Source organism: Motacilla alba, chromosome 7 (genome assembly GCF_015832195.1).
Source record: "Motacilla alba alba isolate MOTALB_02 chromosome 7, Motacilla_alba_V1.0_pri, whole genome shotgun sequence".
Lineage (NCBI taxonomy): Eukaryota > Metazoa > Chordata > Aves > Passeriformes > Motacillidae > Motacilla > Motacilla alba.
The window spans coordinates 9,303,210-10,267,691 of record NC_052022.1 but is presented as its reverse complement, the minus strand read 5'-3'; the positions used below and the strand labels follow the sequence as shown (position 1 = coordinate 10,267,691).

At 43.3% G+C, this 964,482-nt stretch overlaps 11 protein-coding genes and 1 long non-coding RNA gene across 46 annotated transcripts; 3 read left to right on the top strand and 9 right to left on the bottom strand.

The window, feature by feature from the left end:
* Nucleotides 1–17,609: 17,609 nt before the first annotated feature.
* Nucleotides 17,610–30,082, bottom strand: CCDC14 (coiled-coil domain containing 14). Of its 2 annotated transcripts, XM_038143395.1 has the most exons (13): nucleotides 30,030–30,082; nucleotides 28,964–29,019; nucleotides 28,440–28,503; nucleotides 27,672–27,744; nucleotides 27,438–27,578; nucleotides 26,202–26,435; nucleotides 26,018–26,112; nucleotides 24,515–25,070; nucleotides 23,855–23,996; nucleotides 23,182–23,261; nucleotides 22,516–22,734; nucleotides 22,298–22,430; nucleotides 17,610–21,234 (listed from the first exon to the last, which is right to left on the bottom strand). In XM_038143395.1, the coding sequence occupies exons 1-13, from the start codon at nucleotides 30,060–30,062 to the stop codon at nucleotides 20,259–20,261; spliced, it is 2,802 nt and encodes a 933-aa protein (XP_037999323.1). In that variant the 5' UTR covers nucleotides 30,063–30,082; the 3' UTR covers nucleotides 17,610–20,258. The 2 variants fall into 2 exon arrangements, with proteins under 2 accessions (XP_037999323.1, XP_037999324.1); XM_038143396.1 differs by lacking the exon at nucleotides 26,202–26,435.
* Nucleotides 30,083–65,939: 35,857 nt separating this feature from the next.
* On the top strand, nucleotides 65,940–536,727 carry KALRN (kalirin RhoGEF kinase). 13 transcript variants are annotated; one of them, XM_038143643.1, is made up of 62 exons: nucleotides 65,955–66,175; nucleotides 66,454–66,558; nucleotides 221,708–221,782; nucleotides 232,001–232,115; nucleotides 257,043–257,235; nucleotides 260,757–261,269; nucleotides 281,338–281,460; nucleotides 288,229–288,420; nucleotides 295,161–295,292; nucleotides 299,453–299,683; nucleotides 320,051–320,173; nucleotides 339,849–340,040; nucleotides 352,080–352,249; nucleotides 357,201–357,375; nucleotides 367,995–368,190; nucleotides 373,807–373,973; nucleotides 379,826–379,945; nucleotides 382,573–382,791; nucleotides 385,655–385,804; nucleotides 386,719–386,833; nucleotides 387,195–387,310; nucleotides 387,889–388,011; nucleotides 390,362–390,544; nucleotides 391,613–391,731; nucleotides 392,901–392,967; nucleotides 393,591–393,700; nucleotides 395,339–395,408; nucleotides 397,095–397,184; nucleotides 401,158–401,250; nucleotides 401,578–401,689; nucleotides 402,785–402,975; nucleotides 403,385–403,486; nucleotides 404,181–404,323; nucleotides 405,471–405,573; nucleotides 439,237–439,266; nucleotides 440,824–441,070; nucleotides 479,522–479,805; nucleotides 480,609–480,710; nucleotides 484,088–484,183; nucleotides 485,782–485,912; nucleotides 489,526–489,592; nucleotides 490,863–490,966; nucleotides 493,387–493,456; nucleotides 494,014–494,100; nucleotides 494,883–494,975; nucleotides 496,038–496,088; nucleotides 496,403–496,480; nucleotides 497,346–497,531; nucleotides 500,538–500,709; nucleotides 504,679–504,917; nucleotides 505,781–506,028; nucleotides 509,271–509,394; nucleotides 510,728–510,787; nucleotides 519,643–519,670; nucleotides 520,123–520,294; nucleotides 522,441–522,562; nucleotides 523,660–523,791; nucleotides 525,530–525,694; nucleotides 526,559–526,637; nucleotides 527,756–527,956; nucleotides 528,841–528,979; nucleotides 531,144–536,727. In XM_038143643.1, exons 2-62 carry the CDS (start codon nucleotides 66,486–66,488, stop codon nucleotides 531,687–531,689), a joined length of 8,949 nt encoding a protein of 2,982 aa, XP_037999571.1. In that variant the 5' UTR covers nucleotides 65,955–66,175; nucleotides 66,454–66,485; the 3' UTR covers nucleotides 531,690–536,727. The 13 variants fall into 13 exon arrangements, 12 of the variants coding, with proteins under 12 accessions (XP_037999580.1, XP_037999571.1, XP_037999569.1 ...); XM_038143641.1 differs by having other exon boundaries at nucleotides 65,957–66,175; nucleotides 480,606–480,710; XM_038143644.1 differs by having other exon boundaries at nucleotides 65,957–66,175; nucleotides 382,600–382,791; nucleotides 480,606–480,710; nucleotides 531,144–531,689.
* A 225-nt stretch (nucleotides 536,728–536,952) lies between these two features.
* On the top strand, nucleotides 536,953–542,703 carry UMPS (uridine monophosphate synthetase). The gene is made up of 6 exons (XM_038143655.1): nucleotides 536,953–537,363; nucleotides 537,575–537,728; nucleotides 539,039–539,707; nucleotides 540,385–540,560; nucleotides 541,052–541,166; nucleotides 541,948–542,703. Exons 1-6 carry the CDS (start codon nucleotides 536,968–536,970, stop codon nucleotides 542,127–542,129), a joined length of 1,692 nt encoding a protein of 563 aa, XP_037999583.1. The 5' UTR covers nucleotides 536,953–536,967; the 3' UTR covers nucleotides 542,130–542,703.
* Nucleotides 542,704–558,675: 15,972 nt separating this feature from the next.
* Nucleotides 558,676–616,114, bottom strand: ITGB5 (integrin subunit beta 5). The gene is made up of 15 exons (XM_038142246.1): nucleotides 615,475–616,114; nucleotides 611,409–611,494; nucleotides 604,319–604,523; nucleotides 599,517–599,766; nucleotides 596,004–596,172; nucleotides 589,914–590,075; nucleotides 588,368–588,463; nucleotides 587,243–587,332; nucleotides 583,741–583,875; nucleotides 581,032–581,461; nucleotides 565,451–565,673; nucleotides 564,637–564,740; nucleotides 561,052–561,168; nucleotides 559,774–559,940; nucleotides 558,676–559,258 (listed from the first exon to the last, which is right to left on the bottom strand). Exons 1-15 carry the CDS (start codon nucleotides 616,097–616,099, stop codon nucleotides 559,163–559,165), a joined length of 2,955 nt encoding a protein of 984 aa, XP_037998174.1. The 5' UTR covers nucleotides 616,100–616,114; the 3' UTR covers nucleotides 558,676–559,162.
* An 11,363-nt stretch (nucleotides 616,115–627,477) lies between these two features.
* On the bottom strand, nucleotides 627,478–658,840 carry MUC13 (mucin 13, cell surface associated). Of its 13 annotated transcripts, XM_038143328.1 has the most exons (27): nucleotides 658,678–658,836; nucleotides 656,072–656,128; nucleotides 655,373–655,435; nucleotides 654,222–654,284; nucleotides 653,079–653,141; nucleotides 651,937–651,999; nucleotides 650,795–650,857; nucleotides 649,652–649,714; nucleotides 648,509–648,571; nucleotides 647,367–647,429; nucleotides 646,224–646,286; nucleotides 645,082–645,144; nucleotides 643,939–644,001; nucleotides 642,796–642,858; nucleotides 641,653–641,715; nucleotides 640,510–640,572; nucleotides 639,926–639,976; nucleotides 638,327–638,446; nucleotides 637,311–637,417; nucleotides 635,685–635,743; nucleotides 634,182–634,333; nucleotides 632,736–632,882; nucleotides 631,513–631,624; nucleotides 630,263–630,300; nucleotides 629,633–629,720; nucleotides 629,202–629,406; nucleotides 627,478–628,354 (listed from the first exon to the last, which is right to left on the bottom strand). In XM_038143328.1, the coding sequence occupies exons 1-27, from the start codon at nucleotides 658,733–658,735 to the stop codon at nucleotides 628,304–628,306; spliced, it is 2,127 nt and encodes a 708-aa protein (XP_037999256.1). In that variant the 5' UTR covers nucleotides 658,736–658,836; the 3' UTR covers nucleotides 627,478–628,303. The 13 variants fall into 13 exon arrangements, with proteins under 13 accessions (XP_037999256.1, XP_037999262.1, XP_037999260.1 ...); XM_038143334.1 differs by lacking the exon at nucleotides 648,509–648,571 and having other exon boundaries at nucleotides 658,678–658,838; XM_038143332.1 differs by lacking the exon at nucleotides 649,652–649,714 and having other exon boundaries at nucleotides 658,678–658,838.
* A 4,453-nt stretch (nucleotides 658,841–663,293) lies between these two features.
* On the bottom strand, nucleotides 663,294–714,753 carry HEG1 (heart development protein with EGF like domains 1). Of its 4 annotated transcripts, none has more exons than XM_038142269.1 (20): nucleotides 714,510–714,753; nucleotides 695,280–695,546; nucleotides 694,054–694,284; nucleotides 693,420–693,692; nucleotides 691,942–692,250; nucleotides 691,224–691,541; nucleotides 690,416–690,733; nucleotides 689,464–690,018; nucleotides 688,775–689,116; nucleotides 686,474–687,832; nucleotides 684,087–684,206; nucleotides 682,375–682,469; nucleotides 681,508–681,566; nucleotides 680,904–681,064; nucleotides 679,037–679,171; nucleotides 674,285–674,327; nucleotides 674,145–674,182; nucleotides 673,565–673,652; nucleotides 671,960–672,134; nucleotides 663,294–670,418 (listed from the first exon to the last, which is right to left on the bottom strand). In XM_038142269.1, the coding sequence occupies exons 1-20, from the start codon at nucleotides 714,736–714,738 to the stop codon at nucleotides 670,269–670,271; spliced, it is 5,265 nt and encodes a 1,754-aa protein (XP_037998197.1). In that variant the 5' UTR covers nucleotides 714,739–714,753; the 3' UTR covers nucleotides 663,294–670,268. The 4 variants fall into 4 exon arrangements, with proteins under 4 accessions (XP_037998197.1, XP_037998198.1, XP_037998199.1 ...); XM_038142270.1 differs by having other exon boundaries at nucleotides 689,464–690,015; XM_038142271.1 differs by lacking the exon at nucleotides 714,510–714,753 and adding an exon at nucleotides 713,216–713,705.
* A 6,851-nt stretch (nucleotides 714,754–721,604) lies between these two features.
* SLC12A8 (solute carrier family 12 member 8) lies at nucleotides 721,605–775,498 on the bottom strand. Of its 2 annotated transcripts, none has more exons than XM_038142242.1 (14): nucleotides 772,013–775,498; nucleotides 768,355–768,571; nucleotides 767,428–767,574; nucleotides 764,441–764,632; nucleotides 761,899–762,130; nucleotides 745,791–745,904; nucleotides 738,781–738,868; nucleotides 737,229–737,316; nucleotides 733,931–734,077; nucleotides 730,466–731,138; nucleotides 729,519–729,616; nucleotides 727,860–727,977; nucleotides 725,591–725,651; nucleotides 721,605–722,712 (listed from the first exon to the last, which is right to left on the bottom strand). In XM_038142242.1, the coding sequence occupies exons 2-14, from the start codon at nucleotides 768,421–768,423 to the stop codon at nucleotides 722,547–722,549; spliced, it is 2,193 nt and encodes a 730-aa protein (XP_037998170.1). In that variant the 5' UTR covers nucleotides 768,424–768,571; nucleotides 772,013–775,498; the 3' UTR covers nucleotides 721,605–722,546. The 2 variants fall into 2 exon arrangements, with proteins under 2 accessions (XP_037998170.1, XP_037998171.1); XM_038142243.1 differs by lacking the exon at nucleotides 772,013–775,498 and adding an exon at nucleotides 768,968–769,174.
* Nucleotides 775,499–778,019: 2,521 nt separating this feature from the next.
* Nucleotides 778,020–821,649, bottom strand: ZNF148 (zinc finger protein 148). Of its 4 annotated transcripts, XM_038142239.1 has the most exons (8): nucleotides 819,723–819,822; nucleotides 819,032–819,233; nucleotides 798,906–799,251; nucleotides 797,581–797,706; nucleotides 794,411–794,534; nucleotides 793,665–793,748; nucleotides 787,635–787,753; nucleotides 778,020–787,264 (listed from the first exon to the last, which is right to left on the bottom strand). In XM_038142239.1, the coding sequence occupies exons 3-8, from the start codon at nucleotides 799,233–799,235 to the stop codon at nucleotides 785,675–785,677; spliced, it is 2,373 nt and encodes a 790-aa protein (XP_037998167.1). In that variant the 5' UTR covers nucleotides 799,236–799,251; nucleotides 819,032–819,233; nucleotides 819,723–819,822; the 3' UTR covers nucleotides 778,020–785,674. The 4 variants fall into 4 exon arrangements, with proteins under 4 accessions (XP_037998167.1, XP_037998166.1, XP_037998169.1 ...); XM_038142238.1 differs by lacking the exon at nucleotides 819,032–819,233 and having other exon boundaries at nucleotides 819,723–821,649; XM_038142241.1 differs by lacking the exons at nucleotides 797,581–797,706; nucleotides 819,723–819,822 and having other exon boundaries at nucleotides 819,032–819,639.
* Nucleotides 821,650–843,532: 21,883 nt separating this feature from the next.
* Nucleotides 843,533–875,695, bottom strand: SNX4 (sorting nexin 4). The gene is made up of 14 exons (XM_038142900.1): nucleotides 875,300–875,695; nucleotides 874,206–874,321; nucleotides 866,552–866,690; nucleotides 866,325–866,474; nucleotides 865,246–865,293; nucleotides 861,159–861,214; nucleotides 856,568–856,640; nucleotides 854,984–855,045; nucleotides 853,443–853,508; nucleotides 849,481–849,570; nucleotides 848,152–848,251; nucleotides 847,254–847,399; nucleotides 845,751–845,865; nucleotides 843,533–845,412 (listed from the first exon to the last, which is right to left on the bottom strand). Exons 1-14 carry the CDS (start codon nucleotides 875,426–875,428, stop codon nucleotides 845,365–845,367), a joined length of 1,338 nt encoding a protein of 445 aa, XP_037998828.1. The 5' UTR covers nucleotides 875,429–875,695; the 3' UTR covers nucleotides 843,533–845,364.
* Nucleotides 875,696–877,529: 1,834 nt separating this feature from the next.
* On the bottom strand, nucleotides 877,530–902,635 carry LOC119703094. Of its 2 annotated transcripts, XR_005257548.1 has the most exons (6): nucleotides 899,053–902,635; nucleotides 897,442–897,582; nucleotides 894,779–897,115; nucleotides 892,558–892,623; nucleotides 891,334–891,495; nucleotides 877,530–879,211 (listed from the first exon to the last, which is right to left on the bottom strand). It is a non-coding gene; the product is annotated as an uncharacterized LOC119703094 (long non-coding RNA). The 2 variants fall into 2 exon arrangements; XR_005257547.1 differs by having other exon boundaries at nucleotides 894,779–897,582.
* On the top strand, nucleotides 883,845–917,801 carry LOC119703092 (TGF-beta receptor type-2-like). Its single transcript, XM_038142356.1, has 7 exons — nucleotides 883,845–884,133; nucleotides 902,649–902,799; nucleotides 904,596–904,798; nucleotides 907,824–908,632; nucleotides 908,745–908,886; nucleotides 910,070–910,197; nucleotides 913,954–917,801. Exons 1-7 carry the CDS (start codon nucleotides 884,082–884,084, stop codon nucleotides 914,164–914,166), a joined length of 1,698 nt encoding a protein of 565 aa, XP_037998284.1. The 5' UTR covers nucleotides 883,845–884,081; the 3' UTR covers nucleotides 914,167–917,801.
* Nucleotides 917,711–956,212, bottom strand: OSBPL11 (oxysterol binding protein like 11). Of its 2 annotated transcripts, XM_038142354.1 has the most exons (13): nucleotides 955,893–956,212; nucleotides 941,375–941,443; nucleotides 940,134–940,309; nucleotides 939,267–939,346; nucleotides 938,329–938,511; nucleotides 934,472–934,673; nucleotides 930,538–930,683; nucleotides 928,420–928,560; nucleotides 925,903–926,401; nucleotides 924,288–924,474; nucleotides 921,511–921,693; nucleotides 920,757–920,910; nucleotides 917,711–919,382 (listed from the first exon to the last, which is right to left on the bottom strand). In XM_038142354.1, exons 1-13 carry the CDS (start codon nucleotides 956,030–956,032, stop codon nucleotides 919,305–919,307), a joined length of 2,238 nt encoding a protein of 745 aa, XP_037998282.1. In that variant the 5' UTR covers nucleotides 956,033–956,212; the 3' UTR covers nucleotides 917,711–919,304. The 2 variants fall into 2 exon arrangements, with proteins under 2 accessions (XP_037998282.1, XP_037998283.1); XM_038142355.1 differs by lacking the exons at nucleotides 941,375–941,443; nucleotides 955,893–956,212 and having other exon boundaries at nucleotides 938,329–938,485; nucleotides 940,134–940,272.
* Nucleotides 956,213–964,482: the final 8,270 nt, after the last annotated feature.

Sequence of the window (964,482 nt, the reverse complement as noted above, 5' to 3'; positions counted from 1 at the left end):
ACATCTGCCTTCAGCTGAGAGGGAGGAGTAGGAGACACTTGAATCGTGATGAAAGCCACTGAGCTCCATAAGGAGAGCAGACGGTGCCCCTGCTGGGTTTCAAGGGATTGACTCATTTTCAGCAGAGCTCATCTTTTTTCCTGTTTTGTTTTGCTGGGTTTTTTGTTGGGTTTGCTTTGTTGGTTTCTTAAATTGCACAAGTCAGATTAAGAAGGAAAAAAAAAAAGTGAGGGATCCCCATCCTAGTAGAAACCAGAATGACATAACAAAGTCCAATCACAGTTCATCCCCAGAGTCCTTTTGGGACCACTTATCTTCTAGTTGGGCCTTTGTCCTCAGAGCCCTCTAGGATGCTGGAAATCAATAGTTTCACTTCTTTAGATGCTGATCTTAAATCTGATCAAGCTCAAGATAATGAAAGTTCAGATATGACATTTAATGAATGCTGCTGGCTACAGTAATCCTGTGCATTCTGAACTGGCTGCTTGAGGGTTGTTTTCTAATTGTAAACATCCTCCATGCAGCTGCTCCAGGGACATGTTTAGGAAACGGAGGCTGGCTGTGTTTAAAAGATTTCAACTCATCTTGACCTACGTTTAGATTTTTGTAGCTTACAAGCCACGGACTGTAACCAACAAAACCCTCAGAGAGCTCATATAGCTTCTGTAGGGCAGGGCACAGGAAATGAGTGAAGGATGAAGTTACCCAGCTGAAGTGTTAGGAAAAGTGAGTTACTGAAGCTGAACTACGGGGTTCAGATGATTATCGGGTGATTAGGAGAACAAGGAGCAGCACTGCATAGAGGGAGTAAAGATAACCTCTCCTTTTGCCTGGTGCTTTCTTCCCCATTCATTCTTTCAATGGAAATCTTTCTGTAAAATCCTTTAGGCTCCTTTCAGGATAAAGTTCAGGAGGTATCTAAACACCATTGTATTTTGATATGTGCTGCCTTCTCACTTACACTTCTGCTCCAGAAATTGCTTAAGTTTAGGGCTTGTTCCTGATACGACCCCTAATTAAGCAGGGAAACTGCTAGAATAAGATATTTGGGAATTAAGTTTATCGGAAAGGAGCACATTTATACATTTCCCAGAGCCCATTCTTTCTTCTCTTTCTGACACAAGAGCCTTGTTTTGGTTTTTTTTTCAGAATGTAAGCACACATTTAAAGAGCACTGCAGTTTCTAGCCTCTTGAGATTAGAAAATAATCTTCTAAAAAGTGAGCCTCTATAATATCTTCCCAAATCTGCAGGCAGACTAAATTATCATCCTCATCCTGCTTATGTCTTTGCTGATTGTGAACATAGAAAGCATTAAAAGCCTGTGAGTTTCATGCTGCAAATAGAGATTGAGTATGTAAGGAGGGAGGAAGCCAAGAGAGACACGATAGTAGTAGTACTAACAGTGACATACAACATTTAGGCCAGCATCAGTTTATTCGGTTCAGGAGAAAGAAAACTGGATTAGATGTGCCAGCAAAAGACCACACAGGTAGTTCATGCCTATCTGGTGACTTGTGCAGGTATCTGAGCCTTTATACTTCTGTGTGTGATGGAAAGAAGCAACAGGGCTGTAAGCATTTGGCTGCTGGGGAAATTTCAGATTTGGAAAATCAGCAGCTGTGTTATCATCTTGCATTTAGAGGCTGGAACAAAATAAGCTAGTGAATAAACAAGGAAGATCTAGCAATTTGATTGATTTTAATAGCACAACTAAATTGCACAACTTGTGTTTCAAACTAACAGACTGTTCAGACTAGCAGACCAAATATTTGGTTGAACTACAAATATTCTGCATCTTCATTTTTCTAAAGCCACAGGTGGTGGCAGAGAACTTCAACTTTCATAAATTACAGCATCAAAAACAGTAACTACTTCTGACTGTTGCTGAATGAAATCCACCAGCAGGGTGCTATTGGTTTTCATGTGGTAGATAAAGGGAGTGGTTCCTCAGTGTTGTGCAAATGGACATAGAGAAACAGATTGACCCTGCAAATCAATCAGAATCACAGAACATCCTGAGCTGAAAGAGACCTATAGGTCTTCAAAGTGCAGCTCCTGGCCCTGCCCAAGACACCTCAATAGTCACGCTGTGAGTCTGAGAGCATTGTCCAAACACTTGTTTGGCTGGTGCTGTGACCACTACCCTGGGGAGCCTGTTCCAGTGTCTGGCTACCCTCTGGGTGAAGAACCTTTTCCTAATATCCAACAGAAACCTTCTTATGGTTTACTGTAAAGACAATCAACAAAAGGAAGATCTTCCCACTCTGTACTGTGCCGTTAGCTGTGTCTTTTTCATGAAATGGGAACAGTGCCTGTGAATGGGGAAGACAGTTTTTTCTCCTAAAGCTTTCATTTCAGCAGAGCTGAGTTCAAACTGACAGGGGGAATTTGAGATGCATCAGAAGCTGGGAAAATGTAGCAAATATGCCTATTACTGTTTCTACCAAAGCATAGTTATATTCTTCTCAATAATCTGCAGTGGAGAGCTTCCATTACATCTGGAGTTAGTACCCATTGCTGTGCATACAGAGACCAGCCAAGCCAGCTACAGAGTATAATTTACTTTTATTACAACCTTCAGTCTCTAATCTCAATTTCTAGCCTAAAGAAAGAAGCACTGGTCATGGCTACATGGCTACAGCATAATTACAGAGATGCACAATATTTTTATTTTATTGTTCTCTCTCCTTTTCCCCCCCCCCCCCTCTTTTTAATGCAAAGCTACAGAATGAAAGTACCTCAACCCTTGGGAATGAAAGTGAAGAGCAGTGCGATAGAAACAATGTCTGGCAAGTGTTATATAACGCAGATTTGTTGCCTGCAAGAAGTAAACATGATAAATTGAGAGATATATTTGAAGTTTGCCTAATTCATGGCAATAAAATTGTTGTTAGTTGACAAAGCTCAGGTTAGGTAACTGATTACTCCCAACAGTTATGGGAGAGTAATGTGGCATTTGTAATTAAAAGCTTTTGCCAGGAAATTCTGTTCAGCTATCAACCAATACACAAACAGTAAAAATGCAAGAAGATATAGTTACCTGTGAATGCAGCACATACCTGACCATGCTCCAGTGCACATTTGGAATTTCCAACCTCCCACAGCAGGAGTTTTATACAAGTAGTTCACTATCTATATTTTGGAAGCCAACCCCAGTTACGCTGCAGATATACCAGGCTTCTGGATTTATGGCCAGATGTCTATTGCAGGGCAGGTGAAAATATGCCACTTATTGAGGGGAATGCTCCCCTCCAGGAGGGGAATGCAGGATTTCCCAGGCACTACCAAAACAGCTGTATTTGCCCATCATTCATCTATGGCACATGTACCTGAAGGTACCACGTAGATGTAGCTAGTCCAGTTTACAGATCTAGGGAGAGAGAAAATGAATACTTGTCCCCTTCTTTTTTTTTTTTTTCCCTGAAAGAGGAAAACATTCATTTTTACCAAATTTAATGAGAGAAACCAATCTGTCTTTATTTGTGCCCTAGCTGAAAGTATTGTCAGCAAATTCCATCTAGACTAAAAGCTTTAAGTCCCTGTGGTGGTGTCAGATTTCTCAGACTTTAAGTTAAAAATGACTTTGAGCAGATTAACTAGCTGGGACTTGAAGATAAAGCTGGCTTCTCTTAAAGAAATGTGTTATACACACTGCTAAGTGTGCTTGGTTCCTCTTTTATTCAAAGGAAGTAAAGGAGTTTTGTGAAAAGAGCCTTCAATAGGGTATTTTCCTTTTAAAGCTGTGGAAGACTTCCAGCCAGTCTGTAGCACTGGCTTGAACTTTGTTTTTCTCCAAAGCAAGAACTCTTTAGTTTTCAGTGGCTTCCACATTTTTTCCTCCTCCTTTTGTAAAATGTGCCAGTGAAGTCAAGTGGGTTGTATTAACATTGTTTCAAACATTCACACTTAGGACCAAAAAAGGAAATACTTAATAAATATAACCAGGAATATGTTGGAATGTTGATCTTCTGATGATCATAAGAATTTTCAGTCATAAGGTCTAATTAAGTATCCCAAGTTGGAAATGCTTCCAGTGACTGTTACGTCTCCTTGTTATCTGGTCAAACATTTTTAAGTCAGCCCAAGTGGCTTCTGTGCCAAAGTGATGTTTTTAATGTGAATAAAACATGTGCACAAGAAACTGCATTAAAATTCACCTAGGGTATTAATATTTTGGCCTCTCAAATCTGCTCTGAAAGCTTCAATTTAACTTTATGCACAGGGGGATAACTGGCAATGAAGCAGCTCTGCAGTGGTAGTTATATGTGTTTGTTTAGAACAAAATTTTTTGGTTTAAGAAAAATTTGTCTGTGTGGCTTAGTATGGCAGTTTGGACTACCATTGCTGACATTCTTAAATTGTGATGGAGTGGGAAAAAAAGGAAATAAAGACATCACGTGAGACAGTTTTCCAAAACCAAATGCAACACTGTTATTCAAGAAAAAAACATTTTTGCCAATATTAGATAAGGAAAACAAAAATTAAACACAAAGATAGAAAATGACTAATTAACCACTTCTGATTAGGAGCAGGAAAATTCCAGTGGTACTCAGATAGCCAGAGCTGCTTTGTATTAACTCTAAAACATAAAAACATTTAAAGAGACAATCAGTGCCCCAAGGAGCATCTCCTCTACGTAGACAAGTCAGACAAAGGAAGCTCATTGTTTTAGAATTAGGGAACTGAGGCACAGAATAATTGTCTTGTCTGCAGCCAGTCTGTGGTAGGAGGGTAATTGAATGCAGATCTCCTCACCACATGCACATTCTCTATCCATATTCCAACTGGTCAGCTGAAACAGCCTTTCATTAACTGCTCTGTCAACATACCAAGAATTACAGAAGACCAAGAACATTTCATATGCTTCAAATCCACTTCTGCCACCATGGCATTTAAAAGCATGTAGAGCAAACACTTACCACCGACACAGTGAGTTCTCCAACCCAGAGAGCAGGTTGGAAAGTTACAGACTCCTCCCCCTGTGATATTCCCATTGATATTCTATTTTTAACTCCAACTTCTTGTTGCAGGATCAATTTTTTCTTTAGAAAATCTTGAAAAAAATGTCCAACTTTCCTTTAGCTGGAAGGTGAAGCTTTATTTACTTTAAGCTAGGATCTGCCTTCTTACCATACCCTTCCTCACACACTGAATGGCATTTACCTGTTCAAACATGGTAAAACATGGTGCATCATCCACATGAAGAATGAGGCTACCATAGCGCTCCTAAAGGCAGTAAATGCACTTCTCAGCTCTACCAACAACCAGCAGAAGCCAGGAATTAATCTTGTTTGTATCAGTGTAGTTCTTGGAGAAATCAAGTAAGAAAATAACTATAGGAAGGGTTTGGGACACCAAAGAAAGTTAGATAGGGGCACTTAGCTGAGCTCATTGACTCAAGATAAAAGGGGCAATTCACAGTCCAACTCCACTTCTAGGCTGTGACACAAGTGGGGCAGAAGGTGTTCCCCAAAGCAAAGTATTTTCTTTTATAGACCTGTGAAAATACCTCACCCAGTGGGGCTCCACAGGCCTCCTGCAGTACAAATAACCAACTGCCAAGTCAGGCCATTTGTTTTGCTAAACACAACCTTCTCCAAAGCATTTTTATGTTACACATTTGTGTATTTTATTCATACACATCTTAACCTACTGGGAACCAGGGAGGAGAAAGCACTTGGAGAGCAAAGTGTGAAGGCTTCCATTTGCTCACAGGACAACTGAGCAACTATTTAAGAACTTTGGCACATGGGCCATGCTAGAAACAGCATTTCAAGTGCTTACAATGTGGAATACTAATAATAAGATGTAAAAGCAATAGAGGACATTTTGGTCCTTCTCTTTGGTGGATTTTCTTTCTTTGAAATACAGAAATTGTTTGATCTTTGCAATACAAGGAGTTTTGTCAGCACAAGGGAAATTTTACCAAGTAGGAAACAAATCCTTAGAAGCCTGGGAACACCAAATCAGTATTTGTTAGCCTCACAGCCATCACCTCAGCAGTGCCAAGTTACTCTGCCAGTCAGGCTGCCCAGCTCTTTCTTCATATTGCAACATGGCTTAACCCTATTTCCTAAAATATTCCCCTGTTAAAGCTTGTGCCTGGAGCACTACTTTAAAGCCTGCTCCCTTTTGAAGACTCAGCATTTGCTGGTGTCCAGGAACACATTCAGATTCTTTCAGGTCGTGCTAGGACTCTGACTTCTACGTGTCCTGTAGCAGAGAGTTCCATAATCTAGCCCTGTGCTGAGAAAATATATTTTAAATCAGTATTGGCTACTGCCTGTCTGGTACCACTTATAAAGAAAAAAAGCAAAACAAAACAAAACCAAAACAACCCCCCAAAAACAAACAAACGAACAAAATCCCAAAAAACAGAGGAATACTTTGTGCAAGGTTAAATTTTGTTTCTTAGAAAAATACCCTCTACCCCCCCTTCATCTTCTCACCAAGGAAAGCTGGAGGATGCCTAGAATCTGGATGCAGGGTGAGAACTAGATGAGGCAAGTTCTTGTTCCTTTTTTGTGTTTGCAAAGTTATGGGTAAATTACAGTGGTTGTGTCCTTTATTAGCTTCACTTACACAATGAATACATCCCCGTGCTGCTGGCATCTTACAGCACCAGAGGAGACAGATCTAAAGTACAACTTTAAAAAGTTTAATTGCTTGCCATAGCTCCCAGGCATGGAGATATGATAAACTCCCTCATATTCTTTCAGGCAACCTCTCATGTAGAAGAGACCCCATTTAACAGTGCCCTCTTGTGCCTGATGGAATAAACCAGGTCTGTAATCAGGTGCTTGGCTCCATGTGGGGTGTTGCATCCACAGGGTGCTTGGGAGAAAGGATGTCGGGCAACATGCAAGTGAGCAGTTCCCATTATGGAGAGAAAATGAATGAACTACGCTCTAAATGAAATCATTCCCTCTCTAGACCACTTCTAAAGCAGCAACCACTGTTGGTGAGACTCAACACCATCAGCATATACACAGCCAGATTTCCATTCCTAGAGTTAGACCTTCTCCTCCATCTCCAAAGCAAGGGCTGCCTTCTCTTCTAGGGAGGAACAGGACTCCCCAAGGAGAAGGAAAATAGATGGAAAGCAGCTGACTCTGTCTCATGTTCACCCTTAAGCTAAGCACAGGATAACTTCAGAGTGTCCCTGAACTTTCAGGCTTAAAATGACAGAGCACAAAAATGAGTACCAGTCCAGAGACACACATAGAGAGACTGGAAAGAAAGACACACATAGAGATACTGGAAAGAAATGCAACTCCTTTTTTTCCCCCTCTGATCTTTCTCTGTTCTTCCTCTTGGTCTCATCCCACAGGCTCAGTGTAAAATACACTGTATCTGCTTGTACTCACAACACAGCTCTTCTAGCATAGTCTCACTACAAATTACAGTTCCAGGGGCAGTTTCTTAATACCAGTTATGCTCTTCCTTTCACCTGTGCTAGGAAAAGAGTAATTTAAAAATAGATTGTCTTCCTTGCAGCAGAGAATCTGCAGACATCACAGCTGGCATCTCTTTTCTCTGCAGCCCTGCAGTGAAACATTGGGTATTCGAGTCATTTCTGATCAAAAGAACCGCTTTTGTCATGGACTGCTTTATGCTCTTGCAGTCCCTAAATATTTTGGCAGCCAAATCCAAACAAGTACTCTTATAGAAAACTCTGGTTTTGCACAGCTTTGATGCAGCTTACTGTCTGTTCCAAGCAGTGCCAGCTCCAAGGCTGCCAGCCCCAGCCCCTGTGGCTGATCCCCAGCCCAGCACCAGGAAAATCTGATCCCTTTCTCACTCTAGTGACAGTTCCTCCTGTGCATCACAGGGTGTGGTGCTGCTTTTTGACAGATAAGCAGACTAATTCCTTGGGCACCAGCCAAACTCAGGCATCAGTGACTGTTGATTTGTGTTTCTTGATCAACTACAATTTCAGATTCTAGGTGTTTGGGTTTTCATTTTTTTTCCTGCAGAGGGAAAATTTGTAAGAAATCTTTCCTGTATGAATAATCTCAGCCTACATGAGCATTCTTGCAGGAGGCTTTCAGGGCATTTACAGCTTGCTCTCTTCTATATAACTTCTAATTTTCTTGAAACTTGTACCAGGTCAATTATCTTATTCCCCCCCTTCTGTGACATTTGCTCGAAATCAGGCAATGAGTTTAAAAGCTTAAAGGGACACAGACAGATACCAGGATCATATAAGTCTTATTTCCTTAATAAAGTAAATTAACATTTCAGATGGTGTCTGGTTCTCATTGCTCACAGTCTAGACAAAACAGGCATACACAGGACAGACGGGGCATTAGAGCTGAAGTTTATTTTTATCTTTATTACATTTTCACAAAAAAGAAATTGCAAGTTGACAATAAGAATAATTTTACATGGTTTCGGGGACAGCTCAAAAGAATGGCTACAGAAGTAGCAGCTGTTAATTTCTACGTTTCTAGATTTATTCCAGAAGAGGAAAGTCAGGAGTGTCTAAATGGAGCTCTCATTAGATGGGTACCCTCTGCAGCCAGAACTGGTTGTCAAAGCCATTTTGATTTTTAGAAGCAATCTCTAAACTGTTTTTTATGGCTATCCAGTCTTCCCACTGGTTCCAGATGATGAGGAAGAAATTTGTACAAAGACATTAAAAAGTAAATTATATATAAAAGTTGGAAATAGACATTAGGTGTACGTGTGGTGACAGGACATGAGCAGTAACCTACAAATTAATGCTGAGTTTGAAATGGAAAAAAAAAAAAAGGAGAAAAGCAGGCAAAGGGGTAGCTTTGAAGTACACTCCAATGTCACAGCTGAAGGACTCCATCATCAGAAATCAAAAGAGAATGTGGATGGATATTGCTTTATAAGTGCCCATAAAAACTGGATGTGCAGTAAGACAGCTGTAATAAGCTGAATGCTGTGAGTTAATCCATACTTTTCTCACAAGAGCACTGAAGCTAATCCATACTGGCATTAGGCTCAGTAATTACTCAGTGCAGGTGCATACATTTGCTATGCCTGCAGCCAGCTTTGATGCTGCTCCAGCACAAGCTGTTAGCTGGGAAGGAGGGCAGCTGTGGGTCTGAATTTTGTACCTGGCATTCATTAAGACATCCAGTGGAGAGATCCCTGCCAGGACTCCACTCTGCTGAAAGCGTGCACTTGGTGGATTTTGTTTCTGGAAGTGCTTTAGATACAGAAAACTGTGACTAATGCTCTGTTAGTCCACCATAAGGATTAACAAAATATTAGAATCTTAAAAAAAATTATGTTGTGGCTGTAGGACTTTTTTGCCTCTCTATGTGTACATGTATAACTATATATCTGTATATGTGTGTATATATGTATATGTGTGCCACTGTCTTTAGCATGAAGGCACTATTTAATCATTAAGCAGAGCACTAAGATCTTTCCAAGCCTTATTCTGGGAAAAGGTGCCTAGTTTGCCTCTCTGATCTCCAAAACAGACTAAGATGTCATTGCAATGCAGATGTCAACTCTGATTATTTTCAAAAACAGTTCCTTTGAATGGGCTTGAAATATTTTAAGATTGACAGCTGTGACAGCTCAAAAGGCTAAATATGTTTCTGGTGAACTGCAGAATAAAGGAGTGGAACAAAGCAGAGCAGAAGTATAGCCAGCAGATTCTTCCAGCAAACTTTTCAAGATTTTCCCCCATTTTCAAACATGTACAAACCACAGCTTGCTTACATCCCCAGATCTTTGGAGTCATTTCATCAGAATGGATGTTCCTGTTGGAGTATTGCAAATGGTCTACATTAAAGAAGAAGAAAACCAAGCCCTGAAAAGTGAGATCCAGATGAATTATGGAAATATCTGACTGGTTTTCAGTATGCTTGCTGCAAGAGAGAGTCAGTGCTCCTCCCACACTCATTGACTCTTCTACGCAAAACGTTTCTCTCAAAAGATCCCTTGATAATTTTACGAGTGGAGTGTATGTTTTTTAAGGTCTAGAATTATTGCTGGTACATTTTAGCTATTCTTAGGTCAGATTATTTCTCAGACTTACTTCCCTGGTGGTGCTGATTTAGCACCTTTATGGGCCACCCCAGAAGTGATGAGGGTTTCAGCAGAGAGAACAACCTTGCTGATCAGCTGCACTTTCCAGATAGGGGTGAGAAGTATAGAAGAGGAGCAGATATTTCCACATGTGAATAGAAAGTGTTGTTCTCTAGACATTCCAATTCCCAATGCTTTCATATACATTAAAAACAGTCAGTTGCAATTTTACCCCTTAAAGGAGAGGCTTCCTACCAGCTGTCTTTCTCTGCATGCATGTAAGGTGGGAACCAGGCTCACTTCAGTTGGAACACTGCATCCATTACTTCCTTAGCAGCCAAGAGGCTGGGGTTACAAACAACCAAAAAATTCCTCCAAAATCCACGCCCAGAATAAACTGCAGAAAACCCCTCAGCCTATATGTCTTCCTGCCAGAGTTTAATTTTTGACTGGAGCTGTCTGACGTGTTTGCATGTTGCACATCCTGCTTTTATCCCAGAGTGTGGGTTCCTTAGGAACAGAAACGTGTCTCTCATGTGAGCTAGAGATGGGAAATTAGAGGCAGCCTTGTCACATCAAAGGGAAATGTTTTCACCACAGCTAAGGTGCTCAAGAAACATTTTAATTTCTTTACCACAGTCTTACAATGTAATCTGATTTGGGCAGCTTTCTGTACCTCAACCTCCCTGCTTTTAAATGGAGGTTCTAATAATAATTAATTACACATATTCTTTGCCTGTTTGTACTAGACTTTCAGGACTTTTTCTCTATACATATCCCTCATCTTCTAAAACAGAATCTAGTTTGCAGTCTTTTAGCCTCATAACAATAGAAATAATTATGTTGATTGCACAGAAAATCGGCCATAATTAATTAACAGAATGAGCTGGAGTCTGAGACTCAGATCAGACTCCTCTTCATCAGCAGACGCATTCAAGTGCTAAATGATTTGCAATAAAACTTGTAATTAAAGCTCTAACAGCTTTTCTAGTGCAAAAGACTTTTTTCTCTGAGAAAATTTCAAATAATTTGCTATTTCCAAAGAACAGAGCACATGAATGAACTAGTTATTCATGGAACTATGGCTATAAAGTAATCTCATTAAGGCAAATGTAACGATAGGTTGAAAACAATTAATCAAAGAGATCTAAAACCAAATCCTTAGCAAAAAAATATATGCTTTTATTATAGTTTGAAAACAGCCTAAATAGGAACAGATTGACTGCTGCTGACACACCTCTACCTGAGGCTTTTGGCTGGACAATGGCTGTAGGAAAACCCCTTTCCTCTGTACACATAATCTTTGTCCAAGGTATCAGCTTTGTCCAGAATTAATTTGGCTTCAGTACAGCTGAATGTTAGGAAATGCTATCATTTTAATGCATGTGACATCATCTGCTTTTAATGTGACTATGCACGTGTGCAGTCTAGAGAGAGGGTAATGAGGAAGGGACGTAGGACTGGGAAATTGTGCATTGTATCAAAGGATGGCAAGGGCTTGACTGCCAGTACTGAACTATGGAATATCAACTGAAACTTCGAGGACATTTATTTACAGCTGAGCAAACTGGAGGTGATGCCACGAGTCCCCAGAATGACCTTTACACTTTGATGAGAAATCATCCCATCTCCCATTATCCCAAATATGCCTTGGATTGGAGACACCCAAGGGCATGGTATCTGCACTGCCGTTTTAATTAGAGTTGATGTTTCCAAAGAAACAACATACCTTGTGCCTGCTAGAGCTAACTGGAATCCTTTGTAGGTCCAGGCATGCTTAAACTGAAAACAAAGGCATTCTAGCAACTGATTTTTGGAAATAAAAGCAGAGAGGAGAAGCCTGAAAGTTATAGAATATAAATTGTGAAGACACCTAACTGTGAAGGTGGCCTTCAGGTGTTCCAGTGACTCAGCCATCCTGGAAGTGGAAAGATGGACAATGCCACCAGCCTGGTGTCTGCTGCTGTCCATTGTGCAGAAGGTTTTTTCTTCTTTTATCTACAACAGAGATTTTCTTTCTATTTCCTTTGATTCTCTCCATCTCTCTCCTTCCTTTTCTCTCTTTCTTTCTCTCTCACATCTGTTTTAGTCCCAGTCTGACTTTCACTGCCATTCATAGTCACTGTAATAAGCTGGGCCCAAGCCCTTTCCTTGAGAAATGAGGGAATTCCCAGGAGCATTCCTAGATGTGTCTGTCTAATAAAAGGGGCAGCACTATTTTACCTTGCACCTTTAGAGCACTCATTTATGCTTGACTGACTCCAGATGACCAGAGTTAACCAGGAGAGCTACAAAGCTCCAAAAGTCATATAACAAAGCAAGTTCTTGCTGTATGTATGTCTCACAAAGCTTACAGACTTCACTGTGCTCTGAGCTCTTCAGGAGAACTGCGCATCCAGCGCAGTGATCCAGCAGCAGGTCCAGCATTACAGCTCAGGGGTGATAGAGAAAGGCCTCAGTGGTGAGGGGGAAAGGCCAGGAAAGCTTGAGCTGAATTTCCATGGAAATATTTCCTAAGAGATCAGGGCTGTCACAGTCACTGCTTCCACCTTCTACAGATATCTAGGGTTTCTTTTAAGCTTTCACTGAAACGTAGAAATTATTTGCAAGCAAAATAAATAGGAAAAAAACATGATTTCCTGCAAATGTTTTTGGTGCATTCAAGGCTGAGGTAGGAGATTGCTGACAGAATTCCACTGCCACGCAAACAATATAATCACATATGGGAAAAGTGTGTATGAAAAATCCTGCTGAAAACTGCAGTTTAGCAACAAGGTCAACAGCAATTCCTTGCCCAGCCTAATTAGAAAATGGGAAAATGGGAGCACAGTGGGGGCAAAGGATACTGCAATTTATATAAGAATATAGCAACTTATTATCAATTATGGATGGAGTAGGAAGACCAGAATTAGCAAGCTTAGCTAACACATCCTGTCAGCTATTAGCTTCTCTGTTAAATAGTGATAGGACTGACTAATCTAACACATACAGGTCCTGATCCTAAAACTGAGATGCAGAGTTCCTTCACAGGCTCAGAGCTGAGTTACTTAGACTGATTACAAGTACACAGATTTTACAAGCATTCTTTAGGGAACTTGGCTTGGAGGGTCCCTGGAAGTTAGAGCTATGATTTATAATGAACTACCCACAGACATTCAGACTCCATTATGGTAAGAGTTTGTTTTCTCCAGTGGATAACTGAGGAAGAGTCTTATCCTGGTAAGGTTTGCACTGGAAGGAAGATGGGAGCAGACTCATATACAACGTGGTATTTGCAAAGAGAGAAGTATGGCAGGAAGGAAAGGGAAAGGCTTTAATATATAAGCATAAAACCACAAAGATTAGACCAAGAAATGCAAAACTGCTCCAGAGGAAAAGAGCACAGTCTGTCAGTGTTATTCAATGTAATAACACACAGGAGGAACACATTAATTGTAACCTTGAGTCAATTGTCAATACTCACAAGAGGTGGATGGGAACAACAAGACTAGTTAATGTCCCCTAAAACTGCCAGAATAACTTCTTTAAAACCCTGCAAAGCCACAAACATTAAATCCCTGGTGACTTGGCATACTACACCGCCAGGCTGTCTGAGCACAGGCTGAGAATGATCAATTACAAGCCTTGTGACTCAAGTAATGAATCTTGTCGCAAGCCTGTAAAGTAAACTTCAAAAGGAGAAGGGTTCTTTTGCTAATTTTTGGAGCCCTGAATGATTTTTCAACAAAACCCAGGTATTTTAGAATGATTTTCATTTGCAGTCCTCCCAGGTCTTGGTAAAAGGGAAACCAGACTTTGGGTGCGTTTTGTGCATTCCTGTTTAAAAGGTGAAAAAGCTGCTGCTCGGTTACTTCAGCAGAGGGGATCCAGCTGAAGGAGCCAACTGAGGGGAAATTTCTAGGCTTTTAGAAGTTGTTTCTGGAATTTAGGAGCAAAATGTTTCTAATTGTGGCTTCTGTGGGATGAAATGACTGATGAAACAGTGTGTTTGGAAGATGTGGCCAAATCCAAAGCAACCACTTTCTGCAGCACGGCTGAATGACAACAGCTTTTGTTGTAGCCGAGTAAAGCAGTGGTTTAGAAATGCCCAGAGCTGTTTACAAAGGAGGAAAATCAGCTTCAGATAACTTTTAGAAATGGTCCCTTTTATAGTGTCACGGGCATGAAATGTAGATATCACCCAAGATCATGGCTGAAGACCCTTAAGCAAGAAGGGGCCAAGTACTGCAGGCACTACACCCTGTCACTTTTGGAACCTTTGGTGGAAGTTTCCAAGAAGGCCATCAGAATAGATTTAGCAAACATCTCAGTAATTTAAGATATTAATGGTGAACATGTGTTGTAACTGCAGTTAATTAAGCGTTGATAAAAGAATCTGAGCATAAACAATTACACACTCCCTGGAATATTTCCTCAGCAGCACCAACAATAGCAGCTCTGCTGTGCACAGACTGAGGCAGCCTGCAGGAACGAGCGGTGCCTGAGTCTTCTCCGTGGGTTTGGGGTGATGATTCCTGCTCTTGTTTCCAGAGCCAGCTCTGGGAGAGAGCTCTGATGCAGTGACTGTGCTCTGAGCCCGGCTCTTGGAGCAGGGGATGCTCTTAACCCTTTTTTATGGCTTATGATAGCAAAAGTGGAGTAAAGAGAGTGATGGCATGTGAGGGAGTGTTTGATGTGTGCTCACCCAGCACAGGGTGTGAATGGGCAGGGTTGTGACTACACACACTGCTCACTGTTATTTCAGATGACATTGTGATTGCAGGTGTGATTACCACTTGCAGAGGGAAGGTTGTTAGTGACTCTCAGAGGCTTCCCAACAGCACAGCAGGGATTGCAGGACCCTGGTTCAGGAATGCTCCTGGGAAGAAGTAGGAAGCTTGAACAAGCAGATGCCTATATTTGCTCAGTATATGTTACCCTCAGCAAATTGGATTGATGATGGATAGTGTTTTTAAAATAAAAATAGTGAGTGCTTTTGAAAAAACTCACTTCAAAGTCTGATCTGAGCCTGTTGTTCCTCAGTCAATGACTGCTATTAAAGGAGTCACTTAAACTCTTGCTTCAGTGCTCTCAGGGTGGCTCCACTGCTCTCTCACACAGAGGGTCATGGTTTAAGAGATGGGCAAGGTGCCAACATTCCCAAGTGTTTGGGTGTCACCGAGGGAAGGTGAAAATCAGTAGTCCTTGAATGTCATGTTCTTGCCCAGGGGCCTGTGTGGGACATAAAAATGCCACGCTGACAATTCTTTGAGAGGAAATGAAACTTTGGTTGGAGACAAGACTTGTGCTGAAGAGACCTCAGTGTCATGGTGAACTGCTGCATCCCTGCAGATTGGCAGGGAAGGGGGATGAATGTTCAGGGAATATACAGGAACATCTTCCCAGTGTTGTCTGTCTGAAGCCACGGAGAGTGGAGGAAAGTACTTGGCCCTGGTTTGCTTGTGTTTCTTGGAAAGGGGGTGCTGGAGCAAGGGTGATTTGGGATGATCTTACTACCGAGACTAACTATGGAAGAGAACTGGCATTCCCCAGGGAATAAAGAGAACCAGAAACTGATGATAAAGCTATTTATATTCTAGATTATGCCAAGAAAAATATTTTACACTTAGTTTAATATCATAATTGCAAGTCCAAAAACACTGCTAGCTTCTAAATACAGAATAGAATCTGGGAGGAGGCAGTAAGAAAATATATGTTTTGGCTTTATGACTGCAGTGGAGAAATAGCCAGAATTCATCATGGGCTTGGACAAAACCAGGAGTCTTTAAAGAAATAATACTTCTAAGTGGTCTTTAGACATTCAAATGCCTAAAGAGCCTATAAACCACATAATGTTAGCTGTAACACAGATGGCCACTACACGTTGAGCTGTTTAAGCTGCTCTTTTTGCAGTCAGTGAAGCACCAATTTCACACAGTCTTTGGAATAGAGTGTAAAAACTTCAGTAATGGATATTCCCATGAATGCAAAAAGGAGATTTTCAGCATATCCCCTGCCTCTGAACTTGCAACACTACTGATGTCACCTCATGCCTGGCGATTGTTCCATGCCTGTGCACTGTGACTCCAATCTTGTGTGGGGCCAGGAGTACAACTGGAACCTTTGGATAACATTGTCTCCATTCTGTGCCCTGATAAACAGAAGATGACTGAAAGCATTGGGCTTTCAGTTCACCTTGTTGTTTGGTCTTCAAATAGTGAAACCATTCGCTGATGATGCATTTAGGTATGACCACAGGATCTGTGGAAATCTGAATTTCATGGTTGAGGCATCTTGCTCACAAACAATTTCACCCCCTTGTAACTGTGGCATTTCCACCAAGCCTTCAGAGGGAAAGTAGTGTGGACTGCTCCCTCCACCTCACTGCAGTAAAAGGCAAAAAGCCATAGTGAATAGACTTTCCAAGACTGTTAAAGAACACAGAAACAACCCATTTTCACAGATTAAGAGTAATCTGGACACTAAAGAAACTATTTTCTTCTCTACCTAAAAGATTTCTCAGAAAAAACAAACTCAGCCTATGCTGAAGAGAGGCCTGATCAACTGCAATACCAATCAAAGGCTGGGGGACAGTTGTTCTCCTCAGGCTCCCATCTGGTTGCAGCTCAAATTGCAAGAACAGTCATGAAAGTGACAGTGACTCTTGATTTCGCCTTAAAGCAGAGGTTAAAGTGAGCTCAGCAATAAGACCCCATCTCTTGCTTGACTCCTCTGTACCTAAAGCTCTACAGGCACAATTCCTGACTCATGTACTCCAGAATATCCCTACAGCTGGCTGAAGGAGAACATCTTGAAGAACCCCTTGAGATGGCCTGCCTGAGTTTAACTGGAAACAGGTAATTAGCGTGGGTAGTCTGATCTACCTAGGATGCTTCAGAGCTAAACCTGCATTTGGACTGAATTATATGTTATACCCACTTAAATATCTGAAATCAGACTTGACATTTTCATCCCTTCAGGTAAATTCTAGTATTCTAGTGTTCTAGTGCTGTGGCAGGTGTGCAGACCTGTCCTGGCTGACCAAACCTGAATAATCATCTACACTATTCTCATCTACACTATTCAGGGACCACTAACATGACTAAACCTATGACATTCTTTTTTTTATTTTTATTTTTATTTTTTGCCTTAGCCTGTTTCTCTGATCTAACAAAGGAAATGTTTCTTTGCCTTCTAAGGAAAAAAATCACCCTTAGGAATGCCTGCATTAAGTCAGAGACTTAAGAAAGGTACTTGAGGTAACAGCAGCAGTTCCTGATTTGTTTGGGGTTTTTTTTGTAACACATTTTGTGAAATATTGAAGTCTAAAACCTCCCTTCTATAGGTAAGTGAATGATGTTGCTACTTGACCTCATCTGGTGTCCCAGGACATTTATTAGCACGCAGAGATGCAATACTGGCTTTACTTCAGCAAAAAAGGCAGATTTTGTTCCTTACAAAGTTTTTGATGGAATTGGGCACAGTAGTAAGACAGCAATCCTTTGTGTTTGCAGGGAGCCATTACCATTCCCCTGTTCTTGGAATGGGACACTGGATTACAGGCACTCATTGCTCAAGAAAGCAGAGCAGGGAATTAATTATATGTGGGTTAAACTCAGTTACTCTGGAGTATCGCCTCATCTTTTCTATGCTCCACAAGAGAAAGGGTTCATAAAGGGGAAAGAGCTTGAGGACATGTTTTAAGAGTTCCTTTTCTTTCCACATCACTGGAAGGCACAGATGTCAACTTCACAGAATATGGTCTGTTAAAATGAAACTCTTGTAACTTCTGTGTTTACAGGAAAAACCTAGATGATGCTACATAACATCACAGAATGGATGGGGCTGGAAGGGATGGAAAACACCCTCTAGCTCCAACCCCCTGCCCTAGGCAGGGATGTGGTCCCTTACAGCAGGTTGTTCAAAGCCTAGAACAACCTGTTCAGCCCGGCCTCCAACACATCCAGGGATGGGGCAGTCACAACTTTTGGGGGAAACCTCCTCCAGTGCCTCACCAGCCTCACGGTGAAGATTTTTTAATAATATTAAATCATGAACACTGATGTCGCAGTTTGAGCTGTTGAAGGTAATCCATACAACAGAAGAGGTGTTTCACAGCAGCTATTCCTGAGCATATAACAGTGCATATTCATAATGCCCATATAGGGGAAATTCTATATTTCATTAAGGTGCCGTAGCTCTGATTGACATAGTGGAGTACAAAACAAAGGACCATTAAAAAATCTCTCTCCTTCCTGTCTCTTCTTCTAAGTTTCTCCTCCTTGGAAGTGGGAGACACATTTCCAACCTGCTCCTATGTCATTATGCCCAGGAGTGTTTTCCAGTAGTCATCTCCTGCTTTCATAGAACTGACTTCATAAACAGGAAACAAGTAAGATGGTGAAACCTCTTCCCCCACCAGTAAAAGTGAATGCAACTGCTGTCAACACAAGAGCAACATGCTTGGGCATCCTGACACCACAGCTGCCTTTAACATGCTGCAATTAGCTTTGGCCAGAAGGAATAACCTCTTTCAAGTCTTGGGTGCAAGGAGAAAATTGAATGAGTTGTCTACTAGTGAATATTCTTCCCATCGTTTTTCAGGTTTCTTGTGAGTTCTAAAGATTAGAATTTATTGTAGCTTGTATGGAGTGGTCTTTAACCCACTCCCTAATAACTGTTTAAATATTGCTTAGCTTCTACACTGAAACTACTTGTAAATACTTAATTAAAACCTGTTTGCTTTCATACCAGCAACCTTATTTTGAATCTGAGCACAATGACTGTGGAGAATACTGAGAAACCCAGGCCAAGCCTTAAAAGCATTCTAAATGACTGAAGTCACTATTTAGTCTAACTTTCCTTTTTCAAAGCAGGAGTGCCAGTTGGCATCTTCTGCAGTGTGTGTTCTCTTCATACCTTTGTGTGACTCAGTTACCAGTAACTAAAATAATCAGAGCTGCTCCCCAGCACAATGCATGGACAGCATCCTAACTAAATATGTCCACACAAGCAGATGACCATGAGGGACTTTTCTCCTACATGGAACATACAAGAAAAGAGTGCCAGGAAGGACAACAATGTTTTCTAGGAAAAAAAATAATAGGCAATTCTGCAGAAAAAGCAGTCTTAAACTCAGGTCTTTATGCTGCTGTTCCTTTTCCAAAGGTATTTTCCCTGAAAAACAGCTCTGAAGCATTGCTGGGGGTATAAGAGGCACAGAATAGTAGCAATGGTACCTTCCTCTACCTGTAACTTAAACATTATGCATATTCTTGAGACTGAGATGTGGTAAAGCCTGTCAGGGATAAGCACAGGCTGGAATAATTCCCTGTTCCACTCCCATGCCTGGGAAAGCCAATTCAGGTGATTCAGTCAGACTCTCTGTATTAATGTCCAAGAGATGTCTGACCCCTCAACAACTGTAGAATTTTCATGTCTTACTCAGGCTCTGTATTCTGGTGCTTTCCTAACTGTACTGGTTTGCCAACTTTCAGCTAAAGCCTCATTTGTCTCCTTTGTGTCAGCTCCGCTGCTTCTGTTCCTTAGCATCTTTCTGTTCTGTGTGTATCCACTGGTACTACATTCCCTCTTACTTTAGACAAAAGCAAATATTTGTAAAAGCATGCCCTATAACAGGACTGTAGAAAGCAAAGGAAATTTGATGATCCTTTTCTTGCCCTTGTCTGGACTCTCCACTTCATCAACTTCTTTCTTCAAGTACAATGCCCTAAAGAGAAAATAGTTTTAGCAGTGGTGAGTGAAAAGGGATTGCTTCGTGTATTTCAGAGGATGTATCATACACTAAAAATCCCATATTGATGGCTGTCTTTAGTTTTGGAATAGCATGATCCTGACTTAGCAACTGTAACTCTCAGCATTCCTGCAGAACTCCTCTGTAACTTGCTCCTCCCTGGTCTCTACCTGTGGAATCTCTTGCTCGTGTGCAGCACCTTACAACAGTTCTTTGGGGAAGGAATAAAAACCACAAGTAAACGAGTACATTTAATTTTGCAAGTAAAGAATATAAAATAAGTAATAATTTAAAAAGCCATTTCTATTTTATATAAAAAGACAGTTATTTCAAGTTGTACACATCAAGGGGAACAGCACCACTGCCTAATGAGGAACAAATTCTATCCATAATTGAGACAGCTAGGAACAAGCTGTTACACACAAATATACATATCAGTACCATACTTGATATACTTCAGAAAAACTTAATTTGTCCAAATAGCTGCAGCCCATTTTGCTTTCTCATACTCATTGTTTCCTAATGTTACTTTGCAGAGTCCTTTGTAACCTGGCTATGTTGGCATCCAAGGCTGCTAAGCTATTTTTAAAGTCCTCTTCATCGCGAGAAGTAAATGTTGAGAAAGAAGATGCACTCCAGTCAGACCTCCCTGAGAAATCATCAAATGAAATGCAACTAAAATCAGCCGCTTTACTGCCTGTTTTGTGAGAAACCCCTGCTGGAAATGGCATCGATGCACAAGGGTATGGACCAGGCTGAGGCTGGTCTGGTTTATCCATGAAATCTTTTGCAGCCCCACTTGGAACGCCTCTTGCTCTCACTTGGACTTTGTCACCTTCTGGTTTCGCTTTACCCCCTGTAACTTCAAGCGTGTTTTCCACAGTCTTTTTCACATTGTACCCAGCATTTAATTTATCCAGTAGAGTTGGATCCTCACATCCATACTGCTGCACAGAGCTTGGGAGCTCACAGTGGTAATCCAGCCTCTGACAAGCCCCTCTGCTCTGGGGTAGCACACCACTTCTTCCAGAGGCTGGCTGCTGTTTTTTAGAGGCACTGCTAGTCAGTGGAATATAAATTGTCTCATCCACCTTGGTCTGGTCATCTAATAAAGTTCCAGAATCACTCCCTGTTTCTGCATCTTGCTTCAATGGAGCTGGTGGTCCTCTGGGAGCTGATGTTTGCTCCTCTGTGAATGTACTGTTAATTTTACTTCCTTCAGCAGCAAACTTTTCATAGGACAGACTTTGCATTTCTACTTCTCCAATTTTATTTGGGAACTGAAGATTCGTATCTATTAAAATATGATCCATTTCTAATGTTTTAAGGTAAGTCATTACTGAAGTACTCCCAGGAAACAGCTCAGGTTGCATCTGCTTTTCATGGTCTTCCAAACGAGACTTTGAGAGAGATTTTTCAGGTTTGGGTCTGACACTGTCCCCTGTGAGGTCAGACAGAAGCTTGGCCATGCTGCCCTGCAAGGTTCTGTTAGGGTAAAATCAACCAAACAGATGGAAAATCAGCCACCAAAAATAAATAGTTAAAAACTTTTCTATAGAAACAAAATATTAGATTTATCAAGCTGTGGCAAAGTTGCAATGCACTGTCTAGATATTGTTATATGTGAACCAATTCCAAGTTTTTGGAATTCTTCTTCAGCTCACTGTGCCTAAAAAGTAACAAAAATAGCACAACCCAATGAAGTTCTCCAGATTATTCCTGGTGTACCTGCTTTGAGCAGCACATGATGAAATAAATTGATGCCAAGAAACTGCTACAAAGCTGATAGAAGCAGTTACCAAAATCACTAAGAAAGGTTCTCTGAATTATTCTTCCTATTGCATCTAAATAAAAAAAAAAAAAGAAATGATTCTTCTAACTTACTGCTCTGTCCATCAAAAGAGATGAACTTTTAGATGTTTATGTCTCTAGCACATACACAGACACACGTGTAAAGTGACATCATTCTACCACCACCTGGTGGTCAGCACAGCAGTCACAGAAGTGTCTAAACTTCCACTGAAGAATTTGAAATGTCTATTCAAAATATTCTGCTCTTCCAATCAGTCCCAACTAAAAACATGATAATATTTCCTTGGCCCAACATATCCAAAGCAATTGTAGATACACACCACTATAGAGCTGTAAAAAGCTATTTATGTCTCCCAGCTTGCCACTATTTTCAGCATAGAAGAGCAAGATAAAATAAATTCAGAGCAATAGTGCCTAGTGGCTAATAGATCCTTACAGATCTAATAGATCTGCTACTAGGAGTTAAGACTTCACATAAGTTATGGCAGATAGCATTTTGCTTTACCACAGAATTCAAGTCACAGAATATGACAACTCTGTTTTAAAACAAAATTATAGCAGCACTGTAACAAAATGAACTGCAAAGAGAAGGTTTAGCTTATGTGATCTCCCATCACCAAGATATTTTTTATTCCACAGGATGGAAAAAAAACCCCAAAAACCCCAAGGAATAAGAAAGATTTTTTAAAAAGAAAAATAATGTCAGGAGGCAAAAAAAAAACTTAGCCAATAGTACCTGGTTAATTCCCTCAGTCTCTTAACTTCTGCATCACGCTGACGTAATGTTATGGCCAAAATCTTATTTTCCTTCTCTGAAGCTTCCAGCTTAAACTGAAGGCTCTTCACAGTTCCTAATGCCTCTTCCACTTCTGAAATGCCAACAAGAACATACATAATTACTTCTTTTGACTTTTAAAACGCTAAACAAAGAATAACCAAATTGAAAACACGCACCAATCTTGAGCTTGGTGGAATGAATGTCATAATGCTGTTTGTTTTCTAGCAATTCTTCTTCCTTATCTTGAATACCTTTTGCAAGGTGTTTATTTTCTTCTTTCTGACTTTCTATTATTTTCAGTAGTTCTTCATTTTTAGCCTGCAGTGAGTCAAGGCCTTTCTGTGATTCTTTCAATTGACTCTGGAGCATCATATTCAAGGACTGCAAAGAAACCACTACCAAAAGTAAAACATAAAATGTTTAAGTGCTTTGTGTGGTAGCTTGAATTTCTAAACCAAACTAAGTTTTTAAATTATCTTGGTAATATGAATTTTGGTTACAGATAGAAGGGTTGATTTTTTTTATTTTTTGCAACAAGAAAAAGCTCAAGCTTTCTTCTTAATTATTTAATTAGTCATCTTCATTTTCAGAGGCACATAAGCAAAAATAACCTGCTTGGCAGCTGAAGAGCCAAATCCTCGTACATGGAGTCTAAAAAGGCCCAACAAACAGTCCATGCAAATGCAGTTCCAGCATTAGACCCACTTAGTCCAGCTACTACTAAAGGCCACAATACATACAGATAGATGAAACTACAGATATAGAAATAAAAAAAAAAATAGCTACTGTAATAAAGCTTTAACAAATACACCCCTAATCAAGCAACATTATTGGTACTTTACATTCATAATTGCAGCTCTGTCCTGATGTCTTCTCACTGCTTTCTTGTTCCCTAAGTTGCTGGTTTAATATTCTTAGTCTCCTAAATGTGAATTGTGAAAAAGCACAAATTCAGAAATATTAGAATACACTCCAAAGGACTGCACTTCAAATTAGTTTGGTGAGAAGTTGCTTTTGAGAATTAAATGTCAGGGAATATTTCAGAAACACACAGAAGTCTTAATAACACATTTTTCTTACATTCTGGTACTTCAACACAAAAGACCCTTTCCAAGTATCTGATAAATCCTGGTATATAACCCTCTTCTGAAGTAAATGCTACCCAGTTATGTGAGAACCCCCTGACATGAGAGACACTTCTGCATTTGAGAATAAACTACAAGAAGAACATGAGCAGGCTAACCATCTTGTTAGTGCAGTTTTCAGAGTGATGCGTTCACCCCACCCAGTTAAAGGCCCCATCATGAGGTAACTGATACTAGCAAAATACCAAAGCCATGCCGTGTGTTAATTATTGCTTTTTAGAGTGTATGGCCTTACCAGCACACTTTCTAATTCACAAATATTGCACAGACAGAAAGGGAAGAGCCTTAACAAAGGGGATTTAAACCAGAGCAGTTAGAGATGCTTTAGGTGCACGTGCAGGAAGCCCAGGCTCGCTGAGGAGCTCCCCACCTGCGCAGCTGGGCATTCTCACTGCGCAGAGGCTGCAAAGCCAGAGCTATTTCAGCCTGGATATTCGTACTTCCCACCACAGCTGGGAGCAAGGATACAGAGTCTTCCACTTCACTCATCAACCTCAGCATTTCTGAGTCACCTGCAAGAAGTGAGGGAAGAAAGAGACTCCATAAACCCATAAATCTGTAATATAACTAATGTTTTACATATGATTAAGCAACCTACAAAGTGATTTAATAGTAGCTGGTGTTTTTTTCCCCCCAAGAAAATTTGATCTTTAAGTATATTTATTTAAAATTGTTGAGCTTGAGTATGAAAACTATGCTTTACATCCTCAATAAAACACAACCCAACACCTTTCCAACCAGCCTAGGTGGGACTGCTGTTGCAATCTGTCCCCACCAGGACCCTTCTCAGGGGAAAGCTCTGTATATGGAATAGCAACAATCTTTATCTTGCTGTCATGATAAAATTAAAATATTATAAAAATAATTTTACTTATACAGAGTGAATCCTGAAGGTTTTACAGTTGTGAAAAACCACAATAAGACGTCACATATCATCTGACACATACAACTTGCAGAAACTGAAGTGCTCACTCCTTTAATTGAGTTATTTGTGTGTAATAACCCTACTGCACAATGAATATATCCTCACCTTGATCTGTTACCAGTGCTCTGAGCTCACCCATAAGATACTTTACAGTCCTAACTTTATGGGCTGTTTCTTCCGGACTTTCTTTTCTAGATTTTAGAACTTTCTTCACACAACTTGTCTTACAGCTTGTATCTCTCACTGGAGACACATCAAGTACATCCAATTCATCTTCTTCACTGACCATGTCCTCACTGTGCTCCTCAGGAGTATCCTCCTCTGTGTCACATGAGCCACCATGTTTCGCTGGACAGTGATGGTGGCCCCTCTGTTCAGCCCTGCCATTCAGCATTTCATGGGATTGTAGCAGGGCTTGGATGCACCGCATCAAATCTGCTTCTCTAATCTGCTGCTCCTGGCTTGGGGCCATCTCTCTGGCACAAGATGTTGGGAGCAATGCCGGCACTGAAGGGGTTGATGCTCCTGGTGCTGTACAGGGCATCACACCAGGAACAGCAGCTCCAGACTGTGTTTGTGCAGGAGCAGCAGAAACCACTGGGCAAACCACAGGTCCTCCCATCTCTGGCACATTTTCATTGGCACTGTCTACAGGAACACCCTGCATAGAAGATATTCCAATTAAACAAAAAATTAACATGGCTTTTAAATCTTTAGGAGAAAAATCCTAAACAGCACTACTCTTGTCTGATTCAATGTAAACTTGTTCATTCTTTGCTAATTCTAAGAACAACTACAAATTAATAATGGAATAATTTTCCTGTATAATAAGGAGAACTTAAAACGTAAATCTGATTTAGATTACCTTTAATGTTATTGGCAACATTAAATCACAGTTCTTTTACAGCAGTTCTGTAATGAAAACCCTCAGCAGTTTCTTGAATCCAAGCAGAACAGGGAAGAAAAGAAATATAAAGGACAACACTATTACCTTCCAGTATTTTAAGTAGGTGTATTTTTTAAAAGTCAAGCTCATCACTAGCTATACATAGACTGCCTGCAGATGGAAGGTAAATCTACAGCCTTTCAGATTCAAGGTAGATTCAAGCCCTTTGCCACATTTCCTGAGGTGGCAGCTGGTATTCTCTATCACCTCTATTCTATACCTTGAAGTACATAGGCATTTTAACACGTGGCTCTAAGATAATACAGCGTGTCTGAAGAAATAATTGCCTTGATCACTTGCAGGGAAAGCTCCATAAGATACATGAGTTCTTCTGTCAGGAGTTGCTTAATGATCCTAGTGAGCATTACTGAGAATGCAATTAACAGTAATCAATAAATTCCTGCACTTTTCATGTTTGCTGTCCTTTACAGAATTCCCCAGGCAGAAGCAAGCAGCCAGCTGAAATGCCTCTAATTTCATTTTTTGGTGTCTACATAAAATGTGTTTTGAATAGCAGTGTTTTGTCTGTGCATCACTACAGTTTGAAATACACAATTTTTTTAAAGGAAAATTATTAGGAAAACTGACACAAGGAAATGTATAAATAAGCAGGCAGTGCTAATTCAATTTTTATTGATAGTGAGAATCAAACTTTTACTTACTGACTGAGTAGATAAGGCATTAGCTGAATGCTGCAGGGACAGTGTTGATGTGGAGGTAGGTAACTGACAATTCAAAGCTGTAACATTTTGACATCCTAAAAGAAAACAACAATTATAGATCAGGGCAATGTGGGCAAAACTCATGCAGTTAAATAGTAAACTCTATATTATCAGTTCCACTAACCCTGCTTTGTGGTAGGAAAAGGAGTTACAGTAGGAATTTCATTGCTCTTCTGTGGGGGTTGGCCAGTTATCAGAGACATCTGAGTTTGCACATGCTGATACAGTTTCTGATATGCCCCAGGAGAGTGGTCACTGCAAGGCCCATGAATTGATTGAACCATCTGACTCTGTGCTGCACTGGAAAGTTCCTTCTCAGCAGAAGGTGTGGTAGATGAGGCAACTTTTCTATTAGGCACTATAGAAAAAGAAAGAACAAAAAACTCCATCTGATGTTGCCTGTCTTCTTGATCTACACAAACCCATTGTATTGTCTGGCAGATTCTGGAAGGCTCCCTTGAAAACAGAAACAAAGATCCTATGGCCCAGGATACCAGTCAGATTTTAATTCACTAGCAAATGAATCCATCCATTTTTTCTTCCAGACAGAGCAACCTAAACCAGTTGGACAGGCAGCTGTCCTTGGAGGAAGCACAGAGACTTAATCCTACAGAAGGCCAGTTCTAAAACAATTCTTGAAATCTCTGTTTAGGTATAATTAAAACTCAGTAATTTTACCATGCTGGGAAGATATCAGCTACATGCTCACTTGCACAGTTCCCAGTGGGCATTCTGCTACACACCTGTCTATAGGCCAAACCCACCTACTGGATTAGAAATTGCACAGAAGAAACAGGGTGCAGAGAGGCAGAAATGACAATAAATGAAATATTTCCCCTGGAAGCAAGTCAGCTGACAGTACTTCATCTACCTTTCTATTCAGGGCTTTGGCCACTAAACCATTTGAGGTCTTGTCATTTCTAGCCACACTTCCCTGTTTTCACAAATCCTTCTTTGAGAAAAGCCCGGCTGGACATTGAACTTCAGACCAGTTTCTACCTGTGGATCCTAAACTGAGTCCAAGGACTGCAATGCCTTCCTGCCCAAGAGAAATAGGGAGAGGGTATTACCATTCTCCTCCACACTTCCTACCAGATAAACCTGATGATGTTGATAATTGTAAATATACTCAACCTTCTTCCATGTATCTGAAGTTCAAACACTTGTGAATTTCAGTAATTGTTTAGTAAACATTTAAGGTTTCTAAAAGGAAATAATACATCCTTTTGTGGAACCAGCCCAGGATCAACCTGTAACAAATGGCAACAATTATGTGAAGCCTTACTGAATCTCTCTAAGTTGAGGAGTCTTTCCAAGTTGCTTGAAAAAAAATAAATCAAGCCTAAGAAAGCCCACTTACCAACTTCTTTTTGGACAGGGGCAGGAGTAATGATTCTTTTTAACCCTTTCTTCTTGGAAGTATTTCCTTTGGTTGGCAAAGGCTTGGAAGTAAATTTAAAGGTACTTGTTTTCCCAGGTTGTTTATGGACAGTCTCCCTTCCTAGTATTGATTGAAAGAAAAAGTGGTAAACAAAACAAATCAAGAGAGTATTACAAAACCTAAACATGTAACTTGTGTTTTTATAGGTACAACCTGTAGCTTCCTTTTGTAAGATATTCTTCAGTAAAGCTGCACAATGCTCAAGTCTGTTGTGAACAGTATCAACCTGCACAAAGAGCACTGCAGTCAGTAAATGAGTAGCACTGTTTTCTTTCAGTAAACCAAGATGCTGTTTTAGAGGTGAGTGTGCTCCAATTTGCCACCTGACAAACAACAACTCATAACCAAAAAAATATGTCATTTCCCATGTACTACTCTGCAATTACATGGAAGTTTGCAAATACACAGATTCTGAAAAATAACTGAATTGTGCTGTTGCACCCATGTCCATTTGCTCAATTTGAGGTTCATTACATGTATGTTTTTTATTCTCACTTCTATGTGCATTTAAACAATACAACCTACTTGTATTTTGGATTCAACTAGCTCAGGACTACACAAAACCAGAACTGCAGCACTGGCTGTGCTACTCTTTCTTTCCAGCACAAAAACCTAACAAGGGCAGCTGCTCTTCTGTGGGGGCCAGCCCTTGTCCATAAGCAGCTTATTTGTGTTTGCAAAACGTATCCTGAGCCTTGAGGAGATCTGTCAGAGCCAAACTCCCTGCACACAAAGCCCATTTGCTGCTATCTGCAAGACACAGTACAGACATTCCTGCTTGCCTTGCAGGAGCAATTCCAGGTTCAGATGCAAATTAATTAGGATCTAAATTAATCTGGCTTTCTTCTGTTACTCAAGGTATTCCTATTTCCCTTCTCTTTAGACAACAGGGTTATCTGTGTTAAAGAGCCATTTAATTACCTGATTGGCAGATTCAGTGGAATAGAATTCTGCAGCAGAATGACATCCTTTCTTTAAGCCAAATCTGAAAAAGTGAAATTCACTGTTTATACCACCGCCTTAATGGGAAACAAAGTAAAAAATCACTTACTTTCAATCAATAATAGCAAGCATAAAAAAATTAATGCCATCATGGGACAAAATAACTTTCTATTTCTGAAAACTCTGCATGGCTGCAAAAAACATATTAAGCAGATAACAATTTATATCAAAGAAGAATTCAGTCTCCTCTCTACAGCTAGTAATTATATAAATTCAGTCTTTTTATAAATAAAACATGAAGAATGAAATCTGTGTTTTTATATGCAAAATTTCTATTCAGTTTGTGCCTGTCTATTCAAGGGCTGCTTAAAACTTTTCAGTTCAATGTGTTTTAGATATACACACAAGGATTTTTTTGTTCAATTGAGGTATGATAAATATAAGGCTCCCAAATGCTCACATATACACTCAATTTAAAACAGTATTAGTGAATAAGGTCTTACTGATTTCTTCCATTTGTTAGTTTAGTTGCTCCTGACAGCCTTCCAGAAGACAGAGCCTGTTGATTACAGAAATACACCTTGATTTTCTTAAAGTATTTTCATAACACTTGAAGACTACTATTGCCCACCAACTCCAAGAACTTTTGCCAAGGTGGATCAGTGCAAGGGACGTTACAGCTCTCAAGGCAGGGGTGCAACTGCTGCCAGTAGAGCCTGAGACTTGCGGGTTTCATTTCACAAAATATGCCTTGACAGCAGGATGCTTTGGTAATTTCCACAGCATTCTACAGACACAGCCACTCACTTAAGGACTCTCCCAAGAGCTGATGTACAAATGTGTTTCAAACGGAAACCATGCTTGAGAAATACAGACCTGAACTGTAGGGACTTTATGAGCCATCTATGGCCAGAGCACACAGCACAGGAACACAACCACAGTCACAGAACCACAGCATGGGTGAGGCTGGAAGGGACACAGTGGCTCAGGCAGGGCCATCCCAGCGCACATGGCACAGCTCTGCATCCTGACCTGTTCCTGAGCACCTCCGGTGAGGGACACTCCACATCCTCTCTCTTCTTGCTCGTATTCAGGTGGAACTCCCTGTGCATCGGTTTCTGCCCACTGCCTCGTGTCTTACTGCTCGGCCCCACCGAGCAGAGCCGGGCTCCATCCTCCCACACCCCCCTTTAGCCATCCATACACATTGGTAAGGCCCGCTCCAGCCATCTCCTCTCGGGGCTGAACACACAGCCCCTTCAGCCTTTCCTCTTCAGGGAGATGCTGCAGACCCCACTGATCCTCGCTGCCTTCCGCCGGAGCCACTCTGGGAGCTCTCGGGCAGACAGGCAGGCCCGGAACCGCCCGCGGCGCCTCAGGACCACCGTCAGGCGGCTGCGGTGCAAGCCGGGCTCGGCCTCGGAAGGCCGGACCTCGCGCAGGAATCGTTACGCGGACGGCGGGGGGGATCCCCGGCGCCCCCCCATCCCCTCCGAGCACACCCGGGCTCTGGCGAGGAGGCCCCGAACGAGAACCGCGCCGCGCCCGCTCCCCCCGGCCCTCACGCACCTTGCGGGAGCGCGCAGCCCCCGGCGCGCCCATGGCCCGGCCCCGGCCCCGCCCCCGCCAGGTCAGGCCCCGCCTCCGCCCGGTCTGGCCAATCACCACCCGGTCCGTTCGCGAGGGGGCGTGACTAATATAGGGGGCGTGGCTAACAACCCCGCCTCGCGGCGCGCCGGCGGCCGCGGGCGCGGGAAGAGTAGGAGATGAGCCGGGCAGCGCGGCCGGGGATTGGCGGAGAGCGGGCAAGGAGCGGACCAATGGCGGGCGAGAGGGGAAGGGCGGGGCTAGGCGGGCCGTGAGGGGCGGGCCCGGCTCTCCTCAGGGCGGTGCTCCGCGGCCGCAGGGGCTCCCTACGCTCGGGGAATCCGGGAAAACCGAGCCCTGAGGTGAGTGGTCACAGAGTCACAGAATCCATCGGCTTGGAAGAGACGTCCCTGCTCATCGAGTCCAGTCTGTGACAGAACACCACCGTGTCAGACAGACCCTGGCACTCTGTGCCACCTCCAGGGTCCGCTGCTCTACCACATCCCTGGGTAGCCCGTTCCAGTGTCTAATCACCCTTTCAGTGAAGAAATACCTCCTCTTGTCCAACCTGAATCACCACTGGTGCAGCTCTGGTCTATGCCCTGTGAAAAACACGTTCACTCTCCTGTGAAAATTCAAAAAATTTAATAAAGGACAATAGGAGACAAAGCAAATATTATTATGGCCGGGTGCATCTTAGCACTCAGCCAAGCACACACTGTTATCTTCGGGGATACCCCTTATGTACCTTTTCTCTTATATCAGCCTGTTGCATATTCATAGACCCTTATGCATAGTAAACTTTCCCCCAAACTAGTTTACGTGTTCCAAGAATTGTTTAGCATGTCTCCTCCTTGGATCCACCTTTTAAGAGCGTGCATATATTCCTTGGTTGTGGTTTTAGTCCTTTTTTATCATCACCTTCAGTTTTGGCCCCAGGCATCACCATCTTCAGGCGGTGAGTGCTGATAGTTGGCATATCTATAGCAGGTGTCCTCTTCACAGGTTCATTAGATGTTATCCATCCAAGCAGGCATTTTAACACAAGCATCCTCACATCAGCTATTTCACTACTATGTCTAAGCTTAACTAACAACAGAAATGAAAACTGTATCTTTAAAACAAAGTTACTTTAACACCACACATATAGAATCCGTTTTAATATTTGCGAAAAGCCAATATTATAATATGTATCTATAACAGTCCTCTTGTCCTGCCTGAGCCCCCTGGGCCTGCCTGTGCTGCAGGGGCACAAAGGCAAAGCAGGCTGACTGGGAAAGGAGTTGCTGGGTCGTGGTGTGCAGGCTGTATCCGTCTGTTCTTGGTCCTGCACTCTGGCTCCCAGCTTGTTAAACCTTCTGCAGCATTCCCAGAGCACACCTGTGTGTGTGGATCATCAGGGGTGGTGCCTCAAGCTCCACACTCACAAACACACACAATGTTTATCACTGGCATATCAGTATTCTGCATTTCCTCGCTTATGTTAGCTGAAGAAATAGACCTTGTGAACATACAGAATCGGAAGCAATTACATTTACTCAGGCTGAAAATGTGGTTGCATTACTATGCTATTAAGGCTACTATAGCAGAAGTGTGTATAAATATTCAACATCTCTGCTCTCCCAATGTGTAAACGGTATTGTTATTACCGTGTTAACATTTACACTGAAATTATGACAAAATTGAATTAAAAATATATTGTCAATGTATTTATCATCCTGTCAAGAAAAAACCCAAACTAAACACTAAAAGATTAGGGTTTTCTGGCAGGAATTTGGAGACTTCTTCAATTCTTCTCACTGAAAATTAAAAATTATAAGATCACTGTAATAGAACAGCTGGAGAAAGGAATATAAACTAGAAAGATAAAAGAGAAAGATGAAAAAAGCTCAAAAAGACGTGTGGCAACTACCAAATTAGAGCCAGAACCATTGGCATACTTTCTTTTTAAGGTAGTTTCTGGAGGTTTATGGATTAATTCTTACTCAACTGATAGATATGGGTGCAGTATTTAAATGAAGAAGAATTATTGCAAGGAGTTTAGCAACAAGTAACATAAAAATCCCAATCCCCCCTCAATCCCATCCTTTGGTTTGAAGACACACAGATCAGGCAGCGCTTTGTTTTTATCATGCAAAGGAAAATGAATACAGAAAGCTACCAGGGCCCATTCTTGCCAACTGATCCCTTGTGAAACTACAGGCAAGACTGCCTAATAAATAATTTTTAAAAATGAAACCGCAAGGATTAAAAATGGCATAAATAATTAAAATTCTCATGTGTGGGGTTTCACCCCCGGATTGCGATGACCCCGAAAGATGGAAAAGTCCTTCCTCCAACCCGTGCCTTCGAAGAAAGACTCAGTAGTCTTCTGTTGTCTGTTCTCAAGGTTGTTTATTGTTGGTTATCTACAAGATTCTTCTCCTGAGCTGCTGTGGCCCGTTCAGCAGCTCAGACAAAGGCACACTGCCCTTCCAGGGGGCTGGTGCTATCTTTTATATCATATATTACGTACTACATGTTTATGCTTTCTCTCCAATACCTACTATCTATATTGAATGGTGACTTTCTACTCTAAACCAATCTGTGAGTGCCAACATCACCAAAGACATGGAGGCTAGGAAGGAGAAAGAAAGAGGACAGGGCACACCCAAGTCCCTCCATCTTAGAGCCCCTGACCCCCATGTACAAAACTTGGACCCCCGCGTACAAGGCTTAAAACCCCCCTGTACAGCACTCAAAAATCCTACCCTTTACTTCGTGACTACTTCTACTACAATATCTAAACTTTTGTGACTTCTTGTTCTTCCTGCAAAGTTGGTAAACTGTTCCATGGGTCAGATTCAAAGCCACAGGGGTCTCTTGCTGCATGCCAGGGTCTCAGATGCTTTTGACCTGGGTCTGGAACGTCCGAGAATGTCTGTGGGACATTCTGAGTTCCGACACTCATGGTCACAGAGCTCCAAGTTGTCACTCTCTAAAGACAAGGACAAGCTGTTATGCGACTCATGGTAGAACTGCAAGGGTTTGCAGCAGTGTGTGCTGAGCACAGACTCACCCAGCACAAGATGGATACTTCTTCTGACTGACACTGGCTTTCTTTATTGAAACAGTGTGGGAAATCACTGAATATCTCTGGATCTGTCTGGTTGTTATGGTAAAACTGGATTAATAAAAGGAGATTCTTCTTTGTCTAACCAACTGAAATGCTTCAAAGTCATGAGCTGCATTCATACATATTATTACATTGTTACTCATATTTATAATCAAAATATCTTTCAGAGAGAAAAGGTAATTCCATTAAGTGAAGCCATTTTTATCTTTTCCTCCTGTTTGACAGATAACTAACATTCCTCAAACAGTTCCAGGACATGGTTTTGGATATGGCTGAGGCCTTTGTGAAAGAAAACTGACAATCTTCCAGGTTTCACCCCTATTTTGTGTAGAAATAATGCTAATGTCCTTTAGAAAAGCAGAAAAAAAAGCCGGCAAATGTGAGATAAATAAAAGCATAGTATATGTGGAAGAAAAGACTCAAATCATTAGCCAAGGAAGAGCTGCCTGAATGATAAATAATTAAAACATACATGTGGTTGTATTTGCAATCTTAATACTTGAGGTGCTGTCCATATTGTATGAAGCGTCACTGAAAATAACAAAAAGCTTGTTCTTACCCTAAATTATTTACAGAGTGAGTTGAAACACCAGGGTCTTACAGAAAACTCTGTACAAGACTGATGTGCTTAATAATGATGAACAAATACACACAGAACACAAGCTCTTGAGGAGCAGAGATCTTTGAGGGAACAATACTCGAATAAAGTAACAATGCTCCTTTGTTGCAGGAAGGAGAGAAAGTGAAGAAAATGAAGCTAATAAATGTGAGAGAAGACACTCATCAATCAATCAATCAATCAATCAATCAATTTTCATCAGAAAATGGGTCTTTTCCAGAACCTACCTAGGAAAACCAAGGCAAGTTCACAGTCAGTGTAAGTATGAAAGTCTCTTGCTACCACTACTAACAAGTTCTAGTGATGTAATTAAATACTAACCTAAGCATGATTGAGCACCAGCACAAACTAATGGTAAACTTTCCTCTGAGCTTTCAAAAAAGTTGTGTGGTCTTAACAAGGGAGCATTTCACAAAATAAGGAACTTTTTATCAGGCAAGCAGGCCAAGAATACTAGTCATTATTGTTTGAGATTATTTTGGTAGTTCTCCAAGTCTCTGTAAGTGTACAATTAGGGAATGAAGCTACAACTTGGCTAATAGAAAGCAAATTAACAGACTTTTGTCTATCCACGTTTCCTTCAATCTACATAGAGCCAACAGAAAAGAGCAGGTGAATAGCAATGAATATGTAGCTAAGAAAGCAAACTATAGAAAACAGATACTTTCTTTGTCAAAGTCAGGCTTAAGGGATGTCTTGACCACAGTGGAATATGATTGGAGGAAGCAGAAGTTTAATAGAGAATGTTTCAGTTGGATAGGTAGAGATATAATGAGGAGGTTAAGATTGATATATTATGGACTCTAGAACTGAGGTGCAATTGTAAAAGAGGCTTCAAAATTATCTACACTAGATTTTCAATGTCTCACTCCAATTTCTATCATGCACAGCGAAAGCTACAGCAGCACTTGCTGCATGGGAGACCTGTGGTCTCAGTGGTTCACAAAGCCTGCCTCCACATTTTTATTTTCTGATGTCTTTGGAATTAATGTGTCTATAAACAATGGATTTCTTCTTCGTATTATGTAAATACAGAGGGGGAAAAAACCCAACCTTTGCTTTGCTCTGTCTGCCCACATTTAAGTGGAGGATCTTTTGTAAAGCTCATTAAATGCTCTTCATCCTGAGAAGTTCCCACCAGGATGAAATCAGAAGGGGGTTGAGTTATGACTTGTAGGAGACATCAGTAAGAGTCGAGCTGTCATGGCCTTTCTGAGCTGATGACGGTGTCACACCCAGAGTGCTCAGACGGCCGGTGACACGGTGCTGGCAGCAGGCGACACTGTGCTGACTCAGGACTGGTGCGGGAGGCTTGACTTCCACGAGGTGGCGGCACGGGCACGTGAAAATTCGCTCTGCGCTGAACCTGAAAGGGACTTGGTATTTCCATGGGATAAATCCAGGCACATCTTGAGTTAGGGAATACTAGCAGAATTCCCTGGTATTTCACAGAATCTTTGTCACAACTTGTCTTTTTAGGCAATCTTACTGACAAGAGCAATGTTTTATTAGTGGAAGTGTGTGAAAATAGTAATTTGTACCTAAAACACTATTTATCTATTGCTGTGCTAAATGTAAAATCTACTGTGACATCAAACTGATCTTTAAAACCACAGAGACAACTTTCACAGTAGGCAAGTTTAATAGGAGATCTAGAATCTGATAGGTTTAGGGGAAAAACAAACTAACAACAGATTAATACCTCAGATATTCATTTTCATTCTAAGTTATGAAAAGAAATTAAGCAACAGAGGAACAGTAAATAAAATATCTGAACAGAATTATCTCTAATTAGAGCATTTGTTCAAATTTCCTATGAGGCAGGTTTTGGAACTAGCAGTGAGAGTATTGAGGTCAGAGGTCAACGAAGTTTCTCCCACCAAGGTTAAATCCTGTAACTTTTATTGTTTTAGGAGAAAATTCATAGATAAGAAAGTTATAATATCTAAGAGACTTAAAAATAATATACTTGTGTTGCAAACAGCCAGCAGAGCTTTAAGCACAAATATCTGCTTGAAACTTTAACTTTCTGTTTGAGCTGTACCAGACCATTTGGGTGATCTCAGGGGCTCCCTTCCAAGCTGAATGGTTCTGTGATTCTGATTCAAAACGTTTTTCTTCTACTTTTTTTTTTTTTCTTTTTCCCTTCACATCCACTTTTGATTATCTCAGTGTAATCTATTGCCTTGCTCACATCCATGGCCTAACCTCATCTGAATTAATGTTTTCAGCTGGGAAATAAAGCTGGCTATGCTGATATAAAAGCAGTGCTATAACCAGTGCTCTGTTAATCCTCCTCATGATCCTACATAGAAATTATGGGACTATGTATGTAATTGTGTACTCAACTGTGCTAAATTGCATGAGTGAGAGGTCCTTTCTGAAGATAGCAGTGAATCAATCACACCAATACCTCTAACTAGTCACATCAGCACTGTAACCTGCTTGTTTTCCACTGATAATAGAAATTCACAAATCCATTTTCCTCTCTCTATTGAATAGCTAAAAGAATTGAAGAAGTCACACATTTAAGTGCTGTGAGAAGGATGTAGGTACTTTTCTGAACCCATAGTGAAACCCATGACTGTATTTCCTGTGTTGTCAGCATTAAGTGATAAGCTTTTAAATTCTGGTTTCTTGAGGAAATGTGAGAAGACTGCAGTTTGCTTTCCATATGTATTGACTATCAATTGCCATTAGATCCAAACGCATTATCTGCCCTTTGGTTTTCTCAGTAACTGAAAACACATGTTGTGGTACCGACTTCCCCTCATGTTCTTGGGTTTCTTTGACAGAGACTGCCTGAATATGAGGTAGTGTGGAAAGATGCTGATGTTTCCTTTGACACAAGAAGTTTGTTCCACTCTTCTTCATTAGCCATACAAAATCAGAGTGAGTGAGGAATAGCAAGACAGAACCAGGATATTGGTTCAGCAATCAGTCCTTGCTGCTGAGTGATGCTGGAAACAAGGGAAATATTTTGTGATCACACTCACAGCAAAGGCACAGCCCTGCAGAAACAGCTGTGACAAGCTGTTACATAAAGCCTACAGCTTTGTCCCTGTCTCTCCAGCTGTCTTCCTCAATGCTTAATTTGTTGTCAATTGTCTGGAAAGGAAAAAGCTATTACAAATATTCTTGCCTCATTGATCCTTGAAAGAAGATAGTCAAAGTAATTCCCTCATTCCATAAAAAAAGATTTCCTCCTGACTTTTAGTGGTTACCTGGTTAAAACCTTGATCTCCTTTTTCAATATAAACATCAACATAAAACCACAATATACAGCATATTCATTCAGGACACCATGGAAGTATGAATAAACTTTCAACTCCGAGCAGGTTATATGCCAGGCTTAAAAACTTCAGCCGCTCAGTTCTTTCAGTAAAGTGTCCAATACTCCTTGCACTCTCAGATAAGTCTTCTGGGAGATGGAGTGCCTCCTTTTTGTGAGCCAATCCAGCTACAGGCAATATATCTCTCCCTTCCATCTGGGGATAAGTTCAAATTAAAAATGCATCACAGGAAAAATGCATCCTATTTGCTTCCATTTAGAGGAGGAAAAAAATTTCTGTAATCCAATATCATCCCCCAAAATAATTGAATTTGGCTTGACCTAGGCTTTTCTTTTTGAGGTGTGCCGTGATATGTGGGGAGCATCAGTGACATCAGAGACTAATTTGATGCCCAAAGTACATATTTGTTGGGTACATTTAAAAAAGATTATAGCAAAAATACTCTATAAATAAGGTGGGAGGATAAAGTGGAAGCACATAAATGATTATAAGTCATAAAAATACAGGTAAAATTAACAGTGTGAGTGCAGAAAATAGCTAGTTCTTTAACATCTGGAAGGATGTTAATTTTACAGAAGTGTGGCCTGGCTATAATTTTATATTTGTTACTGGACATTTAGTCATGCATATTCTTTCTTTGGCAATGGGGATATGACTTGGAGGAGCAAGTGATCCGAGTATGAAAACCAGAAATCTTCAGGGCCAAAGGAAGCACAGCTGAAGAAATAATCTACCTTCCAATGTATAGAAACAGCTACTAGATCAGTATTCACCATCTCTTGTATTTATATTATCTATATAGAATATTTACAGACATACGAGTGGAAGCAAATCATCCAAACTAAAAATGTAGTCAGTGTTAACATTATTACTGTTGAATAAGTAGCCTATGGATGTAAATTATCCATGTTAAACATGATTGCCCCAGAAGTGGGGAAGACATCTCTTGCTTTTTGATTCGAGACCTTTAGAGCTCTGGTGTGATGTCTTTTCATTCTGTCCAAGGCATCCTTCCTGATGTCTGGGGAATATCGCTGTGGGCCACAGCAGCTGCACAATAGAGAGATTCAGATCTCTGGCATCAAACTTGAGATGTCAAAACAAAGACGGCAAGCCTGGAGGTCACCAGGTCTCTTCTTCTGCCTCAAGGCTGGAACAGAGATGTCTCTGCCCATCCTGCCAGGAGACTGCTCTTGAAGACCTCTAGCCTTTCCATGTGGCATTCCATGTCCTGCAGCCCTGAGGGCATCAGTGGCCCTAATGGTTCTGCCCAGCCATCCTTGGAACAGCCCTCATTCCTGCCCAGGGACTTTGATTTCAGCCTGGCCCAGGGCTGTCAGTCCCTGCCCCAGCAATGCCATAGGGTGCCAAGCTCAAGCCACAGCCACACCTTGCTTGGCCATGTGCCTTCCTGATCCCAGTTTGCTGGCTGGCTCTTGGCTTGGCCTTGGATCTGCTGCATCACCAGAATAATGCTGTCTTGAGCTGTTTTGAGCTGCCTGCCCTGGCCTGCCCTGATTCCTTGCTCGGGGCAGTGAGATGGGCCCTGGGTGGGGGTCTCTGCCCTGCCAGTTGTGGAACTGGATGTGGCTCCTGGCATCCCACCACTGAAGGAGCAGCTGGCCCTTGTGCACTCGGAGTGACCATCCTCCTGAGCAAGCTGTTGCAATGCTTCACTGTTAAAAAGTTTGTCCTGCTCCTGTCTTAAATCTTCCCTGATGGATTCAAACCCGCTGTTTTATTTTATGTTCTTCCTGAATTTGGAGAGCAAAATTTCCCTTTCTTCTTTGCAGCAGTGTTTTAAAGATTTGAAAGTAATTACTGTGTCACTGTTTGTACTCCATTTTCTGTGCTAAACATCCTGAAATTGCTCAATCCTGCCTATGTGCTGTGTTTCATAAAACTTTATAGTTAATCTTGTCTGAAAACTTCAGCTGATACGCATCCTTCTTGAAATATAATGCCCAAAATGGGACAAAACACTTCAGCTGAGACCTTACCAATGCTAAGAATAACAGGATTACGTCATCTGTCTATAAATATTACCCATGTTTATATTTCTTAGTACAATGTTTTTCTCTTTTGCAACAGCAGAGTGTTGTCAACTAATGCTGAACTTGAATTTCATGATAGCCCTCAAAACTTCCTGCAACAGCATAAGAAATCCAGTTATTCTTTATGCTGTGTATATTGCTGCTGAATTCTGACTCATTGTGGAATGTTGCACATTCCTGTACTGAACAGCTACCTTTTTTTCCATAAGGCTTTTCTAATTTGTTAAATTACATTAAGGGACGTTTTAATCTAGGTTTCATCCTCTAGGTCCTCAGGATTTGAAACTGCTTCCTTTAATCTACCTACACGTAGCAACCAAAACACGATTCATATAGCAAATAGTTTCCCTTCCTATCAGGAGAGTATTAATAATATAAACATTTCAATTACCATTTTGGTTGAATGTTAACATCACAGTACAACAAATCAGTTTTGTCAGAAGATGTCATGAAAAAAATTCAGTGTATTACACCTTCTACACTGCTTGCATGTTCCAGTTAGGCTTGCTGCTGCAGTGGATTGGCTTTAGAACATGGCAGTGGGGTGATGAGGAAATTCAGATTCACTGCAAATTCACTGCAAACCTGGTCATTAAATGTACATGCTTTGATGATATAATTTACATATTAAATGTACATATTAAATACTATTCAATAGTATTTTTGTAGGTTTCATAAATTCCCTGATGTATTGGGAAAAAAGAAAGGTACCAGACTTCTCTGCCTGTGAAAATTATGAGATTTGATTAATTCTAGGAAATTAAATAAGACCTAGGCCAGATAGCACCATCCATTTAAAATGGAGTCTCAGCTGGGCCCTATACAATTGATGTAAATCCATACAAATCCCTCTTAATCAATACATTTACCTGAGCTAGGAAGCTGACCTGTGTTCTTGGTTTAGCCACTGGGATCTTTCTGAATCTGAGCTTATCAGAGCTCCAAATATTTTTTACTCCTTTTGGACCTTAACCTCAAATATTTGAAATTGTTGTGGAACTGGCTATTTATTTAATAGCAGACATGTGATTATTTCCTTTATAAAGCACATAATAGTGCTGAAAATATATCATTATCTGCTCCTTGAAACAATAAGGAAATGACTGAAAATAAGCATGTGTTAGATGTGTCTAGTTAGCACTGGGACTCCATCAAAGGATGCAAGTAATGGCTTGAAGGCAAAGTGTTGTCTTCACCTTAAATTATTCAGTAGAATTAAAGAGCATTAAATCATTGATATCATCATCATCTTCACCTTAATTATCTTCTCTGAGAAAAGCAATTATTAAAGTAAAATAGACTTTAGTCACAGGAAAGCATTTATCCTGTAAGCACAGGTTCTCCTAAGCTGTTTTATGGGATGGGAATTATCCTTCAATTTTTCTCATCCAGCTCCATCACAGTCTTTACCTGGAAAGTCTGGTTTTGACCTTCAATATCTCGGTATATCTCAGCTAAATCTCTCAAGCAATCATTTTTACTTCCACTTGTGAAAAAGCCATGCAAGTCCTTCAGTGCTATACTACTCATCATATTTCCTGAAATATTTGGGCAAATAATTAAATAATCTTTCTCAGGATCTGTGTCATATCTCTTTTATGTAAAAAAAACCCCAAAATTAAAAAGTAAAAAACCACTGCCTACTATTTTGCCCAGCCTGGTAATGAAAGTGACTGGAGATCTTTTCATATCTTACGACTCTTTGTTGTCTTATGAGAAATTAATTCAGTGGTCTCACTCTGCTTGCTAGTGAATATGGTAGCATAATTTGTGACTCCCACAGCAGGGAAGGTGGCTGAAAATATAAAGACTTGAGAACAGTTTTTCCTTTTCTAATAGAAGTCACTGTGGATTACCCCTGAGGGATTACCCCTGGCTTAAGCCAGGGAAGCTTGAACTGTTGTGTCTGTGCTTCTCCATATGGTGAGACATAAAGGACCCATATATGAGAACTTCTCTAAGGCTACATTCTCTGTCCTTGCCCAACAGCCTAAAGTGCCAATATTGACTTTAAACTCCCATGTTTTTGCAATGGTGGTTATAGTTGTATCGTGGGACTGGCTGCCTTGTGAGCTCTGTATGCCTTGCCTCAGGTGAACCAGGGCTCCTCAGGGCTGAATGAGGCTAAGGTGACCCAATATGTTGGGGGATATATACAGAGGATAATCTGACATCCAAAGACTGACCTGAATTTTGAGAAAAAATTGGATATTTCCCCCCCCATTTGACTTCTATCAGGATGTTGGATTTTCTCCCTTTCCTTCTCTTTGATTTGTTCTCCAGGGCTTATAACTTATTTGTGGGGGGATAGAATAGAGATGGCATAGAAAGTAATCTTACCCCTAAGGAGTTGCAGCTGGGCCAATAATCAAAAATGAGGAGAAGGCCTAACTTCAACAGGCCACAGCTGTAACTAATAAGAAAAACAGGAGCTATGAAAGAGTGGGTTGGCTTGTTGAGAGAACATGCCCCAAAGTAGGAGGAGAACTGGTGTCAGTTGGTTACCTGCTGTGAGAGGAAGGGTGTACTCAGAGGAGCTGCTCACCAGAAAACACTGAATAGGTATGAGACTTTTGTAAGAAAGAGATGATAGTATAAAATTCCTGTTAAATATATGCATATATGGCAACACTTATTCACAGCTTCATTTTCAGTTTCACTGTCAGAGATGAAACTGATGGCCTTGGTCTAATGGTGTTTGTGTCAGAATATATAAAGAAGCTTTCTGGCTTGCAGTAAGTTGTTTCTGTGCTCAGTGTCTCCCATTGGATTCCTCACTTTCACTCCTGACTCTAATCCACTGTCTGAGTCCATTAGTTATCATCTACTAGTCTGTTTCCTATTTTTCTGGCCTTTTTCTTGCACCAAAAATATCAGCTTTTGAGTTATGGTGGACCTGCTTTTACAAGGTTTAGTGCTGGTGTCTTGCTTCCTGTTCCATGTGGTCTCTTGCAGAGAGGAGTGTGACCTGTGCTCTCATGTTGTGAGCTTAGTGGGCACTTCAGGAGGTAGGCATAGATTTGATTTATTGTTTGGATTGTGTTTCTGCACGAGAATAAGAGGATGAAACAAAAAAAACCACAACAACTATTTACAGTCTTGAAATTTATTAATCAGCTTTCACTTTTATATGTGATTATGAGTGAAATGAATGGGGAAAAAAGATGTTATCATAATCGCCTATGTGATTACTAATAGGCAAAATAGGACTTGGAAAGTGTTAGTTTAAAAACAGTAAAACCAAAGAAACACTTCTGGAGGCGAATATTAAATAACTACCAGCAGAAGTTGGCTGTACTTGTTTATGTGACTTTAGTTTACAAATGAAATAGAAATGGTTATTTTATTTCTGCATAAAAAGTCGTTCTCTGTTCCTGATGCTTTTGTCTCAAATTGCATTTAGAGATATCTTTGAAGGTCAGAAAATGCTGGGGAATTAGCCTGCTGTTTATGGAAGTGAAACTCTCTTCCTTCAAGCAGTTCTTTTTCTTCCTTGCATGCAAAAAGCTAAATAGTGTTGCTAAATTGTCGCTCACCAAAGCGTGAACTGGGTATTGGGGTTAGCCAGCTGAAGTCGGTGCTGAGCTGGTTCAGGCTTGCTGAGGATTCTTGATGAAGTTCTCATGCTCAGTAATGTGTTCCCCTATGTAACTGTTTCGAGTTGTGAATAGGCCTCATATGTCCCAGAGAGATTTGTTACAAACCAATTAGCACTAATAATATTACTTTCTCTCTCTTGTTGATGTCAGAGCTGGCTTTTGTACTTAAAAATTGTGGGAAGAGGATGGGCATCTTAATTACTGAGGGCTGGATCGTGCTGCCTTGTAAGAAACTCTGTGGGAGGAATACAAAAGAAAGCAAGATTCCACCATCAAAAAAAAGTAGTAGAAGGCTGGCTTCTTCTTCCCCTTGCCCAGCAGACACAGGGAACACTGCCTCTAACACTTGTAAACAATCTGCCAGAGACACTGGCATCATCAGCACTTGGACTTCATGCTCTTCAGATTGGCAAAACACTGCTTAAAGAAAAGGGCATGGGTGCTTTGTATAAATTAAAACCAGAACACTGCTTTTATCTCTTTTATTGACTCCCTGCAGCACCTGGGAAATGAACAGCTATCTCTGGGCTTCCTCACCTTCAGGATTCATAGAAACCATCTGGGAATCTTCTGAAAATACTCACCCTGTCTGCACACACATAATTGTTTTAATTTAGATGTACATGTTTGTTTTTAAACTTACTGCTATCTAAATTGGCTTCAACAGGCAGGTAGTTTTAAGTCATATTTTGTGTGTTGTATTAGGTCAGAATATAATGACAAAAATATCATGTTTAATTCTGTTTCTCCTCTGAAGACGTTTTGTGCAAATGCAATAGAACATGGGCACATTAATTTTCTCTTGTGGATTGCTAAGAGCAGAAGTAAACCTTGTGGAGAATGAATGAAATCAATTGGACAAACTGCAAATATAGATATTTAGTCCTTGAGAGAATTAAACTAAGCAATTTTTATTGGGGTATGATTAAATAATTGGTGATTTTTTTGTTGTGATTCATATTTACATGCTATTACTCTTTGCTGTAAATTCTTACTGTGTACAATAGTTCATAAACCTTGTTTAGTAGGACTGTCTTTAATATCAGAAGAGAGAAGAATTCTTGATTTAGCATAGCCTGGGCAACTTCATGATAAAAACAAAAGATAATGATCTTGTTGCTAAATTTACTGAGTGGATCCAGAGAGAGCTGGATGATGTGGCGACCCCATCACCACTGAAGGAAGCAAGTCACAGGAGGTTACTATGCATGTGTATGCTGTGACTGTTCAGAAGACTCTACCAGCACTCCTTCCTCCCCCAGTTTGCTCCTAGTGGTTCATCCTTCTTTAATCCATGTTTTGATAAGGTGAGCAGAGAAGAGAGGCTGATCCTTCATGGGTTGGAGCACTGGGATGATTTGACAATCACAAAAACAAAAAAGCAGGCTGTGTTTGCATCCAGGCTTTCAGAAAGAATGCAGTCTGTGAGAGATGTGTAAGAATGACAATGAAGAGGAGCTTGCTGGTTTTGTATCATCATATCCTTAAGTAGGGAGGGGAGACAGAAATGTTTATAATTTCCCTATTTGTAGCCTTAGCCAAGGGAAACAATACCCTTGCATATTGTCTGCTCTTGGACCTTAGCAGAGTGCAGTATGTATGCAGGTGGAGGGGATTGAAATGTTGAATATCCTGAATTCTGAAATTCACATATTCGTGTTCTCATGTCAAGGATGCATCTTTCATCACGCCTGGGAGGTCAAAATCAATTATTTACTGGAAGTTCCTTGTTTGATCTTGGTTTTTCAATATCCAGTCTGACAATCCAAGGACAGCAAAATGAAGTAGGGTATGTCTTTCAGGCAGCAAATTTTTCATTCCCTCATTCTCTGGTGCAGGTGGGATGACACAGGAATGGCATGTGGCCATGGCTGAAGCAAAGTGTGCTGTCACTCATCCTAGATGACCCCTGAGCCTTTCCAGCCACCTGCTGCTCTGACACTTGGCAGGAAAAGAAAAGGGACAGTTATGACCTGGTGGCTGGATTTTCTTACTTCATGGCCCCTAGGCTTTAATGAGTGGCAGGAGGAAGCCTGTTCATCACCGTATATCTGGATCCCATCAGTCATTCCTCCACTCTGGTTCTCCTGTAAACTTCATGCTTCAAAGAGAAACAGAAAATAAAGCATCCAGCAGAGAAGCTGCTCTATAGCTGCAGCAGCAGGGAAGGAATACTGGCTTGCCCAGCCTTGGATGTACCATGCAGCTACTTTCACGCTTGCTGGAGAAGAGGAAGAACAGGATTGTGGTATGAGTTGCCAGCTACAGCAATAGCCCCTGATCCCATCGAAAGCCTCCATGTTTTCAACTTTTTGTCAAATACACATTTTTTTAAGTCAAATTGGCACCACAGGAATTTCAGGCCATCAGCAGGTGAAGGAACAGCACCTCTGACGTGCTGGTGTGTAAACATATTTGCTTTCTGGCCTTGGCTTTGAAAGTCTGGAATCAAAGAATGAAGGGTCACTGGGACATGGAAGAAGGGGATTCATTGAACAAGCTGTGAGTAAAAGATGACATTCACACCATTCTGTGAATCCACCTAACACTTGCAACCTCTCCCTGCCCTTCAGTCTCTTCTGCCATCTTTGGAATTCTCACTCCCCACATCTGCATCCTTCTGCATCAGGAAGGAGACTGCAGCATACTACTGCATCTGTCCAGATGTTTCCAGGCACAGAAAAGACCCATGTTCAGGCTGTGTGACAAAGGCCACTGGCAAATGACATTCCTGACTCCTTTTCTCTTATTGCACATCATGATCAATCCCCTGCCCACCACCAAAAACCTGCCAGTTTGGATAAACATCTCCTGTTTTGGTCTATTTTAACCAGTCTGTTTTGGCATTGCTAATGTAATAACAGAGGGTTGCAAAGAGCAGTACATAATGAAAGATGGAGGTGCTGTGTACATCTCTACACAATTTTGCCTAATATCTAAATTAGCAAAATATTTAAAGCATCTGAATTTTGCTTTGACTTTTAATTCCTTTGGTCCTTTACCACATAACTGGAACTCTCCTAATACTGCATCAGTATACTGTAAATTGAAAAGCCCAAATCTATTTTATAAAATCCATACTGAAAATAAGAAAATAAGATTAAAGATGAAGTTTTTGACTTCTCGGCTTTATCAGCCTGTAGCAAAAAAAAAAAAAAAAGGTACATTTTCAGCTGCAGAGGAACTGGGCAGCCAGAGCACATAGATGAAGAAAGATGAAAGCAATTGAGAAGGAAGAGGAGAGGGTGAGTGAGGCAAAAAAGCGTGGAGGAGGTATAAAAGGGTCAGGTGGCTTACTTGGAAAGTAAAAAAAAAAGGATCAAAGGGTAGAAAGCCAAGTAGCAGAAGAAAGAATTATAATTTTCAACAAACTAGAATAGAGGAGTCTTCATGGTGCACGGTTGGAAAAGGAAACTGAAAGGCACTAAACCAAAAAATTATAGTAAGATAGAACTTGTGGGGGAAACAGCAGAGAAGAGCAAATAAGTGTCTGCTAAATGGAAAAACATTCTGTCATTTGTATCAAGGGATGGTGGCATAAGAACAGTAATAGCTTCAGCTGTTCAGGGAGAGGTGTTGGAAATCCTTTTGCAGTGGTGCAAAGAGAAATGTATTTCCTATATTATGTTCAGCTGAGGCACTTCAGCAAGCTGGTGAAAGCAATTAGCACAGCTGATTGGTGCAGCATTCTTTGGATACTGGTCTGCTAGGCCCCGTTTTTGCTAACACATGATACTTGCAAACATTTCTTTTAAAGCATTAAGTTACAAATCAAGAAACTAATAGAGACTTATAAATATGATCCTGCTTTTAAGGACAAGTTGGGTGGCAGAGGCTGAATAATGATCTTCATGTGGGAATGGACTGACCTTCAGGAAGGTTATCAGGTGGGAATCGGAGAAAATAAGAGTGACTTTTCTCATTTTCTGGCTCTAGTTTTTTTTTCTGTGTCAGCTTTTGTTGCAGTCTGTGTAGGTGGTGGAGAGATTTGAGCTCTTTATCATTGGAGCCTGCAGAGGAATCCATTAGATTCTCTGTGGATTTATGCTGAAAATGATGCAGCAAAATCACCTGCTATGCTTATGTTTTCTTTTGCTTATACTTTTCTTTTCCTACTGTATTTTTTAGAGTTATTTTTTAGAGTTAATTCCTACTACGTGGCAATCTTTTGTGAGGGTTTTATCCTTGCATTGTGTTAAGAAATGATCAAGATTTTTAGCACCTCTTCTAGATTGGGCTTGAGCCAAAAACACAGTAAAGCAACATAGGGTTGTTGTACTTCAAATTTCTGTGATGGAAAAAAGATAGACAGAAAAGTCAGGCATAGACAGTGTTTTCCCCGGAGATGGAGAAAAGAAAGATGGTGTCAAGAGAGAAAATGAATTGTTTTAAAAACCTCTTTTCACTAAATCATAATTACTGGTGGGATTCCAGCCTGCTTTCAATAAACTGAATAACAATATTAACATTTGCAGTTTTAGTGACATTAATGTAAATGGCAGAACACCTCCAGCTCACCCTTTCTCCTTACAGTTTTTTCCACTAACAAGGGAAATATGTATGGGTTGATAAATCAGCAGAAAATATACTGAAATCAAACAGCAATAAAATGGAAGGAATTGATGTGCATATGCAGGAGGTGTTATTCCCTTCCAGTGATAATTCTCATGATTTTTACCTGATGGGCATCTCAACAAATTGTCTTCTAATCTGTCGAAGACTTGTACCTGCATGTGTGTGTAGCACAAAGGAAGTCAAAGAGAACAATATCACAAACCTCAAAAATTGAATTGAAAAAAAAAACTGAATCAGTTTCACAAAAATAATAAGCAGACAAAATAGTTAATGGATATACCTTAGCAGACTTAAAAAAAAAAAAGTCCATTGCCTTGCAAAGAACCTGCAAACTTTCTCCTTTTGACCCCTTTTTGTGCTCACCTCCAGTTATCATGGACCTTTCTCAAATCATGAGGTCACCTATGCAGCTGCATTAATGAACAAGAGTTCTGAAATGGCTCCTGCTTAAACAGCATTAGGGGTAAAAAAAGGTGCATGGAAACTTGTCTCATTTTGTAGTGAGCTGCTGCTGCTGTAGCAACTTCCTCTAGCATGTTGATGTAGGTGTGTGGCAAGTGAGGCTGAGCATGAAAAAGCCAAGGCTTCTTGTCACCTTCTGTGTGGGAGGGAGCAGTAGCTGGTGAGTTTTAGCCCAACTGGAAGTGCTCTGCAGGAGTAACCTGGGGCTCAATCCTGCTGCATCAATGACACCTTTGGTGCTGGCATCTTGCAATCAGGGCTTAAGCCTGCGACCTTTCCCCACAGGTTTTGTGTACTGTGCATGACAGTTTGCAAATAGGATATGGTGCTTTCAACTCCCTGCTTTACAGTGTGTTTTTCTGAAGCTCAGATGTCTCTCTGCCCCACATTTTGCTCAGTATGGTTATTTCTTGCTCAGTTTCAAAACTACAGTTCTGCAGCCAAGACAGAATTTTCTTCCCCTTCCATGCTGAGGGAGAAAAGATGTTCTGGGACAGCGGAGAGGACAAGTGGAGTTAAAGTGCCACTTTGCCTATTTCCCAAACTAGCCACAGGGCCCAGTTTAGTAAATGTCATTGTAAATGAACAAATTAGACTGACATCGTTCAGACTGATTCAGACAAATCAGACTGACATCATGCTATTTTAATGTAAGTAAGGTTCAGAAAGACTCTGGAGCTTTTCTTTGGTAAATAAGAAGAAATGCAATATGACTGCAAACTTTTCAGTGAAAATAAAATAAAACCTTGCCTTTTGTGATCTTGAAGAGTAGTGCAATAAAAGTGCTGATTTGGGTACCTATCATAAATCCTTTAAGTTCAGAAAACTATCTCCTTCCTTTGCCTAAACAAGATGAAATCAAATAAGGTTATTTTTAAAATTTTGTATCATACCTAAATTACAATTCCCTGGAACAAAGATCAGGGCTTGGAATGAGGCACTAGGGAAGAGGTAGACCAAGGTGATGCCTGGGGTGCCACAGGTTGCTGTAGGGCCAGTGAGAGATAGAGACAGTGCTGGGAGAGGAGCCTTCTTGGGGTGCCCTGGAACAGAGCTGGAGAAAAAAACACCTCAGTGGCCTTCAGTGCTAGCAAGGGAAGAGGCTGGAGTCTAATGCTGACTTAATTATCAGACAGCTCTTGCTGTCTAGCAGTGGGCTAATCAGGAAGGCTTCTAAATCACAGCTTTACTGTAGAGAAAGAGCTGATGTATTTGAACGCACAGTGAAACAAGAGAATCGTGTAATTATGTTGTTACAAAGCAGTACTTCTTTCGTCTGCACGGTGTTATTTGTCACTTTTCTGTTTTGGATCATTGGAAAATGAGAGCCTGATTTCTCTTCTGGCCCTGGAAACATTCCTGCCCAAAGACCCTTTGTGTGAGTCCATCCCCAAGGGTCTGAGATGGGCTCCTCCCATCACCTACTGACCTTGGCAAAAGAAGCAGTGTCTTCTACTTCTCCTGTGAAGCAGCTTTTGCTGTACAAATAACAACATAATGACCATGGGAGGAAATGAGTTGGCAGTGAAAGTTGGAAGGAAACTACTGTTGATTAGTTTAGCAGCTAGAGCCTGTTTTTTTCACCTTTTGCTTTGATAAAAGTGTTTGGATTCCTTACACCAAATAGAAGCACTATAAAGACAAGTTGTCAGTAGCATAACTCTGCCCACACCATGCAAGCACCATTTATTATGTATATGGGGGAAAGCTGTGAAAACATAGGTAATCTGCATATCCACAAGTTATCTACTGTGAGTTGAGTCTTCATCAAGCCTTTAAAGGAGCATCTCGTAAGGGAAAAGCAAGTAGATGATGCCAATGAGGGATATGTTCTTTATTGATAGAATTGGGTTAGTTAATTTAGTTTTACCCAGAGTCCATGAAAAGCTAGTAAAAAGGTAAGCTTTGCATCAGGTTAACTGAAGGGTAATAAAACCATGAAAAGACACAGCCTTGATACACCATAGCGCTTATTAATTAAACCTCTCATAATGACCAAATCAGAGTCCTGAGCTTTACTCATACATCTAACCTGGAGATTTCTTTTCTTGTCACCAGAAGCTTCTTTGTGCCTGGAAGTGCATTAAAGTTACTGTTGGAGAGGTATTTCTGGGTGATGAAAGGCTGTTGGTACCTCCCCAGCAGGCTGCAAAACAAACAACAAATGTAGGATTCAATCTTGCCACAGCATTGCAGTGTTGCAGCTGGGGTGATCAAACCTTAAAGTATAAGTAAAGCAAATAATGGAGGAAAACATTCTACATTTTAGATGAGATGGCATTACTGGTAAAAAACAGATATATTTTGGGGAGTGTGTACCTCTTTTTAGGGAAAAGTATTTCAAAGGCCTAAAGGAAGAATTCTGGATCCAAAATCATATCTGGTGTTTCCCAGTTATACCTGGTAAACTAATAACAGCTATTCATTGCCTTTGCACACCATATCTCTTTCTGTGATAGCAGTGTGATTTAAGATGCAGGATCTTTGTAATTTATCCTTTTTAGTTCCGCTCATCTTCGGTGATGTGGAGCAGCTGGAGTAGCCTGTTGCTGCTCACCTCTAATCTACCATGGAAGAAATGTCAGGTGAGCTAATAAATTGCAGTTGGAGAGAAGTTTTAGTAAAAGCTCACTGTTTTCTATGTGTTCTGTCCCTTGTGCCCCAACACAGAGCAAGGAACAGCTGCAAGGTTTTGGTAAAAGCTTGAAGTGGGAGGTGCATTAAGGTAGTGAAAAGCCACTTTGGCATTCTATCTCGCTTTTATTTTTTCTTGTCTTTAGATAAGGAATAATCAAAGTGGAAAAGAGGTACATGAAAAGAAGGAATTTCTTTCTTGTATTTTAATGTGTGTTTTCTCTTTACTTAAAATAAATGGCTTTTGTTACTTCAGTCAGTGGTTAAACACCTAGAACTTTCCAGTTTAATTTAAGACAATAATCCTTGTGTCTGAAAACAAACACACCTGAATATCAAATCTTTCTAGCCAGGTCATGAAAATAGTTGAGATGTAAAAGTTTTGAAAGTAGTTCCAGACTTGGCCAAGTCTTTCTTTCATACCAAAACCCCCTCTCTTCTCTATGGATGCTTTTACTTTAGCATATTTTGAAATGCACAACTTTTATTTTGTGACTTATTTCTTTCCTTCTCTAAAATGAAAAACCTTCGTGGGGGGAAAAAAAACTATCACAATTGTATGTGCTCATTAATCCTTGTGATTCCAATTATACCCAGGCCAGTATAATTGCAGTTTGATCTCAAGGCTGGCTATACAGGTCTCATTGAATTTTAAAATATGTTTCTGACAAATGGTTTTAATTAGATTCAAGTGATGGTGCTGCTATTTTGGGTATTTGTCCATGAAGATTCAAAAGAAAAAAAAATGTCCTTTTGAACTTGAAAAGAAGTTTTTCTCACTAGAAAAAGCTGTTCTAAGAGTGGTCTGTGATGCAATAATGTCAAATTCAGAAATTCTTAGAAGTGATGTTGACTTTGTGTTCTCTTTTATTAGCTCTGAAATCATAGGCTAATGACTCACATTCATATATTTGAAACAAATGCAGATTTATAGGGCTCCAAGCACAAAGAGCCATATGCTTCCCCAAGCAGGGAGCCCAGAGTGAACAAGACACTTGGAAGACACTCCCCGAAGTGCCTGACACTGCCTTCTGGCACAAAAGAAAAAATCTCTTATGTTTAAATACAGTCACGATTTCAGATCCTTGCGGGCTGCAGAGTACAGGGAGCTGATCCATCACTCAGTGAAATCAGTGAGGATTCTACTATTGATTTTAATCAGTGATAAGTCAAGAAGAGGTGCTTTGTCCAAGCTGAAGAGTGGAGATTGTGTTAAAACTAATCAGTTGAGGAACCTTATCCTACAGAATTCAGAACAGCAGAAAATGGAAGTTATCTCATTCTTTCCTGTAAAGTATTTTAGAGAAAGGATAGAAGGGAAATATTTAGATGGGAAGTTTGGAGGTGTATGAGTCTTTTCTGTCCTGTGTTCTAAGACGTCTTTATCAAAGATTCTGCTGCCTATGCAAATGCCAACCAAGTCCAGGGATTATGTTCTGGTATTTGCCTGCCATCAGCCCCTCCTTGGCTGGACTCCCTTTGCTGCTGATTGCTTTGAGCCATAGCAGAGACTGAGAAAGAGAGAAGGCAATTTCATATTGCCTCCCAGCAGGAATCTTGCTCTAAAAATCTAGCAGCTATGCTCTCATTCTCCATTACTATAATATTGCAGAAAAGGTAGAAGAAGCTTTTTTTAAAATTTTGAATCTCTGGTTGCAAAGGAATAAAGCCTCTGAAAGAGCAATTTGGTGCTAAGATAACTCCTCTCTGTCCTCTGCTCAGTAGCAATCTAATTTTAGATGGTTTGGATAAAATTATGTTTGGCCTCTTTGGCCTTTGACAGAGAATCAGAGTTTGTTTGAAGACTCTTTGGGTGAGCCCAGCGCCTCGGCAGTGATCCCGTCCCGATGCTGAGCTGAGAAATGAGGCAGTTCTGGTAACGGAAGGCTCTGTGTGATTCAATAATCTGCTTTCCCATACATGTGTAATTCAGCCCCGTAAATCTCCTCATGAATCACCTTCTTGTTTATTTTCCACTCTCCCTGATTAATTTGCTGATTTCCTCAGTGCTGATGTTTATAATAGGAGGCTGTTCAGAAGGTCAAAATGCCTCTCACTGGGCACTTATTTCTTTTTTTTATTTGCAACTAGGAAGCAAGAGTGTGATCAGCAGCAGAAGGGTTTCCTCATGTGTTTATTTTTTAAGTTAAAATCTACAGATGCCTTGCTGGTTTCTTATATAGTGAAAAAACAAACAAAAAGAATCATATTTCTTTGGATATGATTTCTACTGCATTGCTCAGAAACATAATAACTTGGTTAAGTCATTCTGAAAATGGTTTTTGGTTTTTTTTTATTAGCTGAAGTATTTTTAATGTCTTGGACTGTATTGTATCACCTGTAATAAGAAATCATGAATATTTACAGTAGAGGGAGCAATAGCCCCATTACTGCACTATTTCTCTTTGGCTGTAGGTTGTGTTATAGCTTTATATAGCAGATGTATAGCAAAACAACAATTAATGAGATGTAATGATGTGTTCTTTTCTGTAGTAAAGTTTCCCTCATGATTCATATTAACTATTGAACTAATACTTTCCTTTTAAAAAGCAGAAAATTATGCTTTTGGAATTGTCTCACCATAAGCTGGATGAGTGTAACAGCAATACTATTTCAACCTAAAGGATATTTCCTTTTTCAATTGCTACCATAAAATTATGCTTTTATAGGAAGATTTTAAATTCTAATCAGCATATTTAGCACTTGCTGTTTGGTTTGGGGGTTTTTTTTGGTGGGTTATTTTGGGTTTTTGGTTTGGTTTTTTTTTTTGCCTTTTTTTTTTTTTTTTTTTTTGAGACTTGCTGAATGGTTTAAAACCTCTGAGTGTTTTGTGCTACCTGTGGTTAACAAGACCCTTCTGGTGTTGCTATGGAAATTGTGAGGTTACAGTATGCACATGCTGGATCCTCTCCACACTCAAATGGGAGTAGAAGAGGTGATGGTGGTTCAGTTTCTTTGTTCAACTGCGCTTCCCTGAAGCAGGAGACCGTCAAAAAAATTTGAAAATTATTTGGGTAAAATCATCTTAATGCAGGATGTGTCTTTAAAACCTCTGTTCAATGCAATGAACTGTACAGGCTATTTCCAGTATCAGCCCTACCAGATTGGACTTTTAACTGCAGGTCAAATAAAAATCAATGCCATTACTCGGCAGCCCATTTTCACTAATCCTTTGGGTGGTCACTTGAAAAAGATTTCTCCATTGTACAATGTATTTCCTTCAACTGAAGAGGCTCTTGAAAAGGAGGAGGATGATGAGCTTGGCACTGATGTGTCAGCTGTAGCTTTTGTGTGAGGCTGCAGTGGCTGCGCATCAGTGTAGCGTTTGTGTTAGTGCCTCTCCAGCTGCACAGGTCTGGGTGATGTAGCCAAGAACTGAAATGTGCCTAAATGCTGGTCTGGATTCCAGCTTCTGCCCCATCTTTACTTCTGCACAATTACAGGAAGGATATTTCTTCTATATAGTTGGGATTTTTTTAAGAGATTGGCTCCTGCAACATGTGGTGTCTTATGAAGGGCAGAGATGTGACTCATCATGAGAAGTGGTTCAGGCTGGGGGACTAATCTTATGTGAGAATGGAAGGGTAAGGAATTTGATATGAAAGGAAAATTTCATTTTTCTATCATAAAATGGAAGAAAAAGAGAGTCAGCAAATCAGGAATTTTCCTATTGGGAAATTCTGAAATTTGGAAGACTGTTTTTCTTAAAATGTAATACTTCGGTTGAAAATTCCTTGTGAGTTCTGGTGTTCAGGCTACAAACTCTTCCAAACAAGGCACTGTCTGCAAATACAGTCTAGATAGTATGAGGAAATATAAGATCTGGTCTTAGCATGTTCTACAGACATTATAGCAAAAATGAGACTTTTTAAGGAAAAAAAAGTAGGAATAGAGCTTTCTTCTTGTGGCCACTGACAGTGAGTAAACATAGGTATCAAGAGTGTTGTCTTTATGAAACCTTTCCTCTTACCAGAAATGTTCTTATAGTCTCTTTGGATGATGATTAGAGGAAGGGGGGAAAAAGAAGGCTTGTGGCTCAGATGATGCTCTTGCCATTCAAGATGAACTGTCAAAACATTGTCATTTATTGTCACTGACTCATTTAAAAAGCTGAATCACTAATGCCTAAATGGCTCTCGTTCGTAACGTGATTTAAATGGAATGCCTCTGATTTAGTTCAGTTTAATTTGGACATCGTGCCATCTTTGCAAAATTGTGTTAGTGTCACTTCCATTTTCTTCTTGAAGGTTGCTCATCAGCAATTCACAGCATCACCCTTTAATTTCTCTTTGGCAGCCCTGTGTTTCCTCCATGTGTGCAAACTGAGAGTTTCATTCTGATGTAGACTCACAGAATGGCTTGGGTATCGTGACAGAACCATGGAAACATTGTTTTGTCTCCATAACGGTGTTATAATTACATCACAATGTCTTGAAGCAATTAGTATTATAATAATATGTTACCAAGTGTATGTGAGTGTACATAGCAGTCTGTGCTGTAGCTTTTGTTTGGTTTGTAGTCAAGTTTGTTTTAGAGGCCTCCAAAGAGTGGTAGTTTGTTAAAAATGTTTACACAATAATTAGCATTTGGGTACATTTCAGCAAAAAGCCCCGATCTTCTTACCTTGTCATAAGTAATTGCCTCTTTCTGTGCTAACTCAGAAAGAATTGACGTATTAAAGCTATTTTTAACCACAAGGTTGACAATTTATGAACCAATTAACTCTCCACTTTTCAATAGCACTCCTTGAGCATGTCAGAACACTGTAAACTAGAACAAGGTTTCCTTGCCGCTCTTGTGAAGAAAATAGTATCACTATACCCATTTCACAGAAGTCTAAAAGAGAGGCACAGAAATGTGAATTGCTTGAGGTTGCTTTGCAGAATTGTTAGAAGATCCAGAGATTCCTGTGTGTATTGAGAATGTGTGTGCATGCACACACTCGTGTGTGCAAACCACCCAGAGCCATCAATTCCATCTACTTACTGCTGACAACTGTCACACAATTCTTGAGTTTTACTGATCAATTCCAACTCCATTTTTTATTCAGATACTTCGTCTTTTATTAAGACTATACAGCAATATATGGGAATATGAGATTTCTAAAACCATGGGCAGAAAATTGCTGATTGCAAGGAAATAGAAAGCACTGCCCTAAAGAATCAGAAATTATAAATAAGAGTCAAACTCGGCTGTTGTTCCCTGTTTGAAATCTTGAAATAAGGCTAATGACAATTCTTCCTCATCTGAGAGTATTCCCAAAATGAATAAGGAAGTGACAGCCCTGGAACCTGAACTGTCTTTCGTCTGACTTCTATGACAATTATACTGGACTCCAAAGAAGTGAGTGCCTTTGCTTGTGGGGAGAACTAAAGCAACATTTGTTGGGTAGGCTCAGAGGGAGGTTTCTGTGACCTTTTCATAGATTGGTTTCTTCAAGACTGACAAAGTTTTGCAAGGGAGATTGCTGTTAGGTTGAAAGTTCAGGGCAGATTCTGAGTCAGTAGCTCCTCTGCCTGATGTTAGTGTCTAAAAATGTCCACCTACACTGTTATGGACAAAACCATAGCACAGCAGGGAGTCAGCTCTGTGCATTGACAAAGTGTGGCAGATGTAGTCATTTCTTTAGGGATTTTTGAAATTATTTTCATAGTCTTTGGCACTAAACATCTACAGAACTGTAGTGGGAATGGAGTGCCTAAGTCTACCAGGCTCTTGGCATAATCTCAGCATGGTGATGCTTTCCTTCTCTCCTCTTTTCCATTTCACTAATCTCCCTCTCCCCGCCTGGGTTTGCAGGAGATGGAAGAGCTCCTAAAAAGAAGGTGAATGTGTCAGCAAGCAGTTTGTGGTGCTCTTCCTGGGAACAAGGAGGATTAAAGCAAACACAGCCATTGCTGGTGTAGTGAGGATGTTCAGATCCCTTGCACTGGAGGGGTTGAAAGCTTTAGACTCTGTTTTAAGTGCCTGCTGTTTTGTTAGCATACCATAAACCACAAAGTGTTATTGGGCCTGGAACAACAAAGTATTGTGTCCCTGGTGGACATGGGAAGCCCATCAAGCTTTTGTTTTCTTTGAGGACATATGTTGGAGTATTTTTCTTTGTCTGATGCTTTCATGGTTGTGTTTCTTGCACCACTGAATGCATCACAGCAAAATCCAATTCAATCTTAAGAATAATCACTTTGTAGTTTGGAGAGGATACCTTTCAATACACACCATAAAGATCTAGAAGATTAATTGAATAATGAGGTGGTGAAACCAAGCACGAAAGTATGGAGGGCTGGGAGAATGTCTCAAAGGATTTAATAAATTGGATGATTGGGCAATATGATGGCAAATGAAATTCACAGAAGATAAACACACAACAATGCATTGGGAAAAATAATTGAAGCTGCTCCTGTGCACTGATGTATTCAGAATTAACTGCAAACTTCTCAAGTGTAAGAACTTGGTGTTGTTGAGGGTAGTGCAAGGTCCAAGAACTGATGCAGAAGGAATACTAAGGGACATCCTGGGCCACATTAATACAAGGTGGAAGAATAATTTTCTGAACAACTCACTTTACTGAAAGCATGCAGAATGCAAACATGTTGTGTTGATTTTTAATTCAAGTAAGAAATTGCTCCCAATTAAACTTCCTAGGATTCATTCTGGTTACGTAATCTAAATGTACGATGAGTTGTGCTGAGAGTAGTACTTGAACCTGAGATTTTCAGCAATAAAAATATCTTATACTGATTAAACTGAAGGCATATGGATAAAACATGGTCTTTTTGATGCTTGACTTTTAATTTCACCAGACCAGGGACACTACTCCAGTCCCACAATTAGTTAATTGTAGGCATAGGACACTCATGTACACTACTGATGAAAACTAAATGCTGTTTTTGGGCCAGTGCTGCAGATATAAGGCATAGAAAAAGTATTCAGTCCAATAAGTTAGACAAGTTGATAGTCATTGGTAAATAAAGAAAAGTATTTAGTAGAGAATATTAATCTTCATTGCCAAAATTAGGTTTTTTCCCTGTATTTTAGAAAAATACACATATTAAAAAAAAGAAGTTTGTGTGAAACTTTCCATTGACTGTGGGAGAATCAGTGCAAATATGTGTGTGTGCCCACGCATATATGAAAGGAACAGGAAGGATGGCCTTGGCAAGAGATTAAAATAAAAGGATTGAAATGCCATTGCAGATAAACAAATATGAATTCATGGATTCCAAATTATATTTGATTGTGTGAATGATAATAATGACTACAGTGTTTATTTCTGTTGCCTAGGAAAGCTGCATATGTTTGCAATATTGACATTTGAATCTTAAAATCATGTTGTGTTGCTCGATTTTTATAACTGATGAAGAGATGCATCTTTGAAATAAAAGCTTCTCCTGGTAGAGCTTACAATCAGTTATTCTTTTGCCCTTGCAGAACATCAGACATTGAGCGCGGGTGGCTGAGTTTTGGGTGTCACTCTTGTGAGCAAAGGGGACCAATGTGGCTGTTACTCAGAGTGTGCTGGCATGGAGGAGAAGACAGAAGCTGCAAGGGGGATGTGTGTTCTTGGGCACCGAAGTGTCCTGCTGAAGCTCTCTACCATCTGCCATAAATGGGAGTAGGGAAATCACCTCTATGCGTAAGATTCACTAGGGCTTCTTGTAGGAGTAAAATTCACCCCAAAGTTGTGTGTTGTTCAGCTGTAGATTTAAGAGTATTTCACTGAACCGTAATGAATTTAGCCTTTACCTGATGGCAGGAATATACTACAGTCATGTTGCAGACAGGTTAATTATTATTTAGAGGGGTAATTATTCTCTGGAACGTCACAGTTCACAGCATAAAGAAACCTCCTATTTGAATCTAAGAATCCTTACTCCTAATCTTTGTTTCTCATATATATTTTTTGCTGGATCTTGGTAGCCAGATGGCCTGTGGCCTACAGCTCAGACTTCTGGCAGCTCTGGAGCATGAGCTGTCTCATGCTGGCTATGCAATAAGGCATGCTAGCGTAGCATAGCATGGAATTGGTCTCTTCCAGATGTTCACCAGAGCACAGGGAAGAGCTGACATGACACAATCAAGGAAAGGAAGATGGTTGGTTCTTGTGTACAATTTCTAGATTCATTATATCAGTCAGTGATACAGAGCGCTTCTTTTTAGCAGATATCAGTGTTTCTAAACAGATCCAGATGACCACAGAGGGTTTACTCTTTGAAGGAAGGCAGTACTTCAGCTCCAGCAGCTGTGAGGCATTATGTTTTCAAAGATACTCAGAATCATGTGTGGTCCTAAAGAATTTATAGCACAGCTTTCCTGGAGGTCAATTTTGATACCAGCCTCTATCAGATTGACAGATGGAGCTGTAGAAACACCTACCTTGAAGGCAGCTCTCCTGCAGAAAGTATGTCAGTCTTACCTGCTGTTATATAAATGACCTCCCTCTCAGAGCAAGTGTCACAGTGGTTTGGAACATATTGTTTTGAAAATAGTATCTGCAGACACTGTCTTGCCCCTTCTGCAGAACAGTATCGTCTGTGACTTCCCATCTGGTTCCTAATTTTGTCTCCTTCTAAGCTGTCAGCACACCAGATCCTCACACTTCTGTATGAATCTTGGCCCCATCAGCACTGGAACTAAAAATACAGATATCAAAGTGGCAATATGTATTGAAAACTCAAATTATACAGAGGTTCTTTCTTGAATGTTCTGCCACTAAGGCATCTCTTCTAGGGTGAAAAACATTAATTCTTGCAATTGTTGGAATGGGCAGAAACCTCACCAGGAATCTTCAGTATACCATATGGACATTATCATCCCTGACTCTCGAGGTCTCCTTGGGAGCCATAGGAATCCATCCCTGACCTTTCAATGCATGAGAAATATAAGATACTCTGAGCTAGATCTGGTGGCAGTAGAGACCTACTTTTCAAGTTCAGAGCTAAGCTGGGGTTTGAACTGAGATCTGAAGTACCGCTGCAAGCAGGTAAAGGTAGAAGGCTAGTCCTCAGCCCCTCACCCACCAGGGGTTCTGGGAAGCACAAGGATGGGGCTGTGTGGACACAGCTTCCTCCTTGTCTACTTACAAGATTCTGCTTGCAGTCACATATGGTTTTCTTGTATGCCCAGTATCCCAACACCTCCCCTCCATCGCACTTGCCTGCAGCAAGCAATACTGGGAGGAAGCTGGAGCTACTCTCCATCCTGTTTATAGGCAGCAGGGAAAGGAGACCTGCTATTAGTGGAAAAGAAAAAGACAAAAATATAATAAATGACAGAACATCTAGAACCTTTCCAGCTGTAGCTGCAAACAAGGCTGAAAATAAACCTGGGGAAAGTGACAGAAGTGGAAGTGTGCTCAGCAAGGCTCTTAAAGCCCTCTGCAGAGAAGTGGTGGCTTGAAAGCAGGGAGACACTGAGTAACTGAGTCCTGCTCCTGGTGTCAGGAGGAGTGATGGCTGCCTCTGAGATGTAGCGGCAAGAACTGCTGTGTGTCTGGAGGAGTGTGAGGGAAAACTCAAAGTCACTGAATGACTCCAGTGCATCACATTTGGTCTCAGAAATTTACTTACTGCTGCCTTTAAAAACATAATTTATTTTTTTAAACACCCCCCCCAAAAAAAAAAAAAAAAACCAAACAAAAACCCACCAAAGCAACAAACCAAATCTAAACTGCCTCAAAAAAATACCATTGAGGGGTATCTTCTGACACTAACTCGGGTAAGGATTTGTAGATAAGACTTGTTACATGAGCAATACTGGGATGTTTGCTTAATAGCAAAATAAAATTTATTTGATTAACTTTATTAATTTGGATAATTAATGGAAAAACATTTCCCTTAGTGGGTCAAGTCTGGTATGAACATCACAATGTACATTTTCAGTGTTACAGCTATTGCAAAGCACTAAGCTGGATAAACAACTGCCAGTTACAGGGGCTGCTGGCAGGATTTTCAAGGACTGTACTTTGTAGTATGGAGTTCCAGGGGATTTTGAAAGGTTGTCACCTGATTCAATAGGAATGCATGACTCATTTGATGTGTTAGCTGATTAATTTTAAGTTTACTAGGGCTTTTGAGGAGAATCCAAAGATTAAACATTATGGAACACTTACAGAGCCAAACTTTAGTTTTCTAACTTTGTGTAAAAAATACCAAAACAACCAAACCAGGCTCACATTGTTTTTGTTTTTGCATACACCACTACTAGTTTTATCACAGCAAGAAACTTCTTTCTCACACTAATTTATACTGGTGAAATGGAAAACAGGTTAGTATTTATGTCCAATCATGTGTGAAATTAGTGTCCTACAAGTGCATTGAAATGAATGCTTCTGGTAATAAAGTAGTAGTCACTGTTTAATTTTAATGCATGCTTCACTTTAAAATTGTTTTTCTGAATAGCTACTATGTACATTTACATTCTTCCCAAAAACACTTTAATATTTAATACCTCCTTTTTCTGGTCTGGTTCTGTAACTCTTTCTGCACTGGTCAAAACTTGCCTGGTAGATTACCTGGAATTTAGGAGAGCTACTGGTGAATAAGTACTACTGAGTGTCACTAATAATCTGGCAGAACTTCAGAATCAGGATTAAAAGTTTTCTGGAAACTCAGAATAAAATGTTCCAGCTTAACAGTGCTTAAGACTGATGTTCTTTATGTACATAAAAGTACAATGTAGACTTGGCCAGCACAAGCTTCACTTTTCAAGCTTATGTAGCAAATGGAGCCTGGCTGAGGAATACCACTTTTGTGTTTAGATTTATTTATTTCATTAGTTAACAGAATCTGTGATCCACTAGCACTTACTAGCAACTTATTTAACAAATTAAGCCAAATAAGTTACCAAGGAGAAAAGAATTTTCAGTCACTGTTGGCTCTTCCAGATTCTTATCTGTAAGCTTAGCTAAGACTTGTGTTCTCTTCTTGGATGAATCAGCTGTTCTGCTTGTTGCTAATTCAGTCTAAGCTTCTGTGGCCAGAGTGGTAAATGCAGTTCTGGAACTTATGGGGGAGACACATTTGTCTGACTGATGATACTAGTAAACCTTTGCACTGCCATCATGATAAAAATATTCTATATTTTGTAAATTGTTTTGCTAATTGCTATTGCTTTCCTATGAGTGATGTTTCTGTAGAGAAGTGATTATTGCTCAGCTTTCAGTCCAAATTTGGGGAAATTGGAATTTGTGTCAGCTCTGAAAGCAGGAGACTAGATGGTAACTGAGCAGCCATTCCCAGTTCAGCTGTGATCCAGAGAGGGAATATAAAAAGAGTAGGGATGATACTGGGACGGGGACTTTGGCATGGTATTAGAGCTCGCTCTATGCCTGCCCATACAGCTGTTCCACATCTGAGCAAACAGTAGAGCTAAGCCACACGTGTGAGTATGAATGTGGGTGCTGCAAAGCCAGCCTTCATGTGTGCATGCCGGCTGTTGAGCCAGAAATAATCTTTGGCATATATATGGGCATTTGAGTTTAAGCATATGAAGCATGTCTTCTGCCTCCTCCATCCTGCCCTGGAGGCTCCTCTGAATACCCTGTTTCCAGGGACTTGCAGATTTTCCCTTGCAGGATCCCTCATAGTCTGGAATACAGATGGAAATTTCCAGCCCACTGTGCCTGGTCCCATATAAGAGCATAGTAATTTCAAGTCTAATACCTAGACATAGGCCTAAACAGGTGTGAGAAATTCTTCTCACATACCCAGAATGTGGCTATAAATAACTTATTAACAAGGCAGCCCTAGGTGCTTTTAAGACTTAGATTTTCCTGCTCTATTATTCAGGTTTTCTCTTGATCCCACCTCCTAAAAGCACTCTCTATTTAGACATTGCTGTGTCACTGAATGGGAGGGACTTCTGCACAAGCGACTGTCTCTGCAGCACCTTACAGACTGCAGCTCATCTTCTGAGTCTGGGAGATTGGCTTTTCTCCCTGTCCCTTCTGAATGACAACTCTTGACCCATGTATTGTCTTTTGCAGCACTGGACTCTTGAGCCTTTGTGTAGGACTCACTTTTGCGTGTGCCATCTCAGAGTTCTGCTCTCATTCCAGCAGTGCAGCTGTCCTGGAGCCATCAAATATATTTCTCCTGTCTTGGAAAGATGAATTTTACTTATTTCTTGTTCACATTCTTCCCCCTCCTCCCATCCTGTAGCATGCAAGCTCATGAGATTTAGCTAAAAAATGTTTCATCTCAGATACCACCTATTGCCATCCCATTGGAAAACTTGACTGTAGCAAAGGCCTTAAATCAAAAGCCTGTGTGACACTTTCTGATCTTCGAGCAGCTTTAGGGGCTGTCAAGAAGAAAAACAGTTATACCTAGTTAAACGAAGTTGTTTGGTAAGGATTGAGGTATTTGTCAAGTAGAGCCATGCAAAAGATTAAAGCAATGTCTGTCAGTGAAACTACTGTATTTTGGCTTACGTAATTCTACAGGGTTTTTTTTCCATGTTTTGCTTTTCAAGGAAACTGTAGGTGCCTTCAGCATTATATCTAAAAAGGGAATTATACATTGCAGATAGTATTTCATTCTATATTTAAGAGCTCTTCTTTGAACAACAAAAACTGTAAACTCATTGCTGGGACTTGAACTGAAGTCATGATGGTTCCTAGTTGTTAATGATATTTTACAGTGACAGCCCTGTTCTGCTTGCAATGTTAAGAAAAATAGTAGCTCACTCAGTGTCTGGGTTTCCACTAAAGTTTACTGATATTGGACTGCAGTACTGCCCATCCTGCATTGCCATGGTGTGTACCTATGAGAGGTGTGGGCAAAATGTGACCGCACAACTGCTGCTTCAATGATAAAGCCATGAAAACAGTGAATAAATTGAGGAGGACTTCCCTGCCAGTGGAGCTGCAAGCAGAGAAGAACAAACTTGCTGTGTCTTACACAGCAGAGATGAACAAGAAAAAGGCATGGCTAAGTCTTGATAGATTTTAATATAAAATGTCTGCAAACATTTCTGTTCTTTAAAAAGTGGGAATTCCCATTTTTTTTATTATTATGGGAGATTTGGGACAATTCATATTGCAATGAAGGTTTCCTATGAAGAAAAATATCTTTTTTTTAGAAGATCCTGGTATTTTATATGGATAAATATGAGTATTTTCACTGGTTTAATCATTAACCAGGAATCTGCAGGTATTGGGATGGCAAGTAAGCTAAATGAACTGCTTTCCCTCCCCTCTGCATTTTCTAACACTTTTGATTAGAGGTTATGCAGGAAAATGTGCTTTCTGTAGTCTATATAATTCCTACAACTGATGCTGTAGAACACATCTGCAGGGTTGCAGATACATTGAAAGGAGAGTATAAATTTCTCTGTCATTGACAAAAATAATTCCCTTTGGAGAATGCTAAACCTTTCTTGCTTATGTGTAACTCCCATCTAGCTTCTAAGGATGCTCCAGAATGCTTTAACTCTAAAATCAACCAGGTTGTACCAAATCCTGGTGGAGTGGATTCCAAGCTTCATGAGGAAACCACAGTTTTTCAAGCTGCCAAGCTCACAGTCCTGTATGTACCCTTATGTAAGGTTCCTGGAGAGCAAATTTGCTTTGGCTAGTGAATATTCAGAAATGAGATCTTGAGATGGGATCCAAAATGGTGCAGCTTGTTTAAGCCTGGAAGAGGAAGGCTTTTCTGCACTGTGCAGAATGTGGAAGGGGTAAATGGTCACTGAAGAAAGTCTGGTGCTTGAAAGACTGATTTTCCTCAGGTCCTTGTACTGTGGTAGTGCCCTACTGCTGGCACACCTGATATGGAGGTGCTTTTGGCATCCTGGTAGTCTTAGGGAGAGGAGTCAGAGGCTGCACTACAGTCAGGGGTCTGTAATAAGCTTGGACATAGACTTTGTTTTGCTACTTCTTGCAGATAGTTGTGAAATGACCTTTTTTAATCCATAAACATAAAAAGTTAAATGGCTTCAGTTAAAACTATCTGGAGGTAGCCATGGGAAATGGCACTACATGAGATATCAGGAGGGAGGGAATGAAGAAATGAAATGCTAGGTGGATCTCTGTAGAATGTTTGCTCTTATTTCTGAGTCCCTGGGCATGACATATTCTGTTTCAATTGGAGTAGTAAACAGTAAGGTCAGAGGAGATGCGACTGGGATCTCTGTGCTCATCCTGCCTGGTCAATACCATTTTGACAGTTAAATTTCTGCAGGGAAATTTTCAGTGTTTTTATCAAGTGCAATATACATCCAAATCCAGCCTTCCCCTATGTTCTATTGAGAAGAGATCATGGGGAGGAAATCCATGCTCCTCTGGCATCTAAAATAATCTGGGCTGAAACAGAAAATGTTCTGCTAACCTCAATTGCTAAACTACCTGTGGATTGAGAACTGATCCAAACAGTGTCACCTTACAACCAGTTGCCTCTGACACTTCTGCTAGACAAAGTATATTCTTCCTTAACATGCATTAGACTGATACCTCTTTTGAAGTGCTCCACTGCATCTCTCCATGCTGGAGGTTTGGAGAGGTTTGTCCTCAAGTCCCTTAAACATCAGAGATTTTCAGTGGCAAATGAGTGATGATTAGGCATTACCCCTAAAGGATAAAGACAGTGAGTGAGGCCACAGGGATGTTCTGGCTAAAAGAATGCTGTTCTTTAAGTGATGGATGGGATTTTGCAGCAAGGATGGGTTATCCAAGGGTAATACAGCCAGAGGGGTCATCACATCAACAGTTGCTTTTTCTTTCTAATGGTAGAGGAAGCAAAGATGAACAACTGTGAGATGTGAGAGTAACATTCCTGTTTTACAGTAGTGGTTAGGCGAAAAAGCAACATTTTTCCTTAAGCTCATTTAGACCTGTTATGCGATCATAGAAGAATGAGAAGCTGGGGAAACTTCAAATAGGTGAACAGGAAAAGAAAGTGCTCAAATGGCAAACATCTGTCTTCATCTATATCTGCCTGTCTATGCTTGAAATCTTGATAGCTGGGCTCACAGAAGAACATTTAACTCAGCAGCTAACAAAGTACAAACAAGTATTCCTCACAGCCCTCCTTTTGAGACAATTTTTGTCCCAAATCACAAATATTGGAGCTACAGTAGAGAATTCAAAATCATTTAGCAAGCAGAATCAATGTCTGAGCTGGGACCAGGGTCTTGGCTTTCCAAACTCCTTTTTGGCTCTCTAGTCACCGAGGACTGTAAAGAATAAAATATGAAGGCATACCTGCAACAACGTGCAGTTTCGCTGATCGTTTCCAAAGCAATCGTGCCTAACAGCTCCTGAAGATAAAAAAACCCCTAACCCCTCCACCCAACCCCAAAAAAAACCCTAACCCCTCCACCCAACCCCAAAACAAAGAACAATTTTTTGTGTCCGTATAACCACCTCAGCGTTCACTTTGGCCCCCCGAGTCCCTGCCCGTCTAACAGCCGAGCGCCGCGCCGTGCCCCCGCGGCTGTTCATCAGAGGGGAGGCACGGCAGCGGTGCAGCCCGGGGATGCACAGCGATACGCCTGCGGAGCTTACAGGGGCAGGGAATAAAATAAAAATTCCCTCCGGAGCCCCGCGGGGCGTCCGTGCCCGCACCTGTGCCCGGCGCGCCCCGCCCGGAGCGGCCGCGCCCCGCAGAGGGGCTGCCCCGGCGGCGGGGGGCGCCGCAGCCTCCCCGGCCGGCGCCCGGCCTGGCTCAGGAAGTGCCGGCAGGGAAGCGGCGGGGGCGGCCGCCGGGGGCCGGGCCGGGCTGTCAGCGCGGCGAGGGGCAGCGGCGGCGGCGGGGGGAGCGGAGCGGAGCGCAGCAGGTCGGAACAATAGCGGGTGGAGGGGAGGGGGCCGGCGGCGGCGGGGCTCGGCACCGGCACCCCGCCCCGGCCGCACCGCCCAGCGCAGCCCGGGGGCAGCGCAGCCCAGCCCCGGGGCAGCCGCCCCGCAGGCACCGCGGAAGGGATGATCCGAACGGCGCTCGGTTGGGCTCGCAGCTGAACGCGCCTCCATCCCTCCCTCCCTCCTCTTCTCCCTCCCTCTTTTTTTCTCTCTCTCTCTCGGCTCTCCTCCTCCCTAACTCACTGGATATTACCAGCCGCCGGGCTCGCCGCCGCCTCTCCCCCAGCCATGAATCCCGCCGAAGGGGCGGCGGAGGAAGGCGCTGTCCCTGACTCCGAGGTGGATGCTTTCTTCCGAACAGGTAGGGGAGCCGCGGGGAAGGGGCCAGGGCAGCGCCGGGCCCTGCCTCCGCCGCGGGATGCGGGGCTGGCGGCTGCGGCGCGGGCACCGCCGGTAGCGGAGCCGCGGGGAGGGGAGAAGAGGGGATGGAGGGGGTCCCTGCCCGCCTCCTCGCTTTGTCCGCCGCAGCCCCTCGGTGCGCCCGTGGCCCCTCCCGTCCCTGGGAGGATGCTCCCGCAGGGCTGCGCTCCCACCGCCTCGGGTCGGGAGAGGACCGGCCAGGCCCCCGCCCCAAGCAGGCACAAAAGCCCCGCGGGGATGCTCGGGGAGAGCTGTCGCGTTGTCACCCCCCGCGGGAAGCAGCGGCGGCTGGGCGCCGGCTGGGCCCCGCCGGGCCCCCGCCCCGGGCGGCGGCGGCCACCCGGGTACCGGCTGGTATTTGGAAGCGGAGCTGGCTGCCTGCCCCGCTCCAGCCGGGCGAAGCGCCGGGCGCTACCCCTGCCGCCCTCGGGTGGGCAGTGAGTGAGCGCAGAGGCGCCCTGGGCAGCGCTCGCCCGCAGCCCCGCTGCCGGCCGGGGATGCTGACCGCGCGGAGACGGGCTGCCTAAGTAGCTCAGGGCTGGGTGAGAGCCCTGTGTTTCACTCTCCCGATTCAGAGGATGCTGAAGTGCAGCCAAAGTGTAGCTGGACTACAACAGAACGTAGGGAGCCTTTGCTAATGAAGCAGTGGTTAATTAAATTTTGTGGGCAATAGGTACGTGCTGGGGTCCCCGCTGCAGCACTCGTTTGTGAGGTGGTGTTTGTGTGGGTGCCCCCAGCTCTGAAACATGGCTTTGCACAGGATGAGCATCTCAATTGAAGCAACTTGTGGTCTGCATGACACACCCCCCTCTTCTCCCTTGCTCCCTCCCCCATCAAAATCTTAAGAAAGTTTTATAGTCTTGGTAGAATTTTAATTAAAAATTGTAAAGGATTAAGTACTCGTTTCATAAGGGGATTGACCCTTTTGGGCTAGGACTGACACTGCCACAGCTGTTTGTCAAGACTGCTTTTCAGCTGTTTTCCTTCTTCTACCTGCTCATTAGCTACACACAATGCTTTCGGCTCCGGTTACAAAAAAGTGATTATGTAATCACCAAAACTTTAAAGAAGTAAAATCCTGAATGCCTGCAGCAGCTCCCTGCTATGGTAGACTGCACCCCATTAATGTGAAAACCCTTTGATCTAGAGGATAAGTATAATAAGGTCTGGCTGTGTCTGTCTTATGATCCACAAGTCATTAAGCCATAGGATATTTGCCTGTTGATAGCCTACCTGGTTACAAGATAATTTCCTAAGTCTCAAAAATGACAGATTTGTTAGAAAAAAGAAAACAATCCACCAATTTTCCTTTTAAAAGGAATGTGTTAATTGAGGTTCCTCCCTACCTTTTCACTCTCCTCTCCTTCACCCAAAGCTGAATCATTTCTCTGTGACACTGCCTTCTCAACGTAAGCATGTTAGCAGAATTGAATTTGAAGAGAGTCAAATCTGTCTAGCTTATATGAAAAAGCATTCCTAAATAAGGGGAAAGCACAGGGAACCATGTGGCTAGACATTTCTCCCAAGCTGCCTCCTTCGCCTTAAATTTCACCTGTAGATCTGTGAACACACTTGTAACCTGCATTATACATTTAGCCCAGAGATTTCAGAGAGTCTCCTAACCCTTCGGCTTCTTGAGGAAACAAAAAGACAGGAACCTGGGCTTGGGAGAGGGGCCCAGGTCCTATCCTTGCACTGGTGCATGTATGCATGGGCCATCCTTGATGGTTGCTTCACCTTAAGCTTCAACAAGGAAGATCTTGTTTCTGCATCATTACGTAGCATCTTGTGTCCAAACTGATGATGTAGGAAAAAACCCCCAGACTATGAGTAGTTAATTTTGGCTCTCTGCTGGCAACATCCCTGAGAAATGGGAAAAGCACGAGCACAGGCATGACTTGTGTGAAATTACAATGTTGGTTCTCCGAGTTGTTTGGGTCCCCTTTACTTGTGGGTTTGTGCACTGCTGTTGTGCTGTGTGAAGTTGGGTTGATTGGATGGTGGAGAGAACAACTGATGTAGGGCTTGGGAGAACAATCATAGCCAGGATACAACTGACTCCCACACCTCTCAGGCTGACAATATCAATCCTGTCTGAGTAAGGACTGTGAGAAGGGGTCTGATGTGTAATAGCTACAGAGACCTGCATTGACTTAGCATTTGTTATCCCTTGATACTAGATTTTTTTTGTTTCTATGTCTTGTCCTGATTTGTGTTCTGGATTTGTAAAGCATATCCATTGTCTTACATGCTCACATCAAATAAAAAATGAGTGTATATGGTTTAGAGATTAGCTGCTTTGATAACCCAAGCTTATACTGAGCAGCCTAAACTCTTCCCAAATTCACAGTTACCACATGGAAAAGCATGAACTCACCATTTGTTAAAAAAACAGAGTCGAAACAACTAAACCTCTCTCCGAGGCTTTTAGCAAGCAGCTGGGCTTTGCACTGAGCCGGGAGGATCGATAGGCTGCTCCCTGGTACCGGCAGAGGAGGCTGATGCTGGGAGTTGCTGCTCACATAGCAGCTCCCCCAGCAGCACCCAAACACTCGAGGTACCCATCCCTTATCAGCGAGGACACCTGAGACAGCAGGTTTCTGAGCTGTACCTGGAAAGGCAAACTGAAGAAATTACCATGAAGTAATAAAGGAACGTCTCTTCTGGTGCTTACACTGATGAGAACTTGGAGTAATTTTTAAGAAAAGGGTGGATTTAACAACTGTGTAGTTGATGCTGGCAGTCAGTTAAAACCTCCCTGGAGTCACGCAGGAAAGGGACTGTTCTTAATTTTCACCATCTGATATATACAGTAAGAAATTCAGGAATACTCTTTTAGAGAATCAATCCCATGTAACTGGGATAAAAATTAGCAGGCAGAGGGACATGAAGGGCAGAAATTACTGTTGCCATCTCCAGCTCTGATTTCTAGGATAACACCATCTGCTGAATTGTAGCAGCAATTTCTGCATGTCTATCACTTCTGTTTGAGTAAAAACCCGAATTTATGCCTAGGTATGCCTTACCAAGTTTCTTAAGTCTGTTTTTTTTGACAGGTAAAATATGACCAGTTTCTCTGGAATTCTTTATAGTCTGTATTAAATGTGTACTGAAACTTTTTTATTGTGTGGAATGGAATACCGTTTCAAACATAAATGAAATCGCTTTTAAAGTCTACAAATAAGAGGTATCCCTTGAATACAGACACACTGAGAAAGCTTTAGCTTCCTGCTTAAGCTGCAGTAATTTCTGCAGTGTGTTTTGGATACAGGGGTGACCAAATTTTAAATATTTATAGAGTCAGTGACAGAACAATTTAGCAAACTACCAATTACTAGCAGAAGTAGTCATCAATATTTCTCATGCGCTAGCAGGTACTGTTTTATTTTCTAATTTTTTTTCTGGCACTTAAGTTTAACATTGATTATGTCTGATATGAAGGTGCCAACTTTGTCATTGATACTTGCTGTGAGTGAGTTGAAAATTGACATTATTCCATCTCCTTTGGATGCGATGAATTATTCTGTTTGCTCTCTGCTTTTCAGCCAGCTATACTTCTAATGTTGTTCATTTGTGCACAAGTGACTGGCAGTTCTGCTGTTAAATAACTTTAAAATGATTGGCATTGGCCAGGCTGTTTGATCAAAAGATGTGCTTGAAATGATGTCAGCAGAGAAGTGCTCCTTGAGGCTGATGGACTCAAGTGTCTCCTTGTATAGCACGTAAATTGGTTCAATGGAGTTGTCACTGGGGTGAGGTGTTTGTGTGATGCCTGGCTTCCTTACCTTGAGACTTTATAATTCATAAGGCCTGGTCTAGTAATGTGTGCTGTTAAAGGAGGCTCTGTTGCAGAAAAGACTGTCAGGTCTGTCCTACCATTTGGAAAGCTCTTGTGTTCTTTGAGGCATTGTTTTTAATCAAAATCTGTACCATGCTCTGGAGGCTTTGACCTCTGACCCTGTCAGGAATATGAGTTTTGTTGTTTTCTTTCTTTATTATCTAATGTAGGTGGGTTTTATTTTTTCATGTGATTGACATGGGGGAGGAGTTGCTGTTTCTCTACAGGTGGGAACTCAGGTCCCTCCAAACCTCCCCAGTGCATGGGGGAGCACACAGGCTGTGTGGCTCTGCCCTGTGGTTGTCCCATCTCCTCCACCTCAGACTCAGGCAGATCTGCTAGTTCAGGAATTTTCATGTAGACATGGGAAAGGACACATAGGTGACTCAAGAGGTCTTGGTGGGAATGACTGTCCTCTTCCCTCTCTTGCCATGCAGATGCTGCCAATGAATGGGGCAGAAACTGCTGGATTGTGGGGTCCTGTGTCAAAAAAGAAAGACCTTTTTTTGTCTGATGCTCGAAGGGAGCAATTTAAATGAATGATTTATGTTCACGGGGGCATTTCTTTCCCATACTGCTTCCTTCCTTCTCATGCAGAAGTATGTACAGGGCAACAGGGATGATATCTGATTAGTTATTTACAATGTGTTTATTCTGGATGAGATTGCATTGTGTTATAGGCCAATAGGAAGATACTTACCATGTTTGATATTATTCAAATAATGTTGAACGTCATTACTTCCAGAGGAAGGGGCCTTTCACTCCCAGCTTCTATTCAGAGCTCATCTGTACTGAAGTTCACAAACCTTGATTTCCAGGTCAGGGTGCAATAGGGAACATAAGCTTAAAACACAGACATCAGTAAAGTTCACAGGCACTGTAATAAGGCTTGATATGGCACCTACAGAAGTTATGGGGGAGAACCTGTTGCCTACTCTGTGTTTTCAGGTTGGAACTCTGAAAGAACAAAAGTATAATCCTGTAGTCATCACAAAAGAGGAAGCCTCCTGGTGCTTGTGTAGACCCTTTTACATGTGGGCTTAGATGGCCATGTGAGTCATGGAATGATGAGTGGCTTGGATACAAGTGAGCATCCAGCCTTGCCAGGCAAACGTAACTATCACTCTTTCCTACCACCTGCCTCCCATACTGTATTTTATCAAGTCTCATAATAATAATCTGCTGAGGAAACATGAGGTTTGAAAAATGGGAGCAGCTTTGATGGGTTTGGTGGGTTTTCTTTGCTGGAATTTCCAGGCACAGCCCCACGTTAAGAGCCTTTTAGGGAGTCCTCTGGCTGCACAGGTGCTCTGGGCCTCTTGAAGGTTGGGAATGAAGTATTCTGTTGTTTCAGCTGCTGTGACCTTATGGTCTCTGGAAAGGCTGATTATGGATGTAGAGCAGCTTTATTGCTCCATGGTGACATGTACCATACAGTACCCAGTGGTATTTTAAGTACTTCATAGTTACATCAAAGAAAATACTTACAGAGTATTAGGCCTTATAAACCCATAGTGCTGTGCCTTTTACAGCTGGAACTTAAAGTCATGAAACGACTTAGAGGTATTTGTGCTTTTGTTTGATTTGGACTGGTGTCCTGCTTTTAATATTTCTTTGGATAAACAACTCCTGTTTTACAGCCTTGCATGGCTCACACACCCTGTGTTTAACTGAAGGGACTCTGCCACTTGGGGAATTTTGCCTAGAGAATCTGGCAAGAATAACAGGGAATATTCCAATACATGTTTTACAAAAGAGAGCTGGATATGAAAAGAGAAGTCAGATATGATTGTCTGAATGGAGAGCCTTAAAGTATAAAGGACTGTAAAAAAAAGAAGTCATAATATTTTGAATTATTTCTTTCCCACTTGCTTCTAGGATGGATTGTGTTACTGCTGTACAGATCCAGAGAACTTGAGAGGAATTGCTTGGGAGTTTTCACTGATGTAACTGAAAACAGAACTTGGCCCAGGCACTGCAATGGCAATTGTAAATCTAGGTTTTAGTCAGTCACCTGTGTGATATGTGGCCTGCAGTGTGTTGAAATAGGATTTAGAGCATTTCGTGCTAGGAATGGAGTAACATTTCATCAAAATACCTAAGTTTTCATGTTATATTTCATATTTGATTCAGAATGATCCTTGCGTTTGAATCCAGGGCAAAGACTGTTTATAAGTCATTGTGAAAGTCATTAACCTATGTGATTACTGTGGATTCACATTAGTTTCAGCTGTTTTTCATTTATTTTATTTTGAACTATTCAGTGAACATTCAAAGTGATATATTGAACCTATGTATGTTCACTGCTGAAGTGTTAAATATAATTTAAAACATTTGTTGAAGTTTAAGTAATTTCTGTTACTTAATCAAGGGCTTAGAAGATAATTCTGTTTCTGCTTTTAAATATAAATATTCAGTTTGTTTGCTCATTTTCATTAACAAATGCCTGGAATAAATTGTGGTTTATCTCAATTATGGCGGTTTATTTCTTTGTCTCTTATCAACGTGTGGCTTTCTTACTAAAATCTAGGAGTGTTTTTTGTTTCTTTCAACTGGCACAAAATGAAAACATTCAGGTACATAGGTCTAATTTGTTACATTTCAACTTCAAGGCAACAAATTACCTTTAAAACTCAAAATGAAATTCCTTTTTTAATAACCCTAATTATATGAACCAGCATTTCAGTTTCACTGATGGAACAAAACTACCATAATTAGGCAGACTGTAGTTTTTAGTGTAAGGTCACATCATGCTTTGCTGAGAATAATAAGAGGAAATGATCTTCAATTTAACATTTTGGTGACTGGCAGACCAGCTGCTCTGGTCATTTCTTTTAGTGAAGTGGCCTTGAGAAAAAAAAGTGAATGTATGTTGTTTTGTGAGAGAAATTAAATTAACCTTGTTACATAATTAGCACCCATGTAGACACGGTGGAGTTTTAAGGTTTTTAAAATACTTTTTTTTGGGTGGGGGGAGGGTAGTTTTGGTGTGTGGAATTAGCTGTGCTGAAGTGGTAGAAGACATGCCTTATCTTTAAAATGATTATAATAATAAAAACATAACAAGGAAAGATTTGACTCTAAGATGTTGCTTTTTTCTGGGGATTGTGACCCTTTCTTTGCCAGGTGACCGCTTGGTGAAGCAGTAAAGGCAGCAGGTCAGGCATGCTTTAGTGCAACAAAAGGGCAGTAATTGGCCCGGGTTGGTTTGTTACCTGAAATCAGAAAATATCTATACCTCTCTATGGGTATATATCTCAAAAAGTGCTGTGTATAGGTTTCCCGGTAATACCGGTGCTGCTGGCATGGTTCCTGGCTCCTGGAGCGGACCCTGGTGCTCCCGCTGTTTTAGTGGCAACTGGCAGCCTACTTTGGGAGCAGCATCGTCAGCTGGAAACAATAGTGTCTGATTCTTGTTTGTCAGCAGGGACAATGGCCCCGCTGATGGGCTGCGGCGCAGGAGAGGGGGCTTCCTTTGTGTGGCAGTGCGGGCATGGCAGATGGCTAATTGGACATGATAAACCACGGGGGCAATGGGGGAGAAAAAGGAGATCTGCAGAGATTAGCGGCTTGTATCCCCCACGCTACGGAAAAAATGTATTTTAAAGATGTCATCAACTTTAGTGCTTTGCCATGAATATATCATTCAGTAATGAAGAAGGAGGACATCCTAACTAAAATATTTCCTCGGTTGATATGAAGCCTGCTTTATTAGCTGGGAGCAAATCCTGTTACTGTATGGGAAGGTTGGTGAATGCATGGCCCCCAAAGGTGCTGGCATGGCACTTAGGAAAATTAGCAGTGCATATTTTTCATGGGTCTTGTAAGTCAATGTCAGACTGTTGTGCCAAACAGCATCCAAGCTGAACACAAAGAGCTTTACCAGCTGTGTGTGTTGGGAGTGGAAAGTTATGATCTACCATGGCTTAACTTAAAAAGAAGAGATGTTCCTCAGTGTTGGAGCACTGAAAAGCTAAGCTGATTGTCAAAGCTTGAATTTATTTATTTAAATATATTTTCTTGGTCTTATTAGAGAATGCACTATAAAGGCAAAGTCTGAGACCCTTGCATAAACAAACTTGCTTATTTAAAACAGTTTAGTGAAAATCATAATTAAAGCCCTTGGGTCTGATTTGATTCCAAGGAGCTGGACACCTGTCCTGAGGAAAGGCTGAGAGAGCTGGAGAAAGCTCAGAAAAAGATCAGTTGCAATAAGACAGAAAGCATAATTTTTAAAGCAAAACAGACTAAGTTCAGAGTACAGATATGGAAGAATTTTTTTATGATGAGGATGATAAAACTCTCAAATTGTTTGCCCAGAGAAGTAGTGGATGCTCCATCCCTTGAAGCCTCGATGGGACTCTTTGTAACTTGAGGCAGGGGAAGATTTCCCTTCTTGTGGCAGGGGTGTTGGACTAGATGACCTTTAAAGGGCCCTTTCAATCCAAACTGCTCTCTGATTCTAAAGTATCCCGGGTAGTTTTTGGTATGAGATGTGTAGGCTTAGCTGATGGCTTCAGGCTGTGGGCTGTGAGCCCAAAGCTGTGTCCACAGCCTGGCAGCAGTAATCAGAAGTTCATCCTAATAATTAGATTAATTTTAGTTCTTTTTTACTCTTGCTGCCCCCTCCCTCTCCCCAACCAGTTAAACAACTTTGGGAGTAACTCCACAGAGGAGCTATAGGAAGTGACACAAGCAGTGAGCAGCAGTCAAGTCATTGCTGGCTGTTATTCCCTGTTCTGTAAAACGGTATCAAGTGCCTAGAATACTTTGCTTTTTTAGTGTCTCCCATAATAATAATGTTATGGCATATAACAGATACATTTAAATTGTAGTAAAAATAAATCTGGGAGAGGTTAAAAATAATAGCTAGCAAGAAATATGCAGTTCTCTGTGGAAGCAGATTTACTTTCTGTGGAAATATCTGGACTGTGTTTCTTTTCAACTGTTTACTACTGTCTTTTCCCACGGGACAAGTTTAGTGGAGACTCCAGATGAAAACTTTCAGCAAGTTGCCTTTGGTTTTCAGCAGGCCATTCAAGTGCTGTACCTGTCAGTCTGCGCAGCTTTTGAAGCTGTAGGTGCTAGAGAATATTCAGAAGATTGTGAGTGAACATAATACAACTTCCAGTTGGGTTGTCCTCCTGTAGGACCTATGATATTGCCGTAATGCTATGATGGTTCTGTACCAGGGTTTATTATTTGTATTGCTGTCTCAGCCACTGATTAGTTCCTTCTGAAGCAGATCCTGCATGAACATTGAACAAAAAGATGATCCTTGCCATTTAGTGCCTATGACAAAAGCTGTCAAGTAGACTGTGATTTCATTTAACCAAAGATTAATGTTTTGCTTTTGTTTTTAAACATGTCTGAAGGACAAGTCTGAGGAGTTACAGAGTCTAGCACTGGGTGCAAGGCAGAAGAAATGGATGAGAATAAGGTACTAGTAGAAAGATAGGAAAGAAATGAGAAAACTGTAGGGCAAGCATGGAAGAATGCCGTAAGGTTACCTAACAGAGCACTTCAGAACTGGAGGGCACTTGGCTGAGAAAGGGATCACAGCCTGCATCCTCCGTGGAAGGGAAGCAGATGTTGTTAATGTGGGGAAGGTCAGAAGCCACAGGAAATCACAGGAATGAGACAATAAGAGGTTTGATCGGAGTTGTAGCTTTTGAGATGTAGAAAGCCAAAGGTAGGTTTTCTGACACACTTAAGAAAAAACAGCAAGAGTGCCTGGGTACCTAGTGAAAGGAAGGAACAGGCAAAGCCTGTGCATGTTCCATGCTCAGACTGGGTAAGGCAGCCAGAAGAACTATGACAAAGCACAGGAAAAGTAGCAAGGTTTTCTCTTCTAGGTGTCCCTCACCATTGAAGACTGTTATTATCACACTGCAGTCTTTTAATAGTGGTGCACCAGATGCCTGCCGTGTTCTGATGCTGTGAAGAGAAGGCATTTCCATATGAAGTGAAGACAAAGAGCCAAAATCCTTGTGTGTTCCGCTTCATGTTTAATGCCTCTTGTTCACAGAAACATGTCATGGAGAGCCGACCTCCTTGGATCTGACTGCCACTCTGTTCACAGCAATTTAACTTTCCTGCTCTGCTTTTCTGTGCCGAGGCAGAGAGTTCAGGAGTGATGCTAATTGAGTCAGTCTGAAGCATTCTGATAAATTTAGTCCGAAAGAGAGTCAGGCCTACCGGGTAAATAGTAATGATCTTGTGAGCTTGAAGGACTTAGATCTAAGGTGTGTGAATCTCCTGTTAACAGCTTTCTCCAATTCAACTCAGTCCTGCTCCAAAGTGTTCTGGACTGTTAAATAGGCCAGTATCTCTTACATATTTCTGCTAGTCTGTAATCTGTCTGCTGCTTCAGGTTATTTGTCAAATCCCTAATGCGACTGTCTTGAACTATTTGAGCTAGGAGAAAGTTTTTAAGAGTGTCTTGGTTTAGAACAACTCTGATGCTAAAACTGAAGGGGAAGCCCTGTTGATTGGATGAGCTTAAATCAATTGAAACTGATCCATGTGGTAATGCGAGTTTGTAAAAATAACACTTCCCATCATATAAGTCCTTATAATAGGAAAAGATTTTTTTTTAAAGCTTATTGTCTTCATAACTGAGCTGTGCAGTAAGGTGTAACTGGAAGCTTAGACCTGGTTGCTGTAATTTGGATTGATTTCAGTGTTTGTTCCAGCTTCAGCTCCATCATGATGTTTCAGCCCGGGGGCCTTATGATGCTCATTTGCAATAGTTCAAACCCAATAACTGGTAGGTTCTTTCTCAGGTAGACAAAGAGCAGGTTTCTATAGCACCTCAAAATTAAGAAGTGCTTGACATACAGCAGCGTGAACAGTAATTTCTTTGCTTGACTCAACCATCCTCAGCTCCTCTTGGTGTGCAGTGGTAATGGAGATAAAAGTAATTAGAATACACAGAACTAGTACAGCATTTCAGAACACTCTTCTGAGTTTTGCAGTCTTTGTGTAAAATGCTGTCAGAAGAAGGCGCTTGGGCTCTGGGTCCATTCTGCTCGCTGTTTGGTGAGGTCCCTGTGCCTTTTTGGTAATGTGTGTGCTGCTGTGAAAGTTACATATGTTAAATACTAAATGTAAGAGAAATGTAATGACATATTAAAAAGTTCCACCTACCTAGGAATGCTTTGCTTTCTAGCCCAGGTTTGCTAACACATTCCATATTTCCCAGAGATCTCTCCATGAAGAGAGTGCTGTCAGGAGCCATTTACAGCTCTCATCCTGCTTTGTGGTTGTTTAGAAGTACCAGGTTCCTTTTTGCTGCAGAGTTACCCACTCTACCATAGAGTTTGGTGCTGGGAATGTGTCCCGTGAGCATGTTAGTTAGTTGGGGCACAGGAAGGTACCTCCTGACTGGTTCCACACAGCCAAGTTTAATGGAGCTATAACCACAGTATATGATTTCCTTTTCTTGGTCTCATTTTTCCTTGTACATTTTCCTCTTGGACTATATCTAGCAAATGTAGAACATGTGTGTTACCATTCCAAATGTTTGCTTAATGTGGCATTGTCCGGGGCAAAAGAAATACCTGTGGCCTTCTGAAGAGCACATCCCACCTATGTTTGCCCAATGGTGTTCTCTGTGTAACAAGTGAATGAGACAACTGCAGAGACTTCTAATTAGGTGCTACTTTAAAGAGCAGTTTTCACACTGACCAACAGAAAGTCACATTGCATCTTCCTTTGGGGTATATAGACAAAGGAAAGTTTCCTCTTTGGAAGTTATGGGCCTCCCATTAGTTGTACAGAATGAGAGAGTGCTGTGGGGGGAGTCTGTCACTCCTTTTCCTGCTGCTCTGCTCTGAGGATGTGCAGTAACCTCTGTTTGCACATGAAGTGGGTGAAGGTCAAATGGTCAAGACAGAGACTTTATACAGTTTAAACTGAAAATCTTGAAACTAATTGGATAGCATGGAGGGCAGATGAAAAGTGCAAGCAGGACTAAAGTTGTGGGTTTGTGGTTTTTTTGGTTCTTTTTTAAAAACTCACATGCAGCTATGTTAGCAGCTGCAGCAAATGACTTCTGTAGAGATCTCCTCTCTTGGCTCCCTTTTGGCTCTTCCAATCTCTGTCCGTGTTTTCCCTGAGAAGTGTTCCAGGAACTGCATTTAAACCTCCCTAGACATTGCTTTTCCTTTTGGTGTGAGGACACCTTGCAAACAGCGGCTCAGGCAGGAGCCTGAAGCAGTTAGATTCCAGAGGAAACCAACTGTAGCAATCTATTTTTAAAAGGTTATTTTGATGAATTGGATTTTATGACCTGATCTGAACTGGTGTTGAGCACCACGTGTTATGTTGTTGCAGCCCGGACCCACAGGAGTGTCCATGTGTGCTATCCTGCCACTGCAGTCCTATTTGCTTGCTGTGTCAGACAGTACCAAATTATTCTCTCCATTCTCAGTCCTACTTGTCCTGTGTGCCAGTAGTGGAAAGTTGCAGATCTGTTGCTGAGGAAAATAAAACTTGTTACATTGCAGTTTCTTGGCTGTCCTGTTTCCCTTCAAGCACTGGCAGCTGGGGGGTGGGTTTACCATCTTTTATGAAACATTATTATGCCTATTTTGACTATCTTAAAAAAATTATTTTAAAATCCTCTATGACCAAAGATTTTATGCAAGAGTTTACATAAGATTCATCCTTAATTTTGTTATAGAGTTACAGATACAGGTACTATATTAAGACCTTAAACTACCAAGCATCCAGACCTCTCAACTACAGTGAAAAAAATTTGAACAACCTTGATCCAGAAAGCCAGGGGCTCTTGCAGCATCAGTCCCTGATGCCTCATCTGGACAGGTCCTTGCAAAGCTCCTCTTAACATCAGCGACACAGGAGCTTTACAGTGGGATTTTGGCGGGCACCAGCCTGTGCTTGTACTTCCTTGTAGGAGGCATTCAGCATGTAGGAGTGAATATAAACCTTGTATTCAGTCTCTTGAAACTGTCTCAGTATTTCTGTTGTATAATTCTACACAATATTTCAATTGTGCTGAAGTAACTTGAGTTGATTCTCAATCCAGGAAAAATGGAAAGCTGTAATGGATGGCCTTGGATTAGGTATTGATGCTCAAGAAAGCTGTCTAAGTGACACACTTTTACACATGGATAAGTAAATGAATATGTTAATTTGTAAGTTTAGAACTTGTCATGGAGGTTTTTATCATACTGAAGTCCTGCTGAGACTGCTGACAAATGGGATTTTTAGATAGAAAGCCTCCATGGATGAGTAGGTGCTAATGCCTCTGTTGTTGGCACCCATCCATTTGAGCCCCTAAGTGGCACTTAGATATTAGAATTGCACTTTTTCTGAAGTTGAGGCTTGAGGTTCACCGTTTTTAAGCTATTGGTGCAAACAAGGCATTCCCTGCGCAATTTCTGGAAAGGAAGGTTGGATTTCTGTGTCTTGCCCAGATTCCTCTTGGTGGTTGCTATATTCTTCTCTTTCTTTCCCACATTTCTACTCTGGTTATGCTTTGCAGTACTGATGTGCATGAGTAGTTGCTGAATTTGACTGCATCAATTGCTGCATTTTCATTTTGAGAGGTGATTTGTACGTGTGACTCTTCCATAGGGCTTCAGTGTGAAGATCATATTTTTAGCACCTCTGCTTGTCTTGACACAATGTCCCTTGCTCGAGTCAAGGTAAAATAAACACAGTCTCTGGCAGCTGTGTCAGGAACAGCACATGCAGACACCATGTCCAGGCACCCCATCCTTCCCGGCTGCTACCAGAGCTGTCCGGGAACACACGGGCTTCCCCTGCGTCACGCCCCAGCCTCTGTGCCTAGAGGAAACCTCCTTGGATCTTCAGCTCTTCCTGTCCAGCTGCACGTGGGTCCAGCACGTCACAGCTCATTGTTTCAGATCTCCAAGTGTGCTGTGCTCTGCAGCACAAGAGGAGCTGGAAAATGTTATTTTACTATGAGGTTTAGTGAAGAACTCAATAAATGGTTAAGCACCATGTGTTGGTCAGACAGAGCTTCCCTACTTATGCTGATTTATAAGAGGCTTGTGAGAGAAAACCTGCTAAGAAAAGAAGGGGAAAGGCAGGCACTGATTGTCTCCAGCATCCCAAATCAACGGGTGCTTTTTCTGGTGCTGACTGGAATTGAGTTTCCAATATCTCAGCTCTCTCCTGCTGTTTTGTGTGTCATGTTCTTATAGGGTTAAACTAGGATGCAGCAGCCAAGTTGCAAGCTCTTCTGACAAGAGCTCTTGAGCTTCTGCATCTGTAACTTTGCTGAGGCTCCCCAAGGAAAAGTATGGCATGCTTTGTCTGACAGACAGCTCAATTGATACTTCTAAAGGTTTACTTTCCTGGTGTCAGTGCATCTAGGTGCAGCCAGAAACATTCACCCTAAAGTTGTGAGTATCCTCAAGTTCCATTTACAAGAATTCTATTACATTTCCAATAGAAATGCCTCAGCAGTAAGGCAGTAAGTGGGCATAAAGCGCTAAGGAGTGCAGCGTCCCTGTAAGGTGAAACAGTTGTACCTTTTTGGATGGGAGCCATAATTTGGAGAGGGGAATCCAGGCTTCTAATTTTATGCTTCTCACTTCTTCTGATCTATGCCGGACCAGAAGGCTCCTCAGTTATTCTTGTTCATCTTAAATATCAGTTATCCCCTTGCTGTGAAAACAGATCCATTGCAGAATAAGGAATTTTTTTTTTTTTTTGCCTTAGAGTAATCCTAAGAGAAGAGATTGCTGCTGTGAAAAGTAAAGCTCTTGGTGTTCTTGCTCTGTGTTCCTCTTGTCATCATTAAAGCTGCTTGTGTTAGACCATGAGCAGCCCACATCATCACTGTCTTTCCCTGCTGCTGGAGCCTGCAGTGAGACAGTAATCCTGCATTTACCATCACAGTGTCTTCACATACAGTGTGATTTTACAAATCTAATATTATGTTTCTCTGCAGGAACAAGAGCAACAACAAGCCAACTAAACAGCAGTGTTAGCAGAAGTAAGCAAGTATTGTGCCATCTGACAGTGCTGGACAAACAGCAAGCTGATTTTTGCTGTCTAATACCAAGGTTATAGATGAGTTTAGAGGATAATGTAAAATTCTATAGATGAAGACCCTACTTCTGCTCTGGCCTGCTGGATGACACTAGGCAATTAGTGTTGCTTTGTGCCTCAGTTTCCCTATGAGAGTTGGGTAATTGGCTGTGAACAAAAAGCTCTGTAAAATAATAACAGTTAAAGCAGTGCATATAACAGCTACAAACACAGAACACTGTCTTCATCTCCACTTCATAAATGTGAGGAACTGAGGCAGAAAATGGTTTGCCAAAAGCTATTGATGAGCTGGGGCAAGAGTCCTCATTAGACCTCTGGAGCTGGGGGCTGCCTGCCCAGCCTGCAGGCTTTGTGCTGCTCGTGGCCCTCCTGCCCCTGCCACCGAGCCCTGCAGCCTTGGGGGGATGCCCAGGACTTCAGTGTGGGCAACAGATTTAGGCCCATTCCTTTCACTCTTTCTGCTGAGTGAATTGGAAAAGTAATGAAATGTTTTTTATCTAGGAAAAAAAGGTTTGAGAGCCCTCTGTTTTTAACAGTCATCTGCTAAATAGTACAAAGTATATGGGACAGCATTGTCCTAATTAGTTTTCTGTCAAAAATTAACAGCCCTTGAGTTCAGTAGGAAGAGATTTAGGCCAATATAGTGTCTTTGAAAAATTCACAGGACTTTTTGAATATGAGTTTGAAGCTTCAACATCATGGAACCTCCTCTGAGCAGAGCTTTACTCTTCATATAAAACTTTCTCCCGCTTTAAAAGCCTGCGTCTTAGTGTAATTTGAATCCATCTTACTTTAGGGTATATATTTAGCATCCAGCTGATTTTTTCCCTCTAAAGTTCTTGGATAGCAAGTCCACTAGGAAATCTCAGCATTGCCAAACCATTTTAAGACATTTGGAACTTCAATTACCTGCTGAACTCTTAAAAAGTAATTTGGTAATGAAAGCAGTGAATGCATTCTGCAGTGTTTAAGGATTGCTTACAGAGATAAAATGGTTTTGGCTGTAGGTCAGATAAATACTTTTATGATGAAGCATATGTGCAACCAGTTTTTCTCCTTTTTTTTTTTTAATGATTCTGAAGAGTTTAATCCTTCAGAATATCCTCAATTTTTTTATTTTATTACTAGACCCTGTGTTCTTAAATGAAGAGAAACATTTAGTATTTTGCACCTAAGGAACATATTTCATCTTCTTGTATTTTTCAAAGCCAAATATTTTCAGTTTAACGAAACTTGTGTGAAACAAGAAAATGTAATTTCCCATTTTAGAGCTATGGTAGCCAGCAGCAGGACATGATCTGACTCTCAAGTCAGGCTGGTAGCAGAGATTGCTGGAAGATGATATGGGATTGCATGCCTAGGTGAGAAACTTAGGTAACAGATTCTTTGAGTCTTGCTGTGTTTGATGTTGGCTCAAATGTGATGGTGGTCACAAATCTGGTGCCTCTTGTGTGTGAACAAAAGAAGGGTGCAAAACTGTTTGTCTCCCACTCTGGATTGCAGATTATGTTTGTGTATGAATCCTTTATGAGTTCTGCCCATGCCTGGGAAGCCAGACAAGAGCTCTGGTGTGTGTAAGCACAGCCAGCATAGAGGAAGAGAAAGATCTGAACTGCCTTGCTACCATACAGGTAACACACAGAGTTTTTCTTGTGGGAGAGAAACTTCTCAGCTCTTCTAGTGTGCTCCCATTTTAAAATTCACATTTCTGGAGTTGGGTGGCTGAAATAAATACCCACATAGCTCTAGTCTGAGAGGTGATTGAATTACTGTGGGATGCCTGTCTTGGTGTGTGGCTGTGTAGTATTAACAAGTTTATCCAGAAATGAAGAATTTAGTTGAAAGATGAAGACCATTAGTACCAGAATTTAGTTGGGGGGGGGGGGGGGGGGGGGGGAAGGAGGGGGACGTTAAATTGTAATAATGGAATCTGAAGCTGAGCTTCTGAGTTTCTTGTGAATCATATCCTAACTTTTTACATTCCATAGTTTATCTGGGACACTGAATGTAGCCTCATTTGCCATTTTTTTCCCCTGAACTACAGCATCTACAGCTGTGGCCAGATGTGCTGCTTGGCTTGCAGCTGAGCTGGGTTCAAAGGCTTTGAACCCAAGCCAGGCTTAAAGTGCCTGGGCACTGTCCCCACTTCTCAGGGTTGGTGTCTGCAAGCATAGCTGCAAATGTAGTCCTTCTCTAACCTAAATCAGTCAAAATGATCTGGGTTAAAGACAACCCTCCATGCTTTTAAATAGAAAGCCAACCTGGATCATTTTGACACAACCGGGTTAGGGAGCGACTGCGTGCAGATATAGTGACAGATTGGAGGGGCAGAGCCCAGCTCTGCTGCAGCTGAACCCTGACTGGGACCACAGGCCAAGTAACACTGCTCTGTGAGAGTTCAGGAAGCTGCCCTGACTTTTGTCCTGTGCAATAGTCTTGTTTGTAGGAAATCATGGAATAGGTTAAGGGAGAGAAATACAGCTGGTGTTTCCCAGTTTTAGCCTCTGGTGGCCAGTTTGCTGTCTGATGCCATCTATTGTAGATGTATGTTCCTGCCCAAGGGCCTGGTAGTGGCTGGGTTTTCCCTATAGGCAGTTTAGAGCAACTTTAAAGTTCTGCTAAACTTGCTTTCCCAGGTGCTTGCTTTTCTGGGCTGTAAGGAAGCTGTATTCCCAGCTGTATACCCAGACAGTATTTTCTGTATAACATCAGTAATTTTCTGATATTTATGTACAGGAGTGACACACATATAATCTTGACATGAGAGATGCTCTGTGTGTTTTCACAGCATTCTAAGCATGCTGATAAAAGGCAGATACAGCAAGACTTTCTGTAGAAACTGAATGAAAACACTCAAGATTTTAGTTTACAGAGGATTGTATGAAAATCTCTTGGGCAAGTTGGTAAGTGTGTGTGTGTTTGACATTGGACTTGACAGTGATCTCATTGATTTCTGCTGGGCTCAGACTCAATTACTTTGGTTTAACATCAGTGCATTTGAGAGTAGAGTTAGGCCTGCTGAAAGTATGGATGCTCTTTCTTTCCTCTTGGGGAATCTTTTGGCAGTGGTTATGCAGGTCATGTCCACACGCTGTGACCTGTCTGCACAACAAGCCACCACTCTATTACTTGGCTTTAGATACTTCATATACCTTCAGCTATGAAAAATCATTTTCTCACCCTGTCTTTCCTCCCCAGGAGATACAATCCCCTTGTTCCTATAGCACATACACTGGATGCTGTGGTCCAGCTCCTCACCTGGGCATTGTGGTTTTGCCATCATGTGACTTGTTCTCTTTCAGTTTCTGGTGGAGGCAACAATAGGAAACTCCTGGTTTTGTGTGTAGACTCGTTCAGGAGAGTCGAGCACCCATATAAACAAATGTCGGGGAGCTTGGTGCAGTGAGGTGTGCGGTGCATGGCGGTGAAGAGAGATGGCTGGGCCATTGGATGGGTGCTCCCCAAACACCAAGGCCCCTGGGAGTGACTTCAGTAGTCCCATCTGGTGCATGTTGCAGGTGTGTTGGTGATGACTTGTGACAGCTTCATGTCCTGTAGCCCTCAGGCTCAGGACAACCAGAAAGGAAAGACCTTCCCTTGCCAGTGGTTATTTCCTAATGCATTCACAGCACAATACAGTGCTTCCTCCACCTGTCTGAGGCGAAGACTTGACCTCTCCTCGTTTCACCTCCTGTGACATTTACTTATAACAAACAGGCCTAGATGTTGCAGAATGTTTTTCTGGGTCATTGAAAGCATTGTGTGCTTGTCCTTCAAAGAACAAACACAGCACCTTTCATCTCAGCCCATTAGCTTGTTTTAGTCTTTTAAACCCCATCATTCTGGGGCCTCGAGGGCAAGCTGTATGAGGTGTTTGGACAACACTCTCAGGCACATGGTGTGACTCTTGGGGATGGTGCTGTGCAGGCCTGGGGATGGCCTCGATGATCCTTTTGGGTCCATCCCATCTCAGCTTATTCTGTGGTTCTGTCAATAGGCATTATTCATGTGGGAGAAATGAATTTATTCATACTAGAAGCACAGTTCTTCATGCACACACTCCCCCAGGGCTCTAGCATGAGGCAACAGCCATGAGTCCAAGCCAGAGGGTCAGCTCTTGTGCTGTGCAATCTCTTAAGGGGGGTGGGGTACAAAATCCCACGGCAGTCCTTGCATACCAGTAGGGCTGAGGTGTCCCAAAACAGTCTGACCTCAGGTGGTTGCATCTGGAAAATCTACAATTTCTCCTGTGTTATGAGTGTGTGCTCCCAGCTCTCCAGTCTCCTGTTTGTAGTGTTATGTGCAGAAACAAGTCTACATGCAACCTACAGGCTGTCTCCAGCATTTTGGAAACCTCTTTGCATGAATGGTTTATCTGCACATCTGGAAATGAGCTTGATTGACACAAAAACACAGGGAAAGCTGCATCCCAGATGCTTTTGTTATGATTTGGTAGTGTTTTCTGTGAATACTTGGCATTTATAGCACTGTCTGGTCTCCTTCAAATCATATACCTGCCTGGAGGCTAGGACCCTGTGAGCTCATGGCTTGAGCTGGAATTGGCTACCTTCAGCCTTAAACACCACTCTTCTGCAACAACTGTCTTTTATTTGTAGAATTTCAGTCCAATTTCATGGTATGCAGGCTGTTCCACTTACCATTTCCCATGCTTTTTGCATGCCATCTCTGCCTCTCAGTGCAATGGTCTTCACCTAATCTCATCCTGAAAATTTGGTGGTAACAATAAAAATGTCCGTGTATGTTGATGATTTTAGGAGAAATCTCTTCAGCTGTTTTTGAAAAAAATCTGATAACTGGATGTGTTTGGACAAAAACACTAATAACTGAAAAATTTTGTTTGAAAACTACGTAGAATATTAGAATAGAAGTTATTAGCTAGTAAGTACTGTACATTTTCCAACAAAAAACATTACATTATCTTTGAGAGCATGGGGCACTTTGGTTATTTTTCTGACTCAAAGACACGTTTCACAGTGAAAAAAATAATTTGCTGAGAACTTGTTTAGCCGTTCTCCTCCAGCTATTTTCTTAAGCACCTCCTAAAAAACCATTGTTTGCATCCCCAGTAAACTACCATGTTTTAATTCTTTTGTTCAAAATTAGGTACAATAACATATTAACAAACAAACAAGCAGGCAAGCCTGTGACCTGCATGTGCCAGAGTTAATGGAGCTGTCAGCTGTGTTCGTGCCATGGTGATTGATGGGTGCTCTGATGGAGTGGCCTCTTCCCTCTCTTTCTGTCTTGTCTGCATGTTAATGTCTCCACTCACTGAATAATGATTCACTTCAATACAGATTTGTCTTATTTTTGTTTCTGAGCACTGTCAGGGCCAGAGTTATGTTTATGTTCCTCTGAAGCACCTGTCATCCTTCTGGCCAGGACGAATTTTACCTGGAGATGAGAATGTCCTTGTTTTATGGGAGCACCAAACCAGTAAAACAGTGCCATGTGATATTTCAGTGAATCCACAGATTTGGTACTGGGGGTAGATGATCCTTATCTTGGATTGCATGGGTGTGTCTGGCATTTTGGGGTGGTTTCACTGTGACAGAGGTGTGTGTGTGAGGGCAGGAGTGGCACACAATGGGATGTTGGTGAGCTTCTTGCAGGACTTTTGTCAGGCAGCTTGTGGGAACACTCTTGAAAGTAGAGTGCAGAGAGGTTGGTGCCCATCTTGTTCTTTTGTCTCCTGAGCCAGCTTGTGATGACCTGTGTGGACACAAGCAGTGCAGTTGCATGTGGTTCCCCTGGGGATGCACTGGTTGAGTCATTCCTTACATGATGGATTCACTTCACTTTACACTTTATGTACGGGTACCTGAAGCTCATGTTAACCATCAGAAGCAATGTTTTACTGTGTGGACATGATTCCTTGTGGAAAGTTATCCATAAGGGTGATTTATTTTTACCTATGAACCACATATCTCAAATATATAGATTGCCAGTATTTTGTAGAAAGCTTTAAATCCAATAGGTCTCAATGAATTTTAAATCTTTGAGTGTTTCTGTTGATAGTTTGGAAAACAGTTAACAAAGCTTAAACAATCAATCCCCCCCACCCCTCCCCATCTTTCCCCCAGAACAACCCTAATTCTCTACAACTTCCTAAAAGAAGGTTCAAGCAATGTGGGGATCAGTCTCTCCTCCTAAGTAACAAAAGATAGTACAAGAAGGAATGGTCTCAAGTTGTACCAGGGGACGTTTAGACTGGATATTAGGAAACAAAATAGTTGCTGAAAGCGTTGTCAAGCATTGGGACAGGCCACCCAGGGAAGTTGTGGAGTTATCCTTAGAAGTGTTTAAGATGTGTGGATGTGGCACTTAGGGACATGGTTTTGTGGAGGTCTTGGCAGTGCTGGGTTAATGGTTGGACTCCATCTTCAGGCTTTTTTTCAACTTAAATAATTCTATGATTTTAGAATTTCAACAGATTCAATCTCTTTCTTGTCACAAAGATGGTCCAGATCACTCTCTGTTCATTTCTCTGTGGGATGAGGGAGACAGGCTCCCTGCTGCAATGCACCTCCTGTTTGTCCTACCTACTTGATATTCCTGTCTCTAATATAGGCATTTACAGTAGGGCCAGCTCAGCATGTTATTAAATTTACAAGCCCTTGGTTACATTGTTAGTAAGAATAAATATTTTAAAAGACAAGGGCAATTTAGAGATCCTGGGTGAGCTGCAGCAATTTAAACAGGAAAAGTCAATTGATACTCTGAATAGCATGGGCCAAGACTAGAGATCTAAGAGTATGGAAGGAAGGGGGCTTCAGGGACATCTGCCACCAATGTATATGGAATTGATTCAAACACTGCAAAAGACTTTAAGAGATTTGGATCAACTACTGCTGTGTGATTCCAGTGTGTGAGGAGGGTATATGAGAAGTAGGAAAGGCAAGATTCTCACTACCAAAACATAGCTCCCCCCATACTTTTATACTTCTAAAAAAAATTTATTTTGGGAGTCTGGTGGGTCAAAATGGTCTCAGGGCTGCTGTCCTGTGTAGGATGCTTGGAAATCAATAGATCTTTAGGGTAAGTAATTCTTTCAAGGTTGAATATACCCTTTCCCTCCCATTTGCTTCAAAGATAAGTCTTGGAATAAAAGAAAGTTCCCTGTTTCTGTTGACAAATATTGCAGAATATGGTGTGAATATATAGTGTATATGTGGGAAAGCAGCAATTTGCATTGTAGCTGCAGTCAATTTTCATGTTATTTGGAAGTCAAAAAGTATCACAGTTTCAGAAGGACAACAGTTTGCAAGCTCTGCTTCTGCCTGCTCTCGTGCAGTATTTATCCACCAAACTATGCAGAGGGCTGTTAGCCACCAAGGCCCTTGGGGATTTATCTCCCAGGCTGGCTTTGTTTCGCTAAGGGGTATGGAGCTTTCATCCCTTCATCAAGCTACTCTGGAGAGGTTTAGTGTTGTGAATATGCCAGTGCATGGTACAGCTGTCATAGTCCTGCTGCTCGAGCAGAAATTTATGGCAAGAAAAGACAGATACATGTGGTGTTGGGTTATGAGACTGACAGATTTGCTGTCATGTCTCATAGCAGTTTAGGTGAGATAAAGCTGGTTTTTATTTATTTTATTTTGTCATAGTGCGGCAAAACTTGAGCAGAAATAAGGGGTATTTAACAGTAAAGGGAGCCTAATTTTCCTGTTGGTATAAATGTGGAATTTCTCTATTGATTAGACGATTTAAGAAATCATCTCAGCTAAGTGATTCAGAGGAAGAGAATGAGGTACAAGGCAGGGACAAGCGCAAGCTCCAGCATTTTGGGGATAGAGTCTCAACCCTCACTTGTGGCAATGTGAGCGGTGCTCACCTGCAATGGGTTATCACAACTTTATTGAAATTGTTTTCATGTGTGAATTGTTGTCTTCCCTCCAGCAGCTGTCAAAACCCTCCCTTGGGTAACTTGTCAGAGCAGTCTGATCCTGGTGCAGGAGGCCACTCGAGCCTGGGCCCCCTGAGAGGTTGTTGCACGCAGCTGCTCACATGGGAAGATGTGCTACACCACATGAAAATGAAGCAATTAGGGAAAAACCTGGAAACTAGGTTTTAAGCCAAGATTTTGAATAGTTATTACCAACTTCTTAAATTTTCTGGCCCCTGCTGGTAGTTCTCGAAAAAGTGTTTAGGAACTGGGGGCTAGTCCATGTGCCTTTTGTAGTGTTTGGGTTTTTTGGGGGGTTTTTTTGGGGTTTTTTTTTGGTTAGTATTTATGTTTTGAGACTATTATGTGACTGAGACATATATGTGACTATTTGTGTCAGAAGCTGTTGCCTTAAGCAAGCCAAATAGTGAAATAAAGGTCAGGGGGTTTCCTTCTCCTTCTCTGTGCCTTCACAGTAGGTCTGCATGCCCATAACCTGTCCACTGAATGTGATTTAGGATGTCTAAGAGGAAAGGGATATTTTCCTGCATATATAAGTCTATTTCTGTCTCTGAAGTAAAATGTGAAGAATTAAAAGGAAAAAATTCATTTATTATGTAATTTCCTCCCCCACTTACTGTATTTCCTTTGAAAAATGTAATCCCTGTGACACTTGGATGTTCCAGTGGATTTGTTTTAAAAATTTTACAGGTGATTCCAAATACTTACTACTTCCTTAGTGGAAAATCAGTTTCTAGAGACTTATTGGCAAACATCTTTTTTTTCCTTCTTTTCTTCCTACATCATGGTCATACTCTTGTCTAATTTCTTGTCCAGCTCTTTAGAAAAATAAATGGATCTAGGAAAACTGGATTTATTTGCTCTGTGCCTGGTTTGGTCTTGTCACATGGCCTTGACCAGAACCACAGAGAGAACACTGACCTGTGACTTAAAGCACCAGAAAATGTGTGTCCTTCAGGCTGGGGTGATTCCTTTGGGATTGCTTAGAAGAGCTGGCAATAGATACAGCCAGGTCTGCTCTGGGCATGACTTACACGGGCACATTGGAACACCTTGGCTTTAGTGCAGGTCCTGCTTTTACCAGCTTGGCACCATGTATTGCTGTAAGCTCTCTTTTGAAACAATTAATTTCATTCTGGAGAACTGCTGCCAGATGTTTGGGGATTTTTTCCCCTTACGTATCTCCCGGTATCCCAACAACTAAGCTGCTCTGTGTACAGATATAAAATAATAATGCTGTTCTGATAGTCATCTGAAAAATAAATCCATTGTCTTGGTCCAAGATAGATGTCCTAAAAAGGAAAAAATATAACCTTCATGATTGCTTAGAAAATCTTGAAATTCATTCAATTTTTTAGTGAAAGGATTTCTTAATTGCTTTGCCCATAGAGAAACCAGAAATTGAATGACTGCAATACTTGCTTCTTTTCATTATTTGTGTAGTTTTGGTACTTCACAGAGAAATATTGGTATTGGGAAAATAAGCTTGAGATTTTTTTTTCCTTTTCTCCTCTGTATTTATCAATCTATTTTGTTTAAAACCTAATATTAAAATGTGTTGAATATCTTCTGGTGCCTTTGGTTCAGTCCAACATCAGCTTATATTGTGCCTGGGGTATTTTGTTCTTAGTTTTCTGAAAGTTAACATGTGCTTTATCTGGAGTATGTAATTTATGGTTATCTATCTTTTATCCTTTAGACCAGCTCGAGTTGTTAACATCCTTTAAGTAAAATATGAAACCTTGTTGCCTCATTCACTAAGCTGCTGAAATGTACAGATGCTGAAAAAAAAATCCTCTGTATTGCTGAGCCTTTAGTAACTAATATTCCAAGTATCACTAGTTCATTAAACAAAACCACAAACAAGAAAGCAAAAATCCCCACCAGCCCTAATGGCTACCCGAAGCAGCCCAGTTGTTACATGTATCAAATGTGCAATTTGTGAGCAACACAAAAAGGTCTTGTCTTCTCCATCATTGTGAAAATGAGTTTTGATAGGAGAGCTTTATGTGATGCTTATGCTAAAAGTTCTGACTGTAGTTCCTAATATTAGACATATAAGTACATTTTGGACTTGGATATGAATTGGGACGGCATTTTGGAAAAGAGCAGTAACACAGCTCTCTTGAGCATCTGCAAATTAAGTCACTTGCTCAAGACTGTGTCCAAGAGGTTGGCTGTAGCTTTCAGGGTCTCTGAGTTGCAGCACAGCTCACACTGGTGTTTCCCTGGAGCATCCTTACACCCATGGTGGGGGCTGGACCTATGAAGAGCAATCTGTGGCGCTGCTCATGCAGCACAAACAACGAGGTAGTTTTGTCTGTTCTGAACAAGCCAAGAGATAGAAATACTTCTGTTCTGATTCATTAAAAATGGCTTGTTGGAGCTTCCACACCAAATAAGGCTGTGGCAGCAACAAAAGGTCAATTTTTCTGTGACTTGCTGTCCATGGTTGGTTTTATTGTTTATTTTGGTGATCAGGTGCTGTGATAGAACAGTTCACTTAATGTCTCAGACATGCAGCCTAGAGCAGAGAAAATATGAGAAGGATAAATATGTTTTCTCTAAACAGTATAACTAGGAACTTAGAATGCTAAATGCAGCTCTGGCAGTGATGTGTCTCAGACCCTTTTTTTCCCCCCCACTTTGCTCTTCTTGGGGTGAATTCACAAACAGTAAATTGTCAATGGTGTAAGAAGTTTTCACACTTTAAAGAAGCAAGAAGCAATACCTTTGTAGGTTTTTTAAATGTTAGTTAGAATTCAGGCTCCTAACTTCTAGTTAGCTATTTTCATTAATCCTCCTTTCAGTAAAGTCAATGAGCGCTTTGCCACTGCCTTTGGTAAGCTTACGTGATTCTGCAGCAGAGAGAAACAGAGATTCAGTGATTTACTGAAAAAGCAGGTCTGTTCCAACCACCAAAATTTCCCCTTTTCTCTAGTCCCAGATCCTTTCTTTCATTGCTTTTCTAGCAGACATTAAAAGCAGTAGCGTAGCAGCAATATTGAGGCTTGCTTAAATTCACATCTGTCTGCTGACGTAGCAAAGCTCTGTGCCCTGCTATCTGCAAGTTTTCCCCAAATTATAAAGTGTGCACACACAGAGAGGCTTCCCTCTGCCTCTCCCCAGTGCCATCTGGGCTTTGTGCATCTGTGTCTGAAGTGGGGGGTTTTATGTGGCCTCCCTGTTGCTGCCTGGTCCTGGTGCATGTGGCCTGAGCTCAGTCACACATGGTGTGAGTCGGGTGCTGTGAGCCACAGCCCCTCAGCTCTGCAGCTTTCACCAGGAAGCGGAAAGCTCAGTGTGGCTCTGCTCCATCCAGGATCAACACCAGTCTCAGCTGGTGCTGGACTGCCCCCCAGACCTGGAGCCTCCCAAGCAGGGTGGCTGCTGTTGGGAAGGCAGCTGAAATGTTTGAGCTCTTCGTGTTTTGTGCTCCTGCATCTACTCTGTTGTGCTCCTACATCTACTCTGCCCTTCATCCCGTTCCATCCACTGCACTTTATTCACAGTTGTGCCCCTACAAAACAGCCTATGACAGTTTACTTGGGCTGACTAATTGCTCCTGTCTCTAATTTTGTCTCCAAACCAAGCCACACAGTGCTTTTTAAACCAATTGAGGACCAAAAAATAAAGCAGAATGTTACAAGAGGCCCTTCTCCAGGCATGAAACAAGGGGCTGCTGGTCTGTCCCTCTCATCAGATCTGCTGTGTTGTTCATCCTCCAGAGTGCCAGGGCTGAAAAAGTCTGTTCTTGCTCTGCAATGCTTTCTCTCTCTGCTGCTCTGTGCTGGACTGGGAGGCTGCAGAAGGAAAGCTAGAATTTAAATTTTAAATCACATTCCTACAAAGTGATGATATGGAAATATGGAAATGATATTTATTTGGTGGTTGTTCTTTGTTGACTATGGCCTTTTAATGTTTTTTTTTTTTTTTGTGGATTATTTCTGTTGGGTTTGGTTGGGGGTTTTTTGGTTGTTGTTTTTGTTTTTTCTTCTTACCAATAAAACCCAGCTCTATTTTTTTTCAAATTCTTTAATCTTCAGTCATGCTTTCTTTTAAGCAGAATATGACCCAAACTGGACTGCAAAGGCTATTCTTGCACAAGCTGCAAGGAGACTATATGTGGTCCCAAACCTCATCTTGAGATCGTGAGATCTCACTTTACCCCACACCATCCTGAACTGCAAGATTTACATTAAAGCTGATAAGAGAAATTTATTTCACTGGATTTCCTGCTTTGAAAGGGACATATTCTGCTTATTTTGCTTGCATGGTTTGCCATTGCTGAAATTGTGAGAGAAGCTGGACCTTTCCCAGGATCCCAGTTGTGCAGCCTGCTGGCTCTGCTAGCCACCGTGAGGTTGGCAGTGCCCTCTTGGGAGGGATGTGGTGCCAGGGCGTGCAAACCACTGTGGGGCCGAGGATCCTGGCATCACAGGATCTGTGGCTCAGGAGCAGGCTGCCAAGCCACTAGGGCCCCATTTTTCTTTTGGAAGAAAACCAGGTTTTTAAATACTAAAATGCTGCATTAGGCAACAGCTTTTTTCTTCCCAGCTCTAGTTGTTCCTGACCCAGAAGGAAGAGAACCATCACAAATCCCCCTCTCTCAACGGTTAACTATTCCTTGGATGTTTCTTATTTAAGTGTTCTTTAATGTGGCCCTCAGATCCTGACAGAAGGAGATACAGCCCAGACAGCATGAGAGAAGTTCGTTTAGTCTGAAATAAACTCAATGAAAACTTCCTTGGTTATTCCCTGAAATATTTCTGCAAAAATTACCAAGACTGCTTTTTCAATTTTTAGGATCTGCTATGGTTATTAAACTGTTGCTGTCTCCCATTTAGGAAACTGAGTGGAATATGTAATATAAACATGCACTTTATGTGTGCAGGCTCATCAGGTACAGCTGAAAGAGGAAGACTTTGGGCTGGTATCGCCTCCCATTGTAGAAGTGTTTAATGCCAGCACAGCAGGAGCCAGGACTGCAATCAGCAGTAGGTCGTGATACAGGAACACTCATTAAAACAGGGTAAAAATTATATATTGATTAAAAGTTTTGTCATACCCAGGAATGGGACAGATGGTTGATTTGTAGTCAGGGAAAGGTTATTGGCTCTCAATTATTTATTTATTTCAGTAATTCAAAGATCCTCAGTTGCAAGACCTGGAGAATACATGCAGTAATTAATAAGTTGACAAAGAAAAGAGGTGATGCTGTGCGTGTCCTGTGAGTGCTCATCAGCAGGACAGAAACACCACGGAGCCCTGGCAAGTTAATTTACAGAACAGCTGTGAGATGTGGGGGATTATTAGCATCTCTGTTTTACAGATGGCACCAAAGTATGGAGAGCTGGATGCAGTGGTAGGATTTGACAGTGGTTGAGAGAACAGAAATGAATCCGATTTTCTCCTGCATTTGGAGAGTATGACTGAGGTTCTGAAATTCCATTTAAAGCCATTGTTTTCATCCTTCCCTCAGTTATCTGGGTTAATTGATTATTGTGATCCCTCAATCTCCACTGGATTCCCCTACCTTTTATATTTTTTTGTTGTCATGTAGTGAGTTTCTCTGAATCCTGGGCATCCTTTCTAACACTGACAGTTTCAGAGGGTGATTTTTTTAACAGCTGAAGATTACCTACATGTCTAAACAGCTCGTGGATTAAGAGCTCTTCAAAATTTTTTGAAAGGGCTGAAATTCTCCAAGTTGCAGTTCCAGATTTCTCTTTTAGGCAGTGATGGATTTCTCATTCACCATTGCACTGGTGCAGAATTCAAAAAGCACAAGGCAAGAGGGATACAGAGTTTGTTGTTTTTTTATGTGTGTGGTAAACTCAATACCCCTGTTTGTCAGCTCCCGGCTTCAATTTTATGGTTTGGAATTATTCAAAGCATGGTTTGTTCAGCATCCTCATTAGATTTTTATGTTTATAACTGCTGATTTAAACAGATTCAGCTTACAAAGGGCCTCAGGAATCTTCAAAGAGAATTTACCAAAGGTCCGAGACAACACAGGTCTTCTAATTGTATCATAAATTCAGTAGGGACATTGCACTGCTGGTTTCATGCTAAAAATGTTATTTGTATGCAACAAAAGAGACATTTCTATTTGCACATCTGTCAGTTCTTGTAGAGCACAGTTTTTTTCTCAGGATATTTCCTACCTGCAAACTAATAATTAAACAAACAAACAACTTGTAAAATAGGCTGAGAAATTGAATTTCCTGAAAATGCAGGGAATGCCAGGCCAGCTTGTGTGCGTACTAGATGGTGATACCAGGTGATGTAGAGGTCAAAATGGTAATGTATAAGATCATAAAAATGTCATAAAACAAAGCCACTCTTCTGATCATGATTTTGGAGAGATTGTGTTGCCCAGAGAGTAAGTTTCTCAGCACTTTCTTGGTGCTTGGAAGATGTAGCTAAAACCAAGAGATGAAAACTGGAAGTGAAATTCCAGTATTTTGGTCTAATTTTAGGTGTGGAGACACATATTGGTGAATTTAGAAAATGGAGATTTCTTGCTGACTAAACCCAGGCTCTTCAGCAGCACATTTTATTCTGTTTCAGCATTGCTCATCTACAGTGAACCCAGTTTTATCAGTAAAGTAAGTGAGTGATATATTAGAGCCACATTTACTGCTCCGGGGATTAAATTCCCACAACAGCACAAAGCTGAAAGGAGTGTGCTTTCAATGGATATGTGCATCTAAGTAGGGAAAAGGAGCTTTCTGTCATCCTAGAATTGATACAAACCAGCTTAGTCACATTGAGGCATCACTGCACTACAAGTACAAACCCCATTTTGAATGCACATCTTTGCTATGTTGGGAGGTGCAAAGGTCAAGTTAACTGAAGGAGGTCACAAGGTGATACAGAAAAGATACATCAGGAGAAAATAATTGAAACAGGTAACATTTTCCCATACACTTGATAAGTGGTGAGTGAAGGATGCAGTGGTGTCATTAGTACACAGTCGAAGTTGCTGTGCCTGAGGTCTGTGCATACAATCTTGTGTTGAAGCACATGGGTTAAAAACCAAACTAAAACAACACAACCCCCTCTCTCACCAACTTTTTAACCAGTTCAATCAGATTAATTTGTATTGTGTTTGGAAATTACAGGCTTTAGCAACAGAAAGTCCTTCCTATGCTGACTTTTCCTTATTTTGGTGTTATAATTGAAAACAGAGATGTAGCCCAAGAAGGATGTGACAGAGTTCTCTGGCTGATTTGTGAATGTGGAGCTGTTTATCAGGTCTTGCATCTTCTGAGTAGGAAAGTCTTTGTCATGTGCCAGTGAACATCACAAAGATGTGGTGTTCACCCAGGCATGATTTAAACCAGACAGTGGATCCTACGAGGAATTCTCTAAACCTGAGAATTTCCCTGTTTTACTGGGAAAGCTCAACAAGCTCTTTTTGAGTCTTAGTGACATTTGAAGGCAACCCTCGGAGTGCTACCTGCACTGGAAGAAAGCAAGGTTCTGGCATACCAGGGAAGGCAGAGCAGCATCTGAAGTGCTTTGCTTGATGATGACTTTGGCACACTGCATAACTGACAGGTCCCAATAGGCATATTTTGAAAATTGGTCCTTTCAGTAGTTATTTTGTATAAAGGTATAAACAGGGTTTGCTTGTCAGGATTTTACATGTGTTTCTCATAAACTCCATGTGCAGGTATCTAAGGAACAGTTTACAACTTAGCAATATGTGAGAATGGAAAATATTATTTTTGTTGTAAGCATTATTGGCTGGATGAGTGAAGTTTCTCATAAAAGATCCAGTGCTTCTGAGGTGCCTCTGTCTCTGAGGAGCTCCATGCTTGGAAGTGGATATATCTTGTGGTTCAGGACTGACTGCATCCCACACTCTGTAGGAATTTCAAATTTCCATAGAAACTTAAATACAGTATGTCATTCAAGCTAGACAACTTTTGGCCTTCTGAAAGTTTTTAGCATACGCAGCCTGGGTCTCCTCCTGCTCTTACTAAGGCTAATGGAAACTTTGCCATCAACTTCATAGGAGTAGGAAAGAATCTGTCACAAGCTGTGCCTATCTGAGCTGATGAATTTGCACAAATCAAGGTCTTAGGTTTTTTTGGTTTTGTTGTGGTTTTAGTTTTTTTTCCTCATTGCTATGGTTTTCATTATTATTTATATAGTATATTTTTATTATTATTTGACTGAGCTTAAGTATGCTGTGCACTGTACAAGCAGGAGCTTGTAATGTAAATAGGAAGATAAGGGAAAGCTGGCAGGCAAAGAAAGAGAACTGTGCAGAGGGGACACAGCTTGCTTGGAGTGGCAGGCAAGGGTGAGGAGTGCAGCCAAGCCTCTTTGGTCCAGGTTCACTGCTCCCAAGCACACTATTCTGTTCTGTGCTGGACTAATTTTGGATCTATTCTGATGGGATTGAAGGAATTTTCAAATTGATTTCAGCTGGAGCACTATCTGCCCCTTGCTGTTGAAGGATAGAAGGAGAAGGGACAGACATTTGTGTATTGGAGAGTTACAGTGCATGTCATCATGGGGAATAGCAGCCACACACAGCATTTCTCTTTGGCTTATCTGCTCCCATGAATAACCATTTAGCTTGTCAGGAAAGTTGTCCTGATGCTGAGTGATTAAGTGTGCTGTGTGATGGAGTGCTAATAAGGGAAACACAATTAATTGACGTTTTTCCTATTGGTATTTCAGAAATGCCCGAGATCCTTGTTAAAACAGGAGTGAAGCAGATCTTGTGGAACGGAAATGCACCCTTATAGTCAGTCTTAGGTGTTTTCATTTGCATTTCTTTATTAATGAGCTTCTGTTGGAGAGAAGGAAATGTGTATTTTTATTTGGTTCATTATTAGTGAGGGTTCCTTCATTTTATCAACTGCTGTGACATTATTAATTTCATGCCTGTAGTTGTACTTATTCTCTCTACAGTTCTATGGTTTCCATGTCATAGGATCATAGGATGGTTTGGGTTGGGAAGGGCCTTAAAGACCCTCTCATTCCAGCCCCCTGCCGTGGGCAGGGACATCTTCCACTATCCCAGGTTGCTCAGAGCCCCCTCCAGCCCTGCCTTGAACACTTTCAGGGATGAGGCATCCACAACTTCTCTGGGCAACCTGTGTCCATGCCTCACCACCCTTACAGTGAAGAATTTCTTCCTAATAACTAATCTAAACCTACTCTCCCTTTAAAGCTATTAATCTTCAGAAAATGAGATTTCTGTTGTTTCACAGGGGCTGGTTTATACCTTGGAACAGTCCTTCACAAGTTCTGGATTTATCCCAGCTAATTCATCTAGTCTCTTCTGGGCAATATGCCATTCTTTTTTTTGACTACAGGGCAAACATGGTATCTGTTTAGCACAGAAGAACATTAATTTACCTATGAAAAAATACTACTTTGCCCACACAGGTATATTTATTTAAAATATGTTTGTATCAAACTTTATGCCAGGATGAAAATCGTCGTCTGTGTTCCAAGGTACATTTTTGTGCTAAATTTTGAGTGAAATTAATTCGCTGTTGCAATAAGAAATACTACAACCAAATCTGCTCCCTCCATGTAGGAAAAGCCACCAACATGTACAACATGACAAACTGGCATTTGCTGTTACAAGCTTTTTTCTGTATGTGATACTATTTGAGAAATGGAATGCTATGGTGCATTGAAGGGCTGTGTTGTAAAAATGCATATGCACGGGGGGTAAAATTAAGGTTGCCTGGGTAACCTTAATTTAGGAATTTCCTGATTTTTGAATGCTATTTTGTGCAACCTTCTCATTGCCTCGCAGTGGTGTTTGCACTGTGTTCTATTTATATGCACATGGTATAAACAAAAAATAAATGTTTTGTTTGTAATGTTAGTCATGGATTTCATCTGGTTGTTTGTTCTTGATTTCATGCAGGAGTTATTTTGTCTTTTGAATTTGTTTTTGAATATTTTTCAAAGTTAATATTCAAAGTAAAAGGTTATGGAATTTGTCTTTTTGGTACTGAAGTCAGCTCTTTCCAGCTGAATCTGGCCATGTAGGGGTGAATCAGAAAAGAATTTTGCTCAAGTGATTTCTATTTCCTTTGGTACTGTTCTCCCTGTTTTGCAGTAGTTCTGGATGAAGCTTTTCAGTGAGCAATATGTTTCTCCTACAGTTTCATTTTACTAGAGAGATCAGGATGGAAAACATAACATCCAATCAAAGTAATGTAATCTCCAAGGGAAAAGTTTCTTCAGCTTGCTATAAGTAGAAATTACGTTTCTTTTTAGCAGGTCTCCTGGATCAAGCTGTTTAGGGCTTCTAGAAGGGAGTGACTGCATCCAAATGGATTCTCTCCAAAGTAATTTTTTTTTTTTTTGGCTGTGCTTTTAATAGCAGAAGTTGTTTTAGCTCTCATCAATTTCTAAAAAGATAGAAGAGTGAAGTTCACTGAATCATCTGAAAATATAGCTGATAAGTAATCATAAAAATCAAACCAAGGAAACAAAGACTGGAATGTAACCTATGATGTATGGGGACCTCGAGGAAACAAAGATGAATGAAGTGTTTTATTGAAGCTACGAGCAGGAAGGAAGCAGGTGGGTAGAGCTAGCTCTAAATCAGATAGCAGTAAATATGGTCCTGGTTATTTTTAATATTATGTCTCTGATTCTTCTAATGTTAGGGAAAGTATTTTGGTTTCCTGAGGTTTGGTAATTGAGCAGTGAGACAAATGTTCATATTTGTAGTCAAGACTGATGCTGAGATCAGAGTTGCAAGATAAATTATTAATTAATTAATAATTAATTAATGGTCAGTAATTAATTCCTCTTGACCATTAAACTCAGTAAATCTCATTGCCCTTTGGAACATGAGGAATGAGAGCAGGTAAACACCTTACAAAGGGGTGCTGGGGTGCAGTGCTGGGGTAACACCTCCATCACTGAGTTAATGGCTTTCAGTAGCCCTGTGTCCAACCCACTAAAACTGATCTCTTTCTAAAAATGTTTATTTGTACTGTGATTTAAAATTCACATTCCTTCCTAGCACATCATATGATTTTCTAGCAGGGTTAGAGTGAGTAAAAGTGCTCAGGACACTCCCAATATCAGCTGTTTTAATCTAAGTACAAGTAAGGAGTGGTTCAATGTCCTTCAGACCTGCTTTCCAGGCTGGAACATGCTGTTCCTTTTTCCCATCCTGAGCTTTACTATATACTTTGGGCCAAATTGCTGAAGTAAACACCCAGAGTACCATTTAAGTTTATAGAATCCCAGACAGGTCTTCCTCCCAGTGGGAGCTGGGGGAGAGCAGGGAGTATTTTATCATAACTTCCCCAAATCTGAGCACTGTAATCACAGTGAGTTTGACGTTTAAGAGACACTTAAAATAAATCACTATGATATGAAATGCACAATTAATCAGTCTTCATACTAATGTCCTGCAATAATATTAAATGTGTGGTTAAGGAATTTTAGTGGTTGTGATCCTAGAATGCATGCAAATGATTGTGATGCACATCTGAGTTATTTCTTCTTCTTCTTCTTCTGGTATCTTGTAATTCAAGGACAATTCCTGCAAGACAGAGTAATTGAATCCTTGATTCAATTTGCAAAATAGAATTCAACCTAAATATTGATTTGTTCAGAGTACTGTCACAGTGAGATCATGCAATGACTTGCAGCATTTTGTGCCAGCTTCTGTTTCCATCAAGATCACTGAGAACTTCATCACTGACTTCCTTGGGAGCAGCTCTGAGCTGTACACGTGTACTTGTCGTGCCAGCACTCCCACTTAGCAGGGCCTGAGGATAAACTGGTCTTGGAGGTGATGCTTCATCACTCAGAAAGCCAGAGGGAAGAGATGTGAATTTTTTGATGTGAGGTTTTCAGTCACTTCCTAGACTATTTGGAGCCTCAATGCCACGTGGTTGTCACTGCTGAGCTCCTGTATCCATCACAGCTCTTCAGACCGAAGGCCCTTGCACAGATGCACCTCTACCAGAGCAGCTGTGCTCACCCTGCCCTGAAAAAGACTAGCATAAATTTGTCAAGCAGTTTTACCTTTTTTACTTAAAAATTCTGCATCCACAGCCTCATCAGCACAGTTGTCCTGGTTTAATTGCATTGATGTGAAACCCCTGCAACTGGCACAGCTCTGAGAGCTGGATTAAAGACATTAGCACATCCCTGGCAGACACAGTGGCAAAATTATGTGGTTATTTCGACACTTCCTTTGTGCTGCTCTAAGGCTTCCTTGTTTCCTTTCCTTCAGGCCATGACATTCCCAGTGATCACGACATAGTTCTTTGTAAAGAAATGACATTGACTGGTCTTGCCCTGGAGATTGCTCATTGCACATAGTGAAAGTCAGGTTTTAGGAGTTTGTTACTCTGCTCTAGAAGTCCAGCCAAAAATCCCGAAAGTTTCCCTTGTTTCTGCACTATTGGAACTACTGGTACCTGCATTTATCTTGCACAGCCACCTGTATAAACTTATTGTCTTCAAATTATGTTCCCAGTGACACATATACAACCCCAGAAAGGAAATGGTGTTGGCCAGATGACACGAGAGACGTGAGTAATGGATTTACACAGCGCTGGACCTGAAAGGATTTGTATCATTACTGATGACACATGAGCCAGAAAACAAAAAATAATTTGACTTTCAACTTGAGGTGAAATTTGCAGAGGTGTTGTTTTGCTTTTAAGCTGAGTGTCATTTCGTAGTGGTTGTTAGCAGCTGTGCAAGCTGTGCAGTCCTGTTGTACAGAGTCACAGTGCGAGGCTGACAGACACTGCACAGGGGAGATGGCAATCCTGAACAACAGGAAAGCTCTCTCTAAAAACACAACAGTCTTCTGATGAGGAGAACAAAACTTTTTTCTTTTTCACCCCACCATGAAAATATGTGATGGAATCTGAAAGCCAGGAATTCTTTCCGTCTCCTAATTCACAACTTTTAGATCAACATCATAGTATGTTATGTTGGAAAGTTAATAGCTTCAAGCTGAGTTTTGTCACAACTTACACAGGTTGGCCTTTACAGCCCAGCAAAAGCACAGACAGTGCTGGTTAAGTTGTTCGTCTAGGCAAGTCTTCTGGTTTATTTACTTCAGCAGTGTTTAGTTACTAAATATAATTTTAGGGCCTAAATTTTCGCTGTTAATACTTGGATTTACTCTGTTGTAGTTCATTTGAAGCCAGCAATGCCACATTGTCATAAGAATGAAGTAAAAGGGAAATCTCTCACTTCAATCTAAAGAGTTATCGGGTGCTAACAGTTACAAGGAGAAAGGGCCAATATTTTCAGCACAGCATTCTAAAAAACTTAGACATTTAAATCCATATATGGACATGTCTTTAACACATGCCTACTTTCAGACATGCTGAATCTCTGCAGTCCTTGTTGGCATAAATGGAAATTGAGATGTTTGTTACTAATGCTCATGGAAGGTTTTGGGTCTGCTTTGCACATGTGCATGCCCAGTACTGGAGCATCCAGGACTTAGAGCCAGATGTTGAGCTCCCAGTTCTCTGGGATGGGTGTCCTTGCCATTCTCTCTCTTTTTGATGGACTTCCTGTACCAGCTTTCAAAATTTGTGAGCAAATAAACCAGCTTTAAAGCACAGAAGACTATGACAAGGCTTTCTTCAAGTCTCAGCAGTGCTTTCCCTTTACATCTAGGTTCTATCTTCCAGACCCCAAGATCAGAGCCAACGTGAGCTATTGCTGAACAGGGTGAGATGTACCTTTTTCTGAAATAAGTAGCTTCACTTGCCTCTTGAGTGTCCTCAGCCTCAGGAACAGCAGACAAGAGCCATTATTCAAACATGGCTTGGCACAGAGATGCAGTCGCTAAGCTTCCAGGCTGGCTACAAGTTGGTTCAGTTGAGCAATTTTATAGAAGGCTGATGCAATTATTTCTTTTTTTTTTTTTCCCTTGTAAGAGAAGAAAAAATTCATATTCTTTGGATTTAGTTGGAAGTTAAATGATCCTCACTACAGTATTTCCCAAACTACCATGTAATCCAAATAAGTCTGGATTTGACTGAACTCCTGTAAGAGGCTTAGTGATATCTGAGCTATTGTTTTAACTTAATGCTGTCTGGTGGGTTGATTACACCTAGTGTTGTAATGCTCAGAGGTTTGTTTTGCGTGTTAAATTGTGGATAAAGAAGATGAGATTCCTTTCATCTCTTTCAGAAATTAACAAGTCCAGCAATTGCTCATTTAACGATTAACAGTTTGTGGCGTGTCTTGCTGCACAGGCTTTCCAGGTTGTATTCCAAATTTGCACTTCTGATCAAGGATCTGTATGATTTTGCCGGAGCTGTGTGAACAAGCCATGATGATATTTTGAATGTTTCACTTCTTTTTTTTAAGAGCCTCTCACAAAGGGGGTCAAATTCTTCACTTTCACTGCTGCAAATTTACTGCAAAAACTATGCAGTATAACACATCCATGCTTTCTCTTGTAGTGGATGAGATTTACTGGCATTATATTCCTTGTTTGTTCTTGGCCAGCAGTGTAATTTTCTGAATGATTACCTGTAGCTGCCAGACCTGTATTACATGACTGCTTGCACCTTGTGAAGATAAAAACATGACAAAGGATCGGTCAAAATGTCGACTCTGAAGCTATTGTTAGTAAACCATAACTGTCAAAGGGTGTAATATTAATGGCAGAAGAATAATTCTGTTATGTAGTAAAAAAACTTTTTTCCCAAGACTTTACCATCAACTATCAACATCAGGAGAATGTTACAAATTGGCATCATTATAACTGCGGTGCCCAAGTCGTGCTCCCACTCAGATGTAAACTACCAAATTCATAGCATAATGATGGAGTTATTAAACACTGAGCCAGATTGTGTCCTAGTTGTTACCTTTGTGAATGTGTTCTGATGAAGAAGCGATTTTGGGGGGAGCCAAGCACCCCTCTGGTCACATGGCAGCAAAAGCACATGCCTAGTGCCTGTGCAGGGCTCCCAGCATCAGCTGTGTGTCCTGCTCTATGCCAGTTCTGTCACTGAGATGCTGGGTGGAAAGGAGAGACAGTTTGGCATCGTGAGGGCTTGAGAATCACAGGGTGTTTAATTATAACATCATCTGGCCAGGAGAGGGTTGATACCAGTTTGACAGTTTAAACTGAAAACCAAAGACGCTCTGGGGAAAGAGGTGAAATTGATTCCCTCTCATCATACAGGTATCTTGTCTGATATTTCAGTGACATTTACAGAGATTAAATAGAGAGTATCTGTAAATCTATGATTTAAGGTTTTTAAAAATTTTATTTTAAAAAAAGTCATTAGGGATTGGGAAGAAAGCTTTTATCATCTCTTTAATCAGTTTGGGAAGACTTGGTACTATACCAGCTCATGAGAGTCTGGCCTCATGGCATCTCTTTTCCTGAAGTAATAACTGTTACCTATATCATCTATAATTTGAACTAACAGAAAAAGTATTGCACGCTGGGGAATTGCTCTCTCCAGCCTCACTTCTTTCTGTCATTTGAATGAATAATGCTGTGTCACGTGTTAGCATAATATACTTCCCAGGTCCTTGCCTTATTTTGAAGCACCAACTTCAGTTTTCTTTTTCACTTCCTTTATAACTTCAGTGCTGTTGCATTCCTGGTGTTTCAGATCAATCCCAGATGAGATAATGACAAGAGGCAAAGTAATAATTCTGGTAATTTTATTTATTCATAATTTGGTGACACCAAAAGCCTTAAAGAGGGTCTGAGATCTTTCCCAGGTGCTGTAAAGGTTCTTGCTGCCTGGCATCCAGATTTGAGAATGTATTTAAGTGCCAAACTTTTTTTTTTTTTTTTAATGCTCTTAGCTCCCTACAGAAATGAGTAAGAATTAAGGGTCTAGATGCATCAGAAAATTAGAATTTTATTTAGAATTTTATTTTCTACTAATTTCAGTAGCCAGAAACTGATAAATAATAAGCCAGGCAGTGAACATGAAGTAGATTGTCTGGATGCAGGTTATGGAGTGAGTGCTGTAGCTTTGTATTTTGATAACTGTCCATGAGTAAACCCTTAAATTAACGAGTCACATGTCAAAATGCCATCTGAAATCTGTGCTTTACTGCATTAACTGCTGCAGCTGAGGAGTACAGTGGCCTGGCATCAGGAGCACAGCACACCAAGTTGTGCATATGTTTATTAGGTATTTCCAGAAGTTTTAGGGCTTTTCTTGCCAAAATCACAACCCCTACACCTGGACACTAGTGCTGTTATAGCTCCAATAAACACATATGGAGCTACTTTTCCAATTGGCAACTGCAGCCTATTTATATTTGATAGTACTTGAGTCCTAAGTGGGGAACATGCTATTAATAATAATTTACTAAAAATATTTTGTAGTGAATTTATCATTAATGCAAAATGTATTTTTCTATTTTTGGAGTAACCTCTCTGCTCATTGCATGCTGGTGGATACGGGAGCAATGGCCTACATAGAAACTTGGAACCCATGATAACAATTTTTTCTGTGATGACTTTGAAGCTGTTGCTTTAGAAACTTAATGCTGGTTTACCTTCCCCTAGCTTTCATGGCAATTTTAGCCTGACTCCATCCTGAGCAGGGATTGGATATGTGGCCTGCACACAAAACTGATGTTTAGTATTGACGAGCAGGCCTCAGCTGCAAATGGAATTAAGAAACCTTACCAAATCTCTATTGATGTTTTTCAGTCCTAATAAACACTTGAATACAGTTTTTCAGATGCTGATGGGAGGCACTGAGATGGAGCTAGCATACAGCCTGACGCCTTTGAAGGGAAATAATAACTAAGTGTGCTCAGTGAAGTAGGCTGATACCCAAATGCAGTCAGTTCAGTGGTTAAAGAGGGCAGTTCAGTTACATACTGAATCTCTTCTGTGTCTGAAGTGTAAATTAACCCACACTAGCTCTCAGACAGGTTCCTGTGCCATCAGGTGCCTCTCAAAGCCTGGTAGTTTTGGTGCCATCACAGCAGGGCAGTGGTAGCCACACCAGTCGAGGACACCCGGGGCAGCCTCTTCAAGCACAGCCTCAAAGTGCAGCCCGATTGTGCTGGCAGGAGAAACAGACTTGAAAGGTCCTGCATCGCTCCTGTGGGCACTAAATTTAGAGGGTCCCTGTGTCCCTATTATTAATAGATTTGTTATTTGGAGGCAAAGGAGATCATTCTGGAGACTTCTCCTTTCTACAGATGCTGGTTTTTTCATTAATATCTGAAAGATTATTTGTGCTTCTCAACCTGAACATGGGGCTAAAGTGATAACTGCTCTTATGCTGCTTGCAAACTACTTCAACCAGAAAGAGGAAATGTCTGAATTTGTATAGTCCAGTTTTGAAAAAACATTGTCTTTCCCTTTATAAGAAGAAAGATTTTGTGTTGAAGGAGAAATGAAAAACATTCCCAGACATGGGTAAGTCTCTTACATAAGCCGTCCTTTCTTTTCAGATGCCCAGAAGTAAATGATGCAAATGAAAAAGATACAGTGTGGGGAGTACTATTTCAGTGTAATCTTCTACCTCACGACTGATGCCTGAATGATTTTATTATAAGAACAACATGGTTTGGGGCACAGTGTCAGAAAGTCAGCTCTTGCCTGGAGCACACATCAGAACGTCAGTAACCCCTCCATTGCCATTGTCCAGAGAAATCCCTCTCCCTTATATTGTAAAACTTTTTCTGTGCTTACCACCACTGAATTTCAAACACAAGCCCACTGAAAAGGCAAAGGCTCTCATGTGGACTGGCTTTTCAGTGGCATTACTAAACAAGCTGTAACATGGGGATTTCTTCCTGGTAGTGTAAATCAGTGTTAGGATGCAGTGTTTGCAGTGTGACTAGATCTTACCAGCTTGTCACCAAAAGGCTTTGCCGCTGTCACTTGCTTCAGGAAAAGCCTCCAGATGCTCTTTGGGAGGGTGCTGTGATAAGGAAGAGCATGCAGGGTGGGCTACAGCAGTGGATTATAGCATTGCTGGTGTGAGGAGGTGGAAAGGTACTGCCCAAGTGACTTGGGTTTCAGCTTTCCCCCAGGAAGAGATTTTACTTCATAGAAGAGTGTGCTGTGTTGGTACTGTAGATGCATCAGGGAGAAAATACAATCCCAGAGAGCACGTGGAGAGATAAATGAGCATCAGTGAGATTTGCCTTATGTAGACACACCCCAGGCAAACTGTCATTGCTTTGTAGTATGTGCTCTCCTGCAGAGTCTGCACCAAGACTATTTTGTGAGAAGGACTTCTCATCTTGACCCATGAGTGCCAGACATTTTTAGAGATATAATTAATGCTTACTGTGTGGTCAGTCCATAACATATCTTACTTCCAGGCCAGTGCAGAAGGTCTGTGCTGAATTACAGCCTCCTCTAGTGAGTGCCAAGTGGGTGTAACTTGTGGAATTAACAACCTCCCTAGGACAACGCTCACCTTCAGGAGCTTGGGCAGCCTGCACTGCTGCCTACCTGGGACATGGAGATGTTTTCCTGAATTCTCTCAGCCCCTGCTCATCATTTCATTTCAGTTGTTGAGCTGTCTGGAGTAGATATTGTATTTACTGTGTTTGGTGGCCCCCTCGAGTTTGGTTGAAAGCTCCAGCTGCTGCAAACAATGTTACAAACAATAGTAAAAAGGTAAAGAGCTGCTGCTGGGAGAAGCGCAGCCTGGAGCAGCAGGGATGGGGAACCTGCTCTTCCATCTGTAGGGATTGTGTGGACCCTCAAGAGCAGAGCAGCCTTCCTCACCCAACACCATAGCACTGGTCCTTGTTTTCTGAGAGTCAAATAAGCCCCAGGGTGCCTGGGATGAGAGGTGCAGCAGGAGCATGACCAGGAGCAGAAAGGGTTTGGTTGGAATACGAGGAAGGGACACAGGGTTTACCTTGCCATCAACAGCTTGTTAGTTCAGCTACAGTGGAGCAGCTGCTGCAAAGCCAAGGGCTTTGGGTGCTGAGGAGCTGGGGAGTTCAATGATGATTCAGTGACTGTTTTCTGATTTGTATCCCTGCTCACCTGGCTGTGCTAGCTAACAAAAAACTTGGCGTTTACTTGGGTGTAAGCATCTTCCAGGTTTCCTCCAAAATAATGTTTTCTTTCTCTTTCCACCCTCCACCTCTCTCTAGTGCACAGCCCCAGGCAGCAATTGATTCCCTGAGCTTGGCAGATGAACCTCCCAGCACTTTTCAGCATCTGCACTTTTGGACCTCACATTAAAACCTTTGCTCTTGGCTGACTATGTGGGGTGCAGCACGTTTCCCAAGTCTGAGGGCATGTTGCATGACAAGGAAGCATTGAAGTGAGGGAAATAGTTTTACTGCCCAACACATAATTAAACAGAGAATTCATTGTCACAGGAGGTTGTAGGGCTCAAAATTGTAAATGGATTCACAGGGGAATTAAAAGAACTCCAGCAAAAAAAAAAAAATTAAAACAATTTAATTAGAATTTTCTTCAGAGAAGACTGAAAACTGTTTGCTGGAAGAGCATCCTGGAGAGTCATCACTTGTCAGGTGCCTGGGTCTCATACCCCTTTCTGTGAGGTTCCTCTGGTTATATCAGTCTTTCCTACAGTCAGGCCTAGGGCTGAACAAGCATAGTGCTCCAGCACGGATGTTCACAGGATGATGCTTCCTTCATGACTTAGTTATTTCATTTCTTGTGGTAAGTATGAGGATAAAGATCAAAGAGTCAGTAGGATAAAAAAGGGTAAGACATGCATGTGTATTCTCACTGGTCTCTAGAGATCAGCACAGCAAGTTCTTTCTCGAAAAACAAGTAACTTCCTGGGACCCATCAGCACAAATGCTGGGGATGTGGATGCTGTGTTCCTACTCATGGCTCTTGGTGTGTCTGGTGCAAACTGAGCTTTAAAGATGTTATAGAAGCAATTTTTTTCTGCCTTGACTCACTGTATGAGTATTTCTTCGCAAATTATTCTAAGCAGCAACACATTTGAGAAAATCTGTTTGAGTTGTCTGTGAAGAAAATTAGACACTTAATTTGGCAGGTGAATTTGTTACTCTGAAACTTTTGCTGATTTTGGGCTAGGTAGGCTTATTTTTGTAGTTGGTATTGTTTATGTACCTATTTAAGTGTCATCATGCCTTATTGAACTCTAAATGTGTCACCTATATAATGTGTACAGAGTCAATGTGTTTTATTTTTTTAGCAAACATGGGAAAATACTAATGTATAAACATATTGCAATCTTTATTTCTTTTACAGCTTTTTTAAGTGCTTAACAACTGCAAAATCCCAACTTCAAACACTTCCTGCAACTACTTAGGGGTTCATTTGAATGAAGATAATTCAAATGTTGGCATGTAACTATGAGTTGGGCTTTAAAAAAAAATCTGTGCAAAATGAAAGGATTTAATTTTTTTTCCTAATAAAAACAAACAGCTGGGTCTCCCATATGGTATTCTCTTGTAAAATATTTACATTTGAAAGGCGCCTAGACTCCTTGCAGTAGAATATAATTTAAACAATGAGCCCAAGTGAAAAAACTTCTATTGTTGTTGGTTCTGATGGCAAAGATTTTTAGCGTGCACCTTCCTCCTTCTGAACCTTCTGTGCTCAGCATTAGACTGTTGTCTTAGTGTTGGAAGATTTGCCTTGTTGAGTAACTCAGTGTTTCCTTTTCTGAAGAAATAATAAAATTTTCATCAAAACTCAACTTGATACATGTCAAAGGGTGTGGGAGAAGCAGGATATTATGAAGCAATTGAGGGGGAAAGTGATTGAATGAATGAACTATTAGTACATGAAGTTCTTAACAGTTCACTACTCTGAACTGCAGAAAAATTGGCGGCAGGAAAGTGTCCCTGGAAGCACCATCTCTCCCTGGTTAGTGGAAGCAGTTTCCTTGGCTGTATGGCTGCCAGAGTCTGTCTTTTTTACCCTACTGCAAGTATGACTGTTAACTTTCCAGCTGGAATTGCTCTGTTTGCTTTCACAATGAAAACAGAACTAACTATTCTGGTAATGTTATTAAAAAATATTTGTCATGTCAAAAAGTCTTGCTGCCTGTAATTATGTTTAAACATCCCAAACTGAATAGCAACATTCAAACTCAGCTGAAGTATTTGATTAGACTCAGTTAATAGTTACTAATGGCTATGCATCTTGTATGTAGGACTCCAGGGAGAGAATGGGGGAATTAATGGCAAGCTTATTTGGAAAGCAGTGAATGACTGGAGAGCTGTGAAGTCTTGAACCTTGTCCTGTCTATGGAACAGGGCAGGGAGGCTTGTGCCAGGCCTGTTCCATGAAGCAAGAGACCTGATTTTACCAGATTAAAGCTAGATCTTGATAGAAAACCAAACAGTTTTTATGTCTGATGAATGTGAGGTTGATGGGAGTTGCTTTTTTTCTTGCCCTTTTCTTAATTTTAAAGAAGTTTCTGTTTTGTCTCAAGCCCACAGCAATCATTGCTGGCTGGGTTTGTTGCTGATGTTATGCTCTGCAGAGCAGCAGTAACCTCAGTCTGGGTGTTTCAGCAGCAATCTCTGATTATGGCTCCTTCCTGGTGCAGGACACATCATCTGAGTTCATCAGACACCCAAGGTAGTTTTCTAAGGCCTTCTCTCTTGGGGAGCTGTATCACTTGTAACACCACCAGTGCTACTAAAGCAATCCATCACTCCTTAATGTAGCTGCAGATTGGATAGTTAAAGGTGCTTTTCCCTGAAAAGGTTGATGCTCAGGGGAAATTTTGTCTGCACGGACAGCCGTGAGCACTGTAATCATCCTGTGATGCCGTAGCACGGCTTACTCTGGGAGGCTGCATTTATAGTTGTATTGGTATAAAATCCTACCCCTGGCCAGCAGTTGCTCATGGAGGAAAACTGGGTACAGACCTGGCTTTGGTAATTAGAGAAATCTATGCAGTTTTACTTTTCGTTTTACATCACTCCAGTTTACCAAGGCTCCTTGGTGTAAGCTGCCCTGCAGTCCATGAGGATGTAAAATTGTATTATGAAGAAAGGCGTTTTATCCTATCAATGCCATCATGACATCCTGAAGAATTAGTTTCCAGCACAACTTTGTCCTTTCTCCTTTTTTTTCCCCCCTGTACTTCCCATTCTGAGTGCATGCTCTCCTAGTTGTAGGAAAAGAGTATTTCCCTATTGAATTATTTATCAGCTCTGTCCAGTGCATGTTGTTTCTCAGGAATAAATATGAACTCCTGACAGGAAGATAGTTTTATGCTTTTTGGCAGTAGCCACAAGATGGTCCAAAAAAGGCTGCATTTTTTAATTATATGCAATGCTTGGACTTCAGGAATATATTCTATTCAGAAATAATGTGTTACCAGCACCTTGAGAAAAGCCATGAAACTAAAGAATGCTTGTTCTTGTTACTTAAAAAAAAAGGTTGTAAAGAAAATGTCTATGACACATCTGATGTTTGAGATAAACTTGCTGTTGGGGTGTGAAGCAGCATGCTGGTCGGTTGTTTGCTGTTTTGAATGGAGGAATTCAAAGTTTTGGATTTATAAATGCATTTTTTTTCTTATTGTGAATAAGAGACTCTCAGTAAGTCAGAATACAAGAGCAGATAATCTCAGTTCTAAACTGATGGTTTCCTTGAAAAAGTCTGGATGATTCATTTCTGACACAAGTGCTAGAAGCTAGTGACCATTTTAAAAGCAACACAGGAAAGGAAAATCTATTTTATACTGGAAAGGAAAGCACCTGGCATGGTCACGTTGAATTCAGAGACCTACATCATCCGCCCATGTTTTTGGACTGGTCTGGAGGAGCTGGCAGGAAGATAACAGCAAGTTCAAGGGGTGCTGCTTACAGCAAAAAACCCCAAAGCAAGGTTTTAACCCCTTGCTGGCTGCTGCTGTCTCTTTGGCCATGTGTTGCCCTGGAACAGCTGTCGGCAGCTCTGAGCGCAGCAGGCTCAGCGCACACAAAGCCTCAGCGACACGGAGGTTATGACCTAATGTTAATGGTGCTGCCATTTATTGTGTGCCTGCCATGGGACTTCCCCTGCTTTGTCTAGGGTCCTGCCTCATATTCTCTTTAAAAGGCTTCATTGCAAAAGGAAGAATTATGAAATCAAACTTTCTCTTTTATTGTAGCAGCCTGTGTTTACTCTTGACGTGCTTGCTCAGAAAAGCTATTTTTGTCACCACTGGGGAGAAGAGAGTAGGTTCTTGCGTGTCCCGTTTAATCAGAGTTTCAAATGGTTGTTTTCTAGGGGACGAAAAAAAGAATCAGGTCAACAGTCAAGGGATCTTTTTATGTTGATGGTGACAGTTTTTATTCTGCAGGAGTTATAATCTAGATGAGAGAGGCAAAAATACTCGAGGACAGATATGTGGCTCTGTAGAGTAAAAATGTTAAGTGTTGCTGCAAGGCTGAATGTAAGTCTTTTTCACTCGAGTGCTTTACTGTGGCAGTGCAATTTTGCACCATAGATTTTTCCCTTGTAAAGTCTGTGCACATCTGCTTTAAAACTCGGTGTAGTTTGTTGTTCCCTACCAATTGGATGGTGGGAGGCATTCATTTATTACATGCTTGGGGGGAATGTCTGTGGTATTCCCCCAACAATAACGGAATAAATACAGCAGATCAGCTATGACCAATGATGATAATAGTAATAATTAAAAAAATCAGTCCTTAGATATCTATCGTTCTATCTTTCTACCTTTCTATTTGTCTAAATAGAAGATCTCTTATCTGCAATAAGAGTTAAGACAAATTCCAAAAGGGCAGCAAGGATGGAGCATTGATCTCCAGTTCCAAGAGCAGAAGCCCTCTCTTGCAGCATCTGTTCACATTTGTCTGGGGTTATTAGGTTATAGCTGACCCGTAGTACATATTTGGGCAGCCCTTTTTGGGACAGTGAAGGGCAGCAGTGCTCACACATGCTGGCCAATTCATTATAATTAATTTTGCAGCCTGGGAAATCTAGAAGAGCAAAGGTTGATAAAGCACAGGATAATCAGTGCTGCAAAATTCAGTAAAATACTATTTAGTTCTAACTGTGCCCAGGGGATACCTGGGGGAAAAGCAGATTATAGATACATCATGGCAGAGACAGTGCTATACAGTCCTGTCCAGAATTATTCCCAATGTTTTCATTCAAGTATGCAGTTAAACTTGCCCTTTGGTTAGTCAGATTTAATTTGAGATTCAAGTGCCAGAATGAGTAATGTATATTTCAGGTTCTTGTAGCTTTTGTTTCTAACTGATGCCTAAAACTGAGATACCTGAAATAACTATGTGCTTGTTAAAATCTTTGATAGGTTTTTGTTGAGAAAATGATAAATGGATGGGCAAGAGCAGGAAACATTTAAATTCTTTGAACATAAATGCCTCATGTGGCAGTAGAAACAGAATAGAGGCATTTTGCCAAATGCCTGGGACAGACGCAGGGCCCTGAGCACCCCCACGTACTTGTGATGCCAGTGCTCAGCCACATGGTGAAATTCTAGCTCGCCAACTTTGTTTCATTACTTAGAGAATCTGTTTCAAATTCACTTACATAAAAATCCCACAACCTATTAAACATGGCTCATTATCAAGTTTAAAGGATATCTGTAATAGATATTTCTCAAACTTGCAGGCAATGGAGGGTACACTTTGGAGAGTTACCTAAAATGACCCTTTACATGTTTAAACCATTTGCTCCCACCACTGCAAAATGAATTATAAGGATATTTTAAAGGAAATTGAAAGGAAACACATATTGATGAAGGGACTCCTGGGATCCTTTAGTTGTGGTTCAGAATTGTCACAAGGATGATGCTCTCAAGTGTCTGATGTTTCACAGCTGGATGTTGCACAGGGAGACAGACCCCCATGTTTTGCCTCACCAGTGGCACACGAGAGCCCAGTGCTTCAGACAGGCGACACTGGTGTGGCCTACTGTTCATCATCAACAGATCACCTTTTGAAATGCTGACTGCCAAAGTTGGGAGCATGTTGTGTGCAAAACAAATGATGGAAAACATGGACCGCAAGAGGTTGCCCTAGCTCAGTTTATCCCCTACTTCATGGTGGAGACAGTGACTCTTGTATTTTACCTGGCAGCTTGGCACCCTTGCTGTGGCATCTGTTCCAGCACTTCATTAATGCACTGTTTGTAATGTTTTTTTCCTAAAATTTTATCTCATATGCAGAAATTTAAACAGGAATCTGCAAGTTTGAAGCTACCCTTTTATGAATTTTTTTGAAAACCCTTTGTGTGTCTTTCCATAGTCCTCACTGATGAAATAACCCCAGCTCTTTCAATCTGCCCCAGGAGTTTGTGTGCTCTGGACCTCTGCACATTTGTATCTTTGGGGAGAGTGGTGGTTTGTTTTGTTTTTGTTTTTTTTGGTTTTTTTTTAGTTGGTTTTTTTTTTTTTTTTTTTAGTTTTTTTTCTTTTTGTTTGGTTTGGTTGGTTTGTTTGTTTTTGGTTTTTTTTTTGTTTGTTTTTTTGGCTAGTGTCAAAGTTAGAGTGTGTTTTCAAACAGTTAATGGAGTAAAATAGAAGGCAAAACTAAAGAATTAACATTTCATTGTTCAACTAATTCAGCTTGTTCCAGGTGGCCCAATGCCAATTTAATGAATTTCTTGTAACTCTGATGTAAACGATTGGGATGGTTTAATTTCCCGAATGTTGTAATTCACATAATATTTTCTCTTTATTCTCTTCTGCTTCATTCTATAGTATTTATTTGCTGCTAGTTTTTAGGTGGAATTTTTGGATAACTGAGAATGAAACCAAGAGATCCAGCACAAGACAGTGGAAATTTACTGACTGCTCTGTTTCATCCCAGCCACACACTGATTTATCTCTTTCTTCATCTGCAAGCCAGCTACCCTCTCTATTTTCTAACTCTGATTCAGGCCTCTTTGCTGTTGTTGCAGTAGTTTGGGACATAAGAAAACTTCTATTGAGCTTCCTTGCTATCCTAAGACTGTCGAAATTGTATCTTAGCTTTTTCTTTGAGTTAAAAATAAAAAAAAAAATCAGCCACAGAAATAACCTGAACTTACTTTTTTTTTAGTTTTGTGAATGTAAATCTTGACTGGCTGTTTGCTGACTCCAGCCCTCCTCATGGCTGTAAATGAGAACAAAATATGGTCCTGCTTCTTTGTAGAAAAAAAAAAAAGAAAACCCACGTGGTTTGGACTTTCAGTGATATTATCTTTTGGTTGCTGATCTGTCCAATGCTTTTCAAATTATGATTTCTAAAAAGTTACTCATAAGGCATCTGCTGAAGGATTTTTGGCCTAAGCAGTTTGGCAAAGTGCTGGTTTTATGGGATCTGTATCAGGGTTCTTGACTGTTAGTGCTTCTACTGACTTATCGTTCCTATGCTGATTTGCAGCTCTGAGTTGTGGTTACCTGCAGTAATAACTTTGGCCCTTTCCACTGAACAAATGGCCCAGATTCAGCACTGGAGTTGCAGAGAGGTTGCAAATCAGGGCCACATGTATAGACTTAATATTTGCAGGAATATGGATTGAAGGCGCTCTTCTGTCAGGGGAAACAGCCAAACAGGATGGAGTCCCATGGAAGCCAAAAGTTGGGGTTGTGCAGTGAAAATGCTTGAGTTGCAGTCATGCTGAGATGGCTTGGAGGAACAGCTCTTACCTAAGCTGGCAACAAGATCATGAAAAAAACCATCTCACAAAGCACAGCCCTTTAGGAGGGAGGCAGCAACCATAGCAGTTGTTCAAGCCTCTGAGTGAAACAACCTCCTGTGATGGCTGCATGTCTTTTTCAAGTATTCTTGGTTTTGTAGCAAAATGTGAGAGAAATTTTCGTTAATCTAATACTGTAAAATAAATTTCTTTCATATTTGTGTGCAGAAAAAAAAAAAAAAAGAAAGAATAAAAATCACTGACCTTTCCCAAACTCAGAGCAGTGTGTCTTGGGATGATGAAATGGATGATGGAGACCTGTGCATGACTGTCCCCTCTTTTGCAAGTTTAGTAGCCACATGGTGCAGTGTGGTGACAACAGGCATTTCCTGGCTGGGCCTATAATTCTTAGAGCAGAATATTTTTGCATGCCTCAAATACATTAAGATCTGAATGTCCTCTTTTTATAGCTGAAGGAAACCATCTCTCTGACCAATCTTTTTGTTCAGTTACGAGCTGTGCTCAGCACTTTCCAATCCATGTAAGTGACAGAGAGTAGTTAGCTTGGACCTTCAGTCTTGAAAAATACATTTTGTGGAGGGGGCTGAATGCTGTTCCTGCATTTGGAGCTCAGGACATTCAGGAATGCTGCGGAATCCCCAGCTGGTACATGCTGCTACATATACAGTAGTAAAGAATATGTTAGAGGGAATAAATCTGCACCTGAGAGATGGTTGATGTGAAGGACCTGATGTTTGCACATTGTGTATTTCAACTGTTGCACTTTGGACGGGCCCCATGGATTCCCAGAGCATTTGTGGGGGGTGTGTGTCAGTCATTTGAGCATCCAAAGAGATGCTCTTTGGCTGTCCATAAGCCCCCTTGGCAGCACAAATCAAAGCAGCGGGGAGATTGCTGCAGAAGTGTGTTCTGGACCTGTGCTGAGGTAGCTGTACCTGCTCTCACCCTTGTGACGTGAGGGGCCAGCTTTTCACTCCTTTTCCTCTAATCAGTGATAATTACTACTGTGCCTCTGAAGGATGAATGCACATCCAAAAATCTCCTTCTTTACATTCTCCTTCCTCCACGTGACACATTTGTCTCTGGCAGCATCTGTAAAGCTCCTGTAAAGCAGGGGCAGCAAAGCCCCTCCTGCTGTCCCTGGGGGCTGTGCTGTACCTCTCAGCCAGGCAAAGAGCAGGCACCCAGCTTCCCTGCCTGGCCTCCTCCACCTCCCTCTCTCCCAGGGAGTTGTGTGCACACATCAGCAGTGCTCCCACTCAAGTGGTTGCTATTTTGGAAAAGAGCAGAGAGGATATCAGCCTCTGTATGGAGCACTTACTGGAAGTGCCTCACTGACTCACAGCAATTACTGGGGTATCTGAGGTTAAGGGAGTGATGAGTAATTGAGGTCTTTTTCACTTCAGGGATGCCAGATCCTGTCTCCTTGTGCACCCAATGGAGAGAAGTATTTTGCAAGCCTTCAGTAAAAATGTATAATAGATGGAGTATTTTTTTTTTACCTCAACAATACTAGCAGTGTCTCTAAAACGTCCCTTTTCATTGATTGGAGGTGTCAGCAAGGGCAGAGAGTGTTGCACACTGCATCCTCTATGAGAAGAGTGCAGGGCTTTGCTCTCTACCAGACCTGTAGAAATTGTTCAGAGACCTGACCTTTTCCTGCATAGCCCCTCTGAAATTTGTTGTATCACATAGAACACAGGATTGTGCCTAAATAAGATTCTCGCTGATAATTCTCCAAGAGTGCTCTGTGCCTCTTCTTTATCAACTGGTGAGCCACATCCCTGGCAGACTAATGATTGATGCCTGATAGCAGACATTCCTGGGAATACAAATCCCCACACTGCTGTGTTATGCATTCATAAGGCAATTATCAAAATGGCGGTGATCTGGCTGAGCATATAATTTGGATGCTGAATAATCTGTACTCAAAGCGTATCAGTGCTGAATGAGGGAAGTGTTTTCTGTACCTGAACATGTAGATCTTTGGGCAGAGAATACAGCCCAGCAACTCTGGTAGCTAAAGCTTGTCAGGACTGTGCACCCACCGTCCAAGTCCATCTAGTGCAGTTGCAGAAATGCTTAGCAATCATCTGACGCTATATATTCCTATGGATTATTGCAGTTCCATCAGATGTACCAGGCAGTTGCTCCTCCTTTTCTTTTTAGACTCAGCATAGTTTTCCATGGGCTTTTTCATGTGTCTGTAAAATTCAGAAGTTTGGCTGTTGTTAGTCTCTTGCCTGCCTTCCATCACCAACTTGCTCTCCTTTGTCATGATGCCTGCTGTGCCATCTCCTCCTGGAGGATGCCTGCCACAAGGGACTGGAGCTGCAGCCCATACACATTTGATTCTTGAACTAAAAATACAGAGATGTCATTCCAGTCATTTCTACCCCGAGGCCAGACAGGCTTGTGGGGTTTTTTATCATGTAATGAAATGCTTCCAGTGACACCGTATAAATGAGGAATAATAACTTATGCATCTTGTGGAAATGAATTAAAAACTGAAATATAATTAAAATTGCCTTTAAAGAAGAAAAAAATCATACTGCATTAAAAATAAGGAAAATTCCTTTTTAAACACTCACTTTTCTGAACAATGTTGGGTTCTAGTCTGATTCACTGAAGTAATGAGAGCTTCCAAAGATCAGTGTTTGTCTAAAAAATATTGGCTTTCAGTTACATAGACTACATGCAAACAGAATGGATGAGCCGTTTCAGGGGAGAACAAGTTTTGGTATCATTATTTAAAAAGTAGACAAGAAAAGAAAGCTTTGTTTGAATAAAACCCTTCATCCTAAGCTCTGGACAAAGGAGGCGTGGGACTGAAGAATGGTTTGTAGGGTCACAGCTTCATTCTCTCTCTTCCTCGGGATCAAGACAAAGTGACCCATGGCAGCTCCTGGTTTTTGTTGCTTTATAGGGCTGTGTAAAGTGGCGTTCACAAGGTCAACTTCCTTGGCATCACACTTCCCAAAGCTTCCACAACCTGGAGAGTGTCTTCTATCACACTCATAGGGCTTCAGATCTTAACCAGAAATGAGCCAAATCAAAGTATCTTTTCCTTGTTGGTTCCTAGCTACGCAGGGTGGATTTCTGACCCTGTGTTTTTGGGATTAAACCAGGAACTCGTCATGGCCCTTGGGTTTTCGTCATCCCAAGCAGGGCACCAGGGCACTGACCCTGGGCAGACCCAGTTTTCTGCACCAGTGCCCATTCAGTCAAAGCCTGGTAATTGTGCAGCCAATTAGTCTTTGTTGCGAGCATCTGTGACAAAATACACTTTGTTTTAATAACAATCATTATTTGAAAAGCCACTAAAAATTAAAACAGATGCAGCCATTATGTAGCTGCTTACATTTGTGTGGCTCTACCGGCTTTCTTCAGTCATGAGTGAAATTGTAGCTTGTTCAGGGAATATGACAGACCCCTAAATATGGAGATCAGGCAAAATATTTTCACCCGGCTGCCTTCACACAGAGGAGCTCACACATGCCTGTGCTCCCAATGGCTCAGGGTGAGACAGCAAGCTGACAGATTTCTGAATTCCAAATAAATTCAAGTCAGCCTCAAAGGCAGGGATGGGAGGGAAGCCTGTCTCACTCTCTCTGCCCCTCTTCACTCGTGTAAGTGTTAGATCTTGGTAAAGCTACAAATTAAAACATAATTTGCAGTTTGTAGTTTTGCGACCATTTTTGTGCTTTTGAAAAATATTATTCCAGGAACTCAATTAATAAAATATCTTGCCTCCACCTTAAGTAATGGGAATGCATTTTCTGGTAATTATAGTACCAGCAGTTACTGTTCTTACACTGTTCAGGGACCCTGAAATATTTGTAAGGGTAAAATCCATAAGAAAAAAAATGCATCAGCTGAATAGTACAGGAAATACTGTTTGAAAGTGCCTAAGTCATGGCAAAGAAGACAGCACTGTCTTGTCACAAAGCCTGGGATGATATTCTTCCATTTTCTTAACATGTTTATTACCAGGTAACAGCACAGTGGTCAGGTATCATTATATCTGCCGTGAGAATAAATGGAGACTTACTGAAAGTTTTGAGTGTATCTTTGCCTGAAGAATATGAGACCAGAAAAGTAGTTGTGAGAGACAGTACATACACTCGCTTTTTCCCCACTGGCCCCTATTTTCCCAAAGTCCTCTTCCTTTTGCTGCACAATCCATGCCACGAGCTAATATGAACGGCAATGTCTCTGTTCTTCATTTGCTAAAGGGAAAACTAACAGGGTTCTCTTGTTTTTCTAAACTTCATCCCTCACATCAGAGCCTCCTTCAGAAACTGCTCTTCCTCCTCTGTTCCCACTGCCTTCCCTTTTCTGACAGTTCCATGAAGTTGCAGCTCTCAGTAACAGCTGCTGGTTATGGACATTTTGCATCACGGGGAGGACCAGGATAGGTGAAACCAGAGAAACCCCATTGTGATCTTTAGCTTCCCTCACTTTCCTTTCTTGGTAGTTCCTGCTGTGCCATGAATCCAGTAGTGGCCAGTTAAGTCATTACCTGAGAATTTCCATTAAAATCAGAGGGATGAGCAGTGTCCTCAAGAAGTACTCACTTGAGGAAGAACTAAAGCATGACACTGGAATTGCAAGTCAGATCTCCTCAGACGCCTATTGGCTTTACTTCCCCTTTCTTATTTTTGTAAGGCTTAATGGAAGTTGGTGATATCAGGGAGATTAAGTGAGGAGGTGACACTCCCAGGCAAATGTGAGTGCTAAACTTGGGGTGTCTAGCAGCAGAACAAGGAACTGATGTGATGGGGTTGGTATCAGGGTGTGCCAAGGTCTGCCTGAAAGGGCTCCTGGCTGGACTGCCCAGTTCAGGGACTCATGAGCCTTTTGTGCTGGATTTTTGCAGTGGGAAAACAGCTTCTCAGTTGCGGTTCCTCTGGATGTCGGTGCTTAAATCACAACATTTATTAATTAAAAACCCCAAAATCCAATAGATTAAGAGATACCGAGGGTGCGTAACTTTGGAAAGTTGATTAGACACAGGAGAAAACCTGTTATGTTAGAAGACCTTAAAAGTGAATCACACAGACCTTTAAATAAATAATTGATCCTAACCATAATTTTGTAGAGGAAGTTGCTGAGTAGAAACTTTTTCCCCAATTTTTCAAGTCTGGGATACAGTCATGTTAGTGCACTCGTCCAAAACGCAGACGGTTTCAGAAGGAGATTAAGAGAGCAGGAATTCCTGGCTCTTGGCCCTGTGTTCAGACCATTTGCCCTAACAGAGAAGAGGAAACCACAACACACCAGGCACTTGGTTGGAGTACACTCCATTAAAGAGAATACGAGACTTTTAAATTCGGCTCTGTTTCAACAAGGTGCTTTCAGCTTGCACTTAATGTTGTGTGATTTATGCAATGACTTCACATGTTTTCCATGGGGTTACTCACGCTTAATGTTATTTATTTGCTGAATCAGGGCCTAAATCAGATCTTCTTTTAAAACTTCCTAGTTAATTAGTGATCTCATATTATCTTGTGCCCAGAGCAGTTTCCAAACTGGCATTTTAGAACCTGTGGGTACAGTTAGCTTAAAGTAATCAAGATAAATGTTAGATTTGGAATGCTAGTCCTATCCAAATTGCATGTTAACTAAAAATACTGTTTGCATAAGCAGTATTGAATGCAGATAATATTAAAGAACTGAACAAGCCCATGTGTGCAACTTAGGAGATATTGGAGATCTGGAAGAAGAGGGAACAAATGAGAAAGCTAGTGGCATATTAAAGAACAAGTCACTGATTTCTGTGAGATTTGTGACACAAGGCTTTGTAGTAACTAGGGATCAGTGTATTTCTCCAGCTGTTGTAACTTGGCTTGAACTTAAAGTCAATTTTTCAGCTGAAGTGGAGGCAAAAGATGATGGAAGAAGAGTGGTAATGTGTTTATAGTACGTGACAGAAAGTCTGTGTTCAGTTCTTGTCCTTGCTATAAATGTCCTGTTGGACCGTGGGCAGATCTCTATAAAGTTTTGTGGGCCTCAGGTCTCTGTTTTCTGCTTCATGTTTCATTTACCCATTAGTTGCATATCCAGAGTTTGGGCCTTCCAGAACAGAGTCCAATGTCAAAAAGCTGAAAAAGTTTCAATACCGCTTCTGGTATTTCCATATCCCAAGATCTTAACACATATTTTCCATCTAAACAAGCTTATTTTAGATATAAAGAACCATGGCAATGGATAACCATGAGACCTACAAACAAATCTTCCCTAAGGGCAGAACTTTTAGAAACATATTGATGTTGTCCAATGCATACACAAGAGAAAAATGATCTGTTTTACAACTCCACACTTGATACTAATTTCTTTTACCATGTAATATTCACTTCAAATAATAACGACATTTCGTGCTTAAAAGTATTTTGAACAAGACCAAAGGGCATATTGATCACACTTAAATCCTGTGAAGGAGCATACACAGTTTGAGTGGTGATCTCGATGAGGCCCTTGGTGAGGTAAAGCCACGGAGCACTGCGTCCAACCCTGCAGCCCTGAGCAGTGCAGGTCAGCAGAGTGGTATCCGCAGGAGCTGGGAGGACTTCAGCATCTCTTAGGGAAGCAGCATCACTTCTTATGGGACAACATTAGCACAAAAGGGACAAAGCCAGCAGAGTAATTTTTTTTCCCAAATGAATAAAAATGACAGAACGTTGCAGTTCATATAATTTTATTATTTGATTATTGTAAATTGCAGGATGATTTTTGTGTTTTAGAAGCACCTACATATATTAACCAGATGTTGGACCCAGTGTGCCAAAACTGTGTAGTTCTGTAGGACATCTGACTTGCATATCTTCTTCCCTGGTCCCTCTGTGGCTGGATTGAACCAATGTACTGTTGTTTGGTCTAACCTTGAAATGTGAACAAAAATGGGCTCTTGTCATTTGTGAGATTGCCCATCTCCATTTTCTTTAATTTTGTTTGAAGAAGACCTAGCCTATGAAAGTAAATAATCCCAAACAAACATTAGAAACACCACAGAGTAAGTTCAAAGGAGGTGGTTAAAGAATGAAAGTCATCTTGTCATAATTTAAATATTTTTATATAATTACAAAATTATATTTGTTTGCTTGCTGTTTGTGCTGTCATAATACTGTTGTGCATGAACACAGAAAGCATGAGGTTGTGTTTAAAGTTCATCTTTATCACTCAGCATTTCAGCTTCAGTGCGATGTAGCTTCCAAATCAATCAGGAAGTATGGAAAAATTTACTTACTGGGTAGAATTAATAAATTATTTGAACTGCAGTAGAAGTCTGTGTTTTAATCTCTATACTATCAGTAGTTCTTTGTGGTGGAGTAAGATGACATTTTATGATCTGTCAAAGTTGTTTGCATTTTTGACACAGATACATGGCATTACTAAGGTTAAGTGAAAAGAAACAGAATGAATTAAATATTACAGATTATTTAAGGTTGAGAAAAAATGTTCTTAATAGATGTAAAATGACAGCCACCCATCACTCATAGTCAGAAGCTGCAAGAGACTGACTTTTTTGTTTGAGTCCTTGCAAATTATCCTGGAACTGTCCCAGAAGTCTCTTTATCAAAAGTGACAAAATGTGTTGTAAATCTTGCACCACTTTTCAGCCTTAAACATTGCGAAGGTGTAGAGAAGGAATTTCCAAATATCCTTATTGTCAGCCTACCTCAGCCTTTTTGGTTGTTGAAGCTTTACAAGTGATATCTGAAGGAAAGCCTGACCAACAAAGAGCTCTGAATGGTTCCTTTTCTTCTTATCCAGCCAACCTGTAGATGATCCCAGTGCTGCCAGGACATGAATATACATTCAGCCCTGTGAATAAACACCAAAAAAACATTGCATAATGCATAAGGCACCACTAAAACTCTTGAATGCCAGTGAATCACAAGATTTTTTTACTAATACATGAATAGCCATTTCCAAGGGTTGCAATACTGAAGCTGTAGTTTTTTGGCCAGCGCTTCTCACTGATGCAGAACCTAAAGTGTGATTTGCAGCTCGAACTGGAAAAATTAGTCTCTGGCTTTTATACCTGTATATTAATCTGGACATGCAGATACCTCATTTGTAAATTCATTCAAATATAAAACCAGCTAAATGATATCTCCAGAAGAAGCTGAAGATATAAAAAGGTGCATAATAATATTCCCAAAAAATATAGGAATAAACCAGATGCCTGGCAAATACAGCTTGAAATGTAGGTCTTCAGGTTTTGCCTGAAAGCCTCTTGAAGTTGGTGGACTGATTCTCCTTGCATTACCTAGGGCTTTCTTTTCACTGCAAGTGTATGCCAATATTTCAGAAGCATAAAATATGAATAATTGTCAAAGCAGCACATGAAAATACAGCATACAGTCTGAAAAGGTGATGAACAGGTTAATTAAGGGGATCCTCCACAGATTCTCTATGTTGTGTTACAGTGCTGGGAGTTTGGAGATAATAGTAGGTGAGGTGTAATTAAAGGACTTTTCAATTTAATGCACCAGAATTTGAGGTCTGCGTGGTACATTATCAATCACTTAGCCTGGATTTTATTACATGCCCTGTGCAGCTCAACAGCTTCTGAAGAATACTAATTTAAATGCTCTGCAAATGGGCTCTGCAAATGAAGAATACAGTATTGATTTGATGTATATCCTGTTCAATTTGAAAACAGAGAGCAACATTAGCCTTTGGTCTTTCTCCTGGATTCCTGCAGCCAATACATGGCCCCAGCTATGAAGCAGTCATTGAAATCAACAGTGTCATGGGCAGAACAAGTATGGGGTCCATGGGGCTGCATCCCAAGGGTCTTTCTGACTTTCAGGAGATCAGTACTCCATTCTGCTGGCATTAACATGAGGGAAAAAAATCCCATTCCCAGTTAAACACATGTAAACCAATTGACATCAGTCAGGCTAGAGAGGATTTAACTACATGGGGGGATTTAACTGTGGGGCAGAGCTTGGCAAAAAAGTGAAAATTATTTAAGAAATAAGAAGTTTTGATCTTGGGAATAACTGATCAAGCCTTGTCAGCATTTGATGGATAATTTGCTGAGAAATATCAGTACTCTTTTTCTCCTTTATAAAGACTGGTTATGGTAACTTGAGAATTTTTGTTTGTTTGTTTGTTTGTTTTGTTTTGGGTTTTTTTTGGTCACGAAAGAATTCTTCCCTCAACTGGATTGGACAATACTTTGCTGTACTGTTTGTACCAGGGATGCTCCCTCACTCCCTCACATGGGTAATGTTCAGATGCCAGTGCATTTGAACAGTGAAAAATGCATCTGTGTTATAGGAGTGGCTCCAACCAGATAATTATTACAACTCACATACAGATCCTTCACTTGCATTTTAATGCTCTCAGGTATCACTAAGGAAATGCAGTTGCCTGTAGTTACAAAAGGTCTTCTTCTCTTCCATCATGAGCTTTTCTGACCAAAAGAGTGAGATTTTCAGCATTTCCATTAATGAATAAGGGGTTTGGAAACCTGTAGGTCTTTGCAGGCAATGTTTGCTGCTGCCTTGCAGTGTGCATAGGAGCACTTGAAGTGGACTATAGCAAGTCAGAAAAGGCTTAGTGTGGAATTCTGTGTGATTTACATGCAATAAGATACAGGAGGTCTTGAGCAAGGAGTCATTGTTGAATAACTTAATAGTATGTGGGAAAGGCAGCCAAACAGCTTTAAGGTGCTTTAGGGGAACTAGGGAGGTTGTCAGCAACTGAAAGGGTTGGGAGGTTTTAATCACTGAGAGATGTGGGTGGGACTGTCTTCACCAGTCACTGCTGACCATAAAAGCTCCTTCCTGCAGCCCTTAGGCAAGGCTTTGCTTGCCTGAAGTAGCTGTATAATCACACCTAAAACATCCCATCGGTGTTAATGTCTGGCAGGACAGCTGTTGGTTATAACTGTGTAAGCATATTTGCCCTCCCAAAAACTCAGCGTTGTTATTGGCTGGTGGTTAGGAGCTTATATCATGTGTTGCTCAGAGGAGACAAAATGTATTTACATTTCAGCACAGAGAAAAATTATATGGGGATGGTTTGGTAAGCATTTATAGACAGGCTAACAGCTCCCATCAAGAACCACATAAAAAGCCTGTTTCTTGGCATGGCCCACACAGTTATGTTTGATGAACCTGAAAATGTTTTGTACAGAGAGACCTTGTAATGTTTTGTCTAATTGTCACAAAATACTAATGACATATCCAAGTTGCTGTTGTTTTCCAGGATACAGTGGTAATAATGAACAAGAAATAAAATCTTCCCAGCAGAATGATGTAATATGTTTAAATATGTAAACTTTGTAAGTGGCTCTCCAAATGACTTGAAGGAAGCCTATAAAAAGCAACCGAACATTACCTTTGCTTTCTACGTAGCAAAGTGTGCTCGGGGTGGTCACCAGTGCCTGTGGGACAGCCCTGGCTGGTGCACAGGTGCACAGCTGGTGCATAATCTCCATTTCTCTGAGGCAGAGACCATGGCAGCTGATGGCTCTGGAGTGTCTGTCCAGTCACAGCCTGGCTGAGCGGGTGATGGATGTTCCTGAGCAGCACTTTAGTGCTGGAGAGAGCCCTGAGGATGAAGTAATTTCTTCATGCACGCAGTGTCCTGCACACAGCCGCGCAGCCTGGCCTGGTGTGGGGAAGTACCCAAGGCTGCCTGCATGGAACCAGCTGTCCTGGGCATCCCAGCAACTTCTGACATGGATGTGTGCCTGGAGAAATTGTCCAAAGCCCTCTAAGGCTCCTTCCACCCACCAATGGTGGCTGGGTCAAACTGGGAGGACTCTTGCTGGTGGTCCCTCCGGTGGGTGACTGAGCCACAGCCATGCTTCCAGCTGCCCAAGCACCTGAAAGGGTGGCTTCCAAAATGCAGGAGATTTCCTTATCAGTAATGGCTGGAGTGGGCATGTAAATTAATGGCATGGGAGGTGTCTTCCAAATGAGAGCAAAAAGTAAGGCTTGGGAAAGTCTGGGAAACAGGGATGCTATAGTACAACCTTATGGCAGCACAGGGATTTTCCTTCCAGGAGACATTGGACAGACTTGAACTGGTGACATGGAAGTCACTGAGCATGAATTCCTATGCCCGGATTTGTCCACTCCACCTCAGGAATTGCTGTAATATATATTACGTTTGTCATAGCTGTTCCAGTTTCCTCAGCAAAGAATTTCCTAAGGCAGGGACAGACTGACAGAACAGTTAATTTATGGATTGCTTTTTTTCTTTGTCCAGTCCATATTCTGGTTCTCTGGAAAGAAAGATGTTTACAGTCAGGCTGGATTACCAAACTGGCACTGATGCTATCAGGAGTGATGATTTAGGATTTACTTATACTCACCCAATAGGAAGTGATGGACAATGCTGTTTCTGGCAATCCTCACCCACCAGCTTTTAAAGGAGCCAGTCACAATTTCACGTGATCAGGTTTTCTTGTTGTTGTCTCAGAAAGCAATTAAAACTTTAATTAAAATCAGCACTGTCTTTATTGGCTACAACTGCATATATCCTAAAATGATCAGACATGAGTCTGCAGCCCTTGGAATTGTGAATAGTGAACAGTTGCCAAAGGTTGAGATGAAGGAAAGTGTTGGCATGCATTTAAAACCCATATAAATGCTAAATTAAATCTTTTAGATTGGATAATAATCTCCATATTTATTTAAAACTATTTTAAGTATATCTGTCTCAAAATAAAGCAGCGAGGCAAAGGGAAGAACATATACTTTGGACAGAACAACATTACTCATCAGGCATTTAACTTCAATGATTGCAAGACTTTTAAAAGACTCTCTGTGCAATACTGTAATGTAGAACATATTTTCAGCTGAATATTTAGGACAAATAGAGTTAGTTGCTACAAGTCAGGATTAAGCCTCCAAAAATGAACTTTTCGGAGGCACTGGGATGACACCATGGAGAAAAACTGACTTCTTGTATAATTCTCTTCTCCTCCCCATTGCTGGAATCCTGACTTAAAGCTCAGTAGATGACAAAGTTTGTTCAATTTTTAAGAATTTTTAATGATTTTTTAAAATTCATATTTCTTCTATTTTAATTTGTGTCCTTAATTTAAGAATGTTTTGGCATATATTATGGGCAAAGAGTCTTGTTCAGGAGAAACACTGATGTGAGGAGGGAGGGAATTATACCAGTATGGCGTGGATCTAGGTGAGTGAAGTTGTACAGATTTAAATGAATGTATATTTGTCAGAAAGCTTCCCCTATTTTGCTCATTAAAGGTTAAAGCACAGGCTCAGTAGCTAACTTCTTAAAAGTGTAGAGTCAAGGGATGTCTGCATTCATGAAGTGTCAGGCTGTCAGCAAAATGGGGGAAAGAATCATAGATTATATAAAAAAGGGAATTTTATTTTAATGTCCCTTCTGTTTTACATCCTTGAGTCTGACAGTCTCACCATGCCTGCAGGAGAGGAATGTCCTTCACTTTCTAACAGAATCTCAGTGTGACACAATGGATCTCACTCAGGATGTTGGAAAAGTCCTTACAGTCCTGGTATTTCAAGCTGCAGGATCCTAAGTGTTTACCTTGTTTGTTATGGGTTGGTTTTTTCATGCAGAAAGGAAACCTCAGAAATTTGCATAATTAGTAACACTAAACAGCCAGTGTGCAGTAAAAATAACATTAGAGCTTGGTGTAGTTGTAGCTGCAGAGCTGCTCTTGCTGGTAAGAGCTTCATGTGTGGCTGCTCCACCAGGTTATGTCTGCCAAGGCTCCAACTGACTGTTCTGCAGTCTATATGTACATAGAGACTGTTGCTGTGGACAGAGGTGTTATTAAAGAGGCACAGAAATTATATTTTCTGGTTTTTCCGTCCCACCTGGAAAATGCCCTCCCTGTGCCCATTGCAGAAGTTGGGTGAGAAGTCAGAGGTGCAGTGAGGAAAGAGTTTCCATTTTATTTTCTATACATGAGTGCCCTGCTTGGGGCTAGTGGTTGATTACAGCACAAGAGTTCTGTTTTCTCCATGTTAGAAGGTAATTTTTTGCCTTAAAGATGTGCCTTGATAACATGGGACTAAGACCAGATATCCTGTCACTGACAGAAGCATTCTTCAAGTGTAGCCATCCTTCTGGCCTGCTTTTTTAAATCATTGTTATAAATAGTCCTAAAAAGGCCAAAAGCCCAATCTCTCAGAAATGGCAAAATAGCAATAGTTCCTTTGGTCAGTGATACATTAGGAAAAAACAACACATTGGGAAGTTTATTCCCGGAGAAGTGTTGCACATGGGCTTCAGGCAGAAAGTTTGGTTAAGCATAAACTTGATAAGCATCAATAGTGTCCTGGTAAAAACAGGAGTAGTAACAAAATAAGATGCCCAATAATGGAAAACTTCAAAATCATTAGAAGTGCTCTGTACTTATAGTTGTGAATGTACCTGAACTGAACCTCTGTTTCTCATCTTCCTGTCAACAAAAAGGTATCAAGGCACAAGGTTGTTCAGTGGTGCAAGGTTTCTCCTTCCTTTCTGGCATATGATAGGGATCATTTGATCAACTTAGTCAGCTGGGAGCCATAGGCAATGTTGTGAACCTCAGGCTTTCAAAAATTGTGGATTGAGTTCACCAATGCCTTCAAAATGAGATTTGCAAGAAGTATGTCTTTGCTAACTTTTTGTATATGTATCCTGGACTTTAGACTTGGAGGATCTTTTCTTTTTAAAGTTTACATTGATAACCAAGTTTCAAGGGAAGCTTCAGGAGGTTTGTGGTCAAATCAGGAGCAATCCAATCTCTGTTTTACAATATGTTAAGTCTGGTAGGAATAGTTGTGGAGAACTGAAGTTTTAGATCATATTCTCTTATGTGTTATATATGTACTTCCAGATGTGACACAAATGGGACTTGTTGATATTCATCCAACACAATGCACTGATCATATGCAGTAACATTTCACAGATTTGACAGAGATAAAATTTTGGAGTTTGGAAACAAATTAGTCTGGCTTATTTGAACACATTTAAATAGACACTCTGGGAATCTGCAGATCTGTGGGTGTTTTCCATTTCTTGTAAGATCTCCAAAGCTAAATTAGAGCAAAAGGCATCATTGAAAGGCCACACAACTGCCACAATTGTATCTCATCAACCTGTAATTACAAATAGTTCCCACCGATTTGCCTCACTGACCTCCAATGGAGGCAAATGAGCGTTTATTTGGCACTGTGTTGCAAACTGACCTGTGTGTTTCTTGATGTACATTGACTTTTTTATTCTTTCCGCTTTGTGTCTTTGTTTTTGGGGAATCACCAGTTGGTAGTATTTTCCTAAAAGTTATAAAAATAGGAGAGACAAAACTTTGAAAGTGAAGAGGGAATGTGTTGGCAGAAGAAATCCATTTGAAGCCACTGGAGAATTCCTACTGTCACTTGAAATGGCTGTTGTGGGGGGAGATAATATAAAGGCCTGGATTTTTAAATGTGATTAAGATAAACAAGCAGTGTTTCTTATCCTTGAGCTGGTTACAATCTAATCCAAGCAGCTCAGTGTAAAAGTGCATTTTTGGCCTTAATTGATATTTTTAATAATGTCAGTGCACAGTCTGGAACGATCACATTTTGCTTTGACAGCATAAAGCATTGTGTGAGTTTTCATCCGTACCACTGAACTATAAACATTGCCTGAGCCAGCCCAGCAGAGCTTGAACCTTTGAACTGGAGCCGGCTTGCCTCGAGCACGGGAAGGAGCCACTTTTCTTGCCGAGAGCACAGTTGTTAATGGTGGTTTGGGGGGACACCAGCAGGGACCACTTGCAAGAATTTTAGATTTTATGGGTCTGATTCCAAAAGGTGCCTGGCCCTGAACTCTCATGGAGCAGATGAAGTCGTGTGTGTATATGTGTGTGTGTGATAGAGCCAGGTAGAACTTGACCCCGAGATCGTTTTAGGTTAACTGCCTGTTTATGGTGCAATTTCAGTATTAATGGTGAAGAGAGAAATTCCTTAAACACCCTTGGATGCTAAAGCACCTGCATAATGGCCATCAGGATATATCTTTCCTGGTTGTTTGCCTTAAGGGTGTTAAGTCCATCTTAGTTCTTTGTAAGCCTGAGACTGAAGTTATTGTTGGAATTCCTATCTGTGAGCAATGTCTCCACTAGTGTTGGGTTATCCCTTCTGGGCATGGAGAGTGCTCACCTCCAGCCAAACAGGACTTTTGCCAGAGGACGCTTCTCTCTTACTCAGCACCACATTGCCCTGTGCTTGGAGGGGCAGCAACAAAAGAAGGGATCTTAAAGAAAACACGAATCCTTATTTATTATATCCATGGTGCAAAGCAAGGCTTCGTCTGCCTGTTGCTGGCCTCAGGATGTGGGGAGCAGGTGTAGTTGGGGAAGCTGTTTTGGGTGCTGGGAACCACCCAGACTTCTCTGGGTTTAGATGGTCTTGAAAAGCTTTGGGTAGCAGAGCGTTGCCTACAAATAATGAGCCTCTGTTCTCTGGACCTGGCTAAAATGATGCTGCCACAGGTTATAAAATAGCATATTCCAGAGAGATTTTTAGGCTTTCTGCAACAATTTCCAGCACTTGAATTCAACTCTTCCATTAGTAATCTCAGCTTCTGCCCTGTCCTCAAACCCAGGAGCAGAGAGGGTGAAAACTACAGCTTTTCCAAGAAGCAGTTATGGTTTGATTTAGGGATGAGTGGAAAAAACCTCACTGTAAAGCAATAACAAAAGCAACAAACAAAACAGGAAGGGAAGATAAAGTAATTTTCTGTTTGCTTTTGAATTTAGAAAAAAACCCCAATTCATAATGCTATAAACCCATATCAGTTTTATCTTACTCAACTAATTTTGTTTATTTGGAGTAGGAAAAGTTTGTCTTTGCATTCACCCAAACTAATTTATTTTTTATTTTGATGTACGTATTGTTGAAGGGGTACAGGATAACGTTGGTGAGAGCCAAACACTGCATGGAAACACTGCAGTGTCCCCACACCAGCATTCAGTGAGGGCCAGGCTCTGAGCCACGGAGGACATTCATAGCTTCCACTAAAGTAATTTAAAGTTCTGCCGTCCAGTACCTTCCATCTCTCTTGCTTTTCCTTTTGAATCTGTTTGCAGCCTATCTGTCTTCATCCTTTTAAAATAAATGTCTCAAAACTCCTCTTTGTTTTCAGAAGCATGAGATCATTGTTTTTGATGGTTAAGGGTTTCAAAAGAGAAAGAACACACTCATTTGCTTCATGTAGTTTGTTTACAGAAATAAGCAATGACATTCTTTTTGTTATTTCTACTTCATCCGAAAGCTGTATCTCTTCTTTACTGTCTTTAGTGGACTAAAATTATAAATAGAATTTTAAAGTTTGTTTGGCGGTAGGAAGATAAAACTTGGGAGAAGTTGGCTGTGCAATCTTCAGACCAAACCTACAGCACTGAATGACAGAGCTGAGAGCAGGTGCTGGTGAGCAGATGGAATGCAAATAAAGCACTCTAGAGGATAGAAAACCAAAACGGGTTAAGTGTCAAAGCTGCTGCTCATGAGAGTAAATGGGAAATAAGATGTGGAAATGCTGAACCTCTGTTTTCATCTTGACCCAAAGAGGTGACACTGACACAACAGAACACATCCATTTGTGTCCAAGGCTGGTCTGTGCAGGAGAGAGCATTTGGCTGTTACCAGCTTGTCCCCTTGCAACCTTTTCTGACTCTGGGAGAGGAGAAGAGCTGGATGGCCTCATCATGAGAAAACTCAAAGCTCTGAGTGCTGAGTGAGCTGGGATTTTAAGAAAATGAAGACTTTATATGTGTTTGCATCCAGAGACTGCTACTCTTCTTTTTTACCTCTTTCCAATGCTGTAAAGCAAAGGGATGCTCTGAGTTTTGTCTTGGTTCATCACTCCCAGTATTCAAGTGCTTCACTGAATTCAAAATGTAAAGTCAGGAATCTCTCTGGACCAATTCCTCCTTGCTCAGCTGTGTACGGACTAAGACAAAGAAAAATTGGTACTATCATGTGAAACATGGTGTCTGTGCTGACTGTGCATCACCAGCCAGCTGGCTCCTCAGAAAGGATTTTAGTCCCCTCTGAAACCTCTGAAACACTTCACAAGTTCACACAACCTCTGTAGCCAGATCTTGCCAAGGTTGGCTGGGATCCACACCACCCTGCATGTGGGTAGTTCAACATGCCAGACTACTGAACAGTGTATTTGGAGCTGGTTGATGATTTTGTATTTATCAAATAAACCTCGTCCGATGGTATTAATTCACATCCTCTTCATGTTTTACTGTCAAATAACAGATTTACCTCTCCTTAGTGTCCATGACACACATCTGCTCTGGGATGAGAAGCACGAACACCTGTACACAAACACACAGTGTGGTGTCCAGCTAAAAGCTGTCTCTTCATGTGATACTCCTATGTCCATCTTGTTATCTTCCATGCTAATGAAAAACTCATTAGGGTCAAGTTGGTGCTGATGCAGAGATGAGTGGCAACGTGACTAAGATGTTAACTACACAAGACTTAATCCATTGCACCAGATGCTGGTTATTTCTTGCATTTTCCCTCCATCTACTTTTTGCAATTTCTCTCCATCCTTTTATGCACCCTCCATCTCACCAAATATATTTAGAGTGGCTGTTTTGGAAGAAGGAGCTCACATAAATATTCAAGGCAGCATTCTTACCAGCAGCAGAACGGGCTCGGTTATGAGCACTTACCTGGCAAGGTAGGAAAGGATTTCAGTTTGGCACACTGACATCTTCTTTATCCAAAGCACAAAGCCAAGGTGTTTTGAGCCTGCCAGTGGAGAAATCAGGCCTCCCAACAAGATCACCAGAAGTTCTGTTTTAGAAATTTGGTTTTGCTTCCTGCAAAGATAAGAGTTTAAAATATTCAATAAAGAAGTGTGCGTCTTCCAGTGCTCATAACTCAGTTTTGATGGGACTTCTGAGACAAATTTCACAACTGTCGTCATTCTTTCCATTCCTCTCAGAGGTGAATGGAAGAGCTACAAAGCTTAAACAGCAGGGCTCCTTTCCAGTCTTTTGTATGCATATATCACACAGAGACCTCACAGATCTCTGTCAAAAGTGATCTCAGACTTCCATCCAAATAGGCCAATATATCCATCAATATTCTTTTGAGAACTTAATGGAAAAGCTGAATTTACAGGACATTTGAGTACAGTGGATTTTATACAGACATGCATTTATATCCACTCCTTGGCTTTTTCCACCTGCTGCAACAATAATAATTAAAAAGCATATCTATGTCAGCATAAGGTAATCTTAGCCCAGCTCAAGTTGCTTTTCGGAGACATCCTTTTCACCAGACAGCTTGTGGCACATGTAGAGCTCTGCATAGGCTGTTCAGAGGAGCAGCAGCTCAGGATGAGTGCCTGGTACTCCCAGGGTGCTCCTGACTGCAAAGTCCATGGTCTGTCTGGAGTGGGTTTTTCATTCCTCAGTGTCCTCTTTTGGTGACAGCGCAAAGAAATGATGACAAGAACTGTTAAAAGTTAAAACATGTCTTTGCAATGTATCCAATTAACATTTAGTTATGAATTTTGGGGGTTGGGGTGTTCTGTTTTTTCTTTTTTTTTTCCTCAAGAGATCTATCAGAGGAGTATGCTTGTTTAATACCTCTCAACTATAATATGTGATAAAAACGAAGATTGTGTTCTTGGCTCAGAACCAGCTATGGTAAACTTCAACAATGTGTATGTGCATGAGAAAAAAAAAAGGAATTTTAAGAGAATGTCTTACAGTAGATAACTAGAAGCTGTTTTGGCTGCAGCACAGTAACCCTTTTGCTTCAGACAGAACTGTTGGAGGCGGGTAAAGGATAGTTGATTGTAGACAGTGACACCAAAGATACTGAAAACATCCAGCCAGTGGATAACTTTTGTTCATGGCGATGCACTTCCCTACATCAGTTTGCTTAGAGCAAGTTGTCTGATAAGAGCTCTGCTCACTGTTTGAATGAGAAGTGGGTGTATTTAATTTATGTCATCAGAGGTTAGATAATGCTAAGTCAAGGCAACTGTGCTGACAGATGGGAATGCTTAGTCACAACCAGCTCCTGGAGCCTGTAAAATCTAAGATTTATAAGGACCAGTACATTTGTTTTCTTACAAGTGATAAGGGAACAAGAGACCCTCTAGAGAAACATCGACTAAATCTTATTTTCTCTCTCTTAATGCCCTAAAGTTATCTGATCCTTCATGAGAACTTGTGCCTACTTATCCTATTTAATTTATTGAAATACTTTAAGCCTTTCAAGTTATCCACAGGTAGTACAGAAAAACTGATAGAAGTGTATGCTTCAGCAGCAAAACTTTCTTATTTTACTGAGGTTTACAGGAGAAATAGATGCTGACACCAATAGAAAACCCCACTGGTATGGCAGATGCATTCATGGCAATTAGTCAAGGAGCTATCAGTAGGAATCCTTACATTTTTGTTGTCTGTGACATCTTGAGATAATCCTTTCCCAGAGTACAATAAACTTCAGGAGGCAAAGAATGCTACAAAGAAATTCCAGCTATGAAACAGTGTTTCTTCAGTGTTATTAGTGAGGAGAACATAGGAACTTGTAAGAGCATGGAGACTAATAAAGATCACACCAATAATCTCTAGATGTGCAAATTTCTGTACTAAAAAAAAGTTTTAAAATATTCTTTTGCTTTTTTAGATGTCTTTTTATTTATTTCCTCTCCACTTATTGAGATGGAAGTGCATATGAAACATGTTACAAAAGCAGTGGTGCTGTTTTATTTCAGGATGTTACATTTGTCCCCTTGTTTTCAGTCTGTTGGGTGGAACAGTTTCATAGCACACTTTGTTTGCAGCAGATATTGAGAAATGGATGTTTCTATTAGCTTTTGTATCTATTTCTTTTCCTTAATGATTACAATGCTCTCCATTAAAATTCAATGTAAATTGAACTTGATCTTAGTGGAAATAGAATTTCACCTAAATGTGTTGCAGAAAAGTCTAATCATGTAGCCTGGTAAGACACACAATGAATACATTGACACAAGGATAGGATTCATAAGGATAGCCTCATAGAGCCATTGTCAATTTGGGTCAGAATTTGAACAATTTGAACTTTTTTGAACTTACAACTTCCCTCCCAAAAGCCACAGGAAAGTTTCAAGGCCAAATGCTTTGTCATGAAAAACTGCGTCTGGCTCAGGGACTGGAGTCTGGGCTTCACTGAGTCCAGGTTGCTTAGGGGTCATGAGAGCAAAGTGAAAATATCATCCATTGGTGGACATTTTCAGGGGAGCAGGAATGGAAGGGAATTTGTCTATGGAGAGGGGGAATCTGCAGGAGATGAAAGCAGGGAAACAAGTGACAGAATTGCAGGAGGAAAAAAGGGTTTATCTATGGGCCTTGTGGTCTGCTTTGATGGTGCATTTAGGAGTTAGCACTGTAAAAGCTGTAAAGGGTTGGTGGGTACCTGCGTGTCACTTGGCATATGCACAAGCTGGGGTGGAGCACTGTATCCAGACGGTCTGAGAGCAAAGAACTTGTCCTTTGTTGCTGTTCTCTGAACACTCTTCTGCCAACCAGAACGGTATTTGTGTTCATTCCTCAGCTTACTCTTTTGCAACCTCAATTAAGGAAAAGTTCAAGCAAGAGCTGTGTACTCAACTCCATGCAAAAGCCACTGTGGCCTTGGATCTTTCCTCCCTCTTCAGATGTTGCTGGGGATGCATTCTTTCAAATGCTGATATTGTGTTGCTTCCAGACGGAGCCATTTTAGGATTGTGGTTGAATATCATATTGTTGAAATTACTGCTGTTGATATTGAATTGGCTGGATGGTGACTCTTGCTTGGAGTTACCACAAGAATAAATTCTTTCTCTAATGACTGCTTTCAGGTTCAGCGCCACTAACATTGTGCAGCAAATCTATTCTGAATGTGCTTAACTAAACGTCTTGGCAATAACAGATGTGTGGCTTCCACTGGTGTACACAAAACAGATCTTGCAGAATTTCTTTGTTTCGGGAAATCTAGATTCTTGAAATCAAAGGGGTGAACTGAATGTTTAGAATAAATTTATATATGTTTTAATTCTTTTAATTGTACTGTCTCTTAGATGAGATACCTTTAGATTTATATCCAGTACTGTTGACAAGATGTCTCTTGGAATACGACATCTGAGTACAGTACCACATACTATTTCAATATGGAGTATTTTTCCTTCATTTTATATTCATTTAAAACCTGCTAGTACCAGCAAAGAACCCCTGAAAAGTAGTAATTCTTTGCCTAAGTAAGCTTGGAGACACACAGTGGATAGAGCATGAGAAATGCAATGCTCTCCTGTACTATATCTCATTTCCTTGCTAGAAGCAACATTTCTATCTTGGTTCTTCTGTTTGTGTTCCATCATGTATGTGGATGTGCTCTATATTTATTAAACACTCATAATATTCTCAAGACTGTATGAGATGCAAATATTACAGTAGTCCCTTCCTCAGATATTTCACAACTTAGAAAATACAAAAATAAAATGTGGACCTGAGTCAGGACACTGAGAAGTCACCCAGCCCAACCTAAGGGGACAGAGCAGCCCTATAAAAAATGCTTAAGTGAAATGTGTGTTCTGATTTTGAAAAAAAAAAAAAAAAAAAGGTTTTTGGAGAGGCGAATGTAAATGGGAAACACGTCTGTGCCAGTGGCTGGGTGACGAGGGAAGTGTTGGATTTTCTTTGATAGCAGCTGCAGAGCATGAGGCAGGGAGGCAGACTGGGACAGGAGAGGTGGCACCTGTAAAGGCAGTTTCTCATGCACATGAACTGAAAGCCAAGGTGGTAGGTGGGCAGCTCACAGTGGGCTGGTGGGAAACCCTCTGGAGATGCCCAGGCTTTGGTGTCCTTCAGATGATGGTGGGGAGGCCATGGCTGAGTCCCGGGACAGGGTGGCCATGGCCAGCACTGGGTGTCTGCCTTGGGCAGTTCTTTGTGTGTAGCTCAGGGTCCTCTGAGGGGATTTGCAGCCTTGCACCTTCCAGTGAGAGGCCCTCTCTTATAAACAGAGAAAGGCTGGGATGGAGAGATTACGAAGCTGAAAGTGGTTTCTTTTTATGATAACTTTGTGACTGTTGTTTACATGGCTGATACATAAACTCTCTCCTATCTCTCTCCTGGCTTTCGTGCCATCTCCTGCATCTGCAGTGTCTACGTAGCACTAGTTCTGTTTAGTTAAAGAAACTTTATGTTCTGTGCCTCATACAGCTTACTTCAAATTTCTCCCTTCCTACTTGAACCATTACTCCTGGTGCCTACAGGTACAATGTGGGAGTCACTGTCTTAATAAATCCTTCTGCAGACTAACAAAGAGCAGTTGCCTAACCAGGAGGGACTCAACGTACTCTGTGCATGTAAAGCAATTTCAGGGTGTTCTCTTAGTAGGGGAGATTTCTTCATGACAAAGGCACTTCCAGAAGGGTTCACTGTGCATTTAAAGGTGTCAAATTTTTATTTATAATGTGAAACTGAGTAATTTTCTGCCTTCGTTAACCTGTAAAAGTGCAATTGCCAGAGGTCTAAGAAAATCAACAAAGCTGAGGCCTCTCTGATAATGACCATCAGTTTTTAGCTTTAACTTATGGAAAAGAAACATAATATTATGAGCAAAGCCATTATTAACTGTGTAAGTCTTTGTAATTAATTTTCTGCCTTCTAAAAACAGTCTTTTTGCCTTGGTCATTTGCACCATAAATCTCTCCTGCAATGCCATGGGTTTAAATTTTTAAATTTGAATGTAACTAATGTATAAATAAATTCATTTGTGTTGTAAACAATGCTTGGAATTCTGACTAGATAACTAAGCAGAGCTTTTAATTCTTTTGTTGTTACTAGGCTACCAAACACTGTCAAGAACCATCATCCCTAGTGATGGATCTGGTATCAATTGCTAGACAGAGATATTCTGAAAGATTAAGCTTTCAGTTGTTTATATAGTCTTAGTTAGCTAATCACAAAGCATAATCATCTCAGCTAAACCTCTGGCATGTTTAGAAATACCTGGGATGGGTTGTGCAAACTGTGATAGCTACACAGAACAGAAGATGTAGAAAAGGCTTTGCAAAACATTTTGATAAGCAGCTGAACAAATTCAGTTTGTTCCTTAGCCCAGTTTCTGAAGGACCACCACATTGTGGTGATTGAGATACACTGACAATTCTCTGGGTAATTTTTGAGCCCAGTGGGAAAAGACTGAGTATGAATTGAGTTAAATCATTATTAGACTGTAGAGAAGTCCTATTGTAAAGGGTGGTTCTGAAAGCTGTGCTGTAGAGAAGGCTTTGGATCAAAATGCATCTTACACTCCAGGGAACTCCTCCACAAGACAGAAACCCAGAAGAAATGGGCATTGTTAATGCCAGTGTTGATTGTGTTTCATTAGAGCATGAGGCTGGGAAGCAGTAAATCTGTCGGTTGGCTGGGGCTTTGTTTTCTTGACTCTGACCTTGACTTGCTTTAACTGTTTGGGTAATTTTTTCTTTACCATGTTGGATATTCTTTAAAAGGATGAAAATGTTTTGCTCTCTGTTCTACTCCGAGTGGTTAACACTCAGCTTTACCTAGAGAAATGGCATTTAGCCCCTGTGTCATCCAGAGCCACTTTTCACTGACATATTCTCATTAATGGGGATATTTCTGGAAACTCTTATTTAGCCACAGGAGCAGGGCACTGTTACTGAACTTGGATACCTACACATAATTTCACCCTTCATGAAGTTTGATCTAGCATCAGCATAAGGCTGTTTCAGAGATTGGGGGGGCAAAAAAAAGCTCTTTTGTGACACAATATTATTTCTAGGGAAGCACAAACAGTGTTAGGGTTGGGATAAAATCATTCCAAGTCAAATCAGTGAAAGTTTTCCCAATTGCTTTGGAAAACCCAAGCCTTTAACAAAATGAATAATTAATAAGAAAAAATCCTCACCAGGAAACTCCAGAAGAACGCTTTCTACCTTGAAAGCTCAAACTCAGTTTACACTTTGATGAAAACAAGAGAATGTTGAAGAGTTCGGAGTCAACTGGAAATCAACAAAGCATAAGCCTCTCCCTGCTATGCTTCTCATCTGCACTTCAGGCTGTTAACCTGATAGGAACTCATTGATAAGAGCATTAAAAACTTATTGATAAATTGTTGAGAGAAGCTGTGCAAACAGATGAGTCCGGGAAGACTTCTTTCCCAGCTGCATATCAGTTTGCAGATACTTTCCAGCTTTCTGAGCAGCCAATCTGAAAAGCTATTTACTTTCAGACGTATCAGGTTGGAGTTCTAGCAGCTGGAGCTGAGTGAATAATTACTTCAATTAAAATACATTCAGCAAGAGGTCAGTGAATATTTTGTGTAACAACATACCTAGTACTTAGCAGCTTAAATGTGTGCAAATTTTTCAGCTGTGCATATATACACAGTGTCACTTTGGGCCAGTTGTAAGAAGCTCAGGAGAGCAGCCCAGAGGTCTGGTTTTTACTGCCCTGCTGTCTGGTGGTTGTGCTGGGCTGTGGGGCTGGAGGTGCAAGGAGGGGGCAGCAGCCACCAGGGACGTGCTGCCCTGCCTGGGTCAGGACTCAGAGAAAACCTCTGCTGGTCTTGGGCTTGGAGTGCAGCCTGGCTGACACCCAAAACATTGTATATGAGCACTGAACATGCAGATGGGCTGTCCTCAGTTATTATTATGCAATAGCTGCACAAAAATGCTATTAAGCTAAACATGAAATTAATTGAACATAATATGGAACAGACCCATGAACTGACTCCATTATCTGTCTGAGATGCCCTGGTCTGGTATCCACTAATACGGATTTATTTCTAGGTCTTGTAACCCATTTTAGTTGTGACAGGTAGTTAAGGCACCTGATAGGGTGTTCAGAAAATTGCATGTCCTAACTCCTTGATGACCTGCTTGTCCTATTTGAGAAGTGGAGATGTTAGTTTTACCCATCAAAAGACCGTGGAAAATATTCTCAATTTAGAAGCATTTTCCTTTCCTCTTTTTTTAGCCTTTCCATATGTATATGTGTATCTGAAACATCTTCACTCCTTTTTGTCCTTCATTTGAATAGTTTAAATTCATTGAGCCTTCACCAGTGAAGGGCAGGTGGTTGCTGCCCAGGTAAGGGATCCAGACCTGAACTGCAGAAGTGCACCGAGTTCCCAACAGGACATCAGGGCATCTGCTGTGTGACCAAGAGTGGATCACACCTCCGAGCTTTGCTGCTGTGTCCTGGGTTAAGAAGGGAACTGTGGGTCAGGGTTGACTGTCATGCTGAGTGCACAACTTTTTAAAGGAAAATATTTCACTCAGCCATCTGAGGCTTAGCAATTGAGTTAATTTGGCCCTTTTTCCCCCTGTTTCTTTCTTTTTTCTTTTTTTTTTTCTTTTTTTTTAAATTCTGGAACGAAATCCTCTTTGATACAAAGATAGCGACAAATGGAGAACTGACATAGGTCTTCCTAGAATCAAACATATGGTTGGTCATGCTCTTTATATAGGCTTTCTCATCTGATTTTTTTTTCTAAAATTGGCAGTAGTTATACCCTGTGATGCAGTCAGATGCCTTATTGCTGGTAAACTATGTAAATTAAGTTTTTTAAAATCTCATTTTAGATTTTGTTTTCTATACTTGGATTTTTTCATGGCAGTTTCTGCATCACTTTCACAATTTCAATTTCACTGTAGCAATAGTGATTATAATTTACAGTACTTTTCCAGTTCTTCTCCTTTAGCAGTCTTCTGTTTGCAGATCCCTTTTGTAACATCACTGAATGAAGAACTTGGGGTCAGGTGCTGTAGCTCATTAACCTAAATTCCTTCAGACTTGCTGCCTTCCAGAGACAAGTCCCACTTTCCTGTGACCTTTGTTTCTTGTATCATTTTTCACCTTGCTTTACAAAAATACACAGATTTGGAATGGATTCCCAAGCAACCCAGATTGCTGCTGTCCTGCCTTCATCACCCTTTGCTGCTTTACTAGGCCTTGTCTCAATCAGGCATCACAATAGTAGCAAAGTTATTTTTACTCCCTGAACACTGGTGAAAATGTTCAGTGGCTTCAATAATAATAATAATAATAATAATAATAATAACAATAATAATAATAATAATAATAATAATAATTCCTGAAACAACCTCTGCAAACACCCAACCTTCATGTGCCATTTGAGATCTCAGCCAGGTCTGAGTTAATTTAATGCATACTTCATTGGTAAACTATCATGCTAATTTTTAATATGAGTGTTGCACCGTACTAATTTTAAAATTTCATAAATAGATGAGTGCACTGTGTCAATAAAACCAGACTTAAGCAGCCATATTTTGCTGGTTCATTAAAGTATCAAGTCAGGTGTGTTTGACAAGATTTTTCCGTGATTGAAGTATGCATTGAGGTATTGACCATATTCATCTTTATCAATTGCATTTTGTATTAACTTTTATATTCATCTCCCTGCAGTTGATGTCAGACTCTATAGTTTATAGTTGTCCTAACTTTTTCAATGTTGGCACAGCATTGTTTGTCTGCTAAAGATTTTTCCCTGGCTTAATTTGCAGACCAAACTTCTTAGCTGGATTTAAGACCTTTGGGGTTTGCTGCTTTTGGTTCTGCTTTTCTTTTCCATGAATTCTGCCTGAAAATGTGTTCAGGTTTTGATTACCTGGAGAGGAGTTAATCATCTTTGCATGATGAGAATTCATTGCCCCATTTCTCTCAGGGCACAGTGCTTTTTTCCCTGGTAACAATTCAACTTCTGGCATCTAGCAAAAAGGGTTCACATAATTGCTAGGATTATAATTGCTATGATTTCTTTTTCTATAGAAGTTTATATAAAAGTCTAAAGTGTACAGAAATATAGCTGAGGAAGAATAATTTACTGTAGGAAGTAGATGAGCACTCTGCTCTTACAGAATGCTCAGATCTAAAATGAAAGTTCAACTTGGCTTCTGGAGCAGCATGCTATGTAGTTTTCCCTTTAAAGACTTTTCCTCCTTTTGCTGTGAAACCTTTTCATATAGGGCTTTTCTTCCTTGAGAAGATCTCCTGCTGGTTAATGTCAGCAGATACACCCACGGCTGCTCAGGAGGGAGATGTCAGAAAGGCATCGTGCTGGCTTTGGATTCCCGAGGCAAGCTGGGCGCCCTGCTCGGGGAAGGGAAAGAAGCTGAATGCTGCCTCATGCAGCAGTCAGTAATTTTCCCTGGTTAAAATGAAGCTTTAAATACAAAGCCCTCTACTCCCTCCCCCACAAGCCTAATCAAAATACTTATTTCTTTTGTTTAAAAAGCATAAATCACTATCATTTAATGTACTTGGGCATGGCATAAACTGAAGCCACCTACTTTTTCATTATAAAGACCTCTGTTATTGTGACCTGTATTATATTTTCTTTTTGCTCTTTGAACTTTTAGTCTTTGACGTTACTGTGGTGTGTAGCAGTATGGCTGGTAACTTGTGTTTCCTACTGTCCTGTTGTATCCTGTCCTATCTGACATATGAGTACTGTGCTCACCATATCCAGATCTGACTGTCCTCCAGTGGTGCACTGGGCAAACTGAAGAGCTGAAACACGACAGCATGACCACAGCTGAAATAATCACTGTGCTTTAATGGCTAACTGACAACTACCAACACACAGTAATTCTAAGCTCAGTGTAAGATGATATTAACGAAATATGTACAGAAGCCTGGATGTCTCTATTAAACAAAGGTGCCCATAAGGGCTACTGGGATGATCAGAAAAATAGAAAAGCTATATACAAGTACATGTTGAAAAAAAAAAACTCAATATGTTGTTGTTTATTTCTCTGGAATAATGAAGATTGAGGAGAGATAAGGGTTTTTTTCCTGTAGATAAAGGATGAGACAATCCATTATACCACCACTAAAAAAGATTGAACTCCATGTTGTTTTCTAATACAGAATATCTCAGAATTTCACGTCAAGTTAGTAGCTGGAAATTTTCTCTGAGTTTTCTAGGAAACAGAAGTTTAAACTTGGTCATCATTTGTGAGATTATTGTGAGCTTCTTCTAAGGTCCAGATGGATCCTTTCAAATCATGACCATTGTCTGGTGGACTGGATCAGATGTCTTGGGGTAACTTAATTTCCTGTGACTTGCGAGCATCATGTGAATACGTTCACAGATAGCCAAAAGGAGAAGATGCAGGGTCCCGTGAGGTCACATATGCACCAGGTGTGACACTGTGTGGCTGGAATGGTGTTCACAGCATTGCTGCTATTGACCTGTACAGAAAAGTGGGAGACTCTGGAAACCATGGCTAGCTATTACCTCAGGGAAAAGCAAATTCTGGATTTTGGCCACTCCTCATGGACTGGTCCTCCTGTTCCTATGCTGCTGGACCCTGCATCCAGAAACTCAAACTTCAGTGAGTGTGACCGATGTGGGTCTGCAAAGGCTGTGGTTGGGACAAGTTCTCTTGTAATCCCTATAGCTCCTCCACCAAATAAATACAGACCCACTTTACAACTTTATGAGTTGCAGAGTCTTTCTGCATATCACTGTTGCCACTGGGAAGACAGAAAAAATGGGCACAAAATTTCCAGTGAGAGCAGCTTTACAGTGCATTTAATTGTCATAGAGTTGATCGTCTCCATTCCCCCCGGTGTTTTCTGACTGATCAGTAATTTGATAGATTCAGGATGATTCTGAAAATATGTGTGGAAGACATTTTGTCTTTCATTTTGTTTTGTTCAAAGAGAAATAATTAATTCCCTGCCTGCTGAACTCAGTTCTGTTGCAACTTAGTTTTTATGCCTCATCTTACCACTTGACAGGCAAAATATGTTTGTGTAAGAACTGGCTTATTAAAGCAGGATAGCCCAATAAACCAGAAGTAAACCCATTGAATCCCAGTAATACCCTTGCTTAACAAAAAACCAAATCCCATGCAAGTGTCCTTGTTTATTGTTCCAGAATACACAAAAGTTGTGCCAGCCAGTGATGGGAAACAAACTCTTATTTTTATATTTAACTTTTCAGTTTGTGGGTAAAAGAAAAGAGGGAAAATTCAGCTCTTTGGAAAGAAATGCCATCTAGCCTCAGCCCATGAGGAGGTACAGGCCAGATGTCTGAATGCTGTCTGTGTACCTATCCTGGAGGTCTGTGGGAGGGTAATTTCAGGCCAGAGACAATCCAAATTGTTGGGTGCCTAATAGCTGGATACTGACCACAAATATTCAGTCACATTTGGATGGTTGATGTTTGTGTTATTCTGAGTGTAGGTGTTTCTTTTTGCTTTCTTTTTTTTTCTTTTTCTACTGCCAGGACTTTGCCTTTTTATGAACATCTCAGGTGAGGGGGAGGAAGGGTTGTTGAGTGCAGCAGGCCAGCAGCAACTCCATTGCTTGGAGTAGTCTCAAGCTGTTCAGAGAGAATAACGTTCCTTTCTCCTTATTAAATGCTAATAGCACGTTGGCTTTTGAAAACCTTTCTTTGCTCAGGTACTTGGCTGCTATCTGTGAATCGTGGTATTTTATGGAGGTGGGCTGAATATTTCAGTAGCTGCAGAGTACTGTGTTCCCATAGCAATGGAGAAACCTTAGTGCCTTGCACAGGCACTTGCATGATTCACAGCTAGGAAAGGCAATCAAGGGAGAATGGTAAAGCCCACACAGGCCTAGTTCTTTGGGGCAGTCTGTTGTGTCTGCTCCTTGCTGAGGAGGAAATGCTGACGTGGCAGTACTGGATGAGTTGATCAAATCATGCTGAAAAGGAAGACATCTGATATGACTTCACATATTGGGGTGACAGTGTTCACCTGGATATGCGTTCAGTGTTGTGGCTGTGCTGTCCACAGCTGACAAGAGACAAAGTTGTTATGGGGTTGTCCTATTTGTCTGCTTACCACACCTTCCTTGAGGAGAAGGAATTTGATACCAGCATTCTCCTGGTAGTGCCATTCTTCACTCAACCTTCCTTTCATTCAATGCAGAGTAAAGAATCTGTGCATTGTGAATACTGAGGCACTGAGCTTTGAGCAAACAGCTGCATGATGGTTTTGCCAGCTTTCAGGAGCAGCCAAATTTGAGAGAGGGCCTGACAGACTTAATTGCGAGAGAGAAGTATCTGAATATATTTTCTGTAAAATAATCTTCTATTATTTTTATAGTTTCTTTGCTTGATCAAAGACAGAAAAACTAGAGAAGTAAGGAAAATGAGAATCTGGATTGTATAGCCATGTTGTCTTCTTCTGAAACACGGATCTTAACAGACACTCCTGTGCAGGCTGGAGAGCCACTCAAACTTCTCCCATAACAGGCTCTGTCTCTTTGGGATCAGAGGTTGCAGCGTATCAGCTGGGTTTGGTGGAAGGGTTTGCTTGGACAAGGACATTGGGGACTGGATAACATCCAGTGCTTGGATGCAGGTTAGGGTGATTGTGCCCTGTCAGTAATGCAATGGGGCTATGCCACGATACTTTTCTTGGGCCAGCCAGGCAAAAGCAACCATGGGTTTGCCTTTACGAATGTGCAAGGAGGAGCTTCAACTGCTTCTACACAGCACATCCTTGAGAGTGCTGTTTTAGTGACCTTCCAGACCTGATGTGAAAACAAGGCTCAGAAATGCCCCTTGGATATTCAAACAAAGGAAGGCACAGTATATTAAACAGTTATTTAATTAGTAGGAAGAGGCATTCTGAGATCCTCTCTCTGGAAGCTGCAGTCAGCTAAATTGAAAGAGGAAGGATGGGTGAAACTTCACCCATGAGGGTTATGGCATCTGCAGCAGCTTACCAGCAGAGGTTGGAAGTTCTTAATTACCTGCAATATTTCAATAAAGATTTAATAGCTTTCTGAAGTAAATGATCTAATGTGACCACAGCATGTAGCTTTGTTTCCAAGAACTGTTAAGGAACTATCTGCAGCTTGTCTGAAGTGGTGGATCTGTGCTTCTGATAGTCTTTTCTTGCTTCAGAACACAGGTATTCATGCTTTGACTATTTCTGCATTTACCTAAGCAGGAAATTAAAGGGGTTGACAAGGCAATGGATTAACACCAATTTTTTACTTTGTATTTTTAGGCTTAAAGAATCCTCAGGATGAGTTTCAAAACACTTTTTGTCTCAGGCTTATTTATTACATGTGTCTTAACTAATGAATATAAAAAGCATTCTGAAGTAAAGTTCCTTGATTAAAGTCATACAGGAGGCTGGTGACATTACTGAGACTGGAAACATACCATGACTTTTTAATATAATTTTTTTCTAGGACTGAGGTGACCCCATAGCATCTGTACTGGTATATTCTCTTCAGTTAAATTAGCTCAGTTATACTGATACTTGGTCTGGTGACTTGGAGAATTAGAGTTCTCTGTCCATTGCTAAAAAAAAAAATGGTGGTGGGGGGGGGGGGGGGAAAGCAAGACAAGCCTCATTCATTTTGCATCCCATTCCTAGGCTGAAATAAGGGTTTAGGTCATGAATTTAAATAAGTGTTAGCAGATACTCTTACGAGGCTGGCTGAAAGAACCTTGAAAGAAGTTATAGTAAAAGCAGATGAGAGACATTGAATATTTTTCACTACATATAACTTTTGACCATCTATGCAGGTCTGATGATAGATTCTGGCAAAGACAGTCCAACAGAATAATAATCTGCTTGCCATTTTTGTACTTAATGATGTGATATTCCCTCTATCAAATTAGCAGAGGTGAAGTTTGAAGCTCTTTCACAGGCTGTCCATTATGTTTCTAAACAAAGAAAAATGCACAATTGTGCCTTTTTTACTACATTAATTAATAAACTGCAACGCAATAGTAATATAGTGCCTTTTACGTCTCAGCTTTACAACACATAACAGGTAAATAACCTTTTCAGTTCTTTCAGAAGAAGAAAATTAAAGGTGACGACATGTAACTCAGTGAATCAAACAGTGCTAGAGCTGACAACAAAGTTCCTCAAGTTCAGCTCCATGTACAAGCAGCTGTCATCTCCCAATGATCAACACTTTCAATCATGACTTATGGCTTCTGTTTGATGATATGAGTAATGACAGTGACATACATAACTGGAGCTCATTTTTAGAGTCTGAGCCATAAACAATTAAGAGGAAGTCTTATTAAATGTCTCTCAATATCACCTGCTAATTTTAAACATTCAGATCTGTTTTCATGTAAATGTTGCTGATCTCTTTGTCTTCTCAAGAAAATAACATGTACTTTTAGGCTGATTGCTGAGAAGAGCCAAGCTGTCATAATCATTCCCTCTAGCAGAAAGAATATGTTGTTATCTGAAATATCAGAGGGAAGAAGTTTAGCTTTGTGAAGAATTTGATCTAAATCTTGAAATGTGATTTAGCAGAGCTTACCTGAACTTTATGAGAGTTCTCCTTTAATGTTCCCTCTACCAAAGTTCTGCTTCTGAAGGTATCTGAGATGTCTGAGAACTTGAATTATCTTTTAACAGAAACCTCTCTTGATTTAGCCCATGAGCAACAGCTGTGAAGATCAACAGCCCACTGGTGAAAGGAATAAATTATATTGGTGGGACTTTTTATCAAGAAAGGGAAAAAATGGTTTTAGAATAAAACTAGGATGTTAATAATGCATTTCTGGTGTATTTGTAAAATTTCCTATGAGCTTATGCTTAGCTTTGTATAGACAGATTGGTGTAATTCTTAACCCTAGTGAATTTTAGAATAAATATTTAATCAAACCACTTAAAATGTGAATCGTAGAGTGAAACATAAATCTCATGTACAAACTTTCTATTTCTTACTCTGAATTTTGATGCAATATTTATTGACTAGGTCAAGTTGAATAATTTAGACTAGCATGGTTGGATTTCCCTCAGTTGAATGTACTTTGCCTACCCAGCATTCCTCTCACAGACAGCTTGTTTGCCATCTTTCCTCTACAACTGAAATTATAAATCTCCCAGTGTATCTGATTTCTGCATCATGAACTTACAGGGAGTAAAACTAAAAGCAGAGGCAGTGTCATAGGCTGCTCGGTAACAAAAGGGGAGGAAAGCAAACCCAGCTGTAATCCATTGACATATTTTTTGTCTCAAGTATCTCTTCAGCAGGTTGGTTCTGTTTTTTAGGCTGGCTGTGCAATGAGCAGCATCAGAGGTATAAACCAATGAACACTTGCATTGTTAATAGACCAGACGAACTTTCAAAATAAGCATTTCAGGAGACTGAGCTGTCCCCAAGCCACCCGTAAGAGAAAGTAAAACAGTTTGAGCATCTGATGTGTGCTGGAGCAGAGGTTCCTCTGCAGCCCATGAAGCAGACTGTGGTGAGGCAGTTGTGCCCCTGGGACACACTGCAGCAGGGGGATGCCCAAAGGAGACTGAGACCCCATGGGAAACTGGCACTGGAGCAGAATCCTGGCAGGACTTTAGACCTGCAGGTGACCCACGCTGGAGTAGTCAGTTCCTGAAGGACTGCACCCCACGGAAGAGAGTCACACTGGGGCAGTTCACAGGAGACTGCCATGGGAGAGAACCCATGCTGAAGCAGGGGAGGAGTGTGAGGATTCTTCCTACTGAGGAGAAAGGAGCAGCAGAGACACATGATGATGTGACCACAGCCCCCATTCCCCATCCCCCTGCACTGCTGAGTGGAGGAAGGAAAGAAATTAGGAGTGAAGTTCAACCCAGGAAGAAGGGAGGGGTGAGGGAAAAGTGTTTTAAGATTTAGGGTTATTTCTCATTATCCTGTTCTAATCTGATTGATAATAAAGATTGTACTCATTTCCCCAAGTCAAATAGTCAAATATTTTTTGCCTGTGGTTGTAATTTGTGAGTGACCTCTCCCTGTCCTTATGTTGACCCATGAGTTGTTAATGACATTTTCTGTTCCCTGTGTTTTTGAGGAGGGGAGCTTTGCTGGGCACGGGGTGTCCAGTCAGGGTCAGTCCACCACAGGATCTCAGACACCAGATTTTGATCGGCAAAGTAAATCTGTGCTTTATGTAGCACAAACATACAGAGCAGCAGTGACCACAGAACAATGAAATCTGTCTCTTGTCATTGAATTAAAAATAATACCTAACATATGCATGTAATTATGACCGGGATTACATACTCACAGAGAGCCAAGTGAGAGCTGTAACATGCTTAAAGAACCAGCAAGATCTTTCCAGTCCTGTAGGAATTATGTGACAGCATGTTCATTTTACAAATATGCTCCTAATGCACCAGTTTCTGCTCCTGGTAAGTTACTGTTGTCTTACCTCTCATCTTGGCAGCTGTTTAACCTGGAGATCTTTAGTTACATTGCCTTGGGAAGACTTAGGATAGAGGGCTAAGCTTCAAGGCCAGGCTGTCATCAGATGCCATGCTCTACATATCCCACTGAACTAAATACTGACTCTGGCAAGGGTTGGGCAAGTGAAAAATGGGAGAGAAAAAATCTTGATAGTGTAACAAAAATGGTAGCAGATCCATGGTTTTACAAGTGGTTTCCTCACTTATGACCAATTACTGTGTAGTTTACTGCTCCTAAATTTGCAACACCTGTACCAATCTCACATCTCTGCTGCTGAAGTAAGTGTCAGATGCACTGGAGAAAATCTAAAGGCCCAACAGAGAGACAAGGAATGTGTCTCATTTGATATCAGTTGAGCTGCTTATTACAGCTATTATTGCTTACACGACGGATTATTATTATTATCCCTTATTATCCCTTACACCACAGATATCTCACTTGGTTAAGCAAAAGTACATTAGTTTTCTCTTCTGCCTTTTGGAATAGAATTCAGTTAGTATTTAGTTGTTTTGAGAGAGAACAACTTGAAATTCTTCTGTTTAGAAAGGTCCCTCCCTACTTCATGAGTGCAGACACATCCTGCTGAGAAGTATCTTGCTCTCTCTGAAATCCTGCATGTCTTGCCTATGCCCCTGGTGTGAGCTGCTGGTCAAGGAACCACAGCTGCACAAGGAACATGAGAAAGAATGGAGTCTCCTACACCTGTTGATTTGGAAAGCTGATCAGGTCCTTGCATGCTTTCATTCTGAGTACTTCTGCACCAAACCCACCAATGTTTGCAGTCGTAATTCTAGAAAATCAGTTATTTGTTTGCATTTTTGGTCATGATCATGCAAAACAGAAAAAAAGAATGATTACCTTAGATTTCCTACCAGGATAAGGCAGACAATTTTCCTCTGCAGCTTAGTTGTAGCTCTTTAGGAATTAATAAAAATTATAATACTCTATCTTGTTTAAATCATTAAGTAACTTTATCCAGTTTTGTAGAAGAAAATATTGTCAGATTATCTGCCTGCTTTGATGTAGAAACTTTTCCTTGGGTAAAGCTTTTTCCATTGAAGTCTTATTCATGTTGTTTTTATTATTTTATTGTTTTCACACGTGGACCCTATTATCAGCTTAGGAATGAAATGGTTCCTCTATATTCCTTTAAATAGAGAGTTCAATGAAAATATTCTTAATCTTTCTGGAGTATTTATTCAGCATTATGAGTAGCATATCTGTGGCGTCAGTGTTAATGATTTTGTGCAGGAAGGAATGACATCTCTCTGTTGACCCTAAAGCACTGTGGGTTTGCCAAGTATTATTTTGTAGCACAGACTACTGGTTACTGTGGTTCCATGGAAGAGTATATTAGCTGCAGCATTGATTTTTCTTGTGCACTTACATACACAGGAAAAAGATGTGTTTGCTACAATTCCTTTGAGGGGGAATCAGACAAGGTTTTTGCATTCCTCTAGCCCCTGCTCATGGGGAAGTTTGGGTCCTGCCTTTGTAGGTGATACTAAGGTATCACAAAAATGGGTAGATTTTTTAAAAACCATGAGGTAGTGAGCCACAAGTGAAACTTACTAAGCCTGTGCTTAGTATGTGCCTTATTCTACTGGAAACTGGGGTGGAAAAGATATAAAAAAAAGTTGACCTTTCCTAGAAAAAGTAGAAGTTGTACTCTAAAGTGGAGGGTGGTAGCTGCTGCAGTACCCTGGCCAGGACCTGACCCCTGCCCATAGTGGAGGATGCCAGAGAAAGATTTGTATTCGTGTCCTCTGAGTGGATCAATTCTGTAGCTGTATGAGGCATGACAGGCCCCCAGTGCTGCACTTTAACTCTTGTCACACCATTAGGCCTGGATCTGTCTCCCTAGTTTATTTTTAGAAGTGATTTGGCAGAGAGACTTGCCCTTTCCCTTTGGAGGGAAGCTCTTGATTATTCCTTTAGCTGCCACATTCTTGTTTGTCTGTCTCTAATCTATTCTACCTCTGGAGGCATTTCTACTGCTCTCATTACTGTGGTATGTGAGCTCTTTGTGCAGTGAGCTGAAGAGCAGAGTCAAATACAAAACCCCCCAGCAGGGTCCTGCACCATATTCTGCTTTTCTCTTTCCAGGGGGTGCTGTGGGTGGGTAAACAACTGTTGAGTTTGCCATCCCCTTTCTGTGCCTTCTGTATCTGGCCCAGGGTGGTTATTGCTTGCTGTGGTTCCTGTCCCACCACCATGTGCTGGAGGACTTCCTGTCTGGGGGTTTCCACTGGGACCTCTGGGTCCAACACACTGAAATGACATAGGCTGTGGTGGGGCTACTGCAGCTCTGCCCACATAGTACCCCTGAGTTACAAACAGGATATCCCCCACCAGCAACAGCCACGTGTCCTGCTTTGGACCATTTCAGAATGACGTGATTTTTAAAGTCTTGTTTCTTCTAGAATAATTTGTGCTCTGGACTACTCCCTTTCCAGCTTGGATAGCAACCTGTGAGCTGTAACAGTTCTACAAGCAGAAGTGTATCTTTTCCCTCTCATGAGCTGATATGATCCTTTAGTTGCAGTGCCATCTGCCCATGCCAGGGTTTAGTCAGGAGGCCTGAGTGTGTGTTTTGTGTCATAGGTGTAGTACCTGGAGGAGTGGGTTTTGTCCTGCTCCTTGGTGCAAAGGTGAATTGCTGCAAGATACACAGAGGGGCAAAGAGCCGTGCACAGAAAAGTCGAAGCACAATCAGCCCACACACTTGGTGGCAACTTGGCACGTCAGGGACACTGTTTTCTGTAACATATCCATAGTGTTAGGGGAAAAAAGGCAGGCTGAAAAGTGCCTGGATCTCTAGAAGATGCAATTCCCTGTGCTGACAACCCACTTTTGTGGTGCTGCTGAGGTGCCTGTCTTATTCCCGGCTATATTCGCTGCGCAGCATTGCAAAGAAACATACCTGTCTGTGCTGGTTCAAACACTCTGGTAACTGCTGAGGTGTTTCTGGTTTGCCTCCTTCTGGCAAGGAGTCCCTGCGAAGTGGAAAACTTCTGTTTTCAGCAGTGATGGAGAGAATAAGAGGTACTCGTTCTCCATCTGCTGAGCACTTAAACTGTTATTCCTTCATGCTTTCCCCACCTTTCAAACAGAAAATTGGCAGAAACAAATGAAGCTGTAAAATAACAGCTCTGAATTAAAGCTTAATTGTGCCAAGTGCTGTTAAAAAGAGCATTGCCCTCAGTACGCTCTTAACACTTCAGCTGTTATGGCTGCTGGGAGGAAAGTTGTTCATTTTTACCTGCCTGGGTACTGTGGGGTTAATAGACCCCACGCTAGGACAGCCAGTGTTAAAATCATTGTCTGGAACATGTGGAAATCCGACTACAAATGCAGCTGAGCAGCACCAGTTAATAGCCTGGCTGTTAATAGCTGGATGTAGGGGATTGCCAGTGAAAATACCCAGAAATGGGCAGGGCACTGCTTAGAAAGAAAACCTAGTAGGAGCAAGCACAGTACTGCTGGGAAGGGGGTGGGATTTTTATGAGAGTCATCACAGACTGATGTGGGTGTCACGTCTCCTGGACGAGACTAAGTGAGCAGTGTAATCTCGATCTATCATAAACATTTGTTTAAAGTCTTCCAGGAGACTCACCCAGCCCAGGCAGGGGGCCCGGTGCATTAGCTGACTGTCAAGCAAAGCTACTTGGTATTCATAGGCAGGTAGCAGCCTGTCTGAAAATCTGCCAGATTTTCTGTTTAATTATCTATGAGGGACGTGTCCCCATTAGGATTGTTTCCTATTTTGCATTCTTTGAGGAAACACAAGAACAGGCTCCCTCTGCCAATGACAGGGAAATTCAAGGATGCTTGGGGAGAGTGGCTTTGCTGGGGCTGCAGCTCTGTTAGGGCTGGTCAGAAAAATCTGGCAGAGACCACACTTTGTGCATTGAAGCTGAAATGTTTTGTGGTAACTGGTCTCAGGGATGTTTTCTAAAGGAATGATTTGGGAACCAATGTAGACTGTAATTACTTCTGAAAGGAAGGAGAAATGTCTCCATCAGACCTCTCACCTTTTCTACCTTGAAACAGATATTTTGAGTATACTGGTTTTCCTGTAAAATTTGAAAAGATTTTCAGTTGAATGATGAACTCTGACAAAAGAAAAGAAATTGTCCTTTGTTCAGCCCTAGGTTATGTCAGGGCAAGGAGATTCATAGGCCAGCACATCTGAGAACCTAAATAGCCATCTTACATTTTTAGTCAGTAAGAGGATGCACAGCCTGTGTACTGCAGGCTGAAAAATCTCTTTTAAGATCCACGCAATTTTCTCGAAGGTTGAGGTTGTATTTTACTTTCCCTTTCATTATTTATTCTTGGTTTTCTCTGTGCTGAGGAAAACTGGTTGCTCAGAGCAATAATCTCAAGCCTGTGCATGTCAGATGTGTGAATAACTGTCTGGAGTGAGAAGGGTGTCTCATTTAGATGATTAGTTTGGGGATGGTGGTGTGGTGAGCCAGCTGACCAGCTAAATGCAGCCACCTGATGATCCCAGAGCAAGACTGGGTTGTAGTAACAGCAGGTTATAGGTTTAATTGGAACTTGATGGAAATATTAGGCAAGAGAATAATATGAACAGATCTAGTTATCAACATTCTGAATTATTTAGAAATTCAAATTAAAGGACTTAAATTGTGGTGCTGCCAAGAAGCAGTCACATCCAAGAGATTCAATCAAGAAGAGCACAGCTCATATTGCAGCTCCCTGCTTACACAGTGGACAATGCTAGGAAAACAGTTTTCCTTACCTTTTTCAAAGCTGTTTTCTTTGCGTGCAGAAGCTAATGTGCTGTGTGTTTGGTTTTCAATGCCAGTGCCAGGGACTGGTTGGTGCAAATGCTTAGGGCTCACCGCTGCTGAGAATTTGTCATGGTCATCCTCATATTTGGCCAGAGGACATTAAAGAACTCAGAGTCATGGATGTCTTTTGGAGACTGTGGCAATGGGCATATGTAGAACTGGAATGGCAGCCAAAGCTTCAGCATCTTTGACTATCTCATACAAGTACTGAGGAAAATGGCAAATTCAATGAAGAAAATGGCCTCAAGGATTTTGGTGCATTAAAGCAAGTAGAAACATGAAATCTTCAGAATTTACAGTGGTCCAGCCTCAAATGCCTCTGGAAATGAATGGGAAATACAATATTTAGTTAGTTATTAAGGCAATCAAGGTTCCTGGTGTACCCTTTCCTTCAGAAAGAAGAGTTAGGAAGCAATTCTTGGCTCAAGAAATGTATCTTTAGAATGAATTTTTTTGAGTCAGAAAGAAAAAAAAAACAGAGAAGCTTTATGGACATTCAGGGAAACTTAGGCTAAGAGCAGGTCAAGATACAAAGCAACCACTACTCTACCCTTTCTCTGCAACTTCATATTGATATTATTGGAAAAATACATTAGCAGATGTGTACTTTTCTGAGGAGAGTGCAAGTTTCCATAATTAAGAGGGGGATGATGTATTATTTAAGAGTAATTTGCAATTAGTGTTCCTAAGTGCTCTGCTATATCATTGGTTTCTTCTCTGTCTTGATCAAATGCAGCTGGATAATCTGTAAATTAAAAATGATGGAAAAATCACTGTGAGTACAGCTCTGGCTCTCTGGACTGAAAAGAGCTGGAAGAGAACTTGGCAGTTGCTACTCAGGGAGCACAGGGCGGGTGGCAGAGTGGTGGTGGAGGGACCCTGGGGCACTCTGGGCATGGGAGATGTGGGAGTAAGCTGAGGTCTGGGACTTTTCAGCCAGTCCAAGGCAGGGCTGGGAGGGAGGAGATTTGCATCTTCCCATGGGACCACATTTATGCAAATAGTTCTTTCCTCGGGATGGGATCTCTGCACAGTAGGAAAAGCCGAACTTAGCTGTCAGACCTCCTGGAGGTTTGCTAGAGGAGAAACCCAAGTCTCAGTCCTGCCTTTGGAGAATGTACCTGCTCCAGACTTTATGCATTCACTGGAAAAGGTGGTAATTATGCTTTACATGCCCAGTGATGATTGGGCAAATGTTGATAGTTTAATTATTTCTCAGAAAGTGTTGAAAAATGAATGTCTCATCCAGTGTCCGTGCTGCTCCACGGACACTGGATGAGAAGTTTAAATGCTTTGAGGCCAAGGAAAAGTTCTTTACTCTGTTAGAAATTCTTTCTCTACATAGGCACGAGGGAGCACATTGCCACTGTCACATAATGCCAAATGAACAAGTTTGTCAAGTTCTTTGTCACCTTCTTGTGTTGTCACATTTACCTTTCCCTTGGCAGATTTATCCGTGCAGTGGCTATGGCAGAGAATGATCAAATATAATTTATTATTTCAGACACTTCCTCACTGTTCATGGCTTTAGTAATGGGGTAGGAATATGAAAGTGTTCAACCTGTAATGTCAGTGCAAATTAAATATTTATCATATGCCAGGGAGTGACTTGGGACTGATTAACATGTAGATTTGCATACAGGAGCATTAGGAAACCCCACAAAGTGGATCATTCCTTTCTAAAAATTCATGCAGAAACATGTTTTGTTTTCAAATTTTCAGATATATGTGTTTAAAAGAAACCTAAAGGACTGTGATTGACATGATCCATGTAATTCTGCTGGCTTCAATGTCTGATTATGCTACGTATCCCATAGGGCAGCTGTCTCAAAGGCTTTTTGTCTATCTGTGACTGTCAATCTCTATGGTTTCTGAATCAGCAGCAGTTTCAATTTGAGCTGGTGTCACTGGGAGCACCCAGTCTTTCAGCTAAAAGAGTAATGGTTAATTTGCATGGTTGGAAGCAGTCACATAGCAGTGGCTTCTAAACTAAACAAATTCTAGTTTATCAGCCAAAACATGCTAATCTGCTGTTTGTGTGCTCTGAGATTGGTGGTTAATACCTCTGTGAAACAGCTGCAGATATCCCCCACGCAGGTTTTCAGCAAATGTATTTTATTTCAGTACAGATGGGGGCTTCAGGTGCTCACATACTTACTGCAGCTCAGAGGACGGGCAGTCAGCTGCTGACCTGTAATAGCTCAATCATTTTTGGTTATGGGAATATGTCTGGGCTTTCTGGTTTTATTAAGAGTTTGATTTTTTGTTACAGGTCAAACTTGACTTGGCAGTGGCAAGCTGGAAATGCTTTTGAGTCTTTTTCAAAACCAAGCAGATCAATTTCAGTATTTTAAAGTGGTTTATATTTGTTGTCACCAGTGCTACCTGGCCATTTAAGCTGAGCTTTCTAGGAGCTCATTTCTTCCATCTGGGCAAATGAAACTGCTTACCCAACCTAGAAAACCAGGAGGATTTTAAACTTCTTTTCACGAAGACAGCATTTCAATCTCTCCTGTGTTTAGGCTGGCATTTTGTGAGGTACCCACACAGGAGTTGGAGGTCTGTTTGTTGTGGTTTTTTTTTCTAAGCTGAGTCTACTAAGGTGTTTGACTCTGGACTGGTTTGTAGAGCTTGTGCTGAATCCAGCTGGGAACCTGGCAATTCTCTTGTAGAGATCACATCCCACCATCCTGTTGGAGGTAATAGCCCATGGAAGATGTGTTTGTTCTGCAGCTGTCAAATACCTTTCCCTCTCCAAAAAGATAGGAAAAGCTGTCTTTGATTCCACAAAAAGCTCTACTGATATTAGAGGGAAACACAGAATGGAACTGAGCTAACTTATGGATATTGCAATATCTACCTTGCCATCAAGTTTAACAGAAAACTTTGGCTTTCAAAAAGCCTCTTGCATTTAATGGAAGAATTTCAATTGGAGTCCCTCCATCATAGCTGAGCTCCTGATAATAACAGTTTCCAATATATTTGCAGCTGTCAGCATGGCTCCAGGTATTTAAGAATCCTAACTAGTCAGAATTGCCCAAATCTTTTTTATTTAATATTCGTTTCCAGTTTCTTGTCTCCTGGGAGAGGAATGGGTACCAGAGTGGGTACCCAGAAGAGTGGGTGATCCTAGGCCCATTGAAGCACCTTATATGATCTTATTTTCTGTCTTACCAACAATATTTGTTCTAGGTAGTGACCTTTTTCTTTTTAAAAACTCATTTCAACTAGAGTTGTGACGTTTATTTGTGTAAGTGTAAATGTCTGATACATAAGTATTTCTGGTTTCTTTGGTGCTCAGAGCACCAGTGTGATAGGATGCTGGGAATTTGGTTATTAACAATAGATATAATGATGATATTCTGAGGATTAGATTAGATTCAAGGTACAGCCCACAATGCTTTTTCGGTTTCTGTCATTCTTAGAGAATTCAGACTAATGAGAGACAAACCTAAAAGAGAATTATCATTTGTATGAGCTATCATGATGCATGATAGGGTAGCACATTGTTGAATCAGCTAGTTTTAGACACCAGGTACCAATCCTGTGGTGTTGATGAAATTCCATAAAAAGGAAAAATGAAAGAAATGGAAAAGAATAAAACATGAACCAAGAGTTGAAGTATTTTATGAAACACATGCTAAATCTCCCTGCTTTAGGACTGGTGGCCTACAATGGAACAGAGCACTGGGCCAAAAAGAATAAATCTTATTTTAAATCAGTGAGACAATTTTATGCACAGCATGAATTTAGAAAGGGGAGGAAAGGAGGAGGCCATGAGACAAAGCTTAGCAGGAACAGAAAGAGGTAGAATATGTCTGCAAAAGAATGCAATTTTAAAAGGAAAGGAAAATTGACACAATATGAACAAAATATGATGAACTCACTTTTTTGTTCTATGGCACTTTGTCTTCTCTGTCAAAGCCTATTCTACCATTACCTCACTCATTTGCTGAGAACTAACCTATGCTTCCCTGAGTCATTTGTTGCTCCCAAGAACTTTACTACCCATTCAGATCACCTGGAGGCTTGATTTTGCATTATGTCGGTGACAGTGGGTTTAGTCCTGATTTATATTGTTCTAATCATATAAAAATCACACACTTCATTGATAACACTCAGCATTTCTTTAGGGTTTATCCTTCATTGAGCACTCTGTGACAGTAAATAATGATCACTCCCAGCACATGGCAGATGATTAAAAAAAAACAAGGAAAGCAGAGAGCACTTGCATGTTTTGCCAGTGATCACATGGTATGGCGGGGAACACAACCCAGATCTCCTGATGCCTTGCCTATGAGATCATGCTGCCTCCCTAAATGAAATTAAAATGGAGTTCTGCCGTAAAAAAAGGAATGACTTTGCTCTGATACCAGTCTTAGTGAGATCAGCAGTGGGCCTCCACTTAATAACACTGTGTTACTGCTGGGTTCACTGGGAACACTATTAGCCTCCCTTAATAGCTGGAGAAGAAAATGCCCAAGCTTTGGTTTCAATCTGTACACAAAATACTGGAGAACACGCAGCAGGAGTGCTCCACCAGGTGAAAAGAACAATCATTCACACCACAGTTTGCAGAGCAAATCAAGTATTTGCTATATCCATTCAATCTGTAAATGAAAAAAACCCATTTTTTTTTTCCCTAAGGTGGCAATGTCTCCAGTTTATCTGTGATTTTCTGAGACTCATGTGTCTTCCATGGGATGCATGTGTATCCCACTACCCTTCTCCCTCTTTTTCTACTCCATTCTGGTTGGGAAATGTGTTTTTAATATTGTGAATCAGAGATTGTGTTTCCACACTACCAGCACCACAGGAAATTCAGCTCTTGCTAATAATAAAAAAAGACTTAGTGATTTCAATTGTGAGGGAGTTCAGGACAAGTGCAGTGTGCAGTGTTCCACCACAGGGATGTGAAGATGTGGGAGCTGGGCAGCGGTGGCCATTGGGAAGAGCTGTGGCTGTGTGGAAAACACAGTGCAGCAGGGAAAATACAAAACAGTCCCAGGGTATGAAGCAGCTGGGATGGCTGCTCAGGCCACTTGGCTTTATGGCAATGCTTCATGGAGACATGAAGATACCAGTGCCACATTGCTGAAGGACACTGAGTTTTTAAATTCCCCAGTCAAAATTATAAATTTGGGGCTCTGTACTCCAAGGTGAATGATATATCCTGTGCCCAAAACCATTTATTCCTTTGTTTCCCCATATGAAAAAAGGTAGAGAAAAAAAGATATTACTGTTTCACTATTTGCAGGTGTACCATTTATCTGGTTTTCCCTGAAAGTAAACACTTTTTCCTCTTGGATATTTTCTCCCCTTCTTAGGAAGTGTTTTGTATCAAAAGGTCTGGATAAATGGTCGTAGCAGATGTTTAGGCCACCTTGGTGCACATTTGTTTATTTGTGTTGGATCCGTTGAGCTCTATGCAGCCCACAGATCCTGAACACCTGAGGCACAAAAGTTCTCCTTACAGAGAGTAGGAAGTCTCTGCTCCGTGGTGCAGACAGGACCCCAGTTCTGCTCCTGTTCTGCTCACCTTTTCCTTGTGTGTAGCCTTGGCTAATTGTAGAGGCATGAGGGGGATTGAGGGTTTGTCAGGCAACCTGACCCCCAGTTATCTTACTGACTTCTGCAGTAAAGCTCTCTGATATCAATGCAAATGCGTGGGTGCCCTGAATTAAGATGTGATTTGCTGGGAAATAATAAAGTTAGGGGCAGTGGAGCTTAAGTACATGAAGATAAAGTAGTCTGTGATAAATGACAGGGCAAAGGTGTAATGCTACTTCACTTCAGTGAAATGGAGCCTGGGTTTATACCTTTCAAAAATATCGCTGTGATTCATCTTCCTGGGTCAAGGTTTGTTTGTGATGCAGTAGAGGAATGTGTAGGAATCTGACCATAATGTATCTTAATATTGCACAATTGACTTGTAATATTGAATTCCTGTGGTGGCATGAAGTGACTATTGTACTTTCACATGCTTCTCCACAGCTGTGCGTGGTCAGGGCATCCCTTGAAATACTTCTGTCACAGTAACGTGTTGAATGTGTGGCAAGGCATATCTGTAGTGGTGCTCTGCAGTGACTGACCATTTTCTTGTAAAAGGTTTTAAAGGACAAATTTAATTTGTATGCTTTATGGCATTAAAATATTTTGATTGCTTTAAAACAACACAGTAGAAACAAAAAGCAATTTGAAGTTGGTATGGAGTTCTGCCCTTCCTTTGCTTCGGTACTTCAATTTTATACACAAAAGAAATACTGGGTTGTCATGGTAACTATTTTTTCACAGGTTCACCCCGTGTAACATGCTGTAAATCTTTCTTATGTGCTGATGGCCGGAGATAAGGAGGTAAAATCTAGGCTCAGAGTTTGATGTATGGAAAGGAAAGTATAAAGTGTGCTCATGTGGAAGTAATTCAAGCGGTGCAAAGCACACAAATGTGCCAGTCTATCAGTGCATCTCTCTCTATTTTAATTAGTATTCCTCTCTTGGGAATACCTGCTTCATCAAGTTCTCTGTATTTACAGGCCATCCAGTAGAACTGAAATTGTAATGTTATAGCTCTGTCATGTGGCTCATGGTTTTCTTAATAAACATTGCAGCCACCTATTTCTTTATGGGATTTGCTCAAAGCAGACTGACAAACAGAATTTGTGATGACCTCTGTGGAAAATCATTATTGCCTTGCAAGGCAGTTAGTGTCCCATAAATCAGTAAGATTATAACTCTTGCACTCTTCACAAAACACAGCTCCTGCCTCCTCCATTGCCCTGCCAGGCTCATGCATTTGTGCTGAGGATAACGCCTGCACTGGGCTAATCTCCCATTGCATCAGCAGATTTTCTAAGTGTTTCAGTCCTGTTCAGCATGTAGTTTGTAGTCAGTATCTAAATCTTAATAAGGAAGAGCTTTAAATTGCATAGAAATAGGTGCAAACGTCTTGGTCATTTTTGGTAGTGAGAGTGCAGCACAATTCTGGCAGAAGCAGTCTTCTGCCTTGAAAAACTTTCAGACCAAACAGAGGCAGCAAACAGAAGTTTTAAGACAGAAATACAGGGTGTCAGAACTTCCCAAAGAGCACGGAGAGGTGCAGCAATGTAGTGGGCAGCAGAGGGGAGCTGAGCACTGGGTCTGTCTGGCTGCGAGGCATCGCCAGGTTTGTCCTCAGTGCAGGATTTTGTACACGTTCATGGTTCTGAATGAGACAAAAAACTGAACTTCCCAATGTCTCCTGTTGATTGTTACCTTGTTGTGTGTTGCAGGGTAAAGCAGGGTGAAAACTCTGGAGTGAGAATCTTTTGAGTGCAAAGTATGAAATGATTTGTTGATGTTTGTACCAGATTTCAATGATATCCCAAGTGCATACAGAGAAATATGCAAAAAATCCCAGTGGTCACACAGTGTTGTGGTGCTACTCTTACAGGTATTTGAGGACTTGATATTCTTGAGTTTCTCAAGCTCACCTCATCTTTTCACCCTTTTTCCTTTGTGGAGAATGTGTTTCTGGCGAAACACAGCATGGGAGACAGTGCATTAAAACATGAATAAATGGCAACATACTCTGCTTCTCTGCAACAGGTAGATCAAAAAAACCCAGAATTTCCAACAAAAACCTGGCTTAAAGCCCCATTTGTTTTTTGTTGTTGTTGTTGTTGTTTTTGTTTTTTCTTTTTTTTCTGGTGGAATGAGAGCCTAAGGAGAGCCCTGATAGCAAGCAAGTGCATGTAGATGTTTATCTTAATCTGTTTCTTAACAGATTCTAAAAGACAGTTTTGCTAGAACTCTGAATTCTTGATCTGTGCTTCCCTAGGCTGGCATAAAGTGAGATCTGATGCCTGAAATACTGGTTTCAAGGGCTGTCCCATGCTTCTCTGATGATCTGCAGCACTACAGCACCACACTGGTTTTCACCAGTGACATTCTTTTTGCTAGGCAATAAACTTAGTTAAGGAAATTACCCCCATGTCATAATTATGTTAGAAGTGTTGTGGCTAATTGCAATTACCGTATTGTGTTTAGTTATCCTGGAACTCAGGAGCAGCTCAGACAAAAGCCCAAGATTCAGATTCTACTTACTGAAGGAAACATGTTGGACAGCGTCTGATTTTGTTTGCATTGATTGCTTTATCCATTAAGCTTACATCCAGGGAAGCTTTTGGGAATGGTATTAGCCTGTAGCATAAAGAGCTGCTGGCGGATGCTGTGCTTATTACCAGCCAGCTATGGATGGGGGCATCAATTGCCAGGAAAGTATTGAATGGTGAGACAAAAGGCTGACCTTGTAATGGGCAGCGTTAGGGGCTTGTTATGGACCACTTCCTGGATGAACCTGGCACTTTGGCTCCGGCCTCATCCTCTGCCCACACCAGAAACTAAAGTGCCTAAGAACCTGAGCCTGCCGTAGCTGTCGGGCTCTTGCTGGCTCTTGCTTGCTGAGATCTCCTGTGAGCTTCCGTGAGTAAAAGGAACCTCACCAGACACCAGAAGTTTGATCCTTAAATAAGGGTCACAGGTAACAACAACAACAACAACAACAACAATAATAATAATGATGTCTTTTAAGGGATAAGGTTGCAAAATGGCAGAGCAAAGGCAGTTTGGCTATTAAAGACCTTTATAAGTTTTCTGGGTGCTGAGTGTTTTAAAATTTCCATGAATCAGGAGTCCCAAATGATTTAATTGGCTCCAAAGCACAGAAGGCTGTACTAAGTCCCAGTCATTCAGTGTGTTAAAGCATAACGTGGGTTTCCTGAATTACCTCGGTTTTCTTCCATTGAACACAGGGCCTGGAGAGGAGACAGTGGGACTTAGCACTTTCCCTGATGTTAAGTTGGGACTTGGCCAGAGTATACATCCAGAGGAGTGGGAAAAATTTCCCAGACATGATGGTTTAGATGTGCCCATGTAAACACTGTCTGCTTTTCCTGATTTATTTGACGATGTCACCTGGATAAACGTCTACAATGCTAAGCAGTACCTTTGAAACTCCATCTCCTGCAGGGAATACTCACATCCCACTTTTATGCATTTGATCCGAGCACTTCAATCACCAGCTTAGGTGATCTGTATGAACTCACTGGAGTCTCCAGTGGCAATTCAGAGCCTCTAAGTATCAAATTAGAAGCCACTTCTAAAGGGAGGATTTTTTACATGTCTTTTTCTAAAACTGAAACAATCCAATAATGCTCCTTAAGTGCATTGTAGGAGTCTTATAAGAACTCATTCAGTGACTGTTTTGAGAGACCTTGAACAAAAAGATAAAAAACATCTTCAGTCTTACTGTGGCTGACTCTATTGCATCCAGATGGAGGATAATTCTGGTTTACTATCTCTCGGCAAGAAGAGTGGTGGTTAGACGTTAAAGGCAGCAAAGCACAATGTGAAATTAGTATCAGAGATGATGAGGATATTGACTTCAAACATGTGCAACAGAGTAGAGATGATACTAATTTTGAAATGTTTGCATGAAGGTATGTTAGGAAGAGGAAGCAAGGCTTTGTGTTTGCTTGAGGTCACTCAGTTTCTGTACTGAAAGTTGAAATCTTACACAACTTCAGACCAGCTTGAAAAGTTTATTGAAGCATTGAATATCTTTTCAGCCTGGTTTTCATACAGGGAAACTCTTCTGTGGAAAGGAATCTTGTGTTGTCACTGGGCATGCAATACATGTGCTTCTTGGTTAAAATGTTTCCTCTTGATTGAACTTCTTGAAGAAGTTTCAGATATATCCATGTTTTTATTAGCAAGATAACTAAATCTGGTTGCAAACAGAAGGCAGCCTCTCCTGTTCTTTTAATGCATCAATAAAAAAATATAATATTTTTTTCTAGAGAAAATGTTTTTCTTGCATTGAAGTTCTCTCATACTGTAATTTCTTCAAAATGGAAAAAACAAGTTTGGTGGTTTTCCATGGTACTATCATCAAATTATTAATATAAAAAAGGATAAAACAGAAATGAAGTGGAAATAATGTAATGAATCATATATAAAGATTTATTATATATCTGCCTTATTACTGTTTGTGTGCCTTTTTCTTTTCTGACTGAAATCTATGGCAGATTACAAAAACTGGAAAGTTTTTCTTCTTTCTCCACATTCTAGAAAACTGTATGTTAAGCAAAACATATAGGCACATGGACAAAACTGTTAATGAATTAGCATCTTAAATGATTTTAAAGACCCCATCAGGAGACAAACACGAAATAGTAAATTATGAAATTGTTTCTTAATATGTAAATTACCTACCAGATTCCCTCAAAAGAAGGTTTTGTCCTGATGAAAATTATATGCCCATATCCTTGTATAACCAAAGCACGTAACATAACCTTTCCTTTCAACTCTTGTGATTAAGTGTAAGCTCATTGTATTTTTTGATGTATCCATAATTGATTGAGATTACAAAAGTGTGACAGTAATTCGTCTTTAGGAAAGTTGCTTTGCATTAATCACACTTGGTTGTGGGGAGAAGTGTGGGTGTGACTTTTCAAATTAAACAGCCACAGAGAAAAACACTTAGTGATTTTCTTCAAGTAAGTTAATGTTTTGAAAATTATTTTCATTTGAAAGCAAACAATCTTTTGCTGAGACCTGGGTTCGAGAAGGAGGAGCGATCTTTTATTTTTATTCTCATTTAATGTTCCACCCTCTTCCTTGGCATTTTTCTTGCACTAAAAAAAGTTTATTAACTTAATTGATGTCATTTGGAAATAGTAACAGAAGGATGACAGATGCGTTTGTTGACCCTTTCCCTAATGAGGGAGCATTGTGTCATTCAGTAGCTGCCCAATGCCGTGCGCGCATGGAAGGAGTACGGCGGTGGTCCCACTCCCTCTGCCACTTAATGAGCAGAAACCATCCTCCCACTTCACTACCAGTCTGCAATAAAAGCTGCAAAGATACTCCTGCTGGCTCCCCGTGGGAGGTAGCAAGGCCACCTCTCTGGTGCCCGTTCAGGACCTCCCTTGTCTGTGTCCAGACTGAAGAACTTCTAGTAGGACAAAACTTCTTGGAAGAAACAACCAAGATGAAAAATGAAGACGTTTCCTTTCCATCTGGAGGCAGGAGGAGCATGCCTCGTCCCTTTGTGCCCCTGCCAGCTCTGAGCAGCCAGCGTTGGCTTTGCTGCTGTGGCCCCTCCAGTCCTGTCCTTTTCTGACTGCGGGCATTTACAGCTGCCAGCTCTTCCTCAGGCTTTTCTGTGTGTTTGCATGCCAGTGTCTGTGCTGGCTCCTGATTTTTTTCTGAGCTTCCATGTGCAACTGCTCTGTGAAAAGTAGTTCTGTGCACCTGAGTAACAAACATCATCTGGGACAGGAGGTTCACTTGGAAGGATCAGCCAGTGTGAAGTTTTTACTTTATGCTGGGATCATGCAGGGAAGCTGCATACAGAAGCCTTAAATAATCTCCCAGGAATTTACTGTTTTTACTTACATGGATCATCCTTTTAAAAAAACAATTAATTTTTCACTTATTTTTAAAGCTGAAACTGAGATCACTGTTGTGGTTTTCTTTTTGGTTTTGGTTCTCTTTTGGCGTTTTTTTTGGGTTTTTTTGGGGGGTTGGTCTTTTTTGTGTTTTTGTTTTTTTTTTCCTTCTCCTATCTAATCACTAATCAGTCATCTAAGGAGACAGCCCAGAAGTCAAGAATGGGTGCAGGGGAGCTGGGGGCTTATCTTTGTGGCATCCCCCACTTCCTCCTCGGGTTCAGGCTTCCTCTCCCCCAGCTGCAGATGAGGGTTGGGGCAGCAGTACAGGCTCACGTGAAGACAGATCTACTCCCACATCAAGCCTCCCACGAAGCTCCAGAGGTCCAAATTTGTCTCATCATTTACGGTTTCAGCCTGGATGTTGAAAACATCTGCTAACCTGTCCACAGACATGAAAAAAAAGGGGATTTATGTGTCGTAGTCAACTTGATTTAGAGGGGTAAGAGTTATTGCAAGACAAGGAGGTATCAGTTGTTCCTCTGAACCTCCACATGGCCGCAGTGACTGGTTTTGGCAGGCGCGGCTGAAGCTCACTAATGTGCTTGTTTCCTATGGAACACGAGGGATGAGCCATGAAAAATGCCAAGCAGCTCTCCAGGAGCAAGGCACGCTTTGCTTTCCTCACTGCTGAGCCCCGTTCCCCTGGGGTTCTTTGGCTCCTGAGGCTCTGGTTTACCACATCTCCCCTGTGCAGCAAAACACAGACACACATGCTCGAAGTTAAACCTACTCCTAAGACTTATATAACTCATTAAATACAAGCATATGCGTTTAAATGCTCTCCTGGGTGACACCTTCAGAGCACATGCCAGCAAACACGTATTTAATTTCATGCCTTTGGTGAAATGTTGATTTTGTTTTATTTGTTTTTATGCCTGGCGAGAAGGAAAAGTTCTTTTTATTTTTCTGCAACTTTCTTTATAGAGAGTGTTGAAAACCTGGACTCCACACCATCAGTGAGAAGCTTTGCTACCTACTAAATCTAATTACTTTCCGCTGTGGTTTTAGAAAATCAATGGTCATTTCTGAATGAGTGGGCTATAGAATAAATTAAATTATTTTAATGACAGCTTGTATCTTTAATATCTGGCTGCAAGATAAGATGTGTTAACGATTGGGCATGATGTCTAGAAGAAAAGGCAACATTCCCAGTGTCCAGTATAACTTTGGCAACAAGCAGTAACATTTATTCTTTAAGAGAAGAACTGTGTATTCCTGTAAATGAGATGCCACATGCAGCCCCAGCTCAGCAGAAAACATCCTGGCTTTGCTCAGCTGTTGCATGAGCATGGCTTTGCTGGAGCGAGGCAGGATTCTGGGGACATGTCTTGTACCTAGTGCACACCACTGTCCCCCTTGCTGAGGTGTGCAGTTTCCCTGTTTAGATTGGGCTGATCATTACAGACTTAGCTCAGTAAAGCTTTTGAGCATGTTCTTACCTTCAGCAGGAAGTTAATGAGCATGCTTTGATGCTTGTGGGTTCATTGCTGCCCCTGTGATTTGGAGCAAGGTCAAACTAACACTGAAGCAGGACTAGAGCTGCCACACTTCAGATGTGTGCAGGTTTGACTATTACTAGGGTAAAGTGCTTAAATTTATACAGGTGGCAAGTTTGTACCAGTAGAGCTTTTAGTTTGGGATCTCCTCAGGGAAAGATGAAATGCTTCTACTTTTCCAAAAGTTCTACTGCCCTAGTGAGATTTTTACCTTTATCTTTTTAAAGAATGCCTTCCAGGTGTGGAAGGGAAAACCCCTTTCATTGTTTGGCCTGAATGTGCAGTGGGGTTGGTGAACCATAAATGGACCTGTTTGAAAGTATTGTCCCCAGAAGGATTTCTAAGAAAAGTGAAGGACCAGACAACACACTTTTATTATTTTTAAATGGTTAAGAGTGAACCATAAAACTGTAAGCTAGTTTACTTTAGAACAGGAAACTTCTTGAAAGCTTTCTCCAGTGGTGTGATAAGAAAACTCTTGGAAAAGTGTTGTTTCACTGTGGACAAGCAGGGTGAGGGCTGACTGGGGGAGTGACAGGATATTAGAGGAAGATCATTTTTAGAACTGCACATAGGCCTAATAGAGGGAGACAGCTTTTGGAAAACGTGTGCTGCTGGAAACTGGCCTCATGCCAACAGCTGATCACTGCAGATGCAAAATGCAAAACTGAAAGGGTTTGACGGTGTGGAACCCTGTGGCACAGCTCTGCTCAGCCTGACCAGCTGGCAAGGCAGCAGGGTGGGCAGCAGGGCAGATGTGCTGGGAGGCTGGAGGCTCCCAGGCCTCCAGCAGCTGTGCCCCTGCAGCTGGGGGCCCATCTGCACATGGGACAGCTCCCCCAGGGCTGTCTGCTTGGGACTGACTGCTGCAGCCTGTGGTAGAGGAGGAACATCTCTCAAGGTCTCATTGCCTTTATTAAAACTGTGTAAATCATGAAGATTCTGGGGGGTTTGTTTTGCAGGTGGTAGGAGGGGTTGTTCAGGAGCAAAGGTTCAAACTGAAGCAGCGTTGCAACTTTCCTATTTGTTTTTTGCCATGCCAAAATGAGAGCTATATGGTGGCCACAATGTCTTAAAATCTATACTGAGACAAATAAATGCAGTTGCATATATTAATCTCTTTTGGAAACAGGAGGGAATTCTTCTTGCTCATCTTTAAAGGTCATTGTCCCTAATCTGTCTAATAACAAAATATTAATTAGAGTAACTGGTATAATCCTTGTTTATCCCTGACAGTCTGCTAAAGCCTACATAACCCTGCAGGCTTGCTGCCAAATTTTAGTGAGTGCAAAAGATGCCTTGGATTTGTGGTCATGGTCGTTTCTTGTGCTGTAAGTAAATGAAATGATCAAAATGCACAAGCAGCATCTGACATTAATTGCATGAAATACAGTTCTGCTGAGAGTTAAACAAAAGAGAAACTCACTGCTGGAGACTCCTTGTCTTTAAGATTGATGCTATGTGGGACAACAGCCTTAAAATTCATTATTTAAAGTTCATTGGAGGCTGCTGACAGGGGAGGCCTTCTTGATGAAAAGAACTCTTCATGTGGGATTTCCTAGTTTCCTAAATAGGGCTGGGCTTTAGAGAAGACTGTGTTAATAATGGTTAGACCTTTTGGGTTTTCCTTATGTTCTCTGTAATGCCCAGGAAATCTGTGCTGCTGCCCCATATTCTCAGATTCAGAAATAAGGTGGTGCAGGTATACACAGCTGCTTAGTGCACTCTGTTTAAAAAATGACATTTTCATTCCTGTTTGGAAGCAAAAGCACTGTGAGGGTTATTAGAGCTCAATTAACATAATATATTGCAGTTACTTCTCTCAGAATGATACCAGACATCCCCCTCGGAGGGGGTAAATTGAATCCTGATAACTGGCATTTAAACAAAACTGGAAACCAGCACTTAATAATAGGCAGAAAAATGCAGAATGTAATTGTTCCTCTTCTGACTTCAGCTGAGTCTGCTTGCAGGTGAAGAATTAACCATAGACTTCCATCCTTTCTTAAGAAAAAGTAAAAAAAAAAAAAGAAAGCCTTAGCCTGAAATAATCATTACACTTGATGTCATGGTTTGCTGTCAGTACAGAGAGAAGGGGAAGGTTTTATGGTCCTCAGCTTAGCACTTGATAGGCATTTATGGACTTCATCAGGCATTTCTTCCCAGGCCCTGCTCTCATTTTCTTAAAGGACAAAGATAATAATTTTTTCAGTCTGCTGCAATCTCCCAGACCTCTTAATATGGTCCTTTACTCCTAATACAGGGGGGAAAAAAAAAGTGTGTTCCAGCTAAAGCCTTACACAGAATTGTCTGTGTCCTCTGTAACATGATGGGAGAAAAATCAGTGTTGAGTTAGTGCCTCAGAAACAAAAATCCAATGGCTATTATGTTGTCCACAGATCAATGTGATTTTCAGGCTTCTGAACAAACCTTTGAGTTATTTTGGTGTTGTAACAAACAGTTTATGTGAAAATCTTTTCCTCTAAATATCTGTTTTTATCATGATCCCCAAACCATGATCTTTTAAAGAAAATCATTATTATAGATACAGGAAGTTTGAGGACATTAAAGTGAATTGCATTTAGTTAGTTCCTCCTCATGCCTAAAAGAGAGGCTGCCATGGCAAGCTGCCAAAGCTGTGTCCATACACTGGTGTGCTTTGTGGGTTTAGCTCAGTGGAGCAAAAACTTAAATTGGGAAAGATCTATCAGAGAGTGGTTGGGTGGGACATTCTCCCCTTGCTTCACCCATCTGTGTCTATCCATGACACACAGTGCTGCCAAATAAGAACATCCAGTGCAGCCAGTTTTGGAGAACAATCCTTGATTTAAAATGTAGTCCTTGCTAGAAAGTGTCAGCAGGAAAATTTGTCAGTTGGAAAAGAAAGCTGAGTTGCAAGACCTGTTAAAGATGTGGGGATCTATGAAAAAATGGTGATGGGTCTGAAGGTATTTAGTAATTTTCATTACATGTACAACACAGCTAAAATAATTTACTGGGATTATTCACGTGTAACCTGAAGTAATTATGACAAAGAGCTGGCAGGCAGGAGCTGCCTTCACGAGCCACTGGTGTTCACACTCCGTACCACACATTTTTCCGCACTTTTTCTCCCCACACTCACATTCAGCAAGGTGCTTGAGGCCATGCTTACATCCATTAGAGCCCTCTTAAACATATGATTAAGTACTTTATTCAATAGAAATCCTTGCTGGATTGGGGCAGTCAGTGCCATGTTCAGCCTTCCTTGTGAGCTGCTGCCTTTGCCCCATGCCCAGGGCAGAGCCCATCCCCTTGGCTGTGCAGCAGCACAGGGCGTGAAGGCTGGATTGCTGTTTGTTAAGTGAAATCCGTGGAAGGAAGTTGTCACGGGAAGGCAACATATTGCAAAATACGTCTGTTCTGATGTACTTGTTAGTCAGTTCTGGGATCCCTTGGAGATGGGATATGTTGCATAAATGTGAAATTTTTCTTATTTCATGTAGCATTACTCATGCAAAGTACTCCTTCTATCTGATTAACATCTGTGCTGGTTAATTTCAGGTATGTTTAAATATTTTTATTGGACAAATTGAAACTACAAATAAACCCTAATTTGTAGTTTTATATTGATGGTAAGACTCCATTATTATTTTATGTAACTTAATGCAGATTATGTGCATGTATTAATTATGAATAAAACTGTACAATGGAATAGGTCATGAGTGGCCAGTATTTCAGTGATTAAAATAACAAAGCACAGTGGAAAGAAACATAAATAAATCGAGACCCATTTTTAATTAATATCAGCCTCTTTTGAAACATGTCATGCAGGTCTGAGAGTGGTGCTGCCGATGTCCATTGCAGTTTAATAGCCTCCTTTGTGTGGTTCCAATTTGCATGAGATTTACTTGAGAATTGATTCTTCTCCAGCCCTGCTAGCTGCTATTTTGGGAAGACAAAAGGGACCAAGTATGGTGCTGTAGCTCAAGCACAGGGCAGGATTTCAAGAGCTGCACCCCAACAGGCTTTGTGTGGCTGTCAGGCTGCTTTGTTTTCCCGAGCTGCTCCAGTTCAACTGCTGAGTTTGTGAGCTTTCTGTCTTACAGAATAGAAGTAATAATAGTTCAATTATTATTTCTAAAATTAGAAATAATAGAAATTCTAATTTTCGTTGGACCCCAGGCATCTAATAATCTCTTAATGATTTATGCAAGTTCTGAAGATGGGGAATTGCAGCTTCTTTGTAGCAGGTGAAGCCCAAGTGTCTGTCTGAGCTGCTCAGTCCCGGCCTGGCAGCCCTGTTCTGGGTGCAAGGAGCAGGGCAGTGCCTCAGCCCAGCTGGGGCAGATCTTTCCCTTCCTGGGAACCCAGCTGCTTCCCCAGGGTCTTGCAGGAAGGGTTTGAAATGTGCCATGCAGGAGGCAAGGGCATATGAGGGACCTGGATTTACTAAGGAGGATGTGACTGTATTTCGCATACCGCAGTGTAACCACAGCTCCTCATCGGGCAGGCTCGAGGAAAGGCTGTCACCCAGAGAAATCAACACTGAGTGACGCCCCTGGCTTTTCCAGCACCAAGGTGTTGGGATTTGGAGTGAGCAAAGAGGGCTTTGAGCCACCCAAGACTGCTCTGCCCCATTGGCTGTTTGCTTCAGCATGGGCATAGCATGGCTTTGCACCAGGTGACCCTATTCAAGCGGCTCCTCATAGGCAGCTTATTGCTTTTATTTCCACAGGGACTGCAGTCTTGTAGGCTGTACCTGTATAGCACTGGGTGAAGCTCATTCCTTGTGTAGGTGTGACCATGGCTGAGTGTGCACTTAACACTAACCTGACAAACCTGTGAAGTTGAACAGGTACAGTAATGTCAAGGGCAGCCTCCAACAGAAGATCAAATGTGGGAAATACAGGTTTCACCATAGCTCTTGGCATCTCTGGTGAGTTTGCAGACAAGGGTGCCAAGCAGTGTTGTCACTAAAGTGATTTTTGGGATATAAAGGCCTATTCAGTAGCATCAGCACAAAAAAGATTACAAATTTGAAGCAACTGAAAAGGTATAATCTAAATAAACAGAAAGAAAAACTGAGGGTGTTGTGACAGGGTTTTTATACAGTCTTCAAAGTAGAAACATATAACTGAGGCACCAGCTGAGTCTCTAAGAGAGGCCAATCCTGCATGGTCCAGATTCTTGTAGGAAGCAGAGCGTCGGTGGGAGCTGACATGACAGAGCTCCTGGCAGGATGAGACCAGGAGCTGGCATGCTTCACAAGTGGCTCTTTTTGCTGTTAGCAACCAGCTCTTCTTTGACGAGTAGCAAAATAAAATGAGTGATGTGCTTTTTTAGTTCAAGGAGTTTTAAAATGTGATGGAGAACTGCCAGGATAGGAGCAGCACTCCTCCCTTATCTTCGCTTTTGATGTGCAGCAAAGATGAAGGCATTTCCTTGAAATAGTCTCCTGCACTGGGCAAACAGAAGAAGAAAGGGGAGAAAAATCCTGGCAAAAAGACCATGGCAAAAAACTGTGTGCAGAATAGCCTCTGTAAAATGTGTCACGATAGGAAATCAATTTTGAATTATGCTATGTGACGCATACTGTATTTTCCATCCTTCATTGTAATGAGCAAGCACAGCCTTACGTAATTATGACTTTTTAAGAGATTGCCTTTGGCTGAATTTATTGCCAGACAGATCTAGCCCATGGCATTTAAACTTCGCAATGCTACGAAATGTGCAAGCTGGCTGAAACAGCAGGAGGATGCTTGTAAAACTTCATGCCAGTGAGGGCCATCTTTCTTTTGCTCTTGTGCCTCATTGATTTCTTGCAGTGGGGGAAAACCAACACAAATTAATGCCACACGTCTCTTGCAGGAGCTGAGTTTCACTCCCTTCTTGTTGTACCACAGCAGCAGCCACACTGCTGCAACAGGAAGAAGGGGTTTTCCTTAGCACTGAGACCCTCTGTCCATGTATCACGTCTTGCAAGGAAGGCTGAAGAGCTGACATGGCTGAACATGCAAAGGTGGTGACAATCTTTGAAATAACTCTGCACAGATTGGGAAGTGAGGCTTATGCTATCTCTGGAAATCCCCAGACAGTTTAGATGTGACTGGCTGCAAGCTGTTGGCATGCAATATTTGCAGTTTCACATTCTTCCTCAAGACATTTGGGCACATTTTCCAGTGTTACCTCTGGGTTGAGACACAGCAGAGGCCCTGAGTGAGCCTATTGGGATCAAAGGGGAAGGGAGACACTCATCTTCCATGCACATTCGCTTCCTCAGCCTTGCTGCTGAGGATGCAGGTGCAAATGCAGGTTATGATGGTGGCTTTTGGCATGTGGGCAGCCTTCCATTCCAAAAGCTGCTGGATGGATGAATGGATGGATGGATGGATATATATAAGTTCATGGAAGCCAGATGTTGCATGCAGATAATTTTCCAAGGCTGGATTTGAACTAGGCCTCTGTGGAAGAAGCACTGTTCTGGCTGATTGCTGCTTCCCAGCAGGCAAACAAATGCACTTCCAGTGGCAGGTACACTGAACTGTCCTCTTCATCTTAGAGTGTATTCATAATTGACAAGACAAGATGAGATTTTCACATTTTCTTTATTTTTCTTGCTAAGTTTCTTTCTACAAATGGTGTGGTAAAATCCTCCTCTCCTTTTCACAAACTAGATTACTATTTAATGAATATGGAACCCCTCTCAGCTTGGAAGACATTTTCAGCAGTGCTCAAACTGAAACTCAGTGATTTATTTACTTCTAGAAATTGCTAGCTATCTAAATTTCACCCAGGAATGTCAGAATGCTTCTTGCAGAGTTATGTTATAGCCCTGCTCAGCTGCATGACATGCCAATTCCCTAAAAACCAGAAGAACTGAGGACCCAGTTCCTGTTGTTTTACAGTGAATTAAAAAGATAATTTAAATTAGAAAAGAACTGGTTTCGATTTTCCACTTTGAAATCTAAACTGAACTTGGTTGGATTGTTCACTGTGTTTGCAAATGCTGTGAAAAATGTTGATATTTGTTCTACCTTGTCCATTTTAATGAGGAGGTATCTCCTGGATCTGAGATGGATGAGAGGGCGCCAGCACGGAGCCTTGTCCTGACAGGCCTACAGAAGCCTTTCAACATAAATATTCTCTGCAGCTCTGCTTCACTGGCTCTTTAAGGGTTACTTCCTTCACGTTGAGAAGGTCAAAACACCATAAGGAAATTGAACATAACTTCTTGACATTTGAGATCGTGAATTTTCCTTTCGAATTAGAGCAGTAAATTTGCAAGTTAGTAAGAATAAAACTGAATCCTTCCGATGGTTTGGGGAGGGGGAGGCAACTCTAATTAAATCCTCCAGGTCGAGCAGTCCTCGCTCATCTGGTTTGATTTTGATGAGCTGTCTGAGCTGGTGTGTACAGAAGTGTGCTGCTGTTTGTTTTGTTTCCCAAAGCACAACTGCTCGAATCCCCCAGTGACAGCAGTAGACCTGGATGTGCTCAGCTGTGGCAGATTGATTGTCTTGCTGCTACCCTCGGAGTCACTGGCAGTTTGCACAGCATGGAGGGATGGATATATGTCACTCTAGAAATGCACTGAGCTGAAGCTCCCCAGCAGTGGAGCCTGGGGCTTAAGCGCAGATCTGGTTTGCACCTGAGCTCTTCCTGTTCTCATCATCCTCCCTGTCCCTTCCTCTCCTTCGCCTTGTCTCAGCTGTTCCAGAGGGCTGTAGGGTTTGTGTTTGCAGGGTGATGGGGGCAGGACTTTGTTTCATTTGGACATGGAGAGTGTGCAGGGCTGCTCTCTCCATCCTACATGCTGTGATCTCTGGATGGGGAAGGAGAGCCATGACCAGAAGCCAGCATCTCTCTGTGTGTGTTCACAAGATATAGCAAGAAGTAATTCCCATCCTGCAGCATAAGGCTAATTAATCACCATCTTACAGAGAAAGCCACTGAACTTGGACTTGGGAGTGCATCTGGACCAGCGAGCTGAATGTGGTTCAGACTGTTTTCTAGCAGTGAGGGCATCTGGCATGGGGCAGCCAGGTCTATGCTGATACCATGGTTTAGCCTCCAGAGCAGGGTGGCTACATGCAAATTGCTCATTGATAATAGTACATGGCCTGTGCTACCCTGCTAGGAAATCTTTCAGGAACAGACCAAGCCAAAATCCTGCCAGGCACCATTTATACAACAGCAGAGAGCAGGACTTCCCACCTGCATTTAGTTTACTCATCAAATGCAACCTGTGATGTCACAGTTCAAAGAAATGACCATCTACTACAGCTTCTGGAGGAGGGAGGAGCTGCTCCTCAGCTCATGCAGACTCCAGGAGGCCCTGCACGATGGACAGGGAGAGCACGGTTGTCTAAAGAGTATCTGGGAGTTGTGGTTAGACCAGTCTGACCGGGATCGAAAGAGCTGCACCAATGCAGAATAGCACAGTTATTTTATTAGAATTTTCCCAGGGAAGCATGCAATGGTCAGTGAGAGTGTCTGGAAGCAGAAATTGGCTGTTTGATCTGCTAGTGTAAACAAGCAGTAAATCTAAAGCCAAATTCAGATCTGGTTTGCAACATATAATCTGCCTTGGCTTAACAAGGGTTAATGAGGTCTAACCCTGGGCTGGTAATGGGCCCTGAGAGGTTCCTTCTCATCTGTGTAACAGACCATGGATTCTGCCTCGCTCACTTATAATTATTTCGACAACAGCTCTGGGTCCAGAGCCAGGAGATCTATTTGTTCTACATAACAGAACAACTGTCCAATTTATGTGTGCTTTACAGTGCTATTTTTGTTAACACTGGATTTATCCAATCAGTCTCTTCCAGTTTCTACAGGTATTTTCAGTACAATTTCATTACATATACAAATATGGTAGCATTTCTCACATCACTATGTTTCCTTTATGGGATTCCCCCAGATTTTGGGTGGGTTGTATTATCCATTCCTGCATGGGTGTATTCCAGCTCAGAGTCACCACTTTATCCATTAGCCCTTACCACGTCTTTGGTCAGTGTTTGAGCAAAGCAGAGTGTCTTCCTGGCTCCTGGTCTAATGTGGGAACCTATGGAACAAATATTGAATTATATCTTTTCCAAGAACTACTTCTATCTACTTTCTATGGTGTCACATCTCCCAAGATTTTAATGACTTTTTGTTTTCCTTTTAAAGACAAATATTTCCTTTCCTTTTACATGCTTCATGCAGCTTTTCAGAAACACGCAGGGGAGTTGGAAACACCAGCTGTTTCCTTTCAAGATCTCTTTGAAGATCCCTGGGCCATGTACTCCTTATTCAGCTCCTGGGTAGCTGCAGGGTCCGTGCTCCATGCAGACAGCAAGGGAACAGTTTCCAGCCTCTCAGTCTCACCCAAGAGTACCTGGGGCTGACTTGTCTCTCACTTGTGGTGACTTGGTCATCCCAGTCCTACCATGGTGAATGCAAGTGACATCTGTGTGACTGTCAGTGATAAAAAGTCCTGTTTCTCAATCCCTGTGAGGTGTGCCTCCATGTTAAAGAGCAGCAAGGCAAAGTGAGAAAATGCATTCAAATGCAATTTGCAGTCAGAATTTGGACAAAAATTACACAGGAGAGGTGGAAATTATCACAGCTGATCTTTTTAAGAATAAAGGGCTACAGCAGATAAAATGTGCTCAGCCTCCAAGGAGTTTAAAAACACCTGCTGAGAGCAGCCACTGAAGAAATGTAGGAGTGGTAATGCTGGAATTGGTCCTGGAAACATTCCACTGTAGTCAGGGGAAAACTCTAAGTGGTTGCTAGGATAAAGTCCTGACTGGCCCCTGGTGCATTTCTGGGCATGGTAATAACCCCTGCATTTGGGGTTATTATCAGGCTGCTGAAGCTTTCCCCCTCCATGGCAGAAACATGTCTGTGGCCCCACTACATTGATGCTGCCCTTGCCTGGACTCAGCCCACCATCCCAGGGTGATTGATCCCACAGAGGTGGCCATCCTTCCTTAGCAGCTCAGTGCCAAAATCTTCATACAGCCAAGAGTGTGATGTGTTTGAAGCTGAGAAGTGGCAACTTAGTTGTTCTGTGAAGAGACCTGGTTTTGTCCATCCCTCCCTGGGTCTCAGAGAAGGAATTTAAGGTGCTCTGCCTACCTCTGTATGGTGCCAGCTCTGCAACTCAGCCACCAATGCCATCCTGGCATCAGAACTCTCTGTGAACTTCTGGTCTTCACAGAGGCTGGTGCTGGCTGTGTCCATGCTCATTATCCATCCCCACACAGTGCAGGAACTTTCCCCCCGAATGCTACTCCATCATGAAGAATATTAGCACCAGGTGTAAAAGTAAATCTGAGTTAAGAAATATTTGTTCTAATGATGCATTCATAGCATTGCTTTTGTTGCTCTCAACAATGGTAATCACATGGGTTTCTGGAAGACCCTGCAGCTAAGAGATAACCATGGCCTTTCTATTGCAATTATGCCTATGGGTAACTTTTTATGCATATGCAGCCTCATTAAGCCATCTGTAGAGAATTAGACTGCTCACTGCATAATTGTTTGCAGGAACAGGAACTGGGTTCATCGCCTTTCTAACAAAAATTGTATATCTGTCTACAGAATGATGACTTCATCTTAATTTGCATCAAGGCAGTGGTAATGAAGGAGGCTTGATGAGAATGAAAAGCAGCCTATGAGAACCTGGCATCAGAAGTGAACTACTGATAGCACAGTCTTATTTTAAGTTAATCTTGAGACTGTGCTGTGGTAGCACTGGGAAAGTATCAGCTCCTTACTTATATCCTGAGAATATCAATATTTTAAATATCTATATACCAATATTGATGCTGTGTTCTCACTGCTTATAATTTTATATACAGGCACTGTCTTTTTAAAAACACCCAAATATTTATTAGAATTTTCATATTTTTCTTTTATTTTGAAAAAGGACAGTCCTTTACTTGTACTTTTGACTATACTGGATTGAGATGGTTTCATTCCCAGCTTTTCCTCTCTCTGATGCTGCAGTTTGTTCATGGCATAAATAGGATTCTGCACCTTCCCTTCTACACTGTGTGTATTGTCTTTAGAGATTGTCTTGTCCTTGGAGGTGTTACCTCCTCAGGTTCCAAGCTAATGCAAGCAGAGGTTGCCAAAGGAGGGGCTGGTATGTCCCTCATCTCAAGTGCAGCCTGTTTTTTTGCTCTGCTACAGACGAATCTCTATATGTGAGCCTGCTGGAGAGCAGAGCTTCTTGCTGTGCTGGTGCCCAGATGGCCAGGCAATGCACAGTGCACTTTGGTGTCTGCTGAGTGTCAGGCACCCAAAGTTTGGCATCTTGTGTTAGTCAGCACAGAGGTTTGAAATACGTTCATGGTGGTTACACCATCAGCTTTTGCCTAAACTGTTGAAAATCTTCCTTCATGCTTTTTTCCCAAAGAGTTCCCCCTCTAAAGCAGAGTGTATGGTGCTATTTGGCCTAAATATGTTGATTTGCTACTAATGGCAAAACTCTGCACTGAGGAAACTCAAAGGCAGCCAGGGAGCTCAGCTCTCTGAAGGTGTTGTGGGTGGGATTGATAGATCCTGCTTCAGAAGTTTACAATATTTACACCTTCATTTGGGCTAATCACAAACCTCTTTGTTGTTAATTTTGAGATGTAGACACTTTCAGAGAGTGATGCATTCTATTTATTTTTAGATGTCTTTCAAATGAGATTAATTCTTCCCTATATCTCGCCATTTCTTTCTTCTCTTCTTTGATTCTTTTTTGAGCCATTTGCAGCCCATGGAGCAAAACCACCAAATGTTGGCCTCTCCAGTTTTCTTCCAGCTCTGTGCTGTAAAGGAAGAGTTTGCACCTGCCCCAACCCTATGCAAAGTGAAGGATCAGCAGGAGCCAGGGCGTTAGAAATGCTCCAAAGTGTTCTTCCCTGAAAAAACAGAGATTGAAACCCACAACTGAAGGTATTCCTGAGCCCACACAGTGCTCTAGGGCTTTATTGCTTTCTGTGCAGGGCGTCTTTGCAACCTGTTCTATTTCTCTCCCTTACTTTTCTTCTGCTTTACTTGACTGGGAAGCATCATTGACTTGGAAGGGAGCAGTGAGAGATGGCAGCAATCCACCCTCTACCACTCTCCGTGCTGTTGGCAGCTGAAAGGGGAAGCTACTTGAGGTAGAAACTTCCTCACTTGCATTTTGCCCCCCTCCACAGCCATATCTTACAGCCAGGGAAGCAGATATTGCATAGGGGCCGCTGGTTTATTTATTTCATACCATGCTCTTGTGCAGCAGCCATGGACTGAAGTGGAAGCACACAAATCGGCCAGCACCATTAGGGGTCCTTAATAAATATTAATTTAAGCATGTGTTTTCTGCTAAGAAGGTGTCTGGTGAGCAGAATGCACACTGGCAGCTGTGCACAAATTAAGCTTTTCCATTTGCTGATCTCATGCGTGGCCACAAAATTACATGGGGAGAGGAGATGTACCTAAGTGTGCAGATGCACCCTAAAGTCATCACATCATGGAGTCCATCCAGTTTCTGTAATTAACATCAGAAGTGTCTTTGTTTTTTATTTTTACTTTTTTGATCTTTTTACAAGTGAGACTTGGTCTGGTTTAGTAAACTTTAGGATATGATGATTTGCCAAAGTATATAGTTTACACCACATCTGGCAGTTTTGCCAGGAAGAGAATACATTATACTCAAACATAAGCAATTATATAGCTTCCAATTTCTTTCTCCTATTTGCAACTCTTAGGTTTTAATCACTTAGAAAATAGTGAACAATTTCATTCTTATTTACCAAGTCACTTTTCATTCATAGTTTATACCAAACTTGCTAAGAATGGAAATTGGATTTCAGTTCAAATGCAGAGAACCTGCACTGTGAAATTGCCTTAGTATTAGTTAAGTAAATCTACTTGAAGAGGTTTGGGTTTTTTAGTAATCCAAATATACTTGTATTTTAAAAGGTTTAAAATACTATTTTTATGTTATAAAGTGGACTGATTATTTTTGGGCAACCTTCCAAATTATTAGATCCCAGTTTTCCACTCTCATTTCTTTTTGATGTAACAGCAAGGGAAAACAAATGTTTCTGTTGTGAGTTTTGGTTTTTTTCTCTGATACTCAGTCCTTCTCTTGTTGCTGGGTGAACTGATTGCACTGCTTTCACTGAACTGAAATTAAATATAAACCTAAGCTAAATGGATCATTTAATTCAGACAGTAAATGTTTGCAAGGGTTCCCCAACCTGGCCCCAGTGATAGATAAAGCAGTATCAAAAGGAAATAGAAATAATAGATTTTATTTTCCTGACCTTGAAATGTTGATGTTTTCTGTAAAACTGTATTTAACCAAATGCATAGCTCAGTCAATCCTAGATTGAACAATTGATTGTTATCAATTCCCAGTCCTATTCTTGATCTAAAATGGATAATCATTAATTTTAGAATGCTACATAACACAATTAAACAAGGTGAAATCTTTTTTGTCCAGAAATATGCCCTGAGATTTAGATAAATAAATAATCATGTGATTTTGGAGTTGGATATAAGTAGAAACTGAAAGAGATTTCATTGCTACCAAACATAGCTTATGATTTTTAATACAGAATTCTTATTATTTATCTTTATAGTTTGTAAAGCTAAGCGTTGTTTATACATTGGAAATCAAACACAAAATAAGTATTTTATAAGCAGAAGAAAAAAGACATGTAAATATATTGGGTTGGATTTAGTTGAGCGAGGTTATTAAATTATTCAGTTCTTCATGTGATATTTAGATAAATAAAGTCTCATTTTCCACTATGCAGCTGATCTCATTAAAGGGAAAAAACCCTTTAATGTTTAAACCATCCTCTAATTCTGAGCAAATCCCTAAGAATGTTCTAAGGAGAGAGAATTCTTAAATCGCTGGATTTTGTATCCTAATTAAATCTCTTGACAGCTCTTCACATTATGTGCAGCAGTGGCTCAGTGCAATACAGGAGGTGGAGCTCAGCTTTTTATCATTCTCCTTTTTTGCAAAATAAGGCTGATATTTCCTTTTTTGTTCTGTGTACTGAGGAGCCCCGTTTCCGGGTGATCCAAGTTCAGTTACTCCTTGGAGGTGTCTGTTTTCTGGGTTTTCTCCTTGGCTGGGAAAGGGGGACTGTCCAGAGGAGGGGTAGATGTTTCTTGTAGTGCAACAAATTAGGAGGAGGAGTGGCTCTCTTTCCGAACTTGTCTTAAGAATGAAGTATGGGATTTGACTGATAGATTTTAAACCATAAATTGATTAATTAGAGTGTGACTGAGATCATGTATAAAAAAGGAGCAAGCCAATTAAGTCTGAGCAGTACTCCAAATGCCTTTTGTACTGATGACTGGAGATCAAAGGCTAGAGCAAATTTTTTAAGATTGTATTTCTTTAGGTGAATAAATGAGCCTTACTAAGGGTGGACATCCTTTCAGTCAATCCAGGCATATTTTCTACCTGGTTGATGTGCTTAGAAGTGTCTGATTTTTAATTGATGTTTGGGTATTCAGATATATTATGGTCCCATGCGTTACGGCAGAATAGATTTGTACTTTTGCATTTTGATGCCTTATGTAAGAGGGAAATTTTTTCACTTATGCTTTGGGCTCAATTGTCAGAGATTCTGGAAATTTTATTATGGATGGGCTGTAACTTACACCAATCCAGGAATTGCACATGCCCTGGTGAGTGCAGCCAGATATTCTCTTATACTCTGTCCTGTGTTGCTGCTGCCTGCTCCTCTTGCTTTCTGTGGCTACAGATACACAGCCAGATTTGAGGTTTGTGAATATTTTTGGAGCCTAGTTATAGTCATCTTGTTATGCATTCAAGGCAACAGTAATAAACAACAAAAAGCATCTCCTGTGATGTGCTGAATGCCAACTCTGAGCCTGGAGATCGGGAAAATAAGGGAAATCAGCTCAATACAAAGGAGCCCGGAATGTCAGTGAGGATTAGGGGTCTAAGTGGCAGCTTAGTTTTTCTTTAACATTCCATTGCTGTAGTTTAAATAGAAATGACAATTTCCCTGAGGAGAACAAGCCAAACCCAGATACATCCTAGTCAAGAGATAGTAGGCAGAAGGACAGGTGTACACCTCACTGAAAACTTTGGCATTTCCACATCCATGTGATTTTGATGTAAATTTTCTGTGTTGAAGTTGAGGGATTTTTTTTCTTCTAGACAAGAAAATGGCAAGGAGGGGGCTACTAATTTTCGACTGCTCCCTTCTAAACTGAGAGCTATGTCCATGTGAATTTTTAAATGAAAAGAGTAGGGTTTTGCCACTTGTGGGGGTGGCATGCACCAGATGAGGTCTTGAGGTCCCTGGTTCTGTTTTTTCCAAAGTTGTCTTAGGAGTGACCCAACCATTGAGAGTTACACAATTTAATTCATGAGGTTTATCCCTTTTTCTGTCCTGTGGTTCAGCTCCAAAATGTAAAGGTTTTTTTAGGACAGTGAGAGTCACTGGTCGATGCCCAGGTGAATGTGCAAAGTCTCCTGCTGAGGGTGTTGAGAAGCTGGGCAGCAGATGAAGTTTATAAGATATTACTCCTGGCAATCTTATCAGTCAGATTCAACCTGATGTGCCAAGACTTGTGAATGGGATTGAAGGAGGATTTATTGTCCTCCTGCCCTGGATGGCCTGAGGTGGAGGGCTGCTCTCCAGTCTGTGGATTGTTTGCAACATCCGTGATGCTTCCCATGCATCACAGCACAAACTGCTTCAGTCCGTAACGCTCTTAGAGAAATAGCACCTTTTCATGACAGTAAACATCACTTGACGGATACTCCAAAACAGGTTTTATTGACCTTTGTGTCTTTTTGTGTTTCTGATTTGTTTCTTTTTTTGGCGTAATCCATTGTAGAATGATACAATTTCAGAAATGAGAGTAGCTGCTAGCTGGAGGCTTGGAAGCATCTCCTGTTGCCAGGTTTGACCAAAACCACAGGAAAACAGGAAATAGCTGGTTCCTCTGCATTTTCCTTCTGTGTGAAGAATGAGTTGAAGTTTGTTACCTTTCAGTCCTCTGCATTGGTTTAAGCCAAGAAGGATCTCCACCTCCATCTGTGCAGATGGGTGCTCTGCAAGCACCTCTTTCTTTCTCCAATTTAAATTGGAGCACCCAGCAACTGCTTGCAGATCATGGCAGTGGTATGTGGACACTGGAGACCCCATGGCATAGTGGCTTTTAAACCTACTCAGTAGAAGAGGGGACCTTTGAGTCTCCAAATCAATAGCATAACTCTCAGACTTGAGGAAAAACCCCCTAAATACATCAAGGACAGATCTCTGTACAAAGAAGTGTAAACATTACCTTGTGTGTCTTGCCAAATCCACTTAAACAGCCTTCCTAGATCTGCAAGCAGTTACTATTTGGAAGACAGATGACTATCAGCCAGTGTTCAAGCCGTATCTGCTGTTTGCAGGGCCTAACTAAATAATATTATGCCTCTCAAACACTTTCATTTGCAAATAAAAACTGTTCAAAAGCATATTATGGACAAAGGAAGAATTCTGTGGACAGGGAGATGGGATATATTATGTCTTTTCATAGAAATTTAAACTGGGTTATTTGGCAGGGCACAGCATGCATACAACTGTCTGTATTATGGAGCCTTATTACTGTATGTAATAGAAACAAATCAAGTGCTATTAGATAAAAATGTTATCATCTCCATTATTGTCACAGCAGCAGCCACTCAGCCCAGTTCAGATGCTGTGAAACAGCTTGGAGTCACTCTCCAAGCACACAAAGGCAGGTAGGTGGCAAAAAGCTGCTTGCTCCTCAACTGCTTGTCACATACTGAGGAACAATACAGGAAAGCCTTGTATTCAGGTACAAAGTATGAGCAAATCCATTGTAAAACTGGGATGGTACTTCCACTGCAGAGACATTAAGTGAAAGTGCACTGGGGACTTCGAAGTTTTCGGGAGTTACAGTGGAAAACACATTTCATCTGCTGTATAAGAGCACAGCATTACTTATCCCCTGGAATCAGCCGTGTCACTCACAACATCTTAACCAGGTGGCAGCCAAACAGAGCCGTGCCATGCATGCACTGTGACCTGGACAAACAACATATGGCAGCCAGGAAGCCAGAGCAACACACAGCGAGGCCACATCTTGTAGAAAGTTGTGTATCTCATAGATATAAATGGCAAAGCAAAAAGTATTTCCAAGAACTGTCTATCTCAACTGCTAGTGATAATGCACTTCTTTTATATAAGCTGCTAATCTGACAGGTTTATACCATCCACATCTATATATGTGTGTCACTGTCTGTCTAGGTATGGATGGTATAAATATTTACATACACATACATGCTCAGTTTTCTCTCTCTGGCTTTCACAACTCTTTGACTTTGGCAAGTGGCCTGAGCAATGCATATTTAACACAAGTAATGTTCTTTTGTATTTTTTTTCTTGTTATCTGGATGAGTTTCTAAGCAGTGCTCTCACTGCTGTCTTGGAGTAGTGCTGGTGACCGAGAGGCTGCTTTAACAAGGTAGGAGTAAAAATCTGAGTCTGATCTGTGTACCAAGTAGTCACAGTCATTTGAGATTATTAAAAGGAAGAGGTGATGCTTAATGCAGAGGACTCAGGTATGGCTTTTGAAGCCCTGAGCTTTTATTGAGGTTTTCAGCTTTCTAACTGAATTTAGGGTGCAGAATATTTCTAGGTTTTTGATATGCAGCCACACAGAGGCAGAAGGAAACACAAAGATTTAGCCTGTCTCTCTTCTCAAGGCTGCCACACAAATTAGGCTGCCCTAATTATGCAAAAATTACACCTGCAAAAGACATTCCTCATTTGAAATCTAGCCCTGTCTGAAGTGCAAGAAAGAAAGGAAATCTGTTTTTTTCAGTGAATTGGGAAAATGTGGCACTTAAGTTAGAGAAACTGCTCATATATGTGCTGCTGCTGTTCGTCTGTCATGGGAATAAAATTTAATATGGATATGTTTATTATTACCTCATAAAGACAAGCAGCATTTTAGAGCAGAAAAATATCTTTGATTGATTGTTTCCCCCCATTGGAATGAAATCCCAGTGAAAACAGTAAGATGTTTAAGGAGTCCTTTGGGAAGCAGAGGATGGCGAGGCTGGAAAGCCTTGTGCAGTTTCACACTGGTCTGTAAATAAGCTCGCACCTCTCTTCTGTCTCTTCCTGTCTCTATCCACCTGGGATGTTTATTTTTAGGACACTACCTGTATTTATATTACTGTCTCTGGAACTAGAAGCAGTTCTTGTACTATCAGGATTTACTTTTGAAACTTTTTGAAGCTGTGGACATTAAAAATTTATAATTGTCCTGTACATTTCTAGAGTTAATTGGATGTTAAACCCCCAATGTATTTCACACCTTCAACTGCTTATAGAACAGGGTAATATGAGTGATGTGTGTGTGCTGGGGAAGTTTTGCAGCTGAGAGGGAAGCACAGGAAAGTGGATCCTGCTCCTGAGGCACGTAGGCTGCAGGGCCTGTGCCCACTTCTCCATGTGTATGCATTGCTCACAGTCAGGTTCTTGTGGGATATTTGTGATGTCAAACCCCACAGTGGCTGTACTTCTCTGTCCCTCTGCTTGTAAGACTTGAACACAAATCACTTGGAAGATTAAAGGGAAACTTAATTGATTCTAATGGACACTGTCTCTTCCCCATCCTTCATCTCTTCAAAACACTTTGAGTTCTCCAAATGAAAAGTGCTAAAAAGGTGAACAGTATTTTCTCTCCTGCATATAAATAATGTCCTTATTTTTCTTAGTGATTTGAAGGATTTTTGTACAGTGGTTTCTGTACCACTTGGCAGAACAGCATCATAATCTCTCCCTGTCTATAAAGAAATATAGGCAATTTGATTAAAAACCCCTCAACAAACACAAATAACCTTCACCATTAGTCGTCAGAGGTGTTAATAAATAGAGCACATAAATATTACATTGATTATCTGCCTCAAATAATACAGCTTCAGCAAGATAAGCTTCATTATAAGGATTGACCTGTCTCTCTGTTGAAATTTTTATGGAATTACAGCATGCCAATCATTACATGGGGGAAGCAGCTTAAATTACCTGGAGGTGTAAGATTTGGGGGGAAAAAAAAGCAACCTCATTGCTGCAAGATTCAATCCTCAAAAGAAAAAAATCCCCCTCTCTTCTCCCGAACACAAAACCACTTATAAAAGGAGAAAATTTAATTAAAAGATTGAACTTGGAGGCAGCAGCTGAATCAGATTTATAGTCTTAAGATCTAGGACACTCCTGCATCTCTTCCATCTGGATCACTTATTTTTTAGGAAAGGATTTTTTCTGCTGTAGATGGTTTATTAATACGCAACTAACATTTATGAAGTGACTGAAATGGAAATGGTAGAGAAATCCACTTAAAAACCCCAAATGAGGAAATACCCCAGAAGGAGTTTAGAGCAGCAAAGTGTCTTGTCCCAGCCAGTGCTGAAGGTCAGCTTTGGTTGTGATGTTTTCCCTTGTGTCTTGATGCACTCTCATGTGAGGTCACTTTTCTGTTCAACCCCTCAGAGATGTCCATCTCCTATCAGCAAATCCCTGTGGTGTAGAAGCTGGAGATGGAAATCTAGAATCTCCTGTCCTCCACTTGTCCTTTGCAGAATATTGTTCTTTGGTATAGTTACCATTTTCTACTTGATTTATGTTTAAACTTTATGTTTATGTGTAAGTGGCCTTAGTGCTGAAGATGAAAGTAATTTGAAGGTGCTGTCTTTCAAGGTGTTAAGCATCCTTGTGTCTATTATAAAGCCAGTGGGAGTTGATCGCACTAATCACCTCACAGGAAGCATTTACCATCCCTGAGGGTTGGAGCTGTAGATTACCAAGTCCCTTGGGGAAGGAATCTGTCATGATTTATTTGTCTTTGAATCTCCGGAGTCTCCTATGGTGCTGTATAAATAACAACACCCTTCTGGAAACGCCATTTGTGCAGCCTTGCTAACTGACCCACTTATCTTAAATCAAACATCTTAAATTTCTTTCCTACTGTTGTGCTTGAGGGTGCAATGTTTGTACTCTCAGGAAGCTGGTGGTGATTTGGGGCCCCCAGCCCAGCAGCCTCCCCTCCAGCACCACACTGTGAAGTGGCACAAGCCCAGGGGCTCCCCCTGCCCTGGGAGCACTGACAATACCTTAATGACAAGTGCCTCACTAGTCATTAAAAGTTTAGCTGGAAACTAGTTTATCAAAGATGTGACCTGCAAACATTGAGAAGAGCAAAGAATTTTAGGACAGTCTTTCAAATGTCTCAGACTGAGATGGTGAGGGAGATTTGTGTGGCTTGTTTTCTCCCTGTCCTCATTAATGGGATTGCAGTGGCTGGTTGGGGTGCCTGGTGCAGGATACACTCCCCTGCCTGTGTTGTGGCATTGAGGTGATCACTTGCCCTCCAGCACTGAACATTGCTGTATGTTGCCTCTGGATTTGTAGCTTGGTTTGAAAGGCAGAGCAGATCAGCTCACCCTCACCTGGGCACCCTGCCTGCAGCCTGTGCTGGGGTGTCACTGTCACTACTTGATGTTGTAGGCGTCAGATTTCTCAGAGAAGATTCTCTGAATGATCCACGTGAGGTGCATCACTGCTCATTTCCAGGAGCCTGACCAAACAGATGTGTCCCCAAGTGGGAGCACGTGAGACCCACTGTCTAGACTAGGCAGAGAAGAGAAAAAAAAAGGATAAAATATGACATCTGTTTGGTATCAGATGCCCCCCTTATCCTGCTGCTCTGCATGCTGACTGAATTACAGATTTACTGCCAAGATTGAAGGCTCTCCCTTTTAACACAGCCCAATTGATGCAGGTTCAGAGGGCTAATTTGCTAGTTCCTCTGGAGAGAAAGGTCATATACTCCTTTGCTTGTAGGAAGTTCTTCCAGTGAGTACAAAAGCCTTCAGAGCAGCATTGTTGGTGCATTCAGCACTGGGAGTGTGCACGGTGGTGAACCAGGACATCAGCTCTTGTAGCAGCTCAGGTGTGCATCTGAAATCACATGTGATGATGTGTCTTTGGAGTTTGTATTTCTGTACTGACTGTAGTGGGGCAGGGCAGGAATTCAGGCTCAGCTCTCTGCAGCTGGAGGTGGCCATGTGCTCCCAGTTAAGCAGGGAATGTCACCATGCATCCCAGGCACTCGGAGCACTGTCATCAGAGCAAACCTGCGTGCTGCTCACCACCCTCAGCTCAGGACAGGGCTGGCTTGTGGCACTGAGTGCAGCCACTCAGGAAGCAGATCTTCATTTCAGACATTCTGAATTCCCCAGTTAGAGGTTTCCTGGACTTGGCTAATTCAAATTTTTCATTTTACACTCTGCTGTCGTTTCCTGCATGGGAATGGGGAGGCTGAGCATAAGTTCTGTTTCCTTCTAGCCATACCAGCCCCACCATTTCAGCAATGGTGAGAGCTCTACAAAAGCTTTAATACATGGATTGCAAGGGGATTACTCCACACTAAAGTGCTTTCTGATCAATGATTATCAAGGTCAGCTATTACTCTGCAGAAGTTTCAAACCTACTTGTAAATTAGGAATTTTTTAGGGATACAGTCCTGGAAGTATTGCAAATCAGGTGTGTACAATCCTCTGGCAGAAAAAGCTTCTTGTCTAATTCAGAAATACTTACATCTGCTTTTCTGTTGTTTTGCAGTTCTTTTTTTCACCTCCTTATTACATGCTCATCACCAATGAAGAGAAGGAGAATCTAAAATCCAAAGTTCACTTCTGTGGTCAAATAATTTGTTGTCTCACGTGAAAGAGTTTTGCTGCTGAATGTATTATCTGCTGTGGGAGACAGAGCTGACAGGCCCTGGGCTGGGAGTTTGACTGTTAAATTCCACCGACAAGGCTGTTGATGACTTTGACAGATAGCACAGCTTTTGTGTTGTGGCTCTGCTTCACATTCAGATTTTCTTAACCTCATAATATTGAGATCTTCTCATGAGGAGATGCTCTGACAAGTTAAAATATTATTTCAGTGGTTGCCCGCCAAATACACCTCTTATCCAAATTAAATTCTTTTGGCCTTCTCTGTAATTGCACGATGAGCCAAGGAGGCCTGTGAACTGCACAGTGAGGGTTGGGGCTGGCTTGGGGATATGTCTGTTGATGAACCACCTCTTGCTGGGGTTATTCAGTGCCTTTTCTCTGATGTTACTCAGCAAGAATGTCAGGACCACACAGAAGCTGTGGGACACCCCAAGGTCAGGGTGCATCACAAGGTGATGTGATATCTGAGGTGGAAATGCAGAAAAGAGGCCCAGGGATAAACTGTGGTGGGTAGTACACATTCTTTCACTTGCTGAAGAGCCCTGAGTAGCAGGGCTCCATCCAAGGGTGGGTTCATCCCTGGATTTTGGAGACACTTCTTCCCCAGGAGCCTGGCAGCCAGACCCTGCACAATGCTTCCTCTCCCCACATGGCCATTTCATTGAGGTTCATCTCTCCCCGTGACATTAGTGTGACATTACTTGTGTTGGATTTTGGAGGAAAGCAAAAAAGGCTGGCTTTTTTTTCCATTATATATATATATATGTGTGTGTGTGTGTGTGTAATTCAAAGTCATATTTAGGAGTCACTTGTGCTAGTGAATGAATTAGAGTCCTGGTGATGCAGCTGATTTATATGCAGAAAAATGCATAGCAATATCCAGGGCAAAGATTGGTGCTTCCAGGTAGGAAAGGATCCCATGCAGGGATTTATATCCCCACCCAACTTTGGTGCAGGGCTGCACATCGAGACAGGGGCTCAGTGGAGTCTTTCCTTCCTCTCCTTCTGGTAAAGTGTCAGCCCCTCGTGCTGCAAAGCCAGATGGCAGACTCGATGGCTCCTCGGCCAAGCTGCTTCCCTTATGATGTGATCTCTCTCCTTCTGTGGGCCAGATCCTCAGCTGGGACAAATCACAACAGCTCCCCTGGGTTTCACTGCAGCAATGTGAAATTACAGCTGCTGACTCCAGCTGCTGAGGATCCAGCCGGTACCAAACAAAGAGCCCAATGAAAACCTTAGCTCACGGAGAGGGCTGCCAAAAATTCAGATGAGCAGCTGTAGACCCAAAAGTAAATCTGGGCTGTGATGTCATTGCTCATCATTGTGCCACTGAACCAGTGCTTTAAACCTGATGCTACAATAAATACAGTGAAAGTGCTGGCTACACCTGCACAAATCCACTTCCAAACCCAGGGACTCAAAAGGCTGCACAGACATACCTGAGGTCAAAATCTGGCACTTTCCTTTCCACCTTGTGCTTTTTCTGCCTACTGTTGGCTTCCTTTGACAGGTGCCAGCTGGCTCTTTGCCTTTTGTCTGGCTTGGGTTTGGTGAGCATCACTTTACCCCCACACTGCTGGTGGACAGCCATTTACAACGTGTTTATTCTTGTTGAACTGGTGAAACACTCAGCTGGGAGAAAAGCCTGCCAGTCAGTTTGGTAGGAATGGGGTTGTTTCTCATGTTGTGCCATTTGTGATGTAAAACCCATGAGTTTCCTCACACCTGCAGGAGAGGCCCTGGGGTACAGCTTAGTGCAGGGTTTTAGAAGATGCCCACCAAGCTGTGAATGAAGGGCTCCAGTGGATTTCAGCACGGCTTCAGTCCCAAAGCATGCAGGGTTTCTGGCAGCAGGTTTCTTCCAGCATCACACTTTATATATATACATAAATGTATATACATTGGATCTCACTAATTCATGAGTGTTTTTCTTTTACAGGAAGGAGGAGATGCATAGAAAGGAAATGTAATGGCTGCACATAGGAAAAATGTTACTTTCTTTGGCTTTAAAAGTTGAGTTCATACAAACCACAGGAATATTCCTCCTCCCAGTGGGAGAGTCAGGTTTTGTCTGGGTATCATGTCATCTGTCCACATTCGTTTTGGATCCAGGAGAAATTATTAAAAGTGATTGAAAAATCAGGCTTTGAAACAGTTGGTATGGAAGTGTGAGACCTGTCTATCACCTTCCATCAAAGAAGTCTTGGCACCTTTCTCACCATCTGACAATTCTCCTCACTCTGCTTCTGTAAAACAAAAATGCTGGCTGCTTGTGGTAGGGGAATGCAGCCTGGTGGATACTAGCAGATATTCTGTGCTCACCATGTGACCTGTTGGTAAGCAGCCTTGAGAGAAAATTAATCCTTTTAAAAGATAATTAAGGAGACTGGAAGCACTGTGCCTGGCAAAACATGTTGGTTTTCTGGGATATGGACCTCAAGAAGACTTTTTCTGCTTTTTGTAAAGCAGGTGCTTTCTGTTCTCCATCATTGACCTGTTTGATTTTTTTTCTGCTGTCACTGGTGATTCTTTCTTGATCAATATCCTGCACCATCATCTAGTCAGATTTCCTTTCAACTATTAGTCTTGCAGCATTATCCCCTTTCTCTTCTGTTCTCAGAAGTGAGTGATTGACCTATTTTCTAATTTCTTCGTGTTTCTGCATCAGTCTTTTTATCAGCAGGCTGAGGAGTCACTCACTAATCTAGGAGAACAGCCCTGTCCCAAAGTAGCATAGCCATATTCCTATTCCTAAGTGCCTTCTTGAATTTAAAACTAAATCCATAGCCTTCTCCTGCTGTCTGCCAGCAAGAGAGAGCTGTTTGCAAGCTGGGACTGCAGTCACAAATGCAGGACCACTGCAGGATCAGTGCACAGAGCCAGTTTGACAACAGGAATGGTTTAGAAGCTGGGGCTCAGAGCTGTTTACTGCTCAGCTCACAGGCAGCTGAGTGACTGCAAGATGGGAGCAGCAAATTTGGGCTTGGTGCTGACACAGCCTTTCAATAACTGGATCATGGGAGCAGAACACCTCCATATGCAATAATATGTGCACAGCTTTATGTACAATAAGGAAAATTAGCCCACATATTACTTTTCCTCCTACCTGCTAAGTTACTGCATATCTACACTGTCTTCTGCACTTGCTTATTGACTATAGAGAAGGTACCTGAGTGCTGAAAACTAATCCAGTGGGATTGGCTTATTCATTCTGGATCTGTCCTCATTGTCACCTCTCTACAGGAGAAAAAAATAAGTCTGTTCACCTCGACACCCCTCCTGTGAATGTGTGTCACTTTTTATTCAAGTTACTGCCAGTAACTTTTCCCAGTGCTCAGGCCGGGCTCAGGGAGCCTGATGTTCCTCACTCTCTGTCCTGAACCTGAGCTTGTCTGGTCTCTCATCTGCTCCTCATGGGGAGTTAAAGGGTTTCCTCTTTAAAGGATCTCTGGGCTATTGCTCCTGACTTTCTGATCTTCCTGACCTCTCCAGAGCATTGTTTGATTTTAATTGTTCTTATTCCTTTTTTTTCAGTCATTTGACATACTTGCATGTTGCCTAGCATTTCATTAATTTTTCATTTTCTGCCCCCGGGAAATTTCTCTCCAATTTTGGCATGTTTCCCTCATTCTCCCTGCAGAACACTGAGTCAAAGAAATAATTTCGTTTCCTAGTAATATCCGCCGCTGTCATCAAGAGATAAAATTACTAAAACAATGAACAAAAGGTTAAAAAAAAGCTGGACGTGTCTAACTGCCAGATTATAGGTCCTTGCAGTGAAATACTGGTTGTGTGTGTATTTTCCCTGTATGCCTTCACGTTTACCTCCTGCCTACTCCCTCCCCTGTGCTGAAAGGACTTGGTTTGATCTGATCCATCTTTCTTGCTTAAAAAACAGAGTGGAAACCTCTCCTGAAAGCATCATTTTTGCTGATGGGACAGCTGAAAGGTTTTTGGAGATGTGTCTTTGTTGACTGTCATTAAAGGAAGTGTAGAGGGGTTTGTAGCACCAGAAGTTTTATTGGGATGCTTGTGAGTGGAATGGTCAGCTTTTGCCTTCTCAGAGCATGCAGGAAATGCTCAAAACATTGGGTACACAGAGCCTAAAGTGAGCAGAAGTGGGTTCTGCTTAGCAGAGAAGAGGAAATTCTTGGCTTATTATTATTCATATTGTAAATGAAAGTGGTTTTCCTGGCTAGCAGATTGTACACAGCACAATTATTATTATTACTGCTGAGGACAAGGATCTGCAAGTGCATTTTATACCCAAGTACAGAAACTCCTTTGGACAGCAGTGGCTCACACAGGTGTGACAGATGTAGTGAATGACTGATGGCTTCCTCCAGTTTGCCTTCTGAATCCCAAGGCAGCAGATGTTAACAGGATTGGATCCCTCGTGGAGCTGGGCATGAGAGGAGAGTGCCAGGGCCAGGCTCTGTCCTCTGCCGGGTGGTGCAAACCCAGAGCTCTCGGGGCAGTTAAACCAGACTGACACTCACATTGCTCAGATGTGCTCCCTCCTAACTGCAGGTTAGTTGAAGGTCTTTTAATCTCCACAGATCTTCAGGCCTCTGCAAATTACTTTGCAGGTTTTTCACAAGCAAGTGTTAAATCCCAAGTTAGTAAAATTGAATAAAACGTTGTCTGAGTCATCTGAAATTTGTACTGGGGAGCTCTTGTTCAACAGGATGAGACTATCTGTATGTTTCAAACAGCTGTCAGGCTGAAGCTTGCTTTTATCCCAGATGTGAATTTCCAGCAATGTTATTAACTGGATTGTTCATCCTCAATGCTGTATGGAATTCCTTCCTGCTATTGCCATTGAAGGGAACAAAGGAAGAAAGAAAAGGCTGTGTGGCATGGGGTGGGTGTTGCAAGGTGTCTTCTGCTTTCCTAGAGTGATTATAGAATAAAGCTTCTGACAAAGCCACACTCTGCAAATCAGTGGATGCATTTCATGTGATAAAGGGAAAAAAGGCAAAAGGCCTCAAATTATGTGTCAGTTTGGAGAATTATGCTTTGGGCTTCTGGCAATTTTGGTGGTTATTTTAAGGGTGGAATCCTAAAAGTATAGAAATGTGTGATGGCTTTGTGACGTGTTAGTACCAGCTAAAGCCACCAAGTCACCACTAGCCAATAGGGAAAATGCCTTTTTCAGGCCTTGACAGAAAATATCTTTGTGTTTTGCATTTGGGCTGCAGTTCACTTTGAACTCTTTGAAGACCTTCTCATCTGTTCTCCTCTGGGTTTGGATTTTTGCTTTTAAAATGTGACAAAGAACATTTCCTGCTTAAAAGATGTCCATGGCCCTGCCCTTATGTTGCATTGATTTTCATATTGTTTAAGCATATGTGGAGCAGAGAAATATCACCAAATCATGACCTTTATTTACAGAGTACGTAAATAATTGGTAACCATTAGGTTTATATCATGAAGTCAGAAGGAAGACTTTTGTTCAGTCATTGATTGTCCAGAAAGAGTGTGTGTGGTCTGTCCTTATGGCCCATGGCCATACTCTTATGAATTTGCCAGAAGAATCAGTCTTTTTAAAATGCGTGGTTTTTCCAAACTTCTATGGGAGCACTCCTAGAGCACTTGCTATTCCATAATTCAGGTTAGTAAAACACTGTAAGTTTGCTTTTCTCATTTTAACTTGATGACCTGTGATGAACGAAGATTGAGTGAGCTACTCCAGTTTATTTCCCATGTGCATTTTAATTCTGCATCCAATGCAGGTTGCTCCATCAATTTATATTTTTCTTAGATCAAGAGTTGCTATTTAATTTTTCCAGATATTTCAGCTGTTTCAAATTTGCTCTGCTAAATGTCCACTAAAGCATCAGGATGGCAGTTAGTGAGCACTTGAAAGTCTGTTTTATGAAAAATTTTGACATTACAAAATTTGTTTTCTTTCAAAACTTGAATAGAACCAACCTTGTTTGAATTTCCCATTAGAACAGAGTTTGCAAAGTTAGAGGTGAAATACATCTTTCCATCATCATTAAAAAGTGTGAGAGAGCTCAAAAAGGCTACAGTAATCAAACCCCATCATTGGCAGCACAGAGGGAACTCTACTACTTTCTAAAAGACAGACAAGTAGAGGGATTGAACGGAATTTTAAATCCATCTCCATGGCCTGGTATTGCTGTTGATTCTTTGCATTTAGCTTCAGACCCCATCAAGACTCACTCATTGTCCCTACAAATGTGGCAGATAAGGACGGGGACCTCTGTCTCTCTCTTTTTCTTGTGTTTAAATGTACAACTCCAGTGATCTTTAGTATACATCACCAGCAGAAAACATATGGCTCCTTTTACATTTTTATTCAGAGGAGTGGGGATTCTAAGGTGACATTTCTGGTAGTCTCTAATGAGCAGCTTTATAACATGTGCTTGCATATGTATCCTCTAGTATAAAATCTTGACATCATGCTGGGGTGCCACATGACTTCACACTGTAAATGTCGTTAGTGTCTTGTATGTTAACAGCCCCAATTGTTTTCAGTGACTGTCCTGGATTGTTAGCTGAGGACCCCAGCTTCTAACAGGAGATGTTGCACTAATTGCCCGGTTTTCACAGATTGGCTAAACCTTTGGCCTTTTGAAGTTTGTGTGTGTTTGTGTGTGTGTATAATCTTTGTTAAGGGCATGCAGATGATGAATGGAGCATTCAGCTGTGCTGGCATCCTCCAACAGCGACTATGGACCTCAGTGGTTCCTACCAGTGAGTTCCTGGGCAGAGACAGCCAGCTGTTAATGACTCTGGCTGCACTCTCTTTTATGTTCAGAAGCTCCCTGAATAAAAAGACACTACAGAACTTCACAGTTTATAATTCGTGTGAGACCTTGTTTAGCTTTGAATTATTTGGAATCTTACTTCTTGGAATCTGGGATTACATTATACAAACACACTTCAGCCATAAATTTTTTAGACTTGCAAAAGTGGTTGCAAAAACCAATGCTCTGAAGTAGTGAAAGCCCTTCTTTGGTGCTTTAAATGGTGTCTCACTTATTTGTAACTAGTGAAGTTCAACCATAAAGATTCTTTTCTTAATGAAAGGAACTTCTGTAGTAAATAATCCTGACATCTGTAAAGCGATCCAGAATAACAGCCATCTTCAAAGTAACATGACTTACAAATTTAATGGCAAAAGGAGATTTTGTCCAGAAGACCAGGAAAAACAATTTAGGAGACAGTAAGCATTTCTCTTGCTGAGCAGCTACCAGAGCAAATCTCTCTGCTGCCTGGTTCAGCAGTTCCCTGTCCTATGGTAATTTTGTCTTGCCATATGAACCTGATTTGAGGTCCCCTGAGCCAGGCTTATAGTGGTGATTTCCTCATGCACAGTGTCACTCCATGCTGCTCTGTGTGACAGATAGCAAAGCTGACAGGAGATGCTGGGACCCAGGGAGAACCCTCCTCAAATTGCTGTCCTGGGGTCAAGGGATGCCAGAGTGAGGTGGGACCATGGAGGGAGGGAGCCCAACATGTAAGCACATTGTACTGGGCAGCTTCTGCAAACACAAGCCTGATGAGCCAATGTTCAGGGAACTCTTCTGTTTTTAAAGTAATAGGGAAGAAATGTTTGGTTTTGGCATAAATTTGGATTAAATTCCATTTCCATCAGCCTGTGTTAAAAGAGAAATTGTGACTCCCTCATACTTGTCACATAGATTTTTATTTTCCAAAGAAACAAAACCTTAATAGAGTCTGACCTTGTAGTGCTTGTGTTCTGATTTATGGCTTCTAATAGTGAAGGAAGCAATACTGTGCGAACAAATAATTCAGAAATCAGAAAGGGCTAGGAGGCAGGGGAGAGGAGGGAAACGAGGCCACTAAAGAAATTTGCTTGAAGAGGCACCTAAAGTGGTTCCCGTTTCCCAGAGGAGAGCTGGAGTAAAGTCTGCAGCACTGAAATGTGACTGATCCCATCCCAGATGTGTATTCAGCAATGCAGAAGGGGGAGGCAGAAATGGAGAGCAGAAAGCTTGTTACATGTGGGGGGAGGCAGAATGTTTGGGTTTTTTGTGGGGAGAGGATTTTTTTGTGGGCTGTGCTGCTATTGCAGCAGTGGGAATGAGGAGGCTGCCTGGTACCACAGCAGCTCTATTGAGGACTCCCTTCTGAAGCAGTGTTTTAGCATTCATGATACATAGACTGAACTGCAGACAGTCCATTCAGCAGGGCAAGTGAAAAGGACAAAACTGCCCTGTGTTCTGCTCATCTGTACTGCTTTCTGCTTTAGACCAATAGAAAAACTCTGCTCCAACAGCAAAGGAAGCTCTCATCTCTTACTAGCAGTAGATTAGGCAAGCCTTGGCTGTATCTGATATTCTGGCTGCTGAAGCATGGGGTGAGATGCCAGAACATTCTGCCTTCAGAATTGCAGGTTGAAAGAGTTTGTCATTTGATAATCCAATCTATACAATTCTCTTTAATCTCTTTTCCTAGTGGAGTCATTAAGTACACAGGAGTGTTGGCAGAGGAGTGATGGAATGCAATATATCTTATTTTGGGAATTGACTTTCTTTTTTAATAACAATAAACATTTTTTCCACCCATCACTTTTGTGACTGACACGGGAGATGTAGTAAAACTCCTATTCAGAAGTGTTAGGTCAACCTGCAGCATTTCCTACATACACGAACAGCTAACAACATTGTCTGGGTAAATCTCTCAGATTTACAGCCAAGTGCTTGTTTGAACTTCCTAAGCATGTTGAAAGACTGATCTTAATGTAAACAGGACCTGCTTACAGCACTGACAATAGCACCCTACTTTAGAAGCAGCAGAAGGAGGATGCACAGGGGATCCAGCAGGCTGTGTCTGATACAACACTGAGATGAAATTCTGCCAGTGGATGCAGATGTTTTGACGGTTTATATTTTCAAATTTCCCTTCTGAAACCTCCTAAAAAGAAGCAAGGTTTTGAGCATGCTCATCGCTTCTCTTCTTGAAATCTCTACTCCTTAAGAGGTCTCTTGCAGTTGCTAAGAAACTTGGTTCCTCAAATGGACATCCCTTTGAAAATCCTGGCTAATTATCAGAAGTGTTTGTGGTATTTCAAAGAAGGCAAAAAATGCTGAATAGTTTTGTCTTTTGTGTTGATGGTTTTTTGGGTTTTGGTTGGTTTTTTTGATAAGTGTAGGGGTTTTGTTTTGTTTTTTTTGGGGGGGGGAGTTGGTGTGTGTATAGGGTTTTTTGTTGTTTGTTTGGAGGGTTTTGTTATTTTTATCATTTTTGGCTTGCTGTTGTGGGCAAGAACAAAAAGAACCATCTTTTCTCATAGAGACACCTGGTATGAGAAATTTGGCAGAGAAAAAAAATGTTCATCATCCTTGTGCTTAGGAGGATGCTGCTTTTATAATATGAGAAAATTGATCCATGTACACAGGGCCAACATAACACAATCCCACCTCACTTAGGTCTCTTTTCCAAGCCTGCATGGCTAATACAGGTGAAGGAGGACCATGGGGACACAATAAGGAGCATCTTTATCCTGAAGCCATGTCCAGCTTTTGCTGTTCAGGCTCTGCTTTTTCACTGTCCTGTGTATCTTCATTCCAGACCCAAACTCTTGCAGAGAATAGGCTCCAGGGAGAATTTCCAGATGGTGAAGTTGTTGTGGTTTACTGTGGCAAGGTGACCAAGAGGCTGACTCAAATGGGGCCAGCTTGAGCATCATGAGTGCTTGAGCAGGCTGGGGCACACATTTCTCTTGCCTAGAAGATGGGTAATGGCTCTGCCAAGCTTTTTAATGTGGTAGCTTATCAACTGCATTTGTTACTGCTTGATTATCTGTACATTCCACTGCTCTTTGACATGAAGACATCCTCTTGTGAGCTGTCCTCAAAATCCTTCTCTGCCTCTCCAGTAAAGTGAAAAGCCATCATCACCCTTTACACTAACATGGTTTTGTGTTCTTCCCTGGGAAAACAGCCATCATTTGAGCCTATCACCAGTCTCTAGCTTGCTCCAATTTTTTATCTTCAAAAATAGAAATCAAGGTCCAACTTTTCTGATTTATACACTCCACACTACCACCTAGTCCTGAATCCCCAGTGATTCTGTGTAAAGATTTCCCAGCTCTTTCAGTGGGTGTTTCATGCATGGATAGTATGAACTGGCTTGGCCTTGTAATGATATGTTTGCTGGCACTGTGTTATTTAGCTGCTAGTTATCTTTGTGTACTGTGGAGAAATGCAGGCAAGATTTGCTACTTGGTAAACAGGAAAGCAGGGTGGGAACCAAAGTCTTTTTATGCATGTCAACTCCTTTAGGTTTTTTCTACAACAAATATCTTCTGTTTAAGAAAACAGTGTCTGACAGGAGAAAAATGGGAACAAAATGATCATGGATTTTCAGCTTGGAAAGAAATTGCATACTGCTTTTATTTCAGATTCTGGATTTGAATATTATCTTGTCTGGAAACGTTTGATGAGGTTTTACTGCCAAATATCAGGATGTTCTTATCAACCCCACACCTTGTCTTCTGATCACCATGGAAAAATGGATCATTCAGGCCTGTTTTATGTTCAAACTTGAGCAAGTTAGCCTGAAATAAAGAAATATAGCTTGGATGTCTGTCTTCCTCATCTGCATGAATTTACAACATCTATTTGAACTGGCACTGATTAATGATCTTTAAAATAGCACAGGGCATTTAATTGAAGAGGACTGACAATATGCAAGGAATAACAGGCTGTGAAAGAAATGAGGTTACATAGCTAGATGTTTTTTTTTTCTTTGTAATTTGCCTTTGAGCCTAAGTTCAATTTCCTTTTCTGTGTATATGAGATAAGCAGTAGTTATTGATCTTGTTTGAAATGATTTCTTTATTTCATTAAGGGTCCCAATCATTCTGGAAAAAGAGAGGCTCAGGCCCAGTGCAGAAGTCACACTGTGCCTGGACTGTTGGTCTGTAACGGTGTGTCAGCTTCAGACTCATGGACCCCTTCCGTCTGCCTCAAACTCAGGGGTTCCTCCTTGGTTTCCAGATCTCAAGGCTATTCTGGTTTCTTCATTTTATTTTTCCTTTCTGTTTATAAAAGTGCTTTCCACTGTTATATCATCCGAGGATATCCGCTGGCTGTTGGGTGTCTCTCACACCAGTATGGGCACAGGTCCCACCCGTGCATCCAGAGAAATTGTGCTGTGAATTTTCTGTTTCCTGTGAGTTGGGTATTGAGGCACAGCTGTAAATGACAGCCCAGGAAACCAAGAGGTAAGTTACTAGGCTGTTTCTAAGCAGAGAGAAAGGGGAAGGAAAAGAAAGGACCCTCTTGTTTAACAAATTATTCTGAAGCTTTTCCTCATCATCTTAATTATTAGTTCCTCACTATGTCCTTCCATAAGTAATTATGAAGTAGAACAGTCATAAATTATAACTTAATTTGCCCCAATTAATGTTGAATGATCAGTGCAGTTTGCAGAATTGAGTGATTCAACTGCACTAATGAATCGTGGTGAAAATGGGTTTCTGTCACGTTATATAATGCTCTGTTATTGTCTTTAGCTCAGCCCATGAGATGCTAGAAAATCTCGTTTGCGCTTGCTTGGAAGCTGGAGTCTCTCTCAGATTGCCAAGCAAATTACATGGGTTTTCTCCTCAGTGCTGTTACCAGGAACCCTGACAAAGTCCAAACCAGGAAATGGCTGGATTTCTTTTTCAAGGGTTATCTTTATGGCAAAAAACCAGTATGAACTCATTACAGATAATGTATTTGCTATATCCATCTCTAAGATCATGGTCTTGCATACTAATTTTCAAGACTACCACTTTCCCAATGGTTTGACTGAGATCTGCAAAGGCCAATGATAAGAGTTTATTTCCTGTCATGGGACTAGACTCTGCTTCCAATTACCATCCTACAGCTTTATGTGCTGGAGGATCATTGGCTATTTAGAAGACAAGATTAAAAAAAGTCTGTATAAAATGTACTTCTTTTAACTTGTGCCACATTCAAATTTTCTTCTTTGGACTTTTAATCATGCAATTTAGCAGGATAATATTTTCATTTAAAAGTGAGTCTTCCTGTCTCCCTTCCTCTTTTTTAAAAAATTCATTGTCTTCATTTTCACTTATTATCTGTCTGTTCTTATCCCATTTCACTTTCCTCTGGAAAGGCCTGGTAGTTCTGAGCTATCGCACAATCTTTTTCTTTTAGAAAAGTCCTAGGTATTGCTTTAAGTTCTTAGAAATTCCAGTTGGGTTAAAGGAAGATCGTAGGATAGATTGTGTAGTTAGATTGTCCTGTTTGTATAAATAATATGTATCTGTGACTTGAATTAATATGTATTCAGCCTGAAGAAATGGTAAGCATCTTCTCCCAGATGACACCAGTTCTCTAACAGGAAGTTTCTATAAAGACATTTGGCTCCAGCCTGGAGAGATTGGAGATGAGCACATCTCTTTATGACTTCTTGACTGCCTTTCAGCACAAGTTCCCTCATAACAAGATCCAGGTCTTGGCCTAGAAAAGGCCTTGGAAAGGCCTTAGAGTTAGGCCTTCTATGCCAGAAGAACACATGGCTGGGACCCACTGTAATGGAGATGCATGTGAGACCTTGGATGCATCTCCTGTCTGGAGGAGCAGATTAGAGTCGCAGCTACAAGTCCTGTGTGAGACCTGGCTTCCCTCACAGGACAGTGGGATGAAGGACAAAGATTGTGGGTGAAGGTCCACAGTGATCCAGAGTCCCCAGGCAGTGCAAAGCACAGCTGCTTTATTGCAAAAGCAGGGCCTTTTTAGGCAGTTAGCCCCTGATCAGTTACCTAGTTTTAAAACAGAACAAACATAATTCAACCAACCACCATACACCACGATGTGAACACACAATTATTGCATAACTTGTTTTTCTACCTCTAATTTAGCAAAGTCACTTTCCCATAGTCCTCTTCTACTTCGCTGAAGTAACAGGCCTGAGCCATGATTTTACAAGGCCTTCCTTTGGTAAGGTTTTACCTATATGCAGCAAAAGACAACCTAGTCATTCACAGCATCATACAACATTTCTGCCCATTGCTATTTTTTCCTCATTATCGTATGCTTTTTTTTTTTTTTTTCATTTCTTTAGCCACATTATTGGTTAGTTTACCCAATGTACAGTCACAGACTCCATAAACCTAGTATTCCAGAGTAGGAAGCTGTGGTACCTCTGATGAATCTTTTCTTCAGCTTTTGGTCCAGATGTGATTCTCTGGCTCGAAGACTGGGAGCTGGGGAAGTCTTTCTGAAGCTCTGTTCTTTAGCCACAAGTGAAACATTTCTCATTGCCAGCTCCCTCTCTGTGTCCTACTTAGCACCTCACATGCAACCATATGGGACAAGCATTTTAAGTGAGAGGTAATTTGGCATCAGTTCTGGTTCACCTGACAAACAACTGATTACTCCAGATTTCAGTGTGTAGGTTTTTCCAATTGAGGACCAAATTTCCATCCTCATCTCACTGAATATGCCACACTGAGTTGGGGCATATACCTTAAAAGTTGAAGGTGATGGGTTTGGTGACCAAGTGTTCCTGATTTGCAAAAACTGTTTTACAAAAGACTTGTGCTTGTTGCCCCACACTGCAGTTCCTCTCTGCAACTCTGTTGGCAGCCTTCAGGCTCGTAGATGGAGGAGTTTTATGCTCCAGTATCCAGGCAATTGGGTATGTGGCTTCATGCTTTATTTTCAAATCTGCCGACTTTGGTACTCAGAAATTTTGTGCAGTCTTTATCAGATATAAGGAAGACATGAGGAGGAATAGATCTGGGCTAACACCCACTCTGTGCTTAAATGCCTCTTTTACCAATGAGACTCTGTGCCTTCTGAGGATCACCACTTGCTGTGGTGGGAATTTCAGATCTAATGACATGTTTGAAAGCTCAGAAGATTGAGAATGTGTAAACACGCTTCTGAGACAGGCACCTTTTTGAAGTGTTTAGTAAAAACACCCATAAACATCTGCAGTGTGGAGGATAAGCAAGTGCCTGGTTGGGTCCTGGTCTGTGTCAGGGGAGGCCAGGCAGGCCAGGCAAGGGACAAGGGTTTATCCCTGCCTGTGATAACCCCCTGCACATCTCCAGAGAGGGACTTGGCTTTCCCATGCCTCTCTCCCTTCACCCACACAGTAGATTTGCTTTACTGTTCTCCATGGTGGTTGCTCCAGAATAGGAGCAGCCCTGCTCAGATGTATGTGTTGAAAGCTCAGAGATGACTCAGACAAGCTGGTTTTCTTTCTGAATTTCTGAATGCAGTATTTGCCACTCTGATATCTCACTTCCTTCACTAAATATTTGCACTGAGTCCTGGGTTGCAACTGAAGGTCTTCACTGGGTCGGAACAGGGCAGTGGGGCAGCTGGGAGCAGCTCTCTCTGACCACCATGTGCTGGAAACATACTGAGGCTTGCACTGATGGTAAATTAGATTACACCCAGTGCAGTTCAAGCCATCAGCAGACTAATTGCTCAAGACTTCACTTGGCAGCAGTGCTAATGTGTGGCACTTGACTACTTTCTCACTTTTTTAGAGATGGACATTTTCTTTCAAGAACAGCTTTATATCTTTGCTTTCTGCCTTTTAACTTCCCTCTGAGCAAACCATACAGAAAAAAAACACCCACTTAGCACTGATGGTAAGAAATTTTCTTGGCCGGTGGAAGGACAAGATGCTGCTTCCAGGCTCTGTGGCTGCTCTTGGGAGGCAAGGAAACACGCTGTCCCCAGCATATGGGTGAACCAAGATGCTGGAAGACTGAATGATTTGCTTGTGATCACAAGTTATGTCAGTGGCCAGGATTAAAAACCAAATGTTTCTGGCTAACCCATTATTCTTCCTCATCTTGGGGCCACCAAGGAAAATGTCAGAGCTTCCTGGAGATGAGAGCTGGCACAGCAAGACCCCAGGCAGAGCTGCATGGCCCCGGGGGAAGATTTCACATATTGGGCAACCTGCAGCTTTTTTCTGCCTCACTGTGACATGAGTTATGTTCTTCACAGGCTTTTGGAGACGATACACCAAGGAAGGGAAGGCCATTCCCTTCCAAGTAGTAAAATGCAAGTGTAGATTCAGTGTTAATTTCTCAAGAGTTTTCTGAAACGAGACACAAAAATGGCTTGGGACCTGCACTGATGTCTGAGTATCTCCATCATCTGCTACTTTTTTCCAGGATAACAGTTAAATGAATGGTTAGAACATCCCATATTTATAAGGCAGTAACTGTTTTTTTGGCTAAATTAATTTATAAGCAACTTTGAGTAAGATGTACATCCTGAGGCTTTTAGCCAATGGATTGTCCATGATGGCTTTATTGCCAGATTAATGTAGCATACCTCTGTGTTACTCTTAGCAGTCGGATATGTGGTCTTTTCTTTCCTCATCCTAAAATAATTTAATAAGGGAAAGATAAAAAATGAAATGGGCTTTCAGTATCAATTTAATCTGGAAAGGGCTTTCAATATCAATTTAATCTGCAGCTATCAGTAGTACTGTGCACTAGCCATAGCTATGTAGTCCTTCCTTGATATCTCTGGAGTCTCTGCATTGTTGCTAGTGTGCCTAAGCACTGCTTTCATACTTCAGCCATAGCGGTTTGTTTTTTGCATTTAACTCAGTTCTGAATTTTCTGGATTTTTTTTTTTTTTTTTTGTTGTCTGGAATAATTGCAACTTCCCACAAAATGCTGCTTTTGCTTTCAGATATCCGAATTTACTCAACTTAGATTCCAATTAAATGTTAGTTTTTCATGAAAATTCAAGTAACTATGCAACATTCTGTGCTGTAAATGACAAGGCAAATCCATTTGTTCCTATACAGAATTAAAATAATTTGCAGACAGACCATGATGAAAGTCACACAGAAGTGTTGAAGGATGGTTTCAGTGGGGTAAATCTACAATTCTCTGAATACTGTCAAGTGCTGCTTCTGTCTGCATCAACATAACAAAGGACAGGGTTTAATCCAAAGTCTAAAGCCTCTGGTATTGTGAGGGCTCAATTTTCCCTCCAGCCCCAAGCATTTCATTGTCTGACATCCCTCCATGCCATCTGTACAAGGTCCTTCCCCTGACATGGAGCAGCCTGTGGCTCTCCAGGACTGGGCTCAGCTTGGAGCACTGGGGGAGAAGCTGAGCTCTCAGCCTGCAAGCAGAAACACGGTGTTACCGGTTGGGAACTATTTGTGTTCTCAGATAAGGATGACTCAAATAGCACGAGCTGTGACTGCTGCTGGGAAAATATCATCTGGAGGACGGAGTGAGCCACAAGTACACCCATTCCTTCTCACAGTGCTTGTTTCAGAGTCCCCTTGGCAGTTTATGAAGGCAAGTCAGCAGTGGCTTGTTGCAGGAGCAGCAGCCTTGCCTTGTGTGACTGTGGGCTTCTAAAATCTGCAGGCAGATTTCATCATCATGGGCAAGACCTTGGCTGGGGCTGGCTGGGAAGGGATTGGCAATTGCCTGGCACTAAAAGGTTGCGTGATTGATGTGACTCCTTGGGAGTGAGTATGTCCTAGGCAGCACAATTAGCATTTGAGGCTGCACTTGCTTAGCTTACACCTGAATACATAAAGAGATCCAGAGAACAGAAATACATCTCTCAGCACCATAACAGCCATAATTGGCCTGATGTTACATTGATCACAGCGCTCCTTAATGATGAAAGCCAGGCGCACTGCTTTCCAAATCAACAATTTTACACTTAGCTAAAAATGAAAGCATTTGGATTTAATTAAACACCCTTGCTCGTCCTTTTTGGAGGGAGATAGCAAAGGGAGGAAAGCTGCAGGGATGACCAGGCAGGACTGCCCTTGCAAGCAGGCACCTCTGGCTTATGAAACCAGCATGGATAGGCCGGGTGTGTAACACTGGCTCATGTTTTGGAACGTTCCTCAGAACTCACTAACTCAGTACATCTGCAAATGCTGGCCATGTTCCCAGCCTTTATTTTCAGCCCACTTCTCCTGTAAGCTCTTATGCATTTTCTCTCTGGTTGCCATCAGACATTGTTGCTAAGTCCCTAAGGCACAAGGATGGAGGAGGCAAAGCGCAGGTCCGGATGGGGTGGTCAGCGTTAGTGCACCTGTACACGAAGGAAAGAAAGCTTTGTGACAACTGGGTAACAGAGCAAATGTTCCCTCAGTTTGCCCTCCATGAATCTGCGTTTCACAAATGCCTCAAAGCTAATTCTTCTGCAAACGCTTTGCAAGGCTCGAGGTGACGCTGGGATCCACAGAGCAGCCCTACGGGTATAATATATGTTTGACTGGTGGCATCCAAAACCATTTGGCACAGGAGCCCAGAGGAAAGAGCTGAATATATTGGGGAATGAAATGAGGAGAAGCCAAGGCATGGCTGAAAATTTTTGCTGTTGGGAACTCATAGAAGACGTGACAAAGAGTTAGAGGATCTGTATGTCAGCATGGTAGAAAGCTAATCTGTTCCTCGGCCCCTAGAACATCTTGTTTCTTTCATGTGCAGGATAATGGGGCTCAGAAACCTGATTGCAACCTGTCAGAGTTGCCATGAGGGAAACCTGCTAACCCCTACAACACTGGGATTTACAGACAGACAGCTGAGGAATGGTTAAATTACATGTGAGCACATGGGTCTCTAAGCAAATTGGCCATGCCTGTAATGCAGTAATTTGCAGCTGTCAAATAGTTAATGTCAACTCAGCCTGCGGACTCATAAATCTTAGTTTAACATGCAATTCTTCTCCGACAAGTGTCTATATAAAAATAACACCTTCCTACAGAAATGATCTTCTATCTATGTGTAATCACATGCAAATCTGATTAATTTGCTGACTAAATTAAGGGGAACAGTTTTGAAAAATGGGTGTCTAAAGTTAGGTACATACTATTTATGTACCTAAATATGCAGTAAAATTTTAAGTGGTACTTAAGTCTTGTCACTTTGAATTGCCCTTGGAGTAGCTTTTAAAATCAGGTTACCTTTCTAGAGCCCTGGAGTGCAGAATTAGATAAGTGGGTTTGAAAATATTGTCTTCATTTTTATTCCTTATTATCTCTGTTGAAGCTGGAAGTACACAGCTGCTCCAGGAGCAGGCAAGCAGATTTCCTTTTCATTCCTCTTGCAATTGTACAAGCCAAAAAGATGACAACTTAACTTCTAGATCCCAGCATGAGTTTGTAGACCTGGTAGTTGGAAAAACAAACCAAACATCTTTTTTACTTGTAAACTGACTGGATTTGATCTGGAAATCATTGAGATGCAATAAATATGAACTCCATGATTCTGTTTTTATGGAGTCAGTTTTCCGAGTAGAACCACACGTAACAAAACAATCATTATAGTTGAATGGCAATGCTTATGAAAAGGACTGGATTGAAAACAGTGATGACAGAAGCCTTCTGTTTATCCCTGGAACAGCAGTGACAGTGGTAGTGTAAGCTACATCACACTGTTCCCCAAACAGTTGACACCCAAGGGACTAACTTGTGTTATGGCTTCAAGTGCACTATTTTGCTGGATTTCTGTCTCTGGTGGATGCTCCCAAGCTAGTGGTGCTGTTAAGTGGTTGCAGAGCCACTGAACAGGTACTGGTAACTTAAGGCGCTTCACTTCACTGGCATTTCTGTGGCTATGCTATTGCAAAACACTTTTTGGAAGCAAAGGGGCGAGGAGATAGCTCAGCTGCTATTGCTTGCTTGGTCTCCTCAGACAAGCTCACTGCTGTTCTCTTGATTATTGCTGGTCGTGCAGAGCTTGGACTTTATTCCCTCCCTATCTTTTTATGCTGACATCTGTCTGTTGGACATCAAAGGGCAATCTTTCAAAGCCACAGAGTTGTATGACTTATGGAACACTTAAGTGATGATCTGCAGAAATGCGGGTGAGCTCGCTCTTGGAAGAGGCATTCTGCTGTCATGATGCATTAAAACAGCTCTTTGTATTTGGGCAATAACAAAGATTCATTTCAATGTACTAGCTATCATCAGGGCTTGACCTCTTTAGAAAGTATTCTTTAGTCAGGGTTTTAAAGTGGATTTGGAAAGATAATTGTTCTTGTCCCCGGGTAGAACCTGGGCAATTTATGTGCTCAGCTGACTTGCCACTTTGGCTTCAATGGATATTTATTCCATGAAGTGCATGGTTGTGCTATGTGGCAGAGGACGATGGTAATGGACAGATCCGATATGTGCAGACAGAGATACTGCTCAGGATGATACACCCTTAATTGTCAGTATTCTTATAGCAGGCAGCGTGCTCAGTACTGTAGCACTTCAGTGCAGGGGAAGATGACACTGTTTATTTATCTCTTTGGCTTTTTTCTCTATTGTGAGTTCACAAAACATTTGCAAAAAAGCTTCATTCAATGGCCATGAAAAGATTGTTTGTATCATTTAAGCCGGTATAGCACTCAGAAAATTGAATTTTGTACATCTCCTGCCTGATAACGTTCTTTCTATAATATTTCAGTATGCATTTTTTGTTCCCAAGATGTCATTATTGCTTTATCCTCCAGCTTTCATTAGTAGCCAGTGTCATGTATCTCAGCTTTCTGGAGCTGCTATAAATGGATATCACAACATTTGATAGGGGTTCCTAGGAAAAGTGAGAGAGGGGGAAGACGTATTTCCATCAGATCACAAGATGCAAGTAGACATTATCAAAAGGATATTTTTCTGGACCTCTCAGTCCCAAGTAATATCTGAGAACTCTGATGTTGGGCCAAATCCTGCAGTGAGATTCACTGGGTGAGATATAAACCAGAGATATGTGGAATCATGAACATTTTCATGCTATGTTCCTCAGGAGCAAAAGCTCTGGGTGGAATGTCACAGCTACTTTTCCAGTGCAGTTTTATAAATATCAGGTTGATAAAAGGCTAATATAAATGTCCTGTATCAAATACCTGGCCATGACACCTGCACTCTGCCATCAGTCAGCTCCCATGAAATATGGGAAACAAAATTGTGCGTCTGGTTGTGTCCCACCATAGCTGGCTCTGCTCACTTGAAGCACTTTGGGGTAAAATTGCTCTCTGTGATGTGTTTGTGCATCCCTACCATGCTGCTGACTGGACCCATGACAAAGATGCAGGATGCAGACGTAAGAGATGGTGAGGGTATCAGCACAACCACTCTTTCCCATGACTGACACACGCATGTTGCACCAGCTGGTGGTGGCAGAGGGGTGGAAACAAATCTTCTTAATCTGCACCTGCTAATATAAATTAATTATTATAGTAATGAAGCCAAAGTATGATGAATCTGTTCTCTCCAGTCCATGTTTCACTCTGCTTTTCTTTGTGAGGCAGAAAAACATCACTGCATTTCTTTCTTTTCCTTTGTGCAGTTAGTTTGCTATTTCTGATTCGTCATCGCCCCTAATGTTTCATTGACTTCTGATTGTGACTTGTTTATTCAAAGCAGTATTACGTGCCTAAGAGTTATTGAACAACTAACATAATGAACAAGTCATTCCAGCAGCAGAGCTGGAGCTTGCAGGAAAAGGTCATGGAAACCCTGGGCTGAGTTGTAGGTTGAAAATGCATACATGGTTTGTTCTTCTATCAGCAAAGCTAGAAGCCAAATATTGGAAGGTGTGTGTGGTTGCACGTTTGTGTGGGAGAGCAGGGATGCCTGGCATGAGATGTTTATGTAGGATGAACTGCTGGCTGGGGAAAAATATAAAAATTGGTTATTAAAACTGCTGCAGCCAAAGAAGTGCAGTCTCACCTGCCGTAGGAGATGTGGGAGAAACTGTTTTTTCTCCTCATATCTTATCTACTGAAGGTATTAAATGTCCTTTGGTTGACTCAGCTTGGTTTAGGTTGGGGTCTGCTCCCCAGTGTTATACTCGAGGGAGGCTCGACAGCTGCCTTGTAGCAAGTTTCTACAGGCTGCAATAGGTCATCTCAGATCAAAATATAATTTCCCTATCTTTAGAAACCTGTCTAATAAACTTGGTGGACTGTTACTGATGCGCTGAATGTGACAATTTCCTCCTACCTGGAATTGCTGTTTTTTGCAGGGCATGCTGCTCAGTGAAACCACCAACCAGTAAAATCCCTTCAGAAGAAGGGAAAATGTGTGTGGGGAAAAGGATTTTGTAATTCAATCTGTGAAATTAAATTATTATTGCCAATATATTGCAGTTCTGTCCCCTCCATTGAAAGAAAAAATGCGACCTGGCAGTGGGCTGGAAAGGGGCCCCAGACTGTTTCCCTCCCTGTGTTTCAGGGAGGAGTTGGATGGTCATCTGACTCCAGCTGTCCAGGATCTATAGAGCAGCAGCTTGTATTCTCTGGAGATCAGTCAGAGCTCATTAACCTGTAGCCAGTTATTTGTGCAGCTCTGAGCTCCCCCTTAGTGAAAAGAAGGCAATTTGCTGAATTTAGGTGCTAATCTTTTAGCCTGTTCCATAAAGAAAGGTATTTTTGGGATGGAGAACATATTCCTGGTAACTCTGGTATCCAGAATCACAGTCCAGTGGGTTTAATGGTGGATTTGGGAGTGCTGGGTTAACCATTGGAGTCGATGATTTTAAAGGTCTTTTCCAACTTCAGTGGTTCTATGATTCTATGATAGATGAGATGAGATTGAATGCATACCCTCTGTGTTTGAGACCTGCCCAGTGGATTTCTGTAACTCTGCCTTCTGGTGAGTTACATCATTTCGGCAAATTTAAGGGCTGCTTGTCCAGAAAAAGATCCTGACAGCTCATGAGACTTTAATCCCAGTTATCTCTTTATATGTGTCCTTAGCTGGAAAAAACTAAAGGAAAGCTGCATTTTCAACCTACTGGTGATCCTTTTAAATTCAACATTACAATAACATCACAGGTTTTTAGCACAAAAATGTCAAGGTTCTCACAGCACTAAGTCTTTGGGCTATAAACATTTATACTAGCATGCTAAAGAGATTTGGGCATGAGGGGCCATACTGGCATCAGGGAGCAGCTGAAAATATGAGTAGGCTAACATTAGATTAAACAGAGGCAGGCAGTAATTTAATTGGCATTTATACGTCGCGAGAAGGAAAAAATAGTAAGTTAAAAAAAGAAATGCAGCTAGGAAGCTTTTGGAAATCAGGGAGGTAATTTGCTTTCCAAAATGATTCACGGCATCTCGTGTTAGCTAATTAACAAAACAGCAGGTTTGTGAATTTAACTGCAGTGGGGTTAGGGCTCCGTGGGCTCAGTTCTCATCCAGGCGTTCACTGGGGTCTGTTCAGCCCCCTCAGTGCTTTTGCTCTGCTCTTTGGCATCTGGGGGAGCCTGGCCTCTTTCAGAGGGCAGGGTTACAAGTGGCTGCATTCTGAGATAGGAGCCAGATGAGGGTGAAAGGGGCAGGTGGAGAGGCAGGAGATTATCCATTGACTGGCATGACTCAGCCATCCATAAAATGATTTTCATTAATGTTTAATGTGTGTCAAAAATGTCAGCATCCATAAGAGAGGCAGATAAATTATTTAGTCCTGCGAGTGTCTTGCCTTCCCCCTGCCGCTGATGTATGTAAAATGTTTGCCCTGGTTTTGTTTGGATGTGGGATGCTGGTGGGGGAGTTAAAGGGGTTGCTGTTACACCCAGAGTGTTTCCTGGCCACAGCCTCGGAGGAGCTGCTGCCGCTGCCGCTTCGCAGTTCAGCGCTTGGTCAGAGACGTGTGGGCAATCTGAAACGAGCTGCCTGTGCACAGGCCCTGTTGGTGGGCTGGCACTGGTTGTGGATTGGTATGCAGAGGAGCAGACCCTGGGAAACTGTAATAAAGACAGAAGAGTGGGGTGTGACAGGAGGTCCTGCTTCCCAGGTGGAGGCAGCTCTTGGGGTAGCCCAGCATCACAGTGCAGCCCTTGAGCCTGTCCCTGGCTCCTGATGGGCCTGCCTGATGTGCCCCCGAGCTCTGCCTGATGGCAGCTGGAGTGCTTGCTGCTGCTCTTCTTGCTGCCTTGGTTTTGCTGGGTTTGTCCAGAGATGCATTACCCAGAGCCCTGCGACTGCCCTGTTTGGTTGAACTGTGTCCTGCTCAGGGGTGGGAGCAGCCTCTGGGATCCCACCAGGGCTTTGGTTACTCTCCCTGTACCCCTCTGCAGGGATGGTTTCTACTTTTGCCTGCCCTGTGTCAAGAGCTTAGGGCATGGGTCTTGCTTTATCCCTAACCAGGGAATTCATGCACAGGAAGGGAAAATTCCCCTTTGAATTGCAGATTTAGGTTTTCTTTTATTCCCTTTTATTTTCTTTCTTTATTTTTTTTTTTTTTTAAATCAGCTTCCCAGGATGACACAATAGCTGCAAGCTGAAATCATAAGCCCTGGCAGAAAGAAAGAGGGTCCAAAGGAGATGAGCAAAGGCAGAAATGTATCCAGTCAGAAGGGATTTAAGGCGACGTGAGACAGGGGAAATGTAAGCCTAATTAATTGTGAGGTGCTGGTTTGTGAATGTTGAGTGAACCACAGTCAAAAATGACTAATTAAAAACCCACTCTGACATTCATATTTGACACAACCATCCTTCCTGGACAGGGATTTTTCTGAAGGCAGTGGGGACTTTGTCAATCTGTTTGGATGGGGTATGTTGAACTCTGTCAGAAAAATTAAAAAGAGAAAATGTGGAGTGTTTTTAAACATGGGGGGGAAGTGCAATTGCCTTGTATTTTTAGGATGTTTTTGTCTTTTTTAGGGCAGTCACAGGCTTTGGGACAAGGATTTCAATTGGCCTCTAATTAAAGTTGCTTTCTTAGTGTCTGGCATGAAATCCCCCTGAGAGGCAGATGTTTGCAAAGCACACTTGGGGCACTAGCATATGGTTCCTTTGTATGGCTGGCGTTTCAGCAAAGTGCCTCCTCAATGTTGTACATAATTAGATATTTTATTTTATTTTTTTGTCCTGGAGAAGTTACTGATGGCTGGGGACCTCCAGGATGTGAGTAGGAGGCTTTCTGGGATACGAGTAGAAAACCCTAAGCATGTCAGTACTATGTGACAGGTGCTGGCAGATGCCCTTTTGCAGCTTTTTGGGAAAAGCCTGCTGGCTAAACCAGTGCCAGTTAAAGGATATTATTCTAACCTACAGAATTTAATAGAGGATGGGACCTGGTACCCAGGCTCTACAGTTGGGTACCCAGGCTCTACAGCTTCAAAGAGGGCTTGCATCCTTCATGCAGGAATCCATCAGCAGTTCTAAACTTTTTATGGGATTATAAAACTCTAAGGAATGTTTCCATAAGAAACCCAATTGTAATTGAGAGGGGAGTGAAATGAAAAGAAAATATTCATGCACACTTGGCCTGAACAGAGACCATGGCCATGTTTAAAATGTGACTTCAGATTACAAATGGCCCATAGCTGTTTATTAACACCATAAAAGTCTGTTGCATCTGGGTGGTCACTGATGTGCAGAGCAATCTGTAGATCAGAGCAATCTGTAGATGGCAAGAAACTTAACCACTAAAATCTCAAGGCGGTGAATATACTTATTTCCCTCTAGGGCAGCACATTTATCCCTTGTACACTTAAGAAATAAAACACAGGATTTTGTGTCAATTGATGTAATTTTTCCAGTTCTAACATCTTCCATTCCTTCCCAGAAAGTCCTTTCTGTGATCACCAGAGCAAGTCTTTCCTACTGTCGATGCCTCATTTTTGCCTGCCTATAAAAGTGCACTGCAACAGTTCCTTGCCTCAGAGAACTTGGAGAGGTTTTTTCAGACAAAATTAATTCATATTTGAAAGGTGCTTTTGAGGTCTGTGAACCTGACTGTGCTTTACTAATGTGGGCAGTCATTATTTCCGTTCTGTAGAGAGGGAAACCAAGATCTGGCACAGTTAAAACATCTTGTTCAGGATCATAAAGCAATTTAGGAGCAGAACCACAAATAGAGCCAAGTCTTTTAACTAGCAGTCAGATGTGCTGTCCACAGGGCTACCTATAATGTCTAATTATTTTTCTAAGTGTAAGAACTGAAAGATCTCAGCCTGATTCCAAAGTCCTGATGAAAATGAAAAGAAAATGTGCAAAAAATTGACTCATGGCCACTGCATTCTCTTTGCATCTCTATTAGTGGATGTTTAAAATGAAATAAGTAAAATTGCCCATGGATGAAGTTGAAGCAGAGCCTCCACGGCAGATTGTGCATAAATTCAGAGTCCTTGTGATGTTTTGAATGGTTTTGTGCCACATGAAAAAGCAAAGCCTGGCTGATGGCTTAGGTGGGACGTACAGGGTGGGATGTTTTGGGCTTCAGATGCTGAACACGGCTTATTAGAGGCCACACGTGCACACAGGCTAATGAATTTGCATGCTTGCTGCAAGCCGCTCCATCTTCCTTGAAGCCTTGCCTATTCTTTGGCTTGGTTTCAAGCTGAGGCTACTGTTTAAATGTGTGGACATTCAAAGGCTGTGCTGGGAGGCTCAGTGCTGCCAACTAACCCGTGGAAGGAATAACAATCTCAGCAATTAGCAAGGTCCCCCAAACCCCAGCCCTGCCTCCCTTGGTGTTACAGGCAGGGGAGGGAAAGGGCTGTGCTGGCAGGGGCTGTTCCTGTGCAGGGATTCGAGCAGTGAGAAATCAGAGGGACCCTCCTGTTGGTGTAGAGGGGGAGAAAACCAACCAGACTTCTGACATACACAGGCAAAACTTGGAAGGGAAAGTAGCCTTTAGTACTGCCACCCCACAGATGTGATTAGTAGGATATTTCAGCAAGCAGGAGTGGTGTATAATTAATAAAAAGAAGGACAGTATGAAGAAACACAGAGAAAATAATATTAGTCTTGGACTGAGCCTAACTATTACATATAAACCCAACATTCATCTTTTAATTTTAGAATAAATGCAGCAATGTAATGCATGTGACTTTTGTCTCAGCTGGGATAAAGAGTGTGGCATGTGGTGCAGTGGGATTAATCTTTTGTGCAGACTATCTGTTTGGTGCCCAAGGTGTTTGCAACTTTTGAAGCTATGGCGTGGATTTGTGTGTCAGTCTGCACACTGGATCTGCTGGCTGGACAAAGTGAACATAGGAGCATGGGGAGGCATAGCCACTATCCTTGCCCCAGGGCTGTGGTGTTAATCCAACCTGCCTTTCACCCTGTCCCTGCCACACTCCCATCTGCAGTCCTAAATGCTTCCTGTGAGACCAGGTATTACCTTTTATTTGTTATTAGGGAGAAGTATATTGTTCTTGGTTAGTCTTCAATAATAGTTGGTAATAATATTTACAGCTTAATTTTGTGGGTTTTTTTTCTCTCTGGTGCTGTCTTTAGATTCAATTGAATTTAATCCTTCCTTCCTTCCTCTGTGAAATCAAAGCCTGTTCTTCTGCTGCTTGCAGCGGGGAAGGATGGCAGGAGAGCCTTGCAGGCTCCTGGGGAGCTCAGGGCACCAAAATGCTCTTTTTTTACATCAGGAGTCAGGCTGTTGTCCGCAGAGGAGCGATTGGCAGATGCAGAGTGTCCAGCCTCATTTATCTCTGCCAGATGGTGCTAAAATACTGGTCCAGAGCACATGTTGCTTCTATTCAACCAAATGCTGGTGCCATGCTGTGGCCTCTCTGCCTTTGAACCAATGAGCCTCAGCCAGCAAAATCCCAGAGGCAAAGGCCCCAGCAGTCCTTGGCTAAGCCCCTCTGTGTGGCTTGTGAAAAAGCAGAGAAATCAAACTGGGAACGCTCACAGCCCTGCAGGGACAGACAATAGCCTGCAGGAAGGGGAGGAAGGGGTTAAAGGGGGTTTAGCACACACAAAATGTAAATATTTGAGGCATAAATGCAGAAGGAAAGAATAATGGAGAGAGAAGGGCAGGAGGAGGAAACCAGAAGTGTAAAGAGAAGAAAAAGGAGGATTATATTCTGCTGGAAAACAAAGGGATGTTTGTATGAGAAAGGCATTGGGGAAATGAGGGTTCAGCTCTGCACAAACTTTCTGTCTGACACTGGACAAGTCAATCTCTCTGTGTCTCAGTTTGCAAAGGCTACAATGGGAATACTAAAGTCTCCTTTGTTCTGCCTCTGTCTGCTCACATCAGATGTCCCTTCTGTTTGTGTGCTGTAGAAAGCCAAGATACTCCAGTACTGCAAAGACAAATAAATTCCACTGAGACTTGGAGGGGGGCAGGGAAGTAAAAAGGTAGGAAGGCAACAGGCTATGATAAACCTGGGAGATAAATGCCCCAAAAACTGAGATGTGGGGGTGGGGGTATAGAACTACAAGAGAGGCCTTTGCTGGGGGAAGAAGAAATATGGACCAGATTAATCCTACTGTTGCATCCTGGACTCCAGTGGAGTTCCTCGAGGGATGGGTTTAGCCCAAGGAGTTCAGTTTTGTTTGGTTAAAGAAACTTTATGCCAAAGTTTTTAAATAGTCAAATCTGTTCTGAGAACTATGAGAATGTGGGCTGCCTTTCCTGAAACATTGCATGGGACTTGGGATGAACAACTCTTGCTGAAGGCATCAGGAGCCAAGTGATTAAGCCCCATGCAGGGCTTTGACAGGAGGCCTTCTTCTTGCCTACGCATACTTTTTTTAAGTATAGAAAGTATTTCCATATTTCCAGCAGCTGATCTTTATTTGAAGCCAAGAGCTGCATTTTTCAGATTAGAACTGAAGCTTTTCTAGGAAAAGCCACTCTGGAGCAGACTATTGATCCATCTAGCCCAAGACGGTGTCTCCAGCAGAGACCCTGCACTCTGCTTTGAGAAAGAAATGCTAAAGCTCACAGGGCTCTCTCTGGGGATAATTTATTTTTCACTCCAAGAGTTAGAGCTTGGCTTTCACTTCAAAGTCTGTAGGCTTACATTCTTTCCAAAACTCTTGCTTATTTTATTAATCTTTACTGTTCTCTGGAGATGTTTGTTGTTTGCTGATCTCCAACCTGTTCAGGAAGCCCCTTGAGCTGCTGACCTCCCTGTCCTTCAGCAGTGAGCTCTCCAGGCCAATTGGGGCATTTGTGCAAGGAAAAACAAATTTTCTCAATTTCAAGATTGCTGCATTTACCGTGGAAGCATGCCTCAAGCTTCTCAGCTCACCCATCTGGCTTCTCATTACAGCATCTCATCTAAAACTGTGAGCTGCTTCTGCCACCCAGGGAATCCCTGCTAGGAGATGTTCTGTGCACGTGCAATGCTGCTCTGCCTAAAATGTGAATCAGCCATGCTGAGGATCCACTCTTAATTCTTCAGTGCTTCCAAGAACATGTAAGGCTGCCAGCTGCTCAGGCTGGCATGGTGTGCTTTCTTCTTGGGTCACTGGAGTAATAAAAGTTATAGTGTCCAGTGATAGTGTCCCTGCTCCTTGGATAGCACACTAAGTCAGGATGTGATGGAGGTGTGAGGGGCTGCAGGGTGACTGGGTCACAGCGCCCTGCTTTCTGTGCCTCTCTTTTGGTAAAGAGGTGATTGCAGTGCTTGAGTGTCTTGGCAGACCACGCAGGTAGAAAGCAAGAGGGGCTCTGTTGTGTAGTGCCACGTTTATGAGGATGGTGAACCAGTAAAACAATGCATAGACAATGGCAGGACAGCTCAGCCTGCCCTTCCTTCATCCCTCTGTCAGTCTGTGTCCATCTGCAGAAGGGCTGTCTGAGAGGAGCAGCAGAGAGGTGGAGGGCGGGCCACAAAGCCTTTGTGTGCACGGGGCTCTGCCGCAAAATGAGATGGTGCTCTGCAGACATGGCCTTGGATCCAGCACGCAAACAAACAAAACAAATGTATTAGAAACAGCTGGCGAAGAGGATGAAAATGAGCATCATTAGGGATATGCTTATAATAACTTATGAACTGGGGAATGCATCATTGCTATGCTGGCCCCTCCTGGAGACAGATTGGCTGTTGCTTTTGGAGTCTTTATTAGAACCATTGGTTTTCCCATTTATGCATACCTTTCCCCAGCTCTTGCTGGAAACCTGACAGCATGCTCTGAGATGTAGCCTCCAATGCAAGGATTTTGTCAGGTCCTGGAGCAACCTCTGGAAGCACTAGCCATAGCTGCATCTGTGGGTCATGAGGTGCCACTTGGTTAAGTACTGTGCATTGCTTTAGGCACCTAAAGCTCTGCCTTTCAGAACTTCCTTCTTCATCCTGAGGGAAGTTTTGCAGCACTTGGGACTCATTGTTTATTCCCTGGTTGTATGACAGGCTCATGGTTTTTCAATTCATTCATCATTTACTTTGGAGTGTGTCTGACCTGTCCTGGGTGATACTGACAAAGGGGAAGGTACCTACCTGCTGCAACACTGTCCCCACTCAAATCTTTCCTTGCCTCTCCTGTGCACAGCCAGGACTTTGGGGCTGTTACCAGAGAGCCCCTTGCCTGCAACCTGCCCTGCTACAGCTCAGGAGATGACCATCTTTCAAGTCATACATTTTTCTCCTGGTCTCCATTTATTTCCTCTGTGAAATGCATTCCTTCCTTGCAGGAGAGTGTCTGAAACTGGCCTTACACCCTCAGTATAGTGGCTTCTTGCTAAGAAGTCCTTATGGTGTGCTTTACATACGCCCACTGGCTTTTTTTAGCAATGTTCACAAAGATTTCAGTTGTACACTGTCTGCTACACAGTTGGGTGCCTAAGAATTGACTTTGCCATTTTCCTGACAAATTTAACAAATACTGGGGAAAACTCAACTTGCACTGACACTGTAGATCTTGCAGCTGGATAAATTTGGCCCCATACTCCACTTGAGTGTCTTCAAACCCTTGTGATGTGTCTCGCACATTGGCTGTTCCCATTTGCTTCATGGTTGGATGAGATGCTTATATTCAAAGCTTCTTAAATTCCAAATGATGCCTGTGGCTGAGCACTTCCTACCTTTGATGTGAGAACTAGCCACAGCCTGGGATCTGAGGGGTTATTCTTGTTAAGAGGATAAGTTAATAGCAAAGTCTCATATATTTAACACAGAGTGCACAAAGTCCTGCTTACTTGAACACAGAAAGAATTCAGCAATCGGGACTCATTTCCCTGGTCCCAAAACACTTTGTTGACACAATGCACACTTTAGGCGTCCTCTGGGATTATGCTGCAGTGCCTGTTCAAATTTCAGTTATGTTGGTCTTGGCCTTGCATTGAATTACCTCACTCCTTTGAGTGCTAGTTTTCACTAGCTTAAGGCTTAGCTGGTGAGCTTACACATCTCCTGGGGCTGAGTGTCACAGAGGTGACACCTGAGAGCAAGTGGGGACACAGAGAGGTGGCTGTAGCCTTTGGTCACCAAGAAGGGACATATTTACATGTACAAGACAGCCTTGTTGCACAATCTGACTGTGACTGGCAAAAACCAGTAACTCAACCATTATAATACTTAACACTTGTAGATCGGCTGCAGGTGAAAATGGATGTTTCAGTCTTCTTCCTGTCTGTTTCAAATGTCTCCATGGATTGAACCACTTTGTCTTTGCAGGCTGCATGTTGGCAGCAAGAGATGACAATGTAAAGGGCGAGCTTTTATCCCCAGTCCTACTTTCACACCCAAAGGGTCAGGTACCATCTGCTGTGTTCAGCAAGGAGGGTGTGATGGCTCCAGCAATGTTGCCCCATTTCTAGAAAACTGATTAGTGAGAAGACTTTCTTAACCCTGAAACCATCTCAGAAGAATGGTGGTTACTGCCTGCCTGTGAAAGGCAGAAAGTCAAAATACAGGGTTTCAAATGTGTTATATTCTTTGGTGAGCTGGAACAAATCTAAGGCCATATAGAAGATCCCTTGTCATGATGGCTATTATTCCCTACTCAGTGATGGATGAGTTATTTTTCAGGGGAACTGCAGAGGTGTCCTTCAAACCCACCTTTTCTGGGAATGGCAGTGTCTGGCTTGCTCTGGGATGATCCCTTACTGCTGGTCTTTCACAGAGCAGAGAGATGCTGCTAGAGCCTGAAACTGCGGGCAGTTCTGTTCCCAAGAGAGTAAAAGACTGTGATTTCTTGGGCGAATATTTAGGATACATGAAGTAATTTGGCACTTCAGGGAAGGCAAATGGCCTGTGCAGATATGCTTTGTGTGTAATCAAACAGCATGAATTCCCTGAGAATGTGCTGGGGCTTCAAACCACTCGTAAGGAGTGTGTCCTCCCTCTGAGTGTGGTCCCACCTCAAGCCATTGCATCCTGGCTGTGCTGTGCACAGCAGAAAGGGGCAAAGGGGAAAAGCCCTTTTTAGGCCTGCCCCTCTGCAAATCTATCTCAAAGGTTGATGCTAAATGGATGTGTATATGCTATAATGTTCCCTGCAATTTTTGCTGGCTATGTTCAGAACAGTGAAGGAAGAAGGCTCCTGGCTTGCTCTGCAAGATGGGGATCTCCTGGGTGATAGTATTGCGAAAAAGGCAGCAGGGATTAATCTGGTTACTTGGTGGGAAATTGTAGATGCACAGTTTGTGGTAATTGGGAGTGGGGCTGCAGCCCAGCCTCATCCCCGATGGGTACAGCTGTGAAAAGCAGATGAAGAGTATTGAAAGCAATGAGCCATGGAGTGCCCAGGTGCACCGACCAACCACCAAAGGGAACAGAGGGCACACAGGTGCAATGCATGGACAGGAGGGGTATAAAAGGCTGGGCTAAAGAACAGGAAGAGTAGGTGCTTGAAGCCTTCTGAAGTGGTTTGGTGTTGTTCTGTATGTGTTGAAGCTTTCTGAAATAGTGTGGTGATATTCTGTGTGTTATAGCCATCTCAAGTGTGATGTGTACTGTGACAGGAAATTTGTTAACCTTTCAGAGCTTCTGAATGATAGAGCAATGAGCTGATTCTCTGTATTTAATTTTTTAAACAAACATATCTCCATTGATGTTGTTTGTTCAGCAGCCATTTGGGCCTCTTTGTTGGTGCTTTTATGTAATTTATAGCCTTTCTCCAGTCTGGTTTTGAGAAGTATGGCGTGTCCATGAAGCTGGGAACAAGAACATGCTCTCCTTTAATGTGACTTTCCTGTTTTTCTGTTTTGCAGGTTCTTTTCGAAATGATGGTTTGAAAGCTGCTGATGTCCTTCCCATACTGAAGGAGAAAGTGGCCTTTGTGTCAGGTGAGCACATCTTTCTTTGATCCCTCCAGTCCATCATGAGCACTGTCTGCCACATCCTGGTCCTTATGACGCTGTAGAGTCTCAATGGACTGGTTTTATGTTTGACTTGGTAGTACCTAAATGTGCCCTTCTGCTAAGAAAAGGGCTGTGTGGAGACCAGGACTATCTAGTAATGCACAGAGCATTGGAAACTGGTCCATATTCATTTTCTTCATATGCTGAGGCAAGGATGAATGAACAGCACAGGTAGGATGCAAGGCAGCTGCTTAGCTCCAGCTCAGATGTGGGTTGTCTCAGCATGAAGGACAATTCAGGGATCCTGCTTTTGGTTCAAGGTCAGTGAATAGCGTTCAATTCCTCTATGTAGGAAGCACTCAGGCCTATAAATCACTGGTGTTCCATTTGCAGTTCCAATCAGCTTGCAGTTAAAAGTACCATTGATGGTGCATTTACATAATAACTCAGATGCTCCAACTTCTCCTACCGTTCTGTACAAAGATTTACAGCCTTCATTCAGAAGACAAATCTCAGGGATCTGGGGGTGGATGAGGACTAGACAATATGGAAGAGTCTTTGAGAATAGCTTGGATGATATTGCTTCTGGTGTGAATTACAACTTGTCAGTGAGAGGGGGAAGAGAAAGTCTGAAGCAATCAGAATCTTGCATGAAGTCACTGAAATTGGCAGCATAAACCCAGGGTATTTCCAGTGGCAGTGTTTCTGATGATTACAAACCATTCAGGCTGCTAGCAGTGAGAACCTCCATCAAGAATAGCCAGCTCCTCTTGTTTGTAGTCTTTGCTTTTTCGTTTCCTTTGTCCCCACAGTAATGCTGGCTGCAGAAGGGAAGAGGTTGCAGCAAGGCTGTTTGGTGCCTGAACTCTACCTCCCTGGCTCTCTCCACAGGAGTTGAGCCCCCAGTCCCATAAGGTTGGGGTTCATCACTGTGCTAAGCCATGGAGGTGTCATTCAGGCGAGAAAAGCTTTTCCCTCTACTGATAGCAGGTGTGAGATGTCTTCCCATATTTTAACAGTTAAATGGCCCACAGATCACAAGTCCAGCTGTGACTTGGGGGAAGAAATGTGAGGATCTATAAATGCAGACTAAACTTTCATTTATTACATGAAAATCCAGGTGTTTGAGGGAAGCTTCTGAAACACCAAAAGTCTTTTGTGAAAACCCAAGACCATCCCAACCGTACTCATGTGCAGGAGCACTTTATCTTGCACTGCAGTCTCAATCTGAGTGTTCTGAAATGTTTTACATGGTTGGCTTTCACTGCTCCAGAGAGGGGAGCATAGTCATAAAAACACAGTGTACCTGCACGTTTGTTTGAGACACAAAAGCTGAACCGGGTGCTCTGGGGAAGTGGAGGGGAGGAATTTATGTAGGGACTGTACTGCAATTTAGTTCTTGGCTCCTGCTGTTGCTTTGCATGAAAATGATTGCAGGATCATTTGGTAATTCATGGAATATTTATTAATGACAACCTGTCTGGATTGTTTATGTAGCCCCTTCCACTGATGGTGCCTGTGTTCAGCTCTGAGCCAGAGGGTCTCACATCAAATCATCAGCTCGTTAGACTCTGTCCTGTGCCAAGCCTGCCTTGCGGAGGGGGGTGTTAAATAAGCAGTGCCAGCACAATCCCCCGGGCTTTCACACCGTGATCCGCTGCAGGAATGGTACAGCTTGCTCCACATAGACTCACCAGCCTCCAGACTTAGATCTGCTCAAAATGTGCTGTTCCTGACACAGCTAGAGGTCCTGGGATTTACACCTCCTCTTCATGGTCTCCAAATGCAATGACTACGGGCAGCAGTTCCCTTTGCAGGCAGAACACTTTGAGTTGCTGGTGTTCACTGCAGTAGCCCCAGCATGCCCTTCCAGCCCACAATGTAAGTACTGCCCAATGTTCCCCTGGACTGTTGTAATAAAGCAGATTTGAAAATGATCTTAACATTACAGCTGATGACTAGGTTATTTTTAATTAAAATGGAATAACTTCCTAGAGTATTCTTTGAGCACAGAAGAAAATTTTTGACAAAAAAAATCGAAGACCTGGATTTTCCAAGATTAACAAAAAAAAGTTCTGTAGTTAGTGCAGACTGAGAGCATGTTGTGTTTAAATCGTGCTTCCTTGAGGAACAGGAGAGTTTTATTGAATCTTCTTCAGAGTTAATACTACAGTTAATTTTAACGATAGCAGTACAGTAAAGTTGTCAAGGGGATTCTCCTTACACCAGCAGAATTTATCAGCAAACACAAAAACTCTCAGCTGAACATGTCAGTTACAGACTTTATTGCCTTTCTCATCAGCTGTGGCTCACCAGCTTGTTTGTCTGTGATTCAACAGGAAAATTGCAGAGAACACACAAGACCCTTCAGGCAGGGGCTACACTTTGCTTTGTGTTCCAGTGTGGTGGATGCTCCACACCTGGACCCTGCAAAGCAAAAGGGCAGTACAGGCAGGCAAGGCAGAGCAGCTGCCGCCTGCTCCGGAGCAGGCACAACAGGACCTGCCTGCACAGCCGTGTCATCTCAGAGGAGCACTCAGGCTCTCACAAGTGCACTTAATTTCAGAGTTGACATACAGATCTGTCTGGGCATGGATTCATCCAGCCTAAGTGCTGTCTGGGGCTCTGTGCCTGGCACTTCCCCTCAGCTGAGCCAGCAGTGAGCAGCAGGCGTGGGGCTCTGCATCTGCATCCCTGTGCTGCAGGGAAGTTGAGGGGTGGTGGATAATATCAAGACTTCTTCCTGGAACTGGTTCTTGGTTTCTTCCAGTGATCTCATCTATGAGCCATACTGCACCTGAGCAAAGTTCACATGTGTGTCTAAAGAATACCTGAAAATCCCATTCCATAGCTTCTGTGCAGAGTGATGGACTGAGCAGTTGTGGGTGAGGCGCATCCCAGCCATGGCTGATTGCTTCCATTGCTGATCTCCTGGAAGCACATTAAGCAGGGGCCTGGCAGGGGGGGAGGCTTTGGCCACCTGCTTGTTGTCTAAACTCTCATAAAATCTTGGCTTTGCCTGGGTGGTTTGGTGTGTTGCTTCCAATAATGGAATGGCTTTGGGAGCCATTAGGGAATGAGTTACAAGGCAGAGACTGATTTTTGTATTCTGCGAGGGAGACAAATGCTGAGGAAAAGAAATGAAACAGGTTGTAGATTATTTTAGGTGCTTTTCTTCAGTGAGAGGTGGAGAAATATTTTGGAAACTGGGCTTAGTCTTTCTTGGGAAACAGATGCTGTTTTAGAAGAGTGGTGTAAATTTGGGATGCTTGATTATATTTATGGTTGATTTTCTGTTGATCAGGGCAGTACAGAATGAAGTGTATGAACTTTCAGGAAAGAGAAGGGAATTTGTTACCATGTTACCTTCCCATGCATGGAAATTTTCATGCACTTAGGCTATAAAAAGCTTGGTAGTTGACTGATGTCATGGGTCTTGCTGAAAGCATTTCCCCACATCCCACCCAGAAGAGTTTCTCAGGATTCTTCCCGGTTTTGCCGCTCCCTGGAGAGCTCGGAAGAGCAGTGGCGCGTGGGCTCCTGCTGTCACCCAGGTACTGTCTGCTCATCTGCCGAGGCAGGAGTACAAAGGAGGAGGCTGGCCAGGTTTCTGAGAGCGTGGTTGAGCACAGAGGAATCAGCAGCAGAAGGGTGTAATAAGCTGGTGAGCTGCTGCAGCTGTGACAAGCAGAGCTCCCAGCTTGTGTCTGCAAAGCAGGAGGGTTTCCTCTGTGTTTTGGGCACCAAAAGGGCACAGAGCATGGAGAAGTGGATGCACTAACAGCTCAGCCATCTCTGTCCTTTGGTAGCCCACTGTCACCAACCCCACATCTCGGGAGAAGACTCATGATCAGGGTCACAGCAACCCCTGAACCTGACTGAGAGCCTTAAGGAAAAGCAGAGATTTCCTGAAAGGTCTTTCAGAGAAGGAATTTCAATGTAAGTAGATCTAAAGAAAGGACAGCTTTCCAATTAGGTTCCACCAAATTGAGGCCAGCAGGGTGAATGAAAGAGCAAAGCTCAGAGAAGAAAACACTGACCTTCCCAAGGACACCACAGGGCACTTAGTGCCAGAGATATCACATGTGGAGGTGTATGGTTTTTTCTTTTTCTGCAGTACATGCACTTCACTCTTCAGAGAAAGGGTTGAAATGAGACCCCCCAGTGCCTCTGGGAACTGAAAGAGTTCTCATCCTGGTTTCAGGAGGTCACAAATGCTGATTTTTGGACTTTGGAATTTGTATTGGGTTGGGAATAAAATTAAACAAAATATCTAATTTTTGGATGATGTAAACATTTTGTATTTACACAAAATGTTTTGATTTAAAATAAAAGTTTCCATTGTCTTTTTCCACTAGAATGGAGATTTCAAATGAAACATCAATTCTTATATATTTTGTTACTTAAAAATGTCTTTCTTTTTATACCATTCCCTGGTGTAGTTTAAAATCAACAGAAACTTCAAAAAAGGGAAATCTGCTATTAGAAAAACATGGCATTCCTTGACTGTTTCTCCACGCTTGTCTCAAATGAGGAAGAGTGTGTTATCAGGGTGAATCTGTCCTCTGTTTCTCTTTATTCTGCACAGCCTCCAGCCCTGGGGTGTGGGTTTGGGGTGTCTGTCTGTACCACTATCAGCAGTGACTGGCATCGCCACCTGCTGTGGCCTATTGGCCAGTATACATTTAAAATCAAAGAAGTACCCCAAAATACTTGCATAAAGAAGTAAAAATTAATTACAAGACACAACAGGTTCTCTCTTCGAATCCATGCAGTGGCTTTGGGTGATTGCAGAACAAATCTCCTTGATAGGAAAAGGGATCACTCAGTGGCTGCTCTGAGCATCCCATCTATAGCATCTGACTTGCTCTGCCAGGAGCTCTTCTGGTGAGAACGATTAGCCTTGTTATTGGAGCCATAAACCCTAAATGTAATGTCATGAGAGTTTGCCATTAGAATTTGATTTGGGGAATTGACTCTGAGACATGGATGCTGCAAAGAGCAGCACTGTGGATGATCAGGCCCTGGTGCTTGCACTACAGCTGTGTTAATTGGCTTGTTGTGGGAGCGTAAATTTCCATCACTTGCACTGGAATCACCTGGTTGGAACCAACTGAACTGGAGGGTGGTCACACAGCTAATCCTGCATGTGACCCTTGCAACAAATTAGTCTGTCTTGAAGTTGCAGGAGTTTTAGTAGAGAATTCTGTTTACAGTAAGTCCAGTAGCAGGCAGACTCTCACAGAGCTCAGCTATGACAGAGAAAGGAATGTTATTTTAAGACTGGATACCAATTCCTTGATACTTTCCTTTCCTAGGAAGTCTGTCAATTAGATTTAGAATTCCTGAGTGTGTTGTTTATCACTGTATTGAAGTGCCTGACATCAGCTGAGCTCCGTCTGTCTCCTGGCTCTCTTCATTATAATTCATTTTTTCACCATATTTTGGACTGAAATACCCGATGAGGACTACTTCAGCTCCTCTGGAAACTCACTTATGGTCTCAGCAGAGTCTCAGCATCAAGATTGATCAGCTTATGATCTGCAGGGTCAGATGAAGTGGTGCATTCACTTGAACTGCAGTAGACATCTGAACAGGGGCCAGAGACACCGTGTGCTGCTCCTGTTTCCGTTGCTGCTGTGCTGCAGGATGTTAGACAAGGTTCTTGGGAACCTTTACGTGTGTGGACATTTGCCTGTGTCTCTGGCTAATCCTTGTTAATTCATGCCTATGAAGAGAGTGCAAAAGGAAGCAGAGGGTTTGAAACCCTTAACTGTGGATCTCCAGGTGAGGATCGTGGTGGAAGGGCTGATAGAACTGGAGAGATGCAGCTTGAAAACAGAGCTTGATAAAATCATTATCTGCTGTATACAAGAAGTCTGCATTAACGGAAACTAATAATTTCCTGTCCTCAACAGGACTACACATAGCTGGAATTTCAGTTTATTGTGTATTAACAGGGATGGCTGTGCTTCAGGACACAGAGATTTTGAGATTGGTAAAGCCTGTACACAGAGTTCATATTGCTAACATTCTGGGATGGCCAATTTCTTGGCTTACCTGTGGGGAGTTGGGGCCACCACTAAAAGGTGCCAGAACAGGGATCTTGTCACTCTTTCCTCTTGGTTGCAGGCTTGACTGGGAAAGTGGTCATCAGAAGGCCACTAACTGTGCTGCCTGCCTGCATGCAGGTTTTCTTAGCTTTCTTTAAGGTTTTCTTTTAATGTGGTATGCATGACAATGCCTTGTGCCGTCATTGCAATGTCCCCTGCATGATTTGTGGAGCAAGAATAATGTGATCTTACTTCTGGGAATAAGCCCTGAATTTAGCCATGGGTTCTTATTGGATAGAAAAAAGGGAGATGGGAAGAACTGGCAAGGAAGACACTGACAGGAAAGGCCATCAACAAAGGATTTTGTAAGAGAAATGCAAGGCATACATGGCTAAATATTTGTTCTCAGTGTACTCTGTGCCCTGAAGAGCATGTGTTTTTCTAACTCTTTTTTCCAGAGCACTAATAACCAGACCATCTGTTTGCCTCTCTAAATCAGAGCAAAGCTCATGAAAACCCAACTTGAAAAACAGTTAGAAATTATCAGCTGTTTGTTTTAGCATTTAATAACTGTAATTAGCAAACCTAATGACATGTTTGAGTATTTCATCACAGTTCTTTGAGTCCAGGGGGAGGCAGGAGATGGGACTTATTGATTAGAGCAATTGAGAATCCTGGCTTCCTTCTAGTTTTTTATTGTCTTTTAAAACAATGTGCTGAGTAGCTCTCTGAAGCCTGTGAATGTACAATTGCTGTGGAGATCATGGCTGACTTGGGGCAGGATTTGTCTCCCTGATTAGTAACAAGCAGAGTCTCAAGCACTGTGAAGCTCCAACACAGTGGATCAAGTCAGAAAACCTCATTTCTCCTCCTGGTTCTTCAAGTGACTCACTGTAGCATCTGGGCTGAACTTCTTCCCCTCTTAGTACTTTAATATTCCCTTCAGTAAAAAGATAATAATAAACAAAAGGAATGGTATAGACAGACTCCCTGCACAGCAATGCCAGAAGGTTTTCTTCTCTTTACTGTATGTTGCTACTTCTCAGCAATCTCCGTTAGAGGAGATTGGCATCCTTATGTAGGCATGTTTGATGGTGGCAATATCCCCTTCAGTCTTCCTAGAAAATCAGAGATTTTGAGTTACAAAATGTCACAAAAACTCTGCATACTATCAGTATTTAAGAGACTAAACCAGAGTTACTGAACCCTGCAAGTCTGATGGTGAATTAAACATGCAATGTTTAAAAAGTTTGTTCTAGGAGAAATCCGATGTTTCTTTATACAGGCTCTTGGTAAAATTGTAAATTATGTAGGTATTCATTAAAATTAGGGATTTCTCAGTAACTAGGATTGCATGGACTTGAAGAAAGCAATTGAAGGATTCTAATATGTATGATGTATTTGTAATAACTTCACTCTATTGCTCAAAGCCTAGAGCTGCACTTTATCACAAATGAGAAACATTTGTTTCTAAACTTAGCATGTCTTGATATTTTACTCAAGTCTCCTTGTTTCTGTGTGCTGTAAGACTAGAAGGAATCCGTCTGGGTGCTTATTTATCCTTCCATCATCCAGAAGCCTCCAACTGGGTCATCATGTAACCTTCCTCCTCCAATGAGAATTAACCCATTTTCTCTGGTCTGTCCTGGTAACTTCTAACCCTGTGCTGAGCCTTATTTATCCTGCTTCCCTGAGGACAGTTTAGATGAACTGTTGAGGGATAGTTTTTATCCTGAAGCAAAGACAGGACAGGAATGTTCTGGATCCTGTTTTATTTTCTGTAACTGGAATCTTTGGGTTGCTGTTACTGAAAGGATCAAGAATTTTCTGACTTAGTGTTTTCAGCCTACCAGAATTTGCACAGGTTTCTATTTATTTATTTTGTAGATCTCACTTTGGTGCAATGGTAGGTGTTAAAGGAGTCCCTGACCAGAAACACAAATTTTGGTTTATGAAGCCAAGGTGAATGGGCAGCATCAGAGTGATTAGTGCTGCTGGGCTGTGGGAAGCTCATGGCCCTTTCCAGGTGTTTCATATCCTCAGAGAGGATTATAAGTGTGGGCTTGGATGTCTTCTGATCTCAAATCTTAGTGCTTTTCCACATTGTACAAATATTTAAATTATTGTGAATGGAGGAGAGGGAGCCTGAATGAGTAGCGGGTAGCGTGTTCTTCTGGGATGCAGTTCAAGTTGAGGTCTCTGCTTCAGCAAATATCTGGAAGCTTTTGAAAACCTTGGTTACATCTAGATATGATGGGAAATGTTTCAAAACCTTGAAAAGCCTCTTGTGTTGAAAAAATATTTCCCTCCAGCTTTAGTTGCTTGTATTGGTTTGCCATTCTATAGGCTGGCTTGCTTTTCTGTTGGACACATATCATGCATGATATAATGGTTTGGCATTGATGTGGTGTGTGAAATAATCTCAACAAAGGGAAAATGTACTTAAAATGAGGAAGCTTTTTTTCATAAAAGGTTTGAACATTTAGATGAGTTTATTTCCTTGCAAATGGAATTCTTTTTACATCATGCCCCCATTTTCATGCTATGTGACAGAGGCATGTATCTGCCAAGGTGACACTGAATTCCAGTGGACCTTCCTCCTCACCTTCATGGTGTAAAGCCAAAGGCAACTAGAAAGCACAGAGATTTGGGTGGAGATTAGGCAGGACAGTTTTTGTACTCCATATGTACCCCTGTCTGCATGAGGGCTCAAAATAAAGATGACATCTGTTGTTTGCCTCTACATTTGTATCCCTGGACAAATCGGACACAACCTGGCTCCAATGGAGACTTGCACAATGTAACCCTTCAGGTGCATTGCATCCACTGAAAGCCACGGCTACCTGTGGCATCTCTATTTGTAGAGATGAAGTTTGTGTGAGAGACTCTGTCTTGTACAGGCAGCAGTGCTGTAGAAAACTCTTTAGACAGATCTTAGCAATTAAAAATTATCTGTATTTTGAGAAAACTTTATATATAGTAACAAGAAAGTGCCAGTAGCACAGACTGCAGGTGTCCCAAGCTCTTAATGAGAGAGCATAGTTTGGATCAGTGCCAGAGATGTTCGTGTCCTTGTGTAGCTTTTTCTTCTTGTTGGCCAAGTAAATTAGCTCAGAAAGCACATGGGTTTCCTTTCTCAGAAGTGGTATTTCTGTTAAAGGGATTATACTTTCCATTGAGAAGTGCAAACTCATGTGCATTTTTGCAGCTTGTTTGCGAGGTCCTTGCAGTTCTGTACTGACTTTTTGAGCTGTAGTTTAACTGTAGCTTTTCCCTAGATAACAGTGCAAACATGTATCTAGCAACAAATTTCCTGGAAGAAATCCTGCGATAATATGTAAAGGAAGAACTAAACATTGAATGAGGTACTAGATTCCAGTTTCACTCTTCTTAAACTTTATTTACAGGAGAGAATAAAATAAGGTGCTGCAGAATAGATTATTTGCCCCTGTATTTGTGGTTGTATAGTTCAGGGTAGAGTTATTCCTTTAATGCTAATCCTTTAGACAATTGTTGTAAAAGATAAAGGGCCAGACACTGATAGTTTAAAATAAGTGATTTTTAAGATAGGAAAGCTATAGGAAATGCCTCCCCACCCCCTGCAAATATTCTGATTGCCAGCAACACTTTATAAATTAAAAGCTTAGAAGACATGAACTTCTAATCAAAATTAATTCAAAATAAGTACTTGATAGATTAGAACATTGTATGGCATAACATTGTACTGGGATACATCACTTCAAACTGGCAGGACTTGGTAAACTACCTTGGAATGAACAGTGCAACACATTCAGCAACAGTGAAAAATGCTTTCACTTTCTTGGTGTTGACCAGTTTAAAACTATCCCCACAGTAGGATTTCATTAGCATCTCCTGCTTGGAGTGGCAGATATATTAGATTTGATGGGATTAGTTGAAAGAAGAAGTGCTAGTAGCAATTTTCCTTGTGTGGGCTTTTTTTTTTTTTTTTCTTATATCCCCCATTTGGAGCTCCAGCCATTGCAAGCTTGTCTTCCTCAATTAGGCAAGTCTGAAAGCTACAACGGGTGTGCTGAAATGTGCTGAAATTTATATTTATCAATTCAGTGCACGTAGTTTTTTTGATGTGTGCTTCCTGTCTGATTTTCTAACAATCCTTTATTTTCCACAGGTGGCCGTGATAAACGAGGTGGTCCCGTCTTGACCTTCCCAGCCCGCAGCAATCATGACAGAATAAGGCAGGAAGACCTTCGTAAACTTGTGACTTATTTGGCCAGCGTGCCAAGGTAAAGCTAGAAAGAAAACACTTCAAAGCTTAGGGTGGATGGGTGGGGTGGGGAACTTGTTCTTGGCAGTTGCTGATTTCCAAGTATTAACATTTAGTGCCTTGAGTTCTTGGGGTGGAGGAACAAAAGTGTTCCCTTCCTCCTCCTGTGTGCGCTCTTGTGGATTTTATGGCGCACGTGGCAATGCAGGAGCCCCAGTGAGGAGGCAGTGGGAGCAAAGCTGGGCTTTGGGCTCCTCACAGCCTCGAGGAGCAGCTCTCATTCTCCGTGTTTCTGTGCAACCCTTTTAAAGGAGTGCAAAGGGAAGAATGCTTAGAGGTCTGCAGTTAAATATAGCAAGCTGGAGAGAGCCTGCTGTCTGTTGTTGCTTTTTAATACCTTGTGGGAGGTTTGGGAGAGCTGGGGTAGGGGGCTGTACTTGCTGGGGAGGAGAGAGTGCCTGTACAAGAAGACAGATCTTCCTGCTCCAGTACTTTCCAGAGATTTCTCCAGGCTGAGGAACGAACATGGGTGGACTCAGGAGGGAGCTTTCAAAAAAAGGCATTTCAAATTGTTCTGAATGTAAACCACCACCTTTCCCCGCATTAGTCTCTGTGGCTCTCTTCCAACAAGCAAGTCCCCATCCTTTTCCCAGGGATGCTGGAGGAAAGGTGTGTTGCCAGAGCATATTTATTTTTTCAAGCCTTGAGAGATCATTTATAGGGCTCAGTGCCCAGCGAGGTATTTCTGATCCAGCCTCAGAGAGTGAGACTACATATGCCCTCATCTAGCTTCCTTTTCCTATTTTTAAGCTTGTCAAATGTACTTGCCCAAAATCCTTAGCTGTTGAGGTGAGTGTTGCCCCAGGGCAGGTGAGGGACTGAGAAGGGCTGCTCAGGGTTGCAGGAACACACATCCTGTGCCACTCAGGAGCTCCTTCTCTTTTAAACCCCTGGTATATGAGCTGTTAAATAATGTTCATGTTTTGGCAAAGACTGTGAAGTTAAGACATGAAGGGCAGAGGGGTTGGCTGCGTCTGGCGGTCAGGAGGTCAGGGTCTTGGAAATGCACTCTCTTCCTTAAACATGCAATGTGCAGAGGACAAAGGCTGTGTTTGGTATGGAAGAGGGCTAAGGGCTGTTTGGAGACTTAATCACTTGGCTGCAGAGTGAGTAGCTAATGCAGCCATGTGCACCACATCTGCCAGTGCTTGTTTCCCGGACAGAAGTCCTCATACATAAGGTGATGTACTTTTTGCTCTGTTGAACTTCTGGTCATCAAGGTTTTACTGATGAGTGAGTCTGCTTTTCTCCCCATCCTCTCTCATTTCACCCTCTAGCCAGCTCCATTTTCAACCACGTTGTGAGAGGGGTTACCGACATGCTGCGGGGCTGGGGGAGCAGTAGGTCACTCCCTAGGAGCGTGTGTCCCAGAGCTGGGCAATTCCCCCCCAGCTGCTGCAGTAATGAAACTGGTCCCCAACATCTTATCATTTTTTGCATGGTTGCAAGTATGAAGATGTGACATTGCTCTGAGTTCCAAGCAATTGTGGAGCAAAAATGACCTTCTAATGTGTCAACCTTTTCTATTAATTGCTCTTCCCTCATGGCGGTGGCAGGAACAGATAAATGCATCCTTTCTGTTCCCCACTGTCACACAACTGAATCAATTCGTTGATGCTGCTTTTGGTTGCCTCACTCTGGATCAGTGCAGCAGTGATTTTTCTGTGATGATGCAGAACCTGGGGTCAGAGCTATGTGAAGGAGTCAATACAAGACCTGGCTGCCTGTCTCCCTAGAAACACTAAAAACCATTCTCCTCCTGGTGGTCACTACAAAGCCTTGTTCTGTCCTGGTGTGTGAAGCATTTGGAGGGTGTCTCTCTAGTTATACCAGAGAGCATCCCTTCCTCTGTGGCGCAGTCATGAAAATGTGCCCAGCAGTGAGGGGCTGGCTGTGCCTGGAGCACTTTCACTGGCTTCCCAAGGGTCCTTGCAGATTGGACCTCTGAAGGTATGAACTGGAGTACTGTCTCCTTCTTGGGATGATTGCACATTGAGAGGTGTGGAGCAGAATGCAAGAGTGATCAGGGGTCTTGAAAATGTGGTTTGCCAAGGAAGGATTAAAAGGGTAGAGGTTGTTCAGTCTAGAGAGTGAAAAGCACGTGCAAGCATGTTGTGATGCTGCAAAAGGGTTTGTGGAGGGAAGACAAACAAATGTGTTACACCAAAGCAAGTAAAGATTAGGCTTGATATGAGGAAAAGATTTCTAATGGATTCCCATTAGCACTATAAGACAAGCAATTTTTTTTCTTAAATCCTTCTGTTGCTGTATAGACAAGACTCTGGCATTGATATAAATGTTATGGAAAGGGTATGGTAGATCAGGAGGTTATTTCTCCCAGTTCCTCCTAGTCCTGTTTTGTCTGGTGCAACAGCTGTGAACTTGCTGCTCTAGAAGGGAAATGTGACCACAAACTTCATGGGTTTGGCACGTGGGGTTGTATAACCTGCATGGTGTAAGGAAACACTGAAAACTCATTTTCCCTAAACATTTTGTTCACTTTAACAAGGGCAAGCAGCAGAGCTTTCAAACTTATTTATGTTTTGGAAACAAATATATGGAAGGAACAGTTGGAATTCCTATCACTGGCTCTCAGTTCATGTTTATTCCAAGATGAGTGCTGTAGCTACTAACTATATCAGCCATCCACCAAAATAAACAATTTCATTAGCAGAAACTCTGAACAGGATGTCAGAAGAAACTGCTTGAATGTTGAGTGCTAAAAGAAGAGTCTTCTGTGCTAGCTGAAAAAGTAGAAATTCTTTAGTAAAGAGAGACTGTAATTTATCATATTGACACCAGGATAATAATTCTTTCTTTATTCTTGGTGCATTGGTTTCTGAGTGAGACAGATTGCTCTCCACGTTGATACTATCTGTCACTTAACCTTTGTTTTATATCTTAATGGAGGGGGCAGAGGTGGCGCAGTGCTGGGAGCTTGGAGCAGGTATGAGATTGGTGATGAAATGTGATGATAGATTAGGGTAAGTGAAACCAGGGTCTTGCTAGCAGTTTTCAAAATTTCTGATTCAGCTTTCTGCAGTTCCTTCTTCAAAACCAGAATAATAATGTGAGCTTTCTGAAAGCAGCTATGTGTGCTTGAGTTAGAGCAGAATAGTGAGGGCTTTCATGCAGCTGGGAGCCACAGTCAGGCAGGTGCCTGCAGGCAGTGGGGTTTCCTGTGTGGTTGAGGATTACTGCCTGGGGGTGAAGATCTAGGAACACAGCTTGTTCCTATCCCGAAATGGTAGCCTTTCAGTCCACAGTGCCTGGGGTAATTTAAGGCTCCTGGAAGGTTCAAAAGCCTGATCCTGCAGTTTTGGGTAGGAGGAGGAGGTTATGAGTGGGTATCTGACACTGAACTAATGCGGCCCTGGTTCAGTGTCCTTCATTGGCTCTTTCAGGCACATCACAAGGTCCTTTTCTCTAGGCAGTTCCACTGTAATTAGTTACTAAGGAACGAAGACGCTATTCATTAGATGTAAAGATAATTCCACGGATGCCAAGTTGCAACCACTCTGCCATTTTCTGCTTGGTTTACATTTGCACTAATGCTTTCTGGGTAGGCGAAGCTATATTTCTTGTGACTCAGGATAGCTTCTATTTATGTGCAAATTTAAATGGATGCAATGTTTAGAAATTTGGAGGGCGTGACTGAATCTAGGATAAAATGGTGTTTATGATCGGGGGAGCTGAGGGAGAATTTTCTGGCCTTGCTGAAGATTTTGTATTTTAACACCAGTGCAGTGCCATCTATTCCAGTAAACTGAGCTTTGATTTATGTGTGTGTAAATGAAACTAGCACCAGGCCAATCTCCTCTGCGAGCCCTTTGGAATTACGAATTAAGTTATGCGTAGGCTATAGGAGGATAAAAAGGAGACAGAATATTATTAGCCTGAGTTATCTCCTCGCATGGTGAAGCAATATGATGAAGGAAATGTTCTCTGTCAGCTATAGTGAACCTTCCGGCTGAACACATCAATCTGTTCTGGAGCCAAGATAAGCAATCTTCTGTGCTCTCTGCAGAGGGGAAACCCGAGATGCCTCAGGGGCCTGTGTTTTTAAAGACATCTACTTTTTATTTGTGCTCTGTTCAAAAAGCTGCTCAAATGTTTCCCTGGTCTGGGAGACATCCAGGGCTCATAACAGCAGCAAAGTGTTTCCAAGGGCCAGCCCTGTGTGTTTGATCAGCTCCTCAGAGCTGCCCAAGCTGGATGAGAGGTGCTAGGAGCAGTAAAACAACTGAAGTGCCCCTAATAATTAGTTTAATGACTGGGGCTTTTTAAAATTAGGAGGACAATACGGGGGATGGCAAAATGTAGCAATACTCACCCACTCTTGGATTTATTTTAAGCTCTTCTCTGGTGACCTGTGATACTGTGTATATTAGCTCCTCTAGCCAGGACTAGTGTGAAGCTCATTTTGTTGATTGATAGGAATTAAACCCTAGAGCTCTGCTTTCTGTTATGTGATCTTAGCACAGAAGGAGCTTTTGAGGGCTTTTTTTTTCCCCCTGGAGGCTATTGTAGATCTACAAAAATAGTCGTCTATTTAAAAAATAACACCAGGGATGACCTACTAATTTTAGTAACTAAATATCTGGTGCCATCGATAAGATAATTATTCCACCATACACTTGTTTCAAAATACAGCAGTAAAAAATGCAATGAAGCTAATTGAGCCTATTAGAGATGTAATATTTTCTTCAGATATAATTTAACAAATAATGGTAAGGTATTTTGGAGAAAGGGGTTCATTAGAAGTAAATAACTGACATGAGTGCTGGTGAATTTAAGAGTGTTTTGCCACTCTGTAGCCAGTTCAAATCCAGCCTCTACCATCTGTAGTATTTGTGTGTTGTGTTTTTATCACTCTGTTTGGAATTGGGGGACTTCTGTTGAAATATTGGTGATCTTTGTCCTACTGAAAGGCTTCAGAGCTCACTGCTCTGTGTTGCTTCCTGTCTCCCCTTGCTGACCATCTCAGGGCCAAGTTACTCGTTCACTGCTTGTTGGAAATCAGCACTTCAGAAGAGGATCTCTGATCTCCTTCCAGCTGTGTTAATAACCTGTTCAAGCATTTTATTCTTGGGTGAGTGGACAGTGGCTATAATTGATGTTGAAACTCGGCACCAAGTGTCTACAGCTGCAACCTCGGAAATTCCCATTTACCAGAAGCTGCTAGAAAATGTGGACTTCCTAGAAGTGCAGAGAGAGTGACAAGAGCTGTCAGAGCCTGGAGAGCAGGAGTTATGAGAAAAGACTGAAGGTGTTGGGGATGCCTATGTTAGAGAAGGAAAGTAAAGTGATCTGTTAAAATACACTCTGCAAGCCCGAGCTAAAGTAAACAGTTTAGTCTCAGTGTACATGGAAAATGGGACAAAAAAGAAAGTGATTAAAATCACAGATTGAAGAACTGGAACAGGTTTCTGTATCCTCCCCATCTTGGAGACCCTGTTAGGAGGTGTGTCAGGAGAGACCCAGGTCTTGTCACTTCTGTCTTGCCACAGAGGCATGAAAACAACAGTCACTCCAGCTTTTGTGATACTGTTTTGTATAAAGATGTGGGGTTTTTAAACATATCCACAATTTCCTAGTTTGTTTTTAAATCAGCCCAAACCTAAGGTAAATGGGGGGGCTGTGGTAACTGTTTCCAAATTATTTCCTGCTTTGATTACCTGTTGCTGTTTTTCTGGCTAGCATAAGGTGCCATCTTGCACTGCTCTGGACCTGAAGCAGATGTCCTCTTTTTCTCTGCCCTTTATGGGAGCTGAGAGTGCTCTCTGAGTGGTTCCAGCCTGGTTACCTGCTGAACCCTGTTCTGCTGTCCAGCTCCATAACAGCGCAAGTGTTTTCAGACTGGTTTTGTGATGAGCAACACAAAGAGCATGATACAAAGCTTTGCAGTTGAAGAGCTGTGAATTGCACAGCCTCTGTAGCCTTTTCCCTCTAAAGACTAATAAAGGCAGGGTAAGCTGGGCTCTGCAGCTCACTTTTACCAGTAATCATCAATATGGCTCTAACAGAAGTCTCTGTTTATTGTGAAATAGAAGAAATGATATTAACTTATTATTGAAATAAGCTTATGAAGATTTCATTATCTTGTTTCATAATTGAAATAAATAAAATAAAGGTTGATGTTCTTACAAGAGTGAATTCCTTATTTAAAGTAAATTCCTTAAAGTACTTACAAAGAGATTTGCAAAGTATTTTCTAAGTTGTTTATCTTGTATCCAAACATTTTGTACTGTTTTGGAAGACCTGAAAATCTCTTACTGTTTTTTTCCCCACTAAGTCCTACAATATTTCTTTATTCTTAAGTATAGCTTGCTCCATTCAATTATATTTTAATTGTATTCCAATAAATAATTGACGTTACTGATTGCCACATGCAGAGAAGCTGGGATTTCAACTTGTCATTGTGTTCTTAAGCATTGTATTCAACACTCAACATCTGCTTAATTTTAGGCTATAAATCTGCAATTGAAAACAGTTAATATGAACGAATCCCTCATTTATTATGTCTGAATTATTTCCAAGGCAATTGTTCTATTTTACAGTGTAGGGGAGGGAGTTCAGTTTTCTCTTACTGCCAGTCTCATGCTGAGATTTCAAAGTCATGTTGGGTTCTTTCTGGTTCATCTAATATCTCCAACACAAATTCAATGAGTTAATAATTTGAATACTTAGGATTGCAGAGGGTAGCCCTACAGGCCAAGCTTAGCATAGCAGGGAAATGCACAGGTCTGGAAGAGAAGTTGCCTTTGCTGGCACTGGCTGTTTCCTTGGCTGTTTTCCAGCCAAGTGGGAGCTCAGTTGTACCTCCTTCAGTGGAGTCAGTGGTTAGGGCTTGTGGAGGGCACACGTCCAATGGAATAAAAGGTCGCTGTTTTACTTTGTGCTCCTCCCAGGCAGTAAAGTAAGCATCTCTACCCAGTTCAGGTCCAATGCCTTTTGGTTTTGTTGGTTCAGCCCTGCCCTCTCAGCTGCATAGAGTTTCTCCTCCCCACAGGCAGTGCATTCAGGCTGTAAGCTCAGAGCAGCCAGAAGGATGGCAGTGAGTGGATTCCTCCTCACAGCCTCCATCTGCCCATGTCCTCTGTATTGAAAATAGCCAAAATGTGCTGCTGCCCAGCCAGAGCTCTGCAGTGCCACCCCACCTAGCTTCTCTCTTTCTTATTGGGAGAAGAGCCACTGGAGGGCTGTTAAAATCCTCTGAGAAAAGTCAGAGCTGCCTCTGGCAGTGCTTCCTGCAAGGGCCAGGAGGGCTGACCTGGAGGCAGCTGCCTCCTATATGGGTGGTGACTCCGTGCAGTGGCATCACCTGAGTCCTCTCAAGGTTTGGTGGCCTTTGCCAAGGCCCTGAGAAAACCTCAACTATCTTCTCAGGGGAACCTCAGGTGCTACTCAGCTCGCCTGCAGGTGCTGTGGGGTGCTGATTCTGGCTTTCTGGCTCTCTCCCACAAAAGGGGTGCCCATTCTGTGCAGCCACTCCGTGTTGCTGTTAGCAACATTTCTGTTAGCAATGTTGTGTGTAGTACCTCGCTGCATTTCCAACAGAGGATTCTGGCTGGAAAGGATTCTGCTTGGATTTCTCCAAATTTGGATCAAACAGCAAAACAACTCCTGTCACCATGCATGATGCCACCACTGCTGGTTGTCCACCATGGCCTAGTGCCACCCAGTGGTGCTGGCAGGGTCTGGGGCCTGATCTCATCCCCTGAGTTATCTCACGTAGAGCTGTGCTGCACACTCTGCTATTGTGCTCTGTCCAGGCCCTCAGCCTGGGGATTAGATCAGCATTGTTCCTCCTCCTAAATGGCTTTTGCATGTTGGTTGTACCGGCATCTGCTGCCTGGAAGAAGGAGCTGAGGTGATGGAGAAAAGGCAGTAACTTGTAAACTGGGATGTATCCTACACCCGTTCACTGGTGAGGGAGCTGGCGGGCACCACAGCCTGCTGTAAATTTTATGCAGAGCATAATTTTCTCCATCCTCTTCCTCAGTGGCTCTCTGAGAAGTGTTTTGTGAGTCTCTGCAGCACACCTCCCCATGCTGCCGTCCTGGCCTTGGCCGCGCTAGTCCTGGTGTAAAGCTCTTGCATGTTCCTCATGGGCCTTTTAACAATCAGACCTGTGGCTCCACAATGCTCCAAGAGGTCCAGGCAGCAGTGACTAGGAGAATTCCTTGGAGAAGGCAGGCATGTGCTAATGTGAGCAGTAATTCAGAGAAGCTAAAATTAGCAGACAGAGAGGTTTTGTGGGAGCGTCTCGCTGGCAGCAGAGCTGGCACAGGCCGTGTGCACTTCCCTCCTGGAGCTGTCAGCAGCCGTCCGTGGAATATGCAGCAGTTCAGCCAATCCTGAATTTTCTTGTAGGTGATCTCTTTCCTACAGTTTTTGCAGAGACTGTAAAATAGTTTTTGTCTCATTCCACTATGGATGCTTGTGTTCCTCATCAGTAACTCCAGTACGTGCTATATCCTTTTCACTATTAGAAATTATTACGATTTGGAAGTGGCTTATGCCATCTCTTCATGGATGTCATTAAAAGCAGGAAAACAACTTCTGTGCTTTGCAGTCTGCTTTGTAATGGGCATATTTTCCAAGGTATCTCAATGTCAGTGTAAAGCTCTTCTAGACTCCCATGGAGGATGGATGAGATCTTTACTGTGTGCCAATATGAAGCAAGTAATGGGAGACACAGGAGTGGAGTTGTCTCAGCCTAGACAGGCTGATCCGTATTCTCACTGGATGCGTGGAGGTGTTTGGGATGCTGCTCCAAAGTCTGGGTTCCCCAGTGCACAGCTGGGGTAGGACTGAGGATATGTTTTCAGGAATATAATTTTAGCTGTATCTCCAAATGAATAATAAAAAGCTGATGCTGTCATGCTGTCTGTCAGTCACTGTTAAACCAAATCTGTCAGAGAAAATGCTCAAGAATATTAAGTTTCTAAAAATTTATGAGAATAGACAGCTGCATCAAGGAAAGAGACCTAATTAGTGTCCACAGAGAGGAGAAGGTGGTCTGAACTCAGCCCTTCTCAGAGACTGGAGGTGTGCAGGTATCCCTAGATCATGTAAGAGGCACATTTGTTATTAACCATTAGAGAGTCAATGTGCCAACCACTACCAAGGGTTTGGCAGTTCCCATGCTCATAAAAGCACATGCTAGTTTATGGTATGAGAAAATTTGATCATATTGAAATAGAACAATGACCAATTCATGGTAACATGTGGGATTGAGCAGGCTGATGTTCTTATAGCATGGAAAGTATGGCTTGGGACTGGCAAGATTTGTCTCAGAGGTTGGGATGCTCAGTTCCCTGCTGTTTGCAAAGGGAATTGGTATCCAAGTTGGGTAGACAGTTGTAAATCTCATCAATGGTTTCTTCTCATTTTCCACAAGGTGTTCCTAACCAAGTCTGTGGTGTTTTATGCCTTCCTTGTGGATCCTGGCACTGCTTCAGAGTTCCCTGTGGATCCTGCAGCACTGCGTGCAGCAAAACATAATTGTAACTCTGTGCTGTGGGACTCTTGGGCTACTTAGATTAAGAGGAAAAAAAAGAGAAAAAGAAATTCTTTAATGCAAAGTAAAATCATAAATAAGAGAAATAATTCTAGACTCTCTCCTTTTCCCCCAGGAAAAGGCAGCAAAGTGTATTTCAGACATGCTTTTGGCTTGGCAAGCATTGTCTGGTCAGCAACATGTGCCATGGTGTATTTTTCTGCTATTAACAGGAGAGGACTGGTTTCCCTGACTATGTACACAGGGCTTTATTTTATGTCTAACTTTAAAGAGAAACCTTAGTCTCTAGAGAATTTTCCAGGGATGTAATATTTTAGAAAGATTCTTTGTGGTACTTCACCAACAAGGCAAAGCACCAAAACAGCTTTCCCTTGTCCTGCAACTGTTTTCAGGGAAATCTTCCACCTCTTAAACATGCCCACACTACTCTGCAAACAAGATAAAGTAGGAACCTGCTGTAAGCTTGATGCTGTATTTACAAGGGACATCTTTGCTGAATGGTCATTTTGGTTAAAGTTAGTGAATAGAAATTGTAATAGAGCATGGGCTTTGTAGAATAATGAATAATTGCATCTCTCTCCAAAAATCAAAGCAGCAGATCAGAGCTCCAGCCAGATCAGTCTGCTTTCATATGCCTTTCCTGTCCCTTTCCCCTGTTTCACATGGGAATACAAGAATCGACAGTCTCTAATATTAATGCTGTATTATTAGAAAACTTTCACTTGAAGGATGAGTTAAGTTTTATAGTCTGTTTATTTATTTGAGGGTCTGCCAAGGCAGATGCTTGTGCTATGGATGCTGTCGTTGAGGATTGAATAAATGCTACTTTTTGAAGTTTAGTTTGAAAGAATTACTAATTAAAAGTTATTTTTGCTTGGTAAACCATATCAAACTGATATTATACCATATTAACTGATATTTTACATCTTGAAGACAGAAAACCTTAAGTGGTTTTGTTATAGATATGCCACATGAGGCAGAAGTACACATCCCTTTAACAGTGTGCACTGATTAGACCCCTAATTTCTGGGAAGCAGGGTCTTAATGCTGCCTTTCCCAATCCTGAATTAGGAGCACTCTGTAGAAAATTGGCCATGTACTGTGCTGCTGCCTGACCTTAGAAAATGCACTTGGAAAACCTCTCTCATTATGACATGTACCATTTCACCATGCAGCAGTTCTAAGGAGTGAAGGAAGAATTTAAGGGAGAACAGTAATTGCAAAGGTGTCTGATTAACTAATGGGTGATCTCACACATAGGAAACATGGCTGGAAAAGCTTCCTTGTTAATAAACTGTTAGTCGAAGAATTGTTCAAGTAGGCAATATGTTCTTTTTCTTTAAGACCTCTTTTTTTCTTTTGTTCTAAAGACAGAACTAAACTCTTACAGCACTGATTAATCACATCCAATTTTGCGGTTATGTCCCCTTATTTATCCATTCATCTCTTTCTACAACATTTGTAATTTAGTTCAGAAAATGCATCTGGAGAAGCAAACATTTCTGGGATCACAGATTAGTTAAGATTTTGCTCTCCACTGGAGATTTGTGGGTAGGAGCTGCAATTCCATCCCAAAATCTAATTAAAAATCAGGTACATAGGAAAGTAGTGAAAAATCTTACCCATAAGAAGAATGTCTGGGAGCTCTGCTTTTTAATGAACTGTTAGACTAGGAATCAAATACACAAGCAGTATGTGCAGGTTTTTTAGGGTTTTATTCTTCTCTCTTCACAAGGCAAACCTCAGCTGTTACATCATTCCTCACTTACCAGGCTTACTGGAAATCTCAGTTTCTCTTCACTTTTCAGAACAGTCACCCTAATGATTTTGCAGTGTCAGATCATAAACTGTAGGTGACATGGAAATAGGGTCAGCTAAAAGGATTTCCTGGGATTTTCATTTGGGAATGAATTTTGTAGGACCCTTCACCACAGTAGTTTTAGGGACTGTTAAATTCTATCTGTGTGTATTAGCATCAGCAGCACTTACCTGATGACTTGTTGGGCACTACTAATTATATAAAGAAGGCATAAATTTTTGTTAGGTAAAATCCACTCAATACCTTTGAGAAACAGGCCATTTGAGAATCCACCCGCTCTAACTTGGACACTAGATTTAGAAATGTTCATTGTAGCAAATAAGATGCTAGTTGTCCTCATTACATATTTTTTACATTCCCAGGGGCACTTGAAAAATTAAACCAAAAATGTTTAATAACGTACAGAACTTTGAGCAATATAAATCAAACGAATGTATTGGATACAATACCAATGCAAGTCTGTCTTTATCTCCCTTTCTGGGCTTTTGAAATTGGTGACAAGTCAGTATTTCCAGAAGCTGAAGTCCATTTTGTCAATACTGTGCTCACATTTCTGTATTAGAGGCAACTGACTTTTTAATTGCTTTTACAACGAAAGCATATTTTTCCTTTTTTTTTTTTTTGGTGGGAGGATATAAATGCACAAAGAGCTTTAACTGTGTTCATGCTGCCTTGAAAAGGTGGCAGAAGTCAAATGTGTAATTAGGGATTCTGTTAAAAGTCTAATTCCTATACCTGTGAACATTTTTTTGGCAGATAGCTTTTTATGTCATTGCTTTCTTTTTTGTATTTCTTGTTCTCTTGGCCAAGAAGTAAGTTCCTTTTCAGAGGAAATTGCCATAGACCTTCTGGGGTCTTATTTGTTCTTTGTCAAAGTCCAGTTTTGTTTTTGGGTGAAATACTCTAAAGCATAATATTCGACCCTGTTTTATTTAGCACCTGGTTACTCATGGAAAATCTCTTTTAAATCCTTCATAAGATGTTGCATTTTAAGATGATACACCAGGTTATGTTAGCATTCTTATAATATAGGTTTGTTCTTGCAGTGTTAAAATTGAATGTTTCCAATGCTGGGACACTTTCTGTTCTATTTCACATAGGTTCAAATATTGGTCAAGTTCTAAAGCTAATGATAAACTATTTTAGGTAGATAGGGCAGAGAGAAGATCAAAGAAATCATTATCACCAGATGATGTAACAGGATTTTTGGGGTGGATTTTAAGGTAGTTGGAAGCAAATTAATATATGAGGTAATTTCATGAGTTAGTCTCAATTGATTTATCAAACCATTAGTTCTTCCTACCTTTGATGTGTGCCTCCTGTGAAAATTACAGGATTCCCCTGTTGGTTCTTCCAGGCTACAGCTGACTTCAACAGAATCTGAATGAACTTGAAATATAGATCTGCTCTGCAAACAGAATCAGACAACAAATGAATCTCAAGACAAGACTAGAGAGGATTTTTCTAGGCAGCCATTACCAAGCTCTCAGACTTTTCCACAAGTCTCGTACATCTTAAGACGGAATAAAGATTTTTATTCGTTGTGTAAGTTGCCAGGGGCATAAGAAGGAAATCATCAAGGTAGAAACATGCATTCACCATGTCTGCTCTTAGTCCCAAATGAAAGGAGGATATCAATACTTTTTCAGGCTAACACATTAATTTACTACAATAGACTGGAAACTGATGCAAGAGGTCAACCGAAGCAGTAAAAGGCCTGCCTGGCCTGCAGGCTTCTACTTACCGTGTCCTTTTACTAATTCTTGTTTAAGTCCTGTGATCCTCCTCCAGAAAAGCAGTCAAGTGTGATCATGTGTCCATCCATATCCAGCAAGTGCAAACATGTGCTTCATGCACCATCTTAATTGCTTAATCAAGCTCCTTCTATTGTGAGGCACAACCATACAAACAGGAACCAGATGGAAGATATTTTTATCAGGCGGGCCATAGGACTAAAGAAACATGGTCATTGAACATTGCTGTCCTTAAAAACCCCAGGGTTGGGATACAACAGCATCCATGCACATCCCCACAATGTGATAACTAAGGCAGCAGCCACTGTCATAAACCCAGACTCAATCTTACCTCTCAGATACCAACAACCTGAGCTTGATTAAGGGACATAAACACACATTGACAATTATTTTGGAGGAGTTTATATCATAGAAGGTTGAGACAGTTATTTACTGTTATTTGGAATCAGGGTTTGGTTTTTTTTTTTGGAGTCAGTAGTTTTGTGGATGATTTTAGCAGTTTGCATAGCATAACCCTCGTAAGAGACCAGTGCAGTATTTTTTTTGTTTCCAAGTGGAAGGAAAGAGAGCTGTCTTCTCTGCTGTTTGTCAAGCCTCTTATAGCAACACAGGTTTTAGCTTGTTCTAACTTGTTCTCCTTATTTTTACGTTATAAAGCACTTAAAATTATGCATTAAGCTAATGCTCTGGTGGGTTCTACATCAAATCTCCAGTAATTGTGCTTTTGCAGTCTTTTCCACTAGAGGCTTCAAGTACTAGTTTGATTATGCTGTGATCACTGCTTTTACTCCACACAATACAAGAGGAGCAAAATCCTTGATTATAATTGTAGGCATGTTTATTTAGCCAGGCACTTGCCCGGTCCTAATTGACAGCCTGAATTGCGCAGCACGGCCATCAAAATGGGCAAGAGCTTTTGTGAATGACTCATGGCTTTGACAAACCTTGTATCTGCAGGTTTGGTGGCAAAATTAGCAGTAGTGAAATAGTTAAGAATTCTGGTATTTAGGCTGCCAGAACTGGGTTTTCAGTTAGCACACTAATAAGATGGAGAATGCAAGTTCATGTTCTAGTCTCATTGTTTCTTCCACTGGCTGCAGACTCAACAAGACAAATGTGCATTAGTTTATATTGTCAAGGCTATCTTTGCAAGCAGATGGGCTAGAAATCTAATTAAAAAACCCAAAAGCTTTGATTCTGGCAAAAAAATAGAAAAGTCTGTAGGACAACTCTAAATCCTCTGAATTAAATGGATGCTCTATGTCAATACCATTCTATTGTCACACTTATAAATAAAATATGGAGGGGATCTACTTTCACATAGACCCATAAATGGGCTCATTTATGAGTTAATAAAGCATGTGTATTCAGTACAATTAGATGAGCATATGTATAGAGCAATAAATGATTCCTATATAAAATCAGCACACGTGTAACAGAGAATATATCCTAGCCTGGATAAATAAGCACATGGTTAGATTATTAACTGATCTCTCTTAAGCTTTTTTAAATTAACTCTGAGGTGGCCACAACTATTTGCAATTTTTCTGCAATTATGGATCTTTGCTGTGTCTGAAGATGTGGTAGATACAATATATTCAATGGAAGAATGCAGTGGCTTCAACAAAGAGAAATGTGGTATGCACAAGAAGGGGATGAATAACCCAACGAGGTTCACCTGACTCAGTCTCATCCCTTGGACTACAGTGCTCCATCCATGTGTAAAAAAATTGCATAACTTGTGAAGCTGTAATTGCCAGGCAAATAGCTACATATATTTGTGTCATCTCAGTATCAGGGACTCACATGCCATAGGCATTTCTTAAACTGGGGGATGTGCCCAGTGTGAGGCTAGGGGTTTGCAGAGCAGCTGTGAAATGGACTCTGTTGATTCTCGTCAGTTGTTTCTGACAGAGTGGGGAAGGAGTAGCTATGGTTGTTCAACTTGCTACAGAAACCCACCACATTGGGCCCATTTCTGCACAGGATGGCATTAGTTGAACTCATGGGTAGGAAACCCATTAGTCTGGTGCAACAGATGTGGCCTGATGTGTGTTTGATGTGCCTGTTCCAGGCCAAATGAGTGGCTCAGTATTAGGCCAATATCATTAGGTGGACTATTTCAAGAATCTGCTCTCTCTGATTTTCATTACTGTGGGCTTGCTGACATCTACAATAAATTGTAAGTTCTCTGACTAGCAGATTCCTATCATTACTAACCTGGGATATGTTAATTTGTCAATATAATTTTCAGGTCTGTCAGCAGGAAAAGCACCACCTGGGGTATGTAGTTCCTGAGATGAATAGGTTGATGATCGTTTACATGTGGCACTTGTAGATGGATTTGCCAGTGAAGTTTTATTGTGCTTTTGATAGAGAAGCAATATAGCTAATAAGAAAAAGGGAGCAGGCAGTTAAAACTGGGCAATTACTTTTCAGAGCATTTATCTGAACCTGCTTTAGCTGATAAAAGAGTTCCTCTGGTTTTTCCAGTTATTGGTGACTGGTAGGCAGAGGTACTGATGGAGAACTGAAATTATTTGCAATTGTGCTGAAAGTTCAGGATTGTAAGGGAAGCAAGATTAAAACTGCATTGCTATGACAGCAACGTGTGAGTTCCCATCAGTGTGGGACAGTGCCTGGCATGATGGATGGTAAATCTGAGGAGACCACACACTGGCACTTGAGGAGCTCAGTCTCCTGCAAAGATGAGACAGTATCTGAGGCTGGAGAAATACCTCAAGTGATCTTGGGAAGACACTCAGAGAATGTTAGTTCAGAGAGTGACTCACCTGGGGTTTGCACATTTATTGCCAAGTTTTGGCTGTTGGATTCATTTTTGCTTTTCAAAAGCTTTTTAGATTCATCTTTCTCACTCTGAGTGTCAACAGTGTATTTTGGATCTTCTACTACCTTTGAAATACTGAGTTATCAACCTCTTTGTGCTCAGTCAGCTGCAGTGATTTTGATCTCTCCCACATTTATGTCTCAAATGTAAAAAGGGGTGATACCTCACATCCAGTGGCTTCACTGGCATGGCTTTGCCCCTCTTGCTAGACACAGTAAGAGAGCCTGGCCTTTCTAGGAGGCAGATTCAGAATAAATTGGACACGAGCTAGAAGTTTTGGAGCTGGGTTGGGAAAAGCTCATCAGTTTCCCCTGTCTCCTGAGGACTCTGTAAAAAGGACTTTTTCCGCTCTCAATGCGATCATGGTGATTTTTTGAAAGAATGAGTAAAGTCTGCTGTATGAATGAATACACAAAAATTGATTTTGCAAGTGCATCTTACAACATAGATTGATTTTGTAGCTTCAGAGCAAGTCCTTCTGGATGTAATACAACAGGCAGTCTTCACCCAGCTTGGCATGGCAGGAAGCATCTATCTGATAAGTGAACTATTTTAGGTAAATCATTGTGCCTACAAAGACCTGCTTTGTTTGTGTATGGGTGGAGCTCAAAAAAAAAAAAAAAAAGAGTACCACTCATTTATTAGTCATGGTCAGTCCTCATTGTCCAAGCCACGGAAAAAAGAGGCATCAGCTTTTTAATTGTGCAATTCTAAAGAGAACTGAAATTCTCATATAGTGTCAAAACAGACCCATGGAGTGTTTCTGGAATGTAGCACTCAACCATGCCTCCTAACAGATGCACTGGAATCCAGTGTTTGCCCTTATGTCTGTGGGTTCTGCCCAAAATCCTGTCTTAAGGAATAGTTATGCCATTTTTGCTTAGAGGACATAAAGTGCAAAGCAAATCTCATGCTGAAGTCTGCACTGCAAATGGGCTGAAGCTAAGATTGTTGTGGAAGAATCTGCTGGTTTGAAGTGCAAGTTTTTAAGTGAGGAAAAATCCAAAAGATTTAGAAATTTCCTACAAACATATCACTGAAATGTTACATCTTTCAAAATATTTTGATAAAATTCAAAGTTTTTATCCTCTTTTTTTTTTTTTTGAGTAGACTGATCAAAAAAAAAGGAAAAAAAATCATCTGAAAAGGTAAAGCAGAATATTTTGCTCTTATAAAAGAATTTTTTAGTTTTAAATTCAGTAATACATCCATGAGAACCTGCACTCATCATGAAATATCTTACTTTGAATTGATGTGTAGCATCTCATCTTCTCTCCCTATTTCCTTATAATTTAATTACAGTTCTTCTCTAAATGGGTGTGCATTGCTCTCCTTCACTTCCAGGAGCAGGGTATGGGAACTGATGAGTGCTTACTGCAAGAGGTGTCAGTACTATGTAGAAAAAGTGATTTTACCATCTTTGAAGAGGTTTTTTATCCTCTCGTCATCTCTGAGCTCAGTCGAGCTCTGGATCAAATGTGCAAGTCCCAGAGTGGTCATACCTGCCTGCATCAGGAAGGAATTTGGCATGGTGTCTGCCTGTGGACATTATTGGATTTTACCAGGTGCTGCTGTTGACTGTCTAGACCTACATTAATCATTCTTTGCATGAGCTGAACATGTTTGCAGGCTTCTTTCTTCTGTAAAGGTCTTTCCCCTATGGGCTTCTCTGCCTCCCACAACGTGTTTCAAGGAAATGTATGTATTTGCAATCTGGAGGCTTTCCACTCTAGGGTGACTGTTTTATGGCACTGGCTGGAATTCCTGGAGCTGTTCACCCTGCACCATTCACTCACTTGTTAAGTCACTGATGCTGAGAACTGATAAATAAGGATGCCGTGTCTGAGAGCCCAAGCACTCGTTGCCCAGATGAAGTATCCCTTTCCTCATGTGAAAACCTGGCAGTGCTGACCACAGACTAAACTTCAGTGACTGCTTGTGAAACAATCTTCATGGTCTCCTTGCTTGAACTGTGAAAAAATCTCACAGTACAGGCACAAAGATCCATTTATTTTCTGAATCTTAGTAGTTTGGCTCTGCTAAGCACAGCCTTATATATCTATTTCTCCTTTGGAATCCAATGGATTTTAGTCTTCAAACTTGCTTCCAATAGCCTCTGCTCATCCAAACCTTTTCAAGAATGGTGTGTTTCTGTTTCAACACAACCCTAATATTTTTTTTCCTAGCAAATTTCAATAACATATAATTTTCATTTGGTAAAGCATTTTTGTTTTGTTTCTGCTAAATCATCTCAAATGCAAGACTTTAAATGCTCAAGAGAGAGTTGAATGGTACTTACTGTTCAAATATTTCTTTGTTGTAGTAACAAATCTTTAAATGTAGCCCTGCTTCAACAAAAACAAAGCCCTGATTAATTTCATATTTATCTCAGCAGCTGTTTCAAGGAAGACCTGCCAGATATTGATCCAAATATAGTAAGACGTGCAGCAACAAAAGGGGAAGAGGGTAAATGGGTTTAGATGAAAGCATCATTTACCAGCAGAAACTTTACAGGAATGTGAAAAATTATAGCATTTGTCCTCCAGATCTGGCTTTAGCAGCTGCGATCATGCATTTTTTGGACACAGCTGTGTTTTATATCTTTGCTATTAGAATGAAGACAGGAAGCTTCTCAAATAGTGTTTATTTGCTCAATTAAATAGGAGGCCAAATGCCTGCAGAGCTTTGGGTCCCAATTCTGGTCTGGGTTGTAACAATGCAGATCAGGATTTTTACCTGGGTAGAAGAGAGCTCAGCACAGCCCTGCTGAACCCTGACAGGGATGCCAGCGGGACCTGCACCTCTCAGAACAACCCCCAGGCCCTCATGGAATCATGGTTACATATTGGAAAAATCTTTTCTTACACCGAGGTGGTGTAAGGTAGGTTCTTCCTACCTTACATCATTTTACTACAGAGTTGCTTGGAGTTCAGAGTCATTTTTCTTAGATGTAAAAATTAAACACCAAAATGAGTTACTTGCTTGAGAATATCAGGAGACCCCATCTGGCACTAGTTAGTTCCTGCCGCAGTATATGGGATTTTTCTGCCTTTCTGTTCCCTTCCTGTTGTCTTGGGGCCAGAGGCAGGGGTTGAATGTGGATGTTGTGCAGCCCACACATCTGCATTCTTGTGCCATTCACAGACACACCTCATGTCCCCTAAGAGCAGTGGCTGGAAACCAGAGACAGGAGGTTTGTCTTTGCCTGGACCTCACTGGCTCCAAGACTTTTTACAACATGTCACTGAAATTTCGCTAGATCACTGCTTTATGTCCAGCTCCAGCCACTGTGAAACTGGCTTTGATTTCTTTCTTTCTCTTTTTAAAAAAGGAAAAGTGACAATGAGTGATTCCTTTCCAGTGCTGAAAGAGAATAAACAAATTTAGGTCACAGTAAGGAAGAAAGGAAAATTGGAAGTGGAGTCTGGGTGGCTGTTTCTTCTCTAATTGCAAAAAAGCATTGTGAAACCAAGTTAAAAATGTAAGAAGAAAATCTAGCATGACAATTGTCCACCTTTTAGGTAGCTGAAGTTCTCTGGTGGGAGCTTGCTGTGAACTGTTACTCCAGAGTAATGGTGCTCTTGTGTTGAGCATCACTAAATTCCTCCCCTGGTGTCTGATGTAGCAGCACAGAAGGGAGATGTGAGGATTAGGAGTCACGAGTGTCCCAGGATCTTTGAAAAGACAGTCTGTCTCATCCTGCTGAGCAGCCACTGTCACTGGGGATGTGGGTGACAGCTCAGACTGACAGCACAGGAACACATTTCTTACCTGGGATAATAAGCAAGGTACCATTTGCTGAGAAGTATTAAATAGAACAAAGTATTTTAATAAATAATGCTGGTTCAGGAGTGCTTGGCAAACAGATCTACTAAAAATTGCTTTATCTTGTCCTTTAAATGTACTGGAAAGTAAATTATGAATACAGGTACTGACTGTTTCTATTGACAAGGTGAACTTCAGGCTCAACGTGGTGATGTGAAACCAAAGTATGAAAGTCTGTAAGTGATGCTGATTATAAACCTCTCCGTCTAGTTTTATTTCCAAGCTGAGTAAATAAACCACACACAAAATGAATAAAAATTTGCAATTAATCAAAAATATTAACACATAAATCACTGAAGTGATCCTTGGTGCATTTTGATATGGAAGCTAGGTAGCAGAGTTAGTAAGTTCTCCTATGAAATGAGGCCTTTGGGATAACAGTTTGTGCTTGGAAGCTTTTACATACCTGCTTTTCTCCTCTCCCTCCCCCTTTTCCACCCTCAGCTTGTGAACCAATTGGCTGACTACAGCCACATTTATCAAAGGAAGGGTGATCTCAAAAACAATTAATTTCCTGCAGATTTTGCTCCGATGTATTGATGCCTGAAGAGCTACTTGTTATTCTGACAGTGTCTCCTGACAAGGTTATGCTGACCTGCCTTAAAAGAGACCTTGCTCTCCCTGCTAACAAATCATATTTGGAATGAGATGCTGGACATGTCAGATCTGGGCTTTTAGTGGTCCAACAGGAATGCTAAATGTGCTGCTTCATCATTAACTCATGACTGCAAAATGGGGATAGAGATATTATGTTATTTCAGCTAATCAAGTGCTGAAGCTTCCAAGTGCCAGAAGCTTTGGCCAAACCATAAGGGTGAAAAATACACATAATCAATAGGTATCTGAAAGATTAATCAAAAAGCATGAAGTCCTTAAATTCATTTGGTACCCAGCAAGCCAGCTCTTGCCAAAGAAAATACAATTTAGAGCGTGCCTGAATTAAAGAGGAAATTTGAGACAATAACCTTATGAAAGTACCCTAGAAACCAAAATACAGGCATTTATTTTTACAAAATTATCACATCTGCTTCTGAGTTTCGATTGTATGCCTTTTTTTGAAAAATCCAGATCATAAGTATTATTTTCACAAATATTCTAGGGTATTTTTATTAGACTTAGAAGCTGGTCTTTGTCTTTGCTTAAAAGCACTGGAGCAACTGAAATGACTTATCAACTATCAAATAATTTCTGCTCACTACTGCAAATCTAGTCCACATGAGCGCAGCCAAAAGGCTGATGGATTGTCCAAATACCTTGATTTGAGTGTTTTTTCCAGTTTCTGGTCAAATATCAATACCGGAAAAAATTAAGCAGCACAATCAACATTAATTGCCATACTAAAGTGGTTACTTGAGCATAATAGATATGTGTATTGATGTATCATCTTGGGAGCCAGGAATAAGGCATGTCTTGCTTGGAAAATGTGGAGGAAGCTTGATTGCTACTGATGCTTTTCCCGATCAATTGCTAAATTGGGAAGGGTTTGAGTTGTTGCTTTTAAGCAATAAAGTTAATAAGCATGGCTGGTCTATTCAAAAGGAACCTCACATCATTTCCTCAATCTGTGCTGAGGTAACTGAAGAGAAATGACTGACTGTCAGAGATGACAGATTGTCCCAGATTGCCTCACCAGAGTTTATCAGAGCTTCAGTATGTCTAGGCCAACTTTTTTAGGATGCTGTCAATAGCTGGAAATATTTGGTTATTGCAGCTTTTTTTTTTTTTTTTTTTTTTTTTTTTTTTTTTTTTTTTAATAGATTGCCTGTCAGGTGTCCCCGCAATTATGTTAGCCTCTCGTGCTTTCACAACCGTGTTCAGTTTCGGTTTTGCAGACCATTCTTAGTCGTTATTTTTAGCTCCCAGGATTTGCATTTATGGTTTCCTAAAAAGTAATTTACTGGAATTTATTCCATGCAGCTGAAGACTGTAGTATGAATATAGGTAGCTGAAGACCTCCAGCAAGGCAGGCTCCTTAAACAAACACAGCATGACAGATGGTCCCTGTCCTGAAGAGGTTACACTCTATAAATAGTTTTCTTATCTCACAAGTCTTTCTTTGAGATATTAGTACCTAATTAGTATCTGGCTACCTGTTTGTGCAGGGTAAGTGCTCTTGAAGGGGCCCTTTTTGCAGCAAGCTCTGCAACTGAAAGTAGAAATGATGAGCAGGCAGCTTTCTGTCTTGCAACAGTTTAAACACCTTTGAATAATAGCTTTTGACAAGCAGGTTTAGAAATCAGGTGCTAATTTTCTGCAAAAAGTCAGAACAAGGTGGAGCTATAACTGTGCTGCGGGAATCAAATTGTGTAGATGACACTAAAGACCCACAGATCTTGTTACATGTTAGTAACATTCATCACATTAAAGAAAAAAATTGCAATCAGAATTACTACTGCAAGAATGTCACCAACACTCTTTAAATAAAGCTGGATTTTCTCAAAATTATAAATACTGTCCATTTGTATGTTTCCTGCACTACAATTGAAAAGGGGCATCCACCTTTGCACTTTTATATTTCATACAGGAGTTTACATGCCTATGTGATGAATGAAGTAGGGAAATTGTCTTTAGAATAAAGAGCATTGTTTGGAGTTCTGTGTTATTGGTGTAAGAGTGGTTACATGTTGATGTGTTTTGAACATAAGAATTCTGTGATTATTCTTCTTTCCTCTCTTTCTATCCCTCTGTCCCATCAGTTTCATACTTGAAAATGTACTAAGCATGTTGGAAATTTGGTCTCCTTACAAGGATTGTGGATAGTGCTGGTAGCGAATAACTGCTTCTTCCAGGGAAAGAATCAGAAAGCATTCCTAGCCTGGGAATGGGCCTCAGGATCACTGGTCCTCAGGATCAGTGATCATTCTCCTGTGTCCACCAGAAAAATCTGGGGAATCATTGCCATTTTTTCTTCTACTGAAAACCTGCTGTGAAGTCTCCAGAGCCAGGACAGTCGGAGTTTGGGGTGTTTTGGAGCATTTTTTTGCACGCACACACTTAGGCATCATGTGCTGATGGGAGTGGGTGGCAGTACTGCCTGCTCCCTGCACTGCTTTTCTGCACCTCACAGGTCTGGAGAGGCTGCAATCTTCAGCAGACAGACTCCAGCCTGTACTGACATTTCTTGGTTCCCTGCCTAGAATATCTGTTTTAATGCAGGCTGAACTTCTAGTCATGGTGGTATGTAATCAGGGGTGCCAAGGTATCACACTGCCTTTGCCCTACAGCTAGAGTTTGATTTTGCATCTGTTTGTGTCTGAGACTTCAGGTTCATAAACAAAAGACTTCAGTGTTCTAGGACATTCTTGTTCTGCTTACTGAAACAGGTTTTATCAATAAGTATTAACTTTCTGTTTTACATCCAGTTGTGTAAGTTGGCTGGTTGGCAGTGGTGAGGGGAGTTGGAATGAAGCTAGCACTGTCTATGCCTTGCTGTGCTTGCAATGGATGGTGGTGGTATTTATTTATATCAGAAAAGAGAGATTGCACTTACCTGTTACTTGTCTTCTCTTGGGGCTCTCCATGTGTCTGTCTGGCTCCTGCATCTCTTGGTCAAGTGTTTGAAGAAATCCTTGGGAAAGTGTGTTCAGGATAACAGGGATCAGGGATTTGACAGAAGTTCCTGAATGATCCTCTCAAGCTTTGCAAGAAAAAAAGAAAAAAATAACACAGAACACAAACCCCTTTCTATTCATTGCTTTCTGATTTGCTTCCTTGTCTCAACTCTTGTTCCAAAAGGCAAGAGGTGGTAGCACCCCCAACAAAGCTTCTTTTACAGCTTTTTTTTTTTTTGGAATTAGTTACAAAAGGATCAGATGGCTGACCTTTCAGCAGTAGGTAAAAGGAGAATAAAAATATCTGTATTCCTGACTGGAAGTGCCTGGTCTCCCCAGTTTTTGTTTGCACTGACTGTTGTATGCAGTGTGCTCTGGATGTGCCAGCAATATTAAGGCAGAGGACCAAGCTTGTTGTCTCTGAGTGCTCCTGTCTGGCACTATGTTGAGACTGTTCAAGTTAGCAAACTCTCAAAATACATCCATCCAGTGTCCCTCCTCTGAAGTATATTCCTGTCCTTGTTGCAGCCCAGAAACCTAGTTATAAACTTTACAGAAATGTTTTCCATTGACTATGTAGGGGATGGATCTTACTATCAGAAAGAGTGCTTTAAGATATTAAAGAGGTAGAGTGCAATGAAAATCCTCCTGTGTGTTTGTGCACTGGGAGTATATCTTTAAGTCTTAACAGTTTTACAATTTCTACATTATACCCAAACCTCTTTCTCTGAGAATTAATACTACTGTGTCCCTTGAAAAGTTATGCTGAAAGCTGCACAGACTTGACTTGACATGTCCTTTTATTCTTTCTCCTCTCTCCTTGTGAGGAAAAAGAAGAGATGTGTTTGCAAGGGAATGCTGTGGTGTTTTTGGGCCCCATGCATTGCCAGTGACCAGGCCAGATAGCTGCCTTGGACTTCTGAGAAAGGAGGAGCATGGGCTGGGGGAGAAGCCTGACTGCAGATTGAAAAAGGTCCTGCAGCATTTCGAAGATCAATCGTGAGGGAAAAGGGCCCCAGTGATAACAGTGCACATGCTGAGTCACAAGGGCCTTCCTGACAGGGAGTAATTGCAAGGCATTTTTCTGGACATGACACTTTTCTGGAAGTTAAACTTTTTAAAGGGGCCTCTAGAAATGAAGGCACCCAAATTTAAAAGTGGCCGGTAATGCTAAGGCACAGGACTCTGCTTGTTGACTTTGGCTGGGTTCAATATGGTGAAAGCAGAATCCATTGTATGTACACATAAAGAGCTTCTGTACAGATGTATTTGATTCTGTTTCCAATTGTGTGAAAGTATGTGTGCTTTTTAGTGAATATTTGAATTACATGTGTTTGGAAAATTCGAGATTAAACTGTAATCTAGACACTTGCATTTCATGTAAATTACATTATAGTCCACTTATTATGACCTTTCTTATAGCCTTTACACTGTACTATCTCTTGTCTTTTATGTTAATCATTCCTTGCTTTGCTCTGAAGCACCAAACACCAGCAACAAAAGGCAAGTCTCACTGTGGCTGCCCACAATATTAATTATCATGATGTGCTTTTATTCCTGCAGTGAAGATGTTTGCAAACGAGGATTCACTGTTATTATCGATATGAGGGGATCCAAATGGGATTTGATCAAGCCTCTCCTAAAAACCCTTCAAGAAGCCTTTCCTGCTGAGATTCACGTTGCCCTGATTATAAAACCTGATAATTTTTGGCAGAAGCAGAAAACAAACTTCGGCAGTTCCAAGTTCATCTTTGAGGTGAGATCCATGTAGAAATGAATTGTGAAGCATTATCCCTGATAAGAACTTTTCTTCAGGTGAAAACCCCCTGTGATTGAAAGCAAAAAAATACATCTGAGTGCAGGAGTGGGCTGGTGCCCTGGCATCAGGTTGTTTTCTGAGCCCATTCTTGAAATGAGCTGCATATTTCATCCCAGAGGTTCTCACAGTTAATTTTGCTGAAGGGGTTTTTTTTTTGTGGTATTTATTTTTGGTGATGTTGCATTAAGTCTTTCCTTTGTTTCTCATAGGAAAAAAAAAAAAAAAACAAAAAAGCAAAACACCATATTGGTCAAAATGCTAAAGATGCCATATTCTAGCTGCAAGTGTATGAGTTTGTTAGTTTACCTTTACCCAACTTCCACTAGTGGCTGTTTTTTTGTTTTTTTGTTTTTTTTTTTTAGACATTTTGCTAAATTTTCACCTTTTTCATTTCATTGAGATTTACAGTTCAGGGATAGCATTAACAACTTCTGTGAATGATAAGGTGCCTCAGGTACATAACTGCGTAATTAGGGGGAATTTTACTAACTTTGCTGTTGATGAAGACAAGCCAGCTGTCCACTCTGTAGCACTTCAGTTTTCTGTAAATTTCAGCTTCTTGCCCAAAAAGAAGCTGAAATTCAGGTGCATGAAGTGCTCATGCATCAATCATGCCACACCATGACTTAGTCATTGTGGTTTTTTGAATAATTCACTGAGAAACACTTATATTGTTGGCTGTTTTACCAATCCATTAATTCAGAGAGACACAGAGATTTTGCATCTCTGGAACGCAGAAGAGAATTTGGCTATAACTCTTAATGTTTACTGCAACGGAAGACTTTATTTAAGTATATATTTAAGTTTTGTTGAAGTCAGTGTGATATAAATGTGTCCTTATTTTCAACCTGTTCTTACAAGGACCCTTGAATTGCTGTGGGGAATTGGATTGGTGTTACTCATTAACACAATTTTACATTATTATCACATTTTAAGTGCTTGTAAATTTTCACAAAACCCAGTCAACTCATAAATTTTGCTTTGATTAAATAAGTCTTTACATTCCTTGGTACCTTTGAGGACAGATAAAGTAACAGAGTTCAAGTATGTAGTTTTAGAAAATTTGTTTGTTTTTAAAATTAATAAATACCTTCTGGAGGCTTGTCATATATTTTCATTATATAGAGTTGTTGGGATGATAGTAAAGAGTAAACTGTGACCAAGTTATGCTTCATGTTTACAGCTCTGAGTCTGTATTGTTTAAAAAGCTCTGGATTCATTTGTTGTACATGCTGGAACACATTGAGGGTATTTTCATTGTGTGTGTGTTATCAGTGCCTTTGAGCCTTAGTCTGTCTGCAGAGCTGTTCACATGGGTGTCCAATGGTTCACAAATTTTTGGGCTGGAGGAGGAGAGTCAGTGCTTTCACTGTGTATGGGACCACCTGCAGACACTCAAAATCACAGAATGGTTTGAGTCCTTCAATTCCATGATTCCAACACAGATTTCCTAAGATTTGGTCCACTCTGCAATATAACACACCACAGTCAAGGAACTTCAATTGAAAGGATTCTTTGAAGGTCAGATTTCTCTTTTGAGCTAAAGGAAGCATTATGTGTGTGCCAGGCCACTGTGGGACCCTTAGTGGACTCTGATGAGCTGGATTTTGGGGAGTGAGATTCTGGCACAGTGTTTCTATGTCACAGTCCAGAGTGAAGCATATACATAGATCTTCACCCAAAAAGAGAAAGAAAAGTGCTTGTTTGATGTATGTGGATTCCAAAGTTTTCTGTCACTTTGAGGAATGGACCAGGCAGCTTATTTAGCATTAATTCAGAGGTGCCTTCAAGACTGTTTTCTTTCTCCTGCTGAAAGAGGCTAAACAGTGGGCAGCACTTTTAAAATTGATTTCAAAAAGAAGGATGAGCAATGCCTAGGAAACAGTGAGCATCTACCTGCCTCACTAAAACTGTTTTCATTAGAGTTTGAAGAACTACATAAAAAATCAAACCTGAATAAAGAAAATTTCTGCTGAATTTGAGAAATGAAAAGCCTTTCTACTGTCTCATAATGTCAAATTCTCTGCATGATTAGAGGAATGTTTCCATTAGCCTGACAGACTGCAGGGGGATGCCCAAGTGTTAGCCATGAAGAGAAGTATTTCCCTGACAGGCAGTTAAACTCTAAACTGAATTTATCTTCAAGGTTTCAATGTCCATATTAGGAGGTTTAAAAATTTGAAAATGCTCTGAAGCCACATACTTACCTTCCCAATATTTGTTTGCTCCACCCACTGTCCTCCCTTTTCCTCAAAGCAAGGAATATTGCAAGAACATTTTAAAATAATCTTTCTCCAGAGTTAAGTTCAATACAATCTCAATTTTAATACATTGCAGAATGCCTTATATTTTTTGATGGATACAAATTGGAAGAAAAAGCCTATCGTTAACCTTTAACCAGTGGCTAGCCTACTATTTTGGAAATAATTTAGGATTATGGTCAGGATTTTAGGTGTTTTTCTTTGTAGATGAGTTCTACGAGAGTGCTGTGATTATTGGGTGCCTCCATTTCTGAAGAGCACAAGCTCTGACATTCTTTAGAGGCCTGATCTTTAGGGGATAGATGTGCAGTCACTGATGAAGAGACAATCCTTTAAGGGCTGCCAGCTTGGGTGTTAACATGAGCGCACTGAAAATCTCTAGTTACATATGAAACCCTATGCTCCTAATTCCAGAAAGAAGTATTTTGTCTAAAACAAGTGGGATCAGCTGCTGGATCCTTGAACTGTAATCTGCTTTCCAGACACCCAGTGCTTTTCTCTATCATCAGTTACTGAATCTGAATGAATTAAAACCATTTTTCATTGATTGTGTATGACTCGTGAGCAGTACTTTCTATTGGCAATAAATTCTAGTTAATACTTCAATGACATTTCACTTTCACATTGATTTTAGCTTAATTACATTAGAAATTGCTAATATGAAAGAGTGGCAAAAAGCCAACTGGAATAATTTGGAATAAGAAACCCAGCTGTTAAGGCAGTTTGCAATACCTGCTTCAGTTCCTATACCTGAAACCTTTGCTTCTGTGTAGCTGCTAGCTAGGGTGTAACACAAGTAGCGGAGTGCCTGCAATCCCATGTACCTGTTTAGTGAACAACCAAGTCCAAACATCTAAAAGCTGCAGTAAGAAGTCTTCAGTATCCAGCTGGGCTGATGAAATCTGTGGCAGAAACATTTTCGCTATGTGTTTTTGATAGCAAGGCCAGCTGAAAAAGATAGACATTATTCCAGCAAATATCACATCTTTTAATAAGTAAATAAATAAATGCCATTAGAAGCAAAGTTTTCTGTCCAATTAATGCATCAAAATTAAACACAGTCCTTGACATCCTTTACAATGTTCCTTCAATCATGTATTGATGAGGAAAATACTTGCTCCATGCTGTTTATGGGTTGTGCTGTTAATTCTGATTGGATGGTCCCCGATTTAAATGCTGTCCTTTTCCCTTCCTTAGACAAGTATGGTGTCTGTGGAAGGCCTGGCAAAGCTTGTGGATCCTTCTCAGCTGACAGATGAGTTTGAAGGGTCCTTGGATTACAACCACGATGAATGGATAGAGCTGCGTGTCTCCTTGGAAGAGTTTTTCAACAGTGCCATCCATTTGTTATCGCGGCTGGAGGATCTCCAGGAAATGTTGGCTAGGAAGGAGTTTCCAGTTGACGTTGAGGGCTCCAGAAGGCTGATTGATGAGCACACACAGCTTAAGAAAAAAGTAATTAAAGCTCCTGTGGAAGAACTGGATCGTGAGGGCCAGAGGTTATTACAATGCATAAGATCCAGTGATGGTTTTTCTGGTAGGAACTGCATTCCTGGAAGTGCAGATTTTCAAAGTCTTGTGCCAAAGATCACCAGCCTTTTAGACAAGCTGCATTCTACCCGGCAGCACTTGCATCAGATGTGGCACGTCCGCAAGTTGAAACTGGACCAGTGCTTTCAACTCCGGCTTTTTGAGCAAGATGCAGAGAAGGTAGGGAGTGATCTGTTCCTTTCTTCATGCTTTAAATAAGACTCTGTTGCAAGGGTGACCATTTTTTCTGTAAGTGCTAACATGAGGTGTTCATCACCAGTGTAAATTTCGTGTTACCAGCAGATACACTTCATGTGACTCATAAACCAAGTTCACCAAGCTAACTGTTGGATGTGTCTGGCATCGTAATATCCAAGAGTAATTTTTCTGTGTTGCTTTTGGTGAAAGCTAATCTGCTTTTCTGTCATATAATGAGTATATTTGGTAGACATTAGCACAAGAATCTGGCTTTTTTTTCAAGCTTCTTTTACTAAGCTTTTGAATATATTTATCTACTTGTCACAGCACTGAGATAAGAATTGGTTTTGCGGTTTGATTCACTATGGTTATTGTTTGCACTTCTTGGAGTCTGTGGGAAATTTCAAGTATTGGTTTCTGGGAATTTACTTTAGAAAACTGTGTAGCACTAAAGCCTTGGCTTTCTTAATGCAGAAGTGCTTGGTACCTTGTTAGGTGATTTTGTGAGAAGTCTTTGTTGGCACATTTAAAATTCCAGGCCATATAGGTGGGATATTCTCGCTGGAAGGTACAGAGCTCTCAGATTCATGTTTATCTGGTCTGTATATCCATCAAAAGCACCAATCTCTGAATCTTCTCTACTTAATATGTTATGCAGTTGTTTCACTAATGTGTCTGCCTGCACGGACCCAGGAGGAGTTGCAGAAGAAAAGCAGACTCATGAGCAGGGGGATCTCATGAGGATGTTTTTTTTTAATCAGCTACTAGTTAGTGTTTTTTTAAAACATCACTGGGAAGCACATTGTTGAAACAAACGTAATATTCAGTAGTGCAGAACAAGATACTTGACATTGGTTTTCAATGCATTTACTAAATATTTCTAAGACTTGCTAGGACTGAAAAAAGCTCCATCATTGTATAATCAGTCCTCCTGTTGGGAAAACCTTGAAATCTGATGAGTCCCTCTAAAATAAGAGTCACTGCAGAACCACTCAAGGATGCATAAGAGCAGAGTTTTAGTTCTAAATTCTACAATAGTAGCATTCTCCCTGTTCCTGCTGTGTCATTTGCTGTAAGGAGGACTCACTTCTGTCCTTCCCAGCACTGGCTGTACTTTGGTCAGTGCATCACTTTGGATTTTCAATTTCTTTGGGATTATTTAGATGACCACTGCTTATTAATATAATTGTGTAATTTATTATAATTATTCAATAGTATTATTCGTGATATATTAGTATGTAGGAAGTTATTATAATTAATAATGTTAAATCTGAAAGGCTCTCAGATCAAGTCACTGGTTGAGAAGTCCTTGTTGCCAAGCACTACTCTGTGGCATTGAAGGAGGTCTCCAGGGGGTTTCCTTTCTACCTCCTGCACAGGCAAGAAAGGATGGTGCGATATAAGTCTAGGCAATGTGACAGCAAAGGTCTTTGCATGTGTTATTCTGGGATTGATATGTGTAAGGTTCTGCAAGTCAGAAAATACATGAAACTTTTGAGATGAAGGAAGAAGCAGTGAGAATGTGATTTCTGCCTTTGTAACACTGGCTGTCTTGAGCAATTCCAGTTTGACAAAACCAGGATTCTTCTCTTCTCTTCTCTTCTCTTCTCTTCTCTTCTCTTCTCTTCTCTTCTCTTCTCTTCTCTTCTCTTCTCTTCTCTTCTCTTCTCTTCTCTTCTCTTCTCTTCTCTTCTCTTCTCTTCTCTTCTCTTCTCTTCTCTGCCTAACATTAGCTGAACACACAGTCAGCTTCTCCCTGCTTAGGTTCTGCTTGCCTTTTCATGACTTCTATATTTTCTTAAAGAAAATAAAATATTTTCTTGTTTTATATTCCCAAATCTGTGCTTTTAATCTTCTCAGTTTGTGAGTCTCTCTGATTCTTTCTGGAAGGGTTTCAGACCCTTTAACATCACATTTCCCACATGTAGACTGATGTAAAACATTGATGTGCTTTTCCTCTGTAGCTGCCTTTCCCAGGTCTCTTTGAAGTAGTCTCACCACCTCAGGCTGGAAAGTACTTGTTTCATAAGATGTCCAGAGCTAAATCCAGCCTGAGCGCTGTGTCCACTGCAGAAATAGCCACCAATGTGTCTGTGTATTGAATTTTAGAGTTTCCTGGTACCTCCATTTTCTCAGTTGTATTCTGCTCAGGTATGGTAGCAGAGCCCAGTTACTCTTCATCTCCTGGAGGGAGACACAGCTCTTTTTGTATAACCTGGATATGTAATTTAGTTCCAATCAAATGATAACTCTAATAGCCTGTGAAAGCTCAAACTCCAAGATAAAATTCTGAGCATAAACAAGGTTTTAGGGTCTTTTAAAATATCTCTTTATAATAATTGGATGATATTTCAGGCAACCCGTTCTAATAAGAAGAAAATGGACTTTCATTTTCTGGACATCTCTGATTTTAAAAATTTCATGTGTCCTCATTGCCTGAAAAGTTCTTAAAAATGGGATAGGGAAAAAAAAAAAAGGGAAACAAAGAATAAAACCCACAGTATTTTAAGCAAGGTTAATTCTTGAACCCTTTGGCATTACGGTACGCCAGATTTTAAAAGCAAATAAATTCACTTTTCTTCCTCCTAGAGATCCCCTGTATTGGAACATTTAGAAATGGCAGACACTGCCTGGACATACAAATTATTTAAATTACAGGCGTTACAACTTACAGAAGTCTGTATAGTTGTGTCCTGAACAATTTCTATTATTGCCAAAATAAACAAAGGGGGTGGCAGTCAGAGCCTGGGCTTCTCCCACTCAAATCAGTGAGAGAGAGCAGGGCTTTCTGTAGAGAAACTTTGTCCCCATTCAGTCCTTTAGGGTTTTACTTTCCTGTGCTGGGGCCAAGGGAAAGGAAAAGTGGGGCTATCACATAGGCACAAGCAGTGCAGTGAGATTGAATCTCCAGATGGAGACTGGAAGCTCCTTGAAGCTCAAGTCAGCAGGCAGGTCAGCCATGTGGGGAGCTTTGGCAGAGGGGTGTGAGGAAGTTCACATGCTGTGCAGTGCTGACTGTAATGATCTGCTGATAAATAACACATTTCAGCTGCTGGCAAAGCCCTGACCCTCACTGTTCAACAAATTTATTCCTCGCCAGCTAATGGAGAAATACGTATGTACAGATATATAGAATTTTGAAACTAGAACTGAGGCTTCACTGTGTTTTACTGGGTAACAGGGAAAATATTTTTAGTCACCAGTAACATTAAAAAATGTGTCCCAGTCTAAATTGGACATTGTTTGAAAAAAAAACCCCACAATCAACATAGATCCAAGTATTAGAACTATCTGAGAAATGATAATTGGTTGGTGGAAATCTGGACAGGGAGAAGAATTCAGGCAAGATTCCACATGTTTTACACTTGAATAAATACCAAAAAAAGACAAAAAATCATACTTACACTCTGTACTTTCCAGCTTTTCTGGAAATCATTTGTAACTGGCACCCAATTTGACTTTTGTAGGAATTTCCACATCATTCTGTGTTGGTTCCACACCAATTTTACTACCCCAACATGGATGTGAATGAAAACCATCTATCATGATGTAATCAGCGTTGTCCACGTTAAGTATAAACAATGCAGTCACCAGCTGGACTGAGCAGAGGGTCTGCACTGCAAGCTGCTCACAGCAGAGCAAGGAGCTGCTCTAACACTGTGGGGGTCAGCCCCAACGGGAGGCAGAGGGGGCTTGGTGTGTTCTCTCTGTCCTCACCTCCCCTTCTGCTTCCTGACTTCCCACGCAGTCCACTACACAAAGGAGAACTCCAAAACAAGGAGTTAGAAAATGCCACAAGTGAATTTCATTGGAAGCTTGCGGTGGGAGAAACATTTTATTTGGATCAGGCCGGCTTTGTAGAAAGTCTAGTGGCAAACCACAGGCCACATCTAGTCTTCAAGGAGCAGTGAAGTAGCAGGCTTACAGCTAAAACCATCAGCCCCGTGTAAACTAAGGCTTCCCTTTGAAAAATACAGCTCTGCCAGTGATTTCCCCTGAGGAGCAGGCAATGGGAAGCTGTGCAGGCTGCTGGGGCTGCCCTGCTGCTGCTGCTCTGCAGGGAGAGGGAGCAGAAAGCGTGGAGAACTTGCAGCTCCTACTCCACAGCAGCTGTAGCTCCCATTTCCCAGGTGATGGGACAGCCTGGAACAACAGAGTTCAGGGAGTGCGAGAGTGATGGGAATGTGATTAACAATGCAAAGTTCACAGATAGGAGCCAGGTTTAGAGGAGGGTATAAGCAGATGGTTAAGAGGAATGGGGTGCAGTAACAATTGCAGCAGTTCTCCTGCATCCCGCTCCCTGTGCAAGTGTGGGCAGTGAGACCACAGCACTGAGCAGACACTGCCTTCCTCCCTTCTCACACCCACCTCTGGTCCCTTCTTCAGGCATGTCTACTTAAGTAAGGGAACTGATGTGTTATTCTACTGAGTAGGGGCTATTAAACTCCGACCCCACAGAGTGAAATAAGTAATGTGACATTTGGTTTCTCAGAGAAGAAAGTCACAGATATGTCAGCTGTACTTGACTCCTGTCCAGTGTACAGTTCCGATTCCTAATGAAAGTATTGGGAAAACCCCTATTAATTGTTAACAGAAGCACATTATACATTAACTAAAGCTATGCCCATTCTGAAGTGCCAGATGAAATTTAGGAGTTACTAATGTAGAACGTCACTTAACACCAGGAAGAGTTAGTCTAGAAAAATACAGAGAAGCTCTAGCTCAACAGCAAAGTCAGTGGGAGAGAGGAATATCCAAGAATATATAATCCATGCTCATACTGGTTTTGGAGTGTTACACCTGCCAAGGGTTCGTGTTCCTCAGAAGGAAGGAATGTTCTGCAAGCTACTCTTTGTCTAAAAAGGTGCAAGATGGCTTTGGCAGATAATAGAATGCAAAATGTGGAAATTCATGCTGTGGTTTAGGTGGGAAAAGATGGCTTTAAGGAGGAAACATTGATATCTTGATGTTTGAGAGAAAGGAAACTATCAGTACATTTGTGATTATATGACATCCACTTTAACTGTTTTGTACATTACTTCCCCACACTGCATTTGAAAATTCTGATGCTGTATGTTCTGTAATAAAATGCATTACAAAACTGATGATATGATCCTTCTTGCTAATAGGAGGCAGTTTATTTTATTACAGTCCATTAAGTAGAGCAATTGTAGCTGCCCTTTTAGTCAAGGGAAGCATTTCCTAGAAATGGGTCCTAGCTGACTTTCTGGAAAAGCAGTGTAAGAAAGATTAAAAACCAACTTTGCTTCCTTTTACATTCCACATCACCTCTAAGTTTTCTTCTTTCAGCAGTGTCAAAAGACCCTTGAAGTGATGCATAAAGCAAATTTATAGAGTTTTCCTTTTTGCAACATGTCATATTAACCCTTAAGGACTTGCATAATTCCACCAGACACAGCACCTGGGACAGGCTTCTCTGATGGAGATAAAATCCACTTAGGGAAGGACCATTTCCTCTCTCTTATTTCACTGCTGGAAGCACTTGGTTTCTTTGATCTGTGCTATGGTGCCATATATACAATCACCTCAAAGATTTCATGTGAATTATTGGCTTACAATTACTGTGAGAGGGATGTGTCCCAGGGAGTGAGAATGGGAAGCCAATGAGGAGAGTTCTGAGAAGGTGACAGAGGGACCTTTCATATGTGAAATGAATAAAAAATGAAGGAGTTCTGGGGAGGTGGTTAATTAGGACTGGGGAGGAGGCAGGAAGCACATTAAGAGGGGACAGAACCACAGTCAAGATTAATAATGAGAGCACATCTGAAGTACAAATGCCCCATGTGCTGTTGGACTATGAAGGGATTTGTTACTGAATGAATAGCATTTAGCAGTTAACAGTAATAATCATACAGGCATAATAATAATGGATTAGACATGGATTTTTGTATAGGATTTAGATTTCATTTAAGTTACGTGAACACTGAATTGGTGTGCGGAACTCAGCATGCTCTGGATTTTCCATCTAAGTACTTACACCCTGAATATCAGAACAGCACAGTGAGTGAGCATTGCAATAAGGAGCTTTCCTGGAGATTCTGAGCACGGGGGATGTTGTTAGACCTGAGGTAAGCTCCATAAGACTTCTGCCATAAAAGGATTCAATAAGCTTAGTGTCTTCTGCAGAGGTATTTGACTGAGGGTCTAAATGAGGCTCATTTAAGCATGTTTCTGTCATCCTTAGCCCAATTCAAATGTCTTTGCAGAAAAATGATAGGGCCTTGGGGTACAGATACTGGGAATACTGGCTGTCATGTTTTTGAACATCCACGTGTTTGCAGAGAGCTTTATAAGAAGAGTGACCAAGAACTTACTGCTAAGTAAAAATGAAATCTCTTACCCATAATTCCAGAAAGAGTTCTCAGAGGACCAAGTTGTTGGTGGTACCTACCCCTCTCAGCCCAAAGCAACTGCTTCTCCCTTCGGGTGAAACAACTCAGTTTCAGATTAGTTTTAGCTGTAGCCTGATCTAGTTGCATTTTCATGCTCGAGGTCTCCATGAGTTGTCTGCTAGAAAGAGAGAGGCCTGGCCTTGTATAGCAGAAGGAGTTTCGGCTGCTATTGAAATCTCTGGTGGACTCGTGGTCTCTATCAGAGCTCCCAGTGACAGCACTGTGTGAGCTGGAGCAGTGTGGCATTCCCTGGTACCAGCTACTGGCTCTGGCTCCAGCCCTGCTGCTGGCAGGGTCAGCCATGGCCACCCACTTATGGTAAGGAGAACATGTCTCCATCTGTCCATGCTGGTGTCCCCATCCCAGGATTCCTGTTACTTTAGTTCACATTTGCAACACTTGCCAGGGCTTGCAGTAGTCCTCATATATAAATAAAAAGCTTTGAAACCAATTCCTGACGCAAATGGTTCTTATTTTTATTGTATAGAATAAATATACAGATCTTTGCATTTATGGATCTGGAATAGACATTGCTCAAGAGTCTTTGAATTTAGTCAAAGTACTTGTAGTTGCCTTAACATCTTTGTATTTTTTCATGCAATGGACTTTTGAACAGATCACGTCGTGTCTGTTCTCTCCTGAAACCTTGTTTCCAAATCTGGCATCTTCTCTCCCATGCTGCCAATGACAAATGCTTTTACTTTATAATCTGAAGTTTCCCTTAGCATATGGTGCCTTTTTTTGCTATAGAGATTCTCAGTAGACAACTGTTCATAAAATCAGGCATTGGGATGGTAGTCTTGGGAAGGAAAGTCAGCTATCAGCTGAAATAAGCTGCCATGTGAATAGAAGGTCATCATGTCATCCCATGCTTTGTACTTAAGCCCACTTTGAAACTAAAACAGCAGAGGGCAGGCCCCATGCTCAACATGAAGTGTTTGCTCTGACACATCATTTCTAATACAGGCAGAACACAGAAAATAAGTGCAGATAGGTCCTTAAATTGTTGGAATGGCAGACACCATCTTACAGAATCAGATCATAAAATGCTGGAAAGATGATTACATCGGTGATATGGAAAGGAGGCTTGAATTGAGACTGAGCTGGTGCTTTAACAATAAATACCTGAGTGCATGTTTGTATGACATCTAGCACAGTGAAGTCCTGAATCTGACTGGGATATTGGTTGTTTCCAACAGAGAAATGCAGATTTTTAGTTGAGAATGGCCCTTGGAGATATAAGGGTATAAAAACGTTGCTATGGAACACATATGTATACCCACAGAGGATTTGGGTTGCTTTGGCATATACTGGGAATATTCTGCTTCACTTAAGCTGTTTTGAGCAATAAATCTCCTGATAGCATCAATCAAGGACAGACAAAAGACCAACACAGGAAGTTCGTATCAAAGGGGGAAGCTGTACATCTATTCTTAAAAATCTGTGTATTTCCCCAGATGAACCTATGCCAGCTCTAATCACTTGCATTTAATTACTTCACACTTCCTAGAACAAAGGAGCCTCTAATAAACAGGTGAGACTTGAAAGCATGTAGCAATAACTCTATTGTAGCAGATTTTAATTAACTTTCAGAGTTTATTCAAATGTGTTCTTTATAATTTTTTTTCTGTATCATTTTTAAATAATTGAATATTTGCTACTGAGTACTGCTTCTGCTTTTTTTGAAGCACCTCAGTACTCGCTGTCATAGGTAAGCCACTAAGAGGTGTTCTAATGCAGCTGGATAAACAGTACAATGTTCTGAATGTATCTTTAGTGATATTTGTTGCAACCTCAGTGGTGGCATAACAGGTTCATGGATTTCTGGTATTACTTGGGCTTACCTGGTCTTAGAAGTTTTTTTTCTTTAAACAAACCCAAATAAAAGAACAAAGTTTGCCTAGAAGCAGAAAAAGCATTGTAACAGGGGGTGGTTGGGCACAGAGCGTGTGTTGACAGCTTGTTGTGATGCTGTGAGTGTAGATGTCATGTGCTAAAGAGATTTCATAGTGGAATCTGCACCTTCGCTTTTGGAAGGCTCTGAGAGTGGCAGCTAAACTGTGTCAAATCTGCCATTTCCATCACCTAGTCATGGGCACCAAAGAATCCTTGGGGAACTATGGGGGCAAATCTTCAGCATTTATAACAATAAATTACTTGCAAACCACTTCATCTTTAATAGACGGATGAATCCTGCCTAGCCTGCATCTCTCAGTTCAGAACCTGCATGCTGGCACTTGCTGTCTTTGCAGGCTGCAGTTCTGAATAAAGGATGCAGCGAGCTGACATCTGCTCGCTTTGATTGGAGGTCGCCTCTGACAGGTTGCTAATGCCATCCGCAATTTGTTGCTCCCAATCTAAAGTGAAGAGTTGTCGGAGCGGGAAGTAATCGTGGTGGGCTCTGTGGGAAGTGTTCATTACTTTGACCACTGCTGGTCACACTTAATAAGATCCTGTTCTTGGTACCTATAAAGAAAAAAAAATTACTAATTTTTTGAAAGATCAGGAGATCATTATAGATGTTTTTAACTTTCCCCAAAGCACAAAGAGAGCTTATTTTTGCTAATTGGACTGCAAAAGAAAAAAGTCTTCATTATTAGTGATGCTCCAAAGGAGCGTGCATCTTCTCCACTTGTATCCTGCTACTTTCCTATTTTTCAGTCAAGACCAAGGGGGTCTTCCCCTGTGTGCCAATAGCATTGTGAATGTTTGCTTTTCTGCCTCTCCATCCATCAGTAGAAAGCTTGGGGACAAAGCTAATAACTACAGGACAAATTCACAAGTACACAGCAAATGCTACAACTGAAAGCAGCTACAAGCCCCATTTTGCCATCTGGTTTGAGGAAGTGTGGGATTGCCTTGCCTGAGCAGAGCAATACAGGGATCAGGGTAAATATATGTATATATGTATCAGAAATTCTCTTCCTTGTGGCTGTGATTCTAGTGGTGAATGTCACCTTCCATTGCTGTAACCATCACTTCTTTCTCTGTGGCAGGATGTTTTCGTAGCCTCCTATTGACATTTCTGTTTCTCCTGCAACAAATCTGCTGCTGGTTCAACAGCTCTGAGGGTACAAGCTTCCTCCCTTAACACTTCCATGACCCAAGTAGAGACTCCAGAAGCAAAGAACACAAGAATTTCCTGAAGGCATTTGTACTAATTTTTCAGATGTGGACAGCTATCCATCAGGAAGGGCAATCATCTGCCGGACACTGATTTCTGTTGAGCTGGATTAGCACTGGAGCAGCAAAATTAAGTGCAAAGGATGCATAGTTCAAAGCTAAAAATTGGGAATTAAAAACCACAGGGGTTAACTGCCTTGCCTCCTGTCGCACAGGAAGGCTGTCCTGCAGTGGGGGTCCCGATCTGATGTGTAAAATAAACATCTCAGTGCTTTCCTTCTTCTCTAATAATTCATTCTGCCCTGTGCTGCCAGATCCAGTGGGGATTTTTCTTTTATTGGCAGATAAACACGTCGCCTCCACAGCACTTGGAATTGAACCTGATCTTTTCGATGGGAATGTACAATCACTAACAATGCCTCACTCCGCTGCTGCAACTCGGGATGAGGAAGAGTTGCGCGTTTCCTCCACGCTGAGCGCGCCCTGTAGCCCAGTTACAGCATCTGGGGCCGCTCTGTCCCACTGACGCTGGAGCATCCAGCACAACTCGTGAGCTCTCAGTGCAAGGGGCACAGCTAGCACTGCCCGAGCCATGGCGTAGTTCCTGCTCTGTTCCAGGCTCCGGCCGCAGCCCCCTCGCTGCCCGTCCACCCCTGTCCGTGAGGAAGCGGCTCCGCAGCCGCTGCGGCTGGAACTGGAACATGGTGTGCTCTGCTATTTGTAGTTTCCTGCTGCCGACACTGGATACGCAGTTACGATTCCTCCTGCTTCCTCCTTGAACATTAGAATGGGGCCAAAAATAATTGAAGGCAGTATGTTCTGATGGAATATTTTTGCATTTGCAGAAATTTCCTCCTTCTTTCGCTTGCCAATTTTGATAGGGAGCATTTTGAGACTGTTTCAGCATCTCCGACTTGGCACTGCTGGGAAGCACAGGAATGCTCCCTTGATCAGTATGGCTCAAAAATGAGTTTGGGCACCTGAATACAGACTTAAAACTCATTTTAAAGGATGATTATAGCATGTTTTAGCCACAAAGTTCTTTAGCTTTAGCTAATGAAGATGAGAAGACCCAAATGCTCTAGAGGGTAACTAAGTCTACACATCTAGAAAAAGATGAGAAAGCTGGGTTGTTTTACATTTATTGCTTTGATCCTCAAAAAGGTTAGGTGGCAAGAGACTAGCTGTCAGGAAATAATGTAATTAAGCTGTGCATGAGGTTCACAGACTTATTGTGCAGCATCTTTCAGATGTAGCGATGTGATTTTTTCTAAATTAATGTCTTCCTGGCCTGACTGAAATGCTTTCAATGACCCACACTTGGCAGAGCTTGGGGTCTTAAAAGTGTGTCTTAAATTATCCTTCATATCTATTTTTAGAGAGCAGATAAAGGTGGGTGTACAGCTGAGAGGTTGTCTTCTCTGGAGCTGGTGAGGGTTGAAGAGGAAAAGTCAGAAGCATGGTCTATGGATAGCTTCCAGAAGTATCAGTGTAATTTTAAACCAGGTGGCTCTGACTTTTCTTCTTACAAATCATGCACATTACAGAGAAATTAATTCAGAAATATTTTCTTGAACCCTCATGTTTTGCAAGACCTCTCTGTATTATTTGGCACCAGAGTCCTGGATGCCTCATGTCCTGCACAGGTGCTGAAGAGGTGTCACAGACAAAACAGTCTTGAATTGAGGAATTTTGCTCAGTTTAAAGCTTATGAACACAAACTTCTGATCTTGATTTGGGTGTTGAAAGGAAAAAGCAGGACACACTGCCATAAACACCTACTTTTCACTGGCTTAAATTTCCCTCGTTTGTATCTTGGTTTATACCCAGTCCATCAAAAGTCTTTTTTTTGGTGGGCTGGTGGGCAGCAGGGCATGTCAGGGATAATATTCATATGAGTTTCTTTTTGCTGCTGTTACAGCTATCCTCTGATTCTTAATTTTTTTCCTGCTGTTGTTCCTTAGAGTTCCTGCTCTGACATGGGCCAGTCAACCCTGAGGTGTGACCCCACAGTGTGTCTCCAGCACAGTGTCCCTCAGCACCTCACTGTGTCCCTTAGCAGCCCTCATTTTCTTTCCCTGACACTTTGTGTCAGGTGTTCTCTGTCTGATGGATGTTCTGGCAGTATGGTCAGGCCCTGGCATGTGGTGGTTCTCCCTGATGGGGCCTCCCCTGGTGCCAAAGTTGGTAGCAAGTGGGTGGTGGCAGCTCAGGACCCCCTGAAAGTCGCCTTGTGAGATCCAGGGGTACTGCTGAGGGGGCAGTCAGGTGTTTAAAGCTGTGGTTACACCCAGCTGCATCTCTGGGCCTCAGACACACCTGGGTTTGGTAGGGGAAATGCCACAATTCTGGTACAAACCAGCAAACATCTGTCTGGCTGTTTTGTTCTTAGTTGCAGCTATTTGGAGTCACTGGAATGTTGGACATTCAGCCAGGAATAGAACCAGGGTTTATAACAAAGTCACCAAACTCCTACAGCATTTTCAACTGAATGAAAATTTCTTCTGAAAACAGAGAGGAAGATCTGCATCTAGGAGGGAAATTTTCAAAATTTACACTGTGTTTTCTATTCATGTAGCTGTTTGCTGTTTATATCTTTTAGTATTACATTTCTTATCCAACCAATGAATTAATTTCCACTTAGACAGCAAGCAGTTCTCTATAGATGATCTGTGCCCAGAAAAGGCCATTTCCATTTTAAGGAATAGAAAATCCTTTCCAGGAATGCCTGAGTGTTTGACGTTAGTAATTGGGGTGGAAAGGTGCAGTATCTCAAAAAGCAAGCAAAGAATTAGGCATATAGAACACACCCAGATGTCATTGGTTGTATTTATGTGTTCAGGATCTGCTATTTTCTCCCACCTTCAACAATAAAACTCCTACTTCTCTATTCAGCACTGTAGGAATCAGATGCCTTACTTTGTACATGGCTGTGGCTTGATATGTGTCAGGAAAAAAATACACAGGTCTCTTACTCTGGCATTTAGTGGGAACATTCAGTGTAAGTATGTTGGAAGTGGTGCTCTGCTATAAATACAAAGCTATTTGTCACGTCACACATCTCGCTAATTTTCTAGTGGGTTGACAGTTGGGCCCATTGTCTGGAATAATTTAATGTGCTGTAGCCTTACTTACTGTACTCTATGAATCATATACACAGATATTCATAATGGAAAAACTGTGTTCATGCAGCATTGAGGTTTACACAAATACAGCTGTGGGTCTGAATCTTCAGCTGGTGTAAATTGGCCTCGTTGGAACGACACCAATTTATCCTGGCCATGGACTGCACCGAACACATGTGAAAGGGAAAGATCTGGCAGAAGTATTGGCTTGTCCGTCGCCATCTGTAAACACGAGACAAACACAAAAACAAACACAACGTTGCATTTAGGCCCTGGCTTACCAAAGCATTTAGATGTATGCAGAGTTCTATTTTAAAGCTACAAGTGCTTTGATTTAATTAAGGTTGTATTTATAAAGTGGCAACAGGAATTACAGCAGATTGCAGGTTTCTTTTTAAATTGAAATGGTTTTAATAAAATTTGTGGATTCATGAAAAAAAAAATATTAGATGTGCTAGCAAAGTTTTCTTTAAGTCCAAAATTTATTCTGGAGCCAGTACCCTCCTACCTGAGAGCAGCCATTTTCCTGGTGACTGTGGAGGTACCCAGCCTGCTGTAAGGGCCCTGTGGGCACTGCTGGAAATTAATGACCAACCTCACTGCCAGCTTTGCCACAGCCCTGCTCTGCCTGGCCACAGGCCCTGCTGGGCCTGACACTGATCCATCAACTCATTTTGTGGCATAACCTGGGACCTCCCTCATTGCTGTGGACCTGGGGCTGCATCTGAGCCCGGTTACCCTCACTGGGCCTGATCCTGCCTGCTGTTTGACTTCACAGCTTAAGCTCGGACTTGTCTTGTCACCAGAACTTGTGCAATGTCCTCTTGCTGAAATGTGGTTGCTGTCAGTTGTAAACCTCAGGGGCTGTGGGATAGGCTCTGGTTAATGAGCCCCCTGTTCTGCCTGCTGAGTCTTTATTTCTGTCTCCTGATCCCTTTGGGACCAGCTTGCCTGCACAGCCAGCATCAGTCCTCTGTTCTGCTGAATTTAGCTCAGAGGCTTCACTGGAGGGATTTTTCTGTATTCCAGGTAGAAGTCCTGAGTCTTCAGACTGTTGGCATTTCCCATGTGCTCCTTCACAGAGGTGTTGCACTTCTGTTGGCCTTTCCCAGACGTTTAGGTGACCTAGACATATGGCTGGTTCCAATTAAACTGCAGTTTTGATTCTAGTCTGCAGACATCGGGAGAGTTTCTTGACTGTCTCTTATAGAGTTAGCTCACATGCAAATTTTTCCTGGATCATGCCCTTGCATGTCTGTAGGCTATGTGTGTACCACAACTCTGTTGCTCAGCATCCTTTTTGTTCAAATACTGGCTAAATTCAATTGTGAATGATGTGAGAAATATGCCTTGATTTTTGTTTAATTGAGTTGTTGAGAATACTTGAACTCCCTTAATGAGATAGGAATAGACCTTGTAGCTGGAAACTTTGTAAACCTCAAGAGAGGGGCTCTGGCAGTTACTGTTGTGTGTGTGTTATTGTTTATGTTGTGGAAACATATAAAAATGAACTTGTTTAGCTATAGATGCTCTCAGAGTGGAACTTTCCACCTTCTGTTGTAAATTATTCAGTTTAACACTGGCTGGACAGTTTTGAAAATGCAAAAGGCACATGGACTCTTAAATGGACCTCTCTTTAATGAGCAATGTATGCTTACCTCTAGCATTTCTCAACCTTAATATCATGGATATGAAGTTCCTTAGTGGTTGGTGAAGGTATTTGATAAAACAGATTTATTCTTTGAAGATCCTAAGTGGCTACAGTGCTTGCCTTGAAAAAAATCATGGGGTCCACAGATTGGAAAAGATTGGAAAGGCCTAATCTAATAGGGATTTCATCTGGCATATAATTAGTGATCTACCCTCTCTACAACTACAGGCAAGACATTCTTTTAGATAAACGCTTTTTGTCTCTTTGTTAGCAGCATATGGAGGCATAGTGAGAGAATGCATCTATGGATACCTGGATTTCAAAACCCTGCCTAGAATTTTCTCTAAGTGCTCTTGAACTTGCTTTTATTCAGAACATCACCCGAGTTGTGCTTGTCAGAGCAAATCACATAAACACTACTGGTCTTTGTCAGTATTTGTGCAGGGAACTACCAAGAGAAAAGATAGTGAGGCAAAGCAGAAGGTACTGACGTTGATCCAGCAGCTGTTGCTCTCCCATTTTTCTATCTCCTTTTCTAGAACTGATGCCAGAAGCACTGCACAAGTTATCCTAAATGATGTCAGCTGGAGTATTTCCAAAGAAGAAATAAAATCAACATTTCACAAAGTCCTTAGGGTTAGTCCTTAGAATCTCAGTTGGGATTGAAAGATATCCATGAACTAAAACAAGTGCAGAGAAAGACTGTGTATCTTAAGAAGCTTCAAAAGAGCTGGGCTGTAGTAAAACAAACAGCACAAGAGACAATGACCCCACCTGGTCCACACTGGAAAAGGTCTAACATCTGGGAGAACTTTTTTAACTTGTAGGGAAACGCTGACCTAAGAGAAAATGTGTATAAACTGGACATGAGCCTTGTCTAGATCAGAGAGTATGTGAAGAGCTCAGTAACAGGAGCAGGAAGTTTTTGGAATTGCTTGTCATAGGAGGAGCTGGGCTGTAGCACTTCACTAGTTTTCAGGTGAAGCTTCATCCCTTTATGAAAGGAAATTTTATCCTGTGGGTAGCTGCCAAAAGCAGTGATTGGACTTGACCTGAATGTCCCTTTGGAACCATTTTCTTTATATGTACCCTATATTGTTCCCCCAGATTACATGGCTATAATGGTTATCATTCTGCCCTTAATTAACCATATGAGTTTGATATTTATGGCTCAGAACTTAGAGAGAAGATGATTTGCTACAAGCCAGTTCATAATTAATTCCAGCCCTAGTATAGCGTTCAGTAGATTTGGGATTTATTATTTCCAGCATGTATAAACAATTTCATTAATAAATATGTTCAGTTCACTGGCTGCCAAGGCCATGAGGGCTGTAATCCTCCCATTAATACCACTGGCATGGGGTGTGCTGCCAGCCATGTGCTGGGCACATCAACCTGTGGTGCTCTGCACCACTGTGATCAGAATCCAGTGCTAATGCTCCTCAGCAAGCACTGACAAAAGCCAGAGAGCAGAGGTTTTTATCTGAAATTATGTTATAAAAGCTCATTTTAGCTGATGTAGAGCTGGACTGTGCACAGCCTGCATACATGCTGTTCCATATCCGTGTATGTCTGTTCTCAAACAGCTGTTCTCACCCTGTACTCACTGGCCTGCCAGATGTTACAAATCCAGGGAAAATATGGAGTCACATTCTCCCTCTGTAGGACTTATTCATGACCAGCTTGAGACCTGCTGTTTGGTCTAACACTTAACCTGGATTTTCTAGTAACTCATCAACTATGATGACAAAACATGAGGTTAAGAACTTGTTGTTGCCAGTAGGACTGATGCTGGAGATGTGATCTGATACCCTGATCTCGAGTGAAGTTGCCTCAAGACTCCATCTGTAATAATTACTGGTGCTTGTATGATCACTAGTGACAGTGAGGCTAGATTCTTAAAAATGTGTAGGGAAGAGACCCTTTGGATCATTCTTAGTTCTTCTGACTCTCGTAAAAGACTAATTTCCTTAATTAAATGTAGCACTTCACATTCTTCTGCACATGCATTCAATTTTCTTTATGTATTTTTAGAAACGGGTCTACAAGAGATAATCACACTGAAAGTTTATCTTTTTTTTAAAGTGTGCTTAACCCCTCCCCCTGCTTCTCATTCACTGGAAAACTCCTAATTACTTAACTGGTCTCCAGATTATCTGCAGCAACGTGGAGAAGTGCCAGTTTGGGAGACACTGAGGACAGTTGGTTCACGTGTTTTTAGTGAGGTAATGTCCAATCTTAGTTATTCTGTGCTTCTGTTTAGTGTGAATTCATGACTGCAGGAGTGATTAGAAGGCTTGAGAGCAGAATTATTTCACTGGCAGTCAGCATGACTCCAACTAAGAAGTAAGTCACAGGAATAATTAGAGATCCATTCATTTTGTGATAATCCCTAGACTAGGTTTGTTAAGAGAGTCTTTTTCATGGATGGCATGAGATCAATTGATACAGTGCTGTATAGCAATGTTAGAGTGACACAGAAAATCTGTTTGCTGAGACACTCTATCTGGCTTAAACTGATCTCACGGGGCACATTCTCCCCTCTTATTGTATTAAAAGCTCATTCCTTTGACAGGGAAACTGACTTGTCATAGGATCTTGAAGAAATTTCCAGGAGCCCACATTAGCCCCTTGAAACTGGGGCAGTCCTTGCAGGGTTGAGAGAAACAGCAATTGTTGGGTCGTTGCCATGTTCCAGTCCGTAATGGTGCGTTTTAATTAAACAAACGAGGCAGCACACTCGCTTCAGGAACACAGGAAGCATCAGAGTTTCTCATGTGGAAAACAGGTTTCACTTGAAAGCTTTCAGGAAATATTGCTGGTAATATGGGCCAGGCCAGACAATGCTGACAAACCTTCATTTCAAAACCTCCTGGCCATGCATTGCAAGCTCTCGTGTTATCATCACAACTCACATTTCATCTGGTATTTTCAGAGTCTCAACGTGGAGTCACATTATTATGAGAAAATTGTTCAAGATAAATTTAGAGTTTTTGGTCAAAGAAAAAAGTTTGAAAACACAATCCATTGTATCTCAAAAGTAAATAAGACCCCAGTTTTAGGTATTTATTTAAATCCCATCATTGTTAAGGAAATCTTGTGACCTGTGGTACTGTGTAATACTTACACATCTCATCATTGAGGTCTATTGCTCAGCATCGCTCAAAATTCTTGAAGGACATCCTTTAAACTGTTGTTGTTACATTTCAGCTGATTTAACAAGACAAAAAAAAAGGCAAATAATCTCTTAAACTTCCTTTCTTCTTCTTAATAGTTTATTATTTTACATTAAAAGGGAGAAGCATGGTTTAACTTAAGCTAGGTTCTCATCCTGCAATGTGTATAGATTAGATAAAGGAAATGCTCCCTATCCACAGAACAATAGATTACTTGTTTAAATTACTTGTCTTAAAAAGATCCTGATTTGGCTTTGCTGAGCATAAAATATTAAATTTACTGTTTATTTTTAGTGGATTGCTGCCAATTTTCTTCTCCCTGACTGTCTTTAGATTGTTTAAAACATAAAAAAAAAATGTTCTCATCAAACATATATCTACTTACAAGAAATCTCTGTTGGTCTTTCCGCAGAAACATAAAATCTTGTTCTTAGGACTTGAACTTGGCTGTTATGGAATTTTCCTTTCTTTTTTACCTTCATATTTTTCCTGTCCTTTTTTTTTTTTTCCTTTAAGCCCACAAGTGTGGCAAATTATGTTGTGCTAATGTTGCTTATTAAATCTTCATAAAGTGAGAAAAAGGAATCAGATGAGAAAGCTTTAATGTCTCTTCAGGTGTAGTAGGTAATTTCTTTTTGTTTAATTGGCAATAAAGTTTGAAAACTCTGATCTCATCCCTGCAAAAATTTTGTTACTTGTATTTCCTGAAAAAATGGTGATAGGCCTGATCAGGTCCATTGGTAGAAAGTGTCTGTGTCCTTGATATTACTTTAGACTTGTATCTTTGTAACTTGAACCAAATTTGGCTTTTAGGACTTTATCAACAGAAAATACAAGGCTGATGTAGACTTTCTAGCTGCGAGTGTATTTTCATAAATAAAAGATTAAGAACTCAGGCATATGTGACAGTTTCTTGGGGACCAGGTCAGTGTAGTGTGTCTGGTGACACTTGGAATGTTTATTTGCCTTTTGTTGAAAGGGATATTCAGTGTTATTTTTGCAAATCCCCTCCGTACAGCAGAGCACTCCCATGATGGATGGAGTGCTCAGCATGAAATGCTGTTTTTCCTGCAGGAATCTTAGATGACCCAGGCAGGGCCTTTTCTCTCCTCTCAGGAGCCCCATCTCCACAGGGAATGGGGAACTGACCCTGAGCAGCTACAGCAACAGAGCAGTGGGCTCTGCGTGTTCTTCAGCTGTCACAGGTCAAAAGTTGTTATGCAGTGCTAAAGAACAAACCAGCTTTTTATTGGAGGACATGCAAATGTTACAACAAAGATCTGGACTGATCTTTTGACCCTAAGGTGGTTATGTAGAAGCTGCATCACTGCCTTTTTACCTTAAAACACTTAAACTTTTTACACTTAAAACAATTTCTCTAAGACTAAGATCAGGGACTGCACTGACCTGATCTGTGCAGCCTCCATAATTAGGTGTTTTTTTTTTAATAATGAATTAATGAGTAAAGGGGGATTATTATTATTATTATTACTACTACTATTATTATTATTATTATTACTATTATTATTGTGATGATGATGAAAGAATCCTTTTTAATGGACAGTTCCCCGGCTTACTGGGATGGAGATAAGGGAACATGATTTTAAAGCCTGCAAAAAAAATGTTTTCAGAAAAGATTTGAGATTGCAATTGCCTGCAGAGCTGCAGTCAGGAGTAAAGAATGAAAGGTTCTCACTTGAATGTATTTAGTCTCTAGCACAACACAGAACAAGCTAAAGCATAAATGCACTATCTCTTAGCTGACTTCTGACAGCTTATAATGAATGAATGGGCTGCAGATTGAAATGTCTCACTGACGTGCTTCTGAATAAGAAATGAGTTTCATCAGCTTTATTAAATGTATTTCTATCTGTGTCTGAAGTACTGAACAATCCATTTTGCTTGGGAATACATTTGGAAGTGGAAGAAGTTGAAATGTGTGCTCTCTATAGATATTAATAAAATACTTTTTTTCTTTTTTTCTCTTCATTCCCAAGGGATTGAAGGCAGATATGCTCGGTTCTGACTTTGAACTTGGAAAGGTCTAGGAAATAAAAGTGTAGGAAGTCAGCTGGCTATTTGAATGTAATATTTGGAAACTTTATATGTAGATAAAACAGAAAGGATTTTGAGAAAATCACATCGATAATATTTGTGGAATTTTTGGTCCATTTGTGATTTAACAATACTTTATCAGCTGCTAGATCTTTGGTCAATGAAGCAATCCCTTATTATAGTTCTCTCTGCTGACATTTTTCTATATATTAAGTTCCCATTACTTACAGGAAAAGACTGTGGGATCAAGCTTACTGAAGAATATGTTTAATAAATTATTTTTTTTGACCTATCATTCTGCTAATAGTGAAATTTGGTGATAACTTCAATGCTTCTATTGCTCCACAGCAGTTTATTTTATTGGGGATCATAGGTGAGATGATTTTGGCTGTGTTGCATACGCACCTATCTCAGAAGATGATTTTTATCTTTTGCACTGTCTCTCACTCTTTTCCTCCTTGTCTAACTCTGTCTTTTTTCCCCTCTCTCTTGTGTGAACCCTCCCAGATGTTCGACTGGATCAGCCACAACAAAGAGTTGTTCCTGCAGAGTCACACGGAGATCGGTGTGAGCTACCAGCACGCCCTGGACCTGCAGACACAGCACAACCACTTTGCCATGAATTCCATGGTGAGCTGAGGGCACTGTGAGCAGCACGGGAGGGAGGGGAGGGCCAGCACAGGAGGCCACCTCCAGGGCTCAGGGAACAAGGGACCTGCCAGAGGCGATGTAAGGAAGGTCAGGCTGGCTGTGGCAGCAGCAGAGTGTTGCTCTGTGAGGCCAGAGCTGATGTATGGTAACTTCCTTAAGAGCAGCACAGTCCTGTGGAGCTTGTTTACATTTTGGAGAACAAATGTAATATTTTTTAAGTCTTCAACATTTCTTCGACTGGGAATTATTGAGAGTTGTAGGATGCACTCTAATAATTTATACTTCTTCCTCCACAGAGGGTGGGGGTATACACCTTATATATAAGGTACTTCTCAAAACTTTGAAAAGGAGACACTAATCAAGCTGGCAGTTGTAGCACAGTGGGATTTTGTCTTTTTCGGTTGTTAATTGGTTAGAACTTCTGAATGCAACTCAATTTACCTTTCTTTTTCAAAAAAGAAAACCATCATTACACCTTTAGAAGTGCTTTGGTCATTTTCTTATTCTTTCCAGACAGAAGGTTATTTATCCTGGAAAACTGAACCGCTTTCAGCACAGAAATGAGGACAGGAATGTATTGATGTTTTGATCATTGCAGTGGGATAGGAAAATGCATGTATACCCCCTGCTGCAACTGTGCAGTGCAGAGCACTGTCAACTACAGCAAAGCTTGCCCTGCGCCAAGCACTCCAGCAGGTGAAACCTCCTCCTGCTGTGCAGGGTCAGGCTGCAGCTGCAAGGGGCTGACACCTCAGAGGTGGCTGAAGTTGGTGGTGTAAGGCACTGGAGAGCCCCACCTGCTCTGCTGCCCAGGGCAAGGCACTGGAGAGCAGCTGTCTGGAATGGGGAAAAGAGATCCCAACTACCCGAGGAGGTGAAAGACCCCACACTGCTTTCATCAGGTTACAGGCATTAACCCTGGGATTCTGGCCAAATTCCAGGTCAGGTAATTAACTTCTCTGACCTGAATTCCACAGGCCACTTCCACCTAGCTAGCTATTCCCCACTTCAAGCACTGCGCCTCTCTAGGGCATTGCAGAACAGTGGGAGATGAGAAATGTTTCTAATGCCTATTAATGTGTTTATTGTGATTGTATCAGAGCAGAGCACTGAAAACCAGGCTCTAGGCACCTGATAGTTAAACTTGCCCTCACAGTGCCATCTAGCAAAATCCAGGATAACACTGCTTCCATATAACACTGCTGCTCTCACAGTCCCAATAAGTAAATGTGTCCTGGAGGTGAATGCATTAAAATTCATTTGACTTATAAAATATGCAAATTTAGTCATAATTCTTCAGAAATACCATTAGAAGAGTCAGACTTGAGGATCTCCCTTTATCCTTTTTTGTGCTAATAATACAACAAAATATGGTAATGTAAAACAATGTTGTCTAGGATTATTTTCTTAAAATAACTGGGAGTTAGGCTTGGAAAGAGATCATTGCTTTTAAAAGAAAATGAATGATTTTGCTAGAAATTTGATTTATAATTTAGCCGGATTTTTACATGCAATACATTAGCAACTGCTGGATTGAAAATAGCTCAGCTGTTTATTACTCAGAAGTATGAGTAATAAAATAATGAAATCTTGAGGCACTTTTTTTGGTTGTGGGGCTTGGGTTTTTTTATGGTATTGAATTTTGTTTTGTTTTGTTAATACATTAAAATCAGTATTTATTTGAGATCTGGAGGAGGACAAAGTAGCTAAAGATGACTGTGTGTTTAGCAGGGGAAAGGCCTAAAAAGCTTCAGTGAAGGCTGGATCAGATCTTGGATCTCTAAGGTGTTTTGTTTTGGTTGTGTTTGTTGTTAGGGTTTTTTTTCTTTACACTGTGCATACTGTCCTTTAAGCCTGGCATAACTAATAATAATTAAAATACAGTCTTCAGTTTCTTTAGAAAATTCACATCCCTAATGTTTACTGGGTCATGCCTTTTGTTGCATCATCTTCCTGTACATCTCCATGGGCATGCTGTGACCAAAGCTCCCTTTTAGAAAAACAATTTGCTACTCTGTTTGTTACAATAATAATTCTTTCTTCTAAATGATCAATGTTGGATGTGGGAAATCATATATTTGAGGTAATAAACTGTAGTGTGGTATTTTTCTTTCAAATAAGGAGCATAGATTATTTTTTTTCCCTGTGATTCGAGGCGGTGCATGTTTTCACTTCAGTTTCAAAATAAATTGTTACTCTTTAGCACAGCTGTATAATGTTTATACTGAAGCAATAATACTTTTCACAAAGATGAATATTTAACTCAGACCTTTTTCAAGCAATATCAATAATCTAATAAATTCACTAGAAAATAAATCCTCAGCGCTCCAGTATGGCACAAAGCATAGTGGGTGTAGCTCTGCACTTGGATGCCTGGTGTACATGCCATTTGTTCTGACCAAAGTTATTTGTATTTCCCTTGCCTGGACTTTTTTATGCCTGGATCTGATAACTTCCTTAAATTATGAGTTCCTGCTTTCTGCACACAAAAATGGGAGTATTTAGTGCTGATACTGCTGCCTGTCCTGCTGTCAGGGAATTACCTGACACCACACAGAGATCTATGTTGTCCTAAATAACAATATATTTCTAACACATTACAATTATCATGTAAAGGCTAATAATGTCTGTTGAAAATTCCCAATATCTGTATTCAATGAATGGTATTTTTCTGTATGTAGGCTGAGCTAAAATGCCATCCAATATTACACAGGCTACATGTAATTGGTCTTGTTATAGAAACTTAAAGGTCTTAAAGTTGTCTCATGAGGGTTTTTTTGTCACTGAAATATTCTGCTTGGGATTTATATGTTAGGCTCATTTCACATATAGCTTCTAAAGTCATGGTAGCACAGTATAAACTGGTTTTTATTTTATTTTTTTTAAAGGAAAACCTTCAGCAATCAAATTTCACTTTCAATTAATCTGCAGAACCCTTCTCTTGTAGCCCACATTTGCCATCACAGTATCTCACCTAGTCCTCTAGGAAATGAGATGCACACTCCAAATTCCTTGCAGATTTAATGCTTTCCACTGCTCATTTTTCTTTTGTGAGTGCCAGGCATTCTTTTTACAAGTGTGCCACAAGAAAGGGTTGTCCCAGCCAGGCTTGGAGGGTTTAATTAAGAGGGGAGGTCCCCCAGCATGCCCACGAGGTGATGGGGGATGAAAGAGTGTATTTCCCTGAGGGAGATCGTTCCACAGTTGCAGCTCCATCTCTGTCAGTGCTCTTTGCTGACACTGAGGCTTATGACTGGGGAGGCACCTGGACGTTCACAGTGCTCGCTGTGCTGGTGGGACAGCTGTGTCACACACTGGGGACCAGAATCGGGGTCTTGGCTGGGCCACAGAAATGGGCTGAGAGTTGGTGGACAAAGAGGGGAATGGGAGCTTACAAGGAATTGCTCAAGGCTTTCGTCAACTGTAAAAAAAACTCTAACCTATCATGAAATCCATGTACATGCGGGGAAATGCTTGTTTTGTTTTCCAGCCCAATAATTTTTAGAAGGCAAAAATGCCCCTTTTTGGACAAAAGTTTCAAAGTTGAAATAATGAGTTGTGTCAAAGTCATGAAACATTGCTATGTTTGAAGACAAAGTTCCCGAAGTTCGATTTCTTGTAGAAAATGTTTTTTTTTATCCTGATTTTGATTAAATATTGCAAATAAAAAATTAGGTCTAACATGAGAAGTGCCTTTGAAAAGCATGCAAATACATGTGAAATAAATTTCGTTCAATGCTGAAAGGTATTTATTGGCCAAAATTTCAGTACATCCTCGTGTCATGACTACAGAATGTCAACGGAGGTGCTTTTACTTCTAGACGTTAATAGATTTTTTCCTCATTTTTTGATCTATTGTGCTCTTATATAGCTATAAATGAGTGATCCCTGAGTGGTCCTCTTCGGGGACCCCTCTCAGGTTTGAAAGAAAGATGAGGTTAGGTTTAATATAAAGTAAGACTTTCCATGCACCTACTATTGTGGATTTTCCAAGCCTAAAGGAAAAACAAAGTCACAGACATTAGTTACTGTATTGAATTTATTTCCTATTAAGCTTGAAAGATCTATATAATAGTGACACAGAAGAAATCTCAATTCACTCAGTTTATAGAAGTGAACACACCAGAGGGAAAGGAAAATTTAACTTTGTGAAATGTCAACAGATGAATTTTGTCAGCATAGATTTTCCATTTTACTTCAGAACATTACACATTGGCAGATAAAGATGAAAGAAAAAAAAACTGGCTTACAGTGTTTGTTCTTCAAGGTGGAAAAGAAATGTCTTGCATTGTGTGGATTGTGGCCAGTTAAATGTTGGGTTTTTTTCCTGAAAGTAAATTACGGATTGCCTTGAGGCCATACTGGATTTTACTTCAATCTGCTACCACAATACAGAAGAGCCCAACACACGTGGTCCTGCACTTGGGTGCATTTATTGCTCAAATATGAGCAGGAGAAGCTCAGGAGACTGTTTTCTGAGCCTTTTCCACTTGGTGCACAAAGAATGGAGATGTGAGCTGGTGATTCCCAAACAGCTTCCTGCTGAAAAATCTATGGAGTTAGTGGGTTGGTACCCTTCCATGAAAAATTCTCATATTGGAAAGAGACATTTTCATCCTTATCCCTGTATAAAAATACAACAGATATAGCAATATATAAATCTATCTGACTTAAGAAGTAGACTTTTAGAACATCTGCTGCAGGTCAGCTAAACTTTCCCTCACCCTCCTGCTGGTTAACACAGCTGTGCACTGGAGCCATTGGGAAGCACAGAATTCACAGTTGTTTCCTCCATGCCCATTGCATTGCAGTGGCCGACATAATTAGCATGGGAAAATAAACAAACAAAATCAGGATGAAAACAACCATTTTCTACAGGAAATTGAAACATCTTCGGGAACTTTTTCTTCAAACACGTCAATGGTCCATGACTTTGGCACAACTCATCTATGTTTTAGCACCTGTAGTGATGCTGCACTACTTTCCACCAAAAGGATTGACCTGAAATGTTGCAAAATTATCTTGGCTGAGGTTTTACTCATGAAGGATTTCTGGGAAAAAGGCTTAAACATTTAGTATGATTTCCAGTTTCTAACCTAGAGGGACACAAAGAAATGTTGGACTGTGGCTGGTGGTCAAAATTTCAAATCTGAGTGTCTTTTTTTGTATACTTTTAGGTCCGGAGCAGTTTTGATTGGTTTCTCTAGTTCTAGTGAAAAAAAGATGGCTATTTCTTAAAAATTAATCTAACAATTTGGAACCAAATCCAATTTTTAAGAAAAGACTTTGTGATAAGAGGAAAAAACAAGACTGAAGGCTGGGTATTGCTTTAGATCTATGTTATTTATGTGACAGTTGTCACAGTCATGGTTCTACCAGAGAGAATTGAGTGGCTCAAAGGGCTGGGGCCCAATCTTTTTCCCCTTTAGCACCTCGAGTTATGATGAATGTACTTCATAGTTATCCCACACACTTTGCAGATATACTTTGCCCTGCTTTACAACTTAGTTTGGACCTGTGCCTACCTTGGCAGTGCTCTGTTGCATTTCATGTTTGGATTGGCAGATACCTTTCCACGTTTTGCTCCCACTCACTCTGATGAGATCCTGCTCCAACAAACACTTCCATCTCTGATTTATTATTTGCCATGAGTAATGCTGCTAAAATCATCAGGGCTGTGTCTGTCCTTGTGCCTGAGGGTCTTACAGATTCTACTCCCAGAAATTTCTAAAACCCTTTGGAAATAGTTTAGAGAGACAAGAAAGCAGCAGTAAGTCATCATTAGCAAAACATCTCAAATTTGGAGATGTCCCTTTTCTCTGGTGAGGAGGAAGGAGAAAGGAAAAGTGCTTACATCAAGTGACTTTCCAGGAATCTGCAGGACAGCTGTCATTTGTCTTGTGATGGTGCATCATTGTGGGACACTGTCATGATGGCTATTTATTTTTAGCTTACATTCCTATGCAGAATGAGGGTATTGTAAGGCAATTACATTGCTGTCTGAGGTTCAGTTTGAGAAATAACTATTCTTCCACTTCTTCAAGGCTGAATAAAAACAATAATGGAAAATTCTTATGAAAGAACAGAAAATATTACCCTTTTAGAGGCTTTTGAATCCTTTTAAATGCAGAATAGAGTTGAATAATATCTCTGCTGGAGAACAGCTTAAAATAGCCTGCAGAAAAGATAACATTTTAACTGAACACCGTAATGTAATAGACATTTCTATGGAAACACTTATATTTCTATAGGATAGCCTTATGAGCTCTTTTAAATTCTGTGAGACTTCTCCATTTGTTGACACTACATGTCTATAAAGGATTATCAGACAGTTCTCAAAGGGCATAAAGCAAACCTTTTACTTACGAACATGTGGATATAGCATCCAGAAATGTGAATTAATGCAACAAAAATGTCAGAAATAATATAGAAGCAATGAGTACACCCTAACAGGTGAGTGAATAGCTGAAGTATGGCAAATTAGTTTTACAGAAATAATTCGAGGAGAGAGGGGGGAAATAACAGTGTTAGATAATGGTGTAGATGTACAGAAAGAATCCAGAGGGATGTGTTTTTAGAGTGGAAGGTAGTCTGCCTGCTATTCACGCATATTGAAGCAGGTGGTTGATTGCTCTCTCTGAACTGCTTGGCTTTACTCCAACTGATGGTGCTCGGAATGTGTAATGAATGCAGAGGGTGGTCACAGTTCTTCCTTCTCTTTCTTTACGTGTGCTTTTTAATTTTCAGAATGCCTATGTCAACATCAATCGAATCATGTCTGTGGCGTCAAGGCTCTCCGAGGCAGGCCACTATGCTTCCCAGCAAATCAAACAAATATCCAGCCAGCTGGATCAGGAGTGGAAGAGTTTTGCTGCAGCTCTGGATGAGCGCAGCACCATCTTAGCCATGTCTGCTGTCTTCCACCAGAAAGCTGAACAGGTGAGTTGCTTTGAGGAGAGGCAAAATGGTCCCCTGCCACCTCGATAAAGATGATGCTGCAGTTATTGCTTGATGGTTTTTGGCTTATGTGCAGTGAGGGTGAGAGCTTTGATCTTGGGGGCCAAGTGTCCCAAAAACAATCAGTAATATTTTCACCCTAAAAATGGCCCATGTCCCCTGGTGGGTAAGAAATTATGTTTTCACTTTATTAACGAGAAAGAATCTGATCATAACTGAAGTACACTGGTGCATTAACCAGCTGTTTTATTTCTGATATTTCATTAGTGATATGAATAAATTCAGGATTATTATGGTCAAGAAAACAGTATCTGCACTCGTGTATATGTGCTAGGTGCAGAGGAACATTACCCACATGACAAAGGTGTAGACCAGCAGGCAATTTCTAGGAGCCAAAGAATATTATTGTTAATGAATATTATGGAATTCATTCCAACACTTACAGTGCTCTCCGTAGCCCCAGACTTTGGTAGAGCTCACTGAGCAGAGATTTCAGAGAAAGCTGTGAACATCAAAGAAAATTTTCCATACCCCTGAACTCTATTTTTGTCTTTAACAACTACTAGAACAGTTCCATAGTTCATAGCTAGAACAAAGATTTAAAATGTCACTGAATAAACCTTGTGCTTTTTTTTGCATCTAAACCAGGTTCACCTAATGATGATGCTTCAACATCAATGATATGTTGATTACACTCATTTTTCCAGTGACAAACACTTTGGGGCTCTCTTCAGTGTTTTTGTCTACTTGTTTTTCCAAGTAGTTAATACCAAAGCTACTAAGTGGGTGTGCTTGATATTTATAAAATAACCCATCCTTGAAGCATCTGAAGAAGAAATTGTAAGAGCTAAGAAGGAAACTGTGTCTGTTAAGCCAGAGTATATGTGTAGAAAAAGTTATCTTAAAGAGTAAAGATTTTACCCATTGTTTGTTTCTGACTGTAAAATTACAATGGATTTTTCTTTATTCCGTGGTTCTTATTGACAACAGGCAATAGCATAGAGCAATTACTCACCCTACTGGGCACTTACTCATGTCAGCACACTCAGTGCCTTTGATGGGACTGATAATCTAAGATGCCCAGTACAAAAAACTTTCATCTCCTCACAATGGGCACTGTAGTGACTAGGTGTAATCTTCATGTTAATAATTGGTCAATCATCCTATATTCGTAAAGGAAAATCAAAGAAAGAATATATATGCAGTCTGTAGTCACAGTGAAAATGTTAGGGTTTATTAATGAATTAGATAGTTCTTGTTTGCTTGGTTATGTTTGGGGTAGTTTTTACCGCATTTTTCTTTTTTTCCTTTTTTTTTTTTAATAAATGAGTGACTCCCAATTTTTCTGAAGTGTCAGTCTTGTTTGCTATCTGTGAGGTGCTGCTGAGGTATTGTGCAGCATGAAAGGTAATAAACCAGAAAACTATACTGACCTGCCTGGCACCTCCTCCCAACAAACTAAAGTTTGTGCCATCTGACAGGAGCCAATTTCTCATTATCAACAGACAGAAAAATTTGCTAATTGTGCCAGCAGTTGCTTCTCACTTGCAGTAAGAGAAAATTCAGTGGAAGAGAAATGCTGAAGTGAAACCTGTGAACTCAGCTACAAAAAAGAAATGTGAGTGTCACCATGTCCATGAGCCAGGACTGAAATTTCATCCCTGCCTTAGTAACTCTGGCATATGCCTTGAGCTAATAACTTGGTCATTTAACCTCTGTATAGTATAAATAGTGAGGTGTTTGAGATTTGGTCTGTAACTAAGTCTGTTATCTATCAAATATTCATTCCAAATGTGACTCTTTATTAGTTGGCATCAGCCAGGGGTTTTTTTTTTTAAACTCAAATCAGGGCTTCATTATTTTACAATAAATAGAGCTTACTGTCAAATAGGGCTTTATTGTGAAGCAAAGATACAGATAAACCCACTATTTCCTGTGTTGCAGATCAAATCTATTTTTGCTCCCTTTGTTCTCTCGGTAAGGGTAATCTCGTTGCAGATGCAGCCATTTCTCCCAGAGTGTATCCCTGCTTCCCTCTCATGGCTCTCTGGTGCAGATTGACATTCCTTCTCTGGTGCAATAAGCTGCTGCAGTCTCTTTGTTCATTCCTTGCTGTTGATTGAAGGTCTCTGTGATGCCAACAGGAAGCCAGTCTTCCAGGACCATAATCTTTCAGCCTCTGGCACGCCCCAGCCTGCAAGGGAGTTGTTGGCTGGGGACAGAGATTTATGAAATATCTATAATATGCAACCTGAGCAGGAAGAAACTTGTTTTTTCAAGGTCTCTTCCTAAAGACCCCACACAGAAAACTGCACAGAATGCAATTTGTCTGGTTTGGAAGGATGAAAGGCTAAGTCAACCCTGCTGGGAATCGAACCTCACATCTGTCTTCATGTGCCTCAGAATCACAGTGCTTTCCTGGCTTTTATTGAAGATACATGTGGCATGTATGAATGGGACTCAGCTGAATTCATTACTGGATCCTTTATTTCTTTATTTTCCTTTTTTTTTTCTTTTTTGTGTGTGTACACATACTTGTCCTTCTTAAATTTTTAAGCACAACTAGTATGTACTAAACCATCATGAAGATAACAGCGAAGAAAAGGAAAAAATAGAAGAAAAGAAAGAAAACAAGACAAACCTTGCCAACTGCTTAGCCTCCAGCTAGGCAGTCTTCAGCACAAGTGTCTGATCAAAAGCCAGTAGACTCCAATCAAAACAACCACTTTGTCCAGGTCAAGGTATCACTCAACAGATTCAGTGGAGGTGTTTCCCAAATGTCCTATCATTCTACCTGCCTCAAATCTCTCAATTCTGTGTTTTTTTCCTTCTTTCATCTTTCTTTTTTTTTTTTTTTTTGAATTTCCCCTCCTTTTCTCATGCTAACATGGAGATATTCTAGAGCGAACGAGAATCTACTTCTGTAGGTTTATGTATGTCTGAAGCGTTTCAGAGTGTCAGGAGGATGTAAGACACCATGTCTTATCTCACTGAGATTTCAAGAGAACTTGCTGATTTACTCCAGATGAGCTTCCAGTTCACCAACCACCAGATGGGGGAAGCACCCACACAGGTGTCCTCCCCATTTTGGATGTACTCTCTGAATGGGCTAAAGTGTTCATAAGATGTTCAGTCTACAGGTCCTGTCAGAATGAACAAATTAATGTTTTGAATTAGCCAGGAGATCTCAACCAATTAATTCTGGATCAGAGTCTACCCTCAGAAGTGCATGAGCAGAATTACTGTTTAAGGTAGTAGGTGTTAAGTGCACACACTAGATACTTATGCTGATTCTCAGAAAAGTGACCCCTGACCATTTGTTTCATATTACTTTACTCTCCAACCTGGAAGATGACTGTTCTCATCTCTCAGCTCTACCTGGATCTCTCTAAGCACATCTTCAACTCCCCTGTATGAGGCAGGGAAATGAGAAAAGAGAAGAAAAGAAAAAAGAAAAAAGAAAAAAGAAAAGAAAAGAAAAGAAAAGAAAAGAAAAGAAAAGAAAAGAAAAGAAAAGAAAAGAAAAGAAAAGAAAAGAAAAGAAAAGAAAAGAAAAGAAAAGAGAAAAAAGAAAAAAGAAAAAAAGAAAAGAAAAGAGAAAGAAGAGAAAAGAGAAGAAAATAAGAAAAGAAAGCCAGTTAATATTGATAAGAGGCAGGGCTAAGACCATGATATACAGGCAAATTCCAGAAACAGCATCAGGAAAAATACAAGTAGCTTCATACAAAAAATTGAAAAATTCAGGGTAGCAAGAGGTATTAAGAGTCACTGAGGAAAGTTGCTTCATGGCTGTTGCTTCATGGCTGTTTTCCCATCTTTCCCTACAGCCATTCTGGCATGAAAGCACACTAGAATTTTGTTTTATATTTTCTGGGTCCTGGTGAACCACCTTGGTTATCCTGCAACTTCCACACAGAGGCAAACAGTGAGCAAGGACTGGGCAAAAAATACAGAGAAATGCAGAGTAAAAAATGTCTGAGCTGTATTTTGGAGCAACCACCTGGTACAGCAGAGCAGTCCCGGAGGAAGATTACTAAGAAGTCTGAGAATCCTTTATTACCTGTTAGAATTTGCATACAGAATTTGCAACTCAGGTTGAGAATTAGGAGTAAGTGTAGGTCATCATTTTAAAGATGCTTTTGGATTGGATCAGAGACACAAAGGTACTGTAGGGAGTTCTTTAATTTTTGAGAGACATTCTTCCTAATCTTTCCTAAATCCTTGTAAAGCATGGGCAATTATTTTAGCCTGTCATTTCAAATCATATTTAAGGGGTTTTTATGTTCCCAATAGGGGATATTCTAGTCAATAAACTAATTACAAATGTAAGCATTTCATTTAAATGGTATTGAGTTCTAGTAGACAGTAATGACTCCTGTTCCAAACTAACAGTTAGTAATTTGCAATTTTAAATGCACGTTTTTGCAACTCAGTCAAATGGTGATTTTGTGTTGTGATAAGAATTTGCTTCTAGCATGAAGGGTTACATTTAAATAATTTTTTTTGTCTGCCACAGTGTGTGACAAATAATAAAAATTACCAAAGCTACTCTTTTGAAAATATCCAAATCAATAGCACTATGGCCTGAACTAACACTTTGCAACAATCCCTAAAAAATCCCTATTTGCTCCCCCTGCATGACTGTGCACACACAGCACAGACCACTCTGCACTGTTTCAGAATATCAGACCCTGACAGGCTGCATCTCTTTAAACTTTTTAAAACAGATGATGTCAACTGCTCTTGCTAGTGGCAGAAGCAAAATTAACTAATTAATTGTGACATTGTCTCTATACAAAAGATAGATGCAAACCAGCAAGGTGGACGTGTGCAGTGGATCTTCTTAAGATTTCTCCCACATACTGTGCAAATCACAGTCTGGAGATGGGACAATAGATGAGTAACATGACTACTATAGGTAGAATTCAGCAGTTTTGATAAGAACCATAACACTTTGATTCCAGCTGCAGGAGCACTCATCTGTGAGGTGTAAAGGTCTTTTGTTCACTGTTTCGACCAAGAGGTTCATGGAACAGTCCCAAAAGGGATTGATCCCAGCTCTGTGCTCTTAAACTGCATCAGAAATCATGTGAATTCCATTACTTTGGCACAAAATGTGATGACTTCAGCTCTGTGCAGGGATGCTTGGGGATTTCATCTGAACAGATTCAACAGATCATAAGTCAAACCAGTGCAGGAGAGCCTGCCATCCTTGCCTCTAGCTTTCTAGAAAGCACAGTCGTCACTGGTAGATTTGTACTTTGTACACATGAACTCTTAGGAATTCATCTTTTGTGACAAATCTTTGTGTACAGAAGTGTTTACAATGCAAACACTTTAGAGCCTTGATTACACAGCAGCCTGGTGAATAGCTTTACACTACCAATAAAAAAGGATGCTGATGCCAGGGACAGAGTTGAATTGGAATTCTTTGCTTTGAATCTCCCAGCCCTTCACGCTGTGTGTGAGTGCTTAACTAACAAGCCACAGGTGAACACTTCAGGAGGTGACAAAGCTGTGATCCTGGGGTGCTTTTGTGGCATTATACCTTCATCCTACAGGGCACTACATCTGTTATATAATTAGCTGTTCTTTTTTGTAAATAGCCCAAGGTGTGGCAAGCTGGTTTAACAGAAAGATGGAGGAAGAGAAAGCATTAATGAGAAATAATGAGGTGGCATTAGGCAGCTCATATGGACAAAATATGAACTGAGCTGTGTCACTGAACCAAGCTCTGCTTAAAAGAAAAACAGGGTGGGAGTCTTAGAGACTAAATTCCTCTTCTTTTACAGAGCAGGCAGCACCCAGGAGAGCTTCCTCAGTTTGTTCTGCCAAAGTGCATCAGCACTGCTCTGGAGGCCTTTAGATTGGAAAATTCTTTTTTCCACCCCTTTGCACCCCAAAGTGTTCAGTTTCTGGCTGGCTGTTAAGGCTTCCAACCAAGGTGCTAAACCATATCAATTGCAATGGCAATGCTTTTTTTTTCCCTCCTTCTTCATGGACATCTGCCCACCAGGAACTGGACTGAGACCAGCAGCTCATTTTGTGCTGGCTGCTTAGCAGCCAGCAGATGGTCATGGTGTCTGATCACTGCTGACCTGGGCCAGAAGCACAGGGGACACAGGGGCTTAAACCTTGGCATCCTAATAGTAACCCCACTGAGCTGGACCTGGGATGGAGTCCTTGCAGACTGTTTGCCTGTCACTGAAATGAATGTCAGCAGTGATTTTAAATGGGAGTTTTCTGTTGCTCATGTGAGTAGTTTTAAGGACAGGTAAATGAGGGAAGACAGACAGATGAGACAATGCCAAATGCAGCTGGAGCTGTCACTGTGCCCTTTTGTACTTCACACTGGTTTGTTTTTTGTTTGTTTTTTTTTGTCTAAACGTGTTGCAGCCTCCCTTTTGCAGTGTTGTAGCCTCCCTGATGGTGTGCAAAGGCTTTTAGAAAGGGTTTTAGAATGGGTGTTTGCTGAACCTGCTTAAATGAGCAGTTATTTTTAATCCAGAAGAAGCAGAAAACATTCCTTTGGATCTAGGCATCCTTCGAGTACTGAGGAGGTGACAGCAATGTGCCTTTCCAAGGTGCCCAAAAGGACTCCTTTGTAACTTCTGTGTTCTCCTCAGTCGTTGCTGCAGTCATGTGTGTCACTCTGCAAAGTTTTCTGATGTTGATGAGGTGTTTTGTGCCACTGTTGCTCATTGTTCCTGGAACTGTTTCAGTTCCTTTCAGGTGTGGATGCCTGGTGCAAAATGTGCAGTGATGGAGGCCTCCCCTCAGAAATGCAAGACCTGGAACTGGCCATCCACCATCACCAGACCCTCTACGAGCAAGTGACCCAGGCCTACACAGAGGTATGTGCTTCCCAGAGCAAATGGGAGTATCTGCTAAGTGATGACACACACACATGGCTGCATTCAGGAGCTTAGCTTTTCTAAATGAGGTAGGATTTCCTTTCCATTCCTGCAACTCTTTCAAAGATAGAGTCAGATCCAATCCCAGGCTGTGGTACATGACTTCCCAGCATTTTTCTTGTAAGGGAAGAACCAAAGGACAAATCTGAAATCATACAGAAGTGAAATCTAGAACCAGTGTTGGCACCACAAAGAAGAGGCATTTCTCTGTCTCTTCTGAACTGGGAATCCCTTTTTGCCATCATCCCTTTTGCTTTCCTTCTTTGGATGAGTCCTGGCTCTAGCACAGGTATGCTAATGGCTCAAAGGATGCCAAAGGCTTGTTCCTTCAATGTACAAAGCAAAGAGGTGTAAAGTCCTAATTGCAACAAATGCTCAAAAGACTTTGCTTTAGATAGAATCTAGAATCATTGAGGCTGGAAAAGACCCTGAAAATCCTGAGTCCAACTGCTGAACTAATACTATCATCTACCACTAAATCCTCTCCCTGAGCACCATCTCAGATGTATTTGTATTTACTGTTGTAAAATATCTCCGACCTAAATAGGGTATGTGCTTCTTTCCTTTAAAAGAGGGTGCCAAGAATGCTGAGAAAAATTCTCTGGAATTTTGTCAAAAAAAACCCCACATGAAGTTCTTGCTTTTTTCCCCATTCGGGCTACAGCATAAAGTAAAAGCTACTGAGAAAAAGACAGTTTCCCTGTGCTGTACTGGAGTGTGCTGTACTGGAGTGTCTCTCTGGCTGTGAAGGGATTTTGCTCCTTGCAGGGTTTTCCAAGCTGGACTGGAGGACTGTGGTGGTGTTTGCTATACTTAGTAAATTACCAAGTGAAGACTTCAGGACAGAAAATATATATATATACACACACATGTATATATCTATATATTTATATATGTATTTCGCACTTGCTCATGCCTTGCTCTGGTCATCATAAAGGAATGATATATTTTCTCTAAACCCCATTTTTTTTTCCATAGTGCAAGCTGTACACGTTTCACAGATGCCACCATTAGTCTTGTCACTTCCAAGGCTCTGGAGGTCTTCCTGGCCCACTCTAAAGGATATCTGCAGATTTTCACTTATTCCTTATCTTTGTATGGAGCAGCCATGGGATGATTCCACTAGCACAACAAAATCTATCCTTTGGTTCACCCAAGGTTACGTAACTTCTTTCAGAAGCATTTGCATTCTGCCCATCCTTTCCCTACCACAAAGCCAGGAATATCAACAGGTGATAGGAGTGTGTGTGTGTTTTGTGGCAGGTGCTGAGCTAAACTTTCCCAGAGTCCAGCAGCAGTTTGCTTTGACAAATGCAGCACTGGCACTTACACCTTACTGGGATTGCAAGTCATGGGGTGTGGGTCTATTCAGCTTAAGACTTTTGTAATACTTAAAAATATGTTGTGAATAAGATGTAAGTGAATTGATGTGACTAACCTGGTTTGTTTTGCTTGTCTCCTTGCACAATCCTTGAAAAATTTAAGAAAGATTCACATGAAAAGAGTTTTGTTGATTTATTTTTGCAGTTGGGAGGAGAACATGGAAATGAATGAAAGAGCACAGTAGGTGGCTTCTCCAGTTGTGAGGCTGTTCCTTTCTGAAATCTGCTCATTGGGGAACTCTGAGAGCACAGACCTTCTGAGCTATTGATTGGGAATGCAATAATAGTCACAGTTTTGGGAAACAAACTTTTTAAGCTGAAGAATTTCAGAGCAGCACATGATATGAAACCCTGGAATATCTGTGTTATCCTTGAGAATACTGAGGACCACTGGTTACCTGATGGTTGTCATGCTCCTTTTCAATTATTTAGTCCAGTGTGGTGGGACAGAGGTGTAAATTGGAGAGCAGAAGAACACTTCTAATAGCCTCTGATTTGTATTAATGATTATTAACAGGACAACACAATGACTTCAAATCTGGTCTTTTATCTCTGTCTGCCCAGAGAATAACCAGGAGGTTATCCCCATCAGGGAAAAATCATAACTTGTAATCTCTGAGGCTTTTTAGACAGACAGCAGAAGCAAATTGCCATGCAAGAGATAAAAACCTACATCCCATAGAAGAGAAAGGAGTAAGAGCCAATGCAGAAGTGTAGCTATTAATAGGTCTGTATTACAGACACAAACTTTGTAAGAAAGTTTCTCTGAGTAAAACATGTGTGTTATATTTTCTGTGCAATCACATCTCTTACTGCTAAACTTTTGAACCTTTATTTTTAATCCCAGTTCTGCTGTGATTGTAGCCGTGTAAATCAGCAGGGACTCTATTAAAACCATTGGAGCACCACCCAGGGAGTGATTCAAACCACCTCTAAGCCCAAATCCCAGTAACAGAAACAGAGTGAATTACACAGTGGATTTAGCCAGTGCAAAGTGTGAGTTTCTGGTCTAATAATCTGCACCCACATGAGTCCATGGCCTTGGTTTCCTGTTCCCAGCAATTAAGTAGCTGCTGCTTGTCTTCCCACAGATAAAATAGGATGTAGTATGCCTTATCTTCTTCCTCTGGAAGCTGCTTCTTCCTGACTAGCAGCTCATGCCATCTCCATAATCTTGCCAAGGTAACACCTGTGCCTCAGTGTTTCCTCCCAAAATCCTCCATCATATCACTACTATCCACTGCTGTTGTTCCCTCTGTGACCCTAAAAGGCTCCAGCAAGTGCAAGTTATTCCAGCTGATCTTCAGCAGCAACTGAAATTGAGTATTGGAAGCCACTCCCTTTGTACTCTCCAATTATTTCCTGATCTAGTTTCAAGTTGCCTTGACTACTTCAAAGAAATCCCGAGAATTTTCCTAAGGCCACCAAATAGTCATAAATGTGATGAGATTTGACTCCAATTTTTGCCAGTATGCATCTCAAAAGGTCTCTTGGTTTCTCTGAAAATGTACCAGATGCCCAGTGCTACCACAGACCAGGATGTGACATGGCTTGCCAGAAGACACAGGTTTGGGCATTAAAAGGGTATTTGCTACATTTGAATAAGCAACTTATAATACAAGAATGAATGAGACATGGAAATCCTGGACATGTGTTTTAGCTTTGACTGATAATATTTAAAATTTGAACTGGATGAAAAACATTCATTACCCTATTTTCTGTTAGGATGGGTGGTTGTGATTGCATATGAATACACTTTTCAGGAAAGCTTGTCATTTTCACTGCAGATTGTTTCAGAGGGAAAGGCAAAAATGTAGCCTGGCAAAAGAGAGGGATTCCAATAGTGTCCTCAATTACCATTTCTGTTGAACCAAAAATATTTTAGTTTTGTAATCTGGAACTGAAAAGTTATTTCAAAAAGCTATTTTTTGAGAATCAGTGCATGCACACATTTTATAGCAGAAATCTGGTTTTTTTGGTTATTTTCATTTTGCCCCTGCAATAAAAAAAAAAATCTGACATTAAAAAAACCAGGCATTCTGATTTTTTTAATGCCCAAATGCCTTTACATCTGTAAATATCTTTTAATATGGTTGAAAAAGGTTTCATGTGTGCAGAGGGCTTTGCATTTCCCAGCAAACTTCGTCGTCTATTGAAAATTGAGACCATAGGTCCCTCTGAGCTGTTCCTGGGAAAGAAAAGAATCAGTCATATACTAATTTATTTTTCACTGGCACTGAATGAAATACGGAATGGAATGTCACACTTCTCAATGTATAGACGTACTTAGTAATCCTACAAAGAAGGACTCTCCCTTATTATACAGAATATGAATGACTCTGCCATCTGTGGTTTCCTTAAAATGCCACCTCCTCACCAAGATAGGCCCGCTCTTGCAAATGCCACCTGTCACCAAGCAGTGTGTGTCAGGAATTTTCAGTGCCCAAGTGTCACGATGGAATGAAGCCCTGGGATCTCTGTGTGCAGCCCCAGCAGTGCTGTACCTGTGCTCCTGCTGAGTGCCACAGCAGGGCCGCTAGGAAGCAAAGGCAAGTGCTGCATGTGTAAGTACAAGTCAAAAAGAGATGTTATAAGCTTTTTCTTCCTTTTTGACTGAAATAAGGAAAATGCAGAGCAGAAAAAGAATGAGCTAGGCTGCTCTCTGTCAGCTGTCAGATATTTACCAGTGCAGTGAAACAGACCTATTTCTTCATTCAGGTGAGCCAGGATGGAAAAGCCTTGCTGGATGTCCTACAGCGTCCCTTGAGTCCTGGGAATTCTGAATCCCTTACTGCTACTGCAAACTACTCCAAGGCTGTTCACCAGGTGTTGGATGTGGTACACGAGGTCCTGCACCACCAGCGGCGCCTAGAAAGCATCTGGCAGCACAGAAAGGTCCGGCTACACCAAAGGCTGCAGCTCTGTGTTTTCCAGCAGGATGTTCAACAGGTAATATCCCCACTAAAGAGCTAAAAATGACCCTTTATTTGCAGCCATAAAGGTTAATGACTCATCCAGAGGCTGGTGCTATAACAAAGATTTCACACGCAGCTCTAGAAATCTGCTAAAATCCTAATGCATCTTTCATTATCTTTTGGTTTCATGTTGGAAATCATCAATCAGTCCATTGAATATTGATCAGTCCATTCCCTGTAAGAATGTGACACTGTTTTCAGTGGTTAATTTGTCACAAGTGAGCAATTAGCTATAGGTACTCTACTGTTCCAGAGAAAGTGATGTTTAATAGAAAAAAGAATTTCAAGTGTAAAAAGTGTGTTTCACCTTTCAGTGTGGAAACAACATAAACTGACAGTTTAGTGGTGCTGTTTACATGGTCTTTGCACTATTGTAACTTATGGAGTCCACATACCCATGCTATGAGTTTTCTGGCTCCAGTGAAGTGCACATCCCAATGCTCAGAGCCCTCCTCACAGAAATACAGTTTATACAGCACAGGTTTGTCTTGGAGAACCTCAGCTCCAGGTGGATAACTTTTCTCTCCCAGAGGAATCCATGTGAGTGCCAGCCCAAGGGTGTGAGTGACAGTAAGTAAGAGATGCCATGTTTGTAGCTGCCAACTGTGCAGACCATCAACAGATGTTCCAGGGCTCTGCTCGTTCAGGGTGGTGTGGTTTGCTTAAGGGCCCCATTATAGCCCAAAGCAGATGTTGGGAGCAATATGGTACTTGCTTTAAATGAAGAGGCTGAATGCTCTAATCCTGTTTATGGAGCATTCTAATGTCCCTGGGGTTCTTTATGCCACTGCCTTCCTCCAAGTGAAAAAGGAGGCAGAGATAGAGCTACAAAGCTGTCACATGCAAAACAGACATGAACCAACAAGGACAGGAGACAGGCAACTGTTATTCAATGTGCAAATCTGTGATGCTATTGGTGTCATAACTGGAGTGCACTTGCACAGACAGAACTGTAGCTGTAGATGTCCTTTGCAAATATTTGTGACCATTTCTTTGGCAGTCTTCAAAAATTTGCCAGTATTTCTACCTACTCAGGTTTTCCTCTAAAACCACAAAAATATTCATGAGATATATATAATTAAAACTAGGACTGAATGTAACAGATGCTTAATTTAAGCAACTTTTCTTTCATTATGTGTCAGCAAACATACTGCATGGTAATGAAATTCATAAGCTATATATTAAACAGAGCATGTATTTGGTATTCAGTTAGAATACTTTCAGCAAATGATATGAAGTTAATACACTTTTAGGGCTAAAATCTGAAAAATCAAGTGTTTTTTAAATTCTGATGGTTTCATACTTTTTCTAATTGTGGTATTTAACATCAATAAGAACCTTCAGCATTCTTCTTTCCCTGGGGTGATTTACACTTTGGTTCAGTCTTTCCAAACTGAAACTTTCTTTCTTACATCTTCTGAATTCAGTAGAGGTGTTTATGAGCTTCATTCATGAAACCCATTCAGACTTTTACTTCCCACACATGCAAGGCAATGAAGCTGTGTCACTGGTTTTCAAAAGGAGCGTGTCTTTGTATGTACTGTGACTTTTGGTGAGAGAAAAAGAAACAGGCAGTAAGAGTCTCTGGAGCACAATCACTGGAGAGAGCTTTACTCTGTGTGAGTTCTGTTGGCAGCAGTCTTTCCAAATTTTTCTCTTAATGGGTAGTTATTATCTGGGAAGCAACAACTTAATGACAGACATACTTCCATCCTAGCACACACTGGAGGCATCTCTTTGTCCTACTTAGAAAGTAGAGAGGAAGAGATGAATCATTCTGTTCACCAAACATCTGTACTATTCAAGATAAATGCTTTGTAACTCATAAATGAAATTATCAGCTAAACAGAAATATGAATTGTAGATTCCATGAGGAGGAGGAAGATATCTGAGTATGTTGATGGGGGCTTTTTTTTTGAAACTAATCACCTCGTGTATATCTGTCATGCAATTCCTATTATGCTTATTTTGTTAAAAGCCCATCAGTTGGCAGATGAAGCTGTCTACCTGTATATTGTCACTGATCATAAGCAACATTTATCTATAATAATTTCTTGCCTTGTCATAATTTAATAACCTTCAACTGAGTTCCCCCTAGTTCAAGTCTAAAATGAAAAGATGTGGGAGAAGAAATCCTGACAAGAGAGCCCTGAGTTTTTTAGACTTCTCTGTCTTCTAAACACGTAGTCATACGTGTTTAGCATATCTTAGAAGCATATCTTCTCCAAGGAAGATATTCCTCTCACACAGCTCAGAATTAAACAGTTTCTCACAGGTGCAGTTTTCCTGTCAGGATATCCTGTAGCTCACCCTCTCCAGCTGTTGCCCAGTGCAGTAAAAGGTCTGGTGAAAGATGACCTCTGTGGCGGAGCTTGCACTCTTTCCCTTGTTCATCCATACCTTTCTTGTCATGTCACCTGTTGTGCATCAATCTTGTCTCACACGTGGATGTTAATAGGGACAGGTTTTGTTGTGTTGCATGAATAGAGACTGCAAGATTATTTTGCATCCTCTCAGTCTGCTACTAACAACGTTTAATAGATTTTGGTAAAGACATCTCCAAGAAATACTCTTGTGGACCCTGAGAGACCAGTAATTGCTTATCTAACTACTCTGGCCAGTCTTGTGAAAGGAATTGAGTATTTGGGCATGGAATATCTAGAGATATTAGAGAAGCCTTGCAGAACTGATTAGCTGGATGAAGGCTTTGTGTAGGCCAAGTGTGTGCCATTTGAACTGGATTTGAGAGTTAAACTGTGCTCAACAGGGCTCATTAATTTAATTTCTAGTTATCTAGAAATTCATTTGGAAGGCAAGACTGCCTGCTGTATGTACTAATGGCATGGCAGGGCTGTGTTCTCAGAGCTTTACACTGTCAAGGAAATACTTCTGATTCTAGCTGGGTTTCAGCATGAACTGTACAAAATCCCTACAGTTACAGCATAACTGAAATACATTGTGCTGTATAAAAAAACAGTGTAAACACTGTGGATTGCCAAGTTACAATATTAATGTAAGAAATGTTATGCTGTAAAATATCAGTAGAAATAATCACTACCTCACACCATCAGACATTTTACAAGGCTATTTGCTACTACATCTCTGTATTAATAAAATTACATCCATTTGCACATGTGAACCAAGATAAATAATGGTGTGCTGAGGATGCTGAGTTATGAATATATAGTGTTTTAAAGAAGGAAAGAAAATAAATGGTGTGAAACTGCATTTGCAGCCTTCCCAGGAAATAGAGCACCATTCACACAAAAGCAACAGCAGTTGAGAAAATTTGTGAACTGCCATGAGGTTCAACACAGGCAGGAACTGACAAGAAACTCTTTTAACACTAAAAGTATTTAGGATCATTATAAAAATGTTGGGTTGCTGAGTGTGTAAAATACTTCATTGCTTCAGTTGTTTTTTAGACGATCTCTGGTTTCAGATGGGGAAGAACTGCACTGTTTGATCCTTTTAGAACACAGCTGTGGGAGGAGGTGCTGACATTCTGTCCTGCAAGGGAGAAGAAAAATCCCTTTGACTTTCATGCCGTTATTTTGTAGTGGCTGCAGATGCATCGGCCCATTTTTGGTACCTTTTCCCTTTTGCTCTTCTCTGCTCTGGGTCGTTCCCTTCTGCAGACTATTTACCATCCAATGAACATCATTTCTATTTCTGTTGAGATTTGAAACTGTTCTCATATTTTCTCACATTCCCACTGCTTTGCAATGTTAGGTCCTAATTTATCCTGCCAGCCTCTTCGTGCATCTCTGCACTCTAACATGTTCCCTTTGCCCCATGAACAGCAACACCATGAAACAGCAAGGGCAGCAAAAAGCTTGTAGCATGAAATATTATCAAACAGCCTTAGAAATAGCTGAAGTAAGTTTATAAGGCTGTTCTTCACCCCATTGCCTCCCCGTCCCCTTTGTTTCACATGGGCAAGACTTTCACCTGAATTCTCCACTCTATAAACTCATTCAAGTGAAGCACACCTGTTAAAGTAGAAGGAGAAAGGAGACCCATTTGATGCATTATTGAAATGATCTGGACAAACCTTGAACTTGGTACTTTAGCACACTTTCATGTCAGAAATACTCACACTGATACTCTCATTCTGCAGCCTTCATTGCTTCTCACAGAAATTCTCGGTCATTTCCATACCTACATGCCAACATAGCCTGGCACAGGCAGCCTGTTTCTCCACAGATTCATGATTCTCTGAAGATCACTGCTGGTGCTACTTTATTCTTGCTTCTCTTTGGTTGGGATGTCTGCCTATAAATGAAGAGTGGAAGAATAGGTGGATGTTGAGGCACTGTGTGCTGGTGGTTTCTTGGCTATGAACAGTGTTGAGTTAGCTGTGGTAGCTCTGCATGGCAAAATGGAGCAGATGAAGACCAGTGGTGAACAGCAAGATGACACTGACAAACATTTACTGGCGGAGGGTAGGCAGTGCTGAGAAAGCTGGAACTGTTTCCCTTTCCAGCTGCAGTGATGTCTCAAATCCTCTTGGTTACTGAGAAGGTCAAGCCAGACTAGTGTCAGGTTCATCTGATTTCTCTAAATTTGGGATTTGCCTTCTGTTGGCTTCATGCCCAGATACATTAAGGGACATAGTTTTGGTTTCCTTACGTGGTTATCTGCCTTCTGGTGATGGATAAAAAGGCCATGTGGCCATTCTGATATCATTACATTTACCAGCTGCCATTGCTGGGAGACTGCAGAGTATTGAGGAGAAAAGGCTGTCTCTCTTCATAACCAAGCACTTTAACTTGTAATGTGTCTGGCTTTTACTGGCAGAGAAAACAGATCAGAGCATGGTCCTGACATCATTTGTATGGAAAAATGTCCTGCCAACATCTGTCTGTCTCCATCCACTATCTGAGAATGCTGAGCACTCTATGTGATACATGTGATCTATGTAGTCCATTTGCAGAAGAATGCTTGGATGTTTGAGGCACTTTGTTTCATTTAGCTCTCGCACAAGATTTTAGAGGATTAGGTCTGTGTATTACTCCCCCATTTGCCTGTGTACACTTGGTTATTTTGGTCCCTTCAAGGCAGTGAAGAGTTCTCCAGCATTCCGTAGTTTTCCAACTTGTCATAGTTTGTTTCAAAGACAAAGGAAATGAAAGGAAATAAAAGAATATATCTGCTTTTATGCTTTGTTTACAATAATGCCTTCATTGGATCCCGTAAAACTAGAGATTTATTCATAAACAATTGCTAAGGAAGAGAAAAGAACACTATAATTAAGTCAAGATTATATTTACTACCAGATGACTTCAGCCACATCATCCTGCAAGAACACATCACATGCTCTGTGTGCCATCTGAACAGATTTAGCCTGTAAATAGCTCTCACTGTCAGTCATTAATTAAAACATTACAATTCAAAGCATCCTAGAGAATTTTCACAACTGCTTTGGTAAATTTATGTGGTCATGAGATGCATTTAACATTTTTCACTTACATGTTTACATTTTCAGATATTACTGCTGTACTTTCTCTGAGCTTAGAAGGTGTGTGTCCTTACTTATGGCCTTACTGGCCATAAGTGATGGTAGAATTTCTAATTATGGTTATATTGCCCCCCAAAAATAATGAAAAATATATTAATATTGGTAAAACTTCTTGGCAATCTTCTCTCAATGGGATACAACAGGAGAGAAAACAACCTTTTGTTATCTATGACTAACAAAAGGTTGTTCTCACTAACCCTGTCCTTCCAGCAGTTGGTGATGCCCTTGGTTTATTATCTGATATGAATATCTCACCAGACAATTCTGATAGAACACTATACAACTTTTACCTACACAGGTAAAAGGGAGGACCAGCTTATGTGCACGTGTTTCCAAACTCACATACATCTCTAACACCTCTGATGTAGCACTTCTCTGCTTTGTTGTTTATGCAGTAAAGGATGTACAATTGTAGTGAAAGGGTTTTCTGTTTGCTTCCATTCACATCACAGACCGTGCAATTAAACATTTTGTCAACCGCTTTTTCATGGCAATTTTCATTCCATTCCTGTTGTTCCTGCCAAAGGAATGGGAACATTTTCAGGCAATGTGAGTGTGAGCCCAGGCATTGAAGCCTGTAGCCCCATTCATCTTCTGAAGAGGACTTATAAGTAACCGGTGCTGGAAGTAAAGTGGTGGTTCAATTGTGCTGATTAGTATCCTGCAAATATAGTGAAAATGGCCACTTAAATCTGAGTGATTTAGTTGCTTGTTTTGATCTGTTAAAAAAGGACTGTTTTTCCCTAATTTGAACCCACAGTGTCATGGGATTATGCAGGAGTTTCAGATGATTTCTACTGACTATGGATGTTTCTCTAAACTCTGGTGGTGACAGAGTGTAGAGTAAGAGCACCCTGCACAGCTACACAACCCCTGGTACTCCTTGACCAGATTGTGTTGGATTTGCTGCACAAGGAACCACACTAGGAAGGAGAATATTGCAGACATATTTGTTCAGTTTCTGGTGATTTCATAGGGATATTTCTCTAGCACCTTTAGCTTGAAACGAGATGGAGCATTTATTGGCAGTGTGCTCAGGGTTGTGCCACACAAACAGGACAGGGTTCTTGGAAAAAGAGCACAACTTAAAGCAGTAATGTGCATTTTTCCTCTTTATCAATAACTCTGTCTTAGAAGTCCTCCTTTTGAAGGGCCACAGCAGAGCTTCCTGAGGGAGGGTGCAATCATGTGGCATGTTGCTATTTGGGCACCTTCAGACAGTGACTGATGGAACAGGGGCAGGCTCTGTGTTTCTGTCCAGGCAGAACCCGGGACATTTGCACCCTCTAACCTCTCATCACTGGGAGGTATAAGAACATTTCAGATGTCTGCAGCTATCAGCCTAAAAATTAAATTGCTTCACATACTTCAAACTCACATAAGAGAAAGGGAGCTCTGTTCTTAATGTCTGACAATGCTCTTAAGTTTAGACCAGTATTATCTTGTATAATTTTTGTGCCAAAATTCTTCACAAAGAACTATAGGTTTAAATTTTTATTTAAGGATATTTATTCTGGATATCCTTTAGAGGTTGCTTATTAACAATACACTATCCTCTTCATAATTTGATTTAAAGTGTAACTTGAAATTATCTGGAAACAACCATTCTTCCTTTACACAGTTATTAAGACAAGCAGACCATTGTTCTTTGTGCTCCTAAAGAGTCACTGATGAAAAAATGATGATCACTTTTAATTTATACACAGAGCAGTAGTGCAAGGGATATCCAACTCCAGGGGCCAGATTCAGTTACCAACTGAAGTTTACTTAGCACTGATGTATGAGCAGAGCAAGAACACTTTGATGAGCTTCACAGCTGTCTTGGGAGATAAGATCTGAAGAAATCTGAATGAGTCAGCTTGATCTCTGAACCTACTGAAGTGAGAAGAGGAACAGAAAAAAATTCCTTTGTCTGTCAAAAAGTGTTTTCCTTGTTTAGAGCACTGTCTGTCCTTCAAGACCTAGTTCCTCTCAGGTGGTCTGTTTTGCTTCTTCTTGAATGGCAAATGTTTGGGTTCTTAGGCTAAGAAGCTCTCATGGAAACCCTCTGAAATCTTGCTGACTCATTGAAGATTTGGATCTGTATTTCAGGGGATGAAGAGGAAACGAGTCATAGCATGGGGAAATGGAGAAGGTGATATAAAGATGCAGTTCCTTCTCTGTAGGCAGGTGTAATGATCCATGGTCTGTATTTATCTTGCCTGTCTTTATAAACATAACTGAATCATCCGAGTCAGGAGCCTAATGCAGTTTCCTTTTATAGGCAATGGAGACACATTGGCATCACCTGAGGATGACTCTCATTGTACCGTGGATACTTCCCTCTCTTATTCCAGACTGTCAGGGAAATAATGATAATGTAGGCTCTTCAGACAACACCTTCACTTCACTACCTAATGTTGGGTGGGATTTATTGGGATGCAGGAGCCCAAATCCTGTGTGATGCCATTCTGCTGGGCATTCAGTGTCCTCCTGATCCCAGATTTGCTTTGCAGCATTTTGCAGGGAAGTCAGTCCTCAGCAAACTGCTAAAATTTGATGTTACACTTAAACAGAATTTGTAGTCACTATGTATCCTGTCTTCATTATCTATTTCTGTCCCAGGATTGTTTGCATGTCAGGACTCCTGAAAACACCATGAGTAGTTTATTGTTTCCGAAAGGCATTGTTGGCTCTTAGTGTCATGGCAGAGGAGAGAGAATCAGGCTTGTCTGTTACTGATTAGCCCTACAAAAATAGAAGGCTTGCAGTGGTGAAGAAAGAGAAACAAAATAGAGTTTTCTCCAGCTATATGTATATTTTTTGAAAGCAATTGCTAGAATGAGTAATAGCTTTAAGGACATGGAGAAAAATAAGGTCTTTGAGTAGATGTAGACTGGAATGCCAGAAAACTTTCTGTCCTGTAACTTTAAGAAGTAACAATAATAGTAGTGTTTTTTGCTTATTAAGGTTTCTTTCATTTCAGGATTATGGGTTTTCTAAAAGGTTGATGTTGAGCAACCTGCCAAAGGTCACTTCAAGCTTCATGACTAGAACTTTTCATGTCAGGATGTCTGATCCCTGCTCTAAACCAACAAAGTCATTGCTACTCCAGTTTTACCCCTTATGGAAAGGTCTTATAGGATTTATTTGGACTATCTAAAAATTAAATAAAGGTATGTTATGCTAAGAAATAAATATGCTATTTTAGGCACTGGTTTAGGAGTCCAAAATAGTCATTCTTTTCTACTCCATTTGTTTCCCTTGATCTTTCCTTTCAATTATCTCCTCATATGGCCTCCCAGCTTTTTTCATGGTCCTGCCTGTCACTCAGAGTGATCAATCCTTTTTCATATTGCTTTTGACTGATGGCCAACAAAAGGTATTTTCATTGATGTGAGAAAAAAACCTTGCCAGACAACAAAGAGCATAATGAAAGCTAGTTGCTAATGTATAACTCTAACACTTTTCCCTGCGTTTTCCTCTATGGAGCAGCTGCTCAGCCAGCTGGTTACTTTCCCCCTCTGTAATGAATTACACTCATGGTTTGAGATTATTATGTCTTGCTGGGTGGCAAGAGCCAACTTAGGCTGAGCTGCTCTGGCACCATGACCTGCCTGTGCCTGCTGCTCCTCTCCATTCCAGTCATTCCTGTTCTGCTCATCCTCACAGCTCTGCCTTGCTCCATGCCACAAACTACCTTCCCTGGCTGTGCTGGGCAGCAGCTCTTTGCTCTGGTAGCATCTCCTGTGGGCTGGGCCTGGTTCTGCTAGCTGCCTTACCAGACCAGCTTGACTGAAGAGTTCTGGTGTTTCTTTCCATGGAAAGAGAGGTTGTGCACTATTGTGAACTAAACACAGAGTTTTAAATCACAGGAGACTTTTAGGCAGCTTCTTTTGTTTCATATTCCTCACAGGGAACTCTTAGACAGAGCTTCTTGCTTGTTTGTAGAAGCTGTAACCTGGATTGTAGTTCTGGAAGCTGTTGCCTAGGCTGGGGTAACCCTTCAGGCACATTCAGACAGAGCTGCTTGGCTCCAGCTCCTGTATACTTTTACAGCTATAAACTTCTTTTATGTTACACTGTGGTTCCCTTTAACAAAAATGTCTTTCAAATGTGAAAATATGCAAACCAAACACATTTCAGGTCTATCCACTGGTCTTTCACCTTTCCACTCCGTTTGTTTTGAAAGCTCTTGAGTTGTTTTTTTCCCCTGCCTTTTGTATTTTTTAGATGGAAAGTGTATTGAGGGATGGAGAAAATTACCTTTTTTTTGGCTTCAGCAACATATAAAACATTCTGACCTTCAGATGGTTCCCCTCCCAAATAAGGAGGAAAAGTTGTGGGGGGAAGGGAAACCACAAAATGAAACTTCTTTATTATTATTATTTTCCCTGTTCCTCCAACAAAAAGTAACTTTAAACAATCAAAATGCATTTTGGACATGGTTCCTGCTCTCAGATTTTCGAAGTCCACAAGGTGTTAGGAAACAACAAGAGAAGGAAGTTCAGGATGAGGGGATGCTGGAGCCATCAAACTAGAAGAAAAAATAAGAAAGGAAGTTTTTCACAGAAAAATTTGGTTTGGGGAAAATTGAGGTTTTCTTTAAAAAGGTGCTCAAGGAAAGTCCCCAAACACTTCTGCCATTCATTCTTCTCATGAGTGTCACTCCTGGAATCCTTTAAATGTCTCCTCTTTTCTCTGAACAGCTCAAGGTTGTTTCTTGCTGAAAAGGGTTTTCATAAGCCTGAATAATAATAATAATTATTTGAGGAATTAATAAAACTTCAAGTGCACGTGGTCACAGCAGAGTCTGAGCATTGTTAAAGATGTTTCTAATAATTAGGATGTTTTATCTGTTGGTTCTAAAGAGCTGTAGAAATCCCCTGTGTAAGTGCACATGAGGAAGAAACTGGGCCAGACATGGAGCATGCTCAGGTGTTTCTCTTCCTGGGAACTTCGAAGCTTAAGCTAAAGTGGTGGAAACAGAGCAGAGTGAAATGGAGATTTGCTTGAGCAAAAAATCAAGAGCTTTTCAGGTTACCTTTGCTTCAATGCTTACTCTGCCTGGACAATGTTCTTCCCATCCTCTTGAGCTGTGAGAGACCTGTGACATTCTTGCAGGAAACTCTGATTATGTCCCAGCAAACTGCCCAAATGGGGGGAGCCAGACCTAGACTAGAGCTGGCCACAGCCATGTCTGACCCAGCAGCTGCTTCTGGAAAAATGAAGTGAAAGGACAAATATGGGACAAGAAAGGGAGACCTGGGAAAAAATGTTTTTGTCTCAGAAGGAGCAAAATCACTGTTCTGACTAGTGCTATGGACAGCAACAACTAGAAGTGTCTATATGCTCTAAGTTAGAAAATATTCCTGAATTTCTGAACATTACCATTGGTCATAGTCTGACAGACTTGATTAATTATATTGCTAATTCATTACCCTGCAGCCAAGTGCCAGGTATGATTCCTGAGAGCTGCAGAAAAGACTCACAAATAGCAACCCAGCAGCGTAACTGCAAAAGAAATAATCTACCTGTCAGCCTGGAGAAGCTTCATGCAGAGCACAGCAGCATCTTTCCATGCTGATGCAGAGCACATTTTCTGTGTCTTGTACAGAAGGAACATGCACATAAATGTGGTTATTTATAGCTTCTCCACCTACATTCAGCTTTGAAATTTTGTCCAAAAGAAGTTCAGAATTTAAAGAATGCAACAAGGTTTTTAACTTGAAGATAGGTTTTTCCTTTTCCTGGGTTCCTTAAAAAACAATAATCTGGGAACATTAGTAACAATCCAGGCATTAAGGAAGAAACATTAGTTCTTCATTTGTCTGTCTATTGTTCTCTTACTTGGAATGTTTTTAGAGAGGCAGTTGCCAAATTTTATGAAGTAAAATATTTAATGGAAAAAATTAAAGATAAGTGGGTACATTTGATGAATGTGAACTTTACCCAAGGAAAGCAATGTTAAGTTGAAAGAAGTTCCTTTTCAAGGTAAAAAAGGCATGTGGTGTATATTCCCACTCCCTTTTGGGGAGCTCACATCCCAGATGATGGCACTTAGTGAAGGAGAAGGCTGGGGCTGCGTGCCCTCAGGCAACGCCCAGAGGAAAGGGACAAGTCTTGCTCTCAAAATGCCCAGCCTACACCCAGCCAGCTCTGCCAGAGCCCACAACTGAACGTGCTGTTTCCAAGAGACACATCACTAAATCCTACATTTTGCTAATTACTAGAGCTGGGACCAATTCTTTTCTTTACAAGAGGGTGGCTGGGACCAGAACACGTTGTATTCTCAGTCTTCTCCAAACTCCTATCAGTTTCAAAGTATCATGATGCTTTTAGAGATGTGAAGAACTATACAAGTACGTAGGAGCCATCTGCAGAAAGCAGACACAGGGTTATTTTTGCCATATAAGCCTGTGGAAAGGTAAGGAGGTCAGGTGGAGCAGCTCTGTGGGAGTAGTGGGTCCCTCACCATTGCACGAGGGGAGCAGCTGTGCTGCCCATGGAGGGTGGCATATCTGGGATAATCAGGAATACTCAGAGGAATAATTGTGACTATTGCCCAGGTCTGTAGGTCTACAATAATGTGAAAGTTCTTGGAGATGGGTGGGGAATGGCAGAGAATTGCTGCAGCAAGTCCCCATGAACTTCTGAGCCTCTGCTAGAGAAGTTGTGAGCAGTCTTGTTGATGTGCAGTCCATTGCTATGGGAGATGTTTAGGATGTCTTCACTTAGTCATCCTGTTAAGTCTGCAGCCCTTTCATAACCAGTTTGCATATTTTTGCAACAGAAACTTCTAAGAAGGGGGTTGCTGGGGGAGTTGTTATTCTGTAGTGTTTTCCACTGCAGAAGCTGTTGATGAGCAAGGATCCTGCTGCAGAGACTGTCTTCCCTGGATAAACTCCTACAGAGCTGTTTCCAGATGGGCTTGTAGGATATCTGTGGGTGCTAGAAGCAGTGAGAAGTGTGAATAAGACTATATGCATGTATTTTTGCATATCTAGGACTTCCTGACACTCCTCTGGACTCACATGTCTCAGTAGCTGTGTAGTTTGCTCAGATGTGTCCAGGACTGTCAGCTGTGCTTTGTGAGGCTGCCCCCACAGCAAAGAACATGGATGTTCTGTTTTTACAAACTAGTGGGGTTTTAAACTACAAAGGTTAGAGTTTTGTTGTTCAAATGAAAAATTGTGCAGAGGTGAAACTTTCACATAATGTCCAGGAAGCTCATAAAAACACCTACAATCTGACTTCATAGGGACTTCTTTTTTTGGTTGAATTTAGACAAGGGAATAAAGGAAATTTTTTTTAAAAAATGTTTTAATTGGCTCTGCATCCAATTCCCCTCGTTAATTTAGTTGCAATATGCAGCAAAATACTGATAGGTCTGTAAGGTTGTTTTTCCCTCCAAGGGTAAATGGGACTGTATGTTTTTTCTTTTCAAAAGACCTCTTTAATTATGCCGTGGTATTTGGAATAGCTACAATTAGAGAGCAAAAGCAGGGAATGATTAAAAACTCCTACTTAATAGCAGCTGTATTAGTTCTCTGGCTTTTCAAAGAGACCCAGGCACAGTTGCATCCACACATACAACATGGAGAAGTTGTGCTGAAAAGGGAAGGCAAAATGGTGGTCAAAAATTTTTAACTGACTTTAGGGAACATTGTCTGCTGTAGTGTTTTAAGAGAGCTCTTTCTTGAGAAAGGATTGAAGAAGTATCAAAGTTCACCAGTCTTCAGACTATGGTAATGAGTGTAGCTCTGTTCACTCAATTCCACCTTAAATTTAAAAAAAAAAAAAAATCAAAAAAAACCCTGTGAAACCTCAGATTGCTTGTCTGGTGATAGTGGACTACATACACCATGTCTTAAGAAAGTCTGAAATTAGTGACTCCTATTACTTAGAGTCTGAGCTGAGTTAAATACAGAAGAACTTGGTAGGCTGGCTATATTATTTTCTGAAGATGAATTAGTCATTGCTGCATGGGCAGATCAAGCTATGGTATTTCAGGATTTAAAGGTATACATTCAGCAATTAGGTATTTGTATCTGAGTGGTTTTGGAGCAGCTTGCACCTGATTTTAAAGCCCTGCCTTTCAATGGGTTGCCTGTTCCCTTTTGTACAGCTGCCACCACATTGCTTATTATTTATAATATTTCAGTATGTTCCTTTAAAGGAAAAGGTTCCGAGAATTCCCAACCAAATTTGGAACCACATAGAGGCTGCAGAAACTTAAAGTGGAAGGCAGCTTTCCACTTTCTCTGTCAGTCTTGCTTTTTCAACTGCAAATGTGATTAATGTCATTTTAGAAAAGTGAATGGAGGCAGGGACGTTGAGTCATTTGCTCAACTACCATGCTGGGCATTGAACCAAATCACTCCAATTCCAGTCTACTTTTGATATGAAATCCTTGTTGCTTTCTACTCTTTTCTTGAAACTCTTTCATGATTTGACATATTTGACCAAAGGCAGAGAGCAGAGGAAGGCCCTGTTCCCTCCCAGAGCTGCATCAGCAGGGCTGTTCCTGGCCATGGGGACTGCTTCAACCTGAGCACTGCAACCTATGAACTACACATGTTCACACATTGCTACATGGAAAATGGAACATGGTGTTGAGTTGTGTGTCCAGAGGCTCAGATCCTGCTGGATGCACAATTAGTTCCTGCCTCTTAACTTGACACATGTGGGGTCTTTGATCCATGTTTGCTGAAGGCAGTTGAAATTTCACTGTGGCTTTTGGTGGGAACAAGATCTGAGTTTAAGAGTCAGATATAGATGCCTCTGGAAATAAAAATTTTTTTTGTGGAAGCCAAAGTTGATGTTTCTGGTTTAAACATGAAGTGTGATCCCCATCTTTAAAAGGTTTTGTAACAATATTTTATTGTGCCACCAACATAAATTTATAATGAAGAAGTGAAAAAGAGAGTTTTTATTAGGAAACAGAAACCACAGATGAGAATGGCTGAGTTTTGTTTTGGGTTCCATTATAAACCATTAATAATAGCAGGAAAAGCCAGAGGATAAGTTCCTTTGTATTTCAGTGTATTTTCTCAGCTAGACCTTTACTTGACATTACCCTGCTGTGACAGGGCCAGGGATAATAGGGAAAAGGAATCTATTTTCAGCAATGATTTGGAACACAAAAAGAAACTGATTTAAATCAGACTGTGTGTGCATTTTATTCATTACAGAGGATTAGTATTTCCTAAGTCTCCTTGAGTTGTTGTGAGTTAGAGGGGATTTTTCATTTTGTTTTTCTTCTGATTCTCTGTGTTTGTTCTGCCTTCCCTGGTGCTGCTGCTGACACCAAGTTCTCCTGGAGGGCCTGGTAGCAGGCCAGGGGTTGGGCTGGCCGTGCCATCCTGCACAGAACAGCATTATCCACGAGATGGAATTCCAGTGGATAGAAGCTGGCAATCCCACGCTGTCTGTGCTTCTACTCACAGCCAGTGGTCTCCCTGGCAAATGTGCCGAGTATCTCCTAAGGCACTTTTGCATCCCAATAAGGGAGTGGTTTGTGGGTGACCTGAGAAAGCATCTTTTTGGAACTGTGTTGCTCATGAATGCATATATGATGTGTAGCTTCTAGTTCTGCTAGAAGAAAATGAAGTATCAAGAGATTCTGTCTTGTATTGGCAAAATCCGGTACATCCAGTAAATATTACTAACTGGGCTTGTACAGTTTTGAAGGGCTTTGATAGAAAAGATTGGATTTTGTTGCTGTGCAGTGGAACAAAACATTTGTAATAAGCTTTGGATGTAAAGTATGATCTGAAACATGAGCCTTTGAAATGCAGTTCTTGGTTACAAAAAGCAGGCTTGGCAGAGGCAGAGCTTCTGGAATAGGAGTTTCAGACATGCGGGGCCTTGGATCTACTGAGTATTCATAACAGCAGCTACAGGAAGGTAAAGATGAGGTTTGATTCTTGTGAATTTTGAAGTGCTTTATGAATTCCTGGTATCTCACTAGAATTTAGTAAGCTCACAGTGCCTCAAGAGCAAGCACTCATAGTGGCAGCTTGATACTGCCTGGCTTCCTTTCACCACACAGTTTTAGAGGCTTTGTCCATGTGTTTAAAGTTAGGCAATGCTTATGCACCTATTTGAAATGGGGCCTCATTTAAAGCTGAATAAATTAGGTGGAATTGCTCTGGAATTTATTACAACTCTGTTACCAAAGAGTTAAACTAACCCCTTTGAGTTATACCAGGTTTGTACTGTTTTGAGATCAAGATCTGACTCTTAACTGCTTGAAGTGTAAAATGGTATAAATTTTTTTCAGTTTTCAGAATAACCTCCTTTTAAGAGTCACTGTAGCAACAACAGTGGCTCTCAGGGTAACAAAGATTAATGATTCCCTTGGCCAAGGCACTTCAGTGGTTCTCTCACTCAGGAGCAGCAGAACTGTTGGACATGGCCTGGGTCAAATGCAGAAGTTGGGGTGCTCTGTCACCGCTGGTGCCACACGCTGTCTGAGTCACCAGCTCACACTTCTCATCTCTTCCTGCTGCACGAGGGCAGGGGTCAGTGACTGCTGTGTTTGAGCATCCCTCAGTGTTCAGGCTGCCTGGGAAAGTGTGGAGTCACCATCCCTGGAGGTATTCAAAAGACATGCAGAATCTTAGGGACCTGGTTTAGTGGTGAGCTCGGCACTGCTGGGTTGGAGTCAAGGATCTTCAAGTTCTTTTCCAACTTTAATGATACTTTGATTTTTACCAAAGTCATCCTTATTTAATCTTCATTCATTTCTGCTAAAAGAAATGCAGTTTAAAAGATGTGGAAATACAGAAGTTTTTCAACTAACTTCAAGGGCAGATATAGTTCCTTAAAGTAATGGATTTACTACTCCTTTGACATTTTGTGTTCATGTAAAATGGGTGCAGATCAAGAGGATTTGCTGGGAAAGAATTGGTTCCCAAGGAGATTTTGATTTAAATTGGATAAAGTTATGAGATGTTTCTTAACTTTCACATTTTCTGATTAGGAAAGATACCTACAGAAAGAGACTTAATTTTCAAAGTGCTGCCTTGAAATGTCTGTTTTCCCTTTTAAAATAGAGTCCTGTTGCTTTTATTTTAATTTTTAAAAATTAAATTAACTTTTCAAAAGTTTTTAAAAGGCTTGACCTTAACTGCACTAATGTAATCATCTTGCCATATTCCCATCATACAAATTAGCCTAGAGGAAGAGCAATTATCATCCCAGAATTTTGCTAAATTATTGCCTGATTGCTTCTTCAACCTTTTCCCTCTCAAGCAATTCTTCCATCTCTTTCTTCTCATGTTTTCCTACAGTATTCCATATAAGCTATCAGCATTCCCTGCCAGTGGACTCTCAAGTGTGTTTTTCCCTGATCTCACCTGGGTAGGATTTGTTTTGCCAGTTTAATTGTGCTGTAGGTAGGAGTTTGAGCCTCAGCAAAAAGGAGTGTGGAAAGGCCTCTGGAAGTGGCTCTCTTCAAATACCTCCTTCCCAAAGCTCTGCTCAGATGAAACCTGTCTGAATTGCCACTGTGATTATTTTAACAGTTACAGGGACAGTTAGGGCTATTCTTCCTCCAGGTAGCATTTTGAATCTTGTGGTTATCCAGCCATATAATGACTGTAATAGCTGGCACAGTCAGCCTGCTGGAGCTGTACTGAGTTTTATTTCATTTTCTCTATGACCTGGGTTTGCTGCTTATTTTGTTGGGTGTGTAATTGTGCCCTTGAGGAGATAAGGAGACAGGACATTCACATCATAATAGGAAATAATGTTTCCATCAATGTTGATCTTAAGCTAGTGAAATAAAAATAATTTAAAAAAAGGAGATATTAACATATTATAGCTACCCCAGTGAACAGAAACAGCTTTTAACAGAACAGAACAGTTATTTTCATTCCAAAGGACTCAGGAGTTTCAGTCCTTTCCTAGCTAGAATAAAATACAGCTTGGCAATAAAGCACAATTGGGAAATCTGAAGATTTAATTTGGAAAACACTCTTAACTGCACTTTTAATGGCATCTTCAAGCTTCTTAAGTTTTTAAGAGATAATTAAATTATTTCAACTAAGTCACTGTACTTTAATGTCTACCTGTATCTCAGGATGTTAATTTTTGATAGTAGAGTAAATGACACAGTCCGTGCTCTCAGTTAAAATGTTAAATGTTTATATTGAATTGTTACACAGTTATTCTAGTTCTAAAGACATCTCCCTTCTTCAGGGTAAGGGAGACTTACTCCAAATGTGCTGGCACATAAATGTTTACAAGGGCTGGTGATTTCAGGTTTGACTGGGACCTTTCAGAGTTCCTCCTGCATTTGCCACAGACTGAGTGCTTAATGTTTCTCATTGGTAGCACAGCAGATTAAGTGCTTTGTGTCCACACAGATTTATGTTTTTGCTGTTACTTTATTCACTGTTATTCCATATCTCAGCTTTTTAAAGTGCCAACTTTCTTGTCTTTTATGATGGAAACAAAAATGTGATATTTCTCTATGCATGCAGATTATTGTGAGCTTATTAGATCCAAGTGCATTATATACAGAAAAATATATTATCTTTATTAGCATCTTAGTAAATGCTGAGGATTCTTTTGTTAATTAGGCCTATCAGGTTATCAGAGCCTCATAACAACATCTGGTCTTTTGCCAATTTCCTGGGACAACTCAGGAATTCACTGAGATTTTTTATACCGTATATATAATATATATATTATATATACATTATATATATTATTATATATATATTATATATTATATTATAATATATATAATATATATTATATATACATAATATATATATTATATATATTTATTTTCCTGTCTTCTATGCAAAATGAAATTATGCCATTTATGTATTTCACATGGTTGTGAAAACAAGTTCATTGATGACTGGAGTGGTCAGAAATGTTAACATGGGTCTCCAAGAACAGAAAATGCTGTTCAGCAAGTTATTCTCTGATGACTACTTCAATGCTATAATCATGAAAAAGTTATTGGAATAGTTTTCTGTAGAGTTACAGTAAGTGGCTAACAATTATTAATAAATAAAAAGCACATACTGCATACTAATTTAATATGAAACATTGTTTAAAGCAGTTTGCCATTTTAAAAAAGAATATAGGATGAGATTTGTTCCAAGCTTGAATTTGGCTCTGCTTCCACTTATAATAGACATGTTGAAAACTCCTGACAAGAGAAAAGAGATTGTTAATGGGATTATTTGCAGACTGTTAACAACACAAATGCTGGGAGACTGGCCCCCAGTAATTGTCATTACAAGTCATATAGTCATTCCAAGTCAAAAATTTGTTGCTGAAAAGCTCTTAGCAGACCAATTGGCACATGGCTGTCAAGCAATTTGAAGAAATGTATTTGGGATTTTCTAAACAGAGCAAATGGGAGACAAGCTGGTCAAAGAAAGGGAAGCAGGAAGTGATGGCTGAACTGCCAACACATCTGGTCCTGCTTCCTGCTCCCCACAGTGTCACTTGTGTCAAATGCATGTTGTCCCTGCAGGACATAAGGTGCTTTGCTACCCAATTTTGTGAAATTATTTGTACTCTGTGGATGAAAAATGTGTTGTAAACACACCATTTTAATTTAAAAAAATGCTTTTCTTTGGAAAGAAATAGGGTTGGAACATAAGTATATGTGTATAAAGCTTTGTTTGTATTTAGGACTTCCTAAAAAAGTACACCTGGGATCTACATTACAAAGAAAGCTTGCAGCTCAGGTGGTTTAGATTCTGTACAACCAAGCCAAGAAATGCCTGAAATAGTAGATAAATAAATAAATAATCCCATCTTCCATTTCTCCAATGGTAGGTCTCTGGGCTTAATCAATATGTATGGTACTGTCGCTATCCTGGGGCTGCCAGCAGTGTCTTGTCCCTCTGGAGTGACAGAAGTTCCAGCTGCTGTATTCCAGTCCATTGGCATCAGTTGCAGTGAGGGTCCAGACCCTGCTGGGAGCACAGGGCTCCTTGCTGAAGGAAGTCCCACCTGTTACAGAAATACCAGGGCTGCTCTTTGTATTCCTTTAGCTTCTGTGTGTTGGAAAGAGATGGAGAAAAAGTATCAATCTCATTCTGAAATTTCCCAACCTTATATTGTCAAGTTTGGGGTTTTCTTCCAGCTCGTAGTAGACCCCAAAGAGATTTGGTATAAATTTCAGTGTCAGTGTTATTGTGAGAAGAAACTCCCCGTGGGTGCTGCACATACAGATAACATACTTTTAAAAGAGAATCCTCTGTAACTCTCAGAGTATCAGATTTGTCATCCTACTTTTCCATAAGGATCAGTTATATTTGGAACTCAATAGAGGGACCTGGAAGAATTGGAAGGTTCACACTGTCAATATTTTCTGGTCTGCTGCAAAGGTTTCTTAACCTTTTCATTCCAGTAACTCTGATAATGCTTTCTCCCCACATAAAACAGATTTTAATTGATCCATCCACCATCTCTCGCACTGAGATGTGAAATCAGCTGTTGCTGCCTTGCAGTTTACACAAGCTCATCAGAGGAGGGTACTTCTGGTAAAAGATTCCAGATTTCTGATTCCCTTTCCCCAAAAGTCATCTATGTGAAAGTAAATATTTAATATCTGCCAGGCTCCAATAACTAAGCTACACTTCAAAATAAATTGGATTACAAAAATTCAATAAACCTAATTTAGCAGTAGCATCCACGAGCATTTATCTTCTCTCCAGTTAGAATGGATTTTGACAGAGCTGCTTGTGTTCACCCATAGCAAGCACAAGGCATTCCTCTGCAGCTGCTCCATCCTCACCCTCACAGGGTTTCTCTGTGCTGCTGAGACAGGAGAGGTAATTGGATGTTCTTCTTTTCTGGCAGGTCCTGGACTGGATTGAAAATCACGGGGAAGCCTTTCTGAGCAAACACACGGGAGTGGGGAAGTCTCTACACAGAGCACGAGCGCTGCAGAAAAGACATGATGATTTCGAAGAGGTAGCACAGGTAAGAGTCTGAACCAGACACTTCTGCTGGCTTGATTTTTGTTGCTCCTTTTGCATATTCAGAAAAAGCTATCACTGTTTTGGTGATACACACTTTTGCTGCTCGCTCCAATGATTTGCAGCTGCCCAGGATCTTGTCTCCAAGGTCTGGAAGTCAGCATGAACACTGCAGGACTTACAATCAGAAAATCACCACACTGGGTCGATGAAAGGTCTCAAAAGCCATGAGAAATCACAAGCAGCTTGCAGAAAAGTAGCACTTTCTGTTGGGACTTAGAGGAGAATGGTTATGAGTGAGAGTGATGGAAAAATCAATCCTAACTCCTATGGTGCAGGCTGAGGGCCTTGAGCATAAGGTGGGGAGCAGCTGTCAATTAGCAGGGGAAACACCAGAGTTTGCAGCAAGGACAAGTACCCTTCCCATCCTTCAGTGGATTATGTGGAAGTTTTTTTTTTGTTTTGGACTGAGAGGCAATCATTGCAGGTAGAAATTGTTATTTTTATTAATTTTCCTCACAGAACACTGTAAGTAAGATTTTTCCAGGAACAAAGCTAAAATCTTACAACTGTTCCTCAAAGTGGAATCATAGTAGATGATACATCCTGTCCTTATTTATAGACTTTAAAAGAAAGAGGATCTTTTGCAAGTTCTTTCATGGATTGAATAGATTTTTATTTTTTTCCCCCTAAGTATCTATGGTCAGAAATTACCCAGCCTCAGCTCTGACTGTCAGATGGTGTTACAACATTTTGGGGTAGATTTGAAACATTTACTGTCTGTAACTGATAATCTGTAAAGGTACTTCTCCTTTGGGTATTTTGGATAAATTCCTGATTGATCCATGTCAACAGAATGTATCAGATCCTTTGTCCCCCTGATACACACAGGGCAGGTTATGGCTCAAATATTCCAATGTGGCACAAGATAAAAATTTACTAGACTTTAGTTTTGCTTTTCTGCAAAACATTTCCCATGTGCTGGCCTAGTTTAGTTTAAGATATTTCCAGTAACAGGGACATACCTTATTCACTGTTTCCACAGGGAGAATATTTCACTGCCTAATGGCAGCTACTGATGAGATTTTTTTCTCCTGTCCCTCATACTGCATTTATATGTCTCTCGATCTCTTTTTTTATTATTATTCCCTTGTTTATATCCCTGTAGTCTTATTTAACTCCCTTAAGGGGATAAATCCCAGGAAATGGGATGAATTAACAATCCTGAAATATCTGTAGAATGTTGTCATGTCTTCTCCTATGTGCCTCTTAACCATGTTCAACATATTTAATTCTGCTAATATTATTCCTATTCATCAATCCCTTAAAAATCTTTTCCTATCTATGTTGTTGGAAATTTAAATTACCTACATCCTTCTTTTCATTAGATGTTCAGCTCTTGATGGAGCATCCATTGCTTGGCTTGCTAATGAATTTCAGTGTCACCATTCAGCTGTGATGGGAAATCCTTACATAACTTTGACAAATCTTACAGCCTGAAAGCAGCAATTCTGCATTGGTGGGTTTCTAAAATTTCATGGAACCACCTGTGGAATTAAGCTTTCTGGTAGTAGGCTTGAATTTCTAAAAACTTTAATTTCTGCAAATTTATTAAAATGGATTTTAGGCTGGAGGTTGCAAAGCATGGTTCTGCAAGGCCTCATCCAAAAGCACAAATTAGTGTTAGTTTTAATCTTCAAATCAATATTAGGGTCCTTTCCAGAATGAGTGCTTGAGTCAGCTGTTACTGGGCTAGCAAATGAAAATTAGGATCATGTAATATACAGGAAACTAGGTGATTTCATGTTCTTTGTGTCATTAATATTTTCTAAGTCCCCCTCCTCTGATACATTACCTTCATAATTCCCATTATATCTCCCATTTTCTGGATCATAGTTAGCATTTTTTTCTATATCCTCTCTGAGTACTTCTTAACTAGAGATGTAGGAAACAAATTAGGAAGAGGTGAGAAGAGACAGATAAATAACAGTGTCCTCCTGACAACAGAGGTGAGAGCAAGCCATGGAACTGTCTGTGCATGGAAACAGCAGCTCATTGAGGCTTGCTCCATGGGATGATGGAATTGGGAGATCCATCCCCTCATCAGGGCTGAGGAACCTTACAGTGTGCAGTTGGCCCCTGCAGGTACTAGGTTAAGTCAGCATATAGTTACTTTGCTGAAGACTTTTCTAACCCCACTGTTAGGCCTCCTTCTCTACCACTTCAGCACATCTCTCTGAGCATAACTTCAGACACATTTCCTTTCACTTCCCAAGGCCAAATTCAGAGCAAATGAATCTTGTTCACTGGGTGAGCACATGTGTTCAAGTGAAGGTGGGTGTTTTAAAGGGGGATGCAGAGGAAGAAAAAAGTGTCATTTCTGAGGTTATAGAACCTCTTGTGTTCCTCTGAATCTGATTCCTTTACAGCTGATGGGTAGAATCACTGTGCAACTCATTGCTCTGCCTGGACTGTTGTGAACATGAAGTTTATGGTGCATCCTAATTACAAATGATTGACACAAGTTGAACCTGGTCCCTTCCCAACAGCTTTGACAGGAACACTTTGCTCTGGTGCATTCACAGGAGAATATCATTGTGAATTTATGAGGTTTGTCTGCAGTGTGACACAGGAATGTGGTGCTGGCAAATGGACATGGGGACGCTCAATGAGGGGAAGGGAAAGGAATCTCAGGCTTTATCCGAGCTCAAGGACTTGAGAATACAACACTCTTTGCTTTGGACAGAGTAATAGTGAGGGTAAGAGGAGAGTCCATAAATTTATCACACCTTGAATTCTCTTGCAGAACCTTCTAGTGGGGTTGATTTTATGGTTGGGGAATAAATCTCCTCTCTACTTCGATTACGGACAATTTTTATTCTTCTTTATTCCCTTCTTGATGCTTAACATTTTACAGTTGGTTGGAAATTAACTAAGTTTAAATATTTGGTATTTCTTTCAAGCTAACAAACATCTTTTCCATAGCTAGGGTGGATAACTGGCAGGACTTTTTCCCAATCACCATGTAATAAAGCAGATATGCCACCATCCTAAAAAAGCTGTTGAGTTTGCCCATTCCCCTCATCAGGATGTTAATTACTAGCTTTAATAGTAATACAAATGGTTATGATTGTTTTCCTTAAAAAAAAATTTAAAAAAATCTATATATATATAAAGTGTTCTCCTGACACAACTGGTGAAACTGACAATATAAGCAATAGTATTTCCTATTGGCAGTTCTCTGATAAAAGAGCTTAGCCTTCCATACAGTATAAATTTATTCTCAAAAATCCACTTTCTTTGGCTCTGACATATTTGTTCTTATCTCTTGCCGTTTCAGGAGGGCATTTGCAAAAGTCAGACTAGAAGCAATTTTCAGGAGTCTTCTTGACATTTTTAACAGGGGGTAAAACATTGCTAGTTTTGCCTTACTGTGTGTAAACCACATTCTTGTGTCTGGCATTGCTGTGCTGAGAACTGCTCTGACTGACTGACCTGCCAGGGCGCTAGATTGAGAGATGGAACATGCTCCCTCTATGTCTGATTAGAAACTGCAGATTGATAAATCTGGATGTAATAATTCAATCAGGCAAGGCCCAAATGGATCACATTCCTGCATACAGCTGTGCTCAGAAAATGTCAGTGATTTTACAGCACTGTGTTGCGGGCAATAGGAAATGTAATTTGGGGTCTCTTTCTCTCATAACTGCTGTTTAGACAAAGCTCTGGCAATTTTTCTGACTGTATTTATACTACATGGAACGCACAGATGGCAAATGTTTGAATTTGGATTAAAAAGCCTGAGCTCCTGGGAGGGAGGTTGTTATCTTGTGCGTACCTGCAACTGTTTCTCTGTCAGTGCTGGTACCGTTCGCAGGCTGCCTCTGTGAAAGTGCCAGCCTCGGCACAGCACTATCAAGACATCACCAAAGGAATATCACTCTGGATGTAGCTACAGTGTTCCAGTGATGGCCTCTCTGCTTGGCTGGAATGAGTTTTTGCAAATCAGATAACTGTAGTCCAACCAGTTACGGTTGCAAATCAAAAGATGATTTCCTTTTAGGCTCTGTAACTTTCCTTATTCAGTGCTTTTATCCTGAGAATAGCATGCCTTCCAGCTGGAAAAGTCTTCCAACACTTCAGCACTACCTAGCTGAACTGCACGTGTTGGAAGCGTTTCTCCTGTTCTCAGTATCCTTTCCCTCTCTTCTGGCAGTCCCGGCAATCAGAGGTTGAGGTGGCCTTCTCAGCATCCTCCTCTGCTCACAGAGAGCATTGCTGCCTTTGTGCTGCTGCAGAATTGCATGCAGAAATGTCATGGGAAGCTGCTCTGATAATCCCTGGCATTCTGCTGCCACAGGTCTGAGTGGTTTCGTGAATAGTCTGAAAGGAGCATTTCTGTAGCCTTTCTGCCTTTACGAGCTTTTTCCCTCAGACGTGCAGTTAAGGTTTCAGCTTTCTCCTTGTTCCAGCTGGGAACCAGCGCAGGTTTCCTCCTGCAGATGGCACTCGCAATGCGCTGGAGAGCCGGGAGCCCGAACGGCAAACAGAGCCGGTGTTTCTCATCCGAGCCAACCAAACATTGTCTCGCAGTGAAATGAAACAGAAGTGGAAGCTGGCTCACTGTCTGTCCCATGGTGTTCTCCCACCCCTGCCAAAACCCATGTTGTTCAAGGTCACCCAGAAAAACAACCCCCCTAATATTTTATTTTTTTAAACGCGAAGCTGGGCGGTCCATGGTTTAAGGCGAGGTGATGCTTGTCATCTGTGTTTATGGGATAAGCTGTTCTCAGATCTTTGGAGCTGTTCTCAAGGCTCTTGGGCCACATTAAGCTCACAGCTACAACTGGGTTTGCATTTAGTGCCTCTGTGTGTGTGTGTTTGCATGCAATAGTCGGTGTGTATTTCATGGTAATCCAAAGGCACTGATGTTTACAAGGTGAAATATCACAACAAAGCACATGTGCTGAACAGCCTTGGCTCAAAATGTGTGGGGTTGTCCCTTCTTATCAAACACAGTAAAAAAGTTGACTGGAGGCTGAGTATGGCCATAGTTCATGGGGTTTGTCCAGTGCAGCAGCTCGTGGTTCAGGCCTTGTGTCTAGAACAGATTTGATGTAGGTACAAGGCTGGATCCTCTATTCCCGACGTTGAAAATTTATGGGATCCATTTTGCCAAGGCATAAATGCAATGCAGTGGACTCTTCTTGAATTATTGCAAAGAAAAAGAGCCAGACAAAATGTGAGAAAAATGCTGGACTTTGCACTCTGGCATTTGGGAAGCCATTCAAATGTTCTTGGGTATCTGTGCTTGCCTTCCTCCAAGACAGCTTCAGGAGATGATGATTAAACACCTGAACACTTTGCACCATCAAAGTTAACCTCTGTGTACATGCACAGTTCCTTTAAGATTCAGTTCTTCCTTTTATTCATCTCAGGGAGGTAAATGTATTTCCTGCAAGTGAAGGCTTTCGGCAGAGACCTTGAAAGCCAAAGGCCTGAATCAGATATAAGAAATCAAAGCCCAGATGATGTTCTTCGTCTAACAAGCAATTTGTTCTCCAATATTCCTTTCTGGAGTAATCCCTTCCTCCACTGTGCTGTTCCTAAAATACTGGAACTTCGGAGTTTTTGAAAAGCCCTTGCAGATAAAAAGAATTTTAGGTGCAAATATGTTGAAAAAATACAGTTATGTTGTTTGTCACATGAAATATCCAGAGGATCCAGTAAGAAATTCTGCAGGTAACAATAGTATTCTGTGACCTCTCAATCCCACGTAGTTTTACTTAAACTGCTTTAAAACTATGTGTGGTAGGCCAAAGCTGAATTGCAAACAGCTACTTGTTTGGCCTTCAGCATAAAAACCTAGTGCTTTCCCATACAAATTCCAGCTCTGTTGGATGTCGTCGTTCTAAAGTTTAGCATGAAATTCAGTACTGATGTAAAACAGCTAGGAATAAATTAAGAGTCCATGTTGATAATGAGGACTTAGGAAGCATTGTCCTAGGGTGATTTTTTAATTCTTATTTTGTTTCACTTTTTACAATTTTATGATCTATGTAGCTGTTGAAAGGAGTGGAGTAGCCTGCTGGGCATACTGGGTTTGAGTGACTAAAATCCTATGTAGGATGAAATACTAAGCCAAAACAGGGAGAAACAGACAATTAAACTTGATGAGAAATATGCTCAAAGTTGGCAATAATAACTGTACTTTCATTAATACCAAATCTTTTTTAAAATAACGAAAGCATGAGAAAGGAAACAAAAAATCAGTCCTACTCTTATTTTCACCATCCTTTACATGGCCATTAGCAAGTTCTGAAGCTATAATCTGCATTTTCCTGTTCTCTTCATTTATGTAAATGTATTCACTTCTACATAAAGAGGAAAAATGCCCACTGGCAACAGATTACACAGGCCTTTGTACCGTGGCGCAGGAGCTCCAGAACTCCTGGTTCCTCCTCCTGCCTGGCACCAGGCTGTATCTGGCAGTCACAGACAGCAGAGATCAGTGGAACTGCCAATACATGGGCTGTCTGTGGAGCTTACCTAGGGCCTGCTGGGTCCAAAAGCTTCTAACAGCATACCCAGGGGCTGGATCATGGGAGTTTATCGTGGGAGCCATGGTACAACTGTGCATGAAGCCTCTGGGTGATGCGGGACCGATCTGCAGTGCAAGAGCAGAGACACTGAAATGGGTCTGCACAGCCTGGGGCAGCAGCCAGAAAGGCCAGGAGGGGCTGGGCAGATTGCCTGGCTGGGATGTGAGGCTCTGGGGACCTGACTGCCAGACCTAAGCCAGCAGCAGGGCATGTGAGACGTGTTTTCCCTGAGGAGGTGTGAAGGAAGGACATTGTGGATCTCAGTCCCATGGAGGCTCTGGTAGCAGCAGCCTGGCAAATCTTGTGGAAGCAATGGAATTGAATTGGTGGCCAGGGGTACTCCATGATCTATTGGTAGTGGGGAATCTCTTTTTAGACAGGCTCTGTAATGGCACAGAGATCTTCCTGGCAGTTGTGTGATGGGCTGTATCTGTTATGCCATGTCTTTGAGTTTGCATTTCAGTGTATTTCTCCTCCAGCTCAAGGTGATTTTCTTTCCTCTTTCTTCTCTTCCAAAATCACTTGACAGCTGGATCTTTTCATTAAACCTCCTGCAGCATGATTCACAATCTAAATGCTCCCTGTAAAATCTTAAGTCTTGGCAACACAGTGCATTTTTTTACAATTGCCAGGAGCTAGCTTCCTATCACTGGTTTATTTGGGTAGGTTTATTTTTGTGTCTTTAAAATATCTTCCCTTAATTCCCTGTAAATGCATAATGCTGTTCCCATGGCAGAAAGGGAGACAATGAAGCTACTTAAGAAATATATATTTTTAATTCTGGAGGTTCTAGAAAACAGAATTTCTATTGTGTGGTGAATTCTGAGATTTTGAACTAATTTCTTTTTGAATCAGAAGACAGCCAATGCTTCCTAAAGAAGATAAATCCTGGAATTTGTTTTTTTAAGGCTCAAAATTTCTTAAAGAGAACACTGGAAAATTATAGCACTGATGTTATATAAACCAAGTACTATAAATATATTCAATATAGTACTGATATATGAACTGAATAAACCTAGAGCTGAAACAAAAGATATTTACCTCTGACAATTTCTGTGAAATGTACCCACTTAAAAAAAACACTGCTGTTCTGACTGACCTGTCTGTGTTGATGAAAACCATCATCATCTAAAGGCTTTTAAAACTTTCTGGTCATTTTTCTTTGTGCTTTTCTTATTGGCAGGTCAGTGGGTTATCAAACTGTACCTTATTGATTCCAGAAGATTAATTGCAGCAATGTCCAAGTCTCATTTGTAATGATGGTGGACTGGTACTCTTCAATTTCTTGTAGCTATTGATAATGGGAAGGCCCAAGGGGACAGGAGTGACACTGTGAATTGTATCAGCATTTTTACTTTGTGATTCTGTTCTAGTGCAGTAGAAGGAGCTGCCCCAGGCTGTGCTGCTGCCTGCGGGCCAGCCAGTGATGGCTTCAGGAGAATGGCACAACTGGTTATGACATTGCTGCCAATTACAAATATGCTGCTTTGCAGGCACTGCTGAAAAGGATGTTTAATGTAGATAAAGGCAACATTGGGGATTTGTATGCAGTAACAGAGCAAAACAATTTTCAAGGACAGATTTTAAGTATTTGTTATCATTGTGCAAATTTTCAGGAAATAGACTGAGTTCCTTTGATCACTCTGCTACACCAGCTTTAGAGCACAATCACACTTCCAATTTCAGATACATTGCTTATAATGAACTTGTTCTGAAGAGTGGAGAATCCACTCTGATGGCTCTACACTGCAGAGAAGCTGCTTGGCAGTGTGATTGTGCCTCTCTTATTTCCCTGTCATGGATCCCTGATTGTCCAGATGAAGGATGTTCTCTTAGTCCCTCATCAGGTGTTTGAATTGTCTAAAAACTATACTTGCATTATGAGACTATTGCAGAGGTTTTATACTGGTTATATATAAATTGAAAGCGTTCAACCATCTTTTCATTGCATATAAACCTATTTTTCAAATTTACTTTCCTGTGATAGTTTTCAGGTCTCAATTTACCCTGTATAAAGATAGGGCAACCTCAGCGGATTTACAGAATACTTTTGGAATTACATGTGTGAATAGGGACAAAAATCCTAATGTGCATATAAATAATTCACTTGTTGATTCAGTGCTTGTAACCCAGCCATTAATACTGCCCTCCATAGCTGTGGTCTGTGAGGTCTGGTTTTGCATAACCAAGTCCCAAGGAAGCACTGCTTTGTGTCACTGTGGAAATGGTTTCTGGTTTGAGGCATTCAGGCACCTTCGTTTAGTGTCTGGTTCAGAGCAGCACCACATGCAGAAACACAGAGCTCTCTCCTCCTTTGCTGAGCTGGGGAGAGAAATTCTAAGATTGACATGAAAAAAGCAGGCAGAATCAGCCTTCTCCTGCCTCTACATTTGAAATGAAGCTTGTTTGGAGAGAAAGAAATTGCAGAATTTGCAAGAAGTCAGGAACTGAGACAGGAGGTGTCTCTGAACTGTCAGTGAGCATGTGCACACGTGTTGGTTTAGCTTGACTGCCTGTTTTAGTATGCAGCTGATAGAATGGAAACCTCTGCGTGCTCCAGAGCAATAGCACAGGCTCCTATTAACACACAACTCTCATTTTTATCAGCTTGTTTTGTCCAATGCATGAGATTTTGTCAGTGCTGGTTTTTTTTTTTGGTTTTTTTGGTTTTGTTTTTTTTTTTTCTGAGCAGCATAGGTGAGTCTTTGTGACATTGTTGAGATCCCCAGCTTTGCAGCAAGCAGAATTCTGAGCCTGCTGTTGCCTCCTCTGGAATAAAGTCAAGGCTCAGTTCAGAAGTGCACAGTGTAAAAGGGTGGCTGTGACTCCTTAGTGTCAGGGAACGGGGTGTGCTGTGTCAGATGAAGGGAGTGCACTGTGGGGTGGAATGAAGAGTGTTCCTGCTTGGGGAGGAGAGATGGCTGAGAGCATTGGGGTTTGGCTTCTGGCTCCTGGTTATTTTGCCAGTGGCCAAGATATATATTGACAACCAGAGCTTGGATTTGTCAATGCCCACATATCAAAGTTGAGTGCAGGAAGGACTCGAAACCTGCAGTGCTCCACGGTGGGGAAGGGTCTGGTACCATCTGAGTCTTATTTTCTGTTGTCTTCTTGGGCTTGTTTTAGGCTTAAAATAGACCTAATTGAAACCTCTTAAAAAACAAAGGTAGGTGTTTGTTCCCACCAAAAAAAAAGTGGCTTGTCAGGAATGCATTCACACCATTTCTCCTTTTGAAAAAAAACCCTTTTCTGACTCGGGGTGGAGAGCTGCTCCTCTCAGTTCCAGGCCCCTTCCCAAAGGATTCACAGTTTCATCTGTGCACAGCACAGCTCCTCAGTGCACGCTGAGTGCTGGGCACTGCTCAGTCTTCACTGCTCTGTTATGCACTGAAAACCAAACAGGAGAGAAGCAACCCTGCAGCACGGCCAGGGCTGTGCAGCCACGTTGAAATGCCAGTCATCTCTCAGGAGTGTGCTCCCCCTTGGGGTGGGGAATTGGGTCACTAGGTCATTTAACCATTCAAATTTAGGTTTCTTATAGGCACATGTAAATGTGGGACAGAAAAACAAAAGGAGGCATTTCAGAGCACAGAGCAGAATCCGATTTGTGTGCTAACATCAGGATGTGAAAAAAGGAGATTATTTTGGGATGAGAATGCTGGGAGGAATGGCACTCGCTGTTTGGACCTGCTGGACATGCCTCCAGGGTGGGGTTTGGCAAAGGTACAGCAGGCAGAGAGAGATCAAAAGACAACTCAAAGAGAATTTCTCTGATCTTTGCTTTTGTCTCATGTCATGGCCAGTCTTATCCTTTGGGGGATGATTTGGGATTTTTGAAGGGGATTGGATAGGGAGAAGGAAGGACTCAGCAACACTAAATAAAGAATGCACTAGAAAGCTGTCAGGATTTTTTTAATAGTAAAAAATATGGCAGATGTTGACTATAGAGGCAGTATCTCATATGCCTGCAATATTCATGGAGATCTACTACTTGCCAGAAATCAGTATGTTTTATAGCATGAAAATTTCTGGTGGGAATGCCTCTGTACCAGATCTCTCACTGTAAGTCATTATTAAGATATATTAATCTCAGATCATGTGTGGCCCCCTAATAAGAGCCAGAAATAAAACCATGATATCTTTCTAAATCTTTGTTTTGCTTATGGATAAGCTGAATTGAATTTCATTCACACAGTAGAACACATTTTTATAGTGCACCCCATATGAGTGCTTTCTGGCCAACATGAAAAATGTCAGTTCCTGTCTGGAACTTTTCTAAAGTATAGGAATAAGTCTGGTATAAAATAAATAAAATGGTCTGTTACTTCTAGGGTAGTGAAACCTTCTTCCATTTTTCCTCAACATAAGTAGGCAACACTTCCTAGGTGTTACAGGAGATTTTAATCTTTTGAAGTTTCAGGGAAAACAAAGCCTTTAGTCCATTCTGCTTTGGTGACACCTCTGAAGAACTAATTTCTGGGTAAGCCATACAGACAGTTCACATGTCAGGGAAGTAGCAGTGGTGAAAAATTGGTTTATAAATCTAATAGGATTCAGAGAATGGTTTCTACTCATTTGAAACAAATTCCAATGTGTAAACCATGACAGAGAGATGAATTAATGTTGACAGTGAAGAGATTCTGAATCCAAAGGGACTGTCTTGCTGACCTGCTCCTAAAGATACTCAGCTAGAACAAGGAGATGAAGTAAAAAGTTACTTCAATTTTAATTGAAGCTGGGGGAGACTGTTTTATTATTGTAGATAGCAGAAGGGCATTCTCCAGGCAATTATCTGAGGTCCAGGGAGCAGGGAGATGGGGATGGATGTTATCTGAGTGGTGGGCAGGTGATGTGTTTCTTGTTGACAGAGTATGTTGAGAAACCTTCTTTTGCCAAATGGAAATACCCAAATTGTGAACAGAAGTGTTGGTGTTTTATTCTAATTGTGTGGTTTTTTCTGGCAGGCAATGTACTGAAGTGTGAGGTTTATTCTGGAAAGAAATTGATTTTTTTTTGAAGTGATGAATTTTTAAGTGATTCTTTGCTATAAGATTCTATAAGATTGCTATAAGATTAAATTTAACAGGGCAAATTTAAGGGGCCCAGGAGAACACCAAGGGGTTCCCTGCTTCCCTCTGAATCTTGAGGGAATAGACACAGTGCTAGGAGATAGCACCTCAAGATGTGATGCCCTCACTGAGAGCATTTCCTGCACCACTCCCACCTGGGCTGGTGCACAGGAGCTGATACAATGCAGTGTGTCAGGGAGGAAGCCTGTATTTCAAAGGAGCAGCAGCAAAAATTCAATTAAATCTCTGCATCCTTCCTCGGGTAGCAGCAGTGCACTGACCGTGCTAAAATGATGTGGTGTACCTTCCTCTGTATTTTTTTTCTGCCAACAATCAATTTGCTTGTCAGAGGTGGCCTTTCACTTAGGGCAAAAAAAGGAGTTTGCTGCAAATCTGTAGGTCCTGTGATGCATTAGTGGTACACTTACCTTTTTGCAGCAGCCTGTGTTGCATTTTTGTCACATATTGCCAGAGAAAAACAATGATTGTTACGTGATTTATATGCAGCACTGCATTGTGCTCAATGTTCAGCTGTGGATGAATTCTTAAGCTGAAAGATCAGGAGAATGTGGGTCAAAGTTTTGCCAAATTTTCTTCTGTTAAACATTATCTCATTCTGTGAACAGTCCCGTGGCACTCCAAATGGGCTTCAGGAAAGGTGTTATAACCTATCTTCACATTAATGGAAATAAGAGCATAGCTGAGTCAGGGTAGTGGTTGTGGAAGAAATGGAGAGGAAAAGCTTTGCTGTCTTATTTAAAGTAGGTTTTATTAAAATATAGGCACGGAATTCACATTCTCACAAGTTTATTTCTGCTTTTGTTTTCAAGGCAACCATGATGCCAGTTGTATTTGGTGCTGGCTTTTCCCAGTGCTGCTGACAGTCCAAAGCCTTTTATTACTATTGTTGCTGTGCCTTTGAAATCTCCAAACCAGGCATGATATTAAACCCAGAATGCCTGGAGTTATTTCAATTCCAGAGACCAACAAGACTTGATAAAGCTGTCATGATTGCACTCACGTCTGTAGGGCTCAGGAAAGATGTGATCTGAGCTTTTGGGACAGAAAACAATACCATGCCCTCCTGGATTGCTGCTCACCTTGGAGCTGCTCCATGCTTCCTTCTCCACCTGTCTTCTCTTTTGCCCCTATCATAAAGAAGTTGTGGAGCTTTGCTGTGAACCACCTGGGTTTTCTGATGATATTAATAATTTAGGAAGCTTTCAAAAGGAGCTGCATTTCACTCTTGACAGTCTGCCTTCTTGTGCTCCCTTGTCATTTCCACAAAAGAAAATGCTTTCCTCATTTTTGCTGAATTTCAAAGGCTCGGTTACCATACAGTCACTTGAGCAGCTCTCAGCTGTACACTCTGCAAGTTACTCAGTTATGAAATTGGGGAGTGATAATTCTGTTTTAGTGCTACACTCACCTTGCTGGATAACACCAAGCAGTATGAGTTTGGTTTCATGTTTGGCACCACAACTACTGGTTTTTTGCCTTCTCTGTCCTTCTTCCCTTTCTTCTGCTTTCACATTCCTCTTCCTGTACAAGGGTGTTCCCAAGTTAAAGGACCAAGCTATTTTCATGTTTATTACCAAGCATAGAATACTAGAATAAAACCTAGCCAATAATCATCAATTTCAAATATCTTCCCCAATTCTTATAGATCCATGTAAAGGCCATAAAATATTGGAACAGCAGTATTTCATCATCTCATTTTAATATTCTGTTTGGAAATGCTTTTACCAGAAGACCAGTAAGGTGGCAGAAAATAAAAACTGAAATATCCTTATAAGCACAAAATCAGCCTACATGGAATTTGCTTTCCCAGCTGTGCACCTCTCTTGGTCTCAGGATGACACTGAAGATGGTTGAGAAGGGGAGATCTTTGCCAAGCAAGGTTTTGTTCTTTGTGAACTTGTACTGTGTAAACACAGACGTGCATCTATGTGTCTTTATATACTTATTAGTATTGGATGAGCTGTGTGATTTTAAATGTAATTTAAAACATTGTTTCACTGTATATTTCACTGGCATTTCATTGAATAATGGTTGTGATCACACTGGAGTTAATTAGCATGATTGTGGTAATGGGAGTGTTTTCTACGTGATGTATGAGTGCACTACTGATTGAGATGAACAATTGGTGGGATGAATTACACTATAGCCAACAATTTTTTTTAATCTAAAGTAAGCACTCAATATGAAATAGCACAAAAAGAATTTTTTTTAGCTAATGTATTCCTAGCTATTAATTCTAATCTTGCTTATTTATTAGTTTGAAGGTATGAGGTAGCTTTTAATCAATTTGTCTGGCATTTCAGCAGTTGATGTAATGTGTAAGTGTCACCCTTTTAAATTCAAATAATAAATTCATCTTGGTTTGTATGTGAACCCTGAGGGAAAATCATAAATAAAAGTAACAATACACAGAAAAATATCAGTTCCTTCACAATAGTCAGTGAGGATTCTGGGTTGTATCCACCTTGTCATTCCTGGGAATATTTAATATCTAATAAATACTGAAAAATGCCATATGTTTGTATTTAAAACACATGTATACACGATATATTATACATAATATTTCATACAGTTCACTGAAATAATGGAATTACTGGAGGTGTAAAGTAGTCATTAGTATCAGCATGATATCAGTGCAAGGAGAACTGCACTGGGGTGAAATTATGACAAGGAAAACTGAAGATGAATTGCCATGTTTAAGGGAAGAACAGTCTGAAGAAGAAGGTGCTGATGGAAATTTCATTAGCCTGGATATTTTTTTTCAAAGGTCTGAAGAAGTTTCCATTCTAGTTTATAGTGGGGAACAATCTTGTACTGACAGAGTGAGTGGCTGCATTACCTCAGAGAGAGATTCTGCCTTTAACTTCTGTAACTGTAATTCCTGGTAAGTCTGTTTTGAATTACAACCACAGAGTACAAGTAAGAATATAAGTCTTGATTTGATTATGTGCAATTCAAATGGAATAAAATCACAACTTATATTAGATCATCATATGCACTTAGCCTTTGCCCTTCTTAAGGGAGGAGGAATTTTGACAAAGATGGATGCTTTGTTAAACCCCAGATTTATTTATCAAAGAAATGTTTCATTGTGGTCACTTATTTTAGCTTTAGAATATCAAGTTACTAAAGATATAATTCTTCACAAAGGCCTGACTGTGAGATCACTTAACCTCAACAAATACTGGAGCTAATTTTAATGAAGTAGCTTGAGCAAAGAATCTGATAGCAGTCACTGAGCTTTATAATTAAGGATAGCAGTAGTTTATAAGGCTTGACAAGAACTGCAGAATCAGCTCTGTAATTACAGTTTTGCCAAAGTGAATCGTGCTGTAGTTTCATTGGGCAGGAATTCTACTTGCTGTCTATACACTGAACAGGTACCAGTCCTCCAGAGTTCTATTTTTAGCTCTTTGCTATTTTTTCTCTCCTGTGATCTTGGGGAGATGGTTAGAAGGCTGACCCAATTCTCCCTGAAGTCAGTAAAATCCTTTTTACTGTTTTCAGTAAGGGATGGATCAGGCTTTGAACTTTGTCTCGACATCCCAAGCTCCCAGCAGGAGTGCTGATACAGACATTTCATCTTTGGAACTGGAGAGTTGAGTCACGACTCTAAAGAACATAAAGGAGATGTCACATCAGAGAAAGCCTAATAAGTCTCCTAAACTTCAGCCTGCAGGCATAATGAGGGATTCACATCACTTGTCTTTAGTCAAGAATATCAGGTCTAAGCTAGTCCTCTTTCTCTCTCTAGTTGGTACTTCCTGGCCTCCAGAGATGCCTTCTCTTCCATGTCTTTTTCATGATAAAAGCCATGAGACAAAGCTCTCTGAATCAATACAAGGAACCTTTGCCTGAAGCTGCCTTGCACAGCCCCAGAACTTGGTCAATACAGACTAGTGCTACCTCATTCCCCTTATCTCAACATCTTCTTGGGAAGTGAGGTCTGGGGCAGGTAGTTTGTGTTTAATGTGATCATGAACCTGATCACCTGCCCAGTTCCCCCCTTCATATTTCTCCTGATGTTTAAAACAAGCATCTTTCTCTGGCTGATGGGAATGCCTCACTACACCTTGGAGAACTTGGAGACACTTACCATGAAAATCCCTCAAATAAAATAAACTGCTGTAAAAAAGCATGCAGGGGCAGATTGTTCTGGAAAAAAAAAATTGTCCAGATTAAGGGCATGAACTCTACCCTGGACTATCACTAGACACAGCTATTTTCAATGTAATCAGCCTAAAAACATGCAGCAATAAACTACTTATATGTGCAGTTCCTAGATAAAAGATAAAAACTACATGGAATAATTTTCTGTAAATGCACATGGGCCAAAACCAAAATGCTGTGCTAAATTGATTGATACCTTAAAAATGTGAGGAAGTTCACAAAGAGATAGATAGATAGATAGATAGATAGATAGATGATAGATAGATAGATAGATAGATAGATAGATAGATAGATAGATAGATAGATAGATAGATATTTCCTTGTGTTTGCAGGTTTCATGATTGAAATAGGTCTACAAAGATAGATACAAAGAGACATAAGGTGGAAGTTGGTTTTGTGCATGAAATGGTGCAGAAGTGTGGAATGCCAGTCAGCAGTTCACCGAGCATTTCAAGGGTTTGCATGTGACAATTCTCTCGTGGGTTAAGACAATATTAAGAAAAAATGCCACACAGCCCTAAAACTTCAGAAAGCGTATAGTTTTATAACTGATGGATTTTTTTTTTTTCTGCCAGATCTCAGAAGGGCTGGGAATCTTAGCTAACCTCTTCTGGATGGGGATGGTGGGACAAGGAGGCATTTCATGCTTTTCTTCATTGCAGAGCTTAATTCTCTCTTGGATTCTCACCCTGCCTGACCCAGGGTTATGTCACACCAAAAAAGTAGAAAGTGCTTCAAACAAATAAATAAAATAAGGGTCTGTACCCCAAAGAGCTTACTAACAAGAGAGCAAGCTCAGGACAAAAATGTAGGGAGCAGGGAAGCAGGGCAGCATTATAGCACCAACTAGAATGAAGCTCTCAGCTTCAACAGCACTTTGGTTCAATGCCTGCAGAGCAATGGATGTACATGAAAATATTTGATATGTGTAACAACATCTGGTATGATTTATGTGCACTTTAAGCAAACAAACAGAAGAGAAGTAGAGCAAGCCCTCAGAAATGAGTAACCTCTGGCTTATTTGGCCTGTGCTGTGTGTATATCTCGACAGCTGACGAGGGAGGACAGTCCTTTCATGAGCACATCAAGCTCAGGAGTTCAAGGCAAGGGTGGGTAACTCCCAAATGTGGCTGCTTATCTGAAATGTATCTAAATCTCTTAAATCTGCAACAGTGAGCTGGAAATCTCTCAGCACCAGGCCTTCCTTCTAGAATGGCAGGGATATAACCATTAGTTGTTTTTCCTATCATAAACTGCACCTGTTTTTAAAATCCAGACACTTACCTGTGACCTCAGTGGACAAACATTGAAAAAGAGGTGAAGAAAAATGTCTCCATACTCAAAATGCACTGTGTTCAAGCCTTTCGTGCATGACACATTTATGCAAACTCATCCAAAATGAGGTATGCATTCTTCAGGGAGGCATCCCTGCATGCTGACAGTGCCTGTTACAGCCCAGGGAAAACACTGAGTGGCTCCTTCCACACCCAGTCAGCTTCCCTGCAGAAAATCCCCTTTGCCTTTGGAGAACCTTGTGCAATGCAAAGGGGCTGCTACACCTTTTTTGTCTGTGCAGTGGGGCCAGAGCCTCTTTTGGGGCCAGTCTGCATTCTTTCTCCCCCAAAGTCTAGGGCCCAGCCTACATGCTTTTCACCAGTGTATTTACATCTGGTCATCATATCTGTGAACTCATCCACAGGTAATTCAACATAGCACATGTTGGAGTCAGTAAACTGTAGCTTTCAGCAGAGATGGACCTAAATGTCTCAGGGACAAATGCAGCAAATCTGTGTCTATACTGTATTTCAGCAAAACTGTTTTGTGTCTCAAGTCTGTGCCACAGGGAGAGAGAGAAGGCATTTACAAGTACACTAAATAATACATATAAAAGCAGGAACAGTCTTGTGCTCAGGGAGCTGGACTGGTGTGTGAGTTGTTGTGGTGGTAATGTGTGAAAAACACTGAAGTGGACTAGACATTGAAAAAATTGTGCTAGCTTTGGCATCTGCTCCTAATACTACTGGAAGGGTATCATTCAGAAAGGATACTGTTAAGTGAAACTGGACCCTAATTCAGATGACATGAAATGGAACATTTTTTTTACAAACTCTCAGCTAAAGAGGTTTCCAAAAAATGATTATTAAAACATAAAATTTTGCTGCTGTTAACAGCCTAACCATTATAGCAGTAGCCTGAAAGTGAGGGAATAAAAATTTACTATTGGTAAGAAAACTGTCTCAAGTATTTTCTTCACAGTCCAAAAGGAGAAATGCAAATACCAGATATTTATAGCCAGCCCTCAGAAACTGGGAAAATGAACAGTGAATGAGATGTTTTCTTTTTGCTTTTTTATAACTGGAAATATTTTCCTCCATTAAACACTTGGAGGTCAGTGCTCCATCTCTGTACTGAACATTTTCTCAAACAACAACTGTTGACTGCAGCAGATATTATGTAAGTAGGAACAACGTGCCTTGATCAATGGCTTTTATTTTTGACAGTGTTCATGTAATGCTCAGAAATACGTGTGTGTCCACAGTGTTAGAGGTACTTTGTGTACATGCATCAAGTTATGCATTTTTAAACTGAGGACGATTTTGACAAGAAAGGTGCTACAATTCTGCTATTGAAGCAGAGGTTAAAATTCCCAGTGAGAGCAGTCTTAAGCCAATGCCAAGCAGTTCCAAAGATCTAGCCCAGTAATGGAAACACCCTGAAGCTGGTATCTTTGTCTTTCCTTATTTTTGTTAAGTGTTGAATACTAAAGAGCTATTGGCCTCATCTTGAGTGAAGAAAGCTTTTATATGACAGCAAGGGCTGGCTCTGTTCAGTTTGCCTAAGCTGACTAAGGCATAGCTCCATGGTTCTGGAGAAGATGGCTGCACTCACTTTCCATTTTTCCTGTTATTCATGAGACTCTCTGCTGTATTAGTTGAGTGGTGTTTTCCAGAGATGTGAAAAAAAAAAGAGAGAAAGGATGGGCAGGTAGCTTGAAACCTGAGGCAAGTTGGATGGATTTCCCCTCTCTTACTTGACAGTCTGGCATGTCTTGGGTACATTAATTTGCTCCTGGGTTCTTCTGTTCCCTCTCTGTGAAGTAGGAGTCCTACACCTCATATCATAAAGGCTGTGGCTGTGGGGTAAATGTATTCAGGATAGTGCAGTGTTCAAATTCTTGTGTAATGCAGGGCGGGTACGTGCCCTGGGCAAACTGGAACTGAGCATTACATACTGGCAGCTGCAAGCAAATCACATGGACTCACTCCATCTGGAAATATGATGCAGACCAGTAGACAAGAGGAAAAAACCATAGAAGGAGCCCGAAGACATGGTCTATCTCACAAAAGCCAGTGAAAGGCAAATATTTCTTGGGGGTGAGACATCTCTGGCTACCATGATTGCACGCTGTAATGTGAGAGCAGTTGGGAGGCCATCGCAGCAAGCTGGTGGCTGAGTGTCACATGAGGCACTGCAGCCTTCTGAGCTGGTGAGTCCCACTTGCTTCATGCCATTATCTTTGAGAAATTGCAGAGAACTTGGAAATAAACAAATGGAAAGTCCTATTGCTGTGCCTGGCAGGATTGAGTTGAGGTAGTGTGCTTCAAATAAGAAACAATTTCATGTGTACTCAGGCATTAGTCTATGTGGCTTTATACATTCTCCTTTCACAGATGGCAATGCCACTAGGAAATATTGTTATTGTTTTAAAACTCTGGTAATCACTTGCTTTCATGCCTTAAGGATAAACAGCCTCTTTGGGGTTTACTTGCCACAGTTGTATTACTCATTCTGTGTTTCTTGCTTTGTTTGCTGGTAGAATACGTACACCAATGCAGACAAGCTCTTGGAGGCTGCAGAGCAGTTGGCTCAGACTGGGGAATGTGACCCTGAAGAGATCTATAAAGCAGCCCGGCATCTGGAAGTTCGGATTCAGGACTTTGTCCGGAGGGTGGAACAGAGGAAACTTCTCTTGGACATGTCAGTCTCCTTCCATACCCACACCAAAGAGGTAAGAGGTGCACGAGGGAATTTTGCTGTGTATTGTAGAGTGCTGCAAGAGGCTGTCTCTGAAAACTCAGATAACAGAGAAAAGGCATTTTCACCACACAGGGCTGATATTATCCAGTTCATTTCATGCACATGAGTAACTGTTGTAAAGAGGAAATAAAACGTGAATGAAACATATGAATGTTACAGTACACTAAAATATAGCAACACCATCTCCAGTGGTGCTTAATCACAACTAGAATGTATTGTTAGAAAGCAAGAATTGTCTTGTAAGAACGTGAGTTGATATTAACACTTTAGGTACAAACATGCCAGCAGTGTGATCCTCTGAGGATTCTATTTAAATGTACTGTTAATTAATGTATCCAATATTATTGTGTGTTGCTAGAAATCGTACACTGTTTAATGAGGCAGACTTGACTTTTCAAGACAACTGTTAAAGAAAAAACAGCCACATACTGATACAGTAAATCAGTAAGGACCTGAATAAATGCTGTTTAGTGTAATTGAAAAATATCCAGAGATAAGACTGACTTGCCAGAGGAGATACAGTGGACAGGACATCAAATGGGAGGCCACTGGGGATGTAATTAAAGCATACTTCACATTTTCTGCAGTCCAAAGTCCATTCAGTGGTGAGTGACTTTTAAAGATAGGGTTTCTGCTGAGAGAGATGGAATTAGTCAGGATGGTGGTTTTAATGCTCTGCAGCATCTGTTTCTGAGAGCACACTTGATCAGGAAGATACTCTGAGAAGCTGAAAGCTTTGCCTCTGCTTGTTGATTTACATGCTACAAACAAGTTGCATATTTCAGGCTTCACTGTGTTGGGGAGCCCCTGAAGTAGAAGGTACATTTACTCATATGTGTGTGGAAGATGGAGTTTACAGCATGTGCATCATAGCTGTTTGTACATGAAAGTTTTTTCTTTTACATCCTGCTTCTGCAATATACTAAAATATAGTTAACTTTCAGCTTGTGGATAATGCTGTTGTTCCCAGAGTTGCTCAAACACTTGCAGCTATGCTGGTTTGCCACTGGGGAAACTTAATTGGTTATTTCCTCTGTAAAAATTATTTCATAACAGTTTCCTGCTGTGATTAACCTTGATTCACCTACACAGGTGATGACTAGTAAAAAAAAATATAGTTAGTGGTATTGTGTAGCCTAATTTGGCTTTGGGAAATAAAGCCTCCCTGTATGAAGGAGTTGGGATTGCAGTGCATTATACTCCTGTTCTTCTTCTACAAGAAGGGAGTTTGCTTGCTCTACACACCTGGTTTTAATGAGCTCTATTTTTGTGAATGAAAATGCAGATGTGTAAAAAATTAACATTTTAAAAACCTGTCTTCTGTGCTGGCATCAATGTTGTTCTCTACATGTTAAGAGTAAATGCTAAGTATTTGCCTCATTAATGTTTTCCTGTGAGACAGATTGGTTCTGTGATGTGTTTTTGGAAAGTTCAGTAATCAATTCATGTCGTTTTTAAGTATATCCAGAGTGGACAGACTCTGGGTGCCTCTCTCCTATAAAAGTCCCTTCCAACCCAAACTATTCTATGATTCATGTTGTATTAATCTATTGAGACACAACTGGTGAAAGGGTAAATTAAGTAGAAAGAATTGGTCTTGCTGACACTTTTTCTTTTTTTGGAAATATTCTAAAGATCTTCCTGCAATGAACATGTTTCTTCTGACAGTCTTCCTAGCACAGGTGAATTGTGAATTTCTGATCTGGTAATTCCCAGGTGTGGATGAGTTCATTGACTGTGAACTTCTCACTCCTTCACCTGTACTCTGCCCACCTCTTCATCTCCGCATGCAAGTGCTCAGAATCTCACCTCCTGACAAACTTTTAACTGCTCCTATTTTTTTTTTTCTCTCGTCAAACAAATGTTTCCTTTTGTACTCAGTCTTCCTGTATTTTCTTCAGGAAAATAGGTAGTGTTGAATTAGGGAGTCATTTAAATGTAGCTATCCCCATGGGTAATGTAAGTTCAGAGTGGCTTTTTTATCTTGCAGTAGACTTGAATCACTGCTTATTTAATGTGAAAGCATTAAAGAGGGTCCTTTCTGCTAATCACTGACCCATACAGTTGAAGGAATATCAAAACCACAGTCAGTTAAGCATAACAATAATTTTGATGGGGTTTTAAGTGACCTTATTGAACAATACATACAATAGACTGAAACGAGGACTTTTTTGGTGGGGTAATAACATTTTAGAGGCATAAATTGGAAGCAGTCCTATAAGTGATTGTTTGTAGCATAACTCTTGAGTAATGTTGGTGTCCTGTTGCCATGCCTGTAAACAAGATTTTGTGTGTCCCACTATCCTAGAGCATGCCTTATGCTTTTCTAGTTTGTAGTCAATATTTTTGTACCCTTTTGGACCAAGGCATTTGTGATGGTGTGAGCAGAAACCTGGTACCGTGGGAATCAAATCCAATTATCTGTATGGCAGGGTAAAGTTATAAATTATTATCACTGGCATAAATGCATTCAACAGACTCATACCTGAATAATTTCTCTCAGGATTAAGTGTAATTGAATTTAGGTTCTTTCTTCAAATCTGAATCAATTATTGTCAGGATTGTCAGATCTTGCACTTTTATCACAAATCTCATGATAGTTGATGTTTTTCTGTGAACTTTTGGCTTTAGGATCAAATGATGATAGAGGATTCTTGGCTGGCATTTGATTTTGTTTAAAAGAGAATATTTTTTGAGCTTCCTGGAGAAGAGGTTGCAGATGTCATAAAATCAGACCCTGAAGACTCAAAACCCTCAAGGACAAAAGAAAAACATCTTGCAATTCATTGTCTGAATCTTAATATTTTAGTGTCTCGCAGTTTTGTACTTAAGGTTCTGCAGTGTACTTTACATTTCCAAGTATTAAAATGTAGACAGGAAAGAGCACTGTGACCACTTCTATGTCATTAAAAATTTTAAATCCTCTTGCATAGTTAAGGTTGTGTTACTACACAAGTTATGTTGTGTTACTTGTACTGGCTGGTGATGCAGTTGCTGACTTAAAAATGAGAAGGAATTTCACTGTATTTAGATCCATTTATAGTATATGGGCCTTAACTAAACTATAAAACGGTTCTGCAATTGTTTCCTAGTTCTTTGGGGCATCAAAAGCATGTCTTACCACCTCTAGGTTTCTCATTTCTCAATGGGCTTCAGATTACCAGTTCTGTGTTGAGTCCAGCATGAAAAAAACAGAGAGGCAGAGAATTGTTTTCAGATCATTGCCCTGTGCTTTGTTGTTCTTTAGTGGGTCAGAAGAGCAGGAGGATGAGGTGCTCAGGGCAGGCACTTGCATGTGGAACCTGCCATGCCTACCTGGCCCACAGAATGGGGGATGAGTATGCTCCTAAAATATTTAATGTTGAGAAAAAGGACCTGCCAGATTCCTAACAGGTTCCTATGAACATGTGCAAACTGGAACTTGGCAGAGGTCTTCTGAGAGACCAAATTTGGGAAAATGTTCACATGAGTGACATAATGTGTATTCTTGACATCAAGGCTAAGCCCTGCAAAATTTCAAATCCTTGCTTAAAAGCGTGGAGGGTCTGGAGCATCTCACTTGAACAGAAATAAAACTAACACAGGCAAAGTACCTTTTCTATCCCTTTCTCTCATTCTGGCCCTTTCATCTTAAAATTCATCTAGTTCAGCCTTAGGCAGACACCTGGTATGGAAAGTTTCACTCTGAAAATCTTGTCTGATAAGGCCATGAGAAAGTGAGAGCTAAGTCCTGGACCATTAAGTGTCAGACAGCTTCCTGTATTATAACCTATATTATTTGTGGTCAGTAGGTCACCTTGGTCACCCCACAGACATCAGTGGGGTTACTCAGCTGGGTAATGGAGTGGGGCTGCCCTAGCAGTCAGGAATGGTAACAGTGTTTTATTGCAGGCACTGCTAACTTAATTTCGCTTGATAACCAAGACCTGTGAAATTAAATTTTCTCTGCTTGAGTTGAATATTGTGATTAGGAGATTATTTCAGTGTAGATCACTAATTCTGACAGGGCTTGTTCTTCACTTTGAGGCAGGGCTGCTGGGACACAGGGAGCAGAAAGCTCACGGGACTGAGGTCAGCTGCTATTGACTCCCATCACAAGAGCTGACAGAATGTATTGAACTTAATCATGGAGCAAACATGACAGTGCTTCTGGGATATATCCTGTGATCCTGTCACTCACTGTGAATTGACACAGGAATCAAAGTTAATGTTACTGAACTTAAAAATTTGTTGTTTGACTTTTACTGCTAATATTGACTTTCCAGAGCAATCGCCCACTAGATAATAAAGATTTGTGATGCAGGGGATATTCAGTTTAGCAACTCCACTTGCTGGCAACTTCTGGAAATACTGAAAAGGTCTTGTTCTCTGAACATGTGTTTGTCTTACACATTGCTCCTGTCCTGGACAGCACTTTTCTTTCTTTTTTCATATTATGTTCAGATTTAAAACAAAAACAAAAACAAAACCAAAACATTAAAATGACCCAAACTGCTCACTGCACATAAAATATTCACTGAGTGGGCAATTCACACCCCAGAATTTTGAGTGTTAGAATCAAGGCCTATGAGTCTTGTGCAAAAGCTAGAAATTTTGTTCTTCACTGGGATAATATTAACTGCTGAAATAGATGCACAGCAGCATGTAAAATCAAACTTTCCCTCTTCTCACAGCAGGGCTGTGAAACATCAAACCTTAGACTTATGCCTCCTATTAGTATGACCATGATTTTTGCTGGGAGCTGAATCTGTGTGCTGGTGGTGCTAAATGGATGGTTGGACTTCAGTGATCTTAAAGGTCTTTTCCCACTTCAATGATTCTGTGATTCTATGATTCTAAGTAAAAGCTCTTTTGTTGTGTTTGCTTGGTATTTTTAAGTACTCAGTTCCTAAATATTCTCCTACTCCCATCACAGGTGAATTTGCGGGCAGAAATTAGACAATGTGGTAGAAGTGACCTGCCAGGTGCCCATACAGTAACACGTGTGCCATCCCTTGCCTGGGTGGCAGATTCCTTGGAGAAGGCAGATCACCTGTCAGCTTATCATTCTGATAATTGCAGCTGTGGAGAGGGCTCTTCTGGTATAAAATGGGTTATTTTTGTGTGAGCTATATCAAAGTACACTCTGGGTTATCAGCAATCAATTACCATGAAGCAGCAAAATGCCAACATTCACCACTCGTTAACTTTGGTGGTGGTTTTTGCAGAGCTGAATCTTGTCTGTAAAGCTACCAAAGACCTGGGACTGAGGAACCAGGACAGCTGGGGTGGTACAGGGTGCCCTTCTTTCCTGTCCATTTGTTGCCCAGAAGCAAGTTGTTTTTTTTTTTTTTCATGAAGGATTAAGGAGCTAGGAAAGAAAAGAGCTGTGGTATTCTGGCAGCACATCCCGTTCTTGAGGAGGGGAGTTTGAAGCACAGCCAGGCCACTACTGAATAAAATTCTGCCATCTGTGATGGCAAAAGATTGGTAAAAGAGACAGAATCAAAGTAATGAGAATTAAATGCTTGTAAATGCAGCCACATAAACCAAATGTCAGGAAATCATACCTGTGCATGGAAGAAAAGTTCTTTCCATCCTCCCACTATGTGCTGGCCAAAGGATTCCTGTAGACTTCATTTAAGTTCATACTTGTTATTAACATTTTTCAGGCCATTCATCAGCATTGTTACAGACCAATGGCTCCACTCAAATATTTTCCTTGGCTTTTGAGGCCCTTGCATGTGTTTTGTGTGTTGTGCAAATGTGAGCCTGTATGCCTCACTCTCCAGATAACAGTGGTTCATGCTGCAGCTCAAAGGAAGTTTTATGAGCATCTTTAAATAGGATGTGCCAACTTTCATAAAGCATTCTTTTATTAGACACATTTCTGCCCATTCTGATTTCCTGAAGCTGAGGAAGATGAGCTTCTCCCAGTTCCAGTGTGTGGGCTTCAGTACTGTGTACGAGGGCAACAGAGTGGGCAGCCTGCAATAATCTGTGTACTGAGTGAATCTTCATCAAAGCCATACAGGTACACTTGTGTAATTCAAAAGACACATTCTGTCTTTCACCTGGAATACATCTATACACTATTTAACAATTTTAGTTGCAAATTGTGTCAGTGGAGTGGCTCAAGTCAATGGATCCAACCAGGCTGACTGATTAAAGAAAAGTCATGCAGTTTTTTCAGTCCTTAGCAAGTTTCAGAATGATTCAGAATTGTCACAAATTAATTATTTCTGTGATTCCCAGGGCATGGTGCAGAAAGTTACACAAAAGGCTCAGAGCAGCAGATCAGGGTAAGACTGCAAGTGACAGATACAGCCAGTCACTGGAAGAAGCACAGAGGGAAGAGGTGCTGCAGCTTCTATTTGAGAAGTGATGTGTAGAACTAATGCACAGTAAGGAGAATGTGAGGGTACCTGTGTTTATTTTAGTAGATTGCTGCATTTGTAGTGTGGGAAGCTTTCCCTGTGCCAAATTGTCTTGTATCACACTGCTGTAAAACTGAGTCAGTTTTCCAATGTAGGGAGAACTTTTCTAAGCCAGTGTGATCAAGTGCAGAATTTGATTATTATCGTTACTGAAGATAATTACAACAAGATTCCTAACCACAAATAACATATTAAAATTATACTAGAAGAGGATCATGTTTTTTCAATTCATGGTAGTGGCAGAACAAGCATAGGACATGTACATTTTATTCTTCATTTATGAATTAATTTTCTCTTCTAGATCAAATAGTCCCTGAATTACATTTACATGACCTTGGACTGGGGATCTACACGCTCCCTGATGTAAGCCTAGCTACCCAGATCATGTTTGCCTTGAGAGGAGATTATTTTGTGCTATATCAATCTGGTCCATGCAGGACTTGGAAAAAGCATCAGATGTTTAGGCAGTGCGAATCCTTTTGCCATAGGCAAGGCTACTAATTAAAAAGCCTGAGCATACAGAAGCACCAGATGCAGCCCAACCAAGGATAAATGTCAAGAAATTGGCGAGGAAAAGGGAAAAAGCAAGAAAGAGGTTAAGTAGAGATCAGTTTTTTCACAGAGTGTTCTCTTTCCACTTGTCATTTCTTCCCAACCAGTTTGGTGGTATCTGACAACATTAGGTCTTGCAGCAGGGAGTCTCATGAGTTGTGTCTTACTGTGGAAGTCGTGGCATTTCAAGTAGTGTCTGGTCATATCCAATCCTGTCACCTTTTATTAGGTGTGCTGCCATTATGTGATACTTTGCTGGTGGCATGAGATCACTTTGCAGCTCATCATTACAGACCTTGTTTTCGGTGTTTCTGTTGACATTTTCTTGAGAGCTTGAATGTGACTTCTGACAATATTGCTGAAATATGCTTCTAGTTTACAGCAACCCTCAGTTCTTTTAACTGAAACAGGACTGGATGCATTCTAAGTGTGAATAAATACCAGTTGATGAAGGTTAATTGTGCTGGAAAGTTTTATTTTCACCACCATGTTGGTGTGGGGACAATTTCCTAAAGGCTGTGCAGTCAAGCTGGATGCACAACAGCATTTGAACAGATGCTTTAACACAAGTGCAAACTGAAGTTCTGCTGTAAATTAACCTAACTTGAGATTTGTGTGACTTCCTAGTGCACATCATGACAAAGCTAAATATTATTGCCATAGAATTGGCTTGTAAAAGCCTGGCATAGTAGCAGAGGGAAATAGGGTTGATGGACATCTCTCTCTGGAGCAGTTCTCCTTGTGAGGGTTTTGGGGGGTCTTTTTCAGCCTGCCTTTGGTTTTCTGAACACTCACATTGCAATTCATGGAGTGGCAGCAGGGTCCCTGCATGTCACTGAATTCTTCTGCATTCTGCCCTAGTCTTCATTGCTGTGATGAATGTTCTCTTCCTGAGTTGTCATGAGCATCCTTTTGGGGCCTGCCCCCAATGCATGATGCTTCTCTGACATAGTAAAGGGGTAGAACATACACCCTGGGAAGTTGCTTGTTTCCATTAACGTCCTTGTTTTCAAGACTAGCAAAAATGCTGTACAACAGTAAATCTCCTGGATTGAACTGGTTCTTTGCACTCCTCCCACAACTCAGTGCTTCTAAACTGCTTTTGAGGGGATTATAACTCATCTCTGTCATTTACAAATAGCAGCATCTAAGCATGGGATGTTTAATAGTTTTTCCAATCATGCAGGCAAGATTTTCTTAGCCATCTCTTTAGGTTTTTGATTTTGTTTAAAGTGGTTCCTTTTTCTAAGTGAAAAGCATTAATTTTAGGTAACAGGCACAGGTGTCCCTTGAAACCTCGAGTTAAGTGGTCTCACTAATTGAGCAAAAGGAAGGGTATTTAATCAGATTAAGTAGCTGGGAATAAAGAGCTGTATTGTCTCTTGGATGGAGGGAAATTGCCTGTTTTTCATATCCAAGAAAGATGCAAAAGTTGATGTCAACAAGCAAGAGGGGCACCAGAAGCTATCTCAAAAGAAAGGAGGGGTGTCATTCTTCTTTCCCACTGTTCTAGTAATCAGAGGAGAATTCGCTGTCTTGTGTAAAGCCTTGATAAAATACAGCTTCAGTTTTGGAGCCACTGTGGACCTTCAGCATTAATGTTTTAGGGATAAGTTTTTACCTGAGCCTTCTTGTAGCTACCTATGACATTTTTACATGTAGTTTGCATGAGTCAGATTTGAGTCAGATCACTCACAGACTGAATTCAGGTGCTCCCACTAATGCATCAGGTTCTCCATATCCAATTAGTCATACCAAAGCATAGATTAGATGAAGGAAGAACAAAACTTACTTCTGTGATACTTCTGTATTGTTTTCTAGGATTCTGTATTTTTTGTTTAGTACCTGTTAAGTAACATAATGCATAGGTTATCTCCTTTTCTGGACACACGCATGACTGGCAAATTTAGTGAAAGTCACCACAGGTGGATGTGGAAATTCTGCCTCTATATTTGGAATATCTGCATGTATCTAGATACACCCCGTGTATGGGATCAAGTGGTGCCTTAGTAGTAGTTTGAAGTATGTACGGGAATGGGACAAGTACTCACAAATTTTGTTCACGATAAGAATAAAAGAAGCCAATTTCTGCAAATATGAATCAAAGTTGTGCTGTGCAATATGTCAGATTTTAATGGGAACAATTTCTTTGGTCTAAGCTAGATAGCTTAGAGTAGGTCACAACATGGACTGCAAATGCACAAGGTATCCAGTGATTTGGGGCTTTAAGAGTCAGGATTTTTTTAATCGGTCAAATACTTGCATTGGAATGAAACATCAGGCCCCAAGAGGGACTGATTTTCCTGAGCAGTGACAATCAGGATGTGATTTCTGCTTTATGATTAACAGCTGTTCTGACTGGTGTTGCAGTGACATGGAATTGGTCTTTTCATTGTTGTGGCATTCACAAGTGGGGCATGGTATCAATTTATTTCAGGTGCTATTAATTGTAGCACAGAACCTAGGAGGTTTTGGAATCAGATTCCTATTGTGAATTTTGCCTGAAAGATCTTCCTAATCTTATTAATATTGACTGATTCTTTGTATTATGGTTTTCCAGGGATTGGTAGAGTCTAAAGGATTAAAGGTCTCTGAGTCAAGGATGACCTAGATTCTGATAGATTTTATATGCAAATCCTTATAGACAGAGGTCATTAATGAAAACATCTGATGCTAATATGAGTTAATGTAGTTGGGTGCTCTCTGAAATTAGTGAGTGTTTTGGTTCTAGGTGAATACAATACAGTTTATGTTTTAAGTATTTTGAAACTGATTTAGTAGCCTACTCAAAAAGCGGAGTAAGATCTTAAAGGTTCAATGCTCCTTCTGAAAAGTTGGGTTCTGGAGACACTTCAGAGCACAGGATTTTCCTCTGAAGGTTGGAAACTTTCTCCTCTGCCCTAACAAGATAATTTCATGAAAACAGCAGATTCCTAACAATGACCAAAATTCCTGGTTTCACTTTCATTTTTATGAAGAAAATTTCCTGAGCTTTTTTAAGTTGAAATAGGAACTAAGAATTACAAGAAGTTAAAAAACTACTGGCTTGCCCACCTCAAAACAGAAGGATGATTTATATACATAGCTATTTTTCTGTATATACAAAGTGCTGTATTACTTGAAGATCTGATAAGCAGAAGTAATATTCCTGAACAGCCTGGTCCTTGTCTGTTTTGGTCCAGCTGCCCCTACTCTTTGGTGTAGGGATTGGATCAAAACCAGGAAGATTCTCAATATAATTAACATATAAAGGCACTAATGCATTTTCCTTTATGGCAGCTTCCCAAAGTTCAGCACATGGATCTCAAACCACAACTGAAAAAGCTCTCTATTTGGCTCATTAAATATGTTTTCATTTTTTCACTTATTTCTCATGCCTATTGACTTCCATTTGTTTATTTGATTAATAGTTCCCCTTTTATACTACGCCTTTTCCTAAGAATGTGAAAATATGTAAATATCCCAAGGAAAGACAGTCTGTTTCAGGCCAGTAGCTGGGCAGGACATGATCATTGTAATATTTATGAATAAACAGAGGCATTTACCCAAAATATTCAAAGCTGACTCTGAAAAGCCTACAAGTAAAGCATATGTTCTAATACTTGTTTTTGTAAGTCTCTCAAGCAAGGACTCAGTAGCAGAGGTGGGGACAGAGCAAAAGGCACTGGGCTCTCCCTTTTCTGGTATCATGAGTGTGCTGGGACAGCCGCTAATTTTGATGATTTTGATTTGGGCCAGGGTAATACCCTTGAAGTCTGTAGCTTGTGTATAGTGTAGCACTTAGTGACTGGCTTTAGGTGTGGGCCCTGGCTGTGAGAAGCTTTGGCAGCTGGAGCTTTAGACATCCCCATCCTCCTCTTGTTTAATGTGGACGTGCAGAATTCACAGTCTCAGAGGAAATGCTGCAGGATGGGGATCCAGCACAACTCGTTTTGAACACGAAAACATTTTCACCAGCTCTTTGCCACCCACACACAATGTCCTCCTCTGCTTCATGCTCACCCCCGGTCCCTGTGGGACAAAGCTCTCCAGTCCCTGGGCCAGCAGGAGAAGCCGCGGCCAGCGCTGCATCCTCTGGCATTTCCCAGCGCCCTGGTGTTTCCCACTCTGGGACTTCGCTGTACCTCCAGCTCATACCAGCAAAATGTGGGTTAATGGAGCCGGCGTGGCACAGGAAAGAGTCTCTGGTGGAGGGATTAGGGTGTGCTGGCAGGCTGCCAGCTCGGTTGGTGCTATTTTACACTCACTTTTCAGCACAAGCTTAAAGGGGAATCCTCTGTTCACTTTAAGCCTTTACAGCCAGCGAGAGGCTGCTGGGGCATTCCTGCCCCTGTCCAGACCTCTGATGAACAGCTGGCTGGAAATTCTCATCTAAGCACTTGCAATGATTTGTTGCCGTGATTGTGGCTTTAAAACTGGTAGTCAGAACTATTCAAAATTAATGGATCTTCATGGGGTCGATTAGTGATATTGCTGTGTCCTGTGTTTGGATTTTCCCAGAGTTAAAATGCAGAGTCTGGGTGCATTTTGAGGAGGAGGTTTAAGTACTAGAAACAAAAAAGAAACCCCACAACTTCAACCCCTGAGAAGGCATAACTGAGCAGGCACAGCTAGACTTCAGTCAGTACCATACACACATACCAAAGATTGTAGGTCTGTCCTACAACAGGCTTCAGCTGCATGTGAAATTAATAGCAGCTGATAGTGCTCAGCTCCTGAAAGGGTTAGGTTATCACAGCTGTAGATTTTAATTTATTACTAGTATAAAGAGTTAATCAGAATAAAATAGTTATTGCTGTATAATAAACAAAAATTGAATTGGTTTGTTGTGTTTTTTGAAAACTACCTGATAGTATATTTATCTTATTTTTTTGCTTTAAATGGAATCAATAACAAATGTATCTTTTTGGGATTACAAATTTTAGGTCAGTTTTCCTGTGGAACATGCAGCCTGAGTTAATGCCTATTGATCTGGAATTAGAGAGCAAAAGGGTTAAATCTCAATCCCTCTCTGATTTATATTTCCCTCCCCTTCTTCCCAGCTGTGGACATGGATGGAAGATCTGCAGAAGGAGCTCTTAGAGGATGTCTGTGCTGACTCTGTGGATGCGGTTCAGGAGCTTATCAAGCAGTTTCAGCAGCAGCAAACGGCCACCCTGGATGCTACCCTCAATGTTATTAAAGAAGGGGAAGATCTAATCCAGCAGCTCAGGTAAGCATCCACCTGGGGCACAGGTGTTGAGAAATCTGATGCATGCTGTGCTTTAGGGGTGCCTAAATAGGGAACTGTAAGCTAGGATCAGTTGGGAGAGTTTGTTAATTCTTTGCTTATTTATAAATCTTCAGATCCTTTGAGTGTTTTATTGAAATTACAGGGAGTGATTTGTGTGGACTGATTAGAGTAGTCTGTGGATCAGCATTGGTTTCCTGTTTGACTGAGAGATTATTTATAGGCACTGGGAAGTGAATGAAACCAAATGTGTTTGAAGTGAATATTTTTAGTTGGTATTTATAGAGGATTGTTAAATGGTTGGGAACTGAGGCCTCGTGATTTATATGGTTATTCCCAATGTAGGGCAAGTGTATTCCTCTTAATAAAATACACACGTGTCTAACAGTCCTCACTGTTTCATTTTGCATGCAGCACCCTTCTATTTATCTTTGTGTATGTGGGGTTTATTCATAGTGTCAAAGAGGCTCTTTTACTGCTGGTTCTTCTACTAGCACTATGAATTAAACTGGCTCATTTTTGCCTAATTTAAAATACATGAGGAGACTAGTCCCAAGAATTTGGGGGGGGGGGGGATGTTGGGGTTTTTGTTGGGTGTTTGATGTTTTTGTTTCTTTTCTTTCTTAATCTGCAAGTATTGTCAAATGAATATTTGCAGAGTAAGCTTATACAGAATTAGTAATTGTGAAATTTCTCTCATTTGTTGTTAAAGTGGTTTTCTGTGCCTTTAGCTCTGTTGACAGCAGTGAAGTTTTCCTGCCTTTTAGGGATGTTGCTGGGCACTGAACCACGTCCAATACATCACTTATTATTTAGATTTTTATATTGTTACAGGTTGTCCTTACCCACATGTACATAGTGTGCATGTTCTGTATACATTATAATATGCAAATATCCCAGGTTGTATGCATTTCACCAGACAGTCCAAGAGAGTGACTTCATCTCCCTCACCCCGAGCTTTCCTAATCTGATGCCTTTATTTTTCATCTGAGATATGCAGAAAACTATGAGCCATGATGGGAACTTGAGAGGAAAATCCCAAGATGCTCTGGAGTGCAATGGACAATGAGGGCGGGCTCTGGTGGAGCTCTGCCCTTAAGAGCCCTCCTGGAGTCCTTAAGTATTTTCCTGCTGCCATATGCTGAGCTTTCCTCTAAGCTTTTCTCTGTCATCCTGGATGCAGAGTTTTCTCTGCTGGGTCAGGAAAAAGAAAAAAAAAAGAGAGAGATTTGAAAGGACTGCTCTAGGCTTTGATTGTCATTCAGCCCTGGGCAGCCACACCACAGAGCTCAAGGAGATTCCTGCCCTTGCTGTGTGTGACTTGCCAGCACCACAGGGGAGGGAGAGAGACTGGAGTTGTGGTATTGCTTGCCAGTATTAGGGTTGGAGAGGAAGGATCAGGAGTAGACATTCCATCCTTCTACTCATCTTTGCTGATCAGTAGGATAAAATCATGCTGAGTTTGGTAAGTGAGCTGCAGAGGGGAAGGGGTTTTAGCTGAGAATATGTGTATGGCCAGCTGCAGCAGGTCACTCAAAGGTCTGCATGGTAACTTACTTTTATGCAAAGAAATGCTTTGCAAAGTTTAGGGCACTTCTGTGAGATCAAAAAAATGGCAGTGAAATTGTGGGCTAAAAATTTTTGTTAGTCTTCCCAACTATTGGAATGGCATCACTTCAGTGTGAACACCCATGGAGTTGAGCCTGAAAGGGACCCCATACAAGCCCATCAGGTGCAGTGTGGAGTGGTTTTTGGGTTTGCAGAAAGTGTCAACATTCAAAGAGTCCCGGTTCCAGTTGTGGACTTGGCCTAAAGGATTTTTGCCTCTACCTGAGTCAGAAGGGAAGTCTGAAGAGTGGCCAGGGTAATACCTGGAGCTGAAAAGTCAGTGGAGCATGAGAAAGAGGTGAACTGCAAGGTGGTGTGTGGGACTTCAGCTTTTTCTTAATGTGAACGTAGTCAGTTCTTAGCTTCAGCCTTGGAAAAATGACTGTGGCCTCAGCTTTGAGACTTTTTTTAATCAATGTTATGCTTCAATGTTTGCCAAATACCAAGGCAGTTTTTGTGGTGGCTGTGTTTAACAAAGAAAAGTTGGGTTTGGGGTCTGGTTTGTTCTTTGAGCAGTGAGCAAGATGGAACAAGGTGAACATGTTTGTGCCAATTGATCCCCTGGTTCTGATGGAGTTAATACCAAACATTTGAATGCACACAAAAGTTTGCAGTGCTGAGCTGTCAAGATGAGCTGGTTCAAGTGTTGGATTTGAGTGCTCTGACTAACTGCAAAGCTTGTAATGTGATCCTGGACTCTTTCAAAGCAGAGCAGTGTGGAAAAAAAACCCCTATGAAGCTGCCTCTGTGTGTGCCCACTCTCACCAGCTTTCATCACTGCTGGCAATGGTAAAGAACACACAGATAAAGGAAAAACTAGCATTGCTGCAGTCTTTCCTTAACACAGGATTGCATTTCAGTGTGGATCACCTTGTACCTGCCGTGAAGAATAGATGAAGATTGCAAATGCCACAACAATGAAAAGAATGAAATACACTGCTCTTATCAAGCATGTCATAACACAGGCTAAAAGCAAGAAAATTACTGGAGCTTTGGAAAGTTTTACATTTCTTGTTCTTATCTTTGAGAGAACAGATTTTGGTTTAGAGAAGATCATTTGTGTAATAGCACTCTGTTTCCTCCAGATAGGCGATGAAAAGCTCAGGTGCCTGAACTAAATACCATGCCTGGGACTTCAGGACCTCAGTGACTCCATCAGGAGGCCATACCTATCAGGAATAAAACAGGCCTGCCTAGAAACTTTGTGCATGTCATGGTTCACATAGGAAACACTTTCCACTCTTCCTTATCAATGCTTTACTGAGGTGGTTGTTGTTCTCAGCAGTCAACACAAAGCAAACCTTTTGAGCTGCAGTTCCAGGGGTGCTGCTGGGGGTGACATTTTTGGTCGTCTGTGAAAGGCAAAACAATGACTTGCTCCAGTGAGATGTGAAAAGCAGGAATGTTCATGGCTGGAAAAAAAAAAAAATTGAAGATTTAGGTATCTTGCTTTTTTTTTGCAGTAGTTCAGCATATAAGCTTTAGATAATAGATATTTCTTATTGAGCTTTCTCCCAGTGAAAGCACTAAAAGTGGTTTTAGGAGAACAGGGTTCATTTTAAACAAAGTCAGCAGCAATGTACTGAGTCCAATTTTATGTTCCCTGGAGTTTATTTTGTTTTGTTTTTTTTTTTTCCAATAATTTATTTGAATTTTAAAACTCTAATCCATAGCCTTTCAAAGATTAGTAAGGGTCTTATATTTATTCTTTCCAGAGTTTATCATCACCAGACAGAACAAGAAATATTGTGACAGAAGCATGCAATCTCAGAAATGTTTTTTTTCCTGTAGGGAGATCTTTCTCAGACCAGACTAGCTAGGGGTTGTCAATGCCTTATCCAAGGAGACTTAAAAAACCCACCAGAGTACTACTCTTAAACTTTTGTATTGCATCAGTCACTGAAATGCAAGTGTGGCTTGATTTGAGGAGTGCAATGTTTAATGAAAAAGAATTTCTAAAACTAAATGTGTCTCTAGATCCCGTGAGAGATTATTCAACACCGGTCTTGAATAATTCATTGAGTAATTTAGATAATATATGAATAGTAATAATCCTGCATCTGAGTGAAGATTTATTTCATGTCCTTTTATAGAAGACAGGTGCTGACTGAGGGAAGCAGAACTTGATTGGATGCAGCCTCAGATTAAGCTGTAGTTTGAAAATCTCTAGTTATTTTCATTCCTCCTTCCTCTGTGCAGCTCTAATGTGGAGGCAGAGACCCTGTGATCACCATGAATGTGAAAACAGACTGACAGAGTGGGGCAGAAACCATAACACCTAGAGAGAGAAATATCAGTGTAATATTACCATATAAGCCAGGGAAATCAGCAGAAATTACATCTAAATCTTGTTTTAGCCAATGTGTCAAAGCCAAGATTAAAATTTGGCTTCAGAGTTTCCTTTCTGGCCCTTCTGAACATTGAGGGACCTTGTGTCGAGCATTTGAGGATAAATTTCAATTCTTTATATCTGCAAATGGTATTTATCCATAAACAGTCACTGAAAAAAAAAATTGCTGAAGACATAGCAGTAGGTGAGCCTATTAATATACAGGAAAGCACAAATAGAAAAGGAACTGTCAGGGCTTTCCTGTGCCCATGCTAAGCTTTCAAGTACAGCAAATTCCCCCTTGGTCCTGGCCCACCAGTGCAGGGTTTGCTCCCTTCTGCTGCCTGTAAATGGAAAATGTAACTGGAGCGGTATCTGACCTGTCACAGTCACATCTCCTTTCACTTCCCCAGTGAAAAGACAAGTCAGGATCTCTCTTGCAGTTTCTGAAAGGTGTGTTGGGGTTTTTTTTGCACTGTATTCTGTATCCATTGCTGTACTACGTTATCCAGAGGATACCAGGGCATCACTAGCCATTGGTCTAAAATACTCATAATCCTCATTCAATTAGTCTGTAAGTAGTTGGGCAAATGCAGGAAATTACCTTGTAAAGGTCCAGGAGGCTGAGTGGCATCTCAGCTGATGTAAGTATAGGCAGGAGCAGGTGACCCTGGAGCATTAAAGGTGATTGCCAGCCGGTCTCCTCAAGAGAGCCCCTGAGATTGATGTGCATCTCCTCCCCTGCCCCTCCCAAGTGTGTAAGGTCACAGTGTCCACAGCACAAGAAAGAAGATGATCCCCCTGCTCAAACTTTGTGCCCAGCTCAGGAGCTGCAGGATTTCAGGGAGTAGAGGAGATGAGTGTTGCACACACCTTCCCTCAGCCCTCTGTGCTGGGGTTTGCTCCTCAGCAGCACGCAGAATCACAGATGTGTAGTTCTTGCTCTTTTGCCTGCCTCAAAGCTCAGCTCTAACCCTGCCCTCTGCCTTGCCACAGGGACTCTGCTGTTTCCAACAACAAGACCCCCCACAACAGCTCCATCAGCCACATCGAATCCGTCCTTCAGCAGCTCGACGAGGCCCAGGTACAGATGGAAGAGCTCTTCCATGAGAGGAAGATTAAGCTAGACATTTTCCTTCAGCTCCGGATTTTTGAGCAGTACACCATTGAGGTAAGAGCTGGCTGCATGACCTGGGTGAGGGGAGCTGTGGGAGAGAGAGGACATGTGAACATACCTTGTGAGGGTACATCTTGGGCTGTTTGATTCTGCTCAGCTGTCCAGTGAGGGGGAGAGAGAGTTACAACTGTGCTTTAATTCACACTGTTGGACCCAAACCCAAAGCATGCTTTAGGATAGACTGCCAGGATGCACTGAAAGAGGTGCATGGGTGCTTCCCTGACTGTGCTGGGAATCTGCCTGCTTTGCAGAGAAGCTTGATGAGATGCCTGTTATAACTCTCTGTTGACATGAGTCACTCAGGGATTTGAAAGTTCTGTGTCACTTATTAGTGAGGTTTGTCTCTTCAGGTACAAACAGACACACGCGTGTCTCTAAGCCACAGAGTGAAAAAACATGTTATGCATCAAAGGAAAGGGTATTTAAAAGATGGGCTTTTTAGACACGGCAGTGGATTTATTTAAAAAGGAAAAAAGTGCTGTGGGGAAAATTAAAGGGATGTTTATATGTCCTCATGCAAAAAAAAATGTCTTTCAATTCTGTTTTGTACTTTTGTTTTGGAATCAAAAGCACTGGATGGAAAAAATCATCAAAATATTGGGGTGTTCTTGGAGTGAGAAATTTTGAAGATATTCCAGCCAATCTCAGTAATTACTTTCTGTAGTTCTGGTAGGAGATGAAAAAGGAACAAAACGTGTATTAACTTGTACACGGAGTCTGTGAGACTGATGTCAGTGCTTGTGTCCTTTGTGGGGTGTGTTCCTCCTGCTGTATGCCCCTGGTGCTTGTTCAGTTCAGGGAGCACCTGTAAGTGTTTGAGGATGATACATTCCTGGAGGTATTGTTTGTAAATCTGTAGGTTTATCTATTATTTATTTCTTGTTTGTAAATCTGTAGGTAGTCTCAAGGTGGGAGCTGGTATCTGCTGGGAGGTTTAGAATGCTGTGTTACATTTTGTGTTTAAGACATGACATGATGAATTACAGTGGAACAAAAGGCAGGAAGCAGGTGTCCAGTTTCCTAAAAGGTGTCCTGTTCTATTGCTGAATGCCTGACATAGGAATCAGTGAGGAGTATCTGAGCTTCTCTGCTGTGACTGCACAGTGAGGTATTTCACTGCAGTCTGTCCTACAGTGCTTGTTAATTATGTAAATTAGAATAGTTTCATTTACTTACCAGTTATGTGCAGCCTCCTTGCTGTTGAGAGGCAGAATTCTTTGTATTTGTATATAAATATATAAATGTATCTATTTCATGTCAGATACTGCTCTTTCAGCAGAGTATGTTATCTCCTAGATTTAAATAGAAGATACTTTTTATACATGTTGGTGTGGCAGATGCTGAATAATTGAGACTTTTACTTTAAAGATGTAAATGGGTGTGAATGCTGTACTTGAACATACCCATAAATGGCATCTGTGTTTTCAAAAAAGAAGAAAGAGACGACCAATTTGTGCCTCTGGAACACCCAAATGTGTTTGTAGACAGTATGTGGTGAACCCATGTGAGTTACTCATTAAAGTCTCAGCCTGTTTCACTGCAGGTTCAAGTCTGAACCTCTAGTTGTTCTGATTTAAGTAAAAGTATTTTTTAAAAATTAAAGCAAACCACTGTTCTCAAATTCTTTTTCTTTGTAAATAGTCTGTCAATCAAAGAGTGTCACTACCAGGCATTACTTTACTGATGGGGTAAGCGAGGCATCAGGAGAGAATGTAACTTACATTGTTCCCCTCACATGGGATACCAAATGGAAATACTTTGTGGATGCCTTTGCTTTGTTTCTGCATGGATCTTACTTCTGTATATTCACAGAATGGAGTGGCTGTGATACATTAAGATACTTAAAATTGGAAATGTGCTTCAGAGTCTTCTAAAATCAGATTAGCAAGAAAGGATTTTAAAGAAAATCACCATTAGTTGTCACTGTAGATTTGCTATTTTTTTATCATAGGAACATCTGAATTCCCTCTGCAAGATTAATATTACAGGGAAATCTGAGAGCATGTTTCATAGAGAGTCTACGGGCAGATGATTTTATTTAGAAAGCTCCCTCTCTTGGAGAAATATTTTTTATTTTAGAATAAGTATGGCAATTTCTACTGAAAACACAGTGAAAAACATACCCAGGTCAGTATCTTAAATTCACTAGGTACAGTTGGTGCTTAAACAAGAAAGGCAGTTTGATGGATAATAAAACAAAGGCAGTTTGAAATAAAATGTTAAATAACGCATGTATGCTATGCATTTCAAACAGCTGAATTGGCTCAAATTGACACAGTAATGGTGCTTAGAAAGTAGATTGCAGTCAGTTGCCTCAGCTGTATAATGAAGATTCCAGTTCAGTGGGAAACTGTTACAGGAATTAACAGAATTATCTCGTGCCATTGTTGAGAAACAAAAAGATTTTTTCCTCATCATAATTTAAAAGCATGTAGTATTTCTGATGGTTGACTATTCCAAGCTATTGAGGAAAAAAGATGATGATGTTTAAAACAGGAAATTAAGTATTTTTTTCTACTAAGGACAAGTAGCTTGAGCTATGACTGGAAATGTATTTAGGTTTTAATTTTCCATAATAGCCTAGATCCTGCATAGATTAGGAATTGTGAAATAATGTGTACCAGTATGATGGATTGTCAAATTAATTTCTCCTTTTCTAGTCTAGATAAGCCCCCTTCCATCTGTCCAAAGAGCAGTGCCATATTGAACACATCCTTAGTGAAAGACCTGTACCTGCTGCAGCTGTGTTAATCCTTCCTGCACTCACACAAACTGCCTGCAAAACCTGGGTCCTCCTCCCAAACTTGAACATCTTTCTCCTCATTGCCATTTCTGCCTTGTCAAGCACCCAGTTTCCCATTTCCCCCCCTCAGGTGTGTGTTCCTGGGTCTGTTGGTTCTTGTGCTCCAGGGGATCCCTTGACATGAGGACCCTTCCCTGGCAACTCTGGGGAGAGGAAGATTTGCATCTCTCTGCTGGAAGCTGGAGGGATGCAGCTGTGGGAGCCCATCTGCTTCCAGCAGCTTTAGGGAAAGCTGCACATTAGAGCCCAGCCTCAGAAAACATCTCATTGTTGTCTCTTTCCATCCAGTTTTGGTACTGAACATTTCCAATTCTGATATTTTTCCCTGCTTCTCTCTCTCTCTCTCCCCCTCTCCCCTTTCTAATTAATAGGGCAAACAAAGTGGTAGGATTTTTAAAAATTCACAAATAGCAAATGAGTGATTTGCCTTTTTGTTTTGCTTAGGAAGTGTCTGTCTTTTGATCTTTGGAACCTACCCTGCTTTGACTGTTCTCCACAAATATTGAAATATATGCCATTGATCACATAACCCATTCCTCTGGCACTCCTTCCTAAACTTACACTGTGCCCATCTGTTTTGTAGCCCCCCCTGGTTTTTTGAGCTTTTCTATAATCTTTGCATCTTGACAGAGGTTTGGAGTCCAGACAAACTTTAGGATTAATGATTACTGTGCAATCAACATATATTTCCATCTATTATTGGTCTTGTATTATCCATTATTGATCTTGTACTTCAGTGAAATCTGTCAACTATTGTTGCATTTTGTCTTCAGGAAAAATACTTTCCTTTAAGAGATGCCACCTGCCTATTTCTCTGGCAGGGCCGACCAGCTGTGCTCATTTAGGACTTTTAAGGACTTCTAAGCCTCACAGGAAGCTTTTGTTTTGCACTGGACTCATGGCAGGTTTGGCGGGTATGAATTTGGGTACGGATGCACAGGCCCATAGCATGTACTGCTTGTTCTTCCTTGCCTTAATCTCATTATATTGACTGATGTTTACACTCTGGGTTCTCGGGGTAAGTTATGAAATCCAAGCTATGGAAACACCTGAAAATAGACATAACAGAAACATGAGAGACCCTGGCTGTCCCTATGGGAGCTGTTCTGCCCTAAGTTTTAACACACAAAATGACAGCCCATCCTTTATTTAGGAAACCTGTCTAACTGTGTTGCCTGATATGTTTGATTCCTTTACCAAACCCCTGGCCATTTCAAAACAACATGGGATCCTTGGGATTATATGGTTGGTCCTTCTATATGGTACAGATTGAATTGAGTTTGTGCAGCCTGCCAGGTGACTCAGGAGATTTCATGGAATGTGACTGTGGGAGCTGATCTGCTGCCAGGGAATTGGGAGCAGGGCTGGAGGGGTGAGGGCTGGCAGACGTCAGCAGCTGTGCTGGCACCACGCTGAGTGTATTTTACATAGAAAGCACAGGCTTGCTCCAGAGTTATATCCTCAGGAAGATCTGTCACTTATACGTTGTCCCTTGCTTCAGAAATAGTAATATAAAGGCTTATTAACCATTATTTGAGTGAATGCAAACGTACTCGGCAAAATGCTGAGTAAATGTATAAAAACCAAATGGTAAAATGCACTGAGTGGCAACCCCTAAAAAATTACTGCCATGCAGAGTCTTTCTGCATGTTTTTCCCTTTAAGCTTTTGTAGAGAGATTATCAAATTCACCTCTAGGCCTCTCTAGAATGCTATAGAATGCCTAGGATGCCTAGAAAACAGGAATTATCTCAGTCAATACATGTCCAGCAACATTTGTTGGTTACCTCAAAAAAAAAAACCTTCCTTACCTATAGGCACGCAGTTTGTGGTAATTGGGAGTGGGGCTGTGGTGAGCCTCATCCCCAATGGGTACAGCTGTGAAAAGCAGGGGAGCAGCACTGAAGGCAATGAGCCATGGAGAGCCCAGGTGCACTGACCAACCACCAAAGGGAGCAGAGGGCACACAGGTGCAGTGCATGGACAGGAGGGGTATGAAAGGTTGGGCTAAAGAACAAGAAGGGCAGATGCTTGTAGCCTTCTGGAGTGGTCTGGTGTTTCTCTGTATGAGTAAATGCGTAAAGCCTTCTGAAGTTGTGTGGTGGTACTCTGTGTATCGTGGCTGTCTCAACTGTGACATGTGCTGTGACACTTCTCCCTTTCCTGGAAGTGCTCTGCTCCTTCCCATGCATGTATTGTTTCTTTTCCTACAATATGAAATGCTAGACAGAACCTTTTTTCTGTAGTCTTAGAGTGACGTGATTCCTACACCAGGACAGTCCCAAGAGGGATTAAGGGAGCTCCCACTGCACAGTATAAATTAGATCTTGTAAGCTGTTTGTTATATTTCAAAAAAACCCATGATCGCTAAAACCTTCACCTGCTGGATATCTAATTTTCCCCCATTCAATTTCTTTGGCTCCATTTCACCTGGTAATTAAATTTTTCAGCAGTGATTTCTCTTGCTGCCTCTTCTGGCTGTTCACAACAATCCCTGAGCATGAGTTTAGGAGGAAACAGGAGCCAGCTTTCACAGCAGCTCATTTCACTGTTATTTACAACTCATTTGAGTGTCCCATTCCAGGTTTATAACACTAGCTGTACCTTTTAAGAGTATTAGCTGCCTGCATGAAGGTACAAGATGTTTTGTAGCCCCCTCACTGACTAAGAACTGACACTCAGATGTGAACTTCTTTATTAGAAATAAGTGTTACAGAGCTTTTGAGATAGATTTGAAAGAAATTTTCACCATTTCTGTTCGTAAGATGAGATCCTGTAATTTTTCATGCTTAGTGAGTTTCTGTTTCTCTTTTCCATCTATACTGAGTTTTCCAACTGCATGTCACTTCATTTTAAGGAAAGGAATGCTCTAAGCTGTTCTGGGCACCCTGTGTTTTGGAGCTGAATCCCATTGTTGCTCCAGATATTTTTGGGATTCAAAGGAGTCAGAAGCACTGGAGCAGAATCATCACTGTGACAATCCTTTCACACTTCAGTGGCTCAGGTCCCCACTAAGCCAGTGCAGCATCTCTGTCTGTTGTCAGAAAAATGAGGTGACGGTGTTGTCATTTTGCACAGCATCACCCAAAACCAAGGCCTGAGAAAAAGGAACAGTAAACTTTGTGCTTATATGATGTGTAGAAGTGACAGTTCCATTTCCTATCTCAGTCTGCTCCTAGACCCACTTACACTGTCACATCCAGTCCTCTGCTCCTTCAGCCTGCTCTGAATGTTCCTACCCTTGGCATTCCTGTTGCCCAATCTCTGGTGAGTGCCTTAGAGATCTGGTCTTACCAACTCTATTATAATTCCTCACTCTCTGCACTCACAGACATTCCCTCTGCATTCAGAACATGGAATTTTTTTTTTATTCCTTCCTGGATCAAATCTTACCTCTCAGCCCATCCATCCCCACTGTTAATCCCAGCTGTATGGCTGTCACCTTTTTTCTCTTGAAATGAGGTAGATCTTGCCTTTTCAGTACAGATCTGCTCTGTGCCTGTGTGACTGTTCTTCCTGTCCTGGCTCATTCCCATGCTCTACCCACTCTTCTCACCTTTGCTTCTCTACCTACTTGCACCATCATTTTTGTTCCAACCTGACTCCTACATTTGCTTATTCTTCCCAGGCATCTTTACTCTTTTTCAGATCCCTCTCAAGCCCACTCGCTTTGTGTTGATAGCTTGTGCTCCCAGGATAGAACTTTCTTCCCTCCTCCTCATATGCCCTTCCTCAGCCTATACTTCAGAATATCAGCCTCTCTGTGATTCATTCTCCATATAACATTTATCTTCTTTCACTTGATTCCTCACTTCCCCTCTCCACCTCCTTCAACTGGCAAACACAATTTTCTGGCTGCCATTAAACATGACTTTAGATGTTGAGCACTGAATTAAGGCCAAACAAGCAGTATTCAAGCATCCTTTTGTAGAAAATCTCATCATCAGCACTGTAAAAAAATATATATACTTAAGTATTTAGACAAGAAATTACTGGAGATGTACGATTGCCTGCACAGCAGCTGCTGCAGCTCTGGCAGGCTCTTTGGCCTAATTCACAAGCTGCAATGTAGGCATGAGATGCCTGGGCTGCTCCTGTTGTCATTATTACTGCTCCTGCTTTTCACCTCTGTACTCTTCCTTACAGCTGCCATTATTCTCCAGGACTGAAGAACATGTCCCTCCCCATTTGGTCATGTTTCCTGCTGATGTTGCAACATGACAAATCCAGGAGGCAGCAAATGCAGCAGTATTGCAGGAGTGGGAATTTGGATACATTAAGTTGCTGCTTTAGGAGGATTCCTGCCTAAAAGCTTTGCGGTCTAGACTGTGGTCACTGTGTCTGCACAAAAACAGACCTGGCTGCCATAGTCTGTATATCCATAATCGCTCTGGGATAGTCTCATGGAGCTCACACAAACCCAGCATTTACTCACGTGCTTCCTCCCTTTCTCTGATAAGGGTATGTCAGATATCTCACTTCATACTAGAGTGGGTTCACTGCCAGCGTTGCTTCTCCTCCCATTCTCATGGCAGCAGGAGCATCTGTTTCAGGTGAAGAATGACAAAATGTGCTTCCTAGGCTCATTGGAATCAATACTTCATCGTGGCTTTCTCCTATCAGTACTCCTGGGTCGTTTGACCTTCCTTTAGTAATAGGGAGCTGTTTCTTGGCCACTGACCTCGTATGACCCGCAGAAAAGGAGGGTGGCCCCTTCCAAGGAGTTGGCTGAAGTGTGGCTGACAATGAGTCACATGCAGCTTTCCTTGGAACAGTGTTCCAAGTGTTCCCAACCAGGGGATAAGGCTGCTGCTTGGGCTAGTGCAGACCTTGCACTGCTGCTCTTGCTGCTCTCAGGACCCTTGTGTTTTGGTAAAATTGCTTTCTCAAGCCACAGCAGAACAGAGCAGAGCTCCAGTCTTCTATTACAGCAGGGCTTCCCTTCTCTCACTGCATGTGAGGGGTGCTGAGGTCTATTAGAATCACTAACACTGGTAAATAAAGTAAATAAAATAAGAAGTGCTGTCATTTCTTCCCACCAAAAAACTAGCATGTGAACAGGGGAAATGAATCAGCCATTCTTCTTTGTCAAAAGGGAATGAAACAAATTAATTGCCAAGTGGACCCTCGTTTATGAGAGAATTCCTGACAGAGGCCCAGTGCAATTGGGTCTTACCACAGCTTAGGGGATAGGACACTTAATGCAGTCCCCTTTATCAGAGGTATCAAGGCCTGACTCTTGTGAAAGCATCCAATTTTAGGCTTTAAAAGTATATGGCTGTAGTTAACAGAGCTGCCTAATTACATCTTATTCCTCAAGAAAAAGAAATCATTTTCCCTATACTCAAATCAAACCAGTACATTCAGACTCTGGCACTATTTCCAAATGGTCCTGTTTGAAGAACAGAAAATGCTGGGATTCTGCATTGTCTGTACAGACAGAAAAGGAAATGTCCTAATGAGATATGCAAAGCAGCATGGTCTCTGGAATAGGGCACCAGATTGGGATTCAGGAAACCTGGGTTGTTATCACAGCCCAGCTATTGCTTCTTGCCTTAGTGTGCTTTAGATTCCCTGCTAGCCATCTGTTTGTAACTCAGAGCAACGTACCCAGCCTTCCTGTACCCACTTAGCCTGAGAAATTTGGTGTTGTTCCATCCCTTGCTGTGCCTGATTCCTTCCTCTCTTGCCCTGACCCAGCACAGGGGATGGCTGTCCCTCCTTCACCAGCCCTCACTCAAAGGCTTCTTCCCTCCACTGGTGTCTGTGCTCTTAGCCTGGCAGAGCTGGCACTCACTCTGACAGCTTTGTTACTGCTGGACGTGTCAAGCTGTCCAGAGCTGCTCAGGCACAGGCTTAGCCTCTATTCCTGGCCCTGACAATGTGACATGGAGCACAGTGGGCTGCTGGCCTTGCATTCTGCATTGTTTACCAGCTTGCATCCTCGCTGCCTGTACCATCCTTTCGTCCTTAGCTGGAACACTGACTGGATCTGGGGAGTGTGGGTAACAGAGCAAAACCCCTTTTAGCTCCATTGTCCACAAGCAATAAAAGCAATAGTGGTCAGTGTCCCTTCTGCAGCCAAGTGGAGAAGTTACCAAGAGAAAGTTCTGATTCACTTATGTCATGTGCTTTTCCATAGAAAGAGCAGAAGGGACTTTACATTGAACTTTGTGTTACTGTCATGGCTATAGGAACCTGTGCTCACTCTGAATTAATTCTGTTGTTTGTAGTTTGAAATGAGGTCTAGATCACCTCAGTTCTGGTAACTATTAGCTGAGCATCTGTCCCTAAATGTAAATATATTTGGTAAAACTCTTTTCCACCATCAACTTTGGAGATTTTTCCCTAACTGTTAAATCTGCCAATAAGTCTCCACAGTCCACGGACTCCTGCTGGGATATGCTGAATGAATCAGAGGCTGCTGGAATCAGGAATGGGGGCAAAGACAGTGTAGAGATAGCTATTATTTAAAGGTAATTGAGTGGAATGGGCAAAGGAACAAGCTGAAGAAAAATAGAAACCCCTCAGGATATCCACGCTCTGCCTTCTCTTCCGCAGATGAGTCCCAGGTCCTTCATTGAGTAAGTCTGCTTTTCTGCTTCTCTCAAAAAAGAGCCTAAAACATGCACTTTTTCCTTCTAGTGCAAAACTCTATGCTTTTGTCCATTCTAATGTGAGAAGGGCTGAGAACTGATCCATTTGGGTCCTCTTCCTAAGCCTGTGCTGCATATAATGTACATTTTCTGGAAAGGAAAGCTGAATGGAAAATTTTGAATCTTGGTTCCTTAGGAAGTTAAACATCTCACTTCACACAGGCTCTGAAGAGCACTTTTAGTGAGAAGCAGAGAACTTTTCACTGCATCATAATGTGCACAAGTGGGAATGTAGATACCTACTTTTAGCTCTCCTGAATTTAGCTATGAGAAATTGACCCATTAATCAGAATTAAGTCATTTATTTAATAATTTTCAATCCTTCTGAGACTTGTATTCTGCACTGTACAACTTAATTCCCATTTCCCTTGTCCCCCCTCCCTCATTCATTGTCACTACCACATTCCCTCTTTTTTTTGCCTGCGGCAGCAGAAGCTAGGTTGAGGTGAGATTGGCTGCTTAGGTGGACACTAGATCTTGCTTTAATTGCACAGGCAAAACTGAAGGACTTTGATACAAGCTGGCTTCTGTGGAGAAAGATGTAAAATGCAGAAGATAGAATAAATGGACTGCTAAAATCATCAGCCTGCGAGTCACAATTAGGAAGCAGAGAAAGCAAAGAAGATTTTGCATGTTCCCAGGAGTTACTGGCAGGTCTTTGGTTACAGCCAGGTTGCATTTGTGAATCTGTAGATAATTCACCTAAACCTTGAGTGTGATGTTTCTGTGTTGTGCATTACATCTGTGATATGTAACATATAATGTGTTGTAAAAAAAATGTTTTAGAAACATTCAGGCCATTTTGGGATTGTGTGGTAGCAGGGTGTTTTGTAATTCTGGAAGCATTATTTTTTCATTTAATTCAAATATATTCAGAAACATTTGTTCTACCATCAATGAGAATATAGTGGGTATTCTCTTCCAGTGTCATTTGGGATATGTAAGGGAAAAGGAAAGGGACAGTTTTTGTTGGACTGATAATCTTTTCATGGATCCTCACCTAAGAAAAATATGAAGTGTCACCATTAAGTGGGCAGGATCTGGAGTTTGAAGGTTTCTGGATCAGAGTCAAAATGTGAAGTATTTTCTGATCCAAACATTGTTGGAGAGTAAGATATTTCATTGATCCTGAGTGTCTGTCTTCTGCCCATGAAGGTTACAGCAGAGTTGGATGCTTGGAATGAAGATCTGCTGAGGCAAATGAACGATTTCAATACTGAGGATCTCACTCTGGCTGAGCAGCGATTGCAGCGTCACACTGAGCGGAAACTGGCCATGAACAACATGACCTTTGAAGTCATCCAGCAAGGGCAGGACTTGCACCAATACATCATGGAGGTCCAGGCTTCAGGTGAGAACAATTTGATCTCTATTTTACATGGGAAGAAAAAAAAAAAAAAAGAAACAACCAAAAAAACCCCAAGAAAAAGCCCAAACCCCCAAAATGCATAGCAAGCCGAAATACCACATTACGTATGAAATAAGATTTTAATACATGCAATACTGGTCTCTTCACTCTCAGAACTGTTCCCCAGGTTATGAGAATTTGGATTCAGGATTTTATTTAGAAACCTGCTGTTTCTTTGAGACTGAATCTCATTGAGGAAGTGAAGCTGAATTTCAAGTTTGATTCAGACAGTTTCACAGCTGCAGGATGGAGTGTGTGATTGACTCCAAATTGGATGGAGAGGGGAGGGCAAGACAAGCTCCTTGTCCTTGCTCCAGCTCAGAAACAAGCACTGCAGTCAAGAGCTACAGATCCTTGAGCTGGGCAGTCAGACCTCAGGTCTGGATGCAGTCTAGTCATTCTAGACTTCTAGGCTTGTTAATCTTACTGCAAATTGACTTAAGTGAGAGTCAAACTGACCAGATGGGCTGGCTTCATTCTCTGCAGGCTCGAGTACCTTTTCCTTGTTCCTCATTTCAGGGTGCAGACATGCCCAAGGGAAAGAGAGAGAGAGTAAGGGAGAAAGAATCTAATTATCCCAGAGTCCTCTGGGAAAGAATTCAAATATGAGAGCCTTGAAACCAGTAATGAAATGGAACTCTTGTTTCCAGACAGTTCTGCTTGGAATTGCTTTGTGTAAAAAAGGAATATGATAAACCATACTGAATTCTCCTTTTCAGAGTGCACTTAAAGGTAGCAGCTTGAGTGTAAAAAAAGCCCTTGGAGATGTGCTCTTGAATGAAAGTTTTGGTTCACTTTGATGAGGAGTCTGTCTGATTTTACTCTACTTCTCAGCATAAGAGAATTTCTAGTACATCCTGAGAGTAAAAATTTTTGTTTCCTTGGATTTTGCATCTGGAAAAGGAATATCATAATCCAGATTAATCACTGCATAAAGCCCAGAAGTGAATGTTAATTATGTAGTGCTTTACCCTTCTAAAATGTTTGGAAAGATTGCAAAGCAAGAACAGTTCCTGTTCTTTCCCTCGTTTGAAATAAAAAGGATTTTATGGTATTATTCTTTGGCAAACAGTTTACCTCTAGGCACCTACCTTCAGAACAATCTGGCAGTATCCAGCCTGATTTGGCAGGCTGCACTCAACAGAGGCTTGAGGACTGCTTCAAGAGGATGTTGTGAACTAGATAATCTGGTGCATTCTGTGAGCCTCTCTGAGATCTACCCACATGATACCTGGCCCTGTGCTTCAGCCTCCCTGCTTTCTGAGTTAGAAAATTCACCCTGAGACATTGGTTGAGATATTTGTGCTCTTTTGTCTGTTTGTTTTTTCATCCTGAAGGAATCCATGGGAGATAAAGAATATGATCAAGAACAGAGCACAGTCAGGAGCCTCAGTGACTGAGTTTTAGAAAATAAAAAATAATTTCTGTGTTTATCAAGAAGTTAGAAACAACTTCTTTTGGATTGCTGACAAAAGGTTAGCAACTCAATGAATTGACTTGTAAAATGTTTTTGTAAGATTCTCTGAGGCCACTTTCTATGAAGCCTACCTAATAAAAATCCACTGCTCTCAAAAGCAGGGAAGCAGAAGTCCCGTGGGGATGTAGAGTGACTATAGTAAATCAAAGGTAATGGCCATGTCTAGTATGCATGGAATGCTAAATGCTGGGAGAATGGAAAAATAAGGGAGAAAGGTAGTACTGGGAGCCTACTGCTTCTTCAGTAAAAAAAAAAGTTATACTTCATAAAAAAAGTGATTGAATTTTACTCCCTCTTCCTGAATCCTTTATCACAGCCATTCAGGGTATAGGGTAGGGGATGATTGTTCTTAACTTCCAGAGCTGAAAACTTGCAGAGGTTCTGGGAAATCAGCTGCTGTTGCTGCTCCCTATTGTACACTGTCACCGCTGCTACAATGAAAACTGCAGCCACAGAAGATAGAGCCAGAAAAAATGTGATTTTCCAGAGCCATTCTACCTAACCAGCCACCCTTAATTGACCAAGTTTCTTCCCTTCCCTCTAACTCTCTTTGAGCTTTATTCTTTTCAACATGCCACACAGGAGACTGACTTGATTTTGATCACTCTCTCGTTTGTCTTGGAGGTCTTTAAGCCAGCAAGTCTGTCAGATAAAATTACATCCACATGCTGCCATTTATGATGTCTTTTTTGCTTGGAAGTCTTGAGGTAGAAAAAGAAGGCTGTAGATATTCAGCCATGATTTTTGCATGTCTGATGCAGACTTGGAGCACTGACCCTTACTAGGCTGTGGAGTGTCTGGCAATCCCTGTGAACATTCTTATGTTGGTACAATAATTCCAGTGGTTCTGTGATGCACCAGGTCAGACTCTGTGGTTATTCAGGGCATCCCTACAATCAGGCTTCTCTGCAAGCCCAGTATTTCCAAAGTTCCATCCAGCTCAAGGTTATGTTCCTGTGATTCCTTCCAATACTCCAGCATGTGCGAGTGAGCCTGGATTAGACTGTTTTCTCCATCAGAATAATTATTTTTTAAAGAAATGTTTGGTTTTTTTAGGGAATAGGTAAGATCTGGAAGTCAGGTTGCATTTCCTGAAATTTTGCAGTACTTGCAAATCGTCACTAAAATCTGTGTCAATCAGGAAACATATTTGTATGTAGAGAATATTATAGTAATATTCTCAACAAGACTGGAGTTTCTAATGAGCCAGCCCTTTTTTTTTTCAAGAAACCTATCTGCTATTTTCCTGTTTGATTTTACCTGTACTGCTGATAGCAAAGCTAAATATGTGGGTCAATACTGTCAAAAATGGTGGGGTTTTTGTTGGTTTTTTTTTGGATGCCTAACTCAATACGTTGAAGGAGGCTGGTGTTTCCAAAAGTGGCAACTTGGGCAATTCTGAAAAACCCATTTCCCACAGAAAGTTTAGGATAATTATTCAGGAGTAATTCGGCACTTGGGCCCAAGCTGTGGTGATGACGTGCTCAGGTAATTTATTAGCATATGCACCTCAGTTAGTCTGATTCTAGGCATTAAAAGCAGTAACACTCTAATAGCTGGTTAATTGATTGTGCAAATTTATTTGATTAATAAAGTCCATTTGCATTGTCAATATCATTGCCATAATGAGCCCCCAGTTGGGGGCCTTTAATGGTTTACAGAGCTCCCTTTTATATCTTAGAAAAATTGCTTCTAAGTCAAATCTGAAATACACTTCTAGAGCTGAAGTTGGGGATATTTATTCAGTACCTGCCTGATACGTGTAAGATTCCAAGTCCTTTTGCTTCCTGGTCATCAAGCTAACATTGTTCACCTCTTTTCCAAGTGTTGCATTGCTTAAAAGGGAAGCAGAAATCTTTTTCATTTGCTTTGTGATGTCCTTTATAGTTAATTATAACTGTAGTTTACATTGCAAAGAAGAGAATATAAACTCTCCTATCACAGGCTCTTCATATTTCAGCATAAAGGTTTAAAGCAGTTTCAGAACAGTTTTGTTCAGGTTAAAAAGCAATACTACCCTAGACTGAATTGTATCTCACACTGCAAGCAGTTCAGGTGTCACTAATGCATGTTTTGTAGGATGCCAGTTAGTGTGGCTCAGCACTCTTTCCTGTAGGATTTTTTAAAAACATTTTCAATTCAATATCACTCACTTGACATCTGCTGCACTGTTTGAGGCAGTAAAAGAAAATGGCAACCAAGTCCATTTTATCAGAAAGTCAGCTATGCTTTCCTAGCTGTCAAAACACAATGTAAAGATAATATGTATGAAATTATTCGGGAAACAAGGCTTTTTATTTTGCCAGCCAATACTTGAGAAGAAAAAGCGCTCTCACCGCATGTGCTGGCACTGCAGAATAAATCCATGTGACATACGACAAGCAGGAAAGGGCAGATCATTCATCATGGGGAGCACACAGTGCCCTTGGATAGCATCCCAGGCAGTTCCCTGGTTGCTGCTGATGAGTTAGCATGATCAGAGCTGCACCAGCTGAGTGTGTGCGGGAGGGAAAGCTGTGCATTCAATCTCCAATAGGTGTGGTGAAGTCGAGCATACAAAAAGGCATCATGTCCCCAGGATACAGAGCCATATGCAGGCTAATTGCAGCAACAATGCCTGGTGTCTGGCAATTGAAAAGAACTTCACTCCCAAGAATAGAAACATATATTAAATTTCCAGTTTTAAATGGGAAGCCAGGGGCCATTCCACTTTATTTGGTAATGAAGGAACTGTTTTGTTTTGGCTGGGAAAGGGAATAAGCCAATCATTTGCATTCCCATGTGCTTTCTCTGATAAAACCAGAAACCAGGAAAAGGGATAGGGTTAGTAATAAGGTCGTATTTATTTTGTGTGCTGTACTGTGTAGATACTGCTGAATGAAAAGTCATGAGTCTCTGAGGAGGATAAAGAGGGAGGTAAAGACAACTTTCTAAATGGTTTTCAAAAAGAGTGTCCAAGACTTTTTTTCAGCAGCTACTAATTAACACATTTCTTTTTTAAGGCTGTATTATTCTGTTAAATCAAATGGCTTTGGAGGAAAGTGCAGTGTTTTCTCAGCATAACTGCAATCATATTATTTTTATGTTAGGTTTCTTTTCCTTCCTGCTTCGAGGCCAATGGCAAAATTCCAGTCGACCTTCATAAGGAAAGAGTCAAGTCTTTATTAGTTTGCAATCCCAGGGACTGCAGTAACATCATATTTCCTCCAGGCAAATATTCCTCCACCAGTTCCTTCCAGTTGCACTGGTGGCAAACCCAGCGTTGCAGTCGCATCAGTGGCACCCGAAGGCACGAAGCTCTGCACTGTGTTTCATGTAAACACTACACACAAGGCTCACAGTGTCAGAAAAACATTCAGGAGGTAGAATGGGCCTCAGGAAGTCTCTATTTCAATCTCCTGATCAAGTCAGGGCCATGAAACCAGACCGGGCCTTTGAGGGGTTAGCAAGTTCATGTAGGATGCAAGGGAGGGGGATGTGGTACTAAGACACCCTTTCTGTCTGCTGTGTGAGGATTGGACAAAAGTCAGTCTATGGAATAATTCTGAATTAACTAAAGTCTAATTTAAACAAATTAATTGTTGACGTTCCTCTACAAGCATCCAGATAGAAAGAGGTTTTTTCTATGGAGTTCCCTGTACTTGTAGCACTACTGTACATCTATTTGACTTTTCTATTTTCTTCCTTATCTCTTTTCTCTTCTAGTTTTTTTTTTCAACATGCATTTCTAAAGTATAAGTTTATTAATTACCCTAAAAAAACTGAGGATTTTTCTGTATTTTTTAAAATTTGATGTTCGTGCAAGTTTTTGAGCAAGACTGTGCTTAAGTCAGTCCAACTGGTCAGATACTGATGAGTCAGATGAGCAATGACCACCAGAGAAACACCACCTTGTAGAAAAATGTAGCATTGAAGACTAGGGAGCTGTGAAAGCCAAATATTACATGTGAGAAAGTTAAGTGAGAAAGAATTACTCAGACAGTTGCAAATCAATGTGTTAAGTGGTAAAAAATTTTGAAGTTTGCAGTTATGCAAAATTGAAATTTCAAGTGCAATAATCTTTTTCTCTCTCCATGTTACAGGCATTGAGCTGATCTGTGAAAAAGACATTGATCTTGCAACCCAGGTTCAAGAACTGCTGGAATTTCTTCACGAGAAACAGCACGAGCTGGAGCTCAATGCTGACCAAACTCACAAGAGGTTGGAGCAGTGCCTACAGCTGCGGCACCTCCAGGCTGAGGTCAAGCAGGTGAGAGTTTTTAACCATACATGTGGGGCTTGAGGAGGTTTTTAGCCATTACCTGCATTCACACTGCCAAGCCAGTGTCTGCCAAGGGACAAACCTTTAGGTGAGCAGTCTAAATTCCTCTTTTTTTAAGAGTAGTTGATTTGCTGACAGGTTGCAGAATGGCCCTTTGCAAATAAGAAGAGGCTCTGCCCTCCCAAGCGTGCCTGGATTTGGCTTCATGAGTAGTTATGGGAATTCTGTGAAAAACTGACCATGTAGATTCTCAACTGGAGAAACGGCCTCAGACTCCAAGTGTTCTGGGAATGTAATTATTTGATTTGTGACCCAGACTTAAGCTGAGGTGGAAAACAGGCCCAAAGCAAAGGAAACTGAGCTGTGAGGCCTAACTATGACATTATGGTAGTTTCACCTTTTCATTTATTGCTATACATCTGTTGTCTTGCAGGAATCTTTAACCTCTTCTGGTGATTAAAAAAATTCTCTCAGTGGTCTCTAGATCCCAGGACTTGTTTAGACATCTCAGTATTATTAAATTGCCTTTCTTTCAGATTTCATCCCAGCCTAGGCAGTCATGTTCTGCCTCCCTTGGTTTTTGCTAACATTTAGTTTGGATGCCTCATGTTTCTTTGTTTTCCTTTGCTGCACAGGATAACATTACACTTCCTGCTTCCTAGCCCATAGGTGGCTTCACAGTCTAGTGTATGTCTGTCTTTTTATTGAATGTTCCTGATTTCATCAGGAAAACCAAGAATGTTTTTCCAGACATCTGGTATTTTCAGTTTTCCATTTTACTGTACAAATAGGTGGGTTGGGGGGTGGTGTTGGGACAAGTGTTCAAATACTACAAGGTATTCGTATAAGATATCAGCTCATTTGTTTACCTAAACACATAGAGACCCTCTCTGAATGCTCAGTACATATGATCATAAATACTCACTTTTGAAGACAGAATAACTTAGTGATGCTTTATCTGAATTGCTTTATCATGGCCAGCAAAAAAAATCCTTCACGCTCAGTAAACTGGCAGCACTAACAGCAGTGTGTACATTTTTTTTCAAAGTCCACTTTGATGTGAATATTTTTCAACTCTACCTAAAAGTAGCATAGAACTCTCCTAATTTTTATTTTTCAAATATGGTCATGTTGCATTTGTGATTATTGAAGATCAGCTCCTCATGAAGTTCTGGAGCTCTCTAGACTGCTTAGCAAAAGAAAAACAAACCAAACAAAACCCAGAAACACTCTGTGATATTTATAACCACCATCCTAACAAGATTATGAAGTATATACTTTCTTTTACCTACAGGTTCCTGAAGTTTCTTAGCTTAGCTAAGCCTGGAGGTATATGTGATAGATTTATGGTAAAGCAGAGCCTTTTTAACTTATGACAGAAAGCAGAGAGGAGTTTCATGTGTAGCAGAAAGGCTAAAGATGCAGGTTGCCCACTTTTCTGGGATGAAGTGCAGTCAGCCCTGTGGCTGCTCCTGCAGCCATTCAGTGGCAGTGCAGCACTTTCTGCAGATACCTGATGTTATTTGCCTTATTATCAAATATCTGCTGGTCCTTAACTATTTTACAGCTGAAATCTACCCAAAGGAAGTGGTTATAGGACTGAGCTAATACTTACTGTGAGAGAACAGCTGCCTTGAATTAGTATTTCCTTACCAGGGCTTGGGACCATCAGAGCCTTTGTTACTATGTGACCTCCCAACAAACCGGTAGTGAAAAAACATTTTATTTGTTCAGCTGAATACTAAGTGCCCCTTTGCTTGTTAACCTATAAATTACCACAGCTACAATCTCCCTTAGAAAGAGGCAAGTTAAAATATTTCTGTGTCTTATCTATTTGGTTTCCTACAGATGAGTCATATTTTAGTGAAATTGGGAAATGTATTGATTTTGGCTTGTAGTTCATCTCCAGACTGGTCCAGGTTTCCTTCACTTTCAGTTTAGTGCATCTCAGATGATGGATGATCTCATTACCAAATTGCTCTTTCTCCTGTGAATGAGTTGAGATGTGGTTGTTGCAAGACACCTCCTGTAGCTGTGTTAAGTTCTGCTGACAGAGTAAAATTGGTCAAAGCTGCTACATGTACATGTGTTTGCATTTTGATATAATGGCTCATGGAAATAAAAAGTCTTTTAACTGTCTCTATCTATTTAAGTTTCATTTACCAGAGATTTCTGCTTTATATCATATGCACCAAGGGTTTGAATGCCAAGACAATGAATTGAAGTTTGGGGCCATTAAAGTGGAACAATTCCAAATGAGATGTTCTGTGAACTGCTTTAGAGAGGAAATAGTAAAGATCAGTAATTCACAAGGTCTTTGTTATTAAGGAAAATTCTGCCCAAGCCTGATTTTCCCTCATTTGGATCCTACTCCTTTCTGACAGAAACGACAGAGCTTGGACTGCTTACATAAAAGTAATAGCAGAGTAGATTTGTGGAGATCAGTTTAAAAAAACAAACTCTAATGCTGTGCCTGCAGCTGTTTGGCTTCCCTATCCCCTTAATTTATCTTTGTATGGTTTGGACTTTTTTTTTTAATAAGTTTTGAACTTGACCTAATTTGCTCCAGGATATCCTCAAGGTGTCCCACTATACTTGCTTTCCAGGTTGTTTTGAAGTATATTTAATCCTTTTGATGTGCTTGTTATCCATCTATTTTTTGCTGTTTGGCATTAGATTTGCTTCAAAATATATATGCCCAAAGGATGATGGGAAGTAGTCATTTGAGAGATACTGAATATATTTGTTTTTTCCTAATCTAATGTCAAATAGTTCCTGGGAAATGGATGAAGTTTTAAACATGGTTAAAATTACCAGAAGCTGTCCTTGATGGTTGGTTCTGTGTTAGTAAAAGCTTCTGAAGGAAGCTGAAAAGGGTCTGGAGGCATAAAAGAGGTGTTGTCTTGCCTTCTAAACTTAAAAATATTTTCTTATCTGACTGGACAGATACCCATAGCAAGGTCTTAAGTCTTTTTTAAAAACATTAAGGAAGGCATTCTGACTAAACTGAGCAGTAGACAAGAGCATTGCAGGGTACAGAGCTCTCATTTCTTAAGGATGGCTGCACAAGGGGTGCCTCAATCTTTATTTTTCCTGTAGAGTCTGACTCCATGCTGAGTGAAGATGGCAGAGTTCCAGGGAAGGAATTAGGAGTTTTAGAAGAATTTGGTACTATTATTTAATTACAGAGGATCCCTGTACAGGAGCATAGCCTCTCTAAAGCAAATTGGAGTCAAAGGTGGGAGTTGTTTCAGAGTTGTGGTGGTTGCTCTGTTAAGCAACCCATGCCTTGAAGTAAAACTGTTCTCCAGTGACAAGTGGCTTTTATATAAGAGCCCATAAAATTGTTTCTGCTTCTCTGTTATAAAAAAATTGTTAGGATGTATAAGAAAGTCTTTGAAGATTTATTTAACTCCAGAATTATTTTATCATTGCTTCTACAAAGCTGACAAAATCTGTAATTTGTAGAAAATATCTTTTTAAAGCTGTCTTTTAGGGTTGGCATGTCTGCACATTACAAAATAATGGTGAAACTATTAATACAAGAAATAATCATAGAAGTGCTTTGGTCCTGTATTAAGAGCTTTTCCATATATTTTAATGAAAAGCTATTAAGCACTATATTTGTGAGCAGATCTTGTAAACCAGATACAAATATGTAAATGCCCCCTTTCAGCCAGTTCTAAACCAGGGACACAAGGAATGTCTCTGCAAGGGTTTTGAACTTAAACTTAAGAAGCTTTGGTTGTGCAACTGAATTATTTTTCCTTACTGTGTGTAAACAAGACAAGTAAGAGAGAAACAGTATTATGAAAACAGCCAATGCAAATCTCAGATGAGGCTCCAACACTGAAGTGCCAGACTTGTCAAAGTAGACAGGGGTCACTGTGTAAATGCTTCCAAGCAAAATTAGCTAGTGCTTGGGTGCTCCCTGGGCCTGAAAAGGGGGATGTAGGAACCCCAGAATGAGTGTCCAACCCCACACTCTGCGGGAAGGAGAGGGAGCAGCTACTCAGGGGTGGCAGCAGCCTTGGTCAGGAGTGGTGCTGGCAGCATTGCTGGCACATGGAATCCACCAGTCCACCTGAACTGCTTTCCCCTGGATAATTTGAGTCTGCAAGACTCTTGAACAGAGGGATGAATATGTGTTGTTAACACAAGAGGAAACCTGGCAGACTGGTTGTGGTCCCTCTTCCTAATCAAGTTGCTTTGTTGTAAGGCCAAGTTTCCATTTTTTTTTTCTGATGTTTCACTATTTAGAGGCTCAGATATTTGTGTGAAATCTGTGTCAAACTGTCTGTGGCAGTCTTTGAAAAACTCAGCTGAAATGAAGGATGTTCCACACAGGAAAAAAGATGCTGCATTTTCAGCATACACACTCAGTATTTTCTACATTCCAAATAGTCCAAGGCTGGGAGTATTGCAGTATGTAAAACATGACAACGTGTCTTGCCTCATGATGTCCTCAGTTCAGGCCTTTCCCAGATCCTTTGGTTAACTTCAGAGTTTGGTACCATGTAGTTGGTAATAATGCAGGGTTCAAGGCTGATGGATTATAGAAAATGCCAGACAATACAATTTCCACATGATAATTCAACTGCTTATTCTTTAAATGTGTGATGGATTTACAACAGGAACAATTACACCTGCTGATGAAAGAGAAAGGAATGAAATTAAATCTTCCACACTGTTGTACTGAGCAGAATGTAATTTTCTACAAATTAGGGTCAGCTACATGCATAGATGTCTTCCTTTTTTCTCCTAGGGAAAACTCATTTTTTTACCCTACAGGGAACTGAATGACACTAACTAGGGTGAAGCATGATGTAGGGATGAAAAACAAAGCAATAAAAAATCCCTGTTTCCTCCAGTCAATTAATGGATCACTTGTAGAAAATGATAGTACAAAAGGGAAATTGCTATGTAGACTATTGCAGCAAAGTCAATTTTGGAAATCATGAGCTAGGTTTAGGGCAGTGATTGAGCAGTCAGGATTTCCTGTGGATCTGTGAATTGGACTCAGCAACTTTCTGGCTTTACTGGACTAATATGACACCTTCACAGGTAGAAAAAAGGCTTTGAGACAGCACGGGAAAGAACTTGCATGTGTGTTCTGGGTGCTAATTTCCTAAACACGTGTCTTAAAATAGCAGAAAATGTTGCTGCTTAAATGAGTGAGTACAAGCTTGATGGATTAATTATGTACATTTAGGATGTGATTCTGCAGTCATTAAAGCACAGATTACATGTCTACAAATAATTTTAACATGTCTGAAGTAAGGCCTCTTGATTAAACACAAAATGCAAGATTTGACATTTTTTCCTAGCTGTGTGCAGGTGGAAACTCCAACTGCATCTCAACGCTGTGCCAAATGAATCCAACTGTGTCCTCTCCCTCCTCCCCCCTAAGCTCAGACTTTTGTGTGAGAGACACACAGGCAAGTGAAGCAGAAAGGTGTTGCAACATCTATGATTCCTGTCGGAAATGTGAAAATATGTTTAAATTCAAATCTCCCTCATTATGCTTTGTGGTTTTGCCCTGGGGTATTTGCATAGGGGCCCGTTCATTTTTGTGATCAAACCTTGAAAATGAGTGTTCTTTGCTATCCAAATACCCACGTAAAGGGAGGATAATTCTTCAAGCAATAACTTTTTCAATAAGATCTTTGCCTCTTAAAACTGTGTGCCATTAAGACCTTATGCTAGGATTCCTTTCTGTTCACAGAAAAGATTTCTTTCTGCTCACACTGCTTCAGGCAGGCTGAAGCATTTTCTGACAGGTGACTGCATAAACCCTGGTACTGAAGCAACCTCTCAGTGAGCACATGCTTTGTTTGCAGGTGCTTGGCTGGATCAGGAACGGGGAGTCGATGCTCAATGCCAGCCTGGTCAATGCCAGCTCCCTCTCGGAGGCGGAGCAGCTCCAGCGGGAGCACGAGCAGTTTCAGCTGGCAATAGAGGTAACACCAACAACTTCACTTTGCTTCTCCTTCGCAGGTGAACGTCACACAAAAGGTTATCTCATGGGCATCAATCATTGCTTTCTTGAAGGAAGGGGAGGAATAGAGGCTTTAGAGAATCAACTTATCATTAAACTCATAATGTAGCCGGCAGCTAATTGTTAAACAACTTTTTTATCACCTGCAGCTAATTCTTCTGCTGCCAAATATCAGCTTTGCCATTCATGAAAATGACACTCAGGCATCTCCTGATAATTTCCTTGATAAAAAATTAAGAAGATTAAAATTCAAAAAGTAATCTGAAATGGGAAAAGTTTTGTCAAGTCAGTTTCTTTCCACATCCACAGTCAGGAGGTCATTCCATGGCGTTCATTTGTGAATATTTTTTTACTGGGTAATGTTGTCACACTAAATAACCTTTCATTCAGCTTTCCTTTCACGAGTCCCAGGAAAGATACTTATTCCAACCCTCCTCCTCAAACAACTTTGACAAAGAAGCAAGAGGGGCAATTTTTAAGAATTGACTCCTAAACTGCTTCTCCCCCTTCTTGCTCTGGAATAACAACACATCTTTGACCTGGCCTTTGGAAACTGATTATGAGCCAACCCATTTGCCTCACTCACAGGGCCAGGAGGAAGAGCCCCTGCTCTGAGCAGTTTTCCTTCGAATGAGAAGGTAGTGAAGGGTTAATGCCTGCCCTGAGCAGGGCACTAGAAGATTGCTATTTAAGCTCAGTGCTTCATGTATCTCTGTTATTGTGAGCAAACCCTCACAGGGTGTGCTCGTGTCACTTGCTAGAAAGAGGTTGCTTTCTAGCTTTGCTTTTTCCTGTTCCAGCTTAAAAGGTGTGTGTGCTTCCCAGATGATATTGATTGTTAGCTTTTCACAGAGAAAAGAGCTGAAAAATACCCATTTACTTGAAAACTAAACCAAACTTTAAACTCTGCAAGTATGGAGATTTGAAGAGATGCCTGACTGGGGGTGGGAGCTGGGGGGAAAGGGAAGGGATGTCTCCTGGTAAACTTGAAGTTGGTCAATATACATTACAGTGATGCTAATAATTCTAGAGTTTAAATCTCAGCTAATGACTTATTTTGATCCAGCTCTGCTCAAAGTAATGAAGGAGCAGCTGTTGCAGGAAAAGGAAGAAGTTTTTTATAAATTCTGTATGAGCTGACTGGTACCAAGCTGTGCTGACCACATCTTGGCAGCCACCATCAGACAGCAGTGGGGAACAAGACACCCACTGGCTGAGTTATCACAGCTTCTGACATTGGGGAAGTGCTTGCATTTGGTGGTGAATGCAAATTGCAGAGGGAGAAGAGGGTTACACCATAGTAAGGGGAAAATAGGTTTTCAAAAAGAAAAAAAACACTAGATTAAATATTTAAAGTATGTAAAGCTCAATATGGGGAAGAGATCAGCAAAGCACTCAAGGCAGACTGTTGTCTAAAAGCATTCTAGATGTGGAATTGATTTTCACTTGAAATCCTTCAAAGTCTATTTTAAACAAGTATTACAATTCTAACACCAGTAAAGCAGCTGGATATTAAATTTAACCAGTTGTTCTTGAACATCTTCCTAGGTTTCTGCCAAGTATTAATCCTTTTTGTTTCCTAATGGCTTTCTCTACATTGCATAATTCATCAGTGTATTGCCAGATGATTTCAAGCTTTTTTCCAGGTTCATGGCTTAGATCATAAAACTATCACATGAGAATTTGTCAGCAGCAGTTACAAATGGGACATAGCACAGAGGAGTCTGAGAGATTTTAGGGCTTCTGTTCAGAAGATTAAAATCAAATACTGGACTTTATCATGTCTGAACACAGTTACTCAGGAGGCTGGAAAGGGATGGGGATTTTAGCAGCCCACAGAGGAAGACATAGCCACCACTTGGTAACTCTGAGAGGGGCTGGTGTTGGCTGAGGAATGGGGCAGATAACTCAGTCCTGCCTGTAAAGTGGCTACTGAGTAAACTGGGGAATGGTGGAGAGAATGGTTTGAGTCTCCCCAGCTCTAACCTTAAAGGTAGGAGCATCTTTTATCACCAGTATGAGTGAACTGACTTCCAGAAATGCATCTTGTAGGGGCTGCTACTTGTGATAAAGTTCATGCCCTTCAGCAAGACATCTTCTTATTTTCTGGGATTGATGTTTTGAACAACTGCACAGTAAAGCTGCTGATGCCAGGTAAACTGCCTGGCAAGAGCCAAATTGGGGTGATTAGGCCCATAGTTTGCCAGCTGTTTAGAGTTTGCTTTTGGGCTGCAGATTGTGTGGGATGCAGTCAGCACTGAGGCTGGGTGAGAGCTCAGTGAGAGCTGCCTGCACCAGGCAGTCAGAACGGACCCCTGGGAATCCCACCCCATGTTACTGCCCAAGGGCCAGTAGCTGACCAGTGGAGTCAACTCATCTTATCAGTGCTTACATGTTCAAGCTTTATTAACATGTTGCAAGTGTGTGTGAATAACTGAAACTAAAATGCTCTGCAGAAAGTGACTGTTAACTGAAGATAACTCTGAAAATATTTCACTCTCTCGCATCCCCATGCTCACGCCTCGCTTCACCTTTCTACCATACATCTGGCACATCTGTACAACCTCTCTTTCCTCCCCTCATACACAGTCCCTCTTTCATGCCACTTCCTTACAGAAGACACACCAGAGTGCCCTGCAGGTCCAGCAGAAGGCCGAAGTGTTGCTGCAGGCTGGACATTATGATGCTGATGCCATCAGAGAGTGTGCTGAGAAGGTGGCCCTGCACTGGCAGCAGCTGATGCTGAAGATGGAGGACAGGCTCAAACTCGTCAATGCCTCTGTGGCCTTTTATAAGACCTCTGAGCAGGTGAGCTGGCCAGGGCCATTTCTGGGCCATAGTAAACCAAGTCTGAAACAGTAAAAATTCTTTCTTTGAAAAGTAGTGCAACACAAAAAAAAAAAACAAAAAAACAAACACAAACATAACCCACTTACCCCTCAAAAAAGACAAAAAAGAGCAGCCAGCAGTTTGCAAAAACTTTGAGAATAAAGTTTTCAGTGTAGCAATGTAATTCTTGAAGAAGCAATTTTGTTGGGTTTTTTCAATTTTCCCCTTTCAAAAAGGAATAATTTTTGAAATCCCACCAATTTTGTTTCAAGTACTCGTGATACTTAGTTTTGAGGAATATAAATCCGCTTTTCCTTGAGAACTGCTTGCAATTAATTAATTGTTACTTTGTGAGCCAATGTTTTCACTAGTACTCAAATACCACCATGCCAAAAAAGATGCCAAGATTTGAAGGGATTTCTCTTAAATCCACCTGCAACACACATAATTACAGCAGGAACCCACTATATGCTATCCCAACTCTACTTCATTCTAGGTGTTCATGAATTGCAAAACACATTCCAGTTGGCTGCTGGCATGGTGGGATTATTCATCCCTTGCACAAGCAGGTGCCCTTTATACTGTAGTCAGTGGGAATTAGTGTCACAGTGTGGCTACTCGAGCAGCCTTGCCTGATGTCATTTACTGCAACCAGGCAGTTGGTGACACTGCAGGGACACTGCAGGAACCTGTGGTTTTACACAAAAGACAGCAGTGATTGCCAGGACATTTTCTATTGTTATTGCCACAAAGTTAGGTCCTCAATTAGAGAACCAGACATGGGAAGATTTTTAACACAACTAGATATGTCAGTAGGGAAAGAGTGTACTTTTCCTTAACTTGGAGGCTGGAGATGATCCTTGGGCCACTTTTTGGTGTCATTTGTTTAATGTATTTTTAAGACTATTTAAGAGGAATGCTTTCCTTATAATTAATGTATTTCACTGTGAAAAGTTTCAAACAGATTTACAGTCCCTGATGCATTCAAGATCAAAATGAATTAGTGCTGATGGAGGAGTGTGAGAAATGAAATCTGTTAGGGGATTCATTAGAGCTTTAGGCAGTTAAATGTACTGGCCAAAATATGCATTGGCAGTAATTTATCAGTTCAGTCTCTCTTCCTCTTTCCAAGTCTCAGACAAGCACACTGCAGTGCCCACCAATTCGTTCATTGGTGTGTCTATTCAGCAAATGTGCAGGGCAAAGATCGTTCAGTCTTTGAATGCTCATGAACTCATGCTGTAAGCCTGTCATCTTCTCTTGGGCTGCACAGCTGATCTACAGTCCTTAAGGGTCTGCTCCATGACTGCCTGACAGTGGAGTGAATCATTTACTGGATCCTGAATTCTCTGAGTATTCAGAAAAAGGAGCTAAAAGAACAGAGAGAGTGTCACATGCAGCCAAACTTCTTCATGCCTGTCTTCCCCAAGTATATTATGTTCTTGATATTAGTGGTGAAGCCCTGGATTTCAAATAGCCCAGTTTTTCTCTGACTTCATTGACAGCCCATTTTATACTCACTTCTCTCATCACCTTAACAGAAAGATGATCTTTGCATGTGCAGGGACAATTTTTGCTGGAAATATGCGAATCCCAGGCAGTCCATTTATTTTCATTCTTTAAATCACCAAAGTCCAACAGAATGTCAAAGCTTTCCAGAGGTGAAATGGAAATGCTTTTCTGTGCCTACATGCCATGTGAAGCACTTGCTCTCCACTAAATGTTTGAGGGTGAATGCTGGTTTGCATCCAAGCAAGAAGATGATTTTAGATTGCCAAGTGCATAAGGTCCTTGCATAATGCACAGTGCACAAGCCTGGCAGCAGGATCAGTTATCAGCTCACCTTAACTCACCAGTTTTAAAGGGGACTTCAATGTGCTCTTGATCAGATTTAAAGGAAAATGGCCTGTGATAGTGGGGTAATTCTGGAGACTCCTCCAGACTCTGCTCTCAATAATGTGGGTTCTCCGAATTATAACTGTGTTCATATTAAAGCTGCAAGAGTGAGCAAGAAAAGGATGGACATTGCTGCCTGGATCCCAGGAGTACCTGACTGGGTCATCTCAGCAGTGGAGTCTGTAGGAAGAGTCCTTTGGGAAAGAAGAAGAAAGTTCCAGATGTCCTGGAAAACTTTTGCTGTGTCTGTACAGGCCATTGAGAATATTCTCAGGATATTTATGCAGCATAAAAGACTCAGCCTTGTCTGAGGCAACTGCCTAATTTCAAGGCTGTGTTCGTTTATTTACCTAATTTCCACTTTTCCACTAGTCTACCAAGATAGAACATATGTGTGTGAGTCCTGTGCAGTGGAGCATCTGCATCCACCAGGATTGCGACCCTGATTTAAAGTCTATTGGTTTCCATCAGCCTTTAAAAAAGCTGTATAGGGAGCAACTAAAATACAGCTGAAGAGAATTAATTCCAGCTTCAGACTTTGTTTCAGGAAAGTATTTAAGCATGTGATTTTCTTTAAGTATGTGTTAAGTCCCTTGACTTCAGCAGGATTTAAACACGTTCTGGAATAGGAATTGTTTCCTGAATGATCAACTGGGGCTGGACTCACTCCTGCCTTGATTCACCTTTTGTGCTTCCTCCCATTATCTATTAGAAGAGAAGAATGATTTATCAGCCTTAAACCAGATAAATTGTATCCCAAACAGTAAAGATCCCTAGGGGTAAGAAAACCACCTTGATCATTCTGTCCAGGGCCTGTTTTATACCCAGTTACCCCCATGCTGTGGCCCACAGTACAAAAAAGAAATGTCATTGGTCACAGGCTTTTACTGAATGTTCTCGTGGTTATGATTGTGGCTAACTGAGCTGTGCTGTGGGCATGTTCCAGGTGTGCAGCGTGTTAGAGAGTCTGGAGCAGGAATACAGACGGGATGAAGACTGGTGTGGAGGCCGAGATAAACTTGGGCCAGCAGCTGAGATAGACCATGTCATCCCTCTGATCAGCAAACATCTGGAACAGAAGGAGGCTTTCCTCAAGGTCTAATTTTTGTTCTCTAATAAATTAGCAAAACTTTCCACTAAGTAGACAATTTAGAGTAGTTGGTAAGTTTGAGAAGATGCTCTGATGTGTAATTCCAGTTCAGCTGCTGGCAGGCTGTATAAACCCTAGGCCAGTTTAACTTTGTTGTAGCAGGGGTAATGAGCATTATTATCAATACATATCTCAGGGAGATGTCATCAAGACCAATTAGGTGATGTTTGCACTTGGAGGATGTTGGTTGTTGTGCTGGTTCAAAGTTCAGTTCTTAAAATTGCACTATAAATGACAGGTGTTTCACATCATTTTGGTGTTGGCTTGTACAAACCATCCAGCATTTCAGATTTTGTCCTCCAAGCCGATAACTGAAGAGCTAATAATAACTGAAGCAATTTTTTCTCTGCAAGGCAGCACCAAGATAGAGACAGAAATTTCTTCCTGTCTTCCAGATGCTGCTTTGGGAGAAACAGGGATCTCCCAGGCTGACAAGTGAACTCTCAGCCAGCCTCCCACCTGGCACTAAAACTGATACACAACTACACTTGCAGTCAAGGCTTAAGAAATTACGCCTCTAGATTTGTACGTTTTTTGAAACAATGAATATTTTCTTGAGAGATGGCTTAGATTTGGTTCGACAGAACCAGTGTGAGGTACCAGTTCTTAACAAGCAGTTGTTTAATTACTGTCATTAATTTGCCTTCATGTATAAAATGAGCCACTGTATTAAATATTACTCATGTTCTAATAGGTCTGTGAGACTGTCAGTTTATTAGCTGAGTTTATTGACTCTTAGCTGAAGTTCTCATCTTCCCAGAAAGAGAACTGCTTGCAATATAAGCAAGAGCTCTCTTGGTCCCCTTTGCTTCCTTTGCTCATCCTTACTGATTCTTTTTGGTGGGGGCTGTTCTTCCTAGGCCTGTACCCTGGCGCGGAGGAACGCCGAGGTGTTCCTCAAGTACATCCACAGGAACAACGTCAGCATGCCCGGGGTGGCCAGCCACACCAGAGGGCCCGAGCAGCAGGTCAAAGGTTGGTGCAGTGACAGCACTGAAGGTCTGGTTTGCCTCCCCCTCTGCAGGGGGGTTCTTCTAAAGTCTGTGAATCTGCTCAGAAGGCAAACTCTGTTCTAGTGTCATTTCCTTCACCAGCTCACTCTGCAGCTACGCTCGCTTTGTGATGGTTTCTTGTGTATGAGGTTTGGGGGTTTGGTTTTGGGGGTTTTTTTAGCAGCCACTTTGAATCAATGCCTGTTTTTAGAAAGTGTGATTTTAGGCTCTCTGATTTTGGGAACAAGGTCCAAGCAAAGTGATTAAATCCATCATTTCATAGCTTATTTCTGTATGCACTCAAGGAATCCCTAGTCATGCAGATGTTTTCCCTTGCCCTGCAGCCATTCTGAGCGAGCTGTTGCAGAGGGAGAATCGAGTCCTTCACTTCTGGACCCTGAAGAAGAGGAGATTAGATCAGTGCCAGCAATATGTTGTCTTTGAGCGCAGTGCCAAGCAGGTAGTGTGGAAACCCCACCTTGTCCCTCTGTCCTGGCAGTGTGTAAAATCTCCTGTATCCATGTAGTGCCTCTGTGTGGGGCTCCTGTTGCCATCTCAAGCTGTGTTTAAACACTGTAACTTCTGAAAACATGGCAAATACAGATTTTAAAACAACTTAAGGCAATTCCAAAACCCAACAACAAGATTCACTATTTTTGTCACCTCAGAATAATTTCTGTATTTCTTCATTTGTTTGAAAATAAATATAAGAGCAAACTTGTTTTATTGAGCTGTTTCTGAATGAGAAAACTGCCAATCCCTGCCAATTTATCTGCATATAGGTGGAATTCCCTACATTCCTTTTTGCTCTAGGAAATAAAGAGTACCATTTTGTATCCTTTCCCACCTGCTTTCATTCTTTTATTCTTTTTATGTGTTCCTAGAAAGTGTTTTAGTATACAGAGTATTAATCGCAATGTATTTGACATTCTTTGTTTGGCAGGGTTGTTTTTTGTTTGTTTGTTTGTCACAGGATTAATTCTTGAAATACAAAAGCTGTTTGTTTTGTTTTCCCTTTGGTATTTTTGTCATCCACAGGCCTTAGACTGGATCCAAGAAACAGGCGAATATTACCTCTCTACTCACAACTCCACAGGAGAATCAGCAGAAGAAACTCAGGAACTCCTGAAGGAATATGGGGAATTCAGAGTACCTGCCAAAGTAAATAGTGACTTTAATCTAATTATGCCATCTGCTTTAGTCTGTATTTATTGTCTTGTTTCAGTGCCTCAAATCTCTGTAATAATATTCCCTTGATTTTATAGTTGACTTCTAAAAATCCTAGCCCTAAAGATAAATGATTTTTGAGAACTTCTAGCAAGACATAGGCACAAAAAGGAGGTTTTCTCCACCTTGGTTAGTACTGGTCATAGAAAATTTCTGTTCTGATCAGAAGGAAGAGAAAGTCCATTTGCATACAGAGTTCTCAGCAATCTAATAAGACATTCCATCCTCAAGCAATCATTCCAGAATGGCACAGAGTGACTAATTGATCTGAACACATCCAAGGTCACCATGGACTCCTGGTCTCTTTCTTCTGTCTTTAAAACCACAGTTTGTCTCACTAATTCCAGCTGGGTTGATTACAGATGACCATTGATCTCGTTAGAAACAATCTGCTGATCCCAACAAAGTATTTTAAATAGATGAGTCTTTAAACTCTGGGGTGAACGTTTTTGAATACAAAACTGCATTACCAAGAATATATTAATTTATACAGAGCAGTTCTGGGAAATCTGGTGGGGTTTACACAGGAGTGGTGATTGGATCTGCTTCAGACAAATTAATTCAAACCATAGGTAATTCATAGACAGTGAATCCACAGGGGTATTAATAGTCTCTGATAAGGATGTAAATTGCAGAGTTGGACTGCAGGAAGACCATGGCTTTGGTATTATGTAGCTGCATTTCACTGTGTCCTGAAATTGATCTTCTGTAATCCTTAAATTCCTCCTTAGGCTGTCCATGCTTGTATGGGTTTGATTCACAGGCTTTGTGGTGTTCTTGTCCCCTTCTTTTAGCTTAACTTGCATGTTTCTGAAAATGTGAGATAGCTAGCAGTGGATGGAAGGTAATTTCTTCAGGCAGGACACATATGAAATTCTTTTAACTACTTCTGAATTCTAATCACCCATAATTAGTCCACCTGAAATTACATTCTTGTTCATAATTTAATTTTTATCAGAATAATCCAAATTCATAACAAAGTTTCCAAACCATTTTGACTCTTGACTTAGCCTAGGATTGAATTTTAAACCTTGTTCATTATCAACCATTACTGGCTGTTTCTTACACTGACACATCTAAGTCTTGCTCCCTCGGGCTGTCCTACTGCTCCTGCTGCTGATGTAGAATATTTTCACTGCCATGTGCAATCTGGTAGATGCATGTCATTCCCAGACTGATGTTATTCTCAAATGAGGCTGTAGCTGAAAGCCTTCCTGATCCCAGTAACTTTCTGGGCAAGCCAAATTGTTTGAAATGCAAAATCACCAGTAGCTTTTGCAAATGAATCACCCTTTAAATATGACAGGAAGTTAGATTTTTACATCTTCATACCTGGCCTTGCTTAGGTACTCATTTAATTTGTTAGAATGATATTTAATTCAGCTGTTAATCTGTTATAGTGGTGGGATTTCTTGAATTTAGTGCTGTGTTTGAAATCTGCTGGATGTTTTCCAGTCTGGCCTGCGTTTGTCCATTTGTGGTGAGATCACTGATAATGCCAAGTGCCTGACAGTGTGTCTTGCTTCTGGCATGGGAGAACATCCTCTCTGTCTTGGACCACAGGCTTGCCAGTGCCTCATTTCCTGGGATAGATTTGGAATCAGAGCTAGAGTTTATAACTAGGTCCTTTGTGCCAGTTTTGACTAAGGGGCAGGTAAAGACTAAGTGGAATAGAAAAGACCTCTGGAAGGTTTTGGGGGCTCAGTGTGTGCTTTGGAGTTCAGGCATCTTTCAGCTGGTAATGTTCTAACTGGACCTAAAATACCGATGGAGGATTTTATACTGGGCCATGAATTTGGATTTAAATTCTGTTTGTTTTCAAACAGACTAGTAAGGAGTCAAAATCACTTCCTAGGCTGATATGTGGTGTATTAATGACCTTCCTACACAGGTCTGCAGATCCACCAGATACAGAGTCAGAGTAACTTGATGTACTTTATGAGGTGTGATTTTATAGTCTTGTCTTCTACTCCAGGGCTCATCAAAAATAAGCTCTTGCTTATGGGAAGGAGACATGTATAACTTCCAGCATGTTTTATGTGTTTGTGTCTGCAGGGTTTCAAAAACTTGACTTTCTGTCTTCTTCAGCTTCATAAGTGTCCTTATAAAAATGTTATTCCTTTCATGTTTTACTGAAAAAGTTTGAGGTGTCTGATTCTGTATAAGATGAAATACAGACACTCTTTTTAGATGTGTAAAAATTGTGAACTTCTTTTGACTGCTGTGTGAGTTAAAAGCAAAGGCAATAATAATAAAACATAACCAAGGACCATATTTTGGGCAGCAAACAAAGGAGAAAGTGAAGCTCCTCATCCAGCTGGCTGACAGCTTTGTAGAAAAAGGACACATACACGCCACTGAAATTAGGAAGTGGGTCACCACCGTAGACAAGCGCTACCGGGACTTCTCTCTCAGGATGGGGAAATACCGTTACTCCCTGGAAAAAGCCCTTGGAATCAACCCAGAGGTACTGTAAGACCCAGTCGTGTTGGGGGTTTATACCAGAGTCACAGAGGAAGGTGAAGCCTGTGGAATGAATGCTGTTGGTTTTTGTGTGCCCATTAGAAACGCTGAAAGCTCAGCCAGCCCACCTGGCCATGCTCAGAACTACTTCTGGAGAAAAAGGGTTAAAGGGTTTTGCTGTGGTTGGTCAGTGATGTGAGGAGAGGCAGATAAGGGTCAGAAAGATTTTCTAAACAAGTGTTTGCACCATTTTTCAGGAGACCATACAGCTTTCAGGAGGAAAGGGGGGAAAACACTGTTAATTGAATTGAGTCTGTGTTAATTTTGGTATAAACCGTAAATCCTGCTCCCGCATCACTATTTTGCATCCAATTCAAACTTTGACTCAAAGTTTTTATTCTCTCATCCTTTAAATAACATAAACAATGTTATGACCCCCAAGCTCATCTCTGAATTCTTTTAGGTGAAGTAAAGCATCATAAGAAGCAAAAATTAGGATTTCCTGCTCTTCCCTGGCCATAATATTAAGGGGAGAGTGCCAGAAGCAGAAACATTTAAAAAACTTTCAGTCAATGACTCCTTGTAATGAAGTATCAAGAATAAGGAATAAATTCCTTCACACCCTCATGATACTTTAAGTGCATTTTTCCTTGTAGGGCCTCTGGTTTACACAGAGTTCTAACCACAGGCTGGAAAGGTATCCCGTGGTAAACGGCCACTGAAAGTTGGCTCTGCATGGTGCTCTACTTCATCAGACTGGTTTTTATGAAGTCCTATACTAGACAACTAATTTAGATATGAAAGTGTAAGGTAATTTAGATATCAGTATTGGTTCCTAGTTAGGAAAAACAGTGACAATTACAATGAATCTAATTTCTGGGTTTTTTTAAGGTTTCTCTCTCAGGTTTTTATCTCTTCTCACAGTACTTCTACTTCTCTCTAAATTTCCTCCTTTTTGATATTATCTTATTTTCTCCCTTCTTACCTCTTTGATCTCATGAACATGCTGCACTTTGCACAACAGTAGGATTACAATGAAGTTAAACTCTGTACTTTTTTTTTTTCCCCCTAGGATAACAAAGACCTAGAACTAGATATCATTCCAGCGAGTCTTTCAGACCGGGAGGTAAAGCTGCGAGATGCAAATCACGAAGTCAATGAAGAAAAAAGGAAGTCAGCCAGAAAGAAAGAGTATGTTCCCAAACACTCTGTCTGCACAGCACATTATCTGCCAAAGAAGAATTCTGTGATATTTGCATGACCAGAACTGACTGACAGTTCTGTAACTCATTCCAGCTGCAGAACTATTGAGATAAGTCTGCAGGTGTAGGGCAGAAGTTGTTACTTGTAGGTTAGAGAATTTCAGAACATAAAGGTTGAATTTCTTTTGATTTTTATCAGAAGTTAGAAAGGAAAAGTAGTGAGACAAGCACTTGGATTAACCCTGATGTTGTGGAGTTGCTAATTTCTTTCTGGTTGTATGTAAAAAGTAACATGAGCGGCAAAAAAATAAAGAGCATCTGTAGGTGTCTAAATATTATCTACACATCAGTGACCCAAGAGTTCACTTGAAGTTTAGGTTCAAATTTCAGCAAGTGCAGGACTGAGAGAAGTGGAAATAGTTCATACTAGAGGAAATGGTTGAGAAGTGCTTCTTGCCCTTAAATCCATGAACAGTCTGTTTTCACAATATTCTGTCTTATTTTTTGTGTAAGAATATTGGGAAAGTATTTCCCAGCCCTCTGAAATTGTCACAGGTGATGATTGGTAAGAAACCACTTACACTTTAAAAAATATTACACTCGGTGTGCCTGTGGCAAATTTCAGGAATTTCAATTTTGAGGGGCCCAGCCTCAGGCTCTAGAGATGCCATTATTGCATTTCACAGCATCTGGATTTTTCTCTGGTCAGATACCAAGCTGTTGAAGTCTCTTCAAAGTAGTGGTGTTTCCCAAATCCACCTGTGTTGCCTCTGAAGGGAAAGTTTGAGGGTGACTTCTCACTGACTGTCAGCAAAGGTGCAAATGTTCATGAATCACAATTCCTTAATCCTGGGGGGAAAAAATTCTGAGAACCAGCTGATAGTTAAGGATGGGCATGTATATGGTAAATCCCATGGACTCAGGAATACAACTTAATAGGGTTTTGTGCAGAAAAGATATTTAGAAAATAACTCTACAAGAGACTGCAGCATGAAGTGCTATTTTGATCGTGGACCTGAAAGGTGCAAAGTAAGGCAGCTGAATATCTAGGGTGAAAATACCCTTATTCTTTAAGACAACAGGGGGATGTTTTGTTTTCTGTTCATTGTAGAAATGCTTACAATGTCCAAACCACCTAAAATACTCCTTTTATTCCAGATTCATTATGGCTGAGCTTCTGCAGACAGAAAAAGCTTACGTCAGGGATTTACATGAATGTTTAGAGGTAAGTTATGACCCAGGAGCTCTCCAGTATTTCCTGGAAGCACATGTTGTCCTCTGCATTGGGGATGTTCTCTTTAATGCACAAGCTGTGCACGTTGATTCATGGAGCCTTTCCTTAAAGATTCAAATCTGTTCCTTTGAATCATCTCATGCTAGAGAAACTTCTGGATTTGCACAGTCAAATAACTTGCCTTGCTGTACAGCAGGGTGTTCCTAAAGTGGATGGTGATACTCAGGGCAAAAACCAGTGTAATTCAGTGAAATCTGTCAGCTTTCTCATTCCTGCAGTCTGACCGAGATTTTTATGTATCTAATGCTACTGAAGTGGCAAATCTGGCTATCTTTCAGCTGTTTCTGCCTGCAGTTTTTTGGACAACATCAGGTGGACAGCAAAGACAGGTGTTGTTGGCATGCTTCTTCTTTTTCCTCAGACAACTTCCAAGCATCAGCATTTTGAATTTCTCTGGAGAGCTTTCTGTAACATTGGACCTTTTCTTTAGCTTGTTTATTTAATCTCAAAGTACATAGTTCCTGTTCAGCCTGTGCCTTTGGCAATAAAACAGGGAGATCTATTCTTTTCCACTGCATTTATCCACAAAATAAGGAGTTTCTTGTATCTTCCAGACTTACCTTTGGGAAATGACAAGTGGAGTGGAAGAAATACCAGCTGGGATCCTTAATAAAGAACACATCATCTTTGGCAATATTCAGGAGATATATGACTTCCATAACAAGTAGGTTTTCTTACCAGTTCTGTTAATGTTTAGGCACTTGTGCATCTCTGTGGTGTCTGCAGAGAGCCCCTACAGTACAGTGCACACCTGAGTGTAACATAATTGATTTTGCAAAATAGTTTTTGATTTCTGTTTTGTTTCTTTTCCAAAAATGAATTGTAACTTAGTTCAAAACTTCCCCTTCAGCTGAGTAACAATGTCAAAGTCATATTATACCAGTGTCAATTATACCATATTAAGAATGTCTGATACATTCTTTCCATCTCATAGCACAAGATCTAGTCTGAACACTTGCCTGTCAAAAATATGATCTTGGAAAACACAAAGGGGAGAAAGTGGAATTGTTGGTATGAGCTGCGTTAATAAGTAGCTTTCTGCCACTTCTTGGAGACTTTTTGTATTTAATCTGTAACTAACAGTACTCCATGATAAGACTGTGTACCAGATCAGCTTGGAGGGCATTGTTTCCATGGTATAATGTGAATGAACAGCAGTTATAAACTTAACATTTAGGGGTACTGGCTCCAACAAGTTCAATCTGAATTTCAAATCTGTCTTCAGGTTACACTTCAAAACAAATCAGAGAATCCTTCCTTGTTTGAGTGCTGGGACATTTCAAGTGCTTCAGTCAGATAAATGTGCCATCACATAAATACAGCCCAGCAGACCATGCTTTTTTGCAAGCAGCTTCAACGCATATCAGGATATTTTTATATCATATCATATTTTATCATATCATATTTTTGTTTTGGTGACCCTGACTGATGCCATCTGATTACCCTTCTCTTTCAGTTTCCACTGTTCCCAGCTCCCATTCCTCCAGGCCTCAGTCATGTCCCACAGCTTCTCACTGCTGTTTCTCTTTTCTCTGACCCCTCCTGCTGCAGCCTGCTGTTTCTATGTCATCTTTTTTGCTATAAAACTTCTTCCTAGCAATGCTAAAATAAATTTCCCTTGTCCCCTCCACCAGTATCCTCCACAGTCCCCTCCTTTGGCTGGTGATGTTAAAGCATCCCCCAGCCTGATTCAGAATCCATGTCCAAGGAAGGGCAGCAAAGCTGGTCAATAGGTGAGTGGTCCAGAAAACATGTTCTAGGAGGAGCAGCTGAAGAAACTGTTTCATATTCTTCTTTCCACCCAGGCATTGTACAGGGCTCTCTCTGCAAACAAGTGTCACTTGTGGCATAAGCTGTTCAGGGAGAGATGATTTTAAAAATCCGTATTTTGAAAGTTTACTACTTACCTATGAAATGCTGAGCTTGTTTAAGTTGTTGTCCTTTGTCCAGTGTGCTGAGCTGGGTGTTGGGAACCTGGCAGCTTTGGGCTCCCCTTGTTGCTCTCTGTCTGAACCACTACACAAGAACTCTTTGAAGATCTGTGTTCAGATAAAACAGTCCTGAGCACACTGACTCCCTGCTAGGGATTGCTTCTTTTTCCTTTCTGGTGGAGTTAGACATGACTGAACTCAGAAAACAAAGCACATCTTGCCAAGTGACACTCTTCCTGCTGGCTGGACACTTGGGTAATCTCATAATCAAGATATAAGTATTGATCCTTAGCTCTCATTGCCTCATTGGTTATCCTGCATCTCCTGGGTATTTGACTGGAACTAATGACATTGGTGTCTTCTTTTTTCAGCATTTTTCTAAAGGAGCTGGAGAAATATGAACAACTGCCTGAGGATGTGGGCCACTGCTTTGTCACCTGGGTAATGAGGCTGCTGCTTCTCATTATTTATTCAAATTAATTCCTCCAGCACAGATGGGAACAAGCTGGGAATAGGTGCAAGGATTATGTCCCCAGTGATAAATGAGATTAGGAGCTAGTCTGGAACTGTAACTGCTTCATCCTTCACCTGCCCAGGGTGAAAGTTTCCACCCTTCTCCTCAGCAATAGTTCCACAGCCTCTCTCCTTGTCCTTGTCCTGTACTGTCCTACCACACAGCTTTTATTTACCTCTGCTGGTTTCTTTTTAGCAGAACTTCATCAAACCAAATCTGTTTTTATGGGTTACATTCATTTCCCTGTGAAAGGCCCCTGGATATTATAATCTTAATATATTAAGATTATATAAAATCTTAATATACCTTCCTTAAAGAATTTTATTCATGCCATGAGAACTCCACAAAGGCATGAAGAATGTATTTCATCGACTTTTTTCCTCCAAAAATTAGTGTCAAATTTCTGAGCCACTGTGCTCAGTCATTCCATTATGCAATGCCAGGATAATTTCCAACAGGACTTTGAAATCTTGGTGCAGAGTTTTTGTGAGTGTAGGAGGCTCTGGGAATTGGCTACAGTAATTTATCTGTATGAAATATGTTGTCTTTTCAAAATATTTACCAGTCAAGTCAGCCATCTTTGTGTTTTTTTCTGATTGTTTTATTCATATATCAAAGCTAGGAGTTAGTATTTTAAGAGTAAAGATTTAATATTTTCACTTATCCAAAAAATGAGCATATTTAGATGATTTCAGATGGGTTTTTAATTTAAAAACATGTCACAAGTCTTGATGAAGTGGACTCAGAAATACTGTTTACAAAGAACAGGTTACCTGTTTAGGAAAGATGAATGCATTTATGTATCATTCTCTGCAAAATCTTCATGGTACTTTAAGGTACTACTGCATCATCTCAACAAAGGTACATGTCCAGAGCTCTGTGTGTGGTTACAGATGTACATACAAAACTGCCTGCACAATTGCAAGACCCTGTTGTTTAGATACCTGGAATAAAAAAAAATGCAATAGCAATAAAAGGAAAACATCCTCCTCTTTTATTTGCCTCCCTTCTCTTGAGACCAGAGAACATTAATAAGAGGTGGGAGTGCACAGATGCTTTTAATTTCTGCTTCAAAGTAAACAAATTAGAAAACAAAATGTAAAACAACATAAAATTCGAGCCATTAAAGTTTGAACCAAAGTAGGAAAGGCAAGTCTGGGCCAAGTGTCACAAATTTCAAGTACAAAATGTTGGCTTGTGCCAGTTTAGACTAGGTGAGTCACTTGCCCAGTTTCTAGACTGGCTTTATCTTCTAGTAGGTGATAGAGTCAACACTTCATGACTGAGTTTTGAGACCCTCAAACTCTTGTGTAACATTCATAGAGCTGTTAGAAATTATTTTACAGCTGGATTGAAATTTTAGGCCTTCCCTCTGTGATATTTGTTAAAGAAAGTCTCCCACAGCCCTCAGAACTGCTCAAGTAAGGTATGAACCTTAAAGTCTTCTGCTCTTAATTTGCAGTTCTTGAGCTGCTTGGTGGCAGGGTGGGGGTGCTGGTGGTGGGTGTGTAAGAGAGAGTTGTCACCTGTATTTATCCTGGTGTGCCTTAATAAAAACCTGTGGGAGCAGAGAAATAGCTTATCTTGCTTTCCCCTTGTGTTTGTTTCCACAGGCAGATAAATTTCAGATGTATGTCACCTACTGCAAAAACAAGCCTGACTCCAGCCAGCTCATCCTGGAACATGCAGGGACTTTCTTTGATGTAAGCAGCATTGCTGTTTTCCTTCCACACACTTGGTGCAGCTCTGTGCTTTTTTACACTGGAGCTACAGGTTCCTTTCTGTGCCTTGGCATTTGGGTTTTCATTCCACTGCAAATATCACACGGTGTGAGAACTGATGGGCTGTGGTGTGGTGTGTGGTGAGGTGTGGAGACACATTCTTCTGGGAGCCTTTGGGCTTTTTTCAGACCTAATCCTTTCTAAAGATCTGGTTTAGATGTAATCTCTGTTTCGGGGTTAGTGATAAAATGAAAATCTCATTTTTCATTATAGATTATGACCTGAAATCCCTAAATCTAAAAGGAGGTCCTAGCCTCCTGTTCTGCAAATTCTACCCAGCTTATTCCACATTTACTTCATTGTGCTAGTAAGGAACTCCATTAACTCCAATTAGACTATTTCCCATACAAGTGCTACAGCCAGTGATAAATGTTTTTAGGTGCCAATTCCACTTTTGTAGGCTGAGAAATAATCAAGTTTTTCAGTACCTTTAAACCAAGCTCTTCCTCTTATTTAACCTCATCCATTTTGCCATGCTTATCTGCTACCTTATCGCTTTAATTAGTCATCTTTCTTTAGAAAAAAAAATAAAGAAGTGCTAAGACCTCTCTTCCAAAGCATTGAAAGTTTGCAAATGTAACAGATCAGCAGGATCCAAGCTGTGCTGGAGTTGGCAGCTGACAGAAATCAGCTCCTCTGGAGTTTGTATGTGCCAGTGGTTACAGCATTTCAGTTTCACTCGACAATGAAAGGTCTCACATGAGCCTCAGGAGAAGTGATGAACCCTTTTTCTTTTGCCTTGTTACCAAATGATCTAAAAGTCGAGTGGAACTGGACGGGTTTTCCAGGAGGTGGCGCTTGAGCCTGTGGAATGGTTTATGGCAATGGTTTATACTGGTCGGCTGTTAGCACAGGTTGAAAGCTTTTCCACTGCAGCTCTCTGCATGGGCTGGAAAGCTGCCTGACATTGCTCAGTTGTCGATATTCGTGTGTCAGCAGCTGCTGTTTTGCCAGAGGGAGGTGTTTGCCTTCCCTGGGTGCTGGGCCATCACCCAGTGATACCTGTGCAAAAAGAGAAAGCTGACTCTCCCCCCAAAAAATCTTCAAGGAGGCACTCAATGTGAGTGACTAAGGTAAAGTGCCTGTAGAACCTTCTTACCTTGATCTTGGAGTGGCAGTAGTACAGGGGCAGGACAGCCTGGCCCAAGGAATACAGAGAAAATAGTTGGTTCTTTTTTTCCAGGCAGAACCTGGAATTTCCCGAAACCCTGATGATGAGAGTAAATTATCTAGAATAACACCCCTTAGTAAGAAGCCTGCTTGAAAATCACAAGTGTTCCTCAAATTTCATAAGCTCTCATAGAAAGCCACCTTTGAGATGAAAACACGCAGTCCCAGTAATTTGTTTGAACCCTTCAAGCTCATGGAAAACTGGCAGCTACAGGGCTCACTGTAAGGATTAACTGATTAGGAGAAGGAGCAAAGACAGGTGACATATCTCATTTGAGACCATGAAGAGAATTCCGAGCAATGCTGAGAGCTGGGCTGTTCTCAGGATGTGAGTGAAGCCATGTATGTAGAGAAAAGCAATGTATTTTGTTGAACCAGTTGAGACAGGTGGAAGACAATGCAAAAACTCTCAACTGTGAAACGTGCCTAGTTTATCCTACAGCGCTGGTCTAATAAAGCATAAAGATTACCATCTTCCCTCCCTACAGATGGTGCTTTGTCTGTAAAATTCAGAAGTTGTTGGTATGGTTATATTAGCTGGAAATTGCACAGGGAATAATGAAAATAGTGTGTTTATTCTGACTTAACTGCAGTAGACATATTTATTTCACTATTTCAGTTTTTGTGTCTGTCTTGTTCATCATTATTTAAAACTGTGTTCTTTATTCAGTAGTTTGAAAGATAAATTATGCTTGCCACGTTTAGCAAATTTTAATATTTGTAATACCATATACTTCAGGCTAGCAAGGTATATTTTTGATTACCAACATATGTTAGCTGTCAACTTGAATTGATAGAATCAGCATGTTATTGAAGTAATCAAGTTGATTTTAGTGTGTTTAGTTAAGCAAGTTTTGATCTTTGGGATAGAGTTTGGTTGAGACATATACATGCTTCTGCTGTTTGGAATACTTTTTTTTTTGCTTTGAATCTTGGAAAAGATATGGTTTTATATTCAAGAAGCCACAGGGCACTTTTGGCTTGCATGACCAGCATGGAACAAGGTAAAGCTCAGTGACTTTGGGAGCATTGCAGAGCATGGTGTTCCTGCATGGATGAGGGTTCTTGGATAGTTTCTCTGCTGAGCCAGAATGTCCCTTAGGAAAGGAGCAGAGGCACAAACAGGATCTTACTCCGACACTTCAGGGACCAGAGGGAGGAGCTGCAGGGAGAATGTCCCTTCCCAGCACTTGGCAAATGTCACTCCCCAAAGCAGCTGTGTCTCTGCACAGTCTGACCAGGGAGCATCCTGGCAGAGCACAGAGTGCCCAGAGGGGAGGCATCGTGCTGAGAGCATGCCCTGCTGTTCAGAGAGCCGGGGGAAGGAGCAGGGCTAATTTTGTTACTTGGATCCTACAAAAACAAGTGTGCTTCGCCAGCTCCAGGAAGTTCACAGACATGGCCGAGGTCTTGCTGGCTCCTGCAGTTGTGACTTGAGTCTCAGCCATGTGCTCTGCAGGCACAGTTCCTCTGTGAAGTCAGCTATGACTCAGCTTCATGCAAACTCCATTAACCCCCACACAGAGCCCCTTCGCCCCTTCCCTTTTGGGTCTTCTTGGCACCAGGGCTATTTAAAAAAAAAAAAAAGTTTTCTAGTAAAATAAACCAAACCAACAAACCAAAAATCTGTTGGCACATTGCATGAAAAGCGGATGCTTTTGCATCCCAGCATTAAGACAAACACTGGAGCTAAAAAGAAGCAGTAACCTCCCTAGTACTCAGCAGAAAATCAGATTGTATACAAAAGGAAAATCTCTGTTCTTGGCAGCTCTTCTCCCTTCAGCTTCCATAACTTCTTCACTTTACAGCCTCAAATTTACACTCCAGTAGCTGGAGAAAAGTCCCATTCCCCTTTTCCATTTGCTTCTTTAGGAATCAAGGATGTCCTGGTGGCCAGGAACAAGGCAAGGCATGCCCAGGGCCTGGCAGAGACAGAAGGGTTTCCAATCTGTTCTACATCAGCAGAGAATCTTCCTCTGTAGGGCATGAGTTTGGAGTCTTTTAGATGGCTAAATATGTTCATTAGGGTCCTAAATGATTTTCAGGAGCTGCTAACTCCCCCTGGAACAGTTGGGGGGAGGCAGCTGGGCCCTTTGCAGCCCTCAGCTGTTCTGTGATGTCTCCAGAAATTTGTGAGCACATCACAGTGATCAGCCATGACATTTTGGCTGAGATTCAGGTGATGAAACAGTGCTATAAGAGGTATCATGAGGGGATATCTCTCCTGGCCCCCAGGTGCCAGGAGTGGAGCAGGTCTGTCAGCACTGTGTCAGACCTGTTATTCCCATGTGGATATTTCAGCTACCCCAGGGCTCTCAAATGGGACTCGATGCCTATGTTTAGACAGCTAAATTACACCCCACTCATGCAATTTAATTTAATGTCACTTCATTTTAATTGAATGTTAAGACTCTGCTTTCAGCCTTTATAGCTAGGGGAAACCAGATGCCATGACAGGTAAGTCATACTTAAGTCGAGGCCTGTTTACTCAGCAGAGCTTGAGCGTGACTTGCAGAGGGACCCTGCAGTTTAAGTGGCCTCAGGGGGACTCTGCTGTTTATTGCCAGCCTCACTGAAACCACATTTATGTGCATGCGAGCTTAAAGAGGGTTAAAAGCCTAAACATAGAATGCAGGGATGCAGCGCTAAATTTAGTTATGGGTGGTTCTGTCTGGCAGGGGGTTAACAGTTTTCCATGGCTGACTGCTGTTTTTATCCCTTCTAGGAAATCCAGCAAAGACATGGGCTGGCCAACTCCATCTCTTCTTATTTGATCAAGCCTGTCCAGAGGATCACAAAATACCAACTCCTGCTGAAGGTACCTCAATGAGCTGCACAGATCAGCTCACACAGAGCAAGTTCACAGGTTCATGAGTTACCTTCTGCTTAAGGGAGCTGCTTCATGACCTGGAAGCAGAAGTCCTCAGAAATCTTCCAAGGGCACAGTCTCCCTTGAGAGCACCTTGTTTTATCTTTATAGCTGTTCCTATTTGACCCCCAGTATTTGTGAGTATCCACAGTGGGGTTTGCTGCAGTTCAGCTTTCTCCTGTCTCTGAAGCAGCTTGCAGGGACCAAGGGGCACAGTTGGGTTTGAAGGCAGCACATGGACCAGAGTTTGTTTATGGTGTCTGCATTGCTTCTTAGGAACTGTTGACCTGCTGTGAGGAGGGCAAAGGGGAGCTGAAGGATGGTCTGGAAGTGATGCTCAGTGTCCCAAAGAAGGCCAACGATGCAATGCACGTCAGCATGCTGGAAGGTGGGCAGGGACCTGCTGGAAAATGAAGTTTGTTAGTAACTTGGGATGGAAGTTAGTAGAGGTTGACTGTAGCAATACTGGTTTTTCATGATAATTTTTAGGTACCTCCTGGCTCCTTTCTGATATTTCTCCAAAAGTCTTGAAAGAATAAAGCTGGCTAGGAAGTCTGGGGGGGAGGGGAGGTATTGATCTGTATCTTTTGTGTGTGTGTATATATATATATATACATATATATGTACATATGTGTATGTATGCATATTCATATGCAATGTATGTGTACATATATATATATATTTAGCTAAAACATTCCTTCTCCATTAAAAAAAAAAAAAATCCCCTCCTGAAACAGTATCAGATTAGCTGCTGACAGCTGTAAAAATTATTGGATGAAAACATTTCATAATACTGTTTCAACATTTCAAAAGTTCTGGTTTTCTGAGGCAAAACAGCTTGTGTTTCAAAATGTTAGCATAGTTATGCCAATGATTTTTTAAAAAAGCACTAAAAAATATTTTAAAACTACAGGAAAAAAAAAAGTTTGATTGGCACAAAGTAAAGTCTTTTATTGGCTTATTATTGTGCGGAGTATTTCTGAAATGTAAAAATTTTATTCTGGACTGAGATGCTTTATTGTGTCTCACACATTTTCTTGGCCTGGGAAAATAATTTCCAGCTTGGCTTGAGGAAAACCAAAAACAAGCAGGATACTAAAACAAGTGAAAAAAAGGAACTAGTACCAGTAGCTGGGCAGCACAATAAGCTCAGGTGATTAAAATTGCAGGAGGGCAAACTGAATTTGTAGTGAAGTGCATAGGATTTCATGCAATGCAGTTCTGTGTACAGTAACCACCACTGAAACCTTCATAATATTATTTTTGAGTAATTATTACAAGATTTCAGCAGCAGCCTCGTTTAGCACATATGATGTATTTGACCTCCAATGCAGTAATTGCATTGCTGCAGCAGAAAAAAAAAAAAAAAAGAAAAATATTATAACTGGGGCAAAGACCCTTTTATTTCAAGTCTTGACTTTGGTGTTTCTGTGAATTGCTTTTCTCAATAATAAATACAAGTGATTGTATTGTGTGGTTTTAGGGTTTGATGAGAACCTTGATGTCCAGGGAGAGCTGATTCTTCAGGATTCCTTCCAAGTGTGGGATCCCAAGTCTCTCATTCGGAAAGGCCGTGAGAGGCATTTGTTTCTCTTTGAAATCTCTTTGGTGTTTAGCAAAGAGATCAAAGATTCTTCAGGACACACAAAATATGTTTACAAGAACAAGTTACTGGTAGGTGTGGCTGCAAAGAAAATATTCTGGGTGTTGTGTTTTTTGTAGGTAGGAGTGGTGTTTTGGAGGCTCACATGTCCCCTGCTGGGTTGGGAATACTTTTGCCCCTGGAAGGGCTGGCCCTGAGTCCTGCAGGACTCACCTGGAAGTCAGTCTGCAGTGAGTCTGGAGAGGTTTAAGGTAGTGAGATGTGAAGGGTGGGGGAAATGTGAGCAGGATCGCTCCAGCCATTCACTTCTCTGCCACCCCAGAGCTTTTCTGTTGCTTTCATCTGTGTGTAGCAAACTGAGATAAGATACCATTCCCCTACCCATCCCAGCCTCCTCACTTCTTCCTACAAGTCCCAAGTTTTCTGGACTCATGAAGCTTCATATACATGAAACCTTTCATCATCTCTCCTCCACACTAGACCTCAGAACTAGGAGTGACTGAACACGTTGAAGGAGATCCCTGCAAATTTGCTTTGTGGTCTGGACGAACACCATCCTCAGACAATAAAACAGTGCTGAAAGTAAGTCTTTTCTGTTTGTTTTCTTTGCCTTTAGCATTTCTAGTTCAGGCCCTGGGAGCCCTGAATGAAAGGTCAGTTTCTTCCCTCCTCATACTCACGTGGCTTCCCTATCTGCCTGTGGGGTCATGCCTGCATCAGGAGCAGCTCTAAGGCCTCAGTAGCACCTGGGAGAGTTGTGCAGCCTTCCTGGAATTGCATCTCCTCTTGCAGCCTGGGTTGAGCAGCTGCTCAGGGACACAGGGCAGGTCTCAGGGTGTTTGGCTGGGAGGTGTAATTCTCCAAATTCTGTAGTCCTTTGCCACTGGGCTTATCAACAACCAACCTTTTCCACAGACCTCCAGAGCTGACAGCCTGTTCTGTCAAGTGAGTCTCTGCTGAAGAATCCATGTTATAGTTGTTTTGTCTAAGGAATTCCCAGCTGTGCACTGATAACCTGTTTCCCCTCTGCAGAGCATGCTGTATTGCTAGCATTAAATGTATTTATCCAGAGCTTAGCTGCTTTGCTGTTGCTTGCCAAGTAGGTCTGGTCAGAATGCTCTCAGTTCCCTGGGGTTACCAGGGACTCCAGCAGCTGCTGCAGTGCAGCAGAGAGGACGAACAGTTAATCATGACATTCATCAGCTGGCCATGTCTCCTCTACACAGGAGGTGAGAACATGATAAAGTCTCTGTCTTTCTGCCCTGTGAAACTTTAGGCATCCAGTATTGAAACGAAACAAGAATGGATCAAAAATATCCGGGAAGTTATTCAAGAAAGGATCATTCATCTGAAAGGAGCTCTGAAAGAGCCCATTCAGCTCCCCAAGACACCAGCAAAGCAGAGAAACAACAGCAGAAGGTAACTTCAGTCATTCCCCACAACATGAAATCACTAGTGTGTTCTCAGCCCGCAGCAATGTGGTGTCTGTGGACTTTTTACTGGTTTTTACTGTACTCAAAGCAGTTTTCATTGTCTCTGCTTTTTTTCTGTTGTCATGGCAAAAGTAGCTAGAAATCTTTTTTTATGGTATACATACAAAGAGCTTTCATTTTATGCTCCAAAGTATAGAGAGAAACAGTAAAAATTCTTCAGAGTCCAAGGTTATAGTTCTTTCCTAGAGTAGATTTTACTTCTTCACATTTGAGTGAAAACAGATTCTTTTCCTTGTTTTGCACATTTAATTGTTTGGCAATCAAAATCATAGTTGATCCTAACAATATATTGAAGAATATATAGTGAATAATCTGTATTTCATCATCTAATACAAACTTGTTTCAGCCTGTCAAGTAACATTCAATATTTTTGTCAACTTGTTCGATCCTGGATTAAATAGAAGTCATAGATAATGAATTGTTCTTTTTCTGTTGTATCGTTCCCAAAAGCCACCTGTTATTTGAGCATCTTCATTTCCTCATCAAATCTTATCCCTCTTTTACTTCAGGCTGTGTCACAGAGACATCAAAGCATAAATAACCAAGTCACCCAGGGGACCTGTAGCAAAGCAGAGATCCAGACATTTCCTTTAGGAACATGCTCCAATGCAAAAGTTTTCTTGTAGAGTATAGAGATATATTTTTTTCTTTGTTCCTAAGTATATAATTTGTATTATTTAAGTATCTACTTTGAAAGACCAATAAACATTTATCATAATTTTATCTGTACAGCCAAAGGGAAGAAAATGTGTTAGCAGCCTCAGTGAGGTAAATAGGTAGAGCTCTATACTGTCTTTATCTATATTTGGATAGCATCTTTATGGCTTAGTATTAAATTCCTCAACAAATTTAAACAAATGTTGTGATTATGTGCAAATCCAAACCCCATGGCTGAAGATGACATAATTCCAAATTGCAAGAGCTCTATAGCATCATGGGCTGCCTCAGAGGGGCAATTTTAGCACAATCCAGCTCTGTCCTGCTGACTCAGCACTTCTCAATTCCACCTCTCACTTGTGCTCACTGGTGGTGTGTTAAGGAATGTCATTGTTTCCCAATTACCTCTCTTGCAGAGATGGAATAGATGATGCAGACAGCCAAGGGGATGGCAGCAGTCAACCTGACACCATTTCCATTGCCTCCAGGACATCACAGAACACAGTGGACAGTGATAAGGTAGGACTGAAATGTGAAAATACCTGGCAGGTAATTGCCCCCCGAAGAATGTTGGTGAAAAGGAGAATAGAAGGCAAAAGAAGGCAACCTGTCTACCGAGTGAGCTGAAACTTGAATTTCCCCCTCAATAGGTTATTAAAACCCAGTCTGTTTCTCTGTGCTTGTCAGTACTGCTCTTCTACACAGCAACATCTCTGTTACTGCTGCTTGTTTGTGGTTAATACACAGAGGTTCAATTGGCTCTGAAGGAAGAGCCCAGAGCAACCTTTCCTTGCCTAGTAAATCTTGTCCTGTGAGATCCAGCTTCTGAATGAGCAAACAGCTGCTTATGTTACATATTTCCCTCTGAGCTGAAAGCAGTTGTTTGTTGGAGGGAATGCAGGTACTTACACACCAATTTGTGCAGCAACACTGGGATCCTGGCTGGTATCCTGAGAGCCTGGGAGACCTCCCATTTCCAGAGACTGTGATTGTGGATCCCTCTCCTCACAGACATATGCTGGAGCATATGGATGGCCCTGAGACATGCTAGGTTCTGTTGGAATGCTGCACACTGTCAGCACATGTGTACTTGTCATTTTACTTGTCAGACAATCTGTGTCCAGATTCCCAGCTCCACTAGGATGCCTCACTTGAATTTGTCACCCTGATACCTCCAGCTGTGCTCTTCCACTGAATTAGCAGTTGATTGTAGGAGAAAATGGGCAGTTAAAAATTACCTTAGCTAAACTGATGAGGTTTGTCATATCTGCTGAGAGAATGCCCATATTCTCTTCATGGATTGTTTTAAAATCACATGTAACTTGAAAAAATCTGAATTCTTCCATGCCTTTATGGATTTACATATTTGTCAGGGCTTTAATTATGCTGCCACTCACACAAGGTAGAAGGCTGTCTTCACAAAATGAAAGTCCAAGCTTTGGTTGTAAAGTTCACAGGTAAGGTGCAGATGCTGTTTTGAAAGCTGGACTCAGACATATAGGTTAATTGCAAATGAATTACCTTTGTAAAACCATCTGTTGTATTTCTCTTAAATGCATGTCCCCATGATTTAACTTTCTTGTCCAATAATGTGCATTAGAAAAGTATTAAGCCTCACAATCCAAAGGCCACTGTAATGTATGCAAATACTTTGCCCGATGTCTGAGAAGTCTTCAATCCACATGGACTTGTCTTACTTTCTGTGTTTTTCACATTTATCATTCCTGCTAAAAGGCCCTGACTAAGTGCAGTACTTGAGCTCATGCTTAATTTTAAGCACTCGCCTAAGCTTTGCTCGTTCCCCCCAGCCCGTTGTGTCGGTTGCATGAATTCTGGTCCAGGTGAGATGCTCCATGTTGCATGCTGCAGCTGCGTACAAGGGCTATGGTGCCAACACAGGCTGTGTACCCTGAAAGACAGCCCAGCGTGGCAGGAGTTGGTTTAATGATGCAAGACTGGAAACATTTATAGGAATTTCTATCCAGAACCTTGTTTGATCTGAACAGCAAATGTGTATGAGATAAACTGAGTAAAGATCGTACAGGGAAAAAGTTGTTACCCCTGGGGAAAGAGTTGTGTCATGCTTTTAACTTTTTTCATGTGGGTAGGTTCACTTGCTGACTTAAGGCTGTGTGGTTTTGTGTCCTGTTATACATTTAATGAACAGAAACAAATTTGAGTGTACAGCTAAGGCTAAAGGTTGCTTGTATGTGCTTTGTTGAACCTGAGGTAGCAGTGTATCATCCTTAACTAGAGAGGCAGCTCCTGCTGAACAGTTTGCTTATTGTCTCTGACGCTAATGCCAGAATACTGTGGAGAATTCAGCTCCGAGTGTGCTGCATTATCATGTCTTTGCTCCAAGGAGAACGAACTCCCTGCATCTCTTGATAGTTCTCATTTTTTCTGCACAGTGTTACCCAGATTAGTGACAGGTGAAGCTGAGCAGCCTTGCCTCCTGCTGAATTGGCTGAGTCACACCCGTGTTCAGTGTCCGCTCAGACATCAGGCTCACCTGCTGGCACCTGCTGTGCAGGGACTGTCTCGTCAGCAGATCCAAAGCTCTGAAAAGACTCCTAATGGTGACATTTTACCACATGGGATTTTTTCCTTCAGTGTGTAGTTGGGTTTTTCTTCTAGGAGGGTTGGAATGAAATGCGATTGGACTGGGAGGTTTTATATTCTCACATGGGTGGGTGCTAGGTATCAGCACTGGAAGGCAGGACTATATCATGCTCTCCAGGCAGGTTTACGTGGCAGAGCTGACAGTTCTTGGCACGCACGGTAGCATACATGCTGTAGTTAACTCCTGTGGGGCTGATGGCAGCTCCAGTGGGTACAGGGTTCAGCAGTCAGGGGTTCCCCTGTTTATTTGACTCCAGCACAGTCAGCAGATTTATTCCCATGAGTTCAGATTCAAGAATAGAAGCTTTTTGCAGCTATAGCCTCCATGGGTGACTTCTCTATGTGCCCCATTGAGATCTCCATCCAGAGGAGCCAATGGAAAGAGCTTCTACCTTTAGAAACTCTGCCTGTTCACAGCAGCCTCCTCTGCAAACCCATGCCAAGAGCTTTGCACTGCCAGCAGCGTGCCAGGATGGCAGCAGATTCATCCTGCCTTGGGACCATCTATGTATTAACTCCATGCCAGAAGCAATTCTCAAGTAACATGTAAGAGCTGATATTACTCTTTTACTCTATTACTAAAAAAATTCAAAGATTTAGCTGACACACTTTGTCCTTTCCCTAAACCTTGCTATTATGCCTGAGGATTGCCTAACACATTAGTTGGATGCTCAGACAAGAATGTCAACCAACATTTTAGACAAAGAAAATCACAACTTCTCAAAGATTCTCAATTTCAAGTAGCACTTCTGCATAACAACTCCTCATGCCTCAAGTCATATGTATTTCTTTCAACTTATTGTGAGTCAACTCCTCCTGAGTTGTAAGTAGCAATTTCTGTTTTCTCTCACCATGGCACAGCCTTGGAGCTAATCTTTACTTTTGCATTTCAAACTCCTAAAAAGACAAAAAGGTTTTTTGTTGTTAAGTGGGAATAAAATAACCTTACTGTAAATTCAGCAAGGATTTGTTTTCTCTCAAGACATGTGAATGTGACCACAATATTTATCAGGGGGATCCTTTGGTGGAAAGTATGGAGCTCTTCAACTGGGGGTTGAGTCCTGGTTCTGCTCTGTCACTCACATGCTGGAGGCCATCACAAAGTACATTTGATGGCACATTACCATTTCTTTTTTTCCCTTGTTTGTATGAGGTATTTGCAGGGGGAAGACACAAATTCTTGCACACATTATATTTGTACATTAATTACAGCATTGTCCTCCACTGTCCCAGCACATGATGCAGGGAGGAATTCAGACCTGTTTTTGTAACCTTTATGGTAGCAAACTCTGCTTTGAAAATACTCAGTTATGTGCCTGACCCCAGAAGTGTTATTAAGCCTTTAAGTATGCAGACTTTCCTGACTGCAGGCAGTGGTCAGGTGATTATGTATAAAGACTCTCCTGATTATAAAAAAAAAAAAAAGAGCTCTGGTCTGTTTAAATATCTGATTAAGTAGCTTCTTAAATCTGGATATGAGTATTTAATATCTTTACTTTGCTTTGGCTTTTCTCTGTCAAAAATATGTAAATCGTTTATCCACAGGCTCAAACGTTTAATTTTCATTAAATACTATATAGTAGAAACACAGACTTCACGTAAGGTCTGTAGATCTGCACCTTTGTAAAATCAAAGGAGAGAACATATAAAATGTTTCTTTTTCCTTTTGCAGTCTATGACTACTTCTGCATGTGTTCTATAACCTAAAATATTTTATATACAGGAAAAGAATTATTTGGATTGTCATTTGGATTATGTAAGTTTTATATAGAGGTGGAGAAATGGGTTGCTGACCCAGACTCGGTGCTAAAGAATCAATAGATAATGAATACTATTACAGTAATTGCAATTCCCATTGAGCATCCAGGTCAGGTCCTAGGTAACCCACTACACAAAACTTCTTCATCCTTTTCCAAAAGGCAAAGGCGACAGCTTTTGTTCTATACAGTAAGCCCTCTTCAGCTTACTATCTAAAATCCTCTCCTTAGAGAGAAATCCTTGCCCTATTCACAGCAGACAGGATTTCAGTCTTTATATTTGGATTCAAAGCAGTGGGGAATTGCATAAAAGAAATGTTACATGCAGGGCATTCTCATTTGTTAAGCCCATTGAGCTGCTGGCTTGTGAAACAGCTGTTTCTGGTGATACTGGTCCAGCTTCCAATGGCCTCCTTTTTGTTGGCTTTTGCAGAATACTGAGGAGAGCAGTTCTCATTTCCTTCTGTTGTTTTTGGATGTGGAAAAAGGCTCTGAAATGTGAACTGAAAACGTTTTACTCTCTAAAAATAAATCTACATTATACACTTTTATCTTTTCCATTAGATACTATACTCAGCTCATCTTTCAGCAGCCAGGAGACTGAGATCTTGACCTCTTCCACATTGGTGGCATTATATAAAATCTGGGAATAATCATTCTTCTAATTGAAGGTAATTTGTACAAGAGGGGAGGTTTTAGAATTAAGGCTTATTGGAACAAGTCACTTAGGGGCGAATTCTCTTTTCTTGAGAAGCTTCTAATCAAGGTAAAACAGCTTTGATATTGTTGCTGAAGCAGGAAGCACTCACTGCCAAGGGGCTCCGTGCTGAGTCACGTGCGGGAGACACATTTCTACTGCAGTACTGGGGGAACACCAAGGGACAGGGGGTGTTGACCCCCAGCAGTGCTTGTGTACGGCCAAAACATGTGTCACCATGGCCTGGAGCCTGTGCAGCACCTGAGCAGTGGGACTGACCTGAAGAGCACACACCTGTGAGTGGAAAAATCTCCGTGCCAGTGGTTAGTGGGTGCTGTGTGTTGCAGCTGATGGGAAAGAAGCTGGAAGGTGCAATGTAAACTCTGTGGCAGAGCCAAGGGAGAGCAGGATCAGGGGATATGGAGTGGGTGGTGAAGCAGGGAGTCACTTAAATACAGAATCGTGAGTATTTAGAAGTCTTCCTGTTTTCTGGAGCACTGTGGTAGATGCCATTAATTTATCTGCCAGGCGTTGACCTGAAGAGGTTTCTTCCTCCAACCAAGATATTTTACTCTCAGTAAATTGGATTAGATTAAACAACTGTGAGTTTCTAGAGAGCAAAGGAAGGGATTAATTTGGTGTCATTTATGTAAGTACTATTGTGGCTATTCTGCCACTGTCCCAGCAGAATATGCCAGAATTCACTGTACTGTCTGCAGTGCTGCCTCCTTGCAGGGACTGGTGATTTATGGGACCACGAGTGAAACTAAATTTATGTAACAGAAAATGACTGCTGACTGTTAAGCGAATTTCTCCTGTGAAGGTATGATAAAGAGGAGTGAATTATGGCCCCAGAGGATGGATTTCTATTGCTTGGATGCTGCCTAGCATTAGAGCAGTTCTCACACTGAGTTCCTACTGCCCTCACCTGTGGAAAAAAGAAAACATGATAGTGACCAAAGGAAAATCTGACATAAAACATTTCTGGCACTTTAATTAGCCTTCCTGAGGGCTCACTAGCTATAGGTGGTTAACTCTTTTGAAGATATTGTCATGTAAGTAGCAATATGTTTATCTTACGAAGGAAATAAATTGTTCAGCCGGGAGCTGACATCTCTCTGTCTCTTTAATGATAGTTTCTTAAAATTTCCTTAGGCTTTGGGAGGCTGCCTCTCAGTTCTGGCTCTGAATCTTGGTTAGGACCCCTGTAAATTCAGCTGTTCTCTGAGAAAAATACACAAATGTATGTATCTTTTTTTTCACTGTGAATGGTTCCCTGAAACTGAAGTCATTGAAGTGACATTTGGAGCTGATAAAATGTGACTGGTTTATCTCTGCTGGCAATGCCTGATTTGGCATGAACTCGCCTTTCTAATCGTTGATGTTCAGTAACATTACTGTGGCACTTTTTTCTCTCTCTTTCCTAAGTATAAGTAAGGACTTTGCCTTTGCTTCCTGTATTTCTTATCAGGAATGCAGCAGTGCCAACATCATGAAATGTTCCAGCTTTTGATTTGCAGAGCTCTACTTGTCTCTCTAAATTTGATGCTTTTCAGTCTTTTGGAAAATTAACTTGAGGCTCTTGGAGTGAAATATAACACACTCAAACAGGCAAGGTATAAACTACGTTTTTAGATTTCCAAATGAAGGAAGTCTGGACTGAAGTGCTGCATGTACTTTGACTTGTGCAGACTTTCATGGGCACTCACAGAAAACTCTGAAGCTCAGAGGGAGCCAAATAATTACAACCATTCTTTGCTCAGTGTTTGGCCCATGCTCTACCATGGTGTAACCTAATCTCTGCTTTGGGGACTGACAAGTCTCACAGTGCCTTTATTTCTCTGTGCACTAGGCACTGTGGCTTGGAGCTGTACAGGAATTTACCCACCTGCCATCTGCAGGCAGAGCAGCTCTTTTCTTAGTGATTTATAATGCATGTAGCAAAGAATCTCCAGCTCAGGTATTAATACTGGTTCTGCCTACAGCACAGATCTCCCAGGACAATTCTGGGGCCTTTGGCATTTTATTTTGAACTTTGAAAAATGGACTTTGGTCTTCCCTGAATTAGAATCAGATTTCAAAACAATCAAAAAAGTAACTCTTACCAACCTTGATTTTCCACCAGGTTTCATCCTAGCTTGAATTACATGTTATCTGTCTTTTCTGGCATCCATTTCTAAATGTAACAGATCAGGACATTTACCTCTAAGAAGAGATCTGTCAGGGGTGCAGGTGCTGCTGACAGTAAGGACATTTGCTTTCTGTTGTCAGACAGTTCTTGCTGCAGCTGGGTGGAGGCAGCACCAGGCACAGGCTGTCTTGTTTCACAGAACCTTCTTGGAAAAGGTTCTTTTGGAAAACAAAATAAAATCTGATCAGCTGCTTTTAAAATATAACACTTGTTGGAAGCACTTGCAAACTTCATAGTAATAATTCAGGGGACTTTCTCTAAAGTCCTAATCACAGTGGCTCCTATGGAGCCTTATTCATTTTTTCTTGTACTGCGTGGCTGGACAATTTCCCACACACCTACCAAGGAGGTGATGACAATGCAATGGATGAGTTTCCCCAAAGGACCCTTTTTTTTTTTTAATCTACTAGTTGAATTTTACCAAGAAATTTCCCAGAGATCTGAGTGTTTCACACTGTGAAAATAACAGCAAAGCCAAAGCATCTGTATTGCCCACGGAAATAGCAAGCATGTTGTTCATTGGGTAATATTTCCAAGAAAAAACTTCATAAAAGGCAGGCATGAAATTTGCCATGCATTTTAAATATTTCAGCTGGGATTTCTCAAAGTGCTGTTGAACTTTAGTGGGATCTCTGCTCTCAAAATTCTTGGACACAATTACTTCCCCAACGGAAAGCCATTCCTGTGGTGGTCAGTGCAGGATCACTGCTCAGCACCCACAGTTTTATTTACAGACCTGTGCAAGAAACAGCAGATATTTTCTTAACACCTCTCCAAAGTTTGGTTGGTTTTTTGTGGCTATAAACAACTGCAAATATGAATCCAGATTCAGTTGGGTGATCAGATGCTGAAAACAGATTCAACTGCAAGTCACAGAAAGTGATGCCCTACAGAAAGGGGTTCTTCAGAGATGTCTTTTCAGCATTTTCCTCCATACAGAACTTGCAGTTACATCCAGGGCAGGTAGAATATATTCCACTTCTTTTACAGAGTGCATAGTTTTGTAAATTTTCATTTCTATTGCTATCCATTTCATAAAGAACATTTGCTATTGACTTAAATAAATTATGCTTTTGCATTTAGGACATAACAATAAGCATTCAGTATGCTTTCAGTCTTATTCTTAGGTCTTCTAAATCTAATGCACCCTTTAGTGGAAAATAAGTAAATCAGTAACACTTGAAAATATAAGTCAAGTCCCATTATGATAAAACAAGTGAATGGAACTCCTTCAGACTTAGATATAAATATCAACACGTTCCTGTTGAGGGTATTTAAATGTAATTTCTGTGGTAACCCACTTATCTCTCCTTTCTATTCCTGCCAGCAATGTGAAAATCAGATTCTGTACTGATGTGCTGATGGACACATTCCCCAGAGAGGTGCAAGGCACACAGTCAGAGTGTGTATAATAATATCATCTTAGTTCATATGTTGAGATTCCTAAATCCACTGCAAATATCGTATCTCTCAATCACAAGACACTTCTGAAGCACATGTGAATCTGCTTAGGCAGGATGGCTGTAATTTTAAAATGTACAGAATATGGTGGAGAGTACTGCCCTTTAAAAGATGGCTGGAAACTCAGCTGTGGACAACACTATGGTCTTATATGACAGGAAATAAGCTCCATATCAATATATTACTAAGCAAACAACAAAAAAAGATATTTTGATGCCTGCTGTGAAGAAAGAGGATGTTTAAGTTAGGGGGATGTTTAAGTGAATGAGTTTGATGCAATCAAAACAGACTATGAAGGAAGGAAGTACAGTAAAATCCCTGTCTTTATTTCAAAGGCATGACCAACCCCAGTGATTTTAAAACAGAAGGATTAAGATAAATTATTGATTTGCACAGAAGAATTAAAGGATATTCCGTTTTTCAGCTCTGCAGAGGGACCAGCTGTTGTTTGATTTTTATAAATGTGCTGTGATTTTCAAAGAATCAGATGTCAAAGATTTGTTGCCAATTACCTTGCATCAGAAATTGAGTTAGACTTCAGGTGGGAGAGGAGTTTCTATCTCTGAATTGGTTGGGAAACAGTTCATATTGGTTCATTTTAGTCAAAATTAGTATTTTTTTTCAGCAAAAATGGCTAGACAAAAGCAAATGTATCTGAAGAGATCAAGTGATTGAGTGCCTTCCTCTTCTATATCCAGTAAAGTAAGTCATTAAAGGCCATTTCCTCATTACTGCTTATTAAAACTAACACTGAGTTCCTTCCCTTTCTCCTCATGAGCAATTCTCCTCATGAGCAATTCCTTTTCACCTTTGTCCTTGCACCTTCTGCACAGCAGAGGATGCCAGTCCTGGAGTGACACTGCTGAGGTGATTCCTCACCTCGGGCTGCCACAGACTGACCTGCACCATCCCCTCTAAGGGGGGTACACAGCACCTGCCCAGACCCACCTTCCCAAAAATCTGACACCACTTTGGAAACCGGCCTGCTCAGGACAAAAAATAGACACTCCTGCCTCACCTTGTGCTGGTGCTCCAAATTAGTCTGTTGATTAAAGGGGCAAAATAGTTAATTAAAAGTGGATAGATTATGGGGTCCTGTCCAAATGAGGACATGAATAGAATAGGAATCATCCATCAGTATTCTGGGATTGTCTCTGTACCCATTCTTGGGCCACTAGATCATCTACAGTACTTGGCATGGAAAGAAAGGAGCAAACAGTATTCAAAGGGTATTTTTATTCTTTTTTTTAAAAATTTCATCTCAAGTTTGACTTTCTATGTTGTCATTAAGCAAGAAGTTGTTCCTCATCTAAATCTGATTGTTCTCCTCCTGTTCTTCAAAGAGCTTGAGTTCATGTTTATTTTTCCTGTGCTGTTGTTTTGAGTTGTTTCTGGGGTTTCATTCTGGTGATTACAGTGTGTTTGTTTAATTTGGATGTACAATATAAAATATATCCCTCTGGAGGAACAATATGTTTTCTTTTTGGCATAGGTTTTTTTTCTTTTTTTTTCATTTCATCATTCGTGTGTGGTTAATGCTTACTAGAGATGCCAGGTTTCTCCAAGAAACTTAGAAAACCTTGGAACAAGATGGTTCCAGCTACAAAGGGCACATAGGGACAACACAGAGTAACTGTCTAGAAATGAAGAAAAGTTTAAGTGAGATCAGAACTTAGTGTTAGGAACTGACCTTTGAACAACACTAAACTTCATTGATCAAGGACATTAGAGGACACTGGAGATCATTCAAGTTCAAAGTTAGTATTAGCAAGAGGTTTGATATTGGGAAAAAACTGTGTGTGAAGGTGGGGGACTAAAGGAAACAGTTACAAATTCCTTTTTTCTCACATCAAGGCGATCAAGTCAAGAAAATACAGTTCACAATATTTAGAAGAACACCTTTAATTCTGTTGTGTAGCAGTTTTTAGGTGGGTGTTCAGAAATTCTGCTGAAGGGTCTCTGCTTTCATTAAGTGTATATCTGCAGCAGCAGCCATTGCCACCTTGCCTCTGGGGGATGTTAGTGTGTGCTGGTGGCCTTATCCAGATTTGGCTGACTCTTGGGGTCGTCAATTTAACCCTTCTTGGGGAGTCATCAAGACTGTGTGTCTCCAGAGCTCATCAGTTCTTGAGAAAATCTCATAGCCTACCATCTCAGCTTATACTTCTGTTCACCTTGCTGGCTACTGGTAAATGTTTCTTCATCCAAACATGTAGATAAAATTTGATAGAACTCATTGATGCATTCTGCTATGGCATGGCCCTCGTACAAGGTGGAATGCCTGATTTTGGGCAAAAGGGAGCAGCCAGATAGTGAGATAATTGATTTTAACTCTTTAACATTAGTCTTTGTGTGTTGCCTGGTTGAGCACAGCTATGACCATGAAGTATCAGAAGAACACAGGTACTGGACTGGGAGGCAATAGAAGGAGGCACGGGACATGGAGGGCGAGCCACAGGGAAGCACAGAGCTGGCAAAGTAGCTGAGGGAGGTGAAAGCTTTCCTGAGAACTGGAGACGTTCCATGTGAGGGGACTGGAGGAAGTGATCATACCATTCAATAAATCATTTTTTTCTCTTCTCTTTCCCCTTAAATCCCAGTAAGGGAGTCTTTTTTCTCCTCACCCCTAGGTCAAGTAGGTAGGAAAAGGCTTTGAGTTACGGGAAGGGCTATTCTGGTTTCTTCTGCTTGTCCACAAACTCGTGGCCTTTTCAGTGATCTGAGGCAATATTTATTCTCCAGCCAAGTATTTTTGCTGCAGGCTGCCCCAGGAGGCACCTCCCTGCCTTGGATTCAGCATTCTCCCCACCTTGTAAACCACATGCATGCCTTGCTACTGGCAGCTAACAGAAGGGAGAGAGGCATCCAAAGCTTCCCCCAAGCCTCTGTGTCCAGGATCCAAGTGCTGCGGTTGTCCAGATCAGCTTTATTTTTCTGTTTGTGTCTTGAATTAATTTAAAACCCACTTACAATCCAAATCAAACTCTCCTTCCTCAAGTGTGTGCAGGCAAGAAACAGAGGAGTGTGAAACATGGCACAGCTCCACGAGCCCTTTTCTGCCTGGGTTAACTTTTCCTGACACTACAGCATCACTTCCTGACCATAGCTGCAAATAAACAATTATTGAAAGCACAAGGCTGGACCACACATGCGTGTTTTCCACTGGCATGGAGAAAAGCTGTGTGTTGATTGTTGATTATTTATTTTCATGAGAGTCAGTTGGGTTTGTTATGTCTTTAGGACACCATCTCTCGAGGTGCTGATCCTTCTCAGCTTGCAGGAAGAATTGAGGGTGGGAGCCAGCTGTGCCCCACAGGTCCTGGGCCTCAGTTGGCATTATTACTAGAAGTTCTCCAGTGTTGATATTTCCTGCATGATCCTAAGCAGTCAATAGGAAAGGACAGCAGGGGTCTACCCAGCAGAAGGAGCACTTAGCCAAGCCATGTGATTTTCCTTTAAAACTCAAGTCCTGAAACAATCAGTTAGAAGTGTGACATTTATATAGAGAAAAGAAAGGAAAGTGAAATGCACACAGAGAAGCTTCAGCTTTCTGGCTTGCTGCAGTTAATGCAGAAAGAGCTGATTTTTGTATGAACTTAACTGATTGTACTTAGGAATGTCAGGGCCATGTTCTCTATCCATCACTACCTATAAAATGGGCAAAATGGCATTCAGCTGACTGCTCTTTGCCTTCACATCCTGGACACATCCTGGACAGTCCCCTACTGTGCAGGCTTCCAGTGTCAGCTGGGGCAGTTGAAAGGCTGATGGCCCCCTGAACCTCCCCAGCTGCAAATCCAGCCTTGCCTGGCTGTACTTTCTACTGGCTTAAACAGCTGTGACTGCAGGGACAGGCTGGGGACTGAGGTTCTTGCACGACCTGGCCTTTGTTGCAATGGCTGAGCAGACTATGGCAGCGTCCCCATCCCACTGCCTCTCAGATATAACAGAGGTGTAAACCAGGCCTCCAGGGGTTGTTTTTGTGCGTTGCCTTTTGAAATCTCTGAGGTTTCACGTTCTTTCTTAGGTCTTGGCCTCAGTGCAGTTATTTTGTAGAAACTCCTTCCAACTCTGAAGTTCTGCTGCCCTCCCTGGGAACTGAACCTTTGGTACCTTGTACCTTTATGAAACCCCTGTCCTTCAGACTTCTGGGAGAGAAATTTGAGGACTGAGAAAGGACTTTAAAAATCAACCCTTTCTCAGGCTCATCGAGTTCCTGCCTTATGACCTTCTCTTTGTGTGATGCCCATGTGTTATTTATGAGCGTTTGGCTGCTCATTTCCACAAAAAAAAAATTGTTGAGGCTGAAGTGCAATTAGTTATGTGGCACTGCAAAGGGCAAGAAAGGAGATGGTGAGTGCTGTTGTACTGGGTTAGGCAGCTGCTAAGGTCAGAGATGCAAGGCACAAAAGGTAAGTCTTTTGAAGAAATGCAAAGGAAACAGGGTGATACACAAATCAGTTTTATTTCAAGTCAAGGAAAGCACCTCACTGTTCACCAGATGAATATCTGGCTCTGGGCCTCTCAAAGATCCACATCACATCCAGCCTTTCAGGATCAGCTGCTCAGCGTTTTGTTTCAGTAGGAGCAGGATTTGCCTCCTGCCTTGGAACAAATCACTTTCCCTGTGAGGGGGGAGATAAAAGAATAAGATAATTAAGTAAGAGCTGGGCTGAAGCAGATGTCTTTTAAACAAATATACAACTTATTTTCCATCTGCTGGTTCCCAAGTCCTTGCTTGCTGTGAGAGACAAAGAGCAGCACTGCTGCATTTCAGGAGAACCAGGATGTGCTCCCCAGGTACAGATCTGAAAGGTGGCCACTTGCATCCACAAACCTGGTTGATTGCCCTTATTGCTGATAAGGGCAATACAGTAACTGCTAAAATTGATCCTAATGAATGAGAGCATTCCTTTGCTTTTCTTAATGTTATAACTGATTAATTCCCCAAAGAATTCTTCTGGGCATCCCATCCCTATGTAAAGACTATGGCTAAGTGGCTTAATAGGATAAGTGCTTTATAAAACAGCTCTGTAATATTTTAGTTGTCTCTTTTCATTTCAGTAACAAGCATAAGGGAAGCTAATGTCCCGGTATACAGGGATTTGCAATCACCCTTAATGGGGATAATTCCCCTCATGGGAAACAATAAAAAATACCATTGCAAGAGCTAGAACACTTTTCTAGCTTTGCGTTTTTGTCACAACAGATTGTGTCTCTCCAGCTAAATTTCTTTGTGCTCTAGAGGAGAAAATAAATCTGGCAAAGACAAACAACTTTAATTGTAAAGATAAACTCATGATGGGGCACAGTAAAGGTTTCTGAGTTTCCCAAGACAGCATCTGTATGATTGAGGAAAATTAAATAAAATCATGGTAGCTATTAGCAGTTCAGTGAGTTTTAAATGAGCCCTGAATGATGGTAGAATTAAGAAGAGTTTTTGCCTTTTTCTCATTATCCTCACTGACAGAAGGGGTCTCGCTTGCTGTTTGTTCTATTTTGATGGTACATCCTGTCCTAACAAATATGCTGACGAGCTGTAAGAGAGCAGCTGACTTAAATTGCATGGGACGTCTGTCTCATATTCTGTATCCATCTTAGATCTGGTTTGCATGTCTTCAAAATATGCAGCAATGGAGATTAATACATTGGTTTGCTTTTTAATGAGTGAACCTTGGATTTGAAGGTCTGCTGCAAACTCTTTTATTTAAATGTTTTCATATTTATGGCGCCATGCTTAGAATGGTATGCATAGCATTATCTGGCTATTAACTCTTGTGACAAGATGGATTTTAGGATTAAATAAATTGTGAGCATTCCTTTTAAATTGCTGGAGCTAAAGGGGTTAGGAGTGTAGGAGTGTTAGATTACCCAGCTGCAGTCATTCCCCCTGCACAGCCTTGTGATATGTTACAGGGGTTCTGGTGGCTGAGTTGGAGGAAAGAAGTCACTGGAAGCAGCTTGGATTGCACAGCCTTGACTCACCACACAGGGTAGGTGACCAAGCTCTTTCATGAGCAGCAGGCAGAGAGAGGGAATGGCAGCCTCGATTTAGCACAATATAAGCTCCATGCTGGGCATATAGTTCCTGTCCTTTGAAATCAGTCAGATTGGAACCTTTTGTGCTTAGTTGTGATTGCTATGCTGCATTTTTTTCTTTGCCTACCATTATGAGCTGGTGCAATGTGCTAAAGCAAGTGATTATTCCAGGAGCTGTTTGAGGGTCAGCATGTTTCCATTGTGTGACTGGTCCCAGTGATTTTTTGGTGCAGAAAAACAGACAGTTTCTCTTTTCTTCAACTGCAATATAGCAAATATAGAATTCTCTCCTGTTAGAAGTGTTGTGTTAGAATGCACATACGAGCTGTCTGCACTCAGCTGCCTATCCCACCTGTGCATTCCCACCTCCACTTTTGGAAACCAATTCCAGGCCAAACCCCGTCTCTTTTAAGCACGTGAGAACTGATTTTAGTGGGGCCTGAATCTATGTCCTCTCTCAAGCAGGTTACTGCTTTGAAACAAAAGAATGTTATGAGCTTCCTATTGGCTTTGAGCCAACACTAGTCTTTTAGTCAAGCAAGGAAGAGTCATGTTTTTAGACCAAGGTTTAACATTTCCATCCTGCTGTCACACCTCTTTCCATTGAGAAGTGCTGGCTGCATGAAGAGCTGCTACCATTTACAGTCAGCTGTTCCTTGGAACAAGCCATCCTCTGTACACACCTTTCCAGCTTCCGCTGAAGTGTGTTCTTGGGTGATTCATTATTTGCAAACAAACTCTTGACTAGGTGATCATTTCCTTACCTCTTTCTCGTATTCATTTCTTATTCCCCTGCCTGCTGCATAGTGTGCAGTGGTTTATTCCATCTTCAGTTTTTTAAAGAAAAAATGAAGTTTCCTGTCTTTCATTTTTCCATACATCTAGATCCAACCTAGTGTTGCCAGGAACTTTGTTCACTGATGCTGGTTAGTTGAGGAATTGTTTTTGTCCCACCATCTAGATTTAATTTCAGCCAGTGCTTTGTCTGGATAACTGGCCCAGTTATTCAGGTTAGTGTGTCTCAGTTGTATCAGGCAAAGATATTGGTCTTATCTTATTACATTGACTTCAAATACAGCAGAAATTAATGTCAACTTGAATGTCACTGTTGGGTGAGGCTTTCATGTTAATGGAATGGGAAAGGAACAGGAAAGGGGAAGACAGTAAAGAATGAGTTGCTCAGTTCCAAAGAAATGAAATCAGGAGGTATGACCTTAAGTAGGAAAGAACTAGCAGGAGAAGGAATCACATGAACCTGTCTCTTATGTCAGTGGATAAATTGGGCGTGTTTCAGCACAAGGGGTAATAGGAACAAATGATACTGAGATTGTCTTGTGTGCTCTGTAGGCTTGAACAGTAGTGTCATTGGTCTGATCTTACCTGTGAAATGGAGAGCACAGCGTGCTTGTGGAAGCCCTTTGGTCTGATTGCTGAGGTTGTTATTTTGCAAAAATCAGAAATGCTGTCAGGCAGTGTGCCTGATAGCAGGAGGTGGGAATGAGGCATGCTGCCTCAAGTGCAAATGGTGGGACTGGGAGATGGGGCCTAGGGGCAATAAAGCCTAGGGGCTGGGATGGGTTAAAAACAGGAAGTGAGGCATGTGGAACAGCCCAGGCAGTGGATGAGTGTTCCAGATTTTGGACCTGATGAGATCAGGTCCATGCCCCATTGGGACTGGCTGTCCAGGTGGCCTATTGGGTCTTGCTTTTCTGAGAGGAGACTGGTGAGGGCAGCCCATGCCAAGGGGCCTGATGGGACCCAATTTTTGGCTGCAGCTGAAGAGGAATCTGACACTGTCCAAAGATACCAAGGAACCTGTTGGCTGAGATTCCTTCTCTAGGAATGAGACAGTATCTGTTAAAGGTGTTCTTGGTGCTGGTGTGCTAATGTCTTTCACAGATGAGTAGGAGAAATGGCTGGAAATATTGCTTTTTGGAGTGGGCTGGAAATACTGCTTTTTGGAGTAGGCTCCTTGCAAGCAAATTACAGACCGTGAGTAATGAATGCATTTGACAGCAGAGTTTTTGATTTTACAACATATTCATAACACCTTGGAGCACTTAGTACCTTGTTAACCCAATTAGTATACTCTGAAACTGCCAAGGCAATCTGAACAGCTGTTAATCACATGCCAAACTATCCAAGATCACACTTTGTTGCTACTGCAGAGGCAGCCAGGAGTGGATTGGGAAAGAAGCGGCTTTAAACATCGAAATACCCAGACAACTGGTTACAGTAAAACTAAATAATACTGAATCAGAAATTAATGCAATAAAACAAGCCATCATACCATAGACTGGCCTGCCTCATTGGCACTTCAGGAACTATAGTAGTGTGTGAGTGGAAGTTGCTTATCCTGGAGCTATGAAAAGAGCTCTACATGGTTTGTGCTGAGCAATGCTGATGCTCCCACTCCAGCCTGGAGGCTCTGTGGGTGTTTTCTAGCATGGCCCAGAAAAAGGAGCACAACTGCAGCCTGCAAGCAATCAGACATGCACATACACCTGATTTAATGTCCTGACATTGAGCAACTTCAGCTAATACCCACCCTGAGTCATTTCCAGGCTCCTGCATTCAGGGCTAACATTAAAGTGCAGTTCAGCTTTCAGGAACAGGTGATCCTTGATCTCTGTTGCAAGACAGCTTTTAAAGCTGTAAATATAATGGGACAGTTTGGTCCTATCCAGGAGGAACAGGACAGGGGATCATGTTAATTAACAAATCCATTAGGGAGCTGCTTTCCAAATCTGTTCAAGTTTCCATAGCAGGGTCTCTTATGCTACAAGAATGGCTAAGCTACAGCAGCAAAGCTGGTATGGCTTCTACTGACATAGTAATGGGTATCTGTGTTCCTGCATGAGATATAAATAATACAAAAGATCCTGAGAAATTTTCAGAAATTGTATTTAACCTAAAATAAAAACAGTAAGAGATTCATGTCAGATATTCCATCTCACCTGTCAGCTGATAAAACTGCAGTTTTCAAAATCTGCTGTCTCATTTGTAGTTAATACCTCTGAATTGCAAACCTGGTATACTTTCTCTAGGAATAACAGTGAAATGACAAATACAGAGCATGAGTTAATGATGTAGTAAACCCTGTTCATGTAAGTGATGCAAGTTAGCACCTGTTTATAGAAAATAAAATTAAGCTAGCTTGGTATATTTTTATGAGTTTATAATTCAGCTAATAGAGGAAATAGTGATAGACTTTTGTAGGCATTTGATTTGGGCCATGTGATATTTTTATTAACCAAGGAGAACAATAGAAAATAAACATGTGATGTATTAAACTATGGAAACCTGGCTATTTGACAGATACAGATAAAATAGAATTATTATAGAGTAGGCAATTTTGTAGAGAAATCCTGGAGACACTTATCCTTACCTTTATGATAGGAAAACTTTTTTAACCTAGTTTTATAAGGAAGCAACATTTTCTTTCATGTTTTCCACATCTGTTTGTGCTCTGCCCTCTGACGACTTTTGCACCCATTTGACAAATTTTAAGCAACTTGGCAGAAGCTTCTGATCTCAAAAATCATTTCTGTGGAAATTCACATAAGGCTAGGGACAGCAACCAACAATTTGCTCTAATTGGAAGAAATGCAGTAGTATGAGCACATGTATTTATGGACACACTCATTACTGGACACTACACATGGCTGAGAGACCTCATAGATGCTTGACCCTCAGGAGAAGCTTCCACTGTAGCTGGAGACAATCCACACAGCCCAGCTCTGTGGGAAGCTGGTCTGTGCTGGGTCTGCTCCTTAGGGACTGCTAGTTATGCATGAGAAGCCAAAAAAATTAAAAGTATGTCGCTAATGCCTGCAGCTGGACGAGCAGTCGGGTGCAAAAAGAACAGGCTGCTGATACAAATAGCTTGGCTGGCTTTCCATAGGTAAACAGGACCAATCCTAAAAACTGCAGATCTCACTGTCATGGCAGGAAGGACATCAACCCTCTTTTAGGCTCAGGGGCCAGTAGTGGTGTTGAGGAGTTGATGACTTCCCCAGCACTGAGGTGGCTTTTGTCTTGCTAGGAATGTGCTAATCCAAGAAGCATGTTTCTTGCAAAAAATAACCATTAGTTAAATGCAAGCTTGTACTCAGTCTCATGAAAATATGACTGGCACTATCCCTGTTTCTGTGACTCAGAAGATATAGGAGAGTGGAGTCATCCAAGTTAAACATTGGACAAGAAAGAGAGATGGAGTTAGAACAAAGATCATCTATGCTCCAGGCCTTCTGCTTGGTTTTTTTAACCTTCCATATCTGTATGTTCCCATTTATAAGTGGCAAACCAATCCACGTGAACGTAAAAGCAGCGCTTTTTTTAGATAAAGGTTTGTAGGTTTGTAACAGCTTGGGGCACTCAGCACTCCTGAGACACAATTATGGTCTGCTCCGTTGCTAAGGCTTTTGGATTTTAATTATTTTGAAAACACATTTGTAGCAGCATATACAAGAGCAACAGGGTAATAATAACAATAAAGCTATGTTGTGGTTTTGGTATAAACTCTTTGATTTGGAGTTTACGATTTATGTGTTCTGGAACTGGATTCTTGCCTTATAAAACAATGCAGCAGCCTTTTCTCATTTAGTTACCCATCCATTTTTATTAGGGTGCTCTATACAATGCCTGCAATAATATTATAAAGGTGCACAAGGTTCATTATTTCACAACAAGTGACTAGCCAAAACCATTATTATTTTTATAACAGCCAGGCTTTCTATTGAAATACAGTTTGGATTATAACCTTTTTTTCCTCTTCCCTCTTTCTCTTTTCTCTACCCAAAGCTGAGATGTGTAATTGTTCCTTTTCAGATTGCTTTTCCACTCCCCTACAAAACATGTCGTTTTCTGTGAAATGGATGGATTATAATGGGAACAGATCAGTGATAATGCATTGCTGGAATACAGCTATCCCCAAGAGAGCTTATAATAATATCCAGTCTTCCTGAGCTTCAAAATCTGCAGTTTGGACAGCCTATAGTTCTAATATAGAATCCAGCTCTGAATTTTCCCTGCACTTAAAATTCTTTGATGCTCAAATATTGTTTGGGTTCTGCCCTTTCTGTCACATTGCCATGGCAACTGCCTTGCATAAAATCCTCTGCTCAGGCAATACAGCCCCTGCTTTATAGAGAGGCTTCAGGCTCAGAAAAGTTGAAATTGTTCAGAGAGATTACTGAAGATTAATGACTGTGCTTTGAGCACCGCAGAGCATATTTCTGAAAATCATGGTAATTAAATTAAAAATACATGCAGGTGGTGTGTTCTCCAAGTCAGGAGTGTTGACACCTGCTGGGAGTGGTGGAGTTACAGTAAATCTGCAGTAAAAACACCTGAGGGTCTTATTCCAGCATGTAGGTTTTTTTCATGCTAAATAGCTATGGTGTGTAATTGGCTGTGGTGGTTTTCCTTCACCTGCTCTCTGGCTGTAAACGGAACATCCTGACCAGGGTCCCCACTGGGGGTAGCACAGCTTGGTGTGTCCCAGGCTGGTGCTGTGTGCTGGGCTCCCTCAGCCCAATGGGCCCTTGAGGAGGCCAAAGCTCTGGTTCCTGCCACTGGCCTGTCGTAATTCCCTGGGCATGTTAGTGGTTGTAAGGAAGAGAAAAACAGAGCTGCAAATTGCTTGTGCTGAATCATAAACCAGGACATGTTTCGTGAGCCCATTAAGCACGTGCTCTTGATGTTAAGCATCTGCTGAGCTCTGCTCCACAGGAGCAGAGTTGGGTTAAGTATGTGTTTTTAAGTCCTGCACTGGTTTGAAGTCTTTTAGAGTTGTGAACCACAGTGGGACAATGAATTAAATATGTTGATTAGATTTGCAAAATGTTAGCTATTTTCATATTCAGTAATACCATCTTTAATATTACATGCCACATTAGTTGTAAGCAGCCGTCATGCAGCAGGATTTAAAATAATCTTAATGGGAATCAAGGCATTTTGTCTTCCCCAAAGACAACAGAATACCCTTGGTTTAGACTTTGCCTCCCTCTGAAGGTGAGCTGTTCTCCTTGGGATAACCTCCAGAAGCACATCTGTTTGAGAGCAGTATATTACAGCCTTGTACTAAAACACGTGTACTAGGAAAAGCCTAGCTTAGGAAAAAATCTTGTGTATTCTAAGGGGATGCAAATATTAACTCAAACCAGATGCACAAAGGCTAGGCACATCTTTGTTCACTACAGCAGGTCTTTCAAAACCTGTTTCAGATCTTATGTCTGCCATACCAGATCTCTGCAAACATGGAGAAACCTGCAAGTATGGGAATTAATGAAGAATCTTTAAGTGTCAAGCAAAGAAGAAATGCATGCAGTCTGAAAGGGAACAATAATTCATTTTGACATCTAAACTTGTTTTTAAATTAGCTGTTTGTATGTTAACTTCCTCAATTCAGAAGCTTAGCCATCTGTGTCAGTGAATTAGTTAGTCTTTGGCTGAAGTCTAATCATTGTAGGAACAAGAGGCAGGTGAATCAGTAGCCCTAGAGGATCCATAGGGACTATTTCCACGAGGTTGAATTTAGCATCAATCCCAATACTTAAATAAAGGGTGCCTTTGCATGGCTGCACAGGGTAGGAACCCTGCTGGGGCCAGCATGGCAGAAAGGCTGGTAGGGTTGCACAGCTGTTGGGAAGTGTATTTTATTGCTCCTTGGAGATTTTTGGGTTTGTTTCCATATTCAGGACATGATCCTCTTTGAGGACTGCTGGGTTCTCCCTTGGTGCTGTGAGAATAGTAGTGATGATAATAAATAAATGTGTATCACCAAATTTGCTAACTTGAGGTTCATGGCCAAAATAGTCCATCGTTCTCCTGTTTGTGGTGAGCTTCAGGTTTTGTAGCAAAAACCTAAGCAGCATTCAAGCAGCTGGGCCAGCCTTTTCCACTGGGGTTATTTCATGTTAACCGCTGCAAATTAGACACATATAAAATTTATAATGTGTGGGTGTCTGTGCACAGAAATTTAGCTTCCTCAGTATTTACAGAACATAAAACAGTCCTCCTTGTTTAAGGCTAGGATGAGCATTTCTGTCACATTAAGGAAGGCAACCTTATTTCATTCTGCAGCTGCTATTTAAATTCTACAAGATCTCTTTTAATCCTAGGCAAAGTTCAAAACGAGATGTTTCAAACATCTGCTAACTATTACAGGTCATGCCTGCTAGTGGAGGTAATAAATTATAGCCAAGAAGAGAATCAAATATCTTAATAATGTTTTTAGTTCATTACTTTAAAGTTTGTCCTCTTTCTGTGTTATCTGTTCTCTTTTTGGCATGGTAGTCAACATGCCTACAAAGAAGATTGTGCTGGGGGTGAGGTGGCTGGGATTGCAGTGGGATGAGGGTGACACCCTCTAGTTTAAGTTAGGGGAAAAACAACAAACAAGTTGGTTGTTCTATTTCAGAGCAGAGGGAAATCCAAATCAATCACAGAAGCTGACTCTCTGTGCTGTGTGCCAAAAACAAGATGGGTGGGTCCAGCAGAATATGGGAGAGAGGGCATTTCAATTTCCTCCAAAGAGGAGATAACAGATCAGCTTTCTAGTTTGTCATGGAAACCTTTTGTCAACCCAGTAACAGTGACGTCAAGGTGGCAGTGGCACAGAGGCTGGGTTAGTTAATGTAGCACACACCTGTTGAACTGCCAGAGGGGAAGGTATGTTGGCTTTTACATTTTCTGACCCTGATTCTAAACAAATTTGGTGAAGGTTTAAAAAGTTTTATTCAAGTCCCAAAGCAATTTTTGTGGGCTGTAGCAGGTTCTGACCGTGAGCAGGTGGTGCTGGAGCTTTCACTCACTGAGAAATCCTACTAAAAGGCATTTGCTCAAGCAGTGCCATTCATTCCCTCCTGTTTTGGGTATCCTTTTAGAGGGTGAGGAGAGCAGACTTGCACTTCAAAAGAACAGCACCAAATTCCTTCAGTGTGTTTGCTTTGCTTGGGAGTAAAGGCTCTGCTGGTGTTTACCAAAGGAGTTTTTTAGAAACATTTGTATAAAAAGAGAAACCCAAATTTACTATGCCAGATCTATAGCTGTTGATGTATAGCATTACACTGTAGCCCATTTTTGGAATGACCATTCTCCTGCCTGTTTCTCTGGTGGGTGCTGTGCTTTTGTGTTTAGTGTTGTTGACTGTCTACTTTTTCTTTTGTAAAAAGAGATTATATCACTTTTTTCTTTCTTCAGTGTTGCTTGTGTGACTACCTTCCCAGTTTAAGTAATCAAAAATGCTTTCACAATTCCTTAGAAAAAAGCTTACTTCTTTTCACGAGAAAAGTATGGAAACAGGGAGAGCAGTCCATCTTTTCTGCACTATTCATGTTTACCAGCAAAATCACAGAAGTTGTGTTTGCAGGAGACTTTGAATCACTTAAAGTGTTGCGCTGTATCAACAGTCGATGGGAGCTTTGTTACTATGGCTAGAACATGAATTTACATTAGTTGCATTTCTTGTCTATGGTAACACATGATTATTCTCTTAAAGTATCCCCTTGTTATTGCTAACCACTATGCATGATACAGAATATTTCCTATTATATAGCTTGAAAGAGGAGAAGTAGACCTATTATAGGGATGATGAGTCAAATTATATCAGGTTGCAAAGTAGAATTAATGCTGAGAAGAAGAGTGGCATAAAATGACATAAAGTGATCAGAAAAGAAAATCTAGTCAACCAGTATAAATGACATTTATTGTACAATTAGAACCCAACTGTATGTAGTGGTGCCAGTGAGTTGTAGAAATTGTTGCAAAGGAACGGTCTGGGATTATAATTGTCCAAATAGGCACTATTGATGACCCATGGTATCTTAATGGAGATGGATGATGTCAAATGGCTGCCAAGTTTCAAGGAGGTAGAAAAACAAAAATTGGGCAATAAACAGTGTTTTCTGTAGAAGATGAAATTGTCCTTCATATGAAAGAAATAAGCTTTAGCTACATTAGTATTGTTGCCATTGTGGTATGTGTAAATTCTCTGGAGATATCTGCGAAGAACTATAATTTTCTTTGGCTTCAGTTTGGAAAATGTTGTACATTCATCTATATTTTTTCTTTACACTCATTACTGGTGATTTCAGCCTGACAGAAAGGTATTTCATGTGATCTAAAGTCTCTGTGGTATCATTCAATTTTATTTGTGACTTTCTTACTGGAAGGCTAGAAAAAGGTATTGTAGACATTTTGAAATAAGACTCTTCCTAAGTTCTCACTCCTACTGATGGGTTGCCTGACCCCCAGGGAAAGGGCCAGTCTCAGACACTGGCACGTCTTCAGCTGCCACCTCTCAGCCAACTGCAGGTGTCCCCTCTGCCCCTGCCCTCGGTGGGGAGCAGCAGGAGCAGGGCAGTGGGAAAGGCTGTCCTTGGGGAGCCCAGGACCCTCTCAGCTCAGGAGGGGAGGAAGGACAGGGCCTGTTGCTGCTGCAGCTCGGCAGTGATGTGCCAGTGACCAAAACCCTCTGTGTGCCGGCCAAGAGTGCATCTGCCTCTGAATACTGCGTCCCCTGAGTTTTCTCTCAGTTTTCTGCAGGGCCTTTTCAGACTCTTTTCAAACTCTCTTTGTTCTGTTTTGTTTTGGTTTTTTTTTTCCATGCCTCAATGGTGCATATTACTGACAAAAATACATTTGATACAGGAGAGAGGCAAATTCATTTATCTGCACCTTGGATCAATGCAGACATTAGTTACGGTACAGTACAGAGCAGTGTGATAAAGGGTCCCTTTTTTGCTGGAGGGACAGAAAGGGGATCCAGAAAGAAGAGAAGGAAACAGTGCAGGCTGTGATAAGTACATGCCCTTAATAGGGTCACTACGTACTAAGGCCTTGTGAATTCTGAAAAGGAAAGATGATTTACATTGTGTTTTCATTGTTTCTTGCAGAAATTTGTCATTGAAAGAGCCACCACCTCATAACCATATTGTTAGGTGTGGTGATGCAACAATAAATTCCTATGTCATGCAGTAAACACTAATTAATTCTCTTCTACTTCAAGCATGTTTTCCCTCCACTTAGGACTCATTCTGGCAAACAGAGCATTTCAGCAGTTTCTTCTTTAGAATGGGTGGGGATTCATGAGGTTTGCACACACAGCTCTGCTACTGTATTGCCTATGATAGAGGAAATTGCTTACTTACTATTTATCATTCTTATTTTATGAAAGGAAACAGATGTTTATGCCAAAAGTCTTCCAGCATAGATGAAGTAATACTGAATTCATAAAACAGAATTTGTTAAGGGAGTGTAATCCTGCAACTGAAAAAGGAAATAATCAGCCGAGGAAATGCCCTGTTGGATATTCAGGTTAAGTAGGTGGGATAATACCATGTTAATTGCTACAGGCACAAGCGTGGCAGGCAGGCTGTCAATGTAAGAGTAATAAGAAGTGGAGCTGAAGCAAGAGCAACAAAGGTTAATGGTTTTTCCTTAAGATTCTCCAGTATGCAGCTTGAGAACCTGATCTCAAAGTGAATTAAAGTTGTGTGAGGGAGTTGCTCAGTTTCATTACAAGGTTGTTTATCAGCCTGGCTGATTATCACTGCTGCTATTCCCCACTTTCCTTTGCCTAGCCCCAGGTCCCTGTGTTGCTGTCTGCCCTCCATCACTGCAGTCCAGTGCTCCCAGAGCCCTGTGCCTTGCTGGTGCCTCTGTCCCTCAATGCATGGGCTCCCATTGGCCATCCCTCCTGAACCTAGGATGCCACAAAATCCTTTACTGTTCAAGCTGAAATAAACTAACTCAGAGGCACTGTCAAATGCAATGGATTCACTGCCTTTCTGAGAGAGAATTTCTAATAGTTTATCTTTTTTTCCCAGTTACTAGCAAAAAATTAAATGTGGTTCCCCCGAGCACATATCTTTATATCTGCCAATTAAGGATAAGATAGAGATTTAGTTGAGGATTTGCAAAAGAAACCCAAAGGAAGCAGTGTCCAATTCACACTGAATTTCACTGACTTCAGGCTCTGTCCCTTCCCAGCAGCAACTCTGTAACTGAGCTGCCCTGGATGTGTCCTCCCCATGGTTTGAGACACACTGGATATATTATTGACAAACATTAAGTGTACTTGGATCTCAGGCTGAAAATGTTACACTTGGCTACCAAAATCTTTTGTTTCTGCTGGACACTCTTGCATTAGGCACTGTCAAATACCCTGAGGATGTTTTAAGCTCAGGCCATTTCACCTTCCTCTGCATGCATTGAGCACAAAAAGAAAAATGTGGTTTTAGGGAAGAAAAGAGCACATGTATAAGTGTTGTGGATAAACACAGACATCTGTCTGTGAAAACTGAGGTTTCCATATTGGCTGAATTGAGTGTAGGAAGCACAGAAATGAATGTATTCATCCGGGAACAATTTACATGTAACAGTGATTGCACAAGCCAGAACATTTTATTGGAAGTGTCTTCAGGGAAAGAAATTAAGCAGGGGCTGGGAATGTGCTTATCAATAGACCTTATTATTCTGCTCAACCTTTGATAAATGAACCTAGCAAGTTCTTTCAGGCTCCTCTCAATATTCTACTTGTTTGTGCTGAATTTCATTGATTCATATTTAGCCCTCCCTGATAATATGACATGACAGAAAAAGTAAATGACAGAGTCAATGAGCATTTCTATTCAGTTGAAACAAAGCAAGTGAGATCAACTATCAAACTTTGGATTTACGTTCTTTGAAATAGAATTTATTACCTTGTTAGGAACTAAAACAAAGCACACCAAAAAAAAAAAAAAGCATGCAACCATGTATTGTTATTGGAGTTAAAGAAGAAAATTTTATGAGAGGAGTGTCCTTTGAGCATGCTTCAGTCAACTCTGTCAAACAGAGTGGCCAAAAATGATAAAATTCAAAACCTGCAGCTGCTGGTTCCTTTGGGAGTCACATTACAGTAGTACAAGCAACAATCTTTCATTCTAGGAGGGAAGCATATGACTGCAGCCAAAGGCCTTTCAGTGCTATTTTAGGTAAGCTGATCTTCATAAAGGCCATTGTAATCTCTGATGCTGCTCAGGTTTTAGGCAATATTTTCATTTCATAATACTGTTTCTGTGTCCACTGAAACATCTGCTTCGACGTGCCAGGCTCGATCGTGCACACTGTTACATCACTTGGCAAATGAGGTCATCTCAAGTAAATGGCAGTATTATGGAAAAGGGAATGAAAACCCCAGGGTTTAACTGCTGGGAATCAAGCTGCAACCCATCATGGGCTGAAGATCCTGCAGCAGTGCTGGAAAGGCTCAGAGGGTGCAGTGGACAAGGCAAGCAGTAGGGAGGACTCAAACACAAGTGATCATCTCTCTCAAGTTCTCTTTTCCTCAATGCCAAACACCATCTGAGGGTATTGGTATGCAACAGTTTTGCAAACTCGCCCACTCACAGTTGGCTTTGCTTCAAGCAGAGTTCACCCCTGCAGCCTATCTGCAGCAGCAGTGGCCTGGTTTTATGTGATGATTGATGGGAAGATTGAGCTGAAGCAGATCGTTAGGATGCCCTCAGCCATCACACATTCTTTCAGCCTGGAGCCTGCCTGGCACCCAGCACCTTCTATCAGTCATGTGGTAACATCTGTGGTTTTTCTAGTGTGTACCACATCCCTCTGAAAATTTACTGTCTTCAGTGTGACACTTGCAAGGGAAAAAGGGGCAGGAAAATGTGCCAGCCAGAACCAGGTCTTCCTTTAGTGGCTTGGAGATGAACACCACTCACTGTCACCATTCCTCCCGGTGTGTTTTCTGTATTTACATCTGCATTCCCCTTTATGTTCTAGTAAACCAACCTAGTACTGAAAATCACGCAAAGCAGCTTGTCCAAATCCACCTTTGAATCAATTTTGGGCCTAAGGCCTGATTTATAGTAATGGGACCTAGGGACCAATAATTAGCAAAAAAAAAAAAAAAAAATAGCAGCTATTAAATCTGTATAAAGGAAATGACTTGGAAATGGAGAGGGATGCCAAGCTGGTCTCTCCAGCAATGGCAGAGGGGAGTCAGGCTTACAGGACCATATGGCTTTGACATAGTTTAAATTATCTCCTCCAATTAAAAACAAAACCAGTTTAATGTCAAACATCTGTTCTGTGAATGCATCAATTTAGGCAAAAAAACCCATCAGAGAATATTATAAGTACTTCATCATGGTTATGGTTTCTCTGTGCAGATCCCCATCCATTTTGAGGGGGTTAATGTCCCTGAAGGAGGAGTGCTGTGGTATCCTATGATGCTACCAGGCAGGAGGGCAGGCTTTTGTGCTTCTGTGTGCTGGGCTCCTCATCCCTGCTGCCTTCAGATATCCAGCATTCGTTGCAGGGGAGGAGGATGTTTTAGGAGAGTCCAGAGCACCTGGGGCAGGTCAGTGAAGGTCAGCAGAGGAATGCAATCAGTCTGATTTGTGTCTGAACCACAGATACTTGGCTAGTAAATTCTGATTCCTGCATGCTGGCAGAGGTGAGGAAGACTATAAGATTATCCCTTTTCTGCCTTCAAGCCCTCACTTCTTATAGCAGGACCAGAAAAACATAGCTTTGAAGCAATCCACAACTTTTTGTCTTGGAAATGTCTATTTTTTACTTGACAACGGGAGGGAGATCTCTTGGGTATTGATTGAAATTATATCACTTTTCATAAGTCCATTAAAAGTATAACTGTGCAGACAGCAATGTATCCATTAAAAATAATTATCCAGATTATAAAGGAAATATAATCTGGGGATATGTGTATCAAGCAAATCTGATCTAGTGTACAAACTGAGATTTACTTTGTTCTAAAGCATTCTTAGGTGGACTTATTGTGCTTTTTTTTTTTTTTTTATTTACTGTTGTATCATTTGTTTCCTTCCCAAGAGAGCCATCTGAGATTTCTCCTCTGGTTACTGTGAACCCTTGTTCACAGCTCTTCAGGTAACTGTTTCCTTTTGGTGTAAATTTAAAAGCTGAAGTGGTTAATTAATGACCTAATTATTTCCTGATGTTGATATCAGGGAATCTGTAGGTTCCTTGCAGAGAAACAAATGGTGGGGGTCATACTTAGCTGGGAGCACTGTGGAAGGAGAAAGGTTTCTGGAAGGTTTTTTTGGTCTTCTCAAAATTCTGCTCAGGGCAGAATGCTCCACTTAGATAAAGACAGATGTTCATCTAACCCACCTTTTGCAAGGGCTCATTTTCTTATCCCTTCTGTTTCTAAAGCTTCCATCAGACTCAAATCCACCTTTCCCACCAGTACCGGGTATGTGATGCCAGCAGCTGGCTTTCTATTTTAAACTCATCAGCTGTGAAAAAAGACTTTTCACTGTGCACACTTGCCTCTGCTGCTTAAACCTGGAGATGTTTCACAAAGTTCCTGACCAGAATACATGATCAGGTTTTGTGTACTTGCTAGGAGTGTCTTAGGAGTTGGTGTCTGATGAATCATCTGTGACTGGACCTCTTCACCCCTGGTTCAAAATTGTGCCAAACATGAAAGAAAACAACTAGTCAGCTCCCTGATTTCAGTCTATTCTTGCATTTTTATTAACCCTGTGTTGGTTTAGAACATCTTGTGGCTGCAAAGGTAGGAGGTAGGCTCACCTTGGAGGGTTTGAGCCATCTGCCTTGCTCAACCTCCGAAACCAAAGGGCTTTGGAGCCAGATGTGCTGGCTGTGTTTCACTAAGGAGTACAGATGATATCTGCTCCATTTTGTGCTTCTCAACGGAAGGGAAAAGGATGGAATTTGGGTACCAGCTCTCTGAGCCAAATGCCATGAGGAAACCCTCAGATCAAACACAGGCATGCTCTGGTTCAATTTGTTGCGTGAAAAAAGTGGATCTGGTTGTCTTTATCTTCAAAAGCATTTTTTATAGCTAGAAGTGCTGTTTCATTTGGATCAACTTTAGTCTTACTTTCTGGAAAAAAGGCTCCAGAAATAATTCAGACAGCTCCATTCAAGCTGTTCTGCAGATGTCAGCATGTGCCAGAGTCCAAAATCCAGCAGAGTCAGGATATGGTTGTCTAGTAGGAACTCCAGCGAGAGATGCTGGAAAGGTATGTGCTATTTGAGACCATAACACCAGATTTCCTTTCCTTTAGCATATTTATATGTCCCACATGCCACTTGTCTCTTCTTCCTGCTGTGGAACAACTTGCTGTGCTTGTATTTATAATGCTGCACACCCAGATGCCTCTGTTATCTCCTTGTTGAGAGGAGCAAAGATGGTACATTTGGCCCATGGGACGTCACCATTATCCCAGCCATGTGTTTGATTAATTGCCTAAGTATAAGCAGACCTTCCCCTGAAGCTCTGATCCTCTTTGTTCAGGCAGACGAAACAGAAAGAGTGGGAAGCACCAACTCCATCTTCATGGAAGATGGGTAGTGGGGCCTGAGGACTGAGAAGGACTCAGATTAGTCAGGCATTTTCCACTGAATTTTCAATTCAGAGCTGTTCAGTCCAGAGCAATGCTACTGACTGTAGCAGGTTATTCCTGGTTAGCCCACAGCTCCTGAAATACAGCCTGTCTCCACAGAAACAGCCCTGAACTACCTAGCATCAGGCTAGATGCAACAAAGCATCCACCAGCATTGCCAGAGCTCAGCATCCTTTAGAACTGAGAGGCTTTAGACTGAGAAACATGGGTGACTCAGAGTTCACACTCCAAACAGAGCCTGTTATAGAGTAAAAAAGCTACAGCAATTCTCTAGCACTGAAATTCCTCAAAGGCTTTTTCTGAATTTGATCTCTCACTCTCTAACCTCCCAGTAAAAAGAAAATCTCTATGAAATTGCAGAAATTTTCACAAAGAACTCTGCGAGGGATAAGATTTCTCATGTCCATCCCCCAGCTAAACTGACAGCTCCTGGATTTATTTCAGTGCAGACAGAACCAACATCTAAGTGGTTTTATTCACTTTTTTTAATCTCTTGATAAGAATGCAAATCCCATTCTTGCTCCTACTGCCTCTCTCACCCTCTTGAAATAGGCTGTTTATGGCAACTAAATGCTTCTATTCAAAACTGGCTTTCATCCAGAACCAGACAGGCAGAAAGCCTAAAAGCAACAGAAAACTGGCAATTTACATTAGGCCATAGTGCTGCAGCACACAAAATGCTTTGTTTAAACTAGCCGAGCTCTGTGTCCTCTTGAATAGATGTAAATAATGCTGTGGATTTCCACAGCAGTGTTGGCGTATTTCAAAACACTTACAAAGACCTCAGACACCCACCTCCAAATACCTGTTCCCCCTGTTGGAAAGCTAACCACACTTCACTTTCACCTGGAGTGGATTTAGTACTACTTAAGATCTATTTTAGGGATTTATTTGAGGGAGGGAAGGACAGCCTGTGACCTGGTAGGTGTTTTCCATCTGCACTATGATGATGAATATGCCTCTGGTGTTCAGCCTTGCTTCCTCTGCTGCTGCTTTGTGGCTGAAAATGAAACAGGTGCACAGTGACCATGAGCACACACTGGGATTCAGGAAAGACAATCCCATGGCCACCCTGCACTGCCCAGGGCCTGCTGATCGCTGGAGCTGAGCTGGCTCCTGCTCTTGGAGCAGCCTGGACACCCCCCAGCAGGATGTGACCATGCTTGGAACCATTTGGGTTGTTCGTATTTCACTCTCCTGCAGCTGACAGCACTGGGGCTCCCAGGAGCAGAAAGGCTCATGTGGGTGACAGAGCTCATTCCCCAGAGTCAGTGTCTGCCATCAACTGCTCACATCAATGCTCTGAGGTTTGTGGGCAGCGTCCTGCAGCAGAGGAGGGAGTTCCTGAGGCTCTGCCTGGGTCCCTCCCCGCACTGGTGGATGGGGAGGGCTTCCCTCTAGCTCAGATTTGATCACGAGATTAAAATATCCTGATGAAAACATTTACACACTGAATGCACAGTGATTTTTTCTAGCCCAGGAACTCGTGGAGGCAGAGGATGGGAGATGGTTTGCTGATGGCAGGCACTGTGGAGACAGGCTGGGGCTCCTGCCAGCTTCTCTCAGGACATACAGCCACTCCAGACAGCTTGGGGCCCTCTTGCTTCCTCATTACATTTTGCTGTTTGCTTCTACCATTTCCTTTTCTTCCTGATTTTAAGGCTGTTGCTTGCTGTGTAATTTGTTAGATCTGTCCCTGTGTCAGATCTTTCAGTTGTGCCTCGTGCTCTGCAAAGGCATGTTGCATTGTAATTTTTATTTTCATGTGTCTCATTGTGCCATATACAGAATAGAGTGCTGCCTGGGTTCTAAATGTATCCAGTCAGTGGCTTTAATGGTGGTTTTAGTCACAGGAATAATAAAAGTGAACATTATATGTTAAAATGTGAAGCCATTTACCTGTGAATTTCAACCCCAAGGGCAATCTTTATTTTCTTTCCAAAACAAATGCAATATGTGTAAGAAACCAGCAGTCCATCTGTATTCCTATTTCCATGCTCCAGCGTGGAGGGAAGCATGATATACTTCTCTGAAGTTGGAAAATTGTTCTCTAAAAACAAATTAAGTAACTACCTAACAGCTTGAGTGATCACTTTGCAGGTGAAATAATTTCTGTCATCGGGAATCAGATGTATTTGCATTATTCCTCAGTGGCTTACAAGTTGTATGTATATTAGTATACCATAAGTTTTCCAGAGAGATTACTTTGCTGTGGGTTAATTTAGTAAGAAAATGTTTTTGTGGTGTGGTGGTATGTAAGACCTGGAACAGGCCTGGGAAATACTTGGAAGGCCTTGGGCAACAGGAAGGGTGCTGTTCTTTGGAGCTGGCACCTAAAAATGATCTGTTCCTTTTCTGTTCTTTGGAACTGGCACCTAAAAATGATCTATGGGCTCTCCCTGAGCTAACTGCTTGTACCTACCACCTGCACCTACCTGTAAAAGGGAAACTGCTTAATTCCACCTGCCAAAGGGGACTCTTTCCCTGGAAATGTGTTATTTTAGCACTGGCTCCAGCCAGTCAGTTGGAGCATGTGGAAGCCCTGGTCCACATTTCCACGCAGTGGATCTGGAGCAGCAGATGATATAAATTCATATGCCTTCAGGGATATTCAGGCCTCCAGGGAGCTGAGGGAAGCAAGCTCCCTCCCTCACACATCAAAGGTATGATCTGAAGGTGGAGGGGCAAGAATCTTGTCTGCTGAGGCAGAACTTGATCACACAGGAGCCCAGGAGCTCCTCGGGAGATGGTCACTTCCTGTTCTCATTATATTAAATTGCTGTTGTAGTGAATCAAAGAAAACAGGCACACAGAGCTGGCAGGTAGCCCAGGGTCACGGAGCTCACCTGCCTCCTCTGGGACAACATTCACAGGTGTTGCCCAAATTGAAGCATCTGTTTGTGTCCCAGATGTTTAGTTCTTTTGGAAGGGATGACAAGGACTGCCATAAACTGATGTGAGATCAGCTGCCCCTCGGCCCCCAGAGAGAAGGGCAGGGAGCTGCTTAGGGCAGCACTTGCCAGGCTGATGCTCCCTGGGAAGTGCCTTGTTTGTCCCAGACTTTCCCAGGTGTCATCTTGACCAGCCCTTTTTCCCTGGAATATTCCCAGACTGTTTCACCTTTCCTGCTTAAGCAATAAAAATGACTTCTTTTTCAAAATTCAATCTGAACCATGTGAAGACAATTTTGTTAATATTCTGGAACATCCTCTGCCCATATCATTGAAAGCAATGAGTCTGAGGATGCTGTCTGAACCAGCTCCTCCATGCCCAGACACTGCACCTCGTTCTTAGATAAGCACCTCGGAGACAAGCAAGAGTTAATTCTTTATAGCAAAATCAATTGCTGTGTGATGGTGAACACGGACACCTAGTGGTGCTCCGGGACAGGGCGTGAATGCTCTAAACAGCTCTGTGGGAGAGAAGCTGATTTGTTCACATTTTCCCCTAAAAGAAGGAGATATTTTATTATTTTCACAGAAGATAGCATAATTTCTGGGACAGAAATTTTACTTAGCATGCAATAGTGGAAGAATTAGGAGAAATCCATCACTTTTGGTAAGGTATGTCTGTGTATTTAGCAAGAAGTAATCAGGTTTTTTTCTTCCTGTCTTAAATATCCCACACCATTCCAAATCATGTACTATATTGAGTCAAGAAGATTTTCTGCTCTTCAAGTTAGTCCATAGCAAAGAAACCTCAGCAAATATTACAGCAGTATCTCATTCTTACCATCCCTGTGAATGTCTGTTCTCCAGTTATGGGGAGATTGTCAGCATGATGAGTAGTGGGTTTGCTGATAAGCTGCCCACCTACGTGCTACACTGACCTCCAGTGCACCTCCATCAGTGCACTGAGCTCTTTCTGCCAGGATTAATGCCAGCACTTTGTCTGAACAGCCTCAAACAGCTGCCATGGTTTGTTTTGTTTGTTTGTTTCTATTTACTTACAAATAATCTTTCAGAGAAATATTTCCTTCTTCTTCCCCAAATCTAGCATTTCGTCTACGGCAGAGACACAGGACAGGTGAGAACCAGTCCTTGTCCACTGACCCCTTTCTGTAACTGTGAATATCACCCCTGTGAGTGGGATTTCTTTCACGTCTGCATTGGAGACAAAAACCCCTGTGCCACTGAGTGGGGAGACAGGCTGTTCCCATGGGAGTGTGTACTGGGGGCTGCTTGGGCTGACAGAAGGGATTTTGGGATTTTACCAGCTCAAGAGTGAAGTCTATAGAGATGCCTGTGCTCTCCTCAAGGGCTCCCCCATTCAAGCTGAGAAGCAGACCCCAGTTTTTACTGATTCCACAGTTACTCCACATCTGACAAGGTTTCTTCCAATTCAGTTGAGTTTACAAGTCATTCATTTAATATTATTGTATAATATCCTTGGTTTTAGCTTCATATCCTAAGAAAATAAAGTTTATGGTATTATGCTTGCTTACTATCCTCATCTTAAGAACTTTTGAATCAGTGAACTAATTTCTATCAAAATTTCTATCAAATTTGACACTGGAAAAAAGAACCCCAAAGATTCCTGCATACCTTGGGGAAGCATTCAGCACACAGGACAAATAAAGTGGGTCCCTAACAGGCAAGCAGCAAAAAATCTACATTACAGAGGAGCATTAAGAAAGATTCCTCAGGCCAGAATAACTTAGATTCATTCTCACACATTTTTAGACCTGCAAGGATCCAACCCTGAGATCCTATTCTGTTAAAGAAACCCCAAGCTTTGTTAAAGACAAATCTGTACAATCACTTATGGAATATAAGCTCAAGCCAGTCCCTGGCTATACAGAGACTGTGGTTACACAGACCACTGTTATTCTTCGAGAGCCACAGGGTGTGAGGCTGAAGGAAAACAGCAGTTCCAGCACTCAGTACGGAAGTAAAATGTTACATTTATTCCTAGGTACAAATCCTGAAAGTCAGCATATAATCAATCACTCTGTGTTTATATATTTACACCTCTGGGTTCCATCAGAGAGCATGGGAGGAGCTTTTCTGACCTGCCCCATCAGGATCTGTACTCTCCCAAGAGGTCCCTAGAGCAGTTTTGGGAAGATGAGGGTATGTTTCTTGTCTTCCAATAAAAGGGAAGCTGTTTCCTCAGTGCACTGGTGGCCAGTGGGAATGTGCCTCGCTTATTCTGTAGAGGGATGAGCTGGAATTTGTCGCACCATGAAGCACAGCACTGAGACATCCTGGGCTATTGCCAAGATAGAAAGTGACCCTAGAAATTAAAGCAACAAAAAACCCCCCCCAGGGTTTCTGATGGACACTCACAGCTAGAAGATTCATGGCTCAAAAACTCCCCCACAGCTAGCATTCAAAAGGTTACTGGGTGGGTAGCTTTGGTGTCTCACTTCAGCCCAGCAAAATCAATAAGAAGTAAAGGAAACCAGGGGCACAACGTGTTGAACTTTGACAAAACAAATTATTAACTTGGCTTCTAAGGAACACAAATCCTGTCTTTGCCAGTGTAAATATGATGCAGAGATGATTGCTTTCATCCTACCCTCGCTAACATCTATTCCTTTTCTTTTTTTTTTCTTTTTTGTTTCCTGTTGAACCTGGGCAGTTGTCTGGAGGGTGTGAACTAACTGTGGTGCTCCAGGACTTTACAGCGGGCCACAGCAGCGAGCTGAGCATTCAGGTGGGGCAGACAGTGGAGCTGCTGGAGAGGCCCAGTGAGAGGCCAGGCTGGTGTTTGGTCCGGACCACGGAGAGGAGCCCACCGCAGGAGGGTCTGGTCCCCAGCAGTGCCCTCTGCATTTCCCATTCCCGCAGCAGCGTGGAGATGGATTGCTTCTTCCCTTCAGGAAAAGGTAGGCAACAGTCCAGCTGGTTTAAGATTGTTTTGGGTTTTCCCTCTTGTATCATGTAAGTGCAAAGCTGCTTGGGCTGCTTCTGCAGTCAGTGGGTAAAAGGCTGTTCAGTCCTTGGTGAGTTTTGTTCCCAGGTCCCTGTGAATGGGCACAGCACTAGCCTGACTCCATGTCCATGAATCAGTGTTTGTACATGTGTGTCTTCTGCTATGTGGTAATCATTGTCTTGAGATTCTGGATAAAAAGAAGACTTTTTAACAACAGAGGGACCGTTTTCAGTGCCTAAAGGACTAGAATGAGGGAAAGCCATGCTGTCTATCCACCCAGGATGCCCCAAATTGTGGATATGTTATTTTATGATTGCCATAGTGCACACTAGTTCATGTTCTTTTAGTGTATCCTTGTCTCTAAATGCAAAGAGGCCACCAGTGAGTGCTGGTACACTCTACTACCTTGTGAACTGGAGACATTGTGTGTAATGGCACAGTACAATGGGGAAAGAATCCTTTACAATCAGTGTGAAACAAAACACATCTCTGGTATTATCCTGAGAGCTTGGGCTTCACTCACAACGAACGGTGAATACTGTTTGTCTCTGTGGTGTCTGTGGCCTCTTTAGTTGATGTTCTGTTCTGAGCAATGTGTGTCCCACATACAGCATCCACGCAACCAGGCTTAGGAGATGGTCCAGGCTGATAGACCAGGATTGGTTCGGGTCAGTGTGGCCAAAGCAGGTCTCCTTTTGGCTATGGCCCCACTTCTGGCCATGCACAACACAAGTAATGTCCAGGGAGGAAAGGTTCATATCATCCCACTCCCAACTGGAAGCCAGCAACCTAAACTGTCTTTTTAAATTCTTTTTCCACTCAGCATTAAGAGAAATAGAATTTGATCCATTGTTGCTTGAGTAAGTTAGGCTTGGTGGTTTTGTTTGTTTGGAGAAAAAGCACTGAAACTGAGCTGTAGTTTGTCCTCGCTCCCTGCCTGCACTCCCGCTGCGGAGGCTGGGAGCGGGACACACGCCCAGGACAGAGCACTGCTCTAGGGCCAGAGTCTGCTGTCAGACTTTCCCTGCAAGAGGATTTGATCCAAACCTGGGGGACAAGAGCTCAGCTTTTCTCAGATTTGATCCCTCAGCTGTCAGCTCTGTCTGCAGTGTGAGCTCCAAGCTCCTCATGCACTTCTCAGACCTGGCACCTCTTCTCCCTGCTGCATTCCCAGGGCCCTGCCCTGCTGCTGCCACAGGAGCCTGTCCTGGCCCTCAGCTGAGAAGTGCTGCAGCTGCTTCCATGCAAATTATCTGTGAGTTAACAGAAAGGTAAAGCTGAAAACCAGCCTGGTCTGCGTCAGAGCAGTCACTGGCTGGCATGACTCACAGGAAGCTGGGGACGTGTCTGCTGTGTGCATGGTCCAGCAGCTGGGCTGGTGTCTCTGCTCAAGGGCACTGTGAAACACCACCCAAACCTCATGTGAGAGTGACAGGTTGGAGAGCTTTTCCTTAAATGAAATAAAACTTCAACATTGCAAGAGTAGGCTGTGAAAAGGGAGGCAGGAAGTTCTGGGGCTGAAGACAAGGTGGGGCAGGGGCTGAAGGCTGGCAGGGGACATGGAGACTCTGCTTTTGGCATGATTGTGTGAGCTTCAGGGCACAACTGCACCACAGGCAGGGCAGGATGAGCACAGTGTTGGGCTGTGGCTGGTGGACCAGTGCCCACTGATAGCTGGAAGCCACCAGGCTGTGTCAGCAGAGCACCAAGGCTTTGCTGGCACACTCTGCCTGCCTGTGGGCAAAGTTTTCTCACCTAACACGCTGCCACTGCTCCCGGGCTGGAGCTGCCTCTTGGCCCAGCATTTCTGAGCAAGTTAGTCTGGGGCAGGCTGGCTCCAGCCATGTGTTCATGGCCTTTATTTCCTTTATATCTCTTTCTCCCTTGGCCTCAGTTTTCTTCCTGCACATACCAAAGCTGTATCAGGGAGCCTCAGAATTAATGGGATCTCCAGAAGTGCAGCTAGAAATAATAAAAATAACCACCCCTTCCACAATTTTGGCCAGTGTACAGCAAATAGCCTCTGTGTCTAATCAGTTCTCCCTCTATTAGGAAAACAGGAAATTGTTTAAACTGAAAGAACAGATGCTGGGAATAAAGAAAGAGGAGTAAGCTTAAAGGGGAAAATGCAGTAGCTGCTGAAAGAGCCTGCTGGTCTCATGAGGTGCTGGAAAGATTAGCATGACAAATGGTTTCTAACTATTCAGAGTTGTGCCCTTCTCTACTTCCAGTAGCTTTAGGCACTGGTTGCATGCAGAATCCCTTGGTCCAGGCTTCCACAATTTCTTGCCTTTCTCTACAACCCAGAACACAACCTAGCACATCTTACATCAACATTAATGATGCTCCTGGTCTGCTTCAAGTATGTAAACATACACAGTTGCAGGTTAAGCAGGTTAATAGCTGAATTTTGCTTGCAATTACCAAGGCACATAATTCTTTGCTTTTACAAGCACAAGTAATTTTAGGAACAGAAAGTACCTGTACTCAAAAGTTAACATTTCTAATAATAGTATTTACCATCTATTTTAGAAATATACAGAGTTTCGCCAAGTATCAGAACATAGTTACATCTTCATAGACAGAAACTGCAAATTACTCTGTTCAGTCCTATTGTAAGTAATGGTGGAGGATAAATGTAAGTCATGGCTCATAGAAGCTACCTATTGTCCTTAAAATGAAAGATTAAAGAAAGTAATATGTTAGCCACAATCTGAATCAATGAAGCCTTGAATGATTTGGTGGGATCACCAGAACATTTTGTAGAACATCTGTGCAAGTCCTCATCAAGCCTTTCTGAACAGTCTAACCTAAAGCCACTAGAAAGGCAAAACTAAACTTTGCAATGGAACTTGTGCTCTGTCTGGCTCTCACTCTTTTACACTATTCCTTTGAAAATCGGTGGTGAATTAACATAAAAAAATTGCAAAAGGAAAGACATGGTGTGAATATAACAGAACACACCCAGAAGAGAACACTTCCTACCTTTTGTAATGAAATATCTGTACAGCTCTCTCTTGTTGATCACTAAGAGTGCAGAGACTTTAAGGACTGGTCTCCCAGCCTTCCGTCTGACTCCTGGCTGTGTTCCTTTGGAGGATACATGTTTGATTTTTTTTCATGACCTGACTACAGCTCAGAGCACAAGTATCCTCCTGCCTGTCCTTCCTTTCTGATGAAGTGAGTGTTTGCAATTACCTTCTGCAAAAAGGCAAACAGGTTTCTGGGATTAACCTTTTGCAAGTGATACACAGATGATTGAGTAAAAGGAATTTGTCTGCAGTCTCTGTTACTGGGCTCCAGAATTTGCAGGATGTGTTGGTTTTTTTGGGTTTTTTTTCTGACTGTTATTCCTAGGAAGGAAGAAGAAAGATCTCTGGTACTAGAAATGAGGCTCTGTTTGAACTATGCCACATGATTATATACAGGAAAGTTGTGACTTTTATTTCTGTCTCTTTTATCCTATAATTGAGCTCTAAGGTATTAAGCTATAAATTTCAAATTGAGAAAGACATCCACTTGGATAGAAAGCAATTTAATGACCTTCATTAAGCCCACTGAGCCAAGCATATTCCTGGTGGCAACCTGTTCACTTTGACTGAGTGATTTCAAATTTGAATTTGGCCCATGAAAGAACTGGATGAAATCTTGGTCTTAAAAGTCATTGTCTGATGACTTCTTGTAACATCAAGCACATTAGGTAACTCAAAGAGTAACAGAGGTCAGTTCTTGCAGTAATTTTAAGCAACCTCCATGACAAAAAGAAAAAGAAGACATTAAAAAAGAGCTAGGGTTTCATGGCATTTGTTTTGGGTTGATGATACATGAGAGGAAGGTACTGATCAGGGCCCCAAAGCAGATCCTGCCCACAGGATTCTTGTGTCTGGTGCATATCTCTGGAGGAGATGAGGAATATATTTTTTTAAGACACTGTGCAAACATCTTGCTGTGCAGGCTGAAGTCCACTTAACAGCAGGGCTTTGGTGGCAGTGGTTGGTCCTTGTACCAGACCAAACTGAGAAATAGTTGGATTTTTTCCAGAGGAAGAGGAAGCACAGATCTTACAAGGGGTATGTTAGCAGAGTGACCATCTTGCCTGTCCTTCCCAGATGGGTCACTTTGTCCAGGAGTCACTGGCAGAGCACCAGGCTTTGGGCAGGAGGGATGAGAGTTTTGGTGCTGCACCAGCTCACGTGTTTGGGGGTCCCCTGCAGCCTGAGAGAGCCTGGGGCTGGTTGGGTGCCATGGCAGGCTGGGCTGGGAGAGCAGGAAATAGAATAAGGATTTTAAAAGACTGGTGAGAAGAGTGGTATCAATCAAAAAGAGGTCATGTTGAGACCTGCATTTTGGTAATTTCTCCATGTGGGAAAGAGCAGGTCATTTAATGCATTAGTGTGCAAAGCTGGTGATGCTAATCCAGCTCTTGCTGTGTTTGAAAGAATCTTTCCTCCAGTTCCTGATCTCAGAAGAATCATCTGTGTAGGGAAAAGCATAATTGTTTCTTCCCACATCTCTGTTTTTTAAGAACATCCTGGGTTTTAGTGCAGGAAAAGAGTCTAGGCTGCTTTTGTTATATCCCTGTTCCTGTTGAGCTTTAAATTGTGATCTGCATTGGCTCAAGCACTTTCTCGGTTGTGTTTTAAACAATCTCTGTTGCAAACATATTCCATGGTAATGACTCCTGATGTCCCAGGGGAGCTGTGTGAGGACGATTCAGAAGTTTTAGTGTGTTGCATTAAACCTTCATTTGTCCTTGTGGAGGCTGAGAAATTGTTTTTGGTTTTGAGAGTCTTAATGAAGAGCAGTCGATTAAAATGTTTGTAAGGCTCTGAACTAAAGGAAACATTTCATTAGGTAACACAGTTGATTTAACTGGTACATAAGCTGGTCATGGGGTTCCTATTAAACAAACAATGTTCAGGCTCCCATTGTCAATATAAATATGCAATATTTAAATTAAAAAAAAACAAACCCTCAGTTCTGTTCCTGATACTGATCCAACAACGGTGTTCAGAGTCAAAGTTTTATAGTATAGGCTGTCTTTCAAGAGAGGTCACATGGACCCCTTCTGATGGCATTATGTGCCTCATGGAGTCCTTGCTACAAGTTCAAGACATGGCTTACATAGAAAAATCACATCAAGAAATGTTCATTTTCAGTCCTTTTCAGTTACAATAAAGTCACTGTAAGTTGGTCATGAGTGTGGTGGGACATGGCAGCTCTCAGGGCTGGCACCAAGGTCTGCCACAGCCCAGCTCGGGGCTGCTGCTCTGCCTCAGTATCCAAGTGTGGCTCCATGAAGCTGTGAAAGGAGCAGGAAAATAAAGATGAAAGAATTCAAAACCACGTTGCTATTTCAGTCACATCACCCTTTCCCTTGTTTTTTCTCTGCTGGCTTTCCCCCCTCTCATCAAACAAAATCTGTCTGCCTTCACTTTGATGGCCCTTCACATCATCTTGCTCCTTTCTACCTCAGTGGGCAGTGTCTGCCACACTGCTGGAGAGCTGCTGATGCCTGACTCCCCTCCCCACGGCTGGACTTTGATCCCACACTTCTGTGTTTTCTCCTGCTTCACAATCACCATGCAGAAGAACTCAGGCACTTGTGAAGTGTCCATCCTTGGAGTTATCCATGCTTATACCTTCTCCTGGACACAGTTATCTTGAAAATAATAAAAAATGAACAAGTATGTAGCAATTAGGGTGATGAGATCTGATTTTCATTGTGTCTAAGGGATAAGGCAAGCCAAGGCTGAGAGGATGAGCCATATCTGTGTATGGGTATTCATATCACTCTGCCTGTAGCTCTACCAGGGGTTTTACCTGTCGGGTACATCGAGAAAACAAAACTAAACTGACAAATCCTTGGGAAATATGTGTCCTCCCCTACAAGGCACAGACACAGCTCATATGCAGGCTGTGGGAGCCATGCTGTCAAGGTGCAGATAGTGTGCAGGGTGTTCCATGGTTTGTGAATAGCCCTATTTCACTGAGGTGGTACTTCTGTTTCATTATTTTTTATTTTCAGTATGGCATGACTAGATAGTAACACCTACATTCAGCCATGGGGACATACCAGGTACCAGTAAACTCACTTATATTTATTGCTTCAACTTCTTTCAGCTTCAGTTATCTAGTCAAAACAAAAGGCCTCCAGTACTGTACCTGGAACTTTATTTTTATGGAAAAGGACAATTTTGATGAATGCTTTGATAAAACAGGAAAGGCTATTTTGGGGGAAGTTGCTTTGCTTTTGTACAGTGGATCTTTATTATTTTAAACACAGGATTCTTTGTTTAAAAGAGAGAAGGCCTGCAAATTTTCTTGTTTACTTTCCCTATGCTTCCCCTTCTGACAGGGGGTGGATAAAATTTATCCACATAGTCGCAGTCAGCTTAACCCCAAATTTCACAGTACAGTGTCTATGCTGTTTTTACCACTAAAGAAAAAAGAGAAATTGAGGGAATTTAAAATGCTGTGGACCACTGAGACTCACCAAGAGTGCCAAAGAGTTCAGCACTTGGTCTGGTAAGGAAACTGGAGAGAAACTCAGTAGTGGTATCCCCCTTTGTGTCCGGCTCAGGACTGCAGTTCCTTGCACAGCCCCTGAGGAAGACCAGGATCATAAATTCTCCATGCCCTCCTGGTTCTCCTGCCTGCCTTCCCAGTCTGCTTTCCTGGGGCCAGCCCATGCTTTTCAGGGCCAGGTTAAGCCAACCAAGATTTATCCCTTTTGCTATCCTGCAGAGAAGTGAGAATTTCTCTCCTGAGCTGCAGCTCATGAAGGGGAGGTCCCAGCTGGCCCCTGGCTGCTCAGGTGATGGGTGAGCGGGTGGCCACAACCCTCTCCTGGCCCCACAAGCCATCTGAGAGGGAATGGTCTGAGAGGACTTCAGCTGAGCATACATGCCGACAAACAAGACTGCATCAATCCTTATTTTTCCAGATTGTCTTCAAACACATGCTGGAAAAGGAAACTTTAATTTTTATTGCTCACATATTGATGTCCCAGCTGTTGGTAAACCACAAAGACCAAAGACTGTTCTACTGAGTAAATATTAGACTTGTAATTAATTGAGATCATTTTCTAGAGTAATGTGAGCTATGCAGCATGCCATTTGGCCTGGGGAAGACCAGAGGCATCTTCCTGACTCTAAACCAGTCCCCAGCTCTTCAGTCATCCCAGCATGTGCCTGTTCATAGAACGGCAGAGCTCAGCCTTCCCTTGTGTTAGCAGGATCAGAGCAGAGAGAGGGGCCTTTGAAGCACCACAAATGGTGCTCACAGAGGCTGAGCAGTGGCTGTTGTACTGAGAAAGGACTCAGCCCTCCTGCTGTGGTACTCAGGGTCAAGAGATCAGGTCAGGGATTATCCAAAGTGCTCTGCACAGTTAGCCAGGGGAGGCACCTGCTGAAAATGGTCTGAATATTCCTTTTATTAACTGCAAAGGAACCGTATGGTTGCCTTCTGTTTTTTCTCCTGGTGGGAGCTGCGGTGCCTCAGTGCAGTGCAGACACCAGAGCGAGCAGGCAGTTCACTTTGTACCACGAGATTCTACACCAGCTCTGACCCGAAGGCAGCAGCCAGAGCGTCCCCACACCTCTGCCCCACCAGTGAAAAACAAGCACCCAGAGGAAGGGGATAAGAACAGCTCCTTGGGTAAAGTCTATTTCCTCTGTATTTAGGGTAAAGTCTATTTCCTCTGTATGTAGTCGAGTGCCTTAAAATACAGTAGTGGTGAGGAGGGGGGTGGCTCTGCAGCACTTGGCCCATGGAGCTGACAGGAAGGTCATCCTCAAAGATCAGCGCGAGCATGTGCATGACTTGCGTCTTGTGTTTCCTCTGAGCACAGACTAAATTTAGCATTTTCACAGATGGACATTGAACCATCATCCATCTAGGACTGCGGGGTGAAGAGTGGGATGGGAGTTGTTTGCCTGGGCTTTTTGCTGTGTAACCAGCTTCAGTGCACCACCACTCATTGTGTTCCTCAGGGCTTTCTGCTTTGCTCAGTATTGTGTAACCTACTGCCTGATCCTTTCCACTGAAATTTTAAAAGTTTAAGCACAAAGGAAACTGCTGGTTCTGGGTTCAGGCCTGACATCCCTACTAAAAAACTGCGACATCCATGTCAAACTGTGGATGTACTTTTCAACAGCACCATCACAAAGACTGAACCTAGAACTACTGGTCCTTGCAAGAATTGCAGTAAGACAAATACTAATGACTGATGATTTTGGTTTCCCCAAAATGTTGCCTCCCCACTCACTCTTTCAGCTTCCAGACTTCCAGTTAAAGGGACTAATCCTAAATGTGGTAATTGTACCCTGCAAGGCCTGTATACTGCTGGGCTGATCCTTCTGTTGCTAATCTTAAACAACTATTTTATGAGCATGTTTTGAAGTGAACTAGTTCTGCTGAAAATCCCATTTCCCTGACTGGTCTGAGCTGGAAATAGGCAAACCGTGATGCAAAGCACATGTGCATTAAATAATGTATTTCCAGTAACAGAAATGATGTTTCTGTGTATCTGCTTCAGCACACTGCACAGATTTGATATATTGATCCTGACACAAGAAGCCTGATTTTCCTGTCATATATGCAAGCATTTTGCCAGAGCACTTATTCCCAGGTTACACATTTTGCAAAAGAGCCTGAAACAATGTCAAATTTGCTTAGTTCAGATTAATCCCAAATTTTAGAAAGTAGAGTTAATGTTATTGCAACTATGATGGTCTAAAAGTCTAGAACAGGAGGTCATTTACATAAATGCCAGTGCATCTTTTCCCATTCATATTAGCTAGTCTCATAAAGAATATTATTTCTTTATAAAAATGCTGTCTTTAACTCCAGAACTGTACTTTTCTTTTCTTGAAGGCAGAGTCCATATTTGACTGCATTTTCCTTAAATCTGTTTAAATAAGTCTCTCACAATCTAGAACAGGAAAACAGATGTTAAACCATTCTTGTCCTTGGATGTCCTAAGCATTTATTAGAAGGTGCTACTTTACATTTGTATCATATATTCTTTATATGCATCAAACATTCATTGATTTTGAAGAATGGTAATGCAGGTGAGTAAGGTGGGGTTTTTTACTTCACAGTTTGAAAAATAAAAATTAAATTTTACACAGCATAGAGATAATTGCTTGCATATTGCAGGAATGATTGGGACGGCCTCCAGCCTCACTAAGTATGTGCCTTCCAAGAAAAATAGTAGTCATACACGATCCAGCACTTCACAGATAAAGCAGCCCTGACTTCTCCTTAGCGAGACAATTTGCAGCTCATGAGTATTGGTGACTCCCATTTTCATGAAGTGAACCTAAAGTTCCATTTTTCTCACTGATAACATTTGCCTGGTGCCAAATGACAGGCAAATTTTTATTGCACTTCACTTTTTCAAGCCAAAAAGATTACAAGTTCAACAGTAGCACCCAGTGATCATATTTCAAGGGCATTTTTCTCTTTCCTAGACTAGGGAGGAACACCAAAATATTTGAACTCAAGATACACTTCTAAAAGGTATTTTTAGGTCTTTGTACAGTTCAGTTTTACTTTTTCAAGACTGTACCCAGCTCTTTATGTTCTCTAGAAAGTAAAGAGCTGGGTACAGTCTCAAAGAAGACTATTTTCTTTAGATTTCATGTATCTTCAGGATTTTGAGTTAATAGCTGCATTTTGCCAAGAAACACACATCCAGTTTCTTTGGAAATCTGTGGGAATTGCATTTAGCTACCAGAGAGCAGATTCTGGCTTTAAGAACCAAATAGCATTCTTCAGAAAAGCACTGAAGAACCTATTAACTCTGCAGGACTCCTACTCAATGAAATAAGAACATTCTTCCTTTCACCGACTAGAACAGTCAAATTAGGTTTCATGCAGGGTGGAGGAATTGGGGTGCTCTTGGTGCCAATCTGACCTGTGAAAAACCTTATTGAAAAAAGCTTTGTGCGTGGATGGCTGGTGAAGGTAGTTCAGGCTTTACACCCCATAACCCTCATGGCCATTGCACACCTGTCCAGACAGATCTGCTGTGGTTGTGCTGAGCACACACAGTGCTGCTCCCCAGGACAACTGCTGGGACGCAGCCCCTCACCTGGCATCTCGACAAGTTCTGCAGTGTTTAATCTGCTGCAGCCTTTCATTATTCCAAAGATGTGCCTTTCTGCACATAAAAATGCAAAAATGCTCATTCCTCTCCCATCAGCTTCTGATTGCCATCATAAAACGGGACTTGCAGGCACAGCAGAGACAGGGCTCAGCCCAGCAGCACCAGGGGCTGGTGCTTCTCTCAGCTGAGCAGAAGACTGTCAGCCAGCTGGAAGTACCCATTTTGTCTCACAGCAGGAGGCTGAACCTCCCTCCCTGAGCATGAGGAATGTGTCCTGTGCCTACCTGAGCAGCCAGGATCTAGCACAGCAGTGGGATCACCCAGAGTGGAGACAGCACAGCAGTACAGGTGATGCAGCAGCCACACAGCTTGAGGCTTTTGCAGTGAAATCTGAGCATTTCAGCTGACAGGAGGACGAAGGCAGACCAAGGAGCCAATCTGGGCTAAAACAAACCTTTTTTTCCCCACTAGGTTAATTTTAACCTGGATCCACTTGTGGATCAGATTCACTGTAAGGCTGCACAAACATTTCTGTTGGCACAGGGGAAGCAGCAGGAAGGAGCAGGCACCTGGGAGAGACAGAAAAGGCACCAAAGGGATTTGGCAGGACTGTTGGCTCTTGACAACTCAAAGTGCTCATGGAACTATCATGTAATGTGGAACTGTTACATACCAATAGTGTGTCTGAACACAGGAATTAAAAAGTACTCCATGGCATCATGTACTTTTCCCTCTTGCAGAAAGACCTAGAGGGTTTTCTGTCTTGTGGTGACTGGAAATTCCAGTGTGTAGAAATCCAGCTTTTGGCAATGTCTGATGGTACCAAGCCGTAAGGGGGATTTCCAGAGTTTTCAGTGCTAGACTGGCATTCCCAGGAGCAGCATTTCAGAACAGAACATCAGTAGAAATCCTGTCTGTCAGAGAGCTAACATCCTCAAAATATCCTAACTGCTGGTATATGGATACCAAAGAATGAAAGCGGGCAGAGGTGCTCCACACTGAAAAAAGAAGGGTTGTTTTCTAGCCAGTCATTCCACCAGCTGATAAAAATAGCTTTAAAACTACTTTTTTTTTCAATTCTCTGCACAGCAGGCTGCTTGTTATGTGTGCCCTTGTTATTTATACCCGCCATAAGTTTCAATAGCAGCTTTACAAATTCTTTTATGCTTGTCTTAGATCTGGTGTCGTAAATCAGAAAGCTTTGCCATCCTAAACATTGCCTGGTAAGAACTCCTTTGCATTCTTTTTACCTTAGAATAAAAGGGAAGTGGAAAATACAGTTAATGCAGTAATTTGGCCCAAATAAATATAAGCTTTTACAATACTGACATTGAATTTTATTTTAATTTGAGGGCACTTCCTCCAGATGGGCCAAACAGAGAACATTTTCCCCCCTAAGACGCAAATAGTGTGTGCCAGTTTTTAAATTTTTCTTTTAGCTTGCCTTAAACCTGTTTGTGTTGGGTACTGGGTGGGGGAAAGGAGATGAACAGAACTTGCAATTTGCTGCAGAACATCCCAGGAAAATTGTCTGAATAGTCTTCCATTAAATAAACAAACAAACAAACCAAAACAGGTAACAACTTACTCTAAACAAAGAGAAATAGCATTTAAAGGAAAATCAGCTGTGGCTTCTACCATCCAAACAGAACACCCTCAGGCAAGCTGGGACAAGCAGGCTAGGAATATTTTTGTTACACTGTTAGTTTGTAGTTGCTAGAACAACTCACCTTTGTCATGCCCCAGTGGGCGAGGCTCCTGTTTGTCTTGGGAAGCAGACTATGATGGGCTGAGATAGGCTCCTGATTTCCCCACCGGGGCCCAGCACAGGAAGACAGGAGCCAAAGCATGCAAAAGGCAGTGCTGTAATGCCTCTTGTCTTCTGTCACTGGGTATTGCTGCAACACCCAAAGATGTCTCTGTTCTAATGGAGAGAAGTGCTTCAGGAAACAAACACAAACCTGCTTTAAATTTTTATTTCACTCTTTTCTGCTGAAAGGTTGGGGTTTTATTCTGACCAGTAGCTCGTTCAGGATGTGCCCACCATCCAGCACAGCTCCCCAGCAGCCAGTGGGTACTGTACCAACACAGTGTGGTGTGTGGTTTCACTTACAGGGCCTCCCAGGTCAGACTGGTTTGTGAGGCGAGGCTCTTTGCTGCAGCCTCATCTGAGCATAACTCATCTGGTGGTACTGCTGGCAGGTCAGAGAAGTCCTCTCTGCTCACACGAGACCTTGCTGAAGCAGTAGAGCCAGTCCAGGGCCAGTACAGTGATGTCTGGGAGGATGGTAACGGGGCTGTACTTTACACCAGCTTGTAACTGTTTTCTCACTGTCAGCAGATGGTTACTGCTTGGGAAGGAGCTGTATATAGGAGAATTGGTCCTGTGCCCAGGAAACCAGAGGAACTGGACAGTACAGGAATCTGTTCTGAGATCTCTGAGAGGCAAAGTTAGGCTGGAGGTTGAAGGGGCATATGTGTTCTGCAGGTGTGTTCTGCTCCAAAAGCAGGTGAAATTATCCTGGGCTGTACCTACCTGAGTATTTGGAGGGCAAATCTAAATTCCCTTGAAACAGACCGAATCACATGAAAGCAAATATGTGTATCTTATCTGTGGTCTACTCTACAGTCATCCACCTTTACTTGATGATCTTTATAAGATACTTTTGGGGATAAGTCTCCAAGCAACTTCTCTCCTTCTGTAGATCTTCCTTCTTCGTAGAATGCAGAGAAAGAGAAAAGATGAGTTGTTAATAAGGAAAGAAAGGCTGGTGTCAGTGGGGAGCTTGTGATGTTTGGGAGAGGTGGGTGAGCAGTGTTGAAAGGTGAGATCCATCACAGCAGAACAGATGGGTCTGGCTGTGGCCTTTGGCTTTACAGTAGAGCTGGTGTGCCAGGATGCTGTTAGGTCATGGCAACTCTTCTAAGCTGCCATAAATCCACCCCATGCTGACATCCACAGCAGAGAGATAAGGACGACATATCCTAACATTTGCTGAACATATGCCTACATTGCAGTTCAGCATGGAGGTTGTGCTGGACTGTCTATATTTCTTAATTTGTTTGGTTTAGCTAGTTGAGAATGTTCCTTTTTTTGCCTACCACTGTGCTGAACTGAGGAGCCAACAACCTCTCCTTGGAGTTGTACTCTCTTGCACCAGGAGGGACTATGACTCCATTTATTTATTTCTTTTTAATTTATTTTATCTGTTTTAGTACCCAATAAACTTGTTGTTTTTTCCAACTGGCACGACAAGGCTCTGGCTATTTTTAAAGAATGTGGTTCATTTGATTTAATCTAGTGAATGTTTAGTGCTGTTGAAAATAGCTGGAGTCAGAGCCAAGAATAATGCACTGAAATGTGCTGGTTGAGCAAGGACTGCTTCACTCTGCCAATCTATTTCCCTCCAATTGTTCAGATTTACCTGGTTTTGTGAGTAGCATTTGCAGGCAAGATGTATTGATCAAGGTGCTTTTTAATACTGATTCCAAAGGCCAATAGCACCAGAGACAATTTTTGTCACACTCATTTCAAGACACAGCTAACAGTAACAGCTCTACTTGTTGTTCAGTGTAGGATGTCTAATCTCTGTTTCAGGCCACTTTAAAGAGAATGGGAAATGCTGATATCCTTTTATTTCACATAGGAAAATTGAGGCATGAAATGGTAATTTTTTTCCCCTAAAGTCACCCAGAAAGCAAGTGACAGAATGAGTAATGAAATCAGCATCTACTGGGCTCCTGAAGCTGCAGTGTAAGTCCTGATTTCTTCATGGACTGAAGCAAAACCATAATCCAAAAACAAGTTCTTCTAAGTCCTGGTGGTTTGCACTGGTTTTCAGAACATTCATGTTTACTGTCCTGCCTGCACCCTCTGAATTGCCCTGTAGAGGTACCTAAATGTCCTTATTAACAAAACTTAAATTTCAAGCATGTCTTTGCACTATCTGAATTTGACACTGCAAGGCACACCAAATATTTAAATTATGTTTTTAAAATTGTACAAATCCATCTTCCTTTTGCCATCCATCAGTTATTTCTGTTAGATAGCTGGTTTGCATTTCCTCCCTAAGAAAGGGGTAGCTAATACTTAAGCTTCATTGGATTAAAAAAATAAATCAACCATAGTACATCTTATTCTGCGATAGGATGTCCATAGGGGTGGATTTTCTGCAGAGATCACTTTACACCCTAAAGCACAATGTAGGATTGACTTGCATAAGTAATGAACAGATGCTCCTGACAGCTATTACATTATTCATCTCCCTGTGCATGTGATGGGGAGAAGGAAACAGCACCTGTTACTATGGGAGAAATATTGTCACTGCTGCTCTGCTTTACAGACCTCCAGGGCAATCTGGGCCAGGCGTGTTTCACTGCATTTGCGTTGACCCAAAATGAAGCCATGCCAGTTTACATCCCCTCGTTATTTCGTCCTTTGTTTCCCTCAGATAGGTCCCTCAGTTCATAACTTAAGAAAATAAAATTTCTGCTGAAGGTGTGAGGGAGCACTGAAAGCAGAAGAAAAAATTTGGTTTTCATCTTTCACCCCAATTTTTTCTCAGGAAGGCTGAGTAAAACTATTAGAACTTATTTCCCCTCTACAACAACAGTACCTTTTACAGACCATCTCAGATTTCATAGGAAAGTAACTCATATGCCTGGGGAATTTCTAAAGGAGTATTTAAGAGTAGACAGAAGTATTTTCCTTGTCATCCTGACATTGGATTGAGATGACTTCCCGTTCATCATGGGTATTGGGCAGGGCAGCACACATGGTGCAGGCACACTGCTAATAGACAGCTTCAGATGCTGCCAGCCAGGGCCATAAAATTTTCTTGTTCACTCCACTGCAGGTAATGATTGGAGCATTTGGAGTGTGGTTCCAGGAGATGTTTCCTTAAAGAACTCCTGTGACTCAGTCTTCCAGTAAAGGGGGTTTATAGCAAAGAGGGAGGGTGCCTTTTTACACAGGCAGAGAGTGATAAGACAAGGGCGAATGGTTTAAAGTAAAAAAGGAGAAATTTAAGTTGGGAAGAAATTTTTTGCTCTGATGGTGGTGAGGCATGGGAACAGATTGCCTGGAGACATTGTGGCTGCCAAGTGTTCAAGGCCAGGTTGGATGGGACTTTGAGCCACCTGATCAAGTGTAAGGTGCCCCTCCCTATGGCAGCAGGGTTGGAGTAAGATGACCTTTAAGGTCCCTTCCAACCCAAACCATTCTATGACTCTACTCTTTGACTCAGGCCTAGATTAGAGCAGAGGCAGGGATCTTTTCCTTCTCAGGGGACATGCTGATAATTCATGGACCACAGTAACACATAAATTCATCCTGACCAATAATCTTCTAGTCCCAGACAAGCAGCTCCTTACCCTTCACCATGGGCAAGTGGGCTGTACAGTTTCCACCACCCACACAATCTCTGCAACATTTCTACATCCCAAAGGCTGAATTCCCTACTTGAAGCTAAAGAATCAGTGCAGTTGGCAGCACAGTGCCAATTTGCTGCTGCTGACAGATGTTTTTCCCAGCTAGGGCTGGAGCTGAACTAGACTGCCCACAGCACGTCTCCTCCTCTTCTTTATAGGAGCTAATTGATATGGTGTGGTTATTAAGAATGTGGCTTTCAGCCTTATTTTGTGAAATATTTATTCCATGTATCATTCATCAGTGAGTCTGTGTGGATGTTCATGTTTCTAAAGAGCAACCTTATAGAGATAATCTTCACAACACTGCTGGAGCTGTAGACTGGGGAGGGGCAGAGCCTGCTTCTTCCCACAATAATTACTTCAATTCTGTTTTAATTAGGGAAGGAGGTTTTTTAAAGACCTGAAATTGCACCTTAATTATGTTTTAAAGTTTGGCTGCAATTACAAGAGCAACAACCTTGCTTCCCAACCCTCCTCACAATCTCAGGGTCCATGTCCATGAGCTGGTTTAGCAAAGCCTCCTTTCCTGGTAGGGTTATTGTGGTGCCTCTGCTGGCACACTCTCCATGATTTTCCACCACCCTGGCTCTCAGCTGATGGCTCTGATCAGCCCCAGCTCCCCCTGCCTCCCCAAGCTCCCCCCAGCATGCCAGGCTCCCACAGAATCACAGAACTTGGTGAGCTGGAAGAGACCCACAAGGCTGCTCAGGGTGGACAACTCTTCCAGGAGTCATGGGAATTTAGAGGTGGAACGCTAGAGGTGAACAGCTTAGACTGTTTCTTAGTTTCTTAAATGAGGAGTGGTAAAGATTTTCTGAAGATGATTTTTAAAACCAACCAAGAGCTGGGATCTGGCAAACCAGGCTGCCTCAGGTCCTGTATTGCAGGTCTGGGCAGATGCCACATGAGCAGTGAAATGCCAGTGAAGACCTTACTCCTTTTCTGTTTGCACAGAGCAGACTGAGATCAGGTGGGGGCAGCCAGCCCAGGGGGCAAGAGGTGGGCATGCTGCGCAAGGGGGGGTTAGAAAAGAGAGACTCAATTCAAAGTAGAAAGCAGAGAAGTGAGGAGCTGCCTCCTCAGGAGAGCCCTGCTGCAAGCTTCCTGAATCACTCACAAGATAGGAGTTGAGCTGCTGCCTGGAGAGCCATGGCAGGGACAAAGAAGAGGTGCAGAAGGTGAGGGTGTCCCAGCTGGTTCCCAGCCCACTTTTTCCTTCTCTGGTTGCAGCTGTGGTTCCTGCTTCATGTGTGACGTATTATCTCCCTACAACAGGCACAAGAGCCCTGAGTGCACCTTGGAGACATTCCCTTGCAGCTCCCAGATAGGCAAAGACCCAAGTCAAAGAAAGACACAACACACAGCAAATGGGAAACAGTTACAGAGCCCTTTGTTCTCATGTACTGAAAACACCTTGGCGCTCAAGGGCATTGGCAAGAAAACGTGCGTGCTTCAGGCGTGTGACAAGGTTGTCAGTCCTTCCAGGGAGGCTGTAGTCAAAGAACAGTTCCTGCAGAGCAGCCAGAAGTGAAGCAGGAAGGTTTCATATTTGCCAGTGTGGTGGAGGGAGTTTCTCAGTTTCTCCTCTGTCGCTCTCCTGGCACCAGGTACTGGGGCCTTTCTGCCAGGAGTCCTTCAGGGTCTGCACAATCCCACCCAAAGGTCCCATGGAATCACTCAGTCCAGGCCTGCCCCTGGACAAGAGCACCCTGAGGTGGGTTTGTGAGCACACTGTCGTGGCCCCAACCCTCCCCTCCTGTCCAGAAATGGCCTTTACCCTCCTGGGAGTGGCACTTACCCCAAAGCCATTGCCAAAAGCCTTAGTCCCGATCAGCAGCACAGCTGAGCTGTGCCTGCTCGGGCTGAAGCCCTGGCACACAGTGGCACAAAGTGTGGCACATCTTCCCTCTGCTCTTTCCTCTCACACCCGTGTGTGCTTGGGAGAAGTAGCTTGTTGTGTTTGTTCAGCTTTTGATGCAAGAGTGCAAAACTATGATGCTGTTGTTCTGGAATCCTGCCCGACCTCTCCTACCAGCTGCCTCCAGCAAGGTTCGAGATGTTTTTGGCACCTCCAGTTTTCTATGCTTTAGGTGGGAAATCCTAACACAACAGGCTGGCACCTTCCAAAGCAAGCTGTGCCTCTGGATCTCGAGTGTCTCGGTCCGTGTGTCAGAAGGGCAGGCATTCCCTCTGCAGTGCTCCAGGCAGGTCTGCTGCTGCAGGAAGCAGGCAGAGCCCTTGGGATCCCAGCCGGCTGGGCAGTGTTTTCAGCCACTTGTAAAGAGTTTTAGCTGTCAGATGCTTAAGTTAAGGAATGGCACTGGGGGCGGGGAGGGAAGCCAAGAACATTGCGAAGTTTAAAAAAAACCCCACGGCAATATAAGTTTTGCCTTTTAAAGTCTTTGGTGGAACTCCCCATCCGCAACGTATCAGAGCTTTACAAACTTCCTCCCGGGCACTTATTATTTCTCGCTCCCCATCTCGGATACCGCCTGCCCGGGCGCAGATACCGCAGTTCTGCATTTCTTCCTCCCGAAAACTCTTTTTTTTTTTTTCCCCTTCCAAGCAGCGGCGGAGCCCGGTGTGGCCGCAGCCCCCCCTGGCCGGGCCGGGCCGGGCCGGGCGCGCTCCGCCCCCGCCGCCCCCGCTGCAGGCGCCGCCCCCGAGGAGCGCGCCCGGCCCGGGGGGACAGCGGCTGCCGGCGCCGCGGCCGCCAGCGGCACTGCCGCGCTGCTCGCCTGCCCGCCAGTAGTTTTGGGGTTTTTTTTTTTTCTTTTCTTCAGGGCTTTTTATTATTGTTATTATTAGTAGTATTATTTATTTCGTTGTTTTTCGCAAGCGGGCCGGTGGCTCCTTGCCATGAGCAGCCCGAAGGCAGCATGAAAGCGGGCAGGCGCGGCTATCCCGCCCGCTCCGGTGTAGGATGGCTCCTGGCGAAGTGCTGCTGCTGCTCCTGCACAGGTCGGTGGCGCCCGCGCGGGGGGAGCCTGGCCCGGGGGGCTGCTGGGGGTCGGGGGCTCAGCGGTGCCCTCGGCAGGGCAGCGTCCTTCCGCCGGCTGCCTCGGGGACAGCGAGGGACAGCCGTGTCCCCAGCCTCGGGGACAGCGAGGGACAGCGGTGCCCTCGGGCCCGGGGACAGCGAGGGACAGCGGCGGGTGAGCCGGTAACGGGCACCGAGAGCGAGAGGGCAGGAGCTGATACGGTTTTACAGTGTAGTTTTACATTTTAGCATTGCTCGTGGAAAACTCCCTGGGATTGTAGGGTCAGTAGGGCGGGGAGAAATATTTGCTTAAATGATTTCCCCCCCCCCCCCCCCCCCTTTCCTTTCTAGTCTTTCTTGGGCTCGAGTAAGAGCAAAATGCTTTGAGAACATCTGTTTCTCACAGTTCACAAATCTCTGAATGGTGATGGGGGAAGGTCTGGGGAAGCTGGCTGAGCTGAAATGCTGAGAGGGATGTGGGAAAGCCAGGGCAGCTGGAGTGCCTTGTAAAAATAAAATCAAAATCTGGCTTTTATGTGGAACAGCGCAGCTCAGATGCATTGACTGAAGGTTTCTCAGCCTGCAGTAGTCTTCATACTGCAATACAGCTCTTGGACTTGTTCTGGATAATGTGAGGTTTTTCAAAGATCTGCTTGTGGTATCTCAATGCTTCCTGTTCTCTGAATGGCCAAGGAAAATGTCTTGAACAAAACTTGGCTTTTGTTTTGTGCTTTTTTTTTTGCTTTTTTTTTAATAACTAAAGCTTTTACATGCAGTCTTTTGGTAACTCTGGAACCCAAATAAAGACATTGAGGACGGGTGGGCCTGCTAGTTTCTTGAGGCACACATTTGCAGTGCAGGAGCCCTCTTTCCCCAGTTACTGAATTAGTCACACTTATGTGGTGACAGCAGCAAACTAGTTGGTGATGGAGTTCGCCACTACTTTGTAAGATGTGATCTGTTTTAGCCTGGGGAGAACTCACGACTCATGACCTCATGCCAAAGAAGTGATTCTTGAGGTCAGTGCACAGCACCCCGCTGTTTTGCAGCCTTTAAGAAGGAACAAGCAATCTGCTTGTAGGGGTAGGGCTGCCTGCAGAAAGCTTGTGGTACTAAACCACTGGGAAAGCCAAGTCTCTTGGACGGCCCGTGCTTTAATGTGTTGGCCCATGCAGCAGGCTGGAGTAGTATTCAAGCTCTCTGACAGAGCTCAAAATGTTGATTCTAAGGGATTAAAATCTCCCTGCTGCCTGTCCTGCCTGCAGGGGTCTCTAGAAGGGGGAAGGGAAAACAGCTGGCTCTTCTCTCTCTATTTGAAATGTTAACTGTGTTTGCAGTTCTAGTTTACTGGGTTGGTAACAAAAGGTGTGTTGTGATACAGATTGATTTACTTCTTTCTTATCCTTGGTTGTGAACTTCAGGCAGAAAGTTCTAAAAGGCTGTCTGTCATGCTGTGTTTATTATAGACAACCAGAGATGGTGGAAATACTCCCTGAATTTCAGCAGGTACCAAACCTGACCATTGAGAAGGGATTCAGGTGCCCCAGATTGCAGCATCAGTGTGCCCTTGTTGGCAACTTCTCCCATTAAGCTTGGAGGTGTTTTAATGTGTCAACCAGAGCTTTGAAGCTCCAACTTTATGTATTCTGTGTTGTCAGCAATCACCTGGGGGGCACACTGTTCATCCAAGGACTCCTCACTGATCTCAGTCTTGCAGTGCAAATAGGTGAATGTAGTCTGTGTTTAAGATGGGTGTGAAGCATCTCAGAGCTATTCTCAGTGCTGCCCCATAGGTGACCTTACCTTTTCCTTTGGAAATTCGACTCTGCTTTTTCCTGGTGCCAATGCCTGATGTATCTTGATCTTTTGCAACAGCTCAGTAGGTTTTGGTGTGTGAATAAGAACTGTCCAGTGAGAGAAATAGGGAAAATGAGCTTGCGTTCTGTGTCAAACACAGGTTTTGTGCTCAAATAGTTGGTATGAGCTGCATCATTGCTTTCCATGGAGCTTGGAAGTGATGTGGATGCTTGATCTCCTAAATAGCAGCAATAATGCAGAGCTGAAAAAAACCCAAACCCAAGGTCCCCTGTGTATCATGAAATACGTAAGTTTTGTGTAACTGGGCATTTCTCTGAAGGATTTTGACAGATGACTCAAACTCTTTTGCATTAGTATTCCACTGTCTATTGCAGCACTAGCAATCTTGATGCTGCTTTTTTGCTTGTTTCTCTTGGTGAGTTTCTGATCTTGTCAGCTTTGCCCATGTACAGAGCTGTTGGGATCCATCCAGAGAAAGCAACTGACAACACCATTTGCAATTTTGCTCTTACCCCGATAGTTGCCTGCAGGAACTAAATAAGGACTACTTCTCTGTTCTGCAGTATAGAGAGATATGAATCCTAATATAGGAGTGCCTCAGAGCAAGAGTCTGTCACTTGCTTTCAGCCATAAAAAGGGGTAAGTGAGGAGCAGCACACTTGCAGAGCCTTTAGGACAGTGGCCTTACGAAGCCAAGAGTGTGCAAGCAAGGCTTTTTGCTGTATCTCCTAAATGCAGAAGTGCAAAGTGACCTAGTGTAACAGAATGCTTCTAAATGCTGCAGAACTGTCCCTGGTAAGAGGGTTCAAATTCTGATGGTCTTCTCATAGCTAGAAAGTCATTGAACTCTCCTTAGAAATCAGTCTAGGATTTGCAATTGAATATACCTCTTTTTTTAACATGAAGTCTATTTCCTCAGTTATCTGTGTGGTTCAGATCAGAAATTATTTTAAAAGGGAAAAGAGGGAAAATAAAGAGATGGGAAGGATTTCTGCTTTGTGAAATGTCCTTTCTAAAGCAGATGGGCAGCTGCATGCCTTGGGTCTGAGAAGATCAAAACTTTGCTGCCTTTAAGCACAGAGCCAAGTCCAGTGTGTGAGTGCCATACCTTCTGCACAGGGCTCTGAAGCTGATCAGTGAGTGGGAGCATGGTCATTGGGAGACTAAATTCCAGGCTCTGATGCACAGGGAGCTGTAAAGATTACCAGTGTCTCAGATTTAACCTGGAAATTAAATTCTGTGTGCTGCCTTAAACCCAGGGCCTTATTTAGAGGACATTTTTTGCAGTAGTTCAACTCATTCAATTCTAGCCCAAACTGGAGCACGCTGGGATTTCACTGCCCTAAGGGACAGCAGGAGGGTGGAAAGCACAAACAAGGTGTAGGAAATGCTGTTCTTTGAGCACAAGGAGACAGATGTTCCCATCTGCTGGACTTGAGCTGGCTGTGAGTGTACCAAGTACAGACAAAGAAAAGGGTCTGTGGTTAAAAGTAATCAATTGTCAGACTAACTTCAGAGTTCAGATGGGTAATATTATGCTGCAATGTGGCTTCAGGTGAGAAAATAGTATGCTTTCTACTTGAGGGTAGCCAGAAACCAGGAGGAAGGATTTAAATGGATGCGCTGTGTTGGCTTTGATAAAGAGCACATCCTCTGCCTCCTCAAGCTGTTGCTCCTCTGAGTAGATTGCTGGTTGTATGCAAACTTCTGATTTCAGAACAAAAGAAACTTAATCTTAATGTCAAACCTTAAATCTCAGTGTGTTAAGGTTTAAAGGTTGAGTGGGTTTCTGTTTGTGCTAAGCTCCCGGTAAAGCTTTTATTTTAAGTTTTCTGTCGCTCCAGCTGGTTATATCTCCTACATTTTCAGTCTTCTTTCTGCAATTTTCTGGTTTGCTGTCTTCTTTTTCTTTCTCTCCTTCCTTCCTTTTCCTCTTCTTGCCTGAATCTTTGATTTGTTACTGGATCTTTGCTGTAAGATGAACAAAGAAAGCTTGTCTTGACAGAGTGGTGATGACTTCTGTGCAGTGAAGGGGGCTTAGCCAGCCACCCTGTACATCTTTCCTAGCTGGGCAGAAACAGAGCCTTAACTGGAAGTTAAGAAAACCAGCATCATCACAAGGTCTGTCAACAGCACATTAATAAAAGTTATTTCTTCATTAGGTAAAAAGTGAGATCTGATGGTGCTTTTTATAGAAGGTGCTGACACTGTTACAGGGAGCTGCAGAGCTTTGCTAAGGGAACTGGTACCTTTGTGCTGAGTGGTAGCAAGAGAGTGATCTGCAGTAATATATTCAAGCCCATAACATTTCCTAATTTGAACATATTTTATTTAGTGCTTCAGGCTGAGCCCTGGTTGCACTGTGTAAAGCATAATGGAATGCATGGCCAAAGCAGCTCTGTCAAAATTGAGGCAGAGGAGAAAACAATAGTAAAATAAAGGGTGTCAACCAAAGCTTGCTTAGCTTCCTGGTCCTTCTTGAATGAGAAATATGAGGAAACTCTTAGGTTTCCCAAATAAACTCCTTGGGTGATGTCCATCTGTTGCTCATTAGTTGTATCTCAGCAAAGTTAGGAGGATCAAGTGTACTGGTCCTCTGTAGGCAGTCTCCCTCCCTCTCATGCCAGAGTTGAGCTCTGCTCTTTGTCCTGGCAAATTCATGAGCAAATGGCTGTGAAGAGGTTTGCAAGAGTTGTTGTTATTTCCTTCCAGTTCTATTAAGAGAAAACTGGTTAGCCCATGACAGGAACGTCTCTTCCAAGTCCTGTGTTTTCCCACCTCTGCAGGCTGAGTCAGGAGTCAGAATAGGTCATAGCAGAGAGTTATTGGAAGGGACAAAAGAGTTGATGAAAATGCTGCTCAGTTGAGCAAGCAGGATTAAAGTGACAAGGTGAATACTGTTAGCAAAAAAAAAAAAAAAAAAAATCACTCTTTTTGTTAGTGTGAAACTGCTTTCTCACACCTGCTCTACACCTTCCTGACACACAGTCCTCAGTTAAGCATGTCCCAAAAGCATGACTGACAGTCCCCATGCCAGTCTTTTGTGGTAAATATTCTGAACCTCGCTGTTCTGAACATCTTAGCATTTGTGTGGCAATGACCCATAGGAGGAGTTCAGGAGAAGTCCTGGGGCTGATGAGTAACCTCTGGGTATGGACGGTCAAAGGAGAAGCATGGCCACTGCTCTGCTGGCAGGCTGGGGGAGCAGTGAGTTCCTTGTAGGATTACTTAGTGTTGTTAAATCTTACCTGTTTGCAGGAGGGCTTCTTGAGGGTAGGAACCTTGTGTTCACAGATACAGCAGGTCACGTTTTCAGTGGGTCTGTATCACTGTCAAAAATAACCTGTCCAAGAGCGCAGAATGTTTGAGCTTTTCAGAAGTGCTGGTTGCTGCACAGGACACTGTGCTCACTGCTCTCATCCGCCACCAGCCACTTTCTGTAAATCGAATGTTTATCATATCGGTGCCAGTGTTGGGATGCTTTAGCAACTTTCTCTGTTTCCACGATCCAAGCAATAACAGTGTTATTATTTTCTCTCTTGAAAGTTACATGCACTGCTAGGGAGCTCTAGCTCTCCTGATACAAGCTGGCTCCTCCACCTCTGGCTTCGTGCCTCCCTGTTGAGACTAATCTTGCAGCCTCTTGACATGTGGTTATATACAAGATGCAACAGAAGTGGTAGAGAAAATAAACTTTCAGATATTAATTCATACGTGAAAAAGAGGTAGCAAGAGCTTCTGTAAAAATCAGCTTTCAGTTACTGGTCTGAATGTGAATACGTGGTGGGGATCCTTATTATTCAGATTGCTATGTTGTTTTCAACTTTTATAAATTCGTCCAGCTTTAAAGAAACATGAGATTGGCTTTTATGCAGGCAAAGGTCCAAACCTTCCCCTTTACTCCAAGGAGCATATAAGAACCCACAAGGCTTTATTCATCTTGTCAAAAACCCGAAGAAAGGAGACTTTATTCTTAGGAAAAGAGAACAGATAATTGTGAAAAATATAGGTTGGGTAACTCTCCCTGCTCAGTGTGAAGACGTGGGGTAATTAAACATGCTGTTTTCCTATAAAATAAGTGCCAGATAGATGCATTGTTCAGGAATTCAATGCACGGATGCTGAAATAAAATCTCTCCATTTTGAAGTGAAACAAAAAGGGCAGTTATTTCACATGACCCCAGAAGGATTTTGTTTGGGTTTTTTCCCAAACTGTTATGTTTCAGCACACACCTTGTTAAAACTTGTGTGTGTATTAGGAAAACTAATCTATCATTTCAAATTTAAAACCTCCCAAACTTCCAAAGTTTTCATTCTAAAAATAGCGTCAAGATACTTCTCAAGCACACCAGAACACTCTTACATTTCAGTCTCATTCTTGTCTGTTAACAGGCTTTATGAAAGCATTTTCATATTTGGCAAAAGTTGCAATTTCTTTTCAAAAGAGAGGAATTGGTTGGGCAGTTAGTGATTACAGCAGGGATCTACAGATCCTGTGGTTTTCAGTTCAGTAAGGAAATCCAATTTTCTGCCAGTTTAGCCACTGCATCAGTTGCTATTGCAGAAGAGTTCAATTGCTAATATTGCATCACACAATTCTGTGTCGTGTGAAGTTACTTTTTAATATACCTATAGAAGCACATCTGGATGTTTTCTTAGAAAAGGTGCATAGATCACAAGTAGGACTTCAAGAATTATTAGAAAATAATGAGATTATCTCTAATGAGATAAGCTTGAAATCATCTCCCTTGACCACTCTTTGCCATTGGAAAACCACAAAACAAAAATTAATGTGTTTGCTCTTAGCTCCTGTTGTTTGATGTGGCTGTTTATGCTGAAACACAAACCAGTCCTTGAGTTAAAGGTAGTTAATGCATCCATCCCATTGGGTCTCCTGTTGAGTTTGACCTGCCTTGCGTTCCTTCAGTCCTGGACCAGTCCCCCAGTGCTCTCCCCAGCAGGCTGAGAACTTGGGAATCACACACATCACCTGGGCTCCCTTCATATAACGAGGGCAAAATATGAAAATGTCTTCAGTGCAGTTCTAATGAATGAAAAATAGAACCTGCAAGCTGAATTACAGCAGTTAATAATAGAACAGCCAGAGGGTTTCTTCTCTTTGATGGGGAGAAACCCATTATATACACTTCCGTTTATGTATTTCTCATTTATTTTTTTATAATGAAGCACACATAAGATTATGTTGCAGAAAGTCCTGACTGGATTTTACTCCCTGATCTCCCAGTACTTCCCAATGGTTGTGGGTGCTCCTTTACTATACAGAAACCGTGGCTACTTTTGGGAAATGGAAAAGGTGTGTCTCCTGTTTTGTGTGTTGCCACACGATGAATCAGTAATTGCTATTCTGTTGCCCTTATTGCACCCCAGTGCACTTGGTTGTCCCATGAGGTGCAGCCATTGCTAGTCCTGGGACAGCTCAACAGCTTGGAAATCTTGGATCCCCTGCAAAATGATATTCCCGGCTGTGAAGTTCCGTAAGGGAGTGAAGCCTGGGAGCCAGACCTGCTGGGAACCCATTAGCAAACACCATCCTGGGGAACCAGTAGGTGGTTTCTTCTGCAGATTATTGTCTTTGGTATTGGTAGTAAGTTAAACATGGAAATTTAAAGTTGCTGTGTACAGGAAAGCACAAGTACAGTCTGTGTGTGAGTTTTGAGCAAAGGTGTCATGTTCACTTGTACAAGAAAACATTGAAGTAAACCTTTGAGAAAGTGATGGACTGTGGCCTGGGGTAAGGGACAGGATTTAGTGACTGTGGAGGTGTCTCCACTGTTATGTTTTCTGAGAATTTTTCCATGTTCATTTTTCACATGGAGCAGGCAGCTCAGAGCACAGAAAAAAGCTGGGAGTGGCACATCCCCAGCTACAGCTGAATCTTCTGAGGACACTTTTTCATGCAGTTGAGGCTTGCTGACAATTACAGCTATAGACTGCAGCAGCCAAGGACCTCTTAGACTCTGTTGGGTTTTTTCCTCATCCCTTCATAAGGCACGTGGAGCTTTGGTGAGCAGAGGTTTCTCACATCCTCAAGACATGTGGTACGGCCGTAGCCTCTCTGAAAACACTTTACAGCTCACTCAGCACTTAGAACCTTCCTTGAGGTCATGTAGGAAAGCAGTGACCAACTGAGCATCAGACCATCAGCAGTTACAGCTTCCACATTCATATTGACCAGTTGATTTCAGCCTCTCTGTAGGCCTGCATGTCCTGGGGAGCACATCATGCGCGTACCCTAGATCACCTCGTTCCCGGGTGCTGGTTGATCGTGGCCAGAGCAGCAGTTCCCGCTCCTGCAGCAGTGTGTTTCCCTGCTCAGGAAATGCTGTCCTGCATCCAGTCTGTCCATGCTGAGCTCCCCTGATGAACAAGGCTCCAGCTCTCTGCTGCCACGGGAGCGTGAGCCAAGGCAGGCCATGGGAAGCGTTGCACAAGCGGTATAATTTCACCGCATGCTGAATAAATACACTTTTGAGGACTCTTTTGAAGAGATGTTGCCTAATTAATCCTGCAGGGGGTATAATATGTATATTTTTGAAATCCAGTTTTAGCATCGTGCAATTAGCTTTTATGGCCTAGGGATTCTGATTTAAGACATTCTTTAGTTACTAATGGTAATCTGTTTTAATTAGAAATGCAAATGTATTTTAGATCCAAATGTGTCTGAGTGGTACAATGTAAAATGATGATTCACAGTGAATACCATTGAAGTGCCTCAAGTCTGGTATTCTTTGTACCTTCTACAGTTTGAACTCTGAGGATCAACACAATGTTCAAACATCGCTCTCAGCTGAAGCATGTGGAGGCTGAATAGATTTCTTTAGGAAATGAAATAAATATTAATCAACAGGGATTCTTTCTGGGACAGCAGAAGGAAAATCATAGCTTTAGGCAAGAAGGAGTCAAATGCTTTGAAGGTTAGCAGTAACTGCAGCTCCTCATTAGCAGAGCACAGCTCCTGCCAGGCTGCAGGTGCTGAGCAGAGGGCAGCATCTTAGTTGACTTTGTCTTAGTATCAGAGAAATTACCCAGGCTTGAGCATTCCAGGCTGCTCATGGCAGGGCAGTAGCTGCTCAGAGCTGTGTTGCTGTAAAATTTGATCTGGCAGTGTGTCTAAGACAAGCCTACAGCAAGGCAAGCTCCAGACAAACATTGAAAGGCTGGTGCTTGCTGACTATTCACTGCAGTCACTTGTCCTGGAGATACTAAACTGTCAGGCAGGTGATGTCTGTGATCAGACATCTTAAAATGCAGTAACAGGTCACCTGTATTCGACAGAGCCTTTGTAGAATCAAAGAGCCTCTGCTACTAATCCTTGCTGTTGTGTTCAAGTGTTTCTTTTTCCTGCTTCCTTTGAAAGATGGATCCAAAAGAAAGTAACCGCCCAGCAATAGAGAAGATGGCTTTTGTAATTGGAGTTTATAGGACATGTTGCTTGGTAGAGCATTTTTACAGCTGTTTGCAATGAGACTCAGTGATGCAGAAGGGAATGAAGCACTTTATGCAGGGCACCTCTCCACATCTCTGCAAAGCTGGATGTAGATTTTTTTTCCATAAGGAAGCTGCTGATAAGGAGCAATGATGTAGGCACCATAAAAGCTATGGGTGGCTCTGTGTGGCCCTTCAGCAGTCACAATCAATCAGTTCCTTAGGACTAGCCTCACTGGGAAGGCTGGTGTCTGGGTCAAGGCACTGGCACAGCTTCAGAGGGCTGAGACCTCGGCAGGGTGCGGCAGAGAGCGAGCTCTCCTGTTCCCCTGTAGCAGATGCTCTCTGAGACTTCAAGTTCCTGTCCATCTTCCTTGCTGACGCAGATGGAGTGTAGTAGTGACTTTGTCACCTGAAATTTGATAAACTTGTTGACTGGCATCAAAGGGAAGCTTCCTCACAGAGCTGCTCCCTGCCGAGCTGTCAAACGATAAACAAAGACGCAGATTGTGTGAGCCTGTTATATGGGACAGCAAGTGGTGTTCTGGTTTTGCTACTTAAGCTGAATGAATTAAAGCTTCCCACAAGCCTAACTGAGTGTGCAGTTTAAAGTCTTCGAGCTGCTTAGCCATCTCCCTGTGCTGTGTTCAAAGAGCAAAGTGTCACAAGCACCAGCAGTTCTTATCTGTGTGTTTTATTTCCAAACCACTGTTTGCATTGACTTCATTCATTCCTTCTTTTAATTCATCCCAATCAGTACCTTTGCTGTGAGCTTGTATTTCCTGCTGGCATTTCTGGAGGACGAGGGCATGGAGGAAGCTGCTTTGGGCACCAGCCCTGGAGGCTGCAGCTGCAGTGTGTCTGTTGTCAAACACCCCAACCCCGTTGTTCTTGGTGGTTACGTGGTGTCCGCTCCTGCCCTGCGCCACTTGCAACTTATCCTTATTCCATTCTTTTCTTTTCAGGGGCTGTCAGAGCCTGAATAATTTAAGAGTGAACAAATGAGAGACGTTCATGGAGGACTCTGTTCTTACCTAGGCACAAATTGACAAGCATGTAGATTGCCTTGGGTTTCCACTGCACCTACCACAACTTTACTAAGAGAAAAGTCCCCTTTCCTAGACATCTGTGTCACTCTTGCTTAGTAAAGTTATTCAAGATCAGCGCCTTTGGAATTGGTTGGTAAATGGACAAAGACTTTCTCTTTGCCCGGAGCTCCTCACAGCCTCCAAGTACCAAAGAGAACTCCACAGCACTAGAAAGCAAGAGGCAGCTGCTGAATGTTGGAAGCGACTGCATTTGGCAAAAGAAGCTGATGCAAAGATGCACACAGTTGTGTTTGTTTGTTCTGCTTGTTTTCTGTGCTTTCCGAGCCCTCTGTGTGCCTGGAAAGTTTAATAACCAATCCCTTCTTTCTCAACATGCAGTTTTTCTTCCTATCCCAAAAAGCTTTGGGTTCTGTTCTTCCTTTTGTTTTTATTTTTCCAATTCCAAGTTTGTCACTGATACTCTTCTGTTGTTTCCATGGAGAATTGTTTGGGTACATAGCCACAGCTTCCTTTGAGATAGGGAGACCTAAATATGTACTCAAACATCATTGTCTTCCCTCCTCTCCCCCCCTTTAGCAGATTGGTCCACCTTGTCACAGAGGTTGCTGACTTCAAGTATAAGGCAGAGTTGACCTTAGCAATGATGCCATTTAACTGAGAAATTACTTCAAAATTCTTACAGTAGCTCAATTTGGAAGCTGCTGAATGAAGCTGACCCTTGACACTTGACAAAAGAATAAGTCTTGTGTTTTACTAACAGCTGCTTGGAAACCATGTGTAATAAAGTTTGTTTTTGTGCCCAGCATCCAGGATAAAAGATGGCATTTGCTGACTCTGGTACCCTTACGCTCCCAGAAGAGCAGAACTGCTTTGATCCAAGTTAAAAAGTCTGCTTCTATGTGGGTGTCTAAGCATTTCACAGTTCCTTATGCTAAAAGTAACAGTGTACTTGCAAAGGCCAGCAAATGCTGCTCTCGTTCAGCTTCAAACACATTACATTTTCCTCCTTGTCATCCCATATAGCTTTTCATAAAGTTTCAGGGTTAAAACTTTTTTTATGGAATATGCAAAAATCTCCCATCAAAATATATCAAGGGGGATTTTTGCTTTGTGTTTGGGGCTTTGTTATTTTTGCTGCTAGTGACACTTATTCTGGAAACTTCAGGGTTGGAGATTATTTTATTTTTGTCACAGAATGAGGACAGTGTAAATACAAAATGTAAAGTAGAACTGAGAGAAGTGCTTCAACAAGTTGTTTCACTACATTGAAATAAATGTTGATTTGTTCAAAAAAAAAAAAAAAAAGCATGCCCTTTCTGGATCTTGTTAGTCTTGACTTTTTATTTCCTTTCTTTGCTAAAGAACTGCGTGCCTCTTGACTTCAGCAATGTGCTCACCCAGCTGTGAGGCATTACGGGAAGGCTGCTCCAATGTCCACTCCCAGCAGATGTGTTGGACTTGCTGTCACTGTGCTCGGGGCTGCCCTGGGACCTGTGCTGGGCACAAACCACAAACTCAAGGCAAGGGAATGGGTGAATGAAATCAAGAGCACACAGATACTGCATCTGGCCTCCAACTCTGCTGTGTGGAGCAACTGCTCTGTTTCTGAGCTTTTCCACACCTTTTTATTCAGTAGAAGCATGTTCTAAAAAGATATTGCTTCAAGGTTCCCCTGAAGGCCTCCTTACTGCCCTGCCTTGCCTCCTGTCTCACAGCATTTTAGGATAGGAGCTGGCTAGGAGTATCTCACCAACAGGCTGGTGGATTCTCTCTGAATATTTGTCATATTATTTTTGTTGTGAATTCACAGCAGCTTATGTGAGGGCTCAGATGGAGCACTGAAGCAGGATGAATTAGGCTGGTACATGGAGACAAAAAGGCTCAAACCTCCAATGAGAGGAGTTGTAGATACCCATAGCAGTTGTAAGCTGTTCTGTGGAAACCCAATGCTGAGCAGGACACTCAGAGGGGTGGACCTCGGGTGTTCCAGCTGCTCTTCAAGCACTTGGTGCCACGGGGCTGAGTTGAACACTTTCCTGAGGGTCTCTCTTTGGAGGCACTAACATGTGTTCTGCCTTCATGTTTAGCCTTCTGCTTCAGCAGCAGCTCCTGAGTTAAACTGAGTTTCCTTTCTGGAGGAAATGAGACCCTGCCCTATATTCACCTGAGGACTCACCTTGCTCTTTTCCCCTTGCCCTCCCTATGGTCACCTCTGATAAAAGCCTAGATCCACATGAAGCAGCAGATACAATAGAGAACTTGGGCATTTGTTCCTCTCACTAGGCACTCTTGGAAAGTTCTGAAGTCATATTTTATTTCAGCAGGCTCTCTCTCTCTCTGCCTTCCCCTTGTGCTGTTTCTGTCCCTGGAGACCCAGCTCGCTCATTCAGCACGCTCTCAGGATTTCAGTAACTTTTCTTGCAAGGTCTCTGGGGACCATGCGCCTCTGTGCTGTTTCTCCAGGCTTTTGGTTTTATCTCACTCTTTGAAACTTTCCCAGAACTGCAGTGACTTTTCTCTGACCTCCAGGAACTGCAGCTCTTGAGCCCTGACACTCCGACTGGCACAAAGAAGACCTGGAGACTACTTTGGGATGTCAGCTTTCCCAGCACATGTTGGATGGAAGCTGCATCTGAGCAACACCAGCTAAAAATAAAAGCTATTCAACCGAAGCTAATGGCAGGTTGCCACGAGTTATTGCTCATTAAAGTGAATTGACAGATGCTTAACTTCAGCTAATCATTCCCTGCTGCGAGATCCGCCTGGTATAAAACGTACTCGAATGTGGGAAGGGGATTCGCAATAACTAAATTTAGCTGAGGGTATAATTTCCTCGGACTCCCTCTGTAGTTAATGGAAAGAGAGAAGCTCCTGTGGGGTGTGTCCCACTCTGCAGCGCCCTGTGGCAGAGCATGCACAGCTCCTTGACTGCCGAGAGCAGGAGATGAAGCTGCTGCCTGCCACAGAAGTGAGTGGCTCCGAGTGACAGTGTTTACTCACCCCAGCTGGGTGAGTGCTTGTTTTCCTCACATTAGGTTTCAACCTGAAGTAATGATCAGAAAGCTGTATATTGAAGCCAACAGGTTGGTGACTGTTTCCCAAAGACAAAACCCATATGTAAAATCCCTCTGGAGCATTCCCTGCTTTGTAGTGTGGTTAAAGGGAATTCTTCAGATCATTCTCTATCTCAAAGCAGCTCTTCTTACATATTTCCAAGAAATGCCAGCTATTCAATAGCAAAACAGTGTGTTCTAAATGTTGTGTGATTAATTTAGATTCTAGTCCTTTTTTTCCCCTGTTCTTTGGAAGTTAGTCATGTTTGCATGCTTGGCAATGAAACGGAAAGTCGTATTTTGAGGTTTTACATTACAGTGATCAGAAAGTTTGTCCAATATGTCTGCTGCTTCCTCTATTGGGCTATAAACTTTTCTAATAAAATATTTAACTCCAAACTGTTATTCTTGAGTTTGGACAGAAGTAATTTCATCCATGTAAGTGGAGTTGTGAGAGTCCTGCCAGATTGATTTGTACCTTTTGATGCTACTTCCAGCTTGAAGCTTCAAATGATAAACAGAAAATTCAATTGAACCTTTTCAATTTGCTCATTTCCAGGAGATATGAAGTTAGGGAGAGTATTTGAATCTCTGGACAAAATCTGCATTTAGATTTCAGTGGCCTAGTTTGAACATGTCTGTAGCCTCTGGTGTGAAGTTCTCTCCTCCACCGTCCCATCTCATTTTTAGCTCAAGCTGGAGCACAGGGCAGGTCTGTGGTTGGACACGTGTAGAGCTGCTGAGCAGAGCTGGGAGAGGATGGAAGTCTCCAGGGCATGTTTTGCAATTCCATTGCAAAAGTTTCATATACTTCTAATCTAAAGGGCTTTTCAAGCCAGTTGTCCTCTGTCTTTGTCTGACATGGGCACTGAAATTTTGCTTGTGTTCACTTATATTCTTCACCAGAGCCTTTTTCAGAGGATGTATCTGAGGAGACAACTTATCTGTTGACATTAGAAGTTGTAAGATACATTATTTACGCTGTCAACACCTAGTGTTTTTAGTAAAGGAATAGCTGTAAAGTGACTTTGTATTATCCGAATGCTGTTGCCTCCCAAACTTTTGCAAATCCATGCCAGGTTTTACAGGCAGAATGGGCTCTAACACTACAACCAGGACCAATACTGTCATCTGCCTAAGCCACAAAGTTTTGTAACCCTGGCTCGTGCCAATAAAAATGTTTCACTGAGCATGTTTTGGACATTTAATACAAAAGCACAGAAGAGACCAAAGGAGCAGTGTTCATACCTCATTCTGCCATCTTTGCATCCGTAGAGCTTTAGTCCCAAATCCCTTGTGCAGATCCAAAGGGAACTCTCAAAGCAGCATTTCCCAAGGGAGAGTATAAAGCTTCAAGGGGCTGAGAACTGTGAACTGGAACCTGCAGCCTGGATGATCATGGAGCTGCTCTTGGAAAGGGCAGGAGAAGGTGCATTTTGATGGTTTAGATGGTTCTTTTTGTGTAGTGTGAAATAATAACACAGAGGCTTGGTTTGTGCACAGGATGAGTGCAGATGATTCCTGCCGTCCAAGATTTTTTGGGATGGAGATTCCCATTCTTTAGGAAATTTACTCAAGTATAGCCTGAGTTAGTCTTTCACCCACATCTGATTAAATTCTGTCTTTGTCACAAGTGGTGACAGGAACCACTGAATATGGAAAATGGGCTCTGTTTAGCACAGCAGAGCTGATTTAGGTGTTCATAAATTTTGTTCATCAATCAGGTTGTCATTATTGGCTTTCATTCACAAGTGGCATTATCTCTGTAAAATAAAAATTGTTGATTTAAATGCACATGCTAGTAGGACTTCAGAGTTCTCATACCGGCTCATTTTTTTTGACTTTTGTGGAAAAATCCTTTTCTCTCAGGCTGTTTTTCTGGGATGTAAATGGAGCCATAGATAAATCAGAAAAGGATTCACTTTATTTAAAGAAAGACTGTGCCCTGCTCTGTCTCCTGTTTTTATAGCTATATTCTGTATTATCTTCTGGTTATGGACACATATTTCTTTCCTATCCTTTATGATCTGTCATTATGATGTATCAAATAGAGTAGACTGATGTTTTCTTCTGAGTTGCTCTGAGAAGTCTTTTCCTTTCCCTGTTGGAGATCTGAGGTCCTACAAAGGAGTCTGGTGCTGCCTGAGCCTGATCAGACAAACCTCCCTTCCCATGTGTGCTCTGGGGAACAGGGAGGTAAAAATAAAATGCCTTGTATTTATGTTCCAACAGGAATTCCTACTGACTCAAATGAGAATATTACTGTGCCTCTAAAACCAGGTCTATGAGATTTGCATTTTTCTTTTCACCCAAGGTTGCACAGAATTGGAACCTTCTATTTTTCAAGTACAAGAGCTGTGCTTTTACAGATGTCTGTGCATTTGACCAACAATAACAAACATTTCATGGCTGCAGTGGTGCAGAAGCTCTGAATGTTAAAGCCCTTTGGTCTGGCTGAGTATCTCTCACAGTCCTCTTGCCAGAAGTTTCTTGGAGGTTTGCTTAGGAGTGTTTTGGAAACCATCATTTCTTCTGTCTGAATGAATGGTTTGGCCAGGAAATCAATCTAGCCACACGAGTCTGCTGACCTCCCTACACCCTTTTTGCTTCACCAGATACCTTTTTTTAGATGTGTGTCCTGGGACACTGGTGGGAGGACAGCTCCTCATGGCAGACCTGCTGCAGTGCGGGGACAGCCGCTGCTCCGCTGTGCTTGCGGGCGGCAGCAGCTGCCTCGGTTATCATGCAGTGAGCTGCTGCATCTTTCCCAGAAGCTCTCTGGCTTTTCTTAAACAAACTGTTTCCAAAGAGCTCTGCTAATGCAGTTTGTGAAGCACATATGTGCTAGTGCTTTGCAAGAAGAGCACGGTAACGTGTCCTCCTCTTCCGCTCGATCCACCTGGTGTCTGGGTCTCGGGCCAGTATCAAGTGTCATGATTAATGTGTTTGTGGCCATGCGTGGTGCAGAAGTGGAGCTCACGTGGCTGAGGAGGTTGTCTGCAAGGTCTTTCCTGGCAGATTTTTTTTTGTGTTTCTTGTTTCTTTCTTTCATTTTGTGAGCTCTGCTCTTCTCTGAGCTCCAGTCCTGCCTCTGCAACCATGTTGATGTGACCTGCTTTATGTGCAAAGAAGATCATTCTCAGCAGGGCTGGCAGACTGCAAATGTGACTTGCACAAATGTATCCAAATTTGCAGTTCCTTTGAAAAAGGAAAAAAAAAGGTTATGAATATTGTATGTGGATTCTTGGTGTGGCTTTTGGATAAGGCATGTCTGGTAGCAGTGGGAGTTCAGATGGTGAGATGGAAGCGCTTTGTACCAGTGTAGGGTGTGGGCAGAGATAAGTCGCCCAGCATTGAAGGGCTCTCTCATGGTGGCTGGGGAGAAGGGAAATTCATGCCAGCCTTTCTCTTCCACCTCCCTGCCTGTTCCCCAGCCAGCAGAGACTGCCTTACCAGGCAAAACAAGGCCATGTTTCCAGTCTGGGGTTACATGGGCCAGGCAAAGTGTGGGCTCTGTCCCGGATGCCTTACCGTGCTCAGCCAGGGCAGTTCAGCAAACAAGGAGAAAGAAGGGGACTTCATATCTGACAGGGTTGCATGGCATGACCAGCATGCAGTAACTCTTTGGTAAACAGCCTTTTTCATCACCAAAGGCATGACCTTGAGCAGGAAAATCCAGAGCCTTTTTCAGGTGGGATCACTGGACAGCGTTAACAGCCTCCCTCTGGAAACCTGTGGGTTAGCTTTTGTTATGGCTGGTGGCTCTGAAGCTCTGATGTTCAGTCTGCAGAGGACTCCTGGCTCTCGGTGTCAACATTAGGACAAGCAGGCAGGGTAGGCTGTGGGCCAGCTTGGGACTATGACTGTTTCTGCCCATGTGGTGCCTTCCTGGGAGTGACAGGGTTACTGACCATCACTTCCCCAGGACAGCTGAGCAGAGTGCCATGGCAGGAGAGGTGCTGTGTGTCTGTCTGTGCCCCAGCTGTGGCTGTGCTGCTGGGCAAAGGAAAGGGAGGCAGCAAGGCTGGGGCCCTGCTGGTAAAACTTGGGGTGTTTCCCACTAGGAAGAGAGGTTCCTGCCCCTTCACAGGCATCAGGGTTCCTGGACTTGGCCCTGCCTTGAGCCCACTGGGCTGAGATAGGATTGGCATTTCAGTAACAAACTCTTGGGGTTGTCTCAGGCTTCATTAGCCTCCCTTCCCTTACCAGAAGTTAAATTGGCAAAGTGCTGTGGACTGGAGGTGGGGGTTGGACTGTGTTACTTGCAAGGTGTAGTAAAAACCTCTCTGTACATCAGCTGAGATGTGGTGAGATCAGCTCATCCTTGGTTCTCCTCTGCCTCCCACTGAGCCCAGTCCCCAGCAAAAGCAGCGAGTCTGTGATACAGCTGCTCCCCCCAAATCATCCCTGGAGTGGCAGCCCCACAGATCAATCACTTACAGCATTTCTCCTTCTGACTGCAGCCCATCTCCCTTTGCTGCAGGAATTCCCAAAATTAATCCTCCTGCAGCAGCAGCAGTAGGAGCACGGGGGGCACCTGAGGGCACCAAGTCCCTTGGCCAAGAACCCTCCAGTTTTCCCCACCGCCTGTGGGGCTTTCAGTGCTGCCAGGGGCACGAGGGCACTTGGAAAATCAACCCCACCATGGTGAAACCCTGCATTTTGCTGACGCAAAGCACACTGATAAACTCACAGAGCATCACGTGGAGCCTGCCAGGGAGAGCTATCCAAAGCCTATTGAGTGGAAGATAAGCTGGCCCCTGACAAACATTATCTGTCACTCGTTGATTTAGCGATACTTCGTGTACATGAAATAACATCAGCAGGAGCTGGCTAAACCCCAGGCCTTTTGGAGATAAGACTGCTACTTTGCCCTTACAGAGGAATGCCAGAAAATCCCCAGCAGCTCCACCTGGGATCAGCTCCACCTGGAACCTGTCCTCCTCCCAGTTCCTCTTGCACTCAGTCCTTTTGTCAAAAAACAGATGATTTGAGATTTTCTTCTTGGCTGGGAAGTGAACTTTGACTTTCTCTAGCTTGTTAAAATTATTTCTGTATGCTCTAAAATTTAACCTTTGACCTCAGGTATGTAATAACTTACCGTTTTAACTTCTGACTGATGCTGTACATGGCTATAAAAGATTCTGACTCTCATGGTCTGCATTGTGCAAGCTGGCAGACAAGGCAGGATGCAATCTCTGCTCCGTGCACAGACAGCTGCAAGCAGCAGCTCTGCCCCGAGGGGATATGATCTCTTCATGCAGGTAGCAGGAGCTGGCTTCTAAAACAATAGAGGTAATGATTCTCTGCAAGAGTAGCTCTCCCTCAGCATGTGTACAACCCAGCATCTCTAGTGGTATTTATTGCTGAACTGAGAATATCTGGGTGCAGCAGTCTATTTTCCTGTGTTGTAACTTAGGTTTTTGGTTTCTGATGGGACAGATAAAAGATTTTGAGATAACAATGTAAAAATGTTCAATCACATCAGCTGGCTGTTTCCTGATGTACAGCCTGAGATGTTTCTTATAGGAGTGTGACAATGTCTGAAGTTTGTAAAAAAGCCTTCATCTCAAACTGTGTGGGATTAAACATCTCAGACCCTGATAGGGAGGGGAGGGAGTTGCCTTAACATGGTTTCAGAAAGTTGAAAGCAGGGCACTTATTCCTGAAGGGCAATTGGGAAATCTTTGAGCAACTTGTTTGTTTTGGTTTTAAAGCCTCACTGACATTGGCACATCTTTGGTCTGTTGCATTTGGGGGGAGTGAGGAAGGTTGCAGCCCTTTCTAAGGTACCAGTCTGAACATGTGTATCAGTAACTGAGGTTGGATGCAGTTCAGCAGTTCACCTCCTGCTTCCATATAATGAAACTATTTTTTAATTTTAAACCTAATTGAGAGTTTCCTTTGGTTTGAACAGTTTGTCATCTTTTGTAATTGTTCATTCCAGTTTCTTAGTTCTAGCGAATTTCTTAGCGAATTTGTGAACTCTTCTGACAGATTGCTTTCAGAGGTAAAGGAGATAATTTTAAGGTGCTTCAAAGTTAATAAGTAGTCTAACTAAATCATGTCATTGGGGTCGGGAAACAGCTGAGAAACAATTATGGAACCTGACAATGTGTTGGTGGCTGTCAGGTCTCCTGTAGTAAGTCTCCTTTTTGTGCTTATTTTCTTCCTGGCAATTCACAAAGAAATTGTGGGAAGAAGCTGAGAAGTTCAGCACTTAGCATGAAAATCAGGCTTCCATAAAAAAACCTGAGTAAAAACCTGCCTACAAAAAACTCCGCTGTCTGCGATCTTTCAAAAGGACAGACAGTATGGTAGGAAATGAGAGAGGTGTGTGAGTTTGTGGGAAATGCCCATTGCAGGGCATATTCCTCTCTCTGGTGTGCAATAAAGTTTGCATAAAGTCCATAGGTCACAAAGCCTTTCCCCAAGGCAGGCTGCACTCTAGCGCTCGGTGCCGCGGGAGCAGAGCGCTGCTGGGATGAGGTCTCACCTGCGCCGTTTCCTTGCAGACGCGTATTCGGTCTCTGCCAACGACAACGGGGGCAAGTCTGACTCAGTGGCCAACTTACAACCTCAGCCATCCCTCAACTCCATCCAGAGCTCTCCGGGCCCCAAGCGCTCAACCAACACCTTGAAGAAATGGTTGACCAGCCCCGTGCGCCGCCTGAACAGCGGGAAGACCGAGAGCCACATCAAGAAACAGAAGAAGGTACGAGATGGCAGGAAGAGCTTTGACCTCGGCTCACCAAAGACTGGAGATGACACCACTCCTCAGGGAGACAGCGCAGATGAGGTGTGTGCTGGTGTTTGTTGGTGTTTGTTACGGGAAATACCATGAATCTGGGATAGTCTCCTCCGTGGGGTGTGAGTCATGCTGGAGTAAATGCAGTTCCCTTAGGGGCTGGAGGGAACAGCGAATCATACATAAAATTGCGTTGTAGCAAACAGCTTTATCATCCAAAGAGCAATGGAATATATAAGGAATAGTGCTTCACCGTTTGCATATATTATTGTCCTTTGATTAGGTTTTTTTAATAGCCTATTAGAAAGCTGCCATGGACAGAAATTAATTTATTCTTGAGCAGCTGTTGCCACTTTTTGCTGAGGTTCATATCACCTTTATGCTACCATGGCAGTGTAATTCCTTAATGAAAGAAAATACTCCAAGAAATAGCCATGTCCCTGTTAAATCTGCTATGTAGCTGTACCTGCAGTTCTTCTGCAGGCATGTTCTCTGCCAGAATGGCACTTTCCTGATAAAGTGAATGAGGAATTAAAAGCCAAAAATGCAGAAGGTATTAACTGAATACAAATAAGAGGAACACATTTTAAAAACTGTACATCAGACAGTTTTTATTTAAATGAAAAAAACTACTATTCTGTCAGCACACAGATGTAGTTGCCTTAGCTGTATGAATGACCTATAAACTGTATTTCTGTAAGCCTTAAAATGCACCAGGATTAACCAGCAAAACCTTATGTCTTTACTGCTTCTCTTCCATTACCTGCAATTCCCTCCATCCAACACAATATTGAACTGAAAAGATAAAAGAATCCTGTCCCTGTTTCTAATTATATTTAACTTTTCTTCAGAAGAGCAAGAAGGGCTGGGGAGAAGATGAAGCAGATGAAGAGTCTCACACACCTCTTCCTCCTCCCATGAAGATTTTTGACAATGATCCAACCCAAGATGATATGGTAAGGCCTCCCTTACTATACAGTTTTTCTGTTTGAGTGCATTTCTCACATAGCTATATCACAGTGGTTTTGTAGTGGTCTTCTGCTATCAAGGGCCTAGACTTGTGTTTATAAGAGTCTCCTGTGTACAAATCATAATCTAATACCTTTTTCCAAGTGAATTTACAAACAGTGCTAGATAAGCAATTTAGCCCTGATTTCATGGCAGGTGGATGGTGTGCCTGTGCTGTGTGTGGGCAGAAACTCCCTTCAGATCAATAATGTGTGTTTGCTACGTCTGCTTGAGAAGTGCTGCTGGTGTCTGGCTGTAGCAGTGGAAATGGTGTTTGGTGGCACCATGCTGTTGGTGGGAGTTCTCTGACATTAAGTCAGGATTTGCTGTGGTAACTGGCCCTGTGGCTTGCAGAGTCCTGTGTTGGACTCGGGGTGAGAACCTGTGAATATGCCTGCGACAGTGGTTTGCATCCACAGCCAGTTCTGTCTGTACATGTCCCCCCACCCTTTCCTGGTGCTGTCATCTCCCTTGTAGAAAACCGTCCTCCTGTTTTTCAGTTTCCTGCTTTCCTGCTGGCATCTGTTTTTAGCACTGCCACTTCTATTGCTGTCCTCTGATTGTAATTGCTGCAGGCAGAGAGGCAAGGATAGGGGAGATTAATAAATTGTCAGGAAAGAAAAACCAAAACAACCCAGAATGTTCTTGGGGAAGGTTCAAGCAGAAGTTTGGAAATACAGAGAGAGGAGGATGTAAATATTTCTGGGACTCAAGGAGCAGAGTGATGGAGTAAAGAATTTGGGGGCTTGCTGCTAATCTGTCAGGAAATGTTATGACATTGTGGTGGCAGCAGGAGCAGAAGGAAGCAGCTGGAGCTGTGGACTCCTGCCCTTGGAGTGCTCTGTGTGCTCATGGCTGTCTGGTGAGGGGCAGAGGCGAAAGGTCGGCAGAGCAGAGCCCTGGTGGATCCATGCCCAGCACAATTGCTCCTGGCTTGTTCCCCATGGTGTGTAGCTAAATGTTTGGGGCTTCGTTTGCTTTTTGGTTTTGGGGAGAAACAGTTTTATTTTGTTTGGTTTTTTTTATTTTAAAGAAAAACAGAAGTGCTGCAGCTCGGGTCACTGTTTTTGGTGTCCAACATGCCATGTGATTTCAGTATTTCTTAAATAAGTTTCTGACAGCATAAATGTCATGGAACTAAGCTGTTTTCTGCTTCAGATGTCTGAGCTTTACAGAGTGTTTTGGCATCCTTTTTCTTCACCCACTCCTAAACCAGAAGATTAAATAGAGCAAGATGTATCTGAACCCCCTTTTTTCCTCTTGTTTTTCTTGCCCTAGTCAACCTTTTCTCAGAGGGGTGAAAACCTTAAGCCCATAGCGTCCTGAATTTCCTGGCACAGGAGCACCATATTAGCAATGTTTGAGCCATGCTGGAGCTGAAAGCTCCTTAATGGTGTTAATTTGAGCACAGTGTCCTGTTCATGTCCTCCTACAGGAGGATGTCCCTACAGGCACGGGCTTAGCCTGGACCAGCAGCAGCAGTGTGGGGCAGTAGCTGTGGTTGGAAGGAGATGTCTGCATGTATGGGAGGTGACACTTTTCCCTGAGTCCACCTGCCAGGCAGCAGTAATTGTGCCTCACTGCTCCTGGAGGCTCCCATAAAGACAAATTGCAAGATCTTCTCATATTAGAAATTCATCATTTGCTTCCTGAGGAATAGAAATACCGTATTTCTCTTTTCCTCACTCAAAGCTGACTCTTGTCGATCAGAGAAGTTTCTTTTAACTCTGGAATTCTTGTAGACAGCAAATGTTTTCATGCTTCCTTCAGAATCCTGCAGTTATTTACTTTTCAGAGATATTGAGCAATTTCAGTTAAAATAAGTGACAGCAACAGCTGTTTAGTGCCTCCAAAAATTGGACTCCTCCTGCTAGAATGGCTGTGTTTGGCAGTTATCATCGATGTATTTGTCCAGTATCTCTTCAAAGTCATTATTTTCAGTCTTTTTTTTTTCCTAGACACATCTGTCTGCATTGCAGGTGAAACAGGCAGGCTGACTTTTTTCATTAGTATGAGATTCCTTCATTACCAGCCTAATTCCTCAATTACCAGCCTGATTACCTGTAGTTTTTGTTGTTGTTGCAATTAGAACTGTTGATTAGATGTTGTATTTGTGAAAGACAAGTTGATGAGTAGTGGTGTTTTCATGTTTCTGTTCTGTCACAAGGCTTCTGGTTGGGGATAATCTCCTTTGCTTTTTTTTTTTCCCTTGTACTGGGCATGTGTCACTCAACAGGAGCAGCCTCCCCAAAGGGCTGCTGAAAAAGGGTGGCCAGCTGCCTAATTCCTGCCATCCCATTTCCCCATCTCCCTCCCCAGCACTGCTTAATCTCAGATGCGTGTTGGCTGGCACCTGCATAGTGACTTCACTGAAATAGCTGCCCTCCACAATACTTTCATTAAGCAGCTGAGGGATGAATAAGCTTTTTCATAATTTATAAAAATTTAGCCATGCTTTAGTCTGTGTCAGCCTGACAACAAAAGGAGGCTGTCCAAGGGCTTGTAGTTTTAGTCAGTGCTTGTGTTGCCTTCGGAAGAAATGTATATGCAGGTGAGCTAATAAATCCCGATTCCCATAGCTGTCAAGTGGATTTGGGTGTGCAGAGTGAGGTTTCTTAGGACAGCAGTCAAGGGGGGATATGCCCTTGTAGAACAAAAACCTTAAACTAAAACAGAGTTTTTCTGCCCTCCTGTGCCAGGTGCCCAGGAGAGGTGAGATGTGTAAGGGGTGTTTTGTCTCCAGTGATTGCAGAGAGGGGACAGAAGAGTTTTAGATGACAGAAGCTGCATGAATGGGAGATGTCATCCTAAGTGCATTTGGAGTTGCAGTTGATCTGTGAGGAAAGGATGGGGGATGATTTGTTCCCCCCTGCCTCCCTCCCCTACTGCCTGAAATGCCACATGTATCTTGTGCTTAACTGCTTTTATCAAACATGCATGTATGGGGGAGGGGGTAATTTCTTACATTTGCAGTAAGAAAATCAATTTTCTGGAGCCTGTAGGACCGTAGATGGCCTTAGAAGGAGGAACCAACTTTAGGAGAATTGTAACCTGTTTGTAAATGAACTTCAGTTCTTTGATGCTGTTCGCTGGTTCCAGTGTTGGAGCTGCTGCAGGGAGATGTGCAGCCAGAAGTGGATGGCAATTCCATGCTTGTCTGACTCAGCAACACTCGCTCACCTGACCTGCATGTGTCCCTCTCGCCCTCCAGCTCCCCTTCCGCGTTCCTTCTCCTGTCTCAGAGGCTCCTTCACTGACCGCTTGGTTTCCTTCTCCCTTCTCATCCTGCTAACTTGCTTTTCCTTTGCCACCTGGTGTCTTGCAGTCCTCTTCTTTGCTAGCTGCTCGACAGAGCTCCTCCGATGTCCCAACTGCTGCGGATCTTGTCAGTGCAATAGAAAAGTTGGTCAAAACTAAGCTGGTAAGTTTAGTGTTGTGAAAACTATGTACACAACAGGCCCAATGTGACTCTAAGGAAGAGCTTTAAAGGCTACCTCTTGTTCTGGTTTCCTTGCTTTCTACCTTCATCTGCTCTGCTTTTATTAACCCTGTGTGCTCTGCTTCTCAGTAGTGTCCAATATTTTGCTCCCCTGTGAGATGAAGCCTACATCTCACATAGGCTCTGCGCTGCATTGTCAAAAGTCACTTCTGGAGTGGGCTTTGCAGAGCATGAGCTGTACAATTTCTGGGGTCTTGTTAGTATTCAAATATTTTACACAGTGGGACGTTTTGTTTGTTTTAAAGCGTGTTCTGAGGCACGGGGGTTTTACTACCCAACGTGAATTTGTTTGGTGTTCTGGTTTCGATGAAAGGACTCTCTAAAGAGTAGAACTGCTTGAAGTATCACAGCTGTGCTTTAATTTTACAAAGATTCATGTGTCACTTTTAATTTGCCTTGTCAACTCTTTCTTGCAGGGAGTGGAATAAGCAATAAAAATGCTCTGGGATTAATTTGTTCAAAAATTTCATATTGTGTGTTCTCACTGTCTGATCCCCATGTCTGGTGGACAAGGAGTAAATCCTGTTTCATATCTTGGCTCCTTTTATGTTTTCCCAGTGCAGTTCAAAAATGTTAATATCAAAGCTACACCTTTTTCTACATGTCCCAGGACCTCTAAAATTAGCTAAATGCTCTCTCTGAACAAGTTTAACATAATTAACAAGCAGGGATTTGATGAGCCTACAAAGGTTCATTTCCTTATATCTACTGGAATAATGAAGAGAGTAAAAAAAGTCTAAAAATCCCCACAGTGATCGTTAAATTACTGCAACTCTGAGCAAGCATCTTTACCTAGTGAATCATTTCAGAAGGCTTTGGTATTTTCTCCGTTTGAGATGTTGGTACATGAAGAGAGTCAGCATTCACAGCGTGCTTGATATAAGGCGTGAGCGGTAAAGGAGGTCTTTGTGGCATGGGAAACCAAGAAGGCTATTCCCAGAAAATTCACTTTAAATAGTTTTATTCCATTGAGGGACTAGCAAACTGAAAAGTATTTCATTAATCCAGTCAGACATATTTTTTTGATGATTTTTTATTTTCTCTCTCCCACATGCAGTCTATTAGACTATTGCAACTACCTTCATGGGATTCAGGCAAACATTAATTATTGTGGAACCTTACTATGTGGCCATCTATTTCCATTTGGTGTTTTATTTTACTACAAGAATTCCCCATTCAGCTTTTGGCAGAGGAGCTTTCAACCACTTGTAGCCTAACAATGGTCCTGATTGAGACATCAGGATATTTCCAGGTTGATTTGAAATAACTTGGAAGAAGTTTTTTTCTCAGATCTTCTGGTGCATCTTTTTCCACCTTCTAACAAGAGGATGACAAGTCCACTTAAAGGCTTTTTTTGTGGGATCCTACATCAACCTAAAACTTAGTTTGGCTGTGTTTTATGAAATTCTGCAGGAGAGTATTTCTGAATACTTTGTAGTGTTGGTTGCAGAACTGACTTGCATACTGATGCTGAAGTTCAAGGAGAATGTTTATTCTATTGTTCTTTGGGGTTTTTTTAGACCCTTGAAGGAGGATCTTACCGAGGAGGCTTAAAAGATGCCACTGGCTGCTTAAATGAAGGAATGACGCCTTCAACGCCCCCACGAAACCTTGAAGAGGAGCAAAAAGCCAAAGCAATGAGAGGCAGGATGTAAGTCGTGTTACTGGTTCTTTCCAAAATATATACCCCAGGAGGACACACAGCAGCACTCCAGGAGTACTTTGTCGTCAGGGAGTGAGCATGGAAATGAGAGTAAAAAACTGTGTTCTGCTTGATTCCTGTTTTTCTTAACATGAAAAATACTTCATAAAAGCACTTCCACACACAGGAAATTCATCATCATTCTAAAATGTACAGCTTTTACACCAGATAGCAAATATCTATTGCTGTAAAAGCCTCTGAAGAGCTCAACAGGTGTTGCTGAGATGTTTGTGTTGGTAATTACTGCATTGCCAGAGGTGAAATCAGCTCTCAGAGGGGGGATATGTGGTTGACCTTATTAGCTACCTTTGAGAAAAAGAAAAATCCCTCTAGGATTTTTTGCAAGAGATATTTTTTGCGCTCATTATTAGCAAAGGAAGGGACAAGATTCAGATGCATCTGTGGTGGAAACACGCCACTGCAAAGAAAGTTCCATTTGGGAAACCCTCATGTTCATGGTACTGGGAGAAAAAAGAAGTGGTGACAGCTCATGAAAGTTGTTTCTTAAAATTAGCTGTGCACCCCCTTAAATTTAAGAAAAGTAATGCTTTTTCCTTCAAAGCCTGTAATGATTAAAGCATTGCTTAAATGTGTGTTCAGCTGAAGAACACAGGGAATTGGAGCAACAGGATCAACAACTATATGAAAGAAAGCTGAGGTGGCTGTTTTCTTTGTATCACCTCTTACACTAACATTAACTGCAATGATCTAATCAAATGGTAGACTGGGGGGAAAAGTAATGTTCCATGCAGCTCTCATGGGAGTGTGGTAAGGTGAGAGGTGGAAGAAGAGCACCCCATTTGGGAAAGATGCCAAGTCAGGGAGAACAAGGAGGTGGTTAAGAGTAGAAGATGAAGTAGGAGCAAAGTGTCACAGGTCTGTGAAAGTCATCATTTGCTCCTGCAGTTTGTTGCAGGAAGCCGGAGAAGGGATACAGTCAGGGACTGGAGCAACTCCCAGCAGCAGACAAGGACATGACAGTCCTGGATGTGTTTCTGAATAGCAGAAGTTTTCTACAAGGCAGAAAACTGTCAGCCTTCCCACAGGGAACATCTCTGCCCATGACTGTCTCCTAGAAGCTCCTCAGTATTGCAGGATCTGGAGTTCCTCTGGTAGCAATTCATTAATTAGGTGGCTGGCAGCTAACTGCAGGTTGCAGTTTTAGTGCAGAGACCTCTGGCACTGTAAGCTCAGCTACAGGAACGCTTCTGGCAGGGGACTGGCAGCCTATTACGTGCAATTAGTAGCTGCCAGAATTCCTAAACACCAGGATGTTTAGGAGCACCTGCTAGTGGCTTTCAGCACAAGACATCTGTCTCCCCTCCAGCTCCTTTCTGTCTGTGCTCTGTGTCCCGTGTCCCTGCAGCTTGCTGAGTTTAATTCCATAGTCATGTGAGGCAGCTGATCTCCCAGCTCGAGCTGTGACCCTCCAATCCTCACAAAACAGCAGCTGAACCCTTGCACAGGCACGGGCAGCAATGTCCTCTGTTCCTGGCAGCACGTCCATGCCAGCAGTTAGCCCTGGTTTGTGGAAACTCCTTATTCCATCAGGCCTGATTGCTGCATCTCTGTGAGCAGTAAGACAATAGTCTTGTTGAGTGTCATTGTTCAGTATAGGTCTAATACAGAGTTTCCAAGATGTCCAGCTATTCAGACTCAGTCAGAAATCCTGTTCATGCCAGTTTAAATACAGCTGTGTAGTCAATACCTGCTGGTGACCAGGGCCCTTTGCAAGTAGCTCCGTTGCTCCCTGCTATCAGAGCAGGAGATGAGTGAACTTGAGTTTTTGCCTACGTGCATCCTAGAAACCTTAAATTTGGGAGTACCTCTAAGATGCTGCATCAGGTAGGCTTCACAGAATGAGTAGAGATGGTCAAGGCTGATTTTCCTGCTTGGTAAGAAGAGAGGAGCAGAGGGAACCCTGGTGCTGAATTTAAAGTAAGCACTGGAGGTGCAGACCCTGAATTGTAGTAGAGGTGTGAATTGGCAGGTCTGTTCACTAGAAACCTGATTGCTGCACTGATTTTTAATAAACAGACACCTGCCTGCATGTCCTGCAGTGTTATGTACAAGTACCTGCTGAGCAGAACTTGGCAGGGTGGATCATTGCAGTAACCTTCTAAGTGGGAGAGGTTCTCCCATTCCCTCCGCAGCTCTCTGTGCCTGTTGGGAGCAATGCAAACAGAAGTGGTGCCAGCTGGAAGGTCCCCTCCTGGCCTTCCTCCCTGGGCAGAAGGGACTGTGGAGCCCGTCCCAAAGGCAGAGGGGACTATGGAGCCTGTCCCAAGGGCACGGTGGGTCAGGCAGCCCAAGGGGCTGTGCAGCGCACGCCTGCTCAGGCCATGTGCTCGGGGAAAGAGCAGCCTCTTGCCTTTTGCCTCACACGTGTTTGCTGCCCAGGCACAACTTGGCACAGTGCTCCGGAGAGCACAGGATTCTGGTGTGGCTGCTGCCAGCCCTGCCTGCTGCCAAGGGGGCTGGATTTCACTCTCAAACCAACAAGAAGCTGTTTGACTTTTTTCTGCCACATGGCCAAAGTATCGCCTCTGCTTTGTCTGAGCAAGGGACACATTGCAAGCGCAGCAGGAGCAGGATTTATTTTCTCAGTAGCCTCTCATAACTAAATTTCTCCTTGCAATGCCAGTCTGGTTGTTTTTTTCCTCTCCAGGCTTTATCTTAGCACTGTTAGCTCTCAGCCCTATCACCTCAAGTGGGTCAGTCTGGTGATTGATGTGGACAGAGCACTATCAGGCATGAAAGCACTCCTCTGTCTTGTTAGCCTTGTTACTGCCATAGCAAACTTGAGGACAGATGGAGTTTATTTGTCATATGCCAAATCTATGTATTGGCATAATTGAGAGACAAACTGTCTGCAGCAAGCTGTAACTTTTTAAAATTATCCTCAAAAGAACATCATGTGATTAGTCAATTTGAGTTACAAAGAAGGGGCTTTTTTTAGCTTGCTGTTGTTTGCATGCATCAGGCCTTCATCGGATGACTCCCCTACCTGGGCTTATTTGCTCTGAAATCAGAGTTCAAACCTCCCACCCACAAATTACCTGCTCCATAAGATTAAGCTCTTAGCTACGACAGGAGAGGGGATTTCTTTTCCAAGTGTTTGAAACTTCCAAACTGATACTTAACTGATGAATCTTGGGCAAAGCCACGGGGACTGGGACAAGGAATCCACTCCTGCTTGCTGGAAAATGGGTCAGGACATGTCTCCATCATTCTCAGGGGAGCTGCATAGGGGATGGGGAGAGGAGATCAGAAGGGGTAGTTTAAGGTACAGGCAGCTGTTTGTGCTGCTGCTCTTGCACCATCCTGGGATGTGGGGGGAAAGAGGGATAGCAGGAAAGAATGGTTAGGAGATTTGAAACTACTCTGACCTGACATGTGATGTTTTTGTCTGTTACACTCCACTGAGCTCTGAGTGAAGGGTAAATTGTGTTGTGTGATCTGGATGATGATGGGGTTTTATGGTGAGGTTGTATGTGGTAAAGGAGCAAATGGTAACATCAAGGAATATGGTCAAATACTTGTGTGTTCTGTTTTAATTTAGGTTTGTCTTAAACGAGCTGGTGCAGACTGAAAAAGACTACGTCAAAGACTTGGGAATTGTTGTGGAGGTGAGCTGAAGCAAACCCTGCTATGCAAAATGTTTTCCCACTAAAAAGCACCATGCTGACAAGTGACAACAAAAAATACAGCAGGAGAAACAAACTGCTTTATTTTGCAGTCTGCTTCCATGGTCCCCTTCTCATGTTGACAGAAACAAGAAGAAATGCCTTTGGAAACTATTTTTGTTTCCATCTAGCAAATGTTGTATTTTAGGTTCAATTCCAGTGTGCAAAGGTTTTTCTTGGCTACCCTACTAGTGACAAACTCTTTTTGCTGTTATGCAGCTTTGGAAGCATTGGTGGAGAATTAAGTTATGATCCTACCACTTATTTCATGTTTTTCTTCCCATCATACCGGGTAATGGTAACACATACTTGAATTTGCACATGGTCTTATATCCTATGTCTGAGTATCTTTCCAGAAGCTGGGCCTGGAACCGTGTTGTCCTGTATGTGTGCCCTGTAGATTATTGTTTTGCAAAAAAGCCTGAGATAAAAGAGAGTTTGAGGGGTTTTTGCATTAAAAACAGTCTTCTTTTTTCAAGCTTCTACTCGTAAAGATTTGGCTGATCCCTAGGGATCACCTGTCACATCTAACTCAGTGCAGGATTCAGGTTTTTTCCCAGCAAGGACTCAGAACTGGAGACATGTGATTCACTAGTGGCATTCACTAGTCCAGAGAGAATTATCATTCTATCTAACAGTGATTTTCAACAGCTTCCAAACTTGAAAACATTTGTGTAATGTATGCACCACTAGGCAAACCTGACAGGGCTGTCATGCTCCAAAGACTTACAAAGAAACTCTCAGGAGGTGTGAGAAATCCTGTTCTTGTGACTCTAAACTTACTGCTTGGCTTTGTGCTCCCACAAGAGGCTCATGGTGATGAATGGATGAACTCTGCACAGTCTGTAGACTGTATAGACTCTATAGAGTCTGATTTCCTCCTCTTACCAGAGAAGCCAAGAGCTTGACAAACTACTTTGTTTAACTTTTATCTTACAATTGCACTTGTCCCTTCAATTAAATCTAATAATGTTTTGTGTAAGAATTGCAGATATTCTAAACAGATCCTTTAAAGTTTTCTTTTAAGCAAACTGTGTAATTTAAAGTATCTACTTAGGTTTCTGGTTTGAAATTGTGTGAAAGATATGTTAAGCATTTTCAATGTAAAAAATCCTGGCATTAAACTTTTGCTTCTTTAAAAAAGAAAAAGAGTGTAATTGTGCTCCCACTTCAAGTAAGTCCTTTGCTGAATCAGTGATCCTTAATCCTAAAGGGCTTCATGAAGAGGATGGAAGAAAAAGGAGTTTCTGAAGATATGAAAGGGAAAGACAAGATTGTATTTGGCAATATTCACCAGATCTATGACTGGCACAAAGAGTAAGTTTTTTGTTTGGTTCCTCTTTAAACACCTTTCTGACCTCTTGTCCATAGAGGATTGCACTATATGGTATCTGTATGTCTGAGCTGCTTTTAATTGAATATCATCAGGTCATTCAGGGCTGAACTTCCAAAGGACGTTGCCTCTCTTTAAATTGTCTCTGTTGGTTTGTAAGTGCTGCTTAATAACATCACAAATCCTAGCTACCTTGAATCCTGAGAAGATGTTCTGATTCATGTGCTGTTAGCCACAGTTTCTCAATACCCTAAATCCTGATACAGGGCTTCATTTACCCAGGCACAGCCAGCACAAGTGCATGATGGAAGGCATCGTGCTTACCTGAAATCATTTTTCCCAGTAAAGAAAGAACTTTGGTGTGATAGCTTTGCACTGCCTGGCTCCATGAGAGGGTGTTAGTCATGGTGTCTGTGATCACAGGTACAGCTTTATGCTGGCTCAAACGCTGTGCCAGCAGAGCTGGTCAGTGTGACAGGGTGCTGCACACAGGAGGCTGCTCTGTGTCAGTTCTGTGCTGCTCATGGCTCTGTCACTCTTGCTGCAGAGCCCCAGCAAGAGGCTTCCCTGGGAGGCACCACTGATGGTCCAGCCACAGCTCCTGAGCTACTGCTCACAAGCATTCCCAACATCACTCTCAGGGAGTTGCTGCTTGTGGGGTGCTCACTGGATCTTCAGAAAAGCTACTGGGGCTGCCATAATTGAGTTTCTTGGGTCACAGCTGTAGCCTCAATGCATCCTACTGGTGGGCAGAGCAGTCTGGAAAGTCATGGTTTCCTTCCTTTGTCTCAGCAACATCTTCTCATGCAGCTGATTGGATCACAAAGGCTGGCCATACCAGTGGTATGTGGCTAGAAGGGTGATGAAATGCAAATCACTTCAAGGTCCTTCTTGCCTGAAAGCCCTGGCGTGCTTTGGCCAAGTTGATGCTTTTGGCTCTGAGGTGGGGACTCCATTCCTTAAAAATCTTACTCACAAAAGCAGATTTTGAAAAGGAGCTGGAAACACAAACCCTGGGCCATTTCCCAGGTAACTTTGTGAACAGTGTCTTGCTTATGGACAATATGGACATCATTTTAATTCCACCACTCAGAAATTCTCTGCAGCTCCAGTTAACTAAAATTTGAGCATGCATATACAGACTTGAACAGTGGGAATTGGGCTGGATCTTCCTTCAGCTCTGGACATTTCCCTCACTCAGGAAGCACAGTATCCTAGCTGGCACGTGTCCCATAGGTGCTTATCCCATGGCCTGGGCCTGTCCTTATGTTCTGACAGATGACCTTGGGAGCACAAACTAAAAAATGTCAGAGAAAGCTTCACTTTATGTTGATACCAGAAAATGGAATGTGTTTACCAGTGCCATTCCTTGATTAAGTGTGAGGATAGGAGTTTTCTGTAACACAACTGGAAAGATTCCCTATTTTTAGCTCTGTATATCTGGGTCAAGAAGTCTATTTAAATGCAGATGAATGTAGCATTTATAGAGGATTGGGTTATGGAAGCAGCTGTATCTAATGGTAGCAATAGAGATTTTTAATTGGGACATCTGTCCAATTTGCATCGTTTTTTGAAGTTCTGGGATTTCTTGGGATCAGAAAGCATGTCCTCTCACAAAATCTAGCTACTGTTGCAAATCTGTGGAGGCATTTGAGACTGAAATCCTGAAATGAAAAAGAGGAAGATCGTGGACAGGATGATTGTCTGGATTTGCCTACCAGATAGAAAAATCTAGCAGTGTTTCTCAAGTTTTCAGCTCACTTTGAGACGTCCCAGAATATTCTTGATAAGGGCATTTGAGCTAGAATGAATGACCTCCCTGAAGCTGCGAGTCAAGGTGGAGATGGTGTTTATGAATTACTGTGACTATTATGAATTAAATATTGTGATTTATTATGAAATTAGAACCAGTGGGAAATAGAACATACCATAACTGCACCAGCAAACCATGTTGATTCATTTATTTAGACGGAAACATACAGCAATCTCTTTCATGTTGACCAGTACTTCAAATCTGCTCATGGAACTGAGAACTCCTGGTAAAACTGGAGTTTTCATAAGTTGAGTTTTCACAGGCATTTTGGTATACGGGAGGGTTTTACTTTGGGAGTTCTCAGTGTAGGAAAACAACTCTTGCAATTAGATAGTGATCAGCATTTTCTGAAAATGGAAGTCACTGTCATAGTAAAGAAGAGCAGACTGTTTGCAAGACAAGACCTCCACATTTCACAGCTCTCATCTAATGATTTAGAAATCCCACCATTAAGGGCTGAATCCAAGCTTAGCTTTTAATTTATTACTGAATATTGGAGTTAAAATGCCACTGTTACATCTGAAGGATGACTAGTTTTCTGCTGAGATGACCTAAAGATGTGTTCTGAAGTGTTCATATCCTTTCTTTTAGCTTTTTCCTGGGTGAACTGGAAAAATGTCTTCAAGAACCTGAGCGTCTAGCACAGCTTTTTATTAAGCATGTAAGTTTTATTTTGTTTTCTCTATCTAGTACAATTGCCTTTTAGGGTGTGATGGCTCCTTTTCTAAAACACCTGTTTCTATGTGTCTAAACTGAATTTAAACATAAAGTTTCCCTATAGTTACACATTTTCAGTGGGCAGCTGGATTGCACTAAGGCATTAATCATTGTCTTCTTGCAGACAGCTTACTTGGGGGGCAAAATTGATGTGGTCAAGGACATCTGTCCAAATACAATTATGGCAGGTACTTGCCAACTGCTACAATTTACATGTTCATGTGATGTTAGCCAAAGCTCAACTCCAGAGGAAATTTCAGACCTGTCAGTGTGGGTGTAACATCTCTCACTGGCCACAACCCAGAAAGCTCCCCTTACCGAAGTGCAGATGTGGAGAACAGAACCAGTTACCGTTTTTCTTCATTGCTTTAGCAAACTAAATCTTTGATTAAACCAAAAAGAAGGAAGACCAAGGAAAATATCATAGCAACTTTCTGCCACCTTTTCATACCAGAAGGTAGCCATTATCTCACGTGGCTGCTGTGCCTCTTGCCTTCACAGGAGCGGCGATTGCACATGTACGTGGTGTATTGCCAAAACAAGCCCCGGTCTGAGTATATCGTAGCTGAGTATGAAACCTACTTTGAGGTAAGCACAGCTCATTGTACATTATTACTGCTTGCAGCTCTGAGTCCAGGTCAAGGAGACTGTTCTGTAACTTGTGGGGTTTGCCTAAAACAAACTCCAGAAGATTTTGATACCGTGCGTGGTGCTGTCTCTGCCATACGGAGAAAGTGTTATTATTTAACTGCTTTCAAATTCTCATATTGTGAATTTCTAATAAATATTTAATTCAGTACTAACTGTGTGTGGTCCTCAGAGTACCACAAATGCACTAATTTCTGTTCCAAGTAAAGCAAGACTTTTAAATCAGTAGTGTACAAACAACAGGGGAGGTCAAAGCTGTTGGAGTTGGGTGGTGCCTCTCATAAATCCCCAGTAACTCTGTCTATTTCAAGAAGCCTTCAGGACTAGACACATTTTGATAGTAATTTGAAAGCAGCTTGTTTAACAAGGGAAAGATGTTTCCTTGCACCCCAGAGCAGGAGGCTGTTCTGCAGGACTCACTGGTGAGCTAATCCCCACTGCAGTGGGGAGGGTGACCCTCAGCCCTTGCTGGGCTGCTGGCTCAGCTCAGAGCAGGAGGGATCCTGAGCTTCCCAACGCCTCCCAGCTCGGTCACAGCTTCTACCCAGGCCTTGCCTACTTAGGGTATGCCAGATTTTTAAATCCTCAGAATTTCCCTCTTGCAAACAAAAGATTAAGAACAGACCAACTTTCAGTGGAAATAAGTCTCTGCTGAGACGTTTTATCATGTTGTCTGTCTTACTCTGTGATTGTTTGCAATTGTTTTTAATCCTCTTTTTTAGGAGGTTCAGCAGGAAATAAGCCAACGGCTGACCATCAGTGACTTTTTGATTAAACCCATTCAAAGAATAACTAAATACCAGCTTCTTCTCAAGGTGAGTGAAAAAGTAGAGTTTGGATTTAACTCTAGTCTGCATGTTGCATTAGCTGCTGTAACTTTAAATCAGCCTTAGACTGAACTGAGGAATAAATTCATCAAATTAAGAGAAAAGAGGTCTGCTCTCTGGGCATGCAGTGACAGAGGCCTGTGGAAAGTGTCCAGAGAGCAGGAGGCCACATCTGTGTGACTGGTTTGTAATTTAGAATAGTAAACAGATTTTTTTTTTTTACTTTCTTTTGATTTTTTTTAATAGAAGACTGCACTTCAAATAGGACTTTTCTTCCTCTGAAGTTTCAGAGCAAACTTTCAGTTTGTTTTTAATTGGAACAACGATACACAAGTGTACTGCTAAAGTCTGTCTTAGGTGCTGAATGGCATGCTTCTAGTAAATACTATAGCCTTCATTTCTGAGTATCTGTCTTCAAATTAGCTGAAGAAACTTATTTTCAGAATATTCTGTTGTCTTAAAATTTGGGGAGCTCACCAAGATTTTTTTCCCGAAGAGCCTGACCTCTCTAGTTTATGTTGACTTATCCATAATTACAATTACTCAGCAATTCATCCCGAGGGATGAAGCCAATATCTAAAATCAGGCATGTGTGAACCCACCCTGTAATCTCCAGCAGCACTGGGGCTCTGAGCTGTTTCTCCTCTTTTTTGAACTAGATCCCAGCAGGCTGCCATCAGCCCAGGTTTGGAATTGCACACTAGCAAAGGCACAGCAGTGTGTTCCCCAAAATGCCAAAAGGAAAAGAAGAATCTTCATATGTGTGTGTGTGTGGTCTTGTGGCTTAAGACAGGGACCAAATAAGCATTCCCAAGGTCCAACCCCAGCTTTGCCTTTTTTTCTGTGATCTTCTCAACAGCCATCCACACCCCTTTTCCATATTTCTAAAGTGGTTATGACATTCAGCAATCTCTGAAGATTAATTTATTAATATTAGCAAGTTTCTTCTCAGAAAATCATATGCTGAATATGCTTTTTCCTTTTCAAACTGGTGCCTTTTGTTCTCTCTTTTCTGAAGTGCCTTAATGCAAACCTTTCTGCTTTCTCCAGGACTTCCTGAGGTACAGTGAAAAAGCTGGTCTGGAGTGCTCCGAGATAGAGGTACATTTTCATGCCCTGGACAATAGGGCTAATGGGACTCTGTGTGGAGAAATGAAAACCCCAGTATTCCTTTGACAATAGCTGAAGATCCTGCTGGTATTCTAAATGTGGTAGTTCTCTTAGCTTAAATCAGAACTAAAAAATGATGGCGCAGTCGTGCATTTTAGTCCTGCACCATCCTCTTTTAGACATCTATTCATGAGGGCCTTGCCATGAGCACAGCAATCGTGCTGTTGAACTTCATTATTTGACACTGTGCTTTCAGGAGCCCTCTGGTTCTCTTGTAATAATGCAACATCCCTTTTCCTCAACAGAAAGCAGTTGAATTAATGTGCCTTGTACCAAAACGTTGCAATGACATGATGAACCTGGGTCGCCTCCAAGGCTTTGAGGTATGCATTTGCATTCTTCTTATAATAATAAGTAGGCAAGGAAAATTACTTTCTCTTTATATGATTGTTTCTACAATCTACCCAAGCTACTTTCTAGGGCTTGTTCTTCTCCAGTGCTGAGCTTTGGTGAGGTTTCAGAGGTGGGGGAGTGACACTCCTCTCACTCTAAACTTGGGACAATTCGTATTGTTTCTTCAAAATGTGAGGTCTGTAACAGCTTCTGTGAGATTCAATGAGAGTTCTTATATCTATTACTAGAGCAAAATAAGTGGTGAACCGATCTGCCCTGCCTATTAGTAAGGTCACCTAGCATTAACATGTTAACAGCTCCTGCCTAATTCAACATACAAGAGGGGACTTGGGAGTTACAACCCCACAAGGTACAGCTTGTGGCTTGTAACTAAGCCAGTGTAGGCTCTGGGGAGAGGTCTTATCTCCAGAATGAATTAAGATTTGTCTTAGTGTCTTATGCAGTGCAAACAGGCAGGTCCTGGCCTTTGCCTATTCAGAGGTGTTGTGTCAGTGACTGCTGGCTTAGGGCATAATGGAGAGCTCTTGGCTGGAGCACTACAGTAACATAATGGGAACAGGATTTGGAATGAAGTGTACAAAACCGTCTGCTCGACACCTCTTGCTTTTGGTTTTATGTACACAGTGGCAATGAGAGCAAGGAAAACCTATGTTGTTTGTCTTCAGCTGAGCTGATTTACAGGATTGCTGCTTTGGTAACTCAGAGGGGATATGATGTGTCTCATATGAATGCAGGGCTGCCTGGAAAACTTGGGCTGCATGAAATAGAGCATATCACCTTGTGGGATCACAGTGGGTCAGGGTTTGTAATGTTGGTGCCTTGTCTGCTTGCCAGGGCAAACTGACAGCTCAAGGCAAGCTGCTGCAGCAGGACACCTTCTACGTGACGGAGCAGGATTCCGGGGTTCATTCTCGGCCCAAGGAGCGCCGGGTGTTTCTCTTTGAGCAAATCGTTATCTTCAGTGAACTCCTTAGAAAAGGATCTCTAACGCCAGGCTACATGTTCAAGAAGAGCATAAAGGTGAGAAATGCAGAGGGAGAAGCATACACTTTGATGGCCACGTAAGGTTCATCCTGTCGTAGGGGACAGCCATGTGCAGAAAACATTTGTAATCACCTTTCAGGGGATCAGAAGCTGCTTAAGACCATCTCTAAGTAAATGACTGGGTGTCTAAATTTGTTGGGTAATTTTTACAAGGAACACAGCCAGGGCAGATCCTCTATCATTCACAGCTCTGAATTAGCAAATATTGCTACAAAACCTGCAGTAGTCAAAGGATGTTTACAATGGATCATAAAAGGTAAGTGAAGGTACAGTATCCAAAACAGTCATTTTAGGCCAAACTATGAGTCAATACTAAGCCTTTAAGATGATATTTCTGGAAATACTCTCCCTAATTTGGATGAGGGCTCTTAGTGCAAATTTGGATGTTGCAAGAATGTTTCAAACACAAATAAAACCACACATAATTCTGAAAATACAGCTGTGAGGAATTACAAAACCAGATAAACTATAAAGAGAGTTTTGAGAAATTAATTTTGGTTTTAAATAATCTGCTCAGATTACGGGGCTGGGGCTAAACGTAAAAACTGAAAGTAACCAGTGGAAATACTTCTTTGTTTAACAAATGCAAAGTTAACCTGTGAAATGGTCAGTGAAAGTGAATGAGTGCTGCACATCTCTTGGTAGAACAGCCTTTACTGTGCCTGCAGAAAGAGCAAAATCACTGATTCATTTGAATTTCTGGGTCGTTCAAAGCTGAAAAATCAGTCTGGTATTGATTTCCTTTTCAAAGACACAGGTTAAGAGACACGGGGGAATGCATTGTGTTTGCTCTAAGTTTTAAATGGTGCATTAATATGAAATAGAAGAGAACACTATCAGCTGAAATAATGCATATTAACATATATAACTAAAGAAATTTATGGTAAACAACATATTTACTGAAATGAGGTCGTCTTCTTGGCTGATGGAAACAGCAGCATTTACTGAAAAGCCTATATCTATTTGCAAGTCAGTGTATTTTATAGTTTCCAACCAAATAATAGGCTATAAAGGGGAAACCCAAAGTGTACAAATAAACAGTCATCTTCATTTAGATGATCAGCTTTGATTTTATCTTTTTTGTTGATTCAAATCATTATTAAAATTGGAGATGGAAATAGTATGAATCATTTTTACTTCAGTTTATTGTATATATAACAATGAGGCTTTTATCTGCAGGAAACAATTCCTGAATTGTATATTGTAGATAAAGAGAGAAAAATAAATCTCTCCTAATGTCAATAAAATTAGCTTGCCTCAAGGGTATGAGTTGCTTTTCTAGTTACACAGCCTACGAAAGGAATGCTGTTCCCACTGCCTAAGTTTAAAATTTTTGTATGATAATTTTGCAGCCCCTTTTCTTCCGCTTGGCAAACAGTTCATTCTCCTGTTGAGTGTCTAGTGCAAGTGTGGGATCCCCTGTGGCTCCATGTGTGTCTCCCTCCCCTCAGCATGGAGTTAGTGTGCCAGCAGCTCTCACACCCTCCCTCCCAGCCCACACTTGAGCTTCTCAGTGCTTTTGCATTTGTTTGTTTCCCAGAGGGAAGAGCTGTGGCTCTCCACCCCCTGCCTCCCTGAGCATCCCCACCTCGCAGTGGGGCCTCCACCTGAGCCAGCACCACAGATCCCATTTCTTTCCTCTGTCACAGCCACAGAGTAAAGAGTGCATGTGATTTCAAATGCAGCTGTTCTGGTCTGTCAGCAAGATGGGACTCCCAGATATTGCTCTCCAAGGTCTGTCACACTCAAACTGTGACAGAAGCTTCAGCATCTTGTCCTGCAGTAGCAAAGAGTTCTTTTTTTACACAGTCAGGTCCTTAGCGTTGAGAAATGGCACATCCCTTCTCAGATACTGCTCAGTTGGATACCTTTCAGGCTCTCAAAATACCTAAGTGGAAGCCTTGATGAATGCATCTCCCTGAGACACAGATAGGAGGTTAGGGGACTCTGCAGGTGTTTTACCTGGAGTCATACCAGGATTAGGTTTGGCTATCAACCAGAGGAAAATGAGCTCAGATCAGGAGCAAGAGCACTGTCCAGGCTCACCTGTGTGTCCTTGTCCTTGTCCTTTCCATGTCCTCATGTCAGGGGAGTTCCTGCTTGTCACTGAACTTCACAGGGACTCTCAGAAGCAAAGGAAGATGCTGACTCCATCTTGCAATTTGAATGCTGGACAATATTTCAATGTGGTGTGGATCTCCATACCTTGACAGATACTCAGAGCAATTAGAGATGGATTTCTTCTAGGGGACATTATTGCCTTAGTCTTCAGAGCTGTCTGCTTTTGAAGACACTCCCTCTCTTGGTTTTCTGGGAGGCTATGCCAACTTATTCTTGTTTACTACCCTAAGTATCTCAGGAAAAGCTAAAGTTATGAGTACACTTAAAACAGAAGCCTCCCAAGGGCAGGACAGCAGCCAAAATTCCCATCCATATGATTTCCAGAAAGAGTATCTGTGACTACAGTCAAGTGAAGTGATTACACACAGATGACTCTAATCTGCTAGAAATAAGATCTGTTGGAGCATCACGGGAGAATTGCTCTTTTTTTTCATTATATCCCTGTGCACAGTCCATTCCATTTTTAAAATGCACTAATGAATGGGACTTTCTTATCAGAGGACAAGAAATATAAACACTTATTTAAATTGGAGGAATGATAGACTTTTTTAACATATTAATAGGAACATTTATGTTCTATTTATGGGTTTCAGTAAATTTAAAGCACATCAGTCAGATCCTGTGGTACTTAAAATAGAAGTTGTAATTCAACACAAGGCGGGTGGATGTCTGGTACATCTGTCAGAGCTTTATTAAGCATCATATTCAAGAGGTATATCTAGATGAGACAAATTCTTCTTATTGTGATCTAACAGTTCGTTATTGCTCTTAATTATTTGCAGGAACATTTCACAACAGTTTTGATTCTTGTGTAATGTTAGCTCGTGCTCCCTGTAAAATGCTTACCTTGGCTTGTTTCAGATGAACTACCTTATCATTGAAGAAAATGTGGACAATGATCCCTGCAAGTTTGCTCTAATGAGCCGGGAAACATCAGAGAGAGTCATTTTGCAGGCAGCTAATCCAGAAATTCAACAAGCTTGGGTACAAGACATCAACCAGGTCCTGGACACACAAAGAGATTTCCTAAATGGTATGTACATGCTCTTTGTTCTGTTTCCCAAACTGCAATGCTAAATGGGATTGAGAATCTTCATGTCCTTGTTTCCTCTGTGAGAAAATGACTGAGCTACTTCTGCATGTGTCAGCGGGGCTCATATTCCTCAGGTCCCTACATGAGTGGTGCTTTTGTTGGTGGTACTTTTGCACTGGGGTTTGCAGGGCTCTGTCACCTGTTGCTTTCTATTGTACAGTGAGATTTTACATCTGAAGCCATCTCAGGATCATGATGAAGCCAGGTTGCCACTGTGTCTAACACAGCATCTCTCATTGACTCAGAGCAAAGAGTTAAACAGGGGCCTCCTGTTAGACATGGCTGTGTGCTACCAGCTGAGGATGTGAGGTGGGATGAAGGCTGCCCCACCATGCACCCCCCTACAGGTCCCAGCTCCACAGGGCTGCAGCAGCTTTCAATTAAAAAAAAAAAAAAAAAACCAAAAAAAACCAAAAACAAAAGGAAAGAGCAAGGAAACAAGGGCAAAGTCTTGTTTCTCTTAGGAACCTTGAGAGCTGTGCATGAAAAGGGGCCTTTCCAAAGTATCAGCTCTGTGGTAGAAATAGATCTGAGGTGGTCTGAAATAATATTTCAAATTAAAGCTATGTTTCAAAAAGAGAAACTCTCAAAAAACAGACACACACACAACCAACAAAAGTGTGTAATTTGAAAATACAGAGGAATCAGATTCAGTTAACAATTTTAGCTTGTTCCTGCTCCTGAGTGGATGAGGGTAAGAGAAGGGAACAGGACTAAACAAAGAATCTAAAAATAGTATCTCTTTTCTTTGTTTGGAAGCAACAAAGTAGCTCTGGATGCCTCCAAGATTGCTTTGCACTATTCATTTCATAACAGCTTATTTTATAGAGCTTATATTAGAGTTATATATTTAATAGCTTAATACATGCTCAATAATAAAACATATTTGCTAGAGTCAAGATGTTTGGGCTTAGCACAATATGTTAGGTTTTGTGGGGTTTTTTGGGAGGCAGGGTTTGTGATTTGGTTTTGTGGATTTTTTTTTGCTGCAAAGGGGAAAGAGGCTCTTTCAGTTCACATCAAAGCAAAGGTCCCCTTCTCTTCAGTGTGGAGGTTTTAAAATTTTTAATTCAGCTTAATTTTACTTTTCAGAAGTTAACTGGGAAGGGGTTACATGCAAAAGTTGTTTGTGACAGTTTAGAATCTATGGCTGATCTGAGAAGAGAAATATATTTCACCCATGACTCCACAACTTGACACTGGGTTTTTGTGACTTGGAATAGAAACAGCCTCATACAACCATGGCAAAATGATTCCTTAAATCCACTGGTGAGATGAAGAGTCTAAGTTGACTCCACTTTGACCAGTTGGTACCAAAACTTGATGGGTTTATGACAGTGCAGTTTGCTTTGGAATTATTGGAATAAAAATAAGTTCCACTAACAGTTAGCTGCAGACATTTTTTAAAAGCCTTGTGAGAGCTCTGCAGGCACTAATGCAGGGTTTTTCTGTGCCTTCCATATCTTTCGTGCTTGTTTTTTTTATTTTTTAAGTATTCCATCTTATCTTCACAGGGCTTACTGCCCTGTGAGCCTCTTTTTCTACTGAGACATCTTCATAGCCCCTATTCATCCTATCTTCTGTGAGGCCAGCAAGCAATTTGATGGGTTAGGAACATAATCATCACTATCTCTAAAGGAAAAGTAAAAATAGATTTCTATTAAAACTCAAGCTTAAGGATTTACCTTAAAACTATAAATAAGATCCAAGAAAATGATACTGTATCCAGTAGAGCCTGTCCAGTCCAGAATATTTTAAGTGGCTTTTAGAATGTAATCTTATTGAGGCTGACTAATCTTTAAATATGTTCTTTAGCTTTGCATTTCATTAAAGCAGATGTTTTTTGTCCTTACAGTCATATTAAATCCACACTGAGCCAATGTTGTGTAAACTTAATAACAAAATATTCCCCTTGAGTTCTTGCCCAAGCTGTCTGATTTTTCTCTCTCCACCAGGGAAGTTCTAAAGAGTAGGGGCTATATACAAAGCAAGGGATTTGCATCCAAGCTTCATTAATGTAAAAGTGTTAAATTCAAGTTTTTCTTTTTTTTCCGTGGAAAAGTAAAAGCTGCTAAACTTGGGAAACAGGCTGTGCATCAAATGACGATGTGACTGTTCTTTAGGAAGCAAGTGTAATGAAAGTCTGTCACTGCTGGACATGTTTCATAAGGAAAATGCCATCCATCTGTACCTTCTTTTAATCATGTTTTGTGGGGGGAGTTTCAGAGAGAAAGAGAGAACATGCAACTAGATGGACACTGACTTTTGCCAGAAGCTTCTAAGAATGCTGACAGATGTTTAACAGGAGGCTGGAAGCCAGGCATCACTGTGAGAGTTCATAGTGGAATTAGCAGTCAGAAATGGACACTCAGCTCAGCTAAATACCCTTTAAAAGTACGGAGCACAATAGGTTGTTTCAAGATAGGTTGGGAAGTATCCATTCCGATCTTACTGCTAACTACCTTGCAGCCTTATTTACTGTATACAGGAGAAAAATGTCACTGTCAAAATCATTGTCAAAGTCCTCCCCAGCCTTCCTTGCCCTCTGTGGCTGGTCTGCAGCAGGACCAAACCATTTCCAGCTGCAGCTGAGGTAAGCAAGTGAAACTGGCAATCACTGTGGCACAAATACAATCTGCTTTTGTGACAAGGGTCAGGTTTTAGAGACTAGTAATCTTCCAGATTGCTACAGATTTGTGTCTGTGTCCTTTTGAAGAAGATGGTGGTCTGGCATCCTCCTTGATGGGCTTTTTTCCAGTCATTTGTTCTTTAGTGATTTCTTGAGTTGGTCCTGCCTTTCTCTGGAAGGGGAATGCTAGAGAGTGTGCTGTATGGTGCTGAGCTTTTCTGTTTTTCTTTCCTTTTCATTTTGTTGGGAAAGACATTCCTTCTGTTGTGGTTCCCTGGTGGGGCTGATGCTGTGTGACATTATGTCCTCTGTCTGCCTCTTGCTAGACTAGTCTCTCTGCATTCCAGTAGGTTTAGTCTGGTGCATGTACACAGTATTAACTGACTATAAATCATCTGCTAAAGCCACATGACATGCAAAAAACCAAGCCCATAGGTCTGGGGCTGGTAGCCTGAGCCCAGCAAATCTGCTCACTGTGAGTCCCAGCCCTGATCCCTTCTCCTCCAAACATAACAAATTATTTATTTCTTTATGGTCTGGAATTTTTGTCCTACCATTTCCCAGTGCAAGCTCTCTCCATGACTATAAAATCTACTCTCACAAGCGGACTTTATTTTTTATGGCTAGTGAAGCTGTTTAGTGTTGCCTGTTGGGTGTTTTCTGGAGAGGTTTGGACTGCTGGGATTAATGTCTTGGTGCCATCTATACTTCCTGACTTGCTGGCCAGTTCCAGCAGTTTCCTTGAACCAAAGCAGTTTGTGCAGAAAGCACATTGGGAGCCAAGTTGCAGTGCATCACATCCAAAGAGTATTTAATAGTCACACTTTCTTGGGAATATGCAAATAAGACTTAGAGGTCTTGACCTGCGTTTTTTGATGTTAGCAAAATTCACTGCGAATGTGCTGTGCACCTCTTAGTCAGGTTTTCATTGCTTTTGACTACAGGATGTGATTAGTTTGTGCGATTTCAAAGGAAATTAATGCAATTATGAATGCTATGAATGGCAAACATTTTAGCCTACTCACTGTGTAGGTTAGAGAAGCTGTTCTTCACATCAGCATGGAGTGCTGTGTTCAGTTCACGCACAGCACAGTGTGAAGTGCTTGTGTCCTGTCCAGCCATGAACGCGCCATGTGCTTCCATGGGCGACATCTCCTGTTCCTGTTTGGTTTGCAGTGTATGAGTCTGTTCTGTTTGAGCCATCCCACCTGTTGGAACAGCTCTGCAGCCCCTGGCAAGGCTGTTGGCGGCAGGTGGCTGACTCCTGTCCTGTCTTGCAGCGCTGCAGTCGCCCATCGAGTACCAACGCAAGGAGAACAGCTCGGCGGTGCTGCGGCCCCAGGCCGGCAGGGTCCCTCAGCCCAACACCAGGCCCCATTCTTCTATCCCAGTAGGGTCTGAGAAGCCTTTGAAGGCTACAAGCCGTAACCCATCACTCCCACCCCTGAAGATACCTACCTCCAATGGCAGCACAGGGTATGAGCACTCACAGCCCGGAGACAAGTATGAACAAAGCAAGGTACTGAGCTCATCTAATAAAACATGATCTCACAGCCCATTTCTTGTACCACAGGTCATCCATGATGTTATCTTTAATTAGCAGCTAACCAGGTGAATGGGAATCAACATACTGAAGCAATGGGGTAACATGTGATTTGGGATTAAACAGCTCATGCAAAAGCCCTGGCATCCACATGGATGACACTTCATCTGGGAAACAGAGACAGAGCCTGACCCTTAAGCACTGATCTCGATGTTTTTCAGGGCACTGTGCTTGCAGATCTGGTGAACTAGATATCCATTTCCAGTACTGGCAGAAGTAATATTCAGGCTTCTGTGATAACCATTAACCACCTATTCCTGAAAAAGTCTGTGGTAGGGAAGAGCTTAGACCTTTTCCCACATAACAGCTCACAAGGTGCCAGCTAAAGGTATAATTCGGGTACCTGTGCGCTGCACACAAACCACCAAAGAGTCAGTGGCCACCAACCGTGTTTGGACCCTGCTGCTGTCTGAGGCTGACCAAAGCCACTTTCCATCTGACCTATGTTTAACTGTGAGTATTCACTCAGCTTCATTTGTCTTTCTCCCCATTTGGCTCGGCACAGACCATTCATCTGTGACAGCCCCGCAGATGAGAACACCCAGGGACACAGTCCTTAGCAGCTTTGACGTCTGATGTGAAATAGGAGACTGGTTTGTATTAGGTTACTGCCACCTTTCAGATCTTTAAAATCCTTTTCTGCCCATGTGAACTTCCAAGTGTTTTGTGTCCTTTTCCCTGGTCTGGTTAGGCTGGACATGAAGTAGTGGGATTGCTGCCAGAAAGGGCAGGTTCCTCCGCACCGGCCGCTCACCGGTTTGTGTTGTGTCCGTTTGCAGACTGATTTGGGAGGGTGCAATGGGACCTCTTCCATGGTGGTGATTAAAGATTACTATGCACTGAAGGAGGATGAGATCTGTGTGAATCAAGGAGAGGTGGTTCAGATCCTTGCTATCAACCAGCAGAACATGTTCCTGGTGTACCAGCCTGCAAACGACCACTCTCCAGCTGCTGAAGGATGGATCCCTGGCAGTATCTTGGCTCCCCTCCCTAAATCCACCACAGATAATAGCGATGGAAGCATCAAGTAAGTGCCCTATTGGCTTCGCTGGGAGCACTATGTGGATTTTTTGAGGAAAATAAAATAAATGAATAAAAATAAACAAACCCAAATGGTAGGGAAATCCTGCTGATATTTATCTACAGTGCCATTGGAACAAGCTGAGTGGTCAATCCGCAGCGTCGGGCAGCCATGGTGGATAGCTCGGGTTTTGCTTATTTTCATTTTGTGGGATTTTGTTTATGCTTTGGAGAGAAATAAAACCATAGACGGTTAAAGATATGTTTTACGTGACACCATTTTACACCAACATGGACCTGCTTGGACTGGACTTATATTTATGTTGTATTGAGTTACTAATCTATATATTGGTTATAACAGCATCTAGATTAAAAAAACCAACCAAACACAAAAATCCAGGCTCTGTGTTGGACTGAGGTTTGCTTCTCAAGGAGGAGAGATTTTGTTGTCTATGGCAATTTCCTTGTACAGCTTGTATCTTTTTTTTTTTTTCATTTGTTTTGGGTTTTTTTTCTGTTTGCAGTAACTTTTGTAATATATTTTTTGGTTTGCAAGACCCCCATCCAAGTACATTCCTGTAAAAAGTATTTTGCACTATTTAAGAAAAAAAAGAAACAAACTCACATTGATGAAGTCAGGTTGTGCAATATAATGAATAGTCGCAATGTTCATCATTGTACCTGTAATGTAACTAATTTTAAATGTACTATTTTAAATATGTAAAATAAATTTTCACTATGAGCATGTTTTAATGAGGTAAAAGAATTAGTTTGACCCTTTTTTTTGTTTGATTTTGTTTTGTTTTGATTTTAATTTTGTTTATAATATTTTGTTGCTTATTTAACAAATGTGTGGATATATATTTTTCTTTTCTGATTTTTAGAAAATTGTCAGTCTGAAATGACTAATGCAAGGAAGTGGTTTTTTGGTATTAAATACAGAAGGTACAACCCTCTTTTCAGTAATACCTGTTGATTTCTTTTAATATCTAAAATGTAACGTAGATGGTAATGCATGATGTATGCTACAAATTGTGTTACCTTACACAAATACCTCGAGGCGCAGAATTGAACACGAGGAAAGATTTTGTGACAGATTCACTAAAAATAATAACTTGATCTCTGCTGCCATTTCAGTTAAGAGAAATGATGACTTTACCTGTCAGTCAGTAATGAATGCTACCTGGAATTGCATGTTAAGCCAAAGGAATTGCTTGGCACATCTCTTGCACAGCCACCACGGCCATTCCTGGGTTCCTCTCTAGCCACAACTTGCAACCACGTGCCCTTAGAATCATCCACGGTACCAGACTCCTGGTGAAGACTGATTTCATGGCAGCTGTACAGTAAAATTCTGCATCAAATTCTGTAGGCAGATGAATTGTGGCCAGGAAGGTGTAACAAAATTGAAAGACACAAGAATTGTACTTCTTCTTTCTCACTGCAGTGAGATTTAAAGTCCTAAATTATGTTTTTGAGAATTAAACAGCTAAAACAACCCTGAAAACAAAAAGATGCTTGAATAATAGGAGTCCTATGAGTAAAAAACAACTTGGAGCTGTGCTGTCTTCAACCCTATCTGGTCTGCCAGATCACAGTGACTACTTAGCTTAAGTAATAAAGCTGTTTCTTCTGTGACAAATAATGTACACAAAATGTATGGTCAATCCAGCAGTGTTGGCACCATGAATTATTCACCGATGTTCATTTTATAGATCAGGGAGCCCCATCTGCCACATTCTTGCTTCTTATATATCCTAAAGGAAAACATAACAGTCCTGAAGTGTTGGATAACTTCCCCTGCTGTGCAGTTCACATTTGGACCTTGTCCAGAAAGGCCTAAATACCAGTCAGCACTTAGTGCCTGTCTGAGCCGTGGAGGGTGCTCTGGTGCTCCCTGTGTTCAGACACGACTGCCCGTACAGGCTGAGTTAGTGCAGACTCTTATCTCTTATCCTGGTTGCAAAAACAGTTGTCATGACCCAGTTCAGTCTTGTGGCTGTGGCAGGGCTTGCTTGTTCTTTAACTGAGCTATTGTACAGCTCCCATCAGGTGCTGAGGCAAAAGCAGGAAGCACGTAGGAGGCAGCCGCAGTGTTCATGGGGGAGCGTCAGCTGTGTGGGGCATCCTTTGGGTCCTACCTTGCTAACATACTGCGTTTTATTGGCATCACAGGTGATCCCTGGATTTCATACAACTTCCTTTGTAAAATGTATCAAGGTACTGTAGACGTGACATGTGCCAAACATTGGGCTTAAACATGCAAATCAAATTTGCATGACTTAAAGGTGGGCAGATGCTTTGACCCTGGATCCCAGCTCATCACACTGCTGTTTTGAGAGCTTTATGCTTTGGACAACATACCCCTCCCCAAATTCCCCCCCAACCTGTCCACTGTTTTAACCAAATGAAAACCCATATCAAGAACTGTTTTGATTTTTTCTTATGTCTGCTTTGATACGCAATTCTCTTGTCAACACAGCATTGCTCTTACTAAGGTTGATATTGGTCTTTTTTTATTTTTTTCCAAGAATAAGGTCATAGGAGCAGTAATAAAGGGTGAAAAATTTACTGGAAATGGTGCCTGCTGTAATGCTAGCCAAAACCCATGGCTGATTGATGTCTTCTTCAACTGGATTGGCAAAGTCAAATAGGAAATTCCTGGTCTTGAGAGACACAGCAGAGCTTGTCATTCTAGGAAATTACTTATCTCTTGGAAAATTAATAACACGGTTCCTATCTATTGAGCTGTTTGTGTTCTGAGCAACATGTAGTGAGCAACAACTTGAATTTCCTAATTTTTTTAAGTTTATTATACTGAGTAATCTATGAGGGCCATTCTTACATATTTATATTTGTTACACTACTTTCAACCAATGAGACTAAGGACCAGGTTGGTCTTTTAAATGTAGCAAAATTAAAATAAATTTCTATTTGGGCAATGCAAGACAAAGTCCCTGAAACCAGATGACCAACTTTGAGTTGCCTGTGCTTCCATCATGGACATTTTTTTCCTGCTCCATGCATTTAAACAGCAAGTGTGGCACAACATCTGCTTTGCAGAACTCTTTGGTTTGGTTTTTAACTTCAGCTCTCATTGCTGAGATTGAGACAGGCATATTGCCTGCCAGTGGCTTTCACCTTCTAGGGAATTGCAGTAATTGCAGATGTGGATGCTGGTTCCCCTTTCCAAAACCTTTCTTCCTGCTATGATTTGCCATTTGATTGCTGCGTTTTTTGGTACAACAGGAAGTCATGTTCATGGCATACCCTGCGCATGAGAAAGCGGGCGGAAAAGGAGAGCAGTGGCAAAAATGAAGCCAATGGGCCACGTAAATCCAAGGATATTCTGGGGAACAAAGTCTCTGTTAAAGTGAGTAAGGCCATCTGAAAGCTCTGTGCTGCTCTCCTGCTTCCCATCCTTTCCACCCCCTGTAGCATCCTCTCCTGAGAGAGGGAGGGGGCAGCAATTTTGAGTTTGGGTTTTGGTTTTTTTTGTTGTTTTGTTTTTGGTTTTTTTTTCAACTTCAGTTATCTTTTTTTTTTTTTTGATCCTTTTTTGTAGTATCCATTTTAGTAGGATTTTTGCATGCAAGATAAAATGCAGCCTTTGTTTTTTGTTTTCTTTTTCCTGGCATCTCACATGCAAGTAAGTAATCCTCATGAAGAAACCCAACTATATACATGGTTAAATAACTTAAAATTGGGACACTAGTGATTTACTGACCTCTGATCTGCTTCATCAGAGCACCTGCAGCAGTGAGAAAGCCACTGGGTGAACCAGTTGCCTTGCTGATGAGTTTTCTTTAGGTCAATATTTCACCAGATGTTAAGATAAGGGGTTCCCAGCCTGGGGATTCTTAAGGTTTTTGGTCTAGGGAGATGGTCTCAATGACCTTTTTCTTTCCATGTTATCAGACAGGGCAGAGATGCTGACTCTGTCTTGCCAGGAGAAGGTCTCGTGTGTGCGTGTGTGTCTGTGTGTGTCTGTGTGTCTGCGTCTCTCTCTCTTTCTCTGAGATCTCCCGGTATGGAAAAGTTTGAGAACTGTGGGGTTAAGCTCCATCTTCTGCTCTGGGTGCCTGACTACTGTGCTCCAACTCAGAGGATCCACCCCTATAAACCGACCATGAGGCCTGCTCTGGACTAATCTGGGGCTTTCCCTCCCAACAGAGGCAAGCAAACACTTGTTGTGATTTTGACACAACCAAAGCCCAGCCTTGATGCAGGAAAGCACTTAAGCATGTCCTTTGGATCCACCCCTCTCCAGGAGAGTCCATGATGAAGTGTTTTCCTTTGCAGAGGCTTTCTGTCTTACAAGCCTGGTGCCATAGCCCTGGCATGTGCAAAGGGAGGAGCCCTGACTCTGCATCCCGGGCACCCTCGCACCCTCCGGATGAGGAAGGACTGGGTCCGAGGGAAGCAGCTGCTCCAGCATGGTGGCACAGTTCTTCCTCCTCTTGCTTCCTCCTTGTTTTCACTACCTGAATGAATTGCAGAATCACTGCTGCTTCTCTGGCAAAAGCATGTCTTTGCCTTTGCTTCCCTTGTTTTGTTGTCAGTTTGTTTTTCATTTGTGTTTCAGGAGCATTTTCCCTTCCGTTACCCATTTCCATGCTGCTCACAACTGTGCTGCTCTGCCCTGACTAACCAATCTCTTTTCTAATTTCTTTTTCTCTTTCTTCCTCTTCATGCTGCCAAACAAGGAGACAAACAGCTCAGAGGAATCAGAGTGTGATGACCTTGACCCCAATACTAGTATGGAGGTAGAGACAATCATCCTTGTGATTATTTTTTTTTTTAACATGTGTTAGTTTTGAAATGCCTTTGCTGCAAGGGGAGTTGATGGGTCTGTATTGCTTGCAGGATGTGTGTGCCAATTTAGTGTGAGTCACAGAAAGTGTCAATTCTGGTTTTGCCAAGCCTTGAACTGGAGTTTGGCCTTCTTTTGTAGTGGGAGCAGTGGAGGGAGCTCAGTAACAAGCTCCTACCGAGTTGGAGGCCTTGGTGTCTGCTTCCCACCTGAGCTCTCATTCCAACAATAATGCAATTGTGTCAGCTGCTGATAAATGTAGCATCTTTCTACATTAAAAACACCCTTTGCCCTGGCAATACGCACTTGTGCTGCCAGTCAGCAGTATTGTTGTACCAAAACCAGCACTTTGTCTAGAAAATCAGAAAATACCACATTTCCCTTTTAGCAGAGTGGGAATTGCATTTCTGTCGAGGTACTGAAGGAGAGTGGTAAAACCAGTTGTGTGAATGTACCTGTGTCTCAGGGAAGGCTGATGCAGATTGGTGGACCCAAATTATGCTACATTATGCCACTGTTTTTCCATTGTGAAACCACCAGGTCTAGTGGAGTGGCTTGCTGACAGAGCCTGAGAGAGCTTAAAATCATGAAGAGCTATGTGTCTGATTCTCCTCAATTAAGATCTAGCAGTATCTTCTGTTTTGTTTTGTTTTGTTTTTTCTCCTGTTGTGAACACACAAAGTGAACACACAAAGCATTTCTTTACATTTTTCCAACACTGAAAGAGGTTCCTGCTGAAACAGGCAAGGATATGGTTCAGAGAGATGGTGATTTTGTGGTGATGACAGGACAGGTCACTGGAGAACAGAGATATCTGTGTCCTAGCAGATCTCCCGGATACTGTCAGCCAGGCTGCACTATAAACATCCTGCCAAAGAAAGCTGATCTTCCTCCTGAAGGGAAAATAAAAAAAGAGAGAAATGTATTGAGGTGCACCACCTAGGCAGTTAACCTGCTTTTGTTTAAGAAAGCTTGCTTTTATTTTAATTGTGTTGGGATGTGTACAAAAGGAAAGCTTTTGACCCAGCTGACATCCTGGAGATTGAATGCTCCTCACCCCTAAAGCTGCATTATTCTCAGGAGTGTGTTTACATTTTCAAAGAGTGTTTTGCCAGTCACAGGTAATATCTGGAAGTGTATGTGTTTGTTATAAGGCAGTGCCCATTATTACACAGAAGTCTGTGTAATTTTCATTGACTGAAAATTGTCCTGTGGACCAACAGGTGGCTGAGACAAGGGTGATTGTGCAGAGCTGGGTGAAAATCACTGTTCTTTTGCAGAGGATTTCTGTGTTTTGACTTTGTTCAACAGGAGGAAAACCAGATGGTTTAGAATTTCCAGTCGGAGGTGTCTGAATCCTTGCCTTGTCAGCATCTCTAGTCTTCCTGATGGCTTGATTTGGGTTTTTACCATGGTGCAGTCTACTGTTCTGAAGTTCAGGAGAAAAAAAGCCTTTCTATTTAAACCAGAAGACACCAGTGTGAAGTCTCAGCTATGGTATCAATCTGCTATTGGGGGAGTAACTGTGTGCCCTCTGTGTGACTATTTACACTCAGAAAGCCCCGTTCTGCATCTCCCAGGTCACTTACTGGAGGTGACAGTGCCACTGCACTGCAGTCCCCAGAAGCCACAGTATTCCTCATGGCTTGGAAAGCTCAAGTTTGCTTCTGGCAGAACTCTCTAGGGCCAAGCAAATATTTAAAACGGCAGAGGAAGAGAAAATAAGAGAACAATTGTGGGGTGACATACTACGGTCACACTGCCCTGCAAGGAGCAGCACAGCCCTTGCTTTGTGCTGGTTTTAGTTCATCTGCAGCCAGGATTGAGTGTGGTCATCTTATTGGTCTGGCTAAGAAATACTGGGGGGAAGGGGTTGCCGATACCCAGTATAAACTAAATAAAGTCATCTATCTGGAGGTAGCAGAGCAAGGGCAGGCTCATGAAGTGCTGGTGAAGCCCTAAAAAAGGCCATGGGGAAGTCTGGTCTGTAAAGGTCTGAGGTATTCACATACTGGAAGCCACGACTGCTCTCCCTTTCCCTTCATTATGAGTGTTTTGATTCTCCTTTCCAAACGTGTTACAATAAATGGGCTGCATTACAGCCTGGGAGGCCAAAGCCTTTTCTCATTAAATGAGAGGCAAAACAAGATCATTCCAACACCAGAGCCTGATTCAGGGCTTCATCGACCTTCTCGGCCTCGTGTGCTGGGCTTAGGTAACTTAGACAACTGTGCTACCCCTCCAGCCCAAGCTGTGTGTGCAGTGAACATCTGCATCTCACCTGGGTTTGCTTTCCCTGCTCTGTGTGGAATGTCCACTGGTGAGTTCCTAGGGCAGCTGGAGACAACGTGACAGCCCAAGAACAGGGAACACCTTGTCACCTTGTTCTCACAGCTGGCCAGGCTCAGTGAGGGGTTTTATAGATGCTGGGAGTGGTGACAGAAGAGCTGTGTCCTGGCCAGCAACACCCAGAGGTGCCTTTCCTGTGTCATTAAGGTGGAGTCATCACTACAGGCAGGTAATAACAGGGCCAGTCACCTGGCTTCTCGTATGGGACTGTCACCCCTGACATCCCTCTTGTTCCCATCGTGCATGAGAACGTGCACCCAGTGCTAGAACAGAGAGAGCAGTCTCTAAATGCAAAGCAGCATATTAACTACCTGGAAATGTGGGTGCCATTTATCTCCACCCTTCTTCCTGCACAAGAAGTCAGTGAGCTGGTCATCGTGCCCATGAAGTCCCACAGCTACTGTGGCCTTTCAGATCTGGCTTCGTTTGCTATTTATGGAATACCACAGTGGAGTCCATTCAGTAGATTCCAGGTTTCTGGAAGCACTTTGCCTTTGTTTCAAGGGAACACAAAGACAGAAAGAAATGTGGAAAACATATATTGTGAGAGCAGGAAACAAATTCTGGGTGACTGTTGAAAAGAGCTAAAATTCCACTAGTGGGTTTTTGTTCACACAGGCCTTGGAGAATTTCCTATTCATTGTAGTTTTGACTGGAAATAGCATCTCTTGGTGACTGTTTTTCTTCCCCTCTTTCTTTATTAATATGTAATGAAAGTGCATAAAGATGGAAATGAAGTTTGATTTTTTTTTCCCCTAGTTTTCTGCTTTGTGCTGTAGTTTCACAAAGCAGAAGGCACAAAGTCACCCATTAAGTGTGTGAGTGTAGGAGCAGGCACTTAAGGGCCACGTGTAGCCACGTGAGTGACTGGAGTAACCTGCACTTAGGGATCATCAGAGACTCTCTTTCCACATGTCTGTAGTAACTGCACAGGGACAGGCAACTCCACTTCTGGGAAGATGTGTGCCCTTGTGAATCAGTATCCACACCCAAGTCTGGGGTCCTGGGCAATGACACAACTAATTGTCCTACAAATCTGTGTTGTAACATCTCCTGGGGTTGCAGTATTGCTGAAGGGGTCACAAGGCAGCTGTGCACATGCCATCAGGATACCTCTCTTATCTAAGGGAATGTTCTTCCAGCAGTCAGAAGAGCTAAACCTCACTAAATCCAGCAGCAGCTCCTCCCAGCTTTGGGATGGACCTCAGGTGAAGGGTTCTGACATGGCTCCAGACATTTTGCACGACTCCAGCTGCAGTGTTACAAGTGCTGTTGGTGACACACGTCTGTCACTGAGCTCTGGTGTCTGTTCCAGTGTCTCTGCTGTGCAAAGCAGAGATGAAGCCCAGGCCAAGTCACTGGAAGTTCCATCATTAGATTAGTGAGCTGAGCTGTTGCCAAGGTACGTATGTTTGGCTTCTTAATCTGTTTTTCTCAGTTGTGACATTTTAGCATGTCAAGAACTACTCAGAGACACTTACACCAAGATAAGCACTAGGAAACATGCACTGTGGAAGAAATATTGTGTTAGCACCCCCATAGTTCATGTGGTTGAGTAAGTAATGTTTTGGTGGATACAGCACTGGCTCCTCTCAGCTCAGGCCAAGAATTCCCGAGTGCTTTATGCCTTCACCCCCTGCCTGAGGTTGTCCACCTCCAGAGCAGATCTAACACTCTCTTGGCAAAATTTTCTTACAGTACTGTAAGAAAGTCTGTCCTGGCCTGTTACCACAGTGTGAATGAGTACAATCCTGGGAATTTCCCTGGGTTTCCCTGCAGTAAGTCTCCATGGGCAGCACACTGTCCTGGTGCCCTGAGTGGCCAGGGGTTGCTGAGACAGAGCAGGAAGGTGGCTCATCAGGCGTGGCATAGCCTGAGCCAGCAGCACAGACATGGTGGATTAGCTTTTGGGAAAGCAAAAAGCGACCTGCTTAGTCTGCAGGAAGGTGTAGGGTGCTACAACAGAGTGCCAGAGACATCCCACAGGTTCAGCCATGGAAGCTACCAGCCATTAGGGTCAGGCAGCAAGAACATGAGACAGGAGAGCTTCTGCTCTGCACAGATGCAGTACAGCATCCCTTGTGCCTTCCCCATTAGTCCCAAAGGCAGCTGAGCCCATCCACAAAGGTGCCAGAAGGTATCCCCCATCCCTGACAAAAGGCTGATGTCATGGGATGCTTCATCAGATGCCATTTTAAATTTTCCCTTTGGTAGCCTCTATCCATCTGTAGTGTAATCCTTTTCTGCTCATTTTATCAAGAAATTTCTCCAGTTAATTTGGTTATTTTTGGTGGAGGGGAGGCTGGTGACACTGTGAGCCTGTCACTCTGAAGGTCTTAAAGTAAAGTTGACCTAGCCAGAGACGGGTGGTAGATATTTTCCTAAAAATTAGAGTTCACCTAGTTTCTCTCCAATTAATTTCATTTTTTTTCAGAGAATCCTAAGTTTTGGTTTTGAGTGAGGTAGCAAGGAACATGCTGCTGACTCTGCTACCAGTATGAGCAAATGTGTCAGTATTGTATTTTAACTCAGTGACCAAGAGGTGCCATGAAGTGGTTAACAAAATGCTCAGCTGCTTGTCTTGGAGTAAACATGCCCTCTGCTGTTTAAGTTAAGCACCGACCTTGTTACAGAGGGCTTGGTTTGCAGACTATTCTTGTGCTTTGGGGAAAAAGTAATATAAAAGTAAAAATCTGGGCATCTGCTGGGTCCTTCTGTGCACTGGTGTGTCTGGGCTGGGTGTAATTCCTCCAAGGAAGTGGGGTAGGCATGGCAAGGACACCCCTGCTCTGGAGAAACAAACCCTGGCCAAGGTGAGAACCCTGTCAGGCAGCTGAGCTGTGTTTGCAGAGCGTTTTGGGACTGGCCAGTGGCGTGGCAGGATGGCTTCTCCCTCCCCAGCAGATAAAGCATGTGTGCACAAGTGAAAGATAAGATTGTGCAAAGAATTAGGGCAGTTAGAGTCACTTTGCAAACGGGCTTTGCAGCTACTGATGCAGATGCCTTTCTATCTTTATAACATAAGCTTAACAGACCAGGAAAAATACTGCAAAATACTGAGTTTCTGGAGAGGCACCCATGCTACTTTTCTAAAGCTTGACTGTTAAGTTACACTTAATTGGCCTAGATGTAAGTCACTTAGATCCCTGCAGGTCCCCAGAGGCATTCAAGTGTGTGCCTTATGTGCCTTTCTTGGTCTGAGCCCTGAAACAGTGCAGGCTGGAAGAGGGAGAAGCAGGATCTATTTCTGGCTTTTTATTGAATAGCTCTGACCTGTCCTGCCATTCCTTTATCTCATCCCTCTCCTCTCTCTCCAGCTGTCTGGCTTTGCCTGCTCAGTGTTAGACCCCACATTACTTGAGCAGAGGCCACTTCATGTTCTGCCTTTTGTTACCTTGCATAGGATTTCCATTTTCAGCTGTCACCGTATGGGAAACAAACTCTCCTGGCCACAGAGGGGAGAAATTTTAACCTGCTCTGGGCCATGCAACAGGTATTTCATCCAATAAAAAAAATCTACCTCATCTCAATTAAAATCATGTTTCAGGGAAAAAGAGCACATCTGTGTTTCTTACATGCACTGTGAGCTGAATTTGATCCCGTTAGGGTTTGTGTTTGCATGGTGTGGACTGACACTGAAGATGGAGTGAGGAGTTCTTGTGTTGGGTGGTTCCATCCCCGTGAGTTTGTCCTCTCACAGCCACACTGGCAGCCACACTGGTTTGTGCTGGGATTTCTTCGGGTAACCCTTGTCAGCATGAGACCCTGGGCCACCTTCCCCTGCTCCTGGCCACCGTGGCCACAGGCACTCAGCTGAGGGCTGGGCTGTGAGATCCTCATTCAAACTGCTGCAGAATGAGGGGGCAGGTGTATCCATGAGGGGATCCAGCCCTGGCATCAGCAGGAGGCTGTGTGGAGAAGCAGCACATGAGCTCCCATCCTCTGAGGCAGCAAGAACACACTCGAGCTCCCCTCCTCCACCCCCAGGGATTACAACCTATTTGGAAAATGAAGAAATTGCCTCCTAAGGTCTTGCATTTAATCTAGAAGGACTCTATGGAGGCTGCCATCTCCTGCCACCTCCTGCCATCCAGCCACAGCCCAGGAACCTGGCCAGCCTGCAGGGAGAGGCAGCAGAACCCCAGGGCCTGGGAGCAGATGTGTGAACCACTGAGCCAGCCCCTGGGTGCAGATCTGACTGTGAACCTTTGCTTTCCCACTTCTGCCCTTCTCACCCCATCATTTGACACCCTCCTTCAAAGCAGAAGAAATCCCATTCCCTAATAAGGTGCTGTATTAAATCACTTAAATGTTCTCATGCAGACAGACTTTTATTTTTGTCTAAGCTTACAGCAGGCTAAAGCTGTGCTGTGGCTGTGGGGGTGTTGTTAGGTACCATTTGATTAATTAACAGATGAAGTTTTGGGAAAGAAAATGTAAATTTTACCCACAGACTCTTCCAATAGTATGTTGCAGAGATAATTTTCTTTCTGCTATTCCCATGGTGAGGCAATGAAAAAAATTTGGTAAGGCAATTATTCTAAATGATTGTACCTTGGAAGTCACTAGAAATGTAGAATTATTTTTTATAGGGATATCTATTGCATTCATCATTGGGGTTGCATCTTCTAATGGATCCTTTAGAGTAATAAAATTAATATAAAAGTGTTAACTAGTGTTTCTTTCTCTTGATCTCTAATCCTACAGGGATGGAGATCAGTGAATAATAAGGGAATTTAGTGCATGCTGCAGGGAAGGAAGGGGAGAGCTTTGGAGAATGGATATTTCAGTTAAGCCAAACACCACAAAAATGAAGATGTATGTGCAAATGAGCCAGTGCCTAGGGTCACTCAGCTGAAAAGTAGATGGTGTCTGTGAGTGAAAGTGGCAAGCAATGGTTATCCACAAAACAGCTTTTTCTTCCTTTGCTGTCTTGTGTGAGAGATACAGCTTAATCACAAAGATCCATCTCTCTTTTTTTAACCTGCACAGACAGGACAGAGGGTGTTTTCCATCCACTACTCCATTGTGCCACAATTCCTTCCTGTCTGCAGGGTCCAGGGGCTGCGTGTGAGTCCTGGAGCTGCTCCCCACGCCCCTGGGCTGGCAGGTCCATGTGCTGGTGGCAGTGCCCAGCTGCACCCTTCAGAGGGACTTCGTGCTTTCCAAGTTATGCCTGGTTCACTTGGGCTTTCTGGTGGTGGTAGGGGAAAGCAGACCCTGAGGTCTCAGTGCTGGTACCAGAGCTTTGCCTGGGGCTGCAAAGAAAGGCTGTGAAACCAAAATGAACCTGAATGTGCCCAAATACCTCCTTAAGCAGCACCCTGAGCCATCGACCTTGGAAAACTATTTATAGAGCTAAAATGTAAATAGAAATCTTGAAGATGTATCTACTTTATTTTGAAGGGTTATTGCTTCTGTTTTGTGGCCTGGTTTCTGAGCCTCTGCAAAAACCTCCTATCAGCTTTGGCAGGCCATGAATTAGGTCACTGCTTCATTGGCATCTTCCAAAATAGCTCTGAAATAAATAGCAACAGAAATATTTAAGGCAAGATAAACCACATTGGTGTTTATGGTTGAACATGAAATGGCTTGAACATGAAATTATTAGATTGAATTTGAATAGCAAGGCCTTATGAGATTATTAAAACAGTTAATGAGGTTAAAAACCTCTATACTTTTGGACACCTCAATGTAGTTAGGATCGATTCTGTAAGAACTCAGTGGCACTATCTTTGCTTTTTCCACCTTTGCTTCCAGTTACACTGGCACATAGAGACCACAGAGTAACAGTAGCTTTTCAAGTCTTTGCTAACTTGGTCAATTAACTAATTTGATAAAATAACTCCTGGTTGTCCAAACCTAGTTTCAAGCTGGAAAGTTTCCAGCAGTCCAATGAAATGAGTGTATTTTCACTCATGTTAATAGACAAGAATTGTTGCAGGACTGATGCTTGACAGTGGGCAAAATGAAGTATTTATGGTCTAGTGCTTTACCTTTGTTCTCCTGAAGCTCAGCACAAGTTAAAAGACATTTTCTCAGACCTGGTTAGTGGCCAGAGTGCTGGTGACATGCCCCAGGTGTGTGGTGACTGTGGGTGCTGTGTGACACAGGTCTGGGGCCAGGCACAGGGGGTGCACAAACCACCTCTGGGAAGAGTTAATGGCTTCATCATTATCACACAGGCAGAGAGGAAGCATGTCCACCCTCCTCAGCCTTGGTGCTGGGCTGGTTACCTTTGATGCTTTTTCAGGGTTCAAGAAGCCATGGCTTTCATTTACTTTCCCATGTGTGTTACCACTAGAGCTTGCTGCACCTGCTGGTTGTTAGAAGGTGCCACTTGTTAGCACTGCAGCACTTCTGCAGTTCTGGTCAGAGTCACCATGGTCCCTTGTGAAAACAGATGCCTCTTTGTCACTGTCTAGGAAATAAATGCTTGTATCTCTTTGTATTTTTCAGATAATCAACCCCAATTTCATCCAAGAAGGTGAGTTAAGGACAGCTGTGCTGCAGTTGTGATTTACTCTGGTGCCACAGCATGCTCTGCACCTACCAGTATTTGCAGCAAAGGCAGCTCTCTGCTGCTCAATCCCCAGGCAAAGCAGGCTTCCTGCTGGCTGCTGGGCTCAGACAGCCCGGGGCCACAGGCCAGCCTGAACCCCAAAAACCTGCCCTCTCAAAATCTCATCCACCTGCCAGAGCACAGGGCTGGGGGATGGACGCTCCCCTCTACCTCCTTTCCTGAGCTGTAGACAGCTGGCTTTGACTGGAGGGCAGTTTCAAGGACCCAATCCCAGGACTCCCAGCTGCTTGGGACCCAGATCCCATAGTTCATCCTGTAATGTATTCTCTAGCCTTGTATGACTCTAGACATCCTCACCTGAAGATAAAAAGAGGTGTTATGTGTGTGTCCCTATGTTTGTTTGGTTTTGTTTACAGTGGCTCCAGAGTTTCTTGTGCCATTAGTGGACATCACCTGCCTGCTTGGGGACACAGTGATGCTGCAGTGCAAAGTCTGTGGGCGACCCAAACCAACTATAACCTGGAAAGGACCAGACCAAAACATTCTTGACAATGACAACAGCACGGCCACTTACACCGTGTCATCCTGGTAAGCTCCTGCCCGTGGATCCCAGCACAGCTGGTCCTGATGGTTGTGTTACCCTCAAATATGGCACCAGCCTGCCTACAAGACTCATTCCGATGCAGTTAATTAAGTGTGGCATGGCATGGCATGTCAGCACATCAGCGTGGCAAAGACTGGCTGGTAAGGGTCAGGCTTTAGGGCTGGGGTAGCTGTGTTTGTTTCCCAAGCTGATGTAGGGTGTATCCACAAAGTGCTGCTGGCAGACATGGGCTTGCTCCCATTGACTTCCTGAGCCAGCTGCAAGCCAGAAGCCAGAATGTTTACAACCCATTAATTTGGCTAGCATGGCCTCTGCTGGGGCTTCTCTGCTTGAGTTTGATGCCTTGATTGCCTGTGGGAGTCAAGCAGAGCAAGCCCTCACCAGCTTGCAATACCCCTATCACTGGGCATTTTCTCATCTTATTGGCAGTGCTGGGGTTGCAGTTTTCCTGAGCCTTTCTTCAGCTGTTCCTAAAAAAGCCCAGATGTGCTCTGGGAAGGCTACATCTGGCTTGGACAGAAAGATGCTTGTCATAATGTTCCTGGCTTGGCTAGCAGAGAGGAAAACTATCTTTACAACAAGCACCGGGAAGATTCAGACAGATCTGGAGTTGAATTCAGGTCAGGTAACAGCCTGCTGCTGGATGCTCATCTGCCGCTTATATAAGAAATTTGGGCCAAACTGCAGTGGAAATCTCCAGGAGGCAATCTTTCATTTCAACTTTTCAGAACTTCTGGCGCACGCTGAAATGAATCCAGGGAGTATAAAGTCACTGAAAGTGAAAAAAGAACAGTAAGAGAGAAGGGATTTTACATGTTCAAAAAAAAAAAAAAAAAAAAAAAAACCCTTACATGTGATCAAGAGCTTTCTTCAGAGACCATTGGCTTGTGCAGCTGCCCCAGAGCATCCAAAATTGTCTTCAGCTATTGCTCAGTAGGTCTCCTAGTGCCTTATCTTAAGCCTCTGTCGGGGCTTGGGATGGGGGGATATTTCCATACAGGGTTCTGGTTTTCATCACAGTCCTCTTCCTGTTGGCTCCCTGTGCATGATCAGCACTTGTATTGTCCTGTTATCAGATAATCTTTCCAGTGAAGACACTGCCTGCCAAGCAGAGGCCCAGTGGATCAGTGGCTCTTACAAATCTTGCTGGCACAAGTGTGTGGACTTCAGGGAGAGGGGATATTTCTGTGCTGTTTTAAACCAGCACAGTCAGACCAGCAGAAACTGCAGAGTCCAGACAGTTATCCCAGCAACCATATCCTTCTGCAGTACCCAACAGATTAAGCATTCAAGAACTAGCCTAGTTTTGCCATCAAGGGAACTTATTGTTGGCTCTAAGCTGGGTCTCCGGTACAGCTAAAACAGTTACACAAGCAAAATCCTTTAATTCAGGCCAGCTCCCTCAAATTGCATATTGGAGACTCAAGTGTGCAAACAGCAGTGACTGTGAACAGACCTGCTATAAATTCATGAGACTGCACAGAGCTGTTTATTTTCTCAGATTGGCTGAAAGACTGAGTGTGTCTCATGAACTCAGTGCTGTGCTCTTTATCCCTGGCTGCTATGAGATGTCCTGTCTTCCAACTGGGGCCCTGGCATCAGATCAATGGCACATGCTCCAGGGGTCTGAAGTTCCCTGGAAATGTCACCCTGTGCTCTGTGACTGCTTCCTGCATCCGTGGGAAGTTCAGTTTGTCTGGTGTGTGTTGGACTTCACTGCAGAGGCACAGAAGCTTACCATCTCCCATGACAGGAAAGACCTTCATGGGTACATCTTTCCAGACATACCAAGTCTAAGCATCCAGCTCTGGACAGGCACAGGCAGTGTTTATCTCCTGCACTACTTGCTGCTTGAGTGGTCCTTCACATCTCTTCCTAGACCACAACAGACATGAGGATTTGCCTGGCAGACAATTTGGACCAAAGGTTTGCTCAAAGGTTTCATTAACAGCCAGACACTGACATATGAAGGGGTTGTACTTGGGCATCAAATTGCTGGAGGGATGTTCCTTCAAATGAGTTAACAGGACCTGTGTGCACATCTGTTTGCAATGAGGCAGGACAGGAACTATATAAAAACCATTAGCAAGTGAAGCAATGTTTTGTAACTTTGGCTTCCTGCATCCACAGTGACTCAGGAGAGCTCACCTTGAAGATCTGCAACCTGATGCCTCAGGACAGTGGCATCTACACCTGTGTGGCAACCAATGAACACGGAACCGCATCGACCTCTGCAACTATCAAAGTCCAAGGTAGCACATCTGACCTTAACACATGGGATTTTTGCTGTGTGTGGTCCCTTGGGGGCTGGCAGCACACAGGAACAGCCCATGCAGAGGCAGCCAGATGTGGAGCTGTGCCAGGTGAACTGAGATGTTAAAGTTGTACCGCCATTCCTCAGCCACAACTCCCACTGATGGCTGAAGGCTTTGCATACTCCTTGTGCTTGATTAAGTCATCTGACCATAAACACCACATTTGGGAAATGAAAATGCACTGGCACAGGTTCAGCTCCTGCATCCTGCTCCTAGTGCTGCTTCCCAGGAGCTCAGTAAGGTCAGCCAGGGGAAGCTCAGCTCCCTCAGGCAGCTGAGTCCCTGGGGGAATGATGCCCCAACTGACTGCAGGAAGCTCTGGGCTTCAGAATCTGCCTGGAGGGGGAGGAACTGGGATCCAGAGACAGTGATGTTCTGCCTCCCCTTCTCTTTAGGGGACAAAGGAGGTGAGAGTAGGATTTAGCCAGGGTAAAACTGTTCTTCAGGGATTCAACTTGGAGACGTGTCTTCAAGCCTGAATTCTCAGCACTGTAATTAGTGACCCATCTAATTGGAATGAATATGAAATGATGAGTTGATGCTCATTGCCTCCAGCTCTGAGAAGGGATTTGTTAGCACTAGAGATGAGGTGCCAGCTGTGTTGAAGGGGATGGTCCAGAGATGAATGTCTAACTGGAGAGTTACAGATGCAGCAATGTCACGAGCATTTAAAAGTTAATTTATTTGGTCCCACAAACGACCCTGGAGATACAATTTCCCCAATTTATCCAAGCAAGCCAGTGGCTGCACTAACTACTGTTGTGCTGAAGGGAGCCCTAAGCAAAGCACAGAAGGATTACTGGTCGTTTGTCAATCTGCTACCAAGCACACAAAGCACCCCACACACAGAAGAATTCTGAATGCCTTGTTTGTGTCATCTGTGGGCATTCAATGGCAGCTGACTTAGTCAAGCCCCTCTACAAGGTGCAGCTGTCCTGTAGTGACCTGGTGTACCTGATACACGTGATCTTCACAATAATGCATTAGCACGTACTGATGTGATGCTGGATTTGGTATTGTTTCCTCTTCCCAAGGTGTGCCAGCTGCCCCAAATCGCCCCATTGCTCAGGAGAGAAGCTGCACCTCTGTGATCCTGCGCTGGCTACCCCCAACCAGTACAGGCAATTGCACCATTTCAGGCTACACAGTGGAGTACAGAGAAGAAGGTGAGTGGTGTGAGCTGGGCTTGTTGGCTGTGAGTGTGAGAACAAGGTAAGTTTCCTTTATGACACAACAGGTCCCAAAAGCATTCTTGTCACCACTGGTGTGCCACTTATTGTAGCTTACAGATCTCAAAACTCTAAGGCAGAAAGAAGCCCTTCTATCATCCAGTCCAGCCTCTCATATATTACAGACCTTTCTTTTTCTTTTGGTCACTCACAACAAGTAAAGTGTGCTAAGCTAAAACTTATCCATCACTAAGGCATCTTTTTATCATTTGCATTTTGCTACGGTCCTTTCTGGTGGGTGCTTCCCAGAAATGCAAAACCAAATCAACCTCATTATTTTTTTGATCTGGATAAAGTTGCAGATCCCTGCATAATTTTCAAGCTCAGCTCTGAAATCCGTTTTTTCTTCAATCCAAACCATCCATTTCCCCTGAAGAATTACCTAGATATTAAATGCACTGTTTTCCCAATATGCACAGGCATATGCTCTTGAAAAGGGCATTTGAAATGATTCACATCCCTTTTTGCATTCTTTCTGCCAAGGTGTGAGGGTCCCTGGGCAGTAAACATTGCCTTAGGCATAATGGCCTCTGTTTTTCCCCCTTCATCCTTCAAAAAATCCTACCCCATTTTAGTAGGCATGCAAACCTAATCACTCCATCATATTAATGACTTCTCCTAGTGAATATTTTATCTTGACCCTCACTGTGCCATCAGTGATTGGCATTTTTGTAAAAGAATAAAAGCTCCTTTATTAAGAACAACCACAAAAAAAAAAAAAAAAAAAAAAAAAAAAAAAAAAAAAAAAAAAAAAAACCAACCCAGCAGTGTTTTCAGTATTCCTCCCACTTCAAAGGTAAAACTGACTCTTGTAAAACTAACCTTGACCTTGTGAAACCTGGAAATCAGAATCTGTCCACAGGACACACAAAATAATTGGCTCATGTTAAATAACATGGGGTAAAATGCCCTGAACTTACTAAAATAAGATAAAATTTTATCTATTCTTGAAGAAATCTCTATCTATGACAGGGCTCTGTGTTCCAGGGATCCTTTTCTGTTCACTGATCCTGTACAGATCAGTAAGTACTGGTCCTTTGGTTGCCACAGGTTAGGCAGTGGCTGGGTTTGACAGGAGCAGAAACACATGACAGTCACACATTTCTTTGCTGCAGTTCTGCTCACCTGCAGGCTGCCCGTGTTATGCATCAGAAAGCTGGTTCTCCTCCTGCAGCTGCAGCTTTCACTGTAGCCACCACATCTTCATCTGCAAAAGCATTTGGATTGGTCTCAGCTTCATCTCCCTTGCCTGTGGTTTTGGGGTTTTTTTCAGTATTTCTGCTACTGTTTCTTTCATAACAGAGCTGTCATCAAACCAGCCTTCCCCTTCTGTCTTATCACACTGCCCTGAGACATCACTGGTAGCTCACAGCCACAGCTACACTGCCGGAGAGATCAGCTTGTCCCTGGGCTGAGCTTTTTCCATCATTATCCTGAGTCAACCGAGGGGAATTTCCTTCTTTTCTCATTTAGCCACCTGGGAAGGTGGCTGCAACACAAAATAGCTTCTTGTGATCCATTTCTGGTTTAACAGTCCGCTGTAACACTGCCTCTTAAAAACCCTGTAGATTTTACCCTCCCAGGGTACTGCCTAAGTTGGGCAGAGAAAGCCTCAGCCCTGAGCTCACACAGTGAGTGCTTCCCTCAGCTCCCCTTCTCTCCCTCTGTCCAACAGGCTCGCAGGTCTGGCAGCAGTCAGTAGCCTCAACTTTGGACACGTACCTCGTCATTGAGGACCTGTCCCCAGGCTGCCAGTACCAGTTCCGAGTGAGTGCCAGCAACCCCTGGGGGATCAGCTTGCCCAGCGACCCGTCCGAGTTCGTGAGGCTCCCGGAGTACGGTGAGTGCGCTGCAGGGAGGGGCTGATGCACACAGGAATCCACCCGTGCTCTGTGTCGTCTGTTTTGATGGGTCCTGATAAAAGCAGGGATCCTGGACCAACTAGGGATGTAAGAAAAAGCCTGGGAGATGCTTGGAGCTAGCTGCTGGCCCCAGAAAGGATTTTCGTGTCTTCACTTCCATCCAGGCTCAGAGCCTGCCTCTGCCACAGAGGCTATTGCAGATTCTGAGCAGGTCCCTGCTTTCCATCCCAAAACTATTTCTTGTCTTTATCTGTGCCCAGTGGTCTCCATGTCCTGGCTGGTGTCTGTCCTGCCTTTCCAGCAATGTTAGCAACAGCTGCAGCTTCTGCTGAGCAGCCCAGCTGGGGGCTGCAATTCCACTCGCTAAATATCCTCCCTTGAGCCATGCAGCTGGAATGGGAATGCTGTGATGGAGGCAATTCCCAAGCACTGAGTGCTGCAGGAATTTGGGGCACAGCTCACTCTCAAGTGCTGTGAGCTGAGCCCACTTTTCCCCATGTTTCAGCCCTGGTGTGCAGCTAGGTCTGTGACTGGCTTGGACAGCTGGTGCTGGATGGAGCAAGAGCTCACACAGCATAGCTCTACCCCCTGTCTCTGTGGCCCTTTTCAGCCCAAAACTGCGAGGACAGTTTTGTGTCCCCCTTATCTGTACCTTCTCCTGGGGAGCTCTGGCATTTAGTGGTCCAACTCACTGGAGCCGTGCCTGAGCAGTATGAAGCTGGACTCCTAGTGGTAATGTTTCCTGTCATAATATAAAGTCTCACACAATTTTCAAATATGCTGTTTATAGTCCACAGCAAACTGTCTTTATACCTTCTTGAATGTTCTTTGTTCTCTCAAAGACTCTGCTGCTGATGGTGCCACTATTTCATGGAAGGAAAACTTTGACCTTGCCTATGCAGAGCTGCATGAGATTGGGAGGTAATATTAACCCTGCTTATCACTGCAATAAAACACTCAAACAATGGCTTGAAGCTTTTTCTTTCGTGAGGAGCTTAGGTTACTTTTGTAGTTAGCTTGAAAACTGCTGCTCCTTTCAAAGAGCATTGCATATCAGATACTGATGAAAATACTGACTAAATTCTGTTTTTCAAGATAAGTTCTGATTTGAGAATTGCAGCTTGGCAAACTGGTGAGCAATTAGGCAGCCAAATCTCTGGCAGTGGGTATCTTCTCTGTCATCTCTGATTTGAGGTCCTGTTTTGAAGTCATGATGATTTACTGGTTCTGGATAAAGACTGAGTTTGCCATGTGACTGACTTATCTTTGCTGATTGGGAGGGTGACTTCAACAGAGCCTAAACAGGAGCTGCACATGTTGTTAGCCCTTCATGCCCTCCACAGATAACAGATAAGGGGCATGCAAATAATTCAGGTTAATGCAATTATTTCTTCAGCTTGTATGTCAGAGACAATTCTGGGGCTGAAAGGACAGGAGTCCCTCTGGTTCTGTAGAAAACTGGGATGTATTACTAAGAGTTCAAGTTCAGCACATGGTTTCATTGGGGAGTTTTACTTTCAGGAATGGTACTGTGGTCTGTTGGAGTTTCCTACATGCTTTCCTGATAGCTTTTTTCTTAATTTCTTACTGTGTGTCTGAAAAAATGAGGCAAAATGGTAGGTCAGTGATTATTTAACATGGGTTTTCTTTTAGTTGTTTGAGAAGGTTTGGTGTATTTAATAAAGCAGCTGGAGAAGGGAGACCCACAGCTAAAATAAAAGGAGATAGAACCTGTAAAAGTGGCAGCAAATTGAACCCAGGGGAAGTTGTTAGAGGATATCAGTATGGCTGCACAAAGCAAAGTGACAGCGTTTGCTCTGTGTTTGCTAATCCCCAAAGAATCTCTACACCCAGGGTAAGAGATGGAGGGCCTTTGCTGGAAAAGGTTAAGAACAACTTGTTAAATCTGATGCCTTCTGAAATATTAATGTGATGAATCAAAAAAAACCACTTCGAAAATCACTCTGTTATTGTGCTAAAAACTAGGCATGATTTATTCATGAAGCCACCTCATTATTTTGTTTTCTTTATAATTTCAGGGGTCGATTCTCCATAGTAAAGAAATGTGTCCACAAAGCCACCCGGAAAGATGTTGCTGTGAAATTCATTAATAAAAAAATGAAAAAGAAAGAGCAGGCAGCACATGAAGCAGCTTTGTTACAACACTTACAGCATCCTCAGTACATCACTATCCACGATACCTACGAGTCTCCTACTTCTTACATCTTAGTTTTGGAACTGTAAGTAGATGGAGCTTGGATTTAAGTGTCTGGGTAGGAATCACAGCCCTGCTAAAGCCAAGCATAAAGATGACATTGAGTTCAGGAGGACAAAGATTTTATGCATGGAGATGTCAAATGAAATAGCCATTTTCTGCAGAGTTTCCACTGCCTTTTCTCTACAGACAGTAAGATTAAGAGGGACAAATAAAACTGCTGTCTACTGGGGTAAAGCTTGGGTAATTTGTGTCACTGAAAAGCATCAGACCTCGTTTTGTCCACTTTTTACATTTGAGTAAAAGTGTTTTAGCTAGATCAAAGCCTTCATCATTCTAATGCTTTTTAGTGAAAAGACCTGTGTAGCAACCATGCTTACCCCATAAGAAGAAACAGCAACCAAACTGCAAAATGCTTTATTATGGTATATCCAACAAAGTGTATTTGGGCTATTTCATTGTTTGTTTGTACAGATAAATAAAGTAGGTGGAAAACTTTTATTTGGTTCATTTTCCCACAGAAAATATTACCAGCTGAAAATGTCAATGATTTTTTGTCTGCATTATTTAACCAGCTGTTTAAATAAATAAATGAATCCAAATAATTAGGAAGTTCTGTTGCCAAAGGGATTGTCTCTGTCTATTGAATCTATCCTTAAGCAAATGAGTTTACTTTAAGACTGTTGCTAAATTTGTCAAGGACCAGAGATACCAACTGAGGATTAATCATTCTACCACTTCCATGGCCTGCAGTATCTTGAAATATCATTAAATACTCATCAGATCTTGCATTTTATTTTCCTCCCTTTTTTAGGTCAAAAAATTTCTGTTGCAATTTTCTTTTCAGATATTAAGTGTTCCTAGAGATGCCATGTGATGTTTCATGCACAGGGTTTGGTTTGTTTGTAGGATGGATGACGGTCGTCTCTTAGATTATCTGATGAACCACGATGAACTTATGGAGGAAAAGGTGGCATTCTACATAAGAGACACAATGGAAGCCTTGCAGTACCTCCACAACTGCAGAGTGGCTCACTTGGACATAAAGGTAGGAACAAATGAGAATGATGCTGTTACTCTGTGCCCTGGAACAGAGAGTTCCCAGCTGTACAGACAGGGAGGAGGTGCAGCCCGTACCCCACGGAGATGATCACTAAATGGACAAGCTGTTGATCAGAGAAAGGAGTTACTGACCTGCAGCACCAGGTCTCTGCCTTGGGACAAGAAATGCACCTTTTCCCTTGATTCTCTGGTTTGTTCCCAAGGGCTTTCTGGATTTAATGATGGGGAAGGAGGATGTCAGAGAGACAAGAGTGAGATGCCACTAGCACCTGTCTGAAGGGAAACTATGAATAATTCTATGGAGTTTGGTTTGGGCTCACACTGTACCAACTCAGCCACCAACCTTCCAGAGCAGAGCTGGCTTGTGCCAGACTGGCAGGGACAAAGGAGAAGGAAAGCAGGACACTACATTGTGCTGGACAGCCTGAGAGGGGAACTAGGTGGGAAATACACCCCGGGAAGGGTTCAGAGGAAGAACAAAGGACAAGTTGCACTGTGGAGAAGAAATTGGGGTATTCTCCTACGTCACACTCAGACTAGTACAGCTTGTACCTGCTTTTGTAGCACACATGGCAGGAGGCACTGTACTTTCCTGGATTTGGCATTGTACTCCTGTCCTCCCCAGCATCCCCATTATCTTGGATGACAGAGAATTAGCCACTGAAGTTGTGATCAAATGTTTCAAGTTTTGTGATCTGCAACATTGATTCTGGTTGCCAGGGATAGCACATAATCTATAACACTTTGTAGACTTAAATGACAATTAAAAATGGGGAATGAGGGATGAATTTTACTTTCTTATATAGTGGACAATCCAGCTTCAAGGAGATTTATTCTCATCTCTCCAAGCCCCAGACATGTCAGATGAAGTGACACTTTCATTCTTCTGCTGTCTCTACCCCTACAAAAAAATTCCATTTGTATAGGACCTTATATGAGAATTAGACACAAAAGGCTAAATCATCTTGGTTTCTGTCTATGCAATTGTTTGTATTTTTTCACTCTATTTATATTACCTGTCAAAAAGTAGGTATTACTGAGGTAAGAAACTGCAACGAATTCTCTGTTTGATCATAAACAAAGAAACAAGGTGGAAAGCTAATTTTCTGTGACCTCTCTGCAGTTCCCCTGAATGAGGGATGCTAAATAAAGCACCTTCTGTTGCTAAGTGGGAAGCAGGAGATGCACTGGCAGTGACAGCAGACCTGTCCGTGGACTGTGTTGTCCCAGGATCCTGCTCAAGGATGTGTTGATTTTGTCAATAGAGACTGCACAAAAGAAGAGCAAGTGGAGAGACTGGAACAGTCATGTAGTTAACTTTGCTTTATATATATATATATATATATATATGCCATGAAGCAGCAGTAAAATATGCATGAGGATAAGGGAGAGAAAAAAAGTATCTAGAAGGGTACAAGAAGTAAATTCAGAAATCGTCTCAGAGCCAACAAAGGAAGGATAATCCATGTTAAGTCCCCACAACAGTGTGTCTAGGCAATGCTCAGTATCTCTCACTGAGAGAGAGACCTTAAATACTGAGAGCTGCTAAAACAGAGAGAAAACCAATTAGGATTAAACATGATTTTACTCTGTCTTGGAAAGCATGACTGTGTCCTGATGTGTCTAGGGGAACACTGGCAGCTCCATGGCAACAGTAATGGCACACACCAGTCCCTCCTAGGGTAGTGGGTGCAAAATTGAACATTTATGTTCAATAAGTTCCTTCATGGGGAGCATTTCTGCTGCAAATCATGCATGCACACTAACTTAGCCAGCTGTCATCTGAACAAATGGAATCTAAATAAACTGATCAGATATATATGTCTTATTAAAATTTAAAAATCCGTCAGTGCTCTTAATCTGTAGAGATTAGTTTGGGAAAATAAACTGTAAGTATCTGGGACAAAGTGCAAAATCCCAGCATGTAGCCCCAGTGCAAAGGAGGATCTTGTCATAGCCACTGAAGCGCTGATCTGAATTTAGAGCAAACAGCAGCTGAGCTGGTTCCTTATCATTCACTCTCCTGATCTCTCCCTTGCACATGTGACTAAATGCAAGTTTTGATTAGCTGTTAAGCCTACATGAATCCTACACATTTTATTTGCCAAAATATAGTTACGATTAAGTTTATTTCATTGTCTTTTCAACAGCCAGAGAATCTGCTCATTGATTTGAGAATTCCAGTGCCTCGTGTCAAGATCATTGATTTGGAAGATGCAGTCCAGATCACAGGTCATTACCATGTCCACCACCTCCTTGGAAACCCGGAGTTCGCAGCCCCTGAAGTTATCCAAGGTCTTCCAGTCTCCCTGAGCACGGATATCTGGAGCATTGGGGTCCTCACCTACGTCATGTTAAGTGGTGTCTCTCCGTTCCTGGATGAAAGCAAAGAGGAGACTTGCATCAATGTGTGTAGAGTGGATTTCAGCTTCCCACACGAGTACTTCTCCGATGTGAGCCACGCCGCCAGGGATTTCATCAACGTTATCCTCCAGGAAGACTTCAGGAGAAGGCCAACAGCAGCCACTTGTTTACAGCATCCATGGCTGCAACCGCACAATGGCAGCTATTCCAAGATCCCACTGGATACCTCCCGCCTGGCGTCCTTCATCGAGCGCCGCAGGCACCAGTACGACGTGCACCCGGTCCCCAGCGTCAAGAGCTTCCTGTTGAGCAGGATGAACCCGGGCACGTAGTGCCTCCATCCATGGGATCCTCCGCTGCTGATCCTGAGCCGTGTGCCAGGAGCACCGCCGGGAGCACGCGGATCCGTCTGTACATATCCCGCATTCGGTGTTTGCGTTTCACAACTGCAGGGTGGGAATCACTGCAGACGTGGCACTGGGACCAAGGCAAAGGGAGTGACGGCAGCGGGGACACGCTCCCTCTCTCGGGGCACGTGAGGGACACATCCACTGCCAAAAAAGGACTGCAGGAAGCAAACACCAACTGGGAATGAGAGCCAAAATTGCTGTTGCCTTAATCTTTGTGAGGCAGCCTATAAGAAATCCTCTTGATCTTGCTGAACTGAATTCCAAATGTACAAAAGACTAGAAGTAGGATAGTGGGGGGGAGTGAGACCAGGCTGACCTTAGCACGTACTGCAGAACTGGACCGGTCAGTTTTTGCTGAAATCATTGCAAGCCTGCTCCAGGTTATCAGTCATACTTCTCATGCCCCATCTGCCCAGGTCTGCCGTGATTTCAGTGGGGACTTTGCCTGCATAGGACATGCAAGATCAGGCTCCAGTCACTGCTGGATCAGCTCCCATGGTGGCGTGGCTTAGGTACACTCGTGTTGCGTGGCAGTGCTCAGACCACAATCCTCCATTAAGCCCCTCCTTGGGCTTTCTGCTGTGTTAAGTCAACGTGCAGCACCTTTCAGAGCTACAACTAAGGCAATGAATTCACTGGAGCATGCAGCTGGTTCTGATTAAGCACAATGGGACTATGGTGGGTTTTTTAAAAGCATTTTATACACATTGTACATAAATCTTTTGCAAAACCTGTGCATTGAGAAAAGGCAGAGTCCAATTTTTGCAGTATCTGTAAACTAGATGACGATGGTGATGAAGACAATTTTTTCTATCACAGGTTTTCAGTATACATATATTGTATCATAGATATAAATATATATAAATATAAAGGATCCTGTTCCATTTCTAGCTTCAGAATTGCTTGGCCCAAAGTCCATCTAAGCCTTTCAGAGTGCAGTAGGAGTGGTGAGTTCATTCTTGTGCTTACAGCTTGAAAGTTGTTTTCAGTGTTTAAAGCATGTCATTTGTTTCATTTCAAAACTTGTAAATATCTCTCAGCCACCATTAGCACCTCATAACCAAAGCATTCATGAGGATATTTGTATGTCTAAAGCCTAATTTGTAATAAAAAATAATATTCACAATTAAAACATTTCTCTCTTGCAAGCCAAGTTGCAACATCATCATATTGATGTTACAGTGACGGAGCCAGCCTTAAGTATAACCAACATAGGGAGTCTGCACTGACAAGTCAGCAGTTTGTAGGTTGGCCAAATCTTCCTTTCCAGAAATGGGACTGGAAGGGGAAACCATCTGGGGCTTCCCCATCCTACTGCCACACCACAAAGCTCTACAGCCTTGTGGGATTACAATCAAAGAGATTTTTTTTCCCCTGGCATGGGGGGATTTTGTCTCGGTGCTGAGTACCATTTGTGTGTCTGTAATGGGAAATGGCCGTTGTTACCAAAGGTTTTCCTAAGGAAAAGGGCTTGATCTGACCACGTGTGCTCATACAGACTCTCCGGTAAGGGAGAGAGTCAAATCTCATTTACCATCTGAGTAACTGCACTGTGAGCCTGCAGGAGCAAGCACTGTCTCTGCCAGTGGGTGGTGGAGATACCCTGCAAGTACTGTTAAATTCTCAGGGCTCTGATAGCCCTTTTTTTAATCCACCTCCAAGCTCCCTTTCACAGCAGGGAGGAGACCTGGCCCTTCTCTTTGTGCTTGCTCTATCATTACACCAGAGTGGTTAGTATTTTGTTAGTGGGGAAGAGGCACAGCAAAAACCCTCAGTGCTCAACACTGAGTGTGTGCAACAAAGAACAGCCCTTGAGATGGGGAAGCCACGGGCAGAAGGGTGAGCCCAGGTGCCTCAGCAGAGTCAGAAGCAGTTCTGTGAGAGATCTAATACAGGGAGGGAGTGTGGGAAGGTTTGAAAGAGACAAGTGTTCACAGAAGGTTAAGCTTTTTGAAAATCACCTAGAACCTATCTCAGTTCCTCTCTAGAGCAGCAGCTGATTTTCTAAGCAATCCAGCAGCACCTCTTAGATAAATACCAGAACTGTCATCCTGAGCAAGAGTGCAAAGTATGCAATTTCTTAGCAATTGAATACAGACAGCAGTCAAGGGGGGGGTCTCTAATTACCACCAGCCTCAGATACTTTCTCACTGCAGGACTGTCTGTAATTCTTCCTATTTGTCAAAGCTGGCTCTTTGTGCTGTGATTGTACTGCCCTTAAAAAAAATGTTTGTGGAAGTGTGGTCTGTAAAACCCACAGTTTTTATGAGGCCCATGGGTACAGTTTGAACCACAGGCTTTCTGCTTGGCATTAATACAAACAAATTCTCATGTATCACATGAAATTTGGAGTTATTTAGCATTTCGTTTTCCTACATCCTGCATTCATACGTCAAACTGCAACAGCAGACCCTTTGAATGCACAGGGGGGAAAAGCTGGACTGTTTAAGGTAATATTTAAGCCTCTCATTGCTATCAAATAACAGAAAAGAAAATGCAAAAGGCTGAAAGAGAGACGATATATGATTAGGTATTGGTGCTCAAATTCAAAAAAGACTCCTTGTTGAGAGCTGGAGGTGCTGAATTCTGAAGATATTGACTGTTCTGGGGTTACTTTCTTTTGCTTTTTCCATATTCATGTTAGAACGCCTCTTCCTGGACACCATTTTTTTCACAGCCCATTCAGGAATACTTGAACCAGTTAAAACTTCCATAAAACATTTGTGATTACCAACTGTTCTTGCTTTTGCCTGAATATTACCAACTTGACATGCAATATTGCCATTTGATAAATGCACACCAAGTATCCTGACTTTGCTCTTTCAAAGTCTTTTTCAGCCATCCTGTGGTGCCTCTGCAGATACAACAGGTCCTGTAACTCTTTTGAAAATTATAACTCCATTGCAAAGAGATTACAGAAGCTGAGTAAGTAGGCCTGGAGTGCACCTGCTGAGTGAGAAGCATTCTCCAATGACTGGCTTTTTTGGTGCATGAACTATTGTCTGTAACAAACACAGTTTCTCAGTGAAGCTCCCCAGAGAATATCTGACCCCAAGGGGAAGATTTCCACCTGCAGCTGTGTACCACTCAGGGTGTTCCCAAGATGGCTTGAAAGTGTGGTGGTAGCTGCACCCTTTAGCTTCTCCAGCAGCTTCCAACCATCCAGGATGACCAACAGGAATACTGACAACAGTGCACCACAAGCTCTTTGTGGAGCAGCACTGTGCACACAGTCACTGCCTTCAGACATCTCCACAGTGCTCTTACCCTGCTCTGACATCAAAATGTGGCTCACAGTGTCCCCAGGTGCTGGGTGACAGGAGGGCAGCAGCAAAGGTGCTGGTGACACAGAGCCCAGAGGACACGGTGACATGGGGGGGCTCCTTATTTAAGATGGGTTCATTTAATGAATGTGCAATGAGAAGTTAACTCACCTCTCTCTCTGCTCCACTTGGAGCAGCCAGGCCAGGGCAGGAATTCTGCTGGCCAGTGTAAACTGTTAGTCCCTAAAAGGTGTTGCTGCCCTGGGGGAGGCCCCTCCTCCCCCCAGGCTGCCAAGCCCCCTGTGCAGGGTACTACTGGGGTGACACACAGCCAGCTCAGGGCCATAGACTTCAGTGTTTTAAAGCAATCCAGGCTTTAAAATTTATAATATGTCTCTCTCTTCTCAGTGATGCCAACAAGTTTCATTTAGTCTTACTGCCTTTTCTTTTTAAAAGACTACGGATAGGGTTTTTTCAGCAACATGTATCTTTTTACTTCTAAGTTAATGCTGAGACAAAGTCTGTGCCCTCAACTGCCCCTGGGGCTGTGGCTTCAGTGGAGTTCATTAGCATTTCTGACAATGCTATCAGGCCTGTGCTACAAATACTGTGCACAAAGGCTGAATGCAGAACCACACATTATAACCTGACTATATATAACCCTGTTTTAATGCCCTTGCCATGAGGGGACTGTGTCAAGTAACCTAGGATAATATAAACTTCAGAGATGGATGTAAGGTTTCTCTGTGGACATAAAGGTCTAGCAGAAAATTTACATGCACAGGGGCTCACCACCCCTGTTTGTTCTTGTTTCTTTCACAGCAGAGGTGGATTCTCCTCTAACACAGGGCTTGGGTGTATTTTTGAGCTCATTCACTCATGTCCCATCAGAAAATGGTGCTTTCCCAAGGAAACAAAATCAAATCCCATTTTACTAGGCTGACTGCACACTGCCATCAAGTGATGTATTCTCGTTCTGGGATCTGTATAGTGCTGAGTGTTTCCATAGCGTCAGGATACTGAATGTTTGCTGTAACTGTAGTCTTTATTATGGAGCTAGTGAAAAACCAACATTTCTCTACTCAAGCCATATTTCACCTTCATGTCCAACTTCTGATGCTGGTGCTTTTACTTCTCTTTCTACCAAACTGTTCAAACTGCTCTGCCACTGAGGTCAATTTGCTGGTAACTTTTGGAAAACAAACGCAATAGCAAGTGCAAAAAAAAAAAAATCAATCTCAGACTTAACTCATCGAGATAAGAGCAAACAGTTGGAACGTATTGATGCTTCTCAATCCTAGCAACAATCCACTGAAGGAGGAAAAAAGAAACAGTATTGCTAACAGCTCAGCATTTTCAAGGTGCAAAGTAATTCCACAGCCTTAATTATTTCAGTGTATTGCTGGTCTGCCTTAAATGTATCTTCAGTTTTATTGCAGATTTCATTTTGTATGCACACAATGTTGGTTTGTAAAGGCCGGTTTGTAAATATTTCCTTTGTATGTCTAATCACTCATGTGTACTGTTGTGAGGTGACTACTTGCTGTCCCACGTTGTTGTTACTATACTGCAGTATATACGATCATCTACAGATGTAGCTTCAACCTGTACATCTCCCGTCCTTGCATTCCCATAAATAGAGTATACTAACGACTCCGTTTCTGGGCTTTTTTGATTAAATAAAATTATTCAGAGAAGACCGGGTCAATCTTATTTCACACGTCATCTTTCCGAGGCCTTGGAGACTCGGGGCTGGCTGAGGGCTTTATTCAGCTCATGTTTTCCGGGGGGATGTTTCAGGGACCCAGCCCGCGGGACTGTCACCCTGGCTGCATCCACCCAGCGGCCTTTTGGGAATCACCCGGAGAGGCGGCACGGCGAGAAGCCCTCAGGTCACACCAAACCCTCTGCACCGGCCGCTTCTGCTTCCCGGGGGAATGGGGAGACGAGAGAACGGGGAATCGTGGAGGGGAGAGCGGGCCTCAGGGAGCCGGGCCGGGACGGCGCAGGGGCTGCCGCCTCTGGGAGGGGATGCGGGAGGGCACACGGATCCCGGGATGGCGGATTGGGGCTGCCGCCGCAGGGAGGGGACGCGGGACGGGCACACGCCTCCCGAGTGTCACACGCTGTCCCCGCCCCGCGCCCCTCCCGCTGTGCATCATCTCCGTGCGCCGGGCCCGGCCATGGCGGCGGGGTCTGCGGGGGCCGTGGCGGCGGCGCTGAGCGGGGCGGGCGCGCTGCGCTTCGGGCACTTCGTGCTGAAGAGCGGCCGCTCCTCCCCCGTGTACATCGACCTGCGCGGCCTCGTGTCCCACCCGCGCCTCCTCCGGCAGGTGCGGCCCGGGGAGCCCCGGGACCCGCGCGTGTTCGCGGTGGCGAGGCCCTCACGGCCCGGGGCAGCGGGACGGCAGCGCCGCCGCGGCTCCCCAGCGCCGGGACCCCGCAGGGTGGGCTCCCGGGTCGTGCCAGGCAGAGGGGTTTTCGTTGATTTAGTCACGTTCGCTCCAGCCGGGCTCTTCAAAAGCGTTTGGTTTTCCTTTCCAGGTTGCAGGACTTCTTTTCCAGGCAGCCCAGGATGCGGGTGTGCGGTACGACTGTGTGTGCGGCGTTCCGTACACGGCGCTGCCGCTGGCCACCATCATCTGCTCGGAAAATCAGGTTCCCATGCTCATTCGGAGGAAGGAGGGAAAAGACTACGGTAAAGCCTTCAAATCAAGAGTTTGCAATTTACCTTGTTTGGGAAATGACTTCATATAATTTGTCGTTCTTTTGTAAGGCACAGCGTCTCCCTTCCAGTTTAAGGTTACCATTGCAATTTAAGAAGCAAGACCTTTCCCCCCTAAAGCAAATCTTCCACAGCATTCCAGCCTGATCAGCCTCTCCCAGCTAGTTGCTGTTTAGCCTGCAGCTTTAGTCCTGATGTAGGAGATTTGGAGACTCTTGAAGGGTGTTTTCTGATTCTTTGGTTTTGTTTATGAGAGTTTGTTTCTTTTCCTTTTTTTCCTTAGCAATGTCTTTTTTTTTTTTCTTTGTTACCCTTGCTATGATTCTTGGTTAGTGGCCTCATCCAGAAATGAAGATTTATGACTCAGATTTTCCAGCATGCTGAGACCAGAGCCACATTTCACTCTCAAACAGAGCTTTTTGCATATTGACGCCAAAAAGAACCTTTCTAGTCTCTTCTTCATTAATCTCTCAACCCCCTTTTTCTTTCATTATCCTGTAGTCCTGTAATCAGTGAGCCAGGTGAGCGGCAGTCCCTTCTCTACTCAATGAACCATTTATTTGATTGTGATAAAGGATGTGGGAGAGCAGACTGAAGCATTAACCTGCCATATAACTGGATTTCTACGCGTCCTCTTGCAACAGTGTGTAATTAGAAAGTGCACTTGTCAAAACTAAAAGCTGCTCCTGTGTCAGGCAGTGGGACAGCCATGGAAACATTTGCTGTTCCTTCTTGTGAAGCACAAGCCAGTTGTGACAGCGATTAACTGCTCCTGGGAAAGCCAGGCATCCCTTTGTCGTTGCCCTCCAGGAGGCCTTTCATGGATGTGTGCCTGTTGTTAGTTAGGACAAAGGCACTTGAGGCTTTGCTCCTTCTAAGTGTTCTAACAGGCATATCAAGCACACAGTGCTGCCTGAGGAAAACGTGTCAATAACTTGGCTGCCTTAAAGATGTTTTAAATAACAAGAGAGTAATTTTGTCAGTCTGAGCCAAGCCTTCAAGTCATGACAATACTAAACTTGTGATCTTATTGGAACGTTTGAATTTGTGCTGTTAACAGTGTGTCAGTTTTGTTATGGAATATAACTTCTGGAAACATAAAGTAGTATTTTATCAGCTTGGAGAAGTAACAGTCTTTATGAACTGAATTACAGATCAGTGAGTGAGCTGTGGTAAGAATTGTGATAAATGGTACCATCTAATAAAGTTTTGATTCTATTAAGGTTTTCTTGGGTTGTCCAGCCTTTCGTAATTTGGTGGAGTGTTTGCTTTTTATTTTTCAGGTACTAAGCGGATGGTAGAAGGCACCATTAATCCAGGAGAGACATGCCTGATCATTGAGGATGTGGTAACAAGTGGATCCAGTGTTCTGGAAACTGCAGAAGCTCTTCAGAAAGAAGGATTAAAAGTCACAGATGCCATAGTGCTGTTGGACAGGGAGCAGGGTGGGAAGGCCAGGCTAGAGGAACACGGAATTCGCCTGCACTCTGTGTGCACCTTGTCTGGGGTGCTGGAGATTCTCCAGCAGCAGGGAGAAGTGGCTGCTGAGATGGTTGAAAAGGTGAAGAAATTCATAGAGGGAAACGTGTTTGAGGCAGTGTCTCAGAATGGTGCTGCTCCTGTGAAGAGACTCTGCAAGGAGCTGAGCTTCAGCGCTCGTGCCCAGCTGCCAGGGGTGCATCCTATTGCAGCCAGGCTTCTCATGCTCATGGAAAAGAAGCAAACAAACTTGTGCCTTTCTGCTGATGTCACCAGCTCCAAGGAGCTGCTGCAGCTGGCTGCCACCCTGGGCCCCAGCGTCTGCATCCTGAAGACTCATATAGACATCCTGAACGATTTCACCCAGGAGGTAGTAAAGGAGTTGAGAACGCTCGCAGATCAACACGAATTCTTGATCTTTGAAGACAGGAAATTTGCAGATATTGGAAACACAGTGAAACACCAGTATGAAGGTGATTATCATCAAGGTGGATTTACTGTAACTTTGCCTCTGGTGTGTGTAACTGCAGTACAGGAGCAGATTGCCAGGAGAGAACATGGAATCTCCAGCCTTGGGAAATACTCAAGGGGATAAGACCCTGAGCAATCTGACCTAGCATTGAAGGTAACCCTGCTGAGAGTGCATGATCTCCTGAGGTCCCTTCCAACCTCAACTTCTTTATGAATCTGTGGTTATGCTCAGTAAGTACCTCTGAGTTCTGTGCCATGAGAAACTGCTGCCTGCTGTTATTGTACTGCTTGTGTGCCCAGCACGGCTTTCTTTTGATACTCCATCTGCAGCTGTAGAACTGCTGTTCTCTTTTCCTGATCCTTGTGTCCCACATGATCTGCGTGCTATCAGGGAAGATAGCACCTGTGACAGATTTCTGGGCTGCCGTAAATGTCTCAGTAAATATTAAAGGTGAGACACAAAAGGTGTTCGTGAAAAGTAAACTGAGAGATTACGCTTTGTGGTTAGGCAGCTGTCAGAACTGTCTGATGAGACTGAGCTTGTAACACTCAAGCTTCAGCAGTAAAACTGTCTTTTAAATATGTGAGTGCTAAGGTGTGCAGCTGTTCTTGTCTGACTTGTGCTTCCTGTTTAACACATTTCTGATGACTCTGCCTGTCTCCCTGCCCGTGTTCTCAGGTGGCGTGTTCAGAATCGCGTCCTGGGCGGACATTGTCAATGCCCACGTGGTTCCAGGCTCTGGAGTTGTGAGAGGTCTGAAGGAAGTGGGTCTTCCTCTGCAGCGTGGCTGTCTCCTGGTTGCAGAGATGAGTTCCCAAGGGTCCCTTGCAACGGGTGAATACACAAAAGCTGCAGTAAGTGGGCAGTCTTGTGTCCGGTCAAAAGCTTGTCAAGTGTGACATGTTTCTAATATTTTTACTTCCAAAAGTCCCTCCAGCTCTAACTATTACAGGTGTTTGTTTTTCCCTTGGAGACTCAGGAATATGACTGTGTGGTGTTTAAGGGTTGCAGCTGTAGGCCAGTGATGTGAGGTGGTCAGAGTTCACACTTGGAATTCTAGTACACATTGCATTTTCTATTAGCACCCCCTCCTTATTTTTTTTGTTTCTTTCTTTAAGCAGTGCATTTCTAATTAGTTTAAATCCATTTGCAGTATTATTTATAACACAGAAAGAAACATTCATTTTTCTGCCAGAGGGAAGGAGTTACTTTACATTGGGAAAGCAAGAGGTGTTTCATACCCCTGCCTCACAGCTTGAAGTGTCAGAGGGTGGATGAGAAACAGATTGCTAGGCCAGCTGAGTTTTAAGTCTGTCATTTGTAATTGTTCACGGATCTTTTATAGGTGCAGATGGCTGAAGACAACTCAGATTTCATTTTTGGATTCATATGTGGATCTAGAGTTAGTAATAAACCAGAATTTCTTCACTTAACCCCAGGAGTGCAGCTGCAAACTGGAGGTAACTTTTTCTGAAATATTTTTAGTCTGTGTGTAAGTACAGAAGTGATCTGGTCTCCAGTGAAAAAGTAGCTTCTGAAGAGGGTTTGGATGCTGATTCTTAGCTGGGAGGAGTCTGTTTCCCACTAAGGGCTGTCTCCCATATTTCTGGATATGCTGATCCCTTTCTTGGGAACTCTGGAAGGCAGTGAGCAAGCCATGACACCTTTTTTCTTGTTTTGAGGTCTGTGCATACCATAAAGCACATTCCTGAACGCATGTAAAATGTCTTCAGATAGGTGTTAGATTAGATGTAAAACTATTCAGTAGTAGTAAAAAAATATATAACAAATAAAGAAGTCCAGCTGAAACACTTGGTGTTGATATAGATGGAGTATCAGTGAATGGAAAGTCTTGTGCTGACTGAAGAGGTTATCATTGAAGCAGATAGGGGAGATATGTTTCTCTGCAATACTTAATTTTTATGAGACCTAAACTGAAATCACAAGCTTTTACATTAATGTTTGGGGGTTTTGCTTGCTTTAAGAAGGCTGAGGCTTATTTTATGGTGCTTCTTTGAGTAACTGTTCATCTATAATGATTGGTAAACCATGAGAAAGGAGGATGCTGGCTGTCAAATTTGATCTGTGTTTTTTGGTTGGCCATGCAATTTCTAGTTCTGTTTGTGGATTGTTAGGATGAGAGCTGGGATGGGGGACCTGTTTCATGTTCCAGCACCTCCCTGAAGGTTTTTAGTACATACAGTTTTGTACCAACAAAAAGAAATGGTGTCTGTATTTCAGGTGATAACCTTGGACAGAAGTACCTAAGCCCCAAGGAAGTTATTGGTGAAAAAGGTTCAGATATCATTATTGTGGGACGGGGCATCTTGGCAGCTCCAGACCGTCTCCAAGAAGCAGAGAAGTACAGGAAGGCAGCGTGGGAGAGCTACATGAGCAGGCTTGGTGCTCCTGCAGAAGATTGAAAAGCACACGCTGTCCCAGCCAGTAAGCAAAGCTGATGGAGCTGCAGCCCTCATGAGGAGTCCAGTTAAATACGTGGACACTTCAGCCTGTAGAAAACTGCCCTTTCGGAGAAAAATCCATTACAAAGTTGTTTTAATTGTACACACAGAGGTCAAATTGTACTTGCCATTGTTTTTTGATATTTGAATGTAAGAACCCAGAATTTCATGCCCATTTTTTAGCCTTAGTGGGCTTTCTTGTTTGAAAAATGTTGCACAAAACACTCCAAGGGTATTTTTTTGGCTGTTGTTGCCTTTGTCTCTTTCCCCCCCCCTCAAATTCTTTCTGGCTGTGGAAATGGTATTTTGTTATGTTCTTAATAAACTGCATCTGCACACTTGATGTGCTGCTCCACCTTCACAGGTTTATTCAGCTCTCCTGTTTCCAAGGAGCAAGTTTTTAATGCCACACTGAAATTGAATTATGTGGTGTTTAATAAATACTTTTTTGCTACCATTTTCCTTTTCACTGGCTCTGGATGTCTTTTTTCTGTGGCAGAAGTATAATAAAAAGTCATTCCCGTGTGTCTGTGACTGCAGGAGTTGCTCATGATTCTGTTTACAGAATTTGTCAGAGCAGTTAGTTGTTGTGTGCTGAATTACAGTGGAGCTGTTGATTCCTCTAATAGGAAATAAAAATATTCTTTATTAGACTTCTTGTGACAATAGCTGGAATACTTGCAGGCTTTACTTTCCACTGTACATGGTAAATCAGGAGAAATAGAAATTCCTTGCATGATTGGTTTTGATTATAAAGTATGGAATAACTTTAAGTGTATCTAGCATGGATGTGGTGCAAATAGCAGTGAAAATTTTATTGAGCAAGAAGTCAAAACCCAGTGGTGATGCAGTTCTGGACTGTTGCTGTTCCAGAACACACAGTCCTTTTGTCCTGGGTGCTTTTGTTAATACACTTGCATCTAGACCAGGAACAACTGTGTTTAGTGAGGTTTTTGCCATTAATGCTGGATCTTCACCAAGTCTTTGAAAACAGGAGATTGGAGGAGGCTTTTTTTGATTGGTTTAACTTATGCAGGATGTCTCAGACCAAGGGACACAGGTTGGCATCTGAGGCCTTTGCTTTATGCCTCCTGTTTTAGTGACTAACTGCTCTATCATGATTCAACTGCTTGAGATGTGGAGAGAATGTTAGAACACTGTGTGTGTTATTTTGCTTGGGGCTACCAGTTGCTTCAGTAGGATTAAGTGTCATATTTCATACCTGGAGAATTCCACCCTGTGGAAGATGGAACTTGTTGATTATGAGGTATCCTGTCTAGACACCCTGCAACAGTTAGTGGGATGGGATATTTCACATCAACTTCTAAGAAGTTCCAGTCCTTCAAAGTGAACAGAGGACTTTGTTTGCTGTCTCTGTATCTCATGGCCTTGAGGCCCGTAGCACAAACAAGACTTTCTCACTTAGACCTTTTCCACCAGAGGGAGCTGAGACTCTATTTTTGGGGAGCGTGGAGGCTCTGCCGTTTTTACAGCGTCCAACAATTTCCACCTCTAGATAATCCTCAGAATGAAAATCTGTCTGGTTTTTAACAAGTTACACCCTCGCTGTTGGGTGCATTTAAAACATTTAAATGTCATTCGAACATTTAAAGTAGTATTCTACAGCTCATTTAAAACAATGGTTTATCAGAAAGCTGCCTCAGGCTGAAGCTCAGCACAGTGTGTTGTTGTGTGCTCGCTGTTACATCACAAGCTGAATTTCATGAGTTTAGTATTTTCCACTAACTCTGCTGAATCGTGTTTAAGCATGTGGCTGACAGCCGTGGAGCTAAATCCCTGAGCAGGCTCTTTGGAGAGTGAGTTTATCAGGCCTCTCACTTAAAAAAAAGCAACTGGATTTGGAAAGATGAATGTGATCTAATATCCAGTCGCTTTTAGAGGGTACGTGCAACTCACTTTCTTTACAATGCAAGTTCTGAGGAACGGATCAATTGGGAAACTTCATTTCACAGTCCTTCTTTGTGCCCTCCAGAAAGAGCTGTGTTCTGGCACTTCATGTGACACCACTGCTGCAAACATTTCAATTAGTAAAACAAAAACGTGTTACCTCCTATATGCATTCTTCTGTCAGAATGATTATAGTAAACAAGTGTGTGCACTTCCTTTGAGGCACCTGAAAGTGATTAAAAATCCATTTCAAATTAAGAACAAATGTTAATTTCCTTGCTTGCTCCTGCTGCTTGCATTCATCACACAGTCCCTGCTGTTGGTCCCAACTGTTCCTAACATGGGAACTAGGTCACAATTTACAAAACTCATTTGCATCATAATATATGAATCTGAAACTCTTGCAGTTCATTCTGTGATCTGATTGAGCCTGTGGTAGAGGCATAAGGCTATATTTAAATTTCTCAATTTAATGTAAACTGGCAGTAGGCATTTATATGAAATTGTGATTCTTACCCATTCTGGAGTATGGTTTATAACAGAATGAAAGGAAATCACTCTTTTCATAGTGAAATAAGATTGTGACCAAGTGTTGTCAGGTTGTCAGTACTTGCAGCAGAAAGCTGCATGACTTGCTGCTATTTCTGAGCAGCAGTTCCTGAGAACTGTGTGACCAGCACAAGCTGGAGCCACTAAGGAATTGTTACGTAGCTGTTGATAGTTGTGTGTAAAGTCCACTATGTGTCTCAGAGATTGTGGGTATCTGTGTCAAGAGAGCCAGCCAGAGCACTTAAATCAGTATAACTGCATAAGTACAGTGCTTTACTCAGACTTAAATTTCTTGCAAAATCTTGATAAACCCAGTGGTGAATTAAAACCACCCAAGTTAAACCAGCATCATCCTTAGAAGTATTATTTGTATGCCACAGCATCAACATTGCTTTATTACTGGTTAACTGGCAGGTCATATTATAGTTTCCATAGCCTAGTCTAAGAAAATTTATTTGAAACTTAATCCCAGAAAAATAACTGAATCACTTCCCTTTAAGTTTATGTGGAAAGCCTGTTGCTGTGGATTTTTTTAGTAAGAGACACAAACATTGCGTTTAGAGAATAGCACCAAAGGAATGTGAAACACCCAGAGGAAGTTTGTTTTCAGATCTGACTTTTGGAGGTCACTGTCTCAGGGAATGGTCTGTTTTGGAAGGCTTGTGATTGGGCTGTGGGCTAGACATGCTGGATGGTTTGTTTGTTTGTTTGTTTGTTTGTTTGTTTGTAACCATGCTGGTGGTTCTTGGTCAGTCTGTACCACAGTGACAAATACAGCTTTGAATGCTGCAAGAAATTAAAACTGGGTTGGCTTTGTCCTCAGTCTTGGTTCTCTGTTCCTACATGACCTATCTGGCCTCTGAGCATTTTCTCATATGCTGATGGGAGCCACAGCCCAGCTGGGAACGTGCAGGGCTGTAGGTGGAGGCTGGCCAGGACAAGGGACGGGGGGAAGCCTGAGCAAGGCTGTAACTGTGCATGAGGTGGTGGTATGTCATAGGCTGTGTAATACTGAAATGCAGACTTGATGCTAGTATTGATTGCAGCTGCTGTGGAAATCCCTGTTTGCTTTCTGGTGGTAATTTGCAGTAACTTGTAGAGTAGACCTACTTGTTTTGTCAACTGTAAATGTACTTGCCTTGATAGTACTAAACTGTAATGAATAAGAGAAAATAGCTAATAAATCCTCTGTGTCTTTGTGCATGACAGAGTCAGACATACTACAAACAGTTGCAATCTTTGCATTCTCACAAGCCAAGTAAGTAATCCTTCTGGGTTGTGGCATTAATTGGTGTCAGAAGTGTGGATCTGTGATAAACAAATCATGGATGCTTGGGAGAAGGCAGTAGAAAAGCAGTGAAAATTGCAAGATACTTGTAGAAAACCCCTCTGTGTGACAGGGACAAGGTGTCTAAGAATTGGTTGAATTTGGAAAGGCTGCGTAGTGAGTTTCAGAGGTGACAAGACACTAAAATGCAAAGCAAGGGGCTCTTCATTGGGCTTCTCACAGAGGTGTCAGCTGTAGGTGCTTTGTTTAGCACTGCTAGGCAGGAACTGGAAGCTTTGCAGCAAGCTAAGGATGCAGAAGTGTGAGCAGTCGCCTTTGAATCCCATGGCTTTGTTGCAAACCAATTAGTTAAAAATTACCCTCAGCCATCTGGACCTGTGGCGCCTACAGCAAAAGCCTATGTGCCTGGTCTCAGAGCAGATCACTGAAAAGATATATACTGAAAATAGAAAATGAGGAGGAGGCTTTGATTCTGGCAGTGAGTCTTCCTCCCCGCTTTTCATTGCCCAGGCTTTGTCCAGATAATGCAGCCTCCTTGACATTAAACCCTGACATTAAAACGTCCCGGGGGCTCCTGCTGGCTCCTGCTGGAGAGGAAGGGCCCCCCCTGCCACCCAGGGTCACAATGACTTCTAGGAATTGTCACGCTGAGCAGCTAAGGCAGTTGTCCATGCAGGACAGCCAAAAGCCTCCTGAGGACTGGGTGGGATGGGTGGTACCAGCTGGGGACTGGAGCAGTGATCCTTCATCAGGCTGAGGCTGAGGAATATTACAAATATTCCTGACAGGAAGAATATTTCTCCTAAACACTGATGCAGAGGCCAGAGTGAAAATCTTCTCCCTGTTATCATCCATAATAAATGTTTCTAGAAAAATGCTGGGACTGTGGAGCTGTCTCCTTCTCCCTCCCTCTAGTAGTCTTGATGGATGCTCTGGCTGGACAATGAGGCTGACTGCTCAGGATTTCCTTAAGGAACAGAGGCAACACCCTAAGACACGATGGTTGTGCCAGCAACAGCAGCAGGGAAACTAAAATTCTTGCAAAATACAGCATCCAGAGAGGCCAGAAAAGCCTGGCCTTAATATTATGGCATGAAATGTGGCACTGAAACACCACAGTGGCCTGGAAGGGCTGGAAAATTGACAGTCCTTAGAGAGGGCAACAAGGACAGGGAAGCACTCCCAGAGGGAAGGCCGGGTCAGGGTCATCCAGAGGCTTAAGGGAACTCAGAGTAGTAAAAATAAGGGACAAAATGCTTGAAATGCTGAAATTAATAGATCTGACACAAAGTGGCCCCCTGCAAACAGGAACATGATCTGGAATGGAGACACTTAGGGGATCTCCTGCAAGGAAAAGTAGGCTGGCTAAAAGAGATGCCCATGGTCATCTTGCAAAGACTGTGGGGTAGGCATGATGGGGATGGCACCAGCACACTGCAGGCAGGGAAGGAGCCACCTCCCCTCCTCAGGAAGCTGCAGAGCACAATGAGGTCTTGCCTCAGCCTCATTTTCTCTAAACTAGATAAACCCAGAATCTTCTGGATTCATTCAAGGACCTTAACATCATTCTTAAATTGTGGGGCCCAGCACTTCACACAGTATATGATTCAATTGTATTTGGTTCTCATTACTGAAATCCCTTCTTACCAATGCTTACAACTCAAACTACACAGTTAAACCACCTTCCTAAGCAACACATTAATTAATGTGTTAATTTCTCATTAACTACTGTCCCCTGTCCTTTAACAGACAGTTATTACTCCCAGAGTCCATGGGCTTCCTCTGCTCCTCCAGATGTCATACTGGTTTGGCAAGTTGGCATGAAGTGAAACAACATCATGAGCATTTGTCTTTTGTATAACTTACATTATGCACACCATGCCTTGTCACTACGTTATTGCTTGTTCCTTATTTCCAGGATGGAATAGTGATCACATTGTACAATTTATGAATATAATTTTTCAAGCAGGCAACAAATTGGATTGTTGGCATTCCTTACACCACCCTTGATCACTAGATGCCAAATTTTGAGGCTCAGCAGAACTTGTCTCTGAAGCATCTTGGTGTCAACCTAATTTGGCATACTTACTCCCCAATACACCAAATTATCAATAACAACAACCTTTAAAGCACATTCATATGTTGAGGCCCCATAGTCCATTATAATGCCCCAGGATACAGATTCAATTTGGGTGAGGAAGACAAGCAACTATAATTACACTTTGTGTTACAATCACACCCAAGCGTGGCTTTGGTGTAAATGGGACAGAGCACAAGCTTGTATTGATTCTGGAAACCTCATGGACCTGAAATAATGAATCAGCAAATACAAACAAAAAAATGTTTTAATGGACTCTGGCATCTTACATGGAATGTTAAAACATGAATTGTCAAAGATACTGTAATGTCACCGGTCTTAATTCTACATGGTGCTGTCTACAGAGTTGGCTTAGAACTAATGATAATTGGGACATCTATGACCCAAGCAACACAATTGGCTGTATAGATCATAACCTCTACTGGGCACTCTGATTATACCAAAATTGAATTTTTTTTACTAATCCATGTTTTTCTAATTCATTCTAAAAACATGACAATGACCCTGGGTGAAGCTGGTGGCCAACTTTTTAACCCCTGGATGGTTCTGTTTTTGTGGCACTAGGGGATTACCACCACAGAGGATAGACACTTGTACCACAGCACATCTTGCTCCTTAGGCATTCCCATCTGAAGCTCTGACATTTCACTTACAACACAACCATTACCCTGCAGGTAATCAAGGCAGAGTGTTTAACACTGTACTAATAGGTCCATGAAGTTTCCAGAATCAATACAAGCCTGTGTTCTGTCCCATTTACATCGTCATTTTTTGACTGTGCCAGGTGAAAATACAAGTCAGCAGCACCTATTGGCTGCCCCAAGTGCTAGTGTCCTATGCCTGGTTATGTCTCTGAGGTAAAAAAGGACTTACTTTGTACCCCAAATGGAGCCTCATTCTCTGATGTGCACAAATCCTTGTCCCCATGGTATTTCCTTGGCAGAGCAGACCCTCACTGGGGATGCCAGGCTGACTCCAGGTTCTGTGATGCAGTGAGGGTTGACCTTGGTCAGGCACCAGGTGCCCACTGAGCCTCTCTATTGCTCCTCTTCATAGCAGGACACGGGAGAGAATAAGATGGAAAACAACTCATAGGTTGAGACAAGGCAGTTTACTAAAGCATAAAAATAGACAAGCGGAAGTTTGCATGTGCATGAGCAAAGGGAAAAAGTCAAATCTCTACTTCCCATCAGTGAGCGATGTTCAGGCACTTCCCGGGAAGCACGGCTTCAGCACGCACAGTGGTGGCTCCAGAAGGCAAACACTGCAGAGTAACAAATGCCTCCCTGATCCTCCTCCCTCCCTCAGCTTTTATATCTGAGCTGACATCATACGGTATGGAATATCCCTTTGGTTGATTTGGGTCAGCTGGCCTGGTTGTGTGCCCTCCCAGGATCTTGCCCACTCCCAGCCCCTTGATGGGGGGGAATGTTAGAGGGACAGGTCTGCTCAGCAGGAGCCAAAGCACTGGTGTGTTACCAACACCTTTCCAGCTCCCACTGCAAAGCACAGCACTGTGAGAGCTGCTAAGGGAAAATTAACTCCATCTCAGTCCAGTCTCAGACCCCTTATTCCATTCACTCTCCACCCCTCATTCCATACCATTTGCGTCATACTCAGATCCCACATAATTTATATATTTTCCAACTGTTCCACTGTATTTATTTCTCATTACTGGAATGCCTTCTTGCCCACACATACAACTTAAACTACATCCTTAAACCATCTCTGTATCAAACATACATTTTCATTAACCACTCTCCCCTGTCCTTTCAATGAAGAGATTATTTTTCCATTTCATGGGCTTCTTTCATCCCTCCAGATCCATGACGGGCTCCATTCCATCAGGATGAGTGATCAGGACAGAAGCAGCACACTTGATTGTTGGACACTGACACCAGCCTGGCTCTGGTTGTTGTTGCATTCATCTTGCTCCTCACAAAATTCATTCTTCATCAGTTCATGTCATTTCTGCTACTTCCTGCAACATACAACTCACACCACAGATTATTTTCTCCCCAAGGTTAAGGCTCCTTGAGGTGCACACCGGGTCTCCCCATCCTTCTTCATCACCCACCAAATACACCCAGGTCCCTGGGCAAAGACAATCCCACGAATGGGCTTGCCTTTTCCCATGGGAGGAGAAATCCACACTGACTTTCCCACTTCCCTATGTGTGCAGGGACCTTATTTCCTCCCACAGTGTGCAGAGGTTTCATTTGGGCAGGACTAGGGTGGTTACCAGATCCCCTAGGGTTGACTAGCCAAGTGGCTTCTGCTAAATTTGCATCCCAGTGCTTCCATGGCCCATTACCTTACACTCTTTACATAGTTTTCAGCAGTCTGTTATACCTTTCAATCTTCCCAGAGGCCTGTGGGTAATAAAGGATGTGATACATCCACTCAATTCCATGCTTCTTTGCCCCAGAGTTTATGAGTTTATTTTTAAAGTGAACCCCATTGTCTGATTCAATCCTCTCCATAGTACCATGTTGCCACAAAATCTGTCCCTCAAGGCCTGGGATCTCAAGGTCTCTCAAGCAGTGGCAATGTTTTACAGGGGATGTTTCCAGCCAGCCAGTTGTTGCCTCTACCATGGTGAGGATGTGACTCTTGCCTTGGCATGTTCATGGGAGCAGCCCAATACATCAATTTGCCAGGCCTCACCATACTGGAACTCCAGCCACTGCCCTCTCTTCCAAGGAGACTCCACTTGTGTGGCTCACTTGATTGCAGCACATTTCACATTTGTGTATAACCTGTGTGGCACCTCTTGGCTGCCTTTGACTGCAGCTCATATTGAATTTCCAACATGCCAGGTACAGCAGCACTCACAGGTGCGTCATTCAGGCCCCAACAGTCCACTGCCAGCCTCCATTCCCCATCAGACTCACACCGGCCATATGGGGCTGTTAAAGGGTGGCAGGTCCTGCTGAACACTCCTTGGCTCTCCAAGGACTAATGGATGGGGGGTTCATGGATGGGGGTTACAGAGTCTTGGTTGGTGAGATACTGCTGCTGCTGCACAGTCCTGGTAGCAACTGGTACTTGCTGGTCTTCATTCAACCTGCAGCAATCCTACAATGAAGGAATCTTCTGAGAAGCCAGACAGGCTAGTTAACTCTTTGATCTTCTCTGTATTCACTGTAGCTACACTAAAAGCCCATGGATATCCTTTTGGATCCTTAAAGTATCTAGTTGATGCCAAGGATACAAGGGGCCTCTGAGCCAATCACAGCCACAGCCAGTATCCTTCCCACTTGTTCCCTGTTAAGCTCACCTTGGCCTCTAACACAAAAAAATCCTGGCATCCCCCTGTCACTCCAAAGATCCAGATGGATTCTGCACTTCTGTGCATTGATGGCATCAATGTACAATGTATCTACTAAAGCTTTGCACTTCTGTGGGTTTGATGTGCCAGGCCATCGAACCCACAGTCCAGTATGCCTGGTCATCCCTTTCCTCCTCCTGGCCAGAGGCAGGGACCCTCTATTCCTGTTCCTGGTCAGAGTATTCACTATCTGACCTTTGCGATGCCAGATCAGAAGTCCCCTCATCAGGGTGAAAGGAAGTGATTTTAGCCCTTTTATGTCTGGGAAATCGCTGATTGCCTTCTTGTCTCTCTGTGGCAACTACACTGGCAATCTTCTTGGGTGACCCTTTAACAGCTTTCTTCCCTCTCAGTTCACGGACACGGGCTTCCAGCTTAAAGGTGGGTTCACCTACCCACTTCCTCATGTCCTCCCCCTGGTCACGCAGGAAGAACCAGAGCTCCCCACGGGGTCTGCGCTTGGGGCTTCCCTTCCCTCTCACCGGGGAAGGAGAGGACTGATCTCTGGGGCTGCCCCTAAAAGCTGGGCTGCTGGCTTGTAGGGACGAGGAAGTGCCCAGAGTTTCTTCTACATTCCGGAGCCAGGAGGACGCCATCTCTACGGTTGGCGTATCCATTTGTGGGTGGTACAATGATACCAAGCTGCTGGAATATGATGCAGGGGCGCTTTGAACCACCTTCCTCCACATGGCCATTGTGCAAGGGGCATCCTCTGGATCCTCAGGGACCCTGTCAATTTTTAGATCACTATAGACAATTTCCAGCACTGCTAATTCTCTCAAGTACTGGATACCTTCATCTGCAGTGGTCCACTTCCCTGGGGAGTTCACCAGATCTTCCTTAAATGGGTATCTTGCTCTCACACTTGAGAGGAGCCGCCTCCAGAGGCTGCATATTGCTCCTTCTTTTCCAATTCCTCTTTCAATTTCCCGATCTTTAGCTAGGGATCCCAGCTGCTGGGCTTCATGACCTTCTAACTGCTGTCTGCCAGCCCCATTATCCCAGCACCGAAGCAGCCAGGCAGCAATCGGCTCCCCTGGCTGCCGGCTGTAATCTTTGCGCAAGTCTCGAAGTTCTGATGAGGTCAGGGACCGAGTAACTTCGGTTTCCTGTCTGATTTGCCTCACTCCTTTTGCTTTCTTTGTTGAAGGACCTGCCTCTTGATCTAACCCCTCCTTTCCTACTGTTACTTCCCCTTCTTCTTCCTCTTCTTCTTCCTCCCTTACTAATCGATGGAAAGGGTGTGCAACTTGCATTGTCCATTTTCTTGCTTTCACTTCTGGGGCAGTTACTGTAGCTGCTGTGGTTGGAGTCCCTGACTCAGGCATGGTGTCCTCAAATGCAGTTTGGGTTCCTGCCTCAACTACAGTCCTCTGAGAGTACTGAACAGCGACTCGGTAGGCACAGGCTAGGCCCCAGTACAGGGCAAGAAGCTGCTGGTGTTCAGTGGGGTGGGCGAGGCACCCTTCTGTCAGCTGATGGGCCAGTTTGTCAGGGTTGATTACCTGTTCAGGTGTAAAGTCCCAGGCAATGGGAGGTGAAAACCGCCCTAGGAACCTGCCCAAATCCTTCCATGCACCTTGCCACCCAGGAACTGGATGCCTCAGGGCATCTTTCAATATCTCCTCACCTAAAGTTTGTTTTCTCCTAACCCAGGATGATGCCAGATTCCATGAACTCCATAGAATGCCAACAGTATTAGCTAATATTATTAAGAGTATTAAATGGCTTACATAAGGATGAGCAAAGACCATGGGAGCCTGCATTATGAAAGCGTTCACATCAATTACCGTCCCCAGAACATAGCTCCCCACACACAACAAGGCCATCAGTGTAAGAGCAAAGCACAGAGCCATTGTTTTTGTTAACATGTTCCCAAACTCAGCAAAATAAAGAGATAAGCAGTGCAGCTGACAAACTCCTTATCCTGCACAAGAGCCTGCTACTCTATAACTACGATTCACTTTTTACTGCAGCATGCAATACAGATATAGATAGATATCTATATATAACTGCCTTTATCTCACCCCACTATTGGGCACCAAAAAGGACTGTAGTGAGGGTTGGCCTTGGTCAGGCACCAGGTGCCCACTGAGCCTCTCTATTGCTCCTCTTCATAGCAGGACACGGGAGAGAATAAGATGGAAAACAACTCGTAGGTTGAGATAAGGCAGTTCATTAAAGCATGAAAAAGACAATTGAAAGTTTGCATGTGCATGAGCAAAGGGAAAAAGTCAAATCTCTACTTCCCATCAGTGAGCGATGTTCAGGCTTCCCGGGAAGCACGGCTTCAGCACACGCAGTGGTGGCTCCAGAAGGCAAACATTGCAGAGTAACAAATGCCTCCCTGATCCTCCTCCCTCCCTCAGCTTTTATATCTGAGCTGACATCATACGGTATGGAATATCCCTTTGGTTGATTTGGGTCAGCTGGCCTGGTTGTGTGCCCTCCCAGGATCTTGCCCACTCCCAGCCCCTTGATGGGGGGGAATGTTAGAGGGACAGGTCTGCTCAGCAGGAGCCAAAGCACTGGTGTGTTACCAACACCTTTCCAGCTCCCACTGCAAAGCACAGCACTGTGAGGGCTGCTAAGGGAAAATGAACTCCATCTCAGTCAGACCCCCCTCTCACATTGTCCAAGTGAGACTTCGCCCATTGTGAGCTGGCCCCGCTGCTGGGATGGGTTTGACAAGCACTTGGTACCAGCAACAATTTATATAACATTTTATATATGTATGTATGTATTTATAACATTTTACATATGTATGTGCACATACACACACACACACACATATATAAGCACACACACATATATACAGGCATGAATATAATCTCAGAATCATTTAGGTTGGAAAAGACCTTCAGAATCATTGAGCATATATTTTTAGCCTGCGCTGCCATCCAGTAATCCTAGGAGCTGAACACACAAAAGGAGGGTTGCTGCCTTTCTGAGCACAGTCTGTTGTTCAAATACCTCCAAAGTGAACCATGACCTCTTCACTCCAAGCAAGCAAGGGTTAGATTAGAATCATAAAACCATAGAATCATTTAGGTTGGAGAAAACTGTTATGCTCATTGAATCCCCGTGTTACCCCAGCACTGACAAGTCCACCACTGAACCACATCCCAAAGTCCTACATCTACTTGCCTTTTAAAAACCCCCAGGTTTGTTGACTCCACCACTTCCCTGGGCATCCTGTTACAATGCTTGACAACCCTTTTAGTGAAGATATTTTTCCTAATATCCAATCTAAGCCTCCCCTGGTACAACTTGAAGCCATTTTCTCTTGTCCTAAATAATAGTTACTGGTAAGTATCTTTGCTGCTTTACTAGTGGTAATTTTATGGTGACTTGTAAAATTGGAATATACACTTGCTACTAATATTCATTACTGCTAATATTGATTTCTGCTGCTGTTGAGATACATATTTGCTTGAGCTGGTTATGGCTAGGATAGAGTTAATTTTTTTTCAGAGCAGCTAGCACAATTCAGATTTTTGCTGGAAACAGTGTTGATAATACAGAGATGTTTTAGTTACAGCTGAGCAGAGCTTACACAGATTCAAGGCCTTTTCTGCTCCTCCCCCCACCCTACCAGCAAGGATGCTGAGGGTGCACAAGGAGTTGGAGGGGACACAGCCAGGACAGCTGACCCCCACTGACCACAGGGATATCCCACAGCATCATGCTCAGCAGAACTGAGGGAAGAAGAAGGAAGGGAGGTACCTTCACAGTCATGGTGTTTGTCTTCTCAAGTCACTGCCAGGTATGAAAGAGCTCAGTTTTCCTGGGACTGGCTGAACACCTGCCAGCAAGACCCTGAAGGAATGAATTCCTAGTTTTGCTTTGCTTACATGCAGCTGAGGCTTTACTTATGGGACTGTCTTTATCTTGACTCATGTTTTCTCACTTTTTTACTCTTCTGATTCTCTCCCCTATCCCATGTGGCAGAGTGAGAGTGGCTGTGTGGGGCTGAGTTGTCAGCTGGGTTAAACCACGACAGCCTTACAGTAGTTACTCATAGCATAGATACACTTGTTTTGCTAATCACCAGGATGCTTGCCTTTATAGTGGTGACTCGTACTAAAATGCAATAAAGTAATTTAGGAAATAAAGCCTCCATGTCATTGTGCACGACAGGGTCCTGCAAACCCATGGTTGCAACCTTTGCCCCCACACAGACTGGGTGATCCTGGGTCATGGCAGCTGAATGGACAAGTTTCTGACCTGGCTGCATCCAGTAGACACCAGCATAAACTTGTAGGCATGCAGAGAGGAACAGGATGAAATAAACTCCTGTGTCTCTGCTGTATAGTTTTGACCTTTGCAGGCTGGCAGTGGAGAGGAGAACAACAGCCAATTCCAGTTCCTGTGTTCAGGTATGGAGATGGTGCTGGGATATGCTGCTGGGCTGCAGATGCAGGGAGTTACCTCACTGTGACATTTCCTGCAGGCAGCTTAGTGATCCTTTTCTCAACACTGCAGCTCCTTGGCTTTCCACTTGGCTGGAGAAACGCAAGGTTAAATAAGTTCAAGAGTGTGGAGCATTCATCTTCCAGAGCCTGGGCTCTGCCATCAGCTGCTGAACACCTTCTTAGTCCACTGTAAAGGGCAGTGCAGGCAGGCATGCCTCACTCAGGCTTGTGTAACAGAGAACAGTTTCACTGCACCTCCTCAATTAACAAAACAAATCATGCTGCCATTGGCCTTGACTTTTCCCAAGGAATGGTGCTGTCTCCTCCCCCAGACCAGCAGCACAGGGAAAAGGCACTGGGGAGCCCCAGCTCCAGCAACCCTGCAGCAGCAGCAGCCCTCAGCTGTGGCTGGGGAAACAGGAGGAGATGATGTTGCAAGGGCATCCGGATTCCAACTTGGCTAGACAAGCACTGACATTTTTCCATCACATCTGACCCGTTGATGCCTTCTGCTGGAGCTTTCATTCAGGAATGCTAGCTGTGGTCAGGCTGCATGTATTTACAGACACAAATAAACTGCTGCTGACTGAAATACACCACTCCCATGACTGTGCTTGGCACTACTCTTGCAAGGGTAAAGGCAGATCTCCTTACCCAGTAACACAAAACCTTAGCAGTGCTTCCTTACTTTTTTTTTAAGATGCAACTTTGTGGAAAAGCTGAATTTGGGGGGCTGCTCTGCACTGCCTGTGCAGCACCACAGGCAGCACTGACAGCATCAATGCTATTCACTTCTTTTTGTACACTGGCTTAGTAGCCTGGCCTATGGCACCCTTCTCTTGCTTATTTGGTCCCACATTGCTCCCTGCCTCCTCTGCAGACCAGTCTGCTTCACAGCTGAGTTGTCTCCCTGTGCAGGGGAAGGAGGGCACTTGAAGTCCCGTCCCCAAGCTTTTTCTCTGCTTTTTCCACTCTCCCTGCCCAAACCACCCCTTAGCAATGAGTCAAATCTTGGCTCCCTACAACTGCCTGGGTTGCCCAGTCTCTCAGCCCTAACCCAGTGTTGTGGGAAATGCCACAGCACAAAGGTAATCTGCAAGAGTGCAAGGGAAAGGGTGGCAGGGGGGCACTGCCTGTGCCTCTCCTTTCAGAGTGCAAAGGGGTGGAATTGTTTTTAAACTGCTCGGTCCCTCACAAATTAACTGAAGCAGAAGTGTATTCACAGCGTTTGCTGCTTTGGGTGGCAAAGCTGGTTTAAAGCATTCCAGCCCTTCCGTTTCCTGGGCTTTCCTTCCTGCTCCCCCTTTCTGAGCCTGGGGCAGTATGACTTGCGTGAGGCAGCCACGTGAACCAAGCTAAAACTTGCTCTGTCTCCTTGTGATGATTATTTTCTGACTGCTTTCTATTTTTTGTGTCAGTGATGAAATCTGTCTTGCCATCTTGGCACATGGCAGTGGAATGATCACAAACCCTAAATTTACCCCAAGGATGCTCCTTCCCAGGTGGCAGGGTTAGTCCCAGATATTCAAAATGCTATTTCTCGGCCTGTAAACTTTAGCCTGGACTTCATTATGTGTAGGAGACGTGGAGCTCTGAAGAGCTGCCCCTGTGCAGTACTCAGGCCTGTCCTGCTGCTCGTGGTGCTGCAGGGAGGAGGCAGCACAGCCTCCAGCCCACCCGCAGTGGGTTACACTAAGGCAGCCTTTCACCAGAGCCTGCCCCTGCACTTGTTTTCAGGATGGATCTATGCACCCTCCTCCCCTGCTAGGGCAGATACAGTGGAATCAAGTGAGAAGATGGTATAGATTTCATTTGCTTGAGGTTTTGAGTTTTTTACCCCACCTGATCAGCACCGATGCCGCCAAGGCACCACTTGCTGCCCTCCTAAAAATCCCAGTTCTGAGATATTTTTAGAATGGTCTGCTTCATTTCTTCAGTGCTGCTTGTAGGCGTGGTGGGGGGGGCATAAAGTTCTTGAAGGAGAGCTGTTTTTACTGAACAAATAAGAGCTTCTGTTTATAGAGGCAAAAACACATTAAAAAAATAAATCCGGAAGGATGGACCCATGGCCCTTTTCCAATGAGAAGAGCAAGTCAAAACAATGAATACCATTTGTTTTTGCTTTTCCCTGGCAAGCTTCCTTCAGCTGACTATTGCATGATCTGTTCAGGGTGAAGAGACAAGAAAAAAAGAAATTTAAAAAAAGAAGGAAAAAAAAAAATCCAGGCAGTAGCAATTGCTCCAGCTTCTCTCTCCTGCGGCGGCTGCAGCCCCATCTGTGTGGGTTTAAAGCTGCAGCTGTCAGCAGGGTAACCCAAACCCCAGCTCCAGAGGAAAACAAGACAGGGCTGGGGGAATAGTTTTGGGGGGGGGAATAAAAAAAGCAAAAAACCAAAGCAAAATATATGTTGTGAAGCAACAACTCTGGTCTTTATCCAGCTCCCTTTCCAAAAGCTCAGGGCTCCCCTGCTTTTCCAGCTGGGCTCCACTGGACCCCACAGCAGCAGTCCTGTGGTAAAAAGTCAGAAGTCTGGATGAGCTGCTGTGTGCTCTCAGCTGCCCTCCTGTAGCCACCCAGACTGGACACCTATTTGCACACCATAAGAAATGGGTGTTTATGTTAGTTTCTTCAGACTGGACTCCCTTTTCCTTGGGCTCCCACCGGTTTCCAATCTGTTTAACACCATTGGCTCAGATCAGGAGCTCCCTGCCCCAGGTCAACACCACTGTATTAAATCAAAACAACTTCTGTGGCAGTCCCTACAGCTCCAGGTCCATGTTTTATAGCCATGCTTTGACTGATAAGGCTCTATTAATAAATCCATCAGGCAGCACCACCGCTGCTGGCAGAAGGAGCAAGCCCCAGTTTTGGTGGGGGGGTCTCAGCAAAGAAACAATCCACTCTATTCACAGCATCATATATGCACAACTGTTTTATTTCGGGTTTATATAAAAAAAATTCCTAAAAACTGCAGAGCTTTTTTATCCTAATTTCTTACACATATGGTTCCAAGACCCTGTTTTCAAGCTAATTCCCCCTTAACAACTTGTGATGGAGTGGGTTCCCCTGATTTTTGACCTAGTCACCTTGTCTAACGGGATATGTCTAAAGCTGCAATATGGCACTTGGTTCACTTAGTTGGCAGGTTTAATACATCTGGAAAGCTGGGGTATGGAGATGCACACGGCTCAGAGTCCATCAACACAGGCAGGGACCCTGCCCTCACATCTGTGCCTCCAGAATGAACCAGACCTCTCTCCTTACTGTGCAAATAACAGGCTTCGGTCATCGACCAGTCCCGTCGTAAGGGATTCTCACCCCTGAAGAGAATCCCATCTTCAAGTGGGGAAGCAGCCCGGCCATTCAAGCAATTGTCCACGGCAGTGCCAGGCACTGAGACCCCTTCAGTCAACTGTACCGTTGTAAGACTTGTTGAGCTTGTTGAACGTGAACTCTATGTTATGCGTGGAAATAGGCTTTCGGTAGAGAGGATTGGATGCCTTTGGAGAGAGGAGCAGACAAAAAGAACAAAGATGAGGAACAAAGTCTGCACCATGGTAAGAATGTAACAATTAGTTTGGTGACAGCACTGTGTTTGGCTTTGAGTGAACTGAACATTCAGATCCAAAGGCAGTGTTGTTTATCCAGAGTTGGTCCATCAGACCCACCTTCCATCCTGCCTGCCGGCAGAGGCACTGCCCTCCAATGCTCAAAGCCTCCCAGAAGGGTTCCCTCACAGACCTGACAAACGTGGCTGCCACCACAGTCTCCCTTACCTCCTTCAGCCTCCAGCTCTGCTTGGAAATAGATGATGAGACCAAAGGCTGGATATAGTTTTGCAAAGCATTTATAACTTGCCTAGGAGAAGGCAATGCAAGATGCTGAACCCTGAAGGCACCACAGGGCATGGATACCTGCATCCCTCGTTCCTGCCACCCTCTTCCATCACTGCAGAGCTGTTTGCTGCCAGTGCATCCCAACAGCCCCCCCAGCAGCACCCCCAGCCCAGGCTCACCATTTCATATCTGGCGCGGGAACGTTCGCTCTGGAATCGGTCGAACTCCCGCCTGTCGTGAATGGTGACGAGCAGCTTCCAGAGCGCCAGCAGGATGATGCCAATCAGCACCACGCTGCCAATCACTGCCAGCACGATGGTCACAGCACTGGGGGCTGAGCTGCAGGCTGGCAGTGAGACAGAAAAGCTAATTAGCTCTGGTGTGAGTGTATCCCGGGTCAGGTAATAACTTGGACTGCAGCCACAGAGCAAGTGACCTCAGGCAGCGCTAGCAGCAGTGGCTAAATTTGAAAAAGCAACAGTACCCTCTGAAATTGAACTGATTTCTTTTTTTTTAAATTAAATAAATTCCTGGCTAGAGGCAGGTCAAAGGGACACCTCTCATGGATGTCACCAGAGCTGGGATGTCAGGTAGTAGGGCTGCAGTGCCACTGTCCAACAGGGATGCAGGGTTTTAATGCCAGCTGACCCATGTGGGACACAGAGCGTTAAGGTGCCGCTGGCAAAAGCCAGCTCAGCTTCTCCCACACAAAGACAGGTGATCACTAAGGACTTTATATAAGGACATTAACTGTCAGCTAATCAGCTGGTCTTTCAATTAAGTGCAAGCTGCAGCACAGTTGAAATAGAACATGAGGAATCTCAGTCTTTCCCAATACTGGCCCGTGTCTTGGAGGACCAGAGCAAATCACAAGAAGCTACTGCTGGATGCTTGCCAGCTTGTCCTGCAGCACCACAAGGGGTTTTCTTTGAGCAACTGCATTGCATGTGATTAAAATAATGCTGGGAAGCACAGCTGTCTGCACAGCCTGTGGAGGGGAGTAGGGACACTCAGCCCTTATACCGCCTGGGTCAGAACTCCTTGGCAATGTGGAAATCCATAGGTGGCAGGGCTTTCCCAACATCCTAACTTAACCAGCATCTGCACCAGGTGTCCTCTTCTGATGTTTTTGCTCACAGGGGCTTTATCTCCAAATCAAGCATACTTTTTGCTACTTAAATAGGCTTCAATTAATTCAGCCTCCTAAAGCTCTTCAGCCACTTGCTGGCAATGCTGATGGCTCAGGTGCAAGGTTTACTCTCACGGTTCTTTTTTACTAAGTTGGGAGCATTTGGAGCTGGGTTTCATCACTGTAAAACACTTCAGTTTAAATCACCCTGGTTTATCTGCTCACACATGCAGCCAGCCTTTCTGCAGCCCACCAGGTTCCCCAGCAGCCCATCACCTCTCCTGAGGCTGCCAGTGCTGCCAAAAAAGAAACCCAAGGGAGGGCCAACCTGGCTCCTTGAGGACGGTGAGGTTGGATTTCCCACTGGGAAGCTCCAAGTAGGTGAACTTCATGACGCAGTTGTTCACTGGGTAGGCACAGAGGATGGCGTTGGGGTCATCTGTTTCTGGAACCAGATGAAGAATCACAGGATGTTGTAGAAGTTTTTATACAGTAAAAAAAAAAATCCTAAACACTGCAGAACTTTTGTACTGTAATTTTTCAAAGAAATGCTTCCAACACCCTCTATTTTTAACACAATTCCTCCCTAAAAATCTGCAATGGTGTGGGTTCCCTGATTCTGCACTAGTCACCCTGTCCAACAGGCTATGTTTAAAGCTGCAATACAGCACTTTGTTGACTTAGCTCGCAGGGTCAATCATAGGAATTAGCACAGCTCTCCCCTGCAGGATAAGCAGAGCTTACCAGGGATGCCTGGGAGCAGAGGAATGGGGAGTAAGCCTGGAAAGCAGCACAGTTTGATCAAAACTCAGACAAATTTTAACTGAGCAGTGTCCAGATTTACTGCTTGAGAAAATGTGGCACTTGGCAAACATTGCATACCAAACAGACTCAACCTCACACGCACACACATTCTTCCTTCATGCAAGTCTGCTTCTGCAATAAATGCCATTTGCTTCTTAATTTGCTGAAATTCTTGAAGAGTGGAAGGTGAAGGGAAAACAAGGGGCACTGACTCAGACAGGGCCAGCAGCAGCAGCCCATGGCCAGCTTGTGCTCCAACTGTACCGAATGGCTCCAGCTCCGGAAACGGCTGAGAAGTTTGTTTTCAAAGAGTGAGATAGAAAAGGAAAATGGGAAGGGGAGGAGGGAGGGAGGGAGGGAATGGGAGGAGGGAGGGAGGGGGAAGGGAGGAGCTGGTTGCAAGGATGATGTGTAGATATGGGAGTTGCAAGAAATGAGAGGACTTTATTCCCAGAGCCACGCGAGCGCTGTGTGTTTGTGTCTGACACATCATAGCACCAGACAGAGCCTGGTCACTGTCAGGGCTGCCTGAGGAAGGCTGCTTCACAGAAGCAATTTAAGATTGAGCAAAGCCCATCACCTAAGGTTTGCAGATCTAGCTGAAGGGGTGATTTCAGCAGAGCCACTGCCCTGCACAGCCACAGCTCATTTGATGCCCCCATACAGTGACTGGAGGGAGTTGGGGAAGCATCTCTGGCTGTTACAGGAGCACAGCTCTGAAAGCCTGCAAGGGCTGAGAGTTTCATGGGAGAGGAATTTGGGGACCCAGTGCTCTTGGCTGGCAAAGACATATATGACCTTGACTTAGACACCTGGAAATAGCTTTCCACAGTTCTTGTACCCATGCCTGTCATGCTGAAAAATGATCACATTAATGGCCACTGCTATGCCAGCCCCTTAGCTCTCTCCTGTCTGTTTGTTTTTCCTTTCAGTGCCTTTGACCTGCATCCAGTTAAAAGATTAATACCCTCCATTTCAACAGCTGAGCTCAGATGCAGCTGCCCTTCTGACATGTTCCTGGTGTGGACAAACCTCAGCTGTTCCTACCCTTGGACAGGAAAGCCTCCTCTATCTACACAGTGGTAGCAAAGCATGGGCTGGAAAAGTGCTGATTGTTAGAAAGCAAAGTACTAATTACATTAATAGAGATAATATTTCCACGTTTCTTGACTAATGCCTTTTTGAGTTGAGCAGCAAATCTTAGTTCCTGTAGGTCTAGCTGCTTTCACTCCCATCCTTGCACCATCATTTCAGTAAAAGATACAGTGATTAAAGTCTCAATAGTAATGATTTCTGTTGATCTTCACTAGGTTTCAGAGATCACATGTCAACAGAGAGAGGTGTGAGGGCTCCACTGAGTTTCAGGTTCACTGATGTGTGTTGCTGCCAGGTTCAGCTCGGAGCAGGACCTGTCATGCTCCTCTCACGCTGAAAGCTCCTCTCTGGAACCACCAGGAATGTAAAGGAATGCAGAACCAAAGGAGATCCTGCAGAATCCAAAGCAAGTCATACAAGCCTCCCATGAGGCAGCTTTCTGGCTTGTGAGCCCAATGACAGAGACGTCTGCTCTACAAAGCTTTGAAGCCCTGACTCCATCCTATCCAGAGTCAAAAGGCAGCTGGGATGCTCAAGGCTGTGTTCATTGCAATTTGATATTTAAGAAGGTCCTATCTTCTTCTGCCAGGACAATACAGACCTATGTATTCTGTGACAAATATCAGCATTCTGCCTTTCAGAAGGGACTTGCAATACATGCTAAATTATACAAAGACACTTGAAAACCAGGATTTGGCCAAGTCTGCCTGTAAAGAAGTCCATAGTCCACAAGAACTTTCTTTAGGAATATTTTCCTTTACCTCTTTCTCAGCAGCCCAGATCTCCAAGCCATGAAGTGCCTTGAGCTCCCAAGATTGCAGCACTGTGTGCAATCTGACTGCAATAGTTCAACAGAAGGATAAGCATAATTCCCAAAAATGTCTTAAAGCAGCGATCTGGCTGTTTTTTCTCTGAAAGCCATGCAGGGGGCTGGCAAACTACAGCCCAGCCTCACCTTCCAGGGAGCAGGCAGAACAAAAGCTGACCTTGGCGTAGTACACTAACCAGGCAGGAGGGATGTGCTTTGATTCCCAGTATTTGCTGGCCAGACAGGCATTAGAAAGGAGCTTTGTGTGTTTTGAACTTCCAAACCTCTCACAGGGTGCTGGTGCAGGTGCACTCCCTGCTAAACTGCATAGTGAATGGAGAGAACGAGAGCAAGTGTCCCAAAGGGAAGGGTAGGAAACTCCACTGGTCATAATTTAAAAGTGGGGCACTGGATGTGAGAGGAGTCAATGGGAAAAACATCACCTGCAGACAGCTTAGGAGGAAGTGAGTGAAAGGCTGAGCAATGTGTGGGACTCCCACCTCTATAAACTAAGAAAGAGGAGGAAATGCCAGATGCAGACAGTAACTTATCCCTGCTTGATCTCCATCCCTCCCTCCAAGAGATATTGCTAAGGCCAAGGTCAGGATTGTGATCAAATCTGTTACCAGTCTGTATCCCCTCTATTCCCCTAAATAGCAACCAGGGACTCCCAGAACATATCTTGAAAAGAGTGGGGAGAAAGTCATCTGCTGAGGATGCACATGTGGGGTGACCTCTAGAAGAGGACACAAAGGGCAGGAGATTGCCAGGGGGACTTGTAGCAGTCAGTTCCACCAAAGCAGAACTCATTTTCAAAACAGCTTTGCTTTCTCTCACAAGCTCACTTCTTCCAAGAGAAAATTAGAAAGTGCCTTTCTTGGGTGATACTTTATCCTTTTGCACTCTCTCACGACTCCTCTCATTTGTCTCATGTGACCTCACCCCACTCTTTGCTCCCTGCACTGGCAGTAATGGTTAGATGTTATTTAAAATCAAAGAGTTTTTCACTTCAGTATGGATTATAGCCTGGAGACAGCATCACACATACCACACATACACATATTCATACTACCTACACACACACATTTCTAAATACCAGGTGCTTCCTGAAGCTTTCTTTACAGATATGTCTTAGTCTGGTTAAGAAGAGTTCAATGCCACAGTCACCACTTCCCACCACCTGCAGTCCTGCTGCTGCCAGCTTACCAAGAACATCCACAGTGGTGATGATCTCATCCTTGCAGTGCTTTTGGCAGGTTTGGTTATCAGCCAGTCTTCCTGAGTTAAACAGCTTGCATTCAATACAATCCCTGCAGGAACACACACAGAGGGGAAGATTAAGCACACGTCAGAAACTGCATGAACACAGGGATTCAGCCCTTGGGAAGGGACTCCCTGGGTGCTGGTCTGGAGGCTGCACATCTGCACCACAAGGGAGGAGCAGCTTCAGGGCCAGGCATCTCCATCACAAGGATGGATTTATTCTAGGATTCCATGAAGGTGCAAAGCAGCTGGTAGGTTTGGGTTCTGTTTGCCCTTTGGATGCCAGGAGCTGCACGTCAGCTACTGCAAAATCCATCCAGCCTGAGATCAAGGCAGGCAGTGCTGCTGCTCTGTGCTAGTCTGAGGCTGATGCCTGGGGCACCTTCATCGCTGTGAGGCAGGGGCAGTGGTTCTGATTCCAGTCCTCTCCTCTGCAGCTCACAGCTCTCTGCACCCAGACACCTGCAGCTCAAAGTGCAGCAGAAGTGGGGCTGCCAGCCTTTCCTGCAGAGTGAGACAGCACTGGAAATGAGCAGGGACGTGAATCTCCATGAGCACTAGAGCAACAAGACTTGTTGCTGCCCTACCTGGGATACTGTCAGGCTGTTAAGCGTGGGCTCCTAGCAGCAGTAGGCTTGCTTGGGGCTGATCACACATTTAACAAAGCAGAAGTAATTTGCTAGCTGAAAAGTCTCCCAGGAACCAAAGAGCTGCCCTTCCCACCAGTGAGAAATCCTCCTGAATTGCCTGTGAGTACCTTTTAGTGCTACAGACACCTGGGCAGGTGGGACACTTCTCACAGGTCTCTCCGAAAGCCCCTGGCTCGGTGCACTGACACTTCCCACAGACGCAGGCACCCCGGCCACTGCACATCTGCCCGTCACTGGAAACACAGCTGTCCATCTCCGTGGAGCAGTTGCAGTTGTCCCCGATGTAGCCGGCGTGGCACTTGCACTCCCCACAGTGACACTCCCCGTGACCTGGGGGTGAGAGCAGAGGAGAGGTGTCAGCAGAATTCCAATGGCCACCAGTGGGTGCTGTGGTTGGGGGGGACCAGCAGCCCAGCAGGAAGAGCTGCCAGAGAGACCTTACTTTGCAGGGAAACAAACAAATGCTGATGGGAAACACTTAAATATCAAATTAATATCAACACTAAGCAGAAAAAAATACCTACTCATTGCTCTTCCAGCTTCCCTCTATAGTTGCTCAAGACAAATGGGCACTTCCCCCTTCCTACTTTTGTATGAAATCATCTCTTCTTTCTCTTTCAACATCGAGAGATATTAAGATGGGAATGGAATACTGCTTCCTTGCTGGTTTTGAGACCAGAGTTTAGCAGCAAAAAGCCTAGGAGGTTGCCCACCCCATAAAGTATTTCATTCCCTTTCTTCTTAACAGTTTAACTTAAGAAGTTCTCTTAAAACCTTGAAAAAAATTTTATCAACAAGTACTATTTCCTGTGTCCAAACAAGACCTCTGTGTCCCAGCCAGAGCCACGAAGGTTGCTGGGACCAGCTGACTTCCCCCCAGGGAGTAGCTCAGGGCAGCTCACAGCAGAAATGGATGGAGAAACCAACCCAGTAAGGGCTCTCCTCCACTGAAACATCCCCTTGGAGCTACAGGGTTTAGTGAAGGGCTGGGAAAGTCAACAGGCTCCAAGGCTGTCAGTGACAGTAAGTGGAGTGGCTGTCCACTGAGCAGCTGGCTTCAGAGAGACATCCATCTGCTGGGGACTGCTCAAATTCTTTCCTGGCCAGTCCCTAGGAGAAGGAATGCCTTTGCAGGCATAGTTTATAGAGCTGAAGGGTTTGTACACAAGGCTCATCAGCAACCTAATTACAGCTCAGCTTTTCCACTGGAAAGAGCCTCGAGCACCCCAGACATGATAAATTATATACACGCTCCCTTCATCGACACAAACCCGCGGATCTCCCTGCTTCTCCCACTGTGCCAAGATTACCAGAGGCTGTGGATTTCCAAGCTATATCCCTTGCCAAAAGTCACAGGAGCGCCTTCTGTTTTACTAGGCATCTCAAATATCCAAGCACATCACAAGTTGTCCTTCTACAACCTCTTCTCCACTCCCACCGTTTGCTTTGGATCCAGCCTGCATATTCAAACATTACTGGACAAAGGAGATTATGTTTATAACATCTCTAGAGGTGACCTCCCTCTGTGCCTACATCTGATAGAGATTAAAATCCCTTGCTCTGCTTGCCTTCACAATGACAGCCTTGCCCTTTCCTCATACAGAAAGCTCTGAGTTTGAGCCCATGGGCTCAGCTACATCCACAGCTGCTGCTGTTTGGGGGGCAGCTGCAGAGTGGGGGACTCCCAGGACCATCACAAGCAAACTAAATGGGGTGTCTGGCTTTTATTCACAATTAATTCAGGTGTTTGGGCTCTCACACACAGCAGATTTCATGCCTCCATGGCAATGCAAGTGTCCAAATTAGCTATAAACTATGGTTTTGATAAAGGGCACTATTTCAAGGAACCCAAAGCAGCTGGCGATTAGTAAATGTGCTCAGGCTTGAATTTGAACTGTGAGGCCAAGAGAAGCAAGCTGATGGTATTCATCACCCCTCAGCTCTCCTAGGACACCACAGAATACAGCACAAGATGTGAGTCCAGAGGAAATCTGTCTCTGCACCACAAAACGGTTCGGTTTTTAAAGGCATCAGTGCTAGGTCATAGGAGGCTAGAAAGACTGCACATCCCTTCCAGCCCCTGGCAGGCTGAAGGTTGAGCCTAAAATTACTGTCCTGGGGAAGGGGAATGGCCATTTGCAAATAATGCATCCTATTAAACCACTGTGATTGGAAAACTTAAGAAACAGCATCTTAAAGGATGTGGTTTTGTTTATTGATGGGGATGAAGAAAAAGCCATTCTGTATGAGGGTGAGTAAGTGTGGGGTGTGAGCTTAAAATGTCAAAACATGTTGACATGTGTTTCCTGCCTTGGCCACACTGGCTTAGTGTACAAGAAGTCACTGGCTGAAGCTCATCATGGTCAATGTGCCAAGAGCAGGAATTTCCATCTTGACCTTCAATGGCAAAGATGTCACAGCCTTCACTGCTTCCATCAGCCTGAAAGGGTGGCCACTCCTGCAAGCACCATGAGCTACACTTCTGGCACCATCCATTTCCCACACAGCCTGAAGACTGGAGAAACTCAGTGAATGAGAAATATTTGGTTTTCATATGGGCACAATAAGAGTTGTCCCACTTCTCAGCATCCAGCTGGAGCACCAGAGGTGGGAATGCACTCCATCCTCTTGCTAGGGACACAAACTGAGAGGAGTTCCGAGGCAATGTGGCAGCAAGGCTTTTGGTGACAGTGACTCACAGCTGTGGTTTGCAGAGTGTTACCCAGTACTCACATGTTGCAGCACAGGGTGCTGCTCATTCCCAGTCCCAGCTCTCTCTCCCACGGTCACACACAGTGCTGATGTGGCTAAGCAGTCTCTGTGCCATCGTGCCTGCAGGAAACCTTCCACCACTGTGCCCATGATGAACCCAGTTTCACTTCCCAGTTCCATTTCCACAGCAGTGTGTCCTCAAGGAGGGTGTGTTTCAAGACACCTCTGCACCAGCAGCAGTCTTGTGGTGCAGGACATCACCCTGGACTTTAACCCCCTTGAACCCTTTGAGTTTGTACATTGTCTTTTAAAGCTGGTTTGTGAAGCCAAAATACATTAATTAAGTTCTCCAAACATAATAAGAGATGTTTTCTTCTGTTCCCATATTTGAAATGAGACAAGCTTAGAAGTTTAAAAGATCCAGATCTAACTAGGAAATGAAATGCTCCCCCTGAATTTGATAACATTCCTTCCAGTCAGCTCCTGACCTTCGGGGTGGGGCTAACACAAAACACATGTCAGGAGGCTGCAGAAACCTTCTGGGAGGGTGTGCAGAGGAAAGCAATGCTTCTGTGGGGGGAGAGCAGTCCCCAGACTGAGCTTTGCTAGTCTGGGATCCGTCTGGGCAGGAGCCAGGGGTGCACTGCTCCCAAGGACGCCACCAGAATGGGCTGAGACTCGCAGCCCAGCTGCTGTTTCCATCTCTCCCCATCCCAAAACATATCCCCATCCCACTGCTGTGCCCCACCTGGGCTGCATATCTCACTGTCACTCAGGAAGCTTTTCCCAGGACATCCATCCATCCTCATTTCACCCCAGCTGCCCCCCAGGATGGCAGTCACAGCCCAAATCCTCCCTGCCCCCAGCATGGCACCACACAAACCCAGCCTGGCACCCCTACGGCAGCGTTGTTCTCATTATTCCCAAGCAGGGTCATTCCCAAATTGAGATAGCAGCTTCTGGCAGAAGCTTCCAGCCTCTGACCCTGATTTCATCCCAGCCTCCCTGACAGCAGGCTGTGACCCTGCTGGGCAGGACAGCCCGTCTGTCCTCTGCGATAACTGCGCCTTTTAGAAGCTGCAACTCTGAGGTCTGAAACTCAGTGCACTAAAAGCTCTGTCACTGGGGCTTTTCACAGAAGGCGGTTTTCCTAAAGCCTCCTACTTCTGGGGATGACAAAGTCATGCAAAAGCCACCAGCTTTCTTCTGAAAGAAAAAACATGATCCTAGTTTTTATGGAGAGGTGGAAAAGGTTTGAAAACAAGCCTCCTCCAACGCTCCTTTTTTCCCCATCTTCTAGAACATTAAACTGATGTGCTTAACATACAAGAAAAACAAGTCATGATTTTTAAGCCAGTTTAGTGGTTTCTGAGCACTCAGGAGGAGAAAGATTATCCTGTATTTTGCTCCCATTAAATCAAGCCATTTATTTTTGTGCCTCTGTGCTCACATCCAGACTTTGGGTCACAATCTGCAAAAGGCTGTGCTTTTGTCATTTTTGGTAATTTGAACAACTAGTCTGAAATAGGAAAAAACCCACAGGAAAAACAACTAAGAGAAATAAGTTATGGCAAGCAATTTCCAAATTCTCCAATGTCATCCCTTTAACAAGCCCTGGCTACTTGCTACTTCTTCACGCAGAGAGCCCCAGTAAAGAAGGGGTCCACAACCATGGATCAAAAACATCTGCTTATGAGAGAAGTCAAACCCTACAGACACAGGGCACTGCTTGAGCACCAGTTTTGTACCAGGCTGGCCAATCTCTCAGCAAAAATGCTCAATGTCTGGGGGAGAGGCTCTGTGAACAGCACATTTTGAGTAGGAGGAAGAAGGGCAGCAGAAAAGGCTTGGAACACATAGAAAACAGGGCTTTTCATTTGGGAGAGGGCTAGGGTAAGACACAGTGCCTGCTTAGGCAAATAAATCATCAACTTCCCCAATAATTTCTATCCATAGCTCAAAGCAGGTGGTGCTGCACATCAAGAGGCCAGGCAGCCTGCCCACAGCATAGCTCAGGCCCAGGGCACTGCCAGATGGTCAGCACCCACAGGGACTCGGAGAGAGCTCCCGAGATTTTAAACAGCGGGGATGGGTTTAGGATCCACCCCCTGGGTCATGTCAGTCCAGCAGGGAAAACAAGGGTGGCAGGTTGGCAGGAGCATCCCCAACCCCTGGAGCCCACTGAGCATAACAGCCTCCTTGTGCTAAGGAGGCTACTACATAAACACAGACAGACAAATGTCACGGGTCCAAGGTTTCTATGTAACCTGAAATTCGTCTGACTGCCTCCACTCACACCAGGAGAGAGCTTGCCCACACTCACACTCATTTTTCCACAATGCAATACTGAAGCAGCAAAACACTAAGAGGTGAGTAAGAAGTAAATAGTGCTTTTCTGAATGTTATTTACCAGACACCATGGAACTGTGCATCTTCCCATTGCAATGGATGTTTATATCCTGAAGCATATGGGTTTAACCAAGATTTCAGTCCCAGCACTGGGCTCACCAATCATCAAAAACAGCACTGGAGATGCAGACTAATGAAACCAAAGGTGAAGGAATAAATGCAGGCTTGACCTGCTAATTCAGCCACGGGTACCACAAGTCCCATCACCAGCTGGACATTACTGCCAGCATTCCCCACAGTGCAGCACTGCCATTACAAAAACCCCCTCAGCACTCTAGTTTCTCCTCACTTGGGAATTTCTGTGTTCAGTGAGAACTGGACAAGGAAGATATGGTTTTGGAAACTGCTGTTTCATGAAGGCAGCTGAAAGCTATCTGGGGCAGGTGGATTTCCTGTGGCAGCCCTGGCCAGCCTTTCCTCATTTTCCTTCTCTCTGCTAAAGAAGTGACGCTGAAATGCAACCACGAGATACAGCTGATGATCCATCAGAAAGCCAAAATGGGCAGTGAGAAGTCATTTCCTGAAAGAGATCTGAAAGCTGCATTTCTTAAAATAAAGCCTTCCTCTTTTTTCTTTTTTTTTTTTTTTCCAAGTAAGCTCAGCACACCACAAATCCTTGACTTCTACTTCCATTAGTTCCTCAGCCAAGCCTGCCACATGTGGCCTTTTGGATGGAGACCCAGAGCTGGGAACTGGAGCTTTCAGGTCCTGCTGCCAACTCTGTTACTGATGCAGGGAGAGCTATGGGGCAAGGGCTGGGGCCAGATCCTCCCAGAGGCAGAGAGCTTCATCCTGAGTGGGGGCAGTTGGGATGGATGGGCTGTTCTCCTTTGAGCCATGGACCCAAATACCATCCCACCACCCTGGGCACATGCTTATCCTTGGCTTTGTTACCCTCTAAGTACCTGACATGGAAGGCACTGCAGGAACTGCCAACAATTCATATTATTCCTTAAGCCAGATCAGAAGGAGGTGGTGTGTGTGAATCCTCTGGGGTTTTTGCCCCTAGTGTGTCTCCCTCCAAACCTCTAACTCAAAAAGGGCCACTTTCCCTTCCTATCAACCTCCATCTGTCCACGTGCAGGTGTTCATTGGGTCTCCCATGGTGCAACCTCACCAAAGGTCCATGGTTTTGTAACAGATTTCTCCCTTAACAAAGTACCTGGAAAAAGACAGAATATCACCCAAAGTAAGACAAGGGAAAAAAAAAAAAAAAGAAGAAAGAATGAATACACAGGCTGTGCTGTACTTCCCTTTCAGGTCAATTACGTAAGCTCAATTTTTTAAATGAAACTGAGCAAAATTCACAGGTTGTCAGTGCATGTCAACAAGAAATGCAGAGACCCAGAATTCCACTCACTTGCTGGTCTGAGGCTTTCTGCCTTTAAGGCCCAAATACTCAAATGTTCATTTCTGTTAATGACCATCACCAGAGAGACCAAATTCAGACACCAAACTCACCGAGATGCTGGCCAGTAGAACATTTAAAGCAAGTTTGTTCTAAGGCCATCTAAGCTTTATTTTTTGAGCTCATCTTGGTTTTTTTTTTTTGGAGCTTTCTATGGGGTTTTTGGCCCTGGGAGAGGGCAGCTGCACAGGACGGGGGTTTGGGTGAATCTTTAGATGACACCTCCGATTGCAGCCCCCATGTTGTGCCACTTTAAGAGCAGAGCCCCAAAGACAGAGCTTTGGCTCCCATAAAGATGTCAAAGACGTCACTCCTGTATTCTTTAATTCTGCCCGGGCATTTAGTGGCTCATTAGCATGCATTCACACTTGCTAAAGGTCCGCTCAGGGACCAGGAGAAACTGCACTGAAAAGAGGCAGGAACAGCAGCGCTCTGTGCGGGTTGGCCCTCAAGGAGCTGCTGCCAGATTTGGGGAGAGCTGCAAGGCTTGGACAGCAGTAAGAGCCTGGGCAGGGAGAAAGGAGGGGTAACAAAGGGCAGCTTTGCCCTTTCGTGCCAGGAATAGAGACTCCGGGAGAGCAGTACTCCATACACTGGGGAGACAATGTCCAACCTAGTGGCTGTTTCAGTGAAATGCCAACACAAAGGCCTGGTGTGAGCAAGGTGGGGCAGGCAAGGTATGCCGGCTGCCAGGAGCACCAAGGAACAAAAGGACTAAACACAGCGCTGAGCACTAACACAAATGGAGTCATCGTTTGTGTTCCTGTGAGAAATCCATGCAAAGATCATCAGATAGCTCAAGTTGGAAGGGACTCATTAGGACCACTGAGTCCAACTCCACAATAATCAGTAATATTTACCAGGTTGCAATGTAATGCTAATGCCTGGTGGTGTAATAACAAATACTGCATTTAGCTGCCGTGAAAGAAATCTAGAGGAGCATATCCATGGGACACAGAGCATTCTAGCTGAGAACCATCCACCTGCATTGACCTGCAGCCATCTCTAACCTGAAGCACAGCACAGGGGTCGTTAGCAGTGCAATTACAGAGGGGACCAGGCATTTTTACATTGCAGCTACAAGCACTGGCCATGCTTTCACAGGTCACAGCCAGCAGACAAGGGTCTCCCCATGCTGTTTGTCCCAGCCCAGAAGCCATTTGAACTTTGGGATCTTCAGCCTTTTGAACAGCCACGGAGCAGGATGGGGAGCAGGATGGGGAGCAGGATGGGGAGCAGGATGGGAAGGCACTCGCTCTCAGAGGACAGGGGCAGCACGTGACTCAATATTAAACTGAAAAGAGAAGAGAAACCAGGTTAAAGGGGAAAAAATAAATTCTGAGAGGAAGAAGAAGAAGAGAGAGATTGGAGAAGGATGGAAATGATGCCCTGGGAGGAAGCGGTTTCAGGAGCCGCCCAAGGACTGGAGATGTGAGTAAACACATGCACTGAGTCAGCCCCATGCTCCTCCAAAAGGCCACTGAGGATCTGTGTGCCAGACTTCATGAAGATGAAATTTGGAATGCAAACACCTCCCATGTGGCTCTCAGCCCCTCTCTGCATTGGGACCATGAGCCACAGCTCTTGGAGATGAGCACACCCAGACCACCACGGGACACCCTGCTGAATTTGGTCCTGGCTAACCCTCAGGAACCCTTTGCCTACAAGTTAAAATCAAACACTTCTACAGAGGAATGCTACTGCCAGCCAGCCACTCACACAACCCTAGTGTGGAATCTCTCTACAGCCTTTCAAATCATCTGGAAGCTCAGGGCTGGGTGTCTCTGTCTCAAATAAGCAAATAAGCCTTCCCTGCACAGAAGGTGCCATCCTGGCACAGCAAACACATGACACAAGCACAGAGCACCACAGGCTGCCCACAGCCTTAGGTGAGCATGTCCCAGACATGTCCCTGTAGTTTCTGCTCCTCTTCACACTGTGTGAAGAGCAGACTTTCTCAATGACACTCCACACTAAAGGCTGAGAGGTTTCAAGTGTTGCTCTCAGAGCTCACTGCTGTCTGCCAGAGCATGACCAGACCCAAGGCACCACCCCAGGGCTCAGACACCAGCTCTTGTTGCCAGAATAAGGCCTAACAGCCAACATCTCACATGTGTCAGCAGCAGCAGGCACCTCCACAGTTCCTTCCTCACCTGTGGAAATGTTTTCTAAATCACTGCTTGAGCAATCACATTCTGCTGCTCCAAAATGTTGCAACAGCACTGCAGCCCCACACTCTAAAGGAGGACAAGCAGGAATGCAGGAATACCAACAGTTCAACAGCTGGCCTAAGAAAAGATCTGGTTTATAGAAACACACATGAAAAAAAAAAAAGGCATTTTTCTTGGTTTGGGACAGACATTGTGCAGCCAAATGACACTGGACACACTGCCAAACAGTATCTGCAGGGAGCTTGTAAGCAGGGCAAGAATGGCATCAGTCTGAGCAAGATGAAGGTGGAGTCAGATCACTGCTCTTCCCCACCAAAGTCCTCAGCCCTGCCTGCTCCAGCTGACCTGGTCCTTGCTTTTTTTTTTTTTTTTTTTTTTTAAGCTGACCCACTGGATTGGAATAAATGGAACTGACCTGAACCTTTCACTTCTTTACAGCAATCCATGTGATGAGAGTCAGCAGCACAGCTTTGCAGTTTAACCCCAGAAAAGGAAGAGGACAACAGAGGTGCCCCATTTTATTTGTTCCTTATTAAATGTTTGTAGTCTATTCTTACTGGAGCCAAACTGTTTCACAGGAGGAGGAGGGATGTAAGTTGGAGTTCACAGGAGGAGGAGGGATGTAAGTTGGAGTTCACAGGAGGAGGAGGGATGTAAGTTGGAGAGGGGATGTCCACCCAAGTGTGACACCAGGCACAGGTGCTCTGGCCTCAGTTCCTCACAGCTATGGGACACAGCAAGTCAGAGGTTTATTTTTCCTTCTTATTCAGGGGACTATTTTGTTTTATCCATTTATTCTCTGGCTCTCTGACATCTCAGGACAGGACCCTTGTCTGAGCAGCTCCTGCAGGTGATAAAAGCAAAGGCCAAATGGGAATGCACTAAGGAGAAAGGTCTTTAGGAAGCTCGAAGATAAACATGCAGTCTGAGTTTTGACCACATTGTAAAAGAGAGATGCTGCAGCAGTGCCATCTCCTTGTTGTCTGTTCTGAGCAAAAGGTCCCCTGGGCTCTGCAAGGGCCACTGTAGGCAAGAGACCTCAGGGTGCCTGAAACCAGGTTTGTAGGTTGCCAAGGAGCCAAGGGCACCCTGTGCCCCACACAATGTGACAATATACACAGGCTGCTGTGTCTTCCAGCCCAGACTCCTCCTCCTACTCAGCTCTTTGGGGGGAAAGGGGGCATTTGCAGTGCTGCAACACCCTAATGATACAGGGTTTTGTTTCAGAGGACTTTACTTGGTTCTGCTCACCCCAAAGCACTTTCCCATGCCCTGCACCCCGACAGCGCCTGCAGCCACTGACCCCTGAGCCCCCAACCTGCTGCGAATGACTGGGACTACTCACAAAGCAACTGGTACTGTGAGGTTACAGCACAGTGACCCGAGCAGACACTGCATCCTCTGTCACCAAAATAAGCCTCAAATATGCTGGTAGATGTGTGCTCCCCATCCTCCTCCCACATGGGAAGCACAGAAGGATTGACCTGCGGGGCAGCCGCCCCAGAGACCGAGCTGCATCTCCCTGCAGCTGCCTGGCTCACAGCTGCACTAGCACTTAGCAACAGCCAAAGCATTATTTTTAACTTCCATATCTATATGGTCCTTTTGTCTCTCCCCTTCAGGTTCTCTTTTACTAAGCAGTGCTCAGAAAAACCTACAGATAACAAGACTTGATGTGACTTAAAAAGAAACATTGCAGATGTGGTTTAGGCTCTGTTCCCCCACTTCTTTCTGCCACAGGCCACCCTCTTCCCTTCTGGCAGGGGTACGTTCATCAAAAGCCACCCCACCTGCAGCACAACCACAGGCAGTTTGCACAAAGGATGCTCTCCTTCCTCCCCAAACCACACTCAAACATCACCCGCACCTCAGAGGTTAACAAATCAAATACGTCCCATTTATTTCTTAACAGCGGCTTCTGGCAAAAATTTAGGCATTAGGAATGAAAATAATTAACATCAAAAATAAAATGCTGTTGTGTGTCTTAAAGATGTGGATCATCTTTATTCTCACATCTGAGCTTCCAGATGCACACCAGCATCCTCCATCCGAGAGGCAGTTGTTATTGCCACCCAGGATGGTAGCTTTATTCACCACTGGCTAGGTGAATAGTAACTACAAAAGTACATGTGGAAGCAAGTCTATTTCCAGATGATGTGTCCATGGGCACAGTGATTTGTACAGTAACAGATCCCATCCAAATCCCCAGGGTGGAGATACCAGCAGGGGAATCAAACCCAAGTGCTACTCTCAAAGCATGGAGCCCTAATGCAGGACCAGAAACCAGGGCACTGGCACTGAGCCATCATCCCACTGGCTGTTAAATGTGTTATGGACAGGGTACAGTGAAAACAAATTGCAAAAGCATGAGTGAGGTTTCTAATTTGAGGCGTGTTAAAACAAAACAAAACAAAACATCCTTATCTCCCTGGGCCTTAGTACAGGCTAAAACCCCCTGAGCTTCCCTATTTACTAAAACCAAGAGAGGAAGCACTCAGAAGTAAATACTGAAGACTTGAACAAGCTCAGCAGTTTTTGTAGTGGTTTCAGCAGGGCAGCTGGAGTCGCATCGTGCGTCAGCTTGGCTATTCTCTGCAAAATAAACCCCAAGTTTTCAATGAGCTCTCCCTTCCCACATCCCATCTCAGAAGTGATTCTGACACTTGCACGTACTTGCAGATGTGACACCCGATGCTCTATTGCTGATCTGAGTTTTCTGTGTCACTGGAAGCCCTGTGCTGGTAAGGGAGGCCAGACCAGCTCCTGTGCTCCAAGGCATCCCCGCTGTGCTGCGCTTCAGCCGGCCACAACCTTTAGTCACCTTAACCAGTTCAGATCTCACAGCTGCTCACAAGCTAGAGAGACTAGCTTCATTTACAGATGCAAAACTGTTTCTAAATCTGATTTATTGCCCAATTCTAAAAAAAATGAAGAGAAAGTTGATTCCCCCAAAGCTGGACCACCATCAGTAGCTGCCGTGTTGCTCAGGCAGTATGGATTTTTGGGATGAGATCTTTTGTGGTTTAGGGGGAGGAAGGGCTGCAGCATGACAAGTGCTCTTCTGTAATTAGTGATGTGCCTGTGCACAACCAGAGTCCTGAGCTGAAGAGCACAGAAATGACACTCACACAGGGAGCTGGGGAACAGTGGTGGTGGGTAAAGGGAAGTTTCTTTAGAGACTCGTATGATGCTATATTATTCTGTGTCCCCCCATCCAAGAAAAAATAGGTCTGGAGCAACTGAAACTAATGAAGCTTGGCCTCCAACAAGCCAGTCTTTCTTCATTAGAGGCAAATGTGTGATGCCCTTACTGGGGCCTCTCCTCCCTCCTGCCACCTTGTTTTATGGGACCTTCAGGAATGCAATTAGGGCAGAGATGTTTCCTCCTTTGTCAAAGTGCCTGGCAGGCAGCCAAGGAGTTCGAAAGCCTGTGGGCTGTGCAGCCAGCTGCCCCTTCCCCAGCCCAGCTGCAGGCAGGAGGGCTTTCTGCCCCGCTCCCACAGCCACCCACACATCAGAGTAGAGGGGACAGAGTGATGTGTTGAAGATCTCAATGCAAAAAGGCAACCTCTCCACCCAAAGAAGAACTGTGAGTAAAGCATTTGAGGGTTTGGGAAGCCTCTGCCTACTTTGTCAGAGCACAGTGCTGCAGATAACCCAGCTGCATTTCTTTTGTAAGAACAGAACACTTGTGTAACCCATCCCCTATGGCCCCTCCAGAAGCTGGATTAATGGTTTGAAACAGCTGCTCTGGAGCTGTTACCTGGACTTGGGGAGAAGCAGAACAAATGCCACTTATTAGTGACTAAGTGACATTGATTCTGAGTTGGATGCAACTTGAACTAACATTTACTCCACATTATAAATTACTCCCTTTTCCCACTTCCCTCACAGATGCAGGAAGCATGTTAAACCTCCCACTGACAGGAATTAAATCTTGCTGGTTTTTTAGATTCTTTCTCACCCAAAATCTGCTTCTTCACTTCATGAGGGGGACTACAAAAGGACTGAAGCCAGAGGCAGCACTGTCTGCAGGCATCTCTCCTCTCAAATGCTGACAAAAATGAGGCTCCAGTATTTATATATGGACCCAGGATCTTTTTTTTCCCTAGCCAAAGGACCAAATGCCAAGAGACAAGAAACAAGTTCATTTCAGAGTATTTCCACTCCACTTGGCTTCTGCTGGGAAAACAGGATGCCTGAGTATAGAATGCCACACATCCCTGTGCCATGGCAGTGACTCAATGGGGACAGCTTTACTACAAATCATAAAAGGAAGAAATGCCTGCACAGATTGCTGATGGGCTCGTGCCACAGGCATGTAGGTGCAAAGCAGTTTGCCAGATTGGATTTTTACTTCTCAGCTCAGAAATCTGTGCTCTCCTCCTGGTGCTCCCCAAAAGCTCAGCTCAGGTTGGACTGGCTGTTTTCTCATGGGCTCTGTCTGGGATGGGCACTCCAGGTCCATGGTATCACCTTACTCAACAGCTGGGGCAGGTGTAAATGCATTTGATGGGGGATACCACAGCCTGTGTGCTAAACCTGAGGCTGGGTTCCACTGTTCAAAGCACAGTCAGTCATCAGAAATGCACTGAGAGGCAGCCACTGCCTTCTATGCAACCAGAGGATTCAAAGAGTATAAATAAAACCCTTGACAGCAGTGATGAGTTTCCCTCATGGGTCCAAGCCAAGACAAGGACAAGCAAGGACAGAGACAAGAATCTGCAGCAAAATCACAGCTCCCTACACTCTGCCTTTTTGGTTTGTGCTTTAGCTAAAACCTGTTGGTCTCTGCTGCACTCCCCCCAGAGAGTGATGGGCACAGGGATGACAGAGCCTTTCAGGGACAGACACTGTGCCCAGGAAAAGACAGAGTCAGGGCAGGGTGTCATTTCACCCCCAACAGGAACAAAAACAGCATCCAGCCATCACAGCAACTGCCCTGGGAATCAACCTGCTCCCAAGGCATCACCCAAACTCTTCTGGCTTCCAAGTCTACTTGTGCTGGTGGACAGATGTTCAGTGCTGAGCTAAACACCTGGTCTTTTCTTAGAAGGCCCCATTTGTAGGTGAGAGAGAGCGTGGTCTGCTGGAAGCCCCCAGCAATGTTTGTGTAGCAGAGGGCTGTTTGTTAGGGGCAGCCTTGGGCATAGCCCTGCCATGCAAGCTTGCGGTGGGCTGGGAAATCCCAAGCCTCTTGACCTGAAAAAGCCACCTCAAATGTTATGTCACTGGCACAGTGCTTGCTACAATTCAGATTTAGCGTCACAACTCATGCACCCATGCCAGACTCCATCCTATCCCTCAAGCAAACAGCTTGCTTGGCCTCAGCCTACCCTTTGTTTTCTTTCATAGCTATAAAAAGAACTTTTAAATTACTTTTAAAAACTTCAGCAAATCCCAAACTAGCTATGCTGTGCTTCCCAGCACCAGATATCCTCCACAGGGACAAAGGCAAGCAGGTGCAACAGAAGATACATAACTTGCTTTCCTGTGGAGCAGCAGAGCTCTAGACCTCCTGCTGGAGAGGAAATTTGAGCAGAGGTGTGTCCCTCTCTAGCAGCAATTGCTACACCAGTAACTTACAACCTCTTTTTATAGCATCGATGCCCTGCTTGCTTTTAAATACGCTCCTTTTGGGTGGGATAATGCTATCAAAGTAATGTGGTCTTCTGGAGAACTCCCAGGCAGTAGCGCTCCTAATTACTTCACAGTTGAGTTTAATTTTTATCCCTGTCTACCTTCAAACACTTGTTTTGTGCTTGCTCACCCATCTTTCCTCTCATGCATCAGCAGGGAGAGCCCCACAGACCCCCCCAGTCTGGGCATTCACTGTCAGGGTGGAACTGGCCTTTCCCACTGGATTCCAGCAGGGATCTCCAGGGCAATTCCAAACCCAGAGTATTGCTTGCCTCATCTTCAGCAGCGACAAAATCACTAGCCAGGCTACAGGAAAATTAACACAAACATCCTCTATCCACCTAACAACACAATCGCTTTGAACAGCCAGAAACTTGCAACCAAAGCTTACTGACCCACTCTGAAATATGAAGGGCAAGATAAACAGCAGTGGAAAGCACACCACTTCCCTGGAGAAAACATAAAAAGTAACTATTTTTTCCAAGCTTACACTTGTTTGGAATTTTTGTCCAAGGTTTTCAGCTACGGAAATATTTTACTGGCTTGAAAGCAGGCAAATCTTAAAGAACAACTCTTTGCTCTGATCCAACTGAGGGAATTATGTCTGAGGGCTAATCCAGGCAATTATGTTCAAGGTAAATTATTTGACCTTGGACTGATGAGGTTTTAAAACCATTTTAGCAAACACAGCTAAATAACTCGTCTACCTTTGTTCAAGCAAAGCTGACTGGCTACAGCTTTCCCAGTGAATGACTTGTTTTCCCAGTGGGAGAAAAATCCATACATAAAACAGCTTTAGGAATCTTTAATACAGCTTTTCTCTAATAAGTAACAGCCTGAAACACAATCTTTCCTTTCACCTGTGACGCACCAGGGGATTACACCAAATACTTCGTCTTTAAAAGAAGATTGTTTCTGCCTAGGCAGGGAAGGATGGCACACAAAGGAAAAATCCAACCTATGACAACACCAAAAAAGCCTCAGGGGATTCAAGCCAGCACTGGTTTACTCTTTCCTGGGGAAATAATCAGTGTGCAAGAGATGTGCATAGTTACATCAAAATAACAACACCTCTGCTCGTCTCTCTGGGACATAGGCAGCAGACAAGCCTGCAGGGAGACAGCCTTTGACTCCAATGCTGGAAACCCAGTTCTGATGAGGAAATGCAATTTTTGCTCTTAACTGTGGATGCCTCTAAACCTCTCCCTCCTCATTCCCATAAGGAAAAGAAAGGGAGCACAGAAACTCCTCCAGAAACAGGACAGATTCCTTGCACGCTCCAGCCCCATTTTGGGGCAGCTTTCCCACCGCCACGACACGGAGGGCACAGGGGAGGGAAGGCTCCTACCTGAGCAGAGGACTCCCTTGTATCTGGCGCAGGAGAAGTCGTCGCACTCGCAGAAGGGCCCGTAGATGTTGCCGAACTCGCTCTCGTAGCACTGGCACTGGTTGCAGCTGCACTCGCCCCTGCCGCTGCACAGGGGCTTGCCCTCGGCCTCGCGGCACAGCGCGTGGTGCAGCTCGCCGCTGGCCCCCTCCTCGCACTCGCAGCGGGCCCCCAGGTAGCCGGGCTGGCAGTCGCACAGGCCGCAGGCGTAGGTGCCGTTGCCGCTGCATTTGCCGCTGGCCGGCGCGGCGCGGCCTGTGCAGCCGCACTGGCAGCTGTAGGTCACGGCCACCTCCAGCGTGTCCCGGAAGCCGGCCGGCTTGATGGTGAAGCTGTGGGACGTGTCCTCGGCAGGGCAGCTCCGCGCCTCCACAGCCACCTCGAAGGAAACCTGGCGGGAGATGGAAGGTGACGGGCACGGCACCAAGGCAGCTGCCAGCGGTGCTGCCCGGCAGGGAAGAGCAAATGTGCCTGGGAAAATCCATGGAGCAATTCCACAGAACGGGGCCCAGCTCAGCGCATCAGAGATTCACTGCCAGGCGAGCCAAAAAAACCCCAAACAATTGCACCTCCAGCAAGGGCACCTGCAGCTCAATGCACCAACATCTGCCAGTCCCATGAGGGGCTGCGCATCCAAAGCCTTTTAAAACTCTCTGTTGTCAGCCGTTCACAGCAATTTTCCCCATCAAGCACCACTGGTTTCTCTGAAGTGGGAGGGAACCTGCCTCTTCCCATGAAACAAACAGGGCAAAACTCTAGCAAATAACCCAGTTTTCATGCTATTAAAAATAGCATGATAGCAATGATCTCAAAACAAGATCTAACCAGCACAGCAAAGAACCCAAGGTGCCTATAAGATCATGGATTTAGAAGGTTTTATCGGACTCCTGATTGGCATGTGGAAATGTGTGTGAGCCCCAGAGTCCCAAGCTTTTGGCATGCTATTCACAGGCCATTTTGAATGGATGCTTCCATCAAGCCTGGCTTCAGACGGGTTCTGCACATCATTAAATGGTTATACATCACATCCCTACTCGTTTTATGTTGCTACAATCCAGTGTCAAGGATTTTCTCCTTGAGAAAACCAAGACCATACTTTGGTTGCTTGCTTAGCCCCTGATTTAATCCTGCTCTTTGTTAGGGCTGGTCAGTGCTGCCCAGAGCTGCCAGTTAGCAAGGAGGATTAACCTTATTCCAAGGAAATGAGACCCTTTCCTAGGCCTCAGGAAGGAATGCTTTCTCTCTGGGGACATTTGGGGGTCACCTCAAGCTCTCACTGATTTCACTGTCCCACAGGTCAAGGGGTGATGTGCAGATGAAGACACAGCAGCCTCCCCTGGCAGGAGAGCTGCACCCCCAGGAAACCTCCCTTGACCCCCTCCCATTCCCAAGGCCTGAAGCAATTAGGATAGAAGCTCAAATTACAGAGGAGGAGATCAGAAAGCAAGCTAAGGGGATCAGGGTAATCCTGCTCCCTTTCACCTGCTGACACCCACAGCCCCAGGGCTAAGCCCTGGCAGATTAGGGTCCAGTGCCAGCATGATCCTCTTTGGGGAAACTTCCTTAGCAGGAGTCAAATCTCCTGGAAGCCATTGGGGCAGAAAGCAGCTGAAAAGAGGGGGCGGAGGTACATGACCCCACAATCCTGTGGCACGTCTGCCTGTGCAGGCACCTTGACACTCAGAGTGCCCCTAAAATGGAGCAGTGCCAGTGCCAGCTCCCTACTGCACTCACAGCCAGACCCTTTATGGCTCCAGCAGCTGGAGCCAGCCCCCTGCTCCTGCTGAAGCTGGGAGCCCAGGATCAACCACCAGATTGACTCTGCTTCCTTGGGGATTCACGTTTTGCTGTAGGAACAAGGAGCTACAGGGATTGCTTTACCTACCTATCCAAGACCCAGTAAATTCAGTTTAAAAAGCAAGGCCACCTCCCTGTTTAACACCTCACATGATCCTTATTTGGTGGGGTGAAACTCCAGCTACTGTTGACTCTTTCAGACTATTTTTGTATGCCACAGCACTGAGAGCTCTGGTATGTTTGCAGAGTCACTCTTCTCAAATAAGGCAATCAGGCTGCTAATGAATCCACACCCATGGCCTCAGACAGCAAAAGTCTGAAGAAAGGCAGGAGATTCCCCACCAACCTGAGCCCTCCTGCCCCAGCTCTGCAGCCCAGCAACTTATTTATCTGCATCAACACTCAATTTAAACAAGCAAACTTTAGCTTCACTGCCTTTTAAAAAGCACAGGATGGATTATGCCATGTTAATATTTATTTCAAGCTGTGCTGCCATCCAATAACCTAGGAACTGAACACAGGAGAGGAGGGTTGCTGCCCATGGAATTTCACAGGTGAGAGCGTGATGTGAATATCTATGATTAAGGGAAAAAGGCCCATGTTTGACTATTGCATCCTGCTGCCTGATCAGGACCTTTAGCTCAGTACTGTAGACAGGATGCCTGTATTCCCTCTTTCCTCACACTCACCTTGGACTGACCTCCACCACCTAGAACTACTTCTAGCAGGGCCACTCTCTGTGGGCTTCTATATCATCATGAGGAAAGCAGAGGAAAATGAGCAAAACTGTGTTTTATTGCCCAGGACCACTCATGAAAGGAGGGAAGCAGGTGAAAGAGCCTCTCCAGGGAACAGATTAAAAGGCAGACTCACCGTATCTCCAATTTTGAGGTCCCCACACTTCCTGAGCCCAGGATAGGACAACCCATCCTGGCACGTGGCCGTGAAGGTCAAGCCAATGTCCTCAGGGCTGTCCCAGACTGTGAGCTCCACCTTGGATCGAATACTCTGGAAACACAAAGGGAAAGCAAACCATCAAGCTCCCAAAGACAGAAGGGCTTCTTCTGCTTTAGTCTCTTCTCCTGGTGTTTCCAGAGGGTGGGTAGGACATCTCTGCACCTATATGAAAAAAAATCACCCCTGCACACACATTGACAGTTGAGTTGGCTCAACCAGTCCAGAAGACTTCTGATGATCGCAATTAAATTCACAGGGAGCTGCCTACCACCCCTGCAGGGTGTAATGGACACTGCAGCCAGCACAGGAAACATACGAGTGCACAAGACAAAGAAGAAAACCTTGTCGGCGACAAATAGAATATCTCTGAATTGAAGGTCAGAGCTTTCTGTGCACATCTGCACCTTCTCCTCCCCATAAACCAGCTCCTGAGCAAAGTGCAAAGCCTGATTCTCCACTGGCAGCTGTCCTACAATGTCTGTTGTGCAGCACAGAGAAGACATGAAACTGCACTAACTCTGTCCTGCTTTCTTCATTTCACCCAACTGGTCAGAAAAATGTATTCTCCCTCTTAGAAGAAAAAGCTGAACAAAAAGCCCCTAAGTGTCAGCTGGAAACAGCACCATGGGAAAAAAGTAATGAAAAATCTCTTTCTTTGAAAAAACTTTTCAAAATGAAGAGCATTTTCCATCTGTGAGGTTTTGGTGTGCTTCTACCCCTTTCTTCTGCTTCTCAACTCTCTGCCCTGCTGCATACACAGACTTTTTAACTCACAACAAAATGAAGTTTATAAATATTAATTCGGAATGACATTGTTTTGTTTAATTCTTCCAATGGCTGGAACTGATTTTCATACCAGTGGTGTCCAAAAACGACAAAGTTTTTCAAAATGGGGCTTTTTGTACAAATATGCTTATTATCCAAAGCCAGCTTCCAGCTCCATCCCTCTTCCCCTTGTCCCCAGCCCTTACCAGAGAGACCAGATTAAGGAAAAGTGCTAATTCAGACCTCTTGCCAGTACATGTGATGACAAAAGCAGGGTTCACACACCAGCAAAGAGCCAATGCTTCTAGAAATGGACGGGAAATAAATGAGTTTTGGCCCGGTGAATCTAAACAGTCCTTGAGGAAAGAAAGGAATCATTCCCATCTCTCTCCTGTAACAGAGAAGCTGTTCATGGGGTAGCAAATGGGACCACAGGGAGCATCCATTGCCTGTGGGCTCAACACTCCATGTACCAATTGCCAATTAATCTATGGATGCTGCTCTGCCCAAATCACCCTGTAGAAATTAGCTGCTACACTGATATGGTCCCGTCTTCTTCCCCAGAGCATCCCATCACTCACATGGCAGAAAACAGGACACCAGGCCAGGCCTCAGTATGGCCTTGCATAGGCTCATCCTCTGTTCCTACACAGATGCCAAATCCTCTTATTAGCCCTGTATAGTCCTGCTGCTACCCTAAATGCAGTGCCATTATTATCAGCCCCTTGGCACTGTTACACACCAGTGTCTTCTGACAACATCACAGCCACCAGGGAGGGCAATTGGTGGTTGCAACAAGAAACACTCCCAGGACCTGCCTGGATTTGGTTTAGGAAAGTGCTTCTTAAACCAGCATCCCACTTGCTCTCATCAGTCCAAACCCAGCCCTGTGTCTGGGCACAGCTTCCCATGAGCTTTTCCATCTCCCGGGTAACTTGAGACTTGGGGGAAGGGCAGGGAGAAAGCAGTCCCTGTTCTCTTTTGCTTCACACCTGGTGGGATGAGGGAGAGGGGACAGCATGCTGGGCAGATGAAAAGGGAGATGGAAGATGAAGAGATGAGGAAAAGCTGTCTTGAGGGTAACATAAGCCCTGAGCAAGTCTGATGTGTGCATCAGTGAGAGGAAGCAAATGAGAGAGGACCAAAGATGGAGAAAACACTGAAGAGGAGGGACTGAGCCCAGGCCCAGAACATCAGCCACTGCCACCCCGCAGAAGACAGTCCCTGTTTGAAGATGAAGGATTTCTCCAGGCTCACACTTTCCTTTGCACAGAGAATAAAAAAAAGGTTCACTCCATGGGGCACCTTGGTCAAGCACCCAAGGTTTCCAGGCAGCTGTGCTGGAAAGCTCACAAGCAAAGAGAAACAGAGAGCAGTGGCGCAGCCACAGGATTCCCAATGGTTTTCATCAGCTCCAGCAGTATTGATCTGGAATGCCTTGAGGGGTGGTGAAATGGGGGCATGGATGCATCTTACAGCTGCAAAAACAAGGCAAAGGGATGTTTCCACCTGATGGCACTGAGGCCACATGCAAAGTCAACATGGAATAAATATTAATTTCTTTCTCCCCAGCCAAGCATCTCAGCCACAAGACCCTCATACCTCAAGGGGACAAACTGGAACAACTGGGCTTTTGATTAGCAGTATCTCCTGGGCCTCATTAGCAGCATTAACTGTTCATTGCCTTCCTCAGAGGGTGAAGCTTTGGAAAGCACTCTTCCCAAGGGCATAACCAAAAGCTGCTTTAACTACAGAGAGATGAGGGACAAGAAGGAAGAACTTTACAGATCATGCAAAGCACACCACAACCCTTCATGGATTCTGGATGTGTAAACTCCTCCAAAGAAGTTCTTATTGACTCCCTGCACTAATGAACATAGTACCAAGAAGAGCTTGCAGCCATTGAAAGCTGTGCCCACAGGTTCCATGCATGAACAACTCCACCTGTTATGGGGTCACATCTCCGTGCCCAACACCCAGCAATATCCTTGCAGGATCATGAAGACCTGACCCATAAGAATTCAGGGAGAAGTCAACACAAATGTTTGCATCCACTATGCTATGTACATGCAATTTAGCTGCTTCTAATTGATCTGCTCCCCTGATCTCCATGGAGATGGACAACATCAGGTCAGCAGTACAACTCCAGGTCCCTTGCTGTCCTCCTCAATGTGCCAGGGCAGGCTGCACTGGCAGTGCCACACAGGCAGGGCTCCTTTGGGAGCATGGTGATACTCACAGGGTGTTGAAAACCAGTGTGGGCTGCATGGAGAGCAAGGCAAGGATGAAACCTTACCTGGACCTAGTCCCATCCTTGAGAAGCCTCTGAACATCAGATAATAAAGATAATAAATTCTATTTTACCTACTGGTAGGGTGCTCTGAGAGAGATCAGTTTTAGAGGGGGGCTGTGTTTTGTGGGTAATTCTGCACACAAGAGACGTGAGGTAAAATTTCTGTTGTCCCGCAGGCTCTCTTGGGAATCCATGCTTCTTGTCCTCCTCACACACCTTGTTTCCCTCCCCAGTTCCAGCAGTGTGGAGAGGACAAGGGAGGGAGGCAGCCAAGCTGGGTGGAGCTCACTGGGGGGAACCGAGCTGGCCAAGCTCCTAGCCCGTCTCACTTCAGCAGCTGTGGTGTTAAAATGCACTTACGTTGTAGGCTTTGACGATCAGCTCAATGATATTCTTGGAATCTTTGTGCAAAATCTCCACTGTTGTTCCAGGGATCAAAGTGGTAAAGTTCTTAAAAAAAAAAAAAAAAAAAAAAAGAAAAATTAAAATATTGAGGTTCAAAGAGGAAAGCAGAGGATGAGGAGGGATTGACCTCATGCCAAGGACACAGACCACACACTGCCCCATCACCCAGTGGTGCACATGGTATATTTTGGCTCCAGTTAATGTGGAACTTTCAAAAGTAAAGCATTGCTAATGAAGCATGTCAAATATTAAACAAAGCTCATGGCCATGGGTCAGGAACAAACATACCTGGCTCTGCTGCTGCGGGGGCCAAGACCCAGGCACCGTGCACTTGGGAAAGCTGGCACTTCAGGGAGGGAGGGGCAGCTCAGGTCCTAACCCTGAGCATCCCCAGGAGAGGGGGTGGAGAAGCAGCTTAGTCCTCCCACTCCCCATGGGCGAACAGCAGCATCCCCACCATAGCAACACGGCTGCTTGTTGTTCCTGCCTGAGCCTCGAGGGCCTTGGCAGAGGTTTCCAAAAGCAACCTCGCCTGAAACACCACCCCTGCATCCACAGAGCAGCAACACCCCGCAGGGCAGCTCTAGACACAGGTTGGTCTTTGTGCCTTGGGTCAACTTTCCTTTTGAAGGGGAGAGCAGGAATGCCAGGAGAGCTTAAATTGTGTGTGGCACGTCAGGGCCCTGGACTCCGTGATGGAAAAACACAGCTGGGCAGAACCGCTGTGCAGGATTAGGTAATGGGATTAAGTCACTGCAGAATGGGCCGAGCAGGTTTCTGCTCTCTGGCACGCTGCACGCTGGCAGCCGTCCGAACATCCAGATTAACATGGAGTCTATTTTAGCTCTTCACATGCTCACTAACACACATATATCTGTTTGCTCTAAGAAGCTTTAGGGCTTTCTGCTGAAAGGACTAGCAGGGCTGAGCCTTGCCTGCCTGCACCGGGCAGCCTGTGCATGCACAGTTATCACTGCACTACGTTTGCCACTGCACACACACGTTTGCAGCTGCCTCCACTCCCCAGGGCCTCAAGAGGCCTTTCACTCTCCCCAGCCCAGGCAACTCAGCAGCACTTACCTTGTAGAGGATGTAATGACTTTTTGTAACAGCAAAAATCAGGTGGATGTTGTTTTCAGCAAGTTTCTCCCCAAGAAGTGCCAGGGAAGGATAATCCTAGGGGGAAAAAACCAGGCAGAAGGACTGGTGGGTAACACAGAAACAAAGACTAATTTCATTGCTCTTCTCTTCCCAATAGCAAAATTCATTCCAGACACATGGCGTGTTTTGTTGTGGGATGAAGTCCCTGATGTACCAGCACAAACCCAACTGAAATAGTAGAAATCTGTTAAATATTTCTACAGCACTGCTCACTGAAATGCATGACTGACAACACCACTAGCCACAGCAATACCAAAACACTGTGTTATTTCTTTCCCCTTCCTATTTTGCCATCAGCAGATGCACATGTGCTAAACGGCTGCTACCTCAAGGGGTGTGAGGCAGGGAGATCTAGAACTGCAGAAAGTGGAAATATCAATATTTTTCTCCAAAAGCAGAAACATCCATTGCCTGTTCCTTCTGCATATTGGGACCATAAAGAGATTACAGTAAGCTCTTTAATTCTGCAGATTTCCCAGGCAGGGAGGATGGCAGGGAGACACTGCTCTAGCAAGAAAATAACAAAGCAGGGCTCAGTTTCTAGAGACCAGCTTGAGTTCAAAACTCCTGCCTGTTTCTGAAGTGCTGTCCTTAGAAAAAAACATTTCATTTACTTGAAGACTGGAGGGCTGATTGAGAGCCTCTGAGATTCAAACATGGAAATGCCAAGGCAGCATCCCCATTCTGTCTCCTTGGCATTTACTCCACACAAGGGAGCCAATTTGGGGACTGTGCTCCCTTACACATACATCCACTTGGTAGGACTGCACAGGGGGTTCCACTGTAGAGCCCAGCTTCTGACCTTAACACAGCCACCCAGATTCCCCTCCCCTCACAGGGTGACATTCAGGAACAAAAATCATAATTAGTGCATATGATCTGCTGAATAAAGCACCATTCTGCAGAAGGATGGGATAATGAAGTGGCAGGCAAGTGCTCATTCATCCCAGAAGTTTCCTCCACTGAGTCCAATTTTTAAAAAGGGCTAGTTGGCCTGTTTATTACTGACTTATGTTAGTGTGGTGCTCAAAGGCTATGAATAAAAGGAGCATTCTGTTGTACTTGCTAGTGTAGTCACATCAAGGTAAATACACCCTGCTCAGGAGGAGTCCTCTGGACAGTCCTCAGACTCCACTCTCCTCAGACATGTTTTAGAAAAGGGATGACATATTCTGTTTACTCTACACTTTGCAAGAAAAATGTAATGCTCTTCAGGACACCAAGTTATTTTTCCATCCCTTGCAATGAGCTTTGAAGGAACTCACTAAGTCACCAACTCATTTTTGACCATCATGGAAGCATTCACTGTGGGGGAATGCCCAAAGGAAGGGCAAAATTTATTTGCAAATTGCAGAAGATCAGGCACTGCATTTGCCAAAAGCTGCTGGAGTAGGGCTTGGCTGGTCTCCAGAGAGGTCCACCGGCCCTCGAGGCCTCTAGGGGCTGGGCCACGTGCCCCACTCACCAGCTGGCTGGACGCGCTGTACTCGTTGGCTTCATTCAGGTGGCACTGGCCATCGTGGGGCTGCACCAGCCCCCCCAGCTTCCCATCCAGGGCTATGTGGGGCACGTCATCCGTGGTGAAGACCAGCAGGTGAGATGCCTCCTTACGCCAGCCAATCTTCTCCTGGGGGAAAGCAAACCCTGTGAGACAGCAGCCTGCCCCTGCCAAGCCCACGCTTCACCCCTCACCCTGCACATGGTCCCAGCCACGTGCCTGGCCAGCAGCAGACCCATTAGCATTAATTAGGAGAGTACCATGTTCCTGATCACCCATTCATGGTAGGAAAACAAAATGTCAAGAGCCCATCCAGCATTTCCCAGCATCTCCTTCCAACACACTTAATTTAAAAGGCATGAGGAGGTATGTGGACTGTCCACCAGACCTTCTCTGCCCAGATCCAAGAGTAAGAATTTCAGCTGCTTTTATAGCCAAAGGAGACCTGCCAATTTTCTCCACACACATTTAATCTGACCTTGTTTCCTCAGCTCTCTGGAGCGGCCAATGCAACAGCAAGAGCTGCAATATCCCTGCTCAGCATTTTCATTGCTGCCCGCTCATAAAGGCTGTTTCTGAGCTGTGATGGACAAAGTGAGGTCCCTGCCTGAGGGGACTGGATTTGGTGCAACCACACTCATGCCCCGGCACTCTGTCCCGATCCCCTTCTGCACACATCTCCTGGAAGCCACGGTGCCTCTGCTATTTCATTGTACAACTCTACACATGCCCCAGGCAGCTCCATCCCCCTGCACCACAGCCCAGGAGAGCAGGGGTACACACACAGCCAGAGCAGAGCAAGGGCCTTTGGCATCGGTGCTGGCACTAATCCCACACAACCACTCTGCACAGTGCTGCTCTGAGAAGCTCATGCCTATTTAAAAGCATGGTAATGTCAAGACATGCTGTAGTGGTCCCTACGAAAGCACTGAGGTGTCAAGCAAAGCATATAAAGCATCCTCTGACCCCTCCTTGGTCCCTCTGTGCAAGCACCAGACACTATCACTGTCTTTGCCTGAAGAGAGATGCAAGGACAATTTTTTTTCAAGTAAAGGGATAAGATCTAGATGACAACCATTTCCCTCCCATGGAGCTTCCCCAAGTTTCCAAGTTTTCATCAGCCCAGGAAGCAGATCTGTGCCTATCATAGCACACTGAAGCACTTTGTTGCAATGGAAGTGGAAGGAAACAGAGGTGCCCAAAGGAAATTTTTGCAAACCACCATGCTGCAGCAAACCCCCTCAGTGGCTGCTCCTGCTGCCAGGTCACTGCCAAGCTGGGTGAGCAGGGGTCTTGCTGCTGACCACAGCAGGGAGATCCTGCCACGGCACAGGGTCTTGCTGACCACAGCAGGGAGATCCTGCCACGGCACAGACTGGAGGCAGAAAGTCTCATTGTCCAGAGCTTCCCCTTGGGCTGCCACACTGACTATCTGCCAGCAAAGACACGGCCCCACACCTTTCCTGCCCACACACTTCCAGCATCCCCCTCCCTCCAGACCCTGGCTCAGAGTACCACCACACAATTCCTTTGGGAAAGCACAAGGGAAAAGCTGGGTCACTGATGGGAACACGGTGCAGATGGAGATACCCAACTCCTCCAGAGTTACTGCTCAGCTTATTTAGCAAAACCCAGACTCTGCCCTGTTTACAGGAAGGTGCTGGCCCTTCTTTTGGAAAGCAGTGGCGTGGGCAGGGCAGGAGGGCAGAGCAGGCAGAAGGGCGTAGAATCACATGTGCCAGTGCAATTTTCGCCTCCAAATGTGAGTCATAGTCCAAAGCCTGCTGATCTTTCCAATAAATATAACTTTTGCTTCAGGGACATTATTCCAGAGTAGATTCCTTTTTCCTCCCAATTACAGAAGGTTTATTTTCTTTATTGACATTTTAAAGACCCCCACGATGCATATAAGGCCATAGGAAGAAATTTTTGGCAACACACACCCTTCACCATGCACCAGCACGTTACAGTCCAGCTCAGGAAGCAATGAATACTTTTTGCTCTGGGAAGCAGGATTCATTCCTATGAAGTTACCCCACCGGACAAAAGGCTGAAACCTCATGCCAAAATGTAACGTCTTAAGAACTCAACCCAAAAGTGATTACAGCTCTAATAATGCAAGAGGCAGTTTTCAGCCTATTCAGCCACCAGACAGAAGCCCATCCAATTCACTTTCCTTGAGTATCCAAAGCTGATTTCTTTTTAAATTATTAAGGCCAAGAAACTCCCAAAGAGAATAGAAGGATTAATCTGAGTTTCATTTCCTTAGAAATGTGCTGCACACGAAGAAAAGGAGCTGTGTTCAAGCAGCAGTTACAAAGTCACTTCAGGAGAGCTGGTGCTGGTCACCTGCCTGCTAAGCCCACCTTTAAATCATGGGTTAAGAATTCCTTTGCAGACAAACTCTCCATGACTCCGACACAATTTCCCATATAAACAATATCAAAGCTGCTGTGGCTGCTCAGTTCAGGAACTCACTCCCAAAAAGCAATGAGCACCCACAGTCTCAGTGCCAGTATCCAGGCACTGAAAGTATGTGATGCCTCAGAGCATCAGACCAAGGTGCCTTGGATGGGCTGGCTGAGCCAGTGCTGGTCCCACACCAAAAAAAGCTGTAGACCTATGAAAAAAGCCCCCCAAGGAGGCTGGCATGCCAAGGAGCATCTCACACTGCCTCTGCCAGCGGCCTCAAGGCACTGGAAAATACAGCTCTTCAGCATGCAGTTTCCACTGAGAAACCCAGAGCAGAACTCCAATCCGCTTAAAGCAAACAACCAAGGAAAATTTCATTTATTTTTATTGGACTGGGATTGCTGAACAAAAAGCCCTGCACTGATGCCTACCCTCTCATCTGGTTTTTGATCCTTATGGGATAAGAAGGACTTTTAAAGCAGGGATGGGACTGGACCCAAAGCAGAGTAACACGCTTCCACAGGGCTTGGGGTGCTATGGGTCCTGCTCCTACTCCTACAACCAGCTGCAGTTGCCTTCTGTACCCCAAAAAAACAGCTTCTCACTCCATACAGCCAATAGTGACTGGCAAAACTGCCGCAGCTGCCTCAGCACAGCTCTCCAAATACTACTGAAAAAGCAGCAAAGCCTGTATTTCCATGCCTGAAAAAATACCTACATTTATACTTTGGGCACTGAATAAAAGCCATTCAATTACCAAGACTCAGTTGCCAGGAGACCCCTCTGGATTCATCAGTTTCTCTAAAACCTCACTAGTTTTTCAGGTGCAGACCTTCTTGGAAGCAAGAAACAGATACAGGTGCAAGGCAAGTATGCCTTAGGGATCAAAAGCCAAAACCTTCTTCACTTGGTATTGCTCTGAAAGGCAATTCAGTGCCTCCCAGATGCCTTGGCTATCTCCAACTACCAGTGTCTAGCAAGCATCAATCAAAACCATTCCAAAAGATGCTTTATTTTCCAATCTAGCATTATCTCCTCACTGCATCTTAGCATACAAGATCTGAAACTTACACATACCACCAAGCCATATGAGGCTTGCACTTAGAGAATGGCAAAAAACCAAAATACTGTAAATGGAAAATGTAATTATGGAAGGCTGATTAATATTCCTGGCATACTATTTTAGCATCAGAATAAAGGCTTATTGTCTCTGGCTCTTTCATTGCCTTGAGAATAACATTTACCATATCTTCATCTCTCAGAAAGGAGCCAAACCCCGGGCCTGCTCCTTAGTCTCTATTAGCTGTACAAACTTTCCCCATTCCTTGGGTTGAAGACCAGGCCAAAACATTACTTGAGTGCTACAGATCCCTTAGGCAGCTCATGCAGAAGAAATGCTTGCTATGCATTCCAGTGTAAAAACATCTAGTCAACACTGGAGGTATTGTTTCTGACACCTCAGAAGGGGAGGAGAAGGCCTTGTTAGACACCATGGCTTGGAGACCGTGAGGCTCTGCTGTGCCGTGACCCTTGATGCTGAGCACAAAGTGCTTCATGGGCAACACGCTGCCTGTCCCCAAGGCAGGGGACTTTCTAAGGTGGTAACTACCCTGGCAAAAGCTGGAGCATGCCAGTGAGATGCAATGGGGTGCACAGCAGTGAGGAGGAAACCCACCTCAGAAGTCACCAAGGTACCCATATGCTGCCCTCCTTGCAGGGGAGGGGGAATAGGTCCTGAGTTAACAGAAATTACTGTCTGCTTCTGGGATTTTCATCCCCATGATACTCCATTAGTCACTGCAGGATGAAAAACTCCACACCAAGAACATCCTTGTCAGCCAGCTGCACTTCACTGCCACGCCAGATGTCTTCAACCCTCACCCATCTCAGTGTGTTGAGCCCCACCACAACCCACAGCCACTAACCAGTCTGGGTCTTCGCTTGGGGACCACAAGGGAAATTAAGCAATAAGTTCCCATTTTGACTATGGGACCAAACATCCTAATGTCAATCAGCTGCCTTGAAATTTTGCCTTTTTTAACTCTGGACAGACAGAATCTTTGCTGCTCATGGCTGTGATGAGAGGCAGCTGCTCTGCCCAGAGCAAGGCACTGCCAATGCAGCATGAGTCATGGCACAGCCAGTTCTCCTGCCTTGCACACCAGGCCCATGGACTTCCTTTCCCACACCCAAGCTCCAGTAATTAATTAACTGCTGTGGCTGCAGAAATTCGCTGTCATGACCTGCCACATCATACCAACAGTCATGCATGTGCACATGCTCACCTCTGCTCACCCTTCCTTGAGGGTGCTCATTCCTGAATTTAGATGGTACCAGCATCTAAATTAATCTTCTAAATTTAGAAGGGACCAGGCTGTGCATTCAAGAAGGACAGTTAAAGATTTTGATCCTTAACAACAATCTAAGACTGCCTCAAATTCAGAGGAAATATCCTGCAGGTCTCCTGCCTTCCACCAACACTTCAGAAATGAGCCCTTGTGATACACACTGAAGTGCTGCTGCACCATAGGGAAACATTTGCCTGTTTTTGCAGTAACATCGTGGAAGGGAGAGCAAAAACCCGCATGGTGAATGGCACAACTGAGTCACCATCCTCAGCCATCCCTGCTCTAACCATGGGAGCCACCTCTCCAAAACTGAGAAGCACTTTATATCCAGACAGTTATTGGGAGCAGCCTGTAGCTGTGCCAACAACAATATCTGTGGGAAGATGCCCCAGTGGGGCAGGTTCAGTCCTGCCAAGACCATGAAGCACAGCAAAGCCAACCCAGGCAAGGAAAGATCTGGCTTCCCACATGCCTGCAATCCATAGCTCCCACAGACCATGCCTATCTCCCAGCTCCCATAATTCAAACCCTTCTGTTTCAGAAGAAAACATGCCCAACCAAAAGGACTAAGCAAGGCTGAAGCAAACACAAAGAAAATTGCACCAATAGGGAAAAAAAAAAATAGAACCATTCTTGATGAGCAGGAAGCTCGGCCTCATGTGAGAGTGGAGCAAACACTTTCATTCATGACAAAGGGATATGGAGCAACCTAACTACTTGTTCCAGAAAGATCTCCAAGCAAGCATCTCCAAAAACCCTAAAGACACGGGTAACATGGCACTAAGCTAATGAACTCTGCTCCAGTTCTGCTGACAAAGAGGGAGAGAAAGCTATCAGCACCCAGAGGTGAGATCATCCCCCCACACACAAAGAGGGAAAGTATGAGCAGTAGCAACCACCTCCAACCCTCAACATGGGTCTACTGCTGCAGGACGTGTTTGACACACCCTTGAAAATCACACTGAGCTGATGTGCAGTACTGCACCACAGTGTATGTGACTCTGGAAGGATTCTGTCCCAGGTGCTCAGCACCAAAGGTCTAACTGTGTAATGAGATTTCAGCCCTAAATTTGCATTTGCAAAAGATCCATTTTTATCCCTTTAAACTAGAAAAAGAATTAACCTTTTTTCCTTTTTATCTACGGAAGCACATAAAACCAAAAGCCTCTACTTTTAAAAGCATTTTTCAGTTTCTCCAAGAAAAATTGAGTGGTTACTTCCAAGAAATGGCAAACAGAAGCTTTGCCTTGGCTCAAGAGCAGAGCAGAAGAAACCTCCAGAAATCAGAGCAGCTCACCTTGCACACAGCAGCCTGCAAAATGGCATCGAAGCCACCCTCTGGAGCATCTCGGTTGCGGGAAACTTTCTGTTTCCGGACTTCTTCGTTGAAACGGTCGACTTTATCTGTCAGGGACAGGAGGTGGCGGAAGCCAAAGGATGGGACACAGCTGGAGAACAGCTTATAACTGTGGGAAGAACAGAGGACTGGTCAGCTGGGAGGAACCACACCCGCAGCCAAGGACTGCAGAAGCTCCCAGCTCTACCAGGTTGGTCTCTTAAGATTTTGTTCAGAGGGTTGGAATACTTTCGCGGTGCTTCGTATTCTGGACACTTCAATTTCTGGCTATTTCTCTACAAAGCCCTGCAGTAGAGCCCCCTCAGGGGCTTTCAGAAATTTTTTTCCCCCTCAGGGGCTTTCAGAAGCTGAAGTTTCCAGAGATCCCACCAGGACTGAACATCTCTCTCCACATACCATGTGAGCGGAGACACTGAGCACCACCCCACGCTGGACCATGCAGCTCTGCAGTTTCAGCACTCAAAGTGGTTTTCACTGGGAATCTGCAGCCAAAGATGCAACCCAGTGATAGGGAGGCTGCATTTAGGCAGATCCACCCTCCCCAGCAGCCCAGGAGGGCCATGGGGCCATGTCCCAGACCTGCAGAGCCTGTGGGTTACCTTTCTCCTCATCTGCATAGATTTTCACTGTGTCATCCAGTTTTCCTGCCAGTATGAGCCACCCTACACCTACTGCACATCACCAGGCACCTGGCAATGGCCCAGTATGAGATGGAGTAATAACCAACACCAGCTCAAGCTTCTTCCCACTCTCCCTACAAGCTGGTGAACAAATACCATCTCTGCTTCCCAGGGCGCCACCGGAGCAGAAAGGTAGGAGGGGCACCCTAAGGCAGAGAAATGTCTTGGCAGGCGACCAGGAAACCTTTTTTTTTCCATACAAAACCATGAGAAGGCAGTTTTGGTGCTCGCCTGGAGAGCTCAGCAGAGCAGCTCCTGTGGCATGAGAAATCAGTGAGTGTGTGCAGGAGAGAGGGATGGGAAGGGTTAAGAAGAAATATGTTTAAAAAGGAGTTGGCCTGGCACTAATTCACTCTTATCTTTAAACATATAACCCAGAGTACAATTAAAAGCTTCTGCTGACACATGACCCACTATGGGTAAGTTGCAAGAGGCTTTTTACACAAAGGAGTATTTAAAATTTACCATCACTGAGGACTCAAATTCCTCACAAGGGACCCCAATTGCAGGGATTTCCATACACACTCAGACCCCTAACTGTGGGGCAGTTCTCATTGCCCTGGGCTTGGCTGGCAATTAGAGCCATCCCTTTTGATCCATGATCCACGTCCAGACTTGCATCGCGCTCACACCCAGGGCAAGGCAAGGAGTCTGTCATGCCTGAAACTTCTGCACTGCAGGGCCTCAGCAAGCTGCCCTTAGCCCATCAGGATGCTGAGTCAGGAGCAGAGGTGAAGGAGACAAGGGAAACAGGGCTGCACCCCACCCAGACCTGCAAGTCAGTCACCACCACAAGGAACGGGAGGGGAGAGCCTGGACCAGGGGCAAAAAGCACTCACTGCAGCTTGTGTTTACTTGCAGCTTTTCTTAGATGCTGTATGGTTTGTTTTGACACCAGGAATAGCTGCAAACAAAACCACGCTTGACAACCCACCTCGCTGCACCAGGGATACATGGCAGCAGCCAGAGCCCCCACACAGAGCAGGCTGGGGAAGGAGATTCCATCAGAGAGCAGGGAGCCAGCATCCCTGGTTTGGATGAAGAGGAGACACATGGCAACTGGAAGGGAGCACCTACCAATGAGCTGCCATGGGCAATCCTTCCTAAATGTTTTCCCAAGACCAGGCTGGCTTAAAGTAACCCACAGAAAGAAAAGTAACCGCCTGGGTAAAGCCAAAGGAACACACAGATAGCCTGATCATGGTGGAAAAAGATGAGGTGACAGCTCTGGATGTTCTTGCTAAAAGGTCATTGGAAGTTTCAGGTACACCTCTGTTGCTGAGTTGTCCAGTTCCATCCTCTCCTCCTGCACCTATCTCCTCCTGCATGTTTCACTCTGTTTCACTTGGCAAAAGCCATGTCACTCCAATTAAATCACACACCAGCCAAACAAGGTTTCCAAGATTTCTCCAGCTGGAGCCTGTCCCCAGCCTGAGGGCAGGTGTCAGAGACTAAGGAGGACAGAGATGACAGAGGATCCCTCAGAGGCTATGCCAAATTTCTGGGAGAAGCACTATGAAGATTGTGGTGTACAATGCCATCGTGGCAGAGACACCTTCCTGGCTCAGTGTGGTCACTTTTGTCTCATGATTAAAGGAAGAGTTTTCAGTGTTAAAATCTATTTGACTTTCCACTCTGGACAGAACTGGTAAAAAGTGAATACAGATAATTTTGGTCTGGTCAACAAGCAATGTGCAGTGAGATGCCAATGCTTGGTCAGAGCCAAAAGCTGGCCTAGAAACTCCCAGCTGATGCAAGCTGTCTTTATCTGCTTCTCAGAGCATGCAGAGAGCTTGGCATCCATGCATGAGGTGATCTTACAATGTAAGTATCCACAAATGGCTCAAATGAAAGGGTTATCCTCACTGCCCTTATGTGACTAGGAAGCACCCACTGATGGATGAGGTGGAGACTACAAAGGTGTCAGCAGTGACACTCTCTCAGGAGGGCACTTGCTGCTGTATCCATCTTTCAATGCCAGCACCCAAACCCATCTGAGCCTGGACACCCTTCCCTACATCCAATTTTGCTCTGGCATAACCCTCAATTCAATGGACTTGATCCCAGCTCTGGTGGTTAAAAGGCAAACAAAAAGACACTTGCAAAGACACAAGCAAAAAATAAATAAATAAATAAATAAATAAAGGGATGAAGGCTCTGATATCACCACAAAGTAAACCACATCATCATTTGTGTCTTTTGTAACTACCAGTTTGCTTTCCTTCCACAGCAATAAAGATGAAAAAAATCTGTCTGCCGCCTTAAAAACACTCTACAAAAACTCATTAATCAGCACTATAGGCCATGCAAATCTCAGTTCCTCCAAACACTTTTGTTGAGAAGAAGTTACATTGCCTTGGTCTCCTTATCTGTAAAATGCAGACAAAAAGCTTAATTGATTTACTCAACGCCAAACTATGACTCAGAGCTAGGATCAGAAATCAGGAATTTCTGGCTCTGGCTCCTTTTCCTTAAAGGCTGTAAAAACCCTGCTTTGTCTGCATCCTTTTCAGGTACTTAAAAATAGCTTCAACCTCCCTGGTACAACAGTTTCCCATGTCGAGATGCAGAGATCTCCCAACAGCCACAGCAGAATTAGAAGCTGTCCTATTTTGAATTGCTCAAGTATCACAGTGACAGCCAGGCTCATCATCATTCCCAAAAGCCAGGGCTGAAGTGTGGTCCATTATTCACAGCAAAAAGGCACATGTAGAGTGCATCCAGGCCCCATGCAAACACAGACCTTGCCCCTCCAGGTGCACCCACCACTCACCCAATGCAGGGATTGTTTTGGTATCTTGGTGCCGTGTAGGAGAAAGGAGAAATGTTTTTGTCCACGAAAGAGCCAAAGCCCAGACGGAAATTGCTGGTGAGCTTTCGCATCTCTTCAGCCAGCTTGGTCCCCAGATTGCGGATGTTGTCCAGGTCGTCGTTCATGGACAGGGACAGATCCATCAGGTAGTAGAGGTCCACGGGATAGTCCTCCACCTGCCGCACCTGAACTCGGAACGAGGTCCGGTCACCTGCACGCACACAAGGGTTGGGCACGGTGAGCAGCAAACTCCCAGCACACATAAAAATCCGGATCACACTTTTTTCCCCCCCTGCAGAGCAGACAGATCACTTTTCAAAAGAAGAGGGTAGGGCAATAAGCTTTTCCAAATACATCCCTCAGGAGACTAACAGGAAAACAGGTATTGCCTTTGGGTCCTCTTAAGCTATGTAGTATATTGGCTGGCAAGAAAAAGACATGGAGAGCATGTCTCTATTTTAACTCTTTGGAGGTATCAGAGAGAGTCTTTCCATCTCATCTGAGAGAACATCTAAGGGAGGGACACATGAAAAACACTGTTGCCCAGTGTGCAGTCCAGGGATGTTTCCTTAGAAAACAGGAAAGAAAAGCAGAGTGAACCTTAAATGGATGTTTCATGGACTACTGCAACAGGGACCCTGCCCATGCTTACTTGAGTATATTCTCAAAGAAAACCAGGAGCAGTCCAAGAAGTCCTGTACAAAAGGGAGAAGGAGGTGGAGCAGGAGAAGAAAGAGGATCAGGAGAAAACAGCCAGCATGAAGTGAATGCAAGATGTCCTCTGAGCTGTGCAGGGAAGTCAAGGTGAAGCAGACACAGAAGAAACACCTTTGAAAAGGAGCTCCCCCAAAAATGGAGCTGGAGAAATCAGGGCAAAAGGGAAGTGAAAAAGAAAGTTGTTAGGGTCACCCAGGGAAGCACTGAGGCAGAGGTGAAACTTCCCGAAGTGACGAGCACAAGGGAAGGAGCTGACAGGGCTGAGTCACAGGTTGTGCAGATGTGAAGAGAAGCAGAGGAAAGCCTGCCCCTGACCTTCTCCTTTGTCACACTGGTTTCAGTAGAGATACCCTCTGGAAGGGGTGCCAGGGAAGGCCACCACAGGCAACACCTACGCCTCAGAAAAGCTGAGGTGGCTTCAAAGTGAATTCAACTTCACAAATGGACCTTGGTGGAGCCAGACAGTAGGTGGCAAAAGTTTGCCTTTCACTTTGCTAAGCGAGGGGTCTAAATAAAACCACAAACCTCTACCTCTCAAGCCAAGCTTTGGAGATCCTGTGTTCCCAGCTTCCAAATTAGCCCTTTTTCCAGTTCACTGGGATCTCAGCCCAGTTAAAGGATCCAGGGAATTGGATCATTTCAAAACCAAGCTCCCAGTTCTGCCCTCTCCCAGCCCTTCGAGGGCAGGGCTGAACTTAGGGCAGTGGCAGGTTCTGCAAAACACTTGTGGCTTCCCCTCTTCTTCCCCAGAAATGGAACTCACATTTTTTTGTATTGTGAAAACATTTCCCTAATGTTTATGCTTTATTGTTCTCCTCCTTGTGCACAGCAGCACAGTTGCTCCCACTTACTTCCAGCCCAACAGCAGCAACAGCATCCCAAAACTGCCATGCTGGCAATGCACAGCACAAGGGGCTCTGCAGCCTGACTGGCAGAGCCCTGCCTGGCACCTGGGGTCAGGCTGCACCAAGCCAGAGCTCCTCAAACAACACCCTCCTTCTCCTTCAGCATTTCCCTGCAATCTGCAGCAACCCCACCTGGAAAAGGCAGGGCTGCAGGAGGCACCATGTGCAAACATGCACATGGAGATAGTGCCCAGCCGTAGGAAGCAAGAAGCTCATGCCTTAAATATTCCTCCTTACTCTTCCCAGCTTTCTTGTCCAGCAGGAGCAGGACAGGGCACAGCGCTGGGATGTGAAGTGCAGCAGGTGCTCCAGGTGGGCCTCACAGTTTACTTGGCATGCATTTTGTGGGGGAACAAAGAAGAACATAACTCATGTAGCAAAAAAACTGTTAGCACTGATTGCAGGGTAAAAGACTGATTGCAAGATTGACTTTAATTCAGTGCTGCAAAAAATGTGTTTAAATCTGGGAAAATTCTTTCCCATGCCCATATTTTTCATTCCTACCTATTTTTCCCACTCGAAAAGGGGATGTGTCCTCTGTATTTTGCAATGTTTTCATTTCCAAAACACTGGTCTTCCTGCCAGAAAGGGTATTTGGGATGCTGTGATCAAACGTGCTTCTCTTAATAGCTACGAATTTATTAGTCCCTGAGAAGCACCAAAACCAACAGGATCCTGTGGCTGGTTCCTCTTTCATTCCTAACTGCACAAACCAATTATGTCAGAGAAAATATCACTAATGTATGTAGATGTAAGTGCAAAAGAATTTATTATTCTCTATGGACAGTATTACTCTCACACTTCTAGGGATAATCCAGCCCCCTCCTTCCTCACATATTGTTTCCACCATCCTCTCCTTTTCCTTTTACTGAAATGTTTTAAACTCAGAGCTTAATCCAGAATTTTTTCTTGGACACCATCATGCAGAAGCAGTGCAGAAATTGGAAAAATTTATTTTGATCAATTAAAGAACATAAACTCAACAATCATGCTTATCCAGCTTATTCCTGCTTGGTGAGGCTTATGGCTTGATGAGCAACACAGCTGCCTCTATACATTTTTAAAGTCTGTTTACACTATTGCTATTTCTTTTAGCTAGGACATGCTGCTTTATAGCTGGGCTGAAGATTAAAAAGCAATATTATAAAAACTAAATGCTCAATCCAAAAGCTACGCTGTAAGGACATCAATTTAAGGCCTTTGGAGTTTAGCTGAGGACGCAGATTTGGGGATGTGACTTCTGCCACGGCATGATGAGATCAAACTGCCTGGGTGGGAACAGCAAACAATTGACAATCCACTCCCTTCTGCTTCTGCTTAGTGGTCTAAGAATAAAAGATCACCATTGCCACAGACCGCCACCGCGTGAATTCGCCTTTGAAATAGGACACCCCTCCTGCCCAAAATTAAATCAACGTTGTCTCCTTCTTGTCTTAGGTTCACAGGGTGAAACCTGTTCTCCCAAATTCAAGGATTAATGGACAATTTAAACTGGGCCTGCTAATGCAAGGGTTTAGGAAGTCATCAGCTTGAAGGTGAAGTGTTGACCAACATCACAAAGAGAAGAAAAATGGGAGGTACTATCACAGACATCCAGGTTTGCCCCTCCTCCTGCAATGACTCTGATGCTCTGCAAGAGGAGCATAGGAAGAGGAGTTACTGGCTCAGAGTGGGAATTGCTGCAGGGGTCCCCAGGGTGATTCCTGCAGCTCAGCCCAGACTGGAGGGCTCCTCCATCACAAAGAACTGAGGATGGCCATGAGTGTGGTCCCCACAAGGGTGGGCAGAAGCAGCACACCAGCCCTGCGCAGCCCAAGGCTTCCAAAAGCCAGACCCCAGGGGGACACAGGGAGATGGATCCCCACACCCTGCCACTGACTGGAGCAGTGGACACTGAATTGGCAAAACTGTCAGGGACTGGCAAAGCAGAATTCGCTGAGCACCAGGCACTGCGTGTGGAGGATGCACAGGAGATGAGATGTGGAAGCTGAGCCAGCCCTTTCTGTCAGGAATTGCCTCAAGAAACAGCAGTAATAACAACTCCCTTTTGTTCCCTTTTCTAACACAACATTCAGTGGCAGAAGCCATGCATCCAGATGTATGAACAGCAGTGACTGCTCTCAGGTAGCTGATTTTAAAGCTTTGAAGCAAATTTTTTTTAGATTTGAGGGTCTGACCAATGACAGCTGAGGAAGTTAACTGAGAAACATGACAACTTCTAACTTACACAGCTAAAACTAAAACTCTTGCAGCAACTGGTAGGCTCTGGGAGAGCACTGATAGCATAAGCACCAGCTCAAATCCCTGTTTTTCTTCAGCAAAGCATCAATATTTCTCTTTTCTGTACGCTCGTGAGAGCTGTCACAAAACACTAAGCCTTAGAAACCCACACCAATCGCTTATAATGAATCAAGCTTTTATATTTGCTTCTTATCTTTGCAATAAAGAGCTTTTTTCCCTCTTCAGAAATGTCAGCTGCCAAATTTTTTCAAGAATTCTAAACCCACATTAAAGCCTCCCCCCACCATGCAAAAACTTTTGATAACAAGCATGCTCGCATAGCACAGATGAGCTGTTCCCTTCTAATTTTTAATTAAAAGGAAGAGATTGAAGAAAAGTGATGGCTCAGGAGAATGAAAGAGGGACCTGGCTACAGTCCAAGGCCTGAGTCACAAGTTCAAATCTCCATCTTCTGCCTTGATCCCATAGCTCTTTTGCATACCGACAGAAAACAGATATGTGGGTTTGTTTCCAATTTATAGAAGGATCTGTCTCAGTTTAGAGTCATGCCCTGTCAGCTTAGTGGAGAAACCAAAGTTATTTTAACTCCTTCCACACAGTGGTTCCATTTTGAAGCTGAGTAGGTTCCCCCTAAACACATGCAGGTGTTAAGACCATTACTGGTAGCAGTTGTGGGTGGGCTTTGACTGACTTTGCCCAACAGCAGTGTCCTCTCACGGAGGACACGTGCCCCAGCCCCAGACCTGTTTGTGACTCACCACCAAAGTTCAAAGGTATGGAAGGGGCCAGCAGTCACCTGCTTTAGTGGGCTACAAGGCCACAAGCAGCAACGTGCTCTTGGCATGCCCTGGCCACCCTTTCTCCCTCCCCTCACACCCCACGGAGCCGCTGGGGACTCACCAGGACGAAGATTCAAGGCGACCTTCTGAGGTGTGATCTGCGTGACGTCCAGGTGGCTCTGGCCAGAGCCCTTGCTGCTCAGAGGGACGTTCTTCACCACGCTGATGCTGCTGCTGGGGTTCTCGATGGCTCCGGCACAGCCGTTTGCAACCAGGTTCTGCAGGAAGTCGCACCGGGATGTGATGGACTTTGTGCTGCTGAAATCCTGGGGGGTGAAGAAGGGACAAAAAGGAAGTGGAGGGGAATGCATCAATCCCACAGCAGGGGCTTTGTTTTGACATGCTGGTATCTAACAACTAGGCGATGACAAGGAGAAGCTGGTGTCCTTTGTGGTGACTGTACTTGGAAGGAGCCTGCACTGAGCCTTGAGCCTTTCAAAAGGATCAACCAAAAAAGGAAGTTCTATGAGGATTTGAACACTGAATTTGTTCACAGAGCACTGAAACAGAAACCTAACCCTGTGTTTTTAGCCCAGCTACAGCAGCAGCACCTGTTCCCAGCTCTGGCGACAAGACAGCAAGGCAAAGCACTTGGTTTGCTGCAGGGACAGCCCATTGCCATCCCTATTATTTTATGCACATGCACCGTCTCAAAGGAGCTTTGCAAAAGAAAGGCCAAGGAGGTGGCACTGAGGGAAGCAGGACAAACCCACCAACCCAGAGAGGGACAGGTAAAGATGTGAAGCTGAAAACAGGCTGGGTGGCTCCCTCTTCCCTGGGCGAGACACCACACATCCCCACACAAGCACTGCGTGGAGAGGAAGGGAGGTGGGAGAAACTTCACAGGAGCTGGTGAAAATGCAGACTGTGCCCACCACAGACAGTCAGGCACAGGCAGCAAGGTGCAGGCAGAGGGTCACTCCCAAAGGATGGCCAGGAGTCTCCCAACACCCATCCCAGAGCTCCAGCCCTTGCTGCGAGCCCCGTGCGTGGTGCACAAAGCAGCCTTGTGCAGGGCAGCGCTCAGGAACAGCCAGTGCAGCACACAATGCACCCTTTTGCAAAGAGCCTGTTTGTTAGAATGCCTTTTTTTTTTCTCCCCAAAAGTGCCAAAGGGAACAAGTCACATGCCCAAAACTTACTGTATTTTCAACAGTCAATTCCTACTTATTTCTGCACTACAACAATAGAGACAACCCTCTTCAGCTCCAGGGCTGAGGGACTAACATGACATGAAATAATTCAGAGAAGATGCTTGCAGCCATGCCAGCCCCTCCTTCAGCTGTTCAGCCAAAACCACTGTGGGGCTGAATAAACCTCACTTATGGCTGAAACTCCAGCATGGCAAAGGACAGGAGAGGAGCCTCTCCCTATCAAGGAGGGAGAGGCTCCTGACAGATCCTCATGAGGTGATCTCCAGGGGTCCCTCAAGGACAAGCTTGGATACAGGGCTCTGGGACACAGACAGAGCTTCCAGCTGCATTTTTCTCACTACAAGGTCCCAATGCTATTTGAAAAATGAGAGATTTGCATTCCAGCATCCAGCAGCGGGGTCCGGCCAAGAAACCGACGACGGCACATCAGATGGATACGAACACAAATTTCTTGGAACACATCGTGTAAACAGATGAACTTCCAAAAAAGGAGGACTGGGACTATCTAAATCATCTCCGGCATGACAAAATAAAAATCAGAATCCTTCACAAAACTGAAAACAACACCCAGCCTTTCAGAGCCGCACATTTCAGGCAGCCTTGGAGAAAAGTTTCTCTCAGATGTGGTTTTACCTGAAATCAGCAAGAACCTGGTGGGGTCCTGGTGTTCCCCTGGGCCTATCCACCCAGCAGCAGGGGCAGATGCTTTCCTACTCTCCCAGTACCCAGACCACAGCTCCAGGTGAACACCCCTGCCAGCTCATTTCTGCTGCCACCTATTAGAAAGGACACTCAAAAAAAGTGTTGCAAAAAGCAATACAAACAGCCCAGGAGCACAGCTGGAACTTCTAGTTACTCTCAAGTAACTAACATTGGAGAGAAGCATCCAAATAGGACAATATTTAGGGCTGCTCGCATAACTGCAGCTTCTATCAGGCATTCCCAAGCCTTCCCAGGGTCTGCTCCAAAGATTCCAAAGGAAGTCCAGGGCGTCAGGGGGAAGCCCCTACACAACTCTTAGGTCAGCAGTACCTTTGCACTCCTCCAGGTTCCCCTTGCTTGATCCAGCTATTTTCTCTAAACTTTGCCCTAAAATGAGTCCAGAGGACTTACCAAAGGGCAGCAATTGCTAACCTGCAGCTCCAATCAAACCCAGCTATTTTCTTGTTCTGTGAAAAGCCATATTACCTGAGGTGGAAGAAAATATCCACCCTCAGTGGTGAAAATGCCTGAGGGGAAAGTGGTGCAGCTCAGCACCCAGGGGTGCAGGACTGACCCCTACTTCATCTTGATTTCTTACCCAAGCAAAGTAACACTGAGCAGAGTGGTGAAAGTCCCAGCAATCACCACTGCACCCTGCAAACAAACACCCAAGCTGCACCCCCAGGTCAAAACCCAAAGCCAAAACTGGGGCTACCAGGTACCATCCAACTCTAGTGCCAAGTTTTCTGTGACAGAGAAAATCAAGGTTCATTGGGGTTCAGTAAAGGGAAAAAGTATGAGCAGACCTGGGGAATAAAGGGCATTGCACAGGTCCAGACAGCTCATGAGAAACCACACCAAAAGGCTGCCCCACAGCAGCTCAGACACAGCACAATGGTTCAAACTCCAGTCTTCCCCAAGCAGAGAACACCCTGGGGTCAGTGAAGCAATTCAATGTGCCCACACATCTGTCAATCATCCACCTGCAGGTCTGCTTGGGCAAGAAATGCAGCAGATGCCCCTCACAAGGGGGAACCACCCCAGACTTTGCTTTGTGCCACAGGGGAGCACTCTGGAAGATCCCCAGCCCCTGTCAGTCACTCCGGCTGCTCCAGCCCCCATCGGTGCTAACAAGCTCACAAAGGCGAATGCACACAGGCAGACAGGATGAATGGAGACAACAGTGTGACAATTACATGCTCATCAGATTGACAGCTTTAAGACAAATTGCTTGGTTCATGCTATAAAAACGGAGAATAGCACTCACTGTATCTAATATCTAATTCCTGACTAGGCATGTCCCTACCATTCAGCCCATCCTGTTCTCTTTTGCTGAAGGTCTCAATCATTTTTTGCTTTAATCAATCCAGTTCTGCAATAATTCCATCTGAAACATGCCTGCTTTCTCCATTAAAAAAAAAAAAAAAAAAACCAAAAAAAAAAAAACCACCCACCAACACCAAAAAACAACTTGACATGCTCCCTTTAGGAAGATCCTTGATTTTCTTTCCTCATTCTCTAGGCACACATTTCTGAGATGGAAGAGGATGAGGTAAAAGCACCTGCTGGAAAACAGAGGGTGCCACTGGGGAAATTTCAGTTCACTTACTCAAAAAGGACATTTCAGTTTAATTAATGTGTGTCTCTGGTTTCCATGTACACACACAAATGCACCCACATAGGTAAAGGACAGATGAACACAGTTCATCCACCTAACAAACACATCCAACAAACAAGAGGAGCCTCTGCACACTGGTACACTGCTCCCCAAAGCAGCAAAAAAGAAAACATAATGGTGAAATTTCACCCCCATACTGGTACTCCCAAAGGCTCTTTTGAAGAGCTTCACTCCCTGCAATCAGCCCAGGAAGGTTTATCACAACCACAACACCCACCTGTCTATCACATCTACCCTGGCAGCTCAGAGGACAGCACTGAAGCCACTTCCTGAGCTCCCTGTTCTCCCCAGCAAATCCAAAAAGTCCTGCTCGGCCTGGGCAGCCACGTGCCACTGCAAAAAATTCCACAAGCATCCTCTGGTCCCACACATGGAAACTAGGCTGCCACAGAGATACAGCAACCCCACAGGCCAGTGTGCAGCTTTCAGTGAGAATATTTCACCAGCACCATGGCAGCAATTTCTCATCATTCCCAGCTTCTCCTAGACCTTGCAGATTCCTCAGTTCCAGCGTGGATGGAAAGGCTGCAGCAGTCTCCATCACACCAAGAGTCATTCTCCCTCAGAGAGCCCTGTTTCAAGGCATGCTCAGTGATGGTTAAGGCCACATATTCACGCCTCCTCTTCCAAGCACCATGAAAATCACCACCTTTGAGGCCTGCCTTTCAAGGTATTCTTCCACAAGCCAACAGAATCGATGTCTGCTCCCAAATTTCCAAGAGCCCAAAGACCTGTGGTTAGCTCAGCAGCCCCTGGAGGCTCTAGGGCTGCTGCACACCAGAAGCTGCTCTCATCAGCTCATCCATCATCACCCCTTTGGATGGGAACAGAGATGCTGAGCACAAGCAGAAGCAAAAAGAAGTCCAACCAAGCCAGGGGACGTGATGCACGCAGTACCAACAGGTTGGGAGGTGGCAGTCATAAAGTGAGAGCACCTTGACTGCTCTGCTGTAAGATCTATCTGTACACATCCCCTTACCCTCACAATTCAGGGCAATGTAAATTCAGGAAACCTTATCCCTCCTGGGAAACTACTGGGATAGGGCTCCCGAAGAAACTGGTATGATGGTACCACCAAGTGATATTATTCCCCCAATGTTTCCCCAAAGGAAATACAAGAAGGTATACATGTACAGGAAGATCAATTATACATGTAGTTATGCAATGCAATTATATACACAGCTATACAATGTGTATATATATATATAAACCATATAACAGACATCTCTAAACATACTGTATACATTATATATAGAATTATACTACATGTACTGATAAACTTCTACCATATATATTTCCTGACAAAATTATTAATTTTTGCTTGCAAAGTCGATAAAAGCTGGCCCAATTTGCCCACAAACCTGTAAAGTAAATGCAAAGGGAGCACAAAATACACACAAATCAGCTGACTGAGGTTCTACCAGAGCACAGCTGCCATCTGGGGAACACACTCCCAAATCTTACCTCTGATATTTAAAGAGCAGCAGAGCTATAAAATCTGACTGGCATACATGCAACCAGGAAACACAGATAGCAAACTTCAGCCAATGGAAAACACTAAGGAAAACACATTAACAGCTATTTAACAAATTTAATAAACCTGACTAGGCTGCAGCAGAGGGAAGGGGAATAAGGTGGTGAAATGACTATGAAACGAAGGCGGATATTATAGAGTTTATAATATTACTTTAAAACTTTCTGAAGTTGAAAAACTCCAGGCATCTTGGAAATCCCATTACCTCACCTGATGATCTCAGCTAAAGAGAAATAATTAGTTTCAAACAGTATATTCTAAAAAAATTACAAAAAATACAGAATTAGGATAAGAACTTGCTAAGTTTAAGCATGCAGCATGTCATGGGAACAGCAGCTTTTGAACACATAGCTCTTGGCATAAAACACCTTGAACTGTATATTTTTAAATAGCTTCTGCAGGCTAAAGGTCAGGAAGTATTACAGGACTTCCCTGTAAACACCCATCTTCCTCCTTGGCCCCTCCATTCCAGTCAGGAATTTTCTTTTTTTTTTTTTTTTTTTTCAGTAACTACCCTGTTTGCATGATAAGAGTCAGGCTGCCAGTCCCATTAGTACAATTAGTGGTCACAGGGACCACCACATAAACATTTCCACTAGCAGCATTCTGCAGAAAGTTGTCTTTTCATGCCAAGTAAGGAAAAAAAAAACAAAAACAAAAAAAGCACAAGCTATTGGGTACCCATAGCTTAATAGCAGCGTTCCTGGATCCAATCTCTCCTCCACAGATTAGCTGGCTGGAAGAGGAGCTCTTACAGCTGTTTACAAGATGTCTCAGAAGCAAGATCTATTGCTTTACCCTTTCCCTTCTGCGCACCAATTGCCTGGCTGGAAAAAACAACCCAGGAAAGCTGTGACGCTGTCAGGCAGTGTGGTGCTTGCAGCATTACAGGGTTTTCCCTGGAGAGCTGCAGCTGAGCCTAGCAGTGAAACATCCACTGAAACAGACCTGGAGAGCCAGAGGCTGGGGCACGCCCCCAGGACCCAGCCAAACCAGAGGGACTGCAAGCCACCTTCACCCCACATCCATCTCCATCCCTAACCCCATCCTCTGCCCTGGAGCTGGCGGCTGCCCCAGGCAGGCCTGGCAGGAGGAGGGAGGGGAACAGCAGAGGGGACAAGGATAGCCACACTAGAGGAATAAGGGTCAGCAGGGAACAGAACAGCATCACCACCGGCCATGCCCATCGAGAGGTTCAAGATATCTACTGCTCTGGGGTGCTCCCATCCCAAAACTGGCTCCTGACACAGCAGCTGTGCCAGCCTGTTTTTCAGATTTTTCCATACACCTGAAAGCATCCATCCTTCTCTCCTGAACACCTAGGGCAGGCACTAAGCAGACAATTGCTTTCTATGCATCAAACACTATTAGGGCTTTCACACACCTTGTTCTCTAGAAATTCTAAGTCTGCTTGATAAGACATGTATTGGATTATATATATATAGACCTAAACTCATGAGCAGCCCCTAGGGAGCAGGGGGAGGTATCTGCAATTGCTCACAAACAAGGAGGTGCAGTTGAATTATGGGTGAGCAGCTTCAGCATCAGCTCAAGGATGTATTTTCCCTCTGAAGTGCTCAGTTACTCTGTGAAACTCATGGCACTGATGCCAGAAGCACGGGTCACCCCCAAAAAATACCACAATAGATTCAGAAAGGAGAATTATCTTTGTTACAGACAAAGAGCCCATGTCAGGCCACACGACAAGGGACACGTAGCAGGACACTAGCCAGGAGCTTGGGGCTTTTTAGGGAGAGAGCTTTGGAGCAAGGCTCCCTGTAACACAGAGCCCATGCAGGGACCCAGCATCCACCGAAAACAAGAAGGTAATTGAAGGGACAGAAGGACTGAAGGAACAGTGCTGCTCTGTTGAGGGTGAGTGGGGGTCAAAGTGGGGTCAGACACTTATTTCCTATGATGTCAAAGAGCTGAGGAGTCACATACACCCAAAACACACTAGGGCATGGAGCATCCTCTGCCCTCACTCACCCCTTGCGGCACAAGTCAGGAACAGGCAAGGTGAGAAAAGAGCTCCCTTCCAGTGCTACAAAAAGCATGAAACAAACGAGGTGTGTCCACCTACCTCCTTGGAGCACCAGGCACACTTGGGATGGATGAGGAGACACTCTTCACAGGACGTGGCGCTTCCACTGGTGCACAAATTGAGACCTTCAGCAAGAGAGAACAGTGTGGGCTGAACGGTTATTCCACTCCAAAGCAGTGCTTAGGGTGCTTCTGAGACATTCTTAATGCTAAACACACTGTAAATTCAAACAAGAGCAAATAATCTCCTAGGAGCCTAAAAGGCAGGAGAAGCTGTAAATCTCTCTTCACCTGTAAGGGGGTCTTGTTTTCTTTTCCTTCCCTAAGGTAAATGAAAAGGACAGAAACTTGCTTTGGGGTGCTGAGAACCTATAAAAAATGACTGAATCTGGTGGTTTTTCTTCACTCTTTTTCAATGGTGTCGGGTTAGTAAGAGTCCAGCTGCTCATATGCCTAATCAAAGACTCCCATTGCTGTAGGCAGAGCTCAATAACTGTTTGACCACTCTGAAACATGGAGCTGGCTGTCCAAAAGCCCTGAGATGCTGACTCTTAAAGACACATCTTTAAGCATATCTTCTCATTTTTTCTAGCTGAATATATGGGGGGGGCCTCTCCCCATAATTCTCATATTAAAGCACTCTTGAAGCATACTCATCTCCTCTTCCCACACAGGTGATTCTCACACTGGACTCATGTTGCAGTACATTACTTTTATTTTACTACAAGAGACATTTCCACAGGATATCCAGGCTAAGCCTTGCAGTGTGTTTGCTCTGGGACATGTCCAAAGCAGCAGGGGTGGAAGACACCGAGGGCTCTCCCTGCCTGTGATCCCAGCAGGGGCATCAGCCAGGCTGATGCTCTTTGCTCCTGGATTGCTGGTGTCCAGCAGCACGAGGGGTCCTGAGCAGGTTTCACTTACAAAATCCACAATTTGCACTTTGGGCTTTAAAAATGAAGTGGAACCACACAAGTAAAGCCAAAGTAGACATGGATGGTATGGGCTCTGAATGCAGCAGCTTGTTCAAGCGTGCCTGTGGCTATGAATGTGCCCTTCCATACCACTGATGGCCCAGCTCCCCCGGGTGCAGCTATTAACTTCCACTGTCAATAAATGATTAAAGAAATCTTCAACCGAGGTTTCAGCACAGAGGCTGCACACTCCAAATGAAACGCCTCAGGCCTGAACTCCCAATCTGCTATTTTTTCCAACCCAAATGTCAATAAAAGCATTGTCAGGCCTCTATTTTCAGCCAGTTGCATCTGCAGATACCAGTGCACCACACTGCTGCTGGATGTAATCTGCAGATTCTGCAGAGCTGCCAATAGCTGCTGAAGAGTCCCATGAAGTTTTCTCCTGACCCAAGAACTTTCTGCCACGAGAGCTTTGGAAGAAGGATTTTTGCTGTATCCCATGTGAATATTGCACCAAGAAATGGAAAGCAGTGGCCGCCTGGGTCGCTCCCGCAAGGGGCTGAGCTGTGAGCACAGGAAGCAGTGAATCAAGCTGGACAGCTGGAGGAAAACCTGGCATGCCCTGGACTAAAAACAAAAAGAGGATAAGTAGGTCCTGTCAGTCACTGCAGAGGCCTGGCCGTGCCAGAGCCCTGCACTGACGGGTCTGTGCTGCCCGCAAGGTGGTTAACTCTAACCCCAGAGAGCCAAGCCCTGCACTCTCTCTATGGCTCTCATTCAAACAAGCTCCTTGGGCTCATTCATACCAAACAAGAGCCTTCTTAAGAGTGTGGGGCTTTTTTTCCTTCTGGCTGTTACCACATCCCCAGGCATTTCATTCCTTTTTCACATTCAGAAGTTATATTCCAGCTCCTGGACACTACAAGAGCTCAAAACATAAATAAGTAGTATAAAGCAAAATGTAACTTGTTCAACTGAGTTAAAATTCAGACAGCAATTAACACTTGCATTTGCAAACCCTACAACATGGCCCAAAGCCTCTCCTTGGGAGCTGCAGCTCTGGCAGCTGTGCACAGGGTAACCCAACAAAAATGATGGGCTTTATATAGCAAATACTTGCATCCATACCCTGGCTACCCAGGCCTGGCTCTCCCACAGCTTCACTCGCCCATCCGCATGGAAATATTTACCTCCATTCCTGACTGCTGGGTTTTTGAGAGTTTACTTAGTCACAGTAATAGCTGAATGAAAACCAAGGTCTCCTCCTTCCACTGCGTGCCATGACCAAAGCAGCCCACGCTCCTGTGGCCAGCCATGGGGTGACATTCCTCCCGGTGGCAGCTTTTGAAGTTTCCAAGTATGCTTTTCTTTCCACTGGGCAGCAACACTAAACCATTTCCAGCATTGTTGTGAAAACGGAGCTTTGTGAAGCCCTCCAATTTTAGACTGAAACCTGAGCTTTTTGAGCTGGAGTAGAAACACGCAGGATTTTCCAGATGCAAGTCTTTGCTGTGCTTGGTTCAGTGCAGTCTCTCCCAAATCCAGTATAGGAAGGACCTGATGATGCTCATGCCAGTCCAGATCCTTGCAGATGCTGGGGCAAGTCACCCACTGAGACTGGAAGGAGCTCAGTCTGCTCCTTGGCCTGTGATACATTTAATGAAATCACTCCTGAAAAACCAACTGAAGTTCTCATAATGGGGAAAATTCCATCCAGGGTTTAGCTGGGATTACTCTGGAGGTAAATAATCCACTCCCTGGATGGCTGAGCTGCACTGCCCACATACAGTCCTTCATACTGATGCCACTCAGTCCTAAGCCCTGCTCCCTATTTATTTTGCACAATAGTGTCCAGCAAGCACAAAGAACATCTCCAAATGACATCCTTCCCTTGGGCTGAGCTGCAGGAGAGCCCACAAAAGCAGAAGATTACAGTGTATTCCACTAGACAGCGGAGATTTTAATACATCAAACTACAGATGCAGAGCAAGATAGGAAACTCTGATGAAAGGTACTCATCAAATTTACTCATAAAGATGCTCCAGGCAATCAGACCTCATTTTAAACCTGTTCTGCAAGAAATCCTAGTTTGGGCAGCTCCTTAAACAGGGGTGAATGTACTGGCTTGCTTAGGGAAGACAGAGAAAAAAAAAAAGTGATGCACTTTATACAGCTAAGCATGCAAAAGGAGCATTTTATCTGTGCTTGCAACAAGCATTCTAAGAGACCCGAGATGGTCAGCTGCAATACTGAACCATCAATTTCATGCATCAGGCATACAAAAAAAAAAAAAAAAATTAAGAAAACTTCTCCTGAGCTTTTGCAATTACGTGCCACAGCACTCTGCAAGATGAGCCTCTTCCCAAGATTACTCATTAAAATATCAAGCACTGAGAGTAGGTACTGGAATGGTGGACTTAGGCATTTTGTGGGCTCCCTTCTTATAAAAAAAGTTTCCCCAAGTGCTCAGAGAGGAGGGAAACCCTATTTCCAGTACTGCTAGAGCAGAGTTACAAACTGCACTGCAGTTCACGTGTGCGTGTGGAAACCGAGAGCATCCCCATGAGGGACAAGGACCTCGCTCTAGGTACCACGGTTCAAGGTGCAAGCGAGGAACGACACAAGGTGAGAGCGTGGAGACCGGTGACCGGCAGGGCGACAGCCTGCGTGCGGCTGTCCGCTGCAGCTCCTCATGCCATCGATTACACGCACCGCGCTCAGGCAAACATCCCGGGGAAGTGCTCACCCTGAACAGAAGCGGCTGCAGCCGCTCCCATTAGGAATATATATAGAGCGAGGTGCATAAATAGCAGTTCCGTGCTTTTTAAGGCCAAGGTGCAACACCCCGCGGACGCGGTCCGTGCCCCGCAGCGCTGCCGGAGCGCGGCTCCCCGCCGCCCGCAACCGGGGGCACGGCGGGAGGGGGCCGGGGCCGGCGCCGTGCCGGGGATGCGCGGAGAGCCCCGGCAGTGGCCACCCCCGGCTCGGGGACAGCGGGGACAGAGGGGACAGCGTCCCGCCGGCTGCGGGCGCACGGCAAAGCGGGCGCCGGGGGGAGGCACCGGGAGGGGGGGGCGGGAGGGAGACCACAGACGGTAACGGAGAGCCCCGAGGCGGGTCTGGGGGACAAGCCGCCTTCCGGAGCGGCGCTCGCAGGGCCCGGGGCGGCGGGAGCGGAGCGGCCCTTACCTCTGCCGGGCTGCAGCGGGGCGGCCAGGAGGAGGAGGCGGAGGAGGAGGAGCGGGGGGGGCCGGCGGGCGGCGGCGGGGGCCGGCAGCCCCCCTCGGCGGGGCATGGTGCGGCGGCCGGGGCGGCCGGGCTGCCCTTCCCGGCCGGGCCCTCCCCGCCGCCTTTTGTGCGGCCGCGGCGGCGGCGGCGGGAGGAGGAGGCGGGGGCGGCGCCGCGGAGCTGCCCGGGGGCGGCGGGACGGGACGGGGCGGTATGCGGTGCCCCGGTCCGTGTGCCTCTCCGCGTGTCCGTGGGTCTGTGCGTGTGTCTGTCCCGCTCCCGAGGGTGCGCTGCCGCCTCCCCGCCCCGCGCAGGGAGGCGTAGCCCGGTCCGGAGCGGGACCCGCGGGCACGGCCGGGCCCACGGACACGGACGCGGACACGGACGCGGACACGGACACGGACGCGGACACGGACACGGGCACGGGCACGCTGCCTCTGCGGATGTAGATGTGGCCGCAGGACAGGCACAGCCGGACACGCGCGGCGTGCGCGGACACACGGACACGGGCACGCACACAGATGTCCCCGCAGGCACACGAGGAATGCGCGCCCTCCTCTCCGCTCGCAGCAGGGCTTGCTCTCATTCCCCACGGGTCAGTGCCTGCTCTTACGTGGCGCTTTTCCCGCTTCAGGGATTTTCTCTGTGCAAACAGACTGGGTCCATTTGCTGAAGGCTCTTGGAGCCAGGGCACCCGGGCAGCGCTGCGCTCACGGGCTGACGGCTTTTTGGCACGGTCCACGCCCCCGCCGCCTGGGACATCAACACTTCAGATCGAAAGGAAGCATCGGATTTATGGTCGTGTTTGGGTTGCTGCAGAGCTTTCTGTATTCTTCTGCTTTTAAAATAAATAATAAAACATCCCTAGAGCTCGTTGTTGCTTTTAAAAGCAGTTTATAGTAACGGGTAACTTACTCATGACCTGCAGACCTTCATGACACCCTCAAGTCTACTGGATCTCACCATCAGATTTTGCTTAAAACACAAAAGTGTTTTGTGTTTTAAGTGTTGTGGTGCTGTTCTCAGACAGAAGTGATTAACTGTAATGCCACCTGCCAAAATTCTCCCTTACTTGCATTGATTCCCAAAGCTGCTTTCACAACCCTTGCTGATTTCTTCAACCTCTTCATACCCCCGGGAAAAACCAGGTTTGGGTTTAAAGTGACTATTTGTTGTTTTAGGAAATACACACCTACAAAAGTTGTAACATTTTAACTGTCCCAGGGCTGCTAAATCAAAGAAGTCCTGGTGTGGCTGTGGGAGCATCACAACCCTACTGCTCGCAACCAGTGCAAAAATATCACTAAATGCCTCATCAAAACCTCTGCCGTGGTAGGAGTGTGGTGAGTGGGACAGGCAGTAACCTACAAACTGCCCTCGAGCTGTGCTTGGGGAAAGGGACAGCATCAGCTGTCCCAAAAACATAAGGTGCCTGCTGTCACCTGTCACCCTTTATTAATAATAAAATTAATATTGGTCCTGTTGGGACTGACCTGGACGTGCAAGATGTGGTGCGTGGGAACTTTGAAGCAGGTTGGTCCTCTGTGGAATATTTTTAAAATTCCTGTGGGGGGAAAAAAAAAAAAAAAAAAAAAAAAAAAAGAAAAAAAAAAGAAAAAAAGAAAAGAAAGTCAAATGCAGATCCTGCACTTGCAAGAGATAAAGTACCCAATATGAGCAGCACTGCCCAGAGAGGCCTTGTATAGACCTAGAAGTCCCTTCTTGGGTCTTCTGGCCATGCCCAAGTACCCCAAGACACAACTGCAACTACAAATATCCACTGATGGACTCGTGTTTGAGAGCTTTAAACTATTCCTGGCTGTAGGGGCAGGGAGACACTCGTCTCTCATCCCTGTGTCCTGCCATGCTGCCCTGGGAGCACTGGGTGAAGGAGCAGATGCCCAGGGGCAAGTGGCAAACGAGTAAGGGAGGAAAAGGAAAAGCAGGGCCATGGGGTAAAGAAACTACGTGGAGGGAAGGAAACCACCTTCTGAGACTCAACTGTGGCATCTCAAGGAGCAGAGAAGAGGGCTTGAGGAGGCAAGCAGTACTTTCAGAAGGAATGTATTGCAGCAGGACCAGAGCCAGGCGAGGCGTAGGAGCTCCCCAGTCACTGGTTATATTTAGCTGGGCTCAGCTGAGGCCGAGCTCTCTCTTCCTCCAGGCGACTGTGGCGCTGGCACAAGCACCTGGTGCTCGCTGTGCCCAGGCTGTCCTCATCCCACAGCCCCCATGAGAAACCCCCTCAAGACGGGGGAAGGTCAGGAGCTGCTGCTATGCACTTTTTGAGCAGTAAGATGTTGTTGATGCTCAACATCTGCTATCAGTCGTTATGTTTTTCAAGCCAAATCCTTTGAAGGTCCTGCAGAGGCACAGGTGGTTTATCCTATCCCAGGGGAGCACCAGTGACCAACAGAGCAGTGTGTGGTGTGTACAGGGAGAGACCCCAGGAGCCACAGTGAGGAAGTGCTGTGGCTTCCCTAATGAGAACAATGTTAACACCCTTCTCTGAAGCTGGTGCTGTGCTCCTGCCCCACATGCAGCAGCAAAAGAGGATGTCATTGCACAAATGGCCAGAGAAGCAACTGTAACACCAAGAGGGGGAACTCATGGTGAACATGAGGTGGGCAGCTCTGTTCCAGGGAAAGCAGGCAGCCTTGTGTCCCTGAGCTCGGCCACCGACCACAAAATGTGGCATGAGCAGGGGTAATGTGTGGCCTGAAATGAGATCCACAGAGAAGGTGTTGCTACAAAACCTTCCTGCTTGCAGGTGACAATGTGTCCTGGTTGTTTTTCTGGAGTCAAGGATGGGGTGGCAGTAGATGCCCCAAAAAAAGATTTCCTTCATGTATGAAACCAGATAACCCCTTGATCTTCATCCTGGGATTCCCTTGTTCTGAATAAGGGATTGAGAAAAAAGCTTTTAGTGCCCATGTCTCAACAAGATTATTATGAACTCAGTAGAAGATGAGTTTGAGGCAGCACCAAGGTTTTGGGAAGAGAATTGAAAAAGGGCTCTGTCTCCTGGGGTTTGTGAAAGGATGACCTACAACAAAGTCTCCCTTGATGTCCAGGAACAGCCATCACTACAGCCTGGGTCTTTTCTCTCTTGACCATCCTGTCTCCTATTTACAAAATACCATTCTTGAGGATCACATAGTCCATGAGATCCCTCAGGCTCCTTCAAGTATTTACGTGCCACAGCCCATAAATACTTGCCAAGGCCCTTGGACTTGGGGTTTCGGTGTCACTGCACAGTTTACTGTAACAGAGAGAGGAAAATTCCTATCTGGAAAGGCCTGATCTTTATGTTCACTTTTTTATCTCTTACACTTTAACCTGTGGTTAAAGCAGAACATAAACCCAGGGTATCTGACTTGGGCATGGATTTGAAAGTGACGTAATTATAAGTTGATTCTTTGTCTCTTTTATCATCAGTTAAAACAAATAAAATCCTTTATCTGAGATACTCCATGTGTTCTACAGATATGTTTTCATTGTCATTTCTTCCTTGGGGCAGAAAGGGTGGATAAAAGCATCTGAGTCACATCTAGATGTCTGCCATGGCACTAAAGAGATCCTGGATTTTCCATGGTGATTCCTTCTCTCTGCACCAGTCTGAGCCACTCCCAGGCCCTTGCACAAAGCCACAGGCTGGCTCAGGGTGAAGCTCCACTTCTGCCTTAGTGTTTCACAAAACACAGCCAGTCTCCAGCAGCAAAATCCTGGGACATCCCTGACTTTCTCCCATTTCTAGACTCTGTGGCCTCAGTTTAGGTTTGCTACTTCCTAGCAGCTGCAGCTGGAAGAAACATCATCTGTCTGGATGTAACTCATTACAGCCACATTATTGGGTATTCCTCATTCAACCACCATCTTTGCAGTAAGCTCAGGATCCCAGGCACAGCTCTCTAGTGTGCAAGAAAGACCAGCTGAGACATCTAAGATTGCCTATTTCCAGAAGTCAAATGGCTGGATGGGGAATCCAGGTGCAGCCTGGTTTCAGGCACCGCTGGTGCACAGCAGGTCCTGAACTTCTCTCAGTCCTTTGGTCCAAGCAACTCTCCATGCAACAAAGGATGGCCAAACTGGAATTCAGATAGTGAAAAAAGTGGACTGATTTATGGTTTTAGTGAAAAGGAGTTTTAGGAGAGCTAGGGTCAAACTGGGGTGTAGGATCAGGGATGTGAAATAAAAGGCAAACTCACTTGAATCTTTGAAACCTCCACCATGTTACAAACAGGTCTTGTATTAGGAAAACACTTCATTTCCCTTTCCAGGTCCTCACCATGCTGTTTGCTGGTTCCTCCTGGCTGTGCCATGATGGGAAATAGGGGAGCAGACACACAAGCTGTGGGCACCATGCAGCTTTGCCATCCCCATGCCGCCTCCTCCCACAACTGAGCCCACAGACCAGGCTGCTGGGGCTTTCACTTCCATGGAAAAAGTTTGTATCCTTCTTTTTCCAAGGAAGCTGTAAAAAAAATACAATTCACACAAAATGCTTGCTAGTAATAGGCAACTACCACATGCCAAAAATTACAATAATAAATTTAATCCTATTTCTATTCTCTGGCTAAAGATGCAGCACATGTTGCTGCTGCCTGCTATAAAAATAGATATTTTTACCATCTAAGGACCAGCCTCTGTTCTCAGATACTCAAGAGCAACACTATTCCCAAACAACTCCTGACCTGCTGAAGAGCAGCGTTGCAACACTTCTGGGAAGCAGAGAACAGCACCTAAAGTGGTTTTGCCAAGTTTTGATCCTCTAATAGATGAAAAAAGGCAGAGCTCAGAATAAATCTCTGAGCTAGTCCATGCCTAAAGCTGCTGGGCTGGAAAGTGAGGGAGGTACAAGGGGGAGACTTTCCTCATGCCGCTGTGGTACATAAAGTTGAGGCAGGGATGATGAAGCCAGACGAAACCTGGCCAAGTTTTGGCATGCCTACAGCCCCTGGAGCAGGCTGGGAGGCACTTGGCTGCCTGAGAGGCTGTCTACAGGAGGGGCTCACTGATGTGATGAACTGAAAAGGGTGATGGATATCTCCAGCCATGAACCATCCCAAAAAATATGCCCCAATCCCCAGAGTTTAAGTAATGCGCCATCAGAGGGACAGGTGTGGGAATGTACTAGGCTGGGACACAGGAAAGGGTTAAAAATTAGCAGCTCCATGGAAACCTGTCTGTTTATCTATTAATGGTTAGCCGCAAGGAAAGCGAGCTCATGAAAAGGTTTTGCCTCTGGTGTGCCTCATCCTGCAACTGCAAAGAGCCAGCCCCATCTTGTGGCCAGGCGCTCTGCTCGGTGCCGGAGAGGAGCGAGAGGGAGGAGGGCTTGGCAGCCCCAAGGTCCGTCCTCACCACCCTGCAGGGCGAGTTGAAAAACATTCTGTCTTCCTGCACATCTTGCCTCACATAAACTGGCCCCACTTTGGTTAGCACCCCGGGAGAGCCGCAAAAGCCAGGAGAAAATGCTGGATGCATCTGGCAGGGGGTTTCCTATAAATGGAGAGCCCAAAGAGATTTCTTTGCATGCCTGCATGTAGGGAAAGCATCGTTAAATACGATGCAAAATGTCAGCAGGTAGAGCCAACTAGGCTTGGCTCCACTCAAATCTCTGGCAAAATTCCCACAGAATGGACTAAAAGTTCCAGTCTTAACCACCTTGATGAGCGCAGTACTCTGGAGGTACAAAAGGGTGTCCAAGGAATTCACCTGGATCTGTGCAGTTTGGACCTCACAAGGCTCCATGCAGCTTTTTCAAATCACAGCTGACACCTGGCTCTTTATTCACTATCTGAAATAAATCACTGGACTCTGGCTTTTTGCTTATTTTTCTGGCAAGTGGGTTTTGCCCAGCATGAGCTTGCTGCAGAATCTGTTCACACCAATCTTGGAAGGACAAAACAGTTGAGCCTACAAGGAAAGACCTTGCTTTGAAAAGAATAATAATGTGCACATGTTGTAACACAAGTGCAGCACAAGCCCTGTTTCAGTTATAGGAATGATATACAGGCCCAGGTCCACAATTCCTCCCCAGAGACCCCTATTCCCATTAATGTCAGTACAAGTTAGGCACTGAAATACCTGCCTGGACTTGACCCCTGTTTCTCACCAATTTAAACATTCCTCTGCTTGAGAGGGGATTAAGAACCTTAGCACTATAATGACCTCTTGAATTCATTGACTGTTTCAGATATGAAACATTTCTTCTTTTAACTTTTGGCTGATTTACCCTATAAAAGACCTCTGTGGATAAAAAAAAAAAAAAAAAAAAAAAAAAAAAAAAAAAAAAAGAGAGAGAAAGCCTTTTTTTCCCCTCCAAAGTCTCATTTATGCAGCAGACTTTCTTTCCCCAGCTACATCCAGATATCTATGACTAAAGGAGAGGCAGAGATTCCCTAATGCTTAACCAGGCTCATGTCTTTCAGCATGGAACAGGCAGCAGTGCCACCAGTGAGGGTCAAGGGGAGCTCTCTCAGGAGGGCTGGGGGCCTTCCTTGCCCTCCCACCCACCAAGATGTGATGGATGTTACTGTGGGAAGATATTAATATCACCTTTGAAAATTGGCTGCCAAACAATGATCAAAAAGGGAAACCAGCTGGGTTTCCTCAGAGTGGCACCAATGGTGTTCAAGTTTCAGAACAGGCAGAAAGAAAAAAAAAAAAAAAAAAGAAAATGCTTGGCTGCCATAGATGTCCACCAAAAGCAATGTTGGGTCCCTCCACAGCAACATTTTTTCATTTTTTGTTTTTTCTCAGTACCCTATTTTCCTTTTCCTTTATCTGACCCTGCAAGTCTCCCAGTTCCCCTGGGGAAATCTCTGCCATGTTTGGGCCACCAGTTGGGCAGATCTTTTCTCTCTGCTCCCTTTGGTGTCACCCACTGTAGTGGGTGCTCTGGGGGACGCTGCCTGGGGCTTGGAGACACTGTCCAGGGGCTTGGGAACCGTGAGAAGCAGGCGAGGCATAGCTCCTTTGTAAGATGTTTTATTTCCACCAGGAGAGGGAGAATGGGAGCTGTTGGTCTCAGTTTGCTTCTCCTGGAGAGGAATAGACTTTGCTCTCCAGAGGTTGCTCCTTGGAGCCTGTGTGTGAAAGGCAGCGCCTTCCAGACTCATAAGCAAGAAGAAGTTTGCATTTTTTCAGTTTTCTGTTTGTAAAACTTTCCCTTTGTTTCTTTTATGAGGCTGTTTTTACACAAACAGCAGAGCCCCATGTACAGCACCTTACCCTGCCTCTGTTTTATGAACAGCCTGGGCATAATTAGGGCATATAGAATCCACTATGTACATATGCCACAGGCATCACCTTTCAGTCCATGCTGCTGTTGAATAAAGCAGCTCAATACAGAAAGAAGCTGAGAAATGTCCCTCTGGTCCAGGATGTCCACCCGGCCCCAGACTGGTCCTGCAAGTGCAACAGGACAGTCTGTCTGGGGCCCCAGCTTCTTTCACAGCCCCTTCCCCCAGCACCTCCACTTTCTCATCCTTTTGTTAGGGGGTATATCTCTCAAGGATGCATTTGCAGCCTCGAATTGCCTAATCTCCTTTTGAACCTGCAGCTACAGCATCCACAGCATCCCGTGACAGCACGTTCACCAACTGTGCCTGTAGGTTTTTTTTCTGTCTGCTTTACACTGACCTCCTCTAGCATTGTGTACCCCTAGATTCTGGTGGGTGTTTGGCTGCCACTCTGAGTCAGAGGCTTTGGAAAGCCATTAATGATGGCTCTGCACCTCACTGAGTCTGCAGAGAGTGCCTGGGAATGCAGCTGGGTACCAGAGCCCCCACACCTGCAGCCCTGGGATGTGCTGCTCCTTTGGGTCCCCAGGATCAGTGTCTGGTCCCAGTCACTTTAACAAACACTTTTTGTGTTTGACCTCATCCCTCCTCTTACCTCAATGAAAGTGACTTCACTTCCTCTTCCTTTACTCCTGTTATCTCTTTACTGTGTTGCCCTTCTCCTTCCAGTTGCTCCAGCTCTTCCAGCAGAACCACTGCAGACTGGCAGACATGGGGAACTCCCCAACAGCTTCTGCTGTGAAAGCAGACACAAAGTTATCACTGACTTTCTCTGCTGCATCGTCATCTCCATCTGCCCCTTCTGTACCCTTGTAGTCAGCATTCTCACTGATTTCCTAGCTGCCTTTGTGGCTTTGGTGTATTTAAAGAGCCTTTTATCAGCAGCTAGAGCATCCTTGGCAAGGCAATTTACAGATCTTATTTTTAGCCCTGTTTCTTTCCTGTTTAATTGTGATCTGACATCTTTTATGGGTTTCTTTGTTCTTGGACCACTTTGGGCTTTTAGAGGTGGGTTTGGGGATTTTTTTTTTTTTTTGACAGGTTGCTATAAAAATCAGTGTTTTCAGCCCACACCCCAAAACCTGGGAGAGGTCAAATTAATGCTGCTGGGAACCCTTAGTAAGCAAAGCTGCTCCATATCCCTCCACCAACACAAGACACATGGAATTGAAACAAAGAGCATTACTGGGCTAAAACCAAAAGGGAAGGATGGGAAATTTGGATAAAATAGCAATTGATGACTTCACAGCTCCAGACTTGACAAATGACAGTCCTCCTCTCACAGGAGTGACAGAGGGGGCAGGGCTAGGCTGGCCTTGCTGTAGATTGTGGGTTATTGAACCACAAATTACCTTAGGATCCTCTGTCTCTGGGTTGTACCAAGGCCCAGTCACCTTCCTGAGCCTGGGATGAAGTTAAGGTAGTCTCCCCTAAACCAGCTAGGAGCAGTCATGTTCACCAGGACACCTGCCTGAATCCCTTCAACCCCCACCTGAGTTTCCCCACTCTCCACACTAGGAGTTTCTGTTGGGAAACCGATGAAAACATCTCGCCAGAGGAGAGGCTCCTTTTCCCTCACCCCTGTCCCCCCTGTTGGAAGGAGTGCTGTCATTCACCTTGGAACCAGCCAGCCATCAAACTCAAGGTACACAAGAAGTGGAAAGTCAAGCCTCTTGGTCTGCAGTGGCATCTTACCTTCCATGTTCACTTTTGCTTGTTCATGCCTCCAGCCTGGCACATTGCATGCAGGGCCTGTAAAAACAGTCTCCCAGAGGAAACAAGGAGTGGCTTCCTCCAGCAGGCAACCAGAAAAAATGCAAAGTGCTTCCTGCTTTCAGGCCTGAAAGGTGCTGCTTTCACCTGCAAGTCTGGATGCTGGGCTTTGCTGGGGAATGTGTTGATGCAGAGGTTCAGCTCTCAGTTTTGAGGCTGGTTTCAGGTGTGAGCAGTGCTAACAGCAGCAGGCCTGATCGACCCACCCGTTCCTAGCCTGCCATCCTGTTGCATTCCTGAGCTGCAGCTCCCCTAAGGCAGCTGCCCAGACCCAGGTTCTTACCCCATCGCCATCCACAGCAACCACCATACCCCTCCCCTCCCACCCCACATTGCTTGAATATGCTTGGGTACATCTAAATAAATGTAGAATGGCATTTGGCTGAAGCTATCCCAATATTCCCAAGCAAGTATGTGTTATAACCAGGCAAACCTCTGTCCCAGCTCCTTCAGCACACCCTGTGCAGACATGCCAAGCAATTGCACTCTCCAGAGTGACTTTTGGTCTAGGATAAAAGTTGGTGGCAGATTTGAGTGGCAGCCTCTTCCCAGCTCCTCTGCAAGTCATGCGCCAGCAGGACACTCTGCTTCCCAAGGACATGCTGCACCTCAAGGGTGAAGATGGATGGGAGAACCCAGGATGCAAAATGAGTTGTGGCAGACCCCTGGAGCCTCTCAGCCTGCCTACAGGCATGTCCACACTCACACTGACAGTGAGGACCCAACTCAGCTCCTTTCCTATGCCTACTTGGATTCTGAAGGATGTGCAGCTGAAACAAAGCATGAGTCTAGAGGCAGCAGTCATAAAATTCAACAAAGAGCTATTTTCCATGATGACATTTCCCAGAATAGTCACACATTGCTAATAGACAAACAGGAGTGAAATATCTGGGAGTTTGCCCTTTCGGTACAGAATTCCAGTCCAGATAAAAGAACTGTAACAGCCTTTGAAATGCTAAAAAGGAGCAGGCTCACAGTGGTATCTGATTGCCCCTCCCCAGCACAGGCTAAATGAGAACTAGTAGCAGTTGCAGAAATTAGCTTTGAATTAGAGCAATGAAAATTCCTCTGCAGTTAAATGATGCAAACACCTGACTGTTTTTGCTGGTTTTATTACCAGTGATAGCACATGTCGGGATATCACACCCTCAATAAAGTTTTACTGCATTAAAGTTTCTCGTTCAGCATTCAGCTGCATTTCCAACCTCTGTTGCTTTGCAAAAGAATAGGAGATAACACTTAAAAGCCTTTCCACATGCCTCTCTAGCAGGTTACTGTTACATGTATTTTATGCATGGAGCCAATTTACCTCAGGGAAAGACCACGATGACCATTCCAGTGGGCTGTTACTGTTGATAAAGAAAATCCTTTTCATTCAGCTCCATGTAAGCCCAGGTTCCAGTCTGCCATACAAAGATTGGGAGGAGGACGTATCCAAGCAAAAGCAGCCAGCTGAAGCAAACTGAGCTTCATGACTTTTGGCCAGTTTCTGCCTTTATCCCATCCATTTCCCAGTGTCTAACCACATGCAAACTTCCCCAGAGTGGAGTCTGCATGGGGTTTACAGAGTGCTGCCGAGCAGAACATTTTCCTGCTGCTGAAAAGTCAGAGAAAAGGGGGAAAGAAAAGGACTGAGCTGAAGGATTAGAGGCTGGGAGCATCTCCTTCACCCAGGTTATTGTGGAGACACACAGGGCTCAAAGAAAAAGAAGGGGGCAGCAGCAAGGTGGGGGGGAGGGAGCTGGTCCAGCTTGTAGGGCTTTTCTAGCTGGAGGAAAAATGGGTCTCTCTGCCTCTTGTGATAAGTGTAGCCACCGTGCCTTGCTTTGCCCCTCAGAGGACAGTACTCTCAGAGGAAGTCAAGAAAATAAGACCAAATGCCTCCCCATCCTCTGAGCAAGGTCTCATGAGTAGTTAAATCCAGCTAGCCCTGCTCCCATGGAGCCATGCTGAGCGTGCAGAGATGCACACAGATGGTGGGGTTGGCTGAGGCCATCAGAACCTGGTCTCTTCCAGACCCTGCCAATGGCAGACACTCTGCAGCCAGGTGACAGCAGCAAAGGGGACAGGAGTGAACTGGAAGAAACAATGAAGCCTCAGGAAAACAACAGAGAGAAAATGGCACCTTTTCTCACCAGGCTACTTCTGAGAAAGCAGGGTCTGCCTCCTTTTGCGAGAGAAGCCACATGAGAAAGATCAGGACTATTTAGGTCTCAGCTTTCAATCATTCAGCTGCCAAGTGGGAGCTGGTTTTGATCATGGAGAGGCTGGAAACAAGCATCTGCATGGACATCCTGGTAACCTCTGCAGCCACATACAGTGTTCTGTACACTGACCCCCAAACTTGTCATTTAAACTGAAAGACACTTTTCATCTGGGCCAGTAACAGCTGCCATCAGACAGAGCAGAGCTGGTCCAGCATTCTCAAAGGAGGCCCAGCTGTAGTAACTACACAGTTCCCACCAAAAGCAATCACTGAATATTGGTGCAAGTCTCACAATAATAAACATTTTAACTTCATTAATGCTTAATAACACTTCTGAACTTGTGAGTGAAACCTGGGTGCTGAAACTCATCTGTGCACACTTGTGTCTAAATTCTGCATAAATTTTAACATAAAATAGTCTCTGGAGTTTTTTTAAAAAAACCCACTTAAATCCCTGGGAGGAACATAAGAAAATGGTACTGAGAAAAATAATATTTAATAGGAAAAGTTAATCTGCATATATAAAAACCAAAACACAAAATACAACAGAATTAAATGATTATTTAAATGATTATAATCTATAAATATATGTACATGTGTGCATATAAGTATTTTATATAAATATATTGTTAATGCCAGTCAACAGATAATGCACACTCAGTAAAACACAGTAAAATATAAATTCTTTTGCAGACAGATTTATTGACTGCATGTAAGAAATTTAAAAATACCCCAAACACCAAGCTTATTATCATTCAAACATAAAGACTGCAGAAGAAAGAAAAATGCTAACACTTTCCACAGGAGCTAAAAATCTAAAATCAATGCAGTTTTGCAAGATGAAGAAGAATAGTGTTTGTTTGTAGATATTGTATCTTGCCATTGTATTGGGAAAGAAGGCTGTGGAAAAGGTCAGATAAGTTCCATTGTCTCACACAACCCATGTCAGCAGAGATCTGAACAGAATGCATTCAGATATTGAGAGGTTGAGGAGGGTGAAAAAACCTGTATCTAATATAGTAAAGTGAAACAGTTCAGATTCTCATGAAAAATAGTTTTCATCTACCCAAAGCCGTAGTTCAAATTAAGTGAGCACAAATCCAAGTGAAGCTCTGGGTACTGATGTTTTTCAGCATCACTCATACTGCCTGGACCATCTTCCAGAAGAACTGAAAACCAGCAGGGTTAAAATCCAGGTATCTTGTGTACACTCACTCTCTTGCCTCATTGAAGAAGTGTAATGTTTATTGGAGCACATTAGTTCTTTTAAAAGAAGTCCTCTTCTTCTACCTACTCCCTAACATTTTTCCCTTATTTCAAAGTTGTCCATGATCTCTTTCAAGCAGGAATCTTCCTCTAGAAAATCTTGAGAGAATCTGGGGTTAAGGACCTTGTTGTCTCTTCTGCTGAAGTAACTGCATTGGTGAGAGGCTGTGAAGCCCTTTGCTCTGATCCAGTGTTGTGGTGGTCATCCATCCTTCCATCCTTCTGCTGCTCTGGTCACTCAGTATCTGCTCTGTGTCCTAAAGCCCATGGGCTCCCGTGATATTTCGTACTACAGAGAATTTTCAGACAAGAAAAGAAGAGAAATAAGGACTCACAAAGATCATCAAGTCTAACATTTGCATGAATGTCCCATACAGGATTTGATCCCACAACCTTGGTGTTATCAACCCAAACTGAGCTAATCTCAAGCCTCTGCTTCTTCTGTGGCTCCCTTGCAGAATTCAAAGATAAATCAGCCTTTTAATTTGGAACACGCCTTCCACATAATGACACACCTCTGCTGACCAGGCTCCCCTGGGCCACAGCAGTGCAAAAACTGTTCTATATTATTCATGGCACGGCACACCTTTCCCCTCTGCAAATGCTCTTGCTGAACACGGCAGCAGCAGCCAGGTGGGAGGACACAACCCCCTGGGCATCAGCTTGATCTGACTGTGAGTCTTGCATGAGGCTGGGAGGTGCCACTGCAGCACCTGTTGACTCTACAGCAGCCTAAAAGAAGCTCAGGTGGCAGCAGCCTGTGATGCTTGATGCATCCTTGTACTGAGGGATGACTTTGGCTGGTGCAGACAAATATCCTATGACGCAGCAGGCCACTGGGCAGCCAAGCTCTTGCTTTGACTCTTGCTTTTCACATATCCATCCTGTGGCTCAAGGATGACTAGTGGGGCTTTAGAAAGGTCTTCATGAGTGCTGATCTCTGCATTGAGGAAAATTTCTGCATTAAGACAACTTTTTCTAGCTACAGCTACAGTTGTTTGGGTGCCTTTATACCCCTTTGGCCTTCTAGACCAAGGGAGGATGTACAGAGGGGAGCTTAGGTTCCAACAATGTCTGTAGCCCACAGTGCTACTGTTCAGGAATTCCATTCCCACAGGACTATGTGAAACACTTACCAAATCATCATAATCCCTCTCTGGAAAACGATCTCTGTTTGCAGAACGCATTTCATAGGGGTTGTTGGGCTGATATCCTGGGTTTGCGTGGCCAGAAGTGGTCTGGACCCTGGGGAACATGCTTGGTCTGTCCTCAGAGGTGTTCATGTCAGAATACCCTGACTTGATCAGGCTCCTCTTCTCTGGATTTTGTTTGTGCTTTGCTCTTCAGAGATGAAAGAACAAAGGAGATTTTAAAAGACTATTTAGTGTGCCTTACTTATTAAGTCCAACTTAGTGATTTGTCCACTCCCACATTATTTTGAACACTCAGCCCCATTCTGAAGCATGCAACAGATTTTTATAGCATGTTTTCTTTTCAGCTAGTGCAAAACCCTTATTTTGAACACACAGCAAAGCAGTTTCTATTCAACTGCAAGAAATACTCTTACCTGACTGAAACAACAGAGACTGCTATCACTAAGCACAGGATAATGGCTCCAAACACTGTGCCCACTATTATAAGGATGAGTTCACTATCTGGGGGGAAAAACAGCAAAAAAGAAATGTGTCAATTGATAACTCGCAGTGAATATTGGAAAATAAGGGAAGGGGAGGGGAGGGGAAGGGGAAGGGGAAGGGGAAAGGGAAGGGATTTATTTTCAGGCTCCTTGCGCTTACAACATTTTGTGGTCACAGAAAGATGTAAATTAAGGATATGCATTAAAGACCATCTCTGATGGATGGCTGTTTTGACTCCAGCTCTAGGTCCTAATACTATGCACTGAATGGTTTTACACATAGTTATAGGTAAGGGACAGGAACAACTGGGAGGATGTAGGGGTTGTTTAAGCTAGTATTGATACTAAACTATAGTTAGGTATCAAATAGGCTCTTCCCATGCCCTATGCACACAAGACAACAGAGAAATTTCACTTTTTTTTCCCCCAACATAGTTTTTCTATAAATACAGAATGGTGGCACCCCTAAAGGCTACCACTTTTTTTGTTATCTCAGACAGATTAAGCATTACCAGGTATTTTTCAAGACCATAATTAAAAATCAGAAATTATTATACTTACTGTCAGTGCAGTCCTCCCCAGAGTAGCCCACTGAACAACTACAGGAGAGAAAAAATAAAAAGGGGAAAGAAATAAAGAGAGAAAGAGAAAAAGAGAGAAAGAGAGAAAGAGAGAAAGAGAGAAAGAGAGAAAGAGAGAAAGAGAGAAAGAGAGAAAGAGAGAAAGAGAGAAAGAGAGAAAGAGAGAAAGAGAGAAAGAGAGAAAGAGAGAAAGAAAAGATGATCTTTAGGATCCCTTTTAATCCAAACCATTCAATGATCACAAAACAATACTATATTTCCCCCTTTTGTCAGCAATTTCTCCACAAAGTGTGTTCACTACAGGTTTCCTCTTTAACCCTGTCATACTGTTAAATTATTTACTTTCATTAAAGTGAAACAATCAGATTTTCAGAGTGACTGGTGATCTCAGCACTTAAAGTTTCAGGTTCTCGGTCTGAAAAATGTTAAAAGGACCTAATTTTTCTAAAGAACTAAACTCTACACCCTGAGCCACTTAGAATTGCTACACAATGTCTTTAACAAAAGCCTCAGTATAAGGCCTATAAGGACTGGTAACTCTATCTTCCTCTCGTTTAGTAGTTTCTTATATTTAAAAGGTATCTCCTTTATGGTAAGAAATGTTCAATTTGCAGCAGTAATAACTACAAAAAGAGCTGAATTAATGGATATGGGGAGGGAGTCTCTCTGTTTATCCACCAGAGGAGAGCACAACCAGTCACTCACTTGGCCTCACCAGCAAACACCCTTGTTCTGTTCTGATCCTGAGCTGACAGAAATCATTTCAGAGAGAAATCCAAGCAGGAATTAAGATCTGAAAGTTATTGGGAAACAATCCCCTCTGATAGCAGTGCAAACATTGCAGGGACTGGAGGCACGCTTTGCTCTAATGCCTGTTGCTTACTAAACACTTGAGCAGAGCAGCTCCCGTGGCTCAGCCCCGCTGCCAGAGCAGTTTGTGTTTATGGGGTGAAGTACTTGATCCTCTTCACTGACTCAGGGGTGACCTTGGGGCTCCTTGCCTTTGCTCCCAGGTGTTATGAGTGCACACAAAAGACTAATGCCAAGGAGTGAGAACGCCACAACTTGTGACACCCCAACTTGTGACAGCCCCTGCTCTCCCCCTGGGGCATCTCTCTGGTTCACGTGGCTGCAGCCTGTTCTTCTGGGCTGCAGCTGGCCCTGTGGTAGAGTTCTTCTCCCCTGCCTTCACCTACAACACAGGAATGTCACAAAAAGCTGAGTACTCACGCCACACATTCTCCAGCCTCCTTTTTAAAGTTAATCATACATTTGCAAGTAGGACCCCCTTCTTCTTGTACGCAGTACTTGTGTTTTGCTGCAGAGCAGTTTTGACTGCAAACTGTATTTTCAGGGAGAAAAACATGAGAGAATTGCAGACAGAAGATTATTTTATTTCTCTGGAAACACACCCCCACTCCTCTCCTGTGCTTTAAAGCATCCAAATGGTTTTTTTTTAGGGAATGTACCCATGTAAAGCAAAAAATGAAATATAAAATCACAAAATTAGAAGTAAACAGGCTGTGTTCAAAACCATCCAACTTCATCAAAAAGGAAATCTGGCTAGGCTGCATCTTCCATAGGCAAGCAATGGCCTGAAGTTTGATCTCACAGCAGATGATTTGTATGGCAAACTGCATGAGTTTTAGTCAGGCGTGAGACCACAAAGGCCTACACTGGATCCCATCTCACTGGGATTTATTGTAGCCAGCTTTCATAACTTTATCATGGATTTTTGAATTATTTTTTGTTTTTCTTAAAATCTTACACATTAGACTATTTTTTTAGTTCTGTAGTGTGAAAGTTTTAGTTTCCATAAGGAGAAAAGAAGGTATTTCTAAGAAAATTAGGTACACCACAGGGCTTTGGAGGATAGCTAAAATATAAACAGCACTCACTAAAAGACTCAAAACAAGAAAGTAAATAAAACCCTAACAACTAACAGTTTCCAAAAAATGACAGAAATCATTCTTCTCACAAAAGCCTGTCTAAATCCAGGTAATGCAAACTTGGAATTACAAACAAAGGACAGAGCCTTAACAGGCTATTGTAGTGCATCATGAGAGTTCCAGTTCTGTCAGCTTCCTTCAAGTAACTTGTAGAATTTATTCCCAAAATATGTCCCAGCAGAGAAGGCTGTGAGTATAGGATTCAACTGGTTCCATCCTTTACCTGTTTAGGTTTCAGTTGTTACCAGGACTCCAAGAGTGCATTTAAGGATTTGCCTACTCACTGGTTTCAGTGACTATTTTATCAAGTTTTAATAATTTATTCTACTGGAATAAAATTATAGACTTGTTCAAAGTGAAACGTGAGGATGTATTTCTACAGCTTTCTTAACAGGATGCACATTCCCTGATTTTCAGAGGCCAGCACATTTGCCCAGCACCTTTCTCAACAAGGGAATAAGCAGATCAGCCTTTCAGGGATAGATAGAGCAGCAAGGTTCTTACCTGAACAAGAACGATCATCCCATTCTGTCTTTTCTAAATCAGGTTTGCATTTGCATTCTGGAAACTCTTCCCCTTCCTCTTCCCCTTTCTCTTCCACACACGTTGTGGTTCTAAGATCACATTTATAAATATCACAATGTCTTCCCTCTTTAAAAGAGAAACAGGGAGCAAAGTTGAATACCATTTCATAGAAAGCAGTGCACTTGCCCAGTAAATCAAAGACCAATTATTGAATAATTCTAAATAGAAAAAAATTATAATTCCTTTTCTTGGGACATCAATATTGCAGACTTTCGGACCAGCCCTTGTTTTCTTCCTTGCTCTTTAACAGTTGAGGTCCTGCTTCCATCACATCTTCTGACCTTCTGTCTCTCAGCCTCCTTCAACTATATCCAAATCTCCCTGGCACCAGTCCATGAAAAGGGACATTCTTCCCATAAGTTCATATTCTGAAAACTAACTTTCTGACTCACCTTAAAAAAAAAAAAAAAAAAAAAAAAAGAACAAACCAAAAAACCTACAGAGAAAAACGATAACTATTCTCCTATTTTTTTTTCCACAACTGAACTGTGAGACCCAGATCCCATACAGTTCTAGAGATATACAAACATTTAAGGGCATGCAGCTCATTTCATGAGCTGCATTAGTATCCTGTTTGCCCAGTGTGGAGCTCTTTAGATCCATGCCCTTGTGCTGGGAATGGTTTAAAGACCTCAGTGCAAGGCATGCTGTAGAGGGATGTGACTGCACTGGTGTCTTGGGAGCTCTCAGGGATTTTCTATTTCCTTCTCACAGCTGAGGATACAGTCACCTTCAGACAACAATTTAAGCCATGAAACGGACTCTTCATTATTAGCTATGCCTTTTAAAAAAGCTGATTTCAAAATAGGAACTTGTATTAAAAAGAAAATAGAAAAAGCATCCTTATTTTAATTAGGAACTCCTTCTCCCAGTATTACACCTTTAATAATGCCAGACTTTACTGGTTTAAATCAACAAATCCCTTAGCTCAGTAGCTAATCAGTAAGGCCTCATTACAATTGTCATGGCTTATTATGGGAGAAGTCTAAAGAGAGTTTCATCCTATTTTGCCAGTAAAATACTGGCTTATTCTCAGAAGCATAATATATATCTCTATATATCTATTTTATCCTGATTTTTCCCACTTCTTAACACTCAGCAGGTTAAAACCACCATACCATTCCTTACCAGGGAAAAATATTTTCCTTTTCTTCTTTACACAGGATTAGGAAGCCTTAATAAGATGAAAGAGGCTAGCACTGAATTGTTGGCTCTTCAAAATTACCCAAGATTGACCATTCAGCTCCTTAAAATCAACAAGGCTTGTGATTTGATGGGCTCCTGTGCCCACCGAAATCTTCCAACCAGGTTTTAAAAATCTCTGTTTCTGCTGATTAGTTGCTTCCCTAGCAAGGAGTGACATACCCTCCCAAGAACCGACAAAGGACGGGTCATTCTCGATTGCCTTTTTTATTGCAGCGCTCACTGTAGCCTTAGTTACACTGGAGTTCTTCGTGAACAGGTTTGTCACTGTGACGTTCAGTCCTGGAGCAGCATTTCTGCTTTCCTTTAGAGGTCTGAAAAGGACAGATTGGACCATTTTAAAGTTTCACATAATCCATATGGATAGCAAGCCAGATGCAAAGATGAGAGAAAATTTCTGCCAAGTCTCCCTCTCTCCCCCAGTTTCTTTCTTCCCATAAAGTAGGTACTTGCCAAGAGACCTGAAAATGAGTGTAAGTCTTGCTCAGGAATACATTAACAGCCATCTTTCCAGTAGGTCCAGGTGTAAATAGGTAGCTGCTGGATTTAATGATAACAGCACTGCTCCTTTGTGTGCTTTTGATACACATCTGGCATTTTCTAGCTGGGTTAACCTCAAACCAGCTGCAGTGTGGAGAACCTCATCTCTCAGACCCTAACTTTCACATGCTTCCATCAGCCTGTGGCGTTATCCAGGCATGATGTGGAGAACCCACCTGAAGGGTGGTGAGGATAATTCAGGGCGTGACCACCATGAATGCAGAAGGGTCCGTTTGCCATGTAGAGCTATCTGGGCAGGCTACACACTATCTGGGCTGGGTTCAGCTCACAGCAACCTCCCTGGTGTGAGGTGGAGAGCAGCAGGGACTTCCCTGTTCTTCAGCTAAACCTCCTGCTGCCAGGATATGCATACAAATATCCTTAAGTGGCAGACTGCTGCAGTTCCTTGAGGTGTTACTGTGCCCCACGTCACACCTGCTCTGCTGGAACTCTGTGAGAACAACGTTCTGCTTAGCTGCTTAATCCCTGGTGTGCCCTGAAAGGGTTGACACTGTGTGCTAGCATGCCAGGTTTTGCTGGATAGGGGTTAGGAAACACAGAGAAGCTGGCACAGTAGGCACAGTCACCTGTAACAAATGGGGATGGGAAAAAAAGAGACATCTCACAGGGTCTACTTAGACCAGCAAGGGACCTATGTCCACAGCTACACCACAACCCATTCAGTAGCATCTTTGCTCAACCTGCCATCAGGAGACACCAACAAATGCACAATAAAATGCATTTGCTATGCCTTCTGTAACGAGGGTATTTTAATTAAACTGGGACTCCAAGCTAGGTAGCACTCCCCATGGTCACAGGAACTCGGAGTTAACTGTTTCTGTTAACTGAGTTTCAGACATGTCAGACATCACAGGGACTGCTAGCTACACAGTGCTGCATCCTACATGGAGCTAGAAGCAGGACACACAGTGTGGAGCTGCCTCAGCCTGCCCATTTCATGGAAATACTGGGGTAAAAACGGGGCCAGCATCCCTCCTTTATGGGGAAGCATTCTGAGCTGAACTCATCCCATATCTTTTATTGAACTGAGAACTTCACGGGAAACAGATTAAAATGAGGTATGTGGAAGTATGTACTATGCAAAAAACAAACCAGCAAACTTACTGAATTTTCCTGATGACAGTTTCTGTATAGCCTGATAGATGTTTGAAGGCCTCCCTAAACTATAAAAGAGAAAGAAATTTGAGTTCAAGGCAAGCAGAAACATAGACCAAAATCACATGAACCACTGAGGCTTCAGCAGTAAAGATTTTATACAGAATATGCTACTACAAGCACAAATAAAGCAAGGTGATGTGTTAAATCCACCAGGCAAGGTATTGCAGAAGAGGAACAGTGGAGTGGGGCTGTAGAATATTGATGGGAGGGCAGTGGGTTAACTGGCTGACAGCTACAGATACCCCTTTGCAAACTCATGGCTTAGGAGGGTGTCTCCACAGCACCATCTGTGTACAAGTAGGGGGAAGAGGGAGAAGTGGACCTCCTCACAGATGGCACATGTCCCTGAGAGGCAGTGAAGTGGGATCATCAGGGTCGATTTTGTGGGAAGAAGCACTCATGAAAGTGTTGGAAGCTGAACAGGATTAGAAGAAAAATCACTGCTCTCCCTCATGCTGTGTGAAGCAGGGAACAACCAATGGAGGCAGCTGCCTTCAACTGCCACAAAAGCAGGAGGCACCATGAGAAGAGGATGTCTAATTCAACTGAAATGAAAGATTAACTCTCTCTCTTTCTTTGTAATAAAATTCAAATTATTTTCTATGCTATTTTCACTTTTGCATTCTATTATGTATCTATTTTAGTCCTGCATGTGATGCTCTTCTGTAGCCATTTCATGAAAAAATGCTGGACAAAAAAATTGAGAAAATATTTTTTAACATTCTGGAGGAACAACTTTTGGTCACTTTCTGAGACAACATTCATAGTAAGCAGTATAATAATATGCAGAAATTGATAACCATTTTTGATCATTCCTGATTAATATCGTGAATATTTTTTAATCAGCTATCTGGTAAAGTTGCATATATATTCTTCCTTACTGCCAGAAAGAGAAATAAGCAAATCCACTTGTTTCAACATGGCAGTATAAATTAAACTGATCATCTTATTTCTCCAGGAAATCTATTACCAGATTTTATGTATAATCATAGAATTATAAAAAAATGTGCAGTATCCATTTCACTAATAACATTAAAATACTAATACTGGCAGACTTATGCAAGAGGGTTATTATTTGGTATTTAGACACAGCTGGACAGACATTTGGAAAAGTTTGTGCTGTGTAGAACAAACAATTTTCTTTCAAAAAAATTTAATCTGTTCATTTTTACTCATATCACTGAGTATTATTGAGCCTTCAGCAAACAGTGGAGATCAGAAACTCAACAGGCTGGAAAGCTTCACTCAGCCCCATTGTTTCTGGAGAGGGAATGGTGAAAGATGCAGAGAAATGTATGTGAGAACTCCCCAGAACAGAAGTGTTACTAAAAATGCAGATATTCCTTCAGGGATTCCCTTCACTTCAGCAAGAGCTGTGCATGTGCTCATCTGAGGGCAAAGTTCAAGTATTTCATTAATAGGTCTAAACTAATGTGAAGCATTCTTTGAAAGGAGTAGATCTCTCATAGAGAGGAACTTTTCTAGGCCCCACATAAAAGAGAGTGTCCTCTCTGTCTGCATGACATCCACTATAGCTTTAAATATATGGGGGGAAAAACCATTGTCACTCACAAATTCTGTTACGTTGTTCAACAGTTCTTGAAACTCTGTGGAATTTGCAATTTGAAGATTTTCACTGTAAGATGCGTTCACTGCAATGCTGACTGGGTATATTTTCCCTGGAATGAGAACAGAGAGTGTAAATTAGAAAGCATTCAAGAAAGCCCAGTTTCACCTTAGAGTTCTCCAGCTTTTAGGGATGGGGAAATACAATGCAGAAAATAAATCAGTGCTATTTTTCATATACAACAGGGATGAGTAGAGGACAAATCAATTCAGTCACAATGGGGGATGTATTTTGGCTGCCAGGGAAGAAGGCAGGATCCCGGGCCCAACCAATCTGTCCTGTTTATGAAACTGAGTAACATTAAACTGCCAGCATGGCCTGAAGCTACAAGACTTTTTGCTAGGTGTTACAGAATTTAGTGAGAAAAGAATGTATATTAAGTACTCCAAATTTGCAGCTATTAAGCAGCTAATGTGGTTCACTGTGGTTTACAGAGAAAGTAATTCAGAATCAACCTGCTTCTTAAGCCTCACAAGTAAATTTGAGAATCCTGCTTGCTGATCCTTAAACAAGAAGCCCTATTTTCTCACTCTCTTGGCCTTCAGAAGCATTTCAGAGATGCATTTCCGCAGGACTCGGATGAGTGTTTAGCAATGGGGAAAATCAATCTGGTTGTTCACAGGTCTTCATAAGTTTGGTCCTTTTAAAATCATTGTCATTAATATCAATGTCAGGTTTACACTTGCATTTTTTTCCTGCTTTTCACTCATTTTAATCTCCTGCACCCCTGACAGAGAATTCACTTTCTTTTCCTGGAATATTAACCTCCTTGGCTGTCACTGTTTTGCAAGATTGCAATCTAAGTCATTGTAGGAGTGGCTGCCTGCAAAGCAAGAAATCACTCAGCAGTCCCTTTCCCAGACTGATTGTGTTTTCAATTATAACATGACTACAAGCTACATGGGAAGCAAAATTCACCTGAGTAGGTAAATAAAAGCATCGACGCCCTTCTGCAACTCACCTTTGTAACAATTCTCATTGGTGTAGTAGTATCCATATTGGCACACACACATATAACTGCTTTGTAAGGAAACACATGTAGCTGAACTTGTTCTGCAAGGATCTCCATGGCAGAAGTCCACTAACACCAAGATGAAAGATATTGACATTAGGGTTTCTGTGAATTTCTGCAATAGCCAGTTCATATATAAAGTCATTCATATATTGAATAGGTCATATATACTTCTAGTAAGGGAATCTACCAGGTATGTTTTAGAGACTATAGATGCAATTGCAGAGCATACATCTATATATCTTGCTTGTTTAATGTATAGTAACTGTTTTCCCTACACAATCCAGCAGGATACCACAGTGAGGACACAAAGTATGGCTGAAATTCATTATCTGTCATACTGAGCATTCACAGTTCAACTCCACTTAATACAGCTAAAAGCAAATCAGAGAAAGAAGGTATACAAAGGCTTGGCAAAAGCAGTGACTGTTAAAAAAAGATAAACTGCAACAGCCTGTGTGTCTTTAATGCTGCACTGGTCCAAACCTGCCTTATTATGACAGTGTCATAGCACAGTCCTTTACTGCAGACACATCAATAAAATGAGGACTCCAGAGCAAATCATAATAGTATATTTTCTCAAAGCAATTATATATATTCTGTAAGGTTTTAGAGTATGTATTTTATATCTATACATAATTTAAGTGGTTAATAAGTAATTAAAATTTATATTTCTATACATCTTATATATAGGAAGGCAATTACAGTCCTCTTTCAAGATATCAAATTCTGGTTTTCACTCTGCCTTGTTTTTCACACTTCACAAGTGCAGTCTCATGGATGAGACATTTTCTGTGATATGGGGGGGAAAATAAAACACCTCATACCTCATTCATACCCAAAAAAACAAAAAGCAAAAACACTCAATGAATTTTCATTTCCTATGAGGTTCATATCCAAATATTTTTTCCAGAGAACCTAATGAAGCCAATTTTTTTTTTCCTGATGAAAAAGATCCCAAGCACAGTGCTACAACAATTGTGAACTCCTCCAAACACATTCCACTTGCAGCAAAGGCCCTCAGGGAAGAGTGGTGGGAAGATACAGCATTAAATGGGGACACTTTGCCTACACTGGAAGGCCCTACTGGGATGGAAAACGGTGGGGTATGGAGAGCTCCGAGACAGACACATGCACTGTCCCCCCAACACAACTCCTGGCCCCAGCCCCACGCCAGGGCGAGCCCCAGCTCCAACAGCCTCAGGCACGGCTCCCTGCAGAGCCAGCTCAGGCTGGCCTGGGCACCTCTTTGCAGGGATCCTGTTGTATCCCTGTTGCTGAAGGAGGCAAAGGCACCTAGAACGAAAAATGAAGCCTCCTTAAATCCTTCCCAACACATTCTCCCTGCAGCAAAGGCCAACAGGAGAAGAGGGAAGAGTGCAGGATATTCACAGCCAACATCTGGTCAGCTTAGTCTCTTCTGGAAGAGGAACTTGGAAACCCAGGCAGGGGAACACCCGCATGTCTGAGGGGGCTACACAGCTCCGTGGGACTGGGTTACTCCAAACTGTCGCTAGAAGATGCTGCATGAGCATTTTTGCTTTTTACCTGTAGGTGTTGAGGTGGCATCGGGATCTGTGCCATTTACAGTACTGTTACCTGAAGAACAGAAGAGAAGACACATGGCAGCACTGCCTGGCACCGTCCATTCAAAACGCATCAAGCTGGGACTGGAGAACGACAGGCATGGTCTGCCCCGTGATCCCCAGCCATGGCCCCTGGACTCTCCCTGCCGGGCTGTGCCCCAGATCCCTCCCTGCCCATGCTCCAACAGCCTTAGGAACAACTCCCTGAAGGGCCTGGGAACAGATCCCTGCCCCGGGCTTCGCTTTGCATGGATCACCTTGTACCCAGGCCTGCAGTGAGAGACAAAGCCAGCAAGCATGGAAAGAGCACCCTGCTCTAATGTTCCCCAACACATTTGCTTTACAACAACGATCAGTAGGGAAAAGATGGAAGAGTGGAAGAGTTTTCAAGATCATGGTCTGGGTTACTTTGTCTCCAGGGGGAGAAGAACTCTGAGAAACCCAGGCAGGGCAACTCCTCCCTGCTTGGGTATCTGCAGTGCTCCCTGAAGCTTGGGTACTGCAAGCATTCCCCAGAAGGGGAAGGCTGAAAGCTTTTCTCCTTACCTGAAGGTTCTGTGGGTTCCACCACTGGTGGGTCAGGTTTTGTTCCATTACCAGTACCGTTTCCTGAATAAGGGAAGAGAAGAGACATGGCAGCACTGCCTAGCATTCTTCAGAAAGCCTTGGGCAATTCTGTGTGTGTAGGACAAGTGCTGAGCAGGAAAGTGTCATAGATCTTTGTTTGCCTGAGCAAAGCCCTGAGTGCCCTTGCCCAGCCTCTTAGCTCTCCATGGCTCAGATGCCTGTGTCATCTGATGTCCCCAATGGCAGGACTCGAGCACATCTCAGAGAGGCAGTGCATGGCCTGCAACCCAGCTGTGCTCCCCAGTTGCAGCGTTCTCAGCCACAGGCACCCACGTGTCTCTATGCAGCAAAGACCCCTTTGCCTGCCCAAGGAAGCCCACAGCAGCCACAGGGACTCGGGGGATGCCATCAGACTGGGCACAGCCAGCACATCAGCAATCCCCATGGTGGCCTTCGGCACAGGCGCACGTGGGTGGAAGCCAGAGGCACAAAGTCTTTCCCAGTACTGGGCCATCATGATGGGGAGGTGGTCTGCTGGCAGGAGAGATGTGCTCATGCAAGCCCACCATGGAGGAGGAGCTGAGGGACAGAGTAGGCTGCCCCTCCTCAGAGTGATCCCGGCAGGAGCTTTGACCATTCTGGTTTGGGCTCCCCAGCATCAAGCTGGGAGTGGAGGACGACAGGCACAGTCTGCCCCATGGTCAATAGCCATGGCCCCTGGACTCTCCCTGCCGGGCTGTGCCCCAAATCCCTCCCTGCCCCTGCCCCAACAGCCTCAGGAGCAAATCCCTGCAGGGCCTGGGCTTCTCTTTGCATGGATCAACTTGTACCCTGCAACCCACTCCCAATGGCACAGGAGGCACAGGCAGCGAGCATACAATGAGCAGCCTGCTCTAATGTTCTCCAACACATTTGCTTTGGAACAAAGCCCAGTAGAGAAAGATGGAAGAGTGGAAGAGTTTTCAAGATCATGGTCTGGGTTACTTTGTCTCCAGGGGGAGAAGAACTCTGAGAAACCCAGGCAGGGCAACTCCTCCCTGCTTGGGTATCTGCAGTGCTCCCTGAAGCTTGGGTACTGCAAGCATTCCCCAGAAGGGGAAGGCTGAAAGCTTTTCTCCTTACCTGAAGGTTCTGTGGGTTCCACCACTGGTGGGTCAGGTTTTGTTCCATTACCAGTACCGTTTCCTGAATAAGGGAAGAGAAGAGACATGGCAGCACTGCCTAGCATTCTTCAGAAAGCCTTGGGCAATTCTGTGTGTATAGGAAAAGTGCTGAGCAGGAAAGTGCCATAGATCTTTGTTTGCCTGAGCAAAGCCCTGAGTGCCCTTGCCCAGCCTCTTAGCTCTCCATGGCTCAGATGCCTGTGTCATCTGATGTCCCCAATGGCAGGACTCGAGCACATCCCAGAGAGGCAGTGCATGGCCTGCAACCCAGCTGTGCTCCCCAGTTGCAGCGTTCTCAGCCACAGGCACCCACGTGTCTCTATGCAGCAAAGACCCCTTTGCCTGCCCAAGGAAGCCCACAGCAGCCACAGGAACTCGGGGGATGCCATCAGACTGGGCACAGCCGGCACATCAGCAATCCCCATGGTGGCCTTCGGCACAGGCACACGTGGGTGGAAGCCAGAGGCACAAAGTCTTTCCCAGTACTGGGCCATCATGATGGGGAGGTGGCCTGCTGGCAGGAGAGATGTGCTCATGCAAGCCCACCATGGAGGAGGAGCTGAGGGACAGAGTAGGCTGCCCCTCCTCAGAGTGATCCCGGCAGGAGCTTTGACCCTTCTGGTTTGGGCTCCCCAGCATCAAGCTGGGAGTGGAGGACGACAGGCACGGTCTGCCCCATGCTCAATAGCCATGGCCCCTGGACTCTCCCTGCCGGGCTGTGCCCCAAATCCCTCCCTGCCCCTGCTCCAACAGCCTCAGGAGCAAATCCCTGCAGGGCCTGGGCTTCTCTTTGCATGGATCAACTTGTACCCTGCAACCCACTCCCAATGGCACAGGAGGCACAGGCAGCGAGCATACAATGAGCAGCCTGCTCTAATGTTCTCCAACACATTTGCTTTGGAACAAAGCCCAGTAGAGAAAGATGGAAGAGTGGAAGAGTTTTCAAGATCATGGTCTGGGTTACTTTGTCTCCAGGGGGAGAAGAACTCTGAGAAACCCAGGCAGGGCAACTCCTCCCTGCTTGGGTATCTGCAGTGCTCCCTGAAGCTTGGGTACTGCAAGCATTCCCCAGAAGGGGAAGGCTGAAAGCTTTTCTCCTTACCTGAAGGTTCTGTGGGTTCCACCACTGGTGGGTCAGGTTTTGTTCCATTACCAGTACCGTTTCCTGAATAAGGGAAGAGAAGAGACATGGCAGCACTGCCTAGCATTGTTCAGAAAGCCTTGGGCAATTCTGTGTGTGTAGGACAAGTGCTGAGCAGGAAAGTGCCATAGATCTTTGTTTGCCTGAGCAAAGCCCTGAGTGCCCTTGCCCAGCCTCTTAGCTCTCCATGGCTCAGATGCCTGTGTCATCTGATGTCCCCAATGGCAGGACTCGAGCACATCCCAGAGAGGCAGTGCATGGCCTGCAACCCAGCTGTGCTCCCCAGTTGCAGCGTTCTCAGCCACAGGCACCCACGTGTCTCTATGCAGCAAAGACCCCTTTGCCTGCCCAAGGAAGCCCACAGCAGCCACAGGAACTCGGGGGATGCCATCAGACTGGGCACAGCCGGCACATCAGCAATCCCCATGGTGGCCTTCGGCACAGGCGCACGTGGGTGGAAGCCAGAGGCACAAAGTCTTTCCCAGTACTGGGCCATCATGATGGGGAGGTGGCCTGCTGGCAGGAGAGATGTGCTCATGCAAGCCCACCATGGAGGAGGAGCTGAGGGACAGAGTAGGCTGCCCCTCCTCAGAGTGATCCCGGCAGGAGCTTTGACCCTTCTGGTTTGGGCTCCCCAGCATCAAGCTGGGAGTGGAGGACGACAGGCACGGTCTGCCCCATGGTCAATAGCCATGGCCCCTGGACTCTCCCTGCCGGGCTGTGCCCCAAATCCCTCCCTGCCCCTGCTCCAACAGCCTCAGGAGCAAATCCCTGCAGGGCCTGGGCTTCTCTTTGCATGGATCAACTTGTACCCTGCAACCCACTCCCAATGGCACAGGAGGCACAGGCAGCGAGCATACAATGAGCAGCCTGCTCTAATGTTCTCCAACACATTTGCTTTGGAACAAAGCCCAGTAGAGAAAGATGGAAGAGTGGAAGAGTTTTCAAGATCATGGTCTGGGTTACTTTGTCTCCAGGGGGAGAAGAACTCTGAGAAACCCAGGCAGGGCAACTCCTCCCCGCTTGGGTATCTGCAGTGCTCCCTGAAGCTTGGGTACTGCAAGCATTCCCCAGAAGGGGAAGACTGAAAGCTTTTCTCCTTACCTGAAGGTTCTGTGGGTTCCACCACTGGTGGGTCAGGTTTTGTTCCATTACCAGTACCGTTTCCTGAATAAGGGAAGAGAAGAGACATGGCAGCACTGCCTAGCATTCTTCAGAAAGCCTTGGGCAATTCTGTGTGTATAGGAAAAGTGCTGAGCAGGAAAGTGCCATAGATCTTTGTTTGCCTGAGCAAAGCCCTGAGTGCCCTTGCCCAGCCTCTTAGCTCTCCATGGCTCAGATGCCTGTGTCATCTGATGTCCCCAATGGCAGGACTCGAGCACATCCCAGAGAGGCAGTGCATGGCCTGCAACCCAGCTGTGCTCCCCAGTTGCAGCGTTCTCAGCCACAGGCACCCACGTGTCTCTATGCAGCAAAGACCCCTTTGCCTGCCCAAGGAAGCCCACAGCAGCCACAGGAACTCGGGGGATGCCATCAGACTGGGCACAGCCGGCACATCAGCAATCCCCATGGTGGCCTTCGGCACAGGCACACGTGGGTGGAAGCCAGAGGCACAAAGTCTTTCCCAGTACTGGGCCATCATGATGGGGAGGTGGCCTGCTGGCAGGAGAGATGTGCTCATGCAAGCCCACCATGGAGGAGGAGCTGAGGGACAGAGTAGGCTGCCCCTCCTCAGAGTGATCCCGGCAGGAGCTTTGACCCTTCTGGTTTGGGCTCCCCAGCATCAAGCTGGGAGTGGAGGACGACAGGCACGGTCTGCCCCATGCTCAATAGCCATGGCCCCTGGACTCTCCCTGCCGGGCTGTGCCCCAAATCCCTCCCTGCCCCTGCTCCAACAGCCTCAGGAGCAAATCCCTGCAGGGCCTGGGCTTCTCTTTGCATGGATCAACTTGTACCCTGCAACCCACTCCCAATGGCACAGGAGGCACAGGCAGCGAGCATACAATGAGCAGCCTGCTCTAATGTTCTCCAACACATTTGCTTTGGAACAAAGCCCAGTAGAGAAAGATGGAAGAGTGGAAGAGTTTTCAAGATCATGGTCTGGGTTACTTTGTCTCCAGAGGGAGAAGAACTCTGAGAAACCCAGGCAGGGCAACTCCTCCCTGCTTGGGTATCTGCAGTGCTCCCTGAAGCTTGGGTACTGCAAGCATTCCCCAGAAGGGGAAGGCTGAAAGCTTTTCTCCTTACCTGAAGGTTCTGTGGGTTCCACCACTGGTGGGTCAGGTTTTGTTCCATTACCAGTACCGTTTCCTGAATAAGGGAAGAGAAGAGACATGGCAGCACTGCCTAGCATTGTTCAGAAAGCCTTGGGCAATTCTGTGTGTGTAGGACAAGTGCTGAGCAGGAAAGTGCCATAGATCTTTGTTTGCCTGAGCAAAGCCCTGAGTGCCCTTCCCTGCCTTTTAGCTCTCCCTGGCTCAGATGCCTGCGTCATCTGATGTCCCCAATGGCAGGACTTGAGCACATCCCAGAGTGGCAGTGCATGGCCTGCAACCCAGCTGTGCTCCCCAGTTGCAGCGTTCTCAGCCACAGGCACCCACGTGTCTCTATGCAGCAAAGACCCCTTTGCCTGCCCAAGGAAGCCCACAGCAGCCACAGGGACTCGGGGGATGCCATCAGACTGGGCACAGCCAGCACATCAGCAATCCCCATGGTGGCCTTCGGCACAGGCGCACGTGGGTGGAAGCCAGAGGCACAAAGTCTTTCCCAGTACTGGGCCATCATGATGGGGAGGTGGCCTGCTGGCAGGAGAGATGTGCTCATGCAAGCCCACCATGGAGGAGGAGCTGAGGGACAGAGTAGGCTGCCCCTCCTCAGAGTGATCCCGGCAGGAGCTTTGACCATTCTGGTTTGGGCTCCCCAGCATCAAGCTGGGAGTGGAGGACGACAGGCACGGTCTGCCCCATGGTCAATAGCCATGGCCCCTGGACTCTCCCTGCCGGGCTGTGCCCCAAATCCCTCCCTGCCCCTGCTCCAACAGCCTCAGGAGCAAATCCCTGCAGGGCCTGGGCTTCTCTTTGCATGGATCAACTTGTACCCTGCAACCCACTCCCAATGGCACAGGAGGCACAGGCAGCGATCTTACAATGAGCAGCCTGCTCTAATGTTCTCCAACACATTTGCTTTGGAACAAAGCCCAGTAGAGAAAGATGGAAGAGTGGAAGAGTTTTCAAGATCATGGTCTGGGTTACTTTGTCTCCAGGGGGAGAAGAACTCTGAGAAACCCAGGCAGGGCAACTCCTCCCTGCTTGGGTATCTGCAGTGCTCCCTGAAGCTTGGGTACTGCAAGCATTCCCCAGAAGGGGAAGGCTGAAAGCTTTTCTCCTTACCTGAAGGTTCTGTGGGTTCCACCACTGGTGGGTCAGGTTTTGTTCCATTACCAGTACCGTTTCCTGAATAAGGGAAGAGAAGAGACATGGCAGCACTGCCTAGCATTCTTCAGAAAGCCTTGGGCAATTCTGTGTGTATAGGAAAAGTGCTGAGCAGGAAAGTGCCATAGATCTTTGTTTGCCTGAGCAAAGCCCTGAGTGCCCTTGCCCAGCCTCTTAGCTCTCCATGGCTCAGATGCCTGTGTCATCTGATGTCCCCAATGGCAGGACTCGAGCACATCCCAGAGAGGCAGTGCATGGCCTGCAACCCAGCTGTGCTCCCCAGTTGCAGCGTTCTCAGCCACAGGCACCCACGTGTCTCTATGCAGCAAAGACCCCTTTGCCTGCCCAAGGAAGCCCACAGCAGCCACAGGAACTCGGGGGATGCCATCAGACTGGGCACAGCCGGCACATCAGCAATCCCCATGGTGGCCTTCGGCACAGGCGCACGTGGGTGGAAGCCAGAGGCACAAAGTCTTTCCCAGTACTGAGCCGTCATGATGGGGAGGTGGCCTGCTGGCAGGAGAGATGTGCTCATGCAAGCCCACCATGGAGGAGGAGCTGAGGGACAGAGTAGGCTGCCCCTCCTCAGAGTGATCCCGGCAGGAGCTTTGACCCTTCTGGTTTGGGCTCCCCAGCATCAAGCTGGGAGTGGAGGACGACAGGCACGGTCTGCCCCATGCTCAATAGCCATGGCCCCTGGACTCTCCCTGCCGGGCTGTGCCCCAAATCCCTCCCTGCCCCTGCTCCAACAGCCTCAGGAGCAAATCCCTGCAGGGCCTGGGCTTCTCTTTGCATGGATCAACTTGTACCCTGCAACCCACTCCCAATGGCACAGGAGGCACAGGCAGCGAGCATACAATGAGCAGCCTGCTCTAATGTTCTCCAACACATTTGCTTTGGAACAAAGCCCAGTAGAGAAAGATGGAAGAGTGGAAGAGTTTTCAAGATCATGGTCTGGGTTACTTTGTCTCCAGGGGGAGAAGAACTCTGAGAAACCCAGGCAGGGCAACTCCTCCCCGCTTGGGTATCTGCAGTGCTCCCTGAAGCTTGGGTACTGCAAGCATTCCCCAGAAGGGGAAGGCTGAAAGCTTTTCTCCTTACCTGAAGGTTCTGTGGGTTCCACCACTGGTGGGTCAGGTTTTGTTCCATTACCAGTACCGTTTCCTGAATAAGGGAAGAGAAGAGACATGGCAGCACTGCCTAGCATTGTTCAGAAAGCCTTGGGCAATTCTGTGTGTGTAGGACAAGTGCTGAGCAGGAAAGTGCCATAGATCTTTGTTTGCCTGAGCAAAGCCCTGAGTGCCCTTCCCTGCCTTTTAGCTCTCCCTGGCTCAGATGCCTGCGTCATCTGATGTCCCCAATGGCAGGACTTGAGCACATCCCAGAGTGGCAGTGCATGGCCTGCAACCCAGCTGTGCTCCCCAGTTGCAGCGTTCTCAGCCACAGGCATCCACGTGTCTCTATGCAGCAAAGACCCCTTTGCCTGCCCAAGGAAGCCCACAGCAGCCACAGGGACTCGGGGGATGCCATCAGACTGGGCACAGCCGGCACATCAGCAATCCCCATGGTGGCCTTCGGCACAGGCGCACGTGGGTGGAAGCCAGAGGCACAAAGTCTTTCCCAGTACTGGGCCATCATGATGGGGAGGTGGCCTGCTGGCAGGAGAGATGTGCTCATGCAAGCCCACCATGGAGGAGGAGCTGAGGGACAGAGTAGGCTGCCCCTCCTCAGAGTGATCCCGGCAGGAGCTTTGACCATTCTGGTTTGGGCTCCCCAGCATCAAGCTGGGAGTGGAGGACGACAGGCACGGTCTGCCCCATGCTCAATAGCCATGGCCCCTGGACTCTCCCTGCCGGGCTGTGCCCCAAATCCCTCCCTGCCCCTGCTCCAACAGCCTCAGGAGCAAATCCCTGCAGGGCCTGGGCTTCTCTTTGCATGGATCAACTTGTACCCTGCAACCCACTCCCAATGGCACAGGAGGCACAGGCAGCGAGCATACAATGAGCAGCCTGCTCTAATGTTCTCCAACACATTTGCTTTGGAACAAAGCCCAGTAGAGAAAGATGGAAGAGTGGAAGAGTTTTCAAGATCATGGTCTGGGTTACTTTGTCTCCAGCGGGAGAAGAACTCTGAGAAACCCAGGCAGGGCAACTCCTCCCCGCTTGGGTATCTGCAGTGCTCCCTGAAGCTTGGGTACTGCAAGCATTCCCCAGAAGGGGAAGGCTGAAAGCTTTTCTCCTTACCTGAAGGTTCTGTGGGTTTCACCTCTGGTGGGTCAGGTTCTGTTCCACTGTCAGTACCGTTTCCTGAATAAGGGAAGAGAAGAGACATGGCAGCACTGCCTAGCATTGTTCAGAAAGCCTTGGGCAATTCTGTGTGTGTAGGACAAGTGCTGAGCAGGAAAGTGCCATAGATCTTTGTTTGCCTGAGCAAAGCCCTGAGTGCCCTTGCCCAGCCTCTTAGCTCTCCCTGGCTCAGATGCCTGTGTCATCTGATGTCCCCAATGGCAGGACTCGAGCACATCCCAGAGAGGCAGTGCATGGCCTGCAACCCAGCTGTGCTCCCCAGTTGCAGCGTTCTCAGCCACAGGCACCCACGTGTCTCTATGCAGCAAAGACCCCTTTGCCTGCCCAAGGAAGCCCACAGCAGCCACAGGAACTCGGGGGATGCCATCAGACTGGGCACAGCCAGCACATCAGCAATCCCCATGGTGGCCTTCGGCACAGGCGCACGTGGGTGGAAGCCAGAGGCACAAAGTCTTTCCCAGTACTGGGCCATCATGATGGGGAGGTGGCCTGCTGGCAGGAGTGATGTGCTCATGCAAGCCCACCATGGAGGAGGAGCTGAGGGACAGAGTAGGCTGCCCCTCCTCAGAGTGATCCCGGCAGGAGCTTTGACCATTCTGGTTTGGGCTCCCCAGCATCAAGCTGGGAGTGGAGGACGACAGGCACGGTCTGCCCCATGCTCAATAGCCATGGCCCCTGGACTCTCCCTGCCGGGCTGTGCCCCAAATCCCTCCCTGCCCCTGCTCCAACAGCCTCAGGAGCAAATCCCTGCAGGGCCTGGGCTTCTCTTTGCATGGATCAACTTGTACCCTGCAACCCACTCCCAATGGCACAGGAGGCACAGGCAGCGAGCATACAATGAGCAGCCTGCTCTAATGTTCTCCAACACATTTGCTTTGGAACAAAGCCCAGTAGAGAAAGATGGAAGAGTGGAAGAGTTTTCAAGATCATGGTCTGGGTTACTTTGTCTCCAGCGGGAGAAGAACTCTGAGAAACCCAGGCAGGGCAACTCCTCCCTGCTTGGGTATCTGCAGTGCTCCCTGAAGCTTGGGTACTGCAAGCATTCCCCAGAAGGGGAAGGCTGAAAGCTTTTCTCCTTACCTGAAGGTTCTGTGGGTTCCACCACTGGTGGGTCAGGTTTTGTTCCATTACCAGTACCGTTTCCTGAATAAGGGAAGAGAAGAGACATGGCAGCACTGCCTAGCATTGTTCAGAAAGCCTTGGGCAATTCTGTGTGTATAGGAAAAGTGCTGAGCAGGAAAGTGCCATAGATCTTTGTTTGCCTGAGCAAAGCCCTGAGTGCCCTTGCCCAGCCTCTTAGCTCTCCATGGCTCAGATGCCTGTGTCATCTGATGTCCCCAATGGCAGGACTCGAGCACATCCCAGAGAGGCAGTGCATGGCCTGCAACCCAGCTGTGCTCCCCAGTTGCAGCGTTCTCAGCCACAGGCACCCACGTGTCTCTATGCAGCAAAGACCCCTTTGCCTGCCCAAGGAAGCCCACAGCAGCCACAGGAACTCGGGGGATGCCATCAGACTGGGCACAGCCAGCACATCAGCAATCCCCATGGTGGCCTTCGGCACAGGCACACGTGGGTGGAAGCCAGAGGCACAAAGTCTTTCCCAGTACTGGGCCATCGTGATGGGGAGGTGGTCTGCTGGCAGGAGAGATGTGCTCATGCAAGCCCACCATGGAGGAAGAGCTGAGGGACAGAGTAGGCTGCCCCTCCTCAGAGTGATCCCGGCAGGAGCTTTGACCCTTCTGGTTTGGGCTCCCCAGCATCAAGCTGGGAGTGGAGGACGACAGGCACGGTCTGCCCCATGGTCAATAGCCATGGCCCCTGGACTCTCCCTGCCGGGCTGTGCCCCAAATCCCTCCCTGCCCCTGCTCCAACAGCCTCAGGAGCAAATCCCTGCAGGGCCTGGGCTTCTCTTTGCATGGATCAACTTGTACCCTGCAACCCACTCCCAATGGCACAGGAGGCACAGGCAGCGAGCATACAATGAGCAGCCTGCTCTAATGTTCTCCAACACATTTGCTTTGGAACAAAGCCCAGTAGAGAAAGATGGAAGAGTGGAAGAGTTTTCAAGATCATGGTCTGGGTTACTTTGTCTCCAGAGGGAGAAGAACTCTGAGAAACCCAGGCAGGGCAACTCCTCCCTGCTTGGGTATCTGCAGTGCTCCCTGAAGCTTGGGTACTGCAAGCATTCCCCAGAAGGGGAAGGCTGAAAGCTTTTCTCCTTACCTGAAGGTTCTGTGGGTTTCACCTCTGGTGGGTCAGGTTCTGTTCCACTGTCAGTACCGTTTCCTGAATAAGGGAAGAGAAGAGACATGGCAGCACTGCCTAGCATTGTTCAGAAAGCCTTGGGCAATTCTGTGTGTGTAGGACAAGTGCTGAGCAGGAAAGTGCCATAGATCTTTGTTTGCCTGAGCAAAGCCCTGAGTGCCCTTGCCCAGCCTCTTAGCTCTCCCTGGCTCAGATGCCTGTGTCATCTGATGTCCCCAATGGCAGGACTCGAGCACATCCCAGAGAGGCAGTGCATGGCCTGCAACCCAGCTGTGCTCCCCAGTTGCAGCGTTCTCAGCCACAGGCACCCACGTGTCTCTATGCAGCAAAGACCCCTTTGCCTGCCCAAGGAAGCCCACAGCAGCCACAGGAACTCGGGGGATGCCATCAGACTGGGCACAGCCGGCACATCAGCAATCCCCATGGTGGCCTTCGGCACAGGCGCACGTGGGTGGAAGCCAGAGGCACAAAGTCTTTCCCAGTACTGGGCCATCATGATGGGGAGGTGGCCTGCTGGCAGGAGAGATGTGCTCATGCAAGCCCACCATGGAGGAGGAGCTGAGGGACAGAGTAGGCTGCCCCTCCTCAGAGTGATCCCGGCAGGAGCTTTGACCATTCTGGTTTGGGCTCCCCAGCATCAAGCTGGGAGTGGAGGACGACAGGCACGGTCTGCCCCGTGATCCCCAGCCATGGCCCCTGGACTCTCCCTGCCGGGCTGTGCCCCAAATCCCTCCCTGCCCCTGCTCCAACAGCCTCAGGAGCAAATCCCTGCAGGGCCTGGGCTTCTCTTTGCATGGATCAACTTGTACCCTGCAACCCACTCCCAATGGCACAGGAGGCACAGGCAGCAAGCATACAATGAGCAGCCTGCTCTAAAGTTCTCCAACACATTGCTTTGGAACAAAGCCCAGTAGAGAAAGATGGAAGAGTGGAAGAGTTTTCAAGATCATGGTCTGGGTTACTTTGTCTCCAGGGGGAGAAGAACTCTGAGAAACCCAGGCAGGGCAACTCCTCCCCGCTTGGGTATCTGCAGTGCTCCCTGAAGCTTGGGTACTGCAAGCATTCCCCAGAAGGGGAAGGCTGAAAGCTTTTCTCCTTACCTGAAGGTTCTGTGGGTTTCACCTCTGGTGGGTCAGGTTCTGTTCCATTACCAGTACCGTTTCCTGAATAAGGGAAGAGAAGAGACATGGCAGCACTGCCTAGCATTGTTCAGAAAGCCTTGGGCAATTCTGTGTGTGTAGGACAAGTGCTGAGCAGGAAAGTGCCATAGATCTTTGTTTGCCTGAGCAAAGCCCTGAGTGCCCTTCCCCGCCTTTTAGCTCTCCATGGCTCAGATGCCTGTGTCATCTGATGTCCCCAATGGCAGGACTCGAGCACATCCCAGAGAGGCAGTGCATGGCCTGCAACCCAGCTGTGCTCCCCAGTTGCAGCGTTCTCAGCCACAGGCACCCACGTGTCTCTATGCAGCAAAGACCCCTTTGCCTGCCCAAGGAAGCCCACAGCAGCCACAGGAACTCGGGGGATGCCATCAGACTGGGCACAGCCAGCACATCAGCAATCCCCATGGTGGCCTTCGGCACAGGCGCACGTGGGTGGAAGCCAGAGGCACAAAGTCTTTCCCAGTACTGGGCCATCATGATGGGGAGGTGGTCTGCTGGCAGGAGAGATGTGCTCATGCAAGCCCACCATGGAGGAGGAGCTGAGGGACAGAGTAGGCTGCCCCTCCTCAGAGTGATCCCGGCAGGAGCTTTGACCATTCTGGTTTGGGCTCCCCAGCATCAAGCTGGGAGTGGAGGACGACAGGCACGGTCTGCCCCATGCTCAATAGCCATGGCCCCTGGACTCTCCCTGCCGGGCTGTGCCCCAAATCCCTCCCTGCCCCTGCTCCAACAGCCTCAGGAGCAAATCCCTGCAGGGCCTGGGCTTCTCTTTGCATGGATCAACTTGTACCCTGCAACCCACTCCCAATGGCACAGGAGGCACAGGCAGCGAGCATACAATGAGCAGCCTGCTCTAATGTTCTCCAACACATTTGCTTTGGAACAAAGCCCAGTAGAGAAAGATGGAAGAGTGGAAGAGTTTTCAAGATCATGGTCTGGGTTACTTTGTCTCCAGCGGGAGAAGAACTCTGAGAAACCCAGGCAGGGCAACTCCTCCCCGCTTGGGTATCTGCAGTGCTCCCTGAAGCTTGGGTACTGCAAGCATTCCCCAGAAGGGGAAGGCTGAAAGCTTTTCTCCTTACCTGAAGGTTCTGTGGGTTTCACCTCTGGTGGGTCAGGTTCTGTTCCACTGTCAGTACCGTTTCCTGAATAAGGGAAGAGAAGAGACATGGCAGCACTGCCTAGCATTGTTCAGAAAGCCTTGGGCAATTCTGTGTGTATAGGAAAAGTGCTGAGCAGGAAAGTGCCATAGATCTTTGTTTGCCTGAGCAAAGCCCTGAGTGCCCTTGCCCAGCCTCTTAGCTCTCCATGGCTCAGATGCCTGTGTCATCTGATGTCCCCAATGGCAGGACTCGAGCACATCCCAGAGAGGCAGTGCATGGCCTGCAACCCAGCTGTGCTCCCCAGTTGCAGCGTTCTCAGCCACAGGCACCCACGTGTCTCTATGCAGCAAAGACCCCTTTGCCTGCCCAAGGAAGCCCACAGCAGCCACAGGAACTCGGGGGATGCCATCAGACTGGGCACAGCCGGCACATCAGCAATCCCCATGGTGGCCTTCGGCACAGGCGCACGTGGGTGGAAGCCAGAGGCACAAAGTCTTTCCCAGTACTGGGCCATCATGATGGGGAGGTGGCCTGCTGGCAGGAGAGATGTGCTCATGCAAGCCCACCATGGAGGAGGAGCTGAGGGACAGAGTAGGCTGCCCCTCCTCAGAGTGATCCCGGCAGGAGCTTTGACCCTTCTGGTTTGGGCTCCCCAGCATCAAGCTGGGAGTGGAGGACGACAGGCACGGTCTGCCCCATGCTCAATAGCCATGGCCCCTGGACTCTCCCTGCCGGGCTGTGCCCCAAATCCCTCCCTGCCCCTGCTCCAACAGCCTCAGGAGCAAATCCCTGCAGGGCCTGGGCTTCTCTTTGCATGGATCAACTTGTACCCTGCAACCCACTCCCAATGGCACAGGAGGCACAGGCAGCGAGCATACAATGAGCAGCCTGCTCTAATGTTCTCCAACACATTTGCTTTGGAACAAAGCCCAGTAGAGAAAGATGGAAGAGTGGAAGAGTTTTCAAGATCATGGTCTGGGTTACTTTGTCTCCAGGGGGAGAAGAACTCTGAGAAACCCAGGCAGGGCAACTCCTCCCTGCTTGGGTATCTGCAGTGTTCCCTGAAGCTTGGGTACTGCAAGCATTCCCCAGAAGGGGAAGGCTGAAAGCTTTTCTCCTTACCTGAAGGTTCTGTGGGTTTCACCTCTGGTGGGTCAGGTTCTGTTCCACTGTCAGTACCGTTTCCTGAATAAGGGAAGAGAAGAGACATGGCAGCACTGCCTAGCATTGTTCAGAAAGCCTTGGGCAATTCTGTGTGTGTAGGACAAGTGCTGAGCAGGAAAGTGCCATAGATCTTTGTTTGCCTGAGCAAAGCCCTGAGTGCCCTTGCCCAGCCTCTTAGCTCTCCATGGCTCAGATGCCTGTGTCATCTGATGTCCCCAATGGCAGGACTCGAGCACATCCCAGAGAGGCAGTGCATGGCCTGCAACCCAGCTGTGCTCCCCAGTTGCAGCGTTCTCAGCCACAGGCACCCACGTGTCTCTATGCAGCAAAGACCCCTTTGCCTGCCCAAGGAAGCCCACAGCAGCCACAGGAACTCGGGGGATGCCATCAGACTGGGCACAGCCGGCACATCAGCAATCCCCATGGTGGCCTTCGGCACAGGCTCACGTGGGTGGAAGCCAGAGGCACAAAGTCTTTCCCAGTACTGGGCCATCATGATGGGGAGGTGGCCTGCTGGCAGGAGTGATGTGCTCATGCAAGCCCACCATGGAGGAGGAGCTGAGGGACTGAGTAAGCTGACGCTCCCCAAGGTGCTCCCAGCAGAAGCTTTGACCATTCTGGTTTGGGCTCCGCAGCATCAAGCTGGGAGTGGAGGACGACAGGCATGGTCTGCCCCATGGTCAATAGCCATGGCCCCTGGACTCTCCCTGCTGGGCTGTGCCCCAAATCCCTCCCTGCCCATGCTCCAACGGCCTCAGGAACAACTCCCTGCAGGGCCTGGGAACAGATCCCTGCCCTGGGCTACTCTGTGTATGGATCACCTTGGAGCCAGGTATGGTGTAACAGGCAAAGGCAGCAAGCATGGAAAGAGCAGCCTGCTCTAATGTTCTCCAACACATTTGCTTTACAACAAAGATCAGTAGGGAAAAGGTGGAAGAGTGGAACTTTTTCACATCATGGACTTGGGTAACTTTGTCCCCAATGGGAGAAGAACCCAGAGAAACCCAGGCAGGGCAACCCCCCCCTGCTTGGGTATCTGCAGTGCTCCCTGGAACCTGGGTGCTGCAAGCTGTCCCCAGAAGGGGATGTATGAAATCTTTTCACCTTACCTGCACGTTCTGAGGGTGTCACAGCTGGTGACTCACTAGCTGTTTCTGTATCAGTACTGTTTCCTGAAAAGGGAAAGAGAAGAGACATGGCAGCACTGCCTAGCATTGTCTTTTCAAAATCCCTGGGCAATTCTCTGTGTGTAGGACAAATGCTGAGCAGGAAAGTGCAGTGGAGGCTTGTGGGGTTGAGCAGTCAGAGCCCTGAGCACCCTTGCCCAGCCTCTTGGCTCTCCCTGGCTCAGATGCCTCTGTCACCTGCTGTGTCCATGACCCCGTCCCCTAAGGGCAGCACTTGAATACAAGAACCTTACACACACTGTAGTGTTCCCTGCTTTATGGCCACTGCTGTGTCAGCCAAAGCTGTCACTTCCAGTGGTAACCAGCCCCAGTCACAGGTCCCTGCAGGATCTGGTCAGAGGATTCCCCTGGGCATCTCTACAGGGATCCCCTTCTATCCAGGCCTGATGCAGGAGGTAAAGTTTCCAAGCACAAAAACCGTCGCCTCCTCAACTCTTCCCCATTGCTTCTTCCTTGCAGCAAAGAGCAGCAGGGAAAGTAGGATTTGTGGAGGGTATTCACAGCCTTGATCTGGGCACATTTTTCTCCCCTGGGAGAGGAATTCAGGGAAATCTCTGTGGGGGCTGCAGAGCTCCCTGGGACTGTTCCCAGAAGGGGCTGTCTGAGGGTTTGGCTCCTTACCTGTAGGTATTGAGCTTGGTGTCACTGTTGTGCCAGCAGATGTTTCAGCAGGGGCTTCTGATGGAGGGAAAAGAAAAGAGATGGCAGCACTAGGGAACTCTTTGCACACAGGACAATTGATGAGCAAACATGTCTGGGAGGACCAGTGTGTGGGGCTGAGCAGCCACACCTCAGGGCAGTATTACCCTGCCTTTTGTCAGCCCCAGGCTTGGTGCTGTGCTGTAACAGGTTCCTGCGGATATTGACGGCAGGCTATTTCTATTCCAGGAATGCTTCTTCTGCTACAGCATCATCTGGAGTATCAAGTCCTTCTTTTGCTGGACTACAGCTCTATGCATTTCTGACAGTTTACACTGTTTTTTTGTCTTTCTATTCCTTCCCTGTCATCATTATTTCTGAATAAAGGAACCCTGCTTGATACCAGCCAATTGGTGAAACTACTTCCTCAATCTTTGGTTTCAGCCTTTGTTATTGCTTTTATTCTACCAAAATATTCTAGTTATTTATTTTTAAGTTGTTGGGTTTTGCTTTATTTAACCTATGTCATTCTCAATTCTTCATAAAAAGAATGAGTTCTGGTTTGAGGGGTTTGTTTGTTTTGTTTTTCATAGATGTAAGAAGAACAAATAAGAAACCAACCTTGCTGATAAATGTGTGATACTGACAAATGGCAAGGTTGCATCACATAATCTAACTTTAATCTGAATCAGCTAATTATTATCATTAACTATTATTAATTAATCATTAATTTACAAGTTAAGAATAAACTTATTTACTCTGCATGAATGCTATTGCAAGCATAATTTTATCTAAAGCATTAAAAGCATGCAGCTGAAGGACTAATGTATTTGTGGCTAAAATCCATGTCACTATCACAGTCTACCCATCCCAGCAGACATTTGAAAAATAGACCCCATTTTTCTGGAGCTTTACAGGGCTTTGAAAATCCAAAGTGAGGAAAATTTTTTACACTTTCTGATTGACAATGTATCTCACATAGAAAAGGCACATGCAAAAGACAAGTAATCCATTAGCCTCCTCTAGGCGATGGGGAACACGAGCAGTTGTGGCCAGGTCTCTTGCCTCCACTGCTCATTGAGTTCTATAAACAGCATTATTTGTTCCCAAGTTAGTATAAATGGGTATTTTTCCGATAACAGTGATAATATGAATCTCTGCTGGCCACAGGCAATGGATGTTGGAACAGCAACGTGTTACAGAGCTAGCTTTTTTTACAGCTGCTAGAGCTGGGAGGCTCTGGCTAACCATCGTCCAGGAGTACCCTTTGGACTCAGGAAGAACAGCATCCACGGTGCCAGCAGAGTGCATGAGCTGCAATTGAACCTTGTGGATGGACTTGACAAAGGTAAGCTGAGCAAAGGTAGCTAATTTATGGCTCTGTGTGCCTAGATCTAACCTTCTATGTATGGAAACAGGATGTGTTAATGGGCTTGGGCATTACCACTGTGATAAAGAAATGGATGTTACCACCAAGGATATACAACAGCAGAGACATCTGGCTGCTGAGCAGGGAAGGGCCTTTGCCAGTATTATTCAAATGGACACATCCTGCAAAGCTTTTACAATGTTTGCTTAGAATGAAAAACGCTTCAGGGCAGATCTATCCTGATGCAAAGTCAGATCAAGTGAAAAACAGGTATTGCTTTCAGTAAGACTTGGCACAAGAATTTTCACATCTTGCTATTACCTACAAGCCTCCAACCAGGAAACTAACCAACAGACAATCTTGAAGACTTCTATGTTTATCATTTACAGCTGAAAACTGGTCTGTAGCACACTGTAGATGTTGCTGGAAATACATCTGTTCATTCACAGTAGTCAGCAGAGACACTGTCTGCCACCAGTTGCAATCTTAGCAGGTCTTAATTTGGCTGATAACTTTGCAATTTTATCTTTGTATTAGCTAGGAGTTCCAGTACTCTCACAGGAGTTCAAGCTGCTACAAAACTCTTCATAGAGATGGTTTACTTCTGCTAATGTCTTCATCCCCTCATACCTCTCACTGAGTATCAGGAAAAGGCAAGTTTAGCTGTAGGCTCTGGCCCACAACTGCCAACTTTGGCACAACGCCAGAAAAGGTACTAAGTGGCTTAAGGAATGACACCTTTAGTTTGAACAGACTATGGTGCAACCCTCTTGAAAGCTGGTGGTGATGTTTCCATTCATTTATTTCAAAAGGAAAGAACAAAAGCTCAGTGAGCCGGCTCAGAGGGAGCTGCTTTCCAGACTGGTTGGTTAAGGAGCCTCTGGCCAAAAAGGTACTGAGGTGGAACAGTTGCACCTTTTGTTATGACTGTAACAGAGCTTGAATTACCTGGGTTTAGTATAAAAGTTCTGAAAACTGCTCTTGGAATAGACTGAATTAGGTTAATCATAAGCACCAGTGATTTTCCATTGTTCTTCGAACAAGGAAAGCCCTTGGCTCACAGCGACATCTTTCATCATTAATTAATCAAAATCTAGACACGCTGAATTGTGTATCACAGCTGGCTTCTCAACAGCTGCTGAAAAGTACTAGAAAATCCATTCACTGCCACATAATAGCTGCCTTGATAAATCCCAAAACAGAAGATAGTGGTTCTTACCTTTCAAAAGGCTCAGCACCAGGCCGAGGCACACAGCAAAGAACACAGAGCGTCTCATTGCCACTTCTGTTGCTGCTGCCACTTGCTGCTAAGCCTAAGGGAAAGTGCCTTTCTCTTCTGGCGTCAGCTCATTTAAGGGCCCAGCCACAGGTAAAGAGCTCAGCCCTGAGCTGACGTCATGGTGGCAAGTGGCAAATGATAAATTCAAGCGGTGTTTTTCTTCCTCCTCAGGCTGGGAGGAGATTTCTGGACCTGCAGCGTTCTTCTTTTAAGTCATAAATACTTGAGATCAGTTGATACAAGGAAGTTACTGCTAAATAAGCTGACATGGGAACTGACAGTGCACCAGCTATCCCCTGCCAGCTTTCCATACCAACACCTTTCATGCAAATTAAATAAAGAGTGCAGTATAATCTGTTCTTAAAGTGGAAGAGGTGACCCCATCCCAAGGCATGCTTATTATGCACTTGGAAAAGAGTACCTGGGATCCACATGTTCACTTTCTGTGCAATAAATTACCAGTACAGATTAGCTTCATTCCTCAAACTCCAATTTTTTTTTTTTTCTTATAAGCAAAACCTTATGCTAAGGCACTTCTTACTGCTTAACAGATTAAAAAGAGAGAGAAAACACCTGCACCTTTGACATCAAAGAAACAGGACTGACACTGGCCCTTCTGGCAGTGATCATGGCTGTTTTGTTTGCTGCCCTCTTATGTGTGTTGCAGGCTCACTAAAGTGGTGAGCAAAAAGGAGGAGCAGGCAGGACAGCCAGCAGGTGTTTTTGTCTTTATCTGAGTCTCAGCCTCCCTTTCTTGAGGGAAAGCATACTCCTGCCAGAGAGACATCTGTAACCAGGGAATGTCAGGCTGGAGCAGAAAGCCTGCAGCAGATCTAGAAATGACAAAAAGCCCAGAAAGGTGTTCAGCGGGTAACCCTGCTGTGATGCCTGGAAAACATGTTGGAGACTGAGACTTTTTAATATTGTATTCCAGGAAGCTTCTGAAATGGCCAGTGAGAGACCAAGATGGGAAAAAAGGTCTTTGTGGGCAGAAGTTGGTTATCCTGAAGTCTCTTACTTTCAGCTGCCTCCCCTGCCCAAGTTTTCCAGCGTTTGTTCTGCTTTGTGCTCCAGTAAAATGCACTGCTTGAGGTCAGCTGGGCCAGATCAGTGATTTCCAGTTCCTCCTTTTCAGGCAAAGGTGTAATTTCTCTCATTTTGATGGTCTGAGTGACTCTGTATCCTGCCACAATTGCCAGTAAAGTCTTTCTCTGAAGTAAACACAGGTTAGTAAACACAGGTTATGCCATCATTACCAGACAAAAGAAGGAAGAACAACCCGTCAGTGTATCCCCTGCAATGCCACTTCTAATGGCCATGGTCCTGGTCTCCTCTGGCAGACCCCACTGCCAGCAACACAAGCAGGTTTTGAACACACTGCTGATTGCCACATAACAGCTCTCTGTAGTAAACGCCTCTCCCTTCATCTGCTTTTGTTTGAGCTTCTGTTTTAAGAACCAGAAATGCAGTCTTGGGTAATCTCCTATATGGAGAGGGTGTATCTCCTTGAATGAAGGAGGGTGAGAGAGACCAGAAGTATTACTCAAAGTCATACCTGAGCTTAGGGTTGTCTTAAACTTTTAACTTGCACTGAACCAGGAAACACTGCTGGCTTACAGACAGCAAAAATGGTTGTGTGCCTCTCTGCTGGCACAAGGAATGAACAGCCTTTTCCCTCTGTGAACCTCCTCAGGACGCTGAGCCTGAAATGTGGGGGTTTTGCCTGTGCCTTCCTTTGTGTCTCTATCCCTGAAGTCCCTCCAGTGTGACCTGCTCCCCACACCTACCCCTAGTCCCCCCAGCGACCCCCTGGCAGTCTCCCTCTCCCTCTGTCTGCTCCTTCAGGCCATGCTGGATTCAGCTCCTGCCCTGCTGCTGCTCCCTCCCATGCCCATTGTCCATCACAGATCACTCAGCTCCTCCAGGCCCCTCCTTAAAATGCTTTGCCAGGAAGCTGGCAGAATAAGAGAAGGAAATGCCTGGGAAATGTTTGGCCCCAGTGCCCTGTGCCTACCTGCTTGGCCAGTGTCCAGCCTCCATCTCAGGCCACCATCACCCTCCCAGCTTCAGGGTACATCCAAAAACTAATCCCAAAGTCTTGTCAGAATAACAAATTTCAGTGTTGTGAGCCCCAGACCCCAGCAGGTGCTTCAGGTGGGAGTGGGTGTGCAGAGGGGGACAAACCTGGCTGTTGGAGAGTGGCACAGCTTTATGTCACCCATCCTCTGGCAATGTCCATCTCCCAGACCTACACTCTTCAGTCCTCACGATACACTCTGATTTTCCAGAGCTGCCTCAAGGTGCAGCTAGGTTAATCCAGGTCTCAAAATCTCCCTGTTGGCTGTGAAGAAAGTGCATGGGACCACAAGAACTTCTCAAGGCACTATAGAAAAGGAGGGCCAGGTCTTCAGCAGGTGTAAATGGTGCAGCTTTTCTGCCTACACTAGAGACTACTGGTTGAGTGTGCAGTCCTGCACATTAGAACTGCTCTAATGCACAGTGAATGCACATCAGGAGCTGGTGTGTTGCCTATTTTTTTAAACCTTATTTCCATTCCTACCTGGTTGTTTACGTTTATTACGATCACAGTTTTGGCAGTGTGAGTCAGTTGCAATGCAAAAGGCCCTGGTTCCTCCAGGAAATAATGCCCTGAACAGACATACATCTTCATGGGCAAGCAGTTTTCATCTCTGCTTGCCCTTCCCTGTCCGTTTTGTGACACACCAGTGGTCACAACAGGCTCTCCCCAGGAAGGAGGGTGACAGGCTCTATGTGCCCCATTGCTTGGTGATTTGTGGGGGAATTAATTATAGAGATATTGTGGTTTAGGAGAAGAGACACAGAGAATTAACCAGAGGAGAACTGATACCAGTGAAACTGCACTTACTAATTAAGTCATTAAGCACACATTAAGCACAATAAAAAGCTGACTGTTAGTCCAGACAGACTCACACAGCCACAGCAATTGTGTCCTGCAAGGAACTACAGACAAAACTTCCTTTGCAGAAATAACTCAGTAACTTTCTAGAGGCTGTAAAATCAAACTGTTGTGTGTCAAAACTCAGATATGACAATCAAGAACACTGAACAATTATTATGGAATAAAAAATATGCTATGTTTAGTAAAAGTAGCTGCTCTATTGTCAATACTTTTTTATGGCAGGAAAAAGAAATACCAAAAGTAAAGGGCCTTATCTATCTATTAGAAAGTGCATGTAATCAAGAGGCAATCATGCTGTCAGAAGAGAAAGTAGGAAAAATTGTCTTTTACAGCTCTTTACGTGCATCAGCTCAATACTTTTTCCCTACACATTTTTCAATCCTTTTTCTTACTAGATTCCTCTACATTTTGTTATTTCATGTAAATTTGTTCCTCCACTATGTATGACATATATAAGTAGAAATATATGTTTTAATTAGCTAAAAGTTAAAAAAAAAGCTACAGAAGTTTAAATCAAAGCTTTAGCTATAGATACCAATTCACATATCATCAGGGGAAGCAGATGCTCTTTAACTTATTTTCAGGTGGTTCTTAAGAGTTTGAGGGCACCCACTTGGTGATTCAGTGATCTCAGAGGCACTGACATGCAAATCTGAAGTGGACAGGGCTGTTAAATCATGTGCTTGTCCATAACCCCAAAGACTTTTTACTTAGTCCCGTGGAAATGTTGTGACCCGTGGTTTTACACTGCCAATTTCCTAAAAGATACCAACCTCACACGGAAAGTAGAATAACATGAGACAATCAGGGTAAGTGGTCTCTTACCATGGGGTGAGGTGCTCTCTGTGGGTGTGTGTCTCTTTTCATGGCTACTGGGAGAGCCAGATCATGTGTTCAAAGTGGCCAACTTTTCATACAACAGATGAATCCCCCCTTAGTCCCATGTGATTTCTGTCATAGTTGTACTGCTTTGGAGCAACACCAAAAAAATTGCCCCTAATGAACCTACCTGCCATTGCTCCAGATGCTCTTCCAAATCATGCCTCTTCTCAGCAGCCTGAGTCAGACATGGTGTTCCTCTGGATCCAAGGTGCCCTCCTTCTTCCTTTGAGGGACACTCAGCTAGGCATTCTTCACTGTCCCTGGTGATTTTTACTGGGACAGGACCAGTAAATCTCATGGTGGTCAGGTCCAGTCCTTTTCCCTTGCAAACAGCCCTGCTGCAACCACCTCTCCTGAGGTTTTCCTCCCTTCCAACACGCACTCACACACGCACAAACACACAACTATACCAATTCCAGCAAAAATTAAACTGAGAAAAATTAAAATTAGACTGAGTTGCTTGGTGCCACTAAGATAAATGTATCAGAACACAACTCGTACTTCAGCTGAGCAGGATTTTGTTTGGCACAACTAACAGAACATACCCATTTTCTCTTTGCTTTTCAATTTAGTTATTGGATCAGGAAGCACCATCAGAAGAACAAGCAAATTCTTTTCTATGCAATTTCTTATTTTCTGGATTAGATGTATAATAATAATTAAAACCACCTAAAAATTGCATATGTTTACCTTTACAGGCAAAGCTAAAGACAATAAAAAAGCAGGGACAGAGTAATATTCATTGTTTTATTGTATCCTTTTATGATACTGACTAGAACGCCAGATTTAATAATATTGGATGCAGGTATAAAAATAATCCAATCCTTAAAAATTATATTTTGCTACTACAGTACTGTATAATTAGTGGAGGCTGAAAATATGATACAACTTTAAATAATACTGGTTTGGAAAACATCCTCAGAACCCCAGAGACTTGGAAGCAAACATTCAGAGATAGAGAGAAGGGAGTGGAGCAATGTCAAGAACATAAAGCAGGTTTACATTCAGGTTGTAAAGAAGCACAAACAAATGCTGAAAATTTATCTTTTGGAAGAGAGTTCACAAAAGGTGAGCTTTACTACTGCAATTCTAAAAGCTGCTTAAATAAATCATTATGATTTTACACACCAAGTTTCACCTTTGACTACGAGAAAGTCCTGTAGAATTTAATGGGTTTAAAGCAAATGACTGAGTTTAATAGAATTTCCTTTAAAAAATGAAGGCATTAAATATTTATCCTGTTGAGCTTCTAAAGTAAACCCATCCTAGCAGATTTTATTGACGACTTTTTATGTCCAGCAAATTCTATAGCCGTATTCAAAAGAAGTGATCAGTATTTACTGTATTCCACAGGACTTTTCCATACAGGATTTTGCTGATCTGGGGGCAGCCTGCTGCAGTCATTAACCCAAGTAGGACTCCCATCTCTTCTAGCATTTGATTGAAATAGAGACTGAGCAATTCAGCATTTCAATACCACTTTGGAGGAACATCAGGTACCCTTGCTAGGTGTTCCCTCAACAAGGATATTATGCAACACAGACTAGACACAGAAGAGGTGTCATCCCACACTTGATCTCACAGGACTGAAGTCACACTTCTGCAAAATAAGTAAGCATATTCTTTTTTCTTTTTTTCTTTTTTAATTTTGGTACTTCTTACTCCTTGGTGAATTTCTCTCCTGCTTTTCAATTTCAGCAGCTCAAGGGAATGAAGAATTAAATGTACATTGAAAAGGTCCCAAACTTTTACAAGCACATAAGACATACCCCTTCTGAAACTAGGAGATCTTGCTTAATTTCTAAAGGGACGGGCAAGAGTGATCTGCAGAGCAGTTGATATGTGTGACAGCAGGAAGCATCTCTACATCCCTAGATATTACATGATAGGGAAGAGGCTGGCTGACCAGTAAAACAACTACCCAAAATTCACATTCACTCTCTTCCCAGGAAACTGTTTCCAATCTTGAAGCTGTTTTGTTCATTCTCACATAACACAAGTCCTGCTACAGTAATAAGTATGCTTTAAAAAAAAATAGATACAACATGGAGAGGGAGGAACAGCATCACAGAAATAGGCAGACAGAGCCATGGGAAAGCATGTACTACATGCAGGTGACCCTGGTGGTGGAGTAATTCAGGCCTAAAAAAGCTTCTTTGCAGTCCATGGGAGTTACCCCAGTCACTGTAGTGATGCTGGATTACATCCTTTGTGTGTAAAGAGGAAAAAACATTAGTCAGCATAGGAAGAGCATTTAAGTAAAATGCATCTGTCCTTGTTAATTTAAGGAAGAAAGCTAAAGATTATTATTAGGGAATGAAAATTCCAGCTGGATTTGGAATGGATATGGCCATTGACCAGCATCAGAGACAAGTCCTGGGAAAGCAACTCAGCATATCTGCAGCAGTGTCCAAACCCACTCTGTGCTCACTCAGGTCCCAGCAAAAAACCTGTACAGTACTGGCTCAAACAATTTCACAATGATAAATACCTCTCTCTAACTGCAATTTATTGCTATTTTAAAAGCCTTTTACTACCCTGCAGCATGAAGGCAGATAACTTTCATAAAGCTGTTCATGAGCAGTAATTCAGTACATGACTGTGCCAGTGGGTCTTATGGGAAATGCCCCAAGAGCAATGAGATTCATTGCTGCTATAAAACCTAACACTTCCAGTGTGGGGGAAAACCTGGCTTGCTTTTTCCACTTATAGCCCAGTTCAGTGCTGTGAGGTTTCAACAGTGTGAAAAAACAAGCCTGATTTTCCCAGTGCAGCTGGAAGGACTGGCCAGGGCAAGAAGCAGGACACAGGAAGACTGTATGTTCAAGATTCCTTTTGAAAGATTCCTCAAATCTGTGTTTTGATGATCAGTTCACTGGGACTGCCTCTCCTATGCTGACTGTCAGGGGTATTTTTGTGGGTAAGGCATTTTTTCAATATAACTGGCAGAGCACCATAGCAGCAAACACATGCCTCTCACAATTTTTCCTGTCAAGCAACAGAATTAGCATTTTTTCCCAAATTTAATTAAAAATACACCCACACAACTGCCCATGGGTCATTGCTGACTGCTCCCCTCACTTTCCACAGCAGCCAGGAGCAGCAGCAGATTTATGAGCAGTGTTGGTGTAGTTTTTCTTCCTTTCCCCACATCTGGCTGAACCACTTGCATTCTCCATACCAAAAACATGCCACTTCCCTTCTATCCTCTCGCATAGTGGAGAGTGATTTCCCTTGGCAAAAACATCCAGTGTGCTCAAAATTTTCAATTTGGGGTAGCTAGACATAATCGAAAAGAGAGATGGGAAATAAGCTGCATGTATTTCGACATCCTGCAGAGAGTTAGGTTGTGAACAGAGAAGCATCTGATTTTGAAAGTGGGCACACAGAGACCCTTCTTATACCCAAGAGGAGTAACAAGCCCCACTCCACTGCCAAAGGGTGCTTTGTTCATGGCAGACACAGAGAGGATCCAGGTGGCAGCTTTACACAGAGACAACCTGCACTGAAACCTTGCCCACATCCCTGCTGTGGCTGGGCGAGTCCACACAGCTGGGGCGAGGCAGTGAACACTGCAGTAAAACAACCATCATAAACTGTGACACAACACAGCACACTGCACCCACCCCTTCTGTCCCAGGGGAGCTGGGAGTGGGTGGTGCCTGGCTGAAGACAGGAGCACTGCAGCACAGATTGCAGCTGGGCTGGTGGAGACCCAGGGGCTGAATCACCCCAGGCTGCCTCTGTCACCTTCCCAAAAGCTTCCTGGAACACTCGGGGGAAAGCACCTGCACTCACCTGGGTGCTGACTCCTCCTGCCTAAACCCCTCTCTGGGTGCCCGCTGGGCAGGGCCTCCTCAGAGAACCAGAGATGGTGTGGCAGGCCAGGAGAGACCCTTTTCCTCCTCCTCCTCCTATGGACTATATATTGGCTCTGAGACTCCTTTCTTACCCAAATAGAAGGTCAGGCTGCGATGGATAAACCCTCATAAGAAATGCCCCAATGCTTACCTGCATTGGCAGAGAGAAAATTTCAATGCAATACAACTCTTTCAGAAAATACCAAGTTTTGCAGTCCTCACTCAGCAAATCCTGCTGGATTTACTGAGACTCTTTCTCTTCAGATACAATTCAAGAAGAATTTGAAGACCATTAGGTATTAAAATTATTACTTGCAAACTTTTGTGTGCTCTCCTTAGAAATAGTCCTACCTCACTTCCACTCAAATCCCTTGGAATTTGCAATGTGCTGGGAGATACAGACCAGAAGTTGTGTTCATATACTCTTTGTGCAGAAGGACTGATCTGCCATTGTGAGTTGGTGTGCCATACTTTGTCCTTTGTACTTGACACGCAGAAGTTCATCTCCTAGTCTTTGAACCAACCAAGCAGTTAAACATCTTTGCCTATAACCACAGGCCTAAATGCTTCCCCATCTGAGGAAATGCTGACACATGAGTAAATCATGGGGTTCTCATCATTTCTGGGACACCTCCTCATCACAAACTGCTTTACTGAAACTGGACTTTGTCCCAGTGCTTGTCTATAGGTTTTGGATTTAGATTTAGCATTAATTGCATCTTCTTCTTTTCTTTTGTAACAAAAACATAGCTCTGCTCCGTACAAGGGGAAAGGAAGTCCCTTCTGTCCTGGATGAAAACTCTGATCAGTGTGGCAGGAAACAGCTAGTTCTTGTGCTTTACCTGTTGTAATATTTTGGACACTGTAAGTAGAGCTTTCCTTAAATACAGTTCCTTAGGCAGCTGTACTTCCCATGAGCATCCGTTCCTTTCCCCCTAAAGCTGAGATCAGCTGTGCACTACCAGCTGCAAGGCTGCTTATGGATCAGACAGGTGTGAAGTTGCATGCATTGTCACCGAAAATTCACGTAAGTGCAAAGGGTACTGCCCTAGGTGTCCATAAAGCTCTGTTTCTCTGCAAGCTCACACTGCTGCTTCTACATAGAAGACAAGAACTGAGGTGTAAAAAAGACACCGTGTTGGTGTTCTATGGCTGGTGCACTGAACTGTGCCTTCTCGGGCACATCTGTGGCACCTTTCCTGTCTTGAAGTTTTGAGAAAACAGAAGCAGCTGTGAGCAGGGACCAAAAACCTCTAAGCCAACACAGCTTATAATTGCCTGTTGCTGACTCCCTTCCCTCTGGATACCTGTTACTGACCTTTGGTAGGGAACTCAACAGCCTTTAAAGTGCCGGGAAAGGATCTGGGAACTCACACCATCGGTAGGATGCAAGTTCCTGCTTCCTGATGGAGAGCTCATCAGCCCAGGTTTGCCTCCAGTGAGCAGCCACACAAGACATGAGCATCTGAACTGGGGTTAGGCACTTTGGGGGATGCACCCCATTATCCTCAGTGCTTCAGTCAGCTGAGCTACCTAATGAACTTTGTTGTAGGCACTGTGTTTTTTAAAGCATGGTGGGGAAGAAGGGAATATCAGCTTATGTACACACTACAGATACGGTGAGTTAGTGACGAAGGAACTGTGCTATTTGTTATCCTTATACAAGCAGTCACTTTGAATTAAAAGCACATTCACATTCAAGGGGAGAAACTGCATCTGGACCTTGTATCTAAACAGGCTTTGGATGACTCAGATTAACAGTGCAGTAAAGATAAGTGGTAAATATACTTCATGATATTTAATTATATTTCCCGCATGTAAGCCGGGGCAATCCCAGCACAAATGCAGGCTGTTGGAGAATAGAAACCAGCCCTGAGGACTTGGGGTGTTGGTTGGAAAGAAGGTCAACATGACCCAGCAATGTGCTCTCACAGCCCAGAAAGCCAATTGTGTCCTGGGTGGCACCAGAACCAGGGTGGGGAGGGGATTCTCTGGATTCTTTCCCTCTGCTCTGCTCTCCTGAGACCCCACCTGCAGTGCTGTGTTCAGTGGTCCCATCTGAAGAAAAGAGGCCAGAGGAGGCCACAAAGATGGTCAGAGGCTGGAGCACCTCTCCTGTGAAGACAGTCTGAGAAAGTTGGGGCTGTTCAGCCTGGAGAAGAGTAGGCTCCAATGAGATCTTAGAGCACCTTCCAGTAACTAAAGAAGGCCTACAAGAAAGCTGGAAAGGGACTTTTCACAAGGGCATGTAGGGATAGGACAAGGGAAATCATTTTAAAGCAAAGAAGGTAGATTTATATTAGTTACAAGAAAGAAATTCTTCATTATGAGAATGGTGAGGCACTGAAACAGGTTGCCCAGAGAAGTTACCCAGTCCCTGCAAGTGTTCAAAGCCAGGTTGGATGGGGCTTTCAGAAACCTGATCTAGTGGAAGGTGTCCCTGCTTATGCCAGAGGAGTTGGAAAAAAATGATCTGTAAGATCCCTTCCAACCCAATCCATTCCAGGGTTCTGTGATTAGTAAGATCTCTTTCCACACTCACTTTAGGTCAGAATACAGTCCATGAGCTTCAACCTGATCTTTGGTGAGAAATGCAATAACTCACATTCTTCAGCTTCTGCTAATATGAACGAACACACCTGGGTGAGGAAACTTGCCTTGTCTGAATCACTCGAAACTAGGATGGAAGAAAGAAAAACACTTCAACATAAGTGATCTTTGCTATGCTAGGATTGCAAGCATCATGTTTTTCTCTTCCTTAAATGCAACTGACTGCAGTAAGCCCTCTTTTCCAACGCACTGCAAGTCTCCACAGTGCCTACAAATTCATGGTGGACTCTGGAGGTTTGAAAACATATCCCACCTTCAGTGCCCAGAATTCAGGTTCCTCTGCCCAGCCAAGGCTACAGCATTATTACTCCTTCACAGATTCCTCATAAAAAGCATTCTGAATTCACTGCTCATCTTCTTCTTCCCTGTGAGAATTATTTAATATTGTATTGCTGTGTCTACAGACATTTAAATCCTTGCAGGGAAACAGAGCCCCAAAGGATCCCATATGGAAGCACCATGATGGCGTGCAGTGGCATCACTTCTGAACAACACTGGTTGACAAAACAACAACATTCCCTATATACAGAAGGTTCTCAAAGCAGCACAGAGGAACAACTGTGCCTTTTTTCTGTTAAAATTGCAGTGTGACTAACCTTCCTGCGCTCCTTGGAGACAATCAACCCATGAATTCAGCCAGTATTGCCAGACACCTGGCTTTGGCAAGGACCCAGAAATCTGGAGAACTTTTACCAGTATGAAGGTGAGGGCCAGAACACAAGCCAGCTTCCCTGTCATGCACGAAGCCAGCAGCAAGGCAGTGGTCTGAAAGGGAGTGGACGAACTTGCCTGACCAAAAGCAATTGCACAGTGAATCTTTGCATGAAGGCTGGCTAGGAAGACAAGCACAGTCAACAGTGAACGAGATCTGTAAACAAGACACTCCCTAGTGGTATTCAATGCAGAGTGCTGGGCACAGTTCATCTGCCTGTACTGATCCATGCTTGCACATGTAGCGCGAAGAGTGAAGAATGAGTAAGGAGTACGCGTGTTAGCTTCCCACTGGGTCTTTTGGTGATGTGCTTCTTGAGCCATTCCCTCCTCTTTCTCCTCCTCTCTGATGCTCAGCAACTGTGACTGTCCCTCAGGGCAGCAATGCTCAGCATGAAGTTCAAAGTCCTTCCTATTAAATGGGAAGAGTAAGATTGATGTGGTCTCAACTACCCAGGAGACAGATTGTACCTGGGAATTAAGGGCCACACAACTGTGTCAATCTTCCACTCCCTCTCCACTCTTTGCTAAAAATAGTCTCTTCTTCTGGTTTCATCACTAATGAAGGATGGATTGTATTGTCCAGGGTAGATGCACGAATGTCGAGATCCAGGCAAACCAGTGTAGGGAGGATAAAGTCCATTTCTTTCCAGTTCAGGATTTCTCAGTCCAGTTGGCTGTATTAGCAAAAAAAAATAAAAATAAAAGGTCTTATTCTCACACTCAAATCCTTCTCCACATGTCTTTGCTGTTGGTTGGTTCAGTAGCTAGAGGGAACAATGGGATCTCTTATGATCTCTATAATCTAGAACAATTTTTGTTGTATTGCCTGAAGGTATTATTATGATGAAATCCAATTTCAACATCTGGCCAATGAACAGACTTGAAGCTTACCTGACTCTGCCAAGTGTGGTCTAAGTACACAGTTAATTTTTAATTAAAAAAAATCTACTGCTGAGCTCAAGTATTGAAACAACTCTCATTAAAAGGATATCATCCCAGAGCCATCCTTAAAGGACACAATTATAGAAAATCAAAGGTAGTCTCCTGCTTTGAGTATTACCTGGGCACTTCTCTCCCCATTTACCATTAGGTACCTCCCCTCCCAACACAGGCCCTTGAATTATATGTCAAATACAAAACCATCTGACCTTCCTTTCTCTCCCCTTCTTGTAACTAAGTAAGACTCCTGGGGACACTTGGTGGAGGAACACTGATGTCTAAGATCAAGTCTGTACAATCTTTTCACCCAGTGAAAGCCTCTTGGTTTAATCTGTTACAGAGCAGATCCATGCAAAACCCTCATCACCTACTGCTTGCTAAAAAGTTTCCACTTCTAGTTCCCAGCATAATGAGAGTCTTTATTTAGTCTAAAAAATTAGGAAATGCATTTTCATTTCAAATATCTCATCCTTAGTGCAAGCATGAAGGAGAATTGTTTGACTCCATGCTGTGCAATCCAGTAAATTTGCTCATGGAAAAACTTAAAATATAAGCCAGGAAAATAGTAATGCTCTCTGCTCTGGAAAGCAAGGAGACCAGAATGTGTGATTTGGGTGAAATCCTGCGACTTTCACTCTCATGAATAACCCACACACACCTTAAGTACATGTTGCTGAAAATGAGTGACAGATGATACAGCAGCACCAGAGCTCTGGATACAGCCATTAGCAGATGGTACCAACCATGACATAACAACTTGAGCTTGTGTCTTTCTGTGCCCTACACAGCCTATTACTCCTTAATTCCTCAGAGCTGAAGGGATGCTCCTTGTGTACCCTGGAGAGGGAAGGAATGGCAGAAAAGAGGGGTCCTCAGTGACCAGGATCTTCCTATTCTGGGGCAAAGTTCCCCAGACAGAGGTTTCAACCTTCCACTTCATCAGTGAGGGTGGACAGGAGAAAACTGCTAACAGGGAACCCTAGCAGTTTATCCAAAACCTTTAACTGTACTTCTCTACTCCAGGATTGGGATTTTTGGGCATTTTAACCACACTATTCCTAGACATTTCCTCTAAACTCTTCCTAATGACATCTCTTTGTGATGTTCACCACAGGTGACAGCCAGAGCCCATAAGACTCCTAAAATGCCTTGCTGTGAAAGACATTTGCTTTGCCCTTTGATCTTGCAGGAAAGGGATCTGCACTTCCAAAAGTAAAAGAATATCTCTTTCCTGTATGAGGCACAAAGGGTTAAAAGATAATCTATGGATAGATACCGAATAATACACATCTGTCATCTGCAACAGGTTCTTGGTGCTTCCATTCTCCTGCATCTCGATGGTCTCTCTGCCCCACTCCTGTGCCCGGGGATTCTTCGGATATTCAGCATAAGGTGACATCTGGAAATCCCCACTCTTGAAAATCAGTTTACTTATGTCATTTTTATTCTTCCTGTTTATAAAAGAATGAGGGAAAGTGAAAACTTACAACTTATCCTGCTGTCTTGTATACACTTCTGACATGATCTCAGGAGAGATCATTACTTGATGTCACAAATCTTGAACAAAGATCACCTCAGGACTATAGTCCAGCCATCTGCTCTGAAGCCAAGTCAGATATGAAATCAGATCATGCAACTCAGGGCATTATCTGGTGGGATTTGAAATCTCCAAAGTTACACGGCAACCTCCCTGAGCAACCTGTTCCACTGCCTTACTGCCCTCTTGGTGAAAGAATTTTTCCCTATATTCAGTTTGAACCCCTGCTGTTCCAGCTATGTCCCTTGTCTCCTAAAAACATGTGTGTTCATCTAAGTCAATGAAAAAATCATGGAAATTGAGGAAGAAAAACATGTAGGAGCCCCCATGCTATTACCTATAGCACTTGTTAATTCCTAATTAACTTAGGAATGTTAATTCCTAAGAAGGAAGACCTGCAAGGAGCTGGCCTGAGTGATACCAAATGTCCCTCCAGGACTACAATCGTTAATGAGTGGACTTTGGTGACACTTCCAGTTCAAAGCAGAGTATCATCCAGGAAGTCACATAAGCTGCATAAGGCCAGGACTCATGAGAAGATCAGTCCACCCCCGTGGAGATCTGCACTCTGGGCCACCTCATCTCCTGGTGGGGGTTTGCTGGCATCCCCCTGGCTGAAAATATGGGGTAACAGGGGCACAACCAAACCACTGCCACATCTGTATCACTTACAAATCCAGTTGCCAACTTTATCAGAGAGCTTTGAAATCCTAGATTTGGGGACTGGAATAGCAGGGAGTGGGTGTTACTGCAAGGCATCCGTTTTCAGATTATGTAAAGCAAGAAACAGAGCTTCCTAGGCAAGCACATCGTGTCCAAAGCCACCTGCTGGTATGGGAATGAGGTGTGTATGTGTGTGAGAAGGAGAGACACACAGAGTGAGAGCACATGCAGGACTTGTCCATAAAGGTGAATGAAAATACCCTTAAATACACTCAAACACCACTGGAGCAACAGCAAGTAACCTCTCCTGTTGCCTAAACTGCTCCTTTCTACTTAGCTTGCACTTTTGGAGTCTGCTGCCTGGCTTCAGAGCCTTACAACCCTGCATGGGAAGGACTCTCCTACCTCTCCATCCTTAAGAGGACATGATTTCCAGGTGTACCTTTAAGAGACACCCAGTCCATTGTTTAGCCTGGCTGCTGGGGAAAAAAAATAATTAAAAATTCTCCAAATGAAAGCACAGTGTGATACTTCAGTATCTCATATTAACCCATTTGCTTAGCCGATGTTTTCGCTTATGTTTTGGTCCTTAGCTATGCTGTGTTTTAGTCCTTAAACACAGGGAGCTCTGGGTGTGGTGCAATCCACGGGGAGGATGCCCAGGCTGGCAGCGGTACCTACCGGCAGCAGGTGACAATCAGTGCTATGCCCATGATCAGCAGCAGTCCCCCTCCTGCAGCTGCAATCACCACCGTGATGAGCTGATACGCTGCAGACAGGGGAGACAGAGAAACAGCAGTGTGATTTTAAACCCCAGTGTAAAATATCCACAGTGCCCATGCAAAGGCATTAGCTGCTTATTTCTCACCTTCCCCCTTCCCCGTAAGCAATACAGCCTTAAGTTTTCAAGTGAAATAGAAACAAGTTCTTGTTTCCCTAAGGAATAGATTGCTTTCACTGATAGATCAGAGTAACTCAAATGGATTCACCTTCAAGGATCTTGCTCCAAGAATGCCCACTATATGTGCTATCCTGACAGACTATATAGGGAAAGGAGATCTCCTTTCCTTAGATGACATTAAGTCAGCTTTGTAAAAGAAGGTCCAGAAAATGACTTTTAACAGAAAATGAAGGAACAAAAAGCACTGAAAAAAGTAGCATGTACCTACTGCATTTTAGGCACAGTCACTTGCAATTATTTGTTTCAAATCTCCTATTTCTGACAGTGTAGAAAATGAAAGAAATGAAATTTGGTACTCACGGTTTCCACAGTTGAATCCACCCAAGCCAAAGGGGCAGCTGGGAACAGAGAACAACAGGGAGTTTCAGCAGCTCAGTTGTGCCAACAGGTCACCAGAGCAAGGATGGTGGGGTGGGAGGAGGGCAGAACAGTCACCATACCTCACACACGTCTCGTTTTCCAGCTTATATCCATCTTCACAGGCTAAAACCAGAGAGAAGGGCCGTGAGCACCGCGCAGTGGAGCCGGCAGGGATTTCCCAGCGCCGCTGCCACGGCAGCCTCACCTGCACCCTCCCCCCCGGGCCCCCGCTGCCCGGCAGGAATGCCGTGCGCTCGGATGGGCGGCTGGATGTCCTCCGGTATGGGGAAAACATCGTGCACTTAAGGTGAATAAGGTAAATAATGCCTCCTGCTGGACTTTAATGGAACCGTTTTAGGGCTTCCAAGTGGAGCCAGTTTGGAGCCTGGCACAGGGAGGGCTGCTGGCAGCGTCATTCCCAGCAGAGCTTCTTGCCCAAATGGAAACTCACTGCACACTGGTAGTGCTTCACACAAAATAGCAACGTAAAAAATCTGCAAGTGCCTCCAGTTTTCATTTTGAAATCCCACTTAAACTATGCTGCTTTAGCATAGGTGCATGTTATTAATTACTTTTAAATGTTGATACTGCAACAAGATGTTATGCAAACACAGTCAGGGTAACCTGGGATGCTAATGGTTTTTTTTTTCTCATGTCACCTTTTCTGATCTTTCAAATTTGCAGCTAAATCAAATTTTGAGGTATTGTATTTTACAATAGAAATTCAATAGAAATTACAATAGAAATTGAATTTATTAGGTCTAAATAAAACTGCTATATGCAAAATGTTGGTGAAAACCTGGAACCATCACTTCAAAATGAAATCATTTCCATGCTAATGCACAGCAATCCTAAATTATCGGAGGAAATGATACTACCCTCTGAAGAACAACAAAGGGGATGATACATTGGACACAAAACTATAAGGTTTAAATTACTGATAAGATCACTGCTTTTCTCAGCAATAGTCCCACCAGAGCTCTGGCAGATCTGCTGCCTTTCACAGGGGCAGTGAAGGTGGTCACTCAAAGGTCTGGGCAGGAGTGACACAGACAGAGAGACAGAGTCACTTTGGGCAGAGGGACGAGCGAGAGCTAGCACAGGCAGCAGCCCTTGGGGGTCTGCAAGACATCACCTGAGGGTCTGGAAAACCCCTGTAGCACATTCCTAGGGAATTGTTCAATGAAAACAAAAATGCTCATGGATTCCCCCCCCACCCCCCCCTCCCCCAACGCTATTTGCTTAAAACTGTCACAGAATTTTCCTACATTTAATTCTAGTTTCAAATTAAATAGTTGGACTGGAACTAGATTTTAGAGAAATTATTTTAATATTTTCAGTGACAGACAATCAACCACAGCACTGGGTCAGAAGCTCAAAGTTAATTTTCCTCAGCCATTAAAAACATTCACCTTCTTTCTGGTCTGAATTACCCCAGTGTCAAATTCCAGACTTTGGATGTTTACTTATTAGATTGGAAAAGGTTATATGATCAGATTTCTCCTTCTCACAACCAAATCACTCCTTTATCTTTAATAAGGCCAAAGCCACTGAGATCTTTGAGTCTCCCTAATTATTGCAGCTTTTCTCTGAACACTCACAGGTTCTCTTTGACCCTTTTGATTTCTAGTTCCCAGAAATAGATGTTGCAAGCGCAGGGATAACAAAATTTCCCATCTTCTGCCTACCCCACATCCTCAGGATGTGTGGACACAGAAAACTGCTGCACTCACATCACTGCTGTGTCTGTAGACACAGACTTGCTGTAGCAAGTGGTACCAATGGTGGTGGGGGGGCTGATGCCCATGATACCTGGTCTTGCACACCTTTCTTTGCCCTATGTAGCCCCACTTCTCCTTCACCGCCTCCCTCTTTCCATTTATTTTTCCAGAGCTGGGGATGGGGAAGGTGAAGCTCATTACACAGCCCCCCTGCTGCATCACACGGGGATGCTTTTTGTACTAGATATATTTTTCTCCCTCTAAGATGATTTCTTTGAAGTAAAGGAAGAGAGCAGAGGTAACTGTGGAAGAGTTAAGAGCCCCAGTCAGCAAACAGCCAGGGCAAGAATAGTAAATCCCAAAGAATCCTTGCCTGGCTCATTCATCTCACTGGGGCATTAGCTAAAGGAGACTGGAGGGGTTGCTCCTTTCCCTTGCTAACAAAAGCAAACTGAAAACATTATGGAGTGAACGTTCCACCACAGGATTAGGCAGTAACAAAATGGGCAGTAGAAGGGAGGGAGGCATCACCTCACAGCTCACTGGAGTTGCCTTCTCTAAGGAGCACAGCAGCCCCATGTATCCCAGCTCCAGCCCTCCACCTGCATGTTGGGAAGGCTGCAGGAGCAGGCAGACAGGTGCTGGAGCCCACCCTAAGCTCAGCAATGTGTGAGGCACATCCACCTTGAGCAGTTTCAAAGCTGGAGCTGTGCCATGAGCAGGAGCAGCCCTGGGACCTCGCTGGCACGCAGCTCTCGGGTCAGGAGGATATAGGAGCAGAAAAGAGGAAAAGCAAGATCCTGAATATGCATTTCTCTGTCTTACTTAAAAAACTCAGTGCTTATGTATTTTTGTCTCCTCCCTGTGTCTTTTCCTGCCACTTTGCTTTCTCCTTTGGCATCTTTGCTGCTCCTTTGAACACGTTCCCAGGAGAGCTCTCACTGTCACACTCACTTGGCAAGATTCCAAACACAGGCAGGGAACAGAGGAAAGGCCTAAGTGTCAGGGGCCAAGCAAAGCTGTTGAGTTGTGCTATTCAACCTAGGATTCCTTTGCCTTCCCAAAAGACACTCAGGGGTCTCTTTGGAAACCTGCTTTGCTGCTCCTTGCTTCACTCCAGAAACACTCTGTACCGGTAAAAATAGCATGCCCTTGAAAGGCTGGCACATTGGGTTTGCTGCTCTGGTACTGAAATAGCCCTGAAGATACTGAGAAGGCTGAAAATCAGCAGCATCTCAGAGACACTCAACAGCACAGCAAGAGGTACCCTGGCCAACATGTTGGACCTCCTGTGGCTCAGAGACCCAACCCTTCCCTGGCCTGTGGCATGCTTTCCCAAGCACGTCCCTGAGGACAGATGCTACAAGGAGGACAGAACAAATCCTGTAGGTCAGGGCAGCCAATTCTCCCAGCCTTCCCACGGGGGAGACCGGACAGGGCAGCACAATAGCCATTTCCCTCTTTGCAAATACTATAATTGGAGCTACTAGACCACATTTTCACAACCCACAATGAGGGTCGGATGCTCATGAGACCTCGGTTCCTGTTTAGGCACTAAAAGGGCAGAGGTTTTCAAAGAGGCTGGTATATTGTATGCTATATTTATCAGCAGAATAGCCCTAAATATCTAAACAGGGCCCATAGCTTGGCTTTTGGAAAAGCCTTTAAAAATCCCAACCACCTGGCTTGCCCAGATGGGCACAAGTGATAATGAAAATTTGGCGTCTTGTTAGAGAGTGGCACCATGCACTCAGTGCTGCCCTCATGCCACTGCACTACAGCCTAAACCCAACATCAGCCCTGTCCCTGAGACACTCTCAAGGTGATCAATAAGATGTTTCCTACTGACAGCAGTGAGGTGAAGGTGGAATTGAGGCCTCACTGTTTACAGATAAGGTTTTCATATTTTCCACAGCAAACAAGTTTCATAAGGATGGAGTAATCACATGTACAAGGTCTTAGATCTCTTAGCCCTCTGCAACCATCACACCCAAGTGCCTCACAGCCTTTCAGGTATTTATCTTCACTGCTTGGCAAGAGACATGAACAAGACAAATGGAGTAACTTTCCCTGGGTCCCCACTGTCCACGATGGAACAAGAATTGGGTAAAAACCTCTCAAGTTTCAGCTCAGCTCCTCACTCACTAATAAGCCCCTCTCTGACTGGTAGGTGGAGAAGCTCAGTATTTCCCAAAAGAAATCCTTCCTCCAACATACAAGATGAGGGGAAGGGAGGAAAACACAAAGGGAGAGGTTTTGTCGCAAAGGAGCCACAGAGTGAAGGAGAGGCAGGGCCATGACCTGGCAAGCAGAGATGCCCATCTCTGAGCTGTGCCTCCCACAGTCTGTAGCACATGAGTTATTTCCAGGCACATTTTTCTCAATCTCAGATTTGGAACTGACAAAACATCTCCACCTATTTCAAGAGTAACCCAGCAGGCAGTGCCAGAAGCAATATATTACCACTAGTGCAATTGTTATTGATATGTCATCAGAAAAGCCTTACAGCAACCACAAACTAGGGAATGGACACCCTGATCCTCCAGAAATAATTTTGAACATTGGCATGTAAAGACTTTGTTTAAAATGCAGCAAAACCAGATTTGTTGATCTGAGGAGTAGCTAAAAAATAACACAATCTTTAAGCTTTAAATTTCTATTTGGAACCCACCTGAAAAATGAATTCATAATCATTTTCAGATGCAAATTTTTAAAATACTGATGATATATTCATATAAGCTTTTGAGTTTAAAGCACTTCCCCTAAGTTCACTGAGAGTTCAGACAAAATCAAAACAGGCAGAGACACACGTCATCTCTGCTCTGTGCCACTGAACTGGAGCCCAAAGCAGCCAGGCCCCTTTCTCCCTCTCCTCAATCACTGTGACTCACAGCATGCTCCAGAAAGAGATAATATTATTCCTAGAGAGAGACTGTGTCTTCAGTGTCTGCTGAAAAGCCCCCGAACTAAATAAAAGAAACTTGAGCTGCTAATATTTATTCGTAATATTGAGGGTTTTGCATGCCCAGCACTACATGCACACACTCGTTTCCACTGGAACAAAAACTTTGAGGAAGATTCAGGCAAAGTACACCACATAAAGAGCAGTACCTCTGCAGGAGTGGTCCATCTTGTTGTATTTGAAGTACCCACTTTTGCACTGGCAGAGAGCAACCCCATCAAAGTCGGTGCATTCTGAAGTTTCCTTGTCACATTCAGGATCCTTCTGTCTGCACAAGCTGCCAGCTGTTGGGAAGAGGTGGCCAACATCAGCATGGCTCTCTCTGAACCCACCATTATGCACATTTGCTTTCCCAGGGTATCCCATTTGGCTGATGTGGTGCTTTATTCTTTTTTTTTTTTTTTTTTTTTAGTAATATTTGTTCCATTAGGAGGGAGTCAACATTATTCTATGTTACCATTTCTTGTGTATCTACCATCATTTGTACAGGCAAATAGAGGGAGTGAATAATAAAATGTTTCAATGTTTCAGTTCGGAAGCAGAAGGGGAAAGGAAAAAGAGAAATCTGGTTTGGCTCAAGCTCAAACACATTCATCCCCTGACACAGTTCAACAAATCAATTTTTAAGTTTACATCAAGCAAAACATTCTGCTTACACCAAACCAATTCTTTTCCATTTCAGTATTAAGCACTGGATTTTTTCATTTTTCAAACAAAAAATTTGTACTTTCATTTATATTAGTTTGAAGCAGTATTTTAATTTAGAAAGTCAGATTTGTTACAATGAGCATTCAGCAAAACTGTGGATAAATGATGGAAATTATGACATCAAATTTACGTTTTTACTGGGATGTCAGACTAAATGGAATTAATAAAAATTAGTGAGAAATAGGACTTTATGGAAAATATGTCACTCATTTGGCACACTCCTTTTATAAACCTTTCGTTGCTAGATGAATCTTTTTTTAATCTGACATGTTTTCTTTTAGGTACTTACACAAGAATATAATTTGTTTCTTACTCTGCTTATTTCAAGTTAGAAGTTGACTTTACAGAAGCACTGTATCAGAGGTAATGGGTAGGTATAATCCAAGCAGGTTTACCCAGATAATTTAAAGCAATCCATGGGCAGAGTATGGCTTTAAAATACAGCACATTGCAATAAAAGCACACACTGAAATTCTTATCTGCATGCTTACTTTGCCAAAATATTACCGGGGGTTTCCCACTAAAGCCAAGCTAAGTGTTGCCACCCTTCATCCTCCTCGAGGCCAAACCTTAAAGACTTAAATCCAAAAGTCACAAAACACCATATGCAGCAGCTTCCTTGCAAGAAACTCTTTCAGGGATCCTGAGGTACCTCTCACAGATAAATCTCCTCCATCAATCCCTCAGGAAGTGAGAGTTGGGAGAGCCAGGACACAGCACTGGGGTCCACTGGAGAAGGTCACACACAACACCAGTGTCCTTCACATCTTTCTGAGCTGCCTCCACATTGCCCTTGGCAGATGGAGGATTCAGTACAGAAATCACAATTCTCACTAACTGTGAACCATTTTAAAACCTGCAACACTGAAACTGAGCAGGCATGAGAGCAGAGCTCGCTGTGCAGTCTCCAGCAGCTCCAATCGAGCTCACCAGCAGGGTTTTGTCTCTTGGTTTTTACAGCATTTCCCTGGCTCCCGGCTGCACGTGTGAAATTAAGAGTTACAGTTTTTTGATCTGGCTGGGCCCAGTGTCACATCCCAGAGATGAAAGGCTGCCCTACAATGTCTCTAATCCTGTGCTGCACAATATTTTCACAGAGAGGCAGATTTCTCACACATGTGGCAAAGATAAGGCTTGGTAACTGCATCCCTTTTGTACTGGGAGGTTCTTAAGATGACTCCCATTTAAGCAAGATAAAAAGATACAGAGGGATTTTTCCAAATGACAAAATGTTGTCCCCCTTTATAAAAGGAGCCAAATAAAACATCCCTTTCCCCTCCTGCCACAGTCCTTCCAGATGCTATTTACCTCTGTGGAGTGATTTCAGGCTTGATATAAACTGGCAGGCTTCAGTGGGGGATTTGCAAGCTCGAATGTAGCTTTTCACACTGCTGATAACATCGAAGAAAGTCACGTTGGATGCTAAAGAGAACGTGGATTGCACTGAAACATGCACAAAATTTGCCTCCCTAACAAAAAAAAAAAAGAAGCAAAAAACAGCCCTGAGTATCACAGGTCAGTCTGATGTCATCATTAGCACCTTATACAGAGGACTGCTGTTAACACAAGAGATGCTTATCACAGACACAGCACTACGTGCACTGTAACAGACCTTAAAACCAGGACTAACCACTACACAGAGAGGAGAATATGAAGCTGGAAGGGATGCTGGTAGCTCACTTTGGAACCAGCTATAAATTCCTCCTGGGCAGGAGGAATCCCAAGCTGCTCAGGACAGGAGGAGAATACCAGGTGAGCCTGGCAGGCTGGCCATGCATTCCTCATGCCCTGTACTACAGCCAGGCTGGATTGCATCAGGCCCAGCACTGACTCAAAATGGAGAGTGTGGCTCTCAAGCTGAAGATCCCAAATGCTCAAGCTTCCCATTCTTGCCCTGGTAGCTTAGCCTTACCTGCTTGCCTTAACTGTGGAGTGATGGTATCCTGGCAAGCCTGACAGCGATGCATTGAGCTGCAAGGAGGGAGAGAGCAGCTGTTAGTACCCCAGGGCATGATGGAAGGAGGCAGACCCATGGGATGCAGCATGGGACAGTCCTCCTGGGTCACTGACACCATCCCCTGTGTTTCCCGGACATGCCAGCTGAGACCAAGGGGGCTCTGAGCATCCCAGAGGTTCATCTGCTCTATAAGAGAGATGCACTGCCCTATTGTCAGTAAGGGGTGGACAAAGTCACCATTGCACAGCCTTGGACAAGAGCAAAGCCCCGGGGATTTTGAAATGAGCATCTGTCTGTGGCCCTGCTGTGTAATGACCACAAAGGTCAGGGATGAGCCAGATGTCAGCAGGGAGAGAGCCCCGTGCAAGGCCGACCTCAAAGCAGCACCCTTGGAGACTGCAGATCTTCCCTGGCCCTGGATCTGTGCAGTTGTTTGTATTTACTCCCCAGCACAAGCTGTGCAGGCAGCATCACAGTGACTCCACCCAGCACCTCCTTCCTTTGGCAGCATCTCCAAATCCATCTCCAAAGAGCTGGAATTAAGTGCACCCATCCCAGCAATCACTAACAGGATGAACTTGTGCATGCAGAGATCTGGATAAGAACGGCACAGGGGTGTGCAGATGATCCCCAGCCCATGGGTCTTTTTGGAGCTATTGATGGCACAGCCTTTGGGGAAGCCAACAGCCTGTCCAGCACTGGCTCTCAACTGACCAGAAGCCACATGGCTAAAACTGAATGGCTGGGAAATGTGACAATCGTAAGAGGACTGAAGGAAACTTGTCCCACCAGCATTGCCAAAGTCCCAGCAAGGACACTCACCACCTCCAGGATCTCCCTCTCGATGTGGAAGAGCTCTGTGTACTTCCCATGGGTGATATTAAGTTTCAGGGGAACCTGGCCAATAAATATTCTCACTAAAAAGTAGAATAAGACAAGTTAGTTGGAACACATCTCTGTGCCACGTGTATATGTGGTTTTATCTGCCTTACATGAGAGGCTGTTTGCATGGAAAATCCCTTTACAAGGCATACCGAAAACTCAGATCTGAGAGTCACTGCCCCAATAAAGCAAAGTCACAGCCTTGGGTTTTTTTCCCAAGGGTTGCTGCAATGTTCCCACAGCCCCAGTCAAATTCCAGAGCTCAGTGCTGCTGAACAGACAGCATTTCACTTCAGTGTTCATACATTTCATGCAGAAGTACAGATTAACTTAAATAGATCCCTGAACACAGAGAGAGATGGGTAAATTTAGTAAGAAGACAATGTCAGGTACCAAAGCTATTTATGATAGTTGGGGGTCAAATTATGTTAAATCTCTTACTCTTCCCTGCAATGAAAGGAAATCAAATCAGCAAGTCAAAATAAAGCACTGTAGAAAGGATATTTTCATTTTTCAAACTGCTGGAGAGAACGAGCAATGACATTTGAAGAGAGTTCCAAAAGATGCATTTTTCTGTGCTTAGATTCATATTTGATTCACAGCAGCAGAATGCAATAATCTGAGTTGTCCAGACTTGCAGAGATAATACTCCTAAATCTTGTATTAAGTGTCATGAGATACTCAGTGGAACTGAGAACTCAGAATTCCAGCTTTATGTTCCACCAGAAAAACAAATGAAGTTGCAGATAACATTATAAAGTCTCCAATTCTTTCCCATTTTTTTCCCATCCACTGAACCTATCTTCGCCACAAATTGTATATCAGACATCTCTAATGTAACAACTCCAGACAAAAATTATAATGAGAATCACCTTCACAGTGTTTATATAATCTGTCCATACTCCAGTTCAAGGCATAATCAAAACAAGTCTCTAAATTAGAAGCTGACATATTCCAACGTGAAGAAATGTTCCAAAATACTCTTCAGGGACACCTCACCCATGTTTGCTTAGCAGAATTTCCATGCCTCTAATCCTTGTTGATTAAGGGTCAAAAGAAAATCTATGAAAACAATTTCCCCTTTACAATGGAATATTGTAAGTCCTTGAGACTGAGAGTCCTCTAATAGAAAGGAAAGGGTCAGAACCTGAGTTCCAGCTAATAACTGTGCTGCTCAAAAAATGCTAAAGGTATGAAACAAGACCTTGATCTTACAAAGACTTTCACCATGGCTGCTTAACTTTCCACACATGGCTGATCCCACTGGAGCCAGGTTACACAACAGCCCCACTCACTTCTCCCAAGCCAAGTGCCTTCACCAGAGTTTGCAGGGCTGATAAGCTGCTGAATGCTTTTTGGGAGTTTTAAAACACATCAGGAATGGAAGGGGCACATCTGTCCTTACTAACAAGCCTGAGCCCACCGCTCCATTGCTGCATTTTTAAGAAGAACTCAGATATCTCTGCCTGCTCCCCAGGCAGCCCAACACGACAGGCATTATACCACACTTGTACAAACACTAAAAGGCTCTGATAAAAGAGGTGGTTGGAAGGAACATTAAGCTCCTGAACTAGTTTGAGCCTAAGTCAATTTATTTTAGAAGATTAAAGATAATTATTTCCATCCCTGGTTTTTCACTTTTGTTTTCTTACCTAAATTGCACTTTCCTTTTTCCAGCTCATATCCAAGAGGACACTGACAGATGTAGGAGCCATGGGTGTTGTTGCAGGTGGCCAGAGCAGGACAAGGGTTGGAAAGACATTTATCCACCTCTATAAAAGTAAAAAAAAAAAAAAAACAACAACAAAACAGGTTATACTTACAGAATCATAAAAATCATCAACTGTTGGGCTAAAAGAGATTAACTTGGCTCCCCATCTGTGACTCCTTGAGCATTATCAGATGCTTCATTGCATCATTTGCACTTACTATTTATGCTGTTCCTAATTATTCTGTTGGAGCTGAAAGAATAAATATAAACCACTTGAATATTCATTCAAAAGCCCTTGAGGTCTAGCATGGATCCATGTTAATATGAATATCCAACTGATCTACAGCACTGCTCATCAGAAGACCTCAGGGTTCTTTCCAAAGACAAACAACCCAACAGTTTATGCATGAGAAGACCAAAAAAAGAAACCTCAACAGCCCAAGTTAGACATGTGGGCATGGGCTGCTTCACCAAAGTCCTGCTCTTTTCTTCCAAGCTCTGTTTCTCTGCTCCAAAGGTAGTGCTTGAGCACTGATCCAGTCTGTAGGTTACCCAGTAATGGTGGAGGAAGCCCTGGCTACAATCACCTCTTCACCAGAGCTCCTCCATGCCAGCCTGGGGATGGTCACAGCAGTGATTCCTGCCTGTGCCACCACCCCCAGTACCCTTCCTGCTGGGTGAGCAAGAGCCTGGGGAGCAGACACCACTGTGATAATATGGTGTCTCAGGGGATTAAGGACTGTAATCTCAGATACTTCACAGATTACACAACTCAAACTGCAAATTCTGAAGAATATATACAATATTTCCTCTTGGGAAAAAAAAAAAAAAAGAAAAAATATGTCCTCTTCATCAAAAAAGGTCAAAAGGTCAAAAAAGCTCCTCTTTCTGCATCTATGACTCACATGAGCACAAATACACATCACAATCACCCTCAAGGGCAGACCGTAGGCAGGGCTGGGGAATTGTCAGTGACAAGGCTCTACAAGACCAGCAAGACATCTTACATCCCACTTGTACCTATCTTGTGGCTGCTGCTGAGTGCTGCAGCAGAGGCAGGAAGCACAGGCTCTGTGGTTAAAGCATGAAGCACAAGAGCCAAACCCATGTGTGCATTTTTGGTGGCACTACAATAACCCACAGCACCACGCAGACCTGACAGCTCCCAGCCAAACTCTGCCCTGGCACACACCACTCAATGCAATTTCACGCCTGGACCAGCCTGGCACAGCTACCTCAGCATCAGTGAGAAGCAGATTTGGTGACTCTATCTATGCAGAAATGAGTGGGTGTGATTTAAAACCACGGCTTTCACTTTGCCATCCTTCAGTTTGTGCTTTGTACAGCAGAGACCAGGGCAGCCACTCTCAGGGCAGTGAGTGACCATGTACAAAGCACCATGCCCAAGACAGCAGAAGGATCTTTTGCATTTTGGTGAATGGCAAATCTCAGTTTTCAAAGGAAAGAATAATTTGGCAAAAGCGTGAATCAGTTTCTAAAAAGGATACATTATCCCAATCTTTCAATTAAAAAAAAATCATTCCAGTAAAGTAATCTTTTCTGCATGAAGCTATAACTATAATTAAAACCAATCAGCCTGAGAAGCAACCTTTAAAATACTTAATTATTGGATGGAATATATATTATTGCCAGTATTTCACTGAGATTAATGCCTTTAGCACACACAATATCCTACAGTAGCATGATGGCCAGGCTCTGAACTTCAAACACAAAGTCAATTTCCTTTTATATAAGACTTCAGCAAATCTATTTACTTGAGAAGATAAGGAGACTGGCAGTGGTAATAAATTACTATTACAACATACTCAGCAAGACTACCAGGAGAAGCATCAGGCCCCTAAGAAGATTAATATTTAGTGAGGTGGGGTGAAAACAACCATAGGTTGTAATATGAGAAGCAGTTTCAACACAAATACCAAGTGCTGGCCAACTGTACTTTCTCAATAAGAAGACAGATATCAATCATTATCTATTGTTATTGTTAACCCATCAAGAAATATAAAGTGCATCCTGTGCTTACCTTTAAGGCCAATCAGATTTATTTTCTCAAAACAGTCAAACTTCTGCCTAATCTTTCTATCAGAAATGTTCACCAAAGTGCTCACCCTTATTTCACCCATTCAACTTGACTGCTAAACCCTTAGCTTAAAAAAAAACAACACAGAGATGAGTTATTGCCCTCCAGCCCCGCTGACAACAGACTTGTCATACATACATGCACACACAGCTCTTTGAAAACTCTTGAAGCGGGACCCAAGAATTCCTTGTTCCTGCCCCACCATTGGTGAGAGCCATTGCACACATTACCTGTAGCTGGAGGTGATGTCCTCAGCCCCACCGTGCTGCTTGGTGGAGGAGTAGGGGTTGGTTTGGTAGCAGCCAAAGTAGTCGCAACGCTCCCAGTGGTTTTGGTGGCTGGAGGTGCTTCAGAAGGACTTGTAACAGGGATGTTTTCCTCAGTGACTTTACCAGGCTTCGCAGTGGTGGGACCCATGGCTTCTGTGCTTTTACCAGTGGTATAACTGTGCTTAGTGGCAGTGGGTGTCTGGGCCCTGTCGTCTTGCATGGTGCTGGCCTCACCTGGGGTGGGCCGGTGACCGGACGGTGTTGTCAGCACAGGGGGTTTCACCGTGGTCACTGCCACTGTGGGGACAATGCTGCTGTGATTTGCTGCACTTGGTGAGGGACTAAGAGGTGCATCTGTTGGACCAGCCTGTGGAGCAGCACTGGCTGTGCTGAGCAGCGGTGTTGCTTTCCCAAAGTTGTCCCCTTGGGTGGTGGCATCTCCAGGCGAGGCAGTCTCTGTTACTGTCACGGGAGCAGACACAGACACGACACGTCCACCAAGCAGCTCCATGGGTTCCGTGGGGAGAGGTGACCTGGTGGGAACAAAGGTGGTGCTCTTTTGGGGCTGGTGTGTGACATTGGGCTTGTTGGTCTCTCTGGGTGAGCTCCTGGCTGTGGCAGCTGTGGAGGGCACCTGCCTGGCTGTAGCCACAGTGCTGCTTGCTTGATCACTCTCACTGGACTGCGAGATGGATGAGGGCGATGAAAACACAGACAATAAAGATGCTAATGAGTAAGATGGGGAGGGCAAGGAGGATGTGGGCAAGGAGGACGACAAAGCCTGCAGAGGGGGTGAAGATGCCATCACAGAGGGTGAGCGTGGCTCAGGTGATTCTGACAGTGTAAACAGATGAGTTGGTGGTGGTGTTGATGACAGCAAGTGCTGCAGTGATGACAGTGAGGAAGAGGCTGGAAATGCTGATGAAGACAGAGTTAATCTGTCAGTGGTCAACAACTCAGAGGCAGTGTTGAACAGAGTTGTATTTTCTATGCTGCCTGTGGAAGCAGACGTCGATGGTTTGGAAGGGTGCACCAGCAACGGCTCCGTAGATGGTTCAACAAAACTGCTACTGTTTGATGCATTGGTCTGCCTGTCATGAGCCACAGATGATTGCGAGGCATCAAAAGGGCTGGAAATATCAGAAAAAAAGGTGGAACTTTCTGAGGAGTCAGCAGAGGTGCTGCTGTTGGAGATAGACAGGAGGGTCCTTTCTCCTCCTCTGGTATATGTGGTTGAAATGTATGTGCCATCTGTGTGAGAAACCGAGGTCCTTTTCTCAACATCACTGCTACTGACTGGCTGGTGGCTACCTGAAAAGTCTGCAGTAAAAAGCAAAAAATATTAGAAAGAGTAATACAAAAGCATTTTGATGTTATATTAAAGCTGCTTGCTAAATAAGATGTTCTTGTCTGTGAACCTGTCCATAATTTTCTAAGAATTTCAAGCACCATTCAAGCATGGTTATGGGATTAGGAGCCTTATGCACTCCTGAATTGATTGTAAAATTATGAACCCTGACAGACAGACACAAGACTCCCATGAAATGTGTAGGTTTCCAAATCACTTTTATTCACATATTGCTTCCCTAAAGTGACTGAGATCTTAACATTCCATGGTATCTGCGGCAAGCTAAGCAGGAAAACCCAACTGTTCTTTTTATCACTCATCATTTACAAAACTCATATCCTCTCCCTCTTACCCTCCATACCCATCTACAGAATATCCATCTTGTTCAGACAATTTGTTTTTAGATACAGTGAACTTCATGCCTCTGCAGGATGAAATTATTACATTATGTTAATTTGCAGCTTATCATGAAGTCAGTGATTCAAAACTTTGCAGCCAGGAAAGCCTAAATGCACATCAGCATGAGAAAAGTTCAGATTATTTAGCACAAAAGGTGCAATCAATCTTACAGCAGCAATTTCAGGATGTACAGCTAGGTTCAGCCAACTTTAAAAAAAATTGTACTGAAAATTTGTTTTAATTCTACAACTGACTTAGGTCATAATGAAACACTTCTGAAAGCATCACCCAAAAGAAATCAGTTAGGGTGCAAAAAAAAAAATGCAGCCATCAAAACAGTGGGGATAGTTTCCCATCTGTGTGGGGTCTGGTTTCGAGTCCTTTGATAGAAACATCCCCCTGAGTGAACCCACAGGTGTTATTGAATGCATAATGAACGAAAACCTTATGTACAACACACTAAAAAACAGACAATGTGAATTCCCCCCAATGTTCACCAAAAAACATCAACTTACTTCTGAGATCATTTTGGAAAGAAGAGTAAGTGGGTATCTTGGCAGAACGTACGAACACCGTCTCCGTCGCCAAGCCCGTGAAACCCCCGCTGCTGGTGGAGGAGTTGGCTCTCCTGCCCTGCTCCACCAATGCTGGCTCAGATGGCCCTGGAGAGCTGAAAGGTCCAGCATGGAAAGAAGAGCTCTCCATGCCGCTGGCCAGAGTGCCATCTGTCACTGAGAGCAGCATCCTCTCCTCAGCATCCGCAGACGTGGATGAACTGTACACGGGATCGGTGATGGGGCTGGACATCCTCTTCTCAGCACTTGAGCTGCTTAGGGAGGGATGGCTGCTGCCAGTAGCTGGAAAAGGATTGAAAAGCAGGTGTCTGATTTAACATCTCAGAGCAGACAGGACTGTCCAAATACTGAGGAATTGGTACCATTAGTCATAACGGTATGTTTATGTTATTTGTAATTATCACCCAACCCAGAAAGGCAATCGATGTGCCCTACAGCAACAAGCAACGTGTCTCAAGAATGAGACCCTTCTTGTCAAGCATCAGTAGCCGCAGATATAAAACACCACAGGGCAGAACCACGACCACTTATAAATGCTGCCCATGACACCTGCAACAGCTGTGTCATACCAATCCTACAAAGAAGGGGAGAGGCAGTCAAACGCTACCCCAGAGTTCAGAAAAACTCACTGGAAGGTTCAGCAGCAGCTGAGAAGTAGGTGAAGACCTTGGATGAAAGGGTGACCTTGGGCTCTGGGGACCCTGCTTGGCCAGATGACACCTGTCTCACTTGAGGCCATGCCGTGGAGGATGGGACAGGGCCGGTGCGGGCGTCCCCAGCTGTGTCCAGCTGAGATGTGAGGCTTTCTGCTTTTGTGCTCCACATGCTGCGGCTACCTGGGCCTTGAGATGTCCCTTCCTTGTGGATGAAGAGTGTGGCTGAAGGTGAAGGCACTGAAACGCTGGGAGAAAACGCAGGCAGCAGCTTTGTTGGAAGCTCACTGAGTCCTGCCCCACTCTGTGAAACATGACTCTGTGTCCCAGGCTCTGCTGCTGGTGAGGACACCAGGACCGTGTTCAGGGTGCTGGTGTCGGGGGGAGAGGGAGCAGAGCTGCCTGTGACACTGGAAGCTCCATGGGTGTCCAACACAGGCACTGTGCTGCTCTCCTCACTGGTGGCAGTTCTCACCACACTGGGAGTGCTGGTGAGAGGCAGGTGTCCTCCCGTTGCTGAGGTCTTGTCTGCTGAGAGAGAGCAAAGCAAAATGATTTATGCACCCTAACTGTAAATAAGCAGGTGATCTCTCTTCCATCACCAGCCTCAGGCTGAGGACACAGAGAGAACACTCTCATCTGTAACATGGAGATAGCAACTGGAGACAGTAAAAAAAGGACTGTGATTTCAAAGTTAATTATTTTTCTTGGCATAATGAAACTTTCCACCCATGTGCCCTTTCTGTAAAAAATTTAAAGCACCTTCTCTGGTCAAGAAAGAGCTGAATAATTTCAGACACAAAATCACACTGCATCCTTCTAAACAGTTTATTCTACATAGCAGGAAAGAGTCAGGCAAGTGCAAGCTGCAGGAAGTCCTACTTTGGCTTGCAAGAAAAATGATTTTTCAATTCTAATGTGAGCTCACCTGGGGAAGGACCCTCCAAAGGAGAGCGAGAGTGTGTTAGGGGAGAGTCTGCCACCTCGGTGAAATCTGTCATTCCTGTGGACCCCTGAGCTCTGGAGATCTCTCTCCCAGAAGATGTGGACAAGGACTGGGTTGTGCCCAAGGTCCTGTACATGGCACTGCTGGACGTGGAGCCCTTGGCTGTTGCCCAGGGGCTGCTGCCCAAGGCAGACCTGGGTGACTTCCCACCACTGCTGGACGTGGCTGAAATGGGAGTGCTGGAGGCAGAGGAAGTGAGGGAGGTTTTCTCTGCCACTGGTTGGTGGCTGCTTCTGACACCTAGAGTACAATAAAACCAGGTTTGATTCGTGCATATAGAGCTATACATACAACTGTTAGCTCAGCACCCATTTCTACACTGCCCCTTGAGAAACTGAAGGTGTTTCTCTGGGAAGAGATGAATCTCTTCAATACAGGCACATGTGCCTTACAAAACCCATGAAAAATCTCAAACCTACCAGGTGACAGCTGCAAAACCCCAGCAAGTGTCTCTGGCAGGGAAAGTGTGTGCATGTACCTCTTACCAGTGTTCTTCCCAGGACAGGAGTTTCATTACTAATGAGGCCACCGATGTTTTCCACTTTTTCACCCCAAAGCTGAGCTCCACTCTCCCCCTTCCCACCCACCTCACTGCCAGCTCAGTGCAGCCAGTAATAAAAACATTCATGTATCCAATAATGACTGAGGACCGTATCTGAAGAAAAACAGCACAGGGATGAGAAATCTCATCCAGCCCCAAGGCAGACAGCTTTCAGACTAACAAATTTACCTCGGAAAGGACCTTCAGAGGCAGAGAGGGAGCTTGTGAGCAAAGAACCGCCAGGAAGGCCTGGGAGATTGGTGGCTTCCCATGAGCTGTTGGGATGATGTGTCCCAGTCCTCAAGGAAGAGGAGGTCCTGCCCAAAGAGCTTGTGGGGTTGCTGCTGATGGTAGAGTCCCCTGTCACCCCAGCTGTGTGGCCATTTTCTGGGGACATCAGTGTCCCCACTGCCATGCTGGACATGTCAGCAGCCTGGATGTCCAAGTGCAGCGTCACCTCTTCTGCACCTGGGATGCTCTTGGGGGGTTCATAATTGCTGCTAGAAGCTGAAAAAGGAGAAGAGAAAGACAAAACTGCATAAACATAAATAAAAACTGCTGGGTAGGTTTCATCCCACTGTCAGTAGATGTAGATAACGTATGTGTGAATATTCAGTACGGAAATATTTAATATTGGGAAATCATTAAGACAGGGGAAAAGTGGTCTCTAAATAGGAACTGCTGAAGTTATTGCTTGCAAAATTCAACTGGAAGTTTTCAAGGAAAAGCTATCCTCCCCTTCCAACAAGAATAATATTTATCCATACTTTCATTTCTGTGAAATGTTTTTAAATGTACAGAATGTGCCAAATACAATATTATTCCTCCTTTCTTTAAAATAAAAAGGATATATTTTGTTAATAAAGAGTCTTTAAATAAGAGTTTTGAGCTATCTATCAAAACTCACTTGTGGAAGCACTTCCTGAAACGGATGGCAAGCCTGAGAGCAATGGGTCTGTGACACCTCTGCCTCCATCACCCTGGGCACCCACAGACAACCCAGAGGTCTGGCTCTGGGCTGAAGAGCTGGTGATTTCAGTACCAGAGATGGAAATCTCTGCCATGGTGACCAGACTGGTGCTGGCTGGCAGAGACCTTAACATCCTCCCTCCACTCTTGGCAGCTGTTGTGGAAATGGAGGTGCTGGTGGTGGGGAAATCCGAACCGAACCCCTCCGTAGCTGAGCTGTTGGATGGCTGGTGGCTGCTTCCAACGCCTACAGTACAATAAAAAAAATGGATTTATACACATGAAATTATAAACAGATGGATCCATTTTCTTCCCAGATGCTTACGGTGCACATATAGATACTAAGCATAGGAAGTGTTCAATCTGGACAAAGTGCTCCTTTGGAAAGGCAGGACTCCCCTCACCTCAGGAAGACCTTGCACAAAACCCAGGGCTTGCTGCCACGCTTTGTGAGAGCAGCATGGCCCAGACAGCAGGAAACCCCACAGGACAAGGACTGTGGGGATTTGCCTTTAAATCCCACCTTTGCTCTAATATTGCTGAAAATAAGCTCAGGTTTTTTCTTCTCTCTCTCTCTTTTTTTTTTTTTTTTTTTTTTTTTGTGGCTTGAGCACAGCCTCAAACAGCAAAGGGAGGAAACCTAAAGCAAAGGCAGGAAACCTAAGCACAGCCACCTTCCCATATGAGCCTACAGCTCACTACACATCCCAGGGCTCAGCGGGGCACTGTCCTTCAGACACTGGATCTCAGGTTTCCTGCAGCCCCAGTGGTGCTCCCAACAGCTGTGTCAGTGTGAGAACCTGGGAGATGTGTTTGCTCCTGAAAAGCCCTGCACACAGGATAAGGATTCGGCAACACCGAGGTTTTCAGTATTCATGTGGAGCTGGGCACAGTCTCTGGTTTTGGGAGCTCCAGAAATTGGCTGCTGCAGAGCAAGCAAGGGGAAGCCATGGAGCCCAGGGATCTCAGGTTTGCTGCCCTGAGCAAGTTGTTAAGCACAGGTATCTCACCCTGTCTAGCTGAGGGCAAACCCATCCCGTGTGGCCACAAGTGTGGCCTCCCACCCCACTCAGTCACCACTTGGGCACAGGTCAGACAGGGCTCAGAGCTGCCCTTGCTCTGCAGATGGCACTAGCCCAGTGAAGATCTTTCACAGCTGCAAACATCCACCCTGCAGAAAACACTGTGATAACATCCAAAGAACTTCATTTTTATTTTTAAGTGGAAAATGCTGGGGGGGTTGGATCAAACTATTTTTTCCATTGCTTTTTCCTGCTTTCAGCAGGGAGTTTCAGCTAACCATCCAAATAATAAAAAACAGAGTGTATGCAAAACAGAGCATCTCCTCTGCTTCAAGAAAGCAAATACTATAAAATGGCTTCTCAAAACTATGAAACAAAGGCCAGCAAAGCTCACCTCTGACGGCGTTGTCCACGGGAGGTGATGCAGTCAGCGAAGGGCTGATTAAGTTCCCCGTGACACCCCTGGGGTGTAGCATGCTGTGCTCTGCACCAGTCTGGGTACTTGAAGCCTGGGAGGAGGCCTGGGGTTGTCCCAGGGAGCCAGGGAGGGCAGTGCTGGGGCTGCTCCCCAAGGGGCTGGGTGAAGCAGCTGTAGTGCCCATGGCGGGGCTGCTGTCCAGCTCTGTGCCCACCCAGCTGCTCACGGGTTGAGAGAGACTGTCAGTGCCTGCAAGGCAACAGGGGAAAACAGATGAGAACCCAGAGATGGGCTCAGCTGCCTGCTGAGCCATTCCACACTGCCACCCTTCCCCTGCCCCTCAGCCCCCTGTCTGCACTATGCCTACAGAAACTTTGTGTCTGGAAGCTGCACCAAGTAGTTCGTAATTTTGAATGCTAGGAGAAGCCACACGGATTCTTCTCTCCATCCTTGTGCTGCCAGTAAACTGCCCTGAGTGCACGGTGAGGATGGAGAGCTGGATCCACAAGGCTCTACAAAACAGGAGAACTAGGCTTAAGCAATGCTGGCTGCTCTGGGGAACAGCATTCACCTTACTCCCAGGTTCCTAGGCTGAACGAGGATGGCTCACCTGGGTGATGAGGTTCTGAAGATGAAGGTAGCAGCACTGTCCTCACGGTGTTGTTAAACTCTGACATGTTCCAGACCCCATGGTGCCCTCCCTGCGTCCCCTCAGCCGAATCAATCCTGACAGCTTCCGAGCCTGGTGGTGTCCCCTCAGCAGCTGCAGGGGTGCTGGAAGAAGCCAGAGCCCTCTTGCCTCTCCCTGGCCTGCCTGCAGCATGTTGACGGCTTCCAGGGTCTGGAAAGCAACAGGGAGAGAGTCATGGTCACCTGGAAAAGTTCTTTTGTCTCAGCTGGGTGGCAGCAGCATCACTTGCAGTGGTACCCAGCCCTACCACATGCAACAGGAAGGGTCACAGCTGCATCCCTCATGTTTCCTCTGTTTAACAGAGCACAGTTTAACTGCAAGGGGGATTGATGGGAACAGAGTGTTTCTGTCGCCAAAAAACAATGGCATTTTAAATATTGTCCTCATTTAAGCATGGCAAAAGAAACAGAGTTTTTCTAGAAACATTAAAAATGCAGAAGGCAATAAGGAGCTGGTGCCAGAACAGCCCACAGCTGGCAGCCTGGGCATGCCAGCTCCACGTTCTAGTCCCTAAGCAGAAAAAAACCAAACAATCAAAAAAAAAAAATAAAGAAAACCTCTAAGCTTATATCTTATTTCAGCTGGGGATATTAAGAAAAAACTGAAGTGGGGACAGGGCAATCAACACAGCTTTGTCTTGCTGCTCTGAGAAATAGGCCTCGATTTAAGTTCACATTTAAAAGAGTATATTGGTTTACTTGTGACTGAAGATTATGAACAAGCCCAAAAGTAAGTGTTCACTTGCAGGATTTCCATGTAAGGACCTCAGCCACAAGTCATCATCACAGCTGCTCAGGTATCCTTAAACTAAGTTCTTACAACCTAGGCTGGGCTTGAAGTGGGGCTCAGTTCCTGATGGGAGAAGTTCTGGGGACACCCAGGGGTCTCAGCTCTTTGCACAGCCCCTGAGCTCAGTGGATGGGCAGGATTCCCTGGGTACTGCTGAGTGGTGAAAAATAGCAGCAGATCCTGAGAACCATGTGCACTGTAATGTTAAAATATAAAGCCCAGCTTTCCTGAAATTGGATTTCTCTCAAAAATTGACATTTCTAGCTGTGGGGCACCAGTGCTTCCTAACCCACTGGGTGTGCTCAGTCCATAGGCTGGGAACAGCTAACAGGAACTCCCACGTCCATAAAACTCACCAGGAGGATGGCTGTGGGTGAGCAGGTGGGTCACTGTCCCAGCAGATGGGTTCTCTGGGGATCCTGCTCCTGGAGGGGTGACATCCCCATCACTGGCAGTGGGGCCGGTGTGCCCTGTGACCCTGCTTGCTGCTGGCACTGCCCTGTGCCTGGCAGGCAGTGATGCCCACTCCCTGCTCCCAGCCACCATCGTCACCAACTCCACAGGAGCACCAGGTGTCCTTATCTCTGTGCTTGAACTTCTCTCCTGATGGCTGCTTTCAGTGACTAAAAGGAAAGACAAGAAAAAAACTTAGATCCCATCAGCACTGATCTGCAGGCTCAGCTCACTGCAGTAACACCAAGGCCAGGCTCTGAGCTCATTTACTTACACTAGAGAAAAATTGTGCATAATCAAAACACAGACATGAAATTTATTTTTGGATTTGCACCAGTGGAAACTAGATTGGTCTGTGGGACCAAATACCAAAATCTACCTCTGTGCAAAATACTAATTCAATTCAGCACCCTCAGGATTTTTTTTTTTTGTGTTAGGAGAAATAAATTTTGAAAGGAGCAAAAAGAAGGTCTTAAATAACTGGAAATACTCGCAGTGTAGGGTCCATGGCAGGAGTGTGAAGGTCTCTGGAGCTGACAGCCCAGCACAGCCCATGTGCCCCATTCTGGATGTAAGATGGGAGGGGAGAGGGCCCCACAGTTCTTCCCTCTCTCCACTTGGCCAGTGCTTGCTGAACACCTGACCTCAAATCCCATTACGTGCAGAGAGCTGGCATGGAGCTGGCTGAGAACTGCAGGGCACGCAGTATAACCCACCCAGCCACAGTGCAGCACTGGGGACAGAGGAGAGCAATGTATGGTGTGGACTGCATGGCCCACCCAGGTGCCAAAGCACCCCAAGGTGATGAGATATTTTAGCAATTCTAACATTAATGTCTACCAGAATATGAGAAGCAAGATGAAGAAGAAGATTGTGCATGAATGGTGGTCTGGGAAATCAGGGGTTTCAGCTTATGGTACCACCCAGGGCTGTGAGGATTTCACTGCATATCAGTTCACACAAAAAACATCAGCCACCATCTATGTTACAATCCCAAGGCTTGGCTGGCACTGCAGCCTCAGATGACCTTCAAAGCCCACAAAAAGCTTTGAAGTCAAAAGCAAGTCCAAATCTGAAAGGTCAAGGTCCCTATTTTGTCCATCTTCCTTACAACAAAGTGCAGTCTCTGTTATGTGCATGGCATGCACAGGCAGCAGATAAAGGCAGTCAGCCTTTGCCCAAAAACTCTGATTTTGAAGGTTAAACCTGTTCTGGGCCTCCAAAAACTTTCTGTAAGAAAACTGTGTGTTCAAGAGAAACACCTATGGGACACCTCCTCCTTGTCTTGTATGTCTTCCTTGGAGCTGCTGTACCACAACAGCGGCAGTTTGAGAAGTGGTGTCCTCCATACATCTGCAATACCTTCAGTGGGAACTCACCAAAAAACAGAGGGGTAGGTAGGACAGTCTGTATTTCATCCTGGGAGTCTGAGCCCCATGTGAGGAGACAAGAGCTGTGGTGGAGCAGAGCCCCCAGGGTACCATTGCTGGCAGCCTCACGGTGGCTGCAATGCCGAGCAGCCACTGCCACCCAGAGCCCACTGTGAGCCACCGCCTGTCTCATGGGACAAGCTGCTGGTCCTCACCAGCTGGACAAGGGGATGGGAAGTGGCAGGGGATGCTTGCTATGTTCATTTCCAAGCCAATACCCAGCCTGTAATTGTAGTCCACAAGTCCATTTATAGCAGCCCCGAAAAATGTGGCTGTGCTGGAGGGCAGTGCACTGAATTCCTCTCCATCCCCCTTTCACTAAAAGCTTTTGGCTGTGCAGCCCATGCTGACTGAAAAGCCTGTGGCCAGCTTTGCTGCACAGAGAGAAGGCAAAGCAGCAGATGCTTAAAGAAACCCTTAGGGTATGAGGATAGACAGAGGGAAATCGACTTTCCCAGGTTGCCTACTCATTTGTCAACAAGGGCTCTGGACAGGCAGGCTAAAATATACAGCATCACACTTCAGCAGGCATTTCATTGCCACTTCTTAAAAAGTAACCCTGGAAATGCCAGCAAGCAATGCCTTCAGCTATGTTCCTTGATTGAATGAGACCAGTTCAAAAGTAAAACACTGCTATTTGCTTATCTGGTGGTTGTTTGCCCTGCAAATCCACCTCCAAGTGTTATCTATCTTATTTTACCTCTGCGGAGCTGCTGGGAATAAACTGAAGCAAAACTCTTCCCCTTATTGTGGGTGCCAGCAAACCTGGCTTTGAGTGCAGCCAGGCAGTGGAGGGGCTGAATAAGGCATTATTTACACAGTTTTTTAGAGTCATCTGGCCCTGCAAGGTATACCAGGTCCTGGTGCAGGGAGGAAAACCTTGTGCTAGCACAGGCTCAGCTCCCCACATCAGTGGGTGCAGAGCATAAGCTACGCTGGAAAATTCAACCCACAGCATGTAGTAAGGAAACCCCAAAAAAACTGTGTTGTTCAACAAAATAGACATGAAATCTCACATCCATCAAGCCTACCAGAAGTGCAAGATAAAACCACAATATCCTCTTTGATTTGCCTGCAGAAATTAAGACTTCAAAGACGACCCTCCTCTGGAGCGGACAGACCAGATCAAACTTCTTCCAAAAAATTCCCCACGGGACCATCTGGCCTCCCCAGATGCATTAAAGGCTTAAAGCAGAATGGCCCTTTAGCTGAGGTACCAATCTGTCACTAACAATTTTGTCACATCCTAAGCTACCAACAGCTTTGCTCGGTTTAACTCCACATAACCACAGCCACTGAGAAATATTTGACTTGCAGCACAAAACCCTGCCACCCACTGGATTGGTGTTTTCCTTCCCAGTGAAAACTAGCAGTGATGCTCACCAGACAGGTCGAGGCTCGGAGCTACTTTTTCTTTGCAAGCATAACAAGTCCCTGGCTTCCTGTGAGCCGAGCTACACAGCTCAGCCAGGACAAACAGATCAAGTTCCAGCTGATTTCTCAAGGCTTTGGGCTTGCCCCTGGCAGCCCAGTTGGATATCTACCTTGTGAGACTCCTGGAAAATCTCTTTTGGGCCAACAATTTTCTGTCTCCATCTGTGACACAGCACAGAGACAGCTGGCTGCTACCAAGGCAGCGTTTAGGTGATGTTCACAACTCACCCATGGGTCAGCACAACACTAAAAAGCACAATAATGCAAGTTTTCTGCAGCGACTGTGATCACACACAGACACCTTAGGGCAGGGAGGGAGGAGGGATGTATCCTGCTGATGCCAGGAGAGTAGCATCCCCACAGGCAGCATTTGTCAGGAGATTGCAGCCAGCCAAGGCACGCCACAAGCTATCCCAGCCCCACTGCTCCCCTGAAGATGGGATTTTTTTCCCCTCAAGGGCAAGAAAAATACTTTCTTGACGGGGGAACATAAATGTAATCTGAGTTCGCACAGAAGGCAAGCCAAGAGCAGCTGAGTGGCTGTCCAGAGCAGCCCTTCACCCGGAGCAGCCCCTCGTCGGGAGGGTGGGCATGCCCTGGGGAGCATTCCGGTAGGATGGGAATGGAGCCGCCCATGCAGCGCTTGTTTTGCCAGGGCTGCGGGCCACCCCGGCAGCATCCCGTGCCGAGCCCGTGGAGCCGCAGCAGGCTCCTCCCGGGGACAGGCAGCTATAATTATAAACCCCACATCTGTTAACGTTGCATAATCTTAACATCATCCGAGGCTCGCGGAGGGGAGAAGAAACTCATCTCGACTTCGAAAACTGCTCGCTGGCTGTAGGAAGAGGTTAGGGAGAAAGGCAGGAGGAGAAGCGGGGAGCAGAGCCGGGGCCGGGGGCGGCTCCGGTGCCTGCCGGGGCCGGGGCCGGGCTCTGCGCTCCGGGCTGTGTTTTGAACGGCTGCTGCGGATGTCGGGATCATGGGTGGAGGCCGGTTAGGAGCCAAGCGAGTTTGTGCGAACAAAAGCTAAAGCCCTAAATCTGGACCGTCCAGGGCTCTCAGGGATTTTCAATTTCCTTCCTTGTTCTTGCTCTGAAAGAAGAAGTTCAAGGCGGGGGGGGTGAGCAGGGGGGGCTGAAATGGAGCTTTAAAAAAATTCCTACTTGAGATGGGTCAGTTGAGAGTAAACACGCTGATAATACTGCTTGGGGAAGGTCCCTCGTGTGCACTAAGTGCGGGAAAAATGCAAGAGGTTTTTAACCACAGGCAGTCAACCCTGTTCTGCTATTTTTTTTTTTTATATCAATACAAGGATTTAGTCTGTCTGGATTAAGAAAGGTGGCAAGAGAGGGTGTATGGGGAAGCGAAGAAGAGGTGCAGAAGCCTTGCCAGAGCCTCTCACCCTTTTTTGGGGGGTTGGTTTGGATGCAGTACCCTATAGACACATTCCCTTGCTCTGGTGCTTCTGCTCCTCATCCTCTCCCCACTGGCCCCCAGGCAGAGCAGGACAGCAATTCACAGGACCTTCAGCCATTTTAACAATAATAGGAAGGATTTACGCAGGCAACGAAGGTTTCTAGAGCTTTAATATGTCAGCTCAAGAAAAGTGATGGGGGTTTAATGCCAGCAGCAGCCCCTGCAAGCTCTGAATGCCAAGGTCCACATGGCTAATGCCCACCTGGCCACTTCCAGCCAAGGGTGCCCACCAGTCTGGGGACATCAGCATCATCCTCAGACACTCCAGGGCCACGCCACAGCACCTTGCTTGCAGTTCTGCTTTATAACACAAAACCACTCTGCACTTCCACACCCCCTCCCCTCCAGGACCTGTAAAACCTCGGAGGATGCTAAAGGCCATTTTTGCTTCCTACACCTTTTTTCACCATCCCAGAGTTTGATGCTCAGAGATGCCATTAGGAAAAAAAAAAAAAAATAGATCCAATTACTGCTCTTAAAAGCAGTATCCTAAAGCAAGGAAACAGGTTCTCCAAAATAAAGAGTACACAGAAATCTATGATCCTTTCCAAAAGCACTGGATATGTGCATATGGAGTGCCCACAACTGGGATAAAGCCTGCACAGTGCAGAGACAGGATATTGTTCTGCTTATTAAGAGGTTTACAGCCTCTTAGTTTTGGTGTCCTAAACATTTCCCTGGGGAGGTGCAGGCTCCCAGATCACCTGCTCAAGCCCATGAAATCCTAAGCTTCTTACTTATTTTTCTTGGGCGGTTTGGTTCAATCCACAGATCCCCGAGACCACACGGATCCATGGGACCACCTGTGCTGCCTGAAAACCACCAGCCTGTGGCTTAGGGTAGCTCTTCAAACCTCTTTTATAAACTTCTGTTTTTAAACAGCTTTTAGCAACTGAATTTTAAAAAAGTCCTGGTTTATAATCAAGTCTTTGAAAAACACATTTATATAAAATTCTACTTCCAACAGGGATAAGGTGTGACTAACCATACTGCTAAAAAACCATAACCATGCTGAGGCTCCAGTAAAATCTCAATCCATCCATCCATCCAGCAGAGATTGAACCTCCAGTGTCCCAGGCCCTGTGTCCTGATGGCCTTTCTTGAGCAGAAAGTCAAACCCATCCATATTTTCTTGTTTGACAGCTCGTTTCTATTCTGCCCTGGAAGCGTCCCTCCAGCGTTAATGTGGGAAAAGCCCCCACAGGCCCAGGGCAGAGCAAAGGCAGCCCCAATTGACAGGCCCAGAAGCTCTTACCAAAGGGATTTCTTTTCTACTGTTTTTAGTAAACATCAGTAAAACCAAGCCAAAATAAATCTCCCTAACTGCACAGCTCTCTGAGCACTCACACCTCCTCTCCATCCCCCTTCCTGCTACCTTGCAATGCTGAAATGTCCCCAGCTACCCTGCCTGCACCACAGATCCCAAATGCTAAATCCCAGCATCAGCAAATTCACTTCTAAAACCCCCAGTCTTTTCTATAATGTTCTGCAGAAATATTACAGAAAATATCACCACACATCACTTCTTCTTTTTTCTGAGGTTTTTAAAGCCCCCTGTAAGCTTTTCTAGTTGGGAAGGCAATGTTGCCCTCACCAGCACTCATGAGGCCAGAGCAAAAGTCGCACAGGGACCCAGGCTGGTGTCATTTTAACTTCTGCTCCCATCCGAGGGCAGTGCTGCTGGAGACTATCAGACGGCTTGGGGAGGAAGTCTCCTGGCAGGACTCCACCAAAGTGGAGTTGCTAGGTCACTGGAACAATAAAAAGGCAAGAAAAAACATCCTGGCTGCGAAAGAGATGGGAGGGGGGGAAAAAGAGAAAAATCCATGGTGGTGTGTGCAGTGCTGGTGAAGTGGAAAGAAACAGGCTGGTGAGGATGGAGGGAGCAGGACCATGCTGCTGTCAGCTTCTGCAAGCACACAACTTCATTTCTAACATGGCTCTTTCTCCAGACCTCTCACACAAATACTTCCAGAAACCTGGAATTTGTCTGCAAGGTTTGCAGCTTGGGAAAATCTCACAGGGGTCAATATTTCCGGGGCAGCAGGCTCTCTGTGCTGTGGAGAGATTCACTGCACTTTGCCTGTCAGCTGGGCATCGCAGCCCACAGGATGGCTTTCACCCCCCAGCAGCTGCCCACGCTCATTTAAGCTGGCAATATAGGAAACCTGCCTGCAAGGAAGGGCTGGGTTTTGGTGATAAGGGGTGAGCATCTCGACGAGGGGGTGAGCACTGCACAGACCTGGGGCTTGGGCTCCTCTGTAAGAAAAGGTGCTAGAGGCTTAGAACCTGCAGGATGAAATTTTGCTGTCTGAAAAGTCTAATTTCCGGGCCAGAAGGGAGCATTAGCTCATTCTGTGTGACCTCATGATAACCAAAGCCATTCCATGAAGCTTATTTACTCCCAATATAAGTTCAGTGACTTGTATTTGACTTAAACAAATCTTGCAGGGGAAAGAAACACCCAGACTATTGGTATTTGTAATTACCTGGGTTTTTACTCAAAACCACAAGGACTATGGGCTGAAGCACAGATTTTTCTGCACAAAACCTCAATGTCTATCAAAAAGTGATGCCAGGCAGTACAAAGCAGATGTGTGGTAAAAGACATCTACCCTGGGGGTTGAGGACTCAGCCTTTTGCAGACCCAGGTGAAAACAAGATTGTGTTTTCACATCCCACTCTGGAAACAAAACCCCAAGGCCCTGCTCCAAAGTGGTCTGAGTCCAGGACCTGCTTCCCACACACAGGAAAGGACAATAAATATGGGTAAGATGGATAAAGGAGTAGGGAAAGGGTGCTGCAATGCTGAGAGGTGAGGCTGGGAGCAGCCAGGGGCTGCCACAAGTCCCTGGGGGCCAAGCCATGCTGCTCACTGACGCAGGTGGGCTTTGGTCCAGGTGTCTTGACCAGAGCCTCACTCCAGCCATGTACTTAAGAAGAGCTCCCCAGGGAACTATTCCCCGTGCTTAACATTAGGCACATGCCAAAGAGCTTTGCTGGCTGGCAGTCACACCAGGGATGATGACCAGCCTGGGAATTGAGCAACTTCTCAAGGGCATTGTGGGGATGAGAAGGAAAAGGAGCCCTCTTGGATGCAGGAAAATCATCAGACTGCCAAGCGGTAGGTGCCATTTGGTGACAGGCAGATACAAGGCTCAGTGGATTCTTCCCTCCATGTAGACCAGCAAAATGCAGCTCCATCCCAAGGGAAAACTGAAGGTAGCCCAAGCCTGACACCCAGCTGAAGGCAGGATGCAGGGCATGATGTCATGGCAGCAGGAACCATGGATGCTCTCATGGCTCCTACCCTTCAGAAAGGGGCAGTGAGACTTGTGAAGGGGTGGAGAAAAAGGCAAACAGGCAAAAAATATAAATAAAGCAGCTTAAAGAGAAATGAATCCCCAGAAGAGATAAGGCCCCCACCTCCCTTCCCCCATCTGCTGCGAAAGGATGATGATCTAAATCGCATTTCCTAGATGACACCGCGCCGAGCTGCCGCCGGAAGCAGCGGTGGCAGCGCTCAGGATGGCGCCAGCCCTCCTTCTTCCAGGGGATGAGCCAGGTCTTTCCCCTGGCACTGGCAGACCAGTCACCCCTGACAAGCAAGGGAGCAGCACTGCCCAGGGGCAGCTGGAACAGATGTCCTGCCCGACAGCCACCACTGTGCCACTGCCTCTGGAGCCACATGTTTCCTTTCCAAGAACGGGGGAAGGGATTTACCACTTCCAGCGCCTCTCTGCGTATGTTTCAGGGAGGTTGAAAAATAGACACCTTCTTTCAGATGTGGCAGCAGTGGGAATGGGTGCTGGAGAAGGGCGGGGCTGGGCTGTCACTGAGGGCTCAGAGGGAGTTGTGGTCAGGTCACATCAACCTGACATAGGTCAGATCCTCCCTCGATGCATACGAGCACGGGGTGGTGAGCCAGGCAGCGCAGAAGACTGAGAGGACAGAAATCTGTGCCTCAAGCCCACCTGCCCCCACAAAGACACGTATTACCCAGCACAGAGCCACCATGCATCAACTGCCTTGGCACATCCATGTGACCACCAACTTCAGTCTTAACCCAGCGTGTGACACAGCTTATCCTACACCCTACAATCTCCAGGTGTACCAGCACTTTGCTGGACAGGATGATGAGGATCTCTGACTGTATGCTGGGGTCTGTCCTCAGAGGCCATAACATTGCTGTTATTCCCATTCCCCAGTTTAAAAGCCTCCTGGTTCATTTAGCTTTCTTCATGCATCACATTTGCTACTTGTTCCTAAGAAGAGACCATCTTCATGATTTTCTGCATTCTCTGATTATGTTTCCCTCCTAAGAAACATCCTTTCAAAGGGCCTTTATCTGCAGGGTTGGCTGACGGTCTAATACTGCATCCCCATTCTGCCTTTGCTGAAAGAGCTGATAATGTCCTAAAAAGAATTAACATTTCGATGTTAGTCCTGTAACCAAATCTGAATCAAACAATGATGACTGTTCAAATGTCTAAAGCTACTCAGGGGTATTTTCATTTAAGCCCTACCAAGCTTGTACCAGGGATGAGGAGGTTTCTAAAGATGCCTTTGTGAGTACCAGCCACTGAAACCCTTCTCCTTGTCCCTCCAGACACAGATACAATTATACCCAGCTCCAGCACAAAGATAAAGGCTGAATTACAAGAGCAGCATTATGCTCCACAATCAGGGTCCTTGATTCCAATTGACAAGGAGCTCAAATCATGCGCAGTTGGTCTGCGGATGCTTCCACTCCTGGAAATCATTCCCATCTCAGGAGAGAAATGAGTTCAATAGACAGGGTTACCTTTTGCATTTCCTCCCCAAATTGCTAAATTACCTTGTCAGTTTGGGAGATCTTACGAGTAATGCAGGGTCAAACCTGGCCAACACTTGTCTGGGATATTTCTTTGCAGAAGGTTTAACTACTAACTGCTACAGTTTCCCTGATAAGAGAGTGTTTTCTTACCTATAGTGGCTTGGATGTAGCAGGACAGTTATTCAGAGAAGCAGTGAAACCCTTCTCATTTAAAAAAAAAAAAAAGTGGTATATTTATCTACCATTCTGGGTGATCCCAGAAGACAGGGAGGAGATATATCGAGATCCCTTGGGAAATGTCTTGAGATCTCTTACAGACCTGCCTTTTGCTTTTATAGAGCACTCAAAACCAAAGACAAATGAAAAACTCCTCAAATATCCAAACTCCCACATCAACCCCCCAATTTATGCTCCAGAAAGTGCTGTCCTCCCTCCAAGAGAGATCCTGACACCCTGGGTGGGTGGGCAGCAGAACCCTCCTCCTAGGCTATCAGAGAAGGTATCTTTTGGACAATATATTGAAGCCAAATTTAGTGTGATTCATCCCTGCTTCAGCAAAGTTCACCAGAGCGTGACGTTTCACATCAGTCCTCAGGGCTTAAGAGATTTTCCACAAGAGGAAGGGTGTTAACACCAGCATCCTAACAAGCAGTGACGTGAATAATTGTGCTCCATAGATCTAAATTCCTCTTGCCATTCCAGATGCAGAAGTGCCTTTCAGCATGCTCTTCAAGGAAAAAGAGAGCCCACCTTTGCTACCAGTAACCAAAGAAGTCTGTCCATCAGTCCAAAATGCCTGCATTTGAGTTTCTTCTATGCTCTGGAGATTTCACAGGAATCTAAGGGTGGTTCTGGTAGCAGAAATTACCACAGTATCTGCCTGGTTAGAGAGGCGAGAGGTCAGACTGATCCTGTAACAGCCTCCAAAACCTCTGCCATCACAGCGTGCTGAAAAATGCTGAGAAAAACGCCCTAAATGTGTGTGTGCAACTCGATGTCTTCTGGGAAATGCAGCCTGGGCTGTACTCCTGGGACAACAGCTAACCCTGCTGACTTAACCCTTTGTGCACAGTCTGCATGCCTTTCTAGCAAACCACTTAAAATTCCTCCTCACTCCTTTCCCACTGACTTCATCTCAGAGTTAAAAAGAAAAGGTTATTTTCTCCCAAAATTCAGCAGCAAGAGCCTTGTTGCCATCAAACCACCGTGTAAAAGGTCCCTCAAACATCTCCATGTTTGCCTTGGCAAAAGAACTGCAAAGGTCATGGCACTTCCAGAGGACTTTTTCCAAGCACCAGATTGGAAGACCAAGATGGGGTGCCCACACTGCAAGGCAAAGGGAAGGACCTGCAGCATTTGGTCACAGTGCAAGTGACACGATCAGCCTCAGCCAGAGCACAGTCAGAATGCTGCACAGCTCCCAGCTCCATGGCCATGCAGAGTGACAAGGCAGATGGAGCTTGTTTTTCCCAGTGGAGAAACTGGGAAAATCCACCAAGGTCAAGGTGCTTGCACAAGGTATTCAAACAGCTGGACCGAGAACAAGGGGATTTGCCCTCAGCATTCCTGCTGTGTTCCCTCTCTTCCCCTAGCAAAGCAGGACAGTGCAGAGGGCTGCACTTCTGCAGATGCAGTGGCACAGCCCTGCCATGCAGGGGTGTCTGAAACAACCCCTCTGTCTGGACACAAAAGCTTCTGGAGACCAGCTCTGAGCTAGTGGTATTTTTAAATAAACCCAACCTGGGATTCCTCTGTGACTCCTAGCTTTGCAGCTAATAGTTTCCAGGCTTTTTTATCTACCACCTCAACAGCCAGATGCTCTTTTTCTACCCCTCTAAGTGATTCTCCTGTAATGACAACTCCAGAAGTTGGGGTTTTAAGAAAAGACAGCCAAATCTGAGGAGGCTCTTGACACAGATCCTGACTTTTGGCAGCAGTGCTCCCTCGCCCACAGCTGAGATGCTGACTGCAGCTTGGGAGATGCTTAAGTAACCAACTGCAAACCTATTTATCAAATGACTCCAAGTCAAGGGCACAGCAGATGCAAAAGCAGATATAACCCTCCTCAACAGCCCTGCCTGCACAGAGGACAGGCAACTGGAACTAATTCCATCCAAAGCCACAGAGGGATGGGGGAAGCAGCACAGGAGCAGCAACAGTTTGTAGGTTATTACACCCTGTTTATGCATTTCGGGCACTTTTCAAATGATATTTTTATGTCTCACACATTTCATACTGGTTTCTGAAGGGATGAAGCTCCTGAGACAGCTTTGTTTGCTCTCATACATTAAAACAAACTAGCCTGGAAGGCAGAGACCTCCAAGACAGCAGGTTCCTACAGGTTTTGTGAAGACCAGCACTTTAGTAGAGAAGGCTCCAGTGAGTGCCCAGCTTGGGGAGCTGCTGCATCCAGACCAAGGGGCTCCCCATGGCTCGGTCCATGCCCTGGCCCTGGGACCTGCATACACTCAGCACCCACAGAGCCCAAGATAAGCCACAGCACACACCAAAGCCACACATCCTGTGGCAAGCAGAAGAGAACAAACCACAGGCTTTTGAGCCTAGTGAGTGGAAACCTTGCATCATTTTACCTTCCTCCAGCTGATCCCTGTGCTCAGCCTGGCTCTGCCTGTCCCTATTCCAAGTCCTCATGACCATGAGTGGCCATCACCCTCTCCAGCAGCCAGATGAGACAAAAAACAAATTAATGGCAAACAAGGAATACAACCCAAAGTCTGTATTATATACCTCACAGTACTCAGATCCTACAAGAGGTTCTCATTTTATTTAGGAGCTGGTTCCTATCCCCTTTTTCCCCTGTTCTCTCCAGAGCACTTCAGTAAACCAGGTCTGACAGCAGCATTACTACAGCACAGGCAACAGCTACACTAACAGCTTGGAGGAGCTGAAGTTTACAGAGCTTCCTTTACTCAAGGGAACTGCATTTTTCTAAGATTATATTATTACTTGGGCTGGTTGCTCAGTAATGCAACATCATTTCCCTTTTGGGTGGGAAAATTCTCTCCTTGTCCTCAGATGTGAATGATTTCAGCCTGAAAGGATGAACGCAGACTCTGCATGAACTGTGCCCCTTGCTGAAGCAGCAGGATGTTATATATATAACAGCTGGGCATTAAAAAATATATGGTGATGGGTGCACACACATCAGCTGCATGTATGCAGAAAATGGTGAGAACAAAGAGGTGCCAGATGTGACAAAACCATTTCCTCCTGAGAGGCACCCACAGACTTTATCCTTTCACCATGCCTGTGCTTGCAGCCCTCTTGCATCTCCTCTGGATGAATATCCCAGCAAATGAACCTCTCATATTTACAGAAACAGCAAATTACAATGCAAATGCTGCAAAAACTGCTCAAAGAAATAAAAATTTGAATTTGTAATCAGGTCTGCTGCCACTGAAAATTGGATTCTGCCTTCTGTGTTCAGCCATTCAGGAAAGAGAAAAAGCCTATTGTATGACCTACATCTTCAATTGAATGTAAATAACAGGGCCTGTGGTTGGGGTATTCAGGCCTCATGACAAGCTACAGACTATGGATTTTGCATTGAGCATTTTCAAGGGAGTATTCCCAACTACCAACCTTTGATTAGCTCAGAGCACCTTCTGACACTCCAGCTGGTCATACTGCCCCAGTGCTGCTTTGCACCATTTCAACAGCAGAAAGACAGCAGAGCAGGTGCCAGGATCTGGCCCTGCCTCTTTCCAGAGGAGCTCTGTGCACATCTGAGAGGATCAGCCCTGGTTTCAGCAGTGCTGTTTGTCTGCCTAGAAATATCCTGACAGCCCCAGACTCCTCACCCCTCCATACCAGAGAAACCCTTTTGATACTATGTGAGGAAGGAAAGCCAGAATCCAGAGGGTTTACACTGACTATCTACAATCTATCCAGCTCCAGACTGTTTCTCTGGGGGCATTTCAGGGGTTGCAGCCCTGCCTGGAGCACCCCAGGTGTCTGGAATGGCACAGACAGAGGCAGAAATACAGTATTTCTGTGCTGCAAAAAGTCAGCAGGCTCAGCCAGAGCTGAACCTTGCCACTCTGCAGCTATCCTTATTTTGGAAATGGCACACAGCTCCCATGGATGGGGAGCCCACAGTGCCAGCCAGGAGGTTCCTCTGGCAGCAGCTCCAGAAGTGCTGTGGACATTGGTAGTGCCTTAATCTCTACATCACAGCACTGAAACACTATCGCTGTACTGACAGGTTTTATTGGCTTGATTAGCTTGTTACTTGAAACAGTTCTGTATTCTGTTGGGGTTATTTTGTTAGCATCGATGAATGTTTCATTTAAACCAACACAACCAGACTGATGCTACAAAGTTTCATGTTTTACATTTTGTGTGAACAGCTACGGTCAGCAGCATCCATTCATTTTCACTGTGAGCACCAAAACTAACAGCATTTTTAACCTGGCATCATAAGCCCTCTGTTAAATGAGCAAAATCCTCTGCCACCTCTGAGAGATGTGATGGTGACGGAGTCAGCCTCAGCAGCTCTGACATGCTCCCTGCAGATGAGCAGGGTGGGGAGAATGGAGGCAGGATGGAGCACACACAACAGCTTGAGAGCTCAGTCATGGAGAGTTTCTGACTGGCAGCCCAAAAATTGGTATCTGTAAGAGCAGGGGAAGGAAACAAGTTGTCCCAGAAACTCCACACTCCTCTAAACACATCAGTATCTGCAACTTCTGATACTGAAAATATTTGCTAAGGAATGCACCCACACACCAGCAAGGCTGGCACCAGCCCCTGCAAACGTGGCAGTAACAGCCCATCTCCCTCATCCCCCTAGCCACGAGAAAAACATACAGCAAGTTAAATTATCCCTCTGAAGTGGTGGTGGCTGCTGGAGCAGAACATGCTGCCACCACCTGCTGAACGGGCACAGGCTGGCACTGCTGGCTTGGGACTAGGAAATGAGACTTTGTGGGGAGCCCAGTAATGGGCAGTTCTCCTCTCACCCCCTGCCTGCTCACATCTCCGCACGCGCGGTCACTGCGCACGGCGGGGTCAATCAATACTCATCACTGTGTGCTCCCTGCCAGCCAGGTCACACAGTTACCTCTCAGACTACTCATTTAGCACTTAAATATCACATCAAGTGCTTCCACAAATTGATGCAAACCCAGCTGCTCAGTGGACGACCCCTGCTACCTTCCAGGCCTTGAGATGGGGAACAGGCAGGAAAGCCGATCTCCAATCTTCCTTCGTTTCTGAAATGCCTTTTCTCCCTTCTCTTTTCCTTTTTGCTTTAAATTATGTACCCCAAAGGAGCAGAGCTAAATCCATACAACCCCAAGGGAGTTCATGTTCACAGCCCACCAACCAAATCCACTTAGAGCTCACAGAGGAGCAGCAAAGATGCCCGAGACAGGAAAACTCTGCAGCCTTTTGATAGCAACACAGAGGCACAGGAGGCAATCCTTCCTTGTCCCTGCACCACAGGGGCAGGAAGCATCCTTCCTGCACCACCCACAGTCACCTGAAACTGCATCAAAGCTAGAGAGCAGCATCTTTCACCTCTCTGCATCAGTGTGGCTGCAGAGAGAGCTGGGCTGTGCCCCCAGGAGCCACAAAATACATCCTGCAAAATGTGAGGCAGGTTTGGAGGCAACACCGTACCTTTGTGCAAACAAACATCCTCAGCATCCTCTTCCCTCGCTCCTAACTTTGCTTCTTCCTCACACAGAAAGTTTCAGACAGAAAGTTAAAAATATACATAAATAAATACAGACTGTTTACCCCTTCTAAGAGTTTTGGAAAGTTTCTCCCAGCAGTCAGCCTAAATCTCTGCTGCAACTAAAGCTGGTTCCTTCTCAGGCAATTTCACACCTCATTGCCAGGGCTCCTACCAGGGAAGCAGCATAGAATGGTGGCACCTGCCATGGGAGAGAGGGAGCAGGGACAGAAGGACAGACACAGATGGCAGAAAAGCAGATCAGCTTTTTAGGGAAAGCCCATTGCCAGCGGCTCTGTGCTGTGCTGGGCAGCGTGGCAGGGCACCTGTGAGGGTAGAAGTAGCAGGAAAGTGGCAGGAACAGGGAGACCCCAGCCATAGTGACTTTGTCAGGGGCTCAGTGTTACCTCTGCTGTCCCTGTGGTGTCACTGGAATTATTCCCATTTCACAGATGGGAAACCTGAAATACCGAGACCTGCAGGACAGAGCTTGTAACCAAACCCTGACTGACCCAGGCCGGTGGCAGACAGTGCCCTTCCCCTCACTCAGTGCCCATGTGAAGTAGCTGCCAGAAGAGATTTCATGGAGGGATTTGCTAAAGCTTTAACTTTACTGTCACCGGCTTTCTTGCTTCCTACTTCACCTATTTTTTCCCTCTGTTACTCTCCTTGGGTTCAGACCATATTATAAACACAGGCTAAAGCCATCTGTCCTCTTCTCTCAGCAGACAAGCCCACAGAGGCTCTGGCAGGGAGGGTGGCAGATGCAGGCTGAGGCACAAGCCAGCCAGGAAGGCAGCGAGGCTGCGAGGGCAGCCCTGCTCCCGCCCCACTCCCTTACCCCACGCTTTGTGAGAGACTCAAAAGCCCCATTTCTACACCCACTGCCTCACCATCTGCTCACTAAGCCCTGCCTGAGAAAGGGCTTTTGCCACCGAGCCTCAGACTGTTGCAAAGGGAGATGCAATCTTCATTTCCTGGTAGTGCCAGGGTGATGGGTTCACAAGAAATGGTCCCCCTGCTTCAAGCAAGTGTTTTCAAAGGTGGGAAATGCCTCCGAAGGGCAGGAACAGTGGTGACACAAACAGGGACTGCTCGGGAGTCTGCAGCTCAACCTGAGGGTGTTTCAGGAGATCCCCCAGCCTGCTCCTGTAACACCAGACAATTCCCTTGACTGACAGGCATAGGGCTGGAGCTAACAGCGAGTGAATCACAGCTGTCAGGACCCAGTGTAATTCATGATGCTGTTTGCTAGGGAACGAGCTACTGCTGGGCTATTTATCACTCCTTCACTGCATGCCCTGTTCCTTCTGGCTGTGACTGACATAATTCACAAGCACCTGTGGCTGCTGAGCACTGGCTGCACGGGGCAAAACCTTCACCACTGAGCTGGCCAGCCAGGCACTGGTGGCCTGACAAATGGCTTTTCCAGCATGTGGACAGATAGTTTGAGCTTTTCAGACTCTTAACAAAGGAAATGCATTCCTCTACTGACTCTCAGGAGTCATCAAGGTCACAGGAAAAGATGCCAGGCCGAAAGCTGAGATGAAATTAAATATTTTTTTCTGTCCACTGAGGAATCTGCACAGCTTTCATCAAATAATAGGTGAGCAGTTTGCTGGCAAGTTGCAGATTTTATCTTCACAAGGTTGGTAGCAGGTAAGACAGCATTATTCTCTCCCAGTTTGGAGGGCAAACCGATACTTGGAGTGGCACAAAGAAGTAGCTGAGCTGGGAACAGACCCAAATCTCCTTCATTTCCATGCAGTATCCTAGTCACAAAGCTGCTCTCACAAGCACTGCTAGTTAGGAGCTTTCTAATCCACTGCAGGCTACATTCCAGCTGATATCCCTAGCTATACATTGGTCTAGTGTGGATACATCCTACAAAGGCATGCCTTGGGTTTGTGAAGAAAACGAAAAGGTTATAAATGTAGTTTTGTCACATTTCCTGAAATTTTACAGCTCCACGCAACTAAACTTGACCTCAAGTTCCAAAGCACAATATTCTCTCCACATCAGAAATTAAAAGATAAAATTTGACAGTCCAGCTCAAGCAGGCAATGACTCCTAAAACCCACTTAAAACCTATGCAGGATTAATTTGACATATTGGATTCTTTATACCACCTGCAGACACTCAGTGCTTTCCAAACTCATTGAGAATTAGTCATCCTTAGAGCTATGTGCCTTCTTTGGTGAGTAAGTGAGCCAGTTTACTGAATGACACTTGAAACATCCCTGCTTCTTCTGGGAAAAATAAGACTTATCCTGTGCTGAAACCAAATTCAGCACAATCCATAAAGCACGAAACTAGGCACTGCTTGTGATAATAGCACTGTAGATGTGGCATGCAAGGAAAAATTTGACTCTATATGTGACTAATCTGACAGTCTGTAGGCGACGTAGAATAAGAGGGTATTTATAGAGAGCTGATAGCATCTGTCCCCACACCTGATAGGGGTCAGTGCCTAAGGTGAGATGAGAGCATTGCTGGAGACAAGCAGGAGGCAACCCAGATCCTGAAGACCACCTACAGGAGCCCCCCGTTTCCCACCTGGATGGGTAAACACATGTGGACAGTACTCCTGCTGCCCCCCAAAACCCTTCTCAGTTCCTCGGTGAAGTTTCCACCACTCGCCTTCCAGTCAGTCCTCACAGCTACAACGTGTTTACACTTTCGCACCCACCATTCCCATCCCAAACCTTACCCACCGAAACATTTGCCTGTAGCACGATGAGCTGGGCAAGGTTAAAAAGGAAAAGGAATTGGGGGGGGAGGGAGTGTCACACTTCTCAGCTGAAGTGGGCTCTGGGTGATGTCGGGATGCTCAGCAGCCCACAGTCGCGATGCCGTGGGGAGAGCGCGGGGTCCCAGGCACGAGAGACCCGCACGATGCGGACCCCGCGCACTGTCCGACCGCTGCCGGGACGAAATCCCGTCCCTGCCCTTCTCCCATCCCCATCCCCATCGCGGGGCACTCACCCGGGCTGCCGGCGTGTCCCGCGGCGGGAAGCGAGGAAGGGCGGCCGAGACGGTTTCGGGACGGAGGAGGAGGAGGGGGAGGTGGAGGAAGACGCCGTGGGGAAGCGAGGGGCAGCGACCCGGCCGGTGGGACCGGGACCAGCCCCAAGCCCAGCAGCAGCAGCAGGGTGCAGGCTGCCGGCATGGCGCTGGGGGTGGATGGAAGGGGAGCCGGGGGGGGCAGGGGGGTGGTTGTTCACATACCCGGAGCGGGGCAATGAATAACCACGTAAATAGCGATTTTTAATGAATTCCCCGTGCCCCCCCCCCTCGGGGCGGCGCCTTAAAATTGCGGGGTGCCCATAGCGGAGGGAGTGAGGGGGGGGCCCGGCCAGCAGCGGCAGCAGCCTGCGGCCAAGTGCCGGCGCCCGAAAGTAAAAGGGCAGGCGGAGGAGGCTCCTCCTCGAGCCTGACATCACCCAGCCGCGGCTCGGCTCGGCTCGGCATGGCCCGACTCCCCACGGCCCCCCCCCACCCCGGCCCGGCCCGGCCCCCAGCGGCCGCCCCCTCCCGCCCCGCGCAGCCGTCGGGCCGCCCGCTCCCTCACCGGGCTGGCTGCGGCATCACTAGGAGTATTAGTAGTAGTAATAATGATAATAATAACGCTTTTTTTTACTTCTACTTTATTTTTCCTGCTGCATCTCCCAGCCGCGCCGGGCGAGCATGACCCCCTCCCGTGGCGGGGGTGGCCCGGTTCGGGTCGCGGGGAAACGCGGGCAGGGCAGGGCAGGGCCCGCCCCGCGCAGCAAACCCGCCGGGCACGGTCACCCCCCCTGCTCCCGCACGGCACAGCCCCGAACTTAAATCCCATCGAAATCCAGTCCTGGACAGATAACTTCAGCTTTTTTCTTGGTCATAAAGCTGACTCCCCTTTAAACGCCAGCAGCAGCGTTTGAGGGTACAGTTTCTGGCAGTGGTGAATTTCCCAGGCCGGGCTGTACGGGAGGCAAAGGATTTCCCTTCATTGTTCTGAAATTCCCCTTCATCATTTCATGCTCCTAGTTCTGGGAGAGAGCACGCCGCAGAGCAGCGGGTTGGGCTTTGCCGGGGCTGCCGGCATCCCGGTGTGGCAGGTTTAGGGTCCCCCCGAGCTCTCCCTCTCCGGGGAACACAAGCCCGTCGTGGCCAGCCTCTCCCCTCGAGGCGCTCCTGGGCCCTGTACTTTTCCCTCGAGCTGCTTCAGGATCAGACTTGATTTCCACAAGCCGAGCAGAACCCGACCTTCCGAAAGGGAGGGTGGCTGGCGACAACTCACCGCGTCCGGACGGCTGCGGCCTCGCACAGAGCCGGGGTCGGGGGCACAGCCCCCCGCTGCCTGCTTTGCTCTTCACCAAAAGCAGAAGTCGCTGGCTGACGTACACAAACTCTCCTGGAAGCCGCTTTCCACCCAAGAGGTGGCACTGATGAGCCCACACCAGCACGCTGAGGGCCTTGGTCACCCCGGCAGGCCTCGCTCTCCTCTGCTCCTGGGCTTTTCTCTCCATGCGCGAATGTTTTTTTCCCACACCTTCCCACACCGCTTCATCATGAAGCACACTCAGGAATCCTCATTCTGGTACTTGAATAATGATGGATGAAAGCCCTGGGAAAGGCCGTCTCTGAGGCATCCCTCTATCAATCCATGCTCTAGTCTACTCCCTACAGCTTTTGCCATCTTCTTGCTTCAAATTTTCCTAAACCCAAGGAACAAGTCAAGCCTGGTCAGTTTTGGACATGAAGCACAAAACAATCATAATTATGCTTTATTCATGCAAGTGAGCATCCCAGTCCTGGCAAATGGAGTGACCCAGAAGCCACAGGCAACATCAAGATGCCTCATCTAAAGAGGACATTTTTAGGCCTCTTCATTCTGTGTCCAGGTATTTACACATTCTGCATGGAAAAGTTGTGCAAAACAAAGCTTCTGTCTTAAAAAGACAGAGAGAGCAATCCACAGCTAAAGCTCAGGGGAAGAGCTGTGAAGTATTTTGATACTTTGATGGCACAGGTAGTGCAATGCAGCAGCTCAAACACTTGGGGATATCTTTATACATGAAATGCAGGACTCCACGCTACCAATTCCTAAGATAGGAAGTAATAAATACGATTCTTTAGAAATTTTTGTTAGTCCCTGGAAAGAAACATTTGCCAAGCAGCAAATCTGACACTTTTAACTGTGCAATACAGGTAAGGCAGCAGGGCCACAGAAACCTCTCTGAGGCCAAGGAGGCATCCTCAGGGCTGCAGGGGCCAAGTGACAGGCAAACTTTGCCCTAACATGAAATGGATGCTCTCCTGTCCACTCACTCTCAAGCCTGAGGGCCCTAATACAAAGTCTAGAACTCATTCCCTTTCCCCCACCTTTTCCAAGAGACTTCCCTAACATCTAAGCCACACAGCAGCTCCCCACTCTTACTGCATCCTTCCAAGCTGTAAATCCAACAAGCAGGAAGCACAGTATCAAATGCTTTTCCAAAAGGGTCTCAATAAATTCTTCCTACTGTTTCACTCAACAGGCCCATGGAGAGCCATAGCAGACACAGGCAAATGCAAAACAAACACGTCTGCAGGAACAGCCCGTGTCAGTATCCAATGGCTCCGTCTCACCCTTCCCCCGTGGTGCCCCCATAGCACAGCCCACCCTGCAGTGCCACTAGCTAGGAAAGCAGGGAAGGCTGAATTAACCCCCTCTGGGTGTGGGGGAAGGGGGTAGCTGATGTCCTCCCAAAATCTGCCATTAAACCTGCTGGACCTGCTGCATTTCTGAACCAGACAGGGCACTTGTGGCCACAACGGGGTGACCATGAGGACCGTGTGCCCGAGTGCAGAGGCAGCAGCAGGAAACGCTGGCCAGAGGGCCCCATGCTGCCCTTGGATGAGCCACATCCTGGCAGGGCTTAGTATAGCTGGGACAGGAATGCCATTGCAGCCTCTGAAGCCCATGGCAGTGGTGACCTGCCTTCACCAGCCCCAGCAAAGGCCCCGCAGGTGTGAACCCGTGGGCCTAAACCAGTACTCACCATCAGAAAATAATCTCTCTGCTCTCTCCATCATGGTTCCATGAGCAGCATATTATTTACAAGCACCTGGAAAGGAAACACCGACATTCAGGCAGTTTCAGACTTCCTAAATGCAGTCCCTTCCCCCACAGGTGTCTAATTTGTCAAGGTTTAGTGGCTGTAAATTTAAAACTACTGTGTTTTCCTGCCATCTTATTTTTTATTCCTACCTTCAGGGTTTCGTGAAGAATATAAGGAGTCAATTTATGACTGATATTTTTGAGCTCCAGTTTCAACAGTCATGTGAAAACAGAGAGAAAAACCTCACTTTGTTGGTTTTTATTCAAAAATATACTCTTTTACCCATTGGAGCTGCAGAGGGCAGTGTGGAGGGGATGTCAACCCTGCCACCCATCTGACGATTTTGCCACACTCCTTGGGGGCTGGGAAAGAAGCTTCAGTGGTGGGAGAAGGAAGAACTGCAGCAGGATGAAGGTGGCTGTGTGGAGCACAAGCACTCAGTGAAGGCCACCAGCACCTGGCTTTTCCCCATGTGGTGCTGGAGTTGTTTATCCCCATGGCACAGCCGCACGCTCCGCTGCCGCATCCTGCTGATGCTGCTTCCAGGGCAGCTCCAGGCCGAGGGCTGCTCCCCACCCTCCTTGTAATAGGAGATTTAAATGCATGAAATCATGTCTGAGGAGCCAGATGGGCCAGGCAAAGCCTGATGTCGAGTAATGCCCCAGCATCCTCCTGAAAGGGGCTGTGACCTCAAACGCCTCCCCAAATTACGTACAGAACACATTTAACACTTCCATCTGAAAGCAAGAGGCACATTCCACACACAGCAAAGGAGTTAAAAACAAACAAACGACCAACCTCATCAACACAGGAAGCCTCTAACAAAGCTATATATAAAACATGATTGAAATTGATTAATTGAAACCTGCCCATCACCTTGTTTTGGGGGAGGAAAAACAGAGTGTGTTTTTATTTCACCTTGATTTCCATTTTCCAGACTGAGAGGCTACAGACATGTGACAAAATTTGGTGGTTTCTACATTGTTTTGGTCTGAAATCCCAAAAAAACACCAGAGTCTCTGCAGAAGAGGCATCTCCGTAGCACTTTGTGAGGATTACAGTGACCAGTCCCTTCCCTCTGGTTCCATAGAAGCCTTTCACAGCACAGCCAATGTCATGAAACTCCTGCAGCTCCCTTGAAACTCATCCCAGATCTGTCCAAAACTTGGATCAGGCTCATAAACCTCAGACAAGTTTTAAGCTGATGATGAATTAAGGTACAAAGTGAATATTTTCTCCTCCTGGAATTTGTTATTAAAAGCCCTGAGTTTCCAAAGTGGACAAATAGTTCCTGAGTAATTAATTACCTTCGCATCTCCTCTTGATGCCGCAAGCCGTCCATTAACGGATACCAATCATCCAAAAGGCACTTAATACGTGACCATTATTCTTGAAATTTTGGGGTTGGTGGTATTTTATGGATTTATTTTAACAAGAACTGCTTGCCTCATACCTCCATTGGAAGCAGCTTGTTCCAGGTATTTGACATTTGGAGGTCAGGATGGATACGGGTCTTGTGATCCCTCTTCGTCCCTCACAGAAAAATGCACAACTTGAAATGATGTCACATTTTGAATCCTGTCACTGGAAAAAAAAAATCCCATATTTTCTGGGGGAAAAAAAAACTAAATCAGCCATCCAAATCTATCTGGGTAGAAGCAATTCTAAATTTCTTATTTATTTATTTCAGGACCTTTTTCAGCCAGCTCTGGTTTGGAGCACACCCAGATATCCTGGAGCTGAGCTAAACACTTCAGAGCAATACCCTTAAATCTGGAAAGAAGCCCCCAGTGAAATTTAGAAGGAACACTTGGATCCAATAAAGTTACAGGTGTGCTCCTCTATCACTAAGTTTCTGGGAGCACCCGTGTTCTGTTTGCTCTTGCATAAGGAGGGCAAATCCCAGGTTTTGGGGGATTGAGCATAAAAATCATGTGAAAAAAGCCACAAAGAGAAGAAGGCAGAGAGGAGCCTCTCCTGTGTCGTATGGGCTTTAAAGTGATTTATTTTTAGCCTGCAGTTTGCTGCTAGAGCCTCTCATCCGTAGCTTTTAAGGCTGTTACCGCTGAGGTCTCACCTTGTCTTAGGTTTAAAGGATGCTATGCCAAATCTGGGTTGCAGCAAGACACCACTGCAGAACATAACAAGTGCGTTATATTCCGCTTTCATACAGAGCTAACAAATTTATAGCTTGTCTAAAAAATCTCCTCTCTTTTATCCCTGTAATTACCTTCTCTAAAATTCACCAGGCAAGGGCAATAATTCAAATAACTTCCATTTCCCACTAACCTAAATGTTAATCCTAGACTGGCTCTCGTGCTTCAGCAAATCTCTTCTGACCTTGCAGGTGTAAGTATGATGCTGTTTAAGAAACTCTGCCTGTCTGAATCTAAATCTGAGCCACGTGGGTGAGAGCAAACCATCCCCTAAAGGCACAGAAAACCCCCTGTGCCTTAATTCAGCCATGCACACAAGCATCATTGCATATTGTCACCCTTCTTTGCTGCTTCAATGCTATGGTCACAACTGTCTGCTGTGAAGAAGTGACCATGGCAGGTGTGTGATATTTTGGCCACCATACACAGCAATAACCATCGAAGGAAACTCAAAGCTCATCAAGAGAATCCAAGAGGGGAGTGGAAAAACAGACCAGTTTGAGCTAAGATATGGATTTAATGAGCTTGATTCTCCCTGTGCAGACTCCTAATGGGACACAGACCCAGGTGTATGACAATTTATACCAACTGAAAAACTGTCTGTTAATGCCAATATCACAACAAAACCTCACTTTTCTTCTGCTCATTGTTAGTCCTGACTATTTGTGCTGGAAATTTTTTGAGGCATAAAATTCCAATTTCTGGACGCGCTTAGTGCTAAGGGATCATAAATGCAGCATGAGCTCCCAGGCAGTACTGCAAGGCAAGTAATAAAACATTTATCCCCACATGCCTTCTGTGCTTGTATGCTCTGCAAAGGAAACCATCAAAAGTAGAGCCACCAATTTACATCTGGAGCCTTCAAAAGGAACCAAACCATGTGCCATATCCACATTTCTCTCAAGAACAAGTGTTTTCACACCTCGACCCATTGCAGAACATTTTCATTTCTTGCATAATAATAATAATAATAATAATAACAACTAATCAAATTTCAAACCAAAAGGAAAATAATAATGGATGATAAAAAAGCTCACATGGCTTAAAAAAACAGTGAGGCCTTTCCATAATTACAATAGCCAAGCTGCAACCTTGATATACACCAAGGCATCTGGTGCTCAGAGCTGGGCCCCAAACTCACCTTCAGGGAACCGGAAACTTCATGAAATCCCCAGCATGTGGAGGCTCAGCTGGGCTCTCAGGGGATGAAAGCAGCACATTTCCACTCACAGGAGCAATCCTCACCCACATTTCTTCCCTTCAGCCACTAAATGCGAAGATGGTAAATTCCTGCCCACCTAATTTCACCCATTGTTTTTTTTAGAGTGCTACCAAAGCTACAACCATTTTGGAAGTGACACCATGATCTTTAGCTGTACAACTGCTTGCTTGCCTTCTCTCCTGCTGAAAAAGTTTCCTTGGTGTGCAAAGCCCTGTGTTCCTGTAGTGTCTCACGAAGTCTGCAGTGCTACCCAGACTGCAGGATTACTGGTGCTAAAACAAGGCTTCCTGCCACTCATACCTTTAACAACACCAGAGCGAATGCTCCAGGGAAGATCAGCATGTCCCTTTCCAAGCATTACCCAGGAAGGTTGTTGTACTCTTAACCTGTAATGCAGCAAGGATTGTGCGATGCATTTCTCCCTGCAGCTACAAGGGAAGGAGCAGGTGCCTGTGCTTACCAGGTGATGGAAGGAGCTGTTTCCTGTTGTGGGGGTGGAGGTGTCAGTGAAGAAAGTGGAAGAGTTTCTCCAGCAGCAGTATGTGGAGGAGCCTAGAGACCAGAAACCCCTGGAACAGTGTGCTCTGCAGAGCATTCCCTCCACTGCCAGCTGTCAAGAGCAGCAATAGCCATCCAGCGCTGATGCCAGGACCACCACTGCCTTTCTCCCTCCAGACATGCCAAGGCGCACCCCATCCCTGCACCCCAGAGCCCTCCAGGTGTCCACTCCCCAGGCCCCTGCATGGCACAGCACGGTGCCTTTCCCTGGCAGCCAGCAAAGGCTGGACCAGCACACAAACACAAGCAGAATGTTTCCAGAGGACGCTTAGGTGCAAAGGGCTGCTGGATGGTGGTGGCAGGAGAAAGGGACAGCTGCTGCACACTTAGCTGAAAGCAAAGCTGTGGGACCTCCTCCAAATACTGCTAGACCAAGGGCCCATCACATCCCAGTTTTGGGGACAAGCAGGGGCCACAGTGTTGATGAGGCAAACACTCTCCCCCAGATCATCTGATTTCAACCAGTGCAACTCCTCAGCAAGCAAGATACACAGCCAAGGACCTTCCCCACCCTCCCTCTCTGGATCTCCTAACTCATGTCTTATTTTAAGAAGGGAATTAAATTGTTTAGTAGCCAACAAAGGAGCTACCTAGGAATTTCTGCCTATTAATCTCTTCATGCCATGCTCTGGGGTTTTCTTTTGTTCAAGTTACAGAGAAATGTGGGGCTGAGCAATCCTTGACTCAGGAGGAAAGGGACCACACACACATGTGACTGGACTCTGAAATACAAGATTTTACAGTAATGGCATTATGGTCAGGTATGAAACTGTAACACAGAACCAAGCAGCTTGCCAGCAGTGGGGCAGCACCAAGGAGTGTTGAAGTTGGCACAACATGGGTATCTGCCAGAGTTAAGGATGCTACAAGCACAGGGAGGGCTCTCTGGAGCCACTGGCCTCAGGAGAAGCTTCAACATGGACCCAAAATCCACACAGCAAATTCAGACTCTTTGGAAACCAACAGCAAGAAGCAGGCAGGAAGGAATCCTGGAAAGGTGTTTCCAACACTGAGTGACTGATTTGAGGTGGGTCAGAGCAGGTCACACAAACACAACTTTCCTCTTACCTCTATTGAGATAATTAAAGTTAAAAGTACTTAGTCAAAGACCTGCAACCTTGAAAAATGAATACACTTTCTGCAGTGCGCCAAGGTGGCTCTTTTCTCCATGTCAGCAGAAAGCCTCCTGTGCCTCCCTCTGTAAGAAAATGGAAAGAGCCAAAGCTGCAGCTGGCCAGGCCATGGGATGAGACCCCCCCCCACCCACCCAGCAACATCAGGGCACTTAGCTCTGGCAAGTGGGATGGTGCTCAAAGGCATTGAGAGTGCCGACAGAAAGGATGGAGAGGAGTTCCTGGTGTCTCAGGATTTTATTGCACAGAAGGAGAAATAAATAATCTAAAGGCTGAAATTATCAGAGGTGAAACAAAGTGAAAGGCAGTGATTTCCCCCTCCTCATAATATCAGAACTGATGTGTGGTGCTGGGGGTAAACTTATTTTGCTAAAGCAATTCTGAACCATCTGTCCCTTCAGCCAGGAGATGCTTTAAGTGGGCCCAGCTATTTCATCAGGTCTCAGCTCTCACATCAGAAAGGATGTGGGAAATAACTACGAACAGCTTCTAAGACATAATTTCACAGTTTTACAGAAGAGGTCATTATCCTGCATTTAAATGTGCGATTTCAGTTGTGAATATACTTCATAATCTTCTTGTACTTGCCACTGATTCTGGCCTATTGTCTAATGTCTTAAAATACTTTCTAAGACCTTGGTAATTGAAATGCTGAGGTAGAAAATTACTGTATTACAAGCAGGGAAATTCATGCCTAGAGGAGAAGTGAATTGACCTGGAAGGTCGCATCCATCCGTGGCACAGCTGGGAGTGGGGCACCAGCTCCTGCTGTCAACGTCACTGCTCCCAGGCAGAGTGTCCCCAGTCACCCAGAGGACATCTGAAATGGGGTGTTGTAAGCTTTTAGAGCAGCAACCATTTTTAGAGCTCAGTAGGGCTTATAATTGAATTCCTTAAAAGGGTTATACTGTCTTCAGTAACTCATCACTTCCCTGGACTGGCTCTTTCATTTCCATTTTCTCCCCTCAGTTTGGGTAAGGTTTGAAGCCCAGCAATGCTGTAGTTTGCATAAACAAACAAGCCTCAAATACATAAATAGCTATTCACATCCTTTGTGCGTACATTCAAGTATTTCAAAAGGCACCCGTGGCAGCCATTAGCACTTCTAAATGCTTTTTGAAGTAATGGATTGATTTTTTTTTTTTTTTTGTGTTTGTGTGTCCTTCACTGGAACTGGCTCCCAAATTCCTCTCTGCTGATGAGCGAGGACTGGTGGTAGCGGTCCCGTGAGGCGAAGTCTGCGTTCTCCTCCGTGAGCTGCCTGGTCTCCATGCCAACTGTGGCAAAGGATGGTGTCACCACAATCTGCTCCTTGGGAGTTGGCCTTCTCCTGCAAACAGAGAAGCAGAGGTGCCTGCATCACCCCTTGTTTGTTATCCATTACCAGCCGTGCTCTCAGCTGTGCCAGCAAGGCAGGGTGATTCCAGAAGAGGCTAAATCCTTCTTGGTGCCCCTTGGAGGCACAGAGTTAACCTGAGAGCTCTTTTTTTAGAAGGCACAAAAAAAAAATGTTCTCCCTTTCCCCAAATATACACTGCAAAATAAACATTTTTGTAACAAGTAGGTTTCCTCTTTGGATATTGGCTATGTCAACACCTTCCACACCAAGCAAGAGAAGAAGGAGCACAAACCATTTCTAATGAAAAATATCCTTTTTATGGTTTCCTAAGCAATAAAAAAATTGTAATAATTTTTTCAACTTTTAAATAAAACAGGAGATTTTCCTGCAATCCCTTCATCCCAGAAGCTGATTTTAAGAAAACCTTATTGGCATTTTTAAATCAAATCTGTAAGACAAATATAGCACTGACTAAGACCTCATCAAGCACCTAAGAGCCTTAGAGGTGTCAAGAACCCTTGGCTGCCTCCAACTCCCTTGCAGTTTAATGGGATTTATTCTTTTTCTCCAATTCATTAAAATATCTTCACTGGATTTCAGGAAAACAGGGCTCAGAAAAAACCTCTAAATTACTTCAATGCAATTTTTTCCAGCACAACATAGATGGGCTTCAAAATGACCTGACTCCCAAGCAGAGCCCAAGGTGTCTTTGTGCCAGTAAGAGCAGGAGCCTTGGCACTAGGATAAGGTGATCAAGCTGGCTGGCTGATCCAGACATTCTCCTCTTTGAGAGGAGAAAACCGGGATCATTTTCTACCTTGGGCACTCACCAGATCTCCTCTCAGCCTTTCTTGGCAGGGTCTTTGCTCATCGATTGCACTGACCAAAGAACCAAGGACTTTGTTGGTCTGGTAACCCAAAGATAAAATCCCCCTTTGACAACAGCACCTCTCCACACGAGAGGCAGGGATAGTTTCTCCTTTCCCCATGTGGTCATTCTCCATGAAGCCCCACACCTCAAGCAGACTCCCACAGGGATTTCTGCCAACGGGCAGGAGACACGACTGAGATGCACCAGAGGACAACTGGGAGGCAAATGCTGTTCTGTCAACACAGAGGCACCGAGCTGACATGACCAGCCACAAATTTGCCCGGGGTATGAAGCAGCAGGGTCTGGCTCACTGTGCCATGAATAATTCTGGCAGCGTTTCAGCATGGCCCCACTTACTCTCTTCCCAGTCTTAACTCCTCACCCTTGGCTTGGGCTCATGTCACCAGTCCAGCAGATACTGTGCAAGGGGGTAGGGGACAATCCCTCACTCAGAATGAATATGCAGAAAACATCTGTGGTGGTGCATCCCCCTGCCCCTCGGGCTGCACTATGATCTCAGAAATGCTTGTTAGGCCTCAGCCTTGACCAGCAGCTGGGCTCAGCTCCTCCTGAGCTTATCAGAAACACTGTCTGCTCCAGGGAACTATGCTGACAGCTCCTGGTTTTTAATGAATATCTTTGGAAAGTTATTTTTCTTGCATGAGTAACAACCCAAGTGGAACAACCTTTTTGTTGTAGAGCATTCAAAGAAACTTACTGACAAAAATTGTGGCCAGGATGGAAAATTACTATGACCAAAGCCAACTCTCTTGCTGCAGTGTAAGCAGCAGTCCAAAGTGAGACCCTTCGAGCTCTCCTGGCCCACAGTGGGCTGAGAACAGCATCTCCCTCTGAGTGGGGCCTCTCAGAGCGGTGAACTCTCAAGTTTGCTATACTTGGATTACCATCACCAAATGCCAATTACAGAGCCTGAATCCCCCACTCTTCAAATTTCAACCCTTTACCTGTTGAGAAGATGCAAAGGCATCACAATTCCATAAGAATTAAGTGCTGTTATGTCTAAGGCCTACCAAGGGACCTCAGAGAGATCCCTCACCCCTGGCTTCTCTCCCCAACCACCTCTGCTCACCAAAAGCTTGTGGTCATGTTATAGGAACTGTGGGCAGAGACAGGACCTGGCAAGACAGACCAATGTGCTTAAATACCTGAACTTTCATTTATTTTGAAGGAAAATTGGCACATAGAATGCATGGCAGCTCGTGTTGCACAGTCCTCACTATGGCGTTCACTCACCCCAACAAAAAAGAAACCCAACAGACTGGGAAACACAAAGCCCACTGCTCAGAGGCAGAGGTGCTCATCAGCTGCTACAGGAAACCCAACGTGATGGAATTAATAATTAATAGCATCAAATAAGTTTAACAAAACTAGTTAATAACCAACCAAAAAAAACCCCTCAAGGTCTTCTGGTAACCAAAATCCAAAGACAATGCTACTGCAGTCCCATGCAAACTCAATACGGAATGGTTCCTTCACCAAAGACCCTGATTATCATATTTGTCCCAAAGTTATTGCAGCTCCCTCGCCCCAGATTTCCTCTCTGAAACTTGACCACAGCTGCTCCACCACTACCAGAGGAATTTGCTTTCAGTGAATGATGGGTGGAAGAGAAGGAGTCTCCAATTTCTCATTTCTTTGCAGATTTTCCAGTTCAACCCGAGCCATAGATTTTGAGCACAGACCTTTGGGGTAAGATAAAGCTGCAGGCACCAAGATACAGTTATCAGCCAACACTCCCACACACAAAGCAGGGGAGACTCCTGCTTCCCCACATACACAGCCAACATATGCCAGGCTAATGGGAGCAAGCAGCCCTTTTTTACAATTAAGCAAGAATAACCCTGAGTATGCAAGAAGAGGCAGAAAGACTGCTTAGGGTAAAAAGCAAGTCAATTCTTCCAGCCCTCTCTGTGCTCATTAGTGGGTCACGGGAACAACGAGCGGTGGGTTGGTCACTGCCAAGTGACTGGTACCAACCTGCATGAAGAGATCAAAACCGACTTAATCCATCCAAAGAAACTGAAATTTGCTGCTGCTCCTATGGAGAAAAGGCACAAGAAGTCAGTATGCTGCTAATTTTCTCATAATAGCATTACACCACTGAATTTTTGCATAAAATCTCAAACCAGCACACTTGTTATTAGCTTGCAGTACCCAAAGATTTTGTGATAGTGAGAACATTCCTGCAGTCTTCCTACATGCTGTGGCTTTTAAACAACTGTCCAGGTATGAGCCCAAATTTCCTATGGAGAACAGCTATGTGTTCCCAGCCCGAGAGCTTGTTAAACCCCAGTAAAGCTTGAGCAAAGCACAGACACCCACCACAGTGCCTTTCACTCCCTGGACTGCAAAAATCCCCACTGCAGGGATGGGGAGACAGGAGGAGCCATTCAGCCAACCTCAGCCAGGGTGGCTGTGGTCTCACCATTCATTTCCTCTTGCCTGACCCCAAAGAGAGCTGGCTTAGCTTATCACACCAACACTGATTTCTTTTCTGATTTCTCAGTAGAGTTAGTTTCCTGCACTGGGTTCCTGCAGGGGCAGGGAAGTGCCAGAGCTGGAAGCAAAAGCAGCAGCAGAAGTTTATGGCAAGGGACAGGGAGAGCCAAGCCCTGTCAGTGCCTGCTGGATTTAGCTTAGGCAGCTGGGGAGGAAGAGAGAGAAGGGATGTGTCAACCACAGGGCATTTCTCCTCCCAAGGTCTTCATCTAGCCCCTTATCCAGGGCTTTCCTCAGGCCAGTGTCTCCCAGCCTTTCCAGACAGAAGGGCTGCTTGATCCTTTGAAGAACAAACTCACAGATCATCAGAGCCTTGTGACCACAAAATAACATTCCCTCACAGCAAAGTAGAAATTAGGCTGAATTTTGAGCATTCACTTCTAACATTTTCAATACCATGCATTGTTTTACTGTATGCATGAGAATGCACGTGCAAAAGAAACCAAGAAAAAAAAAAGTCTAATCGTGCTACTATTTCTCAGATCAGCTTCCAAAACCCTCTACACACTGACAGAAGTATTTCAAAAGCAGATTACAGAGATATAATACAGTGAGTATACAAAGGCAAAAAATACTCCAACACCTGAAAACATTATTTCTGTTTTGTTTGATATCTGGGGGCCATAAAGAACTTGATTAAAACTTATATATATTTCAAAAGATACAAATTAGCAACTAGTATCCACAATCTCAGCTCTTTTCTACTATCCCCTACAGATACATAGAAAGGAAGTCACTCAAGAGTAGAAAAAGAGCAGTTGAGCAATGTTTGGAAGGTGATGATTAGTTTTTGGTTTCTCATCATGTGCGTTTCTGAAATCTAGTACATATTTACCTACTGTCTAATAATCTTTCACCTAAATAAACCCAGGTAGCTATTTCTGCACATATTGCATAGGAACTCAGGCTCTTGACTTTTATCATCCTGGACAAAAAACTGCATACCCAGGCATGCACTCAGCTATGCACCTCACACACCTGTCTATGGATGGACACCTGTGGGTGGATGGATGGATGGATGGATGGATGGATGGATGGATGGATGGATGGATGGATGGATGGATACACTCGTGAGCAGGAGAGGATGCCCACACCATGTCCCTTCAGAGACACAGAGCACTGCAAACCCCCTCCACTGGCCTTGCCAAGGAGCTGTGGGCTCTCATGAGCTGCTTGCTGAATGTGCTTCCCTGTTTAGTTTTGAACTTGTTTAAGCCGATCATGTGCACAGATCTTTCTAATGCTCTCTGCCTTAAAGTGTTTTCCCAGATTATGTTCCCAACCTATTTAGCGTGTTTAGCTCTGGAATCAAAAGGCTCTCTTGTTCCACAGTTATGAATGCTGAGATTTGATGAGACACTCATCAAAATTCCTATTTTCCTTAAACTTCTCTCAGGTGGGTTTAGATTGATTTGGTTTAATAAAACTTATTTACAGCAGATTTTTGTCATTGCTGGGATACATTTGCAAAATGCCACCCCTATCAAATCTTAGTATCTGGTTTTGCCATTGGAAGCACGATATAATAAAGCAACAAGCACCATGTTCAAACCATCACATCAATGCTAGTTACAGTTAGAATCTAACAGAAAATTAAAGACTCAGAGAGAAAATGTAATGAAACAAATTGTCATCGTTCACTGTGTCACCCACGTATTAAACACAAGAGTCTCAATTCCTAATTAAGTTAAATTAAAGTTTAATGAATTTTTAAGCAGTTTTAATAATACAGAGGAAAAAATCTTACCAAGAGGGAGTCCTGGGCTGACTTGGCCAATGTAGAAATACAGGATAACTGCTGCTCCCAGGCTGACCAGGGTGTAGATCCACTGAATGACAAACATTATGATGAGGGACATGATTGCCTGTTGGAAAGACATGGTTTGGGGTTACCCCAGAGTCTGGGAGGTAAGACCATGTGGACAGTCAAAGCTCAGGTTTCCATGTTACAGGGAGCTTTTTTTGGTCTCTTAAAAGGACGGAGAGCACAGGCTAACAGTGTCACCTTCAGCAGCATGGAGGTAGCTCCAGTGAGCTACCCTGACTCCCAGAGGCAGTGTGGGTCTCTGCCTGGGCTTCTCCAAGGGAAGTATCCATAGGCTTGTCAGCTCAGGAGGAGGTTTGGCTCAAGCTGCATACAAACAGGGGCAGAGGTACCATCTCCATGGGAGATGTTTGGAACAGCATGGGGCAGCACACAAAGAAGGATCTAAAATGGTCCCAACTGACACAAGTGAAGCTCAAAGAGCGAGGGCAGAGGGGAGAGGAGTCAGGATAAGTAAATACATCCAATTTTTGCTCTTGTGATTTTATTTTGCATTGTCAATCCCATCCCAGCTCTGTTGCAACCTCCACCCAAGCCTGCTTATTGACAGGAAACCAAGCTTGCTTTAATGAGCACATCCATCATCTCCATAAGCAAATTCCCCTGCAAAGGGAGAGAGCTGATGGCTCTGCCCTGACATGCACTTGGGAGCCACAATAGATACAAGCCCAGAGATGGCATCAGCACACAACCTCCTAAAGATGCCATCCTAAAGAGGGGCCACCACTCCCAGCCCACCCCTGGTGCTGCAGCCCAGTGGGACCCCTGACCAGGAGCTTGCTGCTGGCAGCAGCAGTGGCGAATTTGAAAAGCAGGTGTCCAGCTCCATCTGAGGATTAAACTAACAGGGTTTGTTGTGTTGTTTGAGTGGGTTTGTTACATTTTATGCACAGCTATGAAATCCTCATCCATGCAGCAAAGCCATATGGCTCATTCATTATGCATATCTGACCCTTTCCTTGTCATCTGCCCAATAATCTGTCTTCCCAAGATAAATTTAAGTGTCTTAAACTTCTCAGCAACTTGAGGCAGAAGCTATTTTAAAACTATTTAAAGTAACTTGCTATAGGAATGCTCTCCTTTCCCCCCTCAAAGGATGGAATTTCATAGCTGGGCTGCTGGTTTCAGGAAGTCATCACTAATGAAACCCCACCCCAAGCTTGCAGAAACTGGCCCATTAATAAAAGCAACACAGCTTTGAAGATGGTGTCTCAGTTCATTACACAGCAAGAAAAAGCAGATTGGCACACACAAGAGGGACACTGATTTTTTTTTCCCCCATGCATCCATGCATCTTTAAAGTCCTAAGACTCCAGACTTTTAATTTGTACTTTTGAGTTGGGTTGGAGCTTGTTTGTTTGTTTGGTTTTTTTCTGTTTTTATTTAATTTGATATGCCATTGGGCTTTCCCTGAACTGCTGGATGCATGGTAGCTTGAGTATTTAGTTCAGCTGACCTGGAATACGAGAATCAAAAGCCATTATTTAAGGTACTGGAGTACTTACACTGCAGTATGTGATGAATGTCCTTCTGTTTTCTACTATCACAAAACACCACTCATAATAAAAGAAAATTACTTACACCAGCAAAGGAAATCCAGGGACTGAAAAATCTGGAGTAGAAGGTTTCTGGCATTTGCTGAATTCCCAGTTCTGGATTTTGTTGCCTTATAGATGATTCTAAAGAAAATGAAAAAAAATTAGAAAGATGCTATAATGTGAGGGTCTTTTTCTCTACTTTACATTACCAGATTCCAGGAACCAAAGCAAAAATTCTAGCTGACAGCTGGGTATGACAGAGTTAAACCAAAACCTCCAAAATGAAAACTGAAAAGTGCAAGGAAAAAACCAAAAAGTTGCCAGCTCTGCTACTAAGTCCATTTGAAGGCTGCATCTGTCTATCTCTGCCTCAGTTTCACAATCTGTGAAATAAGAAAAATAATACTTTCCTCCCTCAGAGGGGTTTAGGAAGCTTAACTGACTAATGCTGATGAAACACTACAGCACTGGGAATGACAAACTCCTTGCACATGTGCTGTATCAAATACCCACATCACCAACAAATTTTAGATCTTCACCTATGGATGCTGAGTTGCAGATTGTACCTGTATTGTGGGGACCACTACATTAAGATAGCCTTAGTTTTAGAGAGTCACACAGCTCTAACCATCCTACCCCACACCAGGATGAAGTAAATCCCAAGATGCACCTAAACCCTTTTTAATGTACAGCATTCAGCATGCCTGTGAAGAATTATGAGTACATCGTAAACAACCCAACACTAAATTTAGTCCTGCCTGCTTTCCTGTGATTAATCTTCTGTAGGAAATTGCATTGGAACTTCTCCTGTGATGCATTGCAATGAACTCTACCCTCACCTGGAATAAATGATATTATTGCCATGAATCACTGAATGACAGCCCCATATAAAGCTCGTTTCATGCCTGCCTTCAGGAAAGCACTGGGAGGACCAAGGTTATAAACAATTTCCTCTGAACAGGGAGGTGTCCATCTTCCTACAGCCCTTACCTTCTCCCCTTGGGCTAGGGAGCATGATCACTTCACTGCAGGGCTGTTCCCTCTGCTCCAGCCTCCTGGGTATGTGCTGGGCATCCATAGAGGATGATGAGCCCAGACCTGCATCCCACTGATTGCCCTGCTCATCCATGTCCTGCTGCCTCACGTGGGGCTCCGTGGTCTCATCCCAACTGTTCTGAGCCAGGGGAGCATCATGATGGAGATCCAGGAGAAAGCTGTCTTGTAATGTCTGCTTGGCTGGCCTCTTCGCCTTCTTTCGCTTGCCCTTTTGGGTTAATTTCTCAGCTCCTTCTCTTTTGCAAGTACTTGGCTCACTAAAAAATGGTTTAAAAAGCTGGTCCATGTCTTTTTTGAATTCCAGCAAGGTGCCATTTGATCTGCTTTGTATTACTCCATCTGCTGCACGGCTAGGGGGCTTGTTGAAAATTAAAGGCTGGGAAGAGTGAGCAGGTCTAGCAGTTCCCATCTGGGTCTCTTCAGGTTTCTGCTGAATGTTGTAGCTCAAGGATAGTGAGAAATAGGAATAGTCCACAGCAATATATGTCAGCATGAAGTTGATGGTGACTATGGGAGCAAGAACATTCACTTGCCCAATGAATACAAAAGCCATGGTGATGAGACTTGTTAAGCAAATTGCAGCCACTGGAGTCTTGTTGGGGCCTTTCTAGTTCATAAATAAAACAAAATTATGTTTAAATTAATAACCGTGAACCTCGCCATGAGGATTCCCCACTTGCTCAGCAGCTCTATGTGGTTACCTGGGCTGTCTGCAGTACCCCCCTGGTCATGAAATACATGCATGTGCAAACAGAGGCTCACAGGCCTAATAAATTAAAGAACAGACTGGAAGCCAAAAGCTGTGGAGTTCCCACTTCATCCCTAAACTTTATTCAAGCTTTGTCTTTGGTAAATTCATCCACTCTCACTCATATCTCCATGGTAAAACAATGTCATTAAAGCACCAATAAACCTTCCGAGAGATTTGTGGGGCTTATGGGAAGTCTGGCAATAAAATGTGTTAATTAGAGTTAACTGTTCATCTCATTATTCTACAGGACTCTCCATCACTGCCTCCCCAAAAGGCTCCCTCACGCTGCCCTTGGAAAAGCTCTGCATGAAGCAGTTCCACCTGCACATCAGCAGCTTCTGGCCTGCCCTGACAGCCAGCCAAGCTGAACCTGTGGTCTGCTGAGCCTCTGCAGGTGGGGCTTCCCTCCTTCCATCCACCCCAGCAGCAGGTGGAAAGCAGCACTGAGGCTGGGCAGGTGGGCAGGCTGGGGGTGGCAGCCAGCCCCAGTAACCCCAGGCATGTGTAAGGAGGGCAGGAGAAACATTGCCTGCTCCTGTCCTTTGGGACTGGGCGAAGGCAGGGAAAGGAGAAGGAAAAGAGGCACAAAACAAAGGGCATTGGGAGTGGGAATACCTGAGCCTTCAGCTCATGAACTTTAATCCCAGGTCTAACATACCCTTCCTTGGACCAGGCACCATCTTGCCATTTTGCCACCTGACAAGCCTGTGCAAGCTGTGTAAAGACTTTGCTTTAAAATATCTTACAAGATATCTTAAGTTTTCACTTAACTGCATTTACTTCTTTAATAAACATGCTGCTCAAATGGAAACTATTTCTGTTTCCTCCACTCTTATTTATTAAATAGAAAAGGGGACAAGTTCTGGACCATTACATATTTTCAGAATGAACAAAAAAACATCTCAGGGACAAAGGAACACCAATCTCAGAAAGCATCTTCAGTATCAGAAAGAGGTACTGAGATGGGGAACAGATGGGAGGATCTCAGGATGCATCTGGCTTGGATTTAACTCCACAGAAAACATTTGTGTCCTTCCCGTCAGCTGGGGTTATGGTGACCACACCACCTTCTTCAACCATGAAAAAGAAGAACTGATGTGGAGTAGATTGGTAAGGACAAATTAAATGTATTTTCTCTCCATAAACCAAATCCAAACAATTCCTAAGGTGGTGGAGAGAAGGCAGGGGGAAGACTGATCTGCCTTTGATTTTTCACCTCTTTTTGAGCTCTTCCATCATGGCACTCGGAGTTCAGAGCAGAAAATCTGACAGAAAGACAGAAACCTGCCAGAGAAGAGAAGGAATCAACTTTGCTAAACCACCGAGAATTTCACAAGGGTTGCCAAGTAGAGAACAGCTTATCACCTGAAAACTTTCTTCAGGAGCTGGCAGTTCTTGCAGTCGTTACTGTTCCTGATTTCCCTGCAATTATTACTATTATTTTTGCTATTATCATAATTTTTAGTTTAGAAAACTGCTTTGAGAAACATAAAACAGCAGAGAGAAAATGATTATATTTATAAAATATTTAAATATTTTTAAACAGTCATAAATATCAACACTGAAAAATATTTGTATTTTTAAGCCACTCTGAATGAGTAAAGCATCATAAGGCTTTTTCCAGACACTCTGTACAGACAATTAGGTAATGCAGATTATTGAGAGTGATGGAATTCTTTTCTCACTATTCAGAAAAAAGGCAAAATCATTTATGGATATGTAGTCCAAGACTACAGAGTCCTTGGTGACTGATATCAGTAGAATGACTCATGCATAAAGACTACTCGTGAAGCAAGGAAAAAGCTTCTTGTCATATTCCAAGCAAGACTTTGTTTCGATGCATATCTAAAGCTTAGAAGACCCCTAATTTAACCTTTCAAATCCATTCTTTGTTTTTATATAATAGTGTCCTGAAGGCACCTTATCTTCCAAAGAAGTGTCCTCTTCTCACTGAATCCATAGCTTCACAGCTGGTCACGCACTCAGCTCTGAGCTTACCACAGAGGATGGGGACAGACCAAAGAAAATGCACAGGAAAGAAAAATAAGAAAGAGAACAGATAAAAGCTAGAGACAGTTACCATCTATTTCACCAAGAGCTGGGACAAAAGCTTCAGGCTTCTGCCCTGGACAGGAGGGCAGAGGAGAGGGAGGCCCTTCCTTCGGTCATGGCCGGGATCAGCACCGACTCAGATAAAGTGCTTGCAAAGAAAGCCCCACAGGCAAAGTTATATCATAAATGCCTGTCCTGCTGGGCACATCTTGAAGAAGTGGGTCAGGGGGAGGGGACAGGCCCCAGGCAGGGCTGTGTGTGCAGGGGGGCAGGACGCAGAGCTCCAGGCTAGGGCACACGGGCGGGTGAGCGAGGTGCCAGCACTGCACAGTGCCAAACTCCATGGGAGGGCTCGGAGCAGAGGCAGTGCACACAGGGACAGGCAGGGAAAGGACCACAGACAATTGGATGCTTGGTTTATTTCATAAAACCACCCTTTTCCTGGCTTCTCTGCCTATGCATGGGATACCAGATCCTGAGCTTTCCCCTCCTCACATTTCAAGCATCCCCCATCTCACTTCACAGACACGTAGAAATCTTGGCTTCTGAAGTTCAGGTGAAGGTTTGACAGCAATCCTGATGAAAGGATGACTCACCCCACGTCCAAGGAAGGCGAGCATGGGGATCACATTTTCCTGGGCGATGCACTGCAGGATCCGGGGTGCTCCATACAGCCCTCCCATGCAGGAGGCCAGGGATGAGATGTACAGCCCTAGCAAAAACAAAAACCCCACCAAGGATACCTGGAGGAAACAGAGGGAATGCAAAGTTCATCCTGTTATGCCTTAAAGACACCCAAGCAGTCTTAAATACATGTGTTTTAACAGATCACATATATTTTCTAATGTTGTTAAATGAACAGAGCAAGCCCTGGGAAAGCAGCAATTTAATTGGTCTGTGGTATAAGGTACAAGCAATTAATACAGGAAAATTATCCCATAAAAGTAATTTAATACTGAACATCCTGTACCGACAGAACCATTTTACAAGCTCATATCCAAGGAATTCTTTGCCACTTGGAGCAACTGCAGCAAAGCAGCAGCTATTAGATTCCCCTTAAGTAACTGGAAGTGAGTTTATTTCAGGCAAGATCACTTATATACAGAGCACATCATACAGGAAAAGCTGCCCAGGCTTCCCACCATCCAAAACAGGAAGACAAACCCCTGTGTCTCAGAGGGGAAAACCAATACTGAAGGAAAACCCACAGTAAAGCCAAATCAAAATTGCCACTTAAGTAAATGGCATCTCAAAAAACACGCTCCAAAGGATGTAATACAATGACCTTATTTTCCTGTCTTCAATGAGAAAAGAATTTCCTTTGGCCGGCATGAAACATTAAAAAGAAAAAATTTAAAGCCATAGTGCTAACAAAAGTGGTTTTAGAACTGGGTTTAGAACTGATTTTTGAAGCACCCTTTCAAGCTGGGAGCATCTCCTGCAGGTGTGGAGGGAAAGGAAGGACAGCTCCTGGTCTGTCAGACAGAAGTGAGAACTGGGGTCCCCCTAAGCAGGTCCTCACTGTCAAGAGCTGCAAGCACAGAGTATATCTAAAAAACCCCACCCAAATACACAAAACCCCACAATATAAACATTGTGCAAGAAAGCTTTGAAATAGGAGTGTTCCTGGCACTGCAGTGTAAGGACCTGGACAGAAAAAATAAAGGAAACAAGGTCTAGGGTCACCTGAGGCACCCCCAAGTCCTGCAAGACCACAGAGGTCTTACAGCCAGCAGCCAGGCAAGGAGAATGGCAAGGCATAGGGGTAACTCCAGCAGAAAGGCCAGGCAGAGAGAAAAACCTCACATTTTGGTCCAAATCCAACATGCCCATACTCCTCTGAAGTGAGTGCTGGAGGTGCAGACAAATATCTGTGGCAGAGGATGTCACCAAATGCAGGTCCCCTGCATCCCACATTTGCTCCCACCCCTCCTTCCATGGAAAAGAGGGTCTAAATGAACACAGGTCCTCCCAGCTTCTGCCCCCATTGAGGTCAGGTGACATGTGCTTTATTAGGAGGAATTACAAATATTTACATGGCTAAAGATGATTCAAGCTACATCTGACTTTGGTTTTTTGTCAAAGAAATCTGCAGGCAGCAAAAAGGAGATTGGGTAAAAAGCCATAAAAAGCTTTCTCTTGGGGAAGGCAAGTGAAATTAATGTCATGATCCAGAACTGTTCAAACTTCCTACCACAACATTTCCCCATGAAAATCCACTTGGCCTTGTGAATTGTATCTTGTGGGACAGAAGGAACCTGAGGCAAAGATGAGCAGATACCAGCTCTCATTAGACCAGCAGACAGACACTCAGTGGGGAATCCTCCCTTCCCTCTCCTCTAATCCTACCCTGCTCCGAGAAATACTCGGAAGAAACAAACACTTGTGCCAGACATCATATATTATTTTAGCTGCCAAAAATGCTTGCATTTAAATGTGCTACTTGACATTCAAATCAGGGTTAGAGGGGAAGAGTCCCTTTCACCGAGGCTGATGAAAGGTTTTGCTAGGAGTTTTGAACACGGAGAGTGTGAATACATTGCGAGGAATTGGCAGTTGGAGCTCATTAGAAGTGAAATTACTGAATCTCATTTTTGTGTTTAAAAAGCCAAACAAATATTGTAAGAGAGAAAAGCAGCCAAGCACTCATTCACCTGTGATAGGAAGGGAGAGTTTGGAGGAGTAATGATCTCTCCCCCCTTCCTCTCTCCAAAGTCATTAAAACCTAAAGCATCTTGTAATAACTCAAAGAAGAAACATGAATATTGCACCATTTGTTTGTTCCGTGTTAGGGGAAAGAAAATTGAATTTACTTTTTTGGAGGGGGGTGTTTGCTTGTTTATGTTTTGTATTTGACAGTATTAAATATCTTCTCATTCATTACTACGAGATTTTTCATTTTCCCCCTGAGGGTTCAGAAGTTAAAACACAGCTTTAACAATCTCTTTCTCTTCAGCAGATTCATTTAAAGCTGATTCTTTTCGATACTGCACTTTTTGCCCATTAAGTCATTGACAAACAAAGTGGTTGTTTAGAGAAGGCAGGTTCATTCCTTCTTTTCCCTGAAACAGAGGTGGATTTTTTTACCTCAGCAGGTAGTGGCAGAGCCCTACCGATAATTGGGAGTTTATTTGATGAGGTGGAAAGTTTAGAACTGGAAGAAGTTTAGAGTTAAGAAATAAAACCAGAGTTTCAAATTGATATTTTAGACTAAAACCATGTTACAGATCAAACTATGTAAACTTCTCTACTTCAAATGAATCACAAAAAATAGTGTCAAATACAGTGAACCCATGACTTTGATAATACCTAATAACAGAAAATTAGCCTTTCCACATCCCATCCAAAGAAAGACAGTGGCACACACCAAAATCTCTTGCTCTCTTCTTAGAGGCCTGTAGTGGTAAGGTCCGTTGTGTGTTAAACTACAACCCCCCCTCATGCAAATACTCTGTGTGGAATTGTGGAATGTCTGGAGTTTAATAATCCAGTTGCTCGCCCTGCAATTACAGCCCGCTAGATATGGAAATGTGAGCTTCGCTTGACTTAGTCAAGATAAGCAGGGGGGTTCTTCAGAGCTTTCAATTTGGTCTAAGCTTTCACCAATGAGAAAGGATACATGGAATGAAACACAGCATTTATCATTAGACCACATTACCATACTTTAGCTCTTAAAGCTATTGCTGGGTGATAATGCCAAGATTTGGCATTATGGGATATGCTGGTGAATGCAAGGCTATTCAAATCAATTGTACACTGGGATTTGCAACAGGGAAATCCCCCTGAATTTTAATGAGGGATGCATACCCAAATTCCTCAGGCTTTTGAAAAACTCAGGCATTCAGTAAGGCAGATGGCAACCTGCAAGCCCCATTATACAAAACCACAAGTTACCTTCTCTGCTATCATGAAGTCATAGCGGAGTGACTGACGGGTACAAATGGCTCCCAGCAAGAAAACGAAGACCATGTACAGAAACCACCTGCAAACAATAAAAGTAAACCAATTTCCTCCCAGCAAGACAAGACCATGGAGAATTCTGCCACTAGGAGAGCCAGGAGACAGTCAAATGCCTACAAGTTGGGTCTTCTGTCACTCTGCATGGTTCCTGAATGATTTAGCTTCAGGGATAAATGTGACACCAACCCATTTTACTGCATGGCTGCAGGGCTACCTCCACCCCTTAGGTGTGCAGGGGGGAAATATCCCAGTTGAGGGACAGACTTTTTAGCAGGGCCTGTAACAAAATGCCAGGGGGTAATGGTATGAACTCAAAGAGGGTCAGTTCAGACTAGTTGTAAAAAACAAATTTTCTACAATAAAGGTGGTAAAACATGGGAATAGGCTGCCCCAAGAGGTGGTGGATGCCCCATCTCTGGAAACATTCAAGGTCAGGATGGACCTTTAATGTTTCCTCAGAGCAATCTGATCTGGTTGAAGAAGTCCCTGTTCATTGCAGGGGTGGGGTCTGGATGGCTTTAAAGGTCCCTTCCAGCCCAAACTGTTCTGTGATTCTGTGGCTCTGCAGGTACACAGGTCCCTCCATCTGGCAGCAGCATTAACAGCACAGCCAGCCTGCTCTGCAGCCTCAGCCAGATCCTCTTCTGGAGTTCTGGCCTTTCCATACTCAGGCTAGGGGATAATTTTGTCTGTAAAGCCCAGAGAAGAGAATGACCACAGCCTTGGATAGATGGATTCATGTGATACTTCTGTGTCCTGTGGAATCCCCCCTCTTAAGCACCAATTCCAGCAGGAATGCCTCCAAATTGTGAAGAATCTTCCTTCCTGACTGAACGTTGGTACACAATTAAAAGAAATAATTTCAAAGGCAATTTAGATGGCAATAAAATCAGGCAGGAAAACCTACTGAGGGCTTCTTTTTTAAATAAGCAGCAGTGGAAAGTTCTCCTGGAAAGCAGCATTGCCTTGGGAAGATCACAACTTGGTGATGCAGGACCTCTGTTTCCCCTGTCTTGCAGGTGGGTAGGCCATCTCACCTCTCTTGGTCTCATTTGCCCAGCAATAAAAAATACAAAATTTTGATACTTCTTTTCTATTTATATAGAAAAAGAACACAAGGGGGAGAAGAAAAAGCAACAACCCCCCCCCTCCCCACCCCTCTGAAATCAACAGCAGTGAATGACAAAATCATCCTCCCCCAAGCCCTGGAGAACTCTGCATTCACTCTGGGACAGCCAGGCTGCAGCAACACAAGCACCCAGCACCAGCACAAATCCCACCCAGCAGTGGAAGGACTGAGTACATCCTCACTAGCAAACATCTCCAGCCCACCCAGGGTACGTGGTGCTAATGGATGACAATTTGAATGAGAGCCACTCTTTGATTTTCCAGATGGCTGACTAATAAAAGGCTGATGGGAATATGAAATGGATTGGTCACACTCAGGGCAGTCTCCAGAGCAAATTTTCCCCAAGCAATGACTTACGAGGTGCCAATAGCAGCCAGAGACCCCAGAGGGATGTTGGAAGAAGGCTTCTGGAGATCTCCACTCATATTGAACCCAGCCATCACACCTGGATTTTGCAGACACAAGTGCAATTTAGAATCAATCTAAGTTATGGTATATACAATACACATTGCAATATGTAATATAATTTAATCAATCAGTTCAGTGATTGTTTCAGAACAGTAACTCTATCACTTCATTGCACTGCCACACAGACAAATACTGGCTCCCATCAATTGCTTGGTAAAAAACTGTTCATGTCTTTAACAGAAGCAAGTCACCACTAACACATCAAAGAAGCCTCTGTCTGGTTTGAACAATGCTGGGGGGGAAGCAGTTTGTGAACAAAACCCATCTTATCTTCATACAAACCTAACAGGAGACAATGCTGCCCAGCTGTTGAAAAGAGAAATGCCACTGTTCATCAGGGCAGCACATGCAGCAGGTGGTACAACCCCCAGTCCAGATCCATTACAGGTCCCTGCATTCACAGGGGACAGCCACTGCTACAAAACAGAATGTCCTGTCCATATTAAATGATGATCACATTAGCAGAGGGAATAACAGGGCTCTCGGCACGTAGGTGGCACCTTCCAGCCAAGGGATCTGCTTTGGAAGTAGGCATTATCTCTGCCTTGCAGATAGGAAAACAGAAACACTGAGAAGGCAAGTGATTGTCCCAGTGTCACGTAGAAAACACATGCTAGGACTAAGAATAAAATACTGAACTGTTATTTTAGGCCAGAGTACAGGGTATTATACAATCAGGGACAGTCCTGAGCCTAAAAAAATTACCATCTAAAGGTGCAAGAGAGGGAAACAGGATGAATCAGAGGATTAGAGTCTCTACACTAAGACTAGAAAGCCAAGGTACAGATTGGTTAAGGGGCTTTGTCCATAGCAGAAGGAGGAGTCATACCAGACTTGTCAAGAAAACAGAGATTCCCTTGCCACATTATTCCAAAAGTTTTCTTAGAATACTTCAGGTATGTGCTATAAATATAAATAAATAAATAAATAAATAAATAAATAAATAAATATCTATGATTTAGACTCCTGATGAGAATATGGATAATTTGAAGGCAGGACCAAATACTTTAGGACTCTAACTTGTGCCCATCACTGTTGCCCCCTGGGATGTCAGACTAATGTCTCCATAAGAACATGTGGGCCAGGAGCCAACCAGCAGTGCTGATGGCACAGTCCCTGGGGCCAGGGTGAGATCACCACAGAACAATGGGAAGGAGGATGCCAGCACCATGGCACCATGGCACTCATAGCATCTGGCAGCCCCTGCAGCAGGGGACCAACCACACGCCAGTCCACTGTGGCTGCCAAGGCCAGCAGCCATCCCTCGTGTTCAGAGGGCACAAGAATGACAAAGTCAGTCTCTGCAGCTGCAAATCTGAGTGACTACAGCTCTAAATCAGCAACGGCCCACTGCATTTTAAACTCAAACACAGATTTCTGCTTGGAAGGGTTTTTCCCCAAGATGGAGGATTGACAAGAGCCGTGGGACCAATCTCAGGGTGAAAGGGACAAACCCAAATCAGCCAGATGGATGGCCTCCCTGTTCCCTATTCCCTACAGATCCTGGCCTTTGATGGGCTGTCAGCAACGGCTGGGTTGCTAATCATGGAACACAAACTCTGCTCTGCTCTGTCCCAGGCATTGCTGTGCATCTTCATAGTACCATCTCCACATCTGCTCAAAGGGAACTGTAACACCTCCTCTCCTCGCTGCTCTGCTGTGAGGACAGCATACAAATGAGCACAAGGCACTCTCCTGCTGCCAAACACATCCAGGGTTTTATTTATTTGTTTATTATTAATGCTTTTTTCTTGATGACCTCTTTTTTTTCCCCCCTTGATCAGTCCACTCACCAGCCATCTTCTCCTGTCATCTCCACCATGGAGCCAGAGCCCTGGCGAGCATTCCCTGGTCCCCACAGAATCGTGGCATTCCTCAGCTCCTGGAAGAGCTTTTCTTCCAAACTCAGACCAGATTTGAATCCTTGACACCATACTGAAAGCATTACAAATCAAGTTCTTAATTTTCTCCTGGAAGACTATTTTGTGGCTATACTTCTGAGCAGCACAGCTAAAAGCCTGTCAGCTGCTCTGGTTTTCTCTAGATAAAGATTCCGTGCAATGTTCAAGCCCTGCTCCTTTCAAACAGTTACACAACGGGCTTAGCTAGAGGTAAGAAATGTTAGGAAGGCAGAAGTCCATAGAAATGGTCACAAATATGCTAAATAAATTCTCTATGAAGCACTCTTTGATGACATGCTACTTTGCAATTCAGAGACAAAGCAGGAAACTCAGAATTCTCTGAATTTTTATTCCAAAGGGAGCAAACTATTGTCAGAAGGACAGCTGTTAATCTCATGTGCTTCTTGGCCAAGTCTCTCAAACATCTGGCACCACCTTTAAATCTCCCTGCTTGAGTCACCTCTTCCTCATCCAAACTCCTGCCTCAGCAAAGCACTGAGGAAACACCAAAATGGCATTTTCTGGACTGAACATAAAAAAGTTGAAGACGTGAGTCATCGGCACAGCGATGACTGCACAGCCTGGGCTGCCTCACTGCCTCCCTCCCACAGACCCACACACGCTCGGGAGCAGCCAGGAGATGACTTCCCAGAGCCCACATAAAGAGGATCTTGAGGCTGGTGATTGACCTCCTGCCCAGCAGTGACCAGGGGTCACACCCAGGCCACTCAACACCACTAGCTTCTGTCAGGGCTCCCAGGAGGTCACCAGAGTTCCATGGGTTCCACAACCAGAGGTCAAGGCCACCACAGAGGGAAGCAACTCAGATATTCTCAGCCACTCAGGCCAAAGCCGTCTCCTCTGTGCTGCAATTACGACTCTGACATGACCAGGGCAAAGGTATGGACAATCTGGTAGTACCGATGTATGGACAATGCCAGAGCCACCACTCCACCACCAGCAGCCTTTTAAACCCTTTGAGTTAACAAGTTTCCTGAACAAATCAGTCTTTCCTCTGAAAATGCTCTTTTTTTCCTTCAAGTTAAGAACACGTATGGCAGACAGTGCGGATACAGAACTATCACAACACTCACTGCAGATTCCTTCTGCATGTCCTTCCTAGCAGTCAAAATAGGAAGAAATTGGGATGTTCTTTCCTTCAGACACAGGCCTGTCCCTAGGGAAATGGCCAATCCCTTCTGAACTCAAGCAATCATATCTGCAGATTCTCCATGGAGAAAATTATCCGCCTCTCTGTTTCAATGAGATAGCAGGCTGGATTTTCCACACTGCCTATTATCTTAGAGAGCAGCAGATAGTGACAAAGCTTCTGGACAAAGAAGCATGAAAACACAGTCAACCCAGCCAGGAAATTATGGCCGAGACAGTCTGTACGTTGCTGCTATTCCCAGTGTAATCTGGTCCTGGGCATCATCCAGGGGGTGGATACGTGCATGAGGGGACCACCTACATTGTGTGTCAGGCACAGCCACCAGCCCCACCAGCCACGCTTTATAGCTGCAGATATGATCGCTCCTGCAAACGCCCAGTGCATTTTTCACTGAGCTTACTATAAAATATAAAAGGTGATGTTTTTCCTTCACCCAGGAGGTGAAGAATGGAAAATCTTAGATAAGGCTTGTAGCTAATTTTTTTTAAGGGCCAACTTCTCCACTGATGTAAGCTGGCACCTTGCCACAGACTTCAATGGAGTTGTGCCAGTTTACATCATCTGATAACTTAGCCCAAAACTTCTAAATCTATTTGCTGTCATTTTGCAAGTGCCAGATATGGTTTATTTCAGAACTGCTTTCTGTGCAGTGATATTTTCCACTAACGCTGCTTCAAATGACATCTTACTTTCTTGTATCACAAGACAACACACTTCTTTCATTAGACAGAAAACCTTGGGGATTTAGTAGAAAAACATTTTTTGCACAACAGAAACAGCATTTATTTTAATTTTAAAAATGCACTGACGGCTGCATGGCTGCTGCTGGGAGCTGGCTGTGGGCAGGCGGCCCCTGAGACTCCCTCCTGTTGAAAAGCCCTGGCTGGGTGGGTCTCCAAGTGTCCACAGCACAGCAGCAAAATGCGTGCATTGAGAAGGTATTTAAGAACATGCAGAAGAACAGCTGCTTAATGCACAGCACCTCTATAGGGGCATATTCACATTTTCCACAGCTATATTTCAGTCTTTTGACTGAAGCCAGCAAATCCCAGTCTTCCGTGCCCATGCTCTCACATTTAGGCCAGCTCTAGATGTCTGTTTTGGATGTCTCGGCTACTTCCCTGTGATTAAATGACAAACTTGGGGAAATAAGGCCAGCTGCACTGAACATCAGCTGAAATGGTTTAAACAGCTATTGCACAGGTAGCAAACAGACCAGCCTCTGCTTACCAGTGCTCAGCCGTAAAACTGGGGTAACTTCACTCACACTGCTGGAGTCATACCAATACAACACAGAGGAACAGAGAAGACAACCTGACCTGGAGCAAAACACCCGAAGGAGGATGCTCCCAGGAGGCAGCATGATGCTACTGGTCTGCAAAAGGCTGGGATGACCATCCTATGCCCATCTGTTGAAGCATGTCCCCAGCTGCTCCTCCTGCCTGTTTGGTCTGGCAAGGGTCTCCCCACAGGTCCTGCTCTCCCTTCCACCTGTGGGTCTCCCCACAGGTCCTCCTCCCTTCAAAGAGGGGTAGTGGCTGCCCCTCTTTGCTGTTACAGCTACTGGCCTGCATTTCAGACATTTCTGTTTCACTGCTGTGTCTGATGGAAATGGGCAACTTACAGCCACTTTTCAGTATATCTCAGAGACCAAACTCAGACTGGTTGAATTCAGATAGCCATCTCAGAGACAGAGGAAGAAGCCTATCCTGAAGAGATCAAAATAGTTTCACTTCAAAGAGGAATATTTCATCTTAAAAGGCCCAAACAATTTGTTTCACAATTTCCAAAATATTCTTCTTTGAAAACTTTGTTATGAAAATAGCATCTTAAATTGTAAGCTAGCATATGCTACAAATTAAAAATAGTAAACACAACATTTTATAATTAAAGATAAACAGAACATTGCTGTGGGTCAAAGAACTGTTTCAAACTGGCTCAATGTAACCCCTCAAAACTAAACAGCATATTGTTTTGCTGAAACTCTCCCCAATTTTCTGTTGTATCTTAAGGCAAAGGATTTTGCTTCCAGTGCTTCAACCAGGTCCCTGTGGGAGTTCCAGCAGAGGTGGGTGCCACTGAGGTGGGTTGTGGGGAGGACCACAGGCCGGAGGGGACAGCCTGGGAGCAGTGCTAGCCTGTCCCTGTCATTCCTCAGTGCCACTCACCCTCTGCATCACGCTGCCTGCCCTGAAGCTGCAGCACTGGCAGCACAGAAGTTTTGACTCCCATCCTAGAAATTTCTTAATCAGACTACAAGCTCTTCCTGCAGAGCACCAAACACAGCCCTGCATTTTATGAGGCTCCTGAACTCCACAGTTCAGCAGTGACAGGAGTGATAGTAATGTTATATGGTACCACTGGCACTGCTACTCTGAAGGAATAATTTAAATCCCGTAAATTACCAAGCAATTAAAAAGAACATATGAAAAAGCTGTGTTAACAACCAAAGTCATTTATACATCATCCCAAACTGTATTTTCAGAGAATGTTTGACATTACTACTGGTATTACCACTGCTAACTAAACAGAGCAACAGGCTGCCAGGGCTTTAAACAAATTCTATCTATTAGCTTTGGCAGTCCTCCTAGCAGCCAAGCATTAGCAGTGACAAAAAATCATTTAATATAGCTAATCACGGTCATTTTCTGCACAGTTTTGTCATAACTATTTCTTCTTCTATAACCAAGGAACCAGAAAACAACCTGCTTTCCAACACCAGTGACAGAGCTCATGAGGAAGGTCTTTTTCTCTTGGGGACTCATTTGGGCCAATCAAAAATGACAAGAAAAAAGAGGGCAGAAGACATCTCCATGGTGCCAAGAGTTCAGAAAGGTGAGTTTTCCAAGAGGAAGTCTACAGAGGTAAAACCCAGCCTGATAAGGTGGGAGAGAGGCACTCAAAGACAAATTTGAAGTCCTGCACTAGGTGCACCTGACAAAGTGACTTCTGCTACCTGACCATTCCTCCAGTCCCATCTGTTTCATAAAACACTTTCTTTTGTCTCCCTGTACCACAGCAATTCTGCAACTTCCAGTGAGTAGCTTAGAGCTGATCCTCTGAAAATTCATTCTGTAATCCGAGGATTCATCACTATGGAAACTGCTTATAATCAGTACTTTTTATAGCTTAAAACACCCAGCATCAACAAAAGGTATTGTAACTTCAGCTGATAGTTACTGCATTCCCACTGGAGATTGTCAGCTCTGGAAAGGGGACATGCATCTTCCTGGTAACTTAAGGGAATGAATGATATGAAGGTATCTGATTAAGCTCATAAATATGAGCTCTGCTGACATACAAGAATGAACCTGTGGCACCACACAGAGAGTGGTGGGTCCATTATGGGCAATGGCATCAGCCCACCTCAGCCACCTGATAAGGTAAGGATGGAGAGGAAGTCCTCCTGTGCTCTTCCCACTCTCCCAGTGCAATAAAGTCATAAGGTTCATCTGATTTGATAAATCATGATCAGTTCCTTTAAATAGGCTTGAGACCTTCTGCCCTGACAGCATTGGCCAAGATCAGTGCCTGAGCCTTGTCCTTGGCAAGGAAGGATTTGCAGGACCACATCAACCCACAGAGTTCACCAACAGTTTCTAACCACAGAGACAGAAGAGTACGTTCAAGTGAACGAGACAGGATTGCAAAAAAATTTGAGATACTGGAAGGAAGCCTGAACATTTGAATTGACCACTTGGGTCTACTATGGCCAAGTGCAGTCCTGGTCACTTCACCTTGCAGCCCAGAGGAGCTCCCCTCGCTTCTGCTCATCTCTGAGATGTTCCTGTGGGGGAAAAAAGGGTGAGGATAAAACTGAACTGTACCTGTGGCAGCTGGGAAAAACACTCCAAAAACAGTGAAGAAGGACTCCCCCTGGCTGTAGTCTGGCAGTGTGTTGTTGAACATCAGCTCTTCAGAGTAGCCGACGAAGCCGTGCTCTGTGGAGACATGGAGGGCGAGAGGAGAACCCCAGGAAGCGCCAGGGCTGCAGGAGCCCCTCCAGCTGCTCTCAGCGACCACCCCCCTCTAAACACATGCACCTGCAGGGGCTGCTTCCAAGGACCACCTGAAAGGATGAACATCAGCTTATATGGTGGGGGAGAAGGCAGAAACCAGGCTTGCCACTCCTGCCCCACCTTTCTAAGGTCACACACACAAGTTTTACTTTTCAAACAAGTTTTGCAGAAGACAGGGGAGGGGCAAAGTGATGGGTGGGATACCAATGTCATGCGCCTGGTTTACTGGGTATAATGGAGGATCCTACTCCCTCACTGCGCACTTGAAGGATGGCTCAAATTCTTCCACAAACCTCAATTTGTTAGGAAGGGTTAAGCCTGACAGCTGGCATGCAAGGCATTAATGAGGAAAGGTTTTAGATGCTTATAGACAGAAAAGATAACTCACAAAAGCAGGTTAAGGAATTAATGCATGTGACTATCTAACAATAATTTCATTTCTAACAGGGAACACTGCTTTTTGATGGAGTATCTTAATCTGTGGAAATTTCTCCTCCCTGTCAGTAATCCAAATGCTTATGCCAGCTGGGGGTGGAAGGTGAGCAAAGTCGGTTCCTTTTTTCTTCCTGCCACTACGATCTATTTCCATAAGACATGTGACTCCAATAACTTGAATTTTCTCATTAGCAGGCAGGATGTTGTTTATGGCTGCACAGGGTGATGGCCAGAAATTAAAAAAAGACTCCATCAAAGCTGTCCCATGCCTCAAAGACAACATTAATGATGTTTGGACAATAGATTAAACCAGAACATTAAATCAGAGTTCTGAGCACAAGACATATCCATTTAAACTCTCAGAATATAACTAACCACAGAGCTTTGAAGTTTCACAGAAAACCCTACAGATAATCAAAAGTTTCCTACTACATCTGCATTCATTGTGTTGCCCAAACATGGATGGAAACACACTGATAGAAGAGGTCTCCTGCTGCTAGGCTTTGCAAAAGCACTAGCTCTCTTTGCTAGGACAAGTCCCAGATGAGATTTACAGGGAACAAGCTCAGTGCAACACACTGACCTCTGGACCTCACAGATGTCTGCAGAAAGTGCAGCTTCTGGAGAAATAGAGGGGGAATTTGTGTAGGCTGTATGTTCCTGTAAGTCCAGACCTGTGTGGCTTCAACCAGGATTGATGCTCATGACAGCACAGCCCATGTCCTGTTTGCAGAGCTCCTACCAAACTGCTCAAGGGAAATGTTGGTCTTTGGCCAAGAGATTTTTCACCAAGTATGTGTCCTCAGAGAAATGTTAATTTTTCATTTAAAAAGTGAACAAAATACTCATCTCACCCCACAAAGATCTGCAGACCTTCTCCAACTACTTTGAAGCAGCAGCATCAAATAAATCCATGCCACTTGATAAAAGTTTGCCTCACTGTGAAGTGAACTCCAGCCTCTCTTGACAGTTTACTTTCACATATTCCTATCATTCAGGTTTTCCCTAATCACAATTTGTCCTTTTCATACCACTTGCCCAGTTTGTGGAGGTCATCTGAAATCCTGACCCTCTCTGCCAGGATGCTGCGAGCTCTTCCCAGCTGGGGTTCATCTTCAGATTGAATCTGCACTTTCCCTTTTCCATCCTCCAGGAAGTTAAGAAAAATGCCAAATAACATCAAATCAAAACCAGACTGTTGTAGAACCTCACCAGGCACAGTGTCCTGCTTTGTAAGTAAACCATCTCCAACTAGGGTCTTCCAATGGTGTTTTGAGGCTATATAATTCAAATGAGGCACTTTGGGTACCTTCTGTTTCCTTCCTCATACAAAAGGCCAAGTGTACAGACCAGTGAACAACCAGGCTACATTCTCTGTGGTACCATTTTGGCCGTATTATGGCCCCACACCGACCACGAGACCCATGAGTCCAATGTGTGACCTGCACCTGTGTGCATCTGAGCCCCATCAACCTTGAGAAATTAAATGATCCCCTAGAACTCCATTCATTTGTATGTTGTTCCCTTTCCCACTTTATTCCCCTAGGTGGAAATCCTCAGTGGAAGAGACAAAAGCCCAAAGCCATGGCAGATGTCACTGGAACCACAGAAAACAACAGCCATGGATTTGTTGAAAGAACCACAGGATGTGCCTACAACGCTATCCCACTTCTGCTTCCTCTCCTCACAGCTCTGGCAGGTGAGAGGCCATTCCACATTTCCCCTGTATACAGAAACCAGGAACCTTCTTGACTAATTAAAGAGAAGTTCATCCAAATGTTACTTGTCACTGCACCCTCATTTCTCACTCAATCACCCTCCTGTGAAGCAAACCTCACATCCCTTTTGATCAGACTGGGATCTGCAGTCACCATCAATTTAGGGGCACATGAGCATGGGGCTGAGGACAACGTGCTGGGAGCATCTCCTGCCTGCCCACGTGCCTGCGACCAGTGCAAGACATCTGTGACCTTTCAGCTTATTAATATTAATGCCACTAATTGTAGCTGACAGGGCAATTGGGCTGAAAATCATCCAAAACAAAACAGGAATCAGCAACTGAGACGGATCGGTTAAACCAACAGAGCACTCGGTCAGTTGTTGGCAGAGTCAATTATCCACATCCCATGGAAAGTGCACTTCAAAAGGACGAGCTTCGGAAGGAGGAGGGAAGGAAATGCAATAGGGTCTATATTTGGCACTCTGATCTTCAAACAAGGCAAGATCATTTTATACATTTTTTCTGTAAGGAGATCTTTTCCTCCAGCTTACTGCTGGGTATAAGATCCAAACCAGATTGCTGCCTCCTTGCTCATTACAAAATATTTGTCTGAAAAATTTTGCTCTCAATCAATATATGCAACCCCACAGCCTCTAAATCCTGCCTTTAATGATCCTGCTCTCAGCTGGCTTGCAGAGGGCTGGAGCTGAAGTGCTATAAACAATCTTCCCTGTGTCATGCTAGAAGAAAGGAATCCGGTTCCTTCTCTGTGCCATGTCAGCCTTATGGGAAATGCACAATAAAAAGCAGTAACAATTTATTTTCATCATCAGATACTCAATAAGTAGAAAGCAAATAATGCATTTCTCAAGTGGTTGAGCTGATCTAAATAAACAATAGGGAAAAAATTACTTAGAGCAACGTCTGAACTATTCCTGTGATTCTTCACAAATCAAGTCCTTCCAGTTGCTCTTACTAAAATGATGTAATAAACTGTAAAAATCACCTAACGAGTTTGAAATGGAACAGCTTTCAGGATGAGCATCCTCCATTTATATGTGCCAGGGGACCACAGGAGGCTGTACACCAGCCTAATGTAGCCAGAAGAGGAGGAGGAAGATGGTCACAACTCTGATGTTTTTCTATCCATCACAGATGCCTGGGAGGAGGCACCAGCTTTCATCTGGTTGCCACTACTGCATCACCTCTCTTCCCCAGCAGGTTTGGGCTTTTCTCGTACTTTCTCCCACCTCTCACCCTGTGGAAGAGCATGAAAGCATGAGGTTTTTGGCACTCAGGACTCCCCTTATGAGGGCAGCCCCTCCATGAAGCCCAGGGTTCCAGAATGGGAGCTCAAAGAGGTTGGAGAAGGGGCTCTAGGCGAAGCTGTGGTTACACAGGGTCAGGCCCTTATGCAACAGCACAGAGCACGGCAGCACTGCCAAGTTCCAGGCAACCTGGAGCTCATTACAGATTAGTTAAGTCTTGGCCAAATTCAATAAGCCTGTTCACAAGCTTAAGGTTAAGTAAAGCCTGGCACCAAGGCAGGGCTAAATAGTGCAAAAATGGAAAACCACCTTAAGAAACAGCTCCCTGAAGACAGTCCCATATTGCACTCTGCTTGTGATTAGAGATTTTAATTACAAAGGTGAATGCTGAAGGCTTGAAATGGTGAGATTTTTTTCTTTTCCAAAATAAGTGAGCCCACACATTCCCTCCTGGAAGGTACTTGCTGAGATTTGCTTTCAGGGGAACAGCTGGAAGTGTTTGTCTTGCAGCACATTTCCCAGGTCTGACCTCAGCATTTTCAGGATCCTGTGTGATGTGTAAGACATGGAGTGCCAAAGAATAATTATATATCCTTGGCATAATTATCTCTGCTCTCTATCTTTTTCCTATTTCTTCTTCCACCACTAAACCCTTCTGGCATCAGTTCTGAATTCCAGCTGTTTGCCTTGGATGCCAGTCCAAGCACACACCCAGAACGAGATCCTGGTGTGGGTGCTGCACATAGCCGAGCACACCACTGTGGAGAAAACAGGAATGGTCCTCACAGCCTGGCCCCACCGTGCCATCCTCACCTGAGCACACCCCTCTGCAGTAAGATAAAGTTCCACTCCTCACCAGCCACATGCTTACATTTTCCTTCTCCAAACTCTTAGCTGAGGGCAAGCTACAAGCCCAGAACTTCTGAGCTGTTGTCTCCCCCAGAGGCAAGTCAAGCCCTGTCAGGCTGGTAACTCTCAGAGGCTGTGGTCTGTCAGGTGACTGTTGGGTGTCCTAAACCAAATTGATTCCTACATAGGCTGGAGTGCTCTACAGCAGGGAAGGAGTGAAATTCTCCCCCCAAAAGCCCCTGAAATACGAATTCTTCTCCTGCCTGCAGAATAAGCTCAACCATAGTCTGGTGGTGACCAAACTCCCTCAAACACACATACAACTCACAGCTTATCACATGAGAGCAGCATATTCACTAGTCAAAGGACAGTTAGGCATGCCTGCCTTAAATGAAGTAAAATTTGGATGCCAAAGCACCACCAGCAATAGGTTTTTCAGCATCTCAGTGAGCAATTGCAGATGCACAGGGTTAACCATCCACACAGTAACTGTGGATGTGCAGAGATGGGTGCAAAGCCGTGAATGTTGCCAAAACCCCAAGAACTTTATCTTTCTGTTCCCCCCACTCCCCCATGCAAACACTGAAATTTAACTTCAGGCAACGAACAGCACAAGATCATTTGATGCAACAGCTCTGAAAGATGCTGTGCACCAACACAGCCACGTTCTGGGTGGCTCTGGATCTCCTCAGTGAAGTGCTGGATGTGCCAGAAAATGACACGGGTCCAGCTGACCACAGCCACAGCCCTGCAGTGCCACAGAGCACACCCAGCAATGGGCCCTGAAAATGGTGCACCTCTCCAGTGGATTGGCATAATCAAAGAGGCGTGAAGAGGGCATTATGGTCACAAATAACACTTGAATCACCTTTCCCAACAGAATGAAAAATAAATCAATCAAAGCAGGGCAGCCAGAAGCCTCCGCATCCCTCCATGCACACACCTGTCTTCCTGTGTTGGGCTCGTGTAACATCAACATTAACAATCACATTCCCAAGCTCTTCCAAGGCTGGCCTGTTTCTGTAGCCATGCCTTCACAACTACCCAGCTCTTCTCCTGAGGTCCTCACAATATTTTTTCCCAGGCAAGTCCCACACTACTACTGCTGATCCCAGGCACTGCCCTACTGCTGCCAGCCTGGTACAGGTCAGGTGCAGGCAGAAATGTAGGAGAAAAATGTGGAAAGTTTGGGAAGGAAAACAGGCAGAAGGCAGCAATGCTGGAGGTGGAGAGAGGACGGTGTGGTGGTTTTCTCATGCTGCCAGTTCACTGCTCAGTCCACTTGCTGTGGGCTGACACTCTACCTGCAGGATGCATTAACAGGTTTTCACCAGAAAGTCCCAGTTCTCCAAGAGAATGAAGAAGGAACTGATGAGTCACGGAAGCAGAGGGCGTTGAGCGGCAGAGCCATGCTGACAAGTGCAGAGAATAAACATGACCTTTCCTGAACTTGTACAGGAATACAAATATGTTTTAATGTCTTCCAGGACATCTCCTGCTTCACCTTTGGATAGACAGGTTTTGGCTGGAAGACTGGGAAGAAGCAGAAGGAAGAGAGAAGAGCTTCAGGGCAGCAGAGCTTGAGGAGATGGGGCAAACTATGAGATCAATGCCCCTGTCTTCTGCCAGCTACCACTGGACTCACGTACCCAGGGGACCACATGCACCAAACCCAGGCTGCCTTTTTCTGCAGAGCAACACCAGTGCCATGTGAGTCAGCATGGAGCAGTGCACATGCCCTTCAAGCCAGGAGCACATCAGCTCCACGCTGGGCTTGTGGGCAGCAGCACAGCTCCATAGCTGGAGATAGGGCATGTGCAGCCCAGCCCAGATGGAGAAGAGCAAACACAGGATCATTCCCTCTCCCTATGTCACAGATGAAGTCATGACTTTGCTTCATCTCAGTCCTCAGGACCACATCCTGCCTGCAGGCAGCTCCCACAGTCTCAGTATTTTGCTTAAGAATCTTAAACTGGGCAAAGGAAAAAACAGAGAGGAATTTTTGTATTGAACACGTGCAGGTCAATGATTATGCAGTGATAAAAATGAAGTTATTATGCAATTAACATATCAGCATGTGGCCACATTGACAATGCAGAAAGGTTGCAGAGCATCTGCCTGAGCTGCCAGGGCACTGAGAGATGCAGGATGTGGGAGCTCCTCAGCTCCTGCTTTACCCCACCCCAACCCACATTGCTGTTGGCAGCCCTTGGCAGAAAGTATTGGGAGAGGAGGTAAGAATGAAAAGAGACTCAATTCCCTCTGTAATTTCATCCCTAAATGCCAGTTAAACACATTAATGATCAAAAGGGCTCAGAGTGACCACAGACCCCAAGCCACAGGGAGCAGAAATGAAAGCAGCACCTCTGCCCCTGCTGTGACCCCACGTGCCAGAACGATGCCAGCTGAAAATTGCCACAGCCAGCATTGCCCCACGCCTCACAGCAAGTCAAAAGGGCCAGAACAAAGCTGAGCAGCAAGAGGCAGCCCAGGGTGGGGAGAGAAGCTCATTGCTATTTTTCCACTTGTGAACAAATAAGCTCCTATTTTATCATCAGCACTAGGGAGATTGTTTCATGAATGAGGACAAACACCACGCTTACATTTCAAATTCGTCAGAGCTGCAAGTAGCAAAAAATAGACTGGTTTTAGTGGGGAAAAAGTTTGGCAAGAGGGTGGTGGGGAGGAAGGATCAGAGCAAATTTAAAGAAAGCAGGGAAGCAGTTCCCTTGCCCAATACTTTCTCTGCACCCACAATAAAGCCAGCAAACCTAAAAAGAGAGAGTGTGTACAGTCTGTAATTGAAGGAGCGAAAGCCACAGTTAAAACAATCTAAAAAGGCCAAGCCCTGAGAAAGGCAACTGGAATCCCTTATCTTTTGATGGAAAAGAATGTGCTCCCTGAGATTAATGACGTGTTTACCCGAGAGGAAATCACCGCCCTTCTGAAGCAGCGAGTGTTTGTTCCTCCCCAGTCCCTGTTTTCTGCTCCGGAGCTGATCTCCCAAACCTCCTGTTTAAAGTCAACACACAATGCGGCTTCCTGCTGCTGGGGGCTCCGGGGGACCCCACCATTAACCCTCTCCCAAAAACCACCCTCCACCGCACCTGCATCCCCACCAGCAGCGGCAGAGACAAACCCGGGCTGTTTCGATGTCACTTCGGGCAGCGGCAGAGACAAACCCGGGCTGTTTCGATGTCACTTAGGGCAGCGGCAGAGACAAACCCGGGGTGTTACGATGTCCCTTAGTGCAGGAGCAGCACCGGGCGTCCCGCTGGCGGCTGCCAGCGATCTTGCCGCAGGGCGATGAATCACCCCGGGCATAAACACCGCTCAGCCCAGCAGACAAATGAGCAAGAGGGGATGCTGACAGCGCTGTCGAGGGAAAGCACTCTGGGCGACCTTTTCTTGAATGGCTCAGGGGTTCGGCAGCGCGTCCTGCAGGTCAGCCTGCTGCAGGATGCTTCTTGGAAAGAGGCTTGACAGCAGCCAGTGCGATGGTGTGCTGTGTTAGAGGAGGCTTTGGGGGGGAACGTGGGATCTCTGCACTGAATACCCTCAGGCAAGCAGGAGAGACTGGAGCAGAAGCGCCAGGGCCGATCCGTTTGAGGAAACCCGGAAAAAACAGCATCATCCCATTACATATTTATCCTCTTTGGTAACTGCGCGCCCGTCTCCTCGGAGCGCCCCAGCCGTGAGAGCCATCCGACCAGGAGCGCCTCCTCTCCCTAAAGGCAATGGACCTGCAGCACTGGGGGCTAGCCAGCAGCTAAAAATAGCATAAAAGGCAGAATAAACAAAGAGAGCTGCTTCAATCTGTCTCCGATGTTTGTCTTTAGCTAATGGAGCAATTTTCATGTGCAGGATGCTGTCACCTCTCCCAGATCAGGAGGTGGCCCACGCTCCCCCCAGGCTCCCCCCAGCCATACCACATCTCCTGCAGGAGTGGACGGGGTGGGAGGAAATGCTAATTTCTGCCCAACTCCCTGTGTGCCTGCTTTATCTCTGCCTCAGCTTCTCGGGAAAGTGGAAAACCACTAACGTACACAAGAGCACACTCAGAGCCGGCACAGGCAGCTCCTCATCACAAAAGCACTGCTTAAATATAAAGGAAAACTTAGGAATGTGCCCATGGAAGTAGCTAGTAGAGCTCTTTGGCACTTACTCTTTCTCTACTGTTTGGTGAGGTGTAATAATTAAAAAAAAAAAAAAAAAAGCCAAAAATGAACATTTTCTGCAGTTAGAAACTCTGAAATTCTGGTTAGGAGAAAAAAAGTAAGAGGTTTTAACACAGGTGTTTCAACTCTTTTAATTCTTCTTACGTTTTGTATTATTTAATGCTAAGCACTAGACCTGCTGTAATATATAAATCTTTCCATTACTATTTAATTTCTTTGATGCAGTACTTTCAGCCAGGCTTGTTCAGTGGTATTCAAACCAGCTAGCGAAAATTATTTTATTCATTGCAAAGAGGACAAGAAGTACAGCGTCCCTTGCTCCATCCTTCTTCCAGGAAAATAGTTTTCATCAATGGGGTATCATGATCAGTTACAGAATGGTTTTTCTTGGAAGTCATGCCCAGAGTGCCCAGCTGTGGGAGGCTCTGAAGAACTTCTCCAGTGCAAAGCCCTAGGCTCGGGAGAGCAGAATTTAGGCTGAGTCAAGGCACAACAATTGGAGGAAAATGAGTGGCAGGTCAGTGGTGATGACACACATCCTTTGGACTGGTGGAGTGACCTCCCCTCCATCTCAGAGCTACTCCATGTATTGTCTGGGACAAAGCCCAATCCATGCTGATCAGATCCCCATCTTTCAGAGGAAAGATGATACAACTTGATCCACCAGATCCCGCCACGAGCCTTCTGCCATCCTCATGACTACAGCATCCCATGCTCCCAGCTTCCCATAATAAATTATGGATATATTATCCATATGACAGTGGTACTTCAAAAGAAAATTATTCCTTTTGTTGACTTTTTGATTTTGTGCCTAAAATGATAGCTTGTTTTCATTTTTGGAAGATTTTCATTATCCTCTAAATGCAACACACACAGAGCTACAGACTTAAGTCTGGCTTCAGAATGCAAATCAAACCAAACAGCATTTGATTTTGGAAAGATTGAGCAAGATGTTGTCACCTAAAAGGATTTTTTGTTTGCTTGTTTGAAACTATTAATTTAATTCTGTGTAAGTCATAAAATACATTTTCCCTAAAAAAATCAATTTTTCAATGGATGCTTTTCCCCCTTCAAGTGAGAAAGAAAACCAGAAAGAACCACTGAGCCACCATCCAGGTTAGTGAAGGTACAACCAGGATAAAATCCCTTACTTACAGACAAAAAAGGCAAAAAATTGTTAAGTCAAGCCAGGAGAGTGGATGAACAGTAGATAAGGACCTATTTCCCACACAAAGTTTTATCTTTAGCCTAGGAGAGGAATGCAAACTAGAAGTGAAGTGGCTGGAGGAAGAATCTAATATCTAGACGTTATTTTAATAAATTAAAACCCTAAATAAGGAAAGCTGATTCAGGGCACAACTGAACTGTGATTGGAATTAAACCCTGGGGGAATGAAAAAAAGAAGAGGTAAAATATCTCCATCATTTGAAAACTATTGTATGGTGGCACCAAAAAAAAAAAAGGGGGGGGAAAATATCAATGTAATTAAATAAAGCTGTCCCATGCAAACACAGCAATGAGGAGAGAAGGAGAAATTGTGAGATGATATATATCTTCCTCAAACCAGTCAGTTTTATTAGTTCTCTAGCATTAAACAAGTTGCTGCTGAAGGAGAGCCTGCCCAGGAGGTTTGATTGGAGGAATGGATGGGGAAAGCCCACATGAAGGCAAAGTCTAGCAGGGAACAAAGCCAGCCAAGGTATTTCAGGATTTATTCACAAGTTCTAGGAAGATGAGCTTAGCATTGCTTCACAGGGAAACAACGAAGCAATTAAAGGTTAAATCAATGTGTACAAAACCTCCTGTGTACATCAGGAACTCTATTACCTACTGAGCAAAATTAAACCTGTAACAACCTCAGCAAACCCTCTGCTGGCTCCAGGAATGGACCTGGGCCAGCCAGTACACGACAGCACCATTCAGTGGCACATTTTAGGGTCTCAGGGGAGGCAGGGACTCTGCTCATCCCCAGCAGCACGTGGCACAGGACTGCTCGCTCCCATGGCTGGAGCAGCCCAGAGGAGACTGAAGAGCACCAGAGATCTGCCAAGCAAGGTGGTTCAGTGCAAAAAGGAAGGACACCAGATTGTGCCAAGCCCTCAAGAGACCCAAAGCAGTGGGTTTAGGCTGCAGGAAGAGGGGATAAGCCTGGCATAGCTGTGACTAGAGCAGGGACCCCAAGGATGCAGCAAAGGATCCACCGCTGGAAATTTTTAGGAGCAGATGGGATGCACATGGCATCCACCCCCAGTGCAGCCCAGTAGGTGCAGGAGGGCAGGACCCGCAGACCCTGAGCCCTCCTCCCCTCTTTACCCACCTCCTGGGAGATGCCTCGGGGCAGTGGGCTCGGGAATGCTGCCTGGGCTCGGCAGAGCAGGGACACAGGGAGGGCAGCCCCAGCCCCGGGGTGCAGCAGCTGTGCTGACACCTGAGCATCTGCAGCAATCGAGACTGCTGCTCCTCAGCGCAGTCCTACTGCTGGATGTCCTCCAGCAGGGAAACACCGTGAAAACCTACCTACAAACAGGGCAGCAGGGCTGCATCTCAAGCTAACTGCTTTGTTTTTTTCTTCTAAATAAACTGCTTTAAATACCTACTTCAGAGAACCTGGACAGAGTGGTGTAGCTTTCCTCTCACTATCTAAATAAGGCCTCTAACAATGTTATCACTTTCCAAAACACATCTGTCCCGCAGCTCCTAGCCCAGACAATTGGCAGGTAACCAGTTAATAAATGTCTTCGCCAGACTGTTGAATAGGCTGGCCCCGACTCAAGAGTGATGTCAGGGCCATTCAATGCACTATAATTGGAAAAACCTGGGAAAAGCAATCCCATGTTTTTTAATAAATAAAGAGTGTATTAGCGGCCTCCTGCCTTTATCCACCACGGTGTGTACCTTGTTCAGTAGCAAAGTGAGATTTTATATTTTTTTTCTGCTGCCGCTCGCACGGTGATTTCTACTTGGGATTTGGTGCCAGTTTCCAGATGTGTCTCAGGCCAGGAAGTCAGCAATCAGCCTGGATAAAGCCTCTGGGATTTGCTGCAGATCATCTTCTGACACACACATCCTTCCTGCACCCTCTCTTATGATATTGGGGCACACCCCTTGTGCCCAAAAATAAAATAAAACAACACAGAGCCCAGCAGAAACCCCTGATTAGGATGCTTTGATCACTTTCATATTCAATCTGTGGGAATATTTTTAATTAATTCAGTCCATCGAAGCCCCAGAGGCAGCATTTGAGGCATCTTTACACCACCAGAGTGTCTATATCCATAAATCACTTCAACAATTGCAGGTTCCCTGTCTGCTGGAGCAGCTCCAGGCAAAACTCATCTCCCACAAATCCTCACCAGTGGTACCCACGGGACAGCATCAGCTCCCCAGCTCGGCCATAGAACATTGGAGGGGGATGAATCCTCCAAAGCACTCGTCCTCAGAGGAATACATGAAGATGATAAATGACTTTTCTGGGCTCTGTGTGAGCAGCTTAGGGAAGCTGAAACCCAAACGGGTGACATGAAGGATGTGGTTTGCATGGAAAATAATTCCAAGCAGAAGCACCCTGACAGCAATATGCCTTTCAAACCTCCCTGCATCACTGAGAAAGGAACTACCCAGATTTCTCAGCCTGAGGAGAGGGGTTTAGCCCCACTCAGCCAAGCTCCACGCTCACCCCAGCCACGTGGTACCATCTACTGCAGGACCGGGGAATCCCAGCCCAAGGGGACACAATTACTGAATTACTAACAAGATAATTTATTTCTCACCCCACCAGGCATTTAAGAGGCTGTTGTTGGGCCTCTTTCGCTCACGAAAGAGTGATTCCTTTCATCTCCCCATCAAAGCACAACCAAATTAACACCAGCCCTCCTCCCAGGGCTGGCCCCCCCGAGCTCCCACAGCTTTCACAGGGCACCTGGGAGCCACTGCCAAAACAGGAAAGCAGGCGCCTAATTGAAAGGGAGTATTTGGGAGTCACCCTACACAAAAATTAGCAGAGATATGCTAGGAAAATAAAATAGTGGGCATAAACGGACTGCTTATCTTCTTTTTTCCGTGACTCTAAAGTTCAGGATGTGAAAAGGCCAAAAAGTTTCACAAACTGTTCTGAGAAACTGGTCAGGGAGAGGAGCATCCTCTTCACCACTTTCACTGCTCCTCCCAAAATAACTCAGGTTGATTTTGAGGTATGGATCTCCATCATTAAAATACAGACATACACAAGCCAAAACAACCCTGCAGTGCTACCGTGAAAATTTGTAGCTCGGTCTTGGTGATGGGTTGAGAAGTCGAGCTCTGACTGATTTCAACTCACCTGTGTCAGGCTTGCTAAAAACACTAACCTGTGCCTAGGGAGAAAGGGAACGGGGATGTCTCCTGTCTGAAGGAAGGAGCACAGGGGGTCTCTGTTTCTGGAGGAGGGACTGAACTGTAAGCTGAGTGGCCAGAGGCAGCTCAATGAGCCTGGTTCTCAGACAGAACAGGGAGTCCCTCTCCTCGCTACCCACCCTTGGCGGAGATCCCAGCCTGGGACTGTGACCAAGCCCCAGGGGAAGTGCCAGCTGAAGCCAAGGGAGGATTCAGGATTAACTCCAAAAAATCAGCCGGTCCCACCCCACCCTGCAGGCAGCCTGTGGAAAGGAGCAAAAGCCCTGGGGGCCAGGCAGAGGGACAGGATAGCCTGGAGCAGGCAGGCTGGCAGGCCCAGAGGGGTCAGCAGCATCTGGACAAGTGACCCAGAGCACTCCCTGACTGCTGGAGGCACTCAGCTCCTCTCAGTCCCAGCTCCTGGCTGCAGGAGCCCAGCTGGCTCTTGGAGCAGGAGCGAGCCACAGCAAGAGAGAGGAAAAAAAGGAGAAAGAGCAGCAGGAAGCCCTGCTGAGAAGCCCCCTTTTGTGTAAACATGCTCCGTCCTCAGACTAAAAATAAAGGCAAGCCACAGGAAGGGAGTGAGTGCTTGGACAATATCCGATTTGGTGTGTGCCTGGGTGTGAGCTGCGGCAATGGGGAGAAGAGCAGGGGACTCCACCCAGCCCAACCACACAAAGGCAGCCAGTTAAGACCTTCAAGATGGACAGGCATTCCTGGAGATTATTTAAATTCAAGCAACTGCTGCTTGGCAGATGTGCAGTCCTTTCGTGTGTGCGCAGCACTTGGAAATGTTAAGTGAGGGAAAAGGCTGCCATGGCAGAAAAGGCAGGATGGCTGCACAAGGCGCATTTTACAGGGTCACAGACTGAGACCTAAAGCTGTGAACTGAAACCCTATAAACCTGCCATAAAACAAGGACATGACCCAGACAAGCTGTCAGCTACAATGCAGCTCACAGCTCCAGCCTCAAAAACCACCTCTCCCTGCATGCTGCCTTTGCATCTCAGCTCCTGCTGCAGCCACAGAGCCAAACTGAAAACAACTGCACGCTCCTGAGGGCTGTGGAGGGCTGATCCGTGGAATGCCCACCCCAAAGGGGTCTCAAATGCTGGGTTTGGTGCTCTGCACCCTGCCATTGTCATCAGCTGGCTCTGGAGGTTGGAGCTGCAGCACCACCTGCGTGTCCCACCTGCAGGCTCCTCGCAGCAGGGATGCTTTGCTGGTGGGCGCAATGCCAAGAGACAGGCATGCATCCATCCATCCATCCATCCATCCATCCATCCACTCGTGCGGCGCAGAAAGCGGACAGCCCCAGCCCAGCGTGAGGAGGCTCCTCGGAGCCCAGCGCTCCCCTGGTGCTGACACACCACTCAGAGGCCTTCTGGGGAAATGCAGCGCTCGGGAGGCTCCCCCCGCCCAGGCTGGAGGAAGCTGCACTCTGCCAGGCTCTGGGGAAGCACCGACACCCGCAGCTGTCCCTGCCAGCTGTGCGGCCGCACTCCCACCCTAGGGCAGCGCTGCTCGGGATACTGGCGGGGCTTGGATCCGGCCACCATCAGCCCCATTCATTCCACGCACTGGAAGCCCTCCTCTCTTTAGTCAGCCTTGGCTAAACTGCAGCATCTGCCATGCTCAGCAGCCTGATTTCCCTTCCTGTCTCTATTTTCTGTCAGAAGAAAATGACAGCGCTCAGCAGTGGAGGAAATCAAAGACAACTGTGGTGGCCTCCACTTGGGCATGTTTCCTGCTGACCTCTGTATTCCTTTAATTCTTGCCTCCTGGTTCTGTGTTCACTTTCCTACTATCTGGTCTCACTTCGAGTATTCATTTTTCTCTACTATTAGAAAGGTCTACTAGGAGCACAACAAAAATACAAACACAGCCCCATTTCCTCTAGGAAACAACTTCCTATGGAACGCAGCTGTTTGGAGCAGGTCACTTGCTTCCTCTGCAAAACACACCCCAGCAACACAACTGTCCCTGCTTCATTCTCATTTACAAGTATTGCTGAAACTTTCACAGGCTCTCATTTGGGGCATTTCCTACATGCCAAATATAAAGTGTAAATGCCTTTGCATAAGGCTCTGTCTGGCAGGGGAGCAGCTGCTTCTGTCCCCACACCACTGTCCTCGCACACCGCAGCAGCAGCACAAAATAAAACAGCAGCATGAATGACACTTGTGCCATCGGTGCTACGAGCACCCACATGACGCCTCCTGCCACCCAGCCCAGCTGCTGAATCACAGCTGTCATTGAAAACCGAAGATCTTTCCCTAAACTCACTGTAGTCGCTCACTTGCAGCCCCCCAAGGTGCTGCTGGACACAGAGGAAGCCAAGAAAAAGGTGACACCTTCTGTTTACTCAGCTAATTGCACTTCATTATCGCCCTGAAACGTGTTTCCCAGCAAACAGACAGAAAAAAGGGAACAGGATTTGGTGTGAGCAGGGCTGCAGGTGGGAGCCCTGAGCCTCCCCCTTGCCTGAGCCGGAGCTGTCACTGCTGAGCTGTTCAGCTGTCACTGAACGCAATCTGGGAAAAGTTAGCGGGAATATTCCCACTCATGGGTCCTTGAAACCCCAGCAGTCATCTGCCCTCACCCAGCTCCCTCCTCACATCCCCAGCACAGCCCTGGCCAGCAGACCCAGCACAGTGGACAGCACAGCACAGCCAGGCTCTAAGGGACCTCAGAGGTGTCCAGACAAGATCCCCATCGCTCAAATTCACAATCCTCCATTTTCACGGGCACAATGCCGAGATGGGCAGCAGAAGGCTACAAAGAACACTGCAAACACGGATGCTCTCTGCTGTTAGAAAACCTCCAAGTGAAACATAACAGGAGCACAAATTGAGAGTTCAGTCCCTGGGGTTAAACACCTAAATTAATAAGGCACCTTCAGTCATGCTCTGGAAACACTCCTTGCAAAATTATGGGTTGTCTCTGAAAGGCCAGTACCAAAGGACAGGGGACACATCTGGAAGCTCTGAACTGTACCACTGTCCAAGTGAGTGTCACTCCACAAACACAGCTAAGGAGAAAACCCCAGGGAACGAATGCCTGCTGACCCCAATGCAACGAACCCCCAGTTTTACCTGGATCAAGATGTGTAAAGGACCCAATGACAAAGTCCAGTGTTGAGACGGCCAGCAGGAAGAGCAGCAGGAGCTGGAGCCTGATGATCCACTTCACCCCAGCCAAATTGATTCCCAGGAGGCCAAGCAGGACAGCCAGGGAGATGCCACGCACTGCCCAGATGTTGCTGAGGCTCAGGACACCTGCAATGGACTCTGCAAAGCCAGTGATGTACATGGCACCTGCAACACACTGAGGGACACAGCTCTGTGAGTGCCCCGCAGAGAAAAAGGGATCCCCATCCACAGCCCCGTGCCAGCCTGTGGGGGCCTCTGTTCAGACAGACAGACAGACATTGGCTGTCACAGCACAACCTTTAATGTTCCTGTGGCCTGCAGGGACTGAAGCTTATTGCTGTAAGACAGCACACTGCCAAGGCAGCAGAGCCACTGCCCGGGCACACAGGGAAGGCTGGGTTCCACTGAAACATCTGCCCTCTGTTAACACTCCAGGAGAAACTACCCTGGCTCCTCTGAGAGAGAAAAGGATGAGCCAACTTCTGTTTCCTCCCTTCTTCTGTTTCTCTGGAGGAAAGGGTCCCAGTTCAGCACCTGCCTGAAGAGCAGCAGTTTGTCTCCCCCTTCACTGCCTCCCGGGGGTTATTTTTAACTCAGTGTTTAGTTTGCATGCAAACTCTGATGTTTCACCAGCTCCCCACCTCGCTGCTGGAATGGAGTCTGCCCTTTGGAGGAGAGCACATTGTGTGAGCTGGGCTCCCAGGACAGCAGCAGCAGGACAGGACACACACTCTGCCCCGGGTGGCTGAGAGCCCGTGGGACAGGACATCTGCAGCACAGCTCAAACACCACTGCAGCACAGCAACCCAAAACACCAGGATGTTTCACTCCCTTGATTCCTGCTAGCTGACATTCCAGCAACAGCCCTTCCAGTGCATGGCATCCCTGGAAAACCAGGGCAGACAGCTGCATTTGATATGGCTGGTGTGACCTTGGGTCCTGCAACCCCACCAGCCCTGTCCACAGCTGAGGGACGTGCAGTTCCCACACGACTGGAAGGGACAAAAAACAGCAAGAGCAGAGCCCTCACTCACTGCAGATCCCCCACCTGGGACTGAGCCAGCACTGCTCCACTGAGGCTGCTCAGGACAGCCTGGCCCATTCCCAGGAGCTGCAGGGTTGGTGGGGTTTTCAGCAAGGCTGGTGGCATGCGGATGTTCAGACTGGGGCACCCACAACTTGGAGATCCTAGAGGACTCACTTCCATCACAGGCAGACACCTGGATCAGGGGAGCTACACCCTGAGAGTCTTCCTCAGCAGCACGTGGCCAGTCCCTCCCTACTTGCCCCAGTCAGAGCAGGGCAGCAGTTGCCTCATGACAGAGGTTACAGCATCCCGTAGCAGAGGATCAGCCTGCAGCTGGTGCAGGGCACGTTGGGCAGAAAGCACAGCTGAGAAAGGAAAGGCATCAGCAACTTTTGGGAGCAGGCAAAGCGATTTGAAGTGAGCTGCCAGCTCCCAGCCCCTGTGCAGCCCCCGTGCACACGGGATGCCAAGCCAGGGGCCAGGGCTGCTGCAGCCCAGCTTTTACGACCCTCAGGACAGGCTGCAACATGATTGCTTTCCCAGACAGGGTCCTCTCGGAGAGCAAGAGTGGAAAATATGACAGGAAGGATTCTCATGTGTGGCCCATTTCCATATCTTGGCTTGTAACTGGGTTCAGTTCATATTTTATGGACACTTGCTTTTAATCTGGAGTGAAAGGAGAAGAGGGGATTATTTTTGGTTTGGGGGCTGTTCAGGGGTTTTGGAGATTGCTGTAAGCCAGTCAGTTAAAAACAAACCTCCATAAAAATGCTTCTCTGCTCACCACATTTTATACTGTTCATAACATCTTTATGGGGGGAGAGGGTTAAGTTACTGCAGGTTTAAGTGATTATTTTCCATTTTTTTTGTAGACTACTTGTGTATTTTTGTGCCTCACCACCCCATCAGCTCCTTGGGATCATTCAGAAAATCCAGAACTGTGACTTTTGGCTCACAAGAAGTCAATTAGCTGTAGCCTTTACCCCTGCCCAGCTCTCCTCCCACCCCAGCTCCGCTTCTGCTGGCTCCCACAGAGAAGCAGCCAAGGCTTGCCTGATCCCTAAGGGTACGTGGAGCATGCCAAGGCCAACCTGCCAGTCCACAGCCACTCACTGAGCTTTGCTTGGCCACCCTGACCTCTCCTGCTTCGTTTAATTTCAGTCTCCCGCCAGCAAGGGCATGTCCTGGCAGTGGGGGTAATTTGGGATGGGAGGACATGTCCTGCATGGCGTGTCCAGACACTCAGCTCCTCCACCAGGGTGACCCATGCCAGGCAGCACATTGCCATGCACAGGCTTGCTCCTGGGGAGCAGCGTGGGCTGAGTGCTCCCTGTGGTGCTCTCCCATGTTGCATTACCCAGACTTTACTTGAAACATTACTTTCTGCAGCAGGACAGCACAAGATTAATATCTACATTGCAAAGTTTCCAAATTTTCTTTGAATAACTTTTTAATTACCTGGCCAAAAATGTAAAGGAGGCCAATGGTGCCCCCTACTTGACCTCCAAGGACAGTAGAAATCATGGAGTAGACTCCTCCACTTCCAATGCTGCACTTCTCACACACCCCAATTCCAGACAAAACTGTCACCAGGGCAACCAGAATGACAAAGGACACCAGAAACATGCCCATTACAATGCCAGTGTTTCCCTGGAATGAAAAAAAATAAAAATAAATAAAGATTAATTCACACCAATCTGTTGGGACAGAATGAGAACCTACCCACTTCTAGTCACTAGTGATCTATGGATCTGGAGTCATTACAGATTAAAAGAAACACACACAGACACCCCTACTTGTCTAATTAGCGTAATTGATTGCCAAATTTAGAGCCTTTATTAGCACCCCTTTGATGACAACCTGTCTTGTTCTTAAGCCTGGGGCTGGGCAGACCTTTGCATGAGCAGGTTCTGCTCTGTCAATGGGCTCCTCCATGAATCACTGATTTTGTCCACTGGTTTAAAAGGAATGAGGTCAAACAATGATTCAGCCACCACGGTCAGGGGATCACTGCCTGTCTGCATGGTTTAGAATGACATGCTTAAAAAAAAAAAGCCACTTTCATAACAAGAGGTACTTCCAAAATAGAACCCCTGGTATTTGCAACGACTGATTTATTAACAGCATCAAGCTTGCATTTTAATTTTTCAGAACATTTACCTTTGAAAGCACTGATCCCTCCAAACAATGAGATGCCAAAGAACAAAACCCCAAAGGCAACGCAGCGTGGAAGATAAATAAGGCTCCACTCACAAAGCAGCGTGCGCCGGGAGCGCTCAGAGGGGCAGGTGGCTCTCACCCTGCCTGGGCTCGGGAGACTTTTCTGCACAGGATTCAGCCCCACTGAAAAAAAACCAACCCTTCCTGCTTGGGGCAGAGGGAGGGCTCCAGGAGGAGCTGCTGCACTCGCCACTGTGTGGCAAAGAGAGGTCTCTGAACAAACACAGCTGCAGGTCCCCATTGGCAAACTTAAACAGCAGCACAAGCCCTTTCTTTGGGGGTGTTCAGTCTGACATTTAGGGTCAGATTTTCAGAAACAAAATGTGCTTAGTACCTCCAAAGGAATTTAAGAACTCTTCTGAGCTCAGGACCTTCCCACTCTCTTGCACGTGGCTGTAATTTATTTTCCAGGGTCAGGAGTTTTCCCTTGTGCTCCAGCCCACCTTCCCCTGCTGACAAATCACTCAGGCCAGTGCACAGCAATCAGAAGGCTCCTCCAGTGCCCAGTGCTTTGCTAACATCTGGCTTCCCTTCCTTTCACTCATATTCCAGGCCATGTCTGTATCCCCTCTTTCCAACCTTGCTCCACAATGCTCATCTCTGTGGTCACGCTAGCCGTGATGGGGTTTTTATCACCGTTGCTTCCCTGCTCTGGGGTTGGTTGGAATCCTAGATTCTCTTTTTTTTTGTGAAAAAAAACCAGAAACATATGCAGGATGTTGGTATCATCATAAAATCCTATTTTGGTTCAGCCTCCTGCTGCCTTTGACAGGGGTGTTATCTGGTCAGTGGGGAACAGAGCCAAGGATTGCTATAAACACAGCTGTGGTTGGGTCAGCACCACAGCCCACCCAAACGCCATGCTTCTCTTTAAAAGGACAATTGTTCTTTTTCTTCAGCTGCTAACCCCAGGTTAAATGGTTAATAAACATTACATGCTTCAGTTAAAAAAAATTTAAAAAAAAAAAGCCAAACATATGCAAATATTCGCTTAGCCTTGGGCTTTTCCAGAAAGGTGCTACCAGGCTATGGCAGCAGGTAATGGGCAATCCAATGGTTCCTACAGAGTAAAGGGTTAACACTAAGACCGAGGGGGAATGCTGAACTCACAGCAGCAATAGCAAGCAGAGAAAGCGGGAAGAAAAAGCCCCCATTAAGCGTTGATGCTTATTTATGCATGCATGCTGGAAGGGGTTAGTGCAGCAGCAATCCCTGCTGAACATTTCAGCAAGATTAGGTCCCCTGGAACTGCAAAGCTTCACCAGCCCCAGCTCCAGCTCTGGAAATTTATAACGAAAGCCTGACTCTGGGAATAGCTTGACATATGACTGTCCTCTGCCAGGGGAGCTCTCTGCCAACCCTGGCTTCTCCTCCCTTCCCTTTCATGCTAGCTTCCAGCTGGTTCTGTTTTTCTTTCATTTATGGGCTTTGTTTATATTTGTGTTTGCTCCAGAAGTAACTTGCTTTCAAAGGAGATGTGGAGGAAATAAAATCAGAAGGCAAAGAAAGCTAAAAAATCATCCCAACTTCTCTGCCACAACAACTGCAGCTCCCCTCAACCCCTCCAGCAAAGCAGTCTTCAGTGCAGAGTGCAAGTGTCTTCCTGCTCCTTTTGGAAGGTGCCCACCATGCCTGTGACAAAAAGTCTGCCTGAAGCTCAAATCCCATCCATTTCTAGGGAAGATTTCCTTCTTCTAAGGGGAAATTTTGAGGCATAATACAGTATTTTGCATCGGGAGGGGACAGTATTCCAGGCTCTGACCCTCAGAGATGTTGTTAAGGACCCAGCAGTGGAAGATCCTTTGATAGCAATGACAGTTTCACCTGACTGAGGATTTCCCATTCAAAAAGTCAGGAACTCCAACACTGGCATGTTTGGAAGAGACCTCCTTCAGTAGTGTTGGGAGGATGGATGAGTGGCTGTAAAAGTGTTAATTTCTCCTCAACAATACGACGCAAGGGTGTCCCTGTTCACTGTCAAGGTTGGTTGTTGTGTTTTCCTTTCTCTTTCTGAAAGCTAAGATAGGAAACCACTCACAAAGACCACCTCAGCTGCACATTTTAGTGGAATTTTTTGAAAAGCTATAAAATACCAGAGGGCATGAGCAACACCTATAACAAAGAGCACAGAATCCAAAACACTTGGGTGCTGATGGAGATACAAGGCAAGGGAGGGCGGAGGAAAATGTCTATTCAAACATTCAACCAAGACAGCACTTGCTCACCACAAGCCATCCCGTCCTCAGGAAAAGAACCACTCCAAAAATGTTGATCATGCAGGAGGTGAAGACCCCATCCCACGTTCCAAAAAGCACTGGCTCCCATACAAACAGCTGGATCTTCCACCAGGGCTTGGTCTGTGTTTGAGATACCTAGGGAAAAGCAAAGCCTGGGGTTTACCTCTCATGTTTTATGGGCAGGCTGCGCAAGTGGTGCCACAGCCAGCCACCAACAGGGGGATGGCCACCAACAGCTGCTGAGACACTCCTTTGCTGCAAGTTGTCCCTAAGATGAAGGGCTGTCAGGCTGTTGGCACACCTGGGCCCTGAAAGAGGCAGCTCCCTACAATACCCTGTTTATATTCTTGTAGGATAAGCAGCATCAGAGCCCCACTGAGCCCCAGTGAATTAACCCCCATGCATCAACCAAAAACCATTCAAGGGTCCTTCACAGGGCCTGCAGCTACGCACTGTGCTTCTCCTCCTGTCCCTTCCAAACACTCCACCAAGGCAAGCAAGATTCTCAGTGCCTGGGAGAACTCCCTTAGAGGATATGGCAAACCAGGCTGGACCAGCTGGGACCAACAGAATAGGTTAAGATGGTTTTCCCATCACAGTCATATCTGAGCAGGACCCTTTGCTTCCAACAGGAGACATGGGGCTCTGGGCCTTGGGGCATGGTGATTTTCCAGAGCTGCTGGAACCAAGATCAGAAACTCCAGGGAAACTGTAGTTTTCCTATGGCAACTCCTTCCTCTTGCCTTCTGGAAGTTGAGTCTCTTCTTCCCCTTTCTAAGTCATACACCTCAGATATACGCAGCAAAATGAAGGGCAGATCTGTTACTTCACTCCTGTTCCCTTGCACAGAGGTGACCAGGAGGGCAGAGGCCATGGAGATAGAAATTTAGGAAAGGAGATGGCTCTGTGACATACCTGCTGTGCTTCCTCATGGAAGAGCTCTTGGACATATCCCTCACTCCGGGCACCATTGCGGCTGAACATCGTCTCCTCGGCGCCGCCTCCGCCTGCCCAAAGCACAGCTCTAGCACAACCACGGCCCAAGCTCCTCTGAGTGGAAGCTCAGCTCGGTCCAATTCCTGCAGGGCTGGCTCCTCCGTTGCAGAAGATTCATGGTTTTATTCCAGCCTTACTGTGAAAGCAGGAAAGATGAAAGACAAGACTGCTGCTTTCTTAGTTTGTGCCAAAGCACAACGCCTTGTCCACACAGTCAACAGCGGCTTGTAGAAATGCTGAACCAGAGGGACACCACAGCAAGCAAAGAGCAAGGCTCCCCCAGCACAGGCTCCACCATCAGCCACACATTTAACAGCCCTTGGTAGCCTTTTCCAAACCTAAGCCCAGCATCCTGTAGCACTGGCTCCACAGTGTTGTCTGCAAAATGCATTTCCTCTCCTTGGTTTTAAATCTGGTGCCTGGTAATATCATTGCATGCTCCTGTGCTCCAGTGACATAGGACACATGGATTATTCACTTCCCAGCACCACTCATCACTTCACAGCCTTGACCACGTCTGCTTCAGCTGTACCTTTTGCAGACCAAGGTCCTGCCAGTGCATTCAGTTACCCACAGTCTCCCACACCAGGTGTCAAGAGAGCCCTTCTGGCTATTTCTCAGTGTAGTGCACCATGCCTAGGTAAGACAAAGAGGGCTGCAGTCAGAGAGGAGCAAGACTTGTTCCACAAATGTGGACAGGGCAGCTTGTCTGGATCATTGGCTCTCCTGGGGCAGGTAATTTGCTGGCCAGCTGAACCCACATGCTTAAACAACCAACCATGATCACACAGGGCTTGTACCAATGGCTGGGCACCTTACCTGAGACCAGAGACCAAATTAATCCAAAAAGACCAAATTAATTAAGGGCAGAAATCCAACAGAAATGTGCTTTGCTTATTCCACAGGGACATACAGAAACTACTTTGTGTCACTCAGGATTTCTGCACCAGGGTCTGAATGTCTTTCACCATCCTGCCCTTATTACTCTACTTTGAAATACCCAGTATTAAATAACCAAAGCAGATGCTGCTCCGCCGCAGTGTTTCAGTTGCAGAAGGTCTCCTGCAGCTGGGGTACAATGGGCAGCACGGCAGGTTTTTCTTTGCCCTGCCCACATGGCCAGTTAAGCAGCACCAAAGCCGTGAGAGTTCACGGATGCCCTGCTGCTGCCCCCACATTTCTTGAAGCAAATAACCCTTCACAATATCACAAATGGTTGCTGTTACAGGGAGAGTGGAGCTTCAAGCAGGGCAAAAGCAGCAGGAGCAGATGAACTCGAAAGAAACAAAGCTCATGTTTTTTTTTTTCAAATAGCCACAGTAATAAAAAATGGAAGAAAATACACAACGTGAAACAAGATTACAATTGAATAGCCATATTCTCCTAAGAATCCCCAGTGCAGTCCTTCCTTTACTTTCACTCAGTAAAGCATTCACTGGGGTCATCCAAACTCCAGTCTGCCCCAGCAGTCCCATCTAGATGTGGAGAAAGGGGAGGCTGCAGCTCTGCAGCCCCGGGCTCTCCTAAACCACTCCACCAAGGGAGGCAGAAGGAGACAGCTCCAAGCCCTTACAGCAGCTCAGGGTGGAAGTGACTCTCTCAGTGTGTCTGGTGTGTGACATTACATGGATATTACCCACCTGAAACTTGCAAAACACTAAAAGAAGGGCTGCACACATGGATTTTCGACCTGAAGCACACCTAGCAAGAAATGCTACCTGCCTAGACATTTAAATCCCCTTATCTCACCATTTCCTTCCTTTTTCTTTGCTTTAAAACCCCTCTCCTGCCCTGTGCTCTAGGGTCCTTTCTGCCAGCTACTGCTCACCTTGGTGTTGAGATCTTCCTCCTCCACAAACCCAGGAAATTGCCTCTGCACCACTGCTCCTCTGTGGCATTTCCAACTGCCCAAAAATCTTATTACCCAGTTCAGTAATCATTTACATCCCACCACGACTCCTGGATCCATTGGTCGCTACGAGGTAGCCAAAGCAAACACAGGAGGGGGTGTAAAGCACAGGAGGGGGAGCTGGACAAATGCACTCACAGCCACATCCCAATCCATGAACATGCAAGTATTTCTGCAATTTAGGGTCTGTGAGTGGAAAGTCCTTGGGGCAGGTGCCCTCCTCCTGCCCCACGCAGCACTCTATCAGCACTGGGATATTTTTGGGTGCTATTTTGTATCTAGGTCACCAACTCTTTTTCTGCTAAACACACCAGCGGGATAAATAAACTAAACAGAAACTATTTTCCCTAATATAAGTGAGCCTCTAACTTGAAAGTAAATTGCTGTTATTTTTCCTAAGGTTTCTGCCAAATACACTAGCCAGTCTATAAATTAAAGACGAACGTCTGTTTTAATCTTTCCATACCATTTAGCACTCAAGAGAGCAGAAGAGCATTAGCAAACCTCGCAGAAACATTACAAAGGCTCATCTCCTTTTCCTGCAACACTTCTATATTTAATTGCAAAACCAGATTCCTATAGATTAAATTTCTGTGCCCTCCATATCCTTTCAAAGCACTATTTTATTAATCATCACATTAAAGCTGCTTCTGAGCTAAGCGTCGCTGCTCTGAGCTACTCAACAGCTGGCTGATTCCGAAGAGGAAAGGTTAACGCCTTCCCAAGCACAACTGCGTGTGGTCCCACGACCTCCGAAGCCTCCGTCCTCGCCAGAGGAGGTGCTCCTAAAGCCTCTCCTCCCAAGGGACACAGCAGCCAACAGCATTGTAGTTTTAATCAATCCCTTCAACTCCTCTCCGGGTCAAGTTCTTAAAAACACCTAATTTAGGAGTTTTTTAGGAAAGCGGAATTGAAGGGAAATGAAGCGGCCATCAGCGCAGCAAAGGTAACGCCACGCGGAGCAGCGCTTGGCTGCTCCCAGTTACTCATTTACTGCACCGGCCAGCACAATTACCGAGCTCGTTCTGTTTTCACGTATCTCCGTAGAGCAACGAAGGCTGCGGAAAACCAGACGTGGGAAACAAGCCCGGACTCTCCCCAGCAACTTCAGCTTTCCGGTGTGGCCGGAGAGCTTGGGTTTGGCAGAGGCCACGGCGTTGCCAGCACCTGGGGGCTGCGGCCACCGCCACACCCTGCCCGGGCAGCGCTCCGACCTACCCGCTCCCTCTTACCTCTGTTTGTTTTATCCTTTTTAAATTCTCTTTTTTCCTCAAATTTTCCATTTTTTTCCCTTTTTTTCTTTTTGTTTCGCTGTTTTTGCCTCTTTTTTTCCCTCTTCTATTTCCTTTTTTTCTGGTTTTCTTTCACCTTTCTTTTTTTAACTTCCTCCCCACGCCCTTATTAGTCTTTTTTCTTTTACCTTTTGGGGGGGAGCTCTTTTCCACCTTTTTTTTCGCCCCCACCATGGTTTTTATTTTTTAGCTTTCCTCTCCCCCGATTACCTCCCTCCTCCCTCCGCCCCGTCCGAGCCGCCGCAGCACCGGAGGGAGCAGCGGGCAAAGCCAAGCCGAGCCCGGCGCCACCTGCGCGGTCCCGGGCGGGCCCCGCGGCTCAGGCCGGTCCCCCATCCCGGCTCGGGGGTGTCCCCGCGGTGCCGACCCCACTCACCTGGCGGCTCCCGGGCCCTCCCTCCTTCCCTCCTTCCCGCCGGCTCCCGCGGCGCCGCCTCCCGCCGGGGCGGCCCCGGGCGCTGCCACGTCTGCCCGGGCACCGCGCCCGCCCCGCAGCACCGGCAGCGGCAGCGTCTGCCCGGCTCGGGCCGGAACCAGCCGTGCCCGGGACACGCCGGCTCCCGGAGCGCCGAGACCCCGCAGCGCCGAGCGTGGGGAACAGAAATCATCAGGGGCTGGGAGCAGATTGGCGCTCGATCTGCAGTTCTCAGGAGTCTGACAAAATAAGTGAATAAATAAGCAAATTCACAGCTGCTTGGGGAAACGCTGGCCACGGGGAAAGGGGGCTCTGATTCCACACAGTGACATTTCAATAGCAGCTGGATCCAGTCGAACTTCCCAGCCCTGGGCTGCCAAGAAATTCTGTGACCTTGCACAGGCAAAGCTCCACCTGAATTAAAGGCAGGAATTTTGGATAGTCTCAATATAAAGAGGATCATATCTAGAGCCAGCCACTCTTCCTTAAGAGTTCGTGTAGCAGCTTCGATTTAATTTACTTCCAAAACGGGTTAGGGCCATTTTAATTTTCAAAAAGGATCCATACAAGACATTCATGTAATCCAGTGAACCTGTTTTGATTTTCCTGCAGAGCCAAAGTGTGAACAAGCCTCTGCTCTTGAATAAAACCACAAATTTCTGTGAGTGGCAGAAAAGGAAAGCAAGAGTTCAGAAAAGACAGATGACTTCTCAAAGGAGGATGAAGCCTGAGGAAACCACAGAATGTCTGGGGTTCAAAGGGACCTTAAAGATCACCTGATTCCAACTGCCCTGCTTTGGGCAGACACTTTTCACCAGGTTGCTCAAAGCCCTGTCCAACCTGACCTTGAACTTCCAGGGATGGGGCATCCACACAGCTTCTCTGGACAACCTGTCCCAGTGCCTCACCACCCTCACAGTAAATAATTTCTTCCCATTATCTAACCTAAACCTTCCTCTTCTCGTTTGAAGCCATTCCCCTTTGTCCTGTCAATACATGCTCTTGAAGTGTTCCCTTTAAGCTTCCTTCAGGGGCTGGAAGGCTGCAATTAAGTCACCCCTAAGCACCTTTAGCAAGAGGAACAATCCCAGTTCTATAGATAGCTCCCCGGATATCCCATTCCTGGAATATTTGGAAGCTCTCCTCCACTCCCTTCTTTTTACACTCCACAACTAACAGGGAACAGGTTCAGCCAGCTTCTCCCATCATGAGGGCCAGTGAAAAATCCGAAATAAGTATCTTGAATTTGTTGCAGCACCTCCTTCCCTGAGGACCAGCCCTGTAGCCTGCCCACAGGCACTTCTGTGCCCTCCCCACACACATGGGCACACCTGGCAAGTGCTAAAGAAGTTTCTTGGGCCAGCTGCTACTGCCACTTGCCACTGCTGAACACTCCTTTGGGAAATGCTGCCTCTGCACTGGAAAGAACCACAGGAGAAAACCAGTGAAAGGTGTTTGTTTTTTTTTAAGGACTGACACATTAAAATCACCAAGCTCTCCTAAGAAGCACTTTCAGGAATGTTCAGCATTAATCTCTGTCTGGTCCTATTTTAGTCATGGCAATTTTCAACATTCTCCTGCTTGTCAAGAGAATTCTTCCAAGAGCAGGAGACCTCCTTCAGCAGGGCTGTGTGCATTTCAAACCAGTGTCTTCATGTAAGTCTTACTCCACACCACTTTAGGGCCTTCCAAGAAAACTATCACAAATTGAGAAAGTTTTCTAAAAGCCCTAATTAAAATTCTCTCTCACTAAGCTGAGTACCTTAGCTCTACAGGGAATAAATGGGGAGAAAACTGAAACTAAGAGTTAAAATTGTTTTCTCAAAGTCCAAATCTCGAGTGCTTTCAGGGCTAGCAAAGGACACTGAATTCCACAGACCTGCTAGAATCCTCTCCCTCAAGTTACACAGGTCCTGGGGCAGATGGAGCCATCCAAAGCCTGGCAGACCTACACACTGCACATCCTGAACCATGATTTGAGAAGACTTTTGATGGTCCATGTGGTGTCACTGAATGGAAATTGCTCCAGGGAATGGAGTCTGGAAATGGGTTTAAGAGAGTGTGAAGAGGGTGACAAAAGGTTATGTGGGACAGAACAGGTACGGGAACAATAGAGGTGTCAAAGATACAAACATGGCCTCCAGAAAGAGGGAAAGAAAGCAGCAGCACAGAGGTCAGTCAGCAAGAGAAGAGAATTTGAAACATCCGCAAGTCTGAGCCATCCTGTGAAATGTGGAAAGGATTGATCCTTAATAGGATGAATATTAATTGTCACCTACCTCATCATCATCTTCTTCAGCTGCCAAACATACACATCTTAAAACACAATGTGCAATTTCCATGTACACACAGAGCACAAACTGTGAATAACTACTCAGTTTAGCTAACCCCATCACTTAATGACCTATCAACCCTAGACTGACCATAAAACAGGTCACATAGAGAATGTTCTCAGAATAAATGAAGAGACAATCTTTTTCAAGTTCACTCACAGCTGCAAATTGTAAAATACTTTGCCTTTAAAATGGATTTTTACCTGGTGGTATTCAGTGTGTGTAATAGCGGTTATCAACATAATACCTGAGCATCACTATAAACAACATTGTTTCAATTCCTTCAAATGGATTTTCAGGCAACAACTCTGTGAGAGTACTGCCAAAGTACATTTCCACACCTGCTGTGGGGACTCACACTGTCCTTATGGCTCATTTTCAAGTAGCTGCAACATCCATCACTCTAGCTAGTGTTTGACTAGGAGTTTTATCAATCATCCTGTTCACTTCCTCTAAGGGAACAGAGCTAGTCCTAAAGAAAAGCCCCCTTTCAGAGTCCTGGTTTGCAGGAAAAGATCACTTTGTCCCACTGGTGCCCTTGCACTTGCTTATGTCTTTCTGAGCTGTATCTTTCTTAGGCTGTTCTGTCTACATTAGCTCTTTAACAAAGATGATTTCAGGAACTGGCAAAGACTAATGGAAGAAAACACAGGACTTGAGAAAAGACAAACAAGTCATCCTTTCAGCTTCTGATGTCATCCTCTATTTTGCTGTTGCATGTCACTGCATGGTTGAGATTACCTCGCAATTACGCTGAACATTCCCAGCACTCACAGTCGTTGCTTTATCCTCTCTCATGGCTCAGTTTATCCTGTGACAAGAATGATAAAGGATGTGCTGCTCCTGAAGAGCTTTCAGAGTATAATACTTACACATTTTGAACAGTCATTATTCATTATACAGCAGAAAAGTATTTTTTTTATAATTTACACACCTAAAGTAATGGAACCTTTTGGTTTCAATTGGGCCAGGCTAGTGCTTTTGATCTAACAAAAGCTGTTACTTCTGCCTTTGTGAAACGGCACTAACGATCACATCTGACAATGAAAACAAAGATTTTATGCGAATAAACTGAAAATTAACGTATTCAGTGGTACTACTTGTATTTCCATAGCTGCTGAGAAGGTATCACCTCCTCTAAATGAAGGCAGCTACATACAAGCTACTGCCAAGGCACTGATCTATCTAAAAAGATGTCAGCACCAAGCCTGGTCTGGGACCAGGCACCACATTTCTAGACAAGAGGCCTGGAAGACACAGCCACGGGCCCAATGAAATCACACGAACAGCAATCACACACCAACGTGTCTTGGCTGTCCTGTGGAAGACCGGCAGGGCTGCCCAGGGAGATGGACTCCGAGTGGGAAGAACAACAGGGACTTGTACACCCAGCAAACGTCCAGAAGCGAGTTTAAATAACAGAGGTAGGAACTGGAACCATGATTCTGCATGACGTGCACGGCTGCTGACACGGACAGAAGTGACGTAGACTGGCTGGACTGTAACAGACCTGCACACACATTTTAAAATGGAACCTCACCAAATCATCCCGTTTCATCTCTGCCAGTGCCTTGTACATGTATGCATTCAAAGCAGATGGTGCAGCAGGGATGTCAGGAACCTCAAGACCAGCCCTGGTGTGAAAGGGAAGAGCACTGCAGAGGAGGCAACTTACCTGAGCAACCAGGGCAGGGCTGTTGGCTTTGAAAGGGCAGCACAAATGGGCTCCTTTTTAAACCCTGTTCCAGTGAACAGCTCTCTTCATTAAACTGCATGTCTTGACAACTAAAGCAGACAGAAAAGCAAACAATATTCTATGGAAGACTATCTTCTGTGGATTTGGCAAGTGTAATGGAGGAGATAATCAACACACAGGATACTTTCTGAGATGACCTCCCTAAGACAACACACCTCCAAATCTCCAAATTTTATAAACTGCTGTCTATCCTGAAGCCACAAAATAGTTTACCCTGTGCACTGCAAGAAAAATATTAATTGCAAAGAGATATTTTAATGCCTCTAAATAAACAAATAACCAATTATTTTAATAGAAAAATGCTTCCTTCTCCTAGCAAAAACTAAAAGCAAGCTAATTTAAATGGACTATTTTTCTCACTCAACACAAAATATAGGTTCGATAATTCTTTTCAATATCAAAATGTTGAAAAGTATCTTTTCAGTATCACTTTACTCTTTGTCAGTATTAATCATAAAAGTCAATAGGCAGATGTGATCAGTTTTGATTTCCTATTTCCACCACATAATTAAAACAAATGAAAATCAGTATAACTAATGTAAGCGAAAATAAAGACAACCAGAGTGGCTGAGTACAAGGACCCTACACCATCAGCAACACTGCAGAGTCAGACTGCACCCACAACACAAAATCATCAAACATGAGACCATTAAAAGCAGTTATTATGCTGGCTGGATGCTAACATATCACATGAAGTTTATAAGGTATTTTAAAAAGGCAATACTGTAACTTGCACACTGGAGTAAGACTGAAACCAAGTCCTAGGCAGTGCTGGAGCTGCGTTCACACCCTGCTCCAGGGGTACACAAAGGCACTCAGGGACAGCAGTGCCTCCCATGGCTCAGAGGGACCGAGCAGGGGCATTTCCTACAGCCACTTTCCGTCTGTGCTGCTGCAGTCAGCGACAGCCTGGGCTGTGCGCGGCCACCGCTGCCAGGGCTGCTGGCCCTGGGTAAGGCACGAGAGCAAACCTGAGTGCCCTTCTCTGCCACGGCCAAATCCAGCCAGCTGAGCCAGCCTCCAAGCAGGGCGCAGCTGAGGCCAGACGAGAAGCTCCTCTCACGCAGCCACTGCTGCCAGAGGAGGTTCCCGAGGTGGCCAGTGGATGCCCCGGCAGTGGCCCTGCCAGGTGAGGGGCTGGTGACATCCCAGAGCCACCAGCTCTTCCTGCCGCGCTCATCTGATCACAGCTCCATCTTCACACACTGCTTCGCTGCAGTTCTTTTCCCTTTAAAAGCTACTGTGCCACTTTTAATACCTTCTTACATAAAACTTGTTTTTTAACATGAAGTAAAATCAACACAGCCAAGCATTCCACAAAAATCAAGTATTTACCAAAAAGGACCCTACCAAAAGATTCAGGGAAACATTCATGCCTGATACACACAAACAAATAAAGAGGAGAAAGCGGAATTACCAGTAATTAATGCTACAGGGCATCTTTATGGTTTTGCATAAATGCTGCAATCCTCAATATTTTTAGAAAATATTTGCTTTAACAATGGAAAAATCTATGCAACAAATACACTACACGTGCTACAAAATGCTGTAGTGCACACATGGCACACTGTTATCCACCAGACTTGAAATCTTGAGTAATTGAGTTCACCCTTCTTACAACTGACATTAAAACAAAGTCCTGATTCTCATGTACGTGAGCAGCTGCTGGCACTGAGCAAACTCACTCCAGCGCAAACAAAAACCACAAAAGGAAAGCTGGTCTAGCACTAGGTATTTCTATTAAAGTGGTTTCAGTGCAAGCTTCTCAGACAACCAGGATTGAAGTTAAGGTCAGATATTCTGTTTTCTATCATCAAAGGAGGCAATGAGATCCAAAGGAGAAGAAAACCCAAATAAGTTCTGTGTGTTTCAAATCAAATACTTAAATATTTCATTTAATTGTTGAAAAGTATCCACTTCAGTTCTTGCACAACAATATGTATCTTTACATGCCTTCATCTGTCTCATTAAGAAAGCAGATTTTGTTTGAAATTATCTAACATGAAAAATACTGCTAAGTCTATTCATAAAACAGTATTCTATATTTTTATTTTTCAAACAGCAAGTGACCACATTTAAAATGCATCATTTGCAAATATAAATTATCAAACTATTAGTTTAATTAAAAATAAAGCAAAAACATAACTTCCCTTAGTATCACAATACATAGAAGGGTATTATAAACCCAAAAAGACTAAGTTAACCATAAGAAAACAATAACGTCAAAAGTGATGAAACTCATTAAGTCACTTAATGAATAAATCAGTCTAAGAATACAATACCATTCACCATGATTATGTAAAAAAAAGCAAACTTTCATTGTATTATACAGATAAAACAATCCAATCCTTCATGCCACATTTTGTAAACCATGATATAAATTACACTCACAGTCAAATGAACAGGAAGAGTAACTCCCAAAATATTTTAAGTTGCTTTGAGGGCAGAAATAAAGGCAGAAATAGAATCATTTAAAATATATCAAGTTTAACCAAAAAAAAAATTCATTTGGTCAAGCCTGCTATCCAAATAGTTTTGTTCCCTGCAAAACTATTTTTGTCTTTTTGCGAGTTATGAAATTTAAATGTTTCTTTTTACATATTAAATGTAAGTCATGTGTTGAGCTACATTAAATCCTTTTATACTTTAATCATTTTGGCCTTAAGACCCAAACATCTTCCATGGACCTACACACACACACACACACACACACACACACACACGCTCAGTCTCTTCTTGGTATCAGGAAACTCCTCATTTCACAGGAATAATGAAAGACTCACATACTGATATCTGTCAGAAACATAAGGAATATGCAAATTCATACTTTCCAGGTTCCTATAAAACCATCTCTCACCTATATATACATACTCCAACTGATGGAATTCAGGCCTTTTGTCTGATACTAATGGGACGGAATAGATGTAGGATAAAGAAATACTGTATAATGATTGAAATAAACCTATTATCCTAAATTTATCTATACAAATTATCATTTTTTATTAACTGAAATACAAAGAAGGCATATGGACTCCAGGAAAATAGCACTATATCAGAAATTCACTGTAACAGTGTTTCACTATATATATCATCAGGTTTTTCATAAGACAATTTTTTCTGTACACTAGATTTTGTACTAATTTCTCTGTCTTCCAATCCATTACATTTTCAGATCCAATTCAGCACTATATAGTATGCCTTCAAAATAAAAGGAAGTCACTTGCTTTATTGAATACCAAGTTCCCTTCCAGACAGTATTTAAAGAAAGACAAGACTACACAGACAAAGTCCAGTATAATTCATTTCTGACAATGAAAATTTCAACCCCTCGTACTGTTGCAAAATTCCTCCTACTGAAATGTCTACAATAATAATAATTATAATAATTATAATAATAAAAAGCATACATTACATATAAAAGATACCAGTGTACTAAAAGTGACAGAAGTGGACTAGCAAATCCTTCAAAGCACATATTATATAAATGACTAGCATTTAAAAACATTTCTTTTTCTATAAAATGTAGGTCATATACATTTATAAATTGGGGGGGGAGGTTCTAAAGCAGTGATGACTGTTCAAATTGATATGCTGCTCTGTACAGTCTAATACCTATTCAATTCAAACTATAAGTTTGACATCTAGTTTATCAGAATAAACCCATCTCATCATCTCATAGCTCATAATTTGAAAAATATGCAACTCAAAGGAAGAGGTGACTCAAAAGTTCACTGTTTATCTGCATATGAAATAAGAAGAGAACTATTCCTTTCTATGGGTGGCCCAAGTCTCATCAGTTCAACATCAGGACTTAAAGACTCCAATTTTAAGCAGAGGAACTGGCAGGAATCAACACAGAAGCAGAATAGTATCTCTGATCCTTTAGAGACACAGCTATTCAACCTCAGCAGTCTTCCTCGTCTCGCAGAAGTGCAGCCAAGCCATTCATTTCTCACTCAAAGTGGATGAAGCCATAGGTCTAAAGACTGTCCTCTCTGTGACTGAAATTGTGCTCTGTAAACAATGGTTTATATTCCAGCAGGAGGACATCTGAATTTATTTATAAAAAAATGATTAAGAATATTCATTAACTCAAACAAGGCTATTAACTCCCAAAGGTATTTTTGGAACTTATCCTTATGCTACTTGTCAAGTTAGCACTGTCATGTATTATTGCTTACAAACAGTACATCATCATATGCCTTCTAACAGAGCAGTACTGCGATAAGTTCATATTTACAGGCTTTTCTGTTTGTTTTTAAACAAGCTATAAAAACATTACATACTTTACAGACAATACAAATACTCAAGTCAAACAAATGGAATGCATAACAATAAGAAACGTCATAAAGGAAGACTGACATAAGTCCTTGATTGTCAAGACACATTTATATTTATATATAAACTCTAGCTGTGCAGAATCAAAGATTCAATCATAGGTACATCCTTATTTGATAAATCATATTTACAGCATGATATTGCATAAAAAAATAAAATAATGTTGTTTACACAATATTACCTTTCCATCCATTGGATTAAGGAAAGCAAGAAACAACTCTTAGAAATGTTTGCTTGCCTCAGTTTGTGTTTCCTACCAAAAGATGTCATTTTAAAAAGGAAACAGAAGGTTTTGTATGTTGAGTAGAGCAAAAGCAACTATAAATTTATTCCCCTGACACAAAGCAAATTGAACTTGAACAGAAGTTAAAATTTCAAATTAAAGACATGTCTTTTCATTAGCAGTAATACTTTCTTAGTGCTTGTCCTTTGCAAAGTGAGTTTCAGCTAAATGCATTACATGCCTAACATAAACATGCATTACCCTAAGTCCAATGAACTTTCAAAGTTACAAGGCTTCATTTTAGTAAGACATTTAATTCTAGGAAACTGTAAAATTATTCATTACTTCAGTACCAATCATGTAATTTGAAGTGTTCACACGTGTACTGGTACCGACTGCACAAAACTATTTCTGCCTGTTAACATTTCCAAATGGATTCCCAGGAGCATTAGGATTTTCCCTGCAATTTGTAATGGTATTAAAACAAGCAAACAAAGAATAAAAACCAAAGCTCTCAAAGCCAAGAAAATTTAGTTAGCAAATATACATACATAATGTAATCCAATGCTGCAAAATTCAGAGTTAATTCATCCAAATATTCTGGTTCATTTCAAATAGTTACTAGATATGATACAAATTCTATAAAAATATCCTGATCAAGCATGGAATACAATGTATCTGTTCAGGTGGAGAGTTTCCATAGGAGAACACGAATACTTCAGAATAAACTCCAAAAGTTACAGCAGAACCCCAATAATTTGCAGCAATGCCTTAGAAACCCTTTACAAATTACAATTTTGAAAACAGTGAAGAAGCAGGCAACAAAAGCAAGGATATCACATCACAAAAAGTACTTTGTTAATTTATTTTGACCACTGCAATTTAGTTTTCGATACTCCTTCTACCTCCTAGTATACTAATAGAGATGCTGTAGTATACTTGGGTGAAGTAGTACAGTATTACTGTGTGAGACTTTGCTACAGTACTTTTTAGACCATTGCAGAGAGGTGGGAAAGGACCATGAGGGATGTAGAAACCTGTCAGATGCTCTGTTTAGAGGTCAGCGAATTAGCAAGATTTTACTGTACTTCTCAATTAACAATGAAAAGCTCCCATCATCCAAAAAAACCAACAAGTACAATATAAAAATAATACAAGTGTTATTTCACATGAATAATTTCTTGTCCTATTTTTTCTCTTGAAATACAATTTTCCTAAAGACAACACTAGGAGACACAAGATCATAAACATAGTTCTTTTATCATCCAATTTCAATTGTTTATGTTGTTATTCGTAAACCAACATACAGTAATACACATGGTTAATCCTTCTCCCCAAAACTCATCATTTATGATTAATTCATTCTCAAATCAAATGAAGAAAATGTAAATGCCTATTAGTATACCATTACAAGCTGATTCCTTCATTGTCTGTTATATTAATGGCAAAACATATCAAAAGATTCATGCTAAAAGGGACACTGTCAAGTAATTTAGGACCAAAATATGGCCTATTAATAAGTGCATGTGTATATATATATGCATTTTGTATATATATATATGTAGAGAGAGAGCTCGGTAATAAATGTCATCAATTTCTTCTTTTTCAAAATTATCATTGCGCTATCACTAGTAGATATCCCCAAAAATTCCACCTTACACACACACACATATCTGGTGTTCACATGACCTTTTGGTAGGAATGGCTGCTGTTAGCTCAGGGGAATCTCCACGCTCACCCCAGCCTTATCCTGACAGCACAAGAACAGAACAGACAACCAAAGCTGCTTTTTTTCCACACATACACAGAAAACGAACAAAAATGACCAGATCAACATGAAGAGTGTGCACCTGCAGCAGATTAAAAGCAGCAAAACGTGAGCAGTGAAAAACGTTATTAAATAATGCCATTAAATAAGCAAGAGCTTTTTACAGGGCTAAACCTCCCAGAACTACGTAAACACTTATTCCAGGATAAAAGGGGATGTACTCAGGAAATCACAGCAGAACATTTGGCTAACTCCTCCAGTGCAGAAAGCTTCAAGCATCAGCAGATCAACTACTCACACCACTGCTTTAGTTATACTCGTGGAAGAACCCTACAAGAAAGTCCCTGTGGCTTAGGGGACTTCACAGCCTGTCCTAAGGCACAGGCTGCAGCTGGAATGGCTCAGCAGCAGGCTGGGGAATGAGCTGGGATGGAAGGAACAGCAGCTCCTCTGGTGATCCCCGTTTGGCTGCATGGAAGAGCAGGTTCCTTCAGTCTGTGCAGCAGCCTGCTCCCTGACACACCCTGGAGTGATTCCCAAGTGTGACAATGGCATGGCAGAGCCACTCCCTCCGAGTCCTCAATCACATTCTCACACCAGAGTGTCAATGCAGCAACTTTTTTTAAATAAAGCTGAGTCAGTCCCCTTAGGGAGAAAGAGGCTTCATTCCTCTTACCTCCCTATGGGCCCACAGCAGTGCAGTAACACAGTAATAACCCAGCCTTTTTTTTTCATTTGTTCCTTGCTATATTTAACAAATAGTACAATTGCCCTCTCCTTGCAACATCAGGCCACAGGAACAAAAGTGCCAACACAGTATTATTCAGGCACCACAAGCTAGGATGTCATGGAAATGGACACTGAAAACAAAGTATGCCTCACAAGAGATGGTTTCCTGGGATATAGGGACCCTTTATGTTATTTCTGTGCAACACACAATGGAAAGTCAAAAAACCAAACTGACCATAAAGGAAAAAAAAAACAGAGAGACCACGAATCAGTTTAAAAATATTCTTTCAAAGAAATTTCTTTACATGTATCATTAATAATCCATAAGGAATTTACTCTTCTCCCTCGATGCCCACCCTTTTCAAGTCGTGGCCAAATATTCAGACAGAATTACTGGTAAGTCATAGCATGCTGAAATGCCTTACTGTATTACACACAGGGTCAACAAATCAAGAGCCTGCTTTCTTATACAAAAGTATTAAGAAATTAGTTTATATAAACTGCATTCTTGCCAATAGAAGAAGCAGGCTATGGATAATAAATGCCCTTTCTCCCTCAACTGTACCAATTGAAGTTAGTGCTGTAGTAGTGCTCCCATGAGGGAAAAGACAAAGTGGGATCAGTTTCCTGGTAATGAAAAATTCAGAAAAATATTGCTACTGCTTTGGTAAGAGGTGGGAACTGTTCTAGGTCCTGCTCAAGTCCTTTCTTTAAAGACAGGATATATTTTAGCCCCTTGAGATGCAGCCTTTTCTCCTACCTGATGGCTTTATCTGAGAGACAATAGCTAGCAACAGTGCTGTAAAAACCTGGATGAAATCCTATTTTAAAAACCACTATATACACACCTACCTATATGTGTATGTGTGTGTGTATGTGTGTGTGTGTGTGTGTTTTTTTCCCTGGTTAATCAGCCTACATGAGGCTTAAACTGCCTTGAACTACCAGACAGTGTCCCTTTAGGGAAGGTGCAATAGAATGAACATACAGTTCAAAAATCTGAAACTTGTTAACTTAAACTACACAATAGTTAGGCTACTCAAATCTTACCACCTTAAAAATGCACACAGAACTACTTATCGTACCATACTGTATACTTCAAGACAAAGTACTATTCAAAAAAACATATTCATGGTACAGGGATAAACTTTGCAGTTTATTTATACTGTGAAATGCAATGAAAACTTCTGATCACTCTCCTAGGCTGGAAAAAGAAATCCCATTCACTAACATCATTCACCAGTTTGGGTTGGTAAAATTGTAGTGACTTTTACTAAGCAAACACTAAAAAATAGGGAATTTGAATGCCCACTTCTTCAGCTTTCAAGGATACTTCAATAAATTTAATAATTGGAATTGTCAAAATTCTAGACAGAGAATTAAAACAGTTTGTACAGAGGCTAAAAATACCCAATCTCAAGTATATGGAAAAGAATCACTGGAGCTGCTGTATGAGATGAAAATGATGCAACCGTATCAAACCTAAACGTCTAAAAATGGTTTTATTTTTTGAGAAATCAAAAACTATAAAGTTGGCTAAGTGCTCTATGTTAATCATTATAAGTATGTAGGGTAAGGTACAATTAAGCTTTTAAAATCTTGGAATACACTTTTGTGTAAGCATTTTGCAATTGGGAATGTCATCTACAGAATATTTTAACTAAAACTTCAAAATCTTGGTTTCTGCATATGAAAAAGTCATTAAAAAGTTACACCTAGATTCAGCTGTACAAAGAAATACACATTACTTCTGGAATGAAGTAAAGGCTTTAGCAGTTAGGCATTTTGCTTAAAAAAGTGTTTAAAGTATTTTAAATTAATTAGACTTTTAAATAGTAGAGTTAGTCTATCAGAATTCACTTTCTTTCCCTCCAAACACAACTCAAGGTAATGCAAAGCAGAAATAAAGGGCACATGGTCTAAAATTATTTTTGAGAGACTGAAGATTTTTCTAGAATATGCTTTCTTTTAAAGCATATTTGTTTGACTTCCAAAACTTATTTGTTTATTCTGTGTGTTTAGTACACGTTGATTCCCTGCTGAAGAGCAACAACTATGCTGACAAGCTTAGAAATGACAATGTGAATAGCATCAGACAAAAAACTGTCCTCCCAAAGCATACAAGGAAACCAGCAAGGAAACAATCATGGGGGAAAGTCTTACCTGGGGATTTTGTTTATTTTAAAATTTCATAGAAGGTAAAATATTTTCTGGATTCAAACAAGTGAATAATAAACTGCCTTTGATAGGGGCACCAACATCAGGCAGTTCAATGACTGATGGCTAACGAACAATTTTTTTTAAAAAAGAAAAAAAGAAAAAAAAGAAAAAAGAAGCAGTTATTGGTCTTGCTAATATCAGCTTACTTCTGTTTTAACATAGCGCTCTTAAAAGCTGTACAGAACTCCATCTTATACAGAGCAACCCCCTTTTGACAAATGTGTTCTAAAGTGCCAGTATTATTTACAAAGATTTCTTAGCCAAAAGTCTGGCCCGTTGTGGCATCAGGTGAAGAAGTCATCCCAGCTCTGCTATCATTTACATTCACCAAGGGAAATTCTGGGAAATCAGCACTTGTCCCTGGTCCCCGAAGGTTCACCTGTCCATTGGCAGTGCTAAACTGAGAGGATATTCCAGCTCTTGCCCCATGGTACTGAGCTCTAAAGGGCTGCTCAAAGGAGCTAATTTGATATGCTTGATGAACAGACTGTGCCTCTGCTTTCTTCTGAGAAGTCACTTGATCCAAGAAGTCCTGTGTAGAGGAGGAAGAAGAATGATTTGCCTCATCACCTGAAAAGGGAAAAGGGTGCTGAGAATCACCAACCATTAGTCCAAAGTGAGACTTGTCTGGAGTTGTTCTTAACGGAGAGTTCATTCCCGACCGAAAGCTGTTGACGGGTATTGATGTGTAGACCTTCTCCATGGAAGGAAATGCTGGCTGGGTTGTAAGTGTCTGGTTATCAGTCACAAAATTAAGGCTCGGGTTGTTCAAATAGGCATCATTTTGGCTAGTTCTGTCCAAAGCTTGCTGTAAAAACTTTGAATATTCTTGTAACATACTAGCTTTATCTGATGAGGAAGCTTGAGAGCTTGTTCCAACCGTCTCAGATGGGGTCACCTCAGATACTTCAGCGGAATTGATGGATATACTAGAGGTCACTTCTGTGTCAGCCACGCTGAAAGAGATCTCATGCTGTCCATTAGCCTTGTGTGAATAATGATCTAACAGAGTTTGCAGTACCTCATCTGGAATGACATTTTTGTCATGGTTACCTTTAATTTCAACATTCAGTGCCTGTGTGTCTAGTATTGAGGCTGTAGCAGTTTCATCAATGACACTGGCCACAGCTGCCTGCGTTACTGAAGGTTGAGATGCTATGGTACTTACATTCAAGGCATATTCTCGACTGTTGTTACTAGCTGCTTGTAGATACCTCTTTTTCTTCAAAAACTGCATTGCATCATCATAATTAGTGCTGCTGTGTACAGGTTTACTGGGCCCTTCCTGTAATGTGTCGACTTGATCGATGTCAGCATTACCTTCAGAGTCCAGTAAACTTTGCTTATCCACAAGATCGAAGGCATACTTCGAAACCTTGCTGTCTTCATATGTAGATAAAGGTGAAATGGTTTGACTTTGCTCAAGTGGCTGCTTTAGACTCCTCTTGTTGACCTTTTTGAGAACGAGCTTCGGTGGGTGTATTTCTCCAGAATTTGCTTCCTCTAAGTGCGATCCACCGACTGAAGAATGTGGCATCTCAACAGCATATTCTGCTACCATATATTCATCTTTTACTTTAGTACTAGAAGAGTACAAAGGCAAATAGTCATTTTTGTCCTTCTTGTGGTCTGATTTATCTGAACTTTCCTTATCCCCAGATTTTGTTTTCTCTGTTTTCTGCCTTTTCTTCTTTGGCAAGGAGCTGTCTTTCAGAGGCGTAGAGAAACCAGAATCTTCCTCCGATGGCAAAAAGCCAACTTTGGTGGCACTTCTGTTGGGTTTCTTCTCACGGTTCTCATGGCACATACGTTTGTGTTTCAGCACACGATCGGTCCTGGAGAAATACTGGAAAAGATTATGGTGGTGATTATTATTATTATTATTATTATTATTATTATTATTATTATTATTATTATTATATTATTGCAAAAAGAAATATGTTAGCAGAAAGAAAAGAAGCCTTTCATTCTAACAGATTTACTTGATGATTCACCCACTTAACCAATTTCTAATGAAGTGTCAAACAAGAACATACAGTCAATAAAATCAACCACAGCCAGCTGTGACTCTGCGCCACCAAGACAGCCCATCTTGACTGAAAAAACATTCATTATATATTTATTTGTATAAAATGGAGAAAGCCCTATCTGAAATACTGGGGAATTGACTGGTGTTTTGGCTTTCAAGCACAGAAGAGTTCACTAAGTCATCTTACCTGCAAACAATATTCACACTGGTAAGGCTTCTCTCCACTGTGAGTTCTTTTGTGCCTTTCCATGTGATACTTCTGAATAAACCTCATACCACATTCATCACAACGAAATGGCTTTTCACCTGATAAAAAACACATAGCAGTATTAATCTAAAAGAATAAATCAACATTTTGCCATAAAATTACCAGGTCAAATACTACATTCTCTATTAGAAACAGTAAGAGGATTTAGTCTATTGCTATTGAAAAACAACATAGGGCTTTGCTTACATTACTATTTTTTCAACACTCACTTGCTGATGCCTCAAATTACTTTAAGCTTAATGCTAAAAAAAACCCCAGCTTTAAAACTAAATCTTTACTCCTCTTTCTAATGCAGGTGCAGGTAGGTCTTAGACCTAACAAATTAAGAACTGCAAAGATGGCCTCCCTGAATTGTTGCTACAGTATGCATTTTTTAGGGCAGACAACTGTATAAAAATACCTCAATCCTCTCACCAAGTCATTAACTCAAACCCATCCCTACTAGGAGAGAATTAATGCATTTCCAAACTTCGAATATAACATTTTGGAGGGTGCTTCCTATTTTACTCTATTTGTTCCCTTATTTGCATGTGGAAAAGAGAGAACTGCTTTGAAAAAGTCCTACTATTTTGGTTGAAAACCAATTTATTCTTTTAAGAACTAATTTAATTTTTTTCTTTAATTAAGTCAAAACCCAAGAAACTTCTGTAGCAGAACCAGAATTTGCAAAATTACAGGTTTCTCATTTTGATTGTTTTGTTAGCTAGTTTTGGTTTCTGGGTTTTTTCCTTTACTTTTGGAAATACTCGTTCAGACAATCTGCACTGGCCTGAATTCATCTTCAGTTCTCCCCCTTATTTTTCCTCACAAAGAAGCCCTGTAACAATACTTTCTGAGCAGGGAGTAACTATTTTGATTTCTTTTAACTTTTGCCTTACATCTCCCCTCTGTTATTTTTTCCTAGGTTTCTCTGACAAAACCTAAAAATTTCAAATGCATTGAAAAGTTACTTCTGCTTTTATAGAACTTCACTATTATTTACTAGAACTCACCCTGAACAACAGAGATCTCTTAGTATTTACTATGAAATCTTTTGGACTGACACAGAGGTCAGGGATTGTCTTGGCAGTATCTGTCAAGACCCTCTTTGTTCTGGGTACTGCACTGCACTGCACTGATTTTTGGGATATGAACCATTTATATCTTGTTTCCAGAAGTATGCAGACTATTGCTATTTTCTGAAGTAGTTTTATTCTTACTAATTATATTATGAACTGTTGAATTACCAACAATTAGTTGTTTAAGTTTAAAACTTTAAATTAATAGATTTTATTATTTAAAATGTTGACAGAGTTTGTATTTTCCATTTAAAGTAGAGAAATCTATCCACATCCTTCTACAAATGGGAATACAGTACCTGAAAATAAGGTTCCAGTATTTATAGAGAGCAGAATGGAAAATATCTGTATCACCCAAACATGTGCTCCTAGTCAGATCACTAGTGCTCAGAGTTTCAACTTCCTTATTCCAAAAGCAATTTCTAAATCTCTCTGTAAGCCTATGTCCTATTTCGAATTATTAATTCTTGCCTCTCCGTGTGGCTTCTCAGCCAATCCCTTTCTTGGATGGAATTATTCCAATTTATTCTCTCCTAAATCAAATTATCTCCTCTCCTCAGATCTTTCAGCTTCCATCAGTTCTTTTTTCACAGGCTCACAACCCCAGCATTCTACATCTCTTCTTTCACTTGACTTAGAGAACTTTACCATTTCTTGCTCATTAATAAGCACCATAAAATTTTGCACTTTTTTCAACATCCCTTGTAAGCTGTAAACACCTATCATATCATTCCCTCTCATCCTGACTATAAGCAAATCCTCCTCTCTGGCCTATTTCTTCACTTCCAAACTCCAGGTTCATTCTTCATGTTCTTTTTATTTCTGAGGCCCTCAAAACTACGGTGCCTTAGTCCCAACAAGCCTGTTCAGTCTTTCTGAATCAAATTCCAATCCTTGCCTCCCACTTTCAGAATGCTGAGGCAGGACATTTAGACCTCATTGCTCTTGTTTCATATATGGGAACTCTTCCATTCCTGAAGACTACTACTTAGTCCTTTCTACTTACTGTTTTCTTTCCCTTTGCTCCACTATTCTACTTTGTGGTTATTTTAAAATGCGCCTTCAAACAACTCTCCTTACATTGTTTCAAAGCTTGCTTTCATACTACCTTAGATTTATTTTAGAGACTGGAGTGGCTGTTTAGGTTGAAAATTATCCTGAGCCTTAAAGCAAGAGAGCTGAGTCCTGTTCTGGCCTTGAACAGCCCTCTAAGGAGCCATCCTGCAATCCCAGGAAATGCAGAATGCTTCATTAACACACTTACCTGCAGCCTTACACTCATTTCTGTAAGTGAATGCACACTGAGTTCCTTAACATTTTCCTACTCAAGCTGACTATTTGCTGGCAGAAGACTCCACAGCTACCTCTTCCCATTTCAAGGCTTGAACAGGGCCAAACAGAGGCCTGTGGTTTTCAGGTGGATTACAGTCACCAGCTATTTTGGAGTCTTTCAGGGCACACACAAATGCACTGCTGGCCATGCCTTAACAGGGAGAAGAATTTGGGGACACTGCCCTGGAGTTAACTCAACACAGAACAGAAGATAATATTTTTCAGTAGAATTCCAGAACACTCTGAAAGTAAGATTAAGAAAACCTTTGTGAAACTGACACCGTATTTAATTTTGGCTTTAATCTTCATATGGAAGATAATTTTAGGAAAAGATTAAAAATTAATATGAAGATAGGCTTCCAATAATAATTTCATCCTAGCAGAAGCCTAAAACTTCAGATGCCTTCCACAATTTTGTTGTACTTTTCAGACAGGATCTATTGCAAATGGAGGAGACCATTAATAACAGCTTTTTGATAATGCAGGGAGAATCCAGGACACATTTTTCTGAAATGCCTTGGTCATTGGGAAAGAATCAGATGTATAAAAAACCCTCAAAATTTAAAAATACAATACAACAATTAATGCATTATTTATGAAAACAGCTCATGTGTTGTGTCTATGTTTGCAATCTATTAAAATCAAGCAATAGAACTACTCATCCAGTGTAGTACAAATATTATGTGTATGAAGGCTGTAAGAATTATAAAGCCAGGCATTTTAAAGTCTAAACGGAGAAAAAACAAATTATAAAATACTGAAGAAGGCTATTAAAAAGCAGCATGACTGAATAAGAAGGCACTTGAATTGTTAGCCCCAATGGTGCTTTATTTTTTTAATGTAATCTTAGTTTTTGTGTTTAAAATGGAAAGTCGGGTGGCTTACACAATTAGGACACATGAATGCATGAGTGGGTAAGGTATATAGAAACATCTCTAAGCAAAAAGTAAGCAGACATATTTGAAAGAAAAAAAAAAAAAAGAACATTCAGCATCTTCTCCAACCTCGTAAACTGAAAATATTTGCATACCAGTGACTATTCCCTCTCTTACAACTAAAATAGCAATTTTCTGTATCATTAGGGACAAGTTTAGCAGCAGGGTTCCAACACTGCTGCCCTCCTCTGCACACAATTATAAGCAAATTTTGTATTAATGCAATGTCTGCTTTTAGATGCAACTGTTTAATTATTTACACAGAATAAGGCTGTTCATTGATTGCTTCCTAACTCCCTCACAACACTTCCTTTGAAGGAGTGGTTCAGAGAACTAAAGTCAAATCAGACTGGAAATAGCTGGGGCACCTGTAAATAGGGGGTTTGTAACCGGCATAAAATGGGGCTTCTACCTGTTACTACTCTCTTTGATTGGTTTAAAATAAACTAGAAAATTTGATAAAAATCTTTAAAAGAGTAAGAGCTTTCCTGTTCCACATCAGCATTTTGAACACTGTCCAAAAGCTGGTGCTAAAAGTGGTCATTCATGCAGATAAAAATGCAAAATAAAAAAGTATTGAATAAAGTTAAGAAACATTTTTTAAAGGGTACGAATAATACAAACAGATCTTGACTTTCATCAAAGCATAACACAGACCCACTGCTCACCTTCTCATTAGAGAATCAAGTTGAAAATTGAGGTTTTCTGGATGGGTTTAGTTATGCAGCCCTGAACAACAGAGCAACTAGACAAACAGCTAAGGGCCAGTAGTGAGCACTGTCATATAGAGGTGAAAGCACAGACAGGTATGCAGAGTGCCAATTAGCTATACTGTAACTGGGTGAAGCCAAAAATTAAACACTAGTTACATTCTATTTAACTAAATGGCCTTCAGAAAAAATTCTGCCACTCCTGGAAGCTGGGTTTTACGTGTTTTCTCCTAATCATTACTAGCTGTCACCTAGGAAAACATCCGTGATTCAACAATTTAAACACAATTTAAACCATCTTCTATTTTCAGAGAAACAACCAAACTATAGCTCAGGATGCTGAGGAAAGGAGAAAACACAGTTATCTAAAAAAAGTCAGATAACAATATGGTTAATTAGTTAAATGGTACTTTTTTTTCTGCTAAACAATGACTTACATATGTAAGAGCTGGCATAAAAACCTACAATCCCACCAAATCCCCTCCCTCCAAAGCTTGCAATCGACACAGATTTCTCATTAGAGCTAGAAGCTAGATTTTAAAAGATAATTAAATCAATTTATAAAATATTTGCAGTCAAGTGTTAATTAACTATATTGCCCAGACTCTCATTTTCAAAGCCACGTACAGGGAATAATCCTCATTTGAAAAAAAAAAAAAGAAAAAAAAAGAAAAAAAAAGAAAAATCTTCTAAAACATGTGAAGACTGCACTTAAATTTTTGCCTTTTGGGAGGGGGGGCTGGAGGGCAGATAGATGGAAGAGACTGAATGAGCATTCTTTTCAAGAATAAGTATCTACACAAAGTGGAGGCAGCATGGTTCACCAATTCAGAGCCAGAGGAAAGACTAGGAGCAGAACAAAGACACTGGACAGAAGAATGGAAGACTCTTCTGTGGCTGACTGGCTGAAGGAAACCTACTTAGTCTGGACTCATGGCAACCTAGGATACAAAAATCCCATAAACAACAGGGCATTTGTGCATGTAACTCCCTGTACACTGCTCTGAAAATTCATTTTGCAGAGTTTTTTCTCAACCCCTACACATGCACACACTGCACTGCGTGTTAGTAGCTTTCATATCCATTTAAATGCTACAGCCAAGAAACACTGTGCACATTCACCAGCTCTGCTTTTCTGAAAAAGAGGCTGAGAAATTGGCATCTAGTCCAAAAGGGACCATATTACAAAATATTTAAAGAGGGATTGAAAGGCCATGCACCAAAATGCCAAAAACCCAATGAAACCAAACCTGTTAAAGAATGTGGTTCTGTGTGGTGCAACAAGGTAAAAAAAAAATAAACATATATAAACTTTAACTTGCTTTGGTTTAAAGCTTTGGGCCTTATTTGACCTACACTGCATATTTTTAAACTAAGACTCTTCTTTTTAGAACAGTTCTGAATTAAACCTAAAAGAAGAAAAAAAAAAGTGAAAAGAAAAGCTGATACTAATACCTTTGGGGTTAGGCATTTTGGCCATTTTAGTCCTGGCACTTTTCCATCAAATTCAAATACAAACAAACAGACAAACAAACAAATAAATCTATGGAAATGTAATTTGGAAGTCCCTCTTGTCTGAATTAACTTGATACAACAAAAGACAGAACTGCTTAACGAACTTTGACTTTCATGAATGCACAAACTTCAGGATTTGCTGCTCTGGGGTTATTTATAGAAAACTACTTTCAGATCCGCTTACTGGACTTCATACTCATTTTACAGCCAAAGGAAAGTGGAACAAGTTGAAAGCACAAAACTAATTTCTTTTTAAAAGCTTTATAACTTTGTAACATGTGTTAATCAAACCAAACTATGACAGGGTTTTTGGCTGCATATTTATTACCAGAAACCTTGCCTGAGTGGGGAAACAGTTTTTAAGCACGCCAGTAAAGATACTCAAGGCACTATACTCACCAGTATGAATCTTCTCATGCCTCTGTAGCAGGTACTTCTGTATGAAACGCATGTCGCACTGACTGCACTGAAATGGTTTTTCACCTTGAACAATATAATTCCACATCCATAAGTTAATAACTACGCACTGTTGTTTCTGATAACTATTTTCGAGGAATATTAAAACGTCTATTAAAAACACCAGCATCTGAGCGAATTCCAAAAATACCCTGATACCAAAAAACATTTGCCTTGCTAGGTACATGAACTGCAGAGTTCTCTCCATGATCCTAAGAGTCACATTAAGACTAGCACGGAAGAGTGATCTGGAATGGCTGTAATTTCCTCAAGTGCAAGATCAATCAGGATGCTGGCAGAGACTGCATTCAGGATACTGGCAAGCTATTATAACAGTAAGTACCTTTTTCACTTCTCCAAACACAGAGATACCTCATCAGGCAAATAAGCAGCCACAGCACATTTTACAAAGGGGTCAATTTTTGGCACTTAGGCTACAAGTCAACCCATTACTTTCTGATAAAGAAAGAAAAGAAACCTTGTAAACAGTTAGCTCTTCAGTTTATTAAATATATGTTGGGGTTTTTTTCTGATATTCTTTTGACACTTTGGTGCATGGAATCTCTAAGCTTAGATGCCAAGGTAGCTACACTCCTAAAACTGAAATTCGCATAGAGCTGAAAACATTTTTAACATAAGTAAACAACTCTTTATATAGCAGAAAAGACAAATTTGAAGTCAAGCAGTACCTGTATGAATGAAGACATGTCTCTGTAAATGGTAGTTGGTTCTAAAGGCAGCATTGCAATGCTCACAAACATGAGATTTGTGGGTTTTCAGACCAAGTGATCCATCCTCATTTATTGTAAGGATCTATTTTAAAAAGAGTAAAATTTGTTCTCACACTACCCTCTAAAGATGTCTTATTAACTACAAAAAAAAAAAAACATTAATTTTTTTCGATGCAGAAAATGCAAATATTTCAGGTAAAACAATGCTAATTTCTACAAAACTATGCGTTAAGCTTCTAATACACATCTCCAATTGCAGTCCAATCCAACTTGTGTCTCGTTGCGCATTAAGATATATTTCAACAGGACGGAGACAAAGGCAGCTCATGGAAAATTAGCTTAGAGCTTCCCTAGGGCACAGCTGAGTCACTTTATACACTACTGTTTATTTCATCCATCTGTTGGAAAGGATGCAAAGTAGTCAAACCACTCCTGGGCACTAAACCATGGACAACTGTATTTTAAAGAAAAAGTGAATAGTTAAATTCTTTTTTTTCAAATCACAACTCTAAATGTTTGTTAAAAGTCATTAAGGCTTAACCAGAATAGTCATATATATTATCTACGTCTGTATAAAACCAGTAGTCTCAAAGGTAATATTTTAAAAACCAAAATCCCAAAGCCAAACAACCAAGAGAAAAGTATTATTCTTCTCCCCTTTCAGGTTTTTCACTCAATAAAGTGTTGCTCATTTAATATACATATTAAAGCATTTCCTTGATGACTTCAACTTGCCACACTCAATTGCTTTGCTGTCAAACAAAGCCGCTATTTTCATATAAAGTTAAAAAAAACTTAAAATTTAAAAATGCACCACATCTACTTTATTCAATAAAGCTAATCCCAGGTTTTCTCTAATTTGTCAAAAAGAATAAAAATAGAAAACTAAACCAAACCCCAAAATCTCTACTATCTCTGGCAAGAGAATAAGAAAATCAGTAAACAAATTACATTTATAAAATCTTGCTTAACTGCAAACACAACTATAAAGAAGAGCTTAAGGAACCTTAAATAATACAGTTTAGTCCCTTGTTATTAAAAAAATAAAAGTATGCTGGGAAAACACATCTGCAGTTTGATTAGCTACAGCGTTTTAGGCTTTATGATAATGATAGTGATGAGAAAGAGAGAGTCAATAACTGAAACAGTATCTCTGAAATAGTAGCAAATACTGTAAGATCTACTTAATTTTTAATTCTCCTGCGTCAAAACAAGAGTGAAAGTCTCAGACTAACACATTCTTGTGCATTCACTCTGAAGGACAAGCACATTCATACGTTTGTAAGATTGGTGTGTTACAGCTCCAGTCACAGAGAGAGACAATTGTAAAGACTCTGTTCTGTAACATTATCCAGCTGATGAAGCCAACTGCATCTTTAAAACAAATTTAAATACATGTTATGAAATGCTTTTCATATATTAAATTGGAATTTTAAAGTAATTGTGCAGAAAATATACTTAATTTCAGGGTTATCCTAAAGCTGGGCTCTTCCACTTAATCTACCACCTCTTAAATGATGAGAGTTAACTTTGTCAGAGCAGCTTCCCTAACCAAAGCAACAAAAAAAGCTTGTGCGTGTGTGTGTGTGCGCGTGCGTGTGTGTCCGTGTGTGCGCGTGTGTGTGTCTGCGTGGGAGAGGGAACAGGAGACAGGAGCCACCACCCCTGACGGCTTCTTCCTTACCTGACTACTGCATTGTTAGGAAACAGAATTTAGAACCTTTCTAAATCCTGAGTGCCTGACTTCCATTTGTCAGAGTTCCAGCTGCTTGTTTGGATGCACAATCAACCCCACTACTCTGGAAATACTGAAAGTGCAGGGGGTTCTCACCTAGGTCAGTCCTTCAGCTTTTTCTACTCTGCCTTTCTACTCTGACAGGTCTGAAAAAGGGGAAGAGAGACTGAAAAAGAACCTGTTTAACAATTCTCCTGATCATTTTTCAATCTTCTGTCATGTCAAAAGACTAATCCTGGCAGACTAGAAGATATAAAGGAAGCATGCAAGTACACGTCTGTAGAAAGAGGGGCTCACGCCTCTTCTACCTTGCCATGTTTCCATGGAAGTGATCTCTGGATGTACTCAACCTAGATCTCCTTTTTCTCTCAAAGGGAGAAGTGAGAAAAAAATGCACAGCATTTGGAACTTGCTTCCACACCCAATCTGAAGCAATTTCTCAGCTTTCCAAGAATACTACAGGTGCAACCTCATTTGACAGTGCTTTGAGGAGGACTGGAAGGTCCTGCTCCCAGGGCAACAAAAAGGAGGTTTGGGAGATTTTCTTTGTGTTACAGTGAGTTTTCCTTTAATGTACAAACAGTCTGGGTTGACTTCTGAGTAGGCTTATTTTAATGCTGCTGTGTAATAACATATAACTGATTTACTTCTATCAGAGCAGCCTGCATATGTTCTATTTTAAATCTGAAGATTAATACTGATTTGGGGAATTACTAGAAGATATAACACTGCTACCTCATGAGGTGAAATGATTCTGGTTTTATCTGAAGTGCTTCTCAACAGAAGAAAATTGTTTTCAGACATACAGTGATACATAGTCCTCATGAATGGATCTACAAAACAAATTTTTAAGTAACAAACCAGCAGCTAGGGTAAGAACCTTTTGATATAAATAAATACATATATGAAGATGATTATGACCACAGGAATTTTCCCTACCAGTAAATTATTTTATATATATTAGTAAGCTTTTTAGAATTTTCAAAACTACCATTTTAGTTTTCTTTTTAAAAACTTTTCACTACTATGCATGAAGCATATAAAATTATCAGGCTCACAGAAAAGCACAACTATTATTAGATAGATACAGAGTAATGATTTATAAATGGTCTACAAAGCTACTGACTCATAATTTAAAAAAATATTTGGAGAGAGAACTGCCTGGAGAGACAGATGTTAAAATATGTCAAGAGTTCATGTTGCTAAAAGGAGTTCAAAGAAAAACACTGTTATATCAGTTTTGTTTTGGGTCTCTGGTGAACTTCAGAACTGCATCTTTACTGAGCAAACAAACAATTTCCAGCCTAACTAGTTCAAATGCTAATGAAATTAGTCATAGTCAACCAAATCTTCAGGTCCTTTTAATCTTGGTTTTGCCAAATCAATGTCTTACTTTTGCTGGTGAACGCTGTTTTCTTTTCTTCTTTTTCTGCAAATCTACTGGCTCTCGTATTTGTTTTTTGTCTCGTTTCTGTTGTTCAGATGCATCAGTAAAGGTAATTTCTTGCTTTACACTGATCTGTTAAGATACCAAGTGCCAGTTTCAGGTAAGGTTCTCACTACAGAAAAGCAATTTTTCAATTTTAGAAGATGACAAACTGCTGAAACAGAAAACCTTTTCCTAAGGGAATTATCTTCTGGCTTCACTCTTTCAGAAATTTAAGTGAAAGAATTAATATGTATCTTAAATAAAAAGGGCACAGTTAATTTCCTCAGTAACATTTTGGTGTATCCTTTCATTCATCTCCCAAGGTCTTTTTTCCTGACCTGTGGTGATTTTGAGATCAGTTCATATATTAAAATCACTTCCATCTGTAAAACCATTCAGTTTTTCATACCTATTTTACTTTAGTCCGTGCTGTTGTCAATATAAGATTTAACGAAATAGTTTATTATATATTTAATACAGAAGTATTTTTAAGGAAAAAAAAGAAAGACCAGTTCCAATGAAGTTTTTGGAAAAAAAAATTTCAAAAATCTTGATCTAATGTGAACTTTAATGAAGACCATGATACTCTTACATTTTTCTAACACCTGAGCCAACTGATCTACAGCTAACAGAGTAGTGTTCTAACAGTGCTGTGTTTCTGAAGATTATTCTTCGTGTGTAAGGCTATCTACTTTTATAGTCCTGGTGATTGTCCTTTATGTTTGAAGGGTAACAGTGATGGTGTGCTGCATTACAGACAGATGCTCTGTTTTCAAAAGGAAGTCATCTCTATGCTCTCTGGGAAAGCCAAGGTATGCCTTCTATGAGATTCCGTGGAGGGGCATATTTATGGTCATGTATGAAGTGTCACAGTCCAACCTGCAGTGTGAATGCAATTGCTAAGCGTCCACATACCTTAAAAACATACAAGATGCTTCCTATAGCAAAAGCAACTAAACAGTACTATGAACAGCATAAACAGTATGCACCTTCTAATAACGCTATTTATTCCGGTTTGTAGTTACCCCTGAACATTAAATATCCTTAAAGGAGCACATTTTAACACTTTAGTTCTATGGTAACAGCCTGCTTATAAAATATTTATAAAACAGATACTTAAAGATTATACTTAATTGGCAAAATTTATCCACAGCCAGAGGCAAATGACATAAATATTTTGATAATCAAAATCCAAACAAGCAATTAATAGATTCTTGCCAGAGTAGGATTAGACTACCAGACCAAGCTTCCTAGTAATCTCTCCAATATTTCACAAAGAAATTGCTTACAGGGACATTAACAGCATACTGCAGCCCTTGAGGAAGTCTATCTTGTGCATCCATTTCATCATCATTTTTTACCGTCTCCTCATGGACCATGAGTTCATCATGTGAAATCATCTCTTGCTGTCGAAGTTCACTTTCCTGTAACACTTCATCTGTTGCAAGAATCTCTTGGTGCGGCATAGTCCGATCTTGAAGCACTGCCTCTTGCCGTTCTCTCGATACTCCAGACTGGTCAGATACTGCACCCATCCCTACCATAGCCCTGGATGACTGCATCTGGTCTATGCCACCACATTTAAGAAATAATCCTCCCAGCTTGTCTTCAATGTTCATTCTTAAGTGCAATTACCTACAAAGAAAGTTTTAATAGTAAACATCTACAATTGGTGCGCTTGCTTACAATTTTTTACTTAAAAACATTTTATAAGAGCTCAAGTCAGTACTCAACAAACACACATGCAGTCCTAAAATTGATACTGAGTAAGAACCAAAAGTTGGATATCTTTGAGGAATGTCAAAAGACTCTCCTTTTGCACATCTGTGTGCACACAACTGAACACTTTCAAATAAAAGGTTTCAAATCAGTGCTCCTGACTTCTGGCAAAAGTATGGTAATTAAATTATGGCTAATTCCTCCTTCTCATTCCTCAGAAAACTTTTAATTTTTTTCCTGCACGCCTTCTTTGCTCTGCTCTCTTTTTCCACTTTGACTGTCTTTTACAAACACCTCTTTCATACTGCTCCTGTTCTCCCTACCTCCTTGTCCTTCCAGCGCCCTTCCACTGCTGTTACCCCAGGGCATTGTAGCTCCTGGAACATCTTAATATCCACAAGGGAGAGAAAACTGGGCTGCATCCAAAGCAGCAGTTGAGGGAGGTGGTTCTGCCCCTCCACTCCACTCTCCTGTGACCCCACCTGCAGTGTTACATCCAGCTCTCGGGCCACAACATAAGAAGGATGTGGATATGCTGGAGCAAGTCCAGGGCAGGAAAGGAAAATTATCAAAGGGCTAGATCATCTCTGCTATGCCAATAGGATGAGAGAGAAAGAAGGCTCTGGGGAGACTTTATTGCAGCCTTTCATTACTTAAAAGGGAGCTTTTAAGGTGGAGAAAGAACTTTTTAGCAGAGCCTGTTGGAACAGGACAACAGGTAATGGTTTTGAACAGCGAGATGGTCAATTTAGACTAGATACAAGGAAGAATGTTGTTACAATGAGGATGCTCCAACACTGGCACAAGATGCCCAGAGAGGTGGGCATCCCCATCCAGGAAAACATTCAAGGCCAGGTTGGATGGGGCTGAGCAAACTGATTTAAGTGAAGATGTCTCTGCTCGTTGCTGGGGGTTGGACTGGATGGCCTTTAAAGATCCCTTCCAACCCAAACTATTCTGTGATTCTGTGAAAATGCAACTTTGTAGCTAAAGCTACACACCAAATAAAGGCTATGGAGAGGTCAAGGATGTTCATAAAAGACATTCACAGTGAGCAGGACCATTAGTGGGGAAATATAAATTCCAATCATGAAAAGCAATACAATCCACAATATCCCAACAAGTATCATGACATTATTAATTAGTTTTTAGCACAGAGCAGGAGGCTTTTGTGAAGCTGGAAGTGGCAGCATCTTCTCATTCTACTAATCAATATATATGTAAGATAGTTCTAGGACTCTTCTTCTCCTTGGCACACTGGATGTCCAGTCAGAGCAGTCAGTCTCCTTCACCCTATTCCCCAGGCCTGTAATCCCTACTACCCCCTCCTCAGTGCTCCTTGAGACAGACACACCAACAGACAGACAGACAGACAGACATCCTTCCTCCATCCCTCTATGTTCCCCCAGGCAGAGAGCGGAGGCAATACACACACAGGCCACAGCAGACACGGGGGTGGGAGCAGAGGCACAGGCAAGTTGGACAGCACACAGCAGGCCCAGCCAAAGCACCAGACGGGACCTTGGGCAGCATCACAACAGCAGCAGCACCTTTGATTTTGATGCATTCAGAGTTAGACACAGCTGTGATGTCGGTACATTGCTAGAAATCAGCTTCAAATTCCATCCCCCTGAGACTGCAGCATGGAGAGAAGATCCATCTCCATTCATGTCTCAAGTCAGAGGCTATGCTGCCTCCCCTGCAGCTCACAATGACTATTCATAACCAAAGAAATCAGGTCTCTCTACAGGTTATGTCCACAGAAATCAGGTCTCTGCTTAAAACCAGCAGGGCCATCACTGCAGAATAGCACAACAGCCCCCTGCCAGTCTAACAGGCTGCCAACATGCAAAAACACTCCATCAAACAAATGTACATCAAGTGTCTAAATTTCCATATTCAGTTTGATCCATTTGATCACTTTCTAAATAATTTTCTTCTCTGGGAATATATTTCGAAAACTCTCGGTGTATTTAAACATTCGTGAAGTTTTCTTTATAAAAAAACTACATCAAGTTTACAGAATAAACAGTGGTTTCTTTTTAGGTGAGCTCCTAGATTACTTGGTAGGAATATAAGCAACCAGCTGAAAAGAGCTGAAAAATCTCATGAGTTTCTCCTACATTGTCCTTTGTTTCAAATATTACTATTGGTTCTTAAGATTCTGAAAGTAAAACTAACTCAATTTCTTAAAAAAAAAAAAGAAAAAACCTCACCACACACCACAACAAATAAGGTAAAAAGCCAATTCACACATCCTGATGGCAAGTCATGTCTTATAACTCAAAAGTGAAAGAACATTTGTCCCTATTCTGTACCATGAGAGGTTCTAAACTTCCAAATACATCATAGAAAGGCTGACAACCAGGATGGTCTGACCTCTCTCAGTTTCAAATACTTAAGAAGCACACCAAAGGAAGAAGCTTTTCAGGCAAATACTTTTTTTATTATTTTTAGTAAGCCTTGCTCTGCTGGAAATCAGGAGGACAGAGTCACCACGCTAGATGTCTTTATATATGACAGTGTCATCAATCTTTTTAGCCTTCTTCCTTCCTACATAACAAGTCCATTTTAGGGACCAAAACCACCCATGACAGGAGAAGAACGTGGAAAAATTCTGTTCAGCACATTTATGCTTGTGATTTGTCCTTTTTTGTTCTCCTGCAGTTCTAAAATAAGTTTGAAATCACGTTTTTGATTTTCACAGTATCTGTCTTCAAATTCAGACAACAATTTCTTAATGCCTTGAGTGAGTTCAGGTAGTGCTATGTGACAAACTGACTCTCAAATAAATCCATTCAGAGTAGGAGAATGAGATGTCTTCAAGGGAAAATGCAGGTCTCGTATGTCACACAGCCACTTGCAGACATTATATAATCCATCAAGTATTTTTCAGATGTAACTGGGAAACCAAACTGATAGTTTCTCAGCAGTAACACAAAAAAACAAACAAACAAAACCTGGCACAGCACTAAGGCTGTATTCTTCCCACCAATGCAGATCTCCCAGAGGTCTTGCAACAACATCATAAAAGAAGAAAGTGAGGATTAATTTATCATCTTTTTGGTTTGGACTATCCTGTGCCAAGTGAAAAGGTGAGATAGAAGTGAAATTCTTAAGATTTGGTAAAAGATAGTGCAAAAGACCTCAGGCTGAGACTGCCTCTTTTGGTAGAGCATTCTAAATACATAGCTTGAAAGACAGACTTCAAGGAAAACAAAAGAGATATATCTACTCATTTCAGCCTTTATCTGAAGTCAATCCATACTCAGGGTACATCTCACACAGACTGTCATTCACTGTGCTTTTGTCCCACACTACAGAAATACGACAGCATCAGGTCACTGCACATTCTCCAAAGGAATGACGTGGACAGGTACGAGAACGCAGCAACTCGAGATGCTGAAACACACTCAAGGGAGAACAAAACAGCATCAAGTATGAAAGGATGGTGGCCCTAATCTGTCTGCTCTGGCAAGAACAGCACACAAGGTTGTTCCACATGGAGGATGATACCGCCACGTCACTGAAATTAGGTAGGAATTGCGGAAATCCTGGATTTAAAGCTACTTCCGGGCAGGAAGTTAGGCAGGCTAAGGAGCTGAGTTAACCACACAGAAGAGCCTGTTACTCTCACCAACAGAGGCAGGAAGACTCCTGACATGCCAAACCCTGGGACAGCTGGTGAGATACAGCAGCTTCCCAGACGGCAGGCCAGCTGTGGGCTGCTATTCATGGGTCTCGCTGGCTCCCGCAGTTGCAACGGATATGGAAACAGCTTCTTTCTCACCCTGACTAGCAGGTTTAGCAGAGTCATGCAACTGAAAGCCCTCAAGTTGTCTTCCAGCCATGATCTTGAGTCATATCAGAAGTGGTGTAGTAAGTGCACTGCTTATTAATCAGGCTTTCAAACACCTGGCTTTGCAAAGAAAAACAGTAAGAACTCATAATGTTAGGCTGCATATGAGAAGTGATGAAAAACAATGTAAGTTACATGACTTGCAGGTGAGGTTTTAAAACAAAGAGGTAATGTTTTAAAACAAAGAACCACAAACAAAAACAGGCTATTAATCCAAGCCAGAAGCATCCCAAATGCAATTAATTCAGTAAAACACTTGTAATTTGTCAAGTGACACCTTTCGGCTCGCATAAAAGGAATCCTATCATTTAAATTGAAGATGAGAAGTGTTCTTGGAAGAATGACAGTGTAATAAAGAAATGTAAGTTAAAAGCATTCAAACAAGAACACTTTACCAATCTGCAAAGATTAAGTAATTTTTAAGCGCAAGATGCATTTGTGAAATAAAGATCAACTTACTTAGAGATTATCTCTAGGGAAGCTACAAAAATGCAAACTACATACACACACACAAGCAAATTTCTTGGCATAAGACATTGTTATCCCTATTGCAGAGATGTTTTTCATGGAATTTCAGAAGTTCTATTAAGCTTCACCAAGGAATATCTTGATTCTTCTTAGAGTGTATAGTCCCTCTATAAACTCACAGAAAAAGAGCTGCCAACAAAACCTTTAAAGAATATATTTTGCTAGACAGAGGTTCTCCATGCCTTCACTGTAGGCAAAGCATCTCACAAGAGACATCTACAGGCAGAGCTCCCTGGGGAGGAGAGAGAGGAAGGAGAAGGGCTGCCCAGAAGAGGTCTCACAGCAGCCTGCCAGCACCTTCTCTTTTCACAGGGTGCTCCACAGCTGCCTGCAGCACATCCCCAGCCAGTGAAGCACATCACATCACTCAGAGACCGCTGCTTCGCCAGAGCCTCCGGCTGCACTTCAGAACTATTCATTGCAGGAGCCCTGACATCAGCTTTTCCAAACACTTCTGCACTGAGCTGGAGAGCTGAGCAGTAAAGACAATATTCCTAATTCAAGAAACAACCACTTAAATGAAAACATGCTGCATGAAAAGCATGAAAACATTTCAACCTAGAATCAAAAATAAAAATACCATCAAGAGAAAACATTCATTGATTCAAAAAGTCTTCTGGGATGGTGGCTGCTATGAAAGAGATCTATACAGAGACCCTAAAGGAAAGCAGCAAAATTTGTAAGCCATCAGAGTTCAACACCTGGTCCAGCTCTTGTTCTCCACTTTGATGGTAAGGGTTATTCTGTCTTCCCCCTTCTTTTCTTAAGCATGAAGTAAGGTATTATTTAATTTAATGAGCAAGTACTCAGAGATACTAATTGGGGTCACTTCAAAAATAAAATCCGTATGTGCAGAAACATGAATTCTGTAGGATTTAAAAGACTATTTATGACAGAGAAGAAAAGAAAACATGTTTAAGGATTAACAGCAGAGACAAAAAATTAAAATCATCTGCACTTTAGTATCTATTTGTAGAACAGAATTAATGTTTTTGCTTTTTCTTTTAAAGTAAGATGGACTTTTTGTATTTGTAAACATAGTCCTGTGAAAAGTCTTTGTTGTTCCAGAACTTCTTTTAAGTGTTAAAAAGCAGAATTAGCTGCTTTCTATATCCATAACCCACTCCACCCTGTCTCATATACTATCTTCTCCCTACTTTTGCAAGACAAAAAGGAAGGAAAGAAGGCTGAGGGAAACATGAAAGGAAAGTTGTTAAAATACAACTATTCCTCTGGCTTACACCTGACCTCCTTCTGAAGGACTGTAGCAAAGACTTGAGACAGAAATACGACTTTCACTCTAGCAATAAGCTCTCTTTGACCATGTTTTCTAAGATACAACAACCCAAACACAAGAGCCAGGATGCACAACAGCAATTCTAACTTGCCTTTGCAATCTGATACTGTTCTGATGAAAACTACCTCCAAGATTCCTCTCACCAAAGCTGACACTGTGCTCAGCCCAAGGTATTAAATGGTTTCAGGGTAACCTTACACTGGGAGTAGCCTGATGACATTATTTTAGCTCCGCATTTTGGGAAGTGTGTTTTCATTAAAGACAAGGCAGAACCCCTGATGAGCACACATCTGAAGCTACAGAACATGTACCTGAGCACTCCTCCCACATCCTGCTTCAAGAGCGTTTGGAAGAAGGAGTGCATGCAGAGCTCAAACTACAAAACATATAAAGGTTACTTGTGCAAAATGCACACAGAATAAACTGTTCAAAAGGCAATCTGGGGAAGCACCTCAGCTTCTTAGGGCTCATCTCTATGGTCATGCTATAATTATTTGTGCTAAACTGTAAGCTTAAATTAATATAGTGTACATAACTCTATAAAACTCCCTAAATGAACATTCTCATTCTAGTACAGAATTTTTTCCTTCCTTGTTTAGTGGAATAGTGTAATTCACTTTGGAAAGGTTTATTCTGAATCAAAAAGACAACCCCTTTATAATCAGAGCAGTTTACTGGCATGATTAGTAAAACCTTTCTAAATAGCCAAACTTCTACAAAATCAACTACAGCTGATAGGCCACTCCAGTGGGACATTTGGTGTGTTTGTTATTTACCCAACTCTCAATGATACTGCAAGACACAATCCAATACAGGGGGTAGCTGCCCAAAGGGGAGTGTCCTGCCCCTCTCCCACCTCAGATCTCCTTGCTTCTACTCTGGGTTGAGCACAGCATTCTGCAGCTGAGAAGGGAGCTGGACAAAAACATTCCCACAGAAAAGCCATGAGGTTTGGATCAGAGGGACAGAGCAGGTGGAGGATACGGGAGATGGGCAGTGAGGAAGCAGGAGCAGGGAACAGGACAGCTTCTCCCAGGAGTGGTCAGTGGTTGGATCAGATCAAAGTGCATTGTGAAACTGCTCCACAAAGGCCATGTGCACACACAGATGAACACCTCAGAGCTGCCACCCACACATACCCGGCGGCTATGCCAAATTCAGACCACGGGGAAAATGGCTATCTACATTCTCAAATGCTTTCCTCCTAAAATGAAGTATTAAAGTCACCAATAATTCTACAATTCCTGATGCTAATGAAAAAAAGAGATAGCAACAGGGCTGAATAGCATGTTTAAAACGACTAATGTTTAAGCATTTCCATGAATGAAACCATCACCAATGCAAGGCCCTCTAAAAGGAAGAGAAAAATTAGAACTGAACAGGTTCCTAACATCCACTTTAAATCCCTATCAAACCGTGAAAAATACTGACTATTCTCATCACATCAGAAAATATATTTAGTTGCACTATTAAAATATGGATGTAGTCCAATACGAAAGGAAACATAGCTAGCTTTCACAATATCAAAGGTTCAATTTTTACCATACCGCAGAAGCCTAGAGAGTAAAGAATAATACCCTACTTAATGGTTCTAAATAAAGAACAATAAATAAAATTCTCTCTTATCCCTACTCGGAAAAATAACACTCAGCTAAAAGAACGATTTTTGAATTAACACACAAGTATTTTTAAGAATCAATTAGAATGTGTTGACTTGCAAAAAGAAAGCAATCAAACATAAATCACCATGAAAAGGTTAACAGATCATAAAATCAACACATTCTAAAAGGTAACATATGATACACTCTTATGACTTGTTGCACAGTTATTTCTGAGTGCTCCATGTTGCTGAACACATGCCAGTGCAGGGCCTGACTCCACCAAGGTTTACACTCATACTGAGCTGTGAATAGTCCTATTACAATCAACAGGATTACTCACAGGAAATCTCCTTATCGTGCATAAAATTATCCATGTGTGAAAATCTTTGTCACCTTTCTTATGCTGAAATCTGTATTCCATCATCACCAGCATAACCATAATTTAATATCAAATGTGCATATGGAAAAGCTTGTGATGCTGTATTTAAAAAGCCACAGTTCCATGTCAAAATCCACAGGGGTGTTACCAGTGTCACAAACATACTTTAAATAGCCCAAAAATCACAGGCAATGCAGCTTTTTATCCAGGGAAAAAAAAAACAAAACAAAAAAAACAACACTGTTTTTGTGGCACTAAATCATAAACTACTAGAAAATAGTTCTTTTTCAGAATTTATCTGGGAATTTTTCCCACTGGATAGTTAACCTCAGAAGAACAATGCAGGATTTCTGTCTTTGCACCATGAAACTTGGAGACTGAAAAGTGCTCACTCTGGGGACTTCTGGTGACATTTATATTGAGGAAAACAAACACTACACATAACTAAGGCCACCTAGCATCTTCTAAGTAGCATTTTATAATTTCAGTCCAACTGGTGAAAATTTTGTGAAATTTCATCTATCTCATGCATGCCCCAAGCTGAAACTTTATAAAAATATTTCAGATAGTGTGTCAAATGGTTTTTCGTTTGATTTTTAGTTATATCACAAAGCTGAGCCAATCTAACAGCTAAGGTCATTGAAAGGGGCAATCCCTCCTCCTTACTCTGAGAGTCCACCCTATCACCGGTGCCTACTCTAATGCTCAGATTTTTTAAAATGTGATTTTTTTTACAAGCCCTCAACCCCTTGGGCCTCACAACTTCTTTACCATCTGCAAGTATCCATGAAGCATCTCTACTCATCACAAAGCTAGTGCTGCTTTACAGAAGATAACAACGCGCTGTTGCTCTCAAGCTGGCCCAAACACCAAAGGTCTGTACATGTGTGTGCATTTGTTCCTTCCTCTTGGGGGATAAAGAATTGGCTGGATGGTTGCACTCAGAGCTGTGGTCAATGACTCAGTGTCCAAGTGGAGACCAGCAACAAGTGGGATTCCTCAGGGCTTGGTACTGGGAGTGGTGCTGTTTGACATCTGTGTCAGGCTCATGGACAGTGGGACTGAGGGCACCCTCAGCAAGATCCCAAAGACACCAAGTGGGGGATGCCCTGGAGGGAAGGGATGCCATCCAGAGACACCCTGACAGGATGGAGAGATGGGCCTCTGTGAACTTCATGAAGTTCAACAAGGCCGAGTGTAAGATCCTGCAAGTGAGACAGCACAATCCCAAGCACAAATACTGGTACTGTACTTTTTCAAAATACAAATGTCAGAAATATAAGTGCATGTGTGTATATATATATGCACACACATACATACGAGGTTATCTACAGCACACTGGATGGAATGCTCCACAAAAATATGTGAAACTAGTCAGACAGATTCTTGCTCTGTTTGTTACAAGTGCCAAAACATGTGTAAGTCACAGAGCACATGAAAGGAAAGCCGTGACCATTTAGGCAGTTGAACCCTACCTTGCAAAATAGGATCAAACCCTTTTTACAAAAATGTTTTAAAAATAGGTGATCAATAATTATATTTGGCACATTTTCTGGCTGCTTTTTCTGACACATTTGGGTCAGATTTACCCAAAATGCTGAGTACTCAGAGCTGCAATTACGTCACTTACAGCACTACTTTAAAAATACAAAGATGAATGCAATGCTGCTATTTTAATTTTTTAAAAAGCTCTTAAAGAGCTCAATGGACATCCACACCAAACACAAATTTTCATCTAGCTCACAGGCACCAATGCTCCAGCCATAAAACAAGAATTATCCATTTCCTCTCCCTGAGGCATAGTAAAATACTTGTAACAACAAGCAATATTCAATATAGGTCACAAGGGTGAACTAATCAGTTTGTGGTGCTCTTGCTCCTGAGGCCTGAGGGGAGAAGGCAGCACACCTCAGATGGAATGGTAAACCTGCACCAGTGACTGAGAAAACTGCTGAGAGAAGGTGGGCAAGAGGGGTCTGGCTCCTCCAGGACCTAACCACTGACCAGAAAGCCCAACCAGCAGAAGGTTTCCAACTGACATGGAGCAGCCACTTTGGTGCAGAATCATCAGAGGATGGGGCACACCAATGTGGGACTGCCATCAAGAAAAGGCAAGCATGACAGTAAGACTTTGAAAAGAGAAACATTGTTTACCACCATGATGTAACAGAACTAGGAGAGATTTGGCTTCTTTTTGCAGCTCTGCCACTGCTTTTGGGGCAAATCTGTTATCTTGGCAAATCACTCTCCCTCCCATCTTTCCACTCCTGTCTCTAAATCAGGTGCAATGATCCACCTAGGATTTAGGGGTGAAGCGAGCAGCAGACATTATCTCTGAGGGCCTAACAAGCCTACTGATAACTATTATAGAAATTCCACAAAGAAATATATTCATTCTGCCTTCAGAACAGGATTAAGCAGAGCACACATTACTCAAAAAGAAGAAAGCAAAGCACAGAGCAGCTGCTTATCCAATTCATGGGCATTCAAAAAGGTAGGGGCTTTGTGGTTCATGTATCATGAAATAATATGGCATAATATTAAGATGCAATATATTAATAATTTAAGGAGGATGGTAAAATTAAGTGGCACAGGTAAAGCTCAATGCTGCCATTTTAAGGCTTGCATACTTGACTTACACCTAAAATTGCTCTTTTAAAACCATGCTTTTCTTGTAATATCTTTACTTCAGCTTCAATGTTTTCTAAAAGGCCATCTACATGTACTAAAGAAAAACAGTCATTACAGAAGAATTCAAGACAATTACTTAATACATCCACATAGATTAAATAACATTGGACAACAAGCTAACGGAAGTATAACCAAGAAGGTTTTGCTCAAAAAACCTGGAAGTTAGCTGCAAAAGCCATTTTAGAGATTCTGGAAGACATCCCTCATTTACATACATGACAGCACAAGGAAAACTTACAGGAAAAAAAAAACAACACTATTTTAAACCACAGGTGAGAAGGCCATGAATAACAACAATACAGATCTTACAGAGTACAGGTGATATTTCTAGATCTTACTTCAGCACTCGACGTTATTTCAACATGGGCTCTCAGGTTGTGAAAGCAATGCAAGTATTTTAGAATACAGGAAGCATTCTCCTAAGTTCCAATTTCAACTTTAGCACATCACCATGCACAGAGCAGGCATTTTTCCCCTAACTTCATTTCAGCAAACCTATTCAGGGTAAGATTACATTCTGTGTAACATCTCAAAACAAATTCTACAAAATGTGCTTGGCTCTCTCTAGAACAACTTTCCACCAGGCAAGGAACATTTTCTCATTTCATTCTTCTGCAGAGGAAGCATTGTCATACCTCAGTGTAATTTCATTTCTAATGAATATTTATCTCATTTCAGCTGTGTTTCAAATGCACCCTTCATCTATCTACACATGGAACAGAAACTCAAATAATCCAGTTAATCCAAAACATGATAGAATGAACATCTCTTTAGCAAAAGATTCACTCCAGACAGACCAAGCAAATCTGATGCTTTCTGTACTGCTTTTCAAATACCACAGTGTTACCTTAGGGGGCCAAAAATGTGGGCCAGGAGACCTGAAAGAGCCCAAAGCTCAAAGACATAGATCTCTACTCACTGCTCCATTCTTCAAACCCTATAGCTTTATCCTACCTATATTAAAAAAAAAAAAGGCTGAATTTTAGCAGCCTAACTATTCCATAAGACTAATACACCTGGCAACTAAAAATTAAATACCTACCTCACATTTGCTAACATAAACACAAGGCGACACACATGTAATATAGTCAATGGAAAAAATAAGCCCATATAATAACCTCATCAGGTAAGAAAAAGAATCACAGAATGCTCAGGACATTTCCAAAAAGCATTTGGACCCTTCAGAGATGGCGGCTCTGGAATATAAAACCAGTGCAGTGACAATGATTTAGGTATCACTAGAAGCAGAATCTCAACCTGTATACCCTGGTGGTAGCCCTTTCTTTCCTTTAAAGCATGATAAAAATCAAGGAGCAGAAGATGTTGTGATGCTACATTAGGGAGAGCACTGAACAACACTGAGCCAGAAAAAGAAAATCTATCACTGCTCTTCAAATATTCAAGCAGTTACAAACTGGGCATCAAGGAGCAATTTTCATCAGTGGAATCAGGGATTGCTGTGCCCTAAACCACACTCTGTTACAGCATCAGAACAGTATCAAGCACCTTCATCAGGAATAAACAGAAGATTCAGCACATAAACTGACATGTGTTAGTATTTAAAGATAGTATGAAATCAGCCAGAGGAGGAAGGAGTAGAAATGAACTCTAAAATCATGGAAATGAGCAACCAGGTCACTCTCAAAACCCCTCTTGGAACACAAGCATGTTACAGCCCATGTACATTTGCCAAGACAACAAAGAAAGTTTTTTTAAGAATATACTCATCTCCAGTTAGGATTTTTTTTTCCACACTGTTGCAACAAATCCACCACCTCCCTACTGCTAACCAACACTTGTGGTCAGATTAAATCAACTAAGAACTATTCCTATCCCACTTACATAAAATTCCAGAATTATAAATCAGCTTCTTTTAATTCATTTTTAATCTCAATGACCCTCACTTCAAAAGAAAAAAAAAGGCAAATCAAGTACTAAATCCAGTGTGCTTCTGCAGTGTATCCGCTTCAAAAGACTATCCACAACCTCAGCAAGAACTTCCAGGTAATTCTTTCCCTTGATACTTCAAAAATGGTATGAACAAGGAATCCCACTGACTTCTACCATATACCCCAAGGTGATTTTTCCTCATTACAGTTTTAAATTTCTCAAAGAACTTTCAGGCACTTAAGCTCATTTTCAGATTGAGGCAAGACAAAACATGAGATGTCTAGAAACTATTTTATAAGAGCAATAATAACACAGATATCCTGGCCCATTAGCTAACACTGAAAATAATCCAAAAAACAAAACACAGGCTTCTCAGGATTGTGCCCTCTTGAATAAAAAGGTTGTGGAAATTGGATTCTACCTCAATGACTTTGGTGCCCTGCAGCTAATTCTCACTAATTAAGTCCTAGAATACACTAAAACAGAAATTCATAATGATTAAAAGATATGATACATGTTTATAACAACTCCTGTAATTACTAGGAATAAAAATCTTGAAGGTTCTTGATGCCATTAACTCACAGACCAATAATTAAGGGCTACCATTCTGAACAGGTCTGAAATTTTTGACAACCCATAGTCAAATAACTTCATGATGAAGCCAAGTCATAGCAAAACACATTCAATATAATCCATATGATTAAGCAAGCAGGAAACCAATTTGTAAAGCCAGAAAATATTCTGACAGGATTCAGATGAAAGAAAAATTCAGCATACTCTGCCTTTATGGACTGCTTTCCAGATACTGGTTCCTCATCCATCCATGCTGAGAGGCTCACACTGACGCAGCTGCACTCACCCAGGTTCCCTCAATGCAAAGATGTGTTCCACAGGTAACAGGGCAACAATCTGTAACAGAATCCTAGAATGGTTTGGCTCAGTGGGGACCTTAAAGATCACCTAGATCCAAACCAGGGCAGGGACACCTTCCACTCAGGGCCCCATCCAGCCTGGCCTTGAACGCTGACAGGGATGGGGCATCCACAGCTTCTCTGGGCAACCTCTTCCAGTGTCTCACCACTCTCACAGTCAAAATTTCTTCCTAATAGCTACTCTAAATCTACCCTGTTTCAGTTCATTACCCCTTGTCCTAACATTACTTGTCCAAGTACCCAAGATAGAAGCACCAGAGCCAAGACTTCTCTGCTGAACTTGTGTCCAACCCGATGTGGGAAATGAAGAGCTACCCAAATTTTAGGCACATAAGATGTAACTGCAACAGATTCCATTTTTTCTGCACATGCAGCCACACTCTCATCACCAGCACAACTGCAGAAAGCCCCCTGCCTGTCCTGTGACTACAAGGAATGTAATCCAGGGGTGACACAAAGGCACACTGGACAGTAAAATGCAAGATCATACAAAGAATTGACAGATTAAGTTTTCTGTCAGTTTGTCCTTTCACATCACTGTTCCTTGGAAAGTGACAGTAAACTCACACTTAAGGCTGCACTACATTTGATCCAATATAGTGTTTGTAACACTGATTCCTAACAGGCACCAGCTGAACATGCCTGGTTTGCATGATCTACTTTTAACTGTCAGATTCAGACAACAAGCCCACTGGTTTTGTCTACAAATTGCCACCTACTTCCCATCTTCCAGCAAAATACTGTGACAACTGGATGATCATCCTCTGTGTGCCTCTCTTCTATAAACTCTATTTTAATTTCCCTCTCAGTAACTTAATTTTATCATTGGTGATCATAAAAAAAACACATTTCAAATACATAAAAATTCTTTTCTACAAGTCATTTAAAAAGACAACGCCATAATCTCTACCAGGAAAAAACAACACTAAAGTCAAGTAGCTTTTCCTTACTTCATTATACCCCATAACAATACAAGCTTTCCTGCTCCTCAGAACACAATCACACAACTTTGACATCTTTTTGCTGACTCAGACAAAAATTCATCACAAAATATAACTGTCAGATTCACCAGTGACAGAGGAAGCTCCTGAGAACCACAGCCTAATAAAGCTTGAAGGATGACAGCAGTCTTTCCCATATGTAAGATTCATTTTTATTTGATATTGTTAAAGCAATATTCACTCAGGGCACCTTCACACTAGACTTTATTTTCAAAAAAAGAAAACAGTTATAAGGTCAAAACAGAAGTTGAAAACGAATATTTCATGGGCATGTGTGGAAAATCTGCAAGTGATTTTGGTAAAATAATTGTATCACATGTTGGTATCCTGAGGATTGACCACCTCCTCCTGCAGTTGATCTACAGTAGTCAATATAAAAATTTTCTTCAAAGTAAGCAGTGCAAGATTACTCTAGCAAAAAGGAGTTGGTTGAGCTTACCCATCTATTGTGAAGAACTTCTTTGTTAAAAGAAACTTTACAGACACAAAAGAGAACGTGCCTTAAATTTATGTATATGGTTACTGTTGCATCAAGAACTGCTCAGTGCTGTAAATGACCCAACTTAAAAGCCTGGCAGCTGTCATCCATCTCCCATGTGTTTGGTTTGATAGAGACTGACAGGTAACAGAGACCTATGTTAGAAACCACTGTGTGCATGTGGTCAAAACCAGAGGAGAATCATGCCTCAGGAGATGATAATTTCCTTCACAGTACTCCTATTTGAAACACTCTGAAATCATCCACTGAATCTGGAAATTCTGACTGTTATAATGCCTACAGACTAAAAAAATCATCCATGGATCCTGTGAAATGTATTTATTTCTTGGCATACATACTCACTTTGCTCCCTCTTCCCTGCCTTTACAAAACTGAAGAATGTCTGCAGTGCAATTCTAAAGATCACTTGTTGAAAGCAAGCCTGGAGAGTTTTCAGTACCCACAGAAACCTGCAGAAACCCTGTGTATTTAGGAAATGCTTCCTTGCTTTGCCCCTTCCCAGAGACATCCCAGGCTAAAACACGCTGCTTATTGTTTGGCAAAATAAATTCCACTTTCTGATGAACATTTCTCATCCTCCAGGACTAGAGCTTTAGGCCAGACAGCATCATAAATACATGCTACTAGAGTCTTGCATATCCATCTGCATGCACACACACTTTTTAGGAGCATTATCACCATTTCATTGATTCAAATACAATACTAACAACAGAAAAAGAAAAATCTGACAAATTTCCAGAGCAATCACATAGCAGTTACCATTCAGAGAATGTAAAAAGTTGGGGTTTCCCTTTTCTTAAACACTGCTAGTGATCATATGACTATGACACATCTGCACAGCATCAGTGTTTCTCACTTCACCTCTTGCACTAAGGTAACACGACCTGGTCATGATGTTACTGGCATTGTAACCTCTCTAATGAAGTCTTTTATATCCATGGTGGGGTGCATAAGTAACAAAAGTTAATGGAGCCTTTATGGGAAATTATTACAAGAACATTTAAGACAGTTGTACAAGTTTTTATGAATGGGCATCTTTTACCCTTGCAGATGCAGCTGCCATTTGAAACTATTTTAGAGCAGAAGGCTCTATCAGTCACATAGCTGAGCTCACACAGATATCACAACAGCCTTACACATGAGTAATATCACATGTTATATCAAGAAATTGGTTTATGGACATTTTACAGGCACCTTGAATTTTGGTTTTGGTTTTTATGTTGGATTTTTTTGGGGTTTTTTCCAGTGCAAGAGATCTAGACAGTTTATATTTGATAGGCTGTTCATAAATTATAGTCTACTGCTGTTTGCAGGTTGGAACTTCTTCCCACACAGATTTCATTTTATCATCAGACTGTTTAATTCTGCGCTTATAAAAATGTCATCCTAGTCATAAGGGAAGAATTAGACAGCAGAGTCTTAAGATTTTCTGCACATACCGTGACAAGATGCAGATACTGTGATACTAATATGCCAGCAGAGTATCAGTTCCAGGATCAGGCCAATACACATGCTGTTATTGAGCTATGGCTTGCTGTTTTCAAAAGTGCAATGAAATAATAAAATAATATAACTTAGTAATACATTAACTACACTACATGTATTCACAGTGCTACCCCTTGATATCATAGTCTGGAATACACTAACACACTGATAAAATCCTAAGAGTACATCAAAATTATTTTGGAGCAAAAGCAGTACCAGCTTCTACATTATCTCCCAAAATAACACTCTGACAGTGTGAAAGAAGTTATCAGGAGATTCTAACCCTTCTGCATGTTGTGGATTGCACAGTCTTTCTAAAAGACAGCGAATTTCCCCTTGGGACACACTTACAATCAAGTTTTGTGGAAACACATTATAGGTTTTTTCCAAGTATTTTATCCAACATGATGAATGATAATTTAATCACATATAATATTTGAATACTCACATATGTTATTGTATTTTAATTTGTACAATAAATTGTAAGTTAAATAGTTTAAAAATTTTATTACTTTTGTAGTTTATGGAATTACTGCTGATGGATAAAACATTCTGTTCTATGTAGATTAAAAAATGTATACTTAAAATGTATATAGAGAACCAGCTAATGAGCCAAACAGATGGGGTTGTGTATTTAACTTCACTGGAAAGTACTGAAATAAAGTAACTAACAGCATTTGTGTAAATGAAAATAAATCTCATGAAAATCTGAATGGATTTTCCTTTGTTAGACAGAAATTTGTGCTTGGCACATAACTACACATTATAGCCAATGGCTGTGGTTTGCTGACATGTCTTGTCAATAGCTATGTCTCAGCTGTTCAAAAACAATAAGTTTGTACATTTAACTCAATACTAGTACAAGGGTTTCTGCACAGATACCAATTTACAGAACTGAAAAAAGAAAAAAAATCATGAATCTCAGTACTTCAAGAAATATAATTTTCCCTAAAGTATTTCTTTCAAAAAAACCTAAAGAATTAAAGTGGAACTTAATCACAGTACTGATCCTTTACATAAGCCCTGCAACCTGATAGAAGCAGACACCCATGTGTGGTTACATCCATGGAGGCTTTGTGGGACCACTTTTGTCTTTAAACACTCAGTTATGCAGATCAGACTGCAAGCTGAAGGCTTGAATCCATTTCATCATAAATGATGCTGGTTTGAAAGGCAGCTATCAATTAAACTGCCAGGCAAAGGCAGAGGAAGTACTTATTTTAAATAAAACCTTTCTATTTCTCTGTTAGATCCATTTAAGAGCCTTCAAAGTAAAAAGTATTTCCACTGGTGCTTACTTTTCAGTGCTTGTGCCATTCATTTAACACATAAGACATGTTAGGTTTGGACAAGAAAACTGGATGCTTCATTCCATATTTAGGGTAACAGCAGTATCCTCATTTACAGAAGACATTACCAGTGTTACTATCTCTTATTTAACTTCCACTATTTCACAGAGAAAAATGTATTTTATATTAGAGCCAAAATTAAATCAAACTTAATCCCAAATTATGCTAAACACTTAAAGGGGTTTTGATGGATTAAGGCCCATTCCATCAAGCTGCTCCCTACAGACAGGTCTCCATTTGTAAGAGCCCACACAGCAATCCTCGCTGGAGGAAGACACTACAGAGATTCCAGTCACAAAAAAATCACAAATGTCTAGCAGCAGACACAAAAAACAAACCTACCACGTTTCTCCCCAAATTACTACAATACAAACACTTCCTCCCCATTAGCACATTTTAAAATGTTTAACCTAAATCCATCTACTAACAACTGATACCCTGAGCTCCACTATTTGCAAATCTATTTTACTGAATCTGTGGTGCAGAGAACATATCTGGAAGTGAGATAAACTCTTTAAGATGAACCATCACCATATTTCACTAGAATAATATATTATTAGCATTCTGATAGTTCAACTCCAACATTACTGGTACACAGAAATTCTCAGAGGGAAGTACGAACTTCCAACCTCAATGGTTTTACACCAACTGTCTTTAGAACATCCCCATGCCCCACAGTGCTTTAAATCCTCATACAAATAAACTTGTACACACTGAACTCAGAGGGAAAACCACCTTTTGAAAAACTACATAACAATATTCCCAAAGTATATATTCCTTCAGGTGAACAGTCTGCAACAGAACTTTTCATATTCTGAATAATTCTTCTCCCTTTTTTTAAAAATCACTGTGGTTGTTCAAGCAGCTACTTACCCACTTAATAGTTTGATTTCATGACCCATTATATTAGGGATTTTTCCATAAACAGAGTATGTTTGCAATACAGGAGGCATGAAGCGCACATGGACAAGACAGAGTAACAGGAGCATAGATTACATACACATCTGTTCTCTCAGGTCTCAGCCTGAGGAGCAAAGACAGAAGGACACATGCACACAGCAGTCTAAATGCAAGAGCTCATCCTCATCTTTTTCAGCTTTCATCATTTATATCAGCTCACTGACTTAAGTACAGGTATACTTGAGGAAGAGGGGCATGCAGACACCCAGAAAAAATACAAAGAAAACACTTTTGGAAACTGAGCACACACATACATTCAGTTGAGTATTCATGAGGAAAGGCCATGACAACAGTTTTCAGGAAACTGCAACTGAAACTGAATTTTTTTTTCCTAAATTACTGCAACAAGAGCAGGCTTTGCTGGTCTCTCTTATGAATGTGTCTGTACCCCGAGCCTGCAGATCCCACGAGATCCACAGGAAAGCAGGCCTCACATGCTCCAGAGCTTCCGGGGCAGCCAAAACTCCTGCAGATGACAGCTGTCACTGGACAATGCACAAACCCAAACACTGCAAGTGAACACTGAAAAACTAACATGGCCTGAAGGTACGCAAACTTTTCACACAGCAGGATAGACGTTAAGTCTCAATCAGACCACTGGTTTATCTGGACTGATTTTGAGAACAGGATAAGAACACCTGCAAAAATTGATGCAGGGTAGTACTGTTTTTCTACTTCTTCCCTTCACAAGGCATATTCACCAAAATCATGGAGAATGGTTACAAAATTTATAGCACTTACAATATCAAAATTGGACATGGGCACTCCAAACTGTTGAAGCATGATGGGTGGGCCCATGTATATATTCCTAGCAAGCTGGTAAAGTACTACTGACATTTGCAAATAAGTACAGAAATAAACAAAGCAACTGAGATCCTATTCAAAAGAAAAAAACACAGTCCTCTGTCATTTGTCCTGTCCAGTGGCAAAGATGCTGTTCATCAGGACTGAGACATCTCTCCCATCTACAACTTCTTGGACCAGAATGTCACGTGTATGCAGACAGAGATAGGTCATGCTCCAAGCAGACTTTCAAAGCAAGACTAAAGTTGTGATCACTGGATTGCACACATCCACTTTTTTTTTTTCAATCATTCTGCAAAATCTCTCACAGCTGCCCTAAACAGTTTACAAAAACAAAGTGGTCAGAGAGATGGTTTATGTTTGCAACATAAATGTCTTCCCTTTCCATGAGCCAGCTTAATGCAGACGTTGCTGCACTCACCCCAGCTGAGGTTTGGCAGGAATCGGGGGAGGAATGATGTTGATGAGTGAAAGTGTTTGAAGCCCAACTAATTTCTCTTCAACTCCTACTGGTCCCCCCTGCTCTCCCAAGCCACTTCCAGCCTGGCACTTGTTAGCAGCTCCCGACGCTGGGGAAAAGAGGTGCCGTGCAAAAGCTTCCTCCGAGCAGCTGAGAGGAGACTCTGAGAAGGTTATGCAGAAATAAAACCAAACGAAATGACTGTTCGCAGGTCGGCACGCTTCACCTATCTTACACCGGGAACAATGGAGAGGCGGGCAGCGGGAGGATACGGCCCGGGAGGACGGGGCCGGCGGGACGCGCTGTCCGTCCGTCCGTCCGTCAGCTCTTTGTCCGTCTGTCAGGCAGCCCCGCCGGCCCCATCCCCGCCGCCCCGGTGCGGCCTGCGCGGCGCCGCGGCTCCCGGCCGGGGGAGCGGACGGAGCGGGAGCAGCGGGAGCGGCGGGCGGAGGGCGCCCGCCGCCTCTTCATCCCCCGCTCCCCGCCGGCCTCTCCGCGCCGGGGCCAAGCGCGGCCCATGCGGGACGCACCGCGCCGCGGCCCCCCCTCCCTTCCTTCCCTCCTTCCCCTCCCTGTCCTCCTCCTCCTCCCGCCCTCCCTCCGCGCACCGAACGGCCCCGACCGGCCCCGGCTCGCTCCCGCCGGCACTTACCGGCCGCAGAGCTGCGAGGAGAAGGCGGCCGGGCCGGGCCGGGCCGGGGCGCGGCGGCGGCGGCGGCGGCTCAGAGCGGCCGTGCCGCGGCCCCGGGCATGGCGGGGGCGGCGGGGCGCGGGCAGGGGGGGCCGGCGGGGCGGCGGCGGCGGCGGGGGGAGCCCGGGGGGAGCGGCGGCGGCGGCGGCGGCGGCTCCTTCCTGCTGCTCCGCCGAGCGTCCGCGGGCGGTGACAGCGACACCCGGCCAGAGCGCCGCGCGCGCGCTGCACCACGGGAAACGCGCCCGGAGGACCGGCGGGACGGGAGGAGGAGGAGGAGGATGGCGATGACGGCGATGGGGAAGCGAGACGGGAGCCGGCGGCCGAGCCGGGGCTGCGGCTGCTGCCGGGGCGGGCGGTGCCGGGTTACGCGCGGGTCAGGAGGCCGCCGCGGCCGTGGGAGCGCTGCCCGCGCCGGCCCCGAGCGGAGGCGGGGCGGGAGAGACCCTTCGGGCATCGGCCTCGGCGGGGGGCGGCCCCCGTGCCCCGCGGTGTCGGGCCGGCGGCTTCATGCGCAGCAGGGCCTGCCGGAGGAGAGAAGGCCGGAGCGGCCGCGGTCGGCGTCGGGGAGAAGGCTCAGCTACTACAGAATTGTTGTGGCTGGAAGGGACCTCTGGAGATCGTCCCGTCCAACCCCCCGCCCAGGCAGGGTCACAGCTGGAGCAGGTGGCACAGGAACGCGTCCAGGTGGGTTTGGAATGTCTCCAAAGAGGGAGATTCCACGCGCTCCCTGGGCAGCCTGTTCCAAGTGTCAGTGTATAGAAGTAAAGCCTGATCTGGTTCTCCACTCGTGATGCATCTCTGGGTGAGGCCCCGCTGCAGACTGCCAGTGCCATTACACACGTGGTGTCCCTCGGACTCTCAGGGCCTCCAAATCCATCTGAAAGTCCCAGCGTGAGTTTTCTGCACTGTAATCTCCATTGCCATGATGTTCGCCATGACCCTGCGCACTAAACCATTTGGAAAATCGCTAGAGGCCCAATCTTAAAACCCAACACCTTCCCTGGACTAGCTCTCCACCCGAACTGGCTGCACCTCCGCAGCCTGGGCTGTGGCACGGTGTCACTTGCACCTCGCAACTTCACCTTTTTCAGGGGTTACCAACTTTTCCACCTTTCTCTAAATAAAGTCTTTCACCCAGCAACGCACTTAAACACGTGCGTACCTCAATTGCTCTATGTCATTTGCGTATAATTAAGCATGTGCTTAAGTGCTCTGCTGGATTGAAGCCAAGATCTGCATAAGCTCTGTTGGGTAAAATTTACCAGCTTCGCTGGGCTTAGCTCTGTGACTCATTCAATCAGCAGAAGCCCAAAGCTTTTTGCTACAAGCTTAGTTATTCCCAGGCTGTCCTACAGGATCACCCTGTCTCTGTGATGAGGCTTATGCCCTTCACTCAGGTTCTGTTCGAAGTGAGAAGCATCTGCCCGGTGAGTCAGCTGAACATAGGGTTTCGAGTTCCTTCAACAAGGTGCATTAATAAGGTTCTGCACCCTCACGCAGGTCAGAGGTTGTGCCATCAAGTTACAGTGCAAGAAATTGCATTAAGAAGAGAGTATTAATGACACCAGGACCCTGAAGAAGGTCTGCCCTTTGACTTTGTGCAATATGTACATTTCAAAACGATGGTGTTGAGTACTCAATGTCTATGAACCGAGGAAGGGGTTAATAAAATGAAGCTACATTCCATGCTGTCGTCTACAATTTTACACAAATACAAGAAGTGTCATTAACCTGCTTATTGAATAAAAGGGGAAACTTTTTCATTTCCAAAGAGTTTTAGAAACTGAGGGAAGACGTACATTTATTCAGCTTTGATTTTTTTTTTCCTTCAAAGACAGTTAACTTGGTGACTTTACTCATTTTTCCCTGTCAAAAAAAATATCTTTTGAATTGCATTAAGTCTGAGTCAGAAAGCTCAGCACTAAAACCTTATTTAAAAACACACTGAGGAATTAAAGCTTTCTGCAGGGTGAGCACAAGTCTTTCTCCAAGGACACATCAATTGGAACCTGCTTTTCAAAATATCTGTTTGGCAATTAACAGTGTAGTACGAAGAAGAAAGACTGCCTTGTATTTAATGCAAAATAGTAAGACTCAGCATATTTGAGTGCTGTTCATTACTCTTCATTACTCTCTTATCATTCTTCTATGACCTTAATCAAGAAATGTTCCAATTTTCAAATCACAGTTCGGGTTAGGGTGCAGGTTTTTGTGTTGTTTTAAGAGGAATTAAGCACCTATAAATTGTCAAGTTCAGTAAGAATCTTACAGTGCTTTGTTCACCTGGAAGTCCCCCGCACCAGGGCAGAGGTGGTGAAGGGACACATCAGCCCCTGGACCTCTCCCTCACATATTCTCAAATGATGGCACTTCCTCACCAAGTCACCCAGCTGTGGTACTGATGTTCATATTGGTGTTTGACACATAATTAATACTCTGTTGTTTATTAATAGTAGTATTTTGACATAGCAAAATAGAAAATAAATATATAAACACAGTAGCTTGAGAAGCTTAAAGGAGCATTTGCATTTTGACCTATATTTTTTTCCTTACACTGCTCTGTAAATAGCAGAAAAACTCTACTTTTCCCTAGGTAAAATAATTAATAATCTTTAATATAGTCTTTCCCTTCTGAATTCCAAAAGTTGCCCATCCATGAGAAACCCTCTAAAAGGCAATGTGTATGCAGCATGGAGCACAGTACCTTTCAGTTTTAAGAGGACTAAATTCTGAAAAATAAAAACCACTTCACCCTCCTTCCTTTTATTTTATTTTTCTTCTCTTTTCTGTGTAAATCTCGAAACAAAAAAAAAAATAGGAAGAACAAGTCGTTTATGTATTAAAAAGTGGCTTTGGGGAATCACTGGGGAATACACATGTTTTAAAAGGTCTTTAGCAGGAAGTAGCTTCAGAAGTAACTGCACACATCAAGCAGAACCAGCACATTTGACCTCCTGCATGAAAAACTAAAAGATTTAATACAGAAATTTATGCATCAAGCCAGTAACTTCTACTGAAGTATATGTTGACCTGGAGAGTTCCAGTCTGGGAATTTGAGAGAGAAGTCCACCAGTTATATAGGCTTTTAAGATGGCCTCGTAGCCTAGCTCTCAAATTTATGCCTTTGTATTTGTCTGCATTCGTCAAGCCTGAGCTTCTAATTATTCATTTTAGCTATCAGGTTTAAGGACTGTGTATCAAGATTTTTAACTCTATTCTCCAGGTCTTGCTTTATCCTTGTAATTCTTTATAATTCCCCTTCCCGTTTTTCAAAAATTTTTGTTTGTTTGAAAATACTGTTAGGGTGGGCCTACAGCTCAGTCATTTAGACCACAGACAGGTAAATCAACAAACATCAAGATCAGCTTCTTTTCCACCCACATCACTTTTTTTCTGTGCCTTTGGAGTGTGGTACAGAGTCCAGTGATGTGACCTGTCCTACTGACTCTGTCCAGGCTGAAGTTCCCTGCTGCTTCTCTGTCCTTTGTCATGTAAAACAAGGATTCAGCATGTCCATCTTCTCCCCTTCCCCCTGCAGATGTCACAACTCACCGTTAACAGTCTCATTCCTTCCAACACGCACGGTTGGCTTCTCTTGAGCAAAAAACTAAAGATCTGTTGGACTATTTATGTCTGTTTGTGGTTACAGGATCAGGCCTAAGGAAATGTGAAAAACAATCTGCACTTCAGTAATCAATGTTTTTACTGAGTATTTTATAATGATGCTAAGTCTTGAAAAAACAGACTGAAGATGGGCAGTGAAGAGTTCATGTCAGTAATTTACATACAGAGAGCATTGCTTGAAAAACCTTTTATGTTCTCAAAAGAAGGTATTTGCAAACAGAACGTTCAAATCCAAGATAAATCTAAGAGAAAGTGTGAGGGGTTAGGGTGTGGACAGACACAATTCATCTTCCCAAACAATGCTAAACCCACCTTTTTTGTACTTGTGGAATCATCAAACACTTGAAGTTCACAACATTGGTGGGAGATGAGAGCAATTTGACTTTCAGAGATTACAGGTGTGTTCTCTGCACCCCATTCCCATTATTCTTCTTCAGTTTCTCTCCTCCCCTTGTTCCTTGTCCACAAAGGTCACTGGTTGGTAGCCAGTATGTGTCAGTGATAGAATTCATGGTGCTTTAGAAATGCCTTGGTGAATGCCTGACATTTCTGCAGTGGATTCAATCAGGGAACAGTTGCTACTGAAAGCTAGAAAATCACTTTCCATCCATTTTTTCAATTGGAATATTTCACCAGGGCTTTAACTAGCATGCATATTCAATGCAGAAATGTAATGAGTCCATTGTCTGAGCATCCACTCACATTGACTGTAAATTGCTTCTCTTCATTGCAGCATCCCTGGTGAATTTGTGTTTTAATTATTTAATGTTTTTTATAGCAAGCTTTCAATTCATGATCCCACGTAAGCCTGACTCAATAGTCTGCCTTGCCCTATATTGCTGCCATATCAGGAATCAATGACAATGCCACAGAGGGGCACAGCGTGCTCGTCCTGACATTACTGATACACAGAAATGTGGTGGCATGCAATGGCTCAAAACACCAGGGCATCTGATGTTTACAGACAAAAATAATTACAGTCAATATTGGTTAGAGGGTGCATGCAAGTCACCCAGATCTTTTCCTTATTCCCAGAATCTTTTCTGTTCCCAAAACTTTTTGCAGGAGAGCACTGTTCCACTTCCACCTGAGCCATGAAGAATTCTTCATATCAGATGAGTTTCTAATGTCACAAATGTGTCTGACCTGACTCAGTCATTTATTTTGTGATAACACAGCAGCCTGAAGTGCTTTGAAACTTGAGGTCAAGACAGCACAAAAATCCCAGAAAAAAAAATGAGAAGTTTGATGAGAGACATACCTGTCTGAAAAAAAGAAAGATAGCAAGGCAGCATCAGTCAGAGTGGGATTGTGTAGACACGAGACAGTCAGATATCTGTAATATGTCTGGCTTGGTCCCACCTGGCATTCCCATAAAATTAGCATTATAAATCCCTAGACTAAAAGAAGAGAGGATGTTTAATGTCCCATGCTGTGATGTCTAATAGACAGAAAAAGCAACAAAAATGATGATAATGCAGCACTTGCCTAACACAAATTGTCAGATGACACGAGACAGAACTTAAAGAACCTATTTCTCTGCCTTGAAACACAAGTTATAAGTAGAGCAGAAAGCCATCTACTCTTAACTTAGATTGGCAGCCTAGCTAAGGCATTTGAGTTGAATTAACTGCAGGTAGGAAAGCAAGAGGGCCTTAAACCCTAGTGTGAACAGTTTAGGATTAAGCTTTTCAGAAATAAATGTAAAGGAACTGAGGCATATTTTATCTGTAAAAGAAAGAACATCCACACAGGGATTTGGTGGGCTTTAACTGTTGCAATTTAATGTCACACCTTTACTTAATGCATCTTAATCTTTCCCATGTGTCTGTCCCACTGCAGATGAGTTCTTTAATTTGAAATATTATAGTGGATCTAATTTGAAAGCATTAGCTGAACCATTAGCTAAAGGCTTGTCGGGGTGGGGAGGTTACACAGTGACGAGTACCCAGCTACTTCGTACCTACTTTGTGTCAGTGCTCTTGGTTTACTTTATCCTGTTGTAGGCTGCATCACACCCCCTTGCATGTGCTGAGGGTTTGTGCAAGCCGAGCACAGCATTTTAAATTCAGATTCACACCTCTTTACAAGTCTAACATTGACCTGATTAAAAGCAAGACGAAAGATGTGCAGAGCAGGTAGGACACCAGGCTCTGATGCAGTAGCAAGGCTGGGAGATTTATACTTACCAACCAGAAGTTCCAACACAAAAACATATAGTTAAACATATATATATATATATATTATATATATGTGTGTGTGTGTGTGTGTGTGTGTGTGTGTAAGTATATGTATGTATATATAGGCAGGGGTCTCGGAGCTAGATGACATTTAAGGTCCCTTCCTACCCAAACCACTCTATGGTTCTGTATATTTAAGCCCAAGAGGCTGGACATTCCCAGAGTTACAAAGATCAAGCCATTATGCCAATTGGGATGTTTCCATACATTGTTCGAGCCAACAAACAATATTTGGAAATGTTGACAGAGTATAGAAATCTGAATCTGTGAAAGCCAGTAAAATCTCTAATTTAGTTGGCAGTGAAGGAAGGGGGAATGAGAAGAGCACAAATGGAACTTGAAGACCAGGGAGATATTCTAAAAGGCTGGAATTGGAAATCTGCAAGCTAATTGCTCAACACAGAGAAAAAAATAATTTAATAAAAAAAAGGAAGGGTTTTGGGTTTTATGTAAAAACATCATAAAAGTCATAATGTTACCCTCGCATAACTGGTTTTCTCTGGTACTACACTCAAAAACTGCCTCAGAATAAGGAAATATTAGAGCAAGACAGGCTATTAACCATTCTCCAAATTACATAGAGCCTATTCGTGACTGTCAGGAGTTGAGCTGACTGAGCTGCCATAAATTTATTAAGTTAATCAGGCCCCAGTGGGGACTAAGCAAAACCTCAGAGGCCTCCAGAAATGCCAGATGAATGGACAACACAATGGCCAACAAAGTTCATTGTATCTGCATGAAGTTCTGAATTTAGAAGAAAAGGCAAGCTGCTAAGATCCATTACAAATGACAAATGGCCACAGTATGGCTAAAGAAGGGGGGGGTTGGCAGGAAAAGGCAAGAAGATAAAGTTGTTGGTAAGTTATTTTCTGATGTGCCTTTCTCATAAAATGAGAAGTGAACTGGATGAAACCTGTCATAAGGCCAAAGCAAGCAAATTAAATGCTGTTTGAATGTAGTGATGACTGATTTTTCTTTCAAAACACAAGAATGCATTGAATAGAGTTGATTAGGACTTGTACCAGACTATTCAACAGGAGGATGAGGACAGGTAAATTTTCAAATTGCCCCAAGCAGGTCCAGGTCCGGGTCCAGCCTCCTCTGAATGAGGATGGAGAAGATGATGGAGTTCAGCTCAGTAAGGATGGAGAAAAGACCTGAACCTATGGCTGTGCTGAAGGACAGCAATATTGCAGAAGGTGGTTTAGTATGGCTGTGCAGTGTTCACAAGCTGGGCATCAGCTGATGTGCACGTCATGCTGCTAGTGTGACCTGGCTTAAACCTCAAGGGAATCACTTGCATTCAGTCTGCCCAGGACAGCTGAGAGTTCAGCTGGGCAGGAGAGATATGGCCTAGTTGGAAAGGTGAGTAGGAATGTCAAGAGGTCTGAAAAACTGACCCAAAAGGCACGTGTTCCCAAGGAGAATGCTAAAGGGGAAACATGATGTGGGTCTTCAGCCATGTAAGAAGACATCACACAGACAAGTAGAGAAGGCTGGTTTCTCTGCCCTTGGGAGGTATGTAAGACATAATTTCTTACCTTTAGGTTAGATATATTTCTGTTTTTCTAATAGCAAAGGTCACAAACCACTGGAATGGCCTATGGGGTTGTGGAGTCAAGAGAGGTCTTTAGAAGCAGTTTGCACAAATAAACCATGAATGCTTGAAGAGGTAACCTAGATCACAGCCTTTGCCACCAGGTGCCACCCAGCTTTGGGTTTTGTGTGCAGATAAAGTAAGCAAACAGATAAAATAGGCTGAAGAACAGTAAAAAGATACAGTATCTTGACATGGATCTGTGGTACAGCTTCAAGCAGGCTGCTGTGGTCCAGCCATCTCAGAGACTGGGAACTTCAGAGGATTCAAAGAGCAACAAGTAGGATCAAGGGTATGGCAATTCCCAAAAGATTGAAATGATTTGGATTATTATCTTCAGAGAAAAGCAAGGGAGACAGAATAAAAGTACATGAAGTAATGTCTGGTACAGAAAAAAAAAATCAACAAAGAAAGAAATACAAGAGATTGAAATGGGGAACTTCTCTACTATGGCACATCCAAAGCATTCATGCTAAACCCAAAAGGATTCTGAAGGAAAATGTCTTGCCAACATGAGTACCTGAGGCATCTGCAAAGCTATAAAGTCTGATTCCTATTGCTTGGCAGCAGCCCTTTGCACCATACCCTGTGGTTGTACCATGCTGTCACAGAATGGGCATAAAATGGGCAAAAGCAGACAAAAATCTGAAGTTTCATATATTGCTCTTTTTAAAAACAGCAAAGGGGAAAAAAAAAAAGACTGTTTGTTTCCAAGAGGATGCTGTCTATCCTGGTAGGCTGGGGCTGGCTGCTGGCTGGCCATGCCTGCTCATCACCGAAAGAACAGAGGAAAAGTCTGTTCCAAGCACTCTCTGTGTTAAATTTATCACATGTCCTGAGCTGAAAACACTGCTTAGCCCCAAAGCAGTAACTTGAACAGGCTTTGTAAAGTCATGGCCTTGTTGTCATCTTAAGAGAACTCAGTGTGTGTAGGAAGGAGGTGCCTCTGTGTGTCTGGTTTATCCAATAACGAGCAAACAGTGACAAAGGGTCTCCAATCCCCGTGACAGCACTGACTACCTAAAAACAGAAGGGCAAAGGTCTTCAGTGCTGAGTCTTCCCCAAAGTTAACTGAACAAACCTGGTTATTACTGAATAACTCCAACCATGAAATTTGCAATTATCTATACATATCAGCTGGCGCCTATGAAGAACTAAACTTGGAGGGGATCTGTTTAAGGAGACATAGAGACATCAGAAATCTCAGAGAGATACCAGAAATTTTGCCAGAAATTTGTTTAAAACACAAAGCAAATTTTAAGAGACCAATTTCTTTGAAGGAATGTGGTGCTGTGTGTAAGCATTAAGAAAAATGTGACCTTTGTAATGCTGCAACATCACACTGTTTCACACAAGTGGAGACAGGTCCCTCCTCAGCTTCTCTCTGTGGCTCCACTTTGATAAGGAAGGGATGCTGCACATGATATGGCCTCTCCATTGATCAGGAGTGGCTGCAGTTGTTTTTCAACATTAGAGCCAGTGATGGAGCAGCACCAGCCTATTTCCAGCTAACAGCACTGATGCAGATTTCAAATTGTACGTGGCTTCCAACAAGCTTGATGGAAAAGCACCATTTCTTTTGGTGTCCTAGAACATCACACCTGGTGTGGCATTTGAAGGCATTTGAAGCCTCTTCCACACTGACATAACCCTTTAGAAGGTTTTGGTGAGGACTGTCCCTGCAGGAGAGCACACTGCCACACTTCGTGCCCAGGCAGATTCAGAGAGCCTGGGGTTGGTCAGGAGGTTGGTCCATGTAATGCCAGCTCAGAAAGCTCCAGAACAGCAATTACCACCTGCCTGGGAAATCCAGGGAGCTTGGCTAAGCCTTGGGGACAATGTAAAATGAAAGTGGTCAGAAGAACGTCAGAATGGTTTGAGTGTGGGCTGGGGATACCCGAGACAACAAAGCCTGTTTGGTAAGAGCTGCTTTCCATCTGCAAAGCAGATGAGAGCTCAATGCTGAGGATAATTTAAAAGTCAAATAAATGGCTTAAAATGGCTTGTAGTAAGTAAAACCATATTTCTTTGTGAAGTAAACTGCCCTTGTTTGCTGGGTGGATGTATGCACACCAAGCCAGACAAGTAGGTGAAGAAAAACTGGTACCTGGGTTTAAGGAGCGAGCCTTGGCCAGTCTGAGAGGAGGTGCAGTAAAAGGTGGAAGAAAATATCCCATCAGTGCTTCACAGGGAGCTGGGCAAGGAGCTGATGGTGGATCAAAACACATAACTGGAGAGGACAGATGGTGACAGTGGATTGCAAGGTAATGCACAGGACATTCTTCTGGGTCAAAGCATTGTCTCAAGAAAGAGGCAGCTTCCCTTCCCCACAGCCCCTCTGGTGAGCTGACAAGGTCTGCAGAGCTGCCAGTGGTTGTGCGGTAGGTCCTAACTGCCAGACAAAGTTAAATCTCAATTTTCAGAAGCAAGAGGCACAGAGAAAATAGACCCTGATAAAATATCCAGCTGATAACCTTGACAAAAATCACAAAACTAAATAAATAAGCAGGAGCAGGAGATTCTGGGTAGCTCATTGAATACAAAAGGGCAAACCCAACAAGGTGACCCCAAATCCATATACCTCTGGGGGAAAAATAGCTTCATTTTAAAAAAAATATCATCATATTATCAAAGACTCCTTATCAACTCCAGTAGATTCAAGCTGACAGGCTGAAATCAATGCCAGCTATTGGAATATGAAGGCATGATAAAAGACTACGACTTCCTTTGAAAAATGTATATTTAGATGTAGATCAAGGATACTTCATTTCATCAGCTTGGCCATTTTTTTATCAACTCACTTAGCATATTTAATTAAAGATATGATAGTCAATCTCATTTCTAATTGCATGCAAATTTGCAATATTTTGTGGATTGGTTCCTGCTTCGGAAATATGTCTGTTTGTAGTACAGCCCACTTATGTACTAAAATGGCAGCTTTCGTTCCACAGTTTACAGAGACGTTAACGAAGCTGGAGCTGTCAAAAAATAAAACATCCTCTGCTGTAGCTGTGCATACTAACAAGTAGTCTTAATGTTGGTGAAATTTTCATGTAGAAATCAGTAGTCAGTGTCCTTAAAAAGAAAGAAAACCAGGCCTTATTTAGTGCCAAAGTAGGCAAACAAAATAATTTGTTAGAGGGAGTGAAAAAAAACCCACAACTGAAGTTCAAAATAACAAAGAAGGTGTTACTGAAGTAAGTTATGTTGGTAATACAAAAGCTAACTGAATCACAAACACAGAAAATTAGTAGAAGACTAAGGTTTAGCATAAGGTGAGGCAGCATCAAAATATCACATGCAAAAATAGCAAACAGGCTGGGTTAGAACAGAAAGAGGATGTTGCTGTGTCTTCACCACAGAAATGCTGATCATAGGCATATAAAATGGTTAATGTTGCAGCTTCAAAGTTTAGTCTAGCAAAAGATGATTTTTTCATAATAATATAGGGACATGTCCTTTGAAGCTAAAACAAAAAAGGCAAAGGTACAAAAATTTCAGTTGCCCTTGCAGGAGCAGTATCCTGAAGCCAATGACAAAGACCAGCTGCTCACAGTTAATTCAGATCAAAATTCTTACAAGGTAGCAGCTCAGGGTGCACAACCCTCTGAAACACAGGGCAAAAAACCACAGATGACAGCTGCTGTTGGAAATTGTGAATAGTCTGAACCTGTGAAAATTTTTAACACTTCAAATCATTCCTAGATAATTGGTATTGGGGTACTACCCAAGAGGTCCTGCTGGAGCTGAAGACCTACTTGTGCCATCAAAAGATCAAGATGTCTGTCCATCCTCAAGTCTGTTAAAATATGTGGAGACACAACCACCAACAGGAATATAACATTCTCTCTCTCTCATTGCTGAATTTGCACATCATCTCACCATTCCCTGCAAGATGTCTATTTTTTATAGCTGCAAACAAATGAAGGAATGTTAACCTTAAATCACCGCAGCTCGGGAATGTGGGGAGGAGAGAGGGAGCACAGGGAGCTGCTGTGATCCTTCCCTGTGATCTGCCTGACCCCGAGCAGCAGCTGCTGGTAAAAGCACCACCTTGCACGGTCAGGCTGTCCCTGTGTGTTTGCATAGTTTCTAGTGAGGGTCATGGATTCAGTGTCCAGAAAAAAAAAAAAAAAAAAACAACTTCTTTGCATGCTGCAAGCCTTTTCAGACCTAAAGTCTGTAGCAGCAAAGCACCATCAACACAGACCACTACACCTAAATTATTTATCAAGTTTTTGCAATTCATCTAAGATAAATTGTTCTCTTCTCCCCTCAGTAGACCTTAAATTTAAAGAAACTGGCATCAGAGTGTGAAAAAGAAATCTCAATCACCCTCTAGAAAATGAGATAGTGGTCATCAAACACTGCACTTCCTGTAGTTGCCAGCACATTGCAAGAGCAGTCACGCTGACACGACTTGCAGTTTAACTGTCCACAAAATACTTGAACTACCCAAGATGACCCATTTGACCCCCGTGTTGGCGCAGCAGCCAAGCCTTGGAATGTGCTCACAAGCCCTGTTTGAGGAGCAGCACCCCTGAGCTGGCTTCTAAACGCCCCAGCAGCTGTCACCCCCTGTGCCCTGCTGGGTGTGCCCAGGTCCTGCATCCCTCCCCTGCCATGGCATCTCCCACCCCCAGCTCAGCCCCGTTCCCACCAGATGGGAAGTGGTCCCCTGCAATGCATCCCCTGCCTGTAGCCTCCATGCAGATGGGCACTCCCTTGTGCAGATGGTCCTGCCCTTCCCCAGCCTCCCTGCCAACACCTTCAAGCCCTTGAATCACTCTTTAAACTGTTCCCTCCCACAGGGACATTTCAAACCACATCATAGCCCACCAAAAGCTACCAGCAACCCAGATTTCTTCTCTTGCAACCTTTTCCATCCTGGAAAAGGTGGGACAAGATACTGCCTGCTGTCACACTGCTAAGCACACTAACCTGTCCCTGGGTTTTATTCTAAACCCCTTCCAAGATTCCCTGGCTTTGCAGTCACCAAAGAACACAAATAGCAAGGATAGAGCAAGGAAGGCACCAGAGACATGGGGCCACACCTGCAGCCCCTGCTTGGTGGTGTGAAATACAGGATTGCTGACAGTGAGCATGAGGCAGCCTAGAGGAGCAAAGCTCATGGAATTTTGCAAGGAACAAGGCAGTAAGAAAAGCAGAAGAACCAAGAGAAAACAAAATGATCACCAGCTACCAATGGCCTCTTTGGAGATGTCCAGCTCCATCAAGGAGCTGCACTGGAGCTCTCATTCTGCTGTGAGTTTTCTTCCATAAATACACCCTGCCAGTGCAAACATTCTGAACTCCTGTGAGAAGCCTCCAGGGTTGTGGGTTGCACTTGACCACACACACAGGAAAGGAGGCTCCCATGGCAGCTGGTGCATTTTCCAGTCACACACCTACCTTGGGAATTACCATATCTGCTGCTGGAGAGCCCTGGAGGAAGAGGTTATGAGTAGCTGCCATCTGCAGCAGGGCAGTCACAGAGCAGAGCAGTCCACACACAGAACAAAATATGGGTGATCTCAGCCCAAAAACCCCGTATCATTCCATTTAATTAATTTCATTAATTGAAATTTATGCCATTTCATTAATTGCCAGCTAGTCACATGCTTCATTGCACAACCTGAAGTAGCATCCCACGACAGGTTTTTCCCTACAAATTGACATCAGCAGGCACCAGGCACTAAACTGGTATGAGATGCAAGTTTAGTGGACCATGGTACATGGAGGGAACTTTTCATCAGTTTATTTCCTAAAGCAGACAGGCCACAGTGGCCACAGCACCAGGTGGTTTGTCTCTCCATTTCCCCTTCCCCCTTGCTTAACTTCTGCAAGAACAGGGAGGTCTGCATCTCCCCAGCCCTGAGGAATACTCCAGTGCATTCTCCGTGGATAGCAACCCAAGCAGCAGCAGCCCCTGTGGTAAAGGACCCTTCCTGGAAACTTAGCAAAAGCTGATTTTGTTCACAGTGCAGAGGAACACAAGTTTGAGCCCCTCTTAAAACAGTGTTTAAGGATGCCAGCAAGTCCCAGTGAATCTCATATTGGCACCAACTTGTGGCCATAAATCACTCAGGCATGACTGAAAGAGGGCAGAGACTGCCAGTGTCCTGTCCAGGGGATGAACAGAGGAGACAAAGCCCTGGGAATGTGCAGCTCCAGGGGCAGTACAGCCACCACTGGTACCACTTGTGCCCATCTACCTGAGCACAGGGACCCCCAGCAACCAGGGACAGCCTTTGCCACAGCCCTACCAGCCCTTCATTGTGTGAATTGCTTGCAGCTGAATGCATCTCTCTTCTTTTCCTGCTTTGTGCCACGGACACTGAAAGCAGAGGATGGAGGTGGCTCACTACCGTGTCCTCGTCTTTCTGCAGCGATTTCCAGTTCATCTGCCCCTAACCTACATCCTGGCAGCCCAGCCCAGTGATACATCACAAATCATTTGCATCAAGCAGACCCACGGATGCGTTGCTGTCAGTAGATGGGCTCCTTCCAAGTCTCAGGATTTATGGCTGCATCCAAAGCACCGGTGCCACGGCCAGGATGGCACAGACTCACCCACAGTTTGACTCCTTCAGCTGCTCTGAGAAAAGACAGAAATATTAAGGATGAGCAAAAGATCATGTCACAAGGAAAAAGGACATAAATTATCAAATAAGGAGAGGAAAACCAAACAACCCCAAATCAAAGAAAATAAGGACTTGATAGTAGCTGAGGTTACACATGAAGAGGAAGGGAAGAAGCATCTCCCTCTCAGCTGGAGAAAGTCAGCACAGAAGAGGCTGCAGGACAGCAGAGCACCTTGACTGCACACTCTCTGCCCTGGAGTGTTTTGTTTGTTTTTTTTTTCTAAACAGGAGGTACAAGTCCAGGCTCTGCTCCTGAAGATCTTGTCAGAGATGGTGCCCAGCCAAATGGGAGATCCAAAAAGAGTCTTGGAGGAGCCAAAGCAAAACGTTGTATCTGGAGCCATGAATGATAAAAAAAAAATCTCAGATCAGTCTGCTCCAAACATTGAGGAAGTCTGGATGGGGGTGGAAGCATGATGGCCAGGATCTGCCTCTTCTCTGACAGGTAAGCTGATTTTAACTCTCCAGGTCCAGAAATGGAAATAGCTTCTCTCACAGACATTGTCCAGTAGGAAAAAATCTGAGCTGAAAGATTTTGTTTCCATCATCAGAGAAAAGACAATATATCAACTTGCAAGAAAAGACCAACGGCAAGTGGCTTTTCTTAGGTTTTAGATAGCTCTTTTGGGTTTCTTTTCTGCTGTTGTTTTACATTTATGTCACAAACCAGTCTGTCTAGCAAGCATTTCTTCCCTGAGAGTGCTGGCAAATAGCAGAAGTGGCTTCTCCTCGCCTGCGCCCCCCACCACGCTGAGTGCAGCGCACCAGCTGTCATTTGCAAACTGATCCCATAACAGGGACTGCCACTCTGGGGCCTGGGGCTTCCAGATTTCTTTCCATTCCCAAAATTCCTGACAAGCGGCCTGATTTGCAAACAAAAGCCAAAGAAGCGGGAACCCAAAAACAATCGGTCAGCTTGTGAAAAGCGCGCCTTAAATCTGTCTCTCTTTTTCTAGCTTTTTTTTTTAGTCCAGATTTGGAGCTCTCTGCCGAGCCCCGGGGATGAAGCGTCCCTCGGCAGAGCGGGCGCAGCGCGGGTTCTCCTTGCGCGCTCCCCGAACCTGCGCGGGGCTCCCCCGCTGTGGCCGTGACCCCAACAAGCATCTGCGCCGAAAAGCCGAGCTCGGCGGAACGCACAAAAGCGCTGCGAGCCACAAGGGACAGACAGACAGCGGGGCGGGCGCGGACGGCGCGGGGCTGGGGGGCAGCGGAGGCGGCATCGCGGAGCCGAGCAGGGGCTGGAGCCGCAGCCCGGAGCTCCGCACGGACCCCGCCGGCTGCGGGGCTTGCACAGGAGCCTCCGAGCCGGGCAGGGACGCTGCCTGGGCGCTGCCGGCGCCCGGAGCCTCCGAGCCAGCGCCGCGATTTGGCTCCGGCAGGAGCGAGCGAGCGGGCGCAGGTACGGACAGGATTTATTTTTCCTGTTGAAACACATCCGGCTGCAGATTAGCGGCGGCTCTGCCCACAGGGAGCCCAGATACCACCAGCTGACTCGTCTCCGGCAGCCCACAGCCATCCGCAGGAGCAAAAAACACCCAGCTCTCCAGCTCTGGTTCCTCTGGGATTAATGTCCTGCGGTCCAAGCAGATAAACCCAGGTGCTGCAGGGACACTGACCCACAAACTACTTTTTTTATTTTTTTTTCCCCAAGCAGAGAGAAAAAACAACACCTATAAGACATGGGTTCCTTTTCCTAGAGAACAGCAAATCCAGTGTTTCTGGACCAAATCCAAGAAGGCTCTGTAAAATTCCCACTTTCTAATTTTTACCAATAAAAAGAGGCCAAAGCGAAAAGCAAACCCACAGAAACCCACTGCTGCTTCTGTTCCTTATTTAGGGTAGACTACATCTGAAATCTAATTATCTCTCTGCAACTCCCTGTGCAGTCAAGGCAGACAGAGAGGGATCTCCAAGGAGCAATTCTTTCAACCTGCCTGAAACACCTGCCTGGGGATGTGACCGACTCTCTCTCACACCCAGCACCCAGGGATGCTACACCGAAATTACTCCAGAATTACTGTCTTCTGGGACATGCAAGTCAGACTGAACTCTTACACTCAGCAGAACTTGTCCTTCCCAATATTAGCCTCTTCAAACACCTGGAGGTAAAGGAACACCTTGGGCGTGTGTTGACCCAAGGGACTACAACAATGGCACAATCAGTCTGCTAGAGGAGGCTATTTCACAGTTTGTGCTTTATTTTCCCTTCTTTCCACTGATTATGGCAATCTAATAACTGGATTTAGAGTTCCCATACAGCCACACAACAGTTTGCTTTTCCATTCATTGGATCCAGAAATGTCCCTGCTCAGGGACAGCTGTGAGACAAGAAAAGGATATTCCAGTGGGGGAAGTGCACCTCTTGCCTGCTGCTGTGTTCCACATCACTGTCCTGCAGCAGGAGAGGTTCATTCAGAGTGACTGCTGCTCACCTTGCTGCAGGAAAATCAGTGCTTTGGAAGACAAGCATTGATGCAGCAGTTGAAGGATTCCTGGACAAGCCAGCCAGAGAGGACTTGCCACTCGCTCTGCAAGGAAGATGGGGGGAAAAAGGAAAAGTGTCTGGTGGGGACATGGTTCATATCAAAGCTAAGCGAGAGTCTCTGCAGTTTTTAGAGACAAAAGGACAAAGCACTGTTGGCTGGAGACAGAAGAGGAAAGGGCAGGAATACAAATGGTGGGATGAGAAGCATTGCTGATGGTGGGTGCTCAACCCAATCCGAAAGGCAATCCATGCTGCCTGAGAGCTCTTCAGTCACTGCAAAAACACCCCAATTTCTGGATAACAGAAGAACATCCTTCAAGGAACACAGTTCCTGCCTCTCTAGAGCCAATATATAAAATGTAATTAAGCTTACATTTCCAGGGACAGCTAATTATGGAGCCACCGGTAAAGAAGCAGTGCCATCCCTGCCAATGTACATCCCAGGAGGCTGGGAGGGTTGGTGAGGACTTAGAGGACACTGCACAACACAAAGAAGCAGACATCTGAGCAACATTTACTGAGACCCTTTCCATCCTTAACCAATGGATAGGACGAACAGAAAGAAATCATGGGCGCAATTTCATTTTAAGTGAGAGATAAAGGTTTTGTGGCACCTTCTTCCAGTGGGAAGGCTGTGTACTGTGGATGGCCACAGTAGGAGCCACCCAAATTTTCTGAGCATCAGGCTCAGACAGACTAAACAAGTTTGGAGGGATTGAACCAGCACGAAAGGAGGCTGAAGGGGAACAGTTGTGGAGCTGGAGTGTTCCGAACAAAAGCAATGAAGGAAATAGACCAGCAGCCTGCAACATGCCACAGAGTGGGTAACACATAAAATCAACAGTTATGACACATTTGCAGGTAAAATCTTAGCACAAGGGTGTTACCAATACCTGGTGAAAAGATTCACATGCCAAAGCATCAACACCAATGGAAAGGTAGGTGACAAGAGAGGAAAGGTTCATCCCCTGGCAAAGATGTCAGGGTCCACTTTTGAACCCACAACTCTGTCTACCTGCTCAGGCAGCTCAGACTGCCCAGGACACCAAAAGCTGCCACCTCACCCCACACAGGCCACTCTAACCTGAGGCACCAACTCTCAGCTCTGTTGCTCAAGACCAGAGCTCTTATATCCCACATGTTGTTCCTCAGATGGAAAAAGTAACCCAAACTCAGCTGCTGACCGTGGCAGATTCCTGTGAAAGTCAGTCCTGGAGGCCAAATTTATAAACCATTCCACCAGCTGAGAGTGTGTTTGCCAAATGCAACCTTACCCAAACCTGGGCTTGCAGAGCTCTGGTTTCTTCCCCCTGCTTATCTCCAGCTCTGCTCCTACTAACAGCTAATTTCCCCTCTACATCCTGATCTGCCTACTCAAAGAGGGACATTGCAACACTGAGGTTATTAGTTCCCAAAGCTGCCCACCACCCTCTGCTCCCCTGAAACCAGACAAATCCTGTCAGCACCCCCAAACCAGGAACCTGTTGCCCTGTGACCCTCCAGGAGCATCTCCATCAGACCCAGCTCCCTGATCCCTGTGTGCTTGCTGGGAATCTCCAGCACCGCAGTGCCAAAGCTATCCTGCTCCAGTAACTGGACATAGGGGAAAAGGAGAAACATTACCTGGATCGAGTCAATAATTCCCCAGGACCATCTGCCAAGGACCAGCATGGAGGCATCTGTCCTACCACTCACATATGTGCTGGCAAACATCACTTTATTTTACTTATAATCATCACCTTCATTTAACTCCAGCCCAGGAAGCTCCACGGTAGATGTCAACACAAGAGAGAAAAAGGAAATATTTTCAAATTGAAAATTAATCTGAAACCCAGCAAACACTAAATTGCCTTGTAATCTAATTCATTATATTTGTTGGTTGGAAACAGAAAAAGCCCAGCTAAGCACTACGTATTTAGCATTTAAAGCTAAAAATAGTAGTAACTACATCAGCAGGGAGAAGGAGTTTGAACAGAACGTGAATGATCACCAGCAATTATTTCTGGATATTTTAAGTAAGTGCCCTGAAATTGAAAAAGGCAGCACATGTTCAAATCCCTGTCCAGGCTTACAGGACAAATATAACCAGGTAAAGTGTTAGGCAGAGGGGAGGAATGATAAAGCTAAACATAAAGAGAAATCAGAGGTTAGGAAAAATCAATTACCTATAAGGAAGCAAGATATTCTTTGGGAAGATTTAACACTGAGAATGATTTCAAATTTTGAAAGGAGGATTCCTGATCTCCTCTAATAGTTTGGCTACTCCTAGTTCATAAATGAGTCCACTCCATCTGTGAATATTCCTAACACATTACGTGGTTCTAAGGCTAATTCCTCACTTTCATTCTGAGATGTCAAACTTCAGCAACAGCATAGAGCTGTAATGTAATAATGTGTTAAAACTACACAAGAATATGCTTTTCACTTCATTTAGGAGGATGCTAAAACCAAATCATGCTCTGTGCACGCTCTTCATCAACCACAGCTGTGCCTTAGCTCCATCACAAGGGGATATTTTCTCTCGAGACACACCCAGGGTGCAGCACTAGACATCAGCTGCTTAAATTAATGCCTGTATCTCCAGGTCCTTGTAGCTTTTTCTCAAGCTTACAGAAGTCTCAACACAAGAGATCTCTGAACCATGGATGTTGATTTTCATCAGTTCTTGGATTTCAGGAGAAATTCCACAACTCTAAAGAAGCTGATAACTTGCCTGTTTATAAAAACATACTACTACAGAGACTGAATTACTATAGGCCTGTCAGTCTGAAGCTAATCCCTGGGAAAAGAATAGTTGATACAGAGCTAAAAGAGATTAATGCCAATCAACACATTCATGAAAAACAAATCTTGTCAAATTAATTCTCTTTTTAAGAGATTATAGCTTCCTTGATGGAGCAATAGTATTAATGCAGCAATCCACTGCATCGCAGCTCTCCTCCCTCCGGTCGGGCCAGTCCTGCTCTGATTCAGAAAGCCAGCCCAGCATTCCTTAAAATAAACTAAAATCTGGCCCAAACCTTCAGGATGCAACTGGAAATGGGAAGTCTCTAGGGGAGCAGGGTCCTGCTGTGCTCTCCCATTGGCTCTGTGCTGGTCAGAGTCCTTACAGACAGCCTGGGCAGTAAGAGCATTACTGAGACCAGGGTGAGATGGAGGTGGAAAGGATTAGGGAGCCACTGGAAGAAGAGGAGGCTGTGCTGCTGGGAAGCAATGATGAATCACCTGAAGGAAGCAAGGAGCAGGTCGGTGGCAGGCCCTGCACGGCTCCAGGCAGTCCCAGTGTGCTCAGGCTGGGGGAAGAGGCAATCTGAACAACAGCAGGAGCACCAGAGGTAGCTTAGAGGTAGCAGGATGACAATCCATGGCAGAGTGCAGGGAATGTCACACAGGAGTGGGAACGCTGCTGTGGCTGTTGCAACACCCACTTCGGGTTGGCAAATGGCAGATGGGATGCACAGCTCTGTCGTGTGGCCTAGGAGGGATCTTGCTGCAGCCCAAGGAGCCCACAGCTCTTCCCTGCTGCCCTCTGAGCATCCAGTATCTGCAGGGCCATCAGAGGTGAGCAGGCAGAAGCCAGCAGCACTGTGCTTGGAAGCTGATCAAAACAAAGGAGATTGGAAACAAAGTCTATCCTTTTTGCCCTAGGAACAACCATCATGAGACTTGGCCTCTCCGACACCAGAGAGCACAAATTTCAGAAAAACCTCATTCAAAGCAGACTGGGGCAGGGTGACTTTGCCATCTCTTACACAGGACTGCAGCTTGCACAAGTGGCCACAGATCATTCCTACTGACCATGCAGCTGGCACCACATCCAAGAAGTTATTAAAAATAAATAAGTAAGTAAAAAATACTGCTAGCTCAGAAACCTCTGAGTCCAACTCACGGCAGTGTTTGTGCCAACAGGCACCCAAGCTGCAAATCACAGTGCAATGCACTGTATTATTAACAGCAACCTACAGCAGGACACAAACTCAGCACTAAATCCTGCATGGAAAACTGCTCCAGATTACCCATCCCTTTGTATTTAGGCTTCAGTTACACCCCGGCTGTTGCATGGCTCTCGTAGCTCTGCAGGGCAGGAGGGGAGAAGGTGGCCTTGACCTCCCTCCCGCAGCGGGATCCTGCATCCCGGGCCCTGCGAGCTCCTGATGGAGACCCACCAGAGGGCGGTCGGGGTTGCCTTTTCCCTCCGACTGCATCGTTTTCCACCTCTGCGTCCCGGGGAGCCTCACCAGTTTTATCTTCTGTGGCCACTTACAGCTGCATTCTGAAGAGAATATAATTGGTGCTATCACATGCCACAGATCCCTACAGATAACAGAACATGTTTGCTACCGATGAAGAAGTTATTTATTAATTGTAGTCCCTGGCTTGTTGGGGCAGCCTCTTTTAGAGCTGCATCAGACAGCAGGCCTCCAGATCCCAAGGTTGATTATGCTGGTGTTTATAGGATTGGGGTGCCCACAAAGTTTATGCTGGGTTTTTGAAGACTGAATCTTCTTCTCCTGCTTTATTTATTCAGGAAGGTAAAAACTACCATATTAAATACAGACAAAATTTAATCTCTCCTGAGCTATGTCACGCCATTATCAGTGTTGAACTCAGCTTCAAGACCACAGTCATCACTACAAGTTTCAGTCAGAGATTATCTGATAGTATTATATAGCTGTCTTTGATAGCTTTTAAAACCTCCTTACCTCCTACTTTCATCTTCCTCACTTTCTTGTCTTCTCCAAAACAAGGACCACACAGAGCTGCTTTTCCTTTTTTCCTGCACAGTCCAGGCTGCAAGAACAGAAGCTTTCCATCTGTTCTGCTCTCCAGTCCCACCACCCATCCCATCTCTGCTGTCCTTCTCTGCCTCATCTCCTCACCCTCTTGTGTATATCTTCTCAAAACCTGTCTGCCTTCATGTGCAGCTTCACCCTGTCCTTACCTGTCTGGGCATGGCACCATCTTTTCTTACCTCCAAATACTCTGTACTTCTGTACTTCCACTGTCTGAAGCTGTTTTCCTCCAAAACAACCCAAATTCCCTCCCAATTTGTCTTTGTTTCATGTTTTAGATTTGTTCTACAAATCAGAGCAAAAGATTCTTGTTGAAGAAAATACACCATTAGGAAAGCCAGCTCAAAAGCAACAAAAAGGCAGCCAGCAAAACAAGCAAACAACCCCCCCAACAACAAGAAAAAGCAAGCAAACAAACACATTTCTCCTCTGCACTTGACCCTTCAGAAAGTCAGAATCATAAAATCCTTTGATAACACTGTATCACCAGGATGCACCAGAACACAGCAGCCAGAGAGTCACAATCCTTTGCTTAGGCAGGAACTTGTGGCTCTCCAGGCTTCCCATGGCACGTACCCATGGCAGTGCTACTGTGGAGGGGACACAGCTGACCACCCTCTTTCAGCTGGGGGGACAACCAAGCCTCTGTCATTTGAGAGAGACACCCTTCTGCTCACAGCTGCAGCGAGCACCCTGCCTGCCCCAGGGGCTGCCCATGGAACAAAGCAGCTCACAGCACTTTCTGTCTTGCACTGCCAAGGGTTTCTCAGGAGACAGACTGAGTGACATCCTCAGGGACATGTCCATGTCCTAGGAAACACAGCTCTGCTGGGAAAGCAGGTGGGAGCCTGCCAGGCAGGAGCAGACGTGGACTCAGGGCAGCAGCAAAGACTGCTTACAAAGGCAACTGCTTTTACTGGTGACATCCAGGTTGTACTTGGATTTCACACCAAGGCCTTTGCTCCACCTTTCCCAGCTCCCATTCCACTTGCTTCCTCTCTGCATTATTTCTAGAGCAGCCCTGAGTGGGGATTTTCATTGCACGTTGTGCTTCCCCCACAGAGTTCTGCAGGTAAACACAAGTCAGAGGCACCAGGGATGGGCAGAACAGGAGGCACAAGGACACGTGGATTAGAGCCCTGCCCTGCCATTGTGTGACAAGCACAGGGAATTAAAACAACTTCCTTCTGTGTCATCTTTAGGCAACATTAGAAAGTGTTTCTCAGTTCTTGAACCAAGATGAACAAAGGGATTTCAGTGGTAGGGAGAGTGATACAGGAAGATATCCTGAGCTGCAGTGCTCTGGGGCTGCAGCCTTGCTCTGCTGGCTCTGCTGTGTGTTTGGCCACAGCTAACACTTTCCTCTGGCTCACCTGCACCAGGCAAGCTCCTCAGCATGGCTCGAGCTCCAAGATTTGCTCTGCGCCTGCCAAGGCAGTCCCTGCGCACAGCTGCCAGGCTAACACTGCTTGGGCTGATGTGCCAGATACTGAAATAACACATTTAAAAAAGAGAGTTCATAAAACTCTATCTTCCATTGCAGTTGGCTCTGTCACGCCTGCTACATTTCAGGAACAGACAACAGTAGCCACTAAAATGCACTGACAAGACAGGGTCCTGCTATTAATGGGGAAGGTCAGAGATAGCATGAGCAGTGATAATCCACCCAGCAAAGCTTCCTGGGACAGAAGCACCAGGATCAGCAGACAGATGATCCAGGCAGGTAAACATTTTCACATACAAGCATTTTGTTGAGATTAAGTTAAAATGTTCTTCCTACCTCATTCTCAAGGCACCAATTTTTGATGTTTACTGGATAACTGGCAAAATGGAACGAGTTACAGGAGTTAAATCCACACTGTAACTGGAAAAATGTACACTTTGCAAGTGCACATCTGTCATGTGGGCTCTGTTACCCACATGGAAACAGCCATTAACTGGCTGGTTTTACCTTAAAACGTTGAAAAGCTAAAAGAGGAGGAGAAACCTTCACAGTTTGCTATGATCCCCAACTACACAGACCACATGCAATGCTTTCCTGGAAAGACAGAAGTAAAAGAAACAAAGTTATTGCAAATTACCCTTAATTTGCCAGTCACTTAATTCCACAAATAATGCAAAATGTCTTCAGAAGCATCTTCTCTTAACTAGATGGAGACACACATGAAATTCAGACAGCTGACTTGTAGCAAGCATCTAATTTTGGCCTTAGCACTATGTTCCTACCTAAAGGGAAAGCTGTGCACAATTCACCAAACTTTAAAGCCAAATTTGGAGGCCACTTGAGAGCTAAGATGGACAAGAGCCACTTTCAAGAAATCAAAGAGCAGTTTTCAGGATAGGAAAGACAGAGTTTTTTACAAAAAAAACAACATAACAAAAATATCAAAGAGCAATTTTATTTATCTTATTTGGCACAAAACTTACAAGAACTGTTTTGTTCCCTTCTTAAATTTTAGTACAACTAGCAAGGAAAAAAAAAAGGCATACTAATACATTTAATGAGCTGTACAGCAAGTGACATGTGGAAGGAGGCACCAGAAAGATCTACCAAAAATCAAAGTGCATGAAAAATACCTACTCTGAGCGCCTCATGGTATTGTATTAAGGCACCACTCTTTTAGAAGGTTTACTGAATACATCAAGTGTGCAACTTCTTGGTTTGGAATGTGAGAGTCCTTCAGCCTGCATCAGAACTGGACACTGCAACCTCTGAATGGAACAATGTTTCTCCAATGTTTAAAGGAAGAGAGAGACCTCTTTGTGCCCAACATCATCCCTCAGCCAGGCATGTCACTGTCACATGCTTTGGAAAAGCCAACACAGGTTTTCAGAGTACCAGCACTTTACTTCAGAGTTTTAAGCTGTAGTGTGCACCAGACCTATGCATTCTTTACACTGGTTTTATAGAAAAGAAAGGTTGAAGAGACAAAAGTAACATGGGACATACCAGTAAATACATTTAGATAGTTTTATCAAAAGAACATTTAAGGACTTTTGGGAGTATCTCTTACAAAAAAAAAAATCTGAATAATCCAAAATAATAAATACACTTTTAAACAGATTATTACAAAGCTTCCTTCAGGACTACCAATCAATTCTGACAAATTCCACAAGACTTCAGGAACTTTCAGTAAGGATGTAGAAAAAGCCCAGTATTAGACAGTGGTAAGAGATTTTCATAATTGGAAACATTTAATGCAAATCCCTAACTGCAAATCATGTTATACAGGTGTGTATATTACACACACTCACACACACATTGAAACATCATTACAAGGGCCAGACAGACACCTTGGTTCATTGTGGGTTCTGCACATCACTGCTCTGAAGTATGACAGAAGCTGCACCAGGTTTATTATTTCAGCACCTTCATTAAGAACTATTTGTTTAAGAACCAAACCCCTTCAGTTACAGGTGCCACAGGCCAGATTCACACCAAGTGCAAACAGGTTCCAAACTACCCAAGAGAAATTGCATCTGCTTCTTACCAGCTTTGACTTTGGTTTTTCTGCTCAGCTGGATCACCAGTCGCCTTTACTTGCAGGAAGAAGTTTAGTAAGAAATCAATGCCAGTATCAAAACTGAAGTGGGAACCAGTAAATGCAGGATATTGTTATCAAACCACTGTACAACACCTCTACTGTAGAGAGTTTCAAACATCTCAGGAGCTTGAGACTGCTTAACCTGAACTCTGGAAAAACATATTTCTCTATGGACATGCAAAGGCATTTAAATATGAACTCTAGGCATTACAATATTTCAATTTTTGTCCTCTTATGGCATAGACCTCGAGAACACAACTGTGTGCCCCATTATAAAACCAAAGCACCCTTGAGCATTAAAAATTCTAAACAGCAAGGGTTGGAAAGAAGGGCATCTGGAAGTGATCTACACATTACAGAGCATGGTGTTTCACAAGTCTCTGAACAGTTTAGTCCATACTTTCTGGGATAACTTTCCCAATACCTTTGTCCCAATACAGAGCTGTAGTTCTCAGTAACTCTTTTACCCCTGCATTCTTTGCTACCACATATAAAACGTGCCACAGAAGTGGCAGTCAGGGCTAAACATTTAACAACATGTCCTTTTCATCCTTTATTAACAATTACATTTATTTCATGATTTGTATGTAAGTCGTGTAGCAATATAACATTGGTGTTATACACTGTGCTTCCGTTCTCTGGCACTTGGAGGAGGAATTCATTTCCAGATAGTCACATCTTGCTGAAGCATTCCTTTGCATTTGTCCAAACCTGAATTCCCTTTTAAAAGAACAGTTAAAAATCAATAGGTGGGAATGTACTCTATTTGCAAACCTCATCCACAACTTTCTTCAACAGAAGACTCTACAAAGAAGTCCCACAGAACTTCACAGAAGAAGGCAGAGACCACATTGAAACTGGACCACACTGTTTTATATCTATATCTATCTCAACATTAACTTGTCACTGAGTTCAAGAGGACAGACTATGTGGGAGGTTTCATGGTGGTGATTTCCAATCTTCTGTGACTGCCATGTTCCCAGTTAGTGGCAGTGTCTATCTGCCCCCCTGCTGATAGGACAAACACACTGGGCCAGCCTTTCCCAAGCCACACGTACCTTTTTGCACATGCTAATCTGCATAACAGCATAGCTTATGAGTGCCTCCTTCAAATCATGATTCTTCTGCTCTTTAAACCGTTCAATGTCAGCCCAGGCACTTTTCACAAAGTCTCTGAAATTTAAAGCAATGATTTCTGTTAGAAAGTGTTTTACATGTTCCACCCTCAGCTCTGGACACTCAGCAGAGAAGCTGTGTATGACAGAGTGCTCCATCCTTCAGTCAGTAAATCAAGTCCTGCAAATATTATGCATCCCTCAGCATCCTCATTTTACAACTGGCACCACTACCTAACTCTCCACCTTCTTTTTAAGGTTTTAAACCTAGAGTTTCACAGGATACATTAAGATGTTTGTTTGGTTTGGTGTTTTTTCCCCAGGAAGTATCACTGCCATAGAACCAGTATAAATCAGAATATACTTTTTTCCTTTAGATTCTGTTGGGGTAATTAATTATCTTTATGCCAACATTCAGCACACAACACTGCATGTTTCTTTTTCAATTGTCAAGTCAGAATCTTCATCTCTTCAGCATGAAAACTCACTTGTTTGTCAGGATGTGAGACAGTCAAATACAATAAACATTTACAATGCAAATTTAACTTGGACAATTCACTTCAGAAATTAATTTTGTTGGTTTGGTGATGTGTAGTCAGATCACCTTAACTAAAATGGAGGCATATATCTGAATTTCCTACTTTCATTTGTGCTGGACTAGCATTCACTCGAAAATTGCTTCCAGAGCCACAAAAGCACATCTCGAATACATCTGCCAAAATTATTAAGATATTGCATTTACTGAGTGTCTTGTTGCTTTGAACTATTCATGAACTAGTCTTACCTTTCCAGCTCTAAAGCTAACATATCAGGAGATACCACGTTTACTCCTTACTAACACGTGTTATAGTTTACCCCTTGTGTTATATGACAGACCTGCTTTGACAAAATCCCATTGCTTTAAGAATGTTAGTTCCTATTTTTAACTTTTGCATACCTGAAGACAATTTCATTAGAGCACCAAGAAGCAGTTACCCAAACACAACTCCCCAGACCTTCTAATCTCTTTCAAACAGGAGTAACTTCTCCCCCATAGAAGTTGCAGAATATGGGCTCAGCACCCTTACACACAAACCAAACTAAATACTGCATTTGAAGCAAATCAGCCTTTGAATTTCAGCCTATTCAGCTGCAGACCTTCAAGCCCACCTGCTAAATATATTACTAGTGGAACATAAAAGCATGCATGTCAGCCATTAGAGTGGGCTCAGTAACTGGGAAAGTCATCAGTTTTTACATAAGCCATACTCTCAGACCAGAAGCTAACTGCATGTACTGCACTTTATTTCACAACTTGCAGCTGACAGGAGCTTTTATAGACAGCTCATAAACACCAAGAATATATTAAAAACACTTATAAAATGCAAACACCTTCAAGAGCATCCAGTCAAGGACTTTTGCTAAGACAAGCCCTCTGTTTTCTTTGAAATAGTTAAGTCCATTTACCTGCCCTCCAGATTTTTAGACTTCAGTTGTTCTTCTCCCTCCTGTATCTGCTCTTCTAGAACCTTTATCTTGGCTTCCCTCTGCTCAGGGCTTTCTTGCCCAAAGAGCTTGCTGGTCATCCCCTTCAGGGAGAAGGTTCTCACAGTCTACAAAAAACAAGGATACTCTAGGTTTGGCATGTCCTGAGCGCAGCCAGAGGACATCAGGTGACTTTATTGGCATTTGTGCTTACTATTTGGCTGCTTTTTTTGCTTTAATTTTCATTTCATTATTTGATAAGTAGCTCTGGTGACTCAGGTTAGACTACGTAAAGTGGGGAGGAGGTAATTTGATGTTCAAACACTTTAGGGCTGACAAGGATGAACTTTCAGAGCAGCTTTCCTAGTGAAGTAGGAAAGAAACTAAGAGAAACAAAAGCCATAAAGGCATTCCATAAAGAACATCAATAGATCCAAGAGCAACATAAAAAATTCTAAAACTGTCAGTTACCATTTTCAGACAATATTTTAGGTAATGTTATCTCCTACATAAAATGGACTAACACAACATCTCAATAACACCCACTGTTCAAAAGGCAAAGGAAGTCTTTCAGAATTCCCAACATTTTCATCTTTAGGATAGAGTTGTCTATACATAGAGTGTTATTCTGCTCCAGTCATATTTACTGCAACCTTCTACTTGCTCAGTATTCAATAAAAGACATTTGGCACAAACAGTTTAAGTCTCCAAGAACCAAGTTACTTTAAACCTCACATGTCTCCAGCTCATATGATACTACTTCTCAAAAGCAGCAGCCAGCATGCTGGTGCCATTTAAATATCATTCTAAGTAACTTGGCTCAAGTCAAAAATAAATTCAGAAAGAGGTATCTTGGAGAAGAAAGTGGAAAAAGACTCACTCCTGTTGCCAGCTCCTCACACTGCTGTTTCTTAGATGTTAAGTCCTGTGCAGCCATTTCCAAATCATATTGCATTAGTTCATGCTTCCTGCAAACTGCCCTGAAAAGTAATGAAAGATCTGTCATGAAATACTTTGTTTTGCTACGTTTCCCTCCATTTACACTTTACAAATAGCATCATGTTTTGTTTGCTATTTGACAGGAAGCACCTCTAATTATTCATCTAGCCCAAATTCAACAGCCTTATCACAGACTGCAAAACTCTGCAAATGCTGCAGTTAAGCAAGCTTGCATCAAAGTATAAATAAAGTCCTTAGTACAACTGCATTCTGCTTCTCTTTATAGACTCATTCCAAGATACACTCAGCAATACAAGGCCTACCACCTCCTTAAGGACACCACTGTAAAACAGTTTAATTCAAAATACATTACAGAAATATCACAGCTTTGACAAAAGATACCTGGAGATAGTGCCTGTCACAGCAGCAATCTATCAATCAATCATAAAATTCATCACATTTTCTTTCTTAAACAATGAAACAAGAAACTGCTCCTAGACTCATACAGTGCCTTTCATCTGGAAAAGAGGAGTTTCCTCTGGCCACCTGCAGTAACTCCCAGTCCTGTGTGGGCTGATGATGCTACATCCATCCTGCACAGCCGGATGCACGTGGGTCTCCCAGGAGAGGCTACCAGTGCTCCAGGCTCCCACACAGCAGCCCCTGCACTCGCCAACCCAATTCATACTGGACCTCTACAAGAGGTTCAGAGCCAACCCTTGTAAAGCACAACAGCTTTATACACAGCCTTGCAGCATAAAGTAATTTGCTTTTGTGTCCATGGTCACTAGGGGTGACTGACAAAGACTAACATAAATACCAACTTTTTGTTTTAAGTGCCCAAGACTGTGCAGCAGATGAACGTTATGCTGGGCATGTTGAAAGTTCCTGGAATTTGTAATGGCTGTAACAGCTCTGCTCGGCCTATCTCATTTGAAAGCTGGAGCTTTCAACACATTGGGGCACTATTACACCAAAAGCCAAGGTAACAGTGGAACCAGAGGAATAAACAGCATTTTCTTCTACAGTATACAGATTCTAACTTTTCTGTCTTCTCACTACTGATCAGATCAGTTCTAATTTGTATTGCCACTCACAGGGCAATCGAGTGCAAGTAAGCAGAATACGAAACAAGAACATGGAGACTCCACAACACTGGAATTTCTTCTTCTCAGAGAACACAAGAGGATTCCAGACTAAATTAAACATCAACATCACATGAGAGAAAAGGACTACAGCTTCCTTTTGAACTCAAGACTTCTGTACATACCGCAGTGCTTCAGCATAGAAGAGATACTCCTTCAGCTGATCTGCATAGTGCTCCTCTTCTTCCAGTATGTCATCAATAGAAGCTGCATATCTAGTGAAAAATAGTTAAATGTAAAACTGATTAATTTATCCTTTAAGAATACACATCCAGTAACAAGAGAGAACACCTGTTTGACAGAAACACCCGTGACAAACAGCAAAAAGCACTTCCAAAAAGGGTTTCTTTGTTTTTAATTAAACTCTGAATCAGCTAATGTCAACATTCCCGTGGGCCTGCTTCTTTGGTTGTTACATTGATTCATTGTACAATGAATCTTTTGACAAGTACAAAACCTATCATAAGTCTCCTGCTGAAGATGAGACAGCTTTTCTTGCAGGAAAAAAAACCCCAATTTATTCCTTTTCTTCAGTGGACTGTCAATAGGCAGCACCAAGACCAAAACAATAAAAAAAAAAAAAGACACAAAATGCAAAAGAAATCCTTCAAGGCTTAAAGCATTAAGGGCCAGGAATGTGAACATCACACCTTCTGAAAAGCAGAGTCTGCTTTCATGGCTTGTTATTCAGCCTGAGTACAAGATAACTCACAGGGGTGCCCTGAACACCACAACATTAGGTGCCTTCAGTTCCTTCCATGTCTATAGCTTTATCTGCTGTGTTAAGTCAGGCATATTAATTTTACAGCAACAGGAAGTTTAACCCCCTCTTTAGGAAGAAATCTGAAATGCAAGGGCTTGGACCAAATCTGCAGCTCTTGCATTCAGTAAGAGTTCTGTTATTTAGGCTCCAAGTGGCAAAAAACCACTTCATTTTTCTAGTTGATACTGCTTATTTGACAGTATTCAGTGTGTTCTTGCTAACCAAGGTGACTGTCTTGGACAGATTTGCAGGGACAGGCCTACAGCTATCTGCACATCTCACTTGGCAGAGCCACAGAAATCAGATTCCTCTGTAGCCTGGCACTCAGGGCATGTGCCACTGGAGATAACCAGGATGAATGAGATCCCACACAAATACCTTCATCTATTCTGCTAACTCAGTCTGGATTCTCAGCTATGTGGCAATCTCACACACCTGCAGGCTCTCTGAAGTGAGCATATGTCCATTCTTCTCTAGCAACCAGCACAACGTGACCCAAATGCTAATTATAGCACCTCTTGGCTTTCAAGTTTTTGCAGAATCTTTCTGTTTTCTCTTTCCTCCCTATGCCTCTCCAGTAGCTGGCTCTGTGGAAAAAGTGGCAGAGTCTCAAGCTGAAAGGGAACCGGTAACATGAATTTGGGAAGTTTGCAAGTATGATGAGCTGTTTTAATGCTCTGTGAAATCAAAGACATGGTACACCCAGGAAAAGCCCTACCAAGGCTCTTGGTGATGAATAAATATGACATATGAAGTGGTCAGCAACAGCAGACCAATTTAAGTAGAAAGGATTAAAAAACAGGGAGAGCAAGAATTTGTATTATGAATCAATGTAAGGAATAAGTCAAAACTGTTGAAAAATACACTTGTTCTGAAAAAATCCTGCAGCCACAAAGGTCATAAATGGCTTACCCTATTTTAAGTTCTGCAGTGCAATAATTTTAGTATAGTGGTTAGATTTCTCAGGGCAGCAGATGGACCACATTTCATTTTCAAGTAAGATCTAAGTTTAGAGCAGTGCTAGAGCTCATCTGTGGCAGATCAACTCTCAGAAAAGGACTTCAAAAACAAACAACCAAAAAATCTCACCAAACAAAATCCTACCTTACCTAGGCAGGTTTTTATAATGAGTTTTATTTGGGAGGAAAAAAATGTAATAAGAAAAGCTACATTTCTGACTGCCTAAACTTGGGCAAACCAGAGAAAGTGTTAAGGAGAAACATTGCAGTAAGTTCTAAAGGTGCCTGATATGGTCTCAGTCTTTGTGTAAGCTGTCAAAAGAACCCTTGCTTTAGTTTAGACTGGTTCAATATATAAGGACAGTCCAGTTGATACAGACATAAAGGTTCACTCATTAATGGAATAAGGGACAGAAATCAAAGGTTTGGCACTTTCTTATTTCATCTGTTAAATGCTAGCTAAAGCCACTCATTCCAACTTTCTCAGCATTCTCTGTCACTTTAGCAAGCCTCATCTTGTAATAAAGCACACACCCAGAGAAGCTTTGGGATGTCCTCTCCAAACTTTTAGCAGTTATAGATCATACTAACCAATAACAACTCAAAAGCTTAAATAAACATCTAGTTAAGACTACAGCATATGGGGTAGATAGAGAATAATTAAATTAGTTTTGAAGTTTAACATCTATATTAGGCAACCTTCTAGAAGTAGCTTTTTGTTGCAATAAATTCCCACCTGATGTTATGGGAACGGTAACTGAACTGGTAAGTTACACTTTAAAGAGATCATAGATATGAACCTTACTGCTGGGAGACCACACGGGTCACTGAATGAGTTCCTGAAGCTCACAACTGCTGCTTCTTGCTTGATTGTCATCACTAAGGGATTACTGCTGTACAAGGGCACCAGAGCACAGGAGATGACACACAATGAAAGCTACCTCAGACTTCATGTAGTGAGTAAAATTACCCACAATAGCAGTTACCCACTGCCATTACTCTGGATCTTTAGCCCTGTGTTACAGACAGAAATATTAAATATTATGGATATGTGAGAAGATTCAGCCTCCTAACTGAGAAGTGAGACAAACTTCTTTTAATTGGTTATGCATCTCCAGGTGTTTGACATTTTGGTGTGGTGTATCTGAACCACTGAAAACCTTTGTGTGATTCCTTAACTCCACTATATCATACAAGGTTTTCACAATCTCCTCAACTCCTGCCTACCGCAGTATGTGCTTACCATTGTATTCCACCCCTGCTTCAGTTACTTTTCTTCTGAAAGCAGAATGCATTCTCCATTCTTTGTTCTCACCTGAGCCATCTGCTATGAAAATATTACACATTTTTTTTGTATGGAAGCAACCCCATTAGACAAAAGACAGAACTGTCAATAAATTATTTTGAAGGAGTCCAATTCTTGAAGATTTGCTAAAAGCAGAATTACTCTGAAGAAGCTGAGGGCATGGCTCTTCAAACCCTTCCACTTGGCAAGGCCAGTAACAATTAACCTGTTAACTTGAAACCACCAATAACAATCAGGCAGTAGTATGTAAATCTGCCCTATAAAGGAAAACTGAGGATTTATTTCCACAGGAAACATGCTTTATTGGTAAAAATATTGCATGAAGTGTCAAACACCTTCCATCTCTTGCTGGAGTTATTATTTATCTGTTGTGTGGGATTACAGAAGAGGAATCAGAGTGGTGAGAAATGCTGTTTCACTTGCTATATGTGACTACCTGAAAAGCAGAAGCCATGAGCTTAGAATACCCCTTCTGTGAGCACTCCCAAGTGCCAGACTCTTATTTTGAAGGCTGTGCTTCACATACTCTGCCAAATAACTCTAAAGATGCAAAGAGAGAGTATTCTTTACTTTAATATATCCAGTCAGTGTTTGTTTCAAGAATCCACTGTAGTTTTGGTGCCGATTAATTAAATTTCTTAACTCCCTGTAATTAAGTCCAAATCTGTGTACCATCTACTGCATGGTACAAAATGCTGCTATCAAAACCAAATGGATCTCATCAGGTCTGTAGTACATTAAAGTTGTATTCCACCAGTTTCTGGCAGAGAGGCTTAAAAGAAAAACTGGAAGGATTCCAAACACTTCTACGATTTCAAAATAATAATAAAAAAGAAACCCCTCTGGTTCTCCTGAGGCTTTTTGAGCTACTTAATACAGTATATGGATGCTAAAACTGTGCCTGCATCCAAGGCACAGAAACACTGTATGCCTAAAAACAATGCACCCCCAGCTTTCTTGGTACTCATATGTACTTTGGGGTTGAGGGAAAAGAGAGGAAAGAGGGAGAGTTCCACATCTGGCTTACATCAAACTATCAGATATTCAGTCAGTACTTACACATCCATGTGGTGGCCAGCACTCTGCAACCCATCCCCCATCTCCTTCTCTATTGCACTCCACTCACTGTAGGAAAAACAAACGAGAAACAACATCACACATGAAGGGTAAGGGAAGTTAATAAGCTGCATCCTGTATATAATTTCTTTCCAGGTGACACCTGAATGGAAACTGCCTCAAAATTAGACTTGGTCAAACTGTTTTTTTCTTTAAGGAACACCACTGACAATGTGACAAGGCCATTTATGGCACTCTGTAAAACAATTGTCCCTAAACTCATAGTCACAAATATAGTTAGTTTGGGATGGGTTTTGAACATAACTTTGTTTAAATAGCTGAAACTCAGTTAACAACAAAATCAAACAAACAAAACCAATCCACCAAGCACGTAACATAAATGGGACAAGGGACAACGACAATATTGAACTTTCTGAAATACATTTTGGGCTCACAAGAATATACTAAGCTTTCCAGACTTACAGGATAGAAGATAGAAGTTTCTCATTCCAAAAACCAAAGGGTGAATTTGACTTTTGTAAGCATTTTACTTCTCCTGAAACTATTAGATGTATGTAGCTTTATGTTTACATAGCAGACTCTTGTTTAGCTCTATTCATAAAAAAAAATTACAACTTGCAATTGTCTCAACCATCTATTTACATCAGAAGTATTACTTAGATAAAGAAAGAAACAGAGCTACAAGAAAAGATAGCAAGAGACTTGTTCTGGACATCCTGGTATGTACTCTGCCATTTTAATTGCCTTCTCAGCTTTGAGAAACCTTATGAGAGTTCTTAGTTACAAGAATTACACCCACAACTCTTTTTACAAGGAATAAAGAGGTTCTCCTTATATTTCGCATAATTTATGTGTAATGCATCTATTCTGTCCTTCACTTTTTCATAAACATTCCACTCTGCTGATGTTGATATTTGTCTTTGTGTTATTACAGAACTACACCTAATTTCATTTAAAAACCCCCAATGAGAAAGACATCTGCAATCCATTAACCCAGAGAATTAAATTTAGCACTTGAACAGTGTGCAGAAGCAGGAGGTTTCCCTTAACCAGAAGTTTAGATTCTTGAATTCTCCAGTGAGATGGAAAACTTGAGCATGCAATTCCCTCATATAAATCAAAAAAACAATTGGCAAATTCACTTCTAAAAGCTACTAAAATTGGATAGATATAATTGTTGATTTTTATGCATTAAAAGAACCTAGAAGCTTTTTCAGAGACAACTGCATGAAGAATAGTGAGTTGCTTTCTGAAGAAACAAAATGCCAACGCAGCAGCAGAAGGCCCAAAGGTCTGGTACACAAAGCAAAAAGCTGTAGTCTTGCACTAGAAACTAAGCTCAGCAGATCAGGCAATCTCTGCATGCAGCACAGAAATCTCATTAGCACTGCAACACAGAGTTTTTCAAGACAGACAATGAAATGTTTCAATTATACTTCTCAAAAGTATAACAACACAACCAAGAAATTCCCTTCTCTCTCCCCATAACTATGCGTGTATTTAAACACTGGATGAACTCTTACCTGAATACTCTTCCGTAGTTGCCATGGACTTTGTAGACACCATAAAGCCGGTCTGCTACTCTCTAAAACATTTCAGAGACAGGTTTTGGTCATCAACATTAAGTGCAATTGCTTTGTGAAAACCCACATACATACTCCAAGCTAAAGCCTTAATGTTCTTACACGGGTAAACAAGATTAGGCCTAAATCTAACATAAGGCACTACTGAAAGAAAAAAAATCAACAGCATTGATTAGCATAAGTCCTGGAAGACTGAAGTCACAATCAAGGCTATGTTGAAAAGCAGCATTTCAAATCTATCTCTGGAAGTGCTCATTGATAGGATATGTCTGTGGAGACCATAATCAAGCTCCCTTCAGTTTTTGCTAACCAAATATAAGACATTCTTTATCTGAATAATGCCAACTTTATGCACATGCTCGTCTATTTAATTTATAGATGGCAAGTCAGAAGTCCATCTTGATATCAATACTGTGAGAAAACCTTCAGTAAAATTCTAACAAGTGACTCGATTTTTCCACCCAGCTGAGTGAACTGAGGGAAAGGAAATGAACTATCCATTGCATAACTCATTGCTTCAGCTAGAGGTCATTTCAGCTGTTTGGAGTGCCAGTACCTGCTGCAGACAGCACTACAACGCTGGCAAAACCTCAGAAGAAAAGACACGTGTACACTCTGAAGCGTGAGCTGTAATCCAGATAATGCCCTTGGAATTGTGATGTACCAATGAATGAGATTAAAGTTCTGCAAGAGCTACCATTGTTATTATGATGTCTGTCACAGCAGTAGTAAAAAGGAAACATTAACAAATTGCCCAATAGATCTCTCACACACAACCCTGAGAAAAAACGACTGTCTGTAGAACACCACTCTTGAGAGTGATTAATTCTCTCAAGAACCTGAGTTTAGCAGAGCAATCCATTACTGTCCTCTCTGCCACACAGGTCCACTGAAAATGAAATCCCTGTTGAACACACTAAAAAGAAGTATCATGCTCTCATTATTGGAATTGTAATTTCTTATTTCCTTTTTGTGTCTTGAAAAAATAACTACCTTCCACTCTCAACCCATAGAGTATCTTAATGCATTACATAATTGTTGCCATCATTAGAAAGACTATTATTCATTGCAGATCAATGAACGAGCCAAAAAAAGAAAATACATACTGGGAAGCATAAAGGATTCATACTACAAGCTCATTATATGTCTGACCAGAAAACTGTGTTTTGAGGCCCTTCCCAAATCAAACATCCAGCAAAAGCAACTCATCTGCTGAGTAGAGAGAAGCAGACACCTCGACTCTCTTCAGAGCACCTCCCTGCGATGCGTGACTATCACAGGACAGGGCAGATTAGCACTGTCAAACCCAGCCATGGGATCTGGAACTCCTTCCCCCTCCCAAATCTGTACAAAGTCAGTGCCCTCACCTCTTGCTGTCTCCTGCTCCACGCTCCGGAGACAGACTCCCTGAGGCTAAACTGCCCTTATTCTAGAACACATACACCACTTCTCTTGACTAAACAAGAAATACTGCCTTAGAAATAAATCATACTATTTGTCACGACACACATGGGAAATACTTACAGCTCTGACTCGCAGAAGGTGTGATATGACAGACTGCAGTTCATCGCTGTAGTGTTTTAGCTCAGTAAATCTCCTGGGAGCAGGAAACAGATAGTACATCATTAGCCATCATGAAAGCAAGCTTTCACAGCATGCACAATAGAGCCACAACCCCGCAGCCAGCAAGCAGAGCCCGGATTGTGTTGGAGTGGAATTAGCTGAAGACTCCTAAAGAAGTGAGTGCTGAGTTTCATTTCTCTCAAGTGAACAAACATCCCAACACTTGCATGATTGCTGTTTTTTAATTGCAAATGCTGAAGGCTCAGATCAAATTAGGAGATAAAATTTTATGAAATAAGAGTAGTTAGCTGAAGTTATTACATCACTGTTTTGTTGTTAGGGTTTTTTAATGGGATTTATAAAAGCAAGGGTTAGTGAATAGGAAAGCTTCAAACAAACACAAAGTCAAAATCTGCTGAAGCATATTTCTCAATAAAAGCATGTTTACATTTCTGACCTGACAAAGATACTTTACTTTCAAGCTGCCTCTATCCAGTTTTGGGCACAGCTTTTCAGGCGTTCAAGGAAACATTCACAATTACATTTCCCCTGAGGCTAATCTGTATAGTAACTGTAACATATGAAATCCAGTTGAGACTTGTACCTGCACAGGAGCCACGTATGGCTGAAGGCCATCAAATCACTACATCTCAACAAGGTACCAGACAGGCAGGCCATTGCAAGTGACTTGTGTACACTGCTGGCTTGTCACTTCTGGAGAAGAGGCATTTTATCAGTCAGCCTAGTTAGGCTTCAGAGGCAATATAAGCTGATACCTTCAGCTTTTCCTAATAACAAAGGTGAATTGCTTGCCACAGTTTTGCTAGCGACAGGTAACCAGTTAAACCACAGCAACAGCCTCTTGTGTACACATAAACCCTCCCTACTACACACAAGTCTAGCTCATGACCTACTTTGGTACACAAGAATGTATTTATTTCATCCAGATGGGAAGCCAGAAACAGCTTTACCTAAATTACTAAACAATGATCTGAAAATACACACAGAAGACAGCAACTAAAATTAAGGAATAGGAGACTGAGATTAGTGTTCCAGGTTGATGTTCAAGAATTAAAAAAAAAAATTTCATCCCTCCTCCCACCACAGGCACACAGTCAGGCTTTGTATTTCAGAATAGCTTGTACCCAAGAGGTCTTACTGAAATGAGTTGGGTCACTTGTTTTGGGTGACCAAGTATGAAATTCCAGGGTTTTTCATTTAACACCTCTTCCTCCCCTGCCAAGATGTCTTCCCCTAAAATAATCCCATCCTTACATTCAGGAAGTAAAAGCTTTATTATGGTTTCTAATAATTTTGATTTCCAAGAAGCATTTTTTATAACATTATGACATACACAGGGTTAAAGTACATAAAAAGATTTAAAAGTTAGCAGAGAAGCTGTATGGGGAAAAAGAAATGTAGTCACTGATCTGCACAGTGGGATTTAGAGAGCAATCTTTTCAGTTTACACTTTATAAAATATGCACCAGAGCTGCATGTCAGACAGCTGGAGACACGTACAGTGAAGATATTTGAAATAATTGAACTAAAAACAAAAGATTAAAAAGCATGCCTGCAGCTCAGGAAGACTCCCCTTTCCACTACAGAAATTTATAACATAAAGCTTTATTTATCCTGTTTTGCCACAAGAAATCTTTTAGGAATGCTGTACTCCCTGAAGGCCAGAGTCAGGAACCTAGGATGACTTTCAGTATCCTGGCCTTCATAAGCAATACATCTTCTCTCAGACCAATTCTTCCTCAATTAAAAAAAAAATTAAAAATTACTACTTCAAAATCAAACTGTCTTCTATTTTGTCTCATAAAAGCATAAACCAAAGTGCTGCTATTTTTTCCCAATCTTCTGTGAAGGTTGAAAATTTTACAAATATAATTTTCAGGAAAAATTGGTTTGAAGAGACTGGTGAGGTTACAGATTATTTCTCAACTATTTGCTTAAGTCCTACTCATTGCTCATGTAAAAAAAAAAAAAGTTACATAATTATAAAGTAATTTCCAAACAGAACTCAGTGAGGCACACAAAAGGATGTTTACTTTCCAGTGTATCCTAACAGTAGAAGTGTAAAACAAGAGATAGTTTTGGCACGCAGTAACTGAGGCTTTTTAAACTAGCACTTTTCACTTGGTTTTACTGGTTCTGCAACATTACCAACAGTCTAGATACTTAACTGAGCTATTAAATAGAACTTGAGGCACAAATGAAGAACTGATTGGGTCACATTGGTGTAGGAACACCAGCAAGTCTCTCAAAAATATATTTCATGATACTGGCAAAGAAAAAAAAATCCTTTACAGTAGACAGCATTTCAGTGTAAGTTATTTACTTTGTGCATTTTACTCAGCAGTAATCCTCCTTGGATCAGGGCAGGCAGTGCCATTGTCCTGTTTTGTGGAGAGATACTACAAGAATAGAAATGTTCACTGAAAAACAAGCCACTTATCTGAATACCCAGACAAAAAAAAAACAACCCAGAGAGCTACTTAAAAAAAATTTAAAAGCCTGCCTTAGGAAAGAGCTTTTTCTATTTTCTAAAGAAATCTTCCACCAAAACCCAAAAGCTATGGTTTTTGATTAAAGCCCAGAAAGAGAAAGAAAGGATGCGTGCCATGAGGCTAAATTGGAGAGTTCTGCAATAGATACAAATTTACCTCTGAGTACCAGAATACCATATTTTTATCACCATTTAAATCCACCATTGAAACTAAAAATCACTTCCCACAGGAGAAGGTTTAGTTTCCAGTCCACATTTGACCTTGAAGAGCAGCCTGGTTTCAGCTGCATGAAGCTCCTCATGTTGCCAAGCTGACAGTGCAGCTCCATGGCAATCCCGACTGGGAGCTGCAGCTGCTCCTCACCTGAACCTCTCCTGGCCCACCAGCCTGAAAACCTACGCTCCACACAGCAGTCAAGTCTCACCTTTCATTTCAGCAAGGTGAGCTTGCTGAACTACTTCACCTTAAAGCACCAAAGGTAAAGCACCAAAGGTAAAGCAGAGGGGCCAGGCATCACATTCCAAGCAGCTCAAGCACCAGTGTGCTGGGCAGAGCGAGGCACAGTGCCTCCTGTTAGAGCAACACATGCTACAGCAAAAGGCAAACAAACAACTTCTGCTCATGAGTTATTTATTAAACAGTTTGTATCCCCAAGTGCAATTTGGAACTTAGGTTGCTGGCAGAATACAACAGAAAACATGTCCCATCTCCCAAGTGTTGTGAAAGCTCTACCGAGGCACACACACTCTAGGACTGTTTTTGTTACAAGCCCTTTCCTCATGTTTTCCTTGTATTAACCCTTTTTCTGCTTTTTAACAAGCTGATTCTCATAACAGCTTTGCTTTCTGAAACATTGTTACCATTGTTACAAGCTAACAAGGATGCTCCTTAAACAGTCTCGCCCACCTGTGCCTACAGTCAGACTTCTGGCAGGTTACCTGCTGTGAGAGCAGGAAAAGATAACTCCTACTGGCCAGAGGAAGATGACTGAGGGTGAAGCATTCAAACAGGGGACCATTTTCACCCGCAGATACAGAGAATTGCTGTCTTCCGATCGCATTCATTCATGTTATCATTTATATTAAACCCTGGCTAAAAGCTTCCTGGCTGCCACAGAAGGCCCTAAAAACAAGCACAGTGAAAAAGGAGGGACTGGACCAATTCACAGGCTAAGTCTATGAAGAGGTTCAGAAAGGTATGTACCCTCTAACATCCTTAACCCGATATGCACAGATTCTATGGCACAGACAGCAGTCAGGCACAGGGGCTCTCCCCAAGGAGCATCTCCTGGTGCCACTGCTGGACAGCAAGGGCACCCAGCAGGGCACTTTGCACAGGTCTCCACGGCCTGTGGATGGCAAGCAGCAACATCTCTTGGCCCCATCACTGCACACTGATGCTTCTAAATCACTGCAGAAGTAGAAACTCCCATTTTACCCTTCCCACATCACCAAGGGTGTGATGAACCTCTCACTATATACACTGACAATTCTGAGCAGTTTTTCCATCCAGCAGATTGCTCTAGTGCCTGTCCCAGAGCTCTGTAAACTGCAACAGAGCTGAACTGACCTCTGGACTTCCAAAATCATCTGTGAAAATTGGCAGCTCGGAAAGAACTGCGAACTGTAACACCAGGGTGTGTGCATCCAGAGCTGTACACCAGCAGACTTTTGGAAAGACCTACTATCAATCTGTATTCTGTTCATGCTTGGAAAGATTTCTTGAAAACAAATATTAAGAGGTTCTTTTTCAGAGTCTGGTTTTGGGGATTTTTTGTCCCTTCGTTTCAGTCAAGCTAAAATGAAATACTTGTTTTACATAAAGTGATGGAATTTTTCTGAATGCTTCCTGCTTCTGGAGGCAGGATTTACTAAGTAATTTCACACTACCTCTTTACTGGGCTCCTGTTAAGATTTGAAGTGCAGAAAGATAATTTTTCTTTTCTGAATTTGTACTAAAGAGATAGAATATTCTGTCATCTGAAGTTATAGTTGTAACTGGAAAAGGGAAAGGGAGGGAAGAAGGATGTGGAATCTTACTTGTCTGGGTTTTTCACTCTGAATGTTGCATTAAGAGCTTTTAATCTGGAATCTGCCTGAAAAAGGGGAAAAAAAGCTTTGTTAATTTAATGCAATTAAATTTCAGTGACAAAAAAATCTCAGCCTTCTGGCAGCACTATTAGAAAAACGTCCTGCCTTCATGGCATATTTAAATCTTCAAACATTGAACAAGTTGATACCAGCTGCCCTGAATGTCAGATATTTTTATTAGAAAGTCAAAAAACTACACTATTTTTGTGAATATGATGTAAACAGTAACCACTAAAATAAAGCTGGTATAATCCAAGTCCCACAAAAATAGTCCCTTCTTAAAACGCTGCACAAATCATGGATTTAAGATACACAACCCCACATTCTTTTTAGATGAAGCAATTAGGTAACTTAAGACCATATGGACAAGCTATTTTATATTTCTCAAACCAAATAAAACCAGTGGTAGAGTGACCTGTATATGCTCTTTATTACCAGGAACAGTTCCCCAGTGAAATCAAAATCTTATATATGTTGTTCTCTTACTTTTTATGACTTGCTTTACAGAAAATATGTAATTTGTATATCAGAATAGAGCCCTTTTAATGCAATGTTCTTCTCTATAGTAGAGCATATATAAATCTCTATAGAACAAAATTCAATACCTAATTAAAAAGGAAATTGACTGCTTTGACTGTTTTTGAGATGTTGGTTTACCAATTACCGCAACAGTAGTATTGAATATTTCTAAGGGGAGGTTTTTTTTCCAATTTATTGAATATTGAACTGTGCAATGAGTATTTACTCCTAATAAGACACCAACGCAGATGAGAGATCCCAGCCTCATCCCTGAGGCCCACATCACACCAGCTCTTCATTCCTACAATGTATTTTACACACAGCTCACTCAGGGCTCATCTATAGCAAACAAAAATGCCAATTGTGGGTAAATGGCTGGAGTTTACTCTTGATCAAAACATCCTTCTCTTCAGTAAAAGGAAAATAAATCAGCACACCTTGCAAGGCGTATGGATTTCCTGTAGTGTACTCCTTTAGCTAACAGGCTGTGCCACAGCTGCAAGCAGTAAGTTGCTTCAGCAATACTTGTTAGTGCTGGTATGTGACAAAAGAATATTTTGTGCCCTGTTACAGAAAACTGAGAGCTTGAAGAGCTATTTTGAATTTGTCAGTGAAGGGAACACAGTGTCTTCCCAAAACAAAAACAGAGCCCATCCTTTAAGGGCCTTGTAATAGCATCCACAGATAAGACAGGCACAGTCTGAGACTGTTGCACCTCCTACTGCATTTGGGCTGAGCAGAAGATACCCCATACACAGCCTAGAGAAAAGGAGGCTCAGGGGAACCTTACTGCTCTCCACAATTTCCTGAAAGGAGGTTGTAGTGAGGTGGAGGTTGGTCTCTTCTCCCACATAACAAGCAGTAGGACAATAGGAACCTGCCTCAAGTTGCTTCAGGGAAAGTTCAGATTGGATGCTAGGAAACATTTCTTTACCAAAAGGATTGTCAGACAGAGGATCAGGCTGCCCACACCAGTGATGGAGTCACCATCCTTGATGTCTTTAAAAGATGTGTTGATGTGGCACTCAGGGACATGGGTTAGTGGTGCACAGGTGGCAGAGTCAGGTCAACTGTAGCTGTTCTTCCAATGACCAAACACCAAAACAAAATATAACTCACAAGCCAAAAGGTAAGGGAACAAAACCCTCCAGACTAAGACTGACTGACACTGGGAGAAAGCAGATCCATTGTCACCACTGCGTGTGACACTTCTCTAAGAATATCTTGCAAAGGGAAGACAAGGCAGCATGGGGAAGCATGTCCCAGATAGCACAAGGAACACAAAACACTGCAGGAGCTCCAAGTCCCAGCTTTTATGCTTATTCAGAGCACTTCTGAGGCTTGCATACTCTTGGATCTCCAACGCTACCCGAACAGATCAACACACAAGCCAGTTATGTTTTGGGCTGTTCACACACACCTGCAGGTACTCCTCACACATCCTCTCATAGTACAAAGATCACCTAAATACCCTGACATTATCAGAGTCCTTCCCTCTGAGCAGCTATTTCCCAGAACCCTGTATTTATGTTAAAACAGCAGGCACCAAAGCCATTTGAGTCTATTGGGGCAGCAGGCACAGAGAACAGCTTTACACTTAGAAACAACAACTTCCTACCTTACAGTTCCAGGGCAAGTTTTTGTCTTTTGTCACAGACACACGTAGTGCTCTGAAGGAAGAGTTCAGTAGGTCCATATAAGCACAGTCAGGCAGGAAGCACAGTCCTGCCAATGCTCAACCATCTCAGTAGGGCTATTTCCTTTTTGCCATTTGCAGCACAGTAACTCTCACACACCACTTTTGAGCATTTACACCAGAGTTAGGCTTCTAGAGAAATATCTGTCCAGTCTTAGAATTGATTTAAGAGTGACATGCACAAGCATTATAGAGATGAGCCACCCATCAAATGAGGTACAGCTGAGGAGTTTTCAGAGAGTTAACGCCTACTATGATCCCATAATCATTTATGTAAACTAAAGAGAGATGGGAATTTTCTCTTTCCTACAGGAAGGGTTAAAATCCCAAGTGACAAATCCCTTAAATTAAAAATCCCTTAAAAAATAAATGCTGGGGTTGGGAGGGAGGAAAGGCATGATTTAATGATACAGCTGGCAGAATAAACAGTCTCCAACATCAACATTCAGCTATAGCATGCTACTGCATTAATACCTAATTTAAGGTTTAGTTAGAGTTCAAACCCTCTCAGACAAAGAACACATCCTGCTTAAATGCAGCAGAGGCAGCAGAAACATAAAAAAATGGTCTAATTTGAGTCTAAAACATGGACTGAATAAAGATTTTCCTTCCAGTGTAGTGCTAAATATTGAGAGTTTATACTTCAGATGCAGAATAAAGGGAAGATTCTTTTTACCAGGCTTCTGAAAAAGTTATTTTTCTTTCCTAAGGAAAACTGGAACTGTGAAAGGGAAAACATACACAATCAAATCTAGAGGGAAAACAAGACTTGCTAGTCTCTCATTTAATCTACAATGTGGTTTCAGGGAGGCAAATATTCTCAGCATTCTGCTATGAGTTTTCTTCCATAAACACACCACAGTGTGTTCTCCTGAACACACCCTGCCAGTACAAACTTTCTAAACTCCTATGAGAGTATGCAGCTTCAGAGCTTTACATTGCTTGCATTATGAACACCAGTAGTATGCAAACCCAACTGTGATGGAAGAGAATTATTGTCAACTTAAGTTATCAACAGTAAGTGTCAGTATCAAAGCCCCTTGGACACTGAGGATAAGAGCACCAGGGATTTTCTTTAGCACTCACTATTTAGAATAATTCTTCATAATCCACCCAGTTTTCAGTTGTGATTTCATGAGAGCAGATCACATTACAATGAAACAAAAAGCTCAGTATTTGTCCCCATATAGTAATTCTTCCAAACACAGCCCAGCAATCTATCAGCTTCTCAGATTCTTGACCTGTACAGACACGCGACCTCAGACCATTTATTCCTGCAAGTCTTCCACCAGTTTACCCAGCCATGAACTCGCTGATGTCAATGAGGATAGTATTACTTCAAGACACGTTCTGTTAAACAGTCAAGGGGCACCAAATCCATCTGTCTTAGTCCCTTTTCAGCAACTGCTCCTTGCAAAGAAGTCCTACAATTCAGACCTCTTTGCTTACCTTTTTTGACACCTTGCACTTCTTACCAGACTAAATTTGACACTCACCTTTAAAAATGCTAAACTAAACAGAAAACACAATGCTGTGGCCTCCAGTTCATTACTTTTAAAGCTTATAAGGATTCTACGTTACCAGCAGAATGACACAGGCACATAACAAGCCTGCTAGAGAACTTAACTGCAGTCCTACCTATCACATGCCAAGAACATCACTGTTTTTTGTAATAACGAGTATTCATGAAGCAATTTTAACTCATTCGTGAAGCCTTTAACTCATTCTTACAGCAAACATCCTTTCATAAATAGCCTAAAAATGTTTGCTGGAATATGCCTGTGTCACAGCAATCACAAGACAAACAATTACAGTAATTACCTTCAACTGAAATCCAGTCTCATTCACCATTTCTTTCCATCCACCTTCCTAAATACACAGGAGAAGAATGTTCAGTTAGAGTGATTTAAGAATGCTGCAGCTTTTGCAAGTCCCTGTGAGAGCCTACATCAAAGGAGCTTCTCCAGTATGCCTGGCTTCTGCCTCGGCTACCCTCCCCATGTCTTTTCAAGAATCTGGGCTAAGAATAACCTATCATTACATTGTACTTACATACTAATCTCCCCCCAAAAACCCTCTTCTCAATTTCCTCAATCTATCAGCTGGGAGCAGGAGCCACATTGCTTTGTCTAAAGAGTAGCTAACATATTTTGCCTCCGAGATTACCAGCATCTCCAAGGACCTTTGCATCTCAAGGCAGAGAGCATACAGGTGACAACAGTTTGCAGTGCACATGCCATCACCTGGCTCAGGTGTACTGCTGATTTTCCACTGTTTTGAGCTCCTATACATTGGTTCACCCACATACTGTATCGTGGCAAACATAGCTGCTCAGTGCAGTACTTGGGAATCTCTCATCAAAGCACAGAAAAAAAGAACTATCCAACATCTCCTAAAGTTGAAAGCTGCAGAATGCAATGCTTAAGCTGACAATTGGACCACAACTTCTGTGGCAATGTATTGTAGTAGTTTTGGACCACGACACAGGAATGGATGATCCAAACCACAAGGCTAAAGAAACCATGGATATCCAAAGAGTGAACTGGAAGTCAGCAGTATAGCACGGTAACTAGTTCAGCTTTAGTCCTATGGAAGTGCTCCCAACCAACATGGATTCAGTTCCCAATAGGCCATTCCAAAGAGGTGGAAATTCTCTCTTAGAAGCCTTACAACTTGACCAGAAAAAAAGTCATAAGGTAGATTAGAAGGGCAACTCTACAACTGCAGGCTGCTCTCAAAAAGCTTTTAGCTGGACAAGCCTTTTCCACCTCAAGTTTATTCACATTGCCTATCTATCCTCCTGACACAGAACAAATTATGGGTCAATAGAAAAGATCAAAAGGACATTATCTTAATTAAATAATCACTAAATAATGTATTTAGAAATAACTTTACTATACCTGCATTAAAAATGCATAAAAGATTTTGTCTTGGCAAAGAACAGGATGCGAAGCCACACGTAACAAGAAGTTTTCCAGACCAATCCTTCTTCTTTCCACAAAATCTGGATCCATATTATCTGCTGATAGCTTATGCCAAACAAAGTCAGCCTAGTTAAACAGAAGAGTGTCAACAGTAAATTAAAAAACAAACAAAACAAAGCAAGCCACAGTTTCGGTTTCCTTACCCTTTTTTCTGGCAAAGGAGGAACAACAATATGCGGGTAGGTAACTGACAAATAATTCCTCAACAATTCAAATTCACTGTAACGTCGCCACAGGGACTCCACTGGGGCACAATGTCCCTCACTCTGGGACTCAACAGCTCTGAAAGATAAAGCAGCAAATCTGAACATTAGTGAGCCATCACCTACCCCCTCAAAAACCATCAGTGCAATTACACCAAAGGCCCCGAGTACAGTAGTGACTACTGCATGACTTGCCCATAACCTAAAGCAACCTTCATTAATTTCATGTCTACATACTTAATTTTAAAATATTTATAATTTCTGCCTGATAGCAATTGAATTTACTAGGAGCACAGGAAAAGTCAAAGCACTCACACATCAAAAACAAACAGGTAGGTCACAATCAAGTAATGAGACACGTATGGCTTAGTCCACACCCTTACAGAAACAGCCTTATTTCTCTTGCAACAGTGTTAGGTTCAAAGTTACTAAAATTTCATGAGTACCTGAAGGATACAGAATATTGTAAGAAGAAATTTACTATTCAGTGGGAAAGTCTTCACTTCAGAGGACAAAAATGGTCTTGCATACAACAGTTGATACAGTTACAACTTTAAAAATATTGAGCTATTTTAAAGGATATTTTTAGAAAAAGAGCAAATTCCAAAGTACTTCCAATTTTCTTTTTTTTGTTCAAAGTGACATGTTTTTATATTTAAGGACCAAAAATGTAACAAACTACCTAGAGCAAGCAGGTACAAAATTGATGTGTCTGAAGACTGAAAACCAACATGACCTAGCAAGGTAATAAAGGGTTTTACGTTACTATAAAAGGAGAAATCATTGAATATAGGATTGGAAAGTAATACAAATACTTGATGAGAGAAATCATTTTTTATACAAGACATTCAAAGCAATAGAAATACTTTGCAATATCATAAAATAAGCATTGGGTTGCAATACTTCCAGCAGTTAGCATATGCCAGAATAAATACTGAGAGAGAATTCACACAAGGCACTTAACAGATAACAGTGGTGATGTCTACATCTACTTTATTCTTCATTGAAGTGACTAACTAGCACACAAAGCACAGAAGAATGCAGAAGATACTTTTTAAACTTAGTAATCTGCAAAAAGTTTTATGTATCTCCCCATGCCTTGGGGAAAGGACATTCATTCTGGGTGACTGAATTTGTAGGGGAAAAGAAACTTCTCAAGTAAGAAGAAAAAAGGATCAATTCGTAGCATTTAACACAAACTGCTGCAGATGAAAACTATTTGAGAGTGGCTCAAGAGGAAAAGGTGAGTACACTACTGACAGCCACTATCCACACTGCCAGCATCCCACAGAATTCTTCCCCATTAGAGTATTTAAATTCAATGAAGCTGCAGAGGGTAAGCTCAGAGGCTTGCAGAGGGTAAGCAGAGGGTAAGCTCAACCTAGCCTGGACTGACAGGCTGTGCAGCATTCCTCCCCACACTAACTGCTGCACCATTCAAATATTACAAGAACACTTCAGCTCAAAGCAGGTATCTAGTGATTGAACTATTGATGAGTAAGAGGTAAATTTGAATAGACAAGGAATTGAGCTACTGCGCCTCAAAAGATTGTTTAGTCAAAAACTGAAGGCACAAACATTGCATTCCTGGAGGAAAAACTCCCAGCAGGGTTTGGTAAACAATCTGGCCGTTCAAGACACTCACATAAAAGTACTTCAGAATTACAGATCCTTTTTATCTTCAGCTTCAGTAGCCTACCAACCAGCTGCACTGACTTACACCATGGGATTCAAGACTTCCACATGGGTTATTGTCAGCCCTTAAGAAAGACTGCTACCTGATAGTATTATGGGGATCCTGCCTGAGAACAGACTGCACAAGCAAGCACAAATAGGGAGATAAGAAAAACACAGGTCAGGATTGCCCTGAGAACCCAGCCACATCCCAGGAGGACACATCTGTGCTGCAGATCCAGATGCTGCTGTGCCAGCCTTCTGACAGGAGAATGGTCCATCTCTATAAGCATCTAAATCATGCTTATAATGCTCCATAATTGTTTTGCAGAGTTAATTAGAAAGTAGGAGCAGCAAAGGCCATGCTGAGCCTTAACTGTGGAGGAAAAAAAAAAAGAAAATCCCTTTCTGAACATGCTTGCTTATCAACTTTGTATTTGCTACACTTAATAAGAACCCATCAGTTATTTGAAAAAAAAAAACCTTAGTAGTAACATCTCAGTCCACACACATTAAGCAGAAAATTAAATATTAATCAAAAAATTTAAAAGGTCATTTGGGAGCATAACACTTCAGCAGGAAAGGACCACAGCTTTATAGAGAAGCCTAGTCCTACATCAGCACAAATAACTACCTTGTTACTTGAAGTTTTATGCCCACACAGGGCCTCAAGAACTCCAGGAGGAAGGAAGCAGACTGCCAGACCAGTTCATACCACTCATTGCACCTACCCTGCCCCACAGAAGACACTAAGGAAGTTTACTACATGTAAAGCCTACTGTCAATTTATTCTGACAAAGCAGATCTGTGGACAACAGCTAGGCTTCCCCCAGTCTCAGTTAATCAAGCTTTACAACCCTTGTGAGGAACACAAAAACCTCACACTATACCCTGAAGATTAAATTACTACCAGAGAATCTTGAAGGTCAAACCTGCCTGTGTAGTTAATTCTTTCTTAACTAGACAGCATCTGATACAACCACCTCACCACAGAGTGTGTTAAACAGCCTGACATTATTCTCATCTCAGATCATACTGGTTTCCTTTATTCTAACATGCATTTATTCTCAGAGTCTCAGGAGTGCAAACACTGCCTTTTACAGCTGCTTTTATCTTCATCAGAAGAGCACCTATATAGCACCTAACAAAGAAGCCATGCTTCTTGAATTAATTGATTTGAATACATTTAAGACATTTTGAAATCATTACTATCAGTTGCACCCCCAGGCTTACAGCAAACCCCCAGGCTGTGCCCTCTAGAGCACACAATGCTGCAGAGTTGGGTAAAGGAGGGGAGCAGCAAAATTCTTTGCAAAGCTGTGGTGGGAAAGCACTGCACAGCTCTCAGTTAGGAGCATTTGTCAGCACCATGGCCTTTTAAATGAGACAACAAGAGTTTGAAACTGCATGGGTGGATTTAGGACAGGCAACCAAGATGAGAGATTTTTTTTTTTTAAATCACACCAAAAATGTCTCTGCCTGGTTACTTATGAGGCCATAAAATATCACCAATTACAAGAGCATTTCCTTCCCAGGAACACCATTTCAGAAAGGAAGTAGAAATCCACAAAGGTACTCATTAGACTTAATACCTTCACTACCATCTAATTTTTTAGACCACGTTATGAACTTCCCCATTAAATGCAAGTATTGCAGACCAGTTTCAATTAAGATTATAATCACTTGTTGACATTCAGTCAAACTTTTCAATTTGTTTTGGTTCTAAAAACACAATATAATTCTTGTACAGTCTTCAGGCAGGAAAACCATATGTTTCCCCTTTAAGGACAGTTTTAACAATGCAAGTTATTCATCGAACAAACCAACCTGCCTGAAAAAATTAAAAATACAAAATTGAAACCTTCAGCTTTTACATTTATAACTGATGTTATCATAACCAATTCAAAGATTACATTACTCCATGTCTCATTCATTTGCCTTAATTCAAAGTGTCAATGTGAAAACTTCAGTCCATCTAATTAACCTCTTCTCACTTCCCATTTAAAACTAATTATCTTAAATGAGCTATTAAATAATTCTGAATGCAATAAAGATGAATGGCTGTGAAGCACTAAATCAGACAAGAAGGAAATACACAGGTTTATTTCCTTGTAAAAGCAATCATCTCTTCAACGGCAGAAGCAGTAACTCTGCTTTCAACCTTTGACCTTCCAGTGTATGACAAGTGACACTTCCACTCCCTGTAGTGGGCAAGGTTCACTCCCTGTGCAGAGGAACACCATTTTAGAGGGATGGGCAACTTTTTCCAACAGCTATTTAGAAATAGTCTCTGTATTTAGGCCTCTCAGACAGCTGATGTTTAATAATTGCTCTTCTACCTGGCAAGCTGTATGATAAGGAGGCATTTCTCTTGCCAGAAGATTTTTCACAGCCAGGTGATTCTTTGCATTTTTTATACTGTCACCCAGTTTATTGTATTTAACCAAAACATATATTTGTCAGGAAGATAAATGATTCATAGTTTCTATCAAGTAAAAACCAACAGAAAACTAAGTTCTCAAATCCTCTGTCTTCTTTCAGCTCCCAACTCTCCCCTGTTTAAAGCTCATGTTGAATTTAGACTTTTTCCCTCACACCTCCTTTGGAGTACTTTGTACAAAATCTGCCCTTTCCTGTTCTATCAGAAAACAACACTTGCCCTTTGTGGGCATTCATCCTGTGCCGCTTCTCAGGAAACCCATGCCTGGGTTTTTCACCTAGCCCAGTGTGGAAAAGGAAACTTTGAGAAGGGTACTAAACAAAATATAACAAAGGAAAAACTCCTGAAATCCCACAATGCAGCACTGCTATCACTGAACTGTGGCCTGGCCAGCTACTGATTTCCAAGTCCATTTCTCTCACAGAAACTTTCTTTATGAGTTCTCACACTTTGGATGGGCAAGCCAAGGTTTTAACAGAGAAGCAGGTAACACTCAGATCACAATTTAACTAGTGGAAAACTTTCCAAATACTGAATCCAGAAATAAGACTAGTAACTTCCCAGCCATACTGCAGGAGTAAAAAGGAAATAAAATGAGCCCTCTTGTCAAGTTACTGCAAGAGAAAGTGAAGACTAGTAGGGCTGGAAACCAGGGATCCTGCTATGAAGTGGCCAGATAGCAGGCTGCACAAACTTGAGCTACTTTTTTCCTAAAGCCATATTAAAAACAGAACAAAATAAAAATACATGCTAGTCATCATATTGTTTGATTGGGAAGGTCAGGATAGAAATCTTTTAGTCAGCAGGGATGAAAGTGAACTAAATGGAAGTGTCCTACTACTACAGAAGAAATAGTTTACTTTAAAGGAGACCAGGAAAAAAAGACATTCCCTGAATGTCCTATAATTAAAAGTGCAATACCACAGAGCACTTTAGAGGTGCTCTGCATTCTGATTAACTTTCAGCTCTGTCATGAAAATAATAGGTACAAAGCCAGGAGTCAGACTCAGGGGTTTATTCTACCTGAGTTCTTGTCGTTTCATGCAGACTCTGATGTAAGACAGCTGCCTAAGATTCTAACAAGCAAGTCTGGATTTAAGTGAGATCCTGGATATTTGCTACTTCCCTTATAGAAAGCAAGTGATATGCTGAGCACATCTCAAGAAGGAATATTTAGCTACACATCTTAAGAATATGTACTTGCCTTAATGCCATTTCCCACAAATAGGTAGAAGTGACCTCTGTTCTCACAGGGAGAAGATAAAAATTGATTTATTTTTAAATAACTGTATAGTTTAACAGAAGCTGTGAAACAAACTGACATTATGACTAATTGAATGGAAATAGCTCATCATAAAAAACTCGAATTAGGTAATGCAGAAAGGTCTAAAGCAAGAAGATGTTTTCAGGAACCACAATCCTTGGAATTTGTTGACACTCTGCAGTCTACAGTAACAGAGCTTGTTTTGTCTCAAAGAAATATATCTACATCAAAGTATAATATCACATAAATAAAAAAATCAACAAAAGTCACACAAAAATGTGAGCATAGTAAGGAATATTGTTCATTTAAAAAGAAAAACTAAGTAACACCATCACTTATATTTTGAAAACATTTTCAGCAGCACCAGTGAAACTTTTAAGTTAAAGGTTTAAGCACTCAGCTCCTGTTCTATAACAAATTGTTGTAATTGTATCCATCTTGCATCTCTAATTCACCCAGATAGAATTCCTCAATTCAAACTGAAATTAAATCCTAGATAGCAGTAATGGTGGAACCCCAGTTCACATAAACATAATGCAACCATTATTAAGTGGTCTTCCCTTTATATTACTATAAACAGTTTTATTCTTCAGCTACAAAATATCTTATTACCCAGACAAATTACTGTGAAGCCCACCTACAGCTACAGGCTCAGCAGGAAGCACATTTAATAGCCACCAATTATATTTATGCAAGAAATTTTGCCTTCTCAGCAAAAGGAATAGAGAACCTACTTTATTAGAGATGTGACAAACACACATTTTCAAACGCTCTGTGACAAACATGTAATTGGTCTCGGTATTTGCTGACCACAGAGTAAAATAAATCCTAATGAAAGAACAAAATCTGGCCAGCAAAGTACAGCTTTGCCACTATGAAAGAACAACTGGGAAAGACCAGTGGGAGCAACTCTAAAGTAATGTAAGGATGGCTGGAAGAGGAGATGCAGTCAGCATGTTCTGGGCTGCAAAAATTTGCCCCCAGAGTACACTTCATATCGCTGTCAGGCCCCAATGATTCCAATTTTCTTCTCTTTTCCTTCAGAAATATCATTACAACAAAAATAACACTACAAACACGAGAAGGTGTGATCTTTAATATCAATAAAAGTATTTTTAAGCATCTGAGCAACTGTCAAAGAGCTACAATATTTGAAAAATGTATGTCTATTTTGGACTTTGTTCTTTAAGTTTAGCAAAAACACAGCAAACTTATCCCAGCAGGCCTGCAATCAGTGTGGCTGGTGTGTCCATCAGCTAAACAAGCTAAGAAGCCTTTTACTAGAAGATAGAAGGCTTATGTGACAGTATTACTATCTGAACTCTTCAGAGCCTTTGCAAAATGCAACTGCTTTGTTTCAGATGGTTTTCTTTGTACAGCAGAGAATTCCAAAGGCAAGGCCCAAAGGTTAAAACTAGTAATATAAAGAAGAGCTAAACAAAACTCGTAACAAAGTCTAATTTTGAAATTCTTGCTTCAGATGAGTAACATGATCCTACATAATAGGAGTCATCTGTTACTGTTTGGGAAGTAAGGACAAGTTAGAAGAGATTTTAAAGTTTTGCTCACTACTCAATACTTGAAATTTTGTGCTTGTGGTACTGAGAATGTTCATCATACCAGTAGTATTCATCTTGTTAAGAAGATTAAGAGCAGTAAGTTCCCCAGTGAAAGTTCAAGCCAGTATGAAGAAAGGAAATAGTCAACTAACTCTAACCCTTAAACCATCTACAAGGAGTATGTGGTAATCAGATCAAGCAAAACACTTCAAATATAAGCTGAGCAATAAATTTTGACCACATGACATAAGTCATGAGACTTCTCTCTTTCTTGTCATCTCAAGCAAGCCTAACAGTTACTTTAGACCTCTCTCACACACAATCTCACAAATATGTGTAAAAATTTGTCCAACTTATGTCGAAATAACCAAGCAGTTGCTGGCACCATTTTAATGCAACAACTTTCAAACACATTTTTCCACCTAGCTCCAAATGAAGAATTACAGTACACAGTTACACAAAACCAGGACTGGAGATCAGCTGCCAAATTTTTACAGGAAAAGATCCTCCAGAGTGGGTTGATAACCTCACAACAAAGCACAAAGCAGCTAAATCCTCTCATCAACTGTAGCTGATTATTTTTAGGGGTGGCAGGAGAGAAAATCTGTTTAGAATGGGACATCCATGTACACTTGAGACTGAGCTCTCATCACCCACCTAGTCTCAATGAGGTAAGCAGTGTATGTTTCTTGTATGTTCATGGCATTCCTCCCAGTCCGTTTTTCAGCTTCTGAAACCGTGATTTCCATTTTCTTTGCCAAACAGTCTTCCATCTTTTTAGAAGAGGAAAATAAAGATTCATGTAACATTAACCACACAAGGCAAAGGCTACTAACCTTGCCTCCCCTTCTCCTACACCACATTTGTTCCAATAAGACAAGTCTCTGTGGGATAAAGGCTTTGACAAGGCTTTGCTTTATACCTATGTTCTGTATCACATTTGAAAGCGAAAACTGGAAAGGTCCCTTAGGGGGAAAACAGAAAGTCAACAAACTAACAACTTCAGGTACCAAAAACCATCCTGAGCCAGGAGGATACAGAAACGAGAAATATTTTTCTTTACACGTAACAAAGTAACCTTTTTTAAAAAACAAACACGCTAACCCCAGTATTTTCTATCCAAACACTTCCCAACTACCAGTGAATTCCTCTTCAGGACACCCGGGACACATGTAGCCACCTCTCCCCTTTCACAGGAAACAGAATATATCCGGACCAAGATGTTTTTCTTTTAATCTCTCAGAGGAGGATCGTTATCTTTTACACACTGGCCGCCAGAAATCAGTAAGGACCACACGCCCACCATGGAAAGGCAGAGCTGCACTGAGCAGGGAGGGGGAGTCACTTGTGAAAGCAAGGGGGGAGGGGGAGACAAAAACATAATTGATAATAATAATCAATAATCTGACATTAGGGACGAGGACAGAGGGTGCACAAAGCTCCCTCACAGCGGCCAGGACGGGGCTGAGAAGAGAACCCCGCAGCTCAGAGGGTCATGCTGCACAGCTCTGCCCCGTGCTCCACCGAGCAGGGCTCGGCCCCGGGCAGCGAAGGAAGGGCTGGACCCACCTGTAGCCCCTTCCCGCCGCCGCGGGCAGCGCTGAGCGAGCGCCCGGCCCCCCGAGCCCCGCCACCCTCCCCGCCCGGCCCGGGCAGCGCGCTCAGGAAAGCCCGGTGCTCGCCCGGCGGAGCAGGCCGGGAGCCCGGGGAGGGGGACGCTGCCCCTCCGCCACCGCCCTCCGCACCCTCACCGCGGCCAAGGGCTGCTCCGGGGGCGGCAGGGCGCCCTCGTCTTCTTCCTCTTCTTCTTCCTCCTCTTCCTCCTCCTCTTCCTCCTCCTCCGGGCGGCTGTCGCTCGGCTCGGGCTCGGTGCTCTCCATGGGGCTCGGGGGCTCGGCCGCGGCGCTCCGCGCAGGCGCTGAGCCGGGCTCCGGGCGAGCCCCGGCCGGTCCTAGAGCCGGGCCGGGCCGGGCCGGGGTGTGTCCGCCGGGCTGAGGGCGTGGGCCGGCCCCGGCCCTGGCCCTCGCCGCTCTCCGCTGCCGCCCGTGCCCGTGGGCAGGCTCCACCCGGGGGTGCTGAGGGCGTCCTGCCTACCCTGGTGCCCAGAAAGGGCTCGTTCGTGCCTCCTGGACGGCCACCCCTCGCTGTGTCCGTGCTCCGCTGGCTCACAGGCAGCCTTGAGCCTCCTGTCCGGGACAAAGCTTCCCCCGGCCCCTCACCCGCTCTCTTGCAGCTGTAAATGTTTATTTCTAAAATTTGTTTGTGTCGTTGTTCCCCTCTTAGTTCTCATGTCACCAAAGAGTTTCTCGTGCCATGCTTCGCACACCTTTCTGACTTGTTTGTTGGTTGGTCGGTTGGGGGTTTTGACACTCTAAGTTGTTACAGCAAATAACACACCTTAAACAAAAATTAAATTCCGTACGAATGGGAAATATTTCAGATACTTTCTCATCTCTCATCTATAGCAAGATTTGTCACTTTCCTTTATTGAGTCTCTTTCAGCAGCCATCAACTTTCCCACAGGATGTTTGTTAGCATTAAGCAGCTCGGGTTGTTTTTTCAAAGCCCACCAGCCTGTTATTTCCCCAGTCACCCCTTTCATAGGAGTAATGGACTCGGTTGTACTGTGTTCCTTTCACCTCACCATCCTGGCTGCCAGCCTTTTCCATCAGCTCCTTCCAACAGTGGCTGGACAAGCAGAGATGCGTTCTCCTGCCCACCATCTCTGCTGGGCAGCACCTGTGGATGTCCCATCCTGCCACACTTCCTCAGGAGAGATTAAAGTAGGTAAAATCTGCCAAGTTCAGCTCTGGGGAAGACTCTGATATTATTTAATGAAAGCCCCAGCTGCCCCATCTCTTCTCATTGAACAGGAACAAACCTCCCTGTGCATTTCTGTCATTCCCTGTCTGTGTTTTTGGAGAGACATTCAGGAAGTCCACCCTTCAGCCCCTACAGAACATCACATACTGTAGATTTTTATACACACACACACATATATACATACATATATATATATATATATATATCTTCACTCTTGGGTTTATTCTCTCATGATCCCATGGTGTCTACACCATGGCAAACTGGGACTGAGAAATGGGATGAAGAGGTTGTTCCTATTTATTCCTCATTCTCCAAATACCATTTTGGACACTCAGGAATGGTGTCATTGTTCCCTGGTTTACATATCACATCAACCCTTGAGATTTCCCATTCTTGCACCAGATTAATGTCCTTTGATTCAGGCAGTACATTCTTTATTATTCTTATGTAGCTTTTTTTTTCTTTTCCTACTCTTCTCAAACCCAGGTTAAAGGCCACTTTGGGGGATTACAGAGTTGATATTATGGGTTTCTTTGCTTTGCTTTTTTCTGCTTTGTGTAGGAAATGGGTTTTTTGTAGTGTTGACCAGAGATGAATTTGCATACATTTTTCATCCAAAAATTAATCTTCTTCTTTCAACAACAATTAAAATAAATCTCAAAATCCCCTTTGAAGACCCCATGAATTAATATTTGGCGTCTGGTTTCTATTCTGTTGTCTTCAATGTTTATGCAACTTTTTCCTCAGATTATTTGAACTGATACCTCAATCTATCCTTTCCCACCCCTCCACCACTGTAGCTGTATGGAGTTTCCCAAGCTTTTCCACAAAAGGCTTTCCTAAAACAAAAGTTTTTTACAAGTATGTGAACTGTGATTTGTCCTCTGAATAGGACTGATTTAAGATTTGTTTTCTAAACCCAAGGTCCAGTTCAGATGTAAAAGCACGATTGCGTGTTGTAAGACACAGTCTGTTTTTCATTAAGCTATGGTTTTCTTATGTTTACTCAAGATGTACATCAAGATACATACCTTGTATCAATTACACTTGCATTTGCAGCATGTGCATACTGAAATTTTTCTGATCCCTATCAGTTATATAATGGAAATATTTATATGAAACTCATGCAGGATATCATACTTTGTGCTAAATATTTTTATTATGGAGAAAACATCATCAATAAAGTACAGTAATATATTGTAGGTCTTACATTCTACAATTTCAAAAACTATTTGCTCCTTTGAATTTTCTTCATACACTAAAAGATGTGGAGAAGAGTTAAAACATTGCATATACAGGATGAGGGTAGTGGTAGAAGTGCCTAAATCAGGATGACTGGGAGCCTGGGTAGCCCTCACGTACATTCCAGCTTGGAGAGTTCAGAGGAGACTGAGATGTCTTGAAAAAAACAATGTGCAATGGAGAGATCTTCCATAAACATCAAAGTCCTCTTCCTGAGCCGTGTTTCCCTACCTCAGCCTGCAAAGTGGGATACCAGTATTTTCTCACAGCACAATGCTGCTCCCAGGAGAACTTCCAGGACTTGTGCTACTTTGGTCAAAATAAGCTGTAGTGCTTCCCCCCTAACTAGGCACAACTACTCATGCACCCAGGGTCTCCCTGGATCCCCTCTTTCCAGGATGTGAGTCCAACCTCCTGCAGGTCAGTCTAACCAGGACACTCTCCTGCTCTTCAGCATCTTCACTTGGCAGCAGGTCCCTTGTTCTTCAACTTAAGGCAAACTCTACTCAACTTCCTACCTACAAGTCCCTTCTGTCTCTGAAGTTGCACTGACTCCCATTACAGCCTCTGGAAAGCAGGGAACTCCATCTTTTCTATTCTGTAAATCCATTTGTTTTAATCCTACTGTTATACTGAATAAACTGCTTTTTGATGGAAGAAAGCTATATTACCTCATAAACTTTTCTTTTATATGCTCTGATTGGATTTTTCGACAGTCTGTGTTGCTCTAGCAAATAACACACCTCCAAAAAAAGCCATATTACTGAGAAATATTTCAGATATTTTCCCCTTTGTCAAAACATTATTTATCACTATCTTCATTTTGAGTTCCTCATCTTTCAATTTCTTAGAAATAATTAGATTTAAAAGATAATAAAACTACTAACGACAACCATCATGCTACTGAGAACCAGAATGAAAACACCTAAAGCAGTGGCTCTGCTTTGCATCTATCCTGCAACACCTTCAGCCTTTCAGTAACCTCAGGAAGAGAGAGTAAACCAGCCAATATTCCTGCTGACTGTGTATCCTGTGCAGGATCTGGCTGTGCCGGTGCTCCAAAGCAGGGAGCTTCAGGACAGAATGGATTAATGGAGCAACACCCTGGAGCTGAGAACCCACCATCCACACCACACATATTTTAGCTGATAACTTTTAGGGTGCCTCTAGCCCACCCCCAGGGACTGGCCACCCTTCACAACTTCCAGTTTGGCTGCTTATTGAAAAAACCCCCATGTGTGCCTGCCTTAAGACTGCCTTGTAACACAAGCCAAAGCAGGAAGCCCCGGAGTTTCTCTTCAAAAGCACATTCCTGATCCATGGTTCAGGCTCCTGGATCCTATCATAGTTTCACTACCAGTAATAATAATACAAAGATCATGAGTCAGGCTGTCAAACTGCTCCTATTTCCCTCTACAGAGTAATTCCTCCAGAGCTGAAGGTATTCGTGCTCCAGAGGCATCCGGCAGCTGAAGTGATGCCAGGTTGTACTGTTGGTCTTCAAAGGCTGATCCCCACTGAAGAGCCTGGCATCTGTCTGCATGTGATGTCCTTGGTGTGTGATGGATGCAGCAGAAAATGCTGCTTGCTTAGGATCCCTAAGAAAATACAGAAGAGGAATTAATGTCAAGGAACTGTCTGTAAAATGCATGAGTAGCTGCTTCAGCATGGCAGAGTGCAAGAGGAAAAGTAGGTGAGTTCAGGCTCCTCATAGACACATTTCTGTCATCTAAATATCTGAGTGAAATGAGTACTAAGGTGTAGGAAAATCAGCATTTTGTTAATTTTCCAGAGAAATAGTGGAAAACAGATATGGGTGACTCTTGGGGTGGGGAAAATTATCCAATTTCACTCAGTCTGAAACTGGTAGCAGTGGTTTCCATCCCTTTCAGCAACAGCATATCTCAGTCCACAAATAAAAACAAGAAAACCAAAACTAATCCACATTTTTGAAAGAATCTGTACAAACACATCAGCAGTATGTATGAAAATGTATTAAAAGTGGCTTCAAAAGCAGCTCAAAGTAAACCATGAGAAAACTTCAAAGGAAGAAAGCCAGATGATGTGTGACAGAATTGAAGAGAAAAAAAAAAAAAACAAACCAACTCAATAACATTGTAAATGGTAAAGACTGGTAGACCTCTACTTAATATTGGTGCAACTTTGGTCAAGGAAGCTGTTACACAGTCTGTGAGAAGTCAGAACTTAGGCCAGTGCATCTGGACTATGCAAACACTCCAATGAAAGTCAGGCATCACTTAGAAAGTGCAATTATCCTGTGTGTCTACCGAAACAAGCATTAGCTGAGGGGCTGTAGCACAGGGACATTGGCAGGGCTAAGGAGAAGGGGTTGTGGCACAGCAGACAAGGCTGCCTGTGCCCAAAGGATGAATGGCTGCGTCCCTCAGGGTGCAGTGCTGGCTTTGACTCCTCGTGCCATCGGATCTTCAAAGGTTACCACACCACTGCTGGGACCAGCTGCAGCAAGGGAATGGAAAATGTCAAAGGCCATGATGGTATTTTTCCTTAGGTGGTAGCAGGGGCCACAAGCCATAGCACCACATCCAAGATCTCAAACATCAAAAGCTTGTGAAACTGAGACAGTGCAAGGTAATGAAAACTTTACCCAGAGACTGAGGGGTACCCTCAGTGCCACCAGGCATTTGAATTTAGTCAAACCCTCCCAGGACTGGAGCCAGTGTCCTTGTGAATGCAGGGTGGAGACAGCAGCTGGATTGGATCCACACTGCAAGGTGCACATCTTACTCAGCCAATTGCTGCTGATGGCACAATGAAAGCAAGGTCATGTTTATAAGATGCAGAAGTGATGACATTTCTGGGGTTAAATTAACTGCCAGGACAAGTTGCCGTAGTACAATATGAGCACACAACACAAAAACAAATCCATACTGTGGATTTGTGCTCATTAGTAGAAGCTAAGTCCTGACCCTATCAGCTAGATGTTTTCTTTAGACCTGTCTTTTAATACTTCAAAGTATAAAACAAATTCTCCTAACAACAAAGACACTCACAGACCTCATCTGAAGCCAAACATCACTATATGAACAGATTTTAAAAAGAGCAATGCAGATGCAACAGATGTTAGTCCAGTTGTGTAATGTGCAAGCAATCAAGAGGGCCAGAAGGATATATCCTGATTGCACAAGTAAACCTAACACCTTTTGTTGTAGTCAGTCATTTTAAACCCAGTACCCTGATAGGATCTCTGGGGCCTGGAAAGCATGGAGGAGGTCCATGGAGAAGAGAGAAGCTCAGGAGCACTGGCCCTTACATTAGCACTGTCTGGGGCATGGTTACATGGCTCTCTTCTCTCTCTCCCTTCACATTCCCTGTCACAAGAAGATGATTTTCACCCCTGGGAATAATAACAGGTTTGAATCACCTGGGCCTGGCACACGTCCACCATGAGGTTACCCTGTGCAGGGGTATTTAGTGCCCTTGTTGGGAGCTTCAAATCTATTGCTTCATTGCTGAGCGTTGCCTCCCACAGGCTGCTGGAAACCCTCCTTTAAACATATGCTATATTGTTTCAGGTGTCCAAAGTTTTATTTTACTTCTCTAGTAAATATCTTCCAGCTCCTAAATGAGAACGTTGGGAAAACTGCTCCCACAATGCAACTTAAAAATCACCCTGCAGAGACCTTACGTTCCTCAGCTTAAATCCAGCCTTCAGTGTGTCTTGAGTTATGAGGCTGTCCAGACCACTAATAGAGAAGCAGGGGAATTTACACCAAAAGGAATAAACAAGCCAACAATAAAAATAACCATTTATCTCTTTTTCCTCCCCAGTGTCTTACTCAAAAGGTCACTGTGTTCTTTCATGGAAGCAAAACTCTATAATGTGAGTTGAGGCACTTTAGGCCAAACCCCAGAGCACTCACTTTTCCCCAAGTAACTTTGGTGGATTTTTAGTTTGATTTCTTTTTCCTTGGATAAGGTCTAAGAAATAACCAGGTTCTCCAGAACAGAGCTGGTAGTCAGGTCAGTGGAGCTCCTGTTGACCTGGGGTGACTCATGGCATAGTGCCAGCCTCTCTTCCCTCCTCTTCTTCAGATGAGGTTTGCTTGCAATAGCCGCAGCTCAGTGGGCTAAAGATGCAGACTGCAGCTCCCTGCAATCTCACACAAGGGCTGAACAGACAGGCAGGTTTCCCCTGCACAGAAAGCAGCTGGCAGTGCCCAGTGGCCAGTTTAGGAAAGCAAACCTCTGCCCATGTCATCACAGCAGCTTGTTTTGCTAAGCAGAAGGTCTAACACCATCTAAAACTATGTACAACTGTTTAGCAAGAGCGGGACATGCATTGCTCCCCAAAACTTTCCTCTTGCAGAGCTTCCTGTAGATATCCAACTGCCTTGTAAAGGTGCAATTGCATGGGACAGCTACTGCCTTTGTTCTCATTTCAGTGAGATCTGGCCCCAAGTCTCTCCCCAAGATTATTCTGCAGACAGGACAAAGCATTTTACAGGGTTCAGTTTGGCTTAGAAGTTGTTTGGGATTGCCTGGAATTTTGGAAAATGCAGATCCTGCAGCTCAGGGTCCCTGACTGCAGTGACATTGTGCAGGCATCCTGCTGCCTTCCCAGGTTCTGCTGCTAGAAAAAATAATACCCCATGCTTCTCCTGCACTTCCAAATCCTACAGCATGTTTTGTCAATGTCCACCATTGTTTAAAGCCCCTCTGGACTCCTGCTGGGGACACTATTTCTCTCCAAGTTTCATAGGCAGCAGGGGTTTCTTCCTGGTTTTAAAGGGGGCTCCCATGGATCATGAATAACCTGTGATGTTGCTAACACTAGCCCTACCCAGTTGTGCTGTAACACACACAAGAGTTCACATCTGAAAATCCAACTGGCAGTCTGAGAAATCCATGGGCGTTCTGAAATGCTCTGAATCCGAGAGAGGAGGTCACCCCAAGAAACCACCGTGCACAAAGCAGTTCCAGTGTGAGCAATTCCAATATGTTTGTTGGAAAATAACATCTTTCTGAAAGCTTACTGAACATTTGCTCATTCTTAGTCCTCAGAGGCCGTATTTGATCTGTGGTAGCTTGCACCAGGGACATGCAGGAATTTCCCCATGGTCAGGCTGAGCTGACTTGCACCTGGGCAAGTCAGAGCAGACCAAGCAACCCTCTGCAGAGGCATGTGTGTGTCACCATGGCACAGGGGACACACGTTGTGTTTATCAGCTGTGCGTGCACCACATCTGACATCTCCTCTTTTTCCTTTTTAAACCCAGAAGGAAGGAAAAGAGATACTGTTATTTAACACCCTAACAGAATTATTTCTATAAATAGTTTACAAAACAAGTGGGTACAAATTATCAGCAAGATGGATACAAAGAAAGGGCCTTCAAGTCCAATGGAGGAAAATATTCACCAAAATGAATACACAAACAATAGGTACACCACATAGCCCCCTCAAACTGATTAATGAACCAAAAAAATTACCCCTTGTAAAAAGGGTAAATAAAAAGTTTTCAGTAACTATAAAATATTATCTTTTTTTTGGCTGCAAAAAGCCGTAGTAACAGCATCTCTTTCTCTGGCACACTCAAATACGGACTGGGGTAGATCAGAGAGCAAGAGTTTGAGGATTTTACTCCTCCTTTTGCCACTGATCGATTGTGTTAACAACCAAGGCAAGTCAGAATTCTGCTACATTTCACAGTTTCCCTTTTGTAAGTGGGATAATATTTCTTACTGGTTTTTGCAGAGCAGTTGGAGGTCTTGGGGAGAAAGCAGATATTTAAATGCCCTATGTTATTATTTTAGGCCCTGATTCAGGAAAACGTATATGTTTAAATCCTGCTGCTTTAATGGGTTGCAAGCACCTATTTTAGGCTAAGCTCACATTGATGTGGTCTTTCTGAAAAAGCTGCCCTAAAACTTTTAATTATCCCTATTATAAATATAGCCCGTTGAAGCTTATTTAAAAGATAATTTCTAAAATACAGGGGAAAAGTAATGAATTAATGGCAGCTCAGCATATTGAGGCATTACCTTTCGTGCTTTACTCTGATGAAAGACTCATGCAGGAGTACCATGCCTTTTTGATTAGATGCATGCAGCAGCCTTTAGGTCCCCTTCAAAGATCCTTGGGCCGTATGGAGCCAGGAGCAGCTCTGCATTGACATCGAGGGGGAAAAAAAAAATCGAACTCTTTTTCTCAGAGCCTGACTTCTTCCCCCAGCCCCCCCTCTCATATTTGTATATATTTCGAGAGGAGAGTCAGGCTTAGCTTGTTCATAAACTGCAGTTCCTGGGCGGACCCCACGCACAGCTGGGCTTTAGCGGCTGGATCCGCCTTCCCGGCAAGCCTGAGCCGGGAGCCTCGCAAAGAGGGGCTCCGGGCTTGACAGCAGAGACGCAGGAGACTGGCTCCACCGAGGGAGGATGAGCTGGTCCACGCCGTGAAGCTGGGCTTCTGCTTGCCAGTGGGATCCAGAAATGGGCTACTGGAGGAGACCGGGTCTGCTTTCCTTACTGCTGCTCTCCTTGTGTGAGTAGAAAAATGTTTCTGGTCAGGCAATGTTTTAAGCAACATACTCAGAGAGGTCGTTTATTTTTCCTTCCTCCAGCAAAACAGCTAATCTTTGATTTCTCCCCTGACAGCAATTAGCCAGAGGATTGGAAATAGCAGAGAGTTTAGTTGAATACTCTGCTACGACTGCGTGAGCTGCGTATTTCTCCTATGGCGAGGGGCAAGCGGCTGCTTGGTGGAAAGCGCTGTGTGCTCGCTTGGAGCAGCTCGCAGATGTCAGTGTTTACAGTGCAAAAATATATATAGGTCAGCATTACTTGTTGGGAGTTTTTATTTTATTGAGGGAGATTAAAAGCAACTGAAGTGCACCGCTGAACGATCTGGCTTCGACAGTGTCCAGATGTGGTGAAGTTTGCAGCTTAGAACTTTTATCAGCCCTGGTTTATGCACAGAATTAATCGAACTATTAAAGAAGGAAAGAAGTGGGGAGAGGGGGAGGAGAAGTGTCTTTGCAACAACATCTGGTTATTCGGCAAACCTTTCCAGCCCTTACGTAAAGATCTCTTTGTAATAAGTGCCCTGTTTCAGTTCTGATAGCACTTCTTCAATACTGTAGATAAAACCCCCCAGCAGCACTTGAAAATGTGCCCATCCGTGGTTTAACTTTTTTGTGTTTATATCTTGATGATTGTTTCATAACAGGGAATGGATTTGTGTATAAGTGAGTGTTATATACACATCTCCTAAGTATGTGTGTGTGTCTTTCTGTATATACAGAGTCTGTGTATGTGTATACAGGCATATATCCCTACAAAGCAGATATTTTTATATTTGCATGGACACTACTTTTAAAAGTGAACTCTTATAAACACAGACCTGTTGCCCTTGCTATAGAAATTTCAATGCAACCAAAATCACTTTTTGCTAAAAGTGATGAAGGAGGAGGATTATAATCCCAGGATTTTTGCATCCAAATGAAAGCACTGGGGGCCAGGATCTGTATCTGCATTCACTTTACATGGGTCCCCCTATCTACAAGACTAGGGAATAAAAGAATGATTGGTCAGTAATTTGTGTGTAGGCAAACAAAACCATGGGTGCAACTGTTGAAGCAGAGAGAACCAGAAGGGGAGATTAAGGATATAGTATCTGGTTGATTTTTCAAAGTTACAGAGATTTATAGTATTCATTTTTGTAGATAATACGCTAAAGTGTGGTTTGAAATGTAGGATGCTATACTGATAACATCCTGCTAACTTAATCACATTTGGAACAGGAATTACTACAAGTTATTATTTAAAGCACAGTCTTGGGTTGTTTTTGGTAAGAAAGAAGACCACTAACTATCCTTTAGAAATACCTAATTTTGGAGTTACTTAACTTATGGTTTCCTTTTTCTGAAAGGCAAGGTTTTAATCTGAAAGAAGCCAAACCAAAACATATCACCATTACTAAGTTCATCTGAAAGGTTATGTGAGTGATATGATGACAAAATTTGCCTCTGCACAGGGTAAAAAAAATAAGCCAGGGCTTGCTCTCTGTGATTCAGCTCACCAGTGATAGATGTTTTCTGGGACTACATCCACTTCTTTTGCATTTAGTGTTAAGATTGAATCATTCTGAGAAAGTAAAAGTGGCCAAGGAGGCCACTTCACATTGACATTAAAAGAGAAGGGAAGAGCTAGGTCCCCAGATTCCCCAAATTGACAGAACATTCACATTCAGCTGTCCTTCAAGCAACAAATCATACCACTCATCAAGCCTCTCTTTAAAGAGAGACAACTCTGGCTTGGTGGCAGCAGCAAAGTTGCTCCTCTTAGCACAGAAATTTAAGACTTGCCATAGAGAACATGGCCCAGAACACTGAAATTCAGCTACAGCACTTCCCTAATTCTCCATGGCCAGCCCTACCAAGACTTCAAAATATCCATCCTTAAACTTCTCCTTGGTGACAGTGCCTGCTGGAGGGCAACAATTTTACATGACTTTCTCACCAGAAGGTGAAACAGGAGCTGTAGTTTCACCACTGCTAACACAAACCCTCACACGGGTGAGCAGACAGTCCTTCCAGGACAGAAAGCTGGTGCAGTCCTGAACTTACCTGGGCCAGACAAAAAAATACGAGCATCATTCAGAATTGGAAAACTGTCATACAGGGGGGTAGAGCTGGAGGCTTGCAGTGTCTTTAGGTTGGCCAGGAGAGAGCTGAGAGGTGAGCTGGCCATCTACACTCAGGTCCTGGAAAAACCTTTTCTGGCAGAGGGCTTCCTCTTCTGTGGAGCAGAGATAAAACAAGATGTGCGCACTGGAAGTTAAAATGGGACAGAACACAGTGAAGTTGTTCCAGCAGGTAGTTACTCAGGCTTGGGATCTGGTGGGTATTTGTTGCTCAAAGCCTTCAAGACTGCAAGACTACCTGCTTGGAAGTCCATAACCTATACAGAAACTACAGATTTGATATCAGGATTACTGTGTTGTGCTCATGGAAACACTCTGGCCTTAAAAGTAGGAATTAGGAGTTTTCCTTCCCTGTTTTCTATGAATATTGGGAAATTATCCCTTGTGCTCCATCTGTCAGGAGCAGGGCTCACATCCACACAGGAATGGGGCTGAGCTCAGTCTCATCTCACGGAGGGGACAGCAAAGCATCACAACCCTCTAACCTGTGGAGACTGCCTCAAGAACATGAGCTAAGTGTTGCTGGTGTGACAACAGCTCTCAGGGCTGTGAAGAGCCCCAGGAGCCTGGCAGAGCCTTTGTGCCTCCAATCTCCAGAAGAGGATATGAAACTCCAAACCTGCCAAGGCATGTAGCACTTACCAAGGGAGAGCAAGCTATACCCCTTGGGCTCTGGTGAGGTTCCAAAGAAAGAGAAAGAAGATTTTTGAAATTAGGTGAGGTTGCAGGTCTGCTACCCCAAGTCCAGAGCTCCCAGTTCCCGGGGTTTGAGTCTGCTTTCCCATAACTAGGTCTCCTGTTAAAAATGCTGGTCCGGTGAAATATCCTGACATTTTTTGCCAAGTCTCCTGGGCTCCCTTTGCCATGGTTGATGGCTCTACAGAGAGTGCATTTGAGGGGTTATCTCCTGATAGATGGTGGCTTTCTGAAGTCACATCCTCTTTCCTGCTTGCAGAAACTGTTCCCCCAGTGAGCCTCTTCAGCTAAATATATAGAGCGTATAGAATTCATAAATCAGGACAGGGAGCTCCAGGGCTGTCAGAAAAGCATCTCTGGCTTTTGATCTGCCCAAGAAATCTCTGACCTATCCCAGGCTCCTCAGGCAGCTTGTTCCAGAAGTTGGCCTCTTATTTCTGAGGTCACCAGAGCTAAAACCAGAAGTTGTAGTGCCACCAAAATGCCAGCCTGCTCCTCAGGCTATTGGGATAGCAGCCCAACACCAATGCATGCAAAATTTAGGAACACTGGGGCAAACAGTGAGAGGAAAAGGGAAGGAAAAAGACAAAAGAAGAGTCACCTTCCACTTCACATGCATTTGCAGAAACGAGCTTGGCAGATCCAAGGACAAGCCAGAGCAGCAGAGCAAACCTCTCCTCCCAAGCTAAGCAACATGTGGAGCTGGGCACTGCCCACCCCAGGACACAGGGCTGCAGGGCTGGTTATGACAATCCATGTCACATTGATTTATTACAGCCAAAACAAAGGAAGAAATTACCACCCTCAGAAAGCTCTGAGGGGCTACCAGAGCCCCATGTTGGCTCAGCTTAGGTAGCTGGGTTAGGAGCAGGCATAGGATCCCACTGCTTGAAGTAGAAACTTGTGCATCCTACCATGAGGCTAAATAAGAACAAAGCTGCAGCAAATTCTCCAGTTAGGAAATAAAAATGGAAGACACAAGAAAAACCCTGACAATGCAGAACTGGAGTGCTCTGCAATGTTGCAAGTGCCATGAGACTCAGCAAGGCAAGTGATGGCTTATTTTCTATTCTCCTTTACACACCTCCAAATCTGATGCTACGGTTTCAGTCCTTGGTGTGAATTAGATTAACTGAAGGTCAAGAAGAGTGGCAGTGTACAGCTATGTGAGATGAATGAAAACTGGTATTTCCTCTCCCTTTGCACCTCCAGCTTTGAGGCAGGCTAGTCATTGGTATAGCTGACCATCAGTAAAGCTTCACTCTGTATTTTAATAGGGGGCTTTGAGGAATGAAATACTTTCTGAAATATTTGGTACAACTTGAAACTAGAACACACAATTTTCTAACCAAAAAATCCCAACAACCAACACAAAACTGATGTTTCCTGGTATTTTACTGGTGTTATCACTGTTTAATGATGGCCCCAAAGACATTTTTGTGTCCTAGTAGTAAATAAGTACAGCCAGCTGCAATCGTGATATTGTTACTCCCATTAGAGACAGAGTTCTGTACAGATGTATCCCACGTATTCATTGAATTTGCAGAAAGCAAACACTGGCATTAAAAACAGGTGACTGGGGCCTTTTATTCTGAGAAAGAATTCCGCTCTACTGCCTGTACTCCACAGCTTTATATTGCTCTGTGATTTGCTCTGTCGAGTTTATTTCCTCAGGACATTGTTTTCCTCTCCCCTTAGTGATAACTCTTTGCAATAACATTTGCTTTCAGCCAGGCTCCACAGTGTTGCAACTTGCCATAAACTAATGAACTCTCCCATAGACTGTCATGTTTTCAAGGAAGCGCAACATCTGATACTTTTATTAAAAAAAACAGTCCCACCAAGGAGACAAAATCAGCAGCTCCCACACACTCTGGTCGTTTCACATCCCGAGTTCAGCACTGTGTGCCAAGTGAAAGCCTCGTGCTGGAAGGGGCCTCCATGCAGAAGGGAGATAACACCACTGATGGCTGCCTGCCCTATCAAACCCACATTATGTCCATGCTGGACCCCAACTGTGGGATAACATTTCCTTAGGGATCTTCAGGGGGAAATGAAGGAGTGGCTGAAAGCTGTCTTGGCCCTGCTTGCATGCACATCCCTGAATTCAGAGTCAACTCTTGTGATCCTGCCTCTGGAAATGATCTGTGGCATCCATCAGAGTCATATTTCTTCTTCTTCAGTTGGTTCATCTTTTTGTTACATCCCATGTAGGGTTGAAACTCTGCTACCAGCTTCTGGTAACTGTCAAAATTTTAGGAGAAGTGGGAGAGCCTTCTTATCGTGCAATCCCCTCTGCAGCCCATGCTCCTACCAATTATGAGGCTCCAAGACTTAAACTTTCATGGAGCTGTTGCACTGCAATGTTTTCCTTCTCATTGATAAGCCAGGAACAAATGACAGCTGATTCATACTACAGCAAATTCATCATGGCATGTGGGTCATTACTGTGTCCAGCTGTGACCACAGCCTGCCGGGCTGTGCTGGACATAGGGCTATGGACCATGTGGACTCCAGCAGCCCAAGGACATGCCTAAACCCAATTGCTACCCTGGATTCAAGATTTTTATTTTTTTTTAAGGACCTTATCACTATTTGATGTGAGTGATTTGAAGCAATCAGCCTGGGCATGCTGTAGCTGGGGGTTCAGTGTGAAGTTCCAGCTATAGTGGGGGGCCGAGGTGGGGTTCCAGCAGAGGCAGCTGCAGAGTGTCACTTTGCAGGGTCCTGTGCTCCAGTTCCACCTGTGCCTCTCCCAAAGTGGCCACAACTCTCAAAGTAGTTGAAGCAGCATCATATTGGACACATTCCAGCTGCGGGGAGACCTCTCCCCTTCCCACGCTGTGGATGGAGAGGTTTCCTTTAGCTCCATGACAGTTACTCTCTACTGGACCCAAAACTCCAGTCTTTCTGGATAAGTAGATGTCTAAAGAAAGCTTCCCCAGCAGCTTCCACCTTGGCTCCAGACTCAGTGCTGGCGAGGCGTGAAGGTTTCTGGAGGAAATTCCAGACTGCCTTCACCCAGCCTGCAGAGAGCTGCTGTCCTGCCCATGCAGCACTCGATGGCAAGTCCTCTAGCAATGCCTTGGAGCTGGAGAGTCCAGACCTCCAGGACCATCACACACCCCCTAATGCACACCCTGCATGCAAAGCAGCACAGATGCGCTCGTGCCAGCCAAGGGAACCAGCACAGCCATGGCAGCCAGCAAACAGGGCTGGTTTATTGCCCTGCCTTGGGATCCAAGCAGGGCACAGCCCTGAAGCAATCACCTGAGCTGACACCCACCGATGTCTGATATTGTCCCACTTCCAAATCTCTCCTAATCTCTTCAGTTCCTGCAACAGCCCTGTGAAGATGTTCCCTCTGGGAACACCTTTGCATCTGGAAGGTCCAGAGACATCTGCTGGAGTTCCCGGCCACTAAGAGGGGCCTTTTCTTTGGATCAACAATGGAAAACCCTGGGATTTTGATACTGATCCATTCTCCCTTCAGCCATCCCAAACCAGAATGCTTAGCTGTATCCTGCATTGCCATAGTTCACTGTGCACCCCATCAAAAGATGATGTTGCCAGTGTGGATTCATACGGTGACCAGCAGCGGTGTGAAAATCCAGAGAAAAATTTCTTCACTTTTCCTGCAAAATCAGGAGGAGTTATCCTCCTGAGTTATCAGGAGGATAACTTAGGCCCCTTCCTGGAAACGGTTCCTGTGACTGCTGTGAGTACAAGAGCTTCTGGTGCATTTACAATGAACACTGGTACAGATATTTCTTTTAAAAGATCCTTTGCTGCTTCCAGGTGGATTGTTAAATAAACTGCTGTCCTTGCAGAATGAACGCCTGTGTCCCCCTTGAGGGTTTGACTGAGCAGGTTGCCAGTCAATGCAGCTGGAACACGATGAGGAACATCTGTTTGATGTTGCTTGACAAAACTTCCTGCCTTGGAGACTCTAAACACCAGCATCCAGCATGGAAGAAACTGAATCAGCTGCTGTCTTGCTGCGTAAAGCATTTTTTCCATGCTAGATCTATCCCAAAATTAGCCCCAAACAGTCCATGATAGCAAAGAAGACCCTTCTTCTTACAGTGGGAAGTGACACACAGACCCATAAGCTCAAGCAGTTGAATGAATCATCGTTCTTCAAATAGACCCAGGGTACAAGCATCCACAGAAATAAGACCAATGGATCCCCTGGGATCTCAGTTCCTGCCATGCCTTTAATATGTCAAAAGGCACTCAGTGGAAGAAAATGCAGACATTCCCACCAGAGGTAGAAACTATTGGCTTGGGGGTGAAGTCTCAGCAAACATTTACCGTGGTTTTGTATATGTACCCTGTGCTCACCTGTTTGTAGAACAGCATCATCACATCTGAGCCTTCCTTTCACCCTTGCCTGGGCTGTCAGCTCTGCAACAGGCTGTGGCTTGGGAGGTAGCTCTTGGGCAGAAGCACTGTTCAGCATATTCAGATTGTGGCATGTCTCAGGAGGTGTCCAGAGGCAGGATACTGAGGTGAAAAGACAAGGCATTACTGCAAAGTGATGACATTGTGGAGCAAGAGATGGGGAATAGAGAACATTCCCTGCCTTGTCATTTCTTCCATGCTGGAAGAGCAGCATTTTCCCCTGAATCTCATCTCCCCCAGCTGCTGACTCTCCCTGGAGCTGTGTGGCAGCTCTGCCCAGGGGCTGGGACTTGTGGAAACCTTCACCTTCTGCTGCAAGGGGGATGTCCTGAGAGGCATTGCAAAGACACACTAGCTCGTGTCACTTCTATGTGCAAAGAAAAAGCACTTCAAGCTTTGTCAACAGGACCCTTGGTTCCATTCCTTTCCAAAAAAATTCCTTTCAAACCCTGGTCCCCCTGCCCTCCTGCCCTAGCTCTCTTCTGCTTTAAAAAATGGAAAATATTCAATTTGAATTCAGCCCTACTGGGCAGTGTGTTTTGGTAAGTTACAACACAAGCTCCTTAAAAGATATTTTTTAATAGATGAAGAAGGACATGCAAGACAAGAAGACACCATCTATTTATGTGCTAAACATGGGACACTTCAGGAGAAGGCGGAAAGTTTTTAGCATTTGTAACCCAAGCTAGCCTCAAGTTCCCTCTGACAGAACAAATTACTTAATTACTGTTAGAGCTGGCCTAAATGAGGGCAAAATTTGACTCTACATAATGATTTCAGCAGACATAAAGAGCTGGCAGTGTTGGAACAAGCTGATGACAGCACATGGATGGATGAGTTCACAGAACATCTCTGCCCCAGCAGCTTGTGACACAGTCCCTTGCAAGCCCTTTTTGTCCTTGGGAATCAAAGTAATACAAATGCAAAAAATACAAACTGGTCAATCATAAGAAGTCCAACCAGAGATGAAGAGCAGCAGCTCCAGTCCAAGTCTCTTTGTGGGCTCATCAAAGACCTTCTAACAGATGGGATACCAAACGTGTGCCAGGAATTTCAAACACTCCTCAGGAAATTCATCTAAATCGTCAGTAGCCCATTTGCACTTAAAACAGAGCAAACCCTGGTGCCCAAATGTGACCCAGATAATGTTTCTGACGTGTTTACCTATTTGGATGGTATCCTTCAATTTCAATTCCATCTATTCTCGGAAATCCAGGATTCATGCAGAGCCTGAAAAATACACAGAAAATTGAATTCCAGAGCACAATATGATGATAATAGTAAAAAAACACTGCTGCACAGTAGTTTTAGTAGTTTTTCAAGGGTCTTGAATGGCATTAGTTTAGGCAGAGCAATGTCTGCTACCCACTAGCATGTCACATGTTTTTCCTACTTGGTTGATTGCTGCTGCTTTTTCTGTGTAAAAGGGGGAACTCATGACTGCTGCATCTGAGAATGAGTTGCAGAAGCTGCAGTTAACTGGGGTATGAGATATACTGTTGATGCCTCTGCAGAAACAGGAGCAACAAAAATGATGGCAACAGCAGAGTGGATTTGGTTTTCTGTTGCATTCTGCCATGCAACAGTCCTAAAAGTGCTCTAAAATCCTCAGCAATTTCTGCAGCAACCTGCAACAGGATGAGTTCAAACCACCTGAGCATGGCCAGGCAGTGACTCCTGCTCCCAGCAGTGAGGGAGGTGGAAGAATGGACTTATTTTTTGAAGACAAGAATGTAGTCAGAACCAAATCACTGCAAAGTGCTCTTCAAAGGGCTGAAATCTCAGAGCCCTCTGAAAACATGGCATGCAAATCCCCAATCATTAGAAGGCAACTTCCACTGGGGATGTGCCAGCTCAGCCCTCTGCAAACCCCACTGGCAGCCCACACGCCCCAGGCTGTGATGTGCTGATAATGCATTGCCTCACCCTGCAAGGCCCCAGATAAGCAGAGGTGCTGGCAGATCTGCTAAAATTACTCATGAACTGCTGAAACTCAGCGTTTCCCCACCTCCTCAGACCCTGAATAAGTTGCTTTGCTTTCCATCTGACAAGGAGGAATGGCACATTCCCCCTGCGTGCTGCCAGGGCTGGTGGGAGTTGCTGTGGCAGTGGGGCCATGCTGTGATGCTGGTGAAGGTCACCACACTGTATCCATGGTTTTCTCTTGGGCTGACCCCTGGCTGTGGGGATTTTTTCCCTCCCAGGCACTTCAGGCTGTGCTGCTGGCTTGGCTTGCTCTCTCTAGGGTTTTCCAACACAACAGGGTCTAAAGGACAGCAGAATATAGGAACAAGAAAGAAATGGGGACATAGGTGCAATGGAAGGGACTTGCTGTCAAAAAAGGTTGCACCTTCAGACACAGGATGGCTGCAAAACTTGGTTTGTGTCATAGCTCCCCTCATCTGACACTCATAGCCCAGTGGCTGACAAATGACTAAAGGGATGAGTACAGGTGTTACCAGGCAAACTCACACCTGCTTTTGTCTGCCAGGGAAGCTTTTGCCTGGCCTGGTCACGGCTCTGGAGGTACTGACCATAATTACACAATGTCCCACGATACCCAGCAGGTAGGGAGTAAAAAAACTCCACTCTCAAGCTGCTGTCCTGGGCAATGTGAGGGATTCCTGTGCTAACCTTCTGTTCTAACCTTCTGTCTTTTCAAGGCAGGATGTAGAGCATCCCTGCTCATCACACAAAAGAATAAACTAGCCTCCAGCAGAGGGGACAACCCCTAACTTCTGAGTTTTCTCCTTGTTTCAGGACAGCTTTCCTCATCTAGTAAGCCAGCACAAGGATAGGTGCAGTGGTGACACCCACATGGAGCTGTGAGCTTGCCCACCAGCATTGCCCTCAGGGCTGTCCCATCATGCCCCTTCACCACCCTCATCTGTCCCTGGATCACAGCTGGAGTCACCTTTATGTTCAAATTCCAGCCCAACAACTGGCAAATGATGTCCCATGGTCCATGAGCCCAGCCAGGTCTAATACAGCATTTCAACCCAATTTGGCTTAGCTTCTTGCCCAGGTGAAGCAGGTGCTTGGCTGCCTCAGGGACTGACTGAAAAATAATGCAAATAACGTGCAACCAGGTAACCCCCAGCACCAACTTTACTGATATTTCAGTGAAGTGTGTCATGAAGTAGAACCAGAAATACACACATCATTTTTAGACATTGCTGGAAGCTTCAAAAACACTGAGAAAAACAAATGAAATCGTGCAAAGTCACTACAGTTTTATCCATCCCATGTTTCCCCCATCCTCAGCTCAAGGTCTCTGGGTGCAAACTGGTGTTAATGGGAAAGATGTTGTCCATGACACCAGAAAGCAAATGCTCCTGAAAGAGCTTGAGTTCAGAGTCTAATGGGGGTGTAGATTTTGCCTCACCTGACATTTACAGTCCTTCCAAAGCTCAGCAAGGGCAGAACATCTTCCTTGTCATGTTGGGCTGGGTCCTGCTGGGCTTCGGGACCTCAGGACTGCAGGGTTGGCTTGCCTGGCTTTTCAGACTTTAATGCCAAACTTTCTTTGGGGAGCAACTTTCACATTTTGAGTTCCTCAGCTGAAAGACAAAAAATAGGCAAGTGTCACACATTTCAAGGCACAGGAGAAATCAACAAACTTACTTAAAAATATTTAAGTAAAATAAACTTCATCATTATAATTTTTCCTCGTAACACACTGTCATGTTCTATGTGCAATTTTTCCATAACTCTTTTCAAATGGGTTGCATGAGAGCTTGGATGCAAATTAACCACGAGGAGATGGGAAGGATCCTTCAGGAATTGCTCTGCATGTGGAAATGAATTTCAGCTTAGCCACTTCAGAGCAATTTTTTTGTTTACTTTCCACTGACATGAAATCAGCCACGATTGCATCGCATGCGGGATTGGTTAGCCAGTTACATAATGCTTAATAAATCCAAGAGAAATAATATAAAACACATCACCCAGTCTGGGAAGAGGAACAGTAACTCAGTCAGTGTCACCAACCCGCCCGGGCCAGGCATCAGTGAAGCATCTGACCCGGTGCTGGGGGGATGCAGGGTTGTGCTGTTGCACGATAAATGTGATTAGGAAAAATGTTTGTGGCACGTGTGGAGGCCTTGAAGACAGACAGATTGTACGTGATGGTGAGGGTCTATGAGGAAGGAGAGCTCACAGCCTCGTGGGGAGGGCAGCTCAGCCCGTCCTGCGGGACAGGGGCATGCTCGCACACCCAGCTCCAGCTGGCTCTGCTGCTGTGTCAGGTGTTACCTCACCCCAGTAACACTCCTCCTTACGAGTGCTTGGTGAAATCACAACAGCCCTGTAAACAAAAAGAGCAAGATTAGGTGATTAATTATTTACCATAGGTTATTTCTGCAGTGGCGTGTGGAGAGAGAACGTTTCACTGGTGATCCCTGGGGAGTGGGGAGGAAGGGAAGTGACCCAGGATGGGGCTGCCAGGCTAAACACAAAATGGTAGGGCTGATTTAAACCCAAAAAAAAGTGGGGGGTGTAGGAAGACTGAAGCTACCTCTGGCCCTGCAGTGCCAGCACTCTGGCTCTCCCAGGAAAGCTGTCCAGCCCACGAGTGTATAGCTCCAGGCACACACCACTGCTCTGCCTGGAGCGGCTCTTGGCCTCCTTTCCCACATTTCCCTCCCTGCTCTGCTCCCCCGCTTTGCTTCTAGTCCCAGAGGAGACCTGCTGATGCCTTCACCCACGCCGTGGCTAACTTCCAACAGAGGAAAAGCCAGGGATGAAGGGGTTAATTACTACAGGCGCAGCACAAGCCAAGTCTGTGACTCCCTATTGCTATTTCGAAAAGAGGCTGCCTGGAAAGGGAAAGGAAAAAAAAAAAAAAAAAAAAAAGAGAGGTTTACTTTACAACCATCATTATTTCATCTGCAGAGTTTATACAATGGAAAATAAAAGCCAGGGTACGCGAAGTCAAATCATTTCTGTTTCGCTAATGGTATGGAAATCGTTTTGTTTTTATAGGGGAAAAACAAATGTGAACTTGATGTGTGTGTGTGTGTGCGTGTGTGTGTGTGTGTGTGTGAGCATGCAACTCCCTTCATTGCAAAGGGCAGAGCAGTGAAATCCAGAAATAAAAAATGACTCAGAGGCCGTAGGACCTATGAGTCAGTTGAGCTGTTGTTGTTTTTAAACACAAGCGAGAGCACAATGTGGCAAACAATTGCCCCTGCAGCCCCCCCCGCCACCGGCATCCCCGCTGGCCCAGCGGCACAGGCTGCCCCTGCCAGCCCCCAGCGCTGGACACCGAGCGGAGCCGGCATCCCACCCCCAGGGACACAAAGGGCTGGAGCAGCTCTGGGAGACAGAAAGTGAAATCTGCGAAAGAAACTCAAGATCTGGTCAGAGTGGATGGAGGAGACAAGTGGCTCCGAGGGCAGGCACAGCCCCATGTCCTCACCCAGACATCAGCTGACCAAAATCAAAGAGAAGCTGCTCTGGCCAAATTCTCCCTGCCGAGCGCCAGGCATCTCCTCGCTGGCCCCTGGCACTGCCTGGGTGCTGCTGGATGCTGGGGTACCTCAGTACAAAACACCCCCACGCCCCAAAGGCAGAGTCATTGTGCTGATACACAGAAAACTTGTGAAAGGCACCCGAGAAATACCGGAGATTACCAAAGCAGAAGGACGGACAGCAATCTGTAGAGCTTGTCCCTCCCCTGGGTGAAGTTAGATCATGATGTAATTTAAGCATCTGAAAGAGACTGGAGAAGCCTGCTGTTATGATCCATACCCAATTTACTTTGTAATGGGACTAAGCAGTATTTGCTAAACACTGAATTTAAAGGGATATTTTCACAAAGGAAAAATAAGTGGTAGAATAAGTCAGTTACCAGCCTGTTTGAAGAAGGTCCAAGCAAACCAGAAATGCATACTGCATGTCTTCCTGGCACTGGAAGAACTGGTGTCTAACACAATCAAAATCAGTCCTTTTTTATGCACCAGGAAACATTTCTGGCTCATTCCTTGCTCCATACTGTACTCTGCCAGATGCAGTATTTATAATGCAGGACCATGTGGGACCACATACCTGAGGGTGGAGCCTGGGTTGGTCCCCTGATCGGGATGCAGCACTGATGGATTTCCTGGGAGAGCCAGTGGCTTGTGCCTTGCAGAGGGAAAAACTGGGATATTAAGATTTTCTGGCTCAATTTGGTCTGCTCCACCTCTCCTACAAAGATAAAGATACAGTGTAAAACACATGGACGGAGAAGAGCAGCCCGACACTAAAAACCTCTTTGGTTCAGCAGCTGAAAGCAGTGCCAGACCCCAGCACTGCAGAACAGGAGTCTGCTGGAGGAAACCGAGCTGCATCCAAAATAGAAGTACAACGCTTTGAGGTCTGGTTCTGGGGAGATTCTGCAGCACAGCAGGATGCTGCAACAAGATCAGGCAAGACTGCAAGAAATCTGCAAGAAATCTGGGATCACTGTTACACAGGTCATGCTGAACAACTTCCATGGGAACTTCTGACCCTGCGCAGAATCTCCTGGAAATCAGGGCACAGGAATTACCCTGATGCCCACCTGTGGCACTGGTTGTTGCATCATGGAGGAGGCAGCTCAGGAGTAACCTGTTGATGGGGAGCACCTGGTGCTCTCACATGGGTCAGCAAGAGAGCAGAGCCCATCAGCTCTGCTGTTGGATTAATCTTGAAAACAAAATATTGCATATAAAAGGGGAAGGAATTTGTTTGTTCTCATAATAATTTTATGAGGCTCCGTTATTGCATACTTGTGTCATTAACTATGGATAAAAGCCCAAAGCAAGACCTAATCCTAAACTTGGCAGCAGACACAGGACTCACCGCGGAGCCCCGGCTCACCCAGGTGGGAAAGCAGGTCCCAGTGCAGGTTGTGTTTCCATCAGGGCACCTACCTGGGAAGAACAGGGCTGCAGGGCTGAGTCAGAGCTGCTCCCCAGTGCTGCGTTTGAGTGCACTGCTCATTAGAGAAAGCAAAGAGCATCTCAACTAATCTCCCTAGCCTTGGTCTCTCCCAGCGCAGAGCCTGGGGATTGCAGGTTGACTGACTTGCATGGAAAAGAGAATGCAGGGCCCCCAGAGCCACCGCAGCAACAGCAAGCTGGGCAGCCCTCTGTGGCTGCTGAAATAGTGTCAGCCCCATCCTGGGGTGCTTGGAGATATGCAGAAAAGAGGGGATAGACCTCACTGTAGAACATTTACAACCTAAAAATTGACAAATTTTCTTTGTCCTTGAGAAATAGAAGCAATGTAAGGACAGTTATCACTGCAAGACAGAGCACGATCTGAAGGTCCTGTAATGGAGGCCCTGTGTAACTAAAGCCTTGGTCTCCTTCCACCTTGGGAAGAGCTGGGAACAGGGATAAGTGCCCTAATGTCTCACTCCTAACACATTCCCTGAAGCCCATCTTGATGTTTAGCTGTCCAAAAGCACCATGTCCGGGAGAATTCTTGAGAACTAAAAGTGTTCCTTCTGCCCCTCCATGAAAGTGCATTTCCTGCCCTTGCTTGGGCTATGAGGAGCTTTCTCCTTGCCTGTAACAAATGTGCTGTGCCTGCACCCCCAAGAACCCCCTGCTTGCTGCTTAGTGGTTCCTCCTCTTTGGGGACCACAGTGTGAGGAAAACTGGAGCCAGAGTGAGGTGCTGGGTGACCCACCTGCTCTCTGGGGCTGCAGGGGTGGATGGTGGCTCACAAAATCCCCCTCTCTGTTCTTACAGGTGCAGTCCTGCTGGCAGAAAGCTCATCTGCTGTGGGTGGCTGCTTCTGTGACAGCAGTGATGGGGCTGGGGTGGAATTCTCTCAGAGAGCTGTTTTCAATGGCTCCTGTATGGGGAAGAGGGTGGGTTTGTGACTACAGCAGTGGTGTTTCCACGGGCTTTGCAGGTGGCCAAGCAGAGGTTGTGGACGCCCTGTGGGCAATGAGAGCCTGGAAGGCTGCCCCAACATGCAGGGAAAAATATCCCGGTGTCCTTGGGTGGTGGTATCACCCCTGCTGCTATTGCAAGAGAGACACAGGCACTCCTGGCATCATTTTTCCATTATTCCCTGACTAGAAAATCATCTCATATTCTCTCAGTAACCTCTCTGGGGTCCCAGTTATAGATACCAGGAGATTTGATCCTGCTCTCGTGCACAGGAGAACAAGCCTTCCTATTGATGGGAAGCCAAGCTTGCTGAGCCCACCTATCAATGACTTCAAACCCTCTTTCCAACTGTCATTCCACAGTAACTTTGACTAACTGTACTATTTATTGGCTCACATCACATCCTTATGGCTTCAATTTATTTTTGGAAAACTCAACCCACATTTAATTAGTTTATAGTTTGTTCCAAGTTTTGCTTATCCAGCTTTTTTTTTTTTTCTAACTTTTTTTTTTTTTGAAGTTTGTATTTTGATGTTTAGCATTTGCCTTGGCAACATCTGGAACCCGTTTATGGAAGTGTATTGTTACTTTTACTGCTTGTGCAGCTTTATTAAATCATCTGACTATTAATATTGAAAGTGTTCATCTGGGTCTAATCAGGGCCAAGATGAGTGATGTGGCAGTTAAATTGTACCTACGAGCTAATGGTTCAAGGACACACAGTCCTGAAGAACCTTGCAGTGGGCTTTGGGCTCTTCTTTTTAGCTTCCTAGGACAAGAAGGAGGAGGGGGGGAAAAAAAAGAGATAACCCTGCTCTTTCTTGCAGAGCAGATAACAGTATCATAGCCTGAGTTAGTTTAGAACAATTTGTCTCCAAAGGATTTTGTCCAGTTACTGCTGTATTTCTGGCTCTTGTTTCCATATTTAACTCCTTCATCTGTCCTGGCTTCCCCTCTGCACAGCCCAGCCAAGCCAAGATCCCCAGCACACACACCCGTGCACCACAGGCAAGTCTGACGTTCTGCCCTGAGATCTCAAGCAAACCCTAGAGATAAATAAGTAAATGCCATACCTGGTGGGTATAAATATATAAATACCCAACCTCATCCTGCACCAGCAACATCCACGACCTGGATTTGTCATTTTGTCACTCCTCTGCAGAGCCTGCAGGTGTCCCTGGGGCGATGGAGCTGAGCCCAGCCCACAGCAGCCTGCTGCGAGCGAGGCACCAGCCGTGGTGGGGATGGGTTCAGCTGGAGGGGTGGAAGAGGAACTGTGGCAGTGACACCACCAGAGCACAGGCCTGGGTGTGGTAGGGCTTGGGTTTGGGGTGAGTTTGCCTTCAATTCTCTGTTCCCATGAAATTACCCAAGTGGAGTCTGTAGGGTGCGGTGGATATTGCTGTAGGTTGAAGGCTGCACACAAATGCTGGGCTTGATTTCCGTTCCACATCCAAAATTCTCATCCTCCAGTGGAGTTTTGCCTCAGATTCTACAAGCCCCGCTCTGGCAGAGCAAGGCAGGGAGGTGAGGGTGGCTCAGGCTGGCTGCAGGTGCTTCAATCCCAGCTGAAGCCATGGTTTTGGCAGCTCACCCTCGAATGGATGAGAGTAACTGAATCTCTTGAGGTCACCCACAAAATCCCAGGGTGCCCCGGCAGGGCCAGAGCAGCCTCAGGGATGGGGGGGATGCTGAGCAAGAGGTTGTGGGCAACATCTTCACCTATCCTGCTGCCCCAAAACCTGGCACAGCACAGTCCCTGCTGAGCTGCATTTTAAGCCTGGCATGGGTCATTTAAGCCAAAATTTCCTCCTTCCAACCTTCGGATCCAACAGTCTTTTCCTCTGCACCCAGATTTTCCCCTCACCATTAACCTTGGCCCTAAATACAAGGCCATGGGAGCTTGTAAATGGTTTATTTCTGTGTGGGAGCCTTCCAGCAGTTCTTTATGACTGTTGCAGGGAGGGGGGTCTGGGCTGGTGAGGGAAGCAGAGCAGGCTGTCAGAGATGGGATGCTGTCAGAGCAGGCTGCATGCCCTGGATTTGGGGAGCAGGGAAGTTAAAAACCCTTTTAGATGTTAGGGCAGTATGTGCATTAAAAAGGGTCCATGGGCTCAGCTGTGAACGCAGGCAGGTCACAGAGGTGACCACAAGGAACACAGGAGTTCCTGCATGTCACTGCCAGACCTGGGGGTGCTCACAACTGTGCTGGGTCACGAGGACCCTGCTTGCAGGGGCTGAGGCTCCCCAGGCTGTAGCCAGGAATTTTGCAATTTTTTTTCTTCAGACTTACAGCTGGTGACAGAAAACTCTGTGAGGGCTGGGGCAGCACAGTGAGCTATGACTGCCCTTTCCATAGGGGCTGGGAGTACCCAGCACTGCTGGGTGGTTCAGGGACATGGCAGCCAAAGGATCATGGATGGCCCAAAGCTTCAAAAATTAGCTGATGTAGTTCAGGTTCATACCTGAACACTTTTGAGTGTGTATATTTAAGTTAAAGGAAAAAAAAGTATAAATAAATATTTCTACATAAGCCACTCGGTGGCATTTTTTAAAGACATTTAGCAGCCTTAAGACAGGAAGTTTAAATTTAGCTGGGATTTATCCCTTAACCAAGCCTAGTTCATGCACCCTTTCTATAAAAATAGAGATAATGTTATGCCTGTGAGATAGAGGCAGAGCAGCTCCCCACAGGCAGCAGTCATTCCTGCTGCTGGGGCAGACCTGAGGCTCAAGGGACGGGAGAACATCTCCTGCTGGGATGGGGCACAGTGGGCAGTGGAGGCCTGGAGGGAGCAGCCCCTGTTTGCCCCAGAGCTTGGGAAGTCTCAGCACAGACACTTGGGGAGTGGGTGGCAAACACGTTTCCCAGCTTGGCCTCATTGAATAGGAAGGGGGAGGACGAGGAGGGAGCAGGAGAGGCAGGAGCTGTCCCAGCCTGGCCGTACATCCCTCCCCTGCACCTCTCCTCCTGCTGAGAGGGGAATAAAGGAAGTCCTGAGGCAAACAGCGACCGGAGATGTCCCTTTTCGAGCACCGAATGTACTCGGGATGAGGGGAAGCGCCAGTTTGAGCCCGGGTCGTAGAGGAAGAAGTAAATTTCCCTTTTAATGATAAATGGTACGGGAGGAGCAGAGGGGAAGCGTGATTCTCTGCGGTTTCCCAGGCTGCATCCGGCGGGACCGGCCCGCAGCATTCTCCCAGCTCCTCGAGGCTTTGGGATAACGCAAAGCACGATTGACTGGGCAACGGAGAGCCAGGCAAAGGCTTTAAAAAAAATGCACGGAGGAATGGGGTCGGTGCAGGCTCCTTCTCCCCTGGCTGTGGGAATCGCTGGGCACGGCGGTTGTTCTTCCCGCTGACCCGCAGCCCCTCTGTGCTCCGCAGCCTGCGGCGCCGGCGCCCGCCGCAGCCTCAAGACCAACCTGTGCAAGTGGTGCGAGTCCACGGCTCCAGCCTGCGAGGAGAAGGTGTGCTACAGCAACTGCAACCTCAACTCCTACTGCGAGGACCCCTTCGAGATCTGCGTGGCAATATGGTAAGGGAAATCCCCTCTCCGACGGGAGACAGGGGGAGGAAGGGGTTCATGTGTGTACCCCCTGTGTTTGTGTTTTTGCCTATTGCAGTAATTCAGGACTTTCTCTTCCTCTTTCCTTGACTCTGTTATAATTAAAATTACAATGCACAGTAAAAAAAATCATTTGGTCTGGCCTGTAATTAGAACCAGTTTATTTTCTAAATAAGTTCAGCTTTTGAGTGCCTGACACAAAGTGGGGCAAGTTTGCTGTAGGACCTATAAACTCCCATAAACCTCTGAATTTAGCTTTACAAGCTGAACCCAAGTGCAAACCAGCAACCCTGACCTCCAAACCTATGATGTCCTCTTGCATCAGGGCGAAACCTCAGTTGACATGCAGGGTTGCAGCCAAGGTCAGTCTCCATCCAGCACATGGACATCTGAGCTGGCACCACACTGGGGTTAACCCACTGGGTTTAACCCACCTCTTTCCCATTCCCTGCAAAAAGTCCTTTTCTGCTCCTGCGAGAGGTGCCTGGACAGGAAACACACTCTTGAATTTCAGGCCAAGCACACACTGCATGGTTTGGCCCTGAAGAGTGCCTCCCCCAGCTTTTTGGTCCCCATGAGCAAAACTAAAAAAGCATCCATTTTGGGTCTGCCCAGAGTGATTTTCCTCCGCTTTCCCTTTTAATTTGGCTGCCAAAGTGAAAGCCAGCCAAGAACTTATCTCTAGGCTTTATCTCAACCTGCTAATTAGTGTGAATGCTGCATGCCAGCTTTCAGTAGGAGTTTGCCTCAACCTAATTGTTGCATTATGGACTTTTAAAAAGAAAAACACAACAAGAAACCCAAACAAACAAATAACAAAATCCACCCCCTGCCCCAAATTCCCCTATGCACACATGGAGAAGCCACCTTAAATCCTGGCTAGGCAATCCAGTGTGTCACTGGGTTTTTCCCATTTACAGCTTGGATATACAGGAAAAAGCAAGGCCCCTGCAGCAGAAATCCCCATGTCAGGGAAGAAATACCACTGTATGGGACGGAGCTGCATCCTGCAATGTGTATCGGATGGGGTGAGGCAGCTACACAGTCACAAATACCCTGCCAACCCCTCCCAGCACCTCCATCCCATTCTAAGATTCAGCCAGAGAAGATCCCTGCAGGCAGGGCTCACCTCCAGACCAGCCTTGCTGCTTGCTGCTCACTTGCAGAGGCATATGTGGGTCATCCAAACTTGTCCTGAGTGGGTATCTCAATCACAGCAGCAGCTTTGGCCTCATACTCATGTCCTTCAGGGGCCCAGCCTTAGGAGAAGGGATCTCACCCTCCTAGGACTCTTGATCTGGGAGCTTCTCTGTCAAATTACCCGGTAGCCACAAAAAAATGTGGAAAGTGCTGAAACTGGGGGACTTCACCAGAGAGAGGATGAAAAATTTTGGTTCTTTCCTTGGTTATTATGTCTGACTTCCCAGCTGACCTCAAAGACATTGTGAAATCTCTCCATACCTTCATCCCCCTTTGCACCACCAGGCCAAGAGGCAGAGGCTGTCCCTGGAGAAGTAATGAATGGTTGTCATTGCTTTGAATGTCCCCAGGAGTAGCTGCAATACTGCGGCCTGTGCAGGGCCAGTCATGCCCATCACTGGTCCTATAAGTACATGTAAGTAGAATTATACCACAGCCACTGCAAGCAGTCATTCCCTACACAGCTTGAAAGAAATTATCTTAGAACTGGGTTTAAGGTGACACACAGGTGACACAAGAGCCAAGCTGCCAGGCTAACACTGCGTCGGTTCATTTGTCCCATGCAGGAGACAGGACAACGAGAGCATCAGGATCAGCACGCTCTGCCACAACCCCCAGCGCCCCATCGAAAACCTCATGGTCCCCAACTACAACACCTCGCGCTGCATCATGAGCCACCAGCCCAGCGAGGAAGGGGTCATCTACATCTGTGGCTGTGTGGATGAGCAGGAGTGCAACGATAAACTCATCTTTGAAAACCACACCAATGGTGAGTGCTTTTGTTAATGTTATTTATGGGGGAGCAGCACCCAGCACCAAGGACAAATCCCAAATCTCCCTGGGAGCAGGAGATGCAACAGCAGAAGAGGCTCTTTTGCCATCTCCTTTGACCTCCCTATGTGAAAGCCAGTTAAAATCTCTACCCCCTTACGGAGCCCAACATTTTGTCTGTGGCCAAAGCATTCCTCGCAGCAGTACCTCCAGCCTTTGTCTGGAAACATCAGGTGATGGAAAATCCACCACATCTCTCAGTGGGCTGTGCCTTCAGCACAGGTTGAATCAACTGGAGAACCCAGGGGCTGGTGTAACGTAGTGAGAGCCAAAAGCTCTGAAAGCTTTAAATAAATCAATCACCTTGGAGCAAATCCTGCCCCAGAACACACCCACAGGAACCGCTGGCATCCCCCATGGCTGTACCCCAAAGAGATGGACGTGCTGGGGTGCAGGGCTGGGCACACAGGAATGCCTCCCCTGCTGCTCTCCTGGGAATTCCTGTGCAGTGTTTCTCCTGGGAAGGGACAGCTGGAGCCACCCAGGTGCTGAGCACACACATAAGTGTGGCTTGGCACGCTGCTGCACATGGCTGGAGATCCAACGGGAGCTGTAAATCCACAGGAGGGAAAACTAAGAGGCAGCTCATTTCTGTACCTCAGGAGGGTCGTATACTTTGGAAATATTTCCAACCAGAGCCTTTGGAGGCTTGTCTAAACCTCCCCAGCTCCAAGTGGACCAGGTTTATCCAAGTGTCCATCAAGAATCTGACCTGTAACAAAAGCAAAATGAAATGCCTCCAATTTTCCATAATCGCACGATAAGGAGATACTGAAAATGAGCCTAAGCAGAACCTGCAAGCCAGTGGTATTGCTTCCCCTACAACATAAGGAAAAAAGAAAAACATCACACGAAATGCAAATTCTCTGAACAAACGAGCCACTTTAATGGAGGCAAATGATGCTAAATTTGGTGGTTCTTTGCTGCTTCCCCAGCCAAACATAACAGGTACACACACTTCTAGGGAGAGATAGTCAAATCCCAAAGCTGATGCCGGGATATGCAATTTCACACAAAAATGACAACTGGCTCATTGGAAATGCCACCCCCAGCAAAGGCTCCATAACCAGCCTCCTCCTGGCAGCCGGCGCGGAAAGCGCTGCAAGTTGGAGCAAGACCAGTGCAGGTCTTCAACAACTCTCTCCTCTTAGATATGGGCTAGGGGCCAGCCTAGGCAGACCCCAGACTCGCAGACCTCATTCTTTACATCCTTTCCTTTTGCTTTAAGGGATCATTTGCATTCTAGATGTTAAATTATTGTCATGTTCAATGGTCTGAACAACTCTTGAGCAGAGAAACGAGCACTTCTTCGGCAGCTGAGACAGACAGATATTTTTCCTCTTTCTTGATTCTTTAAGCTTTGCTTTCAGGTCTGGGCTGCTGGGTGGCATTAACCTTGCACTAGAGGTGCAGGGGACTCCATCAGAGCTCAGACACCATGCTAATGAGCACACAGAGCCATCGTTTCCTAAAGCTGTGCACGCAGAAGCCCAGGTGAGACCCCGGGCACATGCTGGGTAGGATGGAGCATGGCAAGTGCTTTCCACCTGTGCTCCAGCTGAGCCTGGCCCTGGAGGTCCATATCCCCTCAGCAGGGATGGACAGACCCACATAGCAATGTTCAACAAGGTGTGGGTTTACAGACCTGTGGTTACTGCCAGATCAACTACATTTGCTCTCCATAGAAGGGGTCTAAGCCCTGCTGCAGCCCCTGTGTATCAAAAGACTTCCATCAGGAAGGGGCATCCTCATGTAGGAATTTCCTGAAGTTGTGTTAACTTCCCCTTTTCGGGACTTGTGCATGCGACTCCCTTAAAAATATCTTCTCTTTCTTCAGAGTTTCAAAGATGGGATCCAAAGCATCGGGTAAATCCATTAAAGCAGTAGGTGATATCCAAGCCCAATACTTTCCAAAATAAACATATTCCTGAGTTAGTTATTGATTTATATCAGTTTGGGTTGATCTTGTGGTTTAAACCTGATGCCTATTTTAGAAACGCTTTCACAGCCTTGCAGAAATTAGCTGCAGCACATTTTTTTGAAATTTGCCAAGGAAAATAGCTAAATGCTCTGTTTTTCCAGAACCTGAATTATGATCTGCACACACTGAGGTCAAGCAGCAAGAGTTTTGCTTATGGAATGATTCTTATCCCTCTTCCCCTGGGTTATTATACTTGGCAGAAAAACCTCTGAGTAAGATTTTACTTGAATATCTCTACTGAAGTCAGCATGTTTATTCCAGGAATCACAAACATCAAAGGATCAGACAATTATATGTTGTGTGAGGGTTATGGCTTTGTGTGCATGTCCTCCCCCTCTCAATCTGAAGGCCAACAGGGGGTTTAAAAGAAATAAAACAAATGCAGCCATGCCCCGGCGATTGTTGGGGTTGCTGCTGTAACAGACTGAGGAAGGAGATGCCAGCACTGGCAGACAAAAGTGCTGAAATGATGCTCCCGCCTGCTAATTATCCTGCAAAGCATCCCAGGGATGCTTTGGTGGTCCTGCACACTGCCCACCCCCAGCACCCCTCCTGACTCCCTGTGTACCACAGGGGTTCAGCAAACCTCCAGCCCCGAGCCCCCTCAGAGATCTGCTGTGTTCGAGCCTTGCCTTGGCTTTATCATTGCTATTTCCAGCCAAGCTCCCCTTGCCACGAGCGCAAGCAGCACTTGGGACTCCCAAAATGCCCTTTGCAGTCTTTTGTGCCACACTGTCCCATCCAAGTGATGCCGGCCTGTGTATTGTGTTGATAAATGGAGCTAAATTTGAGACCAAAACCGATCAGCCCCCTTGCTAAGTGCCTACATCTGGGTTCTGTGTCGGGATGAGCCCTGGTGCGGCCCCGCGAAGGGCTGCGCTCCATTAACAGCTTTGCATATTTTCCTCCTCCGCGTGATGAAAACGAGCTGTGGCAGACCCGCAGCAGCAGCAGCACCTCGCCTTTACTTTCCTCCCCTCAGGCTACTCCATGCTGCAGAGCAAAGAGGTGATCCCAGTGGCTGCCATCAGCCTCCTGCCCCCGCTGCTGGTGGCGGTGATGATCACGGTGATATTTTACCTCTGCCGCACGCAGAAACGACGCAAGAGAGCCAAGGCGTGGGGTGGGAAACAGGGACAGCCCCCGGTGCTGCAGGAGCAGGGGAAGGCAACCGAGCGGGAGGAGAAGCTGTCAGTGCTGATGGACGAGAGCCCAGCCAGCACCAGCCCCGGCTGCACCAGCAGCCGCCCCGCTGAGCTGCTCCCCATCGAGCTGGACGAGATGGTGGGCAAGGGGCAGTTCGCGGAGGTGTGGAGGGCCAAGCTGAGCCACAGCCGCTCGGGGCAGTATGAGACTGTGGCCGTGAAGATCTTCCCCTGCGAGGAATACTCCTCCTGGAAGAACGAGAGCCAGATCTTCACCGACACCAGCCTCAGGCACGACAGCGTCCTGCAGTTCCTCACTGCCGAGGACCGGGGCACGGGGCCCCGCCGGGAGTACTGGCTCATCACCGCCTACCACAGCCGGGGCAACCTCAAGGACTACCTCTCCCACCATGTGCTGAGCTGGATGGACCTGCAGAAGATGGCCGGGTCCCTGGTGAGCGGGGTGGCTCACCTTCACAGCGACTACACCACCTGCGGCCGCCCGAAAATCCCCATCGCCCACCGCGACATCAAGAGCACAAACGTGCTGGTGAAGAGCGAGCAGGAGTGCGTGCTCTGCGACTTCGGCATCGCCATACGCCTCGACCCCTCCCTCACAGTGGATGACTTTGCCAACAGCGGGCAGGTGAGTATGACCCACCAGCCCTCTCTGGAGGAGCCTTTGCCAACCACCCCCACGTCCTGTGGCCAAAGTCCTCGCCCACCCCTGCTAATGCCTCTCTCCTCTCTGTGGCCAGGTGGGCACCGCCAGGTACATGGCCCCAGAGGTCCTGGAGTCCAGAGTGAACCTGGAAGACCTGGAGTCTTTCAAGCAAATGGATGTCTACTCCATGGCCCTTGTTTTGTGGGAAATGGCCTCCAGATGTGAAGTGGTAGGAGGTAGGAGCATCACACCCAGGTTTCTCTGGGCCTTTTTGCTCCCTTACTCCCACATCCCAACTGATGGCACAAGACGTGACTTGGGGTGGTCCAGGTCTCTGCAGGGCTGCCAAGAGTTGGTGACAGATTCCCCTGCTCTCTGTGCCATGGCTTAAGCGGGGTGGCTTAGTGGTCAAGGAGCAGGACAGGACCCCATGGGGACATCTGGTGAGCTGACAGGTCCCACGGAGCCTCTGCTGGCGATGCAAAGCAAACCAAGCAGGAAGAGCCAAAGGTGCCTTCCCCTCCTCAACCATTTTTTCCTTCAGACAACACCAGAGAGCTTATGTTGCAATGGGGACCCACAAACCCCAGCCTCTGACAGTATAACATACCCTGTCACTTCCCAGAGCCACATCCTGGCATCTCCAGCTGTGTGTAGAAAAACAGTTCGTTAACTGCCCTGGAGTTAGTCCCTGCCTGCCTTCTGCCTGCTCCCATTTACCTTCCTTCCCTATTCCACCTACTGACAATACAAGCCCATAGAACTGCAGGAGCCCTCAACCCTTGGCCAGAAAGCTGCTCCAAGTGCCCTGCAAGCCCCATGGTCAGCAGTGGGAGGCCCTTGACTGGTTTGGATGCCCCATGCATCCTTTTTTCCCAGGCCAGCATTCCCAGGCCATCTCTCCCTGCTTGTATCTCACCTGTATTCACATCCGAATGGGAGCTGGCAGAAACCAGGGTGGCCTCTCACCTCTGCCAACAGCCAGTTTTTCCTTGGTCTTCCACAACACCTGATGGCTGAAGGGCTGCTCTTCTGGAAGGGCCATTTCTCCTCCAACCCCTTCCCTGCCTGTAGCAGAAATCTGGAAATTCTTGTGTCAGTCACCTCTCCCGTCCTTCACCAGCACAGTACTTTCTGCCTGCTCAAATTGTCTCACCCAAAGACAAACCAGGTCCTTTGTACTGCATGTTTTGGGTTCAGGGATGAGGTCAGATGGTTCCTCGGTGCTGTCTCTGTAAAGAACCTCTATGTGAAAACCCAGCACTACATTTCTGTGTTCAAATTCTCAATTGTTTCCAGATCTGCTTATTTTTTTGCAGACTGTTAAAAACAAATCCATTCTCATCTGGTGGGCCATACCAAAACAAAGCAGGGAATGCATTAGAAACATCCTGTAATGCTGCTGTTGCTTCCTTGCAGAGGTGAAGAATTATGAGCTGCCCTTTGGGTCGAAAGTCCAGGAGCAGCCTTGTGTGGACACCATGAGGGACATCGTGCTGCATGGCAGAGGCCGGCCCGAGATCCCAAGCAGCTGGCTGGTGCACCAGGTAAGCTGGGAGCAACTGGTTCAGAAAAGAGCAACATACATTGTCCTTCCTCACTAAACCAGTCTGAAAAATTAAATTTATAGTCAAAGGAAAAGTGGGCAGAACTCCTGGGATCTACTTCCAGCTCCATTGTGGATGGCTGGGCCCACTGAGTCCTACTGGACTCATTTCCTTGTTGCACAAAAGCCACCAGCCACAGCAGAATGTGTTGATCATGATCAGGAAGTTGTGCATGGCAGGTGATGGGTTTCAGTTACCCTGAGGATAACAGCAAAATGGAGCACTTCAGTGCAGCTCTTCCCATGAATCATTGGAGTTCATCCCACTTCTCCCCCTAGCACCCTGTCTGGAAGGCTCAGGAAACACATGATCCCTCACACACAGCCATTCACAGCAGGGACAGAGGGGAAGGGAGGCACATCCAGCCTTCTGCCTGGATTTTTCAAGCTCAAAATTACCTTTGACATGAGAGAAATTTCCATTACTACAAGGAAGAGCAAACCAGGAAGCATCTCCTTCATGTGACACACTCAGGAAAAGTGAGTGAAGCTGAGAGCAGGGGCTCCGCAAGGCTCAGGGCTTGCCAAGGGAAGTCTTTCACCAGCCTTCAGAAGGTCTGAAAGCAAATGTGTCAGCACAGAGGGCACAACCCAGTGTTCTAGAACAGGAACAAGTCAGCAGTGACAAAATGTGCTCTGTTAAAACCACCCACAAGCACACCCAGAGCAACCAGCTACAGAAACAGAGCTCCCTCCTGGCCCTGACAGGGTCCTCTGCCCCAGGCCAGCGCTTTCTGCCACACACTAAGGACACGAGGGGTGACAGGCATGACTTCCACATCGTGCCTGACTTTGGTATTTCTTGAATTTCACATGTCTTGTGGAAAAACACCATCTGCTGATCAACACTCCCATTCACCTGAAAACCAAGCTGGAATATCGAGCCTGCTGGCTTTCAGAGCCTTGCAGTGCTCAGTGCATCATTTTGCAATATCCACCTGTAAAACACACTGCCTCTGCTCCCACTCTGCCCTGCTGGCACACAGAGGTAGGCTTAGCAAAAGGAAAGAGAATTTCTCAACCTTAGGAGGCCACATGTTCCCTACAAAGTCTCCTGTCAAAACCATGTTTGTCCAAAGACTCACAGCTGACCTGACTGACCAAAACTGCAAACAGGATCGAATGAATCCATGGCTTCTGTGGGACCCCTGGGGAGTTCTTCAGCTGGTGAGTCCATTTCTGGAGCTCACCCAGCCTTTTTCATTGACAAAGGCAAATACAGGAACTTCAGTCAGCAGTGCCACATGTTTGAAACCTTTGAGTATTCAGCTCAGACATTCACCTCCCAGGGTCTCTGATAAACTTTGAAACCACAGAAAAAATATACAGAGGCTTGGGTTGTCAAAAATCACACTTTGATAGAGTGTGAGCATAACAGTGCTGTTCCCAGGGCTGAAGGGAGGCTGACTGCAGTCACCTCCCAGAAATAATGTTGCTGTAGCTGGGTCAGTGTAGCAGGCAAACAGAGCAAGGCTTATAAGGTGGGAACTTTTATTGGACCATCTGATGGTCACTGGGGAAGAGGAACAGAAAAGCCACATCATGTTGCTGAAATTTTTTCTCTGATTAATTTCTGCTGGTCCAATAAACATCTCCTTACAAGCCTGGCTTTACAGCATTTTCTGGGCATTTTGCAACAGTTCTCCCTAGGATGAGGAATTGGGCAGCACCATCTGCTGGGAAGCAGCAGAAAGCCACCGGCTCGTGCCACTCTGGGGGTCCGGAGTGGCTTCCCATGGGAGGAAGTGTTGGGTGACAGTCACTCATCTGAATGGGAGGCACTGATAGATGCTCCCCCCAATGACAATAAGTCATAAAAACTTCCCCGTTTCAACCATCAGGATTGCTCTCAGTCAAGTGAAGACCATGGTTTGATTTTCACCAAGTGTCAGCACTAATTTCCCTGACAGGGCTGGCTCACCCGACAGCAGCTTAAGGGCAACTGCTTGCAAGGCCCCACCACAAAGTCCGCTGAAGAAATGAATCCCCACTTTCCCAGATAACTTACAGACCCCTTAGGTCCATGTTTCTACCTTGTTTCACACCCCAGCATGTTAAAAAAAAGAAGGAAAAAAAAAGGTTTTTTAGGCCAGGTAAATTCCTGAATCTGGTTCACAAAGCAGCTGAACAGACTGATGTACTGGCACAACCAGAGGCTGGTGCAGGACAGGAAAGAGAAGTGGAAGCTTAAGTCAATATTGCCACTAAAAATACACTTGTACAACTCAGCATCCTTTGGAATCTTAGAAAAACAGATATCAAACAAAAAAGCCAAACTAAGTTCATTTTGTAAGCCAAACAAGATGTTTCAGTTATACTATTCAAAAGAACATCATCACTACAAGGCAAACTGCAAATAAATGTTATTATTTCAGGGAAAAATAAGTACAGAAAATCTTGGATGTCCTGTTTGAGAACAGGATGACTTTAAAAGCTTCACCTAAGCTGGCTCATTTTTGCATGTAATCAATTACCTTCAAATCCTTTCAACTAAGCTAATAAATAAGTGACGTCAGAGGTGCTGAAACACACCATCTGTCAGTTTTGCTGTACAGTCCTGTTCACTCCAATCTGTATCTATTATGGGAGACTTAGCACAATGAACCTTAGCAGAGAGTTCTGAGTAAGATGCGGAAGGGCAGATGGAACTGACCCTGTATCTCTGTGGGACTTGGATTTTCCTCTTATGTGGGTCCATATGAAACTTTAGGGTTCTCTTAATTGCAAATTAAGAAATACATAAAACCCACTCAAAAATACAAAGCTTTATTTAGAATAATGATTTTTCCACTGGGTTCCAACTTTAGTTGACAATGATGCCAAGAGCAATAGCACATGATGGAATTACATGGGCGAGGGAAAGTTCAACACAGCTTCTGGTGCTAGCTGTGTTACTAGCTAAAGAGTGGGGAAAGCACCAGCTGAATACTACCATTTCTTTTCTTCCCAAAATATTTTGACTCTTTTCAGAGCCCTACACAATTGGACAAAAAACCCCAGCTTTCTGGGAGATGTAAGCACTGTAGCTGAGAGGAACTCCATGTGCTCTGAAGTAAGCTGGGAAGCACCTCAGCCCATCTCAACCAAAACACTGTTTTGTGATAAGAGAACAAGGTTCAGCTGCACACTGAAATGAGCATTTGGCACAGCACACTCTTTCAGAATGCCACTAAAACAAGAAGTCAGATTTAAGAAATTATTCTCACACCTACCTTTGAAAACCATCTCCCCCCCCCCCCTTCCCAACCCCTCCCTCCAGGTGTAACAGGCAGGGTGCAGCTCAAACCCAGAGGTCTGGGCTCAGCCAGCAGCCTACAGGTCACTGTCCACACCTCTCCTGTCCCTCCTGATTCTAGGGTGCTCAGATCCAAACGGGCAAGGCTGAGACAGGAAATAAATACAGGCTGGAAGGAAACAGACTCTAAGTCTCACAGCCAACACAAGCCAGTTTCCAGGAAGCATGGGGAATGTTTGGGAGCAGATGCTGTGAGAGCTGAGGCTGCTGCTCTAACACAAGCAGTGCCAGTGGAAGCATTAGCACTTCCACAACTTACCCAGGCTGATTCCTCTAGTGCTTAAGCTTGGCCAAAACCAGCCTTTATGCAGGAGGCTGTCAGAAGTCTGGTAAACCACTAAAACTGTGTTAGATCCTCTTCTTCCTGCCTTCTGATCCTAATTTCAGCCCTTCTGCCTGCAGGGAATGCGCTTCCTGTGCGACACCATCACGGAGTGCTGGGACCACGACCCCGAGGCTCGGCTCACCGCCCACTGCGTGGCTGAGCGCTTCAACCTGATGGCACAGATGGATTGTGACGACATCCTCAACAACAACATGGACAACGAGGCCAGCAAAACAGCTTCTCCAGGTGGGGAGCTCCAGGACAGTGATGGGAATAGAAACGTTCAGTGATGCAGCAGGCAGAAGTCCTCATCACGAGGAACAAGAGGATAAGGGAGAAGCATTTAGCTCATGGGGGAAAAAAACCTGCTTTTCAAAATGGAACTAAGATCTAGTACATAAATTATTTATAAGATCTGTTTCCTCCCACAGATACAATGAACTGAGGAATCAATATTTTGGTTAAAGTGAAACATTATTCTATGAACTGACTTTGTACGTACTTAAAAGTGTATAATGATGCAAAGCATTCCTTTTATTATTTTTTAAAATAATAATGTTTAATCTTTTATTAATAAGCAGCTGAATTCCACATCTCTCTTTTTTAAGTCTTTCTATATTGTCATCATGAGTTTCTCTTCTAGCTTATTCTGCAGTGATTAAAACAATTTTCCTCTTTTTAATGGCCTACACATACACACACCAAATCCGTTGTAGCAGGAAAAAAAGACATCATGAGATGTACACACCCTCTATGGAAGAAATGCTGACATCCAAGAAAATCACTCATGCAACACTGTCCAAAGATCCAGTTTGTAAAAGCCTGATATGATGCAACTCCAACATACCTTTCCTCTCTGGGGAATTCCTGGGTTGATAGCTCAGGTGCGTGTGTGAAGCTTCTTTGAGAGAGAAAAAGGAAGTCACCAGTGTAGACATGGCTGCTTCACCCTAAAAATTTTCCATGCAGGATATCTAGACAAGCCTTTGCCCCATCAGACCAGTTTCCAGCCACCTCTAGCCAGATCTGTGCCACAGTAACAGCATCAACACAAGGGTGTGGCCAATTCCTCTGGAAACTCTCACACCCCCTGCTGAGTTACCCCACCTGGGGAAACACGATCAGGCTGAACTGAGACCTTTATCCCCACGATCACCAGATCAACCCAGGCTGCCTCTATTCTGGACAGCAATTAAGGAAAGGTAAGTCACACTCACTCTGAACCCTGGTACTGTGCAAATCTCTCCACCCTTAGGGGCACCTGAGGTCTTTGCTCCCAAGTCCTGCAAGCCCATACCTGACACCTACACCGAGGTGTATTTTTTGGAATAGCATCTGAGAGGAATACATTTCTTGCCATCACACAGCTGCATGGATCAGCCCAGAAAAGAGGGGAAGGGAGCAAACCATGCAACAGCCACAAGTTTTCTGCATCTGAGGCTCCTCAATGTGGAGCAGGGACACAGATCTGCAGGGCTGGTTTGGTTCTATTAAATGCTCAGCTATGACAGCACTAACCCATATAAAAACCTTTACTCCTCTAGCTATTGTTTCCATCTCCCTGGTCTGTTTTTACAGCTGCTAAATTAAAAACCTAGAAATAAATTGTCTCTAAACACTTCAAATAAGGACAGAAGGGGAATTAATTAGGTTGCACCAAATCTAAATAAAAATTTGCTTAGCTACCACTTCTGCCATTTGCAACTGTGACCACACCTGTCATTGTCACTAATCTTCACCTGGCTGCTACCTCCTGACACCTCACAATTTTTCAAATTAACCCTTCTCTCTTGAAGCACACCCTCCCCAATTCCCCACAAATACATCTTTTCCAACTCACCTGACTCCAGCCTCATTTCTTTAATACATTAACCACTGCTCTAGCACAAGAGAAACAGAGCAGAGGACAGCTTTTCTGTCACGGAGATAAAAAACTACAGGGACACACCAAACCCCCCCCCGGACTGTCCAATCTTGCCTTCCCACAGTATTTTGAGCAGAATTTCCATACCAAGTTCTGCACCAAGTTGTTTGAACACACTGATGAACGTGTTTACTTGTTCTTCCATGCTCATAAGGATTTTAAAGACACTCTAACCTGTTCTTCCCAGAGGTGACAGGGACAGAGGGGGATCAGCCTGTGCAAACTAGACATTGAAGGCTGCATCTCTTATTCTGGTGGCTGAAATCCAAATTCTCCTGGGAAGACAGCCTTCATCCTAGGCTTGACAGTTCATACTATAAATATGCTGAAAAACTTTATCTTTTCCCCTACCCATGCCTAAAATCTTGAACAACCCAATCTGCATGGTGCATTTTTTTCATAAAACACAAATCCATCAGGATTACACACCTGAAAGCCTGTGTTAAACAGGGCTGACTTGTTGCACTCTGTTTTCTATGAGCAGCAGCAGGCTGCACAGCACCTCTAAAGACAGCCACTTATTTAAGATCCAAGATCTGTTTATGATTCAGGGGGCCTAAAACCACGGAGATCAATGAAAATTCTGCTCTTAACTTCAGTGGGGCCCAGTCAAGCCAAGAAGACAGACGGTAACACAAGCCAATGTCCTACTTTGCCATGTTCCCTGTTGGAACACACTGTGGTTCTAGCAAGTATCTAACAGGAAGCAGCACTGAGCCCTTCCCTTTGCTCCAGAAGGTACAGGATGGAAACAACATCAGTTATGCAAGAGAATCAAATCTGGTCAGAGTTAAAAATACATCCATTACTCTGCAGGGTGTTTGCCATTCTCAGAAGAATCACAATTACAATTTAAGCTGGATATTCAGTGGCTAGATTTTTTCTTTTTAAATGGTTTTCAACTATGTCCTTTGTTTCTAGAAGCAGAAATTTGCATCATAACTAAATCCATATCAGGAACGATTCCAGTTCTCATGATCACTTGAATAAAGGACAGCTTTACCTTCTTTTTGCCTAGAAACATCCCCTTGTTAAAAGAAATCACTTCATGTATTTTATCAAAGTATTTCTTCAGCATTAGGTCTATTTTTACACAATAAAATTAGTAACAGCTCTCTTAGTGTGAAACCACAGGCATACCAGATGAGGATGGAAGAGAAATAACTCGACTTATAGTATTACATAAGGATCACAAATGGGTTTATGGTCAACATGGGAGCTTTTCAGTCTCATTTACAGCCATCGCCTTGACAAATCCCAAATCAAAATTTTAAGCTGAGTTTAGTGACTGAGTTGTAAGTCTATATTTTAGTTAGCTTAAGTTTGATCCCTGGAGTGTGCTCAGCTGGAAAAGGTTTGGTTTTGCTCTGATCACTGCAATATTAAAAGGCAGGCCTTGCACCACAGCCCTTGCTGTTCATTTAAAGCAAATGTGCCACGTGACATGGATAAAACAACTAGGAAACGTACACAGTGCTAATCTGTTCCTCTACCAGCTCCATTTTGGTGCAGTTACTGATGAACCATGGAAGAATTTCACACATTGCCACCACAATTCCCACCCCAAACCCTGGAACTGGCCAAGGAGCCAAATGCGCCGCAGACCCAGAAGCAAGGAGGAACTAATCCCACTATTTTAATTTTTATTTTTATTCCCGGTTAAGCATGAAAATGCCCAATGGATATCCAAAACTATCACAACAAGATGGTTGTATAGAATATCACAAACAAGACAAGTAGGGCCCAAAACATTCTTCTGCTGGAGAATAGTTACCACTCAAGCACACAGTGCCAAAATATCCCACTTTTGGGACCAAGGAAAGCCCAGACAGATCTCCAGCATGAAAGAAAAGAACCACCTACTCTTTCCTGGTCACCTGATCTCTAGGAAAGCAGACAGAACAAATGAATCATTTTGTAGCTTTATTATCCCCCCCCACTTCTCACAAACGGACTATGACTTGCATTGAGATCTCAGTGCATTTCACAGCAAAAAAAAAATGTACAAGAGGATCAAAACAGTTGTGCATAAACCCAACTCATTTTTTTTTGCATGATTTTCAGTTTGTGTTGAAAGTTAACGTGGTTATTTAAACCTTCTGATGCATTCTTACAATTGCATCTTCTCTATGGAAAACATCATACCAGATAACACAGTTGAGAGTTTTTATGATGCTGGATCAGGTGCAGCCATTGGCATGGCTGGGAAGTGGCAGATAATGTTATATACACTGATTGGAAGACTACATCAGAAGAAAAAACAGATTAAGGCACCACTGTTGGAAAAATTAAGGTAGCTTGTAGTTACAACAATAACGAAAGCCATAGTAAGTACTATTCTTAATTGCCAGCAATTCTTAGACTTCAATAAAATAGTTATAAAAAGGAGAAAAAAAAAAGGATGTTTGTACCTGAATACAGTTTCCTGATATCTGATTGCGTTTCAAATCAATACTCAGTCCTCAGCATAATCAGATGTTTGTTTGGGTTTTTTTATGGAAAGATGAAAAACCAGGACCTACAGTCCATGTATTCAAGGTCACATTTCACTGCTTTGTTCTGAACAACACCACAGGAGAAAAAACAAAACAACCCAAAAGACAGTTTGTAACACTGATACTTCATCTCTGAAACTATTAGATGGGCAGAGAAATTTAAATACAAAACTGCACGTTTTCTGTTCATTTTGAAAGCTTTAGTCCTCAGGAAGAGAAGTTGGAGGAGAAAAAACAGGCCAGATCTCATTATTTTATAACTTGAGAAAAACCAGTCACTCAAAGAGATTTAATAAAATTAGAGTTGAAAAGTGTTCAAATTACTTTTCCAATTCAAGTCAACTATTTCAAGTATATTAAAATGTTTCAGAGGAAAAATTTCTCCATGGTTACACTTCTAATTGCTTTTATAAATCCATAAAAAAGAAAAGTAGTCTCTACGTACATCCCATACTCCTCCGATGCATGCACGCGTTCTCTCCCAAGAAAAGGTCGTCATGATCCAGTTGTTTCTTAATACTGATTTCAGGCACATCTTCCAAACACCCTTCCAGTTTTTGCCAAAAAGGTTAATTACTGGGCATAAAAGCAGCAATTTTCTGTTGCTGTTGTCTACATGTGTACTGAGGAGGTTTCAGTGACTAAAGAGCTTGACACAGATTCCAAAAGAGTTCCTATGTCACTCTAAAATCCAACAGGCTCCTTCTTCTCTCAGGCAGCTTTTGCAATCAGATCTACTTGGAAGAATCTTACACAATGCAGATAAAATCTCTTGGATCATACAAAAAAACAAGTTGGTTGAATGTACCTGGCAGGTTTGTCTCTACAACTTGGATTTTTACCTTCTTTTTTTAAATAGCTTTAAAGTGCCCTAGTATAGTTATTTCTTTATGCTCATTTAAACTTGCACAATTACATAAAAAGGGGACACTCAGTGTGATTACTGTGTTCTGAGAGACAGAGGAAAAGGAGAGGAAAACCAGAAAACTCATCTTAAAGCAGCTTTTTTCTAGTTACTGTCTGTTGGTTGAGTTTGTGCAGCAGAGACTGTTTTCCAGAGGGGTTTATGGTAAACCCAGCCATCTCCCTGCAATTTAAAGAGAAAGTACGGTTATCATAAAGACACTGCCTTGGCAGAACTGCCTTCACACAACTATGAGACTGATGGCTGTGAACAGCAGAGGGACAGAGCTGGTATCTTCAACTCCTGCAGACTGAGGCACTGAGAACAGCACTGCAGGCTGCTCACACACGTGCAGGCTCCTCCCAGCCCCCGGCTCCCTGGGAGCAGGCTGCACTTGTAATTAACCCTGCCAAAAAGCCACTCTTCTCAACTGTGTGATTCAAATTGCTTTCAGAAGCCAAATAAGCAGCCAGCAGAGAGGCAGCTAGCCAGGATTATCAGCTCTACATCAGCCCAACTGCTTACCTGGAAATGCAGCGCTCAGGATCACATTTAAACGTTTTTTGAGTTCATCTGTATCCTGGACTAGCAACAGAATTCCATCTTTTGCAAATCTAACAATACTAACAATACAACTATCTAACTCAGAGCTAATCATACTAACACAGCTTTAGAGAATAAAAACCTTTGTGGGAGCTAGTCCTGAATTTGATAAAACAAACCTGGAATATATCCAAGAGAAAGAAACCTTTTAGCCTATGTTCTACACCCTCACTAGATCACAGCTATGGGAAGAGGAGGAATCACATTACTGCAGTGTAACAGATAAAGCTTTCACTGTAAGGAGAATCTAAACTACTACAGTATTAATTTTACTCAAGAACTCTCCTGCTGCAAAGGGCTCAGCAAAGGTCTCTACACAAGCAAGGTCTCATCACATGGATCTCAAGAAAAGCCTATTCCAGAGTTATCATACCAGCATTCCCCAACCCTCCTGGGCAGGCTGCACTTACCCTTGTTACAAACCTTACTATATTATTACTACTACTATTACTGAAGTGCAGCTTAAGATACTGCACAAATAAGCTTTATCCAAAATGTAACATAGAAGAACAAAAAAAGTGGTCAGTTGAGAATGAACTCACATTCCTTCTTGCTAACAATAATATGCTGGGTACATAAACACACAACCTCAGCAAAATTAGTACTACTGATTATTTTCTTTGGGTATTTACTGTTACAGCCTGCTCACATGTGTATACACAAAACTATTTTCCATGTGCCATTGAGGAAGTGCTTGGTTAAAGAAACGGGACCAGGAAATGGAAAACATTTTGATGCAAAATCCAAGCATTTACAAAGGGGAGAATGAAGTCACACCTTTACAGGCCTAGGAATTCTTATGTCACCTTACTGCTATGGATCCCACAAAGCTAAACTTTAAGATCTAAGGCCAAATACTCTATTCTGATAGGACACAGACCCATATGTGCCCCTGCTTGCATAACAGCTCTGCTTCCACCCTCATCAGTAGCAGGTGACTGCTTGGAAACTTACATCTTTAAGGAAGTATTTAGTACACCAAGGTGTTTCTGTTTCAGCACGAAGTCTCTCTTCGTTCCTCTGCCGTTCTTCCAGGGCTCTCTTGTGCTCTGTAGCCTTATCGATGTCTCCATCCCGCAGAGACTCTGTCACATGCTGCCACAGCCTCCTACAAAATAAACTGGTAACTGGACTGTTCCAAAGGCTTCCCAGCCAGCCACCTCAAACTGCAGGATCCCTGTGGAACAGGAGCACTCTCTCCACTCACACATGACAAACCAGCCCAGGTCAGAGCATTGCAGTGCAGGTGAGGGCTCATGGCCAAGTCTCAGACCTACATCAGCAATTGGGAGCAGGCAGGAAGGGCTCTGAGGTTCTGGCAGTGCCAATCTAACCTCTGTTTGCAAACCCTTCACAGCTGCTATTGGAAGTGTTATTCAACAAGCAGCTTCTTGTGAGGATGTCAGGAGCTGCCCTGCTGTGTAGCTGATGGGTAAAAACAAAACTAATAGGGAGATTCTATTCTCTGGTAAGCACTTTGTGAACTCAAAAAAAACCCCTCTGTTCATAAATAGGAGGCAAAATAAACAACCATGCACCTGCACTAGAGCTTTGCACTTTCTCTTGATTTTTATTTTAAGAAAACATAAAAAGTAAGGATGACTGCTGCTAAGCACTAGCCACGAATTTATATTTGCAGCTTTTCCTAAGGCACTCACCAGACTGCTCAGGACAGAAAGGGTCAGACAAAAGCAAACACATACTCTACCTAGATTCAAAGGGGCCTTGCTTCTCCAGGGGCCGGACTCGTTTTCTTGTCACAGAGAGCTTTGTCAAGTCCACATATTTGGTCTCCCCGTTGCTGTAGGTGAACTCAAGCACACTGTTCCACTCCCCCTGCACTCTGCATACCACCGTGTTCGTCATGTTCTGCTTCACTTCCCCTGTGACTCTAGGAAAGAAATTTATTTTTAAAAAGCCATGGCTGAAGAAACCTGAGGACTATTCCTTGCATTATTACTCAAATCCTAAATGAGTTTGCAAACTTGTCATGCTGCCTTGAAAAATGTTAGTTATTTGAATTGCATTTGTGTGGAGAAGCTCAAAGAGCAAAGTGACTTTCACTCACTGCTCTAGTTCTCTTCATGTTACCCAGGAAACTCCATTTTTGGCTTCAGCTTGTTTCAAGCCTCTTCAGGAAATTGAAAATGAAAAAGAAACTAACACAAGCTGATTCACATAGAACAAGCAATTGATAATTTCCACTTGAAGTATCACATCAGATACATAGTTCAGGCTTAAAAAATTAAAACTAAACTTCTAGCAATAATATATCTCACTACCTGCTGGAACTTCATCTCACATCTTTACATTTCAACCTTCTCCTTATGTAGGTGGTCTCATTTTCATGTTGATCACATAAGCAGCAGACACACAAAGGCAGAAGCAAGGTAGGAAAGTAGGAATCAGAACTGCTTTTGTTCCCTGTCTCTTCCACAGAAACCTTTGCCAATAACAAGATAAGGGAAGTGCCTTTCTAACATGCAGCGTTTCATTCAAAGTGTTGCATAATGCTCAAGTATCACCGTAATTACACACACTGATGCATATTTTTCTTCTCATCTTCAAGACCTGTACAAAGACCTCCTGACATCCACTTCATCCTGACCCAGGTTTTGAGCATTGCTTGGCAAGCCAATTGCCAGTCTCAAACAGAACTTTTCTCCTACAAACAAATAAAAGGGTCTGTGCACTATGCAAACGAGACTTGAGACATTCTCACCTGTAAGGTGCTGCAGGATTCACAAAGGATACTCTCTAGCCCCAATTAAACTGCAGTTACCTGTACACAACCTCCCTAAAACTCACCACTTTCCAGCCCTCCTGCATTTCATCAGTGCTCACACAAAGCACAGGCTACATCTCCTTCCACACTTCCATTTCATGCAGCTGAGGACAGCTAACTTGCACACCACCAGCTTGCTCTGATGTCCTTTGAACAACTGCATCCCCGAGAGTGGAAAGCAGCACTTCTGTGCTCCCACCTTGCATGGAGCCACACTCAGAGCAAATGGGAGCTCAGGACACAAGTGCCACTTCCCTTCTTCCACACACACTGGTCACTTCCCACTGTGCCTGCACCCACCCGTCCTCCCCAGTTGTAACATCAAAATAGAGAAATTTATCTCTCAAGCAATGAAATGAGCACCACAGGTCAGACCTCCCAGCACAGGGATACAGGATGCCAGCCAAAGCAGACCTGCAGGGAATCTCCAGGGCAAGGGGGGAAGGCTCACAGCCAGCTCACAGCAGGAGGCAGCTGGTAAGACTTCTGTCATACCATGGTCCAGCAGCTCAAAGCTAAATTAACCTCATGAGAAATATCTTAAAAACCCAGACTGATAAGTATATGCTGCTCACACAGTTTTCCATTACAAAAATTTAGGACTTGTTGAAAAAAAAGTGAGCAATAAAAGCACATTTACATTTTTTTTCTCTGTGGAAGTTAAGAAGCACTAACAATTACTGAAAACAGCAGAAGGAGCAGCTGACAAGCAAGCAGCCTTAATTTTGTGCTGCTTCTCGTCCTGTGACTTTCACACCTCACCAAAGCTCTTACACATGGTGGGCTGCCTGTCCTCCTCCCAAAAGATCTCTGAAAGCCTGAATCCACAGGATGCCAGAGATCAGCCTGGTCAGACTCTGCAGTTACTTCTTCACAACTTTAGCTTGATCTTTTTCAAGCATTGTGTGCTAACAAGACAATACTGACATCCAGTATTTTAATACCATTCTCAAAATTACTGCCTCTTCTCAGCTGAAAGTAAACAAAGTTGTATCACTCACTACTGAGGCGCAATATTGAACTGCTCCATTACACTCCCTTTCTCTGTATTTCTCCAGGTTGCATTGCTCTGACACACAACCACTGCCAGCACTGCAGACCACAGGATCTGCCTGAACCTGCACTAGTGATAACAAACTGCTGGCACTTATGTGCAATCTTGGCATGACTGATACATGTCTAGCTATCCATTATCACTATCCTCTATTTCATCCAGCTAAAGAGGTACAGGACCAAGGAGCCAACATCCAGCTGAGGCCTAACAACAAGGGTCACTCTACAAAAAAATCCATACCATTGCCATGGCAACTCCTGCGCGCTGAGTAACCATGACAACACGGCTTCTTTCCATCAAGAGATTTTTTTGGCAATGTCCAATCATTACCATGTCAAATTTTCAATGGTTACAGTACCTTGAACAGATCTCTCTTTAAAAAGCCTCTGTATCTGTGACTAACTTCAGAGAGACAAATAACAAAACAGCTTCCAAATTAAATCACTGAAGCAAAACTACATCCTCTAACTTATCTCTTATGACACAAGAGTAGCTATTGCAAAGTGAAAGACACATTGTGAGCCACGGAAAAAGCCCCACATGATGTGTCACTTTCAAATTGCACCAAGTGAAACAGAACTACATGTAAGCTTCAGTTCTTCAAAAGTGAGATCAGTCTCATTTCAAACAAACAAAATGTTCTCACCGATGCAACTTTCCACCGTAGAAGGGCTTGGTGTGAAAGTTAATACTTGCAGAATACCCAGTTTTTGCACAGTTAATGTTGACTTTTCCTCCCAGCTCTACCCAAGGAACAGTTAAAATTGAGCGGGCATATGCACAGGGCAAAGAGAAGGTGTATTCTTCCCCGTGTTCCAGGAGATGTAGGACACCTGTGTGAAGAAATACAAGAATCTGTAAAGCAGTGCCATTTCAGAAAAGGCCAAACAAGTTGTTGAAACAAATAGTCAGTAATACATCTGGCTACCTTTCCTCATAGCCCCTCATACAAAAAAAAGAAAATTTAAAAACTCACACAAGACTGACATTTATTAGATTCTAGATACAAACATTCTTACTAACATATTACTTAATGGAGTAATGTGCATTGAAGCTTCTTTTGGGAAAAGACATTTATCTCAATAATACTGTTCCATAAAGTACAATCCCGTGGTATGCACATACTTTTCAGTAGTGCATATAAGGGCTGGCCACTCTCTTTTGATGGCTCTGGAGCACAGCAAGATTTACACTGACAAAAGGAAATAACAAAAGGATTCCCTGAACTGCAGATCCTGAGGAATGCTAATACTCCTGCTTGCCCTTTCTATAATACACCTTACCCAACCTGAAGACAGGAAGCAGAGACAATTCTCCTTACTGCACCTCTCTGCCAAGATAAACCCAACTCCTTCCTGACAGCAACCTTGGCAATAAATGCCAAGAATCTCATCAAATACTAGAATTTTTCTTTGGGTTTTAAGATCAGTGGGTTTGATTCCTATAAAGAAACCAAAAGCACAAGATCTCCCTCTTACCCTTACAAGAAAACAGGCAACATCTAACTGCTGCCTGCCCCAGCCCACACCTCTGAAGCACAGTACCTCTGGGTGTCTGGCATCATCACAAACAACAAGCAAAATTCTGAAAAAAGTTCTCATTTGAGAAAGGTCCTACAAGAGATATCAACTTCAGAAATTACCTGTACAGCCAAAGATGTGCCTTTCACATACCCTGGCATTCCCTTGGTCATTCCCTTGTCCAGAGTGTAGTTTATATGCAAGTGCCTGGAATCCCCAGGTGTTGGACAAAATACACAGGGGACACAGAGTGGGAAAGGCTGTCTCGTCTTGTTCAGTAAATACTAATAACTAAAGGAAAATTACAATTTGAGGGCAGTTACCCTTCTCTGTCCCTAAAGGATCCAATTTTTCTAGTTAAAGAAAATCAAAATGTGCATAGGAATATTAAGTGCAATACAGAGAAATGCAACAATGCTTCTATCTAATAAATATCTGATGCAAATTAATTCATAAATATTAGTTTACATCGCACTGACCTTTGGCTCAAAAGAAATATTTTATTTCCAATATAATCCTGATTTTTGGCAAAGCAAAAACCTTTCTATTTTTTCCTCCCATATGAAAATTTGCTGTCTACAATGACAACTTGTATATTTTGAAAATAACATCAAATTGCTACCAAATTCAATATTTTAATAAACAAAATTGTAAAAATTTTATTTAATAATACTAATGTTGCTAACAAATTTATATTTTAACAACCTTCTAAAATGAACAAAGGACAGAATTTACACTTACCTTCGCCAACCATTGTCACTCCTATTGACATTCCTAGGAATTTACTTTTTGTCCAGACGTGGGCATTGACACACATGTTCCTCTCTACACACTCAGCATAAAACCCTGAGACAGGGGGATGATGGGACACTTGCTCAGCCACGAATTTCACTGTGTAACAGTCCGGCTCTGCTTGCCCTTCCGGATCTTTAGGCAGAGTTACTTGCTCCGAGGGGCAATGAGCAGAGGAGTTGGTGCCAGCATCGCTGGCCACGCTGCTCTTGGGCATCCTCCAGGAGCAGTGGAAGGTCTCCCCGATGATGGGGTTGTAGGGCTTCTTGGCGATGGCTCCCTTGCGGCCCTCGTGGAAGGAGGTGAGGTAATACTCCACGAAGCGGATCATCCTCTCCTCGGGGCTGCTGCCGTTCGTGATGGCGATGAAGAGATCGGGGTGGGACATGAAGTCCGCGTACATCTCCAGCAACGACCGCTTCTCTAGGATGAATGTGGGAAGAACCACCTGAAAATGAAAGAAAAGCCATAAGCCAAAAGCCTCTAGGAAGGAAAACAGAGACAGGTGTTTTATAAGAGAAGCCCTTGACAGGAGGATTCTGTCCTACTTGGGACACCACACTTTCAGAGTGCACTTTCTTGTTCCTCTTGTAAGATGCAAGGAAAATACAGTGATCTAAAGTTCCAGAAAAGCAATTTACAAGGAGAAAAAAAGCCTAGCAAGTACAAGTAGGACTAAAGAGATTGAAAGGAACTGAGCATCACGTAAAAATACCCAAAAACATGAAAGAGCTGCAAAGAGATAATGTGTCCCATATACCTGTGAAAGAGAAAACAGGCATGAAGGAACTCAAACTACAGCAAAGAAGGTTCAGAGCAGAAGTTAGGAAAGGTATGGTCTAATGGAGAGGAAAGCTGGGAAGCCATACCAGCTCTGGAGAGCTTGCAGAATCTCCCTCCTCACAGCAACTAGGACAAGCATCCAGGAGCAGCATAGGATGGGTTGATCCTGTGCCCCTGAGCAGAGGTACTTCACACTTTCACAGTTACATTCAAGACAAACCAGCAACCCCTGTCCTTCCTGAGCAAGGGCAATCCCCTAGGGTGAAAGGCTGTGGATATCATCAGTGTTTTCCTTCTCTGCAGTAGGAACAAGCCTCACACAGCTAAACTTATACAGCTGACATAACTAACTGTTGTAAACAGCAGCACAGAGTATCTCAACCATGGGATCAAGACAATCCATTAAAATCAGATTTAAATCCACTTCAATCTCTTTTTCAAAGAAAAAAAGCACAGATATAAGACTAATAGACATTCAAGTTAAACTGAATACACTTGCCATGCTGTTGCAACACTAACCTTGAGTATTAAGTGGCTTTTCACTTCAGTACCCTGATATTGAGTTGAGTACAACTCTAACAACTTCATTACCAGTTTCAAATACAGCTTTGTCCACTTCAGTGTTTGCCTCCTCTGAAACACACACATTTCTCCCCACACAGCCAAAAGTCACAACTGGGAGACTGGCTCAACAACTTGTTTCAACTAAGAGCAAAAGATACCCTAAATCCAATCCTCAATGTAAGTGATAGAGTGACTTCATCAGATCCTCGTTAAGCAGCAGGGGTTTATGTCTGACCCACAGACAGCAGGATCTGTTCAAACCATCTTTTTATTTTCCCTCCCAAGTTGTGAAACACAAGCTGCACAATACAAGTGTTTCTAGGGGCTATGTAGCTAGTGCTCAAAAAACATAGGTTAAAAAAAAAAACAATAATCCATAACTCTGAAATAGAGTGCTTTCCTCATTCCATGCTACTGTAAAATTCATTTTTTTATTTCAAAGTGTCTAGTGCTTATGGCAAGAAGTCTTTACAAGAATGAATTGAACATAAGCTGGTAGCAGCCTGATTTTCCCAGATTTGCTGCCCAAGTTGTCTAACAGCACCTGAGTGTTAATTTTTCCAAGCTGCTTGCTTTTGAGATCTGCACTCAAGTGTTAAATCCAATTCCCTCCAGCGTAACTTTGTTCTTGCCTGCTTGTGAGCAAACACAGAAATGAGAAAAGGAAAGAGGCTTAAACAGGCATCTAAAGATAGATAAGGGGGAACCAAAAGAAAACTTCTTTTCAGAAGCATCATGGACACAGGTGTAGGGTTATACAAACTGTGTGAAAAAGCATTATCAAGATAGAAAAGAGATCATGGAAAGAAAGCAGAAAGAAAAATATGAGAAGGCTGAAGGAAACAGCATGAAAAGACTAAGGTTCAAACACTGGAAAGAAGACAGGCCATTACAGGAAAGGCAACAGAAGCACAGTAGAAAACACAAGGAAGAGGTAATAAAAAAGATAGTCAGCACATTTCACCTAAACCTGTCCCAGTCTGGGACATCAGATCTTGGGACCTGATGTTGCTACTGGCCACAGTTTCATACTAAACTCAATACTGTTCAATACAGGGGTTGAGTTTTAAATGATACTTCACTTTTACTGCAGCCAATTTACACACTTGAGTTACTTACTCTTGTTAAGTCCATGCCAAGTTTCAGCTGAGACAAAAGATGCAAGATAACGCTGCGCTGCTCTTCCACTGCTCCTAGGTCATCTTCCTTATCATCACAGATATCCTCCAGCTCCTCATCTGGATTTATTTCTTCAGGTTCCTGGAATAAGAGCCATAAACTTTGCTCAAAGATGTAACTGGCCAGACAGTATTCAAAATGGACTTCATATTGTATTTAATTGCCCATGTATGAAAAAAGACTAAATAAACCCCTGCAGAGAGCCACACAACTGAATCCACTCCCAAGATAAACAACTGAAGAATTTGAATGAATATGAAGATAACTCAATGCAGATTCTATCTGGAGGATTCAGGCTCAGATTTCTCACCCTCTCTCATATGGGTCTTGAAAAAAAAAAAAGTTAAAAGAAATTCCTGTAAGTTTTGTGAGTTCACAGAATGTCAAGCATGTAACACATACACAGAAACAGCAAACCAAAAGCTAGCAGCAATTCCAACCACCTCAATAACCCCCTCCACCTCCACACTACTTCAGTCTTCCCAGTATTGCCCTCACTACTCCAAAGGCTGTATCAGACTGCAGTTCTGACTTCCCTGACTACCATCACACCTGGTACCTACAAGCTGTGCTGCACAAGCATTACCATGTTGCAGTGAGCACAAATATGTAACAGTGAAAGAAAAAAGTAACTTGGAGTAGTGTCAATAAAATAACAAAACCCCATGCATACGCAGCGAGTGCCTGCGTCTGTGTAACTAAAGCAGACAGACTACAAATTACATCTGCACTGTTTTAACAACCACCACAGCGCAAACAAAGTCAAACACCTCAGGCAGGAGGGATGCTGGCACTGCTGGGGCACTGAGCTGCATCCTCCTGGGACAAATAGCTAGAGGGAGGCAAATGCAGAGGGGACAGGCACTGGATGCCACGGGAAGGCAGCAATATGCCTTTGCCTAAGCAAAGCCTTTGTCCTGGAGCAGCTGCCCTGGCTCGAGGCAGGTTTATCAACACTCAACCACCAAAACCAGGGGACCAAGCCCTCACACAGGGCTCAAATCCTGATGACAAGTGCAGTATCACACAGGTGACTCCCTTCCAAGAATGCTATACTGTTCTGCTCTCAGAAATAAGGGAGTTGAAAATAACTGTGGGGAGTGATAACACCTGTCATACCTCAGATACATTAAGTACTCAAACTGTGACTACCTTAATTACTGAAATGAAGGAATTAAGTATTTTAGTTGAAAGCTCCTAGTTTTGTTTCATCTTTTCTTTTTTTAACTTAATAGAAACTACTCTGACCTATTTAAAAATCTATAAACTATAGCAATTGAAAAAAAATCCTTTCCATTTCAATTTTGCTCTAAGACAGCCCAGTGCTATTGCAGAGACATAAAACAGCACATTATCTTTTCACAGTTACACAGTCTCAGCCAAACAACTGTGTGAAACCAACTAGCATAAAGAGGATGTAATTATGATTTTCTAGCTTAGTTAGGGAAACATGTTCTTCTTCATAATCCCTGCTGCTTTTTACTTCAGTGTTTTGCAATTCAAATCCTTTTTGTCAGTTATAATGATACAGACTATAGCTGAAAATGATACAGACTGTAACTGTATTTCAAATGCATTAAGCCACCCTGCAATCAAATGATGAGAGTTGCTCAGATTAAGAAAAACAGATGTAACAAACCTAGAAAAGAAAGAGAAATGTAATAGCTGCAGACCACCAATTTTGTCTTTTGTCTGCTTAACCAGTTCTTCCTGGGCCTATTTTGAGAGTGTCACAAATTTTATTTAGGCAGTATTCCCTTGCAGTTTATCTAAAACAAGTAAATAATGAAGTGCAAAAACCCTATTTCATTGCCTTGCATTACCACCCCGATTGGCTCCCTTCACTTGACAACAAGTTACATAAAGCAGCAAAAATTTGTTGAATAAACAAGGTAGAGAGTTTCACTTACAGCAAATGTCCTCACTCCTCCCCCTACACAACTAACCACAAGTATGAGAACGACTGTTGTTAAATCACTTCCACATAATATGACTGAAACATTTACAGGTATTCCTCCAAATAATTCCCCACAGAAATGGGATGTCACATTACCTTACCCTTGTTAGCTCGCAGGGCTCTGCAATGGACTGCTCTTCTCTGACAGATGCTGGCTTGTTTATCTCTGCTGGGAAATTCTGAGCTGCTCCATTTTTGAAGTGGTTTGCCAGGGAGATCTTCGGTTCCAACCAACTGATTGTCGCTCCTGAAGCAAAGGAAAGTTTGCGCTGAAGCTTGCTCATCCTCTGCAAGGTCAGTAAATAGCAGCTTCCAACAAAAGAACTATTTCTTATGGCATAAGCTGAGAGCAGCCAATTCCTCCTGCAGCCAATGCCTCCAGCAGCCACTAAACAAAGGTGGTGCAATGAGACACCACCTTCAGCGATCATTAGCACAAACACTGGGATTGGCGAGCTGTAATACATGCAACTTGGACTGGAGAAACTAGTTGGTGTCATGAAAGGTGTAATCAGACACTACAGGAGGAGCCCAGTATCATGGGAATGTTAAGCAGCCCTTACACTTCTCTTTAGCTGGTACCAAAATTAAAAACAGCTTTCCACTTATCAGCTTCTAAACTCCAGCTCTGTTCTAGACTAAAAAGACCTAAAGCAGAGGTTTTGCTGCCACTGTTTTCTCTGGAGAGGGTGCTTGTCTTTTCTCAGCTGCAGAGAAGGCAGGCACACACTGTTGAATAAATAATAGCTGTCAAAAAAAAAAAAAGAAAAAAAACAAACCTGCAGGGTTTGGAAAGCTATTACCCACCTGATGATTCCAGCATCTCTAGTTACTCCCAGTTAATTTATCAGAACGGGTCAGGTTCCTCATTAATAATACAAATGTTCCATTCTTTTTCAAAGGGCAATAAACGTACAGGTGATTCCAATCAGTTTTTACTGAAGAATACACAAACTGAAAAACCATCTTGGCTGGGTTGCAAACACAGAAATTTTCAGGAATCCTGAATTTCTACCACCAGATAGTAGTTCCCTGTGCTATACTAAGACACTTATACTAAGGTGTCTGTTGTCTCTTCCCATATGATACACAATCCTTTCATTCCAGACCCCTGTTACCTGCAACTAGGTCACATTCTCAACTAAAACAGGCAGAGCAAGCTTAATTCAGATAAACAGCAGCATCTCCACCAGGAAAACACAGGAAAAAAAGCCCAGCTTTTTGTTTGCTACTTGAAACAAGACAACTTTTCCACAGCCAGGCAGCTTATTTTCATCATCCATGACTCATTAATCCACTACATCACAAGAAACAAGAATTCCTGACCACACTAAATTAAAGCTATTTAAAGAGAAGTTTCAAAGAAGTCAAAAAATAAGATGCTCAGAATGCTGCTATCACACCTTTTTGAAAAGGTTTTACTTGTCTTGAAAACCTCTCCATGACATCTGCTTTCTAAGCTGTAACTTTCAACACACCAATCTTTAACTGCATGTTCTAGGCTGCACTTAATCAACATTCTCTGCCTCTGTATTAGCTTGAATTTACCCAACAGCCTCCCTTTAATATTTTCTATCAGCTACAGATAAAATAACCTTATTTATTACATTTTCTGTTAAATTTTTGCTGTTAAGAGGGTATTTTTGAAAGATTTGAACTTCTACCTCTGCCTTAATCCTTGTGAATGGACAAGATACCACCTTAAGACTTCTCTTCCACTGGAAAAGCATATACAAATCTGCTCTCTATTTTGCACAGGCACAAGCCATTCTCCTTACTTGTGACATCCTCCTCCCCCCTACAGTCTTCACCAATTTCTTTTCAAACAGTTGCCAGCACTTCCTTTCTGGCACAGTGCAGACCTCTTGAGTTTTCACTTCCTACATTTTTATTCAAGAGTTGCAAATTGCTGTTGCACAAAAGCTAATAGGTGGAACTTGTTCATCTTTAAGTTTGTGATTCAGAACACACTTAGACGTGTTGGGACAGTATTTTCAGTCTTCTGATTGCTTTCTTTTTTGGTTTGTTGGGGTTTTTTGGGGTTTTTTTTGTCATCTAATAATCTATAGCAAACTGGCATTCTTACAGTATTTCTAATCCTTGGTTTTTAAGCCTGGCTCCACCAGTTGAACCAGAAGTATCCCTCCTTAGTCAGGAGGAGAAATCTAAGCTAAATGGATTTAAAAATATATAATTTTAAAAAGTTCTTGGCAATCCTTGAAAGGAACAAATGTATTACAGTGTCTTGAGAAAGGCCACAGCAGGGGGGAGATGGAAGGCTGTAGAAAGACACATGTATTCTCTAAATGGTCTCTTTTTAACTCTGGCCCCAGTAATGCATCATCCAATCTGCTGATCCTCTCTTCTCCATCCATCTCCCCAGGATATCACTGGAAATCTTCAAGATTTGGACGTGTTCAAGCAGTATTTTTAGATTCAGCTATAACAGGCAGATACCAGCTGAATAGCAGCCAGTGAATTAAAGCTTTTCCCTGCATGGTTTAAAAAATTAAAAACCTACATCACTTGTCAGAAAGACCCCAAACCAAAATTATCTTAAGTCATTACAGTGGTGCTCATTGGACCCTATTTGTGTCCCCAGATACAAGTCAAAAAAATCACCTTAGTAGTGCATATGTGAAAATGCCAAAACAAAAATACTTCTGATGTGCATCTCCCACAGTTACACAGCAACAGTCAAAAAATTCACAGAGAACAGGAAGAGTTCTTTCAGCATAACTTCAGAGTTCAGACAAATATCTCAAGAGTTGCCATCCTGTTTTTTGTGTTTAAAATGAAATTTTGAACTGAAATACAGCAAAAAATTTCATTCAATCCATTCACATGTTCTCTTTTAATGTCTCTGGTGATTTCAGAATCACAAACACTTTTTATATAGTTTTAATACTTTTGTGTAACATTTTTTTCATCTTGGAAATTAAATTAATCACAGCTCAGAAATAATACGCCCAGGCAAAGCAGGCACCACAAATATGAGAGGAATATGGGACTGATAAGGGGAAAGACAATTTATGTGTGTCCTTTGTTAAATACTTACTATATCTACTGATCTGTTGTGTAAGAGAAGCATTTGAAAATCCTATAAACCTCACAAAAAGCCACAAAGCAAACACATGAAAAAGGGCACAATAAGATGCAGAAGAATTTACAAACAACCACAACCACATTCAATTCCATAGACTGCACATGAATCAGGTAGAACAATTCCACTAAGCTCTTACTTGCATGGAAGTGATCAATTGTGCAGACATGGCAACATGTTTGTCTGCTGCCTGTGAATGCACATATTTCACACCCATGAGCAGTAGGGTTTGGGGGTTTTGGTTTGTTTGTTGGGGTAGTCAGTTGTTTATTAGAAGAGATTTTGTATTTTTCCCAAGCTTTAAGCAATTTTCATTTACTTACAAGTCCGTTCTGGCCTCAGAATAGAATACAACACTTGTCCTTAGACCATGGTTTAGACTAAGGTAGTAACTCAAAACAAGAACACTGATATTTAAACAGTATTAGTAACAATCAGTGCCAATTTAGAGTTTTGCATTTTAATGCTTAACTGGAAATGGAAGCTACACACATGTAAATACTAATAATAGGTATTCAGTGTGCAAAAAAAGAATTAAAAAAGTATGACATTTGGCAGAGAGGTAGTGGACACTATATGTCCCAGAATCTGCAATGTCATCAAATTCCCTCTCCACTATTACAATTGTATCCCAAAGGCAGTTTTCATGTTGGGGTGCCTTACATAGTTTATTTTGTTGTGAGATGTACAACAACTAGGTGTTACATCTATGCAGCTGCTGCCACAGACTTCCTGATAGAATAAATGATTAAAAAATATATATTCAACATGCACCGAGCTCCACCCAACGCAAGCTGGCGTCTAGAAAAATTCACAAGAAACCAGACAGTCAGCAGTTTCCTTTGCCCCTGTGTTAGTGGAACAAACATTTCTGCAAGGAAGGGATTTGTATTTGTTCCAGAGTTCTGCTCTCTGTGAGCACCTATACCCACCTGCTGGTAAGGATCCCTTTTGTTGAGAAGCATGCTGTAACTGGAGAATATGGAAACAGTCATTTAAGCAGTTCATGGTTGCCATGGAAGTTGCTTTGAGCATCAATAGGTCTTGATCCAAGGATGTAAGGTGACCGGAGGCAGGAAGGCATTCTATGCTCCTGATCAAGTCTCTCTGCTGGCCCTCAGCCTGAGACATCATCTGTCAAACAAAACAGTCACTTATCAGGTGGTAGAAATGTTGTGTGATACCTGCTCAGCTGTGCACATAGAGAATCTCAAATGGTTTTAGGACAATAATAAAACTACAAGGTAACAGATATATGTAAAATTAACTTTTTCCTTGACTATGAGAACTACTACTACTACTGAGTCATTAAACGCATGGCGAATCTACTCACAAAAATACATGGCACTTTATTAACAAGCAAAAGAATATCACAGTGGCTTTAAAAACAAAGGCAAAGATGAATTTGAACAAGACACTTGTTGCAGTAAATATCAAACACTTTCATGCCTAGTTGATAGGGATGGGGGTGAGAGGGGAATAGCAGGATTACAAATATATGAAAAATATAAAAGCCAAAAGTAAGAAGTAATTAGGCTCTGTGCTCTGCACAGCCTGGAATAGGATCTACTGTCTGTGGGTTTCAAGACTTTTTTTACTCCCTGCAATCAGAGATGCAGTACTTCAACAGAGAAGACCTGTATTCCTCATTCCTCAAACCATAAAGGATCTTCATCTATTGTCTGCACTGACAGCACACTGATTATCACCATTTCAGCATTTACTTTGCAAGGGAAGAAAAGCCAGAAGGATTTTCACCTTCATTCTGTGTTCAAATTGCACCTGCCCTGTCCTGTTGTCATTGTTCCTCTTGCTCTCCCCCAAGCTCCTTTTCTCCCTCACACAGCACTCCATGCACCCAAATCACAGACTCTGCCCACATGAGGTACAGGGGCACAGCACACCGGCCACCAAGCAGCACTTTCCTCTTTATAGTCACAGAAACAAAATATTATCTGATCATCTGAGGGATGAAAGCAAACTCCTACACATGCTAGTCCCCTTTCTGGGGAGGAACAACAAGCACTGCCCTGCAATCATTAGGTGTTCTGGTAGTGAAGGTAAATGTAAGGACAGACTGATTTAGCAGAGCAGCAGCAGAATTTCTTTAAAAAGCCTTTAAAAAATATGCATTTAACTGCTATGGCACTAGGCAGCTTTTTCACTCCAATTATTTAATTCCTAATCTTAGAAGTATCTGACTGACTTGTTTTTTCAGTACAACCACCTGCAATCCCTTCCAGGAACTGCTTTTAAGATTTTATGCAATACTTAAGGAACATATTCATCCAAGTTCATAGTACGTGATCTTTGGAACTTTTAAGGGCTTGGCTCCATAGCATTCGAAGGCATGAAGTTACAAAGCAGTGGCTCTTTAAATGTGGTGTTAACTGTCCAGAGTCAGCCTTAGCATATACCAAGAGCAACAGGGCAGAAAGCTACTAAAACATTTAGTTATAGATAGCTTTGCCTATGCAAACACACCAGCTGCTATCACAACATGTGTCTCATTTTTCTCCACTCACAAGTGTGATAAAAGCCTTTGTATGCAGTTTTTTTCCAACTTTGAAAAAGAGTGTTGGCTTGAAAAGAAACTCCCACAAAAAACCCACAGATAATCAGTTGACAAATCATTACAATCCTTCTGGTGACCTTTACTGTTAGTAATTCACCATGTGGCAGGTCCCAAGCACTTCATTCCAGGATCAGGTCAGACAATAGGACAAGCCATTCTATGCTTAGCTATGAAGTTCAAATAGGCAAATCTTCCCTTTCAAAGGACACACTTTGAACAGTCTTAAGCTTTTTCTTAATTATACACTTCGCTTTGGCAGGAGAAGAAAAGCACAGTGACTAATAATTCAAAATTTTGCAAAAATACACATGCTATTGTTTTCACTTTGCAAATACACAGACACCTGCATTTAGTGCAAGTTTGCAAAAATATCTTCTTAAACCTCCCGCTTTGCACAGTAACCACATCAGCATCATGACATATTCAGCCAAGAACAAGGGGCAGTTAAAGGGAAAGGGACTGCCAAGGGAGACTCAGGCATAGTGCAATTCATGGGAAAATGAAAGAAGGTCACAATGTAGCAGATTCTTTGAAAGAAGCTGCTCTTCTCACAGCTTTTCAAAATTAATTTCTAAGTATTCAAGCTGTACCATGCTCAGGGGTAACAGCACATACCTGCCCATCAGTATTTTAATTCTATCTGCAAAAAAGTAGGCACTGTATCCAACAAGCATTTTAGCTTAAAAAAGGCAAGCAAACAAACATTAACATTCAGAAGAGTCAGCACTACTGAGGATTCTTCATGTGTACAAGTCTAAAGTTTTCAAGTTGATAAATAATCATGCTGTGCCACCAAATTCAGTAGCAATCAAGAGAGCATGAATAGCTTCCTATGCTCTTTGAAATGCCAATAAAAGTCATTCCACTTTATTCCAGTTGCAGGATACAAGTCACTGCTTCAGTGCTCCGGCTCACACATACTCCTTTTTCCTCCCTGAAATTTTGTATGTCATAATGGTGGTTGAAAATTCAAAAAGTTAAAAAGCCATTTTGGAAACATTTTTATTTTCCTGAGTACCTAGCAGCACTTCACGTGTCTCTGCATTAGCACTATAGGAGACTTGAGTGCTCCAAGAGGATGAAAACAGGATGGTAGCAATTACCCTTTTGCCAGACATCTGCAAGAACAGTCTGCTGTGGAGAGAGCACACAGAATCCAAGGTTTAAAGAGGCAGCCACCTTGTGTAAACTCCTGAATAATTACACCTCAATAGCTGATATAAATCAAGGCACAATGACAGCATGCCACACCAGTGAAAGTATCTGCAACACCCAGTTACTGGAGAACTTACCACAGTGCTCAGCCACATACCTTAAGGTTAATGAAGCTCACATTTTACAACACTCTTCTATTCCAATTTGTCTAAGTACAATTTCTAGCTATTCACACTTCCTGTATCTTTATTTGCTAAATTAAAAAGCTCTCCATTAGAAATTTATTTTTGCCTAGAAATTTATCACACCACATTAATTATAGTTAACAATAAAATGCTTATTAACATCAATACCACCACTGAGTAACACAGGTTTGCAATGCATTATCTTTAGATAATGCATTGCAAGGCAAGATCCACCCTGGATCTATTCACAAGTTAAAATCAACCAGCAGTCAGTCTGTTCTGTCAGTCAAGATGGAAAAGTAATTATTTCTGGATTTTTTCTCCCAAAATACATTACACCTGAACATATGGTAAAAAAAAAAAAAAACAGGCATCTGAATTGCTCTCTGTTCAGCCACACCTATCCCTAGACAATTTGTCTAAATTAATCAGCATACCAGAAAATGGTATTAGCATTCTGAAATACCAATCATGACCAAATTCTCCTTAGTCATAAGAGATACAAGCACAGTTTAGTCAGTTCTTCTATAGCTTGACAAGGGAAGAAAAGTGTACAAGAGTATCATAGTATGTGATGTTATATCCCTTAAGGATATTCCCTTGCCACTAACAGTGCTAGGGCGTGCAAAGCTGAGAACATGGTTCTACCTTCAACATCAGGATACCGCTGCAGAGTACAAAAATCACCAAATATACACCATGTACCTCTACAAGTAGCCAGGGCAAGTCACTTATCCTCATACAGCTCTGCAATAATAGCTTAGGACACGCTACTGACAATATATCCAACTAAGAACAGCAGGTTTTTCCACAACCTTACAAATAACACCAAAGCTCTCTCAAAAAACTGCAAGGGAATTTAAAGCATACAAACCTCTCTGACATCTACAAGGTGATCTGGCTGCATAATGGGAACTCTTTTTCCCATTGGCAATCTGTGATGTCCAACATTGAAGAAGGAAACTGCATTTTGACTGGGTCTTCTCTGCACACCAGGAGAGTTGGCACTTCCTTGGGATGCAAGAGAGAAGCTGCGAGATTTCAGAGGAGGGTTGTTCTAGTGAATAAACAAGCATATCAAGAAACATTTACAATTAATCCTAATAACCAGCAAATGTTCTAATGTGAAAGATACAGCAGAACAGTTTAATTTTTAATCTTTTATAGAGCAAGGAAAAATGGCAAAGCCCTAATAATGCATTAGTAGCAACTGCTAAATATTTTCCACTGTCTGCTTCTAGCTGCCCTCTTTTATAGTCTGATTAAGAACAATCTGTGAAATGAGATTGATCTGTAAGTATCACGTCTCTGACTTGAAGATCAGTCCTTGGTCTCTAACAGCACCATAAAATGACTCCTAATAGATCCTGCAGGGATAGAGCTGACATTTAAAAGAATGGAATTTCATTCAGAGCTATTAGTTCTACTTATCTCTTACAACAAAACCAGCTACAAGGTGCTGATTGTAACTTAAAAGCAGGATTTTATTCAGGTATCAGAACAGGTGTTATGGCAAGCAGGAGGTTCTATAAAATACACTATACACACACTCACCACATGGTTAGCAAATGGAAACAACAGTACTCAGATATGTGTTGAGGACTTTTTTCTCAAACGTGGGAATTCACCCTAAATTTATCTGTGGACTGCTGAGTGGTTTTTAGAAAAAAAAACCAAAAAAACTAAGGGGTTAAATTTTTTTTTTTTTAAAAATAGTAACTTTCCCAAAATGGAAGGGCTTCAATAACACTGAAGTCATATTTGCAATACTTCTACCACCAGGCAGATTTTTGCCCATGAGAGCAGTCATACCTTTCCAATAGCTTCTGTGTGATGCTGTGTGCATATCTGTAGCCTGCTAACCCAGTGCTGCCGCTCTTTAGCATCTGTAGCTAATAAAAGCAAACCAAAAGGATTCTGTTAAATGAATACATTTCAAAGTATGGGCAAAAACGACTGTTTAATTCTTAAAAATCACAAGACTAACAGTGCAAAGTAATTTATTTTTAATCTAAAACTCATTTGCCTGTAATAACTATAATGTTAATTCCAGTTCAACATAAATAGCACCCACTTTCTTTTTTCTTAATGCTATTTTTAGTGTTACAAAATTAATTTAAAAACATCAACAAACCGTAACTGCCCTCACAAATATTGTAATCTAACAACATGAAACATTTTCCTGCAATAAGAGTAAGGTATTCCAAATTAGAAAATTACAGCAACTCCACAAGGGAAGAAATACCCAAAGTTATTAGCCTAGATTTCTGCAGCCTACAAAATCAGAGAATGGGCTTTTATAACCACCATAAGGTGGCTAACAAACTGAATAATTAAATTCTCTGTGAGCATCACTACAGTATTGCTACCTACAAGGATTTAGAAAACTTTGAATCAGTACAATTTAAGGACAGTATACATGAAGATTAAACCCCATTCTACACATATGAAGTCTTCTGAAGGTCATCAAACCCAAACATTATGGAACTAACCAATAAATACAAACCATTTCTAGCTGAACAGTGGGATGGAAGTCTTGCACATAATTTTCATGGCAGCACTTTGTCAACCAAGCTCTCTTTCTTTGGCCCTGCAGCCAAGCCCAGCCAAGCAGCCCCAGGTGAGAGCCAGGACTGTCCCCTAGTGGAAGGATCCCCTGCCCAAGCATCCAGGTCCTACCTCTTAGTTTATACTGCTCCCCGCTGGCTGCGTTCACTGTGAAGGTGTGAGAGTCTTCATCACTGGGTGAAATGACAGCTCCAGCCAGCTGCAGGGTACCTCTGGGCTTCAGATGTCTAGACTGCTCATTCACAAAGTACTCCAGCAGACCAGCATCATTGTTTAACACAAAATACCTGCAAGGATAACAAAGCAAATACACTAAATAAAACCAGTTTTTTTGGGGGGGGTTTTTGTTTGTTTTTTGTTTGGTTTTTTTTTTTTTTTTTTTTTGCAGGTGGTGGTACTGGGAGAAGTCAATACTCTCATTACAAGTTTGCACAGGTGGGATTGGGACTAAAAGACTTGTGTCAGGAAAACCCTAAACATGTGAATTATGTCCCCAAGATGGCATAAAAATTGATTTCTTAGCATTTTTTTTCTTAGAGCGCAGGGATTGCCCAACATAACAACGTGCCCACAGAAGAACATTATCACAAGATTCTGGGAATCAAAAATGATATCCTGAATCATTAGGGCTTAATAAATCCTTAAACTACATACATTAAAACAGCACCAGATATAAATGAGCTGAGCTGCAAAACCGTGAAACTGGAGCAATTCAAAAGCAGATTTTTTTAAATGGAACTGGACATTATGCTTCAACTTTCATTTGAGTTTAATGCTGAATATATTGACATGAGTCCCTCCGTGACAGGGGCAGCACAGGTAGCAACTAAGGCCTTGTCTCTCCAACACTAATTTGGTTGCACTGTGCTGCTCTAGGAATAGCATTAAACCTGACCAGAGAATTTCACCTGACACAAAAAATCAAGTTATTTCAGGGGAGATGACATCCTGGGGAAAGAGAAAAACCTGACAGAGTTTGAATTTACAGTAATGAAGTCAGATTTTTTTTAAGTGATGGCATAATTTGGCACAAAGGTGAAGACTCAGCAGAAAACACAAAGACAATATTTTTTTCATGTAAAAGGAGAAAAAACCTAATGCTTTTTACACATACAAACATAGTTATAAGCCACAAAACGAGTTAACTGCTTCATATTGCCTATGCCTTTTTTATATTTATGCCTTAATAGAAATATTATTCATCTACACATTAGCTTCATCTATATTGAGAAAAGTACAAGATTCTGGCATAAAGTTTGCCTGGAAATCTAAGTATCATTAAAAAATCTGTAACATGTTCATTTGGATGCTGCAGACACCAACATTACTAAAAAGCACCACAAAAGACTTACCGATATTGCCAGCCAGTGACAAGATTGGTGTATTTCATTAAGTAGCCACAAATATTTTCCATGTGATCACTATAAAAAGAGAGAAAAAAACAATGAGACAATACCAAATATATTTTAGATCCTTCTGACCATCTTTAGTCTCAGGAGATGAATTTTTATGTTCATGCTGCTTCTGGTTCATGCTCTCTCTTCAAAACTAATTTTGTACTTCTGGACTCCTGAACAAAATTAACTTTCACTAGTTTATTAACAGACCCCTGGATTGCAGCCACCAACCTAAAGTCTGTAGCTACTCCTACGTCAGTGTGGTGTTATTAATCCCTTGTGTCCAGCACCCTTCCCCTACACAGTCCTGCGCCTGAGCAGATGTTCTACAGAACACAACATGCAAGTGCAGGTCACATCAACATATTCTGAGACCTAAACCAGACCAAAACACCTCCTCCTCTGGCCTGACAGGAAAATCCAGCAGTTTCTCCTTCAAAGATTCAACATGCAACACACACCAAAAATGAGAATTCACCAAAGGCAATTGGCATGGAGACTTAATATCACTATAGGCAAAATGCATTGCCATTTCTGAAAATCAATTGCCCTAAATAAGGCTTACAAGTACCATGGCTACAAAGTACCCCCTTTAAGACCACAGTTTTAAGACCTACTTTATGCTGTATGTTTCCATAAACCTAGAAATGCCACCTCAATGCCCTCACCTCACAGTAGGGCATAACCCCACACTGAAGAACACACTCTTGATAGACAATTCAGGTTCAGCATGAGAAAAAAGTTCCTATTATTACAAAGAAGAATTGAAACTGATCCAAATAACAGACACTATTTGCTTCCCCAAAAGAAATTTGTTTCTAATCTTATGTAAATTTTAAATTAAAATTTCTGTAGATTGTAGTAGGTTGAAGATTAAATGAAATTATTCAGAGTCCATTGGAGCAGCAGCAACCTCTCTTGGTTGTTAAATAGACAAAGTAGCCCCCTGTCAGCAAAAGGGGAAGAGTGGGGAAAACAGGACTATGAGAGCCAAGGGATCATCTCCCTTAGTGGGTTTTGGCTGCAAACATAATTGAGCTAAGTACTGGGGTAAATTCTACGTAACAGCTGAAGCTGCTGTCTACACCTCATTCATAGACAGCAGATTAATTAGAAATCTGACAGCTTGATAAATATAACATGTTACACTGTTTCATCTTAAAGGAAGCCATTTAGGGTGACACTAATGGAAACAGCCACAGAGTAAATCACTGCCATTCAGTGATACAACACAAGCCAAGAGACACACGAATGTACATTTTTTGAAGAAAAAAAAACCAAGCTGCTGATTTTAAATGCTACTTTTAAAAGGAAAAATATGTGCCCTAGCTATTACAGCAGCAATCAGTATTGCAGTAATATCCTGCAATGGAGAGCAGCCAGCAGGACTATCTAGGAATTTAATTTCTAATAGCTCATTAAGTGGTACTACAGATAAAAATAAAACCAAGGAGAGCAGAGGGTGTCATATATTTTAAATGTACAGAGAAGCTAAAGGGAGACATAATCAAACTCATCCTCTGCAGACGCCTCTCATTTGTTATTATTGGCATACAAGGGAAGTACAGTTTAGACTTGCTCACCGTCTTAATTTAGCTGAAAATTATGAGATTGCATAGTCATAAAAATGCATGAGCTTGGGTTTTACTCATCTGAAAATTGTCCCTAGTCACAGCTAATTGTTTTTTGGCTCCAGCGAATGCAGGCTTGCTTTTCAGTGAGACACTGCACATAGCCCTGCATATCGGGGCTACAGCCACTGCACCCCCATTAACTAATGTGCCGAAATCACAGGTACCTTTAACAGAGCCCAAGAAAAATCAGAAAGGTAAGTTCAGACTGCAGAGAATGCAGCAGGACTATGTGTATGGCCTATGGAAGTCCAATCATCTGACAAGGATCATTTAAATAGCCTTTGATAAATAATTTTACCTCTGGAGGTTTTTTGGGTGTGACGGATAAAATAGCTGACTTTGTCATGCAGAAAAACACACTATAGAAGGGAGTGCAGCTCTTCTGGTGATGTAGTTCCACATCAAATTACCATCACATTTTGCCATCATCTGCATGTTCCTGTCCACTTGGATTTTCACTTTGTCTGGACCCAAACATCTCCAAATACCTCCTCTTCAATAATTTATATCTCTAATCTCACCAGCCCTGGAGGGTTCAGCTGAAAGGCTTTGAAAACACTGCCCCATGGAAGTCTGAGAAAGTGACTGAGAACTAATATTTCAACATCTGAATGAAGGCTTATTTTTAAATAAGTGAAAATTATATTTACCAAAGAAATCTAAAGCCACTCTGCAAATTGCAATTCACAAAAAGGTAAACTCTATATAAACTCATGACAAAACTACAGTTAACCTCCTAATCTTCTTCTGCATGTGTGAATACAGAAAAATATTCTCAGTATTATTTATGAAAAAGGCCAGGGATTGTAACTAAAACATTTCTTCAAGAATTTTAAGGTTAGTGCCTCCACAGCAAGAGTTAAACCAAGATATTTGTTGGTTCTAAAGCAGTTATGTGAGGCAGTTAAAATTAAAAAAAAATACAAAACCACACCCAACCCAAAGAACACCCAGTAACATTTCACTAGTATGGAACTGACAGCCAAGCTCTACAGAGCACTACACAAAGCTTGTAAAATGGTAGATTTTGAGATCAAGAGGTTGAGGTTCAAGCACTGACTCTCCTCATGGATAACCACAGTTCATAAAATATGAGTAAGCCCCTACTGTTGCTTCACTGGAAACAGTGCTGGCAAACTGTCTCAAAGTCACCAGTCTACTTCAAAAGCCTCCAAAATTTCCATCATAGGGGTTTTTGACTTCTAGAAAACAGATTTCAAAAGCGAACTTGACACAAAACACTGAGCAACTTAAGACTGACAGTGAGGGCTGGCTCCCTTGGGATCTTCCCTGATTTTCAGAATCCCTTTGCAGTCACACTGCTGCCTACATGTGCACACCTGTACCTATGGGTATGTGTGTTTTTCCATAGGCAAGACGCTGTTGTTGCTATTTAAAATGCTCACCCCACAGTCTCAGATTGTCAGAGGAATAGCAACAGCTCAGCACCATGAGTCAACAATCCCTAAAGGGCCTATTTCTGTTGAAATTCACATGTCCTGTCAAAGAAAGGAAATGTTGCAACAGACGGATCAGTCTTAAGGACATGGAAAAAAAAATAACTTTTGCTGGACTACTTTAAGTGAGGTTATTATACAAAACACAATCCAGAAAAAAATTATGCAGAACACATCACACAACATCTGAACTCTAGCCCAGCAACATCTACCACCTCCCAAAATCTGTTTTTTTTCCCCAAAGGCTGAACATCATTGAACGTGACTGTCCATTTATGAATATATTTTAGTTTATAAACACTGTGAGATAGACTGAGACTGTCCATATAAGCAAATGACAGACATCTGTGAACAATTACACATCACTTCATACTCTTCCCACAAAATTATCCCTCCCTTACATCGGAGATGTTTACCACAAACCAGATTTCTACATATCCACATGCTACTAAAAAATAATAGGAATAAAAGAATCACAAAGGATCACTGTTAGCTTATTTATCCTTCTTTGGTTTTACTTGTCCATTCCTAAGTTGCAGCAGCTGTCAGTGCCTTGCAGGGTGGTCTCCTGTCCCAGGGAAGAAAGAAGACAGTGACAATCAGGCCAAATTCCCCTGTATCCTGTTTACGTGCAGCACCCGAGCTTTGGACGCAGATACAGAGGAACAGTAGTCCCATAATGACGTCGTTCAGGAGCTTCTGCCAAGACACCCAGGCTCACACCTGGGCCAACATTTTCTCTGAGAAGCAGCAGCAACACAAAAGGCTTTGCCAACCTTTTTCCATACCCCTCCCGGGTAGGTTTCCATGAAAGCCCCACAGAAAAAATACCTAGCAGTGGCATAAAAATTACACCCATCAGGAAAGCAGTTACAGAACAGTTCCAAGACTGCCCTTCAGATGATTTTAATTTTGCTGGGGCCCAGACAGCACCACGTGGGATGCTTTGAGCAGCCAAGTCTCTGAAGACCCAACAGCTGTCTGAAGAGCAAACACAGCGGCCAAAGGCTTCCCCACTGACTTGCGTAAGGCCTGACTTCAAGCAGCAGCTGAGTATGTGTGGATTTGCTGCCAGCAGGAAGGATGGCCAGGAGTCTGGAGCCCATGAAGATGTCAGGGAGGGCTCCTGAAGGGGATCCAGCCTCCAGAGCTGCCACGACCACTTATGACAGTGCCTTTGGATCCTGGCCAAGGGAAGATGCTCCTTTCTACTGAGCTCACAGCAAGATGCAAACCCCTGGTGAAAGAGGCCGTCTTCATATTACAAGTTGGCAAAGCATAAAAAAAAGGAAATAAAGAAATGAGGCTTCTAACAGTGCAAACCAATGAGTGATTTCAACTATACAGTTTGGAAAAAGAGCGATCATTGTCACTGAACTTGCTCATCTCTGTTTGCTCACAGGTTCACTGTTGGCAATGGCTTGCTTTTTCCTCACTGGGCACTGCAAAGTGCTTATCAACAGTGCACTGATCTCCCTTTTCCTTACACAGAGGGGGAGGCAGTGGAGAAGAGAAAGGGGAAAAAGTCCCAACAGCTATGTCAGCATTGAACATTTCGGGCATATCTTCTGCAACTGCAAGAAACCACCATCAAGTTCAGCACACTCCAATTCCACAGCTCTGTGGTGCAGGAGCAGGTTCCCCAGTAAACCCAACAAGGTAAGGCAGAAGTATCAATCAATTACCTCTGCTTTTCCAAACAGCTTTTGGAAGAAAGGAAAAAAAACTATCCTTGCTGTGCAACTCACCAGCAGTGCTCTATAGTCAGCTGTGAAGTGGCAGCAAAGCTCCTGCTCTTCAGCTCATGTGTATGACTACTCAATCATAAATTTGGAAACCAGAAACAAGTGCAAGGAAAAGAGGTCCAACACCATGACAAGAACATCAACAGCAGACCTTGAGCATACTTCAGAACATCACTTGGCTCCAAGTATGCAGCAACACACACCCCCTCATTAGATATAAAAACTTCTCTTCACATGCACTCCTGTAAATCCTTGGGAGTACAGACAAGCATTAGAAGAGCAGCATAGGGTTTCCACAAAGAAAAGGTGTGGCAGAGCCAAAATGAGCCATCAGCTGTCTTGACTCCAGCATAATGCAGCCTGGCCTCCCTACCCTTGGGGTAAGGGGCTCTTCCACGGCCCACCCTCCCCAACCCTTGCTCTCAACACAACAATTGTTCTGGCATCTCAAGTTCTATCAATACTATTTCTCAAGGAGAATGATAAATCAAGCTAACAGGATTTTTTTTTTTAACCATCTTAACTAAATTTGTATTCCGTTCTCCTCTTTTCAGCATTAATGGCACAGGTTAATTACATACAAATGAAACTACTATAACACTTTTGCAGTGTAGCAAGTAGAAGAGAGACAATATTTAATTAATAAGTACCAAAACTGTTCTCAAATAACGACTATAAAACTGATTGTTTAACTACTTTATAATTTACAGAGCTCTCTATCTCTCCCAACACATCTGCCTAGAAAAAATTGCAGAGACATTCAGCTCACCAATTTGTCTCACACACAGGTGAACACCTCAAGTCAGCAAGAACTCCACTTACGGACACTTTATTTGTGGATTTGCATCAGCAGAACAGAACTGAAGCTGCACCTAGGAGTCAGAAGCCAACCCAGCAGATTTTGCTGCAATGATATCAGTGGAAAACCAACTGTAGATTTAGCCAATATCATTTTAGAGCTGGAGTATACAAAAAACAAGGGCCTCAAAAGATCTGAACTCTCCCCTTAATGCCTCTGGAGAGGCTGCCTGCAGCTTTGCTAACATTTATGTTGCCAGTTTACATCAGCACACCATAATGCACAGTTTCGTACATTACTGCTAACAAAACCCAAAACTCTCTCAAAATCTAGCTTCTGAAAGCTCAAGCAATCCAATTAAAGCTGTTCTTCCCAATGAACAATACTGATATAATATATACAAAGAAAACACTGATGGATGAGCATCTCTGCAGTTTTGGACAATCTGCTGCCTGCAATACCTGGGAAAGCAGTGGATCCTGGTAAACACTACCCACAGACTGATGGAGCAAACCTCTGTATTGTTCAGTTATTCTTTGGCACAGTCCAACATGGCTCAGCTTACTACACCTTCCATCCCAAGGCATTCTGCTCTCTTCTAGTCTAGCAGCTCTTATCCTACCAGAAATACGCAGATACGCCCTTGCAGTTTTGAGATTTGAGTATTTGTGATTATGTATTTTTAAAAGATTATATTAAGAATTACACATTGGCATTCTGGACTCTGCTGCAATAAAACCCTGAAATGGAAGGTAAATAGGATAAGCTACCTCAGATGAGCCTCTTGCTTAGTAATTATTTTTGAAATATTATCTGCAACATTTCATGTTAAATACTGAGGATAATAATTATTATCACCTATCAACTAAATAAGAAAACACTTAAATAGCCTATTGTCAATTGATGTTATCTAAATATTCATAAATACAAGCAAAAGCCTGTGTGGACCACCAGACTCAAGAAGCAATGGCCAGTAGTTTAAAGCCTAGCTGGCAAACAATTAAAAGTGGTGCAATTCAGCAGCACTGAATGACATCTTCTAACTCTGAAGCTCTGAGCAGGAGGATTAGACATCCTCAGAGGCCAATCTCAACCCAAATTATTCTATAAATCTTGAATGCAGAGAAATTAAGCAAAAATACTCTTACATTAAAATTGAGGTGTAAGACACCAGGAAGATTTAAATTCTAAATAAGAAAGCATACACATTAACCACCTATGACTATCACAATATATAAAGAGAGCAGGGCTGCTTTCTTGTTTGGTGCTTGAAGGGAACGGTGATTCCCAGAGAAGGAATTACTCAAAGGTGCTCCTTCTCATCATGCAATCAGTATGAGGAACTATTCATTTGGCACTCAAGCTCTAATAATGAGTTCCCTCATGGTTTTCTTGTGCTTGCTATGGACGTTTATGAAGGAGTTGTGCACTGAACAGTAAGAGGACAAAAACATCATTCCATTTGGATAAAAGGAAAAATGAATTTTCTGCTTAATTTTGAGACAGATGCAATCCAATTTTTATTTTATTTTATCCATACATTCAAATCATGGGTTCTGCTGATTTCAGCTGCAACTGTGACCCTGCAAAAGTTTTGCAAAATCAGAGCCAACTGTTCCAAAAACAGTCCTCCAAGAAAAAGAGGAGCACAGTTAGTGATCACCAGAGAAAACCAGTTTGAATAATATATGACTATTACCACAAAGGAAGTCAGAGCCAGGGTCAGAAACCAGCTCCTTTATAGAGCATCCTGCAGTTCTGCCCAGCAGATCCCTTGCTTTCCGATACATCAACATGCAAAGTAACCAACTTTCTCAGTGCAAAACAGGCTCTTTGGGAAACTAATTTGACAATACCTAAACATTAACCAAGACTTCAAAGATTTCCAGCCTCCTTGAAAACTCTGGAATTCACAACTGAAAGCAGAAAGGAAAAAATGCTTACCCACAGCAAAAAGCTCCAAAGCAGGCTGTCAAATACAAGATTGGCAGCTTAACACACACAAAGGAACAGCATTTCTCCTACCCAGCTTCACCCTGCCCTCCCCTCCCATTTCAGCATTAAACACACAGGAGAGAAAATCTGAAAAGGTACAAGCTTGAAAGCACCCTAAGAAGAAAGTTGTCTGGCAGCATTGCCAGGGGACGGCGATCCCCTACAAGAATTCACCAGTGCTGGCAGGTGATCAGAGGGCACGTCAAGGCAAGGTCTGTAAGTAAACAGGGGTCACTGCACTTGTGCCTTAATTTTCACAGTACGATGAGTACAGCACAGGAACCTTCCCAGGATAAAGTAACACCAACAGCTGGTGCTTTCTGCTTTTGCATTAAGCAATGTGATCAGGTCACGCACATGCAGTTTGTTTTCCATTTTCTCTCCGGGGAGAGAATGTGTGTGGCACAGCAGGATGCTAATGTTGTACTGCAGTTAATTAACTGTCTGTTACATAATTACATTAGAAAAGGTGAAGTTGAAAAATACTCTTTGCACTTAGTGAAGGATAGACATTTGTAACAATCATTAACTCCTGCAGAAATCTGTTCCGTGGACAGCACAAATTACTTGGTATTTAAACGCTACACAAAAATTGGTGCTCCTTCATTTCATTTTAATTTGAACTCTAAGTGAACATCCCACTATGAGCATAAGGACACTGGACGCCAGAACCAACTCCCACATGTGACACCCCTGTCTGTCCAACATGGAGAGGGGCTCTGAGAAGCAAGAGAGAGACAGTGCTCTTAATACTGAGGAGCCACAGGGCTGGAGAAGGAAACCCAGACCTTGTCACCTGGCTCAGGAATTGGGCTCACATTCTCTATTAGAACATCAGTCAACGTGAAGCTCCTGCTTAAATTACCCAAACTTGTTTCTCCCACTGTATCCACTTACCTCCCCTCACACCAAAATTTACTTCTCTTAATTTGTGACACATCTGCTCCAATGCCAATTATGCAAGTTTAAATACATGTGTGAACACGAAGGGCTCACCTGCCTTTTGAGAAGTGCCTGGGGCTTCAGCAACTGTAAAATCAGTTTGGTAAAAGATGACCTTAATATTTTAATAACACAGAATGCATCCTGAGATGGATGTAACTGACTGATCATTTTAAATTAGCTTCTTGTCTATTCCAATGAGCAAATTATATGAAGTGCAGAATTTCTAAATTAGTGTTAGGAGCACGATATACTCTTTAAGCAAAGAGTCAAATGAGGATAAAGAAATTCAGGCACCACGTTTTTCAGCCAGTTCCTTCCAGCATATCAAACAAATGTGACAGCACTCCTAATCTGAGTTTCAGTAATAAAAGGAACATACAAAATTGCAGATATAAATTTTGAATCTCACAGCAACCACTTGAGAAAATCATCTCTTCAGCACTCCAAGCCACAACTCAAAAGACCAGCAACAAAGTGAGCAGCATGAGCTTTCTGAAGGTCCCACAGTGCTGAGGTATCTCCAAGCATCACCAGAAACAGAAACAAGGAAGGTCACGACTCACTGACACAGTCTCGGCATCAGAGCCACCAGCCAAGCCAAAAGATGCCACTACAAACATCATCTCCCTTGGGAGCTGGCACCTCAATGTGACAATGCCAGCAGGTTCTTAAAATGGTGGGACACTGAGGAAGTGAGCTGCAAGAAACAGGGGAAAATCAAAACAGGAGCAGGGCTTGCCAGACCTCCCATCTGGGAGTGACACCACAAAATTACAGCCTCTGTCCCTCTGCAGCTGTGCACCACAAAGAAGGGAGTTACAGTTATTGATTCCAGCAAATATACACAAATTCCACCTAGAATCCCAAAGAAGTTTGTTTCAAGCAATGCAAAAAGAAAAACCAGAACAAGGGAGATGGGTAATAAAAAGCAAGCACTAGGGATACCAGTATTAGAGAGAACTGTCCTAGGATGACACTAACATTTTCATGAAGGTTTGGGACATTTCTTCTACTTAGCAAGCAACAGGGAGCATAGCTTAAATTCTGGCCTGCTCTCAGGAGCCAGTTGATTAGGTCAGCACACACCACCCTACTGCAGCCTAAGCAAGGATTTGATTCCCAGACAAGAACAGAGGACCAGCAAGGGAGAGGTTTGCAAATGTTGTTGAACACTGAGCTGCCATCACCTCCTGTATCTTCCTCTACCAAGCAGGTTCCAGCTTTAAAGACCAAACAGATGAAATTTATCCTCCTAAGATCAAACACTTCTTGGACTGTGACAAGAAACACAGAGAAACTAGGAACTCAGTACATCTTCCTGCAACTAAGACTGACATTGGGTCACCCCCAACACAAGGATCAGTACTGTATCAGTTTCAAGACACTTCCCTTTACTATTACTAATTAGATCATTTTTGCAAGATAGCACAAATTAAAATCAAATGCTTCCACAGCCTAGCTCAGTTTGACATGCTTTGCTTTTCTACACGTTTGAAGCACAAAGCCTTGTTAGTCACCCTCAACAGCAACTGGGATTAAACTTAGAAATGAGTATTGCCCTTAAAATACATTTCCTACTGGATGATTTCATGAAAAATGTTCATGATCATCTCAAAATGCAGAATTAAAATATATTCACTTGTTTCAGTTACCAGTTCTTCTGCTACATTGTCACACGCTGGCCTGCTCACAGAAATCTGAATTAAGATCAGTAACTGTTTTACTCCCCTTTCTTAGTTTTTATGAGGAGATTGGCATAGTACCAACTGAAAAAGCCCTAAAACCCACAAAAAAAGACTGGCAACCATTTCACCTGTTTAAAATTTGTTATCCGTTTGCATTCAATACCAAAAAACATTTAGTGCTACCCTTTGGCAAAAATCTCTCTCTGCTCTTCTTCTTAGCCTCCTACTCCAGCCCAAAGCCGCATGGAGTAATTCTGCAAGAGAATCTGTCTTAACTTAATAAACTAATTAATGACAAGCAGAAGCCACCCAGCATGAGGAACCCTCTTACTGGCCACTGTCACACCTAGCAAGAAAAAAAAAAAAAAAAGGTAAAAAAATTACTATCAGTCTAGGAAATTTACTCCTTGAAGCTACTTTCATCCAAATGGTTTTCTATACTAACTGATAACTGTGAATAACCCTGCAGCACTCAGGCAAACTCTCAGGAACAAATAAAAAAGGCAACTCACTTCCTTAAACAAAGAGCAAAAGACACAAGCTGCAGTATTTTCTAACTATAAATGGCTAAATCCATAGTGAACAGATGCTAAAACCATTTGAGAAATAAGGAACAAAGACATATCTAAAAAATACAAGCAGAAGTGAAAAAGCAAGTGGGTTTTGAAATATAACTTGTAAGCTTCAAAATCATTGGGAATCATTTGGGAAATTCATGAACACTTTACCTGTATTTCTAATGGCAGGGAAAGAAATGCTGGGAACACTTTTAATAGCAGAATTGATCTACATATTTGAGAGCAGAACCACTAAGAAAAACATAAGAGGACAGCACATTATCATGTCTCCTACTGGGAAAGACAATCTTGTTTCTCTAGTCAACTCCAGTGCTTTGAACATTTCATTTTGTAGATAAATAAGAACCAGTGATTGCCACTCACTTCTCTCAATCATCTGAAAGCCCCTCAAGTCAGGCTGACAGGACTTGTTAGACTTCTCTGGCACATGTTCTGATCAGCTCTCCGTTCAGCTCATATACAGATCCTGCTTTCTGGTTGTGAAATCTTTATGTTATTTGAATGACTACAAATCACATGTCACAGAAGTACCAGCCCAACCTGCCTCCTTTCTCTCACTGCTTTGAAAGCACTCTTGCTCATTTAACCTAGAGCAAGGCAAAAACCAAATGAAAATGGTCATAAGGTAAGGCAGAACTGCTGAGTGCAAGTAATTCTGTGGGTGAGGCTGTGCTTACTTCACAGCATGGCTACCGCTGAAAATAAAGAAAATATTATAATCTTAAACTACTTTATCAAGTAATTGTATAATAATCTGAAGTTATTCAGAAGTCTACCTCCTGGTAATTGTTTCTCTAAATAAAGACAGGGTTAAAGAATTTAGTGTGCAGTGCAGCCTCTGAGGCTCTCTTTGTCTACTGAAATGCAAGTTTACACTCAGGCTGTTCCTGCCCCAGTGAGGAAAATTAAGCCAATGGTTGATCATTCTCAGACACACTCTGACCTGATCATATATTCACAAGAAAACAAGATCACTTCCTATCAGATGGCTAAAAGAGCAGTTTCTCAAGAACTCTTAACTTCTACTAAGTAAATAAAAAAAATAAAAATAACACAAAAACCCAAAAATGTCTTCCTATCCTCAGAAGAAACCAATCCCTTACAAATTTCAGAAGAGCCATTGCTATGCTGGCTGCTTAAACTCAGCAATTCACAGGCTACAAGCATGAAGTTTGACAGGAGATTCAGCTCTATTTCCACATCATCTGAAGTGTCTGGCAGTCTCTGATTGTCACTTCTCCGCTATGATAAATATCTGATCTAACTCTATCATAGCTATTTAAAAATCTCCTTATTCCCTGACAGAAATACAAAGTCAGACTTGCTGCTTAATTTTTTATTTTCTAGATACTCAATTTATGCCATGTATGTGAGATCTTGAATCTCTTTGAGAAATTCAGGTTTTATTATTTCAGGTTCCAGCAGTCTTGGAGGTTTATTTTTTATCCATAGTCTTAATTCCCCACTTGGAGCACTGGAGTATCAAGTACCTGTTGTCCCAATGTCTGAGAACTCTGCTATAGCTGTTTTGACCAGATGCTTCATCAAACAGTGAGCTAAACTTCTGCACCAGATGTGGTCTGTGGAGAGCAAGTACTTCAGGATCCTATCCTGCCAATCTGTGAGATCACACATTGCTCAAACTCTGTGCTAGGAAAGTTAAAGATGAAACTTCCACTAAAAGTTCCCAGAAAATCTGTTTCTGAAACCTGTATGTTAAACACGGATTTATCACTGGGGAGTTTGTCTTTTGCCAAATACATTTTAGCACAAAAGTAATTCATAAAGCTAAAACTAAGCTACAGCATCTCGTTCAGGAGGGCTTTCCAGGGAGACAGGGGGAAAAGGTGATATTTTGAGGGTAATGAGATATAGAGACAAATGTAGGAGTAAATAATTGATCCCAAACAGAGCAGAGATTAACAGTGAGGTATCTCAAGTGTCCACAATAATAGAATCATTACACTAAATTTCTCCAAATGATCTAGAATGAAAAAATAAATTGCACTGAAGTTTTAGAGCAAATTAAACCAGATACTGGTAGCTACAAGGAAAAGAAGGACAGGTCCCACTTAGAGCTGTCAAGCCACAAAAATGGCTAACACTGAGGGTCAGTTCAATTTTTGTCATACAAGCCATAGTACTGAAGGAAGAAACAAGGCAATTGGATGAATAATTTTAAAAAGTGGAATTTCACTGTACAGCACTGACCAGTGACCACCATTACAAACACAGTACAGCTAAAAAGACATCCAGGCAAATCAAGCATCTCATCCCTTCCACTGCCTCCAATTCCACATAAAAAATAAAAAATATTTCCATTTTGATTGCATAAACTAACTCCTGTGTCTCACAGTGAAACATGGATAGTGTGTGCTTGGTTATTGTAAGAGCAATTTTCATCAGAAAATTCAGTTCTACTTGAACCCAGAGTTTAAAAAGCAACTGGAAAAACAGTGGCTAAAACAGCCAACAGCTACATCTGACAACTAGCTTTCCCGACTTAACAGCCTGAAACATTCACCCTGAAATCACCACTTCTCTTTCCGGCACTAGTCACCACAAAAGTAAAATGCTCATGACCCAGATTCTCAGCGATGACCGCGCTGTTCCCTCCTCCCTACTAAAAGCGCCAGGGCGCTCGGTGCCTGCACATCCCGGTCCGAGGTGCCCGTGTCCCAGGGTCAGCCCCGGTCCCTCCGTCCGCCTGCAGCACACTCCAGCTCTGCGGTCTCCAGAGGAGAAAACAGCAAGCCAGTCCATCTGGGCTGGCAGATGACGGCTCTGGAGAGTCTCCATTTGAAGGAGAAGTGTGCAAACTTCACAGAACAGCAGCATTTTCAACAGCAACATGGCAGAACTCCAGCCAAGGAGGAGAGACCCGGGAGCAGGGATTGGGAAATCTCCCGAGTGATGCTGTAGAGCCCGCTACCAGCGTGTGAGTGGGAATGTGTTCAAACAGAAAGCACAGCAGGAAAAAAAGCATATGGAAACCCTCAAGTCTCCCAAACACACAGGCAAATAATTCAAACTAATGCCGTGAGCTCAGCTTCTCCGGCTTTCTCTGCTCCTTTCTGCTGACTTGCTGAACCTGAGTAATCACCCCGATTTATGCTAAGGAACGCTGTTCTTAAAACAAGTTAGATAAGAATGAAACTATGAAACTCCGTGCACACTCAGTTTTGCTACCAGCAACTAACAGAGAGCATCAATAAAAAAAAAATTAATGACTGCCATTAAGTTCTTTTAAAATATCTAAACTAGGCACAAAGTTTGGCTTTCTTTTTTTTTTTTTTTTTTTTTTTTTTTTTTTTTTTTGGAAAGACTGGAAAGGGGTGAAGCGGCCCCAACAACTTTAAACAGGTCTCCACGTTCTGAGAGGGGAAAAGAGGATCTGAAAGGCAGGAGCAAAGGCACATCATCCCCCGGCAGCTTCGTGCGGATGGAGAACGGGAGCCGCCCGCCCGCGGGCACCCCAGGGATGGTGGGCACAGGGACAGAGGGAGCCGTGTCCCCCGTGCCGCACCCCGGCGGTGCCGGGGGGTTCCAGCGCTGCCGCAGCCGGGGCAGCCTCGCCGCCCACCCGCGCTGGGGCAGCTCTGGGCCCGCCACCCCTCACCGCGCATCACGCCCACCTGTACTGCCAGCCCTTGTTGCCGCCGCGGCCGCCGCCGCTCCTGCCGCCGCCGCTCTGCCCCGCCGCCGCCGGCAGCGGCTCCGTCCTGCCCTCGCCCTCCGGCCCCTTCATGGCCGCCGCCGGGTCCGCGCCCTGCATGGCGCCGCGGCTGCCGCCCCTCAGCGGCGCCCCCGGCCCCGGCGCACGGAGCGAGCCCGCCCCATGCGGGCTGCGATGGCGGCGGCCGCCGGCACCCCCACGCCCCGCTCGGCTGGGCCGGGCTGGCCGCGCTGGGCTGGCCGGGCTCCCGCACGGCCGCGCCGCGATGGGCGATCCCGCCCTCCCGCTCCCTCACCCGGCCCGGCCCCACCGCCCCTTCCGGGTCAGCGCCGCCGCCATCTTTAGTGCGGGCAGCGCTCGCACTCCTTCGGCACCGTCTGGAAGTCGCGTGTGACGTGAAAAAGGGGAGATTTCCTCAAATTGAGATTTCCTCAAAGCGTTAATCATTGACTGCGCTGCCCGCGCTCTGGGAGGACTGGCGGTAACAGGTTACGGAGTGACAATAAAATTGTGGCGGGTTAAGGGTCGAGGATTGCCCGTGATAGTATCTGACCGCAAAAACGTGCTCTAAGCAGTACACGAATCAAAAGCAACATACTAACAAGCTCTAATCGCTAACAAAAGTTAGGTCCGGATAATCATATAGGTTATTACCCTATAGGCGCCCCTGAGGGGGAGAAGGCAGGTTCACCCACTGACTGATCCCAGAAGTTACAATGGAGTCTTCCCTAACTTCTCTCCATTCCTTAACTTACATGCTTCCATATTCTTTTCTTTATAGTCCTACCTTGTATAACTTTTACATTATTTCTTCACATTCAGGTGGATCACGAGTGACTTTAGTCATGCATCTCAGTGAGGGGTGCTCATACCTTTGGGTGGGTATCACAATAGTACCAGCGATGGAGTTATGTTTCAGTCCAAGGAGAGTGATTTTATCACGGATGCTGATTCAACAGTGGCATATCTTCCTTTTTCTCCCTTGGTTTTCAGCTTCTGTGTGGATTATCAGCTAGAAAGTACTACCGAGTTCCCTCCTCTGCCAGGGTTTTGCCAGAGCCTGGCTGCAGTCTCCAGCCCCCTCCACCCTCTGTTTAGTCCTCCTTGAACTGTGTGCGGGAGGTCAGGGATGCTTACCACATTCCATCCAGGGAGCAGCAACCATATTTTCCTCTATAATTTCCATACAGTTATCTTCTTACCTCCAGTCATCTTCCCACATAAGGGCTACAGGAATTCTCCCTGCAAAATAAGGGCAGGCTGAGAGAAGTGAGGGACCCAAGCGGTGCCATACACAAGAAGGGATGTGACAGCTGGGATCTTGCTTGAGACCCACAGAGCAGGGTCAAACCCAGCACTTCATGCACTGAGCAATGCCACATCACAGCCTCGAGAGGAAACACATTTTTTTCCTCCTGCTCTTCCTCCAATTACTGTGTTTTTCTTTCATGGGATGCCAGCATATATAAGTGGGAGAGCTTGGTCTGGCTCTGTGAAATCTTTCAGGCCAGTCATGGCTTTTGGCCAATCACAGCCTCACTGACTGCAGCTGCATTATTTTTTAAAATCAGGGGCAGAGGATCCTCATTCTGACTTTAATTAATCTGCACATGAAGAAGAGGAAGGCAGAACCAGACATGACTGTGGTTAGTGAGGCCAATCCTCAGCTCATCCAAACTCCCTCCTCTGCTCTTCAGCTCCTACTTTACACTTACAGTATTGTAAACAACTGTGTTGCAAAAGATGCTAAAAATTCCCTATGTGAGAATCAGACATAGAAGCAAAAATTTAAAGGAGAACATTTTTCAGACAAATAGTTTATTTACTTACAGCACCCCTCTGGTAGCAGCTTTTTACCCCATGAAAGCTGCCCTGGCCTTCCTACCTCCTACCAGAATGTTTCAACTATCCCAGTGACATTCAAAACACTTTTGCCTTGGGCCAGCAAATGATGACGGCACACTATGAGCACTGTGTGTCTTTAATATATTTATAAACTTTAATTTGGTTCTCAATTACCATATATCCCTCCCTCCCTGCCAAGCACACACACAGTCTCCTCCAGCAGATCAGTGTGGACTGCCCGTTGCATGTATGCCTAGAATCTCTCTTAGAGTGACAGGAGATACTACCAGTGCACAGACATAAAATTCACCACTTCTACCTTTTTAGGAGCATGTTTGTCACTGCAGGCAAAAAAAAAAAAAAAAAAAAAAAAGAAAATTTTGGCCAGAACTGCACTCCTGTTGCCCTTCAAACACATTGGTTCCTGCTCTGCCAATCCCTTGAAACTTTAATTGAAGATATATAATTGCACGGTATCATAATATATGCCTATAACCCTGAAATTTTCCTGGGAAAATTTGAAACAAAAGCAACACAGGCAAGAGTCCCACTTGTGTGTTTTATTTCCCCCCTGCTCAAGGACAACCAGAGACACAGCTTCATCCGTGCCTGGCCTTTGTAACCATCGCAGGTGGTCAGTACGATGTTCCTCCACCCAGAACGTTTCCAACACCCCAGACAGGCCAGCAATCCTTAGTGCACATTTCTGCGGCCCCTCAGTATTTGGTCCCTGAGCATGGTAAGCTCAGGTTTGCTTCCCCTATGCCTTTGCTTTTTTGTCTTCCAAAAGGTGCTGCATGTGCAGTACCAGAGGCTCTCGTAAGATGGCATTGACAAAATGCTGAATAGCACAGAAATGCTGACAGCTACACCACGTTTGCTAAGGGCTTGCCCAGTGCAATCTGCCTTTTCTCTTTAGTTTAGAATGTTACTAATTATAACTTGTGCTCAATTCACTCCTCTCAGTCTCCTTCCCCTGCTACAATTTAGTGGCTCAAAATGACCCAGATCCCGCCCTGGCCCTTGGGAGAGCAGCAGAGGTGAGTCCTGGGGCTCCACAGATGTGCCCTGCCTGCCCAGGATTCCTGGGTCTGGAGGAGGAGATGAGGAAGAGCTGCAGATCTGGAGGAGGAGCACATGAATAGGATAGCAAATGTTTATTGACATTTTTCAAATTGAGTCCTTGAAGGCCCAAATATGGTTACCAGCTGAAGTAGGTTGCATTTTATCATAGCTCAAGCAAATTTCCCACAACTAAACATTCTGTTAATTTCAGGAAACTGCCCAGGATCTGATCCACACTAAAACAACTCTTGTTTATTTCTTTCAAAGTTTATAGTCTGGCTATATATAGAATCATAGAATGGTCTGGGTTAGAAGCAACCTTAAAGATATCTTATTCCACCCCACTGCCACGGGCAGGGACACTTTCCATTAGATCAGGTTGCTCCAACCTGACCTTGGACACTTTCAGGGATGGGGCATCCACAGCTTCTCTGAGCAACCTGTGCCAGTGCCTCACTACTCTCTCAGTCAAGAACTTACTTCTAATATCAAATTTAAACTTATTCTCTTTCAGTTTAAAGCCACTTAACATGCTCAGCATTCCTTCAGATGAGTATTGTGTCTTCAGAGCAGCAAGGTTCAAAGAGTAAAAGCTCTGAATTTCAGCATAGTTTTCATCACCTGCAAGCTTGAAATAAAAGTGTACATTAAAAAAAAAAATATATATAAAATGATACAAGTTTTTTATCACTCTCTTGTTGGTCTAATTCAGGATTTTTTTCCTGTGTTAGTATCTTATGATGAGACCAAGTTTAGCAGTCTTAAATCCGGATCTGACTCTGGTAGCTGGGTCACAGAAGACAAAACTATTACTGCTCCAGTCTGCTAAGGGAACTACATCCTCTACAGGCATGCGGGGGAATGGCATCAGTCCTGGAAAGGAAAGCCAGAAGTGCAGCCTGCCTTTACTGCATGAGAAGTGCAACTTTTCATAATCATTACTGAACTGAAGAAGCTGCCAGGCAATGAGAAAACAACAGAAAAATAACGTCACTGATGGAGCTTCATATCTGCACTTTTTAATCGTGCAATTGTTCTTGAGGTTAAATGCTTTCTCAAGGTAACTGATACTGTATAACTGGCCTGGGAAACAATGTTTCTGGTCTCTTCAGGATGATAAACACAAAAGAACTTCCTATTCTTGCTAAGTATAAACGATACCTACCTCCTAAAACTGTAGATTCCATGACATAAGAACAAGAAATGAAATTTAGTTTAAAAGGCTGTTTAGCCTTTCTCCTTCAACACATTGAGCACATGGCTGTATTCTCCTGACTGTAGGTGAAAATGGCTTGTGAGGTACATGCAGCACAAACTATTTCACCCACCAGAGTACTTCACACTGTGAATATATTCTGACATAAAGTCTTAATTTTGGAGCTTTAGAGGCATGACTGAGTCCCTGGCTCTCTGGTTTTGCTATTTAACATGTATGAAGCACTGGTTCCTGCTTTGAACAGTTACTAATCAGATCTTCTGTAGTCTTAAGGAGTCAAAATCTTTTTCAATCACTGTCAGTCATCCCCAAATTTCCTTGCTCTTCTCTATCAGTTCCTATGTGTCATATCCTGCTGTAATTCAGGTCCAGCTGAAAGCAGCGCACTCACGCATGTCAGCAGCGTACGTTGCTTACAAAGCTTCCATCCTTGCCCACAACCCACTCACATTCTTCATACTCACATTTGGCTTCATTTTGAGCAGCACACAGTGTGACTTTGCACTGAGTCATGCTCCAGGGTCCAGCATTACCTCAACCCTACGCAATCCTGACGCGGAAATGGAAATGGGGGCAGCAAAGGCTCGGTGTGGCTGGAAGCTGGGAGTGTAATCCCAGTAGCTTCCCTTCTAAAGAAACACCCTCTAAAGAAAGAGGGACACCCTCTAGAGACACCCTCTAAAGAAAAGACTGTGCCCTGAGAACTCAGTGAAGAACAGGACTGAAGGACCTCACATCTGCCTCTGGAGAGGCTTCTTCGGAGTTGCTGCCTGTGTAATTTTTCTTTAATCCTTCTGTATGCCGAGCATCTTGCCACAGCTTGGAGCTGTCATCCTCATCATGCAGCCGTGGAGCTGCAGAAGTGTCAGAAGGAATGCTGCCCTGCAGCTGTGGAGCTGCAGAAGTGTCAGAAGGAACGCTGCTCTGCAGCCACCACACAAGAGCGATGCCCACGCCACCCCATCCTGCTCCACGCCAGCAAACTGCAATCAGCACGCTCACATTCAGACCCCAACAGCTGCTGGTTCTGCCCAACACCCACCCCCGCCACCTGGAACCCTCAAAGCACTTACACTGTCCTGGAGGACTTCCAGCTCCCCACACAGACTAAAGCTTGTCCTAGAGATGCAGCTCAGCAGCAGGAGATAACCGTGTTACAATCAGACTTTGAGACATTTCCACAGCCACACCATTGATGAGCCCCATGTTTCAATCCCTTTTCCTGCCCTTGCATCACTTCCCAGCATGCATGGCTTTCCATGTGATGGAGCTGCTGCTGACAGCTGGATGTGTGTCCTGGGTCTTTTCCAAGTGCCAGCCCTCTGCTTGCTCAAGCCACACAGGGATGCCTCCCTGCCCTTTTCTCCCCAACTTGTGAGCAGGAAGGGAGCTCGGAGTGTTGCCTCACAGGCCACTGTGGCTGAGTGCAGGCTGCTCTAGCACAAAGGGCAGCAGCTGGACCCTGTCACCTCTGTCTGGTTCTTCTGCTCCATGGCAGGATTTGCCTTCTGCCTTGCCTCAACACCCCCTGGGTGACTCCTCTCCCTGAGCTCAAGGATATCTTTTCTGCCACATCACTCACCCCAACCTGGAGTACAGCAGGACCTCCCTCCAGATATTCCCCTACTCAAGCTCTTTGTGTGGGAATTCTGGAATTCAAAAATACACATTTGTCTGATTAGGGCCTGGTTTCTTCAAGGAATGTATCCGCATGTGAGTCCATCACAGAGGAGTCAGCCCTGCAGCTCTGTGGGAGCGCCCAAGAAGTTCTGTGCAGGGGGGAGAGTTTGCAGATTCTGAGTGAGCTGGGCTGGGTCACCCTCCATGGACTTGCTGCTGGGAGAGAAGTCCAAGGAATGCACATGCCCTTATGACCCCCTAGGTCTGGGTGTGCTCAGCAGGCACAGGGGGTCATGTGCTGTGGTTCTGGTTGAGGGGCTTCCCAGCTCTCATTCATCTCAAGGCCATCTCCAGCCTTTCTCTAGAGACTTTTTCTGCCCCACGCTATGGCACAACAGGGCAATGCTGCCTTCAGTTTCTCTGCAGCTCACTGTTAGGACTCCTTTCCTCTGTGATTTTCGAAATGCTGAAAAAGAACTGTGTTTTTATTAATGTGTCATCTAACCTTAAGAGCTGCTGAGTAAGTTTAGCTCTTCAGTCATCAGCCCTCTCCCCCAGATGCTTTTCTGTGCCATGCTTTACTCCTACACACTTTTCCTGCATGGTTTCTATGGCAACATGTGTATCTCTCCATCTACTGTAGATCTCCATTATCATGTTTAGGTGCTTGTTATCCCAGTCTCAAGTGCCATTTCCAGGTGTATCATGTTAACAAGTTCAGTTTGGAAACCAAGCCAAAGCACTTGTTAATTTTTGTAGGCAAACCTACATAGTCAATAATTTGACTGCTGTGTTTCCATTTAAGCTCTGTTTGAGGGATCTGATACTGAGCTGTTCTCATCACCAGATCTCCTACCTGCATGCTCTAGCTGATTCTGATTTACTTCTTCATTTCCAGATTATATCCTTCCTTTTTGTTGCAGCTTGTGCTGCCTAGGGAGTGGGTATATTTGGATTCTGGAAAGTCTTTGTTGGTCTGTTGTCAGGGGTTTGAGATCTGTTTTATGGAAAATTAAGTTACCAATACTGTTTCTCTTCTGTCAAATGCATTTTTCAGTTCTGCTATAGTCCTATTTCTTGCCCTGAAAACTTTCTCTGTTGGATTACAGAAAGCCCTGAAGAGTACAGATGGTTTACAATTGGCCTCTCAGTCTGTTCTGCTTGAATTCCTTAAATTGCTTGGAATTACATAGATTTCTATATGGCTAAAATCCAGTCTCATTTTCTGCTAAGTACTTTGTTGGAGAGCTAACTTAAGTGTGAAAAAAAAAGTTCTTCCTATATAATCTGATCAGAACCTGCAGCAGAAAATTCAACTAAATGAAATGAGTGGAGTCAAAGCTTCACTGTTGATTTGCTTTCTAGAGGCCATGAGTGAGTAAGAAGTTTAGAAGTTTTACAGCTTCCACATGCAAGAAGTGCTTGTGGAAGCTGTTAAACTGTAAGCAATTTGGTCTGTCAGCTTTTAGGGATGCAAACTGACATTGTTTATTTGTACCTAATGTCCTGTAAGAGTCATTTTGAGATATTATATGCTACCTCAGTATAAATGCCTATTATTTACAACCTATAATTAAAAGTAATTAAGCATATTAATTTAGTGCTTATATATGCATTTAAAACCATGCAAATCTTCTGTTTAGGATGTAATTCAGGGAGAGCTTATGTGCAAAAATTTTCCAGAGGAAAATGAAGAGGCCCATGATATCCTAGTAATTCCAACTGCCAATAATAATAATGCTCAACAACAACAATAACAACAACAATAATAATGCTCGGTAATTCTGCCAATGCAGTCCACCAGGCTGTCTAGGGTAAGGTGAAGGTCAGGCACTGCACTTGCATTTTGGCTAGAGCTGAAGTGGGAGGTTTTTAATGGTCTGCAGACCTCAGCCAGGGGAAGGTTTCTCTGGACACTCACAACAGATGGGCTCCTCTCACATACCAAGGTTGACTTTGGAAACCCTTGTTCTAAACTCCAGACCTACCTATAGATTCACAGGTGAAAAAACTGAATGTGCAAGTCTTGCTGACATCAGTCCACAAGGCTTGGAAAAATATAAAAACATACTTCCGTTTTCAGCTCCTCTTTCCCTAAACTCTAAAGCCTGCACTGCATTCCTTAAGATGCTGAGGAGCAATGCTATCTGATCATCACCCCAGGGAGTGCAAAATTCACATTCTGCTTTGCTTTCAAGTAGTCACAAGATGGAAGAGGTCCTTGAATCTTACTTCTCTCCAAAGAGATCAGACAAAATAAGGCGGAATATTACCAGTAGCTCGAGATGCCTGCATAGGATGTGAACTGTGATGCAGACAGTGCAGGACATCTCAGGAATATGCGGAAAGTCTAGCAAAAGAATGAGAAGGGAGTGATAATGCAGAGAGAACTGTCATTCAAACATCCAAAATTAAAGGTATTACTCAAAATCAAAACAAACTAGACCTCCCTGGGGAAGGAAAACAAGGACTAAAGGGTTTACTGCATGGTTGCAAAGGAAATGAAGGAAAGCACTGGCCACAATAGCAGCAGGGAAGATATCTAAAAGCTAAAGGAAGATATTGCTTCAGACTCCATAAAGAAAAAAATGTAACTAACCCCAGAGAGCAGAGGCAGCACACTTAAGAGGCTAAAGGGCATGGATATGGAAATTATTGTGTAACACAGCCACAAAACTTGAGGGCTCTTTATCCTTCACTTCTGAATACTGATTAATCTCCACCAATGACATCTTTGGGCTTTTTAGAGCAAATTTTAGCCAGGAGTAATAACATGAATGGAAGCAGAAAATGGGTTAAAACG

What these genes read in the sequence shown, in the direction of transcription:
- SLC12A8 (XM_038142242.1), bottom strand. Translation starts at nt 768,423, where the DNA reads ATGTTCAGCCGCAATGGTGCCCGGAGTGAGGGATATGTCCAAGAGCTC. An exon ending in TCCTTTACATTTTTGGCCAG is followed by an intron (nt 762,131 to 764,440) that starts GTAATTAAAAAG and finishes TGTGTCCCTCAG; the next exon opens with TGTGTTGCAGGTGCCATGTA. An exon ending in CAGCCCAGGACTCCCTCTTG is followed by an intron (nt 725,652 to 727,859) that starts GTAAGATTTTTT and finishes TTTTCTCCATAG; the next exon opens with GAGCAGCAGCAAATTTCAGT.
- LOC119703092 (XM_038142356.1), top strand. Translation starts at nt 884,082, where the DNA reads ATGGGCTACTGGAGGAGACCGGGTCTGCTTTCCTTACTGCTGCTCTCC. An exon ending in GAGATCTGCGTGGCAATATG is followed by an intron (nt 902,800 to 904,595) that starts GTAAGGGAAATC and finishes TGTCCCATGCAG; the next exon opens with GAGACAGGACAACGAGAGCA. An exon ending in CTTTGAAAACCACACCAATG is followed by an intron (nt 904,799 to 907,823) that starts GTGAGTGCTTTT and finishes TCCTCCCCTCAG; the next exon opens with GCTACTCCATGCTGCAGAGC.
- UMPS (XM_038143655.1), top strand. Translation starts at nt 536,968, where the DNA reads ATGGGGAGACGAGAGAACGGGGAATCGTGGAGGGGAGAGCGGGCCTCA. An exon ending in GAAGGAGGGAAAAGACTACG is followed by an intron (nt 537,729 to 539,038) that starts GTAAAGCCTTCA and finishes TTTATTTTTCAG; the next exon opens with GTACTAAGCGGATGGTAGAA. An exon ending in GTGAATACACAAAAGCTGCA is followed by an intron (nt 540,561 to 541,051) that starts GTAAGTGGGCAG and finishes GATCTTTTATAG; the next exon opens with GTGCAGATGGCTGAAGACAA.
- OSBPL11 (XM_038142354.1), bottom strand. Translation starts at nt 956,032, where the DNA reads ATGCAGGGCGCGGACCCGGCGGCGGCCATGAAGGGGCCGGAGGGCGAG. An exon ending in GTCACTGGCTGGCAATATCG is followed by an intron (nt 940,310 to 941,374) that starts GTAAGTCTTTTG and finishes TTATCCTTGCAG; the next exon opens with GTATTTTGTGTTAAACAATG. An exon ending in AGTGACAATGGTTGGCGAAG is followed by an intron (nt 924,475 to 925,902) that starts GTAAGTGTAAAT and finishes TTCTTCACACAG; the next exon opens with GTGTCCTACATCTCCTGGAA.
- KALRN (XM_038143641.1), top strand. Translation starts at nt 66,486, where the DNA reads ATGAATCCCGCCGAAGGGGCGGCGGAGGAAGGCGCTGTCCCTGACTCC. An exon ending in TGACCCAGGCCTACACAGAG is followed by an intron (nt 295,293 to 299,452) that starts GTATGTGCTTCC and finishes TTCTTCATTCAG; the next exon opens with GTGAGCCAGGATGGAAAAGC. An exon ending in AATACCAACTCCTGCTGAAG is followed by an intron (nt 401,251 to 401,577) that starts GTACCTCAATGA and finishes ATTGCTTCTTAG; the next exon opens with GAACTGTTGACCTGCTGTGA.
- ITGB5 (XM_038142246.1), bottom strand. Translation starts at nt 616,099, where the DNA reads ATGAGAGCAAGCCCTGCTGCGAGCGGAGAGGAGGGCGCGCATTCCTCG. An exon ending in CAAGGGAGTCCTCTGCTCAG is followed by an intron (nt 565,674 to 581,031) that starts GTAGGAGCCTTC and finishes TCTCACCCCCAG; the next exon opens with GTCACGGGGAGTGTCACTGT. An exon ending in CACCGTCCTCAAGGAGCCAG is followed by an intron (nt 559,941 to 561,051) that starts GTTGGCCCTCCC and finishes TCTCACTGCCAG; the next exon opens with CCTGCAGCTCAGCCCCCAGT.
- MUC13 (XM_038143328.1), bottom strand. Translation starts at nt 658,735, where the DNA reads ATGAGACGCTCTGTGTTCTTTGCTGTGTGCCTCGGCCTGGTGCTGAGC. An exon ending in GGTGCTGAGCCTTTTGAAAG is followed by an intron (nt 656,129 to 658,677) that starts GTAAGAACCACT and finishes TCCCTCCATCAG; the next exon opens with AAGCCCCTGCTGAAACATCT. An exon ending in TGGGGAGGACTGCACTGACA is followed by an intron (nt 629,721 to 630,262) that starts GTAAGTATAATA and finishes TTTTCCCCCCAG; the next exon opens with ATAGTGAACTCATCCTTATA.
- ZNF148 (XM_038142238.1), bottom strand. Translation starts at nt 799,235, where the DNA reads ATGAACATTGAAGACAAGCTGGGAGGATTATTTCTTAAATGTGGTGGC. An exon ending in AACAGCGTTCACCAGCAAAA is followed by an intron (nt 794,535 to 797,580) that starts GTAAGACATTGA and finishes TTTTTAAAATAG; the next exon opens with ATCCTTACAATAAATGAGGA. An exon ending in ACATGTCTTCATTCATACAG is followed by an intron (nt 793,749 to 794,410) that starts GTACTGCTTGAC and finishes ATATTGTTCAAG; the next exon opens with GTGAAAAACCATTTCAGTGC.
- HEG1 (XM_038142269.1), bottom strand. Translation starts at nt 714,738, where the DNA reads ATGGAGAGAAAAGCCCAGGAGCAGAGGAGAGCGAGGCCTGCCGGGGTG. An exon ending in TCCACAGTTAAGGCAAGCAG is followed by an intron (nt 681,065 to 681,507) that starts GTAAGGCTAAGC and finishes TTTTTTTGTTAG; the next exon opens with GGAGGCAAATTTTGTGCATG. An exon ending in GATGGACCACTCCTGCAGAG is followed by an intron (nt 674,328 to 679,036) that starts GTACTGCTCTTT and finishes CTCTGGTTTTAG; the next exon opens with CCTGTGAAGATGGATATAAG.
- SNX4 (XM_038142900.1), bottom strand. Translation starts at nt 875,428, where the DNA reads ATGGAGAGCACCGAGCCCGAGCCGAGCGACAGCCGCCCGGAGGAGGAG. An exon ending in ACCTTCTGCGAGTCAGAGCT is followed by an intron (nt 855,046 to 856,567) that starts GTAAGTATTTCC and finishes GAAATGTTTTAG; the next exon opens with AGAGTAGCAGACCGGCTTTA. An exon ending in TCTAAAAATCTGGAGGGCAG is followed by an intron (nt 845,866 to 847,253) that starts GTAAATGGACTT and finishes TTTAAATTTCAG; the next exon opens with AGACTTTGTGAAAAGTGCCT.
- CCDC14 (XM_038143395.1), bottom strand. Translation starts at nt 30,062, where the DNA reads ATGGGCGCGCCGGGGGCTGCGCGCTCCCGCAAG. An exon ending in CTTACAAAAGGAAGCTACAG is followed by an intron (nt 27,579 to 27,671) that starts GTTGTACCTATA and finishes AATCAATACTAG; the next exon opens with GAAGGGAGACTGTCCATAAA. An exon ending in ATGCCTTATCTACTCAGTCA is followed by an intron (nt 25,071 to 26,017) that starts GTAAGTAAAAGT and finishes TCTTCTATGCAG; the next exon opens with GGTGTTCCTGTAGACAGTGC.